Genomic DNA, 1153433 nt, shown 5'->3' on the forward strand with positions numbered 1-1153433 from the left:
GAAGGCAATTAACAATGGAATTGGTGCTTACTAGCCTCCAGGAGACTCAAATCTCCTTTAAAAACTAGTTCAAATATCTCACTTCCTCCAGGCAGTCTTCCTGAATTGCATTTCCCAAAGAGTTTGATGCCTTTGTGATGGCTGTGCTATTATATGGGTAATTACCTTTTGTTGTTACTGGTCCTAAAGGTACCTTGTGAACATTTCAGGCCCTGGACCCTTTAAATCATCAAATATATTGAATTATGAGCATAAAGAGAAAAATAGGAGCATAAAGTTCCTCTTTTAGGTGGAGAACAAGGGGGCAGGATTCTGATGTCCCCTCTTCGCCTCTGTGTAGAGACTCTTCCCTCAGCCTGGGTGCTTCAGTCCTCCCTCTCTCTCCCCAGAGCCCTTACCCAGGGCGTGCTGGGGTGCTGGCGGGGTGTGGGGGGGGGGAGAGGGTGAGCTGTGCAGTGAATGGTGAATGGGTGGTGTGCAGCTCAGGCCCCTCAGAGCACTTCCCCATAGGAAACCAAGCATCACTGATCAGGGCAGAGGACAGAGGAGGGGTTGGTGGCCTGAAAGTCCTAGGACCCTTTATTTGTGGGAGCAGGGTCTGTTGCTCTCCTCAGCCCAGGGGGCATATCACTAAGTAAGCTGTGGGCTGTGCCTCAGCTGGGCTCGTGGAGAGTGGTGGGGTCAGGACAGCACCGGAAGGCTGTGACACAGCTCTGCCCCCCCGGCCCCCCACTGTGTGCACCTGTTCTAGGCCCTTGCTGTCCTGGCGAGGAGGGGAAGAATATTCCAGATAAGGGGAAAAGCTAAGCCAGGCCTGAGAGGCAGCATGAGCCCATTGACAACTAAGTATTTTCACCACACATTTAGATAGTAGTCACAAAAGGGTATAAATTCTGGCCTACTGAAAGTATGACAGTATAAAACTGTAACATTACTCTTTTAGATGTATCCAAAGGACTATGAATACCATAGCAGTTTGATATTCACCATGACATGTTTTAAAGTGTACATGAACAAGCTTTATTTTAACCACTGGAAATCTTATATTGTTCCTATTTATTTTTGAATCTCCATTTTTATTCTACTTCTCCCATTGAATTTTATCCTGGTATATTTTTAGGCTTATTATACTCATCACAATAAAATGTGTGTGTATATTAAAGTTAACATTAAAAATCTGTAGTTCCCTTCGTGGCTCAGGGATTAACAAACCCAACTAAGATCCATGAGGATGTGGGTTTGATCCCTGGCCTTGCCCAGTGGGTTAAGTACCCGGGGTTGCTGTAGCTGTGGTGTAGGTCGCAGATGCAGCTCAGATCCAGTGTTACTATGGCTGTGGTGTAGGCTGGCAGCTGTAGCTGCAATTTGACCCCTAGCCTGGGAATGTCCATATGCCTTGTGTACGGCCCTAAAAAGCAAAAAAAACCCAAAAAACCCTAAAAAACAACTCCTGTGATTGTAACCCCAGAATGTTAAAAAAAAAAAAAAAAACCTTTCTAGATTATCCATTAAAGTAATCTTATCATAGAATTGATCAAAAGCCATAAATGTAATACAAATTTTAATAAATATTTAACAAAAATAGTGTTACTGTAAATGCATTTCCTCATGACATGGGAAGGCTTTCTTTTTTGTTTGCTCCTCTCTCCATGGATAAGTTTTGTTTATTGTTGAAATTAGACACTGTTTAGTTTCAATTCTATTCCTAGTTTCCTAGGAAATAGGAATAGATACACATGCTGAGAAAATGTGTTCACAAAATATCATGGGAATAGAAAGATTTGTTATAGTAATGATACTCAATTCTTTGAACTCTTTCCCAGTTATCTACCAGAATCACATGGTGACCTATCATCAAAAATTATTTTTAATGATCTATCAGCTGACAATTCAATTAGGTCCTCCATCAATCTCGCTGAATGAAAAAAATGGAGGATCAACTAACTGGGAACATTTATTCATGATCACTGCATTTATTGTTTCTCCGTGTCTAGAAGCCACATGAAAAAGGCTTTACTATGACTTACGGAATGACTATTAAATTTTTTTTTTTGTCTTTTTAGGGCCACACCCACAGCAGATGGAAGTTCCCAGGCTAGGGGTCGAATCAGAGCTGCAGCTGCTAGCCTGCACCGCAGCCACAGCAACACCAGATCTGAGTTGTGTCTGCCACCTATACCATGGCTCATGGCATTGCCGGATCCTTAACCCACTGAGCAAGGCCAGGATTGAACCTGCCTCCTATGCATACTATTCAGATTCGTTACTGCTGAGCACAGTGGGAACTCCTGGAATGACTATGAATTATACCCTGCACTTTAGATAAGGGCACGAATACCAGGATGCAAGAATCACTGGGGCTCATCTCAAAAGCTGCCTACCAGAGCATAGTACTTCAGGCTTCTTCGGTCTCAGTGTCACGTCCTGGTTGCTTTCTAGGGTAAGCGGGAAAGTCTCACTCCATCTCCTTTGACAGAAATAAAAGTTTTGGAGATGAAACATGTGTAAAGATGACTACTGCTGTGTTATTGATAATAACAAAAAGGTGTTATTGATAATAACAAAAAGTTAGAAGTGGTACAACACAAAGGCCTGGGAAACATCCTGGTAGTGTGTACCTCCCCTGCCCCCAAACCTGGCTCAGTGCCATCAATTTAGGCTGTGAGGTAGGAGAGAGCCAAGTGTACAGAGCAGAGCCGTCACATCCATTGCCCACTTCTCTCCTATACCTCCCCCTTCCCCACAAAAATGTACGAAGGCTGGATATGAAGGCAAGCAAATGCAGAAATGGAGGCTCCCAGGGTTAGGAAATGTGAAAGAACTGAGGTAACAATGGGGACAAAGGGCAGGTTCTTTAGAAATGATCTCCTGGGAAAAAATGGGGAAGACAGCAATCATGTGGCAGTTTCAGTTACGCAGTGTAAGTTCTGGGGGTCTGATGCACAGCCTGGTGACAACAGTTAGTGACACTATGCTCTATACTTGAAATTTACTAAGAGGTAGATTGTTAAGTGTTTAAACACACACACACACACAAAGAGAAAAAGACAAGAAAATTGTAACTCTGTGAAGTGATGGATATGCCAATTAGCTTTAATGTAGTAATCATTTCACAATGTATCCATACATCAAATCAAAGCATCTATTTATACTTTAAATATACATCTTTTTTTTTTTTTTTGCTTTTTAGGGCCACATCCGTGGTATATGGAAGTTTGTAGGCTAGGGGTCGATCAGCGTCTCAGCTGCCGGTTTATGCCATAGCCACAGCAACATCAGATCCAAGCCGTGTCTGTGACCTACACCACAGCTCATGGCAATGCCAGATCCTTGACCCACTGATCGAGGCCAGGGATCAAACCTGCGTCCTCACGGACACTAGTCGGATTCGTTTCCTCTGCACCACAATGGGAACTCCAGTATATATACTTTTTATTTGTCAGTTATACCTCAGTAAAGCTAAGGGGGAAAATGACCTCCTATCAAATTAAAGGGCAAAAGGACACTGGGGGTCCTTTCAGTGGAATGTGGGTGTTGTACAGAGAGCTCGGCAGGGTTATCGGATCCAATAAGATCCTGAGTCTTTCCTTATTTCTTTTTGCTGGGCTATATTACATCTCCGTACCATGAAGAAAACCAGTAGAAATGTAAATGTGGTCGAGGCAGGATGGGGAAAGGCAAGAGGGAAGTCTGAGCACCTAGGGGGCCGAATGGTTCCCACAAAGTGTCTTCACAGAATCCTACCTTTTCCCAAACAACTGCTTTTTTGAGGACTGGCCCCACGCCTAGTGAAATTCTTAATTTTTCTCCAGCATCTTGATTGTCACTCTTAAATGATTCACTGTGTCTCAGTGCGGCTTAAGCATTTGCCAAGGTGTATAAGAAGAAAAAAATGGTTCCTGGAATTTTGATCTTTTAATCACTGCTCCAGACTGGTTCTGGGAACTAAGAGGCACCATCTGCAAAAGGCTTTTGGAAGAAATGGATGGGAAGAAGGGTGGGCGGAGCTGTCAGGGAAAAGAATATGTCCCCAAGTCCACTAGAGCAGTCAAGTTCACCATCCCTCTAAGTCAAGCAGCCACTTTGAGCAGAAAACCATTTTCTGGTGTCTTCACCAAGCCTAGATATTTTAACTTTATTTCCAGGTCCATCTTTGTCATTCCTTTCTTGATTTATTTTGGTTTTTTGGCTGCTGTAATAGGAAAATCTATTCCCTTTTTAAAAACAGCATTGAAAAAGATAGTAGAAAAGAAAGTTCTCACTTAGAGCTTCACCTCTGGACTTCCAGAAAAGAAGCTGCTCCTCCACTCTTGGCCTCAGGCGTGGTCCCTTTGTAGCCTGGGGGAGGGAGGAGGGAAGAAGGACCTTATTCTTACAGAAGCATATTGGTGTCAATTCTGCCTTCTTTGTCAGGTCCTCCCTGGCCACCAGCCCTCTGTCCTTTCTCTGTTCCCTCCGAACTCCTACCTTCTTCACTTTATCATCCATTTTTATGTTTAATTCAGAACTCGAGTTATATGAATCATACCATTTTTCAACATGGTGGCATTGTTTTTCCAGCTAAAAACTCCTTGGTTTTCCAGCTATAAACTCCTTAATAGCAAGGACCCTCCTCTGATTTCTGTTCTGGTCACTACACCCTTAGTATGGGGCTGGACTCATGGTAAGAGTGTAGCAATTACTTGAGTTGATCTGAACTCAAACCATTGCCTGGCTACAAGCAATGGTATAGCATGATTTACATTTCTGAGGGTAGATGAAGAATGCTTAGAAGTGGTCAGACTCTGAGCTCCCCTAATGCCCTGCAAAAAATACCGTAGGGAATTATACTGATCCCCAGAGTGTTGCCTCTAAAACTCCCATGCATGGGCCTGGTACTGGGAAATCCTATGCCCTGTTGGTCAATGTACTTTATATCAGCTCACCCAAAGATGCTTACATGGGGCTTGGCCATCCTGGGCTGGTATCTTTTTACTCCAATTCCTCTCTCCTCTCTCTCTTCAAGTGAAGGTTTCCTCATTGCTCTCTGGCCATCCCCCTCCCCCACCATCTCCCTCTCCTGTGATTTCTCTGGATTTTGGAGAAAGTACATCCTAACCTTCCATTTTCTTTGCCAAGTGTCTTCTTCCCCTTCCTGACTGGGTAAAGAAGTTTTCTTCTTGTGCAAATTATTCTTCTCTATTCAAAGAGAAGATACAGAGCTCAGTCCATTTTGCACTTGATGTTTCATAGATGAAAGTACTGATGCATTGAATTCCACCTTATTCTGGGCATCGGTCTTGTGCCTTACTCTAGGTTCTCTGTTTTGAATGTATGCTTCTCTATATAGGGCTCAATGGCAAAGATCTCTCAGAATGGTCTCTCTGGAGCTAAGAGGTATCTCCGTGTTCTCTTGCCTTTGCCCTGAGTAGTTCATCCTCCCTCTGTGGGGTCTCTGTGCTCTCCATCTTCTTCCTTTTCCTGTTTGGATTGGCTCCTAAGAAAGGATCTAATACAAACACATCGACTGCTTCCTCAGGGGGAAGGTAATAGAGGGAGAGGCCAGGTTAAATTTAGATGACTAAATGCCATGGAGCCATACCAGAGATAGGAAGGGGGTGAAGGTAAGAGCAGGAACACCTTTTATTTAGCAAAGGACCTCCCTGGTACCCCAGAAGCTCACATACTTAGCCAAATACTCTGTTTAGTGTCTTGATAAGCTAACATGCCCTAGGTTGTTTAAAGTAGACATAGCTCCAGCCAAGTCTAGGGTATTTGAGTATTCTAACAAAATCAATCAGAACATTCTAGAGCTGAAAGGAAGATCAAGGCTGGGTGCTTTACTTTGCTGATAAGGAGGAAACTGAAGCCCCAAATAATGAATGGCCCTTCTTTATGAGGGAAGAGCTGGGTTAGAGTTCTCATTTCTTGCTTCTCATTACAAAGATTGTTTTTTATTTTCCTGTCCCCAGTTTTCATGATTATGCTTGATTGTTTACTTTTATAATCAGCTTTTCTAGTTCCACAAAGAATTCCTGTAGATATCTTTATTGAGGTAGTGTTAGATTTATAAAATAACTGAGTGGAAAATTGATGTTTTTATAGCAATATATCTTCTCATCTAAAATTATGATATACTTTTCCATTTTTTCAAGTCCCTTTTGTATGTTAAAGTTTTCTTCATATATTTCTTGTACATTTCAAAGGTTATTTGCAGCTATTTTATACAATTACTATTGAAAGTACAGTCTTGTCTTCCAATGTATCTTCTAACTGGTTATTTTATGTATGAAAGCTATTGTATACTATACGTTAATTTTGTAATTGGCTTCTCTTTTAGGTTCTTGGACCCAATTCCAATATGTGTGCATATGCGTGGTGTTTTGTGCTTCCCTATACACCACTAAGAAATTCTTGGACACCAGCAGAATTCAGAGAATTCAATCCAGTTCTGACATTATCTATCTGGAGATAACATCAGATTCTACAGGTTGAGGGTTCAGTCTTTTTTTTTTTTTTTTGGCCACACCCACAGCATGCAGAAGTTCCCAGGCCAAGGATCAAACCCATGGCACAGCAGCAACCCAAGCTCTTGCAGTGACCATGCTTAACCCACTGCACCACAAGAGAACTCTGAGGGTTCAGTCTTACAAGTATGCCTGTCCCTCCTCGCAACTTGAATTGCCAGTTGCAAACCTAGGTCCAGAGCTTTTTAAACAGTAATGATAATGGGCATCCTTGTCTTTTTAATCTAACTATAATGGAAATGCTTTTATTGGTTTCCCTTTAGGCAAGGTGCCAACTTTGGGGAAAGATATTTTATCACACTAAGGAAAAATCCATCTATTCCTACATATGATCAGGCCACCCATCATACCTAGAATGGCTGTTCTCTTGCTCTCTGTATATCCCCTGCTTGACCACTACTTACTTCCCTTACACCCTATTCACATGACTGACCTTCCTACACGCTTTCTGCAGCCTCAGCTAGTGATTGTTCTAATCTTTAGATCAGAACATCTCCACGGTGACAGCTTATCAAAGGGGCAGTGAAGGGTGTGCCCTTTGCTATTTTCCCTAAAAACTGATGAGCCAACCTGACCTTAGTTCCCCCTATAACTGGTAACCTCCCCCTCTCCCCAGGAGCAAAGATTGCTGCCATGTCCTGCCCGCCGTCTGCCACACACAGTGGGGTGTCACTCTAGGACATTGCTTCAGACATTAAGATCTCTCCTATCCATTAAACTATTCATGTCTCTGTCATTGACTCTAGCTAGGCAAGCACAGGGCTTGCAGGCCCTGGGGTGTGTATGTGTGGGAGGGAGCCCAACATCCTCTTTTATTAAGAATTCCTTTTTTTTTTTTAAATTCCCATTGTGGCTCAGTGTGTTACGAACTAGTGCCCGTGAGGATGTGAGTTCAATCCCCAGCTTCACTCAGTGGGTTAAGGATCCAGTGTTTCCAAGAGCTGTGGAGAAGGTCACAGATGCAGCTTGGATCTGGTGTCATTGCGGCTGTGGTGTAGGCTGCTTCAACTCCTATTCAGCCCCTAGCCCGGGAACATCCATATGGCACAGGTGCAGCCCTAAAAAAAAAAAAAATTCCTTTTTTTATCTGAAATTAATGTTGAATTTTATCCAGATAACTTTTTGGCATCTATGGAAATAATTTTTTCATCTTAATATGGTGAATCATATTAACAGATTATGAAAATTGAACCATCCTTGCAGTCCCAGAATAAATCCCACTTACATATGGGTATTATTCTTAAGATATGCCACATTAATCTCTTTATTAATAATTTATGAATTTTGCCTCAATAATTCATCTGTGAGATTGACCTGTAGTTTTCTTTTTTGTGCTGTTTATTAGATTTAGGTATCAGTGTTATACTGCTTCAAACAAATTATTGTAAACTGTGGTAGCCAGTCTTCAGAATGGCCCCAGATAATCCCCACCTCCTAGTATTTACACACTTGTGTAGCCTCCTGTACAGAGTTTGTCTCTGTGACTGAGAGCATATGGTAGAAACTCACTTTCAAGATTACGTTATAAAAGATAGTGGCTTCCATCTTGGATGTTTTCTTGCTTCTCGTCTCTCTCGGATCACTTGCTCTAGAAAGCAAGCAAGTGGCTCATGTGGCAAAGAAACAAGTCTCTGGCCAGAAAGAAACTGAGAACTGCCAACAACCACATAAGTGATCTCAGAAGCAGATCCTCCCCTAGGCAACTTTGAGATGACTGTAGCCCTGGCTGAGAGTCTGACCGCCACCTTATGAGAGATGCTGATTCAAAGCCACCCAGCTAAGCTGCTCCTGGATTTCTGAACCACAGAATCTGATAACACATGTTTGATGTTTAAAACTATTAAATTTTGGAGTATATTGTTATGAAGCATTAGTAATGAATACATAAATTTTCCCTTATTTTTAAGTTTCCAAAGCTGTTTACCAGCATTTGAAGTAAGATTTACCCTAGACTTTGAGTAAAGGATATACCTTAGTACCATGGAGATAAAGGGAGAGGTATTGTAGGAAATGGAAGTAATGACAACTTAGATAAAATGTATCTAGGTAACAGATATCTATAGAATACCTTGATGAACAAAAGCAGAACACACATTCTTCTTAAGTACACATGGACACTATCCAGGATAGACCATATGCTAGGCCAAAAAACAAGGCTCAATAAATTGAAAAGCGTTGAAATTATACAATATTCTCTAAACACAATAGCATGAAATTGGAGTTTAATAATAAATTCCTATTTTGTGAATAGGAAATTCACAAAAAATGCAGAAATTAAACAGTGTACTATTAAATAACCAGTGAAGCAAAGGAGAAATCATAGGGAAATTAGATGTTTGAAATGAGCATAAATGAAACATAGTCTACCAAAGTAGTGCTTGGAGGAAGTTTTATGGCTATAGATGCTTCCACTGAAAAAGAAGAAAGGTCTCAAATAAATAACCTAAACTTCCGCCTTAGACATTGGAAAAAGAAAACTAACCACAAAGAAAACAGAAGGAAGAGAATGTAAAGTTTAGAGGGTAAATTAATGAAATAGAGGGTAAAAAGATAATACAGAAAATCAACAAAAGTAAAAGTTGGTTCTTTGAAAAGATTTTTAAAAAAATTGATAAGATTTAAGCTAGACTGATCAAGTAAAAAAGAGAAAGAACTCAATTTACTAAAAACAGAATTTAAGAAGGGATATCATCACAGATTTTCCAGAAATAAAATAAATGTCAAGTAGTACTGTAAACAACTATATGACAATACATTGGATAATTTGGCTATAATTGATACATTTCTAGAAAGACATAAACCACCAAAACTGACTCAAGAAGAATAGAAAGTCTGAATAGACCTAAAACAAGGATTGAATCAGTAATTTTTAAAACTCCCAAAAACATACTTCAACTACATGACTTCGTTGGTGAATTCTACTGCATATATAAAAACTAATATCAATTCATCACAAACTTCAAAAATAAAAGAGGAAACGTTTCCCAACTCATTCCATGAAACCAGTATTACTATGATACCTAAATCAAAGAATTTACAAGAAAACTACAGACCAAGATCTGTTATAAATCCAGATGCAAAGATCCTCAAATATACTAGCAGATTAAATCTAGCGATGTTTAAAATGGATTATATACCACAAACAAGTAGGGTTTACCCTATGACTATAAGGTTGGTTTAACATCTGAAAATGAATTAATGTAATACTCCATATCAGTAGAATAAAGACCAAAATCTCCATGATCATCTCAATAGACAGAGAAAAAGCATTTGACAAAATTCAATACTCCATAGTGCTAAAAGCATTCACCAAACTACGAATAGAAGGGAACTTCCTCAGTCTGATAAAGAGCATCTACAAATCCCCACAGCTAACCTCATACCTAATGATAAGAGACCTAAAGCCCTTCCCCTAAGATTCAAAACAAGACAAGGTTGTCTCCTCTTGTCACTTCAGTACAACAGTGTACTGGAGGTTCTAGCTGGGGGAATAAGGCAAAAAAAAAAGTCATCAAAATTAGGAAGCACTAAAACTATCTCTATTCTCAGGTGACATGATTTATATAGAGAACACCCTTAATAATTCACAAAAATCTATTAGCTGAAATAAGTGAGTTCAGCAAACTCACAGGATACATGATCAATATACAAAGATCAACTTATTTCTTAAAAATGAGTAAACCGAAACAAAAATTTTAAACTTCCACTTACAATAGTATCGAAAAGTATAAAGTACTTAGGAGTAAATTTGATAAAAGACGTACAAAATTTATACTCTGAAAACTATAAAACATTGTTGGAAGAAATTAAAGAAGAGCTAAATAAATGGAAATTCATCCCATGCTTATGGATTGGAAGACATAGTCTTAATATGGCAATACTCCTCAAATTTATCTACAGATTCAACATAATTTCTATCAAAATCCAAGATGATTTCATTGCAGAAATTGACAAGCTGACCCTAAAATTTATATGAAAATGCAAGGGACCCACATTAGTCAAAATAATCTTGAAAAGGCGGGAAAGAGTTGGAGAACTCACACTACCAGATTTCAAAACTTACTATAAAGCTTAGCAGTCAAGATAGTGTGATGCTGGCATAGGGATAAATATTTAGATTAATGAAACAGAACTGTAAGTTCAGAAATAAACCCTCAACTTTGTCGTCAGTTGATTTTTTTTTTTTAACAAGGGTCCCAAGACAATTGAGGAAATAAAAGTCTTTCAAATGCTGCTGGTACACCTGGATAGCCATGTGTATAGTATAGGAAAGAGGTTGAACCCCTACTTCACATCAAATACAAAAATTACTTAAAATGGCATCAAAATTAACAACTTTCGTGTTTCAAAGGATAGCATCAAGAAAATGAAAAGACAACACACAGAATGGGAGAAAATTTTTGCAAATCATGTATCTGATAAGGGAGTTGTATTTAGAATATGTAAAGAACTCTTACAACTTAATAATAAAAATACAAATAACCTAATTGTAAAATGGGCAAAAGGTCTGAATAGATATTTATGCAATGAATATATACAAATGGGAGTTCTCATCTTGGCTCAGTGGAAATGAACCTGACTAGCATCCATGAGGACTCAGGTTCAATCCCTGACCTTGCCCAGTGGGTTAAGGATCCGGCATTGCCGTGAGCTATGGTGTAGGTCGCAGACGCTGCTGGGATCTTGGCGTGGCTGTGGCTGTGGCTGTGGTGTAGGCCAGCAACTACAGCTCCAATTTGACCCTAGTCTGGAGACCTCCATATGCTGCAGGTATGGCCCTAAAATTAAAAAAAAAAAAGACATATATATAGCCACTGAGGGAGGTTCATCATCGTTAGCCATCAGGAAATGCAAATGAAAACCACAATGAGTTAGCATTTTACACCCTCTAGGATAGCTATAATCAAAAGCACAGGTGATAACATGGAGAAATAAAACCCTCATGCATTGCTGGTGGAAATTTAAAATGGTACTCTTGGTTTGGAAAACATTCTGGCAGTTTCTCAAATGGTTAAACACAGAGTTACCATATTATCCAACACTTCCACTCCTAGGTATCTACCCAGGAAATGAAAACATATGTCCATACAAAAAATTCTTCATATGTGTTCATAGCAGTATTATTCATATTAACCAAAAAGTAGAAACAACCCAGTGTCCACCAATGGATGAATCAATAAATAAAATGTACTATGTTCATACAATGGAATGTTTTTCAGCAATAAAAATGAAGTCTTAATACATGCTACCGTGTAGATAGACCCTGAAACTATTAGGCTAAGTGCAAGAAGCCAGTCACACATTTCTATTAAGTGCCTACAATAAGCAAATCTATAAAGACAAAAAGTAATTAGTAGTTGCCTGAGGCTGGGAGGGTGGGGAAGGGAAGTATGGGAGGTGATTGGTAAGAGGGGTAAGGAAAATATGCCAAAATTGATTGTGGTGATATGTATACACACACACACACACACACACACACACACACATATGCATCTCTGTGGTAGTATATGCTAAAAGCCATTGATTTATACACTTCAAATGGGTCAGTTATTTCATATGTGAATTACATTTCAATAAAGCTATTTAAAATTATGCATGGGGAAATCAGGGATCAGTTTTGTGTCTAAAGTTCATGTACGTGTTGTCAGGCGGGTGATCCTAGAACTGGTGAAATAGACAAGGGTGGAGAAGTAGAGGGGGCCCAGCTCACAGAGAGCGCGAGGGCACTAAATGCCCAGTTAAGAACAGGACACTGGTTGCAAGTAGATTTTGTGTTAGATGTAATAACCTGGCAATTGTAGTGGCTGTCTGCTATGTGGCATTGAGAAAGAATCTGAGACTGAGTCTCAGGGGTTTCAGGGGCAAAGACGCCACAATTGACTGCCAATATCTGTCTGCATAGAAATGTTAGCTAATATGTATTGAATAGAACCTTCGTGCCAGGCACTCTCCTGAGTACTTTATGTGCTTCATCCTATTTGATTTTCTTCCTTATTCTGAGGTAGGTGTTATTATTGTCTCCAGTTTATAAAGGAAAATTTAGCCACGACTGGCTCATAAACATTTAGCTGGTTAGTGGCAGAGTCAGGAGTCAGACTCTGGAAGTCTGACACCAGAGTCCACGCTGTTATGCCACAAAGACTCTCCCCAGAGCATGGGAGCCTGTATTTTAAATCCGCCAGTTGCTCGGGGTCACTCTTCCTGTGGTTCACGGGGTATTTGGGAAGACTTATCTGCTTAAAAATATTTCCCCTACTCTGTGCCTGAGGTCTGGAATCCCACTGGTTTCACTTTTGGGATCAGTATTAGCTGCTCAGGGTACCCCAAGAGAAGTCCCAGACCATCATTGGATATCTTCTGGGGTTTTATAGTCACTGGCTGGGTGCAGGGCCTGGAGGAGCAGAGCGCCAGGGAAATGTCTGGAAGGATGCAAGGTAGAGAAAACAAGTCATGAGGCTCATATAAAAGCCTCCTTTGAGAGTTCCTATCATGGCAGAGTGGAAATAAATCTGACTAGGAACCACGAGGTTGCGGGTTTGATCCTTGGCCTTGCTCAGTGGGTTAAGGATCCAGCGTTGCCGTGAGCTGTGGTTTGGGTAGCAGATGCAGCTCGGATCTGGTGTTGCTGTGGGTCTGGTGTAGGCCTGCGGCAATAGCTCCAATTAGATCCCTAGCCTGGGAACCTCCATATGTCGTGAGGATGGCTGTCAAAAGCCAAAAAAAACAAAAAACAAAAAACAAACCTCCTTTGGCATCTGTCAGTTTTGCCTGAGCCCTCCCATGTAAGGAGTTTCTAAAGATGCTTGTGCCTCCACTTGAGCTAGTGCCTCAGGAAGCTACAGCTGAACAGGAGAGTGATGGCCTTGGTCTAAATATGCTTGGCTTTCCTAGGTGACCTGAATACAAAATGCCATATGTATACTGTTTGTTATTTACAAGGCAAGGGAACCCTGAGCCCTGACTCATAAACCGATAACCCACCAAGGCCTGGCACCCCGTGGAATCACCTGCACAACCTCTCTGAGGTTCTTCTGCAGATAGTCAGCCATCAGCCAGCTGCCCTTGGCCCTAGCAGAACTCCCACTTCTGTTTTCTCAGGGATCACCTTTAGTAGAGATCTGGGCTCTTCTCTTGCTCAGCACAGAGTAAAACCCTGATGGGCTCTGAGCCCTCGTCCTATCCCAAGTCCCAAGTCCCAACAGGCTGTCCTACTGTCCTGGGGAGGCATCCTGGGCAGACACAGGCGGAAGTGGTCATGTCCATGGAGGCATGAGGCAAGAGGCCATTGATGGGTGTGATACGGGGAGGGGATGGGAAAAACAAATGCAGAGTGCGATGTGAGAAAAGCCAATCGCGGGTTTCATGGAATCTGGCCAACACAGGACGGATGTGAGCAGCCTCACACCCTGGATCATCTCAGCTTGTTCCTAGGCTTCTCAGGTTGCTCTCTGCCCTCTTCTCTGAGTTTGCTCTCAGCATTATCTGGATTTCCATATCAGCTCTGCACTTACTACTTGTGGGTTCTAGGGGAATTTATTCTCTGAGCCTTGCCTATAAAGTAGGTAGAATGCCACCCTAGCCTAGCTCACCGTGTTGTTGTAAAGGCTGAACAAGGCAATATATAAAGCACCTACTGCAGTAAAGGAATAGTAGATGTTCAATAAGTGATACCTACTTTGTTACAGATTTTTTGAATTTATTTTTAGCATAGAATGTTTACCATCTTAACCATTTTTTAAATGTACAAATACCATTTTAAGTGGCATTAAGTACATTTATATCATCAATAAGCTTCAGTCTTCCTTTCTAGAATTTTCATCATCTCAAACAGAAACAACTCTGTACTAATTAAGCAAAAACTCCCCTTTCTCCCCTCCCATCAGCCCCTGGTAACCTTTACTCTATTCTATCTCTGTATAAGTATTTCATGTCAGTGGGGTCACACAATATTTGTCCTGTGGTGTTAGGCTTATTTTACTTAGCATAATGTTTTCAAGGTTCATCCACATTGTGGCACACATCAAAATTTCATTCCTCTTTAAGGCAGAATAATACTCCATTGTATGGATAGGTCACATTTTGCCCATTCACCTGTTGATGGACGTGTGGGTTGCTTCCACCTTTTGGCTGTTCTATGATCGATATTATAGTCACATGCTATGAAGAAATAGTTTAGGGAGTCAGATCACAGATCCTGGAGCCACGCTGCCCAAAGCTCATCCTTTTGCTTAGCACCATAGAATGGTCTTAGCCTTTTTTTTTTTTTTTTTAATATCAGTTTTCTCATTTTACCAAAGTACCATGTATGAGGCCCATCTAGGGTGACTGGTATTTGCCCACCTCTGGGAACGGTGGTTGAAACTGGAGATTGCAAAACTTCCACGTGCTAGAGGTGAGAAGGTGACTTCAGGGATCACCTACACAAACGTCCTCCTTGGAAGGAAAGGAGGGGAAATTGAGGCCCAGAAAGGATGGGTGCATAGCCAGAGTAACAAAGGCGGAGAGAGCTGAAACCAGGCATCTGCTCTCAACGTTGGGACCTTGGCTCCAAGCCTGGCTTCACCAGCCAGGTCCCCCTCTATGGATACCTCTCCTCTCCAAAGGTCGTACCAAGTTGAGAGGACATTCCTTCACCCAGCAGGTTTCTGCTCCAGTGTAAGGGACTTAGGGGCCCACCTCCCCTTTGACCTTAGCTCAGACACAAGGCCAGCTATTTGCTGTACTTTGAACACCACCTGCCCTTTCTCTTATCCACTTCTGCTGGGCTGAGGGTCCAGGAGAAGCGGGGGGGAGGGAGAGCATCAAAAAGAGCTTTACTTGAGAGGATCTTTTCTGTGGGGGATGGGAGTGGGCGGGGGTGGAGGTGAAACTTCGGTTGTTTTCAGATTAGGTACCTGCACCAGGTCGGCGAATCTGTTCTTCAGCTGTTTGTGTTTTCTTTGTTCATTTTGTTGATTTTCTGTGGGGTTATTTTTAGTGAATTCCAGCCTGAGTCCTGCAAAGGGGGAGAATAGAGACACAGCCCACACCTGGGCAGAACACAGCAGACCAGGTGACTTGGTGGTAATGAAAACAAAAGAGCATTGCCAGTGAGGACAAAAACCCAGGAGGAAAAGGGACCAGCTGCTAAATGGTGCCCTCCTCCTGGAAGGGCTTCTTTTGGAATTCTTTGATGAAAGCATTCTCTCTTTGTTTGTTTCTTCAAAGATGAAATCTGCTCTCCTTTGGGGGAATTAACCTAACAGAGAAGTTGTGCTGACCTGGGTATGGTGGGCAGCGTTCACGGCTCCTGCCCACAGTCTGTTTGGGAGGGAAGGATTAGGAAGGACTGTGACATCTGATGTCCTAGGCAGCTTCAGGGGGGAGAGGGAAGGGCGCAGCAGGAGGGGACACTGAGTGAGTAAAAGAGCAGAGGTGGGGGGAAGGCAGATTTTGTAAATCTGGCGTTCATGACTCCAGGGTAAATCTTTGCTTTCTCCCTCTCTATATTTTTTTTCTCCTTCCCTTCTTCTTTCCTGGTGTGCTGGTCATCACCACAGAAAGATTTTTTTGTTGTTTCTTTAGAGACCTTGAAATGTGGGCAGCATGGACTGGACAGTTACTTTCTAACTTCTTCATCTCCCATCCCTCACTCAAGACGGTTTCATTTGGAGTTGGGACTGGGAGGCAAGGGTTGGATTCCAACTCAGGCCTTGTGGGACATGTGGGGTGAGACTGAGCGTTAGGCTGGGAGAAGCCTTCACCTAGTCAGGAGGTAGCTCACTCTGGAATCCAGGCTGCTGGTGAAAACAAACACCCAGTGATGGGGCAGAGGGAGGGAAGGAAGGATCCTGCCCCTGATCCAGCAGCTGAAAGTGAGACGCTGATACTAGCCAGGAGGCCTGAAATGCACCCCATGGTAATGGAGCCATCTGGCATGAGCTCCCTGGAAAAGGAGGCCATGTCCGGCCTGCTAGGCTGCTCTGTGCAAACATGGGGTGTGGCCTTCCAAGTCAACAGCTTGGTCCCCAAGGCCCCCCGGAGCTGGAGGCTGGGAGGGCCTCTAATCTCCAGGCCACAGAGTGAGGAAGAGAACATCCAAGGCCATCTCTTTCTGGCCCTGGTGTGCAAGAGGCTCAGCTTCCCCCAGATAAAGTCCTTGGGGAGCTGCACTGGACGTTTTATTAGATCAGATGGCAATTTTGAGAGCTTGAAGGGCTCCTGAATGCATGGTAAAAACAGCCAACTTTTTTTTTCTTGGGATAATTTTATTATACCTGGAATTGTGGAATTGTCCTAAAAATTTTATGCTAAAAAGGTAAGCATATACCCTTTATGCTTTCTGTTTATTTATTTATTTATTTTGTCTTTTTTTTTTTTCTCTGCCATTTCTTGGGCCGCTCCCACGGCATATGGAGGTTCCCAGGCTAGGGGTTGAATATAACTGCCAGCCTACGCCAGAGCCACAGCAATGCGGGATCCTAGCCGCATCTGCGACCTACACCACAGCTCACAGCAACGCTGGATCCTTATCCCACTGAGCAAGGGCAGGGACCGAACCCGCAACCTCATGGTTCCTAGTCGGATTCGTTAACCACTGCTCCATGACGGGAACTCCTATGCTTTCTGTTTAAGTAAAAAAATCTTTTACTAAAAAACTCATTCAAGGAGGCAAAGGGAAGTCCTCTTTGTGCACGAGAAGTGAGTTGACTCATGCACACTTTAGTGAACAAAGCCACTACTGCCCAGGTCATATGCTGGGTTGCATTTGGACCTCCACTGGCTAATTTCCCTGTGAGATTAAAGTTTTATCAGTTCTCTGGAGACCAAGTAATCATCGAATGCCTTTTTTTTTTTTTTTCTTTAATCTCAGAACTGTGAATGGAAAAATACAAATTTTCTACTGGCTCGTCCTTTTTAGTTTAAACACTGAAATATGGATGGACTTGGACTTGAGATGAAGGGTATTCTGAATTTCACTGATAGACAGAAAGCCTGTGAAACCACTGATAGTCCATGGCTCCATTATGGGGCCATTACTAAAAAAAGAAAAAAGAAAAAAAAAAAGCCAACTTTATATTGCAAGTGCTGGACATTGTTCTGAGAGATTTTTGCCTAAACCATCTCACTGTATCTTCATAACCACCCGATAAGATAGGAATACCCTCCATTTTATAGATGAGGAGATTAAAGCCTGGGAAGAGGGACAGAGCTGAGACTTAAATGCAGCAGCTTGACTCTAGATCTTTGCCTTTCACTGCTGGGCAGCAGTGTTCTATGGCTCCATAGCACACTCCAGAGTGGAGATTTGGCCTTAATTGTCTACTGAGAAATCAAATGTCTTCGAGATGTGGCCCATGGTATTTAGTTGGTACAGGTGATATCATGCCATCAGAATTGACTTCCACCTAACTTAGAGCAGGGTGGTAGTTATTTGGAATTACCTAGAGATCTTCTGTGGGGCAGGGGCCCGTGTTGGCCTGATCACCAGTTCCTACCCTACCCTGGGTCTGGCATCCAGGGAACCCCCACCACCTGGTAAAGAGGATTGAGAGGAACTGGAGAGACTTTTCAGTCTCATGCTTCTCCAGCCCTTCTCCCCCCTCTCTGAGTGTTAGTTGGTGTCCCTGGGGGCCTTTTAACCAGGGAATCAGGTTAGGCAAGGCTCACCATGGGCCTTGCCCAGTGCTCAGCTTGGATTGCATTAGGATCAAGCCCCTGGCCGGGTCCCAGAGAGATGTCTTGGGTCTGGGACAGAATTACCTCTGGAAGTACTGGAGCTTTGCCAGGTAATCATTTCAGGTAATTGCAAAGGCTTTGGAGAAAATGTCTAAACTGGTTTAACACCCTTTTGGTATTTCTTTTATAGATTTATTTCATTCACCTGTTAAGGACATGCTCTGCCTTAATCTCTGTTCCCTGAGGAATGAAAAGCTAGATAAATTTTTGGTTTGTCTTGTTTGTTTAAGGCTAACTCTTATCTCCTATGCTGGTCTTCCTGGTCTTGCCACTGGGCTTCCAGTCAACAGGCCCAGGCAGGCAGGCTGGAGCTTCTAATGTGCTTAGATCAAGATGCAATTACATTCTGATTTCAAGATATATTACAAGACTACAATAATCAAAACAGTGTGGTGGCATACCAGGTTAAGGATCTGGTGTTGTCACTGCAGTGGCTTAGGAAGCTGCTATAGTGCAGGTTTGATCCCTGGCCCAGGAATTTACACATGCCATGGGCATGGCCAAAAAGAAAAAAGAAAAACCAGTATGGTACTGGCCTAAAAATGGATATATAGACCAATGGAAGAGAATAGATAGCCCAAAAATATATCTATACATATACTGTCAATTGATCTTCAACAAAGACGCCAAGAATATGCCATGGGGAAAGATGCCTCTTCAACAAATGGCGCTGAGAAAACTGGATATCCACATGCAATGGAATTAAATTGGACCTTATCTTACATTTTATACAAAAATCAATTCAAAATGGACTAGAGACTTACATGTAAAACTTGAAAATATGCAACTCCTCACAGAAAACATAAGGGAAAATCTTCATGATATTGGTCCTAGAAATGATCCTTAGATATGACATCAAAAGCACAAGATTAAAAACCAAAATAGACAAGTATGAATTCATCAAACTAAAAAGCTTCTGCATGGCAAATGAAACAGTCAACAGAGTTACAAGCTAACTAACAGAATGGGAGAAAATATTTGCAAACCATGTATCTGATAGGGGGTTAATCTTCAAAATATGTAAGGAACTCCTACAACTTAAAAGCAAAAAGCTAATAACCCAACTTAAAAATAGGCAAAGGACTTGAATAGACATTTCTCCAAAAAAGCAGTACAGATGGCCAACAGATATATGAAAAGGTGTTCAACATCACTAACAACAAGGGAGAAGAAAATAAAAACCACAATGAGATATTATCTCACACCTGTCAGGACAGCTATTATCAAAAATCAAAAAGCACATGTTGGTGGGGATGTGGAGAAATTGGAACCTTTGCACTCTGTCGGTAAGATTGCAAAATGATACGGCCATTATAGAAAAAGCATGAAAATATCTCAGAAAAAAAAAGTAGAACTGTCGTATGATTCAGCAATCCTACTTCAGGATATTTATCCAAAAGAAGTGGAATCTCAAATTGATATTGCACTCCCATGTACATTGCAGCATTAGTCACAATAGCCAAGCTATGGAAACCTAAATGTGCTTTTACCAAAGTCAATGCAAAGATAAAGAGAAGGTGGTATACACATACAATGTAATGTTATTCAGCCTTTAAAAAGAAGGAAATTGGGACTCCCTGTCATGGCTTAGCGGAAACGAATCTGACTAGGAACCATGGCTCGGATCTAGCCTGGGAACCTCCATATGCCATGGGTGTGGCCTTAAAAAGCAAAATAAACTTAAAAAGTAAATAAATAGAAGGAAATTATGCAATCTGTAGCAACATGGCTGAACCTTGCGGACATTATGCTAAGTGAAATAAGTCAATCATAGGACAAATACTGCTTGATTTCACTTATACAGGGTAACTAAAAATAGTCAAATTCACAGAACTAAAGAGTGGAATGGTGGTTTTCAGGGGCTTGGGGAAGAGTGAAATGAGGAATTACTAGTCACAGGGCATGAAGTTTCGGTTAAGCTAGATGAATAATTCCAGAGATTTGTTCTAGAAAATTGTATCTACAGCCAGTAATACCGAATTGTACATCTAACAACAATTCGTTGAAAGGGTAGATCTCATGTTAAGTATTATTACCCCAATAAAATAATTTGTTAATGCAACTAATTTTTGTATGTTGCTTTTGTACTTTACAATTTTGCTGAATTCCTTTATCAGCTCTAATAGCTTCTTTGTAAAATCTTCAGAAGTTTCTATATATAAGATTATGTCATCTGCAAACAGATTATTTTACTTCTTCCTTTCCGATTATTAGGATGCTTTTATTTTTTTTTTCCTAGTCTGATTTCTCTGGCTAGGACTTCCAGTACTGTTGAATAGAAGTGATGAGAATGGGCATCCTTGACTTTCTCCTGGTCTTACATAAACCTTAAGTGGCAAAGCCATTAAATTTGCAGCTAATCAGACGATCAACAACAGTGGTTCAAAGGATCTTGATTTAAATATTTTCTAGCTCGTTTGTATAATCACTGTTTTACTCTGGGCACTGTTCTAACTCCATATAAAATGAGGGGCCTGCCTTAGATTATAAGGTTCTGTCCAAATTCAACATTCCTTCTAAATCTATGATTCTAAGAATATTGTTTAGCACCTACTAGACATTTAACCAATGGAAGCTGTAAGAGAAGAAATCTCTTTCAATTCTTGGTCAATCAACAACCATTAAGCAACTATTATATAAAAAGAAGTATTCTTATTTCCTTTCCATGGGAAGTTTACAATCTGAAAGAAAGGTAAGACACACTGAGAAGTTTAGTATCAGTAATAGAAACATAGCAGTGCAGTACAAGAAGGCAATACGCCATGCATCACCAAATGAAGGCTATGGGAACAGTTTTTGCATAGAGCAATTCGTAGAGTAGCTGATAACACACAAGACTTATTCTCCAAAAAGAGCTCTCAGCAAAAGACATTGCCAACATGAGTCGTTATGAAGAATTAGGTCAGGAGTTCACAGAAGAGAAGTGGCTAGAATTGTTGGGATGGGTCTTGGAAGAGATGTGTGTGTGGAAGAGATATTTGCTGGCATTTGGCTGCCCCATGTCCATTCTCCCTTATTTCAGAAACTATTCTGATTTCTTTCTGGGAAGCATCCCTCCCTCCTTCTTAGCCCAGGAACCGTGTAGGTTGGGCTACAGGTGGGAGCACTACATTCCTCTCCATCCTCCAGTTATAAGATAGGTCCAGGAATGGACCTGTGACCCAATCACAGCCAAGGAACACATGCAACGTCACTGGGGTTATAAGGAGAGAGGAAAGTTCTCTTTCTCATTGTGCTTAAACCTGGAGTTCACTTTGCAATGCAAACCTCTTGCCGCCACAAGTATGGAGTCTCTCTGAGAGTGGTGCCAACATGGAGGAAGCAAGACCAAGAGATGATACCAGGTACTAATGGCTTCATACAAGACCCCGAATCAAGCCATGCCTAAAGACACACCTATCTTCTGGACTTTTCAACTGTGTTGTCGATACATTTCTTTCTTCTTATGTGTACTTGGATTGTTTTCCTTGGAACAAAAAGCATATTTTTACAACATGGGCCTTGAACTAGATTTGAGTGGATGGAGGTGAATGAAGAGGGCAACACAAGCAGACAGAGTCTTATGAACCAGGGTTGATGAGGGTATCCATGGAGCTTGTGGAAATGTACAGGGAGAGAGGGTCTTGGACACTGTGTAAAATACCCTGCAAGAGAACATGTGTTTTCACTTCTCTGTGTGCATTTATCTATGTGGACAGATCCAGTGGGATTATTGGGGAGTGGCATGTAATGGAAAGACAAAGGTGGAGCAGTGGGGGCGGGGGGGGCTCTGAATTCAAGGGAGCAACAACAACAAATGTTCACCGAACACCTTTCTACGTGTTAGGCGCTATGCTAAGCATTTTTCCCCCATTTAATCCTTTCAACAGCCATGAGGTATGATTATTTCTCCATTTTACAGATGAGGAAACTGAGGCACAAAGAACTTGTTCAAAATGACCCAGTTAACCATCCTGAACTGGGACCAGCAGATAACTCCAAGTGGCTGCTTCTGGTCAGATCTGACAACCTCCTGGGCTGGCTGGAGACATTTAGAGGGGAGCAAGCTTCTGGACAAGTTCCCCACTGGTCCAGACTTGCTCTTGCCTCCTCCCTGTCTCTTTCCTGCTCCGTATCTCCTTCCCTTAGATTGCCTCAGGAAAAGGAAAGAAGAAAAGTTTTTAAAAAAGAGGTTTAATGAAACCAAACACTTTTATTTCCATCTATTGACATTGGATTTGTGCTTCTCCAGCCCAGCCATTTGAGACAAGTTTTTAACCGCCTCTCTTTGCCTGACGGTCTAATGCAAACAGACCATAGAAAAATAAACTTTCCCCCCAATATTATCTTAGGCCTCATTTTATCATGCTTCCTTGGGCTGTCTTTGTAAAAGGAAAGAAAAAAGAATGAGGGTTTTAATTGGGGCAGGATGGAGATGGCCCCTTCCCTCCTTCTCCTGACATGGTCTGCTTCCCAGAGCATTCACTGTCTGTCCCGTTTCAACCAGGCCTCACTCAGGCCTGTCTCCTCTCTCATTCTAGTATATTCACCTGTAAAATGGGCTACCAACACCTGTCTATAAGGGTGCTATAAGGGACAGAAGTGGCAAACACAAGTAACTTTGGGGCTCAGAATATAGGGAAAATATAAAATAAGAGGGGGTGTTGGGCTCTGTTCTAACTAGAGAGAAAAAGCCTCTTAGCCAAATGGCCTCATTCAGCTTAAAACAAGCAAACAAACAGAAACCCAACAAGCAAAAACACCCTTGCAAGCCAGAACAAAACATAATCCTAAGCTGAGTTGGGGCTTGGGACAACTTGTTTTCAACCCCACAAGAATTATGACAATATTTGAAAGAGCTGGCTTAAAATCTGTATACCTCTAGAATGGGTGATTATCACAATTTATTTTCTAGGAGGGGAGAAAATGAGGACCTTTCCTCTTGGCAGGTGGCTTCTGCTGAGGTGGAGAGATGGGAAGGAAAAACCATGGATGTGCGGGGCCTGGGGTAAATTCTTAGGGGCTCAAAGGCATAGTGAGGGAGGCTGGATCAATGCAGGCCATCTTGGTCTTTTGCCAAATTTAGACCTTAGCAACTTACTCGAATGTGACAGAGCTCTGGGAAAAAAATAATCAAGCATTTACTCTATTCTAACCAAATAATAGAAGAAGAGAATTCCGAATAGGAATTTCACTATGCTGAAACTCCAGATAAATGACTGCATCTAGGCTGAATCTTGGAATTGAACATCGATGTCGGTTCATAATCAAAAAATTATTTTGTAGCTGATTATGTTCCTTTTGGTGAACAAATGCACCACCACCTATGAAGGTGTCTCATCAAAAATAACCCCAGGTTTGATTGACTTATTAATCCAACTAGAGAATTAGAGGACCTACAAGAGTCAAAGGAGCACGTAGATAACACCAAGGGGATACACGTCCTAAATCTGCGAATGACCCCCTCCCCCTTTTTTTCACCTTCAAATTTTACTTTATTTGGAAACTAGAAAAATTCATTATTTTAATATTTAAATACTGTAGTACTGTAGTAGAGACACATAAATATAACAAACATTTAGAAGTTAAATATAATGAAGTCAGCAAAACACTATGTAGAAACTCATGTGCACACTTCAAATGAGTCTGAGGTCTGGACAGTCACACTTGTCAGATTTCTTTCCCCCTGGACATGGGTGAACCTTGTCAGGAGAACATGCACAGGGGACATGATGGGGATGGCTTTCATTATAGGTGGTCCATTTAAAAGTTGCCACTCACGATGCTTGGCTAGCACCACTATAAATATTTTAAGAAGGATTTTTGCAAGCTTGCCCTTCACAGCTCCTAACATCTCCAAGTGGAATGAAGCTAAACCTGCATGCACCCTCTGGATGGGGCAGCATAAATTGGTGAGGATTAAATTCTCCCTTGTGGGTGATGAGAGCTGCCACATCATGTGTCACAGATACGGTCGATATCAAATTCTTTAACAAATAAATTCACGCAGGAAGAGGAGTGGACAAGAAATCTGTACGTTAAAAGAGACAAAAATATTTTAAAAGTAAAACTAAGCCATGGTGTTGAGGGATGCACATATGAGTGACAACGCTGTGAAGAAGGGAAGGAGGTCATTATCATCAAAGGCAATTAAGTGGTAACTGACAGGGGACAGGCTGAGGTCTCTCATAGGCTGGGACACCCCAGATAGGAGTTTCTGGGGTGGCTGACAAAGTTCTATTTCTTGATTTGAATAAAAGCTGTAAGAATGTTCATCTTTTAGTAATTTAAACTATACATCTATTTTCTGTATTTGTGCAATTTCTTTTACCATATAAGGATTTTTTTTTTCTTTTTTTTTAGTTTCTATTCTTTCGGCCACATCCACAGCATGTGGAAGTTCCTGGGCCAGGGATCAAACCCATGCCACAGAAGCAACCCAAGTCCACTGCAGTGACAATGCTGGATTCCTGACCTTCTGAGTCACACAGGAACTGCTAAAGATTTTTAATTTTTTTTTTTTTTTTTTTTTTAGTACATGCCCCTGATTCTTTCTCTCTCCACCCAGCCCTCAAATTTGGAGCCTTTTTGACTATTAGATGTCAATTTATGGGTTCTGAATTCTGCCTGGTTCTCTATCCTCCTTTTCCCAAGTTCTCTTCTAATTATATATTGTATCAATCAGAACGGGCTATTATGAGGCAGAAACAAACAACCTTAAGAGCGCCATGGCTTAAAATAAAGGCTTAAGTCTTGTTCATGCTATGTGTCTACAACACCTTAGCAGGTGTCTCAGGCTTACAGAGCAGCCACCTTCTCAGATATCCTCTGGGGCTGTGCCAGTACTGTCAGTCAAGTATAACTTTTTGTTCAAACTGGGAATATTTTTAAGGAAAAAGGATTGCTATTAATAATTAAATCTTTTAATAATTAAAGGCCCAAACTGATTGTCCTGACAGACCACATCATACACTTATGTGGGTTACAGATGGAATCCAGGTCATTGTAAATTAAAGGTCATATCAAAATTAGTGAAAATAAATGCATCTGCCCTAACTGCCTTGCTACAGGCTGGGTTCCCTGGAAGTGAACATTGAGATGGAGATGAGTGGGTAGGACATTTATTAGGAGCGCTCTCGAGATCAACAGCTGCGGAAGGGAAGAAGAACCGTAGAAACAGGCCGAGAAAATTTAGACTGCCACGCAGTCTCATCAAAGGCCTCAGCTGACTCCCGTGGGAGCTCTGGGGCTAGAATGACTTTCAGAGTTAGTGCAAGCTAGGCTGAGGGGGACTGGTGTCTCTTCAGCACCAACCAGTCATTGGATGTGGCGGAGGCTGAGGGTAGATTTCTGAGAGGGCCGACAGCTGGCAGCCCCCCTGCAGTCCTGAAGAGGGCTCAGGATGGCATATCACAGCATCCATCCCCCGAAGGGAGAAGAGAGAGTGAGTAAAGATATTATGAAGATATGTACTTTGAGTTCAATCGTTGATGAAATCCTGCCAAGGAAACATCCTATTGCTTCTGCTCTGAAGAAGAGTTAGGGCTTAATGTAGTTAGCATATCAGTTGTTTATCTGCAAAAAGAGGAATTTATTCTCTCAAATTCTCTACATGCCAAACAGGATTGTTTAAACAGTATGATTTACAACATTACAGTAGTCGTGAATGAACTAACTCACCTAACTTAACACAGGCATGTTATATTGGGTTTACCTGGTGGTATCATATGTACATCAGAGAGTAGACTTTCTGAGAAGGAAAACAGATCCTTTACATTTACATGTATTAGACACAGATTATGTGCTTAAATTAGAGATATTTTTTAAAGTGAAGTGCTTTTATATAACCCTTCTTTTCTCAAATGGGGAGTTCTGTCTGTAACCTGTCCAACTTGAACACCTAGAAGGTATATTTTTATTTTATTTTATTATTATTATTTTTTGCCATTTCTTGGGTCGCTCCCACGGCACATGGAGGTTCCCAGGCTAGGGGTCAAATCCGGCCTACACCAGAGCCACAGAAACACGGGATCCGAACCGCATCTGCAACCTACACCACAGCTCATGGCAACGCCAGATCCTTAACCCGCTGAGCAAGGCCAGGGAACGAACCCGCAACCTCATGGTTCCTGGTCGATTTTGTTAACCACTGAGCCACGACGGGAACTCCTAGAAGGTATATTTTTATACACTGTCTCCATTTCTGTTTTTAGCTTGATATACTAGGACTTTTGTCTAAGTGAGTTATAATGGGGACTTCTGGTACTAACTTAAAGGCTTCAATTATTCTGAGTGCTCTGAAAATATAAATGGAAAAAAAAAGAGTATATTTTTAAAGTTAAATGAACAAACGAATGAACAAATGAATGAATAGTTTCATGACAAAAAAAGAAAAAAAAAAGCACCAATCTTCTTGGTACTGCTTAGAAAACCTTTTCTCTAAGGTAAATGTCTGTGTGGTAATGTTTGTAGTCCAGATACTTACATAGGGCTTACTAATGTTCCAGGCATGGAGTGATGCCCTGTTGGAAAATTAACCCATTTTAATCTCATAACAAACTCACAAAGTGAATACTACAGACAAGGAAACAGAGACACTAAGATTCAGTAATTGAACTCGAGTGGTGATGCCAGGATTTGGATCACATATCTCATCTCCAGAGGCTGTGCTTGTAACCGTTATGTTAGGCTGGTTCTTGAGTCCACCACTTAATTTGGTAGACAGTGTATCACTGCAAAGTCATTTAACACGAATTTATTGAGCTCCTATCGGTTGCCCATGTCCAATCCTTGGCAAAAATAAAAATCTCTTCTCTGGGGTGATACAAAAAAGTGAAATAATAAAAATAACCACAGCAATATCTAACATGTTGTAAACTTGTACTCTGTGCTGAGCACTGTCCTTAGAGCTTTCCATGCGTTGTGTCCTTTAACCATGCCGAAAACTTAGCACCTGCCCAGAAGGAGATTCTAATTAAGTAGAAAGTGAGACAGAAAATAGTTACATAACCATACGTAAGACATGAATGATTAAGGGACCCTGATGCGCAGGGCAGGCTGTCACCGGGTAAAGTGGTCCTCTCTGACAGGCTAGGTTCAGATCTAAGAGACCTAAACCCTGGAAATGTTAGAGGGTGTCCATTAAAAATTAAGCATTGCTATAAACAACACAATAAGAGTAAAGAAATACAAAAGGGAGTTCCCGTCATGGCGCAGTGATTAACGAATCACTAGGAACCATGAGGTTGCGGGTTCGATCCCTGCTCTTGCTCAGTGGGTCAACGATCCGGCGTTGCCGTGAGCTGTGGTGTAGGTTGCAGACGCGGCTCGGATCCCATGTTGCTGTGGCTCTGGCATGGGCTGGCGGCTGCAGCTCCGATTTGACCCCTAGCCTGGGAACCTCCATATGCCGTGGGAGCGGCCCAAGAAATGGCAAAAGGACAAAAAAAAAAAAAAGAAGAAAGAAAAGAAATACAAGAAAATTTGTGCTTTTCCCATGATGATTGTTTCAGTACTTTTAAAAGAAATTTGCTGTTAACACATTCTTTCCAAACAATGCTTTTAGTTGTCTGTGTTTTGCTGGTGTTAAATGAGGTTTGGTCTGCAGTTTGGGTAATCCACTTCCAGAGAAAGCAGAGCTTCTTGTGGACCTGAAGAGTCAGCCAGCTCCGTGGATCTTGAAGGAGAGTAGGATAAAGTAAGTGGGGATAGGAGGAAAGGTTGTGCCTAGCGGAGGAGGCAGTGAAAACTGGGAACACTGCCCTCACTGGAGCACTGGCCTGTGCTGTTGTGTGCAGGGGAGCAACTCGGCTGGGCAGGTTGTTTGGGTCTGTATTTTAAAGACCTTGCATTCCTGGTCAAGGGGTGTGTAACCTATCCCATACGCTATGGGAGTCTATGGGAAGTCAGTGCAATTTCATTCCTGTCTGTCTTTCTCCTTGTAAATCTGAATGCCCAGGAAGCCAAGGTACTCAAAGCCCTCTTGAGCAGAAGTCCCAAGCAGTGGGTACCTATGATCCCCGGTGACCCCAGTGGCACCTGACCATGCTCTGCTCTGACTCCATGCGGTCACTGTGAACACCCTGGGCTCTCCTCATTGCCCAGCTGCCCTCCCAAGGGGATGGTACCAGCTCCAGCTTCTGGGCAGCTGCCCAGAGTTGGGGGCTGACAGAAAGGGGCCCAGTTCGTCAGTAGTTCTGCCCAGCTTCCCAGTAGTTCTCTGCTCTTGCCAAGCGTTGTCCGTCAGGTATAAGCACTCCAGCCATCTTGGTTTCATCTTTCTTTCCTCCCGCCAAACTGTTAAAACACTTTATTCTACAAACACATCGTAAACAAATCCAGTCTTGCAACTGCGCTGACTTGAAGCCTGCCACAAGGCAGAAGAATGGCAAGAATGCACAGGGATGCTTTCGCTGTGGTGCGTTTGAAGAAAAGTCCCAGCGCTTGGCTGCTGCATCAGATAATAGAGGCAGACCCAGATTTTTAAAGATCCGAGACAGCCATGTTGTGTCACGGGCTCTCTTTCTCCTAGTAAGAGTTGAGCCATAATTGCAGTTCAGGGAAGGTGCCTCACACAGTTTTCCACTCTGTCAGGTAGTTACAGCTGCTATCCTAAATTGCTACTCTACTAAGAATTTCCAGGTTATTGGTGGTTGTTTTCTTTTTCTGAAGAAAAATTCAAACATGGTTTTTCCACCTTCATTCTACGCATTCAGGTCAAAGCCTCTGTCTTCTCTCTCTGGTAGAATGAAATCTCCCAACCTGGCTGAATTCAGGAAGGAAATGTTTATGGAACCTTTGGCCGGGTACTGGGAAGAGGGGCGTGGGGCTGGAGAAGCTCTGAAAACCTGGAGGAGCTGAGTTCCGGACCACCTGCAGGTGTGGTCATGTGTGCGTTTGTCCAGACTGCAAGTTTTCCTCCCTGGCCTTGGTTTATGCTCTCTGGATTCACATTATGTTCCTGTCCCTCAGGCCCGGCCCAGCCCTTTCCATAAAGCCTTCCACAAGCCCCGCCAGGCCACAGTGACCTGTCCCTGCTTGCACAGCCGTCAGATTGAATACAGCATGATCCAGGATTCGGCTCCATGCTCTTATTGCTTAGCTGTGGAGCCTGCTTTCCTTAAGAAGATAGAAAGCTCAATGAAGGCAAAGACTGTGTTTTCTTCGCACTGTGCTGAGTGGAAATATAATAGGTGAATGAAATGTAATTGTACCAATTAACAGATGGCTTAGCCAAGGATGCCAAGCTATTATAAATAACCAGGTAGAAAACTTACATTAGCTGGATTCTTCTCAGAGAGAGTGAGAGAGCAAGCAGCACGTGTTTTGCTCTGTTTCATGGAAAGAAGGAAAGTGTGGCTGGAAAAGACACTCCGGGGCATTCAATGGATAGTTGCTACACTTTTTTCTAAGCAGTCTACAAGTTTGAAATAAGAGTCGAATGACCTGGAAAGAGAGGAGGTAGCCTGGGTTACGTCTCCCCTATCACCAGGAAAAGCTGGTACGGCCTCTAAATACTTGTGCCCAAATGCGTTTGAAGGCACCATCCTATGAAGCCCGCTTAGCACCCACAGCTCTCCACCTACCCTGGTAGCTGTAACACAAACATAGTATAGTCTTACTCCATCTTTTTAAAATAAATGAATGCACAGAGGGAATCGAAATGAACTAAGCAAGCTTTTTCTCCTAGGAGGAAAATGATTACTCATGTTGAACACTCTCTTGATTGAAAGGGAAGAGAGAAACTCTTTTTGGAGTTCATGTTCTCTAGCCTTGAGAGTCTCAGTGTGGTCTATGGACAGCATCAGTATCGCTTGGAAGCATCTTAGAAATGCAGGCTCTCGGGCCCCACCCCAGACTTCCTGGATTTGAGTCTGAACTTTACAAAGATTTGTATGTGCTGCTTTATAGAACACAGAGAAAAATAATGTAATGGTCTAAGCCTAGAGTTTGGAACTATAAATAAATCCCTAATGTGAGTAATGACATCTACAAACCATCTCTCAAGCAACATCTTCATTGAAATCTACCATGTGCCTAGTCCCAAGTTAGGCACTGCAGGAAAAAGAGAGGCAGAGGTAGGTCCAGTGAGTAAGGGCCCACCCTGGGATTTCAACCCCAAACCCTGGCCACTCTTCCCTGTACAACCTCGGACTGAGGGGCAGGCTCTTGCTAAATGGAATTCTCTGCAGCACAGCCTCTGGGGTGACACCAGTCACATGGACGGCCCTTGTTTTAAGCAGTAACAAGTCACTAAGATTGAGCTACCAAATCTTCAGGGAGGACAGCCCAGTCCTAACTTCCGTCATAACATTTTTCTTTTGCGATGAAGCATTGCCAGGTTTGCTGAAAACTCATTCTGTGTTGTTAAAGCTCAAGCAGTCAGGCCTCCCCAGGTTCAGGGTGGGGATTGGGACTTGGGGGTGCAGTCCTGGCCTATTAGCCCAGAGGCACAGCTGTGCTCTCAAAATCTATACTCCCTGCATTGTATCTTGTGAACAGAGTCGTTTCAGAATGCAGTGCACAAAACTGTAGATTCTGGAGTCGTACTGTCTTTTTTTTTTTTTGTCTTTTTGCCTTTTTTGTTGTTGTTGTAGTTGTTGTTGTTGTTGCTGTTCCTATTTCTTGGGCCGCTCCCGCGGCATTTTAATTTTTTTTTTTTTTTTTTTGTCTTTTTCGGAGTCATACTGTCTTGATTTCATTTCCAGGCTCTGCTCTTTGCTAGCTTAGTGACCTGGTGCAAGCCTCAATTTCCCAGCTATTAAAAAAGTGATACATTGTGGCTCAGTGGGTTAAGAACCTGACAGTGTCCTTGAGGATGGGGGTTCGATCCCTGGCCTCGCTCAGTGGGTTAAGAATCTGGCATTGCTGCAAGCTTTGGTGTAGGTTGCAGATATGGCTTGGATCCGGCATTGCTGTGGCTGTGGTGTAGGCTGTCAGCTACAGCCCTGCCCTGATTTGACCCCTAGCCAGGGAACTTCCATATGCCGAAGGTGCTGCCTTAAAAAGAAAAATGGGGAAAAAAAAGTGAGATACTTTACTTTTGCTTAATTTGGATGAAATTAATTTCTCTTCTTTATGGAATTATTTTATATTGTACCTAAGAAATCTTTGCCAAGGTCATAAAATTTCCCCCCTATTTTCGTTCTAGATGTTGCATAATCTAAGCTTATATATTTAGATTTATTATCTATTTTTAGTTTTGAATATGCTACAAAGTAGGGAGGGTACAGAGTTTTTTCTTTTTTTTTCTTTTTGACATATAGATGTGTAATTGTTCCAGTACTTTTATTGAAAAGACTATCCTTTCTCCTTTGAATTGCCTTTGAACTTTTGTGAAAAATCATCGGCAATATATTTATGGGTCTGTTTTTTGTTTGTTTTTTGGGCCACACCTGTAGCATATGGAAGCTCCCAGGCTAAGGGTCGAATAAGAGCTGCAGCTGCTGGCCTACACCACAGGGATCTGAGTTGCGAGGCCAGGGATCAAACCGCATCCTCATGGATGATAGGTTCGTAATCCACTGCGCCACAACAAGAACTCCTGTGGGCCTATTTTTTAACCCTCTATTCTGTCCTGTTGATCTCCTTGTCTGTCCTTTGACCAATACCACACTGTTCTGATTTCAGTAGCTTTATGCCAAGCCCTGAAGCCAGGTAGTAGAAGACTACAGACTTTTTTCTTCTTCATAAAAAATATCTTGGCAATCCTAGGTCAGTTCTAGTTTCACATAAATTTTATAATTGGCTTGTTAGTTGCTACAAAAAAAGTTGCTGGAATTTCGTATTGAATCTACAGATACATTTGAAAAGAACTGACATCTTTATGATAAGAAATGGATTCTTCAACACATGAACATAGCATATTTCTCCATATATGTTTTAATTTCTCAGAATATTCTGTAGTTTTCAGTGTCTTACATATCTTCTGTTAAATTTATTTCTAAGTATTTTGTCACTCTTACAAGCTTTTTTCAATTTCATTTTCTAATTGTTTGTGGCAAGTATATAAAAACAAAATTAATTTCTGTATATTAGCTTTGTAACATGCAACCTTGTTAAATTCATTTGTTAGTTCCAGCAATATTTTTGTAGATTCTCTAGAACTTTCTATCTAAGAAATAACATCATCTACAAAACAGAGACAGTTTTCTCTTGCTTTCTCATCTTTAAACATTTTATTTCTTTTTCTCGCCTTGTTGCAATTGCTAGCACCACTAGTATGATGTTATGGATCAAAAGTTATGAAAATGGACATGTTTGACTTGTTCTCAGACTTACTGGGTAGCATTAAATATTTCATCTTTATATCCTTGATCAGATTGAGGAAGTTCCTTTCTATTCCTAGATTGGTGAGAGTTTTTATCATAAATGTATGGTAAACTTTGTCACCTGCTTTCTCTACATCTACCAAAGTGGTCATATGATTTTTCTCCTCTAATTTGTTAATGTGAATCATGTAAGTTAATTTTGAATTTTAAATCAACTTTGCCTTCCTTTGCTGGTCATGATATTTTATAGATATTGTTACGTTTAATCTAATATTTTGTTAAGATTTTTTACATTTATGTTCGTAAGGGATATTAGCTTCTTTTACATATGTATTTGACAGTTTTATTAAAGTTTTGCTGGTGCCATAAAACAATTTGAGAAGTGTACCCCATCCTCTGTTTTGTTAATGAGTTTGTATAAGTTTGATGTTTTTCGTCTTTGAACATTTGATAGAATTTACCAGTGAAATTGCTTGTGCCTGGAAATCAGATTTTCTGTTTTATCTTATGTAAATGTTAGGGATTTATGGTTTTATAGAATTTTTCCATTTCATCTATTTTGTAAAAATTATTAATATAAAGTCCTTTACAGCATTCTCATATTCTCTTTTTATTATTTTAATGTCTATAAGATCTGTCATGCTAATCCCTTTTCACCTCTGATACTGATCATTTGTACTGCATTTTTCTTGAGAGTCTAATAAAACATTTTACAATTCTTTACAAAGAAACAACTTTGGGGCTTGCTAATTATTTTTACTGCTTGAATGCTTATTACATTCATTTCTGCTCTCATATTTGTTATTTATTCTACGCTTATCCCTCAGTATCTGCAAGGAATTGGTCGTGGATACCGAAATTCATGGATTCTCAAGTCCCATATGTTAAATGGTCTGGTACATTTGGCCCACCATATCCCTTGGTATCTGTGGATATGGAGAGTCAGCTACACTTTGATTTACCTTGGGATCAAGTGGAATCTTAGGTTGCTGATTTTAGACCTTTCTTCTTTTCAAATATAAGCATTGAAAGCCATAAAATTCCCTCTTAAGTACTCCTTTAGCTGCATTTCACAGATCTTGTCGTATTTTTACTATCATTACATTTCAGATATTTTCTTGTTTCCCTCTGATTTCTTCTTGCATTCATGGGTTGTTTAGAAGTATGTGTTTAATTTCCTAATATTGGAGTTTTTCCTAGGTATCTTATTTTTATTGATTCCTAATTTAATTACACTAATATTATTTCCTTTTATTTTATTAGGCCCAGGATATGGTCACTCTTGGCAAATTTGTACAATGAAAATGAATGTCCTTCAGTTGGTGGTTGTAGTGTTATAAAAGCATTAATAAGTTGTTCTGAACCTTTCTGTCTTTACTGAATTTTTTGTCTGATGGTTCTGACAGTTGCAGAGAGAGGTGTTAAAATAGCTGGCTGTAATTGTAAATTTTTATGTTTCTTTTATTCTGTCATTTTTTTGCTTCATGGATCTCGAGACTATATTCTTAGGCACATGCACTTTTATAATATGCCTTATTAATTAACTTTGATACTTTGTTTACCTCTTTTTCAAAATTTATTTTTAACTTTTTTAGGGAAGAAAGTGATAAATTTAATTCTATATAGTTAAAGTATACAATGATAATCTGATGTCCATATACATTACAGAATGATTATCAAGACAATTAACACATGTATCATCTCACATGGTTAACATAGCTAACTCTTTCAGAATTTCCTTCCTTCTTTTTATGGCTGAGTAATATTCCATTGCATCTATCTATATCTATATCTATATCTATATCTATATCTATATCTATATCTATATCTATACCTATATAGTATTTTCTTTATCCATTCACACTTCCCAGAAGGCTGCTTTGGAGGCATGCTCATTGCACTTTCCCCAGTTCTTGCTTCTAAGCCACGAGTAGTTTTGAAGAGTTTGCTTGCTCCATCTACTTTGCAAACTCAACTCATAGGAAGGGAAACCTCTTCTCCTTCCTAGGAGGTTACTTCTTATTTCCAAAGACAGCAGGAATAAAAAGAAAGAAACCATTCTTGAATAATCCATTGAGTTGCTTCATTTTAAAAAACCATTGCTGTTTCTAAAACTAGGATACATTTTTGGAATTCTCCCACCTACAACCCAGGCCAGGAAACATCACATGATTATAAAATGCACAATTAAGAAGAGCTGGAAGCCAGCAGAAGTGCCTTCATCCATGCCAAGCACTGGATAGGGAGAGACATAAGCAGAAGCAGGAGGTGTTGGCATGTGCTTTTTATTGAGTGAGATGTGATGTTCAGAAAGCCTACAGCACGTATTCCAAGTGGAAATTCTTTCAGTAACAGTGCAGTCGACCCTCTTTTCCCACCACCATCTTTTTCCTCCTGGTTCTTTCTTATATGCAGTCATGGAATAAGAACATCCCTCCTTGGCTGGGTCAGAATGGAGTGTCACCTTCTCGACCCCATCAGCGAATGTTTGTAGTGTTTTGCTGTTTTCTCTACTGGGTCCACTCTACTTTAGGGCTTCCTTGATTTACAGGCCTCAATTTAGATACCAGTTCTCTTAGAATATGAAAACAGGACACAAATACCTTCCTCCAACTTCCTCATTCTGCTTTTTTTCTGCCTTCTCTTCTCCTTCCCACAAGTGATTATCTAAATCCTTTGGTAAAAGGTTTGCTATCTGGAGTGGTGAGTTTCTCTTTTCTGAATGTTTTTCCTGCCTTGGGCTTCCTGGGGCTTTGGCATAGAAAGCACGTGTCAAAAACAGAGCAAGCATCTAAGTCTGAGGCAGAGGCGCCCATCCAGACAAGGGAGCAGGTACATTTTCCAAGTCGCCAGGACAGCATGGCTGCTCAGGCTTTGCTCCTGGCAGGTTTCAGCACAGTTTGAACAATGATGCCCACCCCCCACCCCCCAGTCCAGGCAGCCTCAGCAGTGGCTCTGAAAGAGGCCATGGAGGTCTGGAGGACCTCCTGAAACAGGCCAGGGTGCCCTCCTCAGGTCTCACCCTGGAAAATAATGACACAGGCAAAACCACCGCTGTCTCAATGTTGCTGGTCTGCTACTGTGCCCAAGTTTAGTTCCAAGAGCTAAAATTGAACCTTCAGTCCGGTCCCTCTGTGTGATCTGCATCTTGCTCCCCACTTCCCGCCAGACAAATGATGCCTCTTGAAATTTTGGAGATTTGTATTCTCACTAGGGACATTTTTTAACAAAATCTTCACTTTCCAGATTCCTCCTGAGTGGACTGCGGGAGGAGATGTCTGTAAGAAATTGTGGGTAGATATCTCAGACAGAAAAAAAGCACTTTAAATTGACAAATCAGTCTAAACCGCTAAGGTTATAACTCTTTTTTTCCCCTTTCCAGCAGAATAGTAAAACAGACGCGTTATTGGCAGCTCATTAGTGCTAAGAGAGGCAGTCTGCAGCATGACATCAGCCCATGGCTTGACCCAAATCTATTATTTCACCAGAGAGCCTTACGCTGCCGGCTTTCCAACTGTACAGAAGACGCACATGGGGGAGAGGAGAAGACGACATAAATAAGACACAGATTGGAGACTTTTTGATGTGTTTAGCACGTTTTTGTGACTTCCTTTAATACCACAGACCTTGCGTTCTTCCATGATTAGAACAAAAGACAAGGTTGAGGTGGGGGTGGGGAGGGGGTGGAGGGAGTCCCATTCAAATAAAAAGTTCCGTTTGCCTAGTTAACATTTTTAATTCAAACGCCCAAAAGGGGAGGCAAAAAATAGGAAGAGAAGAATGCATACCACAGTTGAGTAACTTCAGATATAAAAAGTCCCTTCATTAAGTCCGTTGTTTTTTAATTCATAATTGAACTTAAATAAAGAGCGACCTATAGGCAGCTGTTTCTAATATCGAGTCCCCTCCGCACATGAAAGACGCATTTATTCCTGCAGCAGCCTCCCTACCCTTGGGTGTTATCAGCTGAACATGTTTTGAACCTACCTAATGCATTTGAGGTAGCTTGGGTTTATTTTTCTTTCAATAAAATAAATGGTTTTGTAATTAAATTTCTGCACTGCCTGTGCTTAATGGTTACATTGACAAGTGCTAATGTATGGCAAGAGAATGAGTTTGAAATGAAACATGCTGTTTTCAAATCTGCAAGCAATTTTGCAGTGGGGCAATCAAACCCCTCGTGCCAGCGAAACATTTTCATTAATCGGCTCCTGCGCCCCTGGCCCACTCGGCTGGCCGCGGGAGGACACTTTTTAGCTCCCTCTCTGCCCACACTTGCCTTTTTCTCAAACACACAAGCAGGCAAGCAAGCACACGCACACACACACACACACACAAATATCATGAAGCGAGCCGTTGTTTGAAACCATTTTGTGGTCTCTGGCAGGCGGGCGGGTGGAAATTCGCTGACTTTACACCGTGAAATGTTACAGCTGTCTCCTCCGAAGGGACTGGCTGCCTCAACGTTTCAATCCCTGGCAGCTGGTCAACAAGAAAATCTGTCCCTCTGTTTTCCTTTTTTTTAACTTTTTCCCCTTAGCTAAATTTATTTTTGAATAAATCTTCTCATAGAAAATAGAAAACGGCTATTACATCTCTGTAATAGACTTAATGTAACCCAGTCAGTGCAAACCACTTCAAGCCATAGCAAAGGAGGCAGTCTTCCAGAGCCTTGCGCTTGTAGGAAGGTTTGTGCATGCAAACCTGGATGGCGGTGGTGGCCTTTGTTGCCTCCAGTTCCGCCAGCAGCTTGGTGACCACAGCCTGTGGCGCATGCATGCGCTCAGGCCTGCGCAGGTACGGACAGTGGACCCATGACCGGAGGCCCTGTCACTTCCCTGGAAGGCCTGTGTTTCATCCGACCACTAGAGGGATGGCTCCCCAAGGCAGTGGCTGCCCTGGAGCTTCCTAGGCCCTCTCATCAAATGCCAGGAAGGGAATACAAGGCCCACAGCAGTGTGGAGCATGCGTAGATGGAGAGCGGCTGGGTCTCTGGCTTGGTGGCTGCCCACAAGGTGTGCAGCTCAGCGTCTTTCCTGCAGACTGTGGGAGAGGAGCCAGAGGCTGCCTGTAGGAATGCTGACTCACCCTTAGGGCAGGCCAGAATTACAGGCTGTCCCACCCTGGCATGGCTTCCCCTTGCGCTGTGCTAGGACACTGTTCAGGAGAAGGGCTTCTGTGTGGTCCCAGCCTCCCTGAATTTACTGCAGTGGAAGTTAGAGGAGATGGCTGCTTGAAGATTTTAGGAGCACAAGGAAGGATCTCAGCGTCTTAGAACTTCCCTGCCCCTTTCTGCAGGCATGAATTCCCTTTAGTAGGGGGCGAACTTTCACTTCATAAGAGGCTTGACTGCAGAAGTCTTTGGGAGGCACACACAGGGATTCAGATCTCCACATCAATGTCAGTGATGAGCAAGGCGATCCCATCACTAGAGGCTGAAAGAAAAAGCACCCAAGTTAATCAGCATCTGTATGGCAGGAGGGAAACTCTAGGAAGGGGCGAGGGCAGAGACATGGGGTGACTGGTATCAGAGCCAGCAGATACCTTCACAATGGCCTTGTGAGGAAATAGAAGGTCCCCTGATTAAAGGACGCCAGCAGACTTAGGGAAGAGGTAGAGACTTAATGTAATCCAGGAAAAAGGGGCAGAGAAGAGGCCCAGGCCCCAGAAGGAAGAATGGAAAGGTCGTAAGGAAGTGAAGCTGGAGGGCTGCTCATGTGGACCTTGGCCGAGTCTGAGCTGGGATCCTAAAGAAACTGAGATGTAAATATTGTGAGAACACTGACATCTACCACTCAAAGTCATTCACTCAAACGATCACACATGGTACCCCGTACAACAGTGGAACACTACTCCTTCATTCACTGTGCATTCAGCAAAAAGATGGTCTCAAGTGCCCACGATGTGCAAGCCATGGTGCTAGGTCTGCCAGGGCGCAGGCATACCAAAGACCAGCCCTCTTAAGGATGAAGTAAGTGCTGCGATGGAGATACAAACAAAACGCTACGCGACTTCAGGGGAGAAAGCAGTGAGCTGTGCCAGGAGGAGAAGAGAAAGCTTCATGGAAGAGAAGAGACCGATGGGTAGGATTTCAAAAGGAGGGAATGACGTTCCAGGCTAAGGAACTAGTATAAGCATGAAAGAAACAGCATAACATGCAGGTATGAAAGTAAAGGTTGTAGCTAGAGAATGATGAGTTGTCTCAAATGAAAGCAGAAAAAGGCATCTGTGTGTGTGTGTGTGTGTGTGTGTGTGTGTGTGTGTGTGTGTGTGTGGTGGGAAGTGGAATTAAAGTTGAGCATCACCTGTATCAAGAGCCCTGATCAGCAGGCTACAGAAGCAAGCCACAGGCACCTCTTAAAGATGTTGGAGCCTTGAGGAGGGTGTGAGTGGGTGAGGGAGTAGTGATGTGACCCCATATTCTGTGTATTTTTTACAGACCCTGTGAGCCATGAAAAAAGGGGGTACAGGCTGAGGAGGGAAGACCATGGAGGCAGGTGGACCAGAGGCTATTTCAGAGGAGGAGGGCTAGCAAGGCACGCACAGTGTTCCCAGAGAGAGGGAATGGGTGCTGGGGATGCTGCAGGGGTCGGGGACAACCAGTGAGATGTGGTGAGAACAAGGGAAGCACCAGCAAGTAGTCTGCTATTTTCAGACTGCCTGGGAAGATGCTTATGGCCATGACAGGGATAGGGAACTCAGAGAAGTGGTTTTGAGAGAGGGAGAGAAAAAAAAAAAAAAACCATCAGTTCCAATTGGATAGGTGGAGTTAGAGTTCTTGGCCGTATCTTTCATGAGACAATATCCAGAGGGAGAAATGGACCAAAACAGGAAAGGAACATACACATTGAGAGGTGCCAATGCAACAGACAAGAAGAAACAGCAGGGGAAGTAGGAGATGAGCCAAGAGGAAGAGGGAGGAGAATCTCAAGAAGAACTGGAACTTATTTCTGACGCGTCAAGGAGGCGCCCGAAGGGGAGGTGCTGAGCTGGTTGGGTTCAGCAATAAAGAGGACAAGTGGTTACAGTGGAGGACAATCTCAGTAAAGGAGAAATGGGACGCAGAGGCAGCGAGAATGGGTTTAAAGAAGTTTCACAGTGGTACGTGAAAGATTTGGGGGGTGAAGGGCCCTTGAACAATATTTAGCGAGGAATTAGTAAGGAGGGAGAGATTAAAAAGATATCAGAGAGGGGATCCTGTGATGGAGCAGGGTCACGGGAGAGCAGAAGGGGGTGGAGGAGGGATTGACCCGAGGAAGCAGCAGGAAGGAGAGGTGATGGGCCAGAGATAAAGGCAAGGGTGGGGGCGAGACTACTGGCAGCCTCTTGAGGAAGAAGCCAATGAGACCACGTGCTAAGAGAGGGGCTGGGGGTGGAGGTGATGGTAAGAGCGGGGTGGCTTGGAAATTGGAGGCAGGCAGGAAATGGGGTAGAAAGTCAAGCAGGAATGAATAATAGGGCATAAGCAGCACCGAGAAGCAAAACGAAGATGGAAACCCGACTCAGCATGCCTAATGTGTGCTCCTGCCATCCCTGTCAGTCTGGGAGCAGGAGCAGGAGCAGAGAACACGTGGCAGGGACCCTGGCTGCAGATGGCACCACGGCTGCAGTGGAAAGCCAGGAGCAAGGGCCTTAGGGGCCCACCAAGGAGAATCTGACAGCAGGAAGCCTTTCGGTTGACACGTGTGAGCTTCACCTCCAAGACCGGTGCAGCCTGGTCTTAGGCTGAAATCTGGAGAGCAAATTTGGAAAAGCTTTAAACAAAAAATACATACCACTGCCAGAGAGAACTGTACCCTAGAGGATTAGAAACCTAAGTGCCTGAGCATCCTCTCCTTCTCCCCTCGGCTTGCCTGGGCCATGTGATCCTGGCAGATCGCTTACATCTTTCCTCCTCCACACCTACCTCTGGGACACATTCCGTTGACTTACTACCCTTCTGGGGGGGGAGAAAGGTGTGACTTAAATGATGGTAATCTCCCAAAGAAAGAGATTTGAGTCTTCAAAATTCTGTAGTTGTTGCCCTCTTGTTGCAGCAAGACAACAATAAAACAAACACGTAAAAGCCATTTTGCAGAAACCTCCGTTGGTCTTTTGACTTGTTCTTGATGTTCAGTGGCATTGTCTAAGCTAAAGAGATAACTAAACAAATTCTGTCCCCTTCAGTCTGGAAAAGCAAACCCTGTCAGAGCTGGGGTCGGGTCTTCATGCTCCATGCGAATGGAGGATCCAGACGGAGCTTACAGTCGCCTCAAGCACTGACTCTGTCAGGACAGCATCTAGCCTCAACCAGAGTGGAGAAAGGCTCACAAGAGCTAAGGCTTGATGTCCAGGGTCAGAAAGCCTCAAGCAGAGGACAAGCCCAGAGGAGGGAGGAACACAAAGCACCTTGGCACCATCCACCATGACCCACCTAACTGACAAAAGGCGGTGATACCATGGGTTCTGTTCTGCTGTACCTCCTTCAAGCATCTTCCGAGTCCCTTCCCAAAGCCGTAAAAAGACTTTTGAAGCTGCTCTTTGTCACCTGTTGACTTTAAACTCAGGCACTGTGCCATTAGAAGGCCAGAGTGAGACAAAGGAAGTCAGAGCCCAAGAAAGGCCTCCATTGCTGTCCCACCAGGAATCTCATGACTGTGAGACACCCAGGCACGATTTGGAGTGGGGACCACAAGGAGCCTCCCCAGTGGCCCTGAAAGGCAGAGCACAGACTGAGCATCCAGCCTCCATGATATGTCCCAGTTCTCCTGTGAGCTTTTTTTATTTTCCATCAGGGCCACATGTAGGAAGGATAAATTTCTTTTGTTGTTGTTGGGTTTTTTGTTTTTGTTTTTGTTTTTTGTTTTTTTTTTTTTGTCTTTTTAGGGCCACACCCACAGCATATGGAGGTTCCCAGGCCAGGGGTTGAATTGGAGCTACAGCTGCCGGCCTAGCCACAGCCATAGCAACGCCGGATCCAAGCTGGGTCTGAGACCTACACCACAGCTCACAACAATGCCAGATCCTTAACCCACTGAGAGAGGCCAGGGATCCAACCTGCAGCCTCATGTTTCCTAGTCAGATTCGTTTCTGCTGCGCCACGACAGGAACTCCAGGAAGGATAAATTTCAAAAGCTGACTTTCACTGTCTAAAACATACACCTTTTTCTTCCAAAGGAGCTGCCTTACCAGTGTGAATTTTGATGACCCACCAAAGGGAGGAAGCAGTAAATAATCACTGTTGGGATTTACAATGTATTAAACCCTTTACCAAGTATTTGTTTTGGCAGTTGTTTCACGGTGTACCTGTTATTTGGGCAGCATCATCCTCATCTCACAAGTGAGGAGCTGGGTTTGATTCATATCTGGATTAAAAAGCCTATGCCTGTTCTCCAGATTTCCTCTTCCTGCCAAGTCCTTCACATCCTTGTGCTGCCCTGTAGCAACCTTGGTCTCTCCAAATTAAAGAGTCCTCCTATGTTGAAGCTCCCCATGTTGGTTTCTGTGTGGAAGAGGGCTAGACATCTCAACACGTTGGCTGGAAACCAATAAATCTTTCATCCAAGTGTTGGTTGAGACCAGCGATATGCTCAGCAGAGATCTCATCTGCAAGGACATGGCTACCTGCTTTGGATATAGAAAAACGTGGGCACTTTCCTCATCCTCCTTGCAGCTAGGCCCCAGAGGCACAGGTGGTCATTTCAAGATGCAGAACAAACCGCACAAAATAATTCTCAGGACCCAGTGAGCGCCAAGGGGCACCATTCTGTCCCAGGAGTCCCAAAACAGCCTCCTTTGACCATGGTAGTGGCAAATGCGCCAGTGGAAGGGTGGCATTTTTGGACCCCCCCCCAACTAAACATGCCTTGCTTCGCTTCTGTGATGTCTCCCCTTGGACCTGGAGAAGGCTGCTAACATTGGAGGAGAAAAATGGGAGTGTTCTGGTGGTAAAAAAACAAGCTAGCCCAGTGTGCTGAGGCAGCTCGTGCTTTATGTAGCAGAACTGATTGAGGACCATGATTCACCCTCTCCTTAGCCTTCGGGCCTTGTTAACCCTTCCAGGAAGGAAGCTGCCCAGAGAAGAAGGGAGAGGGAGGGAATCCGGAACAGTCCCCACCATGAGAAGGTGCTGGGCCTGGCAGCAGGACAGGGGAGAGCAGAACCCGAAAGCTGGCTGTGAGAGGGGCAGGGAAAGCTGGGTGCTCTGAGGCCAGAGTGCTCATTATGAGAACTTTCTTAATGACCGTAAGTCCTGGGGGAGGCACGTGAGCAAGGCCTGGCGCCAGCCATGCTCGCATGGGGCTTCCTGTCCAGATGGCAAATGTGCAGGGAGTGAGGGAGGCGAGTGAGAAGAGACCACGTGGTTGCCAAAGGTGACTGATGGCCTTGGTTCGGCAGATCTGCTCCTGTGGGATCGGGTTTTACTGGAATGAGACACAAAGATTAGTGACTTTCATATAAGAAAGAACCCCGGTTCCTGGTTTCTGGAACAGCGTTTCTTTGTGGTTCTTTGCGTGTTTCACTTAGACTCTCCACCTCAAGACCTTGGCTCACTACCTTCTTCCCTCTCTCCTCAAGTGCAAGTCTTGTCTGGCCAGTGCAGGCCTCCGGGAAGGCCTCTTGATGAAGTCACCCCTGATGGTCCAACCTGGACTCCCCTCCCCTATCTGCTGATGTGCCTGGAGGCAGAAATCCTGCTGGTTTGGGATTCTCCAACAGGCACATGTATTCAGGGTGAACGCTTATCTTCTCAGAGCCTCAATGTTACTCAGAGATGGTGGGGGTATGAATGTATCAGACCTAATCTGTTAAAAGAGTTCATGGAGTAAAATACTAAACTGGCAAAAATGGTCAAATTAAAGCTGAGCTGTAAAAGAAATTCCACGAAGGTGGAGGGCCACTCTGGGCCATACGCAGCTCGACACCTGCCTGCCCTCCTCTCCACTGGGGAACTTGGGCGGGCAAGTTGGAGAAGTGGGTGGTGTGGGATTAAGAGACTTGGGGAGCAGGGAAGTTCTCCTTCTCTTCCTTTCAGGCTGGGCAATGAGGAGGGGAAGCCTTGCTGATTAACAGCAAGTGGAAACTGTCTGGTCAAACGGCAATTCAGAATATTCAAAATTAGGAGTTCCCATTGTGGCTCAGTGGGTTAAGGACCCAGTGTTGTCTCCCTGAGCATGCAGGTTCAACCGCTGGCTTCATTCAGTGGGTTAAGGATCCCTCATTGCCACAAGCTGCAGCATAGGTCAAAGATACAGCCCGGATCCAATGTCGCTGTGGCTGTGGTGTAGGCCAGCAGCTGCCGCTCTGATTCGACCCCTAGCCTGGTAACTTCCATATGCTGAGGGTGCAGCCTTTAAAACAAAGAAGGAAAAAAATTCAAGAGTAATAGCAAATGCTGTTTATCTTACACTGCCTGCCAGGCACTGTGCTAGCTGCATTATGCGTATTGTTTCACTCGACCCTCACAACAGCCAGTGGGGTAAATATCCCTCACTTTGTAGGGGATGAAACCAAACCACCATGAGGTAAAGGAAGTTTCCCCAAGTCAGAAAGCTAGTTGAGGATACAATCCAGGCCTCCCGGACCCTTAGTTCCTGCACCATGCTGCTGCGGGGATATTAAGGGAGAGACATGCAGCCTGTCTGCACGAGCTAGCACAGGTCCTCCGTAACATTTTGTGCTTCTTGTGTTGGCTCCAAATATTGACCTCCCCTGTTGCAGATACAGACCCTAGCTCCAACGGGGAGCTCAGTCTGTCGTGCTGGTTCCTCCCCAAACTGGGGCTGCTGGGCCAGGTGTATGGGGACCTCAACCCCTGTACCAACATCTGGAAGTTTTCACAGAGCCCCGATTGACTTATTTAACTGGAGAAAACGTAGCTGATTTGGTCCATCCCTTACCAAGTTTGGAAACCACCAAGTCAGATCTAGGTGTCCATAAGCAAGGGATAAGGATCCGTTTAGAGGGCAGCCAGGGGATAGCTGGTTGTTAATCTTTGCACCGAGAGAGGTTCCTCAGGGTGAGAAATCAAACGCTGGGACAGCTCATCTCCGAGAACTTTTCCATCCAGTAAATGTCCAGGTTGATATTTTTCATTGCGGTCACGGTGAAGAACCCTGGTTATTTTTGGTAATGCTCACCACAGCCATTGCATTCATTTATTCCTACAGCATTTTATGATGTGTCTGACCCAGGAAAATGTGTGCCGGCTTGCAGGGAGGGGGTCCTTCATTGTCTCCCCTCTTTCAGCCTTCCTTTTTCTTGGCTCTTCCCCTGCAGTGGGAGTAGGTTTTAACATCTGTTCAGATGTGTCCCATCTCCCCAAAGGCCCCGCTAACTTTAATGTTCTGGGGGATGGCCAAGTCTGCTGAGTCCTAACATTTTCCTTGGCAGGGACCGTCCCACTCCACTGAGATGGGTTGGGTGATCCATCAGGCCTTGGTGCCGCTTCTCAAGGTGGCGCCAAGTGCAGCCACCAGAGCTTTCCTGACACCCTTCCCAGGCTCCGTGGGCTCTGGCATGCCCTGCATCCCACCTCTTCCAAGCACTGGCTTCCTGGAGCATCAGCAGACTTCAGCGTCTCTCAGGCCAGAGCCCACAGGAGCAGCATTAAATTTTAAGCTTTATCCTCACTGCCTCTGCGCAGCCCACCTGGTGCTCACTGTTCTCTCCCAGCTGCCTCTTCTGAGGGCTTCAGTCTTTCCGATAAGAGGGGAAAGTTCATTCATCCACTCGACCAGAATTTGTTCCAAGTATCTATACAACTCTGTTCATTTCCCTACCCACTTAATCAACCGAGCAGTGAACAAAACAGACAAGAAAAAGAAAATCCTGCTCTCGTGGCACTTAAATCCTAACACATCTAATTAAGTTAAAATGAAGTTGTTAGAAATTTAATATGTTCCTCCTCTCAGGATACCTATTTCTTAAGAGAAGAGTCTGGAGAAGTAGAGTTTAACCCAAAAAGAAACCAAGTACTAATGGTGGAATTCCTAGCTCCTGTGGGGGCGACATTTAGGACTGAGCGTCCTCTTTGGTCCTCTCAAACAGGGCTTGGCCAGGTATAGCCCATGGGCAGCTCACTACCTGTTTTATATAGTTCATGGGCTAAGAATGGTGTTTACATTTTTGAACAGTTGAAGAAATTCAATAGAAGAGTCATATTTTGTGACATGGAACATTATGTGACATTCACATTTCAGCCTGCAAAAGTTCTTCTGGAGCACAGCCATGCCCGCTCACTCACATATTGTCTACAGCTGCAATTGTGCTGCAAGGCCAGTTAAGTAGTTTGCAAGTGGCCCCCAAAGTCTAAATCGTATACTACCTGGCCTTTTTCAGAAAGTTTGTCCCCCCAGAAATGGGGACAGCCATTTATTATCCATGTGCACAGAGCCGGCCCATTCAGGCAAGCAGGAATCTCTTTCTTAGTCTGTCTATGGAAGAGAATTATAACGTGAACTTAATATTGGAGGCTGAGAACCTGTTCCTGATATCTGTCTTCTCTTTGGCACACAGGGAGACAAGCCCTCCCAGGAAGTGTCCAACAAAGATAAGATTCCTTCCCAGCAGAATCTTTAGTGTTATTTGCCAAGTTTAGGAGCAAACCTTCACCTTGGGAGATTCTGGGCTCCATGGCAGTGCGGGGCTCATCCATGCTCTCACCTATGCAAGGTCAAATAATAATATTTTGCCTGTGGAAAAAATACAGGACTAACACAGGGAATGAGATCAAATCCCCATTCTGCCACTTAATTAGTTGTGTGGTATGGGGCAAAGTACTTAACCTGTAGAAAGTAGCCTGTTCTCTCATGTGTGTCAGGGCCTGCCTTCCCTGCTTCAAATGGCTATTAACAGAAACAAATGCCACCATACATATGAAGAAGCTTTGTAAACCAGATGGCAGCGTGCAGATCCATCATCTTTCCTTTTTCTTGGGTGGGGAGCAGCATTATCTGAACTCTTATCATTCTTATTTGTTGGTGGAGACCCAGTCAGAGTCAAGGTGCAACAGACCTAGAATCGTGTTCCCTTTGATTTCAGACAGGTTTGCCTGTCCTGAGGCTCCACCTCTCCCCACTCCCTCAAGATGCTACCTGCTCTCTGCAGTCAGTTTGGGGAGGTTTTTTTTTTACTTTTTAATTTTTTTTAATCATTTATTTATATGTATATTTTTTCTACTGTACAGCAGGGCGACCCAGTTACACATACATGTATACATTCTTTTTTCTCACATTATGTGTTCCATCATAATTGACTGGACATGGTTCCCAGTGTAACACAGCAGGATCCCATTGCTCATCCACCCCAAAGGCAACGTTCTGCATCTATTTACCCCAAGCTCCCACTCCCTCCCCTTCCCCCTTGGCAACCACAAGTCTATTCTCCAAGTCCATGATTTTCTTTTCTGTGGAAAGGTTCACTTGTGCTGTATATTAGATTCCAGATAAAAGTGATATCATATGGTATTTGTCTTTCTCTTTCTGACTTAATTCACTCAGGGTGAGAGTCTCTAGTTCCATCCATGTTGCTACATATGGCATTATTTTGTTCTTTTTTATGGCCAAGTAGTATTCCATTGTGCATATATACCACATCTTCCTGATCCAGTCATCTATCAGTGGACATTTGGGTTGACTCCCTGTCTTCTCAATCATGTGGGAAACATAGGCCTCACACAACCCAATAAGAATGACGACAGCACACCTTTGGTTCTTCCAGCAGCTTCCTGTGGCTGAGCTTGCAGGATGCCACAGCTGCTCTCCATCCAATCCCCACCCCGTTTAAACCCCCTACGACATATGAGTGAAGGGACTGCCAGTCCCCTGGACTGTGTGCTTATTTCTCCCCCGGTTTGTAGCCCCCTCAAGTGCAGGGAATTTATTTCCCACTAGGGACTCCTGATTATCCTAAGAGTGATAGCTATCTATTTTGGGTAGTTTAGATTTGGGGAGAGTGAAAGGTGCAGAGAGACAAGATTTTTTTTTTCTTTTTTTGTCTTTTTTAGGGTTTCACCCAAGGCGTATGGAAGTTCCCAGGCTAGGGGTCAAATCGGAGCTGCAGCTGCTGGCCTACAGCACAGCCATAGCAACGTGGAATCCTTTAACCTACTGAGCAAGGCCAGGGATCGAGCCCACATCCTCATGGATACTAGTGGGGTTCTTAACCCACTGAGCCACAGTGGGAACTCTAAACAAGATTTAAAAATTAAAATCTCCCTCCCTCACTAGACTATAAACATTTTAGAGGCAGAAGCTATTTCTATCCCGCAGCTCTCCACTGTGTCATCAGCATCTCCAGGGCGCCTGGCACCTGGTAGGGGCTGAATAAACATTTGAATGAATGAATGACTCGTACCTTAGGATTTACCAACAAGATCTCAAACCATTCTATTGATAACTTTCATGAAAAAAATAGATCCCTTCTATGAGAAATGCAGCATTGAGGTGCCGAGTACATCAGTAGGTGGTGACAACAATGAGCACGAGGCTAAAAAGTCAGTCTCCCAAATCTCAAAGGCAAATGAACAGAACAGCCAAATGAACATGTGAATAGGGTTGAAGTTTAATAGAATCTTTTAAAAAACTGTTGTTTGCAAGCAAAGGAATACTTGATATTTTGTTCAAGGATTTAGCTGCTCTAAGATAATGGTAACTTAGAACTCGGACATAAGACGTGGGAAGTTTAGGGTGGCAGTTTCATTGGGTGCCTCTCCTGAGAAAACTCTCAAACTAGGGAAAAATACTCTGACAGTGACACACAAAGGCTGGTACTTATAACTACCATCCTCTGTGTTTAGGGGAAAGGAGTTTTAATGATGGGCCAAAGAACAGATGTCAAATCCCCTGCCATCCTTCTGCTGTTTGCTGTTTGTTATGAGTCACCCTGGAGCCTGTCCATCCCGGGACTGATTTTCATGGGAAGCATCGATGTGTGACCAGACGTGTGTGCTGATGGATGGGCTCACGTGAGGATAGCCAGGAGGCTGGGCCTCAGGCTTCCGTTAGCTCTGGCCTTCCTTGCTTCTTTGGCCACTTTGTTCCCCTTCCCCCACATCCCTCCTCCATCCCCTTTGTCCTCCCCTCCCAAGCCAGATTTTCACAATAAACGTGGACTCTCACTTCAGTTTCTACAGCCCGGCTGATCAAATACAGAAGTAAGGGCTGCAGAAACACCTCTGCTTAGGACATGCATGTGGTCCATGCCACCCATGGGAAGCAGGAGTTCTAAGAAGGGAGAGGGCCATCTCCTGGACAGCAGTGGGAAGAAATTAGTGGCTTTCTTGGTCTTTGCACTTGGTGCCCCAGGAGAGAACCCTGTAGCCATCCTGAGTTGCCCACTCGCTCCCAAGCTTTCTGGGACTCTGTCCAGGTTTTCTGGCTAGCTCAGCCATTTCTGCTAGCAGACCTGGTCTGTCACCTCCCTTACTGTTCTGAACTACGCACGGACAATTCCTCTTCCCCTTTATTTAGCCCAGTACAGTGCTGGGATTTTGCATAAGGAATGTTGTTAAAAATCTAAAGAAATACCCAAACACTTGGAATAGGGTTTCCTAAGCGTACTTCATTAGCCAAAATCCCTAGTCCTTCTCCTGTTCTTGGTTCCTAGAGCCCTCTTAGAGCCCTAACCTGCTAGGCACGTTAAGTTTTAGTAGAGACAGCCAGTTTCCAAATGGCTGTACAGTTTTGCACTCCTATCAGCAGTGCTGGAGAATTCCATCCCTCAAGATACCATCCACCTTTGCTCTTGCCAGTCTGTTCCATTTCACTCCTTTTGGTAGATGTGTATGAGTATCAAATTGTGGTTTTAATTTGCATTTTCCTGAAGAATAACGATGTCGAGCACCTTTCCTTATATATTTCTAGGCCATTCAGTGATTCTCTTTTGTAAAGTGCATTTCAAATCTTCTACACATTTTTAATTGGATACAAGCCCCTTTTCAGATAAATCTGCCATAAAAATCTTCTGCCAGTCTGTCACTTGCCTCTGCACTCTCTTCATGCTCCTGTGGCCCAGGGAAATCTTCTTGTAACATAAAACCAGTCAGGAGGACTGAATCCACAGCAGGGCTGGTTGCTTTTACTTGATTGCATTTCCAAATCATTCTTCAGAAAGTCAATCGTATTTATAATTCAGCACCACAGAAGGTGCCCTTGCGTCCCTCTCAATCAATACCCCCCTGCAAAAGTAAATTCTATCCTGACCTCTGCCACCATAGATGTATTTTGCCTGTGCTTGTCCTTTACCTAAATGGAATCACACGGTGTGTCCTCTTTTGTGTCTGGCTTCTTTTGCTCTACACTATGTCTGTGAGATTTGTCCACTTTGTGTGTTGCAAGATTTCGTTCTTTTTCATTGCTAGATGATATTCCATCCCAAACTGCAGTTTCGGTTGTTTCTCTGACGGTGCTATAATGAGTAAAGCTGATATATATTTTTACAACTTTATATAACATTATTATAAATATGTGAAACATATAAAGCTATATTCCTGTACATCAGTTGCTTGACAAATATAATCTTGGTCCTCTACCTAGGAATGGAGTTGCTGGGCCTTGAGGTATCAATTACTGCTTTGTTTCAGTAGCTATTGCCAATTTTCCAAAATGGTTGTATGACTTTTTCCAATTCCCACTTATAAGTGTAAGAATTCCAGTTGCTCCAATTCTCTCCAACACTTGATATTGTCAAAGTTTTTTATTTTTTATTTTTGAAATTTTGGCCCTTCTGTAATATGTATTTCCCAGTGAAGTTTTTTTTTTTTTTAACTTTATTTATTTATTTATGTTGGTCTTTTTGCTATTTCTTTGGGCCGCTCCCAGGGCATATGGAGGTTCCCAGGCTAGGGGTCAAATCAGAGCTGTAGCCACTGGCCTACGCCAGAGCCACAGCAACGCGGGATCCGAGCCCCATCTGCAACCTACACCACAGCTCACAGCAACACCGCATCGCTACCCCACTGAGCAAGGGCAGGGACCGAACCCGCAACCTCATGGTTCCCAGTCGGATTCGTTAACCACTGCGCCACGACAGGAACTCCGCAGTGAAGTTTTAATTTGCATTTTCCTGATGACTAATAACATTGAGCACGTTTTCACATGCCTGTTAGCCATTTGGATATCCTCTTTTGTGAAGTGGCTAATTGAGTCTTTAATATAGTTCATAAACTTTGGTTTATATATTTCTTTTTTTTTTTTTGTCTTTGTTGTTGTTGTTGTTGTTGCTATTTCTTGGGCCGCTCCCGCGGCATATGGAGGTTCCCAGGCTAGGGGTCTAATCGGAGCCGCAGCCACCAGCCTACGCCAGAGCCACAGCAACACGGGATCCAAGCCGCGTCTGCAACCTACACCACAGCTCATGGCAACGCCGGATAGTTACCCCACTGAGCAAGGGCAGGGACCGAACCCGCAACCTCATGGTTCCTAGTCGGATTCGTTAACCACTGCGCCACGACGGGAACTCCCGGTTTGTATTTTTCTTATTGACTTATAAGGATTCTTTATATAGTCTCAGATATACATGTCGTGAATATTTATCTCACAGTCTGTGGTCTGCCTTTTCCTTCTCTTAATGACGCCCTTTGATGAATGGAAGTTCTTAATTTGTGCGAAGTTCGTAATATCGACCTGTTTCTTTGCCTTCGGGAAGACCCTCTGCTTTGGGTTCTTTCTCTGCTCTCGGTTCCCAGGCCCCAGGCTGTTCTGTCCTGATATGCAGATCCCTTTTGCTCCACTGACTTGCTCTAGATCCCTGAGGTGGAGGCTGCAGTGTTTCTGACTGGTGCCTAGACTTATTTCCTCTGTGGCCACAGGTCTTGAAGGCTGGCATTGTCATCTTCCTAAGGGACTCTCTACTCACCATCCGTGGCCAGCAATCCTTCCCTAGGTCCTTCTGCATTTCACACTCCAGCCTGGGCCCCACCCCAGACTCATTCACCAAGCAGAGGTGACTCACTCACCTTATCACGTCCTTCCTGGCTCTGGTTATGCTTCCCCATCTCCCCGCTTTGACCGGTGATTTTCGACACTCCCTTTAGTGCCCTCTCAGCAAGGGGACACTTCTCAAGATTTCTACTCTACTGGATTATAATATAAACTTACTTTACAGCTCGGGACCAAGGTCTGATATCACAGGCTCAATGTTTAAACTCCAGATTTGGGCCCAGCATAATCCGATTAAAATATATTCAAATGGCTGTGACCACTGCGTATGTCTATAGCACTATTAGATCTACTCCTTTTCCCCCCTTCTAAGAGGTCTTTCACTTGGAAGTGAAGTGATCTGGAAATGCAGTCAGATAAAAGCAGAAGTTCATAAACTTGGATGTGAAAAAAATTCACATCTTCATTTCCACAAACCTATTTGAAAATTAGCATTTCCTTTCATTATGAACATAGACAACAAACTACAGCACTGGCCATCCCTGTGGCTTTATCATCAACAGAAATCATAGATACCTTCATATCACATTATAGTTGTTGACGATCGTTTGAATTGTCATTGACACTTATCCCTATTTCAATATTACATAAGTTTTTAGACCCACCACCAAGTTTGGCAGTGAATGGGTTAGTAAGGAAGCAAATATAGTACTATCTCACAAATTTGTTTCTTAAAAATATCCTGATAACTTTATTTCAGTATCACTTATGCATTAAGAATATTTTTCTGAGAAGGGATCTGTAGATTTTATGAAACTGTCCAAGAGCTCCCAGGCACAAAAAAAAAAAAAAAAAAAGATTAAAAACTCCATCTGTTAAGAGACACTCTTAAATCCATAGCAACTTAAAGTTACACAGTGACTTAGGTGGATGAATCAGCAGCTATGCTTCTGGGTCAGGTGGTGCCGAAAGTCTGCTCCATCTTTGCTACTGTGTTCCTTTGGCGTGGGGGTACGGATTGGAGGATGTCAAGGGGCCCAGGCATGTGGCTCCAGTTTTCTCTGGATTCTGGCATTCCAGGGATTCTGAAAGAACAGGGCATCTCTTCTGCAGGTCAGAGGAAATGGGTAGCTCTCCAGCTAAATAGATTTCATGCTTGACTTCAGCGGAATAGCTCAAATGATGATCTGTTTGGGAGAGTAAATTAAAGAGGTAAGCACGCATGCTGGTTTTATTTGGTTTAACTTTTGCTGGTTGCTTCCCTAAGCATTTCAAATGTAGAATATAAGTTATCAGACCTCCCTTAACAGCCTTGCTACCTCCCTGACTGCCCAATTCAAATTCTGGCCAGATCCTACTTCTTAGGAGGCACTGACCTCAGATGAGCTTGAAGAAAAGGACTTACCAGGATCTCTCCTTTCTCCGGCCACTTGAAACATGACTACCTCTTTTTTCACAGCTCCGAATACTCAATCTTGATTTCACTCACTTCTCTCGCCCCCATTTCTCCTCATCACTATCCTTACTTGCAGTTCGTGGACCAAAATGGTCATGAAGAAGAGTTGTCTTCCATTCTTAGAAGCATTGCTTCTGTGTTCTCATTTGATGTATAAAACACAAAACGGAAGAGGTTTGGTAACATTGCATATGAGTCCAACTCCTTGGCTCATGCCATGAAAAACCAGTGAGGTCCTAGGTCCTAAAAACTGGGGATATATGCTTCACGTTGCTATCTAAATATCCTTAAGTAGCACGTTTCTCTTTGATCCTGCCACGCCTCTCCCTCACCCTCCATCTACCCAATGCATCCTAACCCTCCATTCCATCATACAAGCCACCAGAACAGGGAGTTAAGACAGTTGTGAGTCAGGTGGAGCACTTCCATTGACGCCTTGTCTTCTTCTGTAAAGAATGGTGTTGGCATGTCTATGGCCACCTCCTCCTCCCCAATAAAGTCACTTCTTTTGAATGTTTGAATGTGTTCTTTTAAAAGAAAAGAGACTGTAGCAGTTCGTGTGCATGACCTTCTTCCAAAGTAATGGAAGTTCTCTATAAAAAGTTCAGATGCCATTTGTTGTTATCAGGACCACTAGCCAAACTGTTGAAATTGCCAGAGTTTTATTAATGCTATTTTGCAATAGTCCCATCTCACTATGGGGGAACTTGGCCTTTGTTTTATAGTTCTGAGATGTGTAACACGAATGAATGGTTTTGAGCTGTCTCCAGCCTACAAGTGATGAGTGTCAGTTTCTTGGACACTACTAGGAAATCTGTGACTCTGAGCAGAGTTGTAATGATTCAAAGGCAAGCTGCCATGGAATGAGCTTTGGAGTCTGTGAGTCACAACTAGAACTCAGCAATTCTAGTTCTGACCTTTCCACCAATCAATGTGTGACCTTGGGCAGGTCCTTTAATGTTTTGGGTCCCCAATTTTCTCATCTATAAAAGGAGAGAGAAGGCCTGGACGAGTATAAATTCCTTCCAGCTCTGTCATTTTATTATTCTAATAAATGCATCCAAAAAAGTCACAGAAGTTCCCTGGTGGCCTAGCGGTTGAGGATCTGGCGTTATCACTGCTGTGGCTTGGGTTCAATCCCTAGCTTGGGGAGCATCCGCATGCCTCGGGTGAAACCAAAAAAAAAAAAAAATGAAAACCCTAATTATAGCAATCAAGAAAAATAACTGTGATTCTGTTGATTCTGCTTAATATGGTGTGAAAAATTCCTTTTTGACTTTTGAGACTCCTGATGACTCAATATCTGTACCCTGAAACTCTACTAGATCCCTATAAACTATTTTTAAGAATTGATTTGGGGCCAGTATTGAAATCCTGGGTCTTATTATCTGAGTCTCAGATTCTGAGCTGTGAGAAGGTCTATTCAAAATGGTATGTTTCTCTTGCAGCAATTGTTATATGGTCAAATTTTACAATGTTTTAACATTCATTGCTTTTCACTGTCTAAACACTCTTCTATAACCCAGTGAGTGTGTGAGGTTAAAGTAGAATGGAATTCACTCTGGGTTTGATTTCAGCTGCTGATTTTCTTAATGGAAGTCCTCTCATATCTGTTCCTTCTTTCTCAACATAGTTAAGGGAAAGAGACTTAGAAAAGCTCAGACTCTGCTCATGACCTTAAATCTCTGTGACTCTGGGGAAGGAAAAAATGTTGCTCTGTGTCTTCATCCCCAGGTTTAACAACTGTAAAGTGTAGTGATACTTCACATGAATAGAAATCTATTCATTGGTGGGAGTTCCCATCATGGCGCAGCGGAAACGAATCTGACTAGGAACCATGAGGTTTCAGGTTCGATCCCTGGCCTTGCTCAGCGGGCTAAGGATCTGGCATTGCCGTGAGCTGTGGTGTAGGTCACAGACGTGGCTGGAATCTAGCATTGCTATGGCTATGGTGTAGGCTGGCAGCTACAGCTCCAATTGGACCCCTAGCCTGGGAACCTCCATATGCCGAGGGTGCAGCCCTTGAAAGACAAAAAAAAAAAAAAAAAAAAGAAAGAAATCTATTCATCGGCACTATATTTTTTGACTAATAAAGTATTTACCATATTGCTTTCTTACTTTTCAAACATAGAATTTCCCCAAGTTTATAATGCTTCTGAGTTATCATGTTCTAATGTTACCTTTACTTGTTTGATTTCGTAGTGCTTCAAGAAGGAATAATGGGCAAAGAGGGCTTCAGAGGACACAACGGTATTTCACAGTTCAGTTGCATCTCAAGCCAAAGGCAGGCCTGTTCAAGCTGCTGCTGAATGCTACATTTAGCCAGTTTAAGATTATGGGATGCCACAGACGGATTCTTAGAAGGCTATGTCCTTTTAGTCAAGTCATTCCCCCTTTGAACAAGGCTCGCTCTCTCTCCTGCCTTCCCCTTTCTGGCTCCTGCGCCACCACTCCCTCCTAAGTACACATGAACACTTGTACTTGGACTACATTTTCCAAAACATATACTTAGAGTTTCATTTACGGATTGCTTTGCTGCACTCCAAATGGCCCAGCATTTTGTCGATGAAAGAGTATAAATCATGCCTTACGTGGGATACGGTAGGATGTGATGTTTAGAGAAAGGAAAATATGCTTCCTTATAGAAGCATGAGGCACTAAACCATCTGGCTTGGAAGGAAAAATTTCAGTCACTCATCCTGATGTTTTGTCTACATAGTACCAAACATCTGGAACCTGGGTGACAGACTGAATTCTTCATTTCACATCCAGATGTTTTTGCATTATACTGAAACAGCTTTAAAAAGTCAGCTGTATCTTTAAGAATTCAAATATTTAAAAGCATAAAAGTTGTACTAATTTCATTTAAGTATTGAGGTAGAAAAGATGAATGAAATAGAAGCGAACTTTTGGCTGGTTTTTTATGCAATATGCAAGCTGCACATTTTGCAACCATGAGATTAAAAGAATTATGAAGAAATATTCCCAGAAGTACTGTCACTAAAAATACAATGATTTGGACTGTTGTTCCACGGTTAAAATGCAAATTTGGATAAGACTTGTGCAGTTAAAGGATAAGAAATCATTCTCCAAAATAGTCGTTTAACAGCTTAAGAAGTGAGTTTCTTTCAAGTGACTCTGAATACATTTATTCCTTGTACCTAAAGGAGAAGGCAGGACCAATGGGTTATTAAGATATTAAGAGCATTTGCAAGGAGACTCCTCAGACCTTTTAAAAATGCATTTTTAAGAAATACTTTTAATGATTCAAAATGAAAAATAAGATTGCATCCACTGGAGCCACCCCAGACATCTGTCACAAGAACACAACAGAAAGGAAGGTTTAAACATTCTGCAAAACAACTGTTTGAAAAAAAAATATGTATTTGGGGTTGTTTCGAGAATTGTATTTCTCTTGTCCCCTCTCATGTTAAATGGAGTTGGGGGTAGTGCTTGTTAGAAGACATGTTCAGATCAGATTTCTTACATTAGAAGACAACATTTAATCTGGCTCTCAACTGCCAACAGGCTTTGTGGGCATTTCTATGCCATGAAAATTCCAATATATTTTCCATTATCTCCACAAGGCCTAGAGAGTGTGTGCCTAACACACAGCAGTGTTACCGAACTGAATTGACCTGGTGCAGGATTTTTGCTGACTCAGCACATGGTTTCTCTTTTCCAGATTACTAAAACAACTTTCCTCTGGGTAAAGGCTTCACAGAAAGCAAATGGGAATAGAAACACAGAGGGGCCTTATTTTTCACCCTTAATTATATGAAGTCCAGAGGCAAATGCAAAATCAGACTGAACTCTCCCAGGTTTATAGCATAAAAATCGCTTCTCTGGGAACCTTCCCTCCTCTCTCCAAGCCTGTGGGAGCTGCCTTACTTTTCTTCTTTCTCAACCAACGTATTTGCCTCTTCCCCTTGGGGGTGAGACAGGTTGCCTGTACCTTTTTAGAGCTGGTGTACAGTATGACCAATGAGGCAGGTCAGTCTCTTTTTATGGCCGGCCACCAGCAAACATCTCAGAGCGGCCCACTGAGGAAGTGCCGTATCACAGACACTACCTTACACACTTGCAGGGCCTGGAGAGAGGTGAGGTCGCAGCACTTGTCCACCTTCTCTGCCTGATTCAGCGCTGGAGCCTTCAGAGATTTATGGTGGTGTGTGCACGTGGACCACAAAGAACATGCTTCAAGGCAACAGCCACTTCCTATACACATAGAAAGTTCTAGAAGTTCAGTCCTCTGTTCCCTGACGAATTCAACTCTTTATCTGGTGTGAAGGAAACCACCTTTGGGCTCTTCAAGCTGACTCTCACTCAGTACGGGGTCAGGAAGAATAGAGTGAACCTCCTGTCTCCCTCAAACCCCCTTCTCCCTGCCTTTGGCCTCCCCCATGACCGGCTGGCTAATCAATGCAAATGTCGTAGGCGGCCAGGCCTGCAATTGGCATTCCAGAGAGCGAGGACCACCAGCCGAGCTTTAAATAAGTGCAGATGTGACAGGCTGGAGACCTAAGGAGGGCCGCCTCTCCACCCCGCACCTCCTCCCGGTTCAGGCCGCCGCGGGGTTTGGCTGTGCGCGCTGGCCGGGAGGAATGAGGTGCAGAGCAAATAACCGCAAAAGACATGGAGCCCCCAAGTTTGAGGGCAGCGCCGGAATGGTGTGTGCCCTGTCCTCCATAATGTCCTTGGCCTTGCTGCCTTACACTCCTAAAACTCCGACCTTGGCTGCCCAGGTCTGCTGGGGAGGTCTCTCACAGGATGGGCCTGACCCGCCGGCGACACTCGAGAACCAGCCGAGATCCTCTATCCTGCTTACCCCCAAACTCCGCGGACAACACCGTCCGGTCCCGACCCCAGCCTGGAAGCTCGGCGCCAGAGCCCGGAGCTGGGCGTGGAGACCAAAGAGCGATGCTGGCGACGTCTGGGCTTGCGGGCCACAGTGTGCGGTCGAGAGTGCGGGCGGCGCGGAGGGAGAGGTCAAGTCCGGGTCAGTCCCCGAGCAGGATTCAAGGTTGAGCGACGCTTCTCCCGCTCGGGATGCGGCGTGGGAGCCCGAGGCTTGGGGCAGCCCCGTCTCTGCAAACTGGCGGCATCTAAAGGGCTTCGGGGAAAACGGAGAGGGTAAAGACGAGAGATAAAAACCGGAGACTTGCGCATTCTTTGGTGTTTTGTCTGTCCTGAGTCCGATTCCGCATTTATTCCTAGCCATCTCCCCAACTCTCTTATGTCGCGGCGGTGCGCTAACCCCATCCAACCCGGGCCCTGTGGGTCCAAGCAAACCCCTGTTCGCTTCTCCCCGCGTGTCTCCGCGGGGCCACTGCGGTGGCCCAGAAGGTGGCAGAGTAGGAGCTGCAGATCATTTGGCGGCAGCTCACCCCCGCTGCCCTACGAGTCCCCTCGGCTGGGCCCCACGCTGCCTCCGCCCCAGAGTCCCCGAGGAATATGCCTTCCCGTCTCCCCGAGCCCCAGGCGCCGCAGCCCTGGCGCTCCGCCGCTGTGGCCAGGGATCCCCTCGGAAACCTGCAAGCCAAGCCGGGAGGGGCCGGCCGCCGCGCCTGACGCAGGGCTCTCGCTGCCCAGCGTCTCTGCCCGACCCCCCAGCGCAGCCCGCAGCCCCCGGGCTTCCCTTCCGCCTCCAACGCATCGGAGACACGCTTCGGCGCCCACTCTCCGCCCCGCGCCTCGGCGCCTCCGGACACTCGGCTGAGGGGCGTGCTCTGTGGGACTCCGCGCAGTTAGCGCCCGCCGGAGCCCCGGTGCTACGAGCGTTACCCGCGCCGCCGCCGGCCCCGGGCGTACCTCCCTCCTGGCTGGGCGCCGCGTACCTGCGGACACCCAATCCTCCGCTCTCCGGCTGCGCAGCGCGGAGAGCCGCGGGCGCCGCACCAGGCCGGGGTCCCAGCCGCCTCCCGCGCGGGAAAGAGGCACCGCGCCGCCGCCCGCCCGCACCTGCACCCTCCTCTACCGCTTGTCTTTCATCCGTGCGTAGAAATGCCAAGAACTTAATTTTTTTTTTTTTTCGGAGATATGCAGGAAAAAGATGGGAGGGAGGATTCCACAGTACGAGGGCCGAGGCATAGAAATTTGAACTGGCCCAGAGAGACCTTGCTTGCTCCAAAGACTCATTTATAAGCAGCGGGAGAGACGGCAGCAATGGGTGTGCGGAAAGGGGAGCTAGTCTTAAAAGACAGAGTGGTGAACAGTTTCAAATGATGTCGAGAAAAAAAAAAAAAAAAAAAGATCCAGCATTTAATTCTTTTCTGCGGACCTGTCCTAATGGAAATGCCGATTGTAAGCAAAAACAAAACTTGAATTTATCGATGAAAGTCCTGTTAAAAGAGTGCAGGAGTACGAGACGTGGCAATAAAATTGCTAGGTCATGCGAACTATACTTTAGTCTTCGGAGACGTTCTAATGAATTTTTCTGGTACTTTTTTAAAGTGCAGAATTTAGCTAAACAACTTTCCCTACAGACGACAATCCCAGATAGTGGTACAGAGACTGTGCAAGATAACGGTTTATTGCCTAATGTAAAAATTCTTAGTGATGTATCACCTAAAAGAGCATTCTCAGGTTTGTGACTGTGTAACATGAACAGCAGAACATAACCAGGCTAAAGAACTGTTAAGTCCCCTTATGGAAATACCTAATTCTGTCATTCAAAGACAGTTAGTTTGTATAGTAAATCGAAATCCCAGGGCCAGGCTTCACTGCTTTTTCATGAATAATATCTCAACTTTCCTCCGACCCCTAAAAAGACGCACTTTGATGTCAGTATTTTGTTCTTTAGAGGGAATAAATTGTCCTTTTCAGCTGCCTCAGTTGCCCAGGAATGAGATGTGCTAAGCATTTATATGAGGATATTTTGGAAGATGGTGCAGGTGTGGGCCGACTTAAAGTACTTGCTTTTGTGTTTTTCTAAAAGGTCAAATGTAGGATCTGGTTTTAGGCAGAGAGAGTAAGATTTCCTGACATGACTGACTTAAAATGCCCATGTGCCCAGCCTCAGATGGAGGAGATAATACAAACCTGATAAAGCATGTAGCTGATGCATCCTGAAGAAAAAAAAAAAAAATGGTGTATCTATCAGCATGCATGTCATCAATCAAAAATTATTTAATATTTGCATTCAATTAGCCAAATGACTCCACCAGGTTGAGAATTTCCACAAATTAGCAATTAGTAAAATGATCAGTAAAATCTTCCACACCCTGTCACTCATTTAATGGTAAGTTACTGAGCAGTGTTTTAACTTGTAGGAATATTTAGTAGTTTAGGAATTTGTGTTGTGGTTAAAAATGTGCAAAAATTCCACGGTTATATTTTCTAAACTGGTAGAAAATACTAACAGATTTACTCAAGGGTTTGGGGTTTTTTTTTTTTAATCATTTTAGAACAAAGACTAAATTAAGGAAACAAATTGGAACAGCTCTTAACATCTGAAGGCATAAATGAGTATATTGTTTCTTGAATGATTTTCTGTACAAAACGGTTTAGTGGCCTTAAAAAAAAAACTCTACTTAAACATAAAATTGGCTATATTAAGATATGTTATTTTTGTCTATGTAACTAGAATTCCTTGCATACCAACATAAGAAACTAACAGCTATGTTGGCTATATTCCCTAAGTATTTAAATTCCCTGAATATAATTGACCTCATTAAGTTGAATCATAGGACATAAAAGCTACTGGGGAAGCCTTTTATATACAATTATGCAGATCAGTAGTATTTTGTAAGTCGCTAATAACTAGACACATAAATTTTCTGGGTTGAAGGAGAAATTGTAAATCTTTCTTGTATAATTTTCTAGCCATTTTTTAATATGAGATAAATTATAGCATATAAACTTTCTTGGGATCTGTTTTATTGTAAGGAAACAATTTTCTTTGCTGTCAGAGATGCCCATGAGGGCAAATTTTGATTACATATTTGAGAGCTTTCAAATTTGATGATTTAACACATAACTTCAACCATCTCTTAGAAACATTCTCAGTCTCTTAATAGTATTTTACTTCTGAGAACTGCATTTGAAAATACAAATTTAGTGGCATTAATATTGAATTTTTCTATCTGTTCACAGCTATGGAAATATGTGCAAATGAAAATTAAAATTTGAGGTCCAGGTGAAGAAGGACTTTAAAACTTACACCTGGCAGAAAAATCATCTATTTTGCCATCAACTCTTACAGTGTTTTCTCTCTCAGGTTCTGTTCTTTACAAGAATGAAATTGCTCAGGGATCTGTTCACCAACCTCACACAGCTGCAGCTGGGTGTATGTGTTGTGTGTGGGTGTGTGTGTGTGTGTGCGTGCGTTTCAATCTCCATTCGCATTTGCAGGCAAGGAAATAAAGGAAGAATGAAAATCTTGAGCTACTCTGACAAACAGAAAGATGTATAGTTTATTAATCGGAGAATTTAGCTTATCCCCTCCTCTATTCATCTGAAATTAATTAAGTGTGTAGAGTTACAAGGTGGGTGTATCCTAGACAGCAGGCCCTGCTCGGACTAATCAAAAGGGCACATGTTGAATGAACACAATTTAGTTAAGGTTAATCCGGTGAAGATGATACCTCCCTGGTCTTAATTACTCTAGGTGATAGATTGTGGAATGGCAAAATAGGAAGGAAGAGAAATTTGGTCCTACTGAATACCAGGATTTTCTAATTTAATTTAGCTCGCTCTGTTTTCACAGAAGCAAACCGTTTCCATTCAGAGAACAAGACCATACTCTCTGGGTTCTTTTTAAGGTGGGTCAAAGGAGAAAAGAATCGTATGTATATTTTTAAGAAAAACAAATGGAAAACAAAGATGAACATTTCAAAAGTGTTGGTGATAAAGTGCCTTTCATTACCAATAGGTCCATTCAGAATTTTATCACAGCTCAGTAGATTCTTTGTGATTTCTGCTAGGGGTTGTTCGCTCTTTTGAACTTTCTTCTGAGTGCTGAGGCTGGTCAGTGTGCTAAAATTGAGACATTTTTGCACCTGCAAGACTGCGTTAAAGAAATGAATGTACGTGTATTATTTTTAAAATATAGTTTAAAATATGAATAAGTACACAACTAACCATCATGGGTGAATTGCACAGACATAATGTTGAGCAGAAAAGCAGCTGCAAGAATACAGCCAAGAATCCATTTACATGAAGCTCAAAAACAGACCACACAAATCTATGGCGTGACAAGCCAGGATAGTGATCACCCTCAAAAGAACAGTTTGCAATGGGGAGCATAGAACAAGAGGTGCTTCTGGTGGTGCTGATGATATTCTGTTTCTTAGGCTGGGTGCTCATTACACAGGTGTGTCCACTTTATGAAAATTCACCGAGCTTAAGAATTTGTGAACTTGAGATTTGTGCATTTTTCTGTACATAGGATTTATTTCAATACAACATTTCCTTTACAAAATGAAAATGAGTAAGAGAAAAAAATACAAGAAGTCAGGGAGGGGGATTGTGAGACAATACATTTTTAAAGGACGGAGGGGTGAGGGCAGCAGATATGATTCCAGAAGAGAGAAAACGCATTCAAATATCTAGCAGAATATTAGTAGAACGATTTTAGCGTGTTCATTTTGTCATCTTAATAACTGCACACCCACAGAAACACTTAAATTACGCCTCAGTATCCAGACGTCACCAAAAATCAGCATCTTCCTTGTTTCTTTTGCCTGCGTTCAAGTCAGAAGTCTGATTGAGGTGTTTAAGAATGTTAATCTCTGTTGCTGTTTAAAATGCAGGCTTCCTCCCCTCCAAAAGCTCATTTTCTCCTTGCACACGCATTTTTAAAAAAATCGTCATATGACTTCCTCGTTTTCAGTTTTATGATGTATTTTCTGCTCGAGAGGGGGTATCTGTTTCTGATTTATTTGCATTTGATCCCCTCGTTTCCTGCCATTGATCAAGCCTAATACTTAGCTCAGCTGATGAGTTTTATATGAAAACTGATATTTCAGGAAGACGGAAGGTTGAACCCATTTTTAATATTTTCCCCTTCATCTCTTTCAGAGTTTGACATACACGGGAGACACCTAGCAAAGCCCGAAGGTGTATATATTTTTCACTACATTTCCCTGGTATAAAACCTTTTGGAAGGAAAACCTTTATTTATCAAGAGCAGAGATGTTTGTCCAGTGTCATCCACATCCTGCCACTTGTGTATACATTTACACCCTCTCGCCAAAACATGCCTTCACCCCACTGCTGACCGGCTGTCCGCCATTCACTCTCCAGTGAAGTCACGGTGAATAAGGTCAACTCCTTGGAAACATCTGTATTTGATCAGTTTGCACAAAACAGGGGCCTTCCTAATGCTGGACTTCCCTGAAGTCCGATACGACAATAGCTGATTCACCACCGCTGCCCGAGCCCCCCTCAGGAAACCTCTCCCTCTCTCTCTCTCTCTCTCTCTCTGTCTGTCTCTCTCTGAGACTATACGATACCCAGACTCAATCCTACTCAGATGAGCCCAGGAGCATGTACAGTTGCACTCCTTCCAAGCTGGCATTACACTCTGGGAGACTTTCCCCTCTCCAGCTGGGAAGATGCCCTAGTTATTGCTAAAGATGTCCTAGTTTGGGCCCTTTCTCCATTTCGGTCCTGGAAAAAGAGTAACAAATGGAATCAGATCCAAAAGTTGTCAACCTGTGGACAGAATTTCAACCATTCTAGACCCTGATAGGGTCAGCTCTGCGCTCCCAGGTGCACAGTAGTAGAGGACTAACCTGTGCGTGTATTTTCTGTTTTCTTCTCTCTCCTTACCCCCGGCCATATTTTTAGCATTGTATTATCAACCTGTTATTCTAACAGAAGATCTGAAGGATATCTCTAGAGCCTCTTTGTCTTTAAGGCAAAAAAAAACCAACTTTTAGGATAGTCTCGTAGCCCCAAGATGGTGTTTTGATAGGCAGGACATTCATTTTATTCACCTCAACAGAATAACAAATGCAAAAGAAAAATTGACCAAAAGTCTAGTATAAGCATTTAAATTAAACCTCACCCTAAAGACAGCATGAGGGAAATTTCATTAAAATTGGGGACCACATTAAATTCATCCTACTGATAGAGAATTTAGAAAATCTCCCATCAAGTGTTTACAGTTTGCTTACTACCGTTAAAAAAGTATCCAGGTGTGACTGTCATTCATTTACAGAGAGGAAGGAGCAAGGGGCTGACAAAACTCGTTGATCAGTGATGTTTTCACTGATGGGCTGCTGAGCATAATAGGTACCATGTGCGGGCCAAGAGACCCACAAGACAGTCCCCTTCTTTGGGAGCTGTTGGTCCAGTTGCGGGGACAAGATAAAAACATATGAAAATGTAAATAACAGAAAAGGGCAAGAAGTCTCAGGTAGCCAGTAAGTGGTACAGCCACTAACGTGGAGATTATCCATCCTTTCCTGATGTTAAGCATGTCAACACTGGGCCTTGGTTTACGGCTGACACTTCTGAGGTCTCATCTGCTGTTGCTTCCCCAGGCTCCCATCATCGGCCGTGCTGGGGTCCGACAGACCTGCATGATCATCCCGGCACTTCTGGGACCTGGGAAAGTGACTGAACTCTTCTGGGCCTTACTTCCTCCCTTGTAAATCCTAGTCCTACCTCTGGGACAGCTTGGTCAGTGAGACAGTGGACACGGAGTGCTTAAAGCAGCGTCGGGGACATTCCATCATCCCCGACATGGTCAGCTCTGCTGACATTCATATTCCTGCTGCTCCCCGGCCTCCCCGCATCAGCCCATGGTGTGTGTTTAATATCGACTGATTCCATTTGGAGAAAAAGGAATTGTTTTGAAATAGTTCCGTAAGCTGCCTTTTTTAGACTCTCCGTGCTTTCAAGTCTACTGGCTCTCCCAAACACAACCCGATTTAACAGGGAGAGAAACGTAGAGAAATTCACATCATCATGTTTTCCCCTAAGTGTGAAATAACACACTGTCCAAATAAAGGAACAGCTTTTTCCACCACAGAAGGATTAACTTTTTAAAGGTCTTGCAATGGGTGTAGAAATCCTTCTTGGCTCCAAGACCAACGTTTGGTCCCAAACGTCAGTTTTCCAGAAAACCCGACCCTCTCGAGTAGTTTGAATGGGCTTTATGCAAGTGACTCAAATGCTTTTTCTCACCTCGGCCTAGTCCCACATGTCAGCAGTTTGCTTCCTTCACGACTTCTGAGTCGCCTGATGGCCAACAGACCCTGCCGCTTTCTTTCCCCAGCGACCTCCCTTCGCAGGCAGGGCCTCCAGCGAGGGCTCCACTTCTTCCACATTTTCTGGTTCTGCCTCTGGCTCTTCAAAACGCTGTGCATCTTCTGCACTGCCTCTGGCCACGTCGTTCTCATTAGCCTCCTTCTTCATGTAACCCAAGCTACTCCTCTTTCCCTCCCTTTCAGCCACCCGAGGCCTTTCCTCAGCACCAGCCTTGGTTCCCACTGAAATCCTGGTTGTCACCTTTAAAACTGTGAGCAGCAGCCCTCCTAAAAGCTCGCCTTTCAAAATCAGACTTTCTTAGGTTTCTCCCTTTGCTCTGCTCCCCAAACTAAGCTCACTGCATCCTTGACCTTTGCTCTCCCTTTTCAGCCGTGCCTTGTGCACAATACCTGTCCATCCTTGAGTGCGGGGGCTTTAGGGGAGAGGAAGGAAGGGTTGGAACTGTGACCCCAGCCTCTCTTGGCTCATCATCTTCCTTCTTCGGCTCATCCGTGAAGATGGTGCTGGAGCTGCCAGAACCTCCTCTTTCAGGATTTCTTCTGGGGGATCTGCTTTACCCCACCTACCTGCAACATCCAAACACACACAGTATATTCTAGGGGAGTGTGTTGAGACTGCCCCTTCTCCAGGTATAGAAACCCCTTCATTTTGTATCATATCCTCAGAGAGGGTTCTTGACAAGAGCTGTGCCAATTCATTTTATAGAAACCAGGCCTGTTGCTGTCATTGGATTAGAAGTCCCATTCAATCCTGTTAAATCCAGTTAACTTAAAATGTAAAGATGATCTGGGGTTGCTCTGAGCAATGGAAGGGAAAAAGTGAGGGTGCCACATCTCTGCGCCCCGAGGGAAAATGAACCCACACAAAAGAGAGAGCAGGAAGTTCCTGTGCAGTGCAAGGATCTGGCATTGCCTCAGCTGTGGCCGCAACTGCAGCATGGGTTCGATCCCTGGCCTGGGAACTTCCACATGCTATGGGTGTGGCCAAAGAAAGAAAGAAAGAAAGAAAGAAATAGCCGTGAGGATGAAAGGCCTTGGAGGCTGACACGCCCTGGGAGAAGTCAAGTCTTGTTTCTATCCGAGGGGCTTTGGGGGATAGAAAGGAGTGTTCGCCACAATTCCTACTTAGTATCCAATTTATAATTTTAAACAATGACCGTTTTGAAAATATTCACACACTACTGAACAACAACTCCAAAATATCAACTATTTAGATTCTCTCTAACAAGAAAACATTTTTGCACTTAAGCAACGTCCTCACAATTCTAATATATCAGATTCTCCTAATTGTTTCAAACACCTTAAAATATAAATCAACCGTAATTTAAAGATACAGACTCCTCCGTTCACTTACACGAAAATCTGTTACAAAAGGACTAACACCATGCTCTTAAATGGGATTTGTCTTTTTCATTGTTTTTATTGTAATCATTGTGTTTTTAGATCCTTGATTTCTGCCTTGGAAATGACTTTTACTTCAACTACCCTAATGCATCAGAGATACTTTCTAAGCCCAGTTAAGGATGCAGATACAGGGGGATGATCTTGGCCGTTGACAAGGGACAAGTGATGTGTTTTGCAAGGGCGGAGTCTGGCCTGCCAGGGAACTTTATTATATGGAGACTTTGTTCATTACATTAGAACAGTCCAAATTATGGGTTCTGACTAAACAGATACGTTTGTATTGTTTTAATTTTAGCCTTTACCCCAAATGATGCTTGCTCGTAGTATCTTACCATATCAATAGTACATAGAAGTCAACTTTTAAACTGCCTCCTCTCTGTGTCTCCTCTTCATTTTATAGCAGGTATAAGCCTCCTTTGCTGGCTCTCAGAGGGTCCTGGTTCAGTTCCATTGTAACTCAGAAGTTTGGTGAATTGGAGTAACCAAAGCCGCAGAGCTGTAGCATTGATGCTTCGAGTCCCACTAACTAACGACAAAACCTCAGGTTCCTATCCTGGGCTCCACCTCTGAGGTGCAGTCAGCTCTCATCACCTGTGCTGCTTAGATTCTAGGTGGCAAAACGTATGTGACATACAGCAGGAGCTGTGGGCTCCCTGGGAGGGTGCGACCAGTATGAGCTGGAGTTGGGGCAGTCCTACAGTGGAGCTGATGGGCCAAGCGGGATGTTGCAGGATGGTAGGATTCGACTGGGAAAGAAAAAGAGAAAGGGCAGTCTGGCGAGAAAACCCATGATGGTGACTCTTACCCGCAGGAGGGATAAGCACATTTACTGATAGAGAACCTTGGACATGTCTATCCTGGCAGCTCTGTTATCTGTTACGCAAACAGTTTTCCTGCCTGACTTTTGTTTACGGAATTTCCTCTGGGAGTATAAGCTCACATCCCGATGCCCTTTACCAAAGGTGTGTTTAGACTCCATCTGGTCAGTGTCCAGAGGCTGGAGGGGAAGGGTACCTCCTTCCAGGCCCAGAGGTTTGTGGGTGCAGAAGCTCTACTACCTTTCCCTCTTCTGGCCCAGCCCCTGCCCTCCTGTTTCAGTTTTCTGTTGCTGTATAACCAACCCTTCCAAAACTTGATGGCTGGAGACAACGATTTATTTTTCCTTAAAACTCTATGGCCTAGCTGGATTTAGGCAGGCAGTTCTGCTCCATTTAATATCTGTTAGGGACACTCGTATAACTGCATTCAGCAGCTAAATGGGCTGGGCTGGCAGGTCAAGGAAGGCTTCATGCATACGTCTGGTACCTTGGTGCTTTTCCACGTGGCCCTTCTTCCCAGCATGCTAGCTTAAGGATGGCCAAGCTTCTCATGTGGCTGCTGGTTTCCAAGAGGGAGGAAGCAGAAGCTGCCTTAAGAAAGGCTGCATTTGAGAGTTCCAGAATACTATTTCCAGGGCATTCTGTTTTTCAAAGTAAATCTCAAGGCAAGGCCAGCCCAGATGACACAGACTTCTTAAGGTGAGGAAGCAGATGTGCAGGAGAGGACTTGAGGGCTACCTGCTCTGTCTCCTCCCCACTGCATGGCTGTGCAGGCAAGCTGCTAGCGGGATTAAAACAACAGCATCAGCAGGTGGACAGACCTCAGAGCCGACACCAATCCCCATGCCAGGTGTTAGAAGTTCCCATTTGTGAGGCGCTGCAATAAATGCTGGCAATTCTGCTCATTTTGGCTCTTCATCACCCTCCTTTGCCTACTGCTGTATTTCTCAACTGTGAGTTTTCTTTTCCTCTAATTAGACTAAAAGGTCCCTGGCATAGGGACCACCTGTTATTCTCCCTTATGCTTTACCTTGAGTCAGGCTAAGAAATTCTGAAGGAAGTTGAACTAATGTAAAATGCTATGCACTGGTATTTCTGCAGCACTAACTAGAGGTCTAGAGTCATAGCAGTGAGCATGACCCCCACACTCATGGAGCTTATGTCATTACAGAATAATAAATAACAATGCCAACTATCATAACCACTGTGGTTTGAACACCTGTTCTCGCTGCCAGATACGGTATCTGTTGCTTTACATACATGTCCGTTTTATCCTCCCAATAGTTCTAGGAAGAGAGGTTCTTATTGTCTCCTTAAGAAGAAACCAAGGCTTGAAAGAGATGATGTAATATCCCCCAGGCCAGACTGTGTCAGTGACAGAGCCAGGATCCAAAGCTGAGACTTAGTGGCTCCAAAGTGGGGCCATACCCTCTGTACAGTTACTAGCTGGCCATGCAGAATGCTGATTCCCAACACACGGATTTCAGTTATCCCAAGAACATCATGACACTACCAGAACAAATACTAAACAGAGAAGCGTGTGTGTGTGTGTGTGTGTGTGTGTGTGTGTGTGTACCTTGGCAAGAGAAGGCAGCTGATGCTGGGAAGCCTGTCAGCTCTTGGTTCTCGTTGTGCTCCATCGCTCAAAACAATTTTCACAACAATACAAAGACATGATTTTCTCTTTTTTTCATTCTCATTCTCTTATAAGTGTACACTGGAGTTTATCACAGGCTATATGACATGTGACATCACAACAGACTAGAGGCAGAAACATGTATGAGAATCTGATATAAAAAGGATTTTCAAAAATAGAACGAAGTTTCTACTTTTCACTAGGTTTCTGGTTGTTGTTTCTGAAGCTGTAGTTATATTTTATAAAAGCATTATTATATTAACATATACTAGTTTTATTATTTCTTTTAATACTGGGGGTGGGGAAGGTAAGTTGTAAACCTCTAGCCCAGTGGGAGAAGCTGAAGGTAGACGTCTTTGCCTGAGTTGCGGTGGGTGTTTCAAAGCTCTAAAGGAGGTGAAATAAGATGCTCTGGGGGACTGAGAGGAGAGAGCCCCTGGGAAACATGATGACCCCAGAGAAAGCGAGAGTCGATCGGGATGGTGAATTCTCTTCCCACACCTGCAGTCCAGAAGCCCTAGCAGAAGTTCAAAGGGTGAGGCAGGTTTGCCCAGTGCAGGTCTTGCTATGGAGACTGAAACTCCCAAGGCTTTAGAAAACACAGCCCAGGTGGATGAGTGCATGGCCCTGCCAGCCGAGGACATCGGGCCGGGGCTGATTTCCAAATACCCAATATCTCTGCATGGATTTGGTTCAGAAAAGAAAATGGGCAAAGCAACATCTGCTCATCAGCCTGGTTCTCCAGAGGCAGTTAACACCATGCCTCCCCGCCCCCTGCCCCGGATCTCTGGGTGCGGACCCTCAGGACGGAGACTTGTGAGCTGGATGCTTCGAAGGAAGAAACGCACTGCTCGGTCATGGCTGAGCTCGCTGGCTCCATCTCCAGCATCTTGCACTTGGGATAGATGGTCCCACAGAGCAACTTGATCAGACCCAAGCCACACATTTAGTTCTTTCTGGAACTTCTTCGTTCTGGTTGTGAAGATGCCAAGGATATCGACATGGGCAGTCTACACACCCCAGCCTCACCCACTGACCTTCAATTAGAGGAGCCGAAGGTGATGGCAGAAGAGGGCAGGGAACCAGCCACAGGCTAACTGGCAAGGTTTGCTAAAGAGCTGTTGAGTGATGAAGCAGCTCATCCCTGAAGAGAGGGATCCAGGCCCCAGCTGAGTCCAAGGGAAAAGGATTAGAGCCTGAGCCACATGAGGACGAATCTTTGCTTCCTGTAGGAGATAGGTCTGCTGTTCTCTTTCCTGTCCCCACCACAAGCAGCTTTCCTTACTTCTCTCCTGTTCTGTTCTTTGCTTGTCTCCTTGTCTCCCCATCATTCTGTTTTCCGACAACACTTCCACCTCATACACCCTCCCTTCCCTTTCTGAGCTCTCGATCTGGAACCCATGGATGTGACTTTGCCCTGCTGGGGACCCCAAAGAGCAGAAGGTGCTGTTGAGCCCATGTCCTAACAGAAAAGACCAAAGCAGGGAAGGGAGAGGGAGGGCAGAATCAGAGTCAGCCAAGTGCCTTCAGTTTCCGAAAATAAGAAGCATGTGAATCTCATCATGTAGATTTTCTCGAATTTGATTAGGATAATGATGCTATCTTTACGCAACCCCAGTCATAGAGATGAATGTATCTGAATGTTTAGTGTCGTTGCAACTACATATTGAGTTGTTGACAAAGCTTGTCAACTGCAAGGAGTTTGAAGAGGCTCTTAAAACTGTGAAGTAATGTGTCTCTAATGGTGGACTTCCAGACCCTGAGACAGGCTGCTGTGAGTGACATTCGGGTAGAAGAGCTATTCCAGTCCCTCTCCAGTTATACCAATGGGCAACCATCTGGTCCAATTATATAAGAGGCAGCCCACGTCAGTTTTCATCTGAACGCATTTGCTTGCAAACTAAAGTGACTTCTGGTGAGTTCTCCCCAACCAGGATGTATATGGTCCTACAGTTTACATTAGTCATTCATTTTTTTTTTTAAATTGAGTGTTACTCTGGCACAAGGTAACCTCTTAAACTCCTCAGGCCACATCTACAAGAATGAGTTGTCTGGGTGACTTCCCCAAAAGCAGAGGAATAGAGCTGCATTCCTTTATTCATTCATGTATGCAACAAATATTTAACAAGGGAGGGGAAAGGAAGAAAGGCAGTGAAGAAAGGGGAATCAGGGCTTTCCAGGGGGCTGGGGCCATTAACAGCCTAACTGTGAGGATTGAGCCTCCCAGCCAGCAGGACCAACTTTGTAACCACAACCAGGGTCTTTGAAAGAGGCCCCTCTGCCTCGGAGGGAAGACTGAACCCTCAGAGGGGAGAGAAGGACAAAGAGGAGGGGAGTCTGTGGACTCCACACTGTCAGCTCATCACTCAGAGTGGTACCTCTAGCAACGTCTCCTCTCCCTGGCTTTGCTTCTAGAATTTGGCAGAAGAGAGCCCTCGGAAGCTCTTTGCAGGAGCACAGCTCATTTCTCTCTTGAGCAGGTCAAGTGGGAGCCGTCTGCCCTGAGGTCTGCTTGGAAGAGAGTCAGAAGGGCCTTCCCAGGCGCTCCCACCAGCCTCACTCTGATGCTGGCTTACTCTTCTGACATAACTGCTGGCTCCTAAAACACAAACCCCACTGGGATAAGTAACAAATTAAGTCTTGAGCCGTGGTGAGAAAGCAACAGCTCCTAAAAGAAAGGATACCAAGTATTTGGACTCAGAAGACTTGGATTCAAATCCTGTCACTTCTTAGTTGCCTGATCTGGGGTGGGCTGCTTAACCTGTTTGAAAGATAGGTATTCATTGCTTTCATCCAGAGAGAACATCACGGGCTGATGTGAGAGTTAAGTGAGAGTATTTAATATGTTTTTTCCGGTGTAAAACACAATAACATCGGTTGTTATTCCTCAGTTTTATTTGGTCTTTTTGTGAGTGACAGCTAGCTGGGAGGAAGTTTTGCAAGAGGCCTGGGGAGAGGAACTAAAGGAGGGGAGAGAAAGAAGGGGCCTGTGACTTGCAAGGCACAGGGGAAACTGGGCAGGGGTCTTGAAGGGAGAAGGAGGTGCAGAGGAAAAGCAAGAAAAGATGCTAGAATTGAACAACCAGGTCAGTGATTTGTCTGAGACTCATGTTCAGCTTCCATTGCGGAAACACAGACAGAAGTGGGAGCCTGCTTTGTGGGGCCAGGAACGGCTCAGGAAAGGGACAAGGAAGTCATGGGCCTTTCCAGTTTCCCGTCTACGGTGACTTTGGGATAAAAGCTTAGATTTCCCCACCACTGGCCTCCACACGGGGGTGAGGGTCCACCCTGTGCCTTGACATGGGCTGGAGACCTCTTCAGGCCCTGCCTTGGGGCCAGCGGGCAGTAAGCAGTAGGTGCTCAGCCTGAAGACACCGAGAACAGGTGCTTTGTCCATTCACTGAGGACCCACAGACCGGGGAAGGTGGGTCACAGGACCTCCATTTTTAGCTTACACCTAGTTAGGAAACCACTTCCAGCAGAGAGCAGTCTTCTGATTCTACAACCTTGGGCATCCCAGCTTATCTGGACTTGGGAGGCATTCAAGGTTTTACCCAGAGAAAGACAGCAGGTTGCGTGGGAAGAGGGAGGACTCGAAAATCACTTTAAATGAATTGTAGACTGCTTCTTATAGCAGGGCAGCTCCACAGGCCCCAACTATGCTAATGTAGCCTTGAGGTTTGAAAGGCAAATCCCCCCAAACACCAGCACCGCCACAGTAACCACTCTCAGAGCTCGCTTCTGGGGCCATGAGGCTCTTACCACATTGTAAACTATACATTTGCAAATCTCACAGCTAATCCGCAGTACAGCCTGCCTGCAATCTAATATGGGTCTGAGAGCCCCGGAGGCACCCTCGTGGCACAGGCAGACCCTGTCTTAAGCCTCACACTGAAAAGTACAACTGGTTAGCCAGACTGCAAAATATGTAACTTGAAGTCCCCTTGCCATGAGAACCGCATCTCTGGAATTTCCTGGCTTCGGGAGGAGTGGCGTTCAATTTCTAACCTTTGCTTTGTGTTGGTCGAGCTCTCGCATTTTATTCCTGGGGTCGTTTCTGTGTCTGGTAGGGAGGTGAGGGGGCAAGGGGAAAGGAATGAAAGGATCTCGGTAGAAAAATGAGGAGCCCGAGGCTGCCCAGAGCGCCGTGGAGCCCCGTCTGCGCCCAGTGCGGTGGCCCGAGGACAAAGCGATGCAGACTGAGGCCCTGGAAGAGCTCCTCTGCCCCCTCCCCACACACATTGCTGCAGGTTTTCCCACAGCCCGATAATTGTGGCGAAGTGAGAACAGCTGTCATATCAGGGCAAGAATGCTGGACTTAGGGGGTAAAAAACTTCATTCCAGCCCGGCTCTTGCCACTTGCTCACTGAGGGACCTTTAGCAAATCTCTCTGCTTCTCTGAGTTTCAACTTCCTCCTTCATCAGTACCTCACAGAGATTGGATGGAGTGCATGGGGGAATGGAGGGCCCCCAGAAGCCTGTCCAGGGTGCTCTTTGGAGGATCTGGGTTCAAAAACATTTCTGTGCCACCTAGTGCAGGACTAAGACATGCAACAGCTGCTTTGTGTGCTGTAAGCCCTCGCTTAGCCTTGAGGATGACACCAGGGAGAGCAAAAAGGCCACCATGAATGCAGCATCCAATGCCAAGGACAAGCAAGGAAGACCCTCAAAAATGGCTAATATGACAAGGTATCTTTTGCTAAGAATCAGCACATGTTGAAAAGAAGTCAGAGGAGAGAAGGATGGGCATTAACTAATGGATGATAGGTTCTTTGAGAGAGAAAGGAGGCCTTGGAATGCTTCTTACTCTCTTTGGCATCCTGGGAATATTTCCTGTCCAGAAAGAGTCTGGCCAAGTGTACCCCACTTTAAACAGGATCCTTTATGTTGCTCTGCCTCAACCATGTGAGTAAACGTTTCCAGATTAAACTTTTCAACGAAAGCGAGCATCTTTAGTCAGATAAAATTTTGTCTTTCATGTCCCAAGCTCTAGGCCCTGGCCATGCAGAAAGGGGCAAGTTTTTGCCTGTGGATGTGTAGTTCCTAGCATTTTACCCTTCTGGATGTACTTCATTAAAAAAAAAAAAAAATGATTGAATGTCATCATATGATTCAATTTCTTGGCTCCTGCCTGAAAAAGCCTGGGATCTCCTCTGAGGGAATTTCTTGTTGATAGCTGAGGCCTTCAGACTGGGACCAAGCCACACGTCCCGTCTACCCTGAAGCCCTGGGGTTCAAGCTGCAAGCATCAGGGAGGATTTGAGTTACGACTTAAAGAGCACAGATGACATTTTAAAAATATCCAAGCATTACTGTTGTTGCCTGAAAAGCTTCTCCAGGCATTTCCCTGTGTGAATATTACACGACAAGGGCCCCATCCTGCAGAGTTACTTCCAAACTGAGCGACTTCTGAAGGTCACACTAAAGCTGGAGTTTTAGATGAGGCACATTAACAATGAGGGGAGTGTAGTGTGCCTGCGAACTGGAGGTATTTCTGGGAAGAGCAAGGTATTAGCTTTTAAGTAAAACCAGGGATAAGTATAAGGACAGACAGACTGACAGAAGCAAAAGGCTGTACAGAAATACAGCAACATCTTTTCAGCACTGCTTTCTTTGTGAAAATAGTATGATGGGTGATGTCAATTTTTTGGTCATAGTTTTCTGCAGTGCAAATTGATCATTAGAAAAAAAATGACAGAAATTGAGCATTAGAAAAATTCTCAGTAACTATTCATTTAAAAATAAAAATGAATTTCCCATTGTGGCTCAGTGGGTTAAGAAAGTTTCCATGAGGATGTGGGTTTGATCCATGACCTGGCTCAGTGGGTTAAGGATCCAGTGTTGCCACAAGCTGTGGCATAGGTCACAGATATGGCTCGGATCTAGTGTTGCCATGGCTGTAGTATAGGCTGCAGCTGCAGCTCCAATTTGACCCCTAGTGTGAAAACTTCTATATGCCTCGGGTGCAGCTGTAAAAAAATAAATAAATAAAAAAGAAAAATATAAATGTTCTCTTGATTCTAAACCACTTGGGAGCTTGATTCTGTATTCTCTTGGGCAAGTTACCCTTTTTTACATTTCAGTTTTCTCATCTGTAAGTTGAAAATAATAATATCCCTAACCTCAAAGGGTTGGTGTGAGCATTTAAACCAAGTAGAGCTGTTAGAAGAACACCTGGTCTTGGTGAATCTCAGTAAAAGCTTTAGTTGTTTGTGACCATCCCTGTTATGGAATGAGGAGTTGGTGGTATCCTTTCCGTATGCCAGAGGGAGAGTAATTCAAGCAGGCTCAGGTGGACCAGGAGAGAGCTCAGAGCCCTTTTACATGATGACAATGAGGGCTTTTGTTCCAAACAGGCAGAGTGAAGCCATGCTGATATGAGACATAGTCTTCCCTCTGTGAGAATATGCTACAGTGTGCCCCTAAATGTTTAAAGAACTGCCTTGGTTAGGTGTATTTACTTTTTCCAATAAGAAAATTAGTCATGTCCTTCCAGCAAGGAGGTTCAAACTAGAATGAGGGAATCCACATTCACCCTAGTAAGAGCAGAGCACAATCCCCACCCCTTTGGAGCAGAAGAAAGCCTCTACAAGCACTTGGCCCAAGTTTTGCAAGGAACAAGGTACTAAGAAGCAGAGTTTCCTTTTTTTGGGAGGAGAAACAGTTGAAGGAAAAATAGAGGCACCTGACCCAGAAACTTTAAGAAGATGTAACAGAGACTGCTAGTTGGTCTCCAGTATCCATCTTTTCTTCTTGCTTTAGTAACAGATTCCTAAATTTTAACTGGACTACATTTCCCAGCCTCCCTGGTATGTCAGTGAAATCATGTGACTAGGTTTTGACCAATAGGATGTGAGCAGAAGTCACATGTGCAAATTCTGGGTCTTGTTCCTAGAAAGAAGGTGTATGATCTCCTCTTCTTCCTTGATCCCACTTTCTACTGGCTAGATTGCAGACATGATGGCAGGGGAGCTGGAGTGGCTCCTCAGTCATAAAAGGGAAGATGTATGTTGAGGATGGTATAGCATAGTAGCAAGACTAGAGTCAGTTTCACACACTGTAAAGCTGTCATAATAGCCAGGGACGGTTCATGCTTAGACCATTACAGAGAAATCAACTCCTATCTTATTTAAGCCACTGTTATTTGGGTTTTTATTACGGCAGCCAGACCTTTATTTGACTTATTATATGGGGAACAAGAAGAATAAAGACGAAAAACTGTATTTGGAAGAGGAAAGTTGGGAGGGCAAGAAGATCCATGGAGGACCTTCCTTGCAGAAGCCTAAGTCTAGAAGGACCATTGTTTCAGAATAAGGAACTGACTGAACCATTTGGAGATTCAGTCTTTGTTCCCATACTTGATATTACTCACCAAAAGCTGTCCAGCCACAGCAAAGAACTTTATATCTGGTCTGGAAGGATTTTGTTGGACAAGTTGGTCCAGGGAAATAGGAGTCCTTTCTGCCCTTTAAGATAAAGCGGTACCACAAGGCATAAACTAGTACCAGTCTGCAAACTGTTTGTAATTATTGTCCATGAGAAAAGCAGAAAAGTTTAGGGTGAGCTCTCAGCAGCTTTTATAGTGATTAGACATAGCTGCAACCTCTGAGCACTTGGTTATTTTTCTAGTAATTTGCTTTTATTGTATTTGATAAAAATAATATTCTCCAGTGGCTTGGAAATAAAAATTCTGGTTCTTGACCACAGATGGTTTGAGAAGGTGGAAAGAGAGCTAAAAATGCATTAAGAAGGTACTCTACAAGAATTCCTTGATGATTCACATAAGTTACAGAGGTATGACAGCTGAAAGAGAAACATAAAGAGCCCTGCCTTTCTTACTACCATTTGTTAAGCTCAGGACAGTGCCATCACGAGTAGGCAGAAGGTGAAGGAAACTTATTATTAACTACCCTTAGCTAGCCGCTCATGCTGAGTCCATACTAAACTTTAATTTTCAAAAAGGTGCAATTATGTCCTTTAACCAAATACAAAGTGAACACAGGTCAAGGGTTTTATTTAATTCACTAAATGAGAAAATCAGTAAGATGTTAAAATCATTCCAAGGAGAATTTAAAGAACAGGCATATGTGCCTAGGTATTCAGAAACCTGAAATGAGTTTACTAATTGCAAAACTAGTTAACAGCTCATAGCACAGCATAAAACAATCCCTTTTTCAGCAGAGTTGAAATTGTATGTCTACTAGACAAAATATATCTGATTCCTATAGATCAGAATCATTTTTTTTGTCTTTTTTTTTTTTTTTTTGCTATTTCTTGGGCCACTCCCATGGCACAGAATCATTTTAATCTATAAATTTTCCACCACTTTACTTGCATTCCTAGAATTGTGCACTCCCTTTGAGTCAGATAGTCCCTAGAGGGTCCATCAGACAACATACAGCGCCCCACTCAGAGTACTCCCAGGAAAACACACTCTTGCCCATTTCTAAGAGTGAGACAATTTTCCCTGAAACCTAGAATATGCAAAGCAGTTAAAAACAAAGAACTCTTTTTTTTTCAAGTAGGGCTCTCACCCAATGTCTGCGGTTGGGCGGGAATACAGGAGCAGCTCTTCTGCCCATTCAACCCCTCCTGGCTCCTCAGTGGACCACTGAGGACCCATTTAGGATCAGCAAGCCCTTTGATAATTGTTCTTGATCAAAGAACCACGGGGCCACCCTGCTTTCTATCATGAGCAAACCAAATCATGAATATCTGTAGATCCTCTTCACTTTAACACTTTGCCCCTAATCCTTGAGTCCTACAGCCATTCTCTAGCCTCTGACAAATATTATCAGCTTTCATTTCTCATTCCACCTGAGCAGGTTGGGGGCCTTTAGCTCTTAGAGGTGCAGCATCTGCAAGACAGTCTAAGTGTCATTTTCCACAGAGCTCTGATGAACGAATCCCGAGTTACATTACCAAATGTCTTTCACTGTATGCACCAGGTCCCAAAATGGAGATGGATGAAAGTAGTACTTGGAGAGTAGAAAAACCCCATCTTGTCACAGTTGACTTTCACATCTAGGACACCCCTCCACACCCATGCTGTCTACCATAGCACAACTTGGCCTAGGACCTAGGAGCATTTAGCACTCTGGGAGGCTAAAGTTCTAATTATTCTGTCTTCAGGCAGGCAGAGCTGTCTGGGTGAGAGGCAATTGCAGATGCAGTTAGACAGGGTAGAAGAGTGGGAACAGCTAGAGCAGATGGACCGGGCAGGAATCCAGGCTTAGCCACTTTTTATTTGTTTAGTTTCTTGCAAGTCACTTAAAACTTCGTGGAACCTCAATTTCTTCAAATTACCTCTCTGCAAGGGGTGTTGCAAGGATGAACAATAACCATTATGTGCCATACCCTGTGTGCTCAATATGTGGTCATTACTGTTGTTATAAGAAGGGAGAGCTCATTGAGGATAATTCTGTCAGAAACAGGACTTGAACTAGACAGTGAAGAACAGGCCGAGAAGAGGGATATAGAAGGAAAATGGGAGGAGGAGAGGCATTCCTGGCAGTGGGCATTCCATGAGCAAAGGCCAGGAAGCTGGAATAAACATACTTACTTCAGAGCATGGCGAAGAGGCAAATGCGACCAAAGGGGGAATGGAGGGGCTGGAAAGCTGAGGAGCTTGAACCTGGGGTACTGTGGAGCCCTTGAACACATAAGGGTACTGTGGAAGGATCTGGAGTTTATGCAGGTCTTGTACTCTAGAGTTGTGTCTCTCTACAACAGTGCAATAGAAATACTGACACCTCCCCAAAATCCCCTCTAGTCCCTCTCACTTCCTCCATACAGGGCAGGAGTCTTTTCAAGTCTTCATGCTCTTTGGGGTAGAGCTGCTCCTCAGCTACTGGATCCCCTGCAACTCTTCTTAGGGAATTTAGGGCCTGGTCTTATTTCCTCATATTTCTGGAAGACATGTGGAGCCCAACCTACCAGTTTATCTTTCAAATGAGGCTTATTTCACCAGACTTCGAAATTTTGAGTCAGAACTCCCACCATAATTACTGCCATGTTAACACAAATCTGCACGTATACTCTGCTGCCATCTTCAGAACATGCCTAATGGAAGTGGCCTCCAGGAAGACAAAAAGGCTCAAAATTAGTATTTCTGACCATCACATTGGCGTATGTGCTAATATTGGCTAGCTGCTCAGCCACAGAGAGAGTTTCAAAAAACATGAAGGTGCCTGTGATTTACTCTCCAGTTGTCTGATGAAGATTATTAACCTGATGGTAATAAATTCTTAAAGAGAAAAATTGCTTGCATATTCCAAATCAGACATAAGCAGCAGTTCAGTAGGCTCCATAGATGAGTTCCCATTTCTGAGAAATATATTATGTCCCAGTGCTTTCCAAAACAACACAGGACTATGTGGCTTTTAGCAGTGTCAACTTCCAAGCAGATTCACAAAAGAAAAGGGAGCCAGGAGTTCCCGTCGTGGCACAGTGGTTAACAAATCCGACTAGGAACCATGAGGTTGCGGGTTCGATTCCTGCTCTTGCTCAGTGGGTTAACGGTCCAGCGTTGCCGTGAGCTGTGGTGTACGTTGCAGACGCGGCTTGGATCCTGCGTTGCTGTGGCTCTGGCGTAGGCCAGTGGCTACAGCTCCGATTCGACCCCTAGCCTGGGAACCTCCATATGCCGCGGGAGCAGCCCAAGAAATAGCAAAAATAACAACAACAACAACAACAAAGACAAAAAGACAAAAAAAAAGGGAGCCATATTTTATATTTAATTTTTCTTTGGTTTGCTCTTTACACTGTGAAAACATCTTGTTGAAAACTGATTCTCTAAACAAATCTTGTAGCATTTTTTGCAGTTTGTATTTAGCTTATACTATAGTACTTTGCACATGAATGTGAGGTATTGAGCAGATGTTCTAAATCTGTACTTGTAAGTGTATTGTATTTCTGTCAACTAGATTATAACTTCACTGAAGGCAATAAACCCATTTTTTTGTTACTTTTAAATTTCTCACTAATACCTGATACATGGTTCATCATCTACTATGTGTCCTGTTAGTTAGAAGGGGTTCTGTTAGCAGCTCATAATAAAAATGCAAAAACTAAAAGCGACTTGAATAACATAACATGGGCACTTATTAGCTCATGTAGCAAGAAGTTGAAAGGCTGGGCAGGGGCAGGATTTGTCAATGCAGAGACTCCACCATGATATTTGAAGCCTCTTTCCATTTTTCTGTTCCATCATCTTCCACATGTGTATTTTCTGGCTTGCCACAGTCCACACTCAAATGCAGGAATTGCCATTTCTCTTTGCTTCTCTCTAAAGGAGGAAACTATTTCCCAGAAGCCTCAGGTCAGCATTCTCTTCAGGCCCCATTGGTCAGGAGTGGGTCACATGACCTCACCTAGGCAGCCATTTTGAACTTTATGGGGAGAGATCACCACTTTAACCATGAAACAATAGAGAGTTGATGTTGGAGAGGCCACCAAGAGTCTATCACTTTATCTATGTGCAAAGGATGCCTCTAATATGAGGTGAGTGAAAACTGGGGGTAAAGGCTTTAGAAGTTGTAAAGTAGGGGCATGGGTTGGGAATCATGGATTCCAAGTACTTAGTTTGAAAAAAATTCCCCAATTCCCCCAAGCCTGAAAACTTGTAAGTAAAGACACTACAAAGACAGTAAGTATCAAGTTGGCCTTGTAGCAAGTTCTCTTTACTACCCAGTTCTGTCAATTGGTTAAAACAATTGGAAATGGCTACATATACATATATAGTCACCCTTGAGATACTGACTGCTGTATGTGTTCCATTACCAGCACAAGTTCATAAAAGCACAAAATAGTTCGCAGCCGGTCTTGCTTGCAAATGCAATGTGTAATAGTAAATTATCTGCAAAGATACAAAGAAAATGATAATTTGTTGGTGTATGGTGTGATATAATTATGCCACATCATAAAAAGGCCAAATGGCTAGCAGTCTGATGAAGCTATCAGCTGAAAGAATTAGTCTCCTCTGTGGGTGCACCTAATGACATTAAGTATCTGAACTAAGACAGAAGGATCTGGGAATTTAGAAGTGTGGAAGGAGTTCTAATTGCCTTTAAGTGTTTGAACTCACCAGACTGTACAATATATGACATTAACATGTACTATATAACATAATATATATTGCACATACATATATAGTTCATAGATTAAAATAGTAATATTTCAATTTATAACAAATTACTTTCCTTTTACTCCACCTTTATGTTAGCTATATCAACTTATATTGCCTAGATAAAAAGCTGTGCAATCATTCTCATAATGTGGGTTGATAGGTTTGACATATAGAAACCATGCTAGAGGAAATGTGTTGCCACCAACATAAAGAGAATGGAAGAAGTATCCATGTGATGCAAAAGAACATATGTGGCAGGCTCCTGCAGACAGGAGGCTCATCTCCCTGTATTATCTGGCTTTTCTGGAACACCACTCTCAAAAGCAGAGTTGTCTTAGTGTTACACACTCACGACAGGCTAAATCCTTAGGAAAACCTCAGTGCCTCTGTGGGGAGCTTCACAAAGCTGTTAAGCGTTCATTGCTCTTAAAGTATTTGGAAAAGTCAACACTTGGATTCCAGTCGGCTGGGGCTGCCTCAAGGTGCTGAGGACAGAGCAGCCCTTGGGAAGAGCAAGCAGATGGACCCTCCTCAGCCCTCCATCCCTCACCACCTCCATCCAGCTCCTGATACCAGTGCACTTGGCATATGAGAGATACCTCCCTCCCTCCCTCCCTCCCTTCCTCATTCCATTCTGTGGACAGCACCTACATACAGGTCCTCAGGTACCGAGCAGGCAGAGATGAAAAAGAAGGCATGGCCACTGTCTCCATCTCAAAGGGCTCAGCAAAAACAAACAAAACCACTCACAAGCCAGTGATGGCGGGCAAATTGAACTGAGCATCAGTAGCCACAGTAAGTTGGAAGGTCTTGGGTCTCCCTGAATTCTCTCCCAGAGATGACTTGCCTTGCACTCTTGACCCAAACCAGAACACTCTCAGTGGGCAAGAGCAGCTGCTCATGAGGGTGGAGATCTTGAAAAAACCACCACCATTCTCTGAATTTAGAGCTCCCCCAGGCAACAGTGAAGTAAATATTGTCATGGAGAGGCTGTGATTCCTCCCGAGCACACCCAGGGTAGAATTGCAGGCAGGCCTTAGTCATGCTGCATGACGACGGGGTGAGATAAACACAGAGACTCTGTGTTTAACATTTCCGTCCATGGGGCCGCTGGGGCCTCTTCTGAGGGCACAACACGCTTGTTGTGCCAGCATTCCCTTTTCCCCGTCCTGCTCTCAGCCAGGGAGGAAGGAGCCGAACACTCCGAACTTCCTCCCTTACCCCTCCATCCCCAGGCCACTGAGGGCTCGGAGCTGTGGGTGGTGAGTTCATGTGCCGTGTCCGAGCCAGGCAGAGTTCCCAGATTTGCTGCAGGGCCTGCTTCATGGGCTCGAGGCCTGTGCGGGCCAGCACCCCACTCTTTCTTTCTTTCTTTTCTTTTCTTTTCTTTTTTTTTTTTTTTTTTTGAGTAGATACATGTATTGATACCCATTTTATATAGTTCAATGAAATAATCTATAAATAAGAAGGCTTTTTTTTTCTTCTGGCTGTCACCATGGACTATGTAAATAGTCAACACCCAGAACCGCCCACAGGAAGCACTCCAGGTGCTTACATGGGCCCGCACTTGGTTTAATGCCCTGCTGTCATCCTCTTCAAATTCTCAACAGCTTTGAAACAAGGAGCCTCACATTTTCATTTTGCACAGAGCCTCACAAATTATGCAGCCGGTCCTATTTGCCATATGGTCCTTAAAGGGATGGGGCCCTTCCCTTCCACTCTCTCTAGAAAGGGCAGCTCCCCCATTTCCAAATTTCATTTTCATAGAACCATTGAATCACTGGAGACTTACTCCCAGGAGGTCACAGGGATAAAAATGAGTCTGATGCAGGCGCTGGGGGTACACCCTCTCCCTTGGGCAGGCTCTTCCCAGCCCTAGAGCATCCATCCCACTCCCCTGAGAGGTCCCTTCTCTCGGTCATGCAGCATGTACCCCCTGCTCAGAGCTGTTGAGGGCTCCCGTGTGCAAGGTAAGACGGCATCTTACCATCACGAGAGATAACATCTACCTGGCTGGACACCACTTGACAAACAAACCTGTGGTCTATGCTGAGGGCCGAGGAGGACCAGTGGTAATAAAGATTAGAGAAGGAAGAGCTTGCTATGGGCAAGAGAGGCAGCACTTCATGGACAAGATCATGCTCCACTTATCTCCATCTCTCCCCACAGCCCAACCCCTATCCCTAGCCCACTGTCTCACAGAAACCTGCCACTGATAAGAAGGAGGGGGAAGAAGTTCCCGTCGTGGAGCAGCAGAAATGAATCCGACTAGGGACCATGAGGTTGCGGGTTCGATCCCTGGCCTCGCTCAGTGGGTTAAGGATCTGGCATTGCCATGAGCTGTGGTGTCGGTTGCAGATGCCGCTCAGATCTTGCGTTGCTGTGGGTGTGGCACAGGCTGGCAACCATAGCTCTGATTTGACCCCTAGCCTAGGAACCTCCATATGCCATGGGTGCAGCCCTAAAAAACAAAAACAAAAAAAAAAAGAGGGGGAAGAGGGTTGGGAAAGGATATGAACTTCCGCCTCTAAAAAAAGAAAATGACTGCCACCATTGGTGAAGGCAGATGAAGGGAGTTTCCTCTTCTTATAAGTAATTAACTCAGTAGCATTCTTGTTTGGAGGAGAACAGTTAACTCTTGGTGAGGAGGACGTGAGAGCCCATTAGATGGGTCATACTCTGAAATTTCTCCTGGACCACAGAGGTCTACTTCCCAGTAACCACTTTGACGCTTACTTCTTTATTCAAGCAGCACAAATTCTCTGTCCCACATGATTTAAGATGGAGGTAATTTATTTGAATAATGGTACAAATCTGATCTTCTGGAACTTCCTTTTGAATTTGAATCTTCTTTTTTTTTTTTTCCTTCAACTAATTGCTTGCTAATAAAACAAACATTTATAGAGCAGTCACTCTATGCCAGAGACTCGGCAAAGGACTTAATACAAGTGATTGCTTGTAGACCTCTCCTCTGTGTAAGTAGATTCTACCTGTTATCCACTGAATGTGTGTGCTCCCTCCCCAAATACACTGAGGCCTAATCCCCAATGCGATGGTATAAGGAGGTGGGGGTCTTGGGAGTGATTAGGTCCTGAGGGTAGAACCCTCATGAATGGAGTTAGTGCCCTGATAAAAGGGACTCCAGAGAGCTCTCTCAGCTATTCTGCCATGTGGGGCCACGGCAAGAAAATGGCTGTCTGGGTACCAGGAAGCAGGCCCTCATCAGACACGGAATCTGCCTGCACCTTCACCCTAGATTTCTCAGCCTCCAGAACTGTGAGAAATAAATGTTTGTTGTTTAAGCCACCCAGTGATGGTATTTTTGTTTATAGCAGCCTGAACTAAGACTCTGCTATTATCTTTAATTGACAAATGAGGAACCTGAGGCACAGAAAGGGTAAGCAACCCGCCCAAAGTCCCTCAGATACAAGGTGGTAGAGCCAAGATTTGAACCCTGAAAGCTTGGCACAGAGCTCGTCTTCTAAATTCTCTATAACCCTTGCTACACACACCTCCCTTTTTCTGGAGCCAGACATAGAATAAGCGCTTTCGACTGACTAGTTCACTAGAGAAATGGGCGAGAGTTGATAATTCAGGGCCAATCTATGCCTTGAGCCTTTGAGCCCCCTCTATAGACATCTTCTCTTAAATCGGTTGAAGGAGGGGTTGTCTTCAGGCTCTTCAACCCACCCCGAAAGTTTCTCTCTCTTCTAATGTCAGTTCAGTTAAATGTGGGATTTGAAGTTTCTATGAAATGTCAAGCAACTTAGAAGCATCTTAGAAAATACTAGGAAACATTTGCATGTTTCCACAGACCATGTTTCCTGTGGTTGAAGGTCAGTCACTTACTCGTTCCAAGTAAATAGTTCTTGGATAAGGTTTGCCAGCTCAGGACCCTTCCTCCCCTTGGTTATCGTAACCTCTCATTGTCCCAGGGTTTCCTCAGCCAGTGCTCTGTCCTGACGGGCAATGGAAGAGTCAGTGCAGCTAGCTTCTCTGAACTCCTTGGGTCAATATAGTGGTAATAAGGGCGGCCACCATCTATCAGCATTTATCTTTATATGCAGGGTGTTCTCACTTTGCTGGATAGTGTGGGACTGTAAAATAACCATCTAGGCCAAAACCATGAAAAGCCATCATAATAACCATGGGGGAAAATGTTAATTATCCTGTGAACTTTAAATTTTTTTGTCAAAACCTTAAGAATTCTCTTACTGTCAGTTATAAATGTTTACTGAAATGAATACAATAGTGAAACCAATATTTACTTAGTACACTATGACTCCGAACATTAGAAGTGTTGAGAATATGTTTTCTTTCTTTGTAAAAAGCCTACCAAGAAAAGTTTGAATAGTGCTTGCCTTCTTCTCATCGTGGAACATACGATGCGGTGCAAGCATCTTTCCTATGCTTTGGCAAGTGGTCATACTCCTTTCTAAGTTTGGATCTGCTTCCAACACGTGATTTGCGCTTTCATTGTCATGAAGTATCTCTGAGAGCTCCTTTCACAGGAAGTTTTTGCCAGTGTCACTTCCTCTGGGACATCTTCACCCCCTTTTCATCACAGCCAGTCTCCACGTTTACGCCACCATGTTTGCCTTCACCAGCTCCTCCCACCGCATAGAGTCTCTCAAAGCATGGCATCATCAGTAGTGCCGTGGTTGGCTATTTCTTTTATGACTCCATTTATCTTGAGTTTGAACTTCATTTCCAGCACTATCACTTTTATTTCATTGCTACACTTTTGTTTTTCTTGGCCAGCTCCCTCCTGCGAGTACCGCATGGGTTTGTCACTGGGACACAGGGAGGCAACACAGCTATAGACTTTGCTGCCTGTGTGTGAGTTGGGCAACCATTCAGGGACCAGTCACCAACAGGCTCTGAAGGAAGTGATGTGATTGGCCACTGGCCATGACCTGCCTCTGTCCCTTACCTGGAGATTTGTGGATTGACGAGCTAGCAGAGAAGTTTGTTCTTTCTGTAGTTAATACTCATGGCAACTGAAATCGGAACCGTGTTGTTGGGACTGATGTTGTTGAACCAAATAAACCATGATAACTGAAATTCATGCTTATTTAAACTGCAAAGTGGTCATCGTCTTGTTTGATTCTCACAGTAACTTTATGAAGGATGAGGGTGATGCTGTGGTTGTACCCATTTATAGATGAAAAGGCTTAGGGAGGCCAACTAACTTGCACCCAAGGACACCCGGCAAGGCAGTAATGGAATGGGGATTGGGATCTCCATCCGTGCATCCAGCTTGTGCCCCTCACCTCTGCTCCACAGGTGATTTGGAAGGAGAAAGGTAGTCCCTGGAGGGCATCTCATCCTACAAAGGGCTTGTGCAGCCTCATCACTCTCCTTGCCCTTGGGCTTCCTGGGTGTAATGTCAACTTCCCCAGTGAGTCTTATGCTGCTACAGATGGCCTGGCTTCTTACCCCCTGAGGCAGCTAGGATAAGGATTGTCACCTCCATTTGACATAGGAAGAAATGGAGTCCCAGAGAGTGGAAGAAGCTAGTCCATGCAACACAGTAAGATGTCAGAGCACCTTTCACAGTGCTATACGCCGATGGCTACTGCAGAACATGAACAGGAGCTGGCCCTCAAACTGGGGTGGCTGGGATCTGAGAGGATGGCTGAAGTCTGCCCCCCACCCTCCACACCCCTCACTGACCACCTTGCTGGGAATCCCCCACCCCATCCCATTAGCAGGAAAGTTTGCTCTCATTCGCTGGGCCCAGCCCAGATAGGAAGGATGTTTCTCATTAATAGGATCAGAAAAGGCATCTCTCTAAGAATGAAAGGAAACGTGGCTTTATTTGCCAAGGTCACTCCCCTCAAAAGCCCTCCAGAAAGCATACAAAATCGTTAAATTATCAAAACATTAATTAGATTGTTAAATAAGACTGACTCTAATCCTCAAAGCATGTGGGGCAGGCCCTTTGATGCATCTGGCCTAATGGCTCTAGGGTCTGGCTGGTACTTCCTTTCTGGAAAGTTGCAGACTTGGAAGGAACAGCTGAAAAAAGAAGTAGGTGATTGTGTAGAGACGGCACATGTCCCAGCAGAGTCAGACTCGGACGGGCAGGCTGCGGCTGTATCTCCCTACAGCCTCCTCTGACCACTGTGGCCTCCTCCCACCACCACGGCCTCCTCCCCCCCACCACAGCCTCTACAGGATGGAAGACTCCTGCCCAGCTTCTCCTACTCCCAGGGTCTGTATCTTTCATCCTGACATTTGAAATACGTGATTACATCCGGTGACTTCAACACAAACACAGAATCATATGTTTTGAGTCTGGTCCCTTCAAATATGTTGTAAGCATCTTGAAGGCAGGAACCAGCTGTTGCATGCTCTCTTCACTACAGCACAGACTTTAAGAATTGAATTCAAAGGAAACCTTTGATTTCCTTTTTATTTCCTCTGCCCTCTCTGTCCATCCCAGCGGACATAATGGGGGACATGACTTGGAAATCTGCCAGTCCAGATCCTGGGACAGTATCCCCAGATCCATGACCTGCTATGAGGAATTTCTGCCCTTGAGAATATAAATGAGAAGATGTGATAAGTCAGGCTGTGTGGCTTTGATTCAAGTGAGACTGGGGGAAATTAACCCTTCTGCCTTTCGGTTCCCAAAATATCTTCATTTATTTCTTTTAAAACACTGAAGATTGTTTGAACCTGTCAGAATAGGATTGGTGAAAGGAAAAAAACCTACATTGGACACTTTGAACCAGCTAATTTTAGAAAATCAGCATTTATTGAAGGCCTATTTAGTGTTATACGTTAACGAGAGGAGTTTTCTCAAGTCCGAAGAGTAATTCCCATTCTGTAAATGAGAAAACAGGTTGAAAGAGATTATGTAGCTTCTCTGAGTTTAACTAGTAAACGCAAGAGGGAGGATTTGAATCAGTGTATCTGGTTCATCCCCAAGGTCTCTCAGCTGTTCACCTCGCAGTCCCCTTTTGAACCTCTTTACCTAGTGTCCGAACAGTTTTCACTACGTGGGAGCCCTTTTCTCCTCCTCCACACTGTAATTCCTCCTTAGCCTGCAAACTCAATTCAAACCCCCCATCTGATCTACTTCCTAGGGTACCCTCTGCTTAATCCTGGACAGCACTTAGAAAATTGGGTTCTAAAATGTGGAGTTCCTACTACCCTTCCCGTCCGTACACTCAAGAACTGTTTATTGGAGTTCCCATGTGGTGCAGCAGAAATGAATCTGACTAGCATCCATGAGTTGCAAGTTCAATCCCTGGCCTCGATCAGTGGGTTAAAATCTGGGGTTGCCATGAGCTGTGGTGTAGGTTGCAGATGCAGTTCAGATCCTGAGTCGCTGTGGCTGTGGTGTAGGCTGGCAGCTGTAACTCCAATTCAACCCTTAGCCTGGGAACCTCCATATGCCACAGGTGTGGCCCTAAAAAGCAAACAAACAAAAAAAAACCTGTTTATTATTCATCTTTATGCTGTCAGTGCTTAATGTAATATCTGTCTCTTAGTAGGGTTAGGATAGAAAAAGCACCACAGCTTCTCTCCCTCTCTCTGTCTCTCTCAACATTCGTCCTTAGACCCAGCTATTAAGTTGTGAAGAAGCCCAAGCCAGATGGAGATGCTCTGACCACAACCCCAGCTGAAGTCCCCAATTGCGGCTACGGTAATATTAATCTGGCGAAGGATAATGTTGACTTGGACATTCGTGGAGATGAGAAAAAGCAGCTGGTTTCTAGATCAATTTTGAAGCGATTGCTGGCAGGCTTTGCTGGTAATTCATAGGAAGAAAAGAAAGAGAGAGGTGTCAAGAATGGCTCTAAGGCTTCTGGTCCAGGCCCTGGAAAGGTGGAATTGCCATTTACTGAGATGGGGAAGACAAGGATGCGTGAGTTGGGTTGGATGGTGCAGTCAAGTCTCCTCTTCATCTATGTTAAGTTTGAGTCCCACATTGAAGCAAAGATGATGTGCTTGCAGCTGTACATGTGTCTAGAGTTCAGGGGGGCTGGATATGGAAACTTAGGAGTCATCAGCATGTAGGTGATAATTAAAGCCATGAGAAAGGATTAAATCACCAAAGGAGTATGTGTCAATAGAGAAGAGCCAAAACCCAAGGACTTTCCAGGGCCATGTCAGTGCTCAGAGTTGGCGGAGATAAGAAAGAACCAGTTTAAAGACGTTAAGAAACAAAGAAGAAAAACAGCAAGGGAGTCTGAAAGGCAGTGGCCAATCGTAAAAGAAGACACAGCAGAGCAGAGTCCTGGAAGCTGATAAAAGAAAGTTTTGGGAAGGATGGGGTGATCAGCATGTCCAGACTGCTATAGGTCAGGTAAGATGAGGACTGAGAATTCACCAAGGGATTTTCGACATGGTGGCCACTGATAACCTCGACAAGAAAGATTTTGGTGGCATGGTGAGGGCAGAAGCCTGACTGGAGTGACTTGGAGAAGGAGTGGGAAACAGGCAGCAGGTATAGGCTACTCTTGGGAGAAGTGTTGCTTTGGGGAACAGAGAAAATGGTGTAGTAGCCTGAGGAGGTTGTAGGGTGAAGAGAGAATTTTTTTAACATAGGAGCTGTAACATCATGTTAATATGCTGATATAAAGGATCCAGGAGGAGAAAAAAGTGGTGGTGATGCAGGAGAGAGGAGAGGATTGTTACAGAAAGGATGTTCTAGTGGAGGGGCTGGTTGGGGTAAGAACAGGGATAGTCCAACCACAGTGCAGTGGGAAAGGCAGAGTACGGGGGACGGATGGGTAGATAGGGCAGCAGGTGCATGCAGAAGGTCTCTGCTGATTGTGTTCTCATAGAGAATTGGAAGGAAGCTCTCACGGGGTGTAGACAATAGATGGATAATCTGAGAAAGTGGGAGAGTGACTAGACTAGGAGTACCAGGCAGAGCTAAGGATCCGCTTGAAGTTTGTGCTCAAGGTTGTGAATGTGAACCTCATTTGTTTCTCTCCAGCCATATTCAACTGTGTGGGTGCAGGCATGGAAGTTTTCATTTTAAAAGGATTGGGCCTTTGCCAGGAATACAGTAAAGGGAGAAAGATAACCTGGGAGTTGAGAGAAGGGATTATAATCCTAGAATGTGGAATCTAAGATAAGAAAGGAGGAAAAGGCATGAGGAGCATTGGAAAAGTAGTGAGAGCAATAAATTCTTGGTCCCAGAGATCCCTGGTGGCCTAGTGGTTAAGGATATGGCTTTGTCACTGCTGTGGCCCAGGTTTGATCCCTGGCCCAGGAACTTGCACACACAAAAAAAGTTCTAGGGGTTTCCACTATGGTGTCGTGGGTAAAGGATCCAGCATTGCCACAACTGTGGCATAGGTCACAGCTGTGGCTTGGATTTGATTCCTGGCCCAGGAACTTCCATATGCTGTGGGTGGGACCAAAAAAAGTTCTAAATCCCATTGGGACTAAATCAGAGCCGGTGCTAGTCTGACAAGAGTCTTCAGTGAATGAGATTAACACTTCCCCTCTAGGGGATATGGTCCCCCAACTGTGCAAAGAACAAGCCACCTCTTCCTCCTAGGTAGATAAAGCCATGATTCAGAGTACATAGTGTCATTTCTGGAGCCTGGGCTGGATTTCAGGGCCCACTTCTTCCCTCGGCCAAGGACGTTTGTGCAGCACCCAGAAGGCACAACAGTAGATGGTGGCCCTGGGTGAAAGGATTGTGGGAGCGTGCGATAAGGCAGCTGGTGGTGATCCTGGGGTGTGGGGGTGAAACTAAGATTGTGGGAGGGGGCGGTCAGTAATGGGGAGGTTCTAAGGGGTGTGTGTCTGTGATGGGGTAGAGGACAAAGTATTGGAGAGGAGGTTGCTAAGGAACCGAGAAGTCTGCATGTTGGGAGGATCCCCTTCGTGGATATTGAAGTCACCAGAAATTATAACTGCAGAGTGTGGGCAACAGAGCAATGACCTGGGGTTCTGGATGACTGCACAAGAGACAAGTGTAGGGTCTGTAGGCTGATGGCATGTGCTGCGAAGCAGATGTTTTATCCAGGAGGGAGGAATAGGGGTGCCCAAGCAGCACTGAGGATCCAGAGGACCCACTACTCCAGCTCCAGACCCAGTGGCACAAGGGATGGAGGAGAGGAAACAGGCGCCACTTGAGGGCTGCCCGGGAAGCCATGTCCTGAGCAGAAAGCCAGCCTTTGGTTAGAGCAAGAGTGTGAAGAGGGCTTTCAGAGAGAAGCAGAGGATGGAGGGGATTTTACCTGCCATGGGTTGTGAGATCCATAGAGCTTGGGGAATTGGGGGAGTGGGAGACAGGAGAAGATTAAGGGCTTTGGTGTTCCCGCCGTGGCGAAGTGGGTAAAGAATCTGACTGCAGCGGCTCAAGTGGACCCCTAGTCCTGCACAGTGAGTTAAAGGATCTGGCGTGTTAGTAGCTTCGTGGAGCTGTCTGGAGGGGAGAGTTGGGGGGGTAAAGGATAATCTGGGAGTCCTGGCCTCCTTGGGGTGATTGACATATCAGGAATCAAGAGCATGACGGTCTGCGAGTGTCGGGATAGACACATGGAATCTGGGCTCCCCTCCTTGCTCCGGCTGATGGAAGTGAGGAGGCTCAGGGGGAGACTCTATTACCCTTGGTCTGTATCTGATTACCTTATCAGGAAAAAAAAAAAAAAAAGCCTTCTTATTAGTTCAGTTTTGGTGTTCCTCCCTCCATGTGTCTGTCCTAATCACAAGGGTTCCTCCCTCACTCGGACTGATCATAAGAAATCAGTGATGCCCCAGAAGGCCAGGCCTCCACTGGACTAAACTTCTGGGATCCACATCCATGCAGCTGCTCCCAACTTGGAATCCCAACTGGAATGTCCAGCACGATAGGCCCTCTGAGGCGCTCATCCTGGCAGCCTTCTAATGTAGTGGCCCCGGGCTGTTCTGTAAACTGTTGAAGCCATCTTCAGCTCACTCTAAACCGGAAGAACTAGATGTATATCGGGAGAAACCAAAACACTGTTTGATTAATCACCACCTTTCGAGCTGGAGAGTGATGTCCGGGCACAAAATGTGGTCGTTATCTAAATTGAGTGCCGGCCTGTCCCCGGGATCCTGAACAAATGGACTCCCCTGTGTTTATAAACAACCCTGAGGGATGAGCAGCTTGGTTTACGTTGGGAAGGGGCCATCATTCATTTTTATCCATCATACCTGCTTTTAGTGATATTATACACACCCCTCCTTGGGCTAGAATCTCAACAACCCAAGAGGTTTATGTGCTTTTAACACCAATTTTGAGGGTCTCTGTGTACATTTCATCACATGGGGGTAACGGTAGGCCTGGAACGCAGTGTGTGAGCTAACTTCTTCCTCAGGGCTTCACACAGGGTTCATGATGAACATGAAGTTGGGTAAACTACTGTTGGCCCCAAGGGTGTGTTTGTGAACTGCAGGTGATTATAGGAGGCGAGACGGCGTGAGCCACTTAAACAACCAGGGTTCCCCTGGCAGGAAAGGGGGTGGCGTGGAGCCAGGTAAGGAAGACGGTCTGTGATGGACAGGTAAGCCCAGTGCAGCCCTGGCCTGAAGCAGGCATTTGGCACTTAGCATTTGCTAAATGAATAGAAGGAGAGGGAAGGGAGGGCAGGCAAGAGTATGTGTAACGGGGTCACCATGCGGTACAGTAGAAAAAAAATTATATTGGGGAAATAACTATTTTTAAAAAAAGAGTAGAATTCCCCCACTTTGTAATACAAATCATTCAGCATTAGAGTAGCATTTTCATTTTCTCCAGCTCTCCTCGGGTGAAATAGTCCTGAGAAGAATGCCAGGAATCATTTTAGAGGTGAGGGATCTGAAGCGCAGGGCAGCGGGGGAGCTTGCAAAAATCACCCGTGTGTTTACTGTAAGGTCAGAGCAGAAGTCCCCGCTTGCAGATATCCAGCTCAGAGATCATTCTCCTCAATCCCTAGCATGTCCCTATTGTGTTTTGGGCTCTGTTGCGAGGTGGAAGTCTTCTTTCCACTTCCACCCAATCAGGGAGGAAAGCAAGATGGTCTTTTGAAACAATCAGAGACTAGGCAGAGTCCTGGTCAGGACAAAATTTGCTGTTGGAACTGAGAGGGAAAATGAGAAGGTAGGTCAAGGCATCCCAGGTAGGGGGTGAGGCTGGTGTCCTCTCAGCAGAGTTGTCCCCACAGTAATATGACATGAGCCTCATATGTGATTTTACATTGTCTAGGAGCCACACTACAAAAAGTGATAAGAAGCAGGTGAAATTAATTTTAACAATACATTTAACACACATAGCCAAAAAAAGTAATATGTAGCCAACATATAATATACAATTTTAAAAATTTTTATTAAAATATAGTTGATACGCAGTGTCCCTTCAATTTCTGCTGTACAGCAACATGACCCAGCCACCCATACACACCCATTTTTTTCATTTTCCATCAGGCTTTTACACAAAACACTGAATACAGGTGCCTATGCTATACTGCAGGACCCCACCGTCTATCCATTCTAACTATAACAGTTTGCATCTACCAACCCCAAACTCCCCTCCAGTCCCCCTCACTCCCCCTCCCCCTGGCAAACAAGTCTGCCCTCCATGTCCATGATCTGGTTCTGTTTTGTAGATCATATTTTAGACTCCACATGTAAGTAATATCATAGGGTGTTTGTCTTGCTCTTTCTGACTTACTTCACTTAGTATGAGAGTCTCTTATTCCATCCATGTTGCTGTAAATGGCATTATTTTGTTCTTTTTAATGACTGAATAGTATTCCATTGTGTATATGTATCACATCTTCTTAATCCATTCATCCGTCAGTGGACATTTAGTTTGTTTCCATGTCTTGGCTATTGTGAATAGTGCTGTGATGAACACATGGGTGCATGTATCTTTTTCGATGAAAGTTTTGTCTGGATATATGCCCAGGTGGGATTGCTGGATCATATGGTAGTTCTATATTTATTTTTCTGAGGAACCTCCGTACTGTTCTCCATAGTGGTCGTACCAATTTAAATGCCTACCAGCAGTGAAGGAGGGTTCCCTTTTCTCCACATCCTCTCTAGCATTTGTTGTTTGCTGACTTGTTAATGATGGCCGCTCTAACTGATGTGAGGTGGTACCTCATTGTAATTTGATTTGCATTTCTCTAACAATTAGTGACGTTGAGCATTTTTTCACATGCCTGCTGGCCATCTGTATGTCTTCTTTGGAGAAATGTCTATTTAGGTCTTCCATGAATTTTTCGATTGGGTTGTTTGTTTTTTTGTTGTTGTTGAGTTGCATGAGTTGTTTGTATATTTTGCTGGTTGAATCATTTGCAAAGATTTTCTCCCATTCTGTGTTTTGTCTTTTCATTTTTTAATGGTTTCCTTTGCTGTGCAGAAGCTTTTGAGGTTAATTAGGTTCCATTGGTTTGTGTCTTTATTGTTATTATTCTAGGAAGTGGATCAAGCAAGATATTGCTGATTTATGTCAAAGAGCGTTTTGCCTATGTTTTTCTCTAGGAATTTTATAGTATCTGGCATTACATTTAGGTCTTTAATCTTGTGTATGGTGTTTATTCTTGTGTATGGTGTTAGAAAATGTTCTAACTTCGTTGTCTTACATATGGTTGTCCAGTTTTGTCAGTACCATTTATTGAAGAGACCATGTTTTTTCCACCGTATGTTCTTGCCTCCTTTGTCATTGATTAGTTGACCATAGGTGCTTGGGTTTATTTCTGGGCTTTTTATCCTGTTCTGTTGATCTATATTTCTGTTTTTTGTGTCATTACCATACTCTTGATGATTGTAACTTCGCAGTATAGTCTGAAGTCAGGGCGCCTGATTCCTCCGGTTCCATTTTTTTTCTATTCAATATTGCTTTGGCTATTCGTGGCCTTTTGAGTTTCCATACGAATTTTAAAATATTTTGTTCTAGTTCTGTAAAGAATGTCATTGGTAATTTGATAGGGTTCACATTGAATCTGTAGATTGCCTTAGCTAGTATTGTCATTTTGACTATATTGATTCTTCCAGTCTAAGAACATTGTATGTCTTTCCATCTATTTGTGTCATCTTTGATTTCTTTCAACAGCATCTTATAGTTTTCACAGTACAGGTCTTTTTTTTCTTTAGGTAGGTTTGTTCCCAGATATTTTATTCTTTTTGATGTGATGTTAAATGGGACGGTTTCCCTAATTTCTCTTTCTGATTCTTTCTCTTTTTTTCTCTATTTATTTTTTATTGTTATTTCCCCAAACACACATTTTTCCCCCCACTGTACAGCATGGGGACCCAGTTACACATACATGTAAACATCATTTTTTCTCCCGTTGTCAGTGGGAGGGATTGGGAGCTTGAGGTTAACAGATGCAAACTATTGTTCTTGGAATGGATTAACAATGAGATCTCTTTCTGATTCTTTCATTGTTAGTATGTGGAAATGCAGTCAATTTCTGTGTGTTGATTTTGTGTCCTGCAGCTTTACCAAATTCATGGATGAGCTCTAACAGTTTTCTGGTAGTGTCTTTAGGATTCTCTAGGTATAGTATCATGTCATTTGCAAACAGTGATAGTTTTACTTCTTTTCTGATTTGGATTCCATTTATTTCTTTTTCTTCTCTGATTGCATGGCTAGGACTTCCAAAACTATGTTGAATAACATTGGTGAAAGTGGACATATTTGTCTTGTTTCTGTTCTTAGAAATGCTTTCAGTTTTTTACCATTGAAAATGATGTTAGCTGTGGGTTTGTCATAAAAAGCTATTATTATATTGAGGAAGTTCTCCCTGTGCCCACTCTCTGGAGAGTTTTTATTAGGAATAGTTTGGGGTTTTTTCACTTTTCTTAAAATTAAAAAAAAAAATTTTTTTAGGGCTGCACCCACAGCACATGAAAGTTCCCAGGCTAGGGGTTGGATTGGAGCTGTAGCCACTGGCTTATGCCACAGCCACAGCAATGCCAGATCTGAACCACATCTGTGACCTACACCACAGCTCATGGCAATGCTGGATTGTTTAACCCACTGAGAAAGGCTAGGAATCAAACCCACATCCTCATGGATGTTATTCGGGTTCATTACTGCTAATCCATGATGGGAACTCCTAGGAATGGGTATTGAATTTTGTCAAAACCTTTTTCTTCATCTATTAAATTGATCATATGGTTTTAATTTCTAGTTTGTTAATGTGCTGTATCACATTGATAAATTTGCAGATATTAAAGAATCTTTTCATCCCTGGGATAAATCCTATTTGATCATGGTGTATGATCTTTTTAATATATATTTATATGCAGTTTGCTAATATTTTGTTGAAGATTTTTGCATCTATGTTCATCAGTGACATTAGCCTGTAATTTTCCTTTTTTGTGGTATCTTTGTCTGGTTTTGGCATCAGGGTGATGGTGGCTTCAGAGAACAAGCTTGGAAATGTTCCTTCCTCTGCAGTTTTTTGGAGACGTTTCAGAAGAAGAGGTGTTAACTCTTCTCTGAGTGTTTGATAAAATTTAGCTATGAAGCCATCAGGTTCTGGACTTTTGTTTTTTGGATGTTTTTTAATCACATTTTCAATTTCAGCACTTGTGATTGATCTATTCATATTTTCTATCTCTTCCTGGCTCAGTCTTGGTAGGTTGTACTTTTGTAAGAATCTGTCCATGTCTTACACATTGTCCATTTTATTGGCATACCGTTGCTCTTAGTAATCTCTCATGATCCTTTGTATTTCTGTGGTGTCAATTGTAACTTTTGCTTATTGATTTACAAAATTTTTAATGAGATGTTTTAAATTTTTTTGCACTAAAGCTTTGAGATTTCCATGTGTAGTCTATTTTTTAAAGGCTTCATTGAGGTGTAATTAATGAAAAAAATTATGTGTATTTAATGTATATAAATGTTGAGTTTGGACATATGTGTATACTTCTAAAACCCCACTACCAATGCACATTTTAATTCTCTATTCATATCCTAAATTTTTATTAGAAAAATTTTGATCTGTACTTTTTTTTTTTTGTCTTTTTATCTATTTCTTGGGCCGCTCCCGCAGCATACGGAGGTTCCCAGGCTAGGGGTCCAATCGGAGCTGTAGCCACCGGCCTACACCAGAGCGACAGCAACGCGGGATCCGAGCCGCGTCTGCAACCTACACCACAGCTCACGGCAACGCTGGATAGTTACCCCACTGAGCAAGGGCAGGGACCGAACCCGCAACCTCATGGTTCCTAGTCGGATTCGTTAACCACTATGCCACGATGGGAACTCCTGATCTGTACTTTTTTTTTAAATTTAATGTTATCAGAGTAGAGTTGACTTACAGTGTTGTATTAGTTTCAGGTATACAGCAAAATGAATCAGTCATGGATATAAATATACCCATTTCTTTGTCGCATATAGTTTATTATAGATTATTGAGTAGATTTTCTTGTGCTCTACAACACATTCTTGTTAATCATTTATTTTATACAGTAGTGTGTATATGTTATTCCCACCCTCCCAATTTGTCCCTCCTACCAACAGTTTCACCTATGGTAACCATAAGATTGGTTTTTAAATCTGTAAGTTTGTTTCTGTTTCATAAATAAGTTCTTTTGTATTATTTTTTATCGGTTGATCTATATTTAGATTTCATTAAATATCTACTTGAAAAAGTGGACTCACCTATGAAGATTGTTTCAGACTTAAAAGTTTTCTAACAACTTAAGTATTAATTTTACATTTAAATTTAAATGAACCAAATTTAAATATATTTAAAACTCAGTTCTTCATTCATGCCAATCAAATTTAAGTGCTTAGTAGCCACACATGGCTCATGATTACCATATTGGAAAGCTTGGTCATAGAAGAGTAGGCAGCCACAGTGGCAGAAGCTTGTCTTTTTAGAGTTTCAAACTCTGGGAAATGGGTCAGGATTTCTCTTTCTCCTAAGGCACCTCCTGGCATCTTCTTTTCACTTAGTGTTTTGTTCAGTGTGACTGCTTACAGAGAGGGCAAGGCCTCAGTCTATGACCCACCCATTAAGGCATGAATAACTTCAGTAAGGGAGTGGATTTGTGATTCCACAAAGGGATTTGTCCTGCCTTGTCTCCTCTGACAAGGAGTTTGACATACATCATGGCACACCAGTGCCCTCCCAAGCCCACAGAGGGATAATGATTCTTCCCCATGACTGTCAACACATGCGAAACCATACAACCCTCACACTCCACGACATCCTCCCTACACACACACAATGCCCCCAAACACACATACCATATATAACACAAACCCCACACACACACACATATATATATACCATATATACACATACACACACCCCACATGCACACATACCACTCACAAACACACACACACACAAAATCTTGTTCTTTGAAGATCTATGACACTGAATGAAGAACAGAAGCTGTCCATTATACATTCTTGACCCTCAAAAATTAGTTTTTGAGTGTTAGGGCTTAAGCTCTGAACAAGAATTTAGGAGACCTATGATCTATTCCTGGTTCTGCTGCCACTGACCCATGTATAACCTCGACCACGCCAATTTACTCCAATTTTCTATAAAATGAGAGGTTAGGTCCTTCCCAGCTCTGATATTCTAGTCTAGGGGTTGGCAAACTGCTGTCTGTGGATCAGATCTGTTCACGCCCATTCATTTACATATCGACTGTGGCTGCTTTCACCTATAGTCACAGAGTTGCGGCTGTGGGCAGAGACCATATGTACCACAAAGCTGAAAATATTTATTCTCTGGCCTTTTATAGAGTTTGCTGATCCTGTTCTCATCCATGGTTCTAACTCATTTTAACACTTTAATTTTGTTCCCTATTAACTCAACAAATACTCAACAATAATGGTGAACATTTGTGTACAAAGTATTATGAAAATCACTGAAATGCAATGATGACCAATGTAGGCAGTCATTGCCCTAAGGGATGTTAACATTCTCGCTCAGAGTAGAAGTTGCTGATTTCCAGTGTCCAGTGTGATAGGGACAGCTGTTGTCCTCTAGTAGCCATCTTGGTGTCATTTATGTGTCAACTTGGCTGGGCCATTGTGTTCAGATATTTGATCAAACATTATTTCATTGTTTCTGTAAGAATGTTTTTGGATGAGGTTAACATTTAAATCAGTGGACTTTGAATAAAGCAGATTGCCCTACATAATGTGGGTGAGCCTCATCCAATCAGTTGAGGTCTGACTAGAACAGAAAGACTTGCAGCAAGAAAAAATTCTCCAGCCTTCTGGCCTTCAAACTGGAACTGCAGCTTCAGCTCTTCTGGTTCTCTAGGCTGCAGCCCACATAGAGGATTTGGGATCTGCCAGCCTCCATACTCACATGAACCAATTTCTTGTAACAAATCTCTCTTTACATATAAATGCATCCTATTGGTTTTGTTTCTCTGGAGAACCCTGCCTAATATACGTAGTAGTAGAAATTTCAACTGGCAAATGGCCATCTGGTATAAAGACTCCATTTCTCAGCCTGCCTTATAGCTAGGTGTGGCCATGTGACCAATGGGATGTACAGAGAAGTTCCTGTGCCAGATTCTAAGGACCTTCCTTAAAAGATAGCTAGTGCAAGCCCTTTGCTACCTCTTCCCCTCTTCCTCCTCCCTGCTGCTTATAACAGAGACATGGCAGGGGGTGCTCCGTTTTTGACCAGAGGAGGAGGGCCAACCTGTGATCTGGAGATCCAAAAATGGGGAGTACCTCAAATGAATTTGGATTCCTGAGGGTCTTGTGAAACAAAGCTACCGTGCTATCCTGAACTATATGGAGAGAGAAGTGAACTTCCTTGGCTAATCCACTGACATTTTGGATGATAGTTATAAGTAACCAAACCAGATCCTAAAGGACGTAGCCACCCTTTCACGTGCCCCTCTGCTATGCCTGAGTACAACATCTGCGGCAACAAGGGGACCTGCCACAGGGTCCAGAGTGTGTTGGATGCATGTGTGTAGATCCTGATTGCATTTACATATCTCAAACAACAGGATGGAACAAAGAAGGATTGTCCTCCCAGGAAGTTAAGTTTACAAAGAAATGAGAACTGTAACATTACAAGTCCTCCTCTCTTCATTGGATGGATGAAATTTTGTTTAAGAAAACAGCTTTTAAAAAATTCAGTCATTTGAATGGTTTTTGTTTTTGATGGAATGCAATTTTTTTTCCAACATAATACTAAAGAGTTTCTGTTCTTTGCCAGGTTATTTGGATATTATTGGTTCAAATATACCCATGTATCTTAGACTATATCACATGGTATTGTCCCTAAGACACATGGTATTCATAGCTAGGTTTTTTTCTGCCTATAAAAATATTTTCTACATGTAAAACAAGTGTTATCCAAACTGATAAAAACAGTGTGTGTGTGTGTGTGTGTGTGTGTGTGTGTGTGTGTGTGTGTGTAGTCCCTGCCACAGCCGTACTCACATGTGTATCATTCAGAATGACTGTTGCATTAGAGATGTTCATTGTTGCCTGCTTTGTCCACACCCCAGCTCACAGCCTTTGCATCTAATTGGCTCATTGCCCACCCCTCAGCTGACTGCAACCTGGGTGGGTGCCTAACACAAAGCAGCTAAGCCGCGTACTGACCAGGGCACTAGGTCCAGCACCCCACCCCCCAAAATGATTAAGGCCAGTTGGCTAGTTATTCTTCTCTTAAGACACAGAGAAACAGCTGGTTAGCTTTGGAAACAGAGGCCAAAAGATGTATAGAGAGTTGCCGCAAGTGAAGGGAGATGGCAGTCATGATGGGCTGGTCATAGGCAAGGTGAAGTAACAGAAACTGTGAGTGAGCAGAGAGGAGAATGGAACAGACAGGCAGACAGAACAAGAAATGTCGGCAGAGAGGGCTGGTCTCCAGGGCTGCCTCGCTCCTTCATCCTACCTTTCCAGTTCCTGTCCCATGTCCAGCTCTAGTGCACAGGCTCCCATAGCAAACCTGCAAGGACTTTGGGTGCACCTCTTCTTCGATGGTCTATCCTTTGCCCCTTGGTATTTTGGAGCCCAGTCCTAATGGGGCCAGGTCCTCTGTGAATGTATTACAGCCAGACTGGCAAACACAAGCGGTTCACCTAAGGATTTTTCACTCAGATATTCCTAAAAAAGTCAAAAAGGAGAGGAAAAATGGCAACTTTCTAGAAAGGCAGATGTAACATTTCAAGGAACAGCATCTGCCATCTTGTCCCTTGGAGAGCGCTCTTTTAGAGGCATTTGTTGTGCTCCGAGCTTCTTCAGAGTTAGAGGTTATCTATGATGAGAACCCCCAGGAAACAGTTGAAAATGGAGTGTAATACCTCCACTGAAGTTAATATTAAAAGGTGGGGATTAGGAGTTCCCGTTGTGGCTCAGTGGTTAACGAATCCGACTAGGAACCATGAGGTTGTGGGTTCGATCCCTGGCCTCACTCAGTGGGTTAAGGATCCAGTGTTGCCAGGAACTGTGGTGTAGGTCACAGACAGGGCTCGGATCTGGTGTTGCTGTGGCTGTGGTGTAGGCTGGTGGCTATAGCTCCGATTAGACCGCTAGCCTGGGCACCTCCATATGCCACGAGTATGACCCTAGAAAAGACAAATATATATATATATATATATAAAAGGTGGGGGTCATACTCTGAACACCCCAACCTCTCCCATCTCCCTTTGGCTGAACAAGACCAAACCTTGTTGGCTAGGCAGGGCTAAATAAGGCAGTGCCTCTTTGGGCTCCTCCTCAGCAACCCCCTGCTGCCTGGAGGCTACCTCAGGTCTGAAAGACCCATAAATGTAGGTCTGTGTGTAGAAGCTAGTTTGGGGTCTCACACTGAAACCCAACCCCCAGCCCAGCCATGCGGCATGAGCTCATTCCGCCCCGACTGGGAGACTGAGAAAATGGTCTGTGAAATTCTCTTCCACGCTGTCAAAATAAGAACAGAAAAAATACACCTCTGCAAAAGTGTTTTCTTTCAGCTTTTATTTGCACACATTCTGTATAATTATGGTCAGCAAGAGGGCATTTTCCATAGCCGCACTGGCAGTATTTTCCACACAAAGGTTTATGCTGGCGGGCAGCCTGCCCTTGAGCTATTTACTTGTGCAGTGGATAGAAAACCATCAGACCTATGGCCTGTTAGACCCCAGCAAAATGTTTTCATTTGGACTTTGCCCGCAACAGGGCTTATTATTTTAATTTCCCCTCCACCCCTTGTCCTTCTTCCCTAGGTAAAGTGATTCAATACAGGGTAACCGCCTTTTCAGAGTCAACTCTATGGTATGCCTTCCACCTAACTACCAATGTTCACATTTAAAAGGCTTTTTCCGAGCTTTCAAAATCTTAGAAATTTCTAATCCAACTTTATGCCTCGTGACGCCATCTCAATTCTTCTCTATCCATTTAAGCCTATTGCTTCTCGGGTCCCTCCCACCCCCAGCCCCTTTCCTCCTTCAGGCCATTTCTCAGGCTGTGCCCACCATCCCAACCCTGAAACGCCTGCCTCCTTCCTTCTGCGCCTCTGATTCCTGCCCACCGCTCAACACCCAGTTCTGGTCTCCTTCTCAGCGAAGCCCTCACTGACAGCTGAAGTCATCCTAATTCCTCCTTCCTCCCATGTATGAGATGATCACTACCTGCCCATTTTGTAATTACTAAGTCACTAGACGATCAAACATTGACATTGGTCTGTTGCATGGAGGCGTAGCATAAGCCAAACAATTTGTTTAGCAATGCGTACTGAGCACCTACCTTATGTTCAGCCCTGTAGGGAACATTCCATGTCAAAAAGAGTGTGGGGATTCAGTGAATTAGACCTGTTTCTGTTGTTAAGGAAGCTGCAGAGATATTGGGCGGGGGGGGGGGGGGGGGGCTACATACATGAAAGAACAATTCCAGAGCTAGAGCCGAGAGTATGATGGTTCTTCAAGGCAAGATGAGGTAAACAGGGAGCAATTCAAGGAGCCACTCACATGAGGGGGGCAGGGGTTGGGCGGGAGTTCTTGCTGACAATGCAGTCACCTTTCTACTGTTCATTGAAAACATGGATGGATGGATGGAAAAATGAATGGACAGATGGATAGTAGTATGAATGAACCAACAGATGAATGGTCCAAAAGACATCTATCCATTCATCCATCCATTCAAGAAACATTTACTGAACACTTACTAAGTGTCAGTCATAGAAGATACTTAGCTGAGTAAGATAGCGCTCAAAGAGATTGTGGTCCAGACTGATGGCTTGGCAATGCAGTCATGAGTCAACCAAGAGTGACTTTAAAAGTTTAAAGAGAAGTAATAATAGCTACCATTTTTTAAAGCACCTATACAAAACCAGGTGTTTTTTTAAACATTAGTGTTATAATTCCTGCCCTAGGGTGCTACAGCAAAATCAAGGGGGCCCAGCTAGTTATTGTAAATTTTGAAGGAATCATAATGATACTCTATATCTGTTAGACACTGTGCTAACTACTAGCTCTGGGCAGTTCACAGTTTTAACATGAGATCACACTACATTCCTTTTAATGATGTCGTATCTTGTGAAGCTGGGTCTTTGGTGGCAGCTGCAATAAATAAACAAGAACCATATGAAAATTAGCAAGGGGAGTTCCCGTCGTGGCGCAGTGGTTAACGAATCCTACTAGGAACCATGAGGTTGCGGGTTCGGTCCCTGCCCTTGCTCAGTGGGGTAACGATCCGGCGTTGCCGTGAGCTGTGGTGTAGGTTGCAGACGTGGCTCGGATCCCGCGTTGCTGTGGCTCTGGCGTAGGCCGGTGGCTACAGCTCCGATTCAACCCCTAGCCTGGGAACCTCCATATGCCGCGGGAGCGGCCCAAGAAATAGCAACAACAACAACAACAACAACAACAACAAAAAAGAAGTCAGGATCCATCACAACATTGTACATGACTATACTTCAATAAAAATAAAATAAAAAATAAAAAAAAAAGAAAATTAGCAAGGAACAAGAGATGAGGGCAGCAGGGTCCAATCCAATTGCAAGGTCTAGGAAGTTGTATGGTGCCCAAGAGGTGCATGCATCTCATTAACAAGTAATTGTTGTTAACTTAAAAGTGAAATAAAACTGGGCATTCCCATCGTGGCTCAGTGGTTAACGAATCCAACCAGGAACCACAAGGTTTCGGGTTCAGTCCCTGGCCTCACTCAGTGGGTTAAGGATCCGGCGTTGCCGTGAGCTGTGATGTAGGCTTCAGACGAGGCTTGGATCCCAAGTTGCTGTGGCTCTGGCGTAGGGCGGTGGCTACAGCTTCGATTGGACCCCTAGCCTGGGAACTTCCATGTGCCTAGGGCGTGGTCCTAAAGAGACACACACAAAAAAAGTGAAATAAAACTGATACTTTTTTCTTTTCATGCATATTTATTATTTTGTCAGGACATAGATAATTGTTTGGTCCTAACTTATAGTAAATAAGACTCAGTTGTTTCTTAAGGCCTAGCGACACTGTGAAAAAATTACTGAGATACGGAGGACACCGTAAACTGAGGAAGTTGGATAATCTGTTTTATTGCCAATCTTCCCAGGTTACTAACTTGCCAAAGATCACACAGGTATTAAGTTCCAGAGTCAGGATTCAAACCCAGATCTCTCCCAGTGGTCTCTAAAACTGTATCTCTTCTGTTTATAATAATGATGGGAGCTCAGTGGGCATTTCTGGAGATGCCTAGGCAAGGTGATTGGTGGGGCAGAAGTTAGAAAAGTGGGTGGGACCCACAGATCATGGAACCGAGAGACTTGAGGGGCACATGGTCCAGTCATTTTGCTCTGTCACCCTCTTTGTGTTGAGTCTCCATGGGACCCTGGTCTGGTGGGAGGAAGATGAAACAAACCCTAAGAGGTATGGAGCAAGAGATAAGAACCCTGTGATCTTCTCAGTGCTGGTCACGAGATGGGGAGAAGGTGGGGCTACAGAGACCATAACGAAGTGAGAAATGGCAGCTGAGTCTGCGCACATTGAGGGATGAAACAACTTTCCTTGCAGACTGCTAACTTTTGAAAAGATGACTACTGTCATAGTCATATTCCCAAAATGACTGGGCTTCTGTCATTTCAGGTGGGCAGAGTCCTGCGAAGATTGTAGAGACAGTGGAGGCAGGTTCTCCTGAGAGAGCAACTCTCTGGAATTGGGAAAAACTTAGGTCAACCTCATTTGAACTTTGACCTCCTGCTCTTTTGTTCCTGGGGAAGACATTTCCTTGACCTCCAGAAATTCCTCTGCCTCAAGGGAAGACCCCTCTCCTTTCCCTCCCCTGCACCCTCCAGCCTCCAACATGGGCTGGGAACAGACTCAGGGCAGGACCCTGGGGAAGCATGATGGTCTTGCAAGGAGAGCGTGAGAGGCTTCTTGGCAAAGATCTTCAAAGGCAAAGCCCAAGGCGCTGAGCACCCCAGGAGGGCATGCTCCAAAGTGGAGTGTGGAGGGAGAGCCTGCTGGCCGGGCCTGGACAGAGAGACCCCCTACTGTGGCAGCAAGCCTGCTTGTAGGAGCCCCGAGAAGCCTAATTCAATTACCCTTATCAGAATGCCTCTGAACTTAACAAAGCAGATAATCAGTTCCAGAGACAGATACTGTGTGGGGGGCCAAAATGATTTTGCTTCTCAAAATTGGAGGCTGAAATAGGAGATGTTTGGGTAATGGAAAACATAATCCCTCTCTGGGCCCAACCCCCGCCCCCCCAGTACCCACACCTGAGACACTCCTAGCATTTGAGCCCCGGGGACTGGGATTCTCCTTAGACACCTGGCCGTGACCTTGACCTCTTTCTCCCACTCTGTTTGAGCCGTAGCCAGAAAGAAGATTTATAGAGGCTGGAGGCTGGAGGGGGAAGGGATTAAAGTTAATTATTGAGCTCCCCCCCATGTGTGTCAGATTCACCATACACACTTTCTTATTTAAATCACCCAGCACAACTTTTGAAGAAAAATATTAGTGTCACCACATTACAGAAGGCAAGGGAGATTTGGTAAAGTTAAATCATTGCATGAGGACCCGTCTTTGTAAGCAGCACAGGTTAGGGTCACACACAGGTGTCAGACTTTGCAACTCACTCACTCACTAACACAGTCTCTCTGCTCGACATGAGAAAGCAAAAAGAAACTCATTTATTCAAGGATCCATAGCGATCCTCCAAAGGTGTGGTTGTCTAATTTATGGGTAAGGAAGCAGACTCAGAAAGGCTAAGTAACAATTCCCAAGGTCACACAGCTGATGAGTCTTAGTTAAGATTTAAGGCCAATGAGATTGGAGTCAAAGTCAGGGATCTCACAGAGGCCATACAAATTGTTGTCTAGAGATGTCCCATAGCCCTAAGTGCAGAGAACATATCTTCTCATTCTCCCCCTTGGGCTTGAGACAGAATCAGCTCAGATTGATTTCTAGGTGGTGGGTAGCTAGGATTACTGATGAATGTTCAGAGGCTTTCCATCACCAAAGGAAAGCTCTTAGCTCCTGTTTACTTAAGAATTGTAAGACATACAGTGTCAGCACTGAAAGAATTTCTGTCAGTGGATAGGACTGCACCTGCAGCATATGGAGGTTCCCAGGCTATGGGTCAGATCGGAGCTACAGCTGCCAGCCTACGCCACAGCCACAGCAGTGGGGGATCCAAGCCGCATCTGCAACATACACCACAGCTCACGGCAATGCTGGAATCTTTAACCCACTGAGTGAGGCCAGAGATGGAACCTGCATCCTCATGGGTACTAGTTGGGTTCCTTACTGCTGAGCCGTAACGGGAACTCCGATATTTATTTAAACTTACCGTTTTTATTAGGTAACATTTGACATGGACAGAATAACATTTGTATAAATTACAGAGCATAGGGTATGGTCAGGACACTCAAGATGGCTGTTCTCTTGCTCTCTGTACATCCCCTTCTTGACCAGTTCCTGCTTCACCTACACCCTCTTACCTGACTATCCTCTTGATTATAAGACTTAATCATTATTATGGCAATGGCTAATGATATACAATGCATTTTTAAAGAGCATGGTATTTACTTTTGCTTGTTTTTGAGCTTGGGAAAATGATCATTAATATTGCATGTCATTGCCTACTGGTTACTTTTCCTTCCCATTCAGCATTAGGTTTCTGAAATTTATGCAATGGAATATAATACAGCAATAGCCCCCACAGTTTAGAGATGAGGACGGTGAAAGATGCACAGAGCTCATGAAGGTCTGAGCTGACTTGGGAGCCCAAGTCCTAGTCTCTCTGCAAATAGTTACTGAGTGTAAGCAGAGCACTTTCCTTAGTGCTGGGACTATAAAGGTGAACAAGACACAGGAGATTCTTGCCCTCAAGGGCCCTAGGTTATGGGAGCCACTTCACAGAAAGAGGACAACGCCTCCTGTGCCTCCTACCACCTTGTGGCCAGTGCTTCCTCATTGCCTCTGCCCTGCCAGCCAGCTCCCCTCATCTCATTCACCAACTCTGGTCCCTGGAGGCAGGTAGTGTAATTAAGGCAGCATGTGCGGAGGGCAGGCAGATGCCAAGGAGTGGAGCATTCTCCTTGGAAATAGTGCTGGCAGACGGTTCTGGGGAAAGGGCCAAAGTCATTGGGAAACTCAGGCCCAAAGATGATCACTTTAGGGAGGCAGGTTTATATTTGTGCAGATGACACTTGTCTGCAGTTATCTGGCCAGAGTGGGCCCTGCAGTGAGCTCAGTGGCCCCGTGGACTCAGCTCCTGCAGTGGCCCCGGTCATCAGCAGAACATGTTTGAAAGACAGAGGACAAGAAATATTCCTCACCCTTGAGGAATTTTCAGTCAAACGCAGGAAGCAGGATACACAAAAAATGCAAGGCCTCACACCCCTTCAACACACCCAAACATCACAGCTCTAACCAGAGCCGAGCAGATACGCATGAGCTGACATGGACATGCAGGTGCCTGGAAGTGGCTGAAATGACCAGAATGTACTGTCATTCCATAGACAAGTGTCTTTTGTTTCTCTGCAACATTTGGGTCGTTCCCATGAGAGTTGCCTTTTATTCCATGCTTTGGAAAAACAGGGTAAGAATCGCTTCACATTAAAACTAGACTGAACACAGTCGCATTCTCTCTCAGTGATTCAGCAAGCATTCCAGGCTGTTGCAGGGCCCCGGGGACATCATTAGAAAAATCAGTAACCATACAGAATTGGAAGAAACAGCATCCTAAAGATATGAGGTTGCACAGTGAATGGGTCCTGGATGAAGACGTTATCTTCAGTAATGAAGGATTAGGTGCTCCTGCCTGATAGAGAAGTGGGGAAACGAAGCAGAGCTCTTGGCTGCCCCCACCTGACTCCCACTACCTCCACCGAAGCACCTGAAGGGACATCCTTGCGGCTGTGGCTGCTCTGATAGCCCCACCTCATCCTTCCCAGCCACACATCAGAGTCAGGCGTCTTTGCAGACTCTCTCCTGGTGTCCCGTCTGCTGGATGGAGACTGCTCAGAGAGCCACCATGACTGTGGGGTTGTGTGGACTGGGAAGGACGAGGGTCAGAGTGGAGCAGCCCCTGCTTGGGGAGAGAAGTACCGCAGGGGCTTTTACCTGTCCCTCTGCCTCGTTGCTGTTTGAAAATCCCCATTGCTCTGTTCTATCATTTAGGTTTTATTTTTTTACTCCAAATTTAATGTTTTCAAAGACACATTCTGCTGGTGTGGCTTGATGTGAGGGACTTCCCCCGGGGAAGGAAAGCAAGGCGTGGCTTGCAGGGAGGTGGGTAGGGAGCTGGGGTCCCCCTTCAATGACCAGATCTTGCATACTGTGGATTTCTGCCAGGTCAGAGGGCAGCAGGTGGATGGAAGGAGCCAGGAGTCCTGGCGTCACGTCCCAGCCGTATCACTTCCTAAAGGTACAGTCTGGGCGGTGCAAAACTCCTCACCTCCTGAGCCTTGGTTGTCCTGTCTGTAGACAGGAGCTGAGAGGTCAGTAGCTTCTGAGCGTCGATATTTTCCATCTTCGAGAACTTATGGGGAAACCAAATGCTTTCAAAGGCGTGGCAAGAAGAAAGTAAGAAAGCGACCCAATTTATTTGGGCCAAAGTTGAGAAAATGTCCAGTGGCTCTTACCTTCTATTTCACAAAAAAAAAAAAAAAAAAAAATGATATGTTTTCTTTCTGTCTTATATTCATTGCTGTTATACGTGAGTGTTACTGTTCTCCAGTTTACTCGTGCTTTACAAGCAAGGAAAAGTTTCACAGCATTTGTTGAACTTCAGAACAAGTTTTATTATTAAAACAATTGTAGGATTTCCCTTCGTGGCTCAACGGAAACAAATCTGACTAGGATTCATGAGGGCACAGGTTTGATCCCTGGCCTCACTCTGGGTTAAAGATCCAGCCTTACTGTGAGCCGTGGTGTAGGTCAAGGCTCGGATCCTGTGTGGCTGTGGCATAGGCCAGGGCCTTCAGCTCTGATTTGATCCCTAGCCTGGGAACCTCCATATGTCCCAGGTATGGCCCTAAAAAAAAAAAAAAAAAAAAATTGTAAAATTAGAAATTGTATTCATCTCCACTTTTAGATTAGAATAAATACCTCTCAGTTTATTACATATCATTATCTAACCTCATTTATTTCTCACATCAACATTGTTAGATTGTGTTTCTGTGCCCACTTTTACAGATAAGGAAACCAAGGACAAGAGAGGTTAGAGGATTTGCTAATGTCTGCTTATGTGGTAAAGGATCGAGCTGGACTTGAACCCAAGTCCTCATACTTAACCTCCTAGACTCCTCAGAAGTCATTGGGATCTCTTCTGTATCTCATGCGGCCCAAACAATGCAGTCACGCGACCAGCAATCGATAAATAACAGTAGGTTGATGGATACCACATGATTATAACTTGCCTGACTTCAAGTCTGGGGTGGAATCACACCACCTTGCATGATTTTCTCACATCCAAGAATACCCTTGGGCCCTATTGAGTGCTTCGTGCTCTAGGACCACCAGCCCTGGAGTGACCCACCGGGACCTGTTGGGCCACAGTTGCTGTGATGTGGCTGGCCAGTTGCCTGCGGTTCCCCTCGCCCAGATGAAAAGCCAGCAGGCGCAGGCCAGGCCTGGAAGCCCCTCGCCCAGATGAAAAGCCGGCAGGCGCAGGCCAGGCCTGGAAGCCCCCTTTACAAATACATTCCAGCTTACATTCGCCCCCAGCCAACAGACAGGGCCCCACCAACCAGCCAGCAAAATCAGCCAGGAAAAAGCCCTCAGCTCTGCCCACAGGAACTTCACCAGCGCGTCAGCCTGAGCCTGAGGCGCCAGCTCTGCCCACAGGACACCCAGAGGCACTAACCCTGGCCAGGCCAGGTCGCATGGACTCACTGAGGTCCATTTGCCCACCAGGGGACTGGAACAAAATTGAAAAGCAAACACCTGGTGCGGTTGAGTTGGTCATCTTAACCACACCCCAGACGAGACATGTGTCCTTCCCATCTGTCCTGAGAGCTCAATTTGGGAAGACGTTCGTATGCAGCTCACTTGGAGCTAGACACTTAGTTCTCCTGGTGACATCAGCTCTAGATTTTGTCCCTTTTTGTCTTAGCCTCTTCCATTGACTGTGCATAAGAGCTCCCTTCCTTCTCCCACTCCTCCCCCCAACCCCCACCATTCATCATCCTCACAGTAGCCCTTGTCCAATTCCTCATCCACTCCCTCAGATCCCATTCCAGGTGGGCCCCTTGGTCCACCAACATGGTGCTGACAGGTCTAGCTTCTCAAGCATCACTTTCAACCATCGTCTTCTATTCACAAAACTTCAAAGACCTCCCCATTCTATTGTAACATATTTGGACCTGAGCCCCTCCTTAGAGCTTTTCTAAATGCTTCTACCAGGCCCCACCAACCATCTCCTGTTTCTTCCAGCATACGCCTCTATCTTACTAGACTGAGCTCCCCAGTGTGTTGGCCCAACACCCAGTAGACCCAGTCTGACCTCATGGCTTTGTTCATGTTGCCGTCCTCACCTGGAATGCCCGTCTCTGTGATCTGGTCTATCCCGATTTTCACATCCTCCAAGGCTTCCTTCTCAAGGAATCTTCTCTTTCTAGCAACATTCTTTGTCTCTCTTCACTGAAATTCCACAACACTTAATTGTATCCTGTCTTGAATTGCTTTTAGACTATTCCACAACCATCGCTATGTGAACAAATATACTCTATCAAAAATAAATAGCTCCTTAGACCCGGCAACCAGAGTCCCTGCATGTTAGAAGGCCCTGCTCAGCCCTCATCCAGGCCTGCCCTTTCTCATGGGGTGATGATTCTGTGGGCTAAAGTAAACATGTCCATCCTGAGCATGCATCCTTTCTACTCCCACTTATAGGCCATGTTCCCAATACCAAGAACCCCAACTTCCCTGCCCAAGCATCTCTGAACCTATTTCCATAGTCTGCAAAAGCCACTTCCCCCTGGTCTGTCTTTCAGAAGACAAGGGTTGGCCAAGGAGGGAGGCTCTTTGCTGGGGAGTGGGTTTGTAGATGGAGCTTGGACATATGGGCTGAAGTTTCCTTTTTGGTGAGAAGAACAGGTAGGTGGACCTCTGCAGGGTAGAGTCCCCCAGCTGCCCTTTAATCCACCTGTTGGAGAATAAAGGCAAGACAGGGGAAAGTAGAGAGGTTTGGAAGGAAAGAGGTAGAGCTCAGATGGCATTGTTGAAACTCTGAATTCAGCCTGTGCCTGAACTTCGCAATTAACTAAGCCCAAATACTTTCTTTTTGCTTAAATTCACTTGAGATGGACCTCTGTCACTTACAACTAAAACTGATGGATACAATCACGATGATGATGAAAATGAATGATGCTGCTGCCGGTAGTGGTGGCAGCTAACATTTATTGGGCCCCCTGCATATCCCAGGCACTCTGCTTTAACTGCATTAGCCCATTTCTTCCTCTCCCTACCTCATGAGAGAATTGGTATTATCATCTCAGTTTTCCAGATGAGGAAACAGGGATTCACAAAGGTCGGGTAATTTGCTGTGTTCAAACCCAAGGCCATCTGACCCCTAAGCCTGTGTTCTTACCTGGTAAGCTTGTGTTTAATGGTCACCAACAGTGACCACATAAAAGGCATGGAGTTTAGGCAATGCATGGTTAGTCATTGTAGGACAACAAGGCTCTGAAAGGGCAGGAACAGGTAAGGGTCATGGTCAGGACGCAATATGCTCAACCAGACACCTTGTGATACTTGGCAAAGGAGAAGAGAAAATGATCCTTCTCCAAAATGCATTTGTCTATACCTCTTCCTCTCTACCTCTGGTGCCTTAGATCGGTGGTAGAGAAGGACAAAATTGTGAGTCTGGCAGCATACCTTTTAATGTACGCTGTGGGCCCAGTTGATTATGCTTTTCAGCAAATACACAAGGTAGCTTATCCTGCCATTGGGTTAATTCCTAGTAACGAGCTGAGGCATGTTACAGCTCAGGTGGTGGAGTCTGGCCAAGTCCAAGTGTTCCTCAGTACTCAGTACTGGGTACATATAGGATATCTGAGCTATGGTCCATAAGGGCACCTAGCACACACCCAGTAAGTAACTAGAATCATGTAACTCAAATCTGGCCCCTATAAGTGGAAGAGGAAAACCTCAAACCTCAAGAGAGCTTAGACTCAGAAGTCTCATAGCTACATGCACAGCTGTGAGATCAGTCACCATTTATATCCTCCTTTAGGGAGCGCAAATTAAGACTGAAATTAGCACAAGCAGGTGTACGTGGTGTGCAGGATAGCAGAACTGCCATCAAATGTTTATTACTGTGAGCCTGGGAGAGCAGCATAAGGCAGCCTCTGCTCTGCCACACGTGAGAAATGCTCTCATCCCATTGTCACCACCGTAAAATCTTTATAGAAGAGAGCTCAGTCCTCCCCACTATCAAGTACTCAGTGTCACTGACCAAACACTCATGAAGCTCAAAGGGCCTTCCGCTCTGAAGGTATGGGTTTTCAAAATCTTCCAGAAAGGTCAGTAGTCACAGCAGAATACTCTCCATGGTGCCTCTTGGAAGGGTGCCTCAAGTTCAGGTCCAGTTCTAAATTACCTACCTTTCTTTAGCAGGAAAGATGCATAGCAAGCAAGTGTATTTTCTACTGAGAGCCACTATTCCCAAAAGTAAAACCCACATGCCAGTGAGCCTGAAACTTATCCCTCACCACATGGTACTGTTATAATTATAGTTCCTTCATTTGTGCACAAATTCATTAATATTTTTAGGCTGAGTGTTAGAGAGGTGAATAGGACAGACTGTCATGGAAGAAACAGGGAGGTAGCTATGCGAGGTGATGCCCATGCATTTAATTACGTTTAAATGCATACAGTTACATTTGTATTAGTCACATTTCAACCAGCATGATTATGGTTAGGGCTATGTGGGAAGCTTTGTGGGCTGTGATCGCATGTAAAGGGACTAACCTAGGCCTAACCGTCAGGGATTGGGCAAAGTTCCTCTGAGGGAATTCCATTATGATATCAGCTGGATGGCTGAGTCAACACTAAGCAGATAAAGAAATGGGGAAGAACATTCTAACCGAGAACAACATGTGCAGAAGCCCTGCTTCAAGAAGGTGCTTGACGACTCCCTCCTTCTGGAACCCTCTCTTCCATTGACTTCCACGACACCACAACTCTTTTTAAAAATATGTAACAGCTTTATTGAGATATAATTCACATAACTAAAATTCAACCTTTTAATACAATTGAGTACTTTAATATATTCCCAGAGTTGTGCTACTATTACAGCTACTAATCCCAGAATGTTTTTGTCACCTCAAAAAGAAACCCTGTACTGGAGTTCCCGTAGTAGCGCAACGGAAACGAATCCGCCTAGGAACCATGAGGTTGCAGGTTCGATCCCTGGCCTCGCTCAGTGGGTTAAGAATCTGGCGCTGCCATGAGCTGTGGTGTGGGTCGCAGACATGGCTCGGATCTGGCCTTGCTGTGGCTCTGGGGTAGGCCAGCAGCTGTAGCTCCCATTAGACCCCTAGCCTGGGAAGTTCTATATGCCGTGTCTGTGGCCCTAAAAAGCAAAAAGCAAAAAAAAAAAAAGAAAGAAAGAAAGAAACCTGTACCTATTAGCAATCACTCTCCATTCCCCCACGCCCAGCCTCTGACAGCCACTAATCTACTTTGTCTCTATGAATTCACCTATTCTGAACGCTGCATTCATCTCTCATGTCTTTTAATAGCACGATGATGTGGAGGTTTGTCCATGTTGTAGCACGTAGCTGTATCTTTTCCTTTCTATGGCTGAATAATACCCCATTGTATATACACACACCACATTTTGTTTATCCATTTATCGCTTGATGGACATGTGGGTTTTTTCCATTTGGGGGCTATGATGAATAAGTCTACTGTGAACAAGTTTTTGTGTGAACATGTTTTCAATTCTGTTATACACCTAGGAGAAAGTTGCTGGGTCCTATAGTAACTCTATGTTTAAGTCTTTGAGGAATTGCCAGATGGTTTTGAAAAAGTAGCTGCGTCATTTTACATTCCCACCAACAATGTATAGAGAGTTAATTGCTCTACATCTTCATCAACACAAGTTATTGTTTGTCTTTTTGATTATAGCCATCCTGGTAGGTATGAAGTAACATCTCATTGCGGTTTTGATTCTCATTTCTCCAGTGATGTTGAACATTCTCCTGTGTGTTTATTAACCATTTGTGTATCTTCTTTGGAAAATGTTTATTCAGATCTTTTACCCACTTAAAAATTTGATCGTCTTTTTATTATTGAGTTATATATGTTTTTTTCATTCTGTATACAAGTCCCTTATCAGAAACATGATTCACAAAAATTTTCTCCCTTTCCGTGTAGTTGTCTTTTCACTTTATTGATGGTGTTCTTTGAAACAACAAGGTTTTTTATTTTGATGAATTTCAACTTACTTGTATTTCCTTTTATCATTTGTGGGTTTGATGTCATGCCTAAGAAACCATTGCCTAATCTGAGGTCACAAAGATTTAAATTTATACTTTCTTCTGAAGTTTTAGTAGTTTTAGCTCTCACATTTAGATCTCCATTTTAGTAAACTTTTGTATATGTGTTGGAGGTAGGGAATCCAAATTCACTCCTCTGAATGTGAACATCCAGTTGTCTCAGCACCATTTATTGAAAAGGTTATTATTTCCCCATTGAATTGTGTTGACACCTTTGTCAAAAATCAACTGACCAAAAATTATGGACTCTCAATTCTATTCCATTGATCTATTTATCTATCTTTATGCCAATACTACAGTCTTGATTACTGTAGCTTTGTAATAAGTTTTGAAATCAGAAAAGGTGAGTCCTCTAACCTTGTTCTTTTTTCAAGATTGTTTTGGCTATTCTGGGTCCCTTGAATTTCTGTGTGAATTTTAGCATAAGCTCATGAATATCTGCAAAGAAGGTAGTTGAGGAGTTCCCGTCGTGGTGCAGTGGAAACAAACCTGACTAGGAACCATGAGGTTTCGTGTTCCATCCCTGGCCTCACTCAGTGGGTTAAGGATCCGGCATTGATTGCAGTGAGCTGTGGTGTAGGTTGCAGACTGGGCTCAGATCTGGCGTTGCTGTGGCTGTGGCTGTGGCTGTGGCCGTGGCCAGCAGTTGTAGTTCCGATTCGACCCCTAGCCTGGGAACCTCCATGTGCCTCAGTTTCATCCTTGAAAGGCAAGAAAAAAAAAAGTTTTATAGGGGTTACGCTGACCCTATAGATCAGTTTGAGAAGTACTGCACTTTTTTTTTCTTTTTTTTTTTTTTTTGCTTTTTAGGGCCCCACCCTTGGCACATGGAAGTTCCCAAGCAAGAGGTCAAATCAGAGCTGCTGCTGCCAGCAACAACCACAAAAACTCAGGATCCAAGCCAAGTTTGCAACCTATACCACAGCTCACAGCAATGCTGGATCCTTAAACCACTGAGCAAGGCCAGGATTGAACCCTCATCCTCATGGATCCTGGTCTGTTCATTACTGCTGAGCCACAACGGGCACTCTGAGTATTGCACTCTTAACAATATGAAGTCTTCCAATCCATGGGAATCAGATGTCTTTCCATTTATTTGTCTTATTTAATTTCTTTCAATGACATTTTGTAATTTTCAGTGGATGTCTTGCACTTATTTTGTCAAATTTGTTGAAATTGGAAATGGGATTGGAAATGGAATTGTTTGGAAATGGGATTGTTTCCTTCATTTTCTTTTCTTTTCTTTCTTTCTTTCTTTCTTTTTTTTTTTTTTTTTGTCTATTTAGGACCACACCCTTGGCACATGGAAGCTCCCAGGCTAGGGGTTGAATTAAAACTGTAGCTGCCGGCCTATGCCACAGCCACAGCAACACAGTACCGAGCCACATCTGCAACCTACGCTGCAGCTTATAGCAATGTGGAATCCCAGACCCACTGAGCAAGGCCAGGGACTGAACCCACATCCTCATGGATACGAGTCAGGTTTGTTACTGCTGAGCCATGATGGGCACTCCCTACTTCATTTTATTTTCTAATTGTTCACTTCCAGTCTTATATAAATATAATTGATTTTTGCCTACTGATCTTGTATTCTATAATCATGCTGAGCTCATTTATTTATCCTAGTAGGTTTTTTTTTTTTTTTAAGGCCACACCCATGGCATATGGAGGTTCCCAGGCTAGGGGTCAAATCATAGCTGTAGTTGCCGGCCTACATCACAGCCACAGGAAAAGAGGGATCCAAGCTGCATCTTAGACCTACACCACAGCTCATAGCAACACAGGATCCTTAACCCACTGAGCGAGGCCAGGGGTCAAATCCACATTAACCACCGAGCCATGACGGGAACTCCTATTTATCCTAATAGATTTTTTAAATTAAAATATAGTTGATTGACAATGTGCCAGTTTCTGCTGTATAGCAAAATGACCCAATCATACACATATATGCATTCTTTTTCTCATATCATCACCCATCATTTTCTAGCTCAAGAGATTGGACACAGTTCCCTATACTATACAGCATGTCCTAATAGTGTTTTTAATGATTTCTTTAGAATTTTCTCTATATAAGATCATTTCATGTATAAATAAATTTAGTTTTACTTTTCCTATTCCAATCTTGATGTCTTTTATTTCTTTTCCCTGCCTAGTTACTCTGGATAGAACCTCAAGTATAATGTTGTCTATAAGTGGCAGGAGTGAACATTCTTGTCTTGTTCTTTATCTTAAGAAGAATGCATTGTCTTTCATCATTAAGTTGGTTGGTAGCTGTGGAATTTTCATAGATAGCTATTTGATTCCTATTGCTGCTGTAGCTAATTATAACACATTTGGTGGCTTAAAACAACACAGATTTGGAATTCCCATCATGGTACAGTGGAAACAAATCCGACTAGTATCCATGAGGATGCGGGTTCGATCCCTGGCCTCGATCAGTGGGTTAAGGATCCAGCATTGCCATGAGCTGTAGTGTAGGTCAAAGATGTGGCTCAGATTCCGAGTCGCTGTGGCTGTGGTGTAGGCAGGCAGCTGTAGCTCTGATTCGATCCCTAGCCTGGGAAATTCCATATGCTCCAAGTTCAGCCCTAAAAAAGCAAAAACAAAAAACAAACAAAACCAAAAAACCCCACAAATTTATTATCTCCCAGTTCTATATTTTAGAAGTACAACATAGGCTTCACTGAGCTACTACCAAGGTTTTAGAAGGGCTGTGTTCCTTTATTTAGACTGAAAGGACATCTTCTTTGCCTTTTCCAGCTTTTAAAGATCACCCACATTCCTCGGCTCCCGGCCCCCTTTCTTCACTTCAAAGCCAGCAACGTGGTGTCTCTCTCATTTTCTTCCATAGTGAAGAAAATCTTTCTCTGGCTGAAAGTTTCTTAATTTTAAGGATATGAGTGATTATACTGGTTCCATCTCAAAGTCAGTAACCTTAGGCACATCTGCAAGGTTCCTTTTCCCCTGTAGAGTAACATATTCACAGATTCCGGGGATTAGGATGTGGAAATCTCCAGGGGTGGGGGACATTATTCTACTCACCATATTCCCTTCTCTGACCACTAAAGATTCATATCTATTCCATATGCAAAATACTTTTACCCTATCCCAAGTTGCCCTAAATTCTCAACCACTAACGGCCTCAGCAAACCCAAAACTTCACTGCTATCTCTTCAGTTCAGAAATTAGAAATACCATCATCTAAATCATCAATGTAGGAAAGGGCAAGACTCAGTATAATCTATCCTGGAGCAGAATTCCTCTCCATGTGTACAAATGAAACTAAATAAACAAGTTATATGTTTCCACAATGCAAAAAAAGTAAGACAGGCATAGATAGTCTGATTCAAAAAAAGGAAGAGAAAGAAAAGGAAAAACCATCACTGATCCATAAAAATGTGGCAATCCAGCCAGGTCAACCCCATTGGGTTTCAAGGCCTGGAAATAGTAAGGTTCTGGGGCTCTCAGTTCCAACCTCTGGGTCCATGGCTCTATGCTCCGGACCTGAAACTCCATCTTCTGAGTAATCCTTCCTTTCTCATGAATGGTAACATGTGTTTGCAACTGAGTAATTTTATCGCCCTATTTCCTGCATGCAGAATTTTGAGAGTCCAAGAACCTTCTTTCATTTTGTTTTCTCTCTGTCCCTTTTGCCCCAAGCTGACAGAATTTCTGCTGGTATAAAATTCTCAAGAATCGGAGTTCCCATCGTGGCTCAGTGGTTAACAAATCCGACTAGGAACCATGAGGTTGCGGGTCCGATCCCTGGCCTTGCTCAGTGGGTTAAGGATCTGGCATTCCCGTGGGCTGTGGTGTAGGTCGCAGACGTGGCTCGGATCCAGCGTTGCTGTGGCTGTGGCTTAGGCCGGTAGCTACAGCTCCAATTGGACCCCTAGCCTGGGAACCTGCACATGCTGTGGGAGTGGCCCTAGAAAAAGCAAAAAAAAAAAAAAAAAAGAAAAAAAAAAGACAAAAAAAAATTCTCAAGAATCTGTCACTCTCGCATTAGACAAAAAGTCCCTCTATAGACTCTTCCTAAGTAATCCAACCTCATTTTTGGCTTCTGCTGAGATGGCTGAGGGGACCTATTATACAATTAATCTCTAAGAGCCTTTTGTGTAACTGAATACTGTTTAATTTTTCTGAGGTGTTAGCAAAAAGTTGTCCAGCTACACTCAACTTTTTCCCAGTGATACTCTTCCCTGAACAGGGAATCTCTTAATTTAAGAGTCTTTTGCGGTCTGATTGAGAATTCCCCTAATCGTGAATTCCCAATCCTTTTTCTTTTTTTTTTTAAAGAAATAGTTCCTGCTTCAATTTGTCTCTTTTTTCTTTCATTTTACTATAAGTAGCAAGAAAAACTAGATCACACCTTTAATGTCTGCTAAACGTCAAAGTCCATCATGTGCCAGTTCTCTTTTCCATATAACTGCGGGACAACATTTTGCTGAGCTGTCTGCCGCAACAGAATCCCCTTGCCCTCAGTTTCCAATAACATGTTCCTTGTTACCTTTTGAGGCTTCAACAGCACCACCTTTAATGCCCACATTGCTACTAACAGTCTGCTGGTGATGATATAGGAATTATCTAAGGCAAATGATGTGTTGGGGAGTTCCCGTCGTGGTGCAGTGGTTAACGAATCTGACTAGGAACCCATGAGGTTGCAGGTTCAATCCCTGGCCTTGCTCAGTGGGTTAAGGATCCGGCGTTGCTGTGGTATAGGTTGCAGACGAGGCTTGGATCCCCTGTTGCTGTGGCTGTGGTGTAGGCCGGCGGCTACAGCTCCGATTAGACTCCTAGCCTGGGAACCTCCATATGCCACGGGAGCAGCCCAAGAAATGGCAAAGACAAAAAAAAAAAAAAAATGGTGTGTCCTCTGCTTCTCATTTCCTTCTAGGTCCTTCTTACTATCTGTATTTCTACTGACAGTCTGCTCAAGGCACTCTAAGCTCTACCGCATTCCTCAAAACTCTTCCAGCCTCTGCCCATTGGCCATTTCTAAAGCTGGTTCCACATTTTCAGATATTTTGGGTGAACTTAATTTAAAAACTTTCTGAATTGAAATGTAGTTGACTTACAAGATGATGTTACTTTTAGGTATACGACATAGTAATCTGACTATCAAATACATTGCAAAATTATCACCAATACAAGTCCAGTTACCATCTGTCACCATATAAAATTATTATGGTATTACTGACCCTATTCCTTACATGATATATTAAATTCCTGTGACTTATTTATTTTACAACTGGAAGTTTGTATTTCTTAATCCTCATCACCTATTTTGCCCAACCCCACCCTCTTTCCCCTCTCCCAAACATCAGTTTGTTCCCTGTGTCTATGAATCTGTTTCTGTTTTGTTTGTTGAATTGGTTTGTTTTTTAGATTTCACATATAGGTAAGATCATATGGTTCGTGTCTTTCTCTGCCGGGCTTAGGTCCATCCATGTTGTCACAAATGGCACAATTTCATGCTTTGACATTTTCAGGTTTTTGTTAGAGCAGCTCCCCACTTCTCGATATCGAAATCTGTATTACTTTTCTGAGTGTTAATATGTTAACAGGTTAGGGACGTTGTCCTTTATTTCTAGCTTGTTGGGTGTCTTTAACATGAAGGGTGTTGGATTTTATCAAATGATTCTGTGTGTGTGTGCCTCTTGAAATGATCATGCAGTATTTGGCCTGTCCATTTTAGAAGACCGTGCAGAGAGAAAGGAGACCATAGTTGCCAACCGTAAAGGGGAACCAAAAAGGATTGTGATGTCATCGAAGCCCAGAGGAGAGAATGTTTCAAGCAGGAGGGGTGGGCCAAGAGTATCAAGACTATTAAGAGGGAAGATAAAACGGGAACTGAAAAATGCTTATTTTGATTGCGAAGGTTGTTTGCGACCCTGGCGATAGCTGTTGCAGTGAGACGAGAGGAAGCAGAAGACCATGCAGAGCAGGATGACATTGCCTAGACATCAGGGAGTCTAGGATGAAAGCCGGAGGCAGTGACTACATTAAAGGGATTCCTATCAGGAGAACTTACCGGACCTTTACATAGTGGGTTTTGGACACATTTCAGCTGAAACAGGGAGGACTAGAACGATGTCCTCAGTGTCTGAGAGCCTAGAATAAGTTTCTCGACTTTTTCTGGATTCAAGAATGGACATTTCCAGAGTTCCTACTGTGGCGCAGTGGGTTAAGGATCCGGCATTGCTGCAGCTGTGGCATAGGTTGCGGCTGTGGCTTGGATTCCATCCTTGGCCCAGGAACTTCCATATGCTGCAGGTGAGGCCAAAAAAAAGGGGGTGGGGAGGGTGTTTCCAGGCCTCAACTTCAAAGACCAGTTCCTGCCCTTTGTGAAGACGTGATGGGATGGGCTCACACCTGCCTCAACCCATGAATGAAACCAGCTGTGCCGTGAGAGGTTGTCCCATCCTGATAACACACCCACAGCGGAAGATAGGATGCAATCCACATATGCTGTCTAGTTTTTTGATGACTCTTAAAATGTGAAGTTTTTTGTGTGTGGAGAGGGTTGGAATCCCAGCCTCAGGGAGAGATATTTTTAGTCAGCAGCTGCATTACCGTCCACACTGAAAAGAAGCCAGCTCCACCCAGTTCTCTGGGCTCAGCCTTCTTACTCCATTCTTGGATGGGGCCCCCCTCTTGACAGGACCCGGGAGACCCCCGGGCTCTGCTGCAATGTTCATTTCCCTCTACCTGGCAGCCTTGTTTGATTGAATGTTTCCCTGGGATATTTATGTGGAAACCAAAGAAAATACTCCAGGGTCGTTTTTAATAAGTGCCAATCCCTTCTAGGCTATCTGCAGCCATAAACATTTACGTCTAATATCCCAAAGAAAATGTTGATGCAGTCTGATGTGGGGGCGACAGCACACAGATTAGTCTAAACAAAAACATGAGGGTGACAGTTAGCTTTTTTTTTCTGTATGAAGCTGCATTCACTCATTTTTGACATAAAAGTGCAATTTGCATATTCTTTCAAGTCTGTTTAGCTACAAACACATGTGTGTTTGGGGCATAGAAATTTAAAATTTGTAAATTATTCAGAAACTACTGCCAAATTGTAATCAAGTGGTAGGAAAAACATTCTACCCTGAATAGTTGTATGTTCAGAGGGGAGCTTTTCTCAGGCTCAGGAAACATTTTTAAATGTACTGGTGCTTAATCAACTTGGAGAAAACTGGGGGAGAAATGTTTACTTTGTTAGTAACAATTTAATATAGATGTTGAGGGTTTTTTTTTTCTGTTTATTAAACACTGCAGAATGAAACGATTCGAGCATTGTGACACTAAATAAATAAGGTGCCTTCCGAGGGAAAACTAAACATTATGATTAAGCTAAAGTAGGAATTTCTAATGCGTCTCTAAAAACCATTTTAAGCCCAGAGCTGTAATTACTAGAAAGCAATCCAGTGTAATTTAATGTATATATACTAAGCCTTGCCGAATGTAATATTCGGTATTAGCTGCATCTCATCTTTTATGTCTGTCCCTCTCCTCATTTCCTCCTTTATTTTGTGCATCTAGCAAATATTGTTCCAAGGGCCCACTTTTTGAAAAACACTGTACTGGGCACTGTAGGGTCTAGGGAAGTTGTTTACTGGGATGGACATGTACGTGGATCCGCGAGTAAACTATTCATGCAAGGGGCGGAGGGCTGGTAGACGTGGGCAGGAGTGTTGAGTGTGGACAGAGAGTGGAAGCACTTGCCCCAAAATAGGTGGAGGGCAATGAGTAGAGGGGCCTCTTTTGCTTCCCTGCCAGAGATAACAGATGGCAGACTGAAGCTCACTGAAGCTGGATAATAATTATGGCATTTCTTCCCTGACCATAACTATACCGGGTATACACAGAGATCGGTACAACCAAATTCAGCTTTTGACAAAAGTCTAATTCTGTCCAACCTCCACATCTCCTACTTCATTGTTTGGCTGTTCCCATTGGCAACCTCTGAGAAGTGGGACTGAAGTGGTCGGGGGAGAGAGATTGCTCTGGTCTTTTTTCTTTTTTTTTCTTTTTAGGGCAACCCCTGTAGCACATGGAAGTTCCCAGGCTAGGGGGCGAATCAGAGCTATAGCTGCAGCCTACGCCACAGCCACAGCAATTCAGGACCGAGCCGTGCCTGCGACCTCCACCAACAGCTCGTGGCAACTCTGGAGCCTTAACCCACTGAGCAAGACCAGAGATCGAACCCACATCCTCATGGATACTAGTCAGGTTCTTAACTCCCTGAGCCACAAAGTACACTTCTGCCATGGTCATTTTTGAAAACAGTCTACTATGTATGGGAATATTGCTTTAATGGAAGCAAGTGTAAGTTGGAAACCAGATTATTTGAACATCCAACAGAAAATAGCAAATAAACTCAAAGTTCAAGAGGGTGGGTGGAGGAGTTCCTGTCATGGCTCAGCAGAAATGAATTTGACTAGCATCCATGAGGACACAGTTTCAATCCCTGGCCTTGCTCCGTGGATTAAGGACCCACCCAGTGTTGCTGTGAGCTGGGGTGTAGGTCACAGATACGGCTCAGATCTGGCGTTGCTGTGGCTGTGGCACAGGCTGGCAGCTATAGCTCTGATTCAACCCCTAGCCTGGGACCCTCCATATGCATTGAGTGTGTGGCCCTAAAAAGCAAAAAAAAAAAAAAAAAGTGGGTGGATTTTCAAAAAGAACCAAAGATTAGGGCTGACTTCTCTCATCCATAATTCCACTCCTTCACTCTTCATTTACTAATGCATCCACTCACTCAAGGAACACTCATGGAACACCAAACTGGCAAACTACAGAGTAGGAAGAAGATAGGAACCCTGCCCTTATCTTGTCTGGGCTTAGGTGGATAAATACAGGGAAAATTGCTTTCCACAAAGCCCCAAAAGATAAAGAAGCAAAGTTTTATGTAAGCAAAGTTTGTTTTGAGACCTCTAATTCAAGCTCTTGAGATTTTTCATAATTTAACAAAAGTTTTCCTTCAAGTATGATTTTCTTGCATTTTCTGTGCAACACGGTGTGTTGCTGATGTGCGTATTTATTATGCGTGGGTGTGTTACATACATTTCGTGCAGGTAAATGTATTATATCAACAGGGATATTAGGTGAGAAATCATATTCATGTTGCTTCAATTAAATTATCCAGTATCCTTTCCAACTAAGGCTTCTGGGTCCTGACCTGACACTTTTTATAGATCATTTTACATATGACTTGAATTAGGTCCATCAGTCTACAGAGAGATTATTTGGAAGTCTTTTCCAAAGGAAAAATAAATAAAAGTCCTTAAAAAGTGAAAAGGGAGAAGTAAAACTCTTTATTTGCAGCTCTCATAATTGTATTGTTGAAATCTCCAAAGAATCTGTAGCAAACTATTAAAACTAATAAGTGAATTAATACAAGGGCAATCTATAAAATTGTATTTCTATTAAAGAGCTATAAAAAATTGGAAAATGAAAACTTAAAAACCCTGTATATCCCAAATAAAACCCAAAGAGAACATGTTTAAACTTAACAAAGTTATCCTATAGTTCATGTAAATGTAGTAGCTACGCTGTTTAAAATAAAGGTGATGATAACAGCTATCACCTACCAGACAGTAAAACTGAAATAAGGTAAAGCAGAAATAACAGTACAAAACAAAAAGCCATAGTAACAGAATGGAAATTCAGTAATGTACACAAAGGTATAAAATAGTTTATTTTGAGGAATTCCCATTGTGGCACAGTGGAAACAAATCCGACTAGTATCTACAAGGATGCCGGTTCGATCGCTGGCCTCCCTAAGTGGGTCGAGGGTCCAGCATTGCCCAGAGCTGTGGTGTAGGTCAGTGCAGATGTAGCTCCGATTCGACCCCTAGGCTGGGAACTTCCATATGCCCCTAAAAGAAATTTTTTAGGAGTTCCCGTCGTGGCGCAGTGGTTAACGAATCCGACTAGGAAACATGAGGTTGTGGGTTTGATCCCTGCCCTTGCTCAGTGGGTTGACGATCCGGCGTTGCCGTGAGCTGTGGTGTAGGTTGCAGATGCGGCTCAGATCCCTCGTTGCTGTGGCTCTGGCGTAGGCCGGTGGCTACAGCTCCGATTGGACCCCTAGCCTGGGAATCTCCATATGCCGTGGGAGTGGCCCAAGAAATAGCAAAAAGACCAAAAAAAAAATTTTTTTTTAAATAAAATAAAATAGTTTTTTTGAAATCAAGGCAGCTTTTCTTATCAGTGGAGGAAGGCTGGACTATGGAACAAATGAAGGCAATAGGCTACTAGCTTATAAAATAAAGTTAGAAACTTACCCGTTAGCATAAAACAAATTTAAGATGGATTATTTTAATTTAAAGAATAAAGCTGGAGTTCTTGTCATGGCACAGCAGAAACGAATCCAACTGGGAACCATGAGGTTGCGGGTTTGATCCCTGGCCTCGCTCAGTGGGTTAAGGATCTTCTGTTGCCACAAGCTGTGACATAAGTCACAGATGCACCTCAGATCTGGCATCACTGTGGCTGTGGTGTAGGCTGGCAGCTACAGCTCCGATTTGACTCCTAGCCTGGGAACCTCCATATGCCGTGGGTGCGGCCCTAAAAAAGACAAAAGACAAAAAAATTAAAAATAAAGCTGCCAACATGATGGACTGAACTACTATAAGAAGCAGCTGGATTCCCTGTCCTACTTCCAAACACTTTAAATCACGGTATTTCTGATTTAAATATAATTCATACTTAGCCTCTCTCAAAAGTACAAGAAGAAAATCCACAAGTACTAGAAAATGGAAAAAGAAAGTTAAAATCAGAACAATAAAAGGGAGTTAGAAACCAAATGGCCCATATTAGAGCCAGGTACATGTCCAGGGCACTCAGGTTTTAAATGAGGCGCTTAACCTAGTTGCATTTAAGTGATTATTTATAAACAATTATATTCAGTCACATCTATCAACTTACTGTTTATTTTCTATTTGCTCTTCTTTGTTGTTCACTTTCCCCACTTTTCCTGACTTTTTGGGAGGTTATTTTTAGCATTCCACTGTGTCTCCTTTATTGGATTTTTAGTTATACCCCTTTGATTTATTTTTGGTTCTTACTCTAAGGATTCCAATATGCAGCTTTGCCTTTTTACAGAGTGCAATTTATTACTATTAGGCTAATTCACCTGCAGTGAAAAACTAAACAGTAAACTTCCATTTAGCTCCTTCTGTCCTTTGTACCATTATATCATATATTTTTTACTTCTGCTTATGTCACAAACCCTATGTTAGATTATTACTTTTCTTTTTGCTTTAAACTGTCAGTTGCACTTTAATGAAATTGAGGAAAGAGACAAAAAGTCTTTTTTATTTATCTCCATGCTTGCTATTTCCTGGACCTCTTTATTTCTTCCTGTTCACTTGTGTTTCTGTCTGGAATTGCTTCCCTTCACTTTGAAGCACTTCCTTTAGCATTTCCTGTAGTGTGGGTCTGCTGACTATAAATTCTCTCAGCTTTTGTTTATCTGAAAATATCTTTATTTCACCTTAATTTGTGAAGAGCATGTCATTTTACCAGCTCTAAGATTCCAGGCTGAAGATTTTTTTTTTCTTTCGGCATTTTAAAGATGCTGTTCCATTGTGGTCTGTCTTGCATGATTTCTAATTTTTGAAAAATAATCATTCATATCCGTGTTTACGCTGCATGTAATCTTTTTTTCTCTGCCTTGTTTTAATTTTTTCTCTTTATCTTTTTGAGTAATTTGACCGTGATGTGTCTAGGTCAATATTTATCCCATTGGAGGCTTGTTACATTTCGTGGATGTGTATTGATGTTTTTCACCAAATTTGAGAAATATTTGGCCATGGTTTCTTGAAAAAGTCTCTGTCATATTCTCTCTCTCTTCTATGAGTCCAATTACATACATGTTAGATGATTTAATATTATTCCAAATGTCACTGCTGATTTGTTCATTTTCAAAAATACTTTTTTTTCTCATTCTGCTTGTTTGATTAATTTGTACTGTCCCACCTCCAAGTTCATGGATCCTTTGTTCTGTAATACCCAATGTCCCATCTGTTTTTAATCCCATCAAGTAGAATGGTTTCAGATAATTTGCTTTTCAGTTCTAGAATTTTCATTGGGTTCTATGTTACCGTGTCCATGCCTTTTTTGAAATACCCCTACAATTCTTTACTCCTTATATGCATCTTATCCTATAAATTCTGTAACATATTTATAATAGTCATTCTTTGATCCCAAACTGAGGGGCATTCCACAAATTGCTGGATGATGCTCTTCAAAAGCATGGGAAGAAAAATTGAGAGAATGTCCCAGACTGGAGAAAACTAAGGAAAGCACCAACTAAACGCAATGCGTGATCCTGCGCCCTTTCCAGTCTCTGGTCTCCGCATGCCCAGCCTCAGCCAAAACCTGCTTATCTCACCCCTCAACCTCAGGCCGGTAGAGGCATTGGCTCTACTCTGTGGTCACCAAGAGTCACTTCCACCCACAATGTCACTGGGCATGACTTCGCCCTCTGCTCCAAATCTAGCAAATTAGTAAGTACTTATAAAGAGAGTAATTCACCAAGAAAACATAGCAATTGTAAATTTCATGAGATTGTAAACCACTGCAAACCCTGTGGGAAAATGATGTGTTAATGGATCAAAGGTCATACTCTACCAGAAGTTTTAAATCATGAAATTCCATGTCTTGGAATGTATCCTAAGGAAATAGTTGTGTGGAAGAGCAAAGATACATGTAAAACAATGTGCTGTTGATAGTAGTTGTTAAAACAGGGGCTCTGGAGTCTAGATTCAAATTGTGTCTATAACTCCATTTCCTGGTCTGTAACATTGCAGTAATAATAGCACCTACTTCACAGGGTTGTTAGCAATATTTTTTTCTTTGTTTTTTTAAAATTACTCAATGAATTTCATTGCATTTATAGTTGTACAACAATCATCACAACCCAAATTTATAGCATTTCCATCTCAAACCCCCAGTGCATCCCCCCACCCCCAACCTGTGTCATTTGGAAATTATAAGTTTTTCAAAGTCTGTGAGTCTGTATCTGTTCTGCAAAGAAGTTCATTCCGTCCTTTTTTCAGATTCCACATGTCAGCGATAGCATATGATGTTGGTGTCTCACTATCTGACTGACTTCACTTAGCATGATAATTTCTAGGTCTATGCATGTTGCTGCGAATTTTAATTCTTTCCTTTTAATGGCTGAGTACTATTCCACTGTGTATATGTACCACATCTTCTTTATCTACTCCTCTGTCGAGGGTTATTTAGGTTGTTTCCATGTCTTGACTGTTGTATATAGTGCTGCAGTGAACATTAGAGTACATGTGTCTTTTCGAGTCATGGTTTTCTCTGGATAGATGCCCAGGAATGGGGGATGTTATCAATATTAAATGAAGAAATACACATAACATGCTTAAAAGAGAGGCTGGCACATAAGGATGAAAGCAGGTGCTGCCGTGGTGTTTATGATGTCCTAAGTGATCTAGACCAACTCACTCACTTAACTCTTAGAGACTCTTCTGAGACAGGTGCTGTCGTTATCCTCACTTCCTCATTTTGGTGATGAAGAACCTGGGGTAACTTGCCAAAGTTATATGTTTAGTAAATATATGGACAGAATTTTAACTCAGGCAGTCTAGCTCCTGAGTCTGTGCTCTGAACCATTATGCTATTCTTACTAACTGCAGCATTGGAAGCGAACAAATGGGGATTTGGATGAGTAATTTATTCATAAAAAAGAGATACTCTCCATCTGTTTTTAAGCCCCAGTGCGAAAGTAGATAGTAAAAATAGCTGAACCTTAGGAGTTCCCATTGTGGCTCAGCAGGTTAACAACCCGATGTAAGTGTCTGCGAGGACGCAGGTTTGATCTCTGGCCTCGCACAGTGGGTTAAGGATCTTCTGTTGCCACAAGCTATGACATAAGTCACAGATGCACCTCAGATCTGGCATTGCTGTGGCTGTGGTGGAGGCTGGCAGCTGTAGCTCCGATTCGATCCCTAGCCTGGGAACTTCCATATGCTGTGGGTGCATATGGAAGGAAAAAAAAAATAGCTAAATTTTATGAGATACTTTACTACATAAAAGATATGATTATAAGCATTTTATTACTCAATTAACCCTCATAAAAATTTAAGAAGGACCTATTATTATTTCCTTCCAGATGAGGAAATTGAGGTGCACAGTGTGGGTCACTTGCGTAGGATCCCATAGCTGACTCTGCAGAGACAGGACTAGAACCCAGGCAGTCTGAGTCTTACCTTTACTCAACACCACACCAGAGATACAGACACATAAACTCTGTGGCTTGGCTCCCTCATCCATCTCTTAAATGGCATCCTGCCCTCCCTTCCCAATTATTCCCAGCCCTCAATAATACTTAAAATTTCCTTTTTTCTCTCATCTCCCACATTGGATCCATAATGAGTCTTGTCCATGTCTGTCTCCAAAACATATCTTAAATCTGCCCACCCTTTCCCGTCCTCTCCACCCCCCTCACCTCTCCTTGCCATGGCGATTGCAATGACCTCTCTTAAGGATTTTCTTATTGTCCACTTCTCTATCCAGTGCTCATACCCACTTGCATATAGCTGCTGTGGAGATCCTTTCAAAACACAAAGAGCTTCTAAAAAGCGTTTTATTCCCCTGCCTAAAATTATGGAAAGTTTTTGCATTACAATTTGCCTGCAGTCTACATCCCTTAACACACCCTCCAAGGTCCCCCACAATCGGCCTCGGCTTTCCTGTGTCACCTCCCGGAGCCACCTCTGCCAAGGCTTCTTCCTGTGCTCACTTCACTGCAAGCTCCCTTTTTCCTCTGTCGGGACAGCCCCTCCCCATACGGTTCACAGAGCTGATTTCTTCTTATCTTCAAGGATCACTGGAAATGTCATCTTCTTCCGGAAACCATCTCTGACCACCCAGTCCATAACAGTCACCTCCAGCTCCAATTTTCTCTCTTAGGCATTCTCACATTCTTTTTTTCTTCATTTTTTCAGTCAACAAACATTTATCGAACACCTACCGCGTGTCGGGCACTGTTCTAGGTGCAGGGAATACAGCAGTAAAGAGAACAGGACTCATCAGGTTTGCAGTTACAGTTTAATTTGTGTGTTTCTGCGATGGGATAACTCATACATACACAGTTTTGCTTTTTCCCATGGAGACAGAAAGCTCAGGAAGGCAAATGGGATTTCCTTCCCCCAGTTCTCAAAGCAGCTTGACCTTTGTGGTTTGATGTCTAGGTTTTGGGGGCGGACCTCATCTCCCAGGTGTTGGTGGGTTTCTGAGGAGGCAGCTAGCCTTGGCAAGGAACGGGAGGATGGAAGCCGGCGTTTTGAAAAGAAGGCAGAGGGGTTTGTGCCAGGAAACTGAGTAATTCCCAGGGGCAGAAGGCAGTGGGGGCGAGGATTTCCTCTGAGGTTGGAAAGTCGGTGCCTCCAACTCTGAAGCAGCTCGGGCTGGTGGGAACCCACGCGGGGTTGATGGGAACAGCAGAGGGCTGGGAGCAGTGATGCTGGCAGCACAGGCAGACGGCAGGACCACAGGGACTGCAGCGGTGGGCCAAGCCTGCGAGAGCCGCCTCCGATTTTCTGGCCACAAAAACCCCAGGATTTTGGGACAATCCATGGGAAAGGAAATGACCCCAACAACTAATGTTGAACTTAGTGCAGACCGTGGCATGGGTGGTGCTGAGAGCCAGATTTGATGGGATCTGGGGGGAATAACTTCCACACCCAAGGATCCTGAGCAATTCCTACCTGTTGCTCAGGCCCGCTGTGTGCCTCCCCCTCTGGTCTTTAAATCAGTTTTGTTCAGTGTTGTTCGTCCAATACCTAACAGAACCCTCAGCCCCTAGGGGCTCGGTAAGTGCTCATTAAATGAGTGACTCTGGAAAATTATGCATAAAAAATGGTAGCATGACTCACATTGGAGAAGGGATTACTGGTGATTTTAAAATGAAAATTTAGCTCATTCAAGTTACAAATGCCTATATCTTTGGACCTTAAACTACTTCTAGGAATTTATCTACCAATACACCAAAATATGTGAGAAATTATGTGTACACAAAGCACTTCTGTGCAGACATTTTGGAATAGCTACAGATTGGAAACAATCTAAATATCTCTCTGCCACCAGCTTACTCAACAATTGCAGTGAAATACTCTGCAGCTGAAAAATGGAAGAATTCTTATATAACAGAAAGGAATCATCTCCAGGAGGTATTGGACAGTATGTGAGTATGATATGTAGAAAGGAAAAAAGAATAGGCCAGTGTATATTTGTGTAACTAGAAAGTTACACAAAAAAACTAATAAGGCTGATTGCCTTTCAGCATTTGAAAGGGAGCAAGGTGGCTGGAATAGGATAGGAGCGAAGTTTTTTGCTGATTATCTTTTGTTCTTTTTTTAAAATTTTTCAACCGTGTTAATGTGTTCCCTATTTTTTTTTTGTTCCCTATTTTTAAAATAAAGTAGCAGTGAAACCGTCAGTTACTTTTTTGTGTCTCTTTTTTAAACTGTCTCAGAAATGAAAGAGGCTACTTGCATTATTTTTTTGTAATATTTAAAAAGGGAAAAAAAGAGGGAGCCCCAATGACAGAAAGTTAGGCCTCATTGAAAAGAAAAAAAGTCTACATTATCTTTCATCTGGAAATGTGTTTTGAGGTGCCCCTTTGTATTAAGGATGTTCAGCCAAATGTGGTTGAGCCTTTTCATCAGTGGAACTAGTAATAGGAATCATGTAGGAGGCTATATTTTTTAAAACATGTCCTGTGAATTCCTCTAAGTAGAAGTGATTTAAAAATCCACTTATATTGTAGCCTTCTCTTCAGATTTTATTGTCATCAACATCTGTTTTTTAAAAGAAAACAGCTTTCATCCTGAGAATACTGCTGAGCGCTGTCAAAGCTACTTATAGGAACCCAAATTGTCTACAGTCTGGGGGAGCAGACTACAGCCCACGTGCACACCAGAGGCTGAGCTGGGTCTGGTATGGGAACCGGGGTGAAGGGCTGGGCAACCGACTGCCTATGAAATAAAGTCAGAATTTTGAGTGGGTGGGAAACCAGGGGCTGTGGTTACTCAGTGCTTTTACGATGTCATTCGTTTACTGGCCAAACAAATGGACACCCCCAGACTGACTAAAATAATCCAAGCATCCTCAAAATCCCACCTCACTATAATTCTCTCATGCCACCTGCCCTAGCAGGCTTTCCAGCCTTTGGAAACCTAATGGTCCCCACTGCGGATGGTCCCCACAGTGCATTATATGTTGCCTTCATTTGATAATCAACAGGTGATACCTTCTTTAATAATGTTGCAAACAGAGAAGCAGGAAGGGACCTTTAGAGCCATCTTCCTTGTCTCCATTTCAGCAATTAAGACACGGAGTCTAAAGAGTTGTGGGTACTGAGTGGCAGAGTCTGTGCTCTTCAACAGCACCGCCTTCTGCTGTTTGTCATTGTTGTCATATCACTGCCCCTTTGAGAGTCAGAGGAGCAGGCCGACAACTTTTAAATCCTAGTGACCCTACTGAGTAGCTGGGGGATCTCGGACAAGTTCCTGAAATGCTAGTCTCAGCTTCCTAAGCCAAAAATTAAAACGAAAACCTCCAACCTGGCGGTTGGATAAGATAACCTGAGAAAGGCCTGGAAGATAGAAGATGTTCAGCAAACATGAGTATCCCACCTCTGCTCTGCACCCCTTTACAGATGGATTCTGACTTTACTTGCAAAATGGACAAAGCAGAGATGAACACCTTATGGTCCCTCCCATCTTAAATACTCTGTGGAAGGCCTTTGTGTTTAGAAGGTGCTGGGAAAATGTTTATTGATTTCTATGAACTGATTGATTGATTGATTGGTACAACTTACCCTAATTGGTTTCCAAGGTTTTGTTAGCTCAGAGACATCGAGCTGCTTCCAGCTTTGTCTGAGATGTCTTTGAGACTCTTCAGGGAGTTCCCATCGTGGCTCAGTGGTTAACGAATCCGACTAGAAACGATGAGGTTGTGGGTTTGATCCCTGGCCTTGCTCATTGGGTTAAGGATCCGGCATTGCGGTGAGCTGTGGTGTGGCTCGGATCCCACATTGCTATGGCTGTGGCGTAGGCTGGCGGCAACAGCTCCGATTAAATTCGTAGCATGGGAACCTCCATATGCCATGGGAGCAGCCTAGAAAAAAGCCAAAAAAAGGGAGTTCCCGTTGTGGCACAGCAGTTAACGAATCCGACTAGGAACCATGAGGTTGCGGATTCGATCCCTGCCCTTGCTCAGTGGGTTAACGATCCGGCATTGCCGTGAGCTGTGGTGTAGGTTGCAGACGCGGCTCGGATCCCGCGTTGCTGTGGCTCTGGTGTAGGCCAGTGGCTACAGCTCCGATTCGACCCCTGACCTGGGAACCTCCATATGCCGAGGGTGCGGCCCAAGAAATAGCAACAACAACAACGACAAAAAAAAAAAAGAAAAGAAATGAGAGAGAGACTTTTCAGCTATCTCTGCTTTGCAATTCTCCTTTGCTGCTGCCTGACAAGTAAGCTGGGATTCGGCTCCTGGTCTGGGAAAAGTCAAGGGTTTTCCATTTGCCAGAGGAGGTACATGAGCAGGAGATAGGACCCCGCCCCCCCATGAAGGATGCCAAGGGCATTTTCAGGTCAAGGCAGGTGGCAACCAAGTGGCTCTCTTCTCCCTCTCTTCACTGCCCATGGCTGAGCCTGTTCAGTCTGTAGCCATGAACCTGGAAGCGAGAGGCACCACAGTGGCCCTCCAGGGCCCTTCCTCATCCACCTGCAGTGATAGCTCCTAAATAGTCCCAGTTACTTTCTCCCCAGGGAGAAGACAGCAGAGAAAAGGGAGAGAGGAAACGGGAAATAGAAAAACAGCTGCACAGAGGCCCACCACCTATTTCTGAGACTGAGTCTGTAAGGCACAGCATTATCCTTCTTCACTTGTTTGTGCTGAGAGACAGAGCAAATTAAATGACAACATATGTAAAATACCTGTACAGCATCTGGCATATTGTATGAGCTCAATAAAATGGTAACTGTTATTATTGCCAATGAATGGATTTAAAGTCTGGAGACTTAGAGCTGGAAGACTGGTGGGAGATTTATAAAGTAATGCACACCCTCTCAGAAAGGCTAAGATAAAAATAGTGACAACACCAAATGTTGGCAAGGATGCAAACCACTCATACATTGCTGGTGGAATATAAAAGGGTACAGCCATTTTGGAGAAGTTTGGCAATTTCTTATAAAACTAAACATGCAATGATACAATCCAGCAATTAATTGTACCAACGAGCATTTATCTCAGAGGAATAGATATTTAGGTTTACACAAAAACCTACAATGGGATGTTCACGGCAGCTTTGTTCCTAATAACCAACCACTGGCTGCAACCCAGACACATCTTTCCATGAATGAAGCATTGAACAACACACGGTGGTACATCCACGCCATGGAATGCTGCTCAGCAACAAAACAAAGAACCAACCAGTGACGTGTAGACAACAACCTGGCTGCATCTCAAGGGGATTATGCTGATTTTTTAAATTTCCAAAAGTACCACATACTGTTTGATACAATTCCATTAATATAACGTCCTTAAAATGACAAAAGCAGAGAGAATTCGAACAGATTGCTGAAAGTTGCCAGGCTCCAGAGGTTAGGGACTGGGTGAGGTTGGGGCCAGGGCCATGGGCCATGGAGGAAGGCAAATGTGGTTAGAAAAGGCCAGGAGGAGGGATCCCTGCAATGCAGGACCTGTTCTGTGCCTTGACTCTGACAGTAGATACACAAGACTGTGCAGGTATCATGCACAGAACTGAATACACACAGGCGAGGACACACACGTGTGAAACTGCATTGCAGCAGTGTTCATTTCCTCCTTGTGATAGTGGACTATATGCTTGCACCCAGTTAGGAGAAACTGGGTGCACCCAGTACCCGCTCTTTCTCTCTGTGTTATTTCCCACAACTGTATATGAATCTGCAATTATTTCAAAATATCTCATCGAAAAGCAAAAAAGTGCTTTCTAAACTGTAGGAATTGTGTGTGTGATGTTATTATTATAGTTAGAATTCTAGGAGCACATTTACAGTCATCTAAATATCAGAATATTTATTATATTTATTAAGTTGCCTCAAGTCCCACAAGACTGGGAGCGACTTAAATATTTAAATGTCCATCAGCAGCGTACTGGTTAGATAAATTGTGGTACATCTGTAAAATGAATGCTACACAGCTGTAAAATCAAACGAGGAAGCTTTTTTTGTACTAAATAGACAGATTCCAAGGATAGGTTAAGTTTTTTAAAAGCGTAGTGAAGGAAGACAGTGTGTATAGAATGATACAATTTGTATTTTTAAAATAGTGCTCGGATATATATTTAGAAATCTCTGGGAGTTCCCGTCATGGCACAGCGGAAACAAATCCGACTAGGAACCATGAGGTTGCAGGTTCGATCCCTGCCCTTGCTCAGTGGGTTAAGGATCCGGCGTTGCCGTGAGCTGTGGTGTAGGTTGCAGACGCGGCTCGGATCCTGCGTTGCTGTGGCTCTGGTGTAGGCCAGCGACTGTAGTTCTGATTAGACCCCTGACCTGGGAACCTCCATATGCCTTGGGTGCGGCCCTAAAAAGACAAAAAAAAAAAAAAAAAAAAGAAGAAAGGAATCTCTGGACACATACGGAGAGAACTAGTAACAGTGGTACCTGGTTGGTTTGGCTTGGTTTTTGAGGGGAGGGCCATAAATATGGAGGAAAGACCAAGATGGAAACCCGACTTCCTGTATGTCTTGGTATATTTCTGAGCTATTTGACTAAATGACTTATTCCATATATTCACTTAATCTCATCATTTTACAGAGGACGGTTTAGATATGAATCTCCTCTATATTTGACAAAATCTGCCTCGGACCTTTGGTAGTGTGCTAGAGAACATGTATATTTTAATAAATCTCTCTCTCCAGGCGCCCAAAGCACTCAGGGCTGTGGTGTGTGACGTCAGCATTTGGGCACAGGAGACGGAATGGCTTGAGGGGGTACAGAGTGTCCTGGAGAAACTGGCAATCAAGCTGAGAGTGGAAAATTCAAAGAAGAGACTGTAAAAGTGGGTGCAGGGGGGAAAAGCTGCTTCCTCAGAGTCACGGGGTCAGGGAGGCGCCCCATGGCATCCAGCTCAGCTTCCACAGGACCAACCCTTCCCCTGTAGCTACTTTGCAAAATCAAGCCTTATCCCAAGTGTGACCATTTTCCAGTAAGCAGGCAAGAAACACTTGAGATGAATTTCTTTTCTTTTTAGCCAAGCTCCTCCTAAAGAAGAAAGTGGATGTCTTTCATATTTGACACTTATCACCCTCTGCAGTGAGCACCTACCCTGTCCCTGAACCTTCATTGGGCATTGTATCAATGCCTTTGATACAATGTGGCTCCTTTGTCACCTGCCTGAGACTCTATCTGCCTCTGTTACCGTCACCCCTTTGCCTGAGGGGGCCCGTCCTCTTCATGGCTCCTGCGGGTGTCCATCCCTGACCCTTAGGAGAATTGCTACCTTGCTTAGAGGGACTGGACCTCTGTGTACCTTTAAGTCCTGCCCCCACCCTGGGCGAGGCTTACCTGTCTTAACAGCACGGGTCCCATGGTTCAGAATAGGGTCAACCAATTTACCTCCCAGTGGCCTTGCTGTCCCCCGACTCTGGACCTCTGCATGCACTCTTCTCTCAGCTTGGAACACAACTGAGAGCTCATTTTCCATTTATTCAGTAAGTACTTAGTAGGTACCTCCTCTATGTCAGGTACTGTGCGTGAGCTGGCGCACAGCGGCGAACAAAACAGACTCCAAACCCTGTTCTCATCAAGTGTACGGCTGCTTTAGGTGGAACAACCACTGCAGGAAAACTTTCTGACGTCTTTCTCAAGCACTGTGGATGCCCTTCCTGTGTAGCCCCTGAGATGCCTTCTGCTCAGGACCCCACAGATGGACCTGTGGGGGCAGCCCTCTCCCACCCAGAATAGACCATCCTCCTGGCATGTTGACCCAGCTGGCCTTTGCTCCAAGGCCCCCCCTGTCCAGGAGCTAAAATCATTTCACAGAATTATTTGGAAGGTTAGATGAGATCATTGGTTGGCAACTGGCCTGGGATAAAGACGATGAATAAATGTGTCTTCCTTGTTGTGTAGTGATTACAGGCAACAGTGATGGCATTGCACCGAGGTCGAATCTTAATGTATAAACTCTGTGAGTTGGAGCAAAGTAGTTCATGCCTCTGTAATTCAGTTTCCCCATCTCTAAAACGCAGGCCAGTGATAATAACAGCTAAGATATTTTGAAAATGTGGACTGTGCATGTCTAAGCATTTTCCAGATCTCATCTCTCCAACCCTTGTGAGAGTCCCGTGACATGGGTACATTTATTTATCAGTCCATTTGACAACTGGGATAACACACTCTCCAAAAACCACACAGCTGGTAGCAGTGAGCCAAGCTGCTCATTTCCAGGGCAAAGGCTCTTGAACCCTCCACTCACCCCAGGCTTCCTAGTGTATCTACTTCAGTGGGCTGTGAAGGAATTAAATGAAATGATATGTGTGAAGCAGTGTCCAGCACATGATAAGTGATCCATAAATATTAGTGATGTTTGTTACGATGGTTGCTAGTACCATCAATTTGCTCACTAGCAAAATGGCTCCTCGTAGGCCGGTGGCTACAGCTCCGATTGGACCCCTAGCCTGGGAACCCCCATATGCCGCGGGTGTGGCCCAAGAAATAGCAACAACAACAACAACAAAAAAGACAAAAAAAAATGGCTCCAGAAGTGAATAAAGACTTAAATGAGGGGGTAAAGCCTTCTGTTTTGTCCAATCGGGTGAGCAGAAAGAGCAGCCCAGTATGGGAGAACTCAATCGAGCCTAGATCCAGGGCAATTACTTTTCCCACTAATGTTTTGGGGTGGCCATCATTGCGTAAGACATAACAGAGTATGCTCCAGACCCTTGGCAGAGGCTTTATTGTTCAGATAGAATGGGCTCCCTAGCCTATATCCCAGGCTGACATACTAGCCAGGCCAGCAGTCTATTGGCAGGTATTTCCTGAGCATCTCCTGCATGCCCAGGTGCTGGAAGGAGGCAGAGGTGCTAATGTGGGACTTACAGAAGCGTGAGTGACAGACTGTCCAGCTCTCCAGGCTACCAAGGAGCAAAGCAGGAAGGCCAGATGTTAAATAATGCTGCTTGGCAGGCATGCAGCTCCAAGCTAACCACCACCACCAGGGTGTAGACGGTAAGAGGTGTGCATGTAGGGAAGAAGAGATCCCACAGGCAGCAAAGGTGTTTGGAGAAGGAGAGATTGACTGACAGGTGGGCTCTGGGTAGGTATTAAGGTATGCAAGTAAGAAGGTCGTTCCAGAAAGGGAAAAGGAAATTAGCAAAGAAACAGAGCCAAATATACATCATGAGGCTCTGCTGAGAATGGTGAAAAGATGGATGTGGCAGAAGACTTGGCGTGAAGGTTGTTTAGAGACGAAGGGAAGGCCAGCATGCAGTGTGCAGGGGGCCACCACGGGCTCCCAGCACAACCAGCGGCAACGGGGAGCTGGGTGGTCCACTCGACCAGACAGCTCAAGGCAGCACCCGAAATTCTGGGCATCCACCTCAAACATCCTCTAATGAATTGTTAGAGAATCTATAATTTTTTAATGGATGACATGTTGAAAGGATAGTATATTAGATGTATTGGGATAAATGAAATACATTAGTAAAATTAATTATACCTGTTTCTTTCCATTTTTTTTAGTGTGGCTTGTAGAAATTTTTAAATTTCTTACTTCATGCCTTATTTCTGTTGGACAGCGATGGCCTAGACCCTCCTTTCCTCCGAGACAAATGCAAAGGGTAGGGTCGGAGAGTTTGGAAAGCAGCACAGGCAACTCTAGGAGAGAGATCCTGACAGCTGCCAGAAAGTGCGTGACGTCGTAACTGCAGCCCGTGTGTGCTCTGTGCCAAGTATTGCTGCAGGGACTTGATCATCATAACAGTCCCGTTGAGGAAATGCTTTATTATGCCCACTTTACAGATGAAGCAGCTGGGGCACAGAGAGGTTACGTAACTTGCCCAAGGTCTTTCAGCTGGCAAATGGCAAATTCAGTTTAACACAGTCTGTCTCTAGAGTCTGAACTCTAAAGCCCCGTGGCTGACTGCTTCTAATTTTAGATCATGGCTATCAATCCAATCCTCCTGTGTATCGGTGTCAGATTGAATTCCACTCTCCTCCTTGTCTCAGTATTCATGGCTTCACTTCCCTCTCACCGGGTCTCCTTCTGCGTGTCTCACATTCCTCACCTCAGGGGCTGACGCCCCCAAGTTCTGTCCACCAGCCCCACCCCCCCGAACTTAGACCAGGCAGTGTGCTCACGGCATCCGGGGATGAACTTTTCTCAGTGGAAGCCATGGGGCTTTTCTGAACCTCTAAAAACATCATGCGCTTATAAAAAGTTCTGAGTGGTTGGACAGGGAGTGGACAAGGGGAGGTAAGACAGACCCGGGAGAGCTCTGCTTCACTTAGAAAGCATACAGACTCCAGGCTTAGGACCGCGTCCAGGGGACAGATGATGCCGAGGTGGGAGCAAATGTCAGAGCTGCATTCTGTGAGCTCTGTGCTATAGTGTGGGGGCGTCTAGATGCGAGGCTGGGGTTGGGGTCTGTAATTTGGTGACACGGAGACTATGTGGGGAAATAACACATTCAGGCTTATCACTGACACAAGCAGTCATCTGCCTCTGCTCACCCAAACCCCACTCCTAGGCATCTGAACACCACTCCCCCCCCCCCGCCAGGGCCCCACACCCAAGTTTTGCCACCTTCGTCCTCAGAGAACACAACAGGCACACTTGATATCCACCTCTGCGGGAGAGTCAGATAAGGCCAAGGGATGGCTCGCCGGCAGGTAGTTTGTGGAAACGTGTAATTGGATGGGCGAGAGGCTGGCTGAGGCCCGCTCTTCCTCAGGTTCCTCGTCCCTCGCCAAGGGCAGAGGGAGGCTGCGGCCTGATAGCTGCACCCGGCCTGGCCGAGTCTAGGGTCTGGGCGAGATGCTGGGCTGGACAGAACCCTCTAAGCAGCTCCCAGCCTGCTTGCTACAAGCTCAGGCCTTTACCAGGGGAGGGTTTCATTTTGGAGAATCTGCTGCAGAAACGTGGGCCGGATGAGCCCCAGCTTGGTCAGAAGAGGCGCTCAAAGCCCATCTAGAACAGTTACAGGTTGCTTTCCCAGAAGCATCCCTACATGTTTACTGAGCCACGGAGTCCTGAAGTGAAGCCTTTGCTCATCTGGGGACAGCGAGTAGTGACCATCTGGGGGACAATAGATACAGTGGCCAAATGAACTTCCTGGAAAGCAGTGGACCGAGGAGCAGGGTTGGAAGAAGAAAGTCAACTGAACAAACGTGGGCAGAGCACTCACCTGCACCAAGCTCTGTGATGGGGATCAAGATGTCCCAGCACACAAGGCAGAGCCTGGGACACCCTAAGATATAAGCATATTAGGAAGGAAGGAGGAGGAAGGAGACCTTGGACACGAGGGCTCAGGTGCCCATGTGCTGAGATGGCACTTGAGCTGGGTCTTGGGGAACAGACCTGCTTGTGGGGGGGCGGGCATCCCAGACGGAGGGGACGGCAGAGCAAAGGCAAGGAAGGGGAGAACCACACGGGACATTCAGGAAGCAGTTGGCGGAGGTGGCTGAGGGGTCAAGCCCTTGGAGGGCCCTGCGGGGTCTTATTCAAGTTTGGAATTTCTTCTCTAGGGAACGCGGGCATCAAAGGTTTATGGTGGAGGGGAGGGCTGTTTAAGGAGGTAGCCGGGGACCTCGTGAAGAATGGTAGCGGGGAGAGAATGAAAGAAGGAGAAGGACACCCCCACTGACGTTTATAGCCGTTACCCCTCAGCAAACAGCCACATGGGATTAAGCCTTGGATTTTCCGAAGCCAAGAAAGGTCCTTTGGCATCTTCTGCCTGACCTCTCTAAAGGCTGAGGATTTCATGGCACGTGGGCACCTGGGCAGGGCTTGGAGGCTCTGACAGGCATGGACTCCATCCTGAGGCAGGACCCACAGCAGGCGACCATTGACACTAAGCAGTCATACCCCGGCTTCTCTCTCAGGAGCATCCATTCCCCCCGCACGGCAGCAAAGTTCTGACAGCAAAGTTTTCCCGTGTGAAACCCAAATGTGACCTGTTTCACATGAGGAATAAACACAAAGCCACACATGACCAGAGAGTAAACAGGTCAAGTGAAGTCCTCCGCTGGCTTGGTAATGTTCATGATGGGCAAAACCATTCATTCTAAAGAATGAATCCACAGAGGCCATGGTTTTATTTGATGTATGTATTTATTTCAGGAAACCAAAAGTGAGTTCAACACTGCCTTCCCTCCACTCTTGGGTCATTTGCTTTAGGAGCACTTAAGAGTTTTTAGATTCTGGAGTCCCCTGGTGGCTCAGTGGATTAAGGGTCTGGTGTTGTCCCTGCTGTGGTTGGAGTCCCCACTATGGCAAGGGTTCGATCCAGGAGCTTCTGTATGCCACAGGCACGGTGCGGGGTGGGGGGGTGTTTTTTGGATTCTTTACGGGGGTGGTGGGGGCGGGAGATAATTCTGTATTTTACTGGAATGAAAACTTCCCTAAAAAGGCCATTTTCTTTCTTATTCCCTCACTCCACTTGCTGAGCCCAGCGGCAGGTTTGGAAAAGGAACTCAAAGCATTTGTGCATCCGCACTTCCCGATCAGGGGCCAGGGTCCCCCGTGCCCCAGTGAATGGCAGATTCCTCTGTCCGGGTCAGGTTTCCAATCACCATAGAAACAAACTCGAGGCAGTTTCATTAATCATTTAGAGCACGAGAAGTCTAGGTCAGTCTGATTGCAGCATATAGGGTATCATCTCCCGGCCACATGGGACTCAGTCGATTTGAATTAAAAAAGATTAAGCTGCCCTGGGCTGCCTGGCCCCATCAGTGTAAGTTCTCATGTAACAGTGGTCTCTGGAGCCATATGGATTAGTGAGTGAAGCTATGCATTTATGTGGCAGGATTCAGTGAAACATTAGATGGCTGCAGGTGTCTGAGGGGAAGAGGACAGGGATCACATACAGTTTTTTTTTTTTTTTTATACTTGTTGCTGTTCTTTTGAAACTGGAAACAATAACTCAGTTTTATTTCTCCAGTGACAGTTACCACTCTTGCTGACCATGAAATGGTACATTTGTTACCCGGGGTTTATGGCTCACGACGACGAAATAGTCTGCTCAGAGCCGGGAACCACCGTGTCCCATGCCTGCTGCAGGGTGGCGGGTGAGAATGCTGACGTTGTTTTTTTTTCCCCCCCTTCCTTTCTACAGAGTGGTAAGAAATGCATCAAATAAATATTGATGACATTTTCGTTTTGCTCGAATCAAGATTTATGAACCCCAGGAAATTGACTTAGAGGCGGCTACAAATCAATGTGACTCAGAAAGAGTCCTAGAGGGGCTCCCTCCTAAGAAACACCCCCTTCCAAAGCACCCACCTTATTTATGGGCCTCTTCAGGACTTCAAAGAAGTTCAGTAACTTGGGCCAGACTGTTTTATTGGTTCATGGAGCTAAGATGTTTCAGGAGGAAGATGCAGGTTCCAGTGTATTAGGGGTCCTCTCCCAGGCGGGGGCAAAAGCTTTCTGCGTATTGAATGAAGCTGAGCTAAAGCTTAGGACAGGCTGCCTTCCTACAGAAGCAGTCTGAAATCTTCTCCTTCGACTTGGCATTGTCTGCAGCCCCAGGTGTGAAGCCCAAAGTGGAAAGGACTGTTGTACTCTCTTCTCTGCATCCCTGTTTTCTGGGGCACCTACCTTGGATGAGCAAGGAAGTATCTGGGCTGGTGGAAATCAGCTTTGTGTAGAGTTCTGCGAGGTGTTTCCATGGGCCTGCCATTCCCAATCCCATGTTTTGTTTCTCTCTTCGTGGTGACAGTGATGGTCTCGAGGGTGTGGCTGAGCATGTCAGAGGCAGGGACCAGAAGTCTACCTCTGGTCCCCCCCACCCTCATTTAGCAGGGGTGGCTCTGAGCGGTGGACACGACCAGGAGCGGAAAACCCAGGGTCTCAATCCAGCGGTTCCAACCACCACCTGGCTGAGTCACCTTGGGCAGGTCATGCTGCCTTCTGGGCCTCTGTTTTTGCCACTCTGGGATGAGAAACAGGACTGTCTTCCTCTAGTTCTCCGACTCTAAATTCCCTTCCCATTTACTAGTATTGCACTTGATCTCGACTGCAAAAGAGAAGATCTGGCCCCAGCCTCCAGGAGCCTGTGATGGGTGGGTTGGGTACAGGAGGCATGAACCCTGGTCTTTCAATCCAGCCCCAGTCCCCGTTTCCTCCTCTGAACCCCACAGTCCTGGCAGACAGGACTCACAGGGCAGCCCTTGGTGCCACCTTGTCCTGCCTTATTGTCAGTATCTCCAGAGGTGGCAGCCTCGGCTCTCTGAGCAGCCTGCAACTCTGCTGGGGCAGGAGTCTGTCTTCAGAATCCAACTCCACCTGGCAGAGGCCTGAGCCCCTAGGAGAACTTTTTCAACAAGCACTGGTGTGATTCACAATAGTTCAGCCAAAGCAGTATTAACTGCCAGAGTTTGTTCAGAGCGAAGGAAGAACCCAGTACACAGGAAACATAGAGGTAGATTTCCCAGGAGGAACCATCCTTGGAGACCCTAGGAAGGCAGTAGAGCAAATGGATTTGGAATCTAGATGAGGGCACTTAGATCGTGGGCATTGCTTGGGAGCTGTGACTTTGAGCAAGCCGAGACTCAGTGCAAAGGAAAAGCCTAATTGTTGGCAGCAGATGTCTTGGTACTAGTCCTATCTCTGTCACTTGCTACTTGGTGCACGCTTAGTCATGTGACTTTATGTGGGGGACTCTGATCCCTTCAGGAAGGAAGGACTTCTACTCGCAGCCACTGGATGTGTGGCCAGCAGCGGGCCCTCAGCTGCCAGCCTCTGTGGCGATTGCCTCACTGAAGAGTGATTGGCCCAAGGTCAGGCGTCCTTCCTGGGGCAGCCTGTGAACAGTGAGTGATCAGCATAGGGGTCTAAAGGCTCCTTCCTCCTCGTGCCCACTTGGAACAGCTCTGCTGGGCTATCCCCACCCCGCATTCCCTGTGGACTCAGCTGAGCCCGTCACAGCTCAGCTTTTCCCTCTGCCCCTTGCTGCTTCCATCCCCTCCTTGCCACAGGCATGCAGTTCCCAAACAGCTCTCTGATACACACCCTGCCCACTAATTGCTAATCTCCATCTCAGTTTCCCAGGAAACCTAGACTGTGACATTTCACAACTCTGAGCCACATTTCCTCATCTCTAAAACTGAAGCAACGATAATGCCTAGCCCACGGGGCTGTGGTCCAGGTCAAGTGAGATAATCCACACAACGCATTTAGCTCACTGCCTGGCGTAAAGTATTGTATGGACTAGCTCTGTATCTCCCTAACACAAACTCCTCACTTTGAGGATGAATTTGACTCAATTTTGAAAAATGATATATGGATCTATAGAGATGAAACAAAGAGAATGAGAAAGATACTAGTTCTCCCCAAAATATTCTTCTCTCCTTCTTCAGAAATAATAGAACCCTTAATTCTATTATTCTTGGCATGGGAGTTCCCATTGTGGCACAGCAGAAACACATCCGATTAGTATATGTGAGGATGCAGGTTCGATCCCTGGCCTCACATAGCAAGTTAAGGATCTGGCTTTACTGTGAGCTGTTGTGTAGGTCGCAGACTTGGCGCAGATCCTGCATTTCTGTGGCTGTGGCATAGGCCAGCAGCTGTAACTCCAGTTCGACCCCTAGCCTGTGAACCTCCATATGCCATGGGTGTGGCCCTAAAAAGCAAAAATATGTATATATATTTTTCTTGGCATGGAGGGAGGTATAAGAAACTTATTTTTAGGGCTGCCATAACAAATGACCTCAAACGGGGTGGCTTAAAACAACATAAATTTATTCTCTCGCAGATCAGGAGGCTAGAAGTCCAAAATCAAGGTATCACCAGGGCTGGTTCCATGTGGTTGACCCAAGGGAGAATCTGTCCACGCCCTTGCCCCAGTGTCCTTGGCTTGTAAGACATCACACCCACCTCTGCCACCATCTTCACATGCTGTTCTCCCCACATCTCTGTCTGAATTTTCTTTTCTTTCTTTTTCTGTTTTTTGTTTGTTTGTTTGTTCGTTTTGGGGCCATGCCTGTGACATGCAGAAGTTCCTGGGCCAGGGACGGAATCCACACCACAGCAGCAACCCCAGCCACTGCAGTGACAATGCTAGATCCTTAACCCACTGCACCACAAGGGAACTCCAAAATTTCCTTATAAGCACACCAACAATTGCATTAGGACTCGCCCTAATTCTGTATGATCTCATCCTGACTTTGTTACATCTCCAAAGACCTTATTTCCAAATAAGTTTACATTCATAGGTACCACGGGTTGGGACTTCAATCTCCCTTTCTGAGACACAACTCACCCCACAACAAAAACCAAGCAGGGGCCCTGGAGCCAGAGAGACTAGTTTCTAACCTGGCTCAGCCTCACCACTGGTAAGACCTGTGGTGGGCACCTGAAATAACTCCGGGCCTCAGATTCCTTCTCTACGTGAAAAAGCCCAGCACCATGTAGGAGAGAAGTTGAGAGGCTTGAATGAGAAAAAACATGTAAAATCCTCAGCTCATCCTTTGTCCCTCCCTTCCCCAGATGGGTCACAGAAGAGGTGGTGGGTGGGGAGGGCTGGAGACCCAGTCCCTGGTCCTGGTCCAGGAGACCCATGATGACAGCTGCCGCGTGGTCAGTGGATTAGAGTCGTGGCCAAGAATGAGAAGCAGCCCCACAGAGTGACCTAAGAGGGACCTTTTAAGAGAGTGGGGCTGAGCTGCCTGAAAGAGAGTGTAGAATCTGGAACTGACTGCGTTCCTCCTGCAGCTAAAACAGGTCGGGGAGTTCCAAGGAGGCACTGGCCACGTCCATGGGGACCACTAGGAAGTTAACACCTCCTCCCAGGCTGAGACTCTGGGGAAAGGTCGCCCCACCAGCACAGGGGAGAAAAGCCCGGGACCCAGGGGAGCCAGGTCCTGAGGTTGGGAGATGAGGCAGCCGGCGCTGCCCAGAACCCGGGCACATCTAAAAGGTGGGAGGAGCCATCAGAAGCAGCCCCAGGCAGATAGGTCCTCCTCACACCTGGCGGGGAGAGGGGACCGCCACCCAGTTAGTCCCGGAGCTCGCCCTGCTTTCGGCGCAGCCTGGGGCGATATCCCTGAGTACACTCACCTTCTGGATGCTTCCCAGGGAGCGCCATAGGGAAGTCCAGGGGACAAGGTCAGATTTCAGGGAAGAGCAGACTAAGTCAGATGTCAGGCTGCTTCACCTGGCCAGGTGTGCCAGGGTCCATGAGGAAGGTCGAGCACTGGGGGGCTGGGACAGTGGCCCTTATTGCTGCCTTGTTTGACCTCACCATGGCTAGTGCTTGTTCACCTCCACAGTCAGGCTGGCACACACCTTCCCCCAAATCACCCCCTTGTCCCCTGCCCTGTCTCACGCACTCCCCGCCTCTGCTCGCAGCACCTCGTGCCATCCTTGATTGGCTCTGCAGGCTCACTCCTGAGCTCCAGGGGGATAGAGCTCTTCCGTTTCCAACAAGCAGTGCCCAGCACCAAGGCCTCTCATCCTGGGTGCCCAGTACTAGCACACGCCACCCCTCTTCCCTCCAGAAACGCAGGCGATGTGATGGACAGGGCAAAGTAAAGGGGATATTTTCCCCACAGGCTTAAATTGGGGGGAGCGGAAGAAAAGGGGGGGGGACTCAGCTGGAGGAGGTGGCTGATTCCCCAGAGCTTTCACATCAGCTCCTCCCGCACCTGATGGCGCTCAGTCACCCCTTGAAACAGAGTGAAAGGTATTTCACTGAGCATAAAAGTCATTGGACTACGCGGGGCTTTTTCAGATGCAGGCACACGCTGCTTCGCAGGCCGACAGGCAGCTCTGGTCTCCTGGACTGACTCACAACAGAGCAGCATCCAGCTTTATGGTTTACTGAGAACAGTTTCTTCCTGGGTCCATCTTACTCCGAGAACAGGGCCACGCCTTCTCTTCATGCCTCACCCCCTCAGACACACACACAGACATGTTGACAAGCGCCCACAGACACACACACACACAAACACACACCCGCACATGCAAGGCTGGATCCACTCTTACCAGGCAATAAATAGAAGTTGATTGGTTTATTACCAAACCCAGAGATCAACACCAATGGGCCCTGTGACACAATGGGAGGATGTCGGCTTGAATTTCTCACCCCAGTGTCCTCTTTCAAAGGTCAAGACACTGCCTAGAAGACTGTAAGAGGGCTCTGAAGGTCTCAGTCAGGCGACACGTCTCCACCTCACCTCACCACACACATACCTCCCAGCCTTCCCAGGCCTGGGTCAGACAGATTTACGCAACATCTCAGGACGCCAACATCTCAGTCTCCGTAATCCCAAGCCTTTCTTTGCAGGACAACACTGTCATTGGGATAGCATGACCTTTCTCCAGAATGTTCACTTTCACTGCCCAAGCTTGCCCAGGCACCCCTGTGTAGGAAATGTCGAGAAACTTGATCTTGGGCTCCAGGGCCTTTAGCACATGAAGCACATGAGTGTTTGAAAGAGAGGGTGAGGAGGAATGGCCATGCTTTATACTCTCCTGAGGAAATCTGAAGTGCCAGGGTAAGGCATCATCTCCCAGAGGGGGCTTTTAGTCAGCATGGGCTGCTAGAATACCAGATACTGAGGGGCTCAAGCAAAAGAAATGTACTTCTCATAATTCTAGGGGTTGGAAGTCCAAGATGAGGGTGCCATCATGGTGGGGTCCTTGGCGAGGCTCTTCTTCTGAGCTGCATACAGACATTTTCTTCTATCTTCACAAAGCAGAGAGGGTGAGAGAAGAAGCAAGCTCTCTTGTGACCCTTAGAAGGGCATTAATCCCATTCATGAGGCCCCACCCTCATGACCTCATCTAATCCCATTCATCTCCCAAGAGCCCCTCTCCTAATACTATCAAATGCAAAGGGTAGGGCTTCAACATATGGATTTGGGGGATACAAACATTTAGTTCATAAAAGGGGTGAAACAAGCCCCTGAATTCCCTGCCCAGGCACCTGGCCAGGGAAAGCCTAGATTTCATCCCCAGCCTGGCACTCCTCATAGGCTGTTGAGAAACCCCTCTCCAACGTCCAAGGAAGCTGACCCCCAGCTCATTCTGGTTTATAAAGTACTGTGTTTGGAGTTAGAGAGACCTGGGTTTTATTTTTTATTTTTAGGGCCACACTCATGGCATATGGAAGTTCCCAGGCTAGGATTTGAATCAGAGCTGCAGCTGCCAGCCTACACCACAGCCACAGCAACACAGGATCGAAGCCTCATCTGTGACCTATACTGCAGTTAACAGCAATCCTGGATCCTTAACGCCCTGAGTGAGGCCAGGGATCGAACCTGTACCCTCATGGATACTAGTTTGGTTCTTAACCCATTGAGCCCCAATGGGAACAACTCCCCCTGGCTCATTCTTGATCACTTCTAGGGACTTGGGCTTGCTCCCTGCCCAGCAGCTGTTAGGAGGTCACGCTTCCTCCTGGTCAGCCACAGGCTGCCTCTCTCACCCACTTTTCTCCTGGGGACACAGAGCACAGCTCATCCACCTCCACAAAACAGACCCCCAACCACACTCCCTAGAACCTGACCCATCAGTTTTGAGCTGATGCACCTGTGTGAGGGCCCTCCAGGCAGCATAAGAAATGCAGAGCTCCCAAGGTTACAAGAGAGAAAGTTGGGAATGTAGATATATTACATACGTTACATACATGCCTCGGTTTCCACGTATGTAAAATGGGGATAAGAACAGAACCTAGTTCCCAGGATTGGTGGGAAGACTGCAGGAGAGAACCCACAGGACGCCCAGAGCACAATGCAGGGCGGGCTGTAAGGCCCAGGACAGGTCAGCTACCATCAACCTACATCAACCTACCTGTGTGTTTCAACAACATTTTTAATGAAATCCATTGTACATTATCTTCTGTAACTTGGTTTTTCCCCACATCATTAAATAGTCTTCGAAGCACTTTTAATGGCTGTCATATTTCACCTCAGAAGCCATGGTAATTTATTTAATCACTCTCAGAGGGATTACTTCTGTAAACTATTTTTTTTACCCAGACTCCTAGGTCAGAGCCACCAGGGCAGGGGGGGAGCAGACTCCTTCGAAGCTACTGACCCTCCAGCCCCGACCCTCCCAGCATCCATTTCCCTCGGCCTGAGCCCGCCTCCCTCGTTCCTCAGCTGGAATCAATCGCCCTCCCATCCGGCCCATCCCTCCTGCCCCATAACATCAATCATCCAATGAGCCACTGCTGCGTGCCCAACCCAGTGCCAGCAGCGCAAGGGCGCCCGAGAGATGAGGGCTTGCCCTGCATTCATGGACCGTTTCTCAATCTGGGGAAGTAACCCACACACAGTAAGAACCAGGGAGGGGTGCCCTGAGGGAGAGGTGCTCAGAAAAGTCGGATGGGTGGAGGGCAGTGGTAGGGGGCTCCGAGGGACCAAGGTGTGTGCTGACTGGCTGGGCACACAAGTCCGGGAGGAGCAGGGACGAGGCTGGCCAGAGGGGTTAGTGTGGCAGGAGCACAGCTGTGAGCCCTTGAGGGGTCACGGTCCTGCTGGGGCCTGAGATGGAACTGTCCTCTGCTCCAAGCCCGCCTTGGGCCAGATTTGGGGGAGGGACCCCAGCTCAGAACTAATGCCCCCGGTGGCTAGGGGCAATCATTTCGAAATGAAGGTAATGATCCAATTAGTGGTTATCCATCAAGTTCAGTTATCTTTCCTTGGGCTGGGGAGCAGAGAAGCTGAGTAAACACGTGCCTTGGACCGCGACATAAAACCAGACCCCCTCGTGCTAGAAAATGAGTTCAAGATGCGGGCTGAGCTGCCTCTTAGGGCATGCGGGTTAGCGTCTCTGTGGCCCAGAGAGGCAGGAGAGCCACCGAGCTTACCGGGAGCAGGGTCTGTGAGACTGTAGCTCCTGACCTTGGCCCCTTGCCCCACTGTGAGGGTGGGGAGAGGCCCAGCCCCCGCAAGTCCGGGAAAGAACTTCACAGACACAGCCAGTAGCCAGCCTACATCCCCATCAGAGGGCTTTGGTGCAGCTCTGTCCTGGCCCTGCACCCCTAGCTCTGAGCTTCCTGAAGCATTGCCTGCTGCCCTGGCTCACTCCCTCCTCCCCACGTTCACTAGCTCTCTATGCAACTCATCTCCACACTCCGCCTATGTGAGCCTCCCGTTCAGGTCCTAAGCTCGCTGAAGGCAGGGCTTTCTGCGACTTCTCATTGGACAGGGTTTATGGTTGGAAGGCATACCAGGGAGTCATCTGCTGCAAGTGTCTCAGTTAAAAATGAGGGGACAGGGAGTTCCCATCATGGCTCAGTGGTTAACGAACCAGACTAGTATCCATGAAGATGTAGGTTCAGTCCCTGGCTTTGCTCAGTGGGTTAAGGATCCAGCATTGCCATGAGCTGTGGTAGGTCACAGACACAGCTCGGATCCTGCATTGCTGTGGCTGTGGTGTAGGCCAGCAGCTACAGCTCCAAGTTGACCCCTAGCCTGGGAACCTCCATATGCTGCAGATGTGGCCCTAAAAAGACAAAAAGAATGAGGGGACAGAGGGACACCCTGACTGTGATGTGTCACTGGATGTCCTCAAGTCTCTTACCCTTACCCTCCCCAGAGAAGGGCACCAGCCATCACTTCCAACAACCCCTCAGAAACTGGCCAGCCTTCCCCTGGCTCTGCCACCTCAGCAGGAAAGCTGTGAAATTCTGTTAACGCTGAGTTTGGAATTAGGCCCCAGGTTCTCTACTCCCCCCACCCCCATGGTACCCATCACCCACTCAGACTATTGGAAGAAGGCCTTACCAGTTGTCCTGCTCTGTCACTTCCCACTCAGAAGCTCACACTGGCCACCCCCACCCAATGTTTAGACTGCCTCAGGAAATTATTTGGCAGAACACAACCCAAACCTCCCACTGACTTAGCTCAGCCTGGCCTGGCCACCCCAGTACACCCTTGATCCTCTTGGGAGCCAGACTTGACAGAGACCATTGAATGACACACCTTTCTCCACCCGATCAAGAGAGAAAGAGAGTGACGTCATTAAGGCTGGACCACTACCAAGCCCTCTGCTCTCTATTCTCCACAAGTGAACCCTGAGGCGGAGGGACCCTCCTACCCATCCTGTAATCTACCCATCCATTCATGGCTCTTCCCTCAGACCCTTCAAATAAGAAGGCCCCTGAGCCCAGCACTGAGGCCTGCCCCCTTCTACAGCAAGTTTGCTGGAATAAGGCGTGAGGCTCCCCTGTCTGCAGTAGTTTTCTAGTGGATTCGTTGCTCTTTCTCCTTGGCCTGGTGGCACTCAGTGATCTTGGGTGGCTCTCTCGCCTCTGGGATTCGTGGGCCTGCTTTTAAATGGACCAATTTTCTATCTAACCAGTTGTTCCCACACCATTTGTTTTTCTATCTTTGCTCTGTTGTATTGCCTTTGCTCCTCTGTCCGAGATCAGCTGACTATATTTAATGTGGGTCTACTTCTGGGCCCTCTATTCTGCCCACTGATCTGTGTGTTTGTTCTTTCACCAAGGCAACGTTGTCCTGATTACTGTAGCTTTACAGTAAGTCTTGGCATCAGGGAGTGTCTGTACTCCAAAGTTGTTCTCTTTCAATATTGCGTTTCTTATTCTAGGCTGTACAAATGCCTCTCCACATAAATTTAAGAACTAGCTTATTGATATCCACAAAATATCTTGCTGGGATTTTGATTGGGATTGCATTGCATCTATAGATCAAGTTGGGAAGAACTGACTTTTTGACAATATTGTGTCTTCCTATCCATGAATATCAAATATCTCTCCGTGTATTTAGTGGAGATAGTTTTATCATGCTTTGACGTCTTTGATTTTTTTTAATGATTTTTTTTCCATTATAGCTGGTTTACAGTGTTCTGTCAGTTTTCTACTATACAGCATGGTGACCCAGTTACATATACTTGTATACATTCTTTTTTGTCTTGTCACTTATGATGGAGCATGATAACGTAAGAAAAAAAGAATGTATGCATCTTTGATATTTGTCATCAGAGCTTTATAGTTCTTATCATATAGATTTTGTACATATGTACTTTGTTAGATTTATTACATTTGGGATGTGCTCTTAAGGGCCTTCTCTGTCCCCTTCCATTTCAATCTATGAAAATCCTACCTACCATGGGCTACAAAGGTGAATCTCAGTTCTGGCACTTTTATGCTGTGTGTCCCTGGGAGAATGATTTAATCTATCTTGAGACTCAGTTTCCTCATCTGAAGATGGTAAAAATAACACGTATCTTGAAGTATTTTTAGGATCAGTAACATCAAGGATAGACTCAATGCCTGTCATAGAACAGGCCCTCTGCTGAATACTAGTGGTTATTAGTGTTGTTTTAATAATATTTCAAATGCCACCTCATCCATGACACTGCTCTTCATTGCTTTATCCACAATTCATGCCCAGTGTATTTTTTCTTATAAAAGTTCCCATGTGGTAAAGGTCACTGAGGGAGCTAAGGGAACACGGAAGGTGAGAAAATTTGTTTAAGTAAAAAAAAAAAAAAAAAAACAGGGTTACTCAATAATAGTTCGAAGATTGATTGAGTAAACCCAGGAGGCAAATGGGTTTTATCTCATGTGGTAGCATGTTTTGGGAAGGTATTGTCTGAAACACAGATGAACAGTACTTTTTTTATTTCATGATGCCTGCTATGGACAGTGAACCCTATGTAATGTGTTTACCAATGATAGAATAAACTATAAATCTATAGGATATTACTCACTGGATGTGACATCCAGAGATATTTGGTCAAAACTCCTCATCCCATAGGTGAAAAAATTATGGTGTATACTAAGATGTACTGTTGTATAAAATTTGTTCCTTCCTTTCGTTCCTCTTTCTATCATTTGACAATTTCTTTAAACACATATCACTATGTCCCAGAAGAATTAGGATATACTAAGGTATGCAGTTCTCAACTAAAGTTCCTCTCTATATCTAGCTCGTTTTTCCTCAAGTGAAACCTCAGAATGTTCTAGAAAGTTGGAATCTAGAAGGAAAAAATATATTACTCCAAGGCAAAATGAATGTTTACCATGGTCTCAAGAAAGACTAGTTAATATACAAAACCATCAAATGAACAAAGCGTGTGTATTCCTCCTGCAGAAGAAGGACGAGGGGTGAGGTTGCAAGGGAGAAGGAACCCCTGGCCCATAAGAATCCCAAACCTGCCTGTGCTGTAGCCTGGAAAAGTCTAGTGTCTGAGTACTTCAGCAAGGGAGGCCTCAGTCAGTACCCACGAGGAATGTTGGTCAAGGGGAAGGGGATGTAGGATGCCAGTGGTTGGCCTCATTGTCCTGAGACTTGGTTCCCTCGGGAGTTCAAGAGCTTCCAGAGAAGGGACGGTGCTGCAAGCGGGGTCATCCACAGGTTGCCTCCCCAGGTTGGAGACACCATGTCTGCAACACTCCAAGATCATTAAGCACTTCACCTACATCAGCATTTGGTCCCCTCTACAACCTTCTGAAGTGGAAGGTATTATTTCCATTTTACCTGTAAGGACTAGGGTGCAGGTAAGTGAATTGCCCAGGGCAACTCAGACAGTGGCAGAGCCAAGAGGTGCATGCAGGGATTGTGACTCCAAAGCCTTACGCTAGCCCACACTGTTTGATGGTCCAGACCCTCCATACACGATGTGGAGTGATTTGGACAAAGTCCCGCTTCCACTCCAAGCACGGAGGAACTGTCCTCTTACACTCTGCCCCTCTGTGATCCTGCTGGGGGTTTGTTTCCACCATTGCTGAGGCCAGGTCTCTGGGAATGATATCCCTACTTTATCCCACTGGAGAGTCCCTGCTTCCTGAGGGAGACTCCCCACTGTGGGTGAAAGCCTCGCCTGGCTCTGGGCTGCTGCTGTCCATGAGAAGGAAGCCAGCCCTCACTTGTTGAGTTTTGTCGGTATGCATTCTCTGCAGGATCCAACCATATTAAATTGCTTCAAGCAGCCTATAAAATAAAGACAATTGCAACGCCATAAGGAATATCATATCCCCAACCATAAATAAATTAGGGCTCTAATTCCATCAAGGCGTGTGGGTGACATCACACACCATGCAAGCGGAGCTTCCATGGGCTGTTCATAGCACCACGAATCTGAGAGGGAATTACCATCTTTGTTTATTTACATCTTCTGGTGGCTAGGTTGCTGTAACAGATGATTGCTGAGACGTCTGGTCCCTCCAGATGATGACGGCATGTTCAGCTCTCCTCCTCCCCCCTACTTTTCCCTCCCTTCCCCCTCTCCCACCCTCTTTCCTTTCCTGTTTCTCCTCACACCCCTAGGCATTTCCCTCATTGTATTTAATTTTCTCTGTAGTCATGGTAAAGAATGGAAGGAGGGAAGTGCCCAGCACTGAGAAAAGATGGCAAATTCCAGACACAGCGGAGAGGCCTCCAAGAAGTGGGGGAGGCTCAGGAAGAATGACTTTCCTACAGCCATGATTTGTTGCCTTGCCCCGGGGCCATTTATCCATGACCTCTCTGGGGACATATAGCCTTTCCTTGCTTAAAATTTCCATTTAATTAAATCCACTAGGTGTGTTCTTGGATGTCAACCATGTCCTGGGCAACGTGGGGCAGTCAGAACCAGATGGAACCAAGGAATTTCAGAGGCAGACAGGCTTTCAGTGGTCTCTGAGTTAGTTCAACTCCTCATCTTACAAATGGGGGAACTCAAGGCTCAGAGAAATAAAGCGATTTTTCCCTGATCGTGTGGCTAATTGATGACAGAGCCATGTCCAGATTGCAGAAAGAGTGAGAAACCTTAGCAACGTCCACTAGGGCCTTACAGCCTACTCAGAGAAATAAGACAGACATCTCCAAAGAGTTGGCTAATACGTGAGAGGGTACCTAATCAGAGCCAAACGGAGGATTACAGAAACTGAATTGGGGGAAGGAAGGAAGGAAGCTTGGGATGGATATCACGGAGGAAGCAGCAGTTGGGTTGGATGCTAAAGGGTGGGAAGAGTCTCACTTGGTGAAGATCAGAAGGGAAGGAGGTATAGGCAGAGACACAGGCTGAGCACAGGAATAAGCCTGAGAGCTGCAGTGAGCATTGCCTGGACACAGAGGTTCACTGGACCCCAGCGGGAAAGAGGGGTCAGTACTGAAGTATCTAAACTTGATGGAGCCAGAGGACTCTGCAGTTAACCCCAAGGTCAGCTGAGGGTACCAGAAGTTCTTGAAGAAGAAGCAATAAATGAAAGCCTGCTTTAGAGCTTTTCTAGACAAAATGTGATCTGGGGATAACCAGCATCAGCTTTGCCCCATCTGAGAGCTTTTCTAGAAAAGTCCAATCTCAGTCCCATCCCAGGCCAACTGAATCAGAACTACATCGTAACTAGATCCCTGTGACTCACCAGGCACATCACTGTCTGAGAAGCTCTGCTTTAAGAAAACTGGCATAGTCTGGAGGGCCCTTCTGAGTTCTTCTAGAATCATTCCCTGGTGTGGCTAATTTTTTCCTGACCAAGGGTAATTTAGCAAACATTATTATACTCAGAAATTCTTGCAGCTAAGTGAAAGAAGCTAACTAACAAATTCTTTTCGCATAGAATGCAGCGTTTGTGAATATTAAGTGTAACAACTGATGATGACAATACTAGATTTTTGAACACAAAGATTTCATTATTTCCATTATGCTGTTCTCTTTTTTGGATTTTGGAGACCATGGACTTTCTTCCAATGATCTGATGTTTTCTGAGCCCTTGAAAAATCTCTTGGGCTTTAGTATCGGATGCTAAAACAGTCTGTGATGGGTCCTGCAGGAGCAGGGAACCCCACAAAACTCAGGGCAGCTTCCTGGGGAGAGGGTAAGACCCTCCCCAGCAAGAAAGATAAGGGGGTCCCCACCGCATCCCAGACCCCCAACCCTTGGTAGCCTAGCAGATAAGGATCTGGCATTGTCAATGCTGTGGCTCGGAAAGTACAAAGCAAAGGACACCCCCCCGCCCCGGTCCATGCTGCTGCCAGACTTCAAGACTCAGGCCTGGAGTTTGACTCCCTAAGGATTGAAGGCTCTTCTCCATCTCCAGGTACCAGATCTTAGGACTGGCTGGAGTCAGCTGGTAGGTGAGCCACCAATGACTGAATTTCCCACTACCCCACAGGATGGGAGCTTAGAGTCAGAATTAAGTTGATTTAAAGAAAATATATAAAGTAGTATGTGTGTGTGTGTGCCTGAGTTTGTAGACCAAGATGAATATTTGCTATATTTTCTTTAAAATTAAAAAAAAAAAACAACCTCCCAAGTTCTCCTGCAGAGGGAGGAGTGAGCATGCATTGCCTGAGAAAAGCCACTAGCGAATGTGCAGAGTCAAGGGAGCCTTTCACCTCCTCACCTCTAGACTGACAATGACATAGAGCAGCACCCCCCCAACCCCCCCCCCGACACCAAACCACAAAATATGCAGAGTCTGGGTCAGAGCTTCCTCTCCCAATGACCATTTGAAGTGCGTGGAACGTGCTTTCAGAGGCAGAAACTCCATCGGGGTGCCCTCTGCCACAGCTGACTTGCTTTGGTCTTCTGGGCACTATTCCCCAGTGCAGAGGAACGGGCCCGGGGGGTCAGAGAGGGAGGGTCTGTCTGCTTCTCTCCCCACAGGCCATCTGTGAGGGGTGGGTGGTGGGGGCTGCCTGCGAGGCTGCTCCTCAGTGGGCCGCATTCCTTGAAGCTCCGGGTCCCTATGGCTTTGCCTCCGTTCAGAGAGACTTTGGCAACGAGGAAATCTTCTGCAGCAATGGGAGCCTTACTGGGAGCCTCTTCTCTTATCTTTTTCAATTGAAATTTGAGTAACGTACCAAAAACTCGACCCTTTTTTTCTTTTGGGCTGCACCTACAGCACTCGGAAGTTACCAGGCCAGGGATTAAACCCCCACCACGGAAGCAACCCAAGTCACAGCAGTGACAACGCCAGATTCTTACTCTGCTGCACCACGAAGGAATTCCCAAATCTACCCTTTTAAAGTGTACCTACCACTCAGTGGTTTTTAGTATAGTCCTAAGATTGTGTCATCATCACTAATTCCAGAACATTTTCATCACCCCAAAAAGAAACCCTTGCCCCTTAGCGATCAGTGCCCATTCCTCCCTCCTCTCAGCCCCTGGCAACTGCTCATCTGTTTTCCGTCTCTGGATTTGCCCCTTCTGGACATTTCATGTAAGTGGAATCATACAATATGTGGCTGTTCGTTGTCTGGTTTCTCTCCCCTTTTATCTTGCCACAAGATAAAAATTATCTCAGTCATTGCTTATGAAGGTCTAGAAGTTGCTAGAGCCAATCCTCCTAAGAAAAGCCATTGGCCTTTCTCTTCTTGAGGGCTCCTCAAGGCCCCCCATCCTCGTTGGGACTCAGCTTTACCAAAGATATAGGTCACCACACGTAAATACATTTTGGCTGAGGGCTGAGGACCTGTGCTTACAATACAGAGCAAGGGCCGACTGCTGACACAGAAATTAGCTCGGCTCAAATCCGCACCCCCAGCTGTGGCCATTTCATCTCAAATAGTCAGATGGTCCTTCATCGTATAAAAAAAAACGCCTCCTCAGCTGATCATAACTATGGAAAGAAAAGGGAAAAGATTTGCCCAAGGTCACACCAGAAGGAAGCAGTAAAGGCAGGGTTCAAATTCAGGACTTGTGTGCAGCCCTTTCCCCATCAGCTGCCTCCATGTTTCTTAATAACTTGCACTTGCAATAGGACTGGACTACCCCGCAATCCTCCTCCCCACTCAAGAAAACCATCCTGGGGAAAGGAATCAGCTGTGACCTGATAAGCAAACTCTTCTTTTGCTTTCTCCCCCATCCTCTCTCACTGAGCTTCCCTCTTTCCACATCCTGCAGCTGCTCCAGGGGTCCACCCGCATTGCTAATAGTCTCACCAGCATTGAAGCCAAATGCTTAGTTTTCCAACTTCCTGACTGTGATCTTGAGAAAGTTATGGAACCACTCGTGCTTCAGTTTCTTCATTTTATGAATGAGGATAATATTAGTATTGACCTTCTAAGGCTCATAATTAATATGTGTAAAGAGCCTAGAACAGTACCTGACACATAGGAAGCATTCAATAAATGATAATTTTTTTTTGGTATCGTGTGTATTTCTATTTCTCATGCTGTTGAGTAAAAACTCTGTTTGTGCATAATAAGTGTTGGACAAAAGAGATGTTCACAAATACCAGAGGAAGAAAGGCAGGAAGTGAGGAAGGAAGGGAGGGAAAGGAAAAGAGTAGAAGGAACAGAGGGAGGGAGGAAGGAGTTTACAGTAGTTTCTAAATACAGAACAAAGATTGATCTGTAGCTATTTTCTAAAAAAAAAAAGAAAAAACTTCCTGTACACTCCAGGAGAAAATTTCTGCAGCACAAAAAAGACACATCCATTGACAAATTTATGAAATCCACCTGAAGTTGCAAACAGAAAGCCGAGGATGTGTCCTTTTTGTTAGTCAATCCTATAATAGCATTGGAGAATCAATACGCAGTCCTCCTAAATGCACTCTCATATCTAAACCTGCAGTTACTCTTGATTACATCAATTGCCATTTTATTAGATTCTCATTTCAGCATCCTAAGGGCCTGGCTTATTTCATCCTCTGAATTGGCTGGGTATCAAGTTCTCTGTTGGGTTTATCTTCTTTTTCTCACCGTGTGATCTTCCTAGTGAAGATCCATGTTCTCGCTTGTAAAATTCCCCACCTTTCCTCGCGTCAGTGGTGGGTCCACTTGGTTTGCTGATTTCCGTTTAGCCCCTCCACCCTCAGGCATCTCATGTTGGGAAGTGCTCTCAGTGTCTGGTGAGAGGTGTGTTGGAGGCAGAGAGAGGTGATGATGAGCGAGCTGAGATTCCAGAGGTTCTTTCTCTTGACACTTCCTGCATTAACTTGGGTTCCTGGTTCCCACAGCAGCAGTTGGAGACAGCACTGGATGACATCCCTCAACTGGGCAGAACAGCTGCAGAAACCTGCCACAGCCTTAATGTTATGCTGGCAGAAGAGATCTGTGTTGCGGGTAGCCTTTAAGTAGCCATATTTGGGTGTTAATGACCCACTCTTCCCACCGTTCTAGAGATGCAAGGGCTGATTGGATAAGGGCAGCCAATCCAAAAAAAATAAGCTGTGCCCATCAGATTCTCTTTTTATGGCCTTCAAACCAAGAAATAGCGAGTGAAGAATGTAATTAGTGATAGGGCTAAAATAGATGGTTTGTGATGCAAGAAGAAACCAGAGAAGCCATGATAATCTAGTATAAATCAAAGTTACATAGCACCAGGAGTTAAAAGTTTTAGAAGCCAGACTCAAAGAGTATCAGGAGGAGAACAGAGAAAATATATCAAAAGACAGAGAAACATGGTGACGTGGAGCAACGAGGCCACTCAAGGGAGAGAACCCTGTGCCAGCTCCCTCGGCCCTAGACCACATTCTGGTCCAGGCCATCGGTGTCCTTGAGACTGATCTTCTTTTCTCCTGAAGTAGCTTAAGTAAGTGTCTGCTGCTTGCAACCACCAGAACCTAAGTAGCCCCTGTTCCTCAGGCCTCTCTGTAGATTAGGAGACACGTCTATTGGGGTTCTCAGACTACAGGCAGTAACAGGGACCAGTTCAGCTCAAGTCGGTGGGATTCAAGTTAATTCAACAAGCATGTCATTTGAGGACCTACTACATAAGGCCCTATGCAAGATCTTCCGAGATGAAGGTAGGCAAGGTGAAGATGAGTAAGATGGTCTTCTGCTTCAAGGACCTTATGGTCCAAATAGGGTGGGAGAGAACTAGAACAGATATGTGTGCTGGAGAACGAAACACAATGCGTTGGAGTTTCGGGGAGGTCGTGGTCACATTTGGATGTGGGGTTCAGGAACGGCTGCTCGACTTGGCAGGGGATGCAAAGGAGGTACAATATCACGCCAGCTGTTCTTGGCTATGAGGTTGGTGGCTGACTGGCTAGGAGGGTGAGGAAGACAGCCGGTGATACCGTGGCGATGAGATTGCAAGTCACATCGTAAACATAAGAGGGACGATGTTGGTGATGCTACCTCGAAATATGGCACCTTGGCATACTAAATATCTTAAGCTGAAGGAATTTGAAAAAAATGGCAGAAACACAAAGCTCACTCTGATCACCGTCCCCCACCACCATGCTTCTTCACTGAAACAGATTGTAAAACTCCCATGGGAAAGTACTCTCTCTGCACCAGGAGGAAGGAAGACATTCTTATCACCAGAGATAGGGAATTTGGGGCCAAGAAATCTGTACAAGCAAACTTTATTAAACCAACCCTTATCTTCTTAGTTACTTCATCATTGTCTACCCCTAACCTAAACCCCTCTGGCTTGTCCAGTCGTCAAAAATGTTATGTTTCTTTGCTTAAAAGGTATAAAAGCTCCCTACTCTGGTCACTTCTTTGGGTCTGTACTTTATTTAAAATTTGATGCTTCGTCAGTTTCATTGCCAGGGGCTCCAGGAGGGTTGAGCTAGGAAAGAGGAAAGCAGGGAAATGTAAATGAGCCCCAGCAACAAAGCTCCTGACTGGGGACAGAGTATGATGGGTCACAGGCTGAAAACCACTGTTTTCCTCCAAGATGTAACATCCTCTAAACTCATTTCATAGCTGTCCCCATAGACTTCTATTTAAAAAGTATAATTTGTGGACTTTCTAATTTTATGAATAGATTCCTTATTTTGTTTTGTTTTCTTATTTTTTAAATTGAAGTATAGTTGATTTACAATATGATATTAATTTCAGGTGTCTGGCACAGTGATTTGATATTTTTATATACTCCACTTAAAGTTATTATAAAATATTGCCTATGTTCCCTGTGTTGTATATTACATCGTTCTATTTTATCTATTTTATACCCTGTAGTTTGTACCTCTTAATCCTCTTCCCCTATCTTGCGCCTCCATACACCCCTCTCCCACCAATAACCATGGTTTGTTCTGTCTATGAGTCTGATTCTGTTTTGTTACATTCAGATTCCTTGATTTTAAAAAAAGGGATTCAGATAAGGCAAAAGTCTATAAAGTACCAAGTAAAAGCATGTCACAAGTCCTCCCCTCCTAAAGATAAATACTATATATTTTCCCCATATTTTTTCCAGAAGAGTCTATGCACATTAAAATACAATTCACTCTCTTTTAAGAAAGAAAATCAGGAGTTCCCATCGTGGCTCAGTGGTTAACAAATCTGACTAGAAACCCTGAGGTTGCAGGTTTGATCCCTGGCCTCGCTCAGTGGGTTAAGGATCTAGCGTTGCTGTGAGCTGTGGTGTAGGTTGCAGACACAGCTCAGATCCCGTGTTGCTGTGGCTGGGGTGTAAGCTAGCAGCTGTAGTTCCGATTAGACCCCTAGCCTGGGAACCTCCATATGCCACGGGTGCAACTCTAGAAAAAGGCAAAAAGACAAAAAAAGAAAAAAGAAAAATATACACACTAATGAGCAAGTTGGGTTTTTTTGCGTATACTGTGAAACTTTTCCCAGGCAGGCGTGTATAGATCCACTTCATGTTTTCTCAATAATCACACAGAGTTCCATTGTGTGGACTGCGGAATTATTGTAGCTTATTTAATTTCCTGATGGTGAACAGGTAGGGGGGGTTGTAACTTTATGCTATTATAAATAATGTAATAAATATATCTGTTTCTTCCACAATTGTGTATTTCCATAGGATAAATTCCTATCTGTGGCATTTCTGGTTCAAAGCATCTGTACAGTGTAATTTTTGTAGACAAAGCCAAATTGCTCTCCACAAAATGTGCCAGTTTACTCTTCCATCCCCATCGTAGAAGTGCCTATTCTCCCCACACTGTTGCCAAACTGGGTATTAGCAGTATCTGTCGTCTTTCCTACTCTGATAGGAAGTGGTAGAAGTTGCTAGTGTTTTGACTTTGTCTTACATGTTATTGGAGAGACTGCACATTTTTCATAAGATTTGAACATTTGTAATTTACCTTCTGTTGATTTCTTCTGTGAGTTTCTATAAATGTCCTTTTCCCATTTTTTTTTTTTTCCCATTTTGGGCTGCCCTGTGGGATATGGAGTTCCCGGGCCAGGGATCAGATCCGAGCCACAGTTATGACCTGAGCTGTGGCAACACCAGGTCCTTAACCCACTCTGCTGGACTGGGGATCAAACGTGCATCCCAGTTTGGGGTTAATAGATGCAAACTATTGCCTTTGGAATGGATAAGCAATGGGATCCTGCTGTATAGCCCTGGGTACTATGTCTGGTCACTTGTGATGGAGCATGATAATGTAAGACAAAAGAATGTATACACGTATGTGTGACTGGGTCACCTCGATGTACAACAGAAAATTTGCAGAACACTGTAAACCAGTTATAATGGAAAAAATAAGAATCACTATAAAAAAAAATGCATCCCAGTGCTCCCAAGATGCCGCCGATCCCATTTCGCCACAACAGGAACTCCCTTTTCCCATTTTTATTATGAGCTGATGGATGTTTTCCCCCACTCATCACATGCAATATTTTCAAAGAGGTGCGCAGAGGTACGCACTAGGAAACATTTCTAAGCTGTTCAGTGTATCCAGAGGGACATGCCATCTCCAGACACTTAAGTACTTCCTGGATCCTTGCAGCGGACAGCTCGTGCAGAAGTACAGTTAATGTTGTTTAAAAGACCGGCTTTGAACATTAGAGACGTCAATGATAACATATTACCTTGGATTCAAGGCAGGAGCACTTCGACGGGAACACCATCTTGTGATGCAGAAACATCTTGGGTGATGACACAGGACAGGACAGAAAGTTATACCAACACTGGAGGAGGCAGCATTAACCATCAGAGCATGGCTGCTGCCATGCATGTCCATGATATGTCATTTACTATTCCTTTTTTGTTTTGTTTTGGTTTTGTTTTATTTTCTCAGTTTTACACATTGGGTAATTTCCGTTATTCTGTCTTGAAGTCCACTGGTTATTTTCTCTCTCCCTTCCATTCTCCAGTTGAGTCATCAAATCGAGGTTTGTTTATTTATTTATTTATCTATTTATTTTGTCTTTTGTCCTTTTAGGGCCGCACCCATGGCACATGGAGTTTCCCAGGCTAGGGGTCTAATCAGAGCTGTTGCCACCGGCCTACGCTAGAGCCACAGCAATGCCAGATCCGAGCTGTGTCTGCGACCTACACCACAGCTCATGGCAACACCGGATCCTTAACCCACTGAGTGAGGCCAGGGATCGAACCCACAACCTCAGGGTTCCTAGTCAGATTCATTTCCACTGTGCCATGATGGGAACTCCCTCATTTACTATTCCTATGAATGTGCTTGGGTCAGCTGCTCAATAAACTGTGTATTCATTTATTCCATTGTGGGAACTTGGGTCTCTTCTCAGTTAACCCTTTGCTGTCCTTATAAAGCCTCAAGGATCCTTTCATGTTTGATTAAGGGATGATACCTCAACAAAGGCAAAAATCTATGTGTGAATTAGGAGACAGAGGTGAGGCAGGAATAGAGAAGACCAGCCAATTCTTGTTGTCACCATGTTCCCAGAAAAGACACCCGTGATGGTTCCAGAGCAGTGCCTGTTCTCATGGGAGTGCATCACCATTTACACAAGCAAGAGCAGAGGTCCTATCCTAACCCCCATGCTGCCCAAGACTGACCACGCATTCAATAAATACGTGTTCATTAAATGGAAATTTTGATGGCGAAAGTTCTCCAAGGAACCAAGAAGGGATGAAAATGTAAAACTAAACCTAAGTCTTGAATTGCTAAAACCAAGTATAAACAAGTACATTTCTATTTTATTCTCAGGCAGTGCTCCTCTCCAGGAGACAACTTTTTTTCTTCTACTGATTTCAGTTTCTTCCTCCCACCATGCACATTTGCTTTTCTCCCTCCTAGGGGTTTATGAGACCAAAGGTATTACCAACCGCTGCTCAGTTTCGCTGTGGCCAACAGCTGCATCCTTCTGAAGCTCCAGCTGGTCGGGGGCTCTCTCTCTGGCAGCCCATTAGTCCAGGAGGCCTGCCTCAATGGTTCTGCAGCTTTCTCCCCATGCAAATGACTGCAAACATGCCTTTCCCCAGCAAGGAAACTATGTAAGCTTTCGTTCCCAAGTTATGTTTCATGTTTACAACGGTCTTCTCATCATCGTTAGTTGGATTAAATTTAGTGATTACAAAGATTTTTTGTTTTTATCAATAATACCCTTGATCTTGAAAAACAAGAACAATTTAAACAGACCCAGATGCTCTAAACTCCACCACATGTTTATTGTATGTTTTTAATTGCATTGTATTTGAGGCTGTCATTTAAATCAATTAAATATGAACATTATTCCTATGGCCACGTTTCCCTGGTTTCTCACACTAAACCTTTGCTGTTCCTAGTTATTCGACTGCAAAAATTTTTGAAGAAAAACGTTTCATGGTAATTGTCATGGTATTGCCCACACTCCTGTGAAACAGGTACATCCCCCCCACCAAAGCCCACATGGAGCTGAAATGTAATCCCATGAAAAATTCCCCTGGTCCCCACAAGGGGACTTGGATTTTAAGTTACTGCTCTCTGGTCATCCCCTTTCAGTGAATGTCCTTTCCTCTTTTAAAATGGATCGTTTCGTTTCATTATTATCACTGTGATTGTCAACAACCTTTTCCACTAAAGGTTTTCTGTCAGTGTAATTCAACCAAGACCAACTGAGTGTCCACCGACTCTCTGAAAACATTTCCTCCATCTGTAAATCAAAGCAACTTTGGTGATGTTAGTCATGCCACAGTAAATTCTGGGGCGGAGAAGAGAAAGGAGTGAGGAGGGAAGGCATGGAATAATAAAATGGACTGCGTGGATAACATAAAGAGAAGACAGCTTGGCATTGGATCCTCCCAATGACCTTCCTTGGCAACAATCAATGACCCGGAACATTTCATTTAACCTCGTTTGAATTTTAGTTTTCTCACCTGTGAAATAGGTGTGTATGTAAAACCTTTATGAGAAACCATCCCTCCAGGTGTGTCATGGGTGATCGCTGTGTAGATGCTCCTGAAATAGTGGACCCGCCCAGAGCCTGACGGCTTCCTGTTTGTGCAAGATGGGCCTTCTCTGAGAGGTTCCTTCCTGGGCCCCCCAGGCCTTACAGATGAAGGGAGAGGCTGAGGGGTTCTGGCCAGAACCAGAGGGAGTTAAGATGTGTAGGAGGGGCCTTGGGGATGGCCAGAGGATCTGATGCTAGGGAGGAAAGCCATCAAGAGGCCTGCTGTGGTGGCCCAACCTTTGGGATGAGGATAAAGGAGTAAAGTCTCTCCTTGGGACCCTCCTGAGAATAAGACAGAACGGAAGGTACGTGGCTTCCCTAAGCTAGCCAGGTTTTTACTCTTTTTTTCTGGTTTCTTGCCCTTGTACCCTCCCTTAAGAAGCCTTCTGAAAAATTCCAGCTGTCACAGCTGAGCTAAAGGGAGTTAAGAGAAAGGGTTTGCGTCCAGTTGGGCTGCAGCATTAAAAGAGCAGCCCCTGCTCCTGGGACCAACCGGGCAGGAACAGTGGGGCTCAGGATGGGTGAGCCCCAGGGACGGCTCCCGCTGACACACTACAGCCTCTGTCCCAGCTGTTCCTTCCCCCAGAGACTCTCCTTCCAGAGCTAAATCCACTTGGAGTGTTATCTCAAGAGAATTCTCTCACACTCCGACCCGGTCTCGCACCCCGGATACCCCAGGCTTTGATACCCTAGTTGGCTAATAACCTGTGTCTCATGCTCAGCTGGGGTCAGACTCTGAATTGCTCCCAGCAGTGGTGAAGGGTTACATGGAGCCACCCACAATCTCTCCCAGGCCATCAGATGACCCAGTGTGCAGACTGGCTGGCGGAAGTAAGGTGCAGCCTGAGGTCTGGAAGAGTATTTTCCTGGCCTCTCTGCTCAGAGGTTGACCTCCTCATCTCAGACTTAGCTCCAGTCAACAAAGTGCACGAGCCCACATGACTCCCCGCTGGGAAGTAACAAGCTGGATAACCATGAATGGACATGAAGGCTGGGACCCTGTCCTAGAAGTTAATTTGCCGTCAGGGGTCAAGTGCCTTCCACTGAATGTCAAAAGACCACTTAAAGATCAATGTACCCTCCTTTGTCATCTGTGTTTGTTATCTGTGCGCTACACCGAGCGTGGTAAATGGGAACTCACAGCTCTGGCAGCCTGCTTCCCACTCTTTAAGCTCATACTGTAATAACAGCAGCTGACAGATTGGTGTGTTTATTTTTTTTCAGAGCATAATGTATGCCAGACCTAGATTATCTCATAAAATCTTCACAGTCCATCTCTGCCTTCGGTCTGATTTTGCTCATTTTTGATAAGAAAACAGAGATTCAGAGAAAGTGACCTGCCCAGAGTCACAGAGCTGGTGAGCAGAGAGGGCCAGACACCAGTGCCGGCTTGGTCTCCTCACCCCGAAGCCACATCGGAACGGTGGCTGGTACTCGTTAATGTTCTGGTGGTCACTGGTAGCAGACACCGACAGCAGCTGGCTACACAAATAAGTAAATACATAAAGGAGGAGGTAAGGAGAGGGCTTAGCATGTTCTAGAAGATGTCTAGAAGAAGCCCTCGGGATCCAGTGGAGAGCTGCTCCTCCCAGACGAGAAGGAAGCAGGGTCGCTGGGGACCTTTCTTCCAGGACACTGGGTGCTATCTCTCATCTTTGGTGGCCCAGATTTACAGAAAAAAGAGGTCAGACTAGCCCAGCTTGGTCAGCTGTACATCTGGATCAATGGGCTTTGGCCGACAGGTCAGGGCGAGGAGCAGACACAAGGGTACAGGAAAGGGGCAGGTGACATTCTCCTGCCTGGCACCTGATGGGTGACATGTTCATGAGTTACCTACAGGAAGGCGGTTGCGGGGCCAAGAAGGAGGGTGAGGAGGAGCCCTTCCCGTGGTCCTCTCTGCTCCTACGGGTTCTTTGCACTCCTCAGACCATTTTGGACTCTAACCACTTTGAGGGGTACCCACTTTCTCTGCGCTGAGAAATACCTCTCTCTGATAGCTAAGGAAAGAAAGAAAAGGGGGACGCTGGTGTCAGATGTGTGCTTGGTGTATTGATCCGAAGAGAGAGAGCAGATCCAACTGTGGCCGATTGCAGGGGTCAGCTCTACGACGGGGCAAATGGGGCTGGGGCTCAAGTCCGGGCTGGGGGCTGAGGCTGAGGCCCCAGGGAGGGGGGTCCTTGGCTGCCCCACTTGCCAGTACAATCCGACACTCAGCCCAGAGGCCACATGCCTATTCTCACATCTGTTCAGCACTTGCCGGCCATCACTTAAGTTTTATTATTGGACTTGTCACCATATTAATGTAGCTGTACATTTAAATTGATTGTAATTGTGAGTTTCCTAAAAAACCTTGGGTTTTTTGCAAGTATTAATTAACCGGTGCGCTTACATTAAAAACAATTATGTAACCTCAGACCTGCCTGCCTTGCTCTCCATGTCAAAAACGGGGCTTTTGTGTAATGCATAAAACATGTGGATTAATATTTCACAATTAAGGTCAATTTCCATTTGGAAAGGGAAGATAATTAACTGCCTCTCACCTGTAATCTCCTGACATGTTTCAATTAAGAAAACAATTCTTCATAAAACTTTGTAATCTGGACACTCGGAGAACATGTTAATGAAGCTACCGATAAACAGAATCATTAACAAAATAAATCAGGACTCCTGGCTGCAAAGCCCAAGTGGCATCTGTTTTCATGTTAAGCCAGTAAGGCTAGAATTTGGGAAAGCTCACACACAGGCACAGCTGGGTCCTTAAGCAGCAGAGGGGGGAAATGTGAGGTTCTCTGGCCTCCACACTCACCTTGCAATGAGGTGAAGCCCTCCACAAATGTGGAGTCAGGTGCAAGGGTTTCTCATCTTGCTCTGGGGCTTCCCAGCTGGGTGACTCTGTGTGCAAGGCTTGCTCTCCATTCCCTTGTTTATTAAACGGGCTTAAGTTGTATAGACCTCATATTGCTGTTGGAATGGTACTTGAGCTAATAAATGAAATGTGCTTAGTACTGTGACCAGTGTTCTCTGGGACTCAGTAAAAGGAAGATGCTGCTGTGGCGTTGGTCCAGGAGGGGAAGCCAAGAGAGGCAGCTGGGGGATCTGTAGCCGTGGAGCCTTGGGCAGCCCCTTCCCCTCTCCAGCCACCCAGCCCTGTCTGTGGAGGAAATTTCCGAGCCCTATCCTGCCCGGTGGCCCTGTGTGACCTCTCCCCCACTGTGATGGAGTGAGATGCCAGCTTCCCCACCCCTCACTCCCTCACACGTGATAGAGGCTCACCCAAGACCTCACACCCATCAAGTTAAAGGATGGAAGCTCCTGGAAGCCATGGATCTCATCCTTTAACAAGGTCTGCCCAAGTTCATGGCCAAAGCCACCTTTGTGACAAGGCTCCGCCTCCATTCCCTGCCTGGAGAAACCATCACCATGAACCCTAGAGAATCTCTGTTTTGCAGCCCCTCGGCCCCTCGGCCCCTCAGAGGCTATTGAACTCCTCAAACAATAGACCTGACCCCTTGAGACCCATTTTCAGAGTCACCCGACGTCGCTAACTTCTAGATGTGTAGGTGGCAGGATAAGGGGGTGGGCGGAGTTTGGCTCCAGCTCAGCTCAGCACTCCCACCCCCACCTCTTCCCAGTCACTAGAGGAACTGGGCCCGTCCCAGCCTCTCCAGCCTTAGCTTCCTTATCCGTAAATGGGGGCCAATCACAGGGCATCGAAGGTCCCTTGTCCTCCACTTGTATATCATTTTCTTCTTATCTCCTCCAGAATCTTTTATTTAAATGTTTTTACAAGTCACAGACTCGACAGAGGTATCTTTTTCGGAAAAGACATTTGTCCCATTTGATCTATGTCTTCGGTAATGGGGAAGGGTCCTTTTCCTGACCGACCCCCCCACACACACACTCCCCACAGCTGTGAGATTTCTCTGGGAGAAGATCCCTCGTCCAGGTTCAGTTCCTAGTGAGGTTCCCAGGGAGAGGACAGGGCAGCCCTCGGGGTTCAGCCAAGGAGGCTGAGGAGCTGCGCTCTGCACCCCTGCATGTGAAGGTGCCAGGCCAGCGGCGACTTGCAAGCCTAAGATGGAAGGGACGGTGCCCCATCACCCTCCACCCCTCCGTAAGTGGTGACCGACAGAGTGGAGGCAGGGGCTCCCACACTGGGTTCCCACACTGGGCTCCCACTCCAGTCCAGACCTCTTTCTGGGGCAGCTTTGCCTCTCTGAGCAGAAGCAGCGCTGTTGGGAAAAAGCAACTGTGCCGGCTAAGTTCTCATTATAGCAGAGAGAAACACACCCCGCCCCCCCCCCCCCCCGCACTGCACACTAGTCACATCCTTCTCCCCTCCTGGGAGTCCCTCCACCCACTCTCCTGCCTGACCCCAGCAGCTGCTGACACCCAGCAGGACGGCAGGAGTAGCTGGGATTTAAGGGCTAAGCTCCGAAGGCTGCCCTCCCGGAGCCCACCCCTAACACGCCTCCTCACACGGTCCCCCAAAGGCAGCTGTTGCATAAATTCCCTGGCTCCAAGGAGGCTACAGGGCAGCAGAGAGATGACAGAGTAGGCAGAGGGCTTCAGAGAGGAGAGCTTCTGACTGTGAGCCATGACTCCCGGATTCTTTCATTCATTCATTCAACAAATACCGCGAGCCGACCAAGTGCCAGGCACTTGGGGATACAGACCTAGTGATACAGACGTGAATGACACAAATGAGATCCCTGCCATGGTGGAGCTTATAGGTGGAGAGAGACTATAAAATGTAAATAAAATAGAGAAGGACTTCTCTGGTGGCTAGGTGGGTTAAGGATCCAGCATTGTCACTGCTATGGTTCTGGTTATAGCTGTGGTGCGGGCTCAATCCCTGGTTCAGGAACTTCCACATGCTGCGGGCGTAGCCAAAAATTAATAGTAATAAAGCAGAGAATATAGAGAAAAATATGCAACAGGGAAGGTCCCAGGAGTGGGGTTACAATTTTAAATGGGTGATCAGGGACAGTCTCATTGAGAAGATAACAGGGGACCGAAAGGCTGACACAGGTGAGCTCCCAGTCCTGGCTCACACCTGGCTCCCTGGGGGAGCTGGAAAAGTCACTTTCCTTCTCTGAGTTTTCCTGGCAAATAATCAAATAGGTAGATTCATATAAATAACTTGCGAACATATTTTCCTCTGCAGCAGCCCCCTCTTGTCAAAGAATTATCCAGCACCCCATAAATGAGTATTTCCGGGTAAAAGATGGAATTAAATCAGTTAAATTTGAATGTCAGCTAACACTGAATCATTGGGGTTTTCTTGTTGTTGTTTGGGTTTTTTTGCTTTTAAGGGCCACACCCGCAGCATATGGAGGTTCCCAGGTTAGGGATCGAATCAGAGCTGCAGCCACCGGCCTACACCACAGTCACAGCAACTCAGGATCCGAGCCGCATCTGCCACCTACACCACAGCGCAACCCCGGATCCTTAACCCACTGAGTGAGGCCAGAGGTCGAACCTGCATCCTCATGGATACCCGTCAGATTCGTTTCTGCTGCGCCACGACAGGAACTCCCGAATCACAGTTTGACATAGTCACATCCCAAATGATGCACAGGACATACTTATACTAAAGTGTTTGTCATTTATCTGAAATTCAAATTTAGCTGGGTGTCCTGTCTTTTTAGTTGCTGAGTCAGGCAGCCCTGCAGGTGACAGGAAGACGGAAGGACTTCCCAGGGTTCTGAAGTTCCGAGCCTCAGTTTCTCTGTGGGCAGGAGACGGGTCTCTAGGCCATGGGAGACAGTGATGGAGCCAAATGAGTGATGGCCAGCTTCCACAGCTTAGCCTGAGGTCAGTGCCGGGCCAGGAGCTCTTGGATCTCAGAGACGTTTCAGTAAGTTACCCCATAAGGAAGCACCAAGCCCAGCACCTGGCGACAGCGGGTTCCCAGAAACTGTTGGTTTTGTTTGGGTCTAGTTTTCTGGAAAACCACCTTGCCCTCTCACCAGCCCCCTCCCCGAGGCTTTCTGGAGGTCAGCTTCTGGCCCATTGATCTTAGATGGTGGAGGCGATTGATGGAGCATATTACTGAGTCTGGGAAAAGGGCCCAGGAGGGCTTGGTGGTTTTCTCTCTTCCCAGAAGTTTGCTCATTCCTGGGTTAAAAGCTAAGTTCTTTCACTGTCATTTGTCTTGGAGGGGCTGGCCATGGGCTAGCCCACCCAGTGAGAGTTTAACTGGAAAAAAAGGGAGACACTTGTTAAATGCACTGGAAATGGTCTCTTAATGGCGTGAGGTAGAAGCCAAGCCGACGGCTTCTCCAGAGCCGAAGCTTCAGAATGTGCGGTGAGCAGCTGGGACCTCTCAGATGGCAGCAGCTCTCTCTTTCTCCCTGGGCTAAAATTAATAGCCAAGGCAGCCTGCTCTCAATTATCTGCCTTGTGGCTTGTCTGAGGTCGGATAACGTTAGGGTGAGGGAGAGGGAGGCTGGGCAGAGGGGAAAGGGTGAAGGAGGCTCTGACTAGCTGGCAGACAGAGCTGGCAGAAAGCACGACACCTGTCCACACCCGTCCCTATTATCTCTTGCTGCGTAACAAAACACCCTCTGGAATGCAGTGCCTTCAGATAACTACTCTTTGCTTCTCATGGTTTCCGTGGGCTGACTGGGCTCAGCAGAGCAGCACTTTTTCTAGGTCTCTCCTGCGATGGACGGCCTTTGGGAGGCAGCAGCAGCTGCAGCTGTCTCTAGGCTTGACCAGCCTGGGCATATGAAAGCATTTCTTTTTTGTTGTTGTTTCTTTTTTGGGGGTGTCTTTTTTTTTTTTCAGGGCCGCACCTGTGGCATATGGAGGTTCCCAGGCTAGGGGTCTAATCGGAGCTGTAGCCGCTGGCCTATGCCACGGCCACAGCAATGCCAGATCCAAGCCGCATCTTCGACCTACACCACATCTCATGGCACTCATGGCAACGCCAGATCCTTAACCCACTGAGTGAGGCCAGGGATCAAACCCGCAACCTCATGGTTCCTAGTCGAATTCGTTTCCACTATGCCATGACGGGAACTCCCTGAAAGCATTTCTTCACACATGTATCTGTTGTGCGGTGCAGATGGTAGGAACAGCTGGGGTCTCCTCCACATGTTCTGACTATGGGGTAGCTTGAGCTCCCTCACAGCATGGCGGCCTTAGAGCAGTAGACGTCTTATACCATAGCAGCTTTCTTCAGATCACGTGTTTCCAAGACAGAAGTCGCAAGGCTTTCTATCACCTGGTCTCAGAAGCCACACAATGTTGCTTCCACTGACTCTAATGCTTAAAAGGGCCAGCCCAGATTCAATGCCGGAAAGACTACACCAGGTTGTGAATTCTGGGAGGTGAGGTTTACGGGGGGTGGGGGCGGGGGCGGCAGGAAATTGGGGGAACTAGCTACCAGAGTATTCTTCTGTGTGGCTAGGGCTGGGGTGGGACAACACCAGCTGGGGGTGGGGTTGCCCATCAGCTGAGGTTCTAGCAGAAGCAGAGCGACAAGGACAGCCACTGTGCTCACTGGTGTAGATGATGCCCTCTAAACCTCAGCGAGTAGGGCTATTGGAGCAAAGAACCAAGAAGCCTGGATTCTTTTTTTTTTTTTTTTTCGTCTTTTGTCTTTTTTGTTGTTGTTGTTGCTATTTCTTGGGCCGCTCCCGCGGCATATGGAGGTTCCCAGGATAGGGGTTGAATCGGAGCTAGCCACCGGCCTACGCCAGAGCCACAGCAACGCGGGATCCGAGCTGCGTCTGCAACCTACACCACAGCTCACGGCAACGCCGGATCGTTACCCCACTGAGCAAGGGCAGGGACCGAACCCGCAACCTCATGGTTCCTAGTCGGATTCGTTAACCACTGCGCCACGACGGGAACTCCAGAAGCCTGGATTCTTATATTGGCTCTGGCTCTCTCTGGCTTTGTGTCTCTGGGCAAGTCCCAGACCTCCCCAGGAACTGGTTTCCTCACCTTAAAATTGAGGCAGACGGATGACACTCATAGTTTCCCCTCGCCTCTGAGTTAAGGAACAAATCACATTATAGGAGTTCATCACAGGGCTCAAGTCTCTTTCTTAAGAGTCAAAGAGACCAGAGGCCCAGGGCCATGCTCAGAATAAGCATGAAAACTAGAGATGCCAAGTTAGCAGTCACTGATGTTCCTACTTTTCTGCTGCAAAACAATCCACGTGGCTAATTGGCACTTCTAATTCTAGGGACTCTACATGTCTCTTCCTGATGCACGCGTGTGTGCTTGTGCACACATGTACATAGGTGTATACCAATTTGTGTATGTGCTTGTGGGAGTGCAAATGTCGGGCAAGTGTCCCACTCCACATCGTTTCTGCTCAAGGACAGACTGCCAAACGGGTAGTTTATCCTGGAAAGAGCCCCACGATTTATATAACTATGTGTTGTAGGGCCTTTTAATTTAGCCCTCATTCCAAATGCATGACACGTCCTTTTGACACCTTGAAGAAATGTACTCAGATGGCAATCTGGGCACAGCAGCTCCAGACTGGGAAAGGAAAACACACAGCCCTGAAAATTAAAAGTAATTTAGGTCCTCTTAGGAAATGCCTCGCTTCAGGCTATTTGATGTGGTCATTTATTAAGTGACTTGATCAGGGAAATAGCACAATCTCAGAGCAATTAAGTCCCTTTCTGGGCACTCCTGGATCCTCCCAATTATGAAGGGGGTGATGTGTTCATAATGGGACTATCAGAAGGGAATGGTCTCCTAGGGCTGAGGAATGGTTAGCTGTTCAGCTATGGCAACTTTGGGTTGCCAGGAAATATACCTTAAATCACTGGCTCCAGGGGAAACTCCCCGGATTAAATTCAAGTAGGGATTTTTTTGTCTTTTTTATTTTGTTTGTTTATTTCTTTTCAGGGCCACATCTGAGGCATATGGAAGTTCCAAGGCTAGGGGTTAAATCGGAGCTACAGCAGCTGCCTATGCCACAGCCACAGCAACACCAGATTCGAGCCGCATCTGCAGCCTATGGCAGCTTGCAGCAATGCCGGATCCTTAAGCCGTTGAGCAAGGCCAGGGATCACAACCCACATCCTCAGGTTCACTGCGTCAGGCTCTTAAGCCACTTCACCACAGTGAAAACTCCCAAATTCAAGCGATTTTTAACGTAGTTTACTTGCCCTTCCAGTGGGATGACTTGAGGTATAGAATCAGAGCTCATCAGAGCCTGGTGAATCTCAGAGTTCTCCTAGCCCAGGCTTTCACCTCCCTGCCAAGGAAACAAGCCTCCACGCCTTGTCTTTGAGGTTCTGGGACCAGCACCCAGGTCTTCTTTCTTGCCATCCAGGGCACTTGGCTAAACTAGAGGAGAAAGGGACTCTCAGAGGCTATGGTAGGGTAGTGGAGCATCCAAATAACCAGACATGGCTCCAGCAATGCGCAGAGACGAAAGGACTCAACATATCAGGAGAAGCTTCCTGTGCAAAATGTGAATGGCTACGTGAATGCTCAGGGAAAGAAGTTGTCCAAAAATATTTGTTGAGGACCTACTGTGTGCTAGGAACTGCACTAAAAACTGGGAATACAGCAGAGAACACGGTCTCTGGCCTAACGAGGGGCTTACATGGGAATGGGTGTGGAGGAAGGCAGAGGATAAGGGAATGAGTGGATGGGTAAATGCGAGGGCAGGTAATTACGGCAAGGATGGAGAGATGAAAAATCAGTGAATGGACAGATGGAAGATTGCAAAAATTTAAAGAGAGAGGAGAGCCATAACTCAGGTATACGTAGGGCCCGGATGCAGAAACCTGGAGTCCTGCCCCTCCCTGCAAGCCAGCAGCACCGCCAGAATCAACTCCCTGCTCAAAGCAACTGGATCCCCAGTCTTTGGTCATCTGCACCCTCCCTCCCACAGCCTAAGCTGCTGTAATATTTGCATTTTACTTCGATGCTGGTTAATCCTATCACAGTGCCCCATCACCACCACCACTAGTCAAAACCCCTCCTGTTCCTGTGCTCAGGCCAACACCCCTTCCCAGAATGCCATCCCCCGTGCCCTCTGCCTCTGTGTCCCTCCATTTAGCACACGCTACTCCCCCCAGGTCTCTGGTCCTGGCTGGCCTGCCTGGACATACACCCAAAGTCTTCTAGAGGAGCACCTGCTAGTCTAGGCTTGTCTCCCCCACCCCCAGCTAAATTGTCAGGACCACAAAAACAGGAACTGCCTTCCTCTTCAGAATCCCACAGATGGAGCCTGTGGCTGGGTGCACAAGATTTCAGCAAGAGCACAGCCTCTGGACAGAGTAAATGGGAAGGGACCCAGGAAAAACACCTGGCTGGGGGGGTCACCCCTAGAAAACTCTGGAACCTGGGCTCTCCTCCTAGAACCTGTTTTATTCAGCCCCACCCCGCTCCCTGCAGTGTTTTCCTGGAGCATCTCCTCAGAATCAGAACTGGTTGGGGCCTAGCTTGCTGGGCAAGGATTAGGGGAGGGGCCTCTTGGACTGTTTTACAATCAAAACTACTTTTCTGGGCTGGCCAGTGACTCAGCATCTTGGATTTCAAATGAAAAAAAAAAACCTTTTCATCCTGAAGCATAGAGGGTCCAGCTAACTTTGTGAAGCCACCATACCAGCATCCAGCTGTGTCAAATCTAGGCATCTGAAGCATGAGCAGCTCTGCCAACCTCCTAGCCCAATAGGAATGAGGAAAGAGCACCTCCTGTTGATGGGTTTAGCCACGCCATTTCATAGACAAGGAAGTTGAAGCCTAAACATAGCAAAAGCTCTTAGGTCCCCATGTTATTCCTCTTTCTCCCTGACATCTGGTGAGAACCTCACTGAATAGGTGAAAGATAAAGAATTACCTCTTCTTGGAGTTCCCATCGTGGCTCAGTGGTTAACAAATCTGACTAGCATCCATGAGGATGCAGGTTTGATCCCTGGCCTCCCTCAGTGGGTTAAGGATCCGGCATTTCCGTGAGCTGTGGTGTAGGTTGCAGACGTGGCTTGGCTCCTGCATTGCTGTGGCTGGGGCCGTGGCCAGCAGCTACAGCTCTGATTTGACCCCTAGCCTGGGGACCTCCATATGCCACAGGTGGGGCCCTAAAAAAAAAAAAAAAAGAATTACCTCTTCTTCAGAACAGCTGCAACCTCGTCCTTAATACACATCGATTTCCCAGGGCTCCAATCTTTGTGTCTTTGGCATCTGGTGAGTCCTACTCACCCCTGCTCAGAATAATATTTTCTAATGCATAAAATAAAATACTCATGATTGTGAAGAAAACCAATTATATTGAAGTAAAGTTATAAAAATCATTTTTAACATGATACAGTAACATATGTATGTCTTTATTAACATTGTAAATTGCAAGATCTAAATCAACTATAATAAAAAAATTTTTTTTTTCGTTTTAGGGCTGCACCTGCAGCATATGGAAGTTCCCAGGCCAGGGGTTGAATTGCAGCTGCAGCTGCCAGCCTATGCCACAGCCACAGCCACTCAGGATCCTTAACCCACTGAGTGAGGCCAGGGATTGAACCCACATCCTCATGGATACCAGTCGGGTTCATTACCGCTGAGCCATAAAGGAACTCCAAAAAAAATTTTTTTAACTAACTTGCAGCAGATCTGATCAGTACCATATTTCCAAAGCAGTGATGGATCAACTCTAACATGATATGAAAATATCTGTAGTTTCGGAATTCATAGGAATTCATAGAAATAGTGCAGAATTCATAGGTATTGCCTAACACTGCAGTGGCCAATGCCTGTATTCTTGGAGGAGCTGCTACACTGCAGTAAGAGATTTGTGAAAATTAAGATGCAATCTTGGAGTTCCTGTCGTGGCTCAGTGGTTAACGAATCCGACTAGAAACCATGAGATTGCGGGTTTGATCCCTGGCCTTGCTCAGTGGGTTAAGGATCCGGCTTTGCCGTGAGCTGTGGTGTAGGTCACAGACGCGGCTGGGATCCCACGTTGCTGTGGCTCTGGTGAAGGTCCGGCGGCTATGGCTCCAATTAGACCCCTAGCCTGGGAACCTCCATATGCCGTGGGTGCGGCCCTAAAAAGACAAAAAAAAAATGCAATCTTTTCCCATCCAACTTCACAGACACCTTAAATGCTGTGCACTGGCCCCATTAGTATGCATTTTCACAGTGACTCACTACTTTAAGGCGGGATCTTAGCCTGACGTCCTCCTACCCCACACTTAGTGCCCAGCCCACTGCCAGACACTCAAGAAAATGTGTGCGAAATCCAGTCCAATCCTTCTCAGCCCTTCCCTCACCTGCACGTTATGGGTTGCACACAGTGTCTGTGCTTAGTCTGAAAGCACAGGCTCTTCATAGAGGGGCTTTATTTTCATTTGAATACGTCTGGAAGCAGAGGGCGATGTTAGATAACAGGCCCTGTGACAGCTGAGGGGAGACCTGTTTGGCGGCAGGAAACGTTCAAGTAACAGTTCATCCTTATGAAAATATCCGCCTTCTGACACTAACTAGCCAGGGAGACGCAGAAGGGGGGCCCTGGGAAATGAATCTCCATTCCAGAATGAGCCAGTTATTTCAGTGAGGTGCTTTCCCTTCTGCCTGGGCCATCCCTGAAATAAAATACCTTTCCCGTGTGGTCGCTGCCTTGGCGGGTGGGCTTCGGCCTTGCGCAGCGTTCAATTGTGCCGGCATCGATTAGCCCGCCTGGCACAGCCTCGGGTCCCCTTCCTCCCTTTGGCTCCTGCCACAGGGCGGTCAGTGCATCAGCAGTAACTCAGCAGGTATATTGCTCAGAGCAGCAGCATAGGATAGTGGTTACATGCCCAAACTCGGCCACCACCACCAGACCTTGGTTCAACTCGCTCCTCCTTCCCCACTTTACTGATTTAACCTTTTTTTGTTTTGTTTCGGCTTTTTAGGGCCGCACCCCCGCAAATGGAGGTTCCCAGGTTAGCAGTCTAATCGGAGCTACAGCTGCCGGCCTATGCCACAGCCACAGCATCCCTGGATTCGAGACGTGTCTGCGACCTACACCACAGCTAACGACAACGCGGTATCCTTAACCCACTGAGAGAGGACAGGGATCCAACCTATTACCTCATGGTTCCTAGTCGGATTCGTTTCCGCTGCGCCAGGATGGGAACTCGTGATTAAACCTTTCCAGTATGCACTTTATTATCTGTAAAATGGGCCTATTAATAGTATCCACCTCAAAGAGTTATCAGGGAATTCAAGGAAATCCTGCTTCTAAGGCCCCCTGCTTAGTCTGAATATAGTAGCATTCAATAAAAGATAACTAGGGAGTTCTCTAGTGGCCCAGTGGTTAAGGATCAGGCATTGTCACTGCAGCAGCTTTGAGCTGCTGCTGGGCTGGGGTTCGACCCCTGGCCCAAGAAGTTCTGCATGCTGCAGTCAGGGGAAAAAAAAGGGGAGAGAGATAATGATTTTTTCTAATCTTTTTTTTTTTTTTTTTTTCCGAACTTCTTCTGGGACAAGGCACCATGCTGGGTACTGGACTATTCCCATAGCCAGAGATGGCCAAGGGCTGCAAGGGAAAAATTATTCAATCCAGTTAATTTTCAACAGCTGTGGGTTCGGTGGAGGGGCGTTCTGGGGAAATTGCTCATATTCACTAAAGGCTGAAAAGTGGTAGCTGCTCTGATAAGAAGGGAGACCCCTTCTAATGTGCTGCAGGGTGGGGTGGGCTAGTGCAAAGATTCTTCCATCCAGTCTTTTGCTTGTGGCTGTGAAAGGAGACAAAAGCTTTGTCCTTGACCCCCAAAGGGCGCTAGAAACTTCAGGGAAGCACCAGCCTTGGCGTTGGGCTGTGCCCCTGCAGCCCTTCCCTTGTACATGCCACAGATCCAGGCATAAGCCCAGGGATGTGAGGTCCTGCAATACAAAGCCACCTCTTGTGGGTCAGTGCATATGAGCATTTTCTTGGAGCAAGGTTTCCAGTGGGGTCTCTGACCCCCAAAGTTAAAAACCACTGCTCTGGAGTTCCCATCATGGCTCAGCGGTTAATGAACCCGACTAGTGTCCATGAGGATGAAGGATCAATCCCTGGCCTTGCTCAGTGGGTTAAGGATCTAGCATTGCTATGGCTGTGGTATAGGCCACTGGCTTCAGCTCTGATTCGACCCCTAGCCTGGGAAACTTCATATGCCACAGGTGCGGCCCAAAGAGACCAAAAACAAAACAACAACAACAAAAACCACTGCTCTTCAGGTTAGCTTCATCCCATTTTGCACAGTTGTCAGACTATACTCCGAGCACCAATCCCCTCTCTGCAACAAGACTGCATTTGCCATCCCTGGCTCTCGCCAACAGGGCCATGTATACTGATGGGTGCTGTATATTTCTACCTATTTTACCTTTTCCCAGAAATCTCACCTTCTCACTTTGGAGAACTGGAGGGATATAGGTGATGACCACCAATCCTAGAAGACCTTCCCCAGTGTGGCCAAAACAGGTTGGGAAAGCAGCCTTCATCCAGCACTCAGCCCTGCTCTCATCCAGCGAGACTTCATGAGTCTGACCCGCTCATGCCTCTCTCTCCCTCCTAAGTCTCCCTGTTGTTCAAAGCCCAGATTCAGACCACCTTTTCGAAGGAGCCTCCCTTGCCCACCCAGGCACACACTGTTTCCTCCTGCTTGACCTCCCAGCCCCAGTCATGGTGCTAAGTTAGTGGGGAGTGTGTGGTCTTGGAGTCGTCTGCTTCACACAGATGGATTCTGTTGCCCAGCTAGTCTGTACGCTCCAGAGGGCAGAACAGTGTCTTTCTCATTCCTCCCCCTCATAGAGCCTAGCAGAGCTGGACATGGAGAAGCACTTTAGACGGTTCTTAGGGAAGTTCCCATTGTGGCTCAGTGGTAACGAACCCGACTATGATCCATGAGGATGTGAGTTCGATATCTGGCCCAGCTGAGTGAGTTAAAGATCCTGCGTTGCTGTGAGCTGTAGTGTAGGTTGTAGATGCAGCTGGAATCTGGCATTGCTGTGGCTGTGGCTGTGGCATAGGCCGGCAGCTGCAACTATAATTCAGCCTGTAGCCTGGGAACTTCCATGTGCCGCGGGTGTGACCCTTTAAAAAAATAATAAAAAAAATAAAAAAACTTTTTGGATCTGATACCTGAGGAAAATAAGTATATTTGTTTCATTGACCAGAATGGAATGGGATTGAATCGAATTGAATTGCTGGTAGGGCATTGTCCATATTGACGTAAGTGACATCTGATCTTTTCAGATTAAATATGAGTCAGAAAAAAAGCTAGTGGAAACTACAGATTCCTTAAGAATCGCCTCATCCCTAGCCATGTGTTAAGTAGCCACAAAGTTTATAATGTATTGAGAGTACAAATTTTTCCAATTAAAAATGCTTGCCGTTCAGAAGGGGAAAAGCTCAGTAACCGAATGTAATTATGTTTTCTAGTTTCTACTTGTACTCCTCTGACCACCTAAGTCTTCTTATTCCCAAATCCCAAATCATGAGTCAACTCTCATAGAGGGCAGGTTTGGGGGGGGCGGGCAGAGGTGTAAAGTCCACTGAGAGTGCAGTGGTCCCCATGATTTCAGGAACTATTTCCTCATGTGAGCGTGAATGTGTGTATTCATCATTACCTATGAATATATGCGCACTTGTGTGTGTCCATATGTGTATGTCAGGGACAGGTGTTTGCCTCTGTACACATTTATTTATATGTGTGTGTGCACATTCCTGTTTGATTATGTGTGCATGTGTGGGTTCCTCCACATACCCTTTGAACAAGGACCCTAAATTAAAGTCTTGCTGAGGCTGTAAAATGTGTTGTTTAATCATCTTTGTGGGCTTAATTGAAGCCACTGGACTTGTACGTACCTTCTCTGAACCTCAGTGACACCATCTGCAAAGTGGAGCCGTTAATGATGCCCAGCTCATGGAGGTGTTTTGAAGTTATGTGAGAGAGCACAGTGCTGGCACCCAGGCCGTCAGTAAATTCTTCCTATGATTACTGTTGCTACTCCAGAGAAACTAAAGGCAGTAAGGCTCATGATTTATAGTATGGATTTTGGCATTAAAAACTGAAATTTGGAGTTCCTTTTATGGCTCAGTGGGTTAAGAACCCAACTAGTATCCGTAAGGATGCAGGTTCAATCAGGTTCATAGCCTTGCTCAGTGGGTTAAGGATCTGGCGTTGCCACAAGCTGCAGCGTAGGTCACAGGCGTGGCTCAGATCTGGTGTTGCTGTGGCTGTGGTGTAGGCCCGCAGCTGTAGCTCTGATTCGACCTCTAGCCTGGGAACTTCCATAGGCCAACGGTTCGGCCCTAAAAAGAAAGAAAAAGAACTGAAATTTCAGAGGCTCCTTACCAGCTGTATGACCTTGGACAAGCTCCCAGTGGTTAGAGTTCCCTGCAGGAGGACAGGTCTAGGCTGTAGGAAAAGCCATCTCTGCCCTCCTCAGGTTTCAGCCTCCAGGACCTGGATCCTAACTCCTCCTCTGTACATGCTGGTAATACCCATTTTATAGGATTATGGTACCCACTATACATTAGCGTACTGCTTTGCATATAGAAGATTCTCTATGAGTGGAAGGAATCTGAACAGATACTCCTGGCTCAATGTCAAGGTGCAGGGGGCTGATGAGGAAGGCATTAGGGAGGGGAGGGGAGTTGTTCTGTTTACTCTAGGTCATAGCACACAATGCACAGCCGCCCACAGAGCTTTCGGTGTAAGTTCTGCCTTGTCCTCCACGCTGAGAGCAAACGCAACAGAGGAAGAAGCCTTGGTCTCTACTCCAAAGGAACATGCCATGTCACACCCCTATGCAGCCATCTTTTGCTTTGAGAATTGTCCTAATGAGACCAAAATCCTGGAAACACCATAAGATAATGCAAAATGTTATGGCAGCTCAAGTTCTCCTGTTCCTTCCAACGGGGACCCAGCCTTTTCACATGCTTAGTTCATTTACTCTTCTCCAATCCCTGGAAGTAAAGGTGTTGGTTAAACCTACTTTTTATTCTCCCTAGACTGGGAAACTGACTCCCGTGTCCTTGGTCACACTGTTGCTAAGTGGCAGAGACAGGATTTAGCCCAGATAGCCTGACACCAAAGCCCACACTCCCTCCGAGGCTGCTGTGGCTGCTGAACTGCAGAGACCTAGGGAGTCTCATGTATACAAGTTCCTGACTTTCCACCTGCTCCAGAACCTCCTGTCACACACCTGAGCTTTTCCCAAGGTGCCTAGCCCAGGTCTGGGAAACAAGAGAGGCTTGATAATATTTGTTACCGCGAAATTAAATCTGTCTTTTGACACTTAAGTCAGGTGTTTTCTGAAATCACACTAATCATATGCAATTGCGCAAACACACTATCCCATCCTAAGGACAACAGCCCCAACTACTGAGCACCTATTGTCAACCAGATGTTTTGCAAACTTTTTCTCTAATCCCCAGTGCAACTGTATTCAGGAAGCAACTTTTGAATGCTTATTGTGTGCCTGGCACTGGGTTATTATCCTCATTTTACACATGAGCAAAATAAGGTTGCAGGATTGAATGGCTTATTAAAGTAGTGAGTCTGGATCGAGGACCCAGGACGGTCTGCTTTCAAAGCCCACGTCCTCTGACCTGCCCAGCCTACCTTTCCCCATATGTGACCATTTACTAACAGTACAACTGTAATAGAATGGTGGGAACAAAGATGGTAATTGCCAGAAGGCCAACCACACCTGTCATCAGAAACTAGAAGGCCATGGTGCTACCAGAGGACAGCTATTTGAGGCTGACATTGACCTGGTCCCTCTGCAGCAGCCTTGTGCACAGGTTTCCCTGAGCTACGTACCTTCCCGGGCAGGGCTGTATCTTGTTTCTCTCTACTTTATTAAAGCATTCTCATAGCACTGTGCATAAATTAATTAGCACACATTCTTCTATAAGAAACAGTCCCTGGATTTTAGCCTTAATTCACAGAGACAACAAAATCAAGTATTAGATTTCCAAGCTAAGAACAATCTTGGCTTTCTCCAGGTTCCCTTTTAAAATGCAGAAGTTGGTGGAAACCCCCATGTGGCTGCCTCCAATGGCAGGTGGGCGTGCCCTCTAGCCCAGGCGCAACCCCAGTCTGGAAAGCCAAGAGCAGTCACCAGCCAGGGGAAAGGGGTATCACTGACGAGTGGGACTGATGCATTGTAATTAATGGTAGTAAAAATAGATACTGCAGGAGAGAGAAGTGCCAAGCCAGGAATCCCTACTCCTGGATAGAATTTCTCACAGGTAATGGAAAGAAGGGGGGGGGGGGGGAGTCACTTCTTACAGGAAACCTGATCTACACGTTGCCTACAGAGGATTTTTGTAAAGTAACTAAGGAATTGCAAGTAAAGACAGTGGGCCCACAAAAATTAGAAGAACTCTACTTAGAAAACTTTCTTTCCGGCAGCCCAAGGGATCCTGGTAATGCTATAGGCAGTTAGATCTGGAATTTCTAAGAGCAGTGCCATCTGTCTACTATAGCTTCTATCTAGCCCTATGGAGACTCCAGCTCCTAGTACTTCTGGTTGGAGGAAACCATCACAGCTCTCTGAGACTTCCCCTGCAAAGAAAGGAGAGTAAGAAAGGGGCTGGGAGCAAAGTACAGGAAGAAAAGAGGAGGAAGAGGGCCATTCTCCTATTGGCCTGGTACTTCCCAGTTGTTGCTGTCAGTCAAATCCCATTGGTCCTTCAGGCATCCATTCAAACACTTCCTGGGCGCCCACTGTGTGCCAGGCAGATCCAGAGTCTCCAGGAGGGACACGCGAGGGTGGAAAGCCGGTGACTGTCCTCCAAGGATCGTGGGACCAGATTCCAGCAACCTAGTGCATCTCGGGGCGAGTGTGTGTCTGTCTCCGAGGGAGCGCGCTGCACGGACGCGCCCCACTTCCCGTGCCCTCCATGCCAGCGCGTCTAGCTTGTCAGGGCTGGGGCTGGTGAGCAGGGAGAAACCCGCGGGCCCTCCAGGCGCCGTCTCCTGCTCCTCTAGAGGCCCCGGGAAACCGTGCACCGACCCACCGAGCCGGGCTCTGGGGCCTGCTGCGTGGGGGCGCTCGCGGGCGGACCGGGCCGAACGCAGGGCCGGGGCGCACAGGCCCTCTGCGGGCCCGCGGAAAAAACCCGGTGACGGATTTTGTCGGCTTCCTGACCCCAAAGCCGCGCCCTCTAACTTCCAACCCCTTCCCAGGCGTAGGGGCCCGGGTCCCCTGCCAGCCCAGGAGTAGGAAGGGCTCCCGGACCGAGTCTTGACCGCGGGCGGGGACCGAAGGCTGCTAGCCCGGCCGGGCGTCGTAAGCAGGCGGGCAGCGGCGCCCTGGGCCTGGGGGACCGGTCTCAGGTCCCGCTCGGTCCTGGCGCCTCCCCAGGCCGATCCCCCGGTTTACTGGCTTCCAGACGGGCCCCGAGCCTTAGTTCTCGCCCCTTTCGTTTGAACAAGATTTCCCGTGAGCCCGTGGTCTCCAAACCGTTTGCTCGTGAGAGCGCTCCAGGCCGCCGCGTGGGTCGGGAGCAGAAGGCCGGCTGGGCAGAAGGGCAGCGGCGGCCCCGGGGGACTCTGCTGCCCCGGCCCTTAGGGGCCTGGGGCCCTGCCAGCCACGTGCGGTGCGGGCGACGGCTGGTTTCGCACCGTTTCACGAGGGCAGCTGTCCGGTGCCCAGTGCCCTGCATCCCCTCCCGTGCTCGGGACGCCGCGGAGACTGTCTTCAGAAAGGGAGACTCCTGTGAGTGGAATTCCCGCGCCCTGACCTGCCAACACAGAAAAGTGGGGGCGTTGAAATGCCAGGGAGTGGCGGAGGGCCCGCGGAGCCCGCTTTCAACGAAATGCGCGAGGCCTAAACAGGAGGCCGAGTCGGGGCGAGTGTGCTGGGGAACAGGGCTTTCTAGTCGCGGCCGGCCCATCCCAAGCTCTAGGTGGATATCCTCTGCTTCCTAGCCGGGGCTGAGACGCCCCTGAACTCCAAGCCTGGGACGCAGAGCCGCGGGGGAGTGTTTGAGGCAGGCAGCGCAGGACCAGGGTCTGGCCAGCGGAATTCTATAGCCTTTTTAGGCTGGAAAAATACAGATGAAAAGAAAAGAAAAGCAGAGAAAAGCTCTGGTTCTCTGATTTGGCACCGAGGCCCCGCCCACTTCCCTGCTGGCGTTAGAAATAGTGGGCTAGTAGCTCTTCTCCTCAGCACCCCCTTCTTTACAAAAAACCTCAACTGAAAGCCAGGGAAGCCCTTGGGAGGTTGGTTCGCTGCTTTCTCCCTTTCTCCAAAAGTGCTGGGAGTGGGCCATGTGCCAACCCTGGGATGGGCAATGGGTGCCACCTGTGGGGGCCCTGAGCTTTGCTCTGGAGTGCTGTCCACCGAGCACCAGACACAAAGGCCCCAGACTGTCCTTGACCAAGAGTCAGAAGCAAAGGCCTTTGGTCATTGTGGGTCCATTAAAAAACACTCCTCCTCCTCCACCCAGCTGCTGCCTTCCACAGAGTCTATCCCTGCCCATCTTGAAGGTGAAAGGACCCTCCAATAAGGCCCAGATTTCCACAGGTCCACAAAACTTTTCTCCTCCCCAGCTGTGGGGCTTCTCCTATTTGTGCAGTCCTCCTGAGCATGTCTTAGGGGAGGGAGAAATCACATATTCCATAGATTCCATAGACTGAGTGAGGTAGACCCAAAGTGTCTGGCACCCGCAGGCCTCCCCAGCAGCAGCTCTGAGCCCTGGACCCTGGAGCTGCGATTGCCTTAGGGTCAGGCTGGCAACTATCAAATCTTTGGGGACTTGAATACCTCCCAGGTGCTCTGTCCTGTGGCAAAAACCATCAGGAAGGGGGCTAGGCAGGGAGGGGGCTGCAGAGTCTAAAGAGACCTTAGCTGTGCTTGGAGCCTTTTTTAAGGCAGGCACTCAGCTGCCTCTGCAGGCAAGAAGTTCTAGTCCAGACTTGCTAGAACCAATTTCCTGCAAATATGGGCGAAGGGGAGAACTAGCGGCATATGGACACACACCTACGTGTTGGGTAATGGCGTTACAGGTCCTCTGTGCTTGCTCTGTAATGACTTTTCATATGGCACACACTTCATTATCCAAGATGGCAGGTGCCACGTGCATTCTCCTGGCAGGTCTGACTCTTGGGCTAGGCACCCAGAGGCCACAAAGAGGGCAACACTAGAAGAGATAGTCTGTAGTTCCAGAAAATCTACCTGAGCTGAACGTGGGCAAGACCCAGTCCTGAAGGAAGTTCAATCTTGAAGCTAAGGGTCCAGGGAGGGGCATATTCCAGGTGGAAGCTGTGGCCAAGTTTGCAAAGTTTACCCACTTTTTCAAGGTTAGTATTCTTAGACCTACTCCAGCAACAGGGACCTGAAAGGTCACACAGGCCTCATCTAATAGTAGAGAGAATGAGAGCAGACAATAAACTAGCCCAAAGTCTTACACCAGAAAGGTACAGCCCAGGCCCACTCACCTGCACAGACCACGGTGTTCCCACTACTGCCTAATCATGCCAAGGCCACAAGCTGAGACCTGCCTGCCAATCCTTAACTGTATGGCTGAGGAAGACATCTTGGAAAGAGTGGGTTGCTTTCTTTTTTTTTTTTTTTGTCTTTTTGCTTTTTCTAGGGCCACTCCCTTGGCATGTGGAGATTCCCAGGCTAGGGGTCTAATGGGAACCGAAGCCACCAGCCTATGCCAGAGCCACAGCAATGCAGGATCTGAGCCATGTCTGCAATGTTAACCATTGAGCCAGGGTTGCCCTTTCTTGGGACTAGCAAGGTGGACTCTGAAGCTCAATGTGGCCAGGGGTAAATACTTCCCCATGTCTTCCAGAGTCCTCTAAGACTGGGGAAACCCTGTGTGGCAGCACACAGAACTCTGGATAAAGCGGCCTGGACACAGCAGGGATCAAAGTCAAAACTTGACCTCAGGGCTCTGGACCCCCATTCCAGTGCTCCTAGCACAAGCTTGTGAGTACATTTTAAAAGGGAGGAACCAAGAAGTGTGGCCTAGACCACAGGCTGCACTGTCCTAAGCTGAAGGCAGAGCGGAGGCCTTGTTTTGGCTTGGGTCTTGACACCTGGAGCCAGAGAGGCCCCAGCCTGCAACAGCTCTGAGCCAAGAGGGGAAACAACAGGAGGCGGACAGGACCGGTCCGGGAAGGAGCTAACCCCGGGGATTTTCAAACCGTAGAAACTGCCACAACATCCCCCTGTTCCACTCCAGCTCCTCCACCTACTCCCCTGACTTCTTCCAGAGAACCAGCACCACGTATTTACACACCGCCCTGAAAAAGAAGCAAAAAAACCAAAAAACAAAAAAAAACCCCAAGATCCCCCGTTATACCCCCTCGTCCAGGAGCTCAGCGACCGGGTTCTCAGATTGAAATTGGCCAGGGCCCGAATTAGAGCTGTGAGGCCAGAAGGTGGAGGGGTCTTGCCTGTATTCTGCCCTCCCCAACCACCCACAGGAGACGAGCCACGACCATCCGAAATGACCTGCCCTCGCCTCCCGGTGGGCAGACTCCCGGGGAGGCCCACCCGAGGCAACTTCCGTAGAGGCCACGCGGAAGTGCCGTGCCCTTCTCGGCCGTGGGACCCGTGGGGTTAAGTCTGAGTCCCCGCCCAGCGAGGAGCAGAGAGCCGTGAGCCGGGCGGTACCGGCCGCGGGGCAGCCGGCCCGGTTAGGAGAAGGAAAGGCGGGATCCTCCAAGAAGTAGATTCTCAGGCGTCCGCCTACGGCCACTGCCAACTTTCCCCCGCTTCTTTCTCCTACTCCCTCCCCTTTTCCCTCGCGAACCGCTCGGGTCCGGAGCTCCTAGGATGGGGGTGGGGCACTGTCAGCAGGAAAAGCCAAATATTTGAGGGGCGCCGAGCATGTCCAAACTCTCTCATCCCACTGGTCGGCTCCAGGTCAGAACCCGCCCGGCAAACAGCGGCCCCGGTAGCAGCGTGATGACCCAGGGGACACTCGGCGGGGCATTTCGAAAAGCTGTCCAAAGTTTTTTCCCCCTTGAGGCTGCCTCCACCCCTCTCTCTCCCCTTCTTCCCGGCACCCCCTTAAGTCCTCCGCCTTCTCTTCTCCCCTCTCTCCTCCCCACCTCGATCCTCCCCTTTTCTTCTCCCTGCGTCTTCGCTCTGCCCCCCCCCCCCCCCCGGCCATCTCCTCCCATGCTCTTTGGGCGTCCGCTCCGTCAATCACAGCCGCCGCCGGCCCCTGCCTGGCCCTCTTCTCCTCCTAGGCTCTCGGAGCGCCTCCGGCTCCGGTCTCGGGCCGCCCTCCGCATTGCGCGGAGCCCGGCGATCTGTCAGCGGAGCTGGCTGGGTGGGGGGAGCCGCCCGGCCCGCCGGGGCTCGGGTTACCAGTGACTGACAGCGTCTCCATGGCGAATAATTTGACTCCGACTATTGTCTGGCGCGGGCAGGCCCCGGGTCAGATAACCAGACCAATCAGGACGCGGGCCGCCGCGCCCCATGCCCGCTTAGAATAATATTATTAAAAAAGCAGCTAGCGAGCTAGACGGGAGGGAGAGAGAGCGAGAAGCTAGCGAAGGAACGGTGGGCGGGCGGGCGGGCGGGCGCGGAGCATGCGGAGCGGCGCCCCGGGCGGCCCCCGGGCTTGGACGAGGGCGCTGGCTAGGCGCGCGGGCGGCGGGGGCGCGGAGCGGCGCAGGACCCGCGGCCGGCGCGAGGACTTACTGCCGTGACTCGGATTTCGCCCCGGAGCCAGCCGCAGGCCAGGGGGCCCCCCGCCCGCCTTTCGGCCCTGACCGCCCGGCGGGGAGGTGCTCATGCGGTTCCGCGCAGCGCGGTGAGGGCGCGCGCGGGCGGGCGGGGGCGCAGCCGGCACCATGTCCATGCTGCCCACCTTCGGCTTCACGCAGGAGCAAGTGGCGTGCGTGTGCGAGGTGCTGCAGCAGGGCGGCAACATCGAGCGGCTGGGCCGCTTCCTGTGGTCGCTGCCCGCCTGCGAGCACCTCCACAAGAATGAAAGCGTGCTTAAAGCCAAGGCGGTGGTGGCCTTCCACCGCGGCAACTTCCGCGAGCTCTACAAGATCCTGGAGAGCCACCAGTTCTCGCCGCACAACCACGCCAAACTGCAGCAGCTGTGGCTCAAGGCGCACTACATCGAGGCGGAGAAGCTGCGCGGTCGGCCGCTGGGCGCGGTGGGCAAGTACCGCGTGCGCCGCAAGTTTCCGCTGCCGCGCTCCATCTGGGACGGCGAGGAGACCAGCTATTGCTTCAAGGAAAAGAGTCGCAGCGTGCTGCGCGAGTGGTACGCGCACAACCCCTACCCCTCACCCCGAGAGAAGCGCGAGCTGGCGGAGGCCACGGGCCTCACCACCACGCAGGTCAGCAACTGGTTCAAGAACCGGCGGCAGCGCGACCGGGCAGCCGAGGCCAAGGAAAGGTACGAGTAAGTAGAGCTTCGGCGCCAGCTCCCCCAGGCTCCAGGGAGGGGGTCCCAGGGCGTAGGCTCAGCCCCCTGGAGAGGCCTGAACTGGGTCCCCAGTCCCAGCCAGGGCCTCGCTGCAGCCTGGTCTGACCCAGACGGAGCTTTTGGGAAACCAGGAGATTAGAAATTTGTCTAAAGCGGGTAAGGCAATCGGGAAGTTGTCCACTAACTCCCTGGTCGCTCGTAAGCAAAAGTGGAGAGGCAGCGAGCTTCGGGGCAAAAGTGAGACAGCGGGCCTGGATCCCAGGCAAGGGAGGCACAGCAGGCAGGGCTTGTTAGTCCTCCGAAGGGCCGAGGAGGACCTAGGGTTTGGGCGCGGATGGAGTAGCTATCGATGGTTGCGGGGTTTAGAATGCCTCAGGGAATTTACCAGCACTTCCCAGAACTTCTCGTCCACGGATTAGGGATCAGGACTCAGACTGGAACTTTCTTGATTGACGACCTAGATATGGAAGGGCCTGGGCAAGAATTTTCCTTGTCTGGATATGGCAGTTCATAGGGAAAGTCTTTTATCCCGCATAGAAAGGACCAAGAGGTGAAAGGCTTGGGGAAGAAGTGTTTGTCAGCTCTAGGAGAGAAACACATGTCCCTTTTCTGCCTCGTTGGGCCCAGCAGCCTTTCCCTGGCTCTGCCAAGCTCTTAGCCCCTCTTTCCTCAGGCTCTACCCTCTTTGGAGGATCCGTTGGCAGGTCTGGGGTGAGTTGAGAGCAGCAGAAGAGCTGGGAGTTGCTTGTCCTCAGGGAAACCAGGACTTCCTGAACTAGCCATGCGGTTGACCATTGGCCCTTGTGGCTGCCAGCCCTGTGGCCCCCTCAGAGTCCCAAATCTGGAGGGGGAAATGGGAAACTGATTATGGGAACAGAATCCAGCCTCAGTGTAACAGCAAAACAAGACACCTGGGGTTGGTGATATGGGGTGTGTGGCAACCCAGAGTGAATGGTCAGGATCAAAGTGGGGGTGCTGAACAGTGGATTCCGAGGTGGGGATGGGGCTGTTTCAAGCTCACCCCCTCTCTATGGACCATAAGGTTGGGGTATCCACAGTTGTAAGGTTTCAGCTACCAGCCCTGTGGGAAGTTCCTTTCCAAGAAAAGAGAGGAGGCCCTGGGAAGCCAGGAAAGCAAGACTCTACCCAAGAATTCACATCTCCAAATCTGAGCAGGGGAGCTGTTGGTCAAAGGCAGGGCAGGAGGTGGGTTCTCCCTGCTGAGGTCCCCCTCTACCCAGACTGGCCTGCATCCAGAATCTTAAAGAACTGGGTTCTCTGGCTAAGTCCCTCAGTTTCTGGTATGGTGGGAAAATCTTGGCCAAGAAAGGCAGCCCCCTTCGTTCTTCCTTCTCCCTTCTTCCAGAAGCTGCCCTCCAAGCCCCCAGCTTCCAGCCCCCAACCGAAGGTCCCACTGTGCCACGGGGGAGAAGGAGTCTGCATCCTTGGGGCCTTGTCCCTGGGCCCAGCACAGAAAACCTTAAATCGGCCTACTGGTTGGAAACAGAGGAAAAAGACCTTTAGCTCCAGAATACTCTGCCTTGGATAGGGATTTCCCTCCAGCAGAGAAAAGCAAAGGGGGACCAAGGCCTGGGAGATCCCCAACTTCAAGTGAACCCCCAGCCTAGAACCTGGGGTCCCTGACTCTCCTGGCACCACTTCCCTGCAGCAGACCCTGGCTTGAGGAGCCAAGAGTGTTCTGAAAATCCAGGCATCTTCTCTTCCTCCCTGTCTCTCCCCCCAACAATTCCAGTGAATCCTGCTCCCCTGCCCCTCCACTCTGGAAAAGCAAAGCCAGAAACTCCGTAGGGGTAAGTGAGGAGGGCAGAACATTTCGTGCAGATGAGATGCTGGTGAGATTAAGAGCAGAGGAGGTGGGCAGGTAGAAGGGATACGGGGGAGAAGGATGAGAGAGAGAAATTGGTTCTGGAGAGACTGAGAGAACTGAAAGAAACGGAGCCCCGGCGGGCGGCGTGTCGGAGAAAATGACAGAAACCGAAAACTCCCGCAGGCGCCGCGAGGCGGCTCTGCCTCCGGCCGTCCTGGCGCCGAGCGGCCTCGGTTTCCCCGCTGACCCGGCTGCTTCGCTCTTGCACTTGCAGGGAGAACAGCGAGAACTCCAACTCCAACAGCCACAACCCGCTGGCTGCGTCGCTGAACGGCAGCGGCAAGTCGGTGCTAGGCAGCTCGGAGGACGAGAAGACGCCGTCGGGGACGCCGGATCACTCGTCGTCCAGCCCCGCGCTGCTGCTCAGCCCGCCGCCGCCGCCCGGGCTGCCGTCCCTGCACAGCCTGGGCCACCCTCCCGGCCCCAGCGCCGTGCCGGTGCCCGTGCCCGGCGGAGGCGGCGCGGACCCACTGCAGCACCACCACGGCCTGCAGGACTCCATCCTCAACCCCATGTCGGCCAACCTTGTGGACCTGGGCTCCTAGAGCCCCGCCTGCCTCGACGCGCTTGTCTCCTGGGCAGGGCGCTGGGGACCTGAGAGGGACCGCGTCCGGAGGGCGCCCCGCGCCGGCGGCCCCATCAGGTACTGAAAGACCCGCGCGCAGAGCGGGCAGAACTGCCGGCCCCCGGCAGAGCAGATGGCTCTCTGGTTTGGTCTTTGTGCGGGATTTATGTTCAACAAGTTGCTTTGGAGAGCCTTTGGAGGCCTGGGACCGGGGCTTGAACCAGGGAAGGGAATAAATTATACATCATTCTTCTACTCTCTCTCTCTCCCTGCCTTCCCTTCACCTCTCTTCTGTCGCCTTTCTTGCTCTTTCTTCCTCTTCTTTCCCCTTCCTTCTCTTCTTTCGTCTCCTTTCCCCCACCTCTTCTTGTTTTCCCCCTTTTCACTGTCTCTGCTTCGCTTAGACTTCTGGCTTGTTACCGCTCACTAGGTTTCTGTTACTCTATCTCGGTTTTTCTGTTTCTCCTCTCCGCCGACCTCCTGCACTTCGAGGGCGGTACCCCCTCGGTCTCTCTCCTCTCGCTTGGCGGTCACTTTGCTTCCCCCCCCCAATCCTGACTTTCCTGAGCTGAGAGTGGGAGTCAAAAGAGCAAAGGAGAGACAGGGCCTTTGAACCCAGCCTTTCTCCAGGCCCTCCCCCTGGGCGTCAGCGAGGGGGCTGCAGGTGTCAGTTTAGCACCTTTCACTTAAGTGAAGGACAAAGGGCGGCAGCATAGCCCCTGGCCTCCCCCTTGAAGCCTGCCTCTCCCTCTCTCCCTCTCTTTCTTTCTCAGCGAGGCCCCAACACCCGCTCTCCTCTTCCTCCCGGGACGGTGGCCACAGTGCTCCCAGCAGAGCGTGCCTCCCCAGCCTCGGATTTGCCATCTCCCTGTTATGCCCTCATGTGAATGTTCCTTGGGAAATATTTCTGCTTTTATTTTATAATAAAATTAGAAATCATAAATATATATATATGGATATATACCACGAGGCCTGTGAGCCGAGATTGCAGCTGTGTCTGATTTCCCCACAGGGACTCGACACCCTGGGTGGACAGTTTTGGGCAGCGATGCCCCCCGAGTCCCAGAAACTGGGAGACGCCTTCCCACATACACAGCCTATATCAGTCGCTCTGAAACATCCTGCCCCAAAGCTCCTTGTCTCTTTTCTTGTCCGCGGAGCTCCCTGCAGAAGCGGGGAGAGGGCTCGCTCCTCTTCGGGACTTCTCTTCCCACAACCAGCCAAGCAGTGCCCTCACCCGCCTCTTTTCTTCACCTGGGGATGGGAAATATGAGGCTGTGTGCAGAAAGTGTGTACGTGCGTTTGAAGATGCCAGGCCTGGGGAACAAATGGGGCCATTGAGGTTTCCCTAAGGGCGGACTCCGTCCTTAGTGATGTTCGCATTCCCCAGAACCAGTTGCAATGGACTGGGCGGACTCGCCCGCCGCAAGGGCAGCCACCCATCCAGCCACAAAGCCCGGGTCATGTGTGTGGCCGTGGAGCAAAGGTCTCTACATTCAGAAATCTGTTGGTTTGGCGTGGAGGTGAAGGGGTTCGGAGAAGAGGGAAGTCCGGGAGCCTCGGAGAGCCCGGCGTGCAAGGCGCCTGTTCTCAGTGGGAACTGTCGGGTGCCGGGACCTGGCCGGTCAGGACTCTGTGCTTAGTGTGCCATAGGTGCCCTGTGGCTTTAAATTAACCTGCCTCGCCCCCTCCCCTCTAGGGGATCCAGCCCCCCCCCCGCCCCATAAAGCGACAAGTCTAAGCTGGCCCAGGCAGATCTGAAGCGGCAGGACTCTGAAAGGAGGAAATTGTGGCTTTTCTGTCTCAGGTCTCAGGGGCTGTAGGTACCATACACTTTCCTCCTTGGAGATCAGGATGCTTCTGACCAGACCTTCGGGCCCTGGATGGGAAGGGATGGAGGGCATGTGGTGCGCTTCTGACCACGGGATCCTGGAGCTCCGGGACCTCTTTGGCACTTTACTCTCTGGTGAAATCAGCGCTAGTGAAAGACCATTTCGCGTCGACTTTTTAAGTGTCAAGGATTCTTTTCCATTCGAGACTTGGTGCGAACTCGGGCAGCTGGGTGGGTAACTTGGCGCTGGAGGCTATGCCTCAGCCTTCATTCTGTGCAGGCAGAGAGGTCAAGGGAATCCCCAGCAGGCTAAGACCACGCCAGCACCCCACGGCCCCCTGCACCCCAAGAGGAACTCCAGCCATGGCAGCTCCTGTGGCCTCTCTTGGAGATTGTGCCCTCAGGACCCAATTCAGGTCTTCCTGGTTCTGGCCTTTGCCCATAGGGCCCAAACGACCCCACCCTCGCTGACTGGAGGGGTGAAGAGCCAACTACTGTGTGAAGGTCCAGAGATACTCAAGCAAGTGAGAAGGTGCCTTGAGTCAGGCAAGCTGAGTGGACAGGCCCAGTGCTTATTTCAGGAAGGTTAGAAATGCAGAAGCCACTGGAGCCTGCATCACACCTACCAAGCTCCTGTGTTCCACAGTCACAGGCAAACAGGCCCTATACCAACTTCTGCAAGGACATGCACACATTTATACTTCAATTCACTGGGGCCGAAAGCCTGTTCTGTGCCATGCACTGTGAGTAGTACAGAAATACTCACCCACTCACACTTGGTGAGTTGGCCAGCTGGGAAATATATACTGGCCACACAGATATATACCCTGTCATACATATGTCCACATGCACACAAACAGAAACAAACACACATAGATACTCAACATTTTCACAGACTTACCAACACACATCCTCAGGTGAAATACTCTTCTGCACCAACACGCATGAGATAGCTACACAAACGAGCCCCTCCCTCATCCACGCACCCACACACGCAAACACAGTCCTCTGCTTCTCCTGGGAAGCATGCAAACCCACCCGCGGTGCCCCTGCCAGCAGCCAATCCCAACCCATGGACCTTGCTGAGACTACAACCCAGCCTTGAAGCCCAGCTGGCCGGGATGGCCTCGGCTCCAGGCATCTGTGGCCCAGAGAAAGAGATGGTCCAGCCTGAGGTGTCAGCAGGTCCGGGATGCCACCTGTGACACCCTCTCTCCAACCGCCCAGGAGGCATCAGTGGAGTTTGCAGGAAGCTCTCACTCGCCAGTAGGGGGCGGAGTGTCTGTCACCCAGCTTCACTCAGACTTAGTGGCGCTACTTGCAGCAAGTTCCCTCTTTCCCTCCCCCTCAGAAAGCTAACCTCGAAAATATTTATTTGAAAGAGGAGAACTATGCAGAAGTTCTGAAAATAAACCTGAGAGCTACTCACCCATAGTGTAAATCTATACAAGCCAGTCCTCCATTCCACACTCTACTAGACAGACCATACCAACTGGACGGAACTTTTGCACAGCAGTTTCCAGGGTGAATATAGCCATATCCCCCATCAGCGTTCACCAAACAGGATTCCCAGTGACTTGTCACCTCTCCCCACGTCTGTAGCTATGAGAGTTTTGCTCAGGTCCCCTGAAGCAAAGCAGGGACTAGAAGGGCGAGTCTCCCTTTCTTCTCCCCTGACCCCATTCACCTTTCATTTATTCCCAGCCAGGTCCCATTCCCATGCAGCCTCAAAAGTAAAACCCTAATGAAAAGGTGGAACACAACCCCGGAGGGCACCTGGCCGACTCATCTGCTTTGAGGGCATAGAAGTGGAGGGCCCGAGAGAAAGAGGAGCATGAGGGCTGCCTGTGCTTCCCTGGCAGTCTCTTTCCCCACCCCACCCCCAGCAACCCTCACCAGGACTCAGGTCCGGCCTGGACTCTGAGGTCTTACCCTGAAGAGCATCTCCAGGGAGTGGCATGTCTACCTAAGGAGCAGGTGGTGAGGGCTCATGACCCAAGAAAAAAGTAAACAGCGAAAGGGATCTGGAGAGAGAACACTGGTCTGTTCCATCCTCAGTTCTCCCCAATCTCTGTAGGAAACACCATTTTGGCTCCTGGAAAAAAAACAAGGACTAGCTGAGTAGGGGCATCAGTCTCTGGATGCGGGGACTTTGGCCTCCATGACTCTGCCAGCACCCACCTCTTACCCAGATGCTGCCAAGATGCTGGACAGCAAACCAGTGAACGTTTTTGTGTTGAGGGCCGGGTAGAGAAGGGCTTGGACTCAACACTGGGCCCCTGCTTTTTTCCGGTTCCCCATCCCGACACTATGGCTTGGGTGCTCTGAGTGATGGAAGCTGCCTAGGGATGCTGGAGACCCAGTGCGTGAGGAGGTACTGAGAAATGTGAAAAAGCATGAGAAAGAGTGTCCGCGCTGGGGTGGTAGACTGGGCGGGCCTGCGCCTTGGGAGCGTGGCTCTTTTTGAGTACATAGCTTTGCGAGTGAGCCAGTGAGCTGCCCAGAGCGATGGGGGAGTCCGGAATGCGGCTCGTAAGCGAAGGCGCCTCGGGCTGGAGGAGGACCAGCCTCTCCTCTAGCGCCGCAGGATCCCAGCCCCCGAGCGAATTGGTCCCGATTCTTGCAGCCGCGGGAACGGTGAGCGGGGAGAAAAGGAGGTTCTCGGGTCGCTGCAGTGAAGCCTTGAAGCCTTGAAGATCTTGAGGACGGTGTCAGGGTCAGGACCTCGCGCGCCGCCCCGCGGGAGTCTCCTCTCGAAACTTTCCCTAAGCGGCTGTCACTCGGAAATGGTTTATTCTGGGTTGCGGGGTGGAACTGGAGACGAGAGGATCAGATTGGGTGCCCTCCAATGGGGTGAGTGTTCCACTCTTTCCCCAGAATCTCAGCAGCAGCGCTGCTCCCGCACCAGGTGAGATGCGCCGCTGGAGCAAAGCCGCTCTCGCGAGGTCCGAAAGACCACCCTAGTTGCCCCAAAGGCTCTCTTTCTTGGAGGACCCGCAAACCCGACAGACTGGCCCAAAGGCGGACTCTTAGGAGGTCGCCTTCTTTGGGATGCTAGCAGCCCTGGCCGTTGTCGGGGCTGAATCCAGAACTACCAAACGGATGGGTCCACTCGAAGTACCAAGCGCGACCTCATTCTGAGTCGCACGCACCCGCTCCGACCCCGGCTGTTTGCGGGGAGAAGTTCTGCGGCTCCGCCTGCGCTCGGTGGCTGAGGCCTCCGCAGACCCGATCGCGCGCTGGATGCTTTCCTTGGCGAGTAGCCCGCGAGTGCTCGGAATAAAGCGAAGCTCTAGGGTCTGAGCACTGGGGAGCCAGGCACCGAGGAATGGGCAGCCCCATTCCTCTGGCCCTTTGAGCTAATGGCCGGGGCTTAGGGCAGGAGCCTGGAAGCCGAGACGCTTGGGACGCGCCTCCGAGACAAAACCGTCTGCAATCGGTAGGCGTCCTGGCTCAAAGCACGTCACTTCTTGCCGGTCCGGGGCACTCAGGCCCAACTGGCCCATGCTCAGGATTCTGCAGTCTCTGGGCAGAGCACTGCCTCCGTTGCCCCGGCCCGGGAGTCAGCCCAGCCGCCTAAGGTCCTATAAACAGAATGAGTGGGTCCCCTGGATGTGCAAGAGCAGCCAGCTGGCCAGAGCAGCCACGGGGGCAAAACTTGCGGAGCTGCAGACCTTCGAGAGACTCCCTTCCTTCGGGGCTTTTCCAAGGGTTTGTGTTGGCTGCCCAGGCAAGACCTCTCGCTAGTTCAAAAGTTCTTTACTGGCAGCGTTATCAGGGTAACTTGCCCTGGGCCATGGAGATGCAGCTCGATGGTGATTTCGTGTCCCCAGAGTAGCAGGTCGTACTTGCGATTTCTTGCACGCTTACTCCGCATCAGGCACTTTACACACCTGGTATCTGTTTAATTCTCACGGCGGCCGCACAAAGAAGCTATTATTACCGGTACATGAAACTGAGACGCCCGGTTCGGGAACGTGCCCAGAGTCAGACACGTTTACAGCGGCGGCGGGACCGGCATTTGAACCTGGTCCCTGTGAGTCTGCGGCGCACTTTTTCCCAGGGTACCGGCCGCAGACAAGCGCGGGCCCTGGATGGGAGTGGTGCCTGGTCCTGGGACCCCAAGTGGCAGCGGCAGGCGCAGATAACTCCCGTGGGGATCGGAGGCAGCCCTCGGCAGCACAAGGGCCAGGCGAAACTGCGGGACCAGGACCCACTCCAGAGCGAGCTGCGGCAGCTGCGCTCGCAGCCTCAGAGACCCAGTTATATAAGTCGGGTGAGAGCATTTATCTCCGCAGCTATGGGGATATTACCCGTTCCCTCACTTGCCCTCCACTGTGTAGGCTTGACGCACGGTCGAGTACCACGGAGGGGGTTTTGACCAGTACTAGTTAATCCATAGTTAAGAGAGAACCTTGGGACCACAGAATAAGCCTCCAGCCGCTTCCCCCTCTTCACCTTCCTTCCACTCCAGCCCATCTCAGTCATGCTGCTCAGGAAGGTGAGGCTGATTCGGGGACCCTGAGGACCGAGCCAGGACTTCTGACTGGATGCCCTCCTCTTTGTCCGCCCACCCCGCCCCCACACCCACCCCCACCCCATTAATCCTAAGCCGACAGGGCTCTCTGGTGGGCAGTAAAGAAATCAATTCACACAGGTTTACACTGGGGTGTGGGAGGGTCAGAAAGGAGGGGAAGCCCTGACTCTGCTCTTCAAAGACCAGAACAGACTCAACCCATCCCCCGTCCCGTGCCCCCGCCCTCCCCCACAACCCCCAACACAACCCCCAGCGCACACACTCTTAGGCCCCGCTGGAAGCCACCATCCCCTTCTCTGCCGGTGAGGCTGTAGGTGGTAAAAGCGCTCAGATTCCACCTGGGCTAGGCAATGCTGTCGGTTTCAAGACGAGGTATATGAAATACCCTATTGTCCTGAGCCAGAGCGATTGGCGACCCTGGAAAACCGCCCTGAGACACCTGAACTGATGAGGGGAGGTCACCGGTCCCAGCCAAAGGAAGTGAGCCAGCGGGCTGAGAGCGATGCTGGGCTTAATTAAGGCCAACCAGGAAGTGTGAGTCACTCCTCCCTTTTCCTACTGAGGGACGAGCCAGGCCCTGATGGGGTGGGGGTGGGGAGCTGGAGGGGATTAGAAACAGAAAGGGTGAAGCTGAATAGTTTCTAAAAGCAAAATAATGTAGAGATTCCTAGCATTTATACGGTACTCTGCAGGGTGTCCCGGGTCTCATGAACTTCCTGTCATTTAATATTCACCATTGTGTAAGGTGAGCAGGAGAGGAATCCTTCTCCCCAATGGACAGGTGAGGATAGGCGGCTAGGGAAGGTGGCATGGGGGACTTCCTGGGGCCCCAGAATTAGTGGAGGATCTGTCCGATGAACTCTGTCCTTGGAAGTTTTTGACTTCTTGAGTTTGGGGGAAATAGCAGATACCAAACCAGCCCAAAGAGTAAGGATTGCAGTCATTGCCCCCCCCTCCTTCCCCTCTCCCCTTCCCCCCCACACCCTCCCCCCGCAAGGCTGGGAGAAGGATGCAGAGATGGCAGCTGTCATGGAGACCTGGATGCTGCCACAGACACTTGAGTAAACATATCTCAAAAGCAGAACAACCTGTCCCTGAAATCACTAAAAGGAATGCCTAAGCACTAAAAGAAACAGGTTTCTTTAGACAGGTCACTTCCGTGACTTTTTCCAAGGGACGTGGGCAGAGGGGAACACTAGAGCTTTGCTCTCTCATTGGGCTCAAGACCTGTCAGTTAAGGCTTCCAGCAAATGAGCTGTGAGCCAGAGATTTCCTCAGCAAATGAATACTGAATTTCGTGGGTGGTCCCTCTGGGCTGTAGGTTTTTTAACTGGAGAAGATGAGAAGAGGCTTCAGAGTTCTGTTTACTCCAAAAGACTAGACCCTGATGTCAGTTCCAAGCTGTAGATGAGTCCACTTTATCATTTAGTTATTCTCTAAAGAACCAGGTTAAGCAGTCACCCGAAAGGCAGATAAATATTAAGTAGGAATATTAAATAGACAAGACTTCAGAGCAAGGATGAACATTCAGAATGCCTGGAGCCGAGACACAGTCTCAGGGGTTAGGGAGTCCCTCCCCCCCGCAGAGACCAGGGAACCAGGAGGGGGCAGGGAGACACAAACAGGTAGTGCCGCATGACCCAGAGGCAGCTGGGAAGAGTTGGGCACCAAACCTGAGACCAGGAAAGAAGGAAAATGTCACCATAGCTGGTAGCTGTGTCAACAAAAGCCTGCCTCAGGCTTAACATATACCCAGCGCAGGCCAGCTCCCAACACAGATGGCGCAGAGGCAAAGAACAGGAAAAGAGACTGTGTTAGGTATGGTTGCAAACAAATAAATCCCCAAACATGAGCTTATTTCTTTTTTTTCTTTTTTTTTTGTCTTTTGTTGTTGTTGTTATTGTTGTTGTTGTTGCCATTTCTTGGGCCGCTCCCGCGGCAAATGGAGGTTCCCAAGATAGGGGTCGAATCAGAGCTGTAGCCACCGGCCTACACCAGAGCCACAGCAACTCGGGATCTGAGCCGCGTCTGCAACCTACACCACAGCTCACGGCAACACCGGATTGTTACCCCACTGAGCAAGGGCAGGGACCGAACCCGCAACCTCATGGTTCCTAGTCGGATTCGTTAACCACTGCGCCACGACGGGAACTCCTATTTCTTATCCACATAACAGTGCAGTGGGGTGTTTCAGGGAGCAGGTGGCTTCCCAGGGGATGATTCAGGGACCAAGGCTCCCTTATCAGGCAGCTCTACGTTTAGAGTCCTTTGCATTCCATTGCTGGATGACTAAGGAAATATGGAAGCCAGGGATGGGAGGTGTAGGGTGGGAGGGCAGGTTTGGAGTGATGCATACCACTTCCACTCATATCCATTGGATGCAACTTAGTCATTTGACCGACCCAACTGCAGGGAAAACTGGGAAATGGAGCTACTTTTGTGACCAGGAAGGAAAAAAAAACAAAACAGGAAAAGGACTTACTGAGTCTGTATGAAGAGCTGGTTAGTCAATCCTTGGTGATTTTATTTATTTACTTTTGCCTTTTTTTTTTTTAGATCTGTACCCGCTGCATAAATAGGTTCCCAGGCTAGGAGTCAAATCAGAGCTGTAGCCACTGGCCTATGCCACAGCCACAGCAACACAGGATCTGAGCTGTATCTGTGACCTACACCACAGCTCACGGCAACACCAGGATCCTTAACCCACTGAGCGAGGCCAGGGATCAAACCTACATCCTCATGGATGCTAGTCAGATTCATTTCTGCTGAGCCATGACAGGAACTCCTTGGTGATTTTAAAACAGAGAAATCTGTATTCTGTAAATCTCCTTTCCTTTTTTCAATGCCTCAGTATTTACCTAGCTATCTATCTATTTATTTATTTTACTATTATGAGTTAGAGTTGATTTCTGTCTTGCTTATCCTGGTCTCTCTGTAGTGAGGAATACACGTGGAGATATCACTCCTATATTAGAGATCACAAGTCAATGCACTTCTCTGGGCCTTGGTTTCCTCATCTGTTTCATCGTGTGTATTAGGGTAAGTTTCAGCTGGAAGTGATGAAAGAAACAAATAAGAGCGGCTTAGGAGTTCCCATTGTGGCTCAGTAGTTAACGAATCTGACTAGGAACCATGAGGTTGCAGGTTCGATCCCTGGCCTCGCTCAGTGGGTTAAGGATCTGGCGTTTCTGTGAGCTTGGTGTAGGTCGCAGATGTGGCTTGGATCCCATGCTGCTGTGGCTGTGGTGTAGGTCAACGGCTACAGCTCTGATTTGACCCCTAGCCTGGGAACCTCCATATGCCGCAAGAGCGGCCCTAGAAAAGGCAAAAAGACAAAAAAAAAAAAAAGAGTGGCTTAAACATAATAGAAGATTATTTCTCTCACACATGAACATCTAGGTAGGCAATCTAAGATTGGCGAGAGCCCAAGCTCCTCCCACTTTGTTGCTCCACTGTGCATAGCTTCAATCTCATGGCCCAAGATGGCAGCAGGATGGAGGAAGGACTGAAGTAGGGAGAAGTTTATACGTTCACTGTCTCTTAAGAAAAGCTCCTAAAAGCTGCCATGCAACATCCCATTGGCCAGAACCTAGTCACATGATTACACTGCACTGCCAGGAAAGCTGTGGCATGTACCTTCTATTCAGGATAGCCATGTGCAACTAAAATTTGGCAGTTTCATTGCTGTAGAAGAAGAGGAGGATAGATATTGAAGGATGTTGCATCTGAACTCCTTGGGAGCAGGACTTAGTAATCTCCAAGGTCCCTTATTGATGTTCTGTATTTCTATAAAATCAGTAGTAAGCAAAAACAGTAAGTTTTTTGGCTGTGCCCCATGGCATATGGAAGTTCCTGGGCCAGGGATTGAACCAGCATCACAGCAGTGACAATGCCAGATCTTTAACCCACTGAGACATCAGGGAACTCCCAAAAACATTTTTTGTAAACAAAAGTTTGTTGTTGTGTTGTTGTTTAAAAAAAGCAATCTGTTAACAGCCATGGCAGGAAGTTCCCATGTGGCTCAGTGGTAACAAGCCTGACTAGTATCCGTGAGGACACGGGTTCAATCCCTGGCCTTACTCAGTGGGTTAAGGATCTGGCATTGCCATGAGCTGTGGTATAGGTCACAGACGCGGCTTGGATCTGGCATTGCTGTAGCTGTGGTGTAGGCTAGCAGCTGTAGTTCCGATTCTACCCCTAGCCTGGGAACTTCCATGTGCCACAGGTACAGCCCTAAAAAAACAAACAAACAAAAAAATGGTTAATTCATTTGTAAAGTTAAAACTCACATCAATAAGAATATTCTCATCCTCTCAAGATAAAATCTATAATGTAGAATTCTATCAACTGGATTTACTTATAGTGGGAACATTTTTAATGATTTTCCTATGTGTTTATATGGTGATGTTTTCTGAGAGCATGAGGAAAATTGGAGTGGGGGGATATGCAACCACTTTCACTGCTAATGGCATCCTGGGGGCTACAGAATTCCTCTAGCTGTGCAGTCACAGAAGACTCACTCCATTCCTTCATTCTTTTATTCAAACACTTATTCATCTGTTCCAACATTCAGTATTTCTAAGTGCCTCTGTCTGCTCAGTACTAGTTGTAAGAATTAAAATACTGTTTTTAACCTATCTTCATTCATATAAGAACTGAGGCGTGGTATGTAGCTGACCAACTACATGATTTTTCCCCCAGTGTTTTGTTAGCTGTGGCCTTTCTCTCGGTAGGAATGTGAATGAACATTTGCTGGAGCACCTCAAGATCTGGCCCATAAAATCTCCCACAAGTACTTCTCCATGTTTCTTTTCCACAAGCTAGAATGGCAATGACCAGAGTCACCTTAGAAGTCAGACATTAAAGATGGCAGTTATCATTAGCCTGGATCCCTGAATGACCATGTGGAGTAGAGCATTGGACACACACACACCCTCCAACCTAGAGCAAATGCCTGGGATCAAGTAAGAGAGCAATAATCCCTCTGTGTGTTTGAGCCAACAGACCATTGGTGCCTATTTGTTACAGCAAACTAGTCACATTCAGTTCTGGAGCAGCACCAACCCCAGGAGGCACCAGACACACTGTATTCTATGTGCTCCTCGAGCACACAGTCTAATTAATGAACGAGACAAATGTGATGTGCACACTAGGCAGAACTTTTCCAGTGTGGACAGATGACTGGGTCTGTGCCCTCACTTGTGAAATGAGAGCTCATCCTCTCTAATTCTAACATGTGATTCTCTGGGACAGACCACAGCAGGCAACAGAAAACTTCAAAAGAGTGGACCTTTTTGGAACCAAAGCATTGAGTGAGAATATTCTCTCCCTGGAAGCCAGGGAGGGCAACAACTTGTATAAGAGCCCCAAAAAATCCTTTCTTCCTGATGCGTAGGAAGGAGAGGGTGTAGAGAAAGGAAGAGTAGGTACAGATCAATGGAGGCCAGCACTTAACAGTGATGGAGAAAATGAGATTCTGCTCCTCTCACACAGAGCAACCTGTGTAAATCTTTCAAGCTTCATACCATGGAGAGAGTACCAGGTGGGGAGTCAGGAGATGGGGGTTTTACCTCTATCCCCATCTTCCTGTGTGACCTTGGTCAAGTCTACAAGACTCCTCGACCTCTGTTTCCCTCATAATAAGAAGAGAGACCAGAGTTCCCACTATGGTTCAGTAGCTAAGGATCTGGCATTATAACAGCAGCAGCTCAGGTTGTTGCTGTGGCACAGGTTCAATCCCTGGCCTGGGGAACTTCCACATGCCACAGGCGTGACCAAAAAAAAAAAAAAAAAAATGGGGTGGGGGGAGGATCATCCTGTAGCTTCTCATTCTATACACGTGAAATCTGGTCAGTATGGAAAGCAGCCTGAAATCTTTGGAAGAAAGACCTTGAGAAAAATGACGGGAATAAGAGCATTATTCCTTTAGATGGCAAATAAATTGTGGCAGTACTCCCTCTATTCCACTAAACGCAGGGTTGGAGGACAATTATTTGAATCTGCTGTCTTTGAGCTGCTGTGCTGGGATTTTAAAGTGAGTTTGGGGAGGGAGGGAAGTCTCCAGAGAAAATGGTACATGAAGGAACTCCAAAAGCCCACTCCTCCATAAAAGCAGCAAAAATAATGAAGAGAAACTGTCACTGGCAAATTTTTCAGAATTCTGGAAACTAACTAACAGCTCGAAGCCACCCAGGGAGCACTATTCAAGAATATGACTGAATCAGTAAGAACAGCAAGCTTTGCAGCATTTTAAGGTAATGTAGTCCCACCCCCTATTCCTCAGCTCATCATTAACATTGAAAATAACAGTTTGTATTCCTGGTGCCAATACAGGGAGGGAGCAGAATGGACCCCACTCTAAAAACCGTCCTTAGTTAATCCATACGGTGGCTCCCAGGAAGACCTGCTCCAAGATTTGTTTTTATCTTGCCTGCCTGCCTTCTGCTCAAGCCACCAAACAGGGGATGTTTTTCAGAATCATTTATAGGCAAGTGGTTTTGTCTCTGCTGCCTGAGACTAACAGTGGGGCAAAACATAGACTTATTCAAAAGCGTGATTGGAAAGGCTGGAGAGCAATGTATTTTAGAAGGATAAGGGCTTTGAAAAGTTCCAACATGTTCCTGGGATTCTAGAAGGACACCTCCATGTTGAGGGCTGTGTGCATGCTCAGGAAAATCCTGAGAAAGCCCTGAGCTTTTACCTCTGGCTGCCCAGAGGTTCTGCATGAGCAGGTAGCAAAGACTAAAGCAGAGGTGTCAATTTTCTGGCTGAGTGATGAGACTAATGTGCACATTGACTCTTCCTGAAAAGACTGGGAGGTTTTTTTTGGTTCTAGACTTTTAAGAAAATCCCTGTCCAATAATTAGCTGACCACTAAGCTGATGAAACAGTGACTTCAGTGGCTATACATGACAGAGAATACAGACTTTACTAAATTAGTTTAGAAAAGTTATTGAGCAAGCAAACAGCTAGAACAAATAACAACAGTGAATCCAGAGGACAGATTAAAAGAAATGCAGCAGAGTGCTCTTAGGGTTCTGCCGATTAAGGATCCAGCCTTGTCATTGCAGCAGCTTGGATCACTGCTGTGGCCTGGGTTCAATCCCTGGCCTGGGATCTTCCACATGCCACAGGCAAGGCCAAAAATAAAAATAAAAGAAGTGCAGCAATAGATCCATTCTCAGAAGATTCACCAGCCTCACCACCATCCTGAAGCAGCTGGCTTGATAGAAAGGTAGAACGGGCTTTTGAAGACTTAATTTACAGCACCAGCTAAGTGGCAATAACTTTGTCTGTCTGGGACAAGGTTCCCCAGAAAGCTGTCTGTGCACCAAATCAGCATCCAATATACGGTGCTATTTATTCCATAGCCAGGATTCACAGGTCCAAGGGTAGAGATGGGAGTGGCCCTCACACTAACCCTTAGTGACCCAACCAGGAAAGTCTCTGCTTCTGTTCCCACAACCTTATGCTCTGCTGGCCTCAAGGTCTTCGTTCCAGAAGGAGAAACGCTTCCACCAGGATACAACAATGATTCCATTGAATTGGAAGCTAAGGCTGCCACCTGCCCACTCTGGGCTCCTCATGCCTCTGAATCAACAGGCAAAGAAGGGAGTTACTGTGCTGGCTGTGGTGATTGGTCCTGACTCCCAAGGGGAAATTGACTGCTGCTGCACTGTGGGGGAAGGAAAAGTATGTCTGGGATACAGGCGATGCCCTAGGGCGTCTCTCAGTATTACCAGGCCCTGTAATTAAGGTCAATGGAAAACTACAACCCAGAGGCTTTAGGAATCGCCCCACCAGTTAAAGAACTAAGACCAACTGAGGTGCTTGCCAAAGGCAAAGAGAATACAGAATGGGTAATGGAGGAAGGTAATGAGAAATACCAGCTACTGGAGTTCCATGGTGGCTCGGCAGTAACGAACCCAGCTAGTATCCATGAGGATGCAGGTTCAATCCCTGGTCTCGCTTATGGGTTAAAGGATCCCGCTCTGCCATGTGCTGTGGTGTAGGTCAAGGATGCGGCCCAGATCTGGCTTTGCTGTGGCTGGAGTGTAGGCCGGCAGCTACAGCTCGGATTGGACCCCTAGCCTGGGAACCTCCATATCCCGTGGGTGTGGCCCTAAAAAGACAATCAATCCATCAATAGCAGCTACAACTATGCAACCAGTTATAGAAATGAGGACTGCAATTATCAAGGGCCTCTCCTCCTTATTTTGTTATGAATAAATTAGTGTGTATATATGCATATATATTAAGCAAATATCTTTGGGGGGGTTTTCCCTCTCTTGTTCCTTTATCATGTAGCATAAGAGGTATGATTTTATATTATAATATTTAAGTATTATTAATTTTACATCACAGTATTTAAGTTATGGGCTACCAAGGAAAAGATTAAACATTGTGCAAGGACTTTACCGCCTCTTCTAGGGATGGGGTTAGTGTTTTCTGTTGTACTCGGATAGCTGTATCACGTTTGGAATTATGACCTGGTTACTGTCCTTATTTGTACATTAAGTATGGTTTACGGAGATGCATGTGCCAAGTTGACAAGGGGTGGAATGCTGATGGTTAGTTTTATGTGAAGCTTGACTGGGCCACCACAAGATGGCCAGATATCTGATTAAATCTTATTTTTGATGCAAATTAAAACCGCAGTGAGTTATCATCTCAAGCCTGTTATCAAAAAGGCAGGTGATAACAAGTGCTGGCAAGGAGATGGAGAAGAGGAACCTGGGGTACTGTTGGTGCGAATGTAAATTGGTGCAGCCACTGTGGAAGACAGGATGGAGGTTCCTCAAAAAATAAGAATAGAACTACCATATGACCCAGCAACCCTACTTCAAAAAATATGAAAACACACATTTGAAAAGATACATGCACCCCCTATGTTTAATGCAGCATTTTTTTTTACAATAGCCAAGATATGGAAGCAACCCATCAATGGATGAATACAGAAGATGTGGTATGTGGTGTGTGTGATATTCCCCACACACCATGGAATACTACTCAGCCATTAAAAAGATGAAAATCTTGCCATTTGCAACAACATGGATGGACCTTGAGGGTACTCTAAATGAAGCAAGTCAGATGGAGGAAGACAAATACCATATGATTTCACTCATATGTGGAATATAAAAACCAAACAAAAAATAAAATAAATGAACAAAACAAATGAAAACAAACACTTTGATACAGAGGACAGATTAGTGATTAGCGGAGGGACAAAATCTTTTTATTCATGATAAGGCCTCCCCCGGTCCTCTTTCTCTGAAGAACCCTGACAAATACATCACCTGATGACTCTCTAAGGTGAGCCCAATACAGACTGCTTAGAGGAAAAAAAAAAGGAAAGAATGATTTTTCACACTTTTTAGTACTTTGTGTGTATGCTTGCTTGGCTATTAGCAGCATTTTCTTTTTGGTAATGAACTGTACCATCCCACCTCAGCACAGTCTGCTATTGGCCCCCTTTATTTAGACTCCACTTCTTTCTTAATAATATAAACTGCAATTTGTAGCTGTCCACATGGTTGCCCAGAATAAAAAGCACATTCTCCAGCCTCCCTTGCAGCTAGATACGACACATAACTAAATTTTGGCTAAGGAAAATTATTGGAATGTTGTATACAAACTTCTGGAAGTGTTTTTCAAGGAAGAAGATCCCTTTCTCCTTGCTGACAGGAATATAGATGTGATAGCCAGAGCTAGCATAGTCACCTTGGACCATGGGGCAACCTGCTAAAGCTGGTGGAACAGCCAGACAAAAAGAGCCTGAATCTCATATGACTTGGGAGTAGATATTTCAGCCCTAGATCTCCTACCCCAGACTCCAGCAGTGTTAAACAGAAATAAACTCCTCTTCTAAATAAGCTACTAATCCCTTGGGGTTTTGGCACATATGGTTGCATCTAATTCTAACTACCATACAGCACAGGGTACTATATGCAATCTCTTGGGATAGACAATCATGTAAGATCATATGAGAAAAAGAATGTGTATATATAAATATATATATTTGACCGGGTCACTATGCTGTAAGCATAAGTTGATTCAACACTGTAAATCAACTATATTCTAATAAAACATAATTTTTTAACTTTTTTTTAAGGAATAGGAGTTCCTGTTGTGGCTCAGTGGATTAAGAACCAGACATAGGGTCCGTGAGGATGCAGGTTTCATCCCTGGCCTCGCTCATTGGGTTAGGATCTGGCATTGCCGCAAGCTTTGGTGTAGGTCACAGATGGTGGCTTGGATCTGGTGTTGCAAAGGCTGGCAGCCGCAACTCCAATTCAACCCCTAGGCTGGCAACTTCTATATGCTGCAGGTACAGCCCTAAAAAATAGATAGATAAACAGACAGATCTATAAAAATAGTTCTAACTAAAAACTGCATTTCCAAGATCAAAGGGTATAATCTTCCTTCCTGGAGCCCTATGGCCTGTGTATGTGTGTAATTTGCTCTTATTCTTTCAAAATTTCTCTGAGGTGTAGTATTATCTGACCATGACTATTTCACAAAGATACGGAAAACTTGCATGACTCCGTTCAAAGCATTGGTTAGGGCAATGAAGTGGCTTAAATGAGAAGTTGTAACTTCTCAGGCGGTACAGGCTGTCCCCACTAGGGGGTATTGTGAAAAGCTAAGTGACAGCATGGCCCCACCACCCAAATGAAGAAACTTCCCAGCAACTCCGACCCCTGGATGACTTTGTCTGGACTCAGGAGGCTATTGGATATGTTCCCATTTGTATTTTAGGCTTTTCTGAGGCTGGTACTCTCTGGAAGAGTCCAGAAGCAGACAGAGAGATTAAAAAAATCCACAGAGGTTCCTTGAGAACAGTGGGTGTGATGACATATTGGAAGCCAGAGAATGTTGACTTTGTCCCCTTCCCAGACTGTGGGATCAATACCAAAACTATCTTACCTCATTTTTATAAGTGATCTGGAGGATCCTGGTGAAATCTCTAGATCTGCAGGTGACACAGTGCTCTCCTAGAAGGACTGAGAGGTTGGGGAAGAGCTCATAAAGGGACATGGACGGGCAGAGCTGCGACAGGTAAACTGAAGCAAGCAAATAAGAGACTGGAGGGGGCGACTGCCTAAAAACCTCCATTTGTGAGCTGGGGAGCTGAAGGCGAAGGCACTCGGGTTATTGTTAACTACTCTCCAAAGACATTAATGAGGTGATCTAGTCGAGAAGGTCAATGCCATTCAGTTGCACAACAATAATCGCGAGTCTCTGATGTGCCCCCTGTGCCCATTCGTAAAGACAGGCAAGATGTCAGCCCTGCCCTCCTGGGGCAGGTGCTCTAGCTCCAAGTGTCACCGTGAAGGGGGTCAGACGTATTCTTCTTGCCTGTTCTCTGAGACATGGTGTGCCAAATCGATCACTGCACTCAGAAGCCAGAACAGGAGTTCCCACCGTGGCTCATCGGAAACAAATCGGACTGGCGTCCAGGAGGACGCAGGTTCGACCCCTGGTCTCACTCAGTAGGTCAAGGATCTGGCATTGCCATGAGCTCTGGTGTGAATCACAGATGTGGCTCCGATCCCGTGGTGCGGTAGCTGTGGCTGTGTCTAGCGGCTACAGCTCCAATTCAACCCCTGGCCTGGGAATCTCCATATGCTGTGGGTGTGGCCAAAAAAATTAAAAAAAAAAAAAAAAAAAAACAGAAGCCAGAACAGAGCTGGAAAAGGCCAGTGAAGAGGTGGAGCAAGAGGGTAAGTGTCTGCAGTCATGCACTGGTTACAGAGGTGAGGGGTTCACTCTGACTCCAGATCAGATGTCACGTCCTCTCTGAAGACCTACCTGATTGCCCCTCCCAGGCAGAACTGACCTGCTCTTACTCGAGTGCCTTGCAGTACCTGGTAAACAATTCTGCGGTGACGCTTCACTTCAACTGCTTTTTTTACACATCTTCTGTTCCAGAATTCATGAAGGCAAAGACCTTACTTCTTTTTGTATCTTTAGTATTTAGCATAGGCTGCGCTTCGAGTACCCCCTCAATAAATGCATGATAAAGTAATGGAAAGATGGAAATATAGTTCACTGGTCTCTAAACTTTTTTTTTCCTTTTTTTTTTGGTCTTTTTGCCATTTCTTGGGCCACTCCAGCGGCATATGGAGGTTCCCAGGCTAAGGGTCTAATCTGAGCTGTAGCTGCCGGCCTACGCCAGAGCCACAACACGGGATCTGAGCTGCGTCTGCGACCTACACCACAGCTCACGGCAACGCCGGATCGTTAACCCACTGAGCAAGGGCAGGGATCGAACCCGCAACCTCATGGTTCCTAGTCGGATTTGTTAACCACTGCGCCACGACGGGAACTCCCTCTAAACTTTATTGTTCATGTGCTACATCAGAAACATTTGAGCATGTTCCATATGTGAATTTGAAATATATTGTGTACTGTATTCTGTATATTATAAAACATATAAAAATCATTTGAACTGAATGAGGTATAAAATTAGCTATAATATTTTCAATATCTTCTTTTTAACCAGACGTCAGTAAAAATAGCGCAAATTCCTTTTTCATGAGCCTTGATAATTTTGATTGTTTTTTGGTCTGACCTTGACTAACCTGATTAGGATATCATTGTTTTTACCCCATAACATGACAGATGAAGTGTCACCAGATAATGTGTCAACAGGTGAAGTGTCACTGAACAAGTGCCTGTTTTGCCATAAAAAAATATATACATCATATATATATATTTGTCTTTTGTCTTTTTAGGGCACCCATGGCATATGGAGGTTCCCAAGCTAGGGGTCCAGTCGGAGCTGTAGCTGCCAGCCTACACCACAGCCACAGCAAAGCGGGATCCGAGCCACATCTGTGACCTACACCACAGCTCACGGCAATGCTGGATCCTTAACCCACTGAGTGGGGCCAGGGATCAAACCCGTGTCCTCGTGGATACTAGTCGGGTTCGTTAACCACTGAGCCACGACGGGAACACCTAAAATACATAGTTTAAACGACTATTTTTAGAACACTTTTAGGCTCGAAGTAACATTGAGCCGAAGGTACAGAAATTTCCCACATACTCCCTGCCCCGCCGCCACAAGCATAGCCTCCCTCATTGATTCGTCATTATCACCCAGAGTCCAGCGTTGAGAGTTCACTTTTGGTGATGTAATTTATATGCGTTTGGGCAAATGCTTAATGATATATGTTCACTATTATCATGCTATAGAGAGTAGTTTCACTGCCCTAAAAATCCTCCGTGCAGCACCTGTTCATCCTTCCCACCCTGGCGACCACTGATCTCCTCACCGTTGCTATAGTTTTGTCTTTTTCCAGAATGTCATATTGCTGGAACCATACAATATGTAGCCTTTTTAGATTAACTTGTTTCACTTCGTAATATCCATTTCGGTTTACCCATGTCTTTTCAGGGCCTGATAGCACTTTTTTTGTTTTGTTTTGTTTTGTTTTTTTGGTCTTTTTGCCATTTCTTGGGCAGCTCCCATGGCATATGGAGGTTCCCAGGTTAGGGGTCAAATCAGAGCTGTAGCCACCAGCCTACACCAGAGCCACAGCAACGCAGGATCCGAGCCGAGTCTGCGACCCATACCACAGCTCATGGCAACGCCGGATCCTTAACCCACTGAGCAAGGGCAGGGATCGAACCTGCAACCTCATAGTTCCTAGTCAGATTCATTAACCACTGAGCCACGACAGGAACTCCGCACAATTTCTTTTTAATGCTGTATAATATCCAATTGTCTGGACATACTGGTTTATTTATCCATTCACCCACTGGAAGGCATCTTAGTCGCTTCCAAGTTTTGGCAGTTACAAGTAAAGCTGCTATAAATATCTATGTGAAGGTTTTTGTGTGGATCTAAGTTTTCGGCTCCTTTGGGTAAATACCAAAGAGCATGATTATTGAATCAAATGGTAAGAATATGTTTCATTTTGGAAGAAATCGGCAAACTGTTTTCCAAAGTGGTTGTACCATTGTGTGTTCCCATTAGTAACAAATGAGAGTTCCTGTTGTGCCACATTCTTATCAGTATTGGGTGTTGCCTGTTCTGGATCTGGGCCATCCTAATAGGGGTAGGGTGGTACTTCATCGGTGGTTCCATTTTTTCATTGTTCTGATTGCACTAATTGTTTAGTTTTTCAACCTAAAGATTATTCACAAACATCCTCTCGGGCTTCTTAACCATTTGGGCATAGGTGGCTGCCTTAAAACTAGCGATGATCATCTTGACTCTCCAGCCCTTCTGTAACTCAAGGAAGGCAAATGATTGAGGGCCCTGCTGACAGTACCTTTGGGGGACAGTCACTCTCAGAGCATCTCGTATATAGCAGGTAACACATCTCCCCTAGAAATGTGACTCGAAAGTGGGTACCAGCCTTAATAAATGTATGAAATATTAGCAAACTCCATTTAAAATTTTCTAGATTGGCCTTCCCGTTGTGGCTCAGTGAGTTAAGAACCCAACTCGCATCCAAGAGGATGCGGGTTCGATCCCTGGCCCCGCTCAGTGGGTTAAGGATCTGGCGTTGCTGTGAGCTGTGGTGTGGGTCGCAGACGCGGCTCAGATCCCAAGTTGCTGTGACTGTGGTGCAGGCTGGCAGCTACAGCTCTGATCTGACCCCTAGCCCATATGCCGTGGGTGCAGCCCTAAAAAGACAAACGACAACAACGAACAAACAGGATAGGTGGAAGGGGCATCCCATGATTTCCAAGGGGTCATAAAAGGCCATGCAGCTTCTACCTTTATCACTAGAATACTTACTTCCAGAGCACTGAGCTTTCCTGTAAGAAGCCTGGGTTTCCTGAGGCCACCTGCTGAGGACGTAGAGAGAGGGGCTCTGATTGACAGACTCAGCCCAGGCCAGCCTTCCCTCCATCTGCCAAGGAGCCAGATGGAGGAGAGAAGCTGGCCCACACCCTCCAGACCAGTTCATTGGCCCACTGAAGGCCACGGTAGGACCTCTGTCGGTGCCACGTGGAACAGAAGAAATCAGCCAGGCGGGCTATCCCTGAATTCCTGACACACAAGCTTGAGAGATAGAAGAACGTGGTTTAAGTCAGTACATTTGGAAGTAGTTGTTCTGCAGCAGAGGATAACCAGACAGTAAGGAGAGGGTCCCCCCCAAATCAGAGCTACCAAAGGGTGGAACGGACCCCGCCTTGGGAGAGAGTGATTGTGGGCGGGATTCAACAAGAGGCAGAGCCGGACAAACACTGCCAACAGTGCGTGGGAGGAGCTGTGGGGTCCTGAGAGTGCGGAGCAGGAAAGCAGGCGGCACGACGGATCCTGCCGCAGAGGAGCCGGGAATCCTTGGGCCAGTCACTTCACCCCTGTACTTCACACGGTTTAGTGAGCTCTAAAAGAGATGGGACACCACCTGCAAAGCGGAAAGGGACTCCGCTTCCCTCGGGTTCTAAGCTGCAACCCACCTTTGGGTGAGCCCCTGAATTTGGTAAATTACCTCTGAGATTCTACACGAGGAGAGGAAGTCCAGCTTCACAGAGCGGGGCATAAATGTGTGAAAATTTATGCTCCCGTGGATAATTTAATGGTCAAGATTTCGTCTTCCCCCGTACTGTGCAGCATTCAATCCAGGGTTCTCACCACTTCCTAAGCACCTGAGATGAGAAAAATGTCAGCCATGCAAGCAGTCTCACCATTAGGTTGAAAATATGAGCAGATTTTGGAAGTTTTACATCTGGATGGCAGATCTCTCTCTACAAGGAGACTTGGGGCGCTTGGTGGAAAAAGTCACAATTTTAGGGTGATGGAGAACATAGGAGTTGCCCAAATTCCTCCTCAGGGCTCCAAGTCTGAGACAAGTAAGTATTTCTGACACATTTGTTGCTGAAGCTCAGATAAAGAATCAGAAATATTGCAGGTATTGGGAGGAAAGTGGTTGGAGAAGGTTGGTTGGAGTAGTTTGATAGCTACCCTAAGGGGGTATCATAGCCTCAGACACTGAGAAGGGGAGTCGCAGGTGGCCATATACAGACCGAATGTTCCCGGTTTGCAAACTCAGAGCTGCTGTCCCTGGCGATAGAGGCGCCGAAGGTTAAGTTATGGCGCCACCTGCTGGAAAGATGCAGACTTGATTCTCTTTGCTTGCAAGGTCTGTTTCTCCCTGCTCTTAGCCCTAAAGCTCAACTCCCCAGAGATGCAAGACCTGCAGGCAAGCCGCATCCCTAGCCAGGAGGGAAACCACTGTCCTTCTTATCCATATGCCCTCAGATGCTCAAAGCCTGTGCTCTTGGGACCGGACAGTTGGAACATTAGAAACCTATCGGTACTTTCTAGGAGACTGGAATAGGATGAACATGCCCGTCTCTTTAAAAAGGCAGGGCCAAGAGAAGAGATGGATCCCCTGAGGGATCCCCTGGCTGCAAACGGGCAGCCCTCCCCGCCAGCCCACCATGGTGAGGGTCCTTTTCAGAAAGGATGCTGCTGTGCCTCTGAGGAAAGAGACATTAGCAGCTGAGTGACGGAGTGCCTTTACCAGCACGGGATCCCCAACGGGTACCAACCCTGATAAATTTGCCAGTGACCCATTCTGTGTGGACCAGGTCTAACAGGCTCTGTGATGACCCCATAATGGCCAGCAGATGCCTTGACAATGTCTGCCTCTTCTTGGGATCATTAGAAAGCTATTAAAAGTGTCTAATTATTCCCTAGTGCTAATAAAGGTGCTAATAAGCCAAGCAAGTTTTCTCACTTTTATGGAGATAATTAGGAGGCCAATTATTTTTTATGGACATAAAGGAGGGACCTTTGCCTCTGTCCCTGTAGCTGTATTTTATTTTGTGCTCAGGACAGAAGCCGCTTTGTAGCCCTTCATTACTCATTAACAAGAATCTTGGGGTTTTTTTGGTTTTTTTTTTTGTCTTTTTGCCTTTTCTAGGGCCGCTCCCGTGGCATATGGAGGTTCCCAGGCTTGGGGTCTAATCAGAGCTGTGGCCCCCCTGCCTGCGCCAGAGCCACAGGAACGCGGGATCCGAGCCACATCTGTGACCTACACCACAGCTCACGGCAATTCTGGATCCTTAACCCACTGAGCAAGGCCAGGGATCGAACCCAAAACCTCATGGTTTCTAGTCAGATTTGTTAACCACTCAGCCACGACGGGAACTCCAAGAATCTTGGGTTTTTAAACTCCATGTCACCAGTCCACCTTAGGTTAAGGGTTAGTCTGGAGGAAGCAGAGAAGGGAAAACAGGGCAACTGATCTCAGTTATGGGACCGTCTTGGCCATGCGGTCATTTCAGAAATTGTGCCCCACTCCACCTGGTGCCAGGACTTAAACTTGAGCACATGTCAGAACCACGTGAAGGCTTATTCAAACTCACACTGATGGGCCCCACCCTGGAATTTCTGACTCACTAAATTTTGCAGCAGGGTGGGGGTGGGTGATTTACATTTCTAATAGGTTCCCAGGTGAAAGCACTGCTCTGAAACCAGTGTTTTGGAGTTCCTGTTGTGGCTGTGCGGTAACGAATCCAACTAGTCTTCATGAGGTTGTAGGTTCAAACCCTGGCTTCATTCAGTGGGCCAGGGGTCTGGCGGTGCCGTGAGCTCTGGTGTAGGCTGGCAGCTGCAGCTCTGACTTGACCCCTAGCCTGGGAACTTCCGTATGCTGCAGGTGCAGCCCTAAAAAGCAAAAAAATAATAATAAATAAATAAAACAAGTGTTTTGAGCTTGCAATCCCCAGATAACCTCCCTCCCCAACAAGAGACTGATAGATAAGCTTCCAAACGGTCCTTGACTTTGGGGGGAAATATGACATCTCTATCTTCACTGACTGCTAACTGAAATTTCACTTTTTCTTAAATTATGAACGTAGGCAACCAGCCACAGTAATATTAGCAATGATAACTGATCCCTTCCAACCCTATCACCGTCTAGCAGGTATCATCCGTGCACTTCACTGCTTCCAAACTCCCATGGTTCTTAGTCCTGCCCATAGATATTATTTAATTCATTAATGGAGAAACATATATTACTATATGGCTACTTTAAAAAATATTTTGATAACTGTATTTCACAATGATTGGTTTCATTTTCAGTCCTCTGTATTTTCTTTTGTGCATGTGAAAACCTGATTTTCACAGGCAGGAGGGAGAAGGGAGGCAGGCCTAGAGCTCACCAAAAAAAAAAAAGTAAAAACATTGTTTTTAGGGTGTGAAATTCATTCTCATGAAGAGCTTCCTTCCAGGGGAAAGTTTAAAAGAAGTAATGTCAGGGAGTTCCCACGATGGCGCAGCGGAAATGAATCCAACTAGTATCCACGAGGTTGCGGGTTCGATCCCTGGCCTCGCTCAGTGGGTCGGGGATTCAGCGTTGCTGTGAGCTGTGGTGTGGGCCGCAGATGCTGCTCAGATCCTGTGTTGCTGTGGCTGTGGCGCAGGCTGGCAGCTGTAGCTCCAGTGTGACCCCTAGCCTGGGAACCTCCATACGCTGCAGGTGCAGCCCTAAAAAGCAAAAAAAAAAAAAAGTGCTGTCAGTGCTTGCATGGGCAAGCAAGGGGGTGGACAGGAGGTGACCTAGAGGTGGGGTCCAAAGATGGCCAGGTGTTTCCACCCTGGTGCTAAGAACAGAGCTGGAAACATTAATTTGTTTTCGGTTTTTTTGCTTTCAAGACAACACCGGATCCTTAACCCACTGAGTGAGGCCGGGGATCAAACCCCCATCCTCATGGATCCTAGCTGGGCTCAGTTCCACTAAGCCACGACGGGAACTCCTGGAACAGTCAGTCTGTGCTATGCTGTTCACACTCCAGTTCGATCAGGCCTCTCAATGCCTCGCAGCTCAACTTGGACCCGGCAGTGACCATAGCAACAATCATGTAAATCATGGAAATATGATTAATGTCTATCAGGAGCCGTGTGGTGTATCGAGGACTTAAGCGCGTGATAGACTTTCTTTGGGAGACTAGTGACAGTGGGTGTAATTTACGGCGTGCAGAGACGGAGGCATCCACCCAATACCTGGGGGAGAGGAAGCTGCTTCCTCAACTCCAAATCCTGCACTTGCCAGCCAGTTGAAGCAAGGGGCCTAGTCGTGGGACTTTAGGGAGGTGACAGTTGGGAGAGGTGCCCTCCTCGTCAGGAAATCCTTCTTTATCCCTCCTCTAGGCTAACAGGTTCTGTCGCTGTGGTCCCCAGATCCAAACCTAAAGTTCTTCTCTACGTGGCATCGAGGAGACAACCTGGGGTCTGGAGTCACATAGGCTTGAGTCGCATGCTGATCATGCCCCTGCGAATCTGGGTGAGGTACTGGACCTCCCTGACCCTCGGTCTCTTCATCTGGGAAATGAGTACAATATCCACCTTGCATGGCCGCTGACACGCTGCGAGCTTAATAAACGCCAGCCATCCTATCTGTTCCTACCCGCCCTGGCTCCAGCGGCCACCCACCACCACCTCCCTCTGCTCCCCTGTGAATCCTTGTCCTTGTTTCCTCCTGGCCACACCTCCTCCATCTCCTGCCACCACCCAGCGGACAGCGTTGCTGCCTGAACAGAGGAGTCAGAGGCAAGAGACGGTTTCAGATAGAAATCTTCCTAGCACTGTTCTTTCCAGAATATTTCTCAGGCAAAAACTGCTAGGGACTTGCTCTGATGTCTCTTCCCCTCTCCTGCGTGTGTTGAGACAAGTTTCCCCAACCTGTGGCTTTTGGTGCAGCCGCCGTACCCCCGCGACATCCCCTTCGCAACCCACCCACTCTTTTTGGCTCGAGAAACACACTGAAGCTTTGTTTGAGACCCAGGAGGCCCTCGCAATTACCCCTCAACGCCCTGCATTCTGACGTTTTAATCCTTTTGTTTGTTCTGTGTCCTTAAGCAAGTCCCCTGCCTGTCCTTCGGGCCTGGGATCAACCTATCCAATGGAGGGAAGACACAGTTGCTTCATTTTCCCGACTGTTCTAGAAGGGGTGATGGAGGGTTCAGTTAGAAGGACTGGAGTTCCCGTCGTGGCGCAGTGGTTAACGAACCCGACTAGGAACCATGAGGTTGCGGATTCGATCCCTGGCCTTGCTCAGCGGGTTAGGAATCTGGCATTGCCGTGAGCTGTGGTGTAGGTCGCAGACACGGCTCAGATCCCGAATTGCTGTGGCTCTGGCGTAGGCCGGTGGCTACAGCTCAGATTAGACCCCTAGCCTGGGAGCCTCCATATGCCGCGGGTGCGGCCCTAGAAAAGGCAGAAAGACAAAAAAAAAAAAACAGAGAGAGAGAAGGACGGCACTGTTGCCAGACTCAAGATTCACGATGCTTTTCCACGGCCTCTTTCCCAACTATCCATCCACCCTTGAGACCTGCCTTCAAAAGAAATAGAGGGTGTGACCCTTAGGCCCTCAGTACGGGAGACACAGACGTATAAACAAAAATGACAGTATGTTGGGCCCAGGGCTTGCTTGTCCAGGACTCACGAGAAAACACCCTGGGTGCAGGCGAGCCATTGACTGATCCTTCCTGGAGTGGGGCAGCGGGCTGAGAGGTGAGTCGTGCACTGGCTGATTGTGGTGGGCGGAAGGAAAGAGGATATGGGGGTGACTCCACATATTGGAGGAGGACGTGCTACTAACCAAACTGGGGCATTTGAGGGGGAAGCAGGTTTGCAACAGAGGATGAGGAAAAAAAAAATCCACATGGGTGGAGGTGTACCAGGTATTTGGAATAGGAAGCACTAAAACACAAGAGCGCCTGAACCCAGGGCCTCCTAAGGCACTCCCCAGCGAAGAATGTGCCAGAGGGTACTAACAGACAAGGCAAACATAGCAGCTCTAAGAACCACAATAAGCATTACTTAGTGAGCACCTACTAAGTGCTGAGAACATGCTCGGTGTTTTGCTTTGTTATTTGATGCTCATAAGAAAACCCACAAGGTGAGTCTTATCGCTCTCATTTTACCCCTTGCCCAGGCCCTGCTTCGGGACCTGGCGAGCACCCACGTGGGACCCCTTGGAAGATGTCTTTAACTCCAGCTGCTGGCCACAGGGCCGCCCGCCACCATGCGCTGTCCCCTCCCCAACTGGCTCCCAGCTTCAGCAGCTCTGTCTTTGAGAAAAAGAAAAAGCAGAAGCAAAAGCAAGAGCGAGCAAGTCCCCCCCTGGGAAATAGCGGGGGTCGGGCTACAGGCTCACAGCCAGCCCGGCCTGCCAGGGGGGGTGGCCACCACCAAGCAGGCCAGAGTGGCCCCTCTCCCTGCTGCAGCCTGCCTGGCAACCCTGCCACCAGTTCAGCTTATTCGGACCCTCTTTTTACTCTGGGTCTGCATCTGGGGAATTACATGTCCTTGCTCAGATACCAACCCATTCCCCGCACGGGGTCGGGGGAGGGATGGGGAGCAGAGAGCAGCCTCGACATCCCCCCCTCTTTCTGCTCTTTCTCCTGAATGGAACGGAAGTGACGTGTTCAAGTGGTAACATAAACCACGGAATTGGTAAACTGAAAAAAACAAAACAACACAAAATAAAAAAACAAAACAAAAACAGGTTACCTAGATGGGTTCAATGGCCAAGCCCAAGATGCGGACATCCACCCCCACCTCCACACCCAGCAAAGAATCTCCCAGTGGGTGTGGACCTTACATGCCTCCGACATTTTCCTGAGCTCCCCTGGCCCCAGACCGGGTCAGAGGGACAAGCGCCTGATACGCCGAAACAGACCAGGCAGCAACTGGACAGCTGGCTCCAGAATCCCTGAGGGGCGAGGCTGAGGAGCTGGATGCCCACAGGGACTTAGAGGAGACCAGGACTGGGGGCTGATTCGGTCCACACCAGCTGGGTCTGGCCCACAGCCAGCAGCCCCTCCCTGAGACCCCGGGATTCCTCCTTCCCGCACTCCCATGTCAGAGAGCCCCCGGCAATTCTGAGACTGTGGGGACCCCCTTCTCCCTCCCCCTGCACCTGCAGCTTAGGAAGATGGGGGAGCTGCTGCTCCTGTTGCTGCCGCTATCCGAAAAGCGAGGTCTCAGTAGTTTATGCTTACCCCAAACTCTTCTCGGGGATCCTAGAACTTTAACTTCTCTCAGCCTCAGTTTTCCCATCTATAAAGTGGGACTAATAGACCAAACGGGCCAAGCACAGAACCTGATCAACAACAGTGGGCACATGGAGTTCCTGTGGTGGCACAGCAGAAGCAAATCCAACGAGTATCCATGAGGATGCAGATTCCATCCATGGCCTCGCTTGGGCTAGGGAGCCGGTGTTGCTGTGCTGTAGGCTGGCAGCTGTAGCTCCAATGTGAACCCTAGCCTAGGAACTATGCTGCGGCTGTGGCCCTAAAAAGCAAGAAAACAAACAAACAAAAAACAGTGGGCACTCAACTGCAGCCAGTATCTTTCCTTTCAGCCCCGTCCCCACATCCAGCTCTCAGCACTGCCTTTCACACTCAGCACTAGGAGCCGAGCAGGGCCGAGCAGGTCCTGTAGCTGCTGCTGGGTTGAGGTCTGGCATAGAGTTCTAAAATGAATATAGGGAGTTCCCGCCGTGGCTCAGTGGTTAACGAACCTGACTAGGAACCATGAGGTTGCGGGTTCCATCCCTGGCCTCGCTCAGTGGGTTAAGGATCCAGCGTTGCCGTGAGCTGTGGTGTAGGTCACAGACGCGGCTCAGATCTGGCATTGCTGTGGCTCTGGTATAGGCTGGTGGCTACAGCTCCGATTTGACCCCCAGCCTGGGAACCTCCATATGCCATGAGTGTGGCCCTAGAAAAGACAAAAGACAAAAAAATTTTAAAGTTTTAAAAAATGAAATAAATAGGAGTTCCCTTCGTGGCGCAGTGGTTAACAAATCCGACTAGGAACCATGAGGTTGCAGGTTCGGTCCCTGCCCTTGCTCAGTGGGTTAACGATCCGGCGTTGCCATGAGCTGTGGTGTAGGTTGCAGACGCGGCTCCGATCCCGAGTTGCTGTGGCTCTGGCGTAGGCCGGTGGCTACAGCTCCGATTCAACCCCTAGCCTGCGAACCTCCATATGCCGCGGGAGCAGCCCAAAGATATAGCAAAAAGACAATAAATAAATAAATAAATAAATAAATAAATAAATAAATAAATAAAATGAATATAAAAAAATAGGATATCCACCCTCAGCCTGACCGGGTCCTGGCCTTCAGTACTCAAAGGGGTGCCGTACTTGGAGAAAAGGGAGCTGTCTGGTCCCAAGGAGTCCCAGGGGGTAGTTAATGGACTCACAGAGGATGCTATGGGGAGAGAGTCACTGAGTGGGGAAGAAAGAGCTCTTCAGAGGGGCGTCCAGAGATGCTGTGGGCTGACTTTCTCAGGCATCAGAGGCGTTCAGGCAGAGGTTGGGGAGGACAGGCGGATTGGGGACAGGAAGACGCTCCCCTAACCTGGAGCGTCTGAGTCTGTCAAAATAAGAGGCATGATTTGAGAAGGACACTTCATCCCACATCTCTCCTGTCCATTGCTAAGGCCTAAAATTCATTCATTGCAGATTCATCTCTTTGGGTTAAGGCACGAACCCTGGCAAAATGCCAGACTCCCTAGTTGGTGTCACGCTGATTCATCAGAACCCTTATGAAGGTTCTGATGGCAGAAGGTAGGAAGAGGTTGGGGGGGTGAAAAAGCCCTACTGTGTTTTTAAAGAAAGCCAAGTATAAGCCCCACACTGGAGTATATATACATCATGCATGTTTGGGGTTTTTTAAAACATTTTTATTGATTTATTCTTTCAGTTCTTATTCAGTTATAAATAAGATACATTAAATATATCCACTTACTGCTCTATAACTGCACATAGCTCATTCTGTATGTCAAACGTAATAAATATGATCATAAAAATACCAAGACAGTTATAACAATGACAACCCAAGGGAGTTCCCGTCATGGCTCACTGGAAACAAATCCAAATAGCATCCCAGACAACACAAGTTCAATCCCTGACCTCGCTCAGTGGGTTAAGGATCTAGTGTTGCTGTGAGCTGTCGTGTAGGTCGCAGACACAGCTCAGATCTGGCGTGGTTGTGGCTCTGATGTAGGCTGGCTACTCTAGCTCTGATTCGAAACCTAGCCTGGGAACCTCCATATGCCGCGGAAGCAGCCCAAAGAAATAGCAAAAAGACAAAAAAAAAAATTTAGCAGGGCTTTTAAACTCCTTAAAAAGGGCTGACATAATGCAAAACAGTGCAAGATGTGGCATCAATGAAGAACCTGCCCTGCGGGGATTCTCCATTTGATAAGAACGTAGTGTATGTTACAGAGGCCGAGGGAGAAGCCCTTTGGACAGTGTGTAAAATACACACCCTTGACTCGAACAGCTACCTGTCCCCCCACATTCACGGCAGCATGGTTTGCAATAACCAAGTGGCGGAAACAACGCAAGTATCCATTGATGGATGAATGGATCAACAAAATGTGATCTCTGCATACAGTGGATACAATGCACGCAATGGATACTGTAATTCAGCCTTAACAGGAATGAGGTTCTGGTCCGTGTTACAACATGGATGACTCTGGAAATAGTATCCTGAGTGACATAAGCGAGTCACAAAAGGACAACCACTGTATAATTCCACTTATACAAGGTACCTAGAGTATGCACATTCATGGAGCTACAAAGGAGAACTGTGGTTGCCAGGGAATAGGCAAAGGGAGGAATGGGGCGTTATTGCTTAACAGGTCTCTAGATTCGGCTGGAGAGGATGACAAAGCGCTGGAGCTGGGTGGTGGCGATGGTTGCACAACATTGTGAATGTGCTTAATGCCACCGAACTGTACACCCCCAAGTGACTAAAATGGTAACGCTTACATGTGCTTTCCCATAATAAAAACTCTTGGAGTTCCTGTTGTGGCTCAGCGGAAAGGAATCTGACTAATATCCATGAGGACGAGGGTTCGATTCCTGGCCTCGCTCAGTGGGTTAAGGATCTGACGTTGCCATGAGCTCTGGTGCAGGTCACAGACACATCTCAGATCTGGCATTGCTGTGGCTGTGGCCGGCAGCTACAGCTCCAATTTGACCCCTAGCCTGGGAACCTCCATATGCCACAGGTGCGGCCCTAGAAAAGCCAAAAAAAAAAAAAAGATACACACTCTGGAGCTCTGGAGTTGGGGGTTCAGACAGACTCAGTGAGAAAGGCTGTGGGTTGTGTTTTCAAAGACACAGTCTGCCAGCCCTTTGCCATGGACTCCTATCCGCTGTCCCCCCACAATGGCTAGGCTGGTGGCTGGGACCCAGGTCTTGTGCTGATGGGTAAAGAAGCCATAGGGCTTAGGAGAATCCAGCAAGGGGTTTCCAGACAAGCACTTGGTGGGTGAGAGGGTTCAGAGGGCCGGGGGCTGTGAGGAAGCACCCAGCAGCCCCACTCATAGGGATGCTGGCACGCCCACTGTCTGCAGGATACCATCCTTTCTCATGAAGGGACTCTTTCAGGATCATGGTCCTTAGCAAGCTTCCCACTCCTCCTCCAATGGCCCCTGCTGTTCCCTCGGGCACTTAGCAACTCCCTTTCAGCCATCACTTGAGCCAGGGTCTTATCACCCCAGGCCCCACGGAGGAGGGGCTTGAAGCAAGCATTCTTTGCCATCCTTGATGGCAGGATTATCCCGTGCCCCGCTGCCCCTGAACGGAGCCCCAGGCTTTGCACCAGGACCCGTGGAGGAAACAGCTGGGAGACTGCTTCGGAGTCACTCCAAGGAAGAACAGTCTAGAACAACGAGAGATGGATCAGGCTACCTTAGGAGGTGATGAGTTCCCCGTGACCGGAGAGGTTCCAGGACAAGCCGTCCTCTGCAGTTTCGGAGCCCCCTGTACACTGGGCTGCTTGGTTAGGAGAGGGGGCCGGATAGCCCCAAAGAGGAGGTATTGTCTCAGAGGGTGGCTGCGGCTTTTTCAGAGGAAGCCACTAATCCTCACGGGGAGCCTTTCTGGCCCAGGGCACTAGATAATCCCAAACTGCCATTCTGGGGTTTCTTTCATCCTGGGGCCTGGCGCACGGGGCAGGGCGGTAGAGCTGTTCCTGACACTTCCTGGCAACAGGGCTGGGCGGGGGCAGACAGTCTGGCTCCCTGGGCCTTTGCCCTAAATGCCGGACTAAGAGGAGACCTGTGGGAGGATGGCAAAGAGAGAGAGGAAACGTCCCCCTGGCCCCCTCAAAGGATTGCTTGGAGCCTCGGAGCTGATGCCTGGGCAGGGGAGGCCTCGGCTCCCGGGATGGAGCAGGTACAGGAAGGCAACCCCTTTCACCCGCAGGGTGGATCCCGGGCCAAATGAAATAAGACGGTTTTTGCTTGCAGACTCTTCCAACCTTTGGAAAGAGGGAGGGACTCCACAGAGAGAGCTGCATTTTTCAGTTTTTGGAAAGGACAACACAGAGCCCAAAGGTGTACGTGCTCCATGGTGGTATTTAAGGAGGAATTGGCAGGCTAGGCAAAGGGATCTTTCAGGGCACAGGGAACTTTTTGGCACTTTTCCACCTCATCCTGCTGCCTGTCCCACCTGGGAGCCCATTTGGCCATCACAACAAACACTAGGAGGTGCCTCCCAGGCAGGAAATCCTGTATATATTTAAGCATCAGATAATCAAGCCCCACATCAGAATCACCTTCAAGGAATTCCTGTTGTGGCGCAGCAGAAACGAATCTGACTAGGAACCATGAGATTGCGGGTTTGATCCCTGGCCTCACTTAGTAGGTTAAGGATCCGATGTTGCCGAGAGCTGTGGTGTAGCTTGCAGACTAGGCTCAGATCCTGTGTTATAGCTCTGATTCGACCCCTAGCCTGGGAACCTCCATATGCCCCAGGGGCAGCCCTAAAAGGACAAAAGACCAAAAAAAAATCACCTTCAAGATGTGTTCCAAATACTGACTTCTCTCTCTTTTTATGGCCACACCTGCAGCCTATGGAAGCTCCCAGGCTAGGGGTCAAATTGGAGCTGCAGCTGCCGGCCTAGGCCATAGCCACAGCAATGCTGGATCTGAGCCACGTCTGCAACCTACACCCCAGCTCGTGGCAACACCAGAACCTTAACCCACTGAGCCAAGGCCAGGGATTGAACCTACATTCTCACAGAAACAACATCAGATCCTTAACCCACTGAGCCACAACAAGAACTCCCAAAATACTATTACCTATCAAGATCCACTGCCTCTAAGGTTCATCTCTAACAAAAACCCAGGATTTGGGATTAGCAGATTGGCACAACATTGTAAATCAACCATCCTTTAATTTAAAAAAATAATGAAATGCTCTTTCCCAAAGATCCTCACTAGTAATGTTTTTATTTTACCTGAAAGTTTTTGTGTTATAAGATCCAATGTAATATTGTTTGGTTTTAATCAGTACCCCTTATGAAAATCTAAAATAAAATAAAATATATATAACATAACATAATATAATGAAGTGCTTTAAAAAGCTTAAAAAATAAAAAATAAACTAAAATTTCTGGAACCAGAACCAGGAAGGTCTTCACCATCCCTGCTGGGGTTTTGCTCCACAGGGTTAAGGACCAGAAGGCCTTGAGAAGACCCACCTGTGCCTGGGCTCCCAGGCATCCCAGCTTGACATTTACTGAGCCAGGTCCTGAGGACATGAAGATGGAAGCGGCAGAGCCCACAGCTTCATGGGGCAGCCAGCAAACTGCCTGAGAAGTTATCCAATTGCCTGCGTCCCCGTGTCCCCATGAGCCACCACTCCTGGACCCAGCATACCGCATCCCAGCCAGGCTGCGGCTCAGATTCAGTCCTTGGCCCCGGGGACACTCCCATAGGCTGCAAGTGCAGCCAAAGCAGAATTTTTTCAGATAAAAAAAGAATGGTGATCTGATTAACCCAGGGATTATTTCTCGACCTGGTCTTCTGCCTTCCTCCTCTCCCCCGTGCTCACATACTACTCACACAAAGGTTCAGATATCTCTCATTTGCCAAGTTCTTAACATGCACCGAGCTCTACGGGTGCATTACTTGACCTTTATCCCAAGAGTCTCCCTCCTGGATGCATTTTTTTGATTTCAGGACAGCCTCTCTCGGTTTTTCCCCCCTAGGTCTCCAGCCACCCCTTCTTAGCCTCTTTTGCGGGTCCTTCCTCTTCTCCCTGTCCCATCAAAGCTGGCGTGCTCAAGGCATCTTCTTCCTTCCCTTTTCTCCTCACCCATCTCGTTTCCTTGGTAGGTTACAGATCAGATGTTGCTGCAAGCTGTGGCATAGGTCGAAGACGTGCCTTAGATCTAGTGTTGGTGAGGCCATCCCATCCTGTAACTTAAACACCATCTGTGGATACGATGCCAACAGCTGCAACCCACCCAGACCTCTCTTGAAGTCCTACTCACACACCCACCTGCCTACTCAACCTCTTTACCTGGAGGGTTCACAGATCTTCAGACTCAATGTGTCCAAACCGAACTCCTGGCTGGCCCCCTCCCCACCCCAAACACGATCCACCCCGCCGTCCCCGTCCCTAGGAATGGCACCCCCGCCTTCCAGCTCCTCAGACCCTTCCTAGGGCTCCCACTTCCCTGGAGGTCAAGCCAGTTCTTTTACAGTGGCCGTATGGATTCCCTCAGCATCCCTGCTGGGACCACCTCTCCAAATGCTCCCCCTCAAGTCGCCCTGGCCATCTTGTGGTCCCTCAAATGCAGCAGGCATACCTGTCAGCCTCAACCTCGCTGCTGCTTCTTCTTTTTTTTTTTTTTTTTTTTTTTGCTTTTTAGGGCCACACCCACGGCATGTGGAGCTTCCCAGGCTAGGGGTCTAAATGGAGCTGCAGCTGCCGGCCCCCCTCACAGACACAGCAACACAGGAGCCGAGCTGCGTCTGCAACCTACACCACAGCTCACGGCAACGCCGGATCCTTAACCCACTGAGCGAGGCCAGGGATGGAACCCGCAACCTCATGGTTCCTAGTCAGATTTGTTAACCTCTGAGCCACGACAGGAACTCCTCAACCTCGCTTCTCAGAACACATTTCTGCCACAAGATTACTTGGTCACCTCCTTCAAGTCGGCAAACTTCTCACTTTGTCCCTGAGCCCTTAGGTGACAATCCTGCTTTGGGCAACAACTTGCCCTGACCCCGCCCCTCCTGGTTCCCTTCCCTTGTCCGGCTTTTTATTGCTCCTATAGCCTTTATTACCTTCAAACACACTATATATTTTACTTATTGATTACATTTCTTTTTTATTGTCCAGCTTCTTCAACATGAGGACACAGATCCTGGACTATTTTGTACACAATTATACCTCAAGTTCCCATTACTATTGCAGAGCAGAAGCTCATTAAACACTGTGGAATAACGGACAGAAGCTGAATCTCCTTCAAGCCACGTTGAAGAACTTCAGAAGCTACATATCAAACATACTAAAATGTTACTGTACTCACATGAAGTTCCTGCTTGGATTTTGGGTCTACGGAATGCTTATACATTTAATTTATGGCTGGCTTGGATGTCTCAATCACTGAGCATACCCTTGGGAAATCTTGGGAAATAGAAGACTCTAGTTTAAAATCTGTGAGTTCCCACTGTGGCTCACTGGGTTAAGAACCTGACATAGTCTCCAGGAAGATGCAGGTTTGATTCCTGGCCTTGCTCAGTAGGTTAAGGATCCGGCGTTGCCATGATGTAGGTCGCAGACGTGGCTTGGATCTGGTGTTGCTGTGGCTGTGGTGTAGGCTGGCCGCTGCAGCTCCAATTCGACTCCTAGCCTGGGAACTTCCTTATGCTGTGGGTGTGGCCCTAAAAAGAAAAAATAATAAAATGAAATTTTGTTTCAATCTTTTATGAATACGACATGAGTGAACTTTGATAAACGTGTCTGTTGTGAGTTTGCAGTTTTCTTTCCATATTTTGGAGTCAGGGCATTTTTCCAAAATCTGAAACATTGTCACAGGTGCTAGATTGTGTGACCCTGGTACCTACAGAGAAAAATGGCCTGATGATATTAGTGATGGGGCTGAAGAGAGGACCAGTCCTACCTGCTAAGGCAACAGCCTTATAACTGATTTTAGAGATGCCTCCAATCCTGAGCAACCTTCTGATTTCCAAATAACTCACTCTCCAGCCTCCATGAGCCCCTCCAGGAAGTCTTCCTCGGGCTCTCCGAGGTCTGGTCTCATGATCGAGACCCTGACCAGGTTCGTTTCCATGTGGAAACATCTGTACTGTGAATGCTGGTTTCTGATGAGAGCATATGACTCTCTACTCTAAGCCCAAAGACCCCCACCAACTCTCTCTCCAAGCTCCAGATCCTATTTTCTCGGTCATTTATGCAGCTAGAGTTCCTGGACGGACAGTGATCTTCCTTCTTTTTTTTTTTTTTCTTTTTTACAGTCACACCTGCGACATAGGGAAGTTTCCAGGGTAGGAGTTGAATCAGAGCTGCAACAGCTGCCCGCCTACACTACAGTCACAGTAACGCTGGATCCAAGCCACATCTTTAACCTACGCCACAGCTTGCAGCAACATCCTATCCTTAACCCATCGAGCAAGGCCAGGGTTTGAACCACCATCCTCATGGACACTGTGTGAGGTTCTTAGCTTGCTGAGCCACAACAGGAACTCCCGGTCTTCTTTCTTAACTTCTGACCTGCAATCCTTCAGTCATGGAGTATATATACACAGGAGGCAGAACACACAAAAATGGGTTCCGTTTCAGCCATTACGTGGCTCTGCAAAGTCCCAAGTTAAAAAGAATCTGCATTTGTTCAGTCTTCTGGCTGTCAATAGCTTGACACCTAACAGCCTTAGCCTGCCCCTTGGAGTAAGGAAATAGCTTCCCCCCACCCTCATCACGTGTTCTCATCTCCTGTCAGTGCTGCCTTGACAACTCACTCTGAACCCCAAGAATGCTGGCAGCCCACCATCCCCCCTGTGGGTTCTGTATGCTGGTCTTTTGGGTTGGGCTCTGAGCTTACACGTCTAAGGACAGGATAGCCTAAAGTCACTCTGAAGTTGTCCTCACCCTCTCCAGAATGCCTTGGTTTCTAGCCACTTCCTTTGTACTTCCAGACTCACAAGGCTGTGAACTAGCCACATGTCAATAATCTTGCAGGCACAATTTCCTTACACCGCGATGCTCCGTTCCCTCTGGCTTCTGGGAAGCCCCATCTTGCCTTCTGTCTGCTCCTTTCCCCACCTGCAGCCTTGACATTGGAGCCACATGAAACTTGTGGTATTAAAAACAGCATGAGCCTTGTAAGTGTACAAATTGGGATTTCAAATCTGAATGTGCCACTTGCTCTCTCAGTGGCCGTGAGTGTGTCATCTGGCATGCCCCTTAATCTCGCTGACCTTTCGTTGTTTCATTAGTCAAATTGGTTTAATAACATTTTTTTTTCTCTGAGGCTTTGTGAGAACTCATTCCTGTAAAGGACCTTGGACAGCACCCAGGGGCAGAGTAAGTGATCACTAAGCACTTTTCCTTTCTGCGCTCAGTCTAATATCTGCAAGTGTTGTTTTTCAGGGGGATGGGTATTGGCTTCGATCTTAATTCATGCAGTTTCTCAGCTCAGGCTTTCATGTGTTTCTACCTCCAGTGTCTCTGCTTCCTCTCTTTTACCAGTCCTTCTTAGCGTTCCGCCTAGCTCCTTAGTGGTGCACTATGAGGAGGCTGGGGTGGACCCCTCCTAAACCAGGGCTCCCCATGACCCTGTTCTGGGCTTGCTTCACAAGCCTTCCAAAGTGCCCTCTTTTCTCTCCCTTGTACAAGCCCCATCTCCTAAGATCAAGGGAGGGAGAGGTCAGAGGCTGTGTCTTCCCAACATTTTGACATTAATCCGGAATTAAAAAGCACTCTTTCTTGGAGTTCTCATCGTGGCTCAGTGGTTAATGAATCCGACTAGGAACCATGAGGTTGTGGGTTCGATCCCTGGCCTTGCTCAGTGGGTTAAGGATCTGGCATTGCCGTGAGCTGTGGTGTAGGTCGCAGACTAGGCTCAGATCCTGCGTTGCTATGGCTGTGGTGTAGGCCGGTGGCTACAGCTCTGATTCGACCCCTAGCCTAGGAACCTCCATATGCCTCAGGTGCGGCCCTAGAAAAGACAAAAAAAAAAAAAAAAAAAGCACTTTTCCTTGATAGAAGGAAATGCATTACATTTTTAAATTTACACATAGGTCCCCATTTTCACACCGCTTGGGCAACCTCCCCAGATTCCAGTTTGTTGTCTCCCCACCAGTCTCCCCCAGGCACAAATGCCTGCAAAGAACTTTCTTCTCCAGCACTGTCAGCAATGGCCTTGACCATTGGATATTCATGAATATCGGATCTCGGAGATGACTGTGATGTCACTTATCACTTGCTATTTGGCCCAAGTGCTATTTCTTCTTTTCTGTCCCCTACCGTGACCAGGGAAGAAGATCTATTTTCTTTTTCTCCCCCCGCCCCTTTTAGCTGCCCTGCAGCACATGGAATTCCTGGGCCAGGGATCAGATCTGACCTGAAGCATTGTCACCTATGCCACAGCTACAGCAATGCCAAATCCTTCCACCCACTGTGCTGGGCTGGGGATCGAACCTGTGTCCTGGTGCTACAGAGATGCCCATGATCCCATTGCGCCAGAGCAGGAACTCCAGAAGACCCATTTCTGAAGACTTTGGGAGCCACTCTTCCTCCAGCAGGCTGGGGATGTGGTGGGTGGCCTTGTCTGCAAGCAGCAGAATGGATGAAATCTGGGGGACCCTGGCTTTCGCAGCCCCACATCTCCTATAACAGACATGAGCCTTCACGTGCTGCTGCTGCTGCTGCCATAGGGGAAGCTCCTTTCCCACAAGGCAAGTTACCACCAGCCTGGCCACCAGCATGGGAGCCAGGGTTGGGGGATTAAACCCAGAGACAAAAGTATATACCCCAAAGCCTGAGGTGTGAGACCAGCCCGCAGGGCCCTCCTTAGCAGAGTGAGTCCTGGGGGCTACAGGCTCGGGACCCACCTCTCACCACACACCTGCCCTACCCCACCCCTACGTCTCTGTAGATGAATCCAGTTAAACAGAACCGCCTCCAAGAGGAGATGCTGCAAAATGATATCTGAGGAAAGATGGGAGGAAGCTGGCCCCCCTTCTGCTTTAGGGTTGGGGACAAAAAGGGTGAGGGCTTCCTTGAATCCTGTGACTCTAAGGCATCTTGAGAGCCCAGTGGGTGGATCTACCCCAGGGGCTCTAGCTCCAGGGGTGATTAAATCATTGGAGATGCCCGGTCTCAGGACATGAGATGACATGTCTATCACTAATGACAGCTACCCCGGCTTTCCACACCCTGGGAACTTCTCAGATCCTTTGAGACAACTAAACATCAATATTTCTCAAGGTTCTTTCCTGCCAGTAAATTCTGTTTTATTCCAGGGAAAATGGAAGTATAATAATAATAATAATAATAATAAGGCTTCATTTGTGTGTGATATTTATGCAGTGGTCACATATCTACTTATGGTCTGTGCTTTCCTTTTCGTGTCTAACCACCCAACCTTGGGATTTGCTGCAGGAGGGACCTTCTGCAGGAGCCAGGCCAGGGCGGTGGATGGAGATGATGTCCTCTGACCCCAAAGGGGGCAGGTCACCTTGGACCCTGCTTTCCCCTGTTAATCAGTGAGTGAGGCCCATTTCAACAAGAAGACAGGGACCACTCTCGGATTCTTTGCAGTGGCATCACCCCCACTCTACCAGCACACCCCTCATCTAGTCAATATCAAGCTCCTTAAACTCTGGCCCCAAGCTAAGCACCTTGGGGGCCCAGGGAGAAGGAGAAGCCGAGGCAGGGGCAGCGGCCAGGCCAGGGGCTATCGCTGCTTCCGAGGCAGCTGGGGAGGAGGTATTCCATTTCCTGAGCTTCGCTTGTCCCATTTCAGCTTGAACAGATGGAAATACAGTTCAATGTTTCAACATCATTTGCCTTTCTCGTGCTAAAATATTGATAAGTGCTGCCCAGGCGGATGCCCCTGCGGTTCCGAGCAGTAACTGGAGCATGATGTGTACTGAAGTGAGACATGGCAAAGCCTTTAACGAGTGTTTAAAATTCCTGGAATAATGCTCAATGCTGGCTTAGCTCATTCGGCTCCTGAAAACCTCCCCCCCTTGGGCTGCCTCCTAAGCGGCCAGACGAGGGTGAGCACGGCCTGGACCCCCTGCTGGTGGCAATTAGTGAGGCAGCTGCTCGTCTTCAGGATGGGAAACAAAGCAGGAGGTGCCCGCATCTGCTGCTGTGCCAGGCAGGGAGGCGATCGTGTGGGGGGCGGGGGGGGGGGAGGGCCGGGGTGCTGGTCCTCCCCCTGCAGAGGCTGGGCGGTGGGAGCTCGGGCCCCCAGGGAGAAGGGGCCCTAGGCAGGTGAGGGATGGTCAGGAAAAAGGGGGAAGAGGCAGAGTGGGGACTTGGGAAAAGAGGAAAAAGAAATGGGAAGGAGGATTCTGCCAGCATCAGCAAATCCCCTGGGAAGAGTTAGCCCGGCCGTCAAAGTAGAACCCGACGTTGCCTCTAGGAAAGGAAAAAGGCCCCTCTTGAGGTAGCCGAGATCCCCAGGCCAGTGGCACCTCAGTCCTAAGACTCCCCGCTTCACATTCCAGCTGCGACAAAGACCCCCGCCATTGGCCGAGGGCGTAAAGGAAGCCTGCAGGTGCAAGATTCAGGACAGTACAGGTTGCTAAGCTAAGGATCTCCCTGGATCTCTCTATCCCCACGTGGAGATCAGGCGATCCAGCTGTGGAGGTCTCGGCCAGGTTAAGGTGTTCATACTTTGGAGTTCCCTGCTGGCTCAATGGGTTAAGGATTGGGTGTTGTCACTGCTGTGGTACCAGTTCGATCCCTGGCCCTGGAACTTCTGCAAGCACAGCCGCATGAATAAATACATAAATAATAAAAAAATATAATGAAGTACTTATACTTTAAGCTTCCGGGTTTTAGATTCCTGATTTTTTAAAACTCCTTACAGATCTTTGTGGGATTGCTCAGAAGAGCGTTTCTCCAAGAGACTGATGTGAACCAGATCCAGGAAGAGGATGTCTGCCTTTTTCAGGGGTGACCCCGTTAAAGAACCACACATGTGGGAAAAAGCAGGGCTGGGGCCCGGCAAGCTGGGGGGCTGCCACTCCCAAAGGAATTCTGGGCTGGTGGTCGGATGTGACTTAAAGCAACATAACTCGATGCCTCTGACCCAAGACTCACAGAAATGATCACTGTCAACGGAATAATGTGTGTAGGTGGGGAGACAGAATGAGAAATCTGCAATGAGTTGGGAAACGGGGTCTGAAAATTATGCTCTTCCTCTGCCCTCTAGAAACCCAAACTCAGTGAAGTCGTGTAAATAGAACCATCCTCTTTTCTGAGACAAAAAGTAGAGGGGGACATGTGATCTGACACACAGGAGGTCACTGATGGGAACAAACTGGATGGAGTGTAACATTGAAAGAAAGGAGACAGGAAAATCGAAGACACACAGCTGTCACGAATAGAGGGGCTGGCGGGAGGGCTCTAGGATCCACCTGGGGCAACTGTGTGGGACAAATCTTAATAGAGGAGGAATTCTCTGGAGACAAGAAATGCTGTGGGCTCTGGCAGCAGCCTCATCTTCTCCGTCCAGAAGCCCTCATCTTCTCTCCATCCAGCTGACGGAGGACCACCCCACCAGGTGGCACGAAGGTACTTCCCTTCACAAGCATCTGCTCCAGGCAGCTTTCCTCACTCCTGTGCTGTTCCAGCTGCTGGCCCCAGTCCAGCCACCCCCCAGCTCCAAGCTTCCTCCAAAGGCATCACCCAAACCAATGTCTATGGAGGCTGTCACCAGGACCAGCATGGTCACTCTGGGCTGAGGCCCTAGCCTTGGGTCTGTCCCTCTAGCCAGGGGCTCTGTCTGTGATTGTTCTCCCAGGTCTCCTGATGCAGAGTCTGTCCATTGAGTGATGGGGGCACCTCACATCCATGGCCAGAGGTGGGGGTGGAAGGGAGGAGTGTGGGGGTGGCCAAGGTAAGGACCCACCTGATGCTCATCACCTCCTCCCGGAACTGATCTGCAGGAGCCAAGGAGGAGCCCCGCCTCCAGGCAGTCAGCCTGGGCACGGCGATTGGGGAGGGGATGGGCGAGGGGGCAGACAGGGTGGGGAGTCTTGGGGTGGCCAGAGTGAAAGGAACAAAAGAAAGGCAGAGTCCAGAAAATAGTCATCATTTCTAAACTTTGCCAAAAATTCCCAGCTTGGCATCCCCTCTGACCATCACAACCCAGGCAGGTGTTACTGGCACCAGGTTATGAAGTAGAAAGGCAAGAGCTCAGATGGGTGTAATGACATGACTGATTGGTCTTTCTCCCTACGCAATGTCACCTCCTTGAGGAACTGCTAACCCAGAAAGGCCCCTATGTGCGGAAATCACCCAGCAGGGGAGGGAGGAGGTCTTGTTAAATGCATGTCAGGGAGGGACCTAGGACTCTGCATTCCTAAGTCCCCAGGTGATGCCAGTGCTGCTGGGACCTCCCCAACACGTAGGTACGCACGCACGCATGCACGCAGATGCGTAGACTCTCACTTTGAGTGGCAAGATCCTACAGCAGGATCTTTTCCCATCTCCTTGTTCCCAAGAAGCACCTGGAGCACCTGGAGATTCCGATTCAGTGAGGACTCAGGATGGTGACTGTTTGACAAGAGGCTCGAGCACCCTCAGGTCAGTTTGGGCAATACTGCCTCCAGGGCTGGGAAAGACACGGCCACAGCTGGGAAGCTTCAGCAGGGAACCCGAGGCTGGGCCTCCTTCATGGGTCTCCCGGGTTTAGCAGGTGCCCTCCCCTCCAGCAGGAGAAGGCCTGTCTTGCCCTGACGTGGCTTTGACCTTGGGTCTCAGGCAGACTCCTTCCCATCGCTCTGCCTCTGCTTTCTCCTCTGGAACATGGGAACTGAGAGCTGAAGCTCAGGGCCTGCAGAGGACGTGATGGAGGGAGGAGTCTAGAGAAGCGGGTAGGGGAGAAGCGGCCAGTGACAAGCCAGCATCCGGCCAGAGATGGATGAAGAGGTGAGGCAGCAAGAAGCGGGAAAGGGGAGCAAGGCAGCAAAGGTGGTGCTGGGGACAGGGGGCGGCAGCACACCCTGCCCCTGCCCCTTGGCATTAGAAAACATGGAACCAAAGGACCCAAGAGAAATTAAAAAGCAGGGATGAAGGCATTCTGGAGACCTGGACCATGTCCCCCGCAGCCCATCACTTTGGTTCTATCCCAGAGGCGCAGAGCAGCAGCATTAGGGAGTGGGGGTAGGGTGGCCAGGGGCTCTGGATGGAGAGAAGAGGGCCCAGTCCCACACACCATCGCTGTCCTTTAGCGTGGCCACCACCCCACCCGGGTCCTCCCTATAGGCAGTTCCTGAGCACCCACTGTGTATCAGGTGCTGGAAATATACCTTATCTCATGAATGTTCCATCCACCCTTGCAAGGTGTGTTTTGTACCCATTTTACAGATGGGGAAAGCAGACAATGCACAAATTTACAGTTATTACATGGAAGCACTGAGGTTCAAAGCCGGCCCTCCTGCTCTAACATTTTTGATGTATGTAGTTCAGCATCTTTCTGAAAAGGGTGTTTGCGCATGGGCTCCAAACCCAAGGGAGTCAAGGATATACCTACAACTTTCCCTCAAATCAAATCAAATGCCTATTAGAGTGATGATGTGAGCTTGTGGCCCATGTATGGGGACCTTTCACGGAGAGACACTGACCCACAAAAACTACTGCTTCCAATTCTAGCTTCATTTGTGGGGAACGGGCTTGCTACATGTGTGGACACGTAGTGATTGTGCCCTAATGCACACCTAACACCGTGGGTTCTTTTTTCTTGTTTTCTTCACCTGGTACTCTGGGCACACTCCTTAACAGCAATTGCCAGGCAAAGCCAGCTCAGCCTGCCGCATCCATGTGGGGAAAAAATGGGCATGTCCATTTGAGCACACATGTTTTTTTCTAATTTTACAATAAGATTAAACCGGCATGAAGATGTGTGTTAAAAGGGATGCTTTTAAATTCAATAAAGAAGCGAGACAGGAAAAGACAGAGAGATTCTAAAATGCGTTGAAACAAGATGGGTGGATTTAGACCCGGGTGAGATGTCTGAGTACCACGGTCTAAACAGACCAGGCGCCTCAGACAAACATGTCCTCAGTCTCGATTCTGGGGACGTCAGTGTGACATCACCTCCATGACCCCCTTCCCTCCCAGCCCCCCACAGCTCTTCAAGGGGTGCCCCGCCCTCTGCTTCTTGCTCTAGCCTGTTAGCGCTTCCTCTTGGCAACCTCCCTGGCTGTTGCCTTTACATCTGGCCATAGAGACTCTCCTCCTGGTCCAGGGATCCCACCCGCCTCGCCTCCACTCCTTTTCAGGGGACCTCTCTGACTCAGGTTCAGCATGACCTACCTGGGTCACCTGTTGGTTTCTCTAAGTGTATCCTGTGGCAGACCGGCAGCGCCTGGCTTCTTGGCTTATAGCCCTGAGCTGGTATTTATCACTCATTCACTCATCGATTCAACAAATATGTGCCAGGCTTTGGGGTAGGTGCCATGGGCATCACAAAGGGTCATTCAACACACCCATGCCCCCCCCCCCCCCCCCCCCCGTCTAATCGGGGATGAAGCCGTACACTCAAAGCCCTGTGGTCTCCGGCTCCTTGGCTGCCGGGGCATCTCAGTGAGGACTCCGTGTGTGTCTGGCACCTCCCGTGTGGCACTGGAAACCCCTCCCCCTGCTTGGACTCCTCCTGCTCTGGGAAACCCCAGCTCCCCTCTGGGTCACTTGCAGAGTTCCCATTGCCTCTGCAATGGACAGGCCAGGACGACTGGGGTCTCCAAGTCACTCCTCCCAGCCCAGGTGACCATCTCCGTCCTTTTTTGTTTTTTTTTTTTTAACTTTGATGCTACTTAAACCAAGCCCCTTCTGTCCAGCGACAGAAGCCTGTATCTTCCCCTTAGACTTTTCAGAAAAAAGAAGAGGGGGCAGGCAGAGGAGGTGGGGGGCAGCCGGGGGAGGGGGAAGGGACAGCTGACTGCTCTCTCATCCCAGGCTGCCCCAAAAGTCTTCCCGATCTCCAGGCGGGACTTTGCTGTCACCACCACCCCTGGCCCCAAACGCCTGGAGATGCCCTCATCTCCTGTGCTGGGGCAGCTTGGGGCACTATTTCCCCTTTCCATCCAGGGTCAGGAAAGCATCATTCTAAAGGAACATATTGGGTAATAACAGGGTGTGTAGGTTGGGGCGGGGGGAGTGGGGAGGAGGCCCCTGAAAACTACAACAGCCAAGTACACTCCCTCTGTAGCCAAAATATAGTCACTGGCAGGCCAGGGTGGCCCCAGGCAAGAGGGCCAGCAGGTCCTCCCACTTTACCTCAATCCTCCCCTGGCAAGAAGCTAAAATCCCCTTTCATCAACTGATAAATAGATAAACGAAAGGTAGCATATCCGGAGTTCCCGTCATGGCGCAGCGGAAACGAATCTGACTAGGAACTATGAAGTTTTGGGTTCGATCCCTAGCCTGGCTCAGTGGGTTAAGGATCTGGTGTTGCCGTGAGCTGTGGTGTAGGTCGCAGATGCAACTTGGATCTGGCATTGCTGTGGCTCTGGTGTAGGCTGGCAGCTGTAGCTTTGATTAGACCCCTAGCCTGGGAACCTCCATATGCTGCGGGTGTGGCCCCAAAAAGCAAAAGCAAGAAAAAAAAAAAGGTAGCATATCCATCGAATGGGGTATCTTTCAGCCATAAAAACATATGAAGTAGGATACAGGCTAGAAATGGATGAACCTCTAAAACATTATGTGTGGAAGGAGCTAGACACAAAAGGCCACAGCTGTATGATTCTGTTTATGTGAAATATCCAGAATAGGTGCATCTGGCGAGGCAGAGAGTAGACTGGGAGTTGCCAGAGGCTGGGACAGAAAGTGAGGGGACCATGAGGGGGGTGACTGGTTAATAGGTATGGGGTCTCCTTTGGGGATGATGACAAGTTCTGGAACTAGATGGTGGTGGGGTGAATGTATTAAATGCCAATGAACTGTACACTCAAAAATGATTGAAGCAGTGAATCTTATGTATATTTTACCACAATTAAAAAAAAAAAACCCACAAACGGGAGTTCCCATAGTGGCTCAGCGGTTAACCAACTCAACGAGGATGCAGGTTCGATCCCTGGCCTCCATCAGCGGGTTAAGGATCAGGTGTTGCCATGAGCTGCGGTGTAGGTCGAAGAAATGGCTTGGATCCTGAATTGCCATGATGTGGTGTAGGCCAGCAGCTACAGCTCCAATTGGACCCCTAGCCTGGGAATCTCCACATGCCAAGGGTGCAGACCTAAAAAAGCAAAAGACAAAAAAAGAAAAAAGAAAGAAAGAAAAACATTTTCAGGCCTTGAATATTCCCCTTCACTTTCAACCTCCTAACCCCACCCCTGTTTGAAAGGAAGAATTCTAGAATGAACTCTTCCACTGGAATGAAAGAGGCAACTTTCCATTTCTGCTCTTGTTGCTGGGAGGTAGGGCCCACTGGCCACAGCTCCCTCAGGACGGCCCCACAGGGCCTTGACTGAAGCAGTAGGTGTTACTCTCAGACCTGACCCCTGGACCAAGAAGAAGAGACCCAGCCTCGTGCCTATTCCAGGCCTTCACCCTAAGCCATCTCCCCAGCCAGCCTGCCCTCTGCTGTACCAGCTCTGAGCTTCCCTGGTGGTCCCCAGCCAGGGCCAGAGGAGGCTGATCTGTGCTATGTCTACTTCCTCCAGGTCCTCTGGCTCCTGTCACAGAAGGACAGGCAGGATAGAGCCTGTTCAGAGGCTCGCATATGAGCTCACCAGGTCTGAACATAGCCCAACCCCCCATGCTGACCAGTTCTGCTGCTGCAGAAAGGCCCAGATGACAACAGGTAGCCTCCTCGGTGATAACATGGACCCCTTTATAAGATGAAGTTTGCTGTGGACCAAAGCTGACCTGGGAGCCAGGCAGCCCAACTCACCACGACATGACTGGTAGACACCTACACAGGGCTCGGATGTGTCAGGGAGGAGAAAAGGCATTTGGAGACACAGGTCTGGGCCCAGGCCAGTCCTCCAGCAGGATGGCAGGAAGACAGCCAGAGAGATAAACATTCCCAGAGGATCCTGCAGCTCCTTCGCTCACCCCCAGGCCGGAAGCCAGGATATATCTGCTTTCTCCAGCTTGTAGAGATCAAGACCTGAGTCCCTCGGGCCCTGCAAGATGCCACTTTCTTTGTTGGGCTGGCTCTGTGACCCCGTCCCAGGGCCAACCTGACCTACCTTGCTGTGGGCTTTAGCTGCTGTGGTTTATCTGCTTGGATTATTTAAGGTCTAACTCTTCCGACTTCTTGGCCCACCAGGATCCACTTTCATCTGAGGCACCGTATCACAATCCCCTCCCCCAAACTCTTGGGGTAAAATGGGTTTGGGAATTCAGAGTTTGGGAGATTTCAGGACAGCTCATATAACCGTGCCTGAATTACATATTCCACCGCCCTGCAGGGTACAGAGCAGTACCCATCATCAAACACATGAAGAGATCCACAGGGAAACAGAGGAGATCTGTGCCAAGTAGGATAAATAATGACTCTAAATAGCTTCACTTCCCTTTAGGTCAGAATTTGCAGCCAAATAGTTTTGGCAGCAGACATACCAGACAAACGAGCAAAAACAAAGCTTTCTGAATCCGGGATTTATCGAAAAGAGACTGAGGATCCGTGTTTTATGCTGCCTAAGAGAGAACCAGGCAAGAGAAGCTATCCTTTCGAAAGGAAAGAGCTGCGATGGAGCCTGCCCGCGCCCCCACCTCCAGCCTCTCCTCTGAGATGCTGGCACAGGAGCCCAGCCTCTTTACCACCGATTTGGGACTCTCTAGAGTTATGGGCCCCCTGACTGTGTGCTCAAGGCCAGAGACTGAGCCATCCTGAGTGCGTTTCCTGATCTCTTTAAACCAGAAGAAAGCGATTCCAAGGGCTCCTTTGACCTCGGACATTTTATGACCCTACTCTGTACAGTAGCCAAAGCTGGCTGCGCTCTTCACAGGAGGCAATGTCTTCGCCACGGAACCAAGGAGCACCCCAAGAAAGCATGCGTCCCTGTCAGCACCCAATGCCGCCCCTCCCCACCCCCCCGGAGTGTCTTTGGACTAACACTTCCCAGGCCCTGCAGGGTCCTTTCCTTCTCACCAACCTGGGAAACTTGCACTTAGGGATTAAGATCTGCTTCGGATGCCCTCCTCTGGGACCCCTCTTTATTCAGGCTTCCCTATGGATGCTTAAATCATAAAGTGTGTGGCATTTCTCCGCTTCGGGCAAGCGAAGATTCCATGGCCAGCGTCTGCATTGCCATCCGCGGTCCCAGAGGTGTAACGCCGCGTCTGGAGCGCGGCAGGTGCTGGGCAAGCGATCTTGGGGCGGATGGGTGGGTGCTCGGTCCGTGTGGCTTCCTGCCAGATGGACTATCATGGGGGAAGGGAAACAGCGCCCGTGCTCCATCTGGACAAGGCCCTGAGGCATGTGAGGGAGAGGAGGTGAATAGCGCAGGAGAAAAGAAGCCTTCGCCTGAGACACGTGTTACAAGCCAGGTGGGCAGCTGCAGGATCACAAAGTAAAGCGAGAGGAAGGAACTGGAAAGGCCAAGGTGGAAGGTCCTCGACGCAAACCTGTGGACTTTGGAAAACAGGGCATGGCCCCTTGCACACCTCTTTAAGAGCAGAAAGAGGCCATCCTGGAGGAAGCGGTGTTCAGGGTGGGGGGGAAAGGAAAAAGAGAAAAAGAGAAGAAAAGGAACCCAGGCCTCAGCAATCGCTGGCCGAGCCAAAGCCCAGGGCGCCAGGGGCTGGGGCGCTGCTCACCGCCGCCACCAGGTGGCAGCAAAAACCCGCCAATGGCCCAGAGCGCGCGCCAGCTTCCCGCTTCGGACCCGCTTCTGCTTTTGCCCTGTGCGCGCACTGCAGGAGTGGAAGGCTCCCCACTCACTTTACCGCCGGGTCCAGGCTGAGCGCATCAGCCAGGTTCTTCTGGTACCCAGAGGCGGAAAACCTGCCAGCTCAGGAAAGTTCCTAAACTGGTTCTGGAAGCTTCTCGAGGGACTCATGGAATCGAGATGCCCTACCCTGCTCCTCTCCTCCGCACGTCCCACCCTCTCACCTCAGGGGAACGATTCCTTCTCTCTCCGCAGGCGGGCTCAGGCGCTGGACTCTTCTGCGGAACACAGCCTCGGTTCGCCTTCACCTGTGCGCGTTCCCACTCACAGCTCAGGCTAGGGTCCAAGAAAGAGTCTGCAAGCTCAAGTTCCTCGTTCCTGCTCCCTGAGACTTGTCATACACACACGCACACTCAGTAAACACGGGCGGGCAAGCAGACAGACAAAAACACACACCAGACACCGACTCACGCAGTATCGCCCCGGCCACGCGTACGCGCGGGGCTCGCGAGGGGCAGATGTAAGAGGCCGCGAGGATCGAAGGACTTGGTGCCAACATCTGAGTGAGTTTAATTTTGACTCTCACCGTTCCTCCAATAACGAGATCGCCAAGATGCCTGGCGGCTCAGAAGCCAATGTCTTCTCCGCATCGAAGCTTTTGCGGCATCTTGGAAAGCCTTCTTTAGTGTCCGGCTGGCTCAAAAGGTAGATTCCCCGTGCTGGGCCCTGTGGATACCCGGAGCCCAAGACTTGAATGACGCGGAGAAAAGAGTTTGCAGCACGCTGCGCGCACGGAAGTTGCGAGGAGCCAGTCGCTCTAAGACGAAGACCCTGCAGGCGCAAGAGTCCTGGATCCCCTTCTCCATCTCTGACCCTCGGGGACCCCTCGCTCAGGCCACACTCCCACTCACTTCGTGTGCTGCTCTCCTCAGGTGTGCTAGCTACTCCCCGTGGCCCCGCCAGGCCCGGAGCCTGAGGCTCAAGCTTTCGCCATCCTGCCTCACCATTGCGCCTCCTCAGAGAGAATGCGGCTGCGAGGTGGAATTAAAACGGACATGGTGGTGGGCCTGGGAGGAGACCTGGACATACCGGATTAACATCCTGGGGGAAGGGCATCCGAAAAGGTGCACTGGTCTTATGCGCTCGGGGGATCCACTGACAGATCCCTTTAAGAACCACGCGTGAACGTTTTGAGAGGTTGAAGGTCCTGTCGCTTCTGGAGAAATGGGTCAGACGGTGAGATCTGGGACCCAGTCATAGATCCCCAGAAAGGTGACAACTAATAATCATCCAGAAGGCCATATGTCTCCGCTTGGTCCTCATTCCTCCTTGGGAATGTGTTCTGCCAGCCCTGCTGCCTTCCCTCGGGACCCCTTCACTTCCTCCCTCCCTATGGGAATAGCCTCTGTCCCACCTTCCTGTCTACAGCCTCACTCCCTCAAAGCCTTCAAGCGGAGCTCTGGGTATGATCACTAAAGCTCCCCATAAAGCCTTATTTGGCTCCCCAGTGCCCATGGGATCAAGGCCACCCAACTTACCTGATCTGGTAGCAGGACCCAGACTCTCCCTTCTCTCAGACTCAATGACCAGCTTCCTTATGCACCCAGGTGCCGCAGCCAGGCTGCACTGCTCTGCCCTGGAACCCAACCTCCCCCATGCCTTTGTGCCAGCCATTGCTGCCTAAAATCTTCTCCAGGGAATCCAATTCCTCTTTCTGGTCAAAGCCATCTCTTCTGTTCCTTTTCTATTCCTACCCCCAAAGCTGTAATTAATCTCCCCAAGTTGCCTCCCCAAAACCTCTGGACACAACTTCTGGGGTCTGTTTGTTGGTTTCTCAGTGATACCTCAACTGATCACTAGATGTGAGTAACTTAAGGGCAAGGCTTGACCATGCTTGTAGTTCCCCACTCGGTACTTATTTTTAGAACAAGTTGGATACATTAGTACCCAAAGCACACATGGCTCTGGACACTGTCCCTCCCCCTCAGGCATATCTTCAGGAAGAAGTGTCACAAAGGCCAGAGGTAAATATTTATCTTGCATCTCATGGGAATGTGCACAGTCTCACTGCACACTCCACAAAGTTCACGTGTTATACATTTCACACTCAAATAGACACCATGGAGTCCTACGCCACTGGGCAGCGCTCGTGGTGCTGGCCAAGCCCAGTCCAGTCTGGGAGAGGAGCCCCCTGAAATCCACCTCTCCTCTGGGCTTCACAGGAAAGCGGCCCTTAGCCCTTTGCCTAGCGCTTCTCTCCCTTAGGAGGAGCGTTTTGTTTGGGGCTACCTCTGTGCAAGGTCCAAGTTCAGAAGCGTGAGAGATTGTGCCGTCCAACCAGTGGAGCCTGGGGTCGCAGCTCCCCGCCCCTCCCCGACTTCCTTCCCTCCAATTTTCCTAGCCGTTTGTGCCTAAATATGGCTCTTAAGAAAGTTTTTCCTCGACTCCTGGGGACGCAAAGGAGAGTAAAGGGGACATTTGGGTGCACAGATGTGCAGGGACGTGAAAGTTCAAGCTGGCTGTGTGACAGTGGCCAAATCACAGCCCTCTCTGAGCTCTAGTTGCTCCTTCCCGTGTAATCAGAGCCGCTCCAAGCTCAGGGACTTCAGGAAAAGGCCAAGGTAGCCGGGGCCTGGATTCCGAAGGCCCGCAGGTGTACCTCGGTCGGTCCTTTCCCCGCCCCGTCGAGCCGCGCCAGTGCGGCCGGGACCAGGCGCGGGCGGCCGGGAGGCGGCGGCGCGATCCGGGCCGCTGAGCCAGAGGCGCGCACGCCGGTGATTAGCAGCGCGTTCAGGCAGTAAGGGACCGTGCTGAGGATTTCTGTTTAATAAAGGTCGCAAATTAGTTAGGATGGTAAATAGTCCTCTCAAAATCCAACCATTGCCGTCGCCCGCCTGGAAGGGCTCCAGGCCGCCCCCAGGCACAGGCCGGCCAGTCGCCCGGGGCGGCCCAGCACCGCAGGGGATCCCGCGGGGGGAGAGGTGGCGCCGAGGGTGGAGCGGGGCGTCTGGCCCCGAGAGGCTGGGGCTTCGGCCGCAGCGCCTCCCAGCGGCCCGAAAGAAGAAAGACGGAGTCCGAGCCAGAGAAGCGGGGACAAAGGCCCAACGCCAGAGAGCGCCGCGGAGGCCGGGCGGCGGAGCCGGCGCGGGGGAGCGGAGCGCACAGCCGCCGGGCGGAGGCGGCCTCCTCCCAGACCCCAGGGGACTGCCGCCGCCGTGCACCGCTGGCCTCCCGCACCACTCGTCCTGGTCCCGGCCCCTCAGACCTTCCGTTTAGGTGCCTGGGCCAAAGCCACTCTCCTGCCTTCACCTCCAGGGGTCCAAGAACTCATCCCTGGCCCCAGGGCCACCTTTTGCAAGGGGAAGAGAACATCCGCGCTTTTCGGGACCTTAGCGACTCCAGCCGCGCAAAGAGGCTCTCCGCCCTCAGCCCGGCAGTGAGCCGCCTGAGGCGCACGCAAGCGTATGTGACTCTCCGTGTGCTCTCTTTTCTGGTCAGCACATTCTGTAAAGTCCTCAGTATGTGAAGGATTAGACTTCTGCAGGTTAAGGCCCTACCCTTTCCTTAAAAAACAAACAAACAAACAAACAAAAACTGCGCATAAATCTGGAAGAGTCATCATGGGCTTTTTTCTAAAAAGTGAGGCGATATTGTGGGGAGTGGAGATGTGCTTCCGTTCTGTGCAGGAGAAGGTGGTGCCTACAGTGGGCGGCTGTGTGTGGGTGTGTGCACCCGCGCTCGCAGGCGATGGCCGTGTGTGTCGTTTGAATAAAGTTGTACATGGGGGGCTCTGAGAGTGTGAGGCATGAGGGGAGGGGCTGCTGCTGAGCGCCCAGAGGAGTGGGTGGGCCTCTCCTGAGCAGAGGAAGCTGGAGGAACTTCCCAGCCCTCAGGAGAAGGGGCACTCGGGGGACGCCAGAGGGCCTTGCACACTTGCAGCATTCAGTTCACTTCCCAGACCCAACCAGCCACCAGTCTCTGTGCTCCCCTGGGCACTTTGTTGGTGACTGAATTGTTCCTGGGATCACAGCCTCCCCTCTCCCCAACCCGGCTTGGCCCTTCCAGGGCTCCCCATTTCCCTCTAGTTCTTCTGTTCCTGTTCCTCCCCACTTTTGGTCTCAACCCCCCCGCCCAATCCTCTCTTCCTCCTCCTGTTGCTTTTCTCCCCTCTCAATACAGAGGAGATTTCTCTCAATACAGAAGTTTATTCTCCCTTTCTTTCTTGCTCTGGATTTTCAAATGGAGACCCCCCTGTTCCTCTGACCACTCGTAAGATTAAGTGTGTTTCTCTGAAGATGCTTATCTAGTTCTCTGCCAATGTCTTTGGGGCCCTGGCCTCCCGGTGGGTGGGTGTTGCACACGCATTTGCAGGGAGGGGGTGCTTCAAGTTTGGGGCAGAGAGGGAAGGAGGGCACATTGTCTGTGACCAGCTTCCTATTCCTAGTTTATCAGATGAATCAGAAGGTGAAGAACGTGTAAGGATTTAGGAAATGCTGCCTGCTCACACATGTTGGTCACAGTGGACATTCCAGAATTGTGAGGCATTTGAGGCAACACACTGAATGGCCATCTGGGTCAGTATTGCCGGAATGAGAACATTTGCCCATTCTCACAATTGTAAAATGTCCTTCCCTTCCTCCTGGTGACCAATAATCCTACTGGAAGTGCATTTGGGTTTTTGAAGCTCACAGGGCATTAACATGTTGAAGCACTATGTAAACTTCAAGACGTTTGGGCAAATGGGTGGCATTTGAGTGCCTGGAGTCAGGCGATGTGGTTTGGGGATGGAAGTACCGCTGGGTGGCATTTTTATTATGTCTTTGGGTTGGTGCATAATATGCTGTGTGTCTGAAGGTTTCCTCTGTGTAGACTCCATGTGTGTTTGGGTGGAAGTGCGGTGGCTGTGTTCTCTGGCTGTACTGACTGCTCATCTGCTCCTTTTCTTGTGTGTGAACTTTTGGTGAGCCCTGGCCCACTGTGCTATGCCCTAAACACTCTTGGTGCTACGATTGTTTGATGCAGGTGTGTTTCTTTTGCAGCGCGACTAGCTCTGGATAGCTCAGGATAGGAGGGTGCGCTTGTGCGACTGGGCGGGTTTGTGTGTGCAGTTGTGCTGGGTGGAGTGTGTGCACCCTGGAGAGTGTGCCTGCAGGGGGGAAGGAGAATGAAGGGTTCTTGGGTTTGTATCTGAGGACCAGGACTGATGTGGAATCTGGAAAGAGGAAATCAGAAAGGCAGGCCCTAGGTCATGTTGGGAAGGAGGTCTAGGGATGCTGGGTAACTGCTCTGGGAGCAGGCAGATGTTTAAAAGGAAAGAAAGGGCTCCACGGGGTTTGTGATGAGCTGGCTGGGGGTTGAGGTGTGTGCCTAACATGAGGTGGGATATGTTTGTATAGATAACTGAGAGTGTGTGTGTGCACACGTGCACACACATGCGTGCACGCGCTGTGGTCTAGCCTCTATCAGCCTGGCGGTGCCTGCCCGCTCCTGCAGAGCCCCGCCCCGACACAGCCCAGCTCAATCAGCCGCTGCATGAATACACTCGAATGGAAAGTTGTGCTCAGCTGACCGGAGAAATTGGAGCCAGGCTAACACTACTGTTCCCCCCGCTCCCTGGCTCCCTCCTGCCCTCCCTCGGGCCAGACACCCGCCTGGCTCGTAGCACTGGGGCAGAGGAGGCTCTGCTCAGCTGGGGCCGGAAGGGGCCTGGGCGGTGGGAAGTTGAGTGGGCCTGAGTCCAAAAACTTGGGGGCACACATCCCCCAAGGACTGCCAGGCAGGTCAGCCCCAGCTCTTAGGGGTGGAGGGGTTAGGGGAGGACCCGGGAAGGTTCCCGAGGGGGCAGCCAATGCTTCAGGTGACCCTCACACAAAGACCTAGGTGGGACGGAGACAGAGAAAGACAGGGAGAAGAAGAAATGGATGTCCCCTGCTCTGGGAGGCCAGGCATGCCCAAAGCCACAGGCTGCAAGCTCCAGCAACCTGTGCCATCAGCTGGGTAATCCAGCCTGGCCCGTTCTCCTCTCAGAAGAAATGGAGGGAACCACTCCATTGCCACAGCCCATACTAGGGTTGGGGTTCCAACCTCACTCTGGTCGCCTAGGCCTGGGCCTGGCCCCCCCAGGGCCTCACTGAGGCTCTACCTACATCCAAAGTCCAGCCATCCCTAGCTGGTCCCATGGCCTCCAGCCCCAATCCCAGACCTCCAGGCTCCTGTGCCTTCCATCCCACTATTGATCAGCATCCCCACCCTGCGCTGTGGCAGCTTCCAGGTCATTTCATTTTAATCAGCCGTATGGCTCGCCAGGGATAATCAACTGTGCTGGCGCTGGGCAGTCAGTCGATTCTGCAGGACTCGAGGAAGCCAGGAGAGGGGCTTGGTGGGGGCGGGGGGCCGAGGAGGGAGAAGCGAGCAGGCCTGCAAAGGGGTAAGTTGACCTATCTTTCCTCGGGCAGATGGCTTCTAGGGGTCAATGACTTTGATACAGATTTTCCCGGTTCAGGTTCCTGGCGCAAATCCCGGATTGCCATTGTTTTTCTTTGAGGGAGGCAGGGACGACGACGGGACTATTCCCAAATTGGCAGTTCTTCCTCAAGCCCCTGACACCCTAGCCTAGGCGACCCAGGTCCAGGTACACGGAGGCCTACACACAGGGGGAAGGTTCTGAGCGAGAGAGCGTCCACAGGGGCGCCAGGCGAAAGCGCGCAGAGCTCAGGCAGGGATGCGCACAGGGCAGCATGTACCGGCTCTGGCACACCCGGAGAGGGGCTGGAGCCCTGACCCACGGAGGGCCCGACACAGAGGGCCGGTGAACGTTGGAGGCCTGCTTACCCAGACTGACCAGGCCCACGCGAGAGCACATGTCGGTGCCTGCACTCCCGCGCGCTCACAGCCGCAACATTCCCAGGCGGTAGGGGCTGCGCACTGCGGCTGGGATGGCTTTTCCCCCAGCAGGGCTTCAGCTGGCCTTGCCCTCAAGCTCTGCCTTGGCGGCCCCTGGGACATTGACTGCCTTGGCCGTGGCTTTGAGGGACCCAGAAAGAGAATGGCAGGCAGCCGATTAAAGGAGAGGGGCCTCTTTTCCCTCGCTCTGATGTTTAAAGGGGCAGGGGCCAAATCCAGTGTAACATCCGCAGTCTGTCAGGGTAAAGGGTGGGCTGCGGAAGCCAAAGAGTCCAACTCCCCTCCACGTTGCAGTCAAAGAAGACCCATTGAGACTCCCCATCTCTTAAAGGAAGAGGAAGGTGGGTTGAGGGGGGCCAGCCACCTGGTGGTCACATTTCTGGAAGCAAGAGAATCCACACGTGTCCGCACCACATTCATGACCCACGACTTGTGTCCACCACCCAGAAAATCCTGCACACACAGCACCCTGTACGTGTACGGAAGCCACTCCTTGCAGACCTGGGTACAAATAAACCTGCCCAAGCCACTTACAAATGCCCACACTGTGAAAACACATTCTGGGCACACACTGATGCAAGGCACACACTTTTCTATCAAACATCACAACACACACACACACCTTTATACGCAGACCTTGATTGTGTGGTGGAAGCCAGCTTTCAGAATGGCACACATCCACACCACTCACAACCAGCACTCACGCCTCTCCCACAGGGAAGTTTGGCAAGTGCAGAGTGAGGTATTGGTATTTGTACAGACCTGGGTAGAAATGTAGGAAATGAGAGTGGCAGATGAGAGACAGCAAGACAGATAGCAGGCTGGTGACACCCCACAGGCGCCCCCCCACCCCAAACAGCCGACTTGGAAAAGGAGGAGCGGGTGCTGGATGCCCCAAATGCTTTCTTTGTCAGGTATGTTGAGAGAAGGAAGTATTTTAATTCCACTGGTTCGTCCCCTGTCCCCAGACAAAAAGACATCTGCTCCCTAGTGTCAGCAGTCAAGGCCCTTCCAAGGGTCACTTCCCAACTGCACCACGCCTTTCCTTCCACCCACCAGTTCTGGTCAGTCAGTTGTGTTTAGGCTCCATCCAGACCCCTCACACTGTCTGAGGCAGCTGCTTCTTGGATTTCCAGGTCCAAGCTATGGGTCAAGTATGTGACGGGCCATTTGAAAATGAGGGTAGGGGACAGGACCCCTCACCCCAGACATCATTCTGTGGGCACCAGACTTGAGGCCCAAGCTGAGCAGAACCCAGGCAGCCCTTTCCCTAAATTCCTACCACCTGGGTCACTGTTGCCGAAAGGTGGCTCCATGGAACATTTCCTCAGGCAGGGATTCTGACACGGCATGCCAGTCCCCAGAACTTGGAAGGTTTCAAGGTGGTCTGGATGCCCTGATTCTAAGTCAGCATGCAGGCAGAAGCCTTGCCCTCCACGGAAGCATGCGCCCTAGGCACACAAGGCCCCACTTGAGCCCAGGGCACCTCCCTGGCCGGATGGCCTTTCTGCCCAGCCTGGCCTACGTCAACCCCACAGTGCTGCCAGGGAAGGGGACAAAAGGAAATCGGAAATCAAAATTAATTTGGAAATGGGCGCGAAATTCCAGGCACGTTTCTCCTTAATCCTCTTCGCTTTGGAAATTGGACTTTCAAGTGAAGGCAAGTTTTCTGAAATTACCTCTTTGGCGGCTCCTCCTCAGGCACAGGCCGGCCTGGCCCAGAGCGGCAGAGGCGCCACCGTCAGCCACGCCAGCACAGGGAACCCTACCCACCCCCCTCCACATGCTCCGGGGAGCGGAGGCCAAGGGCCGGGGGGAAGCTGGTCAGTTAGCGAAAAGCAGTGATCAGGGTTGGTTCGTACACCCCAACTCTGAAATTCGATAGAGGCTCGAGGGACTCCAGTTGATCCCAAAAGCTGGAAAGAAATTTCAAGGAGGCAGATTGAGAGCCTTAAGGCAAGTCTTACAGTCTCACAGAGGCACACACGGTGGTGACTGCGGTCCATCCGGATCCTGGGCCCTAAATGCCTCAAACCACCTCCTCCCTCGCTCTACTCTCCCCACCCAGACTACAGTTGCCCCCCACCTCCAACCCCCTAAAAATTAAACCAAAATCTGTCAGCTCTGCTCTAGATTTATGCTTGCCATTTGGCGAACTTGTGTTTCCCCTAAAAAAAAAAAAAAAAAGGCAATAACAACCAAAAGATGGCAAACACCCCCCCAAAAGACTCACCAAGTCTGTGGCAGGCTACCGTTCCTGGGGATCTAGGCCCAGCATCTCACACTGAAGAAACCAGCCAAGGTCCCCTTTCCCTGAGCCCTCTCTGCCTTTCCGCTCAGGATTTGGCTTTGGTTCTTTTTTGAAGATGAGGTTCCCATCTTGCCAACCCCTCTTCTCGGGGGAAAAAGCTCAGACCCAGCCTTAAAACTCTGCCCCAGCTTGGATGGTGTAGCTGGCGTGGAAGCCCAGGCCAGGCCGCTGCACCCCCGCCCCGGCTGCGGGCACAGGGGCGGACAAAAACACCAGTCTCCGGGAGTGATAAGAAAATGGAGAATACTGTATTTGCTTTAGAAAGTTTTTACATATAGATAAACACGCAGTTAAAGATAACAGTAAAAGCGCCCTACAGGGAGTGAGAGATATCTCCAAAAGCAGCTAAGAAATACTTGCAATAGCTTTTGCATAAGAATACTACGATCTCACTCTCCGCTTTCGCTAGCGACGGGGTCCCACTTCCTAACCCAGCCCGCCACTCCACGCCTTGACTGCCAAGTCGACGCCAGGAACACCGAGTGGGAGGGGAACCCCCAAAAGGAAAGAGACAGCGGAGCGGGGAGAGAGGGAGAAGGCGGGAGAGAAAGAAAAAGAGAGAGGAGAAAAAGCATATACAGGCAATTTCTACACATATATTACAAACTGGGAAAATGACCGATCATTAAGATATACATAATTCATATAAAATTTTGAAATAAAAATAAAAATCTGTTACAGTCATAACTATTCTTTTTTCCACATTTATAACCAGTACCCACACAGGCAGTGACAGAGTGGAGAGAAAAAGGTGCTTAACAAGAAAATGATTGTCTGCTGAACAAAAAACAGAAGATTGCATCTTGTTTGACCAATACTTGGACTTAAAAACAGAGAGAGAGGAAGAAAGCGAGAGAGGAAAAAAGAGAGAGAAAGCAACAAAAGGCGAGAAACATTTGCTATTTCCCTCTGAAGGAGTTCTTTTTTTTTTTTTTTCCCAACAAATTCCGAACGGAGATGGCGGGTTCTTTTTTTTTTTTTTTTTTTTCTCTTTTTTTGTCTGTTTTGCTTTTGTCGTCTTGTCGTGGTGGTGGTCGGGTTTTGTATAGTCGGCTCTTTTTAAATCGTTTTAAACTAGAGAGAGTATTTTCCCAGATACAAATAAATCGTCATGCAGGTGGGGTGCCGGGTCCGTGGGAACCGAAAGGAGAAGCCGTGCTTGTCCTAGAAAGTATACAATTGTCACCTCTTTTATGTTTTCTGCCCGCAGCATCAGCATTTGTGACTGTCTGTTGGCGTTGCGGTCCTTTGGGGTGGCCGTGGTGGTAGATGGTGGTTGGGAGCTGTTGATGGTTTGCGTTTAATTTGTTATTTTTCTCGGGTTTTATATATTTTTGGCTGGAGTGGACATGTGTGCATACTTGGGTGTGTGTATGATTATGTATCCTGATTTCGGTTTGTTCTGGGGATGGAGGAGGAAGAGGAGGAAGAGGAGGAGGGGGAGGAGGAGGAGGAGGGGAAGGAGGAGGGGGAGGAAGGGAGGAGGGCGGCCTTGGGTATCATACATCACATTCCGAGTCGCTGGAGGTTACCGAGAGGATGGAGGTGCCGGTGTCCGCGCGCTCCGTCAGGCTGGACACGCTGGTGGTGGGGCTGGCCGCCGTGGACGGCGACTCTGCCGAGCCGTGCGTGGGGCATCCGGGCTCGGCCAGCGAGCGCATGCCGCTGGGTCCGATGGCCTGGTGCTGGAGCCTGCGGGAAACAGAGAGCGGCGCCCACCCTGACACAGCTGCCCTAGCACACCCAGCTCTGCCCAGCTGCCTCCCTGAGCCCGCGCCGCCGGGAGCGGGGCCTGCCGCCACCCGTGCTCCTCTGCCTCCCGAACCCCGCGCCCTTCGCCACCGCCCCGACTCTGCTCTGTGCACTCATCACCCCTCCTCCGGGCACCCGGCGGCTCCGTGAACGTGGTGGAGCCTCCGCAGCCCGGCCTTGGCTCCGGTCTCCTCCTCCCCAGGGCTTTCTCGGCCCTCCCAAGGCTTCCCAAATCCGGAAGGGCCCGGGGGGAAGAGGTAGAATCTGAGGCCGGCCGCCTGCAGAGGCCCGGCGCCTGCTGCGATGGACTCCGAGCCCCGAGCCCTGAGCCCCGAAGGAGCCGAAGTCGGGCAGAGGCCCAGTATTTCTTCTTCCCTAGCCCCCGGGACTCTTCAGGCCAGCTGCCCCTGGAGCAGACAGGCCTCCTCAAAGCCTCCTGCCTTAGCTCCCCCAAACACAAATCCAGAGCTGCGGGTTGCTCACCCGCTGGCTTCGCTCTCTGGATCCCTGAGCAGAGCGCAGGATCGAGGGAGGAGAAAATGGGGAACCTGGGAGCAGAAAAGTGTGTGTGTGGTGGAGAGAGGAGGGACAGAGAAAGGGGGAGACACAGAAGGCAGGAGGGGAGTACAGAGCCACCTCCGTGCCGCCCCTTTCTCTGACCAGGCAGCTCCTGCCCCAGCCTAGTGTCTCTGAGTTCTCCCCACAAGGAGGCCTTAAGCCAGCCCTGGTCGCTCCCCCCATCAGGCAAAAAGTTGGCTCCACAGGCAAGGTGAGAGGGCCAAAGACTCAGGCCCGGGCCACCTAAACAAAAACACACTTACTCCCTCCAGGAACTCACATCCAGCCCTCAGTGCAGGCAGCTGTCAGCAGCTGGGGCCCTGCTCCCCACGGTGCACCAGGCCCAGTGCCTTCCCCGGGTGGGGCTGGGCCACAGGCTTTCCGTGGGGCTTTCACCCAACCTCCTCCCTTCCCCTTCTCCTCCCCACTGCTTTCCTCTTTCTCCTCCTCCTCTCTAGTTATTTTTTCTTTTCTACCCCCAGGCCCAGCTTGGCTGACAGGTCAAGCCCAATGCAACTTTGAGACTTTGTGGCCAACTTGCTAGCAGCAAGGCAGCTTCTGTTCCTGCCCAATTTAGTGGACCAAGGGGATGCTCCTTCGTCGGGGAAGGAAGGCAAGCACTCATGTATGTGTGCCAACACACACACACACACACACACACACACACACACGGCCTCTGCACTCCCATCCAGTCTCTCCTGCTCCAGGTCAGGCAACTTGTAATGCTTTGAGAAGGAGGCCTGCTGCTCGGTGGCCAATGGCCTTTTCCCTTTGTGGCAAGGACCCAGGTTCAGCTTCCACTCCCAGACATCCGTGGATCCCTCCCAGGGCTTTTGCAATGTGTAGAAATTAGAACCAGGTGGCAAGGAGCACTTTCCTTTCTTTTCGGTCTGTAGGCTCCAGAGGAGCCCCTGAGCTGAGGAGGCAGGCGCGGGCGCAGTGCAAGTCTAAGGCTCCCAGGGGCCCTGCCCCAGCGCTACTGGCATTCAGGACCTCACACACACACTCTCACCGCCCAGACGAAAGCCCCTCTCGGGCAAAGCAAAGGCAATCAATACACCCACCGCCCGCCCCTCTTCCGCGCGCCTCCGCAAGTGGAAACTTTTCTCCAACTGACCAGGAGGTCTTGGCTTCTCGCGCGCTCCGCAGCCGCTCGCCTCCCATCTGCTCGTTCTCTTTCCCCCTCCCCGACCCCTGAGTCGGTAGCCAGGCCGCGGGCCCCGCCACTGACCTGTTCTTAGCCGCCGCGGCGCGGTCGCGCTGCCTCCGGTTCTTAAACCAGTTGCCTACTTGTGTGGGAGTGAGGCCGGTGGCCTGCGCCAGTTCGCGTTTCTTGCTGGGGTTGGGGTAGGGGTCCTGCAGATACCACTCCCGCAGCAGGCTCCGAGTCCGCTCCTTGAAGCAATGCGTCTTCTGCTCGCCGTCCCAGATGGTGCGCGGCAGCGGGAACTTCTTGCGCACGCGGTACTTGTCCACGGGGCCGAGAGGGCGGCCGCGCAGCTTCTCGGCCTCCTGGTAGTGCGCCTCCAGCCACATGGCCTGCAGCTTGCCGTGAGACTCCTTGGTGAACTTGTGGTTCTCCAGGATGTGGTAGAGGTCGCGGAAGTTGCCCGTGTGGAAGGCGACCACAGCGCGCGCGCGCAGGATCGACTCGTGCTTGTTGATGGCCTCGCACGCCCCGGGGGCCACGGGCAGCGACCAGAGGAAGCGGCCCAGCCGCTCGATGTCGCCCGTCTCCTCCAGCGTCTCGCAGACGCTGGCCACCTGCTCCGGCGAGAAGTTGAGGGTGGGCAGCTGGAACATGGACAACTCTTCCGGGGGGGCCCTGGAGCCGCCGCCGCTGCCGCCGCCGCCTGCTCCGCCAGCACCGCCGCCTCCCGCACAGTTCCCGCCGCCGCCGCCGCCGCCTCCCGCGCCGCCGCCGCCTCCCGCACCGTTCCCGCCGCCGCTACTCGCCAGAAGTAGGGAGCGGTGGTGAGAATCGGCGAAGTTTGGCAACAAGAAGTGGGAGGAATAGAGGTCTAGGGGGGAGCGGAATACCATGGACTGACCTGAGAGGAGAGGAGAAAATTCAGGGAGAGGAAGAGAGAGGGGAGGAAGAGGAGGAGAGGGGCGATGAGGACCAGGAGGAGGGAGAGGAGAGGGGGGAGGAGGAGAAGGAAAGGAGGGGGAAGCAGGAGGAGGAGGGGGAGGAGGAAGGGCGTAAGGGACACCCACACCCCACACACATCCACACACACACACACCCGCGCAGCCACATAGAGAGGGAGGAAGGAGAGCGGCCCGGTGCGCGCGCGCAGAGAGAGAACCCGAGACAGAGAGAGGGAGAGGGTGAGAGAGCGAGAGCCAACCACCGCCGAGTCAAGATTCAGCGATTCCACAGCAATCGCCCTAATGACAACAGCCTCATAATATCTCCCCTAAATCCACAGTGAGTGCAGCATTGAAACATTTTGTTTCGCTTTTCTATTGGTCTGCGGCGTGTCGTTGTGGCGTTGCCACGGCAACCGCTGCCAATCACTGTCAGCCCTGCCAATCAATACCGAGAACGTAAGGACGGTTTTACCACTTAGCTAGAGTGGGGGGGAGGGGGAGAGGAGGGAAAGAAGGAGCAGGGGGAGAAAGAATTTTTTTTTTAAATCTTTGCAACTCTTAATCTCACCACTTCCCCCTCTTCTCTTCCTCTCTCTCTCCCCCTCTCTCGCTTCTTTTCACACTGTCTCTGAGCTCCTTCTTTTTCCCTCTTCCCCAAAGAAGTTGATCTAGAAAAGGCCATGGGCACAGAGTTGTTGAATGGGATGAGCAATTAAAGGGGGGATTTTGTTGGGAGGGAGAGGCTCCCCCACGCTGCAGGAAGGCCGAGGGGCCGGCCCCCAAGAGAGGCGAGGGCCAGGGAGCCGGCCCAGTTTGCACATGGTGTGCATGTCGGGCCGCCTGTTTCTGCCTATGTGAGCACTAATAGCGGCGAGGAAGAAAGGAGAGATGAGATCATGGGGCCCACCGCGCTCAGACCCTGGCCGGGAGGGTAGCTGCGCCCCAGGATCTCAGATTTTGGGGGGCATCTGCCACCTGGGAGCGGGAGCCCAGGACCTAGGGTACTGGAAGCCTCTCTGACCTCGACCACATTTACCCCAATTTCCTCTGCATTGCATCATGCTTCTCTTTAACTCTGCTCCCAGTCAAGGAGCCTTGGTTTCCCCTATTGCCTTATATTTTTAAATAGCAGTAGAAATAACAGTACGATTTCCATCTTAAAAGGCAACCTGCCTCTTTGTTTTCCCTCCAGATATCAGCTGCCTCTCTTGGAGCTATAGAGGAGGTTGGGTTGAGAAGCCTGGAAGCCCTCCCCCTCCTCACCCCCATGCCAGCTCTCCCCAAACTTTCCAAGGAGCCCTGGGTCTACCTACCAGCCCCAGAAGGTCAGTCAAACTTTGGAGGCTGCCCCCAAAGAAACAAATAGGCCTTAAAATTGCTCATTTGCGCATATCGTTAAAGGGGAAAAATAATAAAACCATCTAATTTTTCTAAGGAAAGTAACAAAACAAACCCTAAAACTAAACAAACCGTAAAAGGCCCAGAGCATGGAGAGAGCCCTCCCTCCCTCCCTCTGGCCACTGCAGCCCCCCAGGCAAGGCATGAGTATTTATTCTAAGGTATGTTGCTTTTAAGAAGATGTAATCGGCATCTTTAGCCAGGCCCTCCTTTGTGAGGCTTCTGTAACTATGGAAGTGTGATTTACACAGATTTGTCAGGGTCAGAGACAGCCTTTTCCCCGAGCACTGTGTATATTTAGACAGGACTTGGTTTGGTGTTAAAAAGTGTATATTTTGAATGAGTTCACACACAGTAGCCAACAATGCCCACATTGTCGGCCCGTGTACAACGTGTATTGAAAAGCATCGTCCAGACTTCAACTAATCTGCCCTCAATAAAGCTGAAATAATTATCCTAAGCTGCCTTTCCAGAAGAAAAATCATTGAGGAATTCAAAACTTTTTTTTTTTTTTTTAAAGATCTTTTCTACATTCCGATGCAGATCTGGGTGTGAGGCACCAAGTCCACACCACTTTGGAGATCTCAAAGAGGGAAGCCAGAGAGATTGTGAGAGAATTTAAATGGGAAACCTAACACGACCGAGGCTGTAAATGCCCCAGTCCCTAAACCCCGAGTTCTGGCTCTCCTTAGGCCCTGACTCCCCCAGTGCCAGGCCTCCAGGCCGGGAAATGCAAACTGCTTTGGAGGCTCCACAGCCGCAGGGAGGCTGGGGCGGGGTGAGGGCACTCCCCCCGCCCCAGCCTCCCCCACCCCCCCACCAGTCCACTCAGCCCCGCGGCCAGGGTCGCTGGTCCTGAACCTGCTGACTGAGGGCAGGAAAATATTCGCCCAAAGGGAAGACCAGCCAAGCACCACTTCATGGGGCTTCTTGTATCTCTCCCCTCTGTGTATCTTCCTTCCAGGCCTGGGTCCTTTTCTGCTCAGCTGCGAAGCTCTGGGCGGTCGTTCACTGCGGGCCCAGAAAGAGTCCCAAGGTTGGGACACAAAAACAGACACTTCATCTTTTCTTCCCGATCCCTTTCTCTTGTAGGGGAAGGATTATAGGCTGAGGGTGGGAGGGGGAAGGGGCAGGAGGAGGAAGCGGGGGAGGAAGGAATGAAAAAGGGGAGGGGAGTGGGTATTGTGCCGCGTGTGGGGGGAGAATTCCTAAGGGTGGGTTTCCGAATACTGCGTTCAACTTTTTTGAAAACAGCTCGTGACCCCGAAACTGCATCCCCTGGAGCCGAGGACCCAAGGCGCCGAGCGGGCGGGTGAACCCAGCCAGTCCCCTCCCAGTCCCCGCAACCCCCGCCTTTGGGTTGGGGCGACCCGGCCTCTCCCTGCCGCCGCCGGGCCAGCGGCGGCAGGAGGCTGGGCAGGTGCCGCGGGCTCTGCCGAAAGCGCTGAAATCGAAAACCGTCGCCGCTCTAGGAGAACTGAGGCAAGTGAGGCTGAGGCTCAGCTCGTCGACATCGCCGCCCCCAGCCTCGGCCCAGGAGCCTGCCGACCTGCCTGCACCCCTCCAGCTCCCGGGGTGGCCCCGGCTTGGGGGTGCAAAGCTGGGCGGAGGGCGGAGGCCAGGCGCGCAGCTTTGTGCGCCCGGCCAGGGCCGGGCGAGGCGGGGCGGGCGCGCAGCCCGGGGCTGTCAGAGCCTCCCCGCAGAGCCGAGCTCCGCGCCGCCCACCGAGCCCACCTCGCGGGCCGGCAGCTGCCAGAGCCTCTCCGCTCCGGCCCGAAGCACCAAGCCCGCCGCCCAGAGCCCGTAAGTTGAGAGTCCAGGATTCTGGGGGAGGGAGGCGGGGCGGCCGGTCCGCGGCGCGGATGGCTGGACTGGTTCCCGGCAGAGCTGGGAGCGCAGGCTCTGCAGGGTGCGGGCTAGGGGTGCTGACGGGGTTGGGGGGGGGGTGTGCAGCATCAGAGCGTCCCCTCCCAAGTTCTTGTCTTTGGGGAGGGGAGTTAGGAGCAGAAGGACCTCGGGTTCTGGGGCCCAGGCCGCCTGCCCCAGTGCTCTGGGGACCTGAAGCACTGGGCAGTAGAAGGCCAGGAGGTGAGCACCCTGGAAGGGGAGGCGTGCTGGGGGGCTCCTGCGCTCTGGGTGTTTCAGAGAGGGGAGATGGGGATGGATAGGTAAGCCAGCCAGGCCTCTAGGTCTCCTCTGCCCTCTGGCTGCTCTGACTGCGGGATCTGAGATTTGGCGCCGGAACAGGCCGAGGTCACAAAATTGTCACCATCGTTCCGGCTTTAATCCTGGTCCAGGCGATGGGAAAGACAGCAGTCCAGTTGATGGGGGTGGGGGGAAAAAGGGCATTTGGACTGGAGGATGTCCTTCTGTTACCAGGACCTGCTGGGCATTTATTTACAAATGTTAGCCCCAGCCCAGGCGGTCTCAACTCCATCAGAAACGGTGCCTAAAAGAATCCCACTCTCTCCTAGTTAGTTAGGGTTACTGGGAAAGCCAAGGAGTCTGGAAGCCTCTGAGAGAGGAAGACCCCAGCGCTGGGGCAGATACACCCACCGTGCCTGGCTCAGCCCCGTAAGGCCGATTCGTCCTGGGGGGCAACGCCCTTCCGGCCCCCAAGACTTCGGGAGGGTCGGGCCGGCTTGGCGGCCCGCGGTCTGGGCCTCCCCGCAAGCTGCAAACTGAGGCGCTTGGCGCCGGAGGCCGAGGAGGGCGCCGGGGAGCGCAGCAAGCAGGCGGGGAGGCCGAGAAGCCCTTCAAGGACCCCGATTACTTTCCTTTGAATGAAAAACAACAACAACAACAACAACTGCTCCCTTCCCGCGCCCCCGCATCCCCCCCCCCCTTAGCCTCCGGGGACCCGCGCTTGGCGCAATTGTCGCCCGGGACAGTAAACAGAGCTCAGTTGCCTCAACTTTCTCCGCACATAAAAGTTCCCGGCGTGCGGGGAAATTTGAATATTTGATCAGCCCCTTTGAGTGACCCTCATTAGCCTGGCGCCCTGCTAAGGCCCCAGCATTGCAAGAAAGCTGCTGGGCCCGGCATTTGTATGCCTTGTTAGCGCCGCTTAATGAAGCCTCCCCGACCGCTCAAAAGCGGCCTCCGGGCCGGCGGCGCGCACCTCTCGGCACCCGGCTCTGCCTAATGAGCCCCACCGCCTGCCGAAGGCCCCTCCGCCCCCCACATCCTCAAACAAGAGAAATTTGGCTCCGTCTTGGACCACCGCACCTCCCACTGCCAGGCCCAGGAGAGTGGGCACAAACTGAGCCTGGCTGGCTGTGGTGACCCAGCCCCAAGAGGAAGAGATGGGAGACTTGGGGGATGTGAGCCCTACGGGCTAGAGGGTGGTTTTGTGGCCTCAGGTTGTAGCCCATGGAGTGACACTGCCAACCTTTCCCAAGAGGGCCAAGTTCAAATCAATTAGTCACCCCAGGTCCTTAAAGAACTGCATCTGGACTAATGTTGGGGTGGCAGAGGGCAGATGCCCTGGGGAGGATCAGCTTTCCATCTTCCTCCGTCTTCAAGTTCCTTTGGACTCCACTGCCCAGGAGCTAGGTGCCCACTTTTTTGCAGATCCCTTTATGACAGCCAGACCTGGAGTGTTAGGGCTTGGGTTTGAGAAGTCATCAACACACTGCTCAAACTATCATTGTTCCCAACCACCATCCACAGACCTCAGGCACAAATGTTATGACTGTGACACTGGAAAAAGCCAGGTACCACAGCCCACCCTGTTCCTGCCCCCGCCCCACCCCTAGCCATCCTGGCTCTGGTCTCTCTTTAATCACACTTCCAGTCTTTAAGAGGCCTGAAGAAAGCCCTCTAGGCAAGAGGCTACCCTGTACAGGAACCAGCTGGCTCCTAGGGTAAGACTGAGACTAAACTAGGCTTGAGGAGGGAAAGGGAGCACTCTGGAAGGAAGGGAAACCAAAGCAACCTCTCCTTCCCCTTTACTTGGTGAGGCAGGTAACTTTGGTGACCAGGAAATAGCAGGAACCCCGTCAGTCCTCTGAAAGAGTGGCCTTTGTCATCTCTCTGCCCCCTCTCTCCTTTGCTGCCCTTTTCCCTGGATAGTTGTCATTCAAGATCCTTCTTTGCTCACCCAGCTTTTGGGGTTTTAAGGGTTATTTTGAGGGGGATTAGTGCAGAGCTTGGGAAGCAGGCTGCTCTCAGATTCATACTTGGGGCCTTCTGGGGGTGCCCCCTTATGCCCGCCCACAGTCCCTCAGACACACCTGGGCTGGTCAGGTTGGTAACCTCTGGACTCCATTCCAGGGCCACCTCTAGGAATGAGTGGCACCTAGCCAGCCCACATCCCCTGCCAAAAGGCCAGGTAGGCCCTGGGAGAGCAGAGCCTTCTGAGTCCATCTGGTTTGTTCCTCTTCTCTTTCTCCCCCCAGCTCAACTGGCATGCCCCGCCCTATTTCCATCCCACGAACTCCTAATTCCAGACCAAACTGACAATTTTTAGGACTCATCTCTGCCCTGGGCAAGGCAGTACCCAGGCCTTGATCCATGCAAAGGGCAAAGGTAGGAGATGGAAATCGAGGAGTGGACGCTGTTGGGGAGAAAAGGGGACCTGAGGCAGAGGATTTGACTCAGCTCTGTGGCCCCAAGGCCAGGCCCACCAACTGCTCAGGGGAGGAGGCGAGAGGAGGGGGCTAGGAGTCTGCGGGCATCGGTCGGGGCAGGAGGGACCTAAGGCGTCGGCGTGGGGGGCTAGATCCTGAGGAGAGGGGCGGGGAGGCGGGGGTCGGGGGAGCGCGCAGGGCGGAGGTGGGGGGGGTGCGCTCTTTAAGAGCCACACGGCTGGCAGGAGAAGCGCGCGGCCCGGTGCTGGTAGCGCATTGACCCCGAAGGGGATTTAGCGGGAAGGGAGCGGCCGGGCTCTGGGGGCTTTGTCCCGGGGCAACCAGAGAGGCCGAGATACAAGAATAAGGAGCAAGTGCGTCTTGAAAGGCCGCTCGGAGGCGGCAGCGCTGCTGCTCTTGACTTCTGAGCAGGGCTTAAGCCGAACTGCCTGTGCTGGGCCCTGAGCGCCGAGTCCGGGGGCTCCGACCCCCCCCCCCCCGCACCCCCGTCCCGGTCTCGGAGCCGAGGAGGCATGGGATGAGGGGGACACTGGGGTGGCAGAGGACCTAGCAAAGCTGCTTTCGGCTCTACAGCCGCCCGACCCTAACGCAGAGCTGTGAGCCTGAAGGGCCGCGCTGGACATGGCCAGAGAAAGACTTTTCTTTTTCCAACTTCGGCGTTTGGTTTTGTGTGTCCACCACGCGCAGCTCCGGAGCTGGCAGACCCCAAATGGATTCTCAACAGGTGGCCAAGTAAGTCCATTTAAGAATTCTGGCTATATCCTCAGCCCTACCTGGCCCCCTTCCCTTTCCCCTCCTCTTACCCCCGGCCGCCCCGAATTCCCCCAGCTCCTCCTTCGGGAGAGGGCGGGAGGAAGAAGTGGGGGAGGGGGTGATGAGCGCTCTCTCCCTGGGGGTCCTCGGGGGCTCCCAGCTGCAGCCCAGGACGGCTCCACCCAGTACCCTCGGGCCCCACCATCCTTAGGTCCGTTGTGGGCCCCGGTGCTCCAAGGTGTGTGTGTTGGTGGGGGAAGGCGCCACGGCACCTCAAGAGCATAATGGCCAGGAAGGGGATCGGGGGACCCCGCGGCCGCGCGGCCTTTGTGTGGGGGTTTGTGGCAGAAACCCAACCATGTACCCTCTTTTATGAGACCGAGATCCGGCCCTGGGGAGCCCGCGCCGGCTGCACAACAGCCGGCAGAAGAGCGTCTCAGCGGCCGGGAATGGGGAGGGGATGGGGATGCGGATGGGGAGAGGGTGGGGGAGGTGGAGAGGGCGGGGGGGGGGGGGAGGGAACAGAGAAAAGCAAAGGCAAGAAATCCGGGGCGACCGAGTGAAAAGTCGGAAAATGTCTTCTTCAGAGCGCGCGGGAAAGAGGCGAGCGCGCACACGGGTGCACATCCTCTCTCTCTCACACTCACACTCTTATACAGCACTCACACCCACTCCACACAGGTAGCCCACGCCCGCGGCCTTGGCAGTGCAGTGTCCCCAGCCCCGGCGCCCAAGCCCAGCCCTGAGGGAGTCGCCCTCCTACTCCCCCTCCCCTGCTGCTAAGAGCCCTTCCTCCGGGCCACGGTGGCCCCTAGACTAACTGGGGGAGCTGGGAGGGCCCCCAGGGCTGGGGCGCAGGGAGGATCTTACCTGCGGAAAGGTAAGGGAAGCCGGGAGCAGGAAGCAGCGGCGGATAAATATTCATTAGGAAGTGTAAGTGTCTCCTTTTAAACCGCGCGGCGCGCACTCTGGCTCCTATCTCTCCCTCCCTCTGTCCTCTTGTGAGGCTCTCTCCCCCTCTCGCTCAGTCTCCCCCCACCCCCCACCCTTTCCTGCGAAATGCCGGGTGGATCCCTGTCTAGCTAACCTGTAGGGAAGCCTGAGCCGCAGGCAGCGCCTCCACAGCTGTTTGCCTTCACTCCTGGGGTGCGCGTTCCCCATCCTTCCTCCCTCCTCTCGCCCAGCCCCTTACCCCCTCCTAAATTACTACATCATTAGCTTTATTTTCCGGTGGGGGGGGGTAGCGGCGCAGTCCGACGCACCTCCCCAAAGCAGGGCAAAAGCCGGCGCTATCTGAAGCTGACCCTACTCCATCTCCACCCCACCCAGTCTAGTTTCTTTTTTCCCCTTGTTTCATTCTCGCCTCCATCCTGTACCAGCTCAACTCCATCATCCCTCCCTCCCCCACCACCGCCAATCCAGATCCCTGACTGGGTCGGCAGTGAGACGCCAGGTCTGTAGGTCCAGCGCGCCGAGGCTGGGACTCCACTCCTTACTGGCTGTAGCGATAGCTCTTTGAGTTCCCCTTACCCACGTAGGCTTTCTAGGTTGATCCTGAGTGGGCATCTGGGCAGCTTGGACCTTATGGTCAGAATACTGGGGCTTACATCAAGGGCCTCACCTCGCCAGGCCTCAGGGCCCCTGGGCCTTGGCCTTTTGGCTGGGCCTGGGAAGCTGCATGAAGGGTGGGGGAGAGGCGGCTTCACTTTGTAGGAATGTTCAGGAGAGACAGACCGACGTACTGACCACGTCCTTTTACGAACAAACTGACCTGAAGTTAGCCACGAGTACGCATCTTTCTCTCTCACACTCACGAGAAAACACGTCTACAGGATTCCAGGAACGCAGTGGTCCCCGCAGGATCCCTGCGAGAGCAGCTTCGAGTCGCAGGGGTGCTACCCGCATCCCCATCCCCGCACGCCGGAAGCCAGCGCTCCCCCGGGCTTCAGAGACTGGAAGACGCGCGGGCCCGCAAGGAGGCTCCGGGCGGAGGGAAAAGTCTCAAGGCTTTCGCAGCACGACCCCGAGCCACCCTCCGTGGTACCCTTCTTTCTGCTCCAGGCCCCTAGGCCTCTCCAAGGGCTCTAAGGGATGGCGTGGCCCCAGGGTGCCTGGGCTTGGCCGGGGAGCACCCTCCTGAGGCCGCAGAACCCAGCACGCCGGCGGGGAAGGGAGGAGGGGCCGAGGGGGCGGGCCCAGGCCAGTTCCCAGTTACAAATACAGCCGCTCCCGGGAGGCCGAGGAGGAGAGTTTCGCCCCCAAACACGTACATCACTCACCCGAGGCGCCTTGTTTTCCACTCTTGGGTCCTGCAGTTTCCCCAGGATCCCGTGACGCACTGGGCCAGTTGGCCAGCGTGGTGGCGGGGTGTGCCCGAGAGTCTTGAGGAGAGCCCCCCTCCTCCCATGTGGCTTAGCCTGGCCTGGCCAAAATCCACCAGAAGAGAGAGCCCAGAGGCTGTCTCAACCCTTCCAAGGGGAGCAAGGTGCAGGATCGTTGGAGGATCGCCCTCCTCCTGGAAAGTTAAGAAGATGGGGAGATGAAGGTGTAAGAGAGGCCTAGAAGGCCCCGGGGCAGAAGGCCTTATTAACCTGGCACCCCACCTAAAGCCCCGGGTTTACACTTGCACACTTCCTTCTCCCCATGCAGACTCAGGAGGTCGCACATATCCGATATCAGGCTTGAGCTGAGTCACCTGACTCTACACAGAACATATATGCAGCTGTACCCGAATACGTACCCGAGAATTAGAGGAACACTAACAGCAGAATCGGAAGAAAAAAAGAAGTGTTCGCAGACAGAATTATTCCAACGCACGGGTGCACATCGAGTTGTCCAGATGCAGACAAAAGCTGTGGTGCCCACAAGGAATGACCCCAGCCACAGGCAGATGTGCAGGAAGCCACACACAGGGAGAGCCTGAAGGAGGATGCAGGACTCGGGGCCAAGGGCTTCCTGCTAGAGGGACGTTGGCTTCCAAGGGTGAAACTGTTAAGCCAACCAGTTAAAGGTTTCAGGTCAAGTCCTGGAGACTAGAAAGAGCACGACGTCCATCCAACGCTGATCCTTTTGCCTTCCACTAAGCTGGGCTTTAGACACTCAGAAGAGGGCAACCCAGGAAAGAATCATTTTGATTCGGGTTATTTATTTGTTACTATTGTTGGTTAAGGAGATTGTGTTCTGAAGAAGGATGGGTGGGGAGCATAGATGGATGCCCTAACTCAATGCTGGGAGATTCCTAATTCTTAATGGGAACATTCGGCTCCAACGAGGGTTCAAGAAGCCAGGGGCCCTTATTTTGCCTCTTTCTTGCCTTTCATTGCTAAATGCAGTCCTTAGAAACAACCTTCACCTAGCTCCACGCCCTCCTGTCCTCACTTCCATCCCAATCCCCTTTATATCAAATATGTCCACAAAAGAACACTCCCAAGCAAACTGAACTATTTTATTACACTAATTTTCTTTGTGGGATATTGGGGTATTCTCACCCCCTCCTACCCATTTCCAAACAGAAGCCACCATCCTGAGAGTTTCAAAGAGGGATTCCTCGAGTGGCTGTTCCAAAAGGCCTTAGCAAGTGCACAGGCTTGATGCTGCCTTCAGCTCCTTTTGCCTTCCAGACAGTAGCCACCACGGGTTTCCCCGCAGAAGAGGCAGGCACCCTGGATGCAAAGTCGCCCTTCTTTCCACTTCACCTCCCCCACCCCACCTCTCTCTCTGAAAGTCGAGGGTGCATTTGGGAAGATTCTTTTAGAGAAAAAGAGGGGGAGGGAAGAGGACTCTCTGGGCTAGCAAGTGGATGACTCCCCTCCAAGGGGCTGAGGAAGATTTCTCTTGTGAAGAGGAGATGAACCACTCCCTAAACAGGACAGGGGGACACTTTGAAGCAGATCCAGTTGCCCAAGAAATGTAGGATGAGGAGTGGGAAGTATGAGGAATTTCTTCCCTTTTGGAGGCTAACATGTGTGTCTCCCCCACCCCCAATCCTGGAAATTTTAGCAAGAGATGTTCTGGTAGATGTTTCGAACAATAAAGACTGAAAATCACCTGAGAGTCAATTAATATTCCTTGGAAGGGCAGTTTCTTCCGGGACCTTTTTCTTCCCCCAGGTCTGTTTTTCCTTTTTCCCTAATAAGAGTCCACCTGCTGTCACACCTCTGAAAGAGAGAGAAAGACGGAAATAAGGAGACCGGTACTCACAAACCCGAAGTGTAACTTCCATTCCCAGTAGCTGAGATTCTAGGATGCAAGGAAGACAACTCCTTTCCTTTGGGGCATTTCTTTCTCCCCTCTTTTGATAGCTTATTTAGAGCCTTTCCAATAATAAAAAATAATCAGCATTTTAGAGTCGGTGACTTCGGCTCTTACAAAGAAGTCTACAAGATTCTTCAGACTATGCTGGTCTGATTTATAAAACTGCGGGTACACAGCTAAGTTCATTGCAACATTTATCACTCAAGCAGAAAAGCAGCTCGTTTTCTCATAGCCCCAAATGCCCCGTGTACAGTCACTGGAGCGAATTTGTTTTTCTCCATTGTTTCCTAAAAGCCCTTATCACCTCTGTCCGAGCCACCAGACTCAGGGCCAAACCATGGAGGTTTGTGACCTCTGGAGCGGGGTGCACTGTGCGGATCAAGTTTTTTGCTGTGAGCATTCTTTAAAATTGTGAGTTCACACTCTCTTTTTGGCCCTAAATGAGCAGAGTAGACTTGTCCGCGACTTCATCACCAGAAACTCGCCGCCCAGATAGAAGCTAACCACTTCCGCTGCCAGGGGCAAAGGGCTGAACTTTGCTGCCCGGTCCAGTGCTTGGGCGGGAAAGTGAGGGGGGACGGCGGTGGGCTATGCGGGTGGGAGAGGGGCAACCGTTACCTTCAACAATACACTAAATATCCAGATACTACTTTAATCCTTTCCATTAACAGTGTCAATGCGCTAGAAAGGCCGTCTCACCTCTAAAGGCGTCTTTACCCCCGGAGGGCCCAGGCTTCCAGCCACAGCCCAATAAATAACACTGGGCCAGCGCGCCGAGAGGAGGTGCTCCGACGGCAAAAATCCCATACATTTTTAACTACAGTGATTACTAAATTAATAGCAGGCACTAAGACAGATGTCAAAACGTCTTGAAAATGTTTATCTGTGAATAATTGAGAAGGTGGTGGGACGCATTATCTGATTGTGTAATGAAATATGTATGAGGAACAGCTGTTTGCAATAGTCCCCTCCCGCCGCCTCCTCAGCCGGGGCCCTTCTCTTGGAAGCAGGAGCCTCGGCGAAGTTGGTCGCCCACTTCCATCCTTTTGGAAGCCCGCTTGGCCCCTCCGGGTCGGCTGGCAGAGCTGCAGTTCCACCGAGCCCCGGGGTCATCCCATTTCTTGACGTAGGACATCAGCGTGGAGTCACCTCTTGGCCTCGCTCTTTGGGCTTCGGTGGCAGGGTGAGGCTTGGCCTGCGCGGCCCAAGGAGAACCCCGTATCGGGCGGCGCCAGAGGCCCGGGGCCCTGGCTTGCGCCCCCAGAGCGGCGAAGCGGGCTCCGAAGCGAAGGCCCGGGGTCACCGCGGGGTGATGAGGCTCCCGAGGGGGCTTTGTTCCGCGCCGCGGCCACACTGCGCATTTCCTTCCAGCCCCAGCCGGTCCCCACCCCAAGCCTGCGCGCCAGCCCTATTTGTTTTTCCAGCCCCCGCGCCCTCCACCCAGGCACGCAAACAGCCCTCGGGCGGCGTCAGCGGCCCGAGGCTTTGGCCCGAGGCAGGCCCGAGTCCCACTGGGGCCAGCGTGGCGAGCTCCAGGCGCGCAGGACGCGGAGTTCGGGGAGAAGGAGCTCGGGGCCTTTCTGGAGTTCTGGGGCAGGGGTCGGCCGGACTGGGGAGGTGGCCGAATGGGGTGCCTGGCCTCGGCAGTCTGCCAAGCCCCAAGTCCTGGGCTCTGAAGGGCGCGGGTGGCCTGCGCCGACGCCCACCCCTCTGCAGCCCGGCCCCCGGCCCCCTGCCTCAGCCGGGCAGAGAGTGGCAGCGGTGCGCGAGCTACTTGAGGCCTGGACCTTGAAAGCGGTGTCGCAACGCCGCTAGACCCAATGACCCCCGAGTGGGCGCGCTGTCTCCTTCGCCGTGTCCTGGGCGCCCCGCACAGCGGTAGAAGAGTGTCCCGGGCTCGGTGCTACCCGCAGCTCCCAGACGGACCATAGGCCTACCCGCGCCCTCCGCCTCCGTGGCCTCCCGTCCCCTCGCCTTCCCAAGCCCGGGGGACCCCGTCGTTCGTCCCCAGCGCCCAGCCTCCGGCCCCATCAGCCCGTCGGGCGCCGCCGGCCCTGGCGGCTCCCGGGCCGAGAGTGGAGGAGCGGGGTCCAGCTCACCGAGGAGCCGGGGCTCCGGGGCGGAGAGCGTCTACGCGGCTTCCACCCTCTGCCTCACAGTCGAGATGCGCTCGGGCGTTATTTCTCGAGCGTCCCCCCTTTTACCTAATCCCTTATGCTTTTATTCTAATCCCACACATTACAGTTAATCTGTAATGATACCGCTTCAGAAGAACCTGTTGCTTGGGAGGCACGGTAATTTGTAGCCTTGGAAACAGTTTGAAATAAAGATTGTAACAGTGATGTCGACTGTGTTTATTCTCGGCGCGGGGGGTGGGGGTGGGGGCCCGGGCAGGTCCTGGGCGGGGAGGACGGAGTCTAGGGGAGACCGGAGCGAGGCGCGTGGGGCAGAGCCGAGCGGGCAGGGGTCCGGGAGGCCGAGGAGCACCAGACCCGCTCCAGTTGCTCTCGTCCGGCGCCTTGGTGTCTTTCAAGATTTTCCTTTTGGGAAATCTCTGGGTCTTAAACCGCGAGGCATGGAGAGAGGAACGGTTTACAAAATCGAGGAAAACTTGGTGAACTTGAACCACTGCGTTTTGCAAATTAGCATTCAGCCGGGCCCTGAGTCCCTGGGAGGGACGCTGAAGCGGCTGAGAGCAGAGAAAGGGCGGCTTGCAGGACCCTTCGGCTGCAAGAAGGCAGAGCCGCGTCGGTGCCGATCACTCTGCGCTCCGAGCTCCCTCCTCTATTAAACACACCGGCAACTGCAGCAACAACAACCAAAAATTATTCACACAGCGAAAGCAAAATTAAACATAATTGCTTTTATTTATCTATTGCTTTTATATCATTAAAATATTTTTAGTTACATCGTATAAAATAGCATCCACTCTGATTATTACCTGCCATATCTGTTGATCCGCTCCTTGAGTATTCAGCCCAGAAATATTAACAATTAAGTAAAAAGCAGATCTTATATATTGCATCTGTCAAGATATGTTACAATTTCCATTAACAAAAAAACATTATTCTTGTTGAAGAAGCTATGAAGCATATCTTTCATGAGCACTTTATTAATAATCATAGTTGTCAAAAAGAATTAGATATGCATAGATTGGAGATGCAAAGGAAATATTAGATGCACAGAATAAAATATACAGTGGGATTGAGGCACAACTATTTTTCTTTTTAAAATAAATTTTTACCCAGGTGGAAAAAGAGAAAAAAACTGAGCTATTAAGCTTACTTAAAAGATGGCTTTGTTGGTTTAATTATACTGTAGTTATTTTATAAATATGTTTCAAAGGAAGCTTGCCATATTGCATGTCAATGAGGACTGTAAAGAAAAGCTCACAAAAGCTAATGCATACCAAATACCAAATTTTAGTCATTAGCATTCCTATTTATTACAAACTAAAGAAACCTATTAACAGACAAGAATTTCTATTTAGCTAGCATTACAATGTTTGGCCATTAAAATAGAAAGGGCAAAGTATATACGTATTTTTCCCCTTGGAACTATACGTTCTTTTCGCCTAGAAGCTCTGGAGAGATTGGAAGATGTTTTTCATGGGGAAAACACACGGTTCTACAGTGGGAATGGTCCAGAGGGCCCAGAACCACTATTTTTAGTTACTGAGCTTAATGCTATTCATTTGGAAGTAAGACCAGTGCAAGGCTGGGGCCGTGCAGCTTGCTGAGGGCTGCATAGTAACCACAGTCTGCGAGGGGCCCTTTGTCTTTAATTTGTGTCATGAGCATATGCAAATTATTAATTGCTTTTCCTCTGGGGGAGAGAGTGGATAGCAATGGTAATACTGCTTTTGTTTGGATATTAAAATTTCCTTAAATGCTCCCTAGGCAGGGGACTTCTCCCAATGCGGATTTCCCTAGTTGGAAAGCCCACCACCTCAGTGAATACAAGTGCATTAATTCTAGAAACATGCACATATAGATTTATGTCACTTTCAAAACCTTTGCCTTTGAGCAAAAGTGGCAATTCTGCTCTCACACCAGAAGTAAATGAAGATATAAATATATTTTTTTTCTGAATGCTGATTTGAGAGGGGAAAAAAAACTTTTCAACCAGCCTTACATTTACAAACTTTAACAATCTTTTTCTTCTTAAAATCAAGGTAGATTTCCCCCTAATTGGGTAAGAAAAGAAGTAAATATTATAGGAACTGAAAGGAACCATTTGGGATGATAAAGAAGGGTTATTTTGAATTAAGTTAGGTGAGATTTTTTTTTTTTCAAGTGCCCAAAGGGGGGAAAAATACAGGAACTTGTTAAATCAAATGGCTGGAAGCATAGGTTCTGGCCTGATGTTGGACTCGGACACAATGGGTTCTGCCTGCTTTGGCGAACTTTTTGCATTGAAAAGATCGAAAAAAATTGTAAGAAAGGTGCTTTCCTGAAAGGCCCCTGTGAAAACAACAGGTATCAGAAGGAAGGGAATTCTTGAATTCCTGATTTAAAAAAGAAAATCTCTCCACCAAAAGTCATCAATATTTGCGAACCCCACAAAGAAAAATCTTGGTTTTCCAATAGTAAACTGCAGTGTGATGTGCCAGTGGGGGGAAGTATTCTCACTCCTGTGATTACTTGGGCAGAGATAAAGGAGGACAAGTGTAATGACTGCTACATTGCAAACTTTTCCTGCGGGGAAATAACGAAAGTCAGTGTATTATTAAGAAGGAAGCCCGGGTGCCTCAACGCTGGCAGTTCTAGAAAAAAGCAAGTGAAGTGGCTCCGTTTCTAACCCATTATATCTGGACAAAGTGTCAGCTCCCAAGTTTCTAAAGCATATTTAATACAGAGGTGTGGGAAATTGCTTTAACTACCTAAAGGTATCCCAAAGGGTGGTACTTGCTGCAAAGCCCGCATTTATGCGTTTATTTGGATAATTGAGCTCTTCTTACTCCACCCCAAATGAGCCAGTCTGATTCTTGCCTCCACTGCTGAGAGTGCTCATGGTATCTAGACGGGCCACCCACTTGCCTCGCTCTCATCTGCATCTCTCCCCTTTCTTGAATGCTGAGTACTACCAACAGCCAAGGAGGCGAAGGCTGTTTCCCGTGTATTTAAACCCACGTGGTTTCAATCTCAACATGGGTAAAAGATAACCATGCTTAAATCAGCTGCAGTTTCAGTGGTCTTAAATCCCATCCCAAAGAGCATGTTAGGGCAGACGATCCCAGTGATGGAAAAATAAGTAAGACGGAGATTTTCTCCGGGAGCTGATACTCATTTGGGGGACAGGAACATAGACTGGTCAGGTCGGCACAGAACAATGCTGTTCTCATGGGTGTCCTGGCTGGGAGCACACAGGGGGTAAGCATGGGAGAAATCTTAGAAGACTTCCTGGAAGAGGTGGGATTTTTGAGCAGAGCCTCAAAGGGTTGAGTATCATTTGAGATAGTGAGGAGATGACTTACAAGCAAAATTGTTATCCAGTCCAGATATGGTGACAAGCCTGACATAGGTCGGTACTTAAAATTGCTTATTTAGGAGTTCCCTCGTAGCCCAGCAGGTTAAGGGTCAGGCATTGTCACTGATGCGGCATGGGTTCCATCCCTGGGCCCTGGAACTTCGCATGCCTTGGGCATGGCCAAAAAGGGCTTATTTAAATCAATGAATGAAATTATTTAGAAGCCTCATAATACATTCCTCTAAATATTTCTCCATAGAATGGCCTGCCTGCTACATTAACCTGATGGTGTCTTATCTTTTCCCCCATTTAAGGTCATATTTTTCTGTCATTCAGGCTGAGGGAGCTCAGTTTGGGTTACTGATGATGTTTGGGGTCCACGGAATGATGCCCACTGGCACCAGGTTCTTACTACTCAAAGGAGACTTCTCCATGGGCAAAGGTTTCCATATTGAGATTCTGTTTACATTCCTGCAAGAATGAAGGGATTCCTGCCATTCTAAGGAGGTTTTTTTTTTTTTTTTTAGCCTTCCTCTTATGGTACCAGGCTAAGGTTTTGTTTGGAACATCCTGGAATGCAAAATGGAGAAACGGGGCTTTTTAGGTTTTTATACTCAGAGCAGAGAAGAGTCCACTGAAAATAGTCTCTGGATTAGAAATAAGGAAACTGGTTAGCACCACTAATTCTTGGGTGGATAATGGGGTTCACCCAACTCAGCCTCACTTTTTCTCCCTGAGAGATGGAGTTGACATTGACTAGCTTTGTCTATGTGGCGAGCCTTTGTTTTTGTTCTTTAAAGATGAAATAATAGGAAGGTAGATTTTCACATAGCTCTGGCCTCCAGCAGTTGCAAGAGTCAGGTGATATTAACCAATTATGGACAGTTTTGTTTTTTTCTCCCCTGGAAAACAGATGCTTATTTGTTTGATCTTCAAGATACCAATTTTAAAATTACAACAACCAGAAAAATAAATGATACTGACAAGTTGGGAAATCAATACCAAGTTGTCTTTTCTTCCGAATGGGTTTTTATGCTTTCATAGGTCTCAGCACCTGGAACATTCAATCCACATCAGGACACAGCAGAGATTCGCTCTTCAGAACGTACCTTCCAGAGCTGATTACAGCAGAGCCAGGCTGTATTATGGCTCCAGCTCGGGCCATGTTGTGGCCCCAGCTCCATTCTCTCTGCCAGGCCTTCTCTACTTTGCTCTCACCTCCACCTCTGCTCCAGAAATCTGGTTGGTTTCTGCCTCTTTTCTTTTCTTTTTCCTAAGTAAGCCACTGTGTCTTCTGAAACTAAGCAGGAAAGTCAACAAGCTGAGGGCAATTCAATTTCAATAATAAACAGAGGTCTTTTGAGTTCCCGAGACCCAAGTAAAGGCCCTTCCACGGGAAGCACCTAATTCAAAAGGAGGAAACACCGAAGATTGCAAAGGCTTGGGCTGTGAGTGTTGCTGAAGAGAAGCCAGCCTCCCACCCCCAGTCCACGTACAGTCAGTCCCTCCCAGTTCATCCGAGGGAAGCCAGCTTTCCCAAGAGCCCATCTTTTCCTGGTTGTAACATGTGCTCAGTTCCCCCGGACGCAGGCTGAACATGGCAGAACAGTGCGAAGAGAGACGCCTGTCCATTAGCACATTCAGGGCCAGAGCTGGGGATGTATGTTCAATAAAGGACTTCTTGTGTGGGAGCCCCTATGCCACAGCCTCTCTCCAATGATAGCTGAACTGATCTCAATTTGTATGGGCAACCTGCTTGTGTGCGTGCATGCGAGCGTGTGTGTGTGTGTGTGTGTGTGTGTGTGTGGTGTTTACAAGGCCAGATGAATTCTAGCGACTCCTTAAGTCTCTTGGTATCAAGGAGGAAAAAAGTATTGGATGACCTTGGGTGTCCTCCTCCAAGGAGGGGCCCAGAGAGATTAGAAAATGAAGAGGGGCTGGGATTTTATTTTAATTAGTCTCACATTTCCTTGGAGAGCTTTGCGGAGAATATGATCTTCTTTCTCATGTCCGGGTCTGCAGCAAAGTGTGGAGACTCACCAAGCTGAAGAGGACGAGTGGGCCATCTTGAGCCAAGCTGAATTCTGAAGACGACTTGGCCTTGGCTTCTGGGACTCCCAAGGTACATGCTGGCAAAGTTTTGGCCCAGTCACCAAGAAGAAAACAGAAGCTGAGTCCATGACTCGATTTTTTGCATTAACCAGAGGACATGCTGAAAAACCTCTTCTGGAGCGAGAGACGGAAAGCCTGCCTTAAGGGTGGTCGGCTGGGTCTTCCCTTGATATGGCAAGTGAGGCCAGCATCTGCCAGTCCTGGTACCCAGGTAGCATCCTCAGCCACTGCCGGGTCATGATTTGAGGGAGGGCAGACTAGGAGCAGGGGAGGTGTCTGCAGCCTCAACGAAAGAAGCCAGAGGAGGGGGCAGGAAGAACCCAGAGAGTGCGCCTTGGAGCCAGCAAGTCCCTCCACCCACAAAAGGAAGGCACCCACCTGGGACAGAAGGGGTTATTAAATTCTTCCTTGAGTCACAGCGCCGAGGTCCCCAGAAGGTCTCCAACCTGCTGTAGCAATCTTTAGTACAGCCAGTATGGGTGGAAAATCGTCTTCTATCAAGTTTAGCAACTTTCTGGTGTAACTTCTGAGAGGGCTGATTGCTTATTCATGCGGAAGCACGACGCCCAGTTCATTTTGCCTGTTTTTGCTACTCTTTGTTGGGTTGGGGAGGCTGTTATGGTAGCTGCAAATGGCTTCTCAAGTGACATTTGCTGACATTCAGTGAAGTACATTTATCAGTATTCGCCAGCTCGCCTCCACACATGCAATCCATTTTGTTTTGTTCTTCATAGCAACCTCCTTTCCGACACCCGTGCCCTGAAAATGATAAATGGCAAGGTGGCATATTTCTCAAGCTGCACTCAAATGTCACTGTGAAAAATCTTTAATGGACTAAGTGTAGCTCTTCACGTTACAACTTGTCAGGTACTGAGAAATTCTAGAGTTTCTCCTTAATCCACAAGTCTTTGGAACCACACATCTGCAAGCAGAGACTAATTATAAGCTACACCAGTCAGACCTGGGCAAGCAGAAACCGAGGAGAAAACATCTGATATCAGCTAATTCGCTTTTATTGTTATTCCATGTTTGCTACTTCCCTTCCTACTCAGAGAACATGCTAGGTATGAGTAATCTGTTACTCTAATTAAGTGGGTGACAGCCCCCACCCCACCCCCATGCAGGTTTATAATCCAGTTGTACACTCAGCCTTCTCTATAATAGCTTCGCTCTTCTCTTCCAAGATGCAGAAGCACCGAGACCTCTCCCCCGCCCCCCGCAAAATCCCTGATTCTGAATCATAAATCCTGCCCCTAAAAGTTGGCCATGATGGGATAGTTCAGAGGCATCCGAGATGTCTGGCTGGAAGAATCCTTTCTCCTGTCTTCCTATCCATCCCTTTTCAGACCACCCTTCCAGATGGCTGAGCTGTCACATCACTACCTAAAAGGTCTGCCCTTTTCCTCCCCTGTCTGTGTGTCTGTCCACCACCACCATGCTGCTCTCGGGGGAGCAGCCTACAGGCACCCACTCACCCCTGCACATGGCCTGCTCCTTCGGGCTTCGACCTTTTAAAGGGGTCTCTACCCCCTGGCATGAGCTCCAATCTGGAGTCAGCCCTCCACCCACCCCCACCCCCGGTCAGGGGAGAATTCGCTGATTTGCATGTGTTTGAGATGTGTTCCAATGCGAGAACTCTTATCAATTAATATTGATTTTACAATCAATATTTGAAGGTCAACGGAGTTGGGAAAGGGTGTGACCTAAAGCCAAGGGAAAGAATCGGTGCCACTCAAAACGCTGCCAGCAAGTGCATCTTTGGCCAGATGCTAACGACTGTGATGTTTGGGTTTTACTCCTGGCCTGTTAAGTCCCACCCAAGCTCTCATCCTGGTATCTGCTTCTGGAGCCCTTGGTTTGGGGACCTCCAAGGCTCTCCTGGTTTTTTCTCTCCCATCGCTACTGGCTTTTCTTCTCCCTTAGGTTTGGTTTCCTATCTCTTGGGTGAGTCACTGTCTCCTCTGGCTCCTAGACCTCAGGACCCCTCTAACAAGCACAGGTCTTTGGTTACATAGAGGCTCAACAATCGGTCTCACGACCTAAAATCTGTAAATGCTTCCATGTCTAAAAAAACCAAACATGTTTTTGTGTTTATTGTGTCTCAGTTTTCCATTCTTTTCAAAATCTCCTAGTTATGCCAGAACTGGGCTAAGAATTTTGCCACTTCTGACACCTTAGGATAAGGAAGAAAAATTGGTTGTGGCTGTGGTAGACACTGCTAAGTGCCTGCCCAGTAAGGGCAGAGGACAGAGGACCCCAGGTAACTCCCTGCAGATGGCACAGATACCCAACTGACTCACAGATACCCAACTGGTACAGCGGAACCAATCACTCTTAGCAGGCCAAGACACATCCCAGGAAGAGAGAAGATGTGTCAGCTGCCCCTGTAACTTGAACAGGGCACACTGTCAAACCAGACAGCCAAGGGTGGTGGGGGTATCGCTGTTTTGGAACTCAGTGAAAAACCGAGCCCGGGCTTGGGGATGACTTGGGGAGGCAGCGGTTAAATCTGGATTTGCACAGCTCTTTTGTGCATTCCTGCAAGCTATTTGGGATATAGAGGGCAAAAGATAGGAGAGAGCCCCATCCTATTTTCATTGTTAGCTACTGGCTATTCAATTGTTACATTATTTCTAAAAAGAAAAGAAATGCTTGAGTAGTTCTTTCCAAAATCAGTAGAGATTCCATCATCTCATTCGATGATCAAGACAAGACCAGGTTGGGTGCTGGGCCTAGATGACATCTGTTACTACTGGGTACCCTGGGATAAGTGTGAGTGTGTGTGTGTGTGTGTGTGTATACATGTGTGTGGGGGGGCTCTGGAAGGGTGGGGAGTCAGGGTGAGAGGGGTGCTTTTCAGAACCCAAGCCATTGTAAGGATGTCTGGCATCCAGTTTTATCACCTGACAAATAAAACAACCTTCGTTTCAATCCATAATTACAGTCTGCACATAATAATTAATACAAAGTTGCTTTTTTGATCGCATACATTCTAGATATTCTTCCTTTTATTTAACCCTTTCAGAGCACAGGTTAGGAAGAGCGATGTTGAAGACCCTTTGCTTGGATACACTCTCTGCAGGTGAAACCATGTCCACTGTGAATGGAGCCTGCTTTGCTGCCTTTTGTCACCTCCCTTGGTACGAGCCAGGCTGAGGTCCACATGCTCCGTCCAGGCCCTCTTTATTAACCTCCATTGCAGAGAGGGGCTGGAAAATACCTTCGGTGGCCATCTGCCCACCTCCTGGGCTGTGGTTGTGCCGGTCTCGGTGGCAGAAACGTTCTCCACCTTTCTCTCTGACCTCACCCTGACTCCGTGTCCTTCAAGCTCCCTCAGGCACTGTCTCCTCTAGGAGTTCCTTTCTTATTCCCACACCCGGCAACACCTCCCTCTACCAGTTCCTCATCTTTCCTGGGTCATTCGCATCCACATACAAACATCCTCTATAATGTATTAGTCACTGTTTTGCAAGCTCTGTGCCAGCAGATGGTGAGCTGCTTGCAGCCAGGGGCCACATCTTCACCATGGTTGCACAGCAGGCTGACCAGCATTTCCTGAGCAGGTCTGCCACACTGCCTGGGCAGATGGGCAGGGAAGCCTGCAAAGTAATTGCTTGGAGATGGCAGGGACAGAGGGGCCAGGCAGAGGCCAGGTGTGTGGAATACATAGACATGACTTGAGTCTGAGTCTATGTGTCCTAATTCCAGGCCCTTTCTGGCCAGGTCCTTTTCTCCTGAGATTTCCAGAAAGCTTTTCTTTTCTTCAGTTTTCCCCATACCACCCTTCTTCCATCACTCCCAGGAGCCAAGGGCTCCCAGTGAGCAACTAGGTCCCACGTCTCATTCAGGTCAAATTGCATCTCATGTGCTCTTCAGCCGTATCTCTCCATGGGGGCTCCATCTTCTAGCCTCTTCTTCACTCTGATTGTCCCCTTTAGTTCATGTTTTGCTTTCTCTTTCTGCTCCCTGCCTGCCAGCATGACAGTCTTATAGCTGATGTCCCATCATAGTTTTATTGGAAGAGTAGAGTGTTGCTTATCCCTGTTGCTTATGTAAGAGGCTACATGTTGTCCTCGACTGGGCAAACTATGGAACCAGGCCAGATCCACGTACACCTGTTTTGTGTGTGCCATCGCACCCCTTTGTTTTCGTATTGTCTATGGCTGCTTTCCTGATGCAACAGCAAAGCTGAGTGGTTGTGACAGAGACCATCTGGCCCATAAAGCCTAAAATATTTACTACTGGTCCCTTTACAGAAAGAATGTGCTGATTCCTGTTCCAGATTATAGAGGAGGTTTATATGTGGGTGAGAATGATTGGGTAAAGTTGAGGAACTGATGATCTAGAGCTGGGGAGGGGGGATGTATCACAGGGGCCAAATCATTGAGATCTTTGCTACAGGTTCCAAAACCCAAGTGAAGGACTGGGTTTTGATTAGAGGGGAGACATTTCATCTGTTGAAAAAGGCAGGAAGACAAAGTATAGGTATGGATGCAGGCAGGTCGGACAATGGGGGACCTTCCCACCAGTTACTCCTATTAGCTCTGTCTTGATGGAGTTTGAACTTCCAGGTCACAAGCTGGACGTTTGGGAGGAAATGTGTGTTTAGAGACAGAAGAGGAATTGCAGACAGTGGGGGAAATGAGCACGTGAGGACATTTTACTAGGATGCCTGTGCAGTGTTGTGGCCACAAGTTTAAATGAAGGCAGTGAACACAGGGTATGATATTCCCCAGCAGTGTCCACTGGCTCCAGTGCAAGTGGGGGGGTGTTGGATTTAATCAGAGTTGGGGTTTTGCCTGGCAAATATGGTGGATGTAGAAAGAGAAATGGACTCCAGTGCAATGGGAATGACGGATGCTAATGGAATCTAAATCAGTGAGAAGGGTGATAAGGAGGCAGAAAAGTGATGGACAGTGGTAGGTTCCGTCGATGGAGTAGGTCATGATGAGGGCAAAGCATTTTGGGAGAATATGAGAGCTGGAATGATAAGAGGTCAAAGAGTGAAGAGCTTGATGTCCAGATTCCAGAGGTAGAACACTTCCTGGTGATGTAGGATCTAGAGCATGGCCATGGGAGTGGCATCCTGAGTCAGGGAAGTCAACACCTTGAGAGGCCACCTACAGTTGCCCAAACTGGGGCAGGGAACCATGTGGAAGTCAGTGAGTGAGGGCCAGAATCTTCCATGCGGTTGGTGGTAGGGTCATTAGGAGGACAGTGGCAGGGGCTTTTGAAGGAGAGCAGAGATTGGTCTACAAGTCGCAATGGGAACAAGACAGACTCGGTCTCACCTCCAATTCAGCGGTTTGTGGTTGTGGCTGGGAGATAAAAACAGCTTCTGCCTAAGAGGGCTGCCAAGTAAGGCCTCAGGGAGAATGAGCTTCAGTTAATGTAAGAAGAGCAAAACAGGAATAGTTGTAGAAGAGAAAGGAGCTGTGCTGATTTCCAATGCACCTAAATGGAAGGGCTTGGGAGGGCGGGGAGGGCTGGGTAGGAGCCTGAGTCCAACTTGGGAGGGCAGAGCCGCATTGGGTAAGGTCTGGCAGGTGAATGGACAGACCTGAACTTCTGGGAAGGACCAAGATGGCAAGGATGTGCAGACATAACAGGATCCAGATGCGACAATCTCTCTAAGGAGGGTGAGTTGAAAGAATCGGGTCTCCGGATGATGCCAGCATCTATGGCAGCTCAAGACGGTGTGCAGTCGGGGTGGGGGTGGGGTGAGCATCTCCCTAAGAGTCGGCCATCTTTAGACAACATGGGGGGGAGGGGCTGGGGGCGGAGCTGTAGCCGTGGGAGCAGTAGACACCGCGACTGCATGGCTCTTTCCCAGAGCATGAGAGGCTGGGGACAGGGGACACACACAGGACCCTGTGCTCATCATTCCCATCAACATGCAACATAGACCAATCAAATCACTGCCATCACAGATTCCTCCCTTGAATCTGATGACCCCTCCAGTTATCGCCCCATGTACCTGTTTTTCTTCAACATAAACCAATGACAAATAGCTATGGATGTCGTGGTCCGGTCAACTGCCTGCCCTACCCTTCCACTAAGATTACTCTTCTCAAAGACATGCATATGGCAACCTTCTGTCTTTTTTGGAATATGCCTAGTCCCCCCCACCTCACCCAATTCCCAACCCACCAATCTTCCCACCTTAATGCCTTTGCCCAGCCTCTTCTCTCTTTACCACGTACATGTCTAGCCCTCAGGAATGATATTTTTCACTTATTTTTTTAAATTTACTTCTTTCTCCATTTCCTTGATCTAGAACATAAGTCCATGGAAGCAGGGACCTCATCTGTCTTCTTCACTACTCTATTCTTAGCATCTGAAACATTGACTTGCTCCTAGTAGGTGCCCAATAATTATGTGTTGATAAAGTTAGCCTGTGCAATAGAAATCTTTAACTCAAGAACACCTAATGTAAGAATTTGTCCACAGGGATAACTAACTAGAAACCCCTTCAGCCCTCTGCCAGGAAGCCCTGGGGAGGGTTGTAAAAATATAAATCCACAGGGCCCAATCATAGACTAAATCAGAAGGCCCAGGGGGTGGGTCTGGACTCTGTACACTAAAGTAGCACCCTAGGCAATTCAGTTGCAGCCAGCAGGTGTGGGTGAGAGGACTGGCATTTGGGAACAAGTGAACCGAGCATCACTCATTTGTTTCCAGAGAGAATCGTTTGTGGTACCCAGCTTTGTGAAGGTCTCGAAGAAGGTCCTGGTTACAAGTAAGAGAAACCCCATCAAACTAGAAACCCCATCAAGCATCACAATGACAGGGGGACTTGCAGTTAAAGATATAAGAGTATCTCAGAGAGCCAACTAGCAGAGGAGGTGTAGCCTCAGCAAGGTCTGGGACCAGAAGTGGAAGAGGCACCAGGAGAGAGGTGGCCGGTCTCACTCTTGCCTCTGTTTAGTTCTTGCCTCTCCACCAACTGACGTCTCTGCTTCTTTGTGTGCAGAGTGGACCAACGCCCGCTCAGTTCTAGGATTTTTATCTTCTCACTTCAAGTGACCAGCAGATGGTACTCAATTCTCTATTGGCCAACTTGGAAACGCCTGGAGGGAGAATTTGGCCTAATGGGTCTGAAGTTGACCCAGAGGACTGATCCCTTATGTGGATGGGCACCTGTTCTCAGAAGGTTGTGGGTTAGATGGTCCACAACTAATTAGGAACTAATAGCTAGCACTGGGTCTGGAGTCTTTGATGAAATCATCTGTGGAGGTGGAGGTGAAAGTGGCAGCTCTTATTAGTTGCTTCCACCTGTTAGTGAATGAGTTTATCCAGTTCTTTCCTAAGGATAAGTCTCAGGGGAGTTTGGAAATAACTGTGAAGGCCCTGAGCACACAAGGGAGGGTAGGGAGGATGCCATGAGAGTTGAAAAGTTTGCACCTTCCCCGGAGGGTTCTGTGGGGCTTGTAGACAAGCAGAGGTAAGGGATTTGGGCAGCCATATATCACGAGAGCCATTTGAACTTGAGGTTAGAAGCACATAAGCTCCTTGAGTGGCTCCATCCACACGGCTTGGTACTTTGAGTTGCTTAGATAGTTCATAGAAGGATTTAACAGGATTGAGGACCCAGGCAAGCTCTCTGGAAGCCTGTCCCTCAGGGCCCTGGGAGAGTCCCTTGATTGTCTGTTTGAAAATTTATGGGCACTCTTTGCCTTCCCATTCTTTTCACTTCCTAGAAGGTCAGCAGGGAGTGGAGGGTACTTCATTCAATCTAGATGTCAGGGTTCTAAACTTGGGGGGTGTGCCTCCCAGGTGATGCTAACGCTGCTGGTCCCGGGACCACACACAGATCTGCAATCAGAAGTTTGAGGACAAAGACTTTTTTTCCTCTTCACAGGGCCCAGTAATTTAATCGGAAGGACTCACCTTCCTAACATCCCCTCCTTAGACACCTCCTTTCCATGAGTTTGATCTCAGTTGCCTTCTCCCTATGCCCTAGCTGTGCCAAGGTTATTGGTCAGGGAATCGACACCTGAGCAGGGGGCCTGGTTCAGCCTTACACGATGTCAGGGTCTGTGAAAGTGAGAGAAACAATTCCTAGTAGGATTGGGGCTGGTTAATCCACTGGCTAGGGATGGGTGAGCCAGGTTGTCCCTTGGCTTGGGAGCAAGACGATGGGAGTAGGGCTGTTGTCCTCCTAAGGGGCTAGGCCACAGGATGTGTTTCAAATCCAAACGGTTGCCCCTCTCACGAAGCAAGAACCAAGAAGTCGTCCTTCCCCAACTTCTCCATCCTTTCTCAGAGCAAGAGAAAACCTGATGGAGTAAAATAGAAGGAAGAGACTTTGTTTCTAGTTCTAGATCCCTCATCCCATCATCCAGCAGGTATTCACTGAGTTCTTACCGCAAGTACTGGGCTAAGCTTGGGGGCTGTGCCTCCTGGGTGATGCTGATTTCCCGGTCCAAGGACCACACGCTGAGAACCATCAGACGGAGGATCTTTCAGGCCCCTTCTGGCTGTAGCCATCAGTGATATGGATGGTTTGGTGGTGGCAGGAGGGGCCTCAGCAGAAAGAGGTTATGCAAAGGCAGCCTGGAAATGGAAAAGTCCCTTAAGTTTCCTGAGCTTAGGGGTAAATGGATCAGAGATAAACCTCAACAGAGCCACTAAAGCATTTGCCTCATTATTTTTTTAAAAAAATGATTAAAAAGTAATTTCCTAACATGAAAGTTCAATCAGATGCAGGGAAAATTATTTCAACTTTCCAGTGGGGAAAAAAAGGCTCCACTAAAAAGCTACAAGGGTATTGATGTCTATTAAATATTTGCTTTTCTCTCTAGCCCACACTAGACTGAGTAATTTGTATTTGGCAGAAACCAGCTGCAATTACATTAGTCAATCCAAAAGCCCAACTTGCTCATACAAAATGCAAACAAATTAGTTAAAATGGCCTAATTAGTGGACTGTAAAAATACAAACTGAGGCTGGCAGCCTGATGTGTGTTAGTCAAGAGCACTGTCTCCCTACACAGGGAGCCCAGAGCTGAGGATCCCACGGGGCTCGGCTCCCAGCAGATTGAGGGTCTCCTTCTAGGGTCTCTGGTAGCCAATGACCCAGGTGAACCCCAGGGGTTCTGCCCTAGGAAAGCCCATCCTCTCCTGGCCTGGGGCGTGTCCTTGCCTTTGGCCAAATAGATGCAATAGAAGGAATGCGGAGGTTGGATCCAGATAAGCTTGCATCATAGCTCCACCAACTCACCAGCTACCACTTGAGACACTTCAGTCAAGTTGCTTCATTTTGCTTAGCCCCCCGTTTTCCTTTTTAAAAATGGGAAGAATGCATCCTGTATTAAAAAGTGGCTGTGAGGGTTAGCAGTTAGGTGTTTACAAGTCTGGTGCATTGTAGTCCTTCTGTGTTTAGTGTAGATGGGGTTTCCTGTGCCTTCACATACGAGAATAGCTCTCGCGTGCCTGACTTGGGGTGTCAGTGGGTGCTGTTGTAGAGGTTGGATGGGTCTGAGGTAGTGACCCTCAGAGCATCGGCCAAGGTCAGGGACTGTGTTGAGTATTGTGGTGTGACTCAGACAGCTCATCTGTGCTGTATCCCAAGGGGCTACAGGCTGCAACTGTACAGATGCAGGGGTCACAGGATCAGAGAGCCGGCAAGAACCAAGAACCACACATGCCTTCCAGTCTGAGGGTTCAAGCCCTCACTACACCTTGGGGTCTCCCAGGGAGCTTCTACAACAGGCTGGAGCCAGGACCCCACTCCCAGAGTCTGATTCAAGCAGTCTTGGAGGACCCGAGGCGTCAGTGTGTTTTGATGCCTCTCCAGGTGATTCTAAATAAAGTCAAGGTTAAGAATCATTCCTCTAAACAAACACTTTATTTTGTGGGGGGGCAAAAAAGGCAGATATGCAATGAACACTTAAAAAACAGACAAATCAGTGAAACGGTGACAACTCAGAGACTCAGAGAGATGTGAATTATCTAAGGTCACACAGAATTAGATTTTCCTAAATTATTGGATCAGACTGTTGGCTCTGACAGGAAGGAATGTTTGCAGGATGCCCACGGAGTACGGAGACTTTATACCAGATCCCTAAAAGAGGCTAGACTTTGGTGACAATTAACATCTTGTATTCTATAACACCTTCTCGCCCAAGCCTATTTCCAGCTCAATGATAGTCACAACGTCAGCCAGCCTAAGACTCGGGAGTTTCAGGGAAGTGCTAAAACTGGTTTCAAGATCATACAACCAATCACTGAAGGACGCAAGACTGAGATACCCAATAGGTGCGTGTTAGACAAATAAAGTCCCTGTCAATTTTGGTCACCAGAATTTGTGAATCTTATCAGGATGGTTCCTACCCACTAGTGGATTCCACCCAAAGGCAGATAGCAGTTGCACATTTATATAGAGAGGACCAGAGATAGAAGACTTCCTGAGTGAGTGGAGAGATGTTTAGTCTCCTTAATGTGCAACTGTTATCTCAAAAGTAGAATCTAACCCTTCAGGGACTGTGTCTCGTTTACTTTTGTAGCCTGCATTTAATGGGTACTCTTTTGAATTTTTCTGCCTCTCTTCTCCTGGGCCTCTTCTCACTCCAGCAGAGCTAGACACCCGGACCCAAAGAGGCCAGGATGCAGGCAGCATCTAAGGGCTTCTCACCCCCAGGGTAAGGGCAAGGAGGGCTGGTGCTGCTTTTGTCCCCATTCTCCAACTCCAAGCTCCCCTCATGTCCATCCTAGGCATCCCAACCCAAATCTCAGATAACAGGAAAATACAGTGTCACTTCTGACTTGTGTGGCCTTCAATAATTTCATCACTACTTATGTTTGGAGCTTTCTTAAGTGCTCTGAGAAACAATTCACCCTTTGACATAATTATCTCAGATTGTGGCAAGGTGTCAGGCTGAGGCTGGATCCCTTGTCTTTGCCTACCTTCTTAAACTGGATTTCTAGCTCATTAGTACTTAGCTTTTACTTCTTCATTTCTAATCTCATTTAAGTTTAAGCATTTCCCTCTAGGAACTGCTTTAGCTGCATCCCACAGCTATGGAAAATGTATGTATCGAAATGTTGTTTATCTTTCAGTATCTTTTTTTCTTCATTGGCCACACCATGGCATAGGGAGTTCCTGGGCCAGAGATTAGATTGGAGCCATAGTTGCTACCTAGACCACAGCTGCAGCAACACTGGATCCTTAACATGCTCTCCCAGGCCAGGGTTTGAACCTGAGTCCCAGCGCTCCATTGACTCTGTCAATCCTGTTGTGCTACAGTGGGAACCCCTATCTTTCAGTATTTTCACTAATTTTCCTTAGTGAAGGTCTCTTAGCAGAAAAATCAATTTGTCTGAAAATGCTTTGAAATGTATTTTTTCTAAGTATAGACTTTTAGGTTGCTAAGTATTTTCTTTTAACACATTCAAGGTATTTTTTCCCACTCTCTTCTGGCTCCTATTGTTGCTCTTGGGAAGCCAGCTGCTACTCCAATGATCAGTCTTTTGAAAATGTTTTTCCTCTCTGGCTGCTTTTAAGATGTTTCTCTTTGTCTTTTGCATTCTGTGATGGCAGGGTTATGTGCATGGCCACTGTGTTGAACTATACTGATAAATATCAGCTGTAGGTTCAGATTGATGGACAATCCAGACAGGGACCTGGATAATGCAGCTGAAGTTTGCTTATCTAAAACATACAGCTAGAACTTGGTACCATGAGAAACACAGCAGAAAGAGACAGATACAAGCTTCTGAAGCCCAATTTTCATAAAGGAATACATTGTTAAAGATGGCAATTTCTAAGTGAATGAGGATCATATCAGAATTTTTGGAAAAATATCTTCCTATTCCAAGCTCGATCTCATGTACAGGTATTATTTGATGTTCTGTATGACCACGAAGTTTAATAGATATAATACAATATGCTAGTTGGTGCTGGAACACAATCACTCTCAATCACCCCCAGCTTGGTCTTAAACCTGTGATAGGAAATTAGAACAAAGATCAGGGACCAAAAATCCATATAAGTTTTGGGTATGACTTACAGGGCTTATGCTACCATATACTTTTATCTTCTATTGACTTTTTTTTTCTTTGCTCAGAATCTGTATTCTTTGCTCAAAATTCTATCTTTTCAAATATTGCCTCTGCCCCATTCTTCCTTTCCTCACCTCTGTAATTTTCTTGAGATGTATGTAAAACACTTTCACCAGATCTTGCATATCTCTCAACATTTCTTTGATGTTATCTTTCTCTTTTGTCTTTCTGAGTTTTGTTCTGGGTAATTTTTTCATGCTCTTTTCAGAATGTCTAATCTTTTTAAAAATTTAAAAAAAAATTTAAAAATTAAAATTAAAAAAAAATTTAAGTTTTTTTATCAATGAATTTTATTATATTTATAGTTGTATAATGATCATCACAACCCAGATTTATAGCATTTCCATGCCAAACCCCCAGAGCATTCTGCCCCCCAACCTGTCTCATTTGGAAACCTTAAGTTTTTCAAAGTCTGTGAATCAGTATCTGTTCTGCAAAGAAGTTCATTGTGTCCTTTTTCTAGATTCCACATGTAAGTGACAGCATATGATATTGGTGTCTTGCTGTCTGACTAACTTCACTTAGCATGATAATTTCTAGGTCCAAACATGTTGCTGCAAATGACATTATTTCTTTCCTTTTTAAGGCTGAGTAATGTTCCATTGCGTGTATGTACCACATCTTCTTGATCCACTCCTCTGTCAATGGACATTTAGGTTGTTTCCATGTCTTGGCTATTGCATATAGTGCTGCAATGAACATTAGAGTACATGTATCTTTTTCAAGCCATGGAAGCTATCTATCGAGTTTTTTGTTTGTTTTTGTTTTTGTTTTTGCTTTTTAGGGCCACACCCATGGCATATGGAAGTTCCCAGTCTAGGGGTCGAATTGGAGCTGGAGCTGCCGACCTACACCACAGCCACAGCAACTCAGGATCCAAGCCATGTCTGTGACCTACACCACAGCTCACAGCAACGCCAGAGCCTTAACCCACTGAACAAGGAAAGGGATCAAACCCGAAACCTCATGGATCTTAGGTTCGGTTAACTGCTGAGCCACGAAAGGAACTCCCACGCTAGTCTTTTTCTTCTTTCCCACCTTGCCTTGCCAAGGCTATGAAAACTAAAACCAAAGTTTATATGATTCAGCACATGCTTGCAAGGCCAAAGCCAACATCGGCAGTCCTCTTACTCCTCTGAAGTTTCACTCTCACCTAATTTTTATTTAGGAATATTACTTAGTTTCTTTCTAATTCATTAGAACATTGAAAAGTATTCTATTTTTTTTTTGTTTTATCCAAAATTTATAGTTGTTTCCATTGGAAAGACCGATTGACGTTTAGTCCACGGTCCTGCAAGAAATGGACATAACTACCTACTATCGTTCTGTTCCTGAGCGAAAAATTGATCTCTTCAAATGTTAGCCTCCTCACCTATAAAATCATCTATTTCCTAGGGTTATTTAAGGATCAACTGAGAAATGGTACCCAAAAAAGATTTTTTTTAAGCTAAAAATAAAGCAGTATATCAATATTAGAGCATTCGTGGCTCTGTATCTGATAAGAATGATTTCTTTTTCACGAAGATGGTGGGGAAAGCTAACAGACTATTTATAATCCAGGTCAATATTCAACGAGCCTTTGCCAAGCACCTTCTATGTGGCACTTTCTTAGCCTAGGGTTTACCCAATTCAATTATTTCCTGGGGTGTTGACCCTAAGACAAAATAGTGGTTTATTTGGATTTTTTTCTTTTAAATCCTCTGCTGTTTATGTATTCTTTTTCTTTCTTCTAAATGACCCCAATCTGACATGTCTTCTCTAGCACATCCTTACTTCCTCTGCAGGTCAAAAAAAAAAGTATTTGTTTCATTAAGAGCCCTTTTATTTATTTATTTATTTTTGCTTTTTAGGGCCGCACCTGCAGCATGCGAAAGTTCCCAGGCCAGGGGTTGAACTGGAGCTGCAGCTGCTGGCCTAGGCCACAGCCACAGTAACTCGGGATCCGAGCCGCCTCTGCGACCTACATCACAGCTCACGGCAACGCTGGATCCTTAACCCACTGGGAGAGGCCAGGGATCAAACTGGCATCCTCATGGATCCTAGTCAGGTTTGTTAATGGCTGAGCCATGAAGGGAACTCCTAAGAGCACTTTTAAAGTCCTGATACTTTCTAGGGATTTCTCTCAAGGACTGTCCTCAGCTCTAGTCATTCGTCTCCAGCCCCTGTGAGCCCTTTGGTTTAGATGGAGAGTTAAAAAAATCTGGGTTTGAATTCCTTTCTCTCCTGCCTGGCTATTTACCTTGGGCAAATCACAGCCCTCAGTTCAAAGACCACACATCCCAAACCCATAAAAAAAGAAATACTCATCACGGGAGCATTGTGAAGGTCAAGTGAGGATAATGCATATGAAAATACCCTGGATGTTTTGAAGCTTTCTTCAATTTAAGGGAAAGGAATTATTATGGCCCAGCACTAGAAATGATTAATTCTCAAACCACTACCCCCTACTAATAATATCCCTGGCCAGAAAAAAATTTGTCTAGCACATTCTCATGGCAGCCGGACTCTGGGAAGAACACACACAACCATGTGTCATGGTAGGACGTATCTCTGCCTGGCTGCAGGCCCCTGGCTCCAGGGGAGAATCACATCCCTGCCGCCTTTGGTGGTGGCAGCACCTGTGTCCCTACCCCTCCCCAGCCAACTGCCAAGCTGGGGTAGCCCTCCCAGGCCCGGCTGAGGGGCCCTGCCTCCTCTGGGCTGATCTGCCAGAACCGGCTGATCTGCCAAGGGCTGTGCTACCGGGGGTCAGTGTCAGGATGTGCTGACTGCAGCGGACACAGTGACAGGCTGAGCTGGGGCAGTAATTAGACAGTGAGAGCTTCCTCCAGCAAGCTGCAATCAATAGGTCTGCTTACCGAGGGGGAAAAAAAAAGATTAAAGTAAAGCAGATGGCGGAAGATAAATAACATCTCCCACTTAACTCGCGTGTTCACTCGTCAAAGCACTTTTGCCACCACTTTCTCATTTGAGCCACAGCACCTCTCTCCTCAGATCCTCTGGTGGGTGTAGCTGTCTGATTTTACAGGCAGGACTGCCGAGGCACAGACGGGGCAGCTGACCAGCCTTGCTCTACGAGCTGGGACATGCATTTCCATTCTCTTTCTGCTGGTCATCCCATCAGCAGTATCTCAGAGAGAATGCAAACATATTCATTAATGCAATGCGTTTTTATTGAGCACCTGCTATGTACCAGTCAGGGATACGGAAGCAAATGAGACAAAGTTCTCTTCTCATGGAGGTTACATTTTAATAGGCGAAGACAACACACAGATAAATGAACACGGTAATCTCAGACAGTAGTATGTGCTAGGAAGAGAATAAAATAGAACAATTTGAAAGAGAGGAACTAGCAAGCCTCATTGAACCTGGAAAGGGCTCTCTGAGCAGATAACCTCTGAGCTGAGACCTGAATATCAAGAAGTTTCTTGAATATCAAGGGGCAGGATAATGAAGGAAGAGGGAGGAGCAAATGCAAATTAACAGCAAAGTAATTGTACTCTGGACCTTGTAGTCTCTTGGGATTGAAAAAGAGGGCTGAGCAGGAAGAAACTCTCTTTGCCTGCCTGGAAAGTGTGAACTGTTCTCTGGAGCTCTCATCTCAGGCTACCACTTTTCTTTACTCCCGGCCTCAGCTTGCCCATCCGTGAAATGGACACAATGGGGTCAGTCACTATTATAGACCCCCTGGTGAGCGTTGTGAAGGGTTAAACACATGCTCTCCAACCACACCAGCGAGGGGTTGCAAATTCTTCAGATGCTTAGTGAATATTAAATATTTCCTCTTTCAAATAATGGTACCAAGACAGTGAAAAGGGAAGCTTCTGTAGTCTCCTCACTTGGATTAAATTGAGATGGTCTAGTCGAACAATCCACTTCCTAAGTCTTCCCATCAATGACACCACTGTCTCTTAATTTTATAGAGTATATTCCACTGTACAGAGCCTTTGATAGCTCTTACTAGACATCTGCTAGATGGTAAGCCCCTTGAAGGCAAGGACCACTTACTTCCTATTAGAGTGCAATAGATATGTGTGGAATATGTGAAAGACACAGCTTTTTCCCCATCACAACCTGTCTCCTCAACTCCCCGCCTCCATGTGGGCGGGCCATTGTTATCATCCTAATGTAGCAGGTGAAGAAACAAAGGCACAGAGTGTTTGAGAGACTAGTGATGTCTACCCAAACCCACCAACTTGATGGGAAGCTTTCTTGGTACCTATATAGAAGCATCAATCAATTTTTCAGAGACAGGAGTTCCCTGGCGGCTCAGCAGGTTAAGGATCTGGCCTTGTCACTGCTATGGCACAGGTTTGACCCCTGGCCCAGGAACTTTCATGCTGCATACACGGCCAAAAAAAAAAAAAAAAAAGTTTTCAGAGACAGACACAAGGTAGAGAATTCTCTCTGCTTAAAAAGTCCAAGTCAGGGATTCCAAATCTTTGGATCTAAGTGGAATTTCCTAAAGAGACCTTACAGATCAAAGACTCAGAAGTTCTGCGCAGGAAGAGACTGATAAGATTATCTAGGCTTGGTTTGCAGCTGGATGACCAAGCTGGGGAGTGATCTGAGCTTTCCAAGGTCACTAGGTAGCTAAATACTTATTTTTAGTGCAGCTATCACTTCCCCTTACAAAGGTCAGCTGTGGCAGAGCCTTGGGGTTTCATGTTATTTGCATTTGGGTTGCCTAAGATGTCAATCAGTTCTAGTCACCTGCCAGAAAGTTGCGAGCCTAAAACTTTCTTTAAGGAGTTAGAAGAAAAGGAGTGATGCGTTTAGCTGTTTTAATGAGACTGAAAAATTGCAGACAGTAGGCTAAGAAATCACATATTTGGATATCATTTATTTTCCCAAGACACAGACTCTTTTTTGAGGTTTCCAAGATAGTTCAGGCTGCTGAACAGACACGCCCAAAGGGCGCTCAGTCTTCAGAGTTCCTTGAAATCCCTTCTCCTCTGCACCGGCTCTCAATCTCGGTTACTCATTGGAATCGTGTGCAGAGCTTCAAACAACACTGCTGCACGGGTTCTACCTCCAGAGACCCTGATTCAATGGTTCTGGGACACGGCCTGGACGCTGAAGTGTTTTCAATCTCTGTGGATGATTTTTTTTTTTTTTTTTGGTCTTTTTTAAGGTTGCACCCGTGGTATATGGAGGTTCCAAGGCTAGGGGTCAAATGGGAGCTGTAGCTGCTGGCCTACGCCAGAGCCACAGCAATGCCAGATCTGAGCCAGGTCTGCGACCTACACCACAGCTCACGGCAACGCCAGATCCTTAACCCACTGAGCAAGGCCAGGGATGGAACCCGCAACCTCATGGTTTCTAGTCGGATTTGGTGCTCGCAGGGTTTGTTACTGCTGAGCCACAATGGGAACTCCGTCTTCGGATGATTCTATGGTGCAGTGAAGGTGGAAAACAATGATCTGTAAGGGGCTGTTCCCCAAGGGCAAGGAAGAAAGACACTCATATAACAGGGAGGAAAATATCATTTCTGCGAGAGCTTGTGCTGTCTGGGACTGTGCTGAGACAGTCATTTCCTCTAAAGTAACCAACCATCCAGTCTGCTGTCCCAGGTTTAGCACCGCAAGCAAGTCCTGCTCTCCAGGAGATGCCTCAGACCCGACCAAACCAGGAAGGTTAGTCACCCCACCCCAGTCCAGGTCGGTCTCAGTTCTTTTGCATAATGGAAGAAGGGGAACTTAACTTTTTTCCTTTTAGAACTGCACCTGTAGCATATGGAAGTTCCCCGGCTAGGGGTGGAATCGGAGCTGCAGCTGCCAGCCTATGCCACAGCCAGGGCAACACTGGATCCGAGCCACATCTAAAATCTGTACCACGGCTCACGGCAATGCCGGATCCTTTAGCCCACTGAGCGAGGGCAGGGATGGAAACTGCAGCCTCATGGATACTAGCTGGATTCTTAACGGGCTGAACCACAAAGGGCACTGCTGGAAGGAGGGGGATTTAAAGGAAATCGGGAGGAAGCAGAAAAGAGTGAAGAGACAAGTTGGTGGAGGGCTGGTGCCTGTGACCCTCCAATGGGCAAAGATCCTCTAACTTCATGAAGGTCCACCCGTTCAAGAAGTCTTGATAGGATAACTCTGTAAAACTGAAAAGGTGGCCAAGTTTCACTCCAGGGTGGACACAGGGGGAAGCTGAAGTGTCTTGAGGTGATAAGCACCCTCCTGCCCTCCCCCCTCCCCGCCCCCAGGAATTTGCACACAGTTTGTGAGAGGGCTTGGGACTGGGTGGGACTGGTGGGGTTCAAGGCCCTTTTCACCTTGACCTTGGAGCAAGTGGCTCCCAGGTGACATCTGAGTCACTCTGGCATCCGTCCTACACGGAACCTTTTATCAGGTAGCATTTTTCTCCCCCAGACACAATGCTTGGGCTCACGCCCAAGGTGAACGAAGGTGGTGGATATGGATGGAAAGGGAGTGTGAAGTTATTACAGAGAAAGTGCTGCTGAGGGGTTCTTTGGGTGTGCATCTGGGGGCAACGAGACTGGCACGGATAGGCTGTCTGGAGAAGGGCAACCACCTTCGCTAGCTTCACAGAGGGCAGACCCCTCTTTCATATCATATTAGAAATGACAAACCACGCCAGCCTTGAAAAGTGGCCATTGGCCAGGAATCTGACATAATTAAATGTTCAGAAATCACTTCCAAAATGCCCTCTCAGGCCACAGTCATCTTTAAGTTGAGCAGACAAATGGCTGGAAACAGATAATTCTTCTTTCTTCTTCTTTCAGTTTTTTTTTTTTTTTCCAGGCTTCTGCTCCTCGTCATCCTTGCCATTCCCAAGGAAGCGAATTTGGAAAGTTTTCGACTGGCTTTTGGTGCTCTGATTTTTGAGAGGGAAGGAAAACACCTATTAAAAATGTTCGTTCCGGGCGGATGGTTGCTTCCAGCAGCCTCGGGTGCCAGAGTAATGAATCTAGAATCCCCAGTCCTTTGCCCAAATCTCAATGGCTAGTAATTAAATTTCCACCAACAGTTTGTTTTATCACCTCAGTTAGCTTGTTGACATATAATAGTTGCTGCTGAGAGGTGCAGCTAGTTAATGATTTTCTTTTACATATTGATATTAGTACCTGGAGAGGGAACATCTCTTCAGAATATGATTACTATTTTGAAATCTTAAGCACAGGAGGGAAATCCGTGGCTATAAATTAAACAAGAAGTTCTGAGAACTTCTATCTTCGGTTCGCATCCAGACACTAATGCATCTCATTTACTTTGTGCTGTTCCCCTGAGTTATCTGTGTCACACAGGCGACTCTTGCATGTCGCGTTAACTATCTATTGAAAAAGGCTCGAAGTGTGCTTGTGATGCTGCCCTGAGCCAGGAGGCCAGGAAGGGAGCAGAAGAGGAAAAATTCATCGCTGTTACATTTCAGGTTGCTTGGATATTTTAATTTGAAGAGGAAGGAAGCCATGTCAGCTATAATTAAACTGATACGCAGTCACCATTGCCTCCGAACCCACTCTGGTTGTTTCCTTCCCCATTTTTAAACTACATGAAATCAATCATCTCTGCAAAACAGTGGTAAGGATTGTAAGCCAGCCACTTACTCCTGAAGTGAATAAATTATTTGCAATTCATTATTGATGTGAACAACTCTTCCGATGGAAAGCTCCTTCTGATCTTCTGGGGGTGATTGCAGGCAGGCACATCCGCCCTGGCCTCTGTCTCGGGTGCCCAGGGCAAGGGTAAGGTCTTTCTGGTACAAATGCCAGGGCGGGAGAGGAGGGCAAAAACACAAAACCAAAAAAACAAACAAACAAAAAAACCCGGCTTCACCTCCAGAGTGGCCGGCCCTTAACGTGGGAGGCTTTACACATTGTGACAAACGTGTTCCCAGCCTACCCCAGAACAGGGAGAGGGGGAGAAAGACGCCCTGGTCTGAAAATACCTCTTGCACGTGGAGGATGCCAGCCACCTGGAGCGGTGATAGGCACTGGTGTGTACAGGATCTGAAATGGAGTTGATGTGATGTCATTTTGGCTCGCCTCTAACCTGGTTATCTCTTGCCAAGACTTCACGTCTGATTAGTCCGCTTGGAGGGGACAGCGGACCTTATCAGCCTCGCTCCTCAACACTCCCGTCAACCTCAGAAATTCGGTGAAGGAATTTAAGATGAGGTGTCACGTCTTCCTATCACATGCTTTTGTGCACCACCCCCCCAACCGCCCCGGGTCCAGCGCCCTCTTTGGGAGACATTCCCAAAGCGGGGGAAATGAAGTTTCGGCTGGCTTCCACCTGGTGATGCGTTCCGTGCTTCCATCTTCCTGGCTAAGCATCTCCTGGTTGGCGCTCTGGGCCGCCCCCTGCAAGTTTTCTTTGTTGGCCGTGCTGGTAGGGGGCAGGACATTGGTCCAAAGACACTGAACAGCGCTGGCTCGTTTGCAGCTTGCAGGAAGGGTGGGGCCCTCTGGAGACAGGCAGGGCTGCTTCTGGTGCTATCCTTGTCTGAGCCTGGGGAAAGCATCCAGTAAACTGCTGACAAAGTAAATCCTCCCTGGCCGTCGTCTCTTTACCTAGTTGGGTAATTTTGCCACTTGAGCTCCAGGGGCCCTGGCAAGGCCTGGACCACACAGGGTTTTCTAGGGGTTTGATCCTGCCAAGCTTCCTGGCAAAGGAAAGGAGGCTGGCTCCTCTGCCAGTTGCACACTCCCAAGTCCACACAGCTGCAGTGGCTGCCCCTACAGCAGATCTGTGACCTCCTCCCATCCTGAAGAGAAAAAAGTGGGATGGCAGGGTTGGCCACTGGAAAAGTTATGATGTCCAGGAAATATTATATTGGCATGGGCTGGTTCTTTCCCCGGCCAGCGCCTTCTTACTCATCCCCACTACCCCCCACCCTGCCCCCCAGTAGGTGTGGAGTGCTTCTCTGAAGCCACATTGCTCTTATCAGAAACAAGATCATGAACTCACTGATAGTGGCAGGGTAGCAACCCAGTGTATGGCCCTCAATCCTAGAGAACTGGATTTTAAAAGAACCCGTAGGAGTTCCCATTGTGGCGCAAGGGAAACGAACCCAACTAGTAGCCATGAGGATGGGGGTCAATCCCTGGCCTCGCCCGGTGGATTAGGATCCGGCGGTGTTACCCTGAGCTGTGGTGTAGGTCACAGATGTGGCTCAGATCCCACGTCGCTATGGCTGTGATGTAGGCCAGCAGCTGCAGCTCTGATTGGACCCCTAGCCTGGGAACCTCCATATGCCACAGGTGTGGCCCTAAAAAAAAAAAAAGAAGAAGAACCTACAGAAATCAGTGCTTAATTCAAGAGGAACGAGTCTCTAAAGCTGGAATTGCAGTTACTGAAAGATCTGACTTTTGGAGAGCTTGGTGAGATATTTGTCGGGGTCTCTCAGGCCATCGTCTCCGAACATCGTGTCTTAATTTTGAAAATGGGGATTACAGAACCAGCTTACTTCTTAACACCTGTCAGAGCTGCAGGATGTGAAGGTTGAATGTGGGTCTGCAGGAAGAGGTACATGGTAAAGGGCATAGCATGGTGCCATTATTTTCTCTAGGAGGATGTAGCTTCATTCAGTGAATAAAGTCCAGACTTTCAACCACTTAGTCCTCAAAAGAGAATCTGCCAACTGACCTTGAAACATTATTATGTCCCACTGAATATCACATAGGTTCCAAGGAAAGCTTCTGCCCTTCCATGCTGTCCTTGGTGGGAATACTACATTCAATTTTAGCAGTTAAGCTGCAGGAGACAAAAGCCACTTTCTAGATTTTAAGCAGAAAGGTATTTAACACAGGGTGCTTATGAAACCATTAGAAAGCCAGCAGGAACTCGTTCTAGCCTGGCTTCAGGAATGACTCTCAGAACGTCACAGAGCTGACCTTCCAGGGAGCTGCTGCTTCTGCCCCCACCAGGAAGGGAGAGGATCAGGAGGCCAGTTCTGGAATCAGTCCAACAACATCCAGGGGTGAGCCAGGAATCAGGAAGCATCCTCTAACGCATCTGCCTCTCAGCTCCGCAACTGGATGCTGGGGCTCTGCCACAGAAAAGCTTCATAGCCCCATGGCTGTGCTTGCCAGGGGCAACAGTCAAAGGAAGGAAGATGCCCCCCACCACTTTACCTTCCAAATCTCACAAGAGTACATATAATTGGCAGAATGTCATTGACACGCAGAACCCTGGTTGCAAAGCAATCTATAGCTTTTGGTTTTCCAGCTGCCCAAGTCCCTGCAGGAAGAAATGCGAGTGGATGCTGAGTGCACCTCATGGCATTTCTTCATGCTCTACCTCTCAGCATAGCTGAGACAGGCAGGAGCCCTCCAAAGACTTCAGGAAGTTTGAAAAGAAGACAAAAGGGAAATAAACATAGAAAGTGTAAGGAATTGAAACAGCCAACATAGTTTTGGGGTTTTTTTTTTTTGGTGGAGGGTACATACCCCTGGCGTGTGAAAGTTCCCAGGCCGGGGATCAAATCTACGCCACAGCAGTGACCCTGGCCGCTGCAGTAACAATGCTGGATCCTTAACCTGCTGTCCCACAAGAGAACTCCTATCAGTTTTTTATTTTTTGTTTTTGTTTTTTGTTTTCAACGTAGCTTTCTTATTCACATTCCTTGTAGCATCTTAAGGAAACTCTAGCCCCAAAGACTAGTACCTATTTGCAGATATCTTGCCTTGCTCAGCTCCCTATGCATGGCCTCTTGGACCGTTCTGGGTGGCAGGCTCCAGTCCACTTTTTGACATCCACTGTGTTCTTTTCAGTTCACCGTAACAAAGAGAGGGAATCCCTGATCCTCCCACCAGGGCCCGTGCTTTTCCCCATATTTTCCCATATAATCGTTCTTCTTCCTTTGGTATAGGCAACCAGAAATGACTTATTTCAGATGGAAGTAAGTGCATAGGATAGCAGGAGTATATCAGCTAGGATGCTTCGGGTTGCCAGTAGAAAAATAAGTCAATTTAAAAAAAAAAAAGGAGTTTCTGTCATGGCTCAGCAGAAATGAATCTGATTGGCATCCATGAGGACACAGGTTCGATCCCTGGCTTTTCTCAGTGGGTTAAGGATCCAGCGTTGCCATGAACTGTGGTGTAGGTGGCAAACACAGCTAAGATCTGGCGTTGTTGTGGCTGTGGTGTAGACTGGCAGTTCTAGCTCCAATTCAGCTCCTAGCCTGGGAACTTCTATATCCTGCAGATGTGGCACTAAAAAGAAAGAAAGAAAGAAAGAGAGAGAGAGAAAAGAAAGAAAGAGGAAAAGAAAGAAAGAAGAAAATGAGTCAATTAAACTAGCTGAAAAATGACTTGGATTTATTGTTTAATATAAGGCCCAGATAGAGTAGGTTTTAGATGCAGTTGGATTAGGGCATTGGCTGTATTTCTCAGTATTTCTCTTAGCTTTATCCTTCCTTGCATGTTGGCATGGTTCATAGGCTGCCTTCCCTCATGGCCACAAGATGGCTGCAGAAACAATGAAGCCTATATATTCCTTTGGTTTGTTTGGTTTTTTGTTTGTTTGTTTGTTTGTTTTTTGTCTTTTATCTTTTTTAGGGCCACACCCATGGCATATGGATGTTCCCAGGCTAGGGGTCTAATTGGAGCTGTAGCTGTCAGTCTACACCACAGCCACAGCAACGTGGGATCCGAGCCGCATCTGCAACCTACACCACAGCTCACGGCAATGCTGGATCCTTAACCCACTGAGTGAGGCTAGGGATTGAACCTGAAAGCTCATGGTTCCTAGTCGGATTCGTTTCCGCTGCGCCATGACAGGAACTCCCGAAGGCAATATAGTCTCTGTTCACTTCAGGGAAGAGGGAAGGTAGCTTCCCCAAATCATCACTCAAAGGTCCTCAGTTTCTCTGAGTGAATCACCACTTAACCAGTCATTGGGGGCCTGGTCTTAGCCTACGATCTCTGAACTACTTATATTGTGGATAGAATCAATTTCATCCAATCAGTATGTCTGCTATCCACTGGGGAGGGGAGGGGTGGAGCTGGGTATGAAACCCAGTGTCCGCTCGTAGAGATAATAGCTGGCTTGTATCTTGCAGGCCTGGGAGCTAAGCTGCAAACTAGCCACATGTTGGGGAGTTCCCATTGTGGCTCAGTGGTAGGGAACCTGACTAGTATCCATGAGGACTCAGTTGGATCCCTGGCCCCGCTCGATGGGTTAAGGATCCAGCGTTGCCGTGAGCCGTGGTGTAGGTTGCAGATGCAGCTGGGATCCTCTGTGGCTGTGGCTGTGGTGTAAGCTGGTGGCTGCAGGTCCGATTCAACCCCTAGCCTGGGAACTTCCATTTGCCATGGGTGCGGCCCTAAAAAAAAAAAAAAAAAAGAATTAAAAACAAAACAAAACAAAAAACCCCCACATGTGGGTGGCTGTAGGCCGCAGTCAAATTAGAGTTCATGATGTTCCTTGACAGTCTTCTGGCCACCACATGCCAGGCTGAAACACACATGGCTTCACAGAAAAACAGGTTTCTACTTGTTTGCAGCACCCCAAAGTCAAAGAGATTCCTTTCCTCTCCTCCCAAGAAACAGCATAGAGAAGGCCTGTGTTTGGAGCAAAGCAGACCAAAGTTAAGTCTGGGTTGTGCCACTTAGCAGCTCTGGAACTTTGGTCAAATAACAGGTTCCCTGAGCGTCCTTATTTACAACTAGGGATCATGATACCTGGCTCCTAGGATTGTCGTGAGGAATGAACAAATGATGTCAGCAGATGACCTGGCACAGTCCCTGGCGTATTAGTGTTTCTTAACCATCTCTTCCCCCTTGCCTCCCAGGAGATCAAGATGGGCACCAACCCAGCAGATAAGTATTGTCCGGCTGCCTCTAATGCACAAGTACTGCCCTTAGAAATGCAGGGCATCTGCTGTTGTTTGCGAGAACAGGGACATTGAGCTTCATGGCATTATTGAAAACCTATTATGTCTGTGCCTCGAACTATTTAAGGTGCTGTGGGGATGTCAGAAGAATGGGAAATCAGTGGTCTTTGCCTTTGAGGAACTCAACTTGGTTGTCACAATAAATTTATGCCAATGAGCATCCAGATAAATTGTCTATGGGCCTCCCTGGCCTCATATGATCTTTTGGATCCATGTCAAGGTTGAAATTGCACTGTCCTGTAACTCCGCCAAGCATAGTCACATAGTCAGACGACAATGTGTCCTTCGAATGCTTCTTTCACTTTGAACAAAAGGGCAAAGTTGGCCAGGTGTGATCGCAGGGCTTCTGAGCTCACCTGTCCTCAGGTCCCTACACCTTCCAGAGGCCTCTCTCTCATCTCTTTCCCTCCAGCCTGGTTCCCAGTAAGCTGCTACCTACAAACATTATTTAGCAGGAAGATCCTGGACTGAGAACATTAGAAGTCAAATGCTGAAGGTTTTCTTTGCCTAATATTTCGTTGTTAAGGAGACTCTTGAAAGATTCAAATCCTTGGTGATGACTCTGACTTTGTAGCCCCTGAGTTGAGAGATACTCTTGCGCATATGACCCAGATCTGGCCAAGGAGAGGAGAATGAGGATGATCATAAGTTTACTAAAAATAATTGCAAACGTATATTGAATAACTGCTAAGTACTAGTCCCTGTTCTAAGACCTCTTATGAGGACTCTTTCAATCCTCATCAAACTTTATGAGAGAGGCACTATTTTTATGATGATTTTTTATGGTCGTTGAAATAGAGACACAGGACTTTCCCAGGTTCACACAGGTAGTAAGTGGAAGAGCCTGTGTGTGAGCCCAGAGCTTAAGACCTTTTATCTTCTCCAGTCTCTATGAGATATAGCGGAAAATCTGCTCAGGTTCCTGGGGAAAAATTTCCTCCATGACAAAAGAACATCCCAAGGAGAAAACCTTTTTGCCCCTTTCCCTCCTTTCCTTGTGTGTGTGTTTGTGTTACGGAGCAGTGGCAGCTATCTTGTGACCATGAGGCAATTAGCTCAAGGACAAAAGCCAAGAAGCTCAAAACAGTAGAATAAAGAATGCAAAGAGCCTGATCCCCTGATCTCCCAATTAGTACTGAATTGCTAAACCAACCCTTGGGCCATCAACCTCTGGACTTCTTTTAAGTAAACAATAAACATCCTTATCACTAAACTAGTGTTAGATCTTCTGTTACTTGAAGCCAAAAGCTTCCCAACTGAAGTTTTCCGGGTTGCACTTTAAAAAGCCTTTCTGCATGGGCAGCCATAGACCCTGCATCTTGCCAATAAAAAATTCCAATCCTGTTTGGTCATTAGGTTACTAGCGCCAGTTAAGGTTAAATTGTTTTAGCAAACTTGGCGATAGGAATGTTATCTTCAGGAATAAGAGCTGGGAAAAAACTATTATGGTGATGATTGGTCATAAATATGTATCTTCCTTAATAAGCTTGACCCTAGATCCTGCAATGGACACACAGAGACTCACTGTGGAGGCGGGGATGGTGGGGCAGGGGCACAGCAGAACCTAAGAGCCTCACCAGAACACTCTTTTGGGGGGACCACTATCAGCATTTTTCTCTGTGGTTCTGAGTCATCATCCAAGACAGCCAGGCCAGAGAGAGTTCTGAAGAGTCCTTATAAGGTGGTACTTCTCTGAATTTCAGATATCTTTTTTTTTGGTCTTTTTTGCCATTTCTTGGGCCGCTCCCGTGGCATATAGAGGTTCCCAGGCTAGGGGTCCAATCAGAGCCGTAGCCGCCAGCCTATGCCAGAGCCACAGCAACACGGGATCCGAGCCGCCTCTGCGACCTACACCACAGCTCACGGCAACGCCAGATCCCCAACCCACTGAGCAAGGCCAGGGATCGAACCCGCAACCTCATGGTTCCTAATCAGATTCGTTAACCACTGAGCCATGACTGGAACTCCTGAATTTCAGAATTCTTATCTGAAGACTCACTCCTCTCCTCTGGTTGAAACTGGGAATAGCTATCTGCTTTACACTCCCATTGAGGACAATTACAAATTCAGCACAATTTGCTCTAATTTAACCAAAGCACACAAGTCAACACCACACAACGTAATTCAATACAATGAACCCAACAACCCAAACTAGAGCAGGCGTGTATGCACACAGATGTGCACGCATGTATGGGTGTGAATGCTTTATCACGGCTGCATGTTCCTTATTTTCTGAGCGATTTTTATTACCCAAAGTTTGTCTCATCAGCAGCTCTTTCCTCCAAGGTACTAGAAGAAGTCACAGCTGACAGGAGAAAGGCAAGTCCCCTCTCAGAGGGCCCTGCCAAGGGCTGGAGTCCAGGGGCCTCTGAGCCTGAATGTCACCAGGCCTTTTGTCTCCCTTTTATATAAGCTGATCACTCATTTTTCTATGTAGCCATTTTAAAAACACTTGACTTTTTACAATACAACTCATCATTCAACCCCCTGTTTCCCATTAAGACGTTATTCTGGGAATGTCTCTTTGCTATTTTTAGGGCCATTGATTTCTTTTTGAATCATTCTGCCTGCGTTGTTCGTGATGTCCTCAGACAATACTTTTGGTCTGACTCTTCTATCGACACCTTGCAGAGGCATCCTGCCGGTGAGTTAGCAGACACGGCAGGAGGGATGGGGCCGGGGCCGCGGGAAGGAACCTACCCCCGCCCCCACCGCCACCGGCCCCTCCTCTTCTTCCCCTGCAGAAATAATCACGATAACAATAACGACACCACCGCCCTGCCTCTATACCGAGCATTGTACTTTTCAAAGAGCGTCTATCTTTCAATGAACAACACATAATATCTTTCAAAGGATGAGAACAGAACTGTACGCCGGAAGAACGCTTTTGTGATGGGGTAGTGGGGGCGGAGGGGTGGGTTACTGCTATGCCTACCCTGGGTTTTTTTCTTATCAGCTTCGGGTTTCTCTGGAGGAAAGGAAATCTATTCAGTTGATCACCTCATTTACTCCCAGAATTGTGGTTATGCCTCAACTTGGCCCAAGGGGGACAACCACCTGCCCACCCCCCTCAACCGAGGGCCGCGAGCCTAGAATTTTCAAAAAGCGCTCTCTTCCCAAAGTAAGCAATTTCTCTCTTCACTTTCTGGGTAACTCGAATTGCCGTCCAATGCAAGGTGCGGAAACAAGACTTGAGCTAGGGACTTTGGGAGAAGGCTGCCCTTAGAAGGTAGCTGTGGTATAGTGGGAAGGGAGCTGGGCTTGGTGGCAGGCAGGCTGGGTTCAAATCTTGGTTCTGCCACTCACCAGCTGGGTGACACTGGTACGTGGAAATGGCATACCCAGGTTGTAGTGAAAGTTAAGTGACATACATGTATGAAGAGGCACTTGGGATATTGGAATGTAACACCATGAGGTAGAGGAAAGAGCTTGGGTTTCATGGCCAGGCGCTCCTAGTTCTGAATGCTGGCACTGCAAATTAACAGTTCAATCCTGGGCAAGTTACTTAAACTTTCCTAACCTTAGTTTCCACATTTGTAAAATGGGGCTAACAAAACGGAGACGAGAACTATGGACTTCAGAGTTCCCGCTGTGGTGCAATGGGTTAAGGATCCAGCTGCAGCGGCTCAGGTTGCTGCAGAGGTACAGGTTTGATCCCTGGCCTAGCACAGTAGGTTAAAGGACCCAGTGTTACCTCAGCTGCAGCGTAGGTCATAGCTACAGCTAGGATTCAGTCTCTGGCCTGGAAACTTCCATAGGTCGTGGGTGGGGAGAAAAAAACCCAAAAAACCAACTAGGAGCTTCAGCTACAATTATTACCCGTCACTCAAACCATGGTCCAAATTCCTTCATATAACTAATAAAAGAGAAGAATACAACATGTCCAAAATTAATAATTAAACATTTTTCACATCAACTCATGCTGGGTACCACATATCAGATAATACAGGTGCACTAAGCTACACAGTGAGCCCTCTGCCCCCTAGGAAACTCTTTACAACAGTGGCCATGATGAGTTCAAGGAATAATCATAAAACATAAAAGATAAGACCAGAACTGCAAGAGGAAGTGAGAGCCTTGCTTCCAAGGGGATAGAAGGTCTCTCTAGCTTTCCCCTCTGCTCTCTGGCTCTCCATCTCCATCTGCTTAGGAAGGGTTTGTTCAGATTTGACCTCCTTTTATCTGCTGAGAACTTTGGGGGTCACATTCTAAAATTAGTTTTTCCAGGTCAGTTGAATCTTCATATTAAAAAAAATGTACTCTGATTTTTAAATAGCTCTGAGTCTGATGTAGCACAGGGGCTCAGAATTCTGCATATGAAGCACGATGTATTGTACCTCATGTATACTTTTCCTGAATGTATGCGGAGCACAATTCCCTCTAAGAAAAGTCAGCTGTGGTTTCAAATAGGTTGGAAAGAACCAAAGACAACAGAGAAAGTCTCTCTCTTTTTTTTTTGTCTTTTTTTTTTTGCCATTTCTTGGGCTGCTCCCACAGCATATGGAGGTTCCCAGGCTAGGGGTCTAATCGGAGCTGTAGCCACTGGCCTACACCAGAGCCACAGCAACACGGGATCCGAGCCGCGTCTGCAACCTACACCACAGCTCACGGCAACGCTGGATCCTTAACCCACTGAGCAAGGCCAGGGATAGAACCCAAAACCTCATGGTTCATAGTCGGATTCGTTAACCACTGAACCACGACGGGAACTCCAACATAGAAGGTCTTTGAGTGGAATGGCTGCTCCACTACTTATTGTAAACTAGTGAAATCCAAAGACATTTGCTTCCAATTAGGAATATAGATACTTCTTGTATCAAGTGGCTGCCAAGACCCATTTCAACTTGGTAAATTTAAGATTAAGAGAGTATGTACATGACAAATGAGTACTTATGGTATCAAAAAGACATTTAAAAGAATATTCATAGCAACTATAATTGTAATAGTCCCAAATTGGAAAGAACTCAGATGTCCATCAATATTAGAAATGGGTGGTATATTCACATAGTGGAATAATACATAGCAAGGAAAAGAACAAACTACTGATAAACCCAACAACATAGTACTGAGTGAAGGAAACTAGATACACAAGAGCACACACTATATGTATATACATCAAGAACAGGCAAAATAAATATTTTATATGATCAAGAACAGGCAAAATAAATATTTGGTGATATATGTTACCTTTTGTTGTTGGTAGAGATGGTATCGTCTGGGAGGGTACCTGAGGAAACTTGTGATGCTGAGTTTTAAATATCATTGCCTTTCTGAAAAGGGATTTGGAAATAGAATGCATTTAAAGTAGCCCAACAGTCCCCCTGAGTTAGGGTTTCACATTTCAAAAAAGATTTCATTGTGGCCTCATAAGTCCAGACTCTGACAGGACCGCGAGTCATGTTAATTTCCACGCAGCCTCTAGAATTTTATAATGTGGGCCATTCAGTAATACACAATTGTGGCATGAACACACGAATGAATGCGCTCTTTTCAATTATTCAGATAACTTTATGTTGAAAGAAATCATTTGCCAGCCAACCCCTACTTTCTGAATTGACTGACCCCTTGTCAACCAAAATATCCGTGGTCCAGATCAATAGAGGCGATTGGCTCAGAGCCTTCTCAGAAGCTAAGGTACCCAGGGGCCTATGGCTAGACTGTCTGAGCATTCGGGGCCTCGGTTCTTGAGTCCGGTTGAACTTACCCTGCTCTTTGGACTTGAGGCCTTTGAACTAGAACGTGCCCTTGCGAGATTTCCCGGCTTCCTTGTTTGGACTGGAGAGGAATGAGAAACACCATTCTTGCGGTATTTCAGGACCCTGTCTTCCTGTGCAGTCCCCACAGGAGGAAGTTCAAAAGGGGCAAGGGGTCACTGCAGTCCCCTCCTTTACAGGCCATCCGGCCCCCCCTTTGCCCTGAGCACGTCTCCCCTGAGAGTTTATTCCCTCCACCCACCTGCGCCCCCTTCTCATTGTTTTTCTAATACTAGTCAGAGCCTTTATTTATTTCTAAAAAAAAAGAAAAAGAAAAAGAAAAAAAAAACCCTCCAGTTTCTACCCTGGCTTGAAACTCTATCTTTTTTTCGCACAAATAATTATCACGCTAAAAACCTGGTGACTATAGTTGCTAACACTGTATTGTATAATTGAAATTTGCTAAAAGGGTAGAACTTAAATGTTCTTAACAAGAACAACAACAAAAAAGTGAGGTGATGGATGTGTTAACCCAACTGGGGGGGACCCATAGGTATAGCAAATCATCACACTGTACACGTTATTATTATTATTTTTGGTCTTTTGTCTTTTTTTGGGGGGGGCACATCCAAGGCATATGGAGGTTCCCAGGCTAGGGGTCCAATCGGAGCTGTAGCCGCCAGCCTACAGCACAGCCACAGCAATGCTGGATCCTGAGCAAGACCAGGGATCGCACCCGTGTCCTCATGGATGCTAGTTGGGTTTGTTAACCGGTGAGCCACAATGGGAACTCCACATTGCACACTTTAAATATCTTATGATTTTATTTGTCAGTTATACCTTGATGATGCTGCAAAACTAAAATAAAAACTCTGGACATTCGAGTGGACCTTGCTTTCTCGTAATCCTACAAATAGGTTGCAGCAGGCAATGTTTCTGCCAGTTTAAAAATGTACAGAACAGAGGCTCAGGGAAGCCAACAGACTCAAGGTCCCACAGCGGTTGTGGGGGAGCTGAAGCTGGAATCTGGGTTTTGGAATCACGCACCCAATTCCTTCTCTCCTTGGCTTTCCTCTGACTCAGTTCATAGCCGCTGACCCTCCTTTCCCACTCTGGTGATGGAGACTTGTGTGGGAGTGAGAAAGTTCCACGTTCCCATGGAAGCTGTCCTAAGAATGGGCTTCCATACATATCTAGGGCCCAAAGTGGCATCTGTAGCTGCTGGCCTACACCACAGCCACAGCAACGCCAGATCCGAGCTGTGTCTGTGACCCACACCACAGCTCACAGCAATGCCGGATCCTAAACCCACTGAACAAGGCCAGGGATTGAACTTGCCTCTTTGTGGATACTAGTCAGATTCATTTCCCCTTAGCCACGATGGGAGCTCCCCTATTTCCCACTTTTTAAAAGGTAGTCTCCTTCCTTCCCCTTAGCCCCTGTTTTTTTTTTCTCTCACCTCTCCTTTTTTTCTTCCCCTATGCCTTTCCCCCACCATCTCTCTCTTCCTCTTGCAGCAGTGTTGGCACAACCACAAGTTGCAGGAGGACAATTATCTGGAGGGGAGCTCAGGTGTCCCCAGAGCCCTCAGCCCTTTCTCCCCTGCAGAACGAGTCACCCAGCCCAGGAGGTCATCTAGTCCCATGTCTTGGGCAGACAGGAGTGAGGAGAAGGAGACCTTAACTGAATACCACTCTGCAAATGTAAACTACAACTGGATTCGGAGAGTTAGGCGAGGGGGCAGCTGCAACCAACACTAACGATGTCTTATGGGGGACTTAACTCTACGTCTGACACTGCGGTAGGTGATAGAATATCTCAGCTGATTTAAGACTCGAAGTCATCCTCTGAGATGGGTGCTAGTTTTGGTCCCATTTCACAGATGAGGAAACTGCGGGATAAAGGAGTTAAAAAGATTGGCTCAGGGTCACAACGCTAGTTAAGTACCAGGATCAGAATTCAGACCTGAGAGTGGGCCTGTGTTCTCAGGTCCTGTGCTGCTGAGGAGTCGAGGCAGGCTTTCTTGAGTTGACAATGAGCTGAGATCTAAGGCTAAGCAGAACTGTGTTTGGGCTGATAAAACAAAGTACCATAGACTGGGGGGCTTCTAAACAATAGGAATTTATTTCTCCCGGTTCTGGAGGTGAGGAAGTCCAAGATCAAGGTGCTGGCCGACAGCGTGTGCTGAGGGCTTCCTGGTTCCTAGACGGTTGTCTTTTCTCTGTGTCCTCACATGGCTGAAGGGTCAGGAGAGCTCTCTGGGGGGTCTTTTTTTTTTTTCCTCTTTCTTTTTTTAAAATTACTCAGTGCATTTTATTACATGTATAGTTGTACAACGACCGTTACAACCCAGTTTTATAGCATTTCCATCCCAAACCTCTCTGGGGTGTCTTCGATAAGGGCACTAATCCCACTTCTGAGGACTCCACCCTCACGACCTCATCACCCCAAGCCATCAGCACCCCCAAATACCACAGCAATAGAGATTAGATTTTAGCCTATGAAGTTTGGGGAGACACATTCAGTTATCCGCAAGCTGGGTGATCAAATATGCCACAAACTCTTGCCCTTCCCTCATGCCCATGACCCTGGCAGACATCACTCGTTGCTTACAGCACCCCTTTTCTCAGATGGGGACTCTTCAGATTCCTTCAGACGCCTCAAGAAGGAGCTCCAAGAAGCTCCAACTGATTGATCAGAATCGGTTCAAGAATTGCCACCTATTTGCCACCCTAGGTTTTGCTAATCCTAAACCAGCTGGCGACCTAAAGCCACACTGATTTTGCTTTGAAGCACCTCCTCTGTGCCAGCGAGGCAGCCACCATTGATTAGGCCCTTGCTGTATACAGCAGTTTAGCTTTCTCAATACACAGTTCTTTGAGCTACCTGGGCTGGGTCCTCACTCACTGCAAACAGAGTGACGGGGAACGACAGGTGGATCTCAAAGACGTGTGAGCTGCCAGGGGAGCTGTCTGGGGAATGGAAATCACCCTTGGACCTTGCAAAGAGCTTCCCATGGGCTTCGTGGCCTGTAGAGAGCTTCGCTGCTGCATCAACTCAGGTGCCCTCCTGGGGTTTCTGCATCCTCACAGCCAAGTAGAAATTATGCTGAGAATGGCAGTCATGGCTGGTCCTAAACATCAGCTTCCGAGCCGAACATTTAAAACATCTGCTCAAGTGCTGACCTCTCCGTGACACGCGCTCATATTCCCGTCCTGGCCAGCTGTGTGTCGACAGAGCCCAGCTCCCTGAAAACCCAGAGCAGAGGGCAATGTGTGATGGGGAGGGGGACTCCGCAGCCCAAACGGAGCCCCTAGAGTCGCTTACACCTTAGAGGCTTCCTCCGTTTTCCTTAAGTCCTGCTGCCGTTTCAAGCTCTCACATTACATATTGTCTTTTTTAAAAAATTACACATTTAATGTGGTTATACTTGTGTGAATAGATCAGTATGATATAAGTGATATTTAGTAACCGATAATTACTGCATGTTAGCCATCTGCTATTCCTGAGGGTTTCACCAAACCCTTTCATAAAAGCAAAATGATACTCCGCAGCCAAATTATATAACATTAACAGAATATTTTATATGCGAAATGCTGTATTTCTTTACTTTTCATTCAACTAAAAATGTACACAGTCAGTAACAAGCCATTTTCAGCTGCATATTTATCCAAAACATTTCATAGGCAAAAAAAAAGTCAAGTGAGAAAAATAATAGTTCAGCCACATGAGGACTCGAAAAAACACATTAGAAAAGGGATCCTCATTACAATAATAAACGAGGGTCCAATTAAGGCTGCCACATGCAGGGTGGGTCCGTACTTGGCAGGGAGGTTCTGCCCTTGACTTTGAAAGCCTCCTGCACCCTAACCAGCATTCCTAGACCGGGGCCACCACAGGCGCCACAGAGCAAATGTCCACAACTCCAGCCACTTTTCAGCTTCCCTTCTGGAAGGGGCTTCTTGAGGATAAGCAGGTACTGCTTTCCAGACGTCTGGGCCCCTGTCTCTCCACCCTATAACCCTCACCTTCTTGGGACGTGCAGCCAGACCGTGCATGAGAAGGAGTGGAGATGAGGGATGCAGGCTCTGCGTGCACAGGGCGTCCACAAGAAGACACATCTCATCAGGCATGAACCTGAGCTGGGAGCTCCTTGGATAGGAGAGACACAGGTTAGTGGCATTTGCCAAGAAAGTGTGATGTGTGGAGCCCTGAGGGGGAGGGAAGGGACGAGCTTGCACCTAGCTCCTGCAGAGGCCATGGCCTGCGGGGGGCTGAAAGTGCTGCACAGTGCTCGAGCAGTATTTCCCTTCTCTGAGCCTCCGCTTCCTCATCTGTAAAATGGGAACAGAATACTTACCTGCAGGGGTCATTTGAGGATTAAGTGAGCGTATATATGCCAAGTACTAAGAATCGTGTCTGGCCCATAAGAGTCACTCACTAAATGTTTGCTATTATTCTTATGAGGCTTAGGATCTCATTGAGTAAATATAATACAACCAAAGGAAACCATTGGATTGTGATGATCATTGTACAACTGCAAATGTAATCAATTCATTGAGTAATTAAAAAAAAGGAAACAGCAGGGAATAATCATGCAGCAAGATGGCAGTGAGTGCAAAACATGTGAGGATGGACTAAATTCGTGGTGTTGAAAAGGGAGCAGGGGGGGCAGGGGAGCAGAGGGTAAGTGGGGCTGAGCAGAGAAGGCAGATTTTGTAAGAACATCCTTGTTTCAAATCCTAAAGGGCATAGGTCATCCGCAGTCCCTGGCAAGAGTAGGGAGGCCTCTGAAGGAAGATTTAGTCCTTAGGCCTCATGCTTACCCTGTGGGCTCCAGCAATCAGGTCAACAGTGGGGCCTATTTGCAGTAACTTGGACCCAAGAGAATAGGCTTTCTTCCAGGGTGGATAATTGAGAAGGGCAGGGAATTCATAGAGGCACTTAATGTCCCTGTGTCCGCAGTTGACTTCTGTTTAATCTTCTCAGAATGCTGTACCCTCGCTTGCAAGAGCTCCCAATGTTTACCTCCTGACTTCTTAGAAGAGCCAGGGTCTTTTTCATACAACATTAAAGAACCTCGCAGATAAGAGAAAATCTAGGTTTAGGGAGTTCCCGTCGTGGCACAGTGGTTAACGAATCCGACTAGGAACCATGCATGAGGTTGCGGGTTCGATCCCTGGCCTTGTTCAGTGGGTTGGGGATCCGGCGTTGCCGTGAGCTGTGGTGTAGGTTGCAGACGCAGCTCAGATCCCGTGTTGCTGTGGCTGTGGTGTAGGCCGGTGGCTACAGCTCCGATTCGACCCCTAGCCTGGGAACCTCCGTATGCCTCGGGAGCAGCCCTAGAAAAGGTAAAAAGACAAAAAAAAGAAAAAAGAAAAAAAAAGAAAATCTAGGTTTAATGCAGTTACTTGGCTCTTTCCCTTCTCCCCCACATACACACACAGCCAGGGAACGGGAGATGGGGGAGGGGGCATATGGAGGGAAGAGGACATCTCAGGCGAGACTGGGATGACCAGCAGCAAGGCAAGGAAGGCGGTGGGCTGGGCCTTGACTATTGTCCCCATCTGAGAAAGCCACTGGTAGTAAAGCATGATCCCACCACCCCAGCAGACCCAGCCCCCTCCCACCTATTGACCTGGAGATCTGGCTTCGTAGAGCAGCTGGATTGCCATACCCGCCTCTGCCCATTCATCCCGCCAGCCTGGGTTTGGTAATGACTCATCAACTGAGATTCACATTCAGAGAACAGCAATCCACTCCTTTGGCTCGAGGGTAGGAGGCACACGGGACAGGGCTGCATGTGCCACATGCTTTGGCAAGACATGTACCATGGACAGAGCCCACATCCCACCATCCTGGGTATTTAAGAGCCACGCGGGGTTGAGAATGCCTAAATACGGGGCACCCCAGCCTTTGCCGTCTCAAGCATCTGGACTCATCAGCATTTGGGCAGAGGGAGAAGGACACCTCCCCCCCCACCCCCCTGCCAGGGAACCAAGGCCCTAGAGATAGGAGGCGGCTAACTGCTCATGACAGGGCATCACAGAACGAGAAAGCAGCGGGCATTTGGAAAGAGGACAGACATAGAAAAGAAAACCCCTTTTTAGGTGTGCATTATCTACAACAAAGCAAAGCAAATTTACAAGCACATTATGGAAACTGCAGGAAAGGGAAATCACAGAAAGTTTCTCGTGAACAAGGAAATTGGAAATGGAAATTGGAATCTCCCAGTACAGTGCCAGTTATTATTAATTTGCGTCGTGTCAAATGTTATTGGAGACAAGTGTCCTTGTCACTCTCTTCTTCTTTCTGCTCTTAGTGGTCACACAAACTTTCGAAAGGTTTTCAAGGGCTCCTTCTCAACCTCCTTGCCCCAATCTTGTTTTTCCTATAACATCTTACACGTCTTAAACCCCAACCCTCTTCCCAATTTGGAGGTTTCTTCGTGCCTTGAGAGATCCTACTGCACACACAGTGGGCTGCTGGCAGGCCAGCCCTGTGCTTTTCCCCTCTCTGGAATCCCCAAGAGGCTAAGCCTGGAGTGGGCAAACAGTAAGTGCTCAATAAATAATTGCTGTGTGGTGAACACGTCTCAGGTTGCATGACTATCTGAGCGTCACACTGAAAGGCAGCAGGAGAAGGTGGGTGGGTCCCAGTTGCTGCCAACATGGGGCTCTGAGCAAAGGCCTGTCCCAGTGGGTATGTGGGGGTGAAGGTGGGGGCGGGGGGCGTTGGTCTGCAGGCTAGAGAAGAGCCTGCCGGGATTTGCCTGAAATCTCTGGACAGCCTGAGTTGGAGGTGGTTGGAGGTGGGGGTGGGGGACACCTACCCCCCAGGACAATGAGAATAAAGAACAAGCTTGCACATCCTGGACCAAGCTGACCCCCCGGTGAGAATCAAAGATGGCTCAGGGCCTGCCTGGGCACAATTCACTCCGTGTGGACCCCAAAGGTAGGGGAAAACTGAAGAGCAGAACAATTTCCCATTCACGAGGAAAATGAGGAGGCCGAGGGTCTTTTCAACGAGTCAGCTGTAGGCAGAGGGATTTATTTATAATATTATTATTTGGTAGAGAAAGAACTTACTATGGCCGAATGTAAAAAGTATTTTTTTGATAAGTTGAAGAGATTAAGAAAAATCGGGGCCGATTTTGACAGAGAATGGTGTGTAAACGAGAGGTGTTATCAGTGAGGATCTGGCACCAGCTCCATTTTGTTATGGTGAAAAATATCAGTATTATTTACTAAGAAGATTAGGATTGAATTGGAAGAGAGGCTGGTTGTTGTGTGCAGATGGAGATAAGATAAGGGTTGTACCTTCTCCGCAGAGCCAAATGCAGCACACACAGCGCTGTTATCTCGGGGCTGGCAAGCAGGGGGATATTAAGATGTACGTTGTAATTACCAGTGGCAGGAGCAAATTTCATAGCGACTATTTTAAACCCTAATAAAACGCCGGCCTTTAATTATACAGCTTTGAAATATTTTTCTCAGTTAATTGCAACGGGGGAAAATAAAATCAACCTCATATGTGAAACTGATTCTCACAGGGAAAGCCCTCGCCTGGCGCTCCAGCTGCCTCCGAGCACTGTGCTGCGGGGCGAGGGGCTGCCTTGGTTCCAGAGTCCTGGTTCCATCCGCCCCCGTCCTCACTGCCTGCCCCCCAGCCCCGGATGGGAGGTGGAATAAGAAAGGGGGACATCTTTCCGTGTAGAATTAGATCCCCGATCCCCGCCCGCTCCCCCCAAGAAGCCTCATGCTCACGCCTTCTGGGAATGAGGTCTGATTTCTAGAAGCTGGGGGCAGGTATGGGATGCAGGAGAGAAGAAAGGAGGGTTCAGGTGGGCAGGGAGGGGCTTCTACTCTGCGGAGGCAGCTCCCCCTGCCCCCCCGACCCCGCGCCCCACACCAGGGTTCCAGCCAGTGGAGCATCCTGCCCGTGGGCCTCTCCACAGGGCTTATTGAGGATGCCATCCACCTTGGTCCACTCTTTCAGGTTCATAGAGCAAAGTCTCCTGCCATTAACTCCTTCCTCCGCTTTGCCCGACACTCATTAAACACAGTGACAGCAGTAGTAGTAGTTATTGTTGATATAATAGCTCCTCTATGCCAGGCACTGCCCTGAGCACTTTTTTTTTTTTTTTCCCTTTTTAGGGCCCCACCCAGGTATGGAAGTTCCCAGGCTAGGGGTCAAATCAGAACTGCAGCTGCCGGGCCACACCACAGCCACAGCAACACCAGCTCTGAGCCATATCTGCGATGTACACCACAGCTTGTGGCAACACCAGGTCCTTAACCCACTGAGCAAGGCCAGGGATCGAACCTGCGTCCTCAGGGATACTATGTCAGGTGCTCAACCTGCTAAGCCCACAACGGGAACTTCCACCTGAGCACTTTAACCCTGGTCAGCATCCCAGCAGGAGGCAGGGACCGCTATGAGATACATTTTTGACTACTGTTTGTCTGAGGTCCAGAGAAGTAAAGTCATTTGCCCAGGATCACACCCAGGGTCCCCATTCAGGTCCATCTGACCCCAGAGCCCTGCTCCTCAGCTCTCAGGGTAAACTCACCTCTCCACCTTTCTCTCCTTTCTCGAGGCTCACTGACTCCCACCTGTGACTGTGGGCAGGTACCTGGACTCCCTGCCCCGTCTGGTGGTATCTACTCCACACCCTTCTGGGAAATTTCAAGGACCCCTTTGCTGCCTGCAAGACAACAATCAGCCCACACAGCTGCCTCCCGGGCCCTCTGTGGCCTGGTATCCGTTACCTTTCCTTGCTGTTGGCCCCTTCGCTTACAAAAGGACCTTCCAGTTGGAAGGTTTACGGGCTGCTGAAGGGAACCACACAAGCTCATCTTCTCCCTGCCTGGAACCCCCTTGAAGCTTTTCTCCCCTTGGCTGTTTTCAAAGTGCAGTCCAAACTGCCCTGCTTCCTGAAGCAGGACCCCTCCCAGCACCCCCCCCCCCCCCCAGCCCCAGGTCTGACCCTCTTTCAACCCTGGCTTTCTTCACATCATTTAGGGTATAAACTCTCAGGGGCAGACACACACACACCATTCACTGGAGGCTCAAACATGATTTGCTGAATAGTGACTGTATCTTTTAGCATATGGGTGTTTTGTTTCACCTGGTGGATTATAAAGTTCTGATGGCAGGAATTGGATGTGAATTGCCTTACAGTCTCAGCCCTGACTTGCCAGAGGTGACTTTGATGGGAAAGGGGGCTAGTTTTTGTTTTATTATCTGGGTCCCATGAGGTGGAAAAACCTGTGGGCAAGAGGCCAAGACATGGCACAACATAACTAGTTTGTGTCACCTTCCGTCACTCCTGTGTGAAATGGGGCCAGTAACCCCGTCCCTGTAGAGTGTGTGGAGGGGTGGCCATCCGATGATGACATGAGGAAGGCTTGGTCAGGAAGCACACAAACATGGCATGTTGGCAAACAACTACTTCTTCCTCTCAGGGGCCGCCCAACTCTTTCAAGTAATTGTGTTGGCTGGTGCCAAAGCGAAAAGACAAACTTTCACCCTCCACCCTGGCCCCTGGGCCCTGGCCCCATACCACGCAGTCATTAGGCAAGGAGGTCCAACCCCAGAGAACCAAGGCGTGAGCTCTGGAGGAATTGGGAGGGTCCTTCCAGAATCTTCTCTGGGGCTGATGTGAGGGGCAGAGAGGGGGTTGTAGAGGGTCCTTCTCCAGAGGAAGGACAGAGCCCAATCAGATACTCAACTGCTTGGACCATTTCTCATTCAGAGCTAGGGGTGGAGGCAGGCCCCTCCATCCAGGAAGGGCACCACCCTCACAACAAAGGGAGGCTTTCTCAAAGCCACCTAGGCGACCCATTAGTCTGCTGCTTTTGCTGCCAAATTGTTATTCACAGGGGAGAGTTGCCTTCAGATAGAAAGCACAGACAATCAGATGTGCAGTGTTGCTTTGCCCTGCTCACTGAACTCTCCGACTTGGTCCTAGAGCTGGGCATAAAAGGAATTCTTCTTCTTCTTCTTCTTTTTTTTTTTTTTTTTTTTTTAGGGCTGCATCCAAGGCATATGGAAGTTCCCAGGCCAGGGGTAGATTTGGAGCTGCAGCTGCTGGCCACAGCCACAGCCACAGCAACTCAGAATCCCAGCCATGTCTGTGACCTACATCCCAGCTCATTGCAACACCAGATCCTTAACCCACTGAGCGAGACCAGAGGTTGAACCTGCGTCCTTATGGATACTAGTCAGGTTCATTTCCACTGCACCACAATGGAACCTCTCTAAAAGGAATTCTTATAAAGCTCCTCCGCCTCCATTAAGTTACACCTTACCTTCTCAGTGTCAATCTATTTAATTCTTTTTTTTTTTTTTGTCTTTTTGCCATTTCTTGGGCCGCTCCCTCGGCATATGGAGGTTCCCAGGCTAGGGGTCCAATTGGAGCTGTAGCTGCCAGCCTACGCCAGAGCCACAACAACTCGGGATCCGAGCCGCGTCTGCAACCTCCACCACAGCTCACGGCAACGCCGGATCGTTAACCCACTAAGCAAGGCCAGGGACCGAACCCACAACCTCATGGTTCCTAGTCAGATTCGTTAACCACTGCGCCACAATGGGAACTCCAATCTATTTAATTCTTTATGGAATCTCTCTGTACGTCATAGCTCTAACCTTTCTGTCAGATACTTAGTGGTCTGAAAATAGATACTTAAAAACACCAAGAACCCCCTTCATCTGCCCCCAAGGTTTAGGGAAGATTTTCCTACAGAAGGGAAGAATTCTTTGGCCCACAATGGTTATTAACGATCAATACAAACATTTATCCAATACTGACTAAATATACCTATTCATAAACTTCAACTTTTATTATTGATAACAATAGCAAACACCGGTGGAATTTTTTTTTTTTTGGATGCAAGCCACTGCACTTGAGTTCTTTACATGTGGCTTCAATTAATCCTTATAAAACCCTCTGAGGTGGGTGCTACTATTATCCCCATTTTATTGATGGGAAAACGGGGGGTTGGAGTAGTTACCTGACAGCTGAACACTGAATCCAGCCTTATTCTGAAGCTGTGCTCTTAGCCACGGTGTTGCATAGCTTCACATGGGGCCAGCCTGCATTATTTGAGTGTGTGTTCACATCCAGGAGCATATATTTAGTGCACACTCATGTGTGTTGGTGTGTTTGCAGCAAGCCCATGCCATTCCGGCCCTCTCAACAGCTCTATGATTCCTGGACTCTGGGAGGTCAGGGCCTGCTCAACCACAGGGCTGGGCAAATAGCAAGAACCAGCAGGCACGTGCTGTCCATCACAGAGCTCAGAGATTGAATCCCGAGTGGGTGTCTGTCCTGGGCAGCGGCAGCTGGCCCTGGGCTTGCAGCCTTTGTGGGTGCTGGATGGTGTTGGGGCTCTCACTGTTCCAGAAATGATTAATACTCTGATACTATCTTGATAGCTTTAGGAGACACCCCTCCGTGGCCTGGGATGCTACTGGTTGATATAAAATGATATATTTTTTTCAATCTGTTTCACGGCAGCAGTAATTCAGACGAGGAAATGTCTTTGCCTTCTGCTGGAGCCAAATGCTGCTTAGGAAGAAAAAAAAAATAATCACAGAAAATGATGAAGAGAATTTTTTTGGAGAACTTAATACATTAGTAACTGGGAGCTTAGAAAATGAAACACTTTCTTAATTTCTGATATTGAACAATTGGCTTTCCCTCCCTCCTGAACAGTAATGATTATCTGCTCGTCTCCCCAAAGCCAGGCAGCCCAAGGGAAGTACGATGAGAGAGAACACAGCCAAGGGAAGGGCTGAAAATATTACAGTGTTTTTTGGATTTTTCACCCAGAAGCAGCTCTCTGTCTAGGTTTCCTTGAGCAACTGTCCTTTATTTTTGCAGCCTTCTCTGGAGGAATAGAAACACATAATTTTAAGCCATAGACAAAAACTAATTTTTAGATTGAGTTGTATCACTGTTCCTCCCCCATTTACGAAGTTCTTGAGTTGCTTTGTCCCCGGCTAGAACATACCATGATCAAAGTAGCTCTTTATTTTATTTTACCTTATTTTATTTTATTTTATTTATTTTTGCTTTTTAGGCCCGAACCTGTGGCATATGGAAATTCCTGGGCTAGGGGTCAAATTGGAGCTACAGCTGCTGGCCTACACCACAGCCACAGCAACACCAGATCTGAGCTTTGTCTGCGACCTACACCACAGCTCATGGCAACGCTGGATCCTTAACCTGCTGAGCGAGGCTGGGGATTGTACCCATGTCCTCATGGATACTATTCAGGTTCGTTACTGCTGAGCCACAACAGGAACTCCCCAAAGTAGCTCTTTAAAAGACTTGCTCCTTTCAGGGCCTTCTTCCAGGCCATTTGCCTTCCCTAGTTTGCACAAAAGCTGAGGCCATCGGTAAGAGCAATGTTTTAGGAGAATCCCAAAGGTTTTAAGAGATTCTGATTTTGCAACAAACATAAGACTTTAACAAAATCCAAGCCACACATTTGCCAGTACCCAGCTAGTAGCTAGAAGAGTCGGAGACTTTGAGGGGATTTGGTGACAGGGAAACTGTGATCAGAGAACTAAGCTGGAGCATTTACTATAAATCTGGGGAGAACGTTATTTTTTATCAAAGTTATACAGGCCCATAGTTCCAAAGTAAAAAATGTCACTCTACAAGGCTCGTTCCCTTTTCACCATCCCCAGAGGCTACAATTTCAATCTTTTAGCAGCTCCTTCTGTTATTTAGTTCTGCATATCTAAATACCATACTTATGCTGTTGTTTCTACATTTCCCCGTTTTAGACCCTGTCTCCTAACTTCCTATAAGGCAGCTGAGTTTGGGGCTCTCTTACACCCCCCTACCCCTTCACCCTCGCCTTCTCCCTACCTACACTTCCCCTGCCCCCCAAGCTTACAACATACTTACATCATCATTTTTGATATGCTCAATGTTTAGTGTTTATGTGACTATGATTATGAGAATAGTTATTTGCTGGGGAGCTCTATGTATTCTAGGTTGTATTTCCTTTCTTGCGCTTTCCCTGTTTTTTGGTAGAGTCAATAATTCTCCTTTCCCCTCTGTCCCAAGCTCTTAGCCCCTATATTGCTACCACCTATCAGGCACCTTCACCTGATTGTTCTCAGAGTACCATCCAAACTTCCACCCACTGCAACCCAAGATAGAAAGCTAGAATTCGGGAGTTCCTGTCGTGGCTCAGTGGTTAATGAATCCGACTAGGAGCCATGAGGTTGCGGGTTCGATCCCTGGCCTCGATCAGTGGGTTGAGGATCCAGCATTGCTGTGAGCTGTGGTGTAGGTCGCAGACGCAGCTCGGATCCCGAGTTGCTGTAGCTCTGGTGCAGGCTGACGGCTACAGCTCCAATTGGACCCCTAGTCTGGGAACCTCCATGTGCCAAGGGTGTGGCCCTAGAAAAGACAAAAAGACAACAACAAAAACAACAACAACAAAAAAGAAAGCTAGAATTCATCCCAGATCCCTTTCTCTCCCTATCCTCCTCTCAACAACCCCCAGTCTACAGAAGCTTATGGATTCTACCTTTAGACTATGTTATTTCTTCCTTTTCCTTCTAATACTATTTTAGTTCAATGTCTCATGTTTAGATCAACGGAAGAGCTCTGCATTATTCAGAGTAGTCTAAATACTGCAATATCGTAATAAAGAACATTTGTCACAAATATTGTTACAAAAGTCTCAGTGGTGTAGCACAATAAAGTTTTTTTTTTCTTGCAAAAAAAATTTCTCTTTTCCCTAGTTAACAATATATCTATTACTAACTCGTCCCTAAATGTTGTTAAGCCTTCTCTTGATATGTTTAAAATATTAGGAATTTTAGGAGTTCCCATCATGGCTCAGCAGAAGCAAATCTGACTAGCATCCATGAGGATACAGGTTCGACATGTGGCCTCGCTCAGTGGGTTAAGGATTCGGTGTTGCCATGAGCTGTGCTGTAGGTCACAGACACAGCTTGGATCCTGCATTGCTGTGGCTGTGACATAGGCCAGCAGCTACAGCTCCAATTTAACCCCTAGCCTGGGAACTTCCACATGCTGTGGGCGCAGCCCTTAAAAAAAGACCAAAAAGGTAAATAAATAAATACAGTTGGGAGTTTAAAAAAAATTTGGAATTTTACCAATTTTAATTTTCCTCCAGAGACTTCCATCTCATAGCTTCCTATCCTCCTACTTCAATCTGGACCGGGTGTTCCCTAGGCTATTGTGTAGTTATTGCCTTAGGACCTATCTTATGATTATTTCATTGATTCTCTCAGCTTTGCTCCTGTGTTAGACTCCCTCTTTCTGGCATCCAATGTCCTCCTCTTTCTCTGTTTACTTCTTCAAATGCCTCATGGTAAAAAGATAGGTAAGACAGGAGGGAGGTGACTTTTTTGAGCTCATATATGAATGAAAATGTCATCACCCTGTATTTACACTTGATTGATAGTTTGCCTAGGTATAGAATTCTAGGATGGAAATAATTTCCCTTTTGCTTTAAAAGTATTTCTCTACTTCTTGGGATTTTGTACCCATTCTGAAACTACTAAACCAGCAAAATAATATGATGATCATGGTGGCAACTGACTCGTAGAGTTTTAAGAACTGGAGGAAAGTTGGAGGGTGAGTGATCACCCTTTAGCAGGAAGATATATGTTGATTTTGTTAATAGAAATGGTAGCATTACCTTACCTTTTCAGACTCCCTTGCTTGCTAATGACCTTCAATATCTCTGCCACTCCCAATTCTATTGGACTGAGTTAAGTTTTCTTCTCTAAACGGCCTTCCAAACCCCTACCCACTTCATACCTTCCTAGTGTGCCTATCCTATCTAGTCCAGTCCAGATAAGCTATTCTTCTTATCCCCTGTTTGCTTTTCCTCTTCGCCAGCCAGGAATTCTCTTCCCTAAACGTTTCCCTTTTAAAACAAATCTTACACATTTTCAAGGCCTGTTTCAAAGCCCATCTTCTCCATGAGATCTCGTTATGCTGATCTCCATATACTCTGGACTGGCTCACTCAACCTTCCCTCCATTCGTTCTCTTCGTGGTGGGAGACATTAGACAGATGAAAACTACATCCCTGAAATTTTCTTGCAGCCAGGGGTCTGGATTTGAGTTAGGTTCTGCCTAACTTGATACATTCACACAGATTTGGAATTGAATCAAACTGAACTGAAATTTGGAACTGGGTTACTTACCATAGCATCTGAAGAAGAAGAATGAAGGAGGCCAAAAGTAGAGGAAAAGTTTCCCTTTAAGCTAATGCTCAAGGGATCAGGGAGTCACCTTCAAGTCTGACTATTTGGGCAAAACAGGATCTTCCTACTTCATTCATTAGTCACTTAATGCATATTTGCTGAATGAAGACTGAATGATCACTAGAAAACTGTTAGCGATTTCAAGCACTGAGGTATGCATTAACCCCCACCCTCAAATAAAAAGAAGAGAATGTTTCAATAAACAGACCTTGTCCTGGGGAGTTCAGTGTCATAACCTACAGCGGTGGCCAAAGTGTTGATGGCAGAGTAGGGGCTGGGTAGTTAATTAACCTTGTAGATCCCATATACACAATCCCCTGGCCAGTGCTGCCTGGTTGGAGGCATTTTCATTTTGCTCTTTCCGAAGCAAGTTTCCTTCCCACAAACCTCCCTCACTTCATCTGGTGTCCAGTTCACTTCCCACTTGCTAGTGTCCTGGGAATATCACTCTATAACACCAGCATGTGTGTATTCTCCCAAACTGAGTTCTGTGAAGTCTCTCGTTGTTCTCCAGGGAATTCATGCCTATCTGCCATTATGTCACTTTGAACACAGAGAAGAAAAGGAGGACTCTGTTGAGAGTAACTGACAAGCCAAGGACAACATGTTCCCAGCTCAGACAAGTCAGTGTTACAGCTAGCTGTTCACAGGAGTTCTCTGGAAAATGCCATACATCTAAATACCATCTCAGGTTCTATCTGTAAGGAGGCAAACAATATATGATCAAATATATTAATAAATGTTATGAAACTAACATGCAGCCATTAATGAAGTGACCCCCCACTAAGAGTGTGCTTATCAAGGATCATGAGGAGAACAAAGAGACAGAGGAAAACAGATGAACCAGAGGCAGAAGCAATAACTACACTGGATTAAAATGTACAAACACAATTGAACATCTACTGTGAGCTATTTTCAAGTACATAATCTCACTGAAGTCATACCTTGTGAGTTACATATTATAAGCCGATTTTGCAAAGGAGGAAACTTAAGAGTCAGGGGAGTTAAGTAACTTGTCTAAGGCTACATAGCTGGTGTCTGAGTTAGGATTTGGACCCAAGCCACTTGATGTCAAGTCATGGGCTCTGTTTCAGTCTTCATGCAGTTATATGGGTGCCAGAATACAAACAAATGGTGAAAACCAGAGAAGGAGTTAGAAGGGACAGAATGGCCACGAACAGTTTTAGGATAAGTGCTGAGGGGAAAGGTAAATGGGTAAGAATTGTTTATCCTGGGAGAGTATCTTATGACCCGTGGTCTTTACAACAGGGACACAGATGGAATTTAGAGAAACAGAAGTTCCAGGAAGTGTTACATGGATTCCTCAGGAGCCCTTTGACCCTGGCAGATATTCTCTTCAGTCTGGAGTGGATTAGGGAGGCTTCCAGAAACTTAGGGGCAGACAAGGGCATGAGTTTCTATACCTAAACTCACCCAGAGCACCTCCATTACATTCCAGTAGGTACACTGGTTTGGTCCATACAAAATAGGTCGAAACCCAGTAAGGTACCATATTGCTTTGGATCAAGTACCTCATTAAGATTTCTGTCATGTACTCACATATTCATTTGCTCAGTTGGTGAGTATCTACCGAGTTCCAGTTAAATTCTCAGCTCTGTTCCTAGCTCTGTAACTCACAAAAGAAGTTACTCTCTATCACAAGAAGCTTAGCATCTTAGAGGAAAAACTGGAAACACACAAGTCAGTTAAGGAACAATCCAGAATAGGAAAGATCAAGGGCCTAAAATAATGATATGGGCAAAATAAATACTATATTGTATGTATGTATGTATTTACATTGTATTTATTTTAAAAGTAAATGGAATGGTTAAAATGGCAAATACAAATACACAAACACTCACATTAACACACACATATATACATACACAGTAAATGGTAACTTAAGTCTTTCATGGGAACCAAGAGAGGAATTTCTAGTAGAGACCAAACTAGAGTCATTGGCTATCCTAAAACCATCAAGGACATTAGCTATCTTTATTTGGAGTCCTCACCCTAAAGCATATCTAACAAATTAAAATTCACTTCCACCCGCACTAAATACATGTGTTTAGTTTGAAATATTTTTTCACAAAATGTTTTTAGAATTATTGCTTTTAAAAGTATATGGCTAAGAGTGACTCACTTAAGTCACAATTGACAATTGTTTTCTGGCAGAGGATACCAACTCAGAAATTTGGGTAAGGGGAAAAATCTAATTTACAAATTGTTCTCGAATATTTTAAAAAATGATTTTTTTTTTTTTGGCTGCACCCATGGCACGTGGAAGTTCTCAAGCCAGGGATCAAACCTGTACCATAGCACTGACCCAAGCCACTGCAATGACAACGCCAGATCCTTACCCTGCTGCACCACGAGAGAACTCCCTGATGTAATATTTTTATGAAGAGTAAATTTAACAATGACAGATGAAAAAAATATGACACTTGGAGATATTTAATCTAGAAAAAATTCTGACTTTCAGGTTTCCTTTTAGAGTCAAGACCCAGTTAATATACGTTTTACATATGGTTGTTGAAAAGAAACCACATAGACCCGAGGATTGCATTCAAGTGCCCATGGATAAAAATGACCTGGGTATCATACAAAAAACAAAAATAAGAGAAATGTTCTAATATATATATATATATATAATGAAATGAAAGCTTCCTGTATTCATTTTTTTTTCCCCTTTCACTGAGAATCACACAAATGTAAAAAGCACAAAACATATAAAGGGTGCTGACTTCCACCAGAACGGGTCCTTCATCTCATGTTGTTGGAATTACTTAGGGGCAGTGATACTCAGAGGCAGGGGGATGAACATGGTGGCCACAGGGGAGCCTGTGAGGACTGGGTGCCCATAAGAAGGGAGGGGCCCAGCGAGGAAGGACATAATTTGCTTGCTCATCCCAAAGAGCCTATAGTTTCTGGCAAAGGTCTGGGGACCCCTTTCCCCCCCACTTGTCCCTTAACTCCCCACCAGTGTTCATCCCTGTAAATCAAACTAATATCTTCTAAACACTAAATTTTTTTTTGTCTTTTTGCCTTTTTCTAGGGCCGCACCCATGGCATATGGAGGTTCCCAGGCTATGGGTCTAATCAGAGCTGTAGCCGCCGGCCCTTTGCCAGAGCCACAGCAATGCAGGATGCAAACCTCATCTGCGACCTACACCACAGCTCACGACAACACCGGATCCTTAACCCACTGAGCGAGGCCAGGGATCGAACCCGCAACCTCATGATAGCCAGTCAGATTCGTTAACCACTGAGCCATGACGGGAACTCCATGAACATTAAATTTTAGATGTACCTTGATAGCGCTTGCCAGCTAGAATATTTTATGCTTAGAATATCTCACGTTTCAGAGTTCCCATTGCCGCTCAGCTGATTAAGGACCTAACATAGTGTCCGTGAGGATAAGGGTTTGATCCCTGGCCTTGCTCTGTGGGTTAAGGATCCGGAGTTGCCGCAAGCTGCAGTGTAGGCTGCAGATGCAGCTCAGATCCAGCATGGCTGTGGCTGTGGCGGAAGCTGGTAGCTGCAGCTCTGATTCAACCCCTAGCCCCAGAACTTCCAGATGCTGCAGCTGCTGCCTTAGAAAGGAAGGAAGGAAGAAGAAAGAAAGAGAGAGAGAGAGAAAGAAAGAAAGAAAAAAAGAGTATCTCGTTTCCATCTTGGAATTATGTCCAAAATGAATGTCTCCTACTGCTCTCTGCACACCTGCAGGAAGACATCAGGGCTGCATGGCAGATGGTCTACTGTCCTTTCAATTCACCACAGGCAGAGCCACGGTGAGAAGGAGAAAGTGGGCGACACCTGGAGGTTCGAGAGAGGCTCCTGGGTGGGCCGGTGGTGCCAGCTTTGCTGGCTGGAAGATGGAGGATGTGAGCTGATAGAGAAGAGAAGAGAAATACGGGGCTCGCTTCTACCCCAAGGGGGCTGCATTTACATGGGGAGACACCTGCAATGATTGACTAAAATTACCAAGAGGATGTCCTGGGTTGTGTGGTGGCCACAGCAATTCAGAAAGGACAGAGCCCCCATGGAAATTATGGTTGTTGAACCAGGCAGGGTTTGCCCCCTCGAGAGCATGCTTGAGGCTGTTTATCTACCCTGTTGAATCGCTCAGCTTTTCCAAGTTTCTCTCTCATTATGGACTCTTTCCTCTCTCCCCCAACTCCCAGAAATATTGGCAAGCTTTTTTAGTCATTTGTGTTTCTTTACGTTATCAAGGCTAGAGGTATATCTTCTCTGATAGATAATGGCCCTCAGTTAAAACTAGCAAAAGCTATTTTGCTTGATGTATTAGCGCCCCATTTTAGAATAATCCTATTCCCTTGATTCTTTAGTATTTACAATTTTTGTAAGTACCGATTATATTTTCTAAGTCAAAGTGGGGTAAAATTAGTGCATTGTATCCTGTTGTTGCCGCTTTCTGGAGTAGTCAGTCTTACATATTTGAACAATACCACCCCGGTGTAATTTTAAAAGGTAAGAGCTCGATTCTTTAAAAAACACTTAGACGGGCAGTGTGAGCTCTCTCTGAGGATCCTCACATTAGGAGTGTTTTACATATATCACACAAAAGGAAAATGTGTTTGGAGAGGATCAGGGCTCATCCGAGCTGAGAGCCCGGACCTGCTGAATTGTGGCAAATGGGCCCGCTTCTGCCAGCTGCACACTGTCGGCCAGGGGACAGCTAGGCCATCTTCCATTAATGAGCTTGTGGTCTGGGGAGAGACTGGCGGGGGCAGGTTTAAAAGTCAGGCCCAAACAGAAGCAGTGACCCTCCTCGGTGGTCCGCAGCTAATCAAGACTGTGCATTTACCATGCAATCCCTGTCAACTCGGCCGCAGCCTTTGTGGGCTTTGGACCTCACTGCTTTGGATTATCTAAAACTCCTGAAATAAAGAATTTGTGATACGCAAGTGAGCAGTGGCTTTAGGTGTTCTGACAGCTGAGGAAAGAGAGAGATGACTGTGAGCTGGAGTAGTCAGGGAAGACTTCCTGGAGGAGGGGGACTTCCACAGAACCTGGAAAGGTGAACAGGACTTAGATGGGCAGAGCAGGGGACAGAGACAACCTGGCCATGTGCCAGATGTCCTCTGATCCCAAGCATGGCCTTCGCTTGACTATGAGGGACCATCCCCGTGGGAACTTCTTAGTTGCCAGCTCCTTGTGTGCTCTGCTACACTGATCATTTTGGCGTGTTCATTCGTGCCCTACCCTCTCTTTGAAATCTTAAATTTAAAAAAATTTATATATATATATATATATATAAAGGCATAGAGGATACTGTAACAAATGCCCATGTCATCTGCAACTGGAAAATACTCTATCATATCGACTCAGATCATTTTATAACAAGATGACTTGTGTGTGTGTGTGTGTGTGTCTTTTTGTCTTTTTAGGGCCGCACCCATGGCATATAGAGGTTCCCGGGCTAGGAGTCCAATCCGAGCTGTAGCTTCCGGTCTATGCCACAGCCACAGCAACACCAGATCTGAGCTGCACCTGCGACTTACACCACAGCTCACAGCAACGCCGGATCCTTAACCCACTGAGCGAGGCCAGGGATTGAATCCACAACATCATGATTCCTAGTTGGATTCGTTTCCACTGCACCACAACAGGAATTCCCAATGAGATGACTTTTATGATAATATATTCTCCTAGGTCCTTCCCTACGCATCCTCTCCATGGGCAACCACTGCAATAAATTCGATATGTATCCAGTTTAACTGTGTATGTTTTTGTGGTCTTATTCAAAGATTATTTCCATTTATTTATTTATTTATATCAGGAAGTGGGGGCTGCAAGTATCAAACTCCAAACTGGTTGAGTAGAGGTGGTAGGACAGAGGAGGCTGGAAAGCTGGGACCCTTGATAGGTAACAGTCCCCCACTGTTCCTTGGAACAGAGACCACACGCCAATTGAGGGTCCCAAGACCACACGCCAATTGAGGGTCCCAAGACCACACACCAATTGAGGGTCCCAAGAAAGAAATTCAGAATCTTGGTGTGTTGGCTACTTCTTACTGCTTGTGGTAAACTCCTGCCAGAATCAGGTTAAGGCAGCCCTGTAGCAGAGAAAAGAAGGCGATGGAAAAAGAGAAATGTCTAAATGTCTTGCTTATCCCAAGTCCTTTCCTGACAAACTGAGTTTTTGGACTCAAGACGGATAGAATTGCTTAAGACAGAAGCCAATAGATTGAAGGTTGGGGACTGGACACGGTAAGAAGGCGACAAAGTAAAGATTGTGTTCAGACAATTTTGGCTTTATTATCCCATGGCTGTGTAGCCCATGGAACTCAATGGAAGCAAATAGACAGGAACCTGCTGAGGGAACAGTATTGCCAAAGACACACGAAGACTGCTGACCACAACCTGGGGTTGACTGTTGAGCTTCTAGGGTGATCTCCCAGCTCCTGAACAGACACGCAAAGGAGTGTGGTCCTGGAGTTCCCGTTGTGGCACAGTGGTTAATGAATCTGACTAGGAACCATGAGGTTGTCGGTTGGGTCCCTGCCCTTGCTCAGTGGGTTAAGGATCCCGCGTTGCTGTGGCTCTGGCATAGGCCGTTGGCTACAGCTCCGATTGGACCCCTAGCCTTGAACCTCCATATGCCGCGGGACCAGCCCAAGAAATGGCAAAAAGACAAAAAAAAAAAAGTGTGGTTCTAAAGCTGCAAAGCACAAGGAGTTATTTCCCCTCATGCCCACCTCAGATGTGGCTGTAAGGACAAAGAACAAAGAAATTGTCCAAGAGGGCAGAGTTGCCAGATGAGCTGACAGAGGTTCTCACAAGATTTTCAGTACATGGGATCCAGAAGATTCTGGTATGTGCTGTGGACGGTGGACCAGTGACTACGGTGTGGATGCCTGTGTGGGCACTTTTTCTTTTCCTTTCCTGAATAGTTTTTTTTAAGTTGTAGTTTGGGTGTTTTGAGATGGGTAATATATTTTAGCCCTTTTTAACGGCACCACAGTCACAACCAGTAGACACTGGACAGAGTTCAGATGCCACCACCTCCCTCCCTCGGTGGATCCTGGGATATGGCACCTGGTTCCACCATATTAGGACTTGATTGACAAGAATTTACATCACCCAGAGATCCTGGACCTGGATCTGGATGTTGTGACTGAATGAGATTTTTAAACTTTTTTTTTTCAATTTTATTGAAGTATATAGTTGACTTACAATGTTGTGTTAATTTCTGCTATAAGCAAAGCTGTCAGTTATACATACATATTCTTTTTCATATTCTTTTCCATTATGGGTTATCTCAGGGTATGGAATATATTTTCCTGCTCTGTACAGTAGGACTTTGTTGTGTTATCCATCCTGTATATAATAGTTGGTATCTGAATGAGATTTTGAGTTGTCTCTTATGTTGGGGAGAAGGTATGCATTTTGTGGGTAGGAGCATTTTTTATACTGAATGTGTATGTAGGCCAAGGGGTGGACTGCTATCTTTTTAAAAAATGTTAGTTAGTTAGTTTGTTTGTTTTTTTGTCTTTTTGCCTTTTCTAGGGCTGCTCCCGCGGCATATGGAGATTCCCAGGCTAGGGATCTAATCGGAGCTATAGCCACCAGCCTACGCCGGAGCCACAGCAACGTGGGCTCCGAGCCGCATCTGCAACCTACACCATAGCTCATGGCAATGCTGGATCCCCCACACACTGAGAAAGGCCAGGGATCAAACCCGCAACCTCATGGTTCCTAGTTGGATTTGTTAACCACTGAGCCACGACGGGAACTCCATATTGGTGTTATTATAGTTGATTTACAGTATTCTGTCAATTTCTGCTGTACAGCAAAGTGACCCAGTTATACATTTATATACATTCTTTCTCTCTTACTATCCTACATCCTGTTCCATCACAAGTGATTGGATATAGTTCCCTGGACTGCTATCTTTTGCTGTGAAGGGCTAGTCAGTTGGTAGACAGTATTCATTCTCATTTTCTTCCAGAATACCTTCCTGTCTTGCTGAGGCTAGAAAGTTAAAAAATTAAATTTCTAGAACTCTTGGAGTTCTCACTGTGGCTCAACAGTAACAAACCCAACTAGTACCCATAAGAATGTGAGTTAGATCCCTGGCCTTGACCAGTGGGTAAAGGATCCGGCATCGCCGAAAGCTGCAGATGCAGCTCAGATCTGGCATTGCCATGGCTGAGGTATAGGCCGTCAGCTGCAACTCTGATTCGACCCCTAGCCTGGGAACTTCCATATTGCACAGGTGTGGCCCTAAACAACAACAACAAAAATTCTAGAACTCTCTTGCAGTTCAGCTTCTGAATGAATACGAGGTTCTACTAATTATATGCATTTAGTCGCTTAATGCAACATTTAGAAGCTAGTAGAGCACAGCCCATCTTCCAGCTGTTTGGTTTTTTTTTTTTTTTTCTGCTCACAAGCAATGTTGGGGAGAGGCCATGAAGCAGTATCCAGTGTGTGTGTGTGTGTGTGTGTGTGTGTGTGTGTGTGTCTCTGGCAGGGGAAGGGGGTCAGACAGCAGGGGGAGGTAGAGAAAGATATTTGCATAAGTGTGACTGCTGAGATATGTCTCATGTCTAGGTAGTTGTGACTGCGGCAGTGGTTTCTAGTACAAGCTGCCTGATTCCTGAACCATAGCTATGGCAGTGTGCTCTGGGACTCAATATTTCCCTGGTGGCCTCCTGATGTCCTGCTTTACTTTTGGAGCTAGAGGTAGTAGCAACTGGACTATGATATTCTAGGACTTTTCTTAGAGCCTCAGTCCATGGCCTCCTCCTCCAACCTCCTAGAGATTTCATAAACATTTCCTTCTCTGTGTCACATAGCTCAAGGGGATTTTGTTTCCTAAATCCTGACTAATTTAATGCTTACATATGAAACTTCCTCCCTTTTGCACGCAGAGCCCCAGTTTTGTCCTGGTGTTCACCTCCCCCCCACCCCACATTACTTAATGATCTCAGCCAGCTTGGCAATTCCATTTTCCTTGTTGTAACTGGTTTGGGAAAGAACACTGATGCCATTCTGGACAATGGAGATGTTCAGAGGGGCAGTCCACTGAGTGGTCTGAGTGGTCTGTCTGGTTCAGGGATCTCGGCTTTATAACTGAGATGCAGAAGACAGAAGCGGCCCTCGTCTTTCATTGGATGCTGTTGTGTCTGCATGTGGACCTCTGATTGTGGTGGCCACAGAGCACTCAAGAGAGGAGTTAGGCTAAGGAGAACACATTTAAAATTGCTGAATAAAGAGAGAGACAAAACTAAGTCCTTGATGACATATTCAAACTGCTGAATTAAGTATCTTGGAAACAGGGAGTTCCCACTATGGTTCAGTAGTAATGAACCTGACTAGTATCCATGAGGACATAGGTTCGATCTCTGGCCTCACCCAGTGGGTTAAGGATCCGGCGTTGCTGTGAGCTGTGGTGTGGGTCACAGACGCGGCTTGGATCTGGCTTTGCTGTGGCTGTGGTGTAGGCTGGCAGCTGCAGCTCTGATTGGACCCCTAGCCTGGAAACCTCCATATGCTGCAGATGTGGCCCTGAAAACGCATGCGAGCACACGCACGCACACACACAAAATCTTGGAAATGCATTACTTCTAGACATCTCGTTTTGTTGAGATAATAAATCTCTTCATCACTGAAGCCGTTTTGAACTGGGGTTTCTTGTTACTTGCATTCAAACACAGCTAACTTATAGGTATCCATACATAACTATACCTTTCATTACATATATGTAATGAAACCACAAATAAAATAATATGGTTTGTACTGTTACGTAATTCGTTTCTCCCCTTATATTTTTCCTCATCTATCCATGTTGATACCTTTATATACAATCCATCCATTTTAACCCTTTTATTGTAGTTTGTTGAATAAAGATAGCACAATGTATTTATACCTTTTTTTTTTAATTAATGGACGTTTGGATTGTTTCCTTTTTTTTTTTTTTTTTGCTATTACAATGCTTGAATGAACATTCCTGTAACATCTCTCTGAACACACATGCAAGTGCTTTTCTAGGGTATCTCACCGAAGATGGCTCTACCAGGCTGTAAGACATGCACATTTCGCATTTCACTAGATGGTGCCAAGGTGGTCTCCAAAGTGGTTATGCCAATTTGCATTCCCACCAGCACTGTGTGAGAGTTCCTATTTCCCATATCCTTTTCAACAATCAGAATTTATTTTCTGCTAATCTTACGTGTGTGAAATGATCTCTCATTGTGATTTTAATTAGCCCCCTTGATTATTCTGAGGCTGAACATTTTAATATGTGTTTCTAGGCTATTCAGGTTTCTTCTTACAGGGTTCATGCATTTTTCTGTTTGGTTGTTTGCAGTTCTTTATTCTGAACAGAACTCTTTTGACTGTTACATATGATGTAAACATCCTTTCCCAATCTATTTTCTGGCTATTAATTTTGTTTATAGTGTCTTTTTTTTTTTCTTTTTGACCATGCTCATAGCATGTGGAAGTTCCCTGGAGAGTGAACCGCTGTCACAGAAGTGACAACGCTGGGTCCTTAACCCACTGCACAATCAGGGAACTGCTATGATGTCTTTTAGTCCACAAGTTTTTCTATTTTGATGTCTCTTTTTTAGCCTTTTCCTTTATGATTTTCCCTTACTTTGTGGTCATAAATGTATTTTCCAATATTTGCTTCATATATATATATATTTTTTTTCTTTTTTTTTCCTTTTTAGAGCCATACCTGTGGCATGTGGAAGTTCCCAGGATAGGGGGTGAATCAGAGCTGCAGCTGCCAGCCTACACCACAGCCATGGCCACACCAGATCCTAACCGCATCTGTGACATACGCCACAGGCCACAGCTCACCACGATGCTGGATCCTTAACCCACTGAGCAAGGCCAGGGATCAAACCTGCATCCTCACGGATGCTAGTTGGATTCTTAACCCACTGAGTCACAATGGGAACTCCTCTTCATATAATTTTAAATTTTTATTTTTATTTATAATGAGTAAATTTTATTTGTTAGAGCAGTTTTAAGTCCACAGCACAATGGAGGGGAAAGTACCCCCTTGTCCCTACAAGTGCACAGCCTCCTCCACTGTTGACATCTTGCCCCATTTGTTACAACTGATGAACGTACACTGATAAACCATTATCATGCAAAGTACATAGTTTACATTAGCTGTCACTCTCAGTGTCCTCCACTTTATGGATTTTGACAAATGTGTAATGACAAGCATCCACTGTGTAGTACCGTACAGAATAATTTAACTGCCCTCTGAGCTCTGCTTATTCATCCCTCTCTTCCCAATAACCTCTGGCAACTACTGATCTTTTTATTGTCTCCAGAACAACAGCCTCTTCAGGTTGGCTTCTTTCATTTATTAATTCACATCGAAGTTGACTCCATGTCTTTTCATGGCTTGATAGCTCATTCCTTTTTAGCACTGAATAGTATTCCATGGCCTGGAGATACCACTATTTATTTATCCACTCATCAACTGAAGGACATCTTGGTTAGTTCCAAGTTTTAGCAATTATGAAAAAAACTGCTATAAGCATTCATATGTATGGGCATAAAGTTTTTAGTTCATTTTGGATAAGTTTTAAGGAGTATGATTGCTGAATCACATGGTAAAAATATGTTAGCCTTTTAAGGAATGGCCAAACTGTCTTCCAAAGTGATTGTACCATTTTGTATTCCCACCCGAGATGAATGAGAATTCCTGTTACTCCATATGCTTGACAGCATTTGTTGTTGTCAACATTTTGAATTTTGGCCTTTCTAATAGGTGTGTGGTGGTATCTCACTGTTGTAATTTGCAATTCCCTAATGACACATGATGTGTAACATCTTTTCACACACTTTTCTTGCTATCTGTATATATTCTTTGGTAAGGTGTTGGTAACTCTTTCGCCCATTTTTAAAATCGGGTTGCTCATTCTTTTATTGCTGAGTTTTCAGAGTTCTTTATATATTTTGGATAACAGTCCTTTAACAGATGTGTCTTTTGCAAATATTTTCTCCCAGTCTGTGGCTTGTGTTCTCATTCTCTTGATATTATCCTTTACTGAGAAAAAAATTTTTAACTGTAATGAAGTTCAGGTTATCAAATATTCTTTCATGGATCAGGTGTTGCCTTTGGTGTTGTATCTAAAAAGGAATTGCCAATCCAAGGTCATTTAGTTTTTCTCTTGTGTTATATTCTATGATTAATATAGTTTTGCATTTATATTTAGATCTATCATCCATTTGAGTCAATTTTCATGAGAGGTCTGTATCTAGATTCATTTTTTACATATGGATGTCCAGTTGTTCCTGCACCAGTTGTTGAAAAGACTATCTTTGCTCCATTGTATTGTCTTTGCTCCTTTGTCAAAGATCAGTTGACTATATTTAGGTGGGGCTATTTCTGGGCTCTCTGTTCCATTGATCTATTTATCTGTTCTTTTGCCATCACCACACTCTTTTAATGACTGTAGCTTTATAGTAAATCCTGAAGTTGGATAATGTCAGTCCTCCAAATTCGTTCTTTTCTTTCAATATTATGTTGGCTATTCTGGATCTTGTGCCTGTCCATGTAAATTTTAGAGTCAGTTTGTCAATATTCACGAAATAACTTGCTAGGATTTTGACTGCAATTGTGTCATATCTATAGATCTAGTTGAGGACTGACATCTTGAAAAATATTAAGTCTTCCTATCCATGAACATGGAGTATCTCTCCATTTACTTATTATCTTACAAAGATATATTTGTGGAGTTCCCGTCGTGGTGCAGTGGTTAAGGAATCTGACTAGGAACCATGAGGTTGTGGGTTCAATCCCTGCCTTCGCTCAGTGGGTTAACGATCCGGCGTTGCCGTGAGCTGTGGCTCTGGCTTCAGACACGGCTTGGACCCTGCGTTGCTGTGGCTCTGGCGTAGGCCGGCAGCTACAGCTCCGATTCAACCCCTAGCCTGGGAACCTCCATATGCCGCGGGAGCGGCCCAAGAAATGGCAAAAAAACAAAACAAAAACAAACAAACAAAAAAAGATATCTTTGTTACCTTTCATCAGAGTTTTGTAGTTTTTCTCAAATAGATCTTATACATGTTCTGTTAGACTTACACCATAAAATTTGATTTTTAGAGCACTACTATAAATTATAAAGTTTTTAAATATCAAATTCCACTTCTTCATTGCTGCTATATAAAAAAGTGATTGACTTTTCTATATTAACCTGTGTCTTGCAAACTTGCTATAATTGCTAACTTGTTTCAGGAAGTTTTTTATTTTTGGTCACTTTGTTCAGATTTTCTACATAGATGATCATTATCATCTGCAAAGACAGTTTTATTTCTTCGTTCCCTATCTGTATACCTGGGATAAATCCCACTTGGTTGTGGTGTATAATTCTTGTTGTGTTTGATTTGCTAATATTTTTACAGGATTTTTGCATCTATGTTCATAAGAGATAATTGTCTGGTTTTGGTATTAGAGTAATGCTGGCCTCATAGAATGAGTTGGGAAATATTCCCTGTGATTCTATCTTCTGAAAGAGATCGTAGAGAATTGGTATGCTTTCTTCAATAAATGATACAATTCACCAATGAATTTTTCCAGACCTGGTGTTTTTGGCTTTGGAAAGTTATTATTTATTTGATTTCTTTAATAGATGTAGGCCTATTTATGTTACATATCTCTTCTCATGTGAGTTTTAGCAGGTTGTATTTTTTTTTTTCCTTTTCTTTCTTTTCTTTTCATGGCCACACCGCAGCATATGGAAGTTCCCAGGTCATGGATTGAATCCAAGCCACAGCTGTGACTTACGCCACAGCTGTGGCAACATGGGATCCTTTAACCCATGGCACCAGGGTGAGGATGGAGCCTGTACCTCCACAGTGACCCAAGCTGCTGCAGTCGGATTCTTAGCCTACTGCACCACAGCAGGAACTTCCTGGCAAGTTGCATTTTTCAAGAATTGGTCCATTGCATCTAGATTATCAAATGTATGGGCACGAAATTGTTTATTACTCCTTTATCATCCTTTTAATGTCCATGGAATCTGTAGTAATGCCCCCTACTTTATTTCTAACATTAGCAAGTTGTGTCTTCTCTCTTATTTCCATATTTAACCTGGTTAGAGGCCTGCTGATTTTATTAATCTTTTCAAAGAATCAGCTTAAGGTGTTACTGGTTTTCTCAATGGATTTCAGTATTCAACTTCATTCTGATTTTTATTTTAATTTACTTTTTCTTCTTCTTACTTTCGATTTAATTTACTCTTCCTTATCTAGCTTCCTAAAGTGGAAGCTTAGATCATTGATTTTAGATCCTTCTTCTTTTCTAATATATTTAATGCCAAAATTTTCCCCCTAAGCACAGCTTTCATTGCAATCACTGCAGCCCACAAATTTTGATAAGTCGTATTTTCACTTTCATTAGGTGAAAATACTTTTAAATTTCCCTTGAGATTTCCTCCTTAATCTTTGTGTTATTCAGAAGCACGCCGTTTAGTTTCCAAGTGTTTGGGGATTTTCCAGCTATTTATACATTATTGATTTCTAATTTAATTCAATTGTGGTCTGAGAGAAGATATTCTATGACTTTTATTCTTGGAAATTTGTAAAGATGTGTTTTATAAGGAGAGCTGTTGCCAAGATGGTGGAGTAAGAAGACCCACCTACTCACCCCCTCTCATGGACACACCAGAATTACAACTACATACAGAGCAACTATCTGTAAGGATGACCTGAAGAGTAGCAGAAAAAAATTCCACAAACTAAAGACACAAACAAGGAATCACAACAAGACATGTAAGAGGGACAAAGATAGTAGAGTCGGGACCCACAGCCTCCTAGGTCAGTGACCCACAAAAAAAAAGGGGAACATCACAATTGTAGAGGTTCCTCATCAAAGTGTGTGAGCTCTGAGCCCTATGTAAGTTTCCCCAACCTGGGGGTCTTGCACTGGGAAGACAACTCCCCAGAATGTCTCACTTTGAAAGCCATCAGGCCTTATGTTCAGGAGACCCAGGGGGCTACAGGAAACAGATACTCCACTCTTAAAGGCGATGCATGAAATCTCACATGCTCTGACTCTCAGTGCAGAGGCAATAGTTTAGAAGAAGCCTAGGTCAGACCCTCTTGCTGACCTTGGAGAGCCTCCTGAGGAGGCAGGAGGCAACTGGGGCTCCTCCTTGGTTTGGAGATGCTAATGGCAGCCATCTGGGGGTGCTTGTTGTGTCACAATAATACCAGCACTATCAAGCACCACTTTGGAATCCTCCCTCTAGCCTATTAGCCTCAAAGACCTAGCCCCGTTTACCAGAAGGCCAGCACTAGCTCCATGCCCCCTCCTCCTGGCAGCACAGACAGTTGCACGGGAAGCTGATCTTTCCCTCTAGCCACTGCACAAGGCACGGCCTCACAGCCAACTGGGCTGGGGGCCAGTCCCACCTACCAACTTGCCCATGGTCCTTTGCCTTCCACAACAGAAAGGGACACACAGCTCACACAGGGGCACCTCAAGAGCACATAGTGCTGGTGACCAGAGAGGAGTGTGCCACAGGGACCCATAGGACATCTCATACATAAAGCCACTTCTTCAAGATCAGGAAATGTAACTAACTTACCTAACACATAGAAATAAACAGAGAATTGAGCAAAATACAGAGACAAAAGAATACGTCCCAGATAAAAAATAACATAGAAAAAGAACTAAATGAAGTGGAGATAGGCAATCTACCCAATAAAAAGTTCAAGATGATCATAAAGATGCTCACTGAACTCAGGAGAAGAAATGATGACCACTGTGAAAATTTCAACAGCGTTAGAAAATACAAAGAAGAACCAAACGGCTGCAGAATACACTAACTGAAACAAAAAATACACTAAAAGGAATCATCAGTAGAGCAGATACACAGAGGAACAGATCAGTGATTTGGAAGAGAGAGGAAAGTTCTACCACACATTTAAAAAAGAGCTAACACCTATTCTTCTCAAACTACTCCAAAAAAACTGAAGAGGAAGGAACGCTTCTGACATCATTCTATGAGACTAGCATTATTCTGATACCAAAACCAGACAAAGACACCACAAAAAATAAAGAAAGAAAAGAAAAGAAAAAGAAAACCACAGGCTAATATCTCTGATAAACATAGGTGCAAAAATTTTTAACAAAATATCAGCAAACTGAACTCAACAATACATTGAAAAGATCATACACCATGATCAAGCGGGGTTTACCCCAGGGATGCAAGGATGATTTAATACCCACAAATCAAAGGCTGTGGGTGATGTGATATACAACGTTAACAAACTGAAGAATAAAACCCATATGATCATCTCAAGAAATGTGAAAAAAGCTTTTGACAAAATTCAACACCCATTTATGATAAAAAAAAAAAAAAACCTCTCAATGAAACGAGCATAGAGGGAACATACTTTAACATAATAAAGGCCATATATAACTAATCCATAGCTAACATCATATTCATAGTGAAAAGTTTACACATTCCCTCTAAAATCAGGAATAAAACATGGATGGATGCCCACTCCTGCTACTTTTATTTAATACAGAATCAGAAGACCAAGCCATAGCAATAAAATGAGGGAAAATAAACAAAAGGAATCCAAACTGAAAAAGAAGTAAAACTATCACTGTTTAAAGATTAGATGAGACTACATAAGAAAATCCTAAATATGTTACCAAAAAAACCACTAGAACTAATACATGAATTCATTAAAGTTGTGGCATACAAAATTAATATACAGATATGTTGCATTTATACACAGTAAAAATGAATTTTCAGAAAAAGAAATTAATAATTTGATTTATAATTGCATCCAAAGAATAAAGGACCTAAAATTAAATCTAACTGAAGAGGTAAAAGACTTGTTCTCTGAAAACCATGGGCATTGATAAAAGAAATTGTAGATGACACAAATGGAAAGATTTCCATGCTCATGGACTGGAGGAATTAATATTGTTAAAACACTTATACTTCTCAAGAGATTCAATGCAATTCCAATGAAAATACCAAAGGAATTTTTCATAGAACTAAAACAAAGAATTCTAAAATTTGTATGGAAACACAAAAGACCCTGAATAGCCAAAGCAATACTGAGAAAGAAGAACTAAGCTTGAGGCATCCTGCCCCATGATTTCAAACTATGTTACAAAGCTATGGTAATCAAAACTACACAGAAACAGACATGTAGATTAATGCAACAGAATAGAGGGCCCAGAAATAAGCCCACACTTTTATGGTCAATTAATCTATGACAAAGGAGGTAAGAATATACAATGGGGAAAAGATAAACTCTTCAATAAATGGTGTTGAAAAACTGCACAACTACATGCAAAAGAATCAAACTAGACAACTTTCTCACACCATATACAAAAATAAACTCAAAATGGAGTAAAGACTTAAATAAAAGACTTTAAACCACAAAACTCTTAGAAGAAAACATAGGCAGTATAACTTTGACAAAAGCCTTAGCAATATTCTTTTATCTGTCTCCTCAGGCAAGGGAAACAAAAGCAAAAATAAACACATGGGGCTACATCAACCTAAAAAGCTTTTGCACTGTGAGGAAACTATCAACAAAATGAAAAGACTGAATGGAAGAAGATATTTGCAAATGATATAGCCAATGAGGATTTAATATCCATAAGCACAAAGAACTCTTACAACTCAACTGTTTTTGCTTGTTTGTTTGTTTTTGTCTTTTTGCCTTTTCTAGGGCCACTCCCGCAGCATATGGAGGTTCCCAGGCTAGGGGTCGAATTGGAGTTGTAGCCACCGGCCTATGCCAGAGCCACAGCAACATGGGATCCGAGCCGTGTCTGCAACCTACACCACAGCTCACGGCAACGCCGGGTCCTTTACCCACTGAGCAAGGCCAGGGACCGAACCCGCAACCTCATGGTTCCTAGTCGGATTCATTAACCACTGTGCCACGATGGGAACTCCCATGCAACTCAACATTTAAAAAAAGAAAACCTAATTAAAAAATGGGTAGAGGACCTGAAAAGATATTTTTGGAGGAAGATATACAGATGGACAACACACATATGAAAAGATGCTCAACATTACTAATCAGCAGGGAAATGTAACTTAAAACTATAATGAGACACCACCTCATCCCTGTCAGAATAGCTATCATCAAATAGACAACAAATTACTATTAGAGAGAATGTGGAAAAAAGGGAAAAGACTTAATCATTGCGGAATTGTAATTGGTGCAGCCAGTTAAAAAATAGAACTGCCATGTGATCCAGCAATTTCAATTCTGGGTTTTTTAACCAAGGAAAAGAAAAACACTAATTCAAGAGGATATGTGCACCCTTATGTTCATTGCAGCATTACTGCAATAACCAGGACATAAAGACCCTCTCAGGGTCCATCAATAAATGAAAACATAAAAAACAGAGTTCCCGTTATGGTGCAGTGGAAATGAATCCGACAAGTATCCATGAGGATGCGGGTTTGATCCCTGGCCTTGCTTAGTGGGTTGGGGATCCAGCGTTGCCGTGAGCTGTGGTGTGGGGCAAAATAGGTGGAGGATGTGAAGAGGTACAAACCTCTAGTTAGAACAAGAAATGAGCCATCCAGATGTAATGTGATGTATTACGACATAATATACAGCCTAAGGAATCTAGTAAATAATACCGTGCTAACTATGTATGGGGACAGATTGTTACTAGACCATGGTGTTCTTTCCATAATATATGCAAATGCAGGATCTCTATGTAGGACACACCTGAAACTAACAATAGTTTACATCAGCTGTTCACTACTTTAATTCTTGCCTGCATGATTTCTGAGAAGTCCTATAAAATTCTTGTCTTCCTTCCTCTATAGATAAGACGTTTTATCTCTCTTGCTCCTTTTAAGATTTTGTTTTGGCGTTCCCATCCTGGTGCAGCAAAACGAATCTGACTAGGACCCATGAGGTTGCGGGTTCAATCCCTGGCCTTGCTCAGTGGGTTGAGGATCCAGCGTTGCCGTGAGCTGTGGTGTAGGTCACAGATGTGGCTCGGAGCCTGTGTAGCTGTGGCTGTGGCGTAGGCCAGCAGCTGCAGCTCCGATTAGACCGATTAGACCCCTAGCCACGGGTGCGGTCCTAAAAAGATGAAAGACAAAAGAAAAAAAAAAAAGATTTTGTTTTGTTTTGTTTTTGCTTTTCTTCAGAGCCACACGTGCAGCATACGGAAGTTCCCAGGCTAGGGGTCAAATCTGAGATACAGCTGTCAGCCTACACCACAGCCACAGCAACACCAGATCTGAGTACCCCACAGCTCATGGCAATGCCAGATCCTTAACCCACTGAGAGAGGCCAGGGATCCTCACGGAAACTAGTTGGGTTTGCTACTGCTAAACCACAACAGGAACACCATAGGATTTTTTTTTTTTTTTTACCTTGGCTTTTCTGAATTTGAATATGATATGCTTAGGGGTAGTCTCTTTTGTTTGTTTCATATTTATCCTGCTGTTGTTCTCTAAGGTTCCTGAATCTGTGGTTTGGTGTCTGAAATTAATTTGGGGAAATTTTCAGTCATTATTTCTTCAAATATTGTTTCTGTTCCTTTTTCTCTTCTCCTTCTCCCATTATAGTAGTTACGTATTTTGTAGTTGTCCCATGGTTCTCAGATATTCTGCTTTTTTTTTTTTCTCATTTTTCTTTTTGCTTTTCAGCTTTGGAAGTTTCTATTGTTTTTTGGTTTTTTGCTTTTGAGGGCTGCGCCCTCGGCATACAGAGGTTCCCAGGCTAGGGGTCGAATCAGAGCCTACGCCACAGCTCATGGCAACCCTGGATCCATAACCCACTGAGTGAGGCCAGGGATCGAACTTGCATCCTCGTGGATCCTAGTCAGGTTTGTTAACTGCTGAGCCACAAAGGGAACTCCAGAAGTTTCTATTGTTATATACTCAAGCCAGAGACTCAAGCTCCTCTGCCATGTCCCGGTCAATGAATGATCCACATTTCTGTTTCAGTCTTTTTGATTTCTCACACTTTTTCTCCATTATTTCTTCGAATTTGCATCTCTTTGCTTACATGATCCCTCTGTTCTTGCATGTTGTCTACTTTTTATGAAAAATACCATATTAATCATAATTTTAAAAAATTTTGGTTTGATAACTCCAAACTTTCTGTCATAGCTGACTTAGGTTCTGATGCTTGTTCAGTATCTTCGAACTCTGGTTTTTAACTTACAGTATGCGTTGTAATTTTTTGTTGAAAGGTGGACACGGTGCCCTGGGTAAGAGGAACTGCCGTAATGAGCCTTTAGATGTGAGAGGAGGGAGAGGTGGGAGACGCATTCTATTTTCCCATCGCTAGGTCTCAGTCTTTTGGTAAGCCTGTGAACTTCAGAATCTTTTCCTCCATTCAATGGGGAAAGGATGCCTAGAGGGGCTAGCCTGCATATTTCCCCTCTCCACATGGACATCTAGAGTGAACTGTAGTTGGGCATTTCTTTCCCCAAGGTAGGGGAGGCTCTGATAATACTCTAGCAGGTTAGGCTCTGGGAAAATAGATTCTCTCCAGCCAGGGCTTTTAAAAAGAACAGAATGCTCCTGTGTATTTCAAAGTGCTTCCTTTTCTCCTCCCTGTGTGGGAAGCCCAAGGGGATTTTTCTCCAATATTCACTGTATGAGAACCTCATGCAATTTCCTGGAGGTAAAACTCACAAAAGTGTGGGCCTCGATGACCAGGTCTCCCCCAGTTTCTATTTCTGAGGCTTGTCTACACTGGACCTCCAGCAACGTGTCAGTTGCAGTTTAGGTTTTCCTACCCTGTTCCTGGTTCCCATGGTGGTTTCTGCTCCAGTGTGTTGTAATTCTCTGTATCCATCTGTCTGACCTTCTAATTTAGGGGACAGCCATTTGCCCTGTAATTTCACTCCTCTGACAGATCTAAGAAGAGTTGTTGGTGTTTTCACCTTGTTCAGTTTGTACTTGTTAGGATGGTGTGAAGATTTCTAAGTTTCTTATAAGGCAGATCAGAAACCAGAAGTCTAAAGTTTTATTTCTATACTTAGCTCTTTAATAAATCTGGAGTTAAATTTTTTTTTTTTTGCTGAGTTAATTTTTTTTTTTTTTGCCTTTTCTAGGACCACACCCGTGGCATATGGAGGTTCCCAGGCTAGGGGTCGAATTGGAGCTGTAGCCGCTGGCCTATGCCAGAGCCACAGCAACGCGGGATCCAAGCCGTGTCTGCAACCTACACCACAGCTCACGGCAACGCCAGATCCTTAACCCACTGAGCGAGGCCAGGGATCGAACCCGATTTGATTCTGCTGCGCCACGACAGGAACGCCTGGAGTTAAATTTCATGTATGATGTAATAGAGATATCACACTTTATTTTATTTTTACATGGTTAGCCAAGTGGTACAGCACCAATTATTGAATAGTCCACTCTTCCCTCATTTATTTCTTAGTGCTGCCTCTACAATATATCAAGATCCTACATACATCTGAAGCTGTTTCCGGGTGTTCTACTTTACTCCATTGTTCTTTCCTTCTACTCCTATGCCAATGCCACACTGTCTTAATTACTATATTTTTATAATAATAGTTCTAGGTTATTCTGCTGGCAATCAATTTGCTGAAAGCCCTTTTTCTCATTTTTAACAGCTTCATTGAGTTATAATTTACATACTCTAAAATTCACCCATTGCAAGTGAACAGTTCGATTATTTTAGTAAATTTATAAAGTTATGCAATCATCACAATACAGGTTAAGAACATTTCCATCACCCCATAAAATTACTTCATGCCCTTTTGTAATCCATCCCCTCACCTACCCACAACCCCTCCAGCTCTAGGCAACCACTGATTTCTTCTTTGTCTCTACAAATTGGCCTTTTCTAGATGTGTCATATATATGGAATCACATAATGTGTAGTCTCTGTGAAAGCCAATTTTTTAGTAAATCCACCTCATGTCCGATTTGCTAACTTTTACCATATTTACCAATTTTTCAAAAATCTTAAGAAATAATCTTGACTATGTTAAATAATAAATTATTCATGTCCATTGACAGATGAATGGATTAAGAAAATACTGTACATATATACAATGGAATACTACTCAGCCATAAAAAAAAGAATAAAAGAATGCCATTCATAGCAACATGGATGCAACTAGAGGTTATCATACTAAGTGCAGTAAGCCAAAAAAGAAAGATAAATACCATATGATATCACCTACATATGGAATTTAAAATGTGCCTAAAGTGAACCAATCTACACAACAGAAACAGGCTCATAGACATACAGGACAGAATTCTGGTTGCCACAGAGGGAAGAAGGAGGGAGAAGGATGGACTGGGAGTTTGGGGTTAATATATGCAAATTATTACATTTAGAAAGACAGACAACAGGGCCCTACTGTATAGCAGGGGGAACTATAACCAATCTCCTGGGATAGACCATGATAGGAGTACAGGAAAAAAACATATGTATTATGTGTAGCTGAATTACTTTGCTGTACAGCAAAAATTGGCACAGCATTGTAAATCAACTATACTTTAATAAAAAAATTGTAATAACACATTCTAGAATATATTAAAATATGAAATGTTTTTCTTGAGAATATTTTCTCAAATAGATTTTTATATATAGAATATGTGTATTCTAAACTACATTTTTATTAGCAGCATTCAAAGGAATGTTTAGTTTGCTAAAAGTAAACTTGTGAAGAATGTATTCCAGAATATTTTAATATCATCTTAAATATACTCAGGTATAGATTTTACCTTTTTTCATATATATTGCTTATAAGAATACACTAATGAAGATTATAAAGTCAATGATTATATTCATGAATATATACTTGAGGTATAGAGTCTTGAATACATCCTTGACTATATTTACTATGTTGAATATTCTTGCTTAGAATCCTTATAACTGAAGCCAAGAATATTGCTTAAAACACCACTGCGGCTACTCAGAACATCTTGTAAATTTTGTGAGTCAGTCATTTGTGTAATTAATTCTTCAGCAAATTGGCTTCAGAGAAGTCCACTTTGGCAAACTGGCCATTCATTGAATTGGTCATTTGACAAATTGGCATTTAGTGAATTGGCCACCTTGATAGTATGTCTTGGTAGTTTAGGAAGCAAACCCCTCTCTTTCTTCTTTTTCAGATTTATATTGGTTACTTACGCACTTCTTCTTTAAAGTAAGAATTTCAGATTCAGATTAAGTTCTGTGAAAAATTTCTTGGAACTTTGGAATTACACTGAATATTAAGTCTTGCCTAATAGGTTATAGAAGTGCTAAAATTTTTGCATCTTTGTGTTGGAACTGACAGTCTTGCAAAATGCTCTGATTAGATCTGAGTTTGGGTTTGGGGTTTTTTTCTATGTAGATAATTGTGTCTGCAAATAATAATTGTCTCTCTCCTTCCTTATAACTATTTTTCCCTTGTATTATTACATTATTTAGGACCGCAAGTGTAATCTGTGTAAGAGGAGCAATAGGAGACATCCATGCCTTTTTCTTCACATCAAAGGAAATCCTGCTAAACTTCAAACATTAAATCAGGCTGTAGATTTTTGGATGATACTCTTTATCAGACCCATTCTATTTCAGGTTAGATAAATATTTTCTTCTCTTTAGTTTTAAAAGAATATTGAATTTTATTGAATATTCTCTGCATCTGCTGAGATGATCATAAGTTTTTTTGTTTTTTGTTTTTTTTTCATCTGATAAGTGGTTACTTACATTGATATACCTTCTAGTGTTGAGTGTTACATTCCTGGGGTAAATCTGACTTGGTCAAGAGATGTTATTGCTTATAAACACTTCTGATTTTGACCTGATTTAGTATTTTACATCTATGGTCATTGATGTAACATATATAACATTGCCATAGAACTTTCTTCCTTTCTTTCTACCTAGCTACCTTACAGTTTTTTATTATCCTACTATTCTTTATTATTCTTTTTTTTTTTTTTTGGCTTTTCTAGGGCCGCACCTGCGGCATATGGAGGTTCCCAGGCTGGGGTCCAAACAGAGCTGTAGCCAGCGGCCTATGCCAGAAGCACAGCAACGCAGGATCCAAGCCGCATCTGCAACCTACACTGCAGCTTACCGCAATGCCGGATCCTTAACCCACTGAGCAAGACCAGGGATCGAACCCACAACCTCTTGGTTCCTAGTCGGATTCGTTAACCACTGAGCCACGATGGGAACTCCTATCCTACTATCCTTGTCCAGGTTTAATGCCAAGGTTTAACAGTGATACCATGAATTAGCTTTTTCTAACTTTCTCTTCTCTGGAACAGTCTGTTTTGATAATGGATTTAATAAACACTGGTTCAATTTTTTTTAAAATAATGATTACAGGTCCTTAAAATTAGAAAATTTCCTTGAGTCAGTTTTGATAACAATCCATTTAACTAAGTTTCCAAATTGAATGGCTTTATGTTACTTTGTAATGTAATGTCCATAGAGTATTTTATGATTTAAAATTTTCTACTGCTTCTGCATGTCCCCTTTCAATACCCAGTATTACTATTATTTATATATTTTATTTTTTGCTTAATCTGATTGAAGTATATTAAAATCTCCCACTGTAATTTTTTTATTTAAAAACTTTCCCTTATAATTATGTTAGTTTTTACTTTACTCGATATATTTTGAGACTATCTTATTAGGCACATACACTTTCATGATAGATAAAATTACTCCTTATTCGTTAATGGTTCTGTTGGTCATGCAGTGTTTCACTTTACCTGTATTTATGTCTTTTGCCTTAAATTATATTTTGTCTGACATGAATAGTTAATTTGATCAGCATTTGCCTTGTATACATGTGTGCTTATTTTTGAAAATGAATAGTACACTGCACACATGGGCATCTACCTAGCTTTTGTGAAAAAAAAAAGTTGGGGGGGGGGACAACATGCGCATTGAAAATAAAAAATAACAGAGTCAATAATCTTAACACCTTTGTAACCACCACTCCGCTCAGGAAACAGAACACGGCCAGCACTCCACAGCCTCATGTTTGCCTCTCCTTACTCTTCAGTCCCTAGCCCTCTGCAGAGGGGAATATTAGCCCGACTTTTGTGCTACTCATTGCCTTGTTTTTCTCTAGAGTTTCGCCTCTTCTGAATACACCTCTAGACAGTAAAGTTCAGCTTTGCCCGTATTTAAACTTTATGTTAATGGAATCATATGATATACATTCTTTTGTGTCTTGCCTTTTTTTTTTTTTTGGCTCAATATTGCATTTCTAAGAGTCCATCCATGTTGTTGAATATAATGCCCGTGGCCTTTTCTACGCAGAAATATATGGTGGCGATTGTGCCAAAGCACTGCACCGGAGAACAGTGGTTATTCAACCAGGCAGGGTCAGAGAGAAGTCTGGGGAGAAACGGAGAGCAGGTGAGGGGAGTGGTGGACGGAGAATTTCCGAGAACTCTATGGACCCCTCTTGATGGCAAGTCTGACTGTGGATGGTCACGGCTCTGGCTGTTACTGGCTGTTACCGTGTTATCAACATCTCCTCTGCCGGGTCTCCTGTCCACCGGACTGGGAAGCTGCTCTGCTCATGGAGACAAGGAAGAAGAGCAAAGGGGACACTGACTTGCCTTTCCTGCCCGTGCAGTGTGAGTTCGGAATATTCTTGTTTCTTTCCCGTTAATAACATAACAACCTATTTGTATTTATCACCACTTCTCCTATATTACAGAGCCCTTTTCCCTTCCCCCCGGGTCATCACGGAAACATTAGAGTAATACTCTTTTCTCAGTTAACCTTTCCTTCCAGGATAGGTTTATGTTTGAGAGGAAACATGTGATAAAGCGCAGAGTAATTTTAAATACATGATTTGCCATGTTAACACTTGTCACTTATCATATGCACTTCAGTCCGACCTCCCTGCCATTCTGTTAACCTTCAGAGGCGCGTGAGAGCAAGCCATTTGCAGCCGCCCTGTGAAAACTCTGCATTTAAATTGCTTTTCCTCCCTTCCCCAAATTTTCCATAACTATAAATAAATTTAATTACCATTCCAAGAAGTGTAAGCAAATCTTCTATTTCAGGTTTTTTAATCTTTTATCTCCCTCTTGTCCCTCCACCAAATATACACTTTATCAGGCAGCCTCCCTGCTTCTGGGGGCGCTGGTTGCCTCAGCTCTCCTCCCACTAGTGAAAATCTGAGTCTGTTTTCCCTTCCATCCAGTTGGGTTTCAGTCCAGCCTAGCACTCCAGGGCCCATCCTACAGACACAGGCATTTCTGTAAAGGGGAGTGTGGGGGGGTCCTCCTTAAATGCCTCCTTCCACTGGCAGCGAAATGGGGCCCACAGACCCAAGGTTGTGTTCTCATCACGCCACAAGTGCCAATTTCCCTCTGTCACCATGAGGTCAGGTCCAAATGACATCTTGAAAAGGCACACTAATGACAATTTCCCCAGAGGGCTTTCTTTTCAAAGCATATGGTGTTATTTCATGTGTTCTCTTTATTTTCAGTTCTGTAATAGTTTAATCAACATATAAGACCGTGTCATCAACCATATATTTCATGTGTTCTTGACAAGATCGTCATCATGTCAGAAGGACAGGCGTTTTTCTACCCCCTCCCCCGAGGCAGATGAGGAAACTATGGTACATCGCACACTCACACACACTCACACACACCTGCACACCTGCCTATCTCCAGACTGGTTCTCTGACTCCCACACCCTATGCTTTCCAGCAATCTTCTTCCTCTCTCCTCCTTCCTTGGTCACATCCAAAGCTCCTTTGCAGTGACAGCCGTGGGGCTTAGAGCAGGGGCTGCTAGACTCCTTCCCCAGAACAGCTGGGGCAAAAGCAAGCGGGTGTGGGTCCGCACGCGGGTCTCTGGAGCTGCCTGGACCTGCTGGGCCCTCCCTCCATATGCCCCCCAGACCCTTGCCGCCCCTCACCCCCCGCCCCCAGATTCCCGCACAGTGAATCAAGGCTCCAGGCTTACTCTATCCTTTCTCATCCACGCTCCTGGGTCACACCGCAGCCCTCAAGTACCTCCCTCCTTGCGCCCAGGACTCTCGGAGGGGGATCTGGCTGCCTGACCGCCCACTCTTGGTCTTCTGGCCCACGGCACCAGCTGCCTCTGAGCCTTTAGGTTCTGGGAGCCTGGAACTGGTCTTTCTATAACTGCCCTGGGATCAGGAGGGAGAGGGACAAGACACTCAGAGCGGAACAGGAAGTCCTGCGCAAGAGAGAGACCAAGAAGGACTGGAAAGGACCCTGAACCTTCATTCCAGGCACAGGAGGGGAAACATTCTCGATCCTCTGCCTACTAACCAGCAGCCAAGTGTAGGATCAATCCATGCGCGGTGTTCAGGGAAGGCTGTCAAAAACGGCTGCCCGCTCATAGCTAATACGAACAATAATAGTAATGATAATAAGAATTACGGTGTGTCAGGTAGCCTTTGAAGAGCTTTAGAGATAATAACTCATTTACTCCGCCAGCAATCCTGTGCGGGAGGTAATATTATTATCCACGTTTTACAGCTGGGAGAATTGAAGTCCAGAGAGGCAAGCAAATTTTCTAAGGTCACTAGTAAGTGGTAGCGTGAGAATTTAACATCAGAGATATGGCCTCCAGAGTACATGAGAATCAATGACGGCAAGACAAAATTTAAACCTTGGTTTAACAGGAGTTCCCATCGTGGCGCAGCAGAAGCAAATCTGACGAGGAACCATGAGGCTGAGGGTTCAATCCCTGGCCTCGCTCAGTGGGTTAAAGATCCGGCGTTGCCGTGAGCTGTGGTGTAGGTCACAGACGCAGCTCGGATCTGATGTTTCTGTGGCTGTGGTGTAGGCTGGCAACTCTAGCTCCGATTAGACCCCGCGCCTGGGAACTCCATATGCCACGGGTGCGACCCTAAAAAGCATAAATAAATAAATAAACAAATAAATAAATAAACAAAGCTTGGTGTCACAGGTTTATAACTTGGGACGCCTTCGGCCGTAAGTATCAGAAACTCCATCACAACATGACTGACACATATGCCACCACGGATGGACCTTGATGACACTAGCTAAGTGAAATAAGCCCGTCACAAAAAGGAAGGTACTGTATATGAGTCCACTGATAGGAGGTTCCGAGAGCAGCCAAATTCATAAAGCCAGAAAGTAGGATGGTGGTTGCCTGGGGCCGGCGGAGGGAGCGGTGTTTAATGGGTCCAGAGTTTCAGTTGGGGAAGCGGAAGGTTCCGAAGATGGATGTCAGTCATGGCTGTACAGCAACGTGAATATACTCAACGCCACTGAACTGTACCCTTGGAAATGGCTAAAAGGGCAAACTTTTATGTCCTGTATATTTCACCACAAATTTTTTTTTGACCAGGAGAAAAAAGCATGTATAATAAGGAAATTTTAAATGATCACACAGTGCATGAAGGGCAGAGACAGGGCAACTCCACAGCGTGTGTGATCAGGGGCTCAGTGACATCACTGAGGACCCAGGGCCATTCCATCCTTCTGTCCTGCCGTTTCCCGGGTGTGCATCTGGCTCTGCCCATGGTCACAGATGGCTGCTGCAAGTGGACACGTCACCTCCAGATGTGACAAAATACAGAGGGAGGAGAGCCCATCTCTTCCTGGGGAGGGATGGGTTTCCTTAGGAGAGAGGAAAGGTTTCCCAGAAGGCTCCCAGCACATCTATCCACATTTCACTCTCCAGAATTACATCCCCTGTCTGTGCCTATGGGGACCATCACCACCATCGTGGACCAATCAGGACATGCCCTCTGGAGCTGGGACCAGAGCCAGCTTCCCCTGAAGTTGAAGACCACATGGAATGGGGGGAACCGGAACAAAAGAGGCTGTGTCGGGAGAAGGGGTGGTGGAGAGGATGCTGAAAAGACACCCGACTGTGTCTGCCGTGCCTCCGTAAAATAACACTTCATAAGGTCACTTATTAGTCACGTTGAGCACAACTAGGTGACATTCGAAACATGTGCGAAAAGGTGTCACGAGGACCTGTTAAGATTAAGCTGTTCCGAGAATTTTTAAAAATTTATTGCAACGCTGTGTCTTCTATAGTTCATTTGGTAAATCACCCTCTCATACCTGCTTAAAAATATAAAAGGAGCTGGGGTTACCAGTGCACCTCTGCTATTACGTTACTGAACTTCTTTTTCACTGGAGAATGTACAGGGCAGAGGAAGAAGGGAGGAGATCCGTGGGAGAGGTGAACGTAGATTAAAGTGTCCTGAAAGAGCGATTTGGTACCCATTCCACTCCCCACCACACACACACACACACACACACACACACACACACACACACACACAGGACAACAGTGAAAGTCTTGGCTACAGAGCCAGAAACTAGGTTCCGAACCTGGCTAGAATAAAATATGAACTATTGACTTTGGGCAAGTGACTTGATCTTTTCAAACCTTAACGCTGTTATTCTAAAAGGGGAGGTGAAAGCAGTGTGGGACCACAGACACATTAAGAGGCTGGTGTGAGGGACGGATGTAATCCTGGCTCCTTTTTCCTCTATGGCCACATCCCTTCATCGGCTGTGTCCTCCCGGCCTCCTCTCCAACACCCGGGACAGTCATCCCTTCCCTCCATCACCGTCTGGCATCACCACCCCATACCTGGATTGGCTCCAACAGCTCCCTAACTGGCTTCAGGTCCCTACTCTTCAGCCTCTCCAATTCATGCACCCTGCAACTCTGTGAGACTCTTCCAGAAACACACATCTGCTCATGCCATCCCACTGGTGCTGACTCTGTGACACGGGCCACCAGGCCCGGGACTGGGTCTGTCTGGCTTCCTGGTCATGCACCTCCCCCTGCTCCCAGCCCCTGCTGTCCCTGCGCCTCCCGGATGCATCTCGCACTCCTGTTCACACTTCTCCCTTCACCAGAAATGCAGAAATGCCTTCCCTCCTGCCTGACAGGCAAACACATCCTCATTTTCAGTGGAGTTTGGAGTCATTTAGGGCCAGATTCTTTCTGAATTCTACCACTAACCAGCTGTGAGAACCTGAGACGTGGTAGCCTGAACCTTCTTTTTTCTTTTTTTCTTTTTCTAGGACCTCACCTGTGGCATATGGAGGTTCCCAGGCCAGGGCTCAAATTGGAGCTGCAGCTGCCGGCCTACACCACAGCTACAGCAATGCCAGATCTGAGCCGTGTCTGCAACCTACACCACATCACAGCTGGGTGATTTAACAGATTTTTTGTTAAGGAAGCTCCAAACTTCCAATGCCAGATCCCTTAACCCACTGAGCGGCGTCAGGGATCGAACCCGTGTCCTCACGGGTACCAGTCAGGTTCGTTGATGTTACCACTGAGCCACAGCGGGAACTCCGCTTTACCCTTGTGAGTCTCAAGTTCACGATGGGTCCAATGCTGCTTACAAAATTGTGAGAATTAGACCACAGGCAAGGACAGTGCCCAGGACCCTGCCCTGTTCCTGGTAAGTCCCTCCAAAGACAGTTGTTACTATTACCACTTCCTCTGGGAAAAAATGTCCAAGCCTGTGGGCTAGAACCCTCCCTTCCTCACTTGTACATGAAACTCTTTCTAGGGACTTACTCCCGCAGCCCTACCATGTTTGGAAAGGGGTAGAACATTTATTTCAGTTCAGGGTTTTCTCCCATCCTTGCCACCCCCAGACTATGAACTCCCAGAGGGCGGGGACTAGTTTACTCAATGTGAATTCTCAGTGTCCGGTCCAGGGTATTTCACGGGGCTGGCACTGCCCTAAACGTGTGTCCATCGCGGACCCGGTAATGACCTTTCCTGGAACATCACCCTTGCGCTCAGTCCCGTGCCAGGCTCTGGCCGAACTTCTCCAGGGAGATGCCAGGATCCAGGCTAGACTTGGGGGTCGAAGTCCCAATAGGTATAATAACCCTGACTTCCGTCAGTCCCGGTCCCCTGGGTAACCCAGCTGGGTCCCCCAATATGCCTCGGTGACTCCATTGTCCTCCCTGCCCACTGCCATTCGAGATGGGAGATCACCTTATTTAAACACACCTATACACACCCCAATGGCTTCTCCCTCTCCCCGTTTCTCTGGTGCCCAGAGCGTCGCATCCCAGGACCATTGTGTGCTCACGGTATCTCCTGAGTCTGTGTTTCGGGCTTGTCTTTAGACGTGGCGAGCACGTCCGCCACATGACGGGGCAGGGTCTCAGGAAGGAGGGGCTTGAGGATGTGGCCTTGGTGACAGGGTCAGATGGTTGGCTGGGCTCCTGAAAAGAGTCTTCATGTCCACCACTTTTTTCTTCTTCTTCTTTTTTTTTTTTTTCTTTTCCGAGCCCGTGGACAAGGCTAGACGGAAAGTCTGGCTTACCTCCACTCCTCCCCCCAAGCCCACTCCATTTTTATATGGCTCCGAGGTTAATAGCCATGTCGTGTGGGGTCACAGAAGACATCTGTGTCTCAGATAATATGCTTACGGTGATTACCACACATAATTGACTGACCTTCCCTCATTCTTTCCCTGCTGCAGGCCGCGGCTGATAGGATGAACAAGCCACAAGAGTTTATTTTCCATCACACATCATTGTGCTGCTGAGCAAATATGCTAGCAAGCTTTGAATGAACCACCTTTTCGAGCGCTGGGTTTTCAGAGGTAAAATAGGAAGCCATGACCAACCTCATAATATTAGATTTTAAATCAGCTTTGGGCCACCCTCCTGAGAACACTACAGTGGGTCTCCTGGAAAACCAGGTTTGGGGCACAGATGCTGTAGAATCCTCTTCTCTTCAACATCATCATTTCCTCATGTTGCTTTGGGGGGGACTGGGGAATCTTGAGACTCCCCGTTGCAGCATCTGGGTCTTCCGAGGGAGAGAAAAATTAGCCCTCAGGGGGCTCGACCAACAGGGCTTCCGAAGGGTAAATGGAGTCGAGCCTTCTGAAGTCAGCTCATCCTGCGACATCGCTGGCCGCATGGGGCCTGGCCACCAGCTCCCGCACCTACTCGCCATCACAGCAGGCCGAGGCCTCAACAAAGAGCCCCCTAAGCTCTCAGCGAATAGATGCCTCCTTCTTCAAAGACAATGAAGAATCCTGATCCCAGAGAGAATGGAAAACTTGGAGACTGAATGGAAAAAAATTCCCCAAAGCAAACTTCAAAATGTTACATTAAGATTTTAAAACTTTTTAATAATGTTTTACCTTAGCTCTATTCCATCTATCTAGCAATTAATCCATCAGCCTTCACATAATACACACCTACAGGAAACATGATTACACGTCTCTGGGCTGGATTCCACTGTGAATTCCTGATAATGGTAACCCTCGGGAATTCCAAGCTCCTCTGTCGTTCCGCATGCCCTCGGCCCACCTCTCCCTCCCCAGTAAGTTCTCGAGTGTCACAGAGGACAAGGATGGGGCTCCGTGGCTCCACTGGGATTGGGTCCTAGCCCTGGGGAACCAACGGGGGTCTAACTCTCAGCGGCACCCGCTCACTCAGATCAAAAATCTTAAAACTCACATCAACTCTCCAGACCTTGAGAGCCCTGCATCTTGGGAGGATGAACTGGAAAGAAAGTGCCAAGAAAGTTTTCTGCCACAGAGTATCACATGGGTGCCATTCCACAGTCGTTTTAGTTTGTGCAACCATTGCCACTTAGAGAAATCACCTGGAAGCGTCAATTCACCAGCATTTCATATGCCATCCGTGTCTTCTGTCGCCGGGGGGCGGGGGGGGGGGGGGCACGAAGGAGAAAGGAGGGTGGGGAGAGATTGCAACTGCTCAACAGAAAAATTATACATATTCTAAACATATGGGTGATCTTTAGAAAATCTCAGCATCACTTCATAATTATATACTACAAGTTTTAATTAACTAAAGCTCTGCAAATCATAATGCCTTATTAAAATGCAATTAATCCTTTGATTAAAAAACAAAAAGCACAAGTATTTACAACAAAAACACAAGTAGAATAATTACAAATATCATGTACCCATTTCTTTTATTTGGGTGTCACTTGTGATGTTGCCTGCTCCCTTCATTAATTCAAACACACACATTATCTCGCATCCACAGCAGCGTGAGTGACAGTGGCCACCAAACACACAGCACTATATCCTATTGATTTCGGCAAATCCTGAACAATGCCATTTGCATGCTTGTTTCTGTAATAATAAAGATATGCCATTCAGAATTAAAGCCCGGCCAGGCTAGTGGCAACTAATTGTGTTGTATGTAATGAGTGCAATTTCAATTTGATATCACCCTCAGCTTTTCTTGCCGCACTCGCTAAGTACTTTCAAGTCTTTGTGGGGAAATAATTGATTTTTTTGTGCTGTGGGCACAAGAAAATTATTATGATCTTTTGAATAATGCCAAAGAAAAGACCATGAATGATTTAAATTGGTATATGAAGAAGGCTTCGCCGTGGACGGCGGCTTGACTGACATCCTGCTAATGCAGTATCTAGATTAGCAGTTTTTAAGGAGGCAGCTAATATGAAACTAGTAAAACAGAAAAGGTTGCTACCAGAATTGGGCTGCGGCAGTGGTGGTGGTGGTGGTGGTGGTTGTTCCATTTTATTTGTTATCTGGGAGGACCAACAATTTGGGCATTGAAGTCATGAAACGATTACATAATTGCCCGGCCCTCACCACTGAGGGGGTGTTTCCATTGATAAAAGACACATTTGAAATGGGCTGAGAGGAGAGCGCTGAAGCGGGATTGTTAGCGAAACGGTAGGTCAGTTGAATGGACGCAACTGCGGTGGGCAGATCCCCGCAGCTGGAACGGGGAAGTTACTTAGCATCTTTTTCTGACATTCAACTCCAGGAAGAAATCAGGAGCAGGGTGGTAAGGGAGCTACTTTCTTTATTCCTTAATCTTCCCGTTAGGAACAACCACTCAATCCCACCACGAGCATGGCGTGCGTGGTTCTAGCAGGGGAGCTAAAGTCCTTTTCTAACCTGGGGGTGATAGCAGGGAAGGAAATCTAAACCTGCCTTTGTGCCCATGAAACCCCAGATCTGCAAACCCAACTGGGACAACTGGTCCCCCCCCCCCATCCCCCAGCCGAGCGCGCCCTCCCCAGTGTGGCAGCCTCGACTTTAAACAAGGAGGAAATAAGCACCTTAGGAGGATGGATCACCAATTCAAAACACAATTCCACCTTAAAATGCATCCACCTTCCAAATCTCATTCTTCAGAGGAGGGAGTGTTGTTAATTTAGTTGGTCATAACTAAATAGTTTCTAATCTGGAGCAGGAGGCTGCTGGGAATATTGGACAGTTTAAAGGTTAATCACCATCGCCTGGTTACACAAGTGAGGCAGAACTAATTCCTCCAAAGGCAAATGGCTTGCAGTTTTATCAGCAGTGCAGATTAGAAGTGTTAATATACAGAACAGAATGGACGCTTAAGGGCCGGTTTTCCCCTTATCGGCAAACTTTGCAACAGAACTCAGCTCCCGCACAACCTCTGCACTTCTATAATAAGGCCCCTTATTTTGCCTCTCGAGCAGAACTATCAAACAATCCTGTCCAAACCACTGCCACCAAAATCAGGGTATTACAGACCACGGCTAATTGGAAGATCACTATAATGAAGGGAAAGATAAAATACTTTGGCGGTTGGCCTAAAATGTGGATCAACACAACCTAGGAAGCTATCTTGCTATGTCACATTCTGAGAGATTTACATAAACAATAAACTCAATCCAACCCCCCCCCCCCGAAAATACATCTTTGTTTACAGTAAATGCAACCGAAAACCAGACTAGAAGAGGCGGGAGAGGTGCTTTACATAGGCAATAAGATTAGGCCAGCAGTTTTGCAACTGTGCAGGAGAGCAGCGACTGAGTGTGCATTTCCTCTCTTGCATGCAGCAGGAAGAAAATGGTTTTTAATGTTCACCACGCATCCTATATCATAGAGATTTAAATATTTGGACCCCTCAATATACTAAAACACTGGTACCAGCCGCATGAATTGACGTCCATATTTCTGCTAGGGCTGCAGGTGTCCTTCAGGGGAGGAGGAAGGGAAGGGCCAAAAGGCTGCCAAAGGCTGGGACCCAAGTGACTCGGTGGGTTTTCCTCTGGTGACTGGGGGAGAAGCGGGGGTGAGCGTGTGATGGTTTATTTGTGGGGGTGGAGGGGGTTGGTTGGTTTTTAGGGCCACACCCTCGGCACATGGAAGTTCCCAGGCTAGAGGTCAAATCAGACTGCCAGCCTATGCCACAGCTCATGGCATCGCCAGATCCTTAACCCACTGAGCAGGGCCAGGGATCAAACCCGCATCCTCATGGATAGGAGTTGGGCTTGTTATCCCTGAGCCACGACGGAAACTTCCAGAGGGTGGTGTTTTAAGAGAGCAAAATTAGAGACCACCAACCTCATCAAGCAGGGATTGAAATGTTTCCTTGATGGGAATCTCTTATTATCACAAGACCAAAGATTCCAGACACATGCGGAGGCGACTCAGCAAGGCACATGCTAAAAGCAGGTCCATCCAGGTGATATATTTCCGAGTACACCTTCCTTTTGTCCCAGGCATACCAGGCAGCCTGGATAAACCTACCCTCTCAAGCACTGTTCAGTGATTTTTCACCTCTGGCTTCTGGCTTTTCACTGGACTCCAAAATACCTCTATCCTGAGCTGTAGGGTAGCTAAAAAAGCCAGTTCCTATCCGCAGTAGGCTTCAGTCATTCTCTTAGTCAATTTCTCACTCTTTTGTTGGGCAAGTTCCTACAACAAGGAGCCGCTAATTATTACCTGTTCACATTAGGTACCCGCTAATTTATACCAACTGACTAACAAAAGCACTCCACATTGATTGATTGAATGCAGTAGAGGGTACAGGCTGCTTATAAGGAATGAGTGACCTGATAGGGGGAGGCCCAGACGAGCCCCTAAGAGTTAGTACATCCCAGGGGACAAATGGCCACAGGGTAATAATAGGGGAAATGTGACATCGGGAGTTCCCGTCGTGGCGCAGTGGTTAACAAATCCGACTAGGAACCATGAAGTTGCAGGTTCGATCCCTGGCCTTGCTCAGTGGGTTAAGGATCCGGCGTTGCCGTGAGCTGTGGTATAAGTTGCAGACGCGGCTTGGATCCTGCGTTGCTATGGCTCTGGCGTAGGCCAGTGGCTACAGCTCCAATTCGACCCCTAGCCTGGGAACCTCCATATGTCACCAGAGCGGCCCAAGAAATGGCAAAAAGACCAAAAAAAAAAAAAAAAAAGGAAAAAAAGGAAAATGTGACATAAAGGTGTGGCAAAGTGTCAACTACCCAGGCAAGGTAAGAAGTGCTTTGGGAGTTGAGAAAGGTGGGGCCTACGTGGTCTAAGTGATCAGGGGCCTCAACTGGGGCCTGTAAGTCATTCACATGCTAAGCCTTTTTTTTTAATCTTTTTCTAGGGTTGAACCTGTGGCATATGGAGATTCCCAGGCTAGGGGTCGGATTGGAGCTACAGCTACTGGCCTACACCATGGCCACAGCAATGCCAGATCCCAGCCGAGTCTTCGACCTACACCACAGCTCACAGCAATGCCGGATCCTTAACCGACGGAGCGAGGCCAGGGATCGAACCTGCAACTTCATGGTTCCTAGTCAGATCTGTTAACCACTGAGCCACAATGGGAACTCCCTAAGTCATTTTTTTTTCACTCAACACACATTTATTCTGCTTCTACTATGTCCCTAGCAACGTTCTAGATATTTGGCATGCCAAGGGGAGCAGAGCAAGACCCCCGTTATCAATATGCTCTCAATGGGAGATATATGCGGGCTGACATATAAGCCGACATATCAGCCAATGATCCCAATACATCAGGGCCCTGGCACGCCTGGATTTAACATGTGACACTTCAGCTCACCTTAGGAGTCAGCGTAAGGTCTGTGACATGCTGCCGTTACTGCTAAAGGGTGGCTGCAGGGAGGCCTGGACACTGAAGGGGACTCTTGGCTGAGGATGGGACCCAGACAACTGAGGATTAGCAGCAGAGGAGCGGGACAGCAAAGGAGGGGAAGGGAGAACTAGGGGGGACTTGTTAAAATGGGCAAATTCACAGCATGTTATGTGCTGACAAGAGTGATCCAGAAGAGAAAGGACCAAAATGGCAGTGTGGGAGAGAGAGGCCACGGTGACAACGGCAGAGTCCCATGTTGCAGGAGGAGGTGGAATCCGGGGGGACCAATGAACTCATTCCGGCTGACCCGGGACTTGCCTGTGTTATCATTGGTTGATTGGTGGCAGGATGAAAGGGGAGGTTCTCTCTCTCTCTCTTTTTTTTTAATGCCGCACGTGTGGCATATAGAGCTTCCCGGGCTAGGGGTTGAATCAGAGCTGCAGCAGCTGGCCTATGCCACAGCCACAGCAATGCCAGATCCAAGCCATATCTGCAACCTATACCGCAGTTTGCAGCAACGCTGGATCCTTAACCCAGTGAGCAAGGCCAGGGATAGAACCCACATCCTCATGGATACTATGTCAGGTTCTTAGACCTCTGAGCCACAATGGGAACTCCAGAGGTTCTCTTTGGCAGCTTCTTCTTCTTTTTTTTTTTTTTTTCAGTGAAATAAAGAGTATTGTGTTAGCAGAGAGTGAGGAACAAGGGGAGGGAGTTAAGGGTTCGAGGAGAGAGGAGAAGGTAGGAAAGACTGGTCTGGAGGAGGGGAAAGGGAACAGTCCGAGGAAGCGTGTTAGGACTTCCAGTCCGGGCTGAGGACAACCCAGGGACACTCCCTATTGATTCAACAGGAATCTGCCATGGGATTTAATCTTATGGGCCTATGGAAGCATCCAGACATATATCACACATCATATATCATTCTTCAAAACAGAGCAGAGGGAGTTCCCGCTGTGGCTCAGTGAAACAAATCTGACTAGTATCCATGAGGATGCAGGTTCAATTCCTGGCCTCGCTTAGTGGGTTAAGGATCCGGGGTTGCTGTGGGCTGTGGTGTAGATCACAGACGAGGCTCGGCTCTGGTGTTGCTGTGGCTGTGGTGTAGACTGGCAGCTATAGCTCCAATTTGATCCCTAGCCTGGGAACCTCCATGTGCTGTAGGTGTGGCTCTAAAAAGACAAAAAAAAAAAAAAGAAAAAAACAAAAAACAAAAACAAAACAGAGCAGAGGCAGTGGGTTGGCAGCCAGACCCCGGCCCAGTCGCAGCTTTCCTTGGACGTAGCTCCAATTTGACCCCTAGCCTGGGAACTTCCACATGCTGCACGTGCGGCCCTAAAAAGAAAAAAAAAATTGTGGCCGGGGGTAAACTAATAAAAAGAGGGAGACAAAAAGTTCAGAAAGCATGATTCATAAGTCTGGCCCCATTGTCTAATCTATTTATTTGACCCAATGTTACAGCTAGAAGTTTTAGCCTCATGCTAATGAAGCAAATTATTCTTTAGCACATTTATGTAAGTCTGTGCAGTTGTGACCATGCATCTCCTTCTGTTTCCAGCTGGGACGCCTCTCTGAGCCTTCACCTGCTCAGCTGACCACCTGAGGCCTGGAACTTGGCTGCCCACGCTGTGAGTGACCATGGCTGTTCCTCCACTGAAAGTAGTGACCTGTGCTCATCTGTCTGCAATGATGAACGTTTCCAGGCCTTGCCCAGGCTTTTCCTCTTCTTGGCTAGATCCCCTCCTGCACGCTCAGCCTCAGACAGGACCAGGTCTGATCATTAGCAGGGAAAGTTACAGAGAGTCAGAGACGGTCTCCATTAGCCAAGTGCAGAGTCTGGGCTTCCTCCCTGATTCTGTGATTCTTTCCTTGGATATTTACTGCGTAACTGTGAGAAGCCAGGTATTGTGCCCGGTGCTACAGCTACAAAAATTAATAAGGAGTAATACTCTCTTCCTCCAAAGAGCTCTTGTCACTTGGGGGAGGTGTATCCATAACCAATGATGCCACCAGTGTGGTGAGGTTCTAACGATAACACAGCAAGGGCTTGTGAGGGAGAACCCTTCTAGCTGGGTTTTCAGCAAAAGCTTCCCCGAGTAGGTGGTGCTGGATCTGAGCCTGAAAAATGGGTAGATGTTCACCCAGTGTCAGGGAATTAGGGGGTTCTGCAAGTTGTAGAAAGGGTGTTGGGAAGGGAAGGTTGGCAGTGTTACTCAGAGAAGTAGACTCAGGTGTAGCAAGGCCAAGAAACTGAGAAGTTTGCAGGTAGGGAGTTGGGCTGCCTCACATTCCTAAGGTCCAGAAGGCTGGAATGATGGAGTTCCCTTCATGGCTCAGTCGTTAACGAACCCGACTAGGATCCAGAGGATGTGGGTTGGAGCCCTGGCCTTACTTAGGGGGTTAAGGATCCGGCATTGTCGTGAGCTGTGTTGTAGGTCGCAGACGTGGCTCGGATCCCGTGTTGCTGTGGCTGTGGGGTAGGTGGGTGGCTACAGCTCCAATTGGACCCCCAGCCTGGGAACCTCCATGTGCCGCGGGTGCGGCCCTAACATGGCTGGGATGGGCCTTAGAGAGAAAATATGTGTGTTCGGGAGCTTTGTTCAGAAGTGGGTTATGGTGCTATTGGCCATGAGCTCAATGTTAAAGAATCACCGCTATATATCCAATAAAGTGTCTTTGAACAGAAATGCACATAAACCAGAGTTACGTATTGACCAACTGATGCAAATGTGAGCAGAGAGCGGAAGGAATCTAACCCCAGTAAAAATGCTCAGGATTTGCAAATTCAGTGTTCACGGTGACCTCATAGAACATAACACCTATGAATAGTAAGAACTGACCCCTAATAGGAGAAGAGATTTATGGAGGAGACAGAGGCCCCAGGCACTTTGGAGCTGGGGCTGGAGTCTTCCAAAGCTTGCAGGGAATGGTTTGCTGATAGCAGCTCCTTTATATAAACTGTGTAGCACTTTTGGGAACACAGAAATGTTGTTTATCGGGTTTTTTGAGAGCTGTTCTTTTCCAGTTTTTAGAGGATAAGACCTAAGAATGTGGCCCGTCTTGGCTCCCAGTTCTGCTTATGGGATCCACTCAGCGGAGTCTCTGCCCGGCGTTTCTCAAACTAGAACCCTGTTTTGACGTGGTCGGTTCCCTTCTCCCTTCCTGCCCTTTCCTGTCTCTCAGCCTGAATACCCTTGGCCAGTTTTCTGCCAATTCTCTTTTCAGATGTCAATTGCTCATCTGCCCCAACTTCCGTGTGTAACCTCCCCCTGATTTCTTTTAGTCCCTGCAACTGGCTGTTTCCATTTCTGTGCCACTCACGGGACACATCAATGACAGATTCCAGCCTCTCCCAGCTCCCCCTCCTGCTACAACAGTGAGCTCAGAGTTGGGATCAGAGCTTAGTGGCTGCAAGACACAGAAACTCTTTTTTTTTTTTTTTTTTTGTCTTTCTGCTATTTCTTGGGCCGCTCCCGCAGCATATGGAGGTTCCCAGGCTAGGGGTCGAATCGGAGCTGTAGCCACCGGCCTATGCCAGAGCCACAGCAACTCGGGATCCGAGCCGCGTCTGCAACCTACACCGCAGCTCACGGCAACGCTGGATCCTTAACCCACTGAGCAAGGGCAGGGACCGAACCCGCAACCTCATGGTTCCTAGTCAGATTCGTTAACCACTGCACCACGTCGGGAACTCCAAGATGCAGAAACTTAAAGAGAGAGCTAATTACTACAAGGATATGGAGACATCTTACAGAAATAAAGGAAATTCAGGCTTCTTGGAACCAAGTTAGGAATAAGGAAGCTGAACGGAGCCAAAAAATTTCCCTGCCCCATCACACCCAGCGCTCTGTGTTTCTCTGTCTCTCTGCACCTGTCTTTCCTTCTTTCCATTCTCCTTCCCGGTTTTCCTTTTGTTCAGATTCTCTCTTCCAGCCCGTGTTATTCTCTTTGCAGACCATCTCGCTCTCCCCCTGACCTCTAATCTCCCTCCAAGTCTGGCTTGCATGCGGCTTGGGCTTGCCCTGGCATTAAGTCCAACTCCCATTCCACATGGGCTTTATCTCAAATACCCACTCCCACAGGCTCCTCGTTTGCATATGCAAGGGAGATTCTGATAGGCTGAGCTCACCAGCTTGAATGGGCATCTCTTAAGTCAGGTACCCAGCCCTGGTCCGATGAGCTGCTGCTGGAGGGAGAGTAGGATAACCCAAGGTGAGTTGTGGCCATGGAAACCTGCTCCTTCAGAGGGCCTGTGTGCAGAACTCAGTTCCCAGGAAAGGGGAAGGAACGCTAAGGTATGCAACCTCTAGGCACTTCATTACTCAGGCCATATTCTGAAATATGAGGCAACTCTCTGGTCGGTATTAGGGATCTTTATTTAATCTTCCATGTTGCCTCACTGTATAAAGGAGAAAGTGGGCAAGTCATTTATGAAACTGAACTTTAAGGTTTAGGGATTTCTCCTGGGAACCAAAGTCCATCTCTACCTCCATCCCAAGCCCTCCTCTCCTGTCTGAAATCCCCACTGGCTCCCATTAGTGCTTCGGGAGGAGGGAGAGAATTGGCAGCCAAGGATGACGATCTCCTTCAGGGCAGTCTGGAGCGGGGTGAAGTGTCCCAGGGAGCGATTTCAGGACGCCTGTGGCACAGACGGGTCGATCTAGGGAGATGGAGGATGCAGGGTGAGCTGATCTCCAGGCAGGAAGATGCCCTCTGGAAGGTCTCTCCAAGTCAAGGCCAGCGAACCTCAGAACGGCAGAGATTACTATGGACCCAAAGTGCGGATGGATGAGGTCACGTCTCAAGGGCGACCTTTAGTCCTTCCTTTTCATCAGGTGTGGCATTGCTGGAAGGGCAACCTCTCCCCCTGTGTTCCTGCCTCTGTCTGGGGGAGAACTGAACTCCTCTCAGCCCTCTTCCCACGGAGAGGGTGCTGGGGGAATGTTCAGGCTCACTGTACAGGTTCTGTCCCCAGAGGGGGAGGGGAGGCTCTGAGAGCCCAACACTCACTGTACACGCAAGGGTCACAAACGTGTCGCTCCGCTGCCCTTTTTACTTCCTGCTTTGCATCAGTGTGGCCATGGGGTCTGGGTAACCCAGCCAGTGTATCACTTGGGCATTAGCAGTGCTGATACATGAACTGTTTGTCTTGCTCCTTTTTTTTTTTTTTTTTTTTTTTTGCTTTTTAGGGCTGCACGTGCAGCATATGGAGGTTCCCAGGCTAGGTAGGAGTCCAATCGGAGCTACAGCTGCCAGCCTAAACCACTGGCCTATGCCAGAGCCACAGCAACGCAGGATCCAAGCCTTGTCTTCCACCTGAACTACAGCTCACGGCAATGCTGGATCCCTGACCCACTGAGCGAGGCCAGGGATCGAACCCACATCCTTATGGATACTAGTCGGGTTCGCTACCACTGATGAACGATGGGAACTCCTGCCTCGTTCTTTTTTTCTCTACAGATGTCCTTCGAATTGGCCTTTCCTATCACTGCACCCTTGGGTTCTACAGACAGACTAGGCAGAGATTTGGGAAAAAGAAATAGCAGTTGCCACTTTGACCTGAAGCCTAAGCCACGTTCTCCAGCCCTGCTTTCGTCGGAGCCCTGCTCTGGGGGTATCCAGTTCTGCCTCAGAGACTCCTACAGCTAGCTTTTTTTTTCCGCACTTGGCTACGGATCCCTGAGCTGCTGCTTAATCCATCAGAATCTCCGAGAGGTCAGACAGAGAAAGATAAATGCCATATGATCTCCCTTCTTGGTGGAGAGTAATCTTAACAGATCTCATCTCAAGAAAAAAAAGTGTCACTCTGTGAGGTGATGGACGTTAAGTAAATTTATTGTGGCGGTCATTTCCCAGTGCACCCATGTATCGCATCATTATGTCACACACCTCAAACTAATACAGTGTTATATTAATAAAATTGGGGGTAGAGTTGGGGGAGGAATCTCAAAGAGGGAGGAGGTGTCTACACCAACATGCCTCGGAGACCCAGACCTGAATGTGCAGTGTATGTGGAAGGCGGCCATTGATGGGTTCCAGCAATGATTTTATCCCATATGCTACCTCAATTAACACAAGTAAAAAGGTGGGATGCTTTAGAGACGTCTGTCCTCCTTACTCCCTGATGGAGTTAAGAGATAAATATGGGAGTGGGGGGAGGGGGAGTTTGGTTTTGTTTTTTTGTAATCAGAGACTTTTAAAAAATGCTTGTCAGTTTCACTAGAAGCTTTTCTCTACTGTAATGTCAGGCAAATTTAGGTTACGCAATTTATTCTCTTTTACCACCTGCTGTTCTCACATGCCCCCTACCTATGACCTGGGCAGCGTGATGAGAAGAGGAGAGGGCTTCCCCGGAAGGCAGTGGGGCAAACAATTTCAGGGCCCTGCCCTGGTGGGCTTTTTCTCTTCCTGGGGAAAGACTAAGAGGGTTCTGAGACCCCCGAATAGAAAGTGGAGTCAGCCCTGCTTTGCTGCACTTGACAGTGAGAAACAGCCCAGCTAGAACCCCACTGGTCACAGAACCATCCTTGTCTCACCTGCAGCCACACACCCAGTTGCCCCCACCTTTCCCTTTAAAAAATTTACTCCAGTATATGCTCATTATACACCATTTATTATTTTTTATTTTTTTTGCTTTTTAGGGCCACACCCGCAGTATATGGAGGTTCCCAGGCGAGGGGTCCAACTAGAGCTACAGCTGCTAGCCTACGCCACAGCAATGCAGGATCTGAGCTGCATCTGCGACCTACACCACAGCTGGCAGCAACACTGGATCCTTAACCCACTGGGCGAGGCCAGGGATCGAACCCGTAACCTCACGGTCACCAGTCGGAATCGTTTCCACTGTGCCACAAAAGGAACTCCTCATTATACAACACCTAGCACCTTCAACTAAGCAAGAAGAAAAGACCCACCCAAAACCCCTCTTGCTGGATGAGCACTGTCAAAATTTTGATATATATCCCTTTAGGTTGTTTTCATGTACATATGTGATGCTTATTTACCAAAACAAAATGGGATCATAGTATGCAATGCTTTATTGTAACCTGCCACTCAAAATCTAAAAATGTACCGTGAGTATATGTCCCTGGTGATATATATGGGCCTCATTTGGAGTGGTTGCCTACTCCTGCAAGGCATGGTCCTACCCTCATTTTTTAACCGACCCCATCAGTGGAATGGTCAGGACTTTTCCAGAGTTGTGGTGCTATTATAAACAACGGCGCAATAAACAAATTCTTGTACTTTCACCTTTGAACACTTTTTGGTTTCTTGCTGTTAATACGCTCCTAGAAGTGCAATTGCCCTGACAAAGTACCTACTTGTTTAAAACTTTATGGTATATGCCCCCACAGGTTACCAATCCACACCGCTCACAGCAGTGTATGAGGAGGCCCGTTTCCCCATACTCGTGGCAAATTTGGTGTCATCTCTGCTCCCACAGAACAGCAGTTGAAGGATCGCATGTGCACAGAAGGAGGCGGGTGTAGACAGGGCTATCAGCTCCCCCCCTAGCAAGTCATGGCTCTCACTTGGACCCAAGTCTACTTTGTAAAAGCATCTGATGGGAGTAAAAGCAAGTCCTCCAGCAGTGCTGTGGGCCTCCCCCAGATGTGGCCGGCCCTTGATCCCTGGGTGTGGGTTCCTAGCAATGACCAAGGCTCCCACCTTGGTGAGATAGGGACACCCAATCTCCCTCATCCGGCCGAAGTCCCACTGCCCTCTAGGGTAAGGCAGAGCTGGCCAGATGGCAGCGGGAAGCATTTGTTTGTTTTGTTTGTTTGTTTTTTGCTTTTTAGGACCGCACCCGTGGCATGTGGAGGTTCCTGGGCTAGAGGTCTAATCGGAGCTGTAGCCACTAGCCTACACCAGAGCCACAGCAACGCCAGATCTGAGCCGTGTCTGCGACTTACACCACAGCTCACGGCAACACTGGATCCTTAATCCTCTGAGCGAGGCCAGGGATCGAACCCGCAACCTCATGGTCCCTAGTCGGATTCATTTCCACTGCACCACGACGGGAACTCTGGCAGCGGGAAGCATTTGGAAAGAGAATTACTACCACAGGAATCTTTGCAGCTTCCATCAAGAGCTGTGTTTTCGCAAACACCCTTGTGGCACCCTCCTTCGGTCCCAACTGGCTTTCTACCGCAGGTTTGTTGGAAGTTTGGAGCTTCCTCTCCAGTAGTTTTTTTTTTTTTTTTTTTAAAAAAAAACAATCTGTTAAATCACCCAGCAAGCCGCAGAGCTAATCAGAGACCACAGAACCTGGAGGAAGAGGAACGAGGCAGAAAAAGCAATGGCCCCCACTGTTCTGTTGATCTATTTCTCCCTTTAAGCTGCTCTTCCTTCTCCAGCGCCACAAAACAGTGGCTCTCTTCGGCTTGTGAGGAGGAGATCCTGCCGATCTGCATCCTCCGGTCCACACAGACTTGAGTCTCCACAGGCAGGCGGTTGGATGTATGGGGAGTGGATCTTCAAGCAGCTTCATTCTGGCCTTCTGAGGCTCTCCATCCACCCCCATTTGGTCCCTAACTCATTAATCCCCCACGTCCCCACACTCGCCTGGTCCAGTCACTCCTCCATCTGCTACATTGCTGTCCCCCTTCAGTGCCACCGACTACTCCGTTGAGAACAGGTGCCCCTGGGCCTTGTTCCAGGAGATGAGAAGGGGGTGATGTGGATCTTTCTCTCCACCCGGGGGTGGAGCCTGACCCTCAGGGGCTGGAGGATGAAGCAGCAGAAAGAGAAAGGACAATGAAGGAGAGTTTACTGTCTCCCAGGGGGTAAGGAAGTTTCTCACTTTCTGGGTCTGGTTTTGGCATAGAGATGCTTTCAAGCTTTCCCCTGCTGCGTCTTCAAAAAATGCTATAGCCTTAGCAGCATCTCCAGGATGTCCACTCTCCCGAAGAACAGGGCGGTGGAAGGGCCCCCGAGGGAGCTGCCTTGTCTCCACACTCTTCACTTAGGACGCGATGCCTGAGAGCTTTGCCAGAGTACCGGGCTGGCAGTCAGCACACTTTCAATGAGATTCACTAGACTCCGGAGCCAGAAAGGACTTAAAAGATTATTCTTGGCTAACTGCATCATTTCTTTTTCTTTTCATTTCTTTTTGTCTCCCTCCCTTTCATCCTTCCTTCTTTTCTCCCCCTCTCCACTTCTCTTTATCTCTTTCTTTCTCTCCATTTCCACAGCTATCCAGGGAAGTGAGTAGAGCAGTGAAAAGAATGCTGGCCTTAAATGCGGAACCCAGGAGCCTGGTACCAGCTCTGCGAATTGGGTCAGAGAGGAAGGTGAGGAAGCCCCAGGCAGGCCCCTGAGGGCTTCCAGAACCAGGGGTGAGGAACCCCAACCTCATGATGGGATCCTGAGAATCCTCACAGCCCAGATTTTATTTTTGTCTTTTTGTCTTTTTAGGGCCATACCTGCAGCATATGGAAGTTCCTAGGCTAGGGGTCCCTTTGGAGCTGTAGCCGCCAGCCTATGCCACAGCCACAGCAACACCAGATCCTTAACCCACTGAGCGAGGCCAGGGATAGAACCTGTGTCCTAATGGATGCTAGTCGGATTCGTTAACCACTGAGCCATGACGGGAACTCCACTCACAGTCCAGATTTTTCTTTTATTGTTATTTCCCCAATACAATTTTTTTTTCTACTGTACAGCATGGTGACCCAGTCACACATATATGTATACATTCGTTTTTCTCCCATTATCATGCTCCATCATAAGTGACTAGACATAGTTCCCAGTGCTATGCAGCAGGATCTCATTGCTAATCCATTCCAAAGGCAATACTTTGCATCTATTAACCCAAGCTCCCAATCCACCCCACTCCCTCCCCCTCCCCCTTGGCAACCACAAGTCTATTCTCCAAGTCCATGATTTTCTTTCCTGTGGAAAGGTTCTTTTGTGCTTTATATTAGATTCCAGATATAAGTGATATCATATGGTATTTGTCTTTCTCTTTCTGACTTACTTCACTCAATATGAGAGTCTCTAGTTCCATCCATGTTGCTGCAAATGACATTATCTTGTTCTTTTTATGGCTGAGTAGTATTCCATTGTGTATATCTTCCTAATCCAATCATCTGTCGATGGACATTTGGGTTGTTTCCATGTCTCAGCTATTGTGAATAGAGCTGCAATGAACATGTGGGTGTGTGTATCTTTTTAAAGGAAAGTTTTGTCTCACGGCCCAGATTTTAATGGCAGGGTGGCCTTTGGGAAACTGCTAGGAGTCCCAATGAGGTTCTGCCCATCTGCAATAGCGCACAGTTCACTTCCTGGAGAAAGAGGCCAGGCCTGTGCAGGGGACCCGCCTTTGACCCCTACTCTCTTGTTCCCTTTGTCCTCAGCTATGCTTTCTCTCTCAGCGCCTTCATCCCTCAGGCCAGTCTCCTCTATCTCTCTCACATTCACCACCACTCAGCCATGCCCTTCTCTCAGGCTTCGAGGTGCCAGGAAGACCTTTTTAGACCATAGTCCCACCTCCTCCATGAAGTCCTCTCTGATTGCTTCAGCTCACACAGCATGTCACTGGCAGCACTGATAGGCTCTTTAACCGTGTTGCGTGTGTCTCCCTTGGGTCCACCCTGGAAGGGGCCCTGGCCTCTCCTTCATTTGTAGGCTGAGCGCCACTTCCTCTGAACCTGGGGTGGACAACAGCTCATCTCCAGCCTCATCCTTTGGCTTTCTCTTCTTTGTACCTCTATAGCATTTAGCACAGTGCCTGGCACACTGGTAGGGTTTTTAATCCATGAAAATGCTAAGATATGGACCAGGTAACAAACAGGGGAGAAGCTGCAAAATTAAAAGAAGCTTCTGGAACCTCAGAAGAGTTCTTTTCATTATTCATTAGAACAACAAATAGTTCTTAAAGTGTGGTTTGGAGATCCCTGGGTCAAAATTATTTTCGAAAGAATACTAAGATATGATTTGCCGTTTTCACTCGCATTTTCTCAGGAGTGCATATTGGTTTTTTTCCAGAAGCTACATAATGTGATATATCACAAAAGACTGAGAGCAGAATCAGAGGCAAGAATCCAGCTGCCTTCTGTTAAGCCAGACACTAAAGGGATTTGCTGAAATGCAAAACAATGCCTCCTTCTCATTGATTTGTTTTTGGTTTTGCTTTGGAAAATAGCTAGACTATATGCTATTGTATAAAATTAAAATATGCTATGTATGTTAACACGTCATAGGCTTATAACTATGCTTTTTAAAATGCAGGAAGAAATATTTTAAACATTTCTGGGTTTTAATTTCTAATACAGTAAATATCCATAGCTATAACCCCATCAATAAAAAGTTTTTTGGGGTCCTGAATAATTTTCAAGTGTGAAAAAGGGCCCTGAGACCAAAAAGTCTGAGAATCTTTGCACTAGAATATGAATATTATTTACTTGTCCAGCAATCAGTACCCCTTCCCCCTACCCACCCAGTTTCCAGCTCTTTTATTCCTGGAGCCTGTGACCAGGGATTACTTTTAGCTCCAGATAATCCATAAAGTGTGGCTCCCAGGGGCCTGAGGGCCGACATGCTAATGAGGGCAGCCCTGCTGGATGGGGCCAGGAGCTTAGTGAGGGTCCCTAGGCACTTCCCCCACTCAATGGCCAGCAGGCCTTTCCTTTCTCCTCCTTGTAGAGGCCCAGAAGTCTCTCTCTCTCTCTCTCTCTCTCTCTCTCTCTCTCTCTTTGTCTTTTCAGGGCCGCACCTGTAACATATTGAGGTTCCCAGGCTGGGGTCCAAATGGAGCTGCAGCTGCTGGCCTACAGCAACACTGGATCCGAGTGTGCGACCTACACCACAGCTCACGGCAACGCCAGATCCTTAACCCACTGAGCAAGGCCAGAGATTGAACCCACGTCCTCATGGATCCTTGTCAGGTTCATTGCCGCTGAGCCACAGTGGGCTCTCCCAGGAATCTCTCTCATCAACTCAGAAATTGCTTGTCTCCTTCCACAGAACGTGACCACTCCAACAACTGGCCCTTCTCAGCTCACAGACCCTTTTCCCAAAGCAAGAGCCGAGAGAGGGTGTCTCAAGGGCCATCCTGCAGGATGAGCTGATCCCAATGGTCAGTCTCCCCTGGAGATGGCGGGAGGGCAGTGGGGACAGAGGGAGAAAGGAACGCCCTTCCCAGAAGGCACCTGCAGGGCCGTGGGTCCTGGTGGCGTCACCTCGAAACTCACACTCATGACACACACGTCCGAACCTGCCCAACAGTCTGACCCAGGAAACTCCCGAGGCCCAGCCTTGAGTGTAACAGGTGTGGGCTCCAGTGGCCACAATGGGGTGCAACAGCTCACGGCTCAACTGAAGCATTTCGAGCACTGGAGGGTCAGGTCACAAAGGAATGGAGGGTCGCAGGCTGTGGTCAGGGAGGAGAACTTGCGGGTAGAAGCGCCACCCTCACCCGCGTAAGTAATGCTCGTGGTGACTACCATTCACGGTGAGCACAAGGGCATCGGGGAGTATCCCCCCCCCGCCGCAACGGCCCTGCGGAGCAAGCGCATCGGGAATCTGGTTTCCACTTTACAGATGAGGAAGCTGAAGCTCAGCAAGTTGAAGGACTGTGCCAGCTACCACGTGGGGGGACGGGACACTGGCTCCAGGACCTTTGCTCTGCTGTCTGGCTCTCTGAGGAGGAAGTGCTCTGGGCTAATGATCGCCCTAAGCGAGGGAAAGAGGGAGACTCTTCCGAGAGCCACATTACATGATTGTCAAATGTCAGCTTCACACTTCATGGGATTACAGCAGAGTGCATTTCCCAAGCAGGGCATCCAGGGGACACACCGGGAAGTGCGGGCAGTCTGGACAAACAGTCTCGAATTCTTTTTTGGCAGGGTGGGTGGGGGCTGGATATTTGGTTACACCTGCCTTAGACGTTTTGCAGCTAGACTACTGGGCACACTGCCTGGAGCCGACCCTGGGTGCCTGTATCACTGCGGGTTTGTGTGCTGGAGCCAATTTTTTTTTTTTGGTCTTTTTTTGTCTTCTTAGGGCTGCACCCGTGGCATACGGAGGTTCCCAGGCCAGAGGTCTAATCAGAGCCATAGCCGCCAGCCCACGCCACGGCCCACAGCAATGCCAGATCCAAGCCACATCTGTGACCTACACCACAGCTCACAGCAGCACTGGATCTGTAACCCACTGAGTGAGGTCAGGGATCGAACCCACAACCTCACGGTTCCTAGCCGGATTCGTTTCCACTGCGCCACGACGGGAACTCCTGGAGCCAATTTTTAAATGCTTTCTGAGGAAGAACATGCAGTGAATCCCTGTGGGCTCACCTCCAGAGGAGGAGGGGTGGCCTGCCTTTGAGAGGGGAGCCCCTCCTCAGGGGAACAGCCTCCTGAGGGGAACAGCCCTGCCCACTCCCTGCTGGCTGCGGTTCCCTCACAAGGCGTAGAAGACATTGGTGACCTTCCCAGGCCCCTGCAGGCAGCACAGAGTCCCCACCGCACCTCCTCCCTATATTTGTCACAGCCTTGGCCAAGGGCAGGAGTCATTTGCATTTCTTTGCTTTAAGGACACACAGCCCCTTTACTCCTCCAGGGGCTTGGCCCTGGGCCCAGCCAGGTGGGCAGGGAACTGGGGGCTGCCCGATAGATAGCCGTGGGGCTCCTCGAAGAACTGCTTTATGAACGGTGCCTTGCTATGATGCCATTTGAAAAAACTGAGCCATTGCGTGGTGGCAAGGCTGTCCTGCAGGGGCTGTCCCTGACCTCCCCCAGCAGCAGAGCAGAGGGGGGCCCCCATTTGAGTCATTCTTACAGACAATTTAGGCAAAGAGCTACCTGTGTGCAGATTGGTAACAAAAAGCTCCCTCCCTCCCTCTCTTTCACACACACACACACACACACACACACACACACACACACTCTCACACACATATATACACACACACACACAGGTTCTCACTCTCCCAATGCCCTACTGTAACCATACACCCCCAAACAGCTTCCAGGGTTCTGCTTCAAAGCCTGAATATGTTTTCACCTGGGGACAGTCACGACACCCACCAGAATTATCAAGTGTCCTGGCTTCTTTCTTTATATTGCTCTTGGAGACCTTCGTGATCAATTAGTGGCTCCCCAGAGCAAGGAAATATAACTTTGAGAGAACCTCCAAATCTTTTGTTCTAATTTCTTTCTTTTTTTTTTTTTAACTCTCAAGAAACTTGAATATTCTGAAAAGCACATAAAATAATACAGTACCTGGTACCCGCTATACAAAATGGACACCTGCGAATATTTTGTTACATTTGCTTCAAGTCAAGAAAACATTATGTAGAAAGTGGAAAGGTCCATCGTCCTTCTCTAGAACTATTTCCTACCTTCCCACCCTAGCAGTAACCACTATCTTAAGTTTGCTTCAGATCATCCTTTTTGAAATTTTAATGAATATTTATTAAAATATTTATAGAAATATTTTACTTATAGAAAGATGTGGGTGGGTTTATTTCTTGGTATGAATTTTTTTTTTTTTTTTTTGCCACAGTGCTGGCCTATGGAAGTTCCTGGGCCAGGGATCGAAACTGAGCCACAGCTGCAACCTACAGCAGCTGCGACAATGCCAGATCCTTAACCCACTGCACCACAGTGGGAACTCCAATGCATGAATTTTATAAATGGTTCACATAGTATGCACTGTCCTTCAATCTGCATTTTCTTTATTTAACGGTGTGTTTTTGGTCGTCCTTCCTCACTCTTTAGGTGTGTTTTGTTGTATTTTATGGTTCCCTGCTAGCCACCATATATTTGGGAGACGGGTACAAAGCAGACTTCAAATAAGGCAGGAATTAATAAAATAATAATCTAATTAATGATTAATAAAATAACAATAATAGTGGCATTCTCGTCATGGCTCAGCAGAAATGAATCTGACTGGCATCCATGAGGATGCAGGTTCGAGCCCTGACCTTGCTCAGTGGGTTAAGCATCCAGAGTTGCAGTGAGCTGTGGTATGGGCTGAAGATGTGAATCGGATCCTGTGTTGCTGTGGCTGTGGTGTAGGCCAGCAGCTACAGCTCCAATTTGACCCCTAGCCTGGGAACCTCCATATGCTGAGGGTGTGGCCCTAAAAAGACAATAAATAAATAAATAAATAAATAAATAAATAATAGTTATCACCCTAAGAGCTGCTCATCTGCTATCCATCTTTGTGAAAGCCTGCAACAAATGGAAACAAGTCAATGCTGCAGCAGGAGAGACATAAGCCAGACCTCAGTATGCGATGCTTCCCCTACAGTGTAACACCCCTTCTAGGGAAGATGTTTTCTCTGAGGTGGCTTTGCTTCTATTCTCCCTGGAGGCAAAGACATGGATGAAATGAAGCGATTCAGTAGATTTATAATCAACTAACAGATCCTGGCAGAGAGCTAGTGGGTCCACTTTAGGGCTCAATGCCAGGAAGATAAAAGATCTAGAAAGGTCTCCTGCCTTCCAGGGCTCTGTCATCTTGTTGGGGAGGTGACCCAGGCCACATGCAAGCTAGTGCAGGAGCACGTGGGTTAGTGTGCTGCAGAGGTTGAGAGCAGGGAGCCCAAGTGCCCAGGGTTTAAATCCCCACCCTGTGCTTGCTGGCTCTCTGAACCTAACTTCTTTTTGCCCCCAAATGCCTCATCTGTAAAATAGGAATAATAGGCTCATGTGAGAATTCAACGTGTTAATATAGGTAAAGCCATGACTATAGTACCTGACCTCAGCAAGCGCTACGCATGTATTTGTTAAATCAGAATTAAGTGTTGTTTGAATGATAAGGATCATGAGCTAGAGCTGGGGGGATTAGAAAAGAGGAAGGGGCAGAGAGAGCATGCTCCCTAAACCTAGGAGACCTTCTTCACCAAAACTGGCCCAAGAAGGTATGTGGGGCTGAGTGAGGGGAAGAGTTGGGCGGGACTGTGGGGTATGTGAAGAGCACGGTGAATGGGAGAGCAGGGAAAGAGCTTGATGTCAGGACCAAAAGTTTGAGATTCATCCACAAGAAACAGGGAGCCACCGAAGGGTCCATGCGGCAGTGACATGTTCAGGGAAATGTATCAGTCAGGATAGGCTTTGTAACAAGTACACCTGCCTCTTCCCCTTTCTCAGTAGTGTCAAATGATAAAGTTTATTCCTTGCTCACCATTAATGTCCACAAAGAGTCTTGTGACTTCTTTGGGATCCAGAAGGAGGAAACAGCCTCTCTCTAGGATATTTGGGGCTTGTTGCTGCAGAGGGGGAAAAGCACAAGGCAAAGAGTGTGCTGGCTGTCAAAACTTCTGCTGGCAAGTGACACGTGTCTCACTGGCCAAAGCAAGTCCGACAGCCAAGCCCACTGCCAATGGGGCAGGATGTAGGTCTTCTTAGGAAGGAGCAGCACATGTTTGAGAACAATAATATAACCTCCCCTGTGGAGTGTAAGACCTTTTGTAATATTATCACACGGGCTTCTGCTATGATGTTGCCTCCAACTCAGTCACATTGGGATCCTGCATTGTTATGAATTTTTCTTTCCACCATGATGCTTTAGAATTGGCCTTGAAATCAATGTGGCTCTCGCCCCCACCTCAGGCTGCCCCATTAGCTGATTAAAAGGAAAGGGTTCCCTTAAGAAACGTTTTCTCCCCAAGCCTGAGAAATGAATATAATGTTTCTGCTTTTGAGTTACTCAGGCATTGGTTGAGGTAAGCCTGTGTGTTCTCCAGTTTGCCTAGTCTTATAATTTTGTAGCCTGCTGCGATTTCTGGCCTATTGATTAATGGGTCTCTCTCTCTCTCCACCACAAGCGACCTTAATCTTTTCTTAATTGCTTTAATGGCTGTTCGGCTTCCCTCTTGTGCCTTCCCCCACAATGTTGTTGTTGCAAAGCTTTTGTGTCTTAACTTCATTCCCCCAACCGAGGACTTTGCAGGCGAATGAAAGGTGAATTCTCTTTGTTTACCCTCTTTTCCTTGTTTTTCTCTTTTGCCTTATTTCTTCCTTAGCTGTTTTCACATTTCTTAGCCAGCGTGAGGCATTGTCTGAGGTAATTGGGCACAAACAGAAAAATAAACAAAAATATAATGAGGGAGGCCAAGGCCAAGGTCCCCCCCCCCAGGGACCTCTGCACCCACCCCATCGGCATCTGGTCTGGGCACCGCGCCTCCCTCTCTCTTCCCTGCCCTCCAAGGCCAGCGACCAGGCGAGCCACTGCCCTGCCACGCGGAGGGGTGAATGCAGTCTCCCCCAAACCAGACCAGGGTAGAGGTGCAGGGTCAGCTTTCACGTGGCCTAGTTTGGGGCTCGCTCCCTCCTTAGGAACAGAATTCCAGGAGCTTCATCTGTTCATTCATTGATTGACAGATCCACCAACACTTGTTCAGCGCTTGCTGTGTGCCCAGCATCATGGGTATCATGGGAAGTACCAAAGACGCACAGACCCTGAGCTCAAGTCACTCACAGATCAAACCAGCAGATGTGAAAGAGTAACACACAAAGCAGCGCCTTCGGAACCCCCGAGAGCTCTGATGACAGAGACTGGAGGAGTTCTCAGGTGAGGGGCCGTCGTGGGCCATGGGGGCAGGAAGAGGTGGGCTTTAAAATGGGCCTTACAGATGGACAGGACCAAGCAGACAAAAGACCTGGAGGTGAGAGGAACATAGACATAGGGGAGAAGGAGGGCACAGGGCCGGGAGCCCTGACTCCTCTGCGCCCTGGGCCTCGCTGCCATGGCCTGGAAGCTTGGGTGTGAGGGGAAGTGCACACCACACTCGGAGTCAGCTTCCAGCCACAGAAGATCCTTTCCCATCCAGTTCCCCACTTCCCCGTTCTGAGAGGGAAAGGATGCTAGGAGTGATTAGCAGTCGCTATTCTGAGGGGGAGTGATGGGGGGAAGAATATTCTTTTCCAACAAAGACTCAGGACCTTTGAGACGTCAAAGGTTCCAAATTTCTGGAACCTTCTTTGGTGACCCCACAAAGTCTGAAAGGATCCACAAGGAGCCCATGCCCTCCGCATGACCCTAGGCCACAGCCTGTACCAGGCCTCTTAGGATGCCAAGGCTACATTGGGATGTCTCATCACGTCCTGTTTGTCAGGCATCCTGAACTACTTCTTGATGGGCCCCAAGGGTATCAGTGAACTCCTGGGGGCAGGCGTGTGTGTCCTCTCCTGCATAGGAATGGACAGAGCCTGGGAGCTTGGTAGAGTGGCTGAGCCAAACTGTTGGATGCCATTGGCATCCAAGGGCTTACCTCTACTCTTATTTATAAACTCTCAGGGGCGGCAGAAGGAGAAAGACCATCCACTAAACACTTACATCAGTAAGTTAAGGGAGATGCAGAGTATGCGGTTAAGAGTTTATTTCTGGGGTCGGATGGCCTGAGTTCAAATCCAGATCACCCCAAGTCCATAGTTTACATTAAGGTTCCCTGTTGGTGTTGTACATTCTTTGGGTTTGGACAAATGTCTGATGACACGTATCATGCAGAATATTGTCACGGCCTTAAAAGTCCTCTGAGCTCTGCCTCTGTGCTCACCCTACTCCCCACCCCAGCCTGGGCAACCCCTAATCTTTTTACTGTGTCCATGCTTTTCCCTTTTCCAGAGTGTCATATGGTTGAAATCACACAGCATGTAGCCTTTTCGGATGGGCTTCTTTCACTTGGTAACATGCATTTAAGTTTCCTCCATGTCTTCTCATGGTGTGAAAGTGCATTTCTTTTTAGTGCGGCATAATAGTCCACTGTCTGGAGGGACCACAGTTTATCCATCCATTTGCCTGCTGAGGGACACCTTGGTTGTTTCCAAGTTTGGACAATTATGAATAAAGCTGCTCTAAATATCCGTGAGCAGGTATTTGTGTGGACATAAGTTTTTAGCGATGCAGTTTTCGTGTGTCAGCAAATATTCTTGTTTTGATTTTTTTCTACCATTGAAAAAGGTGAAAAACCACCCTTCGTTCAAACACTGTGCAAAAGCAGGTTTGGCCTGGTTAATTCCCCACCTCTGTTTCGCCTCAGGCAAGTTTCTTTTGCTCACAAACAGTGGTGTGTGAAAGGACTCTTCTCCACTGGAAGAGGTGCCAGGGTGTGCAGCCCCTTGGGTCAGAGCAGGGATGGGAAATAGCACCCCTGAACCTGAGGGGAGCACAGCACTGACAGCTCAAAAGCTGTTTGCCAGTTTTATGTCAGGTGCTGTACTTGGTCCTTTTCATATATTATCTATGAAATATCCCATATTATTTCATACTATCTTTTAACCTTGGCAGCAGCTTCATGAGGCCTGACTATCACCCCAATCCTATCTGAGGGACTTGAAGCCCAAAGAGGTTAAGTCACTTTCCCAGGGTCATGCAGCCAGTAAATTTTGGAACAGGATTGCATCCAGGTGTGTCTGACTCTACAACTTCTGTTTTTGAAGACAGTGTGCTAGAGAGAAGGGGGAGCCAATAGAGAAGAGGGAGGAGGAGAAAGGGGGAGAGGGAAAGTCATAGGAACCACTGCTGATCCTTTCAGAAGCCCCATGTTGGAGGAAGGGAAGGAAGGGCCCTGGAATCTCGGATGCTCACAGGCAGGTTTGCCAGATTCAGCAAATAACACTATGAGATGCCCAGTCAAATCTGAATTTCAGATAAGCAATGAATAATCATAATTTTGCCCCCCAGAAATATAAGGGATATACTAAGACTAAAAAAAAAATCCTTTGCTGTTCATCTGAAATCCCAGTGTGACCTGGCGCCCTTCTCACCCGGCATCCTGGGTCCAGCACACAGAGAGACAAACAGGAGCATCTGGAAAAGCATTTTTCTCTGCTCCCGATCCTTGGGATCTTGAAACAAACATGCTCCACATAGCAACTGCGCCTCTCTGTTCTTCTGAACTATCAGGCCTTCGAGCTTGGTGGAACAAGGAGTTCTAAGAATCCTTAGAAACGTGCTGCCCAGCCAAGCTGTCCATCAAGCCTGGACAGGCACGCGGACACACCGGAAGGGATGGAGCATTTGCCTTTGGAACCTCCCCCCTCTCATTTCTCCATCCTCCTCCCTTCTCTCAGCATCCCTCGCCTAGTCCAGGTTCGCTGAGGCTCTGGTCCTGCAGAAGCGTTTAATAAACTAGTCCACGCTGAGGTCACAGGGACCCCCTCCTTCGGAGAATTCGCAACGGGAAGGAAGAGCCCGAGGAGGAGATGCTTAGGACAAAGGCAGGGAACAAATGGCAGGGATGTAGGGCCTCATGCCACGTACGGGAGAGCTACTGGGGACCAGAGGGGCCTTGGGTCCTCCCCCCGTATATCAGCTATGTCACCACCTGGTCCGCCAGGCCTGCCTGACTGAATGGGAAACTGATCACCAGCATGTAGCAGCACACTCATCAGGACTTCCAGCCTGCGACTCACCTCTCTGGAGCTTGTCCCGCGTCAGGCTGCTTCCTCCTGCCCCGGGGAGCAACCCTTCCGGGGGCTGAAAGGCTCTCTTGGTGCGGGCATCGTCAGAACCGCACACCTAAGAGCGTCTCCAGCCCCCTTATCTTCCGTCCCCTCCTTGAATGGTTTCCCACCCGGAGAGCAGGCAGTTCTGAGCCAGGCTCGAGGCCCGCGCGCAGAGAAGGGGGCTGACCTCCCGGAAGCTCCAAACCAGACGCTTCACGCACATACCTGTCCTTGGCTCGCGGCTGCCCCTCCTAGAAAGAGTACCAGGCCTCCCACCCTGACCCTCCCACGTCAAAACAACCTCCGAGTGCGGTTTCCATGGCAACCGGAGGCGCTGCCGTCGTTTCACACCTATAACAGGACTCCCCGCCCCGCCCCCAACGCTGCACCCCTCACCCAGGATTCTCATCAAGCCCCTCTTCTGGTCACACCGAGGAGACGCAGACTCCGCCTAACAGATCCGCTTGCTGTCAGCTTCTAAGAATTTTACGCCCATCTTTAGTCAAAGATGTCAATGGAGGGCCTTCCCTTTGAATACAGATTTTTTTTTAAAATTTACGGTAAGTTAAAAATGTAACAAATGGGGTAAGGCCATTGCGACAATCTTTGGCAGCATGGAGGCTAGGAGCTTCAGAAATGTGTGGGAACTTGGCCCAAAGGCCTGTATATGGAGATGTGATTATTCTTCAAGTAGGAGTTAATGGGGAGGCCGATCTCCAAATATTTCATACACGAATTACAGCCAATTATTGGATTATACAGGAGGCCGGCCCGCTGGTTCCCCTCTGGCCATCCTCATACTGTCAACACGCAAATGGCAAGGAATAGGGGGACCCAGGAGAGTGGCCCTGGGCTGAGAACCAGAGAGGACGGCCAACCCACTTCCCCCACTCAGCCTCCTGCTTCATCTCTGACTCTGTTCTCGCTAGCCTTTGGAGGATCCAGTCCCCACCTCATCCAGGCGGGCCCCCAACCACAGACTTGGCTGATTTGGAGCCCCCTACTCCACACCAATCCACCTCTTCTTGCCCCACCTGTCACCAGCAAAGCACCATTCCCAGAGACCCTACGCATCACGCCAACATGGAATGAACATGAGGTTCCACGAAGGGAGGCGAACGGAGGGGTGGGGTTATCGTCTGATTTCTTAGACCTTCACAAAATAATCCTGTTTTGTTGACCATGCCAGCAAGGGAAGCCCCCAGACCCAGGAAAGAAACAGTTGATGTCTTTGCATCCAAGCTTCTGGGTGGTTGGGAACTGGTTCACTCTTTGGCTCTTCCTGAGGGTTCAGAAATCTCTAGCTGGTTTCTCTGTGACCCCCAGGAGGCTCTTCTGGATACGGCAAGGGTTGTGGGGCTAAAGAATGCCCACAAACCCTGACCTGCCATCTCCCTTCTACACCCCCTCTTCCCTTCCCTGTTAACCCCCTTCCCTGTTAACTGGGTGACCAAGGGCAACTCACATGTCAAGTCTTCTACTCCTTAAGTGGCTGTCATCAGACGATGACATCTCCATGGACCCCTTCTCAGGTCTCTCCTGTTAAAAAAAAAATTTTTTTTTTCAGTCACAGATTCTAAAATACCACCTAAGGTTACTTTACCCCATATAACTCCTTCCTTCAAAGATGGACTGGGAGGGGGCGTCTGTGATGAGCTCCCTGTGAGATGTTCCATTTCAGCCTGAGCCCTAACAGCTTGGGGACTGCTTGCGGGACTTTGTGACAAGTCCCAAAGGGCAGGCTGGTTTCCCCTGGACTGCCGGGCCCCATGTCAGCCAGCTCCCACCAGGCCATCTCAGGCGAGGGGCAGCTAAAGCAAAGCTGGGATTTTAGGTTACGAGGTAAATTCCATTTCCGATTCCAGAGGGCACTAGAACTTTCAAAGAATAAGTTCACCCTGCATGGCGCCACTGGACAGTCCAGCCTCCCCCACCCTACTGGAAGGGCATCCTCCGCCTTATTCACTTTGGACCTATTCGAACTTGACCTTGGATTGTGTATCTGTCTTCCTAAGCAGGCAGAGTTCCTGCAGCCTCCCCTTGTCCTGGCCAGCTCATAATGAAGCCTACCCTCTATGCTCTGAGCCCAAGGGAGCTTGAGGCCCTGGAAGGACACGACCTTTGTAGTCCCTGAGCCCCAAACTTCCCAAGTTCAAGATGCCAAGTTTGGATGGTCAGTAACCAGGACAGCCCTGGATGGTGTAACCTCTTGGCCCTCCTCCCACCCTGCCACCATCTGGGTGAAACCCCCAATTTTTAAGAGTGCCTCTAAGCTGCTCAGGAGCTTCAGCCTCCCCTGTCTGCCTCTGCTCCTAGTCACTCTGTCCACAAGGCGTGGGGTGAGCCCCTGCCACCTCCTGTCCACTGCTGTCCACTCCCCCACCCCAACTTCGTGGCTTTTCATCAGCCCAGCTGTTCCAAAGCTAATGCTGTTTTTTTAAATTCCAAAATCAGCAGACATGTAAATAAGTGCATCCTGGCAACTAAATTAGGTGAGTTAGAAAAGCAGCGTGGGGGTGGGGGTGGGGGTTATAATTCAGTGTTTAGGAGGATAAACACATGAATAAAAATCCATGAAAATGGAGTTCCTGTTGTGGCACAGAGGGAATGAATCCAGCTAGTATCCGTGAGGATGCAGGTTCGATTCCCTGGCCTCACTCAATGGGCCAGGGATCCAGCGTTGTCGTGAGCTGTGGTGTAAGTCGCAGACGTGGCTCAGATCCCACGTTGCTGTAGCTGTGGTCTAGGCTGGCAGCTATAGCTCCAATTTGAGCCCTAGCCTGGGAACTTCCATGTGCCATGGGTATGGTCCTAAAAAGCAAAACAAAACAAAACAAATCCGTGAAAAGAGTCTCCTTTCTTCTGTTGGCCCTTTCTGGCAGCCCCCACCTTTACCCCAGTTTGGTCTCAGCTCCCAGCCCCTCAGTTCCCCGAACCCCAGCAGACTCCATCCTGGTCAAACAGGCAGTGACTCTGCTGCCCACCTAGGTCCCCACCCCTCCTTCATTCCAGGATGTGTGAGGCACATCCAGGGAAGAGAGCTGGTCCCAGGCCTCTCCCTCAAGTGAACTCAAAAGGACCCTCGGGGGAGACTGGAGCACATCTCCTGCCAGAGTCACAACTCAAAAGAAGCTTCTGGGGAAATAAAGTCAGTTGCCTAATACAGTCTTGAACAGCAAGTCCTGGGTTATAGAACCTGCGGGAAGATGAGTGTAATAAATGCCACACATCAGGATGGTTGGCCTGCTGGTGAGGGAGACCCCCACGGGTCAGCCTTTAGGCAATCTCCCAAATGATCACAGGCACGTACACCTCCAGAGAGAATGGCTTGGGTGCCAGGGTCAGCCGAAGCCAGTGTGGACGGACACTTGAAATATTGTGACACCAGGAGTTCCCATCGTGGCTCGGTGGTTAACGAATCCGACTAGGAACCATGAGGTTTTGGGTTCTATCCCTGGCCTTGCTCAGTGGGTTAACGATCCGGCGTTGCTGTGAGCTGTTGTGTAGGTTGCAGACGAGGCTCGGATCCCGCGTTGCTGGGGCTCTGGCGTAGGCCGGTGGCTACAGCTCCAATTAGACCCCTAGCCTGGGAACCTCCATATGCTGCGGGATCAGCCCTAGAAAAGACAAAAAGACAAAAAAAAAAAATTGACACCAGAGCAGAGCTCTCTGAGAGGGGACAGAAGCTGCCATTTCAAATGGGAATTTAACTGCTGCATGTGTTGGATTATTTTCTGTTTAGGAAAAAAAAAAATGCTCCACCTGTGCATTTTTAAGTTTAGAAGATAGACAGCAATTCAGCTTTGGAAAAAACAGTTCCTACTCTCTCTTTAGCATTTCTCAGGATTTGGGTGATGTGACATTAAGTACAAGACGTACCTAGCGACTAAGGCTGTCAATTTAGCAAACAAAAATACAAGATACTCAGCTAAATTTGAATTTCGGAGAGACAACAAATGACTTTTTAGCATAAGCATGCACTAAATACTAAAGACACAAAGGTGGTCATTGTTTATCTGAAGTTCAAATGTAACTGGACGCCCTGCAAGTCCATCTGACACCCCTCCCACTGATGCCTGGGAACTGGTGACTCCCTGAGGCCCATTCACTGCCAAACTCATCCAACCAACAGCCCTGTCCCCAAGCACCTCCTCTGGGCCTGGCACTATGTTCGGTGCTGGGGTGACAGTCCTCATGCCGAATGTCGGGGCACCTACAGTCCAGCTGAGGAGACAGAGGAGCAGTGAACATCAAAACAGAACAGGGAACACACCACAACCAGGGATACCCAGGGCCAGGGAAACTCGACTGAGGAATGACATTTCAGGTGAGCGGGGGCGGCGGCGGAGGTCCCCATCAGGTCAGAGATACCAGCTCCACCTGCAGCGCTGGGGCAGAACAGGATGGTAGCATGAGGCCCTCGGGGCCATTTCTCTGTGGTGGTTCCTCCCTCCTTTCATGCCCCGCTCCATCTAGAACCCATTCATTCATGTATTCATTCACCTGGCATTTATTGAGGGTCTATCTTGTACCAGACACTGCAGCATGGGAGAGACAAAGACAACCCTGGCACAGCCCCTGTCCTTGAGCTTGACAGTCTGGAAAGGGAGTCGGACATGTTCACAATCGTGATGACCTGGAGGTCATTCCAGCAGTGGGGAAAAAGCAATGAGGTGACCCTGAAGGGGTGTCACACAGCCTCTGGGCACCACGGTCACACAATCTTGTTTTGAGGCCCACGTCCCCATCAATGTGGCGAGTGCCTCTGATCCAGTCACCCACCCTCTCTGAGCTTTGTTTTCCCCACCTGAGCACAGGTGATGTGAGTAATGGTCCCTGCCTCACAGGGTTTACTCCGAGAAGCTAATGGAACAGCCAGCATTTGGGAAAGCATAACGTGTCACAAAGTGTCATAGCAATGAGCATTGGCCGGCAGGTGCTCACAAAGCTCAACACAGCATTACCATACGACCCAGCCACTCCATGCCTAGGTATATACCCAAAATAATTGAAAACAGAGACTCAGACAGATCCGTGTACACCAAGGGTCCCAGCAGCATTATTCACAAGAGCCAAAAGGTGGAAACGACCCAAGTGTCTCCCACAAACTGGGGTGTATGCACACAATGAAACACAACTCAGCCTCAAAAAGGAATGACATTCCAACACATCTCACAACATGGATGAGGCTTGAAAACATTACGTCAAGTGAAACGAGCCAGACAAAAAGGACAAATGTTGTCTGATTCTACCGATAGGCGGTACACAGCATGTAAATTCATAGCAGCAGAAAGGGGAAGAGAGGTTCCAAGCCATTAGGAAAAAGAGGCGTCATGGTTTCCTGGGTATGGGGTGTGGGTCTGGGTGATGAAAACGTTCTGGAGATGGATAGTGGTAACGGCTGCACAACAGTTTGAATGTTCTTGATACCACTGTACTTACCTATGCTTTAAAATGGCTAAAATAAAAATAAAGTCAAATGGCTAAAATGGTAAAATCGATGTATTTTTACAACTTTTAAAATGATTTTTAGCTGGAGAAGGCTATAAAGGAAGGGATCACAGAGGAGGCATTCCCTGAATAGGATTTTGCTGGAGGAGATGGGCGGGGAAGAACCCGTTAAGCCAGAGGAGACCACAACTGAGGGATGGGTAGGGCTCTGCGAGTCTCCTAGCGCCGCAGCTTTTGTAGGGGTGGTAGAGACAGGATGCTGAGACGCTTCACAACCACCTCCTATGGAGCTGTCCTGCAGGCGAGGGAAGAAAGCATCGACGTTTCTGAGTCGTGCTGGGGCCAAGGCTTGGGTGGGAAGTGGCTGGAAGGGGTCTATTCGGGGGACGCTACCCCAGGAGGGAGACCATAAACCATTAGAGAAAGTGTATCCGGAGGACCAGGAGCTTGAAGGAGTCTGTGGAGCAGATCACCCATGGCTGGGGAGGAGGAGCTAGAAGCCGACCAATGAATGGCCAGGGAAGAGGAAATAGTAGCTGACCAATGAATGGGGAAGAGGAGCTGGAAGCTGCATCAGCACAGGTAGGGAGGGGTTGGTTAGGGCCAAGGTAGCCGGAGATGGAAGGAAGGGGGACCACATGAAGGTGACATCCCTCAAGCCCCGAAAGAGTCAGATGGGAGGGTAGGTGGGCAAGGAACCCAGCTGGGATGGAATGAATCCAATCTAAGAAGGGACCCTTGTCCTTATTCCAAGGCCTTCCCAAGGACCCAGAATGCAGACCCCAGGATCTGCTCTTGTACCTCAACAGAGACTGCCCTTGTACCCAGTCACCCTTTAGACAAGGAAACAGAGATCCTAAGGTCAAGGTTTCAGGCTCTTCCTCCCAAACCCCACCCCTTTCCCTCCAGCCCCAGGAAATCTGGTTTTCCTCTGATTCAGGGTCAATTTCAGCAAAATTACAAATCTGCCAAAGATACCTTTCCTTTCTCCCATGTTGTACCCCTCAAGCCTCCTGCCCTCATTCTCAAAAAAGGACTGGGTGTCAGGCATTTTATACCTTTTTGTTAGTTCAAACTTTTGTGTTCCTTTGCCCCAAAGCATTTGCATTTCAGCCAGGTCTATTGTTAAAAGAGTTTGACCATCAGGGAGCAGGCTGGGGAGGCTTTTAGAGACAGGGTGGTCTTTCTGGCTCCCCTGCAATCACTCCTTCTTCAACTAGAAGAGACAGGCTCCTCTCCTCATCCCCAGCAGATTGTCACCTCCTTCTTAAGTTAGCACCAGTCACTGACTCAACAGCAGGATTTTCATTTAATAATAAAACATCTGAACAGCAAATAGAAAATTCTCTATACATGGAGATCCTGTGAGATGACAGTGGATTAACATTTTAATTAAACATGGCAATTCCAATCATTTTTCTCGTTATAGAAATACCCAACATTTTGACACATTTCAGGTATAAATTGATGGTTCCAGTTCGATGGCAAATTGAGATAATTTTCAGGCGATATTTGTAAGCTTTCAGTGGCAGCAAGGGATGCTATTCAACAGTCAATGCTAGAGATTCTAGACATTCCCACTCAAAATAACTAATCCTGAAGCCTCCTTCCTTAGACGGCTTTTAAAAAGATCTCCCCTGACGTCACACCCACTATGATAAATTAATTCGGTGCTTTATGATTTGCAAAACTCACACCAAGAGGTACTTTGTTTTCCCTGGTAGAATGTCAGACTTCGTTCTCTTGCTGAAAGGCACGGCAAACAGGACTGACGCATGTATTTGTCTTAGCAATTACCGATTTATTGAGCACAGAGGTTATGATTTAGCATCATGCTACTGCTGATCCTCCCCGGGGGACCCTGCAAGGCAGCTATTATTGTCCCTGCAGAGGAGGGAATCCGGGCTCAGAGCAGACAAGCCACTTTCCCAAAGGCACACAGCTAGAAAATGCCAGAACGAGGACGGGAACCCACAACAGTCAAGAAACTGCTCTTCTGCCTATCCGTCTTCCTTCCCCAAATGAAGGTATGCACGGCCTTTGCTGAAAGTGGACCCAACAAGTATTTGTCCATTTGCTCTATTTTTTTTTTTTTTACATAGCGCAGGTCAAAGGAGACCTTCCACTCACCTGACCAACACAGCTGTATAACCCAACCCAAAGCACATTCCTGGTCCCATGTCCTCTGCGCCAACTCTCACCTCCAGACCGTGGCTATCACCATCGTCACCATCTTCAGTATCCAAATAACAGATCTTATTGGAAAAGGATATTTTTCCAGAAGAAAAAAAAAAAGATAACTATTGTAACACAGGGGCCATGCTTTTTGTCGCTTAAACAGTTTTCATCCTTAAAGTCGAGGTGAAGCAACATGCGTTCTTGGCTTCGTCCCTTTCCTCACTTCCTATCTAGCGGGCGGAAGCTTTCAAGTTCCCTGGAGAAACATGCAACCTGCATAGCTTTCCTGGCAAAATTAGGCAACTTCCATCCCCGTGGAGCCTCTTCCCGCCTTTTACCGACACACACGCTGAAACTTGCTGAAAGGCCGCAGAGGGAATTTCACGCCGAAATAACAGACCTACTCAACGTAAACAGCCATCAAAGCAAACATGCTGAACCAAATATTACCAGTTTTGAAAACTTTAGAACGTGTCAGAGAAAATGAAATCACCGAGGAAAACCGTAAATACTCTCAACCCTTTGTAGTCTAATTATCTTAGCTACCATTGCCGAGAAATATTCGGCAACACTGTGATGGTTTAGGATGATAAAACTCTGTGGGGCTCAATGAAGTTTATTAATTAAATTCATAAGTATTCCCTGGCTAAAGTTGTTGATGCCTGTAGCACAGGTTTTCTCTCTCTTGGATTAAAAAAAAAAAAAAAATTCTCGAGGGCATGAAGTTGGCTTTTCATCTTACAACCCACACCAGAGCTTAGCCTGGTACCACTCCCATAACAATTTGCTCAGTGAGTATTTTGTTTGCTGAATGGATATGAGTGTCTAATACCTACAAAGACTTGTTGGGGGTTCCTTAACTGGGAGAAATTATGACTAAAAATGAAACTATAGACACAACACAGCGAATGCCACTGAATTGCAGGCTTCAGAGTGGTTCGTTTTATATTATGTAAATTCACCTTAATTAAAAAAACCCACAGAGATGAGGGACAAGCAACCTAATAGCTTTCATTAAAATTCAACATGGTATATTCTTATATTTTCATATCAAATACAAGGTACAAAAGAGCCTATGAACAGGGTTTTGAGTAGGAATTTTTTAAGAGCCATTCTTAAATAGAGAAGATGTGAAAGTTGCAACAGAATTTCTAGAAATGGTGATGCAGATAGCCTGAGAGAGTTAAAGGTCTCTTGGCTGAGTGAGAAGCATTTACAGGGTTTTTCACACTCCTGCCTGCGGTGGCCTGGTTCCCTGCCCCTTGGCCCCCAGTGCGCTGGAAGGGGAAGGCTGGAGCTCAGGTTTGCTGAAGTGAGGAAGTTCTGGGTTTCCCTCCCATCTGAGAAATCTCCCAAGTACACTTGAGAAATGCAGCCCCATCTCCTCACTCCCCTTCTCTCCCCACCTCTAATCACAGTTCCAAATTCAAGGTGATGGTTCTAAGAACCTCCAACTGACAATTTCCCAAATCAGGCTGCCCTCCTTCCAGGACAAGGCAATGACAGGGTTTTTTTGTTTGTTTGTTTGTTTTTTGGGTTTTTTTTTTCTTGTTTTTCCAGCAGTCAAGAAAAAGCCCTTTACTGAAAAGGTTTTAACAATCTCAGTGCAGCAGGGTTGGAAATATCAATGTAGTTTTTCTACCAGTTTAGGAAGCAATATTTCCTTTGCTGATCACTGACAAAACAGTTTCTCTTTTCTGCTAAAGGGCAGTTTATGGAGATAAATGTTTAAGTGCTGAGGACGTTGACCAAGGTTTTTATTTGTAAAAGGCCAGTGATTACCCACTTGTTCTCAAAAAGTTAACACATTGCGAGTAAGCCAAGTCGCAGCTTGGACTCTTGTCTGTATCAAATTTTCCTTTCTGCTTTCTGATAAATCACAATGTGACAGCCTCTGAGCCGTCCTCCCTGGGCTGTTTTGCTTGCTCATTAGGTCTTTAAAAGAAAATGCAAATCCTCATCTCTTCATTAACCCATCTTAGAAAATAACTCAGATGTTCCTAATTTCTCCTCTGATTTATCAGACCGGTCTCTGATAACTTCTGAAAGAAGTCTATTCAACATTCTCAAGGACAAAGGACACTTTATAGACATAAATAAAAAGAAAGCCCGACATAAGCACAAGAAGAGAAAAACACTGAGAAGTTTGGTAAATGTTGCTTGCTTGCTCGCTTCAGAATAATTTCTAGTTCTGCCCAAACTGATGAGCACATTACACTGAAAATGTTTTATTCAAAAACTTCTCCGATGTCATCTAGGAAAATAACTCAAAGGCTCTCCGTTTCACTCTATGCCATAGATGCCTGGCAGGCTCAAGAAATCAAAAATCGAACGTAAACTTTCCTTTAAAAGAAAATAACAACAAGAAGTACAGCAACATGATAGAATCTGAAGGTATCAAAACATGTTCTTAACTCCTGAAAAAAATCTTCTAACCATGTGATTCTCTCTATATGTACATGTATGTACACGTATGACTAAAAATGAAACTAGAGACACAGCACTGTGAACATACTAAATGCCACTAAATTGTATGTACCTGTATATATAAATATATATGTACGTATATAACTCTCTAAAATCGTCTTTTTTCACACACCATCACTAACTAAATCCTAGGGTCTTCTCAGAATGCCTCCCCATGATCAGGTGGCTTTAAAAAGAATCCTATTTACCAAAATCATCCTGACCCTGTTTATTTTCCTCAGAGGGGGGCTGGAGCGTGGGCAGGAGGGGAAAGAAAAGAGAGCTGGTGAGTTTTTGTGGAATAAGTGACCCTATCATGCAAATAAACAAGCGCTTCTCTTTCAGGCTATGTGTTAGCAAAGACATCTCCAACTCCAACTGCATTTCTTAGCTGCTCACTAGAAATAGAACTATTGACCCTACCAAAAGTAGACCTTTTTCCTTCTGCCCAAGGCTCGGGGGCAAGCGGGGGGGGGGGGGTGCTTGTGTGGGAATGACGTTCTTGGGCGCTGCACCAGACACACGCTCAGCCATCTGAGCACAGTCTGGGTGCCTCCCTTTCCACCGGCTCCCTTCAAACAAATCGCAGGGATGGACCCCACGCTCACAAGAATTCCCCCCAGACTGCCTTACAGTGTTTTCTTGTTAAAGTTCTCTGTGTTTCTGGGTCTCCAAGTTAGAGAGGGGGTAGGGAGGAGCTCTTTTTAACAAAGACAGTTTGCAGTAACAATGCAGAGACAGGGGTGTGTGTGTGTGGGTGTGGGTGTGGGGGTGTATGTGTGTGTGTGTGATGGAGGGGGCTTGTTTTTATTTATTTTTTCCTTCCCCAGAAGGCTGAATTGAAACACAGGCAGCCCAGATTTCCAAAATAGCCAGTTTCTGAGGAGCTAAGTAACTCCAGGGAAAGGAAAGCGTTTGGCAAACTCCCAGACTGAAAACTCAATCTTCAGATCCTACTGCCATGAGAGGGTGCAGTGCCTGCTTTTAAAGGAGCGCCCAGTGGGCTCTTGTGCACAAACATCTCCTGGCAGCACCCAGAAAGACCCAGGTGGGAGGGTGCTGTCCCCTCTACCCAGTCCGTCAGGGAGGGCCAGTCCTGTGGGGCGGGGATGGGGACACAGGGGAACTTAGACGTGGGGATGTGGGCGCTGGAGGGAGAGAGGGCCCACAGGACGGGATTTCCTTTCCGGAGCCGCCTTTGCCTTCTCTTCCACCTGGTTCCCGGCAGGGAGTCCCGGTCCTCCTTTGGGGGCCTGTTGACTAATGAACGGTGAAAGCAGAGGTCGGCCATCAGGCAAATAATAAACATATTTGCGTGGCACGTCTGCTAAGCCTGTTTAATGGCTTGTCCCCCACATGTAAGTGGGCTTCCTACCCCAGCCCCCATCGCTCCACCTGTATCAACAACAATGCCTCCGCACAATTATCTTACCTTAATGAACTTAATCTTTAATTTCCCAGCTTGGCCCTGGTACTCAGCCTCCTCACAAAGGAAGGGGGGACTCTGAGTCCCCGCGAGCCGCCTTCCTCCAACAGCTAGGGAAACTTTAGCCACGACAAGGATTTTTTGCCCCTTGTGGAACTGTCAAAAGCAATAAATATTTTTCTTTTTATTCCATCATTAGACCCTCCTAAGAAGGCCTCCCCATTGTCCACAGTGATTCCCAGAGCTCTCTGGACAGGGGCGTTATTGTGGAAAATGAATCCTGAAGTGTTAACAATCCGGCCAAAGCGGCTACACTTTTTTTTTTCCTCTCTCTCTCTCTCTCTCTTCCGAGGGCGTAACCGTTAGGAATGTGTCGCCTCACCATAGCCTGCTCGGCGAAAAGAGCACTTGTGTTTTTTAACACTGGTCTTTGAGAAGGATGCTCAAGTTAAAGCATTGTGGCCACTGTAAATAGATGCACTCAGCAGAATAGAGCTTCTTCATTCCTAATTAGGGAAGTAACTCTAGAAAGACAGAATGTCACTTGCTGGGCTGTGCGTATTGTTGAGTTTGTGCTCGCCTCCACAATGTGAGGTAATTGGAGTTGTACCTTTTAGAAAGCTGCTAATTTCACATAGGAAGTGCTAACAAGACCTTTCTGGGCCATGTTTTCCTTCTTCCTTTTTAAGGAAGTTACAGACCTTCAGTAGTGGGAATGGCTGAGCCCTGGCCTGGCGGAGGAAACGGCAGTAATGAACCACTTCAGCCCGCAGTTAGAAAAAGGAGGCCTCATTTTGGAGTCCTGAGAATACTAAGCACAACAAAAGGTTCTGTTTAAGCTTGTTATCCAGGACATTCTTACAGGCTACACAGCTTTCCCTGCAATGACCCTCTCCAAACAAGTGCATCAAGTTTGAGCAAATAGAAACACGCAACTTTCAAGGCTCCGAGTTATAGTTTTCTTTACAAAGCCATTTATATAATGTAAGCTGCAATTAGCATGGGACAGAGCGAGGAGATTTAGGCTGGAAGCCTCTTTTCACAAAAGATAGAAATTAGTGGAATAAGTAACAGTTAAATATCGGCTTCAGATAACTAGTGGAAAAGACCTTTTGAATCATTTTTAAATAAAAAAAATAAACTAAAATGATTTTTGCCTCAGACCTTGTTCCAACCAAAGTGTGGTCTTTTTACCTCACTGAACTGATTAATCTCACTAATTTTAAATTATCCAGCAAGAATGGATCGGAGGGAAAAAAAAAAAAAATCCACACACCCCCAAATGAAAAGCACTCCAGCTTTTAAGCCTGACAATTTCATCAAAATGTCCATAGGAATTACATAAAAAATTCAAACCGTAATGAAATAAATTGCTACTTACATTATGAAAAGTCTGCAAAAGCTTTTTATAGACTTGAAATGCAGAAGTTATATAAACTGCACAGTAAAAAGAATTAGAAATTGACCTTTACAGATCAAGGGCTAAAATTAACAGTCTTCAGGGGGAAAAAAAAAAAAAATTCCCAGTTCACAATGGCTTTTAATGCCATTTTTTCCCCCTCCACTCATTTATCTAATAACCATGGCAAGGTTAGGATAAACAATGAACAGTATGTTTTCACATTTTCCACCTTTTGTGTCCTCCATATGAATTTCTAAAACACTTAAGAGAATAGATACATAAACCTGTGACCTTCAAATGAGCTTTTTGATACTCTCAACATTTTGAATAAAAAGATCAGAAAATGGAACCACTTTTACACCGTAATGAATTCCATTCTGTTGGGTAAACAAAGCTAAATTTTAAAACAGAGGCCTGACATTTGTATAGCTCAAGAAGCTATTCTGTTCTTTGGGGGGTGGGCAGAGCAGGGAGGGGGCGTTGTCAGTACTTTACCGTGGGCCAAATAATGACCAAATCCACAATCCACATAAAAAGGAGACAAATCCATTTGGCTGTGTTCAACAGCCCAGCTACCGTTTCCAAGACAAGGGCAACAAAAATGCCCAATTTTTATGACAATTTCCCCCCACCCCGCGAACAATTGATCCATCTCGCAGAAGAAGGGGGGGGGTCGGTGATGGAGGGGACCCATGCCGCCATTATGGAGCTAACGCTTATTGACGGGGGCTACAAGGGCCTCCAAAAGTTACTGCAATTTCCGTCGAGCTTTTGTGCATCCGTTGTCCTGTCTGAAAGGCTCAGTTAGGTATTGTTGCAAAAAAAGTCTGCATCCACATTTGTTCCCCTCTAATTCATACTCGGCATTGTGAAGTTTTGCTATTCAGGGGCTGATTGGACAACAGCCCTGACAATGGCCAAGCGATTAGTCTCTCAGCATGGGCTGGGGTTGTGGGTATAAACCTAGGGATGGGGCTGGAATTCACTGGGGCATTCAGCTTCCTCTCGGGGCCTTCCTGAGAGGCCGTGCCTCCTCTGCTGCAGGTAATGCATTCCTTCAGACCGGGGAAACCGAATCCTTGTAATTAGCGTGTCCAGAACAGGGCAGGCCGCCCCCCCCCCCTCCCTGCCCGTCGGCCCTCGGGGGCCCTGAGGCTTTCTAAGGAGCTCAGCCCCAGCAATGCTCCGGCCTCGTCGAATTGAAAACTTTCTCGGGCAGCTCGGTGGGCCTGAAAAATCAGCACGCAGGGGAGGGGTGCCGAGGGAGGGCCGCGATCGGCGCCGCTTAACCCCTGGCACGCCGACCCGCGAGCGGGACACGCCGCCTGAAGCCTGGCGCTCGGGCCGCCACGTCGGCGGCGTTGGGCGCTGCACCCCCGCGGCTGAGCGCGTCGCTAAGTGTACAGATGTCAGTCTGGTGTTTTACATGTCAGTAACTTGAATTCATTTACATTTATTTTCCTATTGTTTTATATCATTTTATGACAATGTGCTGCATAATATAATTTAAATCTTTAATGTACAACTAATTCTCTACCATTAATTTGTCAACATGATTACTGGATATGCCACCCGGAGAAGCAGGCAGACTGGAAATATGTATAAGACATTCCTGCGTTTTTTTCACGAGGGTTTACATCGGGAATGCCAAACATTTACGGAGGGTTTTTTCTTGGACAGCCTCTAATCTAATGAAAACTACAGTGTCAGTGTGATTTCCACTTAAACTGGGGAATTCCAGATACCAGTGGGGAATAAGATGCACACACACACACACACACACACAGCCTCTTTCTTGAAGAAATCATTAATACAGGCGGCGTGGGGTTCTCGGAAATGAGCGGTGGGCCAGCCCTTCAGCAGAGAGGGATTCCCCCCCCCGCCCCCGGCCAAGCAGGGGCCGCGCACACGGGATGGTCGGGCCCCCGGGTGGATGCTCCAACCGGCTGGGAGAGAAAGAAAGCGGGCGCCAGGGCCCGGGCTGCGTTCCCGGGGCGTCTGTAGGCACCGACGGCGTTGGGGACCAGACAAGAGGAAAGGACGCAGCGTTGCTGGGCTGCCCGAACTTCGGGAATCACCCCCACCACCACTACCCCGAACCCCAGCCTCTTTCCTTCGCCGGCTGTCGGAGCCCAGCCTGAAAGAACTGGTCCTTCCCTTCGCGCCCCAGGAGGTCCGGCGCCTTGCAGCCACCAGCCAAGTGATAACACCCTAACGTCTGCACCATTAAAATTAAAAAAGCAGCAGCACCCCAAACCTTATTAAACATTCAAATAGAAAAATTAAGATATTCTGGGCAAAAGAAGTGTTTAGACAAAGGCTGTCTGCTTCAATTTCCCCCGTTAAGCGGGGAGCAGGCTGCTCCAAGAAGAGAGTGACGGTGGATTCCATAAATTAACAGAAAATCCCTCTTCTCCGGAGCCCAAGTTATCTCTCCGTTGCCTGCAGCCCTGATTTAGAATGGGAGCCGGCTTGTTTACCGGTTTAATTAATGCTCCTTTTCAAGCAGGGAGGAGGGGAAGGGAAATGAAGTGACTTGGTGATAAACAGGTGTAGCCCGGCCTGCAGCGAGCTCTCGGGCCGGTGGCAGCCTCATCAGGCTTGACTGGGCATGACCCCGCCAGCGAAAAAGGTAGATGGCCCAGTTGGAAGCTCAGTAGGTGAGCATTCTTTTAACTGCGAGCCTGTGATTGGAATGGCTTAAAGGGACAATCAGCACTTGGGTTTTTCTTCTTCCTCCAGAAAGCATTCTGATTCTTTCCTGTCGCAGAGCCCAGGAGAAACAGACCTTGAGGATATAGGTCACGGGGGCCTTTTCCCTCCTCTTCCTCCAGCTTCACCTCAAAATGTAACGGAAGAGCCACTTAAGGAGGGACCCTGGCTCCTGCAGCTCGCTGGGGATTGCCTTGCTGCTCTGAAAAAAAAAGAAAAAAAAAATCCCTGGGCTTTTTCTCTTTATTTACTTATTTCGGCTTTTAATTCCAAGAGCCTAATATCCAGGATTGGACTGTCCACCGCCTACGTGTCTCTGTGACCTTACAGATAACAGGGAAGCTTGGACAGAAAGTGAAATTTAAGCGCCAGCTAATTTTAAAAACATAACTAAAAACTCAGTCCCAAAGGGGGGGGGGAAACGACAGCTTCTGTAAGCAAAGGCTGAACATGTTTTTAAATTAATAACTAGCCCTGGTATTTGCTAAATGATGGCTGTATCAGGGGGAAAAAAATTAGTCATTAAAAACAGCAGGTGCCCAAGGTGAGAATATATGTTTCATGACTTAAAGTCACCTGTCTGCTTTGCCTGCTGCCTTTCTCTGAGCCAGCATCCTGGAGAAATAGAAGTGAAACCAGAAGCTGGGTCTGTCAGCCATGCTGGTCTTTTGGAGAAAAGGGCTTTTTCTTAAAAACAAAAAACAAAAACCAAAACCTACTACATTTACTCCATGCCCCCTTGATACTTCCAACATGTTGCTGGCGATTCTGACAGCTTCCCTGCAAGGTGGTTATGCTCATCCCCATTTTTGAGAGGGGGTTAACGAATTTTAAGTGATTTGGGAATTCCCGTTGTGGCTCAGCGGTAACGAACCCGACTAGTATCCATGAGGACTCGGGTTCAATCCCTGGCCTTGCTCAGTGGGTTGAGGATCTGGCGTTGCCCTGAGCTGTGGTGTAGGTGGAAGAAGAGTCTTGGATTTGGGTTGCCGTGGCTGTGCTGTGGCCAGCAGCTGTAGCTCCAATTCGACCCCTAGTCTGGGAATTTCCATATGCCTTGGGTGTGGCCCTAAAAAGCAAAAAAATAAAAAATAAAAATAAAAATAAGAAAAATAAAATCAACTGATTTTCCCAAGGACACAGCTAGTCAAGTGGCAGAGTTGGGATGAGAACCAGTTTCTCATTCCATAGCTCTTTCCTTTTTCACCCTCTGTGAGGCAGCAGTGACCCGAAATACCCACAACCACAAGGAGATGGGGATTCCATTCTCCATAAAGACAGGTTATGTCCTTGCTTACTGGAGAAGAGGTCTTTTTGCTATCTGGAGAATTCCACACCAAGTTCAGGTCCAGGTCTATGGGGAGCCGAACACATGTATGAGCACAAAGCACTTTGCAGAATATAGAGAGATTTCTTTCTGGAAAGATTTCTAGACTGGAATTAGGATCTTTTGATTTCATTGCTCGTTCTGCTATCTATTAATGTATGACCTCGAGCAAGTCATCAACCAATTAAGGCCGAGGAAAGGTTCTTCTTCTTCTTCTTTTTTTTCTTTGGTCACACCTGTGGCATGTGGAAATTCCTGGGCCAAGGATCAAATCTGTGCCACAGCAGCTACCTGAGCTGCTACAGTGACAATACCAGATCCTTAACCCTCTGCACCACAAGAGAATTCCTTTTAATTTTTTTCCTTTCTTTTTTTTTTTTTAAAGTTTCCTCATCTCTGATTGGGCACATTACCTACCTTTCCCACCCACCTTTACAGTGTGGGGTGGGGCCAAAACAAGCTGGTGTGAATTCAAATGTCTTGATCACTGTGAGGAGTGATTAAATGTACCAGTTTTATGACTGATTTCCCAGAGTTATGAGGGCCTATTAAGACCACATGTCCATGTGTTTTGAAGGAAGTGAATTACTACACAAGGAGGGGGATTTTTATCTCATTAAAAGGTCCTTACTTCCTGATTTCTAAACATGAAGATCCTGGCTATGTTAACAATAATGCTAAAAGTTCTAATGCATCCTAAATTCTAAATCATAGAATTTTGATGGGAGAGACCATTTGTTGTAACGATAAAAATTGTATTAGTAAGGACTAATGTCACTATATGCCAGACAGTGCTCGAAGCATTTGACATGTACCAATTAGTCCTTACCATAAGTCTATGAGATAGGTACCATTATTACCATACCCATTTTACAGATGAGAAAACTGAGACACAAGACAATTTGGTCACATAATTCACAAACAGCAACACTGTCATTTGAACTCAGACAACCTGGCATTGGAGTCCATACCCTTAATTACTGTTATATGTTTATAAAAATACATGTATATTTATATACTTCTCATGAAGGAGTGTGTTATTGCTACCTCTCCAACCCATATATATATATGTATATAAACTTTTTTTTTTCATTTTTTGCCACCGTGTGGCACATAGAGTTCCCAGACCAGAGATCAGATCTGAGCTGCAGTTGTAACCTAAGCTGCAGCTGAAGCAACAACAGATCCTTAACCTACTATGCGGGCTTGGAGATTGAACCTGTGTCCCAGTGCTCCCAAAATGCTTCCGATCCTTTTGTGCCAGAGCAGAAACTCCAACAACCCATGTTTTTAAGATGACAAAGTGAAGCTCAGAGAAGTTAAATGATTTGCCCATCATCACACATTTGTTTCAAGCCAGAGCTGGAATAGAGCTTGGATCTCTTTATGTCCAGCAGTGGCTCTATTTATAACATAATTGCTACTCACTTCACCCAAGCTTCAGCTGTGTCTGGAGAGACAGAGCGCCTGCTTTAGATATTGGCTCAATCACTCTGGGTAGGCTCCATAACCTAAGTCTGAGATAGTCTGATAGTTTGGCAGACTACATGAAATAAGACAGAAAGCATTTAGCACAGTTCCTAGCATATACTAAATGCTCCATAAACCCTCTTTTTTGTGTGTGGTCAAAATTTTTAATTTATTGATTTTCATTTTTTTCCATTATAGTTGGTTTACAGCGTTCTTTCAGTTAACGCGGGCTCTTCAACCCACTGAGAGGAGCCAAGGATCAAAGCTGCATCTTCACAGAGACAGCATCGGCTGAGCCACCACAGGAGCTCCGCCAAGGGGGGACTTTTCTTGAGCGCTCAGAAAGGTCACGTTTTACAGGCTACAAGTCAGGTGGCTTTACCTGTACCATTTAAACTCAGGAGAGCGAGGACAGATCCTCTCTCCAAGTCAAAGAAAGGCCTCTGTGGACGTTCGTCCTTTTCTCTTTGCTCATCAGCAAAATTCCCCAACTTCCCAACTGTGGTATTGCAGGGATCAAAAGACTTATCTGACGTAGAGATGGTCTGTTGAGAGAGCAGGGGATGTGAAGTGAGGCATTTCAGTCTTGAAAATTTCCCGTGGGCCTGCCTATCATTCAGATTCAACCATCATCGATTTATAGCCAATACGGTTTCACCCGTCCCCAGCTCCCTCCCCTCGCCACCCCACACTGGATTACGCTGAGGCAAATCCCACATATCATGTCCTTTCAGCTCTAAATATTTCAGGCTATATTTCTAAAAGATAAAAGGCTTTTTAGAGATATAACCATAATTCCATTATCACATGAAAAAATTGATAGTAGTTTCTTAATATCATCAAATACTGAGCCAGTGTTCCACTTTCCTCATTCGTCTTCTAAGTGAACGTTTACAGATGGTTTCACAAATCAGAATCCAAACCAGGTCAACACCTAGCATTGAGGTGTCAGAGGAGGAGCCGCGCCCGAGGGTTTAATCTTGTCCTGCCAGCCTGCCAAGGTCTGGAGATGGCTTGCCAGAGTTTGCCTAAAACACTGCACTGCCAGGGCAGTGGTTCCCAATTGCCTTTTTTGTTTTTTTGGTCTTTTCCAGGGCCGCTCCCTCGGCATATGGAGGTTCCCAGGCTAGGGGTCCAATCAGAGCTGTAGCCACCGGCCTACACCAGAGCCACAGCAATGCGGGATCCGAGCCGCGTCTGCAACCTACACCACAGCTCATGGCAATGCCGGATCCTTAACCCAATGAGCAAGGGCAGGGACTGAACCCGCAACCTCATGGTTCCTAGTCGGATTCGTTAACCACTGCGCCACGACGGGAAGTCCATGAAAACAGAGACTTTAAAAGCAAGCCCTGGAGTTCCTGTCCCTTCCTTTTCCACATCTCACTCCTCATCTCTTAAGGTCCACCTCTACCACCCTGCTGAACAGCCTCGGTCTTACCCCTTAGCTGAGCTCCCATAGCAGTTAGAACCCACCACTTTTTTTTTTTTTTTGTAACCCTTTGGCTTCTAGTAATGGAAGACAACCTCCTCTGGAGGATTAGCTATTCTGCACATAATATATATCTTGTTTCTTTGACTAAATTCCAACTTCCTAAAGCTCAGGGACCCCTAGCATCTGGCCATACTCGGTCCAACAACCTGAGACCTGTAGGTATCTGACAGGTTTAAAATATCAATATCTACAATATTTATAATAGGAATATCTCAAACCAATATTCTTTAAATAGTTGCTTCCAATTTATTTAGTGAGGCAGAACAGCACTGATTTGCTCTTAATAGAATTACATGCCTCTTCCTATATCTTCGAAATAAGGAATTGATTTACCTTATGCACTGAACACACTGGAAGTATTTTTTATTCTTCACAAAATAATGCACACATATAGTTACAATCAAATGTTACACATTGTTCTAATGATGAAAATGCTATGTTTCTTTAGTTCTCCCACTGTTAGTCCACTGATCAGATGGAGGCAACCTCTTTGATCTGTTTGATTTTTAAGTTCTCCCAATGGATCTAGGGTTGCCAGATTGAGGGGGGAAAAAAAAGTATAGGATGCTCTGTCAGATTTGAATTTTAGATTAAAAAAATGGATAGGTCCAAATATTGCATAATATTGCATTTATCTGACCTTAGATAGATTCCCCCATAAAATATGTAGAGTTATATATACATTGTACCAACATATTTATATCTCTATTTCTTCATTTACCAACTTTTTAGATGTTATCTGTGGGGTTCTGAGTGCGACAGAATTTCCATGTTTAATATTTACATTCGACTTCATTTTTCTATTTGCCTTTGTAACTTTTTTTTTTGGTGGCACCCATGACATATGGAAGTTCCCAGGCCAGAGTTGCAACCCGCACCACAGCAGCAACCCACACCACAGCAATGACAATGCTGGATCCTTCACCCACTGTACCACAAGACAACTCCCAGCTCTAGTAACTTTAACCAAATGCTTAAACCTGTATTTATTTATTATTATTATTTTAGTTTTTTTTTCTTTTTACGGCTGCACCCATGGCATATAGAGGTTCCCAGGCTAGGGGTCGAACTGGAGCTACAGCTGCCAGCCTACACCACAGCCATAGCCACATCAGATCCAAGCCATGTCTGCAACCTACACTGCAGCTCACTGCAACGCCAGATCCTTAACTCACTGAGTAAGGCCAGGGATTGAACCCACAACCTCATGGTTCCTAGTCAGATGCGTTTCAGCTGCACCATGATGGGAACCCCAACCTGTATTTATATATTGATCCATCATCTTTCAACAGCGCCTCTTGACTGTCTACTTTAAGGAGTTGTTACTGATTTACTATCCTTTCCTCCACTTTTTCTAAGCCCCACCTTCTGCCACAGTGCTTGTACTTTCACATTAATAAGGTTGTCAGAATTTATATTCTGTCCTGCTACCCAACCGAGTCTTCCGGGCTTTGTCTAAAGGTTGATGCCTAAAATGAGAGACTGATCATATTCCCTGTGTTATTATTATGTAATTTTTATGGAAATGTAAAATAATACTGCTGGGATTACACTTCCTGCTCTTTAAGTCAGTGTCCTGACCCCTGAGCCTCTCCAAGAGCCTGTGCCCAGCACCAAGTCAAATGGAGTCTCATTTGCTTAATAGCAGGTCACTTTTAGTTTGCTTCATATTCAGATTTTTACCAATTTACCCTCAGAGCTTCCACTTGCCTTTCTTTTTTCCTGCATTATGTGCTATTATCATATTCTTCTTTGAATCTATCAGTTATATTATTTCATCTACTGAGAACCACCTTTGTCCTCTTCTGTGGGAGCCTCTAGATCCTGCTCCAACGTGGGCAGGTTGCTATCCAGGCTGCTGGGCATCTAACATCTAGAAACCTCTCTTTACTGCTCTCACAGGTTACATCCCAGCTCTTTTTCTTTCTTCCGTCTTAGGTCCTAGGGTTCCTAAAGCCTAGCCTCCAATAACTTCCTGAGAAGGGGCATGCTGGAGACAAACGTTATGTCTTCTTGTTTGTCTGAAATGCCTTATGTCATCCTCCACATGGCTGGAAGTTTGCATGTAGGAACCTAAACTGAAAATAATTTTCCCTCAGAATTTTGAAGACATGATTCCATTATCTTTTGGCATCTAGTGTTGCTGAGGAGAAGTCCGATGCCATTCTTACTACTTTTTATTCGCAGGCGACCCCGTCTTTCTCTCTGGCGCCTTTTACAATCTACTCTTTATACTCAGTGTTTGAAATGTGGCCAGGATGCCTCTAGTTGTTGGCCTTTATGGTCATTGTGCTGGACACTCAGTGGCCATGCCGATGTCAGGATGAGTCTTTCTTCAGCCCAGAGAAAATTCTCTGTACTTTCCTTGCTAATGCTCTCTTTAATTTCTTCTTTTTTCTTTGTAGGATTCCTATTGGTTAGATACTGGATTATTTTCCTCTTTTACTTTTATCTCTCATATTTCCTTTGTCTTTCTGCTCTATGCTTTGTGAGATTTCATTCATTTTTTTTAGTGCTCCCACTGAACATTTTTTTTAGCTTCACCAGCTGCATTTTGAAATCTCAAGAGCTCATTCTTGTTCTCGAAATCCCATTTTTTTTTCTTTTTGGGCCACACCCATGGTTTCTGGAAGTTCCCAGGCCAGGGATCGAATCTGAGACGAGGCTGCGACCCATGCCACAGCTACAGCAATGCCAAATCCTTAATCTACTACACGAGGCCAGAGGCTGAGCCCACATCACCAAGACAGTGCTGGATCCTTAACCCAATGCACCACAGTGGGAACTCCTCAGAATCCCATTTTTAGAATGTATTATCAGGGCTTCCTTCAGCTAGTTCCTTTGATAACTGCTCCCATACACCTGTCATACTCCAGAAATTTGCTAACATCTCATATATGTCCGTGGCTTCTTCCTCCCCTCTGTAATATGATAGATTGAGTCTTTTTGGAATTCTAAAACTTTATCTCAACAAGATTTTGGTAGGGTTCACCACCTTGAATTATGAGCAGAGTCAGAATTTTTTAACTTTTTTAATTTTACTTTTTTTTACAATCTTAATTGTACCACCTTTCAGCAGCTTGGTGCTCCTAGGCCAGAAATATGCCTGAGGTTTGGGATCTCCCCAGGAAAATTTTGTTTCTAGATATTCAGCATCTCAAGGCCCTCACTCTTACCTTGGTCCACATAAACCAGAGCCTGGTTCCCCCAGTTTTTTTTTCTGCACAGGTTTGAGGTGTCCAGGAGATAGAAGGAGGTGGCCCTTCCTTGGACACACCATCCTCTTCCCTCACCATGGGGGCCTGGGAAGCTCTACAACACCACAGGCTCCCCTTCATCCTTCATTCCACCTGCCCACCCCTAGCCTGGCTTCACCCTTAGGTAACCTCAGATCTCAGCTCCAGCACCCATATCCTGTCCCCCCAGGCTTGTCAAATTTGTCCATCATATGGGCTCATGGCACAATTTCTCTTCCCTTTATAGCACTTATCTCAGTTTGTTATATGTGTGGCCATGTCTGTTTTCTGTTTACTTTGATGTCCTAAGCTCTTGACACATAACAGGTGCTCAAGAAATATCTCTTGAGCAAATGTGTGATCTTGGAACCTTACCCCAGAAGAAACATTCCTTCCTCTAACTACAGTTTGAACAGTACCTCACAGGTGACCAGAGTGCAACGACACATATGCCCCACCTTCCAGGTCTGATAATTGACGAGGCTCTCATCAGCACGGCCCAAGCCCTAAATCACAGGCTTCCATGGGCTCTTGGCTGAAACCTCAGCTCTGCCCAGGGAGAGCCCTGAGGTCAGGGAGGCAGATTCCGGTGCAGCCCTCAGGGCTTGAGGCTCACTCACATGGCCTTCTGACCACTCAAGCCTTTGGCAGGGACTCTGGAACAAAGTGATGACTCATCTCTAGGCAAGGTCCCCAAAGCCTGGAAGAGGGCAAACAGCTGACGCACCCAAGAGTCCAAGAGGCATTTTTTTTAACTTAATTTTTATTTTATATTATAGTTGATTTCTAATGTTGTGTTAATTTCAGATGTACAGCAAAGTCATTCAGTTATACTGAATTCATTCTTTTTCAGATTCTTTCCCCATATAGGTTATTACAGAATATTGAGTAGAGCTCCCTGTGCTAAACAGTAGGTCCTTGTTGGTCATGTATTTTATATATAGTAGTGTGTATATGTTAATCCCAAACTCATAATTTACCCCCTGTCTTTCCCCTTTGATAACTGTAAGTTTATTTTCAAAGTCTGTCTGTTTTTTTTTTATAAATAAATCCATTTGAATCATTTTTTCTTAGATTCCACATAAAAGTAATATAATATTTGTCTTCCTCTGTTTGACTTACTTCATGTAATATAATAATCTCTAGGCTCATCCCTGTTGCTGCAAGTAGCATTATTTCCATCTTTTTTGTGGCTGAGTAGTATTCCATTGTGTATACAGGTACCAATCCTCTTTATCCATTCATCTGTTGATGGACATTTAGGTTGCATCCGTGTCTCAGCTATTGTAAATAGTGCTGCAGTGAACACTGGGGTCCATGTATCTTTTTGAATTATGGTTTTCTCTAGATATATGCCCAGGGGTGGGATTGCTGCATCATATGGCAACTCTATTTTTAGTTTTTTAAGGAACCTCTGTAGTGTCCTCCAATGCACCACTTTACACTCCCACCAAGAGTGTAGGAGGGTTCCCTTTTCTCCACACCCTCTCCTCCATTTATTGTTTGTAGACTTTTTGATGATGGCCATCCTGACTAGTGTGAGGTAACACCTCATGGTAGTTTGGCACTTTCTTAGCTGAAGCCACAGACCCCCAGGGGTTGGTCCAGAGGCTGCCCAGATCCAATGATGACATCTCTGGCTGGGAACAATAGAGCCCCACACCTCAGCTACCTTTTTGGCTCTGGCTTCCCAGTGGTGAGGCTCTTATTAAATTTGGGATTACCATGTGTAAAGCACGGTCTGAATTTTGTTTGCTCTGCCATGTAACTTGCCTTTCCAAACACTCAGTCAGAGCTGCAGTTAATCCACTGACCGTGGGCTTAACCAGCAGGTGGCCAGGAGGCCCCCACCAAATTCCTCTGGACCCTTTGTTACCTGGCCTGGAAGGGAGAGACCTCTTGTTTGGGAAATGTTTCTCCTGCCCCCGAACATTTTCTGTATTAAGAGTCTTTTGTCACCATAAAGCTGTAGCGGGGGATTATGATGGGTAGGCTGTCACCTAGATTGTTTCCTCTGGAGGGTGAGGGGAACGGTTTGCGGGCTGGCCTAATGAAACCTTTATTTGGGGGACAATGCCTTTCCATTAAATTAAAGCTCAAGGCTCAACAATGCCTCCAAACAAACCCCATTTGAATATTTAATTTGGGATGGAAGGAGCTGAGTAAACACCTCTCTCCCCTCAGCCCCTTTCTGGAGACCTCCTTGCAGCAAAACGTGAGGTAGGAACTCAAGCTCTTGATGGGAGCTTAGTAGCTGCTACGGCCAACCAGCAGCAAAGGTGGAAAAACCTCCATCTTTAACATGCATTTGACATCAAAGCATGTTGTTTAGTCCTACCGAAAGAAAGAAAGAAAGAAAGAAAGAAAGAAAGAAAGAAAGAAAGAAAGAAAGAAAGAAAGAAAGAAAGAAAGGTTTCAGGAAATGAATGTGATCAGAGAAGCAACTAACTAAAACCTGTCTGTACTGTGCCTTGTAAGCAACAGGGGCCTTTCAGATGAGCGCCCTCCCCATCCCAAGTGCTCAGGATACAGGACTGAGACCAGAGGGCCTTCAAGAAGAGTGCGCGGCCTCAGACCCCACCCAAGTCTTTCCTCTTTGCTTTCTCACAGAGAATCTCTAAGAGAAAGAAATGTCGAACCATCTTTTTTTTTTTTTTTTTTAATGGCACTGTGAGGGAATGGAATTTTCTCTACTCTCTGCCTCTACCTGGCAACCAGGCAGCGAGGCAACAGGCACCCGAGAGACAGTGTGTGGGCATCTCAGCGCTGAGAGTCAGAATTATCCAAGAATAATGTCTCTGTGGAGCATCTGGACAATTTTCTTGTCCCTACTCCCAGCACATCCAGCTGACTCTTGGTCTTCTGGCTTCCTGGGGAGGAAGACCTATCGTTTGTTCTGTCCTCCCAGAGATGGTAATCAATGCTAACGAGTGTATGTGCTGGCTCTTTGCTCACCTCTTCAGTCTTCCTTCGGTTTCATGACCTTTACCTCCAGGGGAGGTGATCCGAAGCAGCTCAGTCACGCTGGGAGGAGGCGAACCCTCACACTGACGCCCTTGATGTCTCTGTCGAGGACGTGGTTTCTGCCTTGCTCTTGGAGAATGGAAAGGAACCCAGAGAAGGATATGTTTCTGGTCTTGCTGCCTGGTGGCCCTTGAGCGTCATCTTAAGTGACCTGCTACGGGAGCAGCAGCTGCTGGGACCACACTGCTTGTCATCATCTATCCAAGTTCCCAACCCAGTATCCCAGAGGGTAGCAATCAAGTCCCGAGGCAGAGGAAGCATTTAAGGAGATTTTGGAGACTGGCTACCAGGACCACCCAACTATGGGCTACTACCTGGGGTCCTGGGAGGCCAGAGCCTCAAGTCCATGAAAAGCTCCTTCTTAGGCAGGCTGTGTGTGTGAGTGTGTGTAGGTGCGCGCACGCACACACGCACGCACGCACGCACACACACACACACACACACACACACACACACACACACATGAGAGGCAAGGCGTGAAGATCTGGCACACAACTTTTGAGGGGTGACTGCCGCCCCCCCCAGTCTCTCTGTGGTTGGGCCCAGATGTGTCCACATCTGGCGGCATGGACTGTCTGGTCTCTGGCCAAATCACGCGGATCAGGGCCCAGAGCTCAGACACAGCTTTCACCTGTGGATTTGCTTCGACGACTCTACAGTCTAACGGCCACACACTGGCAATGCCACCCTTCTTTCCTTTGCATTCAGATTAACCGCTAAGCCTTCTTTCTAGGCGGGCCTTTGCTCTGGGCGAGGGGATCCCAGGCAGAGCAGCCAGGGCACATCTGGGCAATTCATTTCCTCAGCAGAAATGGTCCAAGGGCAGGGATGTGCGGGCTGCTAGCGGGCCATTCCTCAGGCAGGTACCTGACCTCAGTCTCTGAGCCTCATTTCCTCATCTGGAACAAGGGAGGTAGTGACAGCAACAATGTCAGAGGACAGGCGTGAAGATAAAATGAGTTAATATCTATAAAGCCCCTAACACAAGGCCTTGCACACAGCGCTCAGTGAATATGAGCTGTTTCCTTTTGGTCCTTCTAATCCTCATTTGGGGCTTTCTGTCCTTTAGTCCCACGGTTGTAGGACATGTGATCTCTGAGGACAACTTTTAGAGCTTCTTGTTAGGAGGTTGTGACATTTCTGCCAGTTCCTGAATGCTACCTAGACAAGAAGGTCGAAGTGGGGCCAGTGAGATGGCCTGGGCTGGCTCTTGCCCAGGCCTCTCTGTCCAGCCCTTCTGCCCATCACCCACCGCATGCCAGGGGCTAGGATACCCCATGAATGAGGCTCTGCCCCTGCTCTCATGGGTCAGCACACTGGCCTTTGGGGTCACAGGGCCCATCAGATGGGTCAGGCTCACATATCAGAGCCTGGGTGAGGTCCTGCCCTTGGCACATACACCAAAGACAGACTGGGGACTCTGCTTCCATGTCCATGTCCACTGGCGTAGGAACATTTTCACACTAGGTCCTTGGAAAGGTCACATCGGTCAGCTGTCCCAAAGGCCCCACTGCTCCCTGATGAAGGCAGACGCCCCTTCCTCACTCTCTAGCCTTCAGCTCTTCTCCCCCCACCTCCTACCTCCTGCTTATTGCAGCTTCTCCCAGGCCCCCAACTGCCTCTCCTGAACCCCTCATTCTCCTCATAGTAGCCAGAGCGAGCTTCTAAACAGAGAGGCCAAGACCACGTCTTCCTCTGGTGGATTCCTATTCTGTGGCCTACAAGGTCCTGCACACTCCTCACCTCACACTTTGTTCACCCACCATGCTCCATGCACCTGGTTCTGTAGATGTGCCCCTGCCCCAGGGCCTTTGCACTTGCTGTTGCTTCTGCTTGGAATGCTCTTCAGTCTCCAAAGATGGGCTTTTTTGTTTAGGTTTCAACTCAAGTGCTGCCTCCTTCAAGAAAGCTTCCTTGATCTTAGAGCTAAAGAAGGCCCAGTCTCTTTCATCAGCTCGCTTTGTTGGCTGTACCACATCTCCCTTGATTTGAGCCAGTCTGTCTGTGTACCTGTAGACTCTCTCTCTCCACTGAATGCCACTCGGTGAGATCAGGGAGTTTGTTGCTCTGGTTCATTACTCTCTCCTGAGTGGCTGGCACTGGTTAGGCTTCAATAAAAGTCTGTGGAACGAATGAATGAATGAATGAATGCTTCACCTCATGTAGCCCCACACTCCTGCCAAGTCCACATTTCCTGAAATCTTCATGCACTTCATACTCCTGGTGGGGTCTTTCCTCCTCCTGCCAGGACCGTCATGGCCTAAAGCAAGCTCTGCCTCCTCCTCCTTCTGTTGATCTGTTGGCCAGTCCTTTTCTAAGAGTCCTTTTGGCTCTGTCTCTGCTTGGAGTGCATGTGCCCTGTGTGGGCAGGGCCCCACCCACCTCGGGCTGACATCCCCGTGCACAGGGGGGGCACGCCACCAGGTGTGTGCACTGCTGAGTCAGGATGGTCCTCCTGTACTGGCAACCTTGTGAAGCTAACGAGTGGCTTCTGAAGCTTGGATTCTCCCATTTCCGCTCCTTTCCCCAGGTCCCGGGCCCCTTTACTTCCTCTAGGTTCCCTGTGTCCTCTCCCCTCCACCTCCTGCTTTCCAACCCATCCCCATGCAGGCCTGTCTTCAGATCTTTCCCACCAGGGACCATGAGAGCATCACGTCTCCCAGAGGAGACCTGCTTTGAGCCGAGGGGAAGATGGTCTGTTGGTAGAATTTCAATATCAGTGACGCATTTCTGCCCCACCCGAGAGCTTCCCTGGGCCCCTTATATCTTGCCCCATAGGCCATTACTTGCTCTGCATCTGTGGGGCTCAGGGGAGCCTCAAGACCAGGACAGCGGCCAGTCTCTGACCTCCTTGGGAGTATTTCCCTGAATATCCCCCAAAGAACCAGATGCCTGGAAAGACAGTATGAAAGAAAGGCTGGGGCTGTATCCATGAAAAGAACAGAAACAGACTTCTCGTCCTGCAGCCCCGTCCTGTCTAGCCACTGCCACCTCCCTCTCAGAGAGAACCAGAGGATGTTGGGCAGGGCCAGTCTGGGGGGCCCAGAAGGCATCCGTATATGGAGCCACCCCCCCCCCCATTCCCAGATTGTGAAGCTGGAAGTGGAGGCTGCGGAGGCACCATCCTCTCTGGAGTTTGTGCCCCTCACACCTCCCGTATCCCGGGTCACAGGGAGATTATTAAGGCCAAAGCGCTTATGTTCCCAGAGCAGGAGCCTCAGGCTTTCAGGCTGACAGCTTCACCTGCGACTTTGTGAGGAGGCCACCCGCAAAGCCTGTGAATTCTATGTCACATACACTCTTTGAATCGGGGTGCTCCTCCTTCCCCCATTGTCCCTCATGTCTGCCAGAACACATGGCCGTTCTCTTTCACCCCGACCACCCCGTTACAGGAGCCCCCTCCCTGGACGCCCCACCAGCACTCATCGTGAGCTTCTGAAAACATCCCTCTGATCATGTCCCTCTCACGACTCCAGACCCTTCCCTTGCTGCTCGTCAGACTCCAAATAGAATCCAGAGTCGCTAAATCCCGCACAGGCTGGCCCTTGTCCATCTCACGTCCCTCCTCTCAAGGCACCAGTGACACTGGCCTCGCTCCCATCCTCAGAGTCAGCAGGCTCTGGGCCACCTTGGGGGGCCTCTGCCTGAGCCTGTCTCCCCGCCGGCATCTCTCTCGTCTCACACCCGAGAGCCCTCCCGCCCTCCCGCCTGAGGCAGGCCCCTCTATCACGTGCTGCCGAAAGGCCTCCGTCTTTCATTGAATTTACAAGTTATAATTATTTGATAAATGCACTGGCACATTTGTTTGTTGTTTACAGTGCAAGCTGCGTGTGTGGAGAGCAGTTTTGTTTTCCTCACTAGGTCTGGGCCTGTCATGGGGTCTTTCTTATTCACTAATAAGATCCCCAGCAGCTAACAGGGTGACAGCACAGAAAAAAAGCATTTATTAGATGAGTGAATAAAACTGGAGGGGCTCAGGCCCCCACTGCTCCCCTCTTCCCCCCACAGTGGTCGCTGAAGCAGCTCTCCCACATTCAGCCCAGGGCAGAGCAAGGTGACACATCAGGATCATTCTAGAACGTCACGGGAGAACGTCTCAGGAGAAGGACTAAGTATTCCCAAGGGCCATGCTAATGTGGGACAGCTCTTTCCTGGCAGTATCAGAGAAGTCTATTTCCCCGAGGTGATCAAAATCTCTGGCCCTGATGGATAATGGAATATGTTTATCTTGACTACTTCAGAATTTAGCATGAAGTGGGAAATTAAATTATCCAGTTCAAAGAGATTAAATAGTTTGCCTACAATCACCAGTTTGTTACTGGGGGAGGCCAGGCTAGAATCCAGTTCTTCTGAGTCCACTGTGCTTCCTCCTGCAGCCCATTTTCTTTTATGTGCTCCCCTAGGAGCTGAAAGGGATTTATCTTTGCAATAGGCTGCTTCTCTGAAGGGTGAGTGAGGCCTGTGGGACCTGAATCCTATTTTTGTGTTCTCACATTATTAGTCACTATAACTCAACATGTTTTAGGCAAAACTTGATCTCAAAAGTTTGGGTACCTCAAGGTACACTTAAGGATGCCGAAAAGTACCCCAGAGAGAAAAGATCAAGGAGTGTATCAGTTACCTCTTGCTGTGTAACAAATTTCCCCAAAATTTAGTTGCTTAAAACCACCATTTATTAGCTTGTGATTCTCTGGGCATGTCATCTGGGCTGGACTCGGCTGGACAGTTTTTCTGCCGGCTCACCCGACTGGCTCACCCTGCCATGGTGAGCAGCTAGGTCTGCCAGGGGCTGTTAGGTTCTGGCTACCTTCACACACATGGCTGGAATGATGGGGGTGAGTGGGCCACAGGTCTCCAGTGTTTAGCAGGATAGCCTGGGCTTTTTTACATGGTAACGGGGTTCCCACGGCATCAATAGCGAGCAAATCCCAAGGTGGAAGCTATTTTCAAACCTCTGCTTGTACTCATGCTTACTAACAGCTCATTGGTCAAAGGAAGTCAAGCCAAGTTCAGAACCAAGGGGTAGAGAAACAGACTTCATTTCTCAATGGAAGGAGCGGCAATATATTGCTGCCATTAAAAAAAAAATCATAAAAGCAGAGTCAAACTCCTTCGGTATCATAGTTCTATCAAGAATATTGGAACCATCCTAGGTTTACCTAGTCTTTTGGGGGTAATGGAGGGAGGCTAAAAGTGTAATAAGGAAGAACAAATCTGACTCCATATTAGATTTGTTTCTTTCACTCTAACCTTGGTATTCTACAGCTTTTGCTTCCAGTTAACAATGTTGCCTATAGCCTGAAATATATAGGACAGCCCATTCTCAAGGCTCTGACCTTTAAGCATGTAACACTTTCCCCTTTATATAGAGATAAACTGTTGCAGAACAGAGGCTAACATTTGTCTTGTTAGAAGCTTACAGGAACATCCTGACCTGACATCTGTGGACAGCTGCAAGAACAGAGGATTCCTACACCAATCATGCTCCTCTCCCACCTTGCCTTTAAAAAATGCTTTGTTGAAACCCTCTGGGGAGTTCCAGGTTTTTTTTTGGGGGGGGGGGGGTCAAGGGCATGAGTCATCCATTCTCCTCTCATGGCCCTGCAATAAACCTTTCTCAAACTCCAATCCATGTCTAGACATCCTTTGGCTTCCCTGGGGCATCGGGCACACAACCTTAGGTTTGGGTAACAAAATGAGGGGCTAGAAGTAGCCGGGCTGAGAGGTGAGGCCAACACACCCCCCGGAGAGCCGGGGCGAAGGTAACCTGGAGACCCTGACCTCTGTCACCCAGCCCGGTGATCTCCCAGGGCCTGAACTGGGCTGAGCAGGAGTACCTGGGGAGAAAGGCAAGACATGGGACAACTCAGGAGCTGGGAGCTGCTTCATTCGGCTTTCTCCTGGCATCACAAGATGCTGCTTATATAAGTGATTTGGCCAAGGAAAGAGAAGTGTGTGCCTTCCACTCAAAACATAGGCCAGTCAGGGCTGTAGCCTCTGCTCCTAAAAATAACGCCTGTGAAGGAAATGAAGGCTAATGCACCTGGAGGTGAAACCACAGGTCAGGTGGGTAAAGCTTTTAAATGTACTGTCTTCCGCGTTGGGGACATCATGGTGACATTTCCCCCAAGCTCAAGGAGAGCTCGACCATCAGAGGGCCAACTGCAAATCAAGATCGCCCAGGGCTGAGCTCAGGTTCCGACCCTGCCTGACAGAAACGTGCTCAAGTTCCACATTTCTCACATCGGTAGCCTGCAAACAATCAGAAAAACCGGCTCTAGTTGACCAAAGCCCTTGTTCCAAATTGCGGAGGCAATTCTCCCACCACAAACCAACATTTTCAGCTCCCTCGGCCCAGTTCTGCCAGTGGGTGGACCCGCCAGGGATGGAGAGGTGACAGCGCCCACCGGGAAGGCAGGAGGGCTTCCAAACGAGGTGAGGGAGGGACGCAGCTCGGAGGCCTTTTTCTTGTAGCTCCACACAAATTAAAAACCTCCTTACCCGTCATTCATTCCGAGGAGGCCTCTTCCTTCCTCCGCAGGGGGGCTGCAGCGTCGGAAGGAGATCGGATTCTGGAAGGCTGGGCCTCCTGGAGCTCTCAAGTAGGGGGAGCTCGCAAGAATGGAAAGAGAGAGGCCCTAACCCGGAGGAGATTGGCAGGCAGGGAGTGGGGGCAAAGTGCAGCCCAGGTCACTGGGAAAAAAAGAAATCGCGAAGTAAGGGAGTGGGGGGAAAGTTCCACTTCCAGCCTCGTTATGAAAGAAGCCTGGGTAGAGAGGGGCGGGAGAGCCCGAAAGAGGGAGAAAAGGGAGGTGCGACGTTGCCGACAGCACAAGAAATTCTCAGGGAGCACGGGCAGGCCGAGGGGCCGCCTCTTCCAGAAGGGGATTTGGAAAGACCTGGAAGCCCAGGGCCTGGAACTAACTCCCAAGGAGGGAGGGCCACATGCCCTATTAAGGGTGGGACGAATTGATTTCCCAAAGACCAGCACCATTTCCTCCAAACGCCCTCGCCAGTCCGCCTTAATCTGCCCTGGAGGCAGCAGGTGACCTCTGCGCGGGGCCCCTGGAGGCGCCTTTGTTCGGGGGCATTCGGCGGCCCGGCCCGCCCCCACCGCTTGCACCTGGGCCGCAGCTTCCAAATGCACGGGTCCAGCCTTGGCCGCCTCGCGGGAAGGGATGGGCGGATGCCTTTGTATGCGAAAAGCCACGCGTCCTCCGACTCCTGTTTTCCCCTCTGCCGGACACATTGGCTGATGGGTTTCCTGTTCTCTCCGACAGCCAAAGAAACCTACTCCTAGGGGGGAAAAACGGTTTAGCTTGCAATACTTTATTCGCTAAGACGAGTTTGTGACCGAGCCTACCTAGCGGGCCGACCCTCACTGCTTATTCATGGCCAGAGCCCTGCTATTCAGAAAGCCGGCTCGGCCCTAGAATCCCCAGGTGTCCCCTGCTGAGTCCTAATCCGATCCCTCCGAGGTTCGCTAATTTAATTGTGTAATGGTCCACACCTGAGACGTTCCCCTAACTCTCTTGAGGACATTACTTAGCTTAAAAGAAAGACTAATGAGTATTAAGGCAGAGACTTGGACGTTGCAAGCTTTTCCCATCTCTGAAACATCTGAGTGGGGCAGAGGAAAACTGGAGGGGTGGGGGCGACCTCCAAGTTAGAAAAACCAACAAGAAGTAATTAAAGTCCTTGCTGAGGGAATCTGAAATATGTATTTAGCCCTCGTAAATTAAATACCCTGGGTTTTTAAAGAGCGATTTCGCCAAACATCTATTATTCACATCAGTAGGACAGACGGTAAGCCACTGTAAGATTTATGGAAACTGAAAGACTTCCTATGCTAAAGGTTAATGAAAGTGTAATTTGAATCGTAGAATCTTTACGTGTCGGCTCAGTTTACACCGAGGGCTCATTAAGGATGCGTTGGGTACACGGGCGGCTGGTGACGTCACAGCGGGCATTTTAAATGGGCGGGGCCAGGCTGCTCTGCATGTCATTCTTTAAAAATATAAAAGCCTCCGTCTTTCCTCCTCTGTCTCTCCCGCTGTAACAACCTCACTGTCTTGGTTCCACCCCGAGGATTTCACTGAGAGAACACGTTAGAAGGAATCAGGAAGCAGAGAAAAGGTCACAAATAAGCACCTCAGGAACAATGAAAGCTTTTCTCTATGCAGCAGTGGGAGAGTTGCTAGAAAAACTGGAAAGGTATTAATCAGAAGTGGCTATAAATCCTCTGGAGTTTTGCTCTTATAAAACTCCTCAGAGAAAGTCTTGAAGGAAATGCAGGTCAAAGCCCAAAAAAGCTCTTGATCAGAGATTGCTGGAGGAAAATCTTCCCAGACGCCGTTTAATAGGCAGCAATCACCCCAGGAGTGGGGAAGCCAAGTACGCTTGAAACATGGTTGCAATTCCTAATAGGTCTTGTCACACTTAAGGCACTGCAAGCTCCATCCAACGAACAGCTGAAGCTAGCTGGCGATTCATAAAGCCAACAGTTTAAAGTTTATTATGATGAAAGCACTTAATGACAGCCATCGCTAGGGGCCCATCATTTATAAAGCTGTGCTGAGTATTAGACATGTAGCATGACCACCAATTTTATGTCACAATTGCTACCATAAAATGACCTTTGGTGATTTTTGCTGCATGTGGTGGACAGCTCTTCCTTCACATTAGTGCTCTGTGGCTTTCTTTGTAGACTATTATGCTGTCTAAAGCTTATTTGGCACTGTCGTGAGCCTCAACCCTTGTTATTACCCCGAAGGCCTGTCTTAAAAAAAAAAAAAAAACTCATGCTCTATTACGCCGCTCCAATAATTTACAGTTCTTACCAGCCTTGGTTAGTGTAATATTTTAATGCAAATATGCTTTACCATTGCATTTTATTTAAAAAGAGAAAAAAAAGTTCCCAGGCTTCTGGCTAGAGCAATATTCATTTGATGGGAGTTCACTGAAATCAACCTCTTATTCCCTGGTCAGGTCTTACTGAATGGGAACTCTTCCCTGGCAGGTTAAAAACACCTCCAGGAGGGGGGAAAAAAAAAGGTTAATTAAACTTTCCTTGAGAGAGAGAGGTTTTTATATATATATATATATATATATAAAATCCTATGTATGATAAACCCACCTAAGGCAGAAACACCAATTCTTATTTCCCCACATCCAGTCCCAATGTAAATTTACATCTGAGTAACATTATTTAATTAGGATTCCATTTTCCAGCCTGCTTTGTGTAGTTAGAAAGTGTTTGAATACACGGCCACTTTACTGCGCCGACGTAAACCGCTGCTGAGAAAGTGGTCTGTCCATGCTACACCACCTTTAAATTGTGTATATAATTTTATAAATGATATAAAATCTGCTTCTAGTCCCTGAAAAAAAAAATACAAGCATGGCACACTGCAATTTTGGAAGGATTTAAAATATGTGATTTCTGCTGGTACCTACTGTATTGGGTTTAATATAAAGCTTTTTTCAATAAGGTAAATTGTTACATGACAAACTCATCTTCCACCATTATCATCTGCTGTTTGTGTTTAACAACAGGAGTCCCGCTCTAACAAAACTGTTGTAATGGCTGTACAAATTACTCAGCTGAAAGCTTTTCACCAAACAAAACAGTATTAATCAGCAGTTCTTATGAAGGTGCTAATTAAAAACAATTTTCTTCCTCAGTTTGCAATACTAAAGCCATCTTCACTTGCACAGTTTCCAATACACAGCTACTGTATTTGCTCACACTTCAGGCCCTCTATTAACTATTGAATCTCTTATTAGCCATTTTATTACATTTCTGTTTGCAAGCTTGTTGACATTTTAAAAGTCACAGTATGATCTGTTTTATCTACTTAAAAAATGTATTAATTGAAAAGTCAGGGGAACCACAACAACAACAAAAAGGCAAAATATAGATGCCAAATGAACAGACTTCCAGGGCAGAGAACACAGTGAGCATTTTGTCACCGTCTGGGCCATAAGGTCTCTGGGTAAAAGGAAATCTGAGAATTAAAAGTGGCATTTCAGACTTAATGGTCTGTTAGACACCAATGGGCTCCTTTCTAGTTTGGAAATAGTCCACTCAGGAAAACATATTTGCCCTCTGTCTAAATTCAGTTTCTAAGGGGACCTAGTCTGACTTTCGAATCCATCTTTCCTCTGTGGGATACGGTCAGCATAATTATGACATTTCACACAATCTGAACTCAGGAGATTTGGGTCTGGGGTGGAGAGTAAATCCGGGAACGGGAGCCCAGATCGAGGGTCTACACAGCCTTATGTTCCCTGGGAGTGTGTGTATGTATGTGTGTCTACATACACTTTGACTCCCTCCCCTGTGCGGGCATCCTGTCCCCTCCGCTGAGTCCAGTGAAAGGGTCCTGCCGGACAATGCCACCGAATTGTTTGGCATAGATTGGAAACAAGTCAAATGCTGACTAAGCACAAAGGCTCCACGGAAGCTGGGTTGATGGAAGGGGGTCGGTCCACTCCTCTTAAAAGAGAAGTCTAAGCCTTAGGAGAAGGTCTGCTCCACTCCTTTCCACTAGTGGAGAGAAGAAAAAAAAAAAAAAAGAAACGCAAAAAAACCCCCCAAAACAAACCAAGCCACCACCTCAACAATCTCCTGCCTATGGTGTTAAAACCAGGTTCTTCAACTGTCAAAAGCAGTTAACTAGTTTAGGAAAGACACCTGGCTGTTGAAATAGGGCTCCAGAGGGCCACTAATCCTTCCATTCACTCAGTTAACTGCTGGATCCCCCAAATTGATTCAACAGGTATGCAGTGGTAAATTCAGCCCATACTGAAGCCAAAGGGAAAATCAGCAAGGGGCGGGCAGCTCTTCTCTGAAAACACCCGAGGAACCAGCCAGAAAAGCTTTTATGGCCCGACAAGTTTTCTGCTGAATACTGAGCACCTAAATTACCCTTCCCTAATGGAAGTTACATTTTCATGCTCAGTCAAAAAGCCAACAAAATACACAATTTATACAAAATAGCATCAACCTCTTAGGTAGTCTTTTCTAGCACTTTTATCCCAATTCACAGCATACGTCTTGCTATAAAATAAAATATATTTCTTATAACCAACGTGTATGTGGCTGTTCATATCACCGCATCAGAACTGACCATGGGCAATATGAGAAACATTCAACATCCAACCAAATCTACTTAGAATGACAAAGGAGACTCACTAGTTTTATCAGAAGATACAGGTACACAGGGGACAGGAATACCATAATAATTCTTACGATTTTAAAGACAGGCTTTGTTGGAAACCAACACAATTGCATAGAGAATTATGGAATGGGGTATTTCAATTGCAATTATACAACCCATTACTGATGCAGAGAAATAATGCTTAGTCATAAAGTTCAAAAAAATGTAAATGGATAAACTTTCTAAAGTAGCTGTATTTTCCCCTCTCGATATTTGCATTTCACTCAAATTTGAGAAAATGAACATGCTTTATAACTATTCACTAATATTCAACATTAGTTATTAGCTCCTTACAAATTTTCAAAGAGCCTGGAATATGGACATTTCTAGGTAAGGATCCTATGAAGAGCAGATCTATGGAATCTTTTAACATTTTACAAAAGATTCTCTAGGTTTTAATCAGACAATGGGTGTATTTCTTTACTAGATGTCCTTTGGTAACAGCAGCTCAATTCTTATACCCTGTCTCAAGCTTAGGTAACTGTACACGCCATTCTCATATATTAACCAAAAAAAAAAAAACACGTTTACTGTTAAAAATACAATTTCTTCTAAAGAAATAAACAGTGGATTTATACACACACAACACATAAATGCAAACTTGAATTTTTGCCAATTCCAGTATTTTAATAGGAAAAAATGGAAATATTCTCATGGTTCTGCTGTGCTGTATTTTAAAAGAAAAAAAGAAGAAGAGACAATCTGAGATGCTACTGCAGGGATGGGTTTTCTTTGGCAGATTTAGTTGCAGGTTTTACAGAAGAAATAATTTCTCTGTATTTTCACCATTATAAGTGGAACTACCTGTGTTGCCTTTTAAAACATTCCCAATTCTAATTTTTAAACAAGAAAATATGAAGCCAGTGTGCAACCTATACAGTCGCCAAAGGAGAGCTGCCACTAGCTGAACTACTCAGCTAAATGGCTGGTTTGCATTGCCCTGGTCTTTATCTAGCACTGAGAATAGACTGCTGTTTTATCCAAAGAGGAATAAATTGCTGTTATTGTGATGTTAGCCCATCACTTGGCATTGCAATTCAAGTTTTTGTGAGAAAGAAATGTATGATCTAACTGCGACTTGACCTATGCCTTCCGAGATCCATCTAGGTGCTCTAATGGAGCAGAAAAAGTGGTGAATACAAGGACATGCAAACTGATGGCGAAAAATTTGTTTGATGATAGAAGTGAGCAGAGAAGACATTTGAGAGTCGCTGTTTTTATGACAGCTAAGTTTGTTTAACATGCAAAAGGATTCACCCCAGTCTCCCACCTATCACTTTAATTGCATCACACTAAATTTGCGCTCTGCTTCTACCAAAGATAGGAGGGTATATAGCTAACCTACTAATGACATTACTGCTAAAGTGGGCACAAATGATTCCTTACAGATAAACATCTGAATTTCCACAAAAGGCTTTGGAGCATCTTGGGGACTCGGCAAGGAGAGGCTTGGGTTCCCTGCAGAAAAATCATTCTTTCTTAATCCTAGGTAGCACCTATTAAATGTTTACCATATATTTGCACCGAAGCACAGAACCACATATACTTACTTTCAATCAGATAATTGTGTGACTGATTTTTTTTTTTTTTAAACCCTGGTTGCAATCTCACTTTATCAACCATTTATTCAAAATTTCTCTGGCAAGGACCTGTTCTGAAAAAGGCCTGGAGAACAGCAGTAGATGTGAGCCCTGATAAAGGCTCACTTTTCATTCATAGTCAGAGCCTAAATGTGCTCTTCTTGTACCTAAACAGATAATAAGCACTCAGCACACTCCTCCTCCTTGACACAACACATTGAGACTAATCACACATAATTGGAGAGGAGGAGCAGAGGGCTGGCCATGCTATTGTGTCCAGAGGACAAACGGTCAGTTTATGAGGCTTTGGGCTGATGTAGTCATTTCTTATACATCTATAGGGAAAAAAAAACATCCTGTTTAAAAGGAAAAAGAGAATGGGCGAGAGAGACAGAAAAAAAAAGAGAGAGAGAGATGGCAGATTTGATACAATCTATTTGAGGACGATCTGAAAGAAATTTGCTTTATTTATTTATTTATTTATTTATAACCAGGAAAGTATCATCATGTTTGCTGTGTTGACAGATGAAAAATGACCACCACTAAAATAGAACAAAGACCAAGATACTTTCTAAAAGGGGGATGGGACTCTCTAGAAGCAATTCTGTCTCTATGAGAGGGAAAAATATTTAGGGTGCTCACAAGTCCTATTCAAATGGCAGACAGGCTGTGTATACATATTTAAAGACAAAGGTTTGGTGCAGGAAGAGCAAGAAGCAGACAGAAAAAGAGGAGTCCAGGATGGCTGGGGAATCCTGGAGGTGAGGACAGGTGGCTCCATAACCCGCACATGGAGTGTCCCAGAGGTGGGGGGGGGGGGCCCGAGTCCCGGGGACTTGAAAATCTCAGGGGGCCAGCAGCTTGCTGCCTATTATAGCCATTGCAGATTTCTGGTTTTCTCAAAGTATTTCCTGTGCACTGGATGTTTTCTTCACCCTTTGAGCAGCGAAATCTTCTAGCCATCTTTGGTTAAAATAAGCAGAAGTGGGTAATGAAGGTTTTCTTCATATAGATCCTGGTTTTCCTTTTTCAACTGAAAACAAAAGAGGAAAAAAGAGGTCAGGAGACTCAGATTAGGAATTTTCACTAGTCAATTTTAATGTTGAGTATAATGAAAACTTCTTACCTTAATAGATTGCTCTGGAGAAATAAATCACAAAAAAAGCAACTCGGAGTGGTTCTCAGTGGCAATACTATGCATCCAGTTAGGAATCTTTGTTATTTTTGGTGGCGGGGGGGGGGGGGGGTGGGGGGGGTGGAGGGGTGGCGGGGGATGGGGGGGTGTTTTTTCATAAATAGCCAGGCTGCTTTCGTGACCTCTAAGGACTGTGAGGCACTTCAGCAGAGAGCTGGGGAGGGGGGGGGCCTCGCTCATCTTCACCAGACCAGCCATTTGGCACAGAAGTTTCCACTCTCGGCCCTCCCTGCCCCCTGCCCTCGACCCAGGAGTCAGGCTGGCAGGCACTTCAGATCATTTGGAAACTGTGGCAACACCTGGGCACAAGGGACAGGCTGGTGGGGCCTAAGACATTGCAAAGGCTCTCCAGCTGCTTCTCAGGGGTTTTAACATGAATGGCAAGGAATTCAAAAATTCTCCAAGGAGGAAAATATAGTCGAACAATGAGAGCAGCGGAGCAGTGAGCATCCATACTACCTGGGTAAAAGTTCCGAGGGCCTTCTCGGGACAGATTTAAAAATCCAATCAGAGGTCGCAAATCCAAAGTACACTTTACCCCATTCGGCTAGAATAATTGTGAGAGTCGTATTTCTATTTATTCTAGCAAATACTTAGTGGCTATTTATAAAGACAAAATTGTTATTTTTGAAGCCAAGTGTTAGTTCATTTTTGGATTTAAAAGAATCAGAAATAAATATTTCTTTTAATTATACACGGCACCGATTCCTTTATTGGTTCAAAGCAGACAAACGTTCTGCACCCCACCCCCCCGCCACCCCCAACCCTACCCTGAATCTAAATGAATGGCTCCAGCAGGACACTTTCCTGCATTAGTAGGTCTGGGGCATGTTAACGTGACTGCGTGTGTTTCTTCTAAGTCGTGTTTCCAAACTGCAACACGCCCTCCTTATTAAGGACAGCAGCAGTGATCCTGCTTCTCCTTTTCCACTGGGGCACCCAAAGCCAACCCACTCTCTACTTTCGAATCCACCTGCCTAAGAATTGATGGTGGCACAATTCCCCAAGTCTCCTCATTCTGTTTTCTTCGATGGCATTTGCTCTTTTTACAGATGGTTCATTGTCTCTTTGGAGAGATCCTCATGGATTTTTGTTGCCACCGGAAGAGCGACAGTGTTCATTCTAAACACACGTCCCTCTAGGGCTCTCTTTAATTTTTAAAAATGCCCTGAAAATGGCTTCCCAAACTTCCCTAAGCAAACCCGTCCTCACTGGGACCTACCGACTGTAAATACCTTTGCTGTCAGTAGCCCTAGTGATAGAAGGAGCTCACTGAAATATTTGACAGAGGGAAGAGGGGGCCAAGCGAGCTAAACTCTTCCTCTGGGATTGGGGATAAGGGAAAGTTGATTACTCAGCGTGAGTCAGCTGACCTGCTCACTCACAATGCACTAATATACAGAGACTCAAATGAGCTCTTTATAAAGTCCCCGAGGTAATATGTGGGATAAATAATTCTTCTGTAAATATGGGTTAGAAATCACTTTTAACTTGGATTCTGTGCTGACCTCTGGAGGCCAAAGCGGAGGCTTCCTTGCTCGAAGGGGCCAGGGGCCAGCCCCGAGCTGACGGTGAGCCCTTCCCTCGATGGGAAAGTGCCGACAACCCTCAGAGGCAGCCCTGCACCCCGGCACCAGATCACTTCTGAATCCAGTCTGTTCTGTGAGGGTCCTTGAACACACACAAAGCTGTTAGGAAATACTGGCGTCCATGGGGGCCCGTTCTGGGGTTTAAGAATAATTCCATTTACCCAGGCTGTACTTCTTTGCCCAATTAATAATTATAACTTTAAGAAATAGAAAAGCACCTTAAAAAAAATGAACAAAAAGCAAATTGTGAATAAAACAATTTTTCAATTTCATAGGTTAAAACAGGGTCTTTGAGGACTGAACTAAATTATATAGCTGCTATTAGTAGCATTATGCTTTACTTCATAATTGGATGTAACATGCTCAGCCTCGCCACGGCGTGAACAGCAGCAGCGGGAGTGAAGTTCAGACTGTTTACCCTTTACAGTATCCACAATTATCAACAGCACACCACACAGATTATAAGCACCAGCCACTTGTAATGTGGCATTTTGAATAGATAAGCAGAAGTGCAATATGGCCGTGCTTTTAACACAATGTACCGACTTCACAGCCGAGCCCAAGCCTGTTTTCATGGCTAAAGACAAAAATACAGAAAATAAACACACGGGTGGTTTTGCAAAAGTTAAAAAAAAAAGAGAGAAGAAAACTATGGCATGTAAAATCATATTTCAAAGAATATTTGCATGATTGAGAATATTTTTATCAATTCAGTTCAAGCCAGCTGCCCTCTCTCAGTCAAGTCTCTACCTTGCTAAACAATTGGTTATCTTAACATCCTGGGGTTTGATCCCCACCAGTGGGCAATGCATTTGATTCCTAGCCCGGGGGAGACCAAGAGGTTGGGTGGGAGCGGGAAGTGTGTTCTTTTTCTCCCCGTTGCCTGGACCAACAGAAAGGCACGATTTTAAAAACACACTACACCTTCGGCTGCCTGGTTCCTGAGCACGATGGCTGCATGGTGTGGGCACAATTTAACAAAAGCACTGGCAGAAAAGTGCAGAATGGCACCGTTTTGATTACAGGCTTGCTTTTTAACGGAAATAAAATTTCACAGTTAACAATGAGAGGTGAAAAGTTTAAGAGGCAAAGCTGTTCCTCCTGATCATGACTGTTAATCAGCTTCATGGGTGGTTGCCTAAATCTGTAGATTTTTTTTTTTTTTTTACCTTGCACTACTGCCAAGATTGTAACTAATTTTTTCCCCTGTTGTAAGAGGAGGGGTGAAAAACTCAGCATAGAAGGCAGCTGTGTATGAGTGACGTGAGGCACTAATGCAGAGGGCAAAATTAAAATTCATGAATCTCTTCACAACCATTTGTGTAACAAGATTAAGACGGGACAGCGGAAAAGAGCGGCATTATCAGGCGTCTTACAGTCCTCCAGCTGGTTACGCTCTATTCCAACACAGTAGGGCTAAGAGGATAACACGCAGCCTGAAGGAAAACGCTGCTCCTCCATTTGGGAGCAGGCTCGTCCCCGGGACCATGGGGGTTTGGCCAGAGATGGAGAGGAAGAAAGCTGATTGCCGCTCAAGATGGAAAACTTTTAAGCCCCGGCTATTAGCACGCGGCAAACAAAAGCGGCCAGGGTGGAGGATCCCAGCGGCCGCGCATCCTCGGAGACGGTGGGGGCGGGGGGGGACCCCCCCTCCCGGAGGCCGGGGCTGGCTTCAGCCTACGTCCCGCGCCCCCGGTGAGGAGCACTAGGGCTCGGCGAGGAGCAGGGACGCGCCCCGCTCCCTGCGGCCGGACCCACGGCTCTCTTGTCGGGCCTCTGGGCGGCAAGATCCTCTCCGGGCATCCTCCTCCTGCAAAGGACACCTCCCCAGCGAGGGCCGGTGTTGGGTCATCAGGGCCTCTCTCTCTGTCTGTCCAGGCAGCACACGGTTAAACCTGCTGCTGCAGCAGCAAAGCCGGGCATTCTAGGCTCTGGTACAGAAGGGACAAGAGGCATTCTTCGGCTAGACGCAGGGGAACAACAAACCAGCTGACACTGCTCTCATCATGAAAAATATACATCATGGCGGCCCGTTTACACCGTCTACACAGGGCGCCCCAAGCCTGCAGAACAGTCTCCTAGGGGGGTTCCACTTCCTGAGAACAAAATGCAAGTCTCACCTGTTACAATAAGAACCAAGGGAGGAGGGGAACTGTTTTTTAGTCCAGTGTCAGCAAGGCGGGGGATTGAACTTTTAAGCAATTATGATGAGATAAACACTCAGGCCACTTCATTATTCATGGAAATTTATCTTTGCAGGACCGGTCAGTCAGTCTATGATCAGTACGGGTTCTATGGGCATGGAGCACAGTATAAACCTAAGAGGCATGTTTAGTGATTTATACAACGTGCTGTGTACTGTGCTGAGCAGGGGACAACACTGGAAATAAAAAGGGGTTGCTGTCCACTACGTGCTGACAATCTAAAATTCTAGACAAAGGAGAGCTGGCCACCAAGGACGTGAATGCCTGGCATGTCCCACCACACTTCAGTTCTTGCAGGGAGGAGACAGGGGGTACCAGGCACAAGGCTGAACTTTTCTGCTGGTGGAGAAACCCACACCTCTGCTCTCCTGAGCTATGACTGAGAAACTAAAAGCCTTTGTCGTTGGGGAGGGAAAGTGAAGGACCGGACATGAAGCAGCCATCAGCTGATCCCTGTAGCTCTAGCCTCACCTTGGCGAGAAGACTCTTTTGAGCGCTTTGGGAGGAAGAGCCTGGGGGGCCAAGAAAGACCCTCCCCTGACCAGGTAAAGTGCTCAAAGCCATTCTTTTTGTTCTGGAGAGGCGTTTAAAAAGGGAGAACATCACTCTAGAGGCAGGTAGGATTTGTACAACAGCGATTCTCTATTTTCTGAATGTTAGCAAAGGGCCTGATCCCACCAATGAGAGGAAGTGATTTAACCCTTTCTGTTCACAAAGCATCATTTTTTTCCCTCCAGGAGCTTAAATGGAGGTCCAGAGACCCAAAGAATTGAACCCATTTCCCGAACGTGAAGATTTCCTTTCTATTGCTTGGATGCTCAGGTCCGCTTTGCATAAAATTTTTCGAAAGTCAGCACACTTCCATATTATATCATAGTCCTGACTAAGAAAGAACGCTATTCACACTTTTCTAGGAGAAAAATAAGGTCAGGCCCTTACTCTTCTGGGGTCACCACTTGCAAGAAATGACAAGTTCAAGTCTCTCGCCAAGGTCAGACTAGCTCAGAGATGGGTGGTTTCTGGGAAGCACACAATTATAGAATAAATGCATGTTATACTAGTGTAACTCTGATATGTATTAGCAAACATGAGATTCCCAAAAAGTTTTCAGTGGAACGCTTGCCTCTCAGTGTCCTATATTGCTCTACACCTATAAATAATAAAAAGGCTGATAACATTGCTTTATGTAAGCAAGCTTAGAAATCACTCTCAGATAAGTGCTTCTGACCTAAATCTTGTAGCGCCTCGATCTGACATATAACCCCACAACTGTGAAATTCTGTGAGATTTAACAGTCTCAAACTGCCAACTGACCCAGCCATAAAGCAAGCAGAGATAAAGATTTGCAGTCTAACATGATACAATTAGACATTCACCTTCTATTTATTGCAGTGCAGCTAAGCATTTAACCTACTTAAAAGCCGAAGGTTTTTCATTAAAATATAAATGCTTGTTTATCATTCATTCTCTGCCACCTCCCCTGCATCCTACAAATTAGTCTATTATGAATGAAAAGATTAGTTTGTTTCAGAGAAAGGAGTAAACAGGAATGGTTTCTGTAAAATCCTTCTAGACATGCAAAGATAAAAGATGGCTTTGCCACACAAAATAATCAGATACAAATAGCTGTTCAGAAGCAGCACACCTAAGGAGTCCTTTAATCAAATATTTAGGTTACCTGCCAAAAAGACCATGATCTCTTCAAAATGCAATGCGGATTAAAGTGTTATCTAACACAAGCAGAAAACTAACCTTGGAGTGGAAGTTTGAAATGTGTTCATCATAATTTTCATGTCTTTGGATAGAGAAACCAGCTTTTTCAGCTAGATTGCAAAACTGGTTTAAAGTATTCCCTCGGCGTGGGGCGAATACCATTGCTTTCCCCTAGAACATTAAACAGGAAATTCACACATTTTAAAACTGGAAGGCACCCAAACATAACAGACATTGGTCAAAGCATTTAAGGTACGGACAGCTCTCAGGTAGAAAACTCAATTGTCCTTGCGATGTCCACATAGGATGGGCATTCACGGTGACAATAATTTCAAGGATAGATAGACATCAAATAAGAAAAAAAAAATCACACTTAAATGGCCGGTTGCAATGTTTTATCATTTTCAAACAATGCATGTAATAAACAATATGGGACTCAACATGGGTTTCTGTACAATGCACAACTCTCTTGGGTCCGGTGGTTTAAACCATCAATTGGATTTTAGAATAAGGCTGCCCACCTTGCCACTCCGTAGTAGCTGCCAACACATCCACAACACAGCTCCAGAGCGGGTAGCAACAGATGCCCATAGATGTTAGTTTATTGAGCCCTGGAAATTCAGTGCCAAGAAATCCTCCATAGAGACAAGGAACCACATCCATTTCACTTCTGCCACCAGCTTTTTCTGTGACTGTGCTGTCAGGGACAGAGAACTACAGGACCTGGATTTCCAGCTTCCCTGAAGCCTTCATAAGGGCCATCATTATGGCAAAGCAGGTCCTCATAGTATTCAAGTGATTGCTTTCCTTTTTTTTTTTTTTTTTTTTTTTTTTGCTATCTCTTTGGGCCGCTCCCGCGGCATATGGAGGTTCCCGGGCTAGGGGTCGAATCGGAGCTGTAGCCGCTGGCCTATGCCGGAGCCACAGCAACGCGGGATCCGAGCCGCGTCTGCAACCTACACCACAGCTCATGGCAACGCCGGATCATTAACCCACTGAGCAAGGGCAGGGACCGAACCCGCAACCTCATGGTTCCTAGTTGGATTCGTTAACCACTGCGCCATGACGGGAACTCCTCAAGTGATTGCTTTTCAAAGAAAGTGCTATAAAGGGGCAAACAAGCTTTTCTAAATAAGCTGCACAACCTTATCAGATTGTTATAACAGGGATGAGGGGGGACTTGAATAAAATATATACAGGATTTCAGAAGACCCTCTGACATGAAACCCCACAACAACCATTTGCTAACTACTGGGGGCATGTGGATTTTTCTTCTCCCTCTTAGATGTGCACAGAACAGCTCAACCTCAGAATCTTCTTTTTCATGGAGTTCCCATCGTGGTGCAGTAGAAACGAATCCGATTAGGAACCATGAGGTTGCAGGTTCGGTCCCTGGCCTCGCTCAGTGGGTTGAGGATCCAGCATTACCGTGAGCTGTGGTGTAGGTTGAAGACAGGGCTTGGATCTGGCACTGCTGTGACTGTGGTGTAGGCTGGCGGCTATAGCTCTGATTAGACTCCTAGCCTGGGAACCTCCATAGGCCGCAGGTGTGGCATTAAAAAGCAGGGGGAAAAAAAAAACCTTCTTTTTCCTTTTGTTTATGTAAAAGATGACTATGTTTGCTTCTGTTGATTTCAGGGTTACACTTCACCTCTATGACATACCACTTCAGGTTTTGAGGGAACCTTGAAAATATATCCCAGTTTCTTTTAAAGGTAGTTTATCATTCACACCTGCTAAGTGTCTGTTGAGCATCTGGGACATCAGACACTGGGGCAGGTGCTCTAGACACACCGTCGCCTTTAGTCTTCAAACTACCTGACAAGGCAGGGATTTTCAGCTCTGCTTTACAGGATGCTCAGAAAGGTTGACTCACTGGCCAAGAGGACACACCAGTAAATGACTGGAAACTTACCTGACTCTCTGATGGTGATGTTTTTTCCCCAACGTGACATTGCCTTCTTATTAGTATTAGTCATGACAATAATAATAACAGCTACCACTTTGCTAGGTGCTTCACAGGCCTTCCGATTAATCCCCTCAACCATTTTCTCAACAACCTTGTGCGGTAGACGTTACATTTTACAGATGATTAAACATGCTGTGAAGGGTTTGAAGAATGTAAGGGGGAACCATGAGGCAGAAAGGAGTCTGGACTTAAAGGGGATCTCCACCATGAAACAGCGGTGTCACCGCAGGGAAATCAGAAAAAAAAAAAAAAGTCACAGAGCTGTTGAACTAGAAGGGACCTTGGAGATGACATGAGATGCTAGCTGACCCACTGATTTCCTCATCCATTAAATGGGAAGAACAAAGCCTCCCTTGCCTTCCTCCCTCCCTCAGCAAGACGTGAGGATCAAATGAGGGAGTGAATGCGAAAATAATTTGAAAAACAAGGTTATGTAGACGTAAGACTAGAAGCATCCACACTATCTGAGAGGGCCATAAAAATTCTATCCACTCTCGCTCCTTCTTACTCTCTTCTCCTCATTTAGCTGCAAGAAGATACACGGAGACACTGTCCGGGACATCAAGGGTGTTTTCATACTGTGTTTACATAGACATGTATACACTCAGGCACACAATTACAGCAGCACCAATCACGCCACTACACTTGAGGTTCTGTCAGCTTTTCCAATATTAATTGCTATTTTCAGGCGGTTTTCAAACTTAGCAGCAAAAACTCATTTTGATATGAAACTGGATATAATACATGGTCTCAGCAGGGGAGCAAAAGTCTCCATTAAAAGAAGAAAGAACACTAGTAGGTCATCTTAGGCCTTTCTCAAAACTGGTTGCTATTCTGGATTTTCGAATAATGGCAGTTTCATTTTAAAGTCACCTGCAGAAATTGTCTTACCATTACAATTGAAGACTGAATTTCGCACAGCTATTATCTGAACTACATACCATAATGTTTACAGGACCAGGGGGTTCTTGGTTGGGGTGATGTTTGCATTCACAAAACACACGCTGCCTTCACCCCATCCCCCTGTTGGCTGGGGGGTGCACTGGGCATATGTTTCAGCTTACCTGCCCCTCCCCACCCAGCTCCTCTCCCTGCTCCAGTTCTGTCCTTAGCCCTCATCACCACCAACACACGGATCATTTTATTGCCGTCTCCTCCGGCTACAAGCCACACTCCATGACAACAGGATCTTCTAATGTTTTCTCCACTGCATTTTCCCAGTGCCTAGCATAGAGCAGGCAGTGTTTGTTGAGAGAATAAACTAAATCCAGATGTCGAATAATCTGGAAAATACAAGGCTCTGGGAATTCGAAGGCCACGTTCTATTGCTTATTCTTCAGAAAAGATATTCTCCAAGAGGCTTTTACAGAGTCAGCGGCTATAATGGGATTTCAGAGGGCAGCTTTCTGTGCACAATACTGTCCCCGCAAGAAAGAGAAAGAGCGAGCAGTAGTTTTAATCTCCAATTACTCCATTATGAGTTTCAAAATGTTTTCTTTTTCATTTCGCTGAATGCAGATGTGGATTAATATTTAGGAAGGACAATAGCACATCATCCATTCATTCAATAAGCATCCACTGAGCCCTACTGAGTGCCAGCATCCGCCCCCATAATGAATGGTTTTAGAAGCCCCCCCCCCCCATGTCCCCAGGGGAGCAGGATACTTTGGTACAGTCAGAGGAATACGCCTTATAATTTAGGCTGAAAAAATCAAAACAAGAAAAAGAATATAGATTTCAAATTAGCCCATCACTTTAGAAAAATTATTTTCAATTTACCAAGGCACAACTCTCCAAGCATTCACAGTCACAAAATCATTTGAAACTCAGAATGAACACTCAATTGAATGTAAAATTTTGACTGGTGAACAGAAATTTGAGGGAGTTCATTTATCCCTGGAGAGGAGAGAGGAACAGTTGCACAAAACAACGATAATATTGTTTACATCGTAAGCTCCGTAGTTGTTATTTTGCTAGACAAATCCATACTCATGTATTAAAGGGTGTGTACTTCTGGAAAAAATAAGTATTCTTCAGATTTATTTTCCAAGGAATATGCTATGCCAAAGAAATGCCTTTGTTCCTTTTTCATTTCCAGGCAAATCAACTGTTAAATACCGATCACACGTTTAAGCTGGTGTTTATTTTCCAACCATTCCTTCGCCTGATTGCTGAGATGCTGCCTTCATCTGCTTCCTCCCCTTCATTTCTGTCTCTCAGTCCCCAACCCTGGCTCCTTTTTTCCACCTGCCCTTTCGTGGTCAGGAGTCCCCAGGGCTCTGCCTACTTTTCTTCATGGTTTATACAGGTCTAGGCAATTGTACTGAAATCCAAAACTTCAACGATCGGTTAGGCATCAAAAATTCCCAAGTATATAACTGCAGCATTTACCACTGTCCAGGGCCCACACCCAGATTTTCGGGTGCCTACTAGAGCTCCCCATGAGGATGTTCTAAAGGTACCTTTAAGCCATTCTGTCCAAAATGGAACTCAGTATCCTTGGTCCAAACCTCTACCCTTCCCAGGGCACTATCCATCCATCCATCTCTCTCTCTCTCTCTCTCACACACACACACACACACACACACACACACACACACACACCCTTCACTTTCAAAATGAAACTGGAAACTAGGTAATAATGGCAATGCCTTTTATTTTTTAATTATTATTATTTTTTGTCTTTTGCCATTTGTTGGGCCGCTCCCGCGGCATATGGAGGTTCCCAGGCTAGGGGTCGAATCGGAGCTGTTGACGCTGGCCTACGCCAGAGCCACAGCAACTTGGGATCCGAGCCGCGTCTGCAACCTACACCACAGCTCACGGCAACGCCGGATCCTCAACCCACTGAGCAAGGGCAGGGACCGAACCCGCAACCTCATGGTTCCTAGTCGGATTCGTTAACCACTGCGCCACGACGGGAACTCCGGCAATGCCTTTTAAAACCCCTGAATGCCACAACCCTGCACCCACATCAGGGCTATCTGTTCTGTGTGGTTCTCAAACTTGTCTGAATTGCTTCAAGGGTGACCTGCGTTGGGGGTGCAGGTGGTGGTAAAACAAAGACCCAGAGAAAGGAAGTGCTAAGCTTCTCACGTCCCAGTTTATTAAAGCTGCTTCACTTTGATCAGTTTTCTAATCGAGGTGCTGGCTAAAAATGTTTTGACCAAAGGGTTCTGCCATTTAAACAGGGTTTGGAAACCAATGACATGGGTCCCCCCTCTGGGGATGGCAGGCAAAGCCCACTGTGACCCATCGCTGCAGCCTAGGTTCTGCCCCGCCCTCATACTCACTTGAGCTGAGTCAGGCCAACCTCAGTGCGACCCCGATTTGTTCTTTCACGGACCACGTCTGTCTTCACATTTGCACACACTCCCTCCCAGTGGACATCAGTTCTTTGTCTACCCGGTAAACTCTTATTCATCCTTCAGCACCCAGAGGACATGCCCTGCCCCTTGATGCCTCGGCTGACCTCCTCTGGCCTCCACCTTGTGCCTCCTGCTGCAGTTCCCCACTTCCACTCCCTGCATCCACTGCCTGCCCGCATCTCTGCTGTGTCCTTAACACTCACGTGTCTCTCACGCTGGACTGTGCGCTCCCTGAGGGCAGGATTATGCTATGCTTCACTCTGTCCCCAGGGAGGCACTTTATGTCTGCTGAATGAACCTCTCAGTGAACACCTGCTCAGACCCCTCTTCTCCATCTTTAGGTCTTCATAAGCTCCTGACTGACTCATTCTAGGTAGAAGCTGGTCCACCGTAGACTCCGGCAGAGCCTTGATGCTTTCAAACTCTCATCCCAACCCAGTGTTTATGCTGACCAGAGGGATCTTTCTAGAACCCATGTCTGCCTACACCGCTGCTCAAAAATTTTCAGTGGCTCTCTATGAACCATATAACACACTCCAGGCTCTCCATCATGGAGTTCTCGGCCTTTCTTGAAGTGGTACTCCAACTCTTTAATCACATCTCCTGCCCCTCCCCAACCTTAACCCCAAACCGCACAGATGCTCTTACACTCCAACCAGCACAAACTCCCGGCTGATCCCAAACACAATATGCTTTTTCATACTGTCCATCTGGGAGCACTATCCCCTCCACTGGGGATGCACCTTCCTAGTCGCCGTCCTCTGAGGCTTAGAATGGCCTTCTTACTATTCAGGACCAAAGTCAAACACCACTGCCCCTGGGGAAACCTTCCTCAGGCAGTCACTTACTCTTTGTGCTGCATCCCTAGTACCTACCATATTGCATTATGATTCTTAGGTGCCTGTGCAGTAATCTGCCCTGCTAAACACTGAGATTCTCACAGTGGGTGTTATTCCGATTTATACTCCACAATCCTCAGCACAGCGCCTGGAGAAAGTAGTTGCTCAACAAATGCTCCTTGAATCAAGACAGAGCCCAAATATTTGAGTATCTTGCTTTCTATTGCAGATGTAAATTAGACAGATTCACTCAACAAACAAAAAATAGCACCAGGCTCTATATGACCAAGTGCTGAGCTGTCACCAGCTACTCTGCACTTTCCTCTGTAGTTGCACCTGTGTGGGTATGTGTTATGTCTACACAACCACACATAAATTCCTTGGGCACAGAGACTCATCCACGGATGTGCTGGACAAACCCCTGGGTGGACTTCCAAGAGAGAACTTTTTTTTTTGTCTTTTTGGATTTGCACCTGCGGCACATGGAGGTTCCCACACTAGGGGTCAAATCAGAGCTGCAGCTGCCAGCCTACGCCACAGAACACCATTTTGGAGCCATGTCTGCAACCTACACCACAGCTCACAGCAAGGCGGGATCTTTAACCCACTGAATGAGGCCAGGGATCAAACTTGTGTCCTCACGGATACTAATCAGATTTGTTTTCACTGAGCCACGACGGGAACTTCCCGAGAAAGAACTTCTAAGGGCTAGGCTCCTGTTTTGAGGGTCATAAAAACCATCTAGGGAACTCTTGATTCCTAAAACCGGGGAGCCGGGTATGGCCAAACACAGCTTCACCAAGAACAGGGGAGGGTTTGTTGGGCTTCTGACCCAGCAAGCAGACAGGAACCCGAGAGTCCCTCGGCACCATCTCAGAACATGCTGCTGAGCCCACACTCACGAGGCGTTTCCTTCAGATGAGCAGAAACAGAGGTTTGTACAGATGGGTGCAGAGATGCTAGATTGAAAAAATGAGGACGTTTGTCAATAAAACAAGACTGCTCTTCAAAAATGAGAGTCCGTGATTTACATTTATAGCACTGCTTGCTTACAGCCAGGATGCCAAGAGTTTGGCAGTTACTTAGGGCCAACTTCTAAAGAAGGTTAAATGAATTCCACACTGATAGTTTTGAATTCTTGACAATTGGTTAGCAGCGCTAACAAGCTAGAGAGCTGTCAATACTGTGTCCCCATCCATCTGCTCACCAGCCTGTGTAAACGCACACTAACTGGCTTGGCTTCCCTCCCTCCACCCAAAGCCACTTCAGAGCAATATGAGTAGGTGCCCTTTGTTGGTTCTCATTCCCAGAATAAAGTTCAACTTGTAGGCTGCCGTGGCTGTATTTTAAATGACATCTGGGTCCTCTGATATCAGCATTGCTGATGTTCTTTAAAGAACACAATGATAGGGGGCCACCTATGACTTACTGGCAACAAGAAGCCACTCACTGGAAGGAAAAAGGTGGGGGAGGGGAGGGACCTGTTTCTTGGAATGACTACAGTTCACTGATTTCATTCCTTTTTTAAAAGATTATTTCTTTTTTTCTTTCTTTCTTCTTCTTTTTTTTTGGGGGGGGGGATCTCTTTAGGGCCACACTCACAACATATGGAAGTTCACAGGCTAGGGTTCGAATCAGAGCTGTAGCCGCCGGCCTACACCACAGCCACAGTAACATGGGATCCAAGCCACGTCTGCAACCTACACCACAGTTCACAGGAACGCCAGATTCTTAATCCACTGTGCGAGGCCAGGGATCGAACCTGTGTCCTCATGGATACTAGTCAGGTTCATTACCAATGAGCCATGAGGGGAATTCCCCTTTTCATCTTTTAAGTTTGCTAGGGAGTCCCGTGTAGCATTCTGGCAAGAGTCAAATGCTTTTGCAGTTTTTCTCACCCAGTAAGTTGAGGAAAGTTTCCACCTGGGGCAGGTAACAGTCATCCGGGGCTTCCTGTATGACTTTCCAGGCATAGATGCCTGTTCACCTGAGGATCTAGGCTCAGCTCTGGGACTTGACATGACTCCTGGGCCAAGCCAGGAGCCCACTGTGGTGGCTAAGTTCCCTCTGGGGCCTATGCTCCCCTCTTTTCATGATGCCCCTGATAAAAACTAAAAAGCAGGGAAACTCTTCTCCACCCACTTTTTTTGTTTCTGATCCTCTGATTCCAGACAGCAGATTTGCCTTAGGTAGCAATCAAGGAAACACACTCCCCAATAATGGCAGAATCCATTTCTTCCCACAGCTTGAGGCTTGAACCTTCGTGTTGCAATGATTCCACTCTTGCCACCTAGGAGTCATTTCTCTCCTCTCACTCGGTGGGGGTATCAGTAGCAAAAAGTGTCATCTTCATCCGGGTAGACAGTCCTCCGGACCTCTGCAGGGCCTGCAGCAGGTATGCAGGACACGGGTGCAAGGGAGAGAGAGGCAGCAGGCCCAGTTACATGTAGAAATTGTCTAAGTCCAGGTCAAGAAAAAAAAAAAATTGTTTCCCCTCCTGCCAGCATTTCTCTGAGGAAAGTTTTTGGAAAGAGCTCCCTATAGTCTATACGCATTACAGCTAGAAAGTCTCTCTAGTTCTTCGAGGTAATAAGAGCAGACACATATTCATTCACAGCCAGTCGTGCACGAAAGCTCTCCAGCTCATTGGCTTGTCTACTCCCCATTTTACAGATGGGAAACTGAGTCTTCCTGAGACGAAGCCAGTAAGGGGCCAGATAATATGAACAGGCTTCAGTTTTGTTATTTTTATTTATTTATTTATTTTTTGCCTTTTCTAGGGCCACTTCCCGCGGCATATGGAGGTTCCCAGGCTAGGGGTCGAATTGGAGCCACAGCTGCCGGCCTACGCCAGAGCCATAGCAATGCCAGATCTGAACTGCGTCTGTGACCTACACCACAGCTCACGGCAACACCGGATCCTCAACCCACTGAGCGAGGCCAGGGATCGAACCCACAACCTCATGGTTCCTAGTCGGATTCATTAATCACTGCACCACGACGGGAACTCCAAAGGCTTCAGTTTTGTATGCAGATATTCCTGACACGACGCCTATGTCTACCTTCAGAAACGGGCCTTCTTTTGAATTCTAAGCATTTGGCCAAAGTGCAGTTTTTGCTGAGCATCCCGAGAACTTGTTTTGTCTCCACTGAATCTGCTGAGCCTTGAATTACTAAGAACTCAGGATCCACCAGGGCAGCTGCCCAAGATGTTTTTCTGTGGGCCTCTTAGGGCACCTTTAGCCTCTGGGCTACAAAACCATGGAGCTGTCTGGGCGCAAGAGAACATTCAAAGCAGCTCTAATTGTAACAGATAAAACCCCTGATGTTTTCTTAGTCTTGAGCTGTGACTTCCACAACACATACACTCAGCAGGGGGAGGTCCATTGGAAGCAGGACAGCAGCTCAGGGAGCTAAGAAGGAGAAGAATGCAGATTTCCTCTGGTCACCCATCACTGCCCAAGCTCTGGGAACCCTCCGGCCTACTGGCACAGGATATGGAGCTGCTGCTGGTCACTGCTGAATCCACCCCACCTGGGTGCAGGCCCAGGGAGTACAAACCCCCTGCTCCCCAGGCCTCCCAATGGGGATGAGATTCTTGGATGAGAATTTCAGGATTCCATGTGCCATCCACAACTGGGACTGCCCTCCTTATGGTGTTGGACCCCTGACCAACTCATCCTTCTCTGAGTTAAGGGTGAGTATCAGCTGTCAGGGCGAGGGCTGCCATCCTCAGAGGGGGCCGTTGTGTGGAGCCACACTTCAGATGGGGGGAGCATGGTTCAGCTTCACAGGAGGTACAGCAGAGCTGCTAGACATTCTGATCTGATCTGCATTTCAGTCTGTTTATAGCTTGGGTAGTTTCCTATTGGAAATCACGCAAATGATTTACAATAGATCCTACGTAAATCAAGCAAATCTGCTACAAAATGGAGTATTTGCCACAAATAGGCTTTGCAGGGTTGTTGGGGATGAATGAAGTACTGTTGGTGCAGTGTGAGATCCAGGAGTCCTTGAAAGCATTGTGTTTGTGTGTGATAGATGCCCACAGAAGCCTTTACATCCAAGAATCTCAGTGCCCTCTCTGAAAATCCTGGTTATGCAGATGCTCACAAGAACCATCCAAGGGGAGTTCCCGTCATGGCTTAGTGGTTAATGAATCCAACTAGGAACCATGAAGTTGCGGGTTCGATCCCTGGCCTTGCTCAGTGGGTTGAGGATCTGGCGTTGCCGTGAGCTGTGGTGTAGGTTGCAGACATGGCTCAGATCCTGCATTGCTGTGGCTCTGGTGTAGGCTGGCAGCTACAGCTCCGACTGGACCCCTAGCCTGGGAACCTCCATATGGCGTGGGAGCGGCCCTAGAAAAGACCAAAAAAAAAAAAAAAAAAAAGAACCATCCAAGGCTAAGGGAAGGGGGCGATGAAGAGGCCCCAAATTCCTTCTTCCACCCTCAACTTGAGCTGCTCACTCAACCATGACAGCTGCCATCAAGAGCTTGGAACATGCCCCTTCCGTGCCTCCAGACCCACTACCCACCTCACAGGGGAACTGAGAAGGCCAATTTAATTTAATTGATTACCACTTACAAAGCTGTGGTTCCTCCTCTGAGAGGCCCATTTAAAGTTTCTAAGCTGTATAGAGATAACAAAATAAAAAGCAAGAGTGTTAAGGCAAAGGATGATTATCAAATTGCTCTGGGACCCCTCAATGTGAACAAGACATGAAAGAAAGTTGGAAAGGTATTAGTCTATAAGTCTCACCAAGGTCAGAAGACTAGACCAAACCTTCTTTTTAAAAAAGACTTCAGAAACCAAACTTTAGAAACTACTTCACACACACAGTCTTTTTTCAGATAAATATGAATTCCTATCTTAGACTACATTAACCTATTTTAAATTCCTGTGGCACACACAGCAAGAATCTTACACACTTATAAGATTTTTTTTTTTTTTTCAAGCATGAGCTTTAAACTTGTTTTCTTACTTTAAATAGATGTATATTAACTCTCCGTTTAGGCTGCAGGACCTCCTAGTTTAGTATAACAGCCCAACGAAATAAGAGTGGATATAAACTCTGTAATTTACTCACAGGCATAAATGGATATATAAATGTAAAAATGTGTACAATATTTTATGCCATGCTTGGCTTCATTGTGACCTAATGTTTATAATATGTAAATAATGGCTTCCTTTTAAAGCAAAGGACTTTTAACATCCAGATTCATCTGAAGTCTCTTTTCTTTAATATATACAGAAATAAAAGGGAAAAATTTATTTTTTCTGCAATAAATAAATACCCGATGACAAAGGTTACCATTGAAGGGATTTAAAATGACAGAAGTCACCAGAAAACTTTCAATATCATACTTCTACTTTAATATGAAGATATTGTTATCAAAGGAAAAGACTCAAGAAATTCTTTGATAAAAATAATCTCACACTATCTTTGAAGCAGTTCCATTTATTTTACTACCCACTGTGTTCCTTATCAGAAGGCCAAGGGTAAGAAGTTCCCTAGTTATGATTAGGAAAGAATCTGATAGATCAGAAGACCCAATTGAAGTTGGACATAATAAGTATTAAAGTATTACATGACATTAATCCTGCCATTCCATTACTCTCTCCATCTTTGTGCACAGACTAATTATTCTGAAGCCAGTGTTCAGGAGAAAATAGACACATACTTACCCTGGGCTGGAGTAATCTCTTTATTGCATCAACAAGGCTGGCTCTGTACTGGTCCAGAAATAGGCTGACATTGAGAAGAGAGCAGAATCCAGATTAAACTGGGTTTTCAAGTCTAATGATACTAATGGAGATAAATACAAGGCCAATTACACACATTTACTCAACATTAAAAAAGAGAAATGTTTCCTTACATTAGACTGTCTCACAAGAATTAAGGAGAAAAAAAAAAGATACCGTGGTCAGTGTTACTCAACCAAAGCTAGGTCAACATGCCTGTCAACACGGGTCATGACTCACACCGCCTGGGCCGTGTGTTAGAGTGAAAGGGACAGGTTCAAGCTGCTGTTTGGGGGAGTCATCCGGTGGAGATGAAGCTCTCCCAACACTTCCTGGCACTGGAGCCTCATCTCTGTAGACCTGGGCCCTCTGCCCACCAAGGGGGTTGTGAGGCTACCATCCAAAAACAAACGACTGGCCCCATTACACCCACAGCACATGGCCGGTCTCAGGGCATGATGGTTTTTAGTGAATAGCAACAGCACTGAGGTGAGCTTCAGGCAGTGACATAGGAGAAAACAAAGGCCAGGTTTAGGTAACGTGTCCCAGAGACCAGGGCAACCCAGGATTCTCCCCTTTGATCTCCATGGTGATTTTTTTTTCCAGGTCATGTAATTTTTCATCTTTCTTTTCCGGCTTGAGAATTTCTCCTGTTGCTCTGTCACCTTTTTAGCTTGGGTCAGTCTGACCTTGTCTTTACCAGGCCTTATTTACCAAGCTTGAAAGCTTGGGACAGAACTTCCTTATTCAGGGCTTGCAGGCTAGAACACTGGGCGGCTTGTACATCAGCTATCCCATGAGGGACCTAAGCAAAGCCCCTACTTCCCCTTCTTATGCTGTGGTCTGGCGTGGGGCCCTCTGATTTGGCCTCCTCACCCCTCACACAGCATGGGCCCTGCCTCATCTTTTTCTGCACTAAGGATGAGCCACACTTCAGGCAAGGGGAGAGCTCAGTTCAGGGTTTCCTAGGCTCTGGCTCTGACCTTTCTGCTATGTGACCTTGGACAAGTCACTTCATATGAGGTCTCAGTTTCCTTGGTAACAAAGGTCCACCTGTCTGGCTGTGGCAGGTATCAAATGAATGATGTTTGTTAGTTGACAAATATGTGTTGATTAACTGTCATATAGTAGGGGCTGTTTTAAGCCTTAGAGATAAGCTGTGAATAAGATAAAGTTCCTACCCTCAAGGAGATTCTAGTCTATTCATTTCTGCATCACTAGTTCTGGCACAGTGTACACACAGAGAAAGTACTCAATAAATAGTTACTGCCTGACCAACACAGATCAACACAGCCCATGAGATCAAGGAACTCCCATGAGGTTAGTTCCAATGCCTCTCAAACAGGTCGCCTACCCTCCTTCACTAGTCTTGCTGAGGAGGAATCAGCAATTAGGTAGGATGTTTCATCAGACCTGGTTCTCTCCTAATTCTCTCACTTAAGAGGAGTGGCAGACCAGATCATGAAATCCTTCCAAGAAGTCAGTGCTTGGGTTTCACCACAATATGCCTAGTGAGAAAGTTCCTTCTACAAAAGGCTGCTTTCAGCATTGGCAAAAGAATCCTCTGAAGGTAAGCTAGAAATCACGTCTAGAATGGGAACCCATCCATCAATCAGGGTAACCTGATTATTAGCCATGAGAAAATTTCTTATTGTCCCATAAAACTACACACTTAAATCTTAGAGCAGAGCCTGTGTCTAATGTGAATGCTCCAAAAATGTGCTTTTTAGTCACATTAATCAATGGTTATTAGCCATTAAGGACTGATAAGAAAGGAATTGTTTTTAAATATTTTAAAGTTTTCTCTTCAGGACTATATGGGTATTCTTAAGTGAGATAATAGTGCCTTGAATTTTAATAACTCTGTATCTTTCAAGAAGACTATCGCTGTGGGAAAAATCTCTCTGTCAGTTACTTGGGTCTATGGGAGACCTGGCTGGTTGGGGTACATAGTGCTAAGCAAAAGACCATTCTCAATTTATATCTGCACATCCTAAGAGCTGGTAAGATTGTTAGAAATAAACAATAGCTTAAAAGCTGAGCTTAACACACAACCTAATAACGTACTATTCCTGTTTAATGTTGACAGTGATGACAAAGATATTAACATCACACCTCACTAGAAAATAGAGCTTAACACACACCACACATTCAGAACACAGATATTTGAAAGCTAATGCTGTCTACTTCATCACTTCAAATCAAATTTCTCAAAAGTAATTCTTGTAGTTCTCTAATAGGTCTTTATTCTGAGCAAGCTCACCTTTCTACTTAGCTCAGGTGCAGAATTTATAACGCTTTGTAGGATACATCCTATGAGCAATTTCAACGTGCTTTAGTGGGAGTGGTATATAATCTCCTGAAAATTCACCCTTTAAATAAGTCCTAATGGGCTCAGAGAACAGCAGTAGCTTAAGTGGATCTATTAAAAAAGGCTGAGTGGGTCAGTGATTGGGATGGAGGTACCATTTCAACTCCCTTCAGTTACTGATCAAAATACATGGACAGTCAGGCTGGTTTGGTCATTACACCGCCCCCCCCCACACCCCTCTATGTAATTCACTTGTGGAATCAACGCTTGCTTTGTTCCATTGATCTGAATCACAGATTGTATGACAAAGGAAAGGTGCTTGGCCATTTTCATCACATCCCTTAGAATCAGCTTGGGTTTTCTGCAGAGCACAGAGCAGCCCCAACTCCTCTCACAGAGAAATTAATTAGTGCAAGGAACAAGGAGACATTTCTATCAGTATCCACAGAGAGGAAGACCTCTGTGCAATTTTTAAGGTGACATGTGCTCAGTTAAATTCTCTGTTTTAGGTTTAACTTTCAGCAGACGAAGGGCCTCTATCAGTCTTTAGCAACCGATTGCTGGGGGAATCTGATCTAGCTCGCCGCCGCCCCTCTGGAGTGAGATGGCTGGCAATCTGTCTTCTCTGGGACTGAGTTCCCTCAGGTGTGAGGTGAGAGGGCTGACTACATTTGGGTTAAAAAGGTTTTCAGGTAGGAAAGGTCTGTGAGTTGTAATTTAGAACTACTTATCTATGATCATAGCATCTGGGAGAAAACAAAGACATTCCAGAGCCTATATTGAGAAAAAAAATTTTTTCTTCACAAAACTCAACCTTTTTTCATTATTTAAAGTAAAAATGCTAGAAAACAGAAATGATCCACTGTATCTAGTTCATGTTAAAATACTGGGAGAGCAAGTGAGGTGAAGTACCTTTCTCATTTCTTCCCCAAATCTCAGGCTGCAGACAGGCAGATATGGGGCTGACACACCTAGCTCCACGCATCAGGCTATGGGTTGCATTTCAGACTCGCTTTCTAAGCCTTCAGAGAACCCAAATGTACAGAATCTTTTTTTTTTTCCTCAAATTTCAGAATCATTTTCGTTTTTGCAGAGCTACAATAACCTGGAAAGCCATCAAACACTGAGTGAAAGTGTTCATTGGATAAAAAACATCTTGCTTCCAGACTCTCAGATGATTGTGATTGAATGGGAGTCTGGAAAGGCAGGCTTAAAATTAACAACCACTCGCTATTCTAAACTCAGCAAGGACCGGGCTGGACTGCATTCCAGCAGAAAGGATCTCTTATGTTAAATTCAACATTAAACGAGTCATCCAAGGAACTTAATAGGCAGTTTTTTTTTGTTTTTTTTCCCTATACCTGCGGTTAAATATTCTAACATTTTGATGTTTGTCAACAGCATCCTTTTGCAGGTATGACTGTACCTTGATTTTTTCCTTCTGTTTATTTCAAAGTTGACATTTTACAAGTTACTTAGGAACTGCTGAACCATGAAACTATATTTCATTGTCAAAAATGCTGAATGGTGAAATAATGACTAGCTTTCAGTTTGCCTCTTTATTTTATAATGTAGTTGAGCTACTAAATTTAGATGTGAACTAAGAGACTGTCTTCTGAGAAATAAGTTATTTTCCCCATTGCCTACAGGTTTATGAATGTTTGAATGTAAATATATGAATATATGAATGATTTAAGAACATAAACATATCACCGCTCGTTGTAATCATGTGCATTTTACTTGAACCACAATGTGGGTTTGGAATAGGTTTGTGAATAGAGCTTGTTTTCATGTAAATGGGATCAAGCAGTACCACTGGTTAGCTATTCAGGGAATCAGACAATGCCACCCTTGCTGGAAATGCTTCACTAAGAATTTAATCCATGTACCTAATATTTGAACTCCGACTCTTGCTTCATGTTCCTGTGGCCTCATCCAGATCTCATTGACTGACAAGGACTCAAGGATGGTGTGAGACTTAACGTGATCTATTTATGTGTGGCACCTATTTCTGGTGCTGAGTATTTTGGGTTTCATCTTGGAGGCAGTGTCTAAAGAGAGCTTTCTTTTCCTCCTCTGTGACAGTCTTAAAAAAAAAAAAGAAGAAGCATGGTCTGCCTGCCTGCCCCTAGAAGCAGCATCCGTGCAATAACTCTGACAGGAACACCAACCCTATAGGACATAAAGAACTCGCGGAATCCTGGGCTTCCCGGCTGCATGCACATGTGTATTGTGAATCTCACCGTACTTTCTAAGTTTCTGAACAGCTTACCCATCCCTGTGACTATAAAGATGGACCATTACCAAAGCATTTCTTTTGGAAATAATCTATCAACATCACAGTGAGAGTAGCTTGACGTTTCACGTTTACAAATGGGAAATTATAAACAGGTTGACATTGTGGCACTTGCAACACCGGGTGGAGGGGGGGGAGAAAAACTTAACAATTCATGTATAGAAAAGCCATTTATAAAATGAAACTTGGTGTATTTAGTTCATTTGAATACATAAATTCTCAACAGGGGCTAGATGTATATGTGTGTGTGAGGTATGTATACCTGGTATGTGCGTGTTTCTGTGTATGCATAACGTATTATTATGTTATGTATTTGTAAAGAAAGCTTTAACTGAATATGCATTATGTAGATCAGTTGTGTGTGATCCTGTTGTTGGCTAGGGGAAAAAAGACTATTTTTCAAACACATTGTGTGGCTATTTTTAACCTGAGAACATTAATCAGAAAAGAGCTTAAATCTTACTTCCTCTGCTTGTCGCTCTGGTACAAATAGGATGACATGATGTGGGTGTCCATAACACAAGGTATGACAAAGCCAGGCTGTTTTGATATTTGTGCAAAAAGACAATTTAACTCTAAATCTCTTGGCCAGACTTGACTATCCCCACATAATCAGAGTCCATCCATGTGCAAGCCTTGTCTAAACCTCCAAGAAGATTCTTGCCCTCCTTCCCTCTTTCCCTGCTCTCTGATCTGACTTTCATGCTTAATCTGATCTAATCCTGCCAGCATTATCTTCATCTGTGCAATGAAACCTGGAGGAGCCTTTCTCATATTTGGTGAGGGAAGGCATTTACTAAATTACTTGCTCAAATCATATGGTGAGGTTTTAGCTCCTTAGTTTTGATTAGATGAGGGATGTAATATCGACCCGCAATATCAATGATTAGTCAGAAATCTGTTTCTCCCCCCCTACCTTTTTTTTTTTTTTGTAAAAAGGTTTTCTGAAATTGGGAGCAGAGAGACTAAAATGGCCATGAAAAATTAGAAAATCTCAACTAAAAAGAGAAGAAAATAAGTATTTTTTCACTGAGTAGTTTCCAGGAGAAACAGAAAGCAAATCTAATTCCATTGATTTATGTAGAAAGTTACCCCCGAATATCTCATTAAATGATAATAATTTAAAAAAAGACTTCTTGAAAATTTCATTTCATTCATTCAACTCTCCCATAAGGAAAGTCTTCTCTGGGTTCTGGATCTTATGCTTAGATTTATCAATATAGTAGAACTTCTTTAGAATCTGAACCTATATATTCAAATCTATAGTGTCAGTTAAAAATCATGATAAAACTACAAATAAGATCTTATTCTAAACAGGAAAAATTCTTGTGAATTGTCGGTGTTTCCCATATGCTGAAGTAATTATTATTCAACACATGAGGAAAATACATAAGATTAGTTGAAATAATTATTAAGGTTTAATACATACTTATCCTGTAACTTAGGAGCAGACTTTCATTAACAATAAGTAAATTGGGCTAAAAGAGAAGACAAAAATCTCTAATGTAAATTATTTTTAAAAGGCAGGCATCTAACAGCAATTTTAATATTATTATTTGCATAACAATAAAATGTAATTTTATAATTCTTGTTTTATGTATAATTAAATATAATAATTGAAGACATTGAAAATACTAGATAGCAAATATACATTTTAAGAAAAGCTATTTCCCTAGATATTCCACGGATATGTTTATATTCCAGAGTGCATATGTGTGCGCGTACATGCGCGTACACACACACACACACACACACATCTATATATTCCCTTATATCAATAGTCAGATCTCTCCTAAGAAGTAAGCTAATTGAGCTGTTTGTGTTGATAAACTCCTTTTTCTCCAGACTATTCCTCTCCGAGCCATAATTATTTGCAATTTGCCTAAGTCGTCCATTTACTGATACGTCAAGCATGAAACAGAGGCAATTCCAGAAAATGGAAATGCTTCTCAAAATCAATCTTTGGGAAATAATGTGGTAGAAGTTACTGTGTGATAGAAGACTACCTTATAACTGTCACATGGAGATGAATATTAATTTGTTGAGGTTAAGGCGGCTTTGTGCCTCATTTGTTGACTTTGCTTCACCGTCAGCAAAGCAGCACAGCCCAATTACTCCAGCAAAGCTATTTTTTCTAACAAGAGTTTTGTGATTTTTATGTACTTACCAGTCAGCACACATAACAATGTCAAAATGTCCTTCCAGTTGAGAGACATCTGTCTCATTATCCCATCGTAAAACGCTTGAGGAGAAAAAGATTTTAAAAATTATACTTAGGGTTTTTTTTTTTTAAACTTTTGATTTTGAGCTATTAACATTATTTTTTGTGGCACTTGAAATTATTTAAAAGGTATATACAAATTATTTCAAAAGGCATAATAAAAAAACGAGGGATGTAACTGTCTGTTCTGTATCTTATTTAGTCTTCAAATCTAGAAGAGGAAGAATGCTCTATTCAAATTCAATTGTTTAGCTTTTACCGGTTCTTACAGCTTTGTGTAGACAAACTAGGGAAAAATATCTCATCTTGACCATAGTCATTAGAATGAGTCTAGACTCTTAAGACCAATGAGGTACATGTGGAAATCAAAGTATCCTCATCTATTGGAATACGAACTTTTAAAAATAAATGATACGAAATTTAGTCCCTGGTGTGTCAGTTGCATTTCTTATTGACGGGATGAGTAACTTGGCAAGATGGAAGAAAAGAATATCAACTTTCACTTGGTAGCTCTCAGGTTTCAGGCACATTTTACAATTCATCTGCCTGACACTTAGTCTCCAAAAGAGGATCATGTTTTAAACCTTATATTAATAACAATAATTAATGACATATTTGAAAATTGTAGTTATGCTTATGATGCCAACCAGAGATTTTAAGGTACTCTCAATTAAGAACTGTGATGATGAGCATTTAACCACATTAAGTATTTTAATGACTCCCCTCTCCACCACATCAACTGTGATTTGCAGTATTACTTTCCGAAGTAAAATTCTGCTCCTTTTATCTATTTTGATGATTATTTAAAACTAAACTGAAATGAGCACAGCCTACTCTGTCCAGTTATATTTGCTTCTCTTGGTTGGTTCTTTATTTACTCCCCATTTTCCATGGGTGAAAAGTCGTATGTTTGAATATAAAAATAAATCTCATGTTAGTAAGTCCCAAAGTTCTTTTCATATACATTAGTGTACCTCCAAGCTGATAACTTAAGGTAGAAGAAATTAAACACATCACTATGAAAATACACATAAAGATTGAACATCGGTTGTTCCTTCACCCATTTGACTCATCCTTAGTGGATACCTACTGTGTGTCAGGCCCTGTGATGTGTCACAGGCCATGCCTTCACAGAGGCAGCCTAGCAGGTCATGTGGACACATAAACCCGTAATTCTCATGTCGTGTCCTATGTTAGGTAAGCATACAGACTCAGGGCTCCAGGGGGAGCTTTCCAGAAGAACTGGAAGACCTCTCTGTTCACAGGTCCGAGGATACATGGATGATTTTTATAAATTGTCTGTAGTGTCCATACTTGCCCAGGCCCAGTGGAGACCCAAGACATGGAGGAAACCAGGGAACCCCTAAGAGATTGATGCTGCTTTGTTTTGGGGTTGATTCCTCACATAATCCATGCACCTTGGGAGAGTGGGAAACAACCAAACCAACTTTCTGGAAATACTGAGGCTTCCAGTGCAGCTGGGACTCAGGCTCCGTGGAAGAGTGGGCCTGTTCAGCCCTCATCAGAGATCTAAGAGTCTTAGAGAGTTTCCACATGGACAAGACGGTTTAAAATACAGATCTATACTAGACCTTTTCAGATCATAAAAGTAATGCCTCCACTGCACAAATTTTGAGAAAAAAGTATTAAAATTATTCAAAATCTCCATTCATCAACTATTATTTAGAAGATGCTTCTAATACATGAGTAATTACTAAAGCACGAGAACAGAAAGTATAAGAAATCCCATGGTGACATTGGATATTGGATTCCTGAGATGCTTTAGCCTCTCAGTTCAACAAAGACTAACTGTAGAGACAGAGGTCTAGACAGTAATTGGTTGTGGGTTACAATCAGCAGATATAACAAGTTATGTTTCTAGAAAAAACTGAAACACTCAGCTTGGTCACAAGGACCACAACACACAGTCCCCAAAGGTGTTTTCCCCAGTTTTCATGAGGCTATGGCTACTGTCCCCATAACATAAGCAAGGCTGACAAAGAGGGAGGGGTGTATGGATGGAGTCCAGCTTTGGCATGACAGATACACCTAAGTTCAAATATTGGTTATTTAGGAGTTCCCGTCGTGGCGCAGTGGTTAACGAATCCGACTAGGAACCATGAGGTTGCGGGTTCGGCCCCTGCCCTTGTTCAGTGGGTTAAGGATCCGGCGTTGCCCTGAGCTGTGGTGTAGGTTGCAGACGCGGCTCGGATCCCGCGTTGCTGTGGCCCTGGTGCAGGCCAGTGGCTACAGCTCCGATTCGACCCCTAGCCTGGGAACCTCCATATGCCATGGGAGCAGCCCAAGAAATAGCAAAAAAAAAAAAAAAAAAAAAAAGACAAATATTGGTTATTTACCCCCTAGTTGCGTGAATTCTTTAACCCGAGTTTGTTGTCTCATCTGCGAAATGGGGATAATAATGGCCACCGTCTTGAACACTCTTAAAGGCACCATTCACACTGTACTCTGAGTTGTGTTGTTTGCATAGCAAAAAATGAGAATGGTGCCCCCTGGAGTGGTGGAATCAGGTGGCTTCTATCTCTGAAGGCTACAGATGGTGTAATGTCAATAATCAAGGAGCTGGTCCCTCCAACTCCTCTCCTCTGATGGTCTTGCCCTCTACCCTCCTCAGACACTCAGGTGACAGTCATGTACATGAGAGCAGTGCTCCAGCTGTGGAAGGACCAGATTTTTGTTGCTGTTGTTGTTTATAGTCAATCTGTTGTAAACCATTACTTTTGTAAAATATAATAACGAATTAATAGATGAGACTTAAAAAGTAAAGACATCCCAAATGCAAGTCCACTGATCACATGCTTGGATGTCACACCAGTGTTTCTAAACATTTCCTTCAATCTATGAACTTACCTCTTTGCAGCTCAGTAATGTACAGTTCACAAACTGGTACCAGTTCATGGCTACTTCATTAAGTAGCCCTGCCCTGAGTCCTTGTCTTACCAATCACTGCAACCTTGACCCACGCTCTGATAGCCCCTCTATCTTTCACAGCTCATCCCTTCTTCAAACGACTCTATCCCTTCCAATTCCAACTATCCTTCCATCCTACTGGCCTGCAATCTGCTGATCCTCTTACCATATCCTCTTCCCTAATGTGTATTTGCCCTCCTCACCCAGCCCAGGTGCCTTAGCCAACCATCTCAGCTGCTCCCTTGCACACATCCTTCATTCCCTGGTACCTTTCTCATGTCCTCATATTTGTTAAAGCCAGCTGTCTGCATACTCCGAGACTGCATCTGTGGCTGGAGAAAGCACAAAAGCATCCTGACTGGCTTTGCTTTAAATTCACGACCATGAACCACAAGTGGATTCATGATGCCTGGCAGTTCTTTCCATTTCCCTTGTCCATGTACCCTCCTGGTCTCCTCACTCATTATTCTGCACCAACTTCACTTTTTTCAAAATTTTAACACTTCCTCCCTCATCCATTGGTGCTGATGACCTTGCTTCCCACCTTACTGTCAAAATTGCAGCAATCAGATGAGAACATCCACAAACTCTCATCATCACACTTTTACTCCTAATAGCATCTGTACCTACATACTCTGCTTTTTGCCTATTATCATGGAAAAATTAGCCAAATCCTATCTAAAGCCAGTACCTCCTCTTATACATGAGAGCCTTGTCTATTCTACAGCATAGCTCTAGCAATTCTCCCTTCTCTACCCTATATTATCAGTTCTCTCCTCTCTACTGGATTATGCCCATCAGTATTCAAACATTCGAGCACTTCTTTCTCCCTCTTAAAATATCCTCTCTTGGCCCTATCCTCCCTTCTGGTTATTGCTCCAGTTCCCTATTTCTTTCCTGCAGTGAAACTCCATGAAAAAGTTGTTTAAGCTTTCTATTTTCAATTCCTCTACTCCCAATCAGGCTTTTGTCTCCGCTGTTCCACCAAAAATGTTCTCGTCAAACATACCAAAGATCTTCACACTGCTAAACTCAGCTCAGTTTTTAATCTTCATCTTATTTGACTTACTAGCCTGCAGATCTCCCATGAGCTCCAGATTCATATATCCAACTTCATATTTTAATATATCTTCTTGGACATCTCATACATATCTCAGACTTACTGAATTCCTCATCATCTTTCCCCAAACTCATAACATTCAGTGTCTTTCTCATTTGGTAATTCTATCTTTCCAGTTGCTCAAGCCAAAAGTCTTGACTGTATCCTTGACTGTTATGTTTCTTTTATACCCCACATTAAATATGCCAGGAAATGCACTATTGCTCTTACCTGGTGTAAACTACCATTATCTCTCATCTGAATTTCTATACAGTCTCCTAATTGGTTTTCCTGCTATAACCCTACAGTTTCTACTCAAGGAGGCAGCCAGAGTGATCCTTTAAAACATATATGAAATCATGAGCCTTCTCTATTTACTACCTCTCTTCACTCAGAGTAACAGCCAAACTTTACAATGACCTATAAGACCTTATACAATCCAGCTACCATTTTTGACCTCATCTCCTATTAACTCTCCCCCTGCTTTCTTTGCTCTAGCAACACGGATCTCCTTGTGATTTCCTGAATACATCAGGCATACACTTCTGTCTTTTGGCCTTTGAGTTGGCTGCTTCCTCTGTGTGAATGCTCTTCCTCCAGATATAGGCTTGTTCCCTTACCTCCTCATGTCTTCTTGAATATCTTCCCTTCTCACAGTGTTCTATCCTCACCATTCTGCTTAAAACTGCAATCACTCATTTCTACTCCAGTACTCCTGAACTCCTTTAACCTGCTCTTTGTTTTCCTACTGTAATTATTGCCCTTTTAAAAATCTCTTTCTCCAGTAGAAGATAAGCACCCTAGGGACAGAGATTTCTAAAATCTGCTTTGTATCATAATGTATTTTCACTGCCTGGAATAGTCCCTGACACATAATATCTGCTCAATAAATAGTAGTGGGATGAATTGTGTATGAATATACCTAGCAGAGTACTTGGCATAAAGAAGACAATCAAGGAGTTCCCGTTGTGGTGCAGCGGAAATGAATCCCACTAGGAACCATGAGGATGCAGGTTCGATCCCTAGCCTCACTCAGTGGGTTAAGGATCTGGCATTGGCATGAGCTGTGGTGTGGGTGGTAGATGTAGCTCAGATCCTGCCTTGCTGTGGCTGTGGTGTAGGCCAGCAGCTGCAGCTCTGATTTGACCCTAGCTTGGGAACCTCCTTATGTCACTGGTGCATCCTTAAAAGGACAAAAGATAAAAAAAAAAGAAGGCAATCAAGAGAGGTTCCTACATTAAGTTGGTCTCTAGATAGAATGTGCAGATTAGGTAAATATGGAAGCCACTTATAATGTTTTCTGAGGATTTCTACTTCTGGTAAAGATGGAGTAACAAGGACCTCATTTACCCTACTACCTGGAAACAACCCCCCAAAACTACACAAAATACATAAAATAATAGTTTTCAAGACACTAAGAATCAGAAACAAAGGATGGTGATCCTTGAGAGAGGGGGAAAAAATAAAGTGAGCCCTACCATTGGCCTCATGGCACTGCCTTGAGAGTTTCCAGGCCACAGCACAGGGAGGGTAAACTGAGCTGGAACTAGGTGGATTTCCTGAGCTGAGGAGATGGCGCTAATATCTGAGTACATCAAGGCAGCTACAGTTCCCAGATAGGAGAGTGTTGCACACAGAGAGAACTATGCAAAGATCTGTGACAAGTCCCCCTGGAGTATTCTGCATGGTACTGACTGAAGCATGTGTATAAGAAACTGCTCAAAGTTGGGAAAAGAACCATCTGAGTAAGCAGCAGAGGAATGGCCAGTGCTCACACAGGGCCAGGAATGGCACCTGTTCCCACTAGTCAGACTACAAAACCTCATAATTCTCAGAGCACTGGGTAGAGTCCTTAAATGGGCCTAGTCTCAGTAGTGGAGAATAATTAGCCCTAGACTAAATGCTGCCTTGGTTCTGCAAAGTGATACCTAGGAGTTTCCTAGTGGTTCAGTGGGTTAAGGATCCAGCATTGTCACTGCTGTGGTTCTGGTTTTTGCTGTGGCATGGGTTTGATCCTGGCCCCAGAACTTCATGATACTGCAGGTGCAGCCAAAAAAAAAAGTGATACCCAAATGGATCAAATTAAAAATTACTTGAAAATGATGTAACTGTGTCCCAGAACCAAACTCAAAAACATTTATGGGAATATTAAAACATTCAGATCCCCAAAAGGTAAAATTCAAAATATTTGACATGAAAGATATTTTTATTTATTTATTTATTTATTTATTTATTGTCTTTTTGCCATTTCTTGGACTGCTCCTGTGGCATATGGGAGGTTCCCAAGCTAGGGGTCTAATCGGAGCTGTAGCCACTGGCCTACACCAGAGCCACAGCAACGCAGGATCCGAGCTGCATCTGTGACCTACACCACAGCTCATGGCAACGCCGGATCCTTAACCCACTGAGCAAGGGCAGGGAGCGAACCCGCAACCTCATGGTTCCTAGTCGGATTCGTTAACCACTGCGCCACAACGGGAACTCCCATGAAAGATATTTTTAAAACCCCAATCAAACTTCTTTTATTTTTTTCTTGTCTTTTTGTCTTTTTATGCACCCATGGCATATGGAGGTCTAATCAGAGATGTAACCAGCCTACACCACAGCCACAGCCATGTGGGATCTGAGCCGCATTTACAACCTACACCTCAACTCATAGAAACACTGGATCCTTAACCCACTGAGCTAGGCCAGGGACGGAACCCACAACCTCATGGTTACTAGTCAGATTCGTTTCCACTGAGCCTCAATGGGAACTCCCAATCAAACTTCTAATGATGAAAACTACAATGTCTGGGAGGAAAATACATTGGATGGGATTAATTGTAGATTTGATAATGCAGAAGAAAAGATTAGTGAATTTGAAGACAAAGCAATGGATACAATCCAAAGTAAAATATACAGAGAAAAAAAGAATAGAAATAAATAAAATGAATATTAGTAAGTGAGCTGTGGGACAAATTTAAGTGGCCTAATATATATGTAATTGGAGTCCCCAAAGGACAAAAGAGAAAGGGAGGCATAAAAAATATTTGAAGAAAGAATGGCTGAAACATTTCCAAATTTAATGAAAACTATTAATCCACAGATTGAGAAGTTTCAACAAACTCCAAGCATAAGAAACAACAAAAACTACAAGGCACAAATGAGGACCTACTGTGTAACACAGAGAACTCTACCAAATATTCTGTGATAATCTATATGGGAAAAGAATCTGAAAGAGAATGGATGTGTGCACATGCATAGTTGAATCACTTTGTCATATAGAAGAAATTATCCAACCTGGCAAATCAACTACATTTCAATAAAACTTAAAAGCAGGGGGAAAAAAACTACAAGGCACATAGTAATCCAATTAAATTGTTCAAAAGCAGTGATAAAGAAAAAAATCTGAAAAGCACCTAGAGGAAAAAAGACACACTATACAAATAAAGATACGGATAACAGTATATTTCTTGTAAGGAATATGTAAGTTAGGAGACAATGGAGTGACATTTTTAAAGCACTAAAAGGGAAAAAAATGCCAACTTAGAATTGTATAACCAGTTAAAATTATTTGAAAAAAAAGAGAGACAGGGAGTGAAACAGATGTCTTCAGGCATACAAAAGCTGAAAGAATTAATCACCAGAAGATCTGTACTATAAAAAAAGTAAAGACAAGTCCTTAAGGTAGGAAAAAAATCAATACTAGAGAGAAATATGGATCTACAGAAAGAACTAGAAATTATAACTACATGAGCAAATATATAAGATTTTTGTATTGTGATTTAACTGTATTTAAAACGTAACTGACTAGTGAAACAAATAAATATTGTAGGATTTATAAAATATGCATTAGTAAAATATGGGACAATAATAGCATAAGACTGGGAGGGGAGTAATAAAATGTACGATTTTTATAAATATAGATGAAGTGGTATGTCATTTGAGCATAGACTGTGATAAGTTAAAGATGTATACTACAAAACCTAATGCAACCACTAAACAAAGTTATAACTAATAACTCAACAAAGTAAATAATAATAAAAATACACTCATTTAATACAAAGAGAGGCAAAAAAAGATGAAAAGAGGAACAAACAGATGGAACAAACAGAACACAAAAAGCAAAACAACAAATTTATATCTAACCACATCGGCACTTGTTTATATATATCATATATACATCATGATTCAACCCCTAGCCTGGGACTTTCTATACGCTTCTGGTGCAGCCCTAAAAAGACAAAAAAAAAAAAAAAGATTGGAAAAGAAAAAGTAAAATAGTCTTTATTAGTTGATCATCTATGTAGAATACCCAATGATACTCTACGGGAAAATAGCAGCATAAGAGTGGATGGGGAGTAATATCATCTATGCAGATGATCATCTACATAGAATATCCAATGGGACATATACAAAAAAGCAAGGAGAATATGTGAGTTTAGCAAAGTTGTGGAATACAAGACTGACATACTTGTATTGCATACAATTGTATTTCTTTAAATAAGTAACAATTGGAAATTGGATCAGAAACCTAAATGTGAAACCTAAAATTATAAAATTTGTAGATACAAATACTGGAGAAAATCTTTGTCATCTTGGCTTAGGAAAAGATTTCTTAGATGTGACACAAGGTGCATGATCCATAAAAGGACATGTTGGTAAATTAGACTTCATTAAAATTAAAAACTTCTGCACTTTGAAAGATGCTGGGAGGAGAATGGAAAGATAAGCCACAGGCTGGGAAAAAATAGTACATATCTTTGCAAATCATATATCTGATAAAGAGCTTATATCTAGGACACGTAAAGAGTTTTGAGTGTGTTAACAAGAAAAGATGTAACCCAGTTTTTTAAAAATGGGGAAGCCATTTGAATAGATACTTCACCAGAAAAGATACACAGTGACAAATAAGCACATGAAAAGATACGAAATATAATTAGTCTTTAGGGAAATATAAAGTTAAACCCCCAATGAGATACCACTGTACACCTATTGGAAAGGCTATTAAAAGACTGACCACATTGAGAATTGATGAGAATGGAGAAATGAAACTCTGACACCACTGAATGGAATATAAAATACAATCACTTTGGAAAACAGTTTAGTAGCTTCCTTTAAAAGTTAAATATATGATTGGGGGTTCCTGTTGTGGCTCAGTGGGTTATGAACCAGATTAGTCTCCATGAGGATTCAGGTTCGATCCCAGGCCTTGCTCAGTGGGTTAAGGAGCTGGCGTTGTGGTGAGCTATGGTGTAGGTTGCAGACATGGCTCAGATCATGGGTTGCTGTGGCTGTGGCGTAGGCCGGTAGCTGTAGCTCCCATTTGACTCTTAGCCTGGGAACTTCCACATGCCGAGGGTGCAGCCCTAAAAAGCAAAAAGCAAAAAAAAATTAATTAATTAATTAGATGATCTACCTGTTCTACTCTTAGGTATCTACCCTAGAGAAGTGAAGGCATCTATCTATACAAAGCACATGTCCATAGATGTTCACAAATGTTCAAAATGGCTTGACTTCTAATAGTGACAAATGGGCAACCACCCAAAAGTTCATTAAGGGGCGAAAGGATAAAAAAAATTGAGGTAAAGCCATATAATGGGAGACTACTCAGGAATAAAAAGGAGAGAACTAGTGAAACTTGCAACATAGCCAGTCCCAAAGTAATTTTACTGACTGAAAGAACCCTGGGGAAAAAAAGTTCCTACTGAATGATTTCATTTACTTAAAACTCTAGAAAATATAAACCAACACACAGAAAGCAAATCTGTGGTTCCCTGGAGAGGGTGGAAACTTCGAGGGTCAGAAAGGAGGGATCACCCAGGGTCAAGAGGACACTCTGGGGTGTCCCCCGGGTGATAGATATGTTCAGTATTTTAATTTCAGCACTGGTTTCAATGGTGTACACAAATTTCAAAACCTATAAAAGTGTAGGTACAGTTTATTGGATGATAATTTTACCCCAACAAAACCATTACAAAATTGAAAAGAAAATGCTTTCTGAAAGAGAACAGGGTATACACAAGCATCTAACTAGGTCCCTTGCTCTATATGAGCTTGACAATCTCAGGCAAGTTTTCACACATAAAGACACGTAAAGGATGGTTTAAGCAAACACCCAAATCGTGCCAATGCGTTACTTGTAATTATATTGACATTACAGTAAAATGTATGTTGTCTCCATTTTATTTCATCATAATGTCAAAAAACTTATTTCTGTTCAAGACGTATTACAAAGCAAAATACTATTTTACGGATAGAAATATAAAACCAATAATCATTACAGGACTCCTCATGTTTTAAAAAATCTTAATAGCTATAGGCACGTCAAATCTGGTAAATGTAACAGGTACAGTACAACAGAAAGAATAATGGGCTTTGTAACTAGAAAGCTCTGAGTTCAAACATACTGTCACAAAGCAAACACGTATTTATGTTCGATAAGCCCCTCAAATGTAGCATGTCTCTTACTATGCCTCTACTTTATTTATTTTCCCCACACAGTCACTTCTCTGGAATGGATCTCTTATCTTTTTCACCCTTTTCCACTCTCGTTCAGGCCTGCACGACTTCTCTCCCTTTCTCTGGAATGACGGAGAGGCCTTTAAACAAACAGAAACAAACAACACCCCCTTTTTACTGTAAAAGAAAACTCTGAAACAGAAAACCACGTGAATCAAATATATGCCTGAACTCATTATTATGTGGCAAATACCCTTGGAACCACCAGTCAGATCAAGAAACAGAACCCTGTCCAGCACCTCCGAAGTTCCTTGATGTGCACTGTCCCATTCACCTCCCCCTCTGCCCCAAGGCAAGGACTTCCCGACTGGTCTGTCCTCCTCTAGCCTCTCCCCATTCATTAGGCCAGACCATTAATTTGCCTGGACACATCTTTTCTGCTTCCCTGGCTTTGACTGTTTCCTCCCAGCCTTTCATATCCAGAAGCCCCTCTTCAGCTGCTCTTCTTCCCTTGCCATTCATTTGCTAAATCACAGCCCAATAGCTACCTCCTTCGTGAAACTTTCTCGGATTCCCCCCACCTTGAATTGACTGCCTGTCTCTTTCTTCTTACATATATGATCAACCCAACGAGAGCAACCTCAACCCCAAAGCTTTTTTTTGGGGGGGGGGTCTTTTTGCCTTTTTCTAGAGCCGCACCTGCGGCATATGGAGGTTCCCAGGCCGGGGGTCTAATGGGAGCTACAACTGCCAGCCTACACCAGAGCCACAGCAACGTAGGATCCAAGCCACGTCTGCGACCTACACTACAGCCCATGGCAATGCTGGGTCTTTAACCCACTGAGCAAGGCGAGGGATCAAACCTGCAACCTCATGGTTTCTAGTCAGATTCTTTAACCACTGAGCCATGATGGGAACTCCTCAATCTCAAATCTTGATGGCTGGGCAACTGTCTATCTCTCATCTGGCTATCCTGAGCTTCCTGAGGCTGAAATCTCACCTTACTCATCTCTATGAACCCTAAAGAGCCCATTACAGTGCCTTACATGTAGCAGATGCTAAATTACATTGAAACGAATAACACGAGTTGGACCAGAATAGGAGCTTAATAACATATTTTAGGCAAAAATGTCATTAACCAAATTAATTCCATGCCCTTATTTAAATAAGAATGTATATTAGACAGATAGAGCCAAATAAACAAAGGCCAGAAAACAAGGTAATGCTATAAAATAGATGCAAGTCTTTGATTTCTGGACCTTCATTTTTTAAAATCTGGAATTAGTGTTTCTCAACTGGGATAGTATTGGAATTTGGGATAGAACAATTCTTTTTTTTTTTTTTTCTTTTTAGGCCCACATCTATGGCATATGGAAGTTCCCAGGATGGGGGTCCAACTGGAGCTGCAGCTGCTGGCCCCACAGCCATAGCAACACCAGATCCGGGCCACACCTGCAATCTACACCATAGCTCACAGCAATGCTGGATCCTTAACCCACTGAGCAAGGCCAGGGATCGAACTCGCATCCTCATGGATACTAGTCGAGTTCATAATCTGCTGAGCCACAATAGGAACTCCAGGATAGGACAATTCTTAATTACAGTGGACTGTCCTTTGTCTTGTAGGATGATGACAATCTCTTCTCCCTCCAGTACTAGTAATAACCCTTAGTCATTGCGACAACCAAACAAAAATGTCCCATACAACAGGTGTAAAGATGGGCACACACACCAAAAAAAATTGTCTGGTAAAAAAAACAAAAAGAATTGTCTGGTTAAAAAAAAAAAAAAAAAGATGGGCACACAGTCTTCCTCTTGTTGAGAACTGTGGGTGGATTATCCCAAAGGCCTCTTCTACCTCTGATGAGTGCTTCTTGTTGAATCCCAACAATGAAAGGCTGTGATATAGCCAAGAAACTAATCAGAATTGCTCTTTCATCGATACAACCTTCCCTTCTTCATTCGCATCGTCATTAAGATGACACCACAGAAATTTAGCACACCTCTCCCAAGGGTAAAAAGCAGGATATCCACAGATTCACCTCTGTGTTTTCGGTTGGTTGCTAAACTGGACAATAATCGAAGGCTCAAATGGGCTTATCAAAGGGTGGGCTGTGCTCTAGATATATCAGAATCACCAGAGGAGATTGTTAACCGTCAGATTCAGGGACCTCAACCCCAGGAAGTCTGATTCAGTAAGGAACTTCTGTTTTTAAAATAAGCAGCCCAATAGGCACAGTAGGCAGCGTGTCAGTCTCATAAAATACGCAGCCCAGGTAAGTCCCATGAAATTGGGTCACAGAATGCTTTGAGCAACCTTGTCCCAGAAGATCTTGACCTGTATGGATCTGGATTTAGAATACTCTTTAGCAATAGCTATAAACTTTGGTGCTGGGTCCCAAAGTCTTTATTTTCAAAAGGGGAATTTTAAACAGGGTGCCACTCCAGAGAAGTCAAAGTGGACCCAAAGACAGAATTGATTAAGAACATTCGCCGCTGGGTCACCAAGGGAAGGAACAACAGCAACAGATGGACCAAAACAGGATTTCATTCATTACATATTCCTTCAAACAGATCACCTGACCAACTTTGTTGATTTATATTTCAATCCTAGGAATAAGGCTTGGGGAAAGGTGAAGGGAAATAAAATTGTCTCGATGAAATTTTTACCTCAGAAGATTCACTAGAGTTACTAACTATACACAATTGAGAATTGACTGTAAATCCTGTTCTTTCTTTTTAAATACATGATGTCTATAAAACAGGACAATATGGTGGGTGGAAATGCCTTAATGAATGGAAATCTGGACAACTTTAAAGCAATGAAATGCTACGGAATTTAATGAGAAACTTTCAGAGAAAATTCTAATCCACTGGTTCCCAAGTAAGGTCTCCAGACCAGCAGCATCAGCATCACTCAGGAATCCATCAGAAAAGCAAAGTCTCCGGCCCCGCCCCAGTCTCTCCAGGAACGGAGCCCAACAATCTGTGTCATAATAAGTTCCACAAATGATTCAAATACTAAAGTTTGAGAACTGCTGCTCCAAGTCAACACTTCTGTGTTTCTGGACTGACTTTAAAGCTGATCCCATCCTCTGGCTCTATGGATTTTGTCTGTAAATTGGCCAAAAGAAACTTATTTCAGAGTCCAAAAGGAATATAGATTTGCCTAACTTTCAGACCCCCTATGTTGGTGACTAGCATATTCTACACTTGTTAAAGAGGACTAGTTAACTGTTTTGAGATCTTGGAATGAAAAGCACTAATTAATTTTTTTAGTAATTACATTTTCCATTTCAAATATCTCTGATTCTATGATTCTGACAGCTGATTAACATACATGGTATCAAAACAAAGTGACAAAAAAATTAGAATTAGTTCTAATTTCATATCAAATTACATCTATGTGCCATTTGCTATGAAATCATAGAATTATTACTTTCTGTTTTTTTCGTTTACTTTTTTCTTTACTTTTCAGACAAACTTTCGAGCATAGTGCATTCTAATAAAGGGATTTCACTATTTCTTGCTAACTTAAAATAATAACTTCCAAAATAACGGGGTAAAAATTGTTCTGGTGTAGCATTATGGTAGCAACTTAGAGTGATTCATGTTAGGTGGTTCCAAATTCTTTTAAGAAGCCAGTATGCCAGTGTTATTAAAATCTAATAAAGGTCAGCGTTCCTGCTGTAGTGAAATGGGATCAGTGGCATCTGTGGAGTGCTGGGATGCAGGATTCATCCCTGGTGGAGCACAGTGGGTTAAGGATCTGGTGTAGGTCACAACTAAGGCTCAGATCTAATCCCTGGCCCAGGAACCATACGCCGTGGGGCAGACAAAAAAGAGAGAGAGAGAAAAACAATCTAATTAAGGTGGTGCAATAAAACTGTGGGCCTATTTTACTTATGACTATCAATGTAAGAGCCCAGATAACATCATACTGCTGATAAGAATGTAAAATGGTCCGGCCACTTTAGAAAACAGTTTGGCAGTTCCTCAAAAGCTTAAACATATTTACCAAATGACCATATAAACCCAAAGGAAATGTCACAAAAACTTATACACAAATGTTCATAGCTGTATTATTCATAAGAGCCAAAAACTGGAAACAATCCAAACGTCCATCCATTGATGAACAGATAAATAAAATGTGGTATATTCATATAATGGAATATTATTTGGTCATAAAAATGAGTGATCTCTGATATATGCTAAAACATGCAAGAACCTCAAAACACTATGTTAAATAAAAGAAGCCAGAAATGAAAAACCACTTGTTACATGATTCCATTTATGTGAAATGTCCAGAATAAGCAAATCCATAGAGAGAAAGTAGATTAGTGGTTGTCTAGCACTGCTGATGCATATACGGTTTCTTTGGGGGGTGGTGAAAATGCTCTAAAGTTGATTATGATGCTTGTACAACTCTATGAATATATTAAAGGTAGTTGAATTGCATACTTTAAGTGGGTGACTTTAAGTGGGTATGTGAATTATAGCTCAATAAATTATTATTTTTAAAAATTCCAGATAACATATTATTAAATATAGCAGCATGTAAAAACAAGAATTAAGATACCAGGGCAAAGTTTTTAGAAATGCAAAGATGTTTTAATATTAGGAAACCTGCTCATATGAATTGTCATAGTTGCAGGTGAAATAAGAAAAACCACTTGGGGAGTGCCTGTTGTGGCTCAGCGGGTTACAAACCTGACTAGCATCCATGAGGATGCAAGTTTGATCCCTGGCCCCACTCAGTGGGTTAAGTAGCCAGTATTGCCCTGAGCTGTGGTGTAGGTTGCAGACATGGCTTGGATTTGGTGTTGCTGTGGCTGTGGCATAGGTCGGCAGCTGCAGCTCTTATTTGACCCCTAGGCTGGGAACTTCCATATGCCACAGGTTCAGCCCTAAAAAAGAAAAAAAGAAAAAAGAAAAACAATTTCACATCTCTATACGTGCTTAAAAGACATCTGCCAAAGCTCTATATTTATTTATGATGAAATCTTTTAAAAATAGGAATAAATAAAAAAATTCCTTAAGATAAAAAATATCATTTATATTTCAACCCAAAAGCTAATGTGTACTTAATGGTTAAACACTAGAGGATTCCCAATAAAAGCCAGACTCAAAGATGTCTATTATTTAATATCATTCTGGATTTCTTATCCAATAAAATTATACAAGAGAAAAAAATATGTTTAAGAATCAGAAAGATGTCAAAATTCTCATCATTTGCAGATGATGTGATTGTTTATTTGGAAAACTCAAGAGAGTAAGTCGACAAGGTACTAGAAATAACTTATTGAGGTGACTAAACATTTACTACACAAAACCCTATAGCTTTCTTTATAACCATACAAGTTTATTATTTGTATGTATGTATGTGTATAAAGAGCTGAAAGATCTCATATATAAAGGAAACAAAAAAGGTAGTTTCCAAAAATAAACAGAAATGAAGAATGCTTAGTGAAACACTAAAAAAGCTTAAAACATTCATTTTGAATGCTTAGTGAAACACTGAAAAAAGCTTAAAAAGAACACTCCCCGTTCTTGAATAGAAGACTTAGAGTCATAAGATGTCGAGCCTTAGTGAATTAATTTGTATATTTGTCAGTCACAATGAAAAATGCCACCAGAATACAAATACCAACATGATTTTAGAATATTCTAGGAAGAAAGGATAATGGCAAGAGACTAGTTTTAACAGATATGAAAATATATTACAAACTTTAGTAGTTTACAGTTTGATAGGGCCATGAATAGACAAAGTCCACTTCTGAAAATCTGCTCTGTAGATACACTGACTTGCAAATGTGCATTTATATGTAGACACATTTTACTGTAGCATTGTTTGTAATAGCAAAATAGTGAAAACAAATCATGTCCATGATTAAAGTAAAAAATATATATTTTTAACAATGGATTATGATAGGCCATTCTCTAAACATTTTTTTAAAGATTCCCCTTTGTCCATTTTAAAGTGAGGAAGTCCTTTGACTATTAAGACTTTTTTTTTTTTTGTCTTTTTGTCTTTGTTGTTGTTGTTGTTGCTATTTCTTGGGCCGCTCCCGCGGCACATGGAGGTTCCCAGGCTAGGGGTCGAATCGGAGCTGTAGCCACCGGCCTACGCCAGACCCACTGCAACGCGGGATCCGAGCCGCGTCTGCAACCTACACCACAGCTCACGGCAACGCCGGATCGTTAACCCACTGAGCAAGGGCAGGGACCGAACCCGCAACCTCATGGTTCCTAGTCGGATTCCTTAACCACTGCGCCACGACGGGAACTCCTATTAAGACTTTTTAATTTGAGATATAACTTCTGTGATAGAAATTTCTGCAAAGGAGGGACTTTTCTCTTAATACTGGAAGACATTTTCACCAAGGATGCAGCAGTCAGACATGCACACCTGGCTATCCACTGGCTAATTTTTGTGAGATTTTTGACCTTCATAAAAAGTCAGGGTTGGCCTGTCCAAAGAGTGAACACAACATTATTCTAGAAGAAAAGGCATTAGTTTTTAATTTGTCTAAAATAGCATGCCCCCAAATTTTAAAATCTGGCTCACTTAAATACAAAAAGGAGAACGCCACTAAAATAACTGAAGCTGGATAATCTTCATCCTCGTTTCTCTAGTGCAAAACAGTAAATAGTAGGGGCATGAGCCCTCTATAAAGGGCAAGCAAATAAAAAAGGCTAGTAACAGGAAGTACACTTAGTTATTTAATTTTCCCACATCCAAGACAGCAACAGAAGAAAACAGGACTGTAGCATCTCTAGAATTCTCAGCAGTTCTTGAGATTCTGTTACCACAATTCTAGCAAAACTCACTAACAGGGATATTTTATCAGAAAATTTCTTAAAGAGAGCCCTCAGCTTCCTTATCTCAATTACCTTCTTCTAACCTTCCTCTTCAACCTGACAAAGGACAGATAAATGCCTACTCACAATGTCAGGTTGTCTACAGACACTGCATGTGCATGTCTGAGAAGAAGCCTATCCTGAAATGAAAGTCAGCTATCTGATATATAAAACTGATGTCTGAATCTCTAGAGCTCGACTTTCTTCCACTAAAATTTGTTCGGTTCCAAAAGCCTTATGGATTCATGTCTTATCCTGTTTTTCACTTATCATGTCATTTATCATGCCTTTCAAAATGTGCTCCGAATACAAATCTTAAAACCTTTCATATAACAGGGATAAAGTGTACTAATTGCTTCAGGGAATATAAAAACATATTAAGCAGAGTTCTTGCCTTCAGGAAAATTATCTGCCTCCCTTGCTAGGATGTGAACTCCAAGAAGTCATGGACTTTCTCAGTCTTGCTCATCACGGCATCTCTAGCCACCTGGAACAGTCCTTGGCAGGCCGAAGGTGATCAAAATATTTACCAAGAAATGAAAAGAATCAATGAACGTGAAAAGAGACAACACACTCTGAACAGTACAAAAATATGCCATGTTTTCCGTGGGATTATTCTAAGGCCAACAGAAGTTAAAAAAAGGAAAAGCTGATGTGGTCCGAGAAGCCAGGAGGAAATGGTAGTTAAGCCATCCAGAAGAAGGGATATAGATGGATAAGGAAGAGGGGAACAAGACTGGCAAAGACCAAAGCGGGGGAAGGCAAACACGTAGGAGGAGAGTGAAGAGGCTTAGGTGACCCAAGGGGAGGGCAAATGTTGGGGAGCAGTGAAAGCTATGCTGCACGAAGAGAGTGACAAAAGTGAGGGCAGGCCGTAGGAGGCCTGGGAAAGTCTGCGACTGGATCCCACTTGGTTGGGATGGACATCTTAAAATCATTTTCACAGCCCCAATTTAACCTCCCCAGGAAAGCAAGCCTCAGAGAAGACATAAATCTTAACAAGCAATAGGGCAATGGAGTCAATAGCCAATCTGGGGGCCCACATAAAAGTAAAATTTGGGTTATTAAAAAATTTTAAAAGTTAGTATGAGTTCCATAGTTGAGAAAAATTAATGGTTTATCAAAGAATGGTTTGTTTGTGTTTTTTTAAAAAGTCACAGGTCTAAATTCTCTAGCAATTTTCACACAAAGATAAACTCTTTTCTTAGGTAGAAACTTACTTTTAATATCACAGCAGGGTATATTTAATCAATTTTTAAAACTATTGTCACTGTTAACTACAAACCGGAGAATGACGCCATTCACTAATTCTGGAACACCCAGAAATACACAGACATCAAAAGCTCCAAATGGTTCTTTATTAGACCATCACAGTTTTAAAGACAGCTTCAGATAAACCTAACAATTGAGAAGCTGTAAATATCCTTGCTCTTTTACCAAACTCTAGCTATATTTAGTAGCATGATTTTCTTTGTTCAAGAGTTATTTGCTGTAACTTTCTATTTATGGTCTCAACGGCAGAATACCTTGGACGTATTAGTTTAATGAATAGATGGCTGCGTGGATGGACCAACATATAAGCCATGAAATGATTGTATTAGGATCTTTGAGATGTAATGGCTGCATCCTTCATATATGTGCATCCTAGATCTTCCTTAGTCAGGGCTAAAGCTTCTAGGCTTTTGCAAACACATCCTCTTTCATATTTAGCAAAAATCACTCAGATTAAAATGGAAAAGAGGGAGTGAGAGAGTATGGAAGGGAAGCACGTTATCCTAGGCAAGGTTGTGGTGGTTATGAGAGCAGGAGTGGATTTACTATCAAGCTAATGAAGCCTAAACACGGGAGCCCTAGTAATGGGTTCACATGGCTGTGTGTTTCTGTAAAATTTGCCCAAGTAAGATATAATCGAATTCATCCTCATAAAGAGGACCTCAAAATAAGTTTCAGGCTCCACACAACCTGGATCTGCCCAGTAGGAAGAGGCTGGCAGCAGAAGGAATGCTGGTTACTGAGCAGGCTGGCAGAACAGAGGGAACAGGACCTTGGGGTGCCAGTCAAATTTCTGGGTGCCTTCTTGTTCTTTTTAAAAACACTTTTTTTTAGGCTCACAGTTCTCATATCATGATTTTTCCTTTCTGCTTTTAGATCTTTGCAAATGAAGTCACAGGAGACATTTAGCTGTTACAAACTTCATGTCAAGCTTTGAAGTGCTTTTTAATAGCAGAAATATTTGGCTCACATGCGGGCTTTGTAGCTATGGTAAATACCTCTTAGTTATCTGTCGCTACTGTTATCCCACACCTCCAATTTGGAGGAGAAATTCTGCATATGCATTGAGGCACTAAAAAAGAATATTGAACTATATCTTAGCTCTTTTGTGAACAGTTTCCTTTTATTCTCGCATGAAGCTAATGCTTTCATCACACGGTACTGGTTATGGGTGGGAGAGCAGTGGATAGAAGGGGAAAGCTGATTATTACATCACTGGTTGGCAGTTTACTCCTAGCTTCTTGCAGGTGAAGTGGTCAAGTAGCTCCTTAATAGGAGATCAAGGCATTTCAAGAACTGATTCATCCACCTGTTTTCTGGCAACGTGACTTAGTAGACTTTGGACAAAAGGTTTACTTGGATAAAAGAGAAGAAACTGACCACAATTAATATGAGATAAAGACAGAAAAAAAACCAACCCCTCATCTTGAAGGTTCCTATATGACTGCTGACATATCAACTATATGTCCAGGTATATCTCAGAACAATATATTTAGAAATAGCTTTTTTGAAGAATAAGAAATAGAAACAAAGGCACTTTGAGATGAGACTGGCGGCACTCAGGGTGGTATGGCCGTAGGCGACAAAGGCATTTGGGATCAATCCTCTGCTGAACAATGACATTTTGCTTCTTTACGTAACTTATTTTAAGAAGAGACGATGGAAAATACTAGTGCATTCCATAACTTAAACACTTGACATTTTTATTCCTCAAAAATGCAACATTTTAGAATTCTAGATATGTTTATTAATTAGTGATTATTAACACCCAGTAAACAACATTATGTCTTGTAAAAACACAATCTCTCTTCACAGCATGATGCTGAAATCTATTATTCCCTGATTCCATATGCTGAAATACACTCAAATGGTCACAAATGACCTTAAGCGTTAAATAAATGTAAATGAGGACAACACAGAAAATGTGCTTTTGATTGATAACTAAAAGACCAGGTTGAAAATCACGTCCCAAAATAAAGTCTTCCACAGAAGGGTATGGCAGTCTTCACTGCGGAGTAAAAGCTGTTCTGAGAATGAAGGATACCCAGGTAACGGATGGCTCTTTCTCCAGACCTGCTGGAGGTTTTCTAGGAAACAGAACCAGTTTGTTTTTTTATCTAAGAAACCCAGAACATCCTGCCCGCTGTGCCCTCAGCCTACTCTGAACACTCCAGTGCCAGATAAAAATACATCTGTGGACACTTCATTACCTTCATCCGCTAATAGAAGAGAGAGAGAAAAAAAGAGATTGCTACTCCATCTCCTCATTGCAGTATGTGGACCACTTTCATTTTTAAGCATTGTTGCGATTCATTCACCTTTATTTTCACCCAAACTTTGGGTGGAGGAAAGCATTCTCAAACACAGAGAAAACTCAAAATATCAAAATATGACAGATGAACAGTAATAAATAATAATTAAAACTTAGACTGTCTTTCCAACAATGTATGTGGTTAAGCATATACTGGAAAAATGAAGAAATATAGATATTTCACATGAAAACTACTGAATGATTAGTTCATTCCTCTAGGCCTGTACCGACAGAGCAAAAATAAAATATAGCATCACAGAAAACACCATGGTTTCAGTTGAGAGTAAACAATTCTCCTAACTGATAAGAACGAACAGAATCCAAAAGGGAATGAATACCTAGACTATTTGAAAATCATGCAACCGGGCAGAGTTTCTCAATCTTGGCACTTTGGGCACTTGACCTTTGGGGCCAGACCGTTCTTTGTTGGAGGAAGGAGGCTGCCCAGTGCATTGTAGGAGGCCTCACGGCATCCCTGGCCTCTATCCACTAGATGCCAGTAGCAACCGCCTTGCCCTAGTTATGATAATGAAAAAGACCGCTGGCGTGAAACTGCTCCCTCCCCTGGGTTGAGAACCACTGGAATGGAGCCTTTCTTAAGAAGGGCTCAGGCTAGGCTTCTCCCAGCCTCATACTGCACCCTCTCAACCCTAAAATTATTCCCAACCCAGTGTTTAGCATACTTACCTTTAGTTTCTCTCATCTATTAATTGTACATAATGAAAATGCCTTCTTGCTTCACTATGGGTTCTCATGAGCATTAAATAAGGTCCTTTTAAAGTACTTAAGACAGTGCCTGGCCCACAATAAGTGCTTAATAAATGTCAGGTATTATTAGTTTTAATCATCATCCATAGTCCAGAGAAAACCAGTTTCAACCAGTGTTTTAATACAAAAAGACATCTTACCAGCATGATATGTTCCCAGTCTTAAACACACCAGCCTTCTGATTCCTTGCGATGATGTCTCTCACATCTACAGGACATGGTTAAGAAAGCTTCTGCAATGATTGTCGACTGAATACCTCCCCCCCAAAGAGGCCCACAAACACCATGATATTCTTATCGTACATGGAATCAGCATGGTGAAAAGCGTGGTAGGGTGTGAGGCAGGAGAAGGAGGGTCTATCCCTGGTTCTGCCACCCAGTGTTGAATTACCTGCCACAGGCAAGCTCTTTTAATTTCCTGGACTGCAGTTTTGTCACCTGTGAAATGCATTCAGGGAGCATGTTGGCAAGGCCCAGGGTGACGGGCACTGGTGGGGGAGATGACTCTTCCATAGGTAGCAGGCCCCAGTTGCCTAAAAGAGCTGGGGATCCAAGCTAAGCTTCTTTCAGTCCGTGGGGAGGGCGATGGCAGTCTTCCGAGACTCCCCAAGTTGAAGTATTTCCTAAATGCCAGTAGGGAGAGTGAGGATGAATGGCAGGGAAAGACTTGGGGGTAAGTGAGAAGAGAAAGATGGAGAAAAGCTTGGAGAACTTTTGAGAGGAAACTAATTACCGAAGAAGAAAGTCAATCCAGTGAAAGGCTCCTTGAAGAACTGTCTTTCTGGACTCAGGGTCTGGCCTTTGGCCATGTGCTGGCATGTAAGGACTTGTACGAAAGGAGCCATGTCTATTGAAGCCGTGTTTTGAGGAGCTGGCCCATCACATCATACAGCGCCGTGTTCATGAGGGCTTGGGGAAAACTCGTGTCAGTTGCAACACTGGGAAAAGCTGGATTTCAGACCAACTAGTTTTGCTTCAGCTTCTGGACACTAAATCTTATAACAGCTCCTCTTTCTCTTTTTGCTCTAGTTCCTATGCAACTCGGTGCCCATGTCTGACCTAAGCTGAACAACCACAAGGACCCCTACCTTTTCTGTACTGGTCCTATTCCTGGCTTCATGATGCTTTCCTGGCTTTCTACTGTCTGATGGCCCTCGCTTTCTCATTTATTTTATATGGTGTATTCTATGTGTCACTGTACGAAGCCTCAAAAATCCCTCTTTTGGAATAAGGCAAGGTTTAAATAAACAAGAAATAAAATAATGCCAGTGAGGGCTGCAAGCTGAACTAAATTGGGCCCATGGGGAGGACACCAAGCAGACAAGCGATGTTCCCCTATTGCTCAGAAAAACAGATTTCCTGAACGCTCGAAGCAAGCATTGGCCAAGATCCCCCTGCAAGAACAGAGCCGCAGGACTTTTTAACCTAAATCTCTGCTTGAAACACCAAGCACACCCATTTCTTCTCTGAGTGAATAAGCAGGTACTGTGATAGCTTTCTTCCCCCGGGAGTGGGTAGGAAAAATCAATTAGGTCTCCTAATGAAGGGCTTTGTTGAGGTTTACAAAAGTGCTATAATGCAGACTTTTTTTTTTTTTTTTTCCTGGGTGAACTTTCTGTATGCAAATTAAATACCGTTAAATTACATTCATTAAAAAAATAAAAGAGACTAATTTGCCTACTTGTTTTGATTAGCTAAAATGACACATCGGCCTACAGTTTTGTCTATTTCAGGAAGAAGGTATTTCAGGAAACTCTTCTAAATGAAATGTCTTGTAGAAAAGGACAGCTGACATCTTTATTTTGAGAGCGAAATCAGTAAAGAGTCAACTGACAACTGGTTTTGATTAAGCTCCCCCACACTCTGGCCACACCCTACTCGCCGTTTCCATGACATCCAGCCACATGCCATAATGGGCCCGGTACACCTGTAGCGTCATGTGAGTACATGACTAATCTATCAAGCAAAACATATTATTTTGTTAGTGGAGGTAATACTTTTTATAAAATAGTCACAGGGAAGTTAAATTATATAACTCAGAAAACCTATTAATAATTTTTAGTAAACATCTTAACACTATATACTTTCATACAATTTATAAACCTGTGACTCCAGGTGGTCAGGCTGAAGCAAGCATAGGTATTTATATTCCAGGAGCAATTTTTTTAATAAAAAAAAACCCTCACAGCAGTCTATAGGCTGCTTTATTTTTAGAACTGAGAAGGAAATATATTTTGTGGTTTATGAGGGTTTTTTTAAATATTAAAACAAGTACAAAGAGGAAAAATGGCAATAGTGTATTAAAATATTGCCTTAAGAGATAGATTCTATATTCTGCTCCCCGCCCTTTAGGTCAGATTTTGAGGTGGTTCCTCTGGTTGGCACTGTGTGCAATAATAGATTTTATCATTCTTCTGTGTCACTTCAGGGTAATAAAGGAAATTCAATCAAATCGGGTCAATATGTCCAGGATAGTGTTCAACAGCATGGACCAAATCCTATTCTCTGAAAGCACCCACCTTCTGGAAGACTTCAGTGGGAGGTGCTGGGTGCAAAGAAACCCTTAATGTGATTTCTGATTAAATAGATATAGAGCAATCACCTTCAATCTCCTAGTCTGGGCAACTGGACTTCCAGAGCTATAGGACATATACTTGTGGCTAAAAGAAAGCAGGATTCTATAACTAGATTTTCTCTTCAAATAAAGCATGGGGCTCTGTCTTAATTTTGTTTCAGTTGACTTTTTATCCTTAAAAAATATATATTGTATATATTGTATAACAATAGCTATTTAAACAAGTTATACATACGTTATGCATAGAGAGATAATTAAGCTAACTATATGCAAATCTTGTTTAAAATATTAGCCTCCTCTTGTAATTAGTGGTTATTATATTTATCAGTAGTTGTATATACATTTTGAGTTGGTGTTGTTCTTCAAATATGAAAATATTTAAAAAATAATAACGGTGTGATTCACAAAGTGTTACGTTCTTGGTTTATGCTACCTTTATTGTCATTGGACCAGCAAAGGTGAGGGTAAGAAGCTATGAATTGATAAAATAAATCCCTGTTCATTTTGAACTCTAAAGGTTTAAAAAAATGCTTGATATGGCAATATTTGTGAAGTTAAAGGCTTCAAAATATTTTTAAAATTTGCTTATTACTCTTATGACTTGAGAGTACGATGTAGCAGTGCTCTGAACTCTGTTACCAATGCCAACTGTTACATTTATGGATGAAAAGCCTTTTCCTCCAGTCAAGATGACACTCACCAAATCATTCTAGTTTTTGATGAAACAGAATGGTTTAAGGGGGGTAGAGGGGAAGCTATGAAATCAAATGAACCTGGCATCTAGTGCTGGTTCTGATACTTAGTGGCTGTGTGAATTGGGGTAAATTAACTTCTCTGAGGTCCAGCTCAAGAATAGGAATAATGTCCATATTTTATAGGCTTAATGGAGTACCACATAGGATGATCCTGACACACAGCAGGTCCCTAAATCATGTCAATTCATTATCTTTTTCAATAATTCAGGCCAAAGCTTTGGAAGGATGAGAGGCTGGTGATCGTGATTAAAGAAGGGTTTGGCAGTTAAGGCTTTATAGTTTTGCCTTGTTGCTCAAAACTAATTATGTGAACCTTTTTATTATAGAACTTCAATAACTGGAAGGAATCAAAGAACTTCTGCCTTGCAGATTTGCAGTGTCTTTCACATGTATGGATGTGCTCTCGCCAAGGTATAGTCTGTGTCCTTCAAGAAGAGGGACTTGTTCTGTCTTGTACATTGTGGTATCTTTAGCACTTGAAATGGCATGCAGTTAACAGTGGCTTAATTCACTTTAATTCATTAATTAATTAGCTCAACTTATTAGTAAATTTAAATTCAATTTTCAAAGCTATTTGTTGAGCTTCTACCCAATGTGCGGCATACAGAGTCCATTTTGGAACTATCCAGCAAACAGAAGAACAGCTGACCTTGACACTGGAGGAAGGGCCATGGACCCAGGATGATGGATTGGCATTCCCAAGGTCTCAACCATCCATGGCACAGGCTGCGCAGTCCAAATGAAACTTAGTTTATCAATTATTCAAGTCAGAGACTCTGTCAAATAAAATAACCTTAAAGCCAGGGGTCTCTTCTTTAAAAGAAGATCTAACTTTTGGAGAGTCCTATGCTCAAGATCATGATCCAGACTGTGCAAACTGGGGGGGATAAGATGCTTGAGTCAGGAACCTGAGACTGCGTCATCAAGCATTGCCATAATCTGCAGGTAACCTGCTTGGCGTTTACTAAGGATGGGTCAAGGCAGGGTACTTGCGTTGGGCGAATTAGTGAGTGTACCAGAGAGGGCTGCTCACCTTATATGTAGTGTACTTTTATTCTTTATGATTTGGAAGAGGCTTGGCATCAAGAAGAAATCAGTATACCATTTCTCTCCCCTGGTCTTGTGTCATTGTCAACACCAGCTATGGACTTTATTGAGTAATTATTACTGGGGAGGACTTGGAGATTTCTTTCTTTATTACACTAAAAGGGAGGTGCCAAGAAAAGGGAACGTGTTTCAGACTATTTTAGGATAAAATCAAGAACTGGATGAACTAAATGACCCCAGTTCCAATTTATCCTTTGTTCCCTTTGGCTACAGAGAAAATGACACCTGAAGGGAAAGGCAGCTCTCAGGTAGTGGGGTTCTGGGTTAGACCCAACAGTGCAGTTTAAGGATGACGGAGAACTTTGGAGACATGTACCCATGAGTCTGAGAAAATATTTAGGACTTACAACATTCCCTTATACCCCAAATCTTAATCTCTTTTCTGACATCTCTGTTTAATAAATCTCAGATTCACATCTAGCTTGCCAGGTTCAAGGTAGAGAGCACTGGAAGACACAGCCAAACCCTTTTGATATATTTTAGGGAGACAATAAATAACCTTATAACTGGTTGATATGCTGCTATGTCATAAAGATTCAGAATGTATGCATTCATTGACTCATCTATTTTAAAAATAGAAAGATGATAAAAAGGAAATATCAGAAAATGCTATTTTTTTTTAAAGGTAAAAATCAGAATCTTGAAAGCCTAAGAGACTAGGAAGTAAGACTCAGTTGGATTCATTAAACTCAGATGCCTAGAACAAGAAAAATAATTTTTTAAATGATGAGAATAATATACAGGCCAATACTCAGATGTGATGTGTGACTGCCAGGTCGATTTTCAATTACATTTCACTGATGTATTCATTTGTTTCTTAATGTGCTCATCTTGCCCATTAAGAATAATTAGCAGCTTTGCTTAGAGATTTTCTGGCTTCTGGCAATGCTTCTCCCTCTTTTTTGTTGACATCCACTTTTACTTTTTAGAAAGTAATTTTTGGATAATATCCTACAACTGCTATATAATTTAGGCTTCCTAAAATTTTAAAGGAAAGATGTAAACAGTAATTTTTAAATGAGTTTGTTTCAATCTATATGCATCAACAGTATGTGATTCAGTGAATTAGTTATTCTTACAGAAAGTGGGCACACAAATAGAAAAAAAATATATTTCATTTATATTAACCTCACTGTGTAAAACAGCTTACAGGGCAAATGCCAGTTGTAAGCTCTGTTAGCAAATCAAGAATAACATTAGTATTGAAAGCAGGAAAAACACATTGCCAATTTTTCAGGCTTTATGCGTGCTTTTTTCTCTTAATTAAAAAAATTAGATCTAGTTACAACAGAAAAAGGCACACAAACATAGGACGACTGCATGATAAAAACCGAACTCCATCAGGAAAGTCCTAAGAGATGAAATAAAACACACGACCAGTTTTGGTCTGCATCCTGAAAGGACCTACTTTATCTACATTGTAAAGTTCTTCCCCTCCTGCCCTTTGGCACCCCGCTATATTAAACCCATTGTAAAACCCAGCACAATAAAGCACTCTCAGGGCTGAGCTTCTGAGGACCAAATGTTAAAAATCCATTTTCTTGGGAGGGGGCTGTACCAATCATTTCTTTGAAAGGCCAGCAGAGTGAATACAGAATCTGAGATTTCCTCTCTAATTTCAAGAGCTGGCATGACATCTTTGCTGTTTAAAGCAAAGGTGCATTAATTAATGACATTAGCATTGCTTCCCTTCTTTGGAAGCTCTGCAGTTTAGCTCAACAATAACTCCAGTACAATTAAATGTATATACTGACCACAGATACTTCTCATAGTTTGATAGAAGTTCTAATTGGTTTCCAATGCTATTAAACAAGATACCTGCTGACTTGAGGAAAACCTCAGGTTGTTGGGCCCAACCTGAGAGTTTCTGTGGCCAGAATGACCTTCTCTTTCCCAATAATCCTGTTTTATTTTACCCCCAAAAAGCATCCAATGGGGCTGAGCCAGCATACCTGACTTCCTGTTGCTCTCTGTTCCCTGACATGTGGAGGAGGAGCAGAGTGAAATGATACAGTGCATGGAGGAACTCAGAATAAAGCAGAGTGAATGAAACAACATCAGCTCATCTTCAGGAATATTTTGAGAAACTTGCGACAGTCTGAAGATCATGATTAAAATCCTGCATTTTAAACAAGGAAGCACCTTTTGTGATCTCTTTCCCTTGTGTGAAAGGCCGAGATTGTGATTGGCTGTCTTTCCTTCCTGATTTTTTTTTTTTTTTTTTAAGTCTGTCAGGCAATTAGCTGGGTGGGGCTCTGTAGAGCACACAAGTGCTGCTGAACAATATTAGCTACTGTGCTTCTGGTACCTCCTCTCTCCTGTTTGAGCAGCCTGATAGAGCTGCTGCAAATTTTATTTTCCAAAAATTATACGGCAGAGGTAGAAAAAGGAAATCAAAAATAGGCTTTAGGTAAGATGTAAGCATCTTACCAAAATCAAAAGTGCTTTGGTATTGCAGGGGCCTCAAATTCAAATAAGTAGATTGCCTCTTTCATAATGTAAATGGAAGGCACACCAAAAAAAAATCCAAAGCAAATATATCCTCCACTGTTCCTCTCAATTTCTAACGGCGGTTAACTGCCCCTGAACAAATCGGCTCGATTGCTAAAGTAGCCACAAATTATGCTTGCTTTCTTAGTTAGAGTACAGTTCAATTTTCATGAACTCTGTGTACATATTAGTAAAGCATAATCTAATAGAATGGGGTTTGGACTGTAAAAGCACAGAAGAGAAAAACAGATAGCTTCCATAATCCGAAATAAAAGGAAATAATGAAAAACTGATAGCTCTTTCCAGCGGGGAGACATAGGGGACTCCTCAGGAATTACAGTAGGCACAATATTACATGATCCACGCGTACAGTATCAGACAGAAGAAAGGTAATAATAGACATGAAGCTGGAAGTGAATTTTTGCAAGCAATAGCCAATATAATACATGTTCCATCATTTACTTTACACTGACAAATTTCAGTGGACAGAAAAGGACAAGAATGCTTGGAAATGATTATGAAACAAATGTTCTTATTGCCTTCAGTGGGTCACAAATCATAAGCTTTTGATGAGACGTGACTATAAAAATCCATTGAAAAAATTTTTTTAAAAACCCCACTTCGTTGTATCCAATGGATCCCATATATTTCTACTTTTTCTTAATTACTTATCATGTGTGTGTGGGGGGGGACTCTTTTTTAATACCCCATGCTGTCTTTCTTTATATCAATTGTTACTCAGCCGGGGAAAAGGAATGAGCACAACAAACCCGTTTTCTATCTGAATAAGGATACTTCTGATGGCCTTTTCATTCCCATCAGTTAACAGAACTTCTTTGACATCTGCAGAAATAGCAACCTGAAAAAAAAAAAAAAAAAAAAAAGGGAGCACAGCAAACAATGAGCAAATATGCTTGTCTGTGTGGAAGTGAAGACAGGAGTGACAAGCCTTCAGTATCATGCTTCCTCACCTATTTCTCTGTAACAATCTTCAATCTTTTTTCATTTTATGTCTGCATTATTTTAATCATTCAATCAAATCAGTCAATACTTTTATCATTCCATTTGCGGGAGCCTCTATCTTGCTATCATTCTGTTCGGTAATTGCATTGTGACAGCGGATGATGGTATTCTGAGAGGCTTTCATTTGTGGGCTTCTGTTTATCTAGTAGAGCCATCATACAAGGCTGTCACTCTGCCTTTCAGCTTGCTTCTGTCTGACTGCCTGATGCCCTTCATATAACTTTGCATTGCAGGCAGATGGCTTTGTGAGGGTAATTTTTTTGTGAGCTTTGACATGCTCGCACATTGGGCTGTAACCCTGACACATTGTGTAAGAGCGACAGGTTTGTCAAATGCCAATCAGTGTAACAATATGCTTTTATTTGTAGAGACATAAAAACTTGTCTAATGCACTGTGCTGCTACATAATATCTCCTGAATACATGACTCAGAACCCAGAGAATGGGGAACGACGTTCCTGAATGGCCAATCTAATTCAAAAGAATCTAATTACTGAGCGCTCTGGATCATGTTTGTTGGTGTAATAATGCAGGCAAAACATTAGCAGCTATATCATGGTGCTCCAACTGTGATTCGCCGGGCTATTCCTGTATCTTAGCAAATGGGACTCTAATCTGAAAAAAAAAAAAAAAAAAAGAAAGAAGAAAAAAAAAAAACGCTTTTGCTATGGCAAAGACAGACCGTGCGAGGCCTGGAATGTCACAACAAGCGATATTGACTACACTGAGGTAAAATGTTTCTGCTCATCGAGGCAACCCTAAAATCAATATGATCCGAAAGTAAGTCAATCTAGAAGGTCTCTCAAGACCCGGCAGCTTGACCGCAGCTGACGCTGTTGACGGTTCTCTGACCCAGCAGTTGGAGGCCCTGGAACATTTTTCCTTTTGTTCCTCCCTCTGAATGGGATTGGAATTGAGAAAAGACCTACCATGAGCCCAGCCAAGCATGTCATGCCACCCCCTAGCTCACACACAGCAAGGTCCCTGAAAGAGAGAAAAGAAATGGTAGAACCCATACAAATTAGATGAAAATGGTCCGAGAGATATATATGTTACAAGAACAAATTGCCATCTGCAGTAAGAACGGCGCTACCAGGAAGTGGTAGAGACATGACGAGGCTACCTCATGTCGTTTTGCGTTTTAAAAATAATTATGAAATAGAAAAGTCACAAAGCAGGCAAATCAGTGGGGGTTCCCTCATTAGTGTTCACTGCAACATTACCACCGCTGAGCTGAAAAATCTGAGAAGGTTCTCTTTTTTTCCCTTGTCAATGGCGCTGTCTTTTAGAACTAAACTAGCTAGAGTAGCGAAAGATAATTGTTAGGAAAGGATAACACTGTTAATCCACATTCATTCCTTCAAAAACAGTTAGACAAGTAAATGAAGACTATATGTGAGTGTGTATATACCTAGATTATAGGCACATACACACACACACACAAATACATGCAATCTTGAATTAAAAAAAAAAAATCTAAAACAAACGGAAATATTTTGGAAAGCTGAACCACCCCCATGAAGAACAATGACACAAAGAGCATTTAGCAATTAACACTTAAATCACAACTGACCCCAACACAACACAGGGAATCAACAATGCGGAGACATAATATGGTTAAGCCAGCAAACCCGGGCTCTAGTAATGACCGGGCTCTGACTCCACTGCTCAGAAGTAAAGCGGCTGAGTTAAAGCTGACAATCTGGGGTGGCACTCTGCACTTACCTTCCCCTTTGTGCCTAAATATCAGCCCTCAACGTGTGACATTCTTGCCCTGGCCCACTGCTTGCTGATTGGAGCTCCAGGCAAGCTTCAGCACAGAGAGATGAGCAAATGCCAGACTTCTAGGGCAGCTCTGCAGCCCAGTTCAGTACTGCCCTGTTCTTACTTTATACGCTTAGACTCTTAAGAGATTGTTTCTTCTTCCCAGTTTGGGAAGTTGATTTCCTCAAGAGGAGGAAATGAGAGAGAGAGGGAGAGAGAGAGAGAATGAATCAAGGGAAATAGAGGCAAAAAGACAGGGAAGAGGAGGAAAAGAAGCCAAGCAGACATTCATATTCCAAAATACACTTAATGAGTATTTAGTTGTTCAAAGCAATTATAGACTGGTTGGTATATACGGATGCATAGAGTTTCAAAAGCTACACATTATTGACCCAATACAGTAAGTACAGTGTTAAAACTCATGCCCAATCTTACAAGTATATATTGTTAAAATGATCACTAATGGCTTGTCTGGAATCATGATGGGCTATTCAGGAAGCATGTATTGGATGGCATTTATAAAATGAGACTTGTAATGAAAAAGCCCATATTTTGGGGATCGACCAAACATCTTCAGCATTTTCAAATAAAAGGAGTTTTCCCTTTTTCCTAAATTCCATTTATGGGTTTAATCTATACTACACATCGACAGTTTGAAGACATTTATTTCCATAGCATGAATCTGTAAGAGTAATTTAGAGTTTACGAATACATGTTGTTAGGTACATAAAATACCATTACAATCAGGGGTGGGATGGCATCTTTAAATAATAACTGGGGGGTATTTACTTATCAAATATTCTGTAGTGACTTCCCCAGCAGAAGTTTAAAGAATGTCTTTATTGGCTTTTGTTTCTTTTTTTTTTTTGGACCTTCACAATCAGTAAAGATTGATTGGAGCTTCACTTTTGTTTCCCCCAAATCAAAGTGAAATAAAATGCCTTGAGTGGAAATCAAAAGCCTTTGACATACAGTAAAAAGCTTGCTGTGCAATATTAGTACCCAAAGGCAATTCAGATTTCTTTTGCAGAAGCAACATGTTTTCACCACGACCTTTTTTCCCCTTTCCTTCCCTTGTTTCCTTCTTCCTTTCTTTCTTATATATTTTTAAAAAACAATTTCATTTGAAGAATGCAGTCATGAAACTCTTTAATATGAAGATATAATACCCATAGTGGGCTAAACAAAATTTTAAGTGCAGCTTTGTACCTGAATACATTACTGTGCTTGAGGCAGTAGTAAGCCAAAACCTCTTCAGCCGGCCAGATGCCTGGAAAACACAAGAGGATAAAGACTTTGATTACAGAAGTTTCTTATAAACACTCTCTACAGTCATTCTCTTAAGAAACGGCTTTTAAAAATAATGTTCAGTACAAGCTATTTCAACTTGAATCAAAGTTACCATAATTATTGCTAGTAACATGTCATATCACATGAGTTTCTTTTGTTGGTTATAACTCTTTTCCTGAAAACAGTAAAATATCCAAAATAACTTTAGATTTTAATCACAATGAAACAGCAAAAATAGTAATGACCAAAATTACAAATAACAAAAGTTAAATTTTAATGGTATTTCAAGTAGCTCTTACTCTTGCAATATGAATCTTTTTTTTTTTTTTGGCCAATTCATAAGTATCATTGAAAGACCTACTATATATGCAGCCCATATTAGGCAAAAATAAATGGAAAAATCACTTGCAGGAGCAAATAAAACCACTGAGGTCATTATACTTTTTTGCTTGATTCCATACTAAGGTTTGTTTTTTTTTTAAATATGCATACTTATTTACTTTCTTCAATTAAAAATTAAACTGGTGTTAAAATTGAGAAATTTACATCTCACCAACTTTAGTGTGTCTTTAAATTTAACAACAATCCTACCCACTAAATTCCATGGAGGGGCATTTTCTAAAATCATCATCTGTAAATCATTTATGTAGAAGACTTACATAGTTTTCATGAATGAATATGAATTGCTTAAAGAGAAGCTAGACATACTTGGAAATAACGATGTCTAGTGGTTATCACAGGATAGTAGGATTATGAGTGCTTTTAATTTTTTCTTTACACTGGCATTTTCCTTAATTTTTACAATGAACATGTATCACTCCTATGATCAGAATAAACCATACCTTTATAAAAATTATGTTTTCCTCAAGTGGTCAGACTTAAAGATTAGCCAGGGCACCAGGCATCTTGCACTGCCTGGGGCTGAGAACGCCAGGCAGTCATGGGAAAGAGCACTGAATGTCTGCTGCCTTAGCACCAAGCACTCTTCTAACGGGTCCTGATGCAAACATGAAACACCTAATGAGACTTAACTTTCTTCTCCCAGGTGTATCTCCAGCTTTAAGAAGTAAGAAATACAAACGTTTCAGAGAAGATGACGTCAAAGAAGTGGAAAGAAAAATCCTAAAAGACTCTATGGATAAACATGAACAGCAAAGAAATGACTCTCTAGAGCATTTGTTGCAGGAAAACCCAATCAAGTGTACTCACTGGCTCAGTCACCCTGGCATTTCTGGTAGAAACGATAGTTTAACGGAGTAACAAAGTAAACCATCAAGAAGTCTCTGGAGTCATATTTAGAAGGAAAGTCAGAGAGGTAGTGGAATATAGCATTTAAGATCATAGGTACTTAGGTACCAGACTCATTGGGCTCCAGCCCCAGCTGTGCATTCCCTCACTGAGTGACTTTGGATAGGTTACTTAACCTCTCTGTGCCTCGGTTCCTTCTGTGTAAAAATAGCATAATTGTGGTATCAACGTCATAGAATTGCTGTGAGGGTTAAATGAGTAAAGGCTATGAAATGTATTTAGAACAGTTTCTAACTCATAACAAGCTCAAAGGAAAGTTAGTTGTTGTTAATGTTGTTCTTTGCAAAGGGGGGGTAAAATTGTAGAAGAGAGAATCTATGAGCCCCAAATAATCATCCTAATAACCGGACCACATGGAGAAACTTTCTGACCTGCTCCTAATCAGGAGCTATGGCATGACCCCCAAGTCTCAATATCTGGCATACTCCCCACAAAAAGAACCCTATAAAGACTAAAACGCATAATAAAATCCTCTGAAGGAAGAGCCCAAGAGAGTGTTCCACACCAAGTGAATATAATCACCACAACAATGAATTTCTTTATGCCTTTAGGAGATGGTTTTGAGGTTTAAAAAACATAATGATAGGGAAAGGGTATTTAACTAAAATTCAAGCCTTGATTAAGTACAAAAATGTGACTTCTAAAATGCACAGTCTTTTAAAATAGTTTTATAATTTTCTCCCCAAAATTACAGAGGTGATTTTTTAACTAAATTAAACACAAAAAGTGCAAAGAAAAAGTTTAAAAATCACCTAAAATTCTACCGCTAGTATATAATCACTGTTAACATTTTGGACATCATTTAAAAAAAATTCTCTCTAAACATAAAGGTTTTTACAAGTGGGACCTTCTTATGGAAGTGTTCAATAATCTCATTTTGCTCCACTAAGTATATGATGGGTAGCTTCCCACAACAATAAAAATATACTATACCTGCATCATTTTTAATCACTGCCTCAGTGTTTTATGTTTGCATCATAATTTATTTAACCAGTTTCCTTTTGATAGACATTGAAGCTAATTTCTAAGTTTTTGATATTATGAGATTAAAAACAGTGGTATAATGAAGACTTTTTTTTCCCTCAATATACAACTTTTCTCCTTAGGTCAAATATCCACAAACAGGAAATCTGGTCAAAAGTCAAGTACATGTCACAATTTGATATATCAAACTACCCTCCAAAAAATTTGTACTAAACTACACTCCCAATAAGAGTGTTTATTTCCATGGGAGAAAAATCTTTGCAAATGAAGCTACCCAACAAGGGATTAATCTTCAAAATATACAAACATCTTACATGGCTTTATATTAAAAGACAGACAACCCAATCAAAAAACGGTCAGAAGATATATATAGACATTTCTCTCAAGTAGATATACAGATGGCCAAAAAAACACATGAAAAGATGCTCAACACTGGAGACGGGATTAAGATGGCAGAATAGAAGGGCTGGAACTCAACTTCTCTCCTAAAAACAACAAAATTCACAACTAAAGACTGAGCACTCTTCGCCTAAATGGACCAGAAACCTTAAAAAAGATATCCTACTCCAGAAGAAAAAGAGGAGGACACATCAAGAGGTAGGAGGGGCAATTTCACAATATAAACAACCCCATACCTCCTGGGTGGGAAGCTCCACAGACTGGAAACTAACTGGTTCACAGAGACTCACCTACAGGAGTGAGAGTTCTGAGCCCCACATCAAACCCTCACGTGTGGGGATCTGGCATGAGGAGAAAGAGCCCCAGAGCATCTGGCCCTGAAGGCCAGTGGGGCTTGTACGCAGGAGCTCCATGGGACTGGGGGAAATGGAGACCCCATTCTTAAAAGGTACACACAGACTTTCACGTGTACTGGGTCCCAGGGCAGAGCGAGGTCTCCATGGGAATCTGGGTCAAACCTGACCCCAGTTCTTGGAGGATATCCTGGGAAAACAGGGGTGAACCTGTTTTGTTGTGAGGGAAGGACACTGAAAGCAAAGCTGTCAGGAATATTCAGCAGCCATGCCTTTCTCTGGAGGTGGCCATTTGGGGAAAATCTGGCCCCACCCATCAGTCAGCTGCTGAGAAGCCCCAGGGCAAACAACAACCCAGGTGGGATCACAGCCCTGCCCCTCAGTAAACAGGCTACCTAAAGACCCCTCAGGCACACAGCTGCCTCTAATCCCATCCAGAGACTATGCCCCACCCACCAGAGGGATTAGAATCAGCTTCATCTAACAGGGGGCAGGCATCAGCCCCTCCCATCAGGAAGCCTACAGCAAGCCCCCCATACTGACTTCAGCCACAAGGGGGGCAGACACCAGAAGTAAGAGAAACTACAACTCTATTATCTGCAAAAAGGTCACCACACCAAAAACCTATAAAAATGAAAAGACAGAGAACTATAACTCAGATGAGGGAGGAAGGAAAAACCCCAGAAAATCAGCTAAGCAATGAGGAGATTCTCAGCCTCCAGGAAAAAGACTTTAGACTGTTGATGCTGAAGATGATGCAAGACATTGGAAATCAACTGGAGGCAAAGATGGATAACTTACAGGAAACACTGACCAAAGAGATACAAGATAGAAAACTTAAACAAGAAGAGATGCAAAATACAATAACTGAAATAAAAAATTCACTAGAAGCAGCCAACAGCAGAATACAGGAGGCAGAAGAACGAATAAGTGAGGTGGAGGACAGATTAGTGGAAATTACGGATGCAGAACAGAAAAGAGAAAAAAGATTGAAAACAAATGAAAAGAGTCTCAGAGAACTCTGGGACAGTGTGAAACGCACCAACATCTGTATTATAGGGGTGCCAGAAGGAGAAGAGACAGAGAAGGAGACAGAAAAAATATTCCAAGAGATAATAGCCGAAAACTTTCCTAACATGGGGAAGGAATCACTCACTCAAATCCAGGAAGCATAACGAGTACCATATAAAGTAAACCCAAGGAGGAACACCCCGAGACACATATTAATCAAACTGACCAAAATTAAAGACAGAGAAAATCTTGAAAGCAGCTAGGGAAAAGAAACAAATCACAAACAAGGGAACCCCAATAAGGTTATTGGCAGATTTTTCAACAGAAACTCTGCAGGCCAGAAGGGAGTGGCATGATATACTTAACGTGATGAAAGGAAAAAACCTCCAACCAAGATTACTCTACCCAGCAAGGCTCTCATTCAGATTTGAAGGAGAAATCAAAACCTTCACAGATAAGCAAGAGCTGAGAGAATTCAGCAACACTAAACCAGCCTTACAACAAATACTAAAGGAACTTCTCTACGCAGAAAAGAACAAAAGAAGAAGGAAAGGAAAAAGAGCAGCAAAAACAAATCCAAAGCAATTAATAAAATGGCAGTAAGAACATACATATCAATAATTATCTTACATGTTAATGGACTAAACACCCCAACCAAAAGACATAGACTGGCTGAATGGATACAAAAACTAGACCCATATATATGCTGTCTTCAAGAGACCCACTTCACTTCTAGGGACACATACAAATTGAAAGTGAGAGGATGGAAGAAAATATTTCATGCAAACGGGGATCAAAAGAAAGCTGGAGTAGCAATGCTCATATCCGACAAAATAGACTTTAAAATGAAGAATATTTTAAGGGACAAAGAAGGACATTACATAATGACCAAAGGATCAATCCAAGAAGATGATATAACAATTTTAAATATCTACACACCCAACACAGGTTCACCACAATATATAAGGCAACTGCTAACAACCTTAAAGGGAGAAATTGACAATAACACAATAATAGTGGGGGACTTTAACACTCCACTTACAGCAATGGACAGATCAACCAGACAGAAAATGAATAAGGAAACACAGGCACTGAATGATGCATTAAACCAGATAGACTTAATAGATATTTATAGGACATTTCATCCAAAAGCAACAGAATACACATTCTTCTCAAGTGCACATGGAACATTCTCTAAGATTGATCATATCCTGGGCTACAAATCCAACCTCAGTAACTTTAAGAAAATTGAAATCATACCAAGCATCTTTCCCTACCACAATGCTGTAAGACTGGAAATCCACAACAAGAAAAAAACTGCAAAAAACACAAACACATGGAGACTAAACAACATGCTACTAAACAACCAATGTATCACTGAAGAAATCAAAGAGGAAATTAAAAAATACCTAGCAGCAAATGACAATGAAGATATGACACTCCAAAACCTATGGGATGGAGCAAAAGCCGTTCTGAGAGGAAAGTTTATAGCAATACAAGCCCACCTCAGGAAAGAAGAAAAAGCTCAAATAAACAAGCTAACTTTACATCTAAAGCAGCTCAAGAAAGAAGAACAGACAAGATCTAAAGTTAACGGAAGGAAAGAAATCATAAAGATTGAGCAGAAATCAATGAAATAGAAGCAAAGAAAACCATAGAAAAGATCAATGAAACAAAAAGCTGGTTCTTTGAAAAGATCAACAAAATTGATAAACCCCTCACCAGACTTATCAAGCAAAAAAGAGAGAGGACTCAAATAAATAAAATTAGAAATGAAAAAGGAGAAGTAGCAACAGACATCACAGATATACAAAGGATCATAAGAGACTAGTATATGCAACTATATGCCAATAAAATGGAAAACCTAGAAGAAATGGACAAATTCTTAGAAAAGTACAATCTTCCAAGACTAAACCAAGATGAAATAGAAAAGATGAATGGATCAATCACAAGAACTGAAATGGAAACTGTGATTAAAAAACTTCCAACAGGAGTTCCCATCGTGGCGCAATGGTTAACGAATCCGACTAGGAACCATGAGGCTGCGGGTTCGGTCCCTGGCCTTGCTCAGTGGGTTAAGGATCCAGCATTGCCATGAGCTTTGGTGTAGGCTGCAGACGCGACTCGGATCCTGTGTTGTTGTGGCTCTGGCGTAGGCTGGTGGCTACAGCTCTGATTCAACCCCTAGCCTGGGAACCTCCATATGCCGCAGAAAGTGGCCCTAGAAAAGGCAAAAAACAAACAAACAAACAAACAAAAAAACTTCCCACAAACAAAAGTCCAGGACCAGACGGCTTCACAGGTGAATTTTATCAAACATTTAGAGAAGAGCTAACACCCGTCCTTCTGAAACTATTTCAAAAAATTGCAGAGGAAGGGATACTCCCAAACTCATTCCACGAGGCCACCATGACCCTGATACCAAAACCAGACAAAGACTCCACAAAAAAGAAAACCACAGGCCAATTTCACTGATGAACATTGATGCAAAAATCCTCAACAAAATACTAGTAAACCGCATCCAGCAATACATTAAAAGGATTATACATCATGATCAAGTGGGATTTATCCCAGGGATGCAAGGGTTCTTCAATATCTGCAAATCCATCAGTGTGATACACCACATCAACAAACTGAAGAATAAAAAACCATATGATCCTCTCAATAGATGCGGAAAAAGCCTTTGACAAAATCCAACACCCATTTCTGATAAAAACCCTTCAGAAAGTAGGCATAACGGGAACCTACCTCAACATGATAAAGGCCATATGTGACAAACCCACAGTGAACATCATTCTCAATGGTGAAAAGCTGAAAGGATTCCCACTGAGATCAGGAATAGGACAAGGATGTCCACTCTCGCCACTACTCTTCAACATAGTTTTGGAAGTCCTAGCCATAGCAATCAGAGAAGTAAAAGAAATAAAAGGAATCCAAATTGGAAAGGAAGAAGTCAAACTATCTCTATTTGCAGATGACATGATACTATACCTAGAGAATCCTAAAGACTCTACCAGAATACTGTTAGAGCTCATCCACGAATTCGGCAAAGTCGCAGGATACAAAATTGATACACAGAAATTGACAGCATTTCTATATACTAGCAATGAAAGAACAGAAAGAGAAATTAGGGAAGCAATCCCGTTCACCATCACATCCAAAAGAATAAAATACCTAGGAGTAAACCTACCTAAAGAGACAAAAGACCTGTACTCTGAAAACTATAAGATGCTGATGAAAGAAATCAAAGATGACACAAATAGATGGAAAGATACACCATGCTCGTGGATTGGAAGAGTTAATATTATCAAAGTGACTATACTACCCAAGGCAATCTACAGATTCAATGCAATCCCTATCAAATTACCAAGGACATTTTTTCACAGAACTTGAACAAAACATTTTAAAGTTTGTTTGGAAGCACAAAAGACCCAGAATAGTCAAAGACATCCTGAAAAAGAAAAATGGAGCTGGAAGAATCAGGCTCCCAGACTTCAGACTATACTACAAAGCAACAATCATCAAAATTGCATGGTACTGGCACAAAGACAGAAATATAGATCAGTGAAACAGGATAGAAAGCCCAGAATTAAACCCACACACCTAGAGTCAGCTAATCTATGACAAAGGAGGCAAGAATATACAATGGAGAAAGGACAGCTTGTTCAATAAGTGGTGCTGGGGAAACTGGACAGCCACATGGAAAAGAACGAAATTAGAACACTCCCTAACACCATACACAAAAATAAACTCCAAATGGATTAAAGACCTAGATATAAGACCAGACACTATAAAATCCTTAGAGGAAAACATAGGCCAAACACTCTCTGACATAAACGACAGCAACATCTTCTCAGATCCACCTATCAGAGTATTGACAACAAAAACAAAAATAAACAAATGGGACCTAAATGGTAGAAAATCTTTGCAAGTGAATCGACTGACAAGGGATTAATCTCCAAAATTTATAAACTTCTGCAGCTCCATACCAAAAAAAAAAAAAACCCTATCCAAAAATGGGCAGAAGATCTAAACAGACAATTCTCCAAAGAAGACATACAGATGGCTGAGAAACACATGAAAAGATGTTCAACATCACTCATTATTAGAGGTGCAAATCAAAACCACTATGAGGTGCCACCTTACACCAGCCAGAATGGCCATCATCAAAAAGTCTACAAACAATAAGTACTGGAGAGGGTGTGGAGAAAAAGGAACCCTAGTACACTGTTGGTGGGATCGTACATTGGTGCAACCACTGTGGAAAGCAGTATGGAGATTCCTCAGCAAACTAAAAATAGAACTACCATTTGATCCAGCAATCCCACTCCTGGGCATCTATCCAGAGAAAACCATGACTCGCAAAGACACGTGTACTCCAATGTTCATTGCAGCACTATTTACAATAGCCAAAACATGGAAACAACCTAAATGTCCATTGACAGAGGAGTGGATCAAGAAGATAGTGGTTCATATACACAATGGAATATTACTCAGCCATTAAAAAGAACGAAATACCAGCATTTTTAGCAACATGGATGGACGTAGAAATTATTGTGCTAAGTGAAGTCAGTCAGGTAATGAGACACCAACATCCAATGCTTTCACTGACAAGTGGAATCTGAAAAAAGGAGAGACTGAACTTCTTTGCAGAACAGATGCTGACTCATAGACACTGAAAAACTTATGGTCTCCAGAGGAGACAGTTTGGGGGTGGGGGCATGTGCTTGGGCTGTGGGATGGAAATCCTGTGAAATCAGATTGTTATGATAATTATACAACTACAGATGTGATAAATTCATTTGAATAATAATAAAAGATAAATGATATTCTTGCTGGATAGAGTAAAAAAAAAAAAGATGCTCAACATCACTAATTATTAGAGAAATACAAATCAAAACTACAATGAGATAACACTTCACACCAGTCAGAATGGCTAGCATCAAAAACGCTACATACAAACAAGAGTTCTCTTGTGGCAGAGCAAGTTAAGGATCCAGTGTTGTCACTGCAGCAGCTTTGGTTGCTGCCGAGGCATGAGTTCAATCCCTGGCCTGGAACTTCCACATAATGCAGGCACAACAACAACAATGAAAAAGTCTACGAATAATAAGTGCTGGAGAGGTTATAGAGAAAAGGGAACTCTCCTACATTGTTTATGGGAATGTAAGTTGGTGCAACCACTATGGAGAACGGTATGGAGGTTCCTTAAAAAACTAAATATAGAACTACCATCAGATCTAGCAATCCAACTCCTGGGTATATATCCAGAGAAAACTATAATTCAAAAAGATACATGTGTCCCAATGTACAAGTGTTCACTGCAGCACTATTTACAATAACCAAGACATGGAAGCAGCTTAAATGTCCATCAACAGAGGACTGGATAAATATGCGGTACATATATATAATGGAATATTATTCAGCCATAAAAAAGAATGAAATAATGCCATTTGTAGCAACGTGGATGGACCTAGAGATTATCATACGAAGTGAAGTAAATCAGACAGAGAAATATGATATCAGTAATAGGTGGAATCTAATAAAAACGATACAAAAGAACTTATTCACAAAACAGAAACAGACTCAAAGATTTCAAAACCAAACTTGCCAAAGGAAAATGCTGTGTAGAGGGATAAACTGGGATAAACTGGGATAAACTGGGAGGCTGGGATTGGCATATACACACCACTGTATATAAAATTGATAAGTAACAAGGACCTGCTGTATAGCACAGGGAAATCTATTCAACACTCTCTGATAGCCTCTATGGATAAATACACACACACACACACACACACATATATATAACATATATAACACACACACACGTATAACATATACGTGTGTGTGTATATATAACATACATATATAACATATATGTGTGTGTATATATATATATATCACTGATTCACTTTGCTGTACACTTGAAACTAACACAACATTGTAAGTCAACTATACTTCAATAAAGTTTTTTTTTTAATTTCTTTAAAGAATATTTCCTCAAAGCCTTGCCAAGACAGGGTTTTAACAGCCTTTTAAATTTTTGCTTATCTGTTAAGCTCTTAAGGTATCCTAGTGCAACCGGGCTATCAAAACCACAATGAGATATCATTTCACACCCTCTAGGGCGGCTATAATTTAAAAAAATCAGACAATAACAAATGTTGACAAGAATGTGGAGAAAATTATATAAAATGGTTCAGCCACTTTGGCAAAGAGTCCAGTAGTTTATCAAAAAGTTAAATATAGAAATACTCACCAATTCCACTCCTAGGTACACATCCAAGAGAAATGAAAAGATGTCTACATAAAAACCTATACGCAAATGTTCTAGGCAGCATTATTCATCATAGCCAAAAAAAGTGGAAACATCCCAAACGTCCATCAACTAATGAATGGCTCAATAACATGTGGTATGCCCATGCCACAGACTATTATTTGGCAATAAAAAGAAATAAAATACTTTCATGTTACAACACAGGTAGAACATGAAAACAGCACACTAAGTGAAAGAAACCAGACACAAAGGACCATATGTTTTATATTTCCATTTATATGAACTGTCCAGAATAAATGAGGTGACTGCTAATGGGTATGAGGTTTCTTTTGGATATGATGAAATATTCTAAAACTGATTGTGGTGATGGCTGTTCTTCTCTGTGAATACACTAAAAACCACTGGGTGAACTGAATGGTATGTGAGTTATATCTCAGTAAAGCTGTCATCTTAAAAAAGTCTTCTCATTCCATTTGTATGAATATAATCGTCTTTTAAAAAAGGTTTTATTTTTAAAGAAGTTATACATAGTTTGAAGAGGCACTGAGTTCTATGAAAATGATTAAGACAAACAGCAGTACCCAGCCCATCTGACCATCTTTCTCCTCCTACAGAAACTACTACTTTCAATTCTTTTCTTTTTCTTTTTTCTGGCTATGCCCGTGGCATGTGGAAGTTCTCAGGCCAGGGATCAAACCTGTGCCACCGAAGTGACCTGAGCCACAGTAGTGACAATGCCAGATCCTTAACTGCTAGGCTACCAGGGAACTCCTTACTTTCAATTCTTTTAGCTGATTCTTCTGGGAATTACTTCCGCTTTTCTACATAAAAGTTTGTATTGTTACTTCTTGATTTTTCAGTTTTAGGCAAAACCTAGTCACCCCCCATTATAGAAGACAAGCATTTTGTTGTTGTTGTTGTTGTTGTTGTTGCTATTTCTTGGGCCGCTCCCGCGGCATATGGAGGTTCCCAGGCTAGGGGTTGAATCGGAGCTGTAGCCACCGGCCTACGCCAGAGCCACAAGCAACAAGCAACGCGGGATCCGAGCCGCGTCTGCAACCTACACCACAGCTCACGGCAACGCCGGATCGTTAACCCACTGAGCAAGGGCAGGGACCGAACCTGCAACCTCATGGTTCCTAGTCGGATTCATTAACCACTGCGCCACGACGGGAACTCCCATGACAAGCATTTTTTTGTTTTTATCTCTATTCCTCTCCCCACACTATACATACTACGCTCCTTAACCACCCACCACCACCATCTTCCTAATATAGATAGAATTTGGTAAGATTATTACTCATTGTCAATTTTATTACAACCATGAAATAAAACTGAGCTATGCAGTAAACTAGGATTGATTTTTCTCTCATGTTTAATTTTTTTCTCCTTTGGAGTTTGTAATTGCCCCCCCATCATTTGTTAACATTTTTATTCAATCTCAAAATCCAGTTATCAATTTTTCTTTTTCATCAGTCACTCACACAGGGCATCCTATCAGCCTCATGACGACCACTCTCTTGTGTCTTCTGGCCTTCCTTAGTCTGGACTGAATACCCTCTATGCTTGGGGCACTGGTGCAGCCCTGATATCCTCGAATCATCTTCACTATCATTCTAGCCTTCCTTTTGCCCTTCTTCTGTTGTTCCATCTCTTGTCTCCCCTATCCTTTGTCTTCCTTTCTTGATTTACCTCCTCATTTTACGGCAACAAAGCCTCCAGGAGCTTCTTGAAAAGGTAAAGTTTTGAAAACACAGACGATTCAATGGTGATTTTGATTTGGAAACTCCATGTTCTTCAATTCCTGTAAACGTTCTTGGAAAAGCTCCACTGACTATTTCCTTACCTCCCTTTTGATCTGTCTTCTTTCTCTGAAACTCATGATGTGCAATGTTGCATCTCCTGAACTCATCCTCTAATTTTATCTTTTCTTTCCTGGCTTCTGTCTCTTGTTCTCTTCTTTCTTGGAAATTTTCTTAACTTGATCTTCTAACCCTTTTAGTTCTCTGAGTACTTCTGTTTTTTGTTTTTTTGTCTTTTTGCCTTTTCTAGGGCTGTTCCTGCGGCACGTGGAGGTTCCCAGGCTAGGGGTCTAATTGGAGCTGTAGCCACTGGCCTACGCCAGAGCCACAGCAATGCCAGATTCGAGCCACATCTGCAATCCACAACACAGCCCACAGCAACGCCGGATCCTTAACCCACTGACCAAGGCCAGGGATCGAACCCGAAACCTCTGTTCCTAGTCGGATTCGTTAACCACTGAGCCACGATGGGAACTCCTCTGAGTACTTCTTTTTCAGAGCATCTTATTCCTGTTTCATGAAAGCAATTATCTTTTAAAAATTATTTGAAAATATTAATTATAGCGTGAGTGTTCTTATCTTTACATAGTCTGCTTTCTTCGTGTTGCTTTTTTTCTGTTTATTGGGTTTGGTACTTGTCAACTTAAAAGCTTTCCTCAGATATATCTTGTAATTATTTGTTGTTTGCATAAAAGTAATTGTAAAAAGACAAAAAGCTGACTGGAGGAGCAAGTGGCTGAGAGATGTGGGTGGGGTGTGGGTGGAGAGGCTTAGCAATCAGTAGGCGTATGTTCACCAAGTCCCTGCATCCTGCTTTTGGTACATTGTGCCTGCTGTCCCCCAATCCAGAGACTCTCAGTGTAACCCTCACCAGAGAACAAACCTCCTCTTCTGTTTGCAGTACAGAGGGGAAGTTACCCAGTTGCCTGGAATGGGAATATAAATGCTTCTTAACCCACTTTCAATCAATACTCCTTCTTTTAGCCCCCCACCCCCACCCCAGCCCCTACTCAGCCCCTACTTTTAGAATTATCTGGTGTCACCAATTCCTGAACCTGTCAAAATTTTGGAAGTATAAACTGGGTTGGTTCTCAACTTTCCCAGCTGCTGACTTGCTTAAGTCAATGACTTCTCATCTATTTGCTTCCTAAGTTCCAAAATTGCATTGTGTAAAAATCATCCCTTTACAGTGGTTCAGTTTCATGAAACAGAGAGAAAGTCAGTGGAAAAGTGATGAGAATAATTTTTAGAAGAACATGCAAGCCCCAAGGACACTAATGGCCAGTTTTTTTTTCCTCAAGATTTTTATACTGTGTTAATAATACCTGTAGGGTTCTATTAATCAATTGTAGGCACTTTTACTATATTCTTGACATCACCCAATAAGACACAGAGGAATGCCCATAGCGGCATTTAGAGTGGCTAAAATATTGATTCCCCTGACCCTGGAAAGCATTACAAAACATCCTAATTAATGGCTATTCTACATAACTTGTTTTCTAAAACTCATATCATGAATTAGGACACTTCCTTAAAGTTATTCAAAGGCACATGGCTTCCTATTCCCTATGCTTTCTTTTTCTTTCTTTTTGCTTTTTAGGGCTGCACCCATGGCACATGGAATTTCCCAGGCTAGGGGCAAAATCAGAGCTACAGCTGCTGGCCTACACCACAGCTCACGGCAATGCCGGATCCCTGACCCACTGAGCGAGGCCAGGGATTGAACCACATCCTCATGTATGCTAGTCAGGTTCCACTGCGCCACAATAGGAACTCCCTCCCTATGCTTTCTGTATAAAGAGAATCACTTTAACTTATAGGAGAAAAGAACTTCTCAATCCATTGGGCCTCCATAAAAGCTCTGGCTAAACAAGAACTCTACCTGGAAGAAGACTTGCTATGTTATACTTGCGTTTCCATGGTCATTTGGTCATTTCAAACAAAGGGTTTATTCCCTGCAGATAGTTCTGTCAGAACTGGTCTGTCGAATCTGTTAGAGTTCAGAAAACTCATAGTCAGCTAACACTGAAATATGAAAAACTAGCTGTCCATGTAGCCATAATGAGGGAGGCAGTTGGCAATACGACTTATGTTTGTAACCACTCTTTCGTCATCAGAGAAGTAGCTAGTTTAGCATTGATTTAAATGCCAAGTTTTGTGGTTCATCTGGAAACTAACATATCCATTGTTAACCTGGAGCCTGAACGAATCCAAAAATTAACTGTATGTAGACATTAAGAGACATGATTCTCTAACCAAGCATGGGTCCTTCTAGATCACTTCCTGGTTTTTTTTTTTTTTTTTAGATCACTTCCATTTGAGAGTTTTTTGCTTCCCCACAGTTCATGTTAGAAACAAGGCCTGAGACATTGACACACAGCATTCGACAGGCTGCACCACTGACTCCCTCGTCTCACTCTAACAGCTTGTACTTGCCCCATGATGACAACACACCTAGCTCTCGCAGCAGAGACGTGGCTTTTCTGTGATCTGCTGATGTATGCACAGCAAGTGGCAGCTTTCTTTACCCTCCTCCAACTAAATGATCCCGCCTCATTTAGAGAAGTAGGGCCTCTCTCAAACCTGAGACACAAATGCCAAGGCCAGCACACCCATAGCTTAAGCTGTTGACTCTTCTGGAAGAAGAAATGCTACAGTGGAGGTTACTAAAAGGAAAAGCTGCTCATGCTGGCATGGGTAGGTAAACCTCTTGGATTGTTTTCAGTGTTTACACTCTGTCTCCTTTTCCTTAGACATTTCTGCTTTGCCATCGATGTTTCAACCCAGAGTGGAAATCCTAAGAAGACTACAGAATGCTCTGTAAATATTTATTGGGCTTCTACTACGTTTCAGGTCCTGTGGATCAGCAGAGAATGACAACAACATGGTCACTGGAGAGTCAATCTAGGTAGGGCAGGAGACTATTAAACAATTACACAAATAATGTGCTTAATTATAACAGTAATAAATTCTGTGTAGGAAAAATCGAGGATGCTTCTGAGAACCTATCACAGGGGATTTAACCTGGTGGGAGGTGCTGTTGGGAGAGGCCCAGGGAAGACTTCTCTGTAGAAATGGCATGTAGGCTGAGCCCCTGAGGATGAAGAGGGGCACAGTGCTGGAGGGAATGATTCACAGAAGGGGAGCCCCATGAAACACAGCTTTGAAAAGAAGAGCCTGATGTTGCAGGAATGGAAATAGGGTCAGTGGCGCTGTAGAATAAATGATAATAGAAGAAGTAGTATAAGATGAAACTGGAGAAATGTTTAGGGGCCAGATCCCACAGCCTCAAAGGCCATGTTAGGAATTTTTTTTTTGTCTTTTTTTTGTCTTTTTGTTGTTGTTGTTGCTATTTCTTGGGCCGCTCCCGCGGCATATGGAGGTTCCCAGGCTAGGGGTCGAATCGGAGCTGTAGTCACCGGCCTACACCAGAGCCACAGCAATGCGGGATCCGAGCCGCGTCTGCAACCTACACCACAGCTCACGGCAACGCCGGATCGTTAACCCACTGAGCAAGGGCAGGGACCGAACCCGCAACCTCATGGTTCCTAGTCGGATTCGTTTAACCACTGCGCCACGACGGGAACTCCGGAATTTTAAATTGCACCTTAAAATAAATGATGTGTTTTTAAGCATCAGAGTGGTATGATGAGATTTACATTTCAGAAGATAAGTCTGGCCACTCTAGAGAAAATAGAATGGCAAGGGGCCAAGAGGAAGCGAGGGAAATTAGGTGGGAGGCTACTACAATTACCTTGGTGAGAGCTGATGGTGGCTCGGGTGATGGTTAGTGGAGATGAAGAAAACTGGAAAGATTTGAGCTATATTTAGAAGGTACACTGACAAGATTTATTAGTTAATTAGATGAAGGGGGTGGTAAGAGAGAGGGAAGTGTCAGGTATGACTTTAGTTTATGGCATGAAGACGTGGGTGGATTGATGTACAGCAGATGTGTATAGGAATTTCCTTCAATTTTTATACGAACTCCTCCTCAGGCTGAATTCATGGTGCAAAAACAACAGCTAGGGGACTGGGGTCTGATTCTGGGCCTGTCACTAATAATCCTGTGTGATATTGGAAGTAATTTAGGCTTTCTAAGCATCAGTATCCTTATCTGCAAAATACTAGGCTTGGGTGAGATTATGTCTGGGGGCTTTCAAGCTATAAAAAGCTGCAATAAAGAACTAGATGTCATGCTCTGGAGTTAAATAGAGTTCAACTTGAATGCTAGCTCTTACTGGCTGTGTGACCTTGGGCAGGTACTTTTTAAGCCTCATTTATTTATTCATTCATTCGTTTGACAATTATTGGCAACCAGGCTGGTTCTAGGAGCAGTGATTAAAACAAAGCCCTTGGAGTTCCCGTTGTGGCGCAGTGGTTAATGAATCCGACTGGGAACCATGAGGTTGCGGGTTCGCTCCCTGCCCTTGCTCAGTGGGTTAAGGATCCGGCGTTGCCGTGAGCTGTGGTGTAGGTTGCAGACGCGGCTCGGATCCCGCGTTGCTGTGGCTCTGGTGTAGGCCGGTGACTACAGCTCCGATTAGACCCCTAGCCTGGGAACCTCCATATGCCTCGAAAAGGCAAAAAGACAAAAACAAAAAAACAAACAAAAAAAAACCCCCAAAAAACAAAGCCCTTGCCCAAATAACTTGAATAGGGGCTATAAACAAAATAATTTCAGATAGTGATAAAATGTTGTGAAAAAAAAAAATAAACCACAAAATCAAACCAAAACTGAACTTTGCAAAAATTTATCCTAGCTATGGGGACTTGAAAATCACTCCTAACTAAGAATTTCGTATATATGGACAATACTTATTCTATACTTGTCCTTCTGCTCTGACCCATTAATAGCCTTGCTCTGAACTGTAAATTATTAAGTGCAGGCCTCCCTATGAAGCCAGATCATAGAGAACATGGGCCCATCTGGGTGAAAGTGAATGTCTGTGTAGCCCAGAGAGTAAGCAGATGGAGACTTGCTCTGTGAAGTTTTGATATTTGTTGAATGCTGACTGTGGCCTAGGCACTAAGAGGTAGACAAGGAAGTCAAAGCACGGAGAGGTTAAGAAACCCTCACCCAAATTAGGCAGATCTTTAGTTACAGATTTGGAATTTGAATCCAAATCAAACTCTAGAGTCATTATTTCTTTTTTTTTTAACTTTTTTTTTTTTTGCCACACCTGAGGTATGTGTAGAAGTTCCCAGATCAGGGATTGAACCCACACCACAGTAGCTACCCGAGCCACAGCAGTAACAATGCCGGATCATTAATCTGCTGAGCCACCAGGGAACTCCTAGCAGCCAGATTCTTAACCTCTGTGCTAGACTGTCTTCCACGAGATTGCAAAAGCAAGGGTTCAAATGAATTATTTAGCAATTTTGTTTCTTCCTGAGTTCCTGGGGAGGCCAACTGAAACAGATAATGAGCATGTGGAAGTGAAGGGGCACAAAAAAATTATCTATCTATTTCAACAATAAATTCTTCTAGGACTACAAGCTGGGTCCTTCTGTGGGTATGATTTGATTAAAATGCATTAAAATTTAAAGCTTAAATTTTAATTCAGATACATATTAATGTGATGATTATGAAGGAAGGGAAAGATGAAAGGAGTCCCAGGTCCAGCATGAAGCTGAAGCAGGGAAGGGAATAGAGTCTGCAGAGGGCATTCCCCAGACCCCAGCCTTCAGTCTGATGGCCAATTTTAGAGCAGATGCTGGGAGTACAGTTAAGTGATACATAAGAAATGGAGACAGTATGAGGAAGATGCTGAAGCACCACTGAGAACAAGGAAGACACTGCAGCTACAGCCACAGCTTCAGTGGCTCATACGGCAAAGATTGTTAACTTGGAAGAGAGCTCTGAGGCTTATTAGTTTTGAGACCTTAGCAAGTCACTTAAGCTCTTCTTGCATCAGCTCCTTATCTGGTAGTAGTAACATTGTCTAATAGATGTGAGTGTAACAGGGAAGAACAAATCCAATTCTGCATTGGATCTGTTTCTTTTACTTTAACCTTTGTGTTCTATTGCTTTTGCTACAAGTTAAGAATGTTGCTTATAGCCTGAAATATGCAGATAACCCATTCTCAGGGTTGTAACCTCTAATGCTGTAATACTTGTCCATTTATATGGAGATAAACAGCTGCAGAAGAGAAAATAACATTTGTCTTGTTGGAGGTTCACAGGAACATGGTGACCTGACCTCCACCTACAGCTGAAAGAACTGGATTCAGAGGCTGAGAAGTTGCAACAAACAACCACACCCACTGCCCTTTCAGGACAAAAGAAGCCTGAATTGTAACTTGGGTAAGAGGGTTCTTTGGAACACTAGTCCACCATCTTCTTGGTCTTCTGGCTTTCCAAATAAAGTGTTGATCCCTTGCCCCAACAACTTCTCTCTCAATTTACTGGTCTGCTGTGTGGTGAGCAGCACAAATTTGGCATCTGTAAGATGAGGATTGAATGAACTAGCAGAGTACCAAGTAAGTGAAATGTGTGTGTGTTGTTGTTAGCATCACTTTTGAATACTTGCTACTTGGCAAACACTCGACTGTGTACTTTATATGGATTCTCTCATTTAGTCCGTAAAACTACCCTACAAGGTATATACTGCCATTATGGCCAGCTAAGGGGTACACTGAGGTACACCAAAGTAAAGAAAATTTAAATGGCACAGCCAGGATTCGAGCCCATCTACTCAGTCGCTAAAGCTCACTCTTACTAATTGCCCCAACCATAGTTGCTGGTTCTGGAATCAAAAGAACTAGTTTCTACTTCTCATAACTTGGTCAATAACTAATTTGGGGACTTTGGACAAATCATATTTGGGCTCTGTTTCAAAAATAAATTGGAAGGGTCGAATTGATTTCTGAGGACTCTTCTAACTCTAAATCCAAGGGCTGTAGATCACTGTATTTGTGCATTTCCAAACTAAAGCTATAAAATTGTCAGTGGGCTCTAGCCATGATCTTTTAAAGAAATTAGGTTGGTTAAAATATTTTATTTGTATTCTAATCCAGGAAATATTTCAGAAAGGATTCAAAACCATTTGAGAGGTCAAGTCTTCATAACATATCCATTTTGACTGAATTAGAACTGCCTTTGTGGCTTAGATCTCACAGCTTCAGAAAAGAACTGCTCTACATCTACATATTCAAGTTGTGATAGATTTTCATTTATTTAATCCAACACATTAATGACAGATGACTTCCGGCCCAGTTTTTCCTTTCTAACATTTAGCACAGTTCTCAGACATATGCTGTATTTTTTCCTCAAACATATTTCCTCCTCCTCAGGGAAACAAACTTCCTTTTGGGTGGAAGAAATGCTCCTGGGGTCTCAAAGCACAGAGAGAGCAACATCTCCCAGTGGGAGCTCTCCAGGTGAGTAAATGCTCTATGTCCTTTGGTCAGACAGGATGCTAGAAAGGGAGAACAGCCATTTCTAGGAAAGGCAGACCCAGAAAATCAGACCAGAGAGCTCCTAGCAGGAGGAAAACATGGCCTGGGTTCCCCCAGAAACATAGCACATCCTTCCCAGAGGCCAGGAGGAGAAAAAAAAGAAGACATTCATTGCCATTTTTACTCCAACTAACATCCTCCCCCAAGGAAGGCCTTCTGTATTCAGTGTCCCTAGGAAGGGGTGATCAGGCCCTCATTTTGATGAGGTCACCCTTTTTCCTTTTAAAACAGGACTGTGTTGTGTCTTGAAAAGTCACGTTAAGAGCAGCAGTGTGTCGAATGAAGTGGAATAAAGAGGAAGGCATTGGAAATAATTGTGGGGGTTCCTTATCTTAGGTATTGAGCCACTTCACCAACGCAGTCACACACTCCTTACATGGCACAGCAAAGGAGAGTAAGAAGGGTATGGTCCTCCCTGAGTCACCTGTAATTCATGAATTTGATTTCTACAGCAGCTTCCTGCTTTGCAGTCCAGCCGTATCGCACTTCTGGGTAAATACTGTGACTGAATTCCAAACAAACTGAAAGCCTTGTGTTCCACGAGGAGTGCATGCTCTGCGCATTTATGAAAGCCCCCCTGGAGAGCAAATGGTATTCAGGAGGCGCTGTTACAGATGCCAAAGCCACAATGTACGTGTATTAAACAGCCCTGCGCATTAGGCTAGTTAGGCAGCAGAATTTGTTTATTTAGCAGTGTGGTTTGGAAGATGCCCATCCCAGCATTTGAAAACTCCCTTCATTCCAAATTCCTCTTCGGAAGGAGGATGAAGGCCACCTCCCCTTCTTATAGCAGGAGTTGCCATTACGCAAGTTCCAAAAGGTAAGACACCATTCAGCAAACTGACTTGGTAAATAAAGCCATGTCTTACTGAGCTTCAGTCTTGAAATAAACCTCTCTCTGCCATCCTAACTGAAAGTAAATATCCTAACTGAAAACAAAACAAAACGAAGAGTCTGAGAGTTGGCTGGGAATCTCAGCTGTGCAAAATGGCCAGGTCCTTGTCCTTCCTGTCTCCCTGCTCATCATTATTCATTGATATGAGGGACACATGATGGTCTGCTCTCCAGAAATTTCTGCTGGTGCATGAGCTTGGGTGGCTCACTGCAACTAATGTGGAAAGGCAGAGCGAGGCACGTCCTGGCCGTAAACACAGTGGTCTTGTCCGGTCGAGGCCATCTACGCATGGCTCCTACCAACTTGTATGATTGTCTTTAACACCTTTGTGTATTTTTTAAAGAAATGAATTTGATTTCATTTTCCTTCCCCAGTCTTCAAATAGTCATTAAAAATTAAACAACACTGGGAAAAGCCTTTTGTGATTATAGCCTTCATTCTCCTGCAACAAACTGGATCTATAAATTTACGTACCATTGTAGATGTAAATTACAAAATTTATATTCCACTATATTAAAACATCTATTCCAAAAATGATTACCAGTTGTGAAAAGCAGACAGGCTTATCACTTGCTGTCAGTTGTTCATGTCTAGTTAAGCAATAATGTGCTAAAACTGCTCTTTTGTTTTGTGTAAGAATTTTGGCAATAGAAGAAATGAACACTCGGTTAATAAAAACTCAGGCTGCTTTTTGCTTTGATGGAGGAAGCAGCTGCCTGTTTTCATTTGCTGCAGAGCAGCAAAACCCATCAATATAATAAGCAGCTTAGATGCATCCATCCACAGCATCTGTAAGGATATAGGGCTATTCGCTCAAAACCAATCCCTGGTTTAATTTTAACAAAGATGTGTCTGACATATTTGAAAATGCATTATAATAGGTTTTGAAACACGAACAATTTCTCTTTCTTTTAAATACTTTTTATGGATTTGAAAGGGGAGTATATACATAGCTGAATGATAGCAATGATAAAAACCAGTCCAAACTGTGAGGCCATCCTAAAACAAGGGAGGTGGAAAGAGCAAATTGAGAGGCAGTTATTTGGTTCCCTTCAAAGTGAAAGTAATTCATTTAAATGTGATTTCATTCAATTATTCATTCAAACAAATATTTACCAACTCCTTACTATATATTCTGAATTGGGCGAGAGACTGAGGTCACCTTTCCTACCCTCAGTGAGTTCACTCTTCAGGGGAAAAAATGGGCACAAAAGTATATGTAAAACAATGCAGGAAGCACTGGAATGCAGATACACATTTTCCTATTACCTTTTATTTTTCAAAAATCCAAATGGGAATGAAACACAGTGGAAACTATTTAACATAATAATTAAAAATCAAATACTGTCTCCCCTATTATACAGGCAGTTTGTGAGACATGCCTTTAAGAAAAGACAATCTGATAAAAAAAAAAATTGAATTATGTTTAAACGCATGTCAAACTGTTTACTAATGTAGCCAAGAATTATCATACGTAGGAGAGAAAGTTTTAGGATTCTAAGTTTTGTTTGGACAGCCTCTAATTTTACAGTAACCATTAGACACTTTTATATCAGCATGGATACACAACATGGCAAGACTGATAGAAAACACCACCTTTAAAGTGATTCAGTATGCATTGGGTAGTGAATATGCTGAGATTGTTCTCTTTTATTTTATGCTAGCACTGGGTGGCACTCCAAAAAGTCAGATAATTCTAAATCCTCCCATTTTTCTGATTCAGGATTAGATAAGTGAACATCTCTGTTCGATCAAACAGGAACCCGTCTGGTGGTATACATGAATGAGGGCTAGCCATCAGCTTCTCAAGCTATCAAATTTAAATGAGCACTCATTGGCAGAAACATTGAGAAAATGCTTCCATAAATGTAGAGCTAAAAGCTTTCTTATTCAAACATGCTCACTGTAAAACAACACACGCTTGGGTTTTAAAAACGCACTTTTTATTTTGGACAAAGCTAGAAAAAATAGAAAAGTAAAAAATTGCAGAGATAGTACAGAGTGTTGCTGGATGCCCTTCACCCAGGTCCTCTCACTGTCAACAGCTTACATTTGTCAAAACTAAGAAACTGACCTTGGTATATTAATATTAACTAATTCCTGGATTTGTTTTTAATGGAATGGTTACTGTTCAAGATGAGGCTTGATGAAGGTATCCATCAGAAAGTCACAAATTAAACCCAAAGGATAGTACTAACATCTCTCCTATCTTTCCTCCCTTAATTCTCTTCCTTCTTCTTAAGTTACCCTAAAGAAATTCATATCAGATTTAAGAGCTAAAACAGGACATGAAGTGCATATACCTCAGGGTTTAAAATAAAATCTGACCCCATCAAGAGAACTGTGTAACCAAGTGAAGCCCTGGCTCCCCATTCCATTGCTGAATGGGCAGAATATTATTTCTAGGTCATTCTTCACAAAGAAATTCTGATTGCCCCATTCAATTAATACTTGTGTATTACGGTGTGACATGGACCTTATCACCAGTCTGTGGCAGCATGAGTTAAGAACCACAAAGAAGTCAGAGGTCATTATTTTTCACCCACTCAGAGTGTTTATAAAGCGTTCACTGTGCACCGTCTCTGGTCCATGCCTGCTTTTCCCCCTCTGCTCCGCTGCTTAATGGCTGGCCACAATGCTTCCAGAATACTGCTAGGAATCGTGGGCCATGGACTGGTAAATGGTGGTCTCTTCAAGAGCAAGTCGAAGAGACATCTTTGAAGAGATTCTTCCTAGTTACAACTAACTGGTGGTTGCCACGGACTGAGTGGTGTTCACCGCAAATTCACAGGTTGCAACTCTAACCTCCAGTGTGACTGTATTTGGAAATGGAGCCCATAAGGAGGGGTCCTAAGCGTGGGGCCCAGATAGGCTAGGATTAGCACCTTTATAAGAAGAGACTCCAGGGAGGGGTCCCCTTACCCTGTGCTTGCACAAAGATGAGGTCATGTGAGCACATGGCAAAATGATGGCTACCTACAAGCCACAAAGAGAAGCCTCAACAGAAACTATGTTAGCATTCTCATCTTTGACTTCCAGCCTATGGAGAAGCCATGCGGTCTTTGGCATTTTGTTATGGCAGCGCAAGCTCATGTAGACAGTGGTCAACCCGTGGTGCCTGATGTTTGGGTGAATACTCCCTCTCAAGCCCCGATACATCCTAAGCCAAAACAACTCCCTCCCGAAAACGTAGACAAGGCCCCCAGAGCAGACAGAGCACAGCCATGGCTCCACTGGAGCCCCTCATTTCGTCCATTACTTTTTCTCTTCCCTTCCATTTCCTTTTATCCATCTCATCTTATCTCCTACATTTAATTTTCACTGCAGCTTTAGCCCCCTTTTCCATTTAAAAGAATTCCTAACGGAAAAGCAAACATTACTCATGCTCTGATGAAGAAATGTTGCTGATTAACTACCTTCAAGCGTTCATAAAAAGACTTTGATCTGTTACTTTATGTTGTCTTTGAACATAAACTCCTTAAGGACAGCTCCTTAAGGGAGCTCCTTACTTCTCTTACTTCTCTGTGGCACGTTTACATGATGTAGTTGAAGGCATGCTGGATTCATGTAGAACAGTAGCAGGATATTCTAAGCCTGAAACTCACAACAATGAAAAATGAATCTCTCTTCCCTTACAAGATCTATTTGCTGAGTTTATATGATGTATCTACTTAGGACCTGATTCTACCTGGTAATGCAATCACGGGTCAATTCTTGTGTGGATAAATTTCTAATTGCACTCAATCCACTTTCACTGGCTTTCTTATCTATATCCATAATCTGCAGAGCTGGCAGGACAATTATCACCAGAAGACAGGAGAGATGCCCTGGGGAGTAAGGCTGTCCTGGGCTTCAAAGGTGTGTGCTTACAAGTTTCCAGGCCAGCGACAAAGAATCCACATTCAATAGCCCATTTTTCTTTAAATCATTCCTTTTGCCTTGTTCAACACAGCACGTGTCATGGGTGCTCATATCTGGGGCTTATCTGTGGATATCTACAAACATGCAGCCCTCTAATCATAGCAGCCTGGAATAAGTCCCAGAAGGGGCCCTTTAAGTGACTTGAGATACAGAAAATGATTCTCTGTGTTTCTTCTGTGTTGCCTTTGGGGGGGGGGGGCTTCTCTTTGCTATGATAAAATTGTAACCTTCACCCATATAGCAAAGTGTTTTCTCTGAGAATCACAACTCCTTGAGAAGGGCCTTCGAAATACACTATTTAAATGGAACTATGCTCTGAACTTGACACCACGATTATCTTTCTGTTGAGAAAAATACAGAAATTCTAGAGCTGTTATATTGCTACCAGCCCTTTCCCACCAGGACACACGGGTGTTCTTAAGTTGAGATCAAAGTGCACGGGCTGAGTTGTTGAGAGCGGAGAAGTCATCATGGTCTCTATGGACTCATGCTGGACTTCTCAGCATAGAAAACAGATTTCCTTCTCTCTCCAGCAGTAAAGAGTTCACGTTATCGTGAACTCCATCATTCCTCCTCCTTGGCCCCACCCTCAACAAAAGACTGAAAAAAAAAAAAAAAAAAGACTTCAAACCCAGAGTGTGTATTTGGGCTGGAAAATATTTCTCATCTGTTTAAGTTGCCCAAAAGCACTACAGAGATTTTGGCTGAGAAGATGTAGTAAAAGTTGAAATTCACACCATAATTGACATGAAAAACAATAAACTTTTGGAAGAATATGAAATACTGTTTACATACAGTGAGGATAATTAGTACTTGGCATGGGTGCTTCAGTGAAATCTCAATTTATGGAGTAAAGGCCTAAAGAATTAAGGGGCTTGTTTAGCTAGTCAGTGGCTGAGCTTGGGTTAGAACCACAATTTCCTAATACCTCACCTTGCTTCTCCTGGCAGAGTAAGAGACTTGACCAATAGTGTAGGAAAGACATCATGATTTGAATTTGCATCTTGGAAAGATTTTTTACCTTCTGGGTGGAAATCGCTGCTTGAAGAAATGAATCATACTTATTCCAATTTCAACATATTTACAGACTCAACAATTACATTGAAGTCTTCTTGATTTCTATGTCTCAATAAACAGTTTTATGGAAATACTGTCTCCAAACCATGGCTGATGGAAGAGGCTACAGATACATTCAGCTGTAGTTCGTCTAATATTAGAACCTCTGAGTTGAGACCAGGAAGCATTGTACAATCTTTGGAAACAGTGACCCCTTTTCCTGGAATTACAGTGATTATGTGCCTTGCTTTATAAAATTAAGCTTCTGTTTGTTTCCAGGAAATGTATCATCTAATTGGTCACTATTCTTACTTACTCAAATGTCTACATGTAATTTGTCTTGTAATTAAGAGTTTTTAGCAGATTCCAACAATCCTTTTGATTACCAGCATTCCCTTTGTAATAAAAGAATCCTTTAATTTCATTTTGTTGTGTCTAAGGAGGGAAAATCATGTAATATACACAATTTTCACACACAACACAGCATTGAGAAATGTAATTTTCTGTGTATTCTCTTCTAGGAATATTTTCAATGTTTCTGGATGGTCTCCGCACTCAGGAATAGGATTGAAATCTCCACTTTGGTATTTATCTGAGGCTGTGATAGCTCAGTCGTCTGCCGCCAAATGCCAAGATAGGGGGAATCTCATCATCCAGAGACCAGCTGCATGATGGGCAGTTAATAGATATATCAAACCTTAGGATATATGCTAAGCTGAACAGATGATTGGTTGGTTGATACACTGATTGATTAGCATAGGGAGAATGGGTTTCTTCTTGACAACCTAAGATTATGCTTCAGCTAAGCTCAAATTGCTTACACCTCTTCTATTGGGTTTAAAATTACAGTCCTGTCATCTAAAATCTCTCTTCAATGAAATTTTTACCATATATAAAAATTAAAGGGAAAAAGAAAGTAGGAGCCGTAGATAAGAGTAAATGGAGTAGATACATTTCATACTACTGTTGTTGATTCCACTAGGAAAAGTTGATATGTAAATCCCCTTGAAAAATGTTACACACATTTCATAAATGATTACTGAATATTATACGATAACTCGGGGGGAAAAGTTCAGGATGTTAAAGTCAGGGAATACTGTGTTTTCAAATATATAAAAGTCGGATTTCCTCTATAGAAATATGGGAATTAAAGTAAAACCCTCGATGGATCAGGTTTACTTTCTAGGGCACACAGACACAGTCCTTGGACTTTTACTATTTTAACTGCTGGTATGCCTCGCAGGGGGTAGGGGGAGAAAGGGCAGATTTATGGAGACGTCGGATTAGCTTTGTTTTTGAAGCAGCTTAACACAAGTGGCAACTTCTTTAATTAGCACTAACGATTCTAAAGATAGTCACATGTACCTCATGAAATATTTGAATATTGGGCCTCTTTCCCACGCAGGTGCAATCAGGTAGGATTTCAAGTGAAACAAAATCAGATGAATGAACCCTGTTTTATCAAACTTTAAACTGATCTTTAAGTGGCATCGAATAAAAAGCATCAAGACTTTGCGCAAAAGACCCCTATCTAGAGCTCTACAAATGTCTGATAGTCTTAGTTAACACAAATTTATTCCACAGGAGCGTGGCTTATGATGTCCTGTGTAAAGATTCAGTCTCATTCTATTCTGAATTATCAGAGAGTGGCTAAAGAAAGGGCCCTGCTCGCTCTCCTTCCTCCCCGGCCCCTCCCCCACCAAAAAAAAAAAAAAAAGCTGGTAAGCTTTAATTCAGCACTTTGAAGAACACCCCCTCCTCTCCCTGAGCAAATAAGGATTTGGTTGCCGAATCACACTGGATAAGTGGTTCATTGAGAATGTTAAAATCTGCATTAATAAATAGGACTGGGCTTCTCGGATTTTCCCCCTTCCTATCAGCTATGAGCGGTAGGGGATCAGCTGCGACTAAAATCCCCAGCTGAACAACCCACATACAACTCAGTGAGCAGACTTAAAACAAGGCCATTTATTGGTGACTGTTATGCAAACAAAGCGTCCTAGTCTTGGAAACAGATGTCAACTGAAGCATATGCTTACTGTAAACTGGAATTTGATTCTCTTTATAAAAATAGACATAAATGGGCCTTCAGAAAGGAGACTGCCTCTTGTTGTCTACCACTGCCTAACTTGATTCAGCCTAAGGCTTTTAAAGAGATGAATAGACTGATATGGGAGGGCAAAAGAATAAAACTTAAAAAAAAAAATTAAATTGGAAATAAATGATAACATGTTGGAGCAGTTCCCAGAAGCAATTTTACAGATTTTTCTCTAAAAACACAAGACAGGAAGTTAAAAGCTTAGTGCAGGTCACCCATGGCATGTCGAGTTATCATTTCCTACCACTTAGGGTAGAAAAGAAACTGTACATTCGGGTGGCAAGTTTCGTAGCTCCTACTTTTTACCCTCCTCTCTTCGTTCTTTTTCTCTCCCTCACCTCTTCTCACATCTTGATGTCTTTTAAATGTCACTTATTTTACATGAGGCAGTTGGTGGAGACATGAGTCAACAGCAATCAGAACCATTATCCCCTGCAGCGAGTCCTGGTCTTAATGCATTGTGACACCTTTGCTGGCCAGCCACCGATTTACCTTTCTGCTTCTTAGGGAATTAAGTGGCATCATGTGAAAATGGTTGTGATATGAACAGCATGGGCATAACTGGTATTAAATTTACCTCTCAGCCTAAGTGAATTTTCCTCACATGTGACTAATCAAAATGAAAGCTTGTGGACCCAGGCTGAGCTGGCCAGCACTTCCCCACCCCTGGGACCAGGGCTATTTTGTTTTATCTCTTTGTACAAGCTGGCAGAAGTTTAAAGTGAAGGGGATAATCCAGTGCTGGTGTCTTTATGAAATAACATCCTTACGTGAAGAGGCTTTTAACTGTCTGTCGCTGTCCTCTCAAAAAAAGAGTGTGACAATCTCATTTTGCTGAGCACCCTCCCATGAAAAGAGAAAATAATAGCCGTGGCCGCCATGGCTAGTACTGACCTTACATGATCCATTATCCACTAAACACTTTAAAAGTCAGTTTTACATACACTGTGGGGGGAAATGAGGGAACTATCACAATCATTTTCACTTTAGTGAATTTGCCATCCATTTGAAGTCAGTCACTTGATATCCCAACACATCCAGGCCGTCTCGGTGTAACGCAACAGAAAACACAATTGATTAAAAGATGCCAAGCATAGACACACTGGCACCCTACTATTTAAGACACTTCCTAGGAGCAATGGCAGCCGTAGAAAGGCTTTGCATGAACCTTCCTCAAACTTAAACATAAGGAAAAGAACAATCAAAAACCAAGTCCTTCGAATTTTTAAAAGTGCTTGACATTCCTACAAAAATGTTTTACTAACCACTTAGCAGAGATCAGTAGGTGCCAAAGGAAGTGAAGGCAGAGCAATTATCATCCTGCACAGTCAGCCTGATGCTTATTCACAGACAAGAGTGGCTTGCATTCTGCCATGAACCAACTGTGCATGTTGCTGATAATAGAGCAGAGGTATTGCTAAATCGGTACTGAAATAGCACACCTCGTTTACTTCCAGCAACTTATTTGTGGAAGGCAGTGAAGGCTGGAATATTTTCTCATCACCACAAGAATACTCAACTCATTGTTAACATTAAAATTAGTTTTCTGACATGGTGCATGCTATGCATTTACTTTTCCTTAAATAGGAACTTCCGTGCCTAGAGGAGAACACTAATGGCATTTCTTTCCCCTTGTGGATAATGCATTGCTTCATTAATAAACCATCTAGAAGCCTGACTGGTAATCAGACTCTTGGCCACTTTACAGTTCTTCACTCTGAAGTTCAGAGTCTGTTTCCTTCATTTTGGTAATACATTTATTCTCAAACCCTCTGCTCTGAGGCAAGTACCTGGAGTGGAAAAAAGTGAGGGGGAGAGATGGCTGAGAGTGTGGCAGCAGTGCAACATCAGCGAGTTACACTGAGTCACGTTTATAAAATTTAACTTTACTATGTTAGGGGGTTAGGGTGGGGAACAAAGAGACTACCACATAAATGATTACAGTATCCTAAAAGAGTTTATTCACCCACTCACCCACAAAAAACTTGAGTTCAAATTTTTGAGTTTATAGTTTGATTCTGAGCTCTAGGACTCCACTCTAATATACCACCTTAGAGGACATCATAATGGTTTCTTCAAAAGAGTTTGAGGAATACAATTCTTAAAGGAATGGAAGGAAATTCTGTGAAGGTTCTACGGGGACCAAACCAACTTAAACCCTAGTTAGCCACTGGATTCCTGGAACGTTTCAACTCAATGAGGAGACTACAGAACAAAAATCCTCACGCAAAATGAGAGAAAGACAGGATTAGGGGCATGATGATTAGTTATGGGTAAATAAGGGTGAGGAGCAGAGTCTGCCATTTTCATAGGCCATGAACACGGAATACCAGAGAATGCCATTCTTAGAGCTTGTTAAAAGAAAGGTTGAGAAGAGATGGGAAGGGAGCCTATCAGAACAAAGACTCAGATAACACATAAGCATTCACATTTACTCATCAGAGAAAAATAAAACACAAAACATCGGGAAGTAGCAAGTGAACTGTTATGTTCTTCACTCAGTAGCCTCGTCTGCTTTCGATGAGTAAAATCTGCCTGGGCAAAAGAAAAATAACATCCAAGCAATTGGTCTTTAGCATCTGATTACATCAGGAATGAGACAGAAGCAATGAATCCAACCAAAGCGATGGGATAGACTGCCTCATGCCTGAACCATGAGCTTGAAACTGGAGGGTGGCTGCGAAGGTGGTCATGCAGTTCGCTGATAAGTCAACAGCCATCTCAAGGAATGCTCAGCTGCGTTTAGAGAATTACATACGCAGCTCTGATTGAATGTCTGGTACAAGACGGGGAACTAAAACCACCCTCATCTTCACTAGCTCCTTGCTTACTGAAACCTTAGAGGAAAGGATCAATCTGAAGTTTAATTTTTCTATGCCTAGTTGTGATTACAAACTTTCTCCAAACTACTCCTAAAGATTGTTTGGAGGTTTTGCTGTTGTTGTTAATGGGTTTTCTGAGACCCAGCAATCCAGCTAGTAAGAAATTCAGGTTAGTTCAGGATTCATACATGGAATTTCTACCTTCGATGCAGCTGGACGTGGCCTGGCTACTCTGGACAGCTCCCCGGAGTGCAGACCGTTGATGAGGAAGTTGGGATTGAATGTGCCTACATTCCTTTACTCCATGAACTGAAGATAATTTTCCTGTTTTTTTTTTCAATAGCTAATCTTTAAAAAAAAAAAATTTATTTTGGCCACGCCCACATCACGTGGGAGTTCCCAGGCAAGGGACTGAAACCATACCACAGCAGTGACAATGCCAGATCCTTAACCCACTGAGCCACCAGGGAATTCCTGAAGACAGTTTTTCCAGCCAGGTGTCCCTTCTGCTGAAAAGGCACAAGTTGGCCTGTCTTCTTGCCAAATTGTACTTTGGTATGTGTGTGCAGGGGGCGGTTATTTGCTGACTCTACTTATCCCAGTTAAAACTCTTGGTACATTCAAAGTTATGAATAAACTCATGCCACCTCTCCTTTATTCCCTGCAACTACTCTTAATCATGGAAATCTGCCTTCACAGCATTCTTTTTATTTATTTTATTTTTTTAGGGCTGCACCTGCAGCATATGGAAGTTCCCAGGTTAGGGGCGAATCGGAGCTGTAACCTCCGGCCTACGCCACAGCCACAGCAACGCCAGATCCCAGCCACGTCTGTGACCTACACCACAGCTCTCGGCAACTCCGGATCCTTAACCCACTGACCAAGGCCAGGGATGGAACCTTCATCCTCATGGATACTAGTTGGATTCATTTCTGTTGTGGCATGACAGGAACTCCCACAGCATGCTTTTACAAAATGAGACTAGGCTCATTAAATCTTGCAGATTTCAGTTTTGTATAAGAAAATTTTGATAAAGCAGTTTAATAGATGGGAATTTCCTCCAAAATTGTTTTAGGAATTCTAAATGTCAAATCAAGCCTCAAACATATGAAGGATCAACCCTGAATACAATCACTGTCTTTTGATTGGTATATAGGTTCCAGGGCACTGTAAAATAAAACATAATGCTAAAATAAAGTGGTTTATTTCCTGCAAGTGACTAAATGCTGAAGGAAAACTGATGAGGGAAGAAGGCTAGTGAACTAGAAGTAGGAAGAGAGGATTTAAAAAGAGAAGAAAGAATTACTGCTTAGCATCTACTAAATGCTGGTTACTGTGCTGGGCTATTTATATTATTACATTTATTGATCAAAATACCGTTCACATTGGGCTTTCTCACACAGATAAGGAAACTGAGGCTCTGTGAGGTCAAATGAGTCATCCAATACCCTCCCTCCTCTCCAAGCCAGGGAGTGGACGAGCTGGCCTTTGAACCTAGCCCAGGCTCTTAGATCTAGTAGACTATAGGACCTCTTCTTTTTTTTTTTTTTTTTTTTTCCTTTTTCTAGGGCCTCTCCTGCGGCATACCGAGTTCCCAGGCTAGGGGTCCAATCGGAGCTGTAGCCATCAGCCTACGCCAGAGCCACAGCAACGCAGGATCCGAGCAGCATCTGCGACCTATACCACAGCTCACGGCAACGCCAGATCCTTAACCCACTGAGTGAGGCCAGGGATCGAACCTGAAACCTCATGGTTCCTAGTCGGATTCGTTAACCACGGCACCACAATGGGAACTCCAAGGACCTCTTCTATACAGGGACAGCATGGAGATGTGATGGATATGATGTGACGGATATGAATAGGATTGGGGAAGCACACCTGTCGGACTTTATTTTATTTTATTTTATTTTTTATTTTTTTATGGCTGCACCTGAGGCATGTGGAAGTTCCCAGGCTAGGGGATGAATCTGAGCTGCAGCTGTTGGCCTACGCCACAGCCACAGCAACGCAGAATCTGAGCCACATCTGCGACCTATGTTGCAGCTTGCTGCAACACCAGATCATTAATCCACTGAGTAGGGCCAGGGATCAAACTCACATCCTCACAGATACTACGTCAGGTTCTTAACCTGCTGAGTCACAACAGGAACTCCGTGGAGCTTATGACACTGCATTCGGGTTATGTAGAGAAGTAGGCTCAAGGACGACTCAGAAGTTTGGGTCCAGGTGACTCGGGAATTTGTGGTGTTATTACCAGGAATAGGGATGTCAGAATGATAAGTCTATTTTGAGGATCAAATGATGATGGGCTTGTTTTGTGCACAGTGAGTCAGAGGCATCAGAGGGATATTCTAGTGGGTCCTCTGGAAATATGGAACTCGATTCAGTACCAACATTAAATTTGGCATATACATTTGAGAATCATAAGGAGATTATAATTTAAGATGTGGTTTAAGACTGTCAAAGAGGAGGCAGGAGGGGGAGATGAGAAATAAAACTAAAGAATTTGGAAGGCTTCCACAGGGAAAAGCTGTGTGATCTCAATTAGTTATTTTATTCACCTGAGCCACAGTTTCACCATCTATGAAATGCGGATAATCAGCAGATGAATGGATAAACAAAATGTGATATATATCTACAATGGAGTATCACTCAGTCCTAAAAAGAAAGGAAATTTTGATACGTGCTACAATATGGATGAAATTTGAACACATTATGCTAAATGAAACAAGCCAGTCACAAAAGACAAATTCTGCATGATTAGACTCATGTATGATATCTAGAGTGAATACAGAAAGACAGATACAGAAAGTAGAAGTATGATTCCAAGGGGATGGGGAAATGGTGCGACAGGGAGTTGTATAATGAATAGAGAGTTTCAGTTTTGCAATATTGAAAAAAGTCTTGGAGCTGGGTGGTGGTGATAGTTGCACAACACTGTGAATGTTCTTAATACTGAACTGTACACTTAAAATAATTATTGCAGTGAACTTTATATTATGTTATATTACCACAATTATAAATAAATAAGTGGGAGTTCTCATTGTGGCTCAGTGGTTAACGAATCCAACTAGGAACCATGAGGTTTCGAGTTCGATCCCTGGCCTTGCTCGGTGGGTTAAGGATTTGGCGTTGCCATGAGCTGTGGTGTAGATTGCAGACGTGGCTTGGATCCAGCATTGCTGTGGCTGTGGCATAGGCCAGCAGCTATAGCTCCAATTCGACCCCTAGCCTGGGAACTTCCATATGCTGAAGGAGCGGCCCAAGAAATGACAAAAAACAAAAAAGAAAGTAAATAAATAAATAACATTTAAAGTGAAGGTAATAATATTGGCATTCTATGGTTGATGCAAGGATAAAAGGAGATAATATTTGAAAATCTGGCATAACACCTGGCATATAATTTGTTTTAAATGTCAATAAAATTAGTTTCTTTCTTTTCCTCTCTTACCAAAAAGGAAGCAAAGGACAAAGGAAAGAAGGAAGAGTGGGATGGAGAGACGAAGTCATAAGAGAAATGAGAAGAAATCCAGAAAGGTAAAATCTCATGGTAGTCACCAAAAGACACATTTCAGAAAAGGGGCAGGTCAACAATGTGAAATGCTGGCAGATCAAGGAAAATGAAGATTCTGGAATCTGACAATTAAAAATACAACGATAACTTCTGAAAGGGCTTCATTAGAGTGCTGAAACCAATAGAAGACTTTTAAGGGAATAAGTAATCAGCAGTGAAGATGAGGATGCAAGGAACGCAGATTCCTTTTCCAAGTTTAGAGAATGCAGAGGAGAAAGATGGCAGAGACTTAAGAGAGTGTAGAATAAGGCAGGAGTCTCCAGCTCTCAGACGCTGACTTGCTTTTTTTTTTTTTTTCCTTTAAAGCCTGGTCACCCCTGAGCTTGTTTGTAAACAAAGGAGAAGAAATTAGTGGAGAGCGAGAGGCAAAAGACAAGGAAGGAGAGAAGGATCAAGGGCGCTGGTGGAGGATGCGGCTTAGGAAGGGCGGGAGTTGCGCCTTACTCACGGTGGGAGAGAAGAAGTGGGGAAGAGAGATGGTTGGGTTTTGTTTTGTTTTTTTCCTTTGTGGGGAAGAAATCATTACATGCCAAGAATGAGAGGCTATTAGCAGGGTAGAGAAACAACAAAGCTGTATAATCAACTCTTAATTATCAGCGTTTTGGTTTATCAGCTTCCAATCTTGCTTTCAAGCAAGTTAGCACTTACTCAGCTTAATTACTTGCTTTGTTAGCATTTCAAACTCAATGTGATATAACTTTGTATGCGGCCGGCCTGCCGGGTAGCATTCTGACACCTGAACACTTAACCACTTCCGTGGTTCTGGGGGAAGATTTACAGTGGAGTGCTTGGGTTGAGGTTGGGGGTGTCACAGCAGTCTGAGAAACAAGCAGTTAAGCTTTCCAGGTGTTACTGACTGTTTTCATTGTGTAGAGGCATTATTTTGTTCACAGTGATTTCTCAGATCAGATATATCTATGTCTTCAATCATTTATTCAACTAACATCGATTAAACCCCGGCTACGTGCCAGAGACTGTGCTCTAGGTTTTGGATAATAAGATGGTCCCTGTGGTCAAGACACTGATAGTCTAGTAGAGAAGACAAACATAAACAGATCATTAGAATACACAGGGATAAGGGTACAATATCAAAATACAAATGGAAATAACCAAGTAGAAATCACAGTGGGTTGCAGAGCAGAAACAGACTCACAGACTTTGAAAAACTTGTGGTTACGAAAGGGGACAGGTTGCACGGGATGGGAGGGAGAAACTGGAGGCTTGGGACGGGCACATGCACACCAAGGCAGATGGACTGACTGGCCAATGGGGACCTGCTGTATAGCACAGAGAACTCTACCCAATATTCTGTGATAACTATGTGGGAAAAGAATCTGAGAGAAAATGGGTATGTGTATATGTATGATTGAATCACTTAGTTGTACAGCAGAAATTATCACAACCCAGTCAGTTAACTATACTTCAATAAAACAAACAAAAAATCACAGTGGGTGCATTATCATCTTGGATTTTCAACATTCCCTCCCATCTTCAGTGGTTCATATAATAATGAACTGACTATAAGCTCGTCAACTCATATATAGCACAGTAGAGAAGTGAAGTGTCCTGATGAATCTGATAGAAATGTCTAATTTAGTGAGCCCTGTCAGAGTGATTCCACGGAGACCTCTCTTACAGGAAAAATTCAGTTAATTTTTTTTCCCTGTAGGTAACGCTTACGGTTTGGGTGCATTAAAAAAGGAAATTATGGTTGAAACTTTTCTCCACTCCTTAAGAAGGGGGTTTGCTCTGAAAATCAACTGCTATGCTGGGATGGCAGGAAGTAAGGAGCTCTGAGGTGCCTAGAACCAACCAGGCATTGAACTATCCCACGTGGTAGGGGGAGAGGGGGCTCCTAAAGGGCTGCAGTTCTGTTGGGCTGTTTGCGTCCACCTTTCTCAATTTCTTTGTAACTGGTGTTCCATTAGTGTTTAAATCTTTACTTCTGTTTCTCGTGACCTCCCCCCATTGTGCTCTGGTCTCTGTATTCTCCCCCTTTTCCTTTTTTCTTTTTGTCTGGCTCCTTTATCTGGCTTCCCTCCCCACCCCCGCACCCCAATTTCCAGGTTTTGCAGCAAGTGCCTTGGTTTATAAAGCTACCACCACCAAAAAAGAACCCTTTTTCCCTTCTGATTAGTAAACCAACAATCACACTAGGCACACATAATCTTTAGGTCTTTGCTTATTATTATTTTTTTAACCATTCACTGTCCCAAGGCTTCTTTATTTGCCCATAGTGCCAACTTTTTAAAACAAACAAGATCATAAATATGGAGGTGCTGTGTCATCTACCAAGAAACATACAATCAATTAGGATTATAATTATTGCTTGTTTCAACACCGTTCCGGTGTCCAAGGTTGCCTTAAGAAATACTGATAACTAAGGTATTGATTTATTTTGATTAAGTGGTTACGAAGTATCTATTTGCAAAAGCAGCTACTTTTTGGAGTTCCCGTCACAGCTCAGTGGTTAACGAACCTGACTAGCGTCCATGAGGATGCAGGTTCGATCCCCGGCCTCTCTCAGTGGGTTAAGGATCCGGCATTGCTGTGAGCTGTGGTGTAGCTTGCAGATGCAGCTCAGATCCAGCATTGCTGTGGCTGTGGTGTAAACTGGCAGCTGCAGCTCCAATTCGACCCTAGCCTGGGAACCTCCATATGCTGTGGGTGTAATCCTAAAAAAAAAAAAAAAAAAAAAAACCAAAAAAAAGAGCTTCTTTTCAAATAAATAGCTACAACTGGATAGAATTCACCTAAACTTCAAACTATACAAAACATTGTTATTGTGTCTAGTCTTATTTTAAAAATGACTCACAAGATACTTGTAGGTCTTATAATACTCCAGAGTTGTAGTATCTCAATTAACATAAAACTATACAAAAGTGTCCAGGAATCCAGAGCTTGGTTGATAGCCTGGCAAATAAAGCAACTTCGAGTTTCTGAAATTGGGACACAGACACAATGTTCTCTATGTTCCCAGGCCATACCCTCCAACTGTGTCATGGTGTCCCCTTGGAATGAATAGGCACTCTGCTCCAACAGGACTCAATTAGAGAAGACGGTCCCTAAACTCAACTAAAGAGGAGCAAGGGCCTAATGGTACAAATGGCTGTCTTGTTCCGCAAACGTAAATTCAAGAGGGGTTCAGTAAATGTCAAACGAAGAGCAGCTGGGGGGAAAAAAAAAAACCCACAGAATTATTTGCTGTTTTAGCTACAGAAACTGGAAAAGTGGCATTTCAAATCAAAACTATAAAAAGCTCTACCCACTCCACTTGTGAGCTGCATTCAGTTTGGACAGGTTGTTCTGAGAGTGGAATGCACTCTTCCCAAGTATGTATTGCTGCCATTCATCAGACCTCCTTGCTAGCCTGCAAGCAGCTATCTCCCCATTATACATCCAAAGAGTAATCAGGGTGAAAAGGACAGTCAGTGTAAGAGGAAATAATTGCAGCTTAAACTACTCTTACTCATTAGGAAGCAAGACTATTTGGGGGAGGGTGGGGGTGGGGGGGGGGTCAGGGAGAATGGTATTGAGTTTTCATCATCCTGTCAGGGCAGGTCAAGTTTTAGCTCTCACAATTTTGGCATGATTTTCTGTAATCGCATTACAGTTAAAAGTATATGAATCACAGTAACTATCACCATCCTATGGTGAGATTAATACTTGCAGGAAGGACAGGAAACGAATCTGAAGTCTATCCTGCGGTCTGCCTCTGTGTGTTTGTTGAGAGCTGCCTTTTGTCTTGGGGAAACGTGATTGAGGATCAGGAAAGAACAATTATGAACATGCAACCTCCTGCTTTCACTGTAGACATAAGAGAAATATATGAAAGAAGAAATTGGAGATGGTTAAAAAGGACTGGGTGTTGAAATGGAAAGGCCCAAATCAGCTGATAACATTTCACAAGAAAATCTGTGAAAACTCAAGTTAAGCATAAGATGTCTCTATACCATACGTGGTTCTCATCCAGGGGAGATGTGACTCTTGGGACATTTGGCAATGCCTGTAGGCATTTTTGGTTGTCACACCGGGTGGAGTGGGGTGCTACTGGCACTGCAAGTAGAAGCCAGGGATCTGCTCAACATCCTCAATGCACAGGGCAGCCCCACACAACACAGAAGTATCCAGTCCAAAAAGTCAATAGCTTCACTGCCCAGAAAACTTGCTCTTAATAAACTAGAAGGAAGGCTTAAATATCTGTATTTAATTTTTACCCTATGTTCCTATTACCCATCTGAAAACTAGAAGAAGATCATTGTAACATATAAACTAAGGGTTAGTATCCAGAGTATATCAATAAGAAAAAGACAAGGCAATAGAGAAATAGGCTGAAAACATGAATAAGCATTTAACAGAAGAAGAAACATGAAAGCTAAAAATCATTGAAAAGAGCTGATTAATAAATAGCAAAATACAGATTAAAACCATAATCGGATGCTATTTTGAACTATCCGACCAGCAAAAACTTTCAAAGTCAAATGGTATCAAGTTTTGGCAATAATGTAGAGGAACAAAAAATTTATCTGCTACTCATACTAATATAAATTGATAAAAAACACTTCGGAAAATATTTTGGTAATACAATAGTTCCACTCCTCAGTATATACCCTACAGAAATTCTTCTACACACACACACACACACACACACACACACCAGGAGCCAAGTGCAAGAATGTCCATAATAGCATTGTAAGTAACAGAAAAAAAAAATCTAGACAATGATCCAAGTCCATCAATAGTTAAAATAGAAAACTACATTGTGGTGTGACTATGCAGTATAATAGTATACTGCTGTGAAAATGAATGAACCACATCCAACATTGGATTTTTTTCTTTAGAGATGAGTGACAAAGCAAGTCCTCGACACATATATAAAACTCCATCTAGATGAAGTTCAAAAACAGGCAAAACAAAATGTATTATTTAGGGATTCATACGTATATGGTAAAATTACAAAGGCAAACAAGAAAATGATGACAAAACTTCAAGAGAGTGGTTACTTGGGCAGTGGAAGAAGAGCAATGCGCTTGTGCAAGGACACACGAGAGGTGTGGTAAACCATTGGTAACGTTCTACTTCCGGTGATGAGGACACAGGTATTACTTTTAATTTCTCTTTAAACATACATATACTCTCTTGTATGTGTATTTCTCCAAAGAATGTAAAGAAAAATAAGAGCAAGCTGGAGATGAGGTAGTAGAATAGTACAGATCACTCTTTAGGGGCATTTTGCTGCCAGGGAAACAGAGGAACAAGAGGTGTTACAGAGTCAAAAGAGGTCTTTTCTTAAAATGAGTAATATCGCCACTTGCTCTTATGGTGATGGGCATGGATCAGCAGCAGGGGAAACTTGGTAGTGAGGGAATAATTATAGGAGCAGAGCTTCTGCACTTGTAAACCTTAGATCTTTGTACAAGTCATATACAGAGTCTGAAGATACAGCCATACTCATCTAGGCATTTCATAAAATGTTCTGGAGTGGGTATTTTAGCTGTGGGAGAGGTGAGACCCTATAGACCTTTGCATCAGCTTCTGTTCTTGGAAAGACAGCTTTCACTGCAGACCACCTCCAACTAGGAGTTCCAGGAACTAACAATTTCCCAATGGCCTGTCCTTTCTAGCAAAACTCTCCCAACTCTAGTTGGAATGGATGCACATCTTCTAGGAGAACCATGCTGACTAATTCCATCATGGTTCTCCTAGAACCCTACTCATCTCTGTCACACCATCTCTATCAGCAGAAGCTATCCCCATCTCGCTCTCTCCAGAGGACCTGCCTAAGCTTGCGGGGAAGTTGGAGGTTCTTTCTCTTTCACCTATTTTTGATCCCCAGGGTGAATCCATTATTTCTTTTCTATGGATTCTTCACTGAGATCAGATGCCAGTTGCCAAAAGTAGATCAAAATACAAGGTCAGTTTTATTGCTGGTAAAGTTGGAGCAGAGAATGTGATGGGTCGACCTTCATCCTTCCTGAGCTTAGACTCTGAGCTCCACCTACCTACCCACCCTGTCTGCAGGACAGGAAGCTTAAAGACACCAGGTCCTGCTTACCTTACTTATCACATGCTGGGAGTCAATGGCCCAGGAGGAGCCTTTGACCTTCTTTTCAAGCTAGGAGTAAACAGTGAAGTGGGAAAATGTTGTTAAAGAAAAAGTGGCAGAATTTAGTCAAGTTTAGGGTAAAGAATACTAAAAAGTCCAATATTACTTCAGCATTTATTTCTTAGACAATGACTTTATAAAACTGCCTGAAACTCTGCTCAGAACTACTACTTCCCACCACCCTTATTTAGAGCGGACAATTTTATTCCTTACTTTTTTTTCCCCTATCTATACATAATCCTTAAAATTAAACTTCTTAACCTCTTCCCAAAGATCAAACTTGCATTTCTAACTGCGTGAGAAACAGTTCAATCTGGATATACCTCTAAGGTCTCGATGCAAATTATTTAAATTCAAACTCTTCTAAATTTGCATGCCTTGCCTAATTCTTTCCATCTCCATATTTTTCCTCATTCTCTTTGACTCTGAGTCAGTTTGATGGGTAAGTGATTTGTCCCCTTTAGAGGACAAAAGTATATGTGCAGGGGCCAAACATGTGTCTTCTCTTCATTCCCGTAGCCAGTGTTCTCACCGAGGCCCACGTATTGCAACAATTTCATAATTTGATAAAATGGACCCCCAAGTCTAACTGAAGCTCTGCTCTATGACTAGTTAATTAATGAATTCAACAAACTTATATTGGGTATATACATATAAGAAAGGGCTAAGTACAGCAGGGGACAGAAAGATGAATACAATCCCCTTTTCAGCCTCAGGATGCTTCAAGGATATATACGAAATATAACCAAATCACAGAAATACAATGAGGATAGGGACAATAAGGGACAAATGCATTTAAAGCCTGAAAAACCTTTCAGGAAGTTCAGAAGAGGTAAGAATCTTGCTGGATTCAAGGGCAATGACTTGATAAATTAAAATCAAACTCATTGCTGTACCCCTAGCACCTAGGGGCCCTTCCTGTCACCTGAAAGTGATCAGTATGCATCTGTCATATAAAGAAGTGAAAAGATCCCACAACAAGATGATACCTTGAGGAATCAACAGGGTCTGAATGGCTAAAGAGGGTGAATGATAAAAAGTTATAGATGAAGAAAACCCCTTGACTATAGGCATGGGGAAATGACTAACACGTGTGCCTCAGGGCAAGACGCGAGACCAAGGTAATGGTCATGTTCTGTCATCAACAAGAAGAAAGGCTCACCGAATGCAAAGCTCATGAAAACAAACTTGAGTGGAGAGAGACTGAGACCTGTAGAAAGTTTCTGCCTTCTGATGTCTTCTTTGACTTTGAGGTGTACAAAGTCAAGACACTTAATGAGATTACACAGAAGGGGAAGCTCAGAGATGAATGGATTTACTTATTTATTTATTTTAAAATAAGTAAATGTTTGTTGAGTTGATGATGTGGAAATGATAGACAAAGTCCTGCGGAATTGCCAAAGCTACTGTCCAGCTTCTAAAGCATAAGAACTCCTCTTCTAAGGTGCAGAAATCAGCAGACACATCACAGATCCTGACCTGTGGATCCTAGAACCGCATCTCCTCACCCAGCTCCACCTCCCACACACAAAAAAGCTATGAAGAACTCTATTGGGATAATTAGTGAAATTTGAATATAGACCAGGAATTAGAGAATAGCATTATATCAATGTTAAATTTCCTGATTTTGTAACTATACCTGGGTTATTTTGCAAAGTATCCTTATTCTTGGTAAATACAAACTGAAATATTTAAAGAGTCAGGATGTCTGCCACTTACTCTAAAATTGTTCTGAAAAAATACATAACTTTTTACATCTAATGTAATTTATACTATATCTATTTAGAAAATGATAAATGGATTAAAATATTAACAACTGGTGAATCTAGGTAAATGATATATGGTAATCCTTCGAACTAGTCTTAAAATTTTTTTGTAGATTCAAAATTACAATAAAATAAAAAGTTATTTCCACCAATCAAAACAAAAAAAAGAAAAAGCACTCTCCTTTCAAATTTTAATGGATTGAGTTTTGAATGTGCATATCCAATTTGCAAGGGCAGGAAGAATATATAGCTTAATAGTAACTGATGTGGCTAAGACACACTTTCTTTACACTGATAGTAAGTACAGTATAAATCCATGTGATACAACTGCCAAAGAAGCTAGAAGATCTTCAGACAATAGCCGACAGTGGCCCCACTCTCCTCCATAATGGTAATTTTTTTTTTTTTTTGGTCTTTTTGTCCTTTTAGGGCTGCACCCTGGGCACATGGAGGTTCCTAGGCTAGGGGTCTAATCGGAGCTGTAGCCACCGGCCTACGCCAGAGCCACAGCAATGCGGGATCCGAGCCGCGTCTGCAACCCACACCACAGTTCATTGAAACGCCAGATCCTTAACCCACTGAGGGAGGCCAGGGATCGAACCCACAACCTCATGGTTCCTAGTCAGATTCGTTAACCACTGAGCCATGACGGGAACTCCTACAATGGTAATTTTGCCACAAGAGTACTGCGTGTCATTCTGGGTATTAAGATGGACATTGAAAATTGAAGCAGGGAGAGATCAGTAGAGAGAACATGGGTAGAAAAGCGGCTAAAAAATTTTTCAGGTAAAGAATAGAGTTGTTTGAGTCTGGAGAGGAAGAGGCTTATGAAAACATAAGAATGAAACACAAAAATTGTCTTCAAACATTAGACATGCTATAGTATGAAAAAGGGTAATTATTTGTCTCAGGTCAAATGGAGAACAAGCTTTCCCCATAATTGAAGTTGTCTAAAATCACAAAAGTTTGCCCTAGGAATCATGAGGTTTCTATAATGGGAAGTATTCAAGCAAAGCTAGAACAACTACTCTTCTGAGACACTGTGAATGCTTCAGCAAGGATTAGGGGGTTGGAACGAATCATCTTTAAAATTCCTTTCTGACCTTGAAAACCTATACTCTCAAGTGATAGTTCTGAAAGTCTTGGGAAAGAATGTTGTATATATTATAAAAGATAGATGCTAGATAATACATACAAAAATACATATATAGGGAAGCTATTTTTTAGATGAAGGTATAATGTGACCTATGAAAAGCACAATGATGTGATTTTCAGGTGACTCACTGGGCCCCAGCAGGGAGTACTGCTGTCACTGGAAGTAGCAGTTGACACTCCTTAATCATGTTTATTTTATCACCCTCTGAAACCTAAAGAGATGCGGGATGTGTTTCATAAGCAGAAAACCCTGTTTATCACCTCTCTACTTCAAAATATCCCAAACCTAACTCTAACGCCATCACTGGGAAAGTCAGATCCTGGCATCCTCATTTACTCCTGTCGAAATACTTGGAAGGTTAAAATAGTTCTTTCCTGGAAAGAGAAACAGAAAGCCCAATTAATTACTGGAAGTGGTACCATCACACTGTAATGGAGATTCCATCACACTGAAAGCAGAACCCGCATCCTTAGAGTATCCTTATAGCAATACAAAGGCTTAAAGCTTTGCTCACAGCCATTGTCGCTATTACTTAAAGAAAAAGAAAATAAAATACAGTAAAGTAAAATGTGTTGTCCTTCTGTATTAACTCATTCTGAACCTAAATTAGGCAAACCGTCTAACTTCATTATGAACCAACTCATGGCAGGAATTAGAGAAATCACTTTGCTCCACTCTAGAACTGATTGGTACAACGATGATGAAACAAACAACATGAACAAATAAAAATCATAGTTTACTAAAACTAGTTTGACTATTATTGATTGGAAGGGTTAAAAGGCTAAGTCTTCCTATAGGCCACAACTAAAAGGATTACCTCTGTTCAATACATATCTTTTTTAAAAAACCTATTGCCAAAAGCCTAGCATTGACTGCATATATTCCTAGCAGCTGTCAAAATACATTGGACAGATCTTGAAGGAAAAATCTAAACATTGCTGTGAACAATAGTTTGACCTTAAGTTTCTATGAACTTTGGGAAAAATGTAAGAGGCACATTTTTAAAAACTTAGTAGTTCAGTGAAACAACTGAAAATTGAAATGTAGGCAAAACAGGAGTTCCCGTCATGGCACAGCAGAAACAATTCCGACTAGTAACCATGAGGTTTTGGGTTCAATCCCTGGCTTTGCTCAGGGGTTAAGGATCTGGCTCTGCCGTTAAGCTGTGGTGTAGGTTGCAAATGCGGCTCAGATCCTGCGTTGCTGTGGCTCTGGTGTATGTCGGCAGCTACAGCTCCAATTTGGCCCCTAGTTTGGGAACCCCATATGCCATGGGTATGGCCATAAAAAGCGAAAAAAAAAAAAAAGGTAGGCAAAACATTGTTGCAATTTCTTATATTGCCATTTCCATTGGCTATGCTCTAAAAGCCGTTCTCAAAGTGTGATCCAGGGTCTTGAACATCCCCCAAGGCCCTTTTGGGGGTCCTTAAGGTCTGAGCCATTTTAATAACAACAACGACAATAATAATACATATGGTCCTTTTCACTTTCATTTTCTTATGAGGCTACTTGAAAAATGATATTGCAACACATTCAATGCAGAAATAGATAGGAGAATCTAGCTATCTCCTATTAAAACAAACATTGGATGTCAACTATACTTATTGTGGTAATCATTTCACAAAATATATTAATATGAAATCACTATCTTGTACACCTAAAATTAAAATAACGTTGGATGTCAATTATACCTCAACTTAAAAAAAAGAAAAGGACAAACAATAAATAGGTTCACAAACATAATGCTATTCTTTTTCTCTAAAATGTTTTACTGATGTTGTTTTGGAAAATATACTAATTTTTCACAAAATTATGTTATATATTAACACAGAAAAGGTTTACTATATAATGGGTTAATATATAATGGGTTTATTTTTTAAATGATTTGTAAATATTTTTAAGTTTCTCAATTTAATTTCATAGTTTAAATATAAATATTGGGAGATATAACTCACATAAGCAAAAGTTCTTTGGGTCCTCAATCATTTTTAAAAGTGCAAAGTAGGGAAGTTGCCCAGTGGTCTAGTGGTTAGGAGTCAGTAGTTTTTCAGCACTGTGGCCTGGGTTCAGTCCCTGGTCTGGGAACTGAGATCCCACATCAACTGTGGCCAAAAAAAAAAAGAAAAAATGTACAAAGAGGTCCTGAGCCCAAATTTTGAGAACCACTGTTCCATAGTGATATGGTGAGATACAGCAATAGTACTATTCTTCTGATTTTGGCTAAGAAAAAAGAATTAAATAATTTACATTGAACTAATATCAACTTAGTTATTCATGTTTTCCCAAGTAAGTGATACAATAAAGATCTGACTAATACTATCATTAACAAACAGCATAACTTCAGGGGAAAAAAGGAACTTTGCAACCTATAGAAATAAACACTAAAAAGCATTATAAAGAAAATGGAGCCTTATTATTTTGTTCTTATTTGATTTCTTTATTTTCTACCTACTTTCAAAAGGATTTGTTACAGTTTACAATAAAAGTACGGGAACAATAAGACCAACGACTAATAACACAGGATGGAAACTCAAAATTTAATAGGAGAGGAAGGGGAGGAGGGAATGAAATGGGGGCAAACTATATTAAGAAGCCCTATTTAAGGAAAACCACAGCAATTAAGCACGAGTACTTAGCTCCATGTTCACTAGCAGTCAAAGTAAAGAGTAAAACGGCATGAATGAAATGGCTCCCACTGTCTAAAAAGAAATAGACTAGCACTTTAGAAGGCATAATCTTTCTTAGGGACCTGAACTCTGAAGACATTTAAAGTAATCTGTCATGAGACTCTTCACCAAGAGTGATGAGGAGAATAAAAGCAATAGCAACCTTGTTGGAAGAGTTTCACAGGCTATCTTATTTTGCAATTGAAGAAATGAAGTCTACTAGAGGGTAAATGACTGCCCAAGGTCATACAGCTGTAAGTCTCGAAGCCAAGATGTGAATTAAAGTCTGCCTGATTTTGAAGTATGTGTCTTAAACACTCTGCCCATCTGTCAATGCCTTCACGTTAAATCACACTTTTTGAAAAAATTTTCAGAGGGTCAGCCTGCAGCTGTGCCAAGGGGCAGCTCTAATATACACTCAACCAGGCCACCACTTGGGGCAGTGGTTATCCACTCTAGCACATCCAATGCCTTTTTTTTTTTTTTTAAATAGTAACTACCTTGTATTTCCTTTTGATCTCCTGAACTGAAACCCATAAGTAATATCACCTAAATATGATGATATTTTTAATGCCCCAAATAGGATGTTAGGACAAAAAGAATTCATAAGAATGTTTATTAATATGTAAATGTACAAGCAGGACAGCTCTAGAAGACAGATGGACTCAGTCTGATGCTTGCTCCTAACTGTAGAATCACCTTGAATATAGCAACAGCAGTTATAAAGTGATGCAGGTGTTCCGTATTGGAGGCTCAGCTACAAGTGGCTTTTGCTGCCAACTGATGAGATTTTCCGGAATAGGAATGTTTTGAGAAATGAAAAATGCAGTCTTGGCTTTGATTTACAAGTGGCTACATTTTCAGAAAATTCAGAAGTAAAACTGTACCAAAAATCATCGATACTTATACATAAAATGGAGTTGAGCTCTCAGTTCAGATTTTTCACTACATGGATGTCGGTTAAAATATTATTAATGGTTGTGGAGACAGGGGACTGGTATCTTCTGCTTCTCATCCCTGGCTAGGAGCTTCTCCCAATATTGTGATAGTAAAAAAATCCTGCATTTTTTTTAAAATGTAGTCTTTAAGAACCACTGGCTTATGGGAGTTCTGGCTGTGGTGCAGCAGCAAGGATCCTGCATTGTCTCTGCATCAACTCAGGTCACTGTTGAGCTATGGGTTTGATCCCCAGCCCAGGAGCAGTGGGTTAAGGACTGCTGCAGCCATGGTGTAGGTCATAGCTGTGGTGTATGTCGCAGTTGTGGCTGGGATTTGATTCCTGGCTTGGGAACTTACATATGCTGTGGGAACAGCAATAACAAATCAACACAAACAAACAAACCCCCTGGCCTAGACCCTAGCAACAGGTTTTCCATGGTCATGAGTTAGACCACCATAAGTACCCTCTCCAGGCCTAACATGATAAAGGGAAACACAATTAATTTTAAAAATAAAAAATGCGTTACTCTGGAAGAATGAAACTTGTTTCATGAATACCTTTCTTCTGGGAGCCTCACCAATTTCAGAGCCACCTCTGATTACCATGTGTGTAATAATTCAATGCAATAGGGATAAAGCCTGGACAAGCATAGGGAATAAAAGGGAAGCATATTCCTTACATGCGTGCATTTACAGACCGGAGTACACACACACACTCCATCAGGGTACGTAGCGGTATGCCAAGGCTATGCAAAATCCAACAGGGTACACGAGGATCAAATTTAATCAAAGATTGGGGGAAGAGACGCCATTACCTTATATAAAAACAGAGTGTAGAGAAGAATGTAATATTATGGGAATTTTAAAACTAAAACCTGAGATCTTAAAGAAATGTTGAGTTTGCTGTGCTATTTTGGACTCCGACTCTAAAGGGTACGAGTTCATTTTCTTTCTTTGGTTAGGACACATGCTTGAGAATCCATTCTTGTCAGTCATTCTATGCTACTGAGACAAGATTTTTTTTTTTTTTTGGTCCTAAATCTAGAAAGTAGTCAGCATGTAGATGACAAAGATAGATTCTGAACAACAAAACTGCCTTGCTTTGGTGCTTTAATGAAGTGGTGACCTACCTACAGAAGTGGCCTCAGGAAAACCTGTGGTCAGAGGCATGACTTGTTTGGAAAAAGCTCCACGTTCATCTATTCGAGTGCTTAAGGACTTAGTTGAATTCCAAACTTATGCAACATAAAGCATGGAAGGCCCAACCTTGGCCAGAAATATCTCAGTGGCACACGTAATCAAATTTCTGACCTGCTAGATCCTTTTATGGGGAGGGAAGGGAGATAATTGGGGTCAGGATTTCATTCATGATATTCGTGAGGAACCTCAATGTTAAATTTTAAAGGTCTTTCAAGATGAGTTAGGTGAGACGTGGTCATTGCATTTTGGATGTGCAAGTTTTTTTTAAAAACTTTTAAAATTAAAGTATAGTTGATTTACAACGTTGTGTCAATTTCTGCTTCATAGCAAAGTGACCCACTCATACATACATACATGAGATTATTCTTTTTCTCATATTATCTTCCATCATGTTCTATAACAAGAGATTGGATATAGTTCCCTGTGCTATACTGTAGGACCACATTGCTGGCTGTTCATGTTTAAAGGACGATTTGTTATATGTAAAGACAAAATAAATTGATAAGTTTTGCAACCCTATTTTGGGGTTCTTTAATGTACTAGAAGGCTCAAAATGGAAAAGGGTCTGGAACTTCAGCTAAAATGCCTCTGTGCCCTCACAGGCACTCCACGCTGAGGGCAGGGCCCATCAGGAACCCTGTATCCTGGTACTGGACTGTGCCTGCCTTGTCCCGCCTCCAGGGAAAGAAATCCACTCCTATAGGGCCAAGAACTTTCAGCACCCCACCTTGAGGGTTCCCCTGAGGAGGACATGTTGCCCTGACCTAGAAGAAGGGGTGAGCTGGGCGCTGCCCCACCCGTTTCTTCCTCGCCCCCTCCCCAGTCGTTCCAGAGGAAGGTTAGAAGGGGAGGGAGGAGAGATGGTGGAACCTGGAACCGAGGGCCTCCAGTGGAAGCCAGGGAGCAAGGCGCTGGAGGAAATCAAATCGGAAAGAAGAAAGAAAAGAAGAAAAGAAGAAAAATCGCTGTTTACATGGGACCTGCTGACTGCAGGGGGGTGGAGGGCAGCCCCTGCCCCGCTGGCATCGCGGTGCTATCCTTTCCGGATCTCAGAGCTTCCTGGCCCAGGTCGGGTGTTCACCCCCCCACCCCCACCCCCACCCCGACCCCAGTACAGGAAGGGCTTGTTCTCCACCCAAGTGGATTCCCAGGGGCTTTGTCTAAAGGAGGAAAAAGGGGCCTGGGGATGGGGGTGTCTGAAGATTGAGGTTGCAACAGACCCCCCCCCCCCACTTCCCACTTGTAAATGGTATTTTTAGACTTCATCCTCACCATCTCAGGCTTTATACATGGAATTTCTCCCCAGCCCCGGAATAGGTGGGGGTTTTCTGCTCCTCCCCCAAGCAGGTGAGGGTGGGGAAACGGTATGTATTTAAAGAAAATTACATTGAATAACAAGTTTCTCTTAAAAATAAAATAAAAATGAAAAAATAAAACTCCTCGCTGAGAGAAGATGGCCTTCACATGGCTCTCACACAAATTAGACCTTGGGTGGGAAGACACCCTCATCCGTACATTAGAATAAATTAGAAATTATCTATATCCTCAGATATCTGAAAGAGTTAACCTGTGACACACATCAATGTTACCCCTCTGGATGTTAAAAGGTCTCTGTCAAAAATCAATCATTTCAGTTTTCCTCGCTTCTTGAGAGCATTTGCGGCATCCGTGGAAAAGAGGATGCTTACCTTCCCACTTGCTGTGACAGAAAAGTATTTATCCAGTGCATCTGAAAGCCATCAGATTGTTTGAATTTATAGCACTTAAAATAACAAAATTTTCTATCAGAAGGGCAGTTTTGCCCGCACCGGTTCTTGGCATAATATTTTTCTCTTACTTTGGAAGTAATGGTGAGGGGATGGGAGGCGGGTTAGTGGCAAAAACCACAAAACAACAACAACAAAAAGCCTCTTCTGGAGGCCTTCTTTAGTGTTTTAATTAGAAGGCATAATTGGTTTCAGAGAGAGCTCAGTGAAATTCAGAGTGACTGTCATGGTGGGATGCAGGAGGGGGAAACAGCCCACCTAGGTCTCAACAGCTATTTGTGTTTCTGTAATTCGTTTCACTGCAGCAATGCAGCTTATGGGCAACAATGCCCTGGAGTTTACATTTAGTATCCATTTTTACTCTTACGCACAGGCCTTCTGAAGATACTTAAAGAGGAACTATTGCTTTTGGTTAGTTTTGTTTTGTTTTGTTTTGTTTCAGAAAAACAAAGTTATTTTTGAGAAAAATTGTTATATCTCAGAGTCTACATTCATCATCCATTCTTATTGGAAAGTCCTGGCCTCCCAAACACATGTTTAGAAGTACTATTATTTTTACACAGATTTTTTTTTTTAAAAAACCTAATTCTTTTAGAGAAAAATTCTCATAGGACAAAATTTATTGTCTTATGAATGAATAAATAATTTAGTAAAACAGAGTCACCTCTTCCATCACAATCTCACTTAAAGAAAATATTTCAAATACATAACATGCCCTTATTTTCTCTGAGCAAAAACCACTTGTAGGCAACTCGGAATAGTTTTTGTAGTTATACCTCTCTAATGCTTCAGAGGGAACTTGGCAAAACATAATTTTCGGGGTTCTCACAGGGCTCTAATCTCTTTTGGCTCCTTATAGATTATTTTCTCCATAATATCACTTAAAAGAAACTAACGTTTTGCCTGCCCCACCCCCCTCACCCACATAAATCAACAAAACCGAAATGGAAAGCCTTCTGACCTATTTTTTAATTTCATGTCTCTTTTAGTTAGCACACACAAAAAAACTGTACCAGATGAGGCTGATATTTGCTACATGATAAATGAGGCGGGGCTGGCTCCTCCAGATTCCAACGGCCGTTAAATTAAATATAAAAAGATAAAGGTTATTGCAGACTTTATCATGAAAATCGTAATGTCGTCAAGTTGAACAAGCTTGGTAAGCACAGGCTCTCTCCCCTGCTTCCCCTTGTGTTCCCTCTCATCCTCACTCGACAGTCCCATCTCATGCAAACTGGAGAAGACTCTTGCTTGTCCTCGTCACTTTAAACACTCGTCTAGCATGGCTTTGCCGGAACAACTATATTCTCATTTGAGTATAGAAAAAGCAGGACTTATTTAGCAGATAAGTTCGGATTGTTGAAAAGCACCTGTGATGTGTCACTTTCACCTCATTAAAAAGACAACACCTTATTGTTTATATAATCAGCCTGGAAATGGGTAAAATCAGGGGGGAAAAAAAGATTAGTGTATGGTCCAATGACATTTTGCCTCCAGCAAGAAACTGCCTCGTGTCAACCAGCCAAACAAAGCATCCAGCTTTTGAAAATAATGAGGAGAAAGCGATCAGCATAATGTATTACTATTATTAAGAGCACACCACCATTTTAGAGCATTTAATTATTTGAAAACCATCTAAAACTATGGGTTTGGGAGATGGCCATTTGTCAAATACAGTCGTATCAGTGGATAATAAAGATGTGTTTATTCAGAAGAACCAAAATTAAGTACAAAGTCTCTAAGGACATTTTAGTCTCTGAAAGAACTTCAAGGTCAATATGAAAGTAATCTTTTTGACATCTAAAAAATTCATTTTTTTCTACCCTTTCAACTAAGTATATTTTAAATTCAGCATTCTAAGAATATCATTGAACATGTGAGTCAAGATGTGTAAATAAGGTCACCACAGCATCATCCATCATAGTGAAAAATGGGAAATAATCTAAATATCCAAAAGCAAGGGACTAGTTAAACAGACTACACTGCTCACACATGATGCAACACTCTGCAACCATAAAGAATGGCTTCTAGAGATATTTATTGGCATTGAGAAATATTCATGAGATACGAAAAAATTCATGTTTAAAACAGTTGTGTAGTATATTATGAACATGCACAGAAAAAAGGTTTAGAAGGGTATGCAATTAATAGTTAACAGCCAATCTTTGATTCTTGGGGGTTAATAGTGATTTTATTCTGTATTTTACTGGTATTTTCTAATTTTTTCTATAGTAAACATGAATTGAGTTATATAAAAATTTTTAAATAAAGCAATATAAATCAACTTGCCTTCATCATGTAAAGGTTCATAAATTGTATAATTTTAAACCTAAATACCCTTTAAAATTACATAAATTTCTCCCCTCAACTGTAATTGGAAATGTAAGCTGATGTTTGAGATTCACCTAAGAAATTTAATTAATCATATCTGAGATGTTTAGGCTAACAACATAAAATGTTCAATGGACATTTCATTTGTAATGACAGGGCACTAGTTTTCTCTAGCAATTTATGACATCCACAAGCAGATACTTAAATTCACTGTATTTGTGGCTAGACTGTCCAGAGTCAATTAAAATACGGGGCAAAACCAAGAAACTTTTGATTCAAAGACAGACTCTAATTTTTTCATAAATGGTTTTGATAATGCTAGAACTAAAGAATACCCCTAGTTCTTAAAAATGAATTTTTGTTTCATTCTTTCACTTGACAAATTTTGCTTGATTCCTACTGTGACACGTTTGCTCTAGGCACTTGGATGAGATTTTTTCCCATCTCTTTGTCTTTTTAGGGCCACACCGGCGGCATATGGAGGTTCCCAGGCTAGGGGTCTAACCAGAGCTATAGCCACCGGCCTACACCAGAGCCACAGCAACGCCAGATCCAAGCCGCGTCTGTGACCTACACCACAGCTCACCGCAATGCTGGATCCTCAACCCACTGAGCAAGGCCAGGGATCGAAGCACAACCTCATGGTTCCTAGCCGGGTTCATTTCTGGGCCATGACGGGAACACCTGGATGAAATCTTTTCAATTCTTATTTTAGATCAGTCTTGAAAACAAATACAAATAACACCAAATAATTGCTGTTTTCCTATAATAAAGATTAATGTATACAAAAGAGGGATAAAATTTTTCTTTAATTTTGGTTATGTCTCACTAATACATTCTTTTCCTCCCAGCAATGTAATCTAAGCCACTCCCTTTCTGCATACCTTCTGCATGACTCCACTTTTATATAATTTTTAGAACCAAGAGCATAACAGAAATGGGCTCTAAAGAGCTGAATTCTAGTTGAGACTCTGCTATAAATGTTCTGGGAGATTAAAAAACAAGTTATTTTACTCCTCTGGGCCCAAGTTTCTCTATCAACAAGATACAGTTACCTCTGATGTTCCTTCCAGTTCCACAGTCTGGGATTCTCCTTTAGTTGAGTTTTATAGCAAATGGCATTTCTGCTTACTGCTCCTTACTGTTGGTACTATCTCATGACTTAATCTGGTTGAAATTACGGTGAATGGCACTTAGCCAACAGCACTTGTCCCACACCAAGCCTATGAAGAGGAGCTCTCTGGGTCAGCTGAAGAGGATGTGAAAGGCAGAGGAGATGCTCTTGCTTTAAAGGAGCTCACTAGCTAGCTGAAGTGATAAATCATCTATCCAAGAGATGACTAAAGGACTATTATGAGGCAAGGATCAATAAGCCCAAGCCTGTACACTAGAAATGAACCAATGTATTCTGTGAGGAATCAGAATATGCCAAGTGACCAGATTTGACCAAAATGTGCACTAACTAAGCTTAAAGAGAGGGTTCGATATAGGTAACAGAAAAGTTTGGCAGACATGGACTGAGGTGTTTCTGAGTATTTTCTCTGTTAGTGAGAAGGGAAGCTGGCAATCAGCCAGATGGCAAAGGAGGAGAAGCATATGGCCTGGATAATCCACACTTTGGATGATCAGCCCCTGAATAACTGAGGGCAGGCTGTGTTTCACTAGGGAGCCAGTAGATGTCAATTGTCCAGCACTGCTTCGCATGGATCCCCATTGTCTGGTCTTTACTTTGGAGACAGGGATTAACTTCTCTCCATCATCACTCCCACACCCACTCCACCAGACTCCTTTTCTCCCAAGGATATAAGTTGGTTGTTTGGCACTAAGCCTGTGTGCACGTGTATGCAAGTGTGTGTGTATGTGTGCGTGTGCATATTATTTTGGGAGGCGGTGAGATGCATTACCACTGACTTTCATCTTCAGGTAGTGAATTCAGACTAGTGAATTCAAAGCCTAGTCAACCATAGAGGCATAATCTAATCAAGCCCGGGCAGTGGGCAGCCCAAAGGGGCTGTCATCCCTGGTTATTTCTCATACCCCCAAAGAGAGTCGGCTGCCTGTGTTCCCTTAGGGACACTGGGCAGCCCAGCAAGCCAGAGAATACGCTAGGTACACCTCACCAGGAACCAGGAACAGAGCAAATGATCATGTTTTTACACTTCTTATAAATTCGGCCTCTGAGAAGGGAGGAGCAAGTCTTCTTTATAAGAATGCAAATAAAGAGATTGCTAAAATAATGTCAGCTGCATTGATCACTGGCATTAAATCCACACAATTAAGTTTTAACTACAAAGTCAGAAGAGATCATTTGTCATGGTGAAAGTAAAACTATTTTTCTCCAGCCTAAGGCTAAGTTATTTTCTTTGAAAGTATGGCTTTTAAATCTCAACCACAAAACCAAAACTAAAGTGAATGATGAGACGGGATTAAAATAATTACTTCACCAGTCAAAAACATCACCATGAATCATGCGATGCACACATACTATATTAAAAGGCTCTCTTCAAATGTCACTTTCTCCTCTCAGAGTAATCCTACCATTTAGTACAAGACTTATTTATGAAAGAAAAACATCCAGTGTGATTTACAATAACTACTGTGAGCAAAATTTTTCCCCAGAAAGCTCATTAAATTTTCCTTACCTCCTAATGGTTTCATTAACATGCAAGAAGTACATGAGCATTTTAAACCAAATAGTAAATTGAATATGCATTAAAATACTTTAAATGATAAAATTTGGAAAATGATGGAAAAAAGACTTATATCGTCTTAACCCAATTCCATGCCCCCTAACGTCTCTAGCACATTCTACTATGTCATTGTTGCTGACTTTTCCCATATGCATGCTTTTTGATTTTACATTGTTGCAATCATACACAGCACTTTAAAAACAAATGTAACTTAAAACATAAGTATGTCTTTATGTTGCCATAAGTCTTCATTATTATGCTTTTTGATGGCTGCATATTCCAACAAAAGGATGCACCATAATTCAGTCACCCACTCCTCTACTGTCAGACAACCAGAGGCTCCCAAGTTTTCGCTATTATAAGTGATTCAGCAATTAATAAATATCTGCATAAAATTAATCAATAATTTTATAAGCATAGTTTTTCCTTCTTTAGGGACTATTTACTTAAGCTAAATTCCCAAAAATACAGACGATATAAACATTTTTATAACTCTGGATGTTGTTTGCAAATGCTTTTCAAAGATACTGTATCAGGAGTTCCCGTCGTGGCTCAGCGGTTATCAAACCTGACTAGGACCCATGAGGATGTGGGTTTGATCCCTGGCCTTGCTCAGTGGGTTAAGGATCAGGCAGATGTGGCTCTGATCCCTCATTGCTGTGGCTGTGGTGTAGGCCGGCAGCAGTAGCTCCGATTCCACCCTTCGACCCCAGCCTAGGAACCTCCATATGCCGCAGCTCCGGCCCTAAAAAACAAGAACAACAAAAAAAGCAAGGACACTGTATCAACTTACATTACCATCAGCAATGGTTTATCAGTGACACTGCAGTTTAAATTGCACTTTTTAATGATTACTAAATATTTTCCCATGTTTGCTTAACAGTATATGGTGCTTTAATACATTGTCTGGTCACATCTTTTGGCCATCTATCTGTTGGGGTCTTAACAGTTACATGAATTTTTCATGTAACAGACTATTTATTGTCTGAATTATTTTTTGTAACCCTCCCCAATCTATTATTTCCCCACAGAGTTTTTCTTGCACAAAAAGCCTTACATTTTTATATAGTTAGAACTTATGGATCTTTTATAATTTCTACTGTTTCTTATAGCCACACAAATATTCAAAAGACCAGATTCTCTGTTTTTCTGCAGTTCTATCAACTGTAATTCATTTAACATACTTGCACATGTTTTTAGCATATGGTATTAGGTATGGGTTAAAAAATTATTCCTTAAATTGGTAACCAGTTATTTCAACACTATGTATCAAATAGCCTTTCATTTTTCTATAGTCAAAATAAATAGGAATTATTTTTTAAATAATTAGGAATTTTTCTTAATTATTTTCAAAATATTTTTAGGAAAAGTAGGAATTATGTTAACTACAAAACTGGAATGAACTAGGAATAAAATAATTACTCTAAATACAACTGGAATTTAACTAGAAATAAAAATAAGGCTTTTAAAAGTTGTCTACAAAACCTAGGTATAAAGAAATGTAATTTGGAAACACAGTATTTGTTATTTACACACCAAGTGCAAAGTCATGGTGTTATAAATTAAATTATATCCCCCATGACCAAAAAAGGATATGTTAAGCCCTAACTCCCAATACCTCTTCGGCATAGAGTCACTACAGATGTAATTAGTTAGGTTCGATGAAATCATACTAGAGTGAGGTGGAACAGGAATGCAATAATCCAATATGACTGGCCACGTGAAGACAGAGACACAAGGGGAACTTGGAGAACTTCGTTCAAGGACAAAGGCAGAAACGAGTTATGCAGCTAAGCATAACCAGAGCACACCAGATACTGCAGACAAACCAGCAGAAGCTACGAGGAGGTGAGAAGCATTCCCCACAGGTCTTAGAAGGTGCTGCTGACACCTTGACATAGGACATAGGATTTTTAGCCTCCAGAATGGTGAGACAATACATTTCTATTGTTTTAAGTAATCCAGTTTGTGGTACTTGTTACAGTAGCTCCAGGAAACCAATGCAAATGGCAATGACTATAAAGAAATAAGAACAAATTATTATCTGCTAAGGAAAAAGTTATATTTCTTGTTTTGGTAGTCACTGTAGATTGCCCAAGCCTATTCACGCTCTCCTTTTTCCTGATCTTCTTCCTCCAAAATAACTTTTCAGCCTCCCTCACAGTTCCTGGTGGTTGTGAAGGATATAAGTGTAAGATTTAGGGGAAGGACTTGCCTTCCTCATAGAACCACAAAGCCTCTCTAGGAGATGGCCTTGACTGAAGGTACAGTTGCCCTTTTGACACTGAGAATGAAAGCCATGTGAGAAGAATGGTGGAGCAGGAAGACTGATGAAGCCTGTGTCATTAGATACAGCTCTAGCTTGTTTAAATTATTGTGTGTTGGGGAGTTCCCGTTGCACCTCAGCAGTAATGAACCAGACTAGTATCTATGAGGACACAGGTTCAATCCCTGGTCTCACTCAGTGGGTTAAGGATCCAGCACGGCCATGAGCTGTGGTATAGGTCACGGATGTGGCCTGAATCTGGCATTGTTGTGGCCATGGTGTAGGCCGGCAGCTATAACTCCAATTCGACCCCTAGCCTGGGAACTTCCAAATGCTGTGGGTGCTTCCTTAAAAAGCCAAAAAAAAAAAAAAAAAATCCATGTTGGGTCTTCTGTTACTACAACCAAATGTTGCGGAAAAAGAGAAATCAAACTTAGGTCATTTCAGTTTTATAAATGGTCATGGAAAATCTCACAGCAAACATCAAGTAGTGTCTGCATCCATCCTATGACAGAGGATTGTCCCCAGCAGGCTCCTGCTTTCCTTTCAAGCTCCAGTTCAGGTGTTTTCTCTTTTATGATGCTTTCTCTGGTTCTTCAGACAGACTTCCTTACACTTTCTGCTTTCTCTACGAATATCAATTACGCACCTTTAATTTTAACCCGAATCACATCATATTGCAATTATCTAAACCGCGTTCTCCTTCTGACTAGGAGCTCCCTGTGCACAGAACCTCTAGTTTTTCATCTTAGTACTACCAGCATATGGGATTGAACCTGGAACTCAGCAGGTACTCAGTAAATGACTGTCAAATGAACAGAGGAATGAGAAAAGTCACTGACCCTCCAGGACAGGAAAACTGAAAAGAAATGAGGTCCAAGAGCACCAAGAAGGTACCAGGCTTTTAATCCTCAAACCATTTTTTTCCACTTACTGAAGGGAAAACAGATGTACCCCAGATTCTTTAACATGCCATCTCATTTATGATAACATTTTGATTTAGTGGGCTACATGTGGGTATATAATTTTTATTTCACTGAATATTTACTCTGTGTTAGGCACTGTGCTAAGTCTTACATTAATTATCTCACTGAATTCCCCCAACAACCTTCTGAGGCAGCGGTGGCTCTAGATGACTTTTTATAAAGAAAGGGTTTATAAAGTAGCAATTTGGTTAGAAGTAGATGAATAAAGTACTTGTCTGAAAGCTGTATTCACCTAGCTGGTCTACATTTTTTCTTTTAGATCGTATATTTATTTGGGGGTGCTCCAGGGGAGTGATCTGATGGAGATTGTGGAGGGGGAAGATATGAAACAACCCCAACTCCACCTTGAAGATAACAATGCTTACAAAGGTAGTATTAGTTTGATTATGGCTTTTCACAGAATGAAAGCTGAGACCTAGAAAGAATAAGGAACACACCCAAGGTTCGTAAGTGATGATGCAGCCTTGCTCTGAACTCTGACACATAGTGTGTCAAGCGGGGTGACTTCAAATGCTCACAAGTGAGGCTGAAAGATCCACTTCTAACAAAGGGGCTAAGCACGACCAAAACCATGCCATACATAAAGTACAGTTGTGAACAGCCTTTTAAAACCTGATGACATTTAAAATGATTCTGGGCTTGCTGTGTCTGGTCTTTAAAAATATTTTTAAAAATTTTATACAATTTTAAAAGTTACTTTCCTCTTACAGTTATTACAAAATATTGGCTATATTCCTCACGAGCCTTATACCCAATAGTTTGTGCCTCCTACTCTCCTCTCCATATTGTTCCCCTCCCCCAATGGTAATTACTATTTTGGTCTCTATGAGTCCGCTCCTTTACTGTTACATTAGCTAGTTTTTGTATTTTTTATATATTTACTTTTTTTTTTTCGGTCTTTTGTCTTTTTAGGGCTGCATCCGCAGCATATGGAGGTTCCCAGGCTAGGGGTCTAATTGGAGCTGTAGCTGCCAGCCTACGCAACAGTCACAGCAATGCCAGATCCGAGCCGCATCTGCGACCTACACCACAGCTCATGGCAATGCCAGATCCTTAACCCACTGAGTGAGGCCAGGGATCGAACCTGCAACTTCATGGTTCCTAGACAGATTTGTTTCTACTGTGCCACGATGGGAACTCCAGTTTTTGTATTTTTTAGATTCCACATGTACGTGGTACCATATAGTATTTGTCTTTGTCTGACTTATTTCACTTAGCATAAAGCCCTCCAATTCCATCCATGTTTTTAACTTTTTATAGTTTCAAAAATTTCTCTTTCTTGAAACCACTGGTCCTATTTCTGCACTTCGGTATCTTTCAGAACAAATCTAATCTCTTTCAGTGGCCACCCTTTAAGTATCTGAAGAATACCATTATGTTTTCCTTGAGACAGGGTTTATATAAGCTAAATAGTTTAACTTATTCCTCATATAAGATTTTAAATTTTATATTTTGTGAAAATTAACAAAAGCATCATGCATTTATTCACAAAAAATTAAAGTGATATGTAAGGGTGAAAAGTTAATATGAAAGTCTCCCCCTCACCAAACTCCAGTCTCCAATTGCTACTCTTCAAGAGTCACAGTTGCTAAAATTAGGTGGACTTTCCACAGCTTTTTCTTTCAAGTCTAACTAAAAATAGAATTTATGTATGTATTTTATATGTGTGTGTGTGTGTGTATATATGTGTGTATGTATGTGCATGTGTGTGTACACATTTCTTTTTTATGTGGGATTATACCATAGACAATGCTGTAAAACTAGGTTTTTCACTGAATAATATGTCATGAATGCCCTTTCATGTCCAGATTTACTTCATTTATACATACAAGATTTACTTCACTCTTTTTAACAGTCGCATAGCATGAATGTGCTTTCACCTAACTTTCCTCATCCAGTCCTTGCTTTTCTCTCAGATAGAGGTGGATTTACTGTGAGGATCGTGAAGCTCAAGCTTCATGACCCTCCACATGCAGGGGCCCCTTCTAAGGCTCTGGGAGAGGCCATGAAGCTTAAGCGTGCATTAGCTGTCAAAAATTGAGAAGGCAGAGTTCCCTGGTGGCTCAGCAGGTTAGGGAAATGGCATTGCCACTACAGCACCTCGGGTTTGATCACTGGCTGGGGAACTTCTACATGCTGTGTCATGGCCAAAAAAAAAAAAAAAGAAAAAGAAAAAAGAAAAAAAAATGAGAAGGTATTCGCTCATTTTCAGTGTTGGAGTACCTCTTCCATGTTCCACAATTTCTTAGAGATTTTTAAAAAGATGACTCAGAATTCCCATTGTGGCTCAGTGGAAACGAATCTGACTAGTATCCATGAGGACACAGGTTCAATCCCTGGCCTTGCTCAGTGGGTTAAGGATCCGGTGTTGCCATGAGCTGTGATGTAGGCCACAGATGCGGCTCAGATCTGGCATTCCTGTGGCTGTGGTGTAGGCCAGCAGCTACAACTCTGATTCAACCCCTAGCCTGGGAACCTCCATATGCCGCAGGCGCAGCCCTAAAAAGTCGAAAAAAAGATGATTCATAAAGGCTCAGCTAATGTCTGTCTCCCCTTCTAATTCACTCAAAGAAATGCTTTCTACCTTCACCTCTGCATTAAATGGCTCTTCTTAAGATCACCAGTGACTTCTCAGTTACTTAATGCTATGACTGTCTTTTGGTCTTCTTTCCCCTCAAATTATTTGCAGCACTCGACAGTGCTTTATTTTATTTTATTTTATTTTTTGTCTTTTTTGTTGTTGTTGTTGTTGCTATTTCTTGGGCCGCTCCCGCGGCATATGGAGGTTCCCAGGCTAGGGGTTGAATCGGAGCTGCAGCCACCGGCCTACGCCAGAGCCACAGCAACGCGGGATCCGAGCCGCGTCTGCAACCTACACCACAGCTCACGGCAACGCCGGATCCTTAACCCACTGAGCAAGGGCAGGGATCGAACCTGCAACCTCATGGTTCCTAGTCGGATTTGTTAACCACTGCGCCACAACAGGAACTCCTCGACAGTGCTTTATACTCCTAGCCTAAGCGCTTGCTCTGGCTCTCTCCCTCGCTCCTATATTTCTGAAAAAATTCTGATTCTCTTCTTACCTTAAGCGCTACCATGTCAGTCTGCTTTTCTTTCTCTGCTGGCCCCCTCAGTGTGCTTCCCAGGACCCCATCTTTCTCACTCTCCATCCTTTTCCTGAGTGAGGACATCCAGTCCAAAGATTTGACTATTATCAATTTATCAGCGAGGGCCAGTAATGCATCAGCTAAGCTGCCAGCCCCAGACCAAGAGCATCCAAATGCTTCTAAGACATCTCCATCAGTGTCTCCTGAATGCCTCAAATGGAAATGGCCCCAAATTGAACTTATTTCATACACACTTCACACACAGACTTCTACAGTCTCTTTCTAAATGACTGGTATCTCCATCCACCAAGCTGCTATCATCTCTGACCCTCATCTCCTCACCTAATCATACCTAACCAGACACCATGCCCCACAGGCTCTGCCTCTGAGACTCCCGCCCATCCATCCTCTTCTCACTCTCATCACCCCTGCTTTACTCAGGCCTCAGCCTCTGTTGGTGGGACGAGGGTGAGTGCCTCCTCACCAGCAGCCCTCCGGTGGGGCTTACTTGTCACCTGTCCTCTCCATGGCTGATGGGGGGAGATATCTAAGTATAGATCACTATGTCATGTCTCTGAACACCCACGGCACACGAGGCCCCAACACCTCTTTTCGGATACATTCTATGCTACTCCTTCTCTCAACCGGATCCTTTAACCCCAACCGAATTGATCTTTCCTAAGTCCATGTCTTTGCCGGAGATGCCTTTCTTTCCCACTATACACCCCTTACAAGCCCAGCCTGTATATCATTTCAGGGTGGTCTCCCCTAGTTTTCCCAAGCAAAGGAAATTGCATACTCCTTTCTGTTCACTTGGGCTATTGTGTGCACTTGGCCGCACCATTTTTCACACTGCATTGTGAGTTCCTAGGGAGCTGAAGTACATGCTCTTTCCCATGTTCTGTGTCTTGCACAATGTTTGCCACTGAGTAGGTGCTTGATAATGTCTGTGTAGTGAATGAAAAGGAAGAAAGAAAAAGTACTATCTTTCGAGTCAGCCACTGTGTTAGGTACTTACATATATTACCATTTAGTTTAACACTCTACACAGTGTTTTGAGTTAGTATTTATTTTCTACTTTGGATAGATGAGGACTGCAGAGCTCTGAGAGACTGTTTGTCCAAGGTCAGATCTGCTTGTAAAATGCAGCTCTAAGACTCACACCAGGTCTGCTTGACCCCAAAGCTCAAGCTCTTGATAGAAAGTAAAAGCTGTGATAATCCTCCTGACCTAAAATCCAATGGCAAAATATCATTCCCTTTTACAGTAAGAGGCAAGGAGTGGTGATATGATATGTGTAGATGAGCTTTTCTTTCTTTCTTTCTTTTTTTAGGGCCACACCCGTGGCACATGGAAGTTCCCAGGCTAGGGGGTGAATCAGAGCTGCAGCTGCCAACCCACACCACAGCCACAGCAATGCTGCATCCAAGCTGCGTCTATGACTTACAACACAGCCTCGTGGCAACGCTGGATCCTTAACCCACTGAGCGAGGCCAGGGATCCAACCTGCGTCCTCATGGATACTAGTCCAATTTGTTACAGCTGAGCCACGACGGGAATGCCATAGATGAGCTTTTCAAGTGCAATTAAACACTATAGGAGAATTCAAGGCACATTTTTAAAATACACCATTTGTAAGAAAAGTAACCAGGAAAGATATTTTCCCTAACAGTCTTGTCATGTGAATTTCACCTTCCAGTAGGAGAATAGCACAGACCCATTGGTTCCCATCCTTCCTTCCTCTAAAATATTAACCAGTCCGTATAGTTGGCCAATAGGAGATGATATGCAGGTCTTTCAAAAGCCCAATACACCTTCCCTGATAATCTAGTCTCTCAAAAGTCTCTGGCTTCTCACTTGGCACTTGGTTTTGATTTTCTTTATAATAATTTGAATATGCAGTACTCCAAATTATCGTAAGTGATAGAGTAGTGAAATCCTATCGTTGTAGAAAAAAAGGTAGAAAGTTTCTCCTGGGAAGGTGTTCCAGGCTAGCTGACAGAGCAGGCTGGGCAAATGTTCATCTCAGTACAGAGTGCAGAGATTTGAGGGAGGACTTCCTACGTCCAGCTAGTGAACATTTTGAGTGATTTACTGGGCTTTATTGAAGTCAGTACTGACTCAGCTTCCAAACCACTAGAAGGATTTGTAAGAAATTTATTGATGTTTCTCTATTCCTCAGCCCCTCATTTTTCTGCAAGATTGTGAGACAGGTGAAGTAGCCATTCTACGCAGGTGATTTTGAAACATCATAGAATTTAATTAAAAAAACAAACAAACAAACAACCTCTAACTGGGAGTTTGCAGCTAGTAGACTCAAACTATTACATTTAGAATGGATAAGCAATGAGGTCCTGCTGCACAGCACAGGGAACTGTGTCCAGTCTCTTGGGCTAGAACATGATGGGGGAGATGAGAAAAAGAATGTATATATGCATGACTGAGTCACTTTGCCGTACAGCAAAAACTGGCACAGCATGGTGAATCAGACATAATTTTAAAAATACCCAAAAACTCTTCTAGCAATGTCTAACTTTATAAAAGCTATAGGCACACAGGAAACAAAGCTGATGTCCCTGATATTGCTGTGCATATCCTCTCTCTGCTGAATGACTCCCTTTGGTAGATGGAATCCATAGTCTCACATAAGCTGGAAATGCTAAACTGTTAATAGCTTCCCCACAATTTACTTTTTGCTCTGATGCCTCCAATGATTTCATCATAATTTAAACAGAGAATAATATCACAATTGATGCTCACCAGCATGACACCCTCTAACTGTTCTACAATCAGTTTTCTTCTCAGTCTGATTCTCAACCTCCTTTTTAAAGTAGAAAAATTCTTAGGCATGCAGGGGGAACACATGTAGGGTTATAATGGTCATAAGTGTTGCTCTAATGTTTACAATGGTATAGAACAGAATAGTTTGACACTGAGCAAAGGTAATTTCTTTTTCTGGCCTTTTGGTAAGATACTATCCTTCATCACAGCTGGTCTCCCTGCTCTTTCAAAGCGGATTAGTCAGGAGTCCAGAGGTTTTTTCATCTTTTCCATTCGTTCTACAATTTAACTCCTTTTAGTCTTGTCCTTGTTTGCTAATGGATTTTGTTAATGAGACCCTTATCCCACTCATTTTTGGTTTTGTTTGAGTTCTTTTCTGTCCAGTGATTCTAAAACCTCTCCTGAACTTCCTGGAGCCCAGGGCTCTGCTACTTTCTCCTCCTCCTTGTGCTCATCTTTACCCTAAACCTTTGCCAAGTGCCTCTCTGCTGCGATTCATATGAGGCCTGAATGTGCTGCCTGGTGGCATTCTGCGTAGATCTGCCATCTCAAAGCTTCTCACCATGCTGGATGACTCCATGAAGGCAGGAGCAGGCGTAAAAGTTCATGTTTAGCTAAAGTTTACATTGCTTTTGTTTCCCTCAGTGTTTACCCCTGGCCTCCTAACTACCCCCACCTTCCATCCCTCCCCCAACCTTCTAGCTTCTATAAAACCAGATCTGGATTAAGCTTGGGCTGTTTGCTTGCACTCCTACTAGAAAAATACGATGCTGGGGTTGCACAAGATGTAAAAATAACATTAACATTCAGACACAAACTACTTTTATGGATGAGGAAAGAATGGTAGAAGAAAGCAAGCTTTTCTATATCTTTCAATACAAGTCTGTCTGAGAGAACGACAGAACTCTTGCTTCTCCAACTCAGGGCTGAGCTGGTAATTATATATTTCAGAAGACTACCACATACAATTAAAAAAATCATAAAAAACCTACTAGCATAAAAATGTGACATGACATGAAGCTCAATATAAAGTTATTCAATGCACATACAGTAATTGCACCAATTACATTTAAAATATTTATTTGCTTACCAAAAACCCCAAGATATAAAAGGCTAATTATCAAAAATGACACCAGTGAACAGTTTTACCCTAGCTAACCAAAAACAGAATAATATTAATAGTGCAAAGAAATGAAAAGAAACTTCAGTTTACATTTTGAATTAAAATGTCAACTAAATAAAACAGCAAATTCATCAGCCTTGTTGTTCACATACATGGCTTCAACATTTGAAGAAAATACAAAAAGCCTTTTCAGCTTTGATAATCACGTTGACTCTTTGGAATTGATTGAGAAAGGAAACTACATCAAAACTTCCATGTGTTAAGATAGGTTAAATTAAATGCATAATTCAAAAAACATGTAATAATTTTTTAAAGAACACACCAGCCTAGTTAATGGTTACCACTCTCAGTACCTTGATAAGAGCAACTTTTATGTGTCGCAGGGTCCATTTTTATTTCCAAAAACTACATAGAGTGATTTACACAGGATGGTTCTCTTTGGTACATTTTACACAATATTTCTTTCAGAGTTTCTCAGGCCTAAAATTAAAGAATTATACATGATGACACTAAGGGGGCGATTTACTGAGATGACTGACATTCTCCACTGACAGCTCGAGATTGGATTCAAATTCCTCTGCACTAGTACAATTTGATCTCTATGAACAATTAAATGATGGCACACAGACGATCATCATCGTGTGAGTTAAAAACATCTCTGCCTACATTTATGCTTTGACTTAAAGTGAACAAATATGAGGCCACTATCTTTTGTCACAGGAAGTGATCACTGAGAGAATTGCCACAGCTCGCCTGCAATGCGCAGAGATGTTTCATCAATATCGCCATCTCAACACTGTGTCACTTTATCACATTGCATTCATATCCATCATAGCTACCTAATATATAACCTAATATAGAAATGTTAACTGATCTCAGGTACAATATTAATATCTTTTCAAGTTCAGGGGAAACGGTGTAACTGCAGAGATACAGTGATATTCAAATACAGCAATATTTCTCTTTTTGGAGGGGCCGGTGGGAGTGGGGGAAAGGGTTCTGGTGCTGACCAGAAAACCTGTTAGACATATTCTAAAAAAGCTGTAACACTACATTTCTTAATCACACATAACGGTTAAAGGTTACTTTTTTTTTTTTTGTCTTTTTGCTATTTCTTGGGCCACTCCCGCGGCATATGGAGGTTCCCAGGCTAGGGGTCGAATCAGAGCTGTAGCCACCGGCCTACGCCAGAGCCACAGCAATGCGGGATCCGAGCCGCGTCTGCAACCTACAGCACAGCTCACGGCAACGCCGGATCGTTAACCCACTGAGCAAGGGCAGGGACCGAACCCGCAACCTCATCGTTCCTGGTCAGATTCGTTAACCACTGCGCCACAACAGGAACTCCTAAAGGTTACTTTTAAATAGAAGGCTATTTACTTTTTTTCTGAGAAATATATAGAAAATTTCTGCAATTTTTGTAATTCCTAAATTCCTTTGGAAATATTTCACTCCTTCCCACTAAGTAATAAATGAGTATTTTGGAGTACCTGTCATGGCTCAGCTGTTAATGAACCCAGCTAATACCCATGAGGACGTGGGTTCAAACCCTGCCTTGAACAGTGGGTTTAAGATCCAGTATTGCCGTGAGCTGTGGTGTACGTCGCAGAGTATTTTGGAGTTTCCACTGGGGCCCAGATCTGGGGTTGCTGTGGCTGTAGTGTAGGCCAGTGGCTCCGATTCGACCCCTACCTAATTTGGGAACTTTCATATGTCACAGGTGCAGCCCTAAAGGGACAAAAAAAAAAAAAAAAAAGATTGAGTGTTTTAAAAGGTTGGCTTTTTAATTGTTCTAAGACAATTTTACAAGTTAGGTATTATTTCCTTTAGCTTGAAAGCTCTCTGCCCATCTAGCTCCTACTCATCTTTTAAGAACTGGTTTAAGCTCTTTTTCCTCCATCAAGCCCTCCCTCACTTCTCTAGCTCATACCAATATTCCTCTCCTTTGAATGACTCCAATATAGTCCATCCCTTACATTAGTATATAATTATATATCTTCTCTTGTGTTATTTTTCAACTGTTTTATAACATGTCTGACTTTCTAGTAAGTTGAATGATTTGAACTCCCTTATTTCTTACCCTCTCCATGTCCTACACAGTGCCCCCAAATCTATCTGACTGGCTGAAGTGTCTTATTTTCACTGGTATTTTCTAGAAATTATTAAATAGCCTAAAATTTGCAAATTAAATGAAAGAGCACCTTCAATATAGTCATGGGAAATAATTTAATTGGACATTCTTTGAAAAGTATGACAGATGCTGAACAAAAGTAACGTAGTAGGATATTTGTTGACTGCTATACTAATAGTCATTTACATCCATAGTGTTTTAGGTATTTGTTTTCTGCCATCTTACTGTCAGTTCTTTCAGAATAGGGATTAGGTTTTCTTATCTTATGACCCATTAGGCTGACAACCATGCCATGAACACAGCAGACACTCAACATGAGCCTTGTGCTTGAGAGTCATCCATGGGTAATTGTGTGTTCTGTTTATTCAAAGAAAAATTAACTGTTTCATGCACTGGATGAAATCTTTACCAAACCTTCCCTGCACCTCAATGCAGCTGGGTCCCAGCATGTCACTTCCTTTTGTGGTCTGGGAAGACTGGACCCAAGGGCACCCCATCCCCGCCCCCGCAATCCTCCGCCAGAGTAGTTCAGACACATCATCAGGCTTGCCAACACCTTGATCCGGGCATGCCTTATTTCACAAATAAGAGAATTTGTGTAAAGAGAAGATCAGAGACTGCTTACGAAGTCATACACATCCTCAGACACACAATGCAGGGAAGCAGAAGGGACACTTCCTGACGACCAGTCCTCTCTTCAAATACCTAGATCATACTCATTCCCTAAATTATAATAAATGTGGATGAAAGCCCTGAACCCTTTTCAGCCCCAGGAAACAGATCAGGAAGACACTCAGCTTAGACTCAACACAGCTGCCTTATGCCACCAGTGCCACTAGCAAGCACTTCAGACAATTCAAAGGGCCCTTTATTCCCTTCCACCAGATGAGCCTCTATTTCCTCGACATCACTATTTTCTCCCTGCCCATTCTTTGCTTAGCCGTTGGGTTTCTCATCTCTTCCTGAGCCTGCCTATACTACCCATGCATTTATCAGGCTGGTGCTCCAGATGATTTTTAGCCAACAAAGGTAAAAGTATCTTCCCTTATAAAGATGTTCCATTAATTATTTTTGTATTATAGGAGGCAAAAAAATACAAAATAGTGTGTCACCAGCAATATACCATGTGTTTACGATAAAATACCACTGATTAAAGTAAGAGGTCTGGAAACAACACAAACCCTTAATAGTAGGCCGGAAGTCTTTCACCCAAATTTGAGAATGCCAGCTGGCAAGATGGGTAAGGATAGCTCAGCAGATGCCAGGAAGGTTCATTTGCTTATAATTCTTTGAAAGAAATTTAAAAAGACAACACTAGAAAAAGAATGTAGGTGGAGTTCCTATTGTGGCTCAGCGGGTTAAGAACTTGACATAGTGTCCATGAGGTAATAGGTTCAATCCCTGGCTTCACTCAGTGGGTTAAGGATCTGGCATTGCTGCAAGCTGCCACATAGGTCACAGATGAGGCTCACATCCAGTGTTGCTGTGGCTGTGGTGTAGGCCTACAGTGGCAGCTCCAATTTGACCCCTAGCCTGGAAACTTCCATATGCCACAGGCGCACACTTAAAAAGAAAAAAAAAAAAAAGAATGTAGGCAGGCATGAATAACCCATGCTAAAATCCAGAAAAGTTAGAAACGAAGATAGAGAAATAACTACTGCTTTACTTTTGAGTGGGATCTTAAAGATGGAAAAGCTGACATTTAAAAAGATCTTTATATTTTTATACCATTACCTGAAAGATTCTTTAAAGTTTAGAAGGTAATGCGTGTGATAAAGGAGGCAGCTGAGATTTACAAAAATCACTATCAGTGTGTTTCAAGGTCAACAATGACAGGTTCACCAAATCTAAAACATGAAAAGAAGGGGCAAGGCTTCACTCCATGAAGCTAGAACAAGCGGCCTTGGTCACTCCATGTCAGGTTTACAGCACATAGAAGAGGCTTAATTAGAATGGAACTAATTATTCCACAAAGTGCAATGAGTTGAGTATGTTCAGAAATTTCAGGGAAGCACATGGCCGACAGACGAACACTGTGATATTAAGGGACAATTCGAAGTATCTCTAATCCTTTCAATATGATTACCAGAGGAGTGGACTCTGCCCTCTGTACAGTGCTTCACAGTGACTCTATTAGGGACAAAAACCTGTGCTGGACCATAAACTATTAGTAGGAGTCAAAATAGCAGCAACTAACTTTGCTGAGAGGCAGGCACTGCACTACGTGCTTTAAGACATTTAGGTCTCACAGCACTTCTTCGTGGATGGAATCTCCATTTTACACACGAGGAAACTGAGGTGTACAGAAGTTAGGTGACTTGCCCCAGGTTTTGAGCTACTTACTAAGTGGCAAAGCCAGGATGTGAAGCCAGGCTTACGTTTTGCACCTGGAGGTGAAATAGGCAGAGGAGTTCAGGCTCTCAGATACTCCAAACAGTACTTTCTAAAACAAAATTCTACATAAAATGGCAATGAAATCATAGAAGACATTTCTTTGTATTACATTGTTACACACATGTTAAAAGTATTAAGAACCACTGATCACTTCCATTACGATGGTTCTATTTAAAGTTCTTTTTTTTATTCCATTTTACCAAAAGTCATATTATTGATAGTCATATAGTCATATTATCTATTCGATGACACATCAATAGTAAAATGACTTTCAAGTTGTCTGTTGCTTAATGTGAATATTCAAAACCCAGGTATTAAGTGGAGGGATGTATATTCCACAAGGAAAGCTCAGTTTTCAAACAGGAGTTAAATGGATGCTCAGTAGGGACTTGGTAGCGGCCTCCCACAGGTGAAAAGTCAAGACTGCAGTAAAATCACATCTAATCCCTGGGTCCACTAAGCTGGCCTGGGGGATAGCTATTCAGAGAATCTGAAACATCAAATTCTAAATATTTTCATATCTTCTATGATTTTGTTTCCATCTTACATATATTTATAAATAAGTTTTTAAGTCATCCTGGTGTCCTTGGATGATTCAAAACATTAACTTCTATCCCTCTTGCACCCAATCAACTTCTATTAAATGATGTGCCCTTTAGAAACAGGATGAACAGAGTAAATAGCCCAGAACTGAAATACCTCCATGGACAGTCCTCAACATGGGTAATCTCCATCTGGATTATTGAGGGTTGACTGACTACAAATAGAAAAACTAAGCTTACATTCATGTGATCTGCCTTCCCCACACAGGATTAACCAACAGGGTAGAGTTAAACAGGGGGATTAAGGCTACCATTATATCCAAATATTCAACCACACAAGACAGGAGCTGATGTTGAAAGTTATCCTAACGATGTGTATCCTACATAAGCCACCGCGCCACTACAACTACATTTGTACAGCACTTTCTATGTACCAGGCACTATTCTATTTATATTTATCAAGTCATTTGTCATAACCCACTACAATCTTATGAAGTTAAGTACCATTATTACCCCCATTTTATAGATGACAAAACTGAAGCACAGAGATTAAGCAATTTGCCCAAGTCTACCCAGTTAGAAATTGGCAGAGTTGCAATTTAAACCCATGCATTCTAGCAGAAGCGTTTGTGCTTTTAACCGCTATGTTAAACCGTCCATGAGAACAGAATAAAAATCCCTGGGAAATCTGAGATGATACTGCTGTTTGTGCAAAGGCAAACCATAAACTAGTTATATCCACTACCTTAATCAACACACTGGAAGTTCAGATGAACACGATAAATAGCCTGACCTTAATTAGCTTTGTTAATATTCCAAGTTGGCTTTGGGAATATCACCCAATCTATCTAGTTTTGATTGGAATATTTCTTTGTCCTTTTTTTTTTTTTTGTCTTTTTGTCTTTTAGGGCCACACCCACGGCACATGGAGGTTCACAGGCTAGGGGTCCATTTGGAGCTGTAGCCACTTGCCTATGCCAGAGCCACAGCAATGCGGGATCTGAGCCACATCTGCAACCTACACCACAGCTCACAGCAACATCAGATCCTTAACCCACTGAGCGAGGCCAGGGATTGAACCCGAGTCCTCATGGATGCCAGCCGGGTACGTTAACTGCTGAGCCACAACGGGAACTCCTGATTGGAATATTTCTTGAATATCAAAGGACCAGTCTTGGTTAGTTTTCTTGGGCCTTGTTCCTTCCAAGTCAAAAAGCCGAAGCACAAATAAATGTAATTTAGGATATCATGAAAAGATGAAACCTGCCATAGAACAAACCATTTCGGCAGCTGATTTGGCAGGTCAGACAACCCAGAAGTAAGCTCCACCACCTGGGGGCTTGGTCTTGCAAGTGTTCTTTCTACGCCTCTGTCAGCCAAGAAAACGCAAAACTGGCTGTGCAAGGCTTCTCTACTGACCATATGCGCCAGAGGGGGCCAAGGTCAGGGAATGGCAGAGGCAGCCGATCACACGGTATTGGGAAGAGTGGAACATGTCTCCTCTTTCCTTGTGAACCAAACAACATCTCTCCTGGGAGGAACTACACGGTTGACAAACAAGTGGTCACACTAAGAGCCTCTGCAATTTTTTTTTTTAAGAGGAAAATCACAAATTATATTGTACCCTACAATTTTATCTTAGAGGAGAATTTCCTTTCTCTTAAGAGGCTTTAGCTCCATTGGAAAGATAATAAACATTCTATCTATAAGGAACTAGAAGAAGTGCACAGAGTTTTGCCTTGGGTTCTTATTAGAAAAGCTTTCATAGGAAGCAGATGGCAAGATTTTTGGCTTCTCAGTAACTTCTCATGGCATACTGGAGTTACTTTAGTTTCCTTCCCCCTGTTTTTAACCTGGGATAATGAACACAATACTAGAAAGACAGCCTTTTAGATTTCATGGGGGAGTTCTGTGGATTCTTCTCCTCAAATCTTGGGACAAAACACCCCCATTTTAAATAGAAATTGAACAATATTGACTGCTAGCCTGACTTTCACAACACTGGCTTGAATGCCGAAAGACATTCAAGACAGGGTTTCTGTCTTTTGGGAGATGAAACCATAGTTGAAGAGAAAGTAGATACAGTAGCATATACAAACACAGCAGGTACATATGTAAATTTAAGAACACTGTAATCTGGTGGTTTCTCAAATACAAAAGAAACTCTGTAAATAAACGGAGTCAGTATATTTTAAATAACCCCTGTCATTCTGGGTTTAAGATTGCTAATAGACATCTCAACACTGCGGTCAAATCTGAAGTAGGAAGAGGTCTACTTTTGCTAAAACATCTTAAAGTAAAGAGATGACCGAATAGTTCAGAAAAGGAATTAAACAGCTTACATATATTTTAAATATTTAAAAGGGAAACCTGCTATTTTAGGCTGAAGTTAATATGTGTGGAGGGGGTAGAGAAAAGACTAGTTTCCTAATGAAAATGGAGATCTGAATGATTTAAAACAAAACTAACATTGGGAAAATCCTGATTTTTAAAAAATATAGATAATAAAAAACCAAAAAGCATTCAGTGAAAAAAAATTCTTCTGACAGATTAATGCTTTAATATGATAATCTGGTGTTTATCTGCACTTTGCTTGTGCAATTGCAGTTTTCCCAGCTATTATGCAAGAGCTGTAAAATGAAGAATACCTAATTGCCTCCTGGAGAAAAGTGTTACTACTCAAATGACTTAAGCAAACACATTCTGAACTAACGAAGTATTTTAAAATAATTTGAACCGAAAAATGATTGACAGCTAAATGACTGCCATTAACAGTTCTACAGGTGTCCCTGGCCAGGGCCCATTTTGGTTTTAGCAAACACCCATCGGCCTTAGGCCAGCTCAGCCACAGTGTGTCAAGTACTTGTCAAATACTCGATTTTCCCCCTTGCTCGCTGAAAATACCTGTCAACTTGTGGAGTACTACTCTATCTACTGCCAGCTGGACTCAACAGAGCATGTCCTCAGCTTCTGTTTCTAGAGAGATGTGATGTTACCTCAGTTGTTTGAGATAGGTTGGTAAAATGGAGCAAGAGGTAGGCACACTGGCCTCAACAATTATTATTGTCAACAAACAAATACATGTTTACTTCTCTAATGCTCATTTCAATCCTCAAATCCTGGCATGTACTTAGTACTTTGCAGGTTCTTAGTAAACACTGTGGGATGATATATAAGTGAATTTCTAAATAATTACTCATCTTTAAAAGGCACTAAAATACTTCTGTTTCTAATGATGATTGAAAATAGGTACCAGACTTGACTCCCAACTATAAAAAACCCAACTAGTATCCATAAGGATGTGGGTTCGATCCCTGGCCTTGTTCAGTGGGTTAAGGACCTGGAGTTGCCATGAGCTGTGGTATAGGTCACAGGTGCGGCTCGGATCCTGCGTTGCTGTGGCTGTGGTGTAGGCCAGTGGCTGTAGCTCTGATTCAACCCCTAGCCTAGGAACTGCCATTTGTTCTAAGTGCAGCTCTAAAAAGCAACAAACAAACAAAAAACAAAAAAAAAAACCCTAGATTAAATAGATAAAACCACTGCTTTCAGCTACTGGGCAACAGGTAGCACAGGACTGTGATCTCCAGAAGGGAAAAAAATCCAGTGAGTCTTGAGATCACTCCAAGCAGAGCATAGATGACTTGCTGAGTTGAGGAGGAAGAGATGGAATTAGGGGAGTCCGAGGCGGCTGGAATTTGCAGGACAGAATACCAAAGAGGATGGAGCTATGCATAAGCAGAGATTCAGAAATTTGTATAAAGCTCTCCTTGAATCTTGAGTGATTCGATGAGGCTGGGCAAAGTATGCCATGCTGGGAGATGTTCCAGTTCACCTAGGCATAGTAGAGAGAGATCATTAAGTAATGGAAGCATTCAGTGAAAATCCTGAAATGTAAGACCTTAGTAGTTGGGCTTAACTAGCTATAAAGTAAAGGCTACTCTAGACATGCCCCAACAAAGTTTAAAAACAAAAACAAGCCTTGAAAGAATCAGCAAGCAACTTGACTGATTCTACTAAAAGAAAACAAAATTCAGACTTTCAACAGTGTAATATCCATAACATCTTACATCCTCAAAAACTTACTAGACTTGTAAAGAAGAAAAAAAGGGATCAAAAACAGAAGAAAATCTGATCAATAGAAACAGACCCAGAAATAAGATAATGGATTTAGCAGAGCATGGAGTCATAAATAGATACTACAAACATATTCAAGGATTAAAGGAAAACATAAAATGATCAGAAAAATGGAAACTATAAAAAAAAAGAACCAAATGAACTTTTAAAGCTAAAAATATACTGCATCTAAGATTTTTAAAATTCACCAAATGAGGCTTAATATAGGATAAGTCACTGGCTGGAAAGATTGGTAATAGGAATAGAAACTCACCAAATTGAAGGAAAGAGAGAAAAGAGATGAAAAATACTGAACAGAGCTTCAGTGATGTGTAGGACAATCTCAAGTAGTCTAACATACACAAAATTGAAGCCTCCAAAAGGACTGGGGAGAGAAATATATCCTAAGAAATAATAAGTCCAAAATTAGATGAAAATTATAAACCCGAAGATATATGAGGTCAGCAAACCCTAAGTAAGATAATTACAAAAAAAGTCACATTAAGGCACATTATCATCAAATTACTGAAAAACAGAAGTAAAGAGAAAATCTATAAATCAGCCCTCCCCTCCAAAAAGACATAATATATTCAGAAGAACAAGGATAAGAATCACCACTTTCTCATCAGAAATAATACAAACCAGGGAACAACAAATGACATCTTTAAAATGTTAAAGGAAAAAAGCTATCAAAAAGTCTTTATCGAGAGAAAAATGTTAAAAGAAAAAATGCCATTAACCTAAAATTCTATGTCCAGTTAAAAGAAACTTCAATATGAAGAAAAAAAAAAAGCCTTTTCCTGACAAACTAAAGATGACAGAAGTGACTGCCAGCCAACCTGCATAATAAAAAATGATTAAAGAAGGTATTCAAGTGAAAGGAAATTATATTACGTAGAAGCTCAGATCTATTTTTAGTTTTCTGAGGAATCTCCATACACTTCTGGGCACCTATCCAGAGAAAACCATGACTCATAAAGACATATGTACTCCGATGTTCACTGCAGCACTATTTGCAATAGCCAAGACATGGAAACAACCTAAATGTCCATCGACAGAGGAGTGGATCAAGAAGATGTTGTATATGTACACAATAGAATATTACTTAGCCATTAAAAGGAAAGAAATAACGGCATTTGTAGCAACATGGACGGACCTAGAAATTATCGTGTTAAGTGGAGTCAGTCAGACAATGAGACATTAACATCAAATGCTATCACTTACATGCGGAATCTAAAAAAAGGACACAATGAACTTCTTTGAAGAACAGGTACTGACTCACAGACGTTGAAAAACTTATGGTTTCCAAATGAGGCAGGTTGGGAGCTGGGGGGATGCACTGAGGGTTTGGGATGGAAATGCCTTAAAATTTGTGATGATTGTTGTACACCTATAAAGGTAATACAATTCATTAAGTTAAAAATATTTTGAACTGAATACTTAAAATATATGAAAATGTGTTATGTGCATAGTGCTTAGGAAGGAAATTTGCAGCTCTGAATACTTACATTAGAAAAAAAAAGTTTAACATTAGTGACCTAAGCTCTCACTTTTGGAAGCTAGCAAAAGAAAAGCACATTAAAACCAAAGCAATTAGAAATAAGGAAATAATAAGATAAAAGATGAAAGCAATGAAATAGAAAAGAGATAAGCAATAGAGAAAATCAATGAAATCAAAAGCCAGTTCTTTGAAAAGATCAATATAATTGATAAACCTCTAGGTGGATGGCTCAAGAAGAAAAAAAAAAGAGATAAAATACAAATGTTGGGAATGAAATAGGAGACACTGCCTATAGAATCTACAGACATTAAAAGGGTAATAAGTGAAGATTATTAATAAGAAAATGTGGGGAAAAAACAGAAATGTAAAAATTCCTTGCAAGACACAACTGTCAAAACTAACACAAGAAGAAATAAAATTTTTGAAGTACCCTGTCCATTTTTTTTTTTTTTTGGCCACACCGATGGCACATAGAACTACCCTGGCCAGGGATCAAACCTGCACCACAGTGGTGACCTGAGCTGCTGAAGTGACACCAGATCCCTAACCCACTGTGCCACAAGGGAACTCTAGCACCCTACCTATTTAATTGAATTTTCAAATAAAAACTTTTTTCCACAAAGAATACTCTAGGCCAGATGATCTCAATTGGTTAATTTTATCAAGCATTTGGGGAAGAATTACTACCAATCCTATCCAAATTCTTTCAGAAAAGTGAAGAGAAAAGGACACTTGTCAATTTGTTTTATGAATCTAACAATACCTGACACCACAACCAGTCAAAGAAACTACAATAAAACTTTATGAAAAATATAAACCATTTAGACTAGTGTGACCATAGATGACATACACACAAATCCTTAGCAATATAACTGCAAATCAAATTCAGTAATATCTTAAAAAGATACTATCTTGTGACAAAAATGGGGTTTATTCCAGGAATGAAAAGTTGGATTAACATTAGAAAATCAAAGATAATTTACCATATTAACAAAACAAAGAAGAAAAACTATACAATTGTCTCAAAAAATACAGGAAGGTGATATGACAAAATTCAACACATATTCATGACAAAATTTGTCAACAAACTAGAAATAGAGAATACTTCCTCATTGTGATAAAGGGCATCTACAAAATACCCTATACTTAACATCATAATTATTGGTGAAAGACTAAGTGCTTTTCCCTAAGATCAGAAAAAAGACAAGGACATCCACTCTCAACACTTCTATTTAGTGTTGCACTAGAGGTCCTAGCCAGCATAATAAAGCAAGAAAAGAAAATCAAGGCATGCAAACTAAAAAGGATGAAGTAAAACTGTCAATACTTATAGGAGACATAATCTTGTAAATTTAAAAATCCTATGAGAGCTTCAAAATAGCTGTTAGAAGTGAATATAGCAATGTCACAGCATTCAAGGTCAATACAAAATCATTGCATTTCTGTCAGCTAGCATTAAACAACTGAAAATGAAATAAAACTATAATACCATTAAGAAAACCAATTTTTAAAAAACATAAATAATAGGAATAAATATTCATACCTGAGTGGACAAGCAAGACCAGTTTACTAAAAACTATCAAGACCTACTTACTGAAAACTATAAAATATTGCTAATGGAAATTAAAGAAGAACTAAATAAATGGAGTTGATATATTACAATTATGCATATAAAGACTTTTAATATGTCAATTCTCTCCAAATTTATCTATGGAGTCAATGCAATTCCAATTAAAATAGAAGCAAGCTTTTTTGGGGCTAGAGACTGCCCAGATGATTGTAACATTTATATGAAATTCAAAGAACCCAGAATGTCCAGAACAATTTTAGAAAAAAGAACAAAATAAATCAATTGTCTTTTTTTTTGTTTTTTTTGTCTTTTTGCTATTTCTTTGGGCCGCTCTTGCGGCATATGGAGGTTCCCAGGCTAGGGGTCTAATCGGAGCTGGAGCCACCGGCCTACGCCAGAGCCACAGCATCGCGGGATCTGAGCCACGTCTGCAACCTACACCACAGCTCACGGCAACACCAGATCGTTAACCCACTGAGCAAGGGCAGGGATCGAACCTGCAACCTCATGGTTCCTAGTCGGATTCGTTAACCACTGAGCCACGACAGGAACTCCAAATCAATTGTCTTGATTATAAATCTATAGTAATCAAGACAATGTGATATTGACATCAGGTAAACATATAGGTCAGTGGAACAAAAGAGAGTCCAGAAAGTGATCTGAACACATGGTAAATTGATTTCTAACAAAGATGCAAAGGTAATTCAGTGTGGAAAAGGTAGTCCTTTAAACAAATAATGCTGTAACAACTGGATGTCAATATGGGAAAAAAAGTGAACCTTGATCCTTATATCACACTGTATTAAAAATAAAATCCAAATGTGTAACATTCCTAAATAGAAAAGCCAACATTTTAAATTGCAGATGAAAACATAGAAGAATAAGCTTCATGATGGTGGTGTGAGGAAAAATTTGTTAGGATACAAAAGGCACTAGCCAAAAAAGAAAAAGAAAAAAAAATATAACAGAGACTTCATCAAAATTTAAAACTTTTGCTCTTCAAAAACCACTATAAAGAAAATGAAAAGGCAAACCCCAGACTTGGATATATTTGCCATTCATATATCAAACAAATGCCTTGTTTTCAGGTTATATTAAAAACTCACCAACCGGATAAAAAGAAAGCATACAATTAGAAACTAAAGAACAAATTTAAACAGAATCTTTACACACCACAAAAGAAGATGTGCAAACACATGAAAAGATACCAAAATCAGTAATCATCAGGGAAATGTAAACTAAAATCATAATGCAATACTATTACGAAGCCACTATAATGGCTAAGATTAAAATAAGTGACCATACCAAGTAATGGTGAGAATGTGAAGCAACTGAAACTCATACATTGCCAGTGGGAATGTAAAATAGTACAACCACTTGGCAAAACAGTTCGGTTTTTTATTAAAGAGTTAAACAGCCACCTTAAATATCACATTGACCCAACCATTATTCCACTCCTAGGTATTTATCCAAGAATAATGGAAACTTATGTCCATAAAAGATCCAGGACACAAATGTTCCTACATGTTGCTAACAGCTTTACTTATTACAGCCTCACACAGGAAACAATCCAACTGCTTATCAACAGGCAAATGAGTGAATGAACAAACTGTGGTATATACTCATATAATGGAATACTACTCCAACATTTAAAAATGCTGAATTACTGATACACAACAATATAGCTAAATCTCAAAAAACAATGATTTGGGGGAGAAGTAGTATCTACAAATAATACATATGCTATAATTCCATTTATATAGAATTCTAGAACAGGTTATAAACTAATTTTTAGTGATAGTACACAGATCTGTAGTTCCTGGGGATGGGGAAAGGGGCTGACAACAAAGTGATAAGAAGAAACTTTTTAGAGCAATGGAAACATTATATAACTTGATTGAAGTAGTGATTACACAGTTCTATGCATTTGTTAAAACTCATATTTACATTTTAAATGAGTACATTCATTGTATGTAAACTGTACCTCTATAAAGTTGACTTTTAAAAGTTAAAAAAAAAAAGCATTACACACAAATAAGTGGAACTTTTCCTTGCCATCTACTATACTAGGAAGAATACCAAGGCCATTTCGAAATGAAAATGAATAACTGTGGTTTATCAAAGATCGTACCTTGTTTTTACTTTTGCCTACCTGGAGATTTGTGGACTTTGCTAAAGAATGATTTGTATAAATACCCCATCATCCATCCTATTGTTCAAGCCAATGACTTAGAAGTCATACTTGATTCTTACCTTTCCTTCATCATCCCCCCATAACCAATCCAACACCATGACCCCATTTGAATTCCCAAATTATATCTGGAATTCATCTATTTCATGCCAGTAATACTGCTACCACCACAATCCAAATCACTACCATCTCTCAATTAAAATAATGCAATAATCTTTTGTCAGCCTTTCCCCATTCAATTTTTGCCCTTCTAATGATCTATTCTCCAAGAAACAAAAATAGTAATCTTTGTAAAGTACAAATTAGATCATGCTGTTCCTCTACTTAAACTCTTCGGTGGTCTCCCACTGCACTTACAATAAAATATATACCCTTTATGGTAGCCTACTAGCCCCCTATATGATGCTGGCCCCAGCCGATCCCCCAAACTTCATTTGAGTCAATCTCTCCCTTTTTGCTACACTTTAATCTTAACTGGTTTCCTTTCATTTCTCAAAAGACCAAACAATTTTCTTCTTTCAGGGCCTTTGCACTGGCTTCCTTTGCCTAGGATGTGTGTTCTCCCAGTTTTTCACTTGACTAGACTATTCTCATCCTTTAGATCTCAGGTCAAATGTCACGTCCTCAGAGTGGCCCTTCTAGACCAACCTATGTAAAAAGGCTTCCTCCTGGAGTTCCCGTCGTGGCGCAGTGGTTAACGAATCCGACTAGGAACCATGAGGTTGCGGGTTCGATCCCTGCCCTTGCTCAGTGGGTTAACGATCCGGCGTTGCCGTGAGCTGTGCTGTAGGTTGCAGACACGGCTCGGATCCCGCGTTGCTGTGGCTCTGGTGTAGGCTGGTGGCCACAGCTCCGATTGGACCCCTAGCCTGGGAACCTCCATATGCTGCAGGAGCGGCCCAAGAAATAGCAAATAGACAAAAAAAAAAAAAAAAAAAAGGCTTCCTCCTGTTCCTTACGCTTCTTATCACAATCAGGAAAACAGAGTCTTGGAAAGATAACAATAATAACCACTACCACATATATTGTGATTTCTCCTGTGCCAGCCTCTGTTTATAGAACATTATGTATATTATGCCCTTAAGTTTTTTCTCTTTACAACCCTCGAGGCAAGAACTACTAAAATTTTCATTTTACAGATGACAAAACTGAAGCACAGAAGAGGTGCAAAGCTTGCCAAAGAACACACAGTCAAGAAGGAGTAGAGCCTGAATTCAAAACCAGGCAATTTGGCGTCAGTATCCATGCTCCTATACATTAACCTTGTTAGGAGGAACTTTTCTTCTTTTGAGACAGAGGGTAGGAATTAAAGATTAATGAGGATATACATTTAAATTAGGAGGAAGAAAGGAAATTTGAAATTACTCATGACTATTGTCCTTAGAGAACTGGCTCTATTATGCCTAAGGATACTGGCTAGAGGCTAGTTTGGGGAATTGAGGAAAGAAGAATGGATTTCAAATAGCTCCTGCTGGGAATAGGTAAACTGACCACCAGGTGGTACAATGGGTCACTTGAGGCTGGAAATCACAAAAGTAATGGTGCCATCAACAGTCATGCATTTTCCTTCAGTAGCATTTAGCAGTCCAGGAGAAGAGAAAACCAGTCTTTAGCTTTACATGCAGTTGGTGATGGGATGAGTATGCATAAAAAGAGGGTCAAGGGATGAGAGTTTTAAAGGTGCTGATGAGAGTGAGAGTGCTATTGAAATGCTCAGCTTGTCTGGGCAGGATGAGAAGGAGGCAAAGATAAGTATCAAAGGATGATATAAAAAGAGCTTTGGGGAAGAAAATGTGTGTGTTCAGAAAAAAGGAAAGAAATGGATCAACATTTTAACCATCGGTAATTCTGAGTAACAACAACAAATAATACCTAACTATTCTTGATGATATTCAGGAATCATTGTTTAGTCCTTATAAGTATGTTAATGGTACTGTGGCTATCTTGTATTTTAGTTAGATTACTGAAATATTTATAGATGAAACTTTATGTTTATATTGCATTTGATTCAAAATAATGCAAGAAAAAGTGAATGGGGTTTTTGGTAGGCAAGCCTGACTATGGATTATTGCTTGTTGGCACTGGATGATGATTACATGGGGTTCTGACCAAACATGGTTCTCTTAAAAAATATCAAGGAGAATTCATTTGAAAATATGATCTGATATTGTAAGATTTATTTCCTACACATTATAACTGCTATCTGGAGCAATGTACACATACGAAACCATCGGGGCAGATTTTCAAATCCAATGTTAGGTACATATACCAAAGATGTTCCATTTGTAAATCAAAGCCTACAGAAAAGACTTAACTACTGCAGGTCATCAAGGGGCGAGCTACAAAATTTTAAGTCCAATTCAACAAAAGAGTTCTCTCTAGTAGCCTGAAGTAATTTATACATGTAAAATATTTTTGTACTCCTTTAGGTCAGCAATTACCAACTAGTAACAACAGAACATAACTGTAGAAGTTGACCTTTGTTAAAAATATGAATTACAAATATGCATGTATGTGTTTGCAGATGCACATGTACACACCTATACAAATCTAATCAGCTAAAATAATTCTCGTTTATAAAGATGTAAGAGGCATGACAAAAAATGTAGATTATTGTAAATGAGTTCTATGCTACAAAACTCTGATAAACATCAAAAACTTTAAATCAGAAATCTCAACTTTAAATGAGTGGTTTAAGACAATTCAGTAATCTCCAAGTGCAAATGCAGACTTGACTAATGGTGTTTTCAACACTTCAAACAAGTATCCTGAATAACTTTTCCAAGGTCAAAAATGAAGCTTCTCAAAGATTTCCTGTTTCCATCATTTGAGAGAAGATTAACTGCATTATTACATCCAAGGCTTCCATCCTTGTGTTTATCTCTTCCACTCAAAGCTGCCTGAGTTTTTTGGATAAAAGGTCATAGAGTAAAAACAAAGGTGTCCTTCCTCATCTCCACTGTTTCCAAACTATTATGAGAAGTAAGCAGAGCTGAATATATGGTAGTCTGGGAGAGAAGCAGGATGTCAAAAAGGCTATTTAACTTTATCATAAATGAAGTAATCAATAACTACATGAAGCACTGTCATCAATTATATATGAAATAGAATAAAAGGTAGTTGTACAAAATAACTGCTTAGAGAAGCAAAAAATAAAATAAAATAAAAAGTAAGTAGAAGCACTGAGAGCCTTACTGCTGAACTCTGCAGAAGGCGCCTTCAAATAAATATTTCAAACCTTCATATGAATATTTTAAGCATGACAACTACACATAAACACACAGCCAAAGTGCTCAAATCCACTCAAGAAAGACTATTAAGTCATCAACTTGCTCCTGACAGGATCCACTGAATATGGCAACAGTGAGAAGTCAGGAGACAGTTGGAATCATTTCAAGACTGCTAATTTAACTTGTCTTAAAACCAACCAATGCTCAACGTGTCATCATCAATGTCATCTCATCGCAGTCTGAAAAGCCTTCGACCTAAAGCAAAAAGGTCCCCAAGTGCCACCCTTCTTGTCTACCGGTTGAAAATCTAATTGGTTCTGCTGACAGGCTTGGGAATTGGTAGGAAGGCTGTTCAGTTAATCTCCAAGGGCCAGCAAAGAGCTCAGTATCCATCTCTGAGCTTTGCTCCCTGGCTGTCGTAAAATGACTCTGATGGCAGTGCAAGCTCTTATGCTTCAGCTGTCTTCTGACTTCTGTTAAGTCAAATTCAATAAAGTTTGTCACTCAATAATCTGAGAGCTACCCAACAAAACCTCTTTGATCAATAACAGCTTGCCTGCTTGCGCCTGGGAAGGTGACCTATTAAAGATTAAAAACACACCTGCTGCTTGAAGCAGAGAACATCTTTTTTTACTTTTAAATGAAAATTCATCCATTAAAAGCAGTTTAACTATTAAAAGTGTATATAAAGCATTACATGGGAGAAATAGGATTGAGATAAAAAGAACAGCTCAGATGTCATACTTTCTTCATGTCTGAATAAAAGAAAGTTTGATATTTGTATGCTTCTGCTATACTTGCTTCTTATATAAGCCACCTTTATCCTATTTTTGCATTTCAGGATCACACATTTATTTATTTGCTGCCTGTGTACATACAAAGCACTGGTATTGTAACATTTATTCAATCCTCAATCAAAACAAAGTAATCCCTTGTCCTGTGTCATCTCCCTTCCTACAGAAACATCATGAATCCTTATGCTGGGAAAATGAATTGTATTCTTTAAAGTCACAACACTCTCTTTTACTTAAGAGGTTTTCCTCACATACTCATGTACATTAGGCCAGGCTGTGACAAGGTAGAACCCCAGGTAACTTCGAAATTAAGAGATATTAGTCCAGTGAATCCAGGGAGCAATATAAACTATTGGGGAAAAGTAAAGAAATGTGAATATTTACATCTCAAACCTCCCATCTCGATGATTAAAACTCTTTTAGAATTTCAATAAAAATAAGTTTATAAAACATTCCAATAGAACTTAAAATTTAATCAAGATTTGTTCTTTTTTTAAGAAAAAGAAAAGTGGGAGTTCCCATCGTGGCTCAGTGGTTAACGAATCCGACTAGGAACCATGAGGTTGCGGGTTCGGTCCCTGGCCTTGCTCAATGGGTTAAGGATCTGGCGTTGCCGTGAGCTGTGGTGTAGGTCGCAGATGCGGCTCGGAACCCGTATTGTTGTGGCTCTGGCATAGGCCGGTGGCTACGGCTCCGATTAGACCCCTAGCCTGGGAATCTCCATATGCAGCGGGAGCGGCCCTAAAAAAAGGTAAAAAAAGACCAAAAAAAAAAGTGTAGAACTCTCTTTATTTAAAAATTTTTTTTAACCTAAGAACAGAGAGCAGCACAGCTTGGACCTTTTCTCTTATGTAAGGAATATATAGCTGAGGATGCCTTTTGTTTGCATCCCAACAACAATAAATGCATTATCACATTACAAAGGATGCTATATAAAGAGAATAACATAGAAACTTTTACAGAGCCACAATTATGGGTCAATATTAATAAAAGGTTCTGTTAGGATGTGACTCTGAGCTTCCTGATTGTCAGCGGCTCTTACTGTGTAGCACATGAATTTCGCTGGAGAGACGAATATGTCCATCTCTGAATGTATATATAGCAAATCAGTCTCTTGTGTGGATACTTTTCTTAAAGTTGAAACATGTTATATTGCAAAGCATTAATTTTCTCCCATGACATTCACAGTACTATCACATAGGACATATGTGACAGTGAGATATGGATTACATCTCCAACAGCCCCTAATAATTTCATCATGGTCTCTTTGAACTCTGCAGCTTTTTCCTGATCTGAATTAATCACTTCTCCCCTTCATTGGCTATTATCTCCTTAGTTTTCTGCTTCTGGTTTTCCAGTTTCTATTTGAAATGTCTTCATCAAAGCAGCTGCATATAGAAACATGAGTTCATTTCTGCTTTCATTTGTTTTCCCCTGATTTGTGTGATATGCATTGATCAAGGTTTTTAACTCCTGTATGTAGCAACACATGAAGTCCAGAAAGGCCAACCTAATCTAATTAAGGTTTTCTGACTATAATGAGGTAGTTCTTCATGTCAGTTGAACCCTGGGATGAAGTGACTCATTTCAGAGGGTATCTTAGTTTACTCAAATGTGTAGTTATAATGAGGTTGAGGTGAGGACAAGAAACATAACTGCTTGTGATCAAGAAATGATCACCTTTCCTGGTCAATCAAAAAAAATATTGTTGAAGGTTCTTCTATTAGTATACATAGGGATTGTGATAGAAGAGCTTTGAAGTCATCTAAGTCAAATGACAAAATAAAGCAGGTTATAGAATATTAGAACTAGAGACAACAAAGGAACAAGCAATCACTAGAGCTCCCTCCACGAGCAGTTGCTTGGCAGATAAATGCGAATGTTTCTGTAGGTCTAAAATAAGTTGGTACGTGCACAGGCATCTTAGTGTATGTTTGTACAAATACATTACTGCTCTTTAAAATACCAACGAGAACTGAAGTGGACATTATTATTGTCTTTGTATGATAACCCTGCCTGGATCATGCCTCTTACCTCTCAAAAGCAATATGTCCAAAACATTTTTATTATCTCACCTAAATGCCAAAAAACTTTCTTTTTCTCAGTGAATGGCATCATTATCCATCCAGCTACCCAAGGCAGAAACCTGGGAATTACCTGGAGTCTCCCCTTTCCTTTGGTTACACATCTAAAGCAATCACTGAGTTCTTTCCTTCTAAATCTCAGTTTGTATACTTTCCCTCCGTTTCCTTGGCTGGCTGCAGTCATAGTTCAGGTGTTAATCATATCTTACATCTTGATTGCTGCTCCTTCTCGACCCTGAAGGGGCTGTGCTTACATCTCTCTAGTTCATTCTCCATATGAAGCCAGATCTGTCACTGCCACGCTTAAAGCTCTTCAATGGCTCCCCACTGCCATCAAGATAAAATCAAACTCCTTAAAATGGTTTGCAAGACCCTTTGAGATCTGGTCTCTGCATCCTCTCCAGAATCATGTCTCAGTATGGCTCCACATACACCAATAATTTGCCCCTTTCTTTTTTTTTAATAAAAAAATTTTATTGTAGTTGATTTACAATGTTCTGTCAATCTCTGCTATGTAGCAAAGTGACTCAGTTATACATACATATACATTCTTTTTCTCATAATACCTTCTATCATGTTCCATCACAAGTGATTGGATATAGTTCCCCAGGCAATACTGCAGGACCTCAATGCTTATCCATCCCAAATGCAATAGTTTGCATCTACTAACCCCGAACTCCCAGTCCATCCCACTCTCTCCCCTTCGGCAACCACAAGTCTGTTCTCTGTGTCCATGAATTTGTTTCTGGTCTGTAGATAGACATTCTCATACTAAGTGAATTAAGTTAGAAAGAGAAAGACAAACACCATACGATATCACTTACATGTGGAATCTAAAATATAGCCCCCCCCTTTTTTTACATCATTGATCCACCACTACTGTCCCCTAGCCCACCCAATTTGCTACTACTGTCCCCTTGTTTGGTCTCCTTACTGTACTATGAACATGCCGGTGACTTTCACCTCAGGGACTTTTTATCTGGTACTCTTTCTGTCTGGAATATTCTTTCAGTTTGGAGAGTCACAGGGCCTGCTGCCTTCATGGCTTTCAGTGGAAGCTTTTGTGCTCCCTACTTGAAATTGCAGGCTATGCCTCCCAACTCCAGCACCCCCACCCTTTTTTCCCCTCCTTGCTTTTCTCCCCTGCACTTTTCACCATCTGTTATACTCCATATTTTATTTATTTATTTTATGTTTATCTTGCTCATAAGAATACAGGCGGCATGAAGGCAGAAAGTTTGGTATGTCCTGTTCTCTGGGATATCTCTGGCGTTTTGAATGTATCCAAAGGTAGGCAGAAATTAGAATTCTATATGCATCCTCCTATGCCCTTTCAAGAGGCCAATACCCTGATATGTATTATGGCCTTAACTCTTGTTTGTATGGCTTTGGAAAAATTATTTCATCCCTCTATGCCTCAGTACGCCTAGGGGTATAGTGAGGGTTAACGAGATAATACATGAAACATGCTTAGAACAGTGCTTAGGCTTTTGGTAAAAGTGCTCAGTCAATGTCAGCCGTTGTTATAACTATTACTACTGATTCATCTGTGAGCTCCTTGAGAACAGGGGATGTGACTTATTCACCTTTTTACTCCCTGGTGAGTTAAACACAGTACTCTGCATATAGCCCAAGTGATTTAAATATTAATTTTAACAATTGCTACGCATGGGACCCTGCCCAATCAGAACAATGCTGATGCTGGCCTTCACACCAAAGTCCTAAAGCCTCTCGGCTGTGCCTTTTTCTCTCCTTTTATTTGCTAGATCATAGGGAGATCTAGAGGTTTCTGGAAAAGGGTCTGGGGCTTCCGGAGCATGGAAGGTGAGGTATGGCACTCAAGGCAATGTTATTTCCCAACTGGTGTAGAAATATTTCAATATTTCAATAACTGGTATGCTTGTTCTGCTGCATACACTGCATATAGCTGATGGTACTACATATAGTAGACATTCAAGTACTAATTCTACACATAAAAAACAAATACATGAGTTAAATTTCACATCAGTAACACTGCTATGTTACCAAAATAACGTCAAATACAGGGATCCTAAATAATAATGGAATCTCATGTAAATTTAAAAGAAGAATCATGGATTCTGTATATCCTTCTACCCAACCATCTTCTCCTTCTCACCATCACCCCTATTGCCAAATAACGCATGTGGAAGATATTTATATGCAGGCAGCAGGGGATAGTAGATTGAAAAAGATCTATTCATATTTAGAGAAATCTTGATTTGGGCTTTAAAAGCCAATAATGTTTCTGGAACGTTTTAACTATCAATAATATATGTTGACAGCTATTCCTCTTTAAATCGGCAATATATACAGGTTATTCTATTTCCTAAATCATCATTACTATGAATGGGGGCAGGGGGAGGAAGGGGAGAGAGGACAAAAAAGAGGAAGAGATAGAAAAGTGAGCACAGTAATAATTAAAACAGTCTTACTAGTTATCAATTCAATGAGGTTTTTTGTTTTTGTTTTTGTTTTTTTCCTTTTTAGGGTGATACCTGCGGCATATGGAGGTTCCCAGGCTAGGGGTTGAATTGGAGCTGTAGCTGCCGGCCTACACCCCAGCCACAACAACACTGGATCCGAGCCACCTGACCTACACCACAGCTCAAGGTAACGCCGTATCCTTAACCCACTGAGCAAGGCCAGGGATCGAACCTGCATCCTCATGGATGCTAGTCAGCTTCGTTTCCGCTAAGCCATGACAGAAACTTCAATTCCATGAGTTTTAAAATCACTTTTGAGGCCCTGACATGGTTGCAACAAACATGTTTCTTAATTAACTTTGGAATCTAACTCCTGAGTCAACTTTTCATCTGTACTTGGTCACTGATCTCAGTGACTTTTTGGGTGAACTGGTCAGGTTGCAAGTAAGCCTTTTTCTACTCACGGGCCTTAGTAGAATAGGAACTAATAATAAAATGCTGTGTTATACTGCCTCAGCTGTATAAACTACTAAAGAAGTATTTTATCTTAAGAGTAAGGATATATTTTTAATTGTCATACTATTCAGAATAAGAGGAAATTATTACTATTAAAATCCCACAATCAGTACTTCTCAAAGTTAACTCTCTTTTCTGCTTTTTTAAAATACTGCCTTTAGTTAATAAATGCATCATTCCTGACAACTAAAGCTATAGTGATGAATGTGATCCTATCTTTCTCGACTGGGAGATACAAATTTTCTGGAAAATTTTAACTATCGATAGCATATGTTGACAGCTACTCCTCTTTAAGTCAGCAATATATACAGGTTCTTCTATTTCCTGAATCATCATTCCTATGAATTATCTTTCTTTTTTGTGTCATATTATCAAGTTTTGATTATTTTAATGACACCAGCTTCCTGTTAGTTTTCTAACACAATCCAAGTACCTAAAAGTTAAAGAAAGGATTCTTAAAATTATACATGGTACTATGGAGGCATCATGTACAGTTTATTTGAAAGCTACCCAGGCTTAATGGGTGAAATAAAATAATTTAAACTCCCTTTTGTGGGTCCTTCAGAGCCCAAATTTTTAAATTAAGTCTGCTAGGGATAGTATGACTGACTTTGTAATTTCTTCATTTTTCACTACTAACTTTAGCCAAAATTGGCTCACATTCTCCTTAAAGTATTAAGTATACACTCTTTAAATGCATTCAGCTGAACCATGGAATATGCTATTCCATAATTATTATTGTACATATATCCTGGGACTACCACCCTCCCTAAGCCCATCCCTCTTTTGCTCTGATTACCCTTCTGGACCTAGCACTGTTTTTTGGACCCAATTTGTTAAATATTTGTAGCTTTAAGCCTACTAACCTACTCTTCACTTCTGGGGGATTAGAAAGTTTGCTTCTGTTTAATTCTTACAGGTCAGGACTCTCAAAAATGGAGTGCATGGGTCAGCTTCCAAGGATTCATGAATCCCTGAAATATGTGCAAAATCCTTTAAGTAAATACAATTACTTTTCAGGGGAAAAAGCTCTATAGCTTGCATCAATTCTCCATAGAATCCTCAACAGGGAAAGGTGAAGATGGCTGTTTTTTTTCCCCACCCTCACTTAAATAACAGAATGCATTTGGGGGTTACTACTCATACCTTGTTTGTACTTTGAGATGCTTCATTTATTTTTAGCAAATAGGTTGCAAGTGTAGCTTGTCAGTTTAATTGAAAGGGTACATTATTTTGGTGGTACTGACAGTTTTTATTCACTGGAACTGCAGATTTTGGTAATGTGAGTAATTTTCTTGTATGAATCACCAACATGGAGGAAGCTGAAGAGTTTTTGGAGAGGGTCATCAACTTCCCTTCGCAGGATGAAATTACTACCTCCCAAACAGGAGAACCCTCCAATTTCCTCAGAAGTCCTTTGGCCCTTATTGTCAGCTTCATGCTGCTTCCTACACTTTTTCATCCCAAATTCTAATACTTAATCTAATAATATCTTTCATTTTTATTTAACTCTTGTGTGTATGCTCCTTTTCTCTTCAACTAAACTTTAAGCTCTCAGGTGGGAAAGAGACACTGGGAATTTTTATTTCCTTCCTCCGTCAGAAATTTGTACATTGCAATAGCAAGTAGATGTTCAATAAATCCCCATTAAAAGAATAATCTATTAGAGACATGCATCCTCATTCCTAATCTATTCTATGTATGTGAGTGATGACTTCTTCCTTAGTGGGAAAGAGAGGCTGTTATTTTCTCTGACCTATTTGTCTTCCTGATAGTCAACCTCTCAGGCTAAGATGTCTTTGAAAGTCAACTAGGTGCACTGCAATTTTATATAGCAACTTTCTCATGAGATTCTTACATGAACACACTGTTGACCATGGTTTCCAACCTATTTTCCATCCCCAGCACAGCTGACAATATCTGGTGAGTCCATCAGTTGTGCACACTGCAACCACAGTCCTCAAGTCAGCAGAGGCTGGTTGAGACGCGCAGAGGGCATTAAAAGCCTTAAGGGTGATTCTGATACATCCTTCTCCATCCTTCTGAAAGGAGTCCTTTCTCCCCTATTCCTCCCTAGCAAGCAGAGAAACACTAAATTAGAACAGTTAGGAAAAGTGACTTGGTCTGTTGGCACAAATTTTGTAATTTCAGAAGGTGAATTCTACAAAAATACAATGGTCAATGAGCTCTTAGTAATTAAGAATTTATGACGATATGAGGACTCACTTGCAAAGAACAAAATGACTTAAAATGGCCTTTGTACACCTCAGGGGAACTTTATGCCACTCACAAATAAGAATAAGCTAATTTGTTTTCTTTTTGGGGGCTGTACCTGCGGCATATGGAAGTTCCCTGGCTAGGGGTTGAATCAGAGCTGAAGCTGTAGACCTACACCACAGCTCACAGCAATGCCGGATCCTGGACCCCTTGAGCGAGGCCAGGGATCAAACCTGCATTCTCATGGATACTAGTTGGATTTGTTTCCACTGAGCCATGATGAGAACTCCCAAAAATAAGCTAAATTTTTAGTTGATTAATCTCTCTTTTTGACGTTTAGGAATAAGTGGGAAAGCACTCTTTTTATATGCAATTTTCTCTTCTAAAATACATGTAAATGGATTGACAGGTATGGCAAAAAAAGATTGGGGATTGGACTATACTTGAATGAAGTTGAGAAATGAAGACATGTTGAGCTTCACATTCAAAGTCAAAGATGGAAGATAATCTTAAAATACTGAAACTATCAATTTAGGGGCACCTGTTACACATCTCCAAGGTGATACCATCAGAACAATCCAGAATATAGGAAATTCTACAGGACAAATGACCCACTTTCCTTTGTAAATGATTGGCAAAAATAAAAAGGGAGGAGGAAGACTAAATTTAAGAGATCGAAGAAAAATATTAGCCAATTACAATTGCAGTGTGTGGACTGAAATTTGATCCAGATTCAAACAAACTGTACACACACACACTCTCTCTCTCTCTCTCTTGCAGTAAGATACTCAAAAAGCGAAACTTGAACGCTTTGTATTGTTTTTTCTTTCTTTCTTTCTTTTTTGGTTGCACCCATGGCATGCAGAAGATCCCAAGCTAGGGGTCAAACCTGTGCCATAGCAATGATAATGCTGCATTCTTTACCACTAGGCTACCAAGGAACTCCTCTTTGTCTTTGCTGGTTTGTTCACCATTATTTCTGCTACATTATGCATTCTTTTTTCCATTTTTAAAAGTTTTATTGAAGTATAGTTGACTGACAAGGTTGTGATAATTTCTGCTGTATAACGAAGTGATTCAGTGATATATGTACACAAATCTATTCTCTCTCAGATTATTTTCCTATATAGACCAACACAGAATATTGGGCAGAGTTCCCTATGTTATACAGCAGGTCACCATCGGTTAATCATTCCATATACTGCAGTGTGCATATGGCCAATCCCAGACCTCCAGTCCACCCTGCCCTGCCCACACCTGTCTCCTTTGGTAACCATAAATATGTTTTCAAAGTCTGTAAGTCTATTTCCGCTTGGCAAATAAGTTCATGTGTATCCTTTTTTAAGATTCCATATGAAAGTGACATCATATGATGTTTGTCTCTCAATGTCAGACTGACTACCTTTACTTAGTATGATAATCTCTAGGTCCATCCATGTTGCTGCAAATGTCATTATTTCATTCTTTTTTTTTTTTTAATGGCTGAGTAATCCATTGTATTTATGTACCACATCTTCTTTATCCATTCTTCTGTTGATGAACACTTAGGTTGCTTCCATATCTTAGCTATTGTACATAGTGCTGCAGTGAACATTGGTGTATATGTATCTCTTCAAATTATAGTTTTCTCTGGATAGATGGCCAGGAGTGGGATTGCTGGATTACATGGTGTCATGGTGTTTCTTTTTTTTTCTCTTTTTTCATCTTTTTGCCATTTCTGGGGCCGCTCCCACGGCATATGGAGGTTCCTAGGCTAGGGGTGAAATCGGAGCTGTAGCTGCTGGCCTAGCCAGAGCCACAGCAATGCAGGATCCGAGCCAAGTCTGCGACCTACACCACAGCTCACGGCAACGCCGGATCGTTAACCCACTGAGCAAGGGCAGGGATCGAACCCACACCCTCATGGTTCCTAGTCGGATTCGTTAACCACTGAGCCACGACGGGAACTCCTACATGATATTTCTATTTTTAGTTTTTTGAAGAACTTCTATACTGTTTTCCACAGTGGTTGTACCAATTTACATTTCCACCGTGTAAAAGGGTTCCCTTTTCTGCATACCCTCTCCAGCATTTATTGTTTGTAGACTTTTTTTTTGTCTTTTTAAGGCCGCACTCGCAGCCTATGGAGGTTCCCACACTACGAGTCGAATTGGAACCACATCCATGGCAATGCAGGATCCAAGCCTCGTCTGTGACCTACATCACAGCTCACGGCAATGCCAGATTCTTAACCCATTAAGCGAGGCCAGGGATAGATCTTGAATCTGCATGGATGCTAGTTGGGTTCATTAACCACTGAACCACGATGGGAACTCCTGTCTGTAGACTTTTTGATGGTAACCATTCTGGCTGGCATAAGGTGGTACCTCATAGTAGTTTTGATTTGCATCTAATAATTAGCAATGTTGAGCACCTTTTCATGGTTTTGTTTTTTTTTGTCATCTGTATGTCTTCTTTGGAAAAACAGCTATTTAGTCTTTTGCCCATTTTTAAATTTATTTTTTGTTTTTTTCTGGTGCACTTGTGGCATATGGAGGTACCCAGGCTAGGGGCTGAATTGGAGCTGTAGCTGTTGGTCTATACCACAGCCACAGCAACACAGGATCTGAGCCACATATGTGACCTATGCCACATGAGCAAGATCCTTAACCCACTGAGCAAGACCAGGGGTCAAACCTGCATCTTCATGGATCCTAGTTGGGTTTGTTGCCACTGAGCCATAATGTTGTTTTTTTAATATTTTTGATTTTTTTCTTAATAGTTTGATATTTTTTGATATTAAGCTGCATGAATTGTTTGTATATTTTGGAGATTAATTCCTTGTCAGTCACATTATCTGCAAATATATTCTTCCATTCTGTGGGTGGTCTTTTCATTTTGCTTATGGTTTCCTTTGCTGTGCAAAAACATTTAAGTTTAATTAGGTCCTATTTGTTTATTTTTGCTTTTATTGTCATTACTCTAGGAGGTGGATCTGAGCAGATATTGCTATGGTTTATGTTAGAGAGTGTTCTATGTTTTCCTCTAGGAGTTTTATGGTCCCTGGTCTTATACTTAGGTCTTTAATCCATTTGGGGGTTATTTTTGTATATGGTGTTAGAGACTGTTCTAACTTCATTCTTTTACATGCAGCTGACCAGTTTTCCCAGCACCACTTATTGAAGAGATTGTGTTTTCTCTGTTGTATATTCTTGCCTCTTTGTCAATAGACTAGTTGACCATAGGTGTGTGGATTTATTTCTGGGTTTTCTATACTGAGGGAACTCCTCTTTGTATATTTTATGGTATTAAGAAAAATATTTTAGATGTTATTATTGGTATGAAATTTATGAATGAAACTTTAAACATGAAATAGTGTATATTAAGGATAAAAGGATGGTGTTTGATTTGATATAATCTAGTGGAGAAAAGAATGGTGAATGGAGACATAAATAAAACAAGATGGACATGCTTTGATTACTGAAGTGGTGAGAGTATATTGGCCCATTATATTATTGTCCTTACTTTTATAAATGTTTTAAGTTTTTCATAATAAATGTTTTAAATAAAAAATAAAATCCTGAGTGTGTGTGTGTATATATATGTGTGTGTGTATATATATGTGTGTGTTATATATATATATATAATAATTTGAAGAAAAACAGAGGGTAAAAATTCAGAATATTTTCAAATTATAATTAGTTACATATGCACAAATACAGACTTCATTTAAAATGCCAATTAGGCATCTAATTGCACCAATTATATATTTCTGCCCTTAAATTACATAGCTGAGTGTTTACCTATTTTGGTTCTCATTATGATACATAAAACACCACATGTCACTAAAAGATATACTAATAATTCATAATATTTCCTGTTTACATTTACTACATGTAAATGTGATACAGGTACTGATAATTTAAAAAAATATTTTTTAAGATTGACATATGAAACTTTCTTCCCCAAACTAGCTTCCCAAAACAGAAGATAGAGACTTCTCTACCATTTCACTGTGAGTTAAACCTTTTTATGTTGTATGGAGATGATTGAAAACATGAAGAAAATCTTCTTAAGAGTTAGAATGATCTCATCAGCATTACTGGGGCATTCTGAATGTAATCAAAGAGGTAAATGGGAATAAAAAATATTCTTTGACAAATGAGCCTGCCATGTCATGGGAATTTGCAGCCTGTCTGCACAGAATGTATTTCCTATTGAGGCAAAATGTTCCCTCTGATGATAAAGGAACTGCTACCAAAATAACTTTTTAAAACCATGGAACTGTTATAAGAACAGTAAGAGGTGCTGCATGACAAATCACAATTATGAGCTACTAATACTGACAAACAGTTCAGAATCGATACACGCAGGCTGTGCTTCAATGAAAGCTTCAGCATGGTCATGAAAATGGAAGGGGAAAAAAATCACTGCCTGGAAATAGCTGCAATAAACTACTGAAAATAAATGAAGACTAGCCTTTCAGAGCAATCTTGGGGGTGATGGATGGGGTCATACTAAGAACCTGCTAAGTAATTTATTCCACTTTTATTAAATAATTGCGACTACAGCAGGCACTTTATATTCTAAAGAGTAGGCAGTTGAACTGGATGACATTAAGGCAATGGTGCCCAGATTTTTATAATTTCCTAAATAGTATGATTTTTTCAAAGTCTGGGGACCCCAACTTTGCTGAGTAAGAACATTATAAAAACAAACAATAAGAGCAAAGATGTGTTATCACTTGAAATAAGACATTTTAATAATCAAAAACAGAATGTATTTAGCTTTATGACAAACTTACCCATGTTTTCTTCCTCTTTTTCCTTTCACTACTGACAGGCTAAAGTGCCCCCAGAGAATGTTTGTTGTCGGCTAGTGCCAGTCTCTGGACTGGCTTTGGATACCATCACTCTACAGACTCCTCCAACATTGAAAGAGAATCATAGAATCTAAGATCTTTTAATGCTCTAAATGTTAAAGAAGGTGATCTTTAAGGTTCTTTAAATGGAAAAGGATATTGGTCATCTTGAGAGGCAATTTTTCCAGCCAATCTTGTTTCTTCGAATGATCATATATTACCATCTAATTTCCTGACCATCTGTTTTCTTTTCAAAGCACTTAACAAAATAGGTATTTTAAACACATAGTTTATTATAGCAATGGGGATCACTCTGGCTAATAGTTTAGGGGCTAGTTTAAAAGTCTAAATTTTGGAAAGCAGTAGATAGCTGATTTTATAATATGGTTTAAAAGGTAGGTCCCAACACTCCTAAAACACAAAGCATTTAACTGATGATCCTACAGTAGTTCTTCTTGAACCCTCATGTGAAGTATTTAGTTGACTGTGGCCTCAAATTCGTCAAAGGATCATGAGCTACACAGAAATCCTACTTCATTTTATATTTTTCTGATTAAAAGGAAAATTTGTCTATAGATCGTTATATTTCTATCAATAGAATTTGGAGCTATTAAAATATTTTAAAGATGTTCAGTGCATAAAATTGGCTGTTTTCTGTCACTGACATAATTTCTTAAGAACACAAGTGTATACAAGACTCTGGACAAAAACTCAATCTCATTTTAGGGAATTGGAACAAACAAGATGAGTGGTCATAGACGAAAAAAGTAGTATCTCAAAAGAGTTCTCGGTCACTGACCAAGAGACTTCAGAAGATTCATTTCATCTTTCTATGTCCTAGTGGCCTCGGAGTATTGAAATAAATGACCACTAGGTCTCTTTCAGTTTCAACCTTCTGATTTTTAAAAATTCCAGTGTTTTGCCTAAATGAACACAACAAACACCTGAGGAAACTACACTTTTTCAACAACGGACCACACATTAAAGAGTCCCATTACTTTATATAAGTGTCACTGTATTGTTGTGTAAGAAAATGTGAATATGGGTGAAGACATATTATCCAGTATGATTTCATCCACTTAAATCACCAATAATTATTGTAAAAAACCTATACCTGTTTTCAAAATAAACCCTACCCCTCAAGAAAAAAGATTTGCCACCACCAAGGAAATTCAAGAGAACAGGCTGCAGTTTGAAAAGACCACAGCAAAAATGCTCATTGAGCAAGAGTAGCAGAATTGGGCTAAGATGATAAGTATGAAGAACATAACATTCACATGTATGATAAGTATATTTATGTGCTGTAATATGATCACCATTCTCACTTTGAGGTCCCCTTAAGTGAAACTCACTTTTTTTTTTTTTGTCTTTTCTAGGGCTGCACCCTTGGCATAGGGAGATTCCCAGGCTAGGGGTCCAATCAGAGCTCTAGCTGCCAGCCTACAACACAGCCACAGCAATGCCAGCTCCGAGCCACGTCTGCGATCTACACCACAGCTCACGGCAATGCCAAATCCTTAACCCACTGAGCAAGGCCAGGGCTCGAACCCACAACCTCATGGTTCCTAGTTGGATTCGTTAACCACTGAGCCATGACAGGAACTCCATTTTTTTTTTTTGGGGGGGGGGGGACTCACTTTCAATTATGGCTTCTTCATCTTCAAGAGTTTTAGACTCCCTAACCCACACATATCTAAGAAAGGAAGGACGTGCAGTCTAGAAAAAGAAAAAGAAAAAGGAAATAAAGCAGAGAACAGAAAATTATTACCATGAATCTCTTGAGAGAGGAACAGAAAGCTACAAAAAAGTATATAAAGACCTTGGAATTGCGACCTCACCTTTTAGGCTGAGGAAGCCATGTTTATCAAGGGCTCAAGGCACTCAGGTTGAAACTAAGGCAACCTAACACTCATACTGAAGAGGCAGAAAGAAATACTTGTTTCAGCTGGTTAAATAAAAATGAGCCACTAATAGCTTACATGTCCAGTATTCTGGGAACGTGGTGAGAATTAGATAGTGGAAATCAACAACTCTGTATCATAAAGTTTGCTAGAGGATCAATAATTACATTCTGAAAGAAAGAAAAAAAAAAACTACCCAACTTTTAGTATAAGCATCCTCTGCAACAAAAGTAAGTTGAATTTCTAAGCATAGAGTTAAAATCAAGAATGCTGGAGAGCCTGAAAAGTTTTTGCTTTAATTCTTCACAATTTAATTCTTTAGAACCTTATTATAACAATTTTAATATGTATACTTAGGGTGCTGAAATTAATATTTTATTTTAGTGAATGGGAAAAAAAGTTTAGATGAGCTTTCACAGGTTTGTTGGCAACCTCAAAATCCCCCAAACGTATTTCCTTCAGTATGTTGTAAGTTTTACAACTTTGAATTCTTCTACTTCATGGGGTTTGTAGATAAGAGTTTCTGAAATTGAGAAAATTGGTTGTTTCCCTTCTTGTCACATTTTGTATTATGAAAGATGGTCAAAAATAAAAATGCAGTAGTGAAATAAGCACTTTGGCAATTCCAGCTATGGGCTCTGTAAGCAAATATTTCAGCAGATAATACAGCATTGTGTTCAGGATAAACAAGAAAGTACTTTCTAACCACAACATTTTTGAAGAGTAAGAAGCAAAATGAATTAAGAAAAAAAGACTATATATGAATCTATATACTTTTCCTTAGTCTATCTAAATTGTACTTCTACTTCAAGGCTCAAATTAAGCCTCTCACCTTCTTCACAAAACCCCTCGTCTGGAGGACTTTAACTCAGCTCTTCTCTGTAATTCAATGGTAGTCACTAAGTAGTTATTTGCTGAACACTTCCCAGATATCAAATAATTAACCCTGCCTCTCCTCCAGAAAAGGGAGAGAGGTAAGCAATTTGATAACTATACAAGACTTTATAATTCAATTTGAGTATTTTATGTATTGGTGTTATTTTTCCCAACTAGATCATGATTTTCTGAAGAACAAAGATTAGATCCTGTATTTCTTCCTTTTGTATTGTTCTTAATGCCAAACGCAGTATATTCATTAAAATGAATCTAGCCAGCATTTCAAAAAGTTACTCTGAACTAAAATTACTTTGAATTTTAAAAAATGTAAAGGGAACCTGTGGGAAGAAAATTTCAATAATTAATGAAGGTAATTTGGCTGTGTGCATATATTACTCTACATAAAGTAGTTCCAATTCTAGGAATTTATCAGGTAAGGACCTTTTGCTCCAGATGACTCAGTAGAGCTGCCAGATGACTATGGTTGCATGAATAATCCCTAGTAAGGCTGGCAGAAAAAGCACTCAGCTGAGCATAATGTATATTGCTCACCTACAGAACCATAAACAGATAAAGTGTCTGTTGTTAAATCACTAAGTTTGGGATATTTTGTTATGCAGCAAGATAAAGCTGATCCTATTACACTAATGAATACATAATTCTTTCCAATAGATTGAAAAACAGTTTAAAACTAAAATAGTTTTAAAAATATGGATTGGGGGAGTTCCCGTCATGGCGCAGTGGTTAACGAATCCGACTAGGAACCATGAGGTAGCGGGTTCAATCCCTGGCCTTGCTCAGTGGGTTAAGGATCCGGCGTTGCCGTGAGCTGTGGTATAGTTTGCAGACGTGGCTCGGATCCCACGTTGCTGTGGCTCTGGCGTAGGCCATTGGCTACAGCTCCGATTGGACCCCTAGCCTGGGAACTTCCATGTGCTGTGGGAGCAGCCCAAGAAATGGCAAAAAGACAAAAAAATTAAAAATTTAAAAAAATAAAAATAAAAATATGGATTGGGCATATAAGCAAATAAAATGCTATAGAATCTAAGTGGTGGGTTTGTATGTGTTTTAATGTTAAATTATTTTTCTAGTTTTCTAGTTTTTTTTTGAGAAAAATGTTGGAAAACAGGTTGGGTCATATTGTGCAATCACACCATGGAATATTAGATAATCATTAAAAATAATGGGGTGGAATAATGTTTATTATCCAAATTGACTGGTTAGGAGTTCCCATTGTGGCGCAGTGGGTTAAAAATCCAACTACAGCAGCTTGGGTCACTATGGAGGCTATGGATTCAATCCCTGGCTCAGTGCAGTGGGTTAAAGGATCCAGTGTTGCTGCTACTGCAGCATAGTTTCACTCTGAAGCTCAGATTTAATCCCTGGCCCAGGAACTTCCACATGCCATAGATGTGGTCATTAAAAAAAACTGACTGATCAGTGTTTAAAAAGCTATGCACAAAATAGTATGTACGCCCAATGTTCGCTGCAGCACTATTTACAATAGCCAAGACAAGGAAGCAACCTAAATGTCAATAAACAGAGGACTGGATAAAGAAGATGTGATACATATATATAATAGAATACTATTCAGCCATTAAAAAGGATGAAATGATGCCATTTGCAGCAACATGGGTGCACCTAGAAAATATCACACCAAGTGAAGTAAGTCAAACCAAGAAAGACAAGTCTCATACGAGATCACTAATATGTAGAACCTAATAGAAATGATACAGTAGAACTTATAAAAAGAGAAAAAGACCCAAAAGATGTGGAAATCAAAATTATGTTTACCAAAGAGGAAACATGGGGGGATGGATAAATTAGGGGGTTAGGACTGACATATACATAAATACATACATATATATATACATATATAAATACATATATAAAATATATGCATACATACATACATATATAAAATAGATAGGTAACAAGGACCTACTGTATAGCACAGGGAAACTTACTCAATACTGTATAATAACCTATACGGGAAAAGAATCTGAAAAGGATGGATATAAATACATGTATAAGTGATTTACTTTGCTGTACACCTGAAACCACCACAACTCCATTAGTCAGCTATATTCCAATAAAATTTTTAAAAAAGGAAGAAGAAAAAAGTAGCATGTGCAGTATACCATTTTTGTAAAATTAAAATTAAATAGTATAGTTATAGAGAAAAAAACCCAAAGGAGATACACTAAATTATCACCTCTGGACAGACAATGATTTTATTTCCTTTTACCTTCAGGTATTTTCCAAACTATCCTACTGAATTAGGAAAAACTTAAAATTAATTAAATTTAATTAAGAGAATGGGGAAAACATTTAATAGTGAGTTCAAATCCTCTAGTTTTGAAAGGAATTTTTTTTTTGAAAACAAAGGTATTCAATATTTAATAACAAGAGAAGATAAAAAAAGCAGAATGGAATTTAGAGACTAGAGTTTGTTCAGATAGGTGAAAGTGTTTGATAATGAAAGTAACTACATGTTATGACAGAGACTATAACTTTGCTCTTTCTGAAAAAATATGGTCTTGTCAAGAAAGGAAACTATGTAAGTGACCTCTTGAGATTTCTGCCAGTTTATGACCTATAAAAAAGTAATATCCTAGTTAATATTTACATTCAGCCAGAGAGTGTCAAACTATAGCCCAATGCTATAATCAGCCTGGAGATGGATATTATTCCCTCCTTGAGTTCAGGCTGTGACAGAAACCTGGTAACTGGAAGACGAAAAGAGAATGGCAACAAAGGAGGCTGAGGGACTCTAACTAGAGAGTCAGCTAACTCATGAGCCAAACCTTACACAAGTTCCTGAGTCTACTTAACATTGAGTAGTTTCAATCTCCATCTAATAGGAAACAAAGAGTAATGATTTCCCGGAAATCACCATAATGCTCTAGAAAGAAATTTTAAAAATTAATTTTGATACCAAAAAACTATGGGAATGACAGACCAGTTTCATCCTACAGCCTGGGAAGAATTCGTGAGAGCATGTGCATGTCTGTATGTGAGGAAAACGTGCCCAAGTTAAAGTATCTAAAGGCAAAAGTGCAAAACGTTAGAGGAGAGCAGGTTTCCTGTCAAAAATCTGGTCCCATGATGGTGGTGGTGTGCGATGGGATGAAGAAGCTAGACAGGGTATTTTGAACAGAGTTTTAATCTCTGAATCTGAAAAAAAAAAAAAGGATCGATACCTTTTTTATTTCAATTCAGTGGTAAATGTAAATTTCAGAATATGTAAATAAGTAACAGCCTTTCTAACAAAATTCTTCAACCAACAGGAATTTTTTGTGAAGTAAAACCGAGGTTAAAATGAGAACCCTGGACACTTTCCGTAACTCTTATTCATAAATCACCAAACAAAGCTATTAAAAAAAAATTATTGATTCTAAGTCCATACAGTACCAAATTGCTTTGGAAGGAAAATGTACAAAATTCCCATTCTGGAATGAATCTCTTTCTAGCTTCTTAAAGCAAACTATAAGAGAAATATACAAGTTGTTTCACTGACCTTGCTGTGGTTATCAACTCCACCACTAATATAAACTCTTCCTCAGGAATAAATTACGAGTACAGTCAACCCAACCCAAGCTTGGTTATTATGCTAGACACCTGAGAACCCAGCCTAAAAAAGAAGACCAAAATTGTGGGTGGAGTCTAAGCCCTAGAATCCCATTTCTGAGATTTTTTAATGAATGTATTTGAGATTACTTCTTTAAATCTATAGTTTCTTTTATTAAAAACATTTACATAGATTGATCTTTAAATTTTAAGAAATGATTCTGACAAATTACTTTTCATTTCCACAGAAGATAATGGCCCTATTAAACGAAATAATAATAGGGCATGGATTAAATGGGCTCTAAAGGAATATGATATTGATGTATCTGCATTTTCCAGCTCATTCATTGAAAGGATTAGCTGTAACTAGTGCAGTAGCTATAAAATGTTGAGAGGGATAAGTTCCTGAGAACTGCCAGATGGTCAGCAAAAATATCTTACAACAGTGTAATTGGAGCCCTTCACACAAGGACAGATATACCTAGTTTTGAAAGCTGCCAGGTATAATGAAGTGTTACTTTCAATTGTAAATAAACTATGAGTTATTGTCATATTAAGAAATGGAGAACAACAGAAATTTCTAACAAAGTCACAAAGCTTCTTAAGCTAGATATTCTCACAAATTTTAAGTGTTTTTCCACTTACATGTTAAAGCTGTTTAGTAAACAATGATCAAGAACTCACATGCATCAGGATCCACAGAAAATAAAAGATTTTTCTACATTGCTAACGGATTTATAGTTGATCAGAATATAAAAGGTATGCTAAATGGATGAACCCTACCTAGACAAAATGCATACATTTTTCTTAGGTAATTATAGCTTTTTATCAACATGTACAATTACTCAATCTAATCGTGCAAAGGCAGTTGGCAACTTGCGAATATGAGGTCTGGCATATGTACTGAACACTTGTGACAGGATGTAACTCTCGTGAACTTCATATGCTGATAACACGATCTTATCTATTCCTTCTTTTTGTTTTCTTACATCTTATCACCATCTAGCATCAAAAGCCTTTAACAAGTAAGTTTCCAAGACAAGACCCAAGGGACTTCTGATTTTAAGTGTCCCACGCTTGCTGCCATTAGGTTCTTCTGAGCTGAGATTTCATTATGGCATATAATTCTCTCTTTTATATCATTATATTTCTATTTTGTGCTAACATTCTAATGGTTTCATGGGTTAAAAATGCTGTATGATTAAGTCGTATTTGTCAGGCTGCTCATTAGTGGTTCATTGAAGAGGACAATGTTAATTTCAGCAAGAAGTAATGGATTGTAACAAAAAAATTCTATCAAAATGTTGAACAAAGCCTTTCAACCAATTCCAGAAGGAAAGTGGGCCTTCATTTTTCTCCCATATTCTTTCATAATTTATTCCTGTGTAACTTGGTTTTTTGATTCAGAATTAAGTTTTCACGAGTTCTTGTTGTGGCTCAGCGGTAACGAACCTGACTACTATCCATTAGGACGTGGGTTCGATCCCTGAACCCATTCAGTGGGTTAAGGATCCAGCAGACGAGGCTCAGATCTAGTGTCACAGTGGTTGTGGTGTAGGTCAGTGGCTATAGCTCCAATTTGACCCCCAGCCTGGGAATTTCCATATGCCATTAGGTGCGGCCCTAAAAAGGACCAAAAAAAAGTAAAAGAAAAAAAAGAAATCCAGAATTAAGTTTTCATTAAAATTGAATGTAGGCAGGGGTTGTTAGGATTCATGGAAAAAATTTCAGGAGATCCATGAACTTGGAAGGAAAAAAAAAATCCGTGTTTTTACTAAACTAAAATTTAGCATTTCCTTCAATTACAAAGTATGCTATAAATAATATCATGTAACACTATAGTTGCAGTTATTTCAAAATGCCATTTAGTAGCTTATTCTTAATGAAAAATTACAATAGCTATTACGTCTGTAACTAGAGCTTATATTTTACTATATTAATAAAGAAGTGCATATTAATTACTACGTCACAATTGTGTTTTAAACATATTTTGATAACTGATTCAATGTAATTGGTTTTCTTTATATTGATATAATTTTATCAATACATTTGAAACATTATTTTAAGAAAGGATCCATAAGCATCACCATATACCAAAGAGGTTTAAAGGTATAAAAAGAGTTAAGATTCTCTGAGCTAGAGGGATTATATATAATACATACATATTTACAAACCACATATAGAAATATTATGTTTCTATTTCCTACTGGAACATAAATTAGGATTAACAAAGAGCCCAGAATGTGACATCATTCCTACATAAGGTGATAATATCACTGGCTGGTAAATATTATTGATTATAGATTCATCAAAAAGAATTATGAACATTACATTTTTTTTAATGACTTATTCAACCAAAATAGAGGTATGTAAGTAGTTAATGGAAATCTATTATTCACAAATTACTATCACCTTCCTAGGATTGGAATTTAGTTACAAAGATAGTTAACTAGTCTGCATGAAGCTGGACCTTTGTGAAACTAGTCACACTGTAGTTCATCAAATATGTTATGGATAGATCAACCAGTCAATTAACATGCCCTTAGGGAGTTTCCGCTACTGACACGCCCAAATAGAAAGCTGTTCTCCAGAAGACAAAACAACTAATTTGAATCTATTGCATACTAAAAAACCTCTAAGGTGACTTTTATCAGGGGAAATTTCAGTTATTGATAAGGATTTTATTCATTCCAAACTTTGGTAGTGAGGGTCTAATCAGTAACATGGGACAACTCAATTTCCTTATAAAAAATATAACTTTCTCTAAAAAGTTTGATTTCATGGCAGATTGAAGCAAATGTTCAATTTTCTGTTGGTTATGAAATAAAAAGGAATCTACAGGCATGATTCTAATTATCAACTAAACTTTACACTATTTACAATTCTCACAGTTCTGTAAGAATGACCTCATGCCAGACTTTTCTGCATGGATTTTCAGGGGGAGAGAGTTCCACGTTTCAGTAATGCAGTTCCGTGATGATGCAAGTACAGCTGAAAGATGGTAGTCATTGGCTGATCACGATCCGTCGCTTCTTGACAACTGCCACTTCCATGGCCACTTGATGATTAGATTGGACTTTAAGAGATCACATTTTATCAAATTAGTGGTTCCAAAATGTGGATATGCCACAGAATCAAATGAGGAACTTGTTATAAAAAGATTTCTGGATTTGCCCATAGAAAGAGACTCAGTGGGCCCACTGGTAAAATCTACCAAATGGCTTCACTGGTAAATCTACCAAACTTTGAAAGAGAAGATAATACCAGTTATTCTCAGATTCTTTTAGAAAACTGAAAAGGAAGAATATTGTCTAACTCATTACCTGAGGACATTATCCTGATTCAAAAATTAATGACATTATGATAAAACTACAGACCAATATCCCTCACAAACATAGATACCCTTTTATCACTTCTGCTCAACTCTATATGAAATGTTTTGCACTCCCAATGCAGTATGGGAAGAAAAAGAAAAAAAAGTATCTAGATGGGAAAGGAATAAATAAAATTGTCATTAAAAGCACACAACATGATTACCTACATACAAAACTGTACCCCAAAAAATCCACTAGAACTAGTAAGTTTAGTAAGGTTGCAAGATACAAGACCAACAAAGTATTTCTGCATACTATTGACTGTTAGAAATTAAAATTTGAAAATAAAATTTATAATAACATTGAAAAATTTTAAATTCATAGGGATTACTCTAACAAAAGATGTCTAAGGCTAGTGTATTGAAAATCACAAAATATTACTGGAAGAAACCTAAAGTTTAAATTGATAGAGAGATATACTATGTCCATGGATTAGAAGACTTAATATTGTTGACATGTCTATTTCCCCCAAACAGATCTACTGACTCAATGCAACCTCAATCAATATCCCGGCAGTCAAATAGAAATTGACAAGCTGATTATAAAATTCATACAGAGAAGCAAAAGACTTGGAATAACCAAAACATCTTTGAAAAAGAAGGTCAAAGTTGGAAGACTATTATTACCTGATTTTAAGACTTACTATAATGATACAGTAATCAAGAAAATGCAATTTCAGTATAGACAAGTATAATATTGTGATTTATAACAAGAAAATTTTGGTCCTCATCCTTGTGTCTAGCTCTGACTTTCTAAAACCCTAAGTGGTAAGAGATAAAGGTGTCTTTTGTTAGGTTAATGAGGAGACTCTGAATGCCTCTAGGTCACCAAAGGATGTGGGTAGGTTGCCAGAAGAACCTACCATGTAATTGGAGGGTGGAAACTTTGAGTCTCACTTTTTGACCTCTGGAGAGGGAGAGTAGTGAAGGTTGAACCAATCACCAATGGCCAAGAACTTGATCAATCGTTTCTATGTAATGAAGCCTCCATAAAAACCCAAAGAATGGGGTTTGAAAATTTGGGGAGAGTGGCATTCTTGGAGAGCATGGAAGCTCTGCACCCTTCCCACATGCCTTGCCTATGCATCTCTTACACCTGGATATTCATCTGTATCTTTTTTCATATCCTTTTATAATAAACCAGTAATCCAGTGAGTAAATGGGTTTCCTGAGTTCTGTGAGCCACCCTAGAAAATTAATCAAACTCAAGGAAGGCATCATGGGAACTTCTGATTTATAGCCAGTTGATCAGAAGCACAGGCAATAACCTGGACCAGCAACTGGCATGTGAAACGGAGGATGATCTTATGAGACTGAGCTTTTTACCTGTGGAATCTGATGCTACCTCTGGGGAGATAAAGTCATAATTGAGTTGAATTATAGGACAACCAGTATATCCTGCGCATTGGTTGGTGGTGTGAAGAGAATATCCTCCCTCCACGTATTAGATATTGGATCTCAGAACACCTTTTAACAAATGTACAAATGGAACCCAATAGAGAACCCAGAAATACACCCACACATATATGAACAACTGATTTTTGACACAGGTTCAATGACAATTCGGTGGAAAAGGAATAGTCTTTTCAACAAATAATACTGGAACAACAAATACCCATATATAAAATAGGAACATTGATCCATACCTTATATCATATTTTAAAAAGTACCCAAAATGTATCAAAGACCTAACTAGAAAAATTTAGACTATAAAACTTCTATAAAAAAAGATAGGAGAAAACCATTTGTAACATTAGGTTAGGCAAAGAGTTCCTGGACATGAACAAAAATCATGATCCATAGGAGGAAAAAAAAAAAAAAAAGGATGAGTTGGACTTCATCAAAATTAAAAACTTCAGCTCTTTGAGAGACACTGTTAAGAAAATGAAAAGGCAAGCTACAGACTGGGAGAAGATACATGAAAATAATTGATCTGCTAAAGGACTTGTATTCAGAATATAAAAAGAACTCTCAAAACTCAGTAATAATAAGAAAAATGCCCAATTTAGAAAATGGTAAAACAAACACACAAGCAAATACACAAACTGAACAAATGCTTCACCAGAGAAAACACATGAAAAGATGCTCAACGTTTTTGGTCATTGGGAAGTTTAAATTAAAACCACTATGTGATACTACTACACAGCTATTAGAATGTCTAAAATCAAAGAGACTCATCATTTAAAGCTTGGCAGAACTCTCCCACAATGACTAATGGGCATGTAAAATGGAACCACCATATTGGAAAACAATTTGGGGGTTTCTCCCAAAGTTAAACATATACCTACCATATGATCCAACAATTCTACTCTTAAGTATCTGCCCTAGAGAAATGAGAGCGTATGTCTTATCCAAAGCTTATAGATAAATGTTCCTAACAGCTTTATTTATAATAACCAAAACGTGGAAAGAACCCAAATGCCCATCAGTGGATATATGGATAAACAAGCTGTGTGTGTGTGTGTGTGTGTGTACACAGGGGAACAGTACTCAGCAATAAAAATGGAATGACCTATTCAAACACATTACAACATGGACAAAATTCAAAATAAATATGCTGAGTGAAAGGAGCCAGGTGAAAAAAAAAGTACAAACATAAAGTTCTATAAAATGCCAATTAATTTCTAGTGACAGAAAGCAGATAATGGTTGCCGAAGGAGTGGTGGGAGGAAGAACCATAAAGGGGCATGAAAAAGATAACATGATGAATATGTTATGTTGAGTGTAGTGATAGTCTCATATGTAAACATGTAAGTAAAGACTTCAAATTATACAATTGAAATATGCACAATTTTTGGTAGGTCAATTATACTTCAAAAAGCTGTTTCTTAAAAAATTCTATCCAAGCAATCCTGACACTGTCAGATTTTGGAACCACTAGACTAAACCAAAGCCTTCTATGCCACCCTAGGGTGAAGGCTGTCTATTCTTTTTTCAAACAGCTTCCAAGAAAAAAATATTTCAGAGATTCTTTAATTACATGTTTAAGTATTCAATGATCTCAAAAGTAAAAGAGTTCTTCTTTTACCTAGCCAAACTTCTGCTACATTTAAACTCATATGTGAAAATTAAAACCAAACAATTGCTCCATAAACTTATTTTGTGACAATCTGACATATAGCTGCTACTCAACAAATGACAATGAAATGAAATAATACCTCTATACAATTTGAAGCGTGGTCTTTCTTCTCTAATCTGAACTTTAAAGAAACATCTATTCATCATCTTATATATTTAGAATGATTTTCTCTGGACCTTCTAGCTTCCCTGCAGTGTAAAACTAGAATAGTCTGAGAGTTGTGATTAAAACTGACTATTACAGAGTAATGACTCTGAGCTCCTCATGCTTGCAATTCATATTCCTTTTACACACTCTAAAATTATGTGTTGCTTATAAAGAACAACACAGAATTGCTCAGCAGTGCATAGACTGGGTTCCAGTACTGACTCTCAAGTCCTTCTCTGTTGTATTTATGGCCAAGGTGCTCCTATTTTGCATCCACCTTTGGTACCACTTATGACCAATACAGTATGTTATTTTGAACTTGGTCCTGTTGCCCTCTGTAGGGTATATAATGGTTCATTTTTATGGCTTAAGATCATTTCATTTAAACTACAACAAACTTCCAAAGTACTTGTATCAGGGCTTTCCTGAGAACAAGGTTTATTGTTGAAATTTAGCCCTTGGTAACCATGTTCAACTGTGATTTGTCAATGAAGTGGGCCCCTCCCCATGGGAATATAGACTGGACTGGACCACATCCTTTGAGTTAGTGCTAAAATGTCATGTGACTGAATCAAAATCCCTTCTGAAGTTCAGATAAATTACATATCCTGCTTCCTAAACGTCTATATAAACTGTCAATCTCCCGAAGAAGGAAATTAAATTGATCTGGCACAATTTGCTCTTTGCAAAGCCAAGAGAGTGACTACTCAGTGCTTCATGCTCTCCTATGTGGTGACTAATTGATTGCTCAATGATTTCATCTAGCACAGAATCTATAAAGGTACCAAAATTAACCTGTCTGGCTTATAGGAGGTATAATGTGCTCCCCTTTTAAAAAGCTGGACACTAAAGCTGCTTTGATTTAATCAACAAGCCTTTTTACTGCCTTTTTTTTTTTTTTTTTTAGGAACAAGACTTGGTGTTTATTACTTGTTAACAGTTAAGATGAATATAGCATTCCATAATGCTTTTTACTGTTTTTGACTTTTTTTTTTTAAATCATTTCATGTAGAAACCCAATTTCCTACTTTAGACCACAGGACCTCCAAAAACTCAATCTTGCTTACCTTCTACTGTCTTATAGAATTGAATACTATGCTTTATGTATAACTGACATAAATATTTGTTGACTTGAACTTTAATTCTAAAAATGATTGCTGCATTCTGTGAGTATCCCGCAATGCACAGTATCAGACTAATTTTAATTTAGGGTCTCACATTTTAGTTCAGCATTCTTTTCAACAATTTAGAGATCATTTAATATTACCCATAAATTATCAGTAAAACAGTGTTTCTATAGGTAGGACTTGTCTTTATGACTGACTTTCATTTGGGGATAAAACTGATTTCAATGTAGGCTATTATTCCTATATTGTGCTACAAGGTAGTATCACAGGTCCTCTGGCACAATTCCATACCCTTCATATTAAAAGACACCACTACTTTCATTTTCGCCTATGGGCAATAGGTTAAGGAACAGCATTGAATCCATAATCTCATCTGATGAGGTTGTATTTTATAAACTATTCCAATAAACATCACAAACATCACTGAGGATACTGCAAGCAATTATCTGAGGTCAGCTTAATGAAACATTTTGTTAACTAACAATACAAATGAAAATAGCTATTTTTTCATTGAGAGTTTATGTGCCAAGCATGTTGCTAAATCCTTTATCACCATCAGATCTTTTAATCTTCACAGCAACCCTATAAGGTAAGGCAGTATCATTATCTCCATTTTACAGATAAGGAAATTGAGGCTTAAGGTGATTAAATAACAGGTAACAAGCTGACTAATTAGCAGAGCAGAGATTTAAATTCTTGTCTGACTTACTGGAGAGCCTAAACTCTTCTTCACCATACTAGTCTGCCACTCAGAGTGACTACTGTGTGCCAAGCAAGGTCCTAGGTACCAAGAGAGATAGATGAATTAGTAATAGTTCCAGTCTTCATGGAGAGAGAATCTGCTCATTGCAAGGGTTTCTGCCGTCACTGTGCCTCTCTCTGTAAAGTATTATTCTTGTCTGGTCATCCCTAAGGGTTCTACCTGGGGTTACATAAACATAAGTGTACTAGAGATTTCTGCCCAACTCTTGGGAGGCTCTCTAGAAATTTCCCTATGCAAAGATATTTCCTTGGGGATGGTCAATCTCAGCTATCCTCTCTTTAATTTCGTATTCTCATTTGCCTTCGCTCTCACTTAACCCAAACGTCTTCCTTTCTCATATGCACATCTCAATTTCTCATTAAACAGTGCTGTCTGCGTAGTCTGAAGAATTGGTGGTCAGAGGTCTGAAAATCTTAATTTAAAAAAAAAATAGAGGAATCTCTAGGACTTCTGGCGGTGAGTTTACTCAACAATAAGAACAAGGTATGAGAAAAGTATTAAAAGCTGTCATATATAGATCCAATATCTTTTCTCCACAAACTTCCCTTTTTCTACTGGTCTGTTGCGGCCAATGTTGATTAGTTGAAGGAAAAAAAGTTTATTTTCCTTTTCCTTATTTCTCTTTGGAATGTTCTACTCTGGCTGATACTTTATGATGTAGCTGATTCCCATCATACTCAGGCCCCCAACACCTACATTCAGGAAGACAGAAACTTGACAGACAAGATTTTGAAAATGAAGTGGATAAGCAATGTTATCATGCTGTATAGCACAGGGAACCATATCTAGTCACTTGTGATGGAACATGATGGAGGATAATGTGAGAAAAAGAATGTATCTGTATGACTGGGTCACTTTGCTATTCAGCAGAAATTGACAGAACATTGTAAATCCACAATAATGGAAAAAACAAAAATCTTAAAAAAAGAAAAAAAATAATTTGAACAATGGTCTATATTTTTCTGAATTTTACTATAAAATAAGATTTTCTTAATCTTATAACTAATACATTTTTTCCCTATTAATTTCCCAAACTGAAAACCAAGGGTAAATTTCGTTTTTCAGAAATGGGTTTCCTTATGTTCTATATTTACCCTATGTACCCTTTGGTATAAAGACTGGTGGGGCCTTTAAAATTGTTTGAACAAACTTTAGTTTGGGACAATGTGAGAATCAGAGATGGTGAAATGTCTGGGCAAACATGAGACAATTCAAGAGGAGAAATGTTACTTTAAAACCATTTCACATATTATATGAAAAGACACAGGGGCAAAACAGCATGTAGCGTTTCAGTCTTTGAGACAGCAGATCTGAGCGGATACGACAGGACTTATTTTAGAAGGCTGGAAAATATAAGAGTTTAGATTGAGGGGTAGGGTGAGGGTGGGAGGGTATGATTTGAAGGAGGGGAAAAGATTGTGTAGGGCTCCCAGAAATGTTGGGATTTAAAACTGTTGGCTAAAGGGACCCACTGTAGTTTTGTTGCAAAGGAGAGCAGAGGGAAGGCTATGGGCTTTGGAATCAGATAGAACTAGGCACAAATTCCAGTTCTACTGTTGAGAGCCTTCGTTTTTGTTATATAAAATGGGGTTAATGAGACTTACTTCCCAGAATTAAATAAAATCACGTATGAAAGTGCTGATTGGAGCGTTCCCCAGTAAGAGGTAGATTCTTTTCCTTTCAAAAGAGTGACAGGAAGAAAATGAGATGTCAGATTTATCTGTCAGGAGTGGAAAAAATTGAAGGTAGTGGTTGGTGAAAAAGAAAAACCAAGGGAGGAGAGAGTGCAGAAAGGCAGGTTAAGGTGATGAGAATGTGGTAGTGAGACGTGCAGGAACCACACCCAAGAGATAGTCTCAAAAGATCAAACATACCAAACTTCATGAAAAATTAGATAAAGAGGACAAGAAAGAAAATTCACGATAATTCCAAGATTGCTAGCTTAGGCACTGGAAGAAGGGTGATGGAAATAAGAGTTGAAGGAGGATGAGCAGAAATTATGACTTTAGGTATTTTCCTTTTTTTTTTTTTTGTCTCTTGTCTTTTTGTCTTTTGTTGTTGTTGTTGCTATTTCTTGGGCCGCTCCCGTGGCATATGGAGGTTCCCAGGCTAGGGGTCGAATCGGAGCTGTAGCCACTGGCCTACGCCAGAGCCACAGCAACGCGGGATCCAAGCCGCGTCTGCAACCTACACCATAGCTCACAGCAACGCCGGATCGTTAACCCACTGAGCAAGGGCAGGGGCCGAACCCGCAACCTCATGGTTCCTAGTCGGATTCGTTAACCACTGCGCCACGACGGGAACTCCGGTATTTTCCATTTTGATGTTAGGCTTGAGATCAAGTTAGAGCGTTTAAGAGAATGTGCCAGGAGGTTGTTGGAAATATACAATACAACTGAGGGAGGAAGGCTGGGGCTTTCTAAGTCATTAACCCACAGATCAGGATGAAGTCAGTGGAAGAGCGAAATTTCTAAGCAATACAGGAAAGAAAGGATAAAGCTAAAGTTGAGCAAGAGCTGAGAATATGCCCTCCCCACTTTGGTCATACTCACACAAACATATTTTGTCAGAATCATCTTTCTGAAACATAAATCTAAAACATAAACCTGATCTTGACACCCTCCTCACCCCTCATTAAAAATACCTTCATTTTGCCTTTGAGGTCCAAAAATATAACAAAATAATACTCAAATCTCACAATATAACCCTTGCCTGCTTCTACTGCACAACTCTCCCTATCTGGTCACTTGCTCTCCTTCGTCTCTCCTCCATCTCTCACCTGTCAAAACTCCTTACCTTCCCCAGAACATGCCATGGTTCTAGGTCTGTACTGCTAGTCCCTAGAATAGCAGTGGAATGAAAATAGTGTAAGAAGATTATTTCTGCAGGGAAAAGAAAGAGGCAATTGCAATGTAACTGTCCCCACCTCCACTTCTGGCCGCACTGAGATACCACTGCACACTCAAACAGGAAGTGCTGGCAAAGATGTAGAGCAATGGGAACCTTCAAGCACTGCGGGTGGCAATGTCAAAAGACAAAACCATTTTGGAAAAATAATGTGATAGTTTCTCATAAAGTTAAATATATACTTCCTACACCATCCATCCAGCAATTCCACCTTATATTTTCATTTCAGAGAAATGAAAACATATATCTGCATAAACACTTCTACATAAATGTTTATAGTACTTGTATTCATAATCACTATAAGCTGGGGAAAAAACCCTCAAGGGTCAACCAACAAGTAAATGAATACGTAAACTATGGTACAGCCATATAACAGAATATTAATCCATAATAACAAATAAAACAGTACTGATACAAAAACATGGATGAATCTCAGAAACATCAGGCTGAGCAAAAGAAGTCAGACACAAATTGTATAAACTATAATGATACTTATCAACAGCTCTAGGAAACACAAAATTTAGGGGTCTGGGGAAAGTCATGGGTTGTACTCTGGGAAAGAGCACAAAAGTACCTTTTTGGGGGGATATAAATAGCCTGTATCTTGATTGAGGTGATGATTATGTGGGTGGGTGTGTATATATATATATACACACACACACACATACACACACATATATATACTTACACATATATACATTCACACATATAACATATGTATACAATTATAATCATATATATACTTAGATATACGTATATGTACTTGTTAGTATACCACACTTACAAGTGTATATATACACTTGTCAATGCTACACACAATTTTAAAGTGAAAAACTGCATTCAACAATTAATTACATAATTAGTTGCTTAATGTCTGACTCACTGCTTTCCTATTAGGACCTTTGAGAGCAGGGATGGTTGTGTCTTGCACACTGACAGTTGTATTTGATGCTCCCCATTGTGTCTCATATACAGTAGGCACTCAAAAAAATGCTGTTGACTGAATGTCCAGTCCATTCCAATCTATATTGGTGTTTCTTCTCAAACGTATATATGTATGTATACAAAGCATAGTATTAAGCAGTGAAAGGAATGTTAAAACAATACAATAGAATCAGCACACAAATAACAACTGTATAAGTATTACATGCATTTTAGCTTTGGGGAGGAAAGTCTGAAAAAATAACTTCTCTTCCTTTAAATACTATGTGGTAGTCAGTGCATCTTTAGCAGTCATAAGATAAAGGAAAGGAGTATGAGCAAAAAATTAATGCTTCTCTTGAAAGCCTTGGAATTCCAGAAACTGGGAATTACTTTTTAGCTATTTGCCCAATTTAGGTAAGATACCTAACAGGTAAGATACCTGTTAAAGGAGTAGTCAAACAGCTGTTTTCTTTGGAGAAATAAAGTGCTAAATATCTCAACCCCAAGCCACCTCTGCATGGAATTTTCATGTACTCCATCCATTATTTCCTACAATATTTTCGGTAAGAGATCAGTCATTCAGTCTTTTAAAACTAAGACTATAAAATAGTTTTCAAAAAGGGGAAGAATCATCGCCTAATCATGATTCAACAGCAGCAAAATTAAGGAGCCAAGAAGAATGCGGTAGTGCAGTACTTGCTTACAGGACTACTTGCTGTGCGTATGACTTTAAAATTCAATGAGCAGGTAACCACTGACCTTTAAAACGCAATGGCCCAGTAGCTGACAGAAAGAATGAGACAGCTTACTAGAGACAACCGAGAGCATTTAGAGATGTAAAATTATGTGTGAGGGTCCCTTTATCTGGATTCCTGTTCCAATGATCAGTTCCTAAGTCTTAATATTTTTATGACACTACGCTGTTATTAAAGTACTGCCTTTTTACACTTTTTTTTTTCTTCTCCGAAGAAAAGATGAATATGCCATTGTGAACACTGTCAGATTTTAAAAAATACATGTGTGGGATGATGTGAATATCAAAATCGGCTTCCAGGTAGTGACAGAAAAGCCCGGTCTAGGCATTAGTGATGTGATGCCATGCTGTAGTTACCTACAAAGGGTGGAAAGAGTCCAAAGTATTCAGAGGAGCCAGGCTGAGAAAAGTAAGAAATGGCCAAAGAAATGAGTGGAGAATTTTCCCACATAAGAAAGATGTTCCACTGAAAACTTCTAGATTTTAAACAGCCCCCAGCTATAAAGTTCACATTGCTCTTTATATAAAATGATTTGCCTTTTAAAATAGTCCCATGTGAGACCTTGGCTTTTGGAATACTAGGAATTTATTGACTCAGTCTCAAAAGTCACCCAAAGCAATAATTTGTTTAAATAACATTAAGGTCTTTTTTTCCCCTCTCCTAATCTAGCTGGATAAAACATTAGATCTTTCAGTACACATGCATTTAACAGCCAAGTTAATAAGGCAGAGCCATAGAACATAGCAAACTTGACTTACATTCGGAGGAAACAGACTTAATTCCGAGCTCTGTGGCTCACTGACCATGAGATTTTAGCCAATTTTCTTAGCTTAATCTAGACCTTGATGTTCCTATCGGTAAAAGCAGAATATTAACTGATTTAGCATAAGCGTTAGTCCAAGATAAAGGGCTATATACATGGAAGGGTTCATTATTATCATCAGCTAAATGCACACAGGCTTTTCATCATTATATTCATAAGGAAAGACAGAAAAAGTAAAGTCTGAAAATGTCTCTTTTTTAATCTCATCTGAACCATGCTTGTACTTTCTAGTTTTTAGACTAGCTGTAGTCTGACATTTGTGTAGTCAACCACAACCACAGCAAGCAGGATGGCATTTATCTTTTATAATAATACAGACTGCTCCGTCATAAAGTAGGGTCACTGAAATGAGTAATAATCCCACCAGCGTCTAAGGTACAACCAGCAGGGTCCAGGTCAACAGGCAAGCAGCCGATAATTTGCCCAACAACACTGAATTTCATCTGCCCACAGCCTCTATCTACTGATTATACAATCAATACACCTCAGATGAGAAGAGCTAACAACTGACCGGGGCAGATCAATGCTAGCAAATAAGCGCTTCATGACAAAAAGTTTGATAATTACCATTCTGAAGCCGTGTAAATGTTGTTTCTATTGTAACAACATTCATGATGATACTGCTATGATTGCACTGTTATTATAGGTTTAATGTTAGGCAATCAAGCTACAGTGGTCTAGATATCAACAAACAGCATCAAAAGAAAACATCAAATTGTCCCTATTCTTTTGACACTGTAGCTGAGAAATTTTTCTATGTTAGTGGCCCTAAATGAACAATAATAAGTGACAATTTAGTGAAAAACACTATTTTCACATCTTACAAAAGTCATGCAATATAGATTGATACAAGTATGATTATTTCTAGGACCACTTGAACCAGGGGATTAAAATAAATTCAGTCCTGTGACCATGGTTTTCTTTCTTTTCTATTTTTCCACATACATCATTTAAAGAGGATTTATGTAAATTTTCTCTGTACTCATAATTTTTCAAGCATTAGTGCAGTCATAAGTATAGGGCACCTTGGCTCGATTTAATTACCATCGTTTCTACTACAGCACACTTTATTTTTTTTTAATTTTATTTTTGAGTCCTGATTGCTAGTTCATTCTCAATCATTAACATTTAGAAGAACTAGTCATTACTGGTTTTCAATAGCTGCTTGGGTTCCTATAAGCACTTAGAGTCTTCAAACACAGAAATGGAAAACAGACACTTCAAAGGTAGAACAAATCATGACTCATAGAGGTAGGGTCTGAGAAGCCCTGGGTGTGTGGTCACTGAAGCACACTAATTCTTAACTTTCCTATTTGCCTTTTAAAACCACAAGGAATTGGGTCTTTACAACATAAACAAAACAAAAGAACTAGGACACCTCATTTCGGTAAGATGCTTGCTGGTACAGAGAAGTGGGAACCAATTCCAAAATGAAAGGCTTTTCAAAAGAACGGCAGTCACTCTGGGCCATAATCATCACTTCTACAAGGGCATGTTTGACTCGCGATTTGTGTGACACACATTTTTAATTGTCACTTCCATAAATCTGTGCTCCAGCTGCAGCCAGACAGCAATAAAGTCACCTGTCTACAACTTGGTCTCCACATCCTGAGAGGCCAAATCTCTCAATGTCTGGGGTAAACCAGCCACCTCTGCATGTAGATAAGAGATACAGGGGAGGAAGGGAGCAATGCTAAAGAGTTTGTCAATTGCTCGGGAGAGAAAGGGCAAACCAAAAACCTTTTGTGGGCAGCAGTGCGAGCAAGATTTCCAGCATGCTCAGGGGTTGCTGTTAAATGTCTTTTTCAGCAGTATTCTCTTTCTTTCCATGCAGCTTCTACCTCGCAATAGAGTCAGAGAATATGATGTATATTAAAATGCTTTGCCTCTCAGATGGGGTTCATTTTTATTCAGGGACAATTTTGCTGACTGACAGGTAAGCGTTTGGTGCTGAAATTGGACCTGTACAAGAGCTTTGCATTTCATTTGCTCCATTACACCAGTGCATGAATTACTGGGCCTCCACGTTGGCATCTTTCCATTACTTTCAAATATCTGACACGAGCGAAATGACTCATCTGACATTTCAGGTAACAAATTTGTTCCAAAAAGAATAGAACATTATTATACTATTTTATATACCTGAGAACCACAACCTTCCACCCTAATCTGACCAGAAATTGTAAGTGTATAAATAGTAGCTGATATCAGTTTAAGAAAACACACTGCCAGTGACAGCTGTAAAATATCACCGCAAGAAATAGGTCTGCTTTTTTGTATTACCCACTGTCACTTCAACCTACTTCCTGAAATGTTAGCAAACTTCAGTCAAAGAGGTAGTTTTGTATTTTGATTTCATTTCCGCCACTGGGTAAACTTTGAGGCATTATTTATTCAGGGCACCAATGCATCAACCTTTGCACTTTTAATCAATTGCTTTAATACACGTTCATTTTCTTTACGGAACCATATTTCTTGAAACAGTACAGATACCTAATAGAGTCAAGGAGTTAAGAGGCCTGTGTCAAATAGTTGCTCATAGCTTTGCAATGCTACTGCCTGCTGACTAGTATAAAATTATTTGGTCTCTAAGTCCTTCTAACCCTCGCTTTCTCTTTGAATGCCTTATTTATTTATTTACCTATTTATTTCTTTATTTTTAGCAACTATTATACAGACCATGACTCACATCCCAAAACTAGCATCACACCCAATTACCCAATTTGCCTTGTAGAATGAGGAAGGTGTTTTCAATTCTTTGCTAAAGGCCAGGGTTATCCTAGAGAGCCTTGCTCCGGGTAGAAGATTAAGGAAGAAAGAATCCTCTGCTCTATGACTCAGCCAGGAGTTTTTCCCACCTCTTCACTTAAAAATACCTCTGTGACACATTACAATCTGCCATCTAAAGCTGAAGATCAGAGATCTACACTCAAAGAAGGGTTTTTCTAGGTGACAGTATAACATTTCATAAAATAGCAGCATAATTATGTGACAGCAAAATTTAAAATATCATGTTCACTGTTAGTATGAATACATCAAATTAATACAGTATTATTTCCATATGAAATTATTAGCCTCATTATTGTATAATGGTATTTCATTAATAAATGGTCTCTTTTATACATGTTAACATACTTTATATTATGGTATATCCTTCTTAACAATGTTAATTTACCTTCAAGCATTATTCATCTGCTGAATTTATATAAAGCTATAATAAAAATGAGACATTCAAAAAGTCTCATTACTTTTGTCATTATAACTCATCTGTGTTAAAAAAGCATCTGGGAATTCATGGCATTTCCCTGGTACAACCAGCATCAAAGTGATTTGCCTACTCTGGGGACTCATTTAACTAGAATGCTTACAGAAGATATTACATATTTGAATAACACATACCTTTGAAGAAACAGTATTAGTAAATGGTCCAAGAAAGTAAACCTTTTAGAAATAAACTCATTGAAAATAGGTCCAGCATGAAACACAAGTATTCTTTTCATAGAAACTGAATGAATGAAGGGCCTTTGCAATATTTTTATCTTAGTTACAATGAGTATTGAAGATATGTGGCTACTTAAGTGTCAGTGATTATCTTTGGAGTTGCATTTTTAAAACTGTGCAAGTGAGGCTATTTCTGAGCAAATCCTCAGCAATCTCTAGCCTCAAGAGTGCACTTACTATTCTTCTTGACTCTTCTCTCTCAGTAATCCTAACAACAGACCTGCGTAATTTCGCCAACCACACTCTCCTCACCTGCTCCTATGATTGTTAAATGCTATTAGTGTTAGTCACAAAATCACATGGACTTTGATCAGTGATCATATTCATGCTGGACCTACATGTAATCCAACACGCTTTATATTTTTCTCACAAAAAAATATTCTTCATCATTCAAACTTGCCCCTGACCCTTCATTTTCAGCAGGTGACTGCTTCCCAAGTCACTGAAATATATTGAGGCCACTGAGCACTGCAGCCCATAACTTTTATCTTCTTTACTTCAGATTCCCTGGGTTTTCATTTGCTTTTGCCTCCCCTCTCTTCTATCTATGTTTTTTATTTCATCCATTCTCATCTTCGCTGAGACCATCTGTGCCCTCTCTGCATTCAACCTCTCCAGAGGTGTGCTGATACCTCCCAGATCTGGATATAGTAGTCATCAGGAAGGGGGATGCCTGGTGGGTAACTTAGAGTCTGACACATACTTTATAAGCGGTCAAAAAATATTTGCTGGGAAAATAAATGAACGATTGGATACTGAAATAACATTCTATAAGAGTTTCATGCCATATGAAGTCACAGGCAAAACAGAAGAGCAACGAAAATTATAAAGATATTTATAAAATAAATCTAACAAAAATGGGCAAGATTTATGTGAAGAAAATAGTGTGCTGCTAACTGAAAACATAAAAGAACACCTAAAGAGAGAGATGTGTCAAGTTCCTAGATGGAAGCATTCAATATTACAATGATGTCACTTCATTATCAAGTTACTCTATAAGTCAATACAACTTCAATCAAAATCACAATTTGTATTGACAATATATATACACTCTTTTTGGAATGCTTGTTGCACTGGCATTTGGGGCCTAGATCCTGGAGAGACTGCCCCTCCCAGGGCTAGCTAATTCTTATGAGAAAGCAAATGACTCTCCTTGTAAGAGTGCCTCTGATATACAAACCAATTAATCCAGAACTCACACTCCCAACCAACCCTTTTATCAAATTCTCACATAGCAAGTCAATATTCTCCCTGCTCTAGGTCACCCCAGGGCCAGCTATTAGAAAACGAGGGACCACCTTTGTAGTCTAGAGCCCATCACATACTAAGCTTACTCAACCCTGCTGCACCTATTCCTTCCCATGAAAACCCCAATCAAGGCCCTGGGCCGTGTTCTCCCCTCTCCTCTTCTGCTTCCTATCTGACCCTAGTGCTTCCCCATGTGGCCCTGCATAGCATGTTCTGCCTCCTGTTTCTAGAGATCCATGAGTATAAGCTTATTACTTTATGATAATCATTTCCACATCTGCATGTCTCAAAACAAATCCTAAGCACATTTTAATATACAATTTGTATTTTTTATTCAATAAACAGATTAAAATGTTCACTTGGGAGAATAGTCAAGAAAAATTTAAGAATAATGAACTGCTTGATCAGAAATCAAAACCTAACTATAAACATCTAGTAAGTAAAGCAGAAACAGTTAAGTCTGTGAAGGAGAATATCCAGAAATAGATACAGTTACATATATGGATATAATGTATGATAAAGACTGTATTTCAAAACAGTAAAATAAAGGATGCACTATTTAATATATTTCACCTGCATACATAAAAACCACATAGAAAAAATACATTTGGAATCTTACCTCCTATCACATGTAAAACTAAATTCCAGATAGAATCATAGAACCAAATGTTAAAAAAACTTAGAGAAGACTTATAGAAAACTGTAAGAGAATATTTTCATAATATTATGATGGAGACAGCCTTCCTAAATAAGACACAAAACTAGAAGCCTTAATGGAGGACTGCATAAAGAACATTAAAATATAGGGAGTTCCCTTTGTGGCTCAGTGGTTAACGAACCCAACCAGGAACCATGAAGTTATGGGTTCAATCCCTGCCCTCGCTCAGTGGGTTAAGGATCTGGCATTGCCCATGAGCTGTGGTGTAGGCCAGCAGCGCTAACTCTGATTTGATTCCTAGCCTGGGAACTTCCATATGCCATGGTGAGGCAAAAAAAAAAAAAAAAAAAAAGCATATATTGCAAGCCTGGCATGGGCTTTCCTGATCCTCCATGCCTATTTCCCACTGTTTCCTTATTTTAGTTGGGATGAATTGGGCTGGCCATTTGATAAACATTGCTTTTACTTTCCTAATGCCTTGCTTTTGCTCATGTTTCCCTTTATCTACACACGTGAAAAACTTTCTGGTCCTTTAAGGTTTATCTCAAATGTACGTTTCCTATGAAATATTACCTTACCTCCCCTGCCCTACTATGCCTAAGCCAGAAAATAAACTTTCTGATAGCAGTTTTGTTCATCTTAGGAGCACAAGGACAAAATAATGTCTTACACACACCTAACTCTTCTATTAGGTTTAAAGTTCACTGAGGCCTAAATTAGGTTTTATTTTTGTCTTCTCCACTGCTTCTTATACAGCAGTGTTTCTGACGTAGGATATATACCATAAGTGGTAGACAAGACAGGTAGGCCTTTTTAGTATTAATACTATAATGTAATTCTATGAAAATGTTCTATTTATAGGAAATGATATTAATGTTTTATTTTAGGAGTGAGTTAAGATTTACTTTTAGGGAGTTCTTGTCGTGGCTCAGTGGTTAATAAATCTGAGTAGGAACCATGAGGTTGCGGGTTCGATCCCAGCCTTGCTCAGTGGGTTAAGGATCCAGCATTGCTGTGAGCCGTGGTGTAGGTCGCAGATGCGGCTCGGATCCCGTGTTGCTGTGGCTCTGGCATAGGCCAGCAGCTGTGACTCTGATTCGACCCCTAGCCTGGGAATCTCCATATGCCTCGGGAGTGGCCCTAGAAAAGACAAAAAAAATAAAAATTAAAAAAAAAAAGATTTTCTTTTAAAATAAATTTAAGTAAAAAAATAAATATATATGTATACATACATATATAAGACATATATGTATACACATATATAGAACTAAAAGCTAAGCGACGAATGAAAACATGGATAAATTAAACTTCATCAAAATTAAAAACAAGCATTAAATTACATATCAGCAGAGTGAAAAGGCAATCCATAGAATGGGAAAGAATATCTGCAAATCACATATCTGATAAAGGATTAATATTCAGAATATATAAAGAACTCCTACAATTCAACGACAGCAAAAACAAACCCAGATAATCTAATTTTTAAAATGGGCAAAGAATTTGAATAGCTATTTCTTCAAATAGCAAGATACTTAACATTACCAATTATCAGAGATACGCAAATCAAAACCACAATGAGAGAGTTCCTGTTGTGGCTCAGGGGAAACGAATCTGACTAGCATCCATGAGGACGCAGGTTCAATCCCAGGCCTCACTCAGTGAGTTAAGGATCCAGCATTCCTGTGAGCTGTGGTGTAGATCGCAGATGCGGCTCGCATCTGGTGTTGCTGTGGCCTTACTAAGTGGGTTAAGGATCTGACATTGTCGTGAGCTGTGGCGCAGGCCGGCAACTGCAGCTTCGATTCGACCCCCAGCCTAGGAATTTCCATATGCTGCAGGTGCAGCCCTAAAAAGCAAAAAAAAAAAAAAAAGAAAACAAAAAACCCAGCTCTAGTTCCCTCAAAACAAAGACTGCATTAAACATGGTTTTGATTTTTGATCCTAAATCTCTTTTAACCTTGCCAACGTGCTCTGAATCTAAGCACGTAAGAACTTTAGCTTATCTAAACTTGAGCTCAAAACATTTTTGTATCTTTTATTTTTTGTATCAATAAGTGCCAGTCTAAAAGTACAAGAGGACTAAAATACAGTAAGCTATCTTCTGAAGTTAAAATTTGTAACAACACTCTGATATCCTACCAATCTCTGATCTTCTTAAAACATGGTCCCCAAATTTATGCCTTCATATGCTAGGTGGAATCACATTATATAGCAGTACAGATTGTTTTCAAAATAGCCTGTGGCCTATTTTTGTTGGTTTGCTTTTAATCTTTTAAAAAGAATTATTCACACAAAACTATCTAAAAATTAGGCAACTTTGACCAAGTCTGAAAAAACAAAAGCAGAACAGCAATCAGCACTAGTAGTTTTCATCATAGATTGCTCCTGTTGTGGTTAGTATCAATAACAATAAACAGTTATTTAGTTCTGACTGCAGAGAAGCAACTGCCTCCCCCATGTAAATGAATAGATATCTCCATTATGGGGAGACTCAGATAATAGTATTTTGTCAAATTCCTGGAATGCAATTGTTTGAAAGAAGATGATAAATCTATTCCTCTAACAGATTTAGCATTGCCACAGGGATTTCATCATAGTTCAGTCATAAATTAATTGCACAGTAGATTTATTCATCTATCATTCTCCCATAACAAGTCTGATCATGATTGCTTTGTATGTCTCCATTTGGCACACTGGGATTTTATTCGTTTAACAAGATTATTTATTAATCAGGCATTTATTGAATAAGGTTTAAAGGAACTCCGTGGGTCTGAGACAGAGTGCATTAGATCTCTCATCAGGATTATTTTTATTTCAGGTATCCTTTAAGTGGGCCTCATTGTATTTGGGGGAAATATTACTCATAAGATGGGTATTTTCTCCTAAATACATTTATCCTGGCTTGATGAAGTACCTGATATGGGGATAATCCAGTTAAAAAGAAAAAAAATTAACCATGTAGCATCTCTATGAATTTGGTATTTAGAGAGTAAAAACTACTTCTAAATTAATATCCGATAAAGAATAATCCTAGTTAAGAAATAAAATCCTCCTTGAGCCAAATGGCAACTTAAAAAAAAAGGTAACCAATATCTGTAAAAACTCCACACACAAATAAAATCTGCCAATGACTCTAAAATTCACATTATCAAACTGATATGCCATTTTGCCTTATACCAGGGAAAAACTGTCCTTGCAACAAAGAGCATTTTATTTGAGGACTAAATGTGTAATGACTGCACTTGAAGCTAATGCACAGAGGAAAGTGAGGAAAGAGGATTGGCAATAACCAGGGCTCAGGCTTCCCCTGGGTAACTGCACTCCTTGAATATTCTAACCCACATGGATCATGCTGGCCAGTATCTCCTCAAAGAGAGAGAGAGGAAAAACTGAGAGAAGAGATCAGATGAGAGATAAGAAGAGAGGCAGGAAAATGATGGGATTTCAGGGCTAGAAGGGATTTTACAGAACTACTGAGGGAGAGTAATAATAGTAATAGTGTATAGTTTGGGAATGTAAAGTTATTAAACAAAACTCATTTTTAAAGTTGGAAAAAAATCAAAGTGACTCAGAATCATTTGAAATGATAGTAGTCCATTGGATTACATATGCAAATTTAGTGCAATAATCCAAGAAAATCACCATTCCTATAATAAAGTGTGAGACGCCTCTGATATTTGCATCTTGATTTATAGACCTTTACCATATAAGCAGAAATATTCCAAGTAACTGAACTTAGAACTTTTGAAAATGAAAAACATTTATTTTGAAGCAGTGAGATGATATTATCACTGGTTATTAATAGTTTTCCTATTGAGTTGTCTCTGGGTACAACTGTTCTATGAATAAAAAATCACACTCTCCTGTGATTTTTATTCATGAGGCAGAATCTCTCAGAACACATACTTAGTTTGGGGCTCTAACCATCTAGAATTAATCTAAACAATCCAAAAACAGAGGTAAAACCAGAGCGGTCAGGTGAAATTCTGAGGCTGCCCTAAAGACTAGCAATTCAACCGCTACCACTGCATCTAAGCCACAGCGTGACCTTTTCACCTTATAAATACACCTTGAATACTCCCACTCCTCTATCTTCTATCTCTTCCACCAGTTCTCTGATCTCCGCTTCTGCAGCAGCCTTCCTCCGGGGCTCTCAAAACCCATGCCCCATTCCTGCCCTGGTCCTTTGTGCACCTGGTAATCAGGCTATGCATGTCATTCCTCCAGCTTTGCTTCAACATCTTCCGGGATAAAGGCCAAAATCCTGGCCATGACCCACGAGGCTCTGCAAAGTCTGGCTCTTTCTCTTTCCTCCCCTGTTTTACTTGCCTGCTCTAGCCAAGCTGGCCTTTTTAGACTTTTAATCCCTTCAGTCCCAAGCTCCTTGCTACCTCAAGGACTTTACAGATTCTCTGCTAGCTGTCTAGGACACTTTGCCCCACCCTTTTGCCAATGCATCCCTTAGATTTTTGTTAAACTGTCACTTCCCCAGGAATGTACCTCTTGATCATCCCAGCCCCATCCTAGCAAAGCTGGATCTCCTCATGATGAACTCTAACAGCAATTTTTATGGCAATCACTAGTAAACAATCTCCCTGGGTCTTGCTTGTAAACTACGGCATGAGGGTAGGAATGGTATTTTGTCTCATCTGCCAGTTTACCCAGTGCTAAGTAAGCACTCCATAAACATTTACTGAATAAATAATCTAGATCCACGGAGAGCTGTGAACATCAACTTTGAAACCAGCTCCTATGGCTGTGCTGTGGAAGAAACAGTTCATGCCTGGCCTGGCTCCCAAATTTTGGATTTAGCCAAAAGTTGTGCTAGCAGGGTTGTGCCAAGACAACAGACATAACTACAGAAGAAACCTGACCCAGGAAAGCCTCTCTTTTTATCTTCTTTCAATTCTCATCCCTCCCATGTCTGTCTCTGTCTAACAGCAATCTTTGCCTTGCAGAAAACAAGCGGAGCCTTAAATTGAACTTCCTCCAAAAGGGACTCCATTTCCATCAGTCCAGTCGTTTAGACAATGTTACTCAGAGCGGTGTGTGTGTGTTATATCCTTTCTCTGACTTTATGAGAAAGGATTTATGTGAGAGAGAGGGAAGTGTTCCGAGATTCTCCTGAAAGAACATAATTTTTCCATCACAGTTGATAGCTGTTGCTCTGTGCAGTGCTTAGGGCAGAAACATGAGTGCTCCCGCTCGGCAAACATCCTGTCCACGCACAGGTCACCCACAGCTCTGTGGTCCTGTGGAGAGCTTTTTAATATGCTACTGACTGATGGTTGCATCGCAGGTGTCACATAAGCCTGACAGAAGGGCTGAATTAATGTTAATTAGGACAATCTGAGAGTTTCTTTGGCTAACCCAAGGCTGAGCTATTACTACTAGAAGAGCTGCAGGAAAATCTGTGTCTCCCTTAAATCATCCCAATAATTCCACACTGAGAACTGCAGACGTGACACTCTTTACACACTCACATAGGAATCTTCTGGTCAACTGGTCACTTTCATGGGAAAAAGTTACTTCTGGCATACTGGTTCCTTATGGCAGCTGTCCTTCCTCCTCAAGCTTCTGACTGCGGCTATACAATGACACTTCAGTTTTGCTTTTTGCTACCACTAGGTGTTTAACCCTAGAATCCTGTCTCCATGAGAAATATTTTCAGATCAGGGCCCAACTTTGAAATACACATTTACATTAATCCTTGTTATAACCATAGGAGGCAGTATCAACTGAGAAGTTTTAACATGCATGCTTTCTGTTTGTCTTAAGTTTTTTAAATTCAAAGCACCCTTACCTGATAATTCTTACACAACTCCTCAAACTGCATCTACTCATAAACGTCAAGTGGAGTCCTCAGATTGTCGGTTGAAAGGCTTAGATTTGTTTTGATTTGCCACAACTTCTTAACCTCCTTTCCTATGGCTGATTTTTTTTTTTTTTAAATCATGTTAACATCACATTTCACTTCTGTAGAGAAGAGGGTTGCCTGATCCTTCCATCATCAACTAGAAGCCCCTACAGTGGCGTTGTGGTTCATAGGCCTTTAGAACTGCCCCTGTGTAAGTCAAACAATAGTTTCTGTAGGATCCAGTAGTCAGACTGAAAGGAAATTCCAAATTCTGCCCCAAAGGGCTAATTGAACTTAGCAATGTATTCTTTTTCATAAAAAAATACTTGTAGTACCTTTTTGTAATGCAACAATGAGCTATAATGCGGATTTCTGCAGAATTCTGGAACAAAGCCAGAGTAACAATAGCTCTTTTTCTTGAGGAATAAGACCCATATGTCAAAATTTATCTAGAAATTCAATTTGCCTTGCCGCTTCACCATGCTAGGAGAATAACTACAAAAATTATACTACTGTTCATTATGTCCAGGGGGACCCCAATTTATTATGATTCATGCTAAAGTAGTACAGTAGCCTCAGAAATGGCTATGGCTGTATGGAGATGTGCCAGTCTTGTAATGGTTACAAGTGGATCATAATACTATACTTGGTTTTGGCAAATGTTTAATTAACACACAATATTCAACAGCCGGTGGAGATAATTTGTAATCCTCAATTCCTTTTTAGCTTCATCTAATTTACCCAACAGATTTGTGGGCTATATATAACCAGACATGCATCACACATAAACACATGTTGTTGTATGACAGCACACTGTTGTCAGGCAAACAAACCACCTCTGTGTGAAGAGAGATGTGACAGCACCATCAACTTTTGAAAATTCAGTCTTCCTATTTAATTTTAGGGTCAAAATAGTAACACTTGTGGCATGACAAGGACTTAATCAATGATTAAGATAATGGGGAGACCTTTTAATAAAATAGGCTTGGCTAAACATAGAACCACCCAATTCCAGACTCAACCCACACTCCATCTCACTTAAATCAGTCTCAAGTGAAATCCAGGTGTTAGTTTTTCGTTTTCCTTAAAGCTCCCCAGGTGACTCCTAGGCACGAACTTCAGGACTGCTTTAGAATCTGTTTATTCCTGAGGTTTCTCTTTTTTTTCTTTTTGTAAAGTAAATACAAGTTCAGGCAATATTAAATCACACAATCCTCACACGTCAGTTCTGGAAATGATCTTAAAAAAAAAAAATCATCTTATGTTATAGTTTCATTTTCAAGAAGGGAAGATGGAAACCCAGAGAAAGTCAAGAGACTTTTCCCAATTCTCGCAGCAAGTTAGTGACAAAGTTTTACAGCTACAGCTTTGTGCTCCAATTCAGTGTTCCTTCCAAGATACCATGACTACTTACTCACAGTTTTTTGAAATTTTTACCTCTTGTACTGATCCAATTTATGGATTAAAAAAACGTTTGAAGGCATCACCATTACCCACCTCTGCCATTTATTAAGTGAATATTAAATTAAAAAACCATTTCGGGAGTTCCTGTCATAGCTCAGTGGTTGACAAATCCAACTAGAAATCATGAGGTTGCACGTTTGATCCTTGGCCTCGCTCAGTGGGTTAAAGATTTGGTGTTGCCATGAGCTGTAGTGTAGGTTGCAGACTCGGCTCGGATCCCGAGTTGCTGTGGCTCTGGCGTAGGCTGGTGGCTATAGCTCTGATTCGACCCCTAGCCTGGGAACCTCCATATGCCATGGAGCGGCCCTAGAAAAGGCAAAAAGACAAAAAACAAACAAACAGACAAAAAAAAAAAACCATTTCAGATAGGTCTCTTGACTAGCGCTATGTTAAGCAATACAAGAGATACAAAGATGAGAATCTACAACCTAGTAGAAAAAGTACAGGACAACACACATGACTTTGACGTCCAGCAGACCAAGTGAGGAAACAATGGATAATCCATCTTGTTCAACCTTAATAGCAATCAGTGGGTGGCTTAGTTCATGTGACTCACTAACAGATAACGGTGGATACCGGCATAGAGGTAATACTACCACAAGGCCCAACAAAAAATTAAAGTATATCAGCTTGATAAATACTAGAAATGTAGACCTTGACATTCTGAAGAAAGTTCTAATTAACTAATGTGTTTCAAACTTCAACTATATTAATAATGTGAAACTACTGATCCTACACTCTCCCTTAAAATTATTATCTTTACTAGGTTTCCCCTATGAGACAGTGACAGGAACACAAAGGGTCATATTCACAAAATGAAAAGGGATACAACAACTAAAATAATATTATAAAAGAATATTTAATCACATTGAAATGGCCACAGTATATTTTGAAGTTTAAAAAAATTAGATTATAAAACAGTATATTGCAGAGTTCCTGTTGTGGTGCAGCAGAAGTGAATCCGACTAGGAACCATGAGGATGCGGGTTTGATCCCTGGCCTCACTCAGTGGGTTAAGGATTTGGCATTGCTGTGAGCTGTGATGTAGGTTGCAGACATGGCTTGGATCCTGCATTGCTATGACTGTGGTGTAAGCCGGCAGGTATAGCTCCAATTCGACCCCTAGCCTGGGAACCGCCATATGCTGCAAGTGCAGCCCTAAAAAGCAAAAAAAGCAAAAAAAAAAAATTAATTAATTTTCACACATGCTTGTGGAAAACGCATCTCAAAGAGTTAAGAGTAGGATTATAGGACTATTTTTATAATACAAAAAATGTTTTAAAAGTTCAATAAAGGCAAATTTTTGTGGTGTTTAATCAGAGCCTTATTTTTCTCTTTGAATAATAGTAATAATAATAGTTACAGCTCAGAATTGTTGTTTAGATCAAGTGTTATGATGTCTTTAAATTTTTTTATAAAATATCTGTATTTTGTGAAATGCACACTTTGCTATGACTTTCATCCATATCCCACCAACCCCAAAACCACTACTGCAGATGGACACAGCTCTGCTTAAGCAGCTAGGTAGGCATATTTTAAGAACATGGCTTTGGAAACAGATATAAAACCTGGTTGCTAACTGTGTGACCTTGGGCAAGTCTCCCAACCTCTCTAAGCCTCAGTTTCCTCATCTGTGAAATGGACATAATAATAACACCTATCTCACAAGGCTATGGTGAGGATTAAATGAGTTAATGTTTGTATTTGGCATGTAAGTGAAAGCTCATAAAGTATTAGCTATAGTTGTTCTTAGCAACTGTGCTACTGTTGTAATAACAATATCACTGTACTATGAAGCAAGTGGATTAGAAGAGAAAGCAGAGTAAACAGAGAAAAAGAACTGGTTTATTGTGAACTGCTCTGTCTAAAACTCTGATGTAAAACACTGGGTGGAGTGGGAAGGGGTGGGGAGCTGTTAGCCCCTCTCACTAGCTCAACACATCAGAGGAATCCTGACTCAAAGTTAGCAGCTATCTGACAAGTTACAAAGCCCTAAGCCGAATATTCCAATAAACCTACTACCTCTGTTTTTATTCTGTTCAAGCTCACTACCTGTAAAGTACTACCACTGCTACTTCACCACAAGCATCCTCAACCATCACTCCCTTAAATGGAGGCTGTTTTTTTTTCCTACTTATATTCTCCAGCCCCGTCCAGGCTCAGTTCCCTACAGTCTGGAGATTTCCCAGACTTTCCCTAAACAATCCATACCCTCCTCGCCTTGCATCAGATAATTCCACTTCCCTGTACATTTAGAAGCATCCGATTTCCTCTACTCTGTCGCAAGTCAGTAAGGAGGCCCAATGTTACCAGATCTTAAGCTTTGTCATTAATGTTTTAGTTGAGATCTTAAGCTTTGTCATTAATGTTTTAGTTGCCACTTGCCCTAGACCCCATAAATTGCTTTTTGTATATTTATAGCTTAAGCAAGCAAATTGAAAAACTGATGAGGGATATAATTTTCCTCCAAGAAGAGGGCAGAATATGGCTGAACTGATTGAAGGAAAAATGGGAATATTAATAAAAAAGGCCTATAGGGATGATTTAGAAGAATTATATTGGGGGAGGTCACCAGGTCATCTCAGGAGAAAACAACAGGGAAAAAAAGGTCAAATGCTGATTGTGAAGGTTAATTTTATGTGCCAACTTGACTGGACCATGGAGCTCAGATAAAATATTATTTCTCGGAGTGTCGGTGATCGTGCTTCTGGATGAGCTTAGCATTTGAATGGGTGGACTGAGTGAAGGAGATTGCCCTCCCCAGCGTGGGTGGGTATCATCCAGTCCCTCAAGGGTCTGAACAGAACAAAAAGAGGAGGAAAGGGGGATTTGTTTTCTTCCGGCATGTGTGTTTTGCTGTGACATGGTCTTCTGCCTTTGTTTTTTTTTTTTTTTGTCTTTTTGCTATTTCTTTGGGCCGCTCCTGCGGCATATGGAGGTTCCCAGGCTAGGGGTCGAATCGGAGCTGCAGCCACTGGCCTACGCCAGAGCCACAGCAATGCGGGATCCGAGCCGCGTCTGCAACCTACACCACAGCTCACGGCAACACCGGAACGTTAACCCACTGAACAAGGGCAGGGGCCGAACCCGCAACCCCATGGTTCCTAGTCGGATTCGTTAACCACTGCGCCATGACGGGAACTCCGGTCTTCTGCCTTTGGACTGGGATTTACACCATTAGCTCCCCCGGGTCTCAGGCCTAGACTTGGACTGGAATTAGACCACCAGCTTTCCTGGGGTCCGGCTGACAGATGGTGGGGTTTCTAAGCCTTCACTATCATAGGAGAAAATTCCTCATAATAAATCTCCATATTTCTCCAATCTCCTATTTGCTTCTGTTTTTCTGGAGAGCCCTGATGTACATATCTATATACCAATTCTTAGAGATGACTAATAATTAAGTTATATGTTAAAAACATACTCATCTACCTTAACATCTAATACAAATTAAGAAAGTACAGAGATCGAGACAGGAAAATAGTACTAATAGTCTTATGAGAGTATCTATGCTATAAACCACTAGTCAGATGGAGAATTAAGATGACCCATTTCTAAATCTAGATATGAAATTGACATTTTGGTAAGATGCAGTAGTGATGAGGAATTTCACTTTGCCAAACTTATGCTGGAAAGTTGGTGGGTGGGAAACTATAAAACATGGTGTCAGAAAGGCTAAGTTCAAGAATGCTAAAGTTTAGAAGAAGAGATAAAGATCACAAAAGGTTTTTTGGAAGATAAGCAAGAAGAATGTTACAGAACCAAGGTCCAGGGTGTGTGATGTAATAATAAAGGGTTACAGGAAGAATACACTATTCATCAATTCCTTTTTTTGCTCAGATGTAATTTTCTCTCTGGGAAGGGCAGAATAAGAATCAAAATGAAGGACTCAAAGCCCCATCTAAGATGTACGATAGTAAGAAAACAGCATGAAGTCACTTCAAATGAATTCAAGTTTGCAAGCTGAGACCAACTACATCCCAAGGTACTAAAGAATTTGAGGGCAAATGTGCAGAATCAATATGAGGAACTTGGAGATATCCCAAAGAACAGAGGCGGTGCCAGGAGAATGGAAATGTAAATAGGCTATGTTCAGACTTTTTAAGAGGTAGAAGATTAGGTAACACCATAGCCAAAGGGCATAAACTACATACCCATCCCCGTTCCAAACTGTAGCTATTAATAAATGAAAGTACGCCAAACTCATTTTGTATCCTCTTTTTTTTTTGTTTCTTATTAGACAGATCAATCAGGCTGTCATGAGGAGAATGGCAGAGTATCTCCTGAATTTAACTAAGCCTCAGGAAGATCCTTATGGACAAGATCAAGATCAACCAGCCGAGTTAGCTGATGGATGTCAACTTGTCTTAGTAGAAACTCCCAGAATTGTGTGTTTGGATCTAGCCTATTCAATAATTTTATTGACAACTTGGAAGGAGACTTCAAAGGCAAACTTCTGGACTCTTTTTTTTCCCAATAGTCCAAAGCAGGAAGGTTAGTTAATAATTTGGATGATGCATAAAAACTTGAATTTCGATTTTGACTGGCATAAAAATTAGTTGGAAGCCAATAAATTTAATTTTAAAATGAAATTTAGCAGGTAGAAATATAAAGAAAATTATTTCTTAAAACAAATAAAAAACCAAATACCATGTGTAAATTAGAGAAGACTCAGCTTGTTAGCAGTTCCCATGAAGAAGATGATTCTCAATATCCATAAAGTGCTTTATCATGAACCAATTACATAATTCTAGTTCAACCAACTGCTTCAGGCCCTGTTCTAGACTCTTTCACCTACCCCTTAATTAGGCTTCAGTAAATAGATAAGGGGTCCAGATGCACAGATGCAGTAGTCTGCTGTACAGATGCACAGACGCAGTAGTCTGCTGTACTGGACCCTGAGCAAGACATATCCTTCAAAGGGATGACAGATCTGGTAGAGAAGAGGGTGAAAAGATGAAGCCCACGTTTAAAAACAAATAGGTTTTTTTTTTGCAAAATAAAAATTCCTCATCTGAAGAAATAAACACTTAGAAAAGTCAAGGCATACATGAAAGACTCTCATGAAAACTGGGTGGAGCTTTAGAGAGCAGGATGTATATTATAATAGAGAGGTACCTTTAGGCTCATTTGGGGAACACTTCCTCACGCCTGCAACAGCTTAACCATGGGCTTTCCTACTTGTGAAAATGCTCAAAATCTGTCAAAGATGTTTACAGGAGGGGTGCCTGCACTGGGGAGAAGCTAGGATAGATGACTGTCCAGCCCCTTTCAACATGACCATGCCATGATTCTGCGAATATTGTGTCCTAATTAAAACAATGCCATCATTAGGTTGTACTCTATTCCAATAGCTCTCAGGTTGCCTGGCTTTTGTGGTTCTAAGCCTTTGAAGAATCATCTGTTGTAGATACTGAGAGTTAATTAATGAATCTCTCTGAAACCTTGTCTACTGAAGATGGACTTTTGCCTTAGGAAACATCCTTTGAGGCTATAACAGAAGACAAAAGTATTCCCTAGATCCTTCCATATGTGTAAACTGACCCATCCCAAGGTCGCTACTTGGCAAGGACCAAGGAAGCTGTGACAGTGCAAAAGAGTTCTTAAAGAAACCTGACAATACTACTGCAGTTGATTATCTCAAGGAGAAAGTTACCACATGAGTTTTGCTTTAATGCCAGTCAGGGTCTTGCTAACAGGTATTTTAAATTGACTGACAGTGTTAAGGGGGCAGTGGGAAGTGGAGGGCAACCTATGTTGATATAAAGCAGACAACAAAAGCTAATGCAATTCTTAAATTTCCTCCTATCCCTTAATATATTATTATTCTCCCTTAATTCGCTAATATATATTTAATAAGAGACAATGCCTATCCCCTATATTTTATTGTTTTATTTTTTATTTTTTTGTCTTTTCAGGGCTATACCGTGGTATATGGAGGTTCCCAGGCTAGGGGTCGAATCAGAGCTGTGGCCACTGGCCTACGCCACAGCCACAGCAACGCAGGATCCAAGCTGCATCTGTCACCTATACCACAGCTCACGGCAACTCCAGATCCGTAACCCACTGAGCAAGGCCAGGGATCGAACCCACATCCTCATGGGTGCTAGTCGGGTTCATTAACCACTGAGCCACAATGGGAACTCCTATCCCTTATATTTTAAACATAGGAATATGGAACAGAAAAATTCAAAAATAAAAATGCCTTAAAAAAAATCATCACTCCACATAAAGTGATCATCTTCTGGTAACAAGCAAATGGACAATGACTGAGAAATAGGGTACCGACCATTCCTTTAATTATTTGAAAACTTCCTTTCCCCCAAACCTTTCCTAAAAAGATTACTGACATTGTTACTATTTCTATTTTGCACACCCGATGAGGGAAGAGAAGGAGGGAGGAAGACAGGGAGAGAGGGAGGAAGGGAAGGTAGAAATAAATTAAGTGACTTAAGGCCACAAAATCAGCTCAAGATCAGGAACAACATCACCAGACCAACCACCGATGTTCCATTTCTTTAAAAAAAGATGGCCAAACAAACAAAAGACCTGACCTCACCAGAACCGCAAAATTGAGTCCTTTATTAAACATATTTCAGTATTGATTCCTGCTTGTTTCACATGTTAGTCTTATTTCCTCAAATGAGGGAAGGCACTAGCATTTAAACACAACTGCCTACCCCCTCGAAACAGTAACAAAACAGAAAACATTCCCAGTGCTTCCTTTCAATGCTGTCCTCCAACAGAGCTATGAATACAATTGAAGTAATGCCAAAAAAGCAGTCATTACCGTTATCATTTCCACTGTACGTTTCTGTGACAAATAATACTTGCAAACCACATTATCACTAATTATGAATGAATCCTATGCCTAGGTAAATTAATAAAGGAGGCATTTTCTCAGGGAAGAGAGACAAGCAAACCACATAAGCAAGAGTAAAAAAGATACATTTTTGCCTGCTGTGGCATTCATGGGGGTGAGCTGAGGTAGACGTTGCCTGTACATCTTCTCCCTGAAATAGTATTACATCCTCCTCCCTTGCCCTGTCTTTTAGTAACTCCTCACTCTGCAATGAATATGCTACTTACGACTCAGACAGCAATAACCCTACTCTCCCCTTTCTGTTGCCCCACGTCTTGTTTTTCCTTTTCAGAAAGAACAGACTTCCTCTCCTCCCAGTCACTCCTCAAACCACTGCAATCTGGCTGCACCTCCTTATTGCCCCAGGAAGCCTCTCTGGTCACAATCAATAATGACCTCTTTGTTGCTAAATTCAATGGACACTTTTCTGTCCTTATTCCACCCAACGTTTCTGCAGGATTTGACATGGTTGACCACTCTCTTCCTCTTAAGAGTCTCTCCCCTTTTCGTTTCTATGACAACACCCTCTCCCCGTTATCCTCTTCTCTTGGCATTATTTTTCAGTCTATTTCCCATGTCATTCTGCTACCTTTCAAATTAGTGATCACCAGGAATCTATCCTAAGCATTATTCTGTTTTTTTCTTCCTCTTCTTCAGGTAGTCTTATCAACTCTCATGGCTTTAACTCACATGCATTTGAAGACGACTGCCAAATCCATTTCTCCAGCTGCACCTCTCTCTTGACCCCTAGACCTTCTGTACAGCCAAAGGCTTATTGGAGCAGCCCTTCTAACTTGCCCACAAACTCTGCATGCTAAATATACCTAAGTTGAAACTCACCCTCCCAAATCACCCCTACCCTAATTTGTTCTTATCTTTTTCTTTTCTTTTTTTAGGGCCACATCTGTGACATATGGAGGTTCCAGGCTAAGGGGTGAATCGGAGCTACAGCTGCCGGCCTACACCACAGCCACAGCAACACGGGATCCGAGCTGTGTCTGTGACCTATACCACAGCTCACAGCAATGCCGGATCCTTAACCCACTAGACGGCTTCGTTTCCACTGCTCCACATCGGGAACTCGTGTTCTTATCTTCTTCTCATCTTCGTGTTCTTATCCCTGCCTCAGCATTACCTGTCAAACAAGCCAGAGACCTGGGGGTCACAACTGATTTCCCCCATTCCTTTTTCTACACATTCAAATAGTCACCAAACCCTAAATTTTTCATAAAAGTTTTGTAATCAATTCCCTTCCTCTCCATCCCCATTATTGCCATCCTTAGTTTAAGGTGCCAGTGATTTTTTTTTATCTGAGCTATGCCAACATCCTCTGATAATCTCCCTTGCCTCTGGGCTAACCCCCTTCCCAATCTCTTTCATGTAAATATTGTAAAAACATAAATCTGAAAATGCTAGCCACTGTCATGCTTCTATACAAGACTGTGTAACAGAGTGGATGCTTACCTCTCCAGCTTCTTCTCTCACTGCTGCCCCCTTTCCACTCTTTCTGGCAATTCCAAGACCACTCTTGCCAAGTAATTTTACAGATGCAGTTTCCTCTGCTCAAACTTACCTATCCCCCCACTCCCACCCTGACCACCAAAACTCCGTTCATTTGGTTAATTTCTACTCATTTGTTCTGTTTTATCTCATTTAACAGACCATAATATAGTACTTGCTATGTACCAGGCATTGTTCCAAAGGCTTTATACATATTAACTCATTTTTACCCTCATTTAGGATAAAGAACAGGAAGCACAAAAAGGTCAAGCAATTTGTCTAAGGCCACACAGCCAACAGTGGCAAAGCCAGGATTCAAACCTCAGTGTTCTGGGTCCAGTTTCCATTTACTTAACTATCGGGAAGACTTCTGTGCTTCCATAATATCCAGGGCATGTCTCTATCAAAATGCTTGACTAACTACTGGATTTTCTTACTGTGATGTCCCTCTCCTCCATGAAACAGTTTATAAAAGGCAGAAATTATATTTTATTCATCTCTGAATGTCTAATGGTTATCCTAGTAACTGCTGTTGAGTATACAGACACTAGCTATTTGTTCAATGAATGAATGAGTTAGCAAAAAAAAAGGTCATGATGGATAAGCAAAACTTTCTCAAACTTAAATAAGTATCCGTTTCTTAAGAGCCTCCATTCTTCTTGCAAATTAAGTAATATTAATGCTTAGTACCAGAATACCCAACCAAGCAATAAAGGTAACCAATACACTATTAAATGAAAGTTACTTTGAAAGACAGATGTCTTAAATTTTACACTCATTAAAATATCTTCGTTTGGTAAATTATTCTTATTTTAGTATAAAATTACAGTTAGAAACTCTATCTGAGCTGTGAGAATAATTGCTGTCATTTATTAGAAGAGAGAGAAAAAGGATATAACTGTTGAATGTCTGACCATCCAACCCTGGGAGGCCACAAAGAGGAAATATCATTTTCAGAGCACATTTCTAACAACAACAAAATTGTATCATATTCTGAACAAAAGGATGCTATGTCCTCTTAATGGATAGAGTGCTACATGACAGAGGTTAAAAGTCAACTTGTCTTCTCTTAGGAGTATTTATAGATAGTTACCCCAGAATCACAGCACTTGTATGAGAGAACAGAGTATCAAATGAAGAACGGTCATGTGCTATCTACACATGACCTTCCGGGTCAATAGTCAACAGTCCACAGAGCGCTAGTAGTGTACTGGTCAATTACAGGTACTTGAATAACATGTGCTACTTGCTAAAGATGTCACAGATTTTCAACAAAGGATTTTGATGTGCCATGAAACTTTGAGGGAGAATTCTGACCTTGAACTCTTTTGCTAAGCATGATTTTACCTCATGAATTCGGCATGTGGATATTGCCCAATGAATGTTTGACATGAGTTACTAAATTTTAATTAGTCCAAAAGAGAATTTCGTTTTTCAGGCTAAATATCTTACCTGTCAACCAGAATAAGAACCACAAACCAATCTCATAAGCCCAGAGTAACTATTTGGCCTGGTGTGGGTCATGTCATTATTCTAGCACAATTATCAATAATGCCTTCTTTCACTCCCCAAAGTCCTGTTAGTATGATAAATTATATGGTCATCCTAAATATGCACAGAAATGGACGTAAGACAACAGGCAGTCCACACTCAGTACTATCCAGAGGCATGATGAAAAATAGAAAAACATTCACAGTCACATACATGCAAATAAAGCTGAAGACTTACGACAGGTTTAACAACAATTTCAACTCAGTATTAATATTAATATCACCAACACAGACCAAACTAATATTCCTTTTACCAGATAAGGAAAATGTAGACTTAAAAAAGAAGTCTTATTTTCTTTCCAAATCTCCTATTCCCTTCCTTTAAAATACTTACCTCTTTCTTCTTAAATCATTACATATTTGTCTAATGACCATCAGGGAGAAAGGTCCTGCCTAAATTATATAAATTGATTCTGTCCCTAAGGCTGAAGAATGGGAGGCAAAGTAGTCCAATGGTTAAGAGGTAGACTCTGTGGTCAAACAGACAGGTTTTCCAATGTCAGCTCTATCACCATACCCTATGCGAATCTGGGCAAATTACTTAGCTTCTCTGTGTCTCAGTTTCCTCATTTGTATAATGGGAATAACATTAGCAGGACAGTTATGAGGACGAAATAAGATATATATGTATATTGTTTAGCATGGTTCCTGAAACAAAATAAGTACTCAATAAATGGAAAACATGAAGGGGAGTAGTTGTTTCAAATCTCATACCCAATTCTGAGCACTGCTGTAGTATTTTGGGGGGAAATACACCAAATATATAAAATCCCAGAGCTGCAAAATTGCTATGAACAGTAAAGCTCACCAAGTTATATCTCCCATTTCTAGAGAAGCGTGGCCAGTCCTAGGTAGATAAGTGATTTGGCTTGGTTTGCACAGCTTGCTAATAGAAAGTCAGAAGTAAAATGAGGCTTTAACAAAAATTTCTCTTCTGAATTTTGTTAAAAATATTCATAAATAGTAATGACGATAGGCAAAATATCAGTCTCTATCACCGTGACCATATACCCACAATACAAGTTAGAAACGCATTGCACTTTGCCCTGAGGAAGTCAAAACTTGTTCTGAGATGAATGACAACATACCATTAAGGAAAGTTCTCCACAGCTTTACGAAAGTAGATCACTGATAGGTGTGGGTTTTCACTTATGTAAAGTAGGAATAATAACATGTGATTCCCGAGGCTGTTAGGAAGAACAAATGAAGTAACATGCAAAAGAGCTTAGTACAGTGTCTTACTGTGACGTCCCAAAGTTTGCTATGCAGATAATGATCTCTAATTTTCCACACAAATTCATGTATAGCGACATAAATTTTCAACAAATCTTTTCCACTGCTGTCATTTAAAAAGCATTCTTTGGTGTAGAGGCCAGCCAGAATGTTCTGAAGAGAGCACGGCCTCGATACTAAGGGACTGGCTATGAGCCAGCATCTTTTCAGTGGGAACTTTCACTTGCAACTGAATGTTAAATACACATCACAGGTGACCCTGATAAAACTACTCAAGAAGGCAAATCTGACATCCTTCTTTCTTATGCATAAGACTCCAGGGAGTTCAAGGTCTGCCAGTAATGGCCAGTAACACCAGAGGAATACAAAGGGCAACGTGCACAATCCCCTTCAGTACCTCCAACCCTTCCAACATGATGCATGGGCCATCTGCTTAGAGCCTCCTGGACAACAGGAATTTTAGCCCTCGTGCTCAAGTTTGGGGAGTAAATTTATGAATTCAATGAATGTGACATATAAGGCATGCCTACCCATTGGACGACATGAAGCCCTGCATCCAATTCTCTGTCTCAGCAATCTCAGCGAGAGAGTGAAGACCCTGCTGAAATGGGTTTCTGCCCAGTTACATAGTACTATGTAATCTTGTGGTTAGGTTACTGCCATGCGCTCTACCCTGAACTCTGGAACACCTGCAATCGTGTGGCTGAGTGGAGTAGACGCAATGGTGGAATTTACAAAACAAAACACTGAAGAAACTGCTTTGAAAACAATGGACTTTCAGGTCTTGCAAGCTGTCATATATCATGTACAGGAATTTAGGTAGATGGACATAACACTGACAAGGAGTTTAAAACTTAAGTGCCACAAGCACATTCTTGGTAGTCCTTGTGTAGATATGCAGAGAAAAAAATATATATATACACATATATGAGATGCACAATTTCCTTTATATTTTCCAGTGGCCCTCATGCACGTCTTTAATCAAAGTATGAGGTAATACATCAGTGCTTTAACCTCAAATTGCAAGACAAGTGGAAAAGAGGGGACCATAGAATTCAAATATTGCATCCAAATATTGCAAGCTTTTAGAGATATTCTTTGGATCAGAAGACAATGAATAGATGCTCAACAGATATTATTTGATAATGACTTCTTCCCATATTCACCGAGAGAGGTAGAAAAAAAAAAAAAGATATGAGGAGATTTACTTCAAAAACAAACTCAGAAGAAATTGGATTTGTAGGGGGAAGGGGGATTGGAGTGAAGGCAGTCAAAAGATACAAACTTCCCGATATAAGATAAGTAAGTATTAGGGATGTCATGTCCAACATGGTAAATATAATTAACACTGCTATATGTTAAATATGAAAGCTGTTGAGAGAGTACATTTTAAGAATTCTTATCATAAGAAAAATTTTTTCCTTTATTTTGTATCTACATGAGATGGTGGATGTTCACCAAATTTAGAGTGGTAATAATTTCATGATGTACGTTAATCATTAAGCTGTATGCCTTAAACTTATACAGTGCTGTATGCCAATTACATCTCAATAAACCTGGAAGGGAAAGAAGGGAGCCTATAAGCTCCCTGTTCATTGTCTCTCCAAGAGCCTAGCTTAATGTTAATGTTATAATAGACATTCCATAATTGATTCAAAACATTTACCAACCCCACATATGAAATTTTCATATATGCATTTTATATGCAAATGCACTCTTAAATGGTTGTTAAAAATAAATATGCTGATTTTTTTGTGTGTTGACATCATCTCCTTGGCAAGGCATTTCTCCTCTTCCTGGCAGCTCTCTTCCTCACTCCCTGCCCACTTTTTAACATGACTGTCAAGTCAAGCTGACCATAATGAATCTTTCATATTTTAAAAATCATAGAATCTAAAGCTAATACGGGCTATATGCTGAACAGAGAAAGGATGGAATAAACACGCTCTTTACATAACACCATGACTTTTAACATAATAGAGCTGGGCCTAGGACAAGAATGTATGGACCAAGTTTAAGAAGTTCAATAAGGAGTTCCCATCATGGCGGAGCGGAAACGAATCCGACCAGGAACCATGAGGTTGCAGGTTCAATCCCTGGCCTTGCTCAGTGGGTTAAGGATCTGGCATTGCTGTGAGCTGTGGTGTAGGCCGGCGGCTACAGCTCCGATTAGACCCCTAGCCTGGGAACCTCCATATGCCGCGGATGAGGCCCTAAAAAAAAGACAAAAAGACAAAAAAAAAAAAGTTCGATAAGACCCATTCTGTCCTCCTGAGAGCCCAGGATGGGGTGGGGTTGGTGGACATCATGTACGAATAGGCTATGAGGGTTTGAGGCTTTTGGAATTCTTAAACCAATAAACGAAAAGATAATAATCCTCTGGTAAGAAATATTTTCAAAATACATGAGTAGTTCAAGAGCAGGTGGCTTGACAGGCAAAAACTGAGTCTTCCTGCTGTGAGAGAAGGATTCTTCCCTTCCCTTGGGGCGAATTATATTTGCCACTCAATGTACATCTTCAGTGTTTGGGGGATTATATAACTATAATCACAGTACTCTTGCAGAGAATTCCCCTGGGGCGGGGGGGGGGGGGGGGGGGGGGGGGGGCGGGGAGGGCCTGAGTGATCAGTCACCAAACTGAGTCCAAATAAGTGGACAGAGCTGAATTAAACTAAGAAAGCCTCATTCACTGCTTCAGATGATCACAATCATCTCTTTCTGCATATGAACTGAGAACATTTTCCTCCAACAGAAAGAAGAACTCAATGGCTGACCCTGAAACAGACATAGGATGTGAAAACAGAAAAAGGAGATGGTGTTTTCTTCTGATGTCGGAGGATATGAATGTGAACAGGCAAAGAGAGGAGATGTATGCGTTTTCTATTACTGCATAACAAATTGCCACAAATTTAGCAGCTTAAAACAGCACGTATTGATTAGTTCATTGCTCTGTGGGTCAGAAGTCCAGTGCAATGTGGATGGGTTCTCCGCTCAGGCTATCAGAGGATGAAACTGAGCTACTGACTACATTTTCTCATCTGGAGGCTCCAAGGATCCATGTCCAAGCTCATTCTTGTTAGCCGAATTCAGCTCCTTGAAACTGTAGTAGGACAGAGGTTTCCAATTCTTTGCTGGGTGGTCACGCAGGGACAACTCTCAACTCTGGAAGCCACTCATATTCCTTGACAAGTGGTTCCCTCCATCTTCAACTCGGCAAACCCTTCCCATGCTTCCAATTTCTGACTCTGACCTCCAGACCCAGATTTAAAGGGTCAAGTCCATACAGAATATCCCTATCTCAAGGTCAACTGATTTGGGACTTAAATTATGACTGCAAAATCCTTCCACAGCAAGACCTGATTAGAGATTGACTGAATACTTAGGAGAAGGTGTGTGCACACCACGGGCCAAGATCATGAGGGCGCTTTAGAATCGGGCCCACTATGGGAGACACCTGCCATCAGGGCTTGTGGTTTCATGTGAGACCATGGCTTCCCAGTTTAGAAAAACAGGGACAGAACCCGTCCAAACCAAAGCATGTAGAGAGGAGTCTTGGACAGCGGCAGAGCTTTTAAGGCTCTGAATTCACAAAGAATGCTAGATTGGGACTAGAAGTGGCATGCATTTGTCCAACATTCATTCTATGATAGCCAACAGAGACAGGAATGAGGCAGGAGGGGACCTGGAGCTGGCTGTCGCCATAAACTAAACCAACACACAGAAAGTAGGGTGAGAGATAAATACCTGTTGAATGAAAGAACTAAGCCCAGCTGGGGCAAACATTAATTAATGTTTGTATTATAAATCTAAACCTTGCGATTTTCTATGCTTTTTGTCTTTCTTCCATTTCCCTCAATCTGTACAAAATGTCCTGCGCTAAGACTTTTCCCCACTTCTTCATCAGAATAGTTAGAGTGACCACTGTGTTCTGATGGCAAGGCCCGCCAGCGGCAGGGGCAGGGCTGCAGGAGGGCTGGTCGGGGATGGCGATGGGGATGATCCCTGTCCACCTGAGTTTCAGTTCCACATCATCCTCCTGATCTCTCACAGTTAGCCAAATTAGGCCTTTATGGAGAAGGAAAGAGAGAAGAAGAAGTCATGCCATTTGAGCATCTCCTCTGTTCCAGATGCTTTACACAATTCTTATTTAATTCTCATAATAACCTTATGAAATGGATATTACTTCCAATATGGAAATGCAGGTACAGAGATGGGATGGGAAACCTGGGTGGTTCTGATTCTAAGGCCCAACCACAGTACCAAGCTTGTTCCGAGTATTGTTAAGTGTTAACTTGTAATGATTTCATTCACAATCTTTTAAGTTTTAGGTTCACCTTTTACTTACTCTAGGTTTCGCCTACCCTACTTTTCTTACTTGAACCTTGCATTCCCAACTTGATCAATCCCTGCAGAGGCACTACCCTCCCAATCCACCAGTATAGACAGCTTTTGTCCTTCCTTCTATTGAGCTAATTTCCAAGTGGCTTCCCAAAGGCCCAATAAGATTACTGATATTGGAGTGGAAGATTTTCTGCCTGCATAATATTCTCTTATTCCCAGTAATTCACCCTTTCTTTGAGGACCAGAGAGCCTTAGGAACTTGACTCTTCTGCCCAATCAGGTTCTCTTTTCTCTACCCACAAGACCCCTCAACACCAGACACATTGTGCAGAGCCAGGCAAGCTAACCCAGGAGACTTATCCTTAATTACCCTTAGGGGGTTACAGTCTATATTTTAAAGTGAAAAATCTCATGAAAGAGGCAAGTTTACGGAAGGAGAAAGGAAACCAACACCAAGTGATGTGTCATTTGGTGGCACGGTCAGGCTCTCGGTGTGCACTGCACTGTATCAGCATTAGGAAAAATTAAGTGAGAAAAACATTACAACAGCCCAGGGACACTTCTACCTAAATTTTGTGATTACATTTTAAGTGCTCTCTGTCACAGATATCATAAACTGATTAAATCATTTCATGCCTGACCCCTACTGACTATGCTAAGTGAAAAGAGAGGGCTATTAATAACTACCCATTTCTGACAGCTGCCCAGGGGCAATGCTGCCTTTTGCAGCAGTGAAATGACTCCCCAGCTCACTTACTGAATGCTGAATATTGATTCATATTATGAGTGTTGTCAAACACAGAGTGCAGTGCTGCAGATCCGTAGTGGCAGGTCATCAGGAATAGCATTAGCAAATGTCAGGTCAGGAATCAAAGGCCTGCTGGACTCTTTAGGGATGAGGTTTATCGATTCCATAAAACGTGAAACAGATCAAGTACTTGTGATGATGGAAATGGTCATGGCAGAATGAGGCTGAGCCTGCTCTGATGTAGACCTCAGGACAGAGGCAGCACACAAGTGACCACAGAAGAAAATGCTAAAAGTTGGAATGCCTGGGACAAGGACAATAGCAGCTTTGGGCTAAGGAGATTTGAGGGCTAAATGTCAGATGGCAGATGTGAAAGTGGTCAAAGGTGTATAGGGGGGTGTGCGTGTGTGTGTCTGTGTGTGTCTCCCAGCAGTCTCAGGTTATTTCCAACAAGCAAATCTATAAGAATGTGATTAGGTGCCAATGAATGTTACAAACATAAGATAATTCTCTCTATAAAAGGTACAATTTCTTATTTTACTGACATCTCCTTTTGAAGGTTCTTCAAATATATCTAGTTTCTGGATGACCATCGTTACAATTAATTTCTGAATCAAATGCCCTTATATTGTTCCTCCATTCTCACTTTATTCCACAAGGTGTCCATTAAAACTGTGCCTGTATAATTTCCTTCTCCCTTTGGGTGGCTTCATCTTGATGTAGTTTTTTTAAAAAATGCCTTAGACTAAGAGTAAGAGTACTAGATTCTTTTAATCCTCCTTCTTCCATTTTTCTTGTGACCTTAGGCAAGTCACAACCTCCCTGTATCTCAATTTCCTCATCTGCAAAAAAAAAAAAAAAAAAAAGAGAGAGAGAAGAAAAAGGAAAAACAAAACAAAACAAAAAAACCCCAACCAAACAAAAACTATATATGTACTAGTTTTGCACAAAGGTTTTGTAGAGAGGATCAATAAAAGAGTGAAAGTTTCATGACAGAGAGCAGGATACATGTGTTATCACTCTTCCTGATGTTCTCAATTCCTAAAAAACTGATTGGCTCAGAAGAGTAGTTTATTTTTTAATTTAGCTAAATAAAAGATGGATCTACTCTAAGACTGTAAAGATTTACTAAACTATATGTTTATTATTATGTGTTGATTTGCTAAGTATGTAGAACTTGGTCTAGTGTCACTGGAAATGTTTTCATTTTTATTTAGCTATAGTTGATTTACAATGCTGTGTTAGTTTTAGGTGTACAGAAAAGTCATTCAGTTTTTACATCTATATTATAGATATAGATGTATTTTTAAGATTCTTTTCCATTATAGGTTATTACAAGATTTTGAATATAGTTCCCTGGGCTATACAGTAGGTTCTTGTTGACTATTATGTATCTATGTATGTATGTATATAGTAGCATGTATATTTTAAGCCCAGACTCCTAATTTATCCCTCTCCCTAACATTTCCCCTTTGGTAACCACAAGTTTCTTCACTGGAAACGTTTTGGAACTTGTATTGCTAATGGACATTTGCAGAAGCCATGCTTGGCTTACACCTCTTCAAAATCTCAGGCCACAAAGCCTTCTTTAATTTTGCTCCATACTGTGATGGAGCCTTGAGCTCTACATTAGGGACCGCAAGCAGCTGCTAAGTTCTAATTCTGTTTATTATATTTGAATAGGTAACTATAAGTGGTTATCTACAGCTGGAACGAATTTCTGCTCTCTACAGAAAATGTGCTCTTTTGACCACTGTAGTATGCCCTCATTGATTAGCATTTGTCTACAAAATGCATTTGAAAAAAGTAAATTATCCTTTAAGATAAATTTATAAAAACCTAGTTATCATTGGATTACAGCAGCTCATCCTACCTTTTAACTAATTTTTAAGGGAAATTTATGTATAGTGTATTTTTTCTTTTCCTCAGTCTAACTAAAATTCTAAATTTTCCTCTGATAAGAAAGAGAAAAAAAAAAAAACCCAAAAAATGGTATTAGGATCTTATTGCCTGCCCATCAAAGGATCACTCCAGTCTTGTTTTAAATGGGTTGATGAGAGAAAATGAACAGGTGCTACAGGTTACTCAGCTGTTCTAAAATTAAAGATTGATATTTTTCCTCTTGTTCTATTAGCAGACCTTTAGTGACATGTTAGCACTGGATAATGGTTGCAGCAGTTTAAACCTCATGCTGAGATTTTTAACAGAAAGCCTAGCTGCAGCAGCAAACAATGACATCGCCCCATAGCCAGTAACCTAATAAGGAAGCAGTTGCAGCCTTAGGCAGTTTGACTAAACAGCAAGAGAAATCTGACTTCCAATGTACTGACTCCACTTTAAAGACAATGGCCTGGCTTAATTAACACTGTATTCATTTGTAACTCAATCAATTGAGGATTTTTGTCCTTTAACATTGACTCTGCCAGCTTAAGAAGAAAAGGAAGGCTCAGGCAGATGAAAATCCTTCTTGATTTGTATAAACAGGCATTTCTGAACCAGCAATAGAAAAAATAACCCCTGATGTTAATTTCTAAGTTCCCCAATGGCTGGGTAATCATAAAACCATATTTTAGATAAGAGAGTTTCATTGGCTATTTTAGGAATAAACCTGATATATATTTAATATAATGCCAAAATTGAAATTATTTTCTCATACCCCTCTTTTGGAGGTCACTAAATTAAAAATAGTGTCTTGCCCAAAACATATCTATTTCAAATTATTATCTCCAACAACAGCCTAATAGATTTTTGTCTGGTGCATGATGGGATTTCATCAACCTCATTTGGTCGAGCTAGGTCCCTTGGCTTGGTGTGACCAATACACACCACCTTCTGAATAGCAATTAAAATAAATGCTAACTTTATCAGATTATTCATCCACACTGATTTTCATTTTAAAAGCACAACACTCAACACGGAAAGTCAATTAGATAAGACTCTAGACTAAAACAGTATTGTGAATACTCCTAAGTGAGACTATTATAGTAAGAGAAATAAAATACATGATTATGGCCTCAGATCAATTATGTTACGTAAATATTTGGTGAAGATGAGAATTTGCTGTCTTGTAAAAACAGTCTTTCTTGAAAATCTTTGCATCCTACAATATTACGCACTAAATAATAAGTTTATGAGGTAGGTGGTTCAGAACACGCAAAACTTTTAACAAGAGAACAAATGGAAATAATAACAATCCCAATGAAAATACTAGCACAGTTCACCTTTGATGATATATGCTTAGCACATTAGAAATCTTTACAGCCTTAAATCTTGAGGTTCGTGCTTCCTCCTAAATATGGGTCCCAAAGGGCATTTGATTCTGAAGAGATCATTAACAATTAAAAATAGGAATACTCCAGAGCATAACATCTTTCACTAACTCATTGTTTTAATACAGAAGAAATGTCTTTGCAGCCTCTTTTGCCCTCACAGCTTGTGATGGTGGAAGGCATAAAGGTTCATAAAGCCACTAAATGAGCCACTACTTGCATTAAAGAAAGGAATTTCTGTAGATTTTCAGCTTTTCTCATGAGGTCTTCATAAGGCATTCAGGTTTTCTCTTTAATGGGGAGAAAACTTTCCTCTGATGGCCTAAAAACATTAATCAAAAAATGGGAAAATCACCCACAAACCAACACAATTTCCATGTGTCATTCCTACTTCATTTCCCTATTTACCAACAAAAAAGAGATAATTTGCATCAAAGAAGCTGTGTGGTATGAAAACCAGGTTCTCTGTGATATTAAGAAAGGAAGCATGGCCTTTAAAAGCTAATGAGGGTGAGGATTGAAGGATGAAAGGAAATGGAGTCCAAGCTCTCTAACCTGGTACCAGGGTCTCCCACCATCTGACCATTAGTCCAGGTTTCTAGTTTTAACTTCCAGACACAGCTCTCCAGATGAAGCCATGCTGGGCTGACCTTTTATTTGGTCCTTGCCTTAGGCTTGAGGTGGACCACCTCAAAATCTGCTAAAGTCATTTTGAATTAAAATTACTTAAGAAATGGCCCACTGCAAAAGAGACACCCTGACCCTCTTCTCTCTCTCTCATGTGAAAGGTGTCCCTTGCCTCTGGAGGTGGGAAGACATCCTTACCACCAGAGATGGGGAATTCAGGCTGGAAGGCTGTATAAACAAAACTTGTTACTTCTTTACCTCACTAACCCAAGCTCAAACTCTATTTAGGTTCTTCACTAATTAAGCCCCCAAAGCCTAATTTTCTTGTCCTGTCAATTCCTCACAAATGTACTGTTTGTCTAAAAAGAATAAAAGATGCCTATTTTGACCATGTTCTTAGGTCCCATTTCTATGAGACCTCCATGCTTGTAAATTAAAATTTGTTGATTTTTTTCTCCTATTAATCTGTCTTATGTCAGTTTTATTATGAGTCCAGCCACAGAAGAACTCTAGAGGAGCAGAGGGGGATATTTCCCCACCTGGACACATTCCATAACCACTCTCCTGAGACCATGGTCTCTCTGAAGATCATGCCTACTTATAGGCCAGAAGGTGGCCCTACTTCTTCCTTGAGCCCCTTCTCCTTCCTCCTCTGACCTGTCTAGCAGCTAACTCATCCTTTCCACGTAATGCCAGCCAAGTATATGTATATGGAGAGAGAAAAAGAGAGAGGGGGAGAGAGAGGGAGAGAGAACATGAATCTTACCGTAGCCAGTTGAATGGAGGTCTTCACTGTCATCTTCCTCTTATTTTTTGTAACCCACAAGTGCCTCATAGTGTTTATGTATGGCAACAGCTCAGTAAGTATTTGTTCCAGATTTTTAGCTGATTTTGAGGGCCTTATATAGAATTGTATAATGAACACTTAACACTTGATAAGTATACTCCAAAAGACCTGAAAAAGTTATGAACAGAACAGTATCTAAAAATAATTTATGCCACAAACTTAGGTTTGAGCTGGTTATATTCACGGAGATAAATGTGTGGCTATTTTCAGAGGCTGTTCTGAAGCAAGAGTCTTAGTACGAATATATATGTATGTTTAAATTGTAAAAATTCAATAAGGTAGGAGATAAAATTATATACAGAAATTAATAGCCTTTAAATGCACATATAATAATCAATTCAAGGATATAATAACAGAGAAAATCTTTTAATAGCAATGAACAAGATGAAATATAAATGAACTTTATAAGAAATGCGTAAAATTTATACAAGGAGAACTTTAAAATACTCCTGAAAAAAACCCAAGAGGAAACTTGAACAAATGGAAGGCCATCTCTTATACTTGGACAGAATGATCCTACATTCTAAAGATGTCTGATTTCCCTAGTTAATTTATAAATTCAATGCAATCTCAATAAAATATTAACAATTCTTGTGGAACTAGATAAGTTGTTACTAAAGTTTGAATAGAAAAAAATTTCAAGATTAGTCAGAAAAACATTGGGAAAAAAGCTATGAGATGGGGACTTAGGTATACTAGATATTAAAACATAAGGTAAAACCTCTCTAACTAAAACATTGTGATACTGGCGCATAAATAGACTGAGCAGTGGAAAAGAATAAAAAGCCCAGAAATAGACCAAGTGCATATAAAAATTAGTATATATATATATATATATAAAATGACATGACAAGCCACAGAGATAAAGGTGGACCTTTTAGTAAATAGTGCTGGGATAATTAGAGAGTCATTTGGAAAAAAGATAAAATTAGAAATATATTTTACATCATACACAAGAATAACTTTCAAATGAATCAGAGATTTAAATGTAAGAAATTAAACCATTTAAGTATTATAAGAAAATAAGGGTAAATTCCTTTATAACCTGAGTGTAGGGAAAGACTATGATTCAAAATCCAGAGGTAATATAAAAAAATTTATAAATTTGACTGCATAAAAGTTAATGAAAATTAAACTTTTGCATGGCAAAAAACCAAACATTATAAGCAGAATCAATTTATCTGTCACACATATCAAAGATAAAAGATTCTTAAAAACTAAGCAGAGAAAAAGATCTAAAATTATACAGATAGTAGATAGATATTTCTCTTTTTTTTAGATAGACATGTCTTAAACATATAAAAAGACGTTCAACTTAAAATAAATACAGGAGTTCCCGTCGTGGCGCAGTGGTTAACGAATCCGACTAGGAACCATGAGGTCGCGGGTTCAATCCCTGCCCTTGCTCAGTGGGTGAAGGATCCGGCGTTGCCGAAAGTTGTGGTGTAGGTTGCAGACGCGGCTCGGATCCTGCATTGCTGTGGCTGTGGCGTAGTCCAGTGGCTACGGCTCCGATTTGACACCTATCCTGGGAACCTCCATATGCCGCGGGAGCGGCCCAAAGAAATAACCAAAAAAAAAAAAAAGACAAAAAAAAGACAAAAAATAAAATAAATACAAATTAAAACTACACTGAGATAGGAGTTCCTGTTGTGGCTCAGTGGAAATAAATCTGACTAGTATCCATAAGGATGAGGGTTTGATCACTGGTCCCACTCAGTGGATTAAGGACCCGGAGTTGCCGTGAGCTGTGGTGTAGGTCACAGACATGGCTTAGATCTGGTGTTTCTGTGGCTGTGGCATAGGCTGGCAGCTGCAGCTCCAATTCGACCCCTAGGATGGGAACTTCTATGTGCCATGGGTATGGCCCTAAAATAAATAAATAAATAAATAAAAACTACACTGAGATAATATTTCTCACTTACTAGTTTGGTGACAATTAAAAGGCCTCACCATTCTGGTGGCAAGTCTGAGGGGAAACAGGCACACTCATATACTGCTGGTAGGAATGGAGACTGGACCAACCCTTATAGAAAGGAATTTGAAAATATGTAAAAAAACTACATTTGAATTTATCTTTTTTTTTTGTCTTTTTGTTGTTGTTGTTGCTGCTATTTCTTGGGCCGCTCCCGTGGCATATGGAGGTTCCCAGGCTAGGGGTTGAATCGGAGCTGCAGCCACCGGCCTATGCCAGAGCCACAGCAACGCGGGATCCGAGCCACGTCTGCAACCTACACCACAGCTCACGGCAACGCCGGATCGTCAACCCACTGAGCAAGGGCAGGGACCGAACCCGCAACCTCATGGTTCCTAGTCGGATTCGTTAACCACTGCGCCACGATGGGAACTCCCTGAATTTATCTTTATACCCAGCAGTCCTACTTATCAGAATTCACCCTAAAGAAACACCTGAATGATGCAAAAATACACATGCACAAGGTTACTTATTGAAGCATTTTTGTTAAGTTCAAAATATTTGAAACACCCAACATAGAAGAACCTCAATATGCAAGGCAAATGCTAACAGCATTGAAGGAGAAATCGACAGTAACACAATAACAGTGGGGGACTTTAACACCCCTTTTACAGCAATGGACAGATCATCCAGACAAAAAATCAATAAGGAAACACAGGCCTTAAATGACACCTTAGACCAGAGAGACTTAATTGATATTTATAAAACATTCCATCCAAAAGCAGTAGAATACAGATTCCTCTCAAGTGCACATGGAACATCCTCCAGGATAGACCACATCTTGGGTCACAAAAATCAAACCTCGGTAAATTTAAGAAAATTGGAATCATATCAAGCATCTTTTCTGACCACAATGCTATGAAACTGGAAATCAACTATAAGAAAAAACTGTAAAAAGCACAAGAATGTGGAGGGTAAATAATATATAACTAAACAACCAATAGATCACTGAAGAAATCAAAGAGGAAATCAGAAAATACCTAGTGACAAATGGCAATGAAAACATGACAATCCAAAACCTATGTGACGGAAGTTTCTGTTGTGGCTCAGCGGTTAAGGAACCCAACTAGTATATCCATGAGGACACAGGTTCAATTTCCTGGCCTTGCTCAGTGGGTTAAGGATCTGACATTGCCATGAGCTGTGGTGTAGGTTGCAGACACAGCTTGGATCTGGCATTGCTGTGGCTATGGAGTAGGCTGGCAGCTGCAGCTCCAATTCAACCCCCTAGCCTGGGAACCTCCATATGCCACAGGTGTGGCCCTAAAAAGACAAAACAAACAAACAAACACAATCCCAAAACCTATGAGATATAGTAAAGCAGTTCTAAGAGGAAAGTTTATAGTAATACAATTGTACCTCAGGAAAAATAAACAACCTAAACTTACACCTAAAGCAACTATAGAAAAAAAGTACGTACAAGATTCAAAGTTAGTAGAGGGAAAGAAATCATAAAGATCAGAGCAGAAATAAATGAAATAGAGACAGAGAAAACAACAGAAAAGATCAATGGAACTAAAAGCTAGTTCTTTGAAAAGATAAACAAAATTGACAAACCTTTAGCCAGACTCATCAAGTAAGAAAGGGAGAAGGCTCAAATCAGTAAAATTAGAAATGAAAAAGAAGTTAGAACAAACACCAGATAAATACAAAAGATCATAAGAGACTACTACAAGCAACTGTATATTAATAAACCCAACAACCTAGAAGAAATGGATGAATTCTTAGAAAGGTACAGCCTTCCAAGAGTGAATCAGGAAGAAATTGAAAATATGAATAGACCAATCACCAGTACTAAAATTGAAACTGTGAGTAAAATTTCCAGCAAACAAAAGTCCAGGACCAAATGGCTTTACAGAGAGATTCTGTGAAACATTTAGGGAAGAGTTAACACCTATCCTTCTAAAACTCTTCCCAAAAATTGCAGAGGAAGTAAGGCTCCCAAGCTCATTCTATGAGACCTCCATCACCTTGATACCAAAACCAGAAGATAGCACACACACAAAAAATATCACTGATGAACATAGATGCAAAAATCCTCAACAGATACTAGCAAATCTAATCCAACAATGCATTAAAAGGATCATACACTGTGATCAAGTGGGATTTATCCCAGGGATATAAGGATTCTTTAATATCCATAAATCAGTGTGATACATCACATTAACAAACTAAAGGATAAAAACCATATGATTATCTCAATAACACAGAAAAAGCTTTTGACAAAATTCAATACCCATTTACGACTTTTAAAAAAATTCATAAAGTAGGCATAGAAGGACCCTACCTGAACATAATAAAGGCCATATGTGACAACCTCAAAGCTAACATAATTATTGATGGTAAAAAACTGAAAGCATCCTTTAATATCACGAACAAGACAAGGATGTTTACTCCCATGACTTTTATTCAACATAGTTTTGGAAGTCCCAGCCACAGCAATAAGAGAAGAAAAATAAATAAAAGGAATCTAAGTTGGAAAAGAAGTAAAACTGTCACTTTTTGCAGATGACATGATAATATACATAGAAAACTCTATAAAGATGCTTACCAGAAAACTACTAGAGCTCATTAATGAAATTCAGTAAATTGCAGCATATAACATTAATACACAGAAATATCTTGCATTCCTATACCTTAACAGCAAAAAGATCAGAAAGAGAAATTAAGGCAACAATCCCATTTAACATTGCATGAAAAAAAAAAACCTAGAGAGGCAAAAGACCTGTACTCTGAAAACTTTAAGATGCTGATGAAACAAATCAAAGATGACACAAAGAGATGGAAAGATATACCATGTTCTTGGGTTGGGAAAACCAATACTGTCAAAAAGACTATACTACCTGAGGTAATCTATAGATTCAATGCAGTCCCTATCAAATTACCAATAGCATTTTTCACAGAACTTGAACACATAATTTTAAAATTTGTATGGAAACACAAAGGACCTAGAATGGCCAAAGCAATACTGAGAAATAAAAACACTGCTAAGAATCAGGCTCCCTGACATCAGATTATACTACAAAGCTACAGTCATCAAGACTGTGTGGTACTGGCATGCATGCACGTGTGTGCGCTTGCACGTGTGCACACACACACACACACACACACACACACATAGAAATATAGATCAATAGAATAGGATAGAAAGCCCAGAGATAAACCCATGCATCTATGGTCAATTAACCTATGACAAAGGAGGCAAGAATATACCATGGAGAAAAGACAGGCTCTTCAATAAGTGGTGCTGGGAAAAATTGGACAGCTACATGCAAAAGAATGAAATAAGAACACTTTCTAACATCATGCACAAAAATAAACTCAAAATGGATTAAAGACCTAAATGTAAGGCTGGAAACTACAAAACTCTTTGAGGAAAACATAGGCAGAACATTCTTTGACATAAATTGCAGCAGTACCTTTTTGGATCTACCTCCTGGAGTAATGAAAGTAAAAACAAACATAAACAAATGGGACTTAATTAAACTTAAAAGCTTTTGCATAGCAAAAGAAACCATAACAAAATGAAAAGACAACCATGGAATGGGAGAAAATATTTGCAAATGAAGCAACCAATAAGGGATTAATCTCAAAATACACAAACATTTCATGCAGCTCTATATCAAAAAACCAAACAACCCAATTTAAAAAAGGTCAGAAGATCTTAATAGGCATTTCTCCAAAGAAAACAGACAGATGGCAAAAAAGCACATGAAAAGATGCTCAACATCATTAGTTATTAGAGAAATGCAAATCAAAACTACTATGAGGTAACACCTCAGAAAGGCCACCATCGGAAAGTCTACAAACAGTAGTTCCTGTTGTGGCTCAGTGGTAATGAGCCCAACTCGTATCCATGAGGATGCAGGTTTGATTCCTGGCCTCACTCAGTGGATCAGGGATCCAGCGTTGCTGTGAGCTGTGGTGTAGATTGCAGACGAGGCTCAGATTCAGTGTTGCTATGGTTGTAGTGTAGGTGGGCAGCTGCAGCTCCAATTCAACCCCTGGCCTGGGAACTTCCATATGCTGCAGGTGCAGCCATAAAAAGCAAAAAAAAAAAAAAATAATAATAATAAATAAATAATAAAATAAAATAAAAAGAAAATACAAATTATAAAAAGTCTACCAAAAAAAATGCTAGAGAGGGTGTGAAGAAAATTGAACTCTCTAACACTGCTGGTGGGAATGTAAATTGGTACAACTACTATAGAGAACTAAATATAGAATTACCGTATGATCCAGCAATCCCATTCTTGGTTTTACAGAGAAAACCATAAGTTGAAAAGATACATGCACCACAGCATTTAAGGCAGCACTATTTACTGTCAAGACATGGAAGCACCCTAAATGTCTACTGAAAGAAAAACAGGTAAAGAAGATATGTATACCACACTCAGTCACAAAAAGAACAAAATAATCCCATTTGCAGCAAAATGAAGTAAGTCAGAGAAAGACAAATATTACATGATATCACTCACGCAGAATCTTAAAAATGAGACAAAGAGAACTTATGTAACAAAACAAACAGACTCACAGACTTGAAAAACAAAGTTATGGTTAGGAAAGGGGGAAGGTGGGTAGGAGGGATAAATTAGGAGTTTGGCATTAACACATACACACCGCTATATATAAAATAGATAACCAACAAAGATCTACTATATAGCACAGGGAGCTCTACTGAATATTCTGTAATAATTCATATGAGAAAAGAATCTGAAAAAGAAATGGATATATATATATGTAAAATGGATTCACTTTGCCATAAACCTGAAACGAATACAACATTGTAAATCAACTATACCCCAATCACATTTTTAAAAATATTTGAAACAAAATGTCTAAACCTAATAGAATGGTTAAATCATGATACATCAACCCAATGGAGTAATACATAGCTATAAAAAAGAATGAGGATGATCTCTATGAATCGATACAGTGATTTCCAGGATATAGTGTGAAGTGAAAAAAGCAAAGTGCAGTGCCACAAGGGTATCTCTCATGTAAGAAGGAAGATAAAATAAGAAAATATGCATACCTATTTTTTGGCAAAAGAGATACAGAAAGGATAGACAAGAGACTAAGGAGATAAATTACCTAGAGGAGGTGAGAAGGAATGGAGTAGAAGAGTGGTGGGGGTGGGAGTAGGGAGCAGAATGAACAGAATGAGAGTGTTCTTTCATAAACTTTCACCTTTTGCATCCATGGTCATACTTTATGCATTAAAAAGACAAAATACCACCAAACCACCAAGGATGAAGGGAAAGTTTTAAAGTGTACTGCAAATAAAAACAAATGAACTTTAACTGTATTTCAATTAAATAACATGGAAGGTGGCAGAAGCTGGGGGAGGTGATAAGAGAGGGACTAACTTCTGAATACAGTTATTTTGCCTTCATACCTCAGTCTAAACACAAAAAGAACTATAAGCAAATTGTGAACTCTAGTAAATAGGTGTGGGTTTTGCAGTGTTTAGTTTAGCAATTCTGAAACTATTTTCTACATACTCCAGGATTCAACAAATGAATAAATACATTGAGGATAGTAAAAGCTAGGCTTTTCAGTGATTAAAGGAGAGAGTTACAAATATGGAAAGGGAAAAAACAATAATGAGCATGGCAGTGTTGCAATGACATGAAGATATCAGTGTATGAGTGTGTATACATAAATATGAATTTTTTTTAGTTTTGTCCCCACCAGAGCCTAAGAGAAATAACATTACAGGAACAATAAGCACACCTGGAACCCATATCTGGGTTTCCAAATAATATTTTCTACTAAAATAGCATCAGTATTCCTTGAAGGACTGCTTGGTTCCATGACTGGGGCAGGGAAAGTATAAAGTGGCCCTAAAATACCTTGTTGTATCAGAAGTAAAAAGTATACAAAAAAATGATACAGCCATGTCAAGAGGACAGAGGAGCTTGAAGTCCCAGCTTGAAGGTGTTCCCAATGACCAAATCTGGGACAATTTGAGCATCAGAATAAATAATAAAAGCAAAAGATTTCAATCCATTAAATAAAACAAGAATCCGTAAGACCATACTAAAGCACATACATACATGCATACATACATACACACATAAATACATATGAGGAAAACTATTCCTTACAATAGAATGTAAACCAACAAATGCAGAAGGAATGATTTGGATGGTAATAGTTTAATTTATTCAGGCATGATTTATCAATGTATGCTAAAATTAGTGGGTGAAAGTTTGATGGGTACCAGTATTTTTAAACAGTCTCAAATTACCTCTCCATAATTACATATTAATTACAAAAGGAAAATTGTAACTGCACAGCAGAAAACCTAGATGAATGATCAGAGTCCACAGCAATAGCAATGGGACAAACCAATATGATGCACTAACATCGTCACTTGTCAAAAGGCATAACCTGATATGATCTCAAAGAAACAGAAAACAAACCCAAACTGAAGGACATTCAACAAATAACTGGCTATTTTTCACTCTCCAAAAATGTCAAGGTCAAATGAGCCAAAGTGAAGCCGAGGAACTATTTTGGATTAAAGGAGGCTAAACAGACATGACAAGTATATAAAATGCATGACTGTGTATTGAATATTGGTGTGGGAAAAATAGCTATAAAGAAAATCATTGAGACAATTGATGAAATTAAATATGGATTATGGGTTAGATAATAATTTTGTATCAATGCTAAATTTCCTGATCTTGATAACTATACTGTGGTTACATAAGAGAATATCTTGTCCTGAGAAAATCTGCAGTGAAGTACTTAAGAGTAAAGGGATACGATGTCTGCAATTTACTCACAAGTTAGATAGAAAATACATATGGGAGTTCCCTTCATAGCTCAGTGGTTAAGGTACGTGATTAGGATCCATGAGGACACTGGTTCGATCCCTGGCCTCACTCAGTGGGTTAAGGATCCGGTGTTGCTGTGACCTGTGTGTAGGTCGCAGACGTGGCTTGGATCCCTCATTGCTGTGGCTGTGGCTGTGGCACGGCTGGGAGCTGTAGCTCTGATCTGACCCCTAGCCTGGAAACTTCCATATGCTGCAGATGCGGCCCTAAAAAGCAAAAAAAAAAAAAGGCAAAAAAAGAAAAGAAAAGAAAGAAAATACAAAAATAGATAAGTAGGTCACTATATATATGATATAGATATAAAAAGATAAGATATATAGAGAGAGGTATTATATACAAAGATTATATGTACATATACAAAGAAAGAGAGTTAAAGTGAATGGGGCAAAACATAAATAATTGATATTTCCAAGTAAAGGATACAGGAGTTCAAGTAAAGGGTATGAAATTCTTCCATAAGTTTGAAGCTAAAAAACTGTTAAATTGTGTGTATATAAAAATATATAATTTGTGTACGTGTTGGGGAGGTGTGTGTGTATAAAACGGCCTACACAGCTCTTCCCTGGGGTGGGTATCACACACAATGATCATTTCCCAATGAGAGACGCTGGGTTAGTTAGAAGATAACTTTGAAGGAAAAATCAACCTACCCCCAGGAAAGGAAAGCCATCAGAATACATTGACTATATCAGTCTCCTTAGTGTAAAATAAAAAATAAAAAGAAAAGGAAGCAGATGAGAACGCAAGAGGCCAGATGGACCCCAGACAAAATCAATCATCCATATGAAGTCTCTCTGAAAAATCAGTTATCCGTAAGAGAAGAAAATATGCATAGAAAGTCTAAGATGGCAGAAAAATGAGTGATCATAGATCCTGCTTTGCCCAAGACCGGTCAATTTATGTTCATGGTCCTGTCTTGTTATTAGCGGGGCCCAAAATCGTTTAAATTTGGATGATAAAGTATATGATCACACAACAGACATTCTTGTAATGGTTTTTATTTTATTTCTTGTTCCTCTTTTCTGAGCTTTTTGCAACTCATGTTTCATTTTCTCCAGCTGAATCACTATATCCACTCTGATTTCTTATTTCTCTAATTCTGGTCTTAGTTTATAGAAGCTACTACTCTATTTTTTTGGTCTCTTTCCCCTCCCTTCTTTCCTTCCTTCTTCCCTCCCTTCCTTCTTTTTGTTTATATATTTATTTATATCTTCAAATCACGATTATTGTTCTTGTCTACCCCAATACTTCTCTGATAAGTGTTTATTTGCCACTTGGTTTTTGTTTGTTTGTTTGTTTGTTTTGCTGTTTATTTCCTTTGTTTTCATTGTATTCTGTATTGATCCTGGTAACTTTTTAAAAAAATTACTACTCATCTTTGAGGAAGGCGAATTTTTCCAAGTCCAGCTATTTGCAGGAGGTTCAAGCTGGGGAGAGCCAGAGCCACAGTTCAGGCTATTAAGCCATTAGGATTTCTAATAGGACATAAGATTGAATAAATTTTATGAGTTTTTCCTTGCCCTGAGCCAGGGCTTCTCATGATACCGTCTCTCTTAAACTCCACCTTCCTGAAAACCTGCTTCTTATAACATGTTTCACCCCATCCACTTCCTGAGACTTAATGCAAAAATTTTTCAGGAAAGCTCCTATCAGCCTATGTATTCATTCCCATTATTTTAAAAATGAGATTACTGGATTTTCCCCTTAAAGATGGAGGTAACTACCATTTTACTCTACCATTTAAAAAAAAAATTGTTTTTGTTTTTTTTGGCTGCACCAAGTGGCATGCGAAGTTCCTGGGCCAGGGATCAAACATGCACCACAGCAGTGACTTGAGCTGCTGCAGTGACAATATGGATCCTTAGCCCACTGCACCACAAGGGCACTCCTACACTACCATTTAAAAACTGCATTTCTTAATACGCAAATGTGACCTGTCACTCTGCTAAAAAAAATCTTCAGTGACATGCACCTACTTTTAGGATAAAAGTTAACTTTAACGTGATCTTACAAAGTCCTCATACATTTTTTCAGTTTCCACACTTCTCTTTTCTGCCTCTGCAACCAAGGTGCCTTAATAGTGAGGCTTTCTCTGGTTCCCACAGGAAAATAAATCTGCCCCCTTTTGTGTTCCCATTGGAAAGTACGAATCCTATTAAATCTATTGTGCATTGTCATTGTTTATTTGCATGCTAGATTTCCCAAATATACTTTTTGCCCTCCATGAGGGCAAACAAACTGTCATATTTGTCTCATGTACCAAATACAGAACCTGATATGTAGTAGGAACTCAAATATTTGTGGTGCAAATCTAAGCGTATTCCAAGTGCTATAGCACACAAGCAAATATTCAAACTTTTGGATTTCCGGATTCCTTCCAACCCATACTTCCTACTATATTAACAATTTTCCTTTTATACAACAACAGATCATCAGGTTTACTTCCTTTTGAATTCACGTCTGCACATATTTGTTGACATAATCTATATGTGGCAATATTAATAATCATGATTTCTTGGAGTCCTTGGTGGCTCAGTGGGTTAAGGATCTGGCCTTGTCACTGCCATAGCATGGGTTTGATCCCTGGCCCAGGAATTTCTGCATGCTGTGAGCACAGCCAAAAAAAAAAAAAAAAAGAAAAAGAAAAAAAAAGTGAGTTTTTAGATTTTTGTACATTGTAACTTTGATTAAAAAAACATCTTATTGTTTCAATATATTGACACTACAAAAGCAAATAGTCTATGCACTATAAGTAGCATTTTTAAGTGACTAATTGATTAAGATATTGATTTAAAAAATGACACTGGATCAGTAAGAAGGCATATTTAGAGAATGCATGTACATACATACATAGTACACATAGGATTGTAGGAAAGCACTACAAAGAAGAGAAGCAAGAGTTTTAATTCTCAATTACTATAACATAACACTTGTTTTTAGTTGAGTAGTCTCTTAAAAAAAAATCCTTTCCTGCCTTTTCTTTCTTTCCTTTTTTTTTTTTTTTAAGGGCCACATTTGTGGAATTTCCCAGGCCTAGGAGTCAAATCAGAGCTTGCAGCTGCTGGCCCATACCACAGCCACAGCAATGCTGGGCCCCGAGCTGCATCACCTACACCACAGCTGGTAGCAATGCCGGATCCTTAACCCACTAAGTGAGGCCAGGGATCGAACCTGCATCCTCATGGATACCAATTGGGTTCCTAACCCACTGAGCTACAATGGGAACTCCTCCTGCTTTTTATTTTCTAATAAACTTAAACTTTTGTAGATGGTGCCTTAGAATGATGATATAGCACGTTAACACTCTAATATGAACCACAAAAATGGAGAAATTATATTCTTTTTAAATGTACTAAAAAAATATGGCTTACCTTTCTTAAAGGGAATCTGTATGTAACTGAGAAAATACAAGTATATTCTCAATATAGTCATAGGTTTATCTAAACTGGCATGACATAGATTTCAAATAAAACAGATGCCAATAGGTATCATCTCTTGTTCTAAGGCCATCACACTATTAAATTATTAATAGTAATTTTTTAAAAGAACCTAGATCTGGAAATATTGTGGTATTGTCAGAGAGTGACAAAGAGTAGTCATTTTCAGTATGTCTTACACATTACAATTTCAGAATAATTTTTTAAAGTAAGAATTGAAATGATTTCTTAAAATACATCAGATACCCTCCCATTTCCTTTTCTCTAATATATGAGGCAGGAGCACTGAGGAGGAACAACACCCATGACCATCAAAAATACTAAATCATTCATCAAGTGAAATGTGTCTCGTATTAGTAATAGTGATATTGCATGTGCTTTGGCCCTTTAAGAACCTTAAAAGTATTCAGTTGGAGAAAATGCATTGACTGAACATTGACAAAGTACGGTGCTGTTAGAATCATTCACATCAAACACATCATCAGGGATCTTGTAGATAAAATGCCAAGAATGCAGCTAATCTTTTTGGTTAAACAATGCTTTTAGAAGTGCCTTAAGAGCTAAAATGAATATCTAAAAATTCTTTCAAATGCTACAATGCCATTAGTAGCCTAACACATTTGTCAACAATTTAATTAAATATTTTTAAGTCATCTCAAAGTCACATAGTGGTAGATTTTTTTGTTCTCAAAGCATCACACTTGTTATTGATATGCTATATAACAGATAATACATTCTGAATTTTTCTTTGTTTATTAACAAGCCCTTGTAATTAACTTGCTTTTAAATCATAAGTATGATACTATTTTAATTTCCCTCACATTCTCTACCCTATCATTTGAAATCACATTAAGCTGACTCTTAGAAGGCCACCTGGTGTAATACTATGACATTGAAGTGAGCTGCTCTGGTATGCAGGAAACACTGACAGTCTTCTATGCTAAAATCCATTTCTCTAACTGATGACAGAACTAGGGGAAATTAATTTTTGCTATTCATAAATATCTGACAGGTTTAATGTAAATGTTTTGAAAAAGACCTCAGCATATGCTGCACATACATTATATATGCAGCACTGCACTGGAACATTGTATTTGAAACCCATTCAATTTCTAGATCACTACTGCTGAAACTGCTGAAATTTCTCAAATTACTCACAGATTGCAATTTTCCCCATATACATGTAAATAACAACAGAAGTCCCCATGAAACCTTTCAGTCACTGGAAAAATCAGCAATTTGACACTTAGGACAAATTTCTTTGATAGAAATACTATGAAAATGCAGGTAAACCTGACAAATCACTGAGCGTTAGCCTGGCTCCCCTCCTGTGGTCAGAGACAGAGAACTTATTTGAAGGAGGCTGTGCTCATATTCAAGGTCCAGAAGGGCTGCTATAGAATGGCTCTCCCCTTTGAAACAATCCTAGCCCAAAGCAGATGACTCAGACCCCTTTTACAAAGATCAATATGTAATCATTTTTAGGATACCATACTGAGTCCCAGAGATATACACACACACTCATTTAAGTATATACGCATAATAAAGGCCCTGTGCAGGTTCAATCCACTGTAGGTATTAGAGATACTCCTGGAAAATCATGCGTAACTACACAGGGAAAATTTTAGTTATTAAATTCTATGGGTGAAAATGATTTGCAATGGAATCATCCTTAACTGATCCAATTTTTAAATTTTATGTTCATTGTCAAGTTTGAGTATCACATAGAATAATAACTGCCATGGATTGAAACACATAAAACAGGTTAAAAAAAAACCCTATGAGTTCACACTGATACTAAAAAACCAAACCAAGTATAACCTGGTTGGACTCTTTTAGAGCATGCTAGGGAACTGATATATTATTCTGAAAAATGGGTAAAGAAAAAGAAATCAGAATTTAATCAGCTTTCTTATAAAAACTGCACTATAGGTTATCGATAAGAGAAAGTTTCTCTTTATGGAAGAACCCCAGCTAATAAATGGAGAAAGACAAAGGCATTAGAATATCACCACTGTGCAAACCCCTAATGAAATAATGGTCACTAACATCACAAAACACATACAGCCAGATACTTGGTTGAAATGAAAATGCAGAATACCACCAATGAAATATTCTTGCCAAAAAAAAAAAAAGAACTGGAATCAGATCAAGTTTTTGAAACTAACTACTGGTTTACAGGAGAGGAATATATTAGACAATACTGCAGGGATGCAGTGAGCGAATCTCCAATGTGAAAAACAAGGAGGATGACCAGCTTTAACAAATAAAAGCAAGGGAGAGGGGGAAACAGAGGAAACTACAGATTAAAAACATAGATTTAAATGCAATGAGTGAATGTTGTTTGGATCCTGATTCAAACAAATCCAAATCAACAGGATTTTTTTTTAAGTTGATATATTGAGGGAAATTTGATCAATGATTAGATACTTGATATTAAGGAATTACTGGCAATTTTAAGGTATGCTAATGGCATTGTGTTAACTTTTTTCTGAAAGTCTGTCTTTTCACATACATACTGAAATAGGTATGGATGAAATGAATGATGTCTGTGAATCATCTAGGAATAGTTCAATTGTGGGGAAGGTGGCAATGGGTAGAGGACAGATGAAAAGAAGTTGGCCATGTGTTGTTAACTGGGGCATAGGTAGCTATATGAAGGTTCATATATTACATATTATGCTCTCTACCATTGTGTATTTTTAAAATTTTCCATTACATTTTTGAAATTTTCTATTGTAGAAAGATTTTCTATTACTCATAAAATAAGAATTAAGGAAATATCATGTTCTTGTTAAATTCTAATATTGATTGCCTGGCCCACTGTAAATTAGGATATGACCAGTTGTTCTAAGAGGATGGGAACTACAAAAAAAAAAAAAAAAGAAAGAAGAAGAAAACGCATAAATTAGCCAAACAACAAAGACCTATAGTAGAGGACAGGGAACTATATTCAATATCTTATATAACCTATAAAGGAAAATAATCTGAAAAAGAATATATATGTGTCTGTGTGAAAAAATAGATATGCATGCACACATACACACACACACACACACACATCTGAATCACTTTGTTTTTGTATACCTGAATCTAACAACATTGCAAATCAACTATACTTCGTTTAAAAAAAAAGAAAAAAAATAAGTTGCAGGGAATGAGAATTCCTACTAGATTGTTCCTAAGTGGTTACTTTAATCAGATAATTTCTAAATCCCTTTCCACTATGAATTTCTATAATTCTAGTTTTAAAAAGAGCTATAAGGGATGAATAAGTGAAACACAGAGGATTTTTAGGGCGATGAAACCAGTCTGTATGAAACTATGAAGGTGGATAAATATGTCAGCACACATTTGTCGAAACCCATAGAATGTATGACACCAAGAGTGAATACCAATGTAAATCATGGACTTTGAGTGACCATATGTCATGTAGGTTCATTGACTATAACAAATATACCACTCTAGGGTAGGATGTTGATAGCAGGGGAGGCTATGCATATGTGGGGGCAGGGGAATAGGAGAAATCTCTATACTTTGTTATATTTTGCTAAACCTAAAACTACTTTAAAAGATAGTCTATTTAAAAGGAAAAAAAAGAACAATAAAACATTCATGAACATGCTGCACAAAATCAGAATACTGCTGCTTCCTAAAGCTTTATAATTTTTTCCATGTATAAACAATCTTAAAATATTTGGGGACACTAAAAAAGATTTGGGGGTAATTGCCTAGGGGTGGGGTGTTGGAAGGAAATGGAGAGTACCTGCTAATGGGTATAGGGTTTCTTTGGGGGTGATAAAAATGTTCTAAAATTGGTTGTGGTAGTGGATATAAAACTCAGTGACTATACTAAAAACCAGTGAATTACACACTTTAAAGGAATAAATTGTATAGCATGTGAATTGTACCTCAATAAAGCTCTTATTAAAAAAAGAGATCTGGGGGCTTTTATAACCCATATGTAGAAAAAAGCAGAAAATTACCTGTGAATGTCTTTAGCATTATGCATTTTCTAGGTCAGTAGCTATTACTTTTATGATTATTTATATTTATATTCAATTGATTGGGACAAAATTCCAGTTTGAAATCTTAGAGAGGACACATGTTGCTTCAGACAACAGGTTTGGGTTCTGACAGTTCCAGGTTTGAATCTAGCTCTGCTACTTATTAGCTATTGACCTCAAACAAATAAATTATTCTTTATCAGCCTCTGTTTCTTTCTTTCTTTCTTTTTGTCATTTTAGGGCTGCACCTATGGCATATGGAGGTTCGCAGGCTAGGGGTTTAATCAGAGCTGTTGCTGCTGGCCTATGCTAGAACCACAGCAACACCAGATCTGACCTGTGTCTGTGACCTATACCACAGCTCACAGCAACACCGGATCCTCAACCCACTGAGTGAGGCCAGGGATTGAACCTGCAACCTCATGGTTCCCAGACAGATTCGTTTCCGCTGAGCCATGACAGGAATTCCTCGGCCTCTGTTTCTTGCATATAAAATAAGTACAATGATTCTCACCTAATAAGATTATGATAAGCATTGTTTGACATAGGATGGTGTGAAGCATATAACACTCAGAAAATGGAAATGAATGTAATCTTGCCTGTGAAAATGTACAGTGAAATTTTCAAAAGGAAGAAATTTTAAAATTTTTATTATGACACTTTCCAAAAATTTTTATTGGAGTAAATAAAGTTGACTTACAATGTTTTCTTGTTTTTGTTTTTTGCTTTTTAGGGCTGCACCCATGGTATATGGAAATTCCCAGGCTAGAGGTCAAATCAGAGCTGTAGCTTCTGGCCTACACCACAGCCACAGCAATGTGGGATCGGAGCCACATGTGCAACCTAAACCACAGCTCATGGCAATGCTGAATCCTTAACCCACTGAGTGAGGCCAGGGATCAAACCTGCATCCTCATGGATCCTAGTTGAGTTTTTAACCACTGAGCCATGATGGGAACTCCACTGACTTACAATGTTGTGTTAGTTTCAGGTGTATAGAAAATGAATCAGTTATATATATACTTAAACCTATTCTTTTTCAGATTCTTTTCCCACATAGGTTATTAAATAGTTTTGAGTAGGTTTCCCAGTGCTACACAGTAGGCCCTTGTTACTTATCTCTTTTATATGTAGTAGTGCATATATGTTAACCCCAACATCCTAATTTATCCTTCCCCAACATTTCTCCTTTGGTAACCAAAAGTTTGATTTGGTTTTGTGAATATGTTCTTTTATATCATTTTTTATCAGATTCCACACATTAGTGATCTTATATAATAGTTGTCTTTGTCTGACTGACTTAGTATGATCATTTCTAGGTCCATCCATGTTGCTGCAGATGGCATTATTTCATGCTTTTTATGGCTGAGTAATATTCCATTGTGTATATTTTCTGCATCTTCTTTATCCAATCCTCTACTGATTGACATTTAGGTTGCTTCCATGTCTTAACTATTGTAAATAGTGTTGCTATGAACATACAGGTGCATGTATCTTTTTGAATTATAGTTTTCTCTGGATATATGCCCATGAACAGGATGTGCTGGGCCATATGGTAGTTCTATATTTAGTTTCTCAAGGAATCTCCATACTGTTTTCTAAAGTAGTTGTACCAACTTACTTTCTCACCAACATTGCAGGATGTTTTCCTTTTCTCCACACCCTCTCCAGCATTTATTATTTGTAGACTTTTTGATAATGGCCATTCTGACCAGTGTGAAGTGATATTTCACTGTGGTTTTAATTTGCATTTCTCTAACAATAAGCAATATTGAGCATCTTTTCATGCGCTTTTTGGCCATCTGTGTTATGACAATTTTTATAATGGTTGCAGCTGGATATTAGTCATCAAGAAGCTAAACATGGACAGTTTCAATAACAATATTCTAATTTAGTATATATTCATAACATCTATCCTGAAATTTTTATAAATGCCTAAAAATATTTCTAGTACTACTACCACTATTATTACTAAAACTACCACTTTGATAATATCTTAATATCATTTGTTCTCATAAAAAATAAAAGGTTTTAAATGAATATTCAATGAAAATAAACAAAGGGACACTTAACAAACTAAATTGGTTATTTTATTATGATAACCTGCACTCATGCAGAAGCTCTTAAACTACTTAAAATAAAAAGAAAAGATCTTAGGAGGCATAATGTCTATTGTTTACAAGAAAAACAGAATAAGAAAATCATTCATTCATTTAACCATTCAATATACATTTGCTTAATTCCAACATCATGCTAGACCCAGTATGTTAATGATGAATTTTGCCCACCAGAAGCTCCCAGTCTATTGTCATGCACAGGTAAATAAACAAATAATTCCAACAGATTGAGATAAATGCTAACAGAGGGATAAACAAAGCATTCCTAGAACATCAACGCTTAGCTAACTGCACAAATAAGAAATTCTTCAGTACCGTGGCGTATCACTGATTAGGTGAAGGACAGAATTCTCAAGCCCTGGTGTCTGGTTTATTTATTTACCAGATAAGTACAGGTACTGAGGATACAGAAGTAAACAAGGTGGACCTAATGTTCCCAAAGGAGTTTCCAGTTTATCAAGGGAAGTAGGCAATGTAAACAATTACATTAACATCTGAAGTGTCAGAGCAGGGCACGTAATGGGTATTAACGGGAGTATGTGGCAGAAGAATCTCAAGGCAATTAAGTCACATTGACATTTATTATTCTGGATTTCTGTGAGACAAGCTATTGAGCTATTGAAAAATGCTATTTTAAAATTCCCGTTCAACTTCACATAAGCCATTCTGACTCACCTAATTCATTTCCAAATTTAAAATTTTTTCCTCTTTTTTCTTTCCTTTTTTCTTTTTTTTGCAAAGGCACTATCCACTTAGTGGATTATCAGCTTAAACTTTTAAATATTAAACTGAGTACTGACTTTGTACCTGCTATCTAGATGGGTCCTAGTTTATTCCTTACAGTATAAATTGGTACAGGCTCAAATAATATGAAGGAAGCAAAGCATAACCCTAACACAATGATATCTGAGTACTGATATCACTATATTTCTACATTTGCATGCATGACCGACAAATGACTCAATGTAGAGCTCAAGACGTGGGTACCATAAACTTGTGCTCTTCTATACTCACAGATTCTTCTGACCAATATACCTCCCCCAATTCCATTCACATTTTAAGTGATTTGCACTGACAGTACAAGAAGATCTATATGAGGTAAGCAGGTTCTTTCTCTCATTTGTATCAGAAATACTATGCACTGGCTACCCTTGGGGAAATGGGAACTCCAAATGGCTTCTCATACTTTATCTCCTTAGAAGCTAAAACAACAAACTATGGGATTTCCTTCAACTGCATTCCTTACTCATAGAGTGCATTCACAGGATGAACATGCTCTCCAACATTCATTCTAGTTTTTATTGTTTATTTCTCCATTGTGTTCTTATTCTCTTTTTAGATTTTACAGCTTGAGCTATGTTATAGGTTTCAGGTTGTCTTTAGAGCTAACAACCGCTAAACAACAACAACAAATGAAAACAGATACTAAAGGATGCCCAGTGCATATTACTCGATGATGAAGAAGATGATAAGGAAGAAGGAAAGATGAACAGAGGGAAGATGAACAGGAAGGAAGAGGAGGAAAAGAAAGACAAAGAAGAAGAAGGAAGAGAAGAGAGGAAGAAACAGGAGGAGAATGAGAAAAATAAGTAGGAGAAGACTATTAGCAAAAGGAAGGCAATAATAATAATATCGTCTTTGGGAAGAAATACCTTCATCCTTAATAAAATGCATAATATCTTGAAACTTGCAGTTTGGTCCTGGAAGAAAAAAATTTCTGGATGAGGACTGGCCAGGGCTGGGGATTGGAGAGAAATTACTAGACCACAGAGCCAGACTGTATTACCTCCTGAATTTAATCATCCTTGTGGTGACCTAAAAACATGAACCCCAAGTATTTGATACTCATACCATCAAGAGGTAAGTTCTATGTTCCTTTCCCTCGAATTTGGACAGCCTTGTGACTTCTTCAACCAATAGAGTTTTGTGGAAGCAATACTGTGACTTCTGAGGCTAGGTAAGAGAAGTCACGCAATCTGTGCCTGATACTTGCTCTTGTAATGCTTGCTCTCTGAAGGCCCCCTTGCAGGACTCTCCCTGCTCGAACCCAGCACAGTGCTGAAGAAGCCTAAGCCACATTGGCCATGTAGAGGTACTCTTATCAACAGTACAAATTAAGTGAGACTTTAACTTGTCAACAGCTTGGCACATGTTGCCCATTCTGTGTTCTTCGTGGCTCTTGATTCCATTCTCTGAGTAATCCTTTCTTTTGTCTAAGAAATGACCTATTTGCAACTGAGTAGGTTACCATCTTGATTTCTTCTTGTAAACAGTTAGGGGTTCAAAGGTCTCTTTCATTTTGTACCCTGTCTTTTTCTGTCTAAACTAATATAATTCCTTTAAAAACTTTGTTGGCTTACTATATATAAACTTATAATCCATTACATTAAACAAAAGCCATTCTTAGCAATAAAACTTCTCTCTGTTGGGCTCCTTGTATGGCTGCTGTGGGACTACGTTCCTAAGATCCTTAGAAGCCCTAATGTTTATCAGAGAAATCTTCACCTTAAGCATGATCTTTAAGACATTTAGTGGTTCTTTTGTCTGTTTGAAAGGGCTTATGATTCATCCCCTTAACAAAGGGTTCATAGTCAGTCACACTCAAGATGTTTTCTTCACGGCACCTTAGATTTCATCTTAATTTGAAGACTATGGACCAGTGATTGTCATGTGCGTCCTATTCCCCCTCTTTTTAAATGGGATTATCCTTAGCATTTATCTAATGTCTATTCCACCACGGTATGTGGGGATGTGGGAGTGGTGGGGGTGGCAGATAACTTCTCTCTCCAGAGGTCTTCAGACAGAGAGAAACCATCTTCAGGCAAGAATATGAGGGCCTCATCTGCACCTGAACAGGATTTGGAGGACAAGTTCCTAGACTTTAGGATGTTGTCATGATGGAACAACACAGAGCACAGGGGAGCATCACAAGTCTATTTTGCCTTGAGGGTAGATTGTAAATAATTGCTGCCTCAGTTCACCTGAAGATAGGACTCCTCCCCAATGGCTCACTTTAGTGGTGACTATCTGAGGCTTGCATTATCAAGGCATTCTCCAGAACATGGAGAATGGCCATGGAATTTTAATAAACCGAGAAGCCCCACAAGCCCTCCTACCCTACCTCCAAACCCACTATGGATCACTGGCCTAGGCCAACTGAGGATTCACTGACTAACTTTTCTCCTTTCCATTTCTTTCTTGGGCACACTCTACTTCCCTCAGAAGGAGCAGTCCCACACTACTTCAGCCACTCATTTTAATTAGGAGAGCCATTCCTAAAAAAAAAAATCTTCATTGAAGGCTAAATAAATATTGGTTCAGAGTATGACCTGTAGAGACAGATCACCAAATGCAAATCAAGTGGCTCTGCCACTTGGTAGCTTTGTAATCTTAGGCAAGTCGCCTAGCCTCTCAATGCTTTAGTATCCTCACCTGTAAAGTTGGGATAATAATAGTATCTACCACGTAAGATTGTTATGCAAAACAAAAGAGACAAAATGTAAGACATTTTTAACAGTAGCTACCGTTGGGTGAGCATTCATAAACATAAATCCATATGATTTACTGCAAAGCATGTTTACCTCTATTATCTCACTTTCAATTTGGTCCTCAACCCTGTGTAGACAGGTTGTACTGATACTATTACTCCTAAGATACATGCTGAGGAAATAAATTTACAGAGATTAGGTGATAATACCTAATAGAATCAGTCTTTGGATCCATTTTCTATGATTCCAAGTCCAGTGCTCTTTCTACTAAATCATGTAGCATTTGAAATATGAGAAGCCAATATCATGATCATTGTTTAAAAGGTTTAAATTGTTTAAATCATTGTTTAATTTCCTTCCCCTAAAGTCCACATATACAATAACATAAATAGAATGGATGATTAATGATGACCTACTGTATAGCATGGGGAGATCTGCCCGGTATTCTGCAGTAACCTACATGGGAAAAGAGAACGGATATATATATATATATATATATATATATATATATATATATATATGTATAGCTGATTCACTTTGCTATAAATGTGAAGCTGATACTACAGTAAATCAACTATGCCCCAATAAAATTTAAAAATAAAATAAAATTGTGAGTGCTAAATAAATAAAGTCTAAGTAACTCACACACGATGATACAACCAGTTAATGGTAGAGTGTTGATGAATGGAAGGATCGCACAGTAATTTTAAATGTTTTGGTTTCCTTGTGTATTAAATAAAAACTCTATAATAGAAACTACTTATTATAAAAAAGAAAGGATGAGATAATGTTAAGTTTTAAGAAGCACAGTGCCAGGCACATCGTAAAAGTATTTAGTAAATATACATCTCCTATGCTTGATGTTGAAGATTTTCTTTTTAATCCAAATCATGCTGACTCAACTCTTTCATTTCTTAAATCTTTGTGGCAGAAGAAATTCACTAAAGGCTTGTGCTTAATTACCTTTAGTAAATTATTCTTGACACTGTGCTATGCATTTACTGAGGCGGAGAGGGAAAAGCACTTAATAAAAATGAATATAAAGTATTTTCATTTATTAGATGGTCTCTCAGTTCAGAGGAGGAGAAAATCATGATGAAAATTATACAGACTCAAAATTACAAACTGGAAACCAGCTGTTTAGAAAAAAGAAACACTGAAGTAATACACATAATATGCTCTATGAACACACATCTCTGCTTCAAAATTATGTTTCAAAGGAAGAGTTTATGTCTCAGCTTATTTATAAACACATGTACAGGGGGAAAAAGTTCAATTTCCATCAGTGGAAGGAAGCAATCTATCTCACCATGGGTCTGGAACAGCTTTAACAAGTCTGAGACATACAATAGCAGCAATTTCAACTTTCCCAGTACTCTATTATGCTGAAGCATCTCATGGTGTTTTGTGATAGTATTAATAGTTTATCCATCGTAGAGGTTTAATAGTTAAAAATCAGTTCCATGTCACTTTCATCACATTTAGCTCTAAAAGAGTGCAGAAAAGTGGCGGCACCTGTTTTACTTCTTCTAGCACCGTTTTAAAATGAGAACGGATAACAAGGAAAGAAGTTACCACGTGAGAGGTGTGTCCTGGCCTATCTTTCCCCCTAAAGCTACAGCTTTTCTTCCCCCTTCAGTTTTCAACCTGTGGTACTTCAGCGCTGTCTCTCCAGGATGACATGTTCGAAGACATTCTTCCCGCTCACACTTGTCATGAGCACGCACTCACTTGATTTCATCGGGGCATGTGTACCCAGCTAGGCTCCATCCATCAGATACATACATCATAATCAGACAGCGAAGGACACTTGTCCTCTGAAGAATACCCGTGTATCACTGAAGAATACCCGTGTATCACTTACCTTGATGTCCTACAGGTTCAAGTGGGAGAGAAGTAGCTTTCCCACACATCTTCGGTTAAAAAAAAAAAAAAAAAGGCAAAAAACACCCCTCTTTGCAAAGGGAAATTGTTTAAGGTAGGGGGTTTGAGCTTTGCATAGGGGCAATTAGAGTAAATAATTTAATTGTGTTGACAAATTTTCTCAAGTCTATTTCTATTTGCAAGAATATGTAGAAGGTTCATGCTTTCTATTGTCACCCTGGATTATTCCTCCCACTTTCACAGCAGCTGTTTTAGAAGTGACCTTTAGCAAACATTATGGGTGTTATTTTCAAAAACAGCACCACAGATATCACATTCATACACAACATATCTTGAAGGTATGCATAAACCAATAAAGTCAGTAACAGGAGGAAGAGTGCAAACGGTTATACTACACAACAGGTGTGACGACACATAATGGCCCCATGATGATCCTTCATGACTAGAATGACCCAAAGAGACAAGACTTGTATTTTGGTCTAAGAACAACAACAAAGCACTACATATATGCAATAAATAAATAAATAAATAAGTAAATAAAGTGTTTTCTTTTTTCTTTTCCATACTCCTACACTGTTTCTCCTCTAAAGTGCAAAGGTGGAGGAAGATCTGCAGCACTTCCCCAATTTTCCAAACTCGAGTCCCACCCCCTAAGACCCAGCAAACATGAGCGCCAGAGTCAAGATGGATAGGTCATTTATTAAGTGCAAAGGAAAATGAAACGGTTTCCTAAGAAAAGCAAAGGAAAACAATTCAAGTGTATGGAAATGGCGTATTGAAAACCACAGTGCAAAACAGCATTCCTTTACGAAATAAATTAATCAAACTGTTAAATGTCAAACAAGACCCCTTATTACTCACATCAGTGAAATTTCAACTCAGTAATAGGTGTGATGGAGATGTCACCTAATTGTTGATGATCTTTTTAGCTAAATTGTTCTCACACAGTAACATCAGAGCCTTGAGAGGTGAAATATTTATGGCTGTCAAGACCTTTCTCTTAAGGTCATCCATTTGGCCTGTAACTTAGGATACTGCTGTTTTCTCACTCTATTCCCCATTACCTTTCCAGTACTTTCTGACTACCTGGAGATTCCAAAAAGGCTAGACCATGTTGTCTATAGATTGCAAGTCAAAATCAGGAATACCACTCCCTGATGAGACAGTATAGAGAGGTATTATAGAGTTCTGTGCAAAAAGAAAACCAGATTTGGGTTTTTTTTCCCCCTTCCAGAAGAAAATCCCATACTAAAAATATACCACTGGAAAATTATGAGTCTGTAGAACAAATCAATACTGCAAAATTATTGCTGTAATGTATTTATATTTCATTAAATCCTAACTTGCTCAGAGAGTAAATTAATCAAAATGGAAGACTTCTCTCCAGACACAGATTATTTCTAGACACAATGCTTCTTCTTTGATGAATTTTTACATTGTCTTTACTTAAAAATTTTTTTAAACTTTATTTTTGGTTTCTTTTTTTTCTCCTCTGGGAAAGCAATGTACTGCAGATGCCACATTTAGCCTGTTGCTTCATGGGTTTTTTTGGGGGGTTTTTTGGCCATGCTCATGGCATGCGAGAGTTTCTGACCAGGGAATAAACCCACACCACAGCAGTGACCTGAGCCACAGCAGTGACAATGCTGAACCCTTAACCCTCTGAGCCACAAGGGAACGCCTACATTTTTTGTTTCTTTAGTAACTGCTTGTAGTTATTCAAAGAACATGGCTTTATTTTTTTTAAGGAATTTTATTAATCAGAAATTTAACAACCACTTATGCACACTGATGACATAATAATTATTTATTCTAGTGATGATTTAAGGTCCTTCAGGATCTCAAAAATTTTTCTTCATTATAAAGATTAAGCTTTATTTTAAAATTTTTTATTGATAAGAATGTTTATTTTTTAATACTACATAATAATACTTTTCTTGAAAGGGATACTATAGTTAAAATTAAGCATATAGAATTTTCCCAAACATTCAAAGGTAATGAGTTTAGTTGTGCCCAATAACCTTTTTCGATATCTAGAAAGGCATTCTTATCAAATAAATTTTTTTTTTTGTCTTTTCTAGGGCTGCACCTGCAGCATATGGAGGTTCCCAGGCTAGGGGTTGAATCGGAGCCGTAGCCGCTGACGTAGGCCAGAGCCACAGCAACGCAGGATCCAAGCCGCGTCTGCAAACTACACAGCAGCTCTCGGCAACGCCAGATCCTTAACCCACTGAGCAAGCCCAGACATAGAACCCACAACCTCATCATTCCTAGCCGGATTCATTAACCACTGAGCCACGACGAGAACTCCAAATAAAATTTTTTAATCTTTGGGAAGAGGCTTCTCTTGGTGATGTATACCAGACACTAAACCCAAATCTCCCTTTCATCCTGTCCTCTGTCCTCTGAACTATACCATCTGGCTGGCTAAGACCCTCACCCAGATCAAAAGAAACCAACAAAAAACTAAACTAGAAATACATGCTAAAAATAATTCAGTAGCATGGCTCCCCTCTGACCTAACACTGTTCCATTTACTTCATTAAGTGTTTCTAAAAAACTCCCAGTGGGAAAGGTACTTAATTTATTTACTGCATGAGTCTAATGAGAATTGTGAAAGAAAAGTTTAAGTAAACTGGCATAGTGAGAAGGATTACTAGAACACTTAGTGCTCTATATGAGGTTCTCTTTTTCACCCATCAGCCACCCTAATGCATGTCTCCATAAGCAGTGGGAATTTGTGTTTGGCTTGGAGCATATATTCCTGAGATAACCTTGAGAATAATGAGACATTCTCAAGAAAAAAAAAAAAAAGGCAAAGAAAATTGCTTATCTGTGATTCTTGTTCTTTAGACTCTTATTCTGATAAACAGAAGCCATGCTTTGTATTCTGACCATTTCATTCATCACAGGAATGAATGTTCTGGGCTCTTAGATCACACATAGATAAAGGTCTAGAGACCAATGTAGTGGGAGTTCCCTTGAGGCTCAGTGGGTTAAGAATCCATCCTTACATTCTCAAGAATCGACCACATATTGGGACACAAAGCTAACCTCAATAAATTTAGGAGCATAGAAATTATCTCAAGTATCTTCTCTGACCACAATGCCATGAAATCAGAAATCAACCATGGGAAAAGGAAAGAGAAAAAACCTACTACATGGAGACTAAACAACATGCTACTAAAAAACCAATCGGTCAATGAGGAAATCAAGAAGGAAATTAAAAAATACCTTGAAACAAATGATAATGAAGACACAACCGCTCAAAATCTATGGGATGCTGCGAAAGCAGTGCTCAGAGGGAAATTTATTGCAATACAGGCCTTTCTCAAAAAAGGAGATCCCAAATTGACAACTTAACCCTCCACCTAAACGAACTAGAAAAAGAAGAACAAAAAAGACCTAAAGTCAGCAGAAGGAAGGAAATTACAAAGATCAAAGAAGAAATCCATAAAATAGAGATTAAAAAAAATAGAGAAAATTAATAAAACCAAGAGCTGGTTCTTTGAAAAGGTGAACAAAATTGACAAACCCCTGGCCAGACTCACTAAAAAGAAGAGAGAAAGAACCCAAATAAACAAAATTATAAATGAAAGAGGAGAAATCACAGCGGACACTGCAGAAATACAAAAAACCATAAGAGAATACTATGAACAACTATATGGCAACAAGTTTGACAATCTGGAAGAAATGGACAGTTTTCTAGAATCTTACAGCCTGCCAAAACTGAATCAAGAAGAAACAGACCAACTAAACAGACCGATCACTAGAAATGAAATTGAAGAGGTCATAAAAACACTCCCTACAAATAAAAGTCCAGGACCAGATGGCTTCACAGGTGAATCCTATCAAACATATAAAGAGGAATTGGTGCCCATCCTCCTGAAACTCTTTCAAAAGGTTGAAGAAGAAGGAATACTCCCAAAGACATTCTATGATGCCACCATCACCCCAATTCCAAAACCAGACAGAGATACCACCAAAAAAGAAAACTATCACCCAATATCATTGATGAATATAGATGCAAAAATTCTCAACAAAATCTTAGCCAACCGAATCCAACAACATACCAAAAAAATTATACACCATGACCAGGTTGGGTTCATCTCAGGTTCACAAGGATGCTTCAACATACACAAATCAATCAACATCATACACCACATTAACAAAAGAAAAGTCAAAAATCATATGATCATCTCAATAGACGCAGAAAAAGCATTTGACAAAGTCCAACATCCATTCATGATCAAGAGCCTCGCCAAAGTGGGTATGGAGGGAACATTCCTGAATATAATCAAAGCCACTTATGAGAAACCCACAACAAATATAATACTCAATAGGGAAAAACTGAAAGCCTTCTCACTCAAATCTGGAACAAGACAGGGATGCCCACTCTCACCACTGCTCTTCAACATAGTTTTGGAAGTCCTAGCCACAGCAATTAGACAAACAAAAGAAATAAAAGGCATCCATATAGGAAGAGAAGAGATAAAACTGTCACTGTATGCAGATGACATGACACTATACATAGAAAACCCTAAGGACTCAACCCCAAAACTACTGGAACTGATTCATAAATTCAGCAGCGTAGCAGGATATAAGATTAACATTCAGAAGTCAGTTGCATTTCTGTATACCAGCAATGAAATATTAGAAAAGGAATACAAAGATATAATACCTTTTAAAATTGCACCTCACAAAATCAAACACCTCGGAATACACCTGACCAAGGAGGTAAAGGACCTATATGCCGAGAACTATAAAACTTTAATCAAAGAAATCAAAGAAGATGTAAAGAAATGGAAAGATATTCCATGTTCCTGGATTGGGAAAATCAATATTGTAAAAATGGCCATACTACCCAAAGCAATCTACAGATTCAATGCAATCCCTATCAAATTACCCAGGACATTTTTCACAGAACTAGAACAAACAATCCAAACATTTATATGGAACAACAAAAGACCCAGAATCGCCAAAGCAATCCTGAGAAACAAAAACCAAGCAGGAGGCATAACTCTCCCAGACTTCAAGAAATACTACAAAGCCACAGTCATCAAAACAGTGTGGTACTGGTATCAAAACAGACAGACAGACCAATGGAACAGAATAGAGAATCCGGAAATAAACCCTGAAACCTATGGTCAATTAATCTTTGACAAGGGAGGCAAGAACATAAAATGGGAAAAAGAAAGTCTATTCAGCAAGCATTGCTGGGAAACCTGGACAGCTGCATGCAAAGCAATGGAACTAGAACACACCCTCACACCATGCACAAAAATAAACTCAAAATGGCTGAAAGACTTAAATATACGACAGGACACCATCAAACTCCTAGAAGAAAACAGAGGCCAAACACTCTCTGACATCAACATCATGAATATTTTCTCAGGTCAGTCTCCCAAAGCAGTAGAAATTAGAGCAAAAATAAACCCATGGGACCTCATCAAACTGAAAAGCTTTTGCACAGCAAAGGAAACCCAAAAGAAAACAAAAAGACAACTTACAGAATGGGAGAAAATAGTTTCAAATGATGCAACCGACGAGGGCTTAATCTCTAGAATATGTAGACAACTTATACAACCCAACAGCAAAAAAGCCAATCAATCAATGGAAAAATGGGCAAAAGACCTGAATAGACATTTCTCCAAAGAAGATATACAGATGGCCAGCAAACACATGAAAAAATGCTCAACATCGCTGATTATAAGAGAAATGCAAATCAAAACTACCATAAGATACCACCTCACACCAGTCAGAATGGCCATCATTAGTAAATCCACAAATAACAAGTGCTGGAGGGGCTGTGGAGAAAATGGAACCCTCCTGCACTGTTGGTGGGAATGTCAACTGGTACAGCCACTATGGTGAACAGTTTGGAGATACCTTAGAAATCTATACATAGAACTTCCATATGACCCCGCAATCCCACTCTTGGGCATCTATCCGGACAAAACTCTACTTCAAAGAGACACGTGCACCCGCATGTTCATTGCAGCACTATTAACAATAGCCAGGACATGGAAACAACCCAAATGTCCATCGACAGATGATTGGATTCGGAAGAGGTGGTATATATACACAATGGAATACTACTCAGCCATAAAAAAGAATGACATAATGCCATCTGCAGCAACATGGATGAAACTAGAGAATCTCATACTGAGTGAAATGAGCCAGAAAGACAAAGACAAATACCATATGATATCACTTATAACTGGAATCTAATATCCAGCACAAATGAACATCTCCTCAGAAAAGAAAATCATGGACTTGGAGAAAAGACTTGTGGCAGCCTAACGGGAGGGGGAGGGAGTGGGAGGGATCGGGAGCTTGGGCTTATCAGACACAACTTAGAATAGATGTACAAGGAGATCCTGCTGAGTAGCATTGAGAACTTTGTCTAGATACTCATGTTGCAACAGAACAAAGGGTGGGGGAAAAAAATGTAATTGTAATGTATACATGTAAGGATAACTTGATCCCCTTGCTGTACAGTGGGAAAAAAAAAAGAATAACTATGGAACAAATCATTTATACACATCTGGGAATGGATATATGGCCCTATCCTAAGTTGAAAAAAATGGAAAACAACCTTTCAAAACTGGAAAAAAAAAACTCTTTTACCTCTGCATATTGAAATTCAGATATACAAACGCTGGAGAGGGTGTGGAGAAAAGGGAATCCCTCTATACTGTTGGTGGGAATGTAAATTGGTACAACCACTATGGAAAACAGTATGGAGGTACCTCAGAAAACTAAATATAGAGCTACCATATGATCCAGAAATCCCACTCCTGGGCATATATATGGACAAAACTTTCGTTCAAAATAATACATGCAACCCCTATGTTCACTGCAGCACTGTTCATAATAGCCAAGACATGGAAACAACCTACATGTCCATCGACAGATGAAGAGGTTAAGAAGATGTGGTGCATATGCACAGTGGAATACGACTAAGCCCTAAAAAGAATAAAGTAATGTCATTTGCAGCAACATGGATGGAAGTAGAGATTCATGCTAAGTGAACTAAGTCAGAAAGAGAAAGACAAATACCATATGATATCACTTATATCTAGAATCTAACATATGGCACAAATGAACCTATCTACAGAAGAGAAACAAAGTCATGGACACGGAGAACAGATTTGTATTGCCAAAGGGGAGAGGGATGGACTGGGATGGACTGGGAATTTGGGGTTAGTAGATGCAAACTATTGCATATAGAGTGGAATAGCAATGAGATTCTGCTGTATAACACAGGGAATTATATCTATCACTTGTAATGGAACACTATGGAAAACGATATAAGAAAATATATGTATAACTGGGTCACTTTGCTGTACAGCAGAAATTGACAGAACATTGTAAATCAACTATAATAAAAATAAAAAATAAAACAAATATCCAGACATTTCTAAAAAAAAAAAAAAAAGAACCCATCCTTGTCATTGTTGTAGCTCAGGTTCAGTCACTGGCCCAAGAACTTCTGCACCACATGGGCTCAGCCAAAATTCCAAATTCCCCAAAGATAAAAACCCATGTAGCAATAGGCTACACATGTTATAAATATGGTATCTGCAGTTCATTGTTTTCCCAGAGGAGATGGACAAAGAGCAAATGACCCCTAATTTGTCTTCTCACCTAAGCTTCCCTCTGTTCTTTCAACATGCCATGTTGTCATTTTTCAACTCAGAATTTCTAAAACCAAAATGACCATTTTTCCTTCTAAACCAATTCCCTCTTCCAAATTTTCTGACTCATTTATTGGTTCCTTGATTCCCCAAAATTTTCAAGTCACATTTTTGGTTCATGTAACAGAGTATAGATCTCTCAATTTCAAATTTTCCCTAGAAGTAAGTAAACCTCTGAGACTGACAGGTGAATAAACTGCCTGATCTGTTGGTCATTTACCTCCCCTAGCGCCCAGTGATCTAGAATATTAATACAAACATTGTAGAGAGCTCACCAGAGCCTGAAGGACTACTTTGGCCAGGCTCTGATCACGTGGACCCAGTGTCACAAGTCTCTTCATATCCAAATCCAAAATTCCTCCCTACCTACCCCCCTACCCCTAGCCCCCAAAAAGCCTCCACTGGTGATCAGAGCTAGTTTCCAAAAAACTTTTCAGACACCAAAGCCAGTATCTGAACTACCAGCAGTAGTTCAAATCTGCTCTTATGGAAACACGAACCACAAGTGAGGCCTCACTCACTTCTGGGTATAATCTCTGTAGATGGTGTTAATTCTAGGACCCTCTGCCTCTTCCTAGCCACTCACTTCTTCCTTTCATTAGAGTTATACAGAGATTAAAATATAAAAGTACAATGGGCTAGTTTTATCTGCCATGTGGCCTAGTACAGATAAGCAAGTGGTCCTCACAGGCTACCCAACTTCTCAGAGGCTACAGAGGCTTCACACCCAATACTTTCCTCTCTTGTGAATATACCTACCATCCCCTGTCCCATCCTGTGAATCACAGCAACTATATCTATGATCACCTAAGATAGTCTCAATACACACTTAATTATCTTAAAATATTCAGGAGCAATGCAGAAAGAAATCCAGGCATGAATCTCACTGATAAATCCATAACCCTTGCATATAATTGACCTCACACGTAATCTCTCCAAAGGTTCTCCTACAATCATTCAAAACTGTCTATTGAGCATTTACAATGTGTCTGGCACTAGTCTAAGAGCTAAAAACAGGGCAATGAATTAGACCAAAAAAGTCCCGTGGCACTTACAACATCATTAGTTCTCTTGCCTTTCTTATCATCTTAACACCCTTTGCTCTGGAGTTAGACACTCTTGATTGATCTGCACAGCACTCCCTCTTTTGACTTTCTATCTAGTACAAACTAGCAACACCCACACACCTGTGCTTATGTGCTCCCGGAACAAGGCAGCCCTAGGCTTGCTTCGTCCTTAGAGAGGAGAGACCTTGGCTATATTTGGACTTGCTGGGCCATCTGTGGCATGCTACCCTAAAAATGTCTCCTCTCACCAACTTCATCCTTCTCGCAACCTCTCTCTATCTAGCTAGTTACCAAGGTCGGGCCAAGGCATTTTGGGTATGTGACCTGGTATCAACCAAGAAAATTTGATCTTACTCCTAAAAAGATGTGCCCTTCTTGGATACAGGTCCTAAGCCTGGACCACTAATTCAGCTTCTTCATCTCTTTTTATGGCACTTTTCTCGCTGGCCTCTACATAACCATTCAAGCTCTAATTTCTCTAAGGGATGAGGGATTTTCTTTTTAACATTTTCTCTTCTGTTGTGGAAGCTAGGGGGATCTACCCAGCTTTTATGGTGCTATAGCCTATATGGCCAGAATAAATTGAGGGCCACGGTTGCCTTTAGAGGAAGGCCCAGCTGGAGGTTGCTCACAGTCCCAAGAGGACCTCTCCTTGCATGTATGCCATGCACTTGAAACCAATCTTGCTTAAGTCTTGTAGTCCAAATATGAGAGTAAGTTTATAATAAAGCATCCATAAAGCAGGATAACTAAAAATTTACAAGAGTAGAAGGGGTGTAATGTACAACATGATAAATATAATGAACATTCTTGTATGTTATATATGAAAATTGTTATGAGAATAAAATCCTAAGAGCTCTCATCATATAAAAAAATTTTTTCTAGTTTTAAAATTTTGTATCTATATACTATGATGGATGTTCACTAAACATTGTGATAATCATTTTATGATGTATGTAAGTCAAATCATTATGCTGTACACATTAAATTTATACAGTGCTGTATGTCAAATATATTTCAATAAAATTAGAAGAAAGAATTTAAAAATAAAAGCAATTAAGAATAGAAATACAATGTATCAGACAGCTATCGAGTTGCTACAACTGAATAATAAATTTAGCCTCTAGTTTGTTCATTTATTCACTCATTCTTTCAACAACAATTTCTTTTTTTTTTTTGTCTTTTTGCTATTTCTTGGGCCACTCCCGCGGCATATGGAGGTTCCCAGGCTAGGGGTCCAATCGGAGCTGTAGTCTCCGGCCTACGCCAGAGCCACAGCAACGCAGAATCCGAGCCGCGTCTGCAACCTACACCACAGCTCATGGCAACACCGGATCGTTAACCCACTGAGCAAGGGCAGGGACCGAACCCGCAACCTCATGGTTCCTAGTCGGATTCGTTAACCACTGCGCCACGACGGGAACTCCTCAACAACAATTTCTGAGTCACTACTATGTACTGATCATACACCTATGCTCCAGGCCCCTCTCCTTTGGCCCCCCACCTAATTCTGTGTGAAAAATGGGGGTGAGGGTTGCAGGCAGAGGCTGGGTGGTGGGGCAAGCTGGCTGTCTCTAGTGAGCTACAAAGAAGAGCTGCCTGAGGGCATTTCTCCCTCTGCATGGCTTAGAGTTGTTTGTTTGTTTTGTTTTGCTTTTAATTTAGACTTTCTTAAAAAAAATTCTGGCCACACCTAAGGCATGCAAAAGTTCCCGGGCCAGGGATCAAACCCATGCCACAGCAGTGACAATACCGGGTCCTCAACCTACTGAGCCACCAAGGAACTCCATGGCTCATAAATTATGATCAGCAGCACCAACCATGAAAATAAACACATATAGGAAGTTATCAAAGCTTTCAGCAAAATGTTTTTCTAATTCCATGAAAATGCATGACTTCTGAATAACATTAACACCAAATGTAATTAAACAGACTTTTTCTGAACTGGCTCCACACACACAGATGGGGAATAGCATGTATCATATCATTGCAAGTCCCTCAGGAGATCCTGGGAAGACTGGCATTCATTTTATTTGCTTTGAGAAAGGCAGTTTATTGACATTTATTTTATTTTAAGAAAAAAACAACCAAAAAATCAACTTAAAATTCAACTTTAAGCAAGGATAATAAACCATCTTTAGTTAGCAATATGTTATGCCTTTCAAAATTTTATACAGATCTAGAGTTAGGTATAGACATGTTTTATGTCATCTTTAACCAGCTGGCATTCCAATGTAGAAAAACTGCCAGCTTTATTTTATTGTAGTTCATACACATATCCCAGGAATTGAGACAGTGCAAAAAAGGTAGAGGATTTTGAAAGGCTAGCAATAATAAAAGGGTAGGAAAAAATGTTCTTTAAATTTCAGTAATGTGGGTCAGAAGAAGAGGTATACTGTCAAAATAAGATAAATGAAAGTACAATTTTGTGCCATGTTTAAAATTCATCCATAAAAGCTAGATAGTAATAATAATAGCTGCCACTCACTGAATGCCAGGTGCCATGCTAAGTGCTTTATGTATGTTTTCTTATTTTATCCCTACAACAAACCTATGATTTATTAGCCTCAGTTTATAAAGAAAATGAGACACAGAAGTCATTTGCCCAAAGTCAAAAATGTTGATTAAGGGGAGGAGCTAATAACTTTATGCCCTGTTTTTAACCATGACACTACTGCTGCCTTAAAGAGAGAAAAGTGCAATTTTGCTTGATGTACAAAATCATGTGGAAATGGCTGAACATTGGATGATTTTGTCCAGCAAGGCCGTGGCAGCTGGAGTCTGAGCTCCTTGGGAAGCAGCGGCACCAGGAACCACAAGTGCCACTGCTAACTTAATTAGGGAAGGAGATGGAAAGAGCACCTTTGCAGGCTGTGCCTTCTCCACCCACCAGCAGAGAAAGTTCTCCGAATGTTGTCATTCATATCTCATTGTTCTAAAGTCTGACATTACAAGAAGACACAAGAGGCAAAGCTGAAGTATGCAAATTGTGTAGTGATGTTAGAAGTGCTATGGAAACAAGAAAAAGAAGAGCAAGACAAGGGAGATGGGAGAAGGGAGGGTACACACTTCAGGCGGGCAAGGAAAAGAGTCACAGGACTTTAACCTCTAGGTGGATATCCACAATGGCCCCTTGCGGGCATGGGTGTTTGTTCCCACCTCCCCCTTCTCACTGTGGATGGATCTTATATGAGGCCTTTCAAATCAATCAGGGTGAAGTTCTGAACTTTCAACCTGACACACAGCCTTGAAGTGCGAGGAAAGCAGAGGCTCATGCTTTCCTGTGGTGGGAGCAAGTCTGCTGTGCGTGAAGGCTCAGCGTTCCTTAACTCGGTAGTGTGGACCTCCCTCCTGTGAGCAGTTTTCCTACAGATTCATTCCCTTGCTGTGATTGGCCATATGCAAACTGGTTAAACCCATGGTGCTCATCTTATCTCGGATTAATTCCTAGATGTTTACTCTGCTGCTTTCTACCATGTGACCGTAGGTTTATACATGTGCAAATCAGACAACCCTCATATATTAATGCTGAATAAGATACTTTAATTCTCATTAGAATCTAGAATCACAATTCATACACGAATATGCTCTGTATTCTGTGCTTCTCAAAACTTAATCTACTTGGAGTTCCCTGGGGGCTCAGCGGGTTAAGGATCTGGTGCTGTCATTGCAGTGGCTCAGGTCACTGTTGTGGCAAGGGTTCCATCTCTGGCCTGGGAACTTCTGCAAGCTGCAGAATTACAGAAAATGCATAGAAACTTTTGACATCATCACAAAGTTTTTACTGTCTTTTATGAAAGTATTGGTCCATAAGTTTTGAACATTTAAAGAGAAATCCACACTCAATGGTTCTTCATCACAGATAGTTTGAGAAACACTGTTCTGGAAGAGTTGTACTCAAAGTTTCGTCTCCATGTAACCCAGCAGGACCCTATGGGGTATTCCTAGGACAGAGCCCTCCCCCATATCCTCTACTTTAGCTCCTGTTTGAAGTATCTAGATAATAGTATCTGATGCACATTTCCTGAATTGTTTCATAAATGTTAAAACTTGCATCAAATGGAAGAAATTGACCACTTGATGACCATGAGCATGTAGTCCCAAGACCTACTGGTGTCTAAGGATTGATAATGTTAACCCTTGTGACATCACACTGTTGCCTCACCATCAACCAATCACAGAGTTGTACAAAAGCTGATCACATACACTGAGACTCCTCCTCCATCACCTTGCTTTTAAAAAATGCTTTGCTAAAAGTGAAACCCATTAAGGAGTTTAGGATAGTAGTCAGGTTCATTACCACTGAGCCACAACGGGAGCTCCAACACTGCACTTTTCTTCACCATAACCTGGTATCGGTAGATTGGCTTTCCACACATGGGCAAGCGGACCTAATTTTTGGTTCAGGAATACCCAGACTGGCAATAAAATGTCAGTTGTTATTAGTCTATGACTAAATTCCTTGCATCGGAATGAAAATCAACTATGTCATTAGTCACACTGTTTAGTTTAACAGATAATTTTTTTACAGCATGACTTTCTTGAGGAAGGAAGCAGTAAGCTGATTTAATTCTGTACAAATTTCTAATTTCATTGCAGATTCATACTTTGAGTAGTACTGTTCTACACTTCCTCAATAAAATGAGGATAATGAAAATACTTAACTCGGGAGTTCCCGTCATGGCTTAGCGGTTAACAAACCTGACTAGCATCCATGAGGATGCTGGTTTGATCCCTGGCCTCACTCAGTGGGTTAGGGATCCAGCATTGCCGTGTGCTGTGGTGTAGGTCGCAGACACGGCTCGGATCCTGTGTTGCTGTGTGGCCCTAAAAAGCAAAAACAAACAAACAAAAAACAAAACAAAAAAAAGAAAATACCTAACTCAAAGGGGTGTTAAACATTTAACTTAATATTTTTACAGTGCTTATAAAAAGCACTAGGTAAATAACTATTATCCTCGTAACAGAATTTATAAAATGATGAGGAAATTAGGGCAAAAAGCACAAGAAAAAAATGAGATGAAGACAGAATAGTTACCAAAAAAGGCATACCACATAATACAGCATACCAATATCACCGACCGATTTGGTTCAGTGTTTTTTGCAGTCCATACAAAGAAGAAAACATTATGTGTTACATGATTCACAATGTCCATAAGCTTTTTTAAAAAGTGCTCCAAAGAAGTACAGCCAGTCCTTGTTCTGAAGGTCACTAAAGATTTATGGTCTGAATTTCAAAATTGAAATTAAAACTACTTTGCCTTTTGCCTTCAATTTGTAATGACAAAAAGAATTTACTGAAGCAAGCTAGAAGTTTTAACAGACTTGTTAAAGAAGAAAATTTAGCCATTAATCTGTCATTTCAGTCAAAGCTAAGCTCATTAATAACTTCTATTCAGCTCCAAACTGCCTTCATTTTTCTATTCCCTTCTGATGATAAGGGCCCACATATTCAAATTTCAAAAAAAAAAAAAAAAAAAAAGTGAGCAAATGTTAGGAATTCCAAAAGGAACAGGTAAATAATATTGAAGATAATGCTTTTCTTGTAGGCACTACCTTTCTAAATGCCTTGTGAGCTTTTAAAATTAAACATCTTAAAATGTATGTTTGCCATTCTGTCACATAGTCATTTTTATAAACATTTCAAATTTGAAGATTTTCTGATCAGCATAAATTTGCAAGATAAAAATGATACCTTGATTATTTAAAGTAATATTAGCTAACACATTTTGAAATATGACAAAAAGCAAGAATGGTTTAAACAGAGTTAATTTTGGAGGAAAATTAGTCAGTAAAGTAGACTTATTACAGAAATCCAATTTGGTATATGAGATGGGTATCTTGAACTATTTGTACTATAAGAAATGCCTCATGTTACTACTTATCATTTGCACTAAAACTTGGGGTTTGTGGCTATCTGTATTTATAAAGTCTCCCGGCAATGAGAAATGGGGCTTACTTCTGACCAGATCATAATCAGAATTTTAACATAATTTCAATACCAACAAATAAAGAATAAATTACATGGATAATGATTAAAACCTTTACTTTATCCCCCAATATCAAAAATCAAGTATAATCAGGAACAGATAAGAAAACTAATATATTACATTTAAATGAAAATCTCTGAAAACTGTTTCATATGTCAGGAAAAGGATCATCCACTTATACTACAAAATCCTTAAGGAATAAGAAGAAATCTTGAATAGAGATAAATATGTTCTACAGAAGGAATGAAGTACACAAGTAGTCCTCAGCTCTTTCTCCTTGAAATTTTAACTTTCAGTTATCTCCCTTTTATAGTCCCACTATTTAGCCTTTAGTCATTTCCCACTCCCTCTTTACCTTGGAACAGGCACAGATTAAAACTTCTTGTTTCTCCTTAATTTATCTGAGACAAGCTGACATTTTAAAATGCAACTGTATTTTAAAAATTAAAGGTAAAAATGGACCTCCATCTGCAAAAGAAAATGAATCTCAACCAAAACTTCACACCACATATAAAATTTAAGTCAAAATGGAACACAGACTTAAGGTAAAACATAAAACTATAAAATTTAGGCAACAACATAGGGGAAACAACTTCAAGGCTGGGAGAAGAGACCTTAGATTTGATGACAACAGCACAATCCACAAAAACAAACAAACAAACAAAAAACAGATAGGGTGGACTTCATCGAAATTTAATACCTTTGCTCTGCAAAAGATTTTATTAGAATGAAAAGATTAACTGCAGATTCACGGAAAATACTTACAAACTACATATCTAACAAAAAACTGGTATGTAGAATATAAAAAGAATTTTTAAAACTCAATTGTAAAAAAAAAAAAAAAAAACCAAAAAACTGAAACCCTCAAACAATCCAATTAGAAAATGGTCAAAAGACACGAACAAATATTTCACCAAAGAAAATACATAGATGGCAAATAAGCATATGAAAAAAATCTTCAACTTCATTAGCCATTAAGGAAGTGTAAATTAAAACCATAATAAGATATCACTTACACCTATCAAAATGTCTAAAATAATGGCAACACCAAATGCTGGCAAGGAGGTGGAAAAACTGAATTACTCCAGCACTGGGAATGAATAACGGTATGGTCACTCTGGAAAAAATTTGGCAATTTAAAACGAAAATGCAATTGCCAAACAATCTAGCAATTACACTATTAAAAGTATTTATTCAAGAGAAATAAAAACATATTAAAAAATGTACACGAATGTTCATAAAAACAGTCTTATTCATAAAAGCCTAAGTAAGATACTGGCAACTTCTACTTCCTGTCTCTCATTATTGGAAGCCAACTACCATATAAGCAACGTGACTACCCAGAAACATGCTACAAGAAAAAATAAGATCAAGCCACCTACGAGAAGAGACCCTGAAGGATGACAACACATGGAGACAGAGTGGACAAGGAGCTCTGAGGCATTTGACATGTGAGTGAAGAGCCATCTTCTCTGACCAGCTGAGCCTTTCCCAAATTCGTAACCTACAAAATCATGAGCTAAATGAGATGGTTGCTTTAATCCACTAAGTTCTGGAGCAGTTTATTAGGCAAGCAATCAATAACCGAAACAGCTGACAAAGCCTGAAGTCTTCCCTCACTAGGCTGTCCCTCCAGATAACTAGGACCATCTTCTTTCCTGATACCACATGCCTTCTACCAAAATACACTGCTTTCTCACGGGCAGACACCGCCTCCTCCCCTTTTCTGTTCGTAATGTCTCCTCTCTCCTGGAGTCCTCTTCCACTCAGCTCCAGGTTCTAGCCTGAGAGATGCATCTATTTATAAGTCAAAAGTAATGTTGACCTACACCCTTGAATTCTACCAAGATATCTACTCTAGTGTCTTTTAACCTCTTTTTGTCCACGACCCACAGTAAGAAATGTGTTTTTTATAGGAATAAACACATAAACATATACACACACCTGTAACTGAAAGAAAATTTTCAAAAAACAATACTTACCCTTACTGTATGTGACAGATTCTAATATAGTCTATTTCATCACAGTCTATTTCCTTGTCTTGACTAGAAACCAATGTTTTGGTTATCAGGCCAGAGCTCTGCTTTGTTTTTTTTTTTTTTTCTTAAACAAATTAGGGCATTATAACTATTGTGCTATGAAAAATTAAATTCTACACATCTTCTTATTGATAATTTTCCTGAAAATTACGTACCTGTAAACCTGTTCTATTTTTTTTTCTTTTTCTTTCTTTTAATGGCACACCTGCGGCATATGGAAGTTCACGGGCCAGAGGCTGAATCTGAGCCACAGCTGCAACCTATGCATCCTTTACCCCACTGTTTTATAATGGAGAAGGAGAGATGTTGCCAAAGGGTTTAAACTTTGACCCTTAAAAAACACAGAAGTGTTTTTTCTTCTATCTGTGAAGCTCCTTCTGACCTAATAAGGAGATTCAAAGGAAAACTGGAAGTGCTCACTAGAAGAAAAAATTGAATGCCAATGGCATCCCTATCTGGAATGTTCTCACATTTAAAAAAATTTGTTAAATTCTTTCCTCAGCTGGACGCTTCCACTGTACTGATACTAGTGTCTGCCTGCTGCTTCCTGAAACTCACTACTCTCCAGATAAAACAGACCATTACAGCTCCTGGAGGCCTCTGCATTTCACGGCCTCCCTTGCATTTAGCTTGGGCCATGTGACTAGCTCTGGACTAAGTAGTTCAGACCAAGGAAGCAAAGACATAGTGTCCCTCCTTCATCTCATTCTTCTCCTGCCAACGTCGCCATGGCAAACTTGAAGCCCACAAGTTCCACGAGGTGCAGTTAAAGGATGGAGTGATCGCCCAAGGTTCATAGGACTTTGTACGAGAAAAAATAAACCTTTGTGCTTAACAATGAGATTTCAGTATTTCTTGTTTATGGCTTTTATCATCACTGTATCTTAGCCACAATGCACCCTGATGAGTGTACTTGGCTTCTGTGACAATGCTCTCTACCAATTCTCCTCCTGTCTCTGCTTTTCCTTGGGCTTATTCTTCCCTGCCTGCTCTCTAAACATCAGTTGTTTATCAAGGCTCTGTCTTTAGCTTCCTGCTCTCTACTTTCTATCCAGGCTCAAGGTAATGTCATCCATGTTCATGATTTTAATGACTATGTATATGCTAATGACTCCCAATGTATATTAGGACTACGCTTTCAAACAGCTAGCTGGGCACATGACTTTGGTTGCCCCAGAAGTACCTGTAGTTCAAAATTTTCTAACCTAGTGTTATAAGTTCCTGAGCATACCATACAAGGCTCCCCCATGACTTAGCTCCATCTAATTCTTCAAGCCTACATCTGTACAAATGGCTGTGGATGCTTCAGTGATACTACGCTTTTAGCAGATGCTCACCGCCACTCAACTCCAACCAGTGTCACTGCTCATGCTGTTCCTTTTACATTCCACTTTGTTTCATTTGATTAACTCTTATCCTTCCTTCATCTACTCTAAAAAGTCTTCCTTGAACCTCCAAAATAGGCTGCACACCCCCACCTTATCCTTCATGGTACCCCATGCATTATCTTGATATTGGCTTTTATCAACACACTGAAATTCTCACTCATGAGACTGTCTCTTTAGCTAGAGTAGCCTCAACGACAGAGATTAAATCATATCCACCTTTGTGGCTCCATCACCTAGCACACCCAGCAAACTAAGGCCTATACGCTGGCTTCTTATTTTTGTAAATAAAATTTTACTAGAACACTGCCACACTTATTTGTTTATGTAGTGTCTACGGCTACTTTCATGCTACAATGGCAGAGTTAAGCAGTTGTAATGGAGACCACATGGCCCAGGAAACCTAAAATATTTACTATCTGCTCTTTTAAGGAAAAGTTTATAAACCCCTGACATATCACAATACTTTGCACGTAATTACATGCACAATAAAATTTGAGACAGATAAAGGGTACATAAAAGTTCTTTAAAAACATATATTAAGTAATAATTACCACTATTTCACAGCAAGTGCTTTATGCCTCACCTAAATTCTACCCTAGTGAGTATAGGGACGGCAAACTGAACATACTCGTAGACCCAAAAATAAAATTAAAAAAAACCCCAAAACAGAGCATGTAGAGCATCTATTAAGTGATTGCTAAATGAAGAAACAAACTACATTTATCTAAAGCCAGCTTTTTACCTCTATGGAGTTATAAGGGGAGTCAATTTCTTCAAAAAGTTAACTTTGAGAAAATACTTAAATATAAATCTAAAAACATTTATAAATCTCTCTCTCTCTCTCTTTTTTTTTTAACCCAGTTATGGGGAGGATTTCTTGCCCCTGCCCCGACATTTATAAATATCTAAAACTCTGAATTAATATAACTATGTAAAGCTAAAGGAAAGACCCTAAACTAGATCTGGACTAATTCCTACAGTCATTTTTGCAATGTATCTTATTTCCCAGAGTGCTGAGGGAAGACAGGTAGGCAAAGGAAGGTGGGACTCAGTATAGCACATATGAGCTCTGAGAAGTGTTACAGACTTGAATGTTTGTATCCCCCTAAAAGCCATGTTAAAATACCAAACCACAATATGTGATAGTATTTGGAGGTGAGACCTTTGAAAAGTAATTAGGTTTACTTGAGGTGAAGTCTTGAGGGTGGTGCCCTCATGATAGGATTAGTGTCATAAAAAGAGGAAAATTTTCGGGTATAAAAGAATAAGGTCTGAGGATCTAAAGTATCTAATGTGGTGATTATAGTCGAAAATTCTGCACTGTATAATTGAAGTTTTCTAAGACAGTAGAATTTACGTGTTCTCATACACACATAAAAAAAGATAACTATTTGAGGTGATGGATGTGTTAACTAATTCAACTGTGGGAATCCTTTCAAAAGGTATCATCATAGTGTACATTTTAAATACATTACAATTTTCTTTGTCAATTATACCCGAATAAAGCTTAAGAGAGGGAGAGAAACACAATAGCTCTCCTTTTTCTATGCAGTCACCAAAGAAAGGTCAAATGAGGACATAGCAAGAAGACGGACATATATGGACCAAGAAGCAGATTCTCACCAGGAACCATATCAGCAGTACCTTGATCTTAGACTTCCCAGGCTCCAGAACTATGAGATGGTTTAAGCCACCCAATCTATGGTATTTTGTAATAGCTGGCTGAGATTACTAGGATAAAGTACTTGAAAATAGGAAGGACCAGTTCACTGGGTTTAGAAGGCTTCCTGTAGACCTATGAGAAAACCTAGATACTAATACTCTTTTTTTAAAAAAAATCTCTATTTATTTAAATCACCTTTGGGCAGAGAATTCTGATAGGAACAATGTGACATTTCCCTCTCAAATGTCCTCTCCCTACCTTAGAAATCTATACATAGAACGACCATATGACCCTGCAATCCCACTCCTGGGCATACATCTGGACAAAAGTTTCCTTGAAATAGACACATGCACCCACATGTTCATTGCAGCATTATTCACAATAGCCAAGACATGGAAACAACCCAAATGTCCATCGACAGATGAGTGGATTCGGAAGATGTGGTATATATACACAATGGAATACTACTCAGCCATAAAAAAGAACGACAAAATGCCATTTACAGCAACATGGATGGAATTAGAGACTCTCATACTGAGTGAAATAAGTCAGAAAGACAAAGACAAATACCATACAATATCACATAACTGGAATTTAATATAGAGCACAAATGAACATTTCCACAGAAAAGAAAATTATGGACTTGGAGAATAGACTTGTGGCTGCCCGGGGGGAGAGGGAGGGAGTGAGAGGGATCAGGAGCTTGGTGTTATCGGATGCAACTTGGAATGGATTTACAATGAGATCCTGCTGAGTAGCATTATGAGAACTATGTCTAGATACTTATATCGCAACAGAACAAAGGGTGGAAAAAAAATGTATACATGTAAGTGTAGCTTGGTCCCCATGCTGTACAGTGGGAAAAAAAAAAAAAATGTCCTCTCCCCTTTCATTTGTCCATCAAAGTTCAGCCTAAACTTCTCTGACATCTCAAGCCTGTTGCAATTTCTCTTTTCTCACTAAAGCCTGTTACTGTTAAACCTTTCCATATATTTTAGAACTTAAAATTACCCTGGCTTGCTAATAGTAAGCCTTATATATAGTTATCTGGTTTCCCAACAGACCACAAATATCTTAGGAAAGAGCACTCTATCTTCTGTATTACATCCTCTTTACTCTTGCTTTCACTCACGTTCCTCCAAGTACTAATTTCGAAAGGCAGAGTTTCTAACAAGCGCAGATCAGAAATACTTCAACTGCTTTCTCTTGGGTCAAACCTGAATGACACAAGCAAGTGAGGATTTAAATACATGGTCAGGAAAAACTGTTGATTATTACTAACAGAATATAGAATATGGGAAAGGAATTTTTTAATGATGAAATAATATCTTTATGAATAGACTTAGTCCTTTGTCGCATTTTGGGGGGGTAGGAAAAATAAAATGAACAAATAAAAATGCCCCCTTCAGAATTTAACTAATGAGTGTTTATACATAATTTATGCTAAACATCTCTGACAGAGAAATGTATCACCTGGCAAATCACCAGTACCACAAAGACTAAAAATAATTAAATGAATGAAAAAGGAAATACTTTCCATCTTCCAAAATTGTATATGCTATTAATACATAATATTTTTCATTTAAATATTTTCATGTACTAAGTTAAGAATATGAAAATAGAGTGTATTTTACTATGGATCCTTTTTTTTTTTTTTTTTTGGCTGTGCAGAAGTTCCTAGGCCAGGGATTGAACTCAAGCCACAGCAGTGACCTGAGCCACAGCAGTGACAATGCTTGATCTTTAGCCGGAAAGGCTACCAGGGAATTCTTATAGATCAAAATTACTGAATAAAGTTTTGCTTTCTCTCTTCTAAAATCAGTTTTCCTTAAGGGACTGTCAAAATCTTATACTTACATTATTGAATCTTGAAAGTTGATATGCATAATAGTGTTCTTTTTCCTTTAAAATACATACCTAATGAACTAGTTTGAAACAGCATCTGAGCTATCAAATCCAGCCAGCAGTGGTAAACACTTTAAAGGGTTCTTCAATTAAAAAAAAAAAAAAAAAAAAAAAAAAAAAAACAGGGGAGTTCCCGTCGTGGCGCAGTGGTTAACGAATCCGACTAGGAACCATGAGGTTGCGGGTTCGGTCCCTGCCCTTGCTCAGTGGGTTAACGATCCGGCATTGCCATGAGCTGTGGTGTAGGTTGCAGACGCGGCTCGGATCCCACGTTGCTGTGGCTCTGGTGTAGGCCGGTGGCTACAGCTCCGATTCAACCCCTAGCCTGGGAACCTCCATATGCCTCGGGAGCGGCCCAAGAAATAGCAACAACAACAACAACAAGACAAAAAAAAAAAAACCTGGTAAGTTATAATTCTAATTAGCAAGGTAAACCAGAAGAGGATAACCTGTTACCAACCATTATCAATTTAATGGTAGTTAGTGCATTGGACTAATCTCTAGCAGAATGAGACAGAGGGAATAAAATGAAGGACTGGCCATTTTTAAAGGAAATGGAAAGGGTGCAAGAGATGGGAGATGGGAAAGGTTTAGAGTGCAGGAAGGGAGTGGGAGAAAGAGAGCAGGCTGGGGAGTCGTGGAGAAAAGTATCCTATTGGTCAGAGGATGCACAGGAGCAACGGGCAAGATTTATGGGAAGAAAAAGACAATTTAGGTCATGAGGTATGGCTGGTAAATTGGAAAACATCAAAAGTAAATGTGTATCTATTTGGTGATTTTTGCCAGAGGCAAGCCTTATACGACCTTTGCATTTTCTAATCTATGGTCTAATTCAGACGCTTGAACTGTGCCTTAAAAATATTCCTGAGTGGAACCAGTGTTTAAGTTTGTCTTGCTCACGGTTGAGCTAAATCCTACATAGAAGTTATTCCACCCACTGGAGAAAGTATCAAGAAAGATAGAATAGAATGTGCTATATGCACCAAAGGACAGAAAACTTACACTTCACATGTTTCTTTCCTTACCCCTTCCTCATATCACAGTTTTGGCTCTACAGAAATAAGTAGCAGTTACAATGGTACCTTTCAAAATTGTGATAGGACATCTCTCTTTACTTCTTTTTACAGTCTCTGGTACACACACACACACACACACACACACACAGTATACAGTCAACAGTTCTGTCTCACCCAATGGAAGTATCTAGTCATAATAATGTGTCTGTGCTTTTTCAAAAGAAAGATTCCATACATGGTTATAAACAAGAGAAATAAACCACTTACTAAAGAATTAACTAGGCTTAGGTTGATTAAAAAATTAAAAGAACATTGTCATATATATTACATAAAGATTGAGATTTGCCATAAATATATACATAAATTATTCACATCAGGAGTTCCTGTCGTGGCTCAGCAGTTAATGAACCCGACTGGCATCCATGAGGATGTGGGTTCGATCCCTGGACTTGCTCAGTGGGATAAGGATCTGGCGTTTCTGTGAACTGTGGTGTAGGTCACAGACATGGCTTGGATCTGGTGTTGCTGTGATTGTGCTGTAGGCTGGCAGGTGTAACTGTGATTCGACCCCTAGCCTGGGAACTTCCATACACCCCAGGCACAGCCCTGAAAACGAAAAAAAGAAATTTTTCACATCAGAAACATCAATATGTAAACTTAAAGTTAGTACTAACTAAAAACCCCTAGAAAACAAAATAAGTAAACTTTTTTTAAAACGCTAAGAAAATGCTAATAAAATATCCTCTACATCTTTAATATTCAATGAGTTGAAAAAATGGCAAAATGCTAATTTTTTGGAAAATGGAATTAACTATTATAGGACAAAACAAATTAATGGATTGATACAGAGGATTTAATATATGCAATAGCCTGGATCAAGCTTTTATGATCTAATCTATAGGGAGGCACCTCTTTGTGTAACCTTAGAAAAATTTACTTTTTCTTACCATAATCCGGAAGAGTAATCTCATAAGATAGATCACTACTACAACAAATATCTTTGCAAATTTTATAAATATTATGGAATTAAAAAATAAAGCACAAAAAAATGCCTTTCAAAGAATAACAGCAGATGGTTCAAACGTAAATGTATTTTTTTAAAACATATTTTAAATAAGACATGAGCAAGGAGAATAATGCAAAATGTACCATGTGGTTAACTGTATGTTTATATTATCAGCCTTAGATGGAAGAACTTCAGTAGATACTACAAAACCCACGCATGAGAACTAGACTAATGATGTTGAAATCACATGTGGAGATAGCAACCACTTGGGCCTATATTCTATGGCTTATGTTTTAGTCAACAATGTTGCAGGCTATTGTCCCTGTTCATGTATTTTAATATTTTCATCAAGTGAATCTTATTTGTATCTTCTTCCTGAAGCTCTGAAGTAAGCTATGAAGCAAAAATGAAGAGTGAAATTCTGAAAGTCTAGACTAGATAATAAATATGTACATGAAATCCAACTCAAGTATTGTTCCAATACATAGTACAAATTTTCATATTCAATTTAAGGCAAAGTATAAAACCAATGTGTCATCTCTATGAATGAAACATGGAAAGACTAACCCTGAGTAAGAACGACAGCCATCCAAAAATATCGCAACAGATTTTACCCACCACAATCGTGCTAAAAGCCTTTCATGTGCGGCTCCTGCAAAATCCACATGGTTCCACAGCACAAAAATCACAGAGCCTCATGTCAGAACCTCACATTCACTCAACTAGAAGATTTGGGACACCCTGAGTAATATTAGAAGGATTTTATCAGTGTTCACCAGGATGTCAGAGGACAAGCACAGTAAATTCCCACTTTGTTGTAGGAACATGAGATAATGTATGATCACAATAAGTATTAAAAAAGACATAAAATTATGAAGACATAAAAAAGACAGTAAAATTATAAAGACAAATCTCATTTTGTAAGGATTTTACTGATTTCTTGGTATGTTCTTCACACCAAAGAAGAACAATTATGAGGAATAAGCATGATATGAATACACCAGAATTTGAGCCTGATTATTTCAAAGCTTTAATTAATTTTAAATGATTAAACAACTTTACTGCTGAGAGACAAGAAACCATAGGTCTTTTATATTATCCTATAAAGTAATAGGCAGAAAGAGGGCATTCTCCAAGGTCAGCATATGCACCACTAGATACATTCACATAAATGGCTGCAGACAGTCCTTGCTGGCCTAATTACTTAAAGAGAACTTGCAAGTTTCTCACATTTGCCCATTCTTGAGGATAAATGACTGATGATACACACTATATTTTCTTTCAGATGTCAAAGAATTCAGATAAAAAAAGGACTGAGCATAAGCCATTAATCATATAACTAGTCTTAAGTAACAAGATCTTTTATAATGCAGGAGATTTTGCAATTATGATGTAGTTTTTCATATTTTTACCACCAGCCCCAAACAGAGTGCCTTCACTATGCCAACCCAAACGGGGGATTTCTAATTATATACCAGAGAGAAATTCTTTCCTCATTCCCTATCATCACCACCAAATTCAAGACCTAAAAGTGCTCAGGATAATTTGGTTATTTTCAACAATCAAAAGAGACCAACCTCATATGGGAATATTGGCCAATAATTAAGGAGATATCAGTTGCCTTAGCAACAGATTCCTTCCCAAATAAGCACTGTTTTCATTCAGCAGCCTTTAGCCAAAAGGGGAATTAAATCATTGAAATCAACAATTCCATTGTTTAGCAAACAGAACAGCTTTCCAGGTCTCAAGAAAACAGACCCCTCACAGTTGGTCCAGCATTGCCCAAGGTAGCAGTTGTTTAGTTGAATAAGCCAACCTCTTGAATTATAGGATTTTATCATCAAAACCACTGCTAACAGAACTGCTAGCTTTTGCCAAAGAAACATGACAAAAGAGAGAGCATCTCCTAAGTGAATATCTTTACAGATCTTAACCTTACATAAAAAATGTATATGTGTGTTTCTATCTATAGATATTGATGCAGTTCCAGATGTCTAGTTTATTAAAGGACTAATCAACCCAATCTATTAGCTAATATATAGCTTCTTATACTTCACTTTCCAAGTGTAAGAATTTAACCTCATATTAGACTATTAAAAAAATATTTTACATGAATCATCACCAAAACTCTGAAAATGACTAGCCACATTTCTAAATGTTGATATAATCTGGCCAACTCTACAACCTGATGTCATGTCTTTGTATTGAAGCTATGAAGCTGTATAAAGAGGTTTAGCACTAATGATTTTCTGACAAGTAGTAATAATTATTATTATTGAATTTTAATGATAATAATAATAATAAAGGCTCACTATGACTGACCTCTCTTAATAGAAACACATGCTTGAATTCTCAAAGGTTCTCCAGGTTAAAATTCTTGCCACAAAATGCTTATATCCTAACTATACTCCATGACTACTTATACCTTTGTTTCAAGCTTTCTCCATAATGGATCCCCTTACCTTTCCAATCTCACTCCACCACAAAATGCCACTCTACAGTCCTGCTCTCCTCCCCACACTGGCCTGGGCTCTTGATGTTTCTTCCTGGCAAGAAGTCTCCACCCTGCACCCTCAAGCCAGCAAGGTCTGAACTGAAATGTCAGAATGAGTGCTGAGGCCTAGAGTCTCTGCCTTTCTAGCTCTTCTCTGACTTCCTATAGCCCTTCAAACTCTGCCTCTGCCCCATCTCTCTTTTTCCATGTTTAAAAAATTTTCAAAGATAAGGATAATACAGGCTCCTCAAAACAAATGCAAATAATATGGAGGGATGCAAAAGAGAAAAAGAAAAGACCTTCTGCTTAGAGGCTTAATCCCCAAAGGTCTTTGTTGTTAATAATTTTGGTATGTAGCTTTCAGGTATAACATTTCCATAACTATATAAATGCGTTTGCGGGTTTTTTTTTTTTGCTTTTTCTTTTCACAAAAAATAGATCTTTCTTACTATTTCTCTTACCTTTTGTCATGCCTACATGGAGAAAACTGAGTTAAAAAATTAAAAATGAAAAAATGAATTCCGTGAATTCATCCCATCCCACACATTGATCTGTACACATCCTTTTTATTTCTTTCAGCCAACTAAGTATTTTGTTCCCAATACCATACTATTTCCTTTTCCATTTGTGACAAATGAACGATGTCCAATATTATGCCATTTATTTTTAAGATTATGAAAAATGAATAAAGACTAATTATTTCCAGTGAAATAGAAATGTCTCATTATCTGTCAACATCCCCAGTATTAACCAAGGAAATATCCAATCATCTAATAAAATTTAAAACCATAATTTTTGACGATGTATGAAACCAGCTTTCTAATTTACTTTGGAGCCTTTAGGACTGTATTTGGTCCTAATTCATATTTTGTCTCATTTCTAACAAAGAAATCATAACAACTGTACTGCATCTATGAATAATAAATGGGGATAGCCTCCCTTGCCAATTTAAAAAAAAAAAAAACCTCAAACATGAAAATAGCTAAGGTTCTTAGGCTAGAAGATAATTCCAGCCAAAGGCTGACACTTAATTTCTAAATCCACCATTGTACTAATAATGCAACAAATGATGCCAGCAAACAGCACTGCCAGGAGCACCAAAGGTTCTCACTTACAAGTAAATGAGTATATCACAGTCCCCAGATGTCTACACATTAGATTTAAATGGCCAGTAGAACTATGCATTTATATTACCACGAGTTACCATTACCTAGTTAAATGTCATTTCCCAAGTCCCAGACTGGGACGACTACTTTTGTGACTCTATAAATCTACCTATGATGAGATAATTCAAAGTCATATTCTCGTAGGAATGCAGAAAACCAAAAGATAATAATTAACTTTATCTAAAAGACTTGGTGATCTCAAGTGCAGAACTGAAAAACAAGGATATCTACTGCTCATAGCCAAAGAATATTTATTGCATGCCTGCCAGGTCTATGACATGATACAAATCACCTATAAGGGTGGGCTCTAAGGGCTGTAACAGTAAAAAGTGGAAAATGCTGTTGTTACTCTATGAAATATACATGAAATCTGACCATATTTTCTACTGAGCTCTCCTTACACACACATAATAAAGTAGGGTGCCTGTGTTTCTTTGAATCAGCAGGGAGTGTTTACCTTTAACCCTCACTCACTAGACAACAGCTGTTCTTCTCTTCAAATATTGACAACACTATGCAATGGTGTCTGAAAAATATGACTTTTGTATACTCTTTATTGTTATAGGACAGTAAGGGATCAATTCATTTAAAGAGCTTTGATTTATTCTAGAGGAAAAGCATAATAACACTGGTTAAATTAATAGTCAAATCTTTAGATCAGTCAATATTAAGGATAATGTAGAATTGTACTGAGGACTTTTATAAGAAAAATCTGAAAAAGTTCAAATGCTTTGACATTTTAAAAATTATACCCCCCCCCAAAAAAAGGAGTTCCCGTCGTGGCTCAGTGGTTAATGAATCCAACTAGGAACGATGAGGTTGCAGGTTCAATCCCTGCCCTTGCTCAGTGGGTTAATGATCCAGCATTGCCGTGAGCTGTGGTGTGGGTCGCAGACATGGCTCGGATCCCGCGTTGCTGTGGCTCTGGCCTAGGCCGGTGGCTACAGCTCCAATTAGACCCCTAGCCTGGGAACCTCCATATGCCGTGGGAGCGGCCCCAGAAATGGCAAAAAGACAAAAAAATTAAAAAAAAAAAATTATACCCTTGGTTACAGTGCAGAGCAACCATGGCCTTGTTCTGAATATAAGGGGTGGGGGGGAACTTTGCTGAGTTTAAGGTGCAGGTTACTTATTGTTCTTCACTTTGCGCTACTAGATATTAGATTTCATAAGAAAACATGTGATTTTGCCAAAAACACGCAGTTATACATGAAAGAAACCTAAGTTAATTATTAACAAAAAATAAAGCCGAGTTGACTCAACAGCAGCCCAATACAATGAGAATTAAACTTTTGGCTGATGCTGTTCACAGGTAGCTTTCTTTAAAATCTCATACTAATGAGGAATAAGAAATATGCACACCACTGCTTGAATTACACTATGAGAGCAGCTAAAGATATTTAGGGCTGGGTCCAAATCTATCTTGCTCACATTAGTTGGCCTGCAACTGGTAGTAAGAACCGCTTTGCACTGATATCCTTGGCCATGAAGAAAGGATGGCATCAAAATTAACACTGTAAAGATTTTAAAAACCCCAAAGCAATCAAGTTACCAGAATCAAATGACCACATTTTGACCATAGATTTTTACCAACTTTTTTTATAAATTATCAAACTACAAGAATATTCTTTCATTTAAAAATTTTACAAATGTTGGAGTTTCCATTGTGGCTCAGTAGGTTAAGGCCCCAGTGTTCTCTCTCTGAGGAAACAGGTTCAGTCCCTGGCCTTTCTCAGTGGGTTAAGGATCCAGGGCTGCCACAAGCTGTGGTGTAGGCCACAGTTGCAGCTATAATTCGATTCCTAGCCTAGGAACCCCCATAGAACATAGAACATTGAAAAGAAAAAAAAATTTTCACAAATGTGTACTTTCATAGTCAGTTCTCAACAGTCATCAATATCAACTCTTAAGGAAGATTGCAGAGGCATTTGTTTCTTCATGAAGAGTAGTGAGAGGATTTCAAACCTAAACATACTGCTCACTTTGATTTTACATGGACGTGGATATAATTAGGGTCCATCCATCATCTCACTACACCTGACATCATTCAACGCGTATTTCCTGAGCAACCACTGAGTGACATGGGTGAGAACACTAATAGGACATGGTCTCTGTCTTTGAGGAGCTCTCCAATGGTAATGATGTGCTCATCAAGAGTACATGTGTCACACAGTGAGAAGGAGGCAGTACTACTCACGAGAGCTTCACAGAGGCGCACCTCACCTACCAGGGCCGGGAGGTGAGAGAGGACAGTAAAAGCTTCCTGAAGATGTTTTTACTTTTTCTAATTTACTAATTATGAATTTTATCTAACCCCTATCTGCCATAAAGGAGCCTCTCTTTCCTATCCTAATTAGTATGTTTTAGGTAACTCTACTCCATATGCTTTAAAAGAAACATTTGAGTTCCCTCACGGCTCAGTGGAAATGAATGACTAGGATCCATTGAACGCAGGTTCAATCCCTGGCCTTGCTCAGTGGGTTAAGGATCTGGTGTTGCTGTGAGCTGCAGTGAAGGTTGTAGATGTGGCTCGGATCTGGCATGGCTGTGGCTATGGCATAGGTTGGCAGCTCTGGGAACTTCCATATGCTGTGGGTGTAGCTCTAAAAGACAAAAAAGAAAGAAAGAAAGAAAGAAACCACATTCTCGATGTGATTTAAAGTGCTAAAGAGAAAGGACTTTAAAAATATTTCTATTTTTTTTGCAAGGCGTGATCCTTTCTAACCTCCCAGTGCACTACTGTCTTAGAACCACAATGAAGCTCCAGAAGAGCCCTACTCTATTAGTTCTCCACATCTTATCCTGTGGTGCTCTTCAATCCTGTTAAATACGGCAAACAGACAAGTAGGCCATGTGGAGAATAAACTGGCAAACTGGCCACTCAGGTAACAAAACACCTCACACCCTTTCAGGACAGAGAGCTTGCCATAGCATCTGCCACAGGACTTCAGAAAAAAATTCAGATCACTCTAACAAACTTTTCAAAATGCAGGAAATTACAGAAACTGTTGTAAATATATGTGTGTGTGTATGTGTGTGTCTGTCTGTCTGTATATAGATATGTAGGCACATCCATCAATATAACAGCTACCCTGTTTTTCCTTTGGCTACAATAAATTGAATTTGTTGCTATTTATTAAGGATGTAAAAGAAAAAAGACAGAACATCCCTATTATCAATTGCTTTTAATAGCCCCTTTCCCCCAGATATTTTTAAGCTACCCAAAGAGACTAGGTCTGAGGCAGTACCTTCATATGCGCCTCACCCCTCCCCGCCCCCGGAGGCTACCACACCGTCCTGCAGTCATCCTGCACTGACTCGACTGTCACATCAGAACTTACACTTTTACAGTTAGAGAGAATCTGAGTCCCTGTGGCTCAGAAAATAAAATGGCTTGCCCATAGTCCCACAGCTAACTAGAAGCAAAATAGGTGTTGGTATCCATGTCTGCTAATCCCTTTACTCCTCTGAATTCTCAACCCAAAACACCAACCATCTCTGGTCCCCAAAGCAAGAGCAAAAACAATAAAATCTGCTTTGCTCTGAATTTCTCTAACTTTGATTCACTTCATTAAATTAAAAACAAGCTAAACACTTTCAACTGCATTTTAACATTGGAAAAGTTTTCAGTTGTACGTCCTAGTCTCTTATGTTATACACACTCTACATTCTTTGTGCATTATCCCTTGGCAACACATACTTTTAAAATCTGAACCAAACCCTAGAAAATGAGAGTGGCTCCATTTTTTATACCAATAGAGAGAAGAGCGAGGTGGTGTCTCTCTCTTATCCACCTAAACATAAAAGAAATATATTAAAGTACCCCTCACAGAATTTCAAGAGGACACAATTCAAAGAATAATAATAAATGCAAGTCACCAAGAGCTGACATTTCCATGACCTAAGCTTGTTGCATTCTGTACCTCCTGCTCATGTCTACTGACATCTAGGAGTAAACCCTAAGGGAGTTGTTTTGAGTGAGGGTTTCTGTATGTCTCTTTGAATAGGAATACAAAGTGACAGAAAAATAACTCAAAATTGCTATAAAATGAATGGTATTTCCAAATGCGCAAGCAAACAACATGCACTTTAATGTAACACATTTCTTCTTATTTGGCAGTAAGTTAAAACATATGTTGTTTGAAGTTTATATAAAAATGGATGAAAAGGTGTTATTTGTGTTAAAAATGAAACCAAATTACTAAGTGGTTTGAAATCCATGGCTTTTATTATCCAAATGTAGCCAGTTAAAAGTAATGTCACTTGAAGAGTAAAAATAAATTAGGGTTAACAGTTACTGGTTTGCTTGGGGTTTTTTGTTTTGTTTTGTTTTTTTGATGAAGGAAACAAACAAAGTAAAAACCTTCAAAAAATGCACTTAGTCATTACGATTTCACAATTTTCTTTAACAGAATTCCAAAAAACAAACAACAAAGAAATTTAGTTACCCCTTACAATCAAGTTCAAATATTTTTTCCTGAAGCCTTTTTCTTTTTCTTCTATGAATTACCAAAGAAAGAGCTGTCAAACGCTTAGTCTCACTTCAAAAAGAAAAAGTCAATGGCAGCAGGTAAAAATCAGGTGGTCAAATTGATGTCCTCATCAATTTGCCCTGGGAAAATTTTCATCAACAAGAACAACAAAAAGCAAAAAAAAAAAAAAAGATTCTGTCAAAGAAACTACTTTTGCCATCAATACTTTGATTAGTGCTTTGCAAAACAAAAATAAGAGGACATACTCTTCAGTAGTTCAGATGAAAAAGACAGAGAAGGAACAAGTTTTCAAACAGGACTGAAAGAGTGGAAGTTCAGAACTAAAACTTAAAAGCAAAAGACGTTTTATTACTTGGTTTTTAAATATACAGTATAGCCAAAGGATATTTGTTTTTAGGCCTAAGGTTCCTGGCATAGATGACTTTCTTCTGAGGTCTTTTCCTATAACTTATTTAGGATTCAAAGTAATTTTTGTCCTGCTGACCACTGCTGAATAGCGCAAAAAATGAGATACAGTATGTCCCCAAAAGATCATATGTAAATGACATAAATGATATTTGCTGTAATGAATATAATCAAAGCATGTTCTGCTACAAAGCCTTAAAGTAGGTACAAGTACCTTAAGGAGAAGCCTTGATTTTTATGTATTCTTTAAAGAACTGTATTCCATTTTGAGCACTGGGGAAATATTAAAAAACAAACATTTTGTCATGAACTGCATCATTAGTGTCAGCACTGAAGATGGACCAAAGGGTAGAGAAGAGCCAACCTATAAAGCAGCACCATCAGTGATGCTGGATCTATGGCAGATGTGTCAAGAGATGTCATCACAATAGTCAATCACTGATTCTGCCCTTATTTATGCTGGCTAAATACTCGTCTAGGTACAAAACAGCTAAGTTACATTGCTTACCATGGTCACTTGTTTTACATTTTTTTACATTTTTATACTTGTCTAGAAATAAGAGGAGTTGAGAAACTTAGAACACTTTAGAAACTTTACAGTTTAATACCATCCATGTTGGTTGGAAGTATTGACATGAAAAAACATTAAAAGTTAATAGAGGAGTTCCCGTCGTGGCTCAGTGGTTAACGAATCCGACTAGGAACGATGAGGTTGCGGGTTCAATCCCTGGCCTTGCTCAGTGGGTTAAGGATCTGGCGTTGCCGTGAGCTGTGGTGTAGGCCGGTGGCTATAGCTCCGATTAGACCCCTAGCCTGGGAACCTCCATATGTCGAGAGAGTGGCCCAAGAAATGGCAAAAAGACAAAAAATAAAATAAAAAATAAAAGTTAACAGAAGGTGAAAATTTTAAACTCATCTATCGACTAAGCCTCAGTTGCAAATATGATCACTTCTGTTACTATTTCAAATAAATGTTAAAAGTGCTAGTGTCCTTCTTTATTCTCATGTTAACATTCTGTAGACAAATGAAAACTCAAATGCTTTGTAAAAGACATAATTTCATTAATCTTTACATAGTCTCTCTAAAGTTTATGTTTAATACCTGCCTTTTTCCCTCTGTCCTTCAAAATCCAATGAGCCATAAAATCATAATTAAGATCTATTTGATAACAGCCTCACACATGTATTACTCAAACTACTAGCTAGTGCATCACATTTCAAAAAGTTGGTCAGCTGGAATCTGGATTTAAGATGAATCAATTATATGTCAATTATATTTCAATACTGCTGGGGGAGAAGATGGATCAACAATGTTAGAACTAAGTCTGGCTATTTAATTTATTTTAAAAAGAAAGAAGGAAAACGTTTTCTGAATTTCATACTCCTTAAGATTTTGAATAAATTTGTTGACAGTTTCAAATAAAGCTTATCCTCAAGGTACTTTTAAGGGAGTTAGTTACCTATCAGACAGAGAGTTTAATGAATTAAAGAACGGCAGCAAGAAAAGTGTATGGTCCAGGCTTCGCAGTCACAAAAAACTCAAAAAGAGGGCATACGTATAGTCACAAGAGATACACTGCTGACCAAGTTGAAAGATAAGCCATTCATTACAGCGCACTCAGAATATTTTTATAAATTACACAATCACCCTATGAATAGCTTAATTATACTGATTTTCATACTAGAAAAACTAACTTACTAAATTAAGATATTTAAAATATTCAACAATTTTTGTAACCTGTTTGGCATTTCCTTCATTTTTCAAATTCACTGGAAACCAATGGTATACCACAGGGTGGGGCATGGTAGGAGTGTCCCACCCCAGCAGGGAGAAACAGTTTTAGCACTGGCATTTTAAAAAACTGCTGGCATATGGTGATAATTAAAAGCAGATCAAATTTCAATTTTATTACTTAAAAAAAATTCTCTTAACACTCCTTATAGCCCTAGGCTGGACTTTCCCTCCAACCCCTCTAGTCCTCACCATGCCCTGCTGGAAACCTCCAAAAATGGAAATAGCTAAGATCTTGTCACAATCCCTGTCATACTCTGTGGTTACTTATCATTCTTAAGTGACTTCATTGCTATTTTCTTCTCTTCCTTTTATTCCTCCTGTTCATTTAAATTTAAGCATTTTACAAAGGAGATAGTAAAGCCGAATTCAGATCTTACTGAATTATTAGGTTGGAATAGGAGAAACAGAACCAACATACTGCTCATTTGGTAAAATACTGCTCTCAGAACATGAATTATAATACTCATGTGCTCAAAATCCAAAACACTTTAAAATGAAAATAGAGCTTTTAGTTGCTAGAAAAATGAGAAGTGAGCTCTTGGAAATTAAATAACTAAATATGTTTGCAATGATTTAAGAGCACCTAACTACTGCAAAATAATCTATATATTTTTCCTTTTCAAACAACATATATGTGTGGAAAAGGACTGTTAATTTCTCTGCATTAAAAACAGAATTTAATAACTGGATGTTGCACTTGGTAAATAGGTCCAGTTATGATACATTGTCCTTATATTAAATGGGTATGTGATAAGATACTAAAAAAAAATCTCCTCACTGAAGCCTTTTAAATTTCATTTTATTTGTTTATTTATTCATTTGCTTTTTAGGGCCGCACCCCCAGCATATGGAGGTTCCTAGGCTAGGGGTCAAATCAGAGCTACAGCTGCCGGCCTACGTCACAGACACAGCAATGCTGGATCCAAGCTGTATCTGCAACCTACACCACAGCTCATGGCAACGCTGAATCCTTAACCTATTAAGCGAGGCCAGGGATCAAACCCGCAACCTCACGGTTCCATGGATTCGTTTCTGCTGTGCCATGACGGGAACTCCAAATTTCATTTTAAATTGAACTTTCCTTGTGCTCTATACAATAATCAGATTTTTCTAATATGTTACCATTATTTCTTCCATTCTATCATAAAGTTTTCAAAGCATAAGAATCACAATTGCTACTTCTCACAACAATTGTTTTGTAAAGTTTTTATTTTTCTGTCAATGTTAATCCAAGTATTACAATTCACCATATATCTCATGAATTCATTTTGGAGTTCTGCCATGACATCATAATATAAAAAATATTCAATAGACAAATAGATCTGGAAACCACTTCACTAGAGAAAGAATAAAATATTACAAAATTAAATAGTACAAAAAAGAGAGAAAAGGCTGCTTAGCGAAATCAGCCCAAACTTAGAAAATTTTACAAAAATCAAAATATTAATACATTTTCAAATGGACATCACAACACTAAGGTTTTTCTAACTTGTAATGCACATATCTGAACTTTAAAAATGTCCTGGAGAAGATTCTATATTTCATAGTAACATAAATGAACATCACAAATAAGTTATTAATACAAATAGTAATGTATCATATGCTACAGAAAAATTTACATTTTTATATCTTTAAAGACAGGCAACTGATACATATGAAAAAAAAAAGGGATTTTTTTGGAGACCTAATGCTATTAAGGCTGGTAGGAGACATATAGTCCATGCAAATCTTCACATACCTAAAATATTTTTCATACAATTATGAAAAACCTCAATTTTAAAGCTCTTATACTACAGAAACATTTACAAAGCTAATGTGACTATGAAGCAGAAACTCTCCAAAACTCAACTACTCCATGACATAAAAAAAATACCAGAGAGCATTCAGAATCTGGCCTATAGGTCATGAATATGAAAATCTACCTGCTAGAGTTCCCGTTGTGGCTCAGAAGTTTATAAACCCAACTAGTATCCATGAGGATGTGGATTCAATCCCTGGCCTTGCTTAGTGGGTTGAAGCAACCTGTGGTGTGGACTGTGGATGTGGCTCGGATCTGGCATTGCTGTGGCTGTGGCTATGGCCGGCAGCTACTGCTCTGATTTGACACCTAGCCTGGGAACTTCCAAATGCGGTGGGTGTGGCCCTAAAAAGACCAAAAAAAAAAAAAAAAAGAAGAAGAAGAAGAAAATCTACCTGCTGAAGTAGAATTAGTTGACAGCTAAATCCACTGGAGAGCCCCTGTATTGAAAACTGTGGGACTTTCTAAATTAAAGGACCCCATGGTCTACTGTCTATCCGTTGAATGCACAAAATGAGAAATGATATGTGACAATCCATTTCACATATCTCTTGATTGCCTTCACTCAACAACCAACACAAAAGGATTTCATTTGTCTTCACTCTAGTTATCTGATTTTGGCATTATCTGTAATTTAAACAGTTTATACTTGTGGTACGACATAGATCTCTATTCTTAAGACTCCAATATCAAATTTTCACTTTTTGTTTCTTTTTTCTTTTTATGGCCACACCTGCAACATATGGGAGTTCCCAGGCCAGGGGTTGAATGAGAGCTGCATCTGCAGGCCTATGCCACAGCCACAAGCTGGATCCGAACCACATCTGCGACCTACACCACAGCTTGCTGTAACACTGGACCCTCAAGCCCCTGAGCAAGGCAAGGGATCGAACCCGCATCCTTGTGGACACCACGTTGGGCTCTTAATCCAATGAGTCACAACGAGAACTCCAAAATTCCACTTTTTAAAGACACAGTTAATTTGACAAAAAGCATACCAATAGTAAAAATATGAAATTCAAGCCTGGTTTCTCTATTTGATGATAACCACAGTTCATATTTCAACTTTGTACAATAAAGGAAATACCAAAAACTCAAAATGATTGTGACACTATTATCTGTAATAACTTTGTTCTAAAGTTCTTTTCTGGTTTTAACTGATTCATGGGCAATTTGAAAATAACACTAAACTCTATGTTATCAGGAAAAAGAAAGGATTTCACATATTATAGAGTAACCAGAGACTTTCAAGAGAAGCACACTACTACTTTGAGAAAAGTGCTATGTTCTAGAACCAGGAATACCAGACCTTTTCAGTTTCTAATTAACTTAAACTAATTAACCTAATAACTAATTAATTATTAACTTATTAATTAGCTAATTAACTTAAACTACAGCAACAACAAAAGGCAAGTGCCTAAAAAGAGTCCTAAATTCTTCACCCTAATTTTAAGGGCTATCAAGAATTACGTATTTCAAAATGATCAAATCAATCTATAAAATGGTTAAACAGGGGCACTTCTCATGTTATGAACATGTGACCGAACATTCATTCAGGTAACTGTTTTATTGAATACCACGCATCATGCTAGGCGAGCACTGAGATTTGAATTTTAAACAAGACAAAGTTACTCCCTCAAGAAGCTTATAGCGTCTGGAGGGGGTACGCCAAGGATTAGGGCTGTGGGAGCACAGAAGAGCATCTGGCCCAAACTGAGAGGTCAGGAAAGGCTTCTAGGAAGAAGTGGTACCTGTGCTGAGCAACATGTGCTCAAAGCTCAATAGTTTTAAGCTCTATGACTAAAGCTCCTGGACTTTCACACATTCAGGTCCGTAAAAACTATCCCCTGTATGGAAAGAACCACTGCCCACAGAACCTTGCAGTGCTGTGACATTCAGTGAACATGAGTACACATTATGAGTTTGTGGCTGAGTAAACAGTAACTGACTGCACCACCTCCTCCAAACCAGGAAAGGAGCCTCCAGAGCTCCTGATCCACTCTCTGGCCTTTCTCTCCCCTCTGTTCTCTATGTGAAAAGCTTGCGGGGGAAAAAAAAAAAAAACCTGTCACCTCTCTCTCTCTTTTTAAATTATACTTGTTTGTTGAAGTACAACGTACATGACAGAAAAACAAAGAAACAATAAAACCATCGCTGAAAGAATTATCACAAAGGGAACACACCCCCATAATCACCACCCACTTTAGGAAATGGAATATTACTGGCACCCCTGAAGCTTCCCTTGTGCCATCTCTTTCCTCCTCAGATGTAACAATTATCTTGACCTCTAACCCTTTTAGTTTTGTCGTCCTTTAAAGTTCACATGAGTAGAATTTGACAGTATATAGTTAGGCATCTTTTGCTCAACATTATATTTATGAGATTCATCCAGATGTTGTGTGTAAACGTAGCCGATTCAATTTCATTGCTTTTATAGTAGTCCATTATACAAACAACTTATTTATTCTAATGCTGATGGTCCCTGGCATTACTTCCAGTGTTTAGTTATATGAATAATGCTGTGAACATTCTTGTGTATGTCTTTTGGTGCACATATACAAACATTTCTGTGGGGTCTCCTATACTTAAGAGTGAAATTGCCAGGTAACAACAGGACATACATGTTCAGCTTTCATAAACACTGTTGAGCAGGTTTCCAAATGGTTTTACCACTTTCATATGAGTTTTAGTGGCTCTGCATCCTTATCAACACTTGGTTTTGTCAGTTTTAAAAATTTTAGTTATTCTCTTAGGGGTACACTGGTAGCTTGTTATGGTTCTACTTTGCATTTCCCTGGTGACTAGGTTTAATATCTTTTTCTATGTTTATCAGCCATTTGGATATCCTGTTTGTGAAACCCCTGATCGTGTCTTTTGCATTGGTGAAATGAGATTCTTTCTTTTTCCACTGACTTGTAAGAATCTATTATGTATTCTGGGAACAAGTCTTTAATCAGTTATATGCATTGCAAATATCTTCTCCCATTTTGTAACTTGCCTCGTCCCTTTCTGAACAGTGTCTTTCAGTAACAGAGGTTCATAATTATGATATAAAACAATTTGGTTTTATTTTTACTATATGGTTATATTTTTCCTCTTCAAGAAATCTTTGTCTACGTTAGTCATAAAGATATTCTTATATATTTATGATAGAGCATTACTGTTTTATGCTTCACATTCAGATCTCCAGTCTACTTGGAACTGATATTTGTATATGATGTAAGGGAAGGGATCATGATTTTTTTTTCTATAAAGCTATCCTGTTGGCTTAGAATGTTTTATTGATGAGTTCCCATGTGGCTCATTGAGTTAAGGATCTGACATTGTCACTACAGTGTCTAGGCTCACCGCCATGGTGCAGGTTCAATTCCTAGCCTGGGAACTTCCACATGCTACAGGTGCAGCCAAAAATAATAATAATAATACAATGTTTTCTTAAAAAAAAAACAAAACAGGAACATTTTATTGAAAATACTGTTCCATCCCTATTTTCCTGCACTGCCATCTATGCCACATAATCAAGATTCCATATATGCATGGGTCTGTTTTTGGACTCTATCATATTCCATTAATCCTTATAGAAATATCAGTTTGTTAATTACTATAGCTTTATAATAAGCTTGGATAGCCAGTAGTATAAATGTTTCAACGTTCTTCTTTTACTTCAAGATTAACTTGATTATTATTATTATTGGCCCCTTGCATTTGCATAAATATTAGAATCATTTGTCAATTTCTGCTAACAGTACCTCATCAGTCTCACGTTCAAAACCTCAGATCACTTTAGAATATGTTTCTCACCATCAGGACTTTGTGTAAAGGGAGATTAATTTATGCAAAGAAACCATGGGATACCAGTATGAGGTGTTTCAGACTGAAGGCTCATGGTACTGGTTGAGGAAAAATCCCCTGATACTTAGACATTTGCTTCAGTCCCTTAGAGAATTTGCAAGGAAACATATTGTTTAAGGAGGCAACTATTCAGAGTTCTCTAATATATTTTATGATAATTGCCAGCACTGTATACTCCTAAAGTCTCAGGGAATATTCAGATGTTTCATTCATATTACCCTATAAAATTAAAGAAAATTAAAAAACCCAAAACATGGATTCAAAAAGATACATGCACCCCAATGTTCAAAGCAGCATTATTTACAATTGCCAAGATATGGAAGCAATCTAAGTGTCTGTCAACAGATGAATGGATAAAGAAGATGTAGTGTATACACACACACACACACACACACACACACACACACACACACACACACAGGAATACTACTCAGTCATAAAAAAAGAACAATTTTTTTGCCATCTATAGCAATACGGATGAATTTGGAGGACATTATGCTGAGTGAAATAAGTCTGAAAAAGACAAATAATGTATGATATCATTTTTATGGAGAATTTTAAAAATACAACAAACTAGTGAATATAACTAAAAAGAAGCAGACTCACAGATATAGAGAACAAACTAGTGGCTACCAATGAGGAGAGGGAAAGGGAGAGGGATAATACAGGGGTGAGAGAGTGGGAGGTACAAACTATCGAGTATAAGATAGGCTCAAGGATGTACTGCACAACACAGGGAATATAGCCAATATTTTGTAATAATTGTAAATGGAAAGTAACATTTAAAAATTATATTAAAAAATTTAAATTAAAAAAATTAAGGGTAACCACAAAATTGTTAGAATTTTGGAATGCAAAGAGTTTTTCAGAGTCACTCTTCTTTTGACTAAACCCAATTTTATTTGGTTATGTTTTTAAAATGAATGGTTTCTCATATAATTTTTGTTTTATATTTTTTGAGGAGTGGAACAGCATTATTTTCCCTTAGAATTTCAGTTACATAAATACTTTAATATGTTCTTATGGCTCTGAGTTCTCAATACCCCACTTAACAAGCAAATTTCAGAAGCACAATGGTCTATGATTAGGAGTTAAGAATATATGATTGCAGTTTGGGCTGTGCCATCAGCCATGTATAACCACCCCTATACAGACTTTCTACACATAGGAGAGTAATTGTACTGCCTGTTTCACATATGACATTCGACGACTTTTAAGACTGGTATCATCCATTAGGCTACAAAGGACTTCAGGACAGGAACTGTTGGATCCCTACACCTTAAAATTACTAAAGCTCAATAACTGGGATTGAATTCATGAGTAATTAATTTTGATCTCATCATTGTTTACATGACAGGATGAGCGAAACTAAGAAAAAATACTCAAATTTAATAAGAAGTTGACTTTAAATGTTAAACAGGGAGGCTAAATTTCACATTAGGCTTTGTTCTCCCCATACTGCCTGAGGGTGACAAAACCTTTTAGATGAGACAGTAGATGAAGCAGGCCAGTCAAGGCTTGAAGGGGAAAACATCAGTCATAGGAGTCTTCACCGTATTTTCATACAGTGCTAATTAAGTGCATGTCTTGCCCACAGCATGCATGCTATGTATGCTTGTTGATCTGATTTGAGAGCACGCAAAACTATACCACTGGCATCATAATTCTCTATGGTACAGTTGGTGCCTTTCACAATGTTAAATTTAAGTAGAGCCTGCTTTTATATGCCCATGCTCAAAAGGCCCTTTTTGGGGGTCACAGGACCAGATGCACATGAAGACAATGCAGCATCTCTGATAGGAAAGAACAATTCCCCCCATATATACTGGAATACATGGCATGTTTCTGATACTAATTGGCCTTCCCAATTATCACTCTCTCCCCTATACAGAAAGAAACACACTCATAGTAATACCCAACATAGATTCTGCAAAGTTTCAGGCCTATGAAATATCAGGGCTCTCCTAAAGTGAACCATAAGACCATTTCCATGATCCAGGAATACGTCGAAAGCCACTTGGGAAAAAAGTTGCCTGAGGCCCTGTTTTTTCTTTTTTTAATTATACAACTCAGAAGGAATGATGTTTATATAATAATATTTTATTTAAATGTTTATAAATAATAAATATCCTTAAATTTACGGATTAAAACATTTTACAACATTCATTCATCTGGAACCCAAGCAACCAACAAGCACAATCATTATCAAATTCTTTTAAAATCCCCATAAACAGGACTCTAAAATATCAACAGATGATCATGATGGTAACATTTCACACCAAAGATACCTTTTTTTAGAAGTAATTATTTTTAGTATGTGTTTAAGCTTAAGTTTATCTTACTATATTCTAAACCTTACAAAACTCATCACATGTACAGTATGCATGTGTGAATCACTGGTTAAAGAGGAAAATTCGATTAATGAGAAGTTCCATTCATCAACCATTACATACAAGCAAGGATTTATCGTGTCTTCTGCTTCCTCCAATTCAGATCTGTCAGTCACTGTGCATCCTTTCCTGAAAGTCTTTCCGTATCAGGCTGTCATACTGTTCTCTAAGCCCTAACATTCCCCTCAGAACACAGGAGGGAAACTTACCCTGTCCTTTCAAACACATAAACAGTTTCCGTGAACATCTTTTAGGTAATATTTTACTAATATTAAAGTTTGCTATTACTGAACATGAGGTAATAAAATGCAAAATCATTTTTAAATAGATGAGCGGAACTTTTAATTAAAAGGAAAGGAAAAGAAATACTAACATTTGGATTTAAATGAGTCTAAACCATTCAAGCTTAACCAGATCTCATTTCCTCTTTCCATAATTATGATACCTAAAATATTTTTACATTATCATTTAAACCTACAAACATTTCAACTGCTGAAAACAACTCCAAGCAATCACAATATCTGACTCATAAAAGCTTTTTCATTCCACAAAATACTTTTAACTACAAAAAATAAAATCAACTTTAATATTAAAGAATATCTTGCTTAACAGTAATATAAATTCCTTGAAGAACATTTTAATAAAATACTTCATAAAATTTATAAACTAGAGCTAAGTGGTCACCCTTATATTCAAAATTACCTAAGAAACTAAGAAAATGGGATTACTTTTAACATAAGTTTCTTTAAAAGAATTAAAAAAAATGAAACTCATTTTGAAATATCTTGGTGTGTATCTTGACTGAAATATTTTTAAAGAACACAGTGCTCCCAGATAACTGAAAGAGGCTTGCCTTACATGACAGGTTTGGGCTGTGTAAGTAACTATTTGTTTTTTGGTTTTGTGTGTCTGTGTGTGTGTGTGTTGGCCGCACCTTCAGCATGCAGAAGTTTCCGGGCCAGTTATCAAACCTGGGCTGTAACACCATAGCTGTGGCAATGCTGGATCCTTAACCTGCTGAGCCACCAGGGAAATTCCCAGCTAGCTATTCGAAATATGACAAAAGCAACAGCAAGGACAAAAGAAATGTATTTATACATGATTAAATTATCATTATGCAATCAAAAATAGATTTCATATAAACATATATATATTAAGAGTATTCAAAAATAAACTGATTTGTATCCTGGCTCCAAATAGCTGTTTTAAAAACAACATAGGTTTGTTAAGCAGCAGACAATACACACAGTTAGAAGTATTAAGAACATGGAAGTTTCCTAGTAAACTTTTTTGCTTTTATAATTCTGCTTCCTTTCATACCATCAGGTGGACTATGAACATATATCCAACACTCATCAGTCTTTATGAAAAACTCCATCTGAACACAAGGTAAGTGTTTTAATATATGGATGATAGATATAAGTATATATCTTCTGTTATGATCCAAATGTTCTATACTTTATAAAGCTATCTTTTCTTTATCTAAAAGAAATATATACATGCAAATCTGTACACGATATATATAATGCATATAAATATGTATGCTTTAATTTTAGAGTTCAATAATGTACTTACTTTATAGAAACAGATTAATGCCAAAAACTAAGATTCAATAGAGTTTAAAAGGTATGTAATTAATAAAAACAAGTCAGTTCCAAAAGAATAACAGTTTAACTTCTTGCCTTCAAAATATATTAGATTCTCATATAATGAAGTTAATTTACTACTCTATTACCTCAAAGGATAAATAAAGAGAATCTAGTCTTTCCTAAATTTAAAAGATAGCATCCCCATATTTTAATATTAATTTGAATAAATTATCATTTTAATGCTTCTGGATAATTTGAATAATAAGACAAAGGTTGCTAAATTTCTGAATAAACATTTCAGAAGTAAGCTTAACTCTTTTTTTCCTTTTCTTTATTTTTATGGTCACATTCACAGCATATGGAAATTCCTGGGCCAGGGATTGAATCTAAGCCACAGCTGCAGCAATGCCTGATCCTTTAGCTGGCCAGGGATTGAACCCCCACCTCTGCAGCAACCTAAGCTTCTGCAGTTGGATTAACCCACTGCGCCATGACCATGGCGGGAACTCCAACTGCCTTTTTTTAATGATTGCACCCTCAGCACATAGAGGTTCCTGGGCCAGAGATTGAATCCAAGCAGCAGTTACAACCTATGCCACAACTGTGGCTCTGTAAACCTGAATCAAAAAAGTAATTTCATTTAGGATTTTGCAACTCTCTGAATTAAATAAAATAATCAGCTGGGATTTTTTTTAAATAATCACTTTGACCATTAAAATTAAATGATTAACAAACAGACTCAAAGATTTCAAAACCAAACTGATGGTTACTAAAGGGGAATAGTTGGGAGAGGAATAAATTGGGAGAATGGGAGTGGCATATATATACCACTATATATAATATCAATAAGTAACAAGGACCTCCTGTATAGCACTGGGAAATCTATCCAATACTCTGTGATGGCCTATATGGGAAAAGAATCTGAAAAAGGATGAATATATGTATATATATAACTGATTCACTCTGCTGTACACCTGAAGCTAACACAACATTGTAAGTCAACTATACTCAAATAAAATTTTAAGAAATTAAATAACAATCTTTATACCTAATGTGGAGCTAATTTTGGATGGCTGGAGGGACGTGTGTGTGTGTGTGTGTGTGTGTGTGTGTAAACTGACCAGCCATAGTGATAATGACTCTATGGCTTCTCAGAGGCAAAAGGTGATTAAATCACTCTAAGTGTGCTCACTCCCTCAATTCTGAGTCCACCTACAGAAAAACACAGTATTTATTAAAGACATTGGTTTTAAAATCACTCTTTTGGGGAGTTCTCATTGTGGCTCAGCAGTTAGTGAAACTGACTAGGATTCATGAGGATGCGGGTTTGATGCCTGGCCTCGCTCAGTGGGTTGGGGATCTGGCGTTGCCATGTACTGTGGTGCGCAGACATGGCTTGGATCCCAAGTTGCTGTGGCTCTGGTGTAGGCTGGCAGCTGTGGCTCCGATTGGACCCCTAGCCTGGGAACTTCCATATGACGCGGGTGTGGCCCTAAAAGACAAAAAGACCAAATGTGTATGTGTATTTGGGTGCACGGAGCCAGAAAAAAAAATAGATAAAATCACTCTCTTATAGATGCTATAGTTTGGTTCAAAGCCTCCTAGAAGTTGAATGGCAATGTTAAACCATTAACCATTCGGTTCCTAAACATGAGGAAAATTATGCTTGTATAGCAATTAGGAATCCCAAGATCAGACTGGCAATAAAAATCAACAATGGGTTATTCCCGTAATTGAGGAGGCAAAGGGAACAGGAAAAAAAAAATGTTTCTATCATGTCTTTCTCTCTGATTACCTAAAGAGTTCTACTTCATAATATAACAGCATAAAATTGGTAGTGTGAACACTTGTTTGGGGACGTGATTTAAAATATAAAATAGAACTTAAAAGAAAGAAGAGCCACTTAAATCTTAAAAGAGACACTAAAAACTAAAGGCAATTTTCTCATGTATCACATTTCAAAGAAGAGCCCTTACAGTATAAAGATCCCATGAGTTCATGACAGCTTTATTCTTAGACCCACAAATCAAGCCATTGTTATGCTCTGAAACCGCAGGAACTGCTGCCACCTATAGGATCTGAGAATAATTGGCAGTGTTTTACTCAGCCGAACCCTCTGTTGGGGACAGAAATGTGCTGAATGTGTAAGCACTTTTCTTAACAGCAGGTGGCCTCACTTTTGCTACAGATTTACCTCAGAAACGTTAGTTTAAAAGCTTTTCCATGTTTTGTAAAATAAACGCCAACTTCTGCCTGAATCTAAAGTTGCTAGGTGATTTGAGACGGGAAAAAACAGACTTGAACTCGGCAAATTCACTTCCAAAAGCAGTGTCACACAAAGTGTTCCCCAGTTGCTAATCTGATGTCACTTTGTGCCATGCTATACCAACAAGGCCACAAAAGAGAGAGGCATTGTGCCGAGCCTCACTGCAAAGGGACAAGATGAAGGAGAGCGTTTGTAGAATGTAAAATGCCAATTACCAAAATATAGTCCCATCTTCCTAGATTATATTATAGTCTATAACAAAGTAACCATAAAACTGACAATTAGGTAATTTTAAGCAAATCTGCACATTTTAAAAGTTGTTTACTGTTGAAGATTCAGAAGCTCAAACCTTCAGAGGTAATAGCAGGTACCAAAGAGGCCAATATACTCTTTTTGGAAAAGAAAGCCAATAACTCTTCTGTTTTTATTGTAACCATTGAATGACAAAACAAAGGGTGTCCCTTTGTTTCATTTTGTCCTTACTAGTTAATTAGAACAGCTAATGCCTTTATTACTGTTAAAGATCTGAGAGCATTTTGAATGTTCAAAAATAAAGTGTTATAACCAAGGTCAGAAGTAAAGAATTTTGACATGTTCAGAAGCCAAATAAAGGGGTCTTATAAAGCAAAGAAAACCTTGTAACAAAAAACATTCAGAGTCAAATAGCATTTGTACTATGAAAACAAACAAATACCTTCCACTATACAAACAAGTGTAGACATGCCATCAACAGACAACTTGAATTCAACTGCAAGATTTTACAAATGCTAAACTCTAAACTTCTATCTACAATTACAGAAAGTGGCAAGAAAAAAAAATAAAGACTTAGGACAAAACAGGGAAACAAAACAATACCCAAATCAGAGCTATGAACAAGTAAATTATTATTGAGATGCTGATTATTCCTGAAATATTACATGGACGAATACGGGAAAATTTAGCCAGCTATCCAGATGTTCATCGTGTTTTTGCAGAAAAAAAACCTTGTGATTTGTTTTTGAGTATCATTCTGGTCTTTGGTCACAAAACCACAGATTCCTAGAGTATATTTAACATACCCTGTTCTTAATTTTATATATTAATTCTTTAAGGTCACCAAAATTGTCACTGCAGCCTTCCATACACCACGTTTGCCATTTAGGACTGTACATAGTAGCATCACCCCTCCCTTTGTGTGAGGTAGTTTGTAATCCCATGGGGTCCCGCACTATCATGTTCCACCCTCAGCCTGAGCCCACTCTTCCACCATCATGGACTTGCTGATAGCCCTGAATTTAGGCCTGTCACGTTAATTTTTTTCTTTATGTATTTATATATGTCTGGCCACCATCTTCTTCAAATGACTATTCTGTGCTACTGATAAAAGCTCTGATTGTCTTTTGATCCCTTTCACAGTTGAGAAGTGGCAGCCAGGCAAATAGAGGAATAGAAGAAGCTGTTACGCATTCAATCAAAATTGTCCTAGCAACAAAGAAATCTACATAACTGGGCTTTAAATCTCTACTTTTGAGTTTTACGGTTTTTTTCCATTGATCCACACAAGTTATTTTTGAATTATTTATTCACTCATTAACAATTTCAACTTAAATTTTTTTTCAGTTCCCAAACCATGGTGGGCAATTACAGTTTTAAAATAGTTTATAATAGAGTTAAGCAAATTTATTTGATATATATTTTATGTAAACAATATCATTGTACTGAAAGTAATACACCAGCTCTGTAAACATCCACTGGTTTTCAGGATACATGTATATTTCCTAATCCTGGGTTTCTCCAAGCTTTATGATGACATCATGGGTTTGCTCTATTATGAAATGTACATGCTTTATTAGAACAAATCTCTCAGTTCCTGTTAACTCAATAATGAACTGTATTGAACTGGACTTCCATAGTGTGTTTTTTAAGACAGTGATTAGATATGTGAATGGAGTTTTTCAAATTTCATTTACATAGTCTTTTTATTTTCCTAAATTCTCTATATCCTCACTAAAAATACTTTCTCAGAGTCTATGACCCAGAGCGATCTCTGATATAATCATGTGAAACTTTCTTTTATTACTATAGTAATAAGTTACTTGGATTGTAATAGTTATGATATAGTTTGTACCACAATTTGTCAGGTGCTAGGGGCCTTTTATTGCTGAGCATTGATCCTTAGATCAGCCTATGAGACACTATCTCCATTTTATAGATGAGGAAACTGAAGGACAGGGAAATTACATGACTTGCCCAAGGCAAGGCTTGTGGATTACAAAGTAAGCACCCATTTCATTAATTTAAATCAATGGAAAACAAAAAGTATTGTGTCACTGGTACATGAAACACATGACACTAATGCATTTTTTTACAAGACAGTTATTTTACAAAATTGGATCACTCAAAATTCTTAAAAATACATATAATAAAGCACTATAAAAACCTGAATGACAAGTTTTTATCACACAATAATGTCACAGCAAAAAAAAAAAAACAAAAAAAAGATGCATCCTCTTTGTAGCAGATACTACAAAGTCATTATCTGTCCCATTTAAAAAACATATTATAATACGCAAACCTGTAAAGGGACCCCATGTCGATGAATGGGATCATTTGAATTTATACTATTCTTAATCTTCAAGAAATTAATAATTTCCTACCTCATTTTTTTTGACAACATACTTTTACCACTTTTGCAGTGTCTTCATTTTGAAAGCACTTAGAACAGTTTACAAACTATAATTTTCTTTGTAGGTGCAGTATTAAATTGCAATATCAACTCAGGCACCAAAGAGCTACAGTGTTACTCTGAGGACAAAAGGCATTTTAGATGTCTTAAACATATTAAGAGGAAGACGACTTTTTAAATCAAGCCAAGTCATCTTATTCTTTATTTAAAAAACAGTGGTTTAATCCTGTTTTATACAAAAAATCAAATGCAATAATATTTCAGTCACTATATATTATATAATAAGACACAAAAGAAAAGGTTTTGAAGGCTATCCTAAAGCTTCAGTTCTAAGGAACACAGGTAGGGGAACAGATGGTTCTCAGAGAGTGTAGTCACAGACTATTTCCCCTTCAGAAATTCCTGAATGATGATGCATTTTGATTTGAAGGGTACTATTGATATGACCACCATATGCTTCTAGTAAGTCAAAATGAAAATGAGACCATGATGAGGCTTTTTGAATGAAATTTCCCTTTAAATTATGGGGCTAGCCAATAAGCTTCTTCCCACTGAGGGTCATTCTTGTAATATACATCAGTTGCTGCTAGCTCTGCTTTGGGAATACCAGTTGATTCTTTTCAAGAATCCTACCTTGTTTTACAAACTCCTACTTTAAAAATAAGGCCAGTCTTATATTCCTTTATTCAAGACAACAAATTCCTATCATCCACGATGATTTTCTTTTTGCTTTTGTTAAGTCTTCATTTATCTCCTTTAACACTTAAATCAGATATTAATAAAACTTGCTAAATCATTAATTTGTTAAACTATTTAATGTATTGAATAATTTATTAAATTGTTCATTATTTTTTCAAGAGGATACAAAAGAACATGATGGATATTAAACTAATACCACATGCAACAGAACAATTACAATTTGGCTCCTTCAATTATATACTTTTTGGTAAATAACTAGAATCAAGTTTGCTCAAATAATAATAATAATAATAATATTGCTGGATTGCATCTATCACTATGTCTCAGGTCTTATCAGTTTTGTGCTAGCCAGTATTTCACATTGAGTGTCTACATTGTTGTTTATAAGTATTCAGTTTATATATAGTCTTCTATGTACCTGAGTAAGGCAAAGATACTTAACTTTGTCTGAGGAGCTCATATTTTTGTAATATAAAGAGCAAATGCGGAAACAGGAAATTTGAATAGAGAGTGTTTGACTCCATCTACAGCAGTGTTAATACAATTGATAGAGATAAAATACAGAGGAGAAGCACTTAGTTTAGAGAGGTGAGGAAAACCAAGAAAGACTCCAGCAGTTTGCTGAATTTTAATCTGAAGCAGTCACTGCCTTAGAGATTTGAGATTTAGTTAGGTTGACAGACATAGAAATTAAATAGTAACGAAATATGTTGACCTGGTTTTACGTGTGTGTGTGTGTGTGTGTGTGTGTGTGTGTGTGTGTGTGTGTGTAATTACTCTAGCACATGACTAGTTTTTTCTTTTTCTCTCTAAATGTTTATCTTTTTACACTCTAAATTTCTATTAAGTTCAAGTGATCAATTCCAAACAACTAGATGTTTATTATGATGTTTATATACCATATATGACATGATGAAACTAAGGAGTTCAAAGCAGATCATCCTTCTTTTTGCTCTGTGCTACAAGTAGGAAGATAGCTTGTGCTAGAGTTCATATAATTGCTGCTTGATAGTATTCAATTTGGATGGTGCCTGACTGATAAGCTCTAGAGAACAATTGGTTCCAGCTTGCTGGGTGAAAGGCAGTTGAAAAGAAGAGCACAGATAAATGATGGAACCTCATTAACCAAAAGCAACCACAGAGGACTATGACTCTTGCAAGTCTGTCACCTTCTTGGGAAGCTGGATTTTCTCTTCATAAACTATTTAAGCTTTTGTCATTTAGGTTTTACCACATAGTTTACTTACCCCATATTAAACTGTAAACTCCCCAAGGATAGAGGGTTGTTTTTATATTCTGTAACCTCAGAGTACCTACTAAAAAATTCCAGAGAGTAAAATCACGGAATGGAAAGGTTACATTGTCCTTGTTGACTATTTCCTATTAAATAGAATTTGTTGTATATAACTTAATTTTCTCTAGATATTTTTCCTCTCAACCTACTTTTTTCTTTTTCTCCTTATTTTTTATTATTTGATACATATTATATATTATACTATATTTATTATAGTGATTCACAATTTTTAAAGTCTCTAAATCCACATTTAAAATTTAAACTGGCTTTCTGGAATTATTTCTAAAATATACTAAACATAGTGCACTTTATAAAAAACAAGTTCTGGTATATAACTCACCACTGGGATCCTTCTCCAGCAATGGAGTAGTTTACTTAGATCTAATTTGTTAGTGATTCAATGCTTAATTTTTATTTCTTTATTTTTTATGTTTTTGTCTTTTTAGGGCTGAACCTGCAGCATATGGAAGTTCTCAGGCTAGGAGTGGTATTGGAGCTGTGGCCATTGGCCCACACCACAGCCACACCAATGCCAGATCCAAGCTGCATCTGCAACCTACACTGTAGCCCATGGCAACCCGGGATCCTTAACCCACTGAGAGAGGCCAGGAAGCAAATCTGCATCCTCATGGATATTAGTCAGGTTCATTACTGCTGAGCCACAACGGGAACTCCAATGTTTAATTTTTAAAACAGATTATTTCCATTTTGGTAAATAAAATGTAAAACCTATTAATGAAGTTTCAATTATATAAACTGCTTGGTTCCTTAATATGAGGCCTATAATTTTTCTAAAAATGAAACTGAAAGGAAATGCCCAAAAAACATACTTTTGCCAATTAACAATCTACGTCTCTGATTTTCTTTTTAGTAATAACTGATCGGAGGATATACCATGAAACAATTCGACTGCTATTTCCTCAAAGGGAACATTCCTTTTATCCTTCTTCTCCAAATCCAAGAGGAAATAAAAGAAACATCATGGTAGAGCTGTCCATTTAGATGGATAGAGTACTGCATTGGAAGAGTAAACATTAAATCAGCCACTCCCCCATCTTTCCTCTCCTCCACTTTATTCCTCAAGATGGTAACTGAAAAGCATTGGTCACAAACCAATCTCAGCAGAAGTAGGAAGGAAATGTGAACAGATTTAAAAACTTTACTGATGTAAATCATTCCATATGTAATTTAAGTAATTTAATAATATAATTATTACCTTTCATAGGATAAGAGATAATAAAAATACTGACGCAGTTATATACAATCTTAAAACAATTTTCAAAGTCTGAAAGGCAAACAAAACAGCTAAGGAAGAAATACTAACAAAACATGACAAGAAAAAGGTCAATATCCCTATTCAAAGAAATCTTCAAAATTAGTAAGAAAGATAAGCATAGCAATGGGGAAATAGACAAAAGAAAAACAACTCACAATAGAAAAAAAAATGGATCAAAAATACACGATCCATGTATTTATGGATGTGGTTAACCCAACAAGTAATCAATAAACTATAAATAAAAATTCAGTAAGGTCTTATTTTTTGCCAATTGACAATTTCAAAAGAGGGCTAATACCTAAGATTGTTGAGAGAAGGGAAAAGCAGATATGAATCTATACTATATAAATGAGGCATTTTTTTTCTGGATATTAGCTTAGGAATACATAGCAAAATTCAATATTCAGTTTCTTAACTCAGGATAGTAGCATACTTTTTAAACAGTAAAACTGAACTCCATACACACAGCTACAACTAAGCTAGGTGACAAGATCTCCATGAATCCAAAATACATGTGGGAACAAACCATGGACACCTCCAAATTGCAAATCGGGTCCTGCTTGGAAAGCAGAAAGGGCCAATCTGACAACAGCAACTGAAAATGAGAGAGACTATTAACTACTCCAAATTGCAGGTAAGAGGGCAAAGGGTCTAAAGCAACCACTATGGCAAATGGCTATAAGTCAGATGCAAATTGAACAGGATGGTACAGTAAGGCCCAAAAAAAGAGAGAGAGAGAGAAGATTCAAATAAAAATGTGAGAGGAGAAGAAACTAGAAATCTCATAAACTATGAAATCATATTTTTAAAAGCAGAATTGAGAGTTCTAGAGCTGTAAAGCTAGAAAATCTACTCTGACCCAACCTCCCTAACTAAACATTCAAGATAATTGTTTTCACATAAAAATGAGCCACAGAAAAGACTGCAGTTGAATTCCGTGGAAATTCCCTATTAAAGAGGGAGAGAGAGAAAGAAAAGAATTAAAAAGCAAATCAATCATATCTACAAATAATCAAAGCATGACAGAGAGAGCCCACAAAACAGATGGAAACTTTAAATATTTTAAAACAACCTAAAAGCAATTAAGAACATGATAAAGGATATTTAAAAACATAAACCAGAATTAGAAAACTCAGAAATAAGGTGATAAAAAGTGAAAAAAAGTAAAAATTAAATTTCTTCCAAAAATGAAAAGAAAACCAAATGAACATGAGAGCAAATAAACACAACTAATAATGCCTTAAGAGAAAGAGAAAGTGAAATGGAGGAAAAATCTTAAAACCAAAAAGGAACTAAGAGGGATCATAAAGACGTGAGATAAAGTAACAGATATAGAAAGTAAAAAGAAGATTCAACATGCATATAATAGAGGCCCCTGAGGAAGGAAACAAAAGTTGAAACTAACTGAACAACACTTCTGAAATTTAACACACATATGTGCGCACACACACACACACACACACACACACACACTCCTAAAGCCACACATTGAAAGGGGACATCATACATGACCTTTGGCTATCTAGATAAATAGCCAAGTCATTTAAAAAAAAAAAAGAAAATCAAATTGCAACAGACTTCAAAAGCAAAGATTCATGCCAAAAACAAGTTAGAGTTTTAAGACATTTAATGAAAAAATATGTGCTAGTAATTTTCTATCTAGTTAAAATAACTTTCAAATATAAAGACTTCTAACTGTTGCAGACATGCAAAAGTCAGGGTATGTAACCATAACTTTTTGAGGAAACTGCTAGGAAATAAGTTTTAGACAACAGCAGCCAATTGAATTTTAGTGCAACAAGATCTCCTCTACATGCTCTTCTACAATGTAAACCTTCACCATCCTCCACTGAGGTAGAAGTGGAATCATCTTGAAGTTGGACTGGCCTTTGAATTCATCACCATCAATAGAAAGAAGTGATGCTTTGAGACTCCTGAAGCTAAGTTAGAAAAGACTATACAATTTCTCTATGGTTTCACCGAATATTTGTTCTTGGGAATGGCACCCACCATGAAAGAAGGATAAATAAGCAAAGAGAACTACCATGCAAAAGAAATTACATTGTAGGTCCTGAGGGTAACACTCCCAGCTGAATTCAACCTTCTAATCAAACCCAGCCAGACCACTGCACCCACCTGCTGAACAACTTGAGTCAACACCAGAAAGAGCAGACGAGGAGTATCTGAGCCCTGCCTAGATGCCTGAATTGCAAAGCTGATGAGATATGCAAAAATTATTGCTGTTAGGCCATTTTGAGTGCAATTTTTAAAAACACATAAAATTTACCACCTAACTATTTTTAAGTGACAGTACAGTAGTAACTTTGTGCATATTGTCGTGCAATAGATCTCTAGAATTTTTTCATCTTGCAGAACTGAAACTCTCTATCCACTGAATAAAAACTCCCCTTTAGGAGTTCCTGTTGTGGCTCAGTGTTAACAAACCCAACTAGTATCCATGAGGATACAGGTTCAATCCCTGGCCCTGCTCAGTAGGTTAAGGATCTGGCATTGCCATGAGCTGTGATGTAGGCTGTAGACACAGCCTGTGTCTTGGATCTGGCGTGGCTGTGGCTGTGGTGCAGACCAGCAGCTGCAGCTCCCATTCGACCCCTAGCCTGGGAACTTCTACATACCACACATGCAGCCCCTCAAAAACAAAACAAAAGCAAAACCTCCACTTTACATCTTCCTTCAGTGTCTGGCAACCACCACTCTTCTTTGTTTCTTGGAGTTTGACTACTTTAAATACCTCATATAAGTGAAATCATACAATGTGTATCTTTTTGTGACTGGCTATTTCACTTAGCACAGCTTCCTCAGGATTCAGCCATATTGTAGCAAATGACAGGATTCCCTTTTCAGGCTGAATAGTATTCTATTATATGTATATACCATATTTTCTTTATCAAATAATCTATTGATGGACATTTAGGTTACATCCACCTCTTGGCTGTTGTAAATAATGCTGCAGTGAACATGGGTGTGCAAATATCTCTTCGAAGCTCTGTTTTCAGTTCTTTCGAACGGATATCTAGGAGAGGGATTGTTGGAGCATATGGTAATTCTATTTTTAGGTTTTTTGCAAACTGTTTTCCACCGTGGCAGTACATTTTACATTCCAATCAATGGAGCCTAAACCCTTAGGTGGAATATTGTCTCCACTGCGCCACGATGGTAACTCCCATCCGTCTATTTTTACCTTTGTTGTCTATGTTTTCGGTGTCATAGCCAGAAATCACTGCAATCCAATGTAATGGATTTAAATCCCCTCCCCACTTTTTTAGGGTCACATAAGTGGCATATGGAAGTTCCCCAGGCTAGGGGTCCAATAGGAGCTGTAGCTGCTGGCCTATATTACAGCCATAGCAATGCCAGATCTGAGCCGCATCTGTGACCTATACCATAGCTCATAGCAATGCTGGATCCTTAACCAACTGAGTAAGGCCAGGGATCAAACCCATATCCTCATGGATCCTAGTTGGGTTTGTTACTGCTGAGCCAAGATTGGAAATCTAAATCCCATTTAATGAAGCTTTTCCCTAAGTATTCTTTAAGAGTTTTATACATTTAGATGTCACATATAGGTCTTTAATCTATTTTCAGTTATTTTTTTACATGGTATAAGGTTATGGTCCAACGCTGTTCTTCTGCATGTGGATATCCAGTTTTCCCAACACCATTTGTTGAAGAGAATATCCTTTCCCTATGTGTAAATCTTTGTCAATTATCATTTGGCCACATATGTGAGGGTTTATTTATGGATCCTCTATTCTGTCCCCTTTGTCTATGTATCAGTCTTTATGCTAGTACCATGTAGCTTTGATTACCACAGTTTTGTAATATGCTTCAAAATCAGAAAGTGTGAGGCCTCTTTTTCTTTCTCAAGGTTGTTTTGGCTATTTGGGGTCCTCTGAGATTCCATATTAACTTTAGAATTTTTTTTCTATTTCTGCAAAAAAAAAAATGCCATTGGAATTTTGATAGGGACTGCACTGAATTTATAAGTTGCCTTGGGTAGTATGGCATTTTAATAATATTAATTATTCCAATCCATGAACATGGGATGCCCTTCCATTTATTTGTCTTTTAAATTTTCTTTTAGCAAAATTTTGTTGTTTTCAGTGTATGTCTTTTGCCTCCTCACTTAAGTTTATTCCCAATTACTTATTCTTTTTGCTGATACTGTAAATGTAAATGGAATTATTTTAATTTCTTTCAGATTTCATTGCTGCCATATAGAAATGCAAATGGTTTTTGTGTATTGATTTTGTACCTTCCAAGTTTACTGAATTCTAGTTCTAGTAGTTTTTTTGTGGCATCTTCAGGCTTTTCTATATATAAAACTATGCCATCTTTGAACAGAGACAATTTTCTTTCTTTCTGATTTGGATGCCAATTATTTCTTTTCCTTGCCTGACTGCCCTGACTAAGACTTATAGTACTATATTGAATAGAAGTGGTGAGAGTGGACATCCTTGCCTTTTTCCTGATCTTAGGGGGAAATGTTACAGTCTTTCACCATTGAGTATGATTATTAGTTGTGGGTTTTTCATGTATGGCCTACATCATGTGGAGGTACTTTTCGTTTTATTCCTACTTTGTTGAATGTTTTTATCATGAAAGACTACTGAATTTTGTCAAATGCCTTTTATGTATCAATTGAAAGGATCTTAATGGTTTATGTCCTTCATTCTGCTAATCTATACCATCCTTGAACTCCAGGAATAAATTACAATAAATATATAATTCTTTTAATGTGCTGTTGAATACAGTTTGCTAGTATTAGGTTGAGAATTATCTACAAATATTCATTAGGATATTGGTCTACAGTTTTCTTATTTCATAATTTTTTTTGTCTGACTGGGGTATCAGGGTAATGTTGGCCTCAAAGACTGATTTTGGAAGTGTTCCTTCCTCTTCGATACTTTTAGAAGAGTTTGAGAAAAACTAGTGTTAATTCCTCAAATGTTTGATATAATTCTCAAACATATGGTTCTAGGGTTTTTTTCATTGAGATGTTTTTAATTACTTACCAAGTTCCTTATTAGTTACAGATCTGATCAGATTTTTTAAATTGAGATAACATTGATTTATAAAATAATATAAATTTTGTGTGTACAATATTATACTTCTACTTCTGTATATCTTACAGCATGTTCACCACCAAAAATATAGTTTCCACCAGTCACCATACAGCTGATTCCCTTTACCCATTTCACCCTCCCCCACTCTTCCTCCTCTGGTAACCACTACTCTGTTATCTGTATTTCAGTTGTTGTTTTTTTAATTTCTTCATGATTCAGTCTTGGTAGGTTATGTGTTTCTAGAAATTTGTCCATTACTTCTAGGTTACACATTAACTTATTGGCATATAATTGTACATAACAGTCTCTATGCTCCTTTTATTGCTGTGGCATCAGTTGCAATGTCCCTTCTTCCATTTTTTATTTTTTGTAATTTGAGTCTTCTCTTGTTTTTCTTAGTCTAGCTAAGGGTTTTTCATTTTGTTTATGTTTTCCAAAAGCTAACTCTTACTTTCCTTGATGTTTTATTGTTTTTCTATTCTCTTCCATTTCTTTCTGCTCTACTATTTATCATTTCCTTCTTTTTTTTTTTTTTTTTTTTTACTAACTTTAGGTTAGTGTGTTCTTTTTCCAGTTTCCTAAGGTTTAAAGTTAGGTTGTTAATTTGAGATTGTTTTTCTATTAAATATAGGTGTTTATCATTAAATGTTTTCCTGTTAGCACTGCTTTTGCTAAATCCCATAAATTTTGATGTTGTTTTAATTTTCATTTGTCTCAAGATATTTTCTAGTTTCTTTTGTGATTTCTTTTTTGACAGATTGGCTGTTCAAAACTGTGTTGTTTAATCTCCACCTATTTGTGAATTTCCCAGTTTTCCTTTTGCTGTTGATTTCCACCTTCATTCCACTGTGGTTGGAAAAGATACTTGGTATACCTCTTAAATTTGTTAAGACTTGTTTTGTGGCCTAACATATGATCCACCCTGGAGGACATTCTGTATGTGCTTGGGAAGAATGTGTATTTTGTTGCTGTTGAATGAAGTATTCTATACGTTTATTACTTCCAACTGATCTATAGTGTTGTTCAAATCCCCTCCTTCTTTATTAATCTTCTATCTAGTTGATCAGTCCCTTACTGAAAGTGGGGTATTGAAATCAACTATTATTGTGCTGGCTATTTCTCTATTCAGTTCCATCAGTATTTGCTTCACATATTTGGGTACTCTGCTGTTGGGGCATATAATTTATAATTATTATCTCTTCCTGGTGAATTGACCCTTTTGTCATTGCATAATGTCCTTCTTTGACTCCGATGACAGTTTTTTTACTTAAAATCTATTTTGTCTACTATAAGTATGGCCACTCCTGCTTTATTTTGGTTACCACTTGTATTTAATATCTTTTTCCACTCTTTCATTTTCAGTCTATGTATAGCCTTAATATTTAAAGTGAGTCTCTTATATACAGCATATAGTTGGATCCTTTTTTTTTAGTGCCTCACCTGCAACATATGGAATTTCTCAGGCTAGGGGTCAAATCAGAGCTAGAGCTGCGTGCTTATGCCACAGCCTTAGCAATGCCAGATCTGAGCCATGTCCCTAAACCCAGTGAGCAAGGCCAGGGATCAAACTCTCATCCTCATGGAGTCTACTCAGGTTCATTTCCATTGAACCACAACAGGAACTCTGATCCTATTTGTTTAAAATCCATTCAGCCACTCTGCTTTTCCTTGGGGAGTTTAATCCATTTTCATTTAAAGTAATTACTGGTAGGGAAGGACTTATTGCCATTTTGTTAGTGATTTTTCTGTATGTCTTGCAGTTATTTTGTTCCTCTTTACCACTCTTCCTGTCTTCCTGCGTTTCATTGATTTGTGTGTGTGTGTGTGTGTGTGTGTGTGTGTGTGTGTGTGTGTTGACATGCTTTATTTCTCATTTTCCTTTGTGCATCTTCTATAGGTATTTTCTTTGTGGTTATAATGGGGATTACATGAAACATTTTATAATTGTGACAATTTGTTTTAAACTGATAACTTCGATCACATGTAAACACTATACTCCTCATGTACATCTCCCTCTACTTTATTAGTGTCACAAATTACAACTTTTTATATTTTGTATCCATCAACAAAGTTTTTTGGTTATTTTTTATGCTTTTATCTTTAAAATTCTATACTTCAATTAAAAATTATTTACATACCCATTACAGTATTTCAGGATTCTGTTATTTGCCTTTATATTTATCTTTATCAGACAGCTTTATATCTTCAGATGCTTTTGTGTTACCTTCTAGTGTCCTATCATTTCAACTTGAAGGATTCCTTTTAGCAGTTCTTGCAAGGCAGATCTAATAATGATGAACAACCTCAGTTTTGTCTATCTCCATCATTTATGAAAAAGTTTTGCCAGATATAGTATTCTTGGTTGACTTTTTTTTTTTTTTTCTTCTAGCACTTTGGACATGCCATCCTATTCCTTTCTGGCCTTTAAGGTTTTTGAGGAGAAATCTGTTGATAACCTTATGATAGTTCCCTTGCACAAGACAAGTGAGTTTTCTCTTGCTGCTTTCAAGATTCTCTCTTTGTCATTAATTTTTGACAGTTTAATTATGATGTGTCTCAGTGTTGGCCCAAAGAGGTTCATCTTAGCTGGAGTCCTTTAAGCTTCTTGAATTTAAGTGTCTGTTTTCTTCCTCATATTTGGAAGTTTTCATCCATCTATTTATTTCATTTCATTTCATTTCATTTCATTTCATTTCATTTTTAGGGCTGCATCCACAGCATATGGAAGTTTCCAGGCTAAGGGTCAATTGGAGCTGCAGCTGCTGGCCTACATCACAGCCACAGCAATACAGGATCGAAGTCATGTCAGCAACCTATGCCACAGCTCACAGCAATGCTGGATCCTTAACCCACTGAGTGGAGCCAGGGATTGAATCCATGTCCTCATGGATACTAGTCAGATTCATTACCACTGAACCACAATGGGAATTCCAGCTATCATCTCTTAGATAAACTCTCTGCCTCAATTTCTCTCTCTTCTCTTTCTGAGCCTCCCAAAATGTAGATATTGATCCATCTGATGGTGTCACATAAGTCTCTTAGGCTTTCTTCACATCTCTTCTTTTTTCTTCTTGTTCCTCTGACTTGATCACATCAAATGACCCATCTTCAAGTTCACTGATTCATTCATCTGCTTGATCAGGTCTGCTCCTGATTCCCCTGTGGTGAAATTTTCAGTTCAATTCCTATATTCTTCAGCTCTTAAATTGTTTGGTTATTTTTTATAGTTTCTATCTCTTTGTTGGTATCTTCATTTTGTTCAGGCATTGTTTTCCTGATTTTGTTTGGTTATCTGTGTTCCCTTGTAGCAAAATGAACTTCCTTTATGTATTTTGAATTCTGTATCAGGTAATTCATAGATCTACATTTCTTCAGAGTCGAAATTTCTGAAAATTTAATTTGTTCCTTTGATTTGAGCCACATAGGTCATGTTTCCCTGTTTCTTTCTATGCTTTGTTATCTTTTGTTGTGAGTAGACATCTGAAAAAACAGCCATCTCTCCCAGAGTTTATGGACTGGCTTTGTACAGAAAAGATTATCAACAATAAGCCCAGCTAGAGATTCTAGGGTCCTCTCAAACTTTTTATGGAGATGTCTTCTCTGAGTTTGTATGTATAATTTCCCAATTAGAGAGGTTTGCCATTTTCTTCTTTGGGAGCTTGTATTCTCTTGCTTGCTATGGTGTCTATTGTGATACTACAGATTCTCTGGCACTGCAACAAGCCATTGAGTTCTCTTTTGTATTCTGTGGCTCCCAGGCATCTAAGATATGCCAATTTGGTCAGTATTTAGAGTCAAGTGAGACGGAAAATAGTTACTGATGCAGCCCCCCAAAAGCCAGAACTTGGAGGCACATTCCACACTTCTCTTTCCTTCTGAAGAGATAAGCCATAAGTTGGGCTTTTCTTTCTGATTCTGAGCTATGTTAGCTTAGGGAAGGGGATGACATGGTTGGAATAAAATAGCTTTTCTTATTAATTTCAATATAGCTATTCTTGGCTTTGAGTTTGCCTGTTGTACTGCAATCTCTTAACTGGTCTCCGGAGTTCTCATAAAGGCTTTTTGAACAATATAATGTGTTAAATCAGTGTGTCTGTGAACACAGAGGTCTGGGGCTTCCTATTCCACCATGTTGCTGATGTCACTCTAAGTCATTAAGTTTTGAAGTAATTTACAGGGAATACAGAAGATAATGGTTCATGTTAAATGACAACTTGGGCATGTAATTGCCAAAATTCAGACTCTACAGGAAAATATACAGGACAAGTAATTCAGTTTCCCCAACAAACTGCAAAGAATAAAGACAAAAGGAGATAGAGAACAAACATACAGATTTTAAAAATTAAAAAGCATTTTAAAAAATACCTGATACCTAAGTTATATTTCTACTCACTCATAAAATACTCCTCTTCACAAAGACATGCCTTAAGAAATAAGCACAAGGACTTTATACAATGACACGCAAAACAAAACCTTTAATCCAGAGCAATAATTTATGTGCGTATGTGTGTATTCACTGTAGTTTTCTTTGCAACACCAAAAATAAAAGGAAGAAAGTAATTTAGGTCTATTATTAGGAATCTGATTTAAAAATGATAAATCAAAATAACAGAATGTTATGTAGTCATTAAAAGTAACAGTATTCACATGGTGTTCATTCCCATGAAATAAATCCAAAACACATTGTTTACTGAAAAAAATGAAGATTACACAATGATACATAAACTATAAACTAATTTATTTAAAATATGTAAGTACTTAAATATTCCAATTATCTGGAATAATAATTACCAAAATATTTATAGAATTAATAGCTTTAAATGAGAATATGAATTATTTTGAGTGATGAGAATGATTTACTTTTAATTTACTGTTCTTTATTGTTCACAATTCAATATGAGTGTCTATGTATGATATTTTTAAGACTGTTTTTGTTTTATTTTTGTTTATAAAAGAAACCATGGAATATGAGAAACCCTCCATTCACTCAATTTGATACTTACAAAATAATGTTATTATCTCCTCCAAAATACAGGCAGGGAGAAAGGAAACAAAATTGGAAATGGAAATATTCAGGTCTCATATTCATTTTACTCAAAACCTTCTGGAAGCTAGATCACATTCTGCCTCTTAGTAAATTTCAGAAGGAAACTGCTCATATTTTGAAAATGAATTAACCCTTTCGGAACACAAGGGTATGAAGTATTATGCAAAGATACTATATGAGCTCATTCTGATGTAATCCACTGAGAAACCCACATATCTAGGGTAGACAGGGTATGAAATGAGCAAGGCTAAGGAATTTTGGCTCTACCCTGAACTCATCATTAGTAAGTGATCATGTCATCATTCTAACTGGTACTGGATTATATATACAAGGCATATACTTATATACATAAGGCATATACCAGCAAAGCAGAAGAAGTGAAATAGATTTTCAAAAGAACTTGATATGGAATATTATTTTGGCAATAAACATATAATACTCATTTATATTAGTGCATTCAACCTGGGGGCACCCTCTATAGCCCAAGTTCAGTGAGTGCTAAGTGCAAAGATAGAGTTGAACTCAATACACGTTCCCTTCCCTCCCATAACTTGCATTTTAATACAGAAACATATTTTCAGCTAAAATAATTTCTTCACATTGCCATAGAGTAATAGTGATTAAGAATATTGACTCTGGAGCTAAACTATCTAGGTTTTAATCCCACCTCACCCATTTACTAGCTGTATAACTGGGCAAGTTATTTAATCTTCTTTGCCTCAGTTTCTTCCACTGGGAGCAATAATAATAATACCTCCTCTTAGAGTTTTTTTTTTTTCTTTTTAGGACTGCACTTGCAGCATATGGAAGTTCCCAGCCTAGGAGTCAAAGTGGAGCTGCTGCTGGAGCCTATGCCACAGCCACAGCAATGCCAGATCCGAGCTGCATCCTCAACCTACGCCACGGCTTGTGGCACGAACGGATCCTTAACCCACTGAGCAAGGCCAAGGATCAAACCTGGCCTCACCGACACTATGTTGGGTTCTTAACCTGCTAAGACACAATGGGAACTCCTAGAGCTTTATTATTATTATTATTATTATTATTATTATTAAGTTAATAAATGAGTAAAGTGCTTTAGAAGAGAGCTGGTGCACATATTAAGCACTTGGGAGAAAAAAATTATTAGTTTTTTTCTTAGAGATATCAGTCTGGATTACAACAAGGCACACAAAAGCATTTAATTTTTCTTTAACAAAAGTATACTTGTATTGTTTTCTTTACATTCAAAAAAATTTGAGACAGTTTGGAAATCTTGGGTTGAAAAAACAGCATCACATTTGACACCTGAGTCTATACGGCAAAAAACATGATCAGAGTAGATTACTAAATGGAAAAGCCTCCCTTTAAGAACCTATCACTCTCTGAAATTTCGTCTTTGATTACTTGTTTGCTGTGTTTCCCCTATTTAAAAAAAAAGTAAGCTTCATGAGGACAACCACACAGCCAGAGCCCAAGACAGTACCTGAAATGTTCTTTAAATGAATGAGCAAAAAGTTTCTACATCACAAAAATGTTAACTTAATAGAATCTGAAGTAAATGTTTTTGATAAGTCTGCAAAGCCACTATCAAGTAAAAAGTATAGAACTTTAAATATTATATATGAAAATAATTAATTGTCAAAAACAGGACAGTTCTTCATAGTTGGAGTATATTTAGATACAAAAGGGAAGGAGTAAAAGGACTAAAGAGTGGTGTGGGAGTTCCCATTGTGGCTCAGTGGTAGCAAACCCAACTAGTATCCAGGAGGATGAAGGTTTGATCCCTGGCCTCGTGCAGTAGGTTGAGGATCCAGCATTGCCATGGGCTGTGGTGTAGGTCACAGACGCAGCTCGGATCCTGTGTTGCTGTGGCTGTGGCATAGGCTGGCAGCTGTAGCTCTGATTTGATCCCTGGCCTGGGAGCTTCCACGTGCAGCCCTAAAAAGCAAACCAACAACAACAACAACAAAAGTGGTATAAGTGAGTAGAAGACCCTCTTTTCTATATAGCGGAGTCCTCTTCGCATTTGTGCTCCATAAAAATAAACAGGCTTTCTGGATTCTTCCCATTCTGGTGTTGTTCGTTTTAATTTTTGCTATGAAAACAAATGAGTTCATTTTCTCTTCTTTTGAAGAAAAAAAATTGACCAAGTTTCTGTCATTTTGGACAATATTAATATTAATCTACTTCTTCAAAGCTCGTGCATTAAAAGACATCTGACTTGCCACAGGCAGCAAGTTCTAGCGTTTGAACCGAATCACTAAAAAGGCTCACAATTTTTTAAAAACTTTTTTCACACTTCCTAGCCCCAAGATCCTCATTACCAAACCCACATAACAGTGCCTACAGTTTAATTCCAGAGAAATAACAGAAAATCTTTCAATTATGCTCTTTTCTTTTGAAACGAGTTATTTACATTTTTATGGAAATTATTTGCTGTGATTCAAGATTAACAACATAATGGAAGTAGTCACAGCTGGTTTTTTTTCTCTCTTATGTTATCTATAGGTGGAAAAATGAGAAGCTTTGATTATGCAAATTAAAACAGAATCTATTATCTTCTTCCTATCTATTTCCTGATCATAGAGTGTTTTTAAACAATGTTAGTTTCGCACATTAGGAATCACAGTCAGTTAACTACTGCTGCTAACGATGAGCTATATTTGCAGACTCTATCAGTTTGACCCAGCTTCCAGAGCTTAATGGTCCTCCAGGCTAAAAGAGAAAGCTGATCCATCAGGCTTGCATTAGCATAGAATCACACTCGAAGCTTATTGATGTGTGTTCATCATAACTACCATCCCCAGAACCCAGCTCAGTCCATTATTTTCATTTTATCTCAAGTCATTTGTATGGTTGTCTGCCCCAGTTAAAGCTCCAGCAAGACTGGTACTTAAATGAATTTGTGAGAAAGGAGAGAAATGCCCCCTGAACTTTCAGCACTTTGCTATCAAGGCTTGCTAACATAAAATATACTAGTACTCTTAGGTCCACTTAGTGAGCCTATCAAGAATAGCCTATAGCAGGGGTGGGGGGGAAATAGTCACTTAGTACCCTATTAGCCAACAAGGAGTATGATGATTAAATGATTTTTTTAACTGTAATTTTAAAGCACTGCTCTGATTTCTGCTGAAAGCTATTTATAAAAAATAAATTTCATAACAGCTACGTCTTTGCTGTTTAAATACATTTTTCTTTTAAAATACAGAACACACACTAAAATAAATGTTCCCAATAATAATACATTTCATCACCTAGGGAAATGTTACATTTAACGGTAACAAGAAAAACAACAATCTGTAACAAACAAGCATTTAATGTGCACAAAACCCCATAATAAGAAGGGATTTAATGTGTGCATAAACCCTGTAATGGATTTGTATATAATCAGGCATTTGAGGTATACATAAAATCACTTTAATTGTAAATCTTTAAAATAAAAATAAAGTGCTTCCGAGGCTGTTTTGAACATACAATAACCACTGAAATTGTAAAGCTGGTCTTCAAAACTATTTTTATAAATTTACATAGTGCTTACAGGTATAATCTGAGGGAATATGGAAAGGGTACTATTCCCAAAACTTTTTTAACTTAGAAGCAATCTAAGGGCTACAAAGATGAAGTAACTAGCTCAGATCCCACAGCAAGTTAGTGTAATTAAAACTCAGGAAGTTGGTGATGAATGTTCAACTTGCTTACCTGTCTCTTAAAATTCAGTGCTGTTTTTGCCTCATTGTTTGTCACATTGCTGTAGTCGGGAAGTTAAAACCTAATCTGAGAGTCTTTGCATCCCAGGTAGTTACCTTCTTCAGGTGCATCACTATAGCCTTTGGAAACCTCATATTACTACAACTGGGGTGAAAGGAAGAAAATAAACATTTTATGTAATTTAATCTATCAAATATTGGTAGAGGTATCTTCACCTGCCATCTCCTTTCATAAATTCCTCTCATCTCCCTCAGAGAGAGATTATGGAGAAAAGAGACAGCTAACTTTTGCATACTGCGAAAGCACTACACAAAAGCTGGTTGTTGGGTTAAAAAAAATTCTGACATGCAAAATGATCATCTTAAACTTCTTTCTAAATGTTATTTTCAAATCTGAGAAACATAGTAAAATGAAGCACACAATCCACTGAAAGTAAACCTTTTTGTTTTAAATGGTGCACTGGGAAAGAAAGAAATTAACATTTACTGAGTACCTATTTTGTGTCAGACATTATTTCACTTACATCTTCTCACTTAATCCTCTGAAATGCACCACAAGGTTTGGTTTGATTACTCCCACTTTACAGAGTCTGAGAAGGTGACTCTGGCACAGGCTAAAGGTCACAAAGCTACTGGGTCCTCTTGCTAGTCTCCAAACCCAGATAAATCTGACTCCAAAATTGGGCATACTCTGGAGTTCCCGTTGTGGCGCAGTGGTTAACGAATCCAACTAGGAACCATGAGGTTGCAGGTTCGATCCCTGCCCTTGCTCAGTGGGTTAAGGTTCCGGCATTGCCTTGAGCTGTGGTGAGCTGTGGTGTAGGTTGCAGACGCGGCTTGGATCTGGAGTTGCTGTGGCTCTGGCGTATGCTGGCGGCTACAGCTCCGATTGGACCCCTAGCCTGGGAACCTCCATATGCTGCAGGAGCAGCCCTAGAAAAGACAAAAAGACAAAATAAATAAATAAATAAATAAATAAATAAATAAATAAATAAATAAATAAAAATTTGGGCATGCTCTTTATATCCTGGTGCAATGCTGCTCTGTGCTTTCAAGAAAATCTTGGTGTTCACTGTTAGTTTCCAAAGAGACCTGTGTTAGCTATCCTTCCACAAGTCATGGAGGAACTGGCTGTCTCAAATTCGTAAAATCTGGAGTTTCTGTCTTGAGAAGAAAATTTTCAAGAGGAAAATAATTAGCGAGACTGCATAATCTGTCTTTGATTTCTCTCCTTATTTATCTATTTTCAAATACTCTTACACATGGGGCAAGTTTAAGAAATACGATTTAAGGCAAGCTGATACTCGCAGAAGAAGCTCTTGGCCTATCTTGGCTTTCATCTACTGGCCTTTCAGAAAGTGATAAATTTACAAAAGGAAAGTCATCTTCATTTTTTAAGTATATAAAAATACACCCAATCATATGCTTTTGTTTGTATGCAGAAAATGACTCTGGAAGGGTTCAAAATAAACTGGTCATTGAGGTTGCTTCCAGTGAGGGGAACTGGGTTGACAAAGGCCAGGGATGGGAAGGAGACTTTTAACCATATATACTCTTTTAGACATTTTGAACTTTGAATCATATGAGTATACTCCTTACTCAAAACATACATGTATACATACTTCCAAACAAACAAATCACATTCAACTGTCTTTATGGTGGAGGCTGATCAGTATCACTGCAGCTGCAACCTAAAGGAGTAATTGTGTTGTGAAGTCTGTATTTCACGAAGTATTTTAAACAGAAATTTATTTTAACAATGCAGCATAGACGCCTGCTTGAATGAGTTAGAGATAGTATCCCAGACACTAGCTTTGTATAAAACATACTTGGGCTGGAGAAAGAGGAGTCTTAAAATAGAAAAATAAGATAACTGATTACTGCTCTCCCAGAGAAAAAGGAAAAGAAAAATATTCAGTTGCAGGATTTCAGCTCCCATTGTAGTCAAGATCCTGAAGGCAAAGACAGGAAGGCTGGTTCAGCCAAAATATTTTTTCTTATGAGTTCCTTGTCCCAAACATATTTGTCACTAAAGCAAAAACAAGGGAGAGTTTTGGGCGGTGATTTCTTTCACTGTTCCCTAGTTGCTTTCCTCTAAAAGAAAAAGGGATGACATGCAGAAAAGGTAAAGTTTGCTACAGTTAAATCTTTTCATTTTAAGGTTTTTTTGCTTCTTCTTTCACAATGATGTAAAAATTTTTACAAGTCTTAAGAACTAGAGGGTAAGAGGGCTTGACGGTCTCTCGAGAAAGATCTAAATATTCTCCTGTAGCAAATGAAGCATTAAATGTCCACTGGTAACCTATTCTTTACAATTACATAGCTTCTGTTATTTCTCTTAGTAAAGGACTAGAATGTTTCCCAACCCCAGAGTCAGGGTGCTTCTAATTATATCTAACCTAAACCTCTTAAATTGTAATTTAAGTCCTCCAATGTAGTAAAAATAGTGAATATGGTCTTTCATATACACACACACACACACATATCCTTTCATTCTATCAAGTGTCTAATACGTACTAGCAACACATTGATTCATGTTGATCTAACTTTCACTGAATGACTCTTTGAATTATAAAAGGTACAGTTTAGGTTACAAAGCTAAGCAGCATATATAGCATGTTCTTTATTCTCAAGGTGTTAACTTAGAAGGGTAGAAGCCATGACTTTAACATTTTATAAATTCACCTCATGTTACTTAACATTTATGCTTAATAACTATTAATCAAATTAAACTGACTTATTACTTTGACTTTCTTTTCTCAAAATTAGGATTCCTGATAACTTTAACCTTCAGTTAAAGAACCAGGTTTTCAATAAGGAGCATTCCAGCTATAACAGATTTTGAAATTATTTTTTAAAATTATGAAAATATAAAGTATAAGTAGAAAATGAATCTTGAAATAATAATAGATTACATGTATTAAGCTCTTTCTAAATGCCCAAACATTGTTCTAAGAACTTTAAATATGGAATTCCCCTGTGGCACAATGGGTTAAGGACCTGGCATTACCACTGCAGTAATGGCTTGGGTCACTGCTGTGGCGCAGGTTTGATCCCTGACCCAGGAACTTCCATTTGCCATGGGCTTGGCAAAAAGAAAAAAAACTTTAAATGTTTAACTCATTTGATTCTGATACTAAATCTGGAAGTTAGATGTCATTTTTGTCATTTTAAGGAAAATGTGGCATAAAGTAGCTAAATAACTTGGTTAAAGTTACATAGCTAATAAGTGATAGCACTCAAGCCCAGGCAGTCAGGCTCCAGATAGAATGTTTCTTAACTATCACACAATACTGATTCTTAAGACACTAGAGTTTACTATAAGACTATTTCAATAGTTTGTTTCACTGGACCATATCCCATTAAATTCTTCCAGCTGTAATGGATGATAATTGGGTTTGAAACCTTCTTAGTATCTTACAAATCACTGCCATATCATATTTTCCTCAAGCCCTCCATAGTGTATCAGGGGTACACAATTTCTTCTCCTTTTCCCATAATGCCCAGACCTGAAAGTACAATTCAAAGGGTAAGGAGACAGAAAAATGAAGCCAGATAATGCAGAAAGTGTTTACTGGAATTACTGATCACTTCCTTCATGCTACCTGTCTTCAAAGCTAAGCCTCCTCATGAATAATAATACCAAATGTAACAAATTATCTTATTAATTCAACACTTGGGTACCTGGACACCTTCTCAAATTATTCTGCAATCAAAAAAGTCAAAATATCTTTCAGGTACTTGAGCTAGTATCCCATGATGTCATAGAGAAGCAGGGCTAATGTGATAACACCCTTCTGCCTCACACAAGGTCCTCTATTGATGGGGTAAACCAAGATTTCAAGAGGGTCACTTCACAACAAAATCAAGAGCTCGAAGTTCAGGATACAAACTGATGGCCCTGTTGCGCTAGGTCCTGTTCGATGAACGATATCCTCTCTAGGTTTAAATAAAATGTTTATTGAGGTGCACCAATTCTTTCATGTCAAGAAATTCTTTTGACTCACTGATACAATACAATTCTAAAGAGTATAGTAGTGACCTAATACAAAAGCCTCTCCAAAAATGCTTGACTTGTACACAGATTCATTGCTACATTATGTTCGGGGCCATTATGTTTTTCAAGAGATAAGTAAAATAGAGAAACACATCAGGAATAGAAAAGTCTACTGGCTATTAAAGATGATTTGCTTTATTTTTCTAATTTAAGGCAAGTCCCTAAGCAAAGCTACCATTCAGGCGGTAGCCCCCTTGGGGACCCAAAGAAGGTTCCCTTGAAGCATGGAAGGGTGTGGATACCCCTGCAACATATTCGGAAAGGAAGACTCTGACAATTTTTTGTAATTTACGTCACTGCCATAGACTTTAGGTTAATTTATTGGTTGGGCCCAGAAATATGATTGGCCCATTTTAGGTCAAGTATTCAATTTACTTATTTAACTCACTGAAATTTCACTGAATGTGTTGTTCCCACCCCTCCTCACAGCCCCCACCCCCCTGGCCAGGCTACATTTAACACAGATCTTCAATCTTGAACCTAGGATTTCTATCTGAAAAGTCCTAATAATTAGCTGCACTTTGAAAAATAGCAATTAAACTTATCAAACAAATTTTGCTATAAACAGGAAAAGATGAAATAATTCACTCTGATTTATCCCCTTACTTTTTATGGTCCGAGTTTAAAATATGCCTATTTTATTTTAGAATTGCAGAACAAGTTTCTCCAACTTTTTCAAGAGCTGTCAAAACCAGATGTTGCCATCCCCTTGTCCCTGATAAAAGAATTTCTCTAAAATATGTCAGGCAGTTATTTTCCTTCTTTCCCTCCATGCTATTCTTATTTCCATTAAGACAACACTGCCTCAAGCCTTATGTCCATTTCCAAAGACTCCTTTGTTTCTAAGAAGCTACTTCTTTTAAACACTGAAAGACTAAAAAGCAGCAGTGAAAAACACCTTTTATAGTCACTCTTAGAGTCATTTTACTAGACTGAATATTTTACCCATGGTAGGAAAGAAAAAAAGGAAATTGATTTTAAACCTAGGTTCTAGAGATGATGTCTCAGCAATTCATTAAAATATGCATTAAAAGCTGATTCCATACTCTCACCGTAACATCTGTCCCCCAAAGTGGACCACAAAACTGTCTTTTGATAAAAATGTGTGCTCTATAAAGTACATGATACAAATTTCCTTAAACCAAACTGAATCCCTTCTCTATACTAAAGATGACAAAAATTATCCCACTAGCTGAAAATCATTGCCAAGCTGTCAACCTGAATTTCTTCTGTTTAAAAATAGTTGTTCATTACATTCAGTAATGGGCTGTCAAAGCACTCCAGCACTGAACCTGTATCATACACAGAAGCAATTGGGCAATGTGCATTATTATGTTTAGATTACTTGCATTCTTTACAAGACCTCTGGGCTAATTTTAAATGAGATGGTTCACTTGAACTAAATCAAAATCTATTTTATTTTACCTTAAAGCTAATACCTATTTTCCATTTATGACTCACTAGTTCAAGCATCAATCACAGGTAAGACAGAAAACTCTTTGAATACATATGTGAGCATAAGTAAACATGCACATATGTATATTTATGGGTTTGTATGTGGTTAACTCCCTACAGTCATATCTATTTTTAATAATAGATGATTGAATTACAACACAGGGCACACCAAATTAGATAATATCGCCAACATGTGAGCAAGCATTGTCGTCTCCATGAATACATGATAGGTTGTTAACTGGAAGCACAGCTCCTGCAGCATATACTCTTTGATATTTTAGCAGAGCAAATCAATTAAATGTCTTTTTAACTAGCTAATGTATAATAATTCACCATGTAATTTAGTATGGGATATTGTGAACAACTGTTAAAAAAACACATAAAACCCCCAGCTGAACCATTCTTCCACAGCATGATATCATAACCCCAAAAGCATGCAATAACAGCTACAGGATATCAAAGAGAAGGTGGCTAAACTGATCACAGATGACTTGTAAATACATCTAATGAATGCAAGGACCAGATTAATGGTGTGTTTTATCCCCCCAAGCTTTACTTTCATTAATAAGCAGAAGCTACTAGTTGAGTCATATGAGAAGTGAGAATACTCTACTCATAACATTAAAAATAAATTTTACTTTAAAAAAAATCACTTCTAGAATCCTACATTGGAAAATAAAAGGTATAGGGACCTTCAAACTCATAGACTCCATTGTCAGTGAAGGTAAAATAAACTTCAGTATTTCGGCAAAATTAAACTTCATAAGCCAAGCCTGCTAAAAAGAAATTCCAAGGCAGTAACAACAGCAAATTTTTTAAAGTGTGCAAAAATAACACACTTAATTACATTTAAACATTGCTTCTTTGAGTCATCAATACATCAAGCACATATGTGGCAAACAGTTGAATGAAAACCAGAAGGAAAAGACCCAAAAGGTGTAGCTGTTGTATTTATTTACTTTAAGGACAAAATATTCTCAAATCTGGAATAATCAGCACTATGCCGAGTTAAAAGCTAAATAAGCATGATTTACCAATGCTCTTCACACTCTAAGGTACATTGGAAATAACCAGGAACAAAATGTATTCTATATTACACTAACTCAAGTTATACACATTGACATCTTATTGCTAAAACTCTACAAATACTTCATTACATCATGGCCCTTTTAACAACATGGGAAGTGATTTCAGCTAAAAATCTATTTTCGATGTAATTGCCCTGATTCAGTTAAAAATGACCCAACCAAATATGAATGGGATAGAGTGAACAGACTTACAATTAAGAATCAGTTTTGATGTGACAGCCTATGTGGGAAAACAATCTGAACAAATATATAGGTACATGTGTAACGGACACACTTTGCTGCACACCTGAAGCTAACACAATACTGTAAGTCAACTCTACTCCAAAAAAAGTTTAAAAAGAAAAGAGAATCAGCTTTGTGTTTTGCAAGCTGACTAAATATGTCATATTACCAATTCATAAATTATATCAGTATTATTTTGCTTAAAGTAAAAGAAAATTAAAATATTTATTGTATTTTTTTTTCAAAAAGGAAATGTCATTTTGGCTGTTTGGCCACGACATTAGATCAAATAGAAAACTTTTCCCAAAAATTTCATTAGGAAATTTTTTGAATATATAGCAAATGCGAAAGAATTTTCCGAAGACCTATATAGCCATCAACTAGATGCTATCATAAACATTTTACCATGCTTATATTATTACATATATATCCATCTAAAACAGAAACTTTTCATACAAGACAAACATATTTCATTGGAATAAATTAAATAAAGAATAGTGAAGAGTATATAATGCTTTACTGATTAATGAATTTATAAGAATAGCTACTGCTTTTGATTGCAGCTGGATTCTCATAAATTATCATCTCCATTTTTAAAAAACTATGATTTCCCTTTGTCTTAACAGAGACAACTGAATCTAAATTAGTTCTGTGTTAGACTTTGACTGATTATTGTATCTGCAAGATATGACAGTAACAGTAGAACATATTTCATCACTTGGAAAGAATAAGGACCTCCAAGAAACAAAAATCTTTTGTTTGTTTTTGAGTTACAAAATGAGAATTAGAGTAATGATTTTTCTAATCATTAATGTATTGGAAACTCAAACTATTCTAATTCAACATTGTATCTAATATAATACATGTACCTTATGAAAAACAACTACTCTGTTTCAAATCTCTACTTCAACAAAAGAATACCTCCCTTGGTACTCTCTCTAGGAACTAAATGTTTCTTTGGCTATAATAAAATTACTTTTTCTTTAACACACATAAAATTCCAGCAGATGTGGGGAGTCTCTATCCCTTCTGCTTTTTAGTTACTTTATGTGGGAAATAAGTTTTAAATTTTGAGGCACTAACAAGAATGCCAGCTTAGCCTCTGACTTCCATTTTCTCAGATGAACACTTGCAAAGAATGTTCAGTACTGCTTCCTCAAATCCTTTGATTGGGCACTTCCTGCAAAACTTCAACAGGTCAGAGAGCACAGGGATTGAAAAACAATAGGCAAAGCACATTTTTAATGATCAAATAATCATTTATAAATTAACGTCTTAAGTGAGAGAAAACTCCCGAAATCTAAAGCCCAGTATTATTTAAATAATTTTTAAACAAGCATTATAAAAACTCAAACACTGCGATTTTGTTTTTTCTTGAAATATTTTACACCTGCCCCCCCAAATTATTCTGCACTCCACACGGAAATGGTGAATTGAACTTTTTATTCCCTTTTCCAAGTGACAAAAAAGTGAATGCTAATTAAAAATGAATAAGCTTTTCAATATTTATCCTCCAATGTGGAAAACAGCCTCAATTTGAATATCTGGTTTGAAACCATACATGAGCATGCATGGGTAAAAGTGCATCTAAAAATATGTTAGTTTTTATAAAAATATGTTACAAGATATTCTTCATCACCATAAACTATGTTTAAGCAAGTGTGGAATGCTTCATACTGCCTTTTAACATTTTTATTTGTTGATGAACCAACAATGTTTGGCATAATTAATGCTAAGATCTCCAAAACTCAATGACTGAAAATAATTGCTTCTCTTTTCTTTCCTGAGTACTCTGAAGCCCAACCTAAAGATTTAGAGCTGACTGGACAAATATAAAGGATGTCAAAAACAGTGACCGCTGACATGCCATTCAAGGCACATGGAAGAGAGTTCAGGCTTGAATGCCTCTAAACTGCTCATTGGTAAGATCAGCTATCAGTGAGATGCAGTGTAAGTCAGCATTATTCACTGAGCCTGCTATGACCTTAAAATCATTGCTCCTGGGGCATGTTCATCCACCAATTAGTTTATATGCTCACTGGAAATCCACTGCTCAGTAAATGCATTGGTCTCTCATTCCACAGTGTTGATGAAGTGTGTGTGATGGCTTTCTCTTCACAACTTGACCCCAAAAGCTGACCCATCTCAAGCTGAAGCATTCAAGTCACTTGAGCACCCCTTAGTTATCAAGGATTTTGATACTTTACTTAAAAACTACCATAGATCTGACAAACACAAATGCTAACGGCGACTATGAGATGACACGTGTAAAACAAAGTAAAAATCAGAAATGAATTTTCCAGTTTTATTCACAAAAGCGTTATGTCAGATATTTGTTAGTACTGTTGAAAGAAAAAAAATTCCTTGCTGTTTTTAAACTATTATAATTAGCACAAATCTTTCAATCCTCTTTTTTTAAAATTTTGAAATTTTTTTTCCTTTGGAGCAGGATCAAGCCCAATGAATGAAAGAGGTGTGTAGGGAAATAATTTTAAGATAACAAGATAAAAGGTTAGATCTAGAAAAGAGAAAAAAGAAAAAGATACACTAGTTTTCTAAATATAGAGATACAAAAACTAAAGGTAAGTTCCCGTCGTGGCTCAGCAGAAATGAATCTAACTACTATCCATCAGGACGCATGTTCGATCCCTGGCCTTGCTCAGTGGGTTAAGGATCTGGCATTGTTGTGAGCTTTGGTGTAGGTTGCAGATGTGGCTTGGATCTGTCACTGCTGTGGCTGTGCCATAGGCTGGCAGCTGCAGCTCTGATTCAACCCCTAGCCTGGGAACCTCCACATGCTGTGTGTGCAGTCCTAAAAAGACAAAAAAAGAAAAAAAAAACTAAAGGTAGAGCAGAAATTCAATATTTTAAAGAAAAGACAAGTGGTGGGTCATATAAGCAAAGGTGTTCTGAACATAACTGCAAACAATTAAACACAAGATCAGGGCTGGGAAGTTAGCAGCACAGAGACTGTTAGTTGAAATAACATGCTTGGGTTTATTTTCAAACAACCTGAAGCTAGAGTTTGGGGACAAAACTGTCCTGATTCTTCCCCTTCAGGTTCCGAGAAGAGGAAAAAACATTCCCCTACTCTTTCCACGAAAGAAGGAAACTAAGGGATCAGCCTTGAACTCATTTCCAACCTGCTTCTTGGCAAATGATCCAATTAATATGTTTTGTTTTGCTTTTTTAAAAAAATAGCTTTATATATATAATACATGCCATAAAAGTTCATTCATTTAAAGTTCGCAACTCAGTGGTTTGTCTTATGTTAACAGAGTTGTGCAACCATAGCCACAATCAATTTTAGAACATTTTCATCACCCAAAAAGAAATTCCATGTCATTTGCCCTCACTCCCTAGTCCCCTGCCAGAGGCAACTACTAATCTATTTCTGCCTCTATTGATTTGCCTGTTCTGGAAAGTTCATATAAATGGTATCATTAAATAAATATATGGGCTTTGATCACTGACTTCTTAAACTTAGCATAATGTTTTTGAGGTTCATCCAGGTTGTAGTATGTATCAGTAAGTCACTCCCTCTTAATGCTGAAAGATATTCCATTACATAAATATTTTGTTTATCCCTTTATGATTGCATTTTATAGCAATATAAAATAATGCCTGAGAACAAAGTTTATAACACATTTATAGTTCATCATTCATGAAAAATCCCTTTATAGGTATGAATTGCATATTAGTTATATGTGTATTCTCAGCTGGGTGGACTCGATTGACTTAGAGAAATACTAACATTGATTTATATGATATACAAAATTGCTATTCTCTAACAATGCCAAGAATTAATGGTTCTTAAAAGTGGGTGAAAATATTCCCAGAGTAACACTTAGTTAAATTAAATATATATCCTACTCCTGAATATATAGTCCAAAGAAATTCTCACATAGCATCATTTATTGTGGTGGAGAACTGAAGGCAATTTAAGAGAGTAGGTAGGCAAAGTGTAGTCCATGCTTATGAAATACTCTGTATTCACCAGATGCACAAACTGGATGAACATGCAGTAATGTGGATAAATCTTGTAATATAACATTGAATGAGAAAATTCTAGAAATAGAATACAATCTCTAAATAATACCCATTATACAAATTCAAAATACATATCCAACAACAACAACAACAAAAAGAAGTACCCTTGTGGTTCAGCAGGTTAAGGATCTGGTGTTGTCACTGCAGTGGCTGGGGTTGCTGCTGCTGCACAGGTTTGATACCTAGTCTGGGAACTTCCACATATACACATGGCATGGCAAAAAAACCCCAAAAAAACAAAACACAAAATATGTATCCCAAACAAAAGTGTGCATTTTATAAAAATACATCAGAACAAACAAACAAACATGAATTTTAAAAAAAAGTCAGAGTTCCCACCATGGTGGCAGCAGACTAAGGATTTGGCATTGTCCCTATGTCTACTAGTGTCGCTGCAGAGGCTCAGGTTCAATCCCTGGCCCAGGAACTTCCATATGCCATGAGTACAGCCAAAAAAACCCCAAAGTGGCCATGCAGTGACCAGTGATGACAGTATGTATGCCAGAAACTGAAAAATAAGTTACTAAACACTCTAAGGTCATAGCAGATTTTTTTTTTGTATTATTTTTCAGAAATATTTGCTGCCCCTACTTGGAGAAGGATTATGCTTCCCCCTGTATTGGCAAGAGGCTTTGCCATGTAAATTTCTCTGGTGAGACTTAGTACATACATATTTCACTGTGTCTCTTTTCTGTCTCCTATAATTGTTCTAGAATCTGCTTCATTATTCTGGGTCCCAGATATAAGACAACATGGTACAGAGTCATGATAAATCCAAGATAAACATGCCACATGAAAGAAACTTTTGGTGTTGGAAGCCAGTGAAGTTAGGGAGGTGAGCTGTTTGTTACTGAGCATAACCTATCTCATTATGGCTGGCATATTCATATACATCTACATAACAATTAAATTTCTTCCAAGTCTATTCATCTAAAATTACTGTATGGCACTAATGCTATGGATTTGAGGGATAGGTAGAAAATATAGCTCTTACCTTTAGAGATTTTATTAAAGAGCATGAAATAAGAGGAGACTAAAAGGGATTAGTTTTTCTAGTGGAAAGCATACTCAATGATGAGTTATATACAATAGGGATTTTAATCCTAATCTTCCTACTTATCAGTCAAATGCCCTAAACCAAATCTAAGCACTCTGAATCTCAGTTTCCTTATCTGAAAATTAAAGAAAGAAGGTATACTCTAAACCCCAAGGATTTTCCAATTCTGAGGTTCCATGTTTCTACAACAAAGTAATACTTAGATGGATCATATATGCACTAAATAAAATATAACTTTAAAAAAGATAAATAGAAATTATTTACCCTTGCCTTAAATAGCTTGATATACCAAAATTTTCACTTATCATGATATGAAATTTAAAAAAGAACACCTGAGTAACCAAATATAGACTGTCTTCATAAGCGCTTAAATGAAAAAAGAATGAACACAAGCCCAGATGTGGGAATCATCGATATGTATGACAATGAGGGCAAAGACACAGCTGTGGCTATAATTCCTTGTGATTATAATGAAGAAAGACAGCTAAATGGTAGAGCAAAGACTGGCAAAGACTTCAATCTGGACCAAGATGTGTGGATTTGATACCACTAGCCCATGGCAGCACATAGCATACACAAGTGGTAGAGGACAGAGGTAGAGTAAAGCCACTAGGTCTGAACTTAGGCTGTTGAAGTAAATGAGAATATATGGACAGAACAAATTCAGGAAACAATGAATAATCAACACCAATGAACATGACACATAATTAACATTTAATAAATATCTGTTGACTGGATACAGACCCTGCAACCTTTCAACTAAGAAATTTTACTTCCCCCAACATTTCCAAACCAAACACAAGACCAACTGATTGATGAATCATATTACCAAGGCCTTCTCTCTTCCATTGAACATCACTTCCCATGAGATAAACATCCCAAATAAGATGTTTTAGGTTTTTTCTGCCGTCAGGCAAAGAACAGGGTATGCTGAGGAACAAGCTACTTAATGTCAATCAAGACCTCAGGTGCTGGAGTTCCCGTTGTGGCTCAGCAGTAACCAATCTGACTAGTGTTCATGAGGACGTAGGTTTGATCCCTGGCCTTGCTCAGTGGGTTAAAGGATCTGGCATTGCCATGAGCTGTGGTTTGGGTTGCAGATGTGGCTCAGGCCCTGCATTGGCTGGGACTGTGGTGTAGGCCAGTGCCTACAGCTCTGATTCAATCCTTAGCCTGGGAACTTCCACGTGCCACGGGTGCAGCTATAAAAAAAAACCAAAAAACAAAAAAAACCTCAAGTGCTGCATCATGTCCCCTCACCAATGTCCCATACCATCCCCAATCCGAGTATAATGATACTTTCAAGTTACACTTAGCAGCCTCTTAATACTTTTACATGCTGAGCTATTTGTATAGAAGGGATAAATATTGCTCAAAAGAAATCTATACATATTAAGCTCTTGTTCATAGTTCAGTAAATGATTTCTTGTCTCAAAGCTACATCTAATGGACATTCTGTTACCAATTCTTTCTTTAGTCTACTTATTATCATCCAAGTGTGCCTTGCTTTGGGGTGAGTCATGTTTGAATCAGTCTCCTCTACACGCAGTGATGTGTCCTTCCTGGAATCTAGCCATTATTGATTTTTCTCATTCCTAATACATATAGTCCTTATTTAGAAGATTTTACTTTGTATGCTAATCAATTTAGCATTTCATTTTCTATTATCCTGTATTGCTTTTTGTTTGTTTATTTAACAACCTCATGAAACCCTAAGTGAAATCACAGTTTAGTTCTCTTGAGTTGCTGACCCCAAAATTATGGCAGATAATAAATGTTCATTGTTGTTTTAAGCCACTAAGTTTTGTGGTAATTTGTTATGCAGTGCAAGCTAACTGATACACTCCCCTCAGCAACTTTCCCCTACGTTTCAATGGCCAGAAGGTGCCACAAGATCACCCACAAGCTCCAGGGTGTCCAGACAGTATTTTCACTGGGTACAGTCTTGCCCTAAATAAAACCTGAGTTCTGCTTCTGTTATTACAGAAGAAGGGAGAGGAAATGGACAACAAATGCAGCCACTTCAGTAAGGAAGAGAAAGATAAACAACATAAAGAAGAAAATACAGCTTATAATAATTAAGGAAATAATAGAGGATCTAGTAGCTGCATTAAGAGGGTTTGAGTCCACAGACAATCTACATTCCACCATGTGAAGTAAAATTCAAACTTATAATCCTCTGTCGGTAATCACACTGAGGAATCATGACAAGAAAAGAAACTGGAATATGGAAATGCTGTTGTGATCTTTTGGAAAAGATACCTAAGTATACATAAAAAACTTGAAAAGTAGCTCAACATTCATGATAAAATTCTGTATCAGATTATTAACTAGTGGCTTATACATGTTTAGAGAATAATGCAGTATTCAATAGCAGACAATGAATATGTGCAAAGAACCAGCATGGGAAGTATCAGAGGCTCCTTGCCCCAATCTTGCCCCTGACTTTTCAATATTTTTAACAGTGACTTAAGACATAAAAGGGATGCCTATCAAGTGTTCATGTGACACATCTGGGAATGATACATATAATAACAGAATCAAAATTTTAAACGATCTTGACAGCTTACAATACTGTCATTCATACATCCGACAAGTCTAAGAAGTTATTTCATAGATTTAATTTTGTCTCCTTAAAAAAGATACTAAATTCATCAGGACAGGATTGAATCACACTCTTTTTCTAAACCTCCTAAGGTATCCAACACAGTGTTGGCAACATAGAAAGTATTTCATTAATATTTAGAGAATCAAGCTGAACTGTATCAAGTACAAATGTAGGAAAGTTCAGAATAAATCTGTCACCTATGCAACATAATATCCTCTTACTTTTCCCTCAGGCCATGTTATTTATCTCCTTCAAAAACCTCTTCAAAATCGAATTTTTCCAGCATATCCTTCCTGAGCTGCCTTCAGTCCTTTAAAGAAAGACTGCAATGGATAAAACTTTACAGTATACTTAAAAGCCTGTGCATTTTTTCTCTTTATTTTTATTTCAGTATTATGCCCAGCCTGTGCCATTAGACTTGAAGCTCACGAGGCAGCTTCAATAGTGTTTTAAAGCTTTTGCCATACATGTGAAGTGAGAATAGATGTACACCCCCTCTGTAGAGCTGCACAACATAACATTTTCTTGTTACAATTCAATATCATTGCAGCAAGATAAGCACACCCCATAGTCTAATTTAACAGACATGAAGAAGTCAAGCTCTATTGTTCAATGTCACAGCCAGCCAGCCCTGCATGATCAACCTTTATTCTTTTCTGGCTTCATTATGAGGATGATGCCTTTCAACTGTAGTGACTAAACCTGTTAAACTACAAAGCAAGAAATTTATAGAACCTTTACAAGAGTAATACTGAACAGCTTAAATGTAAAACCTACAATTAAATTCCAAAACTAAGCACTTCACCCCCAAGAAAATGCTAAGTAGTTCTTCAGCAACATTCCTGATTTACATACCCCGAAGATGACAGGACTTATATACATACATGCTGCAGTGGTATTAATAGCAATTTTCTCAAGCAATGTTCACTATAAAACATGGTAATATTAACCCATGCGTTACAAAACTAATAAATTGCCCCTTGGCATACCAGGGACAGGAATTATGCTTTTTTCATTTTCAAAAAGCCTCCTTTTGTCAGATGAAAAAGCCCTGAGAGTAAAATATTTCAGTATAGTTCAATGATAACAATGGATGTGCCATTAGATTACCATACAAGTGAATAAAGCACCAAGTGATAGCGAACATTTTTTCACACTTTAGATTTTGATGTGAAATGAGTCTAATTATTTATTCATAGACTTTTCCCCCAAGGAGTTCAAGACACTATATTTTAAATCTTTAAACACATATTTCGTAAGCTCTAAAATCTACCAGGTAGGACAGAAGAACATGTGACAGGGAAGAAGATAAAGAAAACCAGCACAAAAAGAAAAAAGAAAGGCAGTTGGAAGAACTCGAGCACGTTTCAAACATGAGGTGGTATGTTTTATTCATCCACTTATTCTTTCAGTCAAGCATCTATTATGAGTCTAGGTCTGTGATAGATGTTAAGGATATAAAAACAACCCCTGCTCCAGAAGCTCACCAGACAGACAGATGACATATAGAAGGAGAATTACAATATATGCCAAGTGCTTCAAGAGAAGAATAAACTAAGTACCATGGGAGCATAGGGAAAGAAGGAGTCACTGGCCTGAAGGAATCTGGGAAGGTTTTAACAAGAAGGCAGCATTTCATTTCTATCTAAAAAAACTAGCAAAAGTCTATCAGAGAATCAAGGGGAAAATATTTAAGGCAGAAACATATACGGAGAAAATACTATATTGAAACACAAATTGTAGTAAAAAGAAAAAATTGACCTGTTCAGGAAGTGCTGAGAAACACAACATGGCTTATAATGGAACAGATGACACCTAGTACTTAGAAATCATAGGTTTTGAGTTTGTTCTGTGAATAGACTCCAACGGCACCATAATCATGAAAATTCTGGCATCAGACTAAACAAAGAAAAACGAACGTATATAAATAATACATATACTTACAAACTATATATATATTTATATAGCATATATTTATAGATATATATGCTACATGAACATATATAGTTTGGGCACATATATTTATGTTATGTATTTTGGATGTGATATATTTGTCATATATGTACATATTTTATAGAGCTATGCTGTAAGTATATATGTACCAAATATATATATTTACATACATACACAGCTCTATGGCAAATTATAACCAATGCTATTGGGCTTCTGATCTGCCCTCTGCTAAGGCCACTGATGCTTTTGCAAGGCATTTGGAAGAGCTGAGTCATCTCATTCATTCACCTTATCTACACAGTTCCTTCTTCACGGTAGACTGAAGTCTCTTAAGTGAAGATGAATATTCAGGCCACCTCTGCTGATGTTCTTTACTCTCAAGCTGCTACCAACATATCCATTCAGCAGTGAGGATGCTACCTGCTTCTCAGGGGCCAACCTGAAGGCCAGCCCAACTTCTTTTCTCTAAAGTGCTAAGGGGTAGCCTCTTTTGCTCCCCAACAATCCTGTGTATAGTTGTACATCACAGGTGCTGAAAGAAGCACAAAACAAGGCTCAGGTCTTAGAAGTCCAGATAAAAAGGACACTTTACTTTCTTTATATCATTTTAAGTATAAAAGCTCCTATATCAAAATGCACAGAAAACTGTGGCTCAACAGATACAAAAAGGCAAGAATGGTTGGCAGCTATCAGTTCCCAAATCACCTTCTACAATAAAACTGGTTGGTATAAGCAGAATATTTGCCTACAGATTTATAAGGCAGAAAACCTAGCACCTCCTAAGTTGGATTTAGGTTTATAACAATTCATTAAAAGGTACACAAAGGCATTATATTACTCATTCCATAGTGAGTTAAAGAAGAAAAAAAAAAAAAACCAGCAAGAGACAGCCATACAACTTGCCTTTTTTATACAGCTAATCATCTATCCCTACTGAATACACAAGTTGATATGCTTGAGACTATGATATATACCATGGAGGAAAGCAAAGACAGAGTCTTAGATCTCAAGACTTCACTATTCAAAAGCCTGATGACACAGGCTGAGAGATTAAGATCTTAGAGAGTCATCATTCTGGATTTGGCCTGGGTTTTTATCACCCAACAACACTGGTTTAGACAATTAATTAGTCATAATTTAAAGGTCAAAGAACTTTCCAATCCTGAAAACTCGTGATGTAAAGAGAAAGAGTAACTCTTCATTTTCCAGCAAGTCACATCAAAAGGCATGAACTTCAAGTATCCAGAAGCCTCAGACTGAAAGAGACTTAAACATAAACCTGTATTGAGACATAAGAAATACATTCCGATATTTAACAGGAAGCAGCTAAGGGGTGTGGGTGTGAAGTGGGGGGAATGTTAATAAAGTAGAACCAAAGGAACATGTCAAAGGGGAGAACATGATCTAGTAGATGAATCCTTGAGGTGTTGGCACAAGGTACGACACTAATACTCATCTCATAACAAGGAATTCAAACTGCTGGAAGCGGTAAGGCTAATGTAAAACAGGCCATATTGAGAAAAGAGTAAGTGTAGGTTAAAAGAAGAAAGGAGAATTCTGCCAACCAGAAGTAAAAGAGGAATTCTGTGATTCTGTAATGCCAAGATAGTCAAAACAAATAATGAGAAAAAATTAAGTAATAGAACAAAGGTTCTACAATTAGAATCAGTTACCAATAGTACAGTACTCTAGGAGTGTCAGTTGGATTCTTCTATGGAAAATGAATGTCTTAAAAGCAATGCAGTCAAAACATGCTTTTTTGATAGAAATGTTCTATATATCTTCCCCGTCCAATATGGTAGATCAAGCCACATGTGGTTGTTGAGCACCTGAGATGGGGCTAGTGGACTGAAGAATTGAATTTTTAATTTAAATTTAGCTTACTTAAATTTTATTTTATCTTAAATTTAAAAAGCCCTGGCGTTAATGGCTATCGTACTGCACAGTCCAGCTTAAGACTTAAAGAGTTTGTGTATCTTTTACAGGTGAAACAGTGGAAAGAGCACATGCTTTGAAATCAGACCTGGACTTCAAAAAACAATAATTAATATATGTATTTTTTGTCTTTTTAAGGCCCCACCCGCAGCACATGGAGATTCCCAGGCTAGGGTCAAATCAGAGCTGTAGCTGTGGCCTCCACCACAGCCACAGCAACGCCAGCTCCAAGCTGCGTCTGTGACCTACACTACAGCTCATGGCAATGCCAGATCCTTAACCCTCTGAGCAAGGCCAGGGATCAAACCTGCGCCCTCATGGATGCTAGTCAGATTCGTTTCCACTGAGCCACAATGGGAACTCTCAGTAATTAATATTTATTAGCGATTACTAGCATGGTACCTTGGGGCAGTCAGAATGTCAGGTTCTCCATTCAAAATATATTCAAAAATACCAAATAATACTGTATTTGGGAGAGGTGTACCCACAGCATGCTGAAGTTCCCAGGCCAGGGATCAAAGCCAAGCCACTGCAGTGACAACATCAGATATTATCCTCTAGGCCACGAGGGAGCTCCTGTATTTCTATCACAGCTACCAAGACCCTCCCTTTCTAAGACTTCCCTGAGGTTCTAAGGTAACTTAGAGGAGCATAGCCCAGCCTGGATTTCAGAATCTTCAGAAGTCTCAGGGAAATCATGGGCTGCGTTAGAATCATGGGACCAGAAAATACCCCATTCCAAGCCTAATTCAAAGGAGTACATTTTCATTAGAATTGTATAAGTCAACAACCTTTTTCCATTTCCTCCTACTTTGCCTCCAAACACCATTCATTCTCATTCTGACCCTCATAAAAGATGTCCTATCCTATGACATGGAGGCATTTTATCAGAAAAAAAAAGAAAAAGCTTTAACCTGCCAGTGAGACCTTTGCCTCCAATTAAAAAATGTTTATCTTCAGCGGTTTCATTCAATAACTTTGTTGTTAAATCCTGACACATCCTGACTTATAGCATACAGAAGTCCTGGAAACATTTTCAGATCTCACAGTATATTAGCATCTCTGGAACCCAGCACCAGCAGAGGGAAAGCAACTAGAACCAACTCTATGAATGAGTTTTTCTATGAAAAGGAACCAAAAAAGGAGATGGATGGCAGAGAAGTGGAACAATAGCTAGAAAGGATATGGGGTCAAGACAATTATTTTTAATAAGAGAGGTACTATGGAATGTTTCTTTGGTGATGAGAGTGAGGAGAAATTAAGGATTGGGAGAGAAAGGATTAACTGCAGGATAAAGTCATAGGCACATGAGAAATCATGCTGTGTGGTAAACTATGCCCCCAAATCAGTTTTTAGTGCTTTAACCCGGCTGATGGTGATTTCAATTTGGGGTTCCAAAAGGCAGCTGGAAAAAAAAGACAGTGTCTTCAAGAAAATGAAGCCAACTGAGCCAAGAAAGTTTAGGTGCCTTTAATTATAATTGTTCATTCAGCACCTATCCTTTTGCTCAAGAAATTATCAATCTAATAGAAAAAAGGTACAAAAATTATTACAACAATTTGGTGAGTAAAAGGATAGAAGAGTGCACATGGTAGGATATGAAACAAAGTAGCACCAACCAAGCTCAGGGAAGCCCTAAGGGGAGGTTGCACTGGGCTTCCTAGAGGGAGTGGCGCCCCATCTGAGTTAGACAGGGGGGGTTAGAGTGGGGTTAGAAAGAGATAATCCTATGAAAGAGTTACAGATGAGGCAAGAAAAAAACACACTAAGTGGAGCTGAGTGTTCTAGAAGTACAGTGTAAACCCGGAAATGGTAAGAAGTCAGACTGGAGACATGGATAAGGAGCCTATCTTTAAGGAACATAGTCTATGCCACATTAGAAGCCTGACTTTATGTCACAGGCAAGTGTTTCTTAAACATAAGCAAAAAAAAGCAAAAAACAACAAAAAAAACAACAAAAAACTTTTAAAGTAAAAATTTTGAGAACTATTCCAACTGTTCACTTATTTTTGTGATTTTAATTATAAATGTAAAACATAACTATAACCTCTTTATATTTATAGCTTTTATATAACCATGTAACCAAAACAAGTTTACAAATTAAAGACAAAATTTCAAAACTAATTAAATTCAAACCGAGGTCATCAATTTCATGGATAATATTAGATAATGTTGTTTTGCTGAAACTGGATTTAATTGATAGTAGGAAGATGTGAGTCTGGTGTTATCTTTAGCTTCAGATGAAATACAGATGAATGGTTATGAGCATGAACTTTGCAGCCAGGCTGCTTTGAGTTCTAATCCCAGCTCCCTATTTATTAGCTGAGTGATCTTGGACAAATTACTAAACTTGTCTGTGCCTCAGTTTCCTCATGGGACTAAGAGTACCTTCATCATAGAGTTAACTGTCAAGATAATGTGAACTAACAAATAAAAAGCCTGGAACAATTAACAGTAAGCAGTTAAAACTGTGGCTGTCTATATTCAACTTCAGTAAAACCAATAGAGGTGGCAGAAAAAAGGAGTATATGCCCTAGTAGATCTCTGGAGCAGACAGAGAAAACCAAGAAGGTACAAAGTCACTTGAGAAGGTAGTAGTTCTGTGAACCCTATTAGGTTGCATCTCCTAACTGTACTGGCTAATAATGGTGATGAATAATAATAATAATAGTGGTGAATCCTAAATATAATTTAAAGTAGGTCAAGTCCTTAAAGTTCTATATCATGTATTGAGCTACACACTGCCATGCTTTACACATTTCTGACCACCTTGTTGCCAAGTCCCAGACAAAAGAAAATGCAAAGAAAGATGAATGAACTTTAAAAATTCCAGAGGCTTGCTTTAACAGACATGACACAATATCATTGTCATCCTGCCATATCCACGTAGCATGACTTTGGATTTTGTTTTAAAACAACACAAAGATATGTATATATGTACACATAAACACACACATACTTGGTTGGTGGAATTAGGAAACAGAACTTTAATCTCAAGTGGCATTATTATGAAGCATCAATAATTTGAAACTTTGTCACATAAAAAATATTTAATAATCTAATGGCATTTAAAACACTAAACTAGTCAGGTCTGTTCCTTGAATTTTAGAAACTCTGGCTTATAAAAGCTTTGTAGGTAAAACTGCCTAAACAAATTAAAATATTGTCTTCTTAGAATTTACACTGTAAAGATCGACTGGGTGAATAAGTAATACAATACACACTGGGAACAAAAGACAATTATTTAGGTAGAAAAGCAGAGTAATCGAAAACACTCCCATTACAGTACACAAAGACCTTCTCCTGACATCTCCTCTCTAACTAAACTTCAACTGATTTCTGTACATTTTCCAACTTTCTCCTTTTAGTTCTATCGCTAGGTCCCAATGCCTCTTTCTAACAAGTTGCCAAGATGTCATCCTTAAGTCTCCCTGTTCCTTCCTCCCCACAGTCAGTTTACTCCTTCACTACATTCTACCAACTTCACCTTCTTGATCTCCAGAATCCACCCATTTACCTATTCCACTGCCACAGACCCAGCCTCCTTAATTGTTCTCCCTAGTTGCTGCTTCATCCCATTCTTCATGCTGCAGCCAGAGTGAAAAGATTCCCAAAGCACAGATCGGATCATACCACCTTCATTAACTCCCTGCTGTCTTCGTGATCAAGTTCACTCTCTCTGGCACAGGGTACAAAGGGCCTTTAGCAATCTAGGCTTTCTGACCTCTCCAGCCTCACCTTGTTTACCTCTCTGAAGGCTGTCACTCAAGGCTTACGAAATAGGGAGCTGTGGCAACTCAAGTAGCCTTCCTAATTCGCTTTCAGTTCTTGGCCTGTGCTATTGCCTCTGACTGGGACACACCTTCTCCCACACCTCCAGCTATCAGTCCTGCCTCTGAAAAGCCTTCTCTGACCTCCTCCCGGCCGTATTCAATGGATAATCACAATGTACTAAAATGGATCCTTGTCTTTCTCTACCTATCTCTATTAGACCATAAGTTACTCACAGGCAGGACTGTGTCTTATTTGACATTTCTGGCATATAGTAGGCATTGAATGAATATTTGCTGAATTAATTATCTTTCACTTAGCTTAATCTTACTAATATTCTAAAATAGTTTTCATATGAACAAACAAAAAGCATCACATGGGAACAAAAGACAGTCACATCATAATACATATAATTAATTTTAATTAGTTGAGGAGCTACTTTAAACTCAGGAGCTTTATTTTGTTTTGCTTATTCTTAAGATTGCTCTTAGAATTGCCTGAACATTGTTTGAGATTTTTACAGCCTCCATTTATAGCTATAATGTCCTCTTTTCAGTTCTGTTCTGTTCAAATGAAGGATAAAACATTTCTAAAAGCATAGAAAAAATGTATGTTTTCATTTAAGAGCGCAGGTTTCGTGTCATATTGCCCATATTCAAATTCAAATTGTGTTATCGTGAACGTGTTACTTAACTTCTCTAAACCTTAATTTCCTCTAAAAGAGTTTTGCAAAGACTAAATGAGACAAGGAATGCAAACCATTTTGGATAGAACTTGGTACATAATAAATGCTCAGTCAACATCATTTGAACACTACCTATGTATCAGACTTCAGCAGTGTGGTTTAGTGGCTGAACTAGACATCAAAACATAAACTATCCCCTCTGTTGCAGGACTGTGTGTTTGGTCCACTGAATATTACTTTTTTAAAACAGAAGGGCAAAGCCAGCCTCACTACCAAAGCAATGATTCAAAATGTTTATCTCTGTAATTTGATAATATAAATAATAATATTTACTTTTTCTTTTGGTTTTTTGTAAAGTCATTTATGAGGCTTTTGGGGACTGATTTTGTCCTTGCAGCCAACTGAGAGCTGAGAGAAAAGCTTTGCGAGAACTACCCTACAAGAAGGAAGAACTGAAAGGCCACCGAGGCTCCTGTACATAGCAGCACACCTGGCTGCTAGGCATAAATGGGCTATATTGGTAAGAGATATAAATATTTCTTTACTTCTTAGTTGGACCAAAACAGTATGTATGATTCAAAAAGGAGCATTACTAATGGCTTGAAGAAAAACAGAAATTTAGAAACATGGAAACAAGGGAGTTGAATAAAAACAAGGTTCCAGCCATAGGTTTGAAAGGCCCAGGTCTCCTGCCATTCCTGATGCTCTGTTAGGAGGACAACTGCCCCCCAGTGACCCTGCTTGGGGCCTCTTTAGGGAAGGGGCTGGAGTCTGTGTCCCTTAAGCCAGTTGAAACTAGAATGTAAATAAAGGAGTCAGAAAAAGAAACATTTACATCTAGGTAAATATAAACTCTCAACAAAAATCTCAGAGAGCTGGCACCTACAGCTTCAAGAAGTGTAAAAACCCTTTTTTCAGCTATCCTTTTGTATTCCTCAGTAAAATGTGTACTGTGAAAAAGGGGAACCAGTAGTGTGCAGTATCAAAAATATAGGGATAAGGAGTTCTCTTGTGGCACAGCAGGTGAAGGAGCGGGCAATGTCACTGCAGTGGCTCGGGTTCAGTCCCCGGCCTGGGAACTTCCACATACCACATGCTATATATGTGTGTGTGTGCGCACACACACACACACACCAAATACTAAGAACTCAAATATCAAGGAGGTGATATTTTTTTAAAAATTAAACACTCAAGGATGAAACTAAAACTATTATTAATTCTATAACTGTCAAAATTCTATTTATAATACACCTTTAATTTTTGTTGCTAAAAAAATGAAAAATTCGAATCTTCCAGATATCTAAAAATCACTAAAAATACTAGTTTATTTTGATTTCTCTAATGAAAATCTAAACTGCCATGCTTTCATTCATGCCTTCTCTCTCTCTCTCTCTCTTTTTTTTTTTTTTTCCACTATGCCCTCAGCACACGGAAGTTCTGGGACCAGGGACTGAACCCACACCAGAGCAGCAACCTGGGCCACAACAGTGACAGCACTGGATCCTTAACCTGCTGAGCCACCAGGGAATGCCATGCCTCATTAAATATTGTATAAAGAACACAATTTGTCCATTTTCTTGAGGTCTGAAAGCCATTGTTAGAAATTATTTTATAGCTGACTATAATTACATAGTCTGAGAAAATACATAGGGCTTATTGACACTATCCTAAATCAGAAATTAGCATTTCCTTTGGTCAAATCCAGCCCTCAGCCTGTTTTTATATGGCCCTTGAGCTAGGAATGGTTTTTACATTTTTTTAAGATTTGTTAAAAAATTAAAAACAAGAATATGTGATAAAGACCACATACACATGGTTTTCAATACCTAAAATATCTGCTACCCAACTCTTAAAAAGCTTGAGAACCTCCGTGATCTTTTTAAGTTAATATGTTCTCTTTCTTTCTCTCCCCTATCTGAGAAGGCATAAACTTTGGAGTGAGAACTGTTATTTGAGTCCTAGATTAACTCTATACTATGGGTAAGGCTTCTGGCACTAATTTAACCTCTTTGAGTCTTTGTTTAATCATCTGTAAAATGGGAATAAACAGAACGACTTCACAAGACTTCTAGGGGAATGAATGAAGTACTATGGTAGACATTCAATAAACAAAAGCCACTATTATAATCATACTTCATTAGACAAAGACTACCTCCAAAAAGAGAATATATGTGTAAAAGGAACCAAGAAGGCAGAATTCAATAAACCTTGTTGTAAGTTTTCTTTAATAGGTTCTTCTGCTATATAAACTAAAACATCCTGAACTTTCTTTAACCTTAATATTAAACATTCTCAGTTCTTAAGTAGTAAATTTGACTAAAAGCTAAAGACATACCAAATAATAGCCATGACAGTCAAGCAACTTCTGAATTCAGAAACATAGTGATTAAGTCACTACTGGAAAGCCAGAACCTATTTTTGATTCACTTGGATCACCTTTATTTCATTTTACATTTTTTAACATCAAAGCAAAACATAGCATAATTTCAGGCACTGAATCACCATCAAACTGAGTTGCAATTAAGGATAAGAACATCATTAAGTTTTAGGTAATGCTTGCAATTGTAAGTAAGCAGTGCCTTTCTATTCTTCTGGAAAATGTCATTTAGGAGGTTTCAACAATTCTCCTAAACCTAGACTGTAAGTGCCATGCTTGAATTTTCTTTGGATGCATGCCCAACAATAAATGATCCACAATGATATGAGGACAGCACTCCCATCCAAGAACTTAATCAGATTAATGATGTATTTGTTTTATAAAAATGAAGTACATTAAGCCTGAGAATATCTAATTTACATACTAAATGGTTGCTAGGGACCAAAAATACTAGTGGTTGTTACAAAACTGAGGTTACAAAATTGTCTATTGTTTCAAAATCCGTTAGCAAATAGCAGTGAAATGCAAAATAATAAACAAATGTTAACTAGTAGCATTTATGTATGTAAATTCATGAGCTGGTCTACAGTTGTTCAAAAGAACCTAACGATGCTCATATTCCAAAACATACGTGCCCCCAAAGTCCACATGATGCCATTATGTGAAGTTGGAAATAACAGAAAACTTTCTTATAATGTTTTCTAATTGATATGACCTCATTATAATTAACATTCTGCTCAAATTTTTTCATTTGGGGTCCTAGTTTAACATATGCAAACAATAAATTAGCAGTCTAGGTTTTTGCCATTTTTTGTTGGAAACCTATTAGCAACCTTTATCTAAAAAGGGAAGGAGAGCCTTCACAAAAGAGCTGAATTTTATCAAATTCTTAAAAGAGGAGAATTAACAGCATCTCTGGATGTCCTCTGATGGATCTCACACACACACACACACCACAGACTACTTCATTTATTTGATAAACCTGTGTTTACTGAGCTTGGGGAGGCAAAATAAATAAGACAAAGCCACTGCCCTGACTGCTGAGGAGATTGGCAGATAAGCAGATAATTACAATATAATAAGACAACAGCTACAATTAAGGTATAAACAGGGAGCTCTGGGCACAAAGAGAAGCCAGCCACCAACTCTGCCAGGGGACATAAGATAAGCCCCACAGAGAAAGTAACAGTTCACAGTTCCTGTCACCTGAGAAGATGGAATGACAGGCACAGGGAAGAGTGAGAGGAGAGAATGGGGGAGGGTGGTGAAATCTATAGGCCTGCAGTATCTATACATTCCTTTAGTTTAAAAAAAATTCACATTTCACATATATAAAGCAAGACAAAAAAAAATGAGGCTACTTTGAATTAGGTTAAGTATTTTTATAGGGAAACCTAATTGTAATATAAAATAAATAACCTGTATTTATATTCTGAAAATAGCACATGAGGAAAGAGGAGGTTTAAAAAACTGAATTTTTAAAAAACCAGAATGAGGGGTCCTTTATGTGGCACAGTGGGTTACGAATTTTACTGCAGTGGCTCAGGTTGCTGCAGAGGCAAGGGTTCAATCTCTGGCCAAGCGCATAGGTCACAGCTGTGGTTCTGACTTCATCCCTGGTGCCGGTACTTCCATGTGCTGCAGATGTGGCCGTTAAAAAAAAAAAAAAGAATGAAAACTTTACTTTTAAACATGGAACTTTAAATTTTTAATAATAAGTTGAATTCAGGAGTTCCTGTTGTGGCGCAGCAGAAATGAATCCTACTAGAAACCATGAGGTTGAGGGTTCGATTCCTGGCCTCGCTCGGTGGGTTAAGGATCCTGCGTTGCTGTGGCTGTGGTGTAGGACGGCAGCTGTAGCTCCAATTCAACCACCAGCCTGGGAATCTCCATGTGCCTTGGGTGTGGCCCTATAAAGCAAAAAAAAAAAAGTTGAATTCAGGTTCAAATATACATTTTTATAGACCTTAGAAATACACATGCTCTTAAAGTAAAAAATTAAAATACCTCTAGACAAGCCTGGAATAAATATGATTCATCAAATAGAATTAAACCATGGTATTTTTTGCTTTAAAATTTCGGGAATGTTAGGATAAGAGTGACAGAATGAACAAGAACTTTAGAGTACAACATTAAATAGTTTTGTTTATAGAAGCAAGAACTAGACAAACAGGGATTAAAATGATCATACATAATTATATCACCATAAAAATAATCAGACAGAATTTACTAAACCCTCATCTGGGTATATGGAATGTTATGGAAAGTGCCTTTATTTTGTTCAGTGTTTGAAAGGCTGGTCATCCAGCTTGTAATCATCATACTTAGCTGATGGTCTAATGCCCAGCAGCCATGGCCAAAAACCTTGTTCAAAGAAAAGGGACATTCTCCATGACAGCTTTATTAGCTGCGCCTCAGACTGTGTATCCACTTCCATGAAAGATTTTTCTGGTGCCAACCTGGTCAGACACATGATCCATTTACCCCTCAGTATTCATTAAATATACCCCTTCTTACTGACGTGGATAATTCACTCATTCAATGTAGTGGATTCATGGATGTATGTTGTTCTATTCATCTTTATCTCTTACATATGTTGTATATATAATTTGGTACCTATTCACAATCTTAAACAAAAACAACATATTTATGTAAGTTTATAGGTAGAAAAGGAAGCACAGTACCATTCTTCACAAGAAACAGCATACTTCTTAAGAAAGAAAAAAATAATAATTCAAGGAAACATAACAGCTGCAGAAAATTTAAATAAAGGAAACAGTGCAAACTGAGTTTTACACATATAGAGCTGCCTATGTACTATAACTTTTTATTGGTAGTGCACATCAATTTGCTAGGTGCAATCATAGAGAGTAAATATATATTACCTTAGGATTTGGCACAGTCCTCAGCAACTAATGTTTCCTGATAATAATTCTCATAGAGAATAAGAAATATCGAATATGTCAAAGGGTGGAACTGGAATAGAGCAAAGAATCTGATGATTCAGGGCAACCAGGCAAGGTTCAGTCAGTTGACGAAAGATATGTAGATCAGATTGCCAGTGAGAGCATTATTTTAGAAGGAAAGCAAACCTCAGTCAAATGTCCTAAGATGTGTTAATACTGAAAGACAAAGATTTGTTACTTTTAGAAACAACAAATTCCTACAGAAGGCTAAACCTATTGCTGAGCCATCTGCTATTTGCAACACACATAATAAATTCAACAGAAGGATGCACCCCCTGTGTTTCCTATAAACAGATGGTTTTTTTAAAAAGTCTAAAATATCCTATCAATAGAGACCACAACCAACACCAAAAAAAAAGAAAGAAAGAAAAAGAAAAAAAAAAATCCCTCACAACCACACAGCCCACAGTTGAATACTTGGTTTCTTTTCATTCAGCATCCACATAATAAAGATGGCACTGCAAATCCTAGACTGCTATCCTTCTGTTACCATGAGAGCAACATCTTTTCTTTGTGAAACACATGTGGAGACAAAGGAAGACTATTCAGTTGAACTGGTTAAACATCTTTTGTACCTGGAATGTTGATGATATATCTAGTTGGCAGGCAGAAGCAGTATGGCCAATAAATAGCTCACCTACTTCATTTATTTACAACACACACACATGCACAGCTCACAGACGCCACCACACAAATGAATTCATTCATATGTAAAAGGACATGGCAGAAACCTATTAGACCAAGATACTTGATTCTAAGATATTTCCCTTAAATTTATAAGAAAATAATACTTTAAAATGAAATATCGATACCTGAAATTAAAAAAAAAATCTACTCAAAAGCACTTCCTTATGTAACTATATTCAAGAATGTTCTCAAAAGTTAATCAATTACCATTTATGCCAGAGTCAAATTATTCATATGACATACATATCACAGTAGTTGTTTTTTGGTGAACAGTGTGTGGATCAGCATATAGAAAATACATTATATGGGGGGAGTTCTCATCATGGCTCAGAGGAAATGAATCTCACTAGTATCCATGAGGACGCAGGTTCAATCCCTGGCCTCCCTCAGTGGGTTAAGGATCTGGCGTGGCCATGAGCTGTGGTGTGGGTTGCAGACTTGGCTTGGTTCTGGCGTTGCTGTGGCTGTGGTGTAGGCTGGCGGCTACAGCTCCGATTCAACCCCTCGCCTGGGAACTTCCACATGCCACAGGTAAGGCCCTAAAAAGACACAAAAAAAAATTAATATGGATCAAAGGTAAAATTGAAACTTAAGATGATTTTTTTTCTACCTAGGCCAAATGTAAAGTGTTGTGAATTCTCGGAGTGTCACACATTTCCATTTTTCTCATAAGAAAACATGAATATGAAATATCTTTTTGTACACGAGCTTATGAATATTCTTTAGTGAACCTAAGAATACCACTAAACACTTTTCATGGCACTGGCAACTCTGATTTGAAAAAAATATATATATACTTAAAATTTACCAATGTAAAATAACAAAAGCTCCAATATACTGATTACTTATTATTTTAATTAATGTCTTAATTTCTATTGTATCAGTTACAAAGGTCCAGACTTTGGCCTACCTGAATCAATTACTTGCTTGGAATCAATTAACATTAAACATTCAGTGTATAAACTATACATTGAATATAAGCTATATTCCAGTGTATAAGCTATACACTGGAAAAGGTCATATAATATAAATACATTGCAAGTCCACTGTATTTAAATAGTCCCAACTATTTTAAATTGAACTAAAATTAATAAAGAGATGTAAACCAATAGATAGACCAGCTCTAATGTAATATACCTACAGAAGAAAAGGAAAAGGACACCTAGACCACAACATCAGTGAGATGGCACACAAAGAAATACCTCTGTGAAGCCTAACGATGACCATGTCATGTTTCAATATAGCTGACATTTACCATGTGCCAGGCATTAAGCACTTTTCTTGATTTAACTCATTTAATTTTCACAATCGCCACATAAATCCACAGTAACATTTCAGCAAAAGAGTAAAATACTACTTTGAAAGCACATGATTTGATTTTTTAAATCTACATGAAAACATCTCTATTAGCTATCAGAAGACTGGTAGTTAAAGAAATAACATGTCTATTATAGAGGGAGAGGCAACAAAATTTAAGGCAAATGTGCTATATTTGTCTAAAGGAAGACTTAGTCTGACCTCTATCTAAACTACCAAAGTTTCGGAGAGCCATAAAATAATACACATCAATTAATCATTATCATCTGCTGAGTCAAACATTGGAAAATAATGTCAAGAAGTTACCCTGTAATTACTTTGTGGCTCCTTGAAAACCCATTTGACATAATCACTCTCTGACAGCTGCAAGAGGGAAAATGTTGTGTTTCTTCTCCCTCCAGTACCCTCTTCTGAGAGCCAGGGGCATCGCTTCTCAGCACTTCCTGATCTGCCAAATGTTTATGAGGGAAGTGTGTGGGGTGCCTCTGTAATCAGTGCTCCCGAGGCCAGTCAGGGGTTGAGAGTTTCCAATCAAAGCTGTGGATTCAGGAGAGTCTCAGTCAGGGGACGGGCAATGGGCTTATTATTACCAGAGCACAGGGAGGGAAATTACTCAAGTATCAGAGAAGAGTATCTGGTTTTCTCTAAAAGACCACTGGAGCATTTCTCCCCTTTCTGCCTATGACATGACATTTCCCGTTTACAAAAGAGACGTTCAAGATCCACTCCATTGTAATAACGTTAAATGGGTTATTTGTTGGTATGTGGGTCAAAAGCTATTTTAAGCTGTGATTCCTTCATGTAAACTAGGTGAGAAGTTACACCATCCTGAACCCAGCTAACAAAGCTTATACTTTCCATGTAAGGTTTTCAGACCTGGGACCACACCTGGGTTTTCTGCCGACACCTGACCTGATGGAGGCTAACTAAAACTTGCTCTGAAATAAAGCACTGCCTCTTTGACAACTCCATGTCCAAGATGTGAATATGGTACCCCATTTTCTTCTCTGAACACTTACTTACTTTGAGCTGACATCTGAGGTCGGTTTTCCCCAGCCCAAGGAAAGTGTCCCCTAGTTTTCTATTATAATTACCACTTGGTTTTCATTAGGCCTGAAAGAAAGGCCTAACTTTCTGATAGCACAATGTGATAGGCTTAAGACCCCAGTTCCTCAGCCATAGAATATGAGAGAAGCCTAGAAAAAAAATTCCTGCGAAACAATCCTATTGTGAGAAATTGAAGCTTTATATTGCACTGAGAATACCTGTGTTCTTATCATGGATTTTTCATTTTTTCCATCAGAAGAGATAGGAGTTAGGCTGGTGACACAGCAAGATTTAGAAAGCCTATTGCATTAATGAAAATGTCATTGGTGCAGTATCTTACACCTCTATAGTAAAAAAGGGAAAAAAATAAAGGCCAGGAAAAGAAGAAAGCAATAAAGGAACTAAGACAACACTGTAATAAACACCAGTTACTGGCAGGCCATTTTATCCAATCCACAAGGGCAGAAAGAGGAAAAATCTTTCATACAGTTTGGTACTTAAAATTGAAGTGGGAAGTGCTAATGACAGTATTCTAATTTTCCTAAGTTTCTGAGCTCTTTCTCAGAAGTTAGTGCAAAGACAATTTATACCACTTCTCAAATTAAAATAAAAACTTGAAAGAGAAAAACATCACTTTATCAAAAAAATGTTATTTACAGTTATCTTCAGGTTAAAAACAAACTTACGCACAAGGAGAAAAAATCTTTCACTAAAAAGGAATAGTTTAATTGTGCTAACCTAATTTAAGTCAGTATGATTCTCGCTTTTGTCCCCCAACAATGCCACTTGCATGTTTATGAGTAGGAGAATTCTGCATGATTAAAAAATAAATTTACCAATGGGCCCCTACCGTACAGCTCAGGGAAGTGGGTGTGATTGGGTCACTTTGCTGTACAACAGAAATTGATGAAACACTGTAAATCAACTATACTTTAACAAAGAAAATAGAAGAAATAAGATAAAGAAAATGAATTTACCAACTATTTTGCAGCTGGCATTTTAAAATAACTTTTTAATAATAATGTACTACAACAATGATAATCTTACTTAAATCCATATTTATTTACAGTGTTGATATCTCTTATAGTACTTTAGCAAATCTTTACTAATTTAACATTACAACTTCATATCTTTTTCTAATCTCATGTAATTTACCCTACTTAATTCCTTGCTTCTGGATATGCTGCATTTGCCACCCAATGAGTTTATTTCACTGGTCATTTACTTTTAACAGTAAAGCCAAACTATTTGAAGGGAATAATCTCCCTGCAAATCCAACATAGGGGAAAAAAGACTCTTATTTATCCAGCATTTTGTGCCATGAATTGAAGCTTTATTGCAAAGAGTAAGCAATAAACAAAAACACCTCAGGGGCCTGGGAGGAGCAATGTAACCAATTACATTTAATTAAATCAAAGGATGGGAGCCCCAGGGTTGAATGAGCTGAAGAACAAATTTGCATTAACACCTAGCAGCCAAACAAGTAGCTCTGGGTCTAGTCTGCAAGTACAATTGTTGCCATCTATTCTCCGCACTGAAGGGGGGCCATTAGCTAAATTCTTAGGCATTGTTTGTCCACTGATGAGAGGCTGCCTTCTCAACATTTCACTCCATCACACATGAAAATTGCCTACTAAAATAAACAGCTTCCTCTGAAAGCTCAGAAACAAACATTATTACCTGACTCCGGTTTGCAATTTGGTGAAAACTCTTCAGGGCTGCTAAAGGAGAAAGAAAGAAAATGAAAGGTGTAATTCCCGGCCCTAACTTTACATTTGATGGAGATCATATGTTTGAGCAGATTCCTTTTGTATGTATCATCAGAGACCACAAAGCAGTTTATTCCAAAGACTCCACCAAGAGGACCATTGTTCTCGATGGAATAGGCTGACCTGATCCTACAACATGAGAATCTCTAATAATTCAGAGCTAAAGGCCCACTCTGCTATTTAAGTCACGATTCCCACAACAAAGCTCTCTATAACCTTCTCCTTGGGTGACTTACTGTTTCACTGTTTTTATTACTTAGATAATTTTTGTCTTAATATAGTTACACACACACTCACGCACACACCATACATGATATCTATCACAAACTCTATTTTACCCTACCTAATGAGAGCCTACCTAATTATGGTAAGTTAACCTAACTCTGGTAACCTTTGTTCTCTTGTCCTACACATTCCTCTTTTGGGCTCATTAAAATATTTTCACTCTCAAAAGCAAAAACACTAAAAACAAAGCTCCCAAACCATGGAAGGGTAACTCAATAAGTAATCAGCAGTTTTACTGTGTAAGATGAAGAAGTAGGTATGATAAAATGAAGATCAGGAAAGAGGCGAAGCTACAGGGCTGGCTGAGGCTAATTCAGATTGAACAACCAAACAAAATATAATTGGAATATGATTTATATTTAGAAATATTAGTTTGAATTTAAAATATTAATGTTTTCTTTTTAAAAAATTTTAATAACCCGAGTAACAAGCTAACGCAATCCGCATTGCTTCAAAGTCAGCTGCATAGCTTGTAGGATGTGATGCCAAGTTGAGCCTAAGTGGAATTCGGACATTTCTGGGCTGGTCAGGTGAACCCATCTGATAAGACCTATTTTTGGTGGCAGGGCTAAAAGGGCCCTACAAGAAGAGCTAGGGTGTTTGACTTAAGTTTAAGATGGCTGGAACAAGGATTCTCATAATCTGTATTTCAAATCCCTTCCCTAGACTAAAAGCATCCCTGAAGTTCCCAGTGGGTGGAAAAAAGACAGGAAAAGGCAAAATAACTTCCTGTTCCAACAGGACGCAGGTTCAGATACTCATAGCAGGCAGAGCACGTTGCATAGGGACAAATGCCTGCTGCCCTTGGTTTGTGGTAGTTTTACAAACTCAGAGTTATGACAGGCTTGCATCTGGAGTTGCATCCCTTAAACTTCTGGTTCCCTTACACAAGCTAAAGCCATTAAATCCTTTTTAAGAAAAAAAAAAACAACTAATATAAACAAGTAAACAAGAGCCAAGGTTGCATAAAGTCAAAATGGCTTTAACAGAAGGAATGTGCACAGGACTGGCTCAAGCATTTTATGAGCTAAGAGAAGTTTTCCTCCTGGGGCAGTGGTGGCAATTATATCTCATCTATTTACAAGGGTGGGAGGCTGGCATCTGACGCTCTAGAACCTAGTCTCTATCATTGCGCTTTGGGGAGAACTCAAAGTCTGTTGGCTGTGCACATGTCTCGTACCTTAGTGAGATGAAGCCAACAAAAAGTGTATGGGATGCGGTTGGGGTGGGGGAGTTGCTGAAGAAACTTCTAAGAAGAAATCTGTCCTAAATGTAAATAATAAAAATTAGTGTGAAAGAGGAAACTGATGTCACCCTAGAGTTGCTGGACAGGAAGAATGACTCTAGGTATTGTGCATCCTCCACAAGACTTATGAAAAAAAAAAAAATTAAAAGAATTGTTTCACCAAAGACTCTGTATGGCGGGGAAGGAGAGAGAGAGAGAAAAAAAAAAAAAAGAGAGAGAAGCATTTTTCTGGAACCCTTCCAAGAAAGAGAAAACCAAAAGGGAGAAATGCATGTTCCCCTGCTTCACCAGCAATCACGCCACGTTCTGTACTACCATGGTACACCATCTAGTACACTGCCTGGAAGGGGTAGGACAGGGCCTACAGTAGGACAGGCCTGGGAATTCCAGGTGCAAGAGGCACGTGTGAGCATTTGTGGTATTCTTGAGAACTCTCAGGAACACTTCAGGGGCACTTTGTCGAGGTCCTGCAATAGCAGTAGTTATAAGTGGGTGGAATTTGAGTTATTATAGCTAATAATACTTCTAAGCCAGGGTGAAGCCTGATAAAATTGGGTATACACACACACACACACACATGAATTCTAAAAAAATCTTAGACTGTGTTGACTAAAGAGCTAGCCAGGTCTATAAACCCTTTAACATTTTTATCAAAAAGGAAAATGGTTTGGGTCATATATTCATTATAAAATGAATCTGGTAATCCTGCAGGGACTATTTATTGGCATCTTGAGCTCTATGTTAATTTACACCCGAAGCTTAACTGTCAATATTTTGTAGGCAACATTCTCATAGCAAAGTGTTATTCATTTGCTTCCTAATGCAGCATCAACCAAAACTCTTGTGGGAATCTCAGTTCCCAGACCAAGGATTGAACCCAGGCCTAGTGAATCCTAACCACTAGGCCACCAGGAACTCCTCAAAACTCTCTTAGGTATCTTGTTTTGGTGTGCTCATTGGTAATCTGACTACCCTGAATCACAGCACTCTACAGTCTCACCAGAGAACTGATCGTGGGAATGTATTTGATTATCATAATGTGCACTAACAATTCCTAGCATTTTTCCCCACACCAAATATTCTCCCAGATACTCTTAATTACTAGGTATTTAGATTTTCCTACTTGTTAGGAAATCATTATCAGAGGTAGACTCATAAATTTTTATTTGTACCCCAATTCAAATATTTATTTTACTTACAGTCAAGCAACCTCTCCACTAAGTACATTTTCCTTTTAGCAATTATGCTGAGTTGCCTTTGCTTTTACTTAATTATATTTTATACAAATACTAAAATTATTTTCAAAAAATTTAAAACTATGTTTTAGAATTGGCATAATTTCCAATTATTCTCATAAAGCAAACTACTTGGTAAAATGATTCTCTCTTTTTTTTTTAAGTCCTGGATGAAATTATTAAATATTTTGCATAATGGATTCAATCCTAGATAGAACCAGAGAGAGAATTAAATCAGTCTCCCTGAAATAGTCCCCATTTTATACATACGGTTTTTGATTTAATAGTTGTTTTGTCCTTTGAAAAATGTAACATCATTTATTCACTGTGTTATCAAAAAATGAATAGAAGTTCCCATCGTGGCTCAGCGGAAATGAACCCAACTAGGAACTATGAAGTTACAGGTTTGATCCCTGGCCTCACTCATTGGGTTAAGGATCCGGGGTTGCTGTGAGTTGTGGTGTAGGTTGCAGCCACGGCTTGGATCCCTCATGGCTGTGGCTGTGGAGAAGGTCAGCAGCTGTAGCTCCGATTCGACCCCTAGCCTGGGTACCTCCATATGCTGTGGGTGCAGCCCTAAAAAAACAAACAACAAACAAAAGTAAATGAAGGGTCAGCCTGAAAATTTTCTAGCAGATATATGAATTCAAAATGAGTCATAGACTTTTCTGTAATCGAAACAGTTCATATCAAATATCCTTGCTTTTGGAGTTCCTCCATGAGTCAGTAGATTAAAGATCCGGTGTTGTCACTGCTGTGGCTCTGGTCACAGCTGTGGTGTGGGTTCGAACACTGGCCTGGAAACTTCTGCATGCTGTGGATGTGGTTAAAAAAAGAGTCATTGATTTTCATTGCTCTACTATCAAAGAGTCTATAATGATCTCATCTTTTTATCTATGATAATTTGCAGTCACTGTTTTCTTCTTTTAAGTCATATTTTTTCTCACAATGTAAGCAAATCTTCTCCATCAAAATGGTTAGTAGATACTAAATAGGTAGATCATTAGTCTCTTCTCAGATTTTAAATATTGTCGTAAGTTGAAGTTGTACTCATTCAAAAACCTGGCCATTATCTACAATTAAATAGCTTTCTTTTATTTTAAATTATTCTTTATTTTTGTAACTAATATGAATGAAGTTATTATAAAAAATACACATAGTTTTCTTTATTAACTTTAGGTTGAACCCCTTTTATGAGACCAGGTACACAGGCATATATTAAGCTGGTGACATATCCTAGCATTATCATTATGGCTGTTACTTTAAAAAGAAGAATGAAGAAGGGAGAGCAAATGAAAACAGAAAAGAGGACAAATCAAAGTCAAAAACTGTTAGTAAAAAATTAATTTTTAAAATCCATGAGAATAGATTAGGAATTCTTCAAGCAAATTACTTTTTAGGGGAGTTCCCGTCGTGGCGCAGTGGTTAACGAATCCGACTAGGAACCATGAGGTTGTGGGTTCGGTCCCTGCCCTTGCTCAGTGGGTTAACGATCCAGCGTTGCCTTGAGCTGTGGTGTAGGTTGCAGACTCGGCTCGGATCCCGCGTTGCTGTGGCTCTGGTGTAGGCCGGTGGCTACAGCTCCGATTCAACCCCTAGCCTGGGAACCTCCATATGCCGCGGGAGCGGCCCAAGAAATAGCAACAACAACAACAAAAAAAGACAAAAAAAAATTACTTTTTAAAGTTCATTTTTTAAAGGATTTCTCCTTCTAGAATGCAGCTACAAATAGAAATACTATTTAAATTATGGTAGATTAAAGTCCAAAAAAAGCGACTTTGTATATAAGGCAGTTTTTTCTCTAAGTATTCTATATAGCACAGATCAAATTTAATAGAAGACATATATATACATGCACATATATGTATATGCATGTGTTTAAAGGATAGCTAATATTTTTCTCGAACTTATTAAAAATTTGCACTACAACTTTATCTTTATAATGCTATGTCATCTGGTTAGAAATATTCTTCAAAACTTCCCCTAAAATGTGTGCTGAATTTTTCACATTGGACGCAATTAAGCATTTACTTCCTTAAGTCAAGAGCTATAAGATGCAATGCAGGAGTTCCCGTCATGGCGCAGTGGTTAACGAATCCGACTAGGAACCATGAGGTTGCGGGTTCGGTCCCTGCCCTTGCTCAGTGGGTTAACAATCCGGCGTTGCCTTGAGCTGTGGTGTAGGTTGCAGACGCGGCTCCGATCCCGCGTTGCTGTGGCTCTGGCGTAGGCCGGTGGCTACAGCTCCGATTCAACCCCTAGCCTGGGAACCTCCATATGCCGCGGGAGCGGCCCAAAGAAATAGCAAAAAGACAAAAAAAAAAAAAAAAGGATGCAATGCAGTCTTTAAATGAGCAATTCTCTAAGGATAGGGTAGAATCAATTAGAGAGCAGATTCCGAACCAAAGTCTCCCTAAAGGAGTCTGTGCAAAGCAATACTTTTCCCCTTCATTTTGAGTCACAATACTGAATGTGTCCTAATTTTGAAAAAATATTAAAGGAGGGTGTGAGATTTTACTATTTATCAAAGGCAGTACTTTCTAAAGGATTTGTATTAATGTTCTGTATCATATATTTTAAAAACCAAAACCCTCAAGGTTTTTCTTTGCCCCCATTCTGCTCTCAGATTTCTAGGTGGAGCTGGCTGACTCACACGACAAGCTGCAGAGCTCACACATGCAGCAGTAGTCAACAGGAGAATTTGGAACACTGAAAGCACACATTTATCTTCTCTTCTAGAGGTCCTACTAAAATGGTAATAGAGGGGTTAAAAAATACAAATCCACATCAGCAAAAAGAAATAAGGAGGTCACATGATAGAGAAAAAGACTATCCCTATCATGTCCCTATGGAAGATGGAAGGCAGACGGAAGAGTGACAATTAATGAAGCAAGGAACCCAAAAATGGAGAAGGGAGACAATGTGCCATCAGAATCCTAGAGTGTCCAGGCTTCGATGCCCACAGATATAAAGCAAGACTTAGATCAGCACTAACACTAGAGGGACTAACTAAAAGTCTGTACACAGGGTAGTTTATCTCCTAGTACCAGGTATCTACCCAATAGAAAAAGAAACTGAACAGCCCACAGAGGCTGCCATTCAAACCTTTTAAGTTCTCCATCCAGATCATTCTAAAGCAGCTCCCTATCCATATACCCACAGAGGTCTCAACTGGTTTTGTTGTCTCATTCTTACATATGACTGAGCAACTAAGGCTCAACAAACAGTTGAGAAAAGGCTGAAGCATAAAACAGAAAGACCAAGATAAACAACAAACAAAAAATGAGTTGAGAGAAAATAGAAGAAATCTGGATAACAAATGGGGAAAAAAAATATGAAAGCCTCAGAGAGATTCAAGGAGATACTGTATATATAAAATAAAAACTGAATGCATTAAAAGGAAAAAATACATAGAATAAGAAATAGCTGTTAGAAATTACTAACTGCTGGAAAGAGTAGATAATAAAAAGAAGAAACTCTTAACAAAGGATGGGGGAAAAAAGAAAAGAAAAAGAAACATAGAGAAATGACTGCATAGGTGTATTAGGTAAAGTTAGATGGTATCACCATCAGGTTCAAGAGTGTAAAACAGCTAAAATAAAATGAAAGTTCATTTCCATTCCTGGGCAATGGGCTGCTTTCTTTCAAGCAATGACTTATGGGCCCAGGATCCTTCTATTTTATGGTTCTATCATCCCCTAGACGCCACGTTATTTACTGCATATTCCTGGTGGAAGAGAAAATGAGAAGACCCCGCCACTCTTTAAAAGCTAAGGCATTCCAGAAGTGACACACTTCACTTCTGCTCACATTCTATTGCCTTAGTCACAAGGTTGCATCTAACTGCAAAGGACGCTGGAAAATTATAGTTCAGCTGTGGCCCTAGGAAGAAGAAAACAAGTATTTTGTTGAACAATCTCTACTACAATATGCATGGACTACCTTTACTTATTTATTTATTTGGCCATGCCCTGCGGCATCCAGAACTTCCTGGACCAGGGATCAAACCCACACCACAGCAGCGACCCAAGCTGCTGCAGTGACAACACCAGATATTTAACTCACTGCACCATAAGGGAACTCCATGGGTTACCTTTAAAAAGATTAGAGGAGGAAAAAAAAAAAAAAAAAAACTGGTAAAGGGTTACCTCAGGAACTAGGGTAAAAAGAATCAGGGTGAGAATTTACATTTTACCATAAATCTTTTGTATTATTTTAATTTTTTATAGTGTATATACAAAGACAGAAAAGGAAGAAACAAAGGGTCAATCTTTGTTCATTCAATATTGATTAATAGGAGTTCCAAAATAGAGAACAGAGAAAATGAAAAATGAAGAAATGGTCAAGGAACAATATAAAAGAACTTCTCAGACTGAAGGATATAGGTCTTCAGATTAAAAGGGCTTCTCCATGCACAGAAAGATCAATTTTTTTTTTGAGGTATGTGAAAGTTCCTGGGCCAGGGATGGAACCTACACCACAGCAGTGAGCTGAGCCTCAGCAGTGAAAACACCAGATCCTTAACCTGCTGAGCCACCAGGGAACTCCAAGAATCAATTTTTTAAAAGATATACAGAGAAATTTCAAAAACCAACTAATGAAAGAAACCCTAAAAGCTTCTTACAAAACAAATGACAGACGTTTCATTTGCCACGCTGGATGATAGAAGGCAGCACACAGGACCTTCAAGTTCTAAAGTGTAATTGTTTTCTAACTAGAATTTATGCCCAATGAAATAAACAATAAAATGTGAAGGCAGATTCCTTCTCCAGATATACAAGAACTCAGAAATTTTCCCTCTCTTTCTTAGGAAGTTAATTGAAGATATATTTCCATAAAACAAGTAAGTACACCAAGAAAGCAAGCAAGGGATTCAGCCCAGGCAAATAGGAAGAGGAACTCTTAGTTGCTAGCCATGTTGTGGCTTATGGAAAAAGGCTAGGCAAGATCAGAACAGAAAGACAATGGGAGAAAAAAAAAAACTGATTAAAGAACCTATAATGATAGAGGACTTGATAAAAATTAATAGATACAGTACAGAAACAGTAGAAATGCTGTACAAGGAAAGAAATACAATGATAGAAAAGAAATTGTGCAAAGGGATGGGAAAAGAAAACTCTATAAAAGAAAAAATATATAATTACAGTATTTGGCTCTGCAGTGAATGTTTTTTATATAGTTAAAACAATATTCCTGTGAAATCAAATTATTATGATCATTATACAACTACAGATGTGATAAATTCATTTGAGTAATAAAAAATGGAAAAAAAAAACAATACATGTGCTAATTACTCATAAAACCAAATACAGTGAGAGACGTGTTATCTCGGGAATGTTGGAGGGTGGTTAACATAAACTGTCCAAAACTGATGAATCAAGAAATACTAGGATGAGGATATTTTCTAAGAAATATGGAAATAACTGCTAGAAAAAATACTTAGAAAAGCTAAAAAGGGTTGGCCTCTGAGAATCAGGACAGAGGTTGGGTAAGGAAGAAAAGGGACTATTGATCTTCATCATAAAGTCTTTAAAATATTTGATTTTAACTATGTGTACATGTTACTTTGATTTTAAAAAATGGAGCCTTTACTATATCCCAAATACAGTGTTAGGTGCAGAAAAGAAATTTAGAATAAATTTAAATAAAATCTGTTTCTTGTTCTCCAGTTGTTCACAGTCTATGAGGTAGGTGTTTTATTAGATTACAATTCAATGTGAAAAGTGTGCTCACAAAACAATTTACAAGATGGCATCTCTGCAGCACAGGAAAATAGAGAAAGAGAAGAGATGGGAACTGATAGGTGAGATGCTATTTGAGCTAAGAGTCTCAACCTGAGCATATGATTACTTGTCCTCACACCTGGGTTCAGTCCTGAGATAATTCCATTAAAACCAAGACAACCAGTAGAAGAAATGCTATTCTTCTCAAAGAATCCATTAAAAAATATGTGTGATACTTTTATTATGACTACAGGTTGAGGATACAGAGCTAAGGTGAGAAGGGAAGAAAAGCTGAAACTGAATACACAATGATGGATGAATGGTATGTCACACTACATTGATTAGGAAAAAGGAGCTCACTTTACAACGAAAAACATAAAGCTGATAACCCAGCAAATTCATTGTTTTTATGTATCCCTTCATCAAAAAAGCAGCTGCCTCTTAGGTCCCTCAGGTTGATCTGGACAGAGGTTCCCGGGCCCAGCCTGTCTTGTTTCCTTTCTGTTTCCCAAACCCCATTTTCCAGCCTTCCCCACAGATTCTAGGAATTGCCCAACATCCAATAAATTTTATTTCTATTCAAGTTAGTCAGCATCAATTTCTATTATTTTGCAACCAAAAACTAGATACAGAATGGAAATGATGAAAAGTCAATCAGATGAAAGGATTCCTAAGTCTTTAAAACATTCTTACCCATTGTTGTTCTAAAAACTATAACTGTGCTTTAAGTTTCCTCCATTTTTGATTAGGGAGAAAAAAAGGATGCTTTAGAAACAAAGACAATGGTATTTCACCTGAGTAATTAAGGAGTCTATGAGCCTGCTCATAAATATTAAACTAGCAAACTTTAATTATAAAAAGCAAGATAATTTTTCATTTATCTCTAATATCCTGGATCTGTCTTGCAGCTGTTTTCATTTTATATTATTAGTAGCAATGTCTTCTTTTAATTTTTTTCAGTAACACATTACTGAGAAAATTTGAAGATAATGCTTATTTATTAAAGGATAATGGCATTTACACATTTCTAGAAAGGAATTCTCAGCTGACAGAGCATCTTCAGATTATAACTTCAATTTTCACAGGTTTTTTTTTTTTTTAATCTTTGAAAGAAAAGTCCATGGATGTTTTTATCAAACATGTAAATATATTCACAAGCAAAAGAATGAAACTAGACCCCTATCTTATACTAAAATTACTCCAAATGGATTAAAGATTTAAACATAAGACATGAAACCATAAAACTCCTAAAAGAAAATACAGGGGAAAAAACTTCTTGACGTGAGTCTTGGCAATAACTTTTTGGATATGACATCTAAAGCACAAGCAACAAAACCAAAAAATAACAAATAGGCTACATCAAACCAAAATGTTTCTACGCAGCAAAGGAAATGATCAACAAAATCAAAAGGCAACCTATAGAATGAGAGAAACTATCTGCAAATCACATATCTGATAAGGGAATAATAGCCAAAATAAATAAGGAACTCATACAACTCAACAGCAAAAATATAAATAATCCCCCTTAAAATGACCCAAAGACATTTTTCCAAAGAAGATATTCAAATGGATAACAGGTGAATGAAAAGGTGCTCAACATCACTCATCATTTGGGAAATGCCACTCAAAACCACAAGATGATATCGCTTCATACCGGTTAGGATGGCTGTCATCAAAAAGAAGAGAGATAACAAATGCTGGTGAGAATGCGGAGAAAGGGAAATCCTGGTGCACTGTTGATGAGAATATAAACTGGTGCAGCCACTATGGAGAAAAGTATGGAGGGGCTTCAAAAAATTTAAAAATAGAACTACAATATGATCCAGCATTCTACTTCCAGGAATATAACCAAAGGAAAGGAAAGCGCCATCCTAGAAGGGGTTTCTGTACCTCCATGTTCACTGCAGTATTATTTACAACATCCAAGACATGGAAACAACCTAAGTGTCCACCAGTGGATCAATGGATAAAGAATATGCGGTTTATACATACAATGCAAAACTATTTAGGAGTTCCTGCTGTGGCACGGTGGATTAAGAATCTGACTAGAGCGGCTCCAGGTTCGATCCCTGGCCTGGAAACTTCCATGTGCCACAGGTTCAGGCATAAAAAAAACAAAAGGAAAGAAGAAAAAAAAAAAAACCCTACTCAGCCATAAGATATAAGGAAATACTGCCATTTGCAACAACATGGATAGACCTTGAGGGTATTATGCTAAGTAAAATAAGTCAGAGATAAATACTGTATGATTTCACTTATGTATGGAATCTAAAAAAAAGCAAACTCAGTAACAGATCAGATTTGTAATTGGCAGAGGTAGAGGTTAGGGGATAGGAAAACTGTGTTAAATTGGTCAAAAGGCACTCATTTCCAGTTTTAAGATAAATTCTTGGGATGTAATACACATGATAACTATATAGCTAACAATACTGTTTTGCATATTTGAAAGTTGCTAAGAGAATAAATCTTAGTTCTCATCACAAGGTAAAAAAAATTCCTGTAACAATGTGAGGCGATGGAAGTTATTTAAATATACTGTGGTAATCATTTCCCAATATATACACTTGTTGTATTATGCATTTCCCAATATATACATATGTTGTATTATAAACTCATACAACATTATGTGTCCATTATATCTCAGTAATACTGGAAAAGAACATATGAAAGAGGTTACGAGTGAAAAAACATAAAATAAAATGTCCTCACACTGCTAAAATTTTTTAAATTTTTAAATAAGGAAAAAGTCTTTTCAAAACTTTCAAGAAAACTGCTTAAAAGAACTATGTGAATGGGAAGATAATGTAAATGGTTCTGAGGAAACATTAGCTGTATAACTTAATGGTTTGTGTGTTATCTTCTATGGTTTTATTTATTTGCCATTCAATATCATTTTGACACCAAATCTTCTCCCACAAACTTAATATTAAGAATCACTTCTAGGAATTTAATTCTAACCACTACTATCCCACAAATGTTCAAAGGAAATACATAGCAGATACAGGCAGCAGCCAACAATCAAGTTTCCTTGTGAATAAAGATTTAGCACTTTCTCTGTGACCCTCTTGTCCACTGGGACAGATAATAGCAAAAGGCTCTGAAAGTGATTAACAAAGATAACAAGGTGACAGTTAATTCCTTAGACAATTAAAAAAACAACAAAAATAACTTTACCCCAGGGGAAAAACCAGATAAGCTTTTACCAGCAGAATGAGGATAAGAAACAGATGATACACTGTCCTGAATAATAAACCTGGGCACACTCCAACAAACTAATATTTTTAAAAACATAATTAAAGGCTTTTAGCTCTAAATTCTCCATACTACTTTCAAGGGACTGCTAATAATGCAAGTAATATCTCAGATGCACCTCATTGTACCCCAGGTTTTGTATAGCCTTTCTCTTTAACATATGTATTCCTTCTCTCACAACTAGGGAAAAATGTATTGGTTGGGTCCCAAATACGTGCTGTTGCTTTCATGAAACAGAGAAGAAAAAAAAAAATCATGAATGCAGCAACAAAAAATTAATTAGAAAACAGCCTGAGGAGTTCCCGTTGTGGCGCAGTGGTTAACGAATCCGACTAGGAACCATGAGGTTGCGGGTTCGGTCCCTGCCCTTGCTCAGTGGGTTAACGATCCGGCGTTGCCTTGAGCTGTGGTGTAGGTTGCAGACTCGGCTCGGATCCTGCGTTGCTGTGGCTCTGGCGTAGGCCGGTGGCTACAGCTCTGATTCGACCCCTAGCCTGGGAACCTCCATATGCCGCGGGAGCGGCCCAAAGAAATAGCAAAAAGACAAAAAAAAAAAAAAGAAAACAGCCTGAGATTTGACTTAGGTAACTTATGCAGAAATATGCAAATTATACACAGATGAACATGTCATCTTTTTATTTCATATACCTGGCTGTGATCTTTGGAAATTTTAAAAATAGAAGCCAGAGATTTAAGCTATATCCTATCATTACTAAATTCATGTTAGATTTTTATAATTAATACATCTTTATATATAATTACCTAAAATAATTGTGTAATTTTCTCCCCCGAGTATTCATCTAAGCTTGGATGATCAGTGATGTTGTACAAGTATTTCGCAGATGGCAAAAAGCTCTAAATACTAAAAAGAGGGAATGATGGCACTACATCATCTATTGTGTCTGATAATTGTGACACTCTTTGTACTTTTAAAAAATGACTACCACTAACCATGGAAGAAAAAAAATTTAAAGCTATTTCCTGGACCTCATCAAATGTATACAACCATTTATAGATTTATAATAAAACTACAATAGAACCTGAAACTTATTCACAAAATACTGAGATTTTTCAGCATCAGTAAAATACAGGAAAATAAGTTCTAATTAAATTGTCTCATAGACTAATGAGGCTGATGAATGAAATGATTTGTTGATTTTGAATAGGTCCTTGCTAAAAAGGATTCCACAGTGGACAAATTTTTACCACTTGCTACCTGTTTAGAAATACCCATGTTGGCTTGGTTTGATTCTGTGATACACATACTATTTTACATATCCACACATTCCTCCTTTTACAGTACATTTTATATTAATTTTACAGATCTCATAAAACAGAGCTCTGTCCTCTAAGGCACGAGAAAAGCAACTAGCTGCCTGTTCCTTTTATTATGCTGTACACGAACAGATATCTAAAAGTCTGATTCTTGCCTCCTCTTTTCCCCTCAAGGATCACATCACTTATTACTACTGTTGCTATGAGCCTGTCTTGCTGAGGGAAACTGGGGGAACCTTTAGTCCAAATTTGGACAATGGATTCCATACAGAGCAATAAGCGTTGTTGGATGCATTGGCACTATAGACACATTGCTTCGGGCCTATGTGCTTTCCCCAAAGACTTATGAAAATATCTGAAATCTTAAAAAAAAAAAAAAAAAAAAGAGTTCCCAACGTAGCTCATCGGTAACAAAACCGACTAGTATCCATGAGGATGTGGGTTCGAGCCCTAGCCTCTCTCAGTGGGTTAAGGATCTGGCATTGCTAAGCTGTGGTGTAGGTCACAGACATGGCTCAGATCTGGCGTTGCTGTGGCTGTGGTGTAGGCTGGCAGCTGTAGCTCCAATTCGACCCCTAGCCTGGGAACTTTCAAATGCCATGGGTGCAGCCCTAAAAAGACAAAAAAAGAAAAAGTGCCAACATAAAACAGAAACTCTAGGATCAAAATGAGCAAAGTTCAAATAAATATCTACAAAACATAGGTAGAAAATTTCAATTTAAAGTGGTATTAATGTGGGACATGGGTGCACTTTAATGAGGTTGAGAGTTTACCTCCAAAAAAAAGCGTTCCTAAGGCCTACAAACATCTCACCTGGCTGAGATAAGGTGGACTTTTAAACTAGTTCTACAAAAAGGTTAGGAGTTGATACAGAGGAAGTTAGATATGACATAAAACCAGATCATTGTTTATAAAAAAATAGCTTATCTGTCTTCAACTCATTGCTCACTATAGTGGACACCTTCATATCTATGGATACTCAGCATCTCTGAATGTCCTTTTAAGATCTGGAAATATTTCCAAGCTGTGAATTCCTTCTCCAGAGTAAAAGCCAGAACTAACTTTCCCATCTTCCCCTGATGGTAATAGAGCAGCCCAATCAAACACTCTAGCACATGACTTCAGTTTACCAGTGAGCAGTTTCCTAGAGGCAGTGTCCCATGGGATTCAACCCGGTCTATGGATTTAGGGTCAAGTAGTGGCATCAATGATGCTTTCCCTGAAGCAGTTATCTCATGTGATTTGGGCCTTGCACTTGATGTATCTGCCCCAAGTCCGACCTTCTGGCTCGCCTAGGATTCCATGAGTTTCTTAATACTTTAATAAACTACCTTTTAGTTAAACCAACTACCATGGATTCTGTTATTTGCAACTAGGAACCCGATTCACATAGAAAGACTCACTTTCCTAGCTCCTGGTCAACCTCCACGCAGGAAATACACATTAGTAGCAATCTTGCAGCACGTGGTAGGTATCGATTGTACAAGACATGGTAAAATAGAAACACTCAGTATACATTCCAATTTCTTTCTAGAATGACTTCTGGTATTACAGAAACAGGAAAACTACTTTCCCAGATTCTACTATAGATAAGGTTCAGGATGTGAAATAGGTTTCATCACTTAGATTCACTTACATGACATGTGAAATGTGCCTGGCTGTTGTTACTGGAAGCACAGTGACAGACATGTTGAATTCTTCTGCAAAAGCATTTCAGTATTCAGCCTTAACTTCATGGGTGAAAGAGGAAGTTACAACGGCAGCTTTCTGATCCCTAGATTTCAGATATACATTTTTGAACTCAACAGTTCAAGTGGCGATTTCCTGATTTCCCATCTTAAAGATTGAGGAAGAGGGCTATGAGTGAAGGAATGAAGGAAGACTCTAGAAACTGATAATGACAAGGAACTGTCATCCTCTAATCCTCCAGAAAGGATGTATGTATCTTGATTTTAGCCCAATATGATCTGTTTCAGACTTCTGACCTATATAGATAATAGTATGATAAAGTTATGTTGTTTTAAGATACTAAGTTTGCAGTAATTTGTTAGGATGGAAATAAAAATTTAATACAAGTACATCTTTTGAAGTACTATTTAAAATATCAGAAAGTCAAGTAAAATCTAACTGTCCATCAATGGGGAGTCTAATAAACTAAGGGACAGTTCACAGTGTGAACTATGCAGCCATTAAAAAGATGAACTAGAAGTCTGATGGCTTGATATGGTGAGATGTTTAATATTTACTGTTAAGTTAGAGAAAGAAGAAGAGTGAGTACAGAATAATATATACACAGCATGATTCAACATATGTTTTTTAAATTATGTTTATGTATGCATTAAAAAGTCTAGAAGGAAATCCATTAAACATTAACAAATGCTATCAAATGCTATCTCTACAGGATAGAATTTCAAGAGGACTTTCACATTTTTATATTGTTGGATTTTTTTTCAATGAGAATGTATTAAATAGAGAAGCAATAAATATATTTCCATTTTTAAACAAGTAAATAAATGCAATCAATTTTACCTATGTATTAATATTTCTATAATCTTTATGGAATTTAAATATAAACCATTAAATACACTATTTCTAAATCTTACCCAGATGTGGTAATATCTTCACTCTGAAGGAGGTGATTCAATATTCTCTCTGAATTGCTTGGGCCATTCAAACTATGTTATTTAAATCCAGCTTTTGTTCAGATGATTTCTTACTAAAGCAAAAAGTGCTGTACTAATATGCTCATAGTATGTTGAGCTACAGTAATAACCAGTTAAAATTAAAATTAAACTTAAATAGTTTAAAATTAAATAGTCAATCAGTTAAAATTGAACATTTGTAAGTAGTTTTACATTTCAGAGGATGAGCTAAATTTAAAATGAGTTCAAACATAGCAGCACTTGGTCAACTGCTTTAGCCAATGGGATCCTGAGGCCAATTCAGATAGGATGAAAACTTAAGTACTGAGGGGCCATCCTCAAATCTTTATGCCCAATCAGATTTTAGAAACAGACCTCAAAGATAATCTGCAAAGAATCTAAAGTACTGAGAGCTTTTACATGAAACCACGCTCTTATTTATATTTATGCATTTACTTAAGTATAAAGATCCGTTTAAACTTTACTATTTTAGGGTTAAAAATGAATGATATGGGAAAGAAGGGAGGAGCAAACAGCTAACATTATTAGATACTATGCTAATTATTTTCAGAAATTATCTATTTTTGTCAATATACTTTGATGTATAAACATTGGATTTTGTATTTACATTACAATAAAATATATGTACATAGTTTACTATTATTAAATATATCAGTCTCATGGAAGTGACTTGTTTAGGATTTAAATCATGTTATTTTATAATTATACTGTTATTTATTTTGAAGGAGGGATCCAGCCAACATTTTGTATAGTAATATAGCAGAAAAGAAGACATATAATTAAGAATTTATGTTACAAAAGTTAAAAGCAATAATATACTTAAATGTAATAACTCTAGCTGCCATGTCAGGTGTAACGATTACAAAAGTCCCAAAAGTAAACATAACCTCATTTTAAATTTGTTACCTGGTATTACCCTAAACATATGCAAATCAAGAGAATAATATATCTGCTGAAAAGCATATATCGTAGAACAGTAGTAAAATTACACTCTTAAAAATTATATACATCTTTTAAATTAACTATAAAACAAAAATTAATAAAATTTGTTTGATTTGGCCAAATTATTTGGATCTTATACAGGGAGAAAGCTTTTTTCTAATAATTTGCCCTACTCATATTTCATGTATTTAAAATATATTTACTGGAAGTTCCCATTGTGGCTCAGCAGTAATGAACCCAACAAGTATCCATGAAGACGCAGGTTCAATCCCTGGCCTTGCTCAGTGGGTTAAGGATCCGCCACTGCTGTGAGCTGTGGTATAGGTTGCAGACGCGACTCAGATCTGGCATTGCTGTGCCTGCGGTATAGTCCGGCACCTACAGCCTATAGCTATTGCAGCTCTGATTCAACCCCTGGCCTGGGAACTTCCATATGCCATGGGTGCAGCACCAAAAAAAGCCAAAAAATTATATATATATATAATACAATAAACTGATTCCTAGCAAGAAACATCTAGAAATTAAAATGTAAAAAAAGTGAATTAAAATGATTTTTAAAAAATGAAATATTTAGGAATCAGTTTAACAAGCTATGTCCAAGACCTGTAAAATAAAACCACAAAACTTTACTGAGAGAAATTAAGGAATACTCACATAAAGAGGAAGTCATATCATATTCATGGATTGTATGACTTAATATCATTAAGGTATCAATTCTCCCCAAATTTATCTACAGATTTAGGGAAAATCTCAATCAAAATTTTACTAGACTTAAAAGAAGTTGGTAAGTTGATTCTAATATTTTTACAGAAATGGAAGAATCCAAGATAGCTGAAACAACTTTGAAAAACAAAAACAAGGTTTAGACTTACTTTATTATGAGACTTAGTATGAAGTTACAGTAATCACGACAATGTGACAATGGCATAAAAGGCAGATCAATAAAACATAATAGAAAGTCTAGAAATAGATCTATATATATATAGTCAATTGCTTTCCAAAAAGAATGCAATAGTAAATTAATGGATAAAATATAGTCTTGTCAATAAATGGTGCCAGAACAACTGAATATCCACAAGTAACAACAACAACAAAAGGGAGCCTGGACTTTGACTTCATGTCAATAAAAATATTAACTCAAAATGGACCATAATCAAAAATATAAAAGCCAAAACTATAAATCTTCTATTAAAAATTTTCTATGAGTACAGAATAAGCAAAGATTTCTTAGGACACAAAAAGTAGGAACTGTAGAAAAATAAGTTAATAAATTGGACTTTACCAAAATTAAAAACTTGCTCTTTGGAAAATACCACTAAGAAAATGGAAAGGCTAACAACCAGCTGGGAGAAAATGCTCTCAATACATATCTAATAGAGGACTTGTATTCAGAATACATAATGAACTCCTACAACTAATTAATAACCTAATTTTATTTTTATTTATTTTTTGTTTTTCTAGGGCCACACCTGCTGCCTATGCAGGTTCCTAGGCCAGCCTATGCCACAGCCACAGCAACGCCAGATCTTTAACCCACTGAGCGAGGCCAGTGATTGAACGCACAACCTCATGGTTCCTAGTCGGATTCGTTTCCATTGAGCCACGATGGAATTATTTGTTTCCATTGAGCCACGCCAACAAACTAATTTTAAAGTGGGCAAAAAATGTGACACAATTTCACAAATGAAAATATGTAAATGGCCAGTAAGCATAAGCAACATCACAGTCATAAACAAATGGAACTCTCATACATTGCTGGAGGCAATGTAAAATTGTAAATACAACTACTGTGTAAAACTATTTAGTAATATCTTCCAAAATTAAACATATATAACTCAGCAATTCCAACCCCAGGCATTTGCCCCAGAGAAATGAAAACAAATGCCCACACAAAAATTTCATACATGAATGTTCACAGCTGTGTTACTCAAAATAGCCAAAAAATGGAAACAACCCAAATAACCATCAACATATGAATGGATAGAACCCAAATTGGGGGTATATTCATACAGTACTACTCAGCAAAGTAAACAGATATACACAAAGTAAACAGATATACACAAAAACATGGATGGATCTCAAAAACATTACACTAAGTGAAAGAAGCTAGAGGGAAAAAATAGAGTATATAAAAGATGCATTTATATGAAACACTAGAAGGGTCTAATCTAATCTATAGTGACAGAAAATAGATTAATGATTGCCTGGAAGGAAAACTGAGGATTGAGTAGAAAAGGGGGAAAGGGATCTTTTTGAGCTGATGGAAGTGTTCTATATCTAGTTTTTGATAATTACATGAGTATATAAAAATTTCAAGGAGTTTCTGTTGTGGCTCAGTGGTAACAAGCCCTACTAGTATTCATGAGGACATGAGATCCAGCATTGCCATGAGCTGTGGTGTAGGTTGCAGATGTGGCTCAGATCCTGTGTAGCTATGGCTGTGGTATAGGCTGGCACCTAGAGCTCTGATTCGACCCCTAGCCTGGGAACTTCCATATGCCATGAGTTTGGCCCTAAAAAGACCAAAAAAAAAAAAAATTTCAAAAACATCAAAATGTCTCTCAAAATAGGTATATTATATTGATGTAAATTATATCTCAATAAAGTTGCTCTTTTAAAAAATTAAATGAAGAAAGAGCAAACTAAGTCATATATTACTTTTGAAAAATTCAATGATCTGTAATTTAATTGTTCTGTTAAGATACTGAATTATCTCTTTCTCTAAACACAGGGCTAACTCAAAAGATATCCATTAATATCTAATTATGTAGATATGCACCTATTATTTTTTCTTTAAATAATAAATGCACTGAATTCAACTATACTTCATAAATTGATATTATTTGGTAAAGCATTCAGTTAACTGAAATAATTATTCAATATCTTGCAAGGATTCTGAATAATACTAGTTCACATTTAGATTGACACGAGAAGAATCAAATCTACAACCATTTACTAAACTATTATGTGCAGCTTAGCCAACATTAGTAGCAATTTCCCTTTAAAAACAATATTTGAATTTAAAACATAACACGGTATTATGAATCACAGCATGATTCAGTGTGTAGGGGTTAGAAATGAAGTACTGAATGTAAGTATGAGGGGATGCAAAATACTTTGAAAAGGAATACTATGATTTCTAGCATACTTCCCACCCAGGGATTTCAATTTCCATTCTATGGCAGCCACTTGAAGAAATGTGGAATCATTGTTTTCACAAAATTGAAGACTTTAAACGTATAATTCCTTCTCTAAACTGTGATTTCATTATAGATTTCACATACACATATGTATATATGTATATATACATATATACATACGCACAAACGGATCGCTCTGTTTACATTAGAAATTCACACAAGTAATGCCAAGTGACCAATTTAAAAGGCAGAAAAAGGCTCAAAGAAAGTACAACCAGTAATTTATCCAAATGATTCTTTAATTTGTATCACTGTCACCATAGTCTAGAGTGAGTGGACGTAATCAATTAATATTAAGACTGGCAAGAATGACTTGTAACTACACACTGTTATAAAAAATTCAGTGTCTCTTCTGGCTAAATCAGGATGGTGGCTCCATGGATGTTTCTCATATTCTTTGAGTACCTGAAACAGTTCATAATTTATACATGTTGAAATTAGAAGTAAATGAAGAAAACAAATAGCTAAATTCATATAAAAGAAGCATCAAATGGGGAATATTATGGGGGAAAAATGTAACTGTAATGTATACATGTAAGGATAACCTGACCCCCTTGCTGTACAGTGGGAAAATAAAAAAATTATAAAAAAAAATGGGGAATATTAGAATGGAAAAGAAAAAACAGCAATCGTTGTATGTAAATTCCCTCATCTTCAGCATCTCCATACTTCTAGTCATACAGAATATAATTTAAATAAATAGTCCAAAACAATCTGTGGCAAAACTATGTTTTCCATTATCTTGATTATTCATTCATTCAACAAATATTTGCTCCTCCACTGTATGTATAGATAATACAGTACATGCTGCAGGGAACACATGGAATAAATACACAGACTCTTTGCAGGTTAGCTTTGCTTCATTCAGTTGGTTGGAATATAATGCTCAAGTCCATCAGTTCTATCTCCTTGTAGTTACTTTTACATCCTATCTTTTTTCAGCTACATACCTTTACTCTCAGAGTCTTGGCAGAAGAATTACAGAGAATTCAGTACAAATCTATACTCTGCTGAAGAAAACAATTTTAAAAGTATGTTCATATAGAGTCTTAATGGCTGTGTATCCAAAGCCAAAGTTTCTTAAATGATAATGGTTATGCTTTGGGCAGCAAATCAAAAATGAAAGCAAGGTTAAAAGAGTCAGTTAAAACTGAAGAGGTTAGATTGCCATTGGGGGAATAAAAAATTAAAAGATTACCTTGAATGATGACAAGTTAAAAAGACAATGGCAACTAGCAGCAACCATATAAAAACAGTTTGATAAATGGAATTTTTTTCTTCCAGTTTTATTGAGATACAGTTGACCCACACTACTGTGTAAGTTTAAGGTGTCAGTATAATCATCTGACTTACATACATCATGAAGTTATTATCACAATAAATTTAGTAAACATCCATCATCTTAGATAGATTCAAAATTAAAGAGATATAAAAAACTTTGTCCCTGTGATGACAACTATCAGGATTTACTCACTTAACAACTTTCAGGGGGGTGGGGGATGTGCTTGGGCTGTGGGATGGAAATCCTGTGAAATCAGATTGTTATGATCATTATACAACTACAGATGTGATAAATTCATTTGAGTAATAAACAAAAAAAAAAAAAAACTTTCATCTAGGAGTTCCCATCATGGCTCAGTGGTTAACGAATCCGTCTAGGAACCATGAGAGTGTAGGTTCCACCCCTGGCCTTTCTCAGTGGGTTAAGGATCCGGCGTTGCCATGAGCTGTGGTGTAGGTCACAGACGCGGCTTGGATCCCGAGTTGCTGTGGCTCTGGCGTAGGCCCGCAGCTACAGCTGCGATTCGACCCCTAGCCTGGGAACCTCCATATGCTGCGGGAGTGGCCCAAGAAATGGCAAAAACAAAAACAAAAACAAAAAACAAAACTTTTATCTATAACATACAGCAGTGTTAATAATATTAATTATATTTATCATGTTGTACATTATATCCCTAGTACTTATTTATCTTATAACTGGGAGTTTTTTCCCTCTTGACTGCCTTCATCCAATTCCTCTTTGCCCCACCTCCCTAAATGAAATATATTTAAAAAGAATTTGGGGAGTTCCTGTCGTGGCGCAGCAGAAACGAATCTGACTAGGAACCATGAGGTTGCAGGTTCAATCCCTGGCCTCACTCAGTGGGTTAAGGATCTGGCATTGCCGTGGGCTGTGGTGTAGGTCGCAGATGCAGCTTGGATCCTGCATAGCTGTGGCTGTGGTGTAGGCCAGCGGCTACAGCTCCAATTTGACCCCTAGCCTGGGAAACTCCATATGCCATGGGTGTGTCCCTAATAAGACAAAAAAACAAAAAAACAAACAAAAAAAAACTTGGGAACAAAACTTGGGGAAAGGTTCTTCCAATAGTGGATACAATATATAATAGTAAGGTGGCTATATTACATTGTCCAATGCTATATTCATTTGCATACTCAATATACCAATTAAGATAATACCAGAAAAAATTATCTACTACTTAGAATTTTTTTTGTCTATACCTACATATACATATGAAAGTCCCCAGACCAGGGATCAAACCCATGCCACGGCAGTGACCCAAGCCACTGCAGTGGCAATCCTGGATCCTTAACCCACTGTGCCACAGGAGAACTCCCATGGAGGCATTATTTTTATGTTTATTTTTAGAATTTTTTTTTAATTTGGCCCTCATTTAAATAAGGGCTAAATGAGCAACTCATGAGCAAATCCAACTACTAAGGATCCTAAAAATCTCATTAGGAAACTAGTAGATTATATAATCCAAATGCATTAATTTAATAATTAAGATGAGGAAACTAAAGTCTAGAGAGATAGAATTCTATGCTCAAGGTCAAATCAACTTAAAAATTCATTACGTCTAATATAATATGAATAAAAATTATATTTCCTTGGATTATAAGTCTTCAGAAAATTTTTTTTTGGTCTTTTTATCTTTTCTAGGGATCTTCAGAAAGTTTGAAAACCAAATGCAGTATATCTGTAGAATACTATAATTTTTTTTACCTTTGTAAGCCCACTGCCTAACCTAGTACTTGGTGTACATATTAAAAATAAATGAATGAATGAACTCTGTTAGCCAGAATATTAAACTAATCATGGCAGAGTTCCAGCCATGGCTCAGTGGGTTAAGAACCCAACTAGCATTCATGAGGATGCGGGTATGATTCCTGGGCTTGTTCAGTGAGTTAAGGATCCAGTATTGTCATTAGCTGTGGTATAGGTCACAGATGTGGCTCGGATCTGGCACTGCTGTAGCTGTGGCGTAGGCCAGCAGATGCACAGTATATTCCTAAGAGTTTCAGATTTTTGAGCCCTAGCCTGGGAACTTCCATATGCCATGGATGCAATCCCTAAAAAGGCAAAAAATAATTACTTACTTAATCATGGCTATATCTACCCTAATCCAGGTGGATGTCCAAAAGTATTATGCACAAAGTACTGTCTACAAAGATTGTAAATTATATTTGCTCAAACACAATTACCATTTTATAAAACAAAACAATCTATTTCCTACTTTTAGAAGCTGTGACAAGTAGCAACTAATGAGTAAGACAATAAAGACCACTTCTGAGAACTTAATACTCAAGATGGGTATTCAAAAAACTAGGTCTCCCTTGTTACAGTATATAACTCCATTAGGAAAATAGCCAGAATTTCTTTAATACTTTAGAACTATCAATTTCTTTTTAAAATTATTATACATAATGATACATTTCACACAAAAATGGTAATTGCTTCATTTTCTGGAGGTGAGCTAAAATTTACTAATCCTTAAACACAGCTATTGTCTTTAACCTCTTAAAATTCTTTTAATATCTGAGTATACTTCTACCCCATTAGTAACAGTGAATTACTCTTTGCTTCAGTGATACTCCACTTGTTCATGAAGTTATTTCTCCATATTACCATACTAGATTTTTCACATACTAAAGAAAAGGTAACTGAAATGTTGCTTTAAATAAATCAGAGTTATATTCCATTTAGACGAAATGACAGCTATGAAAGCCTCCTTGAACTGACTTGGAACTTTGACTTGGAACTTTCAGGGTTGATCATAGCTTTCAATTTTAAGAGGATCCTCAAGGTTTTATGGTGGCTTGAAAGTATGCTCATATACCAAGCAAAGAGGCTTGTAAAATATACTAATATCTATCTGCTATCCACTTATTCATGGAATTGAAAACATTTCCATTTATAGATTTACTTAGCTAAATACTTAAGTTTGTCAGTTTATACCTATTACTGCTGGATTACCAGTTTCTTATACTCTGCTTCTTTGATGGTACATGAGAAAATGCAGAAACATATTCCCTAAGAGTTTCAGACTTTCTACAAAAATTGGTAAAAAAAAATAAAACCATATTTTTTAAAGTATTAAAATGTGTACACAATTTTCACTTCTTCTGTGCTTCCAGAGTCGTTCTCTCATATGCCTCTTTCAGTTGTTAATCCAATGACTGAATAAGTGAACTAACCTAGTCCTTTCATATATACCCATCATATTGATTCTATGAAATCTGATAACAAATTTTAAAAGTCCAAGTGATTTTGGCAGTGGATTATTTAATTAAAATCTCTATAGTCTATTGGTATACCAGAAGTAAAGCGTTTTATATTACCGTCTTCAATCATAATATATAATCTAGGACTTTTACACTATCAACAAGTCTTCCATTGTACTTTTAATATTTAGCCATCCAAATCTGCCATTCTAATAGTTGCTAACCTTGTTATAAAATCATTTTAAGAGGCACTTTGGGATCAAAAAAAAAAGTAAAGATTTGACAAAACTCCAAATTGCTTACTTTGATAATACATTAGACATCTACTTTTAAAATCAAACCAAGGCTCAAGTGAAATTTCAAGAGGAGACAAAAACAGGCCAATATCTAATTTGTAAATCATCTAACCCCACATGATGAGAAAGTTTAAATATTCCTGAGCCACAAGGCCTAAGAAATAAGTACTGGGTATAACTAATAAATAGGTCATAGTTGCCTCTGTGGCATCAAATGCAACCTATTAAGACAATTCACACCTACAATGATGCTGGATGCAAACTAAAGCCCAAGCAGATGCTTCATTTAATTTCAGCTAGTTGTTCTCATCTAGAAATAAAAAGAATCAGCTGGAATAAACATTTAAAAATAAGTATGTTGGAGCTTTTCGATTGGAAGTTTTTAAATATTATCTTCCCTTACAAATTCTGAGCATTGGGAGATAGTGATATAATGGAAAGAGTTCAGTCTTGGAGGTCAGAATGACCTTGATCAAAGCTACCTTCTAGGAGTTCCATTGTGGCTCAGTGGTAATGAACCTGACTAGTATCCATGGGGATGCGAGTTCAATCCCTGGCCCCGCTTAGTGGGTTAAGGATGTGCACTGCTGTGAGCTGCAGTGTAGGCTGCAGACATGGCTCAGTTCTAGCATTGCTGTGGCTGCGGTGTAGGCTGGCAGCTGCAGCTCCAATTTGACCCCTGGCCTGGGAACTTCCATATGCCACATATGCAGCCCTAAATAAAAAAGAAAAAAGAAATAATAAATAAAGTCACCTTCTAACTTAAATTAGTCAAGCAGCCTTGGGCAACTCAATTAACCCTTCTAAGATTCAGTTTCTTCATCTGTGGATATAAACAAGTGGGAAATAATTCATATGTTGCAGGGCTCTAATGAAAACTAGATAATGTTCTCAACGTTTCTGGTCAATGTTTGGCCAAAACAAAACAAAACTACACCTCTCTATAAACCAGAGATTTTCTACTGTCACTGCCATTATCTTAGAGTCCAAAGGTAAAGGTCTCTTATAAAGAGTGAAGAAGATACTTTACTGTTGTCCTCTGCCTCCAAGCCATCCCAGACCTCAGTTGAATTTCTCCATTTCCCAGTCTATGGGGAAAGGTAGTAGGTACTACCTCCTACTACAGTTAAGCCATATGTCTCTGAAGTCCCAACTTCTCATAAAGCACAGCAAGAGATAATGAACGAATAGCATTTTGAGGTATAGAAGAACTGATTTAAGAAAAAGTACTTTTCTTAAAATGTGGCCACTATCACTATCCTTCCATCCAAGTCCTCCCAATCTTTTCAAATTAAGGTGTGAAACATTTTACATATTGTAAAGTATATCCAAATGTTTGTTAATCAGGTAATATTTAATGCAGAAGGTATAGGTTGAGCTCTAATTTAAAAGGACTGAGAGGACTTGGATGGACAGACTGAAGGAAAGAGAGCATCTTAGATAAGCTGAGTAAAGAAAATAACCAGCCACATTTGGATATGAAAATACTTTGTATAGATTCAAAGTCTGCTTTGAAAACTGTGAATGGAGTAGAAATTCTGAAAAAAACTCTGCTGGCTTCAAACTAAGCACAAGGAAAATGGCAGTCCTCTGGAACAAGTTAAAGTCTGTAGTACACTGAAGATAACGATAGCAGCAAACTGTAAACCCAGCTCAATCATGGGATAGATTGACCGAACCCCCAACCCTAAGGGCCTAATAAAGAAGACAGGCATGCCCACTTCTGGGCATGAATATTATTACCTCAGGTCCCTGCTGTCCTTTTACAAAGTTTGGTATTCAATTATAAGGTACAACTGACTGAAAAATTAAAGGGAAAAAAAACATTCTCAGGAGAAAAAATAATCAAGAAAATAATGAACATTTTTAAGGGGAATGTCAGCAGCAAAAAAACTACTTTCAAAAAGAGTGAAACGGAAATGCTAGAAATGAAGCACATGATATTAGAGATTTTTAAAACATCCTCAAGGAGTTTATCAACAGGCTGGTGGACACACACATGAGAGGAAATGACAGTGAGTTTGATTATAGATAGGTAAATAGAAATTACCCAAACTAAAACACAAAGAGAAAAAAAAAAAAAGTCAAGTAGAATAGAGTATTCAAGGGCCTTGGAATAATACTGAACAGTTTTAACATGTGTAATTGGAATCGATGAAGAGAGGAGAGAGAAAGGAGCAGAAGATACATATTAAGAAATAATGACCCTGGATTTCCGCTGTGGCATGGTAGGTTCAGGATCCAGTGTTGTCTCTGCAGCAGTTCAGGTCGCAGCTGTGGCTCAGATTTAGTCCCTGGCCCAGGAACTTCCATAAGCCAAAGGTGCAGCCAAAAAAAGAAATAATGTCCAAGAAGTTGCAAAAGTGAATGAGACAACAATAGAATCCAAGTTATGGAACGTTTAGGAGGATAAATATAAACATATCTAGGCACTCATCATAATCAAATGCTGAAAACCAAAGATGAAAATAAAATCTTGAAGGTAGTCAAGGGAATATTACAAAAGAACAAAGATAAAAATTACAGCAAACTTTTCATCAAAAAGGTTCAAAGATTGAAAACAACAGAGAAACGCCTTTAAAGTTCTGAAAGAAAAAAAATCCAACCTAGGGTTCTGCATTCAGTGTAGTCTTTTAAAATAAATGCAAGAGACTTCTGCTTTTGGCTGAGATAGAACAGTAGGAACTGAATGTACACTCCTTCCTTAAACTACCAAGAAACCAGATGACAAAATATGAGGTAATGTTTTTTCAGACATTAGACAACAGGCAGTATAAGACTGTGACTTCTCAGAGAAAAGGAACAAACTAAGAAATACTTACAATTGCACCAATTTACAACCCAGAGAAGTTTCTAGGCCATAGCACTGGGAGGGGGGATCCAAACAGAGTCCAACAATCTTATTGAGTTGAAGAGACAGAGATTAGATTTTCAGGAGGGGAAAGCAGGTAGAATTTGTGGAATAAAAGTAAAAGAGAGAAGGGAGCTGCACAGAAAAAAAGCTCTAGAAATCTGCAGAGTAGTCTCATGAAGTTCTCTCTTTGACTGAGAAGTGATCTGAGTGTGCATGAAAGGAAAATGCCTAAAATAGAAGGTAGGAAAAAACCCAGAAAAGAATGTGCAGAACAATTACCAAACTTAAACTGGGCTGGAAATAGTTCATTTCCCCACCAACCAGAGTGAAAATACTTTGTACTTCATGGGACACTGAGCAGAATCCTCAGAAAAATATCACCTTAGAAATGGGGCTAAATTAGCCCTAGAATGAAAGGCTGCTCTGAATCTCATCCTAACAGAGCTTAAAAGCAAGCCTCAAGAGGATCCAACTGATTCTAATTAACTACATGCCAGAACAAAGCCCAATGCAATTTAAAGAAATACAACAAAATCTGGCAAACAGCATAAACCTCACAGTATCTGGCATCTCATAAAAAATCATTAAGCATGCAAAGAAGCAGAAAAATATGACTCACTACCAGGAAGTAAAAAAAAAAAAAATCAATCAATCAATCAATCAATAGAAGCTAAACCAGAAATGACAGAGAAGAGGGAATTATCAGGCAGTTAATGTAAATGTGTAAACAGTTAATTTAAATATGCTCCATATGTTCAAGAAAGTAAGGAAAACATGAGCATGATGAGAAGAGAGCTGGTGGGAATAGACATTTCCTAAATGGAAGTCCAGAAAAGAAAAATACAGTATTTGAAATGAAAAATATCCTGGATAGGATTAACTGAAACTAGAGAAGAAAACTAGGGAAGAAAATATCAGTGACCTTGAAAGCATGGCCAACAGAATACCCCAAATGAAGCACAAACAGAAAAAAGACTTGGGGGAAAAAAAAGACATCAGTGACAATATCAAAGCATTCTAACATACATCTAATTAGAGCACTGAAAGAAGGAGGAAGAAAAATATTTGAAGATATAAAGGCAGAAAATTTTGCAATACTGATGAAAACTATAAAACCACAAATTTGTAGCTCAACAAATTTGTAGCTCAACAAATCCAAGCAGAAATAAACCAAAGGAAATCATACTAAAGAAAATCATATTCAAATTGTTGAAAAACAGCGATAAAAAGAATATCTTAAAAGCTGACAATCAAGGGAAAAAAATAACATCAGACAAAACAGGCTTTAGAACATGGATTTTAGAGTAATAGACATTCCCACGAAAAAAATTCAATGGTGAATTCTATCAAATATTTAAGGAAAAAAAATAACACTAATTCAAAACAAACTCCAGGAAATAATTTCCAACTCATGAGACCAGTATTATGCTGATGCTAAAACCAAGTCAAAAGACATTGCAGAGAAAGAAAACCGCAGGCCAATATCCCTCAGGAATATAGATGTAAAACTCCTTAACAAAATATTAGCAAATCAAATACAGAGATACATAAATGTTAATCAAGATAATCACATAAGGTTTATCCCAGAAATGCAAGGGACTTGGCCAAGACTTCACCAAGAAGTGGCAGAACGGCTTGCAGTCAGATGTTTTAGCTTCAAACCTGTGTTTTTGCCCCTTCTTCTGTTGTTTCCAGTGTACCAATTGCTTTATTTACCTTAAAGTTAATACCATATAATCTTGCATTTAAATATAGTATTATGTCATTCTCTTATTATTTAGGTGCCCTTGAATATTATTCATGACATCATTCCCAGAGGTCTTTGTTGATTCCACCTCCCACTTCCAAAAGGTATCCGCCTTCTTCTAGGCTTTGCAAACAAAATGCATCTTTTATCAAATTTATTATAATGCATTGTCCACAGACCCTTTTAGAACAAAGTCCCTTAAAGTCAAGATCTTGACCTTATCATCCTTGTATCCACCCCATACTGCTATTGTATAAAGCTATTGTATAAACAATATATTAATTATGCATACAAAACATAATACATAGTACATTGTAGAAACAATGTATCAGTTATACACATTTAGAGCAAGACTGTCTTAAAATTTTTTTCTGCATAATACACAGCCAGGGACTTATTAAGAAAGAATTTATTATACATCTACCATATCCTTAATAGTGATTTGCTAGAAAAGAGGAAATAGCAGATAAAGCAGAAAATGTAATGGGTAGTAAGGAAAGTGGCCTCTATCTCAATCAGTTACTTCACAGAGCAATTCATGAAACACCACTGAAAATTCAATTTTTCTATCCCTATCTTTCTAAAACAATGCTTTTATATAGGCATCACTTTCCATGTTATTCCTCTTATTTGAGTATCTGAAATCTCTTTTACTAGGCAATCTCACAAGTTCTAAACATGGATATAACTAATGGCTCATGAGAAGGCACATTAAAATATTAATAAGATGAAAAGGTATATTTTTCAAATGATCAAATTTTTGAGGTTTCACACTGTAAATTATAATTGTCTTCCCTTGACCTTGCTCATACAGCTCCACTTAATAGATGCAATACACCTACCTAAAAGGCAACAATTACAGGTTCTTGGTCAGTTAACAGGACATTTTATAGCTTATCTGCCCTTTTTTTGGGGGAGGGGGGTGCTCATCACAATGGTCTAAGGTGGTTACGATGTCAAAAGTAACTGTGGGTGATTATTTACGAATTAATTCAAAGGAAAAGGATACATATGTATTTCTAAGGCCACAAGGCATGGGAACTTGAGATCAGAATTAACATTACCTTTTGCTTTGTGTTGAACAATGATTAGCCTCTGCTTCTTTAAAAAAAAAAAAATTTATTATTTACAGGCTTAAAGTGAGTCTGGCTGTCACAGAAAGTAGAACGAACTACATCCCAACAACTCAATGGGTTTCAACTCAATGTTTGGACAAAATATGCCCTAGATAAGCCATATTAAGTTCAAACCCTCAAGCACATCCAAGCAATATCCATGAGCTATTTTACGTTATATCAAACAGTTGTACATTTTTCTCTCTCCTAATCCTTCCCTTCCCTTTCTCTCTCTCCTTCTACTCCTACACCCCAACCCAATCTTTTTTTTCTCAGTAGATTACAACTTCTACAACATTTAGAAAGTGCCCGCTGGCCTAGTTTAACATGCCCAGATGGGTTACATGGCCAACCAGCAGACAGAGAAGCCTGGATTGCACAGGTGCAGTTATTGATCCAACAAATGGATACTGCAGGTCCACTAAGTATCAGGCACTGTTTCAGAAGAAGGATGCAGCACAGAGAAGACCCCTGCTCTCATGAGCATCCATTCAGCAGAGGGACCCATGTATTAACTAAATAAGATGGTAATCACAGGTAACGGCGAATACTATGAAGATAATAAACAACATAAAGCAATACCAATTTGGGAATGGTATGTACTTTAGATAGGGCAGTTAGGGATGCTCTCACTCAGAAGGTGACATCTGAGTCCATGTAATGGAGCCACCTATGCAAAGAACTGAGAAAAGACACAGAGAAAAGAAACCAAAAATTCTCAAGGAAGTAAATGTAGTACGTTTGAGGAATATAAGTCGTTCCTCTATGTGACTATATTTCAAGCATTAAAATCTGAAAATAAACACTGATACAATATTACCATCTAATTCATAAACCCCATTCAAATTTCTTCAGTCATCCTTATAATGTCTTTTGTAGGTCTAGGATCCATTCATGATCACATGTTAACATTTAGTTATCGTGCTTCATTTATCTCCTTCAATCTAGGACAAATCTGTAGTCTTGATCTTCCATGACATTAACATTTTGAAGAGTCCAGTCTAGTTTGTAGAATGTCACCAGTTTGGGTTTGTATGATCTTCCCCGTGACTTGACATTTTCAGCAGGAATACCAGAGAAGCAATGCTGTACTTGCTCAGCACCTCTTGTTTTGGAGGATTTGTCCCATTAGTGGTGATGTTAATTTTTACTACTTGGTTAAGGTGGTATCTGCTGGGTTTTCCCACTGTAAAGTTAATTAGAAGCACGTTGTGTTTATCAGATAATAAGAAATTAGTATTTTGTGGATATTTTGAGATTAATACATATCCTATTCCTCATCAAATTTCCACTTGTATTAACATCCATTGATAATTCGCGCCTCAGTCATTACTGTGATAGCCACCAAACTGTAATTTGCTAACTCTATCATTCCTTTTATTTTATAGAAGTATAGTTGATTTCTGTGTTGTGTTCATCATTCCTTTTTGAGAATCAGTGGTTCTCAAATGAGACCAGAGGCATGTGATTTTGATTCCCTAGGGGGCATCTGGCAATGTCTGGAGATATTTTTGTTTTTCACAGTTGGAGGCTGGGGGTGGGGAGGGATGCTAATATCTAGTAGGTAGAGGCCAAGGAGGTTGCAAAACATCCTACAATGTAGGAGCAATTCCCATTCCAACCCCCAAAGAATTATCTTGCCCAAAAAGGCATTAGTGCCAAGGTTCTAAATTTAAACTGTGCCTGTTCTAGATTTACTAAATGACATTCTGAAACAGGTAAAATTTTCTCTTCTCCATCATTTATATATTTATTTATATTAGTATGGATTCATGGAGTCCTGCTTTACTCAAAGGGTTATAATATGCTCCTATCATTTCTTTTGATACACAAATTATCTCAGATTTGGTCAATCAGTAAGTCCTTCAAACTAGGTCCTGTGTCCTTTGGGCATGTGTTAGTCATGTTTTGAGTACTTCCTTAGTTTATGACATAAAATGCCCAGCCCTGGGGCCAGCCATTTCTTCAAAGAGCCCTAGTTCTTTTTAGTAGAGAATAATATTTAGAAAACAAGATTTGATTGCTAGATAGGCTCACTGCTATCATGCCCAGAGAGAGCTAGGAACACACACACACACACACACACACACACACACACATTTAGCAAAGCAGTTAAGTTCATTCTGATACTCAAATTCTAATTCAAAACACAGAGTTTGTTTTAGCCTCTGGGCTTTCCATATTTATCATTCTCTTTGTTGACACTGAGAAACTTAAGTTCTCATTATCCTCAATGTGTTTAGTTATCTGCTCAATCTCTCCACCTCTTGCTGTGTAACCAGATTCTCAGCTGCAAATCAGAAAACTCAACCTCAGATTACCTACCCACTAATACCCTACCTCCCAATCTCTGTCCATGTTGAATCTAAACCTTAACTCCAAAACAGGGAAGAGAGAAGAGGAAGGAAGAAAGGTTAGTTAGAGGCATTCCCATCGTGGCGCAGTGGTTAACGAATCCGACTAGGAACCATGAGGTTGCGGGTTCGGTCCCTGCCCTTACTCAGTGGGTTAATTCGATCCGGCGTTGCCGTGAGCTGTGGTGTAGGTTGCAGACGCGGCTCGGATCCTGCGTTGCTGTGGCTCTGGCGTAGGCCGGTGGCTACAACTCCGATTCAACCCCTATCCTGGGAACCTCCATATGCCGCAGCTCCGATTCAACCCCTATCCTGGGAACCTCCATATGCCGCAGCTCCGATTCAACCCCTAGCCTGGGAACCTCCATATGCCGCGGGAGCGGCCCAAGAAATAGCAACAACAACAACAACAAAAAAAGAATAATGTAGGTATAAAATTATAATTTAACATGAAAAGGCATTTGAAATGATTCTCCCCATCAATTTTACCGTTAAAACAAGAAACAAAAAAGAAAAAACAGGAGCGCTCCCACTGTGGCACAATGGGATCGCCAGTATCTTGGGAGAGCCAGGACACGTGTTCAATCCCCTGCCTGGTTAATGATCTGGCATTACTGCACCTGTGGCTTTGGTCATGACTGCAGCTCAGATCTGATCCCTGGCCCAGGAGCTCCATATGCGTGGGAGAGCCAAAAAAGAAAAAAGAAACCTATGCTAGACATACATGCACACACAAAGACACTGAGGCAATATTAAAGAAAAAACTCAATGGTGACAATTCTAAAATATAATCTGGAATCTAACATATGGCACAAATAAACCTTTCTACAGAAAAGAAACTCATGGACTTGGAGAACAGACTTGTGGTTGCCAAGGGGGATGGGGAGGGAGTGGGATGGACTGGGAGTCTGGGGTTAACTTAGAATGGATAAGCAATGAGATCCTGCTGTATAGCATTGGGAACTATATCTAGTCATTTGTGATGGAGCTTGATGGAGGATAATGTGAGAAAAAGAATGTATATATGTTTGTGTGACGGGGTCACTTTACTGTACAGTAGGAAATTGACAGCACACTGTAAGCCAACTATAATGGAAAAAATAACAGTCATTAAAAATAATAATAATAATATATGTAGGTTGAGGCTATCAGAAGTATTTGAATGTTGCACCTCTTATAATAAATGAAACCATAATTCCAAATTCACCATTTACTAAAGCACAGTTTAAACAACTGAGGCTATATGTTTCAGCTGATGCTATAAGCTTAAAAATGTTCAAAAATTTTTTAGCTTTTTTTTTTTTTTGGTCTTTTTTCTATTTCTTGGGCCGCTCCCGCAGCATATGGAGGTTCCCAGGCTAGGGGTCGAGTCGGAGCCATTGCCACGAGCCTACTTCAGAGCCACAGCAACGCGGGATCCGAGCCGCATCTGCGACCCACACCACAGCTCACGGCAACGCCGGATCGCCAACCCACTGAGCAAGGGCAGGGACCGAACCCGCAATCTCATGGTTCCCAGTCGGATTCATCAACCACTGCACCACGAAGGGAACTCCTCAGAAATTTTTTAAAGATAATTAAATTTAATCCTTAAAAGACCACATAACAAAAGGTGTTTCGCTAGGAATAGTGCAATACCATAATTAAAAGCAGGGAATATATTAGAGGCATACTAAGATAAAACAAAATTCCCAACTGTCAAGTGAAACTTAAATTCTATTACCTGCTTAGTATTCTTTCACTACATTTCTTTTTTCCTAAGTTAGCCAGTCAGCCTCTGTTACTTGCAATCAAAGAAACCTATGTATCCTAGTTCTAAGTCAAACTGGCCTCTTGAAAATGGGACATCTTCATTTCTGAGACAGATTAATTTAATCACCATAACAAAAAGGCTTGAATTTTAGGCATAAATTTTAAAGGACTACTGAATTAATGTAAAGGTGGCCAAAGTGTTCCTTTTAATTGTCACCAGGCAATTTCTGATGGATGACTGGGAATAGAGTCAGAGTTGAATATATATTCATTCCATAGACATGAGTATCAACAATTCATTTATTTTTCTTTCAGAAGGCAGACTATGATATAATTCATCATTTGGCTTCCTGGGCACATCACTTTCCACTTCTCCTTAAAACTTTAAAATGAGTTTTTATTATCATCAATGAACTGACATGTTCTAGTTTTACATTTATTTTAAAAATCTTTACCTTTCTTCCCCTCAAAGTAATAAATACCTAAAATAAATCAAGCAATATAAAAATTAATGCAGAAAAGTTAATCTTTCTTCTACTTCCATTCCCTCAGGACTCATTTTCCAGAAATAACCAATACTGCTAATTCAGTATATGTTTCTCAGCTTTTTGGCATAGTCACAGTTCTTTCTATAAAAATAAAATCACACTGCACACATTACACAACTTACTTAACAATACATCTTGGACATCCCTCCAGAATATAGCATATAACTCAATTCATTCTTTTAAACTGCTGCATGATAATCCATTGTACGGACATACCATCATTTATCAAACAATTCCATTAAATTTCATTAAATAGGAATAGACTCATCAGACTGTTTCCAGGTTATTTTTCTTTCCAACCCAAATAATTCTATAATTAACATCCCTGTACATGTGTCCTTATGTACTGGAAGACAGATATCAAAACATGGGCTTGCTAGGTGAAAAGGAGTGAAAAAGGACACTTCAATTTTTTAAAAATCTTGTATAGGAAAGTTTTAATATATACAAAAATAAAGAGAATAGAATATAATGAACTCCCATTTATCCATCATTCAACTTTAACTGCCAAATTTTAATATTCTCTTTCCCCCTTATCCATGAAGTTTAAACAAATCCCATATCTATCCCCATGAATGGCTCTGAAAGTTTGCCAAAATCCTTTTTGAAACACTAGGTAGATAGTTACCAGCAGCACTTGTATTCTTTTTAATATTATACATAACAACTTTTTTAAAAGTCACCCATAATATTCACTTCCTACCTGTACTAGGCTCTTTGCAATGAAGAAACAGCAGAATCAAAGCATCTAAGACAGTAGAAAAAGAGACTAAGAAAGATCATCCTAAAAGCATAAAAAGACCTTGAAAAGGAACAATATCAGGCAGGCATAGAGGTATATTAAGTGACAGAGGCAACAAAGAGAAAGAAAAGAGTAACATTAAGTAGATTTTTAAAAGCTAGCATTAGCTGTAGGAAAAGTACTTAAGGAATTGCTGGTGGTCCAAGTGGGAAATTTAAGCAAAGAAATAGCAATTCATGAGGAATAGGACATGCTATTTGAAGGTATTTTGGAACTAGCTGCTTAAAATACATTGCACTGATCAGAAAGCTATGTGAATAGCCACTTAGTGCTCTTCCAGCAAAAGACATTTAGGGGAAAAACATCACCAATGTGTAACAAAATAACATTTATTTATTTTTAATATAAGTAACATTCTTACTAAAATAGAACAATATAGAGTGCCTGCATATGTACACAGATATGCAAAAGGGACACTAGACATAAATGTGTTTTTCAAAAAAAGCATATAAGGAAATTTTAAGTGCACTAGGGATATAGGTACTTAAAAGAATCCTACAGTAAATTATTTTTCACACTGAACATTTTATGAAATAATTGTATCCTAATTTATTTAAAGTATGCTTTCCTTTTTAAAATATTAAGTTCACTAATCCACAAAGCAATTGTTGATTATTCATTTCATGCCAGGCACTGTAGGTACAGACAAAACATTCCTGCCTCTAGAATCTTACTGTCCAGTGAGCAATTTAGACTCAATTATAATACAATGTGATATGTTTTAATAGTGTATTTTTTTTTCTTTTCTTTCCTAAGTCTACGGGTAAACATAAGAAGGACCGATGAAGTGTAGCTTAGGAGAGCCAAGACAATTGAGGAAGTGACATCTGAGCTGAACCTCAAAGGCTAAAGAGGGTTTCAGAAATGAGGAGGAAAAGAATTCCTAAAAGCTATGCAAAGCCTTGGTGATTCATCTCAATGTATTTGAACTGGAAATATTTTTCCGGTGTATATTTGACAAAAACCGTATGTGGTCTACTTAAATGAAGTTTTAAAAATTTCATTGTTATTTTTAAGTTGTTACAGCTTCATGTGCTATTGATGTACACATGTGTATGTGTATATTTATACATGTGCTAAAGATGGTAATTAAAGATGTTAGAGTGAATCCAGACATAAGAGAACAGACTTGTTACCAGGAGGCAAGAGGGATGGATTCAGAATTTGGGTTTAACAGATGTAAACTACGATATACAGAATGAATAAACAACAAAGTCCTACCTGTATAGCACAGAGAACTATATTCAATATCCTGAGATAAACAATAATGGAAAAGAATACAAAAAACTATATGGAAAAGAATACCAAATATATATATATGAATCACTTTGCTGAACAGCAGAAATTAACACAATAATGTAAATCAACTAAACTTCGATAAAATAGAATTTAAAAGGCTAAAAAAAAAGGTGTTAGAGTTAAATCTACATATTAGCTTTCACTCCCTTCCTAAAACAAAAGTAAATAGATATGAAAATAAAACAAGGGTCCATAAAGGCACAAAAAGACAACAACAAAAAGCTGAATCCTAAATTGGCAGTGAGGGATGTCATTTACATCTTTGTGAATGGCAGTGAGAATGGACTAAACACAGAAAGAATTACTAAAAATGTATTTAGAAAGCAGTTTGATCTTTTTTTTTTTTTTGGCTGTACCTGAAGCATATGGAAGTTCGCTGGGCAAGGGACTGAATCCAAGCTGTAGCTGTGACCTATGCCACAGCTGCAGAAATGCCAAATCCTTATTAACCCACTGCGCCAGGCCAGGTATCAAACTCACATCTCTGCAGTGACCCAAGCTGCTGCAGTCAGATCCCTAATCCATTGCACCACAGCAGGAATTCCAGAAAGCAGTTAGATCTTGAAGTCTTATCTTCTTCTCCAAACACCTGGGCAATTAATGCTCCTCCACCTCAGTATTTTTTTTTTTAAGAGAAATTGAATAACTGAATGTTGAGACTCTTCTTCCTACCTAAACCAAAATGCTAGCAGCTAAGACATACGCACTCCCAAGGCAGCAGACTCAAAGAGCTTTCTCTGGGAAATGCACAAGCTCAAGAAAAGCACTCAAACATATGGACATCCAGGGTTCCCCATGAAACAGTCCAGCCAGATCATCCCACAACAAAACCAATAATCAACAAGCTAGGATATTGCTATAGTGTCCAATCAATTTTGTAGTACACTAATCTTAAAGACAACCATATATTTGATGAAGGCCCCTATTATAAAAGACAGAAGCCATAGAAAACAGAAAAGGTAACTCTAAGGAAACAGAGACAATAATGAGAGAAGGAAAAAAATTTCAGTAAAATATCCAAAAAGCTAAGAGGAGGTAGTTCTCATCATGGCTCAGAGGGTTAAGAACCCAACTAGTAACAGTGAGGATGTGGGTTTGATCCCGGGACTCACTCAGTGGGTTAAGGATCCAGCTGTTATTGTGAGCTTGGATCGCATATGTGGTGTAGACTGCACATGTGGCATATGGAAGTTCCCAAGCTAGGGATCAAATTGGAGCTGCTGCTGCCGACCTAAGCCACAGCCACAGCAACCCAGGATCTGAGCCACACCTGCGACCTACACTACCGTGCACAGCAGTACCAGATATTTTAACCCACTGAACGAGGCCAGGGATTGAACCCACATACTCATGGATACTAGTTGGGTTCATTACCACTGATACACAATGAAAACTCCTGTAAGTTATTTTTAAAAGAGTTTGCTGATGATATTTAAGACAGTTCACAAAGATTATCCATGTACCTGGATGTGTCAAAAAGTGAGATATTTATCCAGATTTCAATACACAGTGGTTTCTTCAACATATATAGAAAGAACACTTTATTTCTTTGCAGTAGTTCAAAGTTGAAAAATCATTTGAGAATTGAAAATGCAGGACAGCACATAATAGGCACTTAATAAACACTTGTTGAGATTGCTCTTTCTTTTCCAATCTATAAATAGAGGCAAATGAAGATAAAGTTAACTATATATTTGATATATACATATATATACACATTCATACACACACACACATATGATCACGAGTATCTAAAATTTCTCCCACAGCTCTACACTCCTTTTCAATTTCATTTTTCAATATATAATTTTAACTGAAATATGTTTTCTTAAAGGTACTAGCTGTTGAAAAATATTTAAGGAGTTCCCACTGTGGTGCAGCGGAAACAAATCCGACTAGTTTCCATGAGGATGCGGGTTCGATACCTGGCCTTGCTCAGAGGGTTGGGAATCTGGTATTGCCATAAGCTGTGATGTGGGTTGCAGATGTGGCTCAGATCTGGCATTGCTGTGGCTGTGGTGTAGGCCAGCAGCTACAGTTCCAATTCGACCCCTAGCCTGGGAACTTTCATATGCTGCAGGTGCAGCCCTAAAAAGTGGGAGAAAGAAAGAAAGAAAGAGAGAGAGAGAGAGAGAGAGAGAGAAATATTTAAAGTAGCATCTTATTTTCCATTAAATATAACAATATAAATATGTGTTAATGGTTGACTGTTTTAGATACTGTGGGAAACAAATTTCCCAAAAATGAATGACTAACCTACTGAACTTTAAAATGGCTGCTCTCAGGAGTTCCTGTTGTGGCTCAGTGGTAATGAACCTGACTAGTATCCATGAGGACTCGGGTTCAAGCCATGGCCCCATTCAGTGGGTTAAGGATCTGGCATTGCTATGAGCTGCAGTGGAGGTCAACAGACATGGCTCAGATCTGGCATTGCTATGCCTGTGGCTTAGGCCAGCAGCTGCAGCTCTGATTTGACCCCTAGCCTGGGAATTTCCAAATGCCATGGGTATGGCCCTAAAAAGACAAAAAAAAAAAAGTAAAAAGATAAAAAGGCTGGTCTCTATACAGCAGAAATTGGCACAACACTATAAATCAACTATAATGAAAATAAAAATTCTTTACATTTAAAAGGCTTGTCTCCAATAGAATTTACAACTATTTTATTTAATTAGATTTGGTAAACAAAATGACTAATCAGAGTTGACTTTTTTAAATATACAACTAAATAATCTGAAAATGTACAAAGACAAACCTGTCTTAAATGCCTCCAAATACATAATATGTATTAGAGGCTGCAAATTCAAATGTCCATGGGTGGGGTGGTGAGGGTACAAAATGAAGAATTTGCTCGGCTCCAGATAGTGAATACCATGAGGTCAGACTCAGACAGCTAGATCATTATTTTTCTCAAAGAGAAAGTGGAAATCTATGTTTTCATGTGACTCTTCAGGTATCTTCAAATCTTAGCAGTAATTCAAATTATTTTCAATTACTGTACTCACTAATCAAAACTTGTATGTGCTCTGCATTCTGTTCCTGTCAATTAATGGAGCCTAGACCATACATCCTCTAAACTGAGACCTAGACTTATCTACCTCTCCATTGTGTATATCAAATACGAGAACATTTATGTAGAATGAATGGATTCATTTGAGTGTGACTGAGGAATGAATCAATACACACCAAATACCACTTGTACAATGTACTATGGCAGAATTAGGAAGGATGACTGGATATAAATCATTAATGTAAGCTTCCAATATACCTCTCTTTACTGGTCTTCTAACAACTGGCATATAGTTTACCATCTAAACCAGGGCACTTTGAGGAGCGAAAGAAGGCCATGTTGATAATTATGCTAAGAACAGGTATAAACTGGGATCATGCACGTATTTAACTGTACTGTCACCCTAAGTAAAAGCAACTGATCTGCCTCAGTCTCTCGCCCCTGCCTCCCCCAGCTCATACTCTCCCAGGAGGATCCTACCTTAACAGACTAGTTCCTTAGTGCTATGATGGGAATCAGGAAGATGGGGGCAAAGGGGAAGACAAGAGCTGTCTTATAATACAAGAGAATTGTTTTCTGAAGTTTTTTTCTTTGTTTTGTGTGTAGAAGTACAGAATCAGCATCAATATGGGATGACAGTGGATGGAAGAGGGGAAGAAAGAAAAGAAAAATTGCTAAAGACCATGTTGCTTTCATGTCATTTAACCAAAAGAGATACTAAAGTTATTTGAAAATACTTTTGTTGCATGGAATTTAGACTAACACCCCTTGAGCCTGAAGCAGAGAAGCTGCAGTGCTTGCAATCTAAGGAGTAATATGTTATTTCTGGGAGAAAAAGATTAACAAATAGTTAATACAATATGATACAAAATTCAGTGCTAAATTGTAGGATACAAACTACAATCTGTAGAACTTCAGACTTGAGAGAGATCAAAGGAGGCATGATAAATTAATCTCACCCTTCTAATTATTGTAATTTCTCCTTTAAAGGAATCCAGGGACAAGCACAAGCAGAGAAGTTGTGGTTCACATGAAATATGCTGCTTCTCAATTTTACATAGCGGCAGTCCAATAAATCCCCACTAAATTCTGATTAAGTTGTCAAGTATTAAAATAAAAATCAAAATCTAGGGGTAACCAAACTATTGCTTGCCTTTCTTTGAGAATTACATATCTGAAAGTGATACTTAAGTTTTAAGTCAGGTTCCACTGTATCTTTTAGTCAGACACCAAGGAAGTCCTGGGAAACAGCAATGACACAGAAGTCTGGCCTCCAACCATCTGCCTGGGCAGTGGTTTCAGACAAACCATGAATCGGCCACCAGGAGCAAAGACTCTACCTGACCCGGCATCCTAGAATAAGCAGACTGTGAGCATGTGGAGCATCTCCAATATGCATAATACATCCACATTTTCCAACTCATATTCACAGACAGAACAATGGGAAACGTTCCCTCGTTCCTACTGTGAACTGTCCTCATCTCCCCAGCATGTAACATAAATACTCAGATTCAAGGCTGGGAGTGGAGGGTGAAGGGTGAGAGAGGAGAACATTAAAAAATGAGATAAACAGACACAAACACTAAATTCATTCAATCATCAAATATTTTGTTCACGTCAAACATTCATAGAGTGGTGCAACACACATGGGCCATACAAATGTCCAAATAGTCACAATTATTTGTGGAAAGGCTGTCTAAAGCCACACTGTTTTCCTAAAAACAGGAATATCCTTTCAGTTGAGCTTTTTGTGTCACTTAACATTTATATAAGCAATTTGTATATATCACTATAGCCACAAGCTTAAAAAACACATTGAATACCTTAGAGAAAGGGCTATGTAAAAACTCAAATCCGTATTACTACTGCATTATCGTGCAAAAAGCAGTGCTTTTCAAAAAAGAAAAAAAAAAAAAAAGACCTGAAATAAAACAAAACCCACATTTGCTTTTGGACTATTAAAATAAAATGCATTCTTTCGTCCCTATCCTTGCTCCTTAAATCCCCACTCCATTAGATTGTCAACTACCTTTCAGAAACCCTAGAGAGCCCATTTTCCATTGACCTTTAATCAATCTCTTCTGAGACACAATCCACTGGACAGAATTCTTTTCCATTTGCCAAAGTTATTTTCTAGCACTCCAAGTTACCACTTTTAGTTTCAACTCCTACCACGAACTTTTAAAATTCATTTCTCACTATTTTGGAGAAATGCTACCTTTAAGAAATAGAGTAGAATAGGTATAAATTCCCATGAGACCACTTAGGAAATATTAATTTTTAATCAAGTTATCTTTATCTGACTAGAAGTTTTCTCACCACTTGCAAAATTGCTAAGAAGATTAAAGGGGAATAATATTCTCAAAGTACCTGATAAACACTGTAGGGGATGCAAAAGAAATGGTGGCTATCTAAAGAAGATGGAGAAGTACTACTCAGTCTTTGATTTGCTGGGGGTAGGGCATGGGAGGAGGGAGATTTGCTTGGCATATATTCTGCTAAAACTTGGAGACACCTAAATTAGTAACATTTCTTCAAATACAAAGGAAGGAAAAACTGGCAGGTTGATGACAAAGACATGAACTGCCTTCTGGTATTATTACGTTGGTTAAGCATTAATATATGTTATGGATCTAAAAAGGATTAAAGGGTTTATTTCAGTCTTTTCTTACAATAGCAGCACTTTCTTTTATCAAAGAGAACCAGTACAATGCCATAATTTCTTATTTCAAAAACATTTTTTAAAGTGAATTAAAAAAAAAATCTTCCAAATGTTCCTTCCGTGGTAAAGAGTAAAAGCAAATGTGTAGGACTCTGTTTACAGCTTAGGGGCAATGCTTACCCAATACCATATTAAAAGAAAAAACTGCCCTGGCAACTTGGAGCTAGGAAGTCAGACAGCTGGAGACTCCTAGCTAGGAAAATGACCATCTAGAGACCTACCCTACCCTCTAGAAGGCTTTCTAGCAAAGGCTACATACACACTGATTCTCAAAAGGGGCTAAGAGCCAAATCCAGAGCCCGTGTTGCACACTGCCACCACCTCCCCACTCACACTGGGGCCTCCTTCGTGGTCTCAAGGCTGCTGACCATTACCTATGCATGCTAACCATATAACTCACTGAGCCTTAAAACTCATTTTTCAACAGAACTTATAAATGACCTACACCCAAGCTCAATATTCCTCCATTGACTGAGTTTTTAACTTCTTTGTACTCCCATGACATACTATGGGGCAGAATAAGTTGATCTTTGACTTCTTATAAGTGTATTGGGAGACTAACACATTAACATCTAACATTCTGTAAGCTCCTTGGAGAAAAGCGCTGTTTAAAAATAAAATACTTTCTATTTTTTCCCTGGTAAAATGAATGCCTCCTTTTTTCCCACAGTACTGTCCTAAGCAATCTGAGATTTTATCACAGATTTCAGTCAAATAATAATAATAATCAGATTGGAAATTAAAGAATAAGTTTTTCAAAATAACTGCTTTTTCCCATACAAGTCATAAAAAAATCAAATACTAAAAAGCATAAAGAAGAAAGTAATAATCATGCCTAACCCCAATACCCTAACAAAACACATTTAAACTTAGCTCTGTGCATATACATACCTACTTAATGGGTATATATGTATTTTGCAGAAATAGAATCATATTCCTGGTAGCAATTTTTTAACCTGGTATGTTTTTGAGATCTTGAACAGCTATAAAATCCTCCATTTCATGAATTACCCATAATTAGTCATCTAAAATTAACCATTTATGTTTTTTCCAATTATTCACAACGAATTCCTTTACCTTCCATCTTTGCTTATTGGTTTCACTATTTCTTAGAAAAGGAATTATTAGTCAAATGATATGGACACTTAAAATCATGAGAGATATTGCTGGTTGGCCTCTGGAAAAGTAGACTCCATTTACCCTCCCACCAACAGTACATGAGAATGCGCTTCTCCCTACAATTTACTGATTATTGCTTACCTTCTCTCATCTTTGCCAATTTGACAAAAATTCTATCTCACTGTTTTAAGTGCATCTCACTACTTCATTACTGGTAAAATAGCCATTTGATGTGTTTATAGAGCATTGGTATTTCTTTTGTGAAATACCTTTTTCTAATTTTTGACTATGCTTTCTCTTTTTCTTACAGATCTACAGTCTGTTTTTGCTATTCCTTTGTGGGAGCTCTTTCCACAATAAGGAGAGTACATCTTTGTCTGCATATATGTCATAAATAATAATTACCAGTTTGTCAGCTGTCTTTCAACTTTTTTGATGCTTTTTAAATAAAGTGACTTTAAAATCTTCATTTGGTCAATCTATTCATCTTTAAATTCATGGGATTTGGATCACATTTAGAAGGGCCTTCCTTGTTTCAATATCTAAAAATTATTCACCTGAGATATCTAGGAGTATTTGAATTTTTTAATTAAATATGTACTCTACCTTAAATTTATTTTGCTATATAGTCTAAAAGAGAGATTTGGTTTGTTATATTTTCTAAATTCCTAGCCAATACTATTTAGTGAAGAGTCCATCCTTTCTTTTATCACTGAAATTCCACCTTCATCCTATGATAAATCACATATATTTTTGTCTTTCTGAAATGTCTTTCCTAAAACATTGATTTATATGTGTTTCCAATACTATATTTTTGATAATATAGCTTTGCACTATGTTTTCATGTACAAGATAATGTAAAATATTAAAACAGGATGGCACTCACCAAAAATATTTTATATCTTGTTTAATTCCCAATATCAAAGATAATGAAAAAGTCCAAGAATACTGGAGTTTCCATCGTGGCACAGTGGTTAACGAATCCGACTAAGAACCATGAGGTTGCGGGTTCAATCCCTGGCCTTGCTCAGTGGGTTAAGGATCCGGCGTTGCCGTGAGCTGTGGTGTGGGTCGCAGAGGCGGCTCAGATCTGGCATTGCTGTGGCTGTGGTGTAGGCCAGCAGCTACAGTTCCAATTCGACCCCTGGGAACCTCCATATGCCGCAGAAGCGGCCCAAGAAATAGCAAAAAGACAAAAAAAAAGTCCAAGAATAAATGAGACATGATACTAACAATAAAAACTAATACAAACATTATCTATAGTTTACATATTACTTTCACATTATCTAATATTATGTTTACTACACTACAAGGTAGTTATTGTTTCTTATTCAGGTATAAGAAGGAGTTAAGATTTATTCAAAGACTTGCCTGCAATCACCCAGCTAGTAACCGGTGGAGCTAAAAACCTGAACTTCATTTTCCATGATCCTTCCATGATCCCACTAAGTTAAAAACAAAGCAATTACCCATAAAACCCCAAATTTCTCCTTAATCAAACTAGCTTATCAAGAATGTATGTGTATATATGCCTATAAATATACACATAAACACATATATGCCTTTATTTGAATAAATGTATTACATGCCTATACATATGCACATAAACACACATATGCCTTTATTTGAATAAGAAAAAAACTTTAAATCCAAGCTGACACCTCTGAAGCTTTAGTAATTCCACCAGTATGACAATAACACTGAAACAGAGACACAAAAATTTGGACTATATTTCCTAAGAGATAATCACCTTTGTTTTCCCATATACAAGTACAAAACGAAAATATTTTACATAAGAATATTTCCTCAAGTAATTGCTATAACCCAAAAGAGATCAGTTTGCAATACATCACAAAACAGGTCCCACTATTAGACCCCGAGGAAGGATCCAAAAGCAGGAGACTGTACCTGTGTGCATTAAATGTCCTAAGTCAACCCTAGGATTCATTGCGGGGTGCGGGGGGGGGGGGAGCATCACCACTGTCACTTGTAAGAGTGTATAAGGTAGAGGGTCTACAAATTTCTCCGGGACCATGAGATACCAACCACCACAGGGTCCTGTCATGTACCCCAGCTAAGAGAAAAAACTTTTTTCAAAGAATGGCATACGGGATACTACCAACAGTGAAGTTAGTGTTAACTAGGCGCCCTGATTCAGACTAGTTACTGCAATGATATATAATGATATTAACTTCTTAAGCCTTTAAAGGTTTATACACATTATACTGTATATATTGTATACAATAAATTATATGAGAAGCAAATTAACCATCTGTTCATGTTGTCAGGGATAATGTGCTAAAAAAGTGCAAATGAGGCAATTATATCCCCAAGAACTGATGAGATTTTACATGAACCAAATAGCTGTATTATACACTATGACAGTAAAATTTGGATCAACTAAGTGCTGAAAAGAATCACATTTGGAAAAAAAAATCATTTCAGTAGAGGAAAGAGATGACTTGGAGACAGAGAATATGGCTTCAAAAGAAATACAGCAAGATGGGGTTTCTGTGATTGGAGGTCATGGGCTAGCCAAAAAGGAGACTCTGCCCACAGAGAAAACAGAAGCAAGAAATCTGCTTCATGCTTGCAGAGTACTCTCTTCTGACCCAAGGTATCTGAGTGACATGTTACATGAAACACAGAAGCAACCAGCAACTTGTCTGAAGTCAAGGATGCATCCTACTTTTCCCTAGGTAGCCTGAGGACATCTCTTTCCAGGCATGATGAATCAATAGCAGACACAACTCTCCACAGAGTAACTTTGATATTGTAAAAGGAAGTACATTCTCAAATAGTAGAACCCAAAGAATGGAATATGTATATCTACCCCTTGTTAGAGGTTAGCAAAAAAGAAGGTTGACTTTCAAAATAATTTGCTTTCTACAACAGCAAATATAAAGTACATAAAAATAAGACTGGGGCCACACCCTACAGAACAATGAATCATTATGCAGAAATGACTGTGAGATTCACTTTAATTTCTTCCTATAACATTCGAAAGAATTCAAAAACTGAAAAGATATCTCAAAAATATAAAACATTTTGCAAGTCATACATTTAAAAATGATAAAGGTAAACATAAAGGATATTTTCTTTTCTAATATATCAGGAAATAAAAAGTAATCTAGCAGTTTCATTTATTTTCCAAAATCAAAGATTTTTCAATATCTTTTTGGTTAGAGCATAAACAAATCCAGGAAGTAAGACCTTTGAAAATTTACAATTAATAAAAGCATTACCTGTTTTTGAAATTAACTTAAAATTGAGATTAATAGTTCTACTAAACATGAAAATATTTTGTATATACACACATCTATATTTTCTGTATAAACACATATCAGGTTTTTCATAACTATAAAATATTTTAAGTTATTTTTTATATTATCAGGAAGTTATACTAATCTGGAAACTAATTTCTGAAATAAATTGGTTCTCTCATATTATTAGAAACTTTTTTCCTCATTCCAAATATCCATCAGTGTGCTATCAGTTTACTATCATGGAGGGTATTTAGGAATAGATATTCTTGTACAGAACTTTCTCTACCAAGATTAACGAGACCAAAAGTATTTAAAGTTAGAATTTAAAAATTAAACTGATAATTTAAGACAAAAAATGAAAAGAACTAAAAAAAAAATCAATCCAGAAAGTATATTTCTGTCTGAATGAATTGCTAAACACATTAAATACATAAGGAATAAATAAAATATAAATATTTAAACATACGTCTTTCTATGTTTACATAATGAAAGCTTAGGGAAATCATTCAAGTTATTTATTCCAATTATATTGACGTGTGAAAAAGAATTATGATTGTAGCGCCCTCTGCTGTTTTCCAGTCACAAACTCAATCTAGTATCGCCATTAAGGTAAAATTAAACACTGAGACATCAAGTGAAAAATCACTTTTTCAATCCTTGATCACTTTAAGCTTTGGCAACGATTACATAAAGACATTTTAATAAATTACTATTTTGTAATTTGATCTACTTTCCCACCTTGTTAGTTCAATCAAGGTCATTTATTTTAAAATATCAGTATAATCTTTAATAAAACTATAAAGGTTATAGTCAAGATTTACTTTATTGTAACAGGACTTCACCAATTTATTAAGTGGAAATATCATTACTGATTTTTCTTGAAGAGTATGAAATAAAAGTTACAGTAAAAAACATGTTCTAAAAAGTCTTATTTTTATTGACTCTCCTATTACTTGGCAATATATTCAGATTTTAAGACTATAGTTATGTCAAGACATTTTAATAAATTACTATTTTGTAATTTGATCTACTTTCCCACCTTGTTAGTTCAATCAAGGTCATTTATTTTAAAATATCAGTATAATCTTTAATAAAACTATCTTCGGGTATTAGTTAAAAACTGAAAGGCTTTAGAGGTACTCATCACTGGTGGTAATAATAAAGAGCTTTCATTTACTGAGTATCGACTATGACAGATATGGTATATTTTATATATTTTCTATGTATTTTCTATATATTACATCCAATTCTAAGATAGGAAAGGATCATGGAGAGATATAAATTGTTCAAGATGGATTTCAGAACCAAGATTCAAAAAGTGTGTGGGGGGAGGTCCTCATGCCAAAGACTCAACCTTTCTACCAACAATAGGCAGCAGTGAAAAAAAATGCAGTTTCTCCATCTGTCAACACAACAACAACTTGTGCGTTGTGGGGACGGGGAAGACAAGTTCATGGGAAAAAGTGTTACCTAAGTATCAGGTGGTTGTTCATGTATAGAGTAACAGCTTAGAGCTTTAGAAAAATATTTTTATTTTACATAATGCTGCCAGCTAGTGGCCCTATTTCATACTGAGCCACTGGGAACAATATTTGATTTTTAACATCACCAATCAAAAAACCCACATTTAACATTCTAGGATCATGTTCATAAATTACATATGCATAAGCCTGATTTAATAATATTTTACATTACCACGGAACTAAAGGAGAATGTCTCCTCAACCACCATTAGCATCCCTTGCCCAGACCTTGCCTCGATATTTAATAAAAATATTGGGAAAAAATTCAGCAAGGGCCAACATGTAGAAATGAAAAGATTTACCTATCACTATCCATGATAAAGAAGCCTACATTATTTTAAATATTTTAAGTTTATCTGAGGATAATTAGATTCCTTAGTGACAAAATACATAAATACTTTTCTCTACAATCGAAAGCTTGACATAATGTGAGCATAAGAACAAAATTATTGCCTGAGTATTGCTGAACATTATTCTATGAAGATCTAAAATTAGAGAGCATTTGATAAAGTAGTACTGTCAGCAGATGATGTTAGTTAGTCACAGTTGTGAAATTTCCCTTGAGAAGAAAAGCATGTGAGTATAGTTTTTACTTTAAAATGGTTCTGGAGTTCCCGTCGTGGTGCAGTGGTTAACGAATCTGACTAGGAACCATGAGGTTGCAGGTTCGATCCCTGCCCTTGCTCAGTGGGTTAACGATCCGGCGTTGCCGTGAGCTGTGGTGGAGGTTGCAGACGCGGCTCGGATCCTGCGTTGCTGTGGCTCTGGCGTAGGCTGGAAGCTACAGCTCCGGTTCCCCCCTGGCCTGGGAACCTCCATATGCCGCGGGAGCAGCCCAAGAAATGGCAAAAAGACAAAAACAAAACAAAAAAAACTATAAAAATATAAAATAAAATGGTCCTATTTCATTGATAATTCACTATCTTAAGAGAAATAGCCTATGCAACGCACACAGAGAAGAGCAGAGCTTTCACCAGCCATGTTGTTTAATACAGTAATATAAAGATACTCTTGTTAGGTTTCTTTCATCATATAACAGTATAATTACTTAAACGGTTTTCTCAGTGGAGAACTCTATATCATGACTTAATCAGAGGCTTAGATAAAAAGACAACATATTCTATAATATAATAATGCATAAAACAAAAACATTCTGGTATTAAAGCATACTATTAGCAAGAAAAAATATTCTGGGTTTATTCTGTAATGAACAAGAAAAGCAAGACGTGGAAAAGCACAAACCCAAAACACAGCAAAGAAGAGAGACAGCCCCTCTGTTGCAGAGACTAACTGAGAAAGTCAAAATGGAAACAGGAAACAAAAGGGGCAGTACTGGAGAATCCAGTGTTCCTTCTGACCTACGTTTGGACACACACACACACACACCCCTGCAAGGTATAAAAACTGCTTATCTCACTTAGTAGGTACATCTTATATGAGAATTATTCTATAGCTAAAAACAGCAAGAGTTCTATTATATACATGCATACACTAATCAAACATCATGGAAAAAACAACTAAAAATTCACTTTTAAAACACTAAAAATACTTCCATACAATGAGCACATAACTTACAAACATTTCCTGTATTGTCAAAGCTGGTAAGAACATCTTCAACATTCAAAGATCCACTATTATGCCTAGAAAGGAATAAAGCATTTTAACAATTCTGAATATTAACGTTTATTAATTTCTTTCAAAGCAAAGACTGCATTGTGATACACCCAATACTAATAGACCCTTCCATGTTGTGTTCTGAAATTACTTTGCCTGCTAGAGGGAGAAGGCAAAGAAATAATAGAACATAGTCTTTGGAATATTTAATATAATGATATTTGTTAATTAATCTATGTTTTAAAGGATTAATAAATATTGTTGTTATAATTATATAAATGTGAGATAAATTATTTACCTATTTAAAGAAAACAAAGTTTTACACTTGAGAATCTCAGACAAAAATAAACAATCAATGTCGGTAACCACATTTGACAACACATAAATGTCCTCTATGATGGCCCAACAAATTCAGAACTTAAGTCACAAAGAATTAACCAAACTTCAGCTTTGCACATTCCACTTACAGGGTGTTTTCAATGTTGGGGGGGGGGCAAATGTTTTATATCTTGCCCACTGATTTTAACTCTATTCCCTTTAATCTCTTTTTACTTGATGGCTCTTTTTTTTTGCTTTTTTTTGGGGGGGGGGAGGGCTGCACCCACGGCCTAGGGAAGTTCCCAGGCTAGGGGTCTAATCGGAGCTATAGCTGCCAGCCTACACCACAGCCATAGCAATGCCAGATCTGAGCTGCATCTGCAACCTATGCCACAGCTCATGGCAATGCCAGATCGCTGACCCACTGAGCAAGGCCAGGGATGGAACCCACATCCTCATGGATACTAGTTGGATTCGTTACCATTGCACCACAACGGGAACATCCACTTGATGGTTCTTTAGTACTTTATTAATACATAAAAATGATACTATTCTTCGTATACAAATGGACCGAGTTGTCAATAAGTCATAGAGTCTGTGTTACTTTTCCACCATTCATAAAAAAAAATTGGTGCTCTGGCATTTACAATCTTCTACATTCTCTCCTACATAATTTACAACTGTAGTTCTTTAGGATATTGTAATAGTTTATAGTAACCATTAATAATTCAGTAAAATTTAATTCATCAACACTACTTTGTCATTAAAACTTATCACGAACGATATATACTGTTATGAACTGAGTTGAGTCTCCCCACAAATTTGTATATATGACTGAATTTGGAGATAGAGCCTTCAAAGAGGTAATTAGGTTAAAAGTGGGTCATTAGGGTGGGCCCTACTCCAATATGACGTATATCCTTGACAAAAAAAGGACATTAGGACTACACAGAGACAACAGCACATGTGTACAGAGAGACAATCATATGAAAAGGCAGCAAAAGGGCAGTCACATGCAAGTCAAGGAGACCTCAGATGAAACCTAACCTGCAACACCTAGATCGAAGGTGTTGAAACAGAAAATAAATTTGCTGTTTATGCCATCCAATCTGTGGTGCTTTGTTCTGGGAGTCCTAGCTAGATAATGCATATACAAACTGTAACACATTTTTCAAAGAATTTTTTATTTCTATCATAGAGACTCGGTTCTTCAATCAAGTGACCAAGTGAGAATGCAAAAAAATATCTGCAATAATCACTGGCCCAATAACCACTGGGCTCAACAGCATCATAACCTAAGGCAGTGAAGTTACCAACCACAAATCCAAATTTCATCACTGTAACACAATGATTCTGTATCTTTTCTGTGGCTGCAAGATTCTAGAATAGAACCTTTTCTATACTAAGGTGGAAAACTACAGCACACGTCAGATAAGAGAGGAAAAAGAACAAAGCATTTAACATCTAAAACACAAGATGAAGCTATTAAAATGATCAGCAACACAGCACAGAAGTCAAAAAAGTTCTTCCTAAATATAAAGACAATATATGGGAGGTTCCTGCTGTGGCACAACAGGCTCGGCAGCGTCTCTAAACTGCTGGGACACAGGTTCCATCCCCGGCCCAGCCCAGCGGGTTAAGGATCCAGTGTTGCCACAGTCTGCAGTATAGATTACAACCGTGGCTCAGATCTGATCCCTGGCCCGGGAACTCCATATGCTGTGGGGCAGCTGAAAAAGGAAAAATAATTTAAAAATTAAGAATAAAAAATAAATTTAAAAAACCCCAACAATATATGGTTCCCTCAAGAAAAAACTGCCCATCATCCTATGCAGAGATAACCACAGTTAATACTTTGGTATATAGCCTTACAACTTTGCTATGCTCATAGATATGTCATTAAATAACCGAAAGCACATGATCCATACTGTGTCACCAGTGCAATCTGTAGTGTTTTGTTTAACATATTATAAAGTTTCCTACATCATTAAATATTGTCCTGCAACATGGTCACTTTAATGGCTGCCAAGTAGGTAAGTGAATGGACTATAGCATAATTTACTGAACTAACACCTTACGTTGGATTTTTAGATTGTGCTCACTTTTGTGCTATTACTCATACTTCTTCAACAAACACCCTTATAGAAACACTATTGAGTCCCTTTATGATGATTTCCTTAGGATAAGTTCCTAAAAGTACAACTGCTTTGTGGCCTAGTTTTAATAAGGACATCCTCTCATGCACAGGTTTTTTCCCTCCCTCCCTCTCTCTCCTTCCTTCCCTTCCTCCTTCCCTCTCTCTCCTTCCCTCCCTCCCTCCCTCTAAAACCAGGATGAAATAAACATTCAAAATGAAACCCAAGACAAGACTTTTTAAAAGGTATAGATACTTTGCAGGAAGTTAAATATTTCTAAAAGCAGAAAGTGAGATAATTGGAGTGAATTGCATGTTTAAAAGTTAAAAGCAGTATTCAAAATAGAGAGTGTGACACAAAACTTGTCTTCTTGAAAGCGTTATTTCTTAGAGCCAAGAAAAAGAAAGTATACCCGTAGACATTTTTAAATGGGATCAGGGTGGGTATACAGTAAAACTAATCCCATACCTCTAAAGAGCTTACAAAAACTGAAAACCAATTATCTATAAAGTCTATAAAACCCTAAAAGATGACATCTCATGAAAGAATAATGTCAGTAATCATTGTCTTCAATAGTATAAGAACTAGTGCTAATTACAGGAAAATTGCCATGAATATAGCGCCGTAAAGATTCAGTTTGATTATTTTAAGTTCCTTTTCATTGGCCCCAAACTCAAGGACTGTTCTTTGTTTAGAATCGCCTACTTTTTATTCAAGTGTCAACCGTGTAAGATCTTGTTAACCCTTAATCCTTCAACTGTTTACCTAGGTCCTGCCTGGACAATGTGTTTAGATAGTAATACCTACAAGGAAGGGGCCTCATCAAACTTTAGTCTTAGTATTACACTGATAATTAATATAATAAACAATGCCAACTTGTTGCCAACATATCAAGGGTATAAAAAGCTTGCTCCATCTTTCTCCTAAACTCCAAAGCTTCAATGTGTTTCCTAAGCCTTTAATTTAAATGTTCTCACCACAAAAAAGAAATGATAATTACGTGACATGATAGAGGTATAGCCAACAATATGGTGATAATCCTTTCACAATATACAAGTGTATCGAGTCAACACAGCATACACCTTAAATTTATAAAATGTTATATTTTCAGTTACATCTCAATAAAGCTGGAAAAAAATTTATCAGTAGCCTGTTTCTTCTTTCCAAAGCCAGTCAATATTTTTCACAAGCACCTAGAGCTATACTAGATCTGAGGACCTTTGAGTTTTTTTCCCAAGAATGGTCTATGGAATAAGGACTAAGGTGCAAGTTGCTGGGATATATAATAATTTGAAGAGGGGAAAAAAGCTATTAAAGAAAAATCTGAAGTGTAACCATATCAAGAGATTGAAAATAGAAGTTAAGTGAAGTCTGGAGTTCCCATCATGGTTCAGTGGGTTAAGAACCCAACATGGTGTCTATGAGGATGTGCGTTCGATCCCTGGCCTCGCTCAGTGGGCTAAGGATCCAGCATTGCTGTGAGCTGTGGTGTAGGTCTCAGATGTGGCTTGGCTCCTACACCGCTGAGGCTGTGGCTGTGGCCGTGGCTGGCAGCTACAGCTCCAATTCGACCCCTAGCTTAGGTACCTCCATGTGTCACAGATGGGGCTAAAAAGCAAAAAAAAAAAAAAGAATAAGAATGGATATCCATGTAGGGCAGTTAACAGTGAACAAGGAGAAGTGGTAACCATAATAAATCAACGTGAACAAAATAGGCAATGGAATGGAATGAATGATTCTTAGCAGAAATCCTCTCCCACCCAAGCATTTTCAGTGACATCAGCTCTTTCCTATACAGTTAGGGGTTATGGAGTAAGAAATGGAAAGCTCAGAATAATTAATGAGGAAATTAGTTTATCTAGGCTTCAACCCCTTCATCTGAAAAGTAAATGCATACACGATTGTCTCATAAAAGACAGGATGTGTAGAAGTTAAAAGTGCAGGCTGTGACTATCTTTATGCAAGCTGTTATTGATGGAGATGTCTGGGTAAAGGGTACATGGAACTCCTTGTACTATTTTTGTAACTTCCTGAGAGTCTGTAATTATATTAAAATGAAAGCATGTAAAAGTACAGCATGGAACCAGTCCACAAGGATTTGAATAGGATCACAATCAGTTCTTGGCTATATGAACTCAATCAAAGTATTTAACCTCTCTAGGCTTCACTTTTCTCATGTGAAGATGAGAAAATGAGGATAAAAGCAGTATTTACCTCAAGCTGCTGTATGAATGAAATCAGCTAATACATATAAACCACTCATAACCGTGCTTGCCACATACTAGGCGCTCAATTGTCAGCCATTATTAATATGGTTGTGATTATTTTTTAACTTATTCTAGTTCAGAATTCAGCTCTAGAATCCTGAATGTTTAAAGCTATTGTTATCTTTGCACCACTAGAAAAGACATTAACTAGTTTGAAAAAAGAGAAAAAAAAAATCTTGGCAGCCATTGAGGCCAAAATTATAGCTCAGTCACCTATCTTCTCTCTACAAACTAGGAGTCAATGTCATATTTATATAAACATATTTATTCTTTCAAAAATGAATATATCGGAGTTCCCATTGTAGCTCAGTGGTTAACAAATCCGACTAGGAACCATGAGGGTGCGGGTTTGATCCCTGGCCTTGCTCAGTAGGTTAAGGATCTGGCGTTGTCGTGAGCTGTGGTGTAGGTTGCAGACACAGCTCGGGTCCCGTGTTGTTGTGGCTGTGGTGTAGGCCGGCGGCTATAGCTCGCATTTGACCCCTAGCCTGGGAACCTCCGTGTGCTGCAGGAGCAGCCCAAGAAATGGCAAAAAAAAAAAAAAAAAAAAGAATATAACACAAAGAATCACACTGCTGCAAAGGAGTCTTCCTGCTATATCAAGGTCATATCCCCCAGGTGAAGAACCATGCCTTCTTTTGAAAGTTCTTAAGAACAGAAGCTTTCACATGCTCTCGGGATAAGCCTTACCAGGGCCGTGAAGATGTCGGGAAGTTATTCACGGTATAGTTTATACTTAAGGCCTCTTAACACAGTGGATACAGAAGATAAGTTTTAGAACTTTTGGAGTTCCTGTCGTGGCACAGTGGAAACGAATCCAACTAGGAACCATGAGGTTGTGGGTTCAATCCCTGGCCTCGCTCAGTGGGTTAAGGATCCGGTGTTGCTATGAGCTGTAGTGTAGGTCGAAGATGCTGCTCAGATCTGGCACTGCTGTGGCTGTGGTGTAGGCCAGCAGCTACAGCTCTGATTCGACCCCTAGCCTGAGAACCTCCATATGCCGCAGGTGCGGCCCTAGAAAGACAAAAGACAAAAAAATATATTTTAGAACTTTATACCTAAAGACCCCTACTAGATCATGGTTTCTCCTTCTCTTTAATTTCCTTATAGAGTCTATCTTCCAATAGTTGAATCATCTTCATTCCTATTTCACAGAGTTATTGTAAGGAGTACATGAATTAAAATACCTCAAAGCACTGTACTTGGCACAGAGTAAGCATTTATTTTTCTTTCTGTCCTAAGCAAGGACTAAACTAATCTCCATCAGAAGGACAGACGGCTGAGTTTTTCTAATCCCTAAAATTCTATATTCTATTTAGAGTTTTGAATAAAGCAGTATTAGGAAACTAGATCCTAACCGTACTTCCCTGCCCACTCTAGTCAATTTTTTTCCAAATTTCAAATTTTAGGCTATTATGGTGTCTTTTAAAACTTAGATATTTTAAACTAAAATAGCTAAAGAAACATACACTATAAATAGACATCCTTTGTAAAATTTTTTTTCTTAAAATTATTCCTAACCTCGCCTAAACTGTACTCAGTCACATTTCCACTTAAAATGCTTTTTGCTCTTCTTACAGTTACTGTAAATGTGCTCCTCCCTCCCTTTCAAGATGTGAAATCTTGTCAAAAAAGGCAGATTTTATAAAATCAAACACCTGCAGTAATATCGCAACATATTAGACTATAACTGTGAGAGAAAATTAATTCAGTAAAAATAGCATCTTGTTACTTCAGTTAGCAACTCTCTTATCTCTTTTCTGATGATTTTTACAGCCAGAACAGTCTGTATGCTTCTCACGGTATCAGTGTTTTCAACTGAATTTTATCCTCCTAGTCTTAAGATTCTATTCCAAAAGTGACAAAACATGAATGGGAAACATACCAAAGCTTGATTTTTCAAATAACTACTACTTGAAGAGTAGTTTAGAAAAAACTTCTTTTCACTTTCAGCCTTCTTTCCCTCAAAAAGAACTTGGCTTTTTGTCATAATCAAACGCTATGAGAATGGTTAAATGAACCCTTTGATTTGCAACCCACTTTATCCTCAAAATGCCATTACAGTCTTTAAAATATTTTTTTTCTTTAGTTCTGAGAATACAGCAAGACCCAGTTAAAGCAGCAGGATTTCCAAACACAAAGTTGCAAAACGTAGGTTCTGATAAGATTGCCTGTGAACTCAGTAGAATGAACAATGAGATTCTTATTAGATTTTCTTCTAGAAGAGAAACACACTTTTAAAAAGAATCTTAGAGTGATGTTTACCTTAAAGAAACACTGCATTCAGGAAAGAAGATGCTTGTATATTGGACCCAGGTGCCAATTTCCTCTTCGGCTTCCTTTTTATTGGTTTCTGTTACTGAAAACAGATTAAATGATTCAAATCTTCTCACAGATATATGTCGCAGACAATCATCTAGATGTTTTTGCTTCAGAACCTTTAAAATAAAATCGAAAAGTTGTGGTCATATTACATAAATACAACTTACATGTTCAACATTTAAGTGGTAAGAGGGGTTTGATTTCCAAAAATGGTTGACAAGATAATGCAGACCAAGGTCTTACTGAAGACAACTAGAAAAGGTGCACAAAATATTTTAAAACATTCCTCCAAGGTATCAGAGAACAGAGGAAATAGTGAAAATCTACCATCTAATATCTTTAAAAGAAAGTAAATCTAGAGAGGTGAGTCTGGCTATTGCAACCACTTTCCTTGTGAGACTTCTTTTTTTTTTGTTTTGTTTTTGTTCTTTCTGCCTTTTCTAGGGCTGCTCCCGCAGCATATGGAGGTTCCCAGGCTAGGGGTCGAATCGGAGCTGTAGCTTCTGGCCTACGCCAGAGCCACAGCAATGCAGGATCCGAGCCTCGTCTGCGACCTATACCACAGCTCACAGCAACGTCAGATCCTTAACCCACTGAGCAAGGCCAGGGGTCGAACCCGCAACCTCATCGTTCCTAGTCAGATTCATTAAACACTGCACCACGGATGGGAACTCCGTGAGACATTTGTCAATTCCAAAAGAAAGAGTTGAGAAGCAGTAACTTAAATAGAGAAGATAAACAGCACCTTAAACAGCTTGCAGAGTTGGGGAGAAAGTTGAATTTCAAAGCTTAACATCGAGGCAGAGGGGGGTATGTTGTTCCAAGCTTCTGTGTGTGTGTGTTTTAAGTCAAATGAGTAATTTTGTTGGTGTCATTGAAAACTAAGTTTTGAGGTATGGGAGAAAAGAGCTATATCTGTAATGGATATGTGTCTATGTATGACTGAATCAATTTGTCGTACTACAGAAATTATCACAACCTTGTAAATCAACCAAATTTAAAAATTTTTTTAAAATAAAATAAAAAGACAATACACAGACTGGGCCAAAATACTTGCAAATTATCTAATTAAATTGTATGTAGAGTTATATCTAAAATATATAAAGAACTCCTATAACTCCATAATAAAACAAATCACTCAACTAAAAAAATGGGTGAAAGATCTGAAAACACATTTCTCCAAAGGAGATATGCAACTGACCAACAAACACATGAAAAGATGTTCAATGCTATTACTCATAAAGTAAATGCAGATCAAAATCATGAGATACTATTTCATAAGGAATAGGATGGTTAAGCAAAAAGACAGCCAATAACAAGTGCTGCCAAGGATGTGGGTAAATTGGAACTCTGATACATTGACGGTGGGAATATGAAATACTGTAGGCACTTTGGAAAACAATATGACAGTTCCTTAAAGTATTAAATATAGGAGTTCCCATCCTGGCTCAGTGGTTAATGAATCCGACTAGGAACCATGAGGTTGCAGGTTCGATCCCTGCCCTTGCTCAGCAGGTTAAGGATCCAGTGTTGCCATGAGCTGTGGTGTAGGTCACAGACATAGCTCAGATCCCGCATTGCTGTGGCTGTGGCACAAGCTGGTGGCTACAGCTCCTATTAGACCCCTAGCCTGGGAACTTCCATATGCCGTGGGAGCAGCCCTAGAAAAGCCAAAAAGACAAAAAGGAAAAAAAATAAAAATAAAGTATTAAATATAGAGTTACGATATAGCCCAGCAATTTCACTCCTGATGATATACCCAAGCGAATGGAAACAAAACACAAACATTTTTACAGGAATGTTTACAGCAGCATTTTTTAATAGCCAAAATACAAATACAACTCAAATGTTCATCAACTGATCAACAAAACATGGAATATCCATACAATGAATGTTATTCAACAAGAAAAATGAATGAGATACTAAACATTGATGAACCTTGAAAATATCTGCTCAGTGAAAGAAGCCAGTTGTAAAAGACTACATATTGTACACTCCTCATGTGAAGTGTTCAGATAGGCAAATATAAAGAGAGAGATAGCAGATTAATCATTGGCTATCGATGGGGGCACTGAGGGCAAATGAAGAGTAACCACTAATGTATTCCAGGGTTTCTTTTTGGGTTTATGAAAATATTCTAAAACTGATATGGGAGTTCCTGTCATGGCGCAGTGGAGACAAATCCAACTAGGAACCATGAGGTTGCGGGTTCCATCCCTGGCCTTGCTCAGTGGGTTAAGGATCCGGCGCTGCCATGAGCTGTGGTGTAGTTGCAGACACAGCTTGGATCTGGAGTTGCTGTGGCTAGGGCATAGGCTGGCAGCCACAGATCCGATTTAACCCCCAGCCTGGGAACCTCCATATGCCATGGGTGCGGCTCGAAAAAGACAAAAGACAAAAAAAAAAAAAAAAACCAAAAAACCTGATATGAATATATTAAAAACCAGTTAAGTTGTAGACTTTGAATGGATAAGTTGTATGGAATATGAATTATATCACAATCAAGCTGTTAAAAAATAAAAAGAGATACACCTGTAAAATAAATGAGGTCAAGCAAAAACCCAGCAGCTCTGAATCTTAATGAAGAATAATATAAACTAATGATGTGGAGTTCCCATGGTGGCTCAGTGGTTAACGAACCATGAGGTTGCAGGTTCAATCCCTGGTCTCGCTCAGTGGGTTAACGATTCGGCGTTGCTGTGAGCTGTGGTGTGGGTCACAGATGTAGCTCGGATCCCACGTTGCTGTGGCTCTGGCGTAGGCCAGCGGCTACAGCTCTGATTCGACCCCTACCCTAGGAACCTCCATATGCCACGGGAGCGGCCCTAGAAAAGTCAGAAAGACAAAAAAAAAAAAAAAAGAAGAATATTAACTAACGATGTATCTCATTTTTTTAAAAACTATACTTATATTTCATACATCTGACCACCAAAAAGTCTAAAAATAATGACCAATCCTATAAAGCACACCTAATGCCATACTACGGTCTCTAGATACCATTTTCTATGAAAACAAATAAGGCCCCTTTGAAGAAGGGCAGGAATAGCACAAGATAAGCCTGGAACATCATACACACAAGAAAACAAGAAAGCCATATAAAATCAAAAGTTACATCAAAAGGACTCAGGGACAATCTGAATAGGGTCCACTGGCTAAAGATGGGATGGTGTGAGCATTAACAAAGATAACAGATGTAACTGAAGTGGAATATATTAGTTCATAAAGGTAATTTTGTAAATGCCTCATTGATGATCACTGAAGAATGCTGGAGGACTGATTTATTTGGAAAAGTGCTAAATAAAGAGAAAGAATCAGGTATTTATCTGTCTTTCATATATGAACCATAACTGAGAGTATCCAAATGGAAGGTGAGGAGAAGTTTCTTTACACTAGTATCCCAAGTAATAAACGAAGAAGGAACGACAGACTATCACCATTTTTGAATTCTCTCGTAAGTTTACGAACCTAGGTAATCGTCATTAGCTAGAGAAATAACCAGACATCACTATGATTATGATTAAAGTACATACCACCATCATTTTGACCAACTAAACGAGACAAAACTAAAAGAATCAAATCTGAATCTGATCAAGCCTCTACATCTTATGGGAAAGAATAAATACAGGGACAGAGGAACATATTAAACATAATCAAGTACAAATGGCAAAATTCAAATCATGGGAAACTCTAAAACAAAAAACCCAGTCTCTTCTAAATAAGTGATAAGGGCTGAAAAAGAGACATGCAGAGGGGCTATTTATTTTTTTTATTTTTATTTTTATTTTTGTCTTTCTAGGGCCACATCCACAGCATATGGAGGTTCCCAGGCTAGGGGTCAAATTGCAGCTATAGCCACTGGCCTACACCAGAGCCACAGAAATGCAGGATCCGAGCCGTGTCTGCAACCTACACCGCAGATCAGGGCAACACCAGATCCTTAACCCACTAAGCAAGGCCAGGGATCGAATCCATGTCCTCATGGATGCTAGTCGGATTCATTAACTGCTGAGCGATGACCAGAACTCTCAGAGTAGCTATTTAGAGTAAAAAGACTTAACATATCAACAAATAACAGTATTCAAAAATTTATTTGGATCCTGTTTTCAAAATAATGAAACTATAAAGACAAATTACGACACAATGGACAAAATTTGGAAACTGACCAGATATTTCATGACATCAAAGAGTTATTCTGGATTGGATATGCTATGATAATTATGTTGTTTAATGTCATCTTGTATAGGTGTATACTGAAGTATTTATAGGGAAAAAAACATGACATTTGAGATTCACTTCAAAATAATTGCATGGTGGTTGCATAATGAAAGAATAAATATGAAAGTCAAGAGTTAAAAATAGCTGAAGCCTATGGATACCTGAATGGTTATCAAATTAGCCTTACCAGTTTTGTATGTTTAACATTTCCTATGATAGAAAGATTTTTTAAGATATGAAACACTCTAATGGTCATAAACAAATGAAAAATAACTAAAAAGATACCTAAAACCAATCCATTTGGAAGCAATATACTTCTAAATAATATGTGATTCAAAAAAAAAAAAAACCACAATGGAAATTAGAAAGTATTTTGAACTGAATAATAAAATACATTTCAAAACATTAAATGTAGCCAAATATATACAGAGAGGGAAATTTATGGAAAGGCTAAAAATCAGTAAGCTAAGCATCCACTGCAAAAACTAGAAAAAGAAGCAAATTAAGTCCCCCCCCCAAAAAAAAGTACAAGTTAATAAAGTAGAAAACAAACATAGCAAGGAGGATTAACACCACCAAAGGTTGGTTCTCTGAAGAGATTAATGAAACTGATGAATCCAACTAGACTATTAAGAAAAAAAGAAAGAAGGTATAAATATCAACGTGACATAGGGAGATCACCCTGGATCTTAGAGGCATTAAAAAATGCAAAAGGAAAGCAAAAGCATATTATGAAAACTAACTTAGATCTTGAAAATTTAGATGAAATGAACAAATTCCTAGAAAAAATACAACTAATCAAAACTGACACAAGAAGAAATAGAAAACCTGAATAGTCCTAAACTATTTTAAAAATAAAATGCATAAGAGTTCCTGCAGGACACAGTGGGTTAAAAGGATTCTGCATTTCTATAGCTGCAGCATAGTTCACAGCTGTGGCTCGGATTCAATCCCTGGCTTGGGGATTTAATGCATAAATAAAAATTTTTATCACAAACTCCAAGCCCAAATTGCTCACTAGCAAATTACACCAAATGTCTAAGTAAGAATTATTGCAAATCTTACCACACTCTTCATTAAATTCCTAAATAACCCCATGCGATATATACCCAGTATGTGAGAGAGGAAACTGAGGCAAAGGAATGTAAATTTGCTCAAGGTCAGAGAGCGAGTAAGAAGCAAATTCAGGGTTCAAAGCCAGGAGTCTGAACTCCTAACACCTCTGCTTGTGAAGAATGTGGCAGACTGACACCAAACATCACATTTCAACTTCCTTTAAAATACCTTCCTATACTAGAAAGCTGGAAAGCTAGAAACTACATTTCCCAGAATTCCTAACAGCCAGAGTTTCACAGGGGATTTGGTTTAGCTAATCAGATGCATTAATGTGAGATCTGAAAGAAGGCGAGATGGTGGTAACTACATTTCTGTAACATGCGCTGGTAAGAATAACTTTAAAGACATTTAGTTCTCCTGCAGCAGCTTTAGCAAAGGTTCCAGTGTTCATTCTCTAATTTAATGGAGAATGAGAGGGAGCACAAGTGGCATACCTTTGCTAGCAGAGATCTAGCAAACAAGCTGTGCTTCTGGAGTCTAGAGTTCTCACGACAGGTTCCTGATCATCAGAGAAATCACAGATAAAGTGAGGTGATCCTGGAGATAGCCTCAGTTCTTCATTTTGGTAGAGGGGTCATTTCTCTTGGCAGATCAACTCTGGATTATTCTGGGACTTTGTGTTGTTCTGGGACTCATTCTTTGCATGTTCTACCAGTCCCTCCAAATATTTTTATGAGCACTTAATTGCTTTTATTAAGCCCCTTTCTGCTTAAAATAGAGTAGTTTCTCTTATCTGAAAAGCAACCCTGACTCCAATGATGCCATAATTCTTATGGTAGAAGGGCAAACTGAGATCAGAACCAAGCAGGAAAACACATCAATATTAATAACATTAACTTTGAGGAAAAATACATTTAAAAATTTTATACTATATAGAAGGTCTAGAAGATTGATTTCTTTTTTGAGGATCCGAAAAGGTTGCCTCTCTTTAACTTGGTTGAAAGTCTCCTTTAAAAATAAAAGGATGAGTTGTTTCAAAAGTTCTTAGCCAAAAATAGGATCTTATTATTATTTGTCAGCTATTATCTTCAGGAAGAAAAACAAGCCACTCAACAGAACTTACTCTTAAGAAACAAAGTAAATAAATTTTAAAAATGTAGATACTGGAGTTCACCTCGTGGCACGGTGGTTAATGAATCTGACTAGGAACCATGAGGTTGTGGGTTCAACTCCTGGCCTCCCTCAGTGGGTTAAGGATCTGGCATTGCCGTGAGCTGTGGTACAGGTCACAGAAGCTGCTCAGATCCAGCATTGCTGTGGCTCTGGTGTAGGCTGGTAGCTACAGCTCCGATTAGACCCCTAGCTTGGGAACCTCCATATGCCATGGGTGCAGCCCTAGAAAAAGACAAAGCGACAAAAAATAAAATAAAATAAAATATAGCTACTATAAACTGTGTTAGATCTTGTTCAATTAATGTCTAAAAAGCAAATGCCTTTTTATATAATTCAATTACAGCGTCATAAATCACTAAGGTAAAAAATTAAGTCAATGCATGTATAATATTGGAAGGGGCATTTTATAGTTTAGTAAACCTGATGATCTACAATATGACAACAAGGTTATACTCAATGAAAGTAACACACTATATATTTAGAATAAATATAAGGAAACATTTATTTTATGTAATCCATATACAGTAAAGGTAATTATAATAGAGATCAAGTCAAATCACTTTTGATGTTTCTTTTTAAAGATTTAGTTATTTTGGGAGTTCCCATTGTGGCTCAGTGGGTTAAGAACCTGACTAGTATCCATGACAGTGCAGGCTCCATCCCTGGCCTTGCTCAGTGGGTTAAGGATCTGGTGGCAGTGTAGGTTGCAGATGTGGCTTAGATCCGGTGCTGCTGTGGCTATGGCAAAGGCCGGCTACCATAGCTCCAATTCGACCCCTAGCCTGGGAACTTCTATATGTTGCAAGTGTACCCATTAAAAAAAAGAAAAAAAAAAGTCAGTTATTTTAAGGCCATCAGAAATATTTGCAGCTTTGTGATTTGAAAGGATACTCAAATCTCCCATCAAGGTGTAATCTTTTCACCTACCACTTTTAGAATATCTCCCTCCAATCCCCTATGTATATAATTAAACAGTATTCAAATGGAATTATCAGGGTGAAGGAATATGCGCAAAGTCAAAGCATCTTCTCATTCTGCTAAATCAATCAGCTATTTAATCAAATATCAATGTTCAATCAAATAAGTTCATGTCAAAATATTAAATATCTAAAGAAAAAAGAAGCATGAGTTCTAGGCACATAAGGTAAACAATGTATGAAACTGAACACAGTGGAAGTCAAAGATGTATTTATTAACCCCAAACATTGGTTTATTCCAGAACTAACTAAACTGAACATGACTATGCAGAAATCCTAATAACCAATGTTCTACTAAAAGCAGTGTTACTCAGAAAACAAGCAAGGGCATTGTGGTAGGAGAACCTGATCCTCAACAGTTACATGAGTGTGAATTCATTTATAATTCTTTGGGATTAGTCTCTTAGCCTGTAAGACAAGAATAATAATGCTTATTTTGCTGCTTTTAATGCAGTACCTGACAAACAACAGTTGGGGATTGAATGCAAGGGTTTTATGAAAATTAAGTAAGACAATATGTGCTATATGGAAGGTGATATATGGAAGCGGCTTGGAGTAGGTACTCTATAAATAATTAACTGATTTCTGGTTTAACAGGCAGACAGAACACACACACACAGTCTGAAAAATGAATACAGGAAAATCTCATTCAAAATGGAGTGGACAGCCTTGAAGGGGGAGGTCTCACTCACGGGCACCACTCAGGGCAGCTTAACTTTACCTACACCAGCAGGAAGCGGGAAGACCTTCTCTTTGCCCGACAACAATCCACCACAATTTAGTCAATGAGAAAGTGCTACAAGCCCAAACTCACACATTTCCTTGAATGAACTTTCCTTCAGAATAGCCCTTCCCAACTTTCTCCTTTCTTCTATAAAAGAATGCTCATCTCCTTTGTTCTCTCCATTTGCCTATGGTTTGCGAGCCCAGAATTATAATTCTTCTGCTGTTCTCAAATAAACTCAGTTTTGCTACCTAAACCACTTACCTTTTGTTTTAAAAGTTACAACGGTCATCTTCAATCCCTCGCAACCCCTCCTAAAATACCAGCTAAGGAGTAGAAAGAACAAAACCCAAAAGAACAAAGAGATTAGGAGAGGAAATGATGAATGATAACTCATTTGGCATATTGGAGAAGCTGAAATCTAAGTGCAGCAGTGTGAAAGCCAAAAAACAAAAAAACAAAAACAAAAAAAACACAAGACAAAACAAAATCCTGCCATACGCTCAGGAAATACTCCGTTGCTGAAGGTACTTATGAAGGCTAGGATATAGCAGGAGGAGAGAGGAGGAAAGCTAAACACAGAAGTATTAACGGAAAATCTTTTAAAAGGGCAGCAAGGGCTTCCTGATGCCATCAGCAATGCCAGGCAACTACCCTCCTCCCCACAGTGGCACTTTGAAAGGTCAGTTTCTAAAGTTGGATCACAGAAGTTCTGGTCTTGAACATCAGGCACAGCTGGGAGTGGTGTAAGATGCTCTTCATTCTGATCGTTATCCTTTTCCTCACTTAAGCTTTTAGATCACAGGATGCTAGTCTTCTGTTGTGCCAGAGAGGAGACTGCATGATTCCTTTTGGGGATACTGGACAAAGAGAAGAGACTGTAGATACTGACATCTGGGATCTCCCAACAAAATAGTCAGTTCCTGCATTAATCACGCCATGGTGAACAGGACTTACAGATTCAAGGGTGCTTAAGTCTGGGGCCCAACAGAGAGAATTCCCCTGTGAGAAGAATGAAGCAGGTGAGCACAAAACAGAAGTGGATAGGCAAAAATGAACCCTCAAGTTAGGACTTTCTCTGGAGATCTTCTAAAGAACTAAGAAGAATTGGCTCTAGGCAGGTCTCAAGATACAAGATAAATAAAGGAGAATGAAACATTGTCAAAAGGGAAAGCATGTAACATTCTATATTCTTCAACAAGGGTGAGGAGAGGGAAGGAAAACAAGGAGAAAAGGCTAACACTTCTTTCAAGGAAAAGGGCCCACCAACCAAGCTAAAATAGAAAAATCCCAATGAGACATAAAGTAATCAGAAGTTATAACAATTTTAATAATACCTACACTATTTGTTGTTAAGTCTATGATATGGCAGCTTCTGAGCTAATCATTTTACATATGCTAAATACTCAAAACAAGCCTCCAATAATGTATCATTGTACTCATTAATAAATGAGGAAGCAATTAAAGCTTAAAAAGTTCAAAGTTGCCCAAATTCCCACGATTTAACAGGAGACTTACTTATGCCACCTTAAATTCTTTTGTTACCCAAAGGATTTCAGGTGGCTTAGAAAACGTGCAATACAACAAGATGTCATTCATTAAAGATGAATGGGAAAGAAAAAGGGAAAAGCAAGGGCAGGGATATAAAACAAAGTCAAGAATCAAGGTGAAATGAAAGTACATTCTAGGGCTAGCTCAACACTAGATACAGGAGACCAATGGAGAGCACACAGTAAGCGGTTGACCTAAGACTAGACTCCACATGTGCCTGATTTCTACTGGGCCTGAACACTGCTTAGACAGGTACTCTCTATAAGTCTGCAATAATGTCTAATGTAAGTTCAAATATTTTTTATTCAGTCATAAATAACTTGATAAAAAGTAATTACATGACAATAGGAAAGGTAAGGGGTTAGAAAGCATCCCGGGACTAAGTTCAGAGAAAAAAGGGTTATAAATCCTACAAAGTTTGGGGTCTGAGCTAGAACTGTGAAGTCAACAGAATACCTTGAAAGATCAGCTTCCTCAAATGGAACCCCCCCCCAAAAAAAAAAAACCCTAGAGGTGAAAGACCGATACAGAGTCTCTTTTCCCCAAGGTATTAAGAGGAACAAGAGGGTAATGAAAACCAGGTAAACAAAGTGAAAACATGAGGTTGTTCAAAAGTTCCAGGAAAAAAGGAATGGAAAAGAATGTTCTCAACAACCACAAAAAGGTGATGGGTGTGTTAACTCAATGGAGATGGGCTGGGGAATCCTTTCACAATGTATATCAAATGATCACACTGTGAACTTTAAATATTTACAATTTTACTTGGCAATTATACTTCAATAAATCTAAAAATTTAATAAAGTTTTTAATTTTAGAAAAAAGTCATTAAAAAGCATTTTTAGAACTCAAAACTGTTTTTAAGATTGAAAATAAATCATAGATTTCTGGTCTTAAATAATAAAAAATGAGCCAAATACAAAAATATCCAGCATTATATTTAAAAAAGGGGGTTAAAGTATTTAACCTTTGGAAAAGAATTACCTTTACTCTTCGGAAGATTATTAATGAATACAGTGTAATAACTTTTACACCTCCATGAAAATGAAAAGGCAAATGCTTTCACACCTAAAGCCTTGTAAACATTTTACTTTCCTGACTACAGCCTTAAAATTTCATGTCTTTCAAAATAATTATTGGTGGAATATTTTGGTTTTAGACTGATTAACTACATGGCTTTTTTCTTTTTTCTTTTTTAGGCCCTCACCCAAGGTATATGGAAGTTCCCAGCCTACGGGTCTAATTGGAGCTGCAGCTACCAGCCTAAGCCACAGCCAAAGCAACACCAGATCCCAGCCACATCTGCAACCTACACTGCGGCTCCCAGCAATGCCAGATCCCAGCCACATCTGCAACCTACACTGCAGCTCCCAGAAATGCCAGATCCTTTAACTGTTGGAGGCCAGGTGGATACTAGTCGGGTTCTTAATCTGCTGAGCCACAACAGGTACTCCCCTAACTAAATACTTTTCAATTCAAGAAAACATTCATGTTCAAATTTTTAACCTAAAGCTCAACCCTAAATATTTTTAAGGAATCCAATGAAACCAATTAATTGTAATAAATCAGACACAAAAAAGAAAGTCTCCAGTCACTGACATACATATTAACAAAGTTGGAACAGCAAGGGTTAGGGGTGAGCATTACATGTAGCCCCTTAAGGTTAAAGTATGTTGCACAGAACAGGCAAACATCTATGTCATCTGTGACTGCAGCAGTATAAAGTCCTATAATCACTTGAAATGTGGGTTTAACTGCAACAATGTGAAAAGACCCTTATAAATACAACAAAGAATTCTCTATGTTTAAAAAAAAAAAAAAAGAGGAATGAAAGAGCACTAAGGACCCTTCTCAGCCTGATGCAGAAAGTGATCCAAGTGATGCCAATAAAAACCAACGAAGAGTCGGTCCCTCAACTCCTTCTTTATGCAAGGATTTAAACCACAATCAGTGCAAGATCTCCAAGCACACCATACCATTGCAAAGGGACAGGGTCTCTTAATGCCTGCCATTTTCTACAATAGAATCAGAGCACTAGATACAGTGAATCTCCTGTGCACTGAGAGTCATGCACTGATTCCTGGATTAACACACTCTCCATTCCCTCTATTAAATATTCAGACAGGGCCATGTGAACTTAAGGTAGTGTCCAGTGTACTATTCTTTTTTCATTTTTGCTTTTTAGGGCTGCCCAGTGACATATAGAGGTTCCCAGGCTAGGGGTCTAATCGGAGCCCTAACTGCTGGCCTACACCACAGCCACAGCAATGCCAGATCTGAGCCGCATCTGTGACCTACACCACAGCTCACGGCAATGCCGGATCTTGAACCCACTGAGCAAGGCCAGGGATCGAACCTGCGTCCTCATGGATGCTAGTCAGATTCGTTTCTGCTTAGCCACAACAGGAACTCCCAAAGCACTATTCTTGCCCTTCCCTGTTGAGTTGCTTGCCATGTTAACTGTCCTTCTTCAAAAGCTTTCTATACCAGTTGTTCTTGTTATTGTCATTAATTGAATATTACAAAACTAATGAAATAGAAATTATTGGTAATAGTAATCATTATTTCATTATATTTTTATGTTGTTTCCATAAAAACTAAGTTGAATGTTTTAAGAAGATAAAGGTGGAGTTCCTGCAGAGACGCAGTCAGATAGGAATTCAACTGCGGCAGCTGGAGGAGTTGCAGAGGCGCAGGTTCTATCCCCAGCCCACTGCAGTGGGTTTAAAGATCCAGCATTGCTGCACCTGCAGCTCAATTTCAATCCTTGGACCAGGAACTTCCATATGCTACATGTGTATCCATTAAAAAAAGGTAACTAAGTTTGCCTGATAAAGCTAAATTGCTAAAATATTTACTATCAGAATTCCCTTGTGGCTCAGTGGGTTAAGTATCCAGCATTTCACTTCTGTGGCTCAGGTTTGATCCCCGCCCTGGGAACTTCCACATACCACAAGTGCAGTTAAAGAAAAAAAAAAATTACTGGAGTTCTCATTGTGGCTCAGCTAACAAATCCCACTAATATCCATGAGGACACAGGTTCGATCCCTAGCCTCCCTCAGTGGGTCAAGGATCCACCATTGCCATGAACTGTGGTGTAGGTCACAGACAAGGCTCAGATCCTGCATTGCTGTAGCTGTGGTACAGATGGGCAGCTGCAGCTCTGATTTGAGCCCTAGCCTGGGAACCTCCATATGCTGCAGGTTCCGCCTTAAAAAGCAAAAAAAAAAAAAAAAAAACCATCAATTTAGGTGTGGGAAGCCAACTGTAAAAATCTACAGAGAACTAATTCTAAATATCTAGAAGGATTTGACACTCAGATTGTAGCTTCATTTTAAAATATGTATCATTTTTATGATTCACTTTTATAATTTACATATTATAATTCACCTATAATTAACCAACCCAGGTAATTGGCCTTCTATTGTTTAGCATCTTGTTCTGGGAAGGATTTTGGTCACTCATGTGGAACTGTTTGTCTGGTAGTCCCATGACTGTACTTCATCAAATCCAATACACCATTGATTAAAAAATTCAACAATTTTTTTCTTCTTTCTGATATTACATAGAATAGACTGCCAATTGACCGGCGAGCCATCAACTGAAAGACATACCCCAATTTCAAATATGTTAGCATTAAAACTATGCCTCTTGGAAGAGATGAAAAATGGCATGAAAATAACCATGTTCACTGTAAAAGAAGTTTAAATACAGAAGAGTAAAAAACAACCTCAAAATTCTCCCATTCAGGAAAAGCACACTGTTAAACATCCATCTGCACACATATATACAGCTATGAATAATTCTTAAAGGGCTTATTCTACACATACTGTTTATAACTTGTTTTAGATCGCTTTCTTTGATATTGTGAAAAATCAGTATTTTTATAAAGGTATTGTGATGAACTCACTTGCATCCACATTTTTGCATATTTATTCAGTATGTAAGCAATTTTTTATGATTTTTATTTTTTCCATTATAGTTGATTTACAGTGTTCCATCAATTTCTACTGTACAGCAAAGTGACCCAGTCACACATATACATATATTCTTTTTCTCATATTATCCTCCATCATGTTCCATCACAACTGTCTAGATAGATATAATTCCCAGTGCTATACAGTAGGATATCGTTGTTTATCCACTCCAAATGCAACAGTTTGCATCTATTAACCCCAAACTGCCAGTCCATCCCACACCCTCCCCCTCCCCCTCGGCAACCACAAGCCTGTTCTCCAAGTCCATGAGTTTCCTTTCTGTGGAAAGGTTCATCTGTTCCATATATGAGATCCCAGATATAAGTGATATCACATGGTATTTGTCTTTCTCTTTCTGACTTACTTCACTTAGTATGAGAATCTCTAATTGCATCCATGTTGCTGCAAATGGCATTTTGTTCTTTTTTATGGCTGAGCAGTATTCCATTGTATGTGTGTGTGCATTTGTGTGTACCATATCTTCTTAATCAATTCATCTATTGATGTACATTTAGGTTGTTTCCATGTCTTGGCTACTGTGAATAGCGCTGCAATGAACATACAGGTGTACGTGTCTTTTTTTTTTTTTGTCTTTTTGCTATTTCTTGGGCCGCTCCTGCGGCATATGGAGATTCACAGGCTAGGGGTCCAATCGGAGCTGTAGCCACCGGCCTACGCCAGAGCCACAGCAACGTGGGATCCGAGCCACGTCTGCAACCTACACCACAGCTCACGGCAACGCCGGATCATTAACCCACTGAGCAAGGGCAGGGACCGAACCCGCAACCTCATGGTTCCTAGTCGGATTCGTTAACCACTGCGCCACGATGGGAACTCCGTATGTGTCTTTTTTAAGGAAAGTTCTGTCTGGATATATGCCCAAGAGTGGGATTGCTGGGTCATATGGTAGTTCTATACTTAGTTTTCTGAGGTACCTCCATACTGTTTTCTATAGTGATCGTACCAATTTACATTCCCAGCAACAGCGTAGGAAGGTTCCCTTTTCTCTACACTCTCTCCAGCATTTGTTATTTGTTGACTTGTTAATGATGGCCATTCTGACCAGTGTGAGGTAGTAGTTTAGATTTGCATTTCTCTAATAAACAGTGATGTAGAGCATTTTTTCATGTACTTGTTGGCCATCTTGTAAGCTCTTTTTAACTGTTAAAAATAAATCAAAATATTTGTTAGGAAAACATAATAGGATTATAAAATAGAAAATGAGTTGATTTCTAACCCTGGAAAATAATTTCACTTTAAAACAATAGCATCCTACCATAATTTAAATTGTACTGTAAACTATTCCATTAATCAGGTTCTTCAGGCAAGTATTCAGACTCTAAGCACCATTATACATTCTGAAGGTGGTTGTGAGATGTGTGTAAGTGTGTAATGGTCATTGCTACCTTTTCATCTGTTCTACATTCCTTCCTCTTCAGGAATAACTTGTTGCTTTCCCTGCCACGGGATGCACCATTCTCCTAGACACAGCACTTGGTTCAAACTTGGACTATGAGAGTTGTCTGGAAGAAATGATTTGGGTGGTGGTTGGAAAAGGATTATTTCTTCCGGATCACTAGCTGGCTGGATGATGAAGCTGACAATAGCTATCTTTGCCAGCAAATAATGAGACCTAACAAAGGGGAAAACAGAACAATATCCACAGCCCCTACTGATACTGATCCATGGACTTCCAGACCTCATCTGATTTAAGTGAGCACTAGACTCAAAAGTCAGCAATTTATCATGTGATAACTCAACTAGGTTTTCTCTCAAAAATGTTAATTGTTAAACATAGAAAATATGGAACAGTTGTGGTGAAGGGTCTTGAGATAGCATTGGCGCCCTAATGGAAAGACAGAATTGTGAGGGAGAAAACAAGGAGACATAAGCAAATGTCACGAAGATGTCCCAAAAGAGAGAGAAAGAGTGTTGCATATCTCTAACTCAATTTAGATTCCTCACAGTCTTCCAGTTCTGGATTCTTACAAGATGCAAGTGGACTGTTCATTTGAAACTACTAAGAGCCTGAAATGTTTAAAATAGATGGGAGTTCCTCTGTGGGTCAACAAGTTAAGGATCCAGCATTGTCACTGCAGCAACCATGAGCACAGCATGTGTGTATGTGTGTGTGTGTGTGTGTGTGTGTGTATGGCAGATTCAATTATTAAAGGAAAATATTCACTCTGCCCCTCCTCCCCCCCAGGAAAAAGTCTACTTCTCTCTCCCCTAACTTTAGGCTTGGCCAAGTATCTTACTTCGGCCAACAGGACATTAGTAGGGGCTTAAAATGTGTTTCAGTGGTTGGGTTTACTCTCTTATACTTCCATCATCATCATAAGAACATATCAGCCAAGTTCTGAACATATCATCAGAACATATCAATCCCAGGATTAGAGGCATGTGCAGTATAGAGCCACTCAGCTGATCAAAGCCTATGTCAGTCAACTCCCAGGCTGCCCACCAATAGAATAAATGCTCACTGTTGTATGCATGACATTTTGATGGTATAGTTGTTTGTTACTAAGCAATAGCTAACTGATAAAATACAGTGAGAACAAGGTGCTATAGGCCACATAAAGACTGTCTTTACTCTCAGGCTTTCCACATCAGCATCTACTAAAAATCAACTAGCTATATACATTGTGCAGAAGATGGAGATTAATAAAATATAATTTTTTCCCAGGAATAACTTCTACTGTCATGAGAAAGATGGGCTCTGATCTAATGATCTTAAAATAATGTGATATGGGAGTTCCTGCTGTAGCTCAGCAGTAACAAACCTGACTAGTATCCATGAGGATTCGGGTTCAATCCCTGGCCTCGCTCAATGGGTTAAGGGTCTGGCGTTGCCATAAGCTGTGGTATAGGTCGAAAATGCAGCTCAGATCCTGCATTGCTGTGGCTGTGACATAGGCCAGCAGCTGTAGCTCTGGCATTGCCATAAGCTGTGGTATAGGTTGCAGATGCAGCTCAGATCCTGCATTGCTGTAGCTGTGCCATAGGCCAACAGCTGTAGCTGCAGCTCAGATCCTGCATTGCTGTGGCTGTGCTGTAGGCCAGCAGCTGTAGCTCTAGCCTGGGAACTTCCATATACCATGGGTGCCGCCCTAAAAAGACCAAATATATATATATATACATATATATATACACACACACTATATGGGGTTCACCCACAGAGTGAGCTACAGATCCCCAAGAATCAATGAAGTCATCCCAATAAGTTCTGATTGATCATTTTAAAGTGCTCATTCACTATTTTTATAATTCAACTTTGACTGGTGTTTACTTCACTATAGACAGTTCCTATGATAATGATCTATGAGGACACATTTTATTATCCTATGATATTATCTGTAACATTAATAGCAAAGCCAGATCATTAAGACTCTGCAGAGATTTTCAAAGCATCAGCAAGGAAATGATCTTTGCATTGTGTCATGACAACACTGGAAGGCCACTGTATGAAAAGGTGACTGGAGACAACTGCAAATAAAGTAACTCCCAAAATACTAAATGCAGGGTCTCAAGTAAAGTGGCAATAGCTGGGAAACTTATGGAAACACAAGTCAGAAATAGAAAGTGGTTTTTGGTTTTGTTTTTGTTTTTTGTCTTTTTGCCTTTTCTAGGGCCCCTCCCGCCACATATGGAGGTTCCCAGGCTGGGGGTCGAATCGGAGCCATAGCCACTGGCCTACGCCAGAGCCACAGCAACGCGGGATCCGAGTCGTGTCTGCAACCTACACCACAGCTCACAGCAATGCTGGATCCTTAACCCACTGAGCAAGGCCAGGGATCGAACCCACAACCTCATGGTTCCTAGTCGGATTCGTTAACCACTGCGCCACGACGGGAACTCCAGAAAGTGTTCTATTAAATAAAGTTTTTAGCAGGAGACCCAGGCAGAAGCATAACACTGGGATAAACAGATTTCACTTCAAGCAGTTTGAACAGGGCGTCAGTGACGTCAAATCAGAAAATTTTCAAACCTGTACACGGCTGAAGTTACCGGTAACAGAGGCAACTCTGAAGTGCTAGATGATAACCTTCATCAAACAAATCAACACACTCGAACTACTCCACCTTAGACAGCGAGAATCTCGCTGATCATTTCAAACTACGCGTAACTTGATGGGGGGGGGGGGGGGAAAGGAGGGGGGCGGGCAGTTCTTCCAACTCCCTTCACTCTCCGCTCCACGGAAGGAACCGAAGCAACACGTGCAATGTCACAGTCCCAACACAGTCAGCCACGCTGATCACCAAGAGAGGCGATTCTGGGCTAGAATCAGTCTGGGAGTTAAGAAGCAAGGAGAAGAAACCTGGAGAAGAAAGTTAAAACAGAAGCAGGAAAGGAGAGCAGTGTGGAATCGAGAACTGCGGTCCTATCAATCCTACTGGCGAACAAGGAGAAACATCCCTCGGATGCAGACCAAGGTCTAGAAATGGATCTTCTACTTCGATATGAGTTTTCCAGGACTCAGTCCTGACTGGACCCTCCCCGCCCAAAGCCACCTGATGCCTCCCTTTTGAAGGGACGCCTAGGTGAACCAAAGGGGCGCTTTTCAGGTGGTTCCAGGAAAAATTGTTAGGGAACTCCCGGAGCTGCTAAGTAGAGAGTAGCTGCGGGTCGCTTGCAGGGTATCTGCGAGGGGAGTGGCAGAGGCAAAGGTGAATCGAGAGGGCTGTCTCTTACCTGCCGCAGGAGCTTCCACCGGGCTGCAGCCAAGGGTGCCGCGACTACAGGTCCCCCAGCGGCGCTACCGCTTGCGGGATTCTCGTTCATGGCGCACTCAACCTGGCCGGCCTCGGAGTCTGCGACTCGAGGCTCCATCCCGCTGGAGCCGCCTTTATCCGAGAAGCCGCAGCCACAGCTCTCCCCTGCCAGGACCTCGCTACTTTTTCCCTTTCAGGACCTGTGACGCTAGGCCTCCCTCCCACTGCCCAAGCAAGCGCGCCCTCCCCGAATCCTGCATTTCCGGCAGTCACGTCTCCTTAGCAACCAGGGCAGCGCGGCTCGCGTCACTGCACCATTTTGCTGGTAGCCATCTTTAGTGAGGGCAGACTGGAGCGTGAGGGACCTGTGACAGACTTGATAGGACACTACCCCTCTTTGTTATCCTCTCCCCTGTTTCATCTAGAGGTCTGAGGACTATCAAAGAACCAAAAGGCTTATATCTTTGAGGGCTTAAGAACCCAGGAGGAGAAAAATTCATTATTGACCACAGTAAAGATGGCGGAACCCGCTCAGTGCTCGTGCTAGATGGGACTTACGTAGACGGCGTGCTGCAAACCAGCTCCCCGCGTCTCTGGGTAGGTTGTTCCGCTAGCTGCAGAACGCAGATTTCGGCTGGACGCGACGGTGCTTGGAGCTGTGCTGCTTTTCTGAGAGCTTCGGGTTCTCCGACCTGGCTTTCACTCGTTTCTGTGTCTAGAGCAAGACCGACTTTCAATTTGCGTACGTATTGGGAGGGAGGTGTAGGCTGAGGGTCTTTTCCCTTCATCCCTTCTGCCCCCCACCAGCCTTTCCAAGTCTCTTGGTCCCAGCTTTTTGACTGATGTCCCTTCACTGCGTGGCATGTGGTACCACTCCCTTTCGCATCTCTCACCTCATTTCATTTCTGGGGTGGAGAGTTGCATAGGGAAAACAAATAGGTTCTCCCAGGAACACCCATTCTTCTACCCCACCCCCATCCCTAACCCTGCAGGTGAAAGATGGGTGGATTGATGCTGCGGCACGGATGTAGTGATTTAGGGCCTATTTTATTTTATTTGCTTATTTTTGTTAGTGTTGTTGCTGATCCCCTATTCTAACTCTCCCTTCTAAGTCTCTTAATTTGCTGCGACATAGAAAAAGATTAAGAGGACCAGGGGCGTCTTAAAGGATCCGAGCTGTGCTAAAACTGACGCAGTATTGTACCTCTGATACCGAGGGTCATTTTGTGGAAGAATTCCATGATGACATTCAACAGTGTGCAACGTACATAGGTTTTTTTTTTCCAATCCTAAAAATAGTAGCCAAAAATAAAAATAGTTTATTGAGTGGTAGCTACGTGCCAGGTATTGTATTAAGATCTTAACGTTAAATTGTTTTATTTTATCCTTAGAACAAGTACTCCGTAGAGTAAATGGGGTCATTATCTGATTTGCAGATGAAGAAACTAGGCACAGGTGGTAAGTGCAGAAGTGAAGCCCTGAACCCAGGTTTCTCTGACTTAACTACTCACTAGCCTTACTTTGTTAGGTTAATAAGAACCAGCTTCCTAGAAGAAAACAGAGATGGTGGCAAATTTCATTTGTGAATCCTGAAGTAGTTGTTGATTTAATTAAAGAATTAAACACCTTTTTAATATTAAAATTGTTATGACCAGATAGACTTATTACTTACAGCCCAGGTAACTTGAAGCAGTTACTTAAACCTCCCTGAGCCACAGTTTGCTCACCTGTAAAATCAACACTATTATAGCTATTCTGTTAGGTTTCTATGACGTTTAAATTGGACAAAGTATATAAACACATCTGGCACGTAGCAAATACTCAGTAAATACTAACACCTTCTCCTCTACCTTTTTAAGTAATTATGCTTTTCTGGTTTATTCTCCATATACATACCAAAGATAAGTTCTGAGTTACATAAAATCAAAGCTAATTTGCCTTTTAAAACCCTCAGAATTACTGAGATGCCTCTATTAAGTCTGTGTACTTGTTTGCAAGTTTTTATTTTGTTTTTTTTTTGTTTTCTGCCTTTTTTTTTTTTTTTAGTTTGTCCATGTGTGTACCAGAATCAGTGCTGCATAGTTTGAGCCTGATAGGATCGACTTTACAAATAAGACCTCTAAGTCACATCTGCCAAGAAGTATGATTTGAATGAAACTTTAACTTACATGAGTTTTCAGATATTTTTAACCAGAGTTATCAGCTGTCTGTAGTTATTCATAACCTGAGGGGTTCATGACCCCAATGGCAGAGGAAAAGAACTGCAGATTTTAGATACTCTGAGAACCCACTACTGTGTAAGCATTCCTAGGAAATCATTCATGTGCTGGCAGTCCCAAAGGGAGCATAAACCAAGGACTTTGATATCATGCGGCAGAAGAGCAAATTATTTTTCCAAGCTTTGAAATATAGTATTCCTCACCTTGGGAAATGCATGCAGAAACAGCACTTGAATCACTGTAACTTCGCGAATCATTATTACAATAAAATAAAATTGAAAAAATATCACCTAACCAAGTGTCTGCAGAATAAACCCAGGATATCAGAGTTAGCAAGAAACATCCCAAGTCGGAGCTTCTCATGTAAGGTATGGACTGTTTAAGTTATCCTATTTGTAGGCCATTAAGATTAATTTTAGTTTAAAAATAATGAATCGGATATCAGTTACTAATTTTCTCAGTAGTTCTTGTTTGATTTTTAAGTGTTAGGCTCAATTGCCTGTAATCATATGTAAGTATAAAAGAATATATGTAATACGTGTTTATAGAGCTCTAAGGTAACAAATATAAATAGATTTATCGAAAATGATTCACCTTAGGAATTCTTTTTTTTTTTTTCCTTCTTTTTAGGGCCACACCCTTGGCACATGGAAGTTTCCAGGCTAGGGGTTGAATTGGACCTGTAGCTGCCGGCCTACACCACAGCCCCAGCAATGCTGGATCCTTAACCCACTGAGTGAGGCCAGGGATCAAACCCCAGCCCTCCTGGATGCTAGTCTGATTTTGTCACGGCTGAGCCATGATGGGAACTCCAGGAATTCTTTATTGTGCCTAGCAGTGCAGTTCAAAGTATAATTCACCATTCTAAAATTCCTAGACTATCGTAATAGCGCTTAGTAAAATCTAATAATATGCTGATTGTTTTATGAATCCCAAATTAGTAAACTTCAGTAAAGACCATGTAATTGTGATACATCTCTGTAAAAAAAAAGATTTGCATTTTTGACCACTTGTGTCCTTTAGGAAGATGCTTTCAGACCATTGTACACTGGCCATATCCCAGGCTGTGAGCATGACCTCAACCTTGAGGACCTAGTGCCCTTATATGTAGAATGACCATGTATTCTAGGTTGCCTCAGACAGTCTCAGTTCACACCTGTTGTCCCTGTGTAATGTGTAATTATTAATAGTGTCCCATTTCCTCTCAGAAGTGTCTTGATTAGGATGGTAAATTACATGCTCATCCTAATTATTTGGGATTAAATTGTTTATGATGCTGCCTCTTTGATGCACCTCCTCTACCCTTATATTTGCTATGTTTCTTACATTCCTTAAATTGGATGTGGGAGTGATAGTCTTGCAATATTTTAGCATATGTTTTTATTATAATATTTTAATTTGTGGTTTTAATTGTTCCACACAATATTTTTACTTCATTTTGACTTTATTTTTATTGTTGTATAATATATAACAAAATTTGCCACTTTAACTTTTTCGAAGATTAGTTTTTTATGACTGTATGGTTGATTTACACTGTGCCAATTTCTGCTGATTTTTAACCATTTTTAAATGTGTAATTCAATGGCATTAATTACATTCACAATATTGGACAGCTGTCACCACTATTTTCCCTGTCATCACCTGACCCAAAAAAAAAAAAAAAAAGGAGTTCCCGTCGTGGCACAGTGGTTCACGAATCCGACTAGGAACCATGAGGTTGCGGGTTCGGTCCCTGCCCTTGCTCAGTGGGTTGACGATCCGGCGTTGCCGTGAGCTGTGGTGTAGGTTGCAGACGCGGCTCGGCTCCCGAGTTGCTGTGGCTCTGGCGTAGGCCGGTGGCTACAGCTCCGATTCGACCCCTAGCCTGGGAACCTCCACATGCCATGGGAGTGGCCCAAGAAATAGCAACAACAACAACAACAAAAGACAAAAAAAGAAAAAAAAAACACCCATCCATTGAGCAAGAACTTCCCACTCCTGCCTTTCCAGAGCTCTTGGAAACCTTTAATCTACTTTCTATCTATGAATATGAATTCATTGTCTCTCTGAATTTGCCTATTCTAGATAATTCATATAGGTTGAATTATATGATATTTATCCTTTTGGGTCTGCCTTATTTCCCTTAGCATAGTGATTTCAAGATTCATCCATATTGTAGCATATATTGGAAATTTGGGGACTTTTCCTTGCTGAATCCTATTCCATTGTGTGTATATACTGCATTTTATTTCTCTAGTCATATGTTGATAGACACTTGAGCAGCTTCTTGTGTTTCTAAAAATGATTTTTTTCAATCGTATTTTTCTCAATTCTGTTTTTTTTATTGTTATTTAAATGTTTCTCTTTCCTTAGCTCATACATATTTGTTGTGGGAGCTTGGGGGCAGCTGGTGGTTTGATTTAAATTTTTTATCTGTTAGTCCTAGACTTTTACTCTTTACATTTTAGTCTTTCAAATTATTTTTCTTGTTTTAGCATCTTAGCTTAGTCTAGCACTTTCTTTTTTTGGACATTTTTTTATGTCTCCATTTTATTTCCTTTTTGCCTTTTGTGTATGTGTGTATTTGCACACGTCCTACTTTAGAAAGAAAAAAATTTTTAAATTTACATATCAGATACGTTTTAGACCTTTAGATCTTTTTACTTTGCATTGTGTTTAGAACATTTTGGCATCTTGTACTTTCATCTTAAGTCTTAGTTTATAAATAGTAGGCAGGAATTAGCATCAAGTGACAGCTGTGAGATTAGCTCACATCCTGTGCAGGAGGTTGACTATTTTTTCCTTCCATTTGTCCCTACTCTTCAGTTCCCTTTCAAAGATTCTTATCACCTAGAAACTTTAACTTGATTCTGTCACTCCTAGAAATGGAGCTCTTTTAATAACTCTCACTTGATAAAGTGGTCCTGCTTTCACATGTCATGTATCAACCATTCCTTCTGTGAGAAATGATAGGATCTAAAAACTGGTCTCTGTCCTTTGCGTTCACTGGGACCTGACGAAATGGTGAAGAGACCTGTAGACAGGAATGCACATTTAAGTAAGCATCCCCTCAGTTCAACTTTGTCTACTCTTATGGGAACAATAAAGTAGAAAAGCGCAATGCCTTTAGATGAAATGTACTTGCTTAAAAACCTATTTAGATAACCAAGAGTAAGAGGGGACAGCCTGTGAAATAGAAATGCCAGAAAGCAAGAGATCTAGCCATAACTGGTGTGTCTGTGAATCATTCAGGACTCTAATCTTTTTGACTGGAGGGGATGAGGGGAGGTTTTTAACCTAGTGTTCTCTAAAGGTCCTCCGAGTGCTAACATTTCATTATTTTATCTTTCTTCCTTGTTACCTTACCAACAAATTATCTATATGTTTGGGACTCTCTAGTACCAACTTCTGCAACCTGGCTGTGTATCAGAGCTTTTTAGAAACGCAGATTCCTGGGTCTCACCCCACATCTTCTGGATCAGAATCTCTAATGGCTGAGGCTTAGGGATCTGTTTTTTGTTTTGTTTGAAGTTCCTCAGCTGATTCAGAAATTCCCCATCCTGCCAGTGACAGTGGTCCTTCATTTAGGGACTAGACACAGTTGATGATCAAATGTTGATCTAAACCTCATGGAATTCATTCAGCTCTGAAGTTCTTGCTGGGAGATACCTTGACTTTCCATTTTACATTAGTCAGATGACAAAATGAACTTATTCCATTACACTCATGCACCAGCTGGTAATATTCAAAGACTAGCATCAAACCAGCTGCCATATCTCTCTATCTTCCATATCATCCTGTTCTGCTCTGCCTACCAAAATAATTCCTGAAATCTTCGATCATGATAATTTGAATGAGATGCAAAAAATAGACCAGAAAAGGAAGAAAAGGTTAAACGTTTGTCCTTTGACTCTTTCTCAATATATGTTAGCAGTTCTCATAGTAGTCTAAGATAGCTAGGTTGGCAGATATCTCTTTCACTGGCAGTAATGAGCTCTGATTCATAGGAATCACTGGTTCTGACAGGTTCAAAACATTGTCAAGAAAGAAGGAAAAGTCAAAAAAGCCAGAAAGAAAAAAATTGTAGTCCCCCTTTTTTTTTTTATAATGGTTCATGGAGTGGGACTGCATTATAGGTACCACTTCATTATTGTTTTTTTACTCCACATTCCATTTACCCTTTCACCTGCTGGAGTATGGCTCCACCCCAGATTAAAACCTCTGTCAGTGTCACCAAAGGTGTAACCTATTTCACCCAGGAGGCACTTCCCCTTCCTCCTCTTAGAGGCTCTCTCAGCAGATTGGGCATGCTTGACCATCCCCTCCTTGAAACACTCTTCTCTTCTTTGGCCTCTAGACTCCAAGTTTTCCTGGTTTTCCTCCTGCCTTACAAACTAATGCTTCTCGGTCTCCTTTTCTAACTTTTCTTCCATGTGACTTCTACATTTCGGATTTTCTCAAGACTTAGTCCTGCTGCTTTTTGCTGTTTAATTTCTTCCTAAGTAATTGAATTCATTTCCATAGACTTACTGCTATAGCAGTATTATCTTCATCCCAGACTCCACTCTGAGCTGCACAGAATTAATCTCCAGTTAGACATCTTACTGACTTCTCAAACTATCCAGTTGAACTTTTAAGTCTCCCAGCCCTGACTCAGCTCTTCTTTATCTCATTTCTCTCAGTTGTTTGAGCCAGAACCCGGGAAAACATATTTTAGTCTTCCTGTTCCTTTACCCTGCCATCGCATCCATTCACAGTGTATACCAAACTAGCTTCGTGATTTTTACCATATCGTCATACCACCTAGGCCATTGTTTACTTAATTATTTTAATTTAACCAACTTGTCTCATCCCAAGGAATGTAAGTCGTCAGTCTAATGTGCTAGTTATAGTCTTTCTCGTAAAATATTCATATACCCTAAATCATGAATACCATCATGTCTGACATGCTTTCAAAAGTGCATTGCATTAACCTCCAAAATATGTTTTGAATCTGTACGTATTTCTTCACCTCTGGCATCATCATTCAGTCATCTTTTGCCTGGAGCACCAATGAAGCCACCTGACCAGGTTCCTTGCTTACCTTCTTCCCTTCCAACCCATTGTCCATATAATTGGAAGTGATCTTAAAATACAAACTAGATCATGTCACTCCTCAGCTTAAAACCCTTCCAGAACTTACATAAACTCCATTTTCCTCATCATGTTCCCCAAGGCACTGCAAGATCTAGCCCCTATCTCATTTCTTGCCACTTTGCCTCTGTTCACTTTGGGCAAGTCGCAAAGGTCATCACCTAGATCAAAGAACAGAACTTTTTCCCTTCCATCTTACATTCTATTCCCAGGTCCCATTCTCACCTACCTGGTCTCCTTCTTTTTTAGGTCTTAATTAAATGTTACCCCCCGAGAAAGGCCATCTCTGACTGTGGTAATCAAAGTAACTGATCTTTGTTTTATTTTTCACCTTAGCCTTGTTTCCTTCCTACTGTGTTACTATTATTACCTTTTTTTTTTTTTTGGTTTTTCTTCTTAGCCGTAGTGTTAGACTACATAAGGGCAGAGCCCATGTCTCTGTTGAGTAGTGCTTCCCAGACAGTGCAAGACATAGTAGTAAATACTGTCAAGTGACTGTCTGTCCCCATACTAGGGACCTACATCTATTTTATAAAAATTTTGTAAATTCCAGTCTGTGAGTTGGAGTATAATTCTTGAACCCAAGTCCCAAAATAAAAGATTGAGCTATACAAAAAAGAAAGGACTGAGAGTGTAGTTAAGGTAATGGCAGGCAGGAGGAGCAACGTGTGTAAAAGCTCCAGATTGAGAGAGAGCAGTCACTACAAGTAGTGTAGCCAAAATGGTCAGAGATGAACCAAAAGAAGTAAGAAGGGCCCAAATTGTGTATAGGCATTTGTGTCAATCTTGTGAGCTGTTTGAACTGCATCCTGAAAATAATTGAAAAGTGTAGATGCAATCAGATTTGCATTTTAGAAGAATAACTGAGAAAATTGCAAAAGATAGATTGGAAGTAGAAAGTCTTGTAGAGAAGATGAAAGGAGATGGGCCTAAACTAAGGCTATAGCTGTAAAAATAGAGAAAAGTATAGAGGGGAGATTAAAGAGGTAGAATCAAATTTTTTTTCCTTTAAAGTTTTATTGAAGTGTAGTTAATTTACAAAGTTGTGATAATTTCAGCCATACAACAATAAAGGGAAACAGTTATTCGCATACACATATCCGTTCTTTTTTCAGATTCTTTTCCAGTATGTTAATCACAGAATATTTGGTAGAGTTCCAAGTGCTATACAGGAGGTCCCCATCCCCTTTGGTAACCATAAGTTTGACTTCAAAATGTGAGTCTTTTTCTGTTTTGTAAATAAGTTCATTTGTATCATTTTTTTTAGACTCCATGTATTAGTAATATGATATTTGTCTTTCACTTACTTCACTTAGGATGATAATCCTTAGGTCCATCCACGTTGCTGCAGTTGGCATTATTTTGTTCCTTTTTATGGCTGAGTAGTATTTCATTGTATATATGTACCACAGCATCTTAATCCGTTCGTCTGTCAGTGGGCATTTAGGTTGCTTCCTTGTCTTGTCTATTGTGAATAGTGCTGCTATGAGCATATGGGTGCACTATCTTTTTGAATTATAGTTTTGTCCAGATAGATGCCCAGGAGTGGGATGGCTGGATCATATAGTGCCAAGACCAGCTCAGCAGGTAAGGGCTGAAGAATGGGTGCTGTGAAACTTAGGAAAAGGTTAATATAAAACAAGACACAGAGACATTTATCTTAATCAAAGGTGGGAACCGGGGAACTCAAGCTCTCAGGGACCAAGAGCACCACCTCAAGAAATCACACTGCTTTTATTGTGCTCTTTAGGATTATGTCAAGTGAGGAGGGGATTGTAGGTGCAGGATATAGGTTTTTTATTATTTTAAAAGTCACATAGCTTGGAGCTGGTTAAGCTTTTACTCTGACCTTTAGGCATTTAACAATCATTAGCACTGAGGAAGCTTGGCATCAGCTGTCTATGCATAGCATCTAGAGAATCAGGCGTGCCTAGTTCTCCTTGCTGATTCATATCCCGCTAATGACCCCTCATAAACCCCCTGGGACCTTGAGGCTCCTCTTTCTCTTATTTTTACAGGACTTATCATGTGCAAATGGCGTGCCTAGACCAATGCATTATGTCGTTATTCAGCTGAATAACTTAGGCCTTTAGGTCTTCGTTCTTACTGTTCATTTCTTTTTTTTTTTTTTTTTTTGTCTTTGTTGTTGTTGTTGCTATTTCTTGGGCCACTCCCTCGGCATATGGAGGTTCCCAGGCTAGGGGTCTCATCGGAGCTGCAGCCACCGGCCTACGCCAGAGCCACAGCAACTCGGGAGCCGAGCCGCGTCTGCAACCTACACCACAGCTCACGGCAACGCCGGATCGTCAACCCACTGAGCAAGGGCAGGGACCGAACCCGCAACCTCATGGTTCCTAGTCGGATTCGTTAACCACTGCGCCACGACGGGAACTCCTAGGTCTTCGTTCTTAAGCTGAAGTTATTTACCAGCACTGCGACTCTTTTTCAAGCAGGAATATAGAGTAAAGTAAAGCAGGACAAGATGGAGTTTTCAGCATAGAAAATAGAAGCAGAGAGGCTAAAAAAAGATTGTAGAAACATGGCTCCCGACAATATAGAAATTCTATTTATAGTTTTCCGAGGAACCTCTGTACTGTTTTCCATAGTTGTTACACCAATTTACAGTCTCACCTACAGTGTAGGGAGATTCCGTTTTCTCCACATGATCTCCAGCATTTGCGGTTTGTAAGCTTAATGATGGCCATTCTGACCCTTGTGAGGGGGTACCTTGTTGTAATTTTGATTTGCATTTCACTAATTAATAAGGATGTTGAGGATTTTTCATATGCCTACTGGCCATTCATATGTCTTTAGAGATGTGTCTATTTAGATCTTCTGCCCATTTTTTATTTAGGTTTTTTGGGTTTTATTGACTTGTTTGTATATTTTGGAGATTGAGCCCTTGTGAGTTGAATTGTTTGCAACTATTTTCTCCCATTCCATAGATGATCTTTTCAGGCTTTTTTTTTGGCGGGGGGGGGGGGGTGTTGATTTTCTTGGTTTGCAAAAGCTTGAAAGTTTGATTAGGTCCCATTTATTTTGTTTTTATTGCGTTGGGAGACTGACTTTTTGCAATTTGTGTCAGAGAATGTTTTGCCTATGTTCTCTTCTAAGAGTTTTATGGTGTCATGTCTTACACTTAAGTGTTTAAGCCATTTTGAGTTTATTTTTGTGCATGGTGTGAGGTTGTATACTAGTTTCATTGGTTTACGTGCAGCTGTCCAGGTTTCCCAGCACCGCTTGCTGTGAAGAGATTGTCTTTTTCCCATTTTATATTTTTGCCTCCTTTGTCAAAGATTAATTAACCATATGTGCCTGGATTTATTTCTGGGTTCTCTGTTCATTGACCCCTATCTGTTTGTGTGGTGGTACACACTGTCTTGATGACTGTAGCTTTGTAGTATTGTCTGAAGCCTGGGAGATTTATGCCTTTTGCTTTTGTTCTTTTTCCTCAGGATTGTTTTGGCAATTCTGGGTCTTTCATGGTTCCATATAAATTTTTGGATTACTAGTTCTGTGAAAAATGTCATGGGTCATTTGATAGGGATGAGAGTAAATCTGTAGACTGCTTTGGATGGTATTTCCATTTTAACAATGTTAATTTTTCCAATCCAGGAGCATTTCCATTTCTTTGAATCCTCCTTAATTTCCTTATTAATGTTTTGTGGTTCTTTCACTTCCTTGGTCAGGTTTGTTACTGTGTATTTTGGGGGGAGGGGTGCAGTTTTAAAATATACTTTTTTTTTATATTGTTTTTCTAATATTTGTTAGTACAGAGAATTGCAATTGATTCTAGATGTTAAATCTTGTGTCCTGCTACTTTACTGAACTCATTAGTCACTTCCAGTAAGTAGTTTTTATGTGGGGTCCTTAAGGTTTTCTATATATAGTATGTCATCTGCACATGGTGACAATATTACCTCTTCTCTCACAATCTGGATGCTTTTCTTTCTTCTTCTTTTTTTTTTTCTTTGTCTGATTGTTGTGGCTAGGACTTCCAATACTATGTTGAATAAAAATAGAGTGGGTATCTTTGTTCTGTTCCAGATCAAGCAGGAAGGCTTTCAGTTTTTCTCCTGTGAGTATTATATTGTCTGTGGGTTTGTAATAAATGGCTTTTATTAGGTTGATACGTTCCCTCTATAACCACTTTGGTAAGAATGGATAAATGGATGTTAAATTTTGCCAAATAGTACCTGTTGAGATGATCATGTAGTTTTTAACTTTTCTTGTGTCAGTGGGGTGTATTACATTGATTGATTTGCATATGTTGAACCATCCTTGTGAACTTGGAATAAATCCCACTTTGTTGTGATGTATGATCTTTTTTTATGTGTTTCAGTTTTTATGGATTCAGTTTGCTAGTATTCTGTGGGTTTTTTTTATGGATTCAGTTTGCTGGTATTTTGTTGAGAATTTTTGCATCTATATTTACCAAAGACAATGGCCTATAATTTTCTTTTTTGATAGTGTCTTTGGTTTTGGTATTAGGGTGATGGTAGCTTCATAGAATGTCTTTGGGAGTATTCCTTCTTCAGTCTTTTGGAAGAGTTTAAGAAGGATGGGTATAAGTTCTTTGTATGTTTGGTAGAATTTGCCTCTGAAGCCATGTTCACAACAAAAATCCTAGACTTTGGTTTGTAGGGAGTTTTTTTTTTTAATTATTATTACATATTCAATATCATTCCTAGTGATCAGTCTGTTCAAATGACCTGTTTCAGGAGTTCCCCTTGTGGTGCAGCAGAAACAAATCTGATTACTATCCATGAGGATGGGGGGTTCAATCCCTAATCTTGCTCAGTGGGCCGAGGATCTAGTGTTGGTGTGAGCTGTGGTATAGGCTGCAGATGCAGCTCAGATCTTGTGTTGCTGTGGCGTAGGCCAGCAGCTGTAGCTCTGATTTGACCCCTAGCCTGGGAACTTCCATATGCTGCAGGTGTGACCCTAAAAAGCAAAAGAAAAAAGACCTGTTTCTTCTTGATTGAGTTTTGGTGGGCTGTATGTTTCTTAAAAGTTGTCTATTTCTTGTGTTATCAGATTAGTTACCATATAATTATTCAGGATATTCACTTACGGTTTTTGTATTTCAGTTGAGATTTCTTCTTTTTCATTTCATTTTTGATTCTCTCTCAAATTTTCTTCTTGGTGAGTCTGGCCATGGGGTTGTCAATTTTGTTGACCCTTTGGAGAACCAGCTCTTGATTTTATTGATTTTTTTTCTATTGCTTTTTAAATATCTATTGACTTCTGCTAACTTTAGGTTTTATTCTTCTTTTTCTAATTCTTTTAGGTGGTAGGTTAATTGTTGATTTGAGATTTTTATAATTTTTTGAGGAAGGCGTCTGTTGCTACAAACTTCCCTCTAAGAGCTGCTTTTGTGGCATCCCATAGAGTTTGTATGGTTGTGTTTTCATTGTTGTTTGTCTCAAGGTATTTTTTAATCTCTCTTTTTATTTCCTTGTTGACCCATTCGCATTTTAGTAGCATGTTGTTTAGTCTCCATGTAGTCAGTTTTTCCCATTTCTTTTCTATGGTCAGTTTCTAGTTTCATGCCATTGTGGTCAGAGAAAATACTTGGAATAATTTCTATATTCTTAAATTTGTCAGCTTGAGTCTTGTGTCCTAGTATGTGGTCAGTCCTAGAGAATGTTCTCTATGTGCACTTGAAAAGAATGTATATAATGCTCTTTTTGAATGTAATGTACTGAAAATATCAGGTCTAATTATTCTGTTGTGTCATTTAGGATCTCTGTTTCCTTATTGATTTTCTGTCTGGAATATCTGTCTATTGACTTAAGTATTAAAGTCTCCTACTATTATTGTATTCCCATCAGTTTCTCCTTTATGTCTCTTAGTATTTGTTGTATGTATTTGGGTGCTCCTATTTTAGGGGCATGTATAATTGACAAGTATAGTATTCTCTTCTTGAATTGATCCTTTTATCATTAAGTGATGTTCTTTATCTTTCTTTATGGTCTTTGTTTTATTTATTTTTTTTAGGGCCCTACCCACAGCATGTGGAAGGTCCCAGGCTAGGGGTCAAATCAGAGCTGCAGCTGCTGGCCTCTGCCACAGCCACAGCAATGCAGGATCTGAGTCGTGTCTGCAATCTGCACCATAGCTAATGGCAATGCCAGATCCTTGACCTACTAAGTGAGGCCAGGGATCAAACCTGCATTTCAAACCTGCATTTCTCATGGAAACTAGTCAGGTTCATTACTGCTGAGCCATAATGGGAACTCCTGGCCTTTATTTTAAAGTTTATTTTGTCTGATATGAGCATTGCAACTCTGGCTTTCCTGGTAGTTCCATTCACGTGAAATATCTTTTTCCATCCCCTCACTTTTAGTTTATGTGTCCTTAGCCCTAAGGTGGGTCTCTTGTAGGCAGCATATTGTAGCCAGTCTGCCGCTAAGTCTTTTGAATGGAGCATTCAGTTCATTGACATTTAAGGTAATTATTGGTAAATATCTATTTATTGCCATTTTAAACTCTGTTTTCTAGTTGATTCTATGTTTCTCCTTCATTTATTTTTCTCCTTTTTTTTTTTTTTTGGTTGGATGATTTCCTTTTATCTTATGCTAATGTTCTCTTCTTGGTTTTTGATTTGTGCTTGCCCTGCTGCTTTTCAGGTACATTAACCCATTTCTGTATTTGCTGGCTTTAAACTAACAGTCATATAGGCTCAAACACATTCTTTCAAATAGTCTAGATTTTCTTACTCTCTTTCTCCACATTTTATGATTTTGATGTCCTTTCTTACATCTTCATGTTTATTCTTTTGCTGCTCCTTGTATTTATCATCACTTTCACAAATAGTTTTTTTTTTCTTTTTCTTTTTCATCTATATCCTTGCTTAAGTGGTTATGTTCCAGTTTTGATTTTCTCCATCCTGTATCTTCTTACTTCTTTCCTCTTTAGAGGAGACCTTAAAATATTTCTTTTCAGAATGGGTTTAGTATTTGCTGTATTCTTTTAGTTTTTGTTTGAGAAATTCTTTATTTCTCCTGTTTTAAATGATAATCTTCCTGGGTAGAGTAGTCAAGGCTGCAGATTTTTCTCTTTTAGAACTTTGGCTATATCTTGCCAGTCTCTTCTGGCCAGTAGTGTTTCTGTAGAGATAGCAGCTGATAGCCTATGGAGATTTCTTTGTAATTAACTCTTTGTTTTTCTCTCGCTTTCTTTGGAATCCTCTCCTTAGCTTTAACTTTTGCCATTTTTATCATAATTTGTCTTGCTGTAGGTCTGTTAGGGTTCAACTTGTTTGAGGCCCTCTGGACTTCCTATATCTGGATATCTGTTTCTTTCTTTTCAGTTGTAGTGTCTTCAAATATATTTTCAATCCCCTTTTTCTTCTCCTTCTGGAATCCATATTATGCATAGATTGGCACACTTTATATTATCCCATAGATCTCTTATTGCTTTCTCTTTTATTTGGTTTTCTGTCTGTTGTCTTGATTGGGTGATTTCCATTTGTCTCTCTTCCAAGTCACTTATTCACTCCTGTGCATTATTCATTCTGCTGTTCAATGCCTTTAACTCAGCTTACATCTCTGCAAATGAATTTTCTACTTTTTCTTGGCTTGTTCTTAGTTCCTTTTTAAAGTAATCTGCATTGTTGTTGGTATCCGTTATTAATTTCTTCAGTATTTTCATTATCTGCCTTTTGAACTCAGTATCTGTTTGACTGCACAGGTCCATTTCATTGTTTGCTTCTTCAGGGGAATTCTCCTGTTCTTTTAATTGGGAATGGTTCCTGTGCTTCATTTTGCTTCTTTTTTTTTTTTTTTTTTTTAATTCTGTAAGTTTAGGGAAAATAATTATGTACTAAAGTTCCTGTTGTTGGTCAACGGAAATGAATCTGAATAGCATCCATGAGGATGCAGGTTCAATCCCTGGCCTCCCTCAGTGGGTTAAGGATCCGGTGTTGCCGTGGGCTGTGGTGTAGGTCGCAGACACGGCTTGGATCCTGCATGGCTGTGGCTGTGGTGTAGGCTACAGCTACAGCTCTGATTCAACCCCAGCCTGGGAACCGTATGCCATGAGTGCGGCCATAAAAAGACAAAAAAAAAATTATCTACTGTAGTGTTGGAGAGCTATTCACATGCAGGATTGTCCCTGCATTGCTTGTTAGGGCCTGCATTTTTGTTTTTTTGTTTTGTTTTGGTATGAGGGCTCCTTTTGCTTTAGATGCTTGCTGTTTCCTTTCTTAGTGTGTGCAGGCTGGTGTCCCTTTAATAGGAAGGTGTGATGGGTAAGCTTGCCTGTGCTTCTAGGAAGGTTGGGGCAGTGGATGGTGCCTGAAGGCAGAACCTGGTTGCAGGGCCCTTGGCAGTGGCAGTGACCTTCACAGAGGTGGGGGCAGTGCCCAGAGCCTTTGGCAGTAGCAAAGTCAGGTGGGCAAGTTCCCAGGGAGGTACAGGCAACAGGTGGCACTCAGTTTCAGGACCCTCCACAGCAGTCACTGAGACTCTTAGTGGTAGTAAGCCTCACCCACCTCTGGAGTCCAAAATGGCCATGGCAGTTTGTACCTGCCCCTGTAGCCTACACAAGAGACACCCCACCACCAGAGCCCTCAGATGCACAAAGAAAGGAGTTCTTATGGTCATCCCACCCCCGCTCCTCTTGCACTCCCCAGCAGCAGTGCCTTACTTCTCTGCAGGGCCTAGGCCTTCTCCTTTTGCTGTGGCACACCGCTCCCTAGCCCCTTCAGGCTGTTTCTACACAACCAACCCTAGTCATCTCCTGAGAAGTGACCTCCAAAGCCTGAGTCTTAGTGCCCAGCCATCACCCTAATGTCTTAGGCATTGATGGTAGGGTTGTACCAGTGGTCTCTGCGGCTCTCTCTCTCTCTCTCTCTCTCTCTCTGATTTGCCCTCCTCAGACTGACTGTTGCACTTTTCTGTAAGGCTCTGAGGCTCCACCTCCATTCCAACTGATCTCTCCATCAGTTAGGTGACCTTCTGGGGTACAGATTCCTTTCTTCTTTGACAGCTTCCTCTCAGGAGTGCTGGTCCCATCCTGATTTTTTTTTCTCTTCTCTCTTTTTTCCTTTTGTTCTACTCAGTTATGCATAGGGTTTCTTGCTCTTTTTGGAAGTCTGAGGTCTTCTGCCAACATTTCGTAGACGTTCTGTGTGAATCATTCAGTGTGTAGATGGGGTTTTTTTCTGATGTGTTTGTGGGAGAAGGTTAGGGCCACGTTGTATTCCTCCACCATCTTGATCCTGCCTCCAAAGTTCATTCTTTTACATGTAGCTGTCCAGTTTTCTCAGCACTATTTATTGGAGAGATTGTCTTTTTTTTTTTTTTGTCTTTTTTCTTTTGTCTTTTTTTGTTGTTGTTGTTGTTGTTGTTGCTATTTCTTGGGCCGCTCCCACGGCATATGGAGGTTCCCAGGCCAGGGGTCGAATCGGAGCTGTAGCCACCGGCCTACGCCAGAGCCACAGCAACGCGGGAGCCGAGCCGCATCTGCAACCTACACCACAGCTCACGGCAACGCCGGATCGTCAACCCACTGAGCAAGGGCAGGGACCGAACCCGCAACCTCATGGTTCCTAGTCGGATTCGTTAACCACTGCGCCACCACGGGAACTCCTGTCTTTTCTCCATTATATTTTCTTTCCTCCTTTGTCATAGATTAATTGACCACATGTGCAGGGTTTCTTTCTATTCCTGTTCCATTAGTCTGTATTTCTTTTTTTGTGCCAGTAGCATACTGTTTTGATAACAGTAGCTTCATTGTATAGTCTGAAGTTGGGAACCTGATTCCTTTAGCACTGTTCTTCTTTCTCAGGACTGCTTTGGCTATTCGGAGTCATTTGTACTCCCATACAAATGTTAAAATCTTTTGTTCTGTTTCTGTGAAAAATGCCATTGGTAATTTAATGGAGTTTGCATTGAATCTGTAGATTGCCTTGGGTAGTACAGTCATTTTGACAGTATTGAGTCTTCCAATCCAAGAACTTGGTATATATTTCCATCTGTTCGTGTCATCTCTTATTTCTTTCATCAGCATCTTACAGTTTTCAGAGTGCAGGTCTTTTGTATCTTTAGGCTTATTCCTAGATATTTTGTTCTTTGCGACGGTAAGTGGGATTGTTAATTTCTCTTTCTGATCTTTCATTGTTAGTATATAGAGATGCGAGAGATTTCTGTGTATTACTTTTGTATCCTGCAACTTTACTGAATTCATTGATGAGCTCAGTTTTCTGGTAGCATCAGATTATTCAGTTACAGAATGATCACATTTTATTTGGGGCCTTTTAGTAGAGTAATAGGGAATATAGAGTGATAATCCAAAAGCCCCTTACAAAAGTTTTTTAATCTTTTGTTTTTGGCAAAATGTGACCTAAATTGAAACAAAGCTACTGTGATCTTTGTTTATCCCACTTAGTAGATGTTTTGCTCCAGATTCTTACCATATTTGATTCTAGGGTGGTATCCCCCTTACTGAGATAGACATCATGTTAATTTATCAAAATCATATTTGAAAACACACCTAGATCATCTTTGTGTTTGAGATAGTCACAAGTATAGCCTTACCATTACTCATCTGTTAAGGGTCAGAGAGGAGGAGGAGTAAATAGAACTCACTGCTAAGGTGGAGATTTTATTATTTTCTAATTTTTTAAATTTATTTATCTTTGCTTTTTAGGGCTGCACCTGCAGCATATGGAAGTTACCAGGCTAGGGGAGGAATCAAAGTTGCATCTGTTGGCCTGTGCCACAGCCACAGCAATGCCAGAGCCAAGCTTAATCTGCAGCCTACACCACAGCTCATGGCAACATGATCCTTGATCCACTGAGCGAGGCCAGGGATCAAACCCACATCCTTATGGATACTGGATGGGTTCATTACCATTGAGCTACAATGGGAACTCCTCTTTTTTTTTTTTAATTTAATGTTTTTCATGGCTGCACCTACAACATATGGAAGTTCCTGGGTCAGGGATTGCACTCACACCTCTACAGCATCCCAAGCCAATGCATTCAGATTCTTAACCCACGTGCCACAGCAGGAATATCTAAGTGGAGATTTTAATAAATGGATATATGAGTCTGGAAGTTGGGAAGAATGGTCCATATACAGGTAATAGTTGAAGCCATAAGAGCCCTGAGTATATTTACCTCCAAGCTATTGTTATATAGTTATAGTTATTTAAATTTTTTGTCTCTTTCCATTAAATTAGGAAGTCCCTAAAGACAAGAATTTAATTTATTTATTTATTTATTTTGTCTTTTTGCCTCCCAAGGCATATGGAGGTTCCCAGGCTAGGGGTCCAATCAGAGCTGTAGCCACTGGCCTGCGCCAGAGCCACAGCAACACAGAATCCAAGCTGCATCTGTAGCCTACACCATAGCTCACGGCAACACTGGATCCTTAACCCACTGAGCAAGGCCAGGGATCGAACCCACAACCTCATGGTTCCTAGTCAGATTCGTTAACCACTGAGCCACAATGGGAACTCCACGAATTTTATAATATACATCTCTAGGTGCCCAACATATAATGCATTAATGATTATCACGTTAGTAGATAAGCAGTAAATGTTTGAGGTGTGAGATAATAGTTTAATGATTGATTTTTTTCTTTTCATATAACCATAAATTATTACTTGAAGAAAGACCATTGAAATCATTCAGTCTGAGATCTCTCTTTAGTTCCTTGGTCTATTTTTGTATGTGCTGTTAGGGGTTGGGGTTTGACTTCATTCTTTTGTTTGTGGATATCCAGTTAGCCAAGCACCATTTGTTCAAAAGACTGTTCTTTTCCCATTGAATTGTCTTAGCACCCTTATCAAAAATCTGCTAACTGTAAATGTAAGGGTTTGTTTCAGTTCTGTCCTTTTAATTTGTATGACTATCCTTGGGCCAATACCATTTTAATTGTCCTAGCACAATAATTGTCCTAGCTTTCTAGTAAGTTTTGAAATCAAGAAGTGTGTGAGTCCTTTACAAATGAAAAACTGAAGTCACCAAGCCCAAGATTGATTAAAAAGATGAGTAGAGTCAGAACCAGCCTTCAGGTAACCTGATTCATGTTACATTTCTTTTTAATACCTTTTATTATAAATCATTACAAATATATACAAAGCTAGTGGGAATACTGTAGCAAATACCCATGTACTTAGTACTCAATGTGACTTTTTTTCTTAGCCAAAAAAAAAAAGTACAGATGTATTTGAAGATTCCTGTATCTTTCCCTGATCATGTCACCTTCCCTGCCTCCTCAGTAGTGATCATTATCCTTAAGCTCTTTCCATGTGTTTTTATGTAAATTTTTAGCACATGTATTTATAGTCACAGATGATGCATAATATTGTTTTGCGTATTTTTCCACGTTATGTAAATAATGTACATATAATTGTATAACTTGCTTTTTTGCACATTATTTTGAGATTCCTCATTAATACATGTATCTGTGGTCCATGTATTAAAACTACTGTATAGCATTCTATTTTATGATATACCACAGTTCATTTTCTTTGGACAAGCACATAGGTTGTTTCCAATTTCCAGAGAGACCAAAAAAAAAAAAAAAAAGCTGTTTAGCACAATCTTGTATGTATCTCCTTATCCATGTGTGCTTATCTTTCTCTAGAGTCTGTATCTAGAATTGGAATTCCTAATGGTATTCACATTCTAATGTTTCTTGTCAAATTAATTTCTAAATTGATAGAAGTATCTTACACTTGAGAGAAAAATAAAAATTCTATCTCTGTATCTTGAATAACACTTGATATCATCAAACATTTTCCCTTTTGCCCTTCTGATGGATAAATACGTCATTGTTCTTAATTTTCATTGTCTCGACTAATAATTGAGCATCATTCTTATGTTTATTGATCCCATTGGTTTTTGTCTTCTTAAATTGCTTATTAATGTTCTTTGACCATTTTTCCTATTGTATTTGTCTATTTCTTACTGATTCATAAGAGTTCTTTACATGTCCTTTGTCTTTTATTTATTTATTTATTTTTGGTCTTTTTGCCATTTCTTGGGCCACTCCTGTGGCATATGGAGGTTCCCAGGCTAGGGGTCAAATCGGAGCTGTAGCTGCCAGCCTACACTAGAGCCACAGCAACGTGGGATCCGAGCCATGTCTGCGACCTACACCACAGCTCATGGCAATGCTGGATCCTTAACCCACTGAGCGAGGCCAGGGATCGAACCTGCAACCTCATGGTTCCTAGTCGGATTTGTTAACCACTATGCCACGATGGGAACTCCTGTCTTTTATTTTTGCTGTAGATATCTTCTCCATATTTGTGCTGTCTTTTCACTTTGTGTATGATGTGTTTTGTTAAATAAGTTTTTAATTTTCATGTTTTGTGCTGTCTGTGTTGCATTCAACTCAGCAATTTTTTGTTGAACACGTAATATACATTGTTCTAGCCACTGGGTAAAGAAAACAAAAATCTCTGCTTTGATGGAGCTTACCATTCTAGTTAGAGGGAGAGAGATACAATAAATACGTGAGTAAAATATAAAGTATGTCAGAGGCAATAGGTACAATGAAAACAGAACAGGACAAGGAAAGATTAAATAGGCCATGTTGGGATAAGGAGAATTTTTATTTTGGTGGAGTGGTCAGGGAAAGCCTAGCTGAAGTGACATTTGCTCAGTAGCTTCAAGTAGGTGTTTGGGCATAGGGCACAGCAAGTCCTAGGAAAGTGAGGAGGAAGTAAGCCGGACATGTTTAAGAAACATCTAAAAGGCCAGTGTGGCTCAAAGTGGGTGGGCATGGGAGTGTACTAGCAGACCTCATAGAGCATTATAAGGATTTTTGACTTTTTTTTTCCTGAGCAAGATGGGAAAGACATTGGATGGGGTTTAAGTGAACAAATGATCTGATATGACTTTAGGCTCCACGTCAGCAACCTCATGGTTCCTAGTCGGATTCGTTAACCACTGCGCCACAGCGGGAACTTCCAGAGTGTTTTGATGTTAAGAGCCATGGAGTTGAATAGGGACTAGCCAGAGAGACTGAGAGGAGAAATAGGAGGCAGACAATGAGAACGAGGTGTCCTGGAAGCCAAATGAAGAAAAGTGTTCTTAGGTGGAGCAAGTGATCAAATGTGTCATGATGGTGATAGGTCAACTACTGTGAATACCTACAATTAACATTTGTACTTTGTGATATAGTAGCCATCAGTGATCTTGACAAGAGCAGTCAGTGGAATGAGAAGGGCTCAAGGAGAGGCATTACAGGTAGAGAGTATAGGAAACAATTACTTTTCTTCATTTAACAGTCACTTTTGAATAAGAAAACTAACAGTAAATATAATTAGATATTTTAAATATAATTAAATTCTTAAAACAACATAGAGGCCATTTATTAAGTCAAGGAAGTTCCTCTCTTCCTAATTAAAGATTTTTATCATTTTTAAGTATATTGATAATTTTCTGGGTTTTTTTCATGCATTAATTGAAATGAGCCTAAGATTTATTTCCTTTATTTGTGATTGCACCGATAAACTTTTCTAATGTGAACCATTCTTTTTTGTTTTGTTTTGTTTTGCCTTTTAGGGCCACACCTGTGGCATATGGAGGTTCCCAGGCTAGGGGTCAAATTGGAGCTATAGCTGCTGGCCTGGGCCACAGCCATGGAAACATCAGATCTGAGCTGTGTCTGCAACCTCCACCACAGATCATGGCAACGCTAGATCCTTAACCTACTTAGTGAGGCCAAGGATCTAACCCGCAACCTCATGGTTCCTGATCGGATTCGTTTCCATTGCACCCGACAGGAACTCCCATCATTTCATTCTTGAAATAAATCTTACTTGGTCACGTAGGATTTTATTACTCTTATTGTTTTGTTTTGTGCTTTTTAAAAATACATAGATTTAGAGAGTTCCCATCGCGGCTCAGCAGTAACAAATCCGACTAGTATCCATGAGGATGAAGGTTGGATCCCTGGCCTCCCTCAGTGGGTTAAGGATCTGGTGTTGCCGTGAGCTGTGGTGTAGGTCACAGATGCAGCTTGGATCCCACATTGCTGTGGCTGTGGTGTAGGCCAGCAGTTACAGCTACGATTTGACCCCTGCCTAGCCTGGAAACTTCCATATGCCGCAAGTACAGCCCTAAAAAGGCAAAATTAAAAAAAAAAAAAAAAAGATTTAGGATCTGCAGGTTAAGGATCCAGTGTTGTCACTGCTGTGGCTCTGGTTATGGATGTGGCAGGAGTTCAGTCCCTTGCCTAGGGACTTCCACATGCCATGGGCTCAGCCAAAAAATAAAATAACATTTTAAAAAAATACATCGATTTATCAAATATTTTAGGGTTTTTTTAATCCATATTTTATTAGATTAATTTTAATTGTCTTTTATATTGTCACTCATTAGTTTTAGCATCAAATTATTAGCCTGATAAAATGAGTAGTTTTAAACAGTCGGCAACTTTTTCTCTTAAATAGTTAGCATATGAGATTATCTACTCCCTAAAGAATCAAGAAAGCTGCCTTTGAAAGTATCTGAGTTTTGTGTCTCTTTTAAGAAGGGGTTACTTAATTATCAATTTCTTTGATAGTTATTGGCTAATACAGCTCTTCGATTTTTTGAGTCAGTTTTGGTAATTATTTTCTGGAAAATTTCCCATTTTATCTATATTTTCAAATGTAGCATAAAGAACTTTATTGTGATTTTTTAAATATTTATCATATCTGTAAATATGCCACCTGGAAAACTCTGAGTATTATATAAAATCTTAGTTTCCCTAGAAGTAAATCCTCTTGAGGAATTATTTACAGAACTCTTGAATTCTACTTCCACTTTATTAAGGCAGTTAAAAGTCCAGGTGCTTTCAGGGTTATTTTGGTTCAGATAAGATCAGTTTATTTGGATTTGTGACACAGAAAAAAGTTAATCAAGAATATAAAAATAAGGGAGTTCCTGTCGTGGCTCAGTGGAAATGAATCTGACTGGCATCCAGGAGGATGCAGTTTCAATCCCTGGCCTCACTCAGTGAATTAAGAATCCAGTGTTGCCATTGAGCTGTGGTGTAGGTTGCAGATACAGCTCAGATCTAATGTTGCCATGACTGTGGCATAGGCTGGCAGCTGTAACTCCAATTTGACCCCTAGCCTGGGAACCTCCATATGCCAAGGGTGCAGCCCTAAACAAACAAACAAAAAAGAATTTAAAGTTCAGGAGGATAGATATTAGGCCCAGCTCTGTTGCCTTCAGCTCTGCATTGGCCTTGGCTCTTGATAAGGATGAGTAAAGGTGGCACCTACCAGCTCCCTGAGCCTAGAATGTGCTATGAGCTGCAAGGTAGGAGAAAGAGGTACTCTCTTCATAGCTCTGCTGACTCTAATTCAAAAGTTCTGATGGGAATTACAGAACAGATAAGCATGTATCTGGAAATGAAAAGTCTTCTCCCACTAAGTTGGTTTCAAGGTAGATTTCTATTGATCTTCTGGTTTGTGCTCTGGGTGATAGTAGGAAATTATTGATATGGATATTTTACCTCACTACTCTAAAGATCAGTACCAGATTTTGTAGAAATACTTAAAAACATGGAACGTAATCATGAGCCTCTAGTATTTGGATTTCAAATTACTCAAACATATTAATTATGATTGAAATAAAGACTGAATGATTTAAAGTCCTGTAACAACTGTTGTTGCTAATGTAAATCTGTTTCAAATCATAAAGCATCTCAAAAAGTCTAAAACTGTTAAAAATTATTATTTTTCTGTTGTTTTGGTGATTTTTCTGTTTTATTCTTGTTGGGTTTAATTTTAGATGGTTAACTGTGATATAAACTATATTTATAGTTTACATTCTCTGTGCTTTTGGTAAAGTGTCATGGACACACTTGTGCAATAATGTTTACCAGCTGTTAGAGGTCCTTACCAAAGGCTTAGTGACCCTCTGTCACAAACCACCATACAGTTGCCATCTTTGGCAGAAAGCTGACCTTGAAAATCTTGGCTAGAAGTCTTTTCCTTAAACAAGGCACACCTGTGGAGTGTTGAATTATTGAACCCTTTCTTAATTTGAAAACCATGGTTTTGCCTTATCCAAATTTTAGTAATTTATGTGGTATTTGTGCTCACCAGAGAGCAACTTAAGCTCTTAGCTTATTAGATACTCCTAATAAGACAGAGGGTTTTATTTAGCTTTCACCTGTATCCTGCTCATTCATTTTCATTATTTTTCCTTATTCTTCCTTTTTTAAGGTGACTATGTTGTTTTTTCTTAAATTCAAAGAGAATTTAATGTTTTATAAAGCATTAATTCACCTTTTGATCTGACAAACAGTTCTGTTTGGAGAATTCCTTAACCTCACAAGAGAAGGAAATTATGCCTAATGAAAATATAAAGTAGGAAAAACTTCCTATCATAACTCTTGCTGTAATAAAATAATAGTAGGAGTTCCCATCATGGCTCAGTGGTTAACGAGCCTGACGTATCCATGAGGATGCAGGTTTGATCCCTGTCATCACTCAGTGGGTTAAGGATCGAGCATTGCTGTGAATTGTGGTATAGGTCGCAGAAGCAGCTTGGATCCCAGGTTGATGTGGCTGTGATGTAGGCTGGCAGCTAGAGCTCCAATTCAACCCCTAGCCTGGGAACTTCCACATGTCGCAGGTGTGGCCCTAAAAAAAAAAGAGAGAGAGAGACAAAAATAAGATGAAAAATTTTTTAAAAATAGTAAACATTTATTAATAATCATAATGCCTTCCTAGAGTGGGATCACCAGCCTCTTGGGAGCACTGGGATGAGGGTTCGATCCCTGGCCCAGCACAGTGAGTTAAGGATCCAGCATTGCTGCAGCTTAGGTCCTGTGGCTTAGCTTGCAGCTGTGGCTTGGATCTGATCCCTGGCCCAGGAACTCCATATGTGGCCAAAAAAGGGGGAGGAAATGATAATGCCTTCTTGTCCCTTTGACATTTTCTTCTATTTTGGTGATACTTTAGTACTTTATAAAACTCAGAAGACTTTTTCTACTTCTCACAGCTGACTCTTAAATATGTAAAAATTCATAGGATTTCCCTTATTTTATGCTTTCCCATAGTATTTCTGAATACTTTTCAGCACTTCTTAGTACCTCTGAATCTTGGGAGTCCCTGATAGTCTAGTGGTCAGGGTTTGGTGCTTTCACTGTAGTGGCCCTGGGTTCAGCCCCTGGTCTGGGAACTGAGATCCCACATCAAGCCATGCCAAAGCCAAAAAAAAAAAAAAAAAGAAAGAAAGTTGACTTTAGTACTAATGCATCTTAAAGGCCTATCCTTTTCTGTTTGTTTATGGCCACACCCATGGCATATGGAAATTCCAGGCCAAGGATTGAATCCAAGCTTTGGCTGTGGCCTGTATCACAGCTCTGGCAATGCCAGATCTTTTAACCCGTTGCACCTGGTAGAAGTTCGAAAACCAGCCTCTGCAGACACCCGAGCCACTGCAGTCAGATTCTTAACCCGCTGCACCACAGCCTCCATTTTAAGTAATAGTATAGTCATCAAGTATCCACTTTTTCTTTGTTTACATTTGTAATGAAAAAGAAATAATTTATTGAGCTTATGAAACATTTAAGGTCTGAGAAATGCATTATTTCATAGGCATAGATCTAACATTGTAATACTTGCATAAGAAGGAACAATTATCTTTAAAAAGCAAAGATGTTTTCCTGAGTTGAAATATTATGATCATACCAATAAAACTTTTTCCAGGATTTTCTGCCTATTAAACAAGAAGACGAAAAACCTCTTTCAGAAAACATGGATGCATTTGAAAAAGTGAGAGCAAAATTAGAAACACAGCCACAAGAAGAATACGAAATCATCAATGCAGAGGTAGGATATCTTCAGTCTTTTTTTAAATCTGATATTGCCACTTGGGGTACAAATCAAATACTTTGTGATTTATTCAGTCCCACATCAAAATTAGACTTTAAAATATGCTGAAAAATTTAAAGAACAAAGAATAAGTATGTTCCTTAAATTATAAAGACCAAAGCCAATATGAATTTCCAAGTGTATTATGTTCATTCCTGTTTTTGGAAACAACCAATTCTGTTTTTTAATTTTTTAAATAATTCCAAGAAGTTCAAATAGAACTAAGTCATAATGCTTTATTGTTTGAAATGTATTTGATTGCTCTATCTACATTTATTTTAATAAAAGGAAATTCACTTTAAATCGTGAAAGCCAAGGAGTTCCCGTCGTGGTGCAGTGGTTAACGAATCCGACTAGGAACCATGAGGTTGTGGGTTCGATCCCTGGCCTTAAGGATCCAGCATTGGCATGAGCTGTGGTGTAGGTCGCAGACTGGCTCGGATCCCACGTTTCTGTGGTTCTGGCATAGGCCGGAGTCTACAGCTCTGATTTGACCCCTAGCCTGGGAACCTCCATATGCCTCGGGAAGCAGCCCTAGAAAAGGCAAAAAGACCAAAAAAATTAGTGAAAGCCAGATATTTTCTGGACCATTTTGTGGTTACCACAGTCATAACTATTCAGTTGAAACAAATTAAATATACATTATGAAAATTTTTTGATAAGATTGGAAAACAGTCACAGCTTATGAATGGAAATTGCATTCATAGTGGAATGGAAATAGCAATAGGTTAAGAATCAAGAATTCCAGATTCAAGTTATGCCACCAATGATCAGATAATAAATGTCTTAAGCTACCTGAAATCCTGTCAGTCAGTTGCATTTAGTGTGTAGGTGCTAGAACAAGAGCATGATTTGTATACTGGTAATAGTTTTTCAGTCTCCAAATTGTCTATATCTGTCACCACACAGAGGGTAAAATGCTTTGTGTAAAATCAAATCAAACAATGCACAGTTGGCAGTGATAGCATATTTTAGAGGAAATAGTCTTAGAAACTTATTGACTGGGTTTTCAGATTAGTCTTAGTCACAGTTTCCACATCTGCATCATTTTGAATTATCTTGAAGATGCCACTTGAAGCTAAAGTGGTTTGTACAGTCATGAGAACCCATTTAGGTTTCGTTATGCCTTCTTTGTTGCCTCTTACATTATGTACTGGAAACTCCTCCAGTGAACATAGGGAAACCATATATGAATCACTGTTGGTAAAAAGTGATGTGTTTTTTTTGTTTGTTTTTTTGTTTGTTTGTTTGTTTCTTTTTTGGCTACCCTGCAGCATACAGAGTTCCCAGGCCAGGGATCAGACCTGAGATGCAGTTGCGATCTTTGCCACAGCTGCAGCAATGCTAGGTCCTTAATCCACTGTTCTGGGCTGGGGATTGAACCTGTGTCCCAGCCCTACAGAGATGCTGCTGATCCCATTGTGCCACAGCAGGAACTCCCATTTTATATTTTTTTATATTTCATAGACTTCATCTAATCTGCTTTTATAAAAGACTTCATTTCTTCATCTTGAATAATCAGACCATTAAGCAATTAAATTGTGTTTAAATTACTAAACAAATGATAATTATTAAACCATTTGTTTCTTTTCATTGTCAGATTAAACATGGTGGTTTTGTTTACTATCAAGAGGGTTGCTGCTTGGTTCGTTCCAAAGATGAAGAAGGTACATGACAGTTTTTCCTTTTAAGAAACATTTGATTTTTCAGATTTCACCTTTTGCATGGGAAATTTGGTATTTTTTTTTCAAAGGTGTAGAAAATACTTCTTTTCAATTTTTGATTTTTCTTTTTTTAAAATGACTGGTTTTAATCCCTTGGTTTGCTTAAGATATAATTAACAACTACACTTAAAAGCTTTGGCAGAGATAATAAAGGCGGGAACCAGCATTTCTTGAGCATTGACCAAATCCCGGATACTGTGCTAGGTATTATATAGATTATTCAGTGTCACTTACTCTACATTTTCTACTTTTCTAGATTCTATATGGTCTATAAATATTAGACTATAACTGTATCAGGTAACATCATGTAGTTTGATGCATAGAATAATGTTAAATAGCATAGGATAATATTACATAACTAATGCCAGTTTCTGAACACATCAGGCTGCTGTCAGTGCTGAAAGAAGCCAAAATACAACCTCTTACTAATGCTAATTTAAAAACAGTTTTAAGGTTTTTAAAGTACATCTTGTGGAATTATCTCTTTTATCCTTTTCTTTATGCAGCAGACAACGATAATTATGAAGTTTTGTTCAATTTGGAAGAACTTAAATTAGAGCAACCATTCATTGATTGTATCAGAGTTGCTCCTGATGAAAAATATGTAGCTGCCAAAATAAGAACGGAAGATTCTGAGGCATCTACCTGTGTAGTTGTGAAGCTCAGTGATCAGCCTGTAATGGAAGCTTCTTTCCCAAATGTGTCCAGTTTTGGTAAGCCACCAACCAAAACGGTCTTTTACATTTTTGAAAAGATGACAGTGAGAGGGTTTTACCCCCCTTTGAAACATTTTTACTTGCTCGTGTGAGTGAGTGAGATGAGTGCCTGATCTGTTTATTATCCCCATGGACTCATACCTTCCTCTGTGCCTCTTATTCTGGAGACCTTCCCTTTTCATGTTCATGTTTTTAGAAGTATTATAATCAGAGTCTAGGTTGTACAGTGTATGTTAATATATCAGTAATTCTTTGCTGATTTATTACTTAAAATATGTTTTTGCATCTAAATTACATCTTAATCTTTTACTCAACTTTAAGCTTGAGTATGATGTTTTAATTTCGTGTCATCTTATAGAGCCATTACAGCAGATTGCCCAAGCCCACTACCACAGAACACATTGAACTTACTCATCAATAAAAGCTGTGATATTTTTATCAATAGGACAACTTTGTCTTTTTGCAAATTTATTTTATATTGGAATATGGTTGATTTACAATGTTGTTTCAGGTGTATACCAGAGTGATTCCGTTATTCACACACATATATCCACTCTTTTTTTAGATTCTTTCCCTATATAGGTTATTACAGAATAGTGAGTAGAGTTCCCTGTGCTAAGAACCAACTTTAAATTTTATCATTAAGTGATGTTTATGTTATACTTCATCCTCCCTTTTCATGTCCTGCCAAAAATTTCCCCATTGTTTAATAACTAAATGCTTTTGCAGTGAATTAAAATTATACCCTAATTGATTCTAAGACATACCTTTTGTACATTTTAACCTCTCTGATATCAGAATGTGTGTTATACAGTGATGTTTTAGTCACCGTCAGCTAGGTGGCAGTCATGACATAATTGTGTGGAAACTTCCATTGACATCTTATGGTAAGATCAAGAAATCACTGGCATTAAAGCAGTATTTAGTAATGCGAAGTATTCTGTGACTTGAAAACAGAAAGAAAATATTTAGGCATGAGATAAAGTAATCCAGTTTTTGCCCAGACTTAAAGTTAAAGGTGGTAGAGTTTAATACAGTTCATCTCCTAAAAGCAAATGTGACTTTACTAAAGTCTTTCCTAAGTATTGAGTGTTGCGCTCTTGTTTATAAACTTGAATACCCTCAGACTGATAACTACTTGAAAACATAGAATTGATGTAGTAGTATTTTATTGTCTGGAAATATCTCTGGCTTATAAGTAACAGGATTCAATTTAGTTAAACCTATGTTAGATTTAGATTTCCAAGGGTAAACTTTCATGTCTTGTCTGGCACTGTGCCACTTTTTTTTAACTTTAAGTAGGTGGCTATGTCAAATCTTCCTTTAATTTCTGAAGTATATGTTTTACAGTGTTGTGCTAATTTCTGCTGTACAGCAAAGTGCCTCAGTTATACACTCTTACACATTCTTTTTTTATATTCTTTTACATTTTGGTTTATCCCAAAGTACCGAATATAGTCTCCTGTGCAATGCAGTAGAACCCTGTTGTTTATCCATTCTACATATAATAGTTTGCATCCACTAACCCCTGACTTCTAATCCATTCCCTCCAACGGCAACCACAAATCTGTTCTCTATAGTTGGTGAGTCTGTTTCTGTTTTGTAGATAGGTTTATTTGTGCCATATTAGAGTCCACATATAAATGATATCATATGGTATTTGTCTTTCTCTTTCTTACGTCACTCAGTATGATAATCCCTAGTTGCATCCATGTTGCTGCAAGTGGCATTGCTTTGTTCTTTTTTATGGCTGAGTAGTATTCCATTGTGTATATGTGCCACATTTTCTTTAACCATTCATCTGTCAGTGGATATTTAGTTTGTTTCCATGAATTGGCTGTTGTGAATAGTGCTGCTGTGAACACATGGGTGCACATATCTTTTGTTTTTATTTTATTAAGAGTATAGATGACTTACAATGTTGTGTTGGTTTTGGGTATACAGCAAAGTGAATCAGCCACATGTACACATATATATCCATTCTTTTTCAGATTCTTTCCCCATATAGGCTATCATAGAGTATTCAGTAGATTTCCCTGAGCTATTAGCAGGTCCTTGTTACTGACTGTTTTGTACATAGTATTGGGTATATATCAGTCTCAACCTCCCAATCCATCCCTCCCTGCACTCACCATTTCCCCTTTGGTAACCATAAGTTTGATTTTGGAATTTTTCAATCTGTTTCTTTTTTGTGAATACATTCTTAAGCATCATTTTTATGAGATTCCTCATGTTAGCGATTGCATATGATATTTGTCTTTGTTTTACTTACTATACTTAGTATGATGATCTCTAGGTCCATCCATGTTGCTGCAAATGATATAATTTCATTCGTTTTTATGACTAAGTAATATTCCATTGTATATATGTAGTGTATCTTCTTTATCCAACCCTCAGTTGATGGACATTTAGATTGCTTCCATTTCTTGGCTATTGTAAAGAGTGTTGCAGTGAACATTGAGGTGCATATATCTTTCTGAATTGTAGTTTTCTCCAGATATATATGCCCAGGAGTGGGATTGCTGGATCTATATTTAATTTTTTAAGGTACTTCCACACTGCTTTCCATAGTGGTTGTACTGCATTCCCATCAACAGTGTAGGAGCATTCCCTTTCCTCCAGCATTTATTGTTTATAGAGTTTTTTATCATGGCCATCTGACTGGTGCGAGGTGATATTTCATTGTAATTTTGATTTGCATTTCTCTAATAATTAGTGATGTTGAGCACCTTTGCATCTGCCTATTTATTGGCCATCTGTGTGTTGTCTTTGGAGAAATGTCTGTTTAGATCTTCTGCCCATTTTTTGATTGGGTTTTGTTGTTGTCATAGAGTCGTGTGAGCTGTTGGTGTATTTTGGAAATTAAGCCCTTGTTGTTCAGATCATTTGCAAATATTTTCTCCCATTCCATAGGTTGTCTTTTTTTTTTTTTTTTAATGGTTTCCTTTGCTGTGCAAAAGCTTTTAAGTTTGATTAGGTCCCATTTTTTTATTTCTGTTTTTATTTCTATTGCCTTGGGAGATTCCTAAGAAAACATTGCTGTAATTTATGTCAGAGAATGTTTTGTCTATGATCTCTTCTATGAGTTTTATGCTGTCATGTCTTATGTTTCAGTCTTTAAGCCATTTTGAATTTTTGTGCATAGTTGTGAAGATGTATTCTAGTTTCATTGATTTCCATACAGCTGTCCAGTTTTCCCAGCACCACTTGCTGAAGAGACTGTCTTTTTTTCATTTTTCCATTCTTGCTCCTTTGTCAAAGATTAATTCATCACAGGTGTCTCAGTTTATTTCTGAGATCTCTGTTCTGTTCCACTAATCCATAAATCTGTTTTTGTGCCAGACCACACTGTCTTGATTACTGTAGCTTTGTAGTGTTGTCTGAAGTCTGGGAGAGTTGTGCCTTTTGGTTTTGTTCTTTTTCCTCAGGATTGCTTTAGTACTTCTGGGTCTTCTGTGGTTCCATATAAATTTCTGGATTACTTGTTCAAGTTCTGTGAAAAATGTCATGGGTAATTTGATAGGGATCACAATAAATCTGTACATTGCTTTGGGTAGTATTGCCATTTTAGCAGTATTAATTCTTCCCATCCAGGAGCATGGGATGGCTTTCCATTTTCTTGAATCCTCTTTAATGTTCTTTATTAATGTTTTATTGTTCTCAGTGTTTAAGTCTTTCATCTGCTAGGTCAGGTTTCTTCCCAAGTATTTTTTTTTTGGGGGGGGGGTGCAATTTTAAAAGACCCCCCTTTTTTTTTTTTTACATTCCCTTTATGCTATTTTATTGTTAGTGTAAAAAAATGAAACCAATTGCTATATACTAATCTTGTATCCTGCTACCCTGACAAATTCATCTATCAGTCCAGTATTTTTTTATGTGTAGTCTTTAGGGTTTTCTATATACAGTATCATGTCATCTGCATATAATGACAGTTTTACTTCTTCCCATCCAATTTGGATATGTCTGTCTGTCTGTCTGTCTGTCTTTCTTTCTTTCTTTCTTTCTTTCTTTCTTTCTTTCTTTATTTTTTGGTCTAATTGCTGTGGCTAGGACTTCAGTACTATGTTAAATAGAAATGATGAAAATGGGCATTGTCTTTTTCCAGATTTTATTGGGAAGGCTTTCAGCTTTCACTATTGAGTATTATATTAGCTGTAGATTTGTCATAAATAGCTTTTATTATGTTGAAGTATGTTCCCTGTATACCCACGTTGGTAAGGGTTTTTATCATGAGTAGATGGAATTTGTCAGATGCTTTTCTGCATCTGTTTAGATGATCATATGGTTTTTGTCTTTTCATTCATTGATATGGTTTATCACATTGATTGATTTGAATATGGTAAACTGTCCTTGTTAACTTGGGGTGAATCCCACATGGTCATGGTATATGATCTTTTTATATATCGTTGGATTTAGTTTGCTAATTTTGTTGAGAATTTTCACATCTATATTTATCAAAGCTGTTGGCCTGTAATTTTCTTTTTTTGTCTGGTTTTGGTGGAGTTTAAGAATTGGTGAAAGTTCTTCTTTATATGTTTGGTAGTAATTCTTTAATTATTTTCTTTCAGAATGGGTAAAGGATGAAGAAGACGAAGATGTTTTGTTTTACACCTTCCAGAGGAACCTTCGTTGTCATGATGTATATCGAGCCACTTTTGGTGATAACAAACGTAATGAACGTTTTTACACAGAAAAAGATCCAAGGTACTAGAACAATGCAATCAAGTCTTTTTCTCCTGAGTATTTCTTTAGTTAGCTGAAGTGCTGCTCTTGGTTGACCTAAAACAGTGATTTTGGCTGGAATCAGATATATAGTAAGGCGAAGACGAGCATAATCATTCTTTTATAAATGGTTCATATTCAGAATTGGAGTCTAGTTATATTCAGACTTCAGAGTGAAATCAAATATAACATTAGAATATAAATGCTGAGATACTAACAGTCTCTCTGGACAGTGACACATGGGAAGAGTTGTTAGTTTAAACATTTAATTGGGTTGCTGTACAGTAGTTTCTCATAAGTCATAATTAGAAGGATCATAGTGTTAACTCCATGGAATTCAGTATCATTTCATACAGATTATCTGAATTTTACATTGCTTTCCTTTGAGCCATGATATACATTGGTCTTTAAATTTTACTTTCCCCAGTGCTTTGGTAATTCCTTTTTAAAGCTAATTCTTGGAGTTCCTGTTGTGGCGCAGGGGAAACTAATCTAACAACCGTGAGGTTGTGGGTTTGATCCCTGACCTCGCTCAGTGGGTTAAGGATCCGGTGTTGCCGTGAACCGTGGTGTAGGTCACTGGCAGCTGTAAATCCGATTTGACCCCTAGCCTGGGAACTTTCATATGCCGTGGGTGTGGCTCTAAAAAGCAAAAAAAAAAAAAAAAAGAGGCTAATTCTTTACTCTAGGACTCATGCCTCATATTACCATGTTACCGCTTAACCAGGCTTGAGGGGAAATGATAATAAATTTGTCAGGCAAAATCCTTTAACTCTTACCCGCATATGCTTTTCCAAATGATTTGTGAGAAACATATTATTTCATAACACTTTACATGAGGGTCTGTCATCTCATGTATCATTTAACAGTATAGTTTGGACAATGTCTGAACAGATTTTGCAAGGAAAGAAAAATAAGCTTTAACATCAAATCTGTAACAGAAATTGATATGCAAAACAAGAAAATTAATCCTTCACTTAGTAAAATCTCAGCACTGACACCTTAAGGAAAATCCTGTACAACCCCCGTTTTATATAAAGAACTTGAGGTCTGGAAAAATTTTATTGATGATGATTGTTTTAATAAAGAAAATACTAGAATTAGTTATATGAATGATTCCACTATTTTTATTTATTTTATTTTATTTATCTTTTTTTAGGACTGTACCCACGGAATATAGAAGTTCCCAGGCTAAGGGTCCAATCAGAGCTGTAGCTGCTGGCCTTCATTCCAGCCACAGCAACACCAGATCCAAGCCGCATCTGCGACCTACACCACAGCTCACGGCAACACCAGATCCTTAACCAAGAGAGAGACCGGAGATTGAACCTGTGTCCTCATGGATGCTAGTCAGATTCGTTACTACTGAGCCACAATGGGAACTCCCTGATTCCACTATTTTATGTCATTTGTCAAGGATATCTTTTGGAGACCACAATTTGAGATAGTATTTTATTACATTTTATCAATGACTTATGATTTTGAACCATTTTCCATTGTGTGAATAAAACTAAAAGTTGACCCAATGATCTATACCCTTGAAATAAGTTACTTGGATGCCATATATTGTTACTATCCTAAGTTCTAAGATTGACTTATCTTCCACACATTTAAGATTCTTGGTAACAAAGTTCCCCTCATAGTGCAGCAGAAATGAACCCGACTAGGAACCATGAGGTTGCAGGTTCGATCCCTGTCCTCGATCAGTGGGTTAAAGATCCAGCGTTGCCATGAGCTGTGGTGTAGGTTGCAGACAAGGCTTGGATCCCTAGTTGCTGTGGCTCTGGCGTAGGCTGGCAGCTGTAGTTCCGATTGGACCCCTAGCCAGGGAGCCTCCATATGCCATAGGTGTGGCCCTAAAAAAAAAAAGATTCTTGGTAAGTATTTGTCTTCTAGCAGGCATTTTCTGCCCCATGAAGATTTAACCATAATTAAGTACGTTTAAACCTAGTTTGGCATCTAATCTATAGCACAAACTGGTTTGTGGATTTTGAATACAGTTAACCCTTGAACATAGGGGGTTGAAAATCTTCACTGATCCTTGTGGGGTTGAAAACCTGCATATAACTTTATAGTTGGCCCTCTGTATCCAGTGTTCCACATCCACAGATTTAGCCAACCACAGAAGGTGTGGACCATGGCAGGTATTTATTGAGAAAAATCTGCCTACAAGTGGACCCCCCAGTTCAAACCCATATTCTTCCAGGGTCAACTGTACTCAATAAATAGCTGCGGTCCAAAGGGAAAGACCAAAAGGGAAAGGCAGAATACCTAAAGAGAAAATGAGATAAAGGTCTGTTCTAAAACCGAGTTGCTTTTTACTGTGTTTGCTTTAACTCCTAGGTTTTGATTTTCTATTCTCACAAGATTTTCCAAAATGGCCTTATAACTTCTATCTTTTTCTAGTTCCCTGAGGTGTAAAGTGTGATTGAGGTTTTTCTATTTTCTTAGTGTAGATGTTTATTGCTAAACTTCTATCTTAGAAATGCTTTTGCCATATCCCATAGGTTTTGGTATGTTGTATTTCCATTTTCATTTATTTCAAGATTTTTTAAAATTTTACCTTTGATTCTTTGACTATTTGGTTATTTAGGAGTATATTAGATAATTTCCATATATTTGTGAATTTTCCACTTTTCTTTGTGTTAAGACTTACATTGTGACCTAATATATGATCTACCCTGGAGAATGTTCCATGTGCCCTTGAGAAGAATGGGGGTTTTTTGTTTGTTTTTTTTGTTTTTGTTTGTTTTTAACTGCTATTGGATGAAACATTCTATGTATGTCTATTAGGTCCATTTGTTCTAATGTATAGTTCCAGCCCAAGGTTATGTTGTCTCTTTTCACTTCAGAATACTTAATATATTTGAGAGTTCTGATGTTGAGTCTATATATATTTATGATTGTTATATTCTCTTGATGAATTGACACATTTATCACTATATAGTTGCCTTCTTTCTATCTTGTTACAACTTTTGAGTTAAGATCTATTTTGTCTGACATAAGTATAGCTACCCTTGCTTCCTTTTGATTTCCACTTGCAAGGAATGTCTTTCTCCATCCTTCAATTTTGAGCCTGTGTGTGTCCATGAAGTTGAAATGAATCTCTTACTATAAGCACCATGTAGTTGGCTCTTTTTTAATCCATTCAGCCACTTCATACCTTTTGATTGAAGGATTTAATTAATTTACATTTTGAGTAATTTTTAAGAGATAAAGGCCTACTAACATCATCCTTGTCATGTTTTCTAGCTGTTTTGTAGTTGCCACGTTCCTTTCTTCCTGTCTTCCTTAGTGAATTGATGATTTTCCATAGTGGTATAGTTCGATTCCCTTCTCTTCGTGTATTGTGTATCTAGTTTTGGTTTTTGCTTGATAGTTAGCATGACTTCTCTTTTGTGAGAAAACTGTTACTTATAGAGCTGCTTGTGTTCTTTCTTTCCTTTAACCACATATCTGCCAAATGATTTATCTTCTGATTACCCATGTCATCAGACATAAATAAGTAGATAAAAATAGTAAAGTGTTGAAAATACAGAGCAAAGTAGGGCAGGGGACTTTCCCTACAACAGTATATTAAAATATGTGGCTATAAAACAATTAAAATATACAAATTGACAGAAATAAAAGAGACCAGTATAGATAACTTTAAAACATACCCTAGTATGTATAAAAATTCATAAAAGATGCATCACTAATGGTAAGTGAATGGGTATTATTTTGGGGGGTTTATATATTTTTTGCATTAGAGTATAGTTGATTAATGATGTTGTGCAAATTTCTGCTGTACAGCAAAATGACCCAGTCATACATATGTATGCGTTCCTTTTTTTTTTGTCTTTTTTTTAGGGCCAAACCCACAGCATATGGATATTCCCAGGCTAGGGGTCAAATCGGAGCTGCAGCTGCCAACCACAGCCATACCAATACCAGATCCAAGCCGTGTCTGCAACCTATACCACAGCTCACGGCAATGCCGGATCCTCAACCCACTGATCAGGGCCAGAGATCAAACTCGTGTCCTACTAGTTGGGTTTGTTACCACTGAGCCACAACAGGAACTCCTGTTCCTTTCTTATATTATCTTCCATCATGGTCTATCCAAGAGACTCAGTATAGTTCCCTCTGGTATATGGTAGGACCTCATTGCTTATTCATTCTAAATGTAATAGTTTGCATCTACTAACGCCAATATCCCCATCCATCCCACTCCCTCCCCCAGCACCCTTGGCAACCACAAGTCAGTCTGTTTTCTGTCTGTGAGTCTCTTCCTGTTTTGTAGATAGGTACATATTTTAGATTACACATAAGTGATATATGGTATTTGTCTTTCACTGACTTAATTTAGTATGATGATCCCTGGTTGCATCCATGTTGCTGCAAGTGGCATTATTTCATTCCTTTTTTATGACTGAGTGGTATTCTACTGTATATATGTACCATATCATCTTAATCCATTTATCTGTTGATGGACATTTGGGTTGTTTCCTTGTTTTGGCTTTTGTGAATACTGCTGCTATAAACATATGTGTGCATGTATCTTTTTTTTTCTTTTTTTTTAATTACTTAATGAATTTTATTACATTTATAGGTGTACAACAATCATCACAAATTTTACAGCATTTCCATACCAAACCTTCAGTGCACCCTCCCACCCCCAAACCTGATTCATTTAGAAACCATAAATTTTTCAAAGCCTCTGAGTCAGTATCTGTTCTGCAAAAAAGATCATTCTGTCCTTTTTTCAGATTCCACATGTGAGTGAAAACATTTGATGTTGGTGTCTAATTGTATGGCTGACTTGACTTAGCATGATAATTTCTAGGTCCATCCAGGTGGCTACAAATGCCATTATCACCTTCCTTTTAATGGCTGAATAATATTCCATTGTGTATATGTACCACATCGTCTTTATCTACTCCTCTGTTGATGGACGTTTAGGTTGTTTCCAAGTCTTGGCTGTTGCATATAGTGCTGCAGTGAACATCGGAGTACATGTGTCTTTTCGCGTCATCATTTTCCCTGGATAGATGCCCAGGAGTGGGATTGCTAGATCAAATGGTAGTTCTATTTTGTGTTTTCCGAGGAATCTCCATACTGTTTTCCACAGTGGTTGCACCAATTTACATTCCCACCAATGGTATAATAGGGTTCCTTTTTCTCCACACCCTCTCCAGCACTTACTGTTTATAGACTTTTGGATGATGGCCATTTTGGCCAGTGTAAGGTGGTACCTCATAGTGGTTTTGATATGCATTTCTCTAATAGTGAGTGATGTTGTACATCTTTTCATGTGTTTTTTGGCCATCTGTATGTCTTCTTTGGAGAACTGTCTGTTTAGATCTTCTGCCCATTTTTTGATGGGGTTGTTTGTTTTTATGGTATTGAGCTGTAGGAGGTGTTTATAAATTTTGGAGATTAATTCCTTGGTGATTCACTTGAGAGTATTTTCTCCCATTCTGTGGGTTGTCTTTTCATTTTGTTTAAGGTTTCCTTTGCTATGCAGAAACTTTTAAGTTTAATTAGGTCCCATTTGTTTGTTTTTTGCTGTCATTACTCTAGGAGGTGGATCTGAGAAGATATTGCTGTTGTTTGTATTGGAGAGTGTTGGGGTATGTTTTCCTCTAAGAGTTTTATAGTGTCTGGTGTTATATCTAGATCTTTAATCCATTTGGAGTTTATTTTTGTGTATGGTGTTAGGGAGTGTTCTAATTTCATTCTTTTCCATGTGGCCATCCAGTTTTCTCAGCACCACTTACTGAACAGACTGTCTTTTCTCCATTATATATTCTTGCCTCCTTTGTCATAGATTAGTTGACTCTAGGTGTGTGGGTTTAATTCTGGGCTTTCTATCCTGTTCCTCTGATCTATATTTCTGTCTTTGTGCCAGTACCATATGATTTTGATGACTGTAGCTTTGTAGTATAGTCTGAAGTCCGGGAGACTGTAGCTTTGTAGTATAGCCTGAAGTCCGGGAGCCTGATTCCTCCAGCTCCATTTTTCTTTTTCAGGATGTCTTTGGCTATTCTGGATCTTTTGTGCTTCCAAACAACCTTTAAAATATTTTGTTCAAGTTCTGTGAAAAAATGTCCTTGGTAATTTGGTAGGGATTGCATTGAATCTGTAGATTGCCTTGGGTAGTGTAGTCATTTTTATAATAGTGACTCTTCCAGTCCAAGAGCATGGTATGTCTTTCCATCTGTTTGTGTCATCTTTGATTTCTTTCATCAGCGTCTTATAGTTTTCAGAGTACAGGTCTTTTGTCTCTTTAGGTAGGTTTATTCCTAAGTATTTTATTCTTTTTGATGTAATGGTAAACGGGATTTTAGAAAACGTCCAACAAACAAAAGTCTAGGACCAAATGGCTTCACAGGCGAATTCTATCAAACATTTAGAGAAGAGCTAATATTTATCCTTCTGAAACTATTCCAGAAAATTGCAGAGGAAGGGACACTCCCAAACTCATTCTATGAGGCCACCATCACCCTGATACCAAAACCAGACAAAGATACCACACACACAAAAAAAAATTACAGGCCAATTTCACTGATGAACATAGATGCAAAAATCCTCAACAAAATACTAGCAAAGCGAATCCAATAATACATTAAAAGGATTGTACATCATGATCAAGTGGGATTTATCCCAGGGATGCAAGGGTTCTTCAATATCCACAAATCCATCAGTGTGATACACCACATTAACAAACTGAAGAATAAAAACCATATGATCCTCTCAATAGATGCAGAAAAAGCCTTTGACAAAATCCTACACCCATTTCTGATAAAAAAAAATCCCTTCAGAAAGTGGGCATAGAGGGAACCTACCTCAACATGATAAAAGCCACATATGACAAACCCACAGCTAACATCATTATCAATGGTGAGAAGCTGAAAGAATTCCCACTGAGATCAGGAACAAGACAAGGATGTCCACTCTCACCACTACTCTTCAACATAAGTTTTAGAAGTCCTAGCCACAACAATCAGAGAAGTAAAAGAAAGAAAAGGAATCCAAATTGGAAAGGAAGAAGTCAAACTATTACTATTTGCTGATGACATGATACTATACCTAGAGAATCCTAAAGACTACCAGAAAACTGTTAGAGCTCATCCATGAATTTGGCAAAGTCACAGGATATGAAATTAATACACAGAAATTGATGGCGTTTCTGTATACTAACAATGAAAGATCAGAAAGAGTAATTAGGGAAGCAATCCCGTTTACCATCGCATCAAAAATCATGTATCTTTTTGAATTACAGTTTTTTCCAGATAGATGCCCAGGTGTGGGATGGGTGGATCATATACAGTTCTATTTATAGTTTTCTGAGGAATCCATACCGTTTTCCATAGTCATCATACCAATTTACAGTCAACAGTGTAGGAAGGTTCCCTTTTCTCCATGCCCTCTCCAGCATTTGTTATTTTTAAACTTATTAATGATGGCCATTCTGAAATGTGTGAGGTGGTACTTCACTGTAACTTTGATTTACATTTATTAGGGGTTTTGAACATGTTTTCGTGTGCCTCCTGGCCATTTGTATGTCTTTGGAGAAGTGTCTATTTATATCGTCTGCCCATTTTTCGATCGAGTTGTTTGTTTTTTTGTCATTGACTTGTATGGGTTGTTTGTATATTTTGGAGATTAATACCTTGTCAGTTGCATCATTTGCAATTATTTTCTCCCATTCTGTAGGTCATCTTTTTGGTTTCTTTTTTTTTCTTTTTTTCTTTTTTTTTTTTCCATGTTTCTTTTGCTGTGTCAAAGCTTGTAAGTTTGATTAGGTCCCATTTGTTTATTTTTGTTTTTATTTCTATTGCCTGGGGAGACTAATTGAAGAAAAATGTCAGAATCTTCTATTCTAGAAGTTTTATGGTATCATGTCTTATGTTTTGGTCTTTAAGCCACTTTGAGTTTGTTTTTGTGCATAGAGTGAGGATGTGTTCAAGTTTCACGATTTCTATACAGCTGTCAAGTTTTCCAGCACCACTTGCTGAAGAAACTATCTTTTTCCCATTTTATATTCTTGCCTCCTTTGTCAAAGATTAATTCACCATAGGTGTCTTGGTTTATTTCTGGGCTCTCTTCCATTGATCCGTGTGTCTGTTTTTGTGCCAGTACCACACTGTCTTAATTATTGTAGCTTTGTAGTATTGTCTGAAGTCTGGGAGAGTTATGCCTTCTGCTTTTTTTGTTCTTTTTCCTCAGGATTGCTTTGGTAATTCTGGACCTTTTATGGTTCCACATAAATTTCTGGATTACTTGTTCAAGTTCTGTGAAAAATGTCATGGGTAATTTGATAGGGATCACAGTAAATCAGTAGATGGCCTTGGGTTGTATTGGCATTTTAAGGTATTAATTTTTCCCATCCAGGAGAATTCTTCCTTTATTGACATTTTATGGTTCTCAATGTATAAGTCTTTCAGCTCCTTGGTCAAGTTTATTCCTAGGTATTTTATTTTTAGGGGTGTGATTTTAAAATACGTTTTTTCTTATATTCTTTTTCTAATATTTCATTGTGAGTACAGAAAGATGCAGCTGATTTCTGAATTGGCTTGTGTCTTGCTACTTTGCTGAATTCGTTGATCAGTTCGAGTAGTTTTTGTGTGAAGTCCTTAGGGTTGTCTATCTGTATATAGTCTCATGTCATCTACACATGGTGACAATTTTACTTCTCTTCGAATTTGAATACCATTTATTTATTTATTTACTTGTTTATTTATTTATTTATTTTTGTCTGATTGCTCTGGCTAGGACTTCCTATACTATGTTGAATAAAAGTGGTGAGAGTGGGCATCCTTGTCTTATTCCAGATTTTAGTAAAAAGACTTTCAGCTTTTTTCCATTGAGTATTATATTGGCTGTGGGTTTATAATAAATGGCTTATGCATAGATTGGCACTCTTTATATTATCCCATAGATACCTTACATTGCTTTTGTTTTTTTATTTAGTTTTCTCTCTGCTTCCTGACTGGTCATTTCCATTGGTCTCTCTTCCAAATCACTTACAATTCCTCTGCATTACTCATTCTGATATTCAGTCCCTTTTACCAAGTTTTCATCTCTGCAAATTAATTTTCTAGTTTTTCTTTGCTCCTCCTTACAGTTTCTGGTTCCTTTTTAAAGTAATCTGTGTTACTGTCGATATCCATTGTTAATTCCTTCAGTTACCTGCTTTTTGAACTCAGTATCTGTTAGACTGCACAGGTCTGTTTCATTTTCATTTGCTCCTTCAGGGGAATTCTCCTTTTCTTTTAACTGGGAGTGGCCCTAAGCGTCTTCATTTTCTTATATATTTCTTACTTTTCCTAGCCCAAGTCTCAGCCCCCAGCCCCTGACCTAGCATCTCAGGCTGTGGTGTGCATGGGGTGGTGGTACCGATGGTCTGTGTGGCTCCGATTTGCCCTCCTCCAGCTGGCTACTGTTCTTTTCTCCAAGACTTGAGGCTCCCCACTCCTCCACACCCAGTCCCAGCTGATCTCCCTGCTAGTCAAGGGGCCTCCGAGGGTGCAGATTTCTTTCCACAGCTCCCTCCCAACAGTGCTGGTCTTATCCTATTCCTTTTTTTCTCTTTTCTTCTCTCTTTTTTTCCCTTTCATTGTCCCCAGTTAAAGTAGAAAGGTTTCTTGTCCTTTTGGAAGTCTGAGGTCTTCTGCCAGCCTTCAGTGGTTGTTCTGTGTGAATCATTCTACATGTAGATGGGGTTTTTGTGAGGTGTTTATGGGAGAAGGTGAGCACCACATCCTGTTCCTCTGCCATCTTGATCCCGCCTTTTGGGTATTATTTTTTAATTTTGTTGGGGATGTTGAATATTTGGACAAAAGTAATTTCCATCAATTCGTAATTCAACATACATTCCTAAAAGATTTTAAGGATCTGGTAAAAATACATTTAAAAAAAATCTTGGTGAGGACATAAGTATTTCTTGTTTGAAATTGTCCCAGATCATAAAAATCAATAGAAGAAATTACAAAGGGTAGTACAAGTATTCTTTTTTTTGTTTGTTTTGTTTTTTTTTGTTTTAGGGCTGCACCCATGGCATATGGAAGTTTCCAGACTAGGGGTCAAATTGGAGCTGCAACTGCCAGCCTACACCACAGCCAGTGCAACACAGAATCTGAGCTGTGTCTGTGACCTACAGCACATTTCATGGTAACAGCAGATCCCTCACCCACTGAGCAAGGCCAGGGATTGATCCTGCATCCTCATGGATACTAGTCAGATTCATTTCTGCTGTGCCACAATGGGAATTGCCTATCACCAAATTTTAAATGAATACAGACACATCACAATAAAATTGACAAATATTTCAATATAATTCAGTATAAAAGGAACTTTACCAAAATGCTTATCTCTGGGGAGTAGAATTCAGAGTTATTTCTTTATCATATTTTTTAGTAGTTTCAGTATGAATTACTTTTTGTAATAAGGAAACATGTAATATAACATTTAAAGGTATCCAGCGTGTCAGTGGGAATTAGTATCATGCTTTGGGGATAATATCTGATTATGTTTAGCAAGAGTAATAAAAATACTCTTTTTTTTTGTCTTTTTTGTTGTTGTTGTTGTTGCTATTTCTTGGGCTGCTCCCGCGGCATATGGAGGTTCCCAGGCTAGGGGTTGAATTGGAGCTGTAGCCACCGGCCTATGCCAGAGCCACAGCAACGCGGGATCCGAGCCGCGTCTGCAACCTACACCACAGCTCACGGCAACGCCGGATCGTTAACCCACTGAGCAAGGGCAGGGACCGAACCCGCAACCTCATGGTTCCTAGTCGGATTCGTTAACCACTGCGCCACAATGGGAACTCCAAAATACTCTTTATTAAAGTAGTATTTCTATTACTAAGAATTTATCCCAGAGAGAGGAAAACTATCTTCATGGTCTGTTCCCTTTCATATTTATTATAATGAAACATTAAAATTAAATTTTTAAGAATTGTAATTCAATTCGATAGAATATTAAGTAGCCATTAAAAATAATGATCATAGGGAGTTGCCGCTGTGGCACAGGTACAGTGTTTTCCCTGCAGCAGGGGGCTCGATCCCTGGACCAGAGCAGTGGGTTAAGCATCTGGTATTGCTGCATCATAGGTTGCACCTGCAGCTTACATTCGATCCCTGGCCTGGGAATTTCCATGTAACAACAGTGATGATCATAAAGATTGTGTAACTGATGTCAGGGGAGATGATAATGTTATATAAAGCAAAAAACACAGAATCCAGAATTGCATCTATATTTCAGTAACATCTGTTTAAAGGCACACGAAATACAAATAAGCTTTAGAAGGAAAAATAGGAAAATTTAAATTGTTAATTTTAAGTGTGTTAGGTTAGTGGGATTGTGGGGGGTTTTCTTCCTGACTCTTGTTTGTTGTAAAAACTGGGAGAGTGGTGGGGGGAAGACATCCATCGTGCTTAGAAAAGAAAAACAAAGTAAACTCTGCATCCTTTTTCTTCCCTCAATTACCTATCTCCTCTACAATTACATAACTCCTCTAGGATGTTTATTACCTCTTCTAGGCAAAAAGCCTTATCTATTAGTATGATTAAGTGAGAGTGAAATGATATCTGTAGTCTACCTTGAAATGCATTTAAGAAAAAAGATGGATTGATGAATGCAAAGATATGTGATAAAGAAAGTATAGCAGGAAAGCTCCCAATTACGGTTCATCTATACAAGGGACAAGTATGTAGCTTTTAAAAAGAATGATGGGGAGTTCCCATCGTGGCTCAGTGGAATCATATCTGACTAGTATCCATGAGGATGCAGGTTCTATCCCTGGCCTCTCAGTGAGATAAGGATCCATTATTACCATGAGCTGTGGTGTAGATTGCAGATGCAGCTTGGATCTGGTGTGGCTGTGGCCAGCAGCTACAGCTCTGATTAGACCCTTAGCTTGGGAACTTCCATATGCTGCAGGTGCAGCCCTAAAAAGACCAAAAAAAAGAAAAAAAACCTATTAAAAGGAATGATGGGGGGTTCTCTGGTGGCTCAGAGGATTAAAGATCTGCTCTTGTCATTGTAGCTGCTCAGGTCCTTGCTGTGGTGTGGGTTTAATCCCTGGCCCAGCAACTTCTACACACCACAGACATGTCCAAAAAAAAAAGAAGAAACTATAGCAAAACAGTAATGATTGAATCTCAGTGGTGGATATATGGGTGTTTACCTTATATTTCCTTCAACTTTTTATATATTTGAAGAATATACATGATGAAGTGTTAAAAGAAGTTATTTTGAATGCCTTCAGGAAGGAAATAAGAAAAATAACAGCCAAATTGCAAACAGTATTCACTAAGAAGTTTTACATTCTAGCTGAATTGTAGGTTTATATATATATACTGAACACCAGTGAGATACTGTCATTAACAAGATAGTTTGCATTTGAAATTTGTTGGGTTTTCATCTCTCTCTCTCTCTCCTGTGTAGCTTTTTTGTTTTCCTTTATCTTACAAAAGACAGTCGTTTTCTCACCATGAATATTATGAACAAGACCACTTCTGAGGTGTGGTTGATAGATGGCCTGAGTCCTTGGGACCCTCCAGTACTTATCCAGAAGCGAATACATGGGGTCCTGTACTATGTAGAACATAGAGATGATGAATTATACATTCTCACCAATGTTGGCGAGCCTACAGAATTCAAGGTAAATCCTATATTCTCCTGGTCCCCGTTTAGGTTGTCACACAGTGTCACACTAGTATCAACAATATTTCTTGCTCTAAGAGTTCATTGTTTTGTAGACTTTGGGTAAAGTGTGAAAATTGATGCTACCTTCTGATGCATGACCAATCCCATTTCTCTTCTGTTGTTATAACTAATACCTCTTCATATTTTTAGTTGTAGCTAAAAAGGTTGCTAATGAAAATATACTCTATCCTGAATATGTTAGTTATCAAAGCCAAATTTAGTGACCTACCAAACTTTTCTAAACTCCCGCTTTTTTGAGTCAACCATTTGATCTCAGGCAGTTCTTCTACTGGTCTCACCTTATCTTACTGATAGTTCCACAGTCACCTGGCTGTCAAATGTCAACTCACTCAGATGTCTATTGTTGACCATCACTGGGCCGTAGCCACCCAGCAGGATGCTATCCTGGGCGCATTCATACAGTGATGTCCACACTTCAGCCCTGACGCAGAATTAGTTCTTTCAGCTCTTCATGGTAGTCTGGTTTTCACTGGTTTCATCTCTGGATGCTGTAGTCATGTTCTGCTACCTAGATGTCTTCTAATTTTGTTCCACACAGCTAATGAGAACGGCAGCTGATACCCCTGCTATTATGAATTGGGATTTATTTTTCACAATGAAGAGAAATACCAAAGTTGTAGACTTGGACATGTTTAAGGATCACTGTGTTCTGTTTTTGAAGCACAGCAATCTACTTTATGTTAATGTCATTGGTTTGGCTGACGATTCAGTTCGGTCTCTAAAGGTATGTTTAATTTTCAAAAGAGAATACTGTTAATCAAAATACATGATACATGAAGTTTATTAACAGAACATCAGATTTTGAATAATATCTGTGTGCTTTTTCTTAAAAGGAAATGAATTTTAATAGTATTTAGCACATTGAGTTTAGAAGATTTGTTTTAGAATTACTTAAGAGGACGTTGCTTTTAATGCACTTTTACTTAAAAATCCTGAACTTTAGAAGTAGGCTTAAGTGCCATTTTATTTTTTTTCTCCTTTTTCTTTTTAAATGCCCATACCCACAGCATATGGAAGTTTTTTTGGTGTATTTAGGGCTGCACTTGCAGCATATGGAGGTTCCCAGGCTAGGGGGTTGATTCAGAGTTTAGCTGTCAGCCTATACCATAGCCACAGCAACGCAGGATCCCAGCCGAGTCTGCGACCTACACCACAGCTCATGGCAATGCCATATCATTAACCCACTGAATCAGGCCAAGGGTTGAACTTGCATCCTCATGGTTACTAGTCAGGTTTGTTAACCGCTGAGCCACTATAGGAATTCCTCTCTGTAACTTTTTTTTTTTTTTTTTTTTTGCTTTTTAGGGCCGCATCCGTGGCATATGGAGGTTCCCAGGCTAGGAGTCAAGTTGGAGCTGTAGCTACTGGCCTATCCCATAGCTGCAGCAACACCAGATCCCAGCCAGGTCTGTGACCTACACCACAGCTCACCGCAACACCAGATCCTTAACCCACTGAGCGAGGCCAGGCATTGAACCTGTGTCCTCCTGGATGCTAGTCAGGTTCATTTCCACTGAACCACAACAGGAACTCCCTTCTCTACAACTTTAGATATAGTAATAACTCAGGCCAGCTTGGCAGCTAATGCCTAACCACTTTCTCCTATTCCTATCCTGCAGCCCCAGTAAGGGTAGCAGTCGTGCCTACTATGTTTCTGCCACTGCATGCTTGTGTCTGCATCATCTCTTTGCCAATTTTCTCACCTGCGAGGATCAGAAAGTGGGTGGGCTTTGGTTCTTTCAACAAGGATGTAGCAGTGGTCTCCACTGCAACACATCTGTGATGTTGGCACATCCGCCTGGCAGGTTGACTCACTGATATTGCCTTTGGCTGCCAGGAAGGATAATCTGCCTCTAGAAATGAACTAGCTAAAATTGGTGAATGATAACATTATTGCCTAATTTTATAGCAGCATTTATATGTGAGTTAAGATAATAGGTTCTACAGGGAAGAAGAGAGGCCACTGTTTTGCTTGCTATGGCAAGAGTTGTTGAGCCAATTGACCAGCAAATAAAGACCACTAATACCTCCCTAATTGCAGCATTATCACAATTTTTGTTAATAAGCAATTCCTATAAATTCACTGGATGTTTAATAAATTACCATGTGCAAAGTACTGTATTGGGCATTCTGGAATGCAAAGATAGAACAAATTATCTGGCCTTAAGGAGAATGCAGTTTCTCATGAGATTAGACTAGTACACAAAGAATAAGTATAAGATGGTTTAAATAAGTGAGATCAAAAACATTAAATGTGGAGTTCCTGCTGTGGTGCAATGGGATTGGCACGTCTCTGTAGCACTGGAACGCAGATTCAGTCCCTGGCTCAGCAGAGTAAGTTAAGGATCCAGCATTGCCACAGCTGTGGTGTACTCCCAATTGCGGCTTGGATCTGATCCCTGGCCCGGGAACTCCATAAATTGCAGGGCAACCAAAAATACAACAAACAACAAATTTAAATGTGCTAGGGGACCCAAAGGAAAGGAAGAAGACCCAGGAAAGCTCTGGGGAGGAGTAGAATTTGAGATAAACCAAGGAGGATAAGTAGGATTTTGATGGGTGGCAAGGGGAGTGGTACTCTAAGACAAGAAAGTCTATCATGTGAAGCTTTAAGCTTAGATCAGAAAATGTTTAGGAAACTGCTAATAATTCATTTTTATTGAAGCAGAATAAATTTCTAGGGGATGAAGCTATCATTTGATGTTCTTTGACTGTCAAGATAATGTAAGGTCATGAATTTATGCATAAATCATGAAGAGGAAAACATTTGTAGTTTGAGGGCAGGGGAGTAATTTGAGGAGTCAAGCTATACTTCTGGGGTTATCTGGCAGCCATGTGAGAGCACACTGAAGCAACAAGTGATAAGGAGCATGGACTTTTGAGATTGTTATAGTGGTATAAGTAAGAAATAACAAAGACCTAAATAAAAACAAAGTTTTTCATCTATTTTATGAAGTCCGATTATCAAATGTAGTGTCTGGTGTCTTAGAAGGCTATGTAAGTATCCTTATAGTGGTATAAGTAAGAAATAACAAAGACCTAAATAAAAACAAAGTTTTTCATCTATTTTATGAAGTCCGATTATCAAATGTAGTGTCTGGTGTCTTAGAAGGCTATGTAAGTATCCTAAAATAAAAATGGTGATTTTAGCTGTAGCAGTTTTCTTACTGCCTTCATCTTATTTTTTGTAGGTATTTTAAAGATATGCCTCATCAGAACCAACATCATATCTTTCATTTATTCTGTATCCTCTTTTTCTTTATCCTTGACCTTTCCCAACCTGTGGTACCTATTATGATATTCTGAGTACAGTGTTCTAAATCATGATACATGGAATCAAATACTACATTGTATATGAGGTGCTACTTAAAGAGAATTTTGTAGATCAGTACCTGTTTATGAACTGGATAATACTGATTAATGTGCACAAATAGTGCCATTTACAGAGGATACTATCTTTAAGCCTTACTGTGAGTGGATTATAAAGTGTTTCTGTATGTAACATCTCTGCCCTGTGGACACTTGACAAAAAGCTTTACAAACTCAGTCTCAGCAATAGAAAATGTAAAAGATGAATATCCTTCGTTTTCATGTCATCAGTATTTCCTGGTACTATTTTTTTCTTCACTAAAAGAAGTGAGGGTTATTAATTGTTTGTGATACTTATTTAAGCAAATTGAGAAATATTTTGCTTTGTGTTAATAGCAATTCATTTGGAAGAACCTGCATGCTTGGACTGATTTTCTTTCAGCATGTATGTCATAATCATCCTTTCAGCAAGTGTGGTTTGCTAGCAGAACGCTTAAGCTAAACCTGTTTCTGTCAAATATCTAGGGAATATCTGCATATCACTTGGCCAACTTAAAATTTTTCTCAAGTACTGTCCATTAATATACATAGATGATACTGCAGTCTTATCTCAATAGGAATTGTGGCTTAAGGTATACTTGAGAGAGTTAAAAGTCCATAGCTTTGGAACAGGTTTTGTTATGATTAAAAACTAACCTGTTGTGGTGCAGCAGAAACAAATCTGACTAGTATCCATGAGGATGCGGCTTTGATCCCTGGCCTCACTCAGAGGGTTAGGACATGGCTCAGATCCCACATTGCCATGGCGTTGGCTGGCAGCTACAGCTCCAATTAGACCCCTAGCTGCCATGTGCAGCAGGTACAGTCCTAAAAAGCAAAAAAAAAAAAACAAAAAAAAAAACCTACAACCCTGGTCCCATTAAGTTTAAGACATACACCCCAAAGACTTTTTGATTTATTGGACAATGTAGTCAAAAACCAAGCTTAGTATATGAGTCACATGAAAACCGTTTTAAAGTCTCACCAAAGGGGAGAAAAACTGGTGCCCCTGTGGGCTGAGGAGCCCTGTGCCCTCAATCTGAGGCCTGTTAAAAGGTTGGTAGCAATGTGTGTTCCTCTTTTTCCCACTAAGGTCTCAATTTGCTCATTTCAGTTATGCTACGAGATTTCTCAACTTTTATGATTACATGTTTCTTTCCATTTATGGCTTATATTTAAATAGGTTATCCTTGAAAATAATCCTCAATCCGAGGGAAAAAATTAGAAATTCCTTTAGAGAGACATTGCCAATGTAAGTCCTTCGTGTTTCAGGGCAATGGATTCTTTGGATTAATTACAAGAAATTTGCTGAGTGAACATAAGCTCTTTGGCTGTGGTTTCTGTGGGTTAAATGGTACAGTCTTTATCCACATATTCCCCCACCTACCCTTTTTGAATGGTGCCACCAGTGCCATTGCTGTGCCAAGACCTCTGATTTTCTAAGGAATTTGCTTTTTCTACAATTACTCAAGAAGAGAAAGGCAATTTTCTATTAATGTTCTGACTCTCGGTACCGTTTCTAACACACTGTCAGCCTGCTTACTAGAGTTCTTTAAAAGGTGTAAGAGGGATGTTAGTGGAAGGCTTGAGGCTGGACCCCGCTGCTCTGAGAGAATAAATTTTGATTCCTTTCCTTTTTTCTTAAAGTTAAGAATCTTAATCATAATAGCTGTAAGTCTCTCAGAGCGGATGTGCGGGAAGGGTTTTGTTCTGCTCAATGGTTAGCCTGGGAGCTAAAGTTCAAAACAAATTGTAAATGCTTTAGTGCCGCTGAGCCAGTTTGTAGCCCTGAAATAATAACTGTCATCACAGTGGCTGTCCAGGCAGTAGAGTAAGGGCTGCTGGGTAAATTATTAAAAGTGCATGTGATAGATTTCATCTTCTGTGAGAACAGAGATCTTAGAGATGTCTCTGAGTTCTGGAATTATACTTGATCTGCTGTTATTTCTTAATCATTTTGCTGTTTCATTGCTCAAGTTTATATACCCCAAGATGAACTTTTTATTAAAGGAGAGTTCATGTAAATCTAGAATCATGATAAACCATTTTTCCTTAGTTTTTCCTTATTTTATTCATCATTAGTGTAGAGTTTTGGTTTTTTTTTGTTTTTTGTTTGTTTGTTTTTGTCTTTTTGCCATTTCTTGGGCTGCTCCCGCAGCACATGGAGGTTCCCAGGCTAGGGGGTCCAATCGGAGCTGTAGCCACCGGCCTACGCCAGAGCCACAGCAACGTGGGATCCGAGCCACGTCTGCAACCTACACCACAGCTTACGGCAACGCCAGATCGTTAACCCACTGAGCAAGGGCAGGGACCGAACCCACAACCTCATGGTTCCTAGTCGAATTCGTTAACCACTGCACCATGACGGGAACTCCTTTTTCTTTTTGTTTGTTTGTTTTTTGAGTTTTGTTTTTTACTTGAAATATTTTTTGTTGTGCTGAAGTAATTCTTAAATGAGGCATTATGTGATAGTGGATAAAAATAAACTAGATGTCCACATTGTCTTGTTTGGAGCAGACCCAGAAATTTAATTAATGATACTTAATGTCTCGCTAAAGGGTAAAAATAACTGTTTTATTTCTTTAGCTCCCTCCTTGGGCCTGTGGATTCATAATGGATACAAATTCAGACCCAAAGAACTGCCCCTTTCAGCTTTGCTCTCCAATACGTCCCCCCAAATATTACACATACAAGTTTGCAGAAGGCAAGCTGTATGAAGAAACGGGGCATGAAGACCCGATCACAAAGGCTAGTCGTGTTTTACGTATAGAAGCCAAAAGCAAGGTAAGTCTTTGTAATCTCCACCGATAGCCCCCATTTATTGAAAGCATACTGTTTGTCAAGTATTGAGGAGTTGCTGGGATTACATTAGCACAGTTTCGTAAAGTGGATCTCACGTTCCATAGCAAGACCCAAATTTTAGGAGGTACATGGACTTTTTTTTTTTTTTACTTTAATACTTAAGCATTTATTTTAACATGGATTAGAAAATTTATAACACGTCAAGTCCTTGACTTATGTGTTGTTATACCTAAATATTAAGAGTTGATTTAAAGAAAAAATAATCAGTTTATATGCAGTTATGGCAAAAATTATGAATGTGGTAAGCGATTGACTAGCATAAGCTAGACTAATAATAGTCCCTACCCTCAAGGAACTTAAATCTAGTGTGGAAGATGCCAGATTTTGATGAAGTAATTGCTAACGTACTAATAGCTACAAAGGAAAATGTACTGAGTACAGTGGAAACATATCATATAGGGACCTAACCTGATCTGGAGAGATTGGGGAAAGCTCTCTGAGGAAGTAATGTCTCAGGTAAGGCTTCTAGGATGATCAAGAGTTAAGCTGGAAAGGGGGGAAGGAGGATTCCGTTTTGGGCAGAGGCTCTGAATTTAGGGAGAAATGGTGCAAATAAGAAGTTTTGGAGAATGATATGGACAAAGTATAGAGTAAAAGCAGAAAGATTGTCAGGGGGCATTGGGAGGTGGGAGAGGTAGTAAGTAGAGGAGAAAATTTCTGCACGTAAGGAACAAATGAATATATAAAATATGGCCTCAAATTTAAGGATATTTCAGACCTTAGCACATCATACATTAGATGATTTTTCACGTGCTGGCAAAGAATTGACACAAGCTTTTTTTACTGTGAGTTTTTTCTTTAATTCATTGATTTTCTTTTAATATCTTTAAGTAGGATTTTTTGTGTGTGTGGCCCCACCCTCAGCATATGGAAGTTCCCAGGCCGGGACTGAATCCAAGCCACAGCTGCGACTTACACCGAAGCTGCAGCAATGCCACATTCTTTCAGCCCACTGCACCAGGTCAGGGATAGAACCCATGCCTCTGCAGTGACCCGGGCCACTGCAGTCAGATTCTTAACCCACTGTGCCACAGCGGGAACTCAAGAGCGAGGATTACTGTAATATTGCAAAAGCAATACATGTTAGAACAAATGCAAAAATATAGACTGAATAGAGTTAAATGACTACTCTTCAGTCCCATTTGCTGTACCAAATAGAAATAATCATTGCAGAGTTCCCGTTGTGGCTCAGCTGAAACGAACCAGGCTAGTAACCATGAGGATACAAGTTCGATCCCTAGCCCTGCTCAGTGGGTAAAGGATCCAGCGTTGCCATGAGCTGTGGTGTAGGTCACAGACATGGCTTAGATCTGAGGTGGCTGTGGCGTAAACTGGCAGCTGTAGCTCTAATTCGACCCCTAACCTGGAAACTTCCATATGCCCCAGTGCAGCCCTAAAAAGAAAAGAAGTAGTAATCATTGCTAACACGTTATTATGTTCCAGATTTTTCGGTTTTGTCAACAAAGTACATATGTTTAGGCCTTGTTTTGTTTTACAAACATGGAATTTATGCCAAAATGTTGTAATTATTATATCCCAAAGAGAAAAAGGAGTGAAGCTAAGCTCTTGGAGAGCCGAGGGATTCTGTATACACCTTAGGAAAGAAGGAAAGCATCTGCTCAAAGGAAGCTGCTGTGACTCTAGGCGTTTTTGCACTGCCAGTGAACTCTGGGATTCAGGCTATCATGGGACTTACTACCATCCTTACCTCTTCCTTTCCACTACTTTTCAACCAGCAGTTTTTTCCTCTGCTTTTTTAACTGAAGTTGGGGAGGAGATAGGAAGATGAAAACAAGATTATTTTATAGATGTTAATACACATCATTTTATGAGAATGAGTCTTGGGAGTTCCCATCGTGGCTCAGCAGTAACAAACCCAAGTAGTATCCATGAGAATGTGGGTTCCATCCCTGGCCTCGCTCAGTGGGTTAAGGATCCAGCATTGCTGTGTATTGTGGTGTAGGTCGCAGACGTGGCTTGGATCTCATGTTGCTGTGGCTGTTATAGGCCAGCAGCTACAGCTCTGATTCAACCCCTAGCCTGGGAACTTCATTATGCTTCATGTACAGCTTTCCTAAAAAGCCAAAAAAAAAAAAGAAAATTCATTTATACTGTTGTAACAAGTTGAATATAATAAAAAATGAGAAGATGAGTTCTTCCTTATTTGAGACTACTCTAGAACCCCAAAGTGAAGCTTTCAAAATGAGAATGAAAAAAATAGGGGGAGTGGCCTGGCTATATTATTTTCCTTATGTAAACTAGCGCTGTTTCATTAGTTTCTGTAAGCAGGGTGAGAACCACCATTACTGCCCTTTTTCTATGAAAGGAAGATGAGACAGTGCTGATTATCTTAATTATGTGTCTCCAAAGAATGGCTCAATTCAGTCAGTTCAGTGTGAACTACATTAAGGAATAGTTATTTGCCCTAAAAATAGTTTAGGTGTTAAAATTTATAAAACTTACTTAAACCATTTTTAAACATTTAAAAAATAAAAGTTAAATAGGTCTTTGAAGAGGATGTGAGTGGGTGTTAGGTCAGTAAAAAATTTCACATGTTAATGGTTGAAAATTCTGTTGAGTACAGAAAATCAAGTTGTTAAAACTTCCTTAGCGTATTTGTAAATACTCAAAAATGAGAAATGCCAGTATGTAGCCCAAGGTAGAGGAAGAATGCTGTGCTGTTTTGTCTGACCTTGATAGGTACTTTGGCTTATCTTCAAGAAAAAAATTACAGTTCTACTGTGTATTGAAGAACTCTTTAAAGTTACTTTACTGTCTTGAAAAGCTATAATTAATAAACTTTTCAAGCTGTTCTTTTCTAATTACTATTATAGGTCAGCAAAGTAGCTGAAAAAGGGCCTGATGGATTTTCAGAGACCACACTTAACTCTTTTGACTTAATTAAATGAAGTTGGTGCTCAGCATCGATAAGCAGTACGTAAGACTGGGAACAAAACCATTTAAAAAGACTTCTTTACATGCACAGTAAATCTTCATTTCCAGGATGGAAGATTAGTGCCAATGACGATCTTCCATAAAACGGATTCTGAGGACTTGCAGAAGAAACCTCTCCTGGTACATGTATATGGAGCTTATGGAATGGATTTGAAAATGAATTTCAGGCCTGAAAGGCGGGTGTTGGTGGATGATGGATGGATATTAGCATATTGTCATGTTCGGTGAGTCAACACGTTTCACCTAGTATGATTGCCAGAGCATTGTCACATGTCCAGGATAGCAGTGTATTGAGGAACAAACGTTTGTTTTCTCATTTGTAGTGTTGAATTTGTACATTCTTAAACCTGTGCTAGTGGACTGATTCAATAACAAATTATTTAATCCCAAAAGGAAAAGCGTAGATTTTTAGGATTAGAATAGATAGACCAGTCTCTGTGCTTACTTAGGTACTTTATTATTTCCATTTAATTCTCCTGAGTTTAGGTTTTTCTAAAATAGCCTCTTAAGCTGGAATCCTTTTTTTCAACTCTTCCATTTTATTTTATCTGTTTTCAAGACACAAATCATAGCTCATGTTTCTGCTTGACATCCCTCACCATCTCCACAATAAAATCCAAATACCTCAGTTTAGTATTTACATGCCCTGCCCACCAGCCATTCACATCCTACACATCCAGCCTCGCTCTGTCCTTGAAAAGGACAATCTCTTTCCCCTCTGTGCCCTTGCACATGTTGTGTCCTGGTGCCTTCCCTTTCTTTGTCCTTCTAGGAACTCACATTCTTCCTCCAAGACTCAGCTTAGGTATCATCCCCTTAAGTATTCATGTTCCTGACTCCTGTGTATACCCCTGACCTGACAGGTGGATCGTCTCTCCTCTGGTTCTGTGGTACCTTAAATATAGTGTGTTATAGCAGTGACCACATTGCTTGGTAGCTGTTTTCTTTCCCTGCAAAACTATGATCGCCAGGACAGGGGATTTTTATTTTGTATTTTCAAGGCCTGCATTTAGCGCAATGCCTGGTAAATAGTAAGTAGGCACTCAGAGCATATTTGTTGAATCAAATTTTGATTGTTTATGTCAGGGGTTGGCAAACTTTTTCTCTAAAGAACAAATAGTAAGCATTTTAGGCTTTGTAGGCCATGTGTGGTCTCTGTTTCATATTTCTGGTTGGTATTTTTTTCTCCTAACCCTGAAAAATGTAAAAATCCTTCTTAGCTCAAGGGTCATACAAAAACGGGCCTCTGGGTAAATTCAGCGCACAGGCTCTAGTTTGCTGACCCTGAGCTATATCATTATAATTTTTTTCTACTAAAACTTTTTTGCCCTTCAATTTCAGGGGTGGTGGTGAGTTAGGCCTCCAGTGGCATGCTGATGGCCGTCTAACTAAAAAACTCAATGGCCTTGCTGACTTAGAGGCTTGCATTGAGACGCTTCATGGCCAAGGCTTTTCTCAGCCAAGTCTAACAACCCTGACTGCTTTCAGTGCTGGAGGGGTGCTTGTGGGAGCATTGTGTAATTCTAATCCAGAGTTGCTGAGAGCAGTGACTTTAGAGGTGAGTACTCTGTCTCTACTGTTTACAGAATAGGGAAGCATGAAGCCACAGATGCTCTAAAAAAGATTTCTCTTACAGTGTTACTGTAGCATAGGAATATAACAAAGGTTTTTTTTATTTTTTTTCCCAGAAGTTCCCAGACCAAGGAAAAGTTTTTAAATTTTAAACACAGAATTGTAGTTCTGCGAGAACTTTTCTGACAGTGTTCTTTATTAACTTTTAAGGATTTCCACTGAAAGATAATGTTGGCTATTCCCATTAATCATATTTTATTTGTAAGAACATCCAGAGCTGGTGGGAAAAAAGACAAAAGTGTGTATGACACACCAGATCCAGGAAGTCTGACCACACTGACTCTGGAATGCATGAAACCCTTTGACTCTTACTGCCCATCAACATTTTAGTCGTGCACTTAGGGACTATTTTCAGATACTCCATTCTTTTTAATGATCTTTAGGAGTAGTTTTTCTGTACTTTAACTGAAAAATCTTGTCCTGTTCTAAAAAGGCTCTATAGTCTTTACCTGGTGTCCAGAGTTACACAGTTACAACAGCTCTTTTCACCTCCATCACTCTCCTGCTTCCTGGTTCGTGTCAAAGAGGAAGAAATTTTCCTCTTCCCTTCTTGGTTCTTCCTGCTGATCTAAGAATTAAATTGATATTAAGTTAGATTAACAGGAGAAAATCACACAAAAGTTTGGTAACATGTATATATGGGAGAGACCCAGGAAAACCAAATAACTCACCAAAACAGCCAGAGCCCTCACCTTAAACATCATCTTCAGCTAAAGATGAAAGAGGATCATGGGGATAGTGATGTAGGACTTCTAGGGTGGAAGGGAATTCACATGGAGACCGAAAAGCAAAACTTTGGTAAACAAATGTTCGCTGAGCTAGCAGAGGCCGTGGAACACAGAGTGGACCCTCATCTCTAAGTGCTTTCCTGCCACACCTAGCCCATATTCATTATCTGGTGAAGCTTTGTTCCTGTATTAGGCCCTCTATCTAAACACTTCAGGCAGTTAGGGAGAAGGTCAATGTTTCTCCCTGAGTTTTTTGAGGGTGGCAAAGCATTTTGAGGTTGGGGGTATACAGTGTGGGCTTGTATTAAGTAAATAAGTGTTAAATAATCCAGATCTGTAAATCTATTTTTAATAGCTATGTTAAGTGTAAGGGGAGGGGGGACTATGCACAAAGATAATAATGGCAGAATTACAGTATAAAGAAAATGTAACTTCAATTCCTGCTGTGGCTCAGGGGTTAAGAATCCAACTGCAGCAGCTCAGGTAACTGAGGAGGCAAGGGTTCAATCCCCAGCCCAGCACAGTGGGTTAAAGGATCTGTGACTTAGATTCAATTCCTGGCCTAGGAACTTCCATATGCCATCGGTGCAGCCATAAATTTGAAAAAAGAAAGAAAGGAAAGAAAGAAGCAAGTAACTTTTGACTTATAGAAATTACTTTGACTTATTTTCTCATTTTTTTAAAGTTTTACTGAAGTGTAGTTGATTTACAATGTTGTGATAATAATCTTCTGTACACAAAGTGATTCATTTATACCTGTCCACATATCCATTCTCTTTCCGGTTCTTTTCCCATATAGATTATCACAGACTATCGGGTAGATTTCTCTATGCTATACAGCAGCTCCCCATTGGCCAGTCATTGCATATACCACAGTGTGCATATGCCAATTCCAATCCCCCAGTTCACCCTTCCCCCCCCCATCATGTCCCCTTTGGTAACCATAAGTTTGTTTTCAAAGTCTGTGAGTCTGTTTCTGTTCTGCAATTAAGTTTATTTGTATCCCTTGTTAAGATTCCACATATAAGTGTTATCATATGACATTTGTCATTCACTGACTAACTTCACTTACTACAATAACCTCTAGGTCCATCCATGTTGCTGCAAGTGGCATTATTTCATTCAGTCCTTTTAATGCTGAGTAATATTCCATTCTATACCTGTACCACGTCTTTTTTTTATCCAATCCTCTGTCAGTGGGTATTTAGGTTGCTTCCTTGTCTTAGATAATTGTAATGCTGCAAAGCACACTGGGATACATGTATCTTTTTGAATTATGGTTTCCTTTGGATAGATGCCCAGGAGTAGGATTGCTAGATCAGATGATAGTTCTATTCTTAGTTTTTTGAGGAACCTCCATACTGTCTTCCATAGTAGTTACAGCTTTTGCTGCATCTCATAGGTTTTGGATCCTTGTGTCTTTGTTGTCATTTGTCTCTAGGTATTTTTTGGTTTCCTCTTTGATTTCATTGATCCATTGGTTTCTGTAGCATATTGTTTAGCCTCCATGTGTTTGTGTTTTTTGCAGTTTTTTCTTGTCATTGATTTCTAGTTTTATAGCATTGTGGTTGGAAAAGATGCTTGATATGATTTTGCTTTTCTTAAATTTACCAAGGCTTAGTCTTTTTTTTTTTTTTTCGTCTTTTTGCCATTTCTTGGGCCGCTCCTGCGGCATATGGAGGTTCCCAGGCTAGGGGTCTAATCGGAGCTGTAGCCGCTGGCCTATGCCAGAGCCACAGCAACGCAGGATCCAAGCCGCGTCTGCAACCTACAGCACAGCTCATGGCAATGCCGGATCGTTAACCTGCTGAGCAAGGGCAGGGATCGAACCCGCAACCTCATGGTTCCTAGTCGGATTCATTAACCACTGTGCCACGACGGGAACTCCCAAGGCTTAGTCTTAAGCCTTTCTAGGATGTGATCTGTCCTAGAAAAAGTTCTGTGTGTGCTAGAGAAGAATGTGTATTCCTCTGCTTTTGGATGGAATAGTCTATAAATATTTGTTAAGTCCATGTGGTCTAATACATCATTCATTATCTAAGGCCTGTGTTTCCTTGTTTTCTCTCTGGAAGATCTGTCCATTGTTATAAGTAGAGTGTTAGAGCCCCCCACTATTATTGTGTTACTGTCAATTTTCTCCTTTTAAGGTTCTTAGCAGTTGCCTTTTATATCGAGGTGATTCTATGTTGGGTGCATATATATTTATAGTTGTTATATCTTCTTGGGTTGATCCTTTGATCATTATATAATGTCCTTCTTTGTCTCATAATTGTCTTTATTTTGTCTGATATGAGTATTGCTACTCCAGCTTTCTTTTAATTTCCATTTGCATGGAATATCTTCTTCAGTCCTCTCACTTTCAGTTTGTACGTGTCCCTAGAACCAAAGTGGGTCTCTTGTAGGTGCATATACTTGGGTCTTGTTTCTGTGTCCATTCAGCCAGTCTATGTCTTTTGGTTGGAGCATATAGTCCATATACATTTAAGGTAGTTATTTTATGTATGTTCTTACTGCCATTTTGTTAGTTGTTTTAGATTTGTTTTTGTTGGTCTTTTTTCTTCCCTTCTCTTGTTCTCTTCTCTTGTAGTTTGATGACTATCTTTAGTTTTCTGTTTGGATTGTTTTTTGTTATTCGTGTATTTATTGTAGATTTTTGGTTGTGGCTACCATATTTTGGTATAGGAGTCTGTATATATACATGATTGTTTTAAGTTGCTGGTCTCATAATTGCAAATGTAGCTCCATCATCCTTTATTTTTACCCTCCTCTTAACGATTGCTGGGTTTGGTATCATATTTGTGTATGGATGATTTCCTACCTTTACTGTATATTTGCCTTCACTGGTAAGCCTACTTATTTGTAGTTTTCTTGTTTCTAGTTGTGGCCTTTTCTTTCCCACCTAGAGATGTTCTTTTAGTATTTGTTGTAAAGTTGGTTTGGTGGTGCTGAATTCTCTGAGCTTTTGCTTGTCTGTAAAGTTTTTGATTTCTCCTTCAAATCTGAATGAGAGCCTTACTGGGTAGAGTATTCTTGGTTAGAGGTTTTTTCCTTTCATATCTTACCACTCCCTTCTGGCCTGCAGAATTTTGCTGAAAAGTCAGCTGATAACCACATTGGAGTTCCCTTGTATGTTTTTTACTGCTTTTTCCTAGCAGCTTTTAGTATTTTCTCTTTGTCTTTAATTTTGGTCAATTTGATTAATATGTCTCTTAGGGTGTACCTCCTTGGGTTTAATTTATATGGTATTCATTGTGCTTCCTGGATTCGAGTGAGTGATTCCTTTCCCATGTTAGGGAAGTTTTCAGCAAGTTTTAGGCTGTTATCTCTTCAAATGTTTTCTCTGGCCCTTTCTCTCTCTCTTCTCTTTCTGGCACTCCTTTAATGCAAATGTTGGTGCATTTAAAGTTGTTCCATACTTCTCTTAGACTATCCTCATTTCTTTTCATTCTTTTTTCTTTATTCTGTTCTGTGTCAGTGATTTCCACCAGTCTGTCCTCCACCCCATTTATTTGTTCTTCTACCTCCTGTATTGTGCTATTGGTTCCTCTAGTGGTTTTTTTGTTTTTTGTTTTTTTTTTTTTTTTGCTTGATAGGGCTGCACCAGCAATGGCATATAGAGGTTCCCAGGCTAGGGGTCCAGTTGGAGCTATAGCTGTGCTGGCCTACACCACAGCCACAGCACCATCAGATCTGAGCCATGTCTGTGACCTACACCACACCTCATGGCAACACCGGATCCCCAGCCTACTGAGCAGGGCCAGGGATTGAACCCACAACCTCATGGTTCCTAGTTGGATTTGTTTCCACTGTGCCATGACAGGAACTTCTCTAGTGAACTTTTTATTTTGGTTATTGTATTTTGCATCTCTGTTTAATCTTTAAATCTTCTGTTTCTTCATTAAACATTTCTTGTATTTATCTTTGCCTCCAGTTTTTTTCCTAAGATCTTGGAATATCTTTACTGTCAGTACTCTAAAGTCTTATCATGGAGGTTGCATATCTCCCAGTTCACTTAGCTATTTTTATGGTTTTTTTTTTTTTCTTTTTTCTTCATCTGGCTTCTATTTCTCTGCCTTTTCTTTTTGTGTAGCTTTTTGTGTGGTCTCCTTTTTGCAGGCTACAGGATTGTAGCCTTTCTTGCTTCTGAAGTCTGTCCCCTTGTAGGTGAAGTTCATACAGGGACTTATGACCAGCTTCACAATGGGAGGGACTGGTGCTTGCCCACTGGTAGGTGGAGCTGAGTCTTATCCCTCTTGTGGATGGGGCTTTGTCTCTGGGTGTGATTAGAGGCAGTTGTGTCCCTAGGACTTTAGGCAGCCTCTTTGCTGATGGGTGGGGCTATATTCCCATCCTGTTTGTTGTATGGCCTAGGGTTTCTCAGCCCTGATGGGTGGGGCCAAATTTTTTCCCAAAATGGCAGCCTCCAAAGGAGCTCACATTGATGATTATTCTCTAGGACCTCCACCTCCAATGTCTTACCCCCACAGCAAACCACAGGCATCCCCTGCTTTTCCAGGAGACCCTTCAAGACCTGCAAATAGGTCTTTCCCAGATTATTATGAGTCTCTCTTTCCCCTGCGACCCAGTGCACATGAAACCCTGTGTGTGCCCTCCAAGAGTGGAGGCTCTCTTGCACCCAGTCCTATGGAGCTTCCTGCACACAAGGCCCACTGGCCTTCAATGCCAGATGCTCCAGGGGCTCCTCCTCCCAATGCCATACTCTCAGGCTGGGGAACCTGACGTAGGGTTCAGACTCTCACTCCTGTGAGAGGACCTCTGCAATCTAGGTATTTTCCAGTCTGTGGGCTGCCCACCTGGTGAGTATGGGATTGTTTGTATCATGAAAGTGCTCCTCCTACCATCTTGATGTGGTTTCTTTGTCTTTGGTTGTAGGATATCTCTTTTGGCAGTTTTCAGTCAATTTTGTTGATGGTTGTTCAGCAGTTAGTTGTAATTTTGGTGTTTTCATGAGAAAAGGTGAGCTTGAGCCTTACTCCACCATCTTCTGGAGCTATTCTTTCACTCTGCGTTAGAAATCAGAAAGGAAATAATCAGAAATGTATGTGTAAGGATATTTATCCCACATTGATTCTAATAGTGAAGAATTGGAGTTAACCTCCATATCCAATAATTCATTCAAAATTTGGAGTACCTTTTGTCTGATTGGTAAACCCAAGTCATGTGGCTCCTCTCACTCTGAGGAGAGTCTGAGAAAGGCACTATCTGGCATTTAACACCTCTGCAGTGAGAGGCAGGCTGTCTCATAAGGTTGAACACAGTCTAAATGCAGAAAAGGGATTTAGACACCAGGCAGCATTTGCCCACTATACTTGCTTAATGTTGATACAAGAGAAAGCTGCAAAACATGTTAACAGAAGATTAGACAGCAATGTGAACAAAGCAGCTGCAATTTTATTAAACGTTTTAACCCTGGTTATAAGCCAATAGTGATTTTTCTCAGAGTTCCCGTTGTGGCTCAGTGGTTAACAAATCAGACTAGGAACCATGAGGTTGCGGATTTGATCCCTGGCCTTGCTGAGTGGGTTAACGATCCAGCGTTGCCGTGAGCTATGGTGTAGGTTGCAGATGCAGCTCGGATCCCATGTTGCTATGGCTCTGGCATAGGCCAGTGGCTACAGCTCCGATTCAACCCCCAGCCTGGGAACCTCCATATGCTGTGGGAGCGGCCCAAGAAATAGCAAAAAAAAAAAAAAACAAAACCCAAAATAGTGATTTTTCTTTTCTTTCAACTTGATATTTTCCTTTTTTTTTTTCAGATTTTCTTCAATTAGCATTTATTACCTTTTTTAATGTAAAATATCCAACTGAGGTTATTCATGTGTCGTTGGGGTTTTATTTTTAATTTGTAATTGTCATAAAATGACATAAAATTTACCATCTTAGCCGTTTTAAGTGTGTACAGTTCAGTAATGTTAAGTATACACATTGTTGTTAGGGTCACATTGTTGTGTAGCCAGGTTCCCTAACTCTTGATCTTGCAAAACTCAAACTTTGTACCCATTAAATAGCAACTCCCAGTTCCCCCTTCCCCCAGCCCCTGGGAACCTCCTATATAAGTGGAATCATACAGTGCATGTCTTTCATAACTGGTTTATTTCACATAGATAATGTCTTTGGTGTCCATTGTTGTAGCAAGTGTCAAATATTCCCTCTTTTCAAGGCTGAATTTCATTGTACCATTGTATTTATAGTTTGCTTAGCCATTCATCTATCAGTGGACCTTGTGTTAACTTCTACCTTTGGGATATTAGGAATACTTCTGTGAACAGGGGTGTACTCTTCAAGATCCTACTTTCATTTCTTTGGGATATATACCTAAGAATACAATTGCTGGATCCTATGGTAATTCTAAATAAGTTTAACTTTTTGAGAAACCAACATATTGTCTACACCATTTTGCATCCCCACCAGCAGTGTACAAGTGTTTTAATTTTCCCACATCCTCACAACACTTGTTATTTTGGGTATTTTTAATAGTATCCTAATGGATGTGAGATAGTAGCATTTATGACTTTTATATAAAATACGCATACCAACTGATTTTTACCAGCTGATTAATTGATATTTAAATTTCTTTGGCTTTTTTTTTTAAGGCACCTTTCTTGGATGTTCTCAACACCATGATGGACACTACACTTCCTCTGACATTAGAAGAATTAGAAGAATGGGGGAATCCTTCATCTGATGAAAAACATAAGAACTACATAAAAAGTTACTGTCCCTATCAAAATATTAAACCCCAGGTAGTGAAAGACAGTTATGTTATACCATCCTGAAGTGATAGAGAAAATAATTAAAAGGATATTTACCTGAGCTGAAGCAGAAATTTAGTAAGGCTTGTGTTTCTCCTTATAATATTCAAATACCTTTCAGGAGTTCCCGTCGTGGCACAGTGGTTCACGAATCCGACTAGGAACCATGAGGTTGCGGGTTCGGTCCCTGCCCTTGCTCAGTGGGTTAACGATCCGGCATTGCCGTGAGCTGTGGTGTAGGTTGCAGACGCGGCTCCGATCCCGCGTTGCTGTGGCTCTGGCGTAGGCCGGTGGCTACAGCTCCGATTCAACCCCTAGCCTGGGAACCTCCATATGCCGCGGGAGCGGCCCAAGAAATAGCAACAACAACAACAACAAAAGACAAAAAGACAAAAAACAAAAAAAACAAAAAAAAAACCAAATACCTTTCAGCCCCATCTCTGCTCATATTCCATATTTGTTTCAACTTAATAGCTCAGGAGACTAGGTTAGATAAGATTAAGGTCTTACTAGTCAAGAAAAGGTTTTCCAGGTAACAAGTAGTCTAGTATTGTAATATTATAAATCTCTCAAGAATATGAAGTGAGGAAAAAAATGTTTAGCACGTATAGGGAAAGAAAATTCAAGGTTATTATTTTTCATAGTCCATGAGGTAGAGACCATAAGAAATAATATAATTTCTTTGTGCATCTGTTTCCTTTCAGCATTATCCTTCAATTCACATCACAGCTTATGAAAATGATGAGCGTGTACCTCTGAAAGGAATTGTAAACTATACTGAGAAACTCAAGGAAGCTGTTGCAGAGCATGCTAAGGACACTGGGGAAGGTAGGAGACCACCTGGGAGCAGGGGACGTAGCTACATGCACTGTTACCTACTGCTCAGAGTAGTACATTTCATGCTGCAAACCAAGTCCTCCGTGATTTTAGACAAATCATTGTGTTTTCCTCTGTTGACTACCCAGTTGAAGCAGATGTAATAATTATTACTGCCTCGCCTCTTTTTCAAAGCACAGTATTAAAATAAGGTAGGCAGGGCACACGAAAAAAAGTTAATTTAAATATCAAACATGACTTGAAAGGTGTACTATCATGCCATCTTTTATTCAGTAACAAAATTAACTGAGCCATTATTCTTGGAAACCCCTAAAAAACAAATTCTAAAGTTTTTGCTGTAGAGCTTCAGTTTTCATTTTCTCTAGATCTTTCAGTTTTATTAGACAAGAACTCTTAGCTTTTTACCTTACCAAGATATGCTAGGACCTTCCGGGCCCAGGGTAGGAGAGACCCATATTCCAGTTTTCAGACAGTTGCCCTGTATTCAGTTCCATGTCTCACTCACCCATTGCTGTAGTTGGTGTTTGGTCACAAAGCTCCCAGATTCCATTGGCATTCTCCTAGTCACAGCCTTCTCTCAAGTGGCCCTATAGTCGCTTCATTCAGCTTCCTCAGCCTCTGGTCCTCCTCCAGCTTTTCCTGTTTCAGAAATTTGTTTTCTACTGCTTGCCCCCTCTGCTCCCTTTGTTGGTGGTGGTGGTGAAAGAGAAAAGGCATAGAGTACTTGGAAGAAGAGGGGTGAGATGGATGGGTCTCAACTGGCCAAAAACCTTCTAATTGTTTCATATGCTAATTTTTTCAGGCTATCAAGCCCCCAATATTATTTTAGATATTCAGCCTGGAGGCAATCATGTGATTGAGGATTCTCACAAAAAGGTATGTTATCAAGCCCCTCTCAATTGACATCCCCAAGAAGTGATACTTTTTGTACTCAGTCTTTGAGTGGTTGCAGCAGAATTTCTGCCGGCCGCTTCACCAACTGGCAGGTCTGTGGCTGAGACCCAACAGGGAAAGGGGGAACACCGAGTCAGTAAAGAGAAGAGCTTCTCTCCAGTAATTGATAAACGAGCTCTGTTAGAGAAAGTAATCGCATCTCCATTGTTGAGAGCCTTCTGCCTCTGTCCCAAATAAAAAATACTCTTGCCATAAATTGCTAACTTCAGTGTTAGGTGAAGATGGATAGACAAGGAGAAACTTGAACACTGAACTTTTACCACAAAGTCTTTCTGAGTTTAATGTGTTTCTTTTAGATTACAGCCCAAATTAAATTCCTATATGAGGAACTTGGACTTGACAGCACCAGTGTTTTCGAAAATCTCAAGAAATATCTAAAATTCTGAAGTGCTGCAATCAGTGGGAAATGGAAACACTGAAATATTTCAGTCATATTTCCAGTTGCGTTAACAAGAGTGAGTTTTTCAAGTTAGTAAATAATTTTTAAAAATGTACTTCTCCATCTAAATATTGTTTTGTATTCAGCTCATTTGCTTATACTGTTGTCTCCATTGATGCACATGCCCCTTAACCTAGGAAAGTAGCTTTCAAATTATGCTCCATAGAAGGACATAGAGAAGGGAATGAAGGAAGGATTGGTGGCAACAGAACTTTACCTTTCCTCCATCAGAAAAGCTTTGTTTCAGTATGATTTCCTTTGAACAGTTGACAAAGCAAGGTCCTGCCTCTTTGCTAGTGAACAGTTTGAGATACTCTGCCAGTAAGTCACAATCCAATTTCTATACCTGCATTTTATCAAAGATAACATTCCTCACACTAAAATTCATTAGACCTAATGATCTGGAGTCCTGAGGTGTTCTGATCATCTCATATTGATGCTCTCCCAAAGTGTAGAACTTCTTGCAAGTGATCATTGTCTTTTAAACATTTTATTATTCTGGAAACACATTTGAGAACCATTCCTAAATCATTACATTCAGGCTACAGAAATATCTGAGAATTAATGAATGTTCATGAAGTTCACCCAGCAGCAGCATCTGAGGTTACCGCAAATGCTTAGAGTGGAACAGAGTGCCAGCCTCTCCATCTCTTTCATAAAGCTGCCTAACACAAGCTGTACAGTATGTTGAATACACTGGAATAGCATGCCCGGTTGGAAATGAAACATCTGTCTCTGAAAGCTGCTTGCTGATGAAGGAGATTCTTGGTGTTATATTCAAGGATGAGTCCTTCTCCTCTGTCCACTGAAATGGCGTGTGTATCAACTTCACGGCCTGTATAGACAGAATTGGTACTTAACCTGATCCTCACTCTCGTGGGAATATTTGAAATCATTTCCTTTAGATTTAGCAGTGATGATTCTCCAAAATTCAGAACCATGAGCAAGACTCTGTCTATGCCGTTGAGCTCTCTCGTGTACACAACAGAGTAGTTGTCATTCCTCAAATAGCAAAACCAGCCTCTGCTGAGGAGCAGTTCATTGGCGTGAAGCAAACTTAATTGTTGATATAACTTCAACGCTGATCTGGGCTGGGTCTTTTGGACCTATTTAAAAAAAAAAAAAAAGGTATTAACATAAATGATTAATTATAAGAGTTTTTCAAATATTTATACTATCAAGTAAGGAATTTTCTTCCCCAGAAAAGTTGCTTCACTTCGCCCCTTAAAATAATTACCAAATTGTGTATTAAGTAGGTAAGAATAGTTTATTTAACTACTTCTCTGGGAGTTGTTGCAATGTGCACAGTTTTCCACTACATTTTGGCCAGAGCTGATGTAAAGGCCAAATTTGACTCCACTTTAGGCATCTCAAAACAAATGTCCGTGTCTAAGTTAATGGATATTTAACTTGCCTAAATAAAGTCCCTTTATACTATATTTAACTGGCAGAAAAGCAGCCCGATCCCTGGCCTTGCTTGGGTTAAGGATCCGGCATTGCAGTGAGCTGTGGTGTAGGTTTCAGATGTGGCCCGGATCCGGCGTTGTTGTGGCTGTGGTGTAGGCTGGCAGCTACAGCTCCAATTCCACCCGTCGCCTGGGAACTTCCATATGCCACACCTGCCACCCTAAAAAAAGAAATTGACCTCTGTTTTTGACCACAAAAGTAATATATGTCCATTAAAGAAGACCGGAGTTTATTTTACAGGTATCTAAAACATACATAATTTAATGTTGTATTTTTCTTGCTGTTTTCCCTTTAACATTTCAAGCATTTTTTATTATAGTAAATGTCATTTTAATGACAGAATAGTATTTGGTTGAATGGTTATTCCATACTTAACCATTTCGTTTCAACATTCAGGTTCCTAATATGCTTTCTCCATATTTGGATTATTTATTCAAGGTACAAATACCAGACAATTACTGTGTCAAAGAGTATGGATACTTGAGTCATAATGCCAAATTTGTCTTCTAAAAGCTATTGCCAAATCAGTGAGAATGTTCATTTCATTGTACTCTTGCCAGCCATGTTAACTTCAGTGATAGTGGTTGTTGTTTGGGGGCAGGTGCCTAATTTGTGGTGTTTAATGAACATCTAATGAATATCTGCAAAAATGTTTATTCTCTGTTCATCAGGAACAAAGGTATTCGTAGTACATATATACTGTATATGTATATGACTCTTCACATATATATTACTATTCACATTTTCTATAGCCTTAGATAATGCATGAAAAAGCATAGTTCAGTGCCACCCATATAAGAAGTACCCAGTAGGTGTTAACTTATTTTTGTCTACTTGATTTACCACTTTCTAGAAGTATGTTGAAGTGTCTCTGTAATTGTAGATTTATCAGTTTCTCTTTGCATTTCTCAGAATACTTGTTTTATAAATTTTGAAGCTATTGTTAGATGCATAGATTCATGATTTGTAGTGGAGTGCTCCTTTACCAGTTTTTGAAAATTGCCTTTGTCTCATAATGCTTTTCATATTGAATTCTATTTTGTCTGCTATTAAATATTTCCACACCTGCTTTTTGTAACTTTATTTTTTTAAATAGAAAATGCATGCAATACAGTATAAAATTCAATTGTAAGAATATATAAATAAAATTATTTCCTTCAAAACCATCCCATAGCTTTCCATTTTCTCTCCCAGAGATAGACACTGTTACTATTTATATATTCTTCTCATTTTATGTATCATATGAAATGATACATTCTGTGCCTATGCAAACATAGGTAGATATACTTTTTCTTTCTTTACACAAAAAAAGTGGCATTTGACCATTTTGTACCATGTTTTTATTATTTAGTACATTTGGTCTCATACCAATGCACAGAGGGTTTTTTTTTTTTTTTTTGCCACACCTAGGCCAGGGATCAAACCTGTGCCACAGCAGTGACAATGCCAGATCCTTAGCCTGCTGAGCCACCAGGGAACTCCGTGTCATTCTTTTTAAAAGCTGCATATTTGTCCCTTCTATAGATTAACAATAATTGGGAGTTCTCTTGTGGCACAGCAGGTTAAGGATCCAGCATTGTTACTGCAGCAACTTGGGTGGCTGCTATGGCATGGGTTCGGTCCCTGGCCCAGAAACTTCCGCAGTGCTGCAGATACAGCCAAAAATAAAATTGATTCAGCTGATTTTCTGTTGTTAAAATATATAAATCGGAGTTCCCATCGTGGTGCAGTGGTTAACAAATCCGACTAGGAACCATGAGGTTGCGGGTTCGGTCCCTGCCCTTGCTCAGTGGGTTAACGATCCAGCGTTGCCGTGAGCTGTGGTGTAGGTTGCAGACGCGGCTCGGATCCCGAGTTGCTGTGGCTCTGGCGTAGGCCGGTGGCTACAGCTCCGATTCAACCCCTAGCCTGGGAACCTCCATATGCTGCGGGAGCGGCCCAAGAAATAGCAACAACAACAACAACAAAAAAGACAAAAAGACCAAAAAAAAAAGTGTGTGTGTATGTGTATATATATATATTATATATATATATATATACATACATACATACATATATATAAATCATTTCCAGAGTCTTCTGCTATTAAAAAAATACTGCAAAAAAAGAGGGAGTGGCTGAGGTTCCTATTGTGGCTCAGCAGGTTAAGAACCCAACATAGTCTCTGTGAGGAAGCGGGTTGGATCCCTGGCCTTGCTCAATGGGTTAAGGATCCTGCATTTGCTGCAAGCTCCAGTGTAGGTTGCAGATGTGGCTCCTGTCTGGCGTTGCCCAAAAAAAGGCCATAGCCTGGTAGCAAGCTTTTGTTGTTGTTAGCATTTGCCTGTAATATAATTCTTTGTGTCATTTTGTTTAAGCTATGTCTCATGTCAGATTTTGTCTTTCTCATTCTAGAGTTTTTATCTTTTAATAGGTGAGTTTAACCCTTTTATATTTGTGATTATCTTGTATATTTAGACATAATCCAATCTTATCTTTTATTTATAGTTGTACTATTTTATTTTTTTCCTTTTTAGCTTTTTATTGGATCAGTTGCTTTTATGTAGTTTTTTCCTTCTAATATCCTTTGAAAATTACTGTTGTTCTACTGGTATTTTTCTCAACATACAGAGCAATATTGTCCAGTAGAACTTCCTGCAGTGCCGAAAGTTCTATATCTGTGCTGTACAAAATGATAGCCACAAGCCACTTGCTTTCCTCACTGTGTTTTATAAATCATATCTTCCTTTTATATTCCTTTTCGGTTTTGTTGGAGTCTCTAATTACTTTTTCTGAAACTAGCTGCACATGGTAAAATTTAAGTTCTTGCTTTTCCATTTCTGTTTTGCTCTTGAATGCTGATTTGAATGGTTATAGGATTCTAGGTTTAGAATCAAGTTTCCATTACAACTTTAAAGTTCCTTTTTTTTAATTACTCAATGAATTTATCACACCTGTAGTTGTACAACGAAAAGGTAAAGTTCTAATGTGTTCTAGTATCCAGTTGAGAAGCCTGATGCCAGGCCAATTTGCAATCCTTTTCTCAATCTACTTTTGAGTTTGGTTTCTTTCTGTTTCTGTTTTTACAGTTTTCTTCTTTATTCTGGCCATGCCAAATGAAGATGATGTCATCTATTATCTCTGGTTGTTTATCTCTTTGACTGTATGTTTCCCTCTAGTCTCTGTTCTCTTCTAGAACACCTTTTGTATATTGGAATTTCTAGATTTATCTTCTACATATCAGAAATTTTCTCTTGGAGTTCCTGCTGTGGCACAGCAGGATCAGCGGCATCTCTGCAGCACCAGGATGCAGGTTCAATCTCCAGCCCAGCGCAGGGGGTTAAAGGATCCGGCGTTGCTACAGCTCTGGCCTAGGGTGCAGCTGTGGCTAAAATTGAAGTCTTATGTTTGTTATATTTTCTTAGCTTTCTACAATGTTTTGTTAGGAATAGTGTCTCTCTTTCATGGTCTTAATTTTTCTTAAATGTAGTGTGATTCTTGCTGCTCCATTTGCTTTTGTAGCACTTGATACTCTTGTGTGCCTGTCTTCAGTTGCCTGCCTCTAGTAACTATGAGAAGCCAAGTTGGAGGTAGGTCTTGTCTGTCTCTGAGGTGTAGGGGTCCTTTTCCTGCTTAATAGTGATCAGCTTCCTAGGGACCTGCCCTTCTCTTTTGGCCTCTGTGATCTAAGAAGTAAAAGCTCTCGTTTCTTAGACCATTCCTCAGTGAGTCCAGGGACAGCACTAGAATTAGGTTTTCTCTTCCTTTTCTTTCTTTAGCTGTGCATATATAAGTTTTAACACTATTGCAAGCTTTGCTCTATTCATTCAAAACGAGCATGATCAGCAAACAGGGCCAATTCTGCAGCAGCCAATTGCAGCGGTGGAAAAATGTCACCTATTCCTGTTCTTTTTTCTCCTTGTGTGTTTTAGACTATGGTTTCTGTGCTCTTGGTTCTTTGTCATCTTAATTTTACTTACTTTTTCTTTTTTGGCCACCCCACGGCATATGGAGTTCCCAAGCCAACTGCAGCAACACTGGATCCTTAACCCACTGTGCCGGGCTGGGGTTCAAACCTGTGTCCCACTGCTGCAGAGATGCCACCAATTCCATTGTGCCACAGCAGGAACGCCTCAATTTTACCTACTTTCTTCTAGAAATGACTTGAATTCTTGCCTGGTTCTAGGACTGTTATGGATGTAATTTTATTAAAATGGCACTGCCTCTTACTTTGAGTTATTCAATTGATACAGCATCCCTCCAAGCATTATCTATGATCATTTTAAAGATTTGACTTATCTGATAGAAAAATTTTTCATTATTTTAATTTGCATTTACATTTTTCCATCTTTGCTGGTGTACATTTTTATATTGGATTCAAATTGGCCTATGGAAGTACTTTGGACATTTGGACATAATGAAAACCAGTAAGGGCACTTAATCCAAAACAAATGATAAAACACAGTTTTTGTGTTTCAAGGACTTACGAATATGTAAAATAAACCTGGGAGTTGCGGAAACAGGAGAGTTTGCTCAAAGTTCTGTATCAGAATAATCTGGAGACTCTTTCCAAAATACTCAGTAGATTGGGGGTGAGGAGGTACTTAAAAAGTTAAGTATCTGGATGTGATGCCAATAATTTTCTCTTCCCCTTAGTGGTTTAGATTGTGTAAACATTTGAAACTCACTTGAAACCATTTCACATTTTGCTGATCAAAGGAAATATATTGAGCACTTTGCTGGAATTGATGCATTCCTGTTTAGGAAATTCATTTGCTGAACTTGGCAAACTTGATCACCATAAGAACAGAAAACAGTACAGGCAAAAAGCCAGAGGGTGTGCGTTTTCTGAACGGCTGCTTTTAGGGATCATTCATGTCTACAGTTTCTGTAGGGAAACAGCCTTGCCTTCAAGCCCACCTTACCCTAGACGGACTTAGCTCTTCCTTGACTGGTTGTACTCCTACTTTCTCTCCTTCCTTTTGAGGGGCAGGAAAGGAGGTCTTAACTGAAAGACCTCTATAAAATGTCCTTAATAGTTTATGGCTCACAGTCATTCCAATGAAGAGTGGTATAGTCTGTATGATATTTCAGATGCACACTTTTGTACCTGTGTGTACATGACTTGCCAACTCCTTTGTAAAAATGAAAACTGGGAGTTCCCACTGTGGTGCAGTGGCATCTCTTTAGCACCAGGACACAGGTTAAATCTCTGGCCCAGCACAGTGGGTTAAAGGATCCGGTGTTGCCACAGCTGCAGCGTAGGTGGCAACTGCAGCTGTGATATGATCCCTGGCCCAGGAACTCCATATGCTGCAGGGTGAGAAAGAAAGAGAGAGGGGGGCAGGAAGGAAAACTCTAAGAAGTCTGTGATTGACTTAAAGGGCATCAATTCAGCTTTTATTGTTTGTTTTTCACTTTTTAGGGCTGCACCCGCTGCACATGGAGGTTCCCATGCTGGGATCGAATTGGAGCTACAGCTGCCAGCCTACACCACAGCCACAGCAATGCAGGATCTGAGCCACAGCTCACGGCAGCGAGGCCAGGGATCAATGATAACCGCAACCTCATGGTTCCTAGTTGGATTCGTTTCCGCTGCGCTATGACGGGAACTCCTCAGTTAAGGTTTTAGACAACTCAAGGTAAGTGTATATTGTCAGCAACAGAAATTTATTTCCTGCTCCTGGAGTCGACATAAAATTTTCACTGATACTTACATCAACATTCACAGTGTGGTAGTCTGAACCGGTGGGTAACCACGTGTGGCTGCCTTCCGAAAACCCAGCATTTGAGCTGTTGTCCCACTGCATTGGTGATTTTGAAAGAAGGGTGTCCTATGTCAAAAGACCATAAAGAAATAACAGTGATTAAGAGAAATTAATTCAGCCATGATTTACTAAATACGCTGTATTTCTTAGCTAGTACTCATTCATTAGCATTCATAATGAAAAGGCCTCAGGACAGAAACCAGTTTTATATTTTCTGCTGGAAAATAGATGATGACATCTTGAGGGTGAATAAACTATACTAACTGAACATCAATATACATGGTTGGAATCTTTTTTTGTTTTTTTTTTTGCTCTTTTTTATTACTCAATGAATTTTGTTACATTTATAGTTGTACAGTGATCCATCACAACCCAATTTTATAGCACATGGTTGGAATCTTGGCTGCATTTTTCATTTGTAAACTCATACCATATAAGCCATGACAGTGAATGCTAGTATGTAGCCATGTGCAAATGAGCCTAGATTCTGTCCTCTTTTGTCCAGCCTAGTTATTGCTTGAATGTACACACAAATGTAGGACCTTTTCACTTTGACCAAATATTAAGAAAGCTGGATTTGACAATTGAGAGCTAACCATACAAATTACAGGTATAGATCATTCATCGTCCTAGTAGCACAACTGTGAGATCCATAGCCTCAAACAAAAACAAAATTTAAACCACTCAGGCCTAAGGCTGTACATTACATTTGTTAACGTAAAAAGAAAAATCTTTGTGATATGGTCAGACGAGATCTAACAATACAGATAAACACCGTAATAGGTGTTCCTAACTCCATGTCTCCGGTAGAGGGCAATGAATAATATTTCAAACTCAAAACCTGGCTTCTCACATCTTAGTGCACCTAAAAATCAGCTGAAAAACATCCTTAAAATGCAAGTCCTGGGCTCTACAGAAGAAATCCACTTGTGTAGCTCAACTGCCTAAACACTAAGAAAGAATAATCATGACTTTTAGCAGTAGAACAGAAATACCAAATTCTCTGATTTGGCAAAAAAAAAATGAGGATTTGGTGTGGTACATGGTTAAGTGATATTAACTTACAGCATCATAGGTTTCATTGAGACTTGTGGCTAAAATATTTCTCATTCCTATTTCTTCCCCATAGTAAGTTATGGGCGTGCCAGGCAGTGTGAAAATAAGCATGTTCATGACATTGACGTATTCTTCCCCCAGACGAGACGTAAGCCGGGCATTATCTGGTCCACCAGTCTGAAAGGCAGATGCATGTAAGAGCACAACTCTATACAGAGTTTTTTTAAGAAGATTTACCCTGTTTCGCAAAAAGTTGACCAGACAGAAGAACATGGTTAACCAGGGGTACCTAGATTTCAGCAAGCCTGAGTCTGAGTCCTAACCCTGCTCCTGACTGTCTAATTGACCAATTGACCGACTCGAGCATTATGATCAACAACCTGCTGCTGACAGTTTACTTCAGTGACATCACAGAGAAGACAGAATGTATGAGGGTGTGTATTAGTATTTTTGCTCATTTTGGATAAGAGAATATTGACAAGAAGGGAGGGGTCAGGAGTGGGAAAAAGACTTCCATTGTGTCCCTTCGTATGTGTGTGACTTTTGAACTATCCAAAATAAAATTTTTCTCTGGTTTTTCTTTTTTTTTTTTTATGGCCACACATGCAGCATATGGAAGTTCCCAGGCTAGAGGTCAAATTGGAGCTATAGCTGTCTTCGAACACCACAACCACAGCAACACCTGCTCCAAGCTGCATCTGCAACCTACACCACAGCTCACGGCAATGCCAGATCCTCAACCCCACTGGGTGAGGCCAGGGATGGAACCCTCATCCTCATGGATACTGGTTGGGTTCATAACCCGGTGAGCCACAACAGGAATTCCCCAAAACAAATTTTAAGTTAAAAAATCAATCTAAGAAGAAATTTGGGGGGTTCCCATCATGGCTCAGCAGAAGCTAATCTGACTAGCATCCATGAGGACACGGATGTTGCCGTGAGCTATGGTGTAGGTCACAGACATAGCTCAGATCCGGCGCGGCTGTGGCTGTGATGTAGGCTGGCAGCAGTAGCTCTGATTTGACCCCTAGCCTGGGAACCTCCAAGTGCTGTGGGTGTGGTCCTGAAAGGACAGGGGGGAAAAAATTGTACAGGGTTTTCTATTTATATATATATATTTCTCTGGTAAATGTTCTAATTACCTATTTTAACAGCTAGTCGTTATCTAAATCATCTAAGAAATCTTTCCATACAGCACAACTCAAACTCGTGCTTAAGCTGAACAGACACCTTACAAGTACCTTCACACCTACGTTATATTTTATTTACCCCTTTACTGCAGTCCTGCTGGGTATTATCTCCACAAATGATAAAACAGGCTCTGAGAAACTGCATCATCCAAGGTTATGAGGCAGAACTAGCCTTTGAACTTGAGTCTGAGAATAGGAACTCAGTTGTAGAAATTCAGGAAAAGGCAGGGGTTTACTTTTTTGTTTGTTTAGATCTACTAAAACTATCTTTACAATTATCTCTTTCTAGACCACCGCAAAGTATTTTTCTATTTTTATGGCCAGAAAATTAGGTCAAACTTTGCCACTGTTTCTTCTTTTCATTTTCTTGAAAGCATCTAAGAAGCCCTGTGATTTGTCAAGTCTCTCAGACCTAGAGCTTTTTCAAAACTGAAATCAAGATCAGCAATGGACAGAGATTAGGGCCTCTCATAGGCTGAGGTCCAGTTACCTGTGATACATGAGACTTTTAGTATATGAAAAAACAAGTGCTAAAACTATATTATAATTTGTGATACTGGAGTACTTCTGGAGTGGTGGCATAAAGACCTCCAAAAATCTCTATCGTAAAAGCAAGGAGAATGCTGAAAAAACTATAAAAATCCACTTTTTCAGAACTCTGGAAATTGAAGGCTTATAACAGTCCAAGGAGTAGTCAAGAAAAAATAGCTGCATCTGAGTAAAAATAGCAAGCTTTGTGTCATTTTAACTGGCCCTAATGTCATACCCCTCCCATCGGGCCCAAGATAGCCTTGAAAACCCACAGTAGATGTAAGAAAACAGCCTAGGCGCCACTGGAGGGCCAGAATAGGTTTAGAGTTCATCAAAAGCTCCATCTCTAGAGAATCATCACTACTTGACCTTTCTAGCAGCTCACCTTTGGTCGGCTTTTGTCTTTATCTGATCTGACTCAGAGTTGACTCTGTGCAGTTAGTCTTAACCTCAAAACAATCAGCAGCAATTGATAATCATCACACTGCCTGAGGCGAGGTTAACGACCTGGGCTGAACAGAGACTGACCCAAACCTTTACTAGCTGGGGAATGAAATGAAAGGCTTTTGAAAGGCTCTGACATTTTCCTGGAATCTAGAAGCCTACACACCTGTGCAGGGCTACGTAGATGCCCGGGGAATCTCTGAGCCCGCGCTCATCTCTCCCCTCTGGCTATTCCTGAAGCTCTGTGCAAGCAAAAGCGAAGACTAAGGCAGAGTCGTAAGCTGCCTGCCCAAGTGTTGAACAGATGCGCCCCCACCCCAAACAGCCCCTCAGCAAAGGCTGAGAGACTTACTGACACAAGGCATTTAAGGAATTTTTCCAGTCAACAGTTGACCAATAGAGACTAGTGGCCGCACACAACAAGTAACACAGATTTTACAGAATGAATCCAAGGAGAACACTGGAGAGGGGAAAATGTGATTTCTAGAATTTCTACACTTATTAAAATATCCTGTTTTCGACAAAAAGAATATAAGACATGCAAAGAACCAGGAAAGTATGGCCCATACAGAGGGGGCAAAGCAGTCAGTGGAAAACTTGGCTGAGGATATCCAAATACGGGACTTAGTGGACAGCGACCTTCAATCAACTATTATACCTGTGTTCAAACACCTGATCTATGGAATTCCTTAAAAATATGAGAACAAGAATTCTTGCTGCAGCTCGGAAGTAACAAACCTGACTGGTATCCATGAGGATGTGGGTTCAATCCCTGGCTTCGCTCAGTGGGTTAAGGATCTGGCGTTGCTATAAGCTGTGGTGTAGGTCACAGATGCAGCTTGGATTTGACCCTAGCTTGGGAACCTCCATATCCTGTGGGTGCAGCCCTAAAAAGCAAAAAATAAAAACAGAAGAACAATAGCTTAGCAAATAGAGTCAATAAAGAAAAATTATGAAAAGGAACCAAATAGAAATTTCAGAGTTGAAAAGTATAATAAACAAAATGAAAACTTCACTAGAGGGGTTTGACAAATTTGAACTGACCAAGGGATTGGCCAGCAAGACAGATCCATTGGGATTATCTAGTCTGAGAACCAGAAGGAAAAGCATAAAGAACGACAAGAAGCTGGAATGGGCCTGGCTCACCAAACAATCAGAATGAGGGCAAAGTGAAGGTCACTTAGAGACAGACAGGCCCCTTGTTTCAGAAGTGACTGTTCAGCAGGCACATGAACACCATCTGCTGGGCTGGACCTAAGGACTTACCATCCAATTAGGCCACTTCCCTTCTGGCATGTTTTCCATCCAGGACAGGATAACCTCAGCCACACTGTCCCCAGAAGGAGTGTCCAGCTGTCCAAAGTAACTGTTGAAGGGAAAATCTGCTTCTTGGATAAAAGGCAACCCGTAGTACATCATGGTCCCAGCGACGCTCTCTCCTTGGGCTTCAGTCCCCATAAACCTGTAAGAATCAGCAGGTGTAGTGTCTTTGGGGCCAGAAGACTGGGAAAGAGCTTTGCAGCTGCTATGTCTCAATGACAGGTGGGGGGCAGGAGGGGTTGAATGTACTGTATCAGGTTAGGGCTCACAAGGAGGTATCATCAAACCAGATGACCAAAAAATGGCATACTGGGTCACCTGGCAATTTCCCATCGTATTGAACCCAAAGACCAGCTGAATACTACGCCGTGTCTAAAACATTTTTTTATCTCAATGCTATTTTCTTTCTAAATCTGACTGAAACTCAATAACTTCTAGGAAGCCTTTTTTTTTTTTTTTTGTCTTTTTGTCATTTCTTGGGCCACTCCCGTGGCATATGGAGGTTCCCAGGCTAGGGGTCGAATCGGAGCTGTAGCCGCCAGCCTACGCCCAGAGCCACAGCAACGCGGGATCCGAGCCACATCTGTGACCTACACCACAGCTCACGGCAACGCCAGATCCCTAACCCACTTAGAATGTACAAGTCTGCATAGATGGTACAATGGGGTTCCCAAAAAAACCTTCCCCTTGTATTTGAATCCCTATAAAGTTTCACTTTATTATCAGGTGCACTGTCAGTATTTGAAAACCAAACGCCCTTTGGAGAAGACACAGGAGCCTGAAATGACCCATGTCAATGCATGTTTTAGCTGAGACTGCGTTAATGAGTAAGGGGTGTTTCAGTTCCAGTCCCATCTCTGCCATCACTACCTGTGTGACCATTACCTGCACGCTCAAAAATCTGCTTCCTCTGTAAAATAAGGATAGTGATCAGAGGACCTACTTTAAGCAGGAGAAATTCCTTAACTCCTTTTCCATTGAGTCAACTGGGTAATCTATATAAACACAGAATGTTTTATTATGTAGCAGGCATTATTAAGTACTTCATAGACTGAGCTACCAACAGTTGAGTTGGAACATTTGGACGCTAACAGGTTAAATAATTATAAAAATGATAATAGTTAATGACTAACCTTTAGGTAATAACTTTTCACGAATTTTCACAAAATTCCTGTGAATAAGTACTGTGATCATCATTTTACAAAAGGGGAAAAAATCAGCCAAGTTAAGCAACATGAGAGAATATACCAGGCCCTGACATAGCCAAGTTAAAGTACATTATAATTACGTAGTTGTAATTAGGTTTGTTCAATGGTAACTTGACCCTCTTGAGAATTCATGGCTGTGAGGGATAAAGTGCAGGTCCCGCGCTGTGCCTGTGAAGAACAGACGTGTGACCTGTGGTTACCTGTATCTCCCGGGCTCCCTGCTGTATTGGTCCATCATCTGCCGGAAGCTGCGGACAATGTCATGCATCCCCACCTGTGTGGTGGTGAAGTCGTGGTACAGCTCCGAGTAGTGTGTGATCGTGGCCTTTGAAAACAAGACAGCACGGTTACCATCGTGTCACATGTCAGGTGCCCGTAGCTGGCCTCGTGTGAATCTGGACTGTCTCTTCAAAGGGCTCAAGCCGAGACACACGTGCTCAGAGGTGGTCCTAGGACTTTACTGCTCAAGGGACTTTGTGGATGGAGGAGAACATGACTATTAGTGCTTCCTTTGGTGCTTAAATTATTAACTATAAATCCAGTAAACAAGTTAAGTCTTACCAAACATCTAAACACGGATTACAAATGTATTTAACAAAATCTTCTGCCTAAACATTTTATTATTGCAGATAATCCAAGAATTTTTAAAGGCAAACAAAACAAATTATCTTATTGACCATAGACCTTATTATTACATTTGTACTTTATCTGCTCACAAAGTTATTAATATCATGCATTTAAATTTGTTTCTTTACCACTTCTATCATTCTTTTCTTACTCTTATATTTTGCCAGCGTCTCAGTAATTTTTCCTGATTCTCATGCTGTGCCTTTCAAGGGGTACAGTAATCTTCTAGAATCAAAGTAAAAGATTAACACAAGCTCAGGTTGTAAGTCCTGGGTTAGGACGTAGACAAGATAGACAGTCCATGAGTTGCCACCCATTCAGTGGACCCCTTTTTGATAAGTGATTTTCCCTTCCTAGATCAAGTGAATTTTTTTTCAAATCTTAGATGTCTTCCTGAAGTTATGTATTCTTTAAGTTTCTCTTGGGTAGCACACAAAACCCATTGTTCTGATCATCTGTCATAACTGGAAACATATGCCAATCTTAAGACTCATCATAGATAGCAAGGTTATCTTGAAATTTCTTCAAGAATAAGTGAAGATGGCTTAATCATTACCTGTGGTTCACAATGTGGTCTCATAATTAGCCCAGTTTCCCTTTACTGCTCAGACAAAACTACCAAGTTGATAACAATATGAATTTCATTTTCATTACTTTCTAAAAAGGGTATCATGCTATATATAAAATAATTTTTTTTCGCTACACATTATATCATGAATTGACCCATACTGCTGTGTGGCACTATAATTCATTTGACATTTCATTGTGTAAATATACAAATCCAGGAATTCCCATCGTGGTGCAGGAGAAATGAATCCGACTAGGAACCATGAGGTTGTGGGTTCGATCCCTGGCCTCGCTCAGTGAGCTAAGAGTCCGGCGTTGCCGTGAGTTGTGGTGTAGGTTACAGACACAGCTTGGATCCTGCATTGCTGTGGCTGTGGTGTAGGCCAGCGGCTGTAGCTCCAATTTGACCCCTAGCGTGGGAACCTCCATATGCCTCAGATGCAGCCCTATAAAGCAAAAAAAAAAAAAATCCATTATTTTGGAATGCACTTTAGGATACTGTCCACTTGGCCATTAAAAATAGAGTGACAGGAGTTCCCGTCGTGGCGCAGTGGTTAACGAATCCGACTAGGAACCATGAGGTTGCGGGTTCGGTCCCTGCCCTTGCTCAGTGGGTTAACGATCCGGTGTTGCCGTGAGCTGTGGTGTAGGTTGCAGACGCGGCTCCGATCCTGCATTGCTGTGGCTCTGGCATAGGCCGGTGGCTGCAGCTCCGATTGGACCCCTAGCCTGGGAACCTCCATATACCGCGGGAGCGGCCCAAAGAAACAGCAAAAAGACAAAAAAAAAAATAGAGTGACAGTAGAATGGTGGTCAACTAGAGGAAGGAGAGTGGCATGTGATGACCCTCTCTCATGTGTGGCATGGGGGAGGGTTGAGGACCACTGGTGAGGAAACACAAGGAGTCCAGATTCTGTAACAGGTAGCCTTGGGCAGTAATTCCATTCATCACCTCTGTCACCCTCAATAAATTAATTTCTCTAAGATTTGCTAAATGGAGATCATGAAACCTCAGGCGATGCTGAGAGAGTTAAAAGGAAACAGCACATAGCACACAATTGCCACTCAGCAAGTGTTATTTCCCTTCCCTTCTCTACCTTTGTGTCTTTTTTTTTTTCTTTTGCTGTCTTTTTAGGGCATATGAAGGTTCCCAGGCTAGGGGTTGAATCGGAGCTGTAGCTGCCAGCCGATGCCACAGCAACCTGGGATCTGAGCTGCATCTGCAACTTACACCACAACTCACAGCAATGCCAGATCCTTAACCCACTGAACGAGGCAGGGACCGAACCTGCGTCCTTGTGGTTACTAGTCAGATTCGTTTCTGCTGAGCCACTACGGGAACTCCCCTTTGTGTTCTTTAATGACTACAAAAGCACCTGCAGAACTGAGGCACCTCCCTTGAGCCTTGAGTGAATGACAAAATCGCAGTAAGTTACAGCCTTACACTGTCCATGCTCTCAGAACACTCGTCACCAAAGGGCTCCTCAAGGGATCACTCTGGAGGAAACCAGAGCGATCTGGTCACATGTGTTTGAAACTCCTTGGTGTTTCCTAAAGAAAATGATTCAAAGCACTTCCTATGGGCAGGATAGAACTCACCTCTGATAAGTGGTGTCTCCGGCTAGAAAAAGCCACTCTAATGACATTTGTGGAAAAGGAAAAATATATATATTACATATATATGTAATACACTGAATATATTTTTAAACATTTTTATAGATATATAGGTATGTTTAAAACAAAACTTTACCGGGATTTGGGTCTTATTCACTTGGGTCTCGTCTCGCAGATGCTTTGCTTCTAGGAGAAACTGAACAGCATCAAAACTAAAGCCGTCAACACCCTTTGAGAGCCAGAACTGTATGATTTCCTAAACGTGAAGAAACAAAATGCTTGGTTACATTAACTACACATTATTGTGGTAAGGTTTCATAAAGGTTCTGTCTGTAAATGACTTTCTGTCATAAAACAATTGCATCCAGAGTTCCCACTGTGGTGCAGCACATTAAGGATCTGGCCTTGTCTCTGCGGTAGCTCAGGTCACTGCGGAGGCGTGGGTTCCATCCCAGGCCCTGTGCAGTGACTTAAGGATGTGGCCTTGCTGCAGCTGTGGCATAGGTCCCAGCTGTGGCTCAAAATTCAATCCCTGGCCGGGGAACTTGCATATGCCACAGGTGCAACCAAAAACAAAAAAAGATCACCTCTGCAAGTACAGCACTCATTGGTGTATTCTTGTTTATTAGCACAGCAATGTCTGAGCATAATGAACTTGGAGTAACTGCATTTATGGGCTCTCATTCTTCCCTCACATTTGAATTCAGAATGTTCACATTTGTCATTGATGCCATGAGCATGTTCCCAGCGCGTAAAGAGTCCACTCAAAATGAAAGAGTGAAACCACAATGAAAGATAGGACTCGGGAGAAACTGGGAACATAGCTCATCTCCCCCATGCCCAGTTCCTAAAATAGGTCCCTCCGAACTGAGAGAAAATAACCAATTAAGCAGCTAACAATGAAGGGTTCTTCACCAGACTGGGAGATTCCTGAGAGAGAGACGGCAGCTTTCATTTCTGTTTCCCTTGCCACTGACCCGGCACCTGTTACTTAGTGAACCAGTTGTGGAATGAAAGAATGAACTATCAAGCCTGGACGAGTCAAACACTGTGATACTGTTGGGACACTGACGAAGTACAGCATGTTCCCTGGCTTCCAGGCATCTACAGAGTAGTTGGGGACACATGAGACCCGAGGGGGTTACCGAATGGAAGGCAGGACGTGCTTCAACATGAGATTCCTCTGTCTGCAGAGCTGCTGGAGCTCCAAGGGGATCAAATTTAACGTAGGTGGACACAGCCAGACAAGGGAAAGCTAGGGCTTGAACTTGACCGGCAGGATGTCATCAAGGAATAAGATCTAGAAGAACATTCTGGACTGTTTGTGGCAAGCATGGGCCAAGCATGGAGGCAGAGAATGTCTTGGCCTGTGTTGGGGCAGGTCGGAGGACCAGGTGACCTGGAAAAGGGCCCAGGTTTCAGCTCCCCTCTCCCCTCCAAGCCATTCCCTCACAGCTGGCCCTACTCCTGCACCCACTGAAAGCCACCCTGCTGCAAAGGGACAGTGGCTCTTCCTGTTCTCCTTTCAGCTCAATCCTTGCTGAAAGGAAGGTTTTACCGGCATGTGTAGATCATGCTAGGGCAGTACTGCCTGTAATACACTGGAATGAAGAAGCCAAATGTCACCTAGTAAGGGGAGCAGATCCCAAATGAGGAGGGTCCCCAAAATCACTTGCTTGATTCCAAGTGTGTTTCTTGTGTCTACATGTGCATATGGGAGCTCTGGGGTGCTGCATTTCAAGGCTCCCAAAGGTTTCTATAAGCTGGATATAGGGCTTGATGCTGCTGTCAGCCCCTGCAGGTCAGATCCCAAATGGCACAGCTTGAACAAAGTCTTCAAATCTAAGAGCAGGCTCTGCTGCTAACAGGCCTCATCGTGAACACAGTTGACCCTAACAACCTTAGGATGGCCCTCCCCAGCGCAATTTTTCTTGGGGTACAAAACCCACAAATTTATTGTTAATAACATCCTTACTTCTTCACAAAATCATTCATTCAATAGGTATTTGGGTTCCCACTATGGACAAGGCACTTGGAACTAGAACCATGAGCAAAAACAACACAACCTTGACACAGTCCTAAGTCTCAAGAATTCTTTTTGAGAGTCCTCAGCTAGACAAATATTAATGAAAAAAAAAATTAAATCACAGACCTGATAAAGCTTTAAATGATAATACAAGAAGGTGGATGGAAGAGCAGGATTTGCTAGGGAGGTCAGCACCACAGGAAGTAAATGCAGTTGGTTAGTGATTCAGCTAGAGAAGACAGCAGATAAGAAGGCACCTCATCTGTACAACAGGATCTGAAGAATTACCTCTTCGTGGTAGTCGGCTCCAAGGGCTCACTTAGCCTAAAGCTAACCAAGCTTAAGCTTCAAGACCCTTCATTATATGGGCCCTTTTCTACCCACATTCTTTTTTCATTCTGAATAAACATAACCATTTTTTCCCCTTTTTTTTTTTCTTTTTAGGCCTGCACCCACAGCATATGGAAGTTCCCAGGCTAGGGGCTGAATGGGAGCTGTAGCTGCCGGCCTACATCACAGCCACAGCAATGCTGGATCCGAGCCGTGTCTGTGACCTACACCACAGTTCACGATAATGCCAGATCCTCAACCCACTGAGCGAGGCTAGGGATCGAATCTGCAAACCTGCATCCTCATGGATGCTAGTCAGATTCTTTTTCCACTGAGCCATGATGGGAACTCCTTTTTTTTTTTTTTTTTTTGGTATTAAGAAGGCCCCCAATGTTTACAAGCTTCGGATCCCACACAACCCAGATCTACCCCCAGGTGGCGCTGTTCTTTATAAGAGGGAACATTGACAGAAGAGCAGGAGTGGGGTGAGACACAAGTAACTATAATCCATCCCAGCAGCCTCTGACAAAAATGTGGGAAAACATTAAACATCATGCTATTGTAAACATTAAGCTTTTAAGCACTGTATTCCTAAAACAAGGCTACTGGTTTTCTTCATGGGGTCCTCACTGACTTCAGGGATTTCAGAATTGCTAACTATTGACCTGACATTCAAGAATGAGAAATGTGTAGCTCAGCATAACCATGTGGCCCCGGCAGGGATTTTCACTGGAGTCCAGTAAGAGATAGTTATCCTTGTGCGATGAGACAAAACAGCAAAAACTGAATGCTTGTTTTTGAGAGTCATCTTAAATGCTGAGGTTTTCACCCAGATAATCTAAAATTTGCTCTTGAAAAATATTTGCTTCATGCTATTTATTCTCAACCAGGTAAAAAAAAGAGAACTCCAGATTTTAATTGTTAACCCTCTCTCTTATGCCTATGAAACTCCCCCAGGGTGCCACATGGGGAAATGGACACAGAACCTGCTTCCACAAGGTCTGGGTGACCCATGTTGGGATCACGGGACTCGGGACAATACACTGTGTCCCTGATTCCTAACTCCCATGACATCACATAGTCCTGGTTTTTCCACCAGGCATGTTTTCATCCTTTTCTCCTTAAACAACTCACTGCTCTGAATGAGAAAGAAATCAGTTTGATGTTACCTGGTATCCAAATTCTCAAAACCTTGAGGCAAAGCTTTCCTTTTGAGATGGCTGAAGTCACTGGGCCCATTTACCTAAAAAGCCAGGTTTGGAATAGAGAAAAGCTCTGCTCTTACATGTGACATATAAGACATCTTCTTGATACTGACATAAATTCCAGGTCATCACCTCAAGAAGGAATGAGAAAGCGTAGGATATTTCAGAAGTACAGAGAGAAAATCATATCCTCTGCTTAAAAGCAAAGGAAAGAAAACCAACCCTACCGCTCGTTGGAAATCAGGTTTAAATTCTTTGCTAATTCCTCCAGAAGCAGGACATGGAGGAGGGATCAGGGGCCCCAGAATCTGACCTGTCTGGGTACCATCCCATCTCTCCCTGAACCCCAGTATGGTGGCATGAGTTAGGTTGTCTGCATGACCTTGATAAACCTCTGTTTCTTTTTTGCTTTTTAAGGCCGCACCATCCATGGCTTATGGAGGTTGCCATGCTAGAGTCTAATTGGAGCTGCAGCTGCCAGCCTACACCATAGCCATAGCAACACAGGACCTGAGCCGAGTCTGCCACCAACACTACAGCTCATGGCAATGCCAGATCCTTAACCCACTGAGTGAGGAATGGAACCCTCATCCTCACGGATGCTAGTCAGGTTCGTTACCAGTGAGCCACAAAGGGAACTCCCAACTTTGGTTTCTTCATCAATAAAATAATATCTGGAGTTCCCATCGTGGCGCAGTGGTTAACGAATCCAACTAGGAACCATGAGGTTGCGGGTTTGATCCCTGGCCTCCCTCACTGGGTTAAGGATCTGGTGTTGCCGTGAGCTGTGGCGTAGGTCGCAGACACAGCTCGGATCTGGCGTTGCTGTGGCTGTGGTGTAGGATGGCCCCTACAACTCCAAAAAGACAAATAATAAGAAGAAGAAAAAGTAAAATAATACCTGCCTAATAATAAAAGAATATTTGCAGGGATTCCGTGAGGATTAAATGAGATATGGCTGTCAGAGTCAACTAATGCTTGGGTCTCTATATTACCTGATCCCTCTGCCACTTGTGACAACACAGACTAGCCCTGTCATCTAGAAACACTCATGTGCCTCTGAGGTCCAAGACCCCTGCTCCTGGTTTGTCACCCCTCGTCCCCATACTGGACAACGCCTAGCAACTCCACTGCGTGGTGATCCAAGCTTTCTCTCTTGCTGGGAGCGTTCCCACCTGTGCCTCCTCACCTGGTTCATTCTTATTCATCCTCCAGGTACCACTGCCTCCTCTGTAAACCCCTCCCGGGTCTCTGCTACTCTGTGACCAGGTTAGCTGCCTGCCCTCCACACTCCCACTTCCCACAGTCATGACCACTCAGCGCATCTCACTGTAATTTCATGTTTATCTACCTCCCCCTCCAGAAGATAAGCCCCACAATGGCCACACCATGCATCTCTCTTACCACCCATTGTACCCCTGGCATATGTACTGTTAAAAGAGGGGACAGTTTATAATGAGTGCAGGACATATGGGTGGCGTAATAATGATGCAGCGATTAGTATCGAGCACAGAGCTGGTGTATAAAGCAGATAGTGAGCAAATTTTATTTTGAATGGAGCTGCTTGTCTCCATAACTACTGTGCTCAGTAGGGACAAAGCAGAGTCAGCATTTCTGCTCTGGATTCCAGGAGGGCATCTTGGCGCCCGGTTCCCAGCTGCTATGAACACACCAGCTCCCTGGATCCCATACTCCAGGGCTCAGCATTCTCACATGGTGGCTTCGGAGTCACACTGAGCACCAGAGGCAGGGCCACGGCATCTGGAGTCTCCTCCCTGCTCTGCAGCTTACTGACTGTCACTTCACTTCTCTGGGCCTGTTTCCTCATTTGCTAAATAAGGGATTTGGAGGGCAAGTAAAAATCAAAGTGATTGGAAAAGTATAACATACTGAACAAAAATAAGCCCCCACTTCCTCTGAGAAAACTTCCTGACGTCTCTGGCTGAAAATGCCGCAGGTTCAGGGCAGAGCCAAATTCTCAAAGGGCCAGTGCAAGGAGGGGTGGGATGGGGGTGGGGGGAGACAATGAAGAGAAAAGAGGATGCCCACGCATGGTGTTCCCTACATGCAGCCTCCCACTGTGCAGAGAAGCTGAAATCTGATGGGAGCCAGAAGGAAGAAGGCTCAGGCCCTGAGTACAAACCTGTGTGCAAGCAGGAGTCATTGCGAATGCCTCCCCACCGCAAACTCTCAGGGTTGCAAATTATTAACCTGCTTAAGCTGCAGAAACGAGCCCTGCTCGGGGGTGGGGGAGGGTGTTCGAAGTCCCTTCATGTGAAAGGTCCCTTTCCAGGAGCAAAGAGCCTTCTCTTACAGGGTTGGCCTTTCTTATTTAATAGGAAATCTTCTAAACCAGGTTTGCAAAAATGTCTAACCTCTCAACCAGAGGCAGTAATGATTCATCTCAAGAGGGATTTCAGCCTGCAGGACTAGTAAATAAGGCTTCTGTTCACGTACTCCACTCCTCGGATGCTGGCAAGAGAGCAGCTGGGTTTGCCAAAGAAGAATTAAGGCGTTGCTGGCACATCTTGGCAGAATTTATCACACTTGTCTAAACATCTCCAGACAATCCATCAATATTGCCACAAGGAGCCTGGAGAAACCCACTACCTAAAAAACGACTGGTTTCTACTCCTATATATGAATTTCCAATTGAAAACCTCCTTTCAAAAACTGCATGACAAGTTCCCGTCATGGCTCAGTGGTTAACGAATCCGATTAGGAACAATGAGGTTGCAGGTTCGATCCCTGGCCTTGCTCAGTGGGTTAAGGATCCAGCGTTGCTGTGAGCTGTGGTGTAGATTAGCAGCTGCAGCTCCGATTGGACCCCTAGCCTGGGAACCTCCATATGTTGCAGGAGCAGCCCAAGAAAAGGCAAAAAGACAAAAAAAAACCAAACAACAACAACAACAACAAAAAACTGCATGAAAAGTGAAACACAGAGAAAGTGATAGTTCGCCTCCCATCAGGTGATGGGTTGTAGTTAAGAATGGGGATTCCATGGAGTTCCTGTGGTGGCTCAGTGGTAGCACACTTGACTAGTATCCATGAGGATGCAGGTTCAATCTCTGGTCCCACTCAATGGGTTAAGGATCTGGCGTTGCCATGAGCTGTGGTATAGCTCACAGATGCAGCTCGGAACTGCTGCTCCGATTCAACCCCCGGCCTGGGAAGCTCCATATGCCATGGGTTCAGCCCTACAAAGCAAAAAAAAAACAAAAACAAAAAACTTGCACTACCTTTTGTAATTTCTTCTATTGATTTTATGATCTGGGAATATTTCAAACAAGTTGAGTAAAATACTTATATTCTCACCAAGATTTTTTTTTTCTGGCACTGAAAAGCAAATAAAACAAAACAAAAGAAAAGAATGGGGACTCCAGAATCTCAGTGCTTGGGTTTGAATCCTATTCCTTCAATCCCTTGGTGGTTGATGTCACCTCTCTAAGCCTCAGTTTCCTTCTCTGTAAAATGGTCTGGAGATCTCTTAAGTGAGGCTTGTTCTGAGCATTAAATGAGATGATCCAGGTAAAACACTTGGCTTAATAAGAGTGTGCTGGGGGAGGGGGAGGTATGTTAATGACCTTCAGTGACAGAGGAGAGGCCACACTCCACCAGCGAAGTTTAAAAATAACCACTAGTGAGTCAGCTGACGGTGTCTTCCTCCCCTCCTCCAACTGAGACAAAACAGCCTTGATAAGGTGCCCACTTCTCCAGATCTCAAAGCAATTCTTCTAAATTCTGGAAAACCTCACACCTATAAAGTAAAAAGAATCTTAGAACTAAAGAGTCTACAGGAAGATACTTACTCAAAGAAGTACAGGACGTGTACACCCAAGACTAGAAAACACTGTTGAACTAAATTAAAGGAGATCTTAAGTAAGCGGAAAGACATTCTGTAGATCAGAAGACTTAATATTGTTAAGAGTGCAATACTCCCCCAGACTAATCCACAGATTCAATACAATCCCAGCAGGCTTCTTTGCAGAAATTGACAAGCAAATAACAACATTTCTAGGGAAATGTAAAGAACCCAGAATAGCGAAACAATCTTGAAAAAGAAGAACAAATCTGCAGGGCTCACACTTCCCAATTTCAAAACCTTCTATAAAACTACAATAGTCCAGACAGTGTGGTACTGGGCCTAAGGACAGACATACAGACCAATGGAACAGAACTAACAGTCTAGAAATAAACCCTGATATTTATGATTGATTGATTTTCAAAAGGGTTCCAAAACAGTTCAATGGTGACAGAATAATCTTCTGTAAACGTGTTGCTGAGATAAGTGTATCGATAGTTACATGCAAAAGAATGAAGTTGAATGCCCTCTCACTATATAGAAAAATGAACAAAAAATGAATCAGAGACCTAAACATAAGAGCTAAAACTACAAAATCTTTAAAAGAAAGCATATGAGTTAAATCTTCAAGACCTTGGATTAGGCAATGGTTCTTAAATGTGACACTAGAAGCACAAGGAAGAAAAGAAAAAATAGGTTGGACATAATAACAATGAAAAACTCTTGTGCATTTTCAAAGGGTACCACAACAAAGTGAAAAGATAGCCTATAGAAAGGAAGAAAATTAACTGCAAATCATGTATCCAGAATATGCAAAGAGCTCTTACAACTCAACAACAAAAAACAAATAGGAGTTCCCGTCGTGGCACAGTGGTTAACGAATCCGACTAGGAACCATGAGGTTGTGGGTTCGATCCCTGCCCTTGCTCAGTGGGTTAAGGATCCGGCGTTGCCATGAGTTGTGGTGTAGGTCGCAGACACAGCTTGATCTCCACGTTGCTGTGGCTGTGGGGTAGGCCGGCGGCTACAGCTCTGATTCGACCCCTAGCCTGGGAACCTCCATGTGCCACAGGAGCGGCCCTAGAAAAAAGCAAAAAGACAAAACCAAAATCAAAACAAAACAAAACAAACTAAGGGGTGCAGGTCCCTTAGTGACTCCAACATGGCAGCCTGCCTGCTCTCCATCAGCTCACAGGTAAGCTGTAGAAAGGGACCCTCACCTCCCTGTTCTGTTCGGGTCTCCTCCCCACCTACCTGAGAACACTACCCCACTACCTAATTTCTTGCCCATGAGAGCCACAGCACCAGCAACAATGACAACAACTACCTGGCAAATGTTCATTGTGAATTATGTGTCACGTATGGTTGGAACTGCCACCAGCCAGGTATGAGCCCCATCAGCTCTCACCTGGGGCACTGCGGGAAATCTCCTGTGTGCAGACCACAGAGGGATCATTAGCAGCTCACATATATCCTTTACAAGAGCATTCAAGGGGACACAGGATTAGCCTCACCCTCCACTTTGCACCCCAGCTCCCTCTCTCCCTCTTTTCATGGCAGTGCTCTGGCAGTGTTGCCAGCTAAAATACAGGACAACCAGTTAAGTTTTAATTTCAGATAAGCAATGAATAATTTTTTAGTAGAAGAATGTCTCAGATATTACACTCTGCATTGTTTATCTGCAATTAAAAGTTAACTGAGCGTCCTGTAACTTACCCTGCTGTATGAGGCAGCCATGCATGCTAATCCCCACGTCATTTCTGAAACACGTGGAGCTCAGTCTCCCCTAGAGAATTTGGCAGCTGCTCTTCCATGGTCTGAAATCCTCTTCCCGCAGATATTCCCATGGATCCCTTACAAACCCAGGTTTTTATGTAAATGGGACCTCATCACAGCAGTGTCTCTGAGCCAATGCCTCTCTGGCACTTCGAGGGTATTTACCCTAAGCCTTCACCACCACCTGATGTGCCGATGTGTTATATATTTAGTTCTTTTTTTGTTTGTTTGTTTTAGGGCCGAACCTGTGGCATATGGAGGTTCCCAGGCTAGGGGCTGAATCGGAGCTGCAGCTGCTGGCCACAGCCTCAGCCACAGCCACAACAGATCTGAGCCACCTCTGCAACCTGCACCACAGCTCACGGCAACACTGGATCCTTAACCCACTGAGCAAGGCAAGGGATCGAACCTCATGATTACTAGTCAGATTTGTTTCTGCTGCGCCATGATGGGAACTCCCTATTTAGTTCTTAATTGTCTGCCTTCCCCTCAGTGTATTGGGAATTCCTTGAGGACAGGGCTTCTTTTACTCACTGCTGCCTTCCCAGTGCTTAGAACAGGACCTGGCACAGAACAGATAGTAAGGTGATATTTATTGAGGGAATACAGAAGTGTTGGCAGGGGTTCTCCTATCTAATGTTCCAAAAGTCCCTGTGACAAAGACTTCCATCAATCGTGTCTCATAGACGGGGGATCCAAGACACAGAAAAGCCAAATAACTCACCCAGGATCCTCTTGCAGCCAACCGTGGGGCTGGGTCCAGACACAGGACCTGGACCCGGAGCCCCCGTTCCCGCCTACTTCACTGCACCAGCTTGCTGTCACAGGCAGAAGGACACCTCAGAGGTCAGGTAATAAGTTTTTCTGTTTCCCTTCCATTGCAATTATTCAGGGTTAGAGGAAAGAAGGAGCTGACAACATATCTGAGAGTCTACACATGCATCGGATCCCTTAATCCAAGAAGGATTTTGCCAACATAGTCACCGTCCAACATCAAGTGTGTGGAATAACCACTCAAGCGCCCATGTAGTGGAGAGGTCTGCGTGGGTGTCTATACTCACTTTTATTTCTTCTTGAACATCAGGATTGCGGAAATTTAAATCAGGTTGCTCTTTCAAAAACTGGTGAAAATAGCATTGGTTTCGTATTTCATCAAAGTGCCAACTGGAGTTTCCATACACACTTAACTAGCAAAGAGAAAATAGTACATCCGTTACTTAGAATGGTTCATATGTTGGTATCGCCCACAAAGAAATGATAGTTGCCATCCCCAGCCCGTGCAGACTGAGTGCACTAGAATTTTCCTTCCGGGAAGAGCACCATGTAAATCAATTCCCTTACAATACCACCCGCTGGCCTAGTGCCCCACAGAGGTGGTTGTGATGTGTTTGTACATTAGAAGCTGTTCATCACAACCACAGAATCAAATCAAAGCTCTCAAATGCAGGACAAAGGGCAACTGAAAGGGTAGATATTTCTAACATATTTTCTTGAAACTTCTGTCCAGGCTCCGGACTCCTGTGTGTGAAGAAAAGCAAATGATGATCAAAGAAGGAAAGAGACACATTCTATTGGTCTTGGAGCTTATATCCAGAGAGAGAATTTAAACTATGCCTTCAGAAAAGTATTAGAATCATTCAATTTAAAACTCTTTTAGTCCTGGAGTTCCCATCGTGGCTCAGTGGTTAACAAACCCGACTAGGATCCATGAGGATGAGGGTTCGATCCCAGGCCTCACACAGTGGGTTAGGGATCCTGCATTGCTGTGAGCTGTGGTGTTGGTCGCAGACTCAGCTGGGATCCGGTGTTGCTGTGGCTGTGGTATAGGCTGGCGGCTACAGCTCCGATTGAACCCCTAGCCTGGGAACCTCCATATTCCATGGGTGTGGCCTCAAAAAGACAAAAGACAAAAAATTTAAAAAAACAAACAAACACAAAATTCCTCTAGTCCTCAGGAATAAAAGAAATCTAGCAACTTCAAGTGCTGGGACCCAGCAGTGCTTGACACTGGTGCTGCTCTCCTCCTTCTAGTAACGCTCGCATCCGTGCCTCTGTGATGTGACTTTCCTGGGTGCCCTCCTAGATCTCTCATCACTCCTTCTCAGTCTCCCCGAGGTACCTTACGTGAAGGTTCCTCAGGGCTCTGTCTTGGATCATTTGTTCATTTCATGCTAAAGAGAACATCTGGACAACATTTAAAGACTTTACCCGGATTTTGCATAAGTATTTTCTTTTGCTTTTTGCTGTTTAGGGCTGCACTCATGGCACATGGAAGTTCCCAGGTTAAGGGTCGAATCAGAGCTGCAGTTGTCAGCCTACACCACAGCCACAGCTACCCGGGATCCAAGCCGCATCTGCGACCTACACCACAGCTCACGGCAATGCCAGGTCCTTAACCCACTGAGTGAGGCCAGGGATTGAACCTGCAACCTCATGGATACTAGTCGGATTCATTTCTGCTACGCCACAATGGGAACTCCTAAATATTTTCTTTTTAGTTGGAAGTCCTAGTCACACTGGGTCCTCATTTCCATGGCAACAACTGGCCAAAGCTAAGTAGTAGATGCTGTCTTTGCAGGAAGCAGCTCACTTCAATGTCCACCTGGATACAAACCAGGGTAAGATTTGTATGGCATATACATAATCAAGAAAAGATCAGTATGCAGACTACAAAAATACTCCATGAATCTGCTACAAAGGGACAAAGACTTCAACAAAAAATTGGGGAAAGAAACCATAAACAGGTGTTTCCCAGAAATGGAAATTCCGGGAAATAAATGGATGAAAAAACAATAAACATCTTAAGTCATTAGGTAATGACTACATTAATAATTAGTAATTTGATAAGTAATCATTAGCAATTAGATAAATGTAAAATTAATAGCTTAACGTGATACCAATTTATGTTCACCTGGTAAAAATTACAAAATCTGGCAGTACCAGCAATTAATGAGGGTATGTATTTTTCTTTATCTCTGTCTTTTTTTTTTTTTTTTGTCTTTTTAGGGCTGCACCTTCGGCATATGGAGTTCCCAGGCTAGGGGTCAAATCAGAACTGCAGTTGCCAGCCACAGCCACAGCCACAGTGGGATCCAAGTCACGTCTGCTACTTGTACCCCAGCTCAGGGCAACGCCAGATCCTTAATCCACTGAGCAGGGCCAGGCATCGAACTTGAATCCTCTTGGATACTAGTCAGGTTCGTTATCACTGAACCACAATGGAAACTCTGAGAGTATGTATTTTTCATACTGTTGGAGGGAATATAAATTGGCATAACCACTTTGATCATCGATTTGACATTATCTTGTAGCGCTGAGCATGCAGGATCCTGTACCCAGCAATTTCACTCCTAGCCATTTTCCTTAAAGAAACTCTTGTCCACGTGCCCCAGCAGAAATAGATTAATGAGAATTTTTATTTATTTATTGGCCACGGCATGCAGAGCTTGAAGTGGTATCTCAGGGACTGAATCTGAAACTGAAAGCCCTGAATCCTAACCGCTAGACCACCAGGGAACTCCTGGGAATTTTATTTTTTTTCTTTACACAACTGCACCTGTGGCATATGGAAGTTCCTGGGCTAGGCACTGAACTGGAACTGCATCTGGGGCCTATGCCATAGCTATGGAGACACTGGATCTGAGCTGCAGCTGTGACCTACGCCACAGCTTTCAGCAACACAAGATCCTTAACCCATTGAGAAGGGCCAGGGATTGAACCTGCATCCTCACAGACGCTATATTGGGTTTTTGGGTTTTGTTTTTTTTAGGCCCACATCCATGACATTTGGAAGCTCCCAAATTAGAGCTGCAGCTGCTGGCCTACACACAACCACAGCAAGGCCAGATCTGAGCCACATCTGCGACCTACACCACAGCTCACGACAATGCCAGATCCCCCACCCAATGTACAAGGCCAGGGATCGAACCTGCATCCTCATGGATACTAGTCAGATTGGTTTCCACTGCACCACAATGGGAACTCCCACCATGTTGGGTTCTTAACCTGCTGAGCCATGAAGGGAACTCCATCTCCCCGAGAATTTTTAAAACATTGTTAGTAATAGTGAACACACTGGAAACACTGTTAGTAATAGTAATAGCCCAACTGCCCATCAGCAGAGGAATGAATAAAGTAAATCATGGACTATTCACAAAATAGACTATCATACAACTGTGAAAATGCATGGACCACAGCTACCAGAAACAACATGAATGCATATTTTAAAAATAAGTTAAAAAAATCCAGTTGCAGAAGACTACAGGTAGCATGATGCTTGCTCATAATGTTCAAAACAGGAGAAACTAAGGGAGTTCCTGCAGTGGCTGAGTGGAAACGAATCCAACTAGTATCGAGGATGCGAGTTCGATCCCTGGCCCTGCTCAGTGAATTAAGGATGTGGCATTGCCGTGAGCTGTGATGAAGGTTGCAGACTTAGCTTGGATCCCTTGTTGTGTGGCTGTGGCATAGGCTGGCAGCTGTAGCTCCAATCCCGACCCCTAGCCTGGGAACTTCCATATGCTGCAAGTGTGGCTCTTACACACACACACACACACACACAAAGAGGAACTAAATACTTTTTTTTTTTTTAATATGTACATGTGTAGTAAGGCAAAATAAAAAGCAAGGACATGGAAAACCCCCAATTCAAGGTCAGTGGTTACCTCTCCGAGGAGGCCTGGGGACATGACAGGGAGGAGCCCTCAGGTGCATTCAGCAGTGTGGCTGATTGCAAGTTCTTCCTTGGGCTCATCGATGCTCACTCTACTATTATTTTCCTTAACTTGGATACATAGTACATACTTTTAAAGTTTTATCTAAGCATAACCGAAATAAAATGCACATATTTAAAGTGTACAATTGGATCAGTTTGGCATATATATATTCACATGAACCTCTCACCATGGTGAAAATTATGAACATATCCAGCCTTTGTAATTCCTAATCCCACTCTCCTCCCTCCCTGTCTCCCCCCATTCCTAAACAACAACTAATCTGTTTTCTGTCACAATAGATGAATTTTCTAGAATTTCATGTAAAGTAGTAAAAAATATCTTTTGTCTGGCTCCTTTCACTCTGCATAGTTATTCTGAGATTCATCCACTTTGTTACTTGTTCTCAATAGCGCTCCCCTTTTCACGGTAGTATGGAGGTATTTATATTTCTATAATATGTTATACATACTTTTGTATGCATTAACTATCACCTTTAAAAAAAGACACACAACCTTGGCTACAGTGGAGTGGGTAGAAAGATGGAAAATCTACTTGCCAAAGATTCAGCTGTTACAGCCTACGGGCAAGAGATGGTGGGGTTTGAAATATGGGTGGCAAAGTGTAAAAACAGACTGTGCATGAGTTTGCATTGTGGCTCAGCAGGTTAAGGACCTGACATTGTCTCTGTGAGGATACAGGTTCAACCCCTGACCTCGCTCAGTGGGTTATGGATTTGGCATGGCCACGAGCTGCGGCTGAGGCCTCAGCATGGTTCTGATTTGACTCCTAGCCTGAGAACTTCCATCTGCTGCAGATGGAGCCATTAAAAAAAAAAAAAAAAAAAAACACAGGAGTTCCCATCATGGCGCAGTGGTTAACGAATCCGACTAGGAACCATGAGGTTGCGGGTTCGGTCCCTGGCCTTGCTCAGTGGGTTAAGGATCCGGCGTTGCCGTGAGCTGTGGTGTAGGTCGCAGACACAGCTCGGATACTGCGTTGCTGTGGCTCTGGCGCAGGCCGGCAGCTACAGCTCTGATTAGACGCCTAGCCTGGGAACCTCCATATGCTGCAGGTGCGGCCCTAGAAAAGGCAAAAAGATAAAAAACAAACAAACATACAAACAAAAAACAGACCATGCTGATGGAGTAACCAAATCCAGTCCTTAGCCCTTCCATCTATTAGCCATGTGAAGCAGGGCAAAACATTTAACTTTTTTTCTGCCTCAGTCTGTTCACGTGCAAAACAAGAATTAAAGCGTAACTCTTAGGATTGTGGGGGAATTAAATGAATTAATGAATATAAAACTCTCAGCACTGACCCTGGCATACAGTAAGCATTTAGCAAATGTTTGCTAATGTCATTATCATTTTAAAAAGTGGTGGACTGGAGAAAAATTCGGGATGTGAAACTGCCAGGACTTGCTAACGGCCTGTTCACCAGGCTGCATGTTAGTGCCACTGGAGTTTGGGGGAGAAGATCGCACAGTTGGCTTTACCACATGTCCTCTGAGTGCCTTCAGGTCACCTAAAAGTTGATGCCCAGGAGTCAGCCTCTTTAAATGTTTAGGGAGGTCAAGGAAAGAGGAGGAGGCACTGGAGTCGGAAGAGATGAGCCAGAGTAAAAAGCTCTGCAGACGAAACATTGTAAATTAAATATACTTTCAAAAAAGAAAAAGAGAAGTTGCTGTTGTGGCACAGCGGAAACGAATCTCACTAGTGATCGTGAGGTTGTGAGTTCGATCCCTGGCCTCGCTCAGTAGGTTGGGGATCCAGTGTTGCCATGAGCTGTAGTGTAGGTTGCAGATGCTGCTCGGATCCCATGTTACTGTGGCTGTGGTGTAGGCCGGCAGCTGTAGCTCTGATAAGACCCCTAGCCTGGGAACCTCCATATGCCATGGGTGCGGCTCCAAAGGGCTAAACAAACAAACAAACAAATAATAAATAAATAAAAGCTCTGCAGAAAGGAGGAAAGAAGGTGAACTAGAGTGGGCAGAGGAACTGGCCTGGGCCAGGAGTAGAATCTCCAGATAAAACTCAGGACACTCAGTTAAATCTGAATCTCATGGAAACAATGAAACTTTTTTTTTTTTTTTTTGCTTTTTAGGGCCTTTCCTGCAGCATATGGGAGCTTCCAGGCTAGGGGTCGAATCAGAGCTGTAGCCGCCAGCCTACACCACAGCCATAGCACCTCGAGATCTGAGCCTCGTCTGCGACCTACACCACAGCTCATGGCAATGTGGGATCCTTAACCCACCGAGCAAGGCCAGGGACTGAACCCACATCCTCATGGTTACTAGTTGGGTTCGTAGCCTGCTGAGCCACAAAGGTAACGCCAATGAATACTTTTTTAGTAGAGGTAGGTCCCATGCAATATTTTCCACTAAAAAATTAGATCGTTTTATTTAAAATTCAGATTTCACTGGGCTCCCTGGATTTTTATCTGTAAATCTGGTAACACAAACAGGAGCGACATGGCCTCTGCTGCAAAAGAAGTGACTAGAAAGGAGCTGGAAATGGCAGCAGGCTGATATGACAGCTTCTATTCTCTCTTCAAAGTGGAATTTACTGCCAAGAATGAAAAGATGGGGAGAAGGCAGGTGGGATGTCTGAAGAGGAGAGAGGGCATGTGGATGAGTTGGATTTAGTAAAATTCCCCAAAAGACTGGATGCCTCACTTCAGTCAAGGACAATGAATGTGTCCAGAGGCTCAAGTACTAAGGTTCAGGCAAAGAGAAAACGGATGGTTGGGTTCATTTATGGCTAGTATTTTGTCAGACAGAGGAGTAAAAAGTCAGAAAGGCAAGGGGTCTGGAGAATAGCAAGACAGTTACTGAACTAATAGGACCCGGAGTCTAAGTTGGACAGAGTTGGAAGTAAAAGAAAGGGAGGCTAACAGAAAGTATAGGCTTTAATTTGCTAGAACACATCAGGCTCTACAACAAAGGGAAAAATCCAAATCTCTATATACAATTACCAGGCTTCAGACTTTATTTCTCTTTCTTTGGGGAACTTGTTCTTCTTCCCATAAAATTAACCTATCAGTTTTTTCCTTTAAAAGGACTTTATAGGAGTTCCCCGGTGGCTCAGTGGGTTAAGGGTGGGCATTAACGGGTGTGGCACAGGTTCGATCCCTGACCCTGGAACCCTCACATGCTGTGGGTGTGGCCCAAAAAAGGAGGGGAGACTTATAAATGACCAGTTTCAACACTGCAGATCTGCCCATTTTCCTTCTGTAAATCAAGCACGTCGGTACTTACCCAGTTGTTGGGTGGTATAGTTATACCATCTTCCTGGGTACAGTCATGCCAGATATAATAATCAGTATATTTCCCTGTCCGGGTCCGACTCAATTGAAACCAAGCATGTTTATCACTGGTGTGGTTTGGTATGAAATCAATTATTAATTTCAAGCCTAATGAGTGAAAATATTTCAAATGTTAGGACAAGATTATATGAGAATAATATAACAGATAGAAAAACGTTTTTCTCAACTCATCCCACCCACCTTCCATCCAATTTACCTTTATCATGTATGGCTGCAACCAGATTCTCAAAATCTTTCATTGTTCCAAAAATGGGATCTATTTCTCGGAAATCTTCAACACCATACCGGAAATCTTTAAGGGATGACTTATAAAATGAAGTAATCCAAACAGTTTTTATATTTAAAGTTGTGAGGTAATCCAGCTTATCTTGAATACCTGAAGGAAAAAGTCAAAGCCATGAAAAATAAATAAAGTTTGGGGTTTTTTTGAGTTAAAGGATTAAAAATAAAAGGAATACAGAATTCCTGGGTTAAGGATCCAGCGTTGTCACTGCCATGGCTCAGGTCGCTGCTGTGGCGCTGGTTTGATCCCTGGCCTGGAATCTTTCACATGCCTCTGGTGTGGCCAAAAGTAAAATAAAATAAAATAAAAATAAAAACAAAAGCAATAGGCCCAAGATGGAAGTTTTTAGATCAAGACAGAAATATTTGGAATTGTGTTGAATCTGGGGGAAATTCAAAGAGCGAACTAGTTCTACAAACAACGGCAAATTCGTCTTCTAGCAATAACCTTTGACCTTTAACATCAATGCATAACATTTTAAAAACGTCTGTGGCTTGTTCGTATTTTACATTTAAAACCAAGACTACAGTATTGTTAATTCATCTTATGCATGGTTTTCGAACACCTAATCCAGGCCAGATGCTGGACTAAGTATCAAGGTACAAAGAAGAATCGTACAGGACCCCTGATGATCACATCTCTAGGCTGCTGGACAGTGTGAAGACACTTGCCACACGTGACTATCAAGCACTTGCATCAGACTTGGAAGATCTAATATGAAAAGAAAAGAAAGTAAAATAGCTCATTCATATTTTTATATTGATTATATATTAAAATGATACAGTGGATATGTTGGATTAAACAAAGTATATTATTAACATTAATTTTACTTGTTTCTCTTTTACTTTTTATTTTATTTTATTTTGGCCATGCCCAGGCCACTGGGAAGTTCCAGGGTCAGGGATCAAACCCTCACAACAGTGACTCAAACCACAGCAATGACAATGCTGGATCCTTAACCCACTGTACCACCAGGGAACTCCTCTTATACTTTTTAAATGTGGCTCCTAGACAACTGACCAGTACCTCTGTGTTCACATTCTATTTCCTTCGGCCAGTGCAGAAGCCGTGAATTTATACAAAAGAGAATTCTAGACTTGGCTGAGAAGAAATAGAGGAATGAAACTCTTTGTACTTGGGACCTCTTAGGATAATCAGGAAATAATGTGGGGCTTTTGTTTCCAGTTCAAGGTCCTAAATGCGGAGTCAGAGGTGAGTTTCTCGTTCAGTCTCCCTAACTTTCTGTGGAATTCTATGCGGCTTCCTACAACCGGAGCCTATCAGAGGTCACTGAGGCCAAAGCACAAAGTCCCCTGACCTGGGGGCTCTTCCCCATAACAGGCTGCTTATTTTTGCCTGCGTTATACCTCAGTTCCCACTTGTGGGGGGCTGTGAGCATCACAGAGCGTTAACAGGTAACAAAAGAATTTTGATTTAAGTCAGAATAGCCATACCTTATATCAAGAACAGGTACCAAGGAACAGGATGATAAAAACAGGGAGGCTGAACAGATACAAAGTAAACATAGGATCCCAGGCCCACACTCCAGGGGAAGAAGGTAACCGCCAAAACCAGACTGAAACCTGAAATGATTTCTTCGAAGGATCACAACAAATCCCCCTCAACCTCATGGAAAAATACCTACTGATCACAGGAATCAGCCAGTCCTTCAAGGACAAGTTACTGGAAGTGACAACTGTGAGAGGTGATTAGAAGCCGCCCTGGGCACAGGAATTTGAGGTATATCTAGAAGGAGAAAACACAAGCAGGGCCGGGAAGTGGGGGTGTGTATCTTTCACTTGCCCAAGCACTTACTTGGCAAGAAGCAGCAGGTGCTAGGACCACGCGGGGTGGGGGCGGTAGGGAGGAGGTTGGGGGTTAGAAGGAAAGTCACCCAGATAAGATATGCTATCAAGCTAAACAGCATCAGGGGTGCCACAAACACAATCCGAAGCACCATAGGAACTCTAAGGAGGGGGGGGGCGCACCCTCTGATAGGGAGGTTAAAGATTAAAGAAGGAAGTGGGTTTGAACTGCATCTTGAAGGACAGATAATATCTCAGTTAAGATACAGGATGATTTTTAAAAGAGAGAGAAAATGACAGGAGTGTGAAAAAGAAGAGCCTCTTCTTAATAGTTATTAAGGAAAGTTGATTTCAAGAGAGGATTTGTAACTTTTTTTTTTTGGCTTTTTGGCTTTTTGCTATTTCTTTGGGCCGCTCCTGCGGCATATGGAGGTTCCCAGGCTCGGGGTTGAATCGGAGCTGTAGCCACCAGCCTACGCCAGAGCCACAGCAACTCGGGATGCGAGCCGCGTCTGCAACCTACACCACAGCTCACGGCAACGCCGGATCGTTAACCCACTGAGCAAGGGCAGGGACCGAACCCGCAACCTCATGGTTCCTAGTCGGATTCGTTAACCACTGAGCCACGACGGGAACTCCAAGGATTTGTAACATGTTAAAGGTCAATTATGTTCATTTCCACCTCCCACACTCTATTAAATCATTGTTTTGTCTTCTTCAAACCAAGTATCATTACCAAAAGTTATTAGTTTATTTGTTTCTTATTGTTGCCCTTAACTAGGATAACCACATCAACCAATCTGCCAGGGACAGTTCTTGTGTTTGGTCTCCGTCCTTGTTTGAGCAATAAATTGTAAGGATGTTCTACACATAACACACTAGAAAATTATTAGCATAACTGTAAAAAACTTTTTTAAAACTTTTTTTGATTAATACAGATGTTGTTTGAAATAATCCTTAATTTAAGTAATGACCAACCTGCTCTATGCCTTTTTTTCTTTCCTTCATTCCTCAGGATTTAAGCTTTAAAGACTCAGGCTTTTTAAAGACATCATTCAATCTTTTCCTAAAATAGCATTTTACGCTTTGTTCCCTAATAAGAAACTCTCCACCAGATTGTCAAGCTAGCCACTGCACACACGGGGAAAAGAATTCTAGTCACTCCGAGATAACCTACCCTAAAGTGCACAGAAACAGGGCACATTTCAGGAGAAAACTTGCCCACATAAGAAATTAGAACTGACCAACTACGCATGGGTCCATAGTGGACAATAAACAGAACACCTCTTTGGGGCTCAAAGGGCCCCAGCAAGTGACCTTTCATCATATGGGAAAGATTGCTGGGTTCTGCAGAGTGGCTTTTTAAAATATCATAAACAAGGAGAAACATGACCAGTCATACTGGATGGAATGTGCTTACCCCACAACCCAGGCATGATTCGTTTTCCAAGACTGGAAGAGCCCTAAAGCAACCTCCTTCCGGCCCCGCCCAAAAGTTTCAAGACATGCACCTTTCAGATCTCCGTTCCCGTCTTTGTCGCTGTCCTTGAAAGACCTTGGGTAGATCTGGTACATTGGCCCTGCCTGCCACCAGTCCAGGCACTTTGGAGAGATGGCGATGATGGAGATGGTGGCTGCGATGAGGGCAAGCACAGAAGCCACTGTGAGCCAGAAGAGGACTTCCCGGGGCACCCGGTAGCGTGCCTGGCCTGAGAACTGGAACAGCACCTCCTTGGGCATCCCCGCGTAGGGCCGGATATCCTTCAAGTCCGGATCCCCGGGGCCAAGCATGTCCACGGCATTGTGCTGCGGCCGGTCCTCTGGGTCTGGGTCTCTCTCCAGGATGTCTTCATTTTGGACAAACCCATTGTTTGTCTGGCCGCCCTTCAGACTCATTCCAATGGAGCCTCTCTTGCTTTTGTCCTCAGCCATGTCTCACAATCTTATCCCAGCAGAGCACCTTCCTGCAGTAACAAAGGTGAGGAGGGAACTTGCTGAAATACTTGGTCATGTTAATGAGCGTTGTGTGGTTTATAAATAAGCCTGGCTGGACAAAGTCCAGCCAAGGAATAAAGGGTAAAGAAGAAGGAGGTTTAAAAAAATTCTCTTTACACCTGTGATGTTGCTACACTCACAATACAGATGGATTCCCATCTGGGCTGGGACGGGGGTTGGGGGGCATAAAGGAGGGGAGATGGGAAGAGGGGGTAGGGTGCCATTGAAATTTAAGATGTTGGAGTTCCCATCGTGGCTCACCAGTTAATGCACACGATTAGTATCCATGAGGATGCAGGTTTGATCCCTGGCCTTGTTCAGTGGGTTAAGGATCTGGTGTTGCAGTGAGCTGTGGTGTAGGTTGCAGATGCAGCTCCGATCCTGCGTGGCTGTGGTGTAGGCTGGAGGCTACAGCTCCAATTGGACCCCTAGCCTGGGAACCTCCATATGCCCCTGGTAAGGCCCTAAAAAGACAAAAGAAAGAAAGAAATTTAAGACGTTACTTGATTGAGTACACAGATGTTCACAGCAGCATTATTCACGAGAGCCAAAAGGTAGAAACAAGTAGTTCCCATTGTGGTTCAGTGGGTTAAGAACCCCACTAGTATCCATGAGGGTGCAGGTTTGATCCCTGGCTCAGTGGATTAAGGATCTGACATTGCAGTGATCTGTGGTGTAGGTCGAAAGGGCTGGGATCCCGTGCTGTAGTGGCTGTGGGGTAGGCCCCCCAGCTGCAGCTCTGATGTGACCTCTAGTCCGGGAACTTCCATATGCCTCAGGTGCAGTCTTAAAAGGGGGGGGGGAGTAAAAGAAAAAGGTAGAAACAAGCCAAGTGTCCAACAATGGATGAAAGGGCAAAAAAATGTGCCATATAAAAAAAGGAATGAAATTCTGACACGTGCTACAGTATGAATGAACCTTGAATACATTATACCAAGGAAGCCAGACACAAAAGGACAGGTATGTCTGAGTCCCCTTATATGAGGGACCTAGACAAATTCATAGAGACAGAGAGCAGAAGGGTAGTTACCAGGAGTCGGAAGGAGGGGAGAGGGTGAGTGGGGAGTTCTTATTTAATGAGTACAAAGTCCATTTGGGATGAGGAAAAAAGTTCTGGAGGTGGTTGCACACCAATGTAAATGCACTATATGCCACTTAATTGTACACTTATAGATTCTTTTTATTTTATTATATTATTTTATTTTATTTATCTTTTTAGGACTGCACCCATGGCATATGGAGGTTCCCAGACTAGGGGTTGAATTGGAACTATAAGCCACCAGCCTACACCACAGCCACAGCAACGTAGAATCTGAGCCATGTCTGCAACCTACACCACAGCTCACGGCAATGCCGGATCCTTAACCCACTGAGCGAGGCCACAGTTCGAACCTAAGTCCTCATGGATGCTAGTCAGATTCGTTCCACTGCGCCACAACAGTAACTCCCACTTAGAGATTCTTAAAGTGATAAATTTTATGTTACGTACATTACGACAAATAACGCTTATTTTTTTTTTTTTTAGCTGGTTGTGCAAAAAAGAAACACCAAATTTTCCAAGTGAAAACAGCCTTTTCTTTACTTTTTGTTTTGAAGGTCTCTTCCTACAAATGCAAAAGCAAGAGGATCTGGAGACAGAAAACAACACCACCTTTGTTACTGAAGCTATTTTATTCTATCTCAGTTCAAACCAACCCGATCAATATCTATCTGCATGTTCAGTTTGACCCCAGCTGCCTTCAGTCTTTTTTTTCTTTCTTTCCTTTTTTTTTTTTTTTGGTCTTTTTAGGGCCTCACCCTAAAAAGCATTTGGAGGTTCCCAGGCTAGGGGTCCAATCTGAGCTGTAGCTGCCCTCCCACACCACAGCGCCATAGCAACGCAAGACCCGAGCCGCATCTGAGACCTACACCACAGCTCACAGCAACACCGGATTCTTGACTCACTGAGCGAGGCCAGGGATCAAACCTGCATCCTCATGGATTCTAGTTAGATTTGTTTCTGCTGAGCCACAATGGGAATTCCTGCCTTCAGTCTTGTTACTGATTTTCAGAAAAGGAAATGACTATCCATTCTTGGAAGCCCTTTCCAAAGTGAGGGTGGCAGAATGGGGAATTCCATGTCTAGCAAGTTCAAGTGCTTTATTATAGGTAAACCATTCTTAATACAAGCACTAAAAGAGTTGTTTAATATTTGACAAGTATGAAGTACAGATTTGCAACCCTGAGGAAACTACATTAAAGTAGGTGTGCGTTCCTAAGACTATGAAAGCCTTAAGGGAATGTGATGAGTCATGGCTTCTGTTTAATTAGTGACACATATAATAAACAAATCTATGACTCATTTGATCAAATAAGAATTTTTTCTTTTAAATAAGGAAAGTTATATGAATTTCTAATATTACTGTTATTTTGTAGAGTGGCTTAGGAGCAGCAATTGGCACAGAAGAATGAGCTATTTGATTTTGGACAAATTATTTTTAAAAAATATAAATCCAGGAGTCCCCATTGTGGCTCAGTGGTTAACAAATCCGACTAGGAACCATGAGGTTGCGGGTTCGATCCTTGGCCTCGCTCAGTGGGTTGGGGATCTGGCATTGCTGTGAGCTGTGGTTCGGATCCCAAGTTGCTGTAGCTGTGGCATAGGCTGGTAGCTACAGCTCGTTAGACCCCTAGCCTGGGAACCTCCATATGCCTCGGATGCGGCCCTAGAAAAAGACAAAATAAACAAACAAAAATGTATAAATCCCAATACCTAGCTCATTGAATGCATCCAATAAGTGGCATCTCATTATTATTATGCATATTTTGTATATTTTTTAAAAACTTAAAGGACTTTAACTTTTATATCTTCAAATTGCTTTCTCTCTCCAACGTATAATGGTAATTTTCACAACAGAAGATAATTCTTTTTTTTTTTTTTTTTTTTTTAAACAAGTGGCGCACCTGCGGCACATGGAGGTTCCCAGGCTAGGGGTCGAGCCACAGCCACTGTAGAAGCAACGCCGAGTAGTTATGTTGTGAGCCACATGGGAAGTCCATTTTTTTTTTTTTTCAGAAGATAATTCTTGAAATGTACTCACTATTTGGGAAAAAACAATATGCAAAAATACCTATAGTTTAAAAATAATTTTAAGTTATAAAAATAACTTCTAATTATGTCCTTAAGTTCTAAGTATTTATTCATACAAATGCAAAGAAAACTCCACATCATAACAATCAATATACTTTCATGACAGAAATATTCCATTTTGACTTTTCCCCATTTCATTTAAAGTAAAAGTAATGACAAAAATACTTTGAACTTCCAGAAAATGCAAACTAGAATCTATTGAAAAACAATCTGGAATAATTATCTGGTCTTTGGTGAGAGGATTTTTTTTTTTAAACAATAAAAGCAATTACCAAAGAAAATTGCTTGAATTGACTGAATAAAATTTCTGAGTTTATTATATCATAAAACATACTAATTGAAGAGCATTTGAGAAACCGGGAAATATGTTGGTAATAAATATGGCAAAGAACTTGCGTTTTTAACATTAAAGTGTGTACATATTGTTAGACACTATGTACACACATATGAAATTTCATAATATCAAAATGTAAACATACATTTCACACCAATCAACTCACTAATGTTAGAGAAATAAATAAGCATCTTCAATCACATCAGCAAAGAACTTCTAAAAGATAATAGTACTAGCAAGGATCCAGTGTAAATTGATGTAATAATTATGGAAAATAATTTGGCAATATGTATCATGAGTTTTAACATCTTCAGAATAATAAATGAGGCTAAATCAGATTTTAAAATAAAAACCTCAAGAAAAATGAAAAAGAGTCCATCCTAAAGAGAAATAGTTCAGAGTTCCTGAACTATTTGTGGCTCAGAGGGTTAAGAAACCAACTGCAGCATCTCAGGCTGCTGCTCCATCCTCCGCCTGATGCAGTGGGTAAAAGGATCCGGCATTGCCACGGCTGGGCTGTAGGTTGCAGCTGTGGCTCAGATTCAACCCCTGGCCGGGAACCTCCATAAGCCATGGATGCAGCTATGAAAATAAATAAATAAATAAATAAATAAATAAATAAATAGGGATAGTTCAAAAGATCAATTGAATAGTTTGGAGTCATCAAAAATAGACCCTTATTCCCTATAGGGAAGAGAATTTAGAATGTGAAAAATAAAGAAATCAGTGAGGAAAAGAAAGATTAGTTAGTAAGTGATGTTAGACAATTTGATATAGAGAATATGTATAATATAATCAGAATTACATGGGAAAAAATAGCACACACATTTATGCATGCATTAAATTTCAGCTAGTGGTTGCCTGGAGACTGAGAGTGAAAGAATGAGGATGATAATCCTGGGACATTTACTTTTCACTTTACCCCGAGTTATTTGTCCTCAATACTTATGACTTTTGAAATAAAGAGAGGAGAGAAAATATTCATATTCTTTAACTGAGCAATTCCACATCCAAAACTCTACCTTAAGAAAACAGTCCAGGACAGGGACAAAAATTTATAGATAACAAGGCTTATTAACTACAGTGTTATTTATAATTAAAAATATCAGAGGGAGTTCTCTCGTGGCTCGCTCAGCAGGCAAAGGACCTGGTGTTGTCACTGCTGTGTCTCTGGTTATTGCTGTGGCATGGGTACGACCCCTGGCCAGGGGAACTTCCACATGCCCGGGTGCAGGAAAAAAAAAAATAGAAACAACCAAAATTTTCAATGACACAAGACTAGCTAAATAAATTATCATACATCCATGTTAGAGAATATTAGTCATTGAGCATATTTTTAAAGATTTTTGATGACATGAAAGAAGTCCCACATTATTGTGTTGAGTGGGAAAAATGCAGGATAAAATAAATTTCATGTATATTTATGAAGTCCTATTAGAAAATATATTTAGAGTGATTAATCTCTGAGTTCTAAGATATGGGTGATATTCATTTTGTTCTTTAAACTTTTTTGGATTTTTCTATAATAAATATGTAGTAATCTTCCATTGGAAAAAAATAAAGAGCCTCGCATTTGGAGCCTACCAGTCAGCTGGTAGAGATCAGCTAAGGTGCCTCCTCCCAGCATCAGCCACGCAAAATTCATAAATATCCCATACTCAGATCTGAACTAAAGAGAAACAAAGCAAACTTCAATAAGCAGAAAGAAAACAAGGATTCAATGAACAAGTATAGAAACACTGGAAGAGGAAGTTGGTAATTTGGAGAAGAGAGTCAAAAAGTTAAGAATTCTAAGCGAGTACAGGGTGTCAGTATTACTTACTTTCCAGGAGACTTAGAAGGAAATATTGACCGTAGGAAGCAGACACATTGCCTGGTAACATTTCTAACCATGAATAAGGAAAAAGAACACGAAGGAAGCTGTAAGAACTAACTCAGATAATCAGAACAAAGAATCAGAGATAGTGAAGATAAACTCCCTCAGTAAATTCAAATCCCAAGTGAGTTACATAATCAGTCATTAAGCAAAGAAGAAGAAAATACCTAGAAAACAGATAACAGAACAATGGAGGATATCACAGGACCCAGAAACATCCTGCAACTTAACAAAGAAACAAAAATACTGAAAGCAGTAAGCAATGAAAAAAGTATTTTTGTATTATTTTTATCTATCTTTTAAATCTCTATACATTAAAATTCATTAAGTGAATTTTATTCTTTTCATTTTTTTTTTTTTCAGCCGCACCTGCCACTGGATCCTTAACCCACTATGGATCAAATCGACACCACCCCAGAGAGAAGATGAGTCATTAACCCACTACTGGTCCTGGGCCCACAGCAGAAACTTCCATTAAATGAATTTTAAAGCCATTTACTCATAAAGACTTTCACTCAGCAGCAAACCCACCAAGGTAACTTGAAGCATATAACATGTCAGTTTAGTAAACATTTTAAATAGAAGGATTTCCCATATTTGCATTTACCTGTTTAAAGCCTCTGTAAGCTAAGGGTAGGATCTGCTTCACAGTCATCTTTAAGTTCCTAGCATCTAGCTCGTACCTGGTGCATTATTAAATGAATAAAAGAATATTTACTTAAAGATGTATAGATGTAATCCCATGATGAAGTAAAAGGGTTAGGAGAAGAGGGAGGAGGAGGGAAAGGAGGAAGAGGGGAAGGGGAGGACAAAGAAAAAAGAAAGTACATTCTGCACAAAAATGTAGATTTTTATCACTGAGCCAAACATTATCTTCTTTTTTTTTCCTGACCGCACCTGCGGCATTTGAAAGTTCCCCAGCCAGGTATCCAACTGTGCCACGGCAATGACAATGCCAGATCCTTAACCTGCTGAGCCACCAGGAACTCCCAAACATCCTTACCTTGATACAATTTCATGGGTGAAATTTTAAGTCAAAGGAAGTGAGATGCAAGCCTGCCTCCACCACTTGCTCTCTGCTTGATCTTAGACAAAATATTCTCTAAGCCTCTGTTACCTCAGCTGTAAAGTTTAATTTGGTTCTGGGGTCAACATTATAAATGTAGTCTAGAGTGCAATGTTTTTACAAACAGGCTTTTTGTTGGTTGGTTGGTTGGTTGTTTTTGGTCACACCCAGTGTGGCATGTTGAAATTCCTGGGCCAGGAATCAAACCTGCACCATAGCAGCAACCCAAGCCACTGCAGTGACAAACACTGGGTCCTTAACCTACTGTGCCACAGGGGAACTCTTTTCAAAACAATTTTAATTGGAAGGAAATACCAACATAGATTTATCCCAGCTAGAGAGTAAAGTTCAACTTATATCACCATTGAAATCAAAGGAAAAGAACTAAACATGTTTCTGCTGAAAGTTAAACTATTTTAAAATGTATTTATAGCTAACTATAACAAATAGCAAAAGAAATCTTAATGGAACATGAAAATGTGACAGACATCACAATAAAACCTTATTATATCTATATCTAAAGAATTAATGCAAACATATGAAATAACTATCTAAATTACATTCAATAAGAAATTAAAAGGGGAATTCCGGTTGTGGGTCAGTGGTAACATACCCAACTAGTAACCATGAAGATGCGGTTTCTGTCCCTGGCCTTGTTCAGTGGGTTAAGGATCCATTGTTGCCATGAGCTGTGGCGTGGGTCACAGACACAGCTTGGATCTGGCCTTGCTATAGATATGGCAAAGGCCAGCAGATGCACTTCGGATTCGACCCCTAGCCTGGGAACTTCCATATGCTGTGGGTGTTGCCATAAAAAGCAAAAAAAAAAAAAAAAAAAACGGGAGAGAGAGATTAAAAGGGATTGCAAATTATACGTAAGAAATTAAGATCACATGAAATAACCTTCATTGAATAAAGTAACCTTCCTGATAGAATTAAGAAATATAAATTAAAACATTGTTAAGATGGGGCATCCTTGTATTCCTGCATCCCATCATGATAATGGCCCATCATTCCTTAGTCCCCTAACACACTGTGTCTGGACTTGGACATATGGTTTGCTATGGCCAAATGGGCAGTAAGAAATTTGACACAAAAAGAAACTTAGGAGTTCCCGTCCTGGCACAGTGGTTAACGAATCCGACTAGGAACCATGAGGAGGTTGTGGGTTCGGTCCCTGCCCTTGCTCAGTGGGTTAAGGATCCGGCGTTGCCGTGAGCTGTGGTGTAGGTTGCAGACACGGCTCGGATCCCGCGTTGCTGTGGCTCTGGCGTAGGCCAGGGGCTACAGTTCCGATTCGACCCCTAGCCTGGGAACCTCCATATGCCGTGGGAGCAGCCCAAAGAAATAGCAAAAAGACAAAAAAAAAAAAAAAAAAAACCTTAAAAACTCCTACTCTTCTAGAAAAGGGAACCTCCTACACTGTTGATGGGAATATACATTGGTACATCCACTATAGAGAACAGTATGGAGGTTCCTCAAAAAACTAAAAATAGAATTGCTGAATGATCCAGCAATCCTACTCCTGGGCATATATCTGGACAAAACTGTAATTTGAGAAAATGCACCCCTGTGTTCATAGCAGCACTATTTACAATAGTTGGAAATGGTTCCAAAACTTGCAAACAACCTGAATGTATATCGACAGATGGGTAAAGATGGGATACATATATGCAGTGGAATATTATTCACCCATAAACAGAATGAAATAATGTCATTTGCAGCACCATGGGTGGACCTAGAGATTATCATACTTATTATCATATGTGAAGTAATCAGAAAGACAAGGGAGTTCCCACTGTGGCTCAGCGGTAATGAACCCAACGAGTATCCATAAGGACGTGGGTTTGATTCCTGGCCTCACTCAGTGGGTTAAGGATCTGGCGTTGCAGTAAGCTGTGGTGCAGGTGCTGCAGCTACAGCTCTGATTCTACCCCTAGCCTGGGAACTTTCATATGCCATGGGTGCAGTCATAAAAAGACAAAAAAAAAAAAAGAAAAAGAAAGAAAAGAGAGAAAGAGAGAAAGGCAAATACCATATGATATCATTTACATGTGGAATCTAAAATATGACCCAAATGAACCTATCTATGAAGTAGAAACCAACTCACATAGAGAACAGATGTGACTGCCAAGGATGAGGAGAGGTGGGAGACGGATGGAGATGGACTGGGAGTTTGGGATTAGCAAATACAAACTACTATATTTAGGATGAATAAACAAGGTCATATTGAATAGCACAGGAAGTACACTCACTATCCCATAACAAACCATAATAATTTTTGGAAAAGGAAAAAATAATCATAATAATTTTTGGAAAAGGAAAAAATAATCATAATAAATTAAAAAAAAAAAAAAAGTTCCTCCTCTAGGCCACTGCCATCACCATGATCTTATACCCAGGCTGGTTCTGCTGCAGGATGTGGGTGATGAGAGAGGGTGTATGGACTTGTCCCATCCTGCGTTCTCTAGATTAGCCTGGTCCCAGGGAGCCAGCCAACTGACTACAAGCGCTTGAGCAAGCCCAGCCAGGACCGGTGGAGTCTAGCCCAGGTCAGCCAAACTGTCATTGGCTTTGATCTTTAAAGAACAAAGTTACTGAGCAATAACTGATATACAATAGACTGCACTCTAATTTATACAATTTGCAGAGTTCCCTGGTGGCTCAGCAGGTTAAGGACCCAGCGTTGTCACTACTGTGGCTCTGTTTACTGCTCAGGTTCCACCCCAGCCCAGGCCCTGGCATGTCGTGGTTGTGGCCTAAATAAATAAACAGGAGTTCCCGTTGTGGCTCAGTGATAATGAATCCGACTATTATCCATGAGGATATGGGTTCGATCCCTGGCCCTGTTCAGTGGGTTAAGGATCTGGCACTGGCCAGAGCTGTGGCATAGGTCACAGACGCAGCTCGGATCTGGCATTGCTGGGCTGTGGCTGTGGCACAGGCTGGCAGCTGCAGCTGTGATTCAACCCCTAGCCTGAGAACTTCCATTGCTGCCAGTGCGGCCCTAAAAAGCAAAACAAACAAACAAAACCAAACTAAATAAAGTATACAATTTGATAACTTTTAACATGTGTATACACCCTTGAAACCATCACAATTCAAAATAATGCACAAGTCCATCACCTACAAGTGTCCTCCTCCCCCTCCACACTCTCTTTCCCACCCCTCCCCACACCTCCTCACCCCCACTGCCTACCCGCATCCCCAGGCAACCAGTGATCTACTTTCTATCACTATAGATTAGTTTGCGGAGTTCCCTTCGTGGCGCAGTGGTTAATGAATCCAACTAGGAACCATGAGGTTGCTGGTTCGATCCCTGGCCTTGCTCAGTGCGTTAAGGATCTGGAGTTGTCGTGAGCTGTGGTGCAGTTTGCAGACGTGGCTTGGATCCCACGTTGCTGTGGCTGTGATATAGGCCGGTGGCTATAGCTCCGATTAGACCCCTAGCCTGGGAACCTCCACATGCTGCGGGAGTGGCCCTAGAAAAGGCAAAAAGACAAAAAAAACAAAACAAACAAACAAAACTATAGATAAGTTTGCATTTTCTGGAACTTTATATAAATGGAATCATACCTACAGTATGTACTTTTTGTCTGGTTCCTTTTACTCAGCATAATTATTTTGACATTTATCCATCTTGTGTGTATCAATACTTCTTTTTTATTAGCTAATATTTCTTTATGGAAAGCCGTATTTTACAGGGAAAAAAAATGAGCAGAAACTGCAGAGTTCCCACATACCCCCTCTTCTACTCCTGCACTTTCCCTTATTATGAACATCTTGCATTTGTGCGGTACTTTGATGTGCAATTGATGAACCAATATGCTACATCAATAACTTAAGTCCACAGTTTACATTAAAGTTCCCTCTTTGCACAGTTCTAAGGGTTTTGACAAATGCATAAGGTCACGTATTGGACCATCAGAGTATTTTATGGAATAGTTTCACTCTCTCGAAAATACTCTGTGCTGCACAAATGCATCCCTCCCTCTCCCTGAACCCTCGCAACCACGATCTTTCTACTTTCTCTACAATATTGCCTTTTCCAGAATGTCATATACTTGGAATAAGGCAGAATAAGTCTTTTCAGACTGAATTCTTTAATTCAGTAATATGTTTTAAGTTTCCTTTATGTCTTTTTGTGGCTTGTTTCTTTTTAGTGCTGAATAATTGTCGAGGTGTACCACAGTTTATTTATCCATTTACCTATGGAAGGATATCTTAGTTGCTCCCAAGTTTTGGCAATTATGAGTAAGGCTACTATAAACTATTATGCACAGGTTTTTGGGTGGACAGAAGTAGTCAACTCTTTTTGGTAAAATACCAAGGAATGTGATCACTGGATTTTGTGGTGAGACTCTATTTTGCTTTGCGACAAATCACCAGACTGTACCATTTTGCATTCCTACCAGCAAGGACTTAAAAACTTCCCGTTGCTCCATGTCCTTGCTAATATTTGAAGTTGTCAGTGTTTTGGATAGAAGACACTCTTATAGGAGTATAGTAGCATCTTGTTTAGTTTATTTCTATCATGGAGCTGTATTCCATTGTATGAACATATCGCTGTTGATAACTGAACATTTGGATATTTTTTTCTAGTTTGTTGCTGTTATAATAAATAAAGCTGCTATGAACAATCATGTAATAGTCTTTGTAAAGATATAGTTTTCTCTTGGATAAACACCAAGGCTGGATCATATGGAAGGTGTACATTGTGTAGGTTTAACCCGTAAGAAACTGCCAAACCCTTTGAGGAGATGGCTGTACATGTGCATTATGTTCAGCAGTATCTGAGGTTCTAGTTCTTTCACATCCTTGCCAGCACTTGCTATAATCCATCTGCTAAATTTTCATGATTCTGACACATAGGTAACGGTATTTCACTGTGATTTTAATTTGCACATCTCTCTTCACTAATGATGCGGAGTATCTTTTCAGGCCTCTTTGCCACCCATGAATCTTTCTGATGAAACTGACGCCAATGACGGCGAAGGAGTCAGCTGGGGGTCTCTCTCCACTGGCTACTTTGGGCTTCTTCATAGCATTCTGGTTTGGTCCCAAATGTGACAGTCCCAAATGAAAAGAGAACATAAGGTAAGAAACTGTATCCTTTTTGTGACCTAGACTTGGAAATCACATACCATCTTTTTGACGATACTTTATATACCTAGGCCAGAGTCCATATGAGAAGTGATGGGACAAAGGACATGCAAGGAAGCCATTAGTTGGGCTTTTAGTGAAATTAATCTTTCATGTGCCTTCACAATGCTTTTCTATTTTTTTATTTTCTGTTTTTTGTCTTTTGTCTTTTTAGGGCCACACGTACTGCATGTGGAAGCTCCCAGGCTAGCGGTCCAATTGGAGCTACAGCTGCCAGCCTACACCACAGCCACAGCAACATGAGATGTGAGCCGTGTCTGCAACCTACACCACAGCTCACAGCATCCAGGTCCTTAACCCACTGAGTGAGGCCAGGGATCAAACCCGCAACCTCATGATTACTAGTGGGATCTGTATCCACCACGCCACAATGGGAATTCCCACAATGCTTTTTTTTTAATTGCGGTTAAAAAAAAAACAAACCAGAAGGTATTCCTATTGTGTTTCATTGGGTTAAGAACCCGATATAGTGTCTGTGAGGATGCAGGTTCGATCTCTGGCCTCCCCCAGTAGGTTAAGGATCCAGCGTTGCCGCAAGCCATTGGCATAGGTTGCAGATGTAGCTCGGATGTGTTGTTACGGAGGCTGTGGCGTAGGCCTCAGGCACAGCTCTGACTAGACCCCTAGCCCAGGAACTTCCATATGCCCCAGGTATGGCCGTAAAAAAAAAGAAAGAAAGAAAGAAGAAAACACATAAGAGGAGCTTCCTGGTGTTGCAGCGGGTTAAGGATCCAGTCACTGCTATGCCTCAGGTCTCTGCTGTGGCATGGTTCGATCCCTGGTCTGGGAACTTCCACACACTGCATAGCCAAAAACAAATAAATAAATAAGACACAACATCATAACCATTTTCAAATGTATAATTCTCTAGTGTTAAGTATATTCACATTGTTGTAAAACCAATCTCTAGAACTTTTTCATTTTACAAGTGTGAAAATCTATACCCTTTAAACAACAGATTTTCTTTTTACTACCAGTCCTTGATAACCACCATTCTGCTTTGATTTCCATGAATTTGACTACTTTAGATACCTCCATACAGTCTTTGCCTTTTTGTAACCTCATTTAGTATAATGTCCTCAGGGTTGATCCATGCTGCACCATGTGAAAGGATTTCCTTCCTTCTTAAGACTAAATATATCCCACTATATTTATATATCACATTTGTTCATCCATTTATCTGTCACACATTTGGGTTGCTTCCACTTTTTGCCTATTATGACTATGATGCTATGAACATAGCTGTGCAAATACATCTTCAAGACCCGCTTTTAATTCTTGTGGATATATACCCAAAAGCTGGCTTGTCAGATTATAGGGCAGTCTTATTTTTAATTTTTTGAGGACACACCTTACTGTTTGCCATTGTGATTGCATCAGTTTACAGTCCCACCAACAGTGCACAAGGGTTCCAATGTTTCCACATACTCGCCAACACTCATTATTTTCTGGTTTTTTGGTTTTTTGTTTGTTTGTTTTAAAGCAGCCATCTTAATGGGTGTGAGGTCATATCTAGTTTCGATTTTCGCTTCCCTGATTTGAGCATCTTTAACGTGCTTGTTGACCATTTGTATGTCATCTTTGGAGAAATAATCTATTCAAGTCTTTTACTCATTTTAAAAACCAGGTTATTTAATTTTTTTTTTTTTTTGGTCTTTTCGCCATTTCTTGGGCCGATCCTGCGGCATATGGAGGTTCCCAGGCTACCCTAGAGCCACAGCAACATGGGATCCAAGCCGCGTCTGCGACCTACACCACAGCTCACGGCAATGCCAGATCCTTAACCCACTGAGCAAGGCCAGGGATCGAACCTACAACCTCATGGTTCCCAGTCGGATTTGTTAACCACTGCTCCAAGACGGGAACTCCAGGTTATTTAATTTTTGTTGTCGAGTTGTAACAACGTTTTGATTTGTACTTCTAACAGGCACTTACAGCCCAAGTGCAGCCCTGAACTAGGTGCCTCAGCCAGATGAGGGACAAGTCTTTCCTGTGTATCTCAGATCCAAGTTTGTGATAGTCACGGCTTGGAGGTTTCTGTGGCCATTGTCAACCCAGAACCACTGTTATTAATAGTAACACTGGGTCACTGTGCCTTCCTGGTGGCCAGTCCTCCATACGTTACAAAATAGAACAACACACACACAAACAAAAATGCATAATTGGGTCCTTATGTGACATCACTGGCCAACAATGTAATTGAATCCACAGTGTAATGGGCTGATTTACAAAGGGTTTCAACCTTGGAACGTCTCAGTTCTTTACTGCTTAAAGACTTTGTTTTCCAAAACAGTTCAGAATCACAAAAGAAATGGTGACACATAATATCTGGTCTTTAACAAAGTTTAATCGAAAAAGATCACGCAACAGCTAAGGGCCAAGTTATCTACCCTGCGACAAACATGTCAAATTCAGATATACTGAGCTTTTCTGGAAACCTTGTATTTTATTAGCATTGATAGACATTATGCTGTCATGAACAGCCTTCAAAGAGCATGATTCACATGCTACTTTTAAAACACTACAGATACCTGAGGACACCGCGTGTTAGAACTTCATTGGGACACAAACATCATTCTCTGTAATCTACAGCTGCGGAAGTGGGGTTCCTGGATGTTGAGTGAATTCTTCAATTCCCAGGTCAGACCCAGTACTCCTGGGGGAGGCTTCATGACCCCCTGACGTTTAATGGACACCCTCTCAGCAATGCCTGGCTCAAAACCAGGAAGTGTTCAGCAAGGTTTGAGCACTAGGTCAGGGTCTCTGAAATATATGTATATACATATCTCAGAGGAACAAATGCCAATATAGGTAGAAAAAAAAACACAACACATGTCATACTTTTGGGAGACTGCTTTACCCACATCGAGGCATGTACATAAAACCACTGTGAATTTACCTCTTTAAAATGAAGCCCACTTACACTGCACACTCTGTCAGACCATGAATCTTCTCAAAACACTCATATTGCAGAGTTCCCTGGTGGCTCACTGGGTTAAGGATCCAGTGTTGTCACTGCCGTGGCTCAGGTTTCAGTCCCTGGCCCTGGAATTTCTGCATGCTGTGGGCACAGCCAAAAAAAAAAAAAAAAAAAAAAAAAAAGGCAAAACAAAACACCATTCTTATTACAACTTGAAAGATGTCAATGTTTTCTCGTTACAAAGAGAACAAACTCCAAATATCTTAGCCCAGAAGTCTAAGCTGCAATCTGTGTGCATACTATATTTCTAATCTTATTTCTCTCTTCATATCTCCAAGTCTGGCCCTCTGCTCCAGTCAATCGGCAATGCTCACCATCCCCTCATCCGATAGTAGGAAGACCTCATTTGGGACATTGGTTCCGGCCTCTCTTACAGGCCCCGCTTCCTGTGCCTTCCCCCCATCACCCATATCCCTCGAATGGACACTGATCTAGCCCTCCCCGATACCTGTGTCATTTATTTGTACATCCGTCCTTAGAATGGCAGTTATTTGAATATATTACTCTATTTGGTTTCCCCACCCTCAATGACTGAGTTGTACCTGTTACCAAAGTGAACAGCCCAGGGTTTAGCCCACGGTCAACATTCAGAATCTTGTTGGGGAAGGACCTTGGAGATCATCTCCAGCATTTCTGACCACTTCCCAGGTGATGCCAGTGCTGTGAGGCCTGGACCACACTTGCGTGAGGTTGCGGAGCTATACAAGAGGGAGTAAAGCAGGCAGGGTGAGACACAACCCAAAGTGGTGGGACGGCGGGTGGTGGCAAACTAGGAGGACTGTGCCCTGCCTCGAAGGGCAGCAGCCACTCAGCTCCCGCAATAGTGAAGGACTGAGACTGACAGATCTACTTTTTTCAGAGAAGCCAGAAATCTGTATCAATGCTAAAATTTCCCAAATGTTATACGGGAGAAATTAATTCAAATCCATGTGTGATTGCGAGGATCTGTATCACACATCCCTAATCTCTTTAAAGGGCCCCTGTGTAACTAAATAATACTCTGTCTTTTGCTCTTTCTCAAGTTTTAGCTTTCTCTCTAAACCAGGCTTTACCTATAGACCAGAATTGTTTTCACTGAAATTTTTTTAAATAAAATAATCTGTGGAATTCCTTGGTGGCCTAGCAGTTAAAAACCTGGAGTTGTCACTTCTGTGGCTTGTGTCACCACCTGCTGTGGTGCAGGTTCCAAAAAAAAAAAAAAAAAAAGACCCGTCCCCCAAAATCTGTGGCCTAAACAGTAAATGTTACACACCTGCCTGTTTGTGAGTAATTAGAACAATGATCCTCAAACTTTGGAAACCAAAATACGGTACCAACATTTTATTTTGCCCAATATGGATATTTAAAAAAAAAAAAAAATCTAGGATTCAAGCCAAGCTGGTGGAGTAGGAAGACGGCAAGCTCACCTCCTCCCACATAAATCTGGCACACCCAAATCACAGTTATTTAAAGAGCAACTATGGATGAGAACCACCTGAAGTATAGCAGAAAAGATCTACAACTAAAGATATAGAGAAAGAACCACAATGAGACAGGTAGGAGAGACGGAGGCACGGTATAGTCAAAACCTATACCCCAGGAGAGGCAGCTCACAAACAAGAGGATAATTACAACAGCAGAGGCTGTCCCTAAGGTGCAAGGGGTCCGAGCTCCACATTGGGCTTCCCCGCCTGGGGTTCCTGCATCAGGTGGACGAGCCCTCAGAATGTTTGGTTTTGAAGGCCAGCAGGGATTACTTTTGGGAGAGCCAGAGAACTATGGGAAATAGAGACTCTATTCTTAAAAGGGCACACATGAAATCTCACATGTGCAAGGACTCAGGGCAGAAGCAGTCATTTGAAAGGAGTGTGGGTCAGACCCACTTGTGGATCTTGGGGAGCCTCCTGGAGAGGCAGGAGAAAACTGGGGACAAGGATGCTGGTGGCAGCCATTTCTGGGATCTTATTCCAACATGAGGACACTGGTACTGACAAGCAGCAGTTTAGAACACTCTCTCTGATTAGTGCTGGGACCTGGTCTCACCCACAAGCCACTTAGCACCAGTACTGGGACACCTCAATAGCTTGGTGGGGACATGGCTACTCCCACCAGCAGGTTGGCCACTGAAAGCCCCTTGAACCCACAGTTTCCCTGAGACTTGGCCTTGCCCATCAGAGGGCCCAGGACCTGGCCCTACTCACCAGTAGGCCAACACCAGTTCTGGGACAAGTCTTAGCCACCAGTGAGCCAAAACCAGCCCATCACAGCTTCCCCACAGTCAGTCATGTCAAGACCTGGCCCAACCACAAGCAGGCCAGCATCGCCCTAGGATTCCCTGGTCCCCAGTCTTGTCTAACAGCAGGCCAACACCAGCTCTAGGACCCCCAGTCCTGAAGTTAGCCAACCTAGGACCTGGTTTGCCCACCAGTGGGCCATCACAAGCTATATTGTGCACCCATCCATTTATGACCTAAAAAAAAAAAAAAAAACCTCTTAACAAAGTGCGTATAGAGGGATTACGCTTCAACATAATAAAGACTATATATGACAAGCCCCATTAACATAATCAACAGTGAAAAGCTGAAATATTTCCTCTGTCAGGAATAAGATAAGGATGCCCACTCTCGCCACTTTTACTAATGTACTTATTGGAAGTCCTCGTTATAGAAATCAGATAAGAAAAAGAAAGAAAAGGAATCCAAATTGAAAAGGAAGAAATAAAACTGTTACTGTTTGCACATGACAGAGAAAATCCTAATGATGCCACCAAAAAACTACTAGAACTCATTAATGAATTCAGTAAGGTTGAGGATATAAAATTAACATACAGAAATCTGTTGCATTTCTATATACTAACAACTAACTACTAGAAGGAGAAATTAAGGATATAATCCCATTTATTAAAGTATCAAATAGAATACTACATATAAAATATATGTAAGTACCTATTGTTAGATGAATGGATAAAGAAGATGCATTATGTGTATATACACACACACAGGAGAATATTAGCCATAAAAAAATGAAATCTTGTTATTTGTGACAATATGGATGTAACTACAGGATATTATGCTAAGTGAAATAAGTCAGACAAAGACATAACTGTATGACTTCACTTACACATAGAATCTAAAAAATAGAACAAATGAGCAAATATAACTAAACAGAGTTATAGCTACAGAGAATAAACAGGTGGCTTCCAGAGGGGAGGGGGTGGGGAGAAATTAAGAGATATAAACTTTCATAAATGATGGGAGTTCCCTTAACAAACCTTACTAGGATCCATGAGGATGCGGGTTTTATCTCTGGCCTCGCTCAGTGGGTGAAGGATCCAGCATTGCCGTGAGCTGTGGTGTAGGATGCAGATGCAGCTCAGATCCCGAGTTGCTGTGGCTGTGGCACAGGCCAGCAGCTACAGTTCAGATTTGTCCCCTCGCCTGGGAACCTCCATAGGCCAAAGACCTGGCCCTAAAAAGCAAAAAATAAATACTTTCATAAATGAGTCACAGATATAAAATGTATGGTGTGGGGAATGTAGTCAACAATTATATATAATATTTTTGTATGGTGACAGATTACAACTAGACTTATCATGACGCTCATTTTGTGATGTATAGAATATTGAATCACTGCGTTGAGTACCAGGAACTAACGTGGTGTCGTAGGTGATTATACTTGAAAAACAAACAAATTCATAGAAAAAGAGATCAGATGTGCGGCTACCAGAGGCAAGAGATTGGCAGAGGGGAACTGGAGGAAGGTAAGTCCAAAGATCCCAACTTCCAGTTATGAGATATAAATAAGTCCTAGGGATGTAATGCACAACATGAAAAGCATCATTACTACTCCCATATGTTACATATAAAAGAAATTAAGAGAATACAGCCTAAGGGTTCTCAACATAAGGGTTTTTTGGAACAGCTTGAGCAGGACAGGTGTTGTCGTCTCTAAATATGTGGTAGAATATTCCTCTGTTGCCTCATTTTGCCTCCCAAAAATTAAAAAAAAATGTTTCTATTTCTTTAATGTTGTGTCTATAAGAGACATCAGTAAATGTATTGTGGTAATCATTTCATGATGTATATAAGTCAAAGCATTATGCTGTACACCTAAAACTTATACAGTTTTGTATGTCAGTTATACCTCAATAAAACTGAAAGAAAAAAATCTGTTCCCACTGTCTTATGATGAAGGATGTTGCCACACCAAAGCATGTAGGAAGGACATAATCTTAGATCAAAGGATAATTCTTTTTTTTTTTTTCTCCTGAGGGCCACACCTGTGGCACATGGAACCTCCTGGACTAGGGGTTGAATCAGCTGCAGCTGCCAGCCTACGCCACAGCAATACGGGATCCTTAACCCACTGAGTGAGACCAGGGATTGGATCTGCATCCTCACAGATACTAGTCGGGTTCATTTCTGCTGAGCCACAAGAGGAACTCCTTTGTTGTTTTTTTGTTGTTGTTGTTTGGTTGGTTGGTTGTTTTGGTCGCCCCTTGGCACATGGAGCTCCAAGGCCAGGGATCAGATTGGAGCTGCAGCCTCAAACTAAGCTGCAGCCGCAGCAATGCCAGATCCTTAACCCACTGTGACAGGCCGGGGATCGAACCTGGTTCCCAGTGCTCTCAAGACGCTGCTGATCTCATTGAGCCCCGGCAGGAGCTCCCAAAGGATAATTCTTTAAGTAGAATATATTGTAGTTTTATGGGAAACTAAATGGACCTTATTTTTATAAATTTGTGATGGACAAGTGTAGACTTTGATTCAAGTTCTGGTTTGGGGAAATCATTGATGATCTAATCCCCTCCTACTTACAGGTGAGGAAACTAAGATGCAGATAAACTGTGCAACTTGCTCTTTGCCTCCTGCTTTAGCGGCATAGCCCAGCATTCTCCACTCTTCTTTCAGGTGGAGTTACAATTTCATGATCACTTATGGTGAAATGAGATTGTTTGGGGCCAAAGAGACCTGGGTTGGAATCCCAGATGAGCAGGTTCTAAGCTTTGCGGTCTTGGGTAACTCATTCAACCTCTTTGGTTGAATCTCGGCTTTTTCATCTATTACACTTACATCATAGGGTGATTATGAAGATGAAATAAAATGCATTAAAATTTTTAAATTTATTTTAAAGTGATATGTCGTTAAATGAAAAATCTGAAATGTAATTATATAGCATATACAAACTACCTACCAGCAGTAACAGGTTCCTCTTCTAAAGGTTGGTCAGGCGTTCCTGCTAGGGCACAATGGTTTCAGTGGCGTTTCTGGAATGCTGGGACACAGGTTGATCCCGGCCCAGTGAAGTGGGTTAAGGATCCAGCTCAGATCTGATCCCTGGCTGGAGAATTCCATATGCCTCAGGGTGGCCAAAAAAAAAAAAAAAAAGAAAGAAAAAGAAAGAAAAAGAAAAAAAGGGGCTTTGAAGAGTAAGGACTAAGTTGTTGGCAAAAGTTGCTGTTGTTAACATTATCATTATAATAATAACAATTACTGTAAAGTGTTAAGCATAAGGAAAAAGGGGTCTACTCACTACCTTTATAGAACTAAAGGAAACTTCTCAAATTATTCTTCATGAAACAAGAATGATCCAAATATAGGGAAAACTACAAATTGTTTAAGTTCTGGTCATCGATGTTAGTTATGTCCTTGTCCACTCCTTACAACCAAGAACGAAAAATTGTGGAATTTATCTTCAACAGGAATGTGCCTTTCTGGCTGTGCCTGTGGCATGCAGAAGATCCTGGGTCAGGGATCAAACCTGAGCCACAGCAGTGACAATGCCAGGTCCTTAACCACTAGGCCACCAGAGAACGCCCAACAGGAGTGAATTTGATTTGTTGAAATGTTTTAACAAGAGGAATGGTCATCTTTGGTCCCTTGCTAAATGTAAAAAAGTACAATCTTATAGAAGGGGAAACAAAATAAAGTAGTAGTAAAGTAGTAGTAAAGCCTACTCTCTGAATTTTACATTTGTAACGAAACCACACTTTACCAAGCAACGTCAAAATCAAATTATATGAGATATTTTGTGAGCTATCTTGAACAAATATCTTCCTATTTTCTAGAAATTAGAAATGCTGGTAGACAGTTCAATCAATCAGAGTCATAGACGATGCATACTCTGATTTTCTGACATGGAGACTTTCTAATGAACTCCGTTTATAGAAGAAAAAAAAATTATCTTTTTTTTTTCATGGTCCGTAATAAAAGATTCAGAGGAAAAGAGCATACAGATTCATTCCATGCTTTCTGTGTGTCGTGGGAGCCTTCGAAAGGAAATGAAAACCCGAAGAAACGGATAAGCCTGAGCGTGTGGGGGGTAAATGTGAAGAGTGGAAAGACATGATAGGACTTACCTCACATACGAGGTTCGTGGAGGAAACTAGGAACACGAAGCAACGCGGCCATTCCCTCCGAGTCCCCTGCTGTCGTCAGAGGTTAAGACGCGGCTGGTTTCCTCCCTCTCGCGAGAGGTTTAAGACCCGCTTCAGGGTCACGTCAGAAAGCCCTTCCTGCACCTGCTAGTTCTCAAATACCTTCAGCTCATGCCAAGCTTCCATAGTTGAGGGTAGCTTGTCCTGAGCCCTGCCGTGATCACGATCTTCTCGTCCTAGAAGTACGTATGGTATTCGAGCATATGAACACTTTGTCACAAGAAGCAGGGAATTTGCTTTGGGGGAATGTTTCTCATCTCCACCCATGATCAGCAAACTTTATCTCAGGTCAAATCCAGCCCGATACCTGTTTTTGTAAATGAAGCTTTAGTGGAATACATCCACTTTCATGTGTTTATATCTGTGGCTGCTTGCCACAATAGAAGAGTTGAGAGACAGAGACTCAAAGCCTAAAATATTTATTCTCTGGCCCTTTACAAAGTTTGTCAACCCCCGACCTATAGAATAAAGAGCAATAACTATGTATGTTAAGAGATTATTATAAAAATAAGTTATCAATACAGAAGCCTATATACCTTTGTACCAGAAAGGCAATAGTCTTTGCTTAAAAAGGTAGGATCCACTTTCCTCAGTTTGAGGAGACATCAAAATGAAAGTCAGGATTCAAACGGAGGCACTCTAACCCTTATTAGAAGTAAGTGAAATTGTTTCCGCTTTGGGGAATGCTGCATTAGTGAGGATGCCGTGCAAAAGAGATGGTTCTAAAAGGTTACCGGGAGTTCCCATGGTGGCTCAGTGGTAACAAATCTGACTGCTGTCCATGAGGACACAGGTTCAATCCCTGGCCTTGCTCAGCAGGTTAAAGGATCCAGCAATGCCATGAGCTATGGTATAGGTCGCAGACATGGCTCAGAGTCTGCGTTGCTGTGGCTGAGGTGTAAGCCAGCAGCTGTAGCTTCAATTTGACCCCTAGCCTGGGAACCTCCATGTGCCCCAGAAGCGGCCCTAAAATAAATACGTAAATAAGTTACCAAACTGTGGCTCTTGAGAAAATCAACTAGGAGCATCATCTATAGCTGGATTTCAACAAGATTTTATTTACTCTTACACAATTTTAAAGCTATGTTTTATTAGTAAATCTTCCTGATTGTTGAGAGAGGGTAGCAGATGGGAATATATAATAAAGTAGCCTCGATGAATTTATATCTATCAACATCATATATAATTCAGTCTATCTAAATAGATTACTTAGCAAAACTTCCTCCTCATCCAACCCATCATACCAGCAGTTGCTCAAGAAAACCATTACTAATAACTACACTCATATATCTATCTAACTACTAAATACATACATAAATAGTAAATTCCTAGTGCTACTTACCCTAAGCAGGTCACGTAGAGGCGCCCATGTGAAAAGCAACATGGAGCCTAAAACTTGGAGAATTCTTCCCTTGTGAATTTGACCTCAAGATCATATCTTTTGAAATATATTAAAATGAAAATTAAATATAAAACAGATTTGAATGTTACAGCAAATACCAATATGCCCAAATTTATATTAACATTTTTTTCTTTAAAAAATTTTTTTCTTTTAGTCGGATTAATGGGACAATAAAAAATACATACTTACCACTTTGAGGTGTATGATGGATGAGCTACAACAAGTGTAAACAGCTATATAACCACCAGCACAACCACGATACAGGACTGCTCCATCACTCCCCAAAGTTCCCTCCCATCCCTGAGTTGTCCAACCCCTCGCCCCAGCCCCTGGGGCCACAACCAAGCTACTGTCACTATATTTTGCCTTTTCTTGAATTTCAGATAAATGAAATCATAGAGTATGTAGTTTTTGTGTCTTTCTTCTTTCATTTAGCAGAACGCTTTTGACACTCACCCGTGTTGTTGTATGACTTTATAGCTCTTTTGTTTTCCTGGGAGTTCCTGTCATGGCTCAGTTGTAATAAACCCGACCAGTATCCATGAGCATGCAGGTTCAGGCCCTGGCCTCGCTCAGTGGTTTAAAGGATCCATCCTTGCCATGAGCTGTGGTGTTTGTCATAGACACAGCTTGGATCCGGCATTGCTGTGGCTGTGGTATAGGCTGGCAGCTGCAGCTCTGATTCGACCCTTAGCCTGGGAACTTCCGTATGCTGTGGGCGTGGCCCTAAAAAGACAAAAAATAATAAGAATAAATATCTCCTTTTATTGCTAATTAGGATTCATTGTATGGATGTGGTTTATCCTTTCAACAGTGTTTCCAATTTTGGACTATAATAAAGCTTTTCTGAACACTCATGTAACTGTTTGTGCAGAGATGTTTTCATTTCTATTGGGTAAATACTGAGGAGTAGAATTGCTGGGTCATAAGCTTAGCATAATATTTAAGTCTATAAGAAATTGCCAAACTGTTTTCCAAAGTGGTTGGACTTTTACTGTCCCCTGAGCAATGTGCCAGGGTTCCATTTGCTCCACATTCTCCCTACTGGCAATGCCAGCCTTTGTAATTATAGTCATTCTGGTGATATGACAGTTTGTACTTTCTTAATGACTAATAACTTGGGGCACTGGTGCTTATTTGCCATTTATATGTCTTCCTTGGTAAATGCTGTTTTTCAATATTTTACCTATTTTTCAAAAATCAAACTTTAAAAAATATATCTTTGGGAGTTCCTGTTGTGGAGCAGCAGAAATGAATCCGACTAGTATCCATGAGGATGTGGGTCTGATCTCTGGCCTCGCTTGGTGGGTTAAGGATCTTGGCTTTGCCATGAGCTGTGGTGTAGGTTGCAGATGTGGCTTGGATCCGGCGTTGCTGTGGCTGTGGTGTAAGCTGGCAGCTGTATCTGATTGGACCTCTAGCCTGGGAACTTCCAAATGCCACAGGGGCAGCACACACAAAAAAAGCAAAAAAGACCCCATATACATAAAATAAAATACATACATACATATATATAAAATACTTATTTTTAAAATTTATCTATTATAAAATACTAGAACTTAATCAGAGGTTTAGCCTAGGGCCATGTTCTTAACAACGTCTCTCTCCAGTAGAATAGACGTTATTCTTACCTGAGCTTTGCCTAACCCAAGTTCCTCCAGTGTTTTCATCTAGAAGTTTGAGTTTTAGTTCTGAGTTAAGTCTGTTATTCAAATTTTTTTTCCTTTTCTTTTTGGATGTCCTAAGACATATGGAGTTCCCAGGCAAGGGATCAGATCTGAGCTGTAGTTGCGATCTAGGTAGAAGCTGCCATGACACCAGATCCTTAACCCATGGTGCTAGGCCAGGGATGGAAACTGCGTTCTAGCACTCCAGAGACACCACTGATTCCGTTGTGCCACAGTGGGAACTCAAGTGAATTTTTGTGTGACATGAGATACGGGGATAGATGCAGCCCACAAATTTTGATATGGTGTGATACTCATTTTCATTCTGGTCAAGATATTTCCTAATTATAACTGCTTCTTTAGAACATGGATTACTTAAGAGTATATGTGTGTTTTCCAATTTATGGCCACAACCATGGCTCATGGAAGTTCCTGGGCCAGGGATCAAACCTACAGCTCACCAGCAACCCAACCCACCATAGTCAGATTTTTTTTTTTTTTTTTTTTTTACTTTTTAGGGCTGTACCTGTGGCATGGAAGTTCCCAGGCTAGGGGTCCAATCAGAGCTGCAGCTGCCAGATCTGAGCTGAGTCTGTAACCTAAGCCACAGCTCATAGCAACACCGGATCCTTAACACACTGAATGAAGCCTGCATCCTCATGGATACTGGTCGATTTCTTAATCAGCTGAGCCACAACAGGAATTCCATAGTCAGATTCCTAACCCACCGCACCACAGCGGGAACTCTATGTGTGCTGTTCTTATCTTTCTGTTATTGATGTTTAGGTTAATTCCACTGTGGTCAGAAAACACTCCTTGTATGACTTTGACATCCCTTAAGTTTAGTGAGAATTTTAAGAAGCAGGGGTACCTTCTTCCTGCTCAATTCCCCCTTCTGCTGGTTGGATAAAGATAACACCAAGACTCCAGATGATGATGTAGCCACAAGATGGATAAAGTCTCAGACTTGAATCACTATATAGAAGAAAGAACCACACTTACCTGGAACACTAACCATAGTCTATACATGAACAAGAAATAAAGTTCTACTTTTCCAACCATTATATATCTTGCTCTGTTAGAGCAGTTTAGCTCATCCTGATTAAAATGCTGCCTATTTTTTTAAGGTTCCTTCCACTTCTCTAAAAGTGAATTTTTCATAAAACACATAATCTATATTTCAGTTTACAGTATCTAAAGTACACCCACCGTATCTATTCAACTATTTTCAAGGGTTCTGTTAACAAAAAGACCCCCCTTCCTATTAATAAAAGTAAACATAGAGGAAGTTTACTGCATCAGTCAAGGTTCTTTTTTAAAAACACATGTTTATTGAAGTACTGCCTGTATACAGAAGTGTGTGCTGAGAAATATACTGTCTACATATACATTATATATAGTTCACATATCTGCAGAAATGTATAGAGCTGTCTATATCTGGGGCATTTTTTTCCTTTCCATTCTTTCACACTTGCCATTATGGAGCCCTGGGACCACGAAAGGCAAGAAAACAAGCGATAAAAGGGCACCCAGAGTGAATCACGGAGAGACTCTTCCACGAAGCCTGAACTCAAGGCTAGAAAGCATCTATATGCTACTCAATTCATCTGCCACACTCCTACAGGGCTACCTCGTCGCATTTTTTAAGGGAAAGAGGATGTGACACAGGCAGGGAAGAATGTAAAAGAGAGAAGCAACATCCTTTCCTAGAACAAATGTGAGACTCCAGGGCTGCTGTTGGCCTGAGGGGCATCTTTGGTAAATTAAAAACTCTCTGGGAGTTCCCATCATGGCTCAGCGGTTAGCGAATGCAACTAGCATCCATGAGGATGCAGGTTAGATCCCTGGCCTTGCTCAGTGGGTTAAGGATCCGACATTGCTGTGAGCTGTGGTGTAGGTCATAGACGTGGCTCGGATCTGGCGTAGTTGTGGCCAGGGTGTAGGCTGGTGGCTACAGCTCCGACTGGACCCCTAGCCTGGAAACCTCCATATGCTGGGGGTGTGGCCCTAAAAAGACAAAAAGACCAAAAAAAAAAAAAGTAAATAAAAATAAACCTCCAAAAAGGACTCATGTCTTGAGTCACCCTCCTTTCACTGGACAGATATTTGTGCTATGTAACTATACTAATGTCACTGGCAAGAACACCTTCCTGCCACTTGCTGGGAAGTGCCCAAAGTCTGTAATGTGGGTAACATCCTTTGGATGTACCACTGTTCTGTTCTGTCCAGTCCACACGCGGCTGCACTTGGCTTCAGGCTGTAGACCAGGTTGTAGTTTTGATTTTTAAAAAACATGTCAGGGTTATTTTTGTCGTTGTTGTTGTTTGTCTTTTTTTTTTTTTTTTTTGCCATTTCTTGGGCCGCTCCTGCGGCATGTGGAGGTTCCCAGGCTAGGGGTCGAATTGGAGCTGTAGCCACCAGCCTACGCCAGAGCCACAGCAATGTGGGATCTGAGCCGTGTCTGCAACCTACACCACAGCTCACAGCAACGCTGGATCCTTAACACACTGAGCAAGGGCAGGGATCGAACCCGCAACCTCATGGTTCTTAGTCAGATTCGTTAACCACTGCGCCACGATGGGAACGCCAGGGTTATTCTTTCAAATACTTTTAAAATTGAAGAATCACACACATCCTGAATAAAAAAGGAGATGTACCTTAAAAGAATAACACAACAACAACAAATCAAAAACAAGAAACCACCAGTCTACATTTGTCACAAGTTCAGCATTCCAAAACACACAAAAATGATGCAAGAAACACCATAAGCAAAAATAAACACCTAAAGTTGCAAGAACCTATAGGAAGACGGTCAAAATGAAAACGTCAATGAAGTTGAATTATACACAAGCGATAAACTATTTCCTACTTTATGCTAATGGAAAACAAGAATGATACTGAAAACCTAAGAATATTTCTGGGTGGCCCACTGCAGTTATACCAAAGTGTGCAGTGGGTACTGGCCACAACACCAAAAACAGCAAACACTGTTCTAATGTTTGGAAGAGGTAAAAGATGGCGACAACTTGATATTGATCCCAGGAAAGGCCCTGGCATCAATCCTTATTATAATGGTAATGGTTTTTAAGCCTTCTGGAAAGAGAACATTGTTTACTATGTATCAGCAGGTTTGACTTCATGAACTTCTAGGGGCAGTTACCTGACTAACATTTGGGAGATGCAAGACTTCAGCAAGGAATATAAAATGCTATGATGAGCTTAGAGACACACTTGGAGAGAAACGGGCTGACAGATCAATCAGCAAATCGCTAAAATTCTTACCTATAGGATGTTGATTAACAGAATGGCTTTTTTTTTTTTTTTTTTTGGTCCCAGGCTAGGGATGCCACAGCCACAGCAACGCGGGATCCTTAACCCACTGAGCAAGGCCAGGGATTGAACCCACAACCTCATGGTTCCTAGTCAGATTTGTTAACCACTGAGCCATGATGGGAACTCCAGAATGGCCAATTTATATCACACGGAAGAGAAGTTTCTCAGGCCACTGTCCTCAGACTTGTTTCATTCAACATTGCTTTCGTTCAATATTTTTGGAATGACCAAAAAGAGTAAACATATATATCTTAGATCAAACCAAAAAAAACACTCCAAGAGGTTAATAAATCTAACACAAGAAAACTAGGAGTTCCTGTTGCGGCTCAGCAGAAACGAATCTGATTAGCATCCATGACGACACAGGTTCAATTTCCGGCCTCGATCAGTGGGTTAAGGATCTGGCATTGCTGTGAGCTGTGGTGTAGATTATAGACGCGGCTCAGATCCTGCATTGCGGTGGCTCTGGCGTAGGCCAGCAACTACAGCTCCCATTCAACCCCTAGCCTGGGAACCTCCATATACTGCAGGTGTGGCCCTAAAGATTGAAAAAAAAAAAAAAAAGCCAAACAAACCCAAATACAAAGAAAAAACCTTAGAATAGATGATTAAATGTAAAACATCAACTGCCCAAGTGCAGGACTGGGAAAGATTACAACAGTAAAAAGACCCTGTTTCATGTGGGTGTCAGAAAAGCGAGTTCAATATTTAGGTATTAAAAAGAAAAACAGAAGAGGATTCAACAGAACAAAGGACAACAGATCTGCCATCTAGTAATGTTCACTTGTGGGTTGTAAGGAAGATACAGAAAACTAGAGCCTTTGGAGAATAGAGATGTGGATGGTAAAGATTTGATATATGAGTGACATAATTGAGGAGAGAAAACAGAAGATACTGGGAGTCAGCTTAACAGCTTCGTTAAATGCTTGGCCTCGAGGGACAAGTGACGGGAAGAAACAAAGAACCAACCAGGACAGGCAGAGCTGCCCCCCATATGGAAGTAGATTTTGGTCTCTGGAGAATCAGATCAGAGTTGCTAAAGGATCATCTGGTATTCATGGGTTTCCCAACTTTGACATTTCATAAACATATATTTAAAAATCTGTCCAGGAGTTCCTGTCGTGGCGCAGTGGTTAATGAATCCGACTAGGAACCATGAGGTTGCGGGTTCGATCCCTGGCCTTGCTCAGTGGGTTAAGGATCCAGCGTTGCCTTGAGCTGTGGTGTAGGTTGCAGACACAGCTCGGATTCCACGTTGCTGTGGCTCTGGTGTAGGCCAGCGGCTATAGCTCAGATTAGACCCCTAGCCTGGGAACCTCCATATGCCGCGGGAACGGCCCAAGAAATGGCAAAAAGACAAAAATAAATAAATAAAAATCTGTCCAGCTATAAAATTACTCTTTCAAGAACACACAAATGGCAATCCTTCAGAACTATTACGTTAAAACTTTTGCAGATGTAAAAGCACAAATCATTCAGAGTTTGCTTTATTGGCCACAGTTTCTCTCTCAAACCAACAAACATTTGTGTATGTTGCTTTCTGATGTGAAATTTTCCCAAGTGTTAAAGCAGCCAGCATTGACATGTAAACTTTTGAGGGTGAAAGACATCTGACTAGTGCAGCAAATACAGTTATAATAGAGAATATTGTCTTAACTGCCAGATATGTGTGGTCCACCCAGAAAAAGCCACAAACCCTAAAAAACATATAAGTATATAAAAACATAGATTATTAGAAAGGAATTGCTTCCTTTTCAAAGATGATTTTGTACAGCCAATCTTCCAGGTATATTTAAGGTATTAAGTTAGCCATAACTACTTGGAAATGTGTGGCATGAACCTAATTCTAACCAGTTTGAATTTCTTAAAGGTATGTCTTAGTACACTACATGAAAGCTCTAGGCTTAATTACTGCAGGGCTGAGATTCCCTAAGCCCATGTCAACATTCTCAGAGATCACACGAAACATGAATAAATCTATGTCACCCACTGAAGAAATTTGCTATTCCCATATAACTACATCATAGAATAATCAGGCATTGAAAAAGGAAACTTTTCCATAACTTTGCCTAAAAGAAATTACTTCCTGTCTGTCGACATTTTTTTCTATATTACCTCCTAGAATACTTCTATCAATTTTCTTTGGGGAAGCAAGAATTAACCTTGGTATACATTGTGCTTAAGGACCAAATGTGCTTTTTGTTATCATACGTTTTCACACCTTTCAATGTGAGTAGAAATAACATCCCTCAGAAAGGGAATGGACATAGTTACTGTACAGGCACAGTCACTTACTACTCCCTGATTATATAAAAGTAAATTAGCAAATGGGATTGCAATAAAAGGTACAAAAGGGGAGCTTACCTAGGTGATGTATTGTTGCCCAAAAGTATGCCCTTTTGGCCCCCAGAAAAAGTACCTATGAGAAAATACTTAAGCTGATTCCTTGCCCAACAAGGGATTCACATTTTATATTCCTAAATATATGTCTTTGAAGTCATAAAAATTAAGCTAAAAAGTGTCCAACTGAAGGGGTTATGAAGATTTGTATTCATGTAGAACAAGGCGCTTACAGACCCATTTCCCTTTATGTGAACTATAGATACTGTACCTCATATTTCAGATGAGATCTGGGTATCACAAAACCAGTCACAAGATGCTTTTATACAAACATCCAGAAATCCAGTAACTCCGGATCGAAATGGTGCTTTTAGAAGAAGGGAAACAATAATGACATTTATTAAAGCCTTCCTTTAACAGTGAAAGTCCCTGGAATAAAAGCAAAAGTGCTGCCAAGAAGCCACAGGTGCTTATCACATGGACAGAGAAAATATGTTTTTGAAGGGTGCTGTGACAGTTCTTCTCTGCCTCCACTAATGGTCTATAAGATTGAAGGTTAATAGCAGTATAAATACTATAATTACATAATGCTGGGTTCGTTTTTCTTTCAGGTTTACAAAAAAACCTTTTTGTTCTTGTACTTTTAGGGCCTTGTAAGGTCTGCCAGCCACTGTCTTTCTTGTCACCAGAGTTCTCAGCGGGTTTACAAGTGGACGTGCCCAAGACTGCCATCTGGTGGAAATGATAGAAATTGAAATGGTTTTTGTAAATGATTAAGTTGTCTACTTTAAAAGGTATGAATTAAAAATATATTAGAAGAAAAAGAATTCATTCATAATACCATAAGAATTATAAAATAAGAAACTAACTTAACTGTGTAGAATATATGGAGAAAATGATAAAACTTCACTGGGGCATTAAAAAAAAATGAATAGAAAGATGTATTTTTCTGGAATGGGACTTATCTCTGCTACAGATATCAATGACCACCAAATTAACCTATGCATATAACAATTCAAAACTAACAGAATTTTTGGCAGGAAAATCAAATTATTTAAAAGTTCGTCTATTAGAATAAACATTCAATTTTTGTTTAGGTAGATTAATAAGGGAGCACTCTCCCTACCAGATAATAAAATGTAAAACAAAACTATGATAATTAAGAGATAATAATACAAAATACAAAGTAATGCAATAGAATGCTCATGAAATTACAAGCATATACAAGAATATATAGTAAAAGGATACTTTCAAATAATTTAAAAAAGACCGGCTTATTCATTTGCTATTGTGAGGGAATAACAGAAAATATTACATTAGATTTTTGCCCTGTAGTTATACCCCAAATAAGTCCCACTTGTATTATATATTTATAATAAAAAAGGCCAAAATTGTAAAGGAAAATATATATACTTACTCAGAATGTGAAAAGACTGTCTAAGTATACAACTGAAGGTGCAAACTGTTAAAGAAAATGATAACATTCTAAAACCCTGAATGTAAAAAATAACCAAGATACTTCTCAAAACTCATCAAATTGAACACCAAAGACCTTTACAGTTTACATCATGTAAATGTTACTTCCATTAAAAAACAAAAACAAGCCCCCATTATATTTGACTTAAAAAAATATATGGAGAATGAGAGCATATTTTTGACCAAGGAGATTTATCCAATACTCTTCCGATCAGAGCATCTTAGCTCTCTGTAGTACCACTCCAATTACAGTGATTAGAAAGCCTTTATTCTGCCTATAGGAAAAACTAGCATAGAAACAAAAAGCACAGAAAAAGAGTAGCATGATTGATATAAGACGGGGGTGGGTGGGTGGTGGAATTCTACGTTATTGAGCTTGCAGCCTCTCAAGAATTAGGACATACTAGTATCAGATGTGTTTTTTTCAGTCCCATCCATTCCTTGACATCCACATATAAACAAACAAGCAGGGAGTTCCTGCTGTGGCACAACGGGATCAGCAGTGTCTGTGTGTGCCAGGACACAGGTTCCATCCCTGGCACAGCTGTGGCACAGGGTTACAACTACAGCTCGGATCTGATCCCTGGCCAGGGAACTCCATAAGCCACAGGGTGGCCAAAAAAAGAGAAAAAAATAAACAATCAGTATTGAAAGGCAACTGGTGAACTCAGGAAAATAACTTGTGATAGGGTAACAAAATATTGGCTAATTTCCTAAATACATAAAGAGCTCTCACAAATCAATACAAAAAATGGTCACTGTGTTAACAGAAAATAAACAACATGTGAACAGTCTTTAATAAAAGACAATTAGCAAAAAAATGAGAACATTCAAGCTCACTAGTAATCAAATAACCGAGAATTAAATTAAAAAAATCACAAATTACAATATTTTATCCACCAGATTGGCAATGTGCAATACTGACAAGAAAGCAGAAAACATGAGCACTGTTGTATACTGTTGGGATTATAAATCGGTGCCCACTTCCTAGAAGGCAATCCAGGACCACTGAATTCATTGTTTCTGCATTTTATTTTTTAATTCAAAATGTTATTAAACATTCAAATATATAGAAAACTACAGAAGAGAATATAAGACAGACTTACCTACTACTCATATTTAACAGACATTAATATTTTTATAACTTTATTTTTGAGGGAGGGGAAAATAAGAATCTCACACTTCCCAAAGCTTCTGAAGTAACTAGTGTCCTAAAGTCTATTTTTCCCAGGTAAGTTTTAGTCATATTATGTGCCTATAAATTATGTATCACACGCCATCAACTTTAAGATTTCATATTTTATGTATCATTCCTTTATCTATAATTAAGAAATAATGCTGTCAATTAAACAATGAAATAATGCCTTAATAACAAGATTATTTTATTATTATAATACAACTTTTTAAGATTATGACTTTAATAAAACCCAATTATGGAATTAAAATATGAATAGCTAAGACCAAGTTGATGCAACTATGCCATGGAAGCTGCCTAGCTAATGGCAACTTTAATATTCAAAGATATTAAAATATGAAAAAAAATTTCACCTTGAAATACATTTTGGAGATTCACACTTTTACATAAGTAACATCCTTTTGGAAGTTACTGTTTTCCTTACCATGATGTTTTCAAAGTATTAAAAGATGGCTCACTGCTGAAGGAAGCAAAGCCAGTAGCAACTAGCTGCTGCTAGGGTTACAGGCTTCCCTTCCTAGCCCAGCCTTTTCTCCACTTCTCTAAGTGTCCCCAGAAGAAAGCTGATTTATGCTAAAGGGAATTAGTGTGTAGAGTTACTCCTCCATGGTAATGTCTGCCTTAAGTCAGGAAAAGTCTAGAGAAGAAACTTCAAAGGCCCAGGAATTAACGTATTTATCGGCTGGGACTAAGGCGATGCAAGTGAGGTACTTGCCTTGGAGACACAATGAATATAAGAGGTGCCAAAAAAGTCAGTAAATTAAAGAAAATACTTTAATGCAACTTTTTTTGGGGGGGGGGTGTCTTTTTAGGACCACACCCATGGCATATGGAGGTTTCCAGGCTAGGGGTCAAATTGGAGCGACAGCCACTGGCCTTTGCCACAGCCATAGCAATGCAGGATCTGAGCCGTATCTGCGACCTACACCACAGCTCATGGCAACAACGGATCCTTAACCCAGTGAGCGAGGCTAGGGATCAGACCCGTGTCCTCATGGATGCTAGTAGGGTTCACTAACTGCTAAGCCATGACGGGAACACCTAATGCAAAATTTAGAAGAATCAAAATGAATGCAAAATGAATGTTGCACAAAATATCAAAAAATTAAAAAATACAATTATTACTTAATTTTCCTCTTGCCTTAAGCTCCAACATAGCATGGCAGGGCACTCTTACTGGTCTAGCCTTATAGGGGAAACAGGAAGGGGGTTAGAGTGATGGCTGTAATACCATATCACATTTTAAAATGTAAATGTGCAGGAGTTCTTGTCGTGACTCAGTGGTTAACGAATCCGACTAGGAACCAAGAGGTTGTGGATTCGATCCCTGGCCTTGCTCAGTGGGTTAAGCATCTGGCGTTGCCCTGAGCTGTGGTGCAGTTTGCAGACATGGCTTGGATCCCGCATTGCTGTGGCTCTGGCATAGGCCGGCAGCTGCAGCTCCAATTGGACCCCTAGCCTGGGAACCTCCGTATGCCGCAGGAGCGGCCCAAGAAATGGCAAAAACACAAAAAAATAAAAAAATTTAAAAAAATGTAAATGTGCAATAGGAACACACAAAGTAATTTTCATAAGCTGGGTGAACAATTTTCAATATTAGATCCCCAAATAGTGCAGGCTATTAAGAACTAAAGAACGTAATTATTCAATTGTAATTTTATTAGAAGGAACTAGACTTATACAAGATGAAGACAATGTATGCCTGCTAGCTAACAGCATTTATGAGGCTACAGTAATTAAAAGTGTCATATTTGCATAGGGCTAGACAAAAAGATAATTGAACTTAGAAAATAGAAATGGATCATATACATATGATAAATTGGTAATAGGGCTGGCACGGTGCTGGCACAATTAACCTAGCTGTCTGCCAAAAAAAAAAAAAAAAGATGGTTTCTTTGTTTCATGCTATATACAGCAATAAATTCAGAATGAATTAAAAACCTAAATACATGTGCAGAAGAGGTGGAAAGATTTAAAACTCCTGAAGGAAAATAATATAGAACTTGAGATGGCAATGACTTCTTAAATAAGTCAGTAACACAAATTATAAAGAAAAAGACGGATAAATAACAAAAGACTCCATACACAAGGTAGAAGAATGAAGACTGGGTTTTGAAAAACATGTTACAGAGGATTAGTATCCACACTACATTAAAAAAAACAAAAACAAAAACAAAAATGACTATGAATAAATGAGAAAAAGACAACCCAAAACAAAAATGGGTAAAGGGCATGTGCATTCAATTCAGAGAAAACTCAAATGGCCAGCACATACAGGAAAAGATGTTTTCCTCGCATGCAATTAGAAATGAAAATTTGACACTATTTCACATTTACCTGACTGGCAAATTTAAAGTCTGACATTATTTAGAAGTGTTACAAAGGATGAGGAGGGACAGAGGAACAGAACTTTCCTGTATTTCTACCGGAAGCATAAATCAGTACTCCCTGAGTGTAATGCACTTGCAATATTAACTTAAAGACATGCATATCCTATAACCCGATAATTTTATTTCTAGGTGAATACTAGAGAAACATCAGGACACACGCTCAAGAGACACATGCCAGGATGTCCACTGTATTAGTTTTTTTAATTTATAATAATAAAAATTAAAACAGTAAAAAGTTAAATAGTAAAAAGTAAAACAATCAATCTCTCTCAGTGGGAAAATGGATAAATACAAGGTGGCATAACTGCACAAAGGAATATCACATGAGTTTATTTTATTTAACCATTAGCTTGTTTTATGGATGGGGGGGTGTGGAGGTTAATAATTTGAGCAGATAAATTCAAACCTGAGGTTGGGAATAACCCCCCCCATAATACCCCTCTGCAAAATCAAAACTAAACAAACATGGTGGGTGGATGTGTGGGCTAAGAGTTCATGAGGTGACTCGCCTCGTAGGGTAGGTGATATCCGATTCTTATTCCAACCCAATGTCCCCTTCCCAACCTCCCAAATACTACTAAATCACAATACTTGGGTAGATCACCAAATCAAAACCTGTAAACATTATTCACAGCTCAGCCCAACAGTTCTTATTGAGTTTCCTTTCTTGTAAAAGAGTAATGTCTGGAGTTCCTGTCTTGGCGCAGCAGAAACAAATTCTACTAGGAACCATGAGGTTGTGGGTTGCATCTCTGGCCTCACTCAGTGGGTTAAGGATCCGGTGTTGCCATGAGCTGTGGTGTAGGTCGCAGACATGGCTCGGATCTGGTGTTGCTGTGGCTCTGGTGTAGGCCAGCAGCAACAGCTCAGATTAGATCCCTAGCCTGGGAACCTCCATATGCAGTAGGTGTGGCCCTAAAGAGACAAAAGACAAATGAACAAACAAAAAGAGTAATGTCTTGTTTCATTTCTCTAGTCACATACATACTGAGACTTTATGATTTTCAAACTTTTCAAAGTCAAGGAATCTTTATCCAATTGAAATCTAAGATGGAAGGCCAACAAATAAAAGAAAAAAAGCAGAACCCCTGTGGAGGTTTAGAACTGGTACCCTAGAACTTTCTCTGGTAATTATAACATCTTAGCGAGGGTTTAAACTACATGAAAATCCTTAAGACTGTTAATTTATTTTTTGACTATATGTAATTTAAAAAGATGAACTCTCCTTGAAAAGCCTTGTAGGTTCCTAACAACTAAAGCCACTTTCAGTTCAGGAGCCTACTTCTACAGCATCAAAGTGCTATAATAATTACAAGAGCAACTGAAAGAGCAAATATTAAATATCAATAATAAAAATAAGCCTTATATCAATTTTCTTGTCAGAAGCTTATTCAAAGGCAAAACCTAATGAAAATAAACACGGTTGTTTAAACCGTGTTACTGTGGAATTTTGTCAAAAGAAAGTGTACTTCATGTCTTTAAGACTTAGAAATGAAGCAAAATTGCCTCCTTCCAGAGTTCCTGCTGTGGCACAACAGGATTGGTGGTGTCTCTGCTGTGCCAGGACACAGGTTCCAGACCAGGTTGGCATAGTGGGTTAAAGGATCTGGCATTGCCATAGCTGCCGCAAAGGTCCCAACTGTGGTGGAGGTCCCAACTGCAGCTCAGACTACATCCCTGGCCCAGGACCTCTATATGCTGCAGGGAGGCCAAAAAATAAAACTACTTCATAGTGAGTACACAAGGGAAAATAAGCATAAAGGACCCACGAATGGGAAAGAAGCTGTCAGACCCATGTATTAATTATTGGATTGTGCTGGTGCTCTTCACCTCAAATACATGCCAGGTGCATATAATATGGGAAGAATAAGGATGAATATTGAATCACTAAAAATATTAATACTGCCAATACTATACAGTAGGGTTTTTAGTCAAGGGAAAGAAAAAAACCCCACAAACCTCTATAAATTCTATCAATATATAAAAATCATGGCTCTTTTGTGCCCACTAAAGTTTCAGATACTGAGACAGAAGAAGCAATAACTAATCTCAACACCAAGATCATGCACCCCTCACTCTGGAACTAGAAGAGCATAGCTACCAATGATGTCTGAGGGGGAAATTAAGGACATGGTTCATAGAAATGTTTGCCAGGTAGAATAAAACTGAAAACAGAAAATAAGGGGGAGACGGTCCCATAGCCAGGAAATCTCAGTAATGAGTGAGACTCAGGGGTGATGCTGCATGAAAAGCAACTTATTTGGTACTAGGAGCTGCATTATCTTACTTCTGCATCACAATGTAACATATATAAGTCACCAGAACAATAGGCAAAAATAAACACTTTTGCTTAGCATCTTCACTGAAGCTTACAAAAGAATCCCTAAAAGTTGAACAGAAATAAATCTTACAGCAATTCAGCATAAAAGATGACAATGCAAATCATTATAATGGGCACTTAAGAATTTATTTTCAAAAGCAAGTAACCCCAGAATTGTTTTCAAATAACTTAAATTCTAGTCTTAACGATTACATTAGCATTCGATTATCTTCCAGCTTTCCTGCACATTGTGCAGTTTTAATGTGAAAAACCACAATATGCTATTTTCTAATAATACTCTTTAGCTACCCCAAACAGAATGTGTTCTAAAATCTTTATCAAATGCTTTCTTACTCTTATCAAACCAGATTAATCTCAAAATACAAATAAAGGCAAATTGGAAGAGGAAATGTGAGTTTGAGATGTCATTTGAAAATGCAACCTAAATGTAAGACAAGCAAGGTTAGGCCAGCAAAGGAATTTATGGCCATCTTTAAGTTAATTTCAATGACTGAAGCGGAATAAAAACTCAGTTTAACTCAAGCAAGGTAAAGCACCTGACAGCACCATGAAAAGACAAGACCCGACTGAATCTCACCGTCTGAAATAACCTCGACCTGAAAAACGAGAGATGCAGTCATTTTTTGGCTGTCCAAACACATTTAAACCCAAAAACTCGAGGAATAAGTGAAGCATTTTAAGTAAATATCATTAATTATCAAGCCTCATAACTGGGTTGAGAAACAGAAATTGTGAGTGCTTTTTAAAAAAACACTTGGGAGTTCCCGTTGTGGCTCAGTGGTTAACGAATCTGACTAGGAACCATGAGATTGTGGGTCCAATCCCTGGCCTTGCTCAGTGGGTTAAGGATCTGGCGTTGTGGTGAGCTGTGGTGTAGGTCACAGACGCGGCTTGGATCTCGAGTTGCTGTGGCTCTGGCGTAGGCCGGGGTCTACAGCTCTGATTGGACCCCTAGCCTGGGAACCTCCATATGCCGAGGGAGCGGCCCAAGAAATGGCAAAAAGACAAAAAAATAAAAATAATAATTAAAAAAAACCACTTGGATGGTTGTAACTTTTCCCAACCTTTTCGAATGTTTTAGAAAACTGAATAATCTAAGAAACAATCATAAAGCACGAATCCATTTAATCATAATTAAAACAAAGAAGCACGATTTTTTTCTGGCCATCCTTAAGTGACATCTCAGTCATGGTAAAATGATTTTATTTAAAACATAATTTAAAATTCACTATAGAAGCGAGAACTTCTCAAAGAAATAACATAAATCTACAATAATTGAAAACTTAAGATTAAAATGATCCAAATAGGTGCCATACAAAAATCAAACTCTGTTAAACCTTGAATCATGAGTTTTCCAAGTTGAAACCCATCATAGGAATTTTGTGGGAGGAAAAAAAAAGCACAATATTAGATCCCACCTTGTTTATCTTGCTGAGTATCAGTGTAATGGTAACCACCTCCCTCCCAAGTAAATTTTATGTCAAATCTGTATGTCTCAAGATTCATTTACAATTTACACTATAGTATTTGGAATAAATGAACACACTGTGAAGCTGACCAAAAGGATGAGGGCAGCAACTCTGAGAGTCTGGGGGTCCCAGAGAACCTTTCAAGAAGGTCCATGAAATCAAAACTATATTCTTATTAACACTGACACGTCTTCTTTTTCAAAGTACTGACATTTGCACTGACTGTGCAATGGAAATGGGGGGCAGAACCGCAGGCACCTTAGCATGAATCAAACAGTAGCACCAAACTAGTCACTGCTGTATCTTTGCTGTACTCACAGAGCAAAAAGGCGGGGGCAGGGGGGGGGGAGCCCCAATTTCAGTTAACAAAGTCCTTAAGCATTAAGCAGTAGAAATTTCATTACGCCTCCACTCTTGAGTACACATCTTTTTAATATCCTACATGAAGAAATGAGAAGTACGGGCTCTTACAGGATGCTGCAGGGCGATAGCTGCTTCTTAGGCTATGATTGAACACCATTTTTACTTGAAAGAATGACCGGCAGACTATAGTTATTCAGCAGACATTTTATCTGAGATGAAGTAAGCTTGTCACTTAAGGAAACAACTGATATTTGTTGCCAATGATAAAATTTCATCTTTCAAATGAAAATCAGGATTTTGAAAAAATCTGTATCCATCACTGTGAGCTTGACAGCTTCCTGAAACTTAAAAGATTTTTCTGATGACATCAGTTATATTAATAAAAAATTAAACACAACATAATAAAAATGCCAATATTCCAAAGAAATGCATAATTCAATGAACAAGTATTTTCCAAATGACCAAAGCATGATGGCATAAAATCATGCAAAAGTAGAAGATCTACTGTTCAAACTGCAGGACAGAGCAAACAGATTTTAATGTAACAAAAAATTTCAGATTTCACATTGCAACGATCATTCAAGAAACTACCAGTTCTGAAGTTTTGATAATGTATCGAACAGGAATATCCACAATTATCTGAAGCTATTAAATAGTCTTTTCCGAATACATATTTGTGTAAGGCCAGATTCCTTCGTATACTTTGAACACAGAGCCACACTGTAATAGACTGAATGCAGAAACAGACAGGAGATCCAGCCCAACATTAAAGGATTTACAATAATGAAAACACCAGTGCTACGTTTCAAAATTATTTAGGCTTGGCGAGTAATTATTTTCATAAAACAATGTTATTTATGTTAACAGGTAATGGTTTTCTTTTTGCTTTTTAGGGCTGGACCTGGAAGTTCCCCGGCTAAGGGTCAAATCGGAGCTACAGCTTTGGCCTACACCACAGCTCACAGCAACACCGGATCCCTGACCTGCTGAGCGAGGCCAGGGATCCAACCGCATCCTCATGCATACTAATTGGATTCATTTCCACTGCGCCACGACGGGAACACCAATGGTTTTCTTTTTTTAATGAATTCAAATAGTATGTAAAATTTCTTGGTTTTAACTTCTAATACATTAAACAGCAAAAGTTCTTTGGGATCTTGAATTTTTAGGAAAAAATGGGTCCCGAGACCTAAAGAGTTTTTGAAAACAGCTGGACTAGGGAATCTGGATTACTAAATATTGAATATGGGTTTTTCTTTTGCTAACTCACACATTATTTGTATTTTCCAGAGCCAGCAAACCCCCTGAAAAAAAATTTTTAAATGGTATAAAAAATGTTTTGGGCGTGGGTAAGGGGTTATTAGAATTGTCCAATAGAGTTTGGTTAATTCCACTTTGGAATTGTGATTCACCTACATGGTTTTGTATGACATTTTTCCTAATAATTACTTTAACTGTATAAAATGTTCAAAATAACATTCAACACTGGACTTTTATAAATATCATACGAAATAGTAATATGGCACACTGTTTTTATCAATTCTTTATTTAGGTAACAAGTTGGTTATGTTCACTGCATTGTATGAAACATCACAATATCATACTGGAAAGGTACTACTATCAGTACAGGGTTGGATCAGAGTGGACAGTTTGAACAATAAACCATTTTGCATTCTTCATTCCCTATCTTTTAACAACCCCCCAAACCCAGTCAAGGGACAAATAGCTTTTAACATCATCATGTAAAGCACTTTTAACTTACGAGGCTAAAATCTAAAGAATAAATAAAATATGTTGTGGCAATAATTTCTTTTAGACCAAAAATCAGGTGCACAGTAAATCAAATGATCAAGAAAGCTGTATTTGAATGTGTGGCTCTCCAGAAACAGCTTCAGGAAAATGTTACAGAAAATACCATGAATTCCATTTCACACAGGACCAGATGATGACTCATTTTAACTACACACAAGGGCAATTACATCCTGCTGAAACACAATTTAAACAGATAGGAAAATGTTTACAAAGCATCCACAACATGTAAACCATGTACAAATGGATACATTCATTGCTTCTCCTACCCCAATAGCTTCTTTTAGATAAATATTTCACTCTCCATGTTCAGCATTAATTGGATACATGCAAAACTCAAAAGAATTCAAGGATTCAAGGTTATTGTAAAAATAGAATTAAACTAATAATCTTCAAGTACCTTATGTGACAGCCACTCCGTACCGTGCCCAATGTTATAAAATGAAAGGTTACTGAACCCATGAAAATATCTCTGTAATATTTCCTTAGATCTAAAATAGATAATTTTAAATGTACTTATAGTCATTTCAATGTGATATTCTGAGCTTTTAAAATAACGTAACAATTAAAAATTATACCAAATTACACAAAACTTGTTGTATCATAAAAGCTGAAAAATTAAAACTATAGAAACCCATATGTGTAAAACAAAAATCACAATTTACATTATAAAGGCAAATCTCATCATTTAAAAAAATTTGCAGCAGTGAGATGTCAAAGCAAATTATAAATAGCCATAAATTAATCCATTTGGTTTCAAGAGATTTTCTAGTGAGTGTTGAAGGATGTAGTAGGTACATGCATAAAATTTGTAAGGGTTTATAATATTATTGCCAAATACACTTTATCTTGAAGCAGGCAACATTTAACAATTTGGACATTATTGGAGAACCCAGTTTGGTAATACAGGTAAAATTGGAAAAAAAATTAAATAACAATTAATAATAAATATAAATCTTATAGTAAATTGCTCAAGTGAAATTTTAAGCCACAGAGCTGCAAAAGGCTTCCAACTTGGTGAACTGAAAAAAGGAACATCTCATACAATTCTTAACTCTTACATGCTTATATGTTGTGTGTCTTGTTTAAAAACAAAAACAAAAACAAAAACATAATGTATCTTCAGAGTACAGCTAACTATATTCCCATGCACCTCAGGCATATTCGTTCGTTATTTGTGGTGAAATAACTCCATTGGTTTTTAGGGCCAAAAGTTCAATACAGATGTAACCAGTATGCCTGAGGTTGGCAAAAAATACTGTAGTACAGGCAATGCTACAAGTGGCAATTACCAGAAAACACAAATATGAACAAATGATGGGAAATGCTAATGATTTTCTGCTCATATCACAAAACGTTGGGAATCCACAAGAATATTTTTCCCCATGTATTGAAGAAAATTGTGATTAAAAGTTTTTTTCCCCCAATTTTCAGAATCAAAAGCATTTAGAAGGTTTATAAGGCTACCATGGGTCTTCTAGATCTCCAGCACCCTACAGGAAGAGAAAAGGAAGAATGTTATTATTATTTACCTACACCACTTCCAGGTTGGATTGAATTTCAAGAGAAAACAAAATTAGATGAACAAATTACCTTCCTTTCTTTGTTTGAAAAGGTACTTTTACAGAGAGGTGTGTGTATGGCATATTGTGTGTCTACACACATGGATCTATCTAATATAGATAGACAACTGGTTGGGCTTTTTCTCCCCTTTCCACCAAATAGCCTTCCTCTTTCTCAAACCACTTAAAAATATGCTGGCATTGGAAAGACAGATCAAAACATCAGCTACAGGAGAAGATTCCAAAGTTTCAACTTATGGTATCTTAAGCAACTTTAGATACACGATAAATATAAAACAGGACAAAGAAAAGTTAATGTTCTACATTCACAAAATAATCGCTTTAAGAAGGACTTTCCCATGCGACTAAGTGTCATTTGTATTAAGAAAAAAATCATTTTAACAAAATCTAAACTCTTATCTGCGACTATGTGAAATTTCCCAATTTTTGCATTTGTCAATATCTGATGAATACTTATAGCAAAGCTGACAGTCTTGCAATAGCAAAAGCTCATCATGACAATCTTCTGACGTGCCTTTGTGTGTCTATACTGTCCAAAGACTAACATCTTGCAGCACAAAAAGGGGATGAGAAACTGAACACATTTGAGTAAGGAAGACTTCTCACATTTTTTTCCTTTTGGTTAATAAAAAACGCACCAAAAGCCAAAAGGTTTCTAAATTTTATATAAATGCAACAAAATTCTAATGAGTATTTTTTCCAAATATACCAAACCTGGTTGTTTTTAAAAAATGAATTTAAAAATAAGTACAACATGCATAGGTTATTCCACATCACATGCTTTATTTGGACTTCAACACTTATAATTTCATTCTAAACACTTGGTTGACATACATTTTGATGTATGTAGTTAGGCTATACAGAATATACACACCAAAGCTGTATGAATAATACATAAATTTTTCAAAGGTTATGTTTCATAAAGAATACAGAGAAAGGAAAAATAACCACACATCCAGTATCTCAGATCTGCTAAAAATAAAACTACAGATGTAAAATATAAACAAGTCAAAGAACACACAAATTATCATCCTTGAAAAAAGAAATTACAGCCCAGCATCTGCCATTCTTTGAAGAACTAAAATTACTAAAGAAAACACAAATTTATTACAAAGCTAACTATGAGTGTACTAAAATGTAATATAAAGCAGCATAATTCTACATTAACAAATCTTTTCCACAATATAAGGTCATCTTGCTAATTGGCAATCTCTAATCCTACTACTAGGATGAATTTAACTACTCACTTTAATAACCGGTAGCCTCATTTCTGGCATACAATGTGAAGTGAGATATAATTTTATCAAATTCAAAGTACTATAAATAGCCAATTTCAAACTATGTGATAAAGATGTATGCAAAGGCCTTCTTAAAAAACAAGGCTATATGAAGATAATAAAACTAGTTTACCGAGATTCAAATAACAAAATGGTTATATAAATGCATACATTATACTTCCTAAGTAAAAACCATCAAATCAAAGATCACAAAAATATTACCACAAAGTCAAGTCATATTTTTCCACCACCCATCTTTGTCCCTGCATCTTCAGTACAGCTGTCTAATTCAGCAAGATCATTTTTTGATTCAGTATGGCTTTCCTGCATTGTCACTGTGTTTCCAGCATCACTGTTCGAAGAAGTAGCTGTAGCAGCTGGGTCAGCAGGGCTTTCTTCTCCCTCTACTTTAGCTAGCCTGTAACTAGTCAGCATCTCCTCCAGAAGTTGTCGGTAGTTTCCCCTATGATTAATTCTCATTTGCCTGAGAGCTTCCACCAATTTTCCCTGTGATCCACTTTCCTCTGCTTCATCGGAGGCCTTTTTTTAAGATTCAAGACCCCAGTGTCAGTAGACAAACTAGGATATCACATGTATTTCATAACATATCACAACAAAACACTCATTTTTCTACCGTTAGGTAATATAGTCTAAGCACGAGAACATTTCATTAAAGTCTTATTTGTGTCAATTAATAAAAAAATTCCAATTGAATTATTCCAAGTTATTTTTAGCAAATTATCACGAGCTAGCTTATGTCTTGTTTCACATTGATATAGGAAGTTTAATCTGAAATTAACTCAGCTATTAAAATTTGACAGCAACACAAGCATCTCCTAAAACTGACTTACTGAAAAGAAAAAAAAAAAAAAACCCACAATAATTGGCTATAGTTTTTTAGTACAAAAGGAAATTAGTATTTAAAGCAATAGGAAAGGACAGAAAAGCAGGCCATTAGAACATTAGTTTCTTCTTCATTTCCACTAAATGACAGGAAGGAGAGGAGATATGATATGTAAAATTATTAAATTTAAACTAGATTTGGGGGCATTTATAAAGCTTCTGTGGATAAAAACTTTACTTTTTATCTTTAAATATTTTAATATAAACATCTCTAGATAAAAACAAATTATCTTAAACATTATAGTAAGATTTATGAGTAGTAAACTGCTCAACTTTTTTATATTTTATTGAATTTTGTAAAACCTACAGGTTTCTGCAATAGCAGCTACTTAATTTTGCTCTAATTTCCAGGCTGATCATACTGACACACTAGAGACCAAAAGCAAGTCAACCTTATATTATATGACTCCTGACTTTCATGATGTGTTAAGGAAGCGCAAAACTCTGTCCTGTGCTCTCACCAAAAATGTTTGATATAAGCCTAATAAAGCTCATTCCCAATTTACATGGAAACAGGGAAGAATCTTGCGAAAGGACACAAAAAACCAAAAATATGATCCAGAATGTGGGAGCCTATGGAAAGCTGGCTCAGACTCTTCATATTTAGTGTCAAGGGGGGAAAAAAGTGGGGGGCTTAGTTGGAGACTTGTTTAGGACGTCTGATTGGTTAAAAACTGGACTAGACTATGGCTTCTTAAAAAAACAACAGTTGTAACAGTCCTTCGAAGGACAACTGGGAAAATTTGGACTTGATTATAGATAATATTAAATTTATTACCAATTTTCTTAAGTATAATAATACTATTATGGTTAGAAAAATGTCATCATTCTTAAGAGCTGCATGCCAAAATATTTAGAGGTAAAATATTACATCTGCAATTCACTGTCAAAGGTCCGGTAAAAAAAAAAGTCATGTATACACACAGATATAAAAAGAGATAAAGCAAAAATTGGTAAAACATTAAAAACTACTGAACCTAAGTAAAAGGTATACATGTGCTCACTATGATCATTTCAATTTTTCAATATGTTTGGAAGTTTTCATCATAAAATGATGGGAAAATAAAAGACACAAAGGTCACTGATGTAGCTGATCTGACACAAACTCCTTTAATCATCTTTGGAGACTTACTCTATAATTCTACAACAAAGATAATACTACTATAAACAAATAATAAATGGCAATGTTTATTAGAAAATGAGAGCACTTGAATTTTTTTTTAAATGCCTTTATGGCAAAAAGCTAGAGATGATACTACGTACAGCATATGTTTTATGCTGTCTGTGTGTCTGTTCATGTTAGAATGTTATATGTAAAATATCTGGGAGGGAAGTAAATTCAGCAATATAAGACTGATAATAATGGATAGTCAAGTTTCAGATGCTTTATTTTCCTTAAATTCTCCAATTTTCTACATCAAGCATATTCACTGTCAAAATAACTTTTTTTTTTGCGCCTTTTTGCCTTTTCTAGGGCCACTTCCTGCGGCATATGGAGGTTCCCAGGCTAGGGGTCGAATTGGAGCTGTAGCTGCCGCCCTACGCCACAGCCACAGCAATGCGGGATCCAAGCCGAGTCTGCAACCTACACCACAGCTCACGGCAATCCGGGATCCTCAACCCACTGAGTGAGGCCAGGGATGGAACCCGCAACCCCATGGTTCCTAGTCGGATTCGTTAACCACTGCGCCACCACGACGGGAACTCCCCAAAATAACTTGATTTTTTTCCCTCTTGCCTTTCCCTTTCTACTAAATAAATGTATTTCCCTAAAGAAAGTTTCTCATTTGAATCTATTCAGGAAAGGATAAGACAGAACAATGAGATAAGTGCTTGCTAACCAAGTTTTCCAAAAGGCAATTTTCTACTTGATGGTATACCATAAAGAACTTTTAATAGAGCTCATAAGACTACTCTCTGCCCTCCAAATAAAAAACCTTCAAACCATGAGCTCCCTTTTTATTTAAAACAAAAACAAAAACAAAACCTTCTAGGACACTGAAACAAAACCTGCTTCAAGTGGGTAGTGACTTACACATAGAGAACTCAACACTGCTTTCACATCATGTAGAGTTTTTAAACATTATGTAGATGCCGAAATTCCATTCCCTGATACTTAGATTCCGTGGGTTGGGGTGATTTTTCTTAAAGCCCAGCAGGAAATTCTAACATATGGCCAAGGTGGAGATCCACTGATAAACTGTCTAATTCTACTTATTTGAACTTACTGATAAGGTTGGATCAAAGGCTGTTAAACTGGATGTATTTCAATCAGTTTTGGTGGGTTCAAAGATAAAGCACCTCTCTTTCTCCATACGACACATGTGTTAATACAGTTATCAGCTATGGTTCTGTGAATTGCTATAGTAGCGGTAGTTGGGGATAAAGAAGTGGTTTTTTAATATTATAATTATTATTATTGCTTTTTAGGGAGGCATCTGTGACATACGGAGGTTCCCAGGCTAAGGTCAAGTCAGAGCTGCAGTTGCTTGCCTAGACCACAGCCACAGCAATGTGGGATCTGAGCCTTGTCTGAGACCTACACCATAGCTCATGGGAACACCAGATCCTTAACGCACCCAGTGAGGCCAGGGAGGGATTGAACCCACTTCCTCATGGATCATAGGTTCATTTCCGCTGAGCCACACAGGAATTCTGAAGCTGTGTTTTTTTTTTTTTTTAAACACATTAAAACCAAAACAATAAATTAAATAGGATGGATTTATGAAGGCCAGTAATGATCACACTTAAGTCATTTTATATTACAGCAAAATACACCTTCCTATTGTGCTAGACAGACAATGGATAGGTGAAACCTCTTTCCCAGCCATTTCATTTGATTCTTCAAAATATTGTTACACAACTCTCACAAATTTTCATTAATATCAGAAAAGGAACCTACTGTTTAACTGTACCTTCTTTATCGGAACTCATCCATAAACCCCACCAAGTTTACACATCTACCACAGCAATTCCACCTTGCAACTGTTCACAAGACTCTCCAGTTAGACTGTAAACTCTTAGAAATAAAGATAATATCTATTCCTTTCCATATCTTCCCTACCACCTACAGAAAGAAAGTTAATGCTTGTGCTAAGAACTTTAGATACATAATCTCACTTAATCCTTGCACGTACCTTGTATAATAGGTACTGCAACTCTAGTTTTTGTAAGTGAGCAGACTAAGCCTCAGAGAGATTTATTTATTTGTCCGGGTGACCATGCTACTAAGTGACAGAGCTTAGATTTGTGTTCAGGTGTAATTAACATCAATGTCCCTCTGAATGTTCTTTTGAATACATTATGATAACAGATTTTGCATACTAAGTACCTCTTATAAATAGGCACTTACTAAATAAATATTGGTTAAAATTGTTGTAGAATTAGACCAGAAATTTTTTATACTGAAATCCATAATGTATTTCCTTAATAAAGAAAAATTAATGAAATTATAGGGAAAAATCACTTTAGATGGGATGGTTGTAATTATTCTGTAAAAGAAACCTTAAGGCAATTACAGAGAATTTAGGACTTTTCCCTAAGATTGCATTTTTAAGGTTTTACTGTCATCTAGACTAATGCAGTTTGAGAATCAAATTTCCTATTATAAGAACACTGCCTTATACCAAATAAGACATAGGAATATAGATAAATCAAGCAGAGAGCAAAGGGGAAAAAAACCCTAAGCACATTTAAAAAATAAAATTTAGTTCCTGTTGCGGCGCAGTGGAAACAAATCTGACTAGAAACCATGAGGTTGTGGGTTCAATCCCTGGCCTTGCTCAGTGGATTAAGGATCTGGTGTTGCTGTGAGCTGTGGTATTGGTTGAACATGTGGGGATCTGGCATTGTTGTGGCTGTGGTGTAGTCCGACAGCTACAGCTCCAATTTGACCCCTTGCCTGGGAACCTCCATATGCTGTGGGTATGGGCCCTAAAAAAAAAAAAAAAATATATATATATATACACACACACACACACACACATACATACATACATATATATATAAATAAAGTAAAATAAAAATAAATAAAAATAAAATTTAACTAGCTAATATTATTTGCAGCAATATTTTAAAGACTCAGTTGCCATAAGTGAAATTCTTCAAATGATTAGCTAAGACAGTGAAGAAAAAGCAAAAGAATGCTAGTATAAATATTTACTGTGTTTCTTTTGTCCTGCTTGTCAGGTAAAAATAATTCTTAGAAGATTCTCAAATATGACATATGACTTCATAAGATACAATTAACAATGACTAATAAAGAACCTAATAAATGTGCTATCTTGCAAGGATTTGTGTAAAATTTCACCAATTTGAAAAGAATTAAGGAGTCTTTTTTTTTTTTTTTTGGCTTTTTAGGGCTGCACCTGCGGCATATGGAAGTTCCCGGACTAGGGGTCTGATCGGCACTGCAGCTTCTGGCCTACACCACAGCCATAGCAACGTGGGACCCAAGCCATGTCTGCAACGTGGGACCCAAGCCACGTCTGCAACCTATACCACAGCTCACAGCAATGCTGGATCCTTAACCCACTGAGCAGAGCCAGGGATCGAACCCACATCCTCATGGATACTAGTTAGGTTCATTAACCACTGAGCCACAACAGGAACTCCCCTAAAGAGTCATTTAAATGGTCAAGATCATAACAGCTAACGAGAAACGGTATGGTCAAATGACACCTTAAAAAACAGTGACTAAAGTTAGTGCATTTTCAAACAGTGAGGTAGGTCTTCTGCATAAAAATGTTTTGACAAATGAAAAAGTAAACAAGAAATAATTTATTGAAAAACTGGTATTCACAAAGTTCTAAAACTGTGATATAGAAATATGATCTATTTCAAATAAAATAAAAATGGAGATTGGATATGAAACTAAATAACATGAAAAAAGAATAGGGAGATTCTTTGGGGCTTTTGTCGTGTCTTCTCTTAGCAAAATCCCAAATTAAAAAGTTTTTCAATTTGGAAAAATAAAAAAAAATAACAGGACATGGACTGGACTGCTTAGTCTCAAAACTTTATATAAAATATTCCTCATCAAAAACAGTATCTTAAGACTATTAAACATGAGATTCACAAAAGAAGGGGAAATGATTTTTCTGTCAGGGTAGACAAAGGTGTGGTACAGACAACTATGTAATTCTATATAACTTAGCCACATACAAAGGTGTAACGGGGTAATTTTGGGGATCATTCAAATTCTGGCTACTCAATTTAGCTTTACAACCTGGGCAGCTATTTCATGTCAACAATTCTTAGTCTTCTCTGTAAGAGAAGGGTGTTGAGAAGATTACTTATGATTAACATTTAGATACAGATATGGCTTGACACAAGTAGGAGTTGTACATATTCAAGTTCCCCCTTTATCCTTGGAAAATCATCACTTATAATACTTCATTAGTGGTATACTAATTCAAAAGCATTTTAAGGAGTTCCCATCGTGGCACATTGGAAACAAATCCAACTAGGAACCAGGAGGTTGAGGGTTTGATTCCTGGCCTTGTTCAGTGGGTTAAGGATCCAGCATTGCCTTGAGCTGTGGTGTAGGTCGCAGATGCGGCTCGGATCTGATGTTGCTGTGCCTGTGGCGTAGACCAGCAGCTACAGCTCCAATTCGACCCCTGGTCTGGGAACCTCCATATGCCGCGGGTGCAGCCCAAAATAAGTAAGTAAATAAAAATAAAAAAGTTAAGTCTCCTTTAAGGAGACTTTAAAAAAATTATTACTTAAGGATAGCCTTAGCAAACTACTAGAAAGAAAGAAATAGGAATACTTCTTATTTAACTAGTATTTATTGAGGTCTCATCATGTGCCAGGCACTCCTGTAGGTGCTGGGATATAGGCATAAACAATCAGATGAAGTCCCAGATCTCACAGAATCTACATTCTAGATATAAAACCAAACTAGCATTTTAGAAGAATGGGGGGGCCACCTCGGAGCCCTGACTAATAATAACAAATTATAGAAAAAAGTTTTACTTTTTCTGGTCATCTAGGTGTTACTTCTGGGGAGTCACTGATGAAAATCGCACATACTCTAAATCATTAAAGAATGGGTATACAGGAGTTCCCGTCGTGGCGCAGTGGTTAACGAATCCGACTAGGAACCATGAGGTTGCGGGTTCGGTCCCTGCCCCCTTGCTCAGTGGGTTAACGATCCGGCGTTGCCGTGAGCTGTGGTGTAGGTTGCAGACGCGGCTCGGATCCCGCGTTGCTGTGGCTCTGGCGTAGGCCAGTGGCTACAGCTCCAATTCAACCCCTAGCCTGGGAACCTCCATATGCCGCGGGAGCAGCCCAAGAAATAGCAACAACAACAACAACAAAAAGACAAAAAAAAAAAAAAGAATGGGTATACACACATGCAAATATATGTCCAAAACTTTTGAGGGGGATTCACAAATCCCTTTATTAAGAATCTATGCTAGACTATTTTCCATAGACTGTGATTTTTAAAGCTGCGAAAATATCAACATGGCTTATGCGAAGAAGACTGAATATTAAAACAAAGACAACATATTTCACAGAAAGTTGAACTAAAAAACATTTAGTAAAACAACTTAAGATTCTCCTAAGAGAGTGAACTTTCTGAATATGTTTTGAATGATTTAATTTATGACTTATACTCATATCAGCTTTTCAGAATACCACAAGATTTTTTTTCTTTTTAAGGCTGCACCCACAGCATATGGAAGTTCCCAGGCTTGGGGTACAATCTGAGCTACAGTTGCCAGCCTACACCACAGCCCAGCCACAGCAACGGGGGATCAATGCTGCGTCTACAACCTACACCACAGCTCATGGCAATGCTGGACCTCCAGCTCACTGAGGGAGGTCAGTGCTTGAACCCACATCCTCACGGAGACTAGTTGGATTTGTTTCTGCTGCACCACAATGGGATTTTTGTAATATAAGAAAAATGAATTAATCCCTATTTCTTTCTTTATTCTTTTTCTGTTTTTTTTTTTTTTTGCTTTTTAAGGCTGCACCCGTGGCATATGGAAGTTCACAGGCTAGAGATCGAATCAGAGCTATAGCTGCCAGCCTACACCACAGCCACAGCAAGACAGGATCTGAGCCGAGTCTGTGACCTACACCACAGCTCATGGCAACACTGGATCCCCAATCCACTGAGCAAGGCCAGGGATTGAACCCGCATCCTCATGGATACTAGTCATAACTCCCTATTTTTAAAAGTACTGAGTATAGGCAATTATAACGGAGAGAGATTCTATCTGACTTAGCATAGACATTTTAGGCATCTAAATAATCTCTGATAAACTGACTAGCTTCATTTAAAAAAACATGAATAAAAATTATTTTTGTTATTTAAGGAAATATTTTTATTTTTATTTATTTATTTATTTATTTTGTCCTTTTGTCATTCCTTGGGCCGCTTCCACAGCATATGGAGGTTCCTAGGCTAGGGGTCGAATTGGAGCTATAGCCACCAGCCTACGCCAGAGCCATAGCAATTCGGGATCCAAGCTGCGTCTGTGACCTACACCACAGCTCACGGCAACGCCGGATCCTTAACCCACTGAGCAAGGCCAGGGATCGAACCTGTAACCTCATGGTTCTTAGTTGGATTCATTAACCACTGAGCCACAACGGGAACTTCTAAACATTTTTTAATAACACCTCCCAACTGTCTCCTCCTTTTTATTTCTACCACACTTTTGTCTTTCTCATTCTGCAAGTTAACTATCTCAGCTCCTGCCACTGTGTACCTGCTGGCAGCATCTTGCACATGGCACAGTTCTAACCAAGTTGAGAACCATTTATGGAGCACTTCTGTGCCTAACTCACTGCAGGTCAAGCTAAGAATTTACTCAAATATTTATAATTTCTTTTTTTGTTTCTTTTGTATTTTTAAATACATGTCTACTACTTGTGATTGTGGGCCAACATTTTTCTAAGGTTGTGATTGTTCTGAAAGGGTAATGTTTCTCAAAACAGGATTCTAGGCTTCAAAAGTGAGTTTTTACAATAAAGAGGAAAGTTTCTCTAATCCACACATCTGCTAATGATGAATTTAGACTTATCATATTTCAGCGTCTCTTTAATCATGTGTTTCTAATAGATTAAACTACTACAGATACTCCCTTGAATCTATCATTCCATTCTTCTTTTTTTTGGGGTGGGGGGCACCCTGGTAGTATGGGGAAGTTCCTGGGCCAGGGACTAAACCTACGCCACAGCAGTGACAATGCTGAATCCTTAGCCGCTAGGCCACCAGGAACTCCCAAGTCTATCATTCTAATGTTGCAAATAAATGTTGGCTTCTCACTCTAAAATACAAAGTTCAAAAGGCATCCCCAGTCTCTTGAAAAATACTTCTGGTATCCTAAATTGTAATTTTTCATCCTAGCAGTCCTCTCTACGCTAGCCAAAATGATGCCCTCTCTTTCAGCTTTGTTCCTGCCTCTCCCATCCACTTGAATTCTCCTCCTCCTTTCATTTCTGCCATTCAAACCATTCTTCAAATCCAATCTTTTCTCTGAAAATCCGACTTTCCAAGCAATCACTGTTCACATGGCAATTAATCCCATTCTGTATATTGTCGTTTCTTTTTGTTCTTTAGTGAATGACGTGAAACCTTTTTATTATCTAACTTGTGTGATTTTATCTACATTGCAAGCTGCATTGAGAGCAGGGGTAGGGGCCCATGCCTTATGCTTTGCGGTCTCCTCCCACACCAATTCACTACACAGTAGACTGTCAGTGTTTGGTCTTAGCTTTTGTGTGTGTGTGTGTGTGTGTGTATGTGATTGATTATACATCTCTTTATACAGCCATATAATAATCATATTTAAGGCCAGCTTTATATCCTGAGCATTTCTTCTGAGTATCATAGTCCTGTTGCCTATTTATTCTCTGCTTACATAGCTACTACATGTAAGTATTTTTCTATTTAAAATTCATCTTTGGTATATGTTAAACAGAAATTTGGGGTTATAACCCCCCCCCTTTTTTTGGGAATAAAAGGTGTCAACTCTCTGGGAAAACCAGGAAATCCAGCAAGTATATTACGAAATAAATTTTTCCTATTACGCACTTTTCATTTTCAAGCATATGAGGAAACAGGAGTACTCACATGGCTAATAATGAATCAATAATTATTTGAGGGTTTATGTCCCCTAACCTTGGTGGTGGATGCTGTAGGGAACCTATGATCTAGCTAAGGAGGTAAACTTTTCTTTATTCTACCTCCCAATTACCACCATCTTTTTAGTTATATCACTATCCTGTCCTTGTTATCAATATCCTATCCTCATTTGTTTGGTTTAGACTTCTTTAAATGCATCACATATCTTAATTTTTAAATGAATTTCCACAGATTTGGATACAACTCTTAATATTCTGAAGTACTGGCCCCAAAAGAAAGACTCAGAGTCACTGCTCTAGACCAAGGTATAAATTCTGTTACAAACAATACATAGTATCACTTTTATTCAACTAACAAAAACTAATTAACTAATATTAATTGTAAAATTTCCTTCTTTGTCAGTATAATTTTGATTGCTAAGTAAAAAGAAATTATGACATTGCTACGCAATAATGAACCGCAGAAAACAATGCAGTTGAGATGATACAGAATTTCTACCAGTGGCTGATTTCTCCCTCAAAACCTGCCAAGAGAAGCCAGAAACTTGGAGGATGAGTCTGTTTCTCTTCAACAAGTTTCATTACTAAGCTTGGCTCCCTTTAATCTTTGAAGCACGCATGTTAAAAGTCACTCATTTTTAGATGTCCCAAAACTTGAAAACTCTATGAGAAGACACTTACTTGAGTTACTGACTGTGAAATGTAGGGCAATTTTTTTTTTTTTTTGAAAAGGACACTGTTTTGTCTCCTGGTACCAGTACTAAAATAAATCCAAAACCCTACAGAGTAATAGGTGACAGCTCAGTATTTCTAAGGAAAAGAAAAGGGACAAAGAGTTTGGCTCTGATGCAGCGCAGCAGGGTACAGCAAAAACAGTTATCCCAGTGCAACACATACACCCACAGCACAACAAGAATATTATACACAAATCATGCTCAAGTGTTCAACTGGCGCAGAGGGGCACTGCGAAGTCTGGTCTTTAAAACCATAACTAAGTCACTATCACTAACTTCCAGAGATGGGAGCAGCCTGCTAGAGGAGAAAGTGAGGCAGTGAAAAGCACATTCTTTGCCTCAAAATTAAGATTTAAGGGAAAAGAAGAAGGAAAGGCAGACAGGGAGGAAATAAGTGAAGCCCACACAGAAAGGTATCTGATGTCCATGAAGTGACAATAAACCTATCTACACAACAGAACTTCACCTCTACTCTAATACACTTCCTCAAACTTTAACTTACTCCTTGAAATGAAAAGCAGTCATAATGTATTACAGATTTCATTGTGCGAATGCATTCGTATCTAGTATTTATATTATAAAACTATTTATATTATAAAATTATCCAAAATACTTAAGAAATAAAATAAAACTTACCCCATCACTTTCTCTATGTGGATTCAGCCTACTATAAACAGCTTCAATAACATTGCGCCTAAAAAAAATTATGCTTTAGTTTTAAGTTATATACAATTATTAAGCTTCTGTGTATTTAAAATAACACTTCATATCTTGACTACACTCAGAAATTAATTACTGCACTAAATACTGGCCAAGAATAGTTTTCTGCACTTCACTCAGAATCTGATCCTGCATAATCTAACTTGTTCTAATTTAAAGAAGGACCTTCATCCTCAAAGAGTGTAACAAATAATTCCTTTTACAAAATCTCTTTTAAACGAAATTTTAGAGTTATTCTCTAATATAAGAACTATCAACTCATTTCATCTTTAGATAATTGATGTACTTCTTAAATTAAAATTATTTAATTACTAATTATAAGTGAAGTCAAAATTAGTTCTCTTTGTTCTACTTACTTGCCAGCAAGACCTCCCCCAGGAGGCAAATTTGGGATATTTTCGGCAGACAAGATGCGCATGACATGGGCAAGATCAGGCATTCCTTCCTCACCAGACTTCTCCATAATTTCTGTAGGTTTTTAAAAAGAGTTCCCAAATTAATGTGGTAACTCGGTATTCACAAAGTGAAATAAGAGGTACTATTTGTTAGTACCCTATTTTAAAATATAAAAAGCAAGTATTACCTTATGATCACACAAGGAACAGAAAAAGATAAAAAGTTATTTGCATACACTCCTTCTAGCATTATTCATGAAAGCAAAATTGGAACAAATTAAATGTCCATAAAGGGATACAGCTACATGGAAAAACAATTCTCATCTATTTTATGTGAAAACAGAAAAGATATTACTTGTTGCAATTACAGGAAAACAAAAGCAATGTATGGGTAAAGATTATAAGAAGAAAAGGGAAAATTAAAATTTGTTTTACAGGAGTTTCTGCTGTGGCACAACGGAATCAGCAGTGTCTCTGCAGCGCCAGAACACAGGTTCTATCCCTGGCCTGGCACAGTGGGTTAAAGGATCTGGCACTGCTGCAGTTGCAGCAAAGGTTACAACTGTGGGTCAGATATGATGGGTTAAAGGATCTGGCATTGCTGCAACTGCAGCATAAGTCACAGCTGTGGCTTGGATCTGATCCCTAGCTCTGGAACTTCATATGCTGAGGGGTGGCCAAAAAAGAAAAGAAAAAAAAATTTGGTTTATAGGTTTTTGGTACTTAAATAGTTACATTCCACAATTTACAGAAAACAAAAAAGGAAAATAAATCTGAGAACTTGCTAATACTTGGGAGCAAAAGAAAACACTTACATGTTCCACTTATGTTTATAATGTGTGGAAAAGATTTTTAAAACAATTATTTGGGAGTATCAAGATACAACCTTGAAAATCAAACAATGGCAATTTACGTCTAAGACAACAACAACAAACAACTGTCCTGGTTCTAGGCAGCCCTCAAGATTCAAAATCCAAACTGTTTACCATGCCTCCCTCGACAAGGCCTTCACTGTGACCTTGACTTTCACCACTCTCATCCAGCTCCTCCCCGGCTCCTTCCTGGATCTCCAAAGGTGCTATTCAAAGAAGTCTTCTCCACCTCTAGATTTTCACATGTACTTCCTCTCTTGGTTTGGAACACTCTAATATCAATCCAACCAACCCCTCTGTGGTTAAGCTGTATTCATCCTCTAGATTTCAACTTTATATGTCACTTTCTCAAAGTCTTCTCCAATCCAAGCCTGGAGTAGGTGTACTGCTACATACTCGCACTGGACACAGTGTCTCCCAGATCACAGACTGCAGGTGTCCTGAGGGAAGGACTGATTTTTCCACCTTACACTTGTATCTCTACAGCATAGGGTTTCTCAACCTCAGCACTATGGACGTTATGGACAAAGTTTTATTGTGAATGCCCTGTGCACGGCAGAATGTTAAGCAACACCCTGGCCTCACTCACTAGATGCCAGTGACACCCTCTCAGTTATGAGACCACTACTGTCTCCAGACATTGCCATGTGTCTCAAGGGGGACAAAATCTCCCCCATTTGAGAACCACTGCAGTCTGCTGGTGCTTTACCAAATTCATATCCCTCCACTACTGCAGTCCAATCCTCCACCATTATCTGCCACCTGAATTACTATGTGATTCCTAATTGGTCTCCTGGCTTCCTCTCTTGTCCCCTCTTTACTATCTCTTCACACAGTAACTGAGAGATTCTTTTTAAAAAAGTCAGATTAAGTCACTCTTGCACTCAAAATCTCTGGATGACTTCCCATCACCATTTGAATAAAGTCTCAAGTCCTCATTTTTGGTCTGCAGAGCTTTACATGATCTGCTTCTTAGCAACCTTAGTCTTACTTTTCTACCAGCTCATTCTAATTCAGCCACACACTCTAAGCACATTTGTTCCTCAGTCTTTGCTGTGCCCTTTGCTGGAATGCTCCCTCCCTGGAGAGTTCTCTCATATAGATATCTGCTCAAATGTTTTTCGTCACAGATAACTTCCTAACCAATTTTACCTGCTTTCTGTTCTGTTTTTCTTCTGTTAATACACACACACACACACACACACACACACACACACACACACACGGCTCAACTAAAATATACACTCCTTTGCTTTGTTTTCTGCTACATCCTCAGGGACAGCTGAAGAAATGAATACACGTGAAAGGCATTCACCAAATAGCTAACTGACAAATTTAAATTAAAGGCTATTTCCTATTTAACATTACACCTCCCTTGTACACTCCAACTAAAAATACATACACAGATTTGCCAATACACCAGAACGCTTTCACCTCAAAATTTTAATGGTTTAAAGCCCGAACAGGAATATAGCACTCTTGAAGGACACTACCTTATAAAAAAGAAGTACCAAGCATATTGATTTGTAGTGGCTGCTTTTCCAAGAATTTTAAAGTCTTCTTTGATTGAACGATTATCATCAAGTATCTGCAACAGGCCCCTGAGATCAATATTTTGTTAAGTTAAAAACTACAATCAGCATAATGGAGGACAGTGAGAGAAACAATGTGTTATGTATGTATGACTGGATCACTTTGTTGTATAGCAGAAATTGACAGAACAATGTAAATCAACTATAAAACCTCAAAAACAAAAAACAAAAAACAAAAAAAAACACCCTCTATAATCAAGGACATTAAAGAGGATTCAAAGAAATAGAAAGATATTCCATGCTCCTAGGCTGGAAGAACTGATATTGTTAAAAGGGCCATACTACCCAAAGCAATCTACAGATTCAATGAAATCCCTATCAAATTACCCATGACATTTTCCACAGAACTAGAACAAACAATCCAAAAAAAATTTTTTTTTTGTCTTTTGTCTTTTTTGTTGTTGTTGTTGCTATTTCTTGGGCCGCTCCCGCGGCATATGGAGATTCCCAGGCTAGGGGTTGAATCAGAGCTGTAGCCACCGGCCTACGCCAGAGCCACAGCAATGCGGGATCCGAGCTGCGTCTGCAACCTACACCACAGCTCACGGCAACGCCGGATCGTTAACCCACTGAGCAAGGGCAGGGACCGAACCCGCAACCTCATGGTTCCTAGTCGGATTCGTTAACCACTGCGCCACGACAGGAACTCCCCCCAAAATTTATATAGATCCATAAAAGACACAGAATTGCCGAAGCAATCCTGACCCGCAAAAACCAAGCAGGAGGTATAACTCTCCCAAACTTCAGACATTACAAAGCTACAGTAATCAAGACAGTATGGTACTGGTACAAAAACAGACATACAGAACAATGGTACAGAATAGAGAACCCAGAAATAAATCCAGACACCTAAGGCCAATTAATCTTCACTAAGGAGGCAAGAATATAAAATGGGGAAGATGGTGGAATAGAAGGACTGGAGCTCAATTTCTCTCCTAAAAATAACAAAATTTACAACCAAATGCTGAGCAATCTTCAACCAAATGGACCAGAAACTTTCAAAAAGATATCTCACTCCAGAAGAAAAAGAGGAGGCCACATGGAGAGGTAGGAGGGGCAATTACACGATGTAAGCAACCCCATACCTCCTGGGTGGGAAGCCCCACAGACTGGAAAGTAACTGGTTCACAGAGACTCACCCATAGGAGTGAGAGTTCTGAGCCTCACATCAAACTCTCACGTGTGGGGATCTGGCACTGGGAGAAAGAGCCCCTGGAGCATCTGGCATTGAAGGCCAGTGGGGCTTGTGTGCAGGAGCTCCATGGGACTGGGGGAAACAGAGACTCCATTCTTAAAAGGCGCACACGGACTTTCACGTGCACTGGGTCCCAGGGCAAAGCAAAGTCTCCATAGGAATCTGGGTCAGACCTGACTGCAGTTCTTGGAGGACCTCCTAGGAAAACAGGTGAACGTGGCTTGTGGGGGAAGGACATTGGAAGCAAAGCTCTTGGGAATAGTCATCAGCATGCCTTTCTCTGGAGATAGCCATTTGGGGAAAATCTGGCCCCACCCATCAGCGCTGAGAAGCCCCAGGCCAAACAACAATCCAGGCAGGATCACAGTCCTGCCCATCAGTAAACAGGCTGCCTAAAGACCCCCCAGGCACACAGCCTCCTCTAATCTCACCCAGAGACAAAGCCCCACCCACCAGAGAGCTAGGAATCAATTCCACCTACCAGTGGGCAGGCATCAGTCCCTCCCATCAGGAAGCCTAAAGCAAGCTCCTATACCAACTTCAGCCACAAGGGGGGCAGACACCAGAAGTAAGAGAGGCTACAACTCTATTATCTCTAAAAAGGACACCACACCAAAAAAACCTATAAAAATGAAAAGACAGAGAACTATAACTCAGATGAGGGAGAAAGAAAAACCCCAGAAAAACAGCTAAGTGATCAGGAGATTCTCAGCCTCCAGGAAAAAGACTTTAGACTATTGATGCTAAAGATGATGCAAGACATTGGAAATACACTGGAGGCAAAGATGGAAAACTTACAGGAAACACTGAGGAAAGAGATACAAGATATAAAACTGAAACAAGAAGAGATGCAAAATACAATAACTGAAATAAAAAATTCACTAGAAGCAGCTAACAGCAGAATACAGGAGGCAGAAGAACGAATAAGTGAGGTGGAGGACAGATTGGTCGAAATCATGGATGTGGAACAGAAAAGAGAAAAAAGATTGAAAACAAATGAAGAGCATCTCAGAGAACTCTAGGACAATGTTAAATGCACCAACATCTGTATCACAGGGGGGCCAGAAGAAGAAGAGACAGAGAAAGGCACGGAAAAAATATTTGAAGAGATAATAGTCAAAAACTTCCCTAACATGGACTCAAATCAATAAAATTAGCAATGAAAAAGGAGAAGTAACAACAGACATCACAGAAATACAAAGGGTCATAAGAGACTACTATATGCAACTATACGCCAATTAAATGGAAAACCTAGAAGAAATGGACAAATTCTTAGAAAAGTACACTCTTCCAAGCCTAAACCAAGATGAAATAGAAAAGATGCATGGACCCATCACAAGCACTGAAATTGAAACTGTGATTAAAAAATTTCCAACAAACAAAAGTCTAGAACCAGATGGCTTCACAGGCGAATTCCATCAAACATTTAGAGAAGAGCTAACCCTATCCTTCTGAAACTATTCCAGAAAACTGCAGAGGAAGGGATACTCCCAAACTCATTCTATGAGGCCACCATCACCCTGATACCAAAACCAGACAAAGATACCACAAAAAAAGAAAATTACAGGCCAATTTCACTGATGAACATAGTTTGCAAAAATCCTCAACAAACTACTAGCAGACCAAATCCAACAATACATTAAAAGGATTGCACATCATGACCAAGTGGGATTTATTCCAGGGATGCAAGGATTCTTCCGTACCTGCAAATCCATCAGTGTGATACACCACATCAACACACTGAAGAATAAAAACCATATGATCCTCTCAATAGACACAGAAAAAGCCTTGGACAAAATCCAACACGCATTTCTGATAAAAACCCTTCAGGAAGTGGGCATAGAGGGAACCTGCTGCAACATAATAAAGGCCACATATGACAAACCCAGAGCTAACATCATTCTCAGTGGTGAGAAGCTGAAAGGATTCCCACTGAGATCAGGAACAAGACAAGGATGTCCACTCTCACCACTACTCTTCAACATAGTTTTGGAAGTCCTAGCCACAACAATCAGAGAAGTAAAAGAAATAAAAGGAATCCAAATTGGAAAGGAAGAAGTCAAACTATTACTATTTGCTGATGACATGATACTATACCTAGAGAATCCTAAAGACTCGGCCAGAAAACTGTTAGAGCTCATCCATGAATTTGGCAAAGTCACAGGATACAAAATTCATACACAGAAATCAATGGCATTTCTATATACTAACAATGAAAGATCAGAAAGAGGAATTAGGGAAGCAATCCCGTTTATCATCACATCCAAAAGACTAAAATACTTAGGAATAAACCTACCTAAAGAGACAAAAGACCTGTACTCTGAAAACTATAAGATGCTGATGAAAGAAATCAAAGATCTTTGAAAGAAATCAAAGATGACACAAACAGATGGAAAGACATACCATGCTCTTGGACTGGAAGAGTCACTATTATAAAAATGACTATACTACCCAAGGCAATCTACAGATTCAATGCAATCGCTATCAAATTACCAAAGACATTTTTCACAGAACTTGAGCAAAATATTTTAAAGTTTGTTTGGAAGCACAAAAGACCCAGAATAGCCAAAGACATCCTGAAAAAGAAAAATGGAGCTGGACAAATCAGGCTCCCGGACTTCAGACTATACTACAAAGCAACAGTCATCAAAACTGCACAGTACTGGTACAAAGACAGAAATATAGATCAGTGGAACAGGACAGAAATCCCAGAATTAAACCCACACACCTAGAGTCAACTAATCTATGACAAAGGAGGCAAGAATATACAATGGAGAAAAGACTGCTTGTTCAATAATTGGTGCTGGGAAAACTGGATGGCCACATGGAAAAGAATGAAATTAGAACACTCCCTAACACCATACACAAAAATAAACTCAAAATGGATTAAAGACCTAGATATAAGACCAGACACTATAAAACTCTTAGAGGAAAACATAGGCCAAACACTCTCTGACATAAACAGCAGCATCTTCTCAGATCCACCTCCTAGAGTGATGACAGTAAAAACAAAAATAAACAAATGGGACCTAATCAAACTTAAAAGTCTCTGCACAGCAAAGGAAACCCTAAACAACACAAAAAGACAACCCACAGAATGGGAGAAAATACTCGCAAATGAATCAACTGACAAGGGATTAATCTCCAAAATTTATAAACACCTCCTACAGCTCAATACCATAAAAACAAACAACCCCATCAAAAAAGGGGCGGAAGATCTAAACAGACAGTTCTCCAAAGAAGACATACAGATGGCCAGCAAACACATAAAAAGACATGCAACATAACTCATTATTTGAGAAATGCAAATCAAAACCACTATGAGGTACCACCTTACACCAGCCAGAATGTCCATCATCAAAATGTCTACAAACAATAAGTACTGGAGAGGGTGTGGAGAAAAAGGAACCCTAGTACACTGTTGGTGGGATTGTTACTTGGTGCAACCACTGTGGAAAACAGTATGGAGATGCCTCAGAAAACTAAAAATAGAACTACCATTTGATCCAGCAATCCCACTCCTGGACATCTATCCAGGGAAAATGATGACACGAAAAGACACATGTACTCCGATGTTCACTGCAGCACTATTTTCAATAGCCAAGACATGGAAACAACCTAAATGTCCATCAACAGAGGAGTGGACCAAGAAGATGTGATACATACACACAATGGAATATTACTCAGCCATTAAAGGAGCGAAATACCAGAATTTTTAGCAACATGGATGGACGTAGAAATTATCATGCTAAGTGAAGTCAGTCAGGCAATGAGACACCAACATCAAATGCTATCACTGACATGTGGAATCTGAAAAAAGGACAGAATGAACTTCTTTGCAGAACAGATACTGACTCACAGGCTCTGAAAGACTTAAGGTTTCCAAAGGAGATAGGTTGGGGGGTGGGGGGATGCACTGGGGGTGTGGGATGGAAATCCTATAAAATTGGATTTTGATGATCATTGTATAACTATAAATGTAATAAATTCATTGAGTAATTAAAAAAAAGAGTATAAAATGGGGAAAAGACAGTCTCTTCAGAAAGTGGTTCTGGGGGAGTTTCTATCGTGGCTCGGCATTTAACGAACCCAAGTAGTATCCATGAGGATGCAGGTTCAATCCCAAGCCTCGCTCAGTGGGTTAAAGATCTGGTGTTGCTGTGAGCTGTGGTGTAGGTCACAGATGTGGCTCAATCCAGTGTTGCTGTGGCTGTAGCATAAGCCAGCAGCTGTAGTTCGGATTCGAGCCCTAGCCTGGGAACTTCCATATGCCACAGGTGCAGCCCTCAAAGGACAAAAAACAGCAAGAACAAAAAAACAGCAAGTGGTTCTGGGAAAGCTGGACAGCTGAATGGAAACTGAATGAAACTAGAACACACCTTCACACCATGCGCAAAAATAAACTCAAAATGGCTTAAAGACTTAAATATAAGACACCATAAAACTTCTAGAAGAAAACATAGGCAAAACATTCTCTGACATCAACTGTACAAATGTGTTCTTAAGTCTCCCAAAGCAATAGAAATAAAAACCAAAAACAAACCAATGGGACCTAATCAAACTTACCAGCTTTTGCACAGCAAAAGAAACCATGAAAAAAAAAACCCAAAAACAAAGAGAGAACCTACAGAATGGGAGAAAATAGTTTCAAACAATGCAACTGACAAGGGCTTAATCTCTAAAATATACAATTTATACAACTCAAAAATAAAAAACCCAAAAACCCAATTTGCCACGGCAGGTAGAAGGTCCCAGGGCCGGGACTGAAAAATGGGCAGAAGACCTGAATAGACTTTTCTCCAAAGAATACATACAAATGGGCAACAGGCACATGAAAAAATGCTCGACATCACTAATCATTAGAGAAATGCAAATCAAAACTCCTGTGAGGTACCACCTCTCACCAGTCAGAATGGCCATCATTAATAAGTCAACAAATAACAAATGTTGGAGAGGGTGTGGAGAAAAGGGCACCCTCCTTCATTGTTGGCGGGAATGTAAATTGGTATAACCACTATGGAAAACAGTACGGAGGTACCTCAGAAAACTAAACATAGAACTACCGTATGACCCAGCAATCCCACTCCTGGGCATATATCCAGACAAAAATTCAATTGAAAACGATACAAGCACCTGTATGTTCATAATAGCACTATACACAATAGCCAAGACATGGAAATGACCTAAATATCCACTGACAAATGAATGGATTAAGAAGATGTGGTGTATATACACAATGGAATACTACTCAGCCATAAAAAGAACAGAACAATGCCACTTGCAGCAACATGGATGGAACTAGAGACTCTCATACTAAGTGAAAAAGTCAGAAAGAGAAAGACAAATACCACATGATATCACTTATATCTGGAATCTAATAAACAGCCCAAATGAACCTGTCTACAGACAAGAAACAAACTCATGGACTTGGAGAACTGACTTGTGGTTGTTAAGGGGCAGGGGGAGCGAGTGGGATGGACTGGGAGTTTGGCGTTAGTAGATGCAAACTATTGAATCTGAGTGGATAAGCAGTGTTATACTGCTGTATAGCATGGGGAAATACACCTAGCCACTTGTGATGGAACATGATGGAGGATAATGTGAGAAAAAGAATATATATATGTGTATATGTATATATGTATGGTTGGGCCACTTTGTTGTACAGCATAAACTGACAGAGCCTAGTAAATCAACTATAATAAAATGTTTTTAAAATAAATTGAAACCTAGTGGGGAAAAAAAAGCTATACAGAAGAAAGTTAATATTAAATGTGAACAACCCATATTGAGCTGAACTGATCACACATTTAAGAAATTAAAATTTAGCTGTTATAGAAGTGTTAATGAAAGTTACAGTTTCTGTGAATTCACATGCCAGGCACCATACCAGGTATCTAACAAATTTATCTCCATTTCTTTATTTTTTTTGGCTGCAGCATATAGAAGTTCCCAGGGCTGGGATCGAACCTATGCCATAGCAGTGGCCCAAGATGCTGCAGTCACAATGCTGGATCCTTAACCCACTGCACCACAAGAGAACTCTTCATTTATTTATTTAAACAACTGTATGGCTGGTGGTTTTAGTTCACAATAAAGAAACTGGAACCTTAAGAGTTTTGGCAAGTTGGTTGAAATCACATAACAGATTGACTAGATTGTAGAGTTCTTCCCCAAATGAAAATTATCTAGTTTCTTTTTTGTGAATGAAGAAACAATAGGAAAATTCTTATTGCCCTCTGATAAATCTGAGCCAGTAGTTCTCTACCCAGATACACTAGAGCTTATCAGAAAATGTTAGTAAAAACTCCTATAAACAGCACCTCTTAATTATGATATTATCAACAGGAATGAGTGCCTCTGATAAAGTCTTCAAAGTGTTCTCACATGTTTCTTATTTTTCTAATATCCTGAAAACAGAACGCACTGACAATTCAGAGCTGAAGAAATTGCAGACCAACAAAAACAAAACCTTTACGCACCTTGTTTAGGGTGTATAATAGATAAGATTTAAAACTAGCAAAGCTAAATCTGGCCCCCTCTGCGAATCCACAAAAGAATGTAGTTTTCCCTTGGAAATTACAAATCTTCATATTTCAAAATTCTTACCAATTACTATAGCTACCATACAACTAAAACATGACTCATAATAGGCCAAATTCAACAAGCTGAGTACACCATCCATTAATTAAATAATTATATCATCCAAATTAACTATTAAAAATGATCATAATCAAGCAATAAAAGCATTAGGAAAATATAGGTCAATATGTAACCCTGAACTGAGGAAAGAACTTTGTAAGAATGACATCAAGGCAAAATAAATAAAAAGACCAACATAATGAAAATTCATAAAAAGTAATTTTACTACCTAAAAAATAAGACATATAAAATTAAAATGAAGTATTAGGTTGGGGATCCTGTCACACTCTCTAACATATATACTCTACTAGGGTACCCATTAAAAGAATTTTTAAAAGAATGTATAATAAGCAAATGCAGGAATGAAATGCAATAGAAAATACTGACTAATCCAACAGAAAGGAGAAAAAAGAAAAATAGATGGAACATATGTACATGACTAGGACGATAGATTTAAACCCAAACGAATTAGCAATTATGTCGAAACTAAAGAGACTAGCTTCTCCTCTCCCTCATTCCTGAATAATAATGGATCTTTAGCTCAAAAACGTTAGGAAAATGTTAAAGAACTATTTGATAAACAAGGAATAACATTTTTATTTTCCTTCTTAAAATAAATTAGAAAGCATCTTTCTTACCTTCCACCCGTGATTCCAAGTACTTATCCAATTCTGAGTCTTTTCTCATTGCTTCATCTGAGACCTTGGGGGCATTTGAAAAGCAAACTAGTACAATACTCATGTTATCTCGACTTCCCTGTATATTAGAAAAAGAAAAAGAAATTGTATTTCTGTAGTCTACTAACTTTCCATTATTTATTTCAAAACAGTTAATTACATTAAGCAATTGTTTATTTAATCATCCAGAATGTACACCTTCAACACATGCATTTTCATTCCAAAGAACAATCTGAAGCACACCCTAAAGAAACAAGGATGGGTAGATCTGTTATTACTTTATATGACTTTTGATTCTGTGTACCTCTTCTTATCCACTACTGTTCTACAACCTGAGAAATGAAGATATATTTATGCATATTAAAACTTCTAAACTGTTTCCCACTCAGGATCACATATTCACAAAGTGACTTAAGCCCAAAATACACCCTCCCAAAGAAATACGCCATTTTTTGCTAGCTAATCAACCTTCATCAGAGCAATGCCACTGAAATTCTATTGAACTGACACTGCTGAAAACTACTGATCATTACGATACAAAGACATTAAACTGAACAACAAACAGAGAAGTTAAACTGAAAACTGTTCTGAAGGTACAGCATCAAACAATGGAATGAAACTGGTCGACTGAGATACACCACTGTCAGATTAATAACTTTTAAAGAAATGACATCAGACTATTTATATAGAATGACAAATGTGTCAGGATTTGTACAAGCAGCTAAAACTGCTAATTTATGGACAAATTTTATTGCTGCCTTTCTAAACACACCATCACAAAAGACCTATATTACTAAGGAAACAAAGAATACATACTACTCTATTACTGTGAGACTCTAAGCAATAAATTTAAAACACTGTCTCATTACTTTTATTACAGGTGTATTACTTTAACTGAGTCTCTAGGAACAGAATGGAACTGTTCATGGAATAGTGATTTCTCTTAACTCCTTTTATCCCCACCTCCCATTCACCACTCTAAAAACTTAAGTCAATGGAAGTGGGTATTTGCCAACCCAAGTGGAAACAGCCAAGGCCACACCTGTACTACTCTTTTTAGCCATTCTGGCCAGAATCTAGGCAGGCGCTGTTTTGTGAAGGCTTGCCACATTTTTGGGACCCACATGACACAGCCAAAGAGAGGCAGACCTTGAAGAACTTCTGCCACCACATCCTAACACTCAATGGAGCAAAGTCTGAAGGCAGTAAAAGTTGGGTCTTAAGAAGGTTTCAAAAGGAGAAACTCTCTCCAGAGATTCTTATGCTTTAGTAGAAAGAATTGTTATGAGTATATAATGAGATTCTCAAAAAAATCAGAATTTACAAATTGGCCCAAGTGAATTTTACTCCTTAATGATACCCACCAAAACTTTCATAATGACTTAATAATCTATATATTCATATGCATGTGTGTGTGTTATCAATGAACACACGCACATACCTTCCACATATATACCCTATGGTTCAATCAGGATTTACTCTATAAATTCAGGTTAGGCAAAAACTTTATACCACAGATATTCAAGAATAATCAAGCACCACTTGAATACCAATAGTTTTCTAGAGCAATTTTATGAATAAACAAAATTAACATTTTACACTTTTAGAAATCTAGTTTCCTCTAACCATTCTGCAGTTTGATAACAAATAGAATCTTTGGCCACAAATATGGAATGGTTAAACAAATGCCTTAGATTTTTATAAAACACAGAATGTTATAAAACATACACCCAACGTTTGGAAAATTAACTAAAAGATAGTTTCAAGAAGTTTAAGTACCCAAAGGTATTTAAAGGAAATAATTTACATTGACACTTCAGCATGTGTGACTTCAAAGATAGTGTTTCTACTTCTACATAAAGATGATTTTCCCCTTAAACACAAGGTATGAGTGTATTTCAACAGTTTTTATATAGGAATTGAAAAAAAATGCTTCCCTTTATTCCTCTTCAGTTTTCTAGAGAGGTATTACCCCTGCATAATCAGTGTAAGTCTAGAAATGAAATGTGATTTTAAAAAATCAGCTTGGAGTTCCCACTGTGGCACAGCAGTAATGAACCTGACTAGTAACCATGAAGATGCAGGTTCAATCCCTGACCTCGCCTCAGTGGCTTAGGGATCCAATGTTGCCATGAGCTGTGGTGTGGGTTGCAGACGAGGCTCAGATCCTGCATTGCTATGTCTGTGGCTTAGGCCAGCAGCTGTAGCTCTGATTCGACCCCAACTTCCATGTGCTGTGGGTGTGGCCCTAAAAAAAAAAAGGGGGTGGGCAAAAAATCAGCTTGAACTACAGTGATTGGCCAGATGTTTAAAATTATTTCAAAACCTTTTTTTCTTTTTTAATGTTGACTATACCACAGCAATGGTACTCTAAGAAATCAGAGCTGTAATAGGCAGTTATAAGTCAAAGTAGCCAATGCCCCTGCCATAAGTAAGGGTATCTAAGATTAATCAAAAATAATTTGATGCGGTTAGTTTTAACACTGAATGCTGCAAGGTTACAAAGAAGTGTCCTGGACCAAGTCTTACCGCATAAGAAATAGAATGTCCATCACTACCCAAAGTAAATGAGAATCTGATACATGAATCATAAGTATTCTTCATTTTTTAAACCTGACACTCATTGTAGTTATCTCCTTTACATATAGTTAAAAAAACAGCCAAGCTTAAGGCAAAGACCAAATTCTCACCTAATTGTGAAAAATGAATCCTATCCTTACTTTCAAGAATACTCAACTCAGGAGTTCCCATCGTGGCTCAGCGGTTAGCGAATCTGACTAGGAACCATGAGGCTGCGGGTTCGATTCCTGGCCTTGCTCAGTGGGTTAAGGATCCGGCGTTGCCATGAGCTGTGGTGTAGGTTGCAGACGCAGCTCAGATCCCGCGTTGCTGTGACTCTGGTGTAGGCTGGTGGCTACAGCTCCGATTCGACCCCTAGCCTGGGATCCTCCACATGCCGCAGGAGCAGCCCAAGAAAACGGCAAAAAAAAAAAAAAAAAAGAATTGAGCATTCTTCCACCATTACCTTACTGTTTGAACCTATATTTCCTCCATACAAATTTACCTCTTCCATCATCAAAAGAACTAAAATTTATTGTGGACTGTAAACCAGATACCGTTCAGGCACTTGTTAAGAGCTTTACTCTCAATAACTCCAGGAAGAAGATATTACTATGCCTATTTTATAAGATGAAGAAACCAGGGCTTTGCCCAAATTCATACCAAGGGGCATAGCATAACTTAAAGCCCAATGATGTGGTTCCAAAGTCTGTGTTCTAATACTAAATCTATGGTTCTAAACAGTGTGCCAAGAAGCCCCAGAGTGCCAGAGTGTGCTTGTGGAGATATTTTAAATGGGGAGCAAACATGGCAATACTCAACATCTCATTAGGATGTAACATCTCATTAGTATGTACCTGTATGTAAAAGAAGAATGAAATAAATATACAATATATGTGTATTATTTGTTAAGACATGTATACTGAAGTTTGGATCTAACAACTTATTACTCATAACTGTTACACATTAATATGGCTAAGGAGCACTGCAGAAAAAAAAAATTACTGAGATACCCAGGCACCATGAACAAAGAATTTCTACACTACATTTACTGTACTTTTCCATCCTTCTCTTCCCTGCTTCAAACATCCAGCCATACCCCACTCTAATATTATCTATGTCTACTTTTATATTGTCTATGATTATATTTTCTGAAAACCATAATGGAAAAACACCTGACTTTGAGCTGTACAATTATTTTCAGGGGTATTCTAGTACATTTTCCACGTTTTAATCAATAGTGTGGATTAATACTGCCTTTGGAAAACATTATTAATTTCCCCTTAACGTAATCCAACTATGAGGTATTATCTCATGTTTAAAGTAAATAAGCTTCTAATAGGTGGTATATAAACTGAATCAAGGGAAATCTAATTATACTTAAAAAAGCAATTTAATATAATTGAATATTGACTTTTATGATTTAAAAAAAAAAAAAGCAAGTGCCAAAGTAACATGAATAGCATGATGTTTCTATAAGAAGCAAAAAACAAAAAAGGGAAAGATCTTGTTATGCTTTTATATTATTTGTATGAATAAACACAGAGAACTACTTGGAAGGATATATAGCAAACACAGTGGTAGTGAATAGACTTCCCTGCACTATACAGTAGGTAGGTCCTTGTCACCTATCTATTTTATACATAAACTTTTCCTTACTCCAAATTACAGACCTAACAGATTTCTGGCTATTCTTTCAAAACTACATGTCATTTTGCTATGCAACTATGAAAAATGATGTCAATCAATACACATAGACATGAGCTCTCTCTACAATATACTGTTAAATGATAAAGCAGATTATAGAATAACAAGTATAATGATCTCATTTTTATAAAAACATACCCATTCAGAGGCAGAAAAAAGGACTGGGAAAAGATAAACCACAACAATGAAAATAGCCCATTTAGGTGGGTGGTAAAATTTTTGAGTGTTTCTTCATATCTTCTGTATTACCTGGATTTTTACATATATTCTGGAGTATCTGGGTTTTTCCCCCCCAATAACAAAAACTTAATTTCTTTTCTTGGTATTCAGGGGAAATGGTGTTTTCATGTCCTAGTTATGCAAAAAACATGCTTGCTTTTTGCCTCAAAAAGCTCCAGGTCAGAAATTCTCCATTTAGAATCCAAGGAGAAAGACATTTTGAGAACCACTTACTATTCAATCACTGACAACCATCAACACTTCTGTACTTAATTCATCCGGAGAAGAAAAAAAGGTACAATGTGCTTTAAAACAAACAAAACCCAGAAGTTCTAGAGGCACTATCATTAAAATCCTTTCAGAAAAAAAGCTCCCAACTGCCCTTAAATTTTCTGTTTTTGAAGCTGGCTTTTCCCATTCTATAGAAAGTAAGTGGATACTTCAATAAAGCCTGGGCATTTCCACGGACTCAGAGATTCTTTGAAAAACTTTTTGGCTATGCCTGTATCTTCCACAGCAACTTACATGGTGAGGAAACAGAATGGCTCTAATCTAGACAGATAAGTCAGTCAAAACCTTTGTATCACATAACCAAAGGTTAGTTTTACCTTGTTATCTTTTCAATTAGTCACAGAATACTTACACATTTTAGACACTGGCCAGATAATTTTAATTGACTGCTAAAGAGACACTGTCAAAAATCCACTTAAAACTACTGAATATTTTAAAGACATCAAGGAAATTTTTATCTATTAGTTTGGATCCCCCTCCATTATTGTATCAAGTTAAGATTCATAAAATATTACAAATAAAAATTAAACTTTAGTGTTCCATAGGAATTCTTAACAAGATTGAATTTGATGACTTGTTTTTAACCAGTGATGATAAAACTATCTATATGAAAAAAAGATATTACCTACCATGCCATACATTATGTATATAGTCACATGTAAATTCTTTTCAGATTTTATTGCTAGGAAAAAGCTTCTTTTATTACACAATAACAAATACATAACTTTTTACTTTTTTTGTCTTAGCTGCTAGTAGGATCAGAACTAAACTACAAAACAGTTTCTCGTATACTTAATACCTTATGTGGCTCTTGATCTTTGTATTTCTAATATAGAATCATATTCTCTATATTTCATCAAACTGCTTCATAATCAAAAATAAGATAGCTATTACCAATGTTGAGAATTTGAATTAAAAGTCACAATTCTGTATAGATAGCTCTGCCACAATAAGCCATAAAGTAATTAAATGACAACAAATGACACAAATTTATTAAACTTAATTTTCAAATTAGAAGGTTGAGACAAAAGAGGATGGCCAAAAATCAAAAATTAAAAAAAAAAAGTGTTATTTCTGGTGAAGAAAATAATTTTAATAATTTTAAAATATATGGTCTTCCTTAATGAAAACATTAAAATCTTTAAAACTTTAAGTTTGCTTAATTTTACTTACCATGCCTTTTCGAAATTAAGAGGGTATTTTAATTATAGCAAAAAGACTTACATACCTTATGTAAACAAGTGTCCACTACCCAATTGCACACATTTTCCAGGTCATCAGATACCTCAAGCCTAGATTTAACAAATTCACAGAGCTCCTCATTACTCATAACATCCCAGATCCCATCACAAGCCAAGATGATAAATTCATCCTCTTCTGCTCTTAAAATTTCATAAACCTCAGGCTCTGGAGAAACAAGTTGTTCTGTTGGGCCCTTGCCATCAACACACTTGTAATCATAGTCCCCCAGAGCACGAGACACCGCTAATGAACCATTAACACGCTGTATCATTACACTGCCTCCTGCATTTTGGATTCGCTCCTTCTCCCTTGGGTTGCAAGGTTTGTGATCCTGGGTAGAAAAGCAGACTTGTCCATTCCTATAGAGAACAGCTCGTGAGTCGCCACAGTTGATGAAGTAGATATGCTTAGGGGAAATCATAACTCCCACTGCAGTCGAACCGCTCCTGTCCATGCCATTTCTGAGGTCTGAAAAGTTACGCATGTATTCATCGATTTTCAAAAAGCCAGTTCTGATGCCATTCTTGACGTTTTCCACTGAAGGCTCAAGAGCAGATCCTGATTTTCCAGCTGCCCTGAAGTCTTCGTTATTAGTGATGTGTTCTAGTAAGTGTGTGGAGCAATAATTTGCTACTCGGGATCCAGCATGACCATCATAAACTGCAAAAAACGACCAGTCTTCCAAGCCGTGAGGAATACCTACAACAGCTGTATGTGCATCTTCCATTTCCACTCTCCAGCCTTGCATGCTGCTCAGGCCATAACGTAAACCATTCCCAGCACCATGAGCATTATGTTTCTCAGTTTTGGGTTTATCCAAAAATGCACCCATGTTTAGTAATGAATCTGAAAGGAAAAAAACATTGTGTTACACATTAAACTTGATAGAGCAGGTAGCTATAACAGTCCAACTATTTTCTAGCAACCCTAATCTCAAGTATATTTTTCAGGATGATCCAAATTTATTGGAACAACAACAAAAAAGAAACCAAGAAAATTTCCCTGTACATCTAGAACAGTGGTTTCTCAATCCTAGCATGTTAGAAGCTCTGGGGGGTGGGACCCAGATATCAGCATCTTCTTTAAAAAGCCTCTCTGTTGGTTTGTATGTACAGCAAGGCGAAAACCCCTGTTCTAGGAGAAAGGAAAACCGAGAAACAAAACCTAGTTAAGCTGTGACTTGAACTGGGGTAGTGGGAATGAGTACCCTGGAATGTCTTCACACACAATCCTGGCCCTGACACTTGCTAGCGGTGTGACCTTGAGTAAGTTCCTCAGTCACCTGTACTTCGAATTCTTCCCCTGACAAATGGGCATAACAACAGTAGTACCTACTACTTGACAGGGCTGCAGTGAAGTTGTTTGTTTGTTTTGGGGTGTTTTTTTTTTGCTTTTTAGGGCCACATTTGCGACACATGCACATTCCCAGGCTAGGGGTGAAATCAGAGCTGCAGCTGCCAGCCTACACCACAGCCACACGGGATCCCAGCCGCGCCTTCGACCTACACCACAGTTCACAGCAATGCCAGGTCTCTGACCCACTGAGCGAAGCCAGGGATCGATTCCGAATCCTCAAGGATGATAGTCGGATTTGTTTACACTGCACCGCAAATGAGAACTCCTAAGAGTAAGTTAATATAATATATAGTACTTAGAATAGTGCTTGAGACATAGTAAATACCATGTTTGCTGTTATTATTTTCTCAAAATGCAGATTCCATGGCCCTATCCCCATACCCGAAGACTTTTTTTTTTCAGTAGATCTTGGAAGGAATCATTACAAAAGCATGCTGGTGACTAAAGAGATACTACGTTTTCATATACATTTTAACGAAAACACTATCTAGATCAATTAATTTTCATTTGGATTCAGGTATCTTTGTGAGATATCCTCTTCAGCTGTAACTGTTACCCAACTTTATAACAAACTTTGTATTTCTACTGTAAAAACCCAATGAACAACAATATATAATATTTATAAATGACAGCAACTTTATAATTTTCATGAGTTACATGTAATATTGTACTAATAAGTTATATACAAAATATATAAATAATTTTTGAAAGGATAAGACTACATATTCATCAAAATTACTTTCAAGTAAAATGCAAAATTTTTTTTTGTATTGAGAACATTGTAATAGAATGTGCTTTTTTGGGGGGGTCTTTTTAGGGCCACACCCATGACATACGGAAGTTCCCAGGCTAGAGGTTGAATTGGAGCTGTAGCTGCCAGCCTACACCACAGCCACAGCGATGCCAGATCTAAGCCGCATGTTCGACCTACACTGCAGCTCATTGCAACACCAGATCCTTAACCCACTGAGCAAGGTGAGGCTCAAACCCACACCCTCATAGATACTAGTCAGGTTTGCTGCCACTGAGCCACAACAGGAACTCCAGAATATACTTATTTTTTTTAGCACATTGGTTTAATACTTTGATATAATGATTTGTTTTAATGCCTATTTCATCTGAAAAACCTTACACATTACTAAGATACCTAAAGGCAAATAAACTATTTATCTACCACTTTTCAATCCCAACTACCAACAACAACAATAAAATCTACTGTCACTTCCATTATCTTAATGTTTTTTTCACTTAAGGTGCTGCTGTCTCACATTTCAACAAATAGGTTCAAAATTCACAAGCACTCTCCTCCATTGAGAAAATTTTAAAAAAGAGTTTAGAAATGTCTACTTTCAAATTTGTTTTTAATTTAGGAATAAAGAAAGGAGAAAAGGAAGGAGGGGTCTTCAATGGAAAGCTATAGGAGACCCTAAGAATGAAAGGGAGCCTGGAAGGCCAGAATGGAAAACCATCAGGAAATAAAGAACCCCTGAGGCTGGGCAGCCAACCACTGAAAACTATACAGCTTTGTGGCAGTTCCCACTGAGGCTCAGTGGGTTAGGAACCCAACTAGTATCCATGACGACACGGGTTCCATCCCTGACTCCACTTAGTGGGTTAAGGATCCGGCGTAGCTGCAAGCTCTGCTGTATGTCGCTGACACAGCTCAGATCCTGTGTTGCTGTGGCTGTGGTGTAGGCCAGCAGCTGTAGCTCCAGTTCAACCCCTAGCCTGGGAACCTCCATACGTTGCAGGTGCGGCCCTAAAAAAGAAAAGAAATCTGCAAAGGAATTAGCGATTCCTATTTTTAAGTTCTCTCACTCTTCGAAAGCAAAGAACACTGCTATGAGATAATCATCAAAACTCTATGTGGAGGATTGTACCTTCTTGATTATTTCTCTTCTCATTTACAGTAAGCCCTCAGTATCAGCTGGTTCTGCATTCTATGATTCAACCAACCACAAGTCGAAAATACTCCGGGGGAAAAAAATTCCAGAAAGGTCCAAAAAGCAAAACTTGAATTTGCCACATGCCAGCAACTTCACATCATATTTACATTGTATTAGGTATTATAAGTAGTCTAGAGATGATTTAAAGTATTCAGGGAGGGAGTTCTCACTGTGGCTCAACAGGATCAGTAGTGACTCTGCAACACCAGGATGCAAGTTCAATCCCTGGCCATCACAGTGGGTTAAAGCATCTGGTGTTGCTGCAGCTGTGGTGTAGGCTGAAACTGTGGCTCAGATCTGATCCCTGGCCCAGGAACTCCATATGCTGTGGGGTGGCTAAAAAAATGATCAAGTATTCGGGAAGGTTGTGCATTTTCTATAAGGTGTTTTGAGCACCTGCATATTTTGGTATCACCACTGTAAAGAACTCACTAGATTTTAAAAGTTAAAGGTCTGGAGTTTCCGTTGTGGCGCAGTGGTTAACGAATCCGACTAGGAACCATGAGGTTGCGGGTTCGGTCCCTGCCCTTGCTCAGTGGGTTAAGGATCCGGCGTTGCCGTGAGCTGTGGTGTAGGTTGCAGACGCGGCTCGGATCCAGCGTTGCTGTGGCTCTGGCGTAGGCCGGTGGCTACAGCTCCAATTCGACCCCTAGCCTGGGAATCTCCATATGCCGCAGGAGCAGCCCAAGAAATAGCAAAAAGACAAAAAAATAAATAAATAAATAAAATAAAAGTTAAAGGTCTTATTTTTACGAAATTAACTACATTGATGATACCCTACCATCTTTGAACTCCTAGTTCAATTTCTTTGCTGCATTAATTTTCCTGTGAATGATGCAGTGAACTATTTTCACCTTAAGTGACTGTGATTTTTCTTCCATAAAAGGTTATCTTTACTACAAATGCATTTACTATTGAGAACCTACACTTGTCTAGCATCTCTTTGCTTTTGCCCTTCATTCCCCCCAAAACAGATTTTATTACTGAAACAAAACTTAGCAAATATTAATAGGAAGTATGTTACACCTATATTATAATCTTAAAGTATCTCCCAGGACATGTGGTTGTTCTGATACTGGTTTCCTAAACTCTGCAATGTTTATTATGTGTTCCAAAGGCATTTGACGACAAAGGAATGGACTTTAATTTTTGGCCATATGTTTTCTGTACTATTTCAGTCATTCTGACCAAGGCAGCAAAAACTAGTGTTCCCCCAATGGTATGCATTCTGTCTTTTATTATTCCACAAGAAACTTCAAAGGGCCTTGCAAATATTTGTAATTAAATTTAGTAAAATTTTATAAAGTACTATATTGAATGTTGTATGGCTTCATCAAACACCTCTGGTGAAAAAAACTCATAACTCAAGCTACACTGTACACTTGGGTGAAGTATGGTTTCAACAATAATAAATAAATATCCATACTTAAAATTATACTTCATAACCTTAAATTTTTTTGAGAGGTTGGTATTTCAGATTTGATTTTATCACAGTTTTTACACCATAATAAAAGCCCGTACTGGGGTTATTATGTTAGGAGTTCTAACATTTTTTTATGCTGTATGCTTATATGTGTTTTCTTATAATTATCATCAATCTAATTTTTTTTTTTTCCCACTGTACAGCAAGGGGGTCAGGTTATCCTTACATGTATACATTACAATTACATTTTCCCCCCAGCCTTTCTTCTGTTGCAACATGAATATCTAGACAAAGTTCTCAATGCTATTCAGCAGGATCTCCTTGTAAATCTATTCTAAGTTGTCAATCTAATTTTTGATAGAAATCTTTTACAGTCACTTGCTCATTTTGGGGGGGGGGGGGTATGTGGAGGTTCCTGGGCCAGGGATCAAACCTGTGCTACAGTGGCAACCAGAGCCACAGCAGTGACAACACTGGCTCCTTAACCCACTGAGTCACCAGGAAAGTCCGACTTGCTCATTTTTTGAAGACACTTTAGTTAAAATTAGATCACATGGAAATCAATGTAATCGCATGTAAACTTCAATGTGATACAAGGATGAATACAAAAGACTCTACCCTTTGTTAGGATCTCTCACCAGCCCATCTGACATACTAACAGCAGGGGGAAGTCAGTATGAATCACTGTACTGAATGTAATGTGCTTTTTTCAAAATGAAAGGCAATACACTGAGGTTCTAATTTTTAGAAAATTAATACTAAAATGGATGGATGGTCCTGCACAGTCACAACTCTGTGGGCCTAAGAGTTTTACAAGACTGAGAATATGTGCATAGCAAGCATCAACTAAAAACTGAATAAACAATGTTCTCTGCACATCTGTCTTCTTCCATCGCCTTCTTGAGAAAAATACATTATTGAACCCATAGTAGCATGATGTTATTATTTACTTTCTTAGTCAATGGTACATAGTAATTGCACTGCAAAGTAATCTGAGAAACAATATTTTAAAAGGAGTTCTCATGCACAAAAGACCAGGGGATTACTGGCTTTTTTATTTAAGTAATTTGCTTAAATCACTTTAAGCAACCACATTTTTAAAATCACTTAAAAGTTTCCATATATGCTCACATATTATATAGCATTTCATTCTGGGCTGATTCTAAAACTTGTCATTCAGGAGTTCACTGGCGGCTTAGCAGTTAAGGTTTTGGTGTTGTCACTGCTGTGGCTTCAAAGCCTGGCCTGGGAACCTCTGCATGTCACAGGCTCAGCAAAAAATTTTTTAGAAGGAGAGTTCCTGTTGTGGCTCAGTGGAAATGAATCCAACTAGGAAACATGAGGTTTCGGGTTCAACCCCTGGCCTTGCTCAGTGGGTTAAGGATCCAGTGTTGCCATGAGCTGTGGTATAGGTCACAGACACGGCTCAGATCTGGCATTGCTGTGGCTGTGGTGTAGGCTGGCAGCTATAGCTCCAATTCGACCCCTAGCGTGGGAACCTTCATATGCTGCGAATGTGGACCTAAAAAGAAAAAAAAAAAAAAAGAGAAAGAAAGAAAGAAAAATTTTAAAAAAGAATTGCCAAAATTAAAAAATAAAATTAAAATGTTCATTTGTAATCAATGCATAAAATATAGCAATAAATTTTACATACTTGTATCTGACACAGTAATACTTTCAAAGTACTTTAACAACAGTACAAAAGTCACTCATTCAAGCATTTTCTGAGTGCCCACTACATGCCAGGCTCTATAGTATTAGGTACTAGGAATAAGATGCCCCTTTCCTAAAGGAATGTATAGTCTGGTGGCAGATAAAGACCAGTGCTTAGGTTATGAAGGCACACTGGAATACAGGGGACATAATGGATTAAGCATAATGCCAAGAAGAGATGTCAAGAAAAAGGTCTTACGTAGTTAAAATTTTTCCAAAGGAAGAAATTTAAACTGAGACCAAAAACGTGGAAATGGGAGAAGGAATTTTTAGTCAGCATATATAAAGACCAAAAGAAGAGTAACAGCACAATTAATTTGGTATGGTTGGTATGTGTATTTGTGTGTGTGCATGTGTGTGCACAAGAGCATTTCAAGGAGTAAAGCAGAAGCACTAAAATCCTAAGAATAACATTATTTCCTACTGAGATGTTCCCTGTCTACTTATCTTAGAATCATGGAAAACTCAAAAACATGCCATCCCCTTTCTGTCTGAGCAAGAAGCAAACCCAACCAAGAATAACTGCTTTTCACCTAGAAGAACAAATCTGACTTGCCAAAAGGTTGAATGAGAAGGAATATTCCCAAAGACATTCTATGAAGCCAGCATCACCCTAATACCAAAACCAGACAAAGATACTACCAAAAAAGAAATTATAGGCCAATACCATTGATGAATATACACAAAAATTCTCAATAAAATTTTAGCCAACTGAATCCAACTGAATTTAATCCAACTTAACAAAAAAGATCATACACCACAACCAAGTGGGATTTATCCCAGCTTCACAAAGATGGTTCAACATACGCAAATCAATCAACATCATACACTACATTAACAAAAGAAAAGTCAAAAACCACATGATCATCTCAATAGATGCAGAAAAAGCATCTGACAAAGTCCAATCCATTCATGATAAAAACTCTTACCAAAGTGAGTACAGAAGGAACATACCTTAACATAATCAAAGCCATTAATGACAAACCCACAGCAAATATAATACTCAATGGAGAAAAGCTGAAAAGCCTTCCCACTCAAATCTGGAGCGAGGATGCCCACTCTTACCGTTCTTAATCAACATAGTATTGGAAGTCCTAGCCACAGCAATCAGACAAACAAAAGAAATAAAAGGTACCCAAGTTAGAAGAGAAGAGGTAAAACTGTCACTGTATGCAGATGACATGATACTATATATAGAAAACCCGGAGTTCCCGTCGTGGCGCAGTGGTTAACGAATCCGACTAGGAACCATGAGGTTGAGGGTTCCGTCCCTGCCCTTGCTCAGTGGGTTAACGATCCGGCGTTGCCGTGAGCTGTGGTGTAGGCTGCAGATGCAGCTCGGATCCTGCGTTGCTGTGGCTCTGGCGTAGGCCGGTGGCTACAGCTCCGATTAGACCCCTAGCCTGGGAACCTCCATATGCCTCGGGAGCGGCCCAAGAAATAGCAACAACAACAACAACAACAAAGACAAAAGACAAAAAAAAAAAAAAAAGAAAAGAAAAGAAAACCCTAAGGACTCCATACAAAAACTACCCAAACTGATCAATAAATTCAGCAGAGTAGCAAGGTACAAGATCAACATTCAGAAATTGGTTGCATTTCTGTATACTAACAATGAAGTTATTAGAAAAGGACTATAAAAACACAATACCTTTTAAAATCACACCCCCCAAAATTAAATACCTAGGAATAAACCTGACCAAGGAGGAGAAACATTTATATGCTGAGAACTATAAAGCATTAATCAAGGAAATTAAAGAGGATTCAAAGAAACGGAAAGATAGTCCATGCTTCTGGACTGGAAGAATTAATAAAGTTAAAATGGTCAAACTAATCAAAGCAATCTACAAATTCAATGCAATCACTATCAAATTACCCATGACATTTTTCACAGACCTAGAACAAACAATTCAAAAATTTATACGGAACCATAAAAAACCAAGAATTGCCAAAGCAATCCTGAGGAACAAAAACCAAGCAGAAGGCCTAGCCCTCCCAAACTTCGGACAATTATAAATGCTACAGTAATCAAGACAGTATGGTACTGGTACAAGAAGAGACATACAGACCAATGGAACAGAATAGAGAAGCCAGGAATAAACCCAGACACTCATGGTCAATTAATCTTTGACAAAAGAGGCAAGAATATAAAATGGGAAAGACAAGTCTCTTCAGCAAGTGGTGCTGGGAAAACTGGACACCTGCATGGAAATCAATGAAACTAGAACATACCCTCACACCAGGCACAAAAATAAACTCAAAATGGCTTAAAAGACTTAAACATAAGACAAGACACCATAAAACTCCTAGAAGAGAACTTAGGCAAAACATTCGCTGATATCAACCATACAAATATTTTCTTAGACCCATTTCCCAAAGCAATAGAAATAAAAACCAAAAATAAACCAATGGGACCTAATCAAAATTACAAGCTTTTGCACAGCGAAAGAAACCATTTAAAAAAAAAAAAAAAAGGAGTTCCTGTCGTGGCTCAGTGGCTAACGAATCTGACTAGGAACCATGAGGTTGCGGGTTTGATCCCTGGCCTTTCTCAGTGGGTTAAGGATCCAGTGTTGCTGTGAGCTATCGTGTAGGTCGCAGACATGGCTCGGATCTGGTGTTGCTGTGGCCATGGCATAAGCTGGCGTCTACAGCTCCAATTAGACCCCTAGCCTGGGACCTTCCAAATGCTGCATGAGCGGCCCTAGAAAAGGCAAAAAGGCAAAAAGACAACCTACGGAATGGGAGAAAACAGTTTCAAACAATGCAACTGACAAGGGCTTAATCTCTAAAATGTACAAACAATGCAAACAACTCAACAGCAACAAAAAACGAACAACCCAATTGAAAAATGGGCATAAGACCTGAATAGACATTTCTCCAAAGAAGACATACAGATGGCCAACAGGCACATGAAAAAACACTCAACATCAACATTCAGAGAAATGCAAATCAAAACTACAATGAGGTGCCACCTCACACAGGTCAGAATGGCCATCATTAGTAAGTCTACAAATAACAAATGCTGGAGAGGGTGTAGAGAAAAGGGAACCCTCCTACAAGGTTGGTGGAAATGTAAACTGGTAAAACCTCTATGGAAAACAATATGGAGGTACCTCAGAAAACTAAATCCAGAACTAACATATGATCCAGCAATCTCACTCCTGGGCATCTAACTGGACAAAAATTTCATCGGAAAATAGACATGCACCCCTACGTTCACTGCAGCACTATTCACAATAGCCAAGACACAGAAACAATCTAAATGTCCATTGACAGATGAATGGATTAAGCAGATGTGGTACATATACACAATGGAATACTACTCAGCCATAAAAAGAACAAAATAATGCCTTTTGCAGCAACATGGATGGAAATGGAGACTCTCATACTAAGTGAAGTGAGTCAGAAAGAGAAAGACAAAGACCATATGATACCACTTATATCTGGAATCTAATATATGAACTTGTCTACAGAAAAGAAACAAACTCATGGACATGAAGAACAGACTTGTGGTTGCCAAGCAGGAGAGGAAGAGGCAGGAGGGTGATGGATTGGGAGTTTGGGGTTAGCAGATGCAAACTATTGCATTTGGAGTGGATAAGCAATGTGATCCTTCTGTATAGCACAGGGAACTATATCTAGTCACTTGTGATGGAACAGGATGGAGGATGATATGAGAAAAAGAACGTGGAGTTCCCGTCATGGAGCAGTGGAAACGAACCTAACTAGGAACCCTGAGGTTTCAGGTTCGATTCCTGGCCTCGCTCAGTGGATTAAGGATCCATTGTTGCCGTGAGCTGTGGTGTAGGTCGCAGACGTGGCTGGGATCTGGCATTGCTGTGGCTGTGATGTAGGCTGGTGGCTACAGCTCTGATTAGACCCCTAGCCTGGGAACCTCCACATGCCACAGGTGTGGCCCTAAAAAGACAAAATAAGAAAAAAAAAAAAAAAGAATATAAACTTTGCTGTACAGCAGACACTGTAAATCAACTATAATCAACTAAATCAACTATAATTAAAATTTTAAAAAATAAAAATAAAAAAGAACAAATATGTAAAAAAGTTCTATAGTTGACATTCTTTTCCATAATAAGCCTCCACATAGTAACAAAAAAACACCCTCTCTGATACCTCCGAGTTTGCTTACAAATCAACTCTGAAAGGGGTTGAGGATTGAGAGTGGGCAGTCTTCACATTAAAAAAAAGCCCAAATGGGAGTTCCCGTCGTGGCGCAGTGGTTAACGAATCGACTAGGAACCATGAGGTTGTGGGTTCGGTCCCTGCCCTTGCTCAGTGGGTTAACGATCCGGCGTTGCCGTGAGCTGTGGTGTAGGTTGCAGACACGGCTCGGATCCCATGTTGCTGTGGCTCTGGTGTAGGCTGGTGGCTGCAGCTCCAATTCAACCCCTAGCCTGGGAACCTCCATATAACACGAGAGCGGCCCAAGAAATAGCAAAAAAAAAAAGCCCAAATGAAGTTAAAAGAAAATGTAAGGGTTGTTTAATTGAAACATATAGTAAATTGAAAAATTACTATAATGTTCAAAATAATGTCTAATACGTGCAAATGTGCATACAGAGAAGATGCTAACACTTCTTCCAGATAAAGAACCCAATAAAAACACTTTCAAAACTGAGTATTAGGTTCCTGCTTTCTAAAATCCCCTTTAGCTCACTTGAAATCATCTCTGGTCCTTAAATCAAATGATCCATGTGACAGAGGGTTTATTCTCCCTTTTGCCTAAACGTATCTAGGGAACAGAATTTCATCTAAGGAACTGGATTCATAGTTGCTGAAGATGAAAAAAGGACAATCTCAACTTGCAAAACACCCAAGATTCAATGGATAAAACTCTGTACTATCCCTAAAAAAAATAAATATAGTGCACTTGTCTAACAACTTAACTTTGATAATAAACTCAAAGAGTAAAAATTATCTGAAGCACTGTGTTTTAAAATTTCCTCCTGCCGCACCACCCCCCCTGCCCCGCCACCCCTTTGGCCACCCTACAGCATATGGGGTTCCTGGACCAGGGATCAGACCTGTGTCCTGGTACTGCTGAGATGCTGCTGATCCTGTTGGGCCACAGCAGAAACTCCTAAAAATTCCTTTAAAGTTCTAGGAGCTCCTGTTATGGCTCATGGGTTAAGAACTTGACATTGTGCCCGTGAGGATGCAGGTTTGTTCCCTGGCCTTGCTCAGTGGGTTAAGGATCCAGTCTTGCGGCCAGTTGTGGCATATGTTGCAGATGTGGCTTGGATACAGTGTTGCTGCGGTGCAGGCCCCAGCTATAGCTCCAATTTGACCCCTAGCATGGGAACTTCCAAATGCCACAGGCAGAGCCATAAAAATAATAAAGTTCTAGTTGTTTTGCCTCTGCTGGCAGACTGTGGCTGATTTATTCTCATCAGTCAAGTAGGACATACTTCAAAGCTGCCCTCAGTTTACAATCACATTTATAAACAAAACTGACAGCACAATAGGAAATAATAGGTCATTAAAGAATACAGTTTAAGTTTTTCAAATAATAAGCAACTTAGACATATAAAAGTGATGGAAAAAACACTTACTGTACTGAACATTTGTAGTAATTGAGTCTAACACAGCCTTAAAAAAAAGCCAGACTATTCTGCCTACCATAATTGACATGATTATTTTAAAAAATTGTGTCTTCCCTCCTTAATTATCCTTCATCCTTGCAAAGTTGCATCCTTCCCGAAAAGTCAGATTTGGGTCCTATCTTTTCCAGAAATCCTTTTCCCAGTTGCTCTAATAAACTTCATTAACACTTAGCTCCTTACCTCTACTTAGCACTTAGCACATGCTACTCTGTATAATTAATGGCCCTTCTGTGTACATTTACTTCCCCAAATAGTAATTTGTTCCTTTATTTTCCTGCCCAAGTACTAAATAAAAGTTAGATTATTTTTTAAATTAGTTTAAGACAAGTGGTTTAACAAAGCAACACTTCCATCCCCAATAAATGCGATAAATGTATTAGATGGCCTTTACTCTGGCCATATACCCCCTGGAACTGGAGTAGATTGCAGGAAGAAAATAGACATTTCTTATATTATACTTAAAAGATAAAGTCCTCATGAAAAAAGGAAAAACACCACAACAACCCTAAATTCCGCACTCCTGTGCTAGAGAAGAGCCTTATTCTCTCAAAGAAGACTTCAGGGAAGACGGCACCCAGGAATGGAATCTGGGGTGACGGAGGCTAAAACGGTGTCCACCACATGAAGGCAATCCAGGAATTATACTATACCAATGAAGTGGTGCAGAGACTAGGCACCAACCTGATTATGTATTTGGCTATCGTGCTCTGTATATTTCCCTTTGGAGTTCCTCTACCTTTAATAAAGTTTAAAAGTTCCCATCTCAATCATCTCATGTCAAATTAAGAGAAGTCTCATGCCCATGTTCTCGAGAGGGCACTGAAGGCAATCTGATGCTCTTTGCCTCCCTTAGATCAATATTGAGGAGCAATAGTAAAAAGGGATAGAGTCTCCCAAAGAGGAGAGAAATTGTGGCCTAAGAAAAAGAGCTGGAAATGAGATGACTGGCCACGGCCTGCATGGACATGGGTTTGTTTTTTTTTAAGTAAGAGTTTTACTCATAAAGTCATCATAAAGTCATTTTAACTACTAAGAGTTTCATTTCATATGATCATCTGTAAGGCTTGGCCATGAAAATTTTCTCATACAAATTACAAAAATATCTATTAGAGGAAATGATTAGGACCGAGTGACATATTTTATGGAAATGATCTGGAAAACCTTCACACAACAGAAAGTCTAGAAAACTATGTGTAAGTATACATGTCCATTCAGACTTGAAAAAAACCCCGAGAAACCTATAGCAACTAAAAAAACCTTTCTGCTATATGATAAGCCTTATATAAATATTAACATTCACAACACTTTAAATGTTCTCATGTCATGTGGAACCAAGCTTTAATTTCAACATTTCATTCAAACCAAAAGCAGTCTTCTTGCTGAAATTTAACCTTCACACAGAATTAAACTTACTTTTTATTATATTTTTATTATTTGCCCAACTTGGATTTCACTTTTTTTCTTAAAGAAAGGCGTCATTATTTCGGCACGGCTATCTTTTGGGGAAGTTTAGTTTAACATTCTACCTGAAGTCAATGCTTCTCCATGTTCCTGGATACTGTTCTGACCAAAGAAGGGAATAACATTTCAGTAGAGAACACCTGTGACTGACAGAATGTAAATTCTAAAAATATAAAATGTGAACAAAATACTATATGTGTAAAATATGCATATTTTTCTCAGAGGGAGTTCAGAACTTTCACCAGATTCTCAAGGAACTCTCTGATAGCAGATAAGAAACAATCATAAAGGCGAAGAGTTATTTAGCTTTACCTAAATACTTTAATTTACCTAATTAATAAATTAATTTACATAAATAATTTAATTATTAAATCAATTTACCTACATAATTTAATGCTTCATGTAAAGGACTTCCAGGTAAAGTTGGACTGAACATAAACCTTTCTCTTCTGTTCTAAAATTCCACTAAACTTGATAAGGGACCTTTTATATCCAAAAAAGATAATAAAGTTAATGGGAGTGAAGAGACAACACTAAACTGTGAAGGCTGAGAAGCAGAAGAACAAAGACTCTTAGTGGAACGCCAAGTTAAAAACTAAGCCAGCTGCGAGGAAAGAAAGAAGCAAACTCGCTCAAACTCCTCTAGAAGTGGAGGTGAAACTGGAGCTATAAATAAAAGGACTGGTTGAAAGTGCACTGAAGAAGTAGTTGGGCTCCCCAGAATTCTCTCCTTCAGTGGAGCTGAATGGACGAATGAATATAACCCTTGCTCCCCAAAAAGAAGGTTTATTTCTGCAGAAGGTAAAACAGGACATTTGGAACTGAAGAATACCAGAGATGAGGGCTGGAAATTAGACTTAAAACATAAAATTAAGTGAAAGTTTATACTTATTGGACAGAGTAACCTTTTTCAGACACTTGATTCCCTAAATGCTAGGAAGCAAATTTATGTCCTCCGAACAAAAGATAAGAGTTTTTCTGCCCTTTAGAATCTCCCTAGCCCTAGATGAAGAAAGATCACAAGGTGCTAACATTGGAGGTTACTCAAACAGGTCAGTCAGATGAGCCTGCAGTGAACCCCACAGCCAACAAATCCCCTGGACAAGCATAGAGCTTCCAGTCAGCTATTCCATGCCCACTTTACAATATAAGTGGATGGTCCATGGCGGAACAGAGAATTTCCCTAGTAGAAGAGAAGGGGGCCAAAACAAGCAGAAAAGCGCAACTTGGAAGAGAAAGGGATTTGGTTGGGAAAAGAAAGTTTAAGGGAAGAAGGAAAATGGGGGGAAGGAAGTAAGTGAGCAAACTCCTTTCAGAAAGATAAGATTTTTGAATCCATGAAATAACAGGATGTTATTAAAAGGAAAAACAGAACATTCAAGAGGAACAAAAGAGCTCCTATAAAGTAAAAACATAATCACAGAAGAGAAAAGGCTGGGAAGATAAAAGCTAGAGGAAACCCCCAGAAATCAGAGCTCAAGGCAGACATGGTAAAACAGTAGAGGATCAGTCCAGGAGGTTTAAAAGCCAAAAATAGGAGTAAGAGAACACAGAAGATAATTTTTAAAAAATAATCTAAGATAATTTTTAAAAATAATCTAAGAAAAATTCCAAACTGAAGGGCAGGAATTTCAAGATTGAGAGCATCCACTCTGTGCCAAACACAATGAATGAAAAGACACTTACAAAGGCACACTACCAACATTTCAAAACACTGGAGGTAGACAGAGCCTATATAAGCTTTCAGAGAGAAAGAAGGTTTCATGCAAAAGCTCAAAAATCAGAATGGCACTGGTCTCAGCTGGGGTAACGATTAGTACACTAAACAAAATACGTTAACTCCAAGGAAAACAAGAAACCGTGCAGGAAACAAAAAGCAATCCTATCTTGAAAAGAGGAGGAGGAACGGTGGGGTGAGGTGGGGGTGGAATATTTATGTGTTTGGGTAGTGGAGTGATTAAATCTCATCTCTGCAATGGGATAGGTAATTCCTAGAGCTTAAAAAAATCAAGACGCATAGTTGTTCAGAAGTTTGAAGATTAATTCCAAATGAATTAGCTGTAAGAATTCAAAATGGTTGGTTCTAGGGAAGCTTCTCCCATAAGGGGAGCTTATAGACCCATCTGGTTCTTTAAACTGTGTAACTTTAATTAAAAAAAAAAAAAAAAAACTAAAGAAGAATAAAGTAAACCAAAAGCACACTACATGGATAAGAAATAAGAAACTGGATTGCATATCATGAGCTAATTTCCCTTATCTAAAAAAAAACTCCTATAAATCAGTAAGAAAATGACCAATATGATTAGAAAAAAAAAAAAACCCGCCACAAATGGATCTTAAACTATGCCCAACTTCATCCTCATAAAAGAAATGAAAATAAAGACTGCATGAGGATATCATTTTTCATGTGTCAGACTGGCAAAGACTGAAGGTTTGGTAATCATTCTCTTAATGAGATGATGCAGAAACATACACTGCTGGTACCAACAGACTGGTACAATCTCAGGGGAAGGCAATTTAATAAAATCTACCAAAATTACATTTGCACAAACTCTTCAACCAAACTCTAAAAATTTACCTACAGGTTTTTACTCCTACACTTATTTAAAGCATAATACCCTACAATTAAAAAAAATAAAGAGGACGGAGGACAAGAATGAAAGATACTCTCCGTTAAATACTATGTTATACCTTTTCCATTTTAAATCAGGTAAATGTAATAAAAATTAAATTGCTTCGACCTAATACCATTTAATGAATGTTATTTCAACTAGGAGAATTCTTTTATAGTGAAACCTTTAGCAATCAAAAGCTATATCCTATAAAAATGTAAACCATTATAAATATCAATATATTGGTAACCAAAGGTTTATTCCTCTGCCAACAAATCAAAGCAACACTCACTCATACTGACACAGTGAGTGAGCCATTAAGAGCCAGAAGTTACATCCTGTTCATTTTAATATACTGTCATGTCCTTAAAGCAGTAAACCTACTGGTGAATCCTGTCAGTAAAAATAAATACACAGCATGAATTCTACACTCGATGCAAGATAAAAAACTGAGATGTAATTAAGTCTCTAAAAGACAGCATCGAACTATGGCAAATCACATCATAAATTCATAAAGAAGTGTATATACCACTAATGGAAGGGAAAATTTAGAACAAGACTGTATTTAGTATGGCTATGTTTATAAAAGTATCAAATTCTACACAAGTGAGCTGCGCTTCTGTAAGAGGTGAAAAAAATTCTCCAGCTGCATTTTATAATTTTATGGAAATAGGATTAATAGATATTTCCCTGGACACAAATATAAAAGCTGTATTATGAGGCACGTTAACAAAATCCAGTATTTCTGATACCTCTTGCAAGACATTTCTTCAGTGTAAGGTACTGCAGTGTTAAGTATACTCTGAAAGACTTGATATAAATGCAATATTAAGCAGATTTTAGCTAGCAACATATAGCTATAGGAAAACACAAAACAATTTTTTCAGATCTTCACAATGGCAATATAAAAAAAGTACAGCTGTCCCTGAGGAAAAACAAAAAATCCAAAGTTGCTATTAAAGAGTAAAATTACATCTTACATAGGAATTGGTGTACAAAGTCAGTGCATGACTAACATTATGTAGACTCGAAATTATCCTTGCAGAAACATTTTAAATAATAAAAGCTGGAGTTCCTTTAGTGGCTCAGTGGTTAACGAAAACCCAACTAGGATCCATGAGGACATGGGTTCAATTTCTGGCATTGCTCAGTGGGTTAAGGATCTGGCATTGTCATGAACTGTGGTGTAGGTCACAGATCAGCTCTGATCCCGTGTGGCTGTGGCTGAGGTGTAGGCCGGCAGCTGTAGCTCCAATTCGATCCCTAGTCTGGGAACTTCCATATGCCATGGGTGCGAGCCTAAAAAGACAAAAGACCATAAATAAATAAATAAAGCCAACTTTTACGTAGGCTCTTTAATGTGACAAGGTATCAGATCCTTGATCAATCAGTTCATTTAATCTTTGCGACAACCTTGTAAGGTAGATATTATTATAGTCCTAATTTTATAGATGAGGGCACTAAGTCACATAATGGGCAAGTAACTTGTCCACGGTAGGAAGCAGAACTATTGTAACCAAGCTGTCTGGCTCCATTCTCTGAACCAACAACACACACCATAGTAAACATTTAAAATATGCCAGATTTTTGTCCCCGGAATTGAAACAAATCTGTTTCCTCACATGAACAAAAATATCTGTATGTCAGAGCCTTGACTCTACTTTCTAACACATCATTTATTTCATTAACAAACCCTATCAATTCTATCTCCAAATATAACCCAAATCAGCCCACATCTCTCCATCTGTAGTTGCACCATCCCAGTCAAAGTGATCCATCATCTCTTGCCTAAACTCCTACAATAACCTCCTCACTAGTGGCTCTGCTTCCACTTTTGCCTCTATAATTCATTCTCCAGAGTGATCTTTCTCTAACATAATGAAATCATGTCACTCTTAACTTCCCAAAGAATTTGGAAGAAAATCCAAACTTACTACAGCCCTCTAAGCTTTGATACTCTCCTCCATCCCCATTTATTTCTTCAACCTTACTTCCCAGAACTCTTCCACCATCACTTATGCTCTCTAGCCACTGTGGACTTTTTCTGTTCCCTCAACATGTTAAGCTTGTTCCCCATCGCTGGACTTTTGTTTTTACTGTCTTCTCTCCTTGAAATCCCCCTTACCTCTTCACTCCCATACTTAGAGGGCTGGCTTCTTCCTGACATTTAGATCTCGGTCCAGCTGTCAACTCAAAGAGATCTTTCCTGACTACCCAATCTAAAGTATTCTCCAGGGAGTTCCCATTGTGGCTCAGCAGAAACCAAACTGACTGGCATCCACGATGACACAGGTTCGGTCCCTGGCCTTGCTCAGTGGGTTAAGGATTCGGCATTGCCATGAACTGACGTGGCTCGGATCCGCATTGCTGTGGCCGTGGTGCAGGCCAGAAGTTACAGCTCTGATTCAACCCCTAGCCTGGGAACCTCCATATGCCGTGGGTGTAGCCCTAAAAAGACCAAAAAAAAAAAAAAAGAAAAAGAAAAAAAAAGGTATTCTCCAAACACCATCACAATTCATTTTCCAGCTTTATTTTACTCACAGCTTGCTGGAACTGTTTGTCATTAAATTCTTTACTTTTTTGACACCAACCAGAATGTAGTTTCCAAGAGAAGAGAAACTACATCTGCCTTGTTTGTTGCCAATATGACTAAATCTACGCATGGCACGTAGTAATAAGCACTCCATAAATATTTATGGAATGAATGAATGAGCAAGTGAGCACCAAAAGAAGTAGCTGGCTTACTATAAATAATCTGCATTTGACAACGCTCACATTACCAAAGGCCTATCGCAAATGAAAATGGCTGAACCCTGGTTCCCAGCGCAAGCTCACTATAAAAAAAATAAAGCAAAAAAACAAAACCTAACAGTCTAGATTAGTATAAGGTTCAAGTATTCTGACTTGCCAAGTATATAAAGCATTGTTCTAAGGATCACATTTTAAGAGGGATATTGACAAAATGAAAATATATCCCTTAAGCAGAAGAATGAGAATAGCAGGCAGCTCAAAAAACACATCATATAACAAACACTGAAGTTGAAACTGCTTAGACTAGAGAGGAGGTATTAAGTCCTAACAGGGCTGGAGTGAATACTGAGTCTTTGTAAAAGAAGAAATGGTTTATTCATTTATTCCGGAGGGCAGATCTAGCAGGTATCTGGTTAACATTAAGACATGTTTTAAAAGATTATTTACTAGGGATGCTGAAAGAATGCAATTAAGTTAAAAACTGGAGTTCAGTTGTCCTTCAATCATTCAACATTTCAAAATTTACAGTCATTCCCCCAGAAAAGATTTAGGAAAGAAAAAAAAGTAATCTCTATATTAGAAGAGGTCTATTCTTTATAAATACACAGAAACCAAGATGCATCATTATCTTGGTGTCCACTGCAACATAAAAACATCAGTGCCCTTTCCAAGCTAAGGTCAAAACAGAATATGGAAAGAGGAGCAACTAAACAAAGAAGGGGGAGTTAAGGTGCATAAAATAAAAACTGTAATTTCCACTAAGATGATTACTGCTAATAGAAACATAAATAACACAAAAAATATTTGTACTCATGTAATAATGTAAAACTTGTACATATAAAGGAAAATATACAAAATGAATACAGTTGCTGTTAGACTGATGATACACACCACTATATATAAAACAGGTAGGTAACCAGGACCTACTGTACAGCACAAGGAGGTCTACTCAATACTGCACAATAAGCTACATGGGAAAAGAATCTGAAAAGGAATGGATATGTGTCTATGTACAACTGACTGACTTTGCTGTACACCTGAACCTAACACAACTTTGTAAGTCAACTATATTTCAATAAAAGTAAAATAAAAATGCTATCTTTAATTGGCTCTATGTCAATAATTACTGAAGTAGAGTGACATGTATATGGAGGATCAATTTATACTTATTTTCACCTTTAAGTATGTCATCACCAGAATTTTTAAGCTAATTTAATGCTATCTCTCTAGGTCCTACCAAAATTAAGACTTCTTCCTGAGCAACCACAGGTAGATTCTTTTAATTGTAATGACATTTAAATTGCAGCATATGTTAGGAAAAAAATTCTTGAACCATTTAATTTTATCTTTATTCCCTCATAATTATAAATGCCATATAGTACTCATGCTTTCACCAGCCCCGTGGCCAAAGGTTAAGAATCTTTTGCTGTCTCAACAGTGTGATAGGGCAAACTTCAGAGAAATTTGGTCAGAAACCAAGCTCTTTCTGGGACAACCAGGTGACTAACCTGAGAGGATTAATTGTCCTCTCATCTCTTACTATTTCAATTAATTTTTCCTCCAGAGGTTCACTGTAAAAAAAATAATCATAATTTTATCCTATTTGAGGCACTGAAGATTAAACAAATACTTCCACAATGCTCCTTCTGTGGCACTGTTTTATTTTTTTTATTTTTTATTTTTTAATTTTTTTTGTCTTTTTGCCTTTTTCTTGAGCCGCTCCCGCAGCATATGGAGGTTCCCAGGCTAGGGGTCGAATTGGAGCTGTAGCCGCCAGCCTACGCCAGAGCCACAGCAACACAGGATCCAAGCCATGTCTGTGACCTACACCACAGCTCACAGCAACACTGGATCCTTAACCCACTGAGCAAGGCCAGGGATTGATGTGGCACCATTTTAAATGTCTCACAAACATCAGCTCATTTAAATTCTACCCTTTAAAAAACATATCAAAAAAGCAAAAATTCTCAGAGATGTTTAACCAAAAATCTTTACACAAGGCAAGTCACAAAATTTCAACAAAGGACATTCAGATACAGCAAAATTCCCCCTCTTCTTTCTACATTTTGGCACACTAGTTCTTAGAGGGAGCACGTGGACCTTGGCAAGCCTTGATTAAGAAAAGCACACTCTTGATTATCAATCCCACTGGCTTCCTATCACAAAGAAGAGATGGTGTCAGGGATGCCTCAGGCCCCTGGACAAGATTTTTCTCAAGAGCTTCTGAAGACTACCATGTGTTGTTCTTTTGACTAAAAAACAAACAAACAAACAACCCCCCCCCCAAAAAAAACTAGTGGAAACTACTAGTTTAGGGTTTTCTTTTTGCAAGCTCCACATGCAAGGCTTTATTTAAGCAACTGATGTGCACTATATCCTTTAGCACTATTAATGTGCTTACTTTACAACTGAGAAAAGTGAGACACCCCGATGATACAACTTTAAGTGGCAAGTCAGGATTCAAACCAAAGCAGACTAGCCTAGAGCTTGCCTTCCTCAACTCAAGGCTTAAGTGATTAATGCATTAAAAACTTTTTCCTTCTTTTTTAAAAATCTAAGATAGTTATAAAAATGTATGAGGACTCAAAAGGCAAGGGTACTAGATGTAAAAGGGAATTACTAGAAAACTGGTGCAATCCAAATAACGTCTGGAGTCTAGTTAATAGAACAGTATCAACGTTGGTTTCTTAGTTCAGACAAATACACCATAGTAATGTAAGAATTGACATAGAAGAAACTGGTTAAGGGGTATGCAGTAATTCTCTGTACTACCTTTATAATTTTTCTGAAAATCTAAAATTTTTTCTTTTTATTTTCCTTTTTTGCTTTTTAGGGCCTCACTTGCAGCACATGGAAGCTCCCAAGCTAGGGGTCAAATCGGAGCTACAGCTGCCAGCCTACACCACAGCCACAGCAACTCAGGACCTGAGCCACTTCTGTGACCTAAACCGCAGCTCATGGCAACGCTGTATCTCCGACCCACTGAACGAGACCAGGGAGTGAACTTGAATCCTCATGGATGCTAGCCAGATTCGTTTCTGCTGTACCACAATGGAAACTCCCCCAAATTTAAAGTTTATTTTTAAAAAATTTAAAGTAATAGGTAGGTCTCAGGTTAGCAGAACATCCCATACCAACCAAAGTGTTGGATAAAGCAATGCTTATAAAATGGCTATGGAAAAATCTCCCTGTGTGATTTTTTTGCCAATCATGCTAGAGTGACTTAGAAATGTATCCTAACAACAGCAAAATTATATAGTAATTGGAAACTGTGACCCAGTGGTTCTGTTTCTGAGATGTTATCTTAAGGAAATAACCCCAATTGTACATAAATATTGTTATTATTTTAATAATTAAAAATACTAACAAATAGAATCTATCAGCATTTTAAAAAATAATCCTCTATAATAGGAATAGAAAAACAATTATGTATTTGGAAATCATTAATGTAATTCACAACAACAGATCAAAAAAGAAAAATCTCTGTATAACGATGTTCATTTTGGTGTTATTTTACTGAATATTAAAATAACTTGCGTTTCTAACAACAAAAGAATGGAATAAATCTATAGCAGTGGTTCTCAACCAGGACAGATTCTGGCCCCCAGAAGACTTCTGGCAATGTCACAACTGATACGGGAAGGCAATTCTACAGACGTCTAGTTAAAGAGTATAGAATAGGTCAGGAAGACTGTAAAACATCCTATGATGCACAGGACAGCCCTGCAGCAAAGGATTAACAGTTCAAATGTTCACAGTGCTGGGGTTGACAACCCTCATCTACAGGATTGAAACAGCCCTGTCTACAAAGGATCTGGGGAAAACACATTTACAATTTAAGTCAGGGAAAAAACAGCACACTATATTTAAGCTATTCAATTTTAAAAGCAAATAAAGAATCCCATGAGGGAGTTCCTGTCGTGGCTCCGTGGTTAACGAACCTCACGAGTATGATCCATGAGGACACGGATTTGATCCCTCACTGGGTTAAGGATCCGCTGCCATGAGCTGTGGTGTAGGTTGCAGATGCAGCTCGGATGGCTGTGGTGTAGGCCGGCGGCAGCTACAGCTCTGATTTGATCCTTAGCCTAGGAACCTCCATATACCACAGGTGGGGCCCTAAAAATACAAAAAGAAAAAAAAGAAGCCCATGAGAATTCAATCCCTCACTCTCTCTCAAACCTCTTTAAACAAAGCCACTTAAGCAGGAGAAGAGTAGATAAATCAGGCTAGTTTCAGTCTTCCAGAGTGCAATGCACAGGGAAGTGGCGCAGTGTCAGATTTCAAGGAAGCAGAGCATGACAGCAGTGTTTTATCTCTAAACTGTCGTTCTTTCAAACATGTAAAGGGATGCAAATTATATCCCAGCGGCATAAAAATTATTTAGAGACACGTGAAAATCAACAGATGCAGAAAGAGGCTTTGTCTGAACCCCACTCCCCTCATCTGTCTAAAAAGCAGAGCCTTCCAAAAGAACAAAAATGCCCCTTCAAGGGAGGCTTCCAATAACAGGGGATATTGACTACTATCACCTGAGATGAGAAATTAGCGCTAGGATGAGAAATCAAATACTGTCACAAGACTATCATAACTCCCATCTACTCTCCTAAAGACCTATTTGTCTTTCCTAAAAGTCTTATTTTTCAATAAGTGGAATAACATAACCCCAAAATAGGAGTTCCTGTCATGGCGCAGCAGAAACGAATCCACTAGGAACCAAGAGGTTGCGGGTTTGATCCCTGGCCTTGTTCAGTGGGTTAAGGATCTGACATTGCTGTGGCGCAGGCCGGCAGCTGTAGCTCCAGTTCAACCCCTAGCCTGGGAATCTCCACATGCTGCAGGCAAAAAAAAAAAAAAAAAAAAGGCACCTCAAAATATATACATAAAAACGACCAGTAACACAAGGGTAAAGAACCAGAAACAATTAAGAACAGAATTACTTCACCACTCTTGGCCTACAGCAGATCAAACAATTTTTTTTTGGGGGGGGGGGGAACAGACAAAGCTGGAATAATCTGAGCAACAAAATTAAATAGTTCTGAATTATAACCCAAAGTATAAATATTCATGATATTTATAAATAATAATAAAAACAAATGACTGAATAAATGAGACAAATCTCCAGAACAGACAAATTCCAAGTAACTTATGTAGATACTCCACACTAGAATAGGCCAACTCTAACTTCCCACCCTTCTAGTGTGGACTGGGCCTGGGAACCTCCTTCTCAAAAAGCACAAGAGTGGGGCAAAAAGAGTCACTTCGCAGTGGAGAAACTTGACACGCACTATCTCAGTCCAGTGAAAAAGGTCAACATCAACAGTCATCATCTTGTCCACGGTACCTTCTCTTGATACACGTGATGAAAATAGCACTTTGTCTCTGGGGTCTTCTTCCCCAAACTCCATTACTTCAGTCTAATCATGAGAAAGCATTAGACAAATCCCAACAGAAACATTCTCCAAAATACCTGACCAGTATTCTTCAAAATTGTCAAGGTCTTTAAAAAAAAGAAAAAGCCTGAGCAACTCACACAGCCAAGAGGAGCCTACAATGTTTAAATGTCATATATCCTAAATGGGACCCTGGAATAGAAAAAAAGACCTTAGGTAAAAACTAAGGCAACTTGAATTAAGTGTGAGCTTTAGTTAATAATAACCAGTATTGGCTCATTATTGTAAGGGCTCAACTGGGCAGTTCCCACTTGGGGTTTCTCTTATTGCTGCACACAGATAATGGCTGGGGAGATACAGTCAGTCCTCCATGTCCACAGGTTCTGGATCTGCAGATCCAACCTTAACTAACTGCAGACTGAAAATATTTGGGGAAAAAAAATTCCAGAAAGTTCCAAAAAGTAAAACTTGAATTTGCCATGCTCTGGCAACTATTTACATAGATAGCATTTACATTGTGGTGGGTATCATAAGTAATCTAGAGGTGATTTAAAATATACCGGAGGATGTGCATAGGTTTTAAGCTATTACTTCACCATTTTGCATAAGGGACTTGAGCATCCATGGGGGTCCTAGAACCAACACTCTCCTACCCTCTCCATTCCATCCCTTGATATACCAAGGAGGATCACCTGAAAACTCATTTAATGACTGGCAGCTGATGTTTGGCTAGGAATTCAGCTGGAACATGTTCCCAGGAATGCCTGTAGGTGGTCTCTCCAGTCTGACCATCTCGGGGAGTCAGACTTCTTACATGGCACCTGGCTTTTCCCAAAGAGAATGTCCCAAGAGAATCAAGCAGAAGGCTCTTCTGAGTATCACCAGTGCTACATGCTGTAGATTATAAGCAAGTTACTAGGGCCAGTTCAGATTCAAGGAGAAGGGACACATATATCACCTCTCACACAGGAGAATTAAAAAACAATTTGCAAACATGGATTAAAACTACTACAGGAGTTCCTCTTGTGGAGCAGTGGTTAACGAATCCGACTAGGAACCATGAGGTTGCGGGTTCGGTCCCTGCCCTTGCTCAGTGGGTTAACGATCTGGCGTTGCCGTGAGCTGTGGTGTAGGTTGCAGACGTGGCTTGGATCTGGCATTGCTGTGGCTCTGGTGTAGGCCGGCAGCTGTAGCTCTGATTCGACCCCTAGCCTGGGAACCTCCAAGTGCCGAGGGAGCGGCCCAATAAATGGCAAAAAGACAAAACAAAAAACAAAAAAAACTACCACACATGGGAGAAGACTGGAGGTTTACTTTGAAAAGGCTGAATGACAAAGGATCTGGATTTAGAGACAGCAGATTTAGTTGACAGCCAGAATAATAAAAAGCCTTACTGAAAACCAGAGATTCAAGTGATAAATTTGCATAATAAACAGAATGCTGAAACCCTCAGCCTTCTTTCCCAACTCAACTTCCAGAAATCTTAAAAACCTCAGGCAGGCAACAGTTCTTCTGTCCTCTGAGGAAACTGAGCAGTCTCTTACAGATTACCGTTTACAGGAACTCTCAATAAAATTGTCAGGTCATCCTACAGGGAGGCCTACCCATCCCTGTCCTTTCACACAGGCTTCCAAACTTAAACATGATTACCAGACATTGAAGGAAAACATACATGACAAACAGAACCAAAAACAAAGAGGAACGAGAGACAGACTAGAAAAAAAAATCTGAGAAATAAGAGTATTGTATTCATGAAACAAGAATGAGATGCTATAACAAAAAATTTTTTAGAGAAAAATAATGTACTCTTAGGAACTAAAATGGGGGAAGGGGAGCCTCAATAAAAGGCTACAAAATCAAGTTGGAAAAACAACCCAAAACGGATTTTCTGCACCTCACCTCACCCCTGGCCAAAAACAAGACTGAAAAACTGGACAGACTAAAACTAAGAATGTTTTTGGACAGTCCAACAAATATTCTAGAAAAATAACAAGAAAAACAAAGAGAAAAAAATTTATCAACTAAATGATTCAGAAAAGTTTCCCAGCACTAAAAAACGTGTCAAGATTAAAAGTGCCTAGCAAAACTGATGAAAATACAACCACAATGACAACAAAAAAAGGTAACTGAGATTTCAAAACACTAGTAATATAAAAACCCTGAAAATTCCCAGAGGGAAAAAACAGGTCACACACAGAGAATCAGGAACCAGACAGCAACAGAAATCTCAGAGTAATATCTGGTAAAGATGTACATAACTTCTTCCGGAATTGCTGGGTTATAGTGTATTTGCCCTGGAGGAATTCTCATCTACACACAAGGAGAAGCACGTGGTGATGCCTTTGCAATGTTAACATTCTCCAGAAGTTAACAGTATGGGTTACACCTAAATGTATCACCGTGCATAAATCTCAAAAAGAAAGCTAGCTGGGAAAGAATACAGACAGTGGGACACTATCGACGTAAAATTATAAAACTTATAAAACAACAGACGGGTTGAGATGTGTGAATATACAGCAAAGGCATAAAAACTAAAACTACTATCAAGATCAACCTGATAACAGTTACTTCTAAGGAAGAGGAGATGGAATGAGATAATATTCAGATAAAAGTGGGTAATATTTTCTTTTTTTTTTTTTGAGTGGATTGAAGCAAACAGCAAAATTTAATGTCCATTAAATCCTGGATCCTTATGTCAAGAATCAACATAAATTTTCATGCTGTTCAAAGAGTGGCATACATGTCTCATTAAATTTTCAATACAATAATTCTGCAAAAATTTCTTTCATTACTAAATGGTCACTAATACCCATTTCCTTGACAAATGTTAAGAGCAAAATTTAGGCAATCCAAAAATATGAGTACTTGCTCTGTTCGACTTATGGAGTGTGAAAATGCTATTGTAAACACACATGTAGAACAGAAACTGTTTAGCCAAAATAAACGTCACTTCTGTTTTAACAGAAGCCTAGTCTAACACTTGTAAATATTAGATCAACTCATTTAACTTTATCAGACTATTACATTTTTGAGAGTTCTTTAAAACTATTTTCAAAAGAAAAGAAAAAATCTTTTAAAAATGGGGACAGATGGGAGAAAAACAAAAGTGCTCTAGGAAAGAAGACATTAAAGTTTCAGTACTTTCTCAAAATCCAGTATTTTTCAATTTCTCCATATTATTACCAAGTAATGACCTATGCACAGACAAATGCCCTACAGTAGCTTAATCTTTGGTGAAATATTTTTATAAAGAAAATAATCTTTCACAGTGATAACCCATGTGATAAACGATTTTCTAGTTCAAGACATGGAACACAGCTATTACCTCCAATCCCTCCCAATACACCATCAAAATGTTAGTAATGGAATTTTGTTTTTTTGCTTTTTTTAGGGCCGCACTTGTGGCATATGGAGGTTCTCAGGCTAGGGGTTGAATCAGAGCTGTAGCCACTGGCCTACACCACAGCCACAGCAACACAGGATCCGAGCTGCGTCTGCGACATACACCATAGTTCAAGGCAACGCCGGATCCTTAACCCACTGAGCAAGGCCAGGGATCGAACCCGCATCCTCATGGATGCCAGTCAGTTTTGTTAACCACTGAGCCATGATGGGAACTCCAGAAAGGGAATTTTTTTTTTTATTACTCAAATGAATTTATCACATCTGTAGTTATATAATGATAACAATCCAATTTCACAGGATTTCCATCCCATAACCCAAACACATCCCCCCACCCCCCAAACTGTCTCCTCTGGAGACCATAAGTTTTCAATGTCTGTGAGTCAGCATCTGTTCTGCAAAGAAGTTCAGTCTGTCCTTTTTTCAAATTCCACATGTCAGTGAAAGCATTTGATGTTGGTGTCTCACTGTATGGCTGACTTCGGGAATTTTTTTAAGTATAAAATAAACAGTGACAACTTAGGAAGGAGAAGAGGGAAGTAAGAGGTGCACCATCCATGGAAGGTGTAAAGCAGATGGAAACATAGTGATTAACAAAATGGAAACAGAACAAGGGAATTAACTATCAAAGAAATAACACAAAAAAACAATTTCTCAGAGCTGAGGGAAGATGCAAATACTCAAAGCTTATTGCTTAAGAGAAAGTGGAGTCAGAGAAGAGACTCATGTTTAGACAGGTTACTGTGAACTTTCAGATGGCTAAAAATTAAAACAATCTCTTTAAAGCTTTGGGCGACAATATGGTGATTTTTAGAAAATTAAAAATAGAACCACCATATGATCATATGATCCAGCAACCCCACTTCTAGGTACATATACGAAAGAACTGAAAGCAGAGTCTCAAAGAGATATTTGCCCACCCATGTTCCTGGCAGCATTATTCAGGCTAGCCCAGAAGAAGCAACCCAAGTGTCCAAAGACAGATGAGTGGATAAAAAAATGTGGTTATCGACATACAATGAATAATTATTCTGCATTAAAAAGGAAATCCTGTCACATGCCACAACATGGATGAACCTTGAGAACAATTATGGTAAGTGAAACAAGCTGGTCACAAAGAGACAAATATAAAATTATGGTTCCACTTAATATGAGGTATCTAAAGTAGTCAAATTCAGAAAAACAAATTAGAATGGTGGTTACAAGGTCTGAGGGAAGGGGATAAAGGAGAGTTGTTTAAGGGGAATAGAGTTTCAGTTTTGCAAGATGAAAAGGTTCTGGAGATCTGTTGCAAAATGATATGAACATACCTCACACCACTGTATATCTTAAAATGGTTAAGATGGTAACTTTTATGTGAACCATAATTTTTAAAAATTAAAAAAAATCTTTTGGAGTTTAAGAATGGGGCTGGAGGGAGTTCCCATCGTGGCTCAGTGGAAACGAATCTGACTAGTATCCATGAGGACGCAGTTCGATCCCTGGCCCCCCTCAGTGGGTTATGGATCCGCACTGCTGTGAGCTGTGGTGAAGGTCGAAGAAGGGCTCGAATCCTGCATTGCTCTGGCGTAGGCTGGCAACTTCAACCCCTAGCCTGGGAACCTCTGTATGCCATGGGTGCAGCCCTAAAACAACAACAACAACAAAGGAGAGATTCTAGAGCCAAACTGCCTGGACTTGCATTTATCTCCTACAAAATACTTAACCCTTCCTGTGCCTCAGTTTCAATAAGATGCAGGGACTAATAGCTACCCTCAGAGAGTTGTGAGAATTTAAATGCTAATACACCTGAAGTGCATTGGACAGTGCCTCTTTCTATATTCTAAATTTAACTGAAGCCATATATTCTGCTAAGTGTTAACAAGAAAATGTTTCTATGATGTAGTCAAATACTCTTCACCACCAGCCTAAGGTTGAAACAAAGCCTAATTAGCAGCTTTTACTACTGTAACATCACTAAAATTAATGATAGTAGTAATAAAATCCCTCATGCTTGAAATGATGCTGGAAGAGTCACTAGCACTAATACCAATCCAGAGCCTCAAAGAGCACCTTCTTTTGCAAATATCTGCATCAAATCCAACACTAGCCTGCTTGAATGAGAAGCAAAGAAGAATACTTTTCCCCTTTAGTAAACAACGTTTGGCTCTCCATCTTCCTTCCAATGCTCAATGCTTTCAGAATTAAATCAAGAGTTCTTTCCGCCTCCAAATCAATTCTGGTGAATTGCATAAGAGTGGCATTTGCTTAAGATTTTTGAAATAATAACTGATGGGAATATGCTGGGCAGTTTTAAGAACCCCCCCCCCAAATTTGGAAACCACAACTCTGGATTAGATCATGAAAACAATTCAGTTAAGTCAGATTTTATGAAATTAATTTATAAGTGAAGTTCATCATGTTTAATTTATATTTTCTTGTTCTAACTCAAAAGCATAGCTAGAAATTTCAAATTTGGGGCAATCGTACCACTTCTTAATCCCCCCTTAGTCTTTCGATAAATTAAAAGTAGGTCATAAAGTGGAAACAGCTTTGTTGACAGTAGCATTTCACTTCAGTTGCAAATTTAATGGGAAAACAAAAACCTATCACTGTTTGGATATGTACAATGTGTTCTAAAAATTAGATTACATGCATATCTGAACTGTGAAGAATATGCATTCAGGCTATATCAGATTGTCATCAAACTTTGACAGCATTGCTCTATGCCAGAAAACAATGATATTTTAAGATATACAAAGAAAGAAAATGTTTCTCATAGACTTTACATACAGCAAAAATAATTTTCAAGTACAAAAGAGTATAAACAAACTCTTAAGAATATGTGAGAATTCCTCTGAGGCCTTCTTAAGGAGCCTGACTTGAAACAATGACATAAAGATGCGAGGACTGAGGAAGAGAAAGGAGAAAAGGGCTCCTGAAGGCAAAGAGCCAGACTGCTGGACGAAAGACTTTAGGAATGACAGAAACCTCATTGTCAAAGGCCATCATGACCATTAGTCAGATCCTGCCATCATGCGCTGTCAAAAGCTGGAAATACCAGATTCCTTGGTATCAAAGATACATTCATTATGGGCCACAGAATCTGCAGAAACCCCAAGTCATGCTCTTTCTTTTAAACCATCCCTCTCCCTCTCAAGACTTTTTACATTAAAGGGGGGAGGGGGATGGGCATTAACACAAAATAAACTTGAATTCAAATGTCTGCTCAAACCACTTAATTGTGTCACCCTGACCCTAATTATTTAATTTCCTCAAAGCCATGATGTATTCATCTAAGAGAGAGGAGAAATAAAAGCACCTGCATCACAGAGCTGTTGCAGTAACTGAACAAGACAGTGCAGGTTAACTGCATAGGTCAGTGCCTGGCATAAAGGACGTGCTTTAAATACCATTATAATCTACAACTCAAAACTTAGTGTATTATAACAACCTAAAACATAAATAAAATCAGATGCATTCAAAGAGCAAAAAAAGAGAAAAGCACAGTTTATGTTTCAGATCAATTATTCATATATAAATTGACAGATGAGGAGTTCCCATCCTGGCTCAGTGGTTAACAAACCTGACTAGCAACCATGAGGATGCAGGTTCGATCCCTAGCCTCGCTCAATGGGTTAAGAATCTGGTGTTGGGGTGAGCTGTGGTGTAGGTCACAGACTTGGCTGGGATCTGGTGTTGCTGTGGCTGTGGGGTAGGCCAGCAGCTATAGCTCTGATTTGACCCCTAGCTTGGGAACCTCCATAGGCCTCAGGTACGGCCCTGAAAAGACAGAAAGACCGATAAATAAACAAAAGAGACAGACAGACAGATGAGAAAAGACCTAATGTTTAAGGGAATGATTATTCTATGGATAATATATTGAACTCCCAAGTCTTTCCAACTAGGCTAAATTACTATTTAAATATTCTTTAAAAGCCTTTTTCATTTCTAAAATCCTTTAAATTTCTCAAATGACTTCTGAAACCAGCAAACAAGACATTAAAAAAAAAACCCCACTAAATATTAGAACGTTTTTAGTTGATTTTATACACACATACACATTTACTTCTGCTTCTTCCCCCCCCCCCCCCCCCCCCCCGTTTTTGGCCACACCTGTGGCATATGGAAGTTTCCAGGTCAGGGATCAAATCCGAGCCACATCTGCGACCCATACTACAGCGTTGGGCTGGGGGTTGGACCGGCAATGCTGCAGAGACAGCTGGATCATTAACCCACTGCGCCACAGTGGGACACCCTTTACTTCTATTTCAAATGTAGTAAAATCACTGCATTAATTCAATCACCTTCTCATATGGATAACTCCCTGTCAAGACACATGAAAAGCTATCACCATTGTTATATAGCTTTTCTGTTGGGAGAAAAAAACAAAAAAAGGTCAATTCACCATGAAAACCTTTGAACAGAATCCAATCCATCAAGTCCCATTCTGCTGTCCAACTTGTCCTTGTTGCTGAAAAACCTTGGGGGCTGGTCTTTGTTTTGCTGGGTTTTTTTTTTTGCCAGCATCCAAGGCAAAAGTGGAAGTTCCCAGGCCAGGGATCGAGTCCACGTCACAGCTGCAGCCTCTACTACAGCTGTGGCAATGGCAGATCCTTAACCCACTGTGCCACACAGGAATTTCCTGGCTGCTGTTTTACAGATAATAAAACGTACCCAGTTTCTGTATACAGTTTAATGACCTGTGACAAAAGTACACACTTGTATAACCACCACAATAAACATACAAAACATTTCTATAACTTCAAAAAGTTCTCCCGCGCCCCTTTGAGGATAATCTCTCCATCACCTTGGAAATTTCCACTGGGGCTCTGCAGTCACAAGCCCGACTAGAATCCATGAGGATGTGGGTTTGATCCTTGGCCTCACTCAGTGGTTAAGGATCTGGCATTGTGGTGAGCTGTGGGGTCGGCTGCAGGCACAGATCCCACGTTGCTGTGGCTGTGGCCGGCAGCTGTAGCTCTGATTCGATCCCTAGAAAGGGAACCTCCATATGCCACAAGCGTGGCCCTAAAAAGCAAACCAAACAAAACAAAACAAAAAACTCCATCACCTCTAGACTTAACACTCACGGGCCATCAGCAGTTTTGCCTTTTCTTGAACTTCATGTGCACAGAATCATATAGTATGTACTCCTTTGTGTCTGGCTTTTTAGCATCAATGTTTTAGAGATCCAACCATATTGTATTTATTATCAATTTGTTCCTGTTTATTGCTTCCATGGCTTTTAAAAATATCAAGCCCTAACAGATCTGGAAGAATGCGGAGGCAATCCCCAAAGAAAGTTTAGGCTTATGTAAAGCACACATCACGAGCTTACCCATACATGTCCATTAAAAGCGTAATAAAGTCAGGGAAAAGTATTTTCCCACAAGACTGACTTCAAACATACTGACAGAAATCACCCTTTTAACTTCAGCAAAGAAGCCCAGGAATAAAATAACTGCTCTTTCTAATCTCAATAGTTTTTCAACTAACAATGACAATAAAATAAGTTCAGGGCTACATGATTTTACTTCTAGTTGTTCTTTATCCTCTCCTCCGTCGTAAATAAATGGCTCCAGATTATAAAAAGTGAAGAAAAAAAAAATCACGACAGCAAGTTTCATGAAGCTTTCGGAGAATATTTATTTTGTACGTTTGATTATCTGATTATTTATAGTGCTATATTGATGGGTGGTAGGTGAAGCGGAACAGAACATGACTTTAAAGTATAGTCATGGTGCTAATGCTATGAAAAGCATTTCATAGTATTGAAAGTGAATTTACTTTTACCCTGGAGCATGGGTGTGTAGTATAAACAACTTATCTAGAATGCTTCATATAGAAGATTTTTTCAAGATATAATAATAACCATAACAGTACAAATATTACCAATATTCCTGGAAAAAAATTCAGACACTGATGATGCGCTTGGTAGATTCAACTCCTGCTTAAAAGAATTACCCCATACACCAGTCTGTCCTTAAAAAGGAGGCTTCCTGAGACAAGATACTTTGTGGCACTTTACACTAAGGCCTCCTTAGAAAGTCATTGAAATTCATTGAAAGACATTGAAATTCTCAATGTTTCTGCTGACTTTCTAAACACTGGAAATCAAAACACTCACAATCATTCACATTCATTCTTTTTTCCTTCAGCCTCCTAAATTCAAGAGGGAAGTGGGCCTCCCAAAACCATAATTAAGCTTCAACCCAAAACACAGCATCTGCCCTCTGATCCAATCTCATCGCTGCAGCTGACTTTTAGTCTAGATTTTAATCATTAAGCTTGGCTGTTGCACATATCTCTTCAAACATAACTAAAATTTTCACTTATGCCCCCACACCACCTTCACATTCCAATCTAACTATTTATATTAACTCCCCTACTCATAACTTCTCTTTTAGTAACCTGGGCTAGAAACCGTTACTCTTTTACATAAATCCAACCATGACACACCAAGTCACCATGTCTCATCAAAACCTTCCTTTTAAGTGTTTCACTTATCCATCATAATCTGGAGCAACATCACCTATCATCTGGATTCTCTAACTACCTCCTAACTGGTCTCCTTGAATTCAATCTCCCCTTCCTTCAATCCACCCTGCAGATTACCACCAACCCGATTTCCCAAAAACTTACCTTAACTGTCCCCAGAAGACATAGTTGCTTCTCACTCCCCAGGTGAAATTAAGTACAGTCTGGAACCTTCTTCACTAACCTGCCGTAGCGAGGCCAAATATATCAGACTCATTCCCACCTAAGAGCCAATTTGTCCTACCTTTAATTGGGCCAAACAAATCATTCGAGGTGCCTATGAAATAATACCTCCTCCTTGATGCCTTCCCCAACCCTTCATCCCATCTTCTCACCACTCCTCTGCAACTATCCATTCCTTTTGACATTTTTGCCTTCATTATCCCCTCATCCCCTAACTTGGGACAGTGGCACCTAGCAAGTACTGAGTAAAATACACATTAAGAGACATTTCTATGCAGATCAATCAGTGTGAAACATCACATTAACAAAGTGAAGACTCAAAACTATATGATTATCTCCATAGATGCAGAAAAAACTTTTGATAAAATTCAACATCCATTTATGATAAACACTCCTCAGAAAGTGGGCATAGTTCAACATAATAAAGGCCACATATGACATGCCTCAACATAATAAAGGCCATATATGGCAAAAATACAGCTAACATCATACTCAACGGTAAAAAGCTGAAAGCATTTCCTCTAAGATTAGGACAAGACAAGGATGCCCACTCTCACCACTTTTATTCAACATAGTTTTGGAAGCCCTAGTCACAGCAGTCAGAGAAAAAAAAAGACATAAAAGGAATTCAAATTGTTAAGGACAAAGTAAAACTGTCACTGTTTGCAGATGACGTGATACTATACAACAAAAATCCTAAAGGTGCTAGCAGAAAACTACTAGAACTCATCAGTGAATTTGTTAGTTAAGATTCAAAATTAATATTCAGAAACCTACTGCATTTCTATACACTAACAATGAAACGTCAGAAAGAGAAATTAAGGAAATGATCCCCTTTATTATGGCATCAAAAAGAATAAAATATCCAGGAAAAACCTATCTAAGAAGGTAAACAACCTATACTTCAAAAACTTTAAGACAATGACAAAAGAAAGTGAAGATGACAAAAACAGATGGAAAGATATACTGTGTTCTTGAACTGGAAGAATCAATATTGTTAAAATGACCATTATGCCCAAGGCAATCTACAGAGTCAATGGAATCCCTATCAAACTACCAATGGCACTTTTCACAGAACTAGAACAAAAATTTTTACAATTTGTATAGAAACACAAAAGACCCCAAATAGCCAAAACAATCTTGAGAAAGAAGAATGGAACTGGGGGAATCACATTCCCTGACTTTATACTGCAGTCATCAAAACAGCATGGTACTGGCACAAAAAGACATATGTATCAATGGAACAAGACCAGCCCAGAAATAAACCCATGTACTTACGGTCAACTAATCTATGACAAAGGAGACAAGGATACACAATGGAGAAAAGACAGTCTCTTCAACAAGAAGTGCTGGGAAAATGGGGCAACAATATGTGAAAGAATGAAATTAGAACATTCTCTAACACCATATACAAAAATAAACTCAGAATGGATTAAAGACCTAAATGTAAGGCTGAATACTATAAAACTCCTAGAGGAACACATAGGCAGAACACTCTGACATAAATCACTGCAACATACTTTTTTGGATCTGTCTCATAGAGTAATGAAAATAAAAACAAAAATACAGGTTACCTAATTAAAGGTTTTTGCACAGCAAAGGAATCAACAAAACAAAAAAAGATGGACTGCAAGAAAATATTTGCAAATGATGCTACCAACAAGGGATTTATTTCCAAAATATACAAACAGCTTATACAGCTTAATATAAAAAAACAAAAACAAAATCAAAACGATGCCATCAAAAATGATCAGAACCCAGAGTTCCCGTTGTGGTGCAGCAGAAATGAATTCAACTAGGAACCATGAGGCTGCAGGTTCAATCCCTGGCCTCACTCAGCAGGTTAAGGATTCATCATTGCCGTGAGCTGTGGTGTAGATCGTGGACGCGGCTTGGATCCTGCGTTGCTGTGGCTCTGGTGCAGGCCGGCAGCTACAGCTCTGGTTACCCCTAGCCTGGGAACCTCCATATGCCGCAAGTGCGGCCCAAAAAAATAAGACAAAAGAAAAAAAAAAATCAGAACCTAAATAGACTTTCTCCGAAAAAGACACAGATGGCCAACAAGCACATGAAAAGATGCTCAATATCTCTAATTAATAGAGAAACGCAAATAAAAATTACAAGGTACGGCCTCACACTAGTTAGAATGGTCATCATTTTAAAACTTACAAATAATAAATGCTAGAGAACCTGTGGAGAAAAAGGAACCCTCCTACATTGCTGGTGGGAATGTAAACTGGTGCAGTCACTAAGAACAATATAGAGGTTCCTTAAAAAACTAAAAATCAGGAGTTCCCATCATGGCACAGTGGTTAACGAATCTGACTAGGAACCATGAAGTTGCAGGTTCGATCCCTGCCCTTGCTCAGTGGGTTAACGATCCAGCGTTGCCATGAGCTGTGGTATAGGTCGCAGACAAGGCTCGGATCCTGCGTTGCTATGGCTCTGGCGTATGCTGGCAGCTACAGCTCCGGTTCAACCCCTAGCCTGGGAACCTCCCATATGCCGCGGGGGAGTGGCCCAAGAAATGGCAAAAAGACAAAAAATAAAATTAAATTAAATTTAAAAAAAAACAAAACTAAAAATCGAATTACCATATGATTCTGCAGTCCCACTCCTGAGCATATATTTGAAGAAAACTCTAATTAGAAAAGATATATATGGAGTTCCCATCGTGGCGCAGTGGTTAACGAATCCGACTAGGAACCTGAGGTTGCGGGTTTGGTCCCTGCCCTTGCTCAGTGTGTTAAGGATCCAGCGTTGCTGTGAGCTGTGGTGTAGGTTGCAGACGCGGCTCGGATCCAGCGTTGCTGTGGCTCTGGCGTAGGCCGGTGGCTACAGCTCCAATTCGACCCCTAGCCTGGGAATCTCCATATGCCGCAGGAGCGGCCCAAAGAAATAGCAAAAAGACAAAAAAAAAGAAAAGAAAAAGAAAAGATATATAGAACCCAATATTCATAGCAGCACTATATACAACAGCCAAGACACTGAAGCAACTGAAAGGTCCATCAACCAAGGAACAGATAAAGATGTGGTTTGGAATGGAACATGGAATGTTACTCAGTCATAAGAGAAGAATGAAATAATGCATCTGCAACAATACGGATGGACCTAGAGATTATCATATTAAGTGAAGTCAGAAGAGAAAGACAAATATATGATATCACACGCGGAATCTTAAAAAAAGATAAAGTGAATTTACAAAACAGAATGACAAGACATAGAAAACAAAAGATTACCAAATGGGATGGGGGAGGGCAGGCAACATATAAATTAGGAGTTTGGGATTAACATATAGACACCACTACATGTAAAACAGATAACAAGGACCGACTCTACAGCACAGGGAACTATAGTCAGTACCTTGTGGAAAAGAATCTGAACTAGAATATATATAAATATAAAGTATATATACATGTGTGTGTTTTTATATATATATATATAAAAAATCACTGCTAAAACTAACACATTGTAAATTTAGTATGCTTCAATTTTTTAAAAAAAGACGCTTGTTCAAGAAAATATATCCTAGTCAGTCATCCCAATATCATCTACTGTAACTTTTATTAAATACAAGTAGTTCTTGATTTCCAGCATTTTACTTTTGGTGTTTCACTAGCCAATTACACCCACTTTCCTGCAGAGAGAGGGCACACTAACGAATTTACCACTTGGTTTGTTTCCAGGTGCTCAGCATAAAGTGTCCCCAACACTCCACCTCAGTCTAGGCTTACAGCTCTTTTGGAGAACATCTTTGGCTCTAGGCTAGAATCCATTGAGCCTAGCTTTTCCTAGGAGTCCTTGAGGTTACAGTTAAGGAAAGTAGCAAGGGTAAACTGAGCAAAGGGAGGAATCTAAGGAGGAAAGGAAATATATACAAAAGATTGTTAATAAATCATCCTGTCCCCCCACATAACTAAGTATTCAGGCACTACCCTTCCAAGCATGCACTTCAATCCAAATATTTTGGGTTTGCTTTTTTTTTTTTTCCGGTCTTTTTGGGCCACCCACAGAATATGGAAGTTCCCAGCTAGGGGTCAAATCGGAGCTGCAGCTGTCGGCCTACACCAGCCACAACGCAGGATCTGAGCTGGATCCAAGCTGCATCTGTGACCTACACCACAGCTCAGGGCAATGCCAGATCCTTAACCCACTGAGTCAGGACAGGGATCGAGCCCACATCTTCATGGATGCTAGTCAGATTCGATAACCGCTGAGCCACGATGGGAACTCCTGTTTTGGGTTTTTTTTGTTGTTGTTTTTTTTTTTTGCTTTTTATAGGGCCGCACCTGTAGCATACGGAGGTTCCCAGGCTAGGAGTTGAATTGGAGCTGTAGCTGCTGGTCGACACCACAGCTCACAGCAACACCTGATCCTCAACCCATTGAGCAAGGCCAGGCATCAAACCTGCATCCTCATGGATAGTCAGATTTGTTTCTGCTGAGCCACGAAGGGAACTTTCAGAGCTATTTTAAAACAGTCTTTAGGTTAAATATTTGATATGCCTTTTTATAGACACAGCATCTAATCCCACAAACCTCCTAAACATAATTAATAAAAACACTACCATTCTAATGGCAAAGTAAATCCAAATTTATGCTTATAAGGTTTTGTCTTTAAAAAAAAAAAAGGAAAATTGAAAATCGGGCAAATGGTAACAGCGAATACACAAAAGGAGACACTCAAATGGCCAATCAATGAACATGAGAATGTTCACCCTCATTAGTAATAGGAAAAAGCAAAATTAAAATCACAATGAAACATCATTTCTCTCTTTAGATTCAAGGGGAAAAAAGATTCTCAATATCAAATGTAGACAAGGATATAGAGCTGCGCTGTCTGACAAAGCAGCTATTAGCCCCTTGTGACTAAGAATTTGAAATGTGGCTAGTCCAAATTGAGATTTGTTGCTAAGTGTAAAACACATACTATATTTTGAGGATCTAGTAGAAAAAAGACAATGAAAAAAGTCTCATTTTTATTTTTTACAAACGGAAATACTTGTGATATACTACATTAAATCAAATATATCACTAAAATTAATTTCATCTTTTCTGTTAATGTAACTACTAGAAATTTTTATGTTGCATGTATAAGCAACATTATACTCACAGAGGACAGCACTAAGACTTATAGGGAGCAACAGAAACTCAAACATACCACTGGTGTGAGTATAAATTGGTATAGCCACCCTGGAGACAATTTTGGATACATGTAGGGAAGTTGTAAGATGAGACTAACCTACAACTCAGCACTCACACTCCTAACTTTGTGCTCTAGAGAAATTCTCACACATACATACAAAAGAAGATGTAAATTATGTCACAGCATGATTGTTTATAAACACAAAATTAATTCAAATGTCCGTCCAAAGACTCTAGACAGAATGTGTTAAAATCACACAATGGGATACGATGCAACACTATTTTTCTAAAAAAGAAACAGAGCAAGAAGGAAGCACTTTGCAGAAATGTTAAGTGAAAAAAGCTAATTGTATAAAAAGATATTCCATATTTAATAAAAATTATAAAATCTAATTGTATAAAAAGATGTTCCATATTTTATAAAAATTATAAAATCTCTTTAAACAGGTCTATATGCTATTTACACATAGATAAAACACAGATACATACACAAAATACATAGATGTGAGGGTATGCACAAAATTCAAGATAGTGGGAAGAAAGGCTGGCATCCAGGAAGATTACAGAAGGGCTTCAACTATACAGCAGTGCTCTATACCCTAAACTAGGCTAGGTGGTGGGTACTCTGGTGTTCATTATGCTAACTTTTTATGTCTGAAATATTTGTTTTTAACATGATTTTGTATACCACGTATAGCACTAAAACTGAGTATACTTTATGGTTTGGGGGACATAAGCAAAAACTTGACAATTTCACAACTGTGAAAAGCAGTTATACTTTGAATAATATCAGGATGCAGGAGAGGCGACACATAAACACCAACTGTATAAACATCAATTTTATACCACTATCGATATAATGAGAAAAGGGGACTAATATAAATCAGAGGTCAGTAAACTTATTCTTTAAAGAACCAAACAGTAAATGCTCATGACTTTGCAGGGCCAGATGGTTTCTGTCAGAACTGCTCAAATCTGCCATAGTAGTGGGAAAGCGGCCATAGACAGTATGTGAACAAATGAGCATGTTTACAAAAACAGGTAGCAGACCAAATTTGGACAATGAGCTATGGTTGAGAACACCTGTCTAGATCCATCTTTAAAAGAGAAATTGGTAAATCCATTAAGTGAAAGACTGAAGGAGAAATGGATTTCTACGGTAACAAAATATGCCATGAATTATCCAGTAATCACAAAAGAGAAAATGTTTCTTATCCATGGAGACATGTAGCAATGACCACCTTAACCCAGTGACCAATCTTAGTACCACTAATAGTGTGACAACAAGCAATCATTGTGTACCTCCTGCTGTGATGTATACAAAGCGGCACCACCTATGAAGAATCCTGGCCAAATGTTAACCTGAATGTAATAGTCTTTAGCTTGAACTCAAGAGCTTACAGGAGACAAAGAATTAAGTTTTAAACAAGACCTCAAAGAAACAATCAAATTCTGAATACAGGAGGTTTTACAAGATAATTGGTATTGACTTCAGAAATAATCATTTTTTTAGAAATGGTGTTTAAATTTAAAAGAGAATGGAGGAGTTCCCGTCATGGCTCAGTCGTGGCTCAGTGGTTAACAAATCCGACTAGGAACCATGAGGTTGCGGGTTCGGTCCCTGCCCTTGCTCAGCAGGTTAAGGATCAGGCATTGCCATGAGCTGTGGTATAGGTTGCAGACACGGCTCGGATTCTGAGTTGCTGTGGCTCTGGCATAGGCTGGCGGCTACAGCTGCGATTAGACCCCTAGCCTGGGAAGCTCCCTATGCCGTGGGGAGCGGCCCAAGAAATAGCTAAAAGACAAAAAAAAAAAAAAAAAGAGAGAGAGAGAGAGAGAATGGAGACATAATAGTAAATGCAAGGTAATGCAAGATCCTTCACTGGACCTTGGTGTGGAGGGAGGAAAACCACATAAGACATTTGGGCTGGGGATTACATGACTTCTGCAAATTAGATAATTGTGTTATATATGATGATAATAATGTAAGTAGAAAAGAAAATGTCATTTTTGAAGATTCATACTTAAGTATTTAAAGATGAGGAGTTCCCGTCGTGGCGCAGTGGTTAACGAATCCGACTAGGAACCATGAGGTTGCGGGTTCGGTCCCTGCCCTTGCTCAGTGGGTTAACGATCCGGCGTTGCCGTGAGCTGTGGTGTAGGTTGCAGACTCGGCTCGGATCCTGCGTTGCTGTGGCTCTGGCGTAGGCCGGTGGCTGCAGCTCCGATTAGACCCCTAGCCTGGGAACCTCCATATGCCTCGGGAGCGGCCCAAGAAATAGCAACAACAACAACAACAAAAGACAAAAGACAAAAAAAAAAAAAAGATGAAGAGGCATGAGGTCCGTAATTTATTTTTAAATGGTTTGGCTAGATTATGGATGAAGTAAATAAGGCGAAAATATAAAATACTGTTGAACTTAGGTGGTGGTATATAGGAAACTCAGTGTACTGTTACAATGTTCCATAGGATTAAAATTTTTCATAACAAAGGGAGTTCCCCTTGTGGCTCAGCGGTTAACAAACCTGACTAGGATCCATGAGGATGCGGGCTTGATCCTGGCCTGTCTCGTAGGTTGAGGATCCAGCATTGCCGCGAGCTGTGGTGCAGGGTGGAGACACAGCTTGGATCCAGCTCAGATCCCACGCTGCTGTGGCTGTGGTGTAGGCAGGCAGCTCTAGCTCTGATTTGACCCCTAGCCTGGTAACTTCCATATGCCACAGGTGCGGCCCTAAAAAGCAAAAAATAAAAATAAAAAACAAAAAAATTTCGTAACAAAAAGGCCAGAATGCAGAATGCAGTAAGATTATTTATTAAATTTTATTCCTTACTCTCCTTCACATATATTAAATTAATCCTAAATTTCCACATAAGTTCTCAAGGTCACACATCAAAACTAACCTAAAAGAAACTTTCCTAACCTTCGCAACCCGGCTGTTTTTTCTTTCAAGCATCTGATTTCTAAAAGTGACAAAACCCAACTTTTTTTTCTTTTAAGCATCTCATTTCTAAAAGTGAGACCAAGGCAAATTACAAGCTAAGGACAATCTAATTATATTGTTATTTGATTTTTATACATCCTAGAAAGATTCTAAGATTACCTATAATTAAATATATTCGAAATATACCTATAATTCCTTTGCAGCATTTTTACTTTTTACCTTGTATAATTCATACTACATGTTTACTCAGATAATCTTCATCCCCAAAGTGTCTACACTAGCAGATATTTATTAAATAAAAATTGAACAGTAAGAAATTTGTGTTCATATCTTTAACAACTTAAGCATCAAGTCCTTGAGAAGGAATATAAAACTTCCTCCCCTCTTCCTCCTCCCTATTCTCGTCCCCCAAAAGATACTGTTTTTAGGGGAAAATTCATTCAGCAAATATTTCTAGATTATAATATAGACAGATGGATAAAACTGCATACAAAACTAACCCAGTTGTCTTTATGTAGCTTACACTTCAGTAGAAAATGACAATCTTAAAAAGTAAAAAGGACCTCAAGACATCATACGGTCCAGCCCTCTGCCTTACCTCAAAAATACTACATTACAGATTAAGGCCACTAAATCCAAGAAAGAATAAGTAACTGCCAAAGTCACAGAGATCATTAAAAGGTTCAGTGGGAACCTCAAACTGGGTCCTCTGCCTCTGGATTTACTTTATCTCACTTAGGAGTAGCAGCAACAGCAGTTACAGCACAGGAGAGAGCACTCAAATGCTAATGATTATAATGTTCCAGGGCTCTGTCGTAATGACTTTATGCAGAATGTCCCAATCCAAAGGTTTTATGAAATATCCTGACTTTACAAACAAGAAAACTGAGACTAGGAAACATTAAGTACTTGCTTTAAGTTATCCACCTAGAGTGGTGGAACAGGGATGCAAATCCAAATATTCCAACTTCAGAGTCAATGCTTCCAATCACCTTCCTCCTTTTGGAACTTTTCCCAGAAACAACCTACTCCAAGTACAAAGGCTTCTTACACTTAATATACTTGTGCAAACATGTGCAAGTAAACAGTGCTTAGCATCCCACACATTACCTGAAAGCAGAGTGTAACAAAAATTCAGAAGTATGTATCTAAATCTGCTGAAAAGATGCCTGCCTCATGCACATTTGTGAAAGTTATTCTCACCTAGGTCTGTGGATATAGAACAGCTTCCATTCATAGGAACGAAGAAGAATTTTATCATTATCAAAGGCACTACTCTCAAATAACAGAGGTTAAGGTCTAAAAACATACTCTTTTACTGTCATCATGGTTTGGCCCACACATCTGACCACCTTTCAAATATAATCCTGAAGCTACTGCTATCTAGCATCCATCCCCCAAACTTTGTTAGCCAAAATATCAGATAGCCAATTAACCATCACACTTGTTTTTACCTGTTAGATCATTTTCAGTACTCTTTAAAAACCGCAGGGTTGGAGTTCCCGTCATGGCTCAGTGGTTAGCGAATCCGACTAGGAACCATGAGGTTGCAGGTTCGATCCCTGGCCTTGCTCAGTGGGTTAAAAGATCCGGCGTTGCCGTAATCTGTGGTGCAGGTTGCAGAGGTGGCTCGGATCCCGAGTTGCTGTGGCTCTGGTGTAAGCCCGCAGCTACAGCTCTGATTCAACCCCTAGCCTGGGAACCTCCATGTGCCGCGGGAGCAGCCCAAGAAATGGCAAAAAAAAAAAAAAAAAAAAACCCTCAGGGTTGGGGTTATTCAAGCCAGTTCTATAATTAACTATGCATCCCTACTCCTTTACTTATTTATTTTTTTAATTTTTTAGGGCCACACCTGAGGCGTATGGAAGTTCCCAGGTTAGGGGTTCAATCAGAACTGCAGCTGAGCAAGGCCAGGGATCAGACCTGCGTCCTCATGGATGCTAGCTGGGTTCGTTAGAACTCCGAAGAACTCCAAAGTTTTTTTATTATGTTTTTAGGGTCCTACTCCTTTATATTCAAAATATACTTTATACTTCACTCTGCAACTTGGCCATATAATATTATATATACAAACAAACAAATGACCCACCTACATGAATTTGACATAGGACGATCATAAAGTTGGAAAACACAGGTATTATTTTAACATATTCTATAATATCATAAACCATTTATTGCGTATGTATCTGTGTGGCAGAAAAAGCAGCACACATCAAAAGCACAACAGCAAATAACCTCAACTAAAATATAAATCTATTGCTGAGAAAAAAACTCAAGATGTAGAATTAACAGCAATACATTCTAAACCAACACCGATCCTCACAAATCTCTACTTTCCTTACAAACTAGAGTTGGATTTTATAAAACAAAATGAAAGTATAACTGAAAACTATTGTGTATTAAACTAAAAGTTATCACTTCACTTTCACATTTTGATTCAAAACACTCCAGAACAGTTAAATAGAAATTAAACTCAATTTCCTTAAATTTAGAGCCTATAACCACCCAAGCTTTAATGAATCTGAATTATATAAACAAATCCAGTTATAAGAGATAATTTAAGAAATCAAGTTAAGGTTGCTCTTGTTTTGTTTAATCTAAAAATACAGGCACTCAAAGATGTCCAAAACTTGAATAGCTTAATGAACCTGGTCTGAATTACAGTACTGAATTTAATATATTCAAAAGTTCAAGTTCTTTTGCACATCAGCGTTTTGATAAAAGTGATAAATACAGTTACACAAATACATTAAAAGTGAAACCAGTAATTTGAAGGCTCATTCGAGTGCTACAAAGGAGGTCTCTTAGGTCATGAATGGAACTAGTGTTCATTTTTATATTGGGGCACTGGAATAAACACAAGTTGATTTGCTTTAAAATAAAAAAAATCAATCTCAATTCACTGCAGCAAACATGATCACATGAGACACTGACTCAATGACTCACGAATGAAAGCAAAGGACCATTATGCATTAAAATAAAAACAAACATCAAAGGTCTCTCCTGCTTATCTTAAAAGCATTCGATGCTTGTGTAAACTCAAGAGACATCTTTACTAAACTGGATCATCACCAGCAAAGCTACCAGATTAAGCACCTAAGCACCTAGTTCATCTCTAAATTCAATAGGATAACCTTATGGAGAAAATTTTGATGCAGGAAAACAAAGGCACAACTTCAAGTGAAAACGCCACATTTATGGAATTAAAGGAAGCAGTGACAATATACAGACAATTTGAGCACAATAAACTAGAGATGGACTGGCTCCATCAGCTATCTTCAACAGAACTGTCAAATAACCAGAGACAGATCAGCAGTCACAAATCAGTGACAATATTGCCAGACACGAGTGGCCAGTCACTTATCTTTCAGTTATAGTCACAAAAGAAGAGAAACAATAGGGTCTTTTCCAAACATAATAACAACATATATTTTACAGGTACATCCCAAATTATTTAAACCAGACTTGCTAAAAGTCTTGTTTACCCTTTTCCCACTAGCCCATCTTCTCTCCCATTCTCCCATTCAACAACTCCTCTGTTCAAGGTTGGACAGTAAACGGTGTTTCCCCACCTTCCCTAATGCTTAATGTAGGGATTTCTTTTTTTATCGATGGCTCACTTTTTAATCTTAGGTATGACAGTATTTCCCCTTTCTACTTCCTCTTTTCATATTCCAGTTTTTGTCCAGTTACAGAAAAACTCTTTCCTCTCCCATTAAAAATAGTCAAGCTCTAATCATAGCTTCTATGCAAAGTGTAAACAACCATACACCCCAAATTTCCCACTCATAATTTAAGCCATCCACAAAGGGAGCGTAGTTGTAATGTAAATTGAGGAAAAGTGTTTGTTATCAGATCTTAAGATCCGAGGGCAGGGATTCTGCTTTGTTGGGCCTCCAGCCTAGAACGGACCTCTTCATATCAGAAGGCACTCAATCAACACAAGGGTAACTGGGGGGGGTAGCCTACAGGCTAAATACTATTTAGCTATACTGAATTTTTAACTTCTCAGTGTGTTGGTAGCTTAAAGTAAAATAGGAAGCCTCTCATCTAAACTTGATCTCTCATATATTCTATCACTTAGAGTTGCTGTAAGTTTACTTCCACTTTCTAAGAGACTAAAAAAAGAAAAGGGCCACCTGTGTTTGATAATGCGTTTGTTAACTTAGAGGTGATTGCTTTAACCAGAAAAGGGGGGGGAGGGACTCTTTGCCAAGACAGCTTAAGCACCCATGAGTAATATGGACACTCCTAGATTTTCCTACTCATTAGAACACCTATTAACCACCCCTTTTCAATGTCAGGAGTGCACTTATACACACCTACATCAAGAAAATGCAATTACACTTGAGAATCAGTGCCATTGCTCTCAAGCTTTTACAAGTGCTTTGAAATCCTTCAGAACTTCACAAATTTATCAAACCTACTTCTCAGGTGTGTACATACCTAGCAAACAAAATCTGCTCACTTGGCTTTTTTCTTATATTACAAATTTGGTTATACCTAAAAACATAAGCACATTTTACAACAGTTTTCCATGAAGGAAAGGATTTTTCGTGTTTCTTTCACAGCCTGTTTTGAAATGGAGGTCACTCTAGAGAGACAAAAAGCACAGCAGTACCACAGATAAGTCTGGTCCTCCCTATGTCACAGCCAGTAATTGCTCCCACCTCTAAGAATAAGACAAGTTCCTTCACATTAAATAGATGTCTTCCACCTGTAAACATCAGACTATGTCCTAGTAGATCTTGTTTTGTTCAAAAGGATGCAAAACAAGTTTTCCTACTAGTGTTATGTTTCGAAACTTTAAGACCTTTAATTTTCAAGAAATAAATTAATTTAAAGCTGGTAAATACAATCTTGATATTCCAACATAGTCCAAAAGACAACTTCGAGTCCATTTTTAGCAAGTTAATATTAACCTATTTATTAGGTCATAAAAGCTTTATATTGGCAAACTGTGCTTTAAATGTTACACACCATGTTAAATATCTAAATATGTGAACCAGGTAAAACACAATTGATTGCTAAACCCCTGGGTTCTTATATAAGTTAATACAAATATCAACATCTGATATTGTAGATGTGGTCACGAGTTAGTTGTAGCACAAGAAAGAGAAAAAAATTCCCCAGAGAAATCCTGTGTCATGACTTCCCATAATTCAGAGAAAAATGTTTATGTCTGTTACTGACATTGAGCTTAAGGGGAAAAATAAAACACCCTGAAAACTTAAAAAAAAAAAAAAAAAAAAAAGATGAGCTACCAGATGGTAGCTGTTTCCTAGCTTGATACTAAAAAATAAAAGCCAAATCTCAAAATCTTCATAAAGTCTAAGAAATCAAACAACAGTAGGTAGAAAGCTTTATAACATTAACACGAATTCAGTGAAGACTAATTTTTATAACACAGATTCAACTACCTGATCAAATCACTCAAGTTAGTCGAAATAGTGGTGATCCCGTTTGGAGACAAACCAGAGAGAAAGAATGTTGAAAAATGTAACTCAAATCAAATCTACACCAAGAGGTTACATCACCTGAGAAATGTTTCATTTGAAAAGAGATTCCAACATGGCTAATCAGAGATATTAGCATACTTAAATTAGTTTAAAAGACCGAAAGTTATTTTACTGTCAATCAATGTTTTGGATGTAAAGAAGTATTGCCAACAACCAAAAAAGAATGAAAACATTATGAAACACATGTATCTTTTCTTCAACTATACTTGCTGAATCAGCTGCTAGAGGGGATGAAGAGCTGTCAGTTTACAAGCTTTATGACAGTCAAGCAAAAACTATAAAAATCAGCATTCCCCAATTCTACATTATTTTACCTTCACTGTTCGGTCTGAGTACAGAGAGTGAGATGGGAAGCAGTCCAGATTACACTTCTGAGTTTTACCCAATTCTAGGACTCTTATGTCATATTCCCCATTAATCAGTCCTCCTAGTTCATAATTCTGCTGATGGGACATATAAGATACATTCTACAATAAAATTTTAAAGTTGCTAATATACACAGCAATATTTGGTTTTAAAGTCCTAAAATCAATTCACTGAGGAAAAAATTAAAAGAATCAAGTACAATGTGAAAAAATCTCTGAAAAATCCACATTCCCCCAAATTCTCTTACCACTGATTTTAATTTTATTAAGCTAAGTATTACCTGAATAAATTTTGCTATTAGAATTTTAAAATTTAAAAGACATTTTAACTCAGAACTCTGATACCATCCGTTGTTTCCCAACTATTTTTGCTTAAAATCAGTCAACTGTGAAAGGCATATTTCACCAAAAAAAGGAAATACTATGTCATATTTTACTAAGTTAATTTTACCCACTTTATTAATATCTTATGAAGGACTACTACGGTGTCAGAATTATACTATTTTATTATTTTCTATGCTAGATAATGTCAAAATGTACTTTAAATGAATTGTATATAATACACAAATGTTCATATAATGTAGATAACATGTATAACTAACACCTATGAGTGTGGGGGAAAAAAATTCACTCCCAGAAGCATGTGCAATCAAAGAAATGTTTACCAATCCCTCTACAAGGGCATGTTTGCAATCCTTCCAATATTGGCTCAGCCAGTCTTTAATGAAACTCCACCATTGCTAAATACCACTATGTCAAATTCTACTCTTCCAAGAATACCAAGAGATAGTCCATCAGCATCACATTTTCATTTAAAAGACCCCATTAAAAAATGTCTAAGAAAGTAAACATTCAATGAGAGCTACTTTTTCTGACCTCCTCAACTTGTGAATCAGGTGTTCTTAGAAGCACAGCTGTTCAGACACTACAGCATTCCTTCAAATGATGTAATCCTAAGGGATATGGTAATTATATGTGAATTACTAACAGAAAAGAGTATTTACTAATCTATCAGACAAACTGAAAAGGCTTTCACCTATTCCTGGAGCCTTCATAGAAATCAGACACCCAGCATAAGAAAATAGATGTTGAAACTCTGCTAGTCACTTTTAAGAGAATAATCACAACATGAACAAATTCAAAGGATAATGTACAAGAAACTGGGGAAATGTTAATGGGTGGGAAAGATCAAATAAAAATACTATTCCCATGTTGACAATGCAATATAAAGAATCACTGCAGAAACTGTATTAAGACTTTATAAAGAGCAAAAATAAACAAAGAGGAGAAAACGCAACTGCCATTAAAAAAAAAAAAAAGACACTGAAAGTAAGAAGTACAGTAAAAACCAGGATCATCCCTGAAAGAAAATCTGTTGACTAATAAAATCTGTTCTAAATACTAAATAAAAGTTCTATTGAAAGAATCCATTGCTCATTCAAGAAGCCTACTTAATTATTCTTTTTAAAAATTACCATTTTAACAGCATAACTTCAACTACATTTGTTTCTAGCCTGCACACTTGGAGAAGACTATAATAATTAAAATAACTTGTCTCATTATTTAGAAATGCTCTATTTAAAAGTAGGCCAACAATAGGAACTTTGCTATTGCACAATAGAGAGAGTAAATGAAATAATGTCTGTTAACACTGCGTATTGATGGCATGTTTCTCCATCTCCTAGAACATACTGACTTATTACACTGACTACCCTCAACAATTCACCACTTCTACGTCCATGCAGTAGCACAAATAAAATGAGTTCCTGTGTTAATCCCATAATAAACCTCGGTAATTCTCACATCACAGGAGTTGTAAACGTTTGTTAACAGAAAAAGAATGTTTTTCCCAAAATAGCTACATAACACTAAGACTACTCACATTCCTAAATAATCCTTTTACAAGACTCCCGCCAACTTTATTTTGATACATTAAACATGTGGAGCCTATTTTAAAAGGTCTTTAACACTGACTTCATCAAAACAGCTTCCTAGTTGTTCTTCTGATGTCTTCTTTCTCAAGTTTTCAAATTGTTTTTAAGCCAACTTGGATACTGATGAATGTGAGCCTCTATGAAACGCGAAAGAAGCCTTTTGCCAAACAAGATGGGCAAATGTTCTAGATCTGCTCAATCTGACATTAGAGGTCATGCGACTTGAAATATGAAATAACCATTTCCAACACTCCTTGAGCCCTTCATTTTAAAAATAACTTTAGGGCTATTTTCACACTCTCTGTTTAATAATATAATTTTTTAAAAGGATGTTAGGCTCGGTTAAATTATAAAAAAAAAAATCGATCTGGCACTTAAAGCTGGTGAGTCTATTCTTAATGAGCTTCTGGTAGATCGGGGATACTGACGATAGCAGTTTCATTTAAGAGCTTCACTGGTAAAAAAGAATGACATTCAAAAAGGATAGCTGGGGAAGGCAAGGAAGAGAAGCCCGGAGTGGGCTAGGAGAAAGAGAAACGTTTTAAAGTCACTAAGGAGGAAAGAGGTAGTAAGACGCATAAACAGAAGAGCGAGAAAGATTTAACAAGGAAGTGAAGTAGAGCACAGAGGGCAGAAGCTAATGAGGAAAAGGTAGTGTTTTCAAATAGGCATGCACCAGGAAGGGACGAGTTAAGGCCTGGAGTAGCCCCAGCGCTTTCAGGTGGAAGAGATGCTCGCAAAGAACAGGGACAAGCAGTTTACTCCTAGGCGTTGAAGCAAACTAAAATTCCCTGCCCCAAGCCTCTCCCAACCTCGGCCCAGCGCGGAGGCGGTGGCTGGGGAAGGGGCCTAGCCAGGAGCCAGGCCCGGCTTTCGCTCCTCCGGGCTCCGCGGCCAAGGAAAAGAGGCGAGGATTAGGCGGGCAGAGGTTCGAGTCGTGGCTCAAAGGTACCCCGAATACGGTCCAGGGCCTTCGCGGTGCCTGGGAGCCGTTTCCCCTGCGGCGGGGCGCCCAGCGGCCTTACCTGGGGCGAGGGAGGGAGGGAGGTCTAGGGCGTCCGCTCGCGCCCGCCGCAGAGTCCCCCTGCTGCACTGAGCCCAGGCTTCCAACGGAGGCGCGACCCTGCCTCAGCCGACGGTTCCCTCTCGGGGTCTCGGCCACCGCCTCCGCCGCCTCCGGGGCTGTTTACACCGTCGGGCCCCGCACGCCGCCGCCGCCGCCGCTGCCGCCTTCTCTCCACCCTAGTGCCGTTGCCGATTCGGCCGCCGCCACCTCCTCCGCCGCAGCCTCGTCTCTCTGGAGCATCTTCCAGCCACCAAACCCTGAGAAACAGAGACTCCAGCCGCGCCGGCAGGAAACTCCCCCGCAACTGCTAGGGGGACGAGGCGGTCAAAGCACCGGCGGCTTTTCCGCCATTGAGCAGCAGCCGCTCCGCTCCTTCTGCAACCCCCTCCCCGCTCCCCGTTCCTTCCCCGCCCCTGGGCGAACCACGCCCCCAGCTCCCACCCATTGCGATGCCGCGCGGCCTCTCGCTGTACCCAGTTTGCTGGCAGGCCCGTCAATCAGCGCCCTCCCTCCCAGTTCCACAGCCCCGGTTCCTCGCTACTTAGTTTTCCCCGCCTACAATGCCCCGCCTCTGGGTTCCTAATTTCCCATTGGGCAGCAGTGACCACCTTCAATTGGCAAGGTCAACTATCCATCAAACACCGCCCACTGAGTGGGACCCAACCTTTCTTTACCATTTACTTTATTCAGCCCCGCCTCTGCTATACCTCCCAGACGCCAGGGACCAACCCACCCTAACAGCCATAAGTAGAGACCGTTGTCAATCAAATAACGCCCACCTGCGCCCCGCCTCTCAAAGCCTGAGCCCTAACGATTTACTTTTCTTATTGGTCCAAAAGGTGGCCCAAAATCTCAGTCATTGGCTTTCTCTACATGTCTGTCACGGACCAATTTCCAAGTCCGTCACACCGGCTTTTTTTAAATGAACGCGCAAAAGGCGGGGAAGTATTCGAAAAGCGATTGGCTGGTCTTCGAAAACGGTCAAACCCATAGAGTCTGTGCGGACCCTTCTCGTTCAGTGAGGACCGTGCCCCTTTCTTTTTGACCTGTAAACCTTGCGTAAAGCAAACGCCATAAAGGAGCCAACGGGCTGTCCAATTATAGGTGTGGAGGCCTAGTCCCGCCTGGAATTGCAGGGGGTTGGCAGCTGATTGGCTAACAAAGTCCTACTAGGCCCTCATTGGAGGATATAAACGCCTCTCTTAGGCGTAAAGACTGGAAGGGATGGTGCAGGCGAGGACAAGAAGCGATCTAGGGAGAGGCGGTTGTTTTGCTTCAGCCGGCGGGTGGGGCGCACGCGGGAGAGGGAAACTCAGAAGGCAGGGCTCTGGAGGAGGGTGGGTGTTGCGGGGAGGGGAAAGGCCCGGATGTTCTCTAACAATGAAATCATCGCTGACCAATCAAAGCAGCCAAACTGGTATACCTGCCTGACCTGTCCCCAGAAGGGAAGAGAATGAGTTAGAGAGCGGGAAATTTTGGAGAGGCCAAAAAGCAACGTGAGAAAATGGGACAGGTGATTCCCTTGAAGATTCTGTGCTATTAGGGGTTATTTTATTCCTTCTAGGCCTGCACTGCCTGGCCTTCAGCCCTTGACATTTACGTGTTTTGTTTCATAGTCAACGTTGGTTTTAGAAACTCTCGGCCTAGTCTTTGATCTTCATTCGCTCTCACAGTTATTGAACGCCTGCTATTTGCCAGGCTCTGTACGTCGAGATGAAGTACACCAATAAATTAGCTATAAGATGATGGGTGCTATAACTGAAACGTGGAAGAGACGGCGGTTACCTAAAGGATCTTTCCTACGAAGGAAGGCTTCACAGAGATAAAGGATGAGTCTAGAATGAATGATTCAATAGGCAGATGAGGGAAGTGGACATGATCCCTCCAGCAATTGCATTAGACTAAAAGGCACTGCCAGGTTAATCTGCACTTCCACCAACCCCAACAAGAGAAAGAAAACTAAAGTGTACTGAAGGCATTCTAATACCTTGATCCATTTTTTAAAGCTGTTAAATTTTTCTTTAATATAACTGATGAAGTTAAATATATTTTAATGTAACAAAAAATTATAATGGGGAGTTCTCTGGTCGCTCAGAGGGTTAAGGATCCTGCATTGTCACTGGGGTGGCTCAGGTTCCAACCCCGGCCAGGAACTTCCATGTACCCTGGTATGGTCATTAAAAAAAAAAAAAGTGTGAGTTCTCTTATGCCTACAAGAGATAAAACGTGTTACTAATAAAGTGCCACTGGATTAGACAATGCCATTTCAACTATTTCCTTTCTGGAAAAGAGGACAATAGTAGTGTAAAAAACACAAGAGTGCCTATTTATAGTAGGCCAAAAAAAAAAAAAAGTCTTCTCAAGAAAGATCACAATTATGACATAGGTTAAGCTGTATAGTCATCACTGAAAAATGTTCACGTCCAGAGTTTTTAAAAAGTGCAGTCTTGAACTAAGGTAAACTTAAGTCTACCAATGCCAAGACATAGTTTTAGGGACTTTTTATAGGTAAAGGAACCTCTCTTTCAATTGTAAATTGGTTTCAACCTGTTCTAAGGAGAGAGGAATAGTGATAAATGGTTAAGTTTGGCAACAAGTATGTTTTAGGCAGATGAAAGCATAATATGCATTGCTGTATGATGCATCTTTCACGTAAGGAAAACGTGCTAATGAGATGTATACAGCACTTTTCAGGCACTTGACCTCAACTGGTAGTTAAGTTTGATGTTCAGATGTTTGTTTAATGAAAAAACATTAAATTATGTAGGACTTCAAGCCATGTTCCCACAGAACATCTGTGTTCCATAAGCTAAATCCACATGTTTCCTGCTAACATCAAATAATGCCATATACTCAATTCAGAGAAAAAAAATTAATAGATTAAAATTAACAGATTGAATTTTCTCAATTTTAAGATTTCCCACAATAAATTACTCGTGTGAATACTAGGAGTAAAAAAACCTTGAAAGTGTGAAATTTTATGCCTAGACAATATTTGAAAATCTTAAACTGTTAATTAACTCAATATAATATACTGTTTATGGAAATATAGTTTGCACATATACTGGTTAGGAGTCATATTTTTTATATTAAATTGATCCTAGCTCATATTACGGAATTTAATATATAGACATTTTAATTTTCATTCTGTTGTCCCTAAATGTGTTTGAAAACTACCACATCAATATCTGGCTCTAAAACTATCTTTGGGGTCCATGGTAAAGAAATGCTTTCAGATATATTATTAAGGATTTTTTTCTTTCTTTTAGGACCACACCTGCTGCCTATAGATGTTCCCAGGCCAGGAGTCCAGTCTGAGCTGCAGCTGCTGGCCTACATCACAGCCACAGCAATGCCAGATCCAAGCCACATCTCTGACCTACACCACAGCTTGTGGCAATGCCCGATCCTTAACCCATTGAGTGAAGCTAGGGATTGAACCCACATCCTTATGGATACTAGTTGAGTTCTTAACCTGCTTAACCTTGAATTTCCTGCTGAGCCACAACAGGAAATTCAAGGAGAAGGTTCTATTCTAAAATTTTAAAAATATGGCAATATTCCAGTAGGGATGTTATTGATGTTCCCACTTTTTTCTTGAATATTTAGCATATAGTTTAAGTATGCTGATATTAAGGATTCTTTATTTGTATGTATCATTATATTACAATTTGGGAAAATTTTGCAATATACTTTCAGGCAGTTAGCTTTAAAATGAAACTGCAGTTCAGAGTTCCTATCGTAGCTCAGCAGAAATGAATCTGACTAGCATTCATGAGGATGCTGGCCTCGCTCAGTTTCTGTGAGCTGTGGTGTAGGCTGCAGATGTGGCTTGGATCTGGCATTGCTGTGGCTCTGGTGTAGGCCGGCAGCAACAGCTCTGATTAGACCCCTAGCCTGGGAACCTCCATATGCCTTGGGTGTGGCCCTAAAAAAAAAGGCAAAAATAAGTAAGTAAAAAGAACAAACATACAAAGCTATGTATGCACATGTACAAGCTGACATTATGCTATAGCGAGAAATTGTGTCCCCAAATTTTATAGCCTAAACATTTTATTACAACATCTATTAAAGATATCATGCTCTGGCTGCAGGAGAGTTTTGGTAATTGTTATAAAGCATTGGTACGGAATTTTGTAGCCTAAATCGAAACAGATTCAAGAGCTTGGTTAGCAGCAGTTTCAAGTGATGGGCAGCCCTTGGACTGGAGCATGAAAGAAACATCATCATAATTATGTTTAAGATGCAAAGGCTAAGTCAAAGGAGCTGATCTGTTTCAGAGGGTATAAAACTTTGTAGCAAATAAGGTATAACAAAGTCTTCACAGTAGAAATAAAACATGTTCTAGAAAGAAACAAATACTCCTCTTGTTACTATATTGCATATAAATTGGTGAAATGGCTGCAGACATAAAGGTGATACTTTTTTTTTTTTTAATGAAAATGCCCTGAAAGAGAATTTAAACCTTATTCATACTTTTGCGTAAATTGATTTGAGCAGATAGTTTAAACTAAGACCTAACAGAATGTTTAGTTTAAGGGCTGTCATTGTTTGGGGGAGAAGGGCAGATTCAGGAAGAGGGCAATTGTCCTGACCATGGTGAAGATGGCAGAAATAAAAACTAGATTGCAATCCAGCAGCATCAGAATCACCTAGGTTGCCTGTTTCTGGGTCCATTCATATCTATAACATCAGAGACTCTGGGGACAAGACTCAATGTAAATTTGTAAACAATTCTTCCAGGTGGTTTTGTGCACATCAGTGACTGAGACCCTCTAGCATAAGTAATGGAGACACCACAAACTAAAATTCAGTTTCGCTAATTTTGCATATTGGGAAGGAAAATAATAATAATAAAAAAAGGAGGCCCATTTAGATTTTGCCTTTCCCTATCCCCTTTATTATTAGTAGGTGAGATGATACCATTCTCAGGAAATATTTCTTAAATGGCTTATAGATTCTATTTGCCTGACACACCTTAAGGCAAGGGAATCTAGGATCCCGGCTTCCAAAATGGGGATCACACTAAAGATCATAAAAGTGGAGATATTTTGGGAGTTCCCATCGTGGTGCAGCAGAAATGAATCCAACTAGGAACCACAAGGTTGCAGGTTCAATCCCTGGCCTTGCTCAGTGGGTTAAGGATTCAGCATTGCCATGAGCTATGGTGTAGGTTACAGACAACAGCTCAGATCTGGCCTGGTTGTGGCTGTGGTGTAGGCCGGCAGCTGTAGCTCTGATTAGACCCCTAGCCTGGGAACCTCCATATGCCATGGGTGTGGCCCTAGAAAAGAAAAAAAAAAGATATTAGGTTAACTTTGTTGAATTCTTTATTTAATTGAAACACTAAACCAATAGAAAAAGTCCAAGAAGACTCACAAAAATTAGTGTGTACCATCATAAACATATAATGTGTCATAAACATTGAGTACCACCACAGTGGTACTACTAACTACTCCTACTAACTACTCCTACTAACTAGCTGTGTGACTTCAGCCATTACTAAGTTCTCCCCACACCAAGACATATTATAATAAAAATGGCAAAAGTTAAAGAGAGGATTCCAAAGGCAGCAAGAGAAACATAAAGCGTTAATTATAAGGGAATCCCCATAAGGCTATCAGCTGATTTCTCTGCAGAAACACTACAGGCCAGAAGAGAGTGGCAAGATATATTCAAAGTTCTAAAAGAGAAAAACTTTCAACCTAGAATACCCTACCCAGCTAGGATATCATTTAAAATAGAAGGAGAAATAAAGAAATTCTCCAACGAACAAGAGCTACAAGAGTATAGCAATGCTAAACCCTTTCTAAACGACATACTGAAAGGGCTTCTCTAAAAAGGTAAGAAGAAATAGGATGGAGGAAATCACAATTGGAAAGCAGTCACTTTAAATAAGCCAGTATACAGATCTACAAGGGGAAAAAACCTATTGTAAAAGTGATGACAAACACAAGGAATGGCAGAAGGACAAACAAGAAGATGTTAAAAAAGGACTTCAAAATCATAGAATGTAGGCAAGGAAAGTAAGAAAATCTAGATTTTTTCTTTTTAATAATGTGTTTGAACCTAAATGACTATTAGGCGAAAGCATGCAGATATAGGAAGGGTTTAACTTACTTAAAAAAACAGGAAAACCACAAATTAAAACCAAACATTACATTCACCAAAACTAAAAAAAGGACACCAGCACAAAATAAGTGGAAATCATCCAACCAAAAAAAAGAAAGGAACAAAGGAGAAAAACTTTCCTTGAAAAAGACACATGCACCCGTATGTTCATTGCAGCACTATTCACAATAGCCAAGACATGGAAACAACCTAAATGTCCATCGACAGGCGAATGGATTAAGAAAATGTGGTGTATATACACACACACACACACACACACACACACACACACATATATATATATACACAATGGAATATTAGTGAGCCATAAAGGAACAAAATAACACCATTTGCAGCAACATGGATAGAACTAGAGATTTTCATACTAAGTGAAGTAAGTCAGAAAGAGAAAGGCAAATACCATATCATCACTTATATCTGGATCCTTAACCCACTAGCTAGGCTGGGGATCAAACCTGAGTCCTCATGGATACTAGTCGGGTTCATTACCTCTTTCCTCACTAATGTTTTTTGTTGTTATAGAAAATAGCGATATGTCACTAAAAAAATGCTATGTGAACATATAATAGGAATTAATGTTTTTATATTTCTCAGATTTTAATTTCTAGTGCAATGAATGTTTATAGATATAACCCACACAGACTCAATAATTTATAAGAGCACAAAGGGATCCTGAGACCAAACTGAGAACTGCTCTAAATAATACTCCACCTAGGGCCAGCTCTGAAAGTAAGCCAGATTTAGTCAGTTTAATGAGCTAAGGAGGAGGGGATGGGAAGAAAAGGGTGACCCAGAAGGTAAAATAACTTCCTCCCTTATCCCCACTCCCTTTTACCTATTTTTAAGCTTTTTCAGATTTCTTCTTATTGAATCCCTACAGTGCTTTGCCACTCCAGTCCTAGAGCACTTATATTTGTAGGTATATTTTAATTGTTTAGGCAATTTATTACCCTCTCTGAAGGACATGCTATCCTTTTTGAAGGACATGTGTATGAGCGTGTGTGTGTGTGTGTGTGTGTGTGTGTGTGCGCGCGCGCGCGCGCGCGCGCACGCGCAGTGAGAAGTTCTTAACCACAGAGCCCAAGAGGATTGAGTTTACAAATTTATGAACTTAAGGGGGAAAAAAATACACATTTATTTGTATTAACCTTTAACTGAGATGTAGCATTTCTTTCTTCTGAGTGTAGACAACAAACTAAGTAGCCCTAACAGTATCCGTGACTTTATCATAAACAGAGATTGCTGGTATTTTTATATCACATTAGAGTTGTTACAGATCTCTCAAAATATCATTTACACTCAACACCATTTTGAAATTACAGGAATTATTAGACTCATCACTAGATCTTATTATTTAGACCATTCATAAAGAAGCATATATATTACTGTATCACAATAGATGACATTTCAATTTAATTGGTTTCCTTTGAAATTTTATGACCTTTATGTATTTTAAAACATTATTCTGGGAAGAGAGCTATAGGTTTCACAAAAGGAACCCTTTGCAAAAAAAAAAAAAATGTATGGAGAGTAATAACCCCTGCTGAGACAGTAATCTCCAGTTCAGCAGGGAAATTATTTCTTTGGTTGTACATTGTACACAGCAGATGCTCAATAATTATTTATTGAATTGAACTTGGGGGATCTTAAGTAGGTCACTGGATATTTTCCCTTTCCTCAGTAGCACTCTGCCAAGGCTGGGCCAGTCCCCCACCCCACTTCCTCCTAAGAGAGGAAGTTGATCAAGCTATCACCATCCTGCATGCAATCCCACAGCCTTGGAGGCCAAAGCTGGCTGCCTCAGAGCCAGATGTGCCTTTGTGTTTTAAAGTGAGTGTCATGCACAAGAGATGATTGAGATTATGGTTACGACACAGTGGGTGGTATCAGAAACACTTTCCACTTGGAGCCCAATGATATAAATTCTGCAAAACTACATATGTTTAAAAATACTTGGCTATGGAAAACTCTAAAATCAGCCATTTATGTAAGCAGTTGAGCGTTTATACCCAAATTTATTTACATTATTCATTCACTTTGTTATGTTTTGTTTTGTTTTTACAATAAGCTATGCATTTCTACCAACTCTTCATCTTTTGCTTCTCAGCAGCATTGATGTTTGCCTAGACAATGTGGTAGTTTGCTCATGTTTCCACAAAGGGAGACATTGTGCTACTCTTCCCTTATTTTTCTTCCACATCTACAAGGACTCTTTTCCTGTTTATACCTTGTCTGAAAGCTCTTTATTGCCTGCTCTTAAAGCTGGGTATGGGGCTGATCTTGAGAATCTAAGCAGACTTTCAGGATGGAGATGAGCACAAACAGGAGTAGAGTCACAGGTTGGTTATTTTATCAAGAAGCATGCACAGATAATTGTTAGAAAATTCTCAAATGAAAATTTCATGGTGAAAGGGACATGTGAGACTTGCATGCTATTAGTTTAAAAGATTTCCCAAGAAGGCCCACATTTAATGTCCTTTAGATAAAGGCCTTAAGTTTCTGGTAAATAACAGAGACTCTAGCAGATAGATAACTGGTCTAGAGGCAGGTATCTTATCAGGACCTGGCCACAGAAAGATTGGAGATTAGGGTTGAGAAATTCAGGCTCTGAGACCAAGTAGAAATGGTGACAGGAGAGGAAGCCAGAGAATCTGAGAACAGCCAGAGGAGATCAGCAGCAGAAGTGACTGGAAACTGAACAAGTGAGAAAGAAACCAAACTTGTCTTATATTCTCCCTGCCTAGATCCAGAACTTGTTTCAGAATATGAGAGTAGGTTCAAACCTTCGACAAGGGTCAAGGTACAAGGCTAGAGAAGGGTTGGGGAAGCAGGAAAAGAAGTTCCTTCATAGTAAGAGAGAGTTTCCATGGTTTTTCAAAAATTTTTATTAGGGGAGTTCCTGTCATGGCGCAGTGGTTAACAAATCCGACTAGGAACCATGAGGTTGCAGGTTCGGTCCCTGCCCTTTCTCAGTGGGTTGACGATCTGGCATCCGGCGTTGCCGTGAGCTGTGGTGTAGGTTGCAGACGCGGCTCGGATCCCGTGTTGCTGTGGCTCTGGCGTAGGCCGGTGGCTACAGCTCCAATTAGACCCCTAGCTTTGGAACTCCATATGCCGCGGGAGCAGCCCAATAAATGGCAAAAAAGACCAAAAAAAAAAAAGTTCAAAATTAAAAAAAAATTTTATTAGGGAAATTTTCAGACACACACAAAAATAGACAGTGATATTATATAATAAATCCCATCTACCTACCACATAGCTTAAACAGGTCTCAACATTTTGACTATATTGCTTCAACCATCCTTGCCTTCAACTTTCTTAATTTTGGTTTTTAGCCCTCTGATTTCCATACCATCTTCAACATAAATTTGTCCTATTCTCATGACTCCCACTTCTGCCTCAATGAATCTGAGTCCCAAGTGTGGAACACCAGCCCCATCCTTTCATGAACCTCATTTGGTTGAAGTATGGGGTGGGGGGTGGAGGTTAGTTGCTCTCTAGCTCCAGAGATTAATGTTGGTTTGTCTAAACTATCCTTGATAATTTCATTCCCCTTTGGGTAATTGGTTTGGGAATGTAGATGTAATGCAAATCAGGCTAGTGACACTTTAGGGGAAATATACAGGAAGTAGGGGGTCCTAAAGTGTTTTCCTTACTCTTATAAGAAAACATAAAAAAGTACTCTTCTTTTGTTGGAGCCAGTCTTAGTGATGGCACTTACTAGCTAGATAATTCTGAATGAGCTACATAATATCCCTGTACCTGAATTTTCTTTCTTTTTCTTTCTTTCTTCTTCTTTTTTGCTTTTTAGGGCTGAACCTGAGGCATATGGAGGTTCCCAGGCTAGGGGTTGAATCAGAGCTGTAGCTGCTGCCAGCCTATGCCACAGCCACAGCAAGGCAGGATGTGAGCCGCATCTGTGAACTACACCACAGCTCACAGCAACACTGGATCCTTAACCCACTGAGCAAGGCCAAGGATCAAACATGCATCCTCATGGATGCTAGTCAGATTTGTTAACCGTTGAGTCACAATGGGAACTACTCTTTCTTTCTTTATCTTTTCTTTTCTTTCTTTTTTGCTTTTTAGGGCTGCACTGATGGCATATGGAAATTCCCAAGCAAGGGGTCCAATCGGAGATGCAGCTGCCAGCCTACACCACAGCCATAGCAAGGCAGGATCTGAGTCGCATCTGTGACCGACACCAGAGCTCATGGCAATGCTGGATCTCCAACCCACTGTGCAGGGCCAGTGATAGAACCCGCATTCTTTTTTTTTTTTTTTTTGTCTTTTTGCCATTTCTTGGGCTGCTCCCGTGGCATATGGAGGTTCCCAGGCTAGGGGTCCAATCGGAGCTGTAGCTGCTGGCCTACACCACAGCCACAGCAACATGGGATCCGAGCCGTGTCTGCGACCTACACCACAGCTCATGGCAATGCCGGATTGTTAACCCACTGAGCAAGGGCAGGGATCGAACCCACAACCTCATGGTTCCTAGTCGGATTCGTTAACCACTGAGCCATGAGGGGAACTCCAGAACCCGAATTCTTATGCATACTAGTCAGATTTGTTTTCCACCGTGTCACATTGGGAGTTCCTTGTACCTGAATTTTCTTATCTGTAAAATAAGATGATAGAACCAACTCATGGATTTGTTGTAAGGAACAAAGGAATTAATATATGTAAAGTGCTTAAAACAGTATTTGGCCTATCAAAGGTACAGAATAAATTTTAGCTATTACTATTGTTTTGTAAATATGTGATGCTTGGAGCTGTGGCAGCCATCTTGTGACCAAGGAGGGGCAAACTTGAGGACAAAGACCAGTTCACTGTGCATGAAAAAGAGGAAATATGGCAAGGACCTTAATCATTGATGATGTCAAGCTACTAAATTAAACAGCCTTGGAATCATTCTATCCCTGAATTTCTTAATAAGGGACATTATAATTTTCTGTATTATATGTCTCTTTGGTTGAATTTTTCTATTATTCATAGCCAAAATCATCCTAATCGATACATATGCCCCAAATCAGATTTCTTTTCCTCAATGTTTGCTCAAGTTTATTGCCTCTGTCAAGGCATTAAAAATTTTCCATTCAGTCTCCTTTATAATTCCCCATACCTAGCCAGTTTTGTCAATGCTTCTTTCTGACTTTATCTTTCTCTTCATTAACAAAGTTATTGTTAGTGGCAGAACAAAAAATAGGTAACTAACACCTGAAACAGCCATCATAAGAAGTGAGGGGCTCGTATAAAGTGAAAATATTGATCATGGCCATCTCTATCTTGTTCACAGAGTTTAGCACTTAGTGGGTATTCAATATCTATTTGTTAAATAAATGAATGGATGGAGGGATAGATGAGGCATTTTCCAAATGATTTTTCAGGGAATAATTTTTCACAGAAAGAAATCTTCCTCTGCCAAATAAGTTTATTCAGTTAACCATTAAAGTTGCTTCAGAGCCTTAAATATGCTTCAATGCCTTAAGAATAAGAGGGGATGCAATTGTTCAAACTTCTCTAGTTTAACTGACCTGAGAGTCATTTATTCTCGTGACCATTTTTTGGAGTTTCACTGAACATACCTGGAAAAAAATGCTAAGGCAGTGTATTTTTGTTGTTGTTGTTATATGTTCAGTTTATTAAAAATCATGGATTTCTACACAAATTAATGATTTTTTTTTATGGTAGGGCTGTAACATGCAGAAGTTCCTGGGCCAGAGATCAAAACCACACCACAGCAGTGATAACACTGGATCCTTAACCTACTAGGCCACCAGGGAACTCCCTGGAATTCCTTTTTTTTTTTCATGGCAAATTTTCCCATCTTTAATACAATGTTTCTCCTTGTACATGACTTTAAATTTTTACATTATTGTGACTATTAGAACATTTTAAACTACATTAGAACATACTTGCTGACTTGTTCATTTCTTTGTGTATTATATCATTATAGAATAATTTTATATATATATCTTTTTTTTTACTACAACGATTTTATTTTTTCCATCATAGCTGGTTTACAGTGTTCTGTCAATTTTCTACTGTACAACCCAGTTACACATACATGTATAGATTCTTTTTCCTCACATTATCATGCTCCATCATAAGTGATTAGACATAGCTCCCAGTGCTACACAACAGGATCTCATTGCCTATCCATTCCAAAGGCAGCAGTCTGCATCTATTAACCCCAAGCACCCCATTCATCCTACTTCCTCCCCCTCCCCCTTGGCAACCACAAGTCTATCCTCCAAGTCCATGATTTTCTTTTCTGTGGAAAGGTTCATTTGTGCCATATATTAGATTCCAGATATAAGTGATATCATCTGGTATTTGTCTTTCTCTTTCTAAGGAAGTGTATTTTAAAATGAACATTGTATCATTAACTAACAAATGATATTATATTTGAATAGCAATCAAATGTAGTTGGATTTTTCTTTAAAATATAGGGTCAGGACTTCACTTCTAAGGACACATACAAATTGAAAGTGAGAGGATGGAAGAAAATATTCCCATGCAAACAGCAATCAAAAGAAAGCTGGAGTAGCAATACTCAAATCAGAAAAAATCGACTTTAAAATGAAGTTATTTTAAGGGACAAGGAAGGTCACTACCTAATGAGCAAAGGATCAATTCAAGAAGAAGATATAACAATTTTAAATATCTACGCACCCTACATAGGTTCGCCACAGTAGATAAGCCAACTGCTAACAACCTTAAAAGGACAAATCAACAATAACACAATCACAGGGGAGGGACTTTAACACCCCACTTACAGCAATGGACAGATCATCCAGACAGAAAATCAATAAGCAAACAATAAGCCCTGAATGAAGCATGAGACCAGATGGACTTCATACATATGTGTAGGACATTCCATCCAAAAGCAACAGAATACACATTCTTCTCAAGGGCACACAGAACATTCTCTAAGATTGATCACATTCTGGGCTACAAATCCAGCCTTGCTAACTTTAAGAAATTTGAAATCATGTCAAACATCTTTTCCGACCACAATACGACAGGACTGGAAATCAACAACAAGAAAAAAACTGCAAAAAACACAAACACGTGGAGACTCAACAACATGCTACTAAACAACCAATGGATCACGGAAGAAATCAAAGAGGAAATGAAAAAACACCTAGAAGCAAATGATAACAAAGATACGACACTCCAAAACCTATGGGATGCAGCAAAAGCCGTTCTAAGAGCAAAGTTTACAGCAAGACAAGCCTACCTCAGGAAATAAGACAAAGCTCAAATAAACAAGCTAAAGCATCTAAAGCATCTAAAGCAGCTAGAGAGAGAAGAACAGACAAGACTTAAAGTTACTAGAAGGAAAGAAATCATAAAGATCAGAGCAGAAAATCAATGAAATAGAAACAAAGAAAACCATAGAAAAGGTCAATGAAATGAAAAGCTGGGTCTTTGAAAAGATCAATAACATTGATACACCCTTAGCCAGACTGATCAACAAAAAATGAGAGAGGACTCAAATCAATAAAATTAGGAATGAAAAAGGAGAAGTAACAACAGACATCACAGAAATACAAAGGGTCATAAGAGACTACTATATGCAACTATACACCAATTAAATGGAAAACCTAGAAGAAATGGACAAATTCTTAGAAAAGTACACTCTTCCAAGCCTAAACCAAGATGAAATAGAAAAGATGCATGGACCCATCACAAGCACTGAAATTGAAACTGTGATTAAAAAATTTCCAACAAACAAAAGTCTAGAACCAGATGGCTTCACAGGCGAATTCCATCAAACATTTAGAGAAGAGCTAACCCTATCCTTCTGAAACTATTCCAGAAAACTGCAGAGGAAGGGATACTCCCAAACTCATTCTATGAGGCCACCATCACCCTGATACCAAAACCAGACAAAGATACCACAAAAAAAGAAAATTACAGGCCAATTTCACTGATGAACATAGTTTGCAAAAATCCTCAACAAACTACTAGCAGACCAAATCCAACAATACATTAAAAGGATTGCACATCATGACCAAGTGGGATTTATTCCAGGGATGCAAGGATTCTTCCGTACCTGCAAATCCATCAGTGTGATACACCACATCAACACACTGAAGAATAAAAACCATATGATCCTCTCAATAGACACAGAAAAAGCCTTGGACAAAATCCAACACGCATTTCTGATAAAAACCCTTCAGGAAGTGGGCATAGAGGGAACCTGCTGCAACATAATAAAGGCCACATATGACAAACCCAGAGCTAACATCATTCTCAGTGGTGAAAAGCTGAAAGGATTCCCACTGAGATCAGGAACAAGACAAGGATGTCCACTCTCACCACTACTCTTCAACATAGTTTTGGAAGTCCTAGCCACAGCAATCAGAGAAGTAAAAGAAATAAAAGGAATCCAAATTGGAAAGGAAGAAGTCAAACTATTACTATTTGCTGATGACATGATACTATACCTAGAGAATCCTAAAGACTCGGCCAGAAAACTGTTAGAGCTCATCCATGAATTTGGCAAAGTCACAGGATACAAAATTCATACACAGAAATCAATGGCATTTCTATATACTAACAATGAAAGATCAGAAAGAGGAATTAGGGAAGCAATCCCGTTTACCATCACATCCAAAAGACTAAAATACTTAGGAATAAACCTACCTAAAGAGACAAAAGACCTGTACTCTGAAAACTATAAGACGCTGATGAAATCAAAGATGACGCAAACAGATGGAAAGATATATCATGCTCTTGGACTGGAAGGGTCACTATTATCAAAATGACTATACTGCCCAAGGCAATCTACACATTCAGTGCAATCCCTACCAAATTGTTGATGATTGTTATACACCTATAAATGTAATAAAATTCATTAAGTAATAAAAAAATAAAAAATATATATAGGGTCAGCATTCTGAAATTAGAACCTCTCCCACTTTCATATGGAACTCAACCTACATGACAATACATTAAGTGAGATTCCATAAATACCCCAAGGCCTCTATAAGTTAACTCAGATGTCTTACACTCAAATGCCCACAGAGGTCAGGAAGTAAATGAGTGAAGGAAGTGAGGATAAAAAAAACATAGAGCACTAGCATGACATTAAATGACAATTGGTCTTCAGTATCAGTGCATAACAGATACCTAGCTAAAGGGTCAGCTAATTCACTACTCTGGCTGAGTAGTGAATATAGGCCTGGTAGCAAAAACATTCCTTTTTTTTCCCCCCAAGAGAAATCTCACATCTGGATTTTTATGTAAATTTACCACTTTTAAATAAGAATAAGAATTCATTCAATTAACTTTTTAAGAATTTTTGCATGGGCCAAACATACCTCTGCCAGTTTTAGACCAATCAAGCTATTAAAAGCATTGTTTAAGGTCCATCCTCATAAAGGGATAAAACTTGTAAACTCGGATTGCATAGAACAGTGACCAATCACTCATGTTAAATTGCTGTGGCTTAATCTTTTCCAGAGCAAAGAATTTCCTGGCATTTAGGTATCTTAAAATGCATGGTAAAGAAAAAGACATTTTACCATTTTATCCATTATAAGTTTATAGAAAATGGTTAATATTCACATGCATTTTATAGATCCATGTAACATATGTCCAAATATAAAAATGCAATTTAACACTTTGAAACAGTTGTTACTGGGAAAAATTAAGCTATCTTTTGTATCCTAAGTAGATCATATTGTCATTTCTAACTATTACCACAGCAAATAATTCTTACATTACTTCATTGGGTTGATTTTTTAAAAAATGGTTGACCATTAAAACAATTCTATTAGAAATATTCTGTTGTCTGGATGCCATCGGTTATCTTGCCTCCCCAATAAAAAATTTTATACTCTACTGAAGACATGTAAGCAGATGGATATTTTAATAGATCATAGTATTATCAAATTTATCCTGTATAACTCAGACTGCTGTTTTATTTTAAAAAAGAAAAAGGATTTCCCATCATGGCTCAGTGGTTAACGAATCTGACTAGGAACCACAAGGTTGCAGGTTCAATCCCTGGCCTCGCTCAGTGGGTTAAGGATCTCACGCTGCCCTGAGCTGTGGTGTAAGTCACAGACGCGGCTCAGATCTGACGTTGCTGTGGCTGTGGTGTAGGCTGGCAGCTACAGCTCTGATTTGACCCCTAGCCTGGGAACCTCCATGTGCTATGGGTGCGGCCCTGGAAAAAGACAAAAAGACAAAAAAAAAAGGAAAGAAAAAGTTTCGACATATTAATAGCAGGTAATAGGAACAGAACCATTGCTCTCAAACTACTTTTGCCAATGATGGCTTTAGGCAGTAAAGAAAACTCTAGAACAATCCACACCCTATACCTGCTTTCCTATCATTTCCCAATGGAAAAAGAGTTGGGGATAACAAAGAAATGCCACTCTATGGGAAAATAGGTGGAGAATATATATGCATTGATTTTTGCAATTCTGGTATGGCTTATTATTATTTGAACAATGTATACATATCCTAAAGTCTAAACACTATAAAACTCCATGCTAAAACACTATTGATGAAATATATACTACTGCATGCTGTTAAGTTAAAACCTCCAAGAAGGGAGTTCCCATCCTGACTTAGTGGTTAACAAACCCGACTAGTAGCCATGAAGATGTGGGTTCAATCCCTGGCCTCTCTCAGTGGTATAAGGATCTGGTGTTACCATGAGCTCTGGTGTAGGCTGCAGATGCAGCTGGGATCCCGCATTCCTGTGGCTGTGGTATAGGACAGTAGCTGCAGCTATTATTCGATACCTAGCCTGGGAACTTCCATATGCAGCACGTGCAGACCTAAAAAGACACACACACACACACACACACACACACACACACACACACACACAAACCTCAAAGTAAACTAATAATGAAGAAGCTTAACTGACCATGAAATGGAAGAATACCAACTTTTGAAGACCATAACCAACCTAAAACAAAGTGTCCTTCCTGAAAATTGTGGGAATTTCTGCCAACCATATGTGCGTATATGCTGTAGCAGCTTTGCATGCATCCTATCTTAGAAGAACACTGCATTAGTCCTGATGAAACTCTGACAAATAACTCATTTTAGTTTATGAATATCAGAACTTCATAGCCCTCAAAAATTCAGGTTTCAAGTAGGCTTTGGTTTTATGTGAAAATGAATGTCATTAGAATTGGCTGAGATAACACACCATACATTTGAGAACGACTTCATGGCCTGCCTAAATCTGTACAATGTGCAGAGAGATCATATGTACTTCTCCCTCATACGTTGGAACCCCTTGTGGAGGGACCTAGATTAGCTTTTACATGGGGTCTATTTTATTAGCTGCCACTAGTTATCATATTAGACTAGACTGTCACCTCCTCGCACCTGAAGAACCTAATAGCTGCTGGCAATGAAAGTTACCTGCCCCTAAATAATTAATAGCTAGCATCTCCAATGGTGCTCAAATGTTAATCAAAGGAACCTAAGAGCTCACAGATGAGGCATACAAAAATGAGTCACGTGGCCATGAGGTTCTGGTCTTAGACACATCTCTGCGCCACTCAGAACTTGAACTTTCTTTGAACTGTACCAGCCATACTCAGAACAACACCTGCCAGCTGCAACTTCATGAGTCTCAAAATCTCCGCTTGTAACTCTGTAACTTTTTCAGATCCCAACCAACCCTTACTTAACCAGCATCTTTACTTCTTGCCAGCTCCAATTATAATTCTTAATAAATAACTTATGTAACTAACTGTGGTTTTTGCCTTTATATTTTGCCTCCCCCACTTTGTAGGTGGTGAAACACAGTTCAAATTCTTTTTGAATCTGTCTCCTGGGCTGTAGTCCTAACAAACCCCAATTAAACACCTTTTTATTTCAATTAAGTCTCCATTTCTGAAATTTTGGTTAGATAGATAGCTATTATCAATATTAAAAAAAAAAGAAAGTCATGTATTTACTTGTAATACAGGTGCATTGGGCACATTTCTTATTTTTATTCTGGAATCATACAAACTCAGTGAGGAAATCCAGTTATCTCTAGTGATCTGAAGTTTAGAATGACAGTTTTATATCTTTGATTTATAAAACATGTAAACTCATCCTCACTTCCATGTCTTTGCTCATTTTTATTCATTCAACTGTAATCTTTTAATTCTTCCTGTTCAAATCCTCCCCAGTTTTAACGAATAGGCTCAAAACCCCACTAATACAGTCCTCCAAGATCTCTCATTACTCTCATTAAACTCTCCAGCATTTGCTTATTATTTTTATCTTAACATGTGCTAATCCTAATCTCATATGTTGGATTCTTCTCCATCACTTCTGAATCAGAATAGCACAAATGGAATGTTCTCAACTGGGTAGATACTTAACAAATAAATGAAACGCACTTTTTGAATGAAACTGATTTAAATTTGTCAGACAGTTGGTTTAAAATAGTTGTCATCTATTTAATTTACATAATCTGAAATGCTTTTTTAAAAAACTGAGGTTAAGCAGAAGCTTACAGACTAGATTTTTATCTTCCTGACCTTTTTAGTATAGACATATTTATGCATAGAGAGAACTTGAAAGAAAATTACAATGAACATCCGTATACTCTCTACCTATATCCAAAATTTTTTTATCTTTACCATATTTATTTCATCACTCTCCAGGGTGTCCAATGAGGATCATTTAAAAATAAGTTACAGGTACCATAACACTTAACTCTTAAATACTATATTATGCATCTCTAAGAAAAGGAAGCTTCTCCTACATGACTAAATACCATTATCATACACAACAAAATTAACAATTAATTCAATAATGTCATTCAAAAGCCAGTTCTTATTCAGTTTTCCCCCAGTCATCCCAAGTATGTCTCTTATATCTGTTTTTTTCCTAACCAGGATCCAATAAAGTTTTAGATATTGCATTGATTGTTATATCCTTGTAGAGGAGCAAAATGTTTTCCATATCTTGGGTAGCATGTCCTGGACCCCATCAATCTTTTTATATGCTTTTAATCTAAGAGCCCCCTCCTCTTTTTTTATTACATCAATTTTAAAGAGAAAGGCTGTTGTAGAGACAGTTTTAATAATGTTAAATAATTCTATAAGAAAGACATTTTTCAGTGTCAGCTGTTTACAAAAACAAAAGCAAAAAAACTGTTTAGAGATTATGAGGTTGACATTTAACCTGCTCATGGTTCCAAATAAAATAGCCACTGAAGGGAGACAAGAAAATTGTGAATTTACAAGATAATAAGTGGGTTCCACCGATCACTAGCCAGGACTCCTTGAGGAAGTTATTTAGCTGCTTTGAGGTTCATTTTCTGCTACATAAGAGGGAGATCATATCTACGTTGTAGAGTAAGGATTAGTCTGAGATAATTATGTGAATGCCAAGCATAGCAGGGAAGCTTAATAAATGCCGGTTTCTTTCCCCTAAGTCCCTATTTTTTTTTTTTTTTTTGCCTAAGAATGGAGTATTTCCAGATTGGTAAACCTCTTGAGTATGATTCTTTCTTTGAACATTTTGTTGCCAAGTCAATTGCAAAACAAAATCCAAACTGAAGTTTTACACTACATTCCACCTTGCTTTGCTTTGGGGTTGTGTTTTGATGGTAATATCTGTACACCTTAATTTTGAGTTTATTATGTAAAATGATTTCTAAAAAGTACTTCTAAAAACAATGTAAGACAAAATCATTACTATAGGAAGTTAACACTTTAAATGTTTTTCATTTTCTTTAGATATTATTTCTGACAGCATTATATCTTTAAAATATGACACTTGAAAAATAATAGAATACAATCACAATTTCATACTTTCATGAAGGTATGGACACAGTTCTAATAGAACTACTTTTAAAAATTAAAGAGAGCTATTTTAGACAAGCTTTAACATCTGATTCTCCTATTAAGGAAACAATAAATCTTTGATATGTGTTGATTCTAAAAAAAATTAAGAAGATAAATTGTGCACAAAATTATAATACTCTAAAAAGTAATTAAAATAAAAGTTAATTATCTCTGCAGTAGAAAGATCAAATAAGTCACTAAAGATAAAAAAGAAAAATAACATTTTCAGAACACCACTTTTAAGTGAAGGTATAGAGAAGACAGAATGGATTGTGAAAATTCTCCATTCAGGGAGTTCACCTTGAGGCTCAGCGGTAGTGAACCCAACTAGTATCCATGAGGATGCGGGTTCAATCCCTGGCCTTGCTCAATAGGTTGAGGACCCATCATTGTTGTGAGCTGTGGTGCAGGTAACAGACATGTCTCAGCTCTGTTGTGTTATGGCTGTAGTGTAGGCCCACAGCTACAGCTTCCATTCAGTCCCTAGCCTGGGAACTTCCATATGTCATGGGTGCGGCCCTAGAAAGACAAAGAAAAGAAAAAAGATTCTCTATTCAGAATTCTTTTGTACCGATAACTATATTGTAAGGTTATATTTGACACAGTAAACAGCTATAGAGAGAAAAACGAGCCATCTTTTAAAGCACAGTTTTCATTGTATTATTTTGGAACATGATTGGTGATCAACAATAAATTAAATATAATTTTTACACTATATCACAGTAGTCATCTACCCACATAGAACAACTATTTTGGTGGTTTATTAATGCAGAGTTCATGCAATCTATGGCAAGGTTAACACCAAATAAAGGTCATTGTTCATTAATTATATAGGTCAATTCTGGAATTCTAATAATAATTTCATAATAATAAGTCATAAAAGAATGTACATATATTTTTGTTTCATTCTCTAGGCTATATTTTTTGTGTGCCTTAGAAGATTGTATATAATGACTATAACAATTTTCTATTATTATAACTTCTTAGTGTTACTTCTATATACTTACTGTAGGGTGATTATACTATAAAGTAAAGCACCTCAATTGCTACATGAATATGCACATGTTTGTTCATATTTAGATGACTGTATTCTTGTTTAGTTTCTATTAATCACTATCAGACAGGGCAATATAATAACTAATGTGAGATTTTAGGCCTGATTGTTGAGTCGGACAAACAGGTGATTGGCCCCAGGAAATTTAATCTTCTTATATTAAGCTGAAGTGAGTGAAAGCAGACTGTGTATTGAAAATGCTACAAGATTACAGAGAAGAACAACTTCAATTAAAGCAGTGTGCTTTTATAATTTCCCAACATTGTAAGAAACTCTCCACAGACTAGAAGCTAGTAATCAGAAATAAGAGAACTATTTTTAAGCAAATTTCCCACCAATTAGCCACATGAACCCTCTTCTCCAATCCTGCTGCTTTGCTTACTGTGGAACCCTTCCCCTTTCATCCCTTAGGTCTGCCCATTTCAGCAACAAGGATCTTACTCTCTCTCCTGTACGGTAGTAATGTTTCTGTGCCATGCAATTTAATACTTAATTATATACTGTTTTGTGCTAGTCTCTAATTGTTTTAGGTGTGTTTTGTATTCTCTTCTCAACTAGATTGTAGTCCCTGAGGCTAGGGGCATATGCCTTATTTCTTTGGTAAAGCCTTTTATGCTAAACATGGTAGGCACAAAGTTAATATTTGTTGGAAAATCAAAAAATAGCCACTGGGGAGTTCCTGTCATGGCTCAGCAGAAACGAATCTGACTAGGAACCATGAGGTTGAGGGTTCGATCCCTGGCCTTGCTCAGTGGGCTAAGGATCCAGCATTGCCTCGAGCTGTGGTGTAGGTTGCAGACGCGGTTTGGATCCTGAGTTGCTGTGGCTCTGGCATAGGGCGGCGGCAACAGCTTCGATTGGACCCCTAGCCTGGGAACCTCCATATGCCATGGGCACAGCACCAAAAAGCAAAAAAGAAAAAAAAAAGAAAAAGAAAAAAAAAGCCATTGGTTTTGTACAACGGTGACCAGAGCGCAAAGCAAAAAAACTTCATGTCTGTGTGGGGTGGGGTAGAAAGACACTCTGGGACCTGAAGTTTTCAGATTCCTCTGGTTACAGTGAACACATATTTACTAAAGTTGAAAGAGCTCGAGAGGTATCTGTAATAAGCAATCAAGATGGTTTCATGGAACCCAAATGCATGTTGGTGATTAAGTATGCACGAGACAAACTGGAAATTGCAAGGTCAGAAACCAGCCAGTGTCTTTCTCTAAAAGCCAGCATGGTCTTTTTTTCCACCTCTCCAGCCAGCTACTTCTATCTCACTGTGCATTTGTAGGCCAGTTTCCCTTACATGAATGTGTCTTAGCCTGGATATTCCAACATCACCTTTTTCAAGTCCAGGATCCATGAGTAACTGACCCAGCTCTCACACTGTATTTCCAAATTACAGACAGAAAAACTATGATTGGCCTTTAATGTTCCTGGCCCAATCAGCTGCCACTTGGATAGCAAGGGTCATGTGGTTTGATATTCATTCTCAGCAGCATTGTGGGACCATCTCTCAAAGAAAAGGAAAGCTATAAGGCAGGCAACTTGAAGGATGCAACAACTACAGTTAAAGTCCATAGGAAACTGCAACAAAAGCTTTTACGGTTGCCTTCCTACCTTATAACTCCCTTTTCCTGGAAATTTTATCCCTTTCACTGGTGTAGTCCCCCAACAGACACCTTTGTACTAGATGACTCTGGCCAGTTGACCCAACCAGGGTAATTTTTTCCCAAGCCAGGTTAGACTGGTTTTCTCCCAGGAAATTTTCTTTGAGACCAAGAAACTGCCCATTGGGCAAGGCTGGGCTTCTGAGAGGAAAAGGCTGCCAACTCAGAACTGTTTTAGGACCATCCTTTCCCATTCTGTGCACAGAGAAGGACAGAGATCCCGTCTGCTGTGAGAGAAGAATGAAGCAGACATCCTTAAAGAGGCACAAATGAGACAGGAGAGCAAGTCCTGTCACATTCTTCAAGGTTGAATAGTTTCTGATTCTAGAAGCCCAACTACTTTCCTGCCCTTGAGTTCTTTGAGACATCTCCACATTCTTTTTTGCTCCAGTTAGCTTAAGTTGGGTTCCGTTATTTGCAACCAAAATAGTTGAGACATCCAGATTGAAAGTAAGAGTCTTTCCTACACTTGTCCATTGAGACAAGTCAGTTGCGTTAAAAAAAAAAAAATGCCTAAGACTAAAGATAGTGTCAGATTAATAAATGTAAACAAAAAAATAAAAATAAAAGTGATAGGCAAAAAAAAAAAAAAGATGCCAATATTTTGCTGCCATCATGAAAAGCTTCTCTGTTTGTCTTGTAAACTGACGTGTCTTTGTGGGCATACAGTACATCTGTTTGTGACTCAGGATTAAATAGTATGTGAGGACTCAGTTACCTCATTCTCAGTAATGATTTCTTGAAAGATAATTTGTGAAGGAAAATTGGCCTTGAAAATTTTTGTCATTTTATATGTGTCTGCTTTTGTAACTGATGCTTGTTACAGTTTTCAAAGCACATGGACACATATCCTGTCATTTGACATTCACAACAATCCTCTGGAGAAGGATTAATTACATCATTCCTATTTCAAAAATGAAGAAACTGAGACTCAAAGAGGTCAAAGGATTGGTTAGGTGTCATTAATCTAGGAAGGAAACAACAGAGACTCAAAATCAGTGTTTGTTAAACATTTCTGACCCACCTTTGATCTTTGTCTTATAGCACATTTCCCCCCCTTAAAAACTCTCTTTTCTTTTCTTTTTTTCTTTTTTTTGTCTGTCTTTTTAGGGCTGCACCCGCGGCATATGGCAGTTCCCAGGCTAGGGGACCAGTTGGAGCTGGAGCCACCAGCCTATGCTAGGGCCACAGCAACATGGGATCCCAGCCACATCTTCAACCTACACCACAGCTCACGGCAACACCAGATCCTTGACCTGCTGATTGAGGCCAGGCATCGAACCTGCATCCTCACGGATGCCAGTCAGGTTTGTTAACTGCTGAGCCCCAACTCTCTTTTCTGTTGAAGTATTAAATGGATAAAGTGCACAAATCATAAGCGTACAGTTTAATGACTCATCACAAAGTGAACACACCATGTGATCACCAATAGAACGTAAAATTGACATTTCTGCCCTCTCCCAATCACTATTCCCTTCTTCTTCCCAAAAGGAAACCACCCTCCTGATGTTTCATACCATAGATTTGCCTGTTTTCAAATTTTATATAAGTAGAATGTGTAGTAATAATACTTTTGTGTTCAACTTCTTTTACATAAATGAGATACATCTATTTTACTGTGTGTGACAGTAGTTCATTCATTTCTATTCCTGTGTGATATTCCATCTTTGGATATACCACAATTTATGTGGTATATAAATTATCTATCTATCTAATTATATCTATTATCTATAGATATTTCAATTGTTTTCAGTTTGGGGCTATCATGAATGATGCTGCTATGAACATTCAGGAGGATATCTTTTAGGGCACCACGTGTATGCTCTACTGGGTAAATACTCAAGGAATGAAATTGCTGGGTCAAAAGTTCATATTTAGTAGCTCCTGCCAGACAATTTTACAATGTGGGTATATTATTTTATACCTCCACCCCACCGGTATGGGAAAAATGAAGCTGCTCCTTATTCTCATCAATACTTGGTATTTTCTGGTTTTTATTTTAAGGGTTCTGGTGAGTCCATAATGGTATATACTATTGCGGTTTTTTTTTTTTTGTCTTTTTGCTATTTCTTGGGCTGCTCCCGCGGCATATGGAGGTTCCCAGGCTAGGGGTCCAATCGGAGCTGCAGCCACCGGCCTACGCCAGAGCCACAGCAACGCAGGATCCGAGCCGCGTCTGCAACCTACACCACAGTTCACGGCAACGCCAGATCGTTAACCCACTGAGCAAGGGCAGGGATCGAACCCGCAACCTCATGGTTCCTAGTCGAATTCGTTAACCACTGCGCCACGATGGGAACTCCCTGGTATATACTATTGCGTTTTTAATTTGCTTTTCCCTGATAATTACTGAGCCTGAGGACATTTTTATATTCACTGATCATTTATATATCCTCTTTTGTGAAAGGTTTATTAAAAATTTTGCCCATTTTTCTATTGTTTTGCAAGAAGTCTTTATGTAGCCTGAGCAATATGCATTAACCTTTAAAATATACATTGGAAATATCTTATATCTCTGTATGGTTTGTATTTTCAGTCTTGAATTTTTTTTTTTTAGGGCCAAACCCATGGCGTATAGAAGTTCCCAGGCTAGAGATTGAATTGGAGCTGTAGTTGCTGGCCTACACCACAGCCACAGCAACACCAGATCTGAGCTGCGTCCGCAACCTACACCACAGCTCACGGCAACGCCAGATCCTTAACCCCACTGAGCAAGGCCAGGGATCAAACCCGCAACGTCATGGTTCCCAGTCGGATTCGTTTCCACTGTGCCATGATGGGAACTCTGAGGATTTTTTTGGAAAGTGTTTTCTCTTCCCCTACCTTTACACAGGGTCAGGGAGCAGTGTGCTGCCTACTCACTTCAAGCCAAATGAGAAGTCCCTCAAGGAGACCTCTCAGAGTTTGTCCCCAGGATTTTTAGGAAGAAGGACTTGGGTGTGATCCTTGCCAAGTGTCAAGACTGGAGATCTAGCGAAGCTTCACTTGTCTGCAGGGCCACATTGGGTGTAAAATGGACTTTCACTTACAGGAGGCAAACAGTAGTGTGTCCCAGGGAACAAAGTAGAATCCATCAGAAGCGTGGGCTTGTGATCATTTGAAAAGGAACCTTGCCTCCTCATTCCCCAATGGGAAAAAGAACCACCAGAAGTCCAGGTCCGAGGGAGTTTATCCAAAGCTGACAGAGCCAGAAAAGTGTCTGCAACAAGTAGCTGCAGTCAGGATATGTGGGAGCAGAGGGTGCACCTCTGAGAAAAAAAAAAAAAGGAGAGAAAGAGTCATGTCCGGATAGTCTGCATACCCAGAGGTCACTGACACCAGAGGACATAGTACCAGGCACGCAAAACTGTTTCCCTTTCGCCCAATCCTCTTTTTCCCCTGGCACAGGGTAGGGAGGTCAGAAACAGCCGTTATATGTGGTGGAAGTCTTTCAGGAGATGAGAATCAGCTGACAGGGCTGCCTCCCCCACCTCAGGCTCTGAGGCCTGGAGCAGAGAAGAATCAGCTTTTGAACAAGTTTGGAATTTTGAAATCACCCACAATAAGATTCAAGTTAAGTGATTAAAAGCTTAAACTGGATTCTTCCACAAATTCGCTCCTTAGCTATTTCTGCTTGGAAGCTTAATTCATCTATTGAGTTTTCAACCTACATTATGTTTCAAAAATTTTTGTTCAATTTTTAAAAAAAGTCCACCCGGAGTTCCCGTCGTGGCGCAGTGGTTAACGAATCCGACTAGGAACCATGAGGTTGTGGGTTCGGTCCCTGCCCTTGCTCAGTGGGTTAACGATCCGGCGTTGCCGTGAGCTGTGGTGAAGGTTGCAGATGCGGCTCGGATCCCGCGTTGCTGTGGCTCTGGCGTAGGCCGGTGGCTACAGCTCCGATTCAACCCCTAGCCTGGGAACCTCCATCTGCCGCGGGAGCGGCCCAAGATATAGCAACAACAACAACAACAACAACAACAACAAAGACAGAAAAGACAAAAAAAAAAAAAAGTCCACCCAGGGAGTTCCCTAGTGGTCTAGTGGTTAGAATTTGGCACTTTCACCTCTGTGGCCTGGGCTCAGTCCCTGGTCTGGGAACTGAGTTCCTATATCAAATCACTGCACGCTGCAGCCAACAAATTTAAAAATTGAAAAAAATTTTAATTTTAATTTTAAGAAAAGTTCATCCATTTCTTCCACCCACCGCCTGATCCTTAACCTCTTGGCAACCACCAATCTGTTCACTGTATCTATGAGCTTGCTTTGTTTTTAGATTCCACATATAAGAGAGAATGAATAGTATGTACAGCACAGATGGTACAGAATATTTTCTCTGATTTATCTCACTTAGCAAAATGCCTTTGAACTCCATCCATGTTGTTGAAAATGGCAAGATTTTGATCTTTTTTTTTTTTTCTTTTTTTTGCTATTTCTTGGGCCGCTCCCGCGGCATATGGAGGTTCCCAGGCTAGGGGTCCAATCGGAGCTGTAGCCACCAGCCTACACCAGAGCCACAGCAACGCAGGATCCGAGCCGCGTCTGCAACCTACACCACAGCTCACGGCAACGCCAGATCGTTAACCCACTGAGCAAGGCCAGGGATCGAACCCGCAACCTCATGGTTCCTAGTCGGATTCATTAACCACTGTGCCACGACGGGAACTCCTGATCTTTTTTTTTTTTATTGCTGAATAACATTCCTTTGCTTATGTATACCACAATTTCTTTTTCCAGTCATCCATCAATGGATACTTAGGTTGTTTTCCTATCTTGGCTATTGTATATGATGCTGCAGTGAACATGGTGGTATATTTCTCTTTTCAAATTAGTGTTTTCACTTTCTTCATATAAATAACCAGAAGTGCAATTGCTGGATCATATGGTAATTCTATCTTTAACTTTTTGAGGAAATTTCATACTGTTTTCCATAGTAGTGGCACCAATTTACATTCCTATCAACGGTGCCTAAGGTTTCCCTTTTCTCCACATCCATGCCAACACTTATTTGTTGTCTTTTTGATAATAGCCATTCTAACAGGTATGATATCTCATTGTGGTTTTATTTGCATCACCCTGATGAGTAATGATATCGAACATCTTTTCATGTACATGTTGGCCATCTGTAGACCTTCTTTGGAAAAATGTCTATTCAGATGTTCTGCCCATTTTAAAATTAGATTTTTTATTTTGTTTTTGTATGAGTTACTTGTATATTTTGTCTTTTTTTTTTTTTCCTATTTCTTGGGCCTCCCACGGCATATGGAGGTTCCCAGGCTAGGGGTCCAATCAGAGCTGTAGCCGCCAGCCTATGCCAGAGCCACAGCAACATGGGATCCGAGCCACGTCTGCAACCTACACCACAGCTCATGGCAACGCCGGATCGTTAACCCACTGAGCAAGGGCAGGGATCGAACCTGCAACCTCGTGGTTCCTAGTCGGATTCGTTACCCGCTGCGCCATGATGGGAACTCCCACTTGTATATTTTGTATATTAGCTCCTTATCATATTTACATGATCTGCAATTATTTTCTCCCATTCAGTAGGTTGCCTTTTCATTTGGTTGATGGTTTCTTTTACTGTGCAAAAGTTTTTTTAGTTTGATGTAGTCCCAAGGGTGTATCTTTGCTTTTGGTGTCAGATTTAAAAAATCATTACCAAGACCTGTGTCAAGGAGTTTGCTCCCTATGTTTTCTTCTGGGAGTTTTGTGGCTTCAGATTCTTACTTCAAAAATTTTAACCTATTTTGATTTAATTTTTGTGTAAAGCATAAGATAGTGGCCCAGTTTCATCTTTTTGCATTTGGCTGTCCAATTTTCCCAACACCATATGTTGAAGACACTATCCTTTCCCAATTTTATAAATTCTTGGCTTATTTATCATAAATTAATTGACCACATATGTGTGGGTTTTTATTCTGTGCCCTTTATTCTGTTCCATTGATTTGTGTGCTTGTTTTTCTGCCAGTGCCATATTGACTTATTTACCATAGCTTTTTAATATAACTTGAAATAAGGGAACATGATGCCTATAGCTGTGTCCTTCCTTCTCAAGATTTCTTTGACTATTCAGGTTTTTTGTGTTATGTACATATTTTAGGATTTATTTCTAGCTCTGTGAAAAATACCATTGGAATTTTGATAGTGATTTCCTTGAATTTGTACATTGCTATGAGTAGTACGGACATGTTAATTATATTACTTCTTTCAGTCCATGAACATGGAATATCTTTCCATGTATTTGTGTTTTCAATTTCTTTCATTAATGTCTTGCAGTTTTTAATACATGTTTTTCACCTCCTTAATTTACTCTGAGGTATTTTATTATTTTGATGCATTATAAATGGGATTGTTTTCTTAATTCCTTTTTCTGATAGTTTGTTATTAGTGTAAAAAAAACAATAGATTTTTGTGTGATGATTTTGTATACCGCAACTTACTGAATTTGTTTATTCTAACAGTTTTTTTTAATGGAGTCTTTAGTCTTTCTATACATTATGTCATCTGTAAATAGTGACAGTTTTACTTCTTCCTTTCCAATTTCAATGCTTTTTATTTCTTTTTCTTGCCTAATTGCTCTGGCTAGGACTTCCTATATTGAATAAAGCACCAAGATGGGTATCCTTGTCTTCTTCCTGCTCTTAGAGGAAATATTGTTAGCTTTTCACCATTCAGTATGATGTTAATTGTGGGCTTGTCATATATGGCCTTTTTTGCTGTTGATGCAGTAAGTTCCCTCTATATGGACTTCACTGAGAGTTTTGGGATGATGAATTCTGTCAAATGCTTTTGCTGAATCTACTGAAATAATAATACAATTTTTATTATTAATTGTGTTAATATGGTGTACTATAAGGATTCATTTGTGGATATTGAAGCATCACAGACACTACGCTGGGTCCTTAACCCACTGAGCCACAAAGGAAACTCCTGGTCTAATATATTTTTAAAGGCTGATGCTTCCTTATTGCTTTTCTATTTGGATGATCTGTCCATTGATGTAAGTTGTATATTAAAGTTCCCTGTTATTATTGCATTGCTGTCTATTTCTCCCTTTAGATCTGTTAATACCTACTTTAATGTTTAGGTGCTCCTATATTGAGCACACAAATATTTATAAATGATATATCCTCTTGTTGGATTAACCCCTTTATTATTAGGTCACTATGTAACCCTCTTCTCTGTCTCTTGTCACAGTCTTTGTTTTAAACTCTATGTTATCTGATATAAGTGTAGCTACTCCAGCTTTCTTTTGGTTTTCATTTGTATGCAATATCTTTTTCCATCCCTTCACTTTCAATCTGTGTGTGTTCTTACATCTAAAGTGTGTCTCTTGTAGGCAGAATATGGATGGATCTTGTTTATATATTTATTCAGCCCCTCTGTCTTTTGATTGAAGAATTTAGTCCACTTACATAAGCACATACCTAACTATTGATAGGTATGCGCTTATTGCCATATTGTTAATTGATTTCTAGCTGTTTTTGTATTTCCTCTCTGTTCACTTCTTCTTCTCTTGTTCTCTTCCTTTGTGGTTTGATGATTTTCTTTAGTGGTATGCTTATATTCCTTTCTCTTTATCTTTTGTATATTCACTATAGATTTTTGCTTTGTGGTTACCATGAGGTTTACATATAACAACTTATATCTATAACAGTCTTTTATTTTTTTATTTTTTATTTTTTTCTGTCTTTTGCTTTTTTGTTGTTGTTGTCGTTGTTGCTATTTCTTGGGCCGCTCCCTCGGCATATGGAGGTTCCCAGGCTAGGGGTTGAATCGGAGCTGTAGCCACCGGCCTACGCCAGAGCCACAGCAACGCGGGATCCGAGCCGCGTCTGCAACCTACACCACAGCTCACGGCAATGCCGGATCGTTAACCCACTGAGCAAGGGCAGGGACCGAACCCGCAACCTCATGGTTCCTAGTCGGATTCGTTAACCACTGCGCCACGACGGGAACTCCCTATAACAGTCTTTTTTAAGTTGATAACAACTTAAGGTGGATCCCATTCTTTAGCTCAGCATTTTTATTCTTTCCCCACCCACATTTTATGCTTTTGATGTCACATTTTACATCTTTTTATATTGTATAACCCCTTAAATAATTATCATAATCATAGTTATTTTTACTACTTCTGTCTTTTAACCTTTATCCTAGCTTTTTAAGTAATTAATCCACTGCCTCTACTATATATTTATTTTTCCAGTGAGATTTATTCTTTTACACATGTTCTTATTATTAATCAGTGTCCTTTCTTTTCATCTTAAAGAAGGTCCTTTAATATTTCTTGTGAGACCATTTTAGTGGTGATAAACTTTAGCTTTTGCTTGTCTGGAAAACTCTCTCCTTCAGTTCTGAATGATAACTTTACTGGGTAGGATATTCTGATGCTTAACTCATCTATTGAGTTTTGAACTTTGAATATTAAAATTTCATTTCCAGAAATTTTATTTGGCTCTTTATCCTATTTGATTAACCATTTTAATAGTCTTTTGTTCCTTGCTTGTATTTTCTTTTATTTTTTTAATTAAAAAAAATTTTTTTATTACTCAAATGAATTTATCACATCTGTAGTTGTATAATGATCATAACAATCTGATATCACAGGATTTCCATCCCACAGCCCAAGCACATCCCCCCACCCCCCAAACTGTCTCCTCCGGAGACCATAAGTTTTTCAATGTCTGTGAGTCAGCATCTGTTCTGCAAAGAATTTCTGTCTGTCCTTTTTTCAGATTCCACTTGTCAGTGAAAGCATTGGATGTTGGTGTCTCATTGTATGGCTGACTTCACTTAGCATGATAGTTTCTAGGTCCATCCATGTTGCAAAAAATGCTGGTATTTCGTTCTTTTTAATGGCTGAGTAATATTCCGTTGTGTATATGCACCACAGCTTCTTGATTCACTCCTCTGACGATGGACATTTAGGTTGTTTCCATGTTTTGGCTATTGTAAATAGCGCTGCAATGAACACTGGAGTACATGTGTCTTTTCGAGTCGTGGTTGTCTCTGGGTAGATGCCCAGGAGTGGGATTGCTGGATCAAATGGTAGTTCTATTTTTAGTTTTCTGAGGCATCTCCATACTGCTTTCCACAGTGGTGGCACCAATTTACAATCCCACCAATAGTGTACTAGGGTTCCTTTTTCTCCACACCCTCTCCAGTACTTATTGTTTGTAGACTTTTGGATGATGGCCATTCTGGCTGGTGTAAGGTGGCACCTCATAGTGGTTTTGATTTGCACCTCTCTAATAATGAGTGATGTTGAACATCTTTTCATGTGTTTCTCGGCCATCTGTATGTCTTCTTTGGAGAATTGTCTGTTTAGATCTTCTGCCCATTTTTGGATGGGGTTGTTTGTTTTTTTGGTATGGAGCTGCAAAAGTTATAAATTTTGGAGATGAATCCCTTGTCAGTCGATTCATTTGCAAAGGTTTTCTCCCATTCTGTGGGTTGTCTTTTTGTGTTGTTTAGGGTTTCCTTTGCTGTGCAGAAACTTTGAAGTTTGGTTAGGTCCCATTTGTTTATTTTTGTTTTTGTTGTCAATACTCTGATAGGTGGATCTGAGAAAATGTTGCTGTCATTTATGTCAGAGAGTGTTTGGCCTATGTTTTCCTCTAGGAGTTTTATAGTGTCTGGTCTTATATCTAGGTCTTTAATCCATTTTGAGTTTATTTTTGTGTATGGTGTTAGGGAGTGTTCTAATTTCATTCTTTTCCATGTGGCCATCCAGTTTTCCCAGCACCACTTATTGAACACCTTGCTTGTAGTTCCAAGCCACTGATTTCTTTAAATATAGTAAATGTATCACTTTTATATTGGGCCTGATAATTGCTCTCTCGAAATCTTTGAAGATCTGATTCTTCTGTTTTGTTTCTGCTAATTCTAGTTCTGAGTGCCTTATTTCTTTTTTTTTTTTTTTTTTTTCAAACTGTGTGCTGTATCACGGCATTGGCATCTTATCTGTGGAATTTCTTTGAGGTCCATGTTGAAATTACAGTCCTCCTGGCTATCGCCTGAGGGAACTACCAACCTGAGACCACTTCAAGTTCAATGATCATTTGAAGTTTTCAAACCTCACAAGGAACATGCCTTTGGAATGAAAACTCACTTGGAGGCCAACTTGTATTACAAGTGCTCAGGGAGATTTTTCTATCTTACTATCTTTAACCAGGGTCAAGTTCAAGATCCACATTTTCTTGCTGCCTACTTTTGAGTGATACGTTAATTTTTCTTTGGGATTTTTGGGGTCCCAGCTTTATGTAGATCTTCTAGTAGACTCTCTATTTGAGTAGACCCTAACCTTTTTTCTCCTGCTCTCTAAACTCTCTGCAGACGTCAAAGTGGAATTTCAAGGTCACCAGAGTTCTTCAGAAGCCTTAGGGCTAAGATAGCTTTGGTGTTCACTTTACTTCTTAGAATTCCTGCTTTAACTTCATTTTAGGGCTTGGTAGATCTTGTAACAGGCCAATCACGAATACATTTTTTTTTTTTGTCTTTTTGCCATTTCTTGGGCCGTTTCTGCAGCATATGAAGGTTCCCAGGCTAGGGGTCGAATCGGAGCTGTAGCTGCCAGCCTACGCCACAGCCACAGCAACGCAGGATCCGAGCCACGTCTGCGACCTACACCACAGCTCACGGCAATGCCGGATCGTTAACCCACTGAGCAAGGGCAGCAATCGAACCTGCAACCTCATGGTTCCTAGTCAGATTCGTTAACCACTGCGCCACGACGGGAACTCCACGAATACATTTTTAATATCTTTTTTCAATAGCTTATTCCAGGTAAAGCCACAAGTGAGGGTTTACCAAACCTCTTAAAGTCTTTTGGCTGCCAACCAAATCTTTCAATTTCCTCCTGAACACACATACTTCTGGAAATTTGGACAAGACCCATTCGTGTTTGAAAGAGAAGAAAGGACTTGTTATCTGGAGAGTCAATGTATATATGCCTGAATTTTCCCCTGGGCAATTTTCAGTTAAAATGATGTTTAACTGAAATTAGTGATGAATAAGTTTACTTTCAAGCTTGCACATTGTGGAGCTCAGCTTCTATATAAAACTGGTCACACACTCTTTACAATTAAGTGCCTAGCTTAATTTTTCTAAAGGAACATTAAGAAAGTAGTGGGAGTGCTTCTCAACTATTGAAGTAATCCTGCAGAGGAGTGAGTGTGATGCCCCAGTGAATGTAGCACTCATTGATATATATTTATTACAAGTAAAATTTGCAGCAGTGAGGCCAAACCAGCCAAAAACAACAGAGACCATCAGTCTAGGGGTATTTAGTAACTGCAACTTCTCTAGCATCCACAGTCCCTCTCAGCTCCACAGGTAACCCCAAAGTGGGGGATTAGCCTCTACAGGAGAGAATGATTGGCTGCTTTCCAAAGCTGTTATCACTTTGCCCCAGACCATACTTCCTGGCCTCCCTTACAGATAGGTGGAGTCTGGGTTTTAGCTAATAGAATGTCAATGTGGGCAGAAGAGATATGCAGCACTTTCAACCTGGCCCATTAAACCCTCATGCAGACTTGTTGGTAAACTACAGCTATTGGTCAGGTGTACTCACCCCTGCTTCCCTGCAATCCAAGTAGCCTGTGTCAGCTCTTTCCATCTGCAGGAACTCTTTGCTCAACCACTTCTGGACATCGTATAATACAGAATTCCAGTGATCTGTCCATGCTACTGGTACCGCATCTTAACTCTGGTTATGTATCTCATTCTCTTTCCTCTTGAATCCATTGATGCCAAAAACTATGTACTTCAAAAACCTACATAATCTTTCTCTCCTGCCACTGGAAGCAAAGGACTCCAAGTTTGCAGAAGATGGCAGATCGTTAGATGGAAGGAATCAGAGTCTCAGTTGCTATATGAAGGCTATTCACCAAACACCAATTGGAATTTGACTGAGAGAGATTAAATTTCCACTGTTATCATTGAGATTTTAGAGTTTTTCTATTATTATGGCTATTATATTAACAAATACAACCCATGTCACCCTGAAGTTCCTTCAAAATTACCTCATTGTAGAATCTGTCTTTAGCAAACCAGGTCACCTGTATCTAGCAACTAGAATTTGGATTTAAGGTCTGTCACTAGTTTCATTGTCCAGAGAGTTATGATAATGACTAAGCATCACAAATAGCACAGTATCACTGTAACTAGGGAGCAATGATCAATCCATGGGCTTGTGTATCATTTAGTTGAGGCCTAGGAGGAAGTGAACTAAGCAAGTCTGGCCAGTGCCCACAGTTAAACATGCTGATAAAAAATGTTTTTCTACATGTAACCTGAATAAACCTAGAGATCCCGAATGGATGGACCTTTGTATGGTATATCACAGTTCTATTCAAAACTCTGTGAGGGAAGAGTTTTATACAATATTTTCTCACATTGTAGGGCTCCATATATTTGATGGAAAATAACAGAAGGTAATTCTGGCTAATTCAAGGAAAAAGCAAAACAAAACAATAAATTATAAAGGATAGTTTATATACTAAAAAAAAATTTTTTTTTGTAGTGACACATGTTTAATAAACTGGCAAGAACTACTAAGGAAGGTTAGGCCAGATAAGAACTCCAAGACCACAATATAGGCTAGTTTCATGTTTTAAAATATCGCCTCATGGATTACTTATTGATTAAAAATAGGGAAAAACTACTTTTACAAACGAGGGATCTGACAGACTTAATTAAGTGATCTAACTTAATATTGGTAATAATGAGACAAACAGATATGACATGTCTCCCAGAGTGACACAATGAGAGGATACAGTATCATCTGTATAGCATACTTATAAAAATATTTCACCTGAAACCAATCAAGGGGAAACCATCAGATCACTACAGATTGTGGAACAACTTGAAAAAAATCTTCAAAATTAATCATAAAAAAGAAAGAATGCAAAGCATTTTTCCTAAATTAAAGGAGACCTGGGAGTTCCTGTTGTGGCTCAGTGGAAATGAATCCGATTAGTATCCATGAGGATGCAGGTTCGATCCCTAGCCTTGCTCAGTGGGTTAAGGATCCAGCGTTGCCATGAGCTGTGGTGTAGGTCACACACGTGGCTCAGATCCTGCCTTGCTGTGGCTGTTGTGTAGGCCAGCAGCTATGGCTCTGATTGGACCCCTAGCCTGGGAACCTCCACATGCCTCCAGCGTGACCCTAAAAAGCAAAAATAAATAAATGTAGACTAGAAAAACATGAACCTTGATTAAATCCTATCTATTAAAAACTTTAACTTTTTTTGGGGGGGGGGTCTTTTTTGCTATTTCTTGGGCCGCTCCAGCGGCAGATGGAGGTTCCCAGGCTAGGGGTCGAATCGGAACTGTAGCCGCCGGCCTACACCAGAGCCACAGCAACGCGGGATCCGAGCCGCATCTGCAACCTACACCACAGCTCACGGCAATGCCGGATCGTTAACCCACTGAGCAAGGGCAGGGACCGAACCCACAACCTCATGGTTCCTAGTCGGATTCCTTAACCACTGCGCCACGACGGGAACTCTTTTTTTTGTTTTTTGTTTTGTTTTGTTTTTTTGTTTTTAAAAACTTTAACTTTTAAAGGGCATTTAGGGAACGATTGAAAAATTTGTATATATATATTAGGTAATACACAATATCAATGTTAGATCTCTAAAGTGAGATCTAACATTGTGGTTATATAGTTGAAATGTCCTTGTTCTTAGGAGAGGTATACTAAGTATTTAGGCATAAAGTTTCATGATGCATAACTTCTTTTCAAGCCATTTAGCAAAAAGTAAATATAGGTCAGTAGATAGACACAGAACAAGCAAATGTCACAGAAATTAATGATAGGTGAATCTAGCTGAAGGGTATATGCCTGGTCATTGTACTGCTTTTTTTTTTTTTTTTCAACTTTTAAGGTTTGATATTTTTCAAAATAAAAACTTTGGAAAAATTTTAAAAAGCTGTAATGCTTCTGAATTGTGTCTAGGAATTTACACTGAAGCTACGGGTAACGCATTATACTTGGATGGGTCTGTGGGCAACTACCACATTAAATGTCTATGTTAGTCTCTGTCAAAATTCCTGTCGCTTTTTGTAGGAATAATTGAATGTTTTAAGTGAGAGAGAAAAAGAATATTACCAGAGGTCACATAGCTTACTAGTGGCAGAGCTGGGATGTAAACTCATACTCACACCTTTTTCCTCTGTGGACAGCAAAAAAAGGCTCAAGGCTTGCTATGCTCTGAAATCAAATAACCTACTTTTCTCAGTTTTGCGGAAGGTCGATCTTGACAATAATTTTAAAATAATTCTTAAGTGCTAAAGATAGTCACAGAATAAAAAGAAAAGAATGCTTTAAAAATGGTGTTCTATTGAGCCAAGCTTGAGAATATGTTTGGGATTTATAAGAGGATTTGAGGAATTTAATAAAACTATTATTTTAAAAACAAGAGAACAAGAGGTTCTTTGATACGGATTTAACGAGAGTTTAGGAACAGTGAGGAATGACTCACTTCCAGGTAGACTAATTAATATGTTGGATTGGGGGGGATTAATTGTTGAAGTGGAGAAACATTCTGAAAAACAACATGATTTTATAAACATCACTGTCATAGTCATATGACCTTTGCATTTTCTCCCAGTCTTTCAAAAAATTCTGTTCTCAGACTTCATCTCCTCTTTGCTCTTTTTTAGTACTCTTATCTGCTCCCTTCTTTGAACCAATAGCTTGCTGCAAATGTCTCCTAAAAATCGATATCTCTGCCCTTAGCCCCTTTCTGGGCTCCATAAGTACATTTTTAGCTGCCTCTGGAACTGTCTTAAGGTATCCAGTTAAATCTCAAACTCAAAACAAATCCATCATCCCCCCTTAAAATCTGGCCCCTCCTCTGATTGTCTCTGTCCTTCAAATCATCTTCCCAGTTACCCCTTTTAAATCTTGGAAGTTTTTTTTCCCCCAAATCCTACCATTTCCCCTGCTCTATAAATTCAGTCATCTTCAAAATTCTGTGTATTCCACTTCCCTCATGCCTGCCCCATTCTTCCTCTTCTTGTTGTCCATTCTAATAATCTCTAACCCAGCATATCTATGAGAAACTATTGACATTGGGGCTGGATGTTTCTTTGTTGTGAGGCTATGCTGTGCATTGTAGAATGTTTAGCAGCATCCCTGGTCTCTATCCCCCAGGTGCCAGTAAGATCTTCTCACTGATGAATATGAAATACGTCTCCAGACATTGCCAAATGTCCCCTGAGAGGCAAAATTCACTCCCAGTTGAGACCCACCGCTCCAACCTGAATGACCGCCATAGCCTTCTATGAGAAACATTTTCCCACCTACCAGGAATCCTACCACCTGTTCATTCTAGACATTGCTACTGCTTTACTCTTAAGATTTAGTTCTGATCATATTATTTCCCTATCCATAAATGTTTAGTGGCTCCCTACTGCCTAAAGAATAATGCACATATCCTTCCACTTAGCATTTAAGCCTCCCTACGCCATGGCCTTAATTACATCACAACCATATTTCCCACTGTTCTCTCTCTGTTCTTTGTTTCAGCTTTATGACCTCTAAAACTTTGCTTATGGGATTTATTTATTCATTGTTTTATTCATTCAAAAAACATTTATAGAGCAACTATGAAGTATTAGGTACTATGTTGGGTGCAGAAGCTCTAAAGTAAGACCCAGCCCCACTCCTCAAGGTGCTTAGCCTCAAGTGGTAGTTTTTTCATGGTGGTCTGTACACCAGTTATTGTGGCCTGCCTAACCTTGCCTTCTACTTCTTCCAACAACCTCTCTTTGTTGTAGGGGACCCTTTCCATGCGTTTCAGTCAGGGCTGATTCATTATTCACAATTTTAGAGATGAGGCTTAGAAAATTTGATGAGGAAGAGTTCCCACTGTGGCACAATGAGGTCGGTGGCATCTTGGGGGCACTGGGATGCAGGTTTGATTCCTGGCCCAGTGCAGTGGGTTAAGAATCTGCCGTTGCTGCAGCTGTGCCTTGGGTTGCAGCTGCAGCTTGGATCTGATCCCTGGCCCGGGAACTCCATATGCCACGGGACAGCCAAAAGAGAGGAAAAAAATTGATGGGGAAATTTCGACTTGGAGGAAGTTCAATGTCATTTTCAATTGGTACAGATCACACTACAAGTGAATTGCAGAGCCAGGATTTGAAGGCAAGTGTTTTAACTCCAGGGCCACATTCTTGACCACCATGCTACATCTATTCTCCATTACTTAAAGAAAACAGAATTAATATCATGGTTGAAACCTACCAAACATCATCAGCTCAGCTGCCAGAAAGCTCAGCCTATGATTGTGTTGGGGAGACATAACGAAGGCAAAATCTTCCCTCAATTCAAAAGCTCTCCACAAAGGTAGAAAAAAGGGAAATTTTTTTGTTTCAAATAAGATAGAATGAGAACATGATATGTGACACAGGTCACCCGCTAAAGAGATTGCAAAGAAGACGGGAATCTCTCCCTTTTATGCAGCCAAGTGGACGCAATCCATTCCATAATTAGGTTGTACAATTTAGAGTCAAGTGACATGTTAGATCCCTGCTTCCCAGGAAACTGAGAGATTGGAAATATCATCCTTAATGATTCCACTTCAAAGAGAAGGCTCCTAGACCCTTGAGGAAACATTCCTGAGTAGTGAGACTGACCAGAGGCTTATTTAGCCATTAGAAAGATTTACATATGTTTGAAAAGGTCAGAGAAAGAAATTCAGAGAAGAGAAGGGGAAAAAAAATCTCTGCTTATTTTCAGAGAGAAGAAAATTTGTATTTGACCTTATACTTGTTCCAGCACTTAAGATCAGTCAGTATTCTCAGAGATTGACTTTATATACTATATTTTCGCCTATTTATTTATTTTTAATTTTGTGTTGCTTTGACAACTTTTTTCCATCATTTTCTTGGACTGATATAAACTCTCTTTATATAAACTCACAATTCCTTTGCCAAGAAGAATATTTGGTAAATCTTGTGAAATGATCGACAGCTTTCAGCTCCAAAAACTGGGAAGCAATTGTGAAGCTGTTACAGTTCAATCCATTGACCCCTAGACCAGTGTTAGGCAGGAGCCCTGTGTGGGGGACCAAAGACAAGAGATGAGTCTCCGCCCTTCTGGAGATTATGAACAGTCATGTCCCAAGAAATGTGTGAGTAGAAGATATATTCAATTCTGCCTTATTACTGGATCCTAGGCAAGCTTGATCAATGGACCTTGAAATAATGCTTAGAAAATTATGAATCTATCTATCTGTCTTTACAGTCAGTTCTCCTTTTTCTTTTGGCTGCACTCACGGCACATGGACGTTCCTGAGCTGAGATCTAACCCACGCCACAACAGTGACAATGCCAGGTCCTTAACTGGCTGTGCTACAAGGGAACTCCCAGACAGCTCTACTTTAAAAGGAAGTATAAAAATTTTTTAATGCTCTCTTTGGGATTAATAATTTGAAAAAAGAAAACAGCATTCACTCTGAACAAATGAATGGGAAGTCATTTACAAAGGTGGACTAACGTGCAGTGAAAATAAGGAAAACTGTGAGCCCTAGGATAGAGATTTGAGATACCAAGATTAATCTTTTGTTTGTTTGTTTCGTTTTTTGTTTTTTGGAGCAGAGAAATGTTTATTGCAGGGTCATGCTTATGCCCGCACAAGATTAATCTTTGTTAAAAGACGAACTGAAGCAGGAGTTCCTGCTGTGGTGCAACAGAATTGGCAGGGTCTGTGGAGCCTGGGACACAGGTTCAATCCCCAGCCTGGCACATTGTGTCAGGGATCCGGCATTACCACAGCTGTGGTATAGGTCTCGGCTGTGGCTGGGATCTGATCCCTGGCCTGGGAACTCCATATGCCATGGGACGGCCAGGAAAAAAAAAGAGAGAGAGAGAGAGTTTATTTGAGCAAAAATATTTTCCAATTGGGTGGTGCCAGACAGAAAGTGGTTAGGTGCTTTCTACCCATAAGAGCTAGGGGTAGGGGCAAGACTTTTATAGAGAAATGGTAGATACAAAGTAAGGAAATTAGTGATTGGCTATAGCTAAAGCCTAGATGGCATTTTGTGATTGAATATCCTTAAGTTTCAACTTCCTAACTTTTCAGCATTTGCAGGCTTAGATTTTGGTTTGCTTTCATAGGCTGCCAGGGTGTTAGAGCCACCTTGGTCTAATGGCCTCCTTGTTTAATTAATGTAATGTCTTTTAAGTTATAGGTTGGCATTCATTTGGAGTTTGGTGGTCTGATCTGAACAATCTTAAGAGCTTCCCGTCATGGCTCAGTGGTTAACGACCCCAACAAGTATCCATGAGGACGTGGGTTCTATCCTCGACCTGGCTCAGTGGGTTGTGGATCCGGCATTGCCGTGAGTTATGGTATAGGTCGCAGATGTGGCTCAGATCTGGCGTGGCTGTGGCTGTGGCATAAGTTGGCAGCTGTAGCTCCGACTGGACCCCTAGCCTGGGAACCTCCATATGCTTCCCAGTCTCCTATGTAAAAATGCAATCATCTCCCTTTAAGCCTTTAGCGGAGTTCCCACTGTGGCTCAGTTGGTTAAGAACCTGATATAGTGGACACAGTGTTTGTAAGGATGCTTGATCCCTGGGTTCTATCCCTGGCCTCACTCAGTTGGGTTAAGGATCCAGTTTTGCCTCAAGTAGTGGCATAGGTCATAGATGTAGCTCGGATCCAGTATTGCTGTGGCTGTGCCACAGGCATTGCCGTGAGCTGTGGTGTAGGTTGCAGACACAGCTTGGATCCTGCGTTGCTGTGGCTGTGGCGAATGCTGGCGGCTACAGCTCTGATTTGACCCCTAGCCTGGGAATCTCCATGTGCTGCCGGAGCAGCCCTAAAAGACAAAGAAAAAAAAAATACAAAGACAAAAACAAAAACAAAAGCAAAAAAAGAAATTAAGCCTTTATCAATGAAGTCTTCCCTAATTTTATCTATCAGTCAGTATCTTTAGACTAGGTCTCCTCACGGTAGTGTGGGGAGGTTGTGGTAAATCCAGTGATTCTGAGGAAAACAGACTCTGCCAAAGACAAATTGCAGCTACCTGTGTTTTGCTGGGGGCCTGCCTGAGAGAGGAATGGGCTGAACCAGGCAGTGTTTCCAAGGTGAGCCCTAGGTCAAATTTTTATGAGAATGAACCTTGTTTTTTACCTCTCAGAGCCTCTACACTGATTTTTCCCTCCCTTCAAAACCCCTACGAGCCCCCACGGTGCTCCTTCTCCCTGGCCTGCTACCTCGTACCCAGTCCTGCCAGACTGGATTCTCCCACCTTCCCACCTTCTTACTTTTCTTTTTCCTCCCATCATCACTTACCCATCTAGTTATGCAGGAGTCTGATAAATCAGGAGCTGAGTGGAGCCCTTAGTCAGGATCTAGTTTTATTCATCGATATTACTCCAGCACCTAATACCTGGAGGCTGTACAAGGATGATTTTCAAGTAGTTGCTGGATATATTATTAACATGTTATTAGACGATATTAGCTTAAAGTGTTTCCCTATCAATAGCCAATAATTTGGCAGGATTTTTTTTTTTTTTTTTAGGGCCACACCTGCAGCATATGGAGGTTCCCAGGCTAGGGGTGGAAATGGAGCTACAGCTGCCGGCCTGCGCCACAGCCACAGCGACTTGGGATCCCAGCCATGTCTGTGACCTACACCACAGCTCAAGGCAACACCTGATCCTTAACCCACTGAGCGAGGCCAGGGATAGAACCTCAGGGATGCTAGCTGGGTTCATTAACCACTGAGCCATGACAGGAACTCCTGGAGGGAGATATTTTTGAGGAAGACAGGCCTATTTCAGTCTCCTTTCAGGAGAAATACCAATTCCGTTTGTTAGACCATCCCTGAATGTTCTGGGACTGGTGGTGACTTGGCCACTGCCTGAATGTGAGTAAGAAAAAAAGGGAGACATTAAAAGCCCCCCTGAGGTTACCCGTATGGCAGGGGGAGGGGAAGGCAGGCAGGAAGGCTCTCGGGTTAATGAAATAGGCGCTGCTCTAAAAATCCAAGCACAGCCAAGTGCTCTCTGTAACCTGATTCCACCATTCACTTTCAATTTAGCCTCATTGCTGTACATTTACTAAAAGGGACTTAAATCTTTGGATATGTACTTACCTATACTTAACCAGAATTTGACCCATGATAGTCTTGCTAAAAGGAATTTAAATAGTTCTGTTCAATATGAGCTTATATATACTTAACCAGAATTTGACCCATGCTACTCTCAGTGCCGTTGTATCTTACAGAATGTCCTAGATATACTGTGATCTTATTTCTAATAGCTGAATAAGCTAATCCTCATAAAGCCACATGAGTGCTTCACTGTGATGCAGTACAAGGAAGAATTAGGATGTTCTCAGTAGGGCTACTGCAATAAGCTACCTGCTGAGTCATTGAGCTGATCTATTTTTAATCCAATGAGCAAAACTTCTATTTGGTGTGACCTTATCTGAATGATATCTTCTGTAGAGCTTGTAAAAACTATACCACGCCAAAAAAAAAAAAAAAAGAAATATTCTTTTTCATTATTCCCTCACAAATAATTATGCTATTTATTTGGTAGGGCCAAAATCTTTTATTTTAACTAGAAATCAAATAAGTATTACCTTAGTTAGGGCAGACAGGCGGCCAAGTTGCAAATACAAAACAAAATGAAAAAAGTTTTGTACAACTAAATGTCTATTTTTCTTTGAGAATTTATCCTCATAGTAATAATTACTGAAAATGCACTAGTCATGGTGAAAATTATATTCTTATTTTACATTTACTTCTCTACTGGTGTAGAAAAATGAAACTGGCTACTATCACCACGTGATACTGCTTTTGATAGTCCCAAATTAGATGAGCCACTGGTTTTGTTATGTGCAGAAAATGTCACATCATAATTGTGAAACTCCTGCTGAAAAAAAGAACCAATGGTGTTTGTAAAACCACTGTAAAATAGAAATACTAAAATAGAGAAAAAATTTGTTATTGGGTACCATTTTCACTTCTTTTCCACTCCCACGAAAAAAGAAATAATTTGATGCTAATTGTTTGAAGAAGTTGAGAGAAGTAATAATGTCTGGTGTTAGTGAAGTGCCTCTTGGTAAGAAAATCACACACAATGCTTTAGATGAGGGAGAAAACCTCAAAAAAATTGTTTTGAATGGGAGGACAGTTGTTCTGTCATGTTGAAGAGGTTTTGGCCTATGGAGATAGGATTCATTACTGATATTTTAGATGAATTTCTTTTAATAGCATTCAGTAAGTTGTCATAAGCAGTACGCATCTTACAGTGGAAAGACATGTTTTCCTTGCTTTTAAAAAAAAATTTTTTTTTTTTTGGCCATGCCTGCAGCACAAGGAAGTTCCTGGGCCAGGGACTGAACCCATGCCACAGCAGCAAATGGAACCACAATAGTGACAATGCAGCTTAACCAGCTGAATCACCAAGGAACTCCCATATTTTCCTTGCTATAGCCTTTAGGGTATGGGGTCTAGGCACCTCATTTCCATTTTTTTTTGTCTTTATTTTTTTTAGGGCCAAACCTGAGGCACATGGAAGTTCCCAGGCTAGGGGTCAAATCAGAGCTGTAGCTGCCAGCCTCTGCCACAGCCACAGCAACACCAGCTCTGAGCTGCATCTGCGACTCACACCACAGCTCATGGCAACGCCAGATCCCTAACCCACTGAGGGAGGCCAGGGATCGAACCTGAGTCCTCATGGACACTAGCTGGGTTTGTTACCTCTGAGCCATGACAGGAACTCCTCATTTCCATTCGTTAGGTATATCTATCAATAGTTTCTTTAGCTTTACCCACTAATTTTCTATATAATTAATAAATCTATGGGCAATAATTTCTTAGGAAAATAGAGAAGCCTAACACTAAAGCTAAAAGTGGGAAATTCTATCTTTTGAGGTTTTTCACCTTCTAAATTCACCATGCGTATTTGTGTAATCAACATAAAATTCAAAAGAGACATTGAAAATTACTTTTACCTTTCACTGAGGTTATTGAATGTTGCCTATCCTATGTACGCCCTTCTCTTTTGCCTTCCTAATGGAAATCCAATTTGTTCTTAGCAGCAGAGTACCCAATTAAAAATATTTACTTCCTTGGTCATCTTCACAGTTAGGGGTGTCAGGAGACCCAGTTCTGGCAGATTAAATGTAAATAAAATCTACAAGATGGAATTTCCAGAAATGCTACTGTTTTCCAAGGGCCAGACTCAGCTGGTTTAGGACTCTTAATAGTCTCCATTTCTCTTACCCCCAATCTTCCTGCCTGGAATATGGATTCGGTGCCTGGAGACAGAGCATCCATCTTGCAACCATGAGGACAAAAAGCACAAAGAAAGGATTGTAGAGGAGTCTGCTTGAAGGAGATTCCTGGCATTCTTGAGCAGCTGCACCTGCTCTAGACAGCCTGCTTCTCTGACTGCCAAATAAAATGCATGTTGTCCAGTTAAACTTGACCCATGGGACACTTATACTAAAAAACTGTTTACCTGAAATTCAAATGTAACTAGATCCCCCATATGTTTATTTGCTAAACCTGTCAACCCTACCTGCTTCTAGACTTCTTGCTATTTGAAAATTAAAATCCTATTTGGTTAAGCCACTGCTATAGACAAGTTTCTATGATGTGCAGCTGAAGTCAACCTCTAACTGATATTTTAGAAAACAGTAATTTGTTTTAAATTAATTTAGACTTTTCCTTACAGCCCTGGCTTTCAGATTATCTGTTTGGAATTATGAGCTACATAATATCTTCTTTCTTAGAAAATGCAATCCAGATACACCAATTGTTAAATTAACCAAAAAGGAGGTCATTAAACTGAGGTGACTCTAATGCCTTAGTGACAGGAAGTAAACAAACCAAACCCAATCCTGTAGATGCCTCAAGGTTAAGAAATTAAAACCTAAGGACAACCAATCACAAACAGCCCATAAGGTTCTCCCCAAATAAGGCAAATACATAAGCTATAGCCCATCACATAATCTTAAAACCTTTTTCCAGTCCCTGTTGGTGGAACACTTTCCAGTTTGGCTCTGTGATTCAAATTGATTTTTGCTCAAAAAAATTCTTAAAAGAGAGAGGGATGTCTGGCTTGTGAGTAGCAACCTCCTTGAAAGAATGACTTAAAAGTGGGTGATGTTGAGAAGGGCAAGAAGATTGTTGTTCAAAAGTGTGCCAGTGCCATCCTGTAAAGAGGGGAGGCAAGACTCCCCATGGCCTGGCACAAGACTGGGCCAAATCTCCACCATCTGTTCGGGCAAAAGACAGGTCAAGCTGTTGAACTGTCTTACACAGAAGCCAACAAGAACAAAGGGATTACTTGGGGAGAGGAGATGCTGATAGAGCACTTGGAGAATCCCAAGAACTATAACCCTGGAATAAAAATAATCTTTGCTGGCATTAAGAAGGGAGAAAGGGCAGACATGATAGCTTATCTCAAAAAAGCAACTAGTGAGTAATACTTGGCTCCCTCCTTATTGGTTACAAAACAGAAATGTCTCATGACTTTTTTATGCATACCATATTTAAATTGACCTCACACACTAGAATTCAGATCATGAATGGCTAATGGGCTATTTCTATTGGACAGTCTTGATTTAAATAAGATTGGCTTCTGGCTAAATGAATATGGTCAGTTTCTTTTTTAATTTTGGCAGTTAATTCCAGTTCAACAAGTAGTATCACAGTTCTCCCCTTCTGAAGAGATGACTGAACTTGAATAAGGAATGTTAAACCTTTCAGGGAAATGGTGAACACCTTCTCAAAACCTATAGGAGACTGGTTTTATATTTAGATTTCTATAACTGGTTATAGTAATATATTTAAATACTGAGAAGATCCCTGTACTGTCTCATAGAACAGAGCAAGAGTCACCTGTGTTTCAGGTTGTTTCATTAGCCTGTTAAGGCAAGAGCTGAAGATAAACTGACAATGTCCACTTTATCTTTTTCGTCTCGACTATGCCAATTTAATTAAAATTCTCTGTATCTAAAATATTGCCATTTAGTTCCCATAGTGGTGCAGTGGAAACCAATCCGACTAGGATTCATGAGGTTGCGGGTTCGATCCCCGGCCTCGCTCAGTGGGTTACAGATCTGGAGTTGCTGTGAGCTGTGGTGTAGGTCGCAGACACGGCTCAGATCCCTCGTTGCTGTGGCTGTGGTGTAGGCCTGCAGCTCTGACTGGACCCCTAGCCTGGGAACCTCCATGTGCCATGGGTTCAGCCCTAGAAAAGACCAAAAAAAAAAAATTAATTAAATTAAAAATAAATAAATAAGATATTGCCTTTTACTTAATGAAAGACATTTCAATGTGGTTTATGTATTGCATCAAATAAAGAATATTTAGCACATCTCACATTTGATAAATGATCTTTCAGATTTTCAGTGTAACAAAATATGATGGCAAACTTGGCTTGTGAATTTTTTACAGTGATTTTACAGGATTGTCTTTTAAATGGGTATTCAAAAACACAGTTGTAGAACTTCTGAATATGTGTGATTGGTAATAGTGCTTTTGCCAACTCATTAGAAGGATTAAAGTAGAGGGGATATACCATCGACACAAGTTTGTAAATTATCTGATTCTAAGACTTAAGAATTAAAAGCAAAAATCACAAAAAAATAAACCCTTAAATGTTTAATATGCTTCAGTTTATCTTTTAACAGTTTGAATGACTGCGTATTTATTCTACTAGGACTTGGATCTTGAAATTTAATAATATTAATAAACAGAGTTCAAATTTGTTGTCCATGATTCATCAAATAGGAACACAAAGATGAAGGCAATAATCCCAATGTCAAAACACAATAAACATAGGTCACTTCAAAAAGGGCTGGTGGAACCAAAACTAGGAGCTCTTAAATGCTGTGACCTAAGATCGAAGTTCTTCAAAGGATGTGATAGTCACTCACATTCATGATTGGTGATGCAGGAAAGTGAATAAAGATCTCCCACGTTTAACCAAAACTAACAAGTAAGCAAACAAAAAAATCACATACATGAAATGTAAGTAATTTAGAGAATTTAAAGGGAATTATTCATGGAATAATTAATACATTTCTAGATTACACACATTCTTACTGTACTTATAATATCAAATGACTAAAAGACCATCTGACTAATTAAATTGAATTACTGACTACGGTACTTAACGGCGCTACAAAGAAAGCGTAGAGTATAAAGAAGTGGAAAACAGTATGATTTGTACCCTCAAAGAGTCACAATCTTTTGAAAGAGATACAACTTATAGAAGTTAAGTACTTAAAGATGAAACATGGAAGAATAATATAAAAGGATACATTTTGGTGAAAATGGAGGAAACAATGGGAAAATGTGAGGAAATGCATCAAAATGCTCATGGTGGTTGTCTTTAGGGTGTGGAGACAATGGATGATACTTGTTATTTACTTTATGCTTTTATGTATTCTTAATCCTCTGCAATGAACATGTATTGCTTATAAAACTAGAAAAAAAGTCATTAAACATGAAAAAAACTTAATAAAATGAAATATAAAGGAACACCCAGGTCTGTTGGTCCAGGCAGATTTCGTGGCGGAGGTGGGATTTGTGATGGACTTTGAGATTTGCCTGATTCATGTCTGTGATATCTACATAGCATCTCTGATTTAGGGCCAAGAATCTGCTTTAATTCTAGGGGACACCTACCACTCATGTCTAATGCTATGGGGATAGTGTCACCTCCATGTGAAGGGTGTCCCCTGCAGCTGTGAAAGGAGAGAGCACTATCAGTCTTTCTCTGGCATACCAGAGAAGGGTCAAGGGTCTGATGTGTCTAAAAGCAGTTTATGGAAATAATAAATATAAAGCAGCAATGAGTTTGTCATTTCCATGAGTACCCTAGCTGTACGCTCTGTTCCCTTGCTCTCCAGTTTTAAATAGTACCTAAATTTTCTTGTACCAGCTACAAGTTTAAGATCTCTCTTGCAGCTATTTATATCATACTGCTTGTGTAAAATAAGACTCCTCATTCATAAAATGGGGATGATAACAAACCCTTGTCCTACTTACTTAAAAATAGTTTCCTATCTGCAATAGTTTCCTATCTGGGGCTAATAATACCTACCCTATTGATTTCACAGGGTTGTTCTGAGCATCAGATGTGATACTATGTAAAAGCAGGTTGAAACTCCAAGCATTATACAAATTAGAGGCATCCCCATGGCTCTGCCCAGCACTGGAATGAAATCATTTTTGACACAAGCACCAAGCTGTCTACCACAATATTTTTGACTGTGAAGAGTATTATATTCACTAGTCTGTGAACCTACCAAACTGTGCTGCATTTTGTGTTTGTTTTTGTGAATAGCTATTTTAAAGGAGCTGGCAAAAGTCTATGCAACCGGTGTGACTACTTTTAAGTCTGCCCATAAATGGCTTAGTGTTTAAAGCAAGAAGGTGAAATCTATTTCTCCTCTCTCTTTCTGCTCAATTTCCCATTTCTTTCAACAAAAGGTGACATTGTTCAGAGAAGAACTGCAGATAGAGTATTTTTGTTGTAGATACTTTCTTTTTCACGCTTAGGCTGACTCCAGTTTGAATGCATTTGGTGTGATCATTGGTATTTTCTGAGAGATGAAATGCACTCTATTGCAGGAACCAGAAACCTGGGTTCTTGTCCCAGCTTTTGCTTGAGTTGAGGTCAGCAATCTCCCCTTCTATAAAATTATCTCTTTAAAATTTTTTCTTATGATTAATTTTTTTTTGGTCCTTTGTCTTTTTAGGGCCACACCTGCAGCATATGGAGGTTCCCAGGCTAGGGGTCGAATCAAAGCTACAGCTGCCAGCCTACACCACAGCCATAGGATCCAAGCTGCATCTGTGACCTACACCACAGCTCATGGCAACGCCAGATCCTTAACCCACTGAGTGAGGCCAGGGATCGAACGTGCAACCTCATGGTTCCTAGTTGAATTCGTTTCTGCTGCACCACGACGGGAACTCCCTTATGATTAATTTTTTATAAAATAATTGATTTGGGGATAACAGCTTTATAGAGATATAATTTACATAACATACAATTTAAATTGTACAGTTCAATGGATTTTAGGATATCCACAGAAATGTGCAACCATCACCATAATCAATTTTAGAACATTCTCATTATCTCAAGGAGAAACCCCTACTACTCCCCTACCCCTGCATACTCCTCACCCCCAAACCCAGCAAGTACTAGTCAACATTCATATGCCACAGCCCCAGCAACTCAGGATCCAAGCCACATCTGCGACCTACACCACAGCTCACGCAATGCCAGATCCTTAACCCACTGAGCGAGGCCAAGGATCGAACCCATGTCCTCATGGATACTAGTTGGGTTTCGTTAACCACTGAGCCATGCAGAAACACCTACATTTGGTTGTTTTCACTTTTGGGCTAGTATAAATAATGCTTCTATAACATCTATAAGTTTCTGTGTAGACATGTTTTTGTTTCTCTTCAGCAGAATTGCTGGATCATACATTAACTCTGTTTAAGTATTTGAGGATCTGCCAGAATGCTTTCCAAAGGAGCTAGACCATTTTACATCCCCACCGACAGTATGTGAGGGTTCTACTTTCTCATAATCTTCACCACTACTTGTTCTTATCTGGCTTTTTGATTTCCAGCTGTCTTAGTGGGTGAGAAGCAGTTATCTCATTTTGATTTGCCTATCCCTAAACTAATGATATTGAGCATATTTTCATATTCTTATTGGCTAAATGTCTTTCCCATTAGTGTAATTCTTTTTCAGAGAATAAGTAACAGAAGAGGAAAGCTATCTCCTTGACAAATCTTCTAATACTTGAAAACAAAAGTACCATTAACTAACTTAACTTTGAAGTCTCTAAACTTTTGACCCTAAGTTTGTTTTTAAGCACATTTATTAGAAAAGCTAAATTAGTCCTAAATCTTTTTGCTTTCCCATTCCGTGATGTTTATAGTAATTGCACTATTAAAAGGGTGTATGTCAACCATCAATGATCTACTCCAGCGTTCCGTTTTGGATATTAAAGATTCTTTGTGAGGAAATACAGTTATTTTATGTGGTGGTGGTTCTAAACTGGCCTGTCACCCCTTGGGGGGTCACCAAAACTGTTTCAGGAGGTCCATGAGGTCAGAACTCTTTTCCTAATAACACTAAGACATTACTTGCCTTTTTCATTATGTTGACATTTGCGCTGATGGTAGAAAAGCAATGGTGGGTAAAACACAAATGAAAGCAGTTACACCAAACTGTAATAGTAGCCATTATCTTGCTCTCTGCCAAGCACCAGCAATAAACAAACAAAATTTAAGATCCCAGTTTTACTTACAAATGTTCTTGATGGAACAAACTTATTAATTTTACTCAATCTTGCTTGACCCTTAAGTATATATCTTTTTAACATCTGTGATGAAATGCGAAGTACATTTGTGTTGCACACTGAAATAGGGGGCTATGAGGAAAGCATTTTTTCCTTGAGTTGCAAGCTGAACTACTTTTTTCTAGGAATGCCATTTTGACTTAAAAGAATGACTTGCAGACAAGTTATAGCTATTCAACTTGGGTATGTGGCAGACATTTTCTCAAAAATGAATGAACTGGGTCTGTCACTTCAAGAAAAACAATTGACAGTATTTGTTGCCAGTGGCAAAATTTGAGCTTTCAAATAAAAGTTGGAATTTTGGGAACTTGGTATCTGACACTGCAAATCTGAGAGTTTCCCAGTATTTAAAGACTTTCCATGAGATCTGTGGTAATATTAATGCATTTGATTTTTTTTGGTTTTATATAATGATATGTGTCAACATTTGGAAGATCTGCATAACTCAATGAACCAATATGTTTTGAATGACAATGCATGATGTTATAAAATCGTGCATAGGTAAAATGTTCATTCAAAGTGTGAGATAGCTAAATTGATTTTAAGAAAACAGAGTACGCAAACATCAGCTCTTAGATTCCAACTAACCTTTAAGAAAATACAATTTGTCAAGTTTTGGTGTAATATCAAAGAATATCCATCACCATCTGAAAAGACTTAAAAATCCTCCTCATTTTCCAACTGTCTGTGTAAAGCTGGATATTCTTCATGAATTTCAACCCAGACAACATATTTGCAACAGATTGAATGCAAATGTGAGAAGCAAATATGAGAATCTGTTTGTTACTAAGCATGACATGGAAATTAGCTAAACAAACAAATAAATAAACCAGTGCCAATTTTATCACCAGATTTTTTTGTTGTTGTTTTGGAAATAACTATTTTTTGTAAAACATATGTTGTGAGCATATAATGGGTTTATTACTACTTTAAATGAATAAATAAATATTTTTAAATTCTTCATTTAAATTTCTAAGTTCTCCTTAGTAGCTCAGGAGAGGTGTAAACCACGTAACTTTTTCTTCAGTAGCACATTTGAGGAAAATATCATAAACTGCTCTGTAACGGTGGCTACTACTCAAGGAACAATGTCATCCTAGTCTTCACTGTGTTCCGGGCACACAACACAGAGCCAAGCATATAGTAGTTACTCAATTAATAACTTTGCTGAATTGAATTGATTGGAATTTTGGAATTGATTGTTCATTCCCACTGTCTTCACTCGTGTGAAGACATGGAATACATTGGTTTTCAGAGCAAGGATTTAATTTTGTGACAAAGCAAAATAATCACTCTTCAATGGAAACAAAAAGGTAAACTTGACTCAACAACTGCCTGCTAGACATAAAGGGGAAAAAAGCAAATTCCAAAATATAACCATGAGATTCAGTCACTGAATTTTTTTGTTTCTTCTTTAAATTGTCAATGGCTCCAAGTGCTGCTCTAGAAAGACTAGAGTCAGGCTGCCTAGGTTCAAATTTTGGCTCTACCATTTACCATCTTTGTAAATGCGCAAGTCTTTAACCCATCTGTGCCTCAATCTTCTTGTCTGTAAAATGGGAGAGCAATAGTTTCATAGAGTTATTTTGTAGGGTTATTTTGACAATACGATCAGTTAATATATATAACTCATTTAGAGTTTTTTGTATTAGAATAGTGAATTTAGAACAGTGTTTGGCACTTGGGGTATCAATAAATTTTTCCTATATTCCATAAAATAGGGGAAATTCATAAAATACGTTGACATGGTATATAATTATTTATAGTGAATAAAAATACTTTGGAATCTTTTAAAGACTATTACAGACACAGAAGATACTATTTGTATGGTACACTGAGTGAACAGAGGGGGCTGCTGATAACCTAGGCTGAACAGTCTTGAGGCTCCCACCTTTCAGGACCTACCCAGCTACCCCACAGATGAGAGAACAACATCTTGGTGTCGTGTAACTCATCCACAAGCTGTAATGTTCTGCACATCACATACACACACCCCCACACATGTCCTGCCCACCACATCCTCATATAAAGACATAAATTTGTATGAATAAAACACATCTTCATTCCTGCTCCCAGGAAAACTATTTGATCAGAATAAGCTACGCCACGCTGTGATGACAAATAAATCCCAAAATCTCAGTGACTGTTAGAGGCTGAATTGTGGTGTTCCCCCTAGCAATTTGTATTTGAAGTCCCAGCCCCCAACATTTGGAGATAAGGTCTTTAAAGAGGTGATTAAGTTAAAATAGGGCCTTTAAGAGGGGGCCCTAATCCAATATGACTGGCATCTTTAGAAGAAGAGGAAGACACAGCAGGGTTGTGCCTACACAGAGAAAAGGTCACATGAGAATACAGCAAGAAGGTGACCTTGGGAGATACTGAACTTGCCAGGTACCCTAGCTTAGACTTCTACTCTCCAGAACTATGGAAAAATCAACTTCTATAGTATAAAACAGTCTGTGGTGTTTTGTTATGGCAGATCTAGCAAACTGATACAGTGCCTTAACACAATAAAAGGTTTATTTCTTACTCACCCAAAGTCCAAAGAAGGTTGGTGAAACTCCCCTCCATTTGGTAACCCAGGGAACTAGGCTCCATCTCTTGTGACGTTCATCTTAGCGCCTGGTGCCATCCTCACTAGTCCCAACCACAGACCAGAAGGGACCTCGACATAGCACTTCTGCTCACAGTCCCCTGAAAGGACTAGTTGCATCGCTGTAACCTGAAAACAAGAGAAAGCAGGGAGATATAGGGAAGCACATGGAATACAGGATGAACACTATTTTCTCTACCATAAAACTAATTTATTTTGGAATCTGGTTAAAGCTAATAAATGTAGTTCCCCACTGATCCAGATGGTCTCTTCAATAAAAGTAGTAACAGATTTATTTCTCCCCTGCAGAAAGCAGGGTTGTATTAGTATTTAATTACAAAAAAAATGGGGGCGGGATTCTTTCCATTGTTTTAAAAAATGCATGCTGATTTGTTTCTTTGTGTTACTTTTAGCCCTCCTGAGATTTCTTTTATGGCTTTGGTTTCATCATTGAGCAGGTATTATTTTACCCTTCTGTTAAAATATAATTTCCAATGAAAATAATCTCTTGACCAACCTTAGAGGAACATGAAGGAAAACTGAAAAACTCACTACTTGAATTCACATTTATTCAAAAACACTTTTGGTATCATATCCCAACTCTTCAGACAATCCTTCAAAACCCTCCCTCAACCATCATCCCACCCCTTCCAACACACAAACACCCCCCACCCCCCACCCCCTCACACACCCCACTTCTTCTTCGGCTTGTTGTCTTCTTTGAAAACAGCTTTTTTTGCTCCCACCAAAACTAATTTCAATTCAAAACAAATGAATATCCATTTATTGCTACACTATACCATTTGTTGTTGGCCACTTAATAAATTGTTATTTTCAATTAAATAATTAGCAGTAATAATATTCCAGATTCTCTGAAACAGTCCTAATTGTAAATGCTGTGGTTCTCTTATTGTCAAGTTATAGCAGTAGGCTTTTCCCCATGGTCAGCCAGCGTAGGAGAGCCTCTCCTCTTGGATCATTTGAATCTGCCTTATCTGCTAATGAAAAATTGAGGATAACATAAACTTCTAGCAGTAAAGCCATGCATAGCTCAGCAGCCTACAATACACTGAGATTACATAGCTAACGAAAATGCCAGCAAGTAGACGCAATCGGCATAGAAATAGGGAGTTCTTGCAACGCAGCAGAAATTAATATGATTAGTATCCATGAGGACACGGGTTTGATCTGTGGCCTTGCTCAGTGGGTTAAGGATCCAGCCTTGCCATGAGCTATGGTATAGGTCACAGAAGTGGCTCAGATCCTGAGTTGCTGCGGCTGTGGTGTAGGCTGGCGGCTGTAGCTCCAATTTGACCCCTAGCCTGGGAACTTCCATATGCAGTGGGTGCGGCCCTATTAAAAAAAAAAAAAGGAGTTCCCGTCATGGGGCAGTGGAAATGAATCTGACTAGGAACCATAAGGTTGAGGGTTCGATCCCTGGCCTTGCTCAGGAAGTTAAGGATCTGGCGTTGTCAGGAGCTGTGGTGTAAGCCAGCAGCTGTAGCTCTGATTTGACTTCTAGCATGGGAACCTCCATGTGCCACAGATGTGGCCCTAAAAAGCAAAAAAAAAAAAAAAAAAAGTAAATATAATGATAATATTATGTCAGTTTTATTGACTGCTTACCACATGCATAGTGGTACATGATTTTATACATATTACTTTAATACAGGCCATTATCCTATAAAATAGGTAAAAATTATTATACCCAATTAACAGATGCAGAAACTAGGGCTCAGAGAAGTAATCTGCCCAAGTGCAGACAGCTAGAAAACAAACCTGAACCTAAGACTGACTGACTCTTAATCACAAGTGCTATGCTATTTTATAGATTTAAAAATAATGTAAAGTTTTAGAAACTAGATAATAAAAAACACTAGATGTGGTCAATGGTTGCTACCACGTGAGCTCAAATGTATAGCCACTGGACTGAAGATATGATTTTTTTTTTTTTTGGCCCCCCTGTGGCATATGGAGTTCCCAGGCCAGGCAGGGATCAGACCCTGAGCCACAGTCAAGAGCTAGGCTGAAGCTGCAGTATCAAGGATCCTTAACCCACTGTGTGGCCCAGGATCGAACCTGCATCCCAGAGCTCTCAAGATGCTGCCATTTCCGTTTTGCCACAGCAGGAACTTCTGAAAATATGATTTTTTTTCTTTCTTTCTTTCTTTTTTTTTTTTTTTGCTTTTTAGGACCGCATCCACGGCATGTGGAGATTCCCAGGCAAGGGGTCAAATCAGAGCTAAAACTGCTGGCCTATACCACAGTCACAGCAATGCAGGATCTGAGCCACGTCTTCAAACTACACCACAGCCCACAGCAATGCCGGATCCTTAACCCACTAAGCGAGGCCATGGACTGAACCCGAAATCTCATGGTTCCTAGTCAGATTCATTTCCATTGTGCCACGACAGGAACTCCTGAAAATATAATTTTTAATTTAAAAACTACAGAAGTACTGAAAAATATAAAAGAGTGAAAAAACTACCCATTATTCTACCATCCTAAACCAACAAGTTAATAATGTGTTATATTTCCTTCATACGTATCTTCTATGTGTACACATACAGAATTTTGTCCTCTGCATTGTTTTCACTTATTATAATGTAAGCCTTTCTCCATTAAAAACTTAAAAACAGCTTGCAGTTTTGTAAGTTAGTATTAGTTTGTATTAGCTAGGATTAACTTTGTGAATGGAGGAAATTCTCCCCCACACAACCGTGGATTCAAGTTTCTTTGGGTCCCAAATAAACATAAGCAATTTAGGGCTGATAAGATGACATCACAGGACCATCAGAGACCAGGCTCCTTGAATTTTGCTTTTTCTCCATCCTCAATATGTGGTTTCCACACTATGACTCAAGATGACTTTTCTATTCCCAATTATCAAAGTCCCAGTCCATCAACAAAAAGGAGAAAATGAATGGAAACAGCAGGCTCCCTCTTTTTAAAGAGACTTCCTGGAATTTCCTCACATCACATTTACTCTTATACCATAAGCCAGAACTCAGGGACATGGTCACATCTAACTATGAGGGAGGCTGGGAAATGCAATCTTTTTTCCAGGGGGTGGTGTACTTGTCTTAAAATTAGGGGTTCTACCACTGTAGAATAAGGAGAGAGTGGATTCTGGAGACCAACCTGCAATCTCCTTGTAGCTAAGTTTTTTCTCTTTCTATAAAAATTAACAAAGTTGATTTTTAGTTTATTTATAATTCTCAATATATTATAAGCTCATTCAAAACACTATCTCTTGAATTAGAAGGTATAATCACCTTCTCCAATATCTAATAAAATACTTGACATACAATAGAAACTCAATAACAGTCTAGGTTTCTTTCTTCCTATAAAGAGGATACGTTTTTCATTATCTACTTTGTCTTACAAACTTTATTTCATTACATCCCACTTTCCCTCCATGAGTACATATATTATTCCCTCTTGGCATGTGTAGAAAGTCTTCTCTGACTCACATAATAAGGTGGTAGACAGAGAGAAATTAAATGACTTGCTTGAAGTTACACAGCTAGTATGTGGTAGAGCTGAGATTTGAACCCAGGAGTGTCCACCTCCTAGATTCACATATGGTTTCCATAGCACAGTGCATCCGAGCTCAGAATATCATCAGAAAGAAACAAACGATTCAGAGAAGCAGAAATTTTTATCTATAAAAGGCAATCTTTCAGGAATAGCCATTGGAATCATTGATGCTGTGAGTCACAACCAATGATTACCTGCTGGAGAAAAGCACAATTCCCTGAGTTCAAGAATCTCTTTTAATTTTTTCCCTGATAGCAGATTGTTTCTTTTTTTTTTGCCTTTTCTAAAATCAGTTTTCCGAGACCAGAGGGTCTCTGGGTTAATCATACTCCCAGTGTTTTTATTTCTATCTTTTTTATAGTAGTTATGTTTTCTTAAGATCTGAACATTAGTCCATTTGTGTATTTATTCATACATTCACAAATACTTGCTAGGGACCACTGGCTCTGGAAACAGCCCCTACTTGTAAACAGCCCCCCAACCCCCCACCCCCACCCCTCACCCCCTGAGCCCCCACTCCCACCCCCACCCACCCAGCAGTGAAATAGACCAGTAACCAGCAGCAACAATAACAAATTGCAATTCTATGTCTTAAGGGCAACACAGAGGCTAGATCTTTAGCCAGCCTAGGAGAGTAAGGAAGGCTTGCCGTAAGTGGCTCTTAAGGAAGATTTAGAACTCATGGAAGTAGTCCCAACTCGACCAGGCAAAGAAATATGTGTGTGTGCATGTGTGTCCACATTCATGCGCACGTGCACACGTAGCACACATAGCACAAGGAAAGGTACAAAGGAGAGAGAATGTGGGACGTTGAAGAAGTAGTTTAAATGCCAGAAGTAGCTACTGGCATTTATCAAACTTCATGTTGCCTGTGAATCACCCCAGAGCTTAGCAATGCATATTTCTGGCCCCATTCCTCACAGTTTCTGATCCTATAGACCTCAGACAGGAATCTGTAGGCTTAGGCTTGGATTCGATTCCTGGCCTGAGAACTTCCATATGCTGCAGATGTGGCTGAAAAAGAGAAAGAGAGAAAGAAAGAGAGAGAGAGAGAAAGAAAGAAAGAAATGTGCATTAAAGAGTTTCTCAGAAATAAAATGTATTTTATCTAGAAGCTGGTAAGACTGTCTTCACGTGATTACCTAAGAAAAGAACATTGTAATTTGTAAGTCAAGCTTAACGCTCTCCCATGGTCATAGCCTCAGCAGCAGACAGGGACAGGATGAAGCCATGTTTATGGAGTAATAACTGGCACTAAGAATAAAACAGACTTGTAACTGGCAGGGTCTCAATTATACCTTTATGAGTCAAACTAGTCATTCTGGTTTGCCCATTGTGTAGTGATAGTACCCAGTCAGATTGGCACTCACAGGAGATCCGTAACCTTGATCTTTGCAACTGAAGGTTGTCTCAGGTTCTTAACTTATTGAAAGAAAATAACTACTTGCTCTTTTTCAAGAACATTTCATTTGCTTTTGTTGATTTAAAAAAAAAAATTCTTTTTTTTTTTTTGGTCTTTTCTAGGGCCGCACCCGTGGCATATGGAGATTCCCAGGCTAGGGGTCTAATCGAAGCTGAGCTGCCGGCCTACACCATAGCCACTGCAGCGCTCGATCTGAGCCGCGTCTGTGATCTACACCACAGCTCACAGCAACACCAGATCCTTAACCCACTGAGCAAGGCCAGGGATCGAACCCGCAACCCCATGGTTCCTAGTCGGATCCATTAACCACTGAGCCATGATGGGAACTCCAAAAAAAATTCTTGAAAATCAGGCTTGCCCATGATCTCCTCCCACCCTCTCATACTCTTAGAAGTAGAATCACACAGGGAAATCTACTCAGTGCTGTGTAATAACCTGTGTGGGGTAAGAATCTGAAAAAGAATGGTTGTATGTGTATGTATAACTGATTCACTCAGCTGTACGCCTGAAACTAACACAATATTGTTAGTCGACTATACTCCAATATAATTTTTTAAAAGAAGAAATAGAACCATAAAGACTTGATTCTTACTCTCAAGGAGGTTATCATTCTAGGGACATCAAAAGGTCAAGTACACAAAGTGCCAGGCAATACTGGCACTAACTGATATCTAACTCTGGATGATATTTAAAAAAAAGAAAAAAAAAAAAAAGTCCAGTAAGACTAGCGAAAAGAAAAGGACCCCTCTGGGATAATCAGGAAAGTTTTCAGAGAGGATTGGAACTCCATCTTGAAATATACAAGCTCTGCTTAAATTGAATTCAGGTATCTGTTTATATTAGTTTTCCTTTGCTATGTAGCTAATCACAGCAAACTTCTAGCTCAAAACAACACTTATCTACTAGCCTTTAGTTCTGCAGGACAAAAGACTGGGCGGGCTCAACAGGCCTCTCTGCTTAGAGTATCACAAGGTCAAAATCAAAGTGTTGGCCAGGTGGGGCTCTTTTCTGGAGGCTCTTGGAAAGAATCTGCCTCCAACTTTATTTGGGTTATTGGTAGAATCTAGTGTCTGGTGGCTGGTTGTCATCCAGGGACCACTGTCTGCCCTTCGAGGCCACCCACATTCCTTCTCCCATGGTCTCTCCCATCTGCAGAGTCAGCGATGGCACATCAAGTCCTTACACTTCCAATCTCGGACTTCTTCTGCTACAGGCAAGAGAAAGAGCTATGCTTTTAAAGGGTTCTCTGTATCTTAAGGGCAACTAATTTGAGACTGTAATCAGAGGGGCAAAATCTCTTCACAGCAATACTACTATTAGTTTTGGTCAAATAACCAGGGACAGGAATCTTTGGGGCTCTCTTTAGAATTCTGCCTATCACATGTTATTCTGTGAACCTACCTTACAGGGTCCCTCAATTCAATAATCTTGGCCACTTACTAAGTGTATTGTACCAGTTACAGTCGTACTAAGTGGAATCTCAATTTCAGTTTGAAAGATTTTGTGTGTGTGTCTTTTTAGGGCCGCACCCATGGCATATGGAGGTTCCCAGGCCAGGGGTCGAATTGGAGCTGTAGCCACTGGCCCACACTACAGTCATAGCAATGCCAGACCCTTAACCCACTGAGCAGGGCCAAGGATCAAACCTGCATCCTCATGGATACTAGTCAGATTCACTTCCTCTGAGCCATGACAGGAACTCCTACAGTATCTTTTTCATATTGCTCCAAAATATTCAGAACAGGAACGGTATTGAAAAACATTGTAGATGTTACTAAATTGCTCTGACTGGAAAAATCTGAGTTCCTCCTATACACTGCTGTTGATATTATCTATCTAGTTGTTAGATTCCCTAAATATTCTTAAACTAATCAGCACTGTAACCAACAAGCCATGTACAATCACCTGTCTGGGGCCCCATGTTTTCCATTTATGAATAGGCTTCCATCTGAAGCTTGTAAGAAGTGAGCAGGTGTCACTGGCAAAGCCCATTCACAATACCCAGGAAATAAAAATAGAACCTGAGTAGTAAAATAAATCTAACTTTTTTTTTTCCTTTTCTTTGTGCTTAGTCTAGTTTCACCTGTTCAGAGGGGACCGACGGAAGAGGCCTTGCCCCCAGCACCTCAGACCAGAGATCCTGGTAGGATGTGGCTGTACCCAACACTTCAGTTCAGAGGCCGTGAGAGGAGGCTGCACAGGGACAACTCAATTCAAGACGGTGGCAGTGGGCTGGGTGTAGACACGCTTGGCGGGCTCTGGGATCTGCTGCGTGAACAGCACAGCTCCGCCCATCCTGCCTGATAGCCCCGCCCCACCCAGATCGCTATAAAGCAGCAGTGGCCCAGTCTGTCCAGAGAGCATGTGCTTTAGAGCCCCGGCTCCTGCCTTGCCATTCTCTAATTAAAGAATAGAACTTAGCTTTGAACTGAACTCAGTCTTGTTGTATTGGTGCGAATGACACCAGGCAGGATGACCCTTATTAGGGCCCCCCCGCTTGAAAGGGTTGATTGGACAGGTATTGATATTACCAAGCAAAGAGCTATAAAATGCTCTGGAGCTAAGAAACATTCTTTTCTTCTTTTCCAACTCTATTGAGATGTAATTGACACATAACACTGTGTAACTTTCAGGGGTGCAACTTGTTGATTTGTGAGGGTCATTGTCAATAATGACTTTCTAGCTTAAATTTTCTGTGTTTATCCATTCTCTCTCTCTCCATTTAGAGGATGAAAACAGTAGCTTCCCATCAAAATCTATTTTGTTAGCAATAGTTAGTGCCTGAAATCAGCTGCCCAATCTGGAAACACATTTCCCAGCAGCTCCTCCAGCATATGTGGCCATGTGACTAATTTTTGCCAATAAAACATGAGAAGAAACATTATATGCTGTCGTGGGTGTAGCTCTTTCAGGAAGCATTTACTCATTATTTTCCTGTCCTCTAACTGAACCCAAGAGACCCTGAGGCCCCCAGAAGCAGAATCTCAGATGGAGGAGCTTGGGGCTGTGATTCTCCACGTGGAAGAGAGCTACTGCTGACTTGGAATAGTCTCCCTTTTATGAGCAAAAAACTTCTGCAGGATTTCAGCCATTGCATTGTAAGATCCATTTGTTTCAGCAATTTAGCCTCCCATAACTAGTACACTTCCGTTTCATATTTTTTCAAGTCCCGGTAGATACGCAGTGTGGCTCCCATGGCACACACGTATTCAGAAACCATCTAAAGGAGATGAGATCCAAGGGATCCACTGAGGAAAATGCCACCCAGCTCTGATTCTGAGGAATAGCTGTTTTCCTCTTGGTAAAAAGAAACTATTTATAGTCATTGAAAGCAGAACTTCTAGTTAGCAATAGCCCTGAGGCAATGTGGTTTGGGTTTTGATCAGTTTGTGGCTTATGGTCAAAAAGGCTTGCTGGATGCCCCATCTCTTCCTCACCAGAAAAAGGAGAAAAAACCTAAATTCTCTTCCATCGAAGGCCAGAACAATGTCCTCTGAGGTCAAACTGCTCTAATTTAACTTCTCAGGTGTTACATCTTCCGGGAAGGGTTTCTGTACCCCCATCCTCTCCCACCATTGCCAGGATGAAATGTCCCTTGTAAATCTCTACCATTGCTCTCATCATGCTACTGACTCTGCCTCCTCACCTCCACTGCAGCTAGTCTGTCCCTGGAGTGCAAGGACGTTGTGTTATTCATTTTTGTGTCCCTCTGCCTAGTTCAGTGTGTGGCATACAATAGCTGTTTCATAAATGGTGGCTGAATGAATGAATGCATTTAAGGGCCTCACCGGATGGTATTTCTCTGCTTATTCCTATAGGAGACTATATCATAATAGTTGTTGCTGACATCATTTCCAAGCCCCTTTGAAATCTTTTTTTTTTTCTTATTTTTGTTTCCATGACTAATTACTTTCTACTAAATCTTTCACTGTCTTTGCTTAGATCAGCCAGATCTAGATGCCTTCTTAAACTAGTCCCTTGAAAACAGCTCTCTCGATTATAATTTTTCCTCTTCTCAATTCTTTACTACATTGGACACATTGGGTCAAGAGTTAGGACTGAGGAGTAAAGAGAGACCTGCACCAGAAGTCAGGAAATCTCGAGTCTCTTTCTCTCCTAAGGCTTCAGTAAAATGCCCCCCAAAAGACTGAAAGGCAACTGTAAAATGAGCATGAACAAATTAGAAAAGAATAAGTCTCAGGCCGTACACTGAGACACCAACATCAAATGCTTTCACTGACATGTGGAATCTGAAAAAAGGACAGAATGAACTTCTTTGCGGAACAGATGCTGACTCACTGACTTTGAAAAACTTATGGTCTCCAAAGAAGACAGTTTGGGGGGGGGGGATGTGCTGGGGGTGTGGGATGGAAATCCTATGAGGTTGGATTGTGATGATCATTGTACAACTACAAATGTAATAAATTCATTGAGTAAAAAAAAAAAAAACTCAACTAGAAATATAAAGAAACTTCTTAAATTTAATAAAGGCTATTTCTCAAAAAAAAAGTTTTAGAACCATTCTTAAGACAAAATGCTGCCTAAAAGTAATAATAAAAATATTAAAATAATAATAAATTTTAAAACAGGTAAAAGTAGAGCTCGGTGTGGGGCCTCTGGGAAGCCGAGTTTGCATACCACCAGCCTAGATCTTTCGAAGTTCCCTTTCACCTGTAAATGCCTGTGGTTCTATGTCAGTTAATTTCCTTGCACTTTTTGTATGCAAATGATGTGATCTTTGGTACCTTCAAATCTAATAATGAATGGTCCCATGTAGTTAGGAGTATCTCAAAACTATCTTCTGGAGTTTCTGGCATGGTGCAAAGGAAACGAATCCAATTAGGAACCATAAGGTTGTGGGTTCGATCCCTGGCCTCACTCAGTGGAAGGATCTGGCATTGCCATGAGCTGTAGTGTAGGGTGCAGATGCAGCTGTGGCTGTGGTGTAGGCTGGCAGCTGTAGCTCGGATTAGACCCCTAGCCTGGGAACCTCCACATGCCGCAGGTGCGGCCCTAAAAAAAGCAAAAAATTAAAATAATCTGTTGACCTAGCATTTTTACAGGGGTATTTATAGAGGCAGTGGACTTCATTACCAGCATGGACTTTGTAGTAAGACAGAAGTGAATTCAAATCCTGACACCTCCAGAAAATAGCTTGTGACCTGGACAAGTTTTTTAATGCCTCTAAGCCTTAGTTTCCCCACCTGTCACTAGGGAATGGCTGTTGGAGGATGCAACGGGGTGTTATACACAGAGCATTCAGCACAGCGTCTGATATATGCTTACAGTCTCTATAAAAATTAGCTGTGGTTAATTCAGATCCATCATCTCATTTATTCCTCACAATGCTAGTGTTACTATCTTTATTTACAGAAAAAAGTTGAGACTCAAAGGAGTGAAATGAGGCACCAAAATTCCCCCAGGGAGGGCTCCTTCCACCATCCCACTCAAGAAAGAACTAAAACAAGAGAGGAGAATCTCCGTGGGGGCCACAGGAGCAACACCTGTCAATCACACAGCCATGACCCCGGGTGGGGTTGGGATGGAGAGGAGGATTCCGGAGACAAATTTCACCAACTTATAACAGTGTGTGAGGTTGAGACACTGTCTAAGCAGGACACAAGCCAGGATGTCAGGGTGAGCTCTCCACGAACGTGACCCCGCCCCATGCCCCGTATCAGGGGTGGGATTTCTCCTCGGCCCAGCTCAGGCTTCTACACAAAGCTCAGTGAATATTTCCTAAGTGGCCTGGGTAATAAGGCTTCTTTTTAAAATCTCCTCCCACCCCCTATAATTTGGAAGACTTTGCTTGTCCTTAAAATCATGAGGAATAAAGGACTTTACCTCTTCCTTCCTCAACAAAGAGAGTGGGGGGTGGGGAGGGCAGACTCTCCCAAGACAATTCAATTTCGTATAAAATAGCTGATGGATCCTGACAATTACTCCATTAACTGTACTTTAAACAGTAGCTCTGGCCTCCCTTCCTTTCTCCTCCTCCTTCTTCCTACACTGAGGTCATGGTTCCTAATTTAGTCCCCCATCATAATTTCTACCCACAGCAAGCTGATATCATTGCAAGCAAGCACAGCCCCAGACTTACTCCAGGATAGAGACAGAGACCCAAGAAAGAAAATTAAGGCCCATATTCATTCCCTCCTCCCTTCTCCACCCAGTCACTTGCTTATTGTCCTCATGTTCATGGAGTTTGCTCTTTTACAAAAGTATCTGTGGTTCAGAAGGACATTGCAGAGACACAGACTGCAATTCCCTTATTTTGATAGTATGTTTCCATATATATATATATATATATATATATATATTTACAATACAAGGGGAAGTGTAGGCTTCTGTCTTGTTCCCTCTGAGATTCATGGATTTGAGTCGTTTTCATTTTAAAGAAAATTAGAAAAACGAAGGACCAGAAGGGTTAAGTCATCACAGAACGGCCTGTCCTCATTACTTGTGTGAAAGCCCCACTGCATCACAGGGACAGCATGTTAAATCAATAGAGAATGGAACTGTTAATTTCCAAAAAGGAAGAGATGCTTGAACTAAAATAGGTTGTGTCAAGTCTCTGCCCATAGGAACGGAAGCCCCTTTAGTTTCAGGTCTTTCTACAATTAGATAAGTTCCAGGAAGATCACGAACTGCTTTACAAAATTTCCTGCTTCTTTTGTGGGGCAGGGAGGGAAGACCTTGTTGACACAAGAGCTTTAGTTTTGTACAGCACTGAATTTAGAATAAGGCTGTAAGAGGTAAAGGTGTATTTACAGGTGTATGTAGGTGAAGGGTGATGAGTGAGGGTGAGGTGGGGCTAGGGAGATAGGAGCATATCAGGGTCAGTAACAGGTAAATCTCTTGCCCTTTGCTACTGGTGTGTGGGTGTTCTTTTTGATTGTTTGTTTGTTTTTAATGACTGCATCCTCCGCCCGCATAAGGAAATTTCCGGGCCAAGGATTACATCCGAGCCTGTGGCAATACTAGATCCTTTAACACACTGCGCTGGGCTGGATTGAACCTGACCTCTGCAGCAACCCAAGCTGCTGCAGTCGGATTCTTAACCCACTGTTCCACAGAGGGAACTCCCCTTTGTTACTTTTTTATTTCATCTGCTCTCCTTCCCTGGGCTATGCCCCCACCCTCAAAGTCAAGGGAAGGAGATGCCACTTTTACTTCTTACTGACCCACGGCCATCTCTTTTTATTTCCTTCTAGGAAGAAGCTGAGAAAGCTTACATTGCATAGACTCATGATCAATAATTTCTGATGAGGTTTGTAGGATCAAATATTTTCAGGGTCTAGTGAGAACCAGGGTGATCAAATAAAGGGCAGCTTTTTACTAGAATTCACTTCATGATGCCACTTCTTGGTGGGTCCATTCATTGTGAACTGTAACAAGCGTCATTATCCTGATTACTTTCTCTTTTTTTTTTTTTTTCTGGGCCTCACCTGCAGCATATGGAAGTTCCCAGACTAGGGGTCTAATCAGAGCTGTTGCCACCAGCCTACACCACAACCACAGCAACTCGGGATCCAAGCCACGTCTGCAAGCTACACCACAACTCACGGCAATGCAGGATCCTTAACCACTGAGCGAGGCCAGGGATTGAACCCGCATCCTCAAGGTTACAAGTTGGGTTCATTACCACTGAGTTACAATAGGAATTCTCTGATTACCTTTTCTATACACAGACTGCGGAACTCCACGGCAGAGAACTAGGCATGTTTCAAATAAACATCAGCTGATTCTAATTTTTATATGAATTCCTCCTTTTTTTCCTCATTCCTGCTTATGATCTCTTCAAACTAAGAGTGCTCTGCAGCTGGCTTGGGATTTATTTCTTATCTTAAAAAAAATTCCATACATTCTTAGAATGGCCATGAGTTCTAAGCGGCCGTCTCAGAGCTGTTCCCCTGCAGAAGCGAATGGCAGCTCCCCAATGGCCTCCCCTGTGCCATCAGAGTGAATATGAAGGAAAAGAAGGTGTTTCTCCATCCCATCACCTCCTAAAGACCCTCTTTATTCCAAATAGCAACTGATCTCTGGGGAGGGGCTGGAGGGGCAGACTGGGATTTTGAGATGAGAAAGAGTGCGTCCAGGGAGTTCCTGTTGTGGCTCAGTGGGTTATGAACCCGACTAGTATCCATGAGGTTGTGGGTTGGATCCCTAGCCTTGCTTAGTGGTGCAGGTCACAGAAAGGCTTGGATCTGGTGTTGCTGTGGTTGTGGTGTAGGCCAGCAGCTGCAGCTCCGATTGGACCCCTATCCTGGGAACTCCCATATGCCGCAGGTGCGGCCCTACAAAGCAAGCAAGCAAGCAAGCAAGCAAGAAAAATAAAGTGTCCATCAGCCTCATTTTTTCCTGCCCTTGTCTTTCCCCGCTCCCTGCCCCCGGTCTGTGGATGGGCTTGCTCTGGTGCTGAACTAGTCTTCACCAGGGCAGATAAGAGAGTGGCACCCCCCTGCCCCTGCCGCCACCATACACTCCCTCAGTGATATTCAGGAACAGTCTGGGGACCTAGAAACAAACTTAGTCCCTCCGTGGCCTGTGAGGTACGGCATCTCCCCTCTCTAGATGGTGATTCTCTGCCTCGGGGTGCTCCGAAGAGCTTTTCAAAATGCCTAGTCCCGGGTCTGCTTTAGAGCGCTTGAAACCAAATCCCTGGAGGGGGGGACCAGGCAAGTGTGTTTTTAAAGCTCCAGAGTGAGAGTGAGGATGTGTTTCCTACTGTCTTCAGTAATGACCCCATCACAGTCCAACGCTGCAGGCCCTCTCACTGCATTCACCTCCGGGCTTCCCTGCCTTGCTCTCCACTAGCCCTGGATGTCCCCTCCGTCCTGCTCTGCCAGCACTTCCTTTGGAGACAGAGTCTGGCCTTAACTCCGCTCAGTTCTGCTGGGATCTCTGCCAAGATGTCCGAGGCTACGGTGACCCACAAAAGCTCTCTCAAGACTCACCACAAGCCCCAGGAGCTTCTCTTCCTACACATTTTTCTTTCTTTCTTTCTTTCTTTTTTTTTTCTCTTTTTGCCTTTTCTAGGGCCGCACCTGCGGCATATGGAGGTTCCCGGGCTAGGGGTCTAATTGGAGCTGTAGCCACCGGCCTAAACCGAGAGCCATAGCAACGCGGGATCTGAGCCGCATCTGCGACCCACACCACAGCTCACAGCAACGCTGGATCCTTAACCCACTGAGCAAGGCCAGGGATTGAACCCGCAACCTCATGGCTCCTAGTCGGATTCGTTAACCACTGCACCACAACGGGAACTCCCACTCTTTTCATCTAACATCTACATCGGCGATGTGTCAGGCTCAATGCTGGGTGCTTGGTGTACTTCTCACAACAGCTTTTGAGGAAGCATCAGTACTTTTGCAGCTAATGAGACAGAGATCCTGAGATGATAAAAATAAGACCCAGGTGTCTTACTCCAGGTATGGTTTTCCAATTCAAGTCCGGGTGACTCCAAAGCCTGTGGTCTCCTCATTGCTGGGCGTTTCCTCCTCAATAAAGACCTGGTTTCTGCCTGGCAGTGTCCACAGTCTAGTCAGGAAGACACGCAGTGGAGACAAGAATGAACGTAGAAGGGGACCTGGGCTGTGGGAGCACGTGGGAGGGGCTCCTACCGGGGAAGGTGTCCTTGAGAAGCTGATACTTTGAACCCTAAAAGATGAGTGAAATTACTTAGATGAAGAGGGAGAGCCATCCCCGCCCCATACAAAGCTGTGGAGTCCAGAGAAATCAGGCTTCCTCAGGGACCTGCAAGAGATTCCATACGTATGGCTAGAGGATGATGTGGAGAAAAAGGCAAGAGATGAAGATGGACAGGCAGGCAGGGCAGGTCCTGAGCTTTTAAGTCCTGCTAGTAAATTTTGCACTTTATCCTGGGGACAATGGGTACCAGTGGCAGAAAGATAAAGATCTAAGTTGCATTTAGGGAGAAAGATGAGCAAAGGACATGCATGACTGGAGGCAGGTAGAACAGTTAAGAGATGATAGTGTGAATTCTCATGAGAGGTGATGGTGATAAGAACTAAGACATTAGTAGTGAAAAGGCAAGGAGGCAAGAAAACCAGGAGCTATTCAGAAGGCAGATGCAACCAGATTGATCAAAGACAAAATACGGTGGATGAGAAGAAGGAAGAGTCGGTTTCAAGTCCCTACTTGGAGATAAAGAACAGAGGAAGAAGAGCAGGTTGGGGAGAGCTAGGGAGTTATTTTGGGCATGTAAGTAGAGGGGTCCAATGGGCAGCTGAATACGAAGGTCTAGAGTCCAGGTAAGGGGTCTTGACTGGAGAGGCAAAATAGGAAATTATCAAGATGGTCACTCCAAAGATGTAATGAGGTGCCCAGAGAGCAAGAGTAGGGTGAGGAGGGCTGCATGGGTAATGGGAAACGAGAAGGGACCCCATCTTCAGCCTAGAACTTGAGTCTTATTTTGATCCGTGGATTGCTCGTTCAAGGCCCCTATACTCTGTCTTCTTGCTAATTTCTTTCCCTGAAAGAAAACATATTCCTCTCTGTGGCCACATCTGTTTGCTGATACCCTCTGTGAACATTCAGCTCTTCCAGACCTGCATCCCTGCTGGACCTAATTCCTGCACAATTGCTGCCGCCTGGAATCTCTCCAGGCCACACACCATCCAGATAGGACCCTGTCGTACCACTCTTTGCTCAAGCTTTCTTTTCCCTTTGGGCACTGTGTCTTGAACAGATGAAGCACTCTTGGGGGGCCAACCTCTGGCATCGAGTTAGTTTCTTCCAGACCCTAGACCCTAAGTGGGCAGAGCCCTCCCTGTTTACTCTCCCTCCCTTTTGGTCCAGGGCTCTGGCCTGATCCAGCATGCCTCATGTCACAGCCCATGGACAGGAATGCAGGCAGGCCCCTGAAGATACTAAGATAGGTGGAAGCTGGTGAAGCCTGGGAGGGGGGTGGCATCCTCACTCTAGCCAGCTGCACGGGGCATGGGAAGAAGAACCACAGCAGGGCGAACAGGATGGAGAGGTGGAACTCCACTTTTTGCTCCCAAAGGAGACTGGCTGTGGAATACCTTAAATTAGAAGTCTCCAAAAAATGTGCCAGGGATCCCTGTTGCCCTGGCTGGCTTTGGGTGTGGTTCTTTCCAGTGGAGGAGGATTGGTGGAGTTTTTCCAGCCCTATAATTCTCCTCCTGATGAGGTAGAATTAGAGCTGAAATGTGAGTTCATAAATTGCCTAACTGGTGAATAATAGTTTAAATCTCCTCCAAAAAAGTTAAATACAAAATCATATTAAAATTCATAGCCATCTGCCTGCGATGATCTAATTTGAAAATTGAACACAATTAATGTTTAATCTTAGGTCAGCTTTCCCATTGCCACCTGTCCCTCTCCTTGCCACCTCTCCCATCAGACAGTCAATGTGCTCAGAGAACTCGAGACCGTTTTAAATATTAACTGGAGCCAGACCTACCCAGGAAGATGAATCCACATGTGTGCCTTCTCTTCTTCTGCCTATTATTACAGAATACTATTTCATATGTTATGGTTATAATATATTTCAAATTACCTTTCTGGTTAAAAAATAAATTCTGGAAACTAGGAATGTGGGGTGTCTCTGCCTCCAAAAAAATCTCTTTGTTCTCTGTTGAAAAGCAAGCAACGATACAAAGTAGGAAGCCAAGGCTGCATTAGAGGAAAAGATACTGCACCAGACAGATGTGGATACTGTATCCACGTCTGTGAGAGCATCTTTCTGTTAGAAGTAGGGGTCATTGTGTTTGGGGAGAGTCCCGGATGCTTCACGTTTTTTGCAGCATGTACTGCTTGACTTCTTTTCACAACTGCTCAGTTTCAGATATAAAGAAAGTCCGTAAGAAAGGGCACAAGAATAGACACGGCACGGTAGGCTCAGGACAGTTATCACCAGGAAGCTGACATGATCAAGCATCCTCCAAGAGCAGGCAGACCAGAGCTGAATTAGCTGAGTCACGAAGCAGCTATCAGCATCTCGAGAGGCCAGCATACTTCAGGAAAGGAGCTCTTCTGATGGAGATCCTCTGCTGAAGGAGATCTTTTTTTCGGGAGGAGTTGAACCATGCATGTTTTTAATGAGGTTTACTCTCCTCAGCACTGGAGTTATCTTCTATGACAGACCCACTCACCCTTGGGGACAGGAATTCCAAGGGTCCATGTAAGAGCTGGCAACAGCATAAACCCTTACAGAGAGGACTAGAAACAGGACAGTGGATCCTGGGGATAGGACAGACCATGTTCAGTGAAAGCAGAAGCCAAGAGTTGCTACTTGTTCCATGCCATTCTAAATAAACCCCTGGATGCTTCACAACCCAGGATCATTTCGTTAAGCGTCTTAAAGGACCTGGATCCAAAGGACAGAGACAGCATAAAGCCAAAAAGGAAGAACAGGAAGCAACCATCTGTGAATGCTGCCCACCAGTAGTTCTACTGAATTTGTGTTTGCCAATGTTGGAATGAATGCTACCCCTGGGACTGAAAAAACCAGGGTTGGCTTTCTAATAACTGATCTAAGATAACAGGACTCGGGAAACTGTAGTGATGAGGATTCAAATATTTACTTGGACACTGCTTCCAGCAAGAAACCATAAAAGATGAGCTGGAGCTAGGTTCTTAAATGGAGACAAAAACCTCTGATTGAAGAATGACCCATTTGGGGAAAATAAAGCTGATGATGGGAAATAGGCTGTGCCTGCAGGTTGGAGTCTCTTTCCAGTGAGTCATGAAGTTGAGGGTATTCTGGGGCTGACAACTCAGAATGCCCGCTAAATGTGGCTTTTGCAAGGAGAAATTAGGTCCTAAGTGCAATCCTTTTGACCAAAGATAGTGTAAAAGCAGAAATTTAAACTAGTCAGTAGTAAACACGCACGCACGCACACGCGCACACACACACACACACACACACAGGCACACACACAAAAAGGGCTTTTTTTCCCTTTGCTATTTTTTTAGGCTGCACCCATGGCACATGGAGGTTCCTAGGCTAGGGGTCAAATCAGAGCTACAGCTGCCAGCCTACGCCACAGCCACAGCAATGTGGGGTCCAAGCCTCATCTGTGACCTACACCACAGCTCACCGCAACACAGGATCCTTAACCCACTGAACAAGGCCAGGGATCCAACCCATATTCTCATGGATCCTAGTCAGGTTTGTTAACCACTGAGCCACAAGGGAACTCCCATAAAAGGCCATTATTAACTTCAGCAAAAACAAAAAGCAACAAAGAAAAATAATAGTATATTACAATGCTCTGCTTTCCTTGCATGTGTGTAATGGTGGAAACACCAAACACTAATTTAACGAAAAATTAGAATTATGGAGGGAGGGCTAGGGAGGTACAACAGAGCAGATAGCCGAAAAGAAAGCCAAGTCCTCATTTACCAAAACAGGAACAAATCTGACTAGTATACATGAGGATATGGGTTCGATCCCTGGCCTCTCAGTGGGTTAAGGATCCAGCATTGCCACGAGCTATGGTGTAGGTTACAGACTCAGCTCGGATCTGGTGTTGCTGTGGCTGTGGTGTAGGCCAGCAGCTGCACCTCTGATTTGACCCCAGCCTGGGAACTTCCACATACTGCAGGTGTGGCCCTAAAAAGCAAAAAAAAAAAAAAAAAAAAAAAAACCATATACATATATATGTATATATACACACACACACACACACACACACACACATAGAGATATATGTGTGTATGTGTATGATATATGTATGACAATGCGCAATGTATGTATAGATATATGTATGGCAATGTGTGAATGCCAGAGAAATAAGACTGAGCAGTGTGGGAAGGAATAAGAAACCGCTGAATTTCATTAACAATTCAGTCTTCAAAAGCTATTTGATTTTTTAAAATTACATATACATGCTTTTTAAAACAGTTTTTTAAAATTATTTTTATTTTTTCCACTATAGTTGGTTTACAGTATTCTTTTTTTTTTTTGTCTTTTGCCTTTTCTAGGGCCACACCTGCAGCATATGGAGGTTCCCAGGCTAGGGGTCGAATCAGAGCTGTAGCCACCGGCCTACACCAGAGCCACAGCAACGCGGGATCCGAGCTGCGTCTGCAACCTACACCACAGCTCACGGCAACGCTGGATCGTTAACCCACTGAGCAGGGGCAGGGACCGAACCCGCAACCTCATGGTTCCTAGTCGGATTCGTTAACCACTGCGCCACGACGGGAACTCCTTAAAACAGTTTTTAAGTGGTCTTTTTCCCAAAGGACAAGACAGAACAGAACATCTTTCAATCAAAACTATGTTGAAAAACTAAATAAATTTCAAGCTCCAAACTCAGTGGATAAAATAGGAAAGAGTTAGGAAGTAAGAGTAAGGCCTATGGTGTCCTTCACAGTTCGAGAATATTTAAGTTTAATAATAAGCGTATTTAATTTGGACCTAGATCTTGCATGATTTTAAATCTTGTTATTGCTTATATATTATAATATTTATAACAGAATTAATTAAAAATTTCCTCAAAAAGAAGCAGTCTGGGGCAGAGTCCCCTGGCAGCGTAGCAGTTAAAGATTCAGTCTTGTCATTACTATGGCTTGGGTTTGATCCCTGGCCTGGGAATGTCTGTATGCCATAGACACAGCCCCACCCCCCCAAAAAAAACCCACATATATATATATATGGTTTGTATATATATATATATACAGCAAAGCTTTCTGGAGTGCAATTTGGCAGAATTGATAAAAACATAAAAAATGGGGATGTCCCATTGTGGCTCATCAGGTTATGAACCCAACTAGTATCCATGAAGTTGTGGGTTTGATCTGGCCTCGCTCAGCGGGTTACCGGATCTGGCATTGCCATGAGCTGTGATGTAGGTCACAGATGCAGCTTGGAACCCACATTGCTGTGGCTGTGGCCTGGGCCAGCAGCTGCAGCTCCTAGCCTTGGGAACTTCCATATGCTGCGGGTGCAGCCCTAAAAAGCAAAAAGAAAAAAAAAGCGTTAAAAATGTTTGGAGCTCCCTTGTGGCTTGGCAGCTACGGACATGGTCTTGTTACTCGCTGGCCAAAAAAAAGAGTCTGAGGACAGGAATATACGGAGAGCATCAAGCTCTGTACACCTACTTCCTTAACTGCCCGCCAGAAAGAATTCCTCACCAATGGCCTATGCATCCATAAACATCATTGTCATTGATCAAGTGCCAGCTACCTGAAGAGCAAGCATATTGACAGATCTTCCATGAGACTTGAGACTATGATTGTCCTAGATCTAACCTGTTTCTTTTACTTCTGGCGTTCTTTCAGAAATGCTAAATGTAAAGGAATCTGCCCAGATATATCTTGGTGGCAGGTGACACCATTTAAGTAAAGGTTCCGTCACCTTGTAGGGATAACAAGTGTTGCGTGGACCTTCACCCTTTCACAAAGGGTGTCAACCTCCGCGTTATCACCACTTTGGGTCAGATACTTCTTTGTCGTAGGGGTCTAAGCTGTGCATGGCAGGAGGTTTAGTGTCCCTGACCTCATGCACTAGATGCCAGGAGCGCCTCTCCTCCCTAGTTGTGACAACCAAAAAGTATCTTCTATAGCTCATCAAAGATTTAGGTTTAGTCTGTATTATTAACTCTGCAGCAAAGAACATCTAAACAGTGATTAAAATTTATTATACCACTCTGCATCTGATAACTGAGACATGTAAAGTGAGAAGGTTCTCCCTAAAGTATAATTAGGCTATGTAAATTATCTAAGTATTGTAAAACCTAGAATAAAACTGAAAATGAAAAGAATCCCATCATGATATCCTGATACACTGGCTACAGCTTGCACCGGTCGGGAGTTGGGGCGGGGGATGAGGGTGGGAGGGATCATTTTCACAATCTCTGTTTCAACTCAGTTTGCTTCAGCTTTCATGAAACCTGGGACAGAACCTGTATGGGTTTTCAGCAGGCAAAAGGGCACTCCAGTGAGGATTCCCTGGCCACAATGAGGACTAGATCTGGGACATAAATAGCTGCTTCATCAAAGCCTCCTGCCCAAGAGAAGGCTTTCATGAGAACTCAGGCTCATTGTGCGAAAATTCAGATGACTGAACTATAATTAGCTCGATTAGTCAACATTTTAATTCATAGGATTCTGGCTTTGATGTGTTCCTTTCTCACAGAATCAAAGCTAATAATTCTGGAAGTGTAATTGGGAGCTGAGTGCCAGCTTGAAGCTTGGGGAGCTCCCTCACCTCCTTGGCAAGCCCTGCTTCCAAGACTGCTGCTTTCTGGCCATGAATGAAGCAGGCCTGGGCACCCCCGCCTTGCCCTTGCTTCAGAGGACATGCTCGGAACACCTCCTGCCTGTGAGTCAAGATCTCCAGTGTGTGGGTTCTAAATTTGCAGACCCTGCAGGACGTGGGTGGGGAAGGGTGGAGGTTTCTTCCGCCTTATCAGGGCACCGCGTCTCCTTATATGCCCCTGACGGAGAAGATTAATAAATCCCATCCCCTCCCTGTTTCTATTTTCCTCCCTTATAAAACAGGAATAATAAGGGCCCGTTGACTATAAAAATCCAGAGATGAATGTTAGCATCTGACTGCTGGGAGCTCCCAGGGCTGCAGGGTTACACACACACCAGAGAACATTCCTGCACCACCTCCAGTGTTTCCCCTTGCCCCTTCCCCCTCTTCTCCAACTCCCATCAGCTTCAACATCTGATGGTCACTGAAGACAGAAATTTCTTCACATTTCCTGAGGTGCTGTGAAGAACCGATACATGAGCTAATCTCTGCACGCCATACACCCCAAGAGAATTTAGGTAGCAAGCCTGTGGCCATTGCAGGCTGACAAGTTTGCAGAGGAAGGAGAACCATGGGAGACCCACAGAAGCCTCAGCAGGAAGATCTGTCAACATGAAGAGTGTCATTCCACGGGGCCAAGAACCATAGAAAGGTGACCATTAGCTGAAACAGTGAGGCGCTTAGTGGATGACCCTGGGAAGAGTGGTTTGAGGGAACAGTAGGGAGTGAAATGCTAATGGATTGTAGTGAAGAGAGAATAGGAGGGGAAGAAGTGTCTATAGACAATTCTTTGATGTTTTGCTGTGAATGGGATCGGAGAAATGGAAGCTGATATGAAATCGAAGGAGAGATTCAGATAAGCAATACCCTAGCATCTTTATATGCAGATGGGAACATCCCTTTAGAGACAGAGAAACTGATGATGCAGGAGAGAGAAGAGATATTTACAGAAGGGAAGAGTTTGGGAAGGGGAGGAAAAGGAGGTACTTCATTCTCTTGGGGTGAGGTCTTCCGAGCAGCTTCACTCGTTCTGGTTTTCCGATGGACATTTGCTCCACGTGCCCTTAAGTAGCAGCCTAATCCTGGACAGAGACAAGGCTTCAAGTGGAAGGGTTCCAGACTCTGAGCCTCTTTGAGCATTCCACACTGCTCCCAGGATCCAAGCTGTGGCAACCTGCTTCACAGTGTGCTTCCTGATTTCCCAGGGCAGCATCTCCAAGGGCTGGGGCGGCTGAACCTGCCCTGAATTTTTCAAAGGTCAAAAATGTTATTTTTGAGCTCCCTCAATAATATAACCCTTAATGTGGGCCAGACATTAATTACATTTTTATATTTATTTATTTATTAGATTTTTTTTTTTTTTTTTTTAAGGGCTGCACCCGCGCCATATGGAAGTTCCCAGGCTAGGGGTTGAATTGGAAACTACAGCTGCCGGCCTACAGCACAGCCACAGCAACGCCAGATCCCCAACCCACTGGGCAAGGCCAGGGATTGAACCCATACCTTCACAGATACTAGTCAGGTTTGTTTCCACTGTACCACAACGAGAACTCCCAAATTACGTTTATTGAGTCTCTTACTGTGACTAACCCACCTTACAGATGGGGAAACTGAGGCATGGAAATGTTGACCTGCCAGAGGTCATATACCTGGTAAGCACAGGAGCTGGGACTTGAATCTGGACAGTACGGCAATGGGAGGTCCCCTCCTTAGCTTCCCTCACATTCTGCTTCCTCCCTTTAGCGCTTCTCCTAGAAGGCCTAGGATTCCCTAAACAGAGTGATTTGTGGCCTGTCTTGACTCAGGAAGCCCTAAGTGTTAAGGGTACCTCTGTAGTGCCAGACCCCGCACACAGACACACACACATACACACACACACACACCCCAAAGCCCTTCAAATGACAGGTCTTGATTCACCTGGGACCATCCTGTACCCAGGAGGAATGCTTTGGGGGCCTCTGAGCTGCCACTTTCTTGACTTCCTATTTATATGGGGCCAAACCTGGGCAGGAAACAGATGGCAACTCGAATTGGGTAACGTGAGGAGAGTTGAATAAAGGGGCTCTTTACAAAGGTGTGGGCAGGATGTAGGGAAACCACAGAAGTAGTGCAATAAGTAACAGCTACTTGACCACCGCTAGGCCTGAAGGGGGGAGGGGAGGCGCCGTCACCAGAACCTGGAGAGAGTGCCCTGTGTCTTAGGCCACTCGTCAAGGGACTCGCCTTCCTGGAGGCACTTCCTCCTCCCTCTGCTCTCCTGCCTGCGACACACACTGGCTAAACCCAACCTGAACCCTAATGGGTAAAGGAGCCCATTGATACAATTGGTAGCACAAAGCAGGGTGCAGAATGGTGGAGAGGAACAAAGAAGGGCAAACAGAAGTTTCTAGCACAGTATTTAGGAAGATGGTAAAGAAAATGGCTCTAAGCAAAAAAAAAAAAAAAAGGAGTTCCCCTTGTGGCTCATCAGTAACAAATCTGACTACGATCCATGAGGATCCAGGTTTGATCCCTGGCCCTGCTCAGCAGGTTAAGGCTTCAGTGTTGCCATGAGCTTTGGTGTAGGTCAGATCTGGTGTGGCTGTGGCTGTGGCGCAGGCCGGCAGCTGTAGCTCTGAGTCTACCCCTAGCCTGGGAATTTCCACACGCCCTGGGTACAGCCCTAAAGAGCAAAAAAAAAAAAAGGCTCTGGAGCCAGGCTGCCTACGTTCAAGTGCCAGCTGCCTTTACCACGTGAGTTCCTTAATCTCTCTCTGCATCAGTATCCTCATCTGAAAGTGGGGATAACAAGAACCACACAGAGCTGTAGTGACAGTTACTGCTTAATGATCTCATCTAGAGATAACATTGGCAAAGTACTTAGCATACAGTAGGCACTCTATAAATGCTGGTTTCTTTCTCTTCTCCTTCGGGTAATCGGATGGGGATGAGGTCCTATTCTTTGTATGTAGCATTATTATGTCCACTCAATAAGTACTGCTTGAAGGGCCCTTTTCCTTCTTGGAAGCCTCAGAACATCCTGTAAATGACACATCCAATCTGTCCTTGGAGACTGGAGCAGTTACCGTGGCTTAAAAAGTTCTTGCTGGGGTTGCTGACATGATTCTATCTCCTTTCATGAGTGGTTAGAAGCTTACCAGGGTGTTTGCCCTGTAACTTATTAAGCTGTCCCTTTGTTTTATGCTGTTGTCTATATTGGTTTCATACTTAACAATTAAAACATTTTCTAAAATCTTTTAAAATTGTTATAGAATCATAAAAAATACAATTTTCTTCGTTGTTCGCTTTCTCTTGATTTGCTCCTCCCTGTGATGAGGATGGATTTGAATTAACACCACGTTCTAAACGAAAGACATTTAAAGAGGTGATTTTACAGGTGATAAGCGGGCTCCCACTTGTTTCTTCCTAGTCACATATTTCTTCCTATCATAAGTGCAAGAACCTGGGAGTTCCTGTCATGGCTCAGTGGTTAACGAATCCGACTAGGAACCATGAAGTGGCAGGTTCGATCCCTGGCCTCACTCAATGGGTTAAGGATCCGGCATTGCTATGAGCGGTGGTGTACGTCGAAGATGCGGCTCGGATCCCGAGTTTCTGTGGCTGTGGTGTAGGCCGGCGGCTACAGCTCCGATTAGCCCCCTAGCCTGGGATCCTCCATATGCCGCGAGTACGTCCTTGGAAAAGAGAAAAAGACAAAAAAAAAATAATATGTGCAAGAAACTGAAGCCAGGTCTAAATGCTTACCCTGGATGTACACCTGGAGGCAGGGAGAGGACGTGCTTTCTTTGCAGAACTCCATGGTTCTCCTTGACCGGCTCCAAATCCCTGCCCTTTGATGCACTGTTTGACCCTGAGCAAGCACCTTCCTCTTTCTGTCTCTCTCAGTCGTCTTACAGTGCCTGGAGTGTGGGGCTTCTGTTCTCCACCGAGCATCTCTGCCTTTGTTGACAGGCCTGGTCCCCAGCACCCCCCTTAAGCAGCCACCAAAGTGGAGGAATGCTTTCCCAAGCCATTGACCTGGCGTTTTCCGTTTCTATTGTTATGCCTCTTTTCAACCTGTCTTTCTTTATGTGCTTTCAAAAAGGAACAAAAAAACTCCCTTTGACTGTAAACTCTACTAGACTTGACATTCCGCAGTGGCAGGAGCCATTCCTTTTCATGTGTTTATGACCTATATAGCCTGTCTGAGTAGTTGACACAGATTAAGAGCTCAAGAAATGGCTGTTGAATGGAACCAAATTGAATTTTCCTCTCTTCCTGCCTGCATGAAAACACCTATTTCTTCAGGCCAGCGTGATCACTGGGTGGACCGCGGATTGCTCCCTGATTGAGGAAGAGGGACTTTGCCCTCTCTGGGAGTTGGTTTTTATGTGGCTTCAGCAGGAGTGTGTAAAAGCCTGGGATGGCAGGTGGATGGGAAAAACGGGCACTTAAGAAACTGGGAGCCTTGCTTATTTTTCACATTAATCTATAGACTTTCCCTTTCCTTTAGCATAAGATGCTCTTGTAAAGGATTAGGAATTCTGTTTGTTTATTTTGCCTCTTGTACAGTCACAGACAAACTTCCAGCTCCTTCCATCCATCCCTTACCCTAGCTAAGCTGTTACAGAACGAGCAGAAATCCCAAGGCTTCTGAAGGTTTTACTTTTGCAAAACCTACAAAGGACCTGGCCCTAAGAGGGTGCGCTAGGCCGTTCGGCTCCTCTGTGCCTCCCCTTTCCCCACCAGGCTGGGAGCGCAGGAGTAATAAATAAAGAATAATAACGTGTTTGTTGTTGTTGTTGAGATGAAAAATTCCAGTCCAGAAAATTTGTGATTGATGGCGATGAAATATTCAGATCCAGTTTCTGGGTAAGGGCCACTGAGGCAGGACCCTCTGAGCCCTTGAGCTTCAAGATGTCTCCCCACAATGTATCAGGGCACAGATTGCCCAAATCAGCTGTTTTCCTTATTTCTCCAAGTTCCAAAGTCCAAGGGCTTTCCTGCTGAGTAGTTATTTATAAGGAGGAAGGGGAAGTAAAAAGGCAGACTCTTTCTGAGAGCTCTCAGCTGGCTCTGGAAATGCCTCCTCTCTCTCCCTGGTTAACGCCACCCTTGTTTGGGATCCAAAATTAAAGTGACCCAAAAACAAGCCCACAGCACAGACGGAAGAGAGGCGCTCCCATCTCCTAAAGATGAAATTCCAAAAGTTTGCAAATAAATACTCCTCACAGTAAAATCTCACTGTCAGGAAGGACATCACCCTTGTCCCAACGCCCACAAGAAGGGCCTCTTGCCAAAATGAATGGGGAATCATTGGCCCAATTAACATCCTATGATCTTAGATCTAAAAATGACCAGGAGCCCGGTAAACAAGGTGACGTAAGCTGCCGGGCAGGGAGCGGCTCTCTACTGCCACCTGGAGGAGAGCGTCCGCAATGGCGCGGAGGCTCCAGGCTGCAGGGAAGCTGTTCTTGGCCGCTGGAAGGAACCAGTGAAAATGGGCGCAAGCTGTCGAGACCTTGGGAGGGGAAGGAAAACACGCAAGAGGCTAAAGAGACAGACAGGAGAGGTCCTCTGCGATCTCAGCTAGAGCAAAACGAGGTCTGTGTAATCCAGGCCATAGGACATTGTGCAATTGACCCTGCTGGCTTCCTCCTGGGAACATTCCTTTTATAAAAGGACTCAGGCATCATGAACTCTCGCTAGAAAAAATTATGGTGAGAACTACGTAGGGACAGGATCTCCAACGCCGGAGACCCTTGATAAAAAACAAACCCCAGTTTCTGAAAGGGGAAGCAGTGGCGTGGGTATTTAATAACAAAGGGGCGCTGGATTTCTGTTTTACTTTGCGTGTCACCGCGACTTAAGTGGGGGAGGCAGGCAGGAGTGCACCGGTCCTAATTTACTTTCTCGTCAGGCGAATATGAGAATGAGGCTGCGGAGCTTTCGCATTATGCAGCCGGCATGCTGGGAGATGCCCTAGAAATGTGCTGGGGGCTGGGAGAAGGTCAACCTCGTCCTTATTACTTTCCTCCTGTAGATAATCCACAAAAGGAAAATGAGGAGTTGATTTTGAACTTGATAAAAACAAAAATCAAACCCGCTTTACCTTTGGATTAGTCGATTTTTGCTGCGTTGCAAACCACCTCAAAATCTCAGGAGCTGAGGACAACATACATTGATTTTTCTTGCTAATAGGCCTGCCAGTCGGCTTGGTCTGATCCTAGCTGGGCTCACCCGGGCTGGCTGAGCTAGGCTGGACTCCAGGCTTAGAAGCTGACACAGTTCTGCTCCACGTGGTTCCATTTCCTGATGCAGGAGGAAAGGACAATGGCTACCTGAGGCAGACTCCTCTCCCGGCATAGGGTGGCCAGTTCCAGAAGCCCAGGCAACATAGACACACATATTTGAGCCTCTGTTTGTATCCTGTCAGGTAATATTCCATTGGATGAGGCGAGTCCAACATCAGCTGAGGGAGGGGGTTGGGGGATAAACTCTGCTCACTCCTGTAAACTGATCCCAGACCACAATTTAACCAGTGACTCCTTGTCTGCTCACTGGAGACATCTGCTTCTTGGGGAAGAATTGCAATGTGAGGATGGCTGAGATAATCCTTATGCGGTACTGGGGCTCTCCATGAATTCAGTATTGTCTAACAGACACTTCAATTTCCTTTTTATTCCCTTCTCTTGCGAACCCTTTCTACGCCTTCCCCTTATGACATTGTGTGGTCATAATGGACAAGGAACACAACACCCTTGTGTGTGTCTGGTCTACTTTGTGATGTTCCAGCTCATGACAGGGTTTACTCAAAATTCCCTGTGTCAGAAAGGCAAGGAGTCACCTGTGGAATGAAAACAACTGGGAGAGGTTCTTGGAGAAGGCAGAGAGTCTTGAGAAGAGTACTAGACTTGAGAATCGGGCAACCTGGGTTTCTAGTCCTGATTCTGCCAGCATCGGAATTTGGAAGGTCAGCAAGAACCAACAACCAGGTGCCTTTAAATTAGCCTTACTGAGTAGTTTGGACTTTGGAGCCTATGTTCTGGGCATACAGGCACAGATCAGAGTTGTTGGTTTTTTGGGGGTCTTTTTGTTTGTTTTTGTTTTTGTTTTTGTTTTTTTGCTTTTTAGGGCCGCACTCTTGGCATATGGAAGTTCCCAGGATAGGAGTCGAATCGGAGCTCGAGCTGCCTGCCGACACCACAGCCACAGCAACTCAGGATCCGAGCTGCGTCTGCAACCTACACCACAGCTTCATGACAATACTGGGTCCTTAACCCACTGAGCGAGGCCAGGGATTGAATCCACAACCACATGGACAGAGGTCAGGTTCATTTCTGCTGAACCACAACGGGAACTCCCAGAGCAGAGTTTTTGAAGGACCTTTCTGGCAACAACGTGGAGAGTGGATTGAAGGAGGAAAATTGGATTGGAGGCAAGAAGATGAGTTAGGATATAGTCCAGGTGACAGATAATGAGGACAGTGACCAGGGATAAGGCACTAAAGATGGAAAAAAGGAATGAATAAAGAGCTTTCAGAAGCAGAACTGACAGGAAGGACTTAAAGCAATTAAATATAAAGAGAAAGGGAACGAAAAGGAAAAAGGGGAGTCAAAGATGAATTTAGGGTCCAGAGGGCATTGCACAAATAGGGTTAAATATTTTTTCTCAAAAACTTCGTTACAGCTGCATAAATGTCTATATGTTCTGGCTGGCAGGCTTTGTAAAATGTATTTCTTTCCATGGCTAGGAAAAAAAAAATCCAAAATGGAGTGTATATCGGTGTTTTCCAAACTTAAGTCATTTATTTACCTCTTTCAGAGTTTTTACCATATTCAAATCATACCTGCACCATTAATTGCTTACTGTTGTTCTTTAAATGTGTCACTTTTTATTTATTTGGCTGTACCTACAGCGTGTGGAACTTCCCAGGCCAGGAATCAAACCCATGCCACAGCAGTGACAATGCCAGACATTTAACCTGCTGAGCCACCAGAGAGCTCCTTAAATGAATCACTTTTTAAAGTAATATTTACTATAGGCTCATTCTTCAAAAAACGTATAAGAGAAATCATGACTTTGATTTGCCAGTCATGTTTTTAATACATGCATTTGTTTCAGTTACATGCAAGGCCATTAGAAAATTTTAATCTATCTGTATATATCTAACATTCTTATTTCCCATGCCCTCAGCTGTGTGCCCGCTAGCCCTCGGGAACCTTGACCTGGGTGAGAATGGAAGCCACTCCCAATTGTAGATATTTTGCTTTCTTTGCCCTCCACCTGGTTCCCATTCAGATCACATCAGTGTCCAGCCTGGGTGGCAGGCCTGGTCTTTACATTCGTTGTTGGCGGGACCTTGAACCCATCTGGACGGGAGGTTGGCATTCAAACACATGGGGGCTGACCTGGAATGTCTTTTTAACTCAGCGCCTCACATCCCAAGCTTCTGAAAGCTGCTGTAAGAGCAGCCAAGCCAAAGGAGCTGGGTCCCTTGTCTTCTGCATCCATGAGTGCAGATGGGGCCTTGAGATGTCTCTTTGCTTCTCCAGTGCTCGCCATGGTGACTTTCCAGGGGCCAGACATACAGGTGTGGATGGGGAGGGCTGAAACTTGATCTTCTTTTGCTCATGTTTGATGTATACAGATCTCTACAGCCAGTTGTCAAGGTAAAGTTGAATGAATTCTGCCCTGATGGGTTGAATGACAAGAGGCACATCACTGCACCTCTCTGAGCCTGTTTCTTCTTGTGTACAATGAGGGGGTGGGCTGGGGACCCCGAAAGGGTCATCCTCTAACATCTTACTATGCTCAGCAGTTCTGGGACAGTTGTGTTCAAGCCCTTGCCCACTTTTTTTTTTTTTTTTGAAAGAGAACTATTTGTTCTAATACACAAAACTTGTTTTGTAATGACCATTGTAATGACCATTATGATATGGTCATTCTGTGTGGACGTTGTATGTGTATTTCATGTTATTTTTTCATCCTTGTTTCTGTGGAATAAAGAGACTCCTCCCAACCCCCTATAATGGAGACATTTTGACTTGGGGGAAAAAAAAACCCAATGGACAACATTTTCCTGAGAGTTTCTATTTAAAAAGACCTCCTAGAGTTCCCGTCATGGTGCAGTGGTTAACGAACCCGACTAGGAATCATGAGGTTGCAGGTTCGATCCCTGACCTTGCTCAGGGGGTTGAGGATCCAGTGTTGCTGTGAGCTGTGGTGTAGGTCACAGATGAGGCTTGGATCTGGCATTGCTGTGGCTCTGGCATAGGCTGGCAGCTACAGCTCCAATTAGACTCCTAGCCTGGGAACCTCCATATGCCATGGGTGCAGCCCTATAAAAGACAAAAATAAAAATAAAAATAATTAAAAAAACCAAAAAGATCTTCCTTATGCCAAGATTCATTTTTTTATTTATTTTTGCTGTTTAAGTCTGCATATGGAGGTCCCCAGGCTAAGGGTCGAATCAGAGCTGTGGCTACCAGCCTACACCGCAGCCACAGCAATGAGGGATCGTAACCACTTCTGAGAGCTATGCCACAGCTCACAGCAACACTGGATCCTTAACCCACTGAACGGGGCCAGGGATTGAACCCACATCCTCATGGATAATAGTGGGGTTTGTTTCCACTGAGCCACAACAGGAACTCCTATTTTGTTTTTAATCATAGACCTTTTAAAATGTATTTTATATAAGAAGAGAACTGGAGATTCATCTTTATTTTCTTTTTCAAATAAGTATCCCATTTATTGAATAATCTGTCCTTTTCTAATGATTTGAAACATATCATCTTTATGAAATTTATACTTATAAATTATATACTATATATACTCATAGTAGTAAAAGCTATTGTCAATTCTTCTATGGCATATTTTAACTCTTGTATTAATGGAATTATTATTTTATTTATATTTATATTTTAAAACTATAGAAACAACATTTACTCCCAACCTCCCTGTGGCCATTTTAAAATCATTTAAAGAATGTCTTTGGTAGTCGTCCTTCGTCTTCAACCTTTTGGAAAAGGTTGAGAAGGATGGGTATAAGTTATTTGTATGTTTGGTAGAATTTGCCTGGGAAACCATCTGGTCCTGGACTTTTGTTTGTAGGGAGTGTTTTTTTTATTACATATTCAATTTCATTTCTATGATTGGTCTATTCAGTTGATCTATTTCTTCTTGATTCAGTTTTGACAGGCCGTAATTCTCTGGAAAGTTGTCTATTTCTTCTAGGTTGTCAAATTTGTTGGTATATAATCATTCATAGTATTCTCTTATGGGTTTTCTTTATATATTTCTGTGGTATTCATTGAGATTTCTCCTTTTTCATTTCTTATTTTGTTCGTTAGGGTTCTTTCTCTCTTCTTGGTGAATCTGGCCAGGGGTTTGTCAATTTTGTTTACCCTGTCAAAGAAACAGCTCTTGGTTTTATTGATTTTTTTTATTGTTTTTTGAATCTCTATTTTATTGATTTCCCCTCTGATCTTTATGATTTCCTTCCATCTGCTGACTTTAGGTTTGGTTGGCTCTTCTTTTTCTAATTCTTTGAGGTGGTAGGTTAAGTTATTGATTTGAGATTTTTCTTCTTTTTTGAGAAAGGCCTGTATTGCTATGAACTTCCCTCTAAGCACTGCTTTTGCATCATCCCTTAGATGTTGAATGGTTGTGTTTTCATTATCATTTGTCTCAAGGTATTTTTTTAATTTCCCTTTTGATTTCATCATTGACCCATTGGTTTCTTTAGTAGCATGTTGTTTAGTCTCCATGTAGTCAGTTTTTTCTCATTTCTTTTCCTGTGGTTTCATGCCATTGTGGTCAGAGAAGATACTTGAAATAATTTCTATACTTTTATATTTGTTGAGGTCAGTTTTTTGCTCTAGTATGTAGTCAGTCTTTGAGAATATTTCATGTGCACTTGAAAATAACGTATATTCTGATTTTTTGGATGTAATGTCCTGAAAATATCAATTAAGTCTAATTTTCTATTGTGTCATTCACAATCTCTTTTGCCTTATTGATTTTCGATCTAAAGGATCTGTCCATTGATGTGAGTGGAGGGTTAAAGTCTCCTACTATTGTTGTATTCCCATCAATTTCTCCTTTTATGTCTGTTAGTATTTGTTGTGTGTATCTGGGAAGCCACCATCACCCTAATACCAAAACCAGACAAAGATACTACCAAAAAAGAAAATTATAGGCCAATATCTTTGATGAATATAGGCACAAAAATTTAAAAAAAAATTTAGCCAACCAAATCCAGTAACACATAAAAAAGATCAAACATCACGACCAAGTGGGATTCATCCTGGGTTCACAAGGATGGTTCAACATACACAAATCAATCAACATCATACACCACATTAACAAAAGAAAAGTCAAAAACCACATGATCATCTCAATAGACATAAAAAAAGCATTTGACAAAACAAAATCCAACATTCATTCAGGATAAATATTCTTACCAAAGTGGGTACAGAAGGAACATAACTTAATATAATAAAAGCCATTTATGACAAACCCACAGAAAATATAATACTCATAGGAGAAAAGCTGAAAGCCTTCCCACTCAAATCCGGAATAAGACAAGGATGCCCAATCTCACTGCTTTTAATCAACAGAGTATTGGAAGTTCTAGCCACAGCAATCAGACCAAAAAAAAAGAACTAAAAGGTATCCAAATTGGAAGAGAAGAGGTAAAATCGTCACTCTATGCAGATGACATAATACTATATATAGAAAACCCGAAGGACTCCACACAACAACTACTTGAACTGATCAAGGAATTCAGCAAAGTAGGAGGAAGATAAACATTCAGAAATCAATTGCATTTCTGTATACTAACAATGAAATATTAGAAAAGGAATATAAAAATACAGTACCTTTTAAAATCACACCCCAATAAATTAAATACCTAGGAATAAACCTGACCAAGGAAGTGAAAGACTTATATTCTGAGAACTATAAAACATTGATCAAGGAAGTTAAAGAGAGCTCAAAGAAATGGAAAGATACTCCATCCTCCTGAGTTGGAAGAATTACCATCATAAAAATGGTCATATTACTAAAACCAACCTACAGATTCAGTGCAATCCCTATCAAATTACCCATGACACTTTTCACAGAACTAGAACAAACAATTCAAAAATTTAATTGGAACCATAAAAGACCCAGAATTGCCACAGCGATCCTGAGGAACAAAAACCAAGCAGGAGGCATAACTCTCCCAGACTTCAGGTGATATTACAAAGCTACAGTAATCAAGACAGTATGGTACTGGTACCAAAACAGACATACAGACCAATGGAACAGAATAGAGAACCCAGGAGTTCCTGTCGTGGCTCAGTGGTTAACAAATCCGACTAGGAACCATGAGGTTGTGGGTTTGATCCCTGGCCTTTCTAGTGGGTTAAGGATCCGGTGTTGCCTCAAGCTGTGGTATAGGTTGCAGATGTTGCTTGGATCCCGAGTTGCTGTGGCTGTGACATAGGCTGGCAGCTACAGATCTGATTAGACCCCTAGCCTGGGAACCTCTGTATGCTGTGGGTGTGGCCCTAGAAAAGACCGAAAAAGAATAGAGAACGCAGAAATAAACCCAGACACCTATGGTCAATTAATCTTCACAAAGGAGACAAGAATATAAAATGGGAAAAAGAAAGTCTCTTCAGAAAGTGGTGCTGGGAAAATTGGACACATGCATGTAAATCAATGAAACTAGAACACACCCTCACGCCATACACAAAAATAAACTCAAAATGGATTAAAGACTTAAACAAGTAAGTTGAAATTTTTTTTGTTTTTGGTTTTGTTTTTTTCACTTTTTAGGGTCTCACTCACCAGATATGGATGTTCCCAGGCTAGGAGTCAAATCGGAGTTACAGCTGCAAGCCTGCCCACAGCCACAGCAACTCAGGATCCTTAACCCACTGATCGAGGCCAGGGATCAAACCCACAACCTCATGGTTTCTAGTGGGATTTGTGTCTGCTGCACCACAATAGGAACTCCAAGTTTAAGTTTTATGGTAAGACAAGATACCATAAAATTCCTAGAAGAGAACACAGGCAAAAGATTCTCAGACATCAATCATATAAATGTTTTCTTAGGTCAGTCACCCAAGTCAACAGAAATAAAAGCAAAAATAAACCAATGGGACCTAATCAAACTGATAAGCTTTTGCACAGCAAAAGAAACCATTAAAAAAAAAAAAACCCAAAAAGACAACCTATGGAATAGAAGAAAACAGTTCCAAACCATGCAACTGACAAGGGCTTAATTGCTAAAATATGCAAACAACTTATACAACTCAACAGCAAAAAACCCAACAACCCAACTGAAACATGGGCAAAAGACCAGAATAGACATTTCTCCAAAGAAAATATACAGATGGCCCACAAGGATATGAAAAAATACACATCACTAATTATTAGAGAAATGTAAATCAAAACTACTATGAAGTATCACCTCATCAGTCAGAATGGCAATCATTAACAAGTCAGCAAATAACAAATGCTGGATAGGGTGTGGAGAAAAGGGAACCCTCCTACACTGTTGATGGGAATGTAAATTAGTACAACCACTGTGGAAAACAGTATGGAGGTATCTCAGAAAACTAAATACAGAACTACCATATGACCCAGCAATCCCACCCTTGGGCATACATCCAGACAAAAATTTCATTGAAAAAGAAACATGCACCCCTATGTTCATAGCAAAACTATTCATGATAGAAAGACGTGGAAATAACCTAAATATCCATTGACAGATGAATGGATTAAGAAGATGTGGTGTGTGTGTGTGTGTGTGTATACATACATATATATATGTGTGTATAATGGAATACTACTCAGCCATAAAAAAGAACAAAATAATGCCATTTGCAGCAACATGGATGGAACTACAGACTCTCATACTAAGTGAAGTAAGTCAGAAAGAGAAAGACAAATACCATATGATATCACATATCTGGAATCTAATATATGGCACAAATTAAATTTTCCACAGAAAAGAAAATCATGGACTTGGAGAACAGACTTGTGATTGCCAAGGGGAAGGGGAGTGGAGGGGGATGGTCAGGGAGTTTGGGGTTAATTGATGCAAACTATTACATTTGGAGTGGATAAGCAATGAGATCCTGCTGTATAGCATAAGGAACTATATCTAGTCCCTTGTGATGGAACATGATGGAGGATAATGTGAGAAAAAGAATATATATATATGTATATATATACATATATATGTGTGTGTGTATATATATATGTATATGTATGCATGTGTGTATCTATATGTATACATATATATGTGTGTGTGTATATATATGTATGACTGGGTCACTTTGCTATACAGTAGAAATTGACAGAAATCAACTATAATGGAAAAAATTAAAATCATAAAAAAACATTTAAAAACATAACCATAAATGGTCCCTATAATGATTGTCAATGTATAAAAGTTCTCAAAGGAGCAGACTGCCCATTTCTTTCACAGTAACTGGAAGTAGCAATCATAGCAATTAGTAAAATATGAATCAGAATTGTAAGGAACTCGGTTTCTATGGTTTTGGAGAAAGTAGGTCTAGGACCTGGGAGGGTTATTCCAGAGACCATGGTTCCTGTGCAAAACCAGAAACGTAGAGCCATTTTCTCCCCAGGGTGCCCGTCCCCACTCCAAGTACCCACTGTTCTTGCCTTCTCTCTACCTCACTTCATCTCTTAGAATCTCCTCTCAGATCTTCATTCACACTGAGGTGTTGATGACTGGTTACCATCCAACACAGCTATTCCCATTAGAGTGTGAGGTATGTGGAAATTAATTTGTGGCTAATAATAGAGAGCTGAAGTTTGAGACACTTTACTTTTTAATAAATCTAAGTGGACTCAGTGTTCCCACTGAAATGAGTGCACCTGATCTTATTTGAATACTTTTTTTTTTTTTGTCTTTTTAGAGCTGCACCGGCGGTATACGGAGGTTCCCGGGCTAGGGGTCAAATCGGAGATACAGTTGCCTGCCTACCCACAGGCACAGCCTCTCGCAAGATCTGAGCCTGAGTCTGAGACCTACACCACAGCTCACAGCAATGCCAGATCCTTAACCCACTGACGGGGCTAGAGATCTAACCCGAAACCTCATGGTTCCTAGTCTGATTCGTTTCCACCGTGCCATCATGGGAACTCCTTTGCATACTTCTTTTGTGAGAGAGGAAAAGGTGTGCTGGTAATTGTTTGGAACCTCTTTGTCACAGGCCATCAGGATATAAAAACAATGTGTCGTTAATAGCCAAGGCCACTACAAATGGCCAGTCAAGTGTGTTGAGCTTATATGGTTGCTTTCATTTTCTTTTTTATGTTGCTCAAGGATAAATTTTTAATAAGTTCACCAAATCTCTATTGCAAATGAGGAAGAATGCTGCTGGAAATATATTTGTTACTAAAACTACAAAAATAATCATCACTTAATGAAAGACATAAAGCAAGGACACAAATGAAATGTATCCCGTTATTCACACTGGTGCTCAATAAATATTTGTTGAATGAATGAGTAAATGGATATTTTAAACTTGTTAAAAATTTGTGGGAGTTCCCGTCCTGGCGCAGTGGTTAACGAATCCAACTAGGAACCATGAGGTTGCGGGTTCGGTCCCTGCCCTTGCTCAGTGGGTTAACGATCCGGCGTTGCCGTGAGCTGTGGTGTAGGTTGCAGACGCGGCTCGGATCCCGCGTTGCTGTGGCTCTGGCGTAGGCTAGTGGCTACAGCTCTGATTGGACCCCTAGCCTGGGAACCTCCATATGCTGCAGAAAGCGGCCCTAGAAAAGGCAAAAAAAAAAAAATTTGTGTTTATGTCGTTAATAAATGAAATAGGGTTAGTTGATGCCTTTCTGAAACATTTACTTACTTTTAATAAAAATCAGTGGTGTAAAAACAACACTTTCAGAAAAAGGTTTTTCAAAATAGAGTTTAATCTTAAGTTACTTCTATATCTTTTTCATCATAAAAATATCAGTTTTTAGGAGCAAAACAAGTCTTAATTGACAAAATGAGGCATGGAGGACAAGACGATGATAATGTTTGAGGGTATAAAGAAGTGGCAACCAGCCTCTAAATTCTGGATAGGATTCCTGGCCTCAGGAATATCTTATCTTACTATGTAAAATACTTCTATGAATACCTTATCTACTTTAGAAGTGTTTTCAACAGTGTTTGTCTTATTTCTTTGCCTACTCCCCTGAAGTTAGTTTGTTAAAACAAAACTGGTTCTCTGATAGGAGTATGTCTTTGTCATCCAAAGTGAGAAAAAAGTGTGAGAAACAAAAATTTGAGGAAGTTCCCATCATGGCGCAGTGGAAACAGATCCGACTAGGAACCATGATGTTGTGGGTTCCATCCCTGGCCTTGCTCAGTGGGTTAAGGATGTGGCATTGCCATGAGCTGTGGTGTGGGTCACAGACACAGCTTGGATCCTGTGTTTCTGTGGCTGTGGTGTAGGCTGGCAGCTACAGCTCCAATTGGACCCCTAGCCTGTGGACCTCCATGTGCCTCTGGTGCAGCCCTCAAAAGACCAAAAAAAAGAAAACAAAAATTTGAGAATTGGGACTCTTAAGCTAATGTCCTCAGTGCTACACACACACACATACACACCATTCAGAGCCTTAAACTAGAGGAAGGAGGCCCAAGAGTAAAAGTGAAACAATAGCTAACAGGTTGAACCCCTGAAACCACACCTTATGGGCACCACCCCCAGCTTCTTGTCCACCTGCCGAGTCAGCCCTGCTGTGCTGCTCTGCGTTTTACCTTCCATGTGTCATTCCTGATTTCTGGAAGCCAGTGACCAACGGTGCTGCTTTTACCATTTGAGTAGAACACAGACAATCCCCATCTCCCCAGCCTGCCATCAAAGGGGAGGATACTTGAGGTCTCCCTGGCTCACAGGGAACATCACGAATTCACCTTGGGGTCCCTTCCAGGGGGCTCATTGACTTGGGATTTCAGTTCCTACCCCCCAAGCAGTGTTCCCAGCAACAGAAGGTTTTTCAGTCCTTTTCAATTCATCTAAGGACACAAACTATGCAGAGGAGTCAGGATACAAGCCATGTGAGCAACAAATAACAAAGCACTAATTGCATCTAGTGGGCATAGGGTTTCAGTGACTTCATGTTGGCTAAATATAGGCGAACACTTGGTGTGCTGTGCGTGCCAGGGAGAACCATGATGCAATCATCCCCTCCCCTTGATGGAAGGAGGGGGACCAGGGTCAGAAGACAAGAATGATATTGCCTAATAAACGGGCACGTGTAATGGTTCCCAACTCCAATCACGTACCAAGTTTGGGTACACACGCACACCCACATACGCACACACACACACACACACACACACACACTACACGACAAAGCAAACATTACCACACAGCTTTAAAACAACATAAATCTCAGCTTCTAGTCATAGTTAAAAATAATTGTTTTTTTAAAACTTGTTTCAATTCTTTTAAACCTTAATTACATAAGACATTTACAACCACCTTAGAAAATTTAGAAATAAGAATAACTACTAATTCTTATTAACAGATGCCAGGCCTTTTCTGCTGTAGTGGCATCACATTATCAACTGGTTTAATCCTAACGATACTGCTCTGAGCTGGGTACATGCATTATCCCTGTTTTATAACTGAAGAAGGACAAGGGACAGGTTCAGTAACTAGCGGCAGGTCACCTAGTTAGAAAAGTGAAGACTGGGAGTTAAACTCAAGTTTGCTTAACTCTTACGTATAGGGTGGATAAACAACAAGGTCCTCCCATGTAACACAGGAAACTGTATTCAATATCCTGTGAGAAGCCATAATGGAAAAGAATATGAAAAAGAATATGTGTGGGAGTTCCCGTCGTGGCTTAGTGGTTGGCGAATCCGACTAGGAACCATGAGGTTGCGGGTTCGAACCCTGGCCTTGCTCAGTGAGTTAAGGATCCGGCGTTGCTGTGAGCTGTGGTGTAGGTCACAGACTTGGATTGGATCTCTGGTGCAGGCCGGCTTGGATCTCTGGCACATGCCGGCGGCTACAGCTCTGATTAGACCCCTAGCCTGGGAACCTCCATATGCTGTGGGAGCGAACCTAGAAAAGGCAAAAAGACAGAAAGAAAAAGAATATGTGTGTGTGTGTGTACATATATATATGTATTTATATATATATAAAACCAAGTCACTTTTGCTGTGCAGCTGAAATTAACACAACATTGTAAATCAATTATATTGTCAAAAAATTTTTTAAATGAAAATGCACCTTAAAAATAAAAGCGCAAGTTTGCTTGATATCCAATTTCATTCTCTTAAAGTCTAGACCATTGCTGTTCAATAAAAATATGCTATGAGTGGAGTTCCCATGGTGGAGCAATAGGATCAGGGGCATCTTGGGAGCATTGGGACGCAGGTTCGATTCCTGGCCCAGCCCAGTGGGTTGAGGATTTGGCACTGCTGCAGTTGTGGCTTTGGTCCCAACCGTGGCTTGGATCTGATCCTTGGCCTGGGAACTCCATATGCCGTGGGTGGGCAAAAAAGAAAAAAAATTAGAAAAGAAATATACTGTGAGCCACGGATATGATTTAAAATTTTGTAGTAGCCATGGAGTTCCCGTTGTGGCGCAGCGGTTAACGAATCCGACTAGGAACCATGAGGTTGCAGGTTCGGTCCCTGCCCTTGCTCAGTGGGTTAAGGATCCAGCGTTGCCGTGAGCTGTGGTGTAGGTTGCAGACGTGGCTCAGATCCTGTGTTGCTGTGGCTCTGGCGGAGGCCGGTGGCTCCAGCTCCGATTCGACCCCTAGCCTGGGAACCTCCGTATGCCGCGGCAGCGGCCCAAGAAATAGCTAAAAAGACAAAAAAAAAAATTTTGTAGTAGCCACATTAAAAAAAGAAACAAGGGAAATTAATTTTGATAAGCTTTTTTAACCCAATAGATCCAAAAATTATCATTTCAACATTTAATCAAAAATATATCAATATAAAAAAAGAGCGTTTTTTGTTTTTGTGGTTTTTTTGTTTTTGTTTTTGCTGTACCCACAGCATATGGAAGTTCCCAGGCAAGGGATCAAATCCAAGCTGAAGCTGCAACCTGCACCACAGCTACAGCAATGCCAGATCCTTAACCCACTGTGCTGGCTCTGGGATGGAACCAGCACCTCCACAGTGACCTGAGCCACTGCAGTGGGATCCTTAACTTATTGTGCCACAGCAGAAACTCCACAAAGGAGATCTTTCACATTCTTTTTTTCCTATTGTCTTAAAAACTCAATATGTATTGTACACTCACAGCATGTTTCAATTAAGACTAACCACATTTCAGAGTTCCCATCGTGGCTCAGTAGTTAATGAATCCGACTAGGAACCATGAGGTTGCGGGTCTGAACCCTGGCCTTGCTCAGTGGGTTAAGGATCTGGTGTTGCCGTGAGCTGTGGTGTAGGTCGAAGACGTGGCTCGCATCCTGCGATGCTGTGGCTCTGGCGTAGGCCAGTGGCTACAGCTCTGATTAGACTCCTAGCCTGGGAACCTCCATATGCCATGGGTGTGGCCCTAGAAAAGACAAAAAAAAAAAAAAAGACTAACCACATTTCAAGTGCTACAGAGGCACAGGTGTCTAGTGGCTACCATATTGGACATTTCCGTCCTGGCAGAAGGTTCCACTGGACAGAACTGTTCTACATTATAGCGATAATGAAAAAGAGAAAAATCACCTATTTCAATGCATATCCTTGTTTTCTGTACATATATATATATATATATATACACACACACACAGACATACATACAAGTATGTTTTCAAACAAATGAGGGTTATACTATAAATACAGTTTTAATAAATTTTATTTATTTATGGACTTATTTATCTTTCTGGGGCCACACTCGGCATATGTAAGTTCCCAGGCTTGGGGTCCAATTGGAGCTATAGCCGCTGGCCTATGCCACACCAACAGAAACGCAGGATCCGAGCTGTGTCTGTGACTTACACCACAGCTCCTGGCAACACCAGATCCTTAACCCACGGATCAAGGCCAGGGATCAAACCCAGTCCTCATGGATGCTAGTCGGGTTCATTAACCACTGAGTCACAATGGGAACTCCTAATCAACTTTTTAAATGAAAATGTGCAACTCTCCAGTGGTTTTGTCTCCTTATATGCATGTAAGGCAGCTTTTTTTGGGGGGGGGGGGGTGGGCTGTGGTATATGGACGTTCCCAGGGTACGGGTTGAATTAGAGCTACAACTGCAGGCCTACACCATAACCACAGCAATTCGGGATCCGAGCTTCATCTGTGACCTACACCACAGCTCATGGCAACGCCAGATCCCTGACTCACTGAATGAGGCCAGGGATGGAAACCACATCCTCATAGATACTAGTTGGGTTCATTTCTGCTGTGCCACAATGGGAACTTCCTGTAAGGCAGCCCTGATGTCCTGAAAATAGCACGAGATTTGGAGTCAGAGGATTCCACCACTTACCATCTGCGTGACATTGAACAAGATATTCCCAGACCCTCAGTTATCTCATGTGAGGGTTAAACAGGAAAATGTAGTGAAAAGTGCCTCTTATAGAGGCATGACTGGTTCTTCTTACAACAGGGTGCATACACACACACACACACACACACACACACACACACACACACACACACACAGTACTAAGAGATCAGATTACAGAGATTTCAGTCAATGGTGAAGCCAAAGGGTCTAGTTTTGCCGTCCTAACTCAGACAGAGCTTTTGTTGGTCATGAGAACTTGGCATTGTCCCCAATGTGAGCAGACTTTCTTTTTCTCCCTTTCTGCAGATGAATTTTAAGATGTTCTTTCCTAGGCCTGACAGAAACTGATGCATGAAAAGGAGGACTGATTGTAGGAACAATCCATCTCTCTTCCACCCTTATTCAACTTGACTTCCTGCCCTAAAGGAAGAAAAGTCTACAGCCCACCAAGGGAAGGAGTAGTAGGCCCGGAATGAGAAGAGTCTTTGGGGACAACTTGAAGTTATGGCTCCTTGCTCTCCGAAAGCTGAGAACACGTTTAAAATATGTGGGCAGAAAACAATCATAATTCTCCATCTCTGAAGAGAAAAAGCAGTACTCACTCTCCAATCTACGAAAATCTGGATTTTCGTTGGTCTGATGAAATGAGTTTGCTGGGGTCTAGGACACACTACCCCCAAAATACAGTAAGGAGCATCTTCATATCTGAAGACAGATGGACACAGAGAGAAATCCGAATGGACAGGCCCTGCTAAGTTTCCCATAGTTTACTACTTTTGTCCCCTCACATTTTTCCACAGCTTTCCAAATTTCATCAAACCTAGCCTAAAAATGCTCAGATTTCACCATGTCTTTGGGTTGTCTTTTCTTTATGAAGATACTTATGTAAAACTTCTACTAAATAAATGTGTCTATTTTATCCTGGTAATATATCTTTCATTTCAGAGTTCCAGCCAAGAAACTTAGGAGAGTAGAAGGAAAATATTTTTCTTTCCTCCCCTCCAAGTTGTTAGAGCAATAAGCACTAGAGGTTTTATACAGATACTTGAGTGACAAACTACGAAGATTTACATGGTATATTCCCAGCAAAATTATATATATATAAAAAAGGATAAGCATATGCCTCTAGACAATGAGAAAACCCTGGATGATAACTTGGCATCACCAGGTGGAGGAAGAAAAAATATCCAGCACCCAACAAAATAAAATTCACAATGTCTAGGATCCAATCAAAGATTTCTAGGCACACAGAGAAGCTGAAACACACAACTCATAAAGAGGAAAATAATCAATCAATTAAAACTGACCCAGACTGACACAGGTATTAGAGCCAGCAGGTAAGGACATTTAAACAGTTAGTATAGGGAGTTCCTGTCATGGCGCAGTGGTTAACGAATCCGACTAGGAACCATGAGGTTGCGGGTTCGGTCCCTGGCTTTGCTCAGTGGGTTAAGGATCTGGCGTTGCTGTGAGCTGTGGTGTAGGTCACAGACTTGGATTGGATCTCTGGCGCAGGCCGGCTTGGATCTCTGGCACAGGCCGGCGGCTACAGCTCCGATTTGACCCCTAGCCTGGGAACCTCCATATGCTGCGGGAGCAGCCCCAAAAATGGCAAAAAGACAAAAGATAAAATAAAAATAAACAGATAGTATAACCATATGCCACATATTCAAAAAGTTAAGGGAAGAAATGGAAGATATTAAAAGCTCCAAATCAAACATCTAGACAGGAAAATTATGTCATTTGAAATGGAAAAATAAATGGGAATTACAGCAGATTATTAGACATTACAGAAGAAAATACTAGTGACTTTGAAGATATAGCAAATTTTTTTTTAATATATCCTCAAAGAAATACATAGAGAAAAATAATTAAAATAAATACATAAAAAGAAGATCAGGAGTTCCCTTTGTGGTCCTGCAGTTAACGAACCAGACTAGGATCCGTGAGCACATGGGTTCAATCCCTGGCCTAGCTCAGTGGGTTAAGGATCCTGTGTTGCTGTGGCTGTTGCATAGACTGGCAGCTGTAGCTCTGATTCGACTCCTAGCCTGGGAACTTTCATACGCTGCAGGTGCTGCCCTTAAAAAAAAAAAAAAATCTGTGACTTTTGGGACAACTTTGAGCAGTGTAATATAGGTAAAATTGCACTCCCAGAAAGTGGGGAGCACAAAAAACCTATTTGAAGGAATAATGGCTGAAAATTTCCCAATTTGATGAAAACTATAAGCCCACAGGTCCAAGAAACCCAATAAACCCCAAATACAATAAACATGAAAGCTACACATAGATCTGTTAAGGACTGAGTAAATATGTACTTATTTACTCTATACATGCAAAAATGGACATGAATTTAAAATAAAATAATGTGTCTTCTATTAGCAGAGACATGCTTAGAGGTTTCTAATTATCTTCATGGATAATTAGAGGAGGAGAAGGAGAAAATACAAAATTATTTCTGTCCTCAAGTAGATTTTATGCTACCTGGACACACTAATGCAGGAAACACTATTACTTAACTCCATAATATCCATTCTCTCTTCTTCCATTGCTGGCAGAGCCCCAGTTGTGTGCAAATATCCACCTCTTTCCCACATGACCCCAGAAAGAGAGACCCTATCCCCGATCCAGGAATAATCTTGATTGATTTAACTCAGTCATGAGGGTCTCATTTCCCTTGTCAGTAATTGACATGGAGATGGCTATCGGACCCAGTTCTGACCAAGAGATGTGGGGGAAACGTTCTGGAGGATTTCCAGAGGAAGAGTCTTTGCTTCCCAAAGAGACAAAAGGAAGAGACAAACTTCTTCCTCTGGACGCCATGCCTAATGCCTGGAACTTCTGTCCTCAATTTGTGGCAAAGGAAGGACCAGTCTGAGGTCAAAGCCAATACCATGAGGGTGATAGAACAGTGAAAAGAATCTGAGTCTTTGATGATATTCTTGAGCTGCTGAATTAACCAATCCTGAAGCTCCCATGCCAGTAAATTTTTTTTCTTTTTTTTTTTTCTTCTTTTTCTTTGCATGGCTATACCTGTGGCATATGGAAGTTCCCAGCCTGAGATGGAATCAGAGCTGCAGCTGTGGCCTATGCCAGAGCTTGCAGCAACTCCGGATCCTTAACCCACTAAGTGAGGCCAGGGATTGAACCCTCATCCTCACAGAGACAACACTGGATCCTTAACCTACTGAGCCACAATGGGAACTCTGAAATTTTATTTTGTATGAAGTAATACATTTCCTTATTGTTTAAACCAATTTGAACTCAGCTTTATGTTCCTTACAGCCCGAAATATTCTACCAGTCACAACTAAATATGTACATTACTAATTCTATCACCATGGGCAGATAATTGTCCTCTTGACCTCATTTTTCTACCATGAAAGTGAAGAATATGGATAAAAAAAATTCTGTAGTTCCTTTCGTCCTAACCAATAGATCTAGGCAGTCAGTAGTAAGCATGTGTGTGCTTCAGAAAATAAGTGCTCTATGACTCAGCAATTCATTGTCTAAGGATATAACCGAGAGAAATTAGTGTATCTGTCCGCCAAAGGCCATATACGAGAATATGCATGAAAATTTTATTCATAATATCCAAAATCTGGAAACAACTCTGTATCAGCCAGAGTTCTCCAGAGAAACAAAGCCAATAGAACACATACGAAATTTATTTTAAGAATTTGGCTCATGCAGTTGTGAAGGCTGACTTGTCTGAAATCTGCCGAGCAGGTCAGCCGTCAGGAGTTACCACTATAGTTTTTAAGCAGAATTTCTTCTCTGGGAAACCTCAGAGTTTTTGCTCTTTCAGCCTTCCAGGGATTGCATAAGGCCTTTGTCACACTATCAAGGGCAGTTTCCTTTATTTAAAGTCAACTGATCATAGATGTTACTACATGTACACGTTACCTTCATAGTAACACCTCGACTAGTATTTGATTAAACAGCGGGGTACCATAGCCTAGCCAAGTTCACACATAAACTAACCATCACAAACCCAACATTCATCCACAGGAAAATGGATAAAGTGTGGTATGTTCATACAAAGGAACACTACATGGCAAAAGAAGAAAATGCTTTTAAACCACCGCAGGATGCATATCATAGACAAACATCACAGGATGAAGAACCCAGATATAAAACTACATGCTACATGATCCGTTTATATAAATTTTGAGAACAGGCAAGCTACCAGGTGGTAATAGAAGTCTAACAGGAGTTATGGACTGGGAAAGGGGGCAAGAGAATCTTCTGAGTGCTAGAAATGTTTGATATCTTGATCTGATGGCTACTGTTTATACACAAAATTCATTGAACTGTACAATAAAAATTTTACTTTAACATTTAAACAAATAACTATCAAAAAATTAATTAAAGAAAAAGTACTATAGGAATCTAGAGGTGGGATGGACCATTCTGATCTAAAGTGACAAAAGGAGGGAGTTCCCTTGGTGGCTCAGAGGCAATGAACCTGACTAGTATCCATGAAGATGCAAGTTCAATCCCTGGCCTTGCTCAGTGGGTTAAGGATCCAGCATTGCCATGAGCTATGGTGTAGGTCACAGATGCGGCTCAGATCCCACGTCGCTGTGGCTCTGGCATAGGCCGGCAGCTGCAGCTTCAAGTTGACTCCTAGACTGGGAACTTCCATATGCCATAAATGTGGTCCTAAAAAGCAGAAAAAAAATTAACGATTTTAAGGTGTATAATCCAATGGCATCTAGTACATTCCCGATGTTGTCAACACCACCTCTGTCTAGTTCTGAAACATTTCAATGCCCTAAAGAAAAACCATTAAGCAGTCATTCCCTATTCCCTCCTTCTTCCAGCCCCTTACAACTGCTAATTTACTTTTTGACTCAATGAATTTACCCATTCTGAATATTTCCTATAAATGACCTGCCACTTAAGTTTTCTGCATGGATGTTCTTAGTCCTGTTTAAATGTCTGCTTCCTTGTGATTGGCAGAGGAATCATTGTCACCCTCGGGCAGTCTATGCCTTCTTTCTCTTCATCAGCCCATGAGTCCTTTTATCTTTTGCTCTCATCTCCGGGGGCTACTTCTTGTTAGGTTATCTACGCTTCAAATCTACGCAGATTCGCACTAGAGCCATACTAGCCACCCGTCACACGTGGCTATTTAAATTATTAATTAAAATTAAATAACATTAAAGATTCAGCTCCTCAGTCACACTAGCAACATTTCAAACATCCAATAGGCATATATGGTTGGTGACATCTGTATGGTCAAATGCAGATACAGCACAGATATAACCCCCGAGGAGAGTCCACATGAATTTTATTATTTTTTTAATGGATGCATCCACAGCATATAGAAGTTCCTGGGCCAGGGACTGAATCCAAGCTGCAGCTGCAGCGATGCCAGATCCTTTAACCCACACCTCCACAGCAACCTAAATCACTGCAGTCGGATTCTTAACCCACTGCATCCCGGCAGGAACTCCCCACATACATTCTTTAACCATGTTTTCAACAGGAAAGCATCAACTATGCAGATGTGTACACAGAAGACAAGAATGGCAGATAGAACGATTGATGGAAACATTCAGCCCAGGCTTTGTCACTGAGCCTGAAGGTACCAGTACCCCCGGGTCCCCCTGGAGGGGGTGTTCTCTCCATATCAACCTCGCTCTGCCCTTCAGTGAGAGCCTCAGGATGGAGAGAAGCAGTAGGTGTGGCGCTGAGCTTTGGAATGTTCTTTTTTTTTTTTTTTTTTTTTTTTTTGCCATTTCTAGGGCCACTCCCTCGGCATATGGAGGTTCCCAGGCTAGGGGTCCAATTGGAGCTGTAGCCACCAGCCTACACCACAGCCACAGCAATGCAGGATCCAAGCCGTGTCTGCAACCTATACCACAGCTCACGGCAACACTGGATCCTTAACCCACTGAGCAAGGGCAGGGATCGAACCCGCAACCTCATGGTTCCTATTCGGATTCGTTAAGCACTGAGGCACAATGGGAACTCCGGAATGTTCATTACAATACTCTCCTCTAAGTAACGATGGCACAGCTCATTCCACCACGAAAATAATTATCCCTTAACAGGAAGTTACCTGTATGTGTCTGCCGTTCCCAGCAGAGTGTGAAAACTTGACACAACACTAGCACATTAAAAGGCACTTGAGGAGTTCCCGTTGTGGCGCAGTGGTTAACGAATCCGACTAGGAACCATGAGGTTGCGGGTTCGGTCCCTGCCCTTGCTCAGTGGGTTAACGATCCAGCGTTGCCGTGAGCTGTGGTGTAGGTTGCAGACGTGGCTCCGATCCTGTGTTGCTGTGGCTCTGGCGTAGGCCAGCGGCTACAGCTCCGATTAGCCCCCTAGCCTGGGAACCTCCATATGCCGCGGGCACGGCCCAAGAAATAGCAAAAAAGACCAAAAAATAAAAGATAAAAAATAAAAAAAATAAAAGGCACTTGACAATTTAGGGTAAAAAAACAAACAAGCATAAACAAATATGTTAACAAAAGAGATCCATTTCAGGTAGGAGGTAGAAATGGCAGCCAGGGAAATAAAGGCATCCAGGATGCGTCGCCTTCAGAGCAGTGCAGAGCAGGGGAGGCAGAGGCTGGGGCTGGAGCCCTGGTTGCTCTGTGTTCCATTTCCTGTGTGAAGACCCCCTCTAACCTCGATGCAACTCCAGGGCAGGATGGGTGGGTTGGGAGAATATGTTTCTGCTTTCCAATTTATTTGCCTTGGGAGACAAAACAAAATGATAGCTAAACCTACACTGCAATGAGCTGTCTTGTGATGGAAACCCCACACCTTTTTGTTCTTTGAATTTTGATCTGTAATAAAACTTTCCACTAGAAACTAATATTGACTTCTCACCATCCCTAGGTCAATAGAACTTAATGAATCTTGATGTCACCTCCTCTCTCTCCATTCCTTTTGTGCACTTCTGCCCCCCACACCCAGGCATCTGTGTTCACCTTCAGACCTTTCTAGCTGATGGATTAGACCATTTTCTTCCTGTCCTTTGCAACACCTGTGGTAGCACTCAGTGTCCATCTGAGACTGATGCTGCTATAATGGTCATGGTCATGGTCGTGGTAATGTCTAGTTTTGGCAACTCTTGGGGAACTTGGCAGTTCCAGGTAAATTGTGTGCTTTGCTTAAGGCAGGCTCTGGCCACTGGATAACAGGAATGGAAAGAAGCCTCTATGCTTGGACCCTCCAGCCGGAAGAACAACTGCAGAAGTTGCAATGTGCTGATTTCACACTCCCCTCCTTCCAGAGAGAGATCCTTCGCACCTCATTACCTAGTAATTAACACCCAATCATACTAGAGCTACCAAGCACTGTGTCCTTTATCTGTCTTATCTCAGCCATTCATCTGGACAAATCTATGAAATCTTCTATGCCAATCCCCACGACCAACAAGAAAGTAAGCCTTGGAGAGGGTAAGTAATGTACCCAAATCCACATAGATAATAGCCTGCTGAGTTTGAATTGAAACCAGTTCTATCTGACCCCTGAACCCTTGCTCTTAACCTAAGTAGCATAGGGTTTATGCCAGGCTGCTCCTCATGTTGGTTGAGTTCTCATTAGCATTAAAGAAAGGGAAAGGATGAAATAATTTGGAACTGGACAGAGGTGGGGGCAGCACAACACTGTGAATGTACTAGATGCCACTGGATCGTACATTTTATTTATTTTTTCTTTTTGGTCTTTTTTAGGGCTGCACCCGAGGCACATGGAGGTTCTCAGGCTAGGGGTCCAATCGAAACTGTAGCTGCCAGCCTATGCCGCAGAAACATAGGATCCAAGCCGTGTCTGCGACCTACACCACAGCTCACAGTAACGCCAGATCCCCCCACCAAGCGAGGCCAGGGATCAAACCTACATCCTCATGGATACTAGTCAGACTTGTTTCTGCTGAGTCATGACAGGAACACCTGGATTGTACATTTTATTTTTTTATTTTTTTAATTTTTTTTTGAGATTTGATTTTTTAAATTTGGTTCTACATTTTTATTTATTTATTTATTTATTTTTGTCTTTTTTGCTATTTCTTGGGCCGCTCCCGCGGCATATGGAGGTTCCCAGGCTAGGGGTCTAATCGGAGCCATAGCCACCGGCCTACGCCAGAGCCACAGCAACGCGGGATCCGAGCCGCGTCTGCAACCTACACCGCAGCTCACGGCAACGCCGGATGGTTAACCCACTGAGCAAGTGCAGGGACCGAACCCGCAACCTCATGGTTCCTAGTCGGATTCGTTAACCACTGCGCCACGACGGGAACTCCGGATTGCACATTTTTTTTTTAATTTTATTTTTTTTTGTCTTTTGTCTTTTGTCTTGTTGTTGTTGTTGTTTTTGTTGCTATTTCTTGGGCCGCTCCCGCGGCATGTGGAGGTTCCCAGGCTAGGGGTCTAATCGGAGCTGTAGCCACCGGCCTACGCCAGAGCCACAGCAACGCGGGATCCGAGCCGCGTCTGCAACCTACACCACAGCTCACGGCAACGCTGGATCGTTAACCCACTGAGCAAGGGCAGGGACCGAACCCGCACCCTCATGGTTCCTAGTCGGATTCGTTAACCACTGCGCCACGACGGGAACTCCTGGATTGTACATTTTAAAACTGAGATCCAGGTAGAAAGAAAAACCAGAGTGAGGGAGACAGAATAGGAACAAACCTTTTGCTGAGATCGAGCAGGTCTGCTGGAAGTCTCTGCTCTCTGTCCTGGCCCACTCGGCTGTCTGGAAGGGCTGAGGGAAGAGGGTGGTTGTTCCCTGTAGGATCCTGGATGATGCTGCCATTGTGCCTGGGACTTGGACAGAGAGGCTGCTTCCCAGAGAAAGATGGCAGTGCTTGCAGTCAGATAATACATACACACCACCCTCAAAAGCCCTCCAAACATTGTAGATTTCATGACGCCTGGCAGTTTCCTGCAACTCCAGTCTCCAGTGGCCAGAGTGGGAACTGCATGATATTACCACCCACCCCAGGTCACCTTTGGGCCTCCTCAGATTATTCTCAAGGTGTGGGGAGAGTGATGAAACCAGAGTTCACCTCTCTGCTTTTAAGGTCATCTTTGCCACCAGCTCTCTGCTTTTAAGGTTGCCTTGGCCACCAGCACCACCAAAGGGACCACGAAAGATCTTTTTTTTTTTTTAAATTCACGGAGTATCATGATCTCAAATTGTAAAATCAAGACTGAAAAGGAAAAGAGGAAAGAAAAAGAAAAACCTAAATATCAAACTAAGAAAGATTGGTTAAATAAATTACGGTATGCCCATGCAATGAAATGTTTAGCAGCCATTCAAAAATGATGATGTAGATTTTTGTTGACATGAAAAGATATTAAGGACATATTAACACATGAAAAAATAGGTTATAGGAGTTCCTGTCATGGTGTAGTGGAAATGAATCTGATTAGGAACCACAAGGTTGCGGGTTCGATCTCTGGCATCACTCGGTGGGTGAGGATCCAGTGTTGCCATGAGCTGTGGTGTAGGTCACAGATGTGGCTCAGATAT

At 41.7% G+C, this 1153433-nt stretch overlaps 6 protein-coding genes, 2 long non-coding RNA genes and 1 other non-coding gene across 16 annotated transcripts; 3 read left to right on the forward strand and 6 right to left on the reverse strand.

Annotated features, from left to right (window-relative positions):
- Positions 1-188220: 188220 nt before the first annotated feature.
- SIX2 (SIX homeobox 2) lies at positions 188221-192820 on the forward strand. Of its 2 annotated transcripts, none has more exons than XM_047782151.1 (2): positions 188221-189396; positions 191523-192820. In XM_047782151.1, the coding sequence occupies exons 1-2, from the start codon at positions 188831-188833 to the stop codon at positions 191851-191853; spliced, it is 897 nt and encodes a 298-aa protein (XP_047638107.1). In that variant the 5' UTR covers positions 188221-188830; the 3' UTR covers positions 191854-192820. The 2 variants fall into 2 exon arrangements, with proteins under 2 accessions (XP_047638107.1, XP_047638108.1); XM_047782152.1 differs by having other exon boundaries at positions 188555-189390.
- A 57692-nt stretch (positions 192821-250512) lies between these two features.
- On the reverse strand, positions 250513-262427 carry SIX3 (SIX homeobox 3). 2 transcript variants are annotated; one of them, XM_047782153.1, is made up of 4 exons: positions 262304-262427; positions 253828-254647; positions 251819-251978; positions 250513-251450 (listed from the first exon to the last, which is right to left on the reverse strand). In XM_047782153.1, the coding sequence occupies exons 1-4, from the start codon at positions 262356-262358 to the stop codon at positions 251361-251363; spliced, it is 1125 nt and encodes a 374-aa protein (XP_047638109.1). In that variant the 5' UTR covers positions 262359-262427; the 3' UTR covers positions 250513-251360. The 2 variants fall into 2 exon arrangements, with proteins under 2 accessions (XP_047638109.1, XP_047638110.1); XM_047782154.1 differs by having other exon boundaries at positions 250513-251978; positions 262304-262426.
- Positions 254869-265479, forward strand: LOC125128105 (uncharacterized). Its single transcript, XR_007135135.1, has 5 exons — positions 254869-255027; positions 255883-256015; positions 257343-257891; positions 261254-261412; positions 263266-265479. It is a non-coding gene; the product is annotated as an uncharacterized LOC125128105 (long non-coding RNA).
- A 150328-nt stretch (positions 265480-415807) lies between these two features.
- On the reverse strand, positions 415808-821435 carry CAMKMT (calmodulin-lysine N-methyltransferase). 2 transcript variants are annotated; one of them, XM_047782156.1, is made up of 11 exons: positions 821172-821430; positions 802753-802925; positions 795729-795793; positions 473412-473472; positions 471368-471422; positions 470212-470275; positions 462631-462697; positions 440754-440828; positions 433923-433986; positions 422099-422230; positions 415808-416391 (listed from the first exon to the last, which is right to left on the reverse strand). In XM_047782156.1, exons 1-11 carry the CDS (start codon positions 821307-821309, stop codon positions 416314-416316), a joined length of 972 nt encoding a protein of 323 aa, XP_047638112.1. In that variant the 5' UTR covers positions 821310-821430; the 3' UTR covers positions 415808-416313. The 2 variants fall into 2 exon arrangements, with proteins under 2 accessions (XP_047638112.1, XP_047638113.1); XM_047782157.1 differs by lacking the exons at positions 415808-416391; positions 422099-422230 and adding exons at positions 429994-430621; positions 432822-432866 and having other exon boundaries at positions 821172-821435.
- On the reverse strand, positions 539329-539388 carry LOC125128535 (U7 small nuclear RNA). Its single transcript, XR_007135243.1, has one exon. It is a non-coding gene; the product is annotated as a U7 small nuclear RNA (small nuclear RNA).
- A 327-nt stretch (positions 821436-821762) lies between the features above and the next one.
- Positions 821763-890403, forward strand: PREPL (prolyl endopeptidase like). 4 transcript variants are annotated; one of them, XM_047782158.1, is made up of 16 exons: positions 821763-821933; positions 822583-822649; positions 823238-823778; positions 847202-847324; positions 848967-849033; positions 849597-849803; positions 854375-854510; positions 866961-867177; positions 867781-867966; positions 873177-873374; positions 876456-876631; positions 877749-877965; positions 885382-885531; positions 886245-886368; positions 887180-887253; positions 887628-890403. In XM_047782158.1, exons 3-16 carry the CDS (start codon positions 823560-823562, stop codon positions 887715-887717), a joined length of 2184 nt encoding a protein of 727 aa, XP_047638114.1. In that variant the 5' UTR covers positions 821763-821933; positions 822583-822649; positions 823238-823559; the 3' UTR covers positions 887718-890403. The 4 variants fall into 4 exon arrangements, with proteins under 4 accessions (XP_047638114.1, XP_047638115.1, XP_047638117.1 ...); XM_047782159.1 differs by lacking the exon at positions 822583-822649; XM_047782161.1 differs by lacking the exon at positions 823238-823778 and having other exon boundaries at positions 821764-821933.
- Positions 888245-924948, reverse strand: SLC3A1 (solute carrier family 3 member 1). The gene is made up of 10 exons (XM_047782162.1): positions 924319-924948; positions 920916-921095; positions 920652-920806; positions 913742-913867; positions 903678-903797; positions 900934-901058; positions 899472-899667; positions 896050-896217; positions 894934-895050; positions 888245-888876 (listed from the first exon to the last, which is right to left on the reverse strand). The coding sequence occupies exons 1-10, from the start codon at positions 924737-924739 to the stop codon at positions 888436-888438; spliced, it is 2049 nt and encodes a 682-aa protein (XP_047638118.1). The 5' UTR covers positions 924740-924948; the 3' UTR covers positions 888245-888435.
- Positions 924949-965270: 40322 nt separating this feature from the next.
- Positions 965271-1049001, reverse strand: PPM1B (protein phosphatase, Mg2+/Mn2+ dependent 1B). 2 transcript variants are annotated; one of them, XM_047782165.1, is made up of 6 exons: positions 1048575-1049001; positions 997248-998107; positions 991205-991322; positions 980230-980341; positions 979790-979847; positions 965271-967044 (listed from the first exon to the last, which is right to left on the reverse strand). In XM_047782165.1, the coding sequence occupies exons 2-6, from the start codon at positions 998091-998093 to the stop codon at positions 967015-967017; spliced, it is 1164 nt and encodes a 387-aa protein (XP_047638121.1). In that variant the 5' UTR covers positions 998094-998107; positions 1048575-1049001; the 3' UTR covers positions 965271-967014. The 2 variants fall into 2 exon arrangements, with proteins under 2 accessions (XP_047638121.1, XP_047638119.1); XM_047782163.1 differs by lacking the exon at positions 965271-967044 and adding an exon at positions 967894-968951.
- A 75306-nt stretch (positions 1049002-1124307) lies between these two features.
- LOC125126848 (uncharacterized) lies at positions 1124308-1129838 on the reverse strand. Its single transcript, XR_007134805.1, has 2 exons — positions 1129542-1129838; positions 1124308-1124692 (listed from the first exon to the last, which is right to left on the reverse strand). It is a non-coding gene; the product is annotated as an uncharacterized LOC125126848 (long non-coding RNA).
- Between the last annotated feature and the right edge of the window lie 23595 nt (positions 1129839-1153433).

Source organism: Phacochoerus africanus, chromosome 5, assembly GCF_016906955.1.
Source record: "Phacochoerus africanus isolate WHEZ1 chromosome 5, ROS_Pafr_v1, whole genome shotgun sequence".
Classification (NCBI taxonomy): domain Eukaryota; kingdom Metazoa; phylum Chordata; class Mammalia; order Artiodactyla; family Suidae; genus Phacochoerus; species Phacochoerus africanus.

Excerpts from the sequence above, each read along its gene's own strand:
- SIX3 (XM_047782153.1), bottom strand. The coding sequence starts at position 262,358 with ATGAATATTTATCCGCCGCTGCTTCCTGCTCCCGGCTTCCCTTACCTT. Across the intron at positions 254,648-262,303 it reads CTTCCCTTACCTTTCCGCAG|GTCAGTCCATGGTATTCCGC; the intron begins GTAAGATCCTCC and ends CTCTCCTCTCAG. Across the intron at positions 251,451-251,818 it reads CCGGCACCTCCATCCTCTCG|GACAAGCACGGCTTCTCCTT; the intron begins GTAACCTCCAGC and ends TATACTTTCTAG.
- CAMKMT (XM_047782156.1), bottom strand. The coding sequence starts at position 821,309 with ATGGAGCCTCGAGTCGCAGACTCCGAGGCCGGCCAGGTTGAGTGCGCC. Across the intron at positions 470,276-471,367 it reads CATGCTTGGCTGGGCTCATG|GTTGCTATTTCTGCAGATGT; the intron begins GTAGGTCTTTTC and ends TTTTTTTTTCAG. Across the intron at positions 416,392-422,098 it reads TTTCAAACTTCCACTCCAAG|TTGAAAAAGGAAAACCAGGA; the intron begins GTTAGTTTTCTG and ends TTTTGTTTTCAG.
- PREPL (XM_047782158.1), top strand. The coding sequence starts at position 823,560 with ATGCGGCAGAAGAGCAAATTATTTTTCCAAGCTTTGAAATATAGTATT. Across the intron at positions 849,034-849,596 it reads TCGTTCCAAAGATGAAGAAG|CAGACAACGATAATTATGAA; the intron begins GTACATGACAGT and ends TTCTTTATGCAG. Across the intron at positions 887,254-887,627 it reads TTGAGGATTCTCACAAAAAG|ATTACAGCCCAAATTAAATT; the intron begins GTATGTTATCAA and ends TGTTTCTTTTAG.
- SLC3A1 (XM_047782162.1), bottom strand. The coding sequence starts at position 924,739 with ATGGCTGAGGACAAAAGCAAGAGAGGCTCCATTGGAATGAGTCTGAAG. Across the intron at positions 921,096-924,318 it reads CGGGAACGGAGATCTGAAAG|GTATTCAAGATAAGCTGGAT; the intron begins GTGCATGTCTTG and ends TTTTTCCTTCAG. Across the intron at positions 920,807-920,915 it reads TGCAGCCATACATGATAAAG|GCTTGAAATTAATAATTGAT; the intron begins GTAAATTGGATG and ends TTCACTCATTAG.
- PPM1B (XM_047782163.1), bottom strand. The coding sequence starts at position 998,093 with ATGGGTGCATTTTTGGATAAACCCAAAACTGAGAAACATAATGCTCAT. Across the intron at positions 980,342-991,204 it reads CTTGGAATCACGGGTGGAAG|AAATTATGGAGAAGTCTGGT; the intron begins GTAAGAAAGATG and ends AAAAACCTACAG. Across the intron at positions 968,952-979,789 it reads CACATAGAGAAAGTGATGGG|GCCTCCGATGAAGCAGAGGA; the intron begins GTAAGTTTTATT and ends TCTTAAAAAAAG.
- SIX2 (XM_047782151.1), top strand. The coding sequence starts at position 188,831 with ATGTCCATGCTGCCCACCTTCGGCTTCACGCAGGAGCAAGTGGCGTGC. Across the intron at positions 189,397-191,522 it reads GAGGCCAAGGAAAGGTACGA|GGAGAACAGCGAGAACTCCA; the intron begins GTAAGTAGAGCT and ends TTGCACTTGCAG.